We start from the raw sequence: 1,153,433 nt of genomic DNA, 5'->3' as shown, positions 1-1,153,433 counted from the left end.
AATGACTGTGCCTTTCTTCTTTCTTTCTTTCTTTTTTGAAATGGAGTCTCACTCTCTTGCTCAGGCTGGAAGTGCAGTGGCATGATCTCGGCTCACTGCAACCTCTGTGCCGCCCCCCCGGGGTTCAAGCGATTCTTTTGCCTCAGCCTCCTGAGTAGCTGGGATTACAGGCGCCTGCTGCCAGGCCAGCTAATTTTTGTAATTTTAATAGAGATGGGCTTTCACCATGTTGGCCATGCTGGTCATGAACTCCTGACCTCAGGTGATTCGCCTGCCTCGGCCTCCCAGAGTGCTGGGATTAGAGGTGTGAGCCACTGTGCCTGGCCCCTTTTTGTTTTTAAGAGACAGGGTCTTGCTCTGTTGCCCAGGCTGCTATATTGCAGTGGTGCAATCATGGCTCACTGTAGCCTAGAACTCCTGGGCTCAAGCAATCCTCCCACCTCAGCCTCCCGAGTAGCTGGGAGTACTACAGGTATGTTCTACCACACCTGGCTGATTTTTTTTATAGTAGACATGAGGTCTTGCTATGTTGCTGAGGCTGGTCTTGAACTCCTGGCCTCAAACCATCCTTACACCTCAGCATCCCAAAGTGTTGGGATTATAGGCATGAGCCGTGGTGCCTGGCCACTGGGTCTTAAGTTTACGTGGTATCTTGAACTGTAGTAAATACTGCCGAGTTCTCTATGTGGTGTAGCACTTTACGCTCTCACCAGTGATATTTGAGAGTTCTCACTGCTCCAGATATTCATCAAATTGGTTTTACTCAACATCCATTATTATTATTAATATTATTATTATTATTATTATTATTATTATTATTATTTAGAAACAGGGTCTCACTCTGTCACCCAGGCTGGAGTGCCGTGGCACAATCATAGCTAACTGCAGCCTTAAACTCCTGAGTTCAAGTGATCCTCCTGTCTTAGCCTCCTGAGTAGCCAGGTGCATACCACCACACCTGACTAATTAAAAAAATTTTTTGTAGAGATGGGAGTCTTGCTATGTTGCCCAGGCTGGTCTTGAACTCTTGGCTTCAAGCAATCCTTCTGCCTTGGACCCTCAAAGTGCTGGAATTTAAGACGTGAGCCACCATGCCTGGCCTGTTCTCAATTTTTTTTTTCTTTTGTCACCCAGGCTGGAATGCAGTGGTGTGATCTTGGCTCACTGCAACCTCTGCCTCCTGGGTTCAAGCGATTCTCCTGCCCCAGCCTCCCAAATAGCTGGGAGTACAGGAGCATGCCACTATGCCCAGCTAATTTTTGTATTTTTAGTAGAGACGGGGTTTCACTATGTTGGTCAGGCTGGTCTCGAATTCTTGACCTCGTGATCTGCCTGCCTCAGCCTCCCAAAGTGCTGGGATTACAGGCGTGAGCCACCGCACCCAGCCCGTTCTCGATTTTTAAAAACTTCTATTATGGAGTCTTCCTTACCATGATAAAATGTATTTAGCTCAACCATAAAGCTCATACTCAATGGGTAAATAGTAAAGGAGTCCTATTAAAACCAGGAATAAAACAATGCTATCCACTATCATCACTTTTATTGAATATTGTTCTAGAAAAGCTACTAACTAATGGAGTTAGACATAGAAAAAAAAAAAAAACCCAGAGGAATAAACTTTGAAAAAGAGGAATTAAATTATTAGTAGCAAATATTAAGATTTTGTACCTAGAAAATGCAAGAAATCAACTAAGAACTATTACAAACAATAAGAAGTTCCAGTAAAGTCTTCTGGGTACCAATTTTGAACTCAGTTTACTGGAATGTCTTATTGTTTGTAAGAAATTTGAAGAAGATTTCTATGTACCAATTGGTACCATAGCTTCAAATCTTCAGGCTGGGCACAGTGACTCATGCCTGTAATCCCAGCACTTTGGGAGGCCTAGGCTGGTGGATCACTTGAGGTCAGGAGTTCAAGACCATGAAACCCTGTCTCTACTAAAAATAAAAAACAGCCAGGTGTGGTGGTGTGTGCCTGTAATCCCAGCTACTCAGAGGCTGAGGCAGGAGAATCACTTGAACCTAGGAGGTGGAGGTGGCAGTGAGCAGAGATCGTGCCACTACACTCCAGCCTGGGTGACAGAGTGACTCTGTCTCAAAAAAAAAAAAAAGAAAGAAAAAGAAATCAAGTCTTTAATGACACAAACAACACTTAAGCAGTGTGATGGTATAAAAAAAAATCCCATCTTCAATACAAATTAAAAGCAAACTACGCAGGAGATGATTTAGCAAATTATATATAAGATGTTTTAACAAGTTATATACGAGACATAAGACAAACAATGAGGAAAGGCAAACTGTGTTCTTAGATGAGAAAATGCCAATGCTTCCTAATCTGTGAATTTAAAATAATTCAATAAAAACATTAGAGTATGACTAAAGAACAGCATAAACAAAGTATAAAACACAAATTATACATGGGAGAAATATTTGCAATGCATACAACAGAGAAAAGGCTAATGTCCCTGATACATAAAGAGTGTCTACAAATCAGTAAGAAAAAACAACTCAATAGAAAATTGACACAAGATATGAACAAACAGTTCTCAAAAGCAGAAATATAAGCTGAGCATGATGGCACACACCTATGTTCCCAGTTTCTCCAGAGGTTGAGACAGGAGAATTACTTGTGCCCAGGAGTTCGAGACCAGTCTGGGCAACACAGCAAGACTTCCTCTCTATGAAGTATAAAAAATTTTGTCTGGGCACGGTGGTTCATGTCTGTAATCCCAGCACTTTGCGGGGCTGAGATGGGCAGATCACCTGAGGTTAGGAGTTCGAGACCAGCCTGGCCAACATGGTGAAACCCCATTTCTACTAAAAATACAAAAATTAGCCAGGCGCGGTGGTGGGTGCCTGTAATCCCAGCTACTTGGGAGGCTAAGACAGCAGAATCTCTTGAACCCCAGAGGAGGAGAATCTCTTAAACCCAGGAGGTGGAGGTTGCAGTGAGCTGAGATCCTGCCACTGTACTTCAGCCTAGGCAACACAGTGAGACTCTATCTCAAAATAACAACAACAACAACAACAACAATAATAATAATAATAATTCAGCTGGGTGTGGTGGTGCACATCTGTGGTTCCAGTTACTCAGGAGACTGAGGCGGGAGGATCCCTTGAGCCCAGAAGGTTGAGGCTGCAGTGAGCTGAGATGGCACCACTGCACTCCAGGCTGGACAACAAAGTGAGACTCTGTCTCAAAAAATAAATAAATAAAGATAAAATAGAAATGTGCAGATGAGGAACAAAAAGAGACTGACATTCTTCCATATTCCCTTTCCTATCTTTTGAAAGTTGTGCTGTTTGTATTAATTACAAACAAAAACAAAACAATTCAGTTTCAACACCAGGGGACAAAAAAGAAAAAGGAAACAAAAAAAAAAAAAAAAAAAGAGAAAAAGGAAAAAAAGAAACAATGCTAACACACAATTTAAAAAATTTAAACATTTAAAAAATTAAGAGAGACTCCTACTATTTACTGAGCACCTAGTGTGTACCAGGAGGCTGTGCTAGGCACTCTGTAGACATCTCGATTAACACAAACACTGCAAGAAAAATACATTACTCCCATTTTATAGGTGGAAACGTATTGAAGAATGTGGAAAACCTGCCAGTGGCTGGGTGTGGCAGCTCACACTTGTAATCCTAGCACTTTGGGAAGCCAAGGCAGGAGAATGGCTTGAGGCCAAGAGTTCAAGACCAACCTGGCCAACATAGCGAGACCCCCGTCTCAGAAAAAAAATTTAAAAATATGGCCAGGCGCGGTGGCTCATGCTTGCAATCCCAGAACTTTGGGAGGCCGAGGGGGGCAGATCACTTGAGGCCAGGAGTTTGGGACCAGACTGGCCAACACGGTGAAACCCCAGTCTCTACTAAAAATACAAAAAAATTAGTCAGGCATGGTGGCAGGCGCCTGTAATCCCAGCTACTCAGGAGGCTGAGGCAGGAGAATCGCTTGAACCCAGGTGGCGGAGGTTGCAGTGAGCCAGGATCACACCATTGCACTCCAGCCTGGGCAACAAGAGTGAAACTCCCTCTCAAAAAAAAAAAATAAATAAAAAAGAATAATTTAAAAAATTAATTTGAAAAAGTAAAAGAAAACCTGCCAGAGGCCACACAGCTAGTAAATATGAGTGACATAGCAAGGTTTGAACTCGCTCTTGCCAAGAAGGGTGTCATGCTGGACCCCCAAGCAGGCAAGCTGGGAGGGTACCACCTTGGAGAGACCAAAGAAAAGACCCAGAGACAGCAGGCAAGACACGAGCTTTATTCAAGGGACTTACGCACAGGGGGAAGTCCAGGAGAGGCAGTTGGACAGGAGCAACCGCTGCTATTTGTGAAAAGCATGCAAGTTATGTAGAAATCTTTACATTGCAACTTTTGTTTGTTTGGTTGGTTGGGTTTTTTTGAGACAGAGTCTCACTCTGTTACCCAGGCTGGAGTGCAGTGGTGCAATCTCAGCTCACTGCAACTTCTGCCTCCCAGGTTCAAGCACATCTCCTGTCTCAGCCTCCCGAGTAGCTGGGACTACAGGTGTCCTCCAGCAAGCCCAGGTAATTTTTGTACTTTTAGTAGAGTCAAGGTTTTGCTATGTTGGCCAGGCTGGGCTCGAATTCTTGACCTCAAGTAATCTGCCCACCTTGGCCTCCCAAAGTGCTGGGATTATAGGCGTGAGCCACCACGCCCAGCCCAAAACCTTCACATTGCAACTTCCATCTAGCAACCTCTACTTAGCAGCCTCCACCTACCTCAAAACAATGGACCTGTGTTCCTTGTACAGACTGTGTTCCAAGTAACGGGCCAGGGGCCTGATGTTCTTCATAGTTAAACGGAATTAAACATCCAGGTTGGCCGTTCCCAGGGTCCATAGCTTGGAACACTGAACAAACATCACCAAGAGACAGAAGGTCCTTGCCAGGCCATGCTTGAGTTGTTGGTGTCTGGCAAGATGTGCCCACCATACAAAGGCACTGGATGAACTAAAACGGGTCCCTATTCCTGGTTGGTTTCCCACCCTCCTCAGCCCAGACGGAGCCCCAGGGAAGGCCCCCCCATGAGGCCAGAGTCTGAGCTACTCTGGGAGAACAGGAAGGCCCACACAGGGGGTGCCTGGAACCACCAAGGAGCCACATGGGCCCTCAGGCCTGGGGTCAGGGAGGTTGATGGTGTGGGTTGGGGCAGCCCAGGACACCTGGACTGGCCTTGGGGCATTTCCTGAGCACTCTCAGAAGTATCTGCCCCTTCCCAGGAAGGGGGCAAAAGCCACCCTGGAGACCCCAGATGCTGGGCTCTGACTTAGAAGCCACTCCACTCCTGGACTGTTAGCTTTGCTGACCTCAGAGCCCAGGCCTGAGTCCAGCTCGTCCCCATCCATGGAGGCCCCAGGATGACCTCTGACCCCTACGTTTTCCCACGGCCCTTACTTGGCAACCTGGCCTCTGGTTGGGGTCACATCCTGGACCACCAGGGGCAGGAGCGTGGTCAAGGGCACAGGGCCCCACTCCTCATCTACCTTCCTACCTGGGCCCCCTCCCCCTCTCCCCAGCATGGCCAGCCCACTGCCCTCCAGTGCCCTTAGTTCTGGGCCCAGGGCCAGGTCCAAATGTGCTCTGAGTCAGGGTAGGGATCACTCATTCCCTTGCCCCGCTCTCCTCCCATAGAAGATCTGGTTCTGGGGCCAGTTTACCATCTCGAGCCCAATCTGGGCAGACCCAGGTGGGGATGGTTGGGGAAGCCAGGCTCCTTCTTCTGCATGACAAAGGGTGGGGCTGCCCTCCCTCCTGGCAACACTTCAGCCCATTGTAAACAGTCTCCCAATCCACATTCGCTTTCTTTTTCTGACCTCTGGCTAGCGTTGCCAGATGTGACAAAGAAGGGTGAGGTGGCTCAAGCCTATAATCCGAGCACTTTGGGAGGCCGAGACGGGCGGATCACGAGGTCATCAGATTGAGACCATCCTGGCTAACATGGTGAAATCCCGGCTCTACTTAAAAAAAAAAAAAACTAGCCGGGCGAGGTGGCGGGCGCCTGTAGTCCCAGCTACTTGGGAGGCTGAGGCAGGAGAATGGCGTAAATCCGGGAGGCGGAGCTTGCAGTGAGCGGAGATCCGGCCACTGCACTCCAGCCTGGGCGACAGAGCGAGACTGTGTCTCAAAAAAAAAAAAAAAAAAAAAAAAGAAAAAAGAAAAAATAAATTAAAATATAGGACTCTGGTGAAATTTGAATGTCAGGTAGACAATGAATAATTTTTTAGTATAATTATGTCCCAAATAGTGTCTTGTATTTTATCTGGTAGCCCTACCCCTGGCTGATCACCCAATTGTTTTATTTCCCCAGCAAAACTCTTTAACCAGATCACAAATCCACATTCAGGATAGAGGTCCTCTGTCTTGGGGGATTGTCCCCCTGCCCCAGCCTAGACCTGATCACCTGGATTGAGACCACCTGACTCCCTTTAGGGCATAGGTCAAAACTAGGCTGTAAATAATTTGAGTGTGCCAAGAACTTTGTGAATTGCAAGACCTGACTTTAGATGGACATTGATCATTAACTTTGTGAGCTTCAGGAAGTTGACACATCTCTGAGCCTCAGTTTTTTTTCAGCTCAAAAATTGGGAGAGGTTGCCATGAGCTGAGACTCGGCCATTGCACTCCAGCCTGGGCAACAAGAATGAAACTCTGCCTCAAAAGGAAAAAAAAACTGGGGGAGAAGGTAGCCTGGATATTCCTTTCAACTCTAAACTTTAATTCTGTGAACAGCAGGGATGAGGGAGAGGATGAGCTCCTTCCTTATTGGACAAAACCCCATTGGTACTAAATGCTCCCAGGCTCCCTTGCCTAGGAAGGTCTCCCCAGAACAGTGGGAAGTCTGGTTTCACAACTGGGGACCACCAGCTCAGGATCTCATGAGGCCCCAGGACCCTCTGAGCAGGGGCCCAGATGCTCATCCCTGCAGGCCGGATTGGCCCTTACATTGCCCAAGTCATTCTCGTTCCTGTTGATTGGTTGGTTGCAGCAAGGAACAAGCCTCTAGGTCCACTTACCAGCAACTGGGGGAACTGAGCCTCTTGCAGAGAATGAGAGCCCCATGTCTACTCTAGGAAATGAGCTTTTTAATTTAACTGGTCAGGCCTCAACCCACATTAGGGGTTCACGACCATTGTACAGACAGCCGTAGCCAGCTGTTCACAGCCCAGACAGACTTGTCCTATCTAGACAGCCCCTCCTCCCAGCTCTGGGACCTGTCTGGCTGTGAGCTCCCAGGAGGTCCCAGGGGTGTGACCTCCCTCCCTCCTTCCCTCTCCACTCCTTACCTCCTCCCTCCACCCCAGGCTATAAAGCTGCCCAGGCTTGGCTCTCAGCACATCCAGCTGCCTAAGACCCTCCTTCAGCCATCTCGTGGGACATTCCCATTCTGCCCACCGCTCCTTCCAGGCAGTGCCATGCGACCCTTGTGGCTCTGCTGGGCACTCTGGGTGCTGCCCCTGGCCGGCCCCGGGTCGGCCCTGACTGGGGAGCAGCTCCTGAGCAGCCTGCTGCAGCAGCTGCAGCTCAGCGAGGCACCGGTACTGGACAGGGCCGACATGGAGGAGCTGGTCATCCCCGCCCACGTGAGGGCCCAATACGTGACCCTGCTGCAGCGCAGCCACGGGGACCGCTCCCGCGGCAAGAGGTTCAGCCAGAGCTTCCAAGGTGAGGCCCTCCCTCCCTGCTGCCCCTGGTCCCATGGGGCAGGTCAGATGTGTCCACTCCGGTGGCGTCAAAGGCTCCTGGCCTTGCAGAGGTCTGTGGGAGGCTGGGTGAGGGCCACAGTCTAAAGGGCAGTGAGGTGGGGCCGGGCCTGTGAGGATGGCGGGGCCTCAGCATGCAGTGGTGGAGGCAGTCAGGACTCCCGGGGTCTGTTTTCATACTGCCACTCTGGTCTGAGCTCTACTTGGAGCATATTGCTTTAAAATCATCTCACAACCATTCGCTTATGTGGAACTGGGGTATAACTATGTCTTGCCGGTCTTCCAGCATTGTGAACATCAAAATGAGTCATTGTAAATAGAAGCGCGTTTGGGTAACTGGAAAATACTGCACTTAAGTAGACTACCTGGGTTATACCTGGCTGTCAGGGGTGCAGCCTCTCACCTCCCTAACTCCTCAGTGCGCAGAGCTAGACCCAAGGCCAGGCACCTGGGTGAGGATTCTGCTCCCAGCATCTCAGTTGAGGCAAACTTGCTAGCTCAGGGTCCCACAGGCGCCCCTGCAAGCTGGATTGAGATGATTACTAAACAAGGCCCAAATCCAAGGGATATTTTTAAACTGGGTTTGCCCCAGAGATAGAACAGGGGCCGGTGTCTCCTTGGCCTGGCTGCCAGCTCAGTGGCCCTGCCATCCTCAGAGTTTCCCCGGAGTCCAGGGAGGCCCTGCTGACCCTGCTCTTGTCCCCAGAGGTGGCCGGCAGGTTCCTGGCGTCGGAGGCCAGCACCCACCTGCTGGTGTTCGGCATGGAGCAGCGGCTGCCGCCCAACAGCGAGCTGGTGCAGGCCATACTGCGGCTCTTCCAGGAGCCGGTCCCCAAGGCCACGCTGCACAGGCACGGGCGGCTGTCCCCGCGCAGCGCCCGGGCCCGGGTGACCGTCGAGTGGCTTCGCGTCCGCGACGACGGCTCCAACCGCACTTCTCTCATCGACTCCAGGTGGGGGTCGCTTGCGGGCGCGCAGGGCAGGGGGAGGGGGCTGCTCGGCCTGGTTTGGGGGCGGGGACGCGGGGGGCGGAGCGGGGTCCTCCGGGCCAGTCCCAGTCCCCGCCCTCACGCGGCGCTGGGTCTCCGTGTCGTGTCTCAGGCTGGTGTCCGTCCACGAGAGCGGCTGGAAGGTCTTCGACGTGACCGAGGCCGTGAACTTCTGGCAGCAGCTGAGCCGGCCCCGGCAGCCGCTGCTGCTACAGGTGTCGGTGCAGAGGGAGCATCCGGGCCCACTGGCGTCCGGCGCCCACGAGCTGGTCCGCTTTGCCTCGCAGGGGGCGCCGGCCGGGCTTGGGGAGCCCCAGCTGGAGCTGCACACCCTGGACCTCGGAGACTACGGGTAGGTGCTGAGGGTTAAACTGGTGAGCCGAATAAAGAGACAGAGAGGCAATTAAATTTGTTTTGAAATGGACAACTTTTCAGAGTGCTCTGGGAATGAATGAGACAACGTATACAATTCTTCCTCTGACTCTCAGGAGGTCCTCAGTAAATATCAGTTATTAATTTTCAAGTTATTTGTAGCTGTCTATCCTATATCACAAAAATCCAGCTTTTTGAAGTTGAGAGATGGATCATAAATCTCCATCCCAGATGCCCTCTGACCTCAGCCTTCCCAACTGACTGCTGACCCTGCTCTCTTTGCCCACACAGAGCTCAGGGCGACTGTGACCCTGAAGCACCAGTGACCGAGGGCACCCGTTGCTGCCGCCAGGAGATGTACATTGACCTGCAGGGGATGAAGTGGGCCGATAACTGGGTGCTGGAGCCCCCGGGCTTCCTGGCTTATGAGTGTGTGGGCACCTGCCAGCAGCCCCCGGAGGCCCTGGCCTTCAAGTGGCCGTTTCTGGGGCCACGACAGTGCATCGCCTCGGAGACTGCCTCGCTGCCCATGATCGTCAGCATCAAGGAGGGAGGCAGGACCAGGCCCCAGGTGGTCAGCCTGCCCAACATGAGGGTGCAGAAGTGCAGCTGTGCCTCAGATGGGGCACTCGTGCCAAGGGGACTCCAGCCGTAGGCGCCTGGTGTAGCCACCAAGGGACTTGACTTGTGTGTGTTTCTGAAGTGTTCTAGGGTACCAGGAGAGCTGGTGATGACTGAATTGCTGATGGACAAATGCTCTGTGCTCTCTAGTGAGCCCTGAATTTGCTTCCCTTGACAAGTTACCTCACCTAGTTTGTGCTTCTCAGGAATGAGAGTCCTTGGCCACTGGGGAGCCCTTGCTCAGTTTTCTCTATTCTTATTATTCGCTGCACTATATTCTAAGCACTTACATGTGGAGATACTGTAACCTGAGGGCAGAAACCCCAATGTGTCATTGTTTACTTGTCCTGTCACTGGATCTGGGCTAAACTCCTCCACCACTATGGACCTAAGACCTGGGGTTAAGTGTGGGTTGTGCAACCCCAACTCAGATAATAAAGACTTTGTAAAACATGAATAAAACACATTTTATTCTGTATTTTTGTAATTTTCTATTTTATTTTAATTAATTATTTTTGAGACGGAGTCTTGCTCTGTCACCCAGGCTGGAGTGCAGTGGCCGAATCTCAACTCACTGCAGCCTCCGCCTTCCAGGTTCAAGCGATTCTCATTCCTCAGCATCTTGAATAACTGGGATTACAGGCATGTGCCAAGGCTAATTTTTTGTATTTTTAGTAGAGATGGGGTTTTGCCATGTTGCCCACACTTGTCTGGAACTCCTGACCTCAAGTCATTTGGTAGCCTCAGCCTCCCAAAGTGCTGGGATTACAGGCATGAGCTACTGCGCCCGGCTGTAATTTTCCATTTTAATCAAAGCTCTGGAAATTGAGGAAGGAGCAGAAAGTTCTACAGAGATTAGGTCAACCTAATTGTAAACTAAGGAAAGAGCTTGAGTTGGCCAAGACTTGGTAAAGATCTTGGTTAAGTAATACAGGAAACTAGGATTAAAATGCTTTCAGGGGCCGGGCGCGGTGGCTCAAGCCTGAAATCCCAGCACTTTGGGAGGCCGAGATGGGCGGATCACGAGGTCAGGAGATCGAGACCATCCTGGCTAACACGGTGAAACCCCGTCTCTACTAAGAAATACAAAAAATAGCCAGACGAGGTGGCAGCGCCTGTAGTCCCAGCTACTCGGGAGGCTGAGGCCGGAGAATGGCGTGAACCCGGGAGGCGGAGCTTGCAGTGAGCTGAGATCCGGCCACTGCACTCCAGCCTGGGCTACAGAGCGAGACTCCGTCTCAAAAAAAAAAAAAAAAAAAAAAAAAAATGCTTTCAGGGCCAGCACCATGGCTCACTCCTGTAATCGAAGCACTTTGGGAGGCCGAGGTGGGCGGATCACTTGAGGCCAGGAGTTCAAGACCAGCCTGGCCAACATGGCGAGACTGCGTTTCTATTAAAAATACAAAAATTAGCTGGGCATGGTGGTGTGCGCTTGTAATTCCAGCTGCTCGGGAAGTTGAGGCATGAGAATCACTTAAACCCAGGAGGCGGAAGTTGCAGTGAGCTGAGATCACACCACTGTACTCCAGCCTGGGCAACAGAGCAAGATTCTGTCTCAAAAATAAAATAAAATAAAATAAAAGTAAAATGCATTCTGATTCTAGTATCTGTGGTGCCTGTCCTCTCAGAATTGATACAGAAATCTTTCTGTTCTTGACACTTTGACTTTCCTGGGCATAGTGATTGGGCTTTATTTCAATCCTACTTGCATCATAATAAAACCTGTGATCAAAATAATCATCTATATTTAGAGAAGAAAATAAAGCTCCAGAGGATCTGGAATTTATAGCTATAAGAGCTGTGCAACTGGGCGTGGTGGCTCACGTTTGTAATCCTGAGGATCACCTGAGGTTGAGAGTTTGAGACCAGCCTGACCAACATGGAGAAACCCTGTCTCTACTAAAAGTACAAAATTAGCCGGGTGTGGTGGCACATGCCTGTAATCCCAGCTACTCAGGAGGCTGAGGCAGGAGAATCACTTGAAGCCAGGAAGTAGAGGTTGCAGTGAGCCGAGATCACACCACTGCACTACAGCCTGAGCGACAGAGCGAGACTCTGTCTCAATAAGTAAATTAATTAATTAATTAAAAATTAAAAAATAAAACAGAGATTTTACAAACACTTCACACAACTGACATAACAAAGGTTGTGGCTATCTCAACTCACATTCCGATCCATCAAGGCCTTCTCTTGATTTTGAAATAACCTTAACCTACTCAAGAACAAATTTAGAAATCCTTTCTTTCTCTGAAATCTTTTGTCAGTGGCTCCAGCATTCTAATTACCAAGACCGGAACCTTGCACTTGCCTGGACCCTGCTCCAATGAATGGTGCCCCCACAGACCAGACATGTGGGGGCACCATTCATTGAGGCAGGGAAGGGAGGAGGACAGGCAGGTGCGGGAGTGGGGAGTGGAAAGAAGATTGGACAGGGACAGTCTCAGGAGCCAACGAGGAGTCCAGGGGCCACACCCAGGACTCTGCAGATGGTCAGATGTGGAGGTAAGAGAGCGGGGAGGGGGGATGGCCAGGCCCAGCTTTGGAGGGACAAGGGCAGAGATGATACTGGGTGGGGGTGGGCACAGAGGAAAAACCCTGGGAAATAACTAGTGGATAGAGGTTTGGGGAGAGAAGGGGAAGCCAGATGGGACAGAAAAGAACTGAGAGAGGCAAGAAGAGACCCTCCCCACCCGACCCCTGGACAGCCACAGACTGGGAGGTAAAGAGGGATTTTTTTTTTGGAGACGGAGTTTCACTCTTGTTGCCCAGGCTGGAGTTCAACGGCGCGATCTCGGGTCACTGTACCTCCGCCTCCCAGGTTCAAGCGATTCTCCTGCCTCAGCCTCCCTAGTAGCTGGGATTACAGGCATGTGCCACCACGCCTGGCTAATTTTGTATTTTTAGTAGAGACGGGGTTTCTCCACGCTGGTCAGGCTGGTCTCAAACTCCCGACCTCAGGTGATCCGCCCGCCTCGGCCTCCCAAAGTGCTGGTATTACAGTCATGAGCCACGGCGCCCGGCCATAAGAAGGATATTTTTATACCGTTACAGAAAAAGATGAAAGCTCAGAAATGGAAGAGGTCGGAGAACCCGCAAAGCCGTGCATGTGGGGTGAGGACTGCTCAGAACTCAGAGACGTTTGGTGCTAGAAAGGACCTGAGAGGAAGCTTTGGTCCAACCACTCGTTTCACAGATAGGGAAACAGGGGCCTGCGGATGGGGTGGTTTGCTCCTTGATTCCCAGGGCGTGCGGTCCTCCCCGAACCCAGCCTCGCTTCCTGCGCAGCGCCCAGCAGTCCCAGGCGCGGCGGGCCGGCCCTGCTCTTGCGAGCTTGCGGTCCAGTTGTAGAGGCCACCGGCTTCCTGGAAACATCTGGCTCCGGACCGGGAGGCATGCCGCGCTCTCGGAGCTGGGCTGGAGTAGGTGCCCTTGGCGGCCCTGGCTCTGGCAGTAATGGACTTGGCCCTAGGGAGCGTTGGAAATGCTGCGACCCGCCCCCACATTTTTGCCCGAACGAAGACCCTCCGGGCTTTCACGGTCCGGCCTTCTACAGCGGCGGGGGAGCCGCGGCCTCTCGCAGGGCGCTCCGCGCGGTCCCCGACTGCCCGGAGCCGAGGTGCAGGCTGAATCCTGTTGAGTTCCCCATGCTACCACCCCGCCACCTCCACCCTCCCGGGGCGGGTCTAAGAGCTCTTCGGGGAAATTCAAAGCACCACAGGGACCAACGTTTGCAGATGCTCTCCCTGCGCTGCGACCACCCTGTGCTTGGCCCAGGTCTCCCGGAGGCGTCCAGGCGTGCAGAGGGACGGAAGAGGGTGCGCCCCAACGGATCCCTTCTCGGCCTCTGGACTTGAGATGGCCGGTCCGGGGCTTGCAGATCTCCGGGAGGACCTGCGGGGCTAAGCGACGATCAGGAGGCCAGGCCAGGGCAGAGGACCGCCGAGGGCCACCGCGGAAGGCGCAGTCGGCTGCGTCCAGGCTGGCGCCGGCGCGGGCGAAGGCTCCAAATTGGGCAAGCTGTGGACGCAGCTCTGCGCATGTGCAGGAGGCGCCGGAGTTTCACTTTGTAACTTTTAAGTGGTCGGAACACGCCCCGCCTGGCTAGGTCCCGCCAGACACGCCGCCGCCGCAGGTACAGGGGACAGGGGACGTGAAGGGGGGGAATGCACCCTCCGTCTTTCTCAGGACGTGCGGGGCCGGGTCCACGTCGGGGTGCTCCCCAAGTGTCCGGTTCCGGAACGGCTCCCAGCCTCCGCAGACACCAAAGCCCCCGACCCCAAGCAGGGGTTGACGACGCCGGATTGGGTGGGAGGAGAGGGTCAGGGCAGGGGTCGCCGCGCCCCCATTCCAGCCCTGCGTTCCTCGGGACTTCCTGGCGGCTTTTCAGGACTTCCCTCTCCGACGCTCCGGCTTTTCGCTTTCAGGGTTGGTACCTCCTTCCCCATCCCTCTCTTTGGGATTTGTCGGCGGAATCCGACCTCTCACCTAACTAGGAGCGCAGCTCTGGGCTCCTCCGACCCTAGACGAGGCCGGGCTGGGAAAGGGCCAGGCGTCCGAGTCTCCTGACGCCAGGAAGGCAGAGGCCACCCTCGGGCTGTCCCTGGGTGACCACTTCCTGCAGCCTTGGCGGAGTCCTGAGGACGGAGGCTGGGGACTCGGGAACTTGGGGAGAAGGGCGGGGGCAGGACAGGTGAGGCGAGCTCTGCTAAGAAACCAAATCCGCAAAGGTTCCAGCACCTGATAAGAATAGCTGCCTGAGGCCCTGGAGGGGCCTTGGTCATTCAGCCCCAGGCAGGTGGTGTCCTCTTCAAGGGCAGGGGTGGACAGCGTGGTGGACCCCCTGACCCCTCCCCGCCCCCCCCCACACCTGTCAGGTCATCCTCATGTCTGCTGTGCCTTCAGGGGGATATGAACGGAAGCCGAGGCTCCTTTTCCCTTCACACACCCCCTTCCTTTGTTTAGTATGGGGGCAAAGGTCTCTCCTAGCTGTTCATTGGGCTCTAACAGAGAAGACATCAGGTGGGGTCCTGCCCTTGTGTTTCCCATTAGCTGGAGGGGTGACTTAAAATAAAGGCAAACAGCTTCTAATTGCTTACTAGGGCCGGTCCTGGGCTAAGTGCTTTACAGGTGTTGTTTGGGGTCTGTGCCTCCCAACAGCCCCGTGAGAGAAAGTGATCACTCGCATTTCCGGGCCATGGAAGCCAAGGCACGGAGTGGTTAGGCTGCTTGTCTGAACTGCGTGGTGCTGAGACCCTAACTCCAGAGTCTGCTCACATAATCCCTGAGCCACACTGCCTCTCGTTTCAGCCAGGGGCTGTGTCATTTCGTTTGTGCTCCAGGGTAGAGGTAAACAGTTGTCCGGGTTACTGGGTCCTGTTTGGTGTTGCCATAAGGAGACGTTTGTACTTTACTCTGCAACCTTATTCTGCATCTGAAAGACCAGAGTTAGCTCCTGAGGCAGAAGGCTGGAGCAGCTTGTAGTTTTGCTATGGTCATCACAGGATTGAAAGATTTGGTGATGATAAAATTATCCTGAATTTGTACGGGCCTTCTTGCAAGAACCAACAATATCCATATACTTCCTGCAACATTGTGCTGGCATTTCTAGAGCTTGTCAAGTTGGTCACCAGGCCAGTCTTTGCTGCCAATGGAGACTGGGCAGTGGGTTAGCATAGGTGGTTTACTTTGGCAAGTTCAGACAGCTGTTGGATTTAGCCATCTCCCACTGGCCACAATCAGATGCTTGCATGCACATGGGTTGGACTTTGGGTTGGGAGCGTGAAGTCACCTGCTGCCCACTCTGGCTCTTGGGCCTCAGCAGTAATTCTTGGCTTTCCTACCCTCAGCATATTGAGTGGGAATAAGGGGATGAATGGAGAATTTCTGGAAGGCACAGATAAGTGCTAGGCATTCACATACATCTAGGATGACTGAATATTGCCTGGGGTTCTCAGCCAGGCGGTGCCACTGCAACCACAGTGCCTAGCTGCTGGTTTGGCCTCCTCCATATAGCTGCCAGCTGGGTGCTCCCCTCCCCCTGCCTTCTCCTCAGTCTGGCAGCGCTGCTTCATGGTGTCTGTGTTCTCAGCTGCCCGTGCACAACGTGCCTGTTTGTGAAGATGCAGAGGAGCTGTCCTGTTGAGAGCCAGAGGGATGGAGCTGTTTCAATGGGATCTGGACTTTACCTGTCTAATGGGCAGGCACAGGCTGGGACTGAGCTGAAGGGTCTGAGAGAGACTGTGGATCCCCAGAGCTGTGCCCTAACCTGGGTGCTCATCGGAGAGGGCAGACATGACTGGCCACCTGAACTTACCTCCATCTCAGGCTCATAGTATTTGCTAGCCACCTCCCTGAGTTCTTATCAGACTTTGTCAAACCACCCTGGGAAGCCTATTTGGCAAGAGACAAGTGACTCAGAGGCATAACTGGGGCTGGAGGGGGAAGAGAAGCCACAGGTATTTCCCTTCGTGGAGGCCTCTCTCCTTCTCTGCAGTCCTGGCGAGGGTTTGCCACTCCCAGCACCACCACAGCACCCTCCCCTTTCCAGGGACAATGCTCCCTCTGTGAGCATTTTATGGGATGTTTTTTCTTTCCACTTCACTTCTCAAGCCTTCCTTGTTCATGCTGCTGTGTTCCTTTTTCCTAATTCTAGCTCTTGGGGAACCTTGGGGAGCTTCCCCAGTAGCACTAGCCCTTGGGGCCCAGGTGAAGTCCTTTGCTTGGGGTCCTACCATGAGCCCACAGCTTCCAGGGCTTCTGTGGGAGAGGGCTGCTCCCCTAGCCCCAGCAGGTCCTTGAGTTATTGGTGAAGAGGAGAGAGGCTGGGTCCGCAGGTGGTGCTGGCTGAGGAAGGAGGAGTAGAGTCGCACAGAGGAGCACTGGCGGATGGAGAACCAGTTCTGGGAGTTTGGGGAGAGATCCAGGCAGGAGGGAGCCCGCTGGGCAGAACGTAAAGCTCCGTATGGGCAGCATGCATACACGGGTGTGTGCTGGAGGGTTTCCATCCAGACCCCTATGCTGGAAAAGGGTGGCTCCCATGTGATGCTGGGTGTCTGTGATCCTTCAGGAAAGTCTACAGGCTGGTACCCCAGGACTTGCTGGTCAGGAAAGCCCTGCAGGAAATGAGTGTTAGTTCTGAGGCCTGGCCCTTCGCAGCTTGGGAGGTACCGGGGCTGCTTTTGCCTTTGCCAGAGACAGCTCCAACTGAGGACCTCCCCAACGGGTCCATCTACAGTCCTTCCTTCCCCTAGCGTCTGGTAAGTGTGGGGACAGGAAGAAGGAGGGGTAGGTGGTGGCCTCAAAGTGTTGGGCTGGGGTGTTCCATTGGGTGGTACCACTGGGTGGGGTTTAAAGGGAAGCCAAGAACATCTGTGTTCCAGAGGTCACTCTTGTGACTGTGTTCAGAGCCAGCAGCCCCATGACTCTGGCATCACAACCCCCACTACCTCCAGCCATTGCCAAGTCTCTTAGAAGGTTGAGAAAGTGACTTGGCTCTCTGGGGGATGCTCCTATGCTCTTGGACTTTCCACTTATTCACCCTTCCTGTACTTCCTGTCATGTGTGTGTGTGTGTGTGTGTGTGTGTGTGTGTGTGTAGGTGTCCATGTGTGATTGTCCCCAGCACTGCAGGCCTAGGGGTTACCCAACATACCCCACCAGCACTACTGGTATCCAAACATCTGTTTGGATTCTCTATATCTTTTCTTTTTGTTCTCAAGATCTTTGTCCCTATAACAGCTAGAAGCACCAGACTTAGCAGAAATCCCCTGGGAATTCTAGATTTACCAGATTTGGGCAGATGGGATCTTAAGCAAGTCCAGGTTGAACATGTGTTCTGGCCCTTCAGCCACAGTGTGAGAACTTGGACACTAACTCCCGGGCCTCAGGTGTCAGGGGACAGACACTGGAGATTTCTATTAGCTTCACCAGGGGCACCAGGAGCCTCAGGAAGGAAAGGTCAACAACCCAGCCTGGAGCAGTGTTTGCTTTGGAAATGCTGGGCCTTGCAGTTAGACTGATGGTACCCAGGAGGGGTATGTATGTGTGAAAGGGCGGAGCTGGAGGACCCAGAGGTACCTGAGAAGGCCTTGGAACTCCTGACTCCCTCCCCCTCCCTACCCTAGACCACCCCCTTTGCTTTCTCCTCTGTGGCAAAGTAAAAAGAGAACTGGCATCTGAGAGTCAAGACACTGGGTTTGGGATTCAATTCTGCCCTGACCAGCTCCTTAACCTTAACCTTGGGGCAAGTTATTAAACCTCTGAGGCTTGGTTTCCAAGTATAACAGATGGACCCATCTCTGAGGTCCCAGCTCTGACATTCTGTGCGCAGTGGGAGTGAGGTGTTGTCTGTGGTTCATGGATGGACCATCATGAATACTTGGATGTTCCCTTCTTCCCTGTTTATCTCTGTGTTTTCCTCTTCTTGCCTTTGTGTGCCTTTCTCCCTCTCCCCTGCCTGTACTGCAGATCTTCCAGTGGCTTCTGCAGGAGTGACTTTCCCAGCATGAGTCCTGGAGGCTAGAGGAGCTTTAGGACTTCTTAAGCCAGCAGCTGCACCAACTCTGTCCCTCCCTTACTCCATGTCACCCCCTCTGGGGATCTGTCCACTGTGTCCTGGATGAGCCATCCACTCTGACCATCTGATCCCCCGAGATTGTCCCATAATGGAGCCATTCTCTGTGGACACCGCCAGGCACTCAGAGGTCCAATGTCTGGCTCTCCTGGACTCCTTGCTGCTGGCTCCCTGTGCCCGACCAGTCCCTGGGGAAATGCCCACCTTTGGTTCTGCCAGCACTGGTGGGAACCTGCAAGAAATTTGAGCACTGAACATCTGTCTGCCTCGTTCTGTTGTCCTGTGCTCCAGGGAAGACAGGCATGATGGCGGACTCCCCATTCCTGGAGCTGTGGCAGTCCAAGGCCGTGTCCATCAGGGAGCAGCTGGGCCTCGGAGACCAGCCCAATGACTCCTATTGCTACAACTCGGCCAAAAACAGCACCGTGCTCCAGGGAGTCACCTTTGGTGGCATCCCCACTGTCCTGCTCATAGACGTCAGCTGCTTCCTGGTGAGAGCCCTCACGAGTTGTGTCCTACTGCCTCAGTTATTTGTTTAAATCCCCCGCCCAGGGCCTTCTGGGAAACTTAGATGAGAAGTCAGATGTAGCTGGGTTTAAATCCCTACTCTGCTGCTTACAAGCTCTGTGACTTGGGCATGTTACATAGCTTCTGTGCACCTCCCCTTTCTGCTCCGGAAATGGAGATCATAATTCCTGCCTCAGAGGATTTTGGAGATTGGATAAGGCCAAAATACTCACATAGCTACACCTGTGATTATTACCATGATTGCAGAGCTCTCTGCCTGTCATGTCTTTAAGGCCCTTGGGAAGGGTCATCTCAAGGGGTTGAGAAATGTGAATGGAGAGTACGGACTAGAATAGAGCAGCTGCAATTCCCAAGTGTCACCTCCTGTTCCCCTCTGGCATCCCTGGGGTTTTTAAAGAATCAGAAGCTGGGCTGGGTATGGTGGCTAATGCCTGTAATCCCAGCACTTTGGGAGGCTAAGGCGAGTAGGTCGCCTGAGGTCAGGAGTTCGAGACCAACCTGGCTAACATGGTGAAACCCTGTCTCTACTAAAAATACAAAAAATTACCTGAGTGTGGTGGCGCATGCCTGTAATCCCAGCTACTCTGGACGCTGAGGCAGGAGAATTTCTTGAACCTGGGAGGCGGAGTTGCAATGAGCCAAGATCGTGCCACTGCACTCCAGCCTGGGCAACAACAGCGAGACACTGTCTCAAAAAAAAAAAAAAAAAAAAAAAAAAAAAAAATCAAAAGCTGATTCTCAGAGCGTGCCTTCAGCAGGTGGCCTTTCTTTAACGTAGATCTCCTTGTTTACAAGGATGCCTCCAATTTGAAACATGTCATTGTTCTTCCTTATGCAGACTCAACATTAGCTGGCTGAGATTTATTGGGGTTAAAGTGCCTCTTCTTTTCACAAATGCCATGGGCTGGCCAGTGCCTCTTGATGTTGTCTCCTAACATGTAGCAGAGACCATCTGAATGAAGGGGGCAGATGGCTCTGATGGAGTAAACACCCTTGGACTGCTTGGAGCTGGAGACTAGGCTTGGGTGGGGAATGTGGGGAGGGTGGCTTAGGGTAGCAGGAAGGAGTGGACAGTGGTGTTGGGGTGGATTTCAGAGTTGGTGGGATTAGAGGAGGGTGGCCCTGGGTCTTCAGGGTGGGGAGAGTTTGGCCAAGGTGAGGAGTAAAGAGAGGGGGGTCTGGGCAGGGACCCTAGGTGGGCTGGGTGGGTATTGTTACAACAGTGTTGGTTGAGAAGAGAGTCACCCTCTACTGGAGTGTGCTGCTGAAGGTGAATTTTTTTTTTTTTTTTTTGAGACAAAGTCTCACTCTGTCACCCAGGCTGAAGTACAGTGGCATAATCACAGTTCACTGCGACTTCCTCCTCCTGGGCTCAAGCAATCCTCCCACCTCAGCCTCCTGCATAGCTCGGACTACAAGCACATGCCACCACGTCTGGCTAATTTTTGCATTTTTGGTAGAGATGGGGTTTCACACCATGTTGCCTAGGCTGGTCTCAAACTCCTGAGCTCAAGTGATTCACCAGCCCTGGCCTCCCAAAGTGCTGGGATTACAGGAGTGAGCCACAGTGCCTGGCCAGGGGTGGGTTTTTATTGCAGTAAGTTTTGGGGGTGGGGGAGCAGGGACACATAAGAGCCAGAGGGCCCTGGAGAGCATGGGTTTGTGGGAAACATCTGCACTGCACAGGCCAGGGTGGCAGCTGCTGTGGACAGGGAGGGCAGGCACCTGCTGAGCAGGTTACGTGGTTTTCCTACAACACGACTCACCTGCCTTTGAAAATATGTCACCAACTTCCTGATTCACCTGAAGAAAATTCCACGAGAACTCAGTGCCTCTGGGGTTCAGGTCTTCTGGATTTCCTTTAGGAAAACAAAGCCCCCCTTCAAAACCCCTGTTTCTGATCAGAGCAGGCAGGGATGTGCTTGCTAAGATTTATTTCTCTACCTCCCTGAACCTCAAAGAGAGAGACCCTGTCTAGGGAGGGAAGAGAGGCAGGAACATGGCAGGGAGCCTGCCAAGGTGGACTGTGGGGAGGGAGTCTAGAGTGTACAGATGTCTAGAGCTAACTGGCTTAGTCCAGCCCTGAGGTTGCCGTTGGACACAAGCTTGCTGAGGTGTCCCAGCTTACGGAGGCCGAGCCAGCCCGAGCACAGGTTCTCGTGGGGCCTTGCTGCCTGCATGCATGCTCTGTGCCTGCGGGGCCTGCCTTCAGGGGAACCAAACTCAGAGGAAAAATCTGACCATTTCTGGCTCAGCCTGAGGAGGCTGTGCTACCTTGGTTCTGTAATTTAAAATGAAATTTCTGGCCAGCGTGGTGGCTCACGCCTGTAATCCCAGCCCTTTGGGAGGCTGAGCCAGGTGGATCACCTGAGGTCAGGAGTTCGAGACCAGCCTGACCAATATGGTGAAACCCTGTCTCTACTAAAATACAAAAATTAGCCGGGCATGGTGGCAGGCATCTGTAGTCCCAGCTACTCTGGAGGCTAAGGCATGAGAATTGCTTGAACCAGGGAGGCGGAGGTTGCAGTGAGCCGAGATCATGCCATTGCACTCTAGCCTGGGTGACAGAGCGAGACTCCATCTCAAAAAAAAAAGAAAAAAGAAATTTTCTGTAAAGTGAAGAAGGACACTGGTTCCTGGGACTGCTGTGAGGCCAGACCTTACCCTTCTGCTTAGGGGCCACTGAAGGCAGATCAGGGCCTGAGACTGGGTCCTTGTGGTGTCACTGCTGCCTTGAGAGCAAGAGACAGGGCTGACGTGCATAACTAGGCAGGCTCCAGGCAAGCTTGGCATCAGCGCTGGCAGCCTTGGTGGCATGGGCACAGGTGACAGGAGCTGGTGAAAGGGGTGAGCAAAGCATCCAGGCTACTGAGCTGTGTGGCCTTGGGCAGCTCAGTGCCCTCTCTGGGCCTGTGTGTTTTCCTTCTAGCCCTGCTGAGTGCAGGCAGGTGGGTTTTACCCCTGAGACCGCTGTGTCTTCTAATGAGAAGCCATCCAATATGCTTTTACTTGGTTTATTTTCTATTTTTAGTTCTTAATCTTGGTGTTTTCCATTATAAGAAGAAGATTCTGGGACTATGGCCGCATTGCTCTGGTGTCAGAAGCAGACAGGTAAAGACATATCACCTAGGCCATGAGCATGCATGTGTGTACGTGTATATGAGTGTGTGTGTACATATATGTGTGTATAGTGTGAGTGTGTCCCTGGAATGGGCTGGGGGCTTATGAAGCCCTCCGTGTGGGTAGGACCCACACGTGACACTGCTATTAGATTGTGTTCACTGAGTGTATCTACTTGGCCTGTACCAATAGCTATTCTCTTTGCTCTTCACCACAGACCCATGAGATCAGCCTCACTACCCTCATTGTGCTCACAAAACCAAAACCAAAACAAAAACCAAAACCCAGGCTTAGATGCTCAGCTCCCTCAGGGCTTCTGTTGGGCCAAGGCTGTGAACCTTGTTGGCCTCGAACAGATTGCTTTAGATACTGAGGGCTTTCATCATCCTCTGAAGAGGATGCCCATTTTCTTTCTCCCCTTGAGTGTTTTAAGTGATTATCTTTGAAATTAATTAGCTTGGGGCCAGGGTTGGGTGAGGATCAAGAAGGGCAGCAGAGCCGTCAGGGAACTGTCCCACCCTCCTGCCAGGTCAGTGCCGGCTTTGGATAAGTCTGTTACAAAGCACAGGCTCCCTCGGCTGGGCCTCAGGTCCTTCTAGTTCTGCGTGAGGCTCTAGGATTCTCTGTTCATGTCGCCTAAAGGATGACAGTGAATTCTGGATCTGCACAACCTGACGTTCCAGCTCCAGCTGGCTGTTTGCACCCAGGATCTTATGTCAGATGTGGCAATAGGAAGTGAGTGATGAAAACTCAGGCACTGGCCCCAGCTGCCACCCAGAGCCTCCCCTGGGGCTCTTCAGGCAGACCCTCCACTCTCGGGCCCCTCCTGACATGTGGCCTGAGTGACAGGGTCCTTTGAACTGGGAAAAGGAGAGGTGTACCTGAAAATGCACCATCCTTTCCCATGATCTCTGCTCTGGGATTTGCTAAAGCCTGAGGTGATGACCTTGGGCTGTTGGGGAGAAACTTTTGGGACATCTGATGCCTTTACAGCACATTCAGCTAGAAGTGGGGGCTGTGCACTCTGGTTGAAAAGACCACTGGGGATCAGAGGGCCCTGCTGCATCCCTGGCTGTGCAACCTCGGTCAAGGCCCCAAACTTATTAGGGTCGGTCTCCTTCTGTCGTCTCTTCTCCATGAGGTCACCGTGAAGGTCAAAAGGGAAGGTCTCTGCAAAGGCTTTTAAAGTTAAGTTTCATCATGTGTTTTGTCTTTAGCAGGGGGACAGTAGAACCAGGAATAGGAGACTAGAGAAAAGGAGTCACGGCCAGGCATGTTGGCTCACAGCTATAATCCTAGCACTTTGGGAGGCTGAAGCGGGTGGATCATGAGGTCAGGAGTTCAAGACCGGCCTGGCCAAGATGATGAAACCCTGTCTCTATTAAAAATACAAAAATTAGCTGGGCATGGTGGTGGGTGCCTGTAAGCCCAATCACTCAGGAGGCTGAGGCAGAGAATTGCTTGAACCCGGGAGGCAGAGGTTGCAATGAGCCAAGATTGTACCACTGCACTTCCAGCCTGGGTGACAGAGCCAGACTCCATCTCAAAAAAAAAAAAAAGAAAAGCAGTCACATATTGCAAACACCTCAGATTTATAGCACATGGGGTATTTTTATGGGAGTACTTGCAAGAAAGGATTTGATTACAATGCCACAATATAAAGTGCCATCATTTGTCCACTCTAAAAGATATGTTTTGACATTTCTCATCTCCGAAATTGGGAGGCATCTTGTGATTGGTGGGTGGTCATAGGTTATTTGGCAGCATTTTTTCTTTAACAGTTCATAAAATAATTATGCAAATTACAACCAGTGGTATCTTAGATTTGATAAAATGTAGTATTTATTCCAAATTTTATTTGATAATATTGGGAAATATGCTATAAATTGGCAACCCTTTGAAGTCACTTTAGCTAGACCAGTCACAATGATATGGTTTCTGGGTGTTGACTCCTTGCTGTTCATCCTGTATAACGTAGTTTTATACCATGCCTGGGAATGGTCATTGTCCTTGTCTCTGTCTTTCACAGAGTGAGTTATATTTTGTCTCAGCCATTGAGGGCTGGTAGCTTTGGTTCTGAGCTCCAAGAGGCAGCAAAATACTGGACATGATCTTTTTGACTCTTTGATTTCTTTTTTTTTAAGGAATTATCTGTCATTGTTTTTCTTTTTTGTGTCTCTAGCGAGTCCAGATTTCAGAGATTGTCATCGACTTCCTCCTCAGGGCAACAAGACTTTGAAAATGAGCTGGTTGGTATCTAAGGAACAGTTGTGGTCATGGCCAGGCGTTGGGGACTGGCAGTCATGGTTTTGGGGAGGGAGCAGGGTGGATCTTGAGTGCCAAGTGCTGGAGAAAGTGCTTTTCTGCATTGACGAAGGCACCTGAACTTGGGAAGTACCACAGGAGAGATGGCAGCTGGATGACCGGGGATCTTGAGACTGGATGAACTTGCAGGCGGAAAGGGCTACGGAATCCCTTGGGCTTCCCCAGCACTTCTCTCTCTTACATGTATGGCTTTGTGTGACAGTTAATTATGGACTTGCCAGCTGGATTATGAGCCAGATGTGGGCAAGAGCCCTGCCTTCTCCAGCTCTGTTCCCCAGCGCCTGATGCCTAGTAGGTGCTTAGTCATTGTTGAATGAATTATTGAACAAATATTTGTCTTTCCTAGCTGGATAACAGCCCAGCTTTAGGGGTATTAAGTTTAAGAGATGTGGAGGACAATAAAACCTACAGACACCCTTTCCCCTTAACACCCATTCCAGCAGACCATCCAATCCATTAGGCTTGTTTCCTCTCTTTTGCCTCACCTCTTGGTCAGTGATTGTAAACAATCAAACAGCAGCCCACATCACTTTCCCCAGAGCTGCCCTGAGCTTTCATCAGATTTGATCTAAGTTTTGTGATTTGACCACGAGGTTGTCAAGAGATTTTAGCAGGAATTCCAGGCATGTGGTGTATATTGTGAAGTACTGGGCGCATGCTTGCTGAATATGGGATAAAAGCACTGTTTTTTGTACAACAGGAGGTTAAATGGTTATTTAATGTCAAAGACAATAGTTACATCTGCCTCCCAAAGACACAGATGTTGGAAGCTAATCCCTGTTCTCTCCATTTCCAGGGATGCTGTCCCTGGCTGACTGCCATCTTTCGTCTGCAGTAAGTACACTATGGGACAGCTGCTGGGGGGCCTTTGGGCTGGTTTTTTTGGGTATTTGGCCAATCAAGAGGCAAGAGCCAAGATGCTTGATCTTAAGATGGGGTCTCTTAGATACTTTTCAGTTAATGTCCAAAGCAGTATGTGAGGGCTGAGAATCAAGGTGGCCAGGCAGCCCCTGGGGTCAGGGGCAGAGGAAGGAGGCCTGTAGGATTGGAGCCTCCATGCTGGAGGGCAGACAGTCCCTGCTGGAGCCTGGAGCTTCCCAAATTGAGGTGGATCCGAAGAGTTCTTGAAGGTAGAGATGAACTTTTTTTTTTTTTTTTTTTTGAGACGGAGTCTCACGCTGTTGCCCAGGCTGGAGTGCAGTGGCGCGATCTCGGCTCACTGCAAGCTCCGCCTCCCGGGTTCCCGCCATTCTCCTGCCTCAGCCTCCTGAGTAGCTGGGACTACAGGCGCCTGCCACCGCGCCCGGCTAATTTTTTTGTATTTTTAGTAGAGACGGGGTTTCACTGTGGTCTCGATCTCCTGACCTTTGTGATCCACCCGCCTCGGCCTCCCAAAGTGCTGGGATTACAGGCTTGAGCCACCGCGCCCGGCCGAGATGAACTTTATTTATTTCAACATATTCAGTGGAAATCATATGTTCATCTCTCATAATACTGCACAAACTAAAGCTATTTTTTTGCTTTAATTATTCAACTTAATATTTAACACCAATTAGATGTCAATGGAAGCTCTCCTAGGCAGGTTTGCATGTCTTTGAATTAGTGAAAAGTGAAGAAATATAATACATTCAATTCATTTGGTTACAAGTTTTCTTTTTTCAAATGGGGCCCATGGAGAGAAATCTAAAAGATTATTAAAGGTGATTAAGAGCCAGTTAGTTACCTCTCATGTGGTGGAGGGAGCCAGGAGGCGGGGACTGATGTGAGGCTTGGTTCTCACCTGCTGCCATATTCCATAGAATCTAAGAAGTCATTGTTGTAAGATGCGTGTTATTTTATATAGCACTAAGAACAAGAAAACGTTGCCAGCTAAGCTACCATCAACTATCACGATAGGATACACCTCATTTCAGAGGAGTTGAAATATGCCCGGCTGCGGTGGCTCACGCCTGTAATCCCAGCCCTTTGGGAGGCTGAGGCAGGCAGATCACGAGGTCAGGAGTTTGAGACTAGCCTGGCCAACATGGTGAAACCCCATCTCTACTAAAAATACAAAAATTAGCCGGGCTTGGTGATGGGTGCCTGTAATCCCAACTACTCGGGAGGCTGAGGCAGGAGAATCACTTGAAACCAGAAGGCAGAGGTTGCAGTGAGCCAAGATCACCCCCACTGCACTCCAGCCTGCACGAAAGAGCAAAACTCCGTCTCAAAAAAAAAAAAAGAAAAAAAAAGAAATATGAAAATGACATCTTAGAATTGATGAAATGTGGTGGTTATAGGATGTTGAGTAAGTCCCTCTTTCTGGACCTCAGTTTCCCCAACTGTAGAAGGAGGCTGAGGATAACATGTGCTCAGGCTAATTCAAAGGAATGAATACATGCGAGAGCATGTTGTAAATAGTCGGTTTGGTAGGAGTTGTTCCCAGGGGAACTGGTAGGAGACAGAGCCCTGTGGCAGACAGTCAGCTCTGGTCTGGAACAGGAGGAAGCAGGAGGTGAGTTAATTTATTTAGAAATGAGAACAATGTAGTTAATTGCAAAGCTTTGTCCTCTAGATAAATAGTAATCATGACTCATATGAACAGGCATATTTCTCAGCATCTGCTGATACCACGTACAGCACTAGGTGTTTGATGCTTATTATCTCTTATGAGCCCCTGTTAAGCCAATGAGGTAGGCAGTGGGCAGTTTCCTTGCTTGAGGTCAGAGGCAGGTAAGCTGCGTGACCTGCTTACCTCTCAGGTGGAGGCTGGATTGCATTGTGGTCTGACTGTAAAGCCCACGCTGACATCTTTCAGATCTGCCTTTCTACGATGCAGCCCTTGCCTCCCTGAGCTCTTCCCAAAGCACTGCTTTCCCAGCCTAGAAGCAGTGCCTTCAGGGAGTGGGAAAGAGCAGAGTGCCCTGCCCCTTCTCCCTCTGTAGCACAGAAGTCTAGCTTGTGTGAACCTGGAATTTTCTGAGTCCCCAGTGGACCCAGAGCCTCCAAGTGTAGCACTCCAGGGGTGGGAAAGGATGGAGCAAGTCACCTCCCCATCTCTGGGGACACAGGGAGGAGGCCAGGGTGGTAGGATAGACTGGGACTCTTGGCTCTACCTCAGGTCTCCACTTGAGGGGGAGACAGGAAACAGGTGGGGGCCTGGGCATATTCCCAACTTTATTCTTTTTTTTTTTTTTTTTCTTTTTTGAGATGGAATCTCACTCTGTCACCCAGGCTGGAGTGCAGTAGCGGGATCTCAGCTCACTGCAACCTCCACCTCCCAGGTTCAAGCAATTCTCCTGCCTCAGCCTCCTGAGTTGCTGGGATTATAGGTGTGTACCACCACACTTGGCTAATTATTATTATTATTATTATTTTGTATTTTTAGTAGAGACAGAGTTTCACCATGTTGGCCAGGCTGGTCTTGAACTCCTAACCTCAGGTGATCCACCTGCCTCAGCAAAGTGCTGGGATTACAGGCGTGAGCCACTGCACCCAGCCCTAACTTTATTCTGAATGTGATTCCTTAGAAGCAGGACAGGGCTGAGAGATGACTGTATTTATGTACCTTTCCCACACACGTAACTTGGGCACAAATGTTTCTAGCAACATCAGATGGAGTGCTGGTGTTCCTTTACCTCAAGTATGGTACAGGGGCTAAGATGGTGGGCTCTGGAATTTATATCATGTGAGATCCTGAAAGTTATGCAAATTTCCTGTGCCTTTATTTCCTTATATGTGAACAAAAATGTGGGGATAACAATCAAACCATCTCATAAGATTGTGGTGAGGATGATATGAGACGCTTCATGCAGAGCCGTGAGGCCTGTTCCCGCTGCTCATTAAGATTCCACATGTGTCTTGGCCAGTGATGACCAGATCCTGGAATGGTGTGGGGAGGACGCCATCCACTACCTGTCCTTCCAGAGACACATCATCTTCCTGCTGGTGGTGGTCAGCTTTTTGTCCCTATGTGTCATCCTGCCCGTCAACCTCTCAGGCGACTTGCTGGGTAATGACCGTCCTCACCCTTGTCTATGTTGTAATGGGGCAGAGTGGCAGTCCTAGGGAAAGGGCTCACTGTGGTAGACCAGAACCCCAGGAATCCTGCTCCAGTTCAGATGTAAGGTGGTCTCCGGGTGACTCTCTGAACATTTCCCTCTGATTAAAGATCTGGAGAATAATCTACCACAAACCTAGGCTAAAACTGGGGCCCCAATATCAATGTCTGGTTCTATTTAAATAGGGGAAAAAGCCTCCCAAGATTTACAGAATCAGGGGCTGTTAGAGAGTCTTTTATACTTTCCTGCCCTCACCCAAATTAGGAGGTCACAATTAATGGACCCAGAAGATATCCATGATACTTAATTAAACTCAGGGTGTGGCATTATATCTAAGGGCAACTGCAAGAATCTACCTTACAAAATGCTACCATGAATCCACTTAGGATACCCAGTGGTTCCCAAGGTTGGTTTTGTAACAACGTAGGATGTTTGTAGTTTTCTCAAAACAAAATGAATTCACATTTTGCCTTTACCTGCAATGGAAGGTTGAGAAGTTATCAGGGAACATGTTGGTGTCAAGCAGAGGCCTTGATGGTGTAGCTCTGGAAAGACCAGTCAGGCGTTCTCTGCCTGCTGGTCCAGACATGCTCCTCCTCCCCAGAGCTCCACAAACCCAGGCTGATTGGTTACACCCCCTTCTGCTTCCCCACATGACTCTGGAACTAAGTATCTGTGCTTCTCTGCAGACAAAGACCCGTACAGTTTTGGGAGGACGACAATAGCAAACCTGCAGACTGAGTGAGTATGGAGCCTGTGGGGATAGGTGTCGATGGGTGAGACCAAGGAGAAGGCAGGTCAGGAGCCCGGGGCAGGCCAAAGGTACTCCAAAGGGAGCCGGCTTGTTCTGAAGGCCCCTTGCAGCTAGTGTGTTGTTGAGCTGTGGGCATGAACACGCTACAGGCAGGCACTGTTTTGCCAGGGTTTTAAGAAACATGGAGGGTCCTGTGGATCTGGAGTTCATTTGTCAGAACAGGAACAGGGACCCCTCTGAAGTGTTCACTGTGGGCTGAGGGGCATTGGCCACACAGCCTCTGTGGGAGGCATCTCTTGCAATGAAGCTGTTGGTCCTCAGTTCAGTGCCCACTGAGGGTAACCAGGCCCCAGCTCTGCATCCCCAGCTCCCTGCCTGGGATCCCAGCTCTGATGGCAGGCGGTTTCCCCCTCAGCAATGACCTCATTTGGCTGCATACCATCTTTGCCGTCATTTACCTCTTCCTCACCGTGGGCTTCATGCGGCACCACACTCAGTCCATTAAGTACAAAGAGGAGAACCTGGTGAGTGAGATGGGGCCTGGGGACATGTGCTGGGAGGAACTCAGGTGGGAGCTGGAGTGGAGGGGCCTCCTAGGCTCTGCTGCAGGCCCTGACCACAATGAGCTCTGGGAAGGCCTCAGGAGCCCGGCTTGCTTATTCTTGCTCACACTTGGCATCATCTTTAAAAAAACAATTTCCTGGTGGATTGTTTCAAGATTTGGACAGTTACTGGTGCTAAGTAAAGAAGTTTGGGTTGAGAGCAGCCCTTTCTCTTTACCACCCACAGCTTCACAGGGGAGGGGCGCTTCTGTGGCTTGGTTCCAGGCCTGGGTCCTCCTCTGATCTGCTGTGTGACCGCATGTGAGTCACTTCGCCTCTTTCTCAGTCTCCTGCTATGTAAAGAAGGCTCATAGAGTTGCTTTGGAAGTGGATTCTTTGTAGAGCCTGGAAGAAGATGATGTGTAATGACATGCTTTGGGGCTCCCCTGGCCACAGAAGGAGAAAACTGGAGCCTTCTAATTTCCTGTTGTTTACTTTCCAGAGGCTGGAGTGGGGTAGGAAACCTGAGCATACCTGCACACTGGCTTGTGAGTGACTTCTATCCCTACTGTGTTTCCTGGACAGGTGAGGCGGACCCTGTTCATCACAGGACTCCCCAGAGATGCCAGGAAGGAGACTGTGGAGAGCCACTTCCGGTAAGCAGGCAGGGTAGGAGGAGAGCTGAGCCCCCTCCACGTAGGACCAGCACAGCCCCACCCACAGGGCAAGCGCCTTAGGTGAGCGCCTGCTGTCTCTCGCTTGGGTATCCAGATGAGATCTGAGAAGGACCTGGCCCTGCTACAGTGTATGGAGTGGCTCCAGTGTGCCAGCCCTGCTGGTGCTGTGCAATGAATGGCGCCGTGGTGGCCTATCCTCTTCAAGCAGCCTGTGCACAGTGTCCAGAGCACAGACCAGGATGTAGGTGCAAATAAACGTCTTGAGAGCATACGGGGGAACAAAAAGTATTCACCCTGGGGTTCTTAGCATCACTTTTGCAGAATAAGAGATGTGAGTTGAGCATTTGTACAGACCCCCAGGGCTAGGGTCTCACAGGTGGAAGGACCTCAGGGCCATCTCTGCGTTTGCTGGTTTGTCCACCCACGCAGTGGGTGTCTGTTGAGTGAGCACTGTGTCTGAGTCCAGGCTCTCCCTGGTAGAACCACCTTTCCAGCGGCTCCCTTTGAGGATCTGCAGCACCAATTCCTGCAGATGGAGGCTGGAGGAAAGGCTTTCCTGTGAGGAGATTACGTGTGCAGCCAGGGATGCGGGGGAAGGCCCAGAGCATCAGGAAAGGTGGAGGTGGGGTGCGGGGGCAGGGTAAGCAGGCCGGGAAGGCTCCTAGGACCCCATGCTGGAGGACCTGAAGGCTGGGCTTAGGAGCTGACATTTTATTCTTTCTTCATTCCTTTTTTTATTATCTTATTTTTTTAGAGACAGGGTTGTGCTCTGTTGCCCAGGCTAGAGTGCAGAAGTGCAGTCATAGCTCATTGCAGCCTCAAATCCTGGACTCAAGGGATCTTCCTGCCTCAGCCTCCCAAGTAGCTGGGACTGCAGACACATGCCACCACACGCAGCTAAGTTTTAAATTTTTAGTGGAGATAGAGTCTTGCTATGTTGCCCAGGCTGGTGTCGAATTGCAGGGCTCAAGTGATCCTCCTGCCTTGCCCTCCCAAAGTGCTGGGATTACAGGCGTGAGCCACCATGTCCGGCCTCTCTTCATTCCTTATCAATTCAGCAGCCACTAATTTGTTGCATGGACTAGGAGCTGGCTACACTTTAACTTTGCGCTATTTATGAAGAAAGCACTTGCTAAGGAAATTACTAGACAGAATTGTAAATTGAATGTGTAAAATTAGAACAACTTCTTTAGAAACTAAGTATTTTAGAAATATTTACTAATATGTAAATACTCCATACCAGAATCATTTTTCTCCATTTCTTTGAAGCAACTCCTCAAAGTTGCCTGCTAGGCAACACCTGGAAACAGTAATTCCACTTAATGTATAACTTTGGAGAGAAAAAAAAAAGTCTCCTCATTCTCATACAAACATTGCATGACTCATGCTTTCCTCTATTTTAGGAGGCCTTTTTAGTGAATGCTGTTGCAATCCGTGGGGATTGATGTGTGAATTTGCCTTTCAAGCAGGGATGCTTAAATTGCAGTTTTCTTCCTCACAGCTGTTATTGAGACCAGAAATTGTCCTACTATTTAATTTCATGATTGACATACCTATGGGCGCTCTCTGTCACTAAAATGTAAGCACATCCAGGCCCTGTTACCAGCACCTAGAACAGTGCCTGGCAGGTGGTAGGTGCGGATTTACATGGTTCTGGAATCCCCTGGAATTGTATGTATAATTTTGCGTGTACGGTGAGGGGGTATTGCATGGTGGCCACGAGCATTGATCTTGGAGCCAGGTTGCCTATATTCACCTCCTGGCTCAGACACTTACTAGCTGTGTGATCTTGGGTGCAAGCCACTTACCTCTGTGGGCCTCAGTTTACTCATCTGTAAAATGGGGACAAAACCTCACAGGTTATAATGAGGATTATATAAATCAATATATGTAACAATACGTGGTCAATAGTGAGTATGTATTTTGCTGGTTCTTTTTTTTTTGAGACAGAGTCTCACTCTGTTGCCCAGGCTGGAGTGGGGCAGTCTTGCTCACTGCAACCTCCGCCTCCCAGGTTCAAGCAATTCTCGTGCCCCAGCCTCCCGAGTAGCTGGATTACAGGTGTGCACCACCACACCTGGCTAATTTTTGTATTTTTAGTAGAGGTGGGGTTTCACCACATTGGCCAGACTGGTCTCAAACTCCTGACCTCAAGTGATCCACCCGTCTCAGCCTCCCAAAGTGCTGGGATTACAGGCATTAGCCACCGCACCCGGCCTTGCTGGTTGTTAATATGTGTGTAGACATTTTACTGAAGGTCCTTTGCTTTCATTAGACTTTCTGAAAGGTCTGTGACCTTAAAAAAGCCTACCTGAATAGGATTTCAGTGAGGGCTCAAGGTAGATACTGACCTAGCACAAACAATAAATCTATTCCTTTGGGTCTTCAGAGGGGATAGTGATATGTTCATTTTTCCCTGGGAGAAGTGCCAGCTGATTGCAAGCCAAGTGGGTATAAACTTGTCAGTTCCAGGCAGTTAGCTTAAACTACTAAAAAAGGCTAGTGGGGTGCGGTGACTCATGCTTATAATCCCAGCACTTTGGGAGGGTGAGACAGGAGGAGTGCTTGAGGCCAGGAGTTCAAAATCAGCCTGGGCAACACAGCGAGACCCCATCTCTACAAAAAAAAAAAAAAAAAAAAATCAGCCTGGTGGCATGTGCCTGTAGTCCCAGCTACTCGGGAGGCTGAGGTGGGGCGACTGATTGAGCCCAGAAGGTTGAGGCTTCAGTGAGCCTTGATTGTGCCACTGTACTGCAGCCTGGGTGACAGAGTGAGACCCTGTCTCTAAACAAAACAAAACAAAAGCCCTCTTTGTATTAAATTTCAAAATTTCCCCCTTTTGGAGGATAAAAGACAGAAGAGAGGTCTCTGCTGGCACAGAAACCAGCAGCGAGATCACTCTGCCTTCCTTTCCCTTGGATTCGTGGGCATGTCTCCTGCTTAGGGTGTTTTCTTATCCAATGGCATCTTTTGCCTCCTTCTCTCCCTGGCCACAGGGATGCGTACCCCACGTGTGAGGTGGTTGATGTCCAGCTGTGCTACAACGTGGCCAAACTGATCTACCTGTGCAAGGAGAGGTGAGTGGCGGGCGGGCTTTGCGAGATGCCCACTCCCTCCTTGCTGGCCTTGCATCCCCCAGCTAAGAGGGGAGGAGGGAAGCCCTGGACTCCTCCTTCTCCCCTAGCAACCGATGGTTGAACTGTGGGTGTGGGGGTCTCTGCCACAGGATTCTGAATCTAAAGTTTGTGCCCCTGCTCCCACCCCTACAGAAAGAAGACTGAGAAGAGCCTGACCTATTACACGAACCTGCAGGTGAAGACAGGCCAGCGGACCCTCATCAACCCCAAGCCCTGTGGCCAGTTTTGCTGCTGCGAAGTGCTGGGCTGTGAGTGGGTAAGGGCCCCACTCCCCGGCTGGAAGCGCAGGCATTGGCTTGGGGGGGCCGCAGACAGCTGCTTGGGGCCACATCCTCCCAATGGGATGTGTCTTCTGGCAGGAAGACGCCATCTCTTACTATACGCGGATGAAGGACAGGCTGCTGGAGAGGATCACCGAGGAAGAATGCCACGTCCAGGACCAGCCCCTGGGAATGGCCTTTGTCACCTTCCAGGAGAAGTCCATGGCCACCTAGTGAGTGTGGGCACATCCCAGACCCCTTCTTGGATGACTCCCTGTTCCCCTCCAGATAACTGACTGTCCCTCTTGGGCAGAGATGGTACTGCTGACCCACCATCCCTGGGATTTATCTGTGGTGTTTCCTTCTCCTCCCTCAGCCACCCACACTCACTTTCGGCCAGCCCAGCCCATGTTTGTGTGACAGGTGGTGGGGGTGTGGGCAGCAGCCATGGAGTGGGTGATTCTGGCCAACCCCCTCAAGCTGATGTGGCTTGGCCCCACTGCCAGGCTCTTCCCTGCTGCCCTGGACCCATCCTGTTGGCTTCATGTGCCAGCCTTCCCCGACGGGAGATGGAGGCACCCTCCTTTCAGACATCTGCTCTGGACCACAGATCCTTCTGTCTGTGGCTCCCCACCTTCCCACAAACGCAAAGCTGTGGGAAAGACCCCTGAGGCACACTGGGGCGCTCACTGCTGTCAGAAGCTCGACCCTGGGGAGTGGCTTTTCACAGTGGCCCTTTGCATGGGACTCTAGGCTCTCATGCCTGTGGTCTCAGTGTCATCTCGCCTTAGGAGCAGCAGGGGGTGGGTTGGAAGAGGGGTGCCGAAAGGAGGTGTCCAGCCACTGCCCCTCCCCCTGCCTTCTCTGCCCCGGGCATTGTGACACTGGGAATGGACTCACACAGGACTTCCTGCCTCCCTGCAGACACTGGGGCAGGAGGAAAGGGGAAGGCATCTGAGGCAGGAGTAGAGGGGCTGCTGGGCTCCTTATGGGAAGTTAAAGGAGGAAAAGCTGTGACCTGTTGAGATGGTGAGGGTTGAGGTGGGAGCCTTGAGGAGGGAAGCTTGGGAATAGGCAGTGTATAACGTGGTCTATTGCTACCCTTGGGCCTGGGGAAAAAGTGACAGAATGAAAAGGTGAGCCACTGGCTTGGCAGTAGCATTGATCAGAGCTCCAGCTTAACAGGCAGGGTGGAGGGGGATGGCCCTATGGAAGAGCAATGTGTTGGGATGTGTTGCCCTCAGTTTCCTTATCTGTAAAATGGGAATAGTACTCCCTTTCTTGCTGGTGGTTGCGAGGATTAAACAAAATTCTCCATACAGTGTGCTAGCATGGCGCCTCTTACATAGCATTACTCATAATACACTAATCACAACAAAGCAAAGGTCCTGTGTCACTGCTTGCCACTCCTACTCAGTCCTCACTTGCCGCGGTAACCTGAGTAGCCTGGGCCTGGCTGTTTCTACATTTCCTTGCAGCATCCTGAAAGATTTCAATGCCTGCAAGTGTCAGAGCCTTCAGTGCAAAGGTGAGCCCCAGCCGTCCTCCCATAGCAGAGAGCTCTGTACCTCCAAGTGGACAGTCACCTTTGCCGCTGACCCTGAGGACATCTGCTGGTGAGCTCCTAGACCAGGGAGAGGTGGGAAAGAGGCCTGGGTTCCTGGTGGGAGCTGCCCATCACCTGGAGCACAGGTGTGACCTGGCAGTCAATGGAGATCTCCACACATCTGCAACTCTCTGGGCCATGATGCTGTGATGTGCTCAGTGTGACCCAACTGGGGTATCTGCCCAGCCCTTCCCTCCAGTGTTCCTCCCTAGCATTCAAGTGCTACCCAGCAGAAATATAATGCCAACTCTGAATGTAATTTTAAATTTCCTAATAGCCATGCTAAAAAGGTAAAAAGAAACAGTGGAAATTAATTTTAATAATTTATCTCACCCAATATATTCAAACTGTTATTTCAACATGCAATCAATTTTTGAAAAATGTGAGATGTTTTACATTCTCTTTTTCACACTTAGTCTTCAAAATCTGGTGTGTATTTTACACTTCTAGCACCTCTCAATTCATACCAGCCACATTTCAAATGCTCAGTAGCCACATGCAGCTTGTGCAGTCTTACTTAGGTCCAGTGTCAGCCTGGAGCTGTGCTGGTGAGCTGAGCTGTGTCCATGGGGGCCATGGTGAGCCTCCAGTGCTGTGCTGAGGGTAAGGGAACCCAGTGCAAGACCCAGCGCAGCTGCCTGTCCAGCTCTGCCTCAGCTCCTTGCACAGAATGAGCTTGAGTTGCTCCTCTCTGCTCGGTTCTAGTTCTGCCTTCAACAGTTTTGCTCTTTGGTTCACAGGGCTTCCTAAACTCAGGATTGCTTTGTGGGTCTGTTCTTTGGGATGAGAGGCCAGGGCAGGTGCAAGCTATGCCTTTGCTCCTTTGTCCCTGCCTCCCTCATCCCTGCACCCCAGCCATAGCCCCCTTGGGAAGAATGTGTCATTAGTCACAAAGCATTGCAGATGTGTCTAAGAAATGCTATGCTGGGGCTGGGCATGGTGGCTCACACCTGTAATCCTAGCACTTTGAGAGGCTGAGGTGGGCGGACTGCCTGAACTCAGGAGTTCAAGACCACTCTGGGTCACATGGTGAAACCCTGTCTTTACTAAAAATACAAAAAAATTAGCTGGGTGTGGTGGTACATGCCTGTAGTCCCAGCTACATGGGAGACTGAGCAGGAGAATTGCTTGAACCTGGGAGGCAGAGGTTGCAGTGAGCCGAGATCACACCACTGCACTCTAGCCTGGATGACTGAGCGAGACTCTGTCTCCAGAAAAAAAAAAAAAAAAAAGAAGGCCTTGTTTGGCCTGCTTGGGTGCTCATGCCATCTCTTTGGGTAGGTTCTGGCCCCCACACTCTAGCTGGGGAGCCACATCTGAGAGAATAACCTTTGTTCCCTCTGAGCTCTCGGGGACCTAAGACTTGGCCTTTCTGTAGTTCAAGGTCAGTGTGGAGAACTTGCCCCCAGGCTAGTCTCTTGGTCTGCTTAAATCTGACCTTCTGACCCACCTAAGCCACGAGCACTGGGAGACAAGCCTGGAGACCTGTGTCCCCTCTCCCCCCTGCAGGAAGAACCTCTCTATCCAGGGCCTCCGCTGGTGGCTACAGTGGCTGGGCATCAACTTCACCCTCTTCCTGGGGCTGTTTTTCCTGACCACACCCTCCATCATCCTGTCCACCATGGACAAGTTTAATGTCACCAAACCCATCCATGCGCTGAATGTGAGTAACTGTTCTGCAAGGCCCCTCCCAGGAGAGCTGGTGAGAAGAGGGCTTAGTGGGTGGGGAAGGAATGGGGACAAGAGTGGGGTGTATGCGGGAAACTAAACCAGGGGGTCATGTCGCTCAGCTCACATCCTTGCTTTTAAGCCCTGAGCAGGCATGGCCACGTTTATTTCAATGTCTTTATAGTAATGCCATACACACACACACACACACACACACATTATATGTATATATATACACACACACGCATACATATATATTTTAATAGACTGTATCTAAATACTCAATGGTGGGGACCATTTGAGTTGAATGAGGTCTATTCAGTTTGGTAGAAATTAAGCATCCATTAAAAATTGCGTAGATTTTGTGGCACCCATGCAGGGCTCCTGACAGAAGCAGGGATGTACCAGTGAGGCATGTCTATCATGGACACTACGGGGAGTGGCCAGGAAGGAAGGAAAAGAGCTTCGTTGATTGGAGGTGGCAGGATCACAAATTATTTCTTTTACATTTTAGTTGCTAATGACCTTGTTATAAAACTATTCTGGGGCCAGGCACGGTAGCTCACGCCTGTAATCCCAGCACTTTGGGAAGCCAAGGCAGGTGGATCACCTGAGGTCAGGAGTTCAAGACTAGCCTGGCCAACATGGCAAAACCCCGTCTCTACTAAAAAATACAAAAATTAGCCAGGTGTGTTGGTGGGCGCCTGTAATCCCAGATACTCAGGAGGCTGAGTATCTCCCAGATACTCAGGAGAATTGCTTGAACCGGGAGGTGGAGGTTGCAGTGAGCCGAGATTACACCACTGCACCCCAGCCTGGGCAACAAGAGCGAAATGCCATCTAAAGAAAACAACAACAACAACAACAACAACAACAAACAACAAAAACTATTTATTCTGTATAGGTAATGAATGATTTTCAAAAATCTTACATGAGTCAATGAGATAACAGCCAAACACTCAACTGGCATTTACTCAAAAAGCTATTGGTTTCTCATGATTAACTTTGCCAAGCCATCTCCCTAAATTGTTTTTCTTTTTAAATTTCACTTTGCATTTGGTTACTTATTCTCTGGGAAAGCATACTGGGCAGGAGGGCCTCCTTGTCCTCACTTTGCCATTCTCCCCATCTGATGAATTCTGAACCTCAGTTTTTCATCCAAGGACTGGAGTTAAAACACCTGCCCTATTATACAGGACGCGAGGCTGTTGTCATGATAATCAATGAGCTGATGTGTGGTTGAAGCTCTTATCTGACTCCATAAATAGTTTAAAACTACCTAAGTATAAATTCAGCAGTTTTGTTTAAGATTTGAAGCAGGTATTATAAACATGCATTCCTTTGCCAATCTTTTAATAGAGGGACAGGCCTATTCTTTTGAGGATGGATCTGCTGTTAAGAGCTCCCCTTTGTCTATTTTACATCAACCACTCCTTATTTCATTGTTTTGTGATTCCAGTGTTGCCTTCTTTAAAGTAAATGAAGAATTTAGATATTTGCAGAGCCATTCTGAATATAGAAACTTCCTAGATCGCATATCCCTTGATCTTTTATCGTTAATTTACTCTCATCTAATTAACAGCATTTTTTTTTTTTTTTTAGAAATTGACTTTTATCAAGTCTTTCCAAAGTATCCAACTTAGTTTTCAAAGAAAATTTCTCTCTATTTTTATGTTCATCTAATAAGTGACAGTAATAAGTCAATCAGCTCATGTAATCACAGTAACAAACAGCAGGATTGTAGACACACACAGTAGAGTCCTGATATGCTGCAGCTGGACCAGTGGGAGCTGAGCAGGCAGGGCATCCCCTGCCCGCCCCACGCCCCCAGCCAGGACTCCAGGCCTTCAGTGTTCAGTCTTCCCATGGCATCAGTCATTTGTTTTGTATAGGGAGCAGAGAAGGTTATTTAATCTGTTTAGTCAGGTAAGTGGCGTTTACTTGTATGTGAAATTGCTTTCTTTGCTGTGCTGTGAGGAGGTATACAAATATAAGGTGCTGTTACTGATTATTCAGCCAACATTTATGGACTACCAGCTCTGTACCTGGCACAGTGTTGGTTCTGGGGGTCAGAGATGACAAACTCCTACCCCAGGAGTCCACTGAGCGACCGTGCCAATAGGTCATGGCCTCAGAGCCGTGTGGCCCACGGCCCCCGTGACTCTCTCTCTGCTGTGGACCTTTCTCCTAGAACCCGATCATCAGCCAGTTCTTCCCCACCCTCCTGCTCTGGTCCTTCTCGGCTCTGCTCCCCTCCATCGTCTACTACTCTACACTGCTGGAGTCTCACTGGACCAAGTGAGTACCCGGGAGTCCTGAGGCCCTGCCCCTAAGACGTATTTGTCTGACCGCTCCCTTGTCCACACCCTGTCCCCCAACTGCTCAGCCAATGGGCACATGGCAGGGGCCTCACTGGGGGCACCTGGAGCATCTGGGGGACTGTGAGTACTCACCTTTGACTTCCTGCAGGTCAGGGGAAAACCAGATCGTGATGACCAAAGTCTACATATTCTTGATCTTCATGGTGCTGATCCTGCCCTCCCTGGGTCTCACCAGGTATATGCCACCACCTCCTGCTGTAAATTCAGAATAAGAGTCACATCAGGAGAGCACTGTCCCCAGGAGAATGCAAATGGTTTGGTAGCAGAAGCAAACCTCTAACAATATCTAAGTGTGTCGCAACCTCTTGGCCTGCAGTAGGGCTGGGTCATTGATTCTTCTGGCAATATGATTGTTCTTCTTTAAAAAAGAAAATAACACCATATTGGTCAGGCTGGTCTCGAGCTCCTGACTCAGGTGATCCACCCGCGTTGGCCTCCCAAAGTGCTGGGCTTACAGGCGTGAGACTGTGTCTAAAAAAAACCAAAAAACAAAAAAGAAAGAAAAGAAAAGAAAAAACAGCTTGAAAATTTTGTGGCCAGGCACGGTGGCTTATGCCTGTAATCCTAGCATTTTAGGAGGCCGAGGTGGGCAGATCGCTTGAGTCCAGGAGTTCCAGCCTGGGCAATATGGCGAAACCCCGTCTCTACAAAAGAAAAAAGAAAATGAAACTTACCAAGGACCTTCCACTTAGGGAGGGCCTCATTATGGCTTTGTTTATCTCAAGGAAGGAAGTTTCTGTTAAAGCAGACTGTGACAGGTCATGCTGCAGTAATGCATCGTTGAGAACAAAAGTCGATCTCGAGCTTTGGCCTGTTTTTAGAGCAAAAGAAAATGAAAGCATATGTAGTGACAATATGGAATGCTGGAAATAAACTCTTAGGGGGTTCCTTTGTTTTTCAGTCTAGACTTTTTCTTCCGGTGGCTCTTTGACAAAACTTCCTCGAAGGCTTCCATCAGGTTGGAGTGAGTATTGCCAAGTTGAGTTTTGGAGCCATGGCTCTGGGTGAGAGTCCCACAGGGGCTAGGGCTGCAGTGGGGTGCGTAGGGGTGCTCGTAGCCTATGCTTCCGAACAGGCATCTTTCTCCCCAGACAGCAGGGCTTGGGGCCTCACCTCCACCCTGCCAGGTTCCTGGTAGACACCGTGGGAGCTGACCCACTTTGTGCTATGCTTGCAGAAATGTGGTTAATTTTTTAGGCCAGAACTCAATTAGCAGCTGTCTCATTCATTCTTTGAAACTTACTGAGCACAGAGCCACATGGGGAGAAGGAATTGCTGGGTCTCAGTGGTGCCAGGGAGTGGGGAAAGGAGAATAATAATTAAACATGGCAACCGGGATGCCTCTGGGCTCTGGGGATTATTTTTGCCAGAATAGAATTAAACTTACTGCCGATGTATCCTTGTTAGTATTTTAAACTTACACCATGCCACTTAACAGTAATAGCTATTGTTTAAGAAGGCACTACGCTAAATGCTTTATGCATCTTTTTCTCACTGAATCTTTACAATGAACTATGAGGAAGATACTATTATTCTCTCCATTTTACAGATGAGGAGACTGAGGTTTCGGGGATGTTGAATAACTTGCCCAAGTCTACCCAGCCAGTTAAGGAACAGAGCTGGGATTCAACCCCAGCCCCTACAGACTATACGTTAGGTCTTAATATAGGCCCAGAGGCTTGGCATTGACTTTCCTAAAAGAATTTGCTTACCTGTAAGGATGGGGTGAGTTATTTTAAATGAGTTCTTGCTGAGTAAGCTGATGAGTTGGGAGCTGGCAGCTATGACAGACACACATACATACAACCAGCAATAGTCTAAGTTGACAGTGACTTTCAGATTGACAAATCCAGTGACCAACTCAATTCTCATCTTATGATCTATCAGCGACATCTGACACATTTATCCAAGCCTTCCTTCTCGAAGCTCTGCCTTGGCTGTCTCATCCGGCGGCATCCTCTTGTCACCCTCCTTGGTGGGTTCTTTCCCATCTCCCCAACTCTAGATTTTGGCTGCCTGAAGGCTCAGCCCCCAGTTCTGGGTCCACACTGCCTCTCTAGGTGACTTCAGCTGAACCCATGGCTTCCATGCCATGAGACTGCTCCTGAATTAACTTATGCGGACAACATCCACATTTATGCCTCTAGCCTGCACCTCCAGGCTGATAACCCAACTGCCCACCTCAAATTCCAGCTGGAGTTTTACTGGGTACCACGGATGTTACCTGCCCAAAACCAGACTCCTGACTTTTACCCTCAAATCTGCTACTCTATAACTTTCCCCATTCCATATTGTTTTTCTAACTGTTTTGGCAAAAAACCTCAAAGTTCACCTTGTTTCCTTTCTATCCCTCCCATGCCATACCCAGCCTATCAGCAAATCCTGACAGCTCTCTCTCTAGAGTAGATCCAGAATCCCTCCATATCTCACCACCTCCATCACAACTGCCCTCGCCCCACATGGGGATCACACAGCGGCCATCTGCGTAGTCTTCCTGACCCCATCGGAACAGATCCCTTGCCCTGGGTCTGCCCCCAGCCCCTTTCAGCCTTGTCTTCTGCCTTCCCCCAGCCCACTGCTGTCCAGCCCCACCTGTCCTTTTGTTCTTCCTGGATGTGCAGCAGACGTCTTATATGTTGTTCTCTTTCCCTGGAATCCTGTCTTCCCAGGTTTTGGGATGACTTGCTCCTTCACTTCTTCACATCTCTGCACGAGTATCACCTTGTTAGAAAGGCTCCTCTAACCCTTGTATAACATAGGAACCCTCCCTGCTTTATTTTCCTCTAGGACTCACCACCCCCGGCATATGGAATATTTGTTTGTTTGCTTCTTTGTGCCCCCAGCTAGAATGTGAATTTCAAGAGAGTGGGGGCAGGGGCTTTGTTCTGTTCTCAATGTCTGGAAAGGTACTTGGCACACAGATGTGTTCTCCAAATATGTGCTGAATGAACGGAAGACTATACAGCCCTCCCAGGGGCTTTCTGCTCCTGCCCAGCCTAGGAGCCCCTCCTCTCCCTCCAAGAGTGGCTCTCAGCTCACAGACCTGGGCCCCGGTTTCCCCAGGTGTGTCTTCCTGCCTGACCAGGGCGCCTTCTTTGTGAACTACGTCATCGCCTCGGCCTTCATCGGCAATGGCATGGAGCTGCTGCGGCTGCCAGGCCTCATCCTCTACACCTTCCGCATGATCATGGCCAAGACGGCTGCCGACCGCAGGAATGTCAAGCAGGTGCCATCCCCTGGGCCCAGGGCTGTGCCTCCGACTCCCTCCCATGTCCCCCCTTCACTGACCCGAGGGCCTCTCACCCCCACTACCCCCGCTAATGGGTAGCATTTACCCGACTACCCACTAATGCAGGCACTGGGCTAAGTGCTTCTCAAACCCGGGCCCAGGCAGGCGTGGTCTCCTCCAGCCTCCTCTCTAGCTCACAGGCTGGAGGAGAGAGTTTGGGACTCTGGCATTTGAAACAGTTTGATCACACACATACATACATACAACTCAAACCAACAGACTCTTTTTCCATGGGTGCCCATTTGCATAAATTCTTAGCCAAACCCCATATGTCAAAGGCATTTTTGGCTTATGGCATTTATTCCAGGATTCCCTGAACCGGAGGGTGTGGGATTCTCTTTTCTTCTCCTCTGCCATGGTGGACACTGCGCGAGGAAAGTGGGAGAAGTGCTGCATTCCTTCATTTCATTCTCAGCCCCTTATGAGCCGGGCACTGCTAGTATCCCGATTTCACAAAGGCACGAACTAAGCTGGCCCAGGATCCCCTGCTAGAAGGGCTGGAGTCACGAGGAGTCACTCTACACCTCTTCCCCGACCACCTCTTCTCTCCAGGGGCTCACACGCCTGTTGGGTGGACAGGATTGGAACGAAGGGAGCACTAGCAAACACGCATCACCGTGCCTCAGGAGGGCTGGGTGCGCTCAGTGAAGCAGGGCAGGCTGGGAGGGATGGGAAGGACCTTGGGAGGCGGGGAGCCACGCATCTCCTATTTCCAAAGTCCTCTACCCCGCTCTCCCCTCACCACTTGGAGAGCACAAAAGGGTGTTTGAGGTGGAACAAGTCCATGAGCTCCTCACCACCTCCTTCTCCCAGAACCAGGCCTTCCAGTACGAGTTTGGAGCCATGTATGCATGGATGCTGTGTGTCTTCACTGTCATCATGGCCTACAGCATCACCTGTCCCATCGTTGCGCCATTTGGTGAGTGGCCCTGGAGCCTCTCCCAGGGTACGTGGACGGCTGATTGCACCAAGCCTCTCGGGGACAGCTAACAATTGTGCCCAGGTTGGAGTTCCCAAAACCACAGCCACAAGAGCCACAAGCTGTCAAAGACCCACGTGACACCAAATTTCACTCATTTCTTTCTTTTTTTGTTTTGAGACAGGGTCTCATGCTGATGCCCAGGCTGGAGTGGCATGATCTTGGCTCACTGCAACCCCCACCTCCTGGGCTCAAGCCATCCTCCCACCTCAGCCTCCTGAGTAGCTGGGATTACAGGTGCCCACCACCATGCCTGCCTAATTTTTTGTATTTTTAGCAGACACGGGGTTTCACCATGTTGGCCAGGCTGATCTTGAACTCCTGACCTCAGGTGATCCACCCACCTCAGCCTCCCAAAGTGCCGGGATTACAGATATGAGCCACTGTGCCTGGCCTCATTCATTTTTAAATGAATTCCTCCCACTGGCCCTCAGCTAGGACCTCTCTCAGTACTTCTGGTCTGAGGTTCTCTGCCCAGTGACCACGTCGTTCATGGTTGATTTCTTTAGCAGCAAGTAAAACAGTCACAATCAAAGCTCTTGTGCTGCTTTCACTCCGGCAGATGCCTGCCTCCAGAATCGTCTTGGAAAGAGGCTGTTTCACACTTGGATGTCTGGCCTCAATTCCTCCCCAGCCCTTCCCATGCAGAGCCCCGTATGGCATGCTCCCACACCCTATCCTACAAGGCAGGTCTTGTTTCTATTCCCCCTTCACAGATACAGAACTTCATATGTTGTTAGTAAGCAGGAGAACCAGGATTTGAACTCAGGACTGTTTAAAGACCAAGGTCCTGGCCACTGAAATTTAAAAAAAAAAATCCTCTTGAGCTGGCAGATGAATGAAAGGCTCTAGAAGGAAACAGAAGACCCAAGAGACTGATGGCAGCGATAGCTGAGGTTTAGGGGGAGAAGTTGTTTAGTTTTCACTGTATACTCTCTTGTGTAGTTTTAAAAATTTACAGTATTTACACTTTCAAAACAAAATTTATTTTTTAAAAAAGAACCTGGGACCAGGCACGATGGCTCACTCCTGTAATCCCGGCACTTTGGGAGGCCTAAGCAGTGGATCATCTGAGGTCAAGAGTTCGAGAACAACCTGGCCAACATGGTGAAACCCTGTCTCTACTAAAAATACAAAAATTAACTGGGCATGGTGGCAGGCGCCTATAATCCCAGCTACTCGGGAGGCTGAGGCAGGAGAATCACTTGAACCTAGGAGGCAGAGGTTGCAGTGAGCCAAGATTGCACCACTGCACTCCAGCCTGAGCAACAAGAGCGAGACTCCGTCTCAAAAAGAACCTGGCATAATAGAAAAGGCAGCACCCACTTTCTGTTGGTCCCCCATGTGCGATCCTGTGCCAACCCTGGGGTAAGATCCTTGGGCCTCATTCTCTGTTGACTGATGAGGGCGGGGATCAGCTGGGTGGGAGAAGGCCAGGGGTGTGGGAGCACTGACATACGGGGGCTCAGCATGGGAAGGGCTGGGGAGGAATTGAGGCCAGACATCCAAGTGTGAAACAGCCTCTTTCCAAGATGATTCTGGAATGTTAGTGTTCTCTGGGGACAGGATCACAGACACTGTGACTCCCTTGGTGTGGGGTCCGTCCCACAGACCCTGATCCAGCGACAAATGAAAGACATACACTGACAGATATTTTGCCTGTCAGTGCGGCTAAGGGGCTCTGCTGCCTGAGTCTGCACCTGTGGATGATCAAAGGTTGGTCTCAGGACCACATGAGTAAACAAGCTATTTGGGTAAACTCCCCCACATTCCTATGTATCCACGCCCTAAGCTTTTGAGAGAATTCAGCTGCCTTCAGCCAAACCCTTTACTGAAGTTATGCAAACCTCTCAGCCTTCCAAGGTTTGTGTCTATTTTCTATAACTTTATCTTAAATTTTCTCCCACCACCCTGACCGATCCCCTACACCTTGGGGTCACAGAGAAGTGAGGAAGCGGGTAGGAGAGAGAAAGAGAAACAAAACTAGCAGCCAGAGGTGCAGGATGCCTCATATTGTGTTCAAGCAGTAGAGCAGCAGCCCCAGTCCTGGCTCCTTGCCAAAACAGCCGCCCCTGAGAGGAAGAGGGCAGAGGTGTCTGTGTGGCCCTGCAAGGTCTCCAGCTCACAGCCCCATCCCCTGCAGGCCTCATCTACATCCTGCTCAAGCACATGGTGGACCGGCACAACCTCTACTTCGTCTACCTCCCAGCCAAGCTGGAGAAGGGGATACACTTTGCTGCTGTGAACCAGGCCTTGGCAGCCCCCATCCTATGCCTCTTCTGGCTCTACTTCTTTTCCTTCCTGCGCCTGGGTGAGTGGCCCTTCCAACCTGGGGCCAGCCCTTGGCCTCCCATCCCTGCATCCCCGCCAGCCAGTCAGATCCCCCATTGCTTTCACAGCATCAGCTTGGCATCCAGTCAGAATGTGGTGCCCAGAGTGAGGGCTGGTTAGGTGTCCAATCAGAATGTGATACCCAGAATGAGAGTTGGTTACATGTCCAATCAGAATGTGTGCCCGGAGTGAGGACTGGTTAGGTGTCCAATCAAAACAGGATACCCAGAGTGAGGGCTGGTTGGGTGTGGTGGTGACAGCTGAGCTCCTAAGCTAGCCCGAGTGCAGGTGTAACCCTTGTGAAGGCCTGGTCAATTGTCCCATATGTCCCTGGAGAGAAGACAGTGCCATTATCAGCTGTGCAGGGACTGAACCAGAGGAAATGGGGAAGCTGATCCAGATTGCCCTTTGAGGGTGGTGGTTGGACCCGGCTCCTTGTATCTCCTGGCATGGAAGAGGTGGGGACATGGAGGAGAGAAAACTGACACTCCTGGGGGAAAGTTATGTCTGCCCTGGTCAGACTGGGGGTGTGGGACAGTCCATCCTACCTAGCCCAGGGCACTGGAGACTGGAGGGAACGGACCCAGCAAGGAGGCTGGTGAATTGCCATTGACTTGGCATCCCAGTGCCTGAAATGCAACCAGGGATGATGCCAGCCATTCAGTGGGTCCCTCTGTGTGCTCCTGGCTGTGAAGACACCATCCTTGCTGCTGGAGTTGAGGGCTAGGGGTGGGGGTTAGGCCTTACCTTTGTTTTCTGCCTGAGGGATAAGTCACGGGCAGTTTCCACACCAGGTGTGGCCCCTTCCTCAGCAGGGTGAGGGTAGGTGGTGGCCCCTCCCTGCCCACCCCAAGGCTAGCCACCCTCTGTCCCCAGGTATGAAGGCCCCTGCCACTCTGTTCACCTTCCTGGTGCTGCTGCTCACCATCCTGGTCTGCCTGGCTCACACCTGCTTTGGATGCTTCAAGCACCTCAGCCCTCTGAACTACAAAGTAAAGGTCCCCGACCCCACTGCCCCGTCAAGCCCTGGGAGGAACAGATGGTGGGACGGGCTCGCTCTCAACGCCTCCCACCCTTGTCCGTATCAACATAGCAGCAGCCTTCTCCAGACTCTGCTTCTCCATGGGAAAGGCGTGGGTGGTTGGGTGCCACGTGTAGCTTCCCTTGCTCCCCTCATCACTGCACTCCCCCACCCCATCCTCTCTCAGGCTGCCAGGGAGCTTGGTGCCAGCTGGTACTATTATTCCGGGTGTTAATAGTCTCTGTGTTTGGAGGGTGTTCGTTCACAGAGATCAGTTTTGTTTATCATTGCAAGTTTTTGCTGTTATCTGCAGACAGAAGAGCCTGCAAGTGACAAAGGAAGTGAGGCAGAGGCCCACATGCCTCCACCGTTCACAGTAAGCTGTCTGTGCCCCTCAGCCTCCGAGCTTGTCGCCCTTTTTTGCTTTGGTTGTAACAGTCCCAACCAGATGGGCCCCAGCAAATGTGCTTTGATGATCTCTTGCTAAGATCACATGGCAGTCAGGTTTGGGAATTAATGGCAGAGAAGGAATCCCGGTCCCCCTGGGTGTTTTAACCTGCATATTTGAAACTGTTGAGGAGATAATGAATCTTGTCTCGGTTCATGGCCATCCCCCTTGGTTTCAGTTCCCTGCTCTGACACCTGGGAGGTGTCCTTCTCTGCATATTTAATAGCTGGTGAGTTTGGGGCTTTAGTGAAGGCACATGGTAAGGTGCTACGGTTTGACAAAGTTTGTCATCAGCAGTGCACCTGCCTCTGCGAGGTCCTCCACTAGGTTCCAAGAGGGTGTCAGACAGACTTCCCTTTGAATTCAAGAAATGAACATTGCACCTGCTTCAGAGGAAGACGCCACGGTCTTCCTCTGAAGGCTCCTTGTCTTCCTGGTTCTCCCTGCCTCCAGGGTCCTGCTCCTAGGGTGGGGCTGGTAAGGGAAAACAGAGCCCCAGGGTTCCAGAGCTGTGGCCACTGGCCTTCCTGACAGCCAGGCCAGGACAGAGCCGACCTCATCTGCAGGGTTCTTTCTGGTGACTGCCTCCCAGGTGTCAGGCTCTCTTATCGGTGTCTGTCCTTGGACAAGTTCCAAAAGAGGGAGGGCCTCAGAAGGACTCATTACCCAGAGACACACCTGTGGCTTTGCTGGCCAGGCAGGGAACACGCAGGACAGGTGGATGATGTCAAGCCCTCACTCACAGTCAGGGTCTCCGGAGGAGTGGGGCAGGGCTCTGCGCCCGGGGTCAGTGGCTGGAGCCTGGGATTGGGAGGAAATGAGACTCACACAGATATGTTGAGCATCCCAGGGGTCCCAGGGCAGCATTCTAAGCCCCCCTACATAGGTAGACTTGTTTCTTCTACAAAGTGAGAAATCCTCCTAGGATCCAGGGCTAGGAAGTTTAGTTTCCTCGGAGAAACTGCTCTCCTGTACTTCCTTCTGTCATCATGAGAACTGTATAACTGGGCTTTCTCTTTTGCCCTGGCTGCTACGAAGTTCCACAGGTGGCATATTTTAGGTCCTAATATCCTAAATTGATGTTGCTATTTCTTCATATGTCCTTTATGGCCACTGTCTGTGTCCTTCTGTTGGGAGGAGAAGGGCAGGAGGGTAGGGATGCAGTGTGGAATCTCATGCCTGCCCCAAGCCAAGCACGAATCCATTTGCTGACAGCCCTATGTGCCTCGGATTCTGAACGGCTTGGCCTCGGAGAGGACAGCACTGTCTCCGCAGCAGCAGCAGACCTATGGTGCCATCCACAACATCAGCGGGACTATCCCTGGACAGTGCTTGGCACAGAGCTCCATGGGCAGTGTGGCTGCTGCCCCACAGGAGGCCTGAGGCCGGGTGAGCTACTGGCTGGGTCAGGCTCAGGGGAGCCTGTGGGGTGAGAAAGGTGAAGCAGGGTGAGAAGACAGGCGAAGCAGCCTGACTCCCAAGTTCATGACTTCTTCCCATCTGTTTTAGGTCTCACTGCTCTGAAAAGACACAACCAGAATGGCCTGGGGCTCAGGCCCTTGGCTGAGCGGGAATGTGTTGGGACTGCCCAGCTGAGCCATCAGGTGCCCATCTTTTCTGGTCCCAGCAGTGGTGAGGGGAGCATATGCAGGCCTCGCCCCTACCTTGCTCACCCAGTTCCCCCTCTGGCACAAGCTTGCGGCTCTGCAGCTGGGGTGACATGCCTAGTGGTTTGTCGCCAAGACCATGTGGTGGACTTTTCGCCCCCCAAACTGATGAGTCTGGGAGAATATATGGAGAGAGAGATGTAACAAGGGGAAGGCCTCCTCCCTTCTGATCACACACACAACCGATAACCAAAGAGATGCTGCAGTCCAGGTCTGAGATGGGCTGGCGTCCAGCTCCCTGCTCCATGGTCAGTCCCTCCCCAACCCGGCAGCCCCTCCAGGCTACACCCAGGAGTGAGCTATGGGGAGCAGGCTGGGAGGCGGCCAGTGCTCCAGCCAGCTGTGCACACACCTCTGTATCCCACTACAGTTCTGTGTTTTTGTATCATGTTGTCAGGGACACCCCATAACAGGCAGGGACAAGGACCACTCATAATGTGCCCACTGGACCACAGTTAAGATCCAGCCTCTCCCACCTCTTCAGGGCTGAGTGCATGAGTCTGCACCTCCAGGCAGGCTCTGTGCAGTACTCACCCTCTGTCTGCTCCCTCCAAGGTGTGGGGGTGGGCAGTGCTCAGGGCCTCCTCGGAACCAAAGGACAGCGTGGTTGGCACAGAGGGGGTGCCTGGGCTGGGTGCAGGGCCATCCCATTGCCCTAGAGCTGTGGCTCTGGCAGGAAGGAGGGGCTGTCCCTCTTCTCCCTCCTGGAGATTCCAGGGGATGGGATGCAACTTAAGACTTCTGCCTGAGAAGCCTCCTCCCTGCTACCTCCAGGGGGCACCAAGGCACAAGCCTGTGCCGTGGGGGTGGGAGGGGGTGCGGAAGAGCAGGTCCAGGCTCCTTCCAGCCCAATTGGGCCAGGGCCTTGGCACATCTGCAGGCCCTGCCTGTGCCTGTCTGCTGACCTGGTGGGCCTGGGCTTTCTGACTCAGGGACCCTGTTGACGCTGACTTGCGCCTGCAGTGGCGGCCAATGCCGCCTCTCCTCCAAGCTGCCCCTGTGCTGGGAGGGGTGGGGGCGGTGCCATTGGTCTGGTGCAGCACAGCCCTGGCCAGTGGCCTCATCCCTAATGGGCCTCCTGTGCCTCTGCCAGCAAGGAGGGGCCTGCCAGCTCTGCTTGGACAGGGGGCCCCATGTGGGGTCAGGGCATGCTTATGTCACTGGGTTCCAGCCGCTGTTAGAAGTAAAGTCATTTATCATCAAGGCCATATTGCTTATCGCACAGAGTTGGGGATTGGGGAGTGAGCTTGGAGGGGTGAGGGGGTAAGTGTGGGCTCCCAGCATGGGCAGGGGATGGAGGCAAACTCATTCCTCAGAAAAGGGGTATCTTCCCAAAGAAAAGCCTGGAGGGCACTTGTGGAGGGAGGCAGGGGGCGGTGTGGGGTGGTCACTGCTGCTCCAGCACTGACAGGAACTTGCGGATGTCCTGGGCGAGCAGCTCTGGTTCCTCAAAGGCTGCAAAGTGGCCCCCACGAGCCATGTAGGAATAGGAGATGAGCTTCGGGTACTTGAACCTCACCCACTTTTCAGGCGTGTGCATTAGCTCAGAAGGGAAGGCAGAGAAGCCAGTGGGCACGTAGACCTTCATCCTGAAAGCGAAAGAGCCGATGGGGTGCGGGAGGCTGTGGCCCTGCGCCTCTCCGTCCTGCACAGCAGGGGGTTCAAGAGCCTGGGGGATGAGATCAGCTGGCCCCCCCACAAGGAGCCATAAAGAAAAGGACAAATCCAGGTCTCAACTGCTCCCCTCACTATCCTCTTTTTGTGGGAGGGCCACCCAGGCAGAGGCATGGGACAGCCTCTAAATCCCCACCTTTGAGGGTCTCCATGTGAGACTTGGAAATCCCAGAACCATCAGTGCCACTCAGACCAGCATCCTGGACTCGGGAGCAGTACTGAGGGCTGCCCGGGAGCCAGGCACGTGGTCCCTCCATGAGGGCTTTCTCCAAACCCCTTGACCTTTAGTGTTCCCATCCAAGGGCCCTGGGGCACCCCTGCAGGCAAGGCTATACTTATCCCACCACCGAGGGCCCTTACTGGAGCTCCAGACTGGCCATCCCCCTGCCTCCAGCCTCAGAGGCCCCTGTTCTCAGTCAGCCAGGCTCACCGCTCATGCTTCTGGGTCATCCAGCCCTGTCCCAGGTTCTCCTTGTAGAAGCGCTGGGAGGAGACGATGGTTGCTGTTGTCCAGTAGAGCATGACGTTGGTCAGCAGGTCATCCAGGGAGAACTTCCTGGGAACACAGAACACAAAGCCCCACTCTTAGTGCCAGATGCAGTTGTGTGACAAAGGGCAGCTGGAAAGTCCTACAAATGCCAGGCCCTGACCATGCGGCTTCCCTCCTCAGACCTCATGCAAGGTGTGTGGTATCCTCATGTCACAGGCAGGCTTTGCCCAGGGCACCAGACTGGAGTGCATGGATTTAATCAAAGTGTCTCTTATCACCCCAAGGTCCTCCTGACTCTACACATCCATCCCCTCTCTCCTGCCACTGACATCTCCTCCCTCCCCTCCACCCCTGCACCATGAAACTGCTCAGGACATCAGCTACTATGGTGACCACGTACCAGGCAGCATGTTCTAAGCTCCTTACCTTCATTTAATTCATGTTTTCCTCTCAATAGCCTACGGGACATAGGTACTATTATCTCCATTTTACTTATTAAGTGGAGAATTCAAACCTGGGCAACTTGGGTCTAGGATGCACACTCCACAGCCCCCACCCCACCTTCCACTGTCCCCAGAGCAGGCGGTCCCAACCCCACCTTCCTGTCTCAAACCCTGGATCTCTAGCAACAGCAGCACGGAGCAGGGGCAGAGATAAAGGGAACAGCCTTTTCCATGTGATTTTAGTGGCAAAATGAAAACATCAATGAAAACTAGTTCCAGTACACACGCCAACTGTGAGCTGGATTTCTGCAAGTCGGCCAAGTGCTTCCATCTCCCTTTCGGCTCTGCCTGCAGCTTGAAAACTACCACCACCACCATTTCCACTCTTGTGTGTTCCGGTTCTTTCTGGAACACAAATCTGATCCTGTCTGCCTCCTGCTCAGGGCTTTGGTGCTCCCTGTAACCTGGGGCCAGAGCTGCAGGAGTGGCCTAGTGGGACAGTCTGGTGGGGCCTCGCGTCTGGTTCCAGGTATCCGTGTACAAGGAACAGGCCAGACCCCTTGCCAATGTGGTCCTGCAGGAGCTCCATCGACCCCTGGGTCCTGCTGAATGTAGGGCAGGGGAAGCAGATCCCAGAGGAAGGCCCTGCTGAGGCTCTTGGAGGAGGCGAGGACCTGCCTGCAAGAATGAGTTTGCTTGCAATCTGGCCCCAGTGTACCTGCTTCAGCCTCTGGACAAGCCACCCTTTCCAAGCACCCTTTCCTTGCATTTTTTATGGCTTTTCTCTTTGCCTAAATTTCTCTCCTCCATCCAGCAAACTCCTACTCATCCTCCAAGGCCCAAATCAGATACATTCTCCTGGTCATTTCCCCTCTCTGCTGCTTAGACAAAGAGAATCCTCCTTACACTGAACTCTCACAGTCCTTTGTGCATTCATTCAACATCTAGGTACTGGGCTCCCACTGTTCACCCGGCACTGTTCTAGGTGATGGGGCTAGAGCATGGCCAAGACAGAGTCCCTACCCCTAAGGCGGGATTCAGTCTCATTTTACTCTCTTTCTCATCCCCAGCACTATCTGGTCCTCTGTGTGTCACTGAAGGAATAAAGGGATGGGCCCTGGAAAGGGTGGGTCAGAGCTGACCTTGGTGAAGCCTGAGTCAGGCCACAGAGCTGGGAGTCAGGCATGTAGAGGATACAGCCTTGAAGGCTCTGAGAGATGTAACAGCCTCCTGTCTTTCTGCGACCACCCTCCTGGAACACGCAGTCATGTGACCCTGATGCCAGGTTCTCCAGGGAAGCAGGAGGAAGAGCCCAGATGCTCTCGGCAATAACGTGGTGCCTGCTGCCCTCTGGGCTCCCTAATCCCAGAGGGGCCTGTTCAGCAAAAGGAGCACAAGCAGGTGAGCCTGCATCCTAGTCCTGACCATGCACTGTGAGGCTGGGAGCAACTCACCAGGCCGCCTCACCCGAAAAATGCAGCTATGTTGGTCATGGGGTGAGGATTTGTAAGAAAGTCAACAATAGAATTTGGTGAGCGCCCCATGCAGAGCAACCAGACAAGGGGATGAAGAGGGTGAGGAGGTTGGCTGCTGGGACCAGGGTCACAACTGCCGGGGCAAACCAGGGTCTCACCTTTCCAGGCCTCCATCCTCCAGGTATCGGAATTCCGTATTGGTCCAGGTGGAAAACTTCTCTAGAATATAGGCAGCCAGACCCACAGGAGAGTCATTCAGAGCAGAGCCTGGCGTGGAGGGGAGCAAGGGAGAGACTCAGGCCTGGGGACCAGGGACCTGGAGCTTCATGTGTGACATGTGGCACTGGCCACAGAGGGCAGGGCTGTGGGCAGGAAGCCACGTTCGAGCACAGGTCTGCCCTAACTCCTGGGTGCTCACACGCTTCGCTTCCTTAACTCTCTGCCTCGGCATCCTCATCTGATAAACAGTGACGATACCTTCCCACTGTCTCCTGGGGCCTCGCACACTGCCTGCTTAGCTTCCTTCAAATGGAAGGGCCCATGCCTCTGCATTTGGTGGGGTCCCAGTGAGAAGTGCTGTTTTTAAAAAGGTGGGGTTTTTTAGTCTATGTGTTGTGATTCATGAAAAATGAGAAGCCACCTAAAAAAGTCTAAAATAAGGGATCAGTTACAAATAAATATTGATATACTCATAAGCCAAAATACTGTACAGTCATCAAAAATGGCTGGGACAGGCTGGGGGGCGTTGGCTCATGCCTGTAATCCCAGCACTTTGGGAGGCCAAGGAGGGTGGATCACTTGAGGTAAGGAGTTCAAGACTATCCTGGCTAACATGGTGAAATTCCGTCTCTACTAAAAATACAAAAACATTAGCCAGGCATGGTGGCGATGCCTGTGATCCCAGTTACTTGGGAGGCTGAGGCAGGAGAATTGCTTGAACCCAGGAGGCGGAGGTTGCAGTGAGCTGAGATCATGCCACTGCACTCCAGTCTGGGCGACAGAGCGAGACTCCATCTCAAAAAAAAAGAAAAAAAAAGTAGGCTGGGACAAGCTGGGTGTGGTGGCTCACACCTGTAATCCCAGCACTTAGGGAGGCCAAGGTGGGTGGATCACCTGAGGTCAGGAGTTCGAGACCAGCCTGGCCAAAGTGGTAAAACCCCATCTCTACTAAAAATACAAAAAATTAGCCAGGCATGATGGTGGGTGCCTGTAATCCCAGCTACTTGGGAGGCTGAGGCAGGAGAATTGCTTGAACCTGGGAGGCGGAGGTTGCAGTGAGCCGAGATTGTGCCATTGCACTCTAGCCTGGGCAACAGAGCAAGACTTGGTCTTAAAAAAAAAAAAAAAAAAAAAAAAAAAGGCTGTGACAACAGCATAGATGAATCTCACAAACATAATATTGAGCAAAAGAAGCCAGACTCAAGGGTACATACTCTGTGATTCTATTCACAGAAGGAGTTAAACAGGCACAACCAAAACCATCTCAGTCAGAAGTCAGAGCATGGTGCCTGGGAGAGAACCCTGAGGGGCATCTGGAGTGTTGGGGCCGTGTTGGTGATATGGATATACTTGACTTGTAAAAATTAATCACCAAAATGTTCACAAGTTCTTTTGAAGGAGAGGGGATGTGGGGAGGGAGGAGAGGTTATACGAGATTGCCTTTAATGTTTTGTACTTTTTGCATTTTTAATCTTTTTGACAATGAACATGTATTTTATAATCAGAGAAAAATACTGATTTTATAAAGTGCCATTATGATTATGAGCTGCCTCATGTGTGTGGGCATGGGACTGCCACGAAAACTATAAAGAACCTAAAAATGGGCAAGATAATTCCTGGGTGTCTTCTGAACAAGATCTAGGGAGTTACCTAGCAGACCTTCCGGACTTACGTGATTCTATAGAATTCCCATCTTTCCTTGTCATTGAGCTATTTTACAGTTCTGTGAATTGTAGAGAACTGAGGGTAATGCGAATGACTCGTTCATAGAGGCAAATGAATTTTGTCCCATGGCGATTTAATTGATATTACTCTGTGGATGTTGACAAGTTTTGTGTCTGTCAGCAAATTAATTTCAGTGTTATTTGTCTTTGAATTGTTTCTTTTTAAAATTTTACTGGTTCCTTTATAAATATATCTTTTTGAAAAAGTTTTGTCCTTTAACAGGACCCTGGTGGCAGATGTGGTTGCTGGGCCCTCCCTCACTGCCTGGGAACCTCTTCCCCAAGGCCCCAGGGCACCCTCTCCCCTCTCCCCTGCAGCCCAGAGCTGCCCACCCCCAGGATTCCTCCTACCCCAACCCCTCCATCCCTCTGCTTCTCAGTGTAGGATATAGACTCAGGGGTGGGAGATCAGGGGTGAAAGCCACTATGAATGCTGAGTCGGCTAAACAGAGTTGCTAAATTGGCCTGGGAATCTGCTGAGAGTCCATCCTCTTGATTTTATGGGAAAATGCAGTTTAAAGACCTAAAGGGCTGGGAGGTCCTTATAAGAGGCTTTCTCCTGTGGGCAGCATTGGGGTGGGGTGGTGAGGTTCCCCCGCGGGGTCTCGCCACCCCAGTGGAGCCAGCAGTGGGCGAGGCCCCCTGAGCATGCTCACCCACGGTGTCGGGCTTGGTGCACTGGATGTGCATGTAGCCGCTCTCCCTCATCAGGCTGTAGAAGACCTTCTCCTTGACAGGGTACAGCAGCTCCACATCTCTCTCAGTGTAGCCAAGAAACCTCCCGAAACGCCGTCCCAGGAGAAGGGTCAGGGTAGAGAAGTTGCTTAAAACCAAAGCCATGTTCAAGTGCAGGCCTTTCACGTGGCTGAGGGCAGAGAGAGGGGCCCAGGTGAGGCTGGGGTGGTGTCAAGGAGAGCGGGAGAGGAGAGATGGCGGAGGAGGAACAGGCCTCAGGGTTGAGGAGTGAGCACAGGGCCAGCCTCTTTCAGCACCAGCCCCACTGGGGAGGCCATGGGAGTTGGAGGAGGGAGGTTGGGGGAAAAATAGTTTCTGGGGAGTTCTGCTCAGGGCTGTCCCAGAGCTTGGTCCAGCAGAGTTAGTCTAAAGCCTGACATTCCCCTCGTATCACAGGCCTTCTCTGCCTGGGAACCTGGCCCAGAGCCGCAACCCTGGGTTACAGACAGGAAAATCCAAGTCAACATGCCTCAGGCACTGCTGAGTGACAGTCACACTCCCTCCTCTCCCCTGGGGGGACCTTGGCCCCCCCTGCACAGAGGTCCATCTCTTAAGAGGACACACACACACAAACACACACACACCACCCCGACAGTGACCTCACCTGGGCACCAGCTGGGCCATATTGGTGCAGATCAGGGCCCCCCAGTCCCCTCCTTGAATGTAGAATTCCTGGAAGCCCAGCCGCAGCATCAGCTTGTAGAAGATCCTGGCGGTGGCCACCGAGTTGAACCCTGGCGGTGATGGGGAAAGGCATGGAGTCACAGGCAGATTGCTCCATGGGCCCTCTGGGGGTTCTGTGAAATTTCTCAGGCCCGCCTCCTCCCAGGTGGAGGTGAGAAAAGCTCACAGAGGCAAGAAGGAATCCTGGAGCCCAAACGTAGGGGTGGCATCTCCAGCCCTGGAGGGTAGTGTGTCTGGGGCCAGCCTCTCTGGTCCCTCTTTTCCCAGCTTCCTAGGGCCAACTCCCTGCTCACCCTCCCGGAAGGAGAGCCTGGTGGGAACATCTGGCCCACCCTTGGCAAGGACGGGGCAGTTATGGAGGCTCTAGCAGCCCCATACCCTTCTTGGAGGATGCCTCTGAAAAGCCATAGCCAGGGATGGAAGGGCAGATGACTTCAAAAACGTGCTCATCGCTCAGGCCATGGTTCTTGGGGTCAGTCAGGAGTGGGATGATCTTATAAAACTCGTAGAAAGAGCCAGGCCAGCCATGCACCATCAGCAAGGGCTTCGGGGTACGGCCTGCGGGCAGCTGGGGGGGCTTCACATGGATGAAGTGGATGTCCAGCCCTGGGGGAGAGAGCACAGTCAGGGTGGAGGGAGAGAAGGCCCTGTGTGGTCAGGCTCTGGCACCCCCCAGAACCTGGATATTGAGTACTGCCAGCCTTAGTGCCCCCGCCCCCGCCACCCCTCATGGTATTGATGACAGTAATGGCTGACACTGGTTTCATATTCACACTGTGCTCCAGGTGCACAGACGTCCTCACTCAGCCTTTACAACCTCCCTGCAAGGGAGCTACGATTATTGCCTCCCGGTTTCCTTAGAGGTGCCCCCTGATGGCAGGGCCAGGTCTGTACAGGCACTGCTGGGTTTCCAGGGCTCAGGACAGCTCCTGGCTCACAGCAGGCCTCCATAAATACTTGGTCTATAATTTAAAATCTGGAGGGTAGGGAGAAAGTCCCACATATCCAGCAATACAGGATTAATCAAGTATAGTTTGACAGTATACTGGAGTCCAATTCAGTCATCTAAATGGACAGGGTAGATGTATATTTATTTAACATAGAAAACAGATCAGTAGATATTACTGGGAGGTAAAAGCAAATGATCAAGTCATATCCATTGTGTGACCCAGTTTTTGTAAAGTCATCTATGCGTATACTGTGGTTATACCATATATTGGTGAGTTTTTAAAATTTGGGAATGTAAAAAGCAGTTCTCTCCGAGCAGTAGATTCCAGTGCTTTTAATTTCTCTTTGAGTTTTATGTACTTTCCATTTTTTCTACAATGAACAGGTATTAAATGAATAACTTTTTTCATACACGGTGACAAAATGTTACCTTTTTCTAATTACCAAATGATATTTTCTTTAAAGTGGAAGATTTTTGGGCCTGGTGTGATGGCTCACGCCTGTAATCCCAGCACTTTGGGAGGCTAAGATGGGCAGATCACCTAAGGTCAGGAGTTCGACACCAGCCTGGCCAACATGGTGAAACCCTGTCTCTACTAAAAATACAAAAAAATTACCCGAGCGTGGTGGCAGGCGCCTGCAATTCCAGCTACTCGGGAGGCTGAGGCAAGAGAATCACTTGAACCTGGGAAGCAGAGGTTGCACTGAGCCAAGATCACACCACGACACTCTAGCCTGGGCAACAGAGCAAGACTCCATCTCAAACAATTAAAATAAAGTGGAAGTTTTTTTTTTTTTTTTAAGTTCAATGCTGGAAACATCATCATAGCCAAGGGCAGGTGAATGGATTCCGGTCTCCTCTGGACTGACTTGGGGCCTCTGTATATCAAAAGAAGGCAGCCCCTTCCCAGGCCAGTGCCCTGGACAGCAACTGGGCCCTTAAGGCACTCACAGTGAGGGTGGCTGCCATGCCTGGAACCCTCTGCCACCAGGGCTGGTGCAGTCAGCGTGGTGTAGCTAATGTTCTGTTCTGTCGTTAATATATAAATAATACATGTTTACTGTAGAAAACTCAGAAGACAAGCCAAAGGGGGAAGACTCACATGTAATCCCACTCTCAAGAGACAACATGGTGTTGTCTGTCTAAACTTTATTTTGGAACAGTTTTAGATTGCTGAAAAACTGCCAAGAGTCCAGAAAACTCCCATATACCTCAAACCCACCAGGTTTCCCCCATTATTAATATTTTATGTTAGCATGGAACATTTATTACAATTGACAAACCAGACTGAGATATTATTAACTATAAAGTCTATAGTCTGATTTCCTTAGTGTTTACAATTATATGGCGAGAACACTTAATATGGGTCCTACCCTTTGAACAGATTTGTAAATGGCCAACACTGACGGCGCTCTGCTGTACAGCACATCTCTAGGATGTCTTCGGCTGGCAGGACTCAAACTTTACACAGCGACTATCAGCAACACCGTTTCCCCTATTCCCCAACCCCTGACAACCACCCTTCTACTCTCTGCTTCTGTTGAGTTTGACTATTTCAGATTCCTCCTATAGGTGGAATCATGCGGTACTTGTCCTTCTATCCCTGGTTTATTTCACTTAGCATTATTTCCTCCGAGTTTATTCATGTTGTCACACATTGCAGGATTTCCTTTTTTTCTTCTTCTTCTTCTTTTAGAGATGAGGTCTCACTGTGTTGCCCAGGCTGAAGTGCAGTGGCACCATCATGGCTCACTGCAGCCTCAACCTCCCGGGCTCAAGCAATCCTCCCACCTCAGCCTCCCAAATAGCTGGGACTACAGGTAGGCAACACCATGTCTAGCTCCTTTTTGTTATTTTATTTTATTTTTTTGTAGAGATGGGGTCTCTCTATATTGCCCAGGCTGGTCTCAAACTCCTGGGCTCAAGCCATCCTCCCACCTTGGCCTCTCAAAGTGTTGGGATTACTGGTGTGAACCACCACACCCGGCCAGGATTTTCTCCTTTTTAAAACCTGGATAATACTGGTAGCTACACACAACAAAATTTTAGCCAGATTTCCTTAGTTTTTCCCCTAATGTCCATTTTCTGTTCCAGGATCCCAACCAGGACCTACACTCCACTGAGCTGTCATGTCTCTTTAGACCCTTCTTGGCTGTGACAGTTCAAACTTTTTAAAAAGACTTACAGAACATAACTTTTAACAAAAATAGAACCATACATACACTCTATTTTAGAACCTCTTTTTTCTTTTTTTTTTTAACTTAACAATGTATCCTGGGTGTCCTTCTATGTTGCTAAATTTACTCCTATTCTAAAGTTTATTTTAGTAGGTGATCTTATCTCCTTTGGAACACACTGCATGATGTGAGATTCTTTTTAATTCAAATTCTACCACATTGTCATTTGAGTTTTAAATTAGAGAAAAAATACACATCCACTCTTGTGGACGCGCAGGCTCTCCCAGGACGCACGAGTAAAACATAGCTGCCTCTGGCCGGCACAGGGGCAAGAGGGAGCTGCTTCTCACTATATTTCCTTCTGTGCTTTTCCATTTTAAATTTTTTTTTTTTTTTTTTTTTTGAGGCAGAGTCTCACTCTGTCACCCAGGCTGGAGTGCAGTGGTATGATCTTGGCTCACTGCAACCTCTGCCTCCCAGGTTCACGCCATTCTCCTGCCTCAGCCTCTGGAGTAGCTGGGACTACAGGCACCCACCACCATGCCCAGCTAATTTTTTGTATTTTTAGTAGAAACGGGGTTTCACCATGTTAGCCAGGATGGTCTTGATCTCCTGACCTTGTGATCTGCTCGCCTCTGCCTCCCAAAGTGCTGGGATTACAGGCGTGAGCCACAGCGCCTGGCCTTTTTTTTGTATTTTTTAGTAGAGACAGGGTTTCACCATGTTAACCAGGATCGTCTGGATCTCCTGACCTCGTGATCCGCCTGTCCCTTGGCCTCCCAAAGTTCTGGGATGACAGGTGTGAGCCACCATGCCTGACCTAAATACTTGAATTTTAAAAATTAAGACTTTTTAAAAATAGAGACAGAGTCTCGCTAAGTTGCCCAGGCTGGCCTCAAATTCCTGGCTTCCTCCCGCCTCAGCCTCCCAAAGTGTTGGGATTACAGGCATGAGCCACCAAGCCTTGTCAAGACTTTTTTTTTTTTTGAGATGGAGTTTCGCTCTTCTTGCCCAGGCTGGGATGTGATGGCACGATCTCAGCTCAGTGCAACCTCTGTCTCCCTGGTTCAAGTGATTTTCCTGCCTCAGCATCCCGAGTAGCTGGGACTACAGACATGTGCCACCACGCCTGGCTAATTTTCATATTTTTAGTAGAGACAGGGTTTCACCATGTTGGCCAGGTTGGTCTTGAACTCCAGCCATCACATGATCTGCCCGTCTTGGCCTCCCAAAGTGCTGAGATTACAGGCGTGAGCCACCACACCCGGCAAGACATTTTTTAAAAGCCCATAGCTCATAGTTTGCCTCATGGGTCCGTTTCCCTTTGTGGGAGGAAATACTCTTTCTGACTTTCCCTATAGGTCTGTAGCACCCATAGGATGCTCCATGACAGGGCTGCTGGGCTAGCATCCTGGAGCTGAGGAGGGCTCAGGATGGCAGTGCTGGGCTTGGAGGGGAAGAGGCAAGGGGGTGGGGTATTGGGTGTCAGGGCCAAGGGTAAAGGAAAAAGGGGCAGGCAGGGAGTCTGGAGACCTGGTGCCTCAGGCAGTTCCCTTCTTCCTGGACGTGATGGGGTTGGGCTTATCCAGAGGTCTCTGACACCTTTGTCAGCTCTCAGACTCTGAGGACAGCATCTGGTCTCCTGCAGTGGGAGGCCCGGGATGTGGGACAGATCTGGAAGCTCAGCATAGAATGAGCAGGGAAGTGGTAGGGGCAGGGAGGCTGAACAGTGAGGCCAGTGTGGATGAGGACAGAACACTGGGGTGGGGGTTGGAGGCTGGGCTATGAGCATCCAGGAGTGCAGGGGTAGTGCAGTGACAGAGAGGACCCTGAAGAAGTCCGCTGTGAGAGAGAAGAGGGAGGAGGACTTGGACCAACCCCAGCCTGGGGGCCCAGGACAAGATTCAGGGAGATATTGAAGGTTTGCTGGGCCCACAGACCAGAGGCGGCCCACTCAGCACTGTGGGGGGATGGGCAGAGAACGCAGGAATCCAGGCCCAGAGGAGGGACTCCAAACCACAAGGACCAAGGCCAAGAACAGGCCTCCAGCCCTGGGCAGGGTGCCAGAACCATACATGGGTAAGTCCACGATGAATTCAATGCTAGAAACTGGCTCTTTTGGAGCAGTTGTACCTGAGGGAGGTTTTGCACTGTAAACACTCAATGTCAGCTGGGTGTGGTGGCTCATGCCTGTAATCCCAATACTTTGGGAGGGCAAGGTGGGAGAACTGCTTGAGCCCAGGAGTTTGCGATCAGCCTGGACGACATGGTGAGACCTCGTCTCTATTAACAATGCAAATAATAATAATAATAATAATAAAATAAAATAAATAGCCTAGCTGGGACACTTGGGAAGCTGAGGTGGGAGGATCATTTGAACTCAGGAGGTTGAGGCTGCAGTGAACTGTGATCACACCACTGCACTCCAGCCTGGGTGACAGAGTGAGACCCTGTCTCTAAAAAAACCCCAGTGTCATGAGGAACTCTGAAAGGGTCCAATGGGGTAAGGCTGGCAGCCGCCAGGAGGGAAAGGGCCCTTTAATGCCTCCTGCCTCTGGGCCTTTGAACATGCTGTTCCCCTTTCTTGGACCACCTTCCCCACACACCTGGCAAAGTCCCACTCATTTCAGCTTAGATGCCATCTCCTCCAGGAAGCCTTCCCTCACATTCAAAGGAAGATTGTGGGGCTCATGAAACTCCCAGAACCTCCTCCCTCATAATGCTGCCACCATATGCTATAATTGCCCCGGAAGAACCTATGAGCTGTGAAGGAGGGACCCTCTCCTCCCTATGTGTCCCCAGCCCCAGCAGAATGCCTGGGTACAGCAGGCGCCCTGTTAATTTCTGCTGGATGGACATTGAAGAGCTGGGAAGGCCGGGCGCGGTGGCTCAAGCCTGTAATCCCAGCACTTTGGGAGGCCGAGACGGGCGGATCACGAGGTCAGGAGATCGAGACCATCCTGGTTAACACGGTGAAACCCCGTCTCTACTAAAAAATACAAAAAATTAGCCGGGCGCGGTGGTGGGCGCCTGTAGTCCCAGCTACTCGGGAGGCTGAGGCAGGAGAATGGCGTGAACCCGGGAGGCGGAGCTTGCAGTGAGCTGAGATCCGGCCACTGCACTCCAGCCCGGGCGACAGAGCGAGACTCTGTCTCAAAAAAAAAAAAACAAAAAAAAAAAAAAAGAAGAGCTGGGAAAACACAGGGATCCAAGTCAAACTCAAGGAAGCCAGGCAATTTTGTGCCAGGGATCCAAACAGGAACCTCTGGTAATTGCATACAGCAGTTTGGCTGGGATGAAGTGGCTTGAACCCTCTTGTTAGGCTAATAACAGAAGATATCAAAATCCTGTAAAGAATACAGCAACACTCAAGAGGAGTCCAAATTTGATCCAAAAAATCATTCCAGATTTTTTTTTTTTTTTTTTTTTTTTTTTTTTTTAGTGTTCTTGGCTGAGCTCCAGGAAGGGCTCTAGTTCCAGGACACACATCACTGGGACTTAGCTTTTCTCTGACTCCGTCTCCCTCAGGCCTGGCCCGCTTGCATCAGGAGAACAAGGATGTTTGCTGCCAAGTCAAGGTTTCCATCCATCCTTCCTTTCTCCCTTTCTTTCTGAGATAGGGTCTTGCTCTGTCACCAGGCTGGAGTGCAGTGGCGCGATCTCAGCTCACTGCAACCTCCGCCTCCCTGGTTCAAGCAATTCTCTTGCCTCAGCCTCCCGAGTAGCTGGGACTACAGGCACATGCCACCACACCCAGCTAACTTTTGTATTTTTAGTAGAGACGGGGTTTCACCATGTTGGCCAGGATGGTCTCCATCTCTTGACCTTGTGATCCACCCGCCTCGGCCTCCCAAAGTGCTGGGATTACAGGCGTGAGCCGCCGCGCCTGGCTCTCTCTCTCTCTTTTTTTTTTAGATGGAGTCTCGATCTGTCACCCAGGCTGGAGTACAGTGGCGTGATCTTGGCTCACTGCAACCTTCGCCTCCTGGGTTCACGCCATTCTCCTGCCTCAGCCTCACGAGTAGCTGGGACTACAGGCGCCCACCACCATGCCTGGCTAATTTGTTTTTATTTTTAGTAGAGACGGGGTTTCACCATGTGAGTCAGGATGGTCTTGATCTCCTGACCTCGTGATCTGCCTGCCTTGGCCTCCCAAAGTGCTGGGATTACAGGCGTGCACCACCACGCCTGGCTGCTCTCTCTTTTTTTAAGAGATGGGGTCTTGATCTGTCACCTAGTGCAGTGATGTCCTCATAGCTCACTGCAGCCTTGAATTCCTGGGCTCAAGCGATCCTCCTGCCTCAGCCTCCTGAGTAGCTGGGACTACAGGTGCATGCCACCACACCCAGTTAACACTGTATAATTTCAATTTCCTTTTTTTAGGAACTTTAGTTTATCTGACTGACCAACATGTCTTTCATATATTTTAAGTAATTCCCAGAATTTTAACAAATTAAAATTTTAGCCATTCCTTGAAAAGGCCAAATCATCTTAAACATTAAAAATAAGATTCCTAACATGTACAATTTCCTCAATATAAAAAATTAACAAGCTGGGCATAGTGGTGCTCGCCTATAGTACCAGCTTTCAGGAGGCCTGAGGCAAAAGGACTGCTTGAGCCCTGGAGTTTGAGGCTGTGGTGAGCCATGATCACACCTGTGAATAGCCACTGTACTCCAGCCTGAGCAACACAGCAAGACCTTGTCTCTTAAAAAGATTAATTGTGGCCAGGAGTGGTGGCTCACGCCTGTATTCCCAGCACTTTGGGAGGCCAAGGTGGGGAGATCACGAGGTCAGGAGATTGAGACCATCCTGGCTAACACGGCAAAACTCCATCTCTACTAAAAAAAAAAAAAATACAAAAAATTAGCCAGGCGTGGTAGTGGGCGCCTGTAGTCCCAGCTACTTGGGAGGCTGAGGCAGGAGAATGGCGTGAACCCAGGAGGTGGAGCTTGCAGTGAGCTGAGATCACGCCACTGCACTCTAGCCTGGGCAACAGAGTGAGACTCTGTCTCAAAAAAAAAAAAAAAAAAAAAAAGATTCATTGTATGGCAACCCACAGAGTGGGAGAAAACATTTGCAAATATCATATAAGATATTTTATTCAGAATATATAGAGAACTCCTAAACCCTAACAAAAAGCCCAAAAATGGACAGAAGACATGTACAGACATTTCTTCAGAGAAATTACAAAGAATTCAATAAGTACCGCATAAAAAAATGCTCAACATCGGTAATCATTAGGAGAATGCAACTCAAAACCACAATGTGATACCATTTCATACCCATTAGGATGACCATTACCGAAAAAAAGAAAGGAAAAAAAACATATTGGCAAGGATTTGGAGAAATCGGGATTCTGAGGCATTGTTGGGCGGGAAAGTAAAATGGTGCAGCTGCTGCAGAACACAGTATGGCGGTTCCTCAGAATATTAAACACAGAATTACCTGATCCAGCAAGTCCACTTCTGGGTATAGATACAAAAGACCTGAGAGCAGAGTCTTTTTTTTTTTGAGATGGAGCCCAGGCTGGAGTGCAGTGGTGCCATCTGAGCTCACTGCAACCTCTCCTCCCAGGTTCAAGATTCTCGTGCCTCAGCCTCCCGAGTAGCTGGGATTACAGGCGTGAGCCATCACGCCCAGCTGATTTTTGTATTTTTAGTAGAGACAGGGTTTTACCATGTTGGCCAGGCTGGCCTTGAGCTCCTGACCTCAGGTGATCCACCTGCCTTGGCCTCCCAAAGTGTTAGGATTATAGGCATGAGCCACCGCACCCAGCCCGTATTTAATTCTAAATCTTTTTGGGGTTAAAAAAATGCTTTTTCACTAAGGAAACTGTTACTTCATCCCAATGATCCTGGGGTTACCTTCCCAAGAAAATTCTGAAAGATACCTTCCCTTCCTGGTGACATTGTGTGACAACCTGTGATACAGTTGGGACATGAGGCCTAGAGATGCAGACAGATAGGATAGTGTTTCATAGGATCTTGACTGACAGGCTGAGCATCTTTGAACAGTCATGGTATCATGGACTCCAAAACTTCAAGAATGGGTTGAGCTGACCAAGGCCCTGCCCAGGTCTAAATTTTTTTTTTTTTTGAGACAGAGTCTTTCTCTGTTGCCCAGGCTGGGGTGCAGTGGCACAATCTCGGCTCACTGCAACCTCCGCCTCCTGGCTTCAAGCAATTCTCCTTCAGCCTCCAGAGTAGCTGGGATTACAGGTGCCTGCCACCACACCTGGCTAATTTTTGTATTTCTAGTAGAGACGGGGTTTCACCATCTTGGCCAGGCTGGTCTTGAACTCTTGACCTCGAGATACACCTGCCTTGTCCTCCCAAAGTGCTGGGATTACAGGTGTGAGCCACCCCACCTGGCCTGGGTCTAAATCTCATCTCCATCCTTCCTCTCAAAGACTGCCACATCATTGGACTGGATGGTGCATTTCTTTGGTTTTTAAATTGCATGTATGTGTTCCTGCCTAGCTCTAAAGATGGACAGATTTGCTGTGACTGCAATATTTTTGCATTTAGTAAGGTTACAACTCATAAGTACATCTCAGTGACCTAAAATTGGGTTCTGAATCTCTCCAACTTTATCTGACTCTAAGTTACATTGTGCAAGAAGGCGTTCTTATGACACACATCCCTCTCTGGCTGGCGTTTTGCAAACATACCTTCAATCTTAGTCTTGAAGTGAGGGTATCTATTGAGAATCTCCACCTGCTTCTTCCAGTTGAATTCATTCCGCCAGTAGGAGATGACTTTCTTCAGGTAGTTGGAGTTGAAGCCATAGTGGAAGCAGCTGTCCTCCAAAGGTGGGGTGAAACGGAACTTATCGATCCTCTGGTGTAAGTCCTGGAGCAAAATGCAGGACCCCAAGTTGAGAGGGATGGGTAGGGCAGGGCACAAGAGCAAAGTTTGTTTCCAGAAAACACAGCAAACCCTGCAGCCACAAGACACTGCACTCTGGTAGTGGCAAAGCAGTTTCCCACCTCACTGTCTGCTCCCAAAGTGGATGTGTTCTTCCCTTCTTCCTTCTTCACTGTAGACTTCGCATTTCTTTTTCTTTTTTTTTTGACAGGGTCTCACTCTGTTGCCCAGGCTGGATCAGTGGCGTGATCTCGGCCCACTGCAACCCCCACCTCCCAGGTTCAAGTGAGTCGTGCCTCAGCTCCCAGAGTAGCTGGGATTACAGGTGTGAGCCACCATGTCCAGCTAATTTTTGCATTTTTAGTAGAGATGGGGTTTTGCCATGTTGGCCAGGCTGGTCTTGAACTCCTGGCTTCAAGTGATCTGTCTGCCTTGGCCTCCAAAAACAGTGGGATTACAGGTGTAAGCCACTGCGCCCAGCCCATCTTTTACTCTTTAAGTGTATAAACAACACACATCTTTAATTTTAATTTACCCAGGTTTCCCTATAGCGGGAGTCGGCAAACTTTTTCTGTAGAGGGCCAGATAGTAATATTCTAGGCTTTGCAGGCTGCAGTGACTCCACTCTGTCTTCCTAGTGTGAAGGCAGCCACAGCCAATGCACAGATGAATGGGGGTGGCTGTGTTCCAATAAAACTTTATTTATGGACAGCCATAGCCAATGCACAGATGAATGGGGGTGGCTGTGTTCCAATAAAACTTTATTTATGGACACTGAAATCTGACTGCTATATAATTTTCACATGTCACAAACTATTATTCTCTTTTGATTTTTTTCCCCCTAACTATTTAAAGAGGTAAACACTATTCTTGGCATAGGGGTCATGCTAAAACAGGTAGCAGGCTACATTTGGTCTATGGGCCATGGTTTCCTGACCCCTGATATACAACACTGAATGATACATTATAACTCAGTTGGGATAAAAATTACAGGCCAGGCCCAGCACAGTGGTTCACGCCTGTAATCTCAGTGCTTTGGGAGGCTGAGGTGGGTGGATCACCTGAGGTCAGGAGTTCAAGACCAGCCTGGCCAACATGGCGAAACCCCATCTCTACTAAAAATACAAAAATTAGCTGGGCATGGTGGAAGGCGCCTGTAACCCCAGCTACTCGGGAGGCTGAGGCAGGAGAATCGCTTGAACCCGGGAGGTAGAGGTTGCAGTGAGCCAAGATCACACCACTGCACTCCAGCCTGGTGACAGAGCCAGACCCTGTCTCCAAAAAATAAAAAATTTACAGACCAGGAGAGAGGGTGCAAGCCTCATGGGCATGTATTAGGCTAAAAGGCCAGCCCCAGTGGGAGGAAGTTCATGTCAGCTTAGGGAGCCTCTCAAGTGTCACTATTCTCAGGCTTCTTCTCAAGTGTTTCAGTCACCCCCGAACAGATTTTGGAAATCTCAGACTCCCTTAGGAGTCTAATTCCGTAAAGGAGTTTTCCTCAGGACTCAGCTTTGGCCCTAAATAGCAAGGCTGCAGCCAGCAAGTCCTATCCAGGGAGCCTCAGCCTGATTGTTCTTGGGTTTAGCCCAGCTTCTGCTTTTAAATCCCTTCTTCCTTGGAACTCTCATGACTTTTTATCCATGCTTTTTGTGACATTTATCCTTATCCATCTTTTCTTTTTTGAGACGGCGTTTCACTCTTGTTGCCCAGGCTGAAGTGCAGTGGTGCGATCTTGGCTCACTGCAGCCTCTGCCTTCTGGGTTCAAGGGATTCTCCTGCCTCAGCTTCCCGAGTAGCTGGGATTCTTATAGGTGCCCGCCACCATGCCCGGCTAATTTTTTGTATTTTTAGTAGAGACGGAGTTTCACCATGTTGGCCAGGCTGGTCTTGAACTCCTGACCTCAGGTGATCCACCCACCTCGGCCTTCTAAAGTGTTGGGATTACGGGTGTGAGCCACCGCACCCAGCTGATCCTTATTTATCTTTTAGTCTATTTTTCTTTGTGCACATTCCTTTTCTCATTCACTGGACTGTATGCTGTTGGACGGAAGGGGCTCTCTCTTCTCCCAGGCACTCACTGGGCCTGCACACAGTAGGTGCTCAAAACCCACAGAATGAAAGAAAGGATAGGCAGGGCCATGCCAGGCCTCCCTACCATCCTGTCCCCAACTTGAGCTTTGCTCCTCCCTGAGGTTGCATTCTCAGGTCACCCCACTTGCCCAGTAACCTCCTTCCTGACTCTATCCCTGTGCAGAGGAGGGGCAGCGGCTTCAGGGTTAGACCTGACTTCAAATCTTTCTGCTTGTTAGCTAGGCCGCCTTGAACAAGTTGCTTTATGACCCTGAGCTTCAGCTTCTGCATCTGCAGGATGGGAACAACAGTCCTCACCCTGCGGGATCACCACAGGGATTGAATGTGACCAGGAATGGCTGATACACAGCGGTTGCCTAAGCAGCAGCATTCCTGCCTTCTCAGTGCTTCCTGGGTCTCTGATGGTGGAAACCTGCTCACTTTCTCCCACAACCTCACTCCCAAGGCTTCAGGCAGGGCATAGAGGAGGTGATGACAGCTGCTTTCTGTGACCTTTGATGCAGGTAACTGAGTCTGCTGGCACCCCATCTCCTGCCTGAGCACTGCTGGGCCTCGGATAGGGAAAGGAGAAGAGACAAAGTGGGAGGGCTTGGTATCCCTCTCCAAAGCAACCTGCACCTGCCCAGCAGGGGAAAAGCAGACTGAAACACACTCCCAAGTAGGACGGACCATTCCCAAGCCCCCATCCCCTCCCGCATCTGGCCTAAGACCCAACCCGTCTCCGAGACACCACCCTCTCCACTGCCCAGTCCGGCCTGGCCCAAGGTGCCTTACGTGGATCTCCTCATCTGACGTTTCCACCTTGAAAGGGTGGATGCTCTCGTCTTCCCTGCCTGTGGGCCTCGTGCCTGGGCCCCACCACCCATCTTCAAGTGGCAAAGTTTCCTCTTTGTCCCGGGAGATGAACCAGTAGATGGCAAAGCCCAGCACTGAAGTCAGGAGGATTTCTAGCCACATGGCTCCTGCAAAATGGGGGGATGTCATCAGTAACGGAGCCCGCCCAGCCCAGCCCTGACAGCTCAGAGACTCTGATTCGCAGCAGGCTCTTTCCTGCTGCACTCCAACCCCGTCCCTGATTTTATTTACATTTGACCGTATATATATTATGTGTATAATAATATATTATATATTATATGTATAACATATAATACATATATTATAATATATATGATATATAATATATATGTGATATAACATATACATGTTTTATTATATATTATATGTTACATTATTATATGTTATATTATAATATATATGTTATATTATATATTATAAATTGTTATATATAATATATATTATATATTATAATATATACACACTATATACCTACTATATATAGTATATGTAACATATATATGAGATATAGAAAAATGGAAAACAACAGACAATGAGACAAAATCACCCACAATCCTACTAAGCTTTGAAAATTGTTCATCATCCTGGGAAAAGAGTAACCTAGATTGGCTTCTGCACAGTCCTGGGTAGGGGGTTTTGGGAGCTGCATTTCTGAGGCCTCATTTTTTTTTTTTTTTTTTTTTTTGAGATAGAGTCTCGCTCTGTTGCCCAGGATGGAGTGCAGTTGCACAATCTCGGCTCACTGCAACCTCTGCGTCCCGGGTTCAAGCAATTCTCCTGCCTCAGCCTCCCGAGTAGCTGGGACTAGAGGCACGTGCCACCATGCCCAGCTAATTTTTGTATTTTTAGTAGAGATGGGGTTTCACTGGCCAGGATGGTCTCGATCTCTTGACCTTGTAATTCGCCCGCCTTGGCCTGCCAAAGTGCTGGGATTACAGGCATGAGCCACTGTGCCTGGCGGCCTCATGTCTGAGAAGGCTTCTGTCCACGCCCTCTGGGCTCCCTCCCCCAGGGGAGAGGAGCACCTTTCCTGAGTGGTGGCCCACAGCCCCTGCTCTGTCCCTCTTGTAGAGGGGCTCATCCTCAGGGCAGACGGGGGTAATGGGGAGGCCCAAGTGCTGGGAGAGTAAGTTCAATTTAGGGTTGGGGGACACTGCTAGGAAGCCCAGCCATGGCCACACATCTTAGCTGTGTGTGTAAGAGCTTTACTGAAACATAATTCATATACCATACAATTTGCCCATTTAAAGTGAACACTCCAATGGTTTTGAGGATATTCAGGCATGTGCAACCATACCCACAGTCAACTGTAGAACATTTTCATCAGCACAGAGAAATTCCATACCCTTCAGCTGTCGCTCCTCTACTGCCCCCCCACATTAGGTCCTAAGCAGACTCTAATCTACTTTCTGTGTCCATAGAGTTGCCTATTACATTTCACATCAACTCAGTTGTGTTTTAATCCCCATTTGTCTGACTCCTGTGTCTTTTTTGCTCAGAAAGGGAAGAAACCTTAGTCTCAGCAAAGCACGATCAGGCAGATACCAGCCCAGCATTGTTATCTAGCTCCTCATCTTCCTCATTCCTAGGCAAGTAACCTACAGACTGTTCTTGTTCAGAGTAACCTGCATGAATATGCAGGCCGTCCTTATGCCTGAGTCAGAGGAGGTTGTCTGGACGCAGTGCAGTTAGGACCCAGGCGGAGGAGAAAGCATTGAGTTTTGACAAGGTCCCTGCAGACCACCCCCCGGCAGCGCCCCTGACTCTGTCTTGGAAACCCAAGGCAGGAGGTGGTCCCTGCTGGGAACCCCACCACTTGTATGCTCCATTGGCTGCTACATGTCAGATGTCTGGGACTCTGCTGGGGGGTTGCAGAGGCCCTGGAGTTTGCTCCAGTCAAGAGCTGCCCCATTAAACCTAGAATTGGGCCACTGGGGGTCGTTCTAAGAAATACTTGTCCACAGTGGTCCAGAGACAGAGCTCCAAACAAATCCACCCAGGGCGATGGCTCTCATCTTATTCCTGCAGTTCTGTAGGAAATCTAATCAGGAAAATCAGCTTGGCACCCCCCACCTCCCTATTTCTACTAGTGATCCCAGTGAACTCCCAGCTTCCCTCCCTCAGGCCCTAGAGTCATCCGATTCTTCCCCCACAGCCCATCACCAAGTCCTGATGCCATCAGATTCAGCCCCCTGCGTGCCTTGCCCCATCCCCTGGACCAGAGCCCTTATCACCCCACATGTGATTATCGAGACACCTTTCAAGAGAGGAAACCCACAACCCCATCTCTCATAGTCACCAGCACACTTCTTAGAACCCACTGCAGCCTTCTTCCTGGGAACCATGCCCAGGTGTCCACCCTTGAACTTTCAATACATCTCCCTCTCCGGATTGTGAAACTCTGAAGTGCCTCAAGGCCTCACTGATCAATGTTTACTCAGTCTACCATGTGCCAGGGTGCAGGCCTTCACTATCCCTGCCAGAGACATGTGGGACACTTTGATGCATGTTCCATCTCCAGCCACGCCAGGCCATTGCTTTTTTTAAATTATTATTTTATTTTTATTTTTATTTTATTTTATTTTTGAGACAGAGTCTCAAAGAGTGCAGTGATGCAATCTCGGCTCACTGCAACTTCTGCCCCTGGGTTCAAGAGATTCTCGTGCTTCAGACTCCTGAGTAGCTGTGATTACAGGTGCATACACCACCTCCTGCTAATTTTTGTATTTTTAGTAGAGACAGAGTTTCACCATGTTGGCCAGGTTGGTCTCAAACTCCTGACCTCAAGTGATCTGCCCACCTCGGCTTCCCAAAGTGTTGGGATTACAGGCACGAGCTGCCATGCCTGGTCCTATGGCTTTCATCTTTCAATTCCAAGCAGCAGTAGTGCCTGGGCCCCAAAGACCCTATGTCAGCTGATCAGATGGGCAGCTGGGAGCACACTTCCACAATAAAAACGAGGAAGGGAACAGCTGGAAATGAGTTCCTCTTATTTTAAGGAATTCAGAAAAGAAAAGACATGCAGAAAGACGTTATGCCTTTACTTCCAGAAAGACGTTATGTCTCTGCCAGGAAATCCTGCCCTTTAAGAAGATGGAGAGGCCGGGCGCGGTGGCTCACGCCTGTAATCCCAGCACTTTGGGAGGCCGAGGCGGGCGGATCACAAGGTCAGGAGATCGAGACCACGGTGAAACCCCGTTTCTACTAAAAATACAAAAAATTAGCCGGGCGCGGTGGCGGGCGCCTGTAGTCCCAGCTACTCAGGAGGCTGAGGCAGGAGAATGGCGTGAACCCGGGAGGCGGAGCTTGCAGTGAGCCGAGATTGCGCCACTGCACTCCAGCCTGGGCGACAGAGCGAGACTCCGTCTCAACAAAAAAAAAAAAAAAAAAAAAAAAAAAAAAGAAGATGGAGAGGCCGGGCGCGGTGGCTCAAGCCTGTAATCCCAGCACTTTGGGAGGCCGAGACAGGCGGATCACGAGGTCAGGAGATCGAGACCATCCTGGCTAACACGGTGAAACCCTGTCTCTACTAAAAAAATACAAAAAAAAACTAGCCGGGCGAGGTGGCAGGCGCCTGTAGTCCCAGCTACTCGGGAGGCTGAGGCAGGAGAATGGCGTAAACCCGGGAGGCGGAGCTTGCAGTGAGCTGAGATCCGGCCACTGCACTCCAGCCTGGGCGACAGAGCGAGACTCCGTCTCAAAAAAAAAAAAAAAAAAGAAGATGGAGAAATGTCAGCTACAAGCTCCTGTGGTATTGAAAGCAGGACTAGGTGTTAGGGACTGGGAGACACATGGGAGCGTGTGGGAGGCAGCCAAAGGCAGAGAGCAGAGCTTCCCCCAGCAACAGGAGCAGCTGAAGACACTTCACCGGGCAGGCAGATCCCACCACAATAAACCATAGCTTGGGAAGGCAGAGTTGTGCCCGTCCTGGGTATTGCCTTGACCCCCAGTGTCCAGCACTGGTCATTGGCCCAGCACAGCAAGGCGCTCCACTAATATTTGTGCCAACTTCATATGCACTAGAAGCCAGTAAGACACATTTTGCATGATGTTGTCAAGGAGGCTGTGAGCAGAATGAACAGTAAAGAGGGATCACCCTCCCCAGTGAACCCTCCTTACCTGTACTTCAGCACAGGGAGGAGCACCGCTGTCGCTTCCCTCTAGGATATAAATGTGCAACTTTCCCCTTTCTGGGCAGAAAGATCCCAGTGCCTTCACCTGTCCACCAGGCTCCACGTTCTCACCCTCGATCACTCCTTGGGAAAGAGAGCTGTGGAGCTCTGCACCTGGCGCTGCTCTAGGCGCCTGTGAGAGAGGCAGGGCAGGCTGCAGGCACTGGCCCCCACTCCCCACGGCCTTTTGACAACTGCACAGTCCTGCCAACTCAGCCAGTCTCATGTGTGCATGGCGTGGTTATCTCCCCTGGACTTTGCACAGCAAACTGAACCACGTTGACCTGAGAGATACAGTGCTGAAATGATAAATGCTCGAGTCCCATCTAAAAGAAGGGAATCTGGGACAAAGGGGCATTATGATGGCCCCCACCAGCACTACCAGGGGTATCACCCAGGAAAAGGAGAGCAAAGTGACAGATTCAAAGATAAATTTAAAAACACACTCTCTTGCATTCTAATTAAGATAACAAGAATATAAGTACTTGGCTCAAGGATGGTGCCTTACAGCCACTGATCTCAGATTACAAATAGGCTCTACTGCAGTGTGTTACTTTGCCACCTAGTAACAGCCCTTTATTTAATAGCAGGTATTTAATGAACGAAAGAAAGGTGTTCTTGATTAGCCTGGTGTGACAGCAGGTGTTGACTGTGTGCAGATGGGTCTTCAACCCCACTGCCGCCTTGCGTTCCCCCATGAACTGTCCTTCTCCTTGTTGCAGGCAGTGTTCACTTTCACCAGCCCAACCCCAAGAAGCCCACCCTGGGAAGGACGAAGGGGGTCACCATGACTCCACACCCCCCATCTGCTTTGTCGGAGAGCTAGCCAGGCCGAGTGGCGCCCTCTTGACTGAGCCTCAAACCTTTGCTTTCCTCTTCAAATAAAGCCGCAGCCCTGGCGAAGGAGCTCGGAGGCCTGATGGCAGCCTGCTGGGCGCTTGGCACTTCCTAGACCCTGGTACATGTAATCCATGGTACATGCAAATCCACCCACTAAAGAGCCACAATTCATCAAACTTGACTTTCCTTTTCACTTATTTAAGGCAAGAATCAGAGTAGGCAAGGGCCTTACCGTAAATCACACTGCAGTTGTGAGGATTAGAATCTGTGACCACAGAACTCACTCCCGGTCTGTTACTGGGCGTGTTGCACCCCACCTCCCCTTCTTGTTCCCTCTCAGCACCTGTTTGCAGCCTCGAGTCTTCAGGCCAGAAGGGACTCCTAGAGCACAGACCAGCCACTACTGCCCGGGAGCCACGGACGTCTCCCAGGCCTCATAGCTTTTCTCAAAAAAATGTAATAATAAGAAACAACACTCTCCCTGTACTGGTGGGTCAGCCAGTCCTGGGAAGAGCTGCAGGGGCTCTTAGAGTCTGACCAATCAGAGTCCAGGCACCCACTCTCTATCTGCCTGACCCTGCCCACACACTCTGCAGCTCGAGGCAGGGAGAAGGGCAGATGCACACCGCCCAGGCAGGGAGGGTCTAGGGAGTGCCAGGCACCCAGCAGGCTGCCCTCAGGCCTCTGGGCTCCCTCGCCAGGACTTCGGCTTTATTTGGAGTAAGGGGAAAGCAAAGGTTTGAGGCTCAGTCAAGAGGGCACCACTCGGCTTGGCCAGATCTCAGACAAAGCAGACAGGGCTGTGGAGCCGTGGAGACTCCCTCCGTCCTCCGCAGGGTGGGCTTCCTGGGGTTGGGCTGGTGAAAGCGAACATCCCCCACAGTGAGAAGGACTGTTCACGTGGGAACCCGAGGTGGCAGAGGACCTGGGGTGGGCTGGGGAGGGGGTGGCACTAGGTAGATGACAGAGCCCTCCCCTCCCTCTCATGGCCTCCCTCTCTCACTCAGCAGACGAGCACTCAGAGGATGAGCAGGGCTGCATCACCCCTACATCCACCAGGTGGGCCAGTTGGTAAGTCACTGCCACTGGGCATGGAAGCTGGAGAGGAACTCAGCAGCCTCCAGTCCAAACCCCTGCTCCACAGCCAGGGAAAGAGGGGGCCGAGGAGTGACTGAGTCTGGGGAGGCTTGGTGGCCAACTTGGGCGATGCCATTTAAGGAGCCAGCCTGCGTTTCCTGGAGACTCCCCATCCCATGGCTCCCCCCAACACAGCAACTCTGACGACCTTTGACTTTAGAAATGAAAATATCTTGGAGGTTACAATGAGAGGGCTTTGGCCCAGTGTGGTAGCTCATGACTGTAATCCCAGCACTTTGCAGAGCCAAGGTGGTGAATCACATGTGGTCAGGAATTCAATATCAGCCTGGGCAACATAACAAGACCCTCATCTTAAAAAAAAAAAAAAAAAAAAGTAATAAAGGGGTTTCTCGCTTGCTTTCCTCTTTGGGTAGTTCAAATCTCGGCTCCACTATTTATTAGTACTAGTTGAGGGGCTCTGGGCAAGTTATGAAACCTCTCTGAGCTCAGTAGCTGCATCATAAAATGGGGATAATAATGTTGAACTACTTATTATCAACGTGTGTGTTCCTTCCTCTTCCCCTAAATCCCTAATTACTGTGGAGAATCTCTGCCTTAAAACAGATCCCAGAGGAGCCCCTGTTCCTGTTATTTAGCCCACACCCCAAGGTCCCGCTGCAGCTGTGTGCACATAAACAGGCTGAATGTGAGGGAGTGCATGGCGACAGGCACTGTGGTCTGGGAGCATCTGCTCTCCTCTCTGTGTGCCTTGGACGTGATTTGGGAGGATGACCAAAAGCACAAGGCTATGTACATCTTCGGGTATCAGCGTTTTGCAAGATACATTCCTGGGGTAATCTCCACCCCTCTTTTCCATCTGTTCGGAGAAGGTGCATTCTCAGCATCAAGGGGCAGAATTCTGGTGGCTAAGCCTTCACCTTTCCAAGGAGAGCTATATTTATCTCTTCCCTGTGGTCAGCTCCTGCTGATGTAGCAAACATTAGAACTTCTTCAAAACATCAAAGTTGGCCGGGCGCGGTGGCTCAAGCCTGTAATCCCAGCACTTTGGGAGGCCGAGACGGGCGGATCACGAGGTCAGGAGATCGAGACCATCCTGGCTAACATGGTGAAACACCGTCTCTACTAAAGAATACAAAAAACTAGCCGGGCGAGGTGGCGGCGCCTGTAGTCCCAGCTACTCGGGAGGCTGAGGCAGGAGAATGGCGTAAACCCAGGAGGCGGAGCTTGCAGTGAGCTGAGATCCGGCCACTGCACTCCAGCCTGGGTGACAGAGCGAGACTCCGTCTCAAAAAAAAAAAACATCAAAGTTTAGGAGACGCCATGAAACACTGAGAAGTAAAACAATACAAAATGAGAGTGCCTGCTTTATTTTGCTAGCACCGGAAATCAAAGCTTCATTGATCGGTCTCAAAAGTTCCAGAGATATATTTTATCTGATTAGAGTTTTTGTTTTGTAATGCATTTTTCCAGAATACTGACAAGTTACTGGGCTGAGAGAGTTTGCACGGCAGAGGGTTGGAGGGGAAGCCTTTCAGAATGAAATCATTTTCTTTCTCGAAGCCAAGGTACTCTTCCCAACAAAATGGTTCGCTTGCCTAGTAAAGAAAATACAATTTTTGTTGCAAACCAGCCTGATTTTTTTTTTTTAAAAAAAGGAAGACTGGAAGATAGAGGTCATTTAGCTACAAGATACTGAGCTCAGAGGGGAACGTGATGAACAACTGGCTCCTACTGTAAGAAATGGGATTGCATATATTTTAATTCCAATTCTACACTGAAGTCAAATGTTGGGCACGCATTTGTGAAACTTGGAAGAAAATCCCAATAAGTTCAAGGTGAAGAAGTTAGATGAGCAATCAGTGGTCTTTACCCTTCAAAGATGGACTAAATGAAACTGTTAGAAAGCAACAAATGATACAAGTAGAGTAACTTGTTAGTTTACTTGTGTTTATCTTTCTGGGTCTGACGCATAAAGGACAATTTTAAATACAGGAGAGCAAATAAAGTAGGTGCTTTGTTTTGCGGCAGAGTTAAAATGTAAATCACCTGTAATCCCAGCACTTTGGGAGGCCAACACAGGCAGATCACTTGAGCCCAGGAGTTTGAGAACAGCCTGGGCAACATGGCAAAACCCTGTCTCTACAAATAATAAAAAAAAATTAGCCGGGCATGGTGGTGCATGCCTGTGGTACCAGCTACTTGGGAGGCTGAAGTGGGAGGATTGCTTGAGCCCAGGTGGTTGAGGTGCAGTGAGCTATGATCACTGCACTCCAGCCTGGGAGACAGAGCAAGAACCTGTCTCAAAAAAAAAAAAAAAAAAAAAAGAAAGAACCAAAAAACGAAAAACAGGCTGGGGGTGGTGGCTCACGCCTGTAATCCCAGCATTTTGGAAGGCCAAGGCGGGTGGATCCCTTGAGGTCTGGAGTTCGTGACCAGCCTGGCCAACATGGTGAAACCCCATCTCTAACAAAAACACACACATTAGCTGGGTGTGGTGGTGTGCGCCTGTAGTCCCAGCTAGCCGGGAGGCTGAGGCAGGAGAATTGCTTGAACCTGGGTAGCGGAGGTTGCAGTGAGCCGAGATTGCACCACTGCACTCCAGCCTAGGCAACAGAGCAAGACTCTGTCTCCAAAAAAAAAAAAAAAAAAAAAAAGGTAGATCAGTTTAATAATTTAATGGAACTTAATATTTCTGTTACACTGGGGTAAAAATAAAAGTTTGCTTTTTAAAAATTCTCTTAAGTGATGTCACTAAGTCAAGTTTTAAAACATACAATTCATTTTAAGATTGATACTTAAAGTTCAAATGAACTTTTTCTGTTATTTGAATGTGGTTTTTAAAGTGCCAAGAAGTTATTTGTTTTTTAAAGTAAATAAGAGATTTGGATTGGTGCCTTGGAAAAGCAAGTAGAAACATGCTTTTGGACCAGAGGTTGGTTCAGCAACACTGAGTAGAACTACGGGCTGGGTACTGTGTAGGCACCGGGACTAACACACAACCCTGTAACTGTAGGAGCTCACACTTTAGCAGGGCAGACAAACGGATAACAGATAAACACCCTTCCAGTTATAGACACATCCTATATGCACACAGATGGAAGAGAAGTGTGCACAAGCAGAAGTGGTTAAGTTTTGCCACAAAGGTTTCACAGAGAAGGGGTCATTGAGCAGAGTTTTTAAGTATGAATAGGAGTTTACCAGGTGAAAAATAATTGTGGAATGGGGATAATCCAGGCAGAAAGAAGAGCATGTGGGATGGAATGGGATGGAAGTGAGGAAGCACATGGCGTGAATGAAATAACACGAGTCTCGTGGCCGGGCGCGGTGGCTCAAGCCTGTAATCCCAGCACTTTGGGAGGCCAAGACGGGCGGATCACGAGGTCAGGAGATCGAGACCATCCTGGCTAACACGGTGAAATCCCGTCTCTACTAAAAAATACAAAAAACTAGCCGAGCGAGGTGGCGGGCGCCTGTAATCCCAGCTGCTCGGGAGGCTGATACAGGAGAATGGCGTAAACCCGGGAGGCGGAGCTTGCAGTGAGCTGAGATCCGGCCACTGCACTCCAGCCTGGGCGACAGAGCGAGACTCCGTCTCAAAAAAAATAAAATAAAATAACACGAGTCTCATAGGGTGTTTTCTGGTAAGAGTTGATGATTCTATACTTCAGAGTGTAGTTGTCTCATTTATTACTATACTATCTCTTTTATAAATTGCTACTTCATCATGAGCTGACCAGGAGTTTTAACTTAGAAATTGTGTTTACAATTCAGATTACCCTTCTGTAAATTACATGCTGAAAAGAGTGAGCTAAGAAAACATACTTGGGGATGGGCACGGGGGCTCACGCCTATAATTCCAGCACTCTGGAGGCCAAGGTGGGCAAATCACCTGATATCAGGAGTTCAAGACCAGCCTGGCCAACATGGTGAAACTCCGTCTCTACTGAATATACAAAAATTAGCCGGGCGTGGTGGTACATACCTGTAATCCCAGCTACTCAGGAGGCCGAGGCAGGGAGAATTGCTTGAACCCAGGAGGCGGAGGTTGCGGTGATCCAAGACCATGCCACTGCACTCCAGCCTGAGGAACAGAGCAAGACTCCATCTCGAAAAAAGAAATAATATACTTGGGAATGTGAGGATTATGTGGTTGAGTGAAGAAAGGTGGCCCGGACAGGAGATTACTCAGAACTCAACGGTTCACCGCAGCTGTCCTTGATGAGCTGGTGGCTATGGCAAACATGCCATCAGATTGGGATGTTGTGGCAGACTGCCAGCAATGTTCTCTTCTTCTTCCTTAGCAAAGGAATTTTAATTTTAGTTGGAGAGACCAGCCAAACACTTTACATTTCTTGGCCCCCTTGCAGCTAAGTATGACAGAGTGATTAAGTACAGACAAAGAGCTATCAATGTATTTGAGCAGAACCACCTGTGGCCCAGATAGTACCTTGTGTCAAAATTTTCTCCAGTGCATCTGAAATTGCACTGTGATCCTATTCCCCTAAACTTTGTCTTCTCTTGGTGTTCCCTCCTGCAGTAACTGACACTACCCTCCTTGCTACTGCCAAGCCAAAACCCTAGGCGATGTCCTTGAAACCCCTCTCCTTCACTCCGCCACAGATATCAGCAAGTTTTGGCAGCTGAACTTCCAAAGTACATCTCAAATCCATCTCTAACCCAGCCCAGGTTCCTGTGGCTTTCCCCTGGACTGCTGCCCCTGCCCAGTCCACTCACATCTGCTCTACCCCTTCCAACACAATGGCCACTCTGCAGCCACAGCAATCTTTTTAAAACATTTTTTTTTTTTTTTTTGAGACGGAGTCTCTCCCCGTGGCCAGGCTAGAGTGCAGTGGCGCGATCTCGGCTCACTGCAATCTCCGCCCTGGTTCAAGCGATTCTCCTGCCTCAGCCTCCTGAGTAGCTGGGACTACAGGCGTGTGCCACCATGCCCAGATAATTTTTGTATTTTTAGTAGAGATGGGGTTTCACCATGTTGGCCAGGATGGTCTCAATCTCCTGACCTTGTGATCCACCTGCCTCAGCCTCCCAAAGTGCTGGGATTATAGGCATAAGCCACCGCACAAACCCTGTTTTTTTTTTTTAAACGAAGACAGGTTCTTACTATATTGCCCGGGTTGGTCTCGAACTTCTCCTGCTTTAGCCTCCCAAATAGCTGGATTACAGGCATGAGCCAGGTCAGAGTGATCTTTTGGAAATGCAAATCTGATCATGTATATCCCATCCCCTGCCAAGACCCTAAAGAGCTTCCCCTTGTCCCTGGGTTATTGTGGCCTTCAAGGCCTGGGTGATCTGACCACTGACCTCTCCCCTAGCCCCTCAGAGTACTACTGGTATCAATAGTATGGAGAAATAGTTTACTTGAAAGCTAAGTGAGAGTTTTAGGGCTGGGCTCTCACACTGCCCCCCTGATCTTTCAGTTTTATGCTCACCATGCTCTGTCCTACTGTGGGGCTTTATGAAGGCAAATCCCTCTGTCTAAAAGTTATTCCCTCCCTTTCCCACCTCCCTAACTTCTACCCACCTTTCAGATTTCAGACTGACTGTCCCTCTTCTGGGTAGCTTCTCCTGACCTATCCCAGCAAGGCACATCTCTCAGTCCTAGCCTTCGTCATGCTCACATTTGTCAGGGTGATTATGTGACTGACAGCTGGACAGAAGCTCCTGTAGGCCACGGACCATGTCTACTTTGGCTCCCATCTGGACTCCCAGTGACTGGCATTCTAGTAGATGCTTAATTATTTGTTGAATGAATGAATGAACTTAAAAATTCTTTGAATGAGAACACAGAAAATTAATCAGAACTTCTGAACAAGAAGAGCTGGATTCACCTTGAGGAATAATAAATATAACCTGCTTAGCCTAGTTGGTAGAGACAGACCATAAAATGCAGGAAGAGGGCTGAATAGGTGGCATGAGGCACTATGGAGAAAGCCCCCTGACCCCAAAGAAGACTGGAGAACCAGTATCCTAGGCGCACTACAAATATCAGGGTTTTGGGTCTAAAAAGATGGGTTCAGACTCAGATCCGGCCGCACAAAGTAAAGGGGCAGGTCTACTGCCTGTCCAAAGGCTCCCCTCCCCCAACCCAGGCAAGCAGTCATAACCTCACTGTCAGAAAGTGCTCCTAGAATCACAGTAAAGTGCTAACTGGCCATGACTCAGCACTCACCATGTTCCCAGCCTTGGCTAAGTGCACTGCAGGTCAGAATGCCCAAGTGTTTTTCCAGAACAAAGGCCATGAGGTGGACCCAGGCCTGCGACAGTTGGGCAAGCCTGGCTCTGACTGCGCGTTTCCTTAATAGCGACTGAGACTCGCAGCAGCGTGAAAACCCGGTGCTTCTCCTGGGGGAAGTCTGCCACTTTGGGGAGGAAAGTGTGGGGGCAGAGAGGATAAAGGAAAAACTATGGAATGACCTGCCCCTCAGATACCAGGCCAGAGAGGTAGGTGGGCTTGGAGGGTCTGATGCTTCTGCAGGCCTGGTCCCAAACCAGCCCCCATCCTGCCCTCCCCAGCACCCCAGCCTCACCATTCCTCCCTGGGGCAAGACGAAGGGAACATCCAGTGGACAGGGAAAAACAGATGGCTTCCCTCCCATTTCTGGCCTGCCTGCCAAGCGAACACAGGATGGGAGCCTGGGAGCGTTCCTGCTGTGAACTCCCTGTCAGCAGCTGCCCAAGCCTCAGGGCTCCCAGGGGCTTCCCAAAAGTCATCCTGAAGCTCCCAACCTCACTCCCTTGGCTGGCCCAAGAGTGATGGAGGCAAACACTGGGGGCAACTCCCAGCTTCTCCACCCTCAGCCATTGTCCCTGAACCCCAGGGACCCCCAGAGACTCAGGATGGAAGAGGCCAGATTCAGGCGAGTTGGGCTTGTGCACCAGGCCAATGGCCGCGTTTATCTCTGTGCAAGAGCTGGAGCCAAGCCCTGGGAAAACAGCTTAGAGCCAGAAACCAAGGGAAAGGAAAAATGTAGTTTACAGGCAGGGGGGAAAAAAAGTGGGGGGAGAGTAAAAGAGCAGTAAAAAGTGTCGGGAGACAGCCTTCTTGGGGTCAGGAGTGCCGTTTTGGGGCCTGAGGGACGGGCACATCACCCTCTGTGTGGAAGGGAATTCCCTCCACCTCCATGCTATCTACACATCTGAAGAGATAGAAAGAAAACAATTTGGGATTGGCACTGGGATGCCACTGTGATTGAGGGAGCCCCAAGCCAGCCCGGGCAGTTAGGCCCTCAGGGCCTGCTTTGCTGCCTGGCCCTGCTGCCTGCCAGCCATGTAGCCTCAGGTCAGTGACTCCACTTCTCCAGGCCTCCGTGGCCCCATCTGACGTGGAGGGTCTGGAGAGGGGAAGGGGAAGGCCACGCAGGTGGGCTGGCCAGATCCTGTGCACCTTCAGAGAGGGGACGGCTACTTCCACACTCTTTAAAGGCCACACAAACTTTAAGTTACAGAACTCAAGAAGACCGAGAGACACCGCACATGCTGCAGGGCTTGTGAGCTCTTGGCCTAGAGCTTCATTTGAGGTCCCATTCCATCTCACATTCTGCCAATTAAAATTAGAGCTGTTGAGTTTTTCCACTGGTTCTAAATTAGCAGAGAAAAAGTCCAAGCAGAATCCAGTTCACCACCTAAAAGGAAAAAGCATTGCCCTCCATGGAATTTCAGTCCTTGACATTCTTTTTTTATCTTTTAAAATTAAAAAAAAAAAAAAAAAAAAATTGGAATAACTTTTTTTTTTTTTTTAATTTTAAAGACAGAGCCTTGCTTTATTGCCCAGGCTGGAGTACAATGGCTCAATCTCAGCTCACTGCAGCCTCCACCTCCCAGGTTCAAGTAATTCTCATGCCTCAGCCTCCTGAGTAGCTGGGATTACAGGCACCTGCCACCACCATGCCTGGCTGATTTTTGTATTTTTAGTAGAGAAGGGGTTTCACCATGTTGGCCAGGCTGGTCTTGAACTCCTGTTCTCAAGCGATCCGCCTGCCTTGGCCTCCCAAGGTGCCCGATTACAGGCGTGAGCCACCATGCCAGGCCAGTCCTTGGCATTCTCTATTTGAGTGGAGAGAGGCTCCTATTCCAGGGGATAATAGGAGTAGATCATATAACACACTTACCGGATTTCTCTCCCACCATTAACCACACTCTGCACCTCCCCCTTCTCCCCAGCGTGGCTTTTCCTCAACAATGTGCTCCACGATCTGGAAGCTTCCTCGCAGTGTGTAACAGGAGAGCACTGAAAGCCGGGCCTCATGGAGGAACCTGAGCCTGCCGTCTCATCTAGCAGAGCAGCAAGAGAACTAGGGGTGCTTCCTGTAGGGCAGCCCAAGGACCAGGGTCCGAGTTCTGGGTTGTTTGGTCATGGTGGGGGTTAGTTCGCTTGTGGCAATGCTTAGGTTGCAAAAAGGAGTTTGAAAGTCCCAAAAGGCTAAAAATATTTATGGTGTTCAATCATAAGTGCTGAAGGCAACTCTGAAATTAAGATGTTCCATCTTAACCGGGTGCCGTGGCTCACGCCTGTAATCCCAATACTTTTGGGAGGCTGAGGCAGGTGGATCGCTTGAGTCCAGGAGTTCAAGACCAGCCTGGGCAACATAGTGAAACCTTGTCTCTACAAAAAAAAAAAAAATATGAAAATTAGCCGGGCATGATGGTTGCACGCCTGTAATCCCAGCTACTTGGGAGGCTGATGGCGGCTTGAGTCTGGTGGGACAGAGTTTGCAGACAGCTGAGATGGCGCCACTGCACTCCAGCCTGGATGACAGAGCCAGACACTGTCTCAAAAAAAAAAAAAAAAAAAAAGGACGTCCTGACAGGGTATCACTGTGACCCTGATAGCAGCCTTCCTGGTAGGGTCTAGAAGTCCTGCCTCAGTGAGGCACACATGGAACCGGAAGAGGGCAGGGCTGCTTTCTTCCACCTGTTGGCTGTGCCCTGACCTGGTGGCTATGTTTTTGTTTTTGTTGAGACGGAGTCTCGCTCTGTCGCCCAGGCTGGAGTGCAGTGCCACGATCTCAGCTCACCGCAAGCTCCGCCTCCCAGGGTCACACCATTCTCCTGCCTTAGCCTCCTGAGTAGCTGGGACTACAGGCGCCTGCCACCACGCTCGGCTAATTTTTTTTGTATTTTAGTAGAGACGGGGTTTCACCGTTAGCCAGGATGGTCTCGATCTCCTGACCTCGTGATCCGCCCGTCTCGGCCTCCCAAAGTGCTGGGATTACAGCCGTGAGCCACCACGTCCGGCCGACCTGGTGGCTATGTTTGCTGGGCCCACTGCTATTTCCCCACAGGGACAACTTAGCAGCAAGGAGGTCTTGCCACAGCCAGAAAAACTGGAACGTGAGACAGTATATTCATTTGCCTCAAAGAGCTGGTAAGAGAGGCTCCTCATATCTTATCACTGCAGGATATACTCATACCTGGAAAGATGGCCTCGGGGCTTGGCACTGGGACCAACGTATTTCTCTTACTTTCCCAAAGTCTCTCCAAAATTAGCCAAGTCTCTCCAGTTCTAGCAGAAAGAGGGATACAAATTTGTAGGACCGGAAAGTCACCCCTCAATGCAGCCAGTGTCTCTCATTCCACGGGGAAAGCAAATTCCCAGGCTGAGTTGCCAGAGGACAAGCTGAGGTGGTGGCCTTTGGTGAGGGCTGGAGGGTCAATGGCTGCCTGCTCCTGGCCTCTCACAGCACGGCTCTCTGACCCTTCATGGAGGCACTGGGACCTCTTGCTTGCGGTCACCAGCCTCCCACAGCCTTCAAGAGTCACAGTCCAGGCTGCTCTTGGACTAAAGCCAGCCAGGCAGGCCCATGACAGAGAAGCTCAGAAGCTCAGAACATGACCTAGACTTCAGGATGTGTCTGGGCACCCACAGCCGCTCTGAGGAAGGCTAGAGAAGCCCTGAGCTGTGACACTGGGGTGGAAAGACTCTTTAAACAGACCATCTCCCATACTACAACCATCCTAAGAAGAGGTAGTTTTTCTTTTTAAAAATTGAGACAGGGTCTCACTATGTTGCCCAGGGTGGTCTTGAACTCCTAGGCTCAAGAGATCCTCCTGCCTCAGCTTCCCAAAGTGCTGGGATTACAGGTGTGCTCCACCACTCCCAGCTAATTTATTCTTTATAGAGACGAGGTCTCACTTTGTTGCCCAGGCTGGTCTCAAAACTCCTGGGCTCAATTGACCCACCCCCTCAGCTTCCCAAAATGCTGGGATTATAGCTGTGTGCCATCTTGCCCAGCCAGTTTTTCTATTTTAAAGATAATTAAAAATGAAGCTCAGATATGTGTAGTTAATCCAGCTCTGAAGTACCAACAAGACATTCAAATTCAGTCAGTCTATTCATCAAACTTCCCAAATGCTAAAGGAAGCAAAAACTCCTGCTTCTGACCTAGGAACGAGACCTGTGATCCTAGTTTGTGGAGTAGCTGGAGAATTTTCCAGAAGTCTCTTTAACTTGTCAGAGAAAAGAACACTTTCCCCTCTTACGCAAGCTTGCTCAGTTAGGCCTTGGAGAGCCTAATGGGTGTGGCTGTGCGGGGGCTGGACCATGCACTAAACCACACCCACCCACCAGGCAACAGACAGAGACACAGCAGGGCCAGCGGGCATGAGGACTCCACACCAGGTCTCTGAACCCATCTCCTGGAATGCCGTAGGTCAGGCTGTGACAGTCAAATGGCTGCTTTCTGCTGAGAAAGGATGAACTATGACTTCCCCTGGGAAAGTAAATAAACCTTGACAGTAGGGGAGGCTGCTCAGTGCGAGCTTGGTTTGCACAATCCCAGTTATATAATAGAGGATTGGATTGCGCAGTTTTTTCCTTGGAAAGGAGAGGAAGCTCTTCCTGGAGTGCCCACCAGCTCCTCCCTCCTCAGGAAAGGGGTGTGGCTGGATCCTTGGCAACACTTTGGTCCCCTAACGGAGGAACTGCTGAGGTGCCTTCTCCCTCCTGCAACCCCCATCTTATCCCACAGCCCCTTGGAGACTCTGCTCTTAAGCCACTAGGTCTGGGTCAAGAACCAGTCACAGGCAGCTCAGGGGGCCAGGTGGGCTGGGCAGTGACCCTCCTGCCTTGACTCAGGGCCCTTGAACTCTTAAGATTTTGCCTCCCCTACCCTGTGGCCTTCACTCTACTTGAAGTGTCTTCACTGGACCCAGCAGAGGCTACAGGGCCCACTGAGTCCCATCAAAACTTACTGTTTCCCTCCTACACATTCCTTTCCTGAAATCCCTTTGGACTTAGCCACAGAATCATCACATAGCAGAGCTGCAAGAAGCCTTGCAGATCGCTGAGCCTAACCTCATTTTACAGATGAGGTCCAGAGAGGGGACACATTAATGGCAGAGCTGGGACATGAGAAAAGTCTCTTTTCCAGCCCAATCCTTTTCCCACATCACTGTATTGCCTCTCAAACGAATGAATTGCTATTGATGGGATTTATGGCCCTAGCAGAGGTGTGTTTTGAGTATGAGATCCTAGAGGCCCCTCAAATCACTATCTGTCTACTCCATCTGTGCCTACTCTGGCCCTGAGTGGGTGGGCTTCAAGCTACTTCTTCAGCAAGGGTGACCAGCTCATGCTTGGCCCTCCCTTATTTGGTATACCCAGCTGTGATCCATGTGGTTGAATCTCTTGGCCTAAGAACTGAGAAATGAATCTCAGTAGCCCCTGCCTTAACATGTCTGGGCCTGGTCCAAGATACCAGAAGGGGAATCAAGGTGCCAGGTGAGCAATCACCAAGCCTGGGTATGCTGGCTCTCAGGTCGACAGGAGGGGCACTGTGCATTGGTGACCCTGGGCTCCCTGAAAATGCCAGTTATGTTTAAGACATCAGGCAGGAACCAGGGCACCCCAGGAGGAGCCTGAACAGAGTCACTCCACCTCCTGCAGTGGTCAAGATGCCCTTTCTGCAAAGGTCCCTCTGCCCACAGAGCCCTCATTCAGGGCTTCCTGAAGATGTTTCCAGCTGCGTAAGTCCGTGCCAGCTAGTGTGCTTCAGGCACAGCTGAGAGGCAGGAGGCATCACGCAGAGAGCGTGTGGCTTGTCACAGATGGTGCTGAGGTTCACCCTGGCTGCCTTGCTAAGCAGTTGTTTTCTGTGGAAGGTTCTTCCTTTCCTGGAATTGGGAAGAAGGCCACATAAAGCTCAGGAGTCCCCTTGCCTACAGACTGAGCTAGTTCAGTTCATCCAGTAGGTCACTCACCAGCTTGACCCACACTCTGCAAACACAAACATAAGGCCATCCAAGCTGGCCACACTCCTGCCCCCAGCCTTTGTACCCGCACCCCAGGAAGCAGCCTGGCTGCTCCCTAACTCTTCAGGTCTATGCCAATGCCACCCTTCAGTGAGGCCTTTCCTTTCCACCTGGCACTCCTCTCCCCTCTTTAAGGTTTTATTTCTCTCCATAGCACACTTCATCTTCTAACATACTTGTTAGTTTACAAATGTATTTTATTATCCCTCTGCCCCTAGAACTGCAAATCCCAAGAGGGCATGCTCTCCGCTGTGCCCCAGTTCCACAGTGAGCAGTTCCTAAGTACAGCCCACGCTTCCTCAGGGAATACACGGGCCTCCTAGGTGTGGAAATTTGGGAAAGAAAAACTGCTTGCAGAACACTCCCAGAGTTTTTGCTGCTAAGTCAGACCAAGTGGGGCCAGTGAAAGGCCCCCTAATATCCCCCAAACCCAGCTCCCTGAAGGAGGCAACCATTACACCACAAAACAATGTTACTTTCTGGAGAATTGTGGCTTCCTGAAAATGTTTATTTTAAATTATGCTGGATGCAGAGGAGGCTGCACAACGGTACTTAAACAGGCACCAACCCCAAGGTCCTCAACAATTTTCCACCAACAGCTCATCAATCCCAGCAAAGGGCTGTCCTGGAAGCTGGCCTGCCAAGTGTATGGGTCCCCCTCACCTCCCACCTCCAGCCACAAGCTGAGCCCTTACGGAGCTTCCAGGACAGCGAGTGTTGCCTGTGGGGGCGGATCCAGGCTTTGTGGAACTTGAAGTTTAAACAATAGGAGGTGGGGAATGGAGGGGGCATTCAATTTTAGGAGAGAAAGGTCGAAATTAGGATTACAACATTGCTAGGCACCCCTCCTCCAAGGTCTCGGGAACCGCCAGGGCAAGGAAGGAGCCAGACGCTCAGAGAAAAACGACACCTGCCAGGGAGGGAGGCAGGCGGCGACTCGGTCTCCGCGGCGCTTTTGCTCAGGTTGACCACATTCCCTGGCTTCGACTACAGGGTGAACTCCAGGGCAAGTTTCCTGTTCTGCAAGCGGAGAGGGCTGGCCTTCAATCCCGAGACCAGAGCGAGGGGGTGCGGGGCGGCGGCTGCAGGGGCAGACGGAGATGAAAGCGCGTTTCAACTAAAAGGTGTAATCAGTGTTTGGACTTGGGTGACAAATAAGTGCATTTCACCGCGGAGCGAGCCACGACCTTGGAAGCAGAGCTCGCCCAGGCCAGGGGACGCGGTGCGCTCCCGGAGTCGCGAGCCTCCAGCCCTGCGGCGTCTGCCCGCCATCTGGGACGTGGAATTCCCTGCGAGAGGTCCGCGGTCGCCTGCAGGCTCCTTCCCCCGGGAGGCGGCACGCGCGGTCTCTTGGCCGGGGCAGGAGCTGGGGGCGGACCGCCTACAAGTCCCTCTGCACCCCTGCGGACCGACCGCAGCCCCGACCCCTCGGCGCCCCGGCCCGCAGCCCACCCCGGCAGCCCAGCCCGCGCGGAGCCCGAACCGCATTTGCGTTCGGGAAGTGCGGGCCCGGCCGGCCCCTGGCGCTTACGGTCTCGGCTCGCAGGCTCCCGCGGCTGCAGGCGCGCGGTCTCTCCGACTCCGCGGCTCCCCTCGGCTAGTCTCCAGCCGCCCCGGCGCAGTCTCCGCCCAAGCCCGGCCTCCGAGCGGGGCGTTCCCCGGCCCGGAGGACCTGGGTTCCGCACTTCCCCGCCCGTTACCTGAGCGATCCGGGAAAGTCTCTACACCTCCTCAGGGTTCCACCTCCGCAGGGGATAAAACGGGCTACTCAAAGGGCGGTCCGCGGCCGGGCGCGGTGGCTCACGCCTGTAATCCCAGCACTTTGGGAGGCCGAGGCGGGCGGATCACAAGGTCAGGAGATCGAGACCACGGTGAAACCCCGTCTCTACTAAAAATACAAAAAATTAGCCGGGCGCGGTTGTGGGCGCCTGTAGTCCCAGCTACTCGGGAGGCTGAGGCAGGAGAATGGCGTGAACCCGGGAGGCGGAGCTTGCAGTGAGCCGAGATCGCGCCACTGCACTCCAGCCTGGGCGACAGAGCGAGACTCCGTCTCAAAAAAAAAAAAAAAGGGCGGTCCGCGGCCCCGATGACAGAAATGGAGACAAGCGTTTAGCAGCTTGTACAGCAGTTTGATCCCGTAACTTTGTCAGTGAATCTAAAAACAAAAATCCAAACTTGCATGATGTACGTCTTTTTATTTTTTTTATTTTTTTATTTAAAAAATTTTTTTGGAGACAGCGTCTCACTCTATCACTCAGGCTGGAGTGCAGTGGTGCGATCTCCGCTCACTGCAGCCTCAAGCGATCCTCCCACTTCAGCCTCCAGAATACTGGGACTACAGGCTGCACCACCACACCTGGCTAATTTTTTAATTTTTGTAGATACAGATGTCTCACTTTGTTGCCCAGGCTGATCTTGAACTTCTGGGCTCAAGCCATGCACCTGCCTCCGCCTCCCAAAGTGTTGAGATTATTATGGGCGTGAGCCACTGCACCTGTCTGTGTATGTCTTTTTAATTTCATCTAGCAGTTCATTTTTAGTATATTTAACAAACATATTGGTCCGTGACATACTGGGAAATTTAAAAACAAATTAATGTCTTTGAACAGAGAATGTGAGAAGCAATGGTCTGAAGCACTCTTGGGGGTCTTCATGGTGAGGACCAGTATACGACGCTGAGTTCAATGCCAGGGGAGCAACCTCTTAGTGAATCCCCTCCTCCTTTGGAGGAAGCTCAGGGCCCAGGCAGGTGGTTGCTGGGGCTCTTTTGACTTCTGTGAGAGCCTTGATCTCCAGTCCCTCATCGTTAGAAAGCCTGCCCCATAGCCTCTGCCATCACCCCTCCTTAGCTCCTCCCTTCACCTGCTCAGAGGTGCAGTTCTTTCAACCACCAGCATCCTCAGGATCTGGGCTGACAGACTACAGCTAGGAGGCCACGTGCAGGGCCTGTGGCTGGAGTTTTAAGCTTCTGACTGTCACCCTGCACACTTCAGGATAAGGTTCACCAGCAGCCACCTTCTTTTGTTCTCCAACCTTTCTGCTCATCCTGGCCCAAGAATTCTCTATTTTAATTAAGACTGGCTGTTTCTGGCCAGCAGACACACTCACCTCATGGGCAGCAAGGCAGTCTCCCAGGCGATGCACTGTCCAGGCCCCAGAAACGGCCACTTGAAGGCCAGGGCCTCCGGGGGCTGCTGGCAGGTGCCCACACACTCATAAGCCAGGAACCCCGGGGGCTCCAGTACCCAGTTTTCAGCCCACTTTATCCCCTGCAGGTCAATGTACATCTCCTGGCGGCAGCAGCAGGTGCCCTCGGTCACTGGTGCTTCAGGGTCACAGTCGCCCTGAACTCTGTGTGGGCAAGGAGAGCAGGGTCAGAGGTCAGCTGGGAAGGCTGAGGTCAGAAGGCCTGGGGCACAGCTTAGTGGACACCTGGGAGGGAGATTTATGATCCAGCTCTCACTGTTTTAAAAGCTGGACATTTGTGAGAAGATGAATGAATAAACATATCTGAAACATAAAGGATTAAATCAGCTACTATTAATTAAAGGTCTCCTAGCAGGCCGGACACTGAACTAGGTACTTCACATGTATTATCTCAGGTGATGTCTGCATTTCATCCTCAGGTAGGTTCCAACATTATCCCCATTCCACCTGAGGCCACTGACACTCAGAGGTGTTCGGTGACGTGCCAGAGGACGTGCAGCCAGTGGAAGGCAGAGCTAGATGGAGGCCAGGCCGACTGGTTCCAAGGCCTCTTCTTAACCACTGTGCTATGCAGCCCCCATCTGCTCCAGAGAGCTAACTTGTCCATAAGGAAAGAATTCACCAAAGCAGGAGGGAAGCTCATCTCCCCTAGTAACCGCTAAAGCTAGGATTTTTCAAAAATTTAATCACGAAGAAGGATAAAGTAGAAGTAGATGATTACAATCAAGTGTATATGAGTCAATGGCAACATAAAAATCCATTGAAAATTATCAAAGATATTTTTAAATAAAATGAATAATACGATTTCTTCCTTTTTTTTTTTTTTTTGAGATTAGGTTTCGCTCTTCTTGGCCAGGCGAGAATGCAATGTCTCGATCTTGGCTCACTGCAACCTCCATCTCCCATGTTCAAGTGATTCTCCTGCGTGAGCCTCCCTAGTAGCTGGGATTACAGGCATGCACCACCATGCCCAGCTAACTTTTGTATTTTTAGTAGAGACTGGGTCTCACCATGTACGCCAGGGTGGTCTCAAACTCCTGACCTCAAGTGATCCACCTGCCTCGGCCTCCCAAAGCGCTGGGATTACAGCTGTGAGCCACCACGCTGGGTCTCTTTTTTTTTTTTAGAGACAAGGCCTGGCTATATTGACTAAACTGGCCTCCAACCTCAGCCTGCCAAGGAGCTGGGACTACAGGTGTGTGTCACTGTGCCCAGCTGCAAATAATTTTTTTCTAACATGTGTCTTGTCTTTTCATTCTCTTAATAGTGTCTTTAGAATAGCAGAATATTTTAATTTTAAAGAAGTCCAGTTTATCATTTTTTTCTTTTACAGATTTTTTTGGTATTGTTTCTAAATCTTTGCTTAACCAAGGTCACAAAGGTCTCTTCCTATGTTTTCTTCTTATAAGTTTTATGGTTTTACATTTAGAACTATGATCTATCTTTTTAATTTTTGTATATAGTACAAGGTAGAGCTCAAAGTTCACTTTTTAAAAACATCTGGATATCTAGTTGTTCCAGCACTATTTGTTGAATGGACTGTCTTATTTCCATTAACCTGCCTTCACACTTTTTTTTGAGACAGATTTCCCTCTTTCACCCAGGCTGATTTCAGCTCACTGCAACCTCCGCCTCCCAGGTTCAAACGATTCTCCTGCCTCAGCCTCCCGAGTAGCTGGGATTACAGGCGCGTGCCACCACAACTGGCTAATTTTTTTGTATTTTTCGTAGAGACGGGGTTTCACCATGTTGGCCAGATTGGTCCCAAACTCTTGACCTCAGGTGATCCACCTGCCTCTGCCTCCCAAAGTGCTAGGATTATAAACGTGAGCCACCATGCCCGGCCACCTTTGATATATTTATTTATTTTTAATTTATTTTTTATTTTTATTTTTTGAGATGGAGTCTTGCTTTGTCACCCAGGTTGGAGTGCAGTGGCATGATCTTGGCTCACTGCAACCTCCATCTCCTGGGTTCATGCAATTCTCCTGCCTCAGCCTCTTGAGTAGCTGGGATTATAGGCGTGTGCCACCACGCCTGGCTAATTTTTGTATTTTTAGTAGAGACAGTGTTTCACCATATTGGTCAGGCTGGTCTTGAACTCCTGACCTCAAGTGAGCCACCCACCTCAGCCTCCCAAAGTGCTGGGATTACAGGTGTGAGCCCCCATGCCTGGCCCTTTTGATATATTTAATAAATCAGTTATCCATATATATGTGGGTCTGTTTTTGGGTTCTGTTCTTTTCCATTGATCTACTTTATTTCCTTGATGCTATCTTGAATAACCGTAGCTATGTAATAAGACCTGAAGGAAGGTAGTGTTAGTCCTTCAACTTTTTGCAAAAGTGTTCCTTTGCAAAGTTGTTTTAGCTATTCGTGGTCCTTTACTTTCCCATATGAATTTAGAATTGGCATGTCAATTTCTACAAAAAATAAATAAATAAATAAAAGCCTGCTAGGCCGGGCACGGTGGCTTATGCCTGTAATCCCAGCACTTTGGGAGGCCAAGGCAGGTGTATCACTTGAGGCCAGGAGTTCGAGACCAGCCTGGTCAACATGGCAAAATCCTGTCTCTACTAAAATACAAAGATTAGCTGGGTGTGGTAGCGTGCCTGTAGTCCCAGCTATTTGGGAGGCTGAGGTACGAGAATTCCTTGAACCCAGGAGGTAGAGGTTGCAGTGAGCCAAGATCACACGAGTGCACTGCAGCCTGAGTGACAGAGTGAGACTCCATCTCAAAAAAAAAAAAAAAGTATAATTTATTGATCTTTACTATATTCTAGGCACTGTGCTAAAAGCTTAAAATGGATAATGATTTTTTTTTTTTTTTAAGACAGTGTCTCGCTCTGTCACCTAGGCTGGAGTGCAGTGGCGTGATCTTGGCTCATTACGATCTCTGCCTCCCTGGTTCAAACGATTCTCGTGCCTCAGCCTCCCAAGTAGTTGGGATCGACAGGCGTGCGCTGTTGGTAGAAGAGCTGAGGCGGGACTGGCTTATCTGTCATAATGTAAAAGAGTCTAGGAAGATGTCTGGGGTCCAGGGTCTAAAACCCCTCGTGGCCTTTGGAACACCAAGCTCTGTGCCAAAGGGTGGAAGGCTGCCCTGCCACACCACAATCTCAGCTCAGGGAATAAAACCCCTTGTGGCTTGGACGGAACCCCGGGCTCGGGGCATAAAACCCCTCGTAGCCTCTGGAATGTGCACAGACTTGTTGGTTCCTTGCGTCTTACTTGTAAACATGTCCTCCGTTATCTCAAGCAGCAGAGCATATTCTATATGCGTCAAAGGAAATGCTAAACCATCACTGCTATGCTTAATGCACCACTACCTTTCTACCCCCACATCCTCACGCCCTCACCTGTTTACCCTCATGTCCTTACCACCTGCTTCTTTGTTTGATCACCAATAAATAGCGTGGGCTCAGGGCCTTCCGCAGCCTCCAATCTAGCGCTGGCCCCCACACCCGCTTTGTGCACTCTTAACTTGTCTTTTCTCATTCCTTTGACCCTGACGGACTTTGTAGCCCCCACGGCCTGGTGTTGGGCCTGATAACCCCAACATTTCTGGTGCCCAGCATGGGGCTATGAAGACCCCAGTGAAGGAACGCTAGAGCATGTGGAAGTGGAGGACGCATCATCAAAGGAAACCTAAGGACGACTGAAAGGAGCTCGGTGGTTAAGCTAGGGCTCGGAAGAACCAGGGTAACAATGGGACAAAATGAAAGTAAACATTCTGCTTATCTGAACTTTCTAAGGCATTTATTACGGAGAGGGGGAGTGAATGTTAGTACTCAACATTTATTAATACTCTTTAGTACAGTAGATCAGTTTTGCCCACGGTTCCCAGAACAAGGGACAATGGAGTTGGATGAATGGGAAAGAATTGGCAGAGATTTAAAAAAGGCACATAAAGGAGCCAAAATTCCGTTTCTGTTTGGTCAGTGTGGGCGTTGATAAACGCAGCTCTTGAGCCATTTCACACAGATGGTGAGGCAGATTCAGATGAGGAACAGGCAGATGAGTGTAAAAAATTAACTTCAGATTCTGAATGTGAGGAACAGGAACCAGAGGAAATTAAAGAAAGGGAAGCTGAAAAAGTATATTTTACTAGCCCGTCGGTTCCACCTGCTGAATTAAGTGAATGGCCACCTCCTCCCTCTCCCCATAATGGGTGAGATGAATTAGTTGTAAAACTTACCACTCTGGTAGTTACAACATTAAAACCTGCCGCAATTGGTGGTGCCATACAAAATTTTATTCAGAAGGCTAGAGCTGAAGGAGACCTAGAAGCATGACAATTTCCCATTACTATAACCCAACAAGGAGGACAACATATAGCTAATTGGGCCACTTTTAAGTCATTAAAGGAATTTAAACAAGCCATTAGTCAATATGGGCCAATTTCTCCTTTTGTATAAACTTTACTAAAAAATGTGGCTCCTGATAATAGATTAATACCATATGACTGGGATACTTTAATAAAATCTGTTCTCACTCCGTCCTAGTACTTACAGTTTAAAACTTGGTGGGCTGATGAAGCTCAAACTCAGGCAAGAGAAAACACAAACACAGCCGCCTGTACCTGTTTCCTTTGAACAGTTAATGGGTTTGGGCCCTAATTGAGGCCAATTAGATAATCAAGCAGTAATGAAAAATGTTGCCATTGTTCAGTTACGCACTGTGTGCTTAAGGGCATGGAAAAAAATAAATGTTACAGGGAAAAAATATCCTTCTTTCATTAGACCTATGAGAGGGAAGGCTCATTTGGCTGAATATATTAAGGCTTGTGATGGCATTGGGGGTAATTTACATAAGGCTACCCTTTTAGCTCAAGCTATGGCTGAATTAAAGGTGGGAAAAAATATGCCCCGTTTCTCAGGATCTTGTTTTAATTGTAGGCAATTTGGACACACAAAAAAGGAATGTAGAAATGGAAATCAAAAGGCAAAAACTATTACCATCAATGAACAGAAAAGTCCCAGTGTATGCCCCCAGTGTAAGAAAGGCAATCACTGGGCAAATCAGTATCATTCTAAATTTAGCAAAGATGGGCAACCTCTTTGGGGAAACGGAAAGAGGGGCCTGCCTCGGGCCCCTCAACAAACCGAGGCATATCTGGCACAGTCAGCACCCTTACAAACGTACAATTGTCCCCCGCCACAGCAGGCAGTGCTGCAGTAGATCTTTGCAGCACAGTTCCTGTTTCCTTCCCTCCTGGGGAGCCACCAAAGAAGATCCCCACAGGAGTTAGGGGCCCTTTAACCTCAGGAAGAGTTGGTCTATTGCTTGGAAGGTCTAGCTTAAATTTAAGAGGTGTCACTGTATATACAGGAATAATTGATGCTGATTATACCGGAGAGATTAAATAAGTTATTAGTTCCTCAATTCCATGGTCTGCTTCCCCAGGAGAAAGAATTGCTCAGTTGTTACTGTTACCTTATGCAAACCTGGGAAGCAGTATAGTAAAAAGAATAAGAGGCTTTGGTAGTATGAATCCAGCAGGAAAAGCTGTATATTGGGTTAATGTCTGACAAAAGACCTATTTGTACAGTAAGTATTCAAGAAAAGGACTTTGAAGGGTTAGTAGATACTGGAGCTGATGTTTCTATTATTGGTTTAAATCAATAGCCCCAGCATTGGTCAAAACAAAAGGCATCCATTGGTATTATTGGAGTAGGAGCTGCCTCAGAAGCTTTTCAAGTTCCTTAATTTTGCCAGGCCAAGGGCCGGATGGCCAAGAAGGGACAACTCAACCTATTATTATACCTATTCCTGTCAATCTATGGGGTAGAGACTTATTACAACAATGGGGTGCTGAAATATCTATTCCTATGGGTCAGTATAGTGATAACAGTAAACAAATGATGAGAAAAATGGGATATCTCTTGGGGAAGGGACTGGGAAAAAATGAAAATGGCCAACCAGAACCTTTAGAACTAAAAGGACAAACAGATCGAACTGGATTAGGATATCATTTTTAGGAGCAGCCATTGCTGAGCCTGTGGCTCCCATTCCTCTTGTTTGGTTAACTGCCAAATTGGTTTGGGTGGAGCAATGGCCACTGAAAAAGGAAAACTGGAGGCTTTAAAAGAATTGGTACAGAAAGAATTGCAAAAGGGACACATAGAGCCTACTTTCTCTCCTTGGAATTCTCCTGTGTTTGTTATTAAGAAAAAATCAAGGAAATGGAGAATATTAACAGATTTGAGGGCTGTTAATGCTGTAATTTAACCCATTGGTGCACTGTAACTAGGGCTGCCTTCTCCAACAATGATCTCAAAGTACTGGCCTCTCATAGTGATAGATTTAAAAGATTGCTTCTTTACTATTCCTTTATCTACCCAAGATTATGAAAAATTTCCTTTTGCTGTTCCTGCTATAAATAACAAAGAACCAGCAGACAGATACCATTGGAAAGTACTGCCACAAGGCATGTTAAATAGCCGACTATTTGTTAAACTTATGTCAGAAAAGTTAAGCCAGTTAAAGAACAATTTAAAAAATATTATCCATTATATGGATAATATTTTATGTGCAGCTGAAACTAGAGAGGAATTAATGCTATGCTACAAACAAATGGAAAAGGCTGTGACTGCAGCAGGATTAATCATAGCCCCTGACAAAATCCAAACTTCTACTCCCTTTCAGTATTTAGGAATGAACTTTCAGTAGTTAGGAATGAACTTTCAGTATTTAGGAATGAAAGTAGAATGAAGTACTATTAAGTCTCAAAAGGTTCAAATTAGAAGAGATGATTTAAAAACTCTAAATGATTTTCGAAAATTGTTAGGAGACATTAATTGGATTCATCCCACTTTAGGCGTTCCTACTTATGCTATGTCTCACCTCTTTTCTACCTTACGAGGTAATTCTAACTTAAATAGTAAATGTTTCCCCTCCTAAGAGGCATTAGAGGAACTTCAATTAATTGGAGAAAAAATTCAACAGCCACAAGTGACTTGAATTGACCCTATGCAGCCATTACAGTTTTTTGTTTTTCCTACTAAACATTCACCTACAGGAGTTATTGTTCAACAGAATTATCTGGTTGCGTGGCTTTTTCTACCTCACAATACAACTAAACGCTCACTCTATACTTAGATCAAATTGCTATACTAGTAGGACAAGCAAGGCTGTGCACAATGGCACAATGAAGTTAATGGGATATGATCCAAATTAAATTATAGTTCCATTAAACAAACACCACATTCAACAAGCTTATATTAATTCCCAGGAATGGCAAGTTAATTTGGCAGGTTTTATTGGCATTCTTGATTATCATTATCCTAAATCCAAAATATTCCAACTTCTTAAATTAACATCAAGGATATTGCCTTCCAATACTCAAAAAGCTCCTATTGAAGGGGCCATCACTGTTTTCACTGATGGATCTAATAATGGAAAAATCTCATTTGCAGGACCTCAACAGCAAGTTTTTCAAACTGACTTTGCTTCTGCTCAAAGGGCTGAACTTATGGCTGTAATTATAGTACTAAAAACTTTTAAACAGCCAGCAAATATTGTTTCTGATTCAGCCTATGTAGTGCAAGCCACATAAAATATTGAATGTGCCTTAATTCAAAATGTGACTAATGACCAACTTAATCTTTATTTCATTCTTTACAGCAAGTAGTACAACGAAGGCATTCCCCTTTTTATATTACTCATGTAAAAGCACATACTAACCTCCCTGGCCCTTTAACTAAACTTAATCAAAAGGCGGATAATTATATGGGGAAGAGGATTTGCTGTGTCTCTCCAGGTGACAATCGGGTGCCTGTATGGGTGCCCACCAAACATCTGAAGATCTATCATGAGCTACAGCAGGAAGACAGGGCTCTGGGGAGAGCCAAAACTCCTGATACGAGTGATGGCACAAATAAATATCTCAGAGATGAAGGAGAAAACTGAGAATAGTCATCAGGCAAATTCTTCAACATAGGGACAAACCAAGAAGTTGGCACAGATGGCAAAGGACAACTTGAAAACACAGAACAAACTAAAAACAACTAGTAACCTGATGGTGGCCATGCTGGTGGTACTCACCATAGCGGTAAGCCTCCCTACTACAGGAGCAACTCAGAATTTCACTTATTGGGCATATGTCCCATTTCCTCCTTTAATTAGGTCTGTGAGTTGGACGGACCCTGTTATTGAGGTGTGCACCAATGACAGTACCTGGATGCTTGAGCCCATAGATAACTGAGGGCCAATGCATCCTAATAAGGAAGGGGTAAAAATAAATATATCCATAGAATATAAATAGCCCCCAATATGCCTGGGACCTGCTGTTGGAGGTTTACAGATTGACACACAGGCCTGGTTGGCAGTATTCCCCGAAAAAATAAATCATGGGCTGCTTTGCATATGATTTTGGGGCATGGTTTAAAATATAATCATTCCCATCCTAAAACCCTGCAGTTCCATCTGAATAAGTTCAAATATAAACAAAATAGAGTTTTGTTTAAAGGTGTGGATGCTTGAACTTGGGAAAATTGTATAGCAAGTAAGGCTGAGGTGCTAAAAAATAATTCCTGCGGAATTGTCATTAATTAGTCCCCTAAGGGGATCTTTAAAGAAAATTGCACCAGGCCTTCTTGTAAAACAAATGTAATAAACCAATGGAACCACTGGCAATTAAATCATACACAATATATTCAGACAAAAGCTGAGGTCCCAATCATACGGAGTCCTACTGGCATTGTCTCCCCTAATCCAAAAATGGTTATCTCCTGCCATAGGACAGGAACATTCTGAATTATGGAAATTAGCTATGGCTCAATGTCCAATCAAAATTTGGGAGGGTAAATATAACAAGTATAAAGGGGAGGGAGGTAAAACTAAATATGCTTTCTTTTCCTTCCAACAGGACTTTTTGGATTCAAAGTTGTGTCCGGCCACCTTTTGTGCTAGCAATAGGAAATGTTACTCTTAATTACACACTTTATTTCATGCCCCAAATGTCATTTGTCTACCTGTATTAGTTCAACTTTTAATAAAAATCAGACTATCCTAATAATTAAAGCCAGGGAAGGAGTCTGGATGCCTATGTCTTTAAATAGACTGTGGGAGGCATCTCCATCCATTCATATAGTAACTGAAATCCTTAAAAAACTTTTATCCCATTCAAAAAGATTTACAGTTACTCTCATAGTTGCTATAATTTGCCTCATCACTATTACTACTACTACTGCAATAGCTGGTGTGGCTCTACATTCATCTGTACAAACTGTTAAATTTGTCAATAAGTGGCAAAATAATTCCACAAAATTATGGAACTCTCAAACTCAAATAAATAAATAGTTAACCAAATTAATGATCTCCTTCAGACAGTGATTTGAATGGGAGATCGTATTGTAAATTTAAAAAGTAAAATTCAGCCGGGTGTGGTGGCTCAAGCCTGTAATCCCAGCACTTTGGGAGGCCGAGACAGGCGGATCACGAGGTCAGGAGATCGAGACCATCCTGGCTAACAAGGTGAAACCCCCGTCTCTACTAAAAAATACAAAAAAAAAACAACAACAACAACAACTAGCCAGGCGAGGTGGTAGGCGCCTGTAGTCCCAGCTACTCGGGAGGCTGAGGCAGGAGAATGGCGTAAACCCGGGAGGAGGAGCTTGCAGTGAGCTGAGATCCAGCCACTGCACTCCAGCCTGGGTGACAGAGCGAGACTCTATCTCAAAAAAAAAAAAAAAAAAAAAAGTAAAATTCAAATGCAATGTGATTGAAATACCTCTGATTTTTACATTACTCCTCATCTGTATAATGAAACAGAGCATGAGTGGGAAATAAAGAGACATTTAAAAGGTCATACTGGAAATTTATCTTTGGATATTGCAAAACTGAAGGAACAAGTACTTCAAGCCTCTCAGGCACATCTGACACTAATGCTAGGAACTGAAGTGCTTGAAGGAGCTGCAGATGGATTAGCAGCTATTAACCTGCTAAAATGGATCAAGACACTTGGAGGCTCTGTGATTTCAATAATGATTGTGCTTTTAATCTGTGTTGTCTGCAGACGTGGAAGCCACATCTGGAGAGAAAGCCCCCACTGAGAACAAGCAATGACAGCTGTGGTGGTTTTGCAAAAAAGGGAAACATGTTGGTAGAAGAGCTGAGGCAGGACTGGCTTGTCTGTCATGATGTAAGAGTCTTGAAAGATGTCCAGGGTCTAAAACCCCTCGTGGCCTTTAACACCAAGCTCTGTGCCAAAGGGTGGAAGGCTGCCCTGCCACACCACAATCTCAGCCCAGGGAATAAAACCCCTTGTGGCTTGGACGGAACCCAGGGCACAGGGCATAAAACCCCTCGTAGCCTCTGGAATGTGCACAGACTTGTTGGTTCCTTGCTCTTCCTTGTAAACATGTCCTCCGTTATCTCAAGCAGCAGAGCATATTCTGTATGCATCAAAGGAAATGCTAAACAGTCACAGCTATGCTTAATGCACCACTACCTTTCTACCCCCACATCCTCACGCCCTCACCTGTTTACCCTTACGTCCCCACCACCTGCTTCTTTGTTTGATCACCAATAAATAGTGTGGGCTCCCAGAGCTTGGGGTCTTCACAGCCTCCAATCTAGCACTGGATCCCTCGATCCACTTTATGCACTTTTTTTGTTTTTGAGACCAAGTCTCAGTCTGTCACCCAGGCTAGAGTGCAGTGGTGCGATCTCCGCTCACTGTAAGCTCTACCTCCCAGGTTCACGCCATTTTCCTGCCTCAGCCTCCCGAGTAGCTGGGGCTACAGGTGCCTGCCACCACGCCTGGCTAATTTTTTTTGTATTTTTAGTAGAGATGGGGTTTCACCATCTTAGCCAGGATGGTCTCGATCTCCTGACCTCATTATCTGCCTGCCTTGGCCTCCCAAAGTGCTGGAATTACAGGAGTGAGCCACCATGCCCTGGCTCACTTTATGTACTCTTGTCTTTTCTTGTTTCTTTGACCCTACTGGACTTTGTGGCGCCCATGGCCTGGTGTCGGGCCTGATCACCCCAACAGTGCGCCACTGTGTCCAGCTCATTTTTGTATTTGTAGTAGAGATGGGGTTTCACCTTGTTGGCCAGGCTGGTTTCAAACTCCTGGCCTCAAATGATCCGCCCACCTCAGCCTTCCAAAGTGCTGGGATTACAGGCGTGAGCCACTGTGCCCAGCCTCGGATCATGATGTTTAATCTTAACAGTCTTACAAGGGAAGTACTATCGTTGGCCCCATTTCCAGAGATGAAAATGAAGGCTTAGAAAAGTATCTAGTCTAAGACCACAGAGTTAGGAAATAGTGGAACCAGGATTGAAAGCCAGGCAGTCTTGACTTGGAATGTCTGTTCTTAACCATTCTGTTACAAGCTACCAGGACTCAAATAACCCAAATGCCGGTCTCTCCTTTTCAGGTCATCTCTGTAGGGAAAAAGGTCAAACCTCTCCCCTTCTCTGACGGTGATCCTATTAATTCTGGGGGAAAAAAACAACAAGCCAAAATAATCCTATACTATTTGATGTTACTTTTCTAATTCAAGAAAACAAACTTGCCATTAACATATAGTGCAGAGAAAGTCATGTAATATAAAGTACTGAGAAACAAAAAATTTGCTTTCAGCATTACTAGGCTCATTTTGGACTAAATGAATATAGTATATCCCAGCTCAGAAATCAACAATTTCTGAAAAGTTAAAAACTTCAACACAAACAATGTATTTTATGTAATATTTTATTTACTGATCTCTCTGAAACATGCCAAAATTCATATAGCTAAGGGAACTTACCATGCTAAAATGTTGTTCAACATGACAAATTTATACAAAACATATTTCAATGTAGTGCCTTCATTTCATTCTTGGGAATCAACATTACATTTAGGTGGTGAAAATTAGGGTACAAATATAATTACCAAATAATATTATACTTCTAGTTTACCGGAAAACATTAACAGTTGTGACAGTCACACCTAACACCTTGGTTAGAGAAAACGGGCAAGGGTGTCACAGAAGTATGCAAGATTTGACAGTTCAACTAATCCATAGCCTTTCTGAAAAACTACAGATGGAAAATATGTAGTAAATATTTCTGTAATATGGTGGTTTCACTACATTATAGTTATCATTCCATTCATGCACTCAAGTAACTGCTGCTTCTGATCACTGAAAACTCGATTCAAAGTCATTGCTCAGCAAGCTGATACTACAAATCCCTTACGTTAAAAGGTAGTTTAAATGTGGAAATAAGGCAAAGCATATTTGTTAGTCACAACTACTTTTAGATATAATTGAGACTACACTGGTATACATAATTAGGTGCACCGTATGCATAACAATGCATACTATAGTGTGGAGTTAATTCCAATTTCCATATTTTATATTTATTGGTCACAACAGCATACATTTTATGCTCCAAAAGAAACACATCGATCCAACAAAATGGTTATATTTAATGTTCTTTTAAAGATGAACTAAATTTAAGAATTGGTTTTTTCTAATATCTCTTTTCAAATTACTGATATAAATTTGCCAGAGAAACAATTACATGTTTTATCTAACATCAAATAATCTGCAGTTTCCAAGACAGATGCATTTCTTGTTCAATTTCCAAAAGTAAATAAAGGCTTTCTAACTGAAAACATTTGCATCCCTAGCTCTCTAATGTAAACATTAAAAAGAAAATTACAAAAAATGACCTCTAAGCTTCTGAATAGTCCACTTAGTTACATAAAGTACTTTCTGTCCCAACACTTTCTCTATTTCAAGATATTTACTTCCTAAGTACATGACAAAGTCTTCATTTCAAACCAGTCACTCAGTTTCCATGGTAACATTGCGGGATTCCTTGGCTACCATAAGTCGCATTAGTTGACTGTGGAATTTCTCAATCTTCTTCACATCTTGAGCTTGCTCTGTTTTATACACCAAACACTGTCAGAAATTTTAGAAGTACACATTAACTATATAAAACTAGATATTGACAATGTAGAAAACATACAATTGGATAAAATTTTGAGTCTTTCCTACCACTGTTTTGCTCTATTCTCCTTGGAGGGTCGTACTAGGAAAATTGCACTCAGGTTTCCAAGCCTCCAGCAATTCCATGTCTTAAAGTATAGTAATTTAAATGCCACTGCTGTGGACAAAAAACTAAATGAAGTCTATTAGAAGCTTCTGAAAAATGTTAAATGTTAAATCCTACTATAGTCTGATGAGAAGAACTCAAGGCTTAGAATTAGGTATTAGATTATCTCCCTAGGTATTTTCTCCCAGCCATAAGTAACTGAGTTATGCTGGAAAAAAACCCAGAAATCTTAAGATACCTTTTTCTACTGGTGAAATTGGGGGTTTGATAATTTTTAGAAAAAAATCTAGAATTCTCTGTATAGCTGGTCAACACATAAACCAGATAAATCTTGATTTTCTTGGCCAGGAGTGGTAGCTTACACCTGTAATCCCAGCACTTTGGGAGGCCGAGGCGGGCTGATCACCAGGTCAGGACTTCAAGACCAGCCTGGCCAATATGGTGAAACCTCGTCTCTACTAAAAATACAAAAATTAGCTGGGCGTGGTGGCGTACACTTGTACTCCCAGCTACTGGGGAGGCTGAGGCAGAAGAATTGCTTGAACCCAGGAGTCGGGGCTGCAGTGAGCTGAGATCATGCCACTGCACTCCGGCCTGGGCGACCGGGTGAGACTCTGTCTCAAAAAAAAAAAAAAAAAATCTTGATTTTCTGAAGATATGTATTTTTGAGACAGTGTCTCACTCCGTGACCCAGGCTGAGGGTATAGTGGCACAATCTCAGCTCACTGCAACCTGTGTCCTGGGCTCAAGTGATCCTCAGCTTCCTGAGTAGCTGGGACTACAGGCACACACAACCATACCCAGCTAATTTTTCTATTTTAGTAGAGATGGGGTTTCTCCATGTTGCCCAGGCTTGAAGATACTACTTTTAAAGCAAAACAAATTCTTCCTTGTTAGCGTTAAATTCTTCACTAGATACTTAAGATCTGCTTATGGTTGGTCATAAAGCCATCTGTTGTAGAATCTTCAGAAATAGCAATTTTAAGCTGGTAGCCCTTCCCTCATTTTGTAATATAGGTCCACTTTTCTTCAGCCCATCTTAAAGGTTCACATGAGTTTTAAACAACAGGAACTAATGATCCTGTAATAAAAGTCAATCATTAACTTGAAGTTCAACCTCATCATGCCCAACTGATCTGAATTCATCCAGCCTTTTAAACAACTCACTTAAAAAAAAATTTTATCCATGCATTGTACAAATTTGTGCAGCAGTCTTGTGAAAAGGCCGTATTAATCTTCATCATTAAATTTTCAGTATATGTGCTACAAGAGAATATACATACCTTCTCACTGAAGTTTCTGACAGAAAAAGATTTTAGGTCCGTAGAAGACAGTATTATAAATCAATTATGGGATTAGAAAAATTATGCATACATGGGATTATAAAAAAGTCAAAGTTAACATGGATCCTTAATTATATTTAATTATTAACAAGGCAAAAAGAGCCATCAATTGAAGATAAGGCCTTTTGTATTAAAATTTGTTTTGCAGTTATTCCCCTATTTTTTTTTTTTTTTGAGATGGAATCTAGCTCTGTTGCCCAGGCTGGAGTGCAGTGGCACAACTTTGGCTCACTGCAACCTCTGCTGCCCAGGTTCAAGCGATTCTCCTGCCTCAGCCTCCCGAGTAGCTGAGATTACAGGCGCCCACCACCACGCCCAGCTAATTTTTGTATTTTCAGTAGAGACGGGGTTTCACTATCTTGGCCAGGCTTGATCTTGAACACCTGACCTCATGATCCACCCACCTCCCAAAGTGCTGGGATTACAAGCGTGAGCCACTGCTCCCGGCCTATTCCCCTATTTTTAAGACAGGACATAGGGGTTTTTCTTCAGCAGGTATACCTAACCACTCTGTGACAATCACAATTAAAATTTTTCTCAGTGTGGAATGTCAAGATTTAAGAAGTACTTAGTGGTTCACGCCCATAATCCCAGTGGTTTGGGAGGCTAAGGCAGGAAGATGGCTTGAGTCCAGGAGTTCCAGATCAGCCTGGGCAAAATATAATGAGACCCTGTCTAGACAAAAAAATTTAAAAATTAGCTGAGTGTGGTGGTGCACACCTGTAGTCCCTGCTATTCAGGAGGCTGAAGCGAGAGGACCGCTTGAGCCCAGGAGGTTGAGGATGCAGTGAGCCACTGCACTCCAGCCTGAGCAACAGAGCAAGACACTGTCTCTAAAAAAAAAAAAAAAAAAAAAAAAAAAAAGCAATCAACAAAACAACCAACAAACAAAAGAAAACATTTACTCAGTCTACCAAGGGTAACCACTAATGTTAGATACTTTCATATATTTTTTTACTATCACTATGATACTTTACAGATGAGGAAATTGAGACCAGAAGGCTAAACTTTTGGCTTAAACTTTTCCATGGCCAAAATGCTAGTAAATGACTAAGCTAGGATTCACATCTCTTAAATCTATGTCTAGCATATTACATCTCAATTCACTCTTCCTTTTTCACATGTTCAGCTACTCACTAAATTCAACTGGCTCTTAGAAGACACGGTAATCACTAAAAGGTCTAACTTCATGCAATTTCATAATGGAACCCTGAACACAAATACAATATATGACCAAAGACAAAAGTGATTTTAAAAATCACTCTATACAATTTTTAAAAGAACTAATGTATTTTAAAAATGTTTACTGAGTGCTCTCTGGGTCAAGATATTGTAGTAGGCAATGGAAATAAAACACGTAAGAATATTACTAATCTATCTCTATTGTCTTGAAGCACAGTCTATTAAAAAGACAAATGTGATAAAAGAATCGTGATACAGCACAAAAAGCCAAAATGAAAAGCAAGAGATGAAGCAATCCTCGAGTTGGGTTTTGAAAGATAAGCAGCAGTCTGGCCACATTAGGGGCAGAGGTGGGATTCAATATTGCAAAGGAGGAAACAGAATGTTCAAAAGCACTGAGGCCTAACACATCACAGCACATTAAAGGAGTTCTTATGTAATACAGAAATTACAGAGATTAGAGGGGATGCAAGGGTGGAGTTTAAAGGCTTCTAAGCAAGGGAGAACAATCAAATTTGCCTTTTAGAAATCACTTTGGGGCTGGGCATGGTGGACCACATCTGTAATCCCAGCACTTTGGGAGGCCGAGGTAGGTGGATTGCTTGAGGTCAGGAGTTCAACATCAGCCTGGGCAACATGGTGAAATCTCATCTCTACTAAAAATACAAAAATTAGCCGGGTGTGGTGGTGCCCACCTGTAATCCTACCTACTTGGGAGGCTGAGGTAGGAGAATCGCTTGAACCCGGAAGGCAGAGGTTGCAGTGAGCCAAGAATGAACCATTGCACTCCAGCCTGGGTAATAGAGCCAGACTCCCTCTTTATTAAAAAAAAAAAAAAAAAAAAGGCTGGGCGCAGTGGCTCACGCCTGTAATCCCAACACTTTGGGAGGCTGAGGTGGGTGGATCATGAGGTCAGGAGACCAAGACCATCCTGGCTAACACAGTGAAACCTCGTCTCTACTAAAAATACAAAAAAATTAGCCGGGCATGGTGGTGGGCACCTGTAGTCCCAGCTACTCAGGAGGCTGAGGCAGGAGAATGGCGTGAACCCAGGAGGCAGAGCTTGCAGTGAGCTAAGACTATGCCACTGCACTCCAGCCTGGGCAACAGAGTGAGACTCCGTCAAACAAACAAACAAATTAAAAGAAAAGGCCAGGTGCGGTGGCTCACGCCTGTAATCCCAGCACTTTGGGAGGCCAAGATGGGTGGATCACGAGGTCAAGAGATGGAGACCATCCTGGTCAACATGGTGAAACCCTGTCTCTACTAAAAATAAAAAATAAAAAAAAATTAGTTGGGCGTGGTGGTGCACAGCTGTAGTTTCAGCTACTTGGGAGGCTGAGGCAGGAGAATCACTCGAACCTGGGAGGCGGCGGCTGCAGTGAGCAGAGATCGAGCCACCGCACTCCAGCCTGGCAACAGAGCGAGACTCCATCTCAAAAAAAAAGAAAAATAGAAATCACTCTGGGCTGGGCACTGTGGCCCATGTGTGTAATCCCAGCAACTTGGGAGGCTGAGGGGGAGGACTGCTTGAAGCCACAAGTTCAAGACCAGCCTGGGCAACATAGTGATATCCTGTCTCTAAAAACTTTTTAAATTAAAAAAATCCCCAGATTTCTGACCAGGTGGAAAATAATGCAACTAAAAGTAGGAAGGTAGGAACAGAAGAAGGAGGTAGTTTTTTTTGTTTGTTTGCTTTTTTGAGACAGAGTCTCACTTTGTCACCCAGGCTGGAGTGCAATGGCACCACTTCTACTCACTGCAAGCTCCGCCTCCCAGGTTCACGCCATTCTCCTGCCTCAGCCTCCCGAGTAGCTGGGACTACAGGCACCTGCTACCACGCCCGGCTAATTTTTTTGTATTTTTAGTAGAGATGGGGTTTCACCGTGTTAGCCAGGATGGTCTTGATCTCCTGACTTTGTGATCCACCCGCCTTGGCCTTCCAAAGTGCTGGGATTACAGGCATGAGGAGCTAGTTTAAGAACAGATGATAAACTCCAGTGTAGACAAATGAATTTTGAGGGTATGTGAGGTACAGATGCTAGTCAGAAGAATATGAGCTAAACACACATTTGCAAGTAGACATAGATAGGTGCAGTATTAGACTTAACTAAATGAACTGCTCCAGAAGCTGTGTGAAAAGACAATCAAGGACAGAATCCTAGAGAAGCACATATATATATGATGCACATTTAAAAAAAAAAAAAAGCAAAGAAGAAACAATAGAAACACAGAATAAATAGTAAGACCAAGATAAAACAGAGCCACAAGTGCCAAAATAATTATTTCTATGAAAGAGTGGGGTTCTCTATCAAAAGCAGCAAGGAGGCCAAGTAAGATATGAATAATAAGACCACTGGCTTTGAAAATAAAGGAGCTGCTGATGTGCTCTCATAAAGAGCAGTTTCAGTGGAATACCATATGCAGAAAACGGATGGCAGAGGGTTAAGGAATGAATGGGATATGAGGAAGTAACAAGAGTGAGCATATCAAGGGCAGGAAATACAAGAATAAAGCCTGTAACTTGTGTTCAAACACTGTCATTTAAAGGAAACTTTTACTCCCTTACATCCAGTTTGGTCTCTACATTCCTGTTGCTTAAGGTCTGAAGACAGCACTTAGTAAATGACACTTGACATAATGCACTAAGAAAGCAAGTTAAATTATTTCCTGAGGGTCTATAAAAGTAGCTGCTAGAATGAGGTTCTTCATTTTTGAATGAAATGCAAAATAAGCATCCTAATGGGTAATCTCCATAAACTCCAAGTAAATAATTTCAAACAAATGACAAACAAATCTTAAAGTATGTAACAAATAAACATGTATACTTACAACTAAATCATCTGTTACTTTAACACACAAGTTCCCATCAGAATGCCTATATTTGAGAACCACACGTGCCTGAAACAAAAATACATATTTAGAAACAGTGAAGACAGATGACATTTCTCATAAATAATTTAGTCTTCAGGTAGGCTGAAAAGGATCCTTTTAGAATAAATACCCCCAAACATCTAAAGGCATTTTTACTATAAACTGAAATGAGGTTAAAAGAAAAAATCAGCTATTTTAGTTCATTCCTTTGCTACAATTTATTTATTTAAGACTTTAAAAAGGTTGGATATTTTATTTGCAGACAGTTTGAAAAGAGATGTACTGAACATTCTCAAAACACATCCACATTCAGGGAATGTCTGTGAGACTTACAAGGTGGCATTTCTTGCCAATAAGAATATACACCAACACACCTAGCCACAGAGGAATGACAGGAAAAGGAGGAAAAACATTTAGCAGAAATGGCTGGTTAAAAAGACCAAATCCATTCCTTAGCAAACAGTGCTGCAGGTCAGTGCAATTCACACTTTCCATTATTCCATGGATCTTAGCAAGTGGATTCAGACTAAAATATTCAGCAAAATCAGGTCTTTATCATGAAGGCAGAACATAATGCATTATTACATAAAAGCAGAATTCTGCCTTGAAAAGAAGTCTCCACCAACAACTTTTCCAAAAACCAGAATAACTCCTATACTGAAGTGCCATGTTACACAATACTTTATGTTCAATATTCTACAGATTGCCAAGGCATTTAGTTATTAGCATATTCCTATAAGACATCTCTCAAGAACACTTCCACGAACATTTTTTTTCTTTCAGTGATGGATTCAAGCACAGGTATCGCAGTTTTTCCCTAACCAGTTATCAGTAACTCTTGTTTAGCTAGCTGTTTTAAAAACTGCCAAGTATCGGCCAGGCGCGGTGGCTCACGCTGTAATCTCAGCACTTTGAGAGGCCGAGGCGGGTGGATCATGAAGTCAGGAGTCGAGACCATCCTGGCTAACACGGTGAAACCCCGTCTCTACTAAAAAATACAAAAAATTAGCTGGGCGTGGTGGCGAGCGCCTGCAGTCCCAACTAATCGGGAGGCTGAGGCAGGAGAATGGCATGAACCCGGGAGGCGGAACTTGCAGTGAGCCAAGATCGTGCCACTGGACTCCATTCCAGCCTGGGGACAGAGCGAGACTCCGTCTCAAAATAAACAAAACAAAATAAAAACTGCTAAGTATCTACAAGCCAAAACAAAAACGTAATTTTTTTTTTTTTTTTGAGACGGAGTCTTTGCTCTGTCACCCAGGCTGGAGTGCAGTGGCACCATCTCGGCCTACTGCAAGCTCCGCCTCCTGGGCTCACGCCATTCTCCTGCCTCAGCCTCCCGAGTAGCTGGGATTACAGGCGCCCGCTACCACACCTGGCTGATTTTTTGTATTTTTAGTAGAGATGGGGTTTCACCGTGTTAGCCAGGATGGTCTCGATCTCCTGACCTCGTGATCCGCCCGCCTCAGCCTCCCAAAGTGCTGGGATTACAGGCTTGAGCCACCGCGCCCGGCCAATTTTTTTTTTTTTTTAAGACGAGTCTCGCTCACCACACCTGGCTGATTTTTTGCATTTTTAGTAGAGAAGGGGTTTCACCGTGTTAGCCAGGATGGTCTCGATCTCCTGACCTCGTGATCCGCCCGCCTCAGCCTCCCAAAGTGCTGGGATTACAGGCATAAGCCACCACGCCCAGCCTCAGAAACATAATTTTAAAATGGTTACGATCTAGCACCAGAGGCCTCAAGACAATTATGGAAACTAAATAAAAAGGGCTAATGGAACTGCAACCTACAGCTTTCCCCATTATGGTCTTTGCATTCCTGAGATTGAAAAAAAAAAGTTATATCACTATATGTGATTTGTCTGAGTGAAGGAGGAAAGGGAACTCATCAAGCATTTAAGCAGATATAAATAGTAGTAACAGCCGGGCGCAGTGGCTCAGGCCTGTAATCCCAGCACTTTGGGAGGTCGAGACGCGCAGATCACAAGGTCAGGAGATCGAGACCATCCTGGCTAACATGGTGAAACCCCGTCTCTACTAAAAATACAAAAAATCAGCCAGGTGTGGTAGCGGGCGCCTGTAGTCCCAGCTACTCGGGAGGCTGAGGCAGGAGAATGGCGTGAGCCCAGGAGGCGGAGCTTGCAGTAGGCCGAGATGGTGCCACTGCACTCCAGCCTGGGTGACAGAGAAAAGACTCCGTCTCAAAGAAAAAAAAAAAAAGTAGTAACTAGGTTAATTATCTTTAGAATACCTGATTCTATTTATTGATCTAGTAAGTTCAGTTTTACATATTTTAAAAATTCAGTTCTCTAGAAACAAAACACTTAAAAATATACTAAGCCTGACAACTATGTGAAGTTTTAACTCTCAGTTAAAGGAACTCACTGGTTTCATTTAGGAGAAATGAGTTAAAAGGCCACTGGGCGCAGTGGCTCACGCCTGTAATCCCAGCACTTTGAGAGGGCAAGAGTTCACTCATGAGGTCAGGAGTTTGAGACCAGTCTGGCCAACATGGTAAAACCCCTTCTCTACTAAAAATACAAAAATTAGCTGAGCATGGTGGCAGGTGCCTGTAATCCTAGCCACTCGGGAGGCTGAGGCAGGAGAGTCACTTGAACCTGGGAGGTGGAGGTTGCAGTCAGCTAAGATCACACCACTGCACTCCAGCTTGGACAACAAAAGCAAAACTCTGTCTCAAAAAAAAAAAAAAAAAAAAGAGAAAAAAAGAAAAGAAAAAAAGGCCAAACTTACTTATAAAGGGGTCCATTTGGTAATTTAGAGGGTGCTGAGTCACCACGTCAGATGCCATAAAGAAAGAAAAAGAAATCAAGGTTCTTTACCAAAAATAACCAAAACACAAGGACAAATGAATTAAGCCCTATAAAAGGATATACATATAAAATGCTAAAGAGAAAAAACAAGTAATTTAGACTGGGAAAAAGGAAGGTCTAAAAAATAAGGTAGCTTTGAAAATGCTTTTTTTTTTTTTTTAAACCTTATAGAAGAAGGCAGAAGGCTGAAAAACCATTCTGAACAAGGATACAATGAATTCTGTAGCTTCATGAGACTACAGCTGAAGATCATGAAAATGGTGAGACAAAGCCAGAAAGACTGGAGATGGGTCAGACTAAGAGTTGGGACTATATCCAGTTATCAAAGAATAACCAGTTTTTAAGCAGGAGATGAAGAATTCAACTTTTGTTTTTTAGACAATTGTGGCAGAAGTGTTAAGGAACTAAAAAGGCTGACAGACCAACAGAGAGGTTATTACATAATCCAGTGGTAATGCCATCTTCAATTATAGCAATGCAAGAAAGAGTGGTAAAAAGATACTCGGTATAATCAACAGGTTAAATGTGTTGGGGAGAGAAGACAGAGAATTTTGGAAAACAGATTCCAGAGACCTGACAAAATTTGTTCTTTAGCCCTAGCAGAAACAGAATGGACTTGGGGTTCAAAGATCTGGGTCCAAATTTCATCTTAATCTCTTAAGAAACTAGGCAAATCATTTAACATATCTAAAATCATTCATTTATGTACTTTGATGCGTTGCTGTAATTGTTCATGTATTATGTATAAATATATGTAAATACACATAAATATATATGAAATGCCTGTAACATATAAACATGTAAAATGTCTGTCACCTATAAGGCACTCAAAAAAAAAACCTGTTAAGTCGGCTGGGCGCGGTGGCTTACTCCTGTAATCCCAGCACTTTGGGAGGTCGAGGTGGGTGGATCACCTGAGGTGGTAAGGAGTTTGAGACCAGCCTGGCCAACATGATGAAACTCCGTCTCTACTAAAAATACAAAAAATTAGCTGGGCATGGTGCCAGGAGCCTGTAATCCCATATACTTGGGAGGCTGAGGCAGGAGAATCGATTGAACCCAGGAGGTGGAGGTTGCAGTGAGCCAAGATTGTGCCACTGCACTCCAGCCTGGGCAACAAGAACAAAACTCCATCTCGGAAAACAAACAAATAAAAAAACTGTTAAGCTCTTCATCTACATTCATCCTCTCCCCTCTCAACATATCAGTCAAGCTAGGCGCCATGGCTTGCGTCTGTAATCCCAGGTACTTGGGAAGCTGAGGCAGGAGAATCATCTGAGGCAAGGATTTAAGACCAACCTGGGCAACAAAGCAAGACCCCCGTCTTCAAAAAAAAAAAAAAAAATTAGGCAGGCATGGTGGCATGTCTGTAGTCTCAGCTACTCAGGAGGCTGAGGTGGGAGGATCACTCAAGCCCAGTTCAATGCTGGAGTGAACTGTGATTTGTGCCACTGCACTCCAGCCTGTGCCAACTGCAATTTTCTGACTGGGTAAGAGATGAAATATTCTCTCTCTTGTCTATTCTAGACATGCTTTGCTCACAGTGATGCTCTAAGTATTTTCATTTTCTCTACCACTGCCATCACATTATTACAGTACAGTCACTCTTGATGTGAATTTACATATTCTTTACTGTTTCTCAAGTATTTTTAGTTTATACTGTGGGTACTTCTGGATAAAAGTCCTGTATGGTCTCAGAGTACCATTGTCTGAATGAAGAAACAAATGATCCTGCAAACAAGGGAAGCCAACCAAATGAAGCAACCAGAAGTCATCAGTGTTATAAACAAATTACTCAATTTAAAAAATACAGTATTTCCATTATTTATTATTGTATCATTTTATTGTAAAAAAATAGAACTAAGAATGTTTTACAGCTTGTTACTTACCTAGGCCTTTCTGTGGGTCTAATACTATTTTTAATCATAATTATCAACATTTCTTGATGCACACTTTAAACTTATATGCACTATAAACAACATGTGGCATTGGAGTTACAGGTCACCAGCTCACTGCATAAACTTAAAACATAATTCATATTACTTAATGATCATCAATAGTTTCACACAGTAAATCCTGAGCCCCGGGCTGGGCACAGTGGCTCACACCTGTAATTCCAACACTTTGGGAGGCCAAGGCGGGCGGATCACAGGTCAGGAGTTCCAGACCAGCCTGGCCAACATGGTGAAACCCTGCCTCTATTAAAAATACAAAAAATTAGCCAGGTGTGTGGCGGGCGCCTGTAAACCCAGCTACTCGGGAAGCTGAGGCAGGAGAATTGTTTGAACTCAGGAAGCCGAGGTTGCAGTGAGCTGAGATTGAGCCATTACACTCCAGCCCGGGCGACAGTGCGAGATGCCGTCTCAAAAGAAAAAAAAAAAAAAAAAAAAATTCCTGAGCCCCAGTTTTCTGAGATTATCCATCCCCTTTTCATTTTCTTTCTTCTCTGAGGGATATAGTCACAATACACTGTATCTTTAATACCCTCCAATAACACCAGCTCCTTAAGGGTTCAACGGCATCTCATTCACCTTTGTGTCTCCCACAGAACCTAATTTAACTTGGGGTTCAGTAACACGAGAGTGGGGAATGAAGCACAAAAGAGATGATTGAGTTACAACAGACAGAAAACAAAAGCAGCATCATACATAACCAGGTCTGAGATTTCCAGTATAAAATCCCTTCAATATGCTGAGTTCTAAAAAGGAGAACTTTTAATTAACACGAATATACTTCATATAATTCTTCAGACATGACAATAAAATAAGCAAAACTTCAAGAGACGAAAGGAAAGATGCGAATGCTAAACTCCCATCACTTGGACTCCTTTGCTTTTTAATAACGAGCTAACTTCCGACATCCACCTCCATTATAATTTTTGCAGGGGCTAAGAATGTATTTCAGAGGTCCATGAATCCCCTAAAATTGTTTGCAAACATTTACGTATACGTACATTTTTCTGAGGAAAGGTGCTATTATTATTCTTATGTTCTCAAAGCCTGTGACTCCCAAAATACTAAGAACCAATATTCTGAAGGGGTACAGATGCTTTCAAATTGGAATCAAGAATGATGCTTTCAAGACTGTCTGAGCGGCAGTAGAAAAACATCATCAGTTTCATATACATAAGGTACCCTTACCGCCTAGGCGGTACAGGAAAAGTGAACCAAGACAAAGGACAGGAAACTGCAGGGGGAGGAGCCCTGGCTTCAGGGACTCATAAAACAATCGAAGCCTTAAGGGAAGTTGAGGGACTGGGGCGGGGGAAGATCGACTGTAGAGATGTTTAGGGCTGAGATGAACCTGGCTGTTGCCCGTTTCAGGGCCTCACTGGGCCGCTTTGATCAGGGACGAAGGGGACGAGACAGCGGAACATTAACTTGGCAGAGTCCATTTGTGTTCATTCCCAGCACCTCCTGGGAGCGCTGGGGAAGCTCCAGCGGCCGAGTGGATGGCGGGAAGATATCCTGGGCTGGGGCCCAAAGCAGCGGCCCCGCCAGCGATTTACCTTCATAGGATCAGCGAGGTAAAGTTTTTCGGCAGCGCGGCTGAACTCCTCCCAGGTCTGGTACTGCGGCATCGTGGCCTGAAGTGGAAAAGTAAGAGAACCAACGCCTCAGAACCCGGCCCAACAAACTGCCTACGTCCGGGAGTCGCCAACCGACGCGAGTCCCAGCAGCCCCAAGATGGCGGCGGCTCCTCGCACCAACGCCTCGCTCCATTGGACAACCCCGTCCACGCTCGCCCAATGGGCAGGAGGGATGTTGTCAGGGAGTGGGCGGAGCCCAAGGCGTGTGGCTCGGGAGCTGAGCGAGAGAAGTGGAGGGCAGGGCAACCAATGCCGGCTGCCACAGCACCCCCTGTAGGGCCGAATGAGCGGCGTCCGTCCCGCGGCACTCGGGTGAACCGCAGCTTCCTTCAACAAAGATTAAGCGACTCTGCGATAGGCGCTGCAGATACGAGGAAGGAGGCGACAGGGCCTAGCTGTCACACAGCTTGGTGAAGAAGCCAGGAGACATAAACACAAAAGTGCAACGGAAAACTTTATATGATAAACATTTATGTCGGGTTAGTGAAGCGCAAAGGAAGAACGATCACTTGTGGGTGGGCGGAGGCTCACAGAAGCGGCGCAAGCTCAACAGGTGGGCGAGGAAGAGCAGAACGCGTAGACCCATTTTAGATCTGCAGTGTATGTCAGATGACTGGTGTTTAGGAGATGAGGAAGAAGCCATATAATCACTTATGCAAGGATAAGAAATCTGATCCTCCAAGCAGGAGGATCGCTTGAGCCCAGGAGTTCGAGGCTGCAGTGAGCCATGATCGCGCTACGCACCCAGCTTGGGCATCAGAGCAAGACACTGTCGCAAAAGTGAAAAAAAAATAAAGAAGATGGCCTGAAGGGGACACCAGGTAAAGAGTATTATATTTTGAGATGGAAAGATTTTGTGCATGTTTATAACTTTCAGAGAAGGACACAGATAGAAAAATCAGGCTGGGCGCGGTTGCTCACGCCTGTAATCCCAGCACTTTGGGAGACCGAGGCGGGTGGATCACAAAGTCAGGATATCGAGACCATCCTGGCTAACACGGTGAAACCCCGTCTCTACTAAAAATGCAAAAAATTAGCCGGGCGTGGTGGCGGGCGCCTGTGGTCCCAGCTACTCAGGAGGCTGAGGAAGGAGAATGGGGTGAACCCGGGAGGCGGAGCTTACAGTGAGCCGAGATTGGGCCACTGCACTCCAGCCTGGGCAACAGAGCGAGACTCCATCTAAAAAAAAAAGAAAGAAAGAAACTCAAAAGCAGTATGTGAAGTAGAGTAGAAAGCTGAAACTGGAGATCATATCTGGGAATAGCCCCAACTGGGGTCTGTCTCCAGCAACACCCAGAAGCTTGGGTTTTGGACTGGAAAAGACGGATATTAGGGATTTATAGGGTACATGAGGAAGAAGAACAAAGGACTAAGAATGTTAAAGGTATTGGTAAGAGAGTGACTGAACTGATAAATTATGGGATCCATGCTAGATAGATGGTAATTAATTGGGTCAAAAGAGAGAAACTAAGAAACCAGAATTAAAGGAAATCTGAATTCAATATAACAGGAAATAAGAAATTTTAGTCAGATTGGATATTGGGGTTTAACATTTTACAGTAGCAATAGTCACTGGTGAGGCTGGGTTGTCCACACAAAATTAAAGTCTTGTATGAGTAAGAAAGGGAATAAGATGAAGGAGAAGGCTATGAGCCAGGGACCCAAATCCTCAGTTAATGAGAAGTGTGTGTGCGTGTGTGTGTGTGTGTGTGTGTGTTTTGAGGGAAGCTATAAAGAGCAATGAGCAGAGGCAGAGAGAGCAGAGTTGGGCAGAATGACCCCAGGTGTAGGGGTTTTTCCCTAAAGATGAAAACAATGGAAGTTAAGACAATGCCAACTTTGCCTTCTGTCACAAGGAACATAAGAGATCAGTTTCAATTCAATTGTCACAAGGAACATAAGAGATCAGTTTCAATTCAATTCAGCAAAAAATAAAACAAATGTCCACCCTGGACAAACACCAGGAGCTGGGCTAGGCATTAGAGACCCAGCAGTGAACAAGACAGGCCCAGTCCCTGCCTCATAGTATGGAGAGAATGACAGTAAAGAACAGATTTCCATTGTGAGGGTCCCCATCACTGTGAGTTCCAGCATCTCCAAGCGTAGCCCAGCCTTAGCCCCTACAGAGGCAGAGAAATCAAGATGAGGAAGAAGTTATGGGAATTGCCCTTGATTATGTGAATGTCCCCAGTCACACTACAATGCATTCTTTTTTGAAAAATTTAATTTTAGGTTCAGGGGGTACATGTACATGTTTGTTACATGGGTATATTGCATACTGGTGGGGATTAGGCTTCTAGTGTACCCATCACCCAAATAGTAAACATTGTACCCAATCAGTACTTTTTTAACCCTTTCCATCTTCCCACCCTCCCCTTTTGGAGTCCCCAGTGTCCATTATTTCTCTCTTTATGTTGATGTGTATCCGTATTCATCCATTCTCATACTGTTATAAAGAACTACCTGAGACTGGGTAATTTATGAAGAAAAGAGGTTTAACTGAACTCACAGTTCTGCAGGCTGTACAGAAGGCATGACTGCAGAGGCCTCAGGAAACTTAACAATCATGGCAGAAGGGCCAAATCAAGGGCTTAGAAGCAAGCACTTCTTCACATGGCAGCAGGAGAGAGAGAGAGAGAGAAGGGGGAAGTGCTACACAATTTTAAACAACTAGATCTTGTGAGAACTCACTATCACAAGAACAGCAAGGGGGAAATCCACCCCTATGATCCAATCACCTCCCACCAGGTCCCTCCCCCAACACTGGGAATTAGAGTTCAACATGAGATTTGGGTGAGGACACAGAGCCAAACCATATGAGTGCCCATTGTTTAGCTCCCACTTATCAGTGAGAACATGCTGTATCTGGTTTTCTGTTTCTACAGTAGTTCACTTAGGATAATGGCCTCCAGCTCTATCTGTGTTGCTACAAAGGACATGATTTCATTCTTTTTTTTTTTTTAATGGCTGCCGGATGCATCCTTTAAACTAGGTTATTCCTTTCCTGCTGTGGCTTCTGAAAGGCTATCAGAGAGTGTCCTTTATAAATTGCTCACACATGCACAATGTCAGAAAAGAAAAAATTTCTTTCATTCCCAGTCAAGGAGATCAGGGCCTCTGTACCCTTTGTGGTTATTCTTTCTGCTTCATTTTCACACACATATCTTCTTTGAGCTTTCAAACAACTCTGCCAGGGTGGTCCGTGAGCCTCATTACAATTGCAAAAATCTGAAAAGCTCTGGAAAACAAAAGTATCATGGTAACTCCATTAGTAGAAAACGACCTGACCTCAAGTAAGGTTGCTTAGTCTTTATTTGTTTCACTTGGTGTGTTTGGTTCCAGGGTGGGGCCCAGACTCTGCTGGTGGTATTATGTAATATACCTTATGTGCACTGTTTCACCTTTCTAGAACCCAAAAGGCTGCGAATTCTGAAATACGGGTGGCCTCAAGGATTTCGGACAAGGGATTATAGTCCTGTACCACTCTCCTTTACAGGTGATGAAGAAACCAAACCTGAAAAATAAGTGACACTAAACAAATTGGCCCCAGACTTTGCTCCGGATTGTCCAGCAAATGGCAGAAGCCAGTGGATGTTAATCATAACTGGAAGTGACAGGATTAATTTTGATTTTTAGAAAATGTAACTAGTAGGCCGGGCGCAGTGGCTCACGCCTGTAATCCCAGCACTTTGGGAGGCCGAGGTGGGCGGATCATGAGGTCAGGAGATCGAGACCATCCTGGCTAACATGGTGAAACCCCATCTCTACTAAAAATACAAAAAAAATTAGCCGGGCGTGTTGGCAGGCGCCTATAGTCCCAGCTACTCAGGAGGCTGAGGCAGGAGAATGGCGTGAACCCGGGAGGCAGAGCTTGCAGTGAGCCGAGATCGTGCCACTGCACTCCAGCCTGGGTGACAAAGCGAGACTCCGTCTCAAACAAAAAAAAAAAAAAAAAAAAAGAAAATAAAAAGAAAATGTAACTAGTAGCAATGCAGAAGCTAGATGGGTAGAGCAGAGCCTGGGTTCAGGGTCAAAACCAAAACCCTTGCACTTTTCCTTATGTTCACTGCCTCCCACGATTGTGTTCATGTCTTTGCCTCCCATTCCTGATCCCATTTCCACTGTATCTACCCTTTCACCCCAAAGTTGCTTTCATGAGTTCACCAACTGACTATTATATTACCCACTCCAGCAGACATCTCTCAATCCTTTGTGACTAGATTATTCAGCTGTATTTGAGGCCGCTGGCCACACTCTAATCCCAAAAACTTCCCAGACCCGTGACTTTTTGGGCCCCATTCTTTCTTGCTCCTCTCTGACTTCTGCTTTGGCTCTGTCCTGGCCTCCTCTGCCGCCTCAGCCCAATCCCTGGTTCTTCAGGATTGGGATCCCAAGACACCAGCCTCTGGTTTTCACCCTCTCTAGTTCTTCCTGGACAATAAATACCCTTTGAGTTTTAACCCCAACCTGCATGCTGTGAGGCTCCTGGATTCCTCTTCGTCCAGGCTTCCTCCCTGAGCTTCAGATTCATATATCCCACTGCCTGCCTGGTCCAGAGCTAACCCCAGAGTTGAATTGTGGAAGGTGAAAACAATTTCTCACCAAATCAAAATTTCTAAGCTGTAAGTGCGATGTCTCTTAAAAAAACAAAACAAAAACAAACAAAAAACTTGTTTTATTATTACCGTTGGCAAATTATTAGTAACTCATGCATATTTGACTACCAGAATTCAGTTAACTGTGTATGGCAGACGTTTTTTTTTGTTTGTTTGTTTGTTTTTTTTTTTTTTTTGAGACGGAGTCTGGCTCTGTCACCCAGGCTGGAGTGCAGTGGCGCGATCTCGGCTCACTGCAAGCTCCGCCTCCTGGGTTCACGCCATTCTCCTGCCTCAGCCTCCCGAGTAGCTGGGACTACAGGCGCCCGCCACCTCGCCTGGCTAGTTTTTTGTATTTTTTAGTAGAGACGGGGTTTCACCGTGTTAGCCAGGATGGTCTCGATCTCCTGACCTCGTGATCCGCCCGTCTCAGCCTCCCAAAGTGCTGGGATTACAGGCTTGAGCCACCGCGCCCGGCCTGGCAGACGTTTTATAGGCCAGTCATTGTGCTAGGCAACGCAATTTACAAGCTAGTGAGGTCGGGGCAGAGATAATAAGGCAAGTTCACAAATACCAATAGCTGAAGCTGGAGAGCGTGTCACAGCCAGGGAGGGAGCAGTCTAATCCCTGTGTTCACTTCCCCTCCCTTTACATCCTGTTCTGTATCTTCCCAAAGGTCTACGGAGGCATGCAAGAGGAGGAAGGTTTGGTGGTTGTTAAAGAGGAATGACTGTTTTTGAACTCTTTTGCTTAAGTTTTGGTGCCTCTTTGTTTTCCTCAGTTGTCTTCTAAAAACAATTAACACTGTAGCTGCTTTAGACTAAGAACAAATATAGGTTCTTAAATGGATTCTTATATTAATAATCATAATACTAGTCCAAAGTGCTGCTGGCTTGCCAGGAAAGTGTGTCATGTTTATTTTCACTTATTAAATATGTATTGACCCCACTATATGCCAAGAGTAAAAGAAGACATTGTTCCTCTTGTACTTCCCAGGTTTCATGGATTCAATGCAAGGCAGTCAGGGTAAAACGAACCTGGTAAGAGAAGCCAACCAAGAAACCGGTTTGCCCAGGAGGTTGTGTCCCAGATAGGGAGAGAAGAAAACCTGAGGGAGTCCTGACACCAACGTGGGTCTGGGGCAGCTTTGACTCAGTGTCCAGTGGAGGGCAGTGGTGTGCAGACAGTCACACAGAGACAGCCAACCTGGAGGGCCGACTCCAGCCTTTCGGAAGGAAATGGTCCCCCATTCAGTACATCAGTACATACACCCAGCTTAGCTGAAAACATGTTGGTGGATTTGTTTACTTTTTGCTAAATCTCAACACTTCCTTTCACAAGGGCTCTCATTTGATTGCCAGGAATCTCCAATCCAGTTTAATTTATTAATTCCTTATTGAGCACCTAATCCGGGCCTGTCACCCTACCAGGGTTGCTACAGTGACTACAAAGATGTACACAAGAAGCTTACAAGTAAGCAGAGGAGGGTGCAGGGATTAGGCAAGTTTACAAATAATCAAAACTGAAGGCAGAAATAAGCACAGATGAAGCACGTACCATAACAGGGCACAGTACACTTGGGTTTCAGAGAGGCCTAACCATTTCCTACCCTCATAGCTGTTTGGGGAAATCAGGAAGTAAACCAATTACAAGATAGAACAATATAAAATGTCACTGTATGAAATGCTGAAAAATGTTCTTCCTTGTGTATCTGTGGGAGCAGCCCGGAGCTGACCCCTAGGGATCCACATTCAGCACTCCCTAGGGGATTCTGATCAGAAGCCCTGGAGCAAGGATTGCAGCTGGGGTGGTGGCTGGGGCTGAGAAAGGTGGGGAGGGAAGGGCAAAGAGGGCAGAGATAGAAGTCTACCTAAGAAGGTTGGGCATTGTGGCTTACGCCTATAATCCCAGCACTTTGGGAGGCCTAGGTGGGTGGATTACTTGAGGCCAGGAGTTCAAGACCAGCCTGACAAACATGGTGAAACCCTGTCTCTACCAAAAATACAAAACTTAGCCAGGTGTTGTGGCGTGCACCTGTAATCCCAGCTACTCTTGGGAGGCTCAGGCATGACAATCGCTTGAACCTGGGGGGCAGAGGTTGCAGTGAGCTGAGATCATACCACTGTATTCCAGCCTGGGTGATACAGCAAGACTCCATCTCAAAAAAAAAAAAAAAAAAAAAAAAAAGTCAACCTAAGAAATATAGTCCCTGTATTTCTACTAGAGGCTCAAGAGACCTCTAGACCAAAGACTGTACTAGCACCCTCATGCCACCCCTACCTACTAAGGCATCCCCCAGGGACATCTCAGAGTTCCTGGAGGCTTCTGTCACTGCCCCGGTTGCAACCCACTCCAAGAATGCGAACATTTCTATACTTTGGGTAGGTAATGATCCCTTTTAGGTGAAACAGATTTCAAGCAGAAAAAACACTTCAAAAAAACAACAGAGGGAAAAAATCTTGTTTTTTTTCCCAAGGATGTTGAGAGAGAACAGGCCCAGATTGAACCTTGGGTATCGCAAAGGCCACCCTCAATGCTGCCTGGGGGAAGCTGGGTCAGGCCAGGTCACACACTGTCCAACCTCAGCGGCTGGCTGTTCTAGAGACCAGAGGCCAAAGGTGGGGGCACTGAGATTCCTGAGGTTCCTGGCTTGTCAGTTTCATCTGAAACTGATTAAAACGAAATGCAAACCCATATGGCTGGGAAGAAAAGGTCAAGATTTTGCTCCCACCCCCCACCTCCTTCTTTGCCCTCCCCCTCCTCCCCTCCCTCCCTAGTCCTCAGCATGCAGCTCTCTGGCTTAATCCCATCACAGCTCCGATTTCCCCTTCACCCGGGCAGCCCTGCACTGAACAGAAACTCCGCAGAATGGCCCCATTGTAGACCAGACAAGCCAAAATAGCAGCATCTTCTGTTCTCCGCCTTAGGGAGATTCACTTAAAATCCCAAAGTCCCAGATGTGGATGACAATGGAAGCTGTTGTTGCAAATTAGTGATCCTGGAACAGCTGAGAGGCAGGTAGTCAGAAAGCAGCCAGTATGGGGAGTTGGGCTGTGAAGAGAGAGAGAACAATTATGCAGTCACTCCATTAACCCAATTAGCAAATACTGGCAGGAATTCTGTTAATCGACAAAGAAGCACGGTAGGGAAGGTGAGAAAGGGGGACAGCGACCTGGGTGGGGGTGCTGCAGGGGGAAGAGGGGTGCAGTGGGGCTGGGGAGGAAGAATTGCTGCTAGGATGAAAGGGCCAGGAATAAAACTTCAGCTAGGCTGGCGTGGTGGCTCATGCCTGTAATCCCAGCACTTTGGGAGGCCGAAGCAGGTGGATCCCCTGAGGTCAGGGGTTTGAGACCGGCCTGACCAACATGAAGCAACCCCATCTCTACTAAAAATACAAAAAATTAGCCGGGCGTGGTGGCACATGCCTGTAATCCCAGCTACTCGAGAGGCTGAGGCAGGAGAATTGCTTGAACCTGGGAGGCGGAGGTTGCAGTGAGCCGAGATTGTGCCATTGCACTCCAACCTGGGCAACAAGAGCAAAACTCTGTCTCAAAACAAAAAAACACAAAAACAAAAAGCTTCAGCTATTTCTATGCTGGCAAAGGTTATTTTTATCATTTTTTAAATGTTCTGTTTTTTTTTTTTTTAAACCATGCCCTGGAGCATTTGGATGAACAGTGTTTGCATTAATTAATAAATCAGATGACATCTCCACTCAGCAGAGGGCTTTGGTGTAGAAAAGCTCCTGGTGGCCTGCAGAATGGTGATTGTGGAATCTTGATTGATCACAGCTGTCACGTCATCAGTCTTGCAGTCCAGCATGGCGCAAGGACTAACTTAGGTTTTGTAGAGGTTGTGGGGAGGACACAGCATGAATAAGGTAATGTCTGCATATACCACTCACTATAATAAGTGGTGTTTATGATCAAGTCCCAAAATTCTGCTGAGCCTCTGCTCAGATTCATTGGGACTGGTTAATTGGGGGGTGGCAATTAGGGAAAGCTGCAGAGAGGAGCTGGATTTGGGAAACAAAGGTCAGATGATGACTAATGGAATGGTCAGGCTTTCAGATACAATGTGGGCATGAGAAAAGGCCAAGAAGACAAGCTTTTAGGAAGCAGATGCAGCCCTTCTCCAGGGGGAAGTTGGGGGTGGGATTATGGCAGAGATGTCTAAGATGACTGTTTGAGAAAGAAGGCACTGGAGTCGGCAGTGAGGACTGGAACATGGTGTGGAAGATCCTCCCACCTCCCTGTCTCGACTTAATTTTTTTGTTTAGAGGCCACAGGGTTAGGGACTGGTCTGGGAGCTTAGTGTGGCACCTGGGGCTGCAAGAGCCAGCATGCTGATAACTACAGCTTTCTTGCAGTAAGTAAAGGGAGAAAGGGTTTGAGACCTACCAGATCTCAGCGCCCTCAGCTGGAAACTGTGGGAGGACAGATGGAGAATATAAGCCCAGAGAGGAGAGTGAAACCATAACCAATTAGGTGCCTGTCCTGGATCCTTCCCGACTCAGACCTGAGAGCCATTGTTCCCAGCTCCCCTGGCTTATCACTCCATTATCACTTTCTCTACCCAATTTCTCTGCTTTGCTCTTATTCTCTTCTCACCTTATCCAGCTTTCCAGTCACTGTGAGAGAGAAAAATTGTAAAACTTGTAAAGGTTTTGTTTTTAGTGCACAGATGAGGTGCACTGCGTTTCTTGTTTGACCAGTTGCAAGCCTGGTGTGTCTGCTTGCTCAATCTCCAGCTATTTTGCTGCCCCTTATGGTTGGTGCCTGTCATCAGGGTGCAGGGCCGGGGAGGGCAGGCACTGGCCTTTGTGACCTAATACCTCTGACAGGACCATGCAGATGGTCCTGCTCAGTGGATATTTGCTGATGACCAAGATGACAACAGATGGAGAATATGCCCTCCAAAGATTTAAGAAAATATTCTTTAATTGCTGACGGATAGAATTTCTGTATCCCCAGAGATGTTGTCTCAGGGCATATGTGTTGAGATCTGTGGAACTGTCTGTGCGTAGGGGTGAGGGCTGGCTTGGCTTCTGCGCCTTCTTCTGGGTATGGGTCAACAACAGCCTCATAGGCACTACCTTTCTCCTCACATTCCAGTTTGAAACCACTCAGGCCCCTGGAAGCCCCTTTCTCCGCACAAGGCTGGGATCATGTTTGTGCATGAACTGTTGGGTATTCTATACCCCCTCTGCGCCTCATCACACAATACCTCCCTGTTCTCAAAGCACCAGCCCAAAGTCACTCCAGCTTCTCAAGTTTCATAACTGCCCAGCAAACTGCACCTGGTCCTTCTTCCCCTGGGGCTGCAAGGTTGGAGGCCGAGTGGATGGCCACCTGGTTTTCCCCACTTCTGCTCACAAAAGTCCAGGCCCCCTAGGTGACTGGGGTTTTGAAGACTCATTCTTGTGCAAGTCAGAGAGAGCCTCTGTGGCTCAGGACATCTTTCAGGAGGAAGCTACCTCTTGCTCCATGCAGGAAGAGGTGAATCAGGTCTCAGGCTCACCTGTGGGCAGAAGTAGGAAAGCTACTTTGGAGTGCAAGGAAGTAGGGATCAGCAGCAGCGTGGTGCCCTGAGAGCCCCCAGCCCCGACCTAGAGTATCCCTGACCTACCTCCCAGCTACACTCAGCTGTGAAGCACACGCTGAGCTGTAGGCCAGCCCTGACCTTGGAGCTTCCACCACAAGCACAAACAGGCCTTTAAAAAGCTTCCTAACTTCCTGGGGTGGGGGTGGTTGGGGCCAGTGTGTTGATTGCCGTTGTGTCATTTTCTGGTGTGGTTCCAGGTGGCTGGCGCCACCACTTCTCCTCCATCCAGATGCTGAGGCCAAGGGGGCGAGTTGCTTTGAAGCTCCCGGCGCTGACCTCTTGTGCCCCGTCTTGGTGTTGGGAAGCCTCACAGCTGTTCTGGGCCCACAGAGCCTTCTCCTCGTTGACTTGGGGCTTTTTGGATCAGGGTGTTGGTGAAGCAGAGTTTTGGCAAGAGCCTTGGCAGCTGCTGCCAGAAAAGAGGCTGAGGGAAGATAATTAGACCTGGTAATTGGTTGCTTTTTAGCGACTGTGGCTGGGAGAAGACACTGGAAAGCTGTCCTCCAGGACCAAGGCTAAACTGTCCCCATGCTAGGGGGAAATGCTGGACCCCAGCTAGTCCTGCATGTCCCATCACATCTTACCTGACACATCTATCTGGCTGTGAAATGATTCTTGAATCCCATCCCACCCGCACAAAGCAATGCAGGTTTACCTCGCCTGTGTTCATGCTCTGTTATACCCAAGCCTGGGACCAGGCATCTAAAAACTTTGAATCCAGAGGTAACCTTTAGATGGAGTTACTCAACTCTGGCTGCTCCAGAAAGATACTATGGGGCTTACTGCGAAGGACTTCATTAAAGGCTTTTTGTTTTTGGACAGAGCTGACTCATCATTTCCCCAAGATAAGTTTGCTTCTGGGCAGTTTCCAGGCTCCCATCCCTCCAGTTGGCCATTTTGCCAGACCAGATGGCTCATATTAGATCTCAATTTACAACTTGCCACCCCTTGTGGGTATGTGTTCTGGATTTGTCCCAGCCTGAGCAGCTGATTCACTCGGACGTTCTGGGAAGCCCTTACTGTTTGATTCCACCTCACCATAGATGCTGTCCGTGGGTCTGATTTCCAGTTTCTGTGGGAATCCTGTTGACCTAAACCCCGACATGAAAGTGTAGCCCTGGAAGCCTAAAGATGGACCTCAGGCGGGGTCCCCAGCAGCTCTGCATTGGGTACTTGAGAGCTGGCACTGCCTTTGGGAGAGCTGATCACTCAAAGTCTATCAAAGGATGGACTAGATTGGAATCAAGAATCTGCTTTTGTGGCTATGTAATATCTTGGAGAAAAGCAGAAGAAAGAATGGAGGAACAGTTTGAGTTCTGCGATTTTAGGTTTAAACAGGGTGGCCTTTCTGCTGGCGTCCCTCCTGACCAGTTATTCATGCATTTGTTCAGATGCATGAATAGATGGTTATTGAGCATATACTCTGTGCCAAATGTAATGCCTACGGCTCAGGAATAAGGATCAAAGAACAGTTTTTGTCTTCAAAGGACTTACTGACTGATCTCTGAGATAGGCAGGTGCTCACAACAAAGTGAAAGTCAGTATAGTACAGCGATCAAGAATCCAGACCCGGAACCAGACTGGCTGGATTCGTATTCCTGCTCTGCCACTTATGAGTGGTGTACCTTTGGGCATATTTGCTAACCACTACATGCATCAGTTTCCTCGTCTATAGAATGGGAATAATATTGATACCTACCTCAGTGTTTTATGAGGATTAAACTAGTTCATAGACTTCAATTACTTAGAACTGTTCCTGGGAATAGTGAGGATGGTATACGTTAGGGAAATTTTTAAAGCTATAGGCCAGGCACAGTGGCTCGTGTCTGTAATCCCAGCACTTTAGGAGGCTGAAGCAGGAGGATTGCTTGAGCCCAGGAGTTTGAGACCAGCCTGGGCAACATAGCAAGACCTCATCTTTACAAAAAATAAAAATTAACTAGACATGGTGGCATTTGCCTGTAGTCCTACCTATTTGGGAGGTCGAGGTGGGAGGATCATTTGAGCCCAGGAGATAGAGGCTGCAATGACTTGTGATTGTGCCACTGGACTCCAGCATGGTCAATAGCGAGAACTGTCTCAATAAAGTAAAATTGCCCTGGCGTGGTGGATCACACCTGTAATCTTAACACTTTGAGAGGCTAATGGGGGAGGATTGCTTGAGCCCAGGAGTTCGAGACCAGCCTGGGTAACATAATGAGACCCTGTCTCTACAAAAAATAAAATAATAGGCCAGGCACGGTGGCTCACGCCTGTAATCCCAGCATTTAGGGAGGCCGAGGTGGGCGGATCACGAGGTCAGGAAATCAAGACCATCCTGGCTAACATGGTGAAACCCCATCTCTACTAAAAATACAAAAAATTAGCTGGGCGTGGTGGCGGGCATCTGTAGTCCCAGCTACTAGGGAAGCTGAGACGGGAGAATGGCGTGAACCCGGGAGGTGGAGCTTGCAGTGAGCCGAGATCATGCCACTGCACTCCAGCCTGGGCAACAGAGCGAGACTTCATCTCAAAAATAAAAATAAAAATAAAATAAAATAAAACAATTAGCCAGACATGGTGGCACACACCTGTAGTCTCAGCTGTTCAGGAGGCTGAGGTGGGAGAATTACTTGAGCCTGGCAGGTAGAGGCTGCAGTGAGCCAGGATCGTGCTGTGCACTGGTCTCACAGAGTGAGACTCTGTCTCTAAAATAAAATAAAATAAAATAAAACAAAACAAAGCTACAGCTCCACAGGGAGCAAAGGACTTAAGAGGAAGGGGTCATATAGAAAACCCAGGAATCTGGGATTCTGGCATTTATTGCCAGGAAAGCTGAATTTGAGTTTAGAGTCCACTACAATATATTTATTTGATTTTGAATAATTACAACCTTGATTTGCTTCTTAGTAAGGTAGAAAGAGTAGTATCTTCCTTTCCAACCTCATTGGGAAAAAAGAAGAGAAACCAAAATTTGTATCTATTATGTACTATATGGCTTCATTCTGAGAATTGAGAGAAATAACATATTTTAAGTGTATGTAATTTTTTTTTTTTTTGAGATGGAGTCTCGTTCTGTTGCCCAGGCTGGAGTGCAGTGGCGTGATCTTGGCTCACTGCGAGCTCTACCTCCTGGGTTCATGCCATTCTCCTGCTTCAGCCTTCTGAGTAGCTGGGACTACAGGTACCCACCACCACGCCCAGCTAATTTCTTTGTATTTTTAGTAGAGATGGGGTTTCACCATGTTAGCCAGGATGGTCTCTATCTCCTGACCTAGTGATCCGCCCGCCTCCCAAAATGTTGGGATTACAGGCGTGAGCCACTGTGCCTGGCCAAGTGTATGTAAATTTTCAAAATGCATTGTAAACTGTAAGGTGAACCACAAGATAATCATGATTTTCTCCCTGCTCTCTCCTGTCCCCCAGGTCGAGCATGTGGATAACTGAGAGATGATGAAAAAGGCAGGCACTCTGGGCTGACTTTCATTATAAATAGTAGGTACAGCTGTGGTACTGTTTTGCCTCCATGCAATTCTCCATGTTTTCCATGTTATTTAGTTCCTGATTACTAAAGCTTTGAGGCCCCAGAGGAGGCTGGTGATTTCCTTTAGAAAGAGGAACTGGGAGCAGCAAGAATTACAGTGAGATGTGCTAAGCTTTTCAGAGGAAAAGTTCATGGATGATGCATTCGACATGATGAGCACAAACATTTCCCAGCGCAGACTCAGGTCCTTCCAGGTCTGAAGGAGCTGAGTTCCCAGCTCCTGTGAGCCTGACTGTGTGTCAGGGCTTCTGTAAGGCAGGTCCTGCATATAGTGTAAGCTTATAAATGGAAGTGAGTGAGGGGATGGCAGGTGCGATGGGGAATGCCAGCCTTGCTGTTTGCTCACAATCACAAGGAGTTTACACTTGTTTGGGAGACTTCTTGGCAAGGTTGCAGAGCTCACCACTAAGATTAAGGGCCGGCTGGCCAGGCAACAGTAGAGGGGAGGAGGAAGTTTGCAACAGGGCGAGCAGGCAGCATTTGGGCCTGTTTGGGAGACTGGCCAACACTAACGGGATTACCATCCGCTGCCCTGATATCTGCCAGGAAATTGTGAAATGAAATTTCAAGGACCCTACCACAGAGTCAGAGAGTGTGTGGGATGACTTGACTGAAAGCAAGAATCCTTGGGGAAAAAGGTCCAGTTTCCTGGTGTTCCATTTGCCTCTTTGCAGGACAGAAGCTCTGCCAATTCCCTGGCTCTCTTCTCAGCCTCTCCCAGGCCTCTCACAACCCTAGACTCTAAGGTCGAGAAGGGAACTACCTCGGAGACTTTTATCCAACTCTCTCAATAAATGGAGGAAAATAGCTATGACTCTGCCTGATGACTTAACCAATCTTAGCCTCAATATTCTCAGCTCATCTTACAAGGCTCTTATGAGGAGCAGTTGAAACAATGCATGTGGAAATTCTTTGTAAACTGTAAAGTGATTTAAATGGGGCCGGGGGTGGTGGTTCACGCCTGTAATTCCAGCACTTTGGGAGGCCAAGGCAGGCAGATCACCTGAGGTCAGCAGTTTGAAACCAGCCTGGCCAACATGGTGAAACCCCATCTCTACTAAAATTACAAAAATTAGCTGGCCCGTGGTGGCACATGCCTGTAATCCCAGCTACTCAGGGGGCTGAGGCGGGAGAATCGCTTGAACCTGGGAGGTGGAGATTGCAGTGAGCCAAGATTGTGCCACCGCACTCCAGCCTGGGCCACAGAGGGAGACCATGTCTAAAAAAATATTAAAAAAAAAAAAAAAAAAAAAAAAAAAAGCCAGGCATGGTGGCCTCATGCCTGTAATCCCAGCATTTTGGGAGGCCAAGGTGGGCGGATCACCTGAGGTCAGGAGTTCGAGACCAGCCTGGGCAACATGGTGAAACCCCATCTCTACTAAAAATATAAAAATTAGCGGGGCGTAGTGGGGCAGGCCTGTAATCCCAGCTACTCAGGAGGCTGAGGCAGGGGAATCACTTGAACTTGGTAGTCGAAGATTGCAGTGAGCTGAGATTACGCCAGTGCACTCCAGCCTGGGCTTTGTGAGACTTTGTCTCTAAAAAAAAAGAAAAAAAAAAGTGCTTTAAATGGAAGGAATTGCTCCAGGTATAGAATCAAAAGCCCCGAGGGTAAGAGGAGCCAGTGGAGCCTTCGGGCCTGGCTATCCAGTTCTGCCAAGCTAGCTCTTCTACTGAAGACAGAGAGAAGGGATCTTTCCCACAGACCTTCTTTCTGGCTCTGTCTAATACGAGCCTCCCAGGGTCTCATTGGTGTTCTGGGTTCCTTAACAAAAAGGAGTCTGCAAAGATCACAGAGCTGACTGGTTTTCTTCTCTGGACAGTGTCTACCGTGACTGCCCCCCTCTCCTGCCCCCACCACTGGTCTTCTGAACAGCATGGCAGCTCCCCAGTCCGGGGACCCATGGGGGCCCTGTTTGCAGCAGGATTTGTGTTAATAGCACCACAGTGTCTTTACCTTTTATCTAGCAAGAGTGAGTAATCTATTTGGGATATTTAACAAAAACCAGACATTACCTCACTGGTGTCTTATCCAGAGCTGCTCTAGTCTTCCCATTAATTCCAGCAATTCGGGGTCTTTTGCCACGTTAAGCAGTATAGGGAGAAATCCATGGACTCTTTTTCTCTGGATAAAGGAAGCCACAGAAGGCACACATTTGAAAAGCCCTATTCTAGTATTTGTATTCAGAGCTGTTCTTTTTCCCAGTAAATGTCTGTTTTCTTCATTCTGAGAACACGGTAGAGGGATTAACCTTAGCCCATCCCCCAAACCATCCTGAATGGAATCGAGTTTCTCTGGCTGCCTCTTCCCTAAAGGTTATGAAGACTTTTATGTGTGAATTTCCAGACCTCAGAGGGAAGCATCGGTGTGGTTGCTGGGATCTGTCGGCAGCAGACAGACCACCTCCTCTGAGGTAGATGGCTATTTTCCAACAGAGGTGTCAGAGATAATGACTTAAGTGGTCATATGCTTTGTAAGCAGCTGCCACGGGTACAGACTGAAGCAGTCGTCACCTGTCTCTCCCAGGTGCGGAAAAGCCTTCCTGCTTCCTGAAGAAGGACCTGCTGATCAGTCAGTAGTGGAATCACGCGTGGGTCATCATCACATAGGAAGGACAGCAATTGTAATCCCAGGCCAGGCAATGCGATATCTGTGTTTTGCAGCAGAAAAATTGCAGCCTCATTAAAAACTTCCAAGTATCCCAAATCACCATCTATTAAGTGATATGAAAGAATAGTTGTTAATTTTGATAGAAATCATCATGATTGGCACATGGTGACTACATAAGAAAATGTCCTTAGTTGTATAGATGCTTAATGAAGTATGTAGGAGTGAAATGACATGCAATCTGGGATTACTTTAAAATATGTTGGCAGAAATGTAAGAAAAAAAAAGATAAGGCAAATATAGCAAAATCTTGTTACTTGTTGGGTCTGGGTAACAGACAATGTAGTTTCAATATATTGTTTTCTCAACTTTTGTGAGCAATTGAACATTTTCATAATTAAAAAAACTTGGCCCGGCATGGTGGCTCACGCCTGTAATCCTAGCACTTTGGGAGGCTAAGACGGGCAGATCACAAGGTCAGGAGTTCGAGACCAGCCTGGCCAACAGGGTGAAACACCGTCTCTAATAAAAATACAAAAATTAGCTGGGCATGGTGACGGGTGCCTGTAGTCCCAGCTACTCAGGAGGCTGAGGCAGGAGAATCGCTTGAACCCATGAGGCACTGCAGTGAGCTGAGATCGTGCCACTGCACTCCAGCCTGGGCAACAGAGCGAGACTGTATCAAAAAAGCAAAAACAAACAAAAAAACCTTAAAGGCACAGTAAATAGTGTTAGAAGACAAAGCATAGACTGGGAAAAGACGTTTAGAATACATGCAACTGACAAAGAATTCCTATCCAAAATACATAAAGAACCCCCGTAACTCAGTAAAAGAAAAAAAAAGAAAGAAAACAAAAAAGACCCTCAACCTCATAGAAACTAAGGACAAAGATTACAGTAAGCAATTTCATTCCCAGAAGGAGGGACCTGAATAAAAATGTCCAAACTCAGTGGTGATCAGATAAATGCAAATTAGAGGACAAGACAATAATTTATGCCTGTTGGATAAGGAAAAATTAGAAATCTGGCAAGATAAGTATTCGTGGAGATGTAGGGTAGAATTCATGCACTTAGAAAGCAATTTGGTATTATCTGTTAGAAATGTATATATCCAGGCCAGGTGGGATAGCTCACACCTGTAATCCTAGCACTTTGGGAGGCCAAGGCAGGCAGATCACTTGAGCTCAGGAGTTCGAGACCAGCCTGGGCAACAAGGCGAAATGCGGTGGCACATGCCTGTAGTCCCAGTTGCTAGGGAGTCTGAGGCTTGAGCTTGAGCTGGGGGCGCTGAGGCTGTAGTGAGCCATGATGGCACCACTGCACTCCAGCCTGGGTGACAGGGTGAGACCCCAGCTCAAAAAAAAGAGAAGAAATGTGGACTCTATACCCCTCAGAAACTCTTGGGCAAGTGTGCACATATGCTTGGAATATACACTTGGCTATCCATTACAACATTGTTTATAAAAGCTAAAAGTAGAAAAAAATGGAGAAATATTTCATGACATATTCATGTAGTGGCATACGATATAGAAGTTAAAATGAATGTACTTCACATATTCCTGTATATATACACATATATAATTGTGGATTTCTAAAATATATGAATATTGAATAAAAGAAAAGCAAATTTTAAAAGAATATGTACGTATATCATGTACATACTTTTTTTTTTTTTTTGAGACAGTGTCTCACTCTGTTGCCCAGGCTGGAGTGTAGTGGTGTGAACACAGCTCACTGCAGCCTTGACCTCCTGGGCTCAAGCCATCCTCCCACCGCAGGCTCCAGAGTAGTTGGGACCACAGGTGGATACCACCACATCCGGCTAATTTTTAAATTTTTAATAGAGACAGGGTCTCGCCATGTTGCCCAGTCTTGTCTCGAACTCCTGGGCTCAAACAGTCTTCCTGCCTTGGTCTCCCAAAGTGCTAAGTGTGAGCCACTGCACCAAGCCCATACCTAATTTACACCTAGCATAATATTTTTGGCTCTGTCTATGTCATAAGAGTACAAAACTAATTAGAAGGGTCACAGAACAATAGGAGGATAGTACATATCTGTAGTGAAGGAGAGAAGGGAATGGAGATAGCCTCAATTGTATCTGTAATGTTTGTTATTCCTTTAGGAAAAAAAAATGTAAAAAAGAATCAGAAGCAAATATATCAAACGAATGACATTTGAATATCTGGATGGTAGGTATGGAGTGTTACATATTATTGTTCTCTGTATATTCTGCGTATGTGAAATATTTTGTACTTAAAAATTGTGAGGTCCTAAAGTTTCTTCTTGCTAAATCTCATCTTTTTTTTTTTTCTTTTTGCAACAAGAGTCTTGCTCTGTGGCCCAGGCTGGAGAAATCTCGGCTCACTGCAACCTCTGCCTTCTAGGTTCAAGTAATTCTTCTGCCTCAGCCTCCTGAGTAGCTGGGATTATAGGCTTATGCCACCACACAAGGCTAATTTTTGAATTTTTAGTAGACACGGGGTTTCACCACGTTAGTCAGGCTGGTTCTGAACTCCTGACCTCAGGTATCTGCCTGCCTCAGCCTCCCAAAGTGCAAGGATTACAGGCATGAGCCACTGCACCTGGCTTGTTCTTTTTTTGTTTTAGAGGTGGGGTTTTGCTATGTCGCTGGGACTGGAGTGCAGTGACTATTCATGAGCATGATCATTATGCAGTACAACCTCAAACTTCTGGGCTCACATGATCTTCTCACTTCAGCCACCCCAGTAGCTGGGAACAGCAGGTGTGCACCACCATGCCAGGCTAAATCTCATCCTTTTTCATGACTTTAGAACCCCTCGACTCAAGTTCACCTCTATGAAAATGATTCCTAAATCTGATTTTCTATCCTTTTTTTTCCCAGCATCATTTCTGTATCTCTACCCACTTAATGGCTATTTCTTCTATTTTGTCAAATTTATCATCTAAGTTGATTATCTCTAGCACTGTTATCTCAAAACAGCTCTTTCTTTTAATTTTCTGTTTCTTGGCCAGGACCCATGGCAACATGTCTGTATTCCCAGCACTTTGGGAGGCCAAGGAGGGCAGGCAACTTGAGGCCAGGAGTTTGAGACCAGCCTGGCCAACATGATGAAACCCCATATCTACTAAAAATACATAAATTAGCCAGGTGTGGTGGCACATGCCTGTACCCCCAGCTACTTGGGAGGCTGAGACTGGAGAAGCTGAGGCTCACTTGAGCCCAGGAGGTGGAGGCTGCAGTGAGCTGAGATCACGCCACTGCACTCCAGCCTGGGTGGTGGACCCAGACTCTGTCTCAAGAAAAAAAAAAATTATATTTCTGTCAATAGCACACCCAATAAATGGTGATTTTTATTTTTATTAGTCCTTTCAACTTTTACCTCTTCTCACTGAGTTCACTATATACAGAACTGCCAATTTATCTTCTGGAAATTATGGTTTTCATTTTTTTTTCTGAAATGCTGTTGTGTTTTTTTTCCCCTGAAATACTGTTTTGCATCAATTATTCCCACACTTGAAAAACTTATGGTGGCCCACTGCCAGTATAAGATGGTCCAAAATCCTTAACCATTTATGTACAACCTCAAAGTCTGGCCCAGCTTTGTTGCCCACTGCCCGCTGTCTGTCACTAAAGAGGCAGTCACCACCGCCCCCTCAGGCTGCTTGTTTTCCTGTCTTCCTTCATTTGTTCCATCCCGAGATGCTTTTGCCTTCTCACCCTTCACACTCAGGTCAAATCTCTTCTGCGTGAAACCTTTGCCCAGACCACTGCTGGAACCATTTCCATGGCACCGTCCATGTGCTGCTGCAGGTGTGGACTACAGCACCTCTCCCTGTAACCCCTCCCTAATTCCTCTCCATTAATAATGAGCTGAATGATTCAGCAGATCCAGGAAGCAGAGGTGGGATGAATAGACACGGTTATCCATAAAGTATCTCATACATCTACAGACTAAACCCATCTCACCCCCTTGCTTTGCTTTTCTCTTTTCTTTTCTTTTTCCTCATCTCCTCTCCAGTGCCCTCCCCTCCCCTCCGCTCTCCTCCTCTCTCTTCTCCTCTCCTATCTCCTTTCCTTTTTTTTGAGACAGTCTTGCTTTGTCACCCAGGCTGGAGTGCAGTGGCACAAACATGGCTCACTACAGCCTTAACTTCCTGGGCTCAAGTGATCCTCCTGCCTCAGCCTCCTGTGTAGCTGGGACTACAGGCACATGCCACCACACCTGGCTAATTTTTTTATTTTTTGTAGAGACTGGGTCTCCCTTTGTTGCCCAGGCTGGTTTCAAACTCCTGGGCTCAATGATCCTCCTGCCTTGGCCTCCCAAAGTGCTGGGAGTACAGGCATGAGCCACCGCATCTGGCCCCTTGCTTTTCTTTCTCCTAATTTTTCTTCTGTGATATCAACTATAAAGGAGGCTGCCTTACATCCGACTTGGAGAGACACAGGGTGTTATTCTCTGATTTATGGCAAGAACTTGAGGAAAATGAGATTCCTTTCAGCATAATTTTGATAAATTCTAGGTGTGCATTTTTCCCACTTTTAATATCTCTGAAATCGGGGTGTATCTTACAACCAATGGAAGTTTGTTTTTCTTGATGCAATACAAAAGTAAAAAGCACCACTTATATTGGCGCTATCTTAAATTTGATAAAATAAGGTATATAGGAAGGTATTTAAAATGTATATAAATGCAAATAAACAGCTTTTATTATTTGATGTGAATATTAAATATCAGTGTTGAACATTAGATTTTGAAACATTGTTCTAGGGTGGCATAAGAACATAGTTCCAGGACAATATTCTAGCACATTCCCTTAGAAAATCAGCACTGTGTATATCTCGTCTGTATTCTGCCGTGTTTTGTAAGACGTTAGAAGGCAGAGACCCAGGGAAAGATACCTCTTGATATTCTCTACAAAAAGAGCAATGAAGAGCAGTCGGAAAGCCCTGCAAGTGAAACACTGAGCAAAAAGTTTGTATGAAAAAAGGAACTGGGCCAGGTGCAGTGGCTCACGCCTGTAATTCCAGCACTTTGGGAGGCCAAGTTGGGCGGATCACCTGAGGTCAGGAATTAAAGACCAGTCTGACCAACATGGCAAAACCCCGTCTCTAGTAAAAATACAAAAATTCGCCAGGCATAATGGCGGGTGCCTGTAATCCTAGCTAGTTGGGAGGCTGAGGTGGGAGAATCTCTTGAACCCAGAAGGCAGAGGTTGCAGTGAGCCGAAATTGCCACACTGCACTCCAGCCTGGGTGACAGAGCAAGACTCCATGTCAAAAAAAAAAAAGGAAGAAGAAGAAGGAAGTGGCCAGTGATGCTGGAGGTAATAAGTGAGTAATGAAGGATAGAACCCCTGTGCTTGGGGTCTCAGCCTTGGATAGACTGCTAGCCTTGACCTACCTATGCGTGCTTCTCACCATGAGCAGAGATCTGAACGTTTTGGTTCCCCAGTAGTCAGTCCAGGCCTGTGTTTTGACAGCAGAGGTTATCTGACAGCTTGGTCAGGAATTCATTGTTTCTTTTATATTTTCCTTATATTCTTCCCACCTGCTTCCATATCGCTACCACCAGGGATTTAGGAAGACCAGACTCTCCCATTGTCGTCTGTCACCTCCTCATACCACTTCTCCCAACCAGTCGCAGAGCCAGGGAACCCCAGTTTCTGTCACTGTCCCTTACTTGTCACCTTATGCCTCATTTGCCCATTCTCTCCGAATGACTTAGGCAGTAAATTCCCCAGGGCGGTCACAATCTGCATGATCATGGGAGACCCTGAGTGCAGTATGTTACTCCATAAATAATTCACTGTTCTCATGATGAAAGCAAGGAGATCCGAGTAACTGGAGAGGGAAGGCAGAGGGGTGATTGAAAACACACATGTGTGCACACACCAGGATGGGTCTTCTCAGTGGCTTTGTTACATGGTTTTCTATACTTGACTGCTCTGGAAGCTGTAAATAGGACTGTGACCAACATGGTCCCTGGATGTTGGGGCAGGGGCCCGGCTGCAGAGAACTTGTTCCTTCAAGGGAACTGTGGGTTCTGTCCAAGGCAGAGCCTAGGAGCTGCTATGACTGCAGCAGTAGGAACGTAAGGATGAGAAGGATGTGAGGATGCAAACACGTCCAAGGGCAAGGAGTCACTTGGTGTGTGAGAACCTTTCTTTGGCATCTCAGATGCATCTGCTTTCCCCTCCTTGGCATCTCCTGGATGAAGGGAGGTCAAGGAATACTATTTTGAGGTACTTAGAGAGGGACAGGAGGCTGCTGGATATACAAGCCTGCTTGTGGGAAGATGAAAGGAAAAAAGGCCTCATCAAGGCTGTGCTAAACCCAGATGCTGTTCTTTGACCTTCACTCCAGTTGCTGCATCACTCTCGGGTGTTTTGTCTTTGCCAAAACCACATAGGGAGGAAGTTATTAAGACAAAGGGGGTGACTGCAGAGTCAATTTCTATTCCTAGCCAGTGGTTGACCCTGGCAAGTAACCTTGAGTAGGTCATTAACCCCTCCCTAGGGTGATTATAATGGATTCCAACCTATGTCAGGAAAGTCCTGTGAAAATTGATAAGTTGAGACTTTTAAGTGCCTTGAGATCTTAGAAGAGATAAACAAACAATATCCCTGTGTTTTGTGAGCGTGTTATGGGCTGCCCTTGAAATCTGATTCTCCATACACTGGCCATGCTCTGTTCTTTGCTTGGTGACCAGTTGTAGCAAAAAAAAATTTATTGGTAGGAGTAGCAATAAAAACAGCTAACATCTATTAAACTGTTACTGTGTGCTGGGCACTGTAGTTTAGTGCTCACAGCAACATTCTAAGGTACAAATGATGAAACAGAGAGGTTAAGTAACTTCCCAAAGTTGCAGTTAATAAGCCAGAGCCAGTATCTGCACTCTGGCCTCCAGAGTGCAGGCTCTGCTCTTACCCATGATAAGAAGCAGATAAGAACCACATTTAGGCCCCATGTGGTGGCTCATGCCTGTAATCCCAGCACTTTGGGAGACTGAGGAGGGCAGATCACCTGAGGTCAGGAGTTCAAGACCAGCCTGACCAACATGGTGAAACCTTGTCTCTACTAAAAATACAAAATTAGCTGAGCGTGGTGGTGCATGCCTGTAATCTCAGCTAACTCGAGAGGCTGAGGCAGGAGAATCACTTGAACCTGGGAGGTGGAGGTTGCAGTGAGCCAAAATTGTGCCACTGCACTCCAGCCTGGGTGACAGAGCTCGACTCTGTCTCAAAATAAATAAATAAACAAATATTTTAAAAAGCATATTTAATAATCATGTAATTTGTCATTAGTGAGCACTTGTTGTATGATCTGCCTCAAGTTGGCGTAGTATGAGTGACATGGAACTATATAAACTAACAGAAGACAGACGGGAGTTGAGTGCTAAATTGGTGATACCAAAGTTCTTTTGAAAACCTAAGAAAAAGAGATCCACTATGGGCTGGACTTTTGGGGAAAATGTTGGAGAAAGTGAGGTGTGAGCACCCTTGTTTTTTTGCCTTCTAAGCAGAATATTTAGACTCTCTGGGACTACAATTGTAGAAAGATGCTAATTTGTATTGCTTATGAGAAAAAGGGCATGGAGGAGGGGCTATTTCATTGTTAATCTGGAATCTGCTGCATACATTCATAGTCCTGTGCAGATTCACAATGCACTTTGGCTCTTGGAGGCTCAGTAACATTGTGTGATAAAGAAATCTGCTTTTTTTTGGCTGGGTGTGGTGGCTCACGCCTGTAATCCCAGCACTTCGGGAGGCCAAGGCAGGTGCATCACGAGGTCAGGAGATCGAAACCATCCTGGTTAAAGTGGTGAAACACTGTCTCTACTAAAAATACAAAAAATTAGCCAGGCATGGTGGCGGGTGCCTGTACTCCCAGCTACTTGGGAGGCTGAGGCAGGAGAATGGCGTGAACCAGAATGCGGAGCTTGCAGTGAGCCGAGATCGCACCACTGCAATCCAGCCTGGGCGACAGAGAGAGACTCTGTCTCAAAAAACAAAAAGAAATCTGCTTTTTTTTTTCACTCTGACTGGAGTATAGTGGAGTGCAGTGGCACAAACATGGCTCACTGCAAACCTCGAATTCCTGGGCTCAAGTGATCATCTCATCTCAGTCTCCCAAGTAGCTGGGACCACATGTGTGCACCACCATACCTGGCTAGTTTTTTACATTTTTGTAGAGGGAGTCTTACTGTGTTGCCTAGGCTAATCTCCTGGATTCAACTCCTGTGCTCCAGCCACTCTCCTGCTTTGGCCTCCCAAAGTGCTGGAAATACACATATGAGCCATCTCACCTGGCCAGAACATTTTTTTCATAGAACTCGTATCAACATTTTATAGATGAGTGCAGTGTCTCATGTCTGTAATCCCAGCACTTTGAAAGGCTGAGGCAGGAGGATCACTTGAACCCAGGAGGTCAAGGCCAGCCTGGGCAACATGGTGAAACCCTGTCTCTACAAAAAATACAAAAATCAGTTGGGCGTGGTGGCTTGCGCCTATATTGCCAGCTACTCAAGAGGCTGTGGTTGGAGGATCACTTGAACCCAGGAAGTGGAAGTTGCAGTGAGCCAAGATCATGCCACTGCATTTCAACCTGAGCAACAGAGCAAGACCCTGTCTCCAAAAATAAAAAAAATTAAAAAAAATAAAAGCCAGGTGCAGTGGCTCACGCCTGTAATCCCAGCACTTTGGGAGGCCGAGGCAGGCAGATCACAAGGTCAGGAGTTCAAGACCAGCCTGGCCAATATGGTGAAACCCCCGTCTCCACTAAAAATACAAAAAAATTAGCTGGGTATGGTGGCAGGCGCCTGTAATCCCAGCTACTTCGGGAGGCTGAGGCAGGAGAATCACTTGAATCTAGGAGGCAGAGGTTGCAGTGAGCTGAGATCGTGCCATTGCACTCCAGCCTGGGCTACAAGAGTGAAACTCTGTCTCAAAAAAAAAAAAAAAAAAAATCATTTTATAGACTTTTTTGTTTGGGAAGCACTGGTAGAGGAAAACACCTTACTGGAAATTGAAGTAGTTTACAACCCACAGACAACTTAAAATCAAGCTCCCTGAACATTCTATGTAACTTTCACTTTTACAGAGTCGACATTCATCACCTATCAGTCTTTTGACGTTTGGTTATTTTCCCCATGTGTACCATGTTACTACCCTAGCCAGACTATGAATACATCACATGCAAATACTTGGCAGGTGCATCTTTTTATCTCTCATGGTTCCTAGCTCACACCTTGTCTAAAAGAAGGTCAATAAATATTTGTTGGTTTAAAAACAGAGACAGGGCTGGGTGCAGTGGCTCATGCCTATAATCCCAGCACTTTGGGAGGCCGAGGCGGGTGGATCACGAGGTCAGGAGGTCAAGACCACGGTGAAACCCGATCTCTACTAAAAATATAAAAAATTAGCCGGGCGTGGTGGTGGGCGCCTGTAGTCCCAGCTATTCAGGAGGCCGAGGCAGGAGAATGACATGAACCTGGGAGGTGGAGCTTGCAGTGAGTCTAGATCGTGCCACTGCACTCCAGCCTGGGTGACAAAGCGAGACTCTGTCTCAAAAAAACAAAAAACAAAACAACAACAACAAAATAACAGAGACAGAACAAGGGGAAGAAAATGAGGAGGGAAAAAACCCACACTTGAAGTGATAGCAATTATTGGTAGCTTGCAACTGATTACTTCATTGTAAATTGCTATTCACCAATCGGTACCCTTTGAAAGACTACTAAGTTGTTTAAAATGCAAAAATAATGTTAATTTTCAGCTTCGCTTTAGTTGGAGCTGGATCTGCAGTCAGAAATAGCTGGCTTTGGGGCATGACCTCTAAATTATATCTTCCTTTATTAGCTCAGGGTGCTTTCTGCTGAGCTGGAAGTGCCTGGGGTAGGTCCTTCTGTCAGCGGATTGATGCTTAGACTGAGAATCTGATGAAGACCAAGTGCCCCTGGGTCAGCATGACTGCAAAGGCCAACTGAATGGCACCACTGCTTGGGGAACAACTCACTCAGGGTGGTGGGAGCTTGCAGTTAAAAATACAAGGGACACATTTGGTTTGGTATCAGGGGCTGGTCTCAGATGCAAGCCCCTGTCCAAACATGCCTCCATCCCCTGCTCATCGGACCCAGTGCCCAGGGTTGGAGAGGGCACCATTTGAGAGATTTGTGGCTGTGAGGCTCTAAAAGCCTGACATTCTTAAAGGTTCTTCCTGTGCTGATGCCCTAACCCATTCCCAGTTTTGAAGCTAACCCAGCCTGGGAGAAGTAATTCATAAAGAATTTGAAGCTGACACTTCAGAGGTTTTGATGGGAGTGGGACTTCATCTCTTTTTTCAGGAGGAGTTGAGACAGGAGGGGAGGTAGAGTCCCTGCAAGAGATAAAGATGTCTCTGAACATTCGTAGCTTTGGCTTAGGAAAATTCTGGCTCCTGTGGGGAAGAAATTGATCTTGTTTGTTCTTTTCTTTCTTCTTGGTTGAGTTCCCAGTGTGGATCTTGCAGGCGTTTTGTTCTTGGTGTCAGAACCACCCAGGCTTGGTCGTCGCTGGGTCTGGAACCTCCTACAGATTCCACTGCCTCCCTGCCACAGAGGAAAGTCATGATTGCCCCTTGCACAGACAGCAGGAGCTGGGTGTGGGGCTCAGGGAGATTCCTGCAGAGCCCTGCTGGGTGTCTGCTTCCCACCTCCCTTCTTAGGGGTCCCAGTTAATGCCGCTATTGAGAAAAGACTGGAAGGAGGGGTTGGTGAGACTCAAAGCCTTGAAATCGGATCTGTGGTTGTTTTTCTCTAAAACCAAATGTATACCCACCCACTACCCAGCCAGCTGGTGCCCTTTCAGTCAGGGCCTAGTGACCCTGTAAGGAGTTGCTGCCAGTGGTGGAGCTGACTGAGGACATTCAGGCTCCATCCTGTTCACCTGGCAAGTGTTCAGGAACCAGTCTCATGTTTAGACTCCACACGAGCCCTCCATGGGCATGTGGAGCCTGGTCCTCAATTTCCCATTTAACTCCCTCCTGATTGTACAGGCTTTGCACACAGTGGGCCTTCTGCATCCAGTCCAGCTTTTTTTGGTTTTTGTTTTTTTTAGAATCAGGGTCTCACTTTGTTGACCAGGCTAGAGTACAGTGGTGTGATCACTGCTCACTGCAGCCTAAAATTCCTGTGCTCAAACAACCCTCCCATCTTAGCCTCCCAAGTAGATGGGACTACAGGCACGAGCCACCATGCCCAGCTATACCATAGTTAAAAAACAAACAAACAAAAAATGCGGGGTGCGGTGGCTCACGCCTGTAATCCCAGCACTTTGGGAGGCTGAGGCGGGTGGATCGCAAGGTCAGGAGATTGAGACCATCCTGGCTAACAAAGTGAAACACCATCTCTACTAAAAATACAAAAAATTAGCTGCGCATGGTGGCGCATGCCTATAGTCCCAGCTATTAGGGAGGCTGAGGCAGGACAATGGCGTGAACATGGGAGGTGGAGGTTGCAGTGAGCTGAGATTGCGCCACTGCACTCCAGCTTGGGCGACAGAGTGAGACTCTATCTCAAAAACAGACAAATAAACAAACAAAACAAAAAACAAAGAAGAAAATGTGACAGAGACAGTATTTGGCCCATAAAGCCTAAAATACTGACTATTTACTATCTGGGCCCTTACAGAAAGAGTTTGCTGACCGCTGAGTTAGCATGCCACAGTATCCTGTCCCACCAATACCATCCAGAGTAAGCCCCAGCACTGTATCTGCCAGCCTCCAATTCTCTTTGGACTTGGCTGCTTCCAAGAGTGCTCTGAACCATTAAAAACTCAGTGAATACGTTCAGTGCATAAAGACGGATGTGCCGGGGAGGATTTTCAAATCTTCAGTTGCACCTTTGAGTGTGTGTAAACCTCAGGCCAGTTGCCTGGCAGGCCAGCCTGTGGCATGGGTCTTGACTTTCCCGATTGTGAAATAAGGATGAGAAATCTTGGCCTTGGAATGGAGGGAAATGAAAGAGGGGCATTTGACAGACTCTCAGAAAGGCACAGGCAGGGAGCTCTGGAGGCTTCTTAGAAGGAAGAACCAGCTGGGCGCGGTGGCTAATGCCTGTAATCCCAGCACTATGGGAGGCTGAGGCAGGCTGATCACCTGAGGTCAGGAGTTCGAGACCAGCCTGACCAACATGGAGAAACCCCGTCTCTACTAAAAATATAAAATTAGCTGGGGTGGTGGCAGGTGCCTTTAATCCCAGCTATTCAGGAGTCTGAGACAGGAGAATCGCTTGAACTGGGGAGGCAGAGGTTGCAGTGAGCCGAGATCGCACCATTGCACTCCAGCCTGGGCAACAAGAGCGAAACTCCATCTCAAAAAAAAAGAAAGAAGAACCAATATGAATCACAAGCAACATTATTACCTTAGCAAGTCTCTGAGCCCCCAGTTTAAATGTGTAAAGTAATCTGCTTAGGCTCAAGAAAATCTCTTTTCTCCTTTCACACTGGATGTATGAACACATGACCAGCAGAGGCTATGTAACTGAATGGGTTTCCATGTCTCCCCTCTCTGCTCCGGTGGTGAGTTCCCTGAGGCCTGGTCTGGATCTTATGTTTTACTTGTGTCTTCTCTGAGCTCTTGGTACCACACTGAGCACCACACAGTGAGCAACTCCGCATAGTGATCTGCCTGAGTTACATGTTACAGAAAGGTCCTGACTGGAAACAGGCCTCCAGGAAGAGGGTCTAGAAAAGTAAGGGTCAGGCAGGGTGCGGTGGCTCATGCCTGTAATCCCAGCACTTTGGGACGCTGAGGTGAATGGATCACTTGAACCCAGGAGTGCAGACCAGTCTGGGCAACATAGCAAGAACTTGTCTCTACAGAAAAAAGAAAAAAAAAACTAGCTGGGTGTGGCAGCTCATGACTGTAATCACAGCACTTTGGGAGGCTGAGGCAAGAGGATAGCTTGAGCCTGGGAGATGAGGCTGTTGGTGAGCTGTGTTCATGCTACTGCACTCCAGTCTGGGCAACATAAGAGACACTGTCTTAAAAAAATAAATAAAAAATAAAAGGCTAGGCATGGTGGCTCACACCTATAATCCCAGCACTTTTGGAGGCTGAGGCAGGCAGATCACTTGCGACCAAGAGTTCGAGACCAGCCTGGGCAATATGGCGAGACCCTGTCTCTACAAAAAGTACAAAAATTAGCTGGACGTGGTATGTGTGTCTGTAGTCCCAGCTACTTGGGAAGCTGAGATGGGAAGATCACTTGAGCCCAGGAGGCCAAGGCTGCAGCGAGCCGTGATTGCACCACTACGCTCTAGCTTGGGTGACGGCAAGACCCTGTCTCAAAAAAAAAAAAAGAGAAAAGAAAAGTAAGAGTCTTTTCTCTGCCCTCCCCCAGAACAATGTTGAGGCCCAGAGAGCAGGTGAGAGCTAGCTGAGGGGTCCTGGCACTCAGGTGAGGGTGCTGGAGGCCCAGGCCCGACGGCCCAGGCACTCCCTCCCCCTCAGAGGCCCAGCTCTTCAGGCCCTGCCAGTATCCTCCACACCCAACCCTCTTCAGTCCTCCAGGAAACATCATGAGGGTTAATTATTTCTCAGAGCTGACTCAGACAGCGGTTTTCTGCCAAAACATTCTGTCAGCCAAGCACAGTCCTGCTGTTACTCCCGTGAGGGAGCCTTTGTAAGCTGTGTCAGGGGGAAACTCCACAGCAGGGAAGCCCAAAGCCCCATAGCCTGGGGTGGGGTCCTGCCTGATCCCCTCGGGTGGGGCTGGTTGCTGGGAGGGCGCCCTCCCCAGTGTGAGAAGCTGGCTCCAGAAAGCTCTCACCGGCAGGCTGCCTTTCCGCCAGTCCCTGTGGGGCAATGCTCGCCTTTCGTTTTGTTGATTGGAGATTGTGTCTCTGAATGGAGCTTAATGTCCTTTTGAAATTATCTGTTCTTTTTTTTTCTTTTCTTTCCTTTTTTTTTTTTTTTTTGAGATGGAGTCTTGCTCTGTCGCCCAGGCTGGAGTGCAGTGGCTCTATCCCAGGGCTCACTGCAACCTCCGCCTCCTGGGTTCAAGCGATTCTCCTGCCTCAGCCTCTGCAGTAGCTGGGATTACAGGTGCCTGCCACCATGCCTGGCTAATTTTTGTATTTTAGTAGAGATGGGTTTCGCCATATTGGCCAGGCTGGTCTCAAATGCCTGACCTCAAGCGATCCACCCGCTTCGGCATCCCAAAGTGCCGAGATTACAGGTGTGAGCCACTGCACCTCCCCTTTTTTTTTCTTTCTTTTAAAAATTTCTCCTGCTTTCTCCATTTGGTTTAGATTGCTGCTGTGTTCCTAAATGCTGAAGGTGAATGACGAGGCATCTGGAGGAGAGGGATGACCCTCAAACACAAACCGTCTGCCTAGGAGGTCAAACTGGGGGAGAGTGGGGGGGACATAGGGGGTCTCTTGGAGGAAGGAGGCCTAGGAGACCTTCTCTCTCATATCAGAGTGTAGGATGGGAGGGGTAAGCTCCAGGGACAGTGGGGAGCAGGGAAAGGACACCCACAATGAACCTGAGGGACTGGGATGGCCCTGAGTGGAGATTCAAAGAGGCTGAACTGTGCTTGAGACACCTGGGACCAGAAGCCAGGAGGGAGGAGGTGGAGAGAAGTAGAACAGGGTAGCCCTGTGAATTCACTGCATGGCCGCTATTAGCTTCACTTGCCCTCTGACCAGGCCGACACCAGCACCCCAGGCACCCCATGTGGGTAGGAAGGTGTGTGTGGTGCTGTGCAAACCCGATTATCCCCCGAGTAACCCATGCCGCATCTATAGCTTCCTGCTGCTGCGCCAGAAGCTGTGTCCTCTTATGGAAAGAAGAGCACTTCTTCATATATAAGCAGCCAGGTGAAGGCAGGGCTATTCTTGCGTGAGAAATGATGATTATACAGATCAATTCCATCTCCTGGAGGAACCCCAGACAGTGGTAAATTACACAGTTACAATTTTACCCTAAGCCCCATCTCCCCACCCCCCACAAAACAACAGACCCAACAACCATGTTTTGCAGCAAAAATATTTACAGGACAGTTACTATGTACAAGGAAGTATTTTATATATTATGTCATTTAACAGACTCTGTGATCTACCAATGAATGAACAGAGAGACAGAGAGGCTAAAAGCTAGCCAGAAATCACAAGGCCAGAAGGGTATGAAAGCTAGGCCTTACGAGGCTGAGAATCCAGCAGGACTTGGCATCTGTTAAGTGTTCCATAAATCCTTGTTGAAGGAATAAATGGGTCTGCCAAGCTCCATGATCAGGGCTTGCCTACTGCTCCCTAAGCCATAATTCCTGTCCCTAGGATCTGGGTAAGTCAGGGCCTACAAATATGCCCCAGGGATGTTTTCTAAGATCCTGTTCTCATCTTTCTTCTGCGCTCTCCTCTCCCCAGCTGCCATCCTGTATCCCTTCCAAGAAGACATAGAATGGAGGAGTTAATTTGTTATTTGATGTACCAAGTATAGTATTTGAGTGCCTACCAATGGTGCCAAGCATTTTTCTAGATGCTGGGGTCATAGGAGTGAACAAAGCAGGATCACATTCTGAAGATCACATTCTAGCCAGGGTACAGACTTGGCTGAGAGATCAGTTCTGGCTGAACTGATGAGGGAGGATTGAGGTAAGAGCTCTGTGACTCCTCAGCTATGGGCTGCTGTGTGCACATGGGGGCAGGCACCAGCCCTCCCTCACCAATGATGTGCACTCTCGTCCTTGTGGTTGCAGAAGTGGTCTCAGCAGCTCTGCCCCTCTGCTGTGGCCCCTTCCCTGGCCATGGTTTTCATCCCAGGATGGGCTCCTCAAAGTGTCTTTGCCACAGGACCTAGAATTGAGACTAAGAGAATCAGTCTGAGCTGAGCTCATGTTAAAAACTAGGAGGCCGGGTGCGGTGGCTCATGCCTATAAATAATCCCAGCACTTTAGAGGCTGAGGCAGGCAGATCACGAGGTCAAGATGTTGAGACCATCCTGGCCAATGTGGTGAAACCCCGTCTCTACCAAAAATACAAAAATTAGCTGGGCGTGGTGGCAGGCACCTGTAGTCCCAGCTACTCGGGAGGCTGAGGCAGGAGAATCGCTTGAACCCAGGAGGCGGAGGTTGAAGTGAGCCAAGATTGCGCCAGCTGCACTCCAGCCTGGTGACAGAGTGAGACTCCGTCTCAAAAAACAAACAAACAAACAAAACCAGGAGCTAAGGCATGGCCCTTATGTTTTACTTTTATTTATTTAAGTTCCTGAGTACATGTACAGGATGTGCGGGTTTGTTACACAGGTATATGTGTGCCATGGTGGTTTGCTGCACCTATCCACCCATCACCCAGGTGTTAAGCGCAGCATGCATTAGCTCTTCTCCCTAATGCTCTCTGTTCCCCTGCCTGCCCCCAACAGGCCCCTGTGAGTGTTGTTCCCCTCCGTGTGTCCATGTGTTCTCACTGTTCAGCTCCCACTTACTAGTGAGAACATACAGTGTTTGGTTTTCTGTTCCTGCATTAGTTTGCTGAGGATAATGGCTTCCAGCTTCATCCATGTCCCTGCAAAGGACATGATCTTGTTCTTTTTTATGGCTGCATAGTATTCCATGGTATATATGTGCCACATTTTCTTTCTTTCATTTTTCTTTTTTTTTTTTTTTGAGATGGAGTCTTGCTCTGTCGCCCAGGCTGGAATGAATGCAGTGGTGCGATCTCAGCTCACTGCAACCTCCACCTCCCAGGTTTAAGCAATTCCTCTGCCTGTCAGCCTCCGGAGTAGCTGGGATTACAGGCACACACCACCACACTCCGCTAATTTTTGTATTTTTAGTAGAGATGGGTTTCACCATGTTGGCCAGGCTGGTCTCGAACTCCTGACCTCAGGTGATCTGCCTGTCTCAGCCTCCCAAAGTGCTGGGATTAAAGGCATGAGCCACCATGCCCAGCTGCCACATTTTCTTTATCCAGTCTATCATTGATGGGCATTTGGGTTGATTCCATGTCTTTGCTATTGTGAATAGTGCTGCAATGGACATACATGTGTTTGTATCTTTATAATAGAATGATTTATATTCCTTTGGGTGTATACCCAGTAATGGGATTGCTGGGTCAAATGGTATTTCTGGTTCTAAATCTTTGAGGAATTGCCACACTGTCTTCTACAATGGTTGAACTAATTTACATTCCCACCAACAGTGTAATAGCTTTCTTATTTCTTCACAACCTCGCCAGCAGCTGTTGTTTCTTTTTTTAAATTTCATTTTATTGAAACAGAGTCTCACTCTGTCACCTAGGCTGGAGTGCAGTGGCGTGATCTTGGTTCACTGCAAACTCTGCCTCCCAGGTTTAAGCAATTTACCTGCCCCAGCCTCCTGAGTAGCTGGGGTTACAGGTGTGCGCCATGATTCCCAGCTAATTTTTGTATTTTTAGTGGAGACAGGGTTTCACCATGTTGGCCAGGCTGGCCTCGAACTCCTGACCTCAAGTGATCTGCCCACCTTGGCCTCCCAAAGTGCTGGGATTACAGGTGTGAGCCACCATGCCCGGCCTATCTGTTATCTCTTGACTTTTTAATAATCGGCATTCTGACTGATGTGAGATGGTATCTCATTGTGGTTTTCATTTGCATTTCTCTTTTTTTTTTTTTTTTGAGATGGAGTTTCGCTTTTGTTGCCCAGGCTGGAGTGCAATGGCATGATCTCGGCTCACCACAACCTCTGCCTCCCAGGTTCTAGCGATTCTCCTGTCTTAGCCTCCCAAACAGCTGGGATTACAGGCGCCTGGCACCATGCCCAGCTAATTTTGTATTTTTAGTAGAGACAGGGTTTCTCCATGTTGGTCAGGCTGGTCTCGAACTCCTGACCTCAGATGATCCGCCCGCCTCAGCCTCACAAAGTGCTAGGGTTACAAGCGTGAGCCACCGCACCCGGCCTTTCATTTGCATTCTCTAATGATCAGCGATGTTGAGCTTTTTTTCCCACGTTTGTTGGTCACATGTATATCTTTTTTTGAGAAGTTATTTTTATTTATTTTTTAGGGACACGGTCTCCCTCTGTTTCCCAGGCTGGAGTGCAGTGGCACCATCATGGCTTGCTACAGCCTCAAGCTTCAGGACTCAAGCGATTCTCCCATCTTTGTCTCGTGAGTAGCTAGGACTATAGGCACGTGGCACCACGAGCGGGTAACTTTTCTATTTTTGGTAGAGATAGGATCTTATGTTACCCAGGCTGGCCTCAAGTGATCCTCCTACCTCAGTCTCTGAAAGTGCTGGGATAACAGATGAGCCACTGTGCCTGGCCTTTTACATATTATTTATTTATCTTTTTTTAATTAAAAAATTTTTTATTGGTCAGGCATGGTGGCTGACACCTGTAATCCTAGCACTCTGGGAGGCCGAGGTGGGTAGATCATGAGGTCGAGAGATCAAGACCATCCTGGCCAACATGATGAAACCCATCTCTATTAAAAATACAAAAATTAGCTGGGCTTGGTGGCAGGTGCCTGTAGTCCCAGCTACTTGGGAGGCTGAGGCAGGAGAATCGCTTGAACCCAGGAGGCGGAGGTTCCAGTGAGCTGAGATCGCACCACTACACTCCAGCCTGGCAACAAAGCAAGACTCTGTTTCAAACAAAACAAAACAAAAAACACAAAAAAACCTTTTTTATGCAGGGGCCATGCTAATCTTCTCTGTATTGTTCCAATTTTAGTATATATGCTGCCAAAGCAAGCACTATTTATTTATTGATGTATTTATTTATGGAGCTAGAGTCTCATTCTGTTGCCCAGGCTGGAGTGCAATGGCATAATCTCAGCTCACTGCAACCTCCACCTCCCAGGTTCAAGCAATTCTCCTGCCTCAGCCTCCCGAGTAGCTGGGATTACAGGCACCCGCCACCACGCCTAGCTAATTTTGTATTTTTAGTAGAGAAAGAGTTTCACAATGTTGACCAGGCTAGTCTCGAACTCCCGACCTCAGGTGATCCACCTGCCTCAGCCTCCCATAGTGCTGAGATTACAGGTGTGAGCCACTGCACCTGGCCGCGAGCACTATTTATTCATTATCATGTGGACTGGGGACTCCTGATACCTTCTAGTTTATGACTTTGATATCTTCCTTCGACATTGCTGCTTTCCTGCCACTGGATGCAAAAAGAAAATCCTTACCTGTCCTCTGACTTTTCCTTTTTTGCTTGAGCTGGCTTTAGTTGGTTTCTGTTACTTATAATCAAATACAGTCTCATCTTGTTTTTTTTTTTTGGCGGGGGGACGGAGTCTCATTCTGTTGCCCAGGCTGGAGTGCAGTGGCGTGATCTCGGCTCACTGCAACTTCCACCTCCCAAGTTCAAGCGATTCTCCTGCCTCAGCCTCCCGAGTAGCATGTGCCACCACGCCCTGCTAATTTTTAGTAATTTTAGTAGATACAGGGTGTCACTGTGTTAACCAGGCTGGTCTTGATCTCCTGACCTTGTGATCCACCCATCTCAGCCTCCCAAAGTGTTGGGATTACAGGCGTGAGCCACCACACCTGTCCAGTCTTATCTTGAATGTAAACAAAAACTTAGAACTTGGGTTGGGGCAGAAGCAGCAGACCTAGAGCTGCCTGGATCTGATAAGGTCCTTGAGTGACAAAGTCAAACAGGTTCCCTAGAGACCACTGATCACTGGGGAAATTCCCTTGCCCTGCACCGCCTCTCTGCCAAGACCAAGGCCTAGGACCACATACTGACTGTGCAAACCCATCTGGATACAACCAGTCTGAATTTTCCCCAAATCTCTCTTGGTACATAATCAGACTTCCTGATCTACACGCATTTTTTTTTCCTTATTCCAGACCCTAGGAGGGAGTAAAGTTTGTGGTAAAAGAAAAGAAGGAAAAATACAAACTACCTTCTAAACCGTGGGTACGGTAATGGAGTGGCTACCAGTATTGATCATGGCAAGATCATTGCAAGTTTAGCAAGAATCAGCTGCTGGGTCATAGCCTGTTTGGAAAGACAACTGTAGTCCATTAAAAAAGATTGTATATCATCCACAGAAAGCTCTTCATTTGGCTACTTTACGTCTGACTGGCTCCTACTTGCCCTACAGGCCCCAGTTTTTTCTTGCAAGCCTTCTACAAGACTAGGTTAGGGAACTCCTCTGTTAGAGCACTTCCTCACAGTGCACAGCTCACTGTGTTTATTTGTTTTAGAGATGGGGGTCTCACTCCGTTGCCCAAGCTGGAGTACAGTGATGTGATCATACTTCACTGCAGCGCTGAACTTCTGGGCTCCAGTAATCCTCTTGCCTCAGCCTCCCAAGTGGCTGGGACCCCAGGCACATGCCACTGCACTTGGCTAACTTTTTTTTTAAAAAAAAAATTCTTGGGGCCAGGCGTGGTGGCTCAAGCCTGTAATCCCAGCACTTTGGGAGGCCGAGGCGGGTGGATCACGAGGTCAGGAGATCGAGACCATCCTGGCTAACACGGTGAAACCCCATCCCTACTAAAAATACAAAAAATCTAGCCAGGCGATGTAGCGGGCGTCTGTAGTCCCAGCTACTCGGGAGGCTGAGGCAGGAGAATGACGTAAACCCAGGAGGCAGAGCTTGCAGTGAGCTGAGATCCGGCCACTGCACTCCAGCCTGGGCAACAGAGTGAGACTCCGTCTCAAAAAAAAAAAAAAAAATTCTTGGAGAGACAGGATCTCACTGTGTTGCCCAGGATGGTCTCAAACTCCTGGCCTCAAGCAATCTGCCTGCCTTGGCCTTCCAAAGTGTTGGGATTACAGGTGTGAGCCACTGCACCTAGCCATCTCACTCAATTTAAATTGCCATCTCACTCTATTCAAATACTCTATTTAAGTGTCCTGAGCGTAGACCCGAGTGTGTATAGCATGGTACCTGGTGTGTGGTAGGTGTTCAATATACACACGTTCCACAAAAAATAGAATTCAGGAATTAATTTAGTATTACCTAAAAAGTCTCCACACCTACCCTTCTACAGGTGATCATGTAACTTGTGCACAGACTATCCGGAAGACTTAGGTATGTGCCTTTAGGAGGTAGATAGAGCAGACAGGGCTCAGGTGACCTTGACTAGCTAGAAATTCCAGCTGCCTCTATCAAACAGAATCTGTCACTTAGGATTAAGTTAGATTTTATACAACAGAAAGCAGGGTTTATCCTCTTATGTAAAAGAATTCCAGGGGACTTCAGTCCTGGGCAGGAATGGTGGCTCCATGAAGTTAGCAGGAACCCAAGCTGCTTCTAGCTTTCTGCAGCACCATCCTTAGTGCTGACTTCCATCCCCAAGGCTACCTCATGGTTTAAAAGGGCAGTGGCATGCCAGCCATCACATCTGCATTCCGGGCAGCAGAACAAAGGGAGAGGGACAAGCGAAGCAACAAAAGGTTGGCCCTCTGAGTCAGCTTGCTCTCAGTAGACTTCTTGAAATTTTTACATATAATATTCCCTTATATCTCAGTGGCCAGGAACGCTTGGAAATGTAGATGTTAGCTGGACACTTTGCTCCATATAAACTTGGAGTTTTATAATTAAGAGGGAAACAGATATTATGCAACAAGCTGCAGTCTCTCCCCCAATCCCCAAGCAAAACTGTCAGGAAGGACCCTCCCTTATTTTGGTAAAAAATCAGTCAATCTATAAGCAGCTCCGCTTTGCTCTACATCTCAGTTCTCATTGATACAAGCTAGTCATCAGTACTTTTTTCTCTATATAAAGAACTACAATGGCTGGGCGCAGTGGCTCACGCCTGTAATCCTGGCACTTTGGGAGGTCAAGGCGGATGGATCACTTGAGGTCAGCAGTTTGAGACCAGCTTGGCCAACATGGTGAAACCCCGTCTCTACTAAACATACAAAAATTAGCCAGGCGTGGTGGCGCATGCCTGTAGTCACAGCTACTCGAGAGGCTGAATCCCTTGAATTCAGGAGGCAGAGGTTGCAGTGAGACGAGATTGCACCACTGCACTGCACTCCAACCTGGGTGACACAGCAAGATGCCATCTCAAAAAAAAAAAAAAAAAACTACACGAGAAGGGTCCTCTCCCTTGCTCTGTTTCTTGAACTTACCACTCGCACTCATTACTAGATGAGACCACATGAAGAGTTCAACGCAGAACTGCAGAAAGGCTCTTCAGCATGTGGGCATCTCTCACAGGGCCGGATGATTGAGCTGAAATGAGCTGACAGTCATGTTGACTATAAGGCAGTGCATTAGGGGCCCTGCTGTAGCAGTGATAGCCTGGATGCCCTGCATCCAGGGCAGGAAATGCTCTGAGAACACATAGGCCTGGGCACTGGTCTTCAGGACCATGTGAAAGAGGAAGGACCCCATTCCCTTCACCCTCATCCTCCAAGGCAGGTAGTACCCAATAGCTATGCCTACAGCATCTTCCCCACAGGTGTGGGCAGAAGACCCCACTCCCTTGAACTCTCTAGTTAGTGCTTTTTCAAACTGCAGCTTGATTTTCTCTTAAATGGGAAGTGTCTGAATGTAGGACAACTGTGGGAAAGGAAGCATGGGAGAGTAATGATGAGCTTGGGTTGCAATCCTGGCCTTGCCCATTGTCTTCTGTGTTACGTTGCTAACTTGTTTCACTCCCCCCAAGTGTCTATTTCGTGAGGTAAAATAGGAATGGTAATGACACCCCCCTTGCCGAGCCGCTCAGAGGATTAAACAAGATAATGTAGGTGAATGCAGTTAGCATAGTGCCTGGGGTACAATAGGTACTCGATAAAAGAGAAAATAAAATGGAGATAGATGGCAAAAGCCATTGTGAAGACTCAACCCCTAAACAAAGCTTCCTCTGAAATTAGAGAAATTTGCAACCCTGGCATCTTGGCTGGAATCCCAGGATAAGATGGGCATTTACAGCCGTAAAGCCAGCCACAGCCCAGGACGCCAAGCCCCAGAGGCCAGGGGCTCCTCCCCATCCGAGGGCTGCCGAGCTCAGGAAACTGGTTCACATTTTGTCCTGGGGACACTGCACTTGGAAAAACATTATTGATTCCATGGTTCAGGTTGCAAAGGGAGGAAGAAAGATTGAATTTCATCACATAAAGCACTTATGCCTACTGTACTTTCTCTTTAGAGAGGCACTTGGCAATCATTTTCATTAGTGTCTCTTCTTAAAACAATCTCAAAGATAACTTATCCCCATTTTATAAAGGCAGAACATAGGAGAAATAACTGGCTGAAGAGCATGTAGCAGGGTGGCAAAAGTCAGAGTTTATGATCTCCAAATTTCTGGCATATTGCTTAACTAACTAAGCTTCAGCAATCCACTCCACAAATGCCTGGCGGGGGCCTCTCAGTCATATACTTATTGCTCAAATCAGTCACTCATGATCACCAGAAAAATGCAGACATGTAAATCTAGGCTACCTGATTCATTTTTCTTAGCAGCTTAGGACAGGAGGTGAAAAGTGACTTTTCCAACCATATCACAAGTGGGTCTGCATCTAGCAAGTCCTGGAACAGGGATGTTGGAACTATTCCAGGATATATGTCACACCATAGAGCTCTGGATGCCTACAAGCAATGAAGATGGGGTGGGGGCAGTGAAATAGCCAGCTCCTACGCTAAGTGCAGCCCTCCCCACCAGGACTGTAGACGGGCTGCCCCCTCACCTGAGGAACTCATGTCTTTGATCACAGCAGCATCACAACCTGTCCCTGATACCAAAAGGAGAAACACTCTTGGCCTGTGCCCTCTTGGATGGATCGTTTTTCAGAGAACAGGACGTTTAGTGAGTTTGTCTCAAACTGCACAGAGAACATGGTGAACCTACTAGGGCTGATTGCTGTGGGAAATTAAGAAGACAGGGATAATGGCTTTTCCTCAGTTGCTAAAGCCAGCACGTACCTGAAATGAGCCCCAAAGCTCAGGTCTGACTTAATGCCTTTCTTGTCTTGGGAAGAGGGTTTATCAGATTCCAAAGAATGCATTTCAGTTATCTTTGTTTCCAATACTGAAGCAGCTCCCTCTGCTCACCGAGGCAGAGCCCTTTCTATCTCTTTTTCAGAAAAATCCCAAGGAACAATTGTTTTGGATTACTTAGTGGACTCAGCGTGGAAACTGCTTGTGTGGCCCAGCTAGGTAGGGGCGTTCAGACAAGGAGACCTGACCTGGAGCTTCTGGGATGATTCCAAGGTATTGCATGAATGCGTCTGCTGTGTGTTCGTTAACTGCTGGGGAGAAAACTCTGGGTAGTCACGGCCATCTACTCTCAGTTTTCAAGACAGGCTTCAGCAGGCAAGCAGCTTGTTGGGAGGCGTCCTTAGTCAGCTGGGAAAGTAAGGCTGACGCGCTGTTCGACCTCAGCGAGGCATGTGTCACACTCTTGCCGTTCTCTGGCACTCTCTGGCTCTTCCTAAGGCCTTTTCTCAACCAGGCACATTATGTGATGTAGACAGCAAGCAGGATGGGAGGCTGGCAGTCCCCACAGCGGAGCTGGCAGTGGCCACTTAGACTCCCTCATATCACACCGTTGGCTTCCAAGCCCAGATGTAGGTGCTTGTCCCTCCCGTTGGGATCTTGCCAAATCTTTTGTAACATTTTTAAACAGCCATTGAAGTGCCAGATGACAAAATTTCCCTTGGAGATTGAGAAATTCTGATTGGGATGATGGCAGCATTCTGGAATTTATGTCAGATTTGCTTCCCAGGGGCGGGAAGCAAGGAGGTCAAGACTCCAGGTCCCCATCCCAGTTTAACCAAAGAACCACTACTTTTTTTCTTTTCTTTTTTTTTTTTTCTCAGAGTCTTGCTCTGTCACCCATCCTGAAGTGCAGTGGTGCGATCTTGGCTCCTGCAACCTCCACCTCCCAGGTTCAAGCGATTCTTTTGCCTCAGCCTCCGGAGTGGCTGGGATTACAGGTGTGTGCCACAATGCCTGGCTAATTTTTGTAATTTTAGTAGAGATGGGGTTTTACCATGTGGCGAGGCTGGTCTTGAACTCCTGGCCTCAAGTGAACTGCCCAGTTTGGCCTCCTAAAGTGCTGGAACTACAGGCGTGAGCCACTGCACGCAGGCCCCTACTTTTTTTTTTTTTTTTTTTTTTTGAGATGAGGTCTTGCTCTGTTGCTCAGGCTGGAGTGCAGTGGCATGATCATAGCTCACTGCAGCCTCAAACTCCTGGGCTTAAGAGATCCTCCAGGGCCGGGCGCGGTGGCTCATGCCTGTAATCCCAGCACTTTGGGAGGCCGAGGTGGGCGGATCACGAGGTCAGGAGATCGAGACAATCCTGGCTAACATGGTAAAACCCTGTCTCTACTAAAATACAAAAAAATTAGCTGGGCGTGGTGGTGGGTGCCCGTAGTCCTGGGTGCTCTGGAGGCTGAGCAGGAGAATGGCGTGAACCTGGGAGGTGGAGCTTGCAGTGAGCCGAGATTGCGCCACTGCACTCCAGCCTGGGCGACAGAGCAAGACTCCGTCTCAGAAAAAAAAAAAAAAAAAAGAGATCCTCTGTAATCCCAGCACTTTGGGAGGCCAAGGTGGGCAGATCATTTGAAGTCAGGAGTTCGAGACCAGCCTGGCAACATGGTGAAACCCCATCTCTACTAAAAATAGAAAAATTGGCTGAGCATGGTAGCGCATGTCTGTAATCCCAGCTACTTGAGAGGCTGAGGCAGGAGAATTGCTTGAACCTGGGAGGCGGAGGTTACAGTGAGCCGAGATCGCGTCTCTGCACTCCAGCCTGGGCAAAAGAGTGAGATTCCATCTCAAAAAAACAAGAGATCCTCCTGGCTCAGCTTCCTGAGTAGCTGGGACTACGGGTGTGTGCACCACGACACCCAGCTAATTTTTGTATTTTTTGTAGAGACAGAGTCTTGCTATATTGTCCAGGTTGGTCTTGAACTCCTAGCCTTAAGAAATCATCCCACCTCCACGTCCCAAAGTGCTAGGATTACAGGCATGAGCTACTACACCTGGCCTTTCTTTTTGGTTTTACATACTGGAGTTAGGCACAGATTTCAATTGAAAGAGGGTTTCATTGCTTTAAAAGTGTTTTAAAAGCCCTGCCTTGCATTATCCTTATCCCCTCCATTAGTAGCTATACAGAATTTTAAAAGAGGAAAAATCAGAGAGGGAAAGGTAAGTTTTTCCTTGGGTATGCAGAAAAGCCACAGCTGTCGTTTGGGCCTCAACAGGGCATCTGTGCAGGTGTCTGCATATTAGCAGCACCATCTGCTTGGTTGTCTCTCAAAGGAAGAAGAATCCTGGCCTGATGAACTCCTCAAGCTCTCTTCTTTGGGAAATAGGAAGATCACAATTTGAAATCTTAATCCAAGGTAATAATTGAATATATAAGCACCCTACATAATCCAGAGCTTAAAAATGTGAAATTAAGTCATGAATTGCTTTCAAATATAGCAGGAATCTTCTAGGCTCTTCCAGTCCTGAAAGGCGCCACCAAATGCGGCCTCAGAGTCAAGCCCCCAAATAAATACATGCTAATAAGGCTGATTTTCCCTTTTCACTCTTCTCCTGGGCAGTATGAACCTTTGACTAGAGAGAGCCAGAAAGGAGCATCTCAACCCACTTAGGTAGTGGCCTCTTTTAAAGTGAAACGTGAAGCCAGGGCTCCAAACCGTCATTGTCCTGAGAGTTCCCAGGAAGGCTTTTGTGTGGTAACCTGGATGCCCGTCCAAATGGCCTTGGCTGGTGCCATCCCTCACTCTAGCTCCCCAAGGGTCCTGCTGCTATCAATTGACTGAACATTTCCTTTCACTGCCTTTTGCAGTGCTGGGTGAGTGCCAAGTAGTAGCTTTGCAGGGTTCATTCACCCCAGGGCTGGGAGCTTTTCAGCAGTGTAGGCAGGTTATGTGTTTCAAATCAGCATAGTAGGGCAGAGTGATTTGGAAGCCATTTCATTTTTCAGTTCATCAAACTCCTACTCACTGGGAATCTCTAAACCAGCGATACGAAACCTTTCTGGAGTTGTGACACCCTGTTGTCACTCATTTTATTTCATCAAACACCCACCCCTCTTAAAAATACCATGAGGCATGTATTTATTTTTAAGATGAAAATGAATTAAAATTGGAAAATTACCTAAGAATTTTCTGGCACTCTAGCAAAAAAGGAGATCTACCAGAGGTGTTTGGAAGTCAGGATCTTCACTAAGAATCATCACTCTACACAGGGAAGACATTTGACCGAATTGGGAAGTAGGAAGAATTTGTCCTTGCTCCTCCCCTCTCCCACGATGTAATTCCCTCCCTGCCCGCACATCCCCTCGCCAGGCATCCAGGCACTCACACTACCCCATATCTCCCTCCATGGTACCTCACGCAGAACTGGCCCTTACCACCCACATCCCCCAGCCCTGCTCTGCAACTGTTTCCTCTCAGTGCTCCTGTTAACATACCTGATGCCCACTCCTTCTGCAGGTAGCCCCTGTAGGTTAGTTGTTTCTTTAGAAACAACTATTTTCTTTTTTTTGAGATGGAGTCTCTCTCTGTTGCCCAGGCTGGAGTGCAATGGCACGATCTTGGCTCACTGCAACCTCTGCCTCCTGGGTTTAAGTGATTCTCCTGCCCCAGCCTCCCGAGTAGCTGGGATTATGGGCGTGGGCCACCATGCTTAGCAATTTTTTTTGTATTTTTAGTAGAGACGGGGTTTCACCATGCTGGCCAGGCTGGTCTCGAACTCCTGACCTCAAGTGATCCGCCCGCCTCAGCCTCCCAAAGTGCTGGGATTACAGGTGTGAGCCACCCCGCCCAGCCTAGGAGTAACAACTTCTAAGTTCATTTTCAGCACAAAAATTTTAGTAGCGTTAACCTTGATAATAATGCCTTAAAGTCTTAATCCCTCCAAGGGATATTTGTATTTTTTTAAATCCCTAGAATGCTCAGCAGAAGGGATATTTGTAATGTAACTAGAGACAATATCATACACAAAAGAATTAATTTCCATGGGTAACAGAAAGGAAGTGTGGGAGGTTGGTCCATTCTGCCTTCTGGTAATGGCCCCCTCGCTGTGCAAGTATTCACTTTGGGATAATATAAAAGACACTGGGACTGGGCGTAGTGGCTCACGCCTGTAATCCCAGCATTTTGGGAGGTTGAAGCGGGCAGATCACCCGAAGTCAGGAGTTCAAGACCAGCCTGGCCAACGTGGTGAAACCATGTCTCTACTAAAAATACAAAAATTAGCCAGGTGTGGTGGTGTGCACCTGTAATCCCAGTGACCCAGGAGACTGAGGCATGAGAATAGCTTGAACCTGGGAGGCAGGGGCTACAGTGAGCTGAGAATGCGCCACTGCTCTCCAGCCTAGGCAACAAAGCAAAGCTCTGTCAAAAAAAAAAAAAAAAAAAAAAAAAAAAAGACATTGCATAAGAGTCAGTGACCTGGATCTATTTCTGACTTAATCCAATTCAACCAATATTTACTAAGCCCCTCCTATATGCCTGGAATTCGGCTACGCCCTCGGTATCCAAGATGAATAAGACACATTCCATGTCCTCAGTGAAATCCCAGTCTATCAGGAGGCATCTGATACCTACTGAATGCTTCTCTAGCAGTTAGGCAAAATGCTATGGGAACACAGTAGAGAGGATGATTGATTCTGTCTGGAGAAAGCTGCAGAGAATTAAATATTTGCACTGGCCTTTGAGGATGAGAAAGAGTTCAGCAGGCTGGGAAAGAGAGGAGAAAGAGAGGTCAGTGGGGAAAAAAACCACCAGAACAAAAGCACAGGGAGGCGACCGCTGGGGAAGTCCAAGTATCTGGAGGACAAGAAGGGAAGTAGCGGGGATGAAGCTGAAAAGCAAGGCTAGGGTCAGATTTTGGAAAAGCTTTCACTGCCTTACTAAGGAATGGAAGCATCAGCTGCAGACGATGGAGCCATCAGAAGGTTTTGAAACCTCCATAGACATTCTGGAGATCGCCACCTTCTCTCAGGCAAAAGACAATGGAGGCTCCATCCAGGGTTATAAGGAGAATGGAAAGGAAAGACATTGAGGATAGGATACACGCAAATAATTGGCTCCTTCGATGTTGGAGTTAAAGGAGAAGGAGAAGTCATAGGTTTCTTGCTTAGGCTTGCTAAGTAACGGCGATGCCACTAATTGAAGATAGGGATGATAGGAACAAGGGTCCATGGGAAAGAACAGTGAGCTCGATTTTAGGCCTGTTGGCTTAAGAGACCAAGGGCTAGTGTGAAGATGGTTGTTGATGTTGCTACAGAGGATTCTTCTCTTGTTTATGTTTTCGGTCTTCTTAACAAGACACTAAGTGCTTGTCTGAGCCGGGCACACATCCATCTCTACGATGTCTCTTCTTCCAGTTCTGTCATTTCTTCCATCAGACAGGATGGTGAGAGTGTAGACAGAGTTTAAACAAGAGTCCTAGGATTGCTGCTGCTATTAAGCAGAGGCCAAGTCACATGGAAGCTTCTGGAAGCTCAGGTTCTCACTTGCATACAGATCTGCTTCTTTGCGTTCTAGATTGCGTTCTAGGTTAAACTCCTCACCTTCCATTCATCTTTTGTTTTCAATTTATCTTTCTCAAATAATATCCTTGCTTGCAGAACTAATCATTTTCCCAAAGAGAATCTGTGACTTCTTCCTTGCTCATTTTAGCAAGAACATCGTTGAGTGAAAACCTATAACTAGAACTCTGTTGTGGAGATAAAGTAGTTCAGGAAATGTTTGGATCATTAGGAGTTCATCTCAGAAACTCTAAAAATGTGCACGCTCTTTGAGCTAGTAACCCTACTTTTTAGGATTTATCCTAGAGGAATACTGGACAAGTGGACAAATATGTATGTACAATATTGGCACTCTTTTTTTTTTTGAGGCAGGGTCTTACTGTGTCATCAGGGTGGAATCCAATGGCATGATCATGGCTCACTGCAGACTTGACCTCCTGGGCTCAAGCGATCCTCCCACCTCAGCCTCCTGAGTAGCTGAGACTACAGGTGTACACCACCACACAAGGCTAATTTTAAAAATTTTTGTAAATACGGGGTCTCAGTACTTTGCCCAGGCTGGGCTCAAACTCCTGAGCTCAAGCAATCCTCCTGCCTTGGCCTCCCAAAGTGTTGGGATTATAAGCATGAACTACTGAACCTAGCCTCAATGTTATCACTCTTGCTTATTGTAGTAAAAAACTAAGAAATAAAAGTCCACAAATTAGAGATTCACTAAATTACTTAAAATGATCCATATAATGAAATTCAATAAAATTTAACTCATTAAAAATGACAGTGTAAGCTGGGCAGAGTGGCTCATGCCTGTAATCCCAGCACTTTGGGAGGCCAAGGAGGGAGGATCACCTGAGGCTGGAGTTCAAGACCAGCCTGGGCAGCATAGCAAGACCCTGTCTCTACAAAAGTTGTTTTTAAAAAAATGACAATGTAGATTAACATTTATTGACAACTGGAAAGTTAGAAAGACATTCAAGATTTATTACTGGAAAAGAATAGATTATGTAAATTTATTATACAAAACATTTAATGAAAAGATCTGAAAACCAAAATTGGCAAAATGTAAGTAACAATTATCTGAGAGGGCAGTGGAAGGAATTTCTGTTGGTTTAATTATTGTTCTTTCTGCTGTCATTACCTCCTAATTTTTTTTTTCTTTTTTTTGAGATGGAGGTTCACTCTTGTTGCCTAGGCTAGAGTGCAATGGTGTGATCTCAGCTCACTGCAAACTCTGCCTCCCAGGATCAAGTGATTCTTCTGCCTCAGCCTCCCGAGTAGCTGGGATTACAGACATGTGCCACCATGCCTGGCTAATTTTCTATTTTTAGTAGAGACGGGGTTTCTCCATGTTGGTCAGGCTGGTCTCAAACTCCCGACCTCAGGTGATCCGCCTGCCTCAGTCTCCCAAAGTGCTGGGATTACAGGTGTGAGCCACCGCACCCAGCCTCCTAATCTTTTTTTTTTGTTTTTTCGCAATGGAGATGGGGGAGTGGAGAGGGGTTATCTCTATGTTGCCCATGCTGGCCTTGAACTCCTGGGCTCAAGCAATCCTCCTGCATAACTGGGACTACAGACATGCCCCACTGTACTGGCCTATTTCCTAATCTTTTTACAACAACTACGTATTACTGGTATAAAGAAATATCTGACTAGGCGCAGTGGCTCACGCCTGTAATCACAACACTTCGGGAGGCCGAGGCAGGCAGATTACCTGAGGTTGGGAGTTCAAGACCAGCCTGACCAACATGGAGAAACCCCGTCTCTACTAAAAATACAAAAATTAGTCAGATGTGGTAGTGGGTGCCCATAATCCCAGCTACTTGGAAGGCTGAGGCAGGAGAATCGCTTGAACCTGCGAGGCGGAGACTGCGGTGAGCTGAGATCACACCATTGCACTCCAGCCTGGGCAATAGGAGTGAAACTCCATCTCAAACAAAAAAAAAAAAGAAAGAAAAGAAAAGAAATATCTGGCTGGGCGCAGTGGTTCATGCCTATAATGCCAGCACTTTAGGAGGCCAAGGCGGGTGGATTGCTTGAGGTCAGGAGTTCGAGACCAGCCTGGCTAACATGGTGAAACCCCATCTCTACTAAAAATACAAAAAGTAGCCAGTGTGGTGGCACATGCCTGTAGTCCCAGCTACAGGGATGAGTCCCAGCCTCAGTCCCAGGCTGAGGCACGAGAATCACTTGAACCCAGGAGGCAGAGGTTGCAGTGAGCCGGGATCGCACTACTGCACTCCAGCCTGGGCAACAGAGTGAGGCTCCATCTCAAAAAAAAAAAAAAAAAAAGAAAAGAAAAATATCTATGCTTCTTTTAGATGTACTGGGGTCAGTTTATCAGCTGTGCTGCCAGACAGGGCTAGGTTGAGGAGCAAAGGAAGAACAGGAAAGCCCTCCAACAGTCGCTAAATTGAAAATTATGGCCCTGGAAGTATATTTTATGAAGGGACCTCCCTCCCCTTTCAATGCACACTCTGAGGGATTCTTCGGAACAAGACACTCTTAGGTCATAGCTACATGGAGAGTCACACAGAAGGTCTAATGATCACACCTTCCTATATTGCCCCTAGCTTTTCTAAAATCTTAGCTCTTCCACAGTCTCTCAGATAGAAAAATCACCCAAGATCTAATTTCTTACCCGAAAATTACTGTTATTTTAAAATTCAACCTAGCTCTGTGCAGTTTACCTTCTAAACTGGGTCTATTGCAGCAAGAGATGAATATTCCTGATGAGAGGGGTCAGGTGAAGGCGATCAAGTCTGAGAGTGATAAACACCAGCAGAAGCCAAAGGGGTGGCTGGGAGATAGACCTGTACAACATGGTCAAATCTAACTGGTAATCATACATATGGAAAATAAAATGGTATCATTCTCACTATGCAGCGGGAGGCAGTTGGGAGAGAAAGATAAGACCCAGTGTTGGTAATGATGCAGGAAATGGACCTTCTCCTGTGTTGCTGACAAAAGTGGGAACGACTACAACCTTTCCGTAGAGCGTTGGCAAGAGGCATCCAAAGCTGTACACATGTGCATACCGTTTGACCCAGGTTGTCTACGCCCAGAAATTCATCTTAAGGAAATAATCAGAAATGTGATTATAGGCTTACCTGTAAGAATATTCATCTGGGCCAAGAGAAGTGGCTCAAACACTTTGTGAGACCGAGGTGGGCAGATTACCTGAGGTCAGGAGTTTGAGACTAGCCTAGCCAACATAAAAAAAAAAAAAAAAAAAAAGAATATTCATCTACTTTATAACTGACATTTTAAACAATAGAAGTAAAATCAATATAATATAAAAATTTGAGAAAAACTTAGTTCCATCAATAGGGAATTGGTTAAAAAAAAAAAAAGTAAGAGCTCAGGTTCTAGATTCTGAGCTCAAATCACAACTTGCTATCTGAATGAACCTAAGCAAATTCCCTGACTTTTTTTTTTCAAGACAAGGTCTTGTTCTGTCACCCAGGCTGGAGTGCAGCGGTGCGATCACAGCTCACTGCAGCCTTGACCTCCCGAGTCAAGCAATCCTCCCACCTCAGTTTCCCTAGTAGCTAGGACTACAGGCATGCACCACCATGCCTGGATATTTTTTGTAGAGACAGGGTTTCGCCATGTTTCTCGGGCTGGTCTGGAATTCCTGGGCTCAAGCAATTCTGCCTTGCCCTCCCAAAGTGCTGCAGAAAATTAGGCTTTTTTTAAGCCTAATTTTCCTCATCTGTAAAATGGATCACAATAATAATACCTTCTCCTAACCACTTCCTCTGCCACTACCTACCATTTCTCTGCTTTTCTTTGCAATAAAACTTCTCAGAATAGGTGATATGCACTCTCTTTGAAAGCCACTCCAGCCAGGCTCTTGTCCTTGCTACTCTAGTAAAACTGATGTTGTCAAGGTTGCCAGCATTGACTAAGTTCAAGGAACAGTCCTTAGCTGTCATCATACTTGGTCTTTGGGCATAATTCGAGCCAGTTGGGCCCCCTTTCTTCTCTGACACAATTGGTTCTCTTGGCTTCTAGGACCCTATTTTCTCTTAATTTCCCTCCTACCCCACACTGGTCACTTCTCTATCTCCCTTGCTGGCTCTTCCCTCCTCCCTGCCTTCTTAAGGATACAGCACCTGGGACTTGGTTCTTGGTTTTCTCTTCTTCATCTATACCCCTTACCTTGGTGGTCTCATCCAGTCTCAAGACTTTCAACCATGTCCGTGTGCAGATGATTCCAATTTATATCTCCAGTCCAGACCTCTCCCCTGAAATCCAGACTGGTACATCCCACTGACTACTTGACATCTTTATTTGGATGTCTAATAGGCATCTTAAAATTCACATCCAAAATGAAATTAAGCTCCTTATCTTCTATTCCCCCATTCGCTCCATCCATAGCATTCCCCATCTCAATTCCATTCTTCAGGTGCTTCAGAACAAAAAACCCTGGAGTCATCCTCGACTTCTTTCTTTCTGTCAGACTATACCCAATTGCTCAGGAAATCTGTTGGCTCTACCTTCGGCCTATATCCAGAATCAGATCAGTTTTTGCCGTCTTCTCCACTGCCACCATGGTCTGGGCCACTGTCCCATCTCAATGGATGACTGAAATAGAGTCCCTGCTAGTCTCCCTGTGACCATCCTTCCCCTTCATACTCTTTTCTCAAGACAGCAGTCAGAATGATTCTTTCCATTTCAAGTTAGAGTGTGTCAATTTTCTTTCTTTTTTTTTTTTTTTCAGATGGAGTCTCCCTCTGTCACCCAGGCTGGAGCACAGTGGTGCAATCTCAGCTCACTGCAACCTCCACCTCCTTGGTTCAAGCAATTCTCCTGCCTCAGCCTCACTGAGTAGCTGGGACTACAGGTGCGCGCCACCACGCCCAGCTAATTTTTTTTTTTTTTTTTTTTTGTATTTTTAGTAGAGACGAGGTTTCACCATGTTGGCCAGGCTGGTCTCGGACTCTCGACCTCAGGTGATCTGCCTGCCTTGGCTACCCAGAGTGGTGGGATTACAGGCGTGAGTCACTGCGCCTGGCCGTGTCACTTGTCTTATCAAAACCCTGCAATGGGACCCACTAATAGTAAAAAGCCAAATCTAACAACAGTCTTTGGGGCACTCCATGATCTGGCTTCCTACTGTTGCTCTGATCTCATCTTCCTCCATGGTCTCCATTCCCTCCTTCCACTACGGCCACTCTGGCTTCTTGCGCTCTTTCTTGACCACACAGACATTGCTGCCTTAGAGATTTTGGACTAGCTGCCCTTTTACCTGGAATAATCTTCCTTCTTCCTTCAAGTCTTTGCTCAAATATTAACGTCACAGTTTGAGTTCTCCGGAGGCAGTCTCTGAGAGGGAGACCGAGTGGGAAGTTTATTGGGGAGTGCTCTTGGGGTCAACTCCTGTGGACGGGAAGAGGAGGAAGCAGGACTGGACTGTGCAGTAGTCTCAACAAAGTCATCAGCCAACCCCAAGAGGAGCTCCGAGGCTGGCAGGCCCTTCAGAGATGTCCTGAGTTAGGGTGAGGGGGCCAGGTCACTGGATGAAGGCAGCTCTAGGAAAGCGAGTAGGCTGCTCTCTGCAACAGAGGCGATTCCTAAGGAGTGCTCACAGCTGAGAGCTGTCTGCCTGCAGCACTCCCAAGCAGTTGCGGGGATAAGTAATCAGTCCTAATGGGGGTTATGGACTGCGCATCTCAGTGTCCATTATAATTCACCCCTTGTGCTGTTCAGATCTACTTCAAATAAGTTCAAGGAGCAGTTCCTCTGGAATTCCAGTGGGCTTCTTTCCTGGGAGAAACTTATAACAGGAAGGTTAAGGAGATGAACAACAGCCCCTGACATTGCAGCTTGTCTTGAGCCTACGATTAATACCCATTTTTCACTTCCACTACTATCAATTCTAGATTTCCCCTCACCCACAAATAGACTCTGCTGGTCTAGGTGGCCTACCTGGTCCGGGGACCTAGATCCTCATCCCTGAGGGATCTATCTGCTCCCTGGTCACCAGGCCCTTCTCAGGCCACAGCTGCTGTAGTTGTCCATTAGCTGTCTAAATTGGGTGAGTACCACAAAGTGGATCACCTGGGTTCCAAACATGTTCTTCCTTGCCCCCAGTGTGTAACAGTAGAGCTCCCTTCCCTTGCTGATCACAGTCAATTGCCTCTGCCAAAGTGGTGACTCTTCTTCTTGTCTGCTGGTCCTGCTTGGCACAAATAGCCTGAAGTCCCATCTCAGCCTCTCAAGTAGCTGGGACTACAGGCATGTGCCACCATGTCCAGTTAACTTTTAATTTTTTGTAGAGATGGGAATCTCAATATGTTGCCCAGACTGGTCTCAAACTCCTGAGCTCAAGCAATCCTCCTGCCTTGGCCTCCTGAAGTACTGGGATTACAGGCATAAACTACCACACCTGGTCAGCATTTCTCCATTTTAATGCCATGACCTCTAACCCTGCAGAGCACATAGTTGCAGAGACAGGAAGCACAAATTCTCCAAGTGGGTGATTGAGTATGATGATAAATGGAGTCATTCTTGCTTCTGCCTCTTGGTTTCCAGATTGAAAGTTGGTTGCCATCTTTGCAATGCCTCCCAGCTCTGATGCTTCAACAGGCTACTCCACCATTCTCTCAGACTGGGTAGTATGATATTGTTACTGAAACACCAGAGGTTTGGTCTACGTCCTGCTGCTCGCTGCACAGAAAGCCAATGACGGAGACAACGAGGATTACCAAGGAATAAGCAAAAAAGAAGAAGGAAGAAGAAGGAGTCATGCTATAGCCTTCTGTAGCTACAGATCGGGTGCTACAGCCGAGGAGATGGGAGCTTAGTCTCAAATCCATCTCCCTGCTGTACTAAAACTAGAGGTTTATATAGCAGGGAAGAAGTGTAACAATGTATAACAAAATAGGAACTAGGGAGGGGCAAGGAAGCAATCATGATGAATGAGGGGTCCAGCATCTCATTGTCCATTGTCTGGATGTGGTGATTTTTTTTTTTTTTTTTTTTGAGACAGAGTCTTGCTCTGTCACCCAGGCTGGAGTGCAGTGGTGCCATCTCAGTTCACAGTTCACTGTAACCGCTGCCTCCTGGGTTCAAGCGGTTCTCCTGCCTCAGCCTCCGGAGTAGCAGGGATTACAGGCACAAACCACCATGCCTGTTTTTTTTGTATTTTTATTTATTTTATTTTATTTTTTTGAGACAGAGTCTTGCTTTGTCGCCCAGGCTGGAGTGCAGTGGCGCCATCTTGGCTCTCTGCAACTTTTGCCTCCTGGGTTCAAGCAATTCTCCTTCTCAGCCTCCTGGGTAGCTGGGATTACAGGCGCCCACCACCACGCCCAGCTAATTTTTTGGTATTTTTAGTAGAGACGGGGTTTCACCATCTTGGCCAGGCTGGTCTTGAACTCTTGACCTTGTGATCTGCCCGCCTTGGCCTCCCAAAGTGCTGGTGAAAGGTGAAGCCGCCTGGGCTTCTGGGTCATTTGGGGACTTGGAGAATTTTCTGTCTAGCTAAAGGATTGTAAATGCGCCAATCAGCGCTCTGTGTCTAGCTAAAGGTTTGTAAATGCACCAATCAGTGCTCTGTGTCTGGCTAATGGGGTAGGGGACTTGGAGAACTTTTCTGTCCAGCTGAAGGATTGTAAATGCACCAATCAGCACTCTGTGTCTAGGTTTGTAAAGGCTGCACCAGTCAGTGCTCTGTGTCTAGCTAATCAGGTGGGGACTTGGAGAACTCTTGTGTCTAACTAAAGGATTGTAAATGCACCAATCAGCACTCTGTGTCTAACTAAAGGATTTTAAACGCACTCTATAAAATGGACCAATCAGCAGGATGTGGGTGGGGCCAAAAAGGGAATAAAAGCAGGCCACCGAGGGAGCAGCGGAAACCCGCCAGGGTCCCCTTCTCTATTGTGGGAGCTTTGTTCTTTTGCTGTTTGCAATAAATCTTGCTGCTGCTCACTCTTAGGGTCCATACTACCTTTATGAGCTGTAACAGTCGCCGGGAAGGTCTGCAGCTTCACCTCTGAAGCCAGCGAGACCACGAACCCGCTGGGAGGAATGAACAACTCTGGACGTGCACCACGTTTGAGAGCTGTAACACTCACCTTTGAGAGCTGTAACACTCCCTGCGAAGGTTGGCAGCTTCACTCCTGAAGTCAGGGAGACAAACCATAAACCCACTGGGAGGAAGAAACTCTGGACAAGTCTGAACATCTGAAGGAACAAACTCCGGACACACCATCTTTAAGAACTGTAACACTCACCGCGAGGGTCCGAGGCTTCATTCTTGAAGTCAGCAAGACCAAGAACCCACTGGAAGGAACAGTTCCGGACATACTGGGATTACAGGCGTGAGCCGCTGCGCCTGGCCATTTTTTTGTATTTTTAGTAGAGACAGGGTTTCACAGTGTAGGCCAGGCTGGTTTCAAATTCCTGACCTCAAGTGATCCTCCTGCCTCAGCCTCCCAAAGTGCTAGGATTATAGATATGAGCTACTGCGCCTGGCTGAATTTCAGTTCTTTGATAGCTTTTTTGTTTTTTGTTTTTTGAGATGGAGTCTTGCTCTATTGCTCAGGCTGGAGTGCAGTGGCGTGATCTTGGCTCACTGCAACCTCCACCTCCTGGGTTCAAGCAATTCTCCTGCCTCAACCTCCTGAGTAGCTGGGATTACAGGCGCACACCACCACGCCCAGTTAATTTTTGTATTTTTAGTAGAGATGGGGTTTCACCACGTTGGTCAGGCTGGTCTCGAATTCCTGACCTCGTGATCCGCCCACCTCGGCCTCCCAAAGTGCTGGGATTACAGGCATTAGCCACCGTCCCTGGCCTGATAGTTTTTTGAGAGGCCTGATGATTGCTTCCTGAAGAAGGAATGCAGATAAAACAAATAAAAGGTTCAAGTTTTAAGACCAGAAGCATCAATTCCTATGGTTTATCAAAAAACTATGGGACTATTGGGTTGGTTTCAATATGTGATGTGATGGGCATGGACCTACTCTTGCACCTCCTTTGTTGTAAAGTGGGTCTGTTGGTCTAATGCAATGCTATGTGGGATCCCGTGCTGGTGGTTTCAACACTCTGTAAGCCTTGGGATAGTGGTGCTGGTTGAGACAGTGGATGGAGGAAAGCCAAAACCATCCCCAGAATGTCTATTTCTGTCTAAATTAATTGCTACTCCTTGCAAGGTGGCTGGTCAGTCCCCTCAAGGGATGATACCAAAGAAAGGACTCAGTGCTAGTAACTGTTGCTGGCAGATTGGACATGTAGCAGCAGGAGCTAGTGCAGCCTTGGTGAGCCTCTACTATTGGCCCATGCCTAGCCTCCATCCCTCCCACCATGGCTGCTCCACGCATGTGTTGGGAGTGCTGTCACATAGGCACTAACATGCTAATCAATGATCTTCACACTGCGCGTCAGCTCCTACATGTCATCCAAGTGCCTCTACCACATACTTCTTTGTCCCGATCTTCATATCTTTCTCTTTCAATGCCATTGACCATTATGAGTCCTAGTTTGTTCTAAACCCAAGCCATTTGTTCTTGCGTATAAACTGGATGACAGAGTCACTGCCCATTGAGAAGATTTCTGCTCACCGTTGTCTTTCAAGGTCATCTCTGAATGGCACTGTAGTGCAGCCATCACCCATTTTCAGTTTGTACCCATGTATCGAAGCAACTCATCCATGAACCACACCCAGGTTTTTTCTTCCTCTGTTAAGTAATCACAATCAGGGATCTACATGGAGCCAGAGGTGTGAGCTGAGAGAGATGCTGGTATAACGGTGATGAGTGGCTTATGTGTCTGGGCTACTAGCTCATGCAGATCACATGTGCTGTTCAGCCTGCATCTGGTTGATCCTGGATGTACCATTTCCACCTTATGATGGACTTCTGCTGGGATTGGGCCTGCCTCACCTTATGACTCCATGGCTCTGATAGAACCCAGCTCATGTTGAGCACTTATGACTGCCTGGTTACTTGGTGTCCGATGGTCAGGTGCTCTGTCTCTAACAGGGCCTAATAACATTCCAGGAGCTTTCTAGAAAGGCATTTAATTCTTTGTTACAGATGGCATAGCCTTGTTCCAGAACTTTGCAAATCTGCACTGTGATTCTCCCTTTGGGACTTGTCATAAATTTCCAACACTGATACCTCTAGTAACATAGAGTCTGCTGGATCATCTGGCCCAAGCAGCAGGACTGCTTGCATTGTAGCCTGGACATGCTACAGGGCCCTTTTCTGCTCTTGGCCCCACTTAAAACTGATGGGCTTTCATGTAATCTGGAGTAGGAGTTAAAACGATAGTCTCACTTTTAGAATATATTGCTCCTGGAACTCAAAGAGGCCTACCAGATATTAGGCTTCCTTCTTTGTGATGGGAAGTACAAGATCCAATAATGTATTCTTTCCTTTGAGGAGTAGTCTCAGCATGTCCCAGGTCCCTGGACCCCTAAAAATGTCACTGATATGTTAGACCTCTGATGTCTAACATAGAGTTTTTCTCCTGTGCTCTGGAATGCATGTTACAGAGGTCTCTGATGCACTAGTCAATTCTCTCTCAGCTGGTTCAATTAGCATGATGTCATCAGTATGCAGCCAGCCCATGCCTCTCAGGACTATATTATGTCAAGAGCAGGAGCATTAACACAGACCTGAGGCAAGACTGTAAATGTACATGTTGTTTTGTTTTGTTTTTGAGAAGGAGTCTTGCTGTGTCGCCCAGCCTGGAGTGCAGTGGCGCCATCTCGGTTCACTGCAACCTCCGCCTCCCGGGTTCATGCCATTCTCCTTCCTCAGCCTCCTGAGTAGCTGGGACCACAGGCGCCCGCCACCACGCCCGGCTAATTTTTTGTATTTTCGGTAGAGACGGGGTTTCACTGTGTTAGCCAGGATGGTCTCGATCTCCTGACCTCGTGATCCACCTGCCTCGGCCGCCCAAAGTGCTGGGATTACAGGCGTGAGCCACTGCGCCCAGCGAGCAGAACACTTTTGCCCAATTAGTTTAGCTATGTTCTAGTAACTATCGCCACAACTCTCTGAGGGTCAGGGTCCCCAGCTGCCACTCCAAACTTGCTGCTCATTATGAGAATTGCATCCACTTAGCTTCTGAGGGTTAACAGACACATCTAGCTTCTATTGTTTCGGGATCCGTTCATCCCCACTGTCATGCATGAGCCTAGTTCTGTCTGATCATTAGCCCTGATCATTAGCCCTGGCCTAGAGACTCTTGGTGATACTAGTGCCCTCTTACGTCTCTCCCAGCAGTGCATTTCTTGTTGCTTTGGCATATCTTCCGGGTCTCCTGTGGGATATAGTCACCTTGCAGGCTTTCCTGCTGCATGCAGTATAGCAGTTCTAGCACGGCCATTTTTCTGAGCCTTTTCCCCTCTTCCATCTTCTGCTATGGCAATTCTGGCATTCCTACCTTAGTTGGTGTGGGCCATAATTTTATTCAGTCTTCTAAGAGCCATTCTAGCAGTATGTTCCCACTGTCATCCCGTGATCATGCCGGGGTATTTCCAAATTGATCATCTTTCCTTTTTTGAAATGTTTTGCCCCTGTTGATCCCATGCCGTCTGAACATAGTCTCCGGCATACTCTTCCAGTCTCAGGGCCTCCCCCTGGGACCCATGCCCAGCAGTCTGTCAACAGCTCCCGGTACATGTTGGTAGGTTCTGCAGCTCCTTCGCAGTAGAAGCCCTTCCTTCTCTTATGAGACCCAGCTTGTCTCTGGCCAAGTCATGCTGTGACTTTACCCTAGTTACTGGGTTAGTGGTCAGGAGGGCAGACGGTGGCAGATTCTACACGAGGTGCATGTTGTCCTGCAGAGGAGAGTCCTCTGCATCATCTTTTAGCAAAGTCGGAGTGCCAGCCCTTAGAGAAAGGTGGGCCACTTCTGCAGGCTCAGAGCAATCTGGGAATTCAAGATCTTTAGGTACATCCACTCAGATATTCACATCTCATGTATCAGAGTCCCATTCTTTCCCAACCAGGAACCTGTCCTTGAACCTTCTTTGGCACTGTGCTACTCTTTTTTTTTTGTTTTTGTTTTGAGATGGAGTCTCACTCTATCGCCCAGGCTGGAGTGCAATGGCGCAATCTCAGCTCACTGTAACCTCTGCTGCCTGGGTTCACATGATTCTCCTGCCTTAGCCTCCTGAGTAGCTGGGATTACAGGCACCTGCCCCTGCGCCTGGCTAATTTCTGTTTGTTTGTTTGTTTGTATTTTTGTATTTTTTATTTTATTTTTATTTTTTATTTTTATTTTTTGAGCTGAAGTCTCACTCGGTCACCCAGGCTGGAGTGCAGTGGCACAATCTTGGCTTACTGCAACCTCCGCCTCCTGGATTCAAGTAATTCTCCTGTCTCAGCCTCCCGAGTAGTTGGGACTACAGGCCTGTGCCATGACGCCCGGCTAAGTTTTTTGTATTTTTAGTAGAGACAGGGTTTCACCATATTGGTCAGGCTGGTCTCAAACTCCTGACCTCAAGTGATCTGCCTGCCTCAGCCTCCCAGAGTGCTGGGATTATAGGCATGAGCCACCATACCCGGCCATTTGTATTTTTAGTAGAGACGGTGTTTCATCGTCTTGGCCAGGCTGGTCTTGAACTCATGACCTCGTGATCTACCTGCCTCGGCCTCCCAGAGTGCTGGGATTATAGGCGTGACCCACCATGCCCAGCCTGCACTCTGCTACTCTTAGGATTAAACCACGTACCTGGTCCTCAGCTTTCCCTTTCCTCCAGGTGCAGGGGATGAGAGTATCCCCATGAGCTCCCAAGGAGGTCTTCTGGCTTTCACACTCAGTTTTCAATTGCTGATGAATCCTTTTCAACATTTCATTATTTTTTTCAAAATAATGTTAATAATAATGTTAATTATCCTTAGCGAAAGCCACCTAACTGCATTGTCCTTGTGGTGACTCCCCCCATATTTCTCAACCACCTGATAGGTCACACCCTCTGGTGCATTTCCTTCCTTGGGAATACCATTCTAGTTCACTGTTGGCAAAAGTTTTAACAATTTCACTGCTACCTTGTGCTAGGGACTACATGTACTTCATCTACTGCCACTGATGGGGTCTGCACTGCCAGCTGGATGGTAGGTGATCCAATTCCAAAATCTCATGTTGGCATCGCTTTCTTGGATCACTGCTGGTATCAGCAATCTTGGGTTGAGTTCCTAGGGAAGTTTGTTAGGAAGTGCCAGGAGGGAAGTGAAGGAGTGAGGACTGTGTATAGGAAGAGTTTGGTTGGACCACAACAAAGGCTAAAAGTCTCAGTCATGGGAAGCTCTGAAGCTGGGTGATCCTTCAGAGTAGTCTCAAGTTGGGGAAGGGGGACCAAGCCTTTGAGTCCCCATATTGGCCAGTCATTGGATGTGGGTCCCAGGAGTTGGAGTGATCTTGGGTGAGGTGACTTTCTTCATCCAAGGCAATTCCCAAAGAGGACTGACAATTGAGGGCTGACCACACTGTCAGCAACTGTGGGAATAGTCTCCAATCCTGAAAGGGCACCTAGACAGAACCAGAGCATCCACTACAATCATGGTAAACAGATAAACAGACCTGACTATCCTATTTACTACTCAATGAGGCAACCCATACCACCTCCTCTCCACTCCCATCCCTATCTATGTCACTTAACATCTTCTAATGTAGTATATAATTAACCTATTTATCATATTGTTTAGTAGCAATTTCCCCTGCTAGAATGTGAAATCAAAGAGGACAGATATTTTTATTCGTTTGATTTACTAATGCATACTAAGCACCTAGCTAAGGACCCAACACATAATGGGGGCTGAAAAACATGTCTTGAATAAGTAAACAAATAAATAAATAAATACCTAACTCGGGTTATTATGAGGATTAAACTGAATTGATGAATGTAAAGTATTTTTTTTTTTTTTGAGACGGAGTCTCACTCTGTCGCCCAGGCTGGAGTGCAGTGGTGCCATCTCAGCTCACTGCAAGCTCTGCCTCCCAGGTTCATGTCATTCTCCTGCCTCAGCCTCCCAAGTAGCTGGGACTACAGGTGCTCACCGCCACGCCCGGCTAATTTTTTGCATTTTTAGTAGAGATGGGGTTTCACCGTGTTAGCCAGGATGGTCTCGATCTCCTGACCTCGTGATCCACCTGCCTTGGCCTCCCAAAGTGCTGGGATTACAGGCGTGAGCCACCACACCCGGCTGAATGTAAAGTATTTAAACAGGCCAGAGACACAGTCACCACCATGTTATCTATTATTATTAAAGAGTTTAGAGTCTTAGAGCAGTATGTTAATAACGACTGTCTCTGATTTATGGGATTATAGGTAATTTTCATTTTGTTCTTTGGAATTTTTGTATCTTTTAAATTTTCTGTGATAATCAGGAAAAGAAAAATAGTAAATTATTAAGTTAAAAGAAAATTTGGTTGGTACACACTGTATAGTAGGGAGAATGAAAATTCCTGATGGACATCACCTCTCTTGGAAAGAGCAATTGATTTGACAGCAAGTTTTTTTGTTTTTTGTTTTTTTTGAGACAGTCTCACTTTGTCGTCCAAGCTGGAGTGCAGTGGCATGATCCCAGCTCACTGCACCCTCTGCCTCCCAGATTCAAATGATTCTCCTGCCTCAGCCTCCCGAGTAGCTGAGATTACAGGCATCTGCCATCAAGCCTAGCTAATTGTTGTATTTTTAGTAGAGACAGGGTTTCACTATGTTGGCCAGGCTGGTCTCGAACTCCTGACCTCAAGTGATCCACCCACCTCAGCCTCCCAAAGTGCTGGGATTACAGGCGTGGACCACCACACTCGGCCTGACGGCAAGTTTTATATGGTTCTTTCTCAGGCTTGACCTCTACATTGTTGAGGACCTGGAACTGTGCCTGGCACAGAGCAAACACTCTGGAAATATTTGCTTGTAATAAGGACAGAGAAGGAAATTGGCATCATGGGATTTGGGAGATATCTGTTCTACTGTTGAAAGCAGCACCGTCAGGCTGAGGAAGTTTTAAACTTCACTGTTTGTGTCTCAGTTTTCCTGTCAAATAGATAATAAATAGTTGTTTCCCACTGTGACCTGTTAGTGGCCTCATGGAACTACTTCAATAATAAATAATTTCAACAATATCCCTGTCAAAATTTTAGCTGCCCTTTTTTTATTTTTTTGCAGAAATTGACAAACTGATCCTAAAATTTATATGAATATACAAGGGACTCAGAATAGCCAAAACAATCTTGGAAAAGAAGAACAAAGTTGGAGGACTCACACCTCCCAATTTCAAAACTTACTACAAAGCTACAATAGTCAAGACAGCAGGGTCCTATAATAAGGATAGAGAGTAATGGCACATAATTGAGAGTCCAGAAATACACTGTCAAATATGGTTAGTTGATTTTCAACAAGAGTGGCAAGACAATTCAATGAAGAAAAATAATCGTTTCAACAAATGGCGTGGGGGTAACTGGATTTCCTCATGCAAAACAATGAAATTGAACCCCCTAATATCATATCATATCATATCAAAATTAATTTAAGGCTGAGTGTAGTGACTTACACCTGTAATCCCAGCACTTTGGGAGGCCGAGGCAGAAAGAGACTAGGAGTTCGAGACCAGCCTCAGCAACACAGCAAAACCCTATGTCTACAAGAAAAAAAATTTTTTAATTAGCCTGGCATGGTGGTACAATCTGTGGGCCCTGCTACTGGGGAGGCTGGGGCAGTAGGATCACTTGAGCCCAGGAGGCTGAGATTGCAGTGACCCATGTTCATGCCACCTCATTCCAGCTGGGGTGCCAGAGAGAGACCTTCTCTATCTCTCAAAAAAAAAATTTTTTTTTTAATTCAAAATGGATTGTAGGCCGGTGCAGTGGTTCACACCTGTAATCCCAGAAGTTTGGGAGGCTGAGGTGGGCAGATCACCTGAGGTCAGGAGCTTGAAACCAGCCTGGCCAACATGGCAAAACCTCGTCTCTACTAAAAATACAAAAATTAGCTGGGCATGGTGGTGCACACCTGTAATCCCAGCTACTCAGGAGGCTGAGACAGGAAAATCGCTTGAACCTGGGAGGCAGAGGTTGCAGTGAGCCGAGATTGTGCTACAGCACTCCAGCCTGGGCAACAGAGCAAAACTCCGTCTTAAAAAAAAAAAAAAAAAAAAAAAAGTCCGGGTGTAATGGCTCACGCCTATAACCCCAGCACCTTGGGAGGTTGAGGAGGGCAGATCACGAGGTCAGGAGATCAAGACCATCCTGGCCAACATGGTGAAACCCCGTCTCTACTAAAATAAAAAAGAAAAAAGAATTAGCCAGGTGTGGTGGTGCATGCCTGTAGTCCCAGCTACTTGGGAGGCTGAGGCAGGGGAATTGCTTGAACCCAGGAGGCGGAAATTGTAGTGAGCTGAGATTGTACCACCACTGCACTCCAGCCTGGGCGACAGAGCGAGACTCCATCTCAAGAAAAAAAAAAAAAAAAAAGGATTGTAGACCTAAATGTAAGAGTGAAATGACAAAACTCCTAGGAAAAAACATAGGAATAAATCTTCATTTGGATCATACAATAGTTTTCGGAATATGACACCATAAGCACAAGTAACTAAGGAAAAAAATGATAAATTGAATTTCCATCAAAATTTAAAACTTTTATGCTTCAAAGGACATCATAAAGAAAGTGAAAAGACAACCTACAAACTGGGAGAAAATATTTGCACATCATATATCTAATAAAGGACTTATATCTAGAATATAGATATAGCTCTTGTAAGAACTCTTACAATACTATAAGTATTGGGACCGGGCGCAGTGGCTCACACCTATAATCCCAGTACTTTGGGAGGATGAGGTGAACCAGTCTTCTGAGGTCATGAGTTCAAGATCAGCCTGGCCAACATGGTGAAACCCTGTATCTACTAAAAATACAAAAATTAGCCTGGTGTGGTAGTGCACGCCTATTCTCCCAGTTACTCGGAAGGCTGAGCCAGGAGAATGGCTTGAACCAGGAACGCGGAGGTTGCAGTGAGCCGAGATTGCACCACTGCATTCCAGCCTGGGGGATAGATCAGGTCTCCATCTCAAAAGAAAAAAAAAAAAGTGTTGGGGAGGATATAGAGAAATCAGAAACCTCATACATTGCTGGTGGGAACGTAAAACAGGGCAACTGCTTTGGAACACAATTTGGTAGTTCCTCAAAAAATTAAATAAAATTACCATATGACCCAGAAATTTCACTCCTATATATATCCAAGGGAATTAAAAACCTATGTTGATGCAGAACCTTGTACACAAATGTTCATAGCAGTGTTATCCCTAACAGCCAAAAGGAAGAAACAACCAAAATATCTATCAACTGATGGGTGAATAAACCAAATCCATACAATGGAGGATTATTGAGCCACCAAAAGGAATGAAGTACTGATGCATACAACATGGTTGAACTTCGAAAATATGCTAATAAGTAAAAGAAGCCAGATGGCTGGGCACGGTGGCTCACTCCTGTAATCCCAGCACTTTGGGAGGCTGAGGCGGGTGGATCACGAGGTCGGGAGATCAAGACCATCCTGGCTAACATGGTGAAACTCCGTCTCACTAAAAATACAAAAAATTAGACAGGCATGGTGGCGGGTGCCTGTAGTCGCAGCTACTCGGGAGGGTGAGGCAGGAGAATGGCTTGAACCCAGGAGGCAGAGGTTGCAGTGAGTCAAGATCGCTCCACTGCACTCCAACCTGGGCTACAGAGCGAGACCCTGTCTCAAAAAAAAAAAAAAAAAAAAAAAAAGAAGTGGCTATATATTGTATCATTCTATTTACATGAAATATCCAGAATAGTCAAATTTATAGAGATAGAAAGTAGATTGGTGGTTGCTAGGGGATGGGGATGGGGTGGGGAAATGAAAAGTGGCTTGATAGGTGCTGGTTTCTTTTTGCAGTGATGAAATGTTCTAAAATTAAATAGTAGTTATGGTTGCACAATTCTGTGAATATACTAAAAATCACTTAATTGTATGCTTTAAAAGGGTGAATTTTATGGCATGTAAAGTACATCTAAGTAAAGCTGTTATTAGAAAAAGAAAAGGGGCCGGATGTGTTGGTCTGTGCCTGCAATCCCAGCTACTTGGGAAGCTGAGGCAGGAGGATTGCTTGAGCCCAGAAGTTGGGAGACTAGCCTGGGCAACATAATGAGACACCATCTCTAAAAAATAAAAAAAGGAAAGGAAAAGAAAATAAAAGGATAGGGGGCAAGGGGACGGACAGCATCTGAACAAATACCTAATGCATGCGGGGCTTAAAACCTAGATGACGGTTTGATAGTGCAGCAAACCACCATGGCACATGTATAACTATGTAACAAACCTGCAGGTTCTGCACCTGTATCCCAGAACTTAAAGTATTAGAAAAGAAAAAAGAAAAAAAGGCTGGGTGTGGCGGCTCATGCCTATAATCCCAGCACTTTGGGAGGCCAAGACAGGAAGATTGCTTGAGCTCAGGAATTTGAGACCAGCCTGGGCAACATGGTAAAAACCCGTTATCTACAAAAAAATGCAAAAATGTGTGGTGGTGCATGCCTGTGGTCCCGGCTACTCGGGAGGTTGAGGTGGGAGGATAGCTTGAGCCTGGGAGGTCAAGGCTGCAGTGAACTGTGATCACACCCTGCTCTACAGCCTGGGCAACAGTGCAAGACCATCTCAAAAAAAAAAAAAAAGAAAAGAAAGAAAAGGCAAATGACACAAGGAGGTCTCTTAAATCAGAGCATTGGAAGTTGGACTAGTGCAAAGCTTTCAGGGGACCAAAGTCCCTGCAAGGTCACAGGGGCAGCCTGAACCTTTTCCTTCCTGCCCTACAGTGCAGGCATTCCTGCCCCTTTCCCCGATGTGAAACACAGCCAGCTCTGTGGTCTCTATGAGGTTGCTAAATGATTTTTAGAACCCGAGTTAGCCAGTGGCCCTGTGAGCTGCCAGTCATGCTGAGTGACTGTTCTAAAAAGGCCTGACCTCCTTCAAACAGCCCATCTAGAAGGTTCTTGCTCTCCTTGCCTGGAAGGTCTCCTCTGCCCACCTGTGCCTTAGCCCCTCCTTACTCTGCCTCTTCCATAGGGCATTCTGCAGCCCCCTGTGGGCTTTTTCAATCTACCCCTTCCTGCCTTGGGCCCTCTCCCCAAAATCACAAGTCATTCACTTCACCAAATTTGGTGGATCAAAAACCCACCAGGCATGCTTTTATTTTTTTAGATACAGATTCCTGAAATTCACCCCAGTGAAATTCTGAGTCAGTAGGTTGGGGACAGGCCTGGGACTCTCAAAGCTCCCCCAGGTGATTCTGATGCTCAGCCAGGTTTGGGAACTTTTGATCCAGTTCACCCTCCCACCCAGTGCTCCAGCATCCCTGCCAAGAGGTTGACTCAGCTTTTCCAAGAAGCATTCCCTGACTTGCCTTGCCGAGGTGGGAGCTCCACCCAAGTGCTTCGAAAATGCTGTGCTCATCATCACCCCCAATCTTAATGTGAATCATGGATTGTCATCGCCTGTTTAAATGTCTCACTCCCCCACTAGACTCTTTGAAGAAGGGGACTGTGTCTTAGTTAATGTATTACCCCCAATACCTGACTTGTAGTAAGGACTTCGTGTATTCATCAAATGAGTGAATGAATGAATGAACACCACTAGAAATCTACTAATATAATACAGTCATTAGCTAAGGTATAATGATTTTGCTTGTACAGCATTTGGTGTGAATAATTTGCCAGTGAAAATATTTATTTAGTTATTCTGTAAAAGGAATTAGATTTTGATAGATCAGCTCTGAAAATCTGGCTGGAAGCTAGCTGTCCTTTAGACAGGTAGGTCCAGCTGTTCTCACAAGTGTGTCATTTAGGAAGCCATACCATTCACTGGAAGGATTTGACACATTATTAGGCTCTGTAGTGTGTAAATGTGAGAGAAAGTATGAGCTGATTTAGATTTATCCGTATCTAGTCAAGGGCAGATTCACATTTTGAGGGGCTTGAAGCTTGGACAATTTTGGAGGCCTTCTTTTTAAAAAGCTCTTGTTTCTCTACCACCCCCAAACTTCTAGTGCCAGGAGCCCAGGACAGGCTCATTTTGTGACATCACATCTGACCCTGTACCTTTATGATATGCCACGTGGGTCTTTACAGTGAGTAAAAGAGTATTCCTGGATGTCATCCCTGTACTGATATAGCTAGCAATAACTTCATATCTACTTAAGTGACAGCATACCATATATGTCTCCCACATCCCATAAATATGTCTCCAACATCCCATACTAAATGTAGTCCCAATGCAACTTCCTCTTAGCTGGATCTCCAGGATGCCCATGGCCTCTCCAATGTCATTAACATCAGCAGAAAGTGGTGGAGGGGAAGTTAGGGTAGAGACAGAGAACTAGTTAACTTATCTTAACTTTGAAATTTTTATAAAAACAGATTACCATGAGAGCACACAGTAGTCCCCTCCCAGAGCCATGAAAGAGGACAGTGCAGTTGAGGGGCCATGAAGCTTAAACTCTGTTTAGTTTCATGATAAATGCACCTTTGCAAACGAACATTTATTGAGCATCCCTTACATGCCAAGCACTGTTTCAGGCACTCAGAATGAAGCGGTGAATAAAATAATCAAAGCCCATGACCTCATGGGTCGCACATCTAGACTAGTTAAAATAGGTGTGTTTTCTTCGTTTGTGAGGACAGGAACATTGGATGTATTGGCCACTACTGCCTGACTCTCAATAAATATTTGTGCAATGAATAAATGAAAGATGGAATGAATGAAACATTTCAGAGCTAAAAAGTATTGTGCTGTTGAGATTTGGTATGTCAATGAAATTCTGCACAAATTACAAAGTTGCTACAAAGCCTGTGAAAAATTATAAGGACGATAATGACATGGGTGTTGTACCACAGTTTTCCAGGACCCAAGCAGGACTATTGTTCTGACATGTATTAACATTGGCAGGTAACCAGAGATTCCTCTTCCTTTCTGGAACTAAATTGGCACTCCAGTTAGTACACCTCCAAGGCAGGCCCTCCCTCAGGTTTGGAAGGTTAAAAACAGGGAGAGACAAGTGAGAACCAGTCCCAGTCCTGTGTCACCGACTCCTCCTGCTTCTGCCCGCTGGCTGCAGGAGCTACTGGAGATATGGCCCTCACAGCTGCTCATCTGTCACAGCATTCACTACAGGTGATTGGGTAACCTCTCCCTCCCACTGGCCCCTCCCACCACCACTACCACCACCTTCTACTTCAAAGGAGATAGAGGTAATCAGAGGACAATGCCCACAGTCACCAAACCTGCAAAGTTACTGCACCTGAGTCCATCTTCCCTTTTATTCCTCTGTTAACGATGGAACGAGCCCCAGCTGCATCATTTATTAGCTCTGTGACATGGAGCAATTGTGAGGGCTTCAGTTAAAGATTGCCCCCACTTTTTTTTTTTTTTTTTTTTTTTTGAGATGGAGTCTCGCTCTGTCTCCAGGATGGAGTGCAGTGGCACAATCTCGGCTCACTGCAACCTCTGCCTCCCAGGTTCAAGCAATTCTCCTGCCTCAGCCTCCCAAGTAGCTGGGACTACAGGCATGTACCACCATGCCCAGCTAATTTTTTATATTTTAGTGGAGACGGGGTTTCACCATGTGGGTCAGGATGGTCTCGATCTCCTGACCTCGTAATCTGCCCGCCTCGGCCTCCCAAAGTGCTGGCATGGTCCCCACTTTTTTTATTTTTTATTTTTTATTTTTTTGAGATGGAGTCTCGCTCTGTCTCCCAGGATGGAGTGCAGTGGCGCGATCTCGGCTCACTGCAAGCTCTGCCTCCTGGGTTCATGCCATTCTCCTGCCTCAGCTTCCCAACTAGCTGGGACTACAGGCGCCCGCTACCACGCCTGGCTAATTTTTTTGTGTTTTTAGTAGAGACAGGTTTCACCATGTTAGTCAGGATGGTCTCGATCTCCTGACCTTGTGATCTGCCCGCCTCGGCCTCCCAAAGTGCTGGGATTACAGACGGGAGTCACTGCGCCTGGCCAAGGATGGTCCCCACTTTTAAATGAGAAGAATAGTACCTACTCTCTAGGGTGGTCGTGGTCATTAAATGAGATGATAGAGCCAAATGCAGTGGCTCATGCATGTAATCCCAGCACTTTGGGAAGTTGAGGCGGAAGGATTGCTTGAACCCAGGAGTCTGAGACCATCCTGGGTAACATGGTGAGACTTCATCTCTAAAAGAAATTTTAAAAATTAGCTGGGCATGGTGGCACACATCTGTAGTCTCCGCTACTTGGGAGACTAAGGTGGGAGGACGTCCGCTTGAGCCCAGGAGGTCGAGGCTGCAGTGAGCCGTGATTGTACCACTGCACTCCAACCTGGACAACTGAGCAAGACCTTGTCTCAAACAAACAAACAAACAAACAAACAAAAAGACATAATGGAAAAGGCACATGGTGCCTGGCACGAGAAACTTTCTTTAATTATTAATATTGCTGTTACTATTCTTATCATTTCTGTCCAAGGCCAATGCCTTCCATGGTGTCTTGCCTTTTCAGAAACTCCGCTTCTATCAGTTATTCACTCCCTGTTCCTTCAGCCTTTCTTCTACAGCCTCCTACCCATCCCCATATAAACAAATACAATTTACTTCAATTTTTTAAAATGACAATGTAATTAAGAACTTTCCTTGACCTCACCTGCCCCTCCATCTGTCATTCTTTCTCAACTGCAATCTTTGAAGAGTAGCTCGCATTCATGGTCTCTGTGACGCTGTTTTCCTCCGTTCCTTTCTGCATCCACCCAGCACTTGTTGGAGTCAGACTTAGCAAGGTCACTAAAACCTTCCTGTGGCTTGATCCAGTGACTGCCTTGAGTCTTTTCTTCCTTGACCTCTCAGTAGCTTCCCAAGTTGCTTATTGTTCCTCCTTTGATGTGCTTTTCATCCCTTGACTTCAGGACATCCTGCTCTTTAACTCCTTTCACGCCTACTTTCCCAGTCCCTCCTCCCAGTGTCCTGTGTGGGCTCCTCTCCCTTTGTGAGTTCTTCAGCTTCTGCTCATCCCTAAGTGGCTGTATTTTCTCCTGGTCTAGCCCTCATTTTGTTCTCTTCTTACTCTTCCCTCTCCTCTGGTTCATCCCAATGATTCTGAGGCTTCCATTATCATCTAAAGCTGGAAATCAATCATCCAGTGCCGCCAGTCCAGACCTCTCTCCCAGGCTCCAGACACATAAATCCAGCTGTCTGCTGCCATTCCCCATTTACATTCCCCACAGGCCCCTCAACATCCACATGCTCAAAATAAGCTCTTCATCTTCCCCCATAAACTAGTCCTTCCTCCTGTTTCCTATTTCAGTGAACGGCATCTCCCTTGACCCAGTTGCCCACGCTAGAAACTTGAGAGTCTCCCTTTACTTCTTCTTTATCCAATCAATTAACAAGGCCTGTCCATTATCCCGCCTATAAATCTCTCAACTCCATTTGTTTCTTTTCACTTACACAGTCACTACTCTCTTGTAACTGGCCTTCTTGTTTCCAACTCCCTCCCTTCTCCAGGATAAAACACAGAATCTAGGCAGGTTGGGTGAGACTGGAGGGGCAGGCTCTGCTCCCTGTGATCGGCCCTTGCTTACATCTCCAACCTCAGGTCTTTTCTCTTCTTCGCCACCTCCCTTCGCTCCAGCCACACAGCTCCACTTTTACTTTCCAAAAAGCCAGGCTCCTTGTTGTCTTTGGGCCTTTGATTCTGCCACTCACTCTAAAGAGATTAATCTTTGCAGCCTTAAGTTTTTGTTACCACTGGGGCCATCCCCCCGACAGCTCCCCTTATTTACCCTACTGTAACATTCCCCACACTGTGCTCCAACTGCCTGTTTGCCTGTCTTCTCATCTAGTCTACAAACTCCTTGATGAAGGGACTCAGCCTCTTTTGTTCACTGCTGAACAAGGCTCTAAGTAGCACCTGGCTGGAGGTAGGTGCTGGACATGTGACTGCTGGGTGAATGAATGGAGGACATGTGATTGCTGGGTAAATGAATGGAGGACATGTGATTGCTGGGTGAATAAACGGAGGACATGTGATTGTTGGGTGAATAAATGGAGGACATGTGATTGCTGGGTGAATGAACGGAGGACACGTGATTGTTGGGTGAATGAACGGAGGACACATGATTGTTGGGTGAATGAACGGAGGACACGTGATTGTTGGTGAATGAACGGAGGACACGTGATTGCTGGGTGAATGAACGGAGGACACGCGATTGTTGGTGAATGAACGGAGGACACGTGATTGCTGGGTGAATGAACGGAGGACACGTGATTGTTGGTGAATGAACGGAGGACACATGATTGTTGAGTGAATGAATGGGCCACTGGTTCTTCTACATATCCATGCAGCCAGTAGAAACCTGGTCCTCAGAGGTTACCGCGTAAGCTTTTTAAGCACCTCTTTTCTGACAGCTCAACACTGACCCACACATTCTTTCCACTGCCAAGCCTCAAACTCTGAGCCAGGGGGTGGAGGAGAAAAGAGGTGGGGTGACCTTCCTTTGGAACAGAACGTGGATTCTGTATTTTCTGAGGTCAAGTCTACCAGCTCCCTCCCTCATTCATTTCTTCTCCACCCCTTAGCATCAATGTATCATCACTTACCCACCTTGCCTTCCTTTCTGTGTCAGAAGAGGAGGGGTCCCTCCTTCCAGCCAAGGTTAGCCCTTCTATGAGAGCCCTTGGTTCTATGCCTCTTAGGAATCATCATGAACCCATTGTCCCCTTGTCTTCCCGTTTAACAGCATCCTCTCTGTGGTCTCCTTCCTTTCTACAGATACACAAACTGAATGAAGTTTCTTGTCTTGAAAACATCGTGACTTTTTCTTTTCTTTTTCTTTTGATACAGGGTCTCACTCCTGTCACCCAGGCTGGAGTGCAGCAGTGCGATCAAAGCTCACTGCAATCCCTACCTCCTGGGCCCAAGTGATCCTCCTGCTTCAGCCTCCCAAGTAGCTGGGACCACAGGCATGTGCCACCATGCCTGGATAATTTTTGTATTTTTTGTAGAGACAGGGTTTCACTATGTTGCCCAGTCTGGTCTTGAACTCCTGGGTTTGAGCGATCCGCCCACCCTCGCCTCCCCAAGTGCTGGGATTACAAGTGTGAGCCACTGCGCCTGGCCAACAAATTATTTTAAAAAGGATTTTCCACTATACTTTCTGCCTCCATTGTTTTCACCCTCTCGCTCTTTCCTCCCGGCTCCCTCTCCTTCCCATCTATATTGAACACGCTTTCTTTAAGGTCACAAATGACTTAGTCCAGCTCATGTTCGAGGCTTGCCCCTACTCTCTACTGACACATATGCCCCAGGTTTCTGCCTCACCTTCCCCATCGTCCAACAACGGTTTATTGAGTACCTGTTCTGTGTGCAGCCCGGTGGTGGGGAAGGAAGCGTTATCAAAAAGTGGCCTCTGAACTCAGAGGTGTGACTAAGACACACACACGGAACTCTACTGAACAGTGGATGGCAGTATATTAGGCCAAGTTATATGGCACAGACTGTGCTTCCCATCAGGGAAGAGAGAGAACAGCCAGGCTGGAACATGCAAAGAAATCTTGAAGCTTAAGGTACAAGCTAAGATAAACTCTATGATGGGTGGGATTTTAAGGAGTGGGAGTGGAGTTGAGAAGCAAGTGCCAGGTTACAGTAAGACAGGGGCAAGGCCTCTACCATCTAAGATTCCTTCAGAGATTTTCTTCACATTAAAATGTAAATGACTGAGAAGGACTAAAAATGTAACCTATTTACGTTGTACTTGCATTTTACATTAAAGACTTCAACTAAGAAGATGCAGTGTTTTTTTTGTTTTGTTTTTTTTTTTTTTTGAGATGGAGTTTCGCTCTTGTTGCCCAGGCTGGAGTGTAGTGGAGTAATCCTGGCTCACTGCAACCTCCGCCTCCCGGGTTCAAGCGATTCTCCTGCCTCAGCCTCCCAAGTAGCTGGGATTACAGGCATGCGCCACCATGCCCAGCTAATTTTGTATTTTCAGTAGAGACCACCATGTTGGCCTGGCTGGTTTCCAACTCCTGACCTCAGGTGATCCGCCTGCCTCGGCCTCCCAAAAGTGCTGAGATGGTGTGAGCCACTGCACAGGGCCTGCAGTCTTAATGATAGAATTTCAGCCATTTCCTGAGTTAGAAAAGAATATAATAGTAACGAAAAACCAAAAGAAGAGTCATCCCTCTCTCTGTTCAGTTTGCAAGTTTTCCCCTATAAGAATCATGCATGAGGCTGGGCTCGGTGGCTTATGCCTGTAATCCCAGCACTTTGGGAGGCCAAGGAGGGTGGATCACCGGAGGTCAGGAGTTCGAAATCAGTCTGGCCAACAAGATGAAACCCCGTCTCTACTGAAAATACAAAAAATTAGCCGGGCATGGTGGTGCGTGCCTGTAATCCCAGCTACTCCAGAGGCTAAGACAGGAGACTCACTTGAATCTGGGAGGTGGAGGTTGCAGTCAGCCAAGGTCGTGCCATTGCACTCCAGCCTGGGCAACAAAAGCGAAATTCCACCTCAAAAAAAAAAAAAAAAAAAGAAAGAAAAGAAAAGGAAAAAAGAATCATGCATGAATATAACAGCTCTGCCATGCAAATATTTTCCTTGATATGAGGTCAGAGCCAGGCCTCGGGCACACACAACCGCATATCCTCCCAGTAGAGGCACTTTGCTCTCAGTGTAGGCTTGATACCATCTCTGTTCAGTGTGCTGTTATATTTGAGGTGTTATTTTAATCAAAACTATGTTTTTTTTTTAAAAAAAGATCCTCTTTTATTTTTTGCAAAATGATTTGCAAGTAATAATAATAGCAGACGCTTAGCTAGTCTATACTGGAGACAGATTCTGCACTAAATGCTTTGCATATAGTTGCCCCCACGTAATCTTTCAAAATAACACTGTGAAGAAGGTTCTTTTATAATCCCCATTTACACATGAGGAAACTGAGGCAGCTGGGTTAAATAACTTGCTGGGAAGTTAGGGAGTTAGGATTCCACTCAGGAAGTGGGGGCAGGGTGGGGGCAGTTATATGGCTTCCCTCTTGCAGGAAGTTCTCATTGACCTGCCAGCTTCCCATGCTACTGACAGTGGCTTCTGCGCTCCTGAAGCTTCAGAAATGTTTACATTCTATTAGTGTAATGATAGTTTGTGGTATCTAACCCATAGCAGTGTTTCTCAAACTGTGCAAAGGACTGATTTGATTTTTTTTTTTTTTTTTTTTTTTGAGACAGAGTCTCGCTCTACCGCCCAGGCTGGAGTGCAGTGGCCAGATCTCAGCTCACTGCAAGCTCCGCCTCCCGGGTTCACGCCATTCTCCTGCCTCAGCCTCCCGAGTAGTTGGGACTACAGGCGCCTGCCACCGCGCCCGGCTAGTTTTTTGTATTTTTTAGTAGAGACGGGGTTTCACCGTGTTAGCCAGGATGGTCTCGATCTCCTGACCTCGTGATCCACCCGTCTCGGCCTCCCAAAGTGCTGGGATTACAGGCTTGAGCCACCGCGCCCAGCCTTTTTTTTTTTTTTTTGAGACAGAATCTCACTCTGTGGCCCAGGCTGGAGTGCAGTGGCCTGATCTCGGCTCACTGCAGGCTCCACCTCCCGGGTTCACACCATTCTCCTGCCTCAGCCTCCTGAGTAACTGGGACCACAGGTGCCCGCCACCATGCCCTGCTAATTTTTTTGTGTTTTTAGTAGAGATGGGGTTTCACCATGTTAGTCAGGATGGTCTCAATCTCCTGACCTTGTGATCCGCCCACCTTGGCCTCCCAAAGTGCTGGGATTACAGGTATGAGCCACCGCGCCCAGCCAATTTGATTTTATTTTTAAAAATTTCTGGGGGCCGGGCACGGTGGTTCATGCCTGTAATCCCAGCACTTTGAGAGGCCTAAGTGGGTAAATCACCTGAGGTCAGGAGTCCAAGACCAGCCTGGCCAACATGGTGAAACTCCATCTCTACTAAAATACAAAAATTATCTGGGTGCGGTGGCAGGCGTCTGTAATCCCAGCTACTCAGGAGGCTGAGGCAGGAGAATTGCTTGAACCCGGGAGGTGGAGGTTGCAGTGAGCTCAGATCGTGCTATTGCACTCCAGCCTGGGCAACAAGGGCAAAACTCCATCTTAAAAAAAAAAAAAATTTTTGGCTAGGCACAAAGGCTTACCCTTGTAAATCCAGCATTTTGGGAGGCTGAGATGGGAGGATCCCTTTAGCCTAGGAGTTCAAGACTAGCCTGGGAAACATGAGACCCCCATCTCTTAAAAAAAAGAAAAAAGAATTAGCTGGGTGTGGTGGCTCACACCTATAGTCCCAGCTGCTATTCAGAAGGCTGAGGCAAGAGGATCACTTGAGCCCAGGAATTCAAGGTTGCAGTGAGCTTTGATCGTGCCACTGCACCCCAGCCTGGGTGACAGAGCAGGACCCTGTCTCAAAAAAGAAAAAAAATGTCCTAATCAGTGCATACAAACAATTTGATAATTGTTATGAGTTTCTAAATCCTTTCAATTTCTGTACTTATCTTGTTCCACATGAATAGTGAACAGTTTGCAGGCCAACACCAGTTCAAGGATAGTATTTTGATGGGCACCAATATGTGGTATCAACAAAGCAGCTTCATACTTTTAAATTTTCATTTCATTCATTCAATATACATTTTTTAAGTGCTTACTACATAGCAGGCACCCAACTAGGTGCTACAAATCAAGTAGGAAAAAAGAACAAGGGGGCCTTCATGAAGTTAACATTCTAGCAGGAAAAGCAGAGTTGAAACAATTAACTGAAAATTAATTAATTTTTATAATTAATTATAAAAATAAATACCACTGGGAGTGGTGGCTCACCCCTGTAATCCCAGCACTTTGGGAGGCCAAGGGAGGTGGATCACCTGACGTCAGGAGTTCAAGACCAGCCTGGCCAACATGGTGAAACCCCATCTCTACTAAAAATACAAAAAAATTAGCTGGGCGTGGTGGTGGGCGCCTGTAATCCCAGCTACTGGGGAGGCTGAGGTAGAGAATTGCTTGAACCCAGGAGGCAGAGGTTGCAGTGAGCCGAGATCGTGCCACTGCACTCCAGCCTGGGCAACAAAAGCGAAACTCCATCTCAAAAATAAAATCAAATAAATAAAAAGTAAAAATTAATGCTAAGGAGAAGATCAGAATACTCAGCGCTCCTATTGGGGTCCCCAAAGCTAGGCTGATGGGTAAGGGAATGCTTCTCTAAGGAATCCTTCATCTTAGAGCTGAAGATTGAGCAGGGGCTGCAAGGCCCCAAATGGGGAAAGAGGGTTCTAGGGAGAAGGAGGGACAGAGAGAGAGCCCTGGAGCAGAGAGACACACAGGAAGCTGCTGAAATAGTGTCCTGCAGGTCTCTAGAGCCCATGCCAAGGACGGTGCATTTTATGTCAAGAGCCATGGAAATCTCCTGAAGGGTTTTAAGCTGGGGCTGGGCAAAATGGTCAGATTTGCCTTTTAAAAGTCACACTTACACTTTCCCAATAATTTAAACACAACCAATTTTCATAATAATTGTAACAGGGAACTAACAATTCATTACAGAGATTTTCACATATGAACAAAAAGTTTGGGACTGCTATCCTATCGAAAGAGTTATTTGTGATTCCCATGGCTCTACAAACACATGATGTAGACAGTCACTTACGTCTCCAAAGAGGTCGCTATGCTTCTTCTGCCTCCTCCTCTCAGTCGCTACCATCCTCTAAGTAACATCTTAAGAAGAGTGGCTGTGTGAGGTATGTGACCAAACTCCACCCACTCCTCTTCTTTTGCACTAACAGAACCACAATTTAGTTCAAGCAGCAATATTCCCAGGAAAAACTCATTTTTAGCCCTATTAAAAATGACCATGTGACACAGTTCTGGCCAATGGGAAGACAGCAGAAATCTGCTGAGGATTCAGGGAAACCTTTTGCTTTCCAGATGAAAGGAGGCCGTCTGACTAATACAGTTCTGTCCCCTTCTTCCTACCTTAAAAATCAATCGTGAGTCCCAGAGGTGCTGCAGCCATCTTACCACCATAAGGCAACAAGCACAAAGATGAAAATCCAACAAGGTAAGGTTGATGGGACAGAAAGAAACTGAGTCCTTGAGGATTAGGCCTGGACTGTCCACTTCTGTTCTTCTTGTTACATGAGAAAAATAAACCCCTATAGGCTGAAGCTGCTGTAAGTCTGGTTTTCTGATGCTTCAAGTTGAAAGTAAGTGAGCTTCCCAATTGGAAATGGATGGTCCACAAAATCAGATCAACTTGCATAGCACAGTCTTCTCCCTGCTGTGGCCATTCCCATCTTTGAACATCTAGATATTTCAAAGAAAAAGACTTTTCTATTATTTCTGACATCGCTTCGCCCTTCTCACCAGGAGCTGTAATGGGATAAGCAGGCTCTGTCATGGGTCCTTTGTTTCCTAAAAGGGGAAGGCCGGCGACGAGCCTTCGTGGAAAATGCTGATATACTACACCACATCAGAATGTGCTGTTCTCATTTATTTTTTAATACAAACCCGTCTTTGCATGTGGGCACTGGCAAAGAGTTGATGGTTACGAAATGTTGGGCGACAGTGGTAATATGGGAGGTGACACACAGGAAAGGAATCTCATCTTCAAATTACACAGAACACAAAACCATTGTGGTTCATGACATATCTCCCACATTCTTTCCATATTTATCCAGCAGAGCTCCAGTGAATTGGATGGTGCCTTCTGTTTGTTTAGTGAGTGTGTAAAACTCCTGGACAGGGTTGTGTGAAGCAATGTGTAAAAGCCATGGTCGCCAGCCTGCTACCGCTACCTGATGTCCATTTTCCTCTGTGCCAGGAGCTCTGTGGAGAACCAATCCGCAGCTCTGTCACCCAGGCTGGAGTGCAGTGGTGCGATCTCAGCTCACTGCAGGCTCCACTTCCCGGGTTCACGCCATTCTCCTGCCTTAGCCTCCCGAGTAAGTGGGACTACAGGCGTTCACCACCATGCCTGGCTAATTTTTTGTACTTTTTAGTAGAGATGGGGTTTCACAGTTCGTACAACATTCAGGAAAGAAGTTCAGGAAGTAGTTGTCAGAAATGATGCACGCTACAGTTACTATATTCAGTGCCAAAGCAATTCATTTATGTTTACAGACACATACAAGCAGAAAGGGTGAATTCAAAGGTAGTCCTCCGGGCAGAGAAAACACTGCAATTCTAGACACACACTGTCAAGAAGCCCATATGTCTGTAATGTAAAGGGCTTTTTTAAGATTATAAGCTGTCTTTCAGACACAGCAGCTTCTTCTAAAAATAATTCCATTTGATCAGACAAAGTGGGAAGAATGCTACTGGTTGGTATCTCAGGGGCAAAGATAGAATCCAAACAGAGTATAATCTCTCATGCCTACAAAAGGGCCCTAGGAAGGACTATTCATCAAATAGGAGATGTTTTAAAGGAACACATACGCTATGAGAGTGGCCAAAGGAAAATAGAAAATACTGAAATATATGCAAAATGAAGCCTCTGTGGTGTATAATGGGGCTGAAATCTCACTGATGGGGTTTGGCTTAACTCTGAATTAAGAGGATGAAGCTGAAATTCCCCTGACCTTGAGGCAGCAGCTGAAGACTTTAATGTATGTACATTTTCAGTCACTCAACTTTTGTAACATCTGGAGCATGATTAATGCTGTAAGGGGTTTAAGAACTTTTATTGGCACTAATAGTCATTGGTTGCCACTAAAAAGTGGTCCTGCTGCCAGCAAAACAAATGGTCAGGCATTTAACGCCCTTATCAGGGTGGTAAAGGGCATTTTGCCAATTTTAATTTCCTCTTGGAAACCGTGTGGTTAATTTTCCAAACTATGTTTGAACTTCAAAAGTCCATACTTGCTTCACTGGGTTAGATGGGCTTTCTGGTATTTCAAAGAAGTTTAAAAAATCTTTGGAAAGTCTAAAAGTTTTAAGATAACAATTTGGAGAAAAAAGAAATATTATCAATATATATGCAGAAAAATACCTTAGGAAAATTTAAAATACTAACAGCAGTTATGTGTGGAGTAGTAGAATTACTACTTATTTACACATTTTGCATTTTCCAAAATTTCTGTTATAAGCATACATTCTTTTTATAATCAAAAGACTTTATAAAATACTTTTAAGAGAAAAAAAATATTTCAAGACTTCCTTCAAAAACCAGGCAGCTTTCTATAAAGAAAAAGGTGAGTTAGGCCAGGCACGGTGGCTCATACCTGTAATCCCAGAATTTTGAGAGGCTGAGGCAGGAGGATCCCTTGAGGTTAGTAGTTCAAGACCAGCCTGGCCAACGTGGTGAAACCTCATCTCTACTAAAAATATAAAAATTAGCTGGGCCTGGTGGCACACACCTGTAATCCCAGCTACTTGGGAGGCTGAGGCAAGAGAGTCGCTTGAACCCAGGAGGCGAATGTTGCAGCGACCCAAACTCGTATCACTGCACTCCAGCCTGGGTGGCAGAGTGAGACCATCGCAAAAAAAAAAAAAAAGAAAGAAAGAAAAGAAAAAGGTGAATTGGATTCTACCTTTGGCACTCACTAGTATGTAACCTTGGTATTAGAGATAAGCTTTATAAGATTAAATTAAATAGATATAAAGTGCCTGCAGGAGTGCAAGATATATTGTAAATGCTTAATAAATGTGAGTTAGCATCATTATTTCACCTCAAATGATGTTCAACATTCAAAGCAGTATTCAGAGGGCCCCAGGTATAGAATGCAATTCTGATGAGAAATTTATATGATTTTTTTTTTTTTTTTTAGATGGAGTCTCGCTTTTTCACCCAGACTGGAGTGCAGTGGCGTGATCTCAGCTCACTGCAAGCTCTGCTTCCTGGGTTCAAACAATTCTCTGCCTCAGCTGGGATTACAGGCGCCCACCACCATGCCCAGCTAATTTTTTTGTATTTTTAGTAGAGACAGGGTTTCTCCATCTTGGCCAGGTTGGCCTTGAACTCCTGACCTCATGATCCACCCGCCTCAGCCTCCCAGAGTGATGGGATTACAGGAGGAATTTTTTTTTTTTTTTTTGAGACGGAGTCTCACTCTGTCACCCAGGCAGTGGTACGATCTCAGCTCACAACAGGCTCTGCTTCCCGGGTTCACACCATTCTTCTGCCTCAGCCTCCCGAGTAGCTGGGACTACAGGTGTTCACCACCATGCCCAGCTAATTTTTTTTATTTTTTAGTACAGACGGGGTTTCACAGTGTTAGCCAGTATGGTTTTGATCTCCTGACCTCGTGATCTGCCCACCTCGGCCTCCCAAAGTGCTGGGATTACAGGCGTGAGTTACCAACCTGAATTTTTAAAAGGAAGGAAAACTGTCCTGAAAATAGGATTACAGAATAGTCCTTTCATATTGCCAAAGTGTGGGAATTCTCCCTTTCTCTCCACTCCATGGTAAGGAGGAAGGGATCACGATGAGAAATTTACGCACATTGATTGGATGCCACTGTTTGGGATCAGAATCTGGCTTCCTTACACTTCTCATTGGCTTCCAGACAGATTAAAAATGTGAGACTCTCATGACCACTTGTCAGGGATCCCCATGCCTGGGTCAGGTGCAGTGACGTGGGTCACAGCAGCTGCCATTCCCACAGCTGTTGGCTGTCGGTCCTGGCAGGGACTATTTCAGGTTTTACTGAGTATTTCTTGCCCCACTAGCAAAGCTTTGAGAAATGCTTTGAACCATCCGAAGACCAAAAGGCCCTCCCAGCCTCCATTCTTAAGAGACCAGCATTCTGCTAAGTTAGCCTCAGTGAGGGTAGGGTTTCTCTCCTGCTGGGCAGAGACTGTCCCCTGCTAGGCCTATAGCTTTCAGGAAACAGAACCATAAACCTCCTTTCTCCAAGTCAAAACTTTTTTGAAAGATTTTCTGCTCAATTTTTCTAGTCGTTCCAGCTAAATATGGCTAAAATTAACTCTTTCCCTGCAGTGAGAGTCTGAAGAGTTGAGGAAGAATAATACTAGCTAGCATTGATTACCACTTACTCTGTGCCTGACATTGTGCTAAGCAACTTCTGTATTGCTGTAGATATGTCTCACAACAACCTTATGAGGTAGCACAGTTATTATTACTATTTTATAGAGTACTGGCCCCAAATTACTGTGACTCCACAGCCAACTTGTTGTATGTACAGGCCTAGGAGCGTCCTCTGCTTTCTCTCTCTCTCTCTCATAAAATTTCTCAAATGATTACCAGTTAAAAATGAGCAAGTTTGAGCCAGATAGGTGCAGTGGTTCAGGGTTATAATCCCAGTGCTTTGGGAGGCCAAGATGGGGGGATCACTTGAGCTCAGGAGTTCAAGAGCAGCCCAAGCACCTATTGGGACCCTGCCTCTAAAAAAAAAATTTTTTTTAATTAGCTAGGCCTGGTGGCACGCACTTGTAGTTCCAGCTATTTTAGAAGCTGAGGCAGGAAGATCTCTTGAGCCCAGGAATTTGAGGCTATCATTATCGTGCCACTGCACTCCAACCTGGGTAACAGTGAGACTCTTGTCTCAAAAAATAAATAAAACAAAAAAGTAAGTTTGGGTCTTTACGTATTCAAGGGAGCAATCTTTGTTAAATTATTTTCCTTTATTTCCACTCTCCCAACCCATTGATCCTGGGTACTTTTCTAGATGATCTTGCATCTAGGTTTCACATATGATTTCTTTATGTCATGTCCCTAAAGACTGATGCTCTGAATTGTTGGCCTCAATTCTCTCTTAAAAGCTATAATATTCTTTTTTATGGCCCAGGGAACAAATGTACTTCCAGACTGACCAAAAGATAGGATGGATAGAAAACTGGCCAGAACCACATGTGCTGAATTTTTTAGTGTAAGGAGAGCCCTGTGGAGCCCATTATTCATTTATCACACAGGCATCCCTGGGCAACAGCTGACAAGTGCAAAACAATGTGCTGCACATTACCAGACTGTCAGGACACTTGATGCGGGCCAGCCATGGCAGCCCCTTCCTCCTTTCTCCCTTCCACCCCCATCCTTCGAAGCCTACTCGTGGCAAACATATGGGAGCCATTCAGGCTTACTCCCTCCTTTCCAGTGTCCGAGTTATGTTGACAACAGGGGATTTACAACTGCCCAAAATGGAGCGTTGTGTTTCTTTTGGATTATTCCAAGTTTGGGGCCCATTAAAAGTTTTGTAACTACATAAATATTTATCCAGAGTTTTTGGTTACTATATAAACATAACAAACATGACATTGGACCTAAATGCTGTAAGTCACTTAAAAATCTTCCAGTTAAGAAAGGGGGCAAACTAATAAAGGGCTAATAAAAGAAATGATTATTTTTATTGTGAAATATTTGTACTGCTATTTTTATGCTGGGTTTTAAAAAAAACAAAATATGTTTATCCTTGACTCTATGTAACTCTTCAGACCATCAGCCAACTTGCTGAAGCATGCTCCTGCCCTGCAGAGACATGGGAGAGAATGTGGATGGTGTAGTACGAGGCTTCACCTTTGTGAATATGCTCAGGCCAACAGCTGGAAGCTTAGGATGAGAAATGCTACTCTGAGTTTTGTCACCTTTGAAGGCCAGAGATATTACTTTATGTTCAAATGTTGTATGTTCACATTTGTTAGTAGGTTCTGGTTGACACTTAACAGATGCTAGGTAGGAAGAGCTGAAACTTTTAATGCCCAGATATTAATTATTAAGGATAGACACTAAAGTACTCAGACCTAGGAAGGCTCATGTTGTTAATAAAAAACTTGGGGGGAAATATTTTGGTGTGTTGTTTTTGTAACCCCTATGTTTGCCATGAAGTTAACCCTCCAGATCTAAGGGGTGAAATTCATGAAGAGTGTGTGTGTGTGTATGTGTGTGTGTGTTTGAAGTTTGTGTCCTTCAGAGTTATTGGGGTAGTCATTTTTTTTTCTTTCTTTTTTAAGACGGGATCTCGCTCTGTTACCCAGGCTGGAGTGCAGTGACACGATCATGGCTCCCCACAGCGTCAAACTCCTGGGCTCAAGCAATCCTCCAACCTTAGCCTCCTGAGTAGCTGGGACTACAGGCACATGCCACCACACCTGGTGATATGGTTCGGCTGTGTCCCCACCCAAATCTCATCTTGAATTCCCACGTGTTGTGGGAGGGACCCGTTGGGAGGTAATTGAATCATGGGGGCAGGTCTTTCCCATGCTGTTCTCATGATACTGAGTCAGTCTCACGAGATCTGATGGTTATTATAAGGGGGAGTTTTCCTTCGCAAGTTCTTTCTTTGCCTGCTGCCATCCATGTAAGATGTGACTTGCTTCTCCTTGCCTTCTGCCATGATTGTTAGGCTTCCCTAGCCACATGGAACTGTAAGTCCAATTAAACGTCTTTCTTTTTTAAATTGCCCAGTCTCAGGTATGTCTTTTATCAGCAGCGTGAAAATGAACTAATATACTGGCTTTTTTTTTTTTTTTGTAGTTATAAGGTTTCACTATGTCACCCAAGCAGGTCTTGAATTTCTGGCCTCAAGTGATCCTCATACTTTGGCCTTCCAAAGTACTGGACTTGTAGGTGTGAGCTGCTGTGTCTGGCCTGTTTTTCTAATTAAGGAGGCACACACATAACCTTGGTCTTGGAGGAGGTTTCTGGCCGAACTCTCTGACCTTCTGTAGAAAGCAGTAGGTCCAGGGAGAAAGCAAATTCCTGGGTTCTGTCCTGTTTCCTCAACCCTGGCCTGGCATCATCTCCTACATCATTTTTTGGCTCCCTGTTCCCTTTATCCAGTAGATAAAGTAAGGCGGGCCCTTCTTTGTTCTTTGCAGCAGATCAGACTGGAACCAGGAAACTGATTGTTTTTCTATGTATGCTGGTACTTGGTAAAAGGAAGCAAACCCTATAGTGTTGACTTAAGGTTAAATGGGGCGAGTGCTGACTTCATGTGCTCTGGCATGATCTTATCTGTTGGAGATAACAGAGGCAAGCCCTGGAGTCTAGTAGAACTCAGCGGCGGCTGAAGCTCATACAGCTCTGCAGGGCCTTGACGCAACAAATGTTGGAGACTTCATTTCTTTAAAGGACTTACCTAATGGTCAATTACTATTGCTAGAATATTATTAATCCCATTCTGTATATAAGTAAATGTTGACAAAAAATGGTTTAATGACTTGTTCCAAATTTCATAGCACACCGAGATTATAGTTACAGGAAAAAATAACTAGAATTTCTCATTTTCTTTTCTTTTCTTTTTTTTTTTTTTTTTTTTGAGATGGAATGTCACTCTTGTTGACTAGCTGGAATGCAGTGATGTAATCTCGGCTCACTGCAACCTCCGCCTCCTGGGTTCAAGCGATTCTCCTGCCTCAGTCTCCTGAGTAGCTGGGATTACAGGTGCCCACCACCACACCCGGCTAATTTTGTATTTTTTTAGTAGAGACGGGGTTTCACCATGTTGGCCAGGCTGGTCTCAAATTCCTGACCTCAGATGATCCACCCACCTCAGCCTCCCAAAGTGCCGGGATTATAGGTGTAAGCCACCACACCCAGCCTAGAATTTCTCATTTTCAAACCCATGCTTTAGCAGGGAGACTCAGCTGTAAATAAACATGCTTTACACACACAGTAGGAAAATCAGAGAAAATAACATTACAGAATCTAGCATCTTTTAGAACCTCTGGATGGAAGTTTCTTTTTTTCTCCCCACTCGTACTGTTTAACAGTTTCGTTGCTAACATTTTAACTCCTCCACTTCTGTATGCACCCTCTAAGAGTTGATGAGTCATCGTTTTCTTTCCCTAAGGACCTGAGGGGCAGAGAGGTTAACATTTTAGCCCAAGACACATTTTTAGAGGTAAAACTATGACCAGAAGTCCTAGATATCCTGACTTTAGATCAGGACTTTTCTCAGAATGCTGGAAACTGAATGAGCTCTGAGCAACTAGTACATACCTGCACGGATTTTGGACTGTGCTGGGTTGACTTGCTTTAACTGGAGTGGTTTTCTCAAGTTCCTTTCTTTGTATGCCTCTGGGTGAGAGTTGGTCAAAAGAGAAATTTGTGCAAGATTAGGAAGGTGGAAGTAAAGCAACAGCCACTACTCTCTGAAGGTCATTGTGGTTTGATGCTACGGCTGGTAGGTGCAGGGGTGCTGGTGGGTTCCAGCTTGTTCAGTTTCCCATTCCACATCCAGCAACTCTTCCTAAGACCATTAGTGGGGCCAGGCTCACCATCAGAAACATAGACTTTTCTACCAGCCCTACTTTCACTGTCCCACTTCAGCAACTGGATGTGCCTAGCTACCTATATTCCTTGGCAAACTTTGTTCCATCCACACCAGTGCTTCAGGAAGGCTGGCTTGTGACTGATCCTTTAACTCTTTGTCATGCACCCTTCCTCAGCTTCTCCCACCATCGCCTAATATATCCTTCAAAACTTACACATGGTTCTGCTTCCCTGGTTGGGTCCTGACAGAGAGAACAACCACATGGGCTGGGCATGGTGTCGCACGCCTGTACAACACTTTGGGAAGCCAAGGTGGGTGTCTTGAGGCCAGGAGTTCGAGACCAGCCTGGGCAATATAGCAGGACCCCATCTCTAAAAATAAATAAATTTAAAAAGAATTTTAAAAAAATAAAATAAAAAAAAGAATAAGCAACATGGTGCACCATGAGAGCTGCAGAAGAAGTGTAAAAGAGTTCCTGCCTTCAAGGGACACATGGCTGTTGGGAAGATGGAGCATTTTAACACAGCCAGCTGGGGACTCATGCAGCTTATGGTAAAGTGACAAATGCACAATGCAGTCATTGCAGCCCAAGGTGTCCAGTGTCTCTTAGTGCCAAGCATGAGAAGCTGATTGGGAATAGTCATAGTCAGCATTTTCCATGACTGATGATCACATTTAGACCAAAGTGGAGACCAACTTTTCCTTTCTCTGTTCCAGGCGTTTAGGCTCCTTATCAACACAAGAATGGAAAGCAAGTTACTTACATATTGGGCCAAAATATTGAGTGCAGATGAAAATAAATGCTGACTTTGAAGATTTCCCATCCAGCCAGTAGAAATTCCCCTGGCCTGCCACGCTTGGGTAACTTGAGTTCTGGAATTCCAGACTTGGTTAACCCTAATCCACAAATTTGCTGGAGTTATGAAGCTGAGTGAGAGTACGGTTTTTCTATTATGCATTCCCAATATGTTCTGTTCTGAGTTGATACCACAGAATTTATTTCCCCTACAAGTTTAACCCACTGCATAGAGTAATCATGGCAGTGATCATGGCAATACTGTTTTTTGATAGTATTTACCAAAAAACAGATAAAAGTTTTTCACAGTACAAATTTTATATCTGACTTGGCTGGAAACTTCCCCAGTCACTCAGCCTAGTCACCTCATTTTGTTGGGCCTCAGTTTCCTTCAGTTTCCTACTAAAATTTACCTCTTTGGGGAGGTGTGAGTATCAATGCTTGGCTACCAATCCAGGTAAGACCTCTGAATGAAAGGTGATCTGGAAGGGCACAAACTATATGGATACCTATCCCCTGGGAAAGTCAAGGCCTCAGGCCACAGCAATGCAACAGCTTCTGGAAGTTGCCTGGGAACTGAGGTTTTATTCTCCTGTGTGTTTCTACATGCCTGGAGTGTTGACTCTGGAGACCTAAGAATACAGTAAATGACATCACAAGTAGCTCAGTACAATGAAGATTTATTTTTAGCTATGACCCTTGTCTGTTAAATGATCTGAATTTAAAAAGAAAGAGGACAGGGAAGAAGGAAAAGAAATGTAGAAGGCAACGAAAGAATATAAGATTCCTGCTTGATCTTAAAAAGCACTAGAGCGAAAGTCAAGCACAGCTTTCTTTTTTCTTTTCAATCAGAAAGGTGTTACAGGAGAAATGTATGAAGAGCGGAGGTTATGCCCTCTTGTGAGAATTCTGTCTTTTCCCTGTAGTTACTCATTTTGAGAATGTGGCTCCCAGTGTCTACAGTGGAGGTGGGTTCATTTGTCCCTGGGCTTCTATTTTATTTTGTTTTATTTTTTGAGATAGAGTCTCGCTCTGTCGCCCAGGCTAGAGTGCAGTGGCGCAATCTCGGCTCACTGAAACCTCCACTTCCCAGGTTCAAGTAATTTTCCTGCCTCAGCCTCCTGAGTAGCTGGGATTACAGACATCTGCCACCGCACCCAGATAATTTTTGTATTTTAGTAGAGATGGGGTTTCACCATGTTGGCCAGGCTGGTCTCGAACTCCCGACCTCAAGTGATCCACCTGGGATTACAGGTATGAGCCATCGCGATCCCAGTGATCCTGCTGGTATTACAGGCATGAGCCATCATGCCCGGCCTGGACTTCTTTAGATTGTACTTTTCAGTAATCTGTCCCTATTTGTCTTGGTGTCTTACGGGCTGACGTCTGAGGGATCCCTGGTCACTCCCCATTTTTATGCTGTACTGAGATAGGAGAAAGAGAGAAAAGAAGCGTGGAACTTTGGGAGGCCAATGCAGGAGGATTGCTTGAGCACAGGAGTGCAAGGCCAGCCTGGGCAACATAGTGAGACCCTGTCTCTACAAAAAAATTTTAAGCATTAGCCAGGCATGGTGGTGTGTACCTGTAGTCCCAGCTACTCAGGGAACTAAGTGGGGAGGATTGCTTGAGCCTGGCAGATTGAGGCTGCAGTGAGCTGTGATCGCTCCACTACACCCTGGCCTGAATGACAGAGTGAGACCCTGTCTCAAAAGAAAAAAATATATATATAAAAAGCAAGAGGCCAGGGAGTAGGATCAATCAGAAAGCTGGGTCTGCTAAGTCAAGGGAGGGAATGCAGAGAGTGCCAAAAGATGGAGAAGGGGGCCACCCAGCTAAGGGCAGGGCTCTAGGGAAGAAACTCCAGAAGGATTACAAAATGTGATCAAACATTTTGTCATGGCTTGTTGATATAGCTTATACTTCAGGGCTGGGGCCCAGAAGCATCAGCCTAGCTGTCTTGAAAGCAATGGGGAACATCTGGGGCCAGTCAGGACAACTGCAAAAGTAGCATGCTATCATAGCTTCAGATAGTCAGGATACCTGGGTTCTAGTCCCAATTTTGCCATTAAATCACCACGTGACCTTTGACAAGAAACTTGGGCTCAATTTCTTTCTCTATAAACAGAGAAGGTTGGACCAGGATAGGAATCTCCAAAGGTCCCAAATGCTTGCCAGAGGACCAAAGCTAGTGGTGTTGCTGCAAGCCAAGCCTGGCCTGGGTCCCTCCTGCTCCCCTTCCTATACCCCGTGCAGTCAGCTACACATCCAGGCAGGGAGGGAGGTACTCTTAGCAGCCCTCTGCCTTCCCAGGCTGTGGGTAAAACATGTTTCTACTTCAAACCCAAAATCTCAATGATCTCAAGACCTCAGAAATCCAAAAGTAGCTTATCAACCCAAAAAGGATGCAAATTCTAGAACTCATTTCAATGACCCTGAGATTTCTCTCAGTTCTAAAGTTCTTGGACTTGCTAATTCCATTAGAAACTAGGGTTGCAGACCACTTATGTGGCAAATGACTACAGAACCTTATTACAATCTGGAGGCGAGCTGTTCCAGCTGCGTGGGGCACCTGAGCTTCGCACAGCCTTCAGGACTCAGCCTTTTCTGTCTTGTTTCCCCACCATCCTCCAGGGTTGTCCTTGTCTGCACGGCAGCGGGGTAAAGGTGTGTGTGTGCAGCATAAGCACCATGTCAATGCTCAACTTGTGGGAAGATGGAAAAGTGAAAGAAGAGTCCTAAATAAGCAGTTTTCTTTTTTTCTTTTTCTTCTCTTTTTTTTTTTTTTTTTTTGGAGATGGAGTCCTACTCTGTTGCCCAGGCTAGAGTGCGGTGGCACGATCTTGTCTCACTGCAACCTCAACCTCCCAGGTTCAAGCGATTCTCATGCCTTGGCCTCCCAAGTAGCTGGGATTACAGGCTGCCTATCATGCCTGACTAATTTTCATATTTTTAGTAGAGACAGGGTTTCGCCATGTTGGTCAGGCTGGTCTTGAACTCCTGACCTCAGGTGATCTGCCTGCCTCGGCCTTCCAAAGTGCTGGGATTATAGGCATGAGCCACAGCTCCTGGGCTCCTAGGTAAGCAATTTTCTTTTAAGCAAATGATGTGGGAATTATGCACATCCCTTGTGCTGGCCATTGGTGAGAACATAGTCACCTTGAACCATAAGGGAGGCTGGAAAATGAAGCTTCTGGCTGGGCAGTGATGTGTGGGCTGAAACTCTATTATTATGGAAGAAGGGAACATAGATTTTGGGAGATAGCCCAAAGTCAGCCACAGTAAGGAACCAGAAGACTCTACCAACTGGGACAGGGGGAAGCATGTATGGACCCTTGACCAGGCATCAAAAATGTCGTGGGAGCAGGAAAGAAAAAACGGTCTAATTTTCAGAAACTGTATGTCTATTTGAAGGAAGACAAACCATCAGCAAACATCAGCTGCTTTTCATCTTCAGCTACAGCCCCAGCTATTTTAAAGACCTTGGCCTCAAGATGAGCTGCTCCAGGGATGTTCACACTTTCTAAACTGAAGGTGCATTTATAAAAATGAACTATTACATGGGATTCTCTGTGTTTGTGTGTGTGTTTGTGTGTGCGCGCACGTGTGTGTATATTTTTAAAGACTGCTCTGGTTGAAACAGAGTGGGCCCAAGGCTCTGGCCACCCATGTATCCTCCTTGCTTTCATTGTCTTGGTGTCTTACGGAATGACACTGAGGGACTGGGTGTCAACTCAAAAGTTTTCCTCCAGAAGAGTTGGGTTCCAATGAACCCAATTTGAGATATGGGAAGTAGGGCCCAATGCTAACACCAAGGATGATGTCATCAAAGCAAAACTAGGGCCACTATGAACACTACAATGATGAAATAATGCTCCAGATCATACCAGTGTCAGATATGAACTGTACTCCTAATGTGGGTCATAATTATTACAGAGGTTTGTGTGTCACTTGCTTTTTATTTTTATGATATTGGATTGGCTTTATATTATGATTGGTTTAGTTAATAACACAAACCCTAATTATAACACGGCTACCCTGGAAAAATATCATCTGCTTTATGAAGCAGTTGCATGGAATGCGTTGCTACCAAAAGCACTGGTGGGAAAAGGCCCACCCTGGCCCAGAGACAACTACAGAACAGAACTGCAGGGACCTGGACAAAAGGCATGAACAGGGACTCCCTGGTCAGAGCATGGCTACCACCAGCACCCAGTGACCAGCATTTTTCTCTCTACTTATAGTGAAATATGCAGGAAGAATGAAGTGTGTGAACCAAAAGACCAAGAACTGTAGCTCAAGATTTAATTATGAATGACATTAAAAGGAGCTCTGGAGCATTCAGGAGCCCATAATCCCAGTGCTAGACGGGCAAAGGAGTAAGATACTCAGTTGAGGTCAAAGAGAGACGAGGCAGGAAATAGGGAGCGGGGCTGCTGTCCATATTGAAGCAGCAACAGTGAAGAATGGTTGACACCCTCCTTGCTACTGTCTTCAGCAGCTATTATACCCTCAAAAAAGAGAAAAAAAGAGGTGCCAGGCCTAGCTAAGAGAGGGGAGTATTCCTGACACAGCTTGATTCCTGGCAAGAGGAAATACAAGGCTAAAACAAAAAACGCAGCCATAGTTTTCCTCCTACACCCTGTCAGACCAAATCAAGTTTCTTGACTCCTAATCCTTCCCCAAAGGAATAATCTTCCAATTTAAGCCTGGATTAAATACACAAAATGCCACAGAATGTAATGCAAATTCTCCAACAGGTGCCTTGTAAAAATTCCAACAAAGCCAGGCACGGTGGCTCATGCCTATAATCCCAGCACTTTGAAAGGCAGAGGATAACTTGAGGTCAGGAGATTGAGACCAGCCTGGCCAACGTGGTGAAACCCGGTCTCTACTAAAAATACAAAAATTAGTCAGTTGTGGTGGTGGGTGTCTGTAATCGTCTGTAATCCCAGCTACTCAGGAGGCTGAGGCAGGAGAATCGCTTGAACCTGGGAGGCATAGGTTGCAGTAAGCCAAGATCGCACCACTGCACTCCAGCCTGGGCAACAGAATGAGACTCCATCTAAAAAAAAAAAAAAAAAAAATTCAAACAGAAAAAGTGAGCAAAAAACATGAATAGGCATTTCACAAAGGGGGTGAGTAGATCCAAAAGATATTCAAGCTGGCTGGGCATAGTGGCTCACACCTATAATCCCAGCGCTTTGAGAGGTCAAGACCAGAGGATTGCTTGAGGCCAGGAGTTTGACTCCAGCCGAAAAACACAGCAAGACCCTGTCTCTATAAAGAATTTTTTAAAATAGCCAGGTGCAGTGGCATGCACCTGTAGTCCCAGCTACTGGGGAAGCTGAAGTAGGAGGATCTCTTGGGCTCAGGAAGTCAAGGTTGCAGTGAGCTGAGAAGGAAGTCAAGGCTGAGTGAGCCACTGCACTCCAGCTGGGTGACAGAGTGAGACCTGTTTCAAACAGGGAAAAAAAAAAAATCTCCCAGCTAATTATTCCTCAGGTAATTGCAAATGCAGATGCAGTGAGATACTCTTTTACATCTACCAGATTAGCAAAAATTAAGAACACTGATGATACCAAGTGTGGGAGAGGGTGTGAAACTACAGGAATTATTTCACATTCCTAATGGGCTTGTAAATTGTTATAAACAGTTTGGTATAAACGATGTGTCATTTTGTTGTAAAGGCAAACATGCATGTAACCAGGAGCTAGCAGTTTCACTGTTGGGTATAGTATTCCAGATCTGGATTTTTTCAAACATCTACAATTGGGTGGTCCAAACAACCTTTTTTTTTTTTTTCTTTCTCTTCAGAGACCGGGTCTTGCTCTATCACCCGGACTGGAGTACAGTGGTGCAATCATAGCTCACTGCAGCTTCCAACTCCTGGGCTCAAGCAATCCTCATACCTCAGCCTCCTGAGTAGCTGGAACTACAGGCACACACCATTAAGCTGAGCCTAGCTAACTTTTTTTATTTTTGTGGAGATGGGGTCTCACTATGTTACCCAGGCTGGTCTTGAACATCTGGACTCAAGTGATCCTCCTGCCTCAGCCTGCCAAAGCACTAGGATTATAGATGTGAACTACTGCTTCTGGCCTCAACCAACTTAATTTTTTTAAACAAACAAAATAAAATTCAATAGAGTGGAAAAACTTAGTATAGTAAGAGTAAATTTTATTAGCCTGGGCAATGTGGTGAAACCTTGTCCCTACAAAAAATACAAAAATTAGCTGGGCATGGTGGTCCATGCCTGTAGTTCCAGCTGCTTGGGAAGCTGAGATGGGAGGATCACTTAAGTCTGGGAGGTGGAGGCTGCTGTGAGCCTTGTGATTGCACCACTGCGCTCCAACCTGAGTGCTAGAGTGAAAAAAAAAAAAAGAGTAAGTTTTGTTTCATAAATTGTTGGTTTCACATATATGTGCACCAGGTGTGTACAACTTGTGATGTAAAGTATTTATGGTACTTGTAAAATATATGTGTATAAAACACATTACAATTTTTTAAAGTCTGGAAACCAATGCCCTGTAATGTAACTCTTTGACACATGTACCTGGAGAAATGTAGAATGTTCATTATTCACAAGACCAGAAAACTGCAGACAACTCAAATGTCCATTGCCAGGAATATGGATAAATAAATTGTGGAACATTGACACAATTGTCTATTACACAACAATGAAAAGGAATGAACTATTGCTACATGCAACAATGTGAGTGAATCCCAGAAACACAATGTTGAGAGAAAAGAGCTGGTCACAGAAGACTAAAATAGTATGTTATTTTTATAAAACCCCCAATCAGCAAAACAAAACAAAACAACATAAATCCATATGTGGCAAAACTTTTTTTTTTTTTTTTTTTTTTTTTTTTTTTTGTGAGACAGAGTTTTGCTCTTGTTGCTCAGGCTGGAGTACAATGGTGCGGTCTCAGCTCACTGCAACCTCCGCCTCCCAGGTACAAGCGATTCTCCTGCCTCAGCCTCCTGAGTAGCTGGAATTACAGGCACCTGCCACCACACCCAGCTAATTTTTTTTGTATTTTTAATAGAGATGGGGTTTCACCATGTTGGCCAGGCTGGCTTCGAACTCTTGACCTCAGGTGATCCGCCTGCCTCAGCCTCCCAAAGTGCTGGTATTACAGGCATTAGTCCCTGTGCCCGGCCAACTTTTTTATACCACATTTACTCCAAAAATATGTACAACTATGATATGTCGATTAAAAAAGATAAAGAAAACTTTTTAAAGGCAAAGAAGTCACAAATTTAGGAGAGTGATTACCCCTGGAGGAAAGAAGAAAGTTACTGGTTCTGTTTGAACATAGAATATAGAACATAGCTATGAGAGTTATATTCTGATTCTTAAGTTGTCGAAAGTGGTTTTCCCATATGTTTATTCTATTATTAGTTTATAATTTACAGATAGATTTCGTGTGTATATATACATTTATGTAATACTTAAATATATTCAATATTATATAAAACTAAAATTGATATAACCATAAAAACATCTAATGCACTGGCTCAAAAAACATCTGAGTACGGTAAGCAAATATATTTCCTTCCCTCAAAATAGAGATTTCCATCAAAATCAACAAAAAAGGACTAAAAAGGAGAGGAAGAAAAAGAACAGCCCGTCTAGGCTGTCGTCACTGGTTTTTTTAAAGCGTTGACTAAATGGATCAGTACTTACTGTTATAGTTGGTAAATGAATCAGGCAAGACCCATGTCGAGGAGTAGAATGTTTTCTCCTGGGATCAACCTTTGAATGTTAAAGCAGAAAAGGTTTCAGAATAAATTCACCCAAGTTAGTAACAGACCATGTTCCCCATCTACTTTTGTAGACTAAAACAGATCATTTTCTTCAAGCTATATTTTTACACAAACCCATCTTTACCAGTAGGAGTGTAGCATGTAGCATGCACCAGACTGGACCAAGTTATTTTGTGGACACAATTTTTTTTTTGAGACAGGGTCTTGTTCTGTTACCCAGGCTGGAGTGCAATGGTGCGATCTCAGCTCATTGCAGCCTTGATCTCTTGAGCTCAAGTGATCCTCCCACTTTGGCTTCCTGAATAGCTGGGACTACAGGTGTGTGCTGCCATACCCAGCTAATTTTTATATTTTTTGTAGAGATGGGATCTTGCTATATTACCCAGGCTGGTATAGAACTCCTGACCTCAAGTGATCCTCCTGCCTCAGCCTCCCAAAGTGCTGGGATTATAGGTATGAGCCACCAGTGGACACAATTTATTTACTGCTATCACTCAAAATTCAGTTCAAATGGACCTATTCTTTAAACTGAATACAAACAGTGGCTTTCAGACATGCATTTCGCTCAATAATTCATGAAGTATTCATGATTACTTATTAGTGAGAATAAAATAAAATTAGCCACATAGCAGCCCAGGAAATCTATCTGCCTAAGGTAATAAGCATTACTGCACTAAAGCAAATTTCCCTGTCTTAAAAGTCATCCCTAGTCCCAAGGATTTACTGGAATACAAGGATCAATTATGAACTGCTGGGCTTGCAGAGGTGGACCAAACTTTCATTATCTTTGTGCTGTGGGTTGAATTGCGTGTTCCCCCCCTACTCCAGCTCACATGTTGAAGTCCTAAGCCCAGTACCTTAGATTTCCTTATTTGAAAATAGGGTCATTGTGTAATGCTTAGCATCTGGGCTCTGAAAATAGGGTCATTGCAGATGTAATTAGTTAAAGTATGATGAGGTCATACTAGTGTAGGCTGGGCCCTGAATCCAATATAACTGGTGTCTTTACATAAAGGGGAAATGTGGCTGAGTGCAGTGGCTCATGTGTATCATCCCAGCACTTTGAAAGGTGGAGGCAGGAGCATCGCTTGAGCCTAAGAGTTTGAGACCACCCTGGGCAACAAAATGAGACCCTGCTTATAAAAAAAAAATAAGAAATTAGCCATGTATAGTGATGCATGCCTGTAGTCCCGGCTATTCAAGAGGCTGATGCAGGAGGATCACTTGAGTCTGGGAGGTCAAGGCTCCAGAGAGCTATCGTTGTGCCACTGCACTCCAACCTGGGTGACAGAGGGAGACGTAGTCTCAAAAAAAATATATTGGGGGAACACAGACACACGCACAAGCAGAATACCATGTGACAATGGAGGCAGAGACCGGGTGATGCAACAGAAGCCAAAGAGCACCAAAGATGGCCAGCAAACCAGCAAACCACCAGAAGTGAGAAGAGAGACCTGGAACAGATTCTCCTTCTCAGCCCTCAGAAAGACCCAACCCTGCCAACACCCTCATCTTGGACTTCTTGTCTCCAGAACTGTGAGACAACAAATTTTGGTTCTTCTAATGTCACCAGTCAGGTCCAGGTCCATTCTGCCTGTGCACAGTAAATCAATCACTGTGACACGGGTTTTGCAAAAGAGAAAAGATTTGTGAGGCTGCCAAGCAAGGAGGTGGGAGAACAGTTCTCAGATCTGCCTCCCCGAAGATAAAGCTTAGGGATATTGATGGGTTAGGGGAGTGGGGTGGTCTAAGGTGCAGGGGGAGGTGATTGGCAGTGGAGAAAAATGAAGATATGGGTTCATGCTGTGCAAGCATAGTTGGGGTTTGTGGCATTTTATAGGACGTATGCACAGAAAATGGTGCTGTTAGCATGATCAGGAGGGTGGAGTTTTGGGCCCTCCAATATCAAAAGGCCACTTCTCGGGCACTTGTGCAGGCCCAGTGCCTGCATCCTTCAATCTGAATTGAAGACTCCTCAAAATAAAACAGCTCTATTTGGAGGCATGAGGAATCTGTGATGAGGAGGAAAAATGAGGTTTTAGATGAGGACAAGAGACAGTTTTGGCACAGAGAGCAAGTTAGAATGAGGAGAGGACTGGCCGGGTGTGGTGGCTCACGCCTGCAATCCCAGCACTTTGGGAGGCTGAGGTGGGTGGAAGGGTCAGTTGGTGGTCTCAACTAGTTTGAACTGAATAGGAGCTGGCCCAAGTTCCTGAAAAACAACCGAAGCAGCCATTACCATAGTAATGTATGAATGTTATATATAAAGTGGCCAGTGAAGGTTAAGTTTCAGAGTTCAGTGGCAAGACCTTCAACTACCACGGCCTTCTACTTCATGGAAAAAGGAAAAAAGAAAAAACTAGTGAGCAAAAGCAAGCAGGGCAGGCAGACCAGATCAAATTAACCCCTTGGTGCCACAAAGTCACTCTGTTTGTGGAACTTTGTTCAGAAGCCCTAGCAAATGAATACACTTTGGCTCTTTAAGATTTAAGAAAATGCTTAATCTCTTAATGTAAATACTAAATATTGTCATTAGGACTTCTGAAGGTTAATAGTCAATATTTAAAATCGGGAGACCTAGAATAAAGATTCTACCCTGCCTTTTAATTGATCCATTCAGTCACAGATAAATCACGTCCCGTCTTTGGGCTGTGTTCTCATGTGTGACTTGGTCATGATACTAATATTTACCCCACTCACCTCTCACAGTGCACTGTAAATGAGCCCAGTGAAATCACCCATGGGAAAGCCTTCTGTAAATTGTAAAGCCCTATAATACTATGTTAAATATTCTATTTTTCATCTATTGAAGTGCCGGCAATGATTATCAATTAACCTTCTAATGTACTGTGCATATTAGGATGTCGAATGCTGGATCTGCAAATATCACCAGCACAGCCTGTTGATAAGACATAGCTGAGTTCATTGCTTACTGTGGTTAGGGAGAACACCTTGTCCATAGAGCTTTGATAGGGTCTTGGAGGGGAAAAGATAAGGTTGGAATTTGTCGAGAATTTGAAATTTGGTTTAGAGCAGGTCTTTCGATGTGGCTTTGGTAGGATTGGGTAAGAATTACCCAATTCTTAATTTTTTGAAAGGATGGTTTAGTGTTGGTGGCAATAGTTGGCTGAGGATTTTGAGACAAGGTTTCAAAGAATCTTAGGACATAAACTGTTGATGCTTTCTATGAAAACAGTTGGAAGTTTCTGTAATGAACAATAAAGTTATTTGCCCGGGAAATCTCCTAAAATAGAAAAGCAATTCTGATAAACACAATTTAATCATAAAGTTGGGCCGGGCACAGTGGCTCACGCCTGTAATCCCAGCACTTTGGGAGTTCGAGGCGGGTGGATCACCTGAGGTCGGGAGTTCAAGACCAGCCTAACCAACATGGAGAAACCCCTTGTCTACTAAAAATACAAAATTAGCTGGGCGTGGTGGTGGGCGCCTATAATCCCAGCTACTAGGGAGGCTGAGGCAGGAGAATTGCTTGAACCTGGGAGGCGGAAGTTGCAGTGAGCCGAGATCGTGCCACTGCACTCCAGCCTGGGCAACAAGAGTGAAACTCCGTCTCAAAAAAAAAAAAAAAAAAAAAAAAATTGGGTTAATGTAGACAGCATGAGGTTTCGGTCCTCATGTCCAAACTGTATGGGTGGGAATGGAGGGAGATGGTTTCTGTTCTCATGTATAAAATGTGGGTACAGTGCTTGAGTTATTGGCTGGTGCCTGCCCATTCCTTCTCTTGTGAGCAGGCTCAGCTTGAGATGGAGTCTCACTCTGTTACCCAGGCTTGAGTGCAGTGTCACAATCTTGGCTCACTGCAACCTCTGCCTCTTGGGCTCAACCGATTCTCCTGTTTCAGCTTCTCGAGTAGCTGGGATTACAGGTGCGGGCCACCATACCAAGCTAATTTTTGTATTTTTAGTAGAGATGGGGTTTCACCATGTTGGCCAAGCTGGTCTCGAACTCCTGACCTCAAATGATGCGCCTGCCTCGGCCCCCCAAAGTGCTGGGATTACAGGTGTGAGCCATCACACCCAGCCAGTCCTCTCCTCATTCTAACTGGCTCTCTGTGCCAGAACTGTCTCTTGTCCTCATCCAAAACCTCATTTTTCCTCATCAGTACAAATTCCTCATGCCCCTAAATACAGACGTTTTACTTTGAGGAGTCTTCAGTTCAGATGAAGGATGCTATGTAGACAATTCTGGAGGAACAACGGTCCTCTGAAGAGGATGAGAAAGTGTTCTCCTTCTTTCATCACCTCCACGCCTGTCCCCACCATGGCTTCGAGATAGAGGGGCAGAAGGTCACTTGGCCCCCTTAGCTTTTGCTTCTTCTGCTGGGGAGAACAGCTAAAGTGTTCAGGAGTGTCAGTTGTGTTCAGTGTGATAGAGGTTTATTTACATTAAAAACAGGAATAGGGCTGGGTGCAATTGTATACGCCTGTAATCCTAGTGCTTTTGGAGGCTGAGGTGGGAGGATTGCTAGAACCCAGGAGGTCAAGGCTGCAATGAGTCATGAGCATGCCTGTCTGGGTGACAGAGTGAGAAAACAACAACAACAGTGAAACACAGGAATAGGGTCCCTAGTTTAGAATTCAGATAATTTGAGTTTGGGAACTGGCTTCCAAGTCCCAGGTGGCCTAGATCCGATTTCCTAACCCTTACCTGTTTCTAGCCCTCCTCACTCCAAAAGGTTAATTTCTTGCTTTAAAAAGAGATTTTAAAGAACCAATAATTCTCTCCTTCTGGTGCTATCACAAGAGAATGAATGGCTCATTGTTAAAGAAGTCATTCCACTGAAAAAGGCAATCTCTCCTTTAAACCAGGCTAGGAGTATTGGACCAAACATTATAATTAAATCAAGTATTCGTCTGCATTCCTTGTTATACAGCCCAGTGTATTCAGGCCTTTAAAGTACTGAATTTTGGGGGTTCCATCAACATTATTTGCCTTTAATACAAATGAATTTATAAATGAGCAGGTAGTAAAGTACCACAATACTATCTTAATTTTTTGAAAGGGTACAAAGACACCTGAGATTTTTGAAAACATTTTACAGGGAAAAGTAGCTAGCGGTTTCCTGTATTGCTAAGAGTATTTGCTAGAGTTTAGGTTACCAGCGCAATTATACTTTCAGTATATGCCTAAATCCTACTTATCCACTTATAATTCCTGCTGATTGGTGAATGAGAAATAAAGATATAATTTACTGGCTAAGCCAGTCCTATAATAAGTGGAACAAAGCAAGATATTCTAGAGAAGTAATAGGCACTTAACTTTGATTTCTAACACTTTGATCAGGGAACTTGAACTGGTCCTGAGTTTGATCTTTTGGTGGGAGAAAAAAGGCACATCACTAGGTGTCCTTAAATTTTCTGTTAGGAGATGTTACGTTAAAAAAAACTATGGTAAAATATACCTAACATAAAATTTACCATATTAACCATTTTTAAGTGTACAATTCAGTGGCATTAAGTTTATTCATATTGTCATGCAACCATCACTACCATTCATCTTGCGAAAACTGCAACTGTACTCCTTAGACAGTAACTTCCCATCCCCCTCTCCCCCAGCTTCTAGCAAAAATCACTCTACTTTCTGTCTCTATGAATTTGACTATTCTACGTACCTCATATAAGTGGAAAGTGGAATCATGCAATATTGTTCTTTTGTATCTGGCTGATTTCACTTAGCATAGTGTCTTCACAGTTCATCTGTGTTGTAACGTGTGTCAGAATTTAATTCCTTTATAAGACTGAAGAATATTCCATTGCATGTGTAGATTGTGTTTATCTGTTAATCCATTAATAGACACAGGTTGTTTCCACCTAAGATGTTACTTTCTATACCTTTTCATTTTCTGACGTCTCCCATCTCCAGATCACTAGACAGAGCTGGACACAACTCGGGAGTCGGAGTAGGGGGCGGGTTGGAGGTGAGGCGGGTGAGGAGAGAAAGAGGAGGCAGTATGCGCAACCACATGTCTCTGCTATGCAGAGTGAGGCAGAGAGGACCATGCTCGATTCAGGCTCCGCTCCCCTGAGAAGCCAGGTAGGCAGCAGCAAGATCTGCCAGAAAAGTTCTACCAGCAGCAGTTTATCATAGGTATCCTTTACCCCCATGTTTAGAACCCATGGTTTAAAGAGATTCAGGGCCAGACACGGTGGCTTACGTCTGTATTCCCAGCACTTTGGGAGACTGAGGCTAGAGGTTGCTTGAGCCCAGGAGTTCAAGATTAGCCTGGGCAACATAGTGAGACCCCGTATCTTAAAAAAAAAAAAAAAAATAGCTGAGCATGAGTACTTGTAGTCCTAGCTACTCGAAAGGCTGAAGTGGGAGGATTGCTTGAGGCTGCAATGGGTGGCGATTGCATCACCACACTCCAGCCTCAGCAACAGAGTGATACACTGTCAAAATAAATAAACAAATAAATAAATAAATAAAGAGAGAGATTTAGGTGTCTTTAGAATTACATTAATATTTCTGGCTGGACACAGTGGCTCACACCTGTAATCTTAGCACTTTGGGAGGCTGAGGCGGGCAGATCACCTGTGGTAGGAGTTCGAGACCAGCCTGACCAACATGGAGAAACCTCGTCTCTACTAAAAATACAAAATTAGCCAGGCATGGTGGCGTATGCCTGTAATCCCAGCTACTCGGGAGGCTGAGGCAGGAGAATCACTTGAAACCGGGAGGCACAGGTTGCAGTGAGCTGAGATCCGGCCACTGCACTCCAGCCTGGGCAACAGAGCGAGACTCCATCTCAAAAAAAAAAAAAAAAAAGAATTACGTTAATATTTCTAACTAATAAAATTCCACTGAAGCCTACCAGAAAAACCTTTAACAGAAATAATAAAGCCAGTGTGACCATTTTAAAGTGAAAGATTTATATGATTTGAAGAGAAACCAGAGTATAGTGTGACCATTTTAATCCTGTCCAGATGAGCAATTAGGGAATGCAAGTTCCAATCCCCCATTACCTCTGAACAGCAATGTTTTAAACCTGAGTTTTCAATTTGACTGAAATGGGATTATGTTACAAGTTCTTCATGAATTAAAAAGAAAAAAAGAGGCAGTTCATAACATCAGGCCTTGGGCAAATTACGCTGTAAGACATTTTGTAAGTAAAAATATTGACAATTTCAATACATTAACACATTCAACATAAATATTTTTACATCAATTGAAACACGAAAGCTTAAGTGTTGCTTCATTTGGTTTTCACAATAAACCTATGGGGAGGATAAGGCAGGTATTAACAAACATTTTACAAGTGAGGAAACTACATTTAAGAAGAGCTAGATGACAAGTCTAAGATTATGGCAGCATTGGGGCTGGGTGCGGTGGCTCTTGCCTGTAATGCCAGCACTTTGGGACGCTGAGGCAGGCGGATCACTTGAGGTCAGGAGTTGGAGACCAGCAAGGCTGGTTGTTTTTAATCCTGGAAGAAGTGACAGAGGTAGGCTGAATAGCGCTATGGACTGGGTGAAGTATTACTAACTTGCAAGCTGTTTTCATGTTACCTCATGTGAGACAAATAGCATGATTTCCACCTCTCATCCTTGGAAACTAGGGCTCAAGCAGTTGACTTGCCTGGGAACTAGTGAGCATAGGATGTAACCCAAACTTCCAACTGAAGTGTCCTCAACCTTTACCTGCATTCTAGAAGCAGAAACTTTTTTTTTTAAGTTTTGTTTATGGTTTTTCTTTTCTTCTTTTTTTGTTTTTTGAGATGGAGTCTCGCTCTGTAGCCCAGAATGGAGTGCAGTGGCCCGATCTCGGCTCACTGCAAGCTCCGCCTCCCGGGTTCACACGATTCTCCTGCCTCCGTCTCCCGAGTAGCTGGGACTACAGGCACCCGCCCCCACCACGCCCTGCTAATTTGTTGTATTTTTAGTATAGACGGGGTTTCACCGTGTTAGCCAGAATGTTCTCAATTTCCTGACCTCGTGATCCGCCCGCATCGGCCTCCCAAAGTGCTGGGATTACAGGCGTGAGCCACTGCGCGCGGCCTGTTTATGGTTTTTCGAAGGCAAGTGTATTCAGAATTTAAAACTAACAAAGGCAAAACTGCTCTGATCCAAGGGGCTAACGACTCCTGAAACTTCCCCTAGTGGGGTGCTTTCCACAGCTTGACCTAAGGGATCCTAGGTGGAATCAACTGCTTGTTAGTTTGACTGGAACTTCCCCAAGCCTTTATGAGCCTTATGGAAGCTCACTTTGGCGCCCTCTCTCCCCTCAAGCCATCAGGGTGGTATTTACCTGTTGGGCGGCAAAGCTGGTTATTTCCCACCTCCCCGCTCCACGAACCCCCGCAAATCCTTCAAAACTGCTTTCTCTAAGAAAGTCACCCAACTCCAAATGGGGTTGTATCTCTCTGTTTCTGGTGATTGCCCTGGGACCAGCCTTAAGTGGTCGTCGAGCAATTAAAATGCTACTCGCTACACATATTAAACGGTCTGTGACCCAGAGGGAAAGAAAGGAGAAACAGGGGATTCCCTTTCGATGAGCGGATGGAGTGGCAAGTAACGTGTGCAACATGTGATTTCAACGTGTCCATCAATTCTCTCCCTAAGCCAGGGCCGGCGGCGGCTCCCGGGAAGGCCGCAGAGTCCGAGGAACCAACCCTTGGAGCGCGGCTGTGGCTGCGCCTGCCCCCTTCAGCCTTCCGGAGAGGCTGGGCTGCTGCGGGGATCAGTCCTGGGCGGAGTCTGGAGGGCCGAAGCACCCGCTCGGGAGAAGGCAGCGCCCCCGGACCCGGCGCCACTGAATGAAGCCTTGCGGGAAGGGCTGTAACCGAGGCGCTTGCGAGGCTAGCCTACGTGTGGGGTGGCTCAAACGGCTGCGAGCGAAGGACAAATCACACCTCCTTTGTCTAGCACTGGGGGAGGAGAAAAACTCCTCGGTATTGATGAATTTTGGTGAATCTTCCGGGTACAGCAACTTCTTTCTTTAAGAACCCAAGCTGCAAATTTTAAAAACATTTTTGTTTTTGAAACATGTATTCGTTTCATTGACCCTGATGTGGCAGGCTCTTGGTCCTCGTTGCTGAGGCTCTTTCGCTGTTTCAGCTCAGGACCTCTAAGGTGTGCGGGACTCCTCGGCTACCCTCATCTGCCCGCCTCTCCGCCCCACCCCACCACCTGTTTGTCAGCTCAGGCTCGCTCTGCTATCGCACCCATCGCTATCTCTTGAGGCCTTTTTCTCTATTTTACTGTCTTTAATTGTATAGGGCCAGGGAGCCAGTGTCAAACTTCTCAGAATTGATTAGAAATAACACTAATAAATAGCCCAAGAAGGCCGGGAACGGTGGCTCACACCTGTAATCCCAGCTCTTTGGGAGGCTAAGGCGAGTGGATCACCTGAGGTCAGGAGTTCAAGACCAGCCTGGCCAACATGGTGAAACCCCGTCTCTACTAAAAATACAAAAATTAGCCGGGCATGGTGGCAGGTGCCTGTAATCCCAGCTACTCGGGAGGCTGAGGCAGGAGAATCGCTTGAACCTGGGAGGCGGAGGTAGCAGTGAGTGGAGATCGTGCCACTGCCCTCCAGCCTGCGTGACAAAGTGTGACTCTATCTCAAATAAATAAATAGCCCAAGAAATCCTCATATGAATATGTCAAGGCTGAGCTCTTGTACATTGATTTTTAAAACCATTCAAATACCTTTTTAAAATTATCATTCTTTAAATTGTGGCAAAATACACATAACATAAAATTTACCACCTTTTTTTTTTTTTTTTTTTTTTTGAGACAGAGTACCTCCTGGGCTGGAGTACAGTGGCATGATCTCTGCAATCTTGGTTCACTGCAACCTCCACCTCCCAGGTTCAAGTGATTCTCCTGCCTCAGCCTCCCAAGTAGCTGGGACTACAGGTGCACGCTACCACAGCCAGCTAATTTTTGTATTTTTTTAGTAGAGACATGGTTTCACCATGTTGACCAGGCTGGTCTTGAACTCCTGACCTCAAGTGGTCCACCCGCCTCGGCCTCCCAAAGTGCTGGGATTACAGTCATGAGCCACCACACCTGGACAATCTTGACCATTTTTAACTATACAGTTCAGAGGCATTAAGACAGTTCACATTGTTGTGCAATCATCACCACCATCCATCTCTGGAATTTTCATCTTGCAAAACTGAAACCCCATGCCCATTAAACACTTTTCTGTTCTCTTCTCCCCACAGTCCCTGCCAACCACCATTCTGCTTTATGTCTCTATGAATATGACAACTGTATGTACCTCATGCAGGTAGAATCACACAGTTTTTGACTTTTCATGACTGGCTTATTTCATTTAACATACTGTTCTAATATGCTACATGCATATTGTAGCACATGTCAGAATTTCCTTCTAAGACTGAAGAATATTCCATTGTATTCTGTATTCTGTATTAAGACTGAAGAATATTCCATTGTATTAATAGACCACATTTACTTTGTCCATTCATCCATCAACGGACACTTGGGTTTTAGCTTTTGTGAATAATGCTGCTATGAAAATGAGTGTGCAGATATCTCTTTAAGACCCTGCTTTCATTCCTTTTGGGTATACACTCAGAAGTGGAATTGCAGAATCACATGGTAATTCTATTTATACTTTTTTTTTTTGGAGCGGCCATACTGTTTTCTGTAGTGGCTGCGCTGTTTTATACTCCCACCAACAGTGCACAAAGTCTCCAATTTCTCCAAATCCTCACCCACACTTGTTATTTTTCTGACAGATGCCTTTTTTGCTAATTTATTGGTTCTCAGTTGTCTTTTAGAGAGTGAAAATTACTGGCTTTCAGATCTCTAGATTGGTGGGGGTGTTTCCAACATGAATCAATAACTTATGTAGACATGTCTAGCTTTGCATATTAGTTGTAATAATAAAAATCATATATATGATATATATGAGAGACAGATATATATATATAGAGAGAGAGAGACTTGCTCTGTCGCCCAGGCTGGAGTGCAGTGGTGCCATCTTGGCTCACTGCAACCCCCGCCTCCCGAGTAGCTGGGATTATAGCCACCCATCATCATGCCCAGCTAATTTTTGTATTTTTTGTAGAGACAGGGTTTCACCATGTTGGCCAGGCTTGTCTTGAAGTCCTGACCTCAGATGATCCACCTGCCTCGGCCTCCCAAAGAGCTGGGATTACAGGTGTGAGCCACCACGCCTGGCGAAAAATCATATTTTATTTTATTTTATTTTATTTTATTTTATTTTTTTGAGACGGAGTCTCGCTCTGCCGCCCAGGCTGGAGTGCAGTGGCCGGATCTCAGCTCGCTGCAAGCTCCGCCTCCCGGGTTCACGCAGTTCTCCTGCCTCAGCCTCCCGAGTAGTTGGGACTACAGGCGCCCGCCACCTTGCCCGGCTAGTTTTTTGTATTTTTTAGTAGAGACGGGGTTTCACCGTGTTAGCCAGGAAGGTCTCGATCTCCTGACCTCGTGATCCGCCCGTCTCGGCCTCCCAAAGTGCTGGGATTACAGGCTTGAGCCACCGCGCCCGGCCCAAAAATCATATTTTAAATGTACAGAGTAGCTATTTAAAAGAAGCCTATAATGGACTCTTTAAAAATATATTTTGAAAATTAACTTATTACAAACAATAGGTGTTCATTGTAGAAAATTTGGGAATTATAGAAAAGTAAATAAAAGAAGAGTCACCAATAATCCCACTGTTCAGAGATCATTTTAATGAACATGTTGGTGCATCCCCTCCGTTCTATATATGTATATATACACACATACATTCACACACACATCCATCTACGTGTGCACACACCGTGGTTTCTAAAAATTGTCATCATTCCATTCTTACAGTTTGGTAGTCTGGTTTTCTCATTTCATAATATGTTAAGAGCATTTCCCATGTCATCATATCTTCACATAATCTTTAGATACATACCATTTAATAGCTGTCTAGTAAGAATCCTTAAAAATATAATCACTCATCATCTGTTTGGGAGGTTTTCACGTACTTGACTTTCTTGGGGATACTACAGGGTTAAAAAAAATTAAGACAGGTGCTGTGGCTCCTGCCTATAATCCAGGTAGGAGGCTGAGATGGGAGGATCGCTTGAGGCCAAGAGTTTGCGACCAGCTTAGACAACATAATAAGACCACCTGGCTCAAAAAAAAAAAAAAAAAAAAGTAAATTAATAAACCTGTTTTTAGTTTTTACAGGAGTGTGGCCAGGTAGACTCTTTTTCAAGAGTGTTACCCCCATTTCACAGATGTGAAAGACACCTACAGAGGATCTCTAGATCCTGGATTGTAAATGGCAGGACTATTGGGCAACAATATTCATATGGGAAAGAGACATGCAGAATAGGTTAATTCAATGCAGTATTCAAACTGTCAGAGGAGGAAGAAAATCCATAATTTGGACAAAAACTCTTTAAATATATGAAGGAGACCTGGAGGTTTATTAATTGTTCTATAATTCCATGAACAGCTTTTGCTTCAGAATTAAATGACAGTTAACAGTAATCCCAGTGACGTTTTGACATTGTCAGACCTTTTGGGGCTCATGCCTTCATGTGTGTCTTTTTATAGAGCAATTAATAAATACTGGCAGTGTGCTTGTGATCCTTCTGAAATGCTTGGGGAGGATATTGTCACTGCTGCAGCTTTGTGTGTCTTGGGTCTTACAAATGATTTACCACTTACTGAATCTGAAATCCAAATTGTGGATTTGGCTCTGGTTGTTGCCAGCTAATGAAAGCTGTAATACTGGAAAGAAGTTAAGACGCTATCATAGACTGCCTCAATGTCTACAGGATAATCATGTAGAAAAGAAACTCCTGGGTTTATAGGACAAAAAAATATGATAGAATGTTTGCATTATTTAAAAATAAAATGCAATATTTGTTATATTCTATATGAAAACAAATCTTCATCATATATTTTATTTTTTATTTTTTTTGAGATGGAGTCTCGCTCTGTCACCTAGGCTGGAGTGCAGTGGTGAGATTTCAGCCCACTACAACCTCCGCTTCCTGGGTTCAAGTGATTCTCCTGCCTCATCCTCCCAAGTAGTTGGGACTACAGGTGCCCACCACCACACCTGGCTAATCTTTGCATTTTTAATAGAGACGGGGTTTCACCATGTTGGCCAGGCTGGTCTTGAACTTCTGACCTTATGTGATCCATCTGCCTTAGCCTCCCAAAATGCTGGGGTTACAGGCGTGAGCCACCGTGCCCAGCCTTCATTATATATTTTAAACTTGATATACTTGTGTAAACAACTTTTTTCCATTATAAATACTATAAATTACAATTTAAGTAATAATTCCTAATAAAACTAAATGGTAGATTACAGCTTCCTAAGTATTATCATTCTTCTTCCTTTTGTCTTTCCCCAGACCATAAAAGAAGAAAAAACCCACAATATGTAGACATATATAAAGGCATAAATTTATAGGAATGTGCAAGAATGTACTGTTGCTGCTGCATTGTAGATTCAGACTAAATATAGTGACAAATCATAATTCTTCATGATCACATCTGCCAGCAAAGTTAACCGAGGAAGGTCCCACTATTTTCATCTTATAATTCACAGGGAATAGGATGTGGCCCCTCGAAGTGTCACTGATAATCCAGCATTATCTAATTAGCACATCTGATCCATCATCCAGTTGTGGGATACATTCAAATATACTATTTTACTGGATTTGAAAATATTAACATAGAATTTAAAATACATTAGAAACAAAATAAAATAAATCAAATATATTAGAAGTGGAAAGAGGCTGGGTATGGTGGCTCACACCCATAATCCCAGCACTTTGAGTGGCTGAGGCAGGAGAATCACTTGAGGCTAAGAGTTCAAGTCCAGGGTGGTCAACAAAGCAGAGACCCTGTCTCTACCAAAAAAAAAAAAAAAAAAAAAAAAAATTAAAAATTAGCTGGATGTGGTGGTGCACACTTGTAGTCCCAGCTACTTGGAGGCTGAGGTGGGAAGATTGCTTGAGCCAGGCTGAGCTGGAGTCTGCAGAGCTATGATCACAGCCTGGGTGACAGAGCAAGATCCTGTCTCAAAAAAAGAAAAGAACTGGAAAGGTATTATAAATCAATGATTTTAGCTCTCTCAATTTACAGATAAGGGAATGGAGGTCTAGAGAGGGTAAACAACTTGCTTAAAGGCAGAGTCCGTTCGTTCTTTCTTTCTTTTTTTTTTTTTTTTTTTTTTGAGACGGAGTCTCGCTCTGTCACCCAGGCTGGAGTGCAGTGGCCGGATCTCAGCTCACTGCAAGCTCCGCCTCCCGGGTTTACGCCATTCTCCGGCCTCAGCCTCCCGAGTAGCTGGGACTACAGGCGCCCGCCACCTCGCCCGGCTAGTTTTTTGTATTTCTTAATAGAGACGGAGTTTCACCGTGTTAGCCAGGATGGTCTCAATCTCCTGACCTCGTGATCCGCCCGTCTCGGCCTCCCAAAGTGCTGGGATTACAGGCTTGAGCCACCGCGCCCGGCCCCTCGTTCTTTCTTTCTTTCTTTTTTTTTTTTTTTGAGATGGAGTCTTGCTCTGTCACCCAAGCTGGAGTGCAGTGGGGAAATCTCGGCTCACTGCAACCTCTGCCTCCCAGGTTCCAGCAATTCTCCTGCCTCAACCTCCCAAGTAGCTAGGATCACAAGCATATGCCACCGCACCCAGCTAATTTTGCATTTTTAGTAGAGATGGGGTTTTACCATGTTGGCCAGGCTGGTCTCGAACTACTGACCTCAGGTGACCCACCTGCCATGGCCTCCCAAAGTGCTGTGATTATAGGCATGAGCCACCATGCCCAGCCAAGGCAGATTTCTTTTCATTTATTCCCTCAGTTATTCATCCGCACATTCAGTCAACCATGTTACCAAGCAGGAGTTAATATGAGGCCCTCAGGATGTAAAAAGAGTAAGATACCACTGCTGTTCTTAAGGAGTTAAGCTCCAGCAAAGAGAGACAGGAGTCCCTCAACCGACTAATACAGTAAGTAGTCTGTGGTGAGGAGCTTGTGAGAATTATGGACTAAGAGCTACCAAAGAGCACAAATAGCTGTCGATTCTACTTCATGAGGCTGAGACGGCTTCACAGAAGAGCAGACTTTTGAGCTGGGCCTTAAAGTATCAACATGCCGTCATGTAGAAAGGAGCAAGCCGGGCGCGGTGGCTCACGCCTGTAATCCCAGCACTTTGGGAGGCCGAGGCAGGCAAATCACGAGGTCAGGAGATCGAGACCATCCTGGCCAACATAGTGAAACCCTGTCTCTACTAAAAATACAAAAAATTAGCCGGGCGTGGTGGTGGGCGCCTGTAGTCCCAGCTACTTGGGAGGGTGAGGCAGGAGAATGGCGTGAACCCAGGAGGCAGAGCTTGCAGTGAGCCGAGATCGGGCCACTGCACTCCAGCCTGGGCAACAGAGCCAGACTCCATCTCAAAAAAAAAAAAAAAAAGAAAAGAGCAAAGGGCAACCAGGTAGGATAAACAGCATGAGCAAAGCCACAACCCCATGATCATGTGTGAGAAAATTAGGGAATAGTCAACAGTCCAATGTGCAAGTGTGGAGGGTGTGGGGTCAAGCAGAAAAGGTGGGGAAGAAAAATTACCCTACCCAAATTACCCCAGTTAAAGGAAATTGGTCTTTTAGTCTTTTGTGGCTAATTTGGTAAAAGCCTTAAATGTCATTCTAAGAAGTGTGGACTTTATTCTGAGAAAATAGGGCTCCAGGGAAGGCTTATAAATAGGGTTAGGACACAATCAAACCTTGGTTTATGCTGGAGATGAATTAGAATTTTATATTTTAGAAAGGAGATGATGAGAGCCTTGTATTAGTCAGGGTTCTCTAAAGGGACAGAACTAATAGGATAGATGAATGTATGAATGGGGAGTTTATTAGGAGAATTGACTCGCAGGATCACAAGGTGAAGTCCCACAATAGGCTGTCTGCAAGCTAAAGAGCCAGGAAGCCAGTCCAAGTCCCAAAACCTCAAAAGTAGGGAAGCTGATAGCGCAGCTTTCAGTCTTTGGCGGAAGGCCCAATAGCCCCTGGCAAATCACTGGTGTAAGTCCAAGAGTCTAAAAGCTGGAGAACTTGGAGTCTGATGTTAGAGGGCAGGAAGCATCCAGCACAGGAGAAAGATGGAGTCCAGAAGACTCAGGAAATCTGCTCTTTCCATGCCTGCTTTTATGCTGGCAGCTGATCAGATGGTGCCCACTCAGACTGAGGGTGGGTCTGCCTCTCCCAGTCCACTGACTCAAATGTTTATCTCCTTTGGCAACATCCTCACAGACACACCCAGGAACAATACTTTACATCCTTCAATCCAATCAAGTTGACACCCGATATTAACCATCACAAGCCTAAATGTGGAAGAGTGGCAATAATGAGGAACAGAAAAGGTATATGGATGGCCAGTAAGCACATCAAAAGATGTTCAACACAATACCATTAGTCATCAGAAAAATGCAAATTAAAACCACAATAAGGGCTGGCGTGGTGGCTCACGCCTGTAATCCCAGCACTTTGGGAGGCCGAGACGGGTGGATCACATGAAGTTAGGAGTTTGAAACCAGCCTGACCAACATGGTAAAACCCCATCTCGACTAAAAATAGAAAAATTAGCCAGCCATGATGGCGTGCACCTGTTATTCCAGCTACTTGGTTGGCTGAGACATGAGAATTGCTTGAGCCTGGGAGTTGGAGGTTGTAGTGAGCTGAGACAGCACCACTGAACTCCAGCCTGGGTGATAAAAGGAGACTCTGTTTCCAAAAAAACAAACAAACAAAAAAAAAAACACAAATAAACGAACAAAAAACCAAATAAATACAAATAAATAAACAGGCCAGGCACCGTGGCTCACGCCTGTGATCCCAGCACTTTGGGAGGCTGAGGCAGGTGGATTAGGAGATCAAGAGATGGAGATCATCTTGGCCAACATGGTGAAACCTCATCTTTACTAAAAATACAAAAATCAGCTGGGCATGGTGGCATGCACCTGTAGTCCCAGCTACTTGGGAGGCTGAGGCAGGAGAATCACTTGAACCCAGGAGGTGGAGGTTGCAGTGAGCCGAGATCGCGCCACTCCACTCCAGCCTGGTGACAGAGTGAGATTCTATCTCAAAACAATAAATAAATAAATAAATAAATAAATAAATAAATATAAACCACAATGAGATACCACTACATATCCACTAGAATGGTCAAAATTTTAAAAACTGATCATACCAAGTGTTGGCCAGGATGTGATGCAAATAAAACTCATATATTGCTGGTGGGAATGTAAAATGACACAACATTTTTGGAAAACAACTTGGCAGTTTTCTTTAAATATACACTTACCACGTGATCTGGCCATTCCAATCCTAATTATTTACCCAAGATAAATGAAAATATATGCCCAAAGACTTGTATATGTATGTACATGCCAACTGTATGCATAATAGTCCCCAAACTGGAAACAAGCCAAATGTCCAATAATACATAAATGTATCAACAAATTTAAACAAATTGTGGTATATCCATACAATGGAATATTACTTAGCAGTAAAGAGGAATGATCTGCTGATACCATAAATCCATTATGCTGTGTGAAAGAAACTGACACAAGAGTACATACTACATGATTACATTTGTATGGAACTCTAGAAAAGACAAATCTAATCTATAGTAACAGAGAGCAGACCAGGCTGAGGTTGAGAGCAAGATTAACTAGGAAGGATTACAGGAAATTTTGGGGGGTAACGGGGTTGTTCTCTACCTTGATTGTGATGGTGGTCACATGATCATATACATTTGTCAAAACTGATAATATAGATTTAACAGGAGCCTTTTATTATATATAAGTTATATGACAATATATTTCATTAAAAATAATTGAATTTAGATGGTTAATGGAATAAACTAACAACACGGTAGTTGATCTGATTTTACAGGCTTTTCCCTTGGTTCTATGTAATCATGAATTGATGTCTTAATGCAGTCCAAACAGAGGGAAACAAACTTAGAAAGGATTCTCACTCCCTTCAGCTAATCGAGGGGAGGGATTTATGCAGTAAAACTCAGTAGCCAATACAATACAGAGCTCCAGTTCCAATGTTAGCAAAAAACAACTCAACTAAATGTTAATGTGATATTAATAAACTCCCCTGAAACTGGAAAGAATTTATTTTAAGGGCTTCTTGTAACCCCTTCCATTCCTTAGAAGAGTTTTTTAAAAATATTTTTCTACATTTATTTATTTTTTCCCTCAATGTTGATGATGTCATTTTTTCTACATTCAAGTGCATCTCTGCTGCTTTATTTATGTATTTAGGCCTAATACAATGACTGGGTTATCTTTAATACTGCTGGTTTCAAAAAATTATTTATTCCTTTTTATTTTCGTTCTTCTTTTCACAATTTTTATTACACATCTAGGGAAAAAGTAAAATACAGAGGGTGATAAAGTGAAAAAAAAGAGAAAGACATTGCTCAGAGCTTGTTATTATACCATTATTTTAGGTTTTTCTCTATTATTTTCCATCTTACTCCTTAAATGTGTGATCCATCGGGAAGCAGCAGAACTTGGTAAGAAAATCAGAACTTAGCATTGTTTCATGTCTGTCTTTAGGGAGTAATCCCTCCCTTCTTTGAAGGACAGTCTCTCTTCCCTGCCTCCAAGGATTTTAGGAGGGCTCTGAAGCTGGGCATGTGACCTGAGAAGAATCAATGAAAGTACTTTACCTCCTGACCAGTGTTTGCGTGGGATATGGGCACATGACCCAAGTAAGTCAATCAGAGCCTTTCCCCAGTTTCCCCCCACCTATAGTTTATTGGGGGAAGAGTCCGTCCTTCTCTGGTGGCCAAGGAAGAGGCGAGCCAGGAGCTGCTGGCTGTTGTGGTTACAGCTTTGCGAAGAAGCCAACCTGAAAGAAAGAAGCTAATACTCACAGAGAAGTAAAAAATGGAAGACAGAAAGAGTTCTGACCTGTTTGAGATGCTGTTCATCCCTGCCTTTCCTGAGATTTCATTACATGAGAAAGAATTCTCTTAGTTCAAACTGGCTGTCATTGAAATCTTTTTTAAAAGGAGTAATTAATATAGGTTTCTTGGGCTGGGTACAGTTGCTCATGCCTGTAATCCCAGCACTTTGGGAAGCTGAGGTGGACAAGATATATATATACGTCCTCTGGCATCGATCATAATATAGTTAATCTTTCCAAAGCAGCAGAGAGTGGCTTGGGTCCCCAGTGAAAAAAACTGAGGGTTCCTCCTGTGAGGTCGGCTTTATATTGATATGCAATATAGTTGGTTCCCAGGACCCCTTCCAGACGGCTACATTGCAGGTATTTGTAAAGAATTTCCCTCCCCCTCCTATTAGCCTTGATTCTTTCCTCTTCCTGACCCAGATGTCAGCTTCTATTGAGATCTAAGTGTCTTGAGCTCTCCGTTCCCTTATTACAGCCTTCTTGGACCTCATATAATCTAACTTCACTGCAGTTACTCCACTGGACTGCTGCCTAGTAAGTCTGGAGGCCACGATCTAAAATACTGTTCTGAGACCTCCAGGAATATCAGCTTCCTTCCTTCTTCCCCCGTTCGAGAGAAATGGCCTCACTGAACTCTTCTGAGGGATGACCTCAGTGTCTTTTTCAAATTGGAAAGAAACATGAGTTTTATCTCAACTCATGCCCACCTCCTTAGCCATGACATATGGACAATGGCCTCTCACTGAGAACTCTGCCAAGCGTATCTGAGTAGAAGCTGATTCCTAAGTGTTTATTCCTAAGGAATTTATTAGGTGGACTAAAGAGAGTATCTTCCTCTGCCATCAACCTGATAGCATGAGAGGGGTGCTGTTCTCCTTAGAAACTTGAACTTCAGCATGGACAAAGACTCTTCCTTTACTAACTTGTGGATCAGCTGAGAGCAATTTGGAACATTCCAACAAAACTTTACCAAAGATTTCTGGAAAACAAAAGGAAAATAAGCAGGGGGAAATAAGAATCTAGATCATCTGACATCAAGTTACAGCTCTTGTCATGGCCTCAAGAACGCCTACCTTCAACCTGGGCAACAGAGTGAGACCCTGTCTCAAAAATAAATAAATAGGGCCAGGCGTGGTGGCTCAGTCCTGTAATCCCAGCATTTTGGGAGGCTGAGGCGGGCGGATCACGAGGTCAGGAATTCAAGACCAGCCTGGCCAATGTGGTGAAACCCTGTCTCTACTGAAAATGCAAAAATTAGCTGGGCATGGTAGAGCACCTGTAATTTCAGCTACTTGGGAGGCTAAGGCATGAGAATCTCTTGAACCAGGGAGATGGAGGTTGTGTTGAGCTGAGATCGCACCACTGCACTCCAGCCTGGGTGACTGAGTGGGACTCTGTCTCGACAAAAATAAAATAATAAATAAATAAATAAATAAATAGGGCCAGGCACAGTGGCTCCCGCCTGTAATCCCAGCAATTTGGGAGGCGGAGAGGGTGGATCACCTGAGGTCAGGCGTTTGAGACCATTCTGGCCAACGTGGTGAAACCCTGTCTCTACTGAAAATACAAAAATTAGCTGGGCGTGGTGGCGCATGCCTGTAGTCCCAGCAACTCAGGAGGCTGAAGCAGGAGAATCACTTGAACCCAGGAGGCAGAGGTTGCAGTGGCCTGAGATCGCACCACTGAATGATGCCCAGGTGACAGAGCGAGATTCTGTCTCAAAATAAATAAAATTTCGGGCATGGTGACTCATGCCTGTAATCCCAGCACTTTGGGAGGCCGAGGTGGGCGGATCACGAGGTCAGGAGATGGAGACCATCCTGACTAACACAGTGAAACCCCGTCTCTACTAAAAATACAAAAAATTAGCCGGGTGTGGTGGCGGGCGCCTATAGTCCCAGCTACTGGGGAGGCTGAGGCAGGAGAATGGTGTGAACCCGGGAGGCGGAGCTTGCAGTGAGCCGAGATCGCACCACTGCACTCCAGCCTGGGCAACAGAGCAAGACTCTGTGTCAAAAAAAGTTAAATAAATAAATAAATAAATACGTAAATACATAAAATAAATAAATAATAACTCCTGCCTTAACTGTATGTAATCTGGTGCCCTCAGAGTTTCCACCTTTTTATTATTCTCATCCTTCCCATCTTGGATTTTCTGCTCCCTTCTGGAGGAAGAACTCCAAAGAATATCAGTCAACGAACCAGTGGTGAGTAGTTGTGGTACATCAAGGCTCATGGTCTCTGCAAAGTCTTAAGAATATGCCTAGATATGAGATCTTGGGCAAAAGTGAACATCTTTCTTTTTTTCTTTTCTTTTTGAGACAGAGTTTCGTTCCTGTTGCCCAGGCTGGAGTGCAATGGAGTGATCTTGGCTCACTGCAACCTCCACCTCCCAGGTTCAAACGATTCTCCTGCCTCAGCCTCCCAAGTAGCTGGGATTACAGGCATGCGCCACCACACCCAGCTAATTTTGTATTTTTGTAGAGACGGTGTTTCTTCATGTTGGTCAGGCTAGTCTCGAACTCCTGACCTCAGGTGATCTGCCTGCCTTAGCCTCCCAAAGTGCTGGGATTACAGGTGTGAGCCACTGTGCCCGGCTGAAAGTGAACATCTTTCAGCTGGAGCAAGAGCTTCAACCACAAATACTCCTCTCGGTGCAGGAGTCATTATTCTATTCAAGGACTTATGGGAAGTTGTTGAAGAAAAGAATGGATCTATCAGTTAGCTTTTATTTTATTTTATTTTATTTTTTTGAGACGGAGTCTCGCTCTGTTGCCCAGGCTGGAGTGCAGTGTCACGATCTCGGCTCACTGCAAGCTCTGCCTCCCGGGCCCACACCATTCTCCTGCCTCAGCCTCCCGAGTAGGTGGGACTATAGGCATGTGCCACTACACCCAGCTAATCTTAGTATTTTTAGTAGAGATGGGGTTTCACCATGTTGGCTACGCTGGTCTCGCACTCCTGACCTCAGGAGATCTGCCCGCCTTGGCCTCCCAAAAAGTTGGGATTACACAGGCGTGAGCCACCTCGTCTGTTCTTTGTAAATTGACTCCCACCACCAAAGAAAAATTATTCCCTTACCCATTCCTCCTACCTCATTCAAGAATGTTGTTCTTGTTTAGTTAAACCCACGCTCCCTAGCTGGAGGCCCTTTGAGTAGTTTTGGATTTGGTTGCCCAGTATATTATTTTATGATCCATCCCTTCCGGTAAGAGAGCTGTCTTTCTGACCAAGGGTGGGCCCATGATTTGGTTCTGGCCAATAAGAGAACCTCTTCACCCTGGTTGCAGCCAGTGGTTCAGGATGACCATGTGACTCCTGCTGGTCCAATCAGAGAGACCTTGTTACTTGGACAGATTATCTAGCTTTGGGATCACAGAACTGGTAGAAAGTGCGGTTGGGACTATATATAGGAGGAGAAAATAGGTCAAAACACAAAGAAAGGCAAAGATAGGCAGAACTAAAAGATGGAGAGGATGCCATTGTTTGAGCCCCTGATCTAGCTAGCCGGAAGAGCATACTGAAAATATGCAGTAACATTAAGCTACTTTGAATTGGATTTCTATCACCGGCAACCAGAATCCTAACAAAAAGACCAGATAGAAGGTAAAAGCAGAAAAGCTCCTTTTCTTTAATGGGGGTGATGGTAATGGTGGGAGTAGTTAAGGGCATCAGGACCCCTCGTTATTATACTCCATTGACTGTTCTCTCTTGGAGCCCCATCATTGAGAGCCAGTTAAGGGCCTTATATTCTTTTTTTTTTTTTTTTTTTTTGAGACAGAGTCTAGCTCTGTCACCCAGGCTGGAGTGTAGCGGCTGATCTTGGCTCACTGCAACCTCTGCCTCCCGGGTTCAAGCAATTCTCCTGCCTCAGCTTCCTGGGTAGCTGGGATTACAGGTACCTGCTACCACGAAGGGCCTTATATTCTATTGGTTGATGCCAAGTGAGTAGGACTTAACCAAGAGAGCAAACTGCCTCACTAACTTTATTTATTTATTTATTGAGACAGGATCTGGCTCTGTGGCTCAGGTTGGAGTACAGTGGCATGATATCAGCTCACTGAAACCTCTGCCTCCTGGGCTCAAGCCATCCTCCCACCTCAGCCTCCTAAGTAGCTGGATCTACAAGGCATGCACCAAGCCCGGCTAATTTTTGTATTTTTGGTAGAGGCAAAGTTTTTCCATGTTGCCCAGGCTGGTCTTGAACTCTTGGACTCAAGCAATTGCCCGCCTTGGCCTCCCAAAGTGCTGGGATTACAGGTGTGAGCCACCTCTACCTAGACTGCTTTAATTCTTTCTTCCCTACTCTATCTCCTCATCTAGTTTTGGAACAGAGTTACTCTGGAAAGCAACTTTTGAATCAAACCTGACATAAACTATTAACTTAGCTAGTTACATCAACTTTCAAAATTAAACAGACTGTCCAGTGCTTGGGATACCAGAAGACCATGAAGAATCACAGGCCAGCTTTCTTAGGAATTGGTTCTTAACTTAATTTGGGCATCATTCAGTAGGAAAAGAATGCCAAGCCAGACTTGATATTAAACAGAGGCCGGAAGATATAAATAACTCAAATAAAGCAAATCAAGAATCACCATCTCACTAGTAGGAGGAGAGAAAATAAAATGAAAAATTAGAAGGAAAAGACCAGACTGTGAACTTTTGAAGGGAAATATTATTTGCAAGTGAGACACACTGAAAAAAATCAAGTACAATGAGATGCTCAGTGAACATTACAAAAAACCGCACAAAACAGGAGCTATTCAAAGACTAATTGTGAGATGTTGACAGATATAAAATGCCACCTGAGTTAGACAAGAAAACCTCAATGGGAAGCTAGGATAGCAGTTTTCTATTCAGGACCTTTCCCTGAAATATAAGCACCCTCACTGGTGATAAATTTTAAATGAGCAAGTCCTAAAAAAAAGTTTTTCACAAGAATATAAATGAAGAAATAGATGAGTTATTGTGAAAGATTTTGGTACATCTCATCCTAGAGTAAGACTTTTATGCCAAATTGCTTTGCAGACAACCAAAGCTAAATATAGCGTGAGGTTACTTTTGGGGTTCAGTATCCCTTAGTTACTCTCTGATTCTAATTAGAACGTTAATAAAGAGAATGTTAGACATTCTCAGAACACCTTTAAAAACACACTGGCTTACAGGTATATGCATATATCCAAACTCAGCAAATTCTATACATTAAATATAGGCAGTCATTTTTTTTTTTTTTTTTTTTTTTTTTTTGAGACGGAGTCTCACGCTGTTGCCCAGGCTGGAGTGCAGTGGCGCGATCTCGGCTCACTGCAAGCTCCGCCTCCCGGGTTCCCGCCATTCTCCTGCCTCAGCCTCCTGAGTAGCTGGGACTACAGGCGCCCGCCACCGCGCCCGGCTAATTTTTTGTATTTTTAGTAGAGACGGGGTTTCACTGTGGTCTCGATCTCCTGACCTTGTGATCCGCCCGCCTCGGCCTCCCAAAGTGCTGGGATTACAGGCTTGAGCCACCGCGCCCGGCCAGGCAGTCATTTTTTTTAAAAAACTACAAAAACACAAGAGACAACACACACGCATTCACTGGCTTGGCTTTGTTTATCACTCTGTGTTCAACAAAAAATGTTAGCATTTCTATGAGTTTTTTGTATACTGAGTTGGTTTAAGTAACTCTACCCCTATAAGCTTTATAAAACCTCCACTAGTTGTATGCCTGAAGTATCCAAGTTGAAGGAGTGCTGAATGAATGAATGGCTATGGGCTACTTCTCAGTAGCATTACTGTTTTGGAAATGAAGTCCTAACGTTAATTTGGAGGCTCATTTAACTCATTTATTGAGCCCCTAAAGTGCACAAAGCCACAAGCCTAGGCACTGGGAATCAAATCTGTGTTTAAGGGAAGACCTTATTTATTGCTTGGGAGATAGAAGTGTCATGATTTGCCAGATGGGATATCTCTGTAGTTTCTAGCAGCAGAATGAGGAAGTTAAGGAATTGAGAGAATTTTGTTTGTTTTATTTTTACCTTCCATTTCCTAAGTGGGACTTGAGGCTTTTTTTTTTTTTCTTTTTTTTTTCTCTCTTTTTTTAATCAGAGGAAGTAAAGTGAAATAGAAGAGATCCTGTGGTGCAGAGGTTAGGAGTGTGGGCTATGAAACTGGCCTTTCTTTCTCACTTACTAGCTGTGTGACTTTGGGCGAATCTCTTAACCTTTCTGTGCCTCACTTTCATGAGTTGTATAGCAGGCATGACTATAATGATATCCACTTCACAGGAATATTGTGATGATTAATGGAGTTAACATAAGTAAGTGCCTAGCAGGTGAGTAAATATCACTATTGGTCAACCAATCACTTAGCTACATTCATCTCTTACATTCCTGCCACTCAAATAACATTATTTTTCTCAAATAGAAAGCTTGTTCGTGTCAGATTCCATCTAAGGTAGGTATTCCCACAGAGAGGTACAGAGGGCCCTGAAATAAGAGGTTAAATTTAAATTCTTCCCTCAATGGCTTTAATTTTTGATTTGCAGTTCAATTCATTTACTACCAAATAGAGTATTCAATCACTGCCTACTTTGATCAAAGAACCCAACAGCTTCATATACAAAATGAGTACAATATCAACATTTTACTTCATTAAAAGTTGGTACTCATGATAAATGAGTTAAGGGTATTAGAATGTTTGGAGGCCAAATGAAAGTATTATAACTAATGACACATAATGACATTATTTTTTTGAATATTTCCTTCCTTTCAATTTTAGAAAGACTTGACTAGAGGTTGAATTTGGACATTAAACCCAAGAAAATGAACATTTGAAGATAATTTCTCAAAGTAGAATTTGGCTAGGTCACCATGCTTAGCAATAGTTTCAAAGAGAAAGAGAATTGAGATTTTTAATAAGCTTTGAAACTTACCTGAAAGGTGGGATAAAAGTGTGGTGTTAAGCAGTGTGAATTAATTTTTTTTTTTTTTTTTGAGGCGGAGTCTCACTCTGTTGCCCAGGCTGGAGTGCAATGGCACAATCTCGGCTCACTGCAACTTCTGCCACCCACATTTAAGTGATTCTCCTGCCTCAGCCTCCCGAGTAGCTGGGACTACAGGCGCACACCACTATGCTCAGCTAATTTTTGTATTTTTAGTAGAGACGGGGTTTCACCACGTTGGCCAGGATGGTCTCGATCTCCTGACCTCGTGATCTGCCCACCTCAGCCTCCCAAAGGGGATTACAGGTGTGAGCCACAGCGCCCAGCCTGTGAATTAATTTTAGACAGCTTGCTTAGGACACATCCTAGTGGTAATATCTTTCTTCTGTACTGTGATTAGTCAGAAAATAATCTTTAATAACTTTTTTTCTGATCTCCTTTGAGGAAATACTCTAAGGTCAGTTGTCACCTGATCGTATTGTCTGTGAAAATTAAGTGGTATTCTCTAGTTTTGTTACAATAAATCACTTCAATGCAAGAAAGAGGGTACTAATCTTTTTTTTTTTTCCTAGCTACCAGCTAGATTTTATAACATAGGAGCTAAGAGTTCAGAATTATATTATGATGATAGTTCATTTCTCCCTCTCTTTCTTTCTTTCTTGATGGACTTTTGCTCTTGTTGCCCAGGCTGGATTGCAATGGCGCGATCTTGGCTCACCGCAACCTCCACCTCCTGGGTTAAAGAGATTCTCCTGCCTCAGCCTCCTGAGTAGCTGGGATTACAGGCATGCGCCACCACTCCCAGCTAATATTTTTGTATTTTTAGTAGATATGGGGTTTCTCCATGTTGGTCAGGCTGGTCTCGAACTCCTGACGTCAGGTGGTCCGACTGCCTCGGCCTCCTAAAGTGCTGGGATTATAGGTGTGAGCTACCACGTCTGGCTGATGATAGTTCTTTTCTATTTTCTTTTTATTTTTTAGGACAGGGTCTTGCTCTGTCACCCAGGCTGGAGTGCAGTGGTGTGATTATGGCTCACTGCAGCCTTAACCTCCTGGCTTGAGCCATCCTCTACCCTCAGCCTCCTACGTAGTTGGGTCTACAGGTGCATGTCACCATGCCTAGCTAGAATTTTATTTTTTATAGAGATGGAGTCTCACTATATTACCCAGCCTGGTCTCGAACTTCTGGGCTCAAGTGATTCTCCTGCCTCACCCTTCCAAAGGGTCAAGATTACAAGCATGAGGCACTGCACCAGGCTCAATACTTATTTTCAATCCAATTTCTTTCTTTTTTTTTTTTTTTTTGATACAGAGTCTTGCTCTGTCGCCCGGGCTGGAGTGCAGTGGCTGGATCTCAGCTCACTGCAAGCTCCGCCTCCTGGGTTTACGCCATTCTCCTGCCTCAGCCTCCCTAGTAGCTGGGACTACAGGCGGCTGCCACCTCACCTGGCTAGTTTTTTGTATTTTTTAGTAGAGACAGGGTTTCACCGTGTTAGCCAGGATGGTCTCGATCTCCTGACCTTGTGATCCGCCCATCTTGGCCTCCCAAAGTGCTGGGATTACAGGCTTGAGCCACCACGCCGGGCCATCAATCCAATTTCTAACGCACTATGATTTGACTGTTATCTAGATATGGGGCCCACTTGCCATATTCTTTAAATCGCAGCCATAGCTGAATTTTGTGGGGAAAAAAACGCATTGCATTTTATAGAATATGGCCTCTATAGACTAATGTTACTCCAAAACCATTCAGACTATGGGAATCTTCTGCCAAATCTAAACACTGTAGAGCTAAGAAAAGAAAGAGACTCTGGGGAAGATGAAATGAAAGTAACTGAATAAATCCTAATTTGGAAGGGAGAAAAATGACAAATGGAAGAAAAATGCAAAAGGCAGAGAGGCAAATAGTTTCCTCTAATGTCTGTGTCTCCTGATAATATTTTAGAGCCAAGATTATATATGGGCAGCTAAAGCTGAAAGATGAGAAATAAAAATATCTTGAATCCTACCAGAATATCATGTTCTATCTTATTTTTTTTTCCATTCTTGGGGACACAAACAAAAATTACACTGTGAACTAACTGCCACAAAAGAAAACACAATACTGTTAGGTGTAAGCAGAAAGTGTACAATCAAATTCACTCCAAACTACCTTCTCTTCCTCACCCATCCGTAAAGTAACTCTTAATTTTTCGAGGGAGAGCCTTTTTTTTTTGGATGATGGGGGAGACTGTGCCTACAATCCTTAGCATTGATTTCCTGACTGCTGAGTAGCATTAGTCATGCATCCTCCTCATGCCCATACATGGAGGACAAGCCTACACTGATGCTATCAGATGAATTTAAACAAGGCATGTTCCAAGTGAACCCTCAGAGCCAGACTGACAACACTCCTGCAGCAAACTCATCTTCAACAGAAGCAAGTTTTATTTCCTTTTCTGAGTACACACTGCTAACAAATATATAGGCCAATGTGATGGCTCTGTACTGTACACCTAGGGCTTGGAGGAGGCCTCCTACTGTGACATTAGGCAGGGGTGGCTGGGCGCGGTGGCCCATGCCTGTAATTCCAGCACTTTAGGAGTCCTGGAATTCTCCCAATTCCAGCACTTTGGGGAGGCTGTAGTGGGTAGATCACCTGAGGTAAGGAGTTAGAGACCTGCCTGGCCAACATGGTAAAACCTGTCTCTACTAAAAATATGAAAATTAGCTGGGTGTGGTGGCAGGCGCCTGTAATCCCAGCTACTGGGGAGGCTGAGGCAGGAGAATCGCTCGAACCTGGGAGGCAGAGGCTACAGTGAGCAGAGCTCTCACTACTGCCCTCCAGCCTGGGCAACAGAGCAAAAGTCCGTCTAAAAAAAAAAAAAAAAAAAGCATGGGTGAAAGTTTATCTGAGGGAAAGTTGAGGTCTATATACTTGATGTTAAGAACAGAGTATATTTCTTTTGATGAATAGTTTTCTCTTTAATTAGAGAAGTCATTCACTCATTTATTCATTCACTTTTTAAATACCTAGGTGCCTACATGATGGGCCAGCCACTGGGCCTTGGGCTGGCAACCCTTATGAGAGAAGAGTTCAAATGATTTCCACAATTCAGCCAAGCCAACACAACCTCAGCTAATTTTTGGTTTTTGATTTTAATTGTTTAGAGACAGAGTCTGTCTCTCAGGCTGGAGTGCAGTGGCCAGATCATAGCTCACTGCAGCCTCGAAGCCTCAAATCCCTGGCTCAAACAATCTTCTTGCCTCAGCCTCCTGAGTAGCTGGGACCATAGGAGTGTGCTATGATACCTGGCTCTCTGGCTCTTTTTTTTTTCTGAGATGGAGTCTTGCTCTGTCGCCCAGGCTGGAGTACAGTGGCACAATCTTGGCTCACTGCCACCTCTGCCTCCCGGGTTCAAGTGATTCTCCTGCCTCAGCCTCCCCAGTAGCTGGGATTACAGGCTCCCACCACCATACTTGGCTAATTTTTTGTATTTTTAATAGAGACTGGGTTTCACCATGTTGGCTAGGCTGGTCTCCAACTCCTGACCTAGTGATCCACCCGCCTCGGCCTCCCAAAGTGCTGGGATTACAGGTATGAGCCACCGTGCCCAGCTACCTGGCTTATCTGTAAAAAATTTTGTAGAAACGGTGTCTTGCCATGTTGACCAGGCTGGTGTCGAACTCCTGTGATGTGCCTGCCTCAGCCTCCCAAAGTTCTGGGTTTACCAGCATGAGCCATCATGCCAGGCCCAGACCTAATTTTTAACCAGAGTTTATGAGAAGAGAATTAGCTTTAATTTTTATTGCCTTAATGCACTCTCATCCCATAGGAAGGTAGTTCGATACAGTAGAAGGAACAATGGACCAAGAATTGGAAATTCTGAATTTAAGTTGTGGGCAAGTTACTTAACCTCTCTGGGTCTCACATTTCTTTTCTGAAAAATGAGTGGGCTGGACTGAAGATTCCTTCCATCTCTAAAATTCTTTTATTCTATATGGTAACACATTCCACAGCATTTCCTTTGTGACCAGAATTAGTCTGTGACTTCCTACCTCAAGTATCCCTTTTGCCCTCTTTGAATGTTAAACCAAATATGAACAAGAAGCAATAACATTTTGTCACAGCCAACAAATTGCCCTTCCACAGAATGACCTTTGGAGGTCAGGCCACCCATTGCAATATCTAAATCCAAAAGGCAATGCTATGACCAATTTGTGAACTGGCAGGCTGCCATCCAAAAGGATGGAAATGGTTGTAGGCAGCCAAAATTCTTGGCTGGTACATTTTTAATAAACATAGAAAATAAGAACAGCATTTTCCACTTGGATTGCTTAATTTGGTGCCCATACCATTGGAACATTTGCTGTTAGAATAAAGATGATGTGATATATCACTTATTTAGCGCAGGATGGATTAACTTTCACAAATGAGAAGTAGGTTATGGAGTCATCTGTAAGGAATTTTTATCCTTGTTTCTTGTGTCTGGCAGGAGATAGCTTGAGTCATTACAGCACTCTCTCCACCCCTTTTGGCCCTTTGTAAGTTTTCCCTGAAACATAAGCTCTGTCGGATTTACTGTATTGCTATGAATGGACTAAGGCAAATTGGTGTGACTTCTTTTTGGTCAATTATGTTTTATTAATACTTTTCCAAGATGGTTCAATATATCTTAATTTTTCCAAGAAAAAAGTCTCTACAGCACATGTTCAAATACTTGAGGTATGTGTTTCAAACTACAGGGAGAAACTTTTGTAAGACAATGACCCTCATAGTTGGTAGCTATGATTTTTAATCATGCCTGTTGCACTGATTGATTCAGTTACTTGAGCTCTGTTTCCCTGTCTCTACTTGCAATATGGCAACTAGGACATTTGACTGGCAAGTTTGTTTTCTCTCCAGTGCTTGGAGATCCTTGAATAAAATGTCCTCTGTAATGGTAAGCTGTAATTAGATACGTGGGTGGAAATTAGCGTTCTTCAAGTACACCATGTTTAAGGCAGAGGCATCATGCTTTCTGCTACCTGAGGCCACCTTGATCCTGTGCCATAGCTCTAGGTCACTGCTTCTATAGGGCTGTTGGTCTAAGGCTGCCAGTTAAAAAAAGAAAATAACTCGGTATTTAGCTCTGAAACCAGGAAGCTTTTTTTATTTTTTATTTTTGAGATGGAGTCTTGCTCTGTCACCTAGGCTGCAGTGCAGTGTTATGATCTGAGCTCACTACAATCTCCTTTTCCCGGGTTCAAGTGATTCTCTTGACTCAGCCTCCCCAGTAGCTGGGATTACAGGCGTGCACCACCACACTCGGCTATTTCTTTTTTTTTTGTATTTTTAGTAGAGACAGGGTTTTGCCATGTTGGCCAGGGTGGTCTGGAACTCCTGACCTCAGATGATTCCCCCGCCTCAGCCTCCCAAAGTGCTGGGATTACAGGTGTGAGCCACCGCACCCGACTGAAACCAGGAAGCTTTTTTTTTTGAGACGGAGTCTCACGCTGTTGCCCAGGCTGGAGTGCAGTGGCGCGATCTCGGCTCACTGCAAGCTCCGCCTCCTGGGTTCACGCCATTCTCCTGCCTCAGCCTCCTGAGTAGCTAGGACTACAGGCGCCCGCCACCGCGCCCAGCTAATTTTTTGTATTTTTAGTAGAGACGGGGTTTCACTGTGGTCTCGATCTCCTGACCTTGTGATCCGCCCGCCTCGGCCTCCCAAAGTGCTGGGATTACAGGCTTGAGCCACCGAGCCCGGCCCAGGAAGCTTTTTTATGGTTAAAAATGGGCTACACAGTTCTATTACAGGCAAGTCAGGCATTGACCGTGGATCACTATAACTTGTCTTTTCATTTGGAAGTGTACATTATCCCAACCTTTATAACTATCTTTTGAATGGTACCTGCATCTTAAAACAAAACACCAAAACTTTTGAACGGATTCCTGGAGTCATGGCAGGTCCTCCATTTTGGATGAGATCCTTCAGCAACAGGATCCCTGTAGCAACAATCCTTTCTCATCCTCATCTTTTATACAGAAAGTACATCCCTGTCTTCGGGACTAAAAGGGGGCTGTAATTCGTACAGTTAAAATTTTTATTATTGGATTTGTTTTTAGATTAAAAAAAAAAACCAAAAACAAAACCTCAACAACAACTATCAATTCTGGCTTCCTGGATGCCCTCCTCCCCGACTTGACTTGAAATTGCCTTGCCAGTATTTTATATCTACTTTTTAAGGGAGGTGACTTCAAGACCATTGGGAATGACGGAAGATTTAAAATTATCATTAGTTCCTCTTTCTCCCCGCCCCTGCCCGGGATTCCCTCTGCTAATGACGCTGGAAAGCGGTTCCACTGGCTGCGTTTCTCTTCTTCCACTCTTACGGCAACACACGGTTCCGCGCGCGTCTCCGGCGACTGCGTTTCCCCCAGAGTCGGCTGCGTTCGTTTGGGGATGAAGTCATCCCTATACCTAGTGTGCACATCAGCTTGTTCCATCGGCGCAGCACGCTGGGATTCCTCAGGAAGGAGCGAAGGGAACAATGATGACCATATTTTCCATTTATATGCCCCTCCTCAACTCCGCAGGAATCGCTGGGCGCAGCCGCGGCGGGGTCGGGCGGTTGGGCTGACCGGGATGCCCCCCGATTCCCTCGTCCCAGTCCTGAGACCGCAACAGGGCGGGCTGAGCACTCGCCCCGCGCGAGGCACTCGGCCGCGAGCCGACCCGGAGTATCCTGGCCCGGCCCTGTACCCAGTCAGTCACGCGTCCCAGCTCCCCACGCCGGTGCCTGCGGGTCCGGCGCCCAGGAGGTCTCGGCGCCTAGGTCTCCGCACCGCGGCCGTGGGGGAGGCCCCGGAGTTCCCCAAGCCTCTGGGGAGCGGGAGGCGACCGACAGTCAAGGACAACCCCCGGCAAGGAACCCCCCGGCGAGGAACCCCGGCCGACAGCGGACGGGACGTTTTGGGTGGGGGGGGGGGGGCCGGCCCGAATCCCAGGGGGTTGCAGGGGGCGGGGTAGGGAGGCAACAAAGAGCCTCTCTTCGTCGTCGCCGCCGCCGCCGCGCTCGCTCCCGCCCAGTCAGCTCTCCGCAGTCCGGCGGGGGCCCGGCCGCCGGCGCGGGGGAGCGCGCCCGGCCCCCCGCCTCCCCTTTCCTCCCCTCCCCTCCCCCCGCACCGCCCCCTCGCCCCCGGGGGAAGGAGGCGAGGAGGGCGGCGCCTGCGTGTTCCTCCGCCGCGCGCCCCGCCTCCTCCCGGGCTCCTCGCGGCGATCCCGACTCTCCTCCCGCGGCTGCAGCAGCTGCCGGTTGCACACGGCCTCGGCGGCGGCGCGGCGCGGCGGGCGCGGGCCTGTGGAGCGGCGGCCGGGCGCGCGGCCCCGGCGGGCACCCCTCCGAGGGCGGCCGAGGAAGCTCCGGGAGGAGGAGCAGGACCACGAGGAGGTGGGAGGCGGCGGCCGCCTGGGGACCCGCTCCGCGCCTCGTCCTCTCCGCCCCCTCCCCAGCCTTTCTCTCACCCTCTTCTCCCACACTCTGGGCCGGCGCCTCGGCTTTGTGCGAGGAGATGGTGTAGCCCCCTGGCCGCCGAAGGAGGAGCCGAACACTTGTCTCCAGTCTCCGAGCTGCTCCCCACCCCTGGAGGAGAGACCCCCTCGGCTCGGCGCCTTCAGCGTCTCCCAGCTGGTGGGGAAGCCTCTACGCCGCCGGCACCATGAGGTGAGGGGCGCGCGGGGCGGGGGCCGGGCGGGCCATTGTGCCGCGGGAGCCGCGACCCTCGTTCTCCTTGGACCCCGCCTTCCCTCTCCCGGCCCGGCGCGTCTCCCAGGTCTCCGGTCTGTTTCTCCCCCCTCCCCCTTTTGTCCCTTCCAATTTCTCTTTCTTTCTTGGAAACCTCCCCAACCCCTGTGGTTTGGGGGTCTCCCTTCATCGTTCTCTCATTTTTCCTCAAATGCTCTTCTTTCACCCAGGATTTCCCTTCCTAAATTTAATTTGCGCCTGGCTCCCTCCCCCCAGCCTTTGCAAGCGAAACCCGGGAGATGGGGAGGGGTTCGAGAATCGAAGCGTGCATGTTGCTGGGAAACAGGTATTTTTTCGTATATATGTAAAAATTTCATGCACTTTTGCCTCCGAACTCTCGTGTTTAATTAAAAAAGGAGGAAAAGTTTGAAAGGTCTGAAATCTCTGCGGGTAATAAAGTGCCTCTGGTAGGGGTAGGTAAAGGAGCTGTAAAAGGTGAAATTTCACGATGGTGGGGGAAGGGAAAGAATTGATTAGGTTCACGTGGTGGGGGCAGTAAAAGACTGGGATAAGTTGGTAGGGGTGTGTAAGCGGGGGCGGGGAACGGATTTGTTTGGAAAAGCCTTTTCTCCCCTTCCTCTGTAGCAGCCTGTGTTGCATTGCAGCAGCTGCTTTTGCCCTTTGCTCTGTAATCAGTAAAACAGGAGCTAAATTATTTTTGCGGCCCCGAAGAAGAGAATTGAATGTACTGTCGTAAAATATTTTTTTAATTGATACGTTGAAACATATGGTGTGATATTTTTCTTTATTGTTTCTCAAATTGTGTAGGAGAATAAACCATGATGTGGTGTGTCATTCATTGGAGATTTTTTTCTTCCAGCCTTTCCTAAGCCTGTTTTGTGTCCATAACCTTCTCTTTTCGGATTGGTGCAAGACTTCGTGAGAAATGGGACTTGGTAGACTGAAGGCTGATCCATTCTGCGTTATCATCCTTAAAGGCCTTCCTTTTGGGTTAAACAATTGTGGATAAAGTAAATTACTCCATTTCTCTCTCCTGGAAGAGATAGTCTTACAGTTCATTTGGATTTGAATCTCCTTTGTGTTAAAGATTAATGGTCAACCGTTGCCAAGACCTTTATAATGTAATACAATGAGATTTGAATGATATAATCTACAAATTCCTTCGCTTTGGCAAGAAAATGTCATGTCATTGGAATTCTTTCTCAATTTCGGTGGTTTCCATTTTAAACTTTGCTTTTCATTTTTTTTCTATCAAGGTTGAGCGTGTTTCCATTTGGCTTTTGTATGTATATATTTTGTGATATATCTGTGTTGAATTTTCACTTTCGCTTACTGTGAATTTGAATTTTTTTCTCTGATTCCAAGTTACCTGTATTTATGATGGCCTTAAAGAGTGAGTTTAATGTTGTGTCTCTAGGTGACTGACCCCTTTTCCCTTGATGATTTCGCACAAGTTATTTTCAAATATAAGCGATCAGTTTAAATAATAGTTATAGCATACAAACCAAAAAACAGTCTTTGTAAAATATGGCTTGAAAACTTTCAGTCATATGTTTGAGCATGACTTTTTTTACTGATGTCCTTGAAAACTCAGGAACTATAATATACATATTGTTGTATCTTGTAATATTATATGTTGTTGGTTTCTGTTTTAGAGATCTAATGCCGTAGGGATCTTACAGACCAGAAGTTATCAGTTGTTTCAAACTTTGGGTAAACTTAGCTTAACATTGAGAAATATAAAACAGTGAAAGTTTTTTTTTTTTTTTTTTTTTAAAGATATAGTCTTGCTTTGTCGCCCATGGAGTGCAGTGGTGCGATCTTGGCTCACTGCAACTTCCGCCTCCGGGTTCAAGCAATTCTCCTGCCTCAGCCTCCCAAGTAGCTGGGATTACAGGCGCGTGTCACCATGCCCGGCTGATTTTTTGTATTTTTAGTAGAGACAGGGTTTCACCTTGTTAGCCAGGATGGTCTCCATCTCTGGACCTTGTGATCCACCCGCTTCGGCCTCCCAAAGTGCTGGGATTACAGGCGTGAGCCACCGTGCCTGGCCAAAAGTGGGTTATTTTTAAATAAAAACAGGTATAGTTGTGTAATTCAAAGATTGTGAACTAAAAAAAGTTGCCGTTTTGGGTATTCAGTAAAGTTTAATCACTGTCATGTATAGATGTCAGTCTGTCACAGGTAAATTATGTCTTCACTTGAAAATTCCTTTTCTAATAAAAAGTAACTTCTGTTTTTTAAGCTCTTTTCTTGCTCTGTTCCTTGTGAAGTGTAGAGAGAGAGGAACCACACTGATGTTTTCCAGTAACGTAAATATAGAACTTGGTACACAGGTCTGAAAAGTTTAAGCAGTCTACCGTAATTCTTTATACACTAATTTTGAATAAGAGCAGGAAAGAGGGTCAGCTTTTCACTTTGGAAGGAACTGGATTATTTGGTAGGTGGTTAGGTAGTGCTTAGAATGCTTAGATACCTGTAAAAGTGAGACTGGTATGAGATAGAACGTTCTTGTGCTGCTTGCAAAAAAGTCTTTGAAATATTCTTTGGAATATTTTGGTGCTTAAGAAAGTGCTTTTCAGGTTGTATTAATATATGCTTAGTCTTCATGTTTTCAAGGCCTGTGGGACATAAATGTTAGTCTTTTAAGTTGAGTCCTTTTTGGTTATATTAAGTATTTCTGATGTTTCAAAGGCCACCTAGAAATAGGAATGCGTGAACAGGAATTTCCAATTAAGTCGGTCAGAATCTTGAACAGAGGATATGATAAATACATTATGGTATAAATATTAGTGATATCTCTCAGATGACTTTAATTTTAGGAATAGCATGCTCACTGTGTATAATGTAATCTTACACAGAAGAGAACTGAATAATAGTTTATGTTCCTGAAACAGTCATAGGCATTTTACATTAGTAAAATGCAGTATGTAGATTTACTTGTTAATAATTTGTTTAAAGATGAATATTTAAAAAATGAAAAAGCATATTACTTGTACAGGACAGTGCATAGGTTGAGACCAAAAAGCTGGTACTTTTAGTGTCCTATCTGACTGTTTAGTTCTATTCTTATTTTTCATTTATGCAATGTTTTAAAAGTGTAAGATGCTTTGTGATTGAAGTGTGTGTATGTATGTGAATGCGTGTGTATGCATGTACATTGTGTGCCTTTTAAGTGCATTTTTAAAATTAGTTGGTTCGTTACTTAAGATATATATATATTTTTTTTACTGAAAGAGGAGCTTGTCTCATCTAAAATAGTTGCATGTAGCCTAGTGGCTAAGGAGAGCTCAGAAGATTTTGTATTTACATTCTTGGATCCGTATTAAATAGTCCAGGCTTCCACTAGCTACTCTGACTTTCTCATATAAAAAGGTGTAATAGGGTTATGAGGATTTGTCCAAGCCATTTACTAACTGGGTGACCTTGAACTAATTACATTATTCCACTGATGCATTTTTAAAAAATATGTAAAAATAGAGATAATTCTTAACTGAGTAGTGAGGATCAAATGATAATAGAAGATGCTTTATATACTGGTAAACCTTAAATTTATGTTACTCCTCCAGTTTCCAGGCCTATTTCTATGTTAGACTAGTTGGGTAAAACTTCTGGGCAGTGGGCTCCACCTTGCGACCTTATTTAGCTCAAAGATGTCAAAAAGGCCACATTTTGCTTAATTATAGGTGAGGAAGCTGTTTCCTTCTTGTGTGTTTCCTTCCTTAGGGTTTTTGAAGTATCTTCATTTGTGGTAACGATAAATTTTATATACATTTTAGAGTGTGGTACAATCAAGGGTCAGAAGATCCAGGTTTTATATGCTGACCTGTTAATTGAGCAAACTGGTTTAAAAAAAAAAAAAAAGAAGATAATCTTATATTTCACAGGATTGTTTTGTGAAGTGTCAAGTGAGATATCCATGAAAGGATACAAATAGTAGTCTCTTTGTTCCCATGGGTCTTCATTTATACTCGTAGCTGTTGGATGTGTGACTTTCCCACAGAGGTTTATTTTAGGAGCAAGAGCCAAATCTTCATTTTTTGAATGTCAGTATTGTATTGTAGGAATTTACTAATTGAATAAATCTTGAATAAGGGTGTGGATTAATGGAGAAAATTCACTGAAGTTTATTCAGTATTCAAGGTGTTGGATACCTTGTTGGCCCAGTTGAATTAAGCAAAATAACTATGGAGGCACCATTTGGCTTGTATAGAAGAAATTACATACTGAATAGGTTTTGGTGAGTTATCTTACAGAAGGCTTAAAACGGGTGATTGTATAACTTGTAAAACATCTAGTCTTTATCATGAGTGTAAGAAAGATTTGAAAAAATGTGATTTCAATTTTTACCTGGTTGTCAGGGAGTAAAAGGATACTTAAACCCTACTTGTGCCAACTTAAAGTTGTCTTTTCCTCTCTTTTCTCACCCTTGTTTGAAATTGATGAATGGAATTGAATGGAAGTAAAAGTTAGAGAATATGAGCTGAGGCTGTACTTCAGTGGATACTTCTTCAGATGAGGGTTTATGAAATTATCCCGACTAGAAACAAGAAGGGGATTCCTTGTCAGACTTGGAGTATAGTCCTTGACTTGCTCCTAACATGCTCTCCCAACCCCCTTGTCCCCCACTATTCCTGTGTGTTCCAGTGCACTTTCCATGTTTTTTCCTATTGCATTTATTCTGTTGTTTTATAATTATGTGGTTTGTTTTGTCCCTCTTCCTTTTAAGTTCCTTGAAGACAGGGACTGCATTTTTATATTTATGGTACTAGCAAAATACTTGGCAAATAGTGGGTGGCCTGTGTAAGTGTTTGACTTTGACTTCGTTGTCCTTGTATAGAATCTATTCACTAACAATCCCGTTTTTGGAATACCTGTAGTGTTCTAGAAGCTATACTGGATATTGTAGGGTGTAGTGTAGTATTTGGTGGATACTAAATGTTAATAATATTTAATTAAGCAAGCAAAAACTCGCATCCTGACTGCAGGAATAGGTGTAGAATTTGGTTTTCTTTCTTTTTTAAATTTTAATTTAATTTTTATTTTGTAGAGACGAGGTCTTGCCGTGTTGACCAGGCAGGTTTTGAATTCACCTGGCCAGAATTTATTTCTTACTCTTAACATAGAGCTCAGAAGTGGCTACAAGTGTCAGGATTGTCTAAATCCTAAGCCCTTTGGAGGATACCATATTTCCTTGACTTCATGATTAAATTCTCAATTACTAAAAGGGCCATCAAATCTGTTTTTAAGTCTCATTGACCAAAGAACTTGTATTTTCGAGTTACAAGCATATGCATCTCTTATTTTTACCCCATTTAGTGCTTGCTTTGTTTTGATTCTTACCAGTGCTTCAAATACTAATCATTGGGTAGTGCATGATACTCTTGAAGTATTAGTGTGGGCTGCCATAACAAAATACCATAGGCCAGGTGGCTTAAACAACAGAAATTTATTTTTTATTTTTATTTTTATATATTTTTTGAGACAGTCTTTCTCTCTGTCGCCTGGGTGATCTCGGCTCATTGTAAGCTCTGCCTCCCGGGTTCACGCCATTCTCCTGCCTCAGCCTTCTGAGCAGCTGAGACCACAGGCATCTGCCGGCATGCCCGGCTAATTTTTTTTTTTTTTTTTGAGATGAGTCTCTCTCTGTCTCCCAGGCTGAAGTGCAATGGCGCGATCTCGGCTCACTGCAAGCTCCACCTCCTGGGTTCACGCCATTCTCCTGCCTCAGCCTCCCTAGTAGCTGGTACTACAGGCGCCCGCTGCCACGTCCGGTTAATTTTTTGTATTTTTTTAGTAGAGACGGGGTTTCACAGTGTTAGCCAGGACGGTCTCGATCTCCTGACCTTGTGATCTGCTCGCCTTGACCTCCCAAAGTGCTGGGATTACAGGCGTGAGCCACCACGCCCGGCCATTTTTTTGTACTTTTTAGTAGAGACGGGGTTTCGCTGTGTTAGCCAGGATGGTCTTGATTTCCTGACCTCGTGGGATTAGAGGCGGGAGCCACGGCGCCCGGCCTAGAAATTTATTTTATGGTTCTGGAGGCTGGAGGTCAGAGAACAGATTGCCAGTGTGGATGGGTTTTGGTGAGGGTTCTCTTCCTGGCTTGCAGAGGATATCCTCCTCTCTGTGTCCTCGCTTGGTAGGGCGGGTATGGGAATCCTGGGGTCGGGGAGATGGGGGGGAATTTCTCTTCTCCTCATTTCATAAGGCCACTAATCCTATTGAATTAGGGCCCTACCCTTATAACTTAATTTAACATTAGTTACCTCCTAAAAGCCCTTTTTCCAAATATTGAGGGTTAGGGTATTAACATATAAATTTTAGGGGAACACAGTTCATTCTATAGCAGAAGATAACTACTTTTTTTTTTTTTTTTGTCAGCGCATACAACTTTGGAAGAAAATAATTTGTTTAATGTTTAGATGAATTTTAGATAAGTTTTGTTTTAAGTAACCAGAAATTGTTTGCTAAAGAAGATAAATTGGGGGGGGGTTAATTGATTTATATAAAGTTATCTGTTAAATTTTCTAGAAATATCTTTACATTGGGAACCTTCTATTTTACAATTATTTAAGTAAGTTTTATTAACAGGCAACTTTTCCAAAGACTACTTTGGGTATGAGGCACTGTACATATATCTCAGTGTAGAGATTGAATGGTGTAGGATAAAGCGGACAGGCTTTGAAGTCAACTCTGGGTTTGACTGTAGTTTGACATTTACTAAATAATTTATTTTTGAGTGGGTTATAAACATTTTTTGGGATTGAATTTCTTATGTAAAATAGAGATACTTTGTGAATTATAGAGTTGTTGGGAAAATTAAATAAAATTCTGGCATAACACTTGGCACACAAAATGAGCTTGATAAGAGTAAATCCCCTATTTCTATGAAAGTCTGACATCTCTTAAGTTTATGTTAAGAATGTGAAAAACCATGTAAAATGGTGCAGCTGCTTTAGAAAACAGTTTGGCAGTTCCTCAAAAAGTTAAACATAGAGTTGTCATATGACCCAGCAATTCCATTCCTAGAAATGAAAACATTTGTCCACAGGAGAACCTGTACACAAATGTTTATAGTATCATTATTTGTAATAGCCAAAAAGCAGAAATAATCCAGATGTGTCTTAGTTCATGAATAGATCATCAAAATGTGGTATGTCCATACAACAGAATAATATTTGGCCATCAAAAGGAATGGAGTTCTGATACATGCCACAGCATAGATGGAAGCATTATGCTAAGTGAAAGAAGCCAGACACAAAAGGCGATATATGCCGTGATTCCATTTATATGAAATGTCCAGAATAGGCAGATCTATATAATAACACGAGAAGAATATCTCATTAAGTTGTTTCTGACATATTTATTACTTTGGATTAATATTTTAAATTGTCATCTTCATCCTTTTTAAAGAAGAGAGATTGAAGATAGAACCACTGGACATTTCTCTGTAGGGAAACAAGCAGGTGGGAGTGCTGAGGTGGAAACCTTGATAGTGGCGCCATTGAAAGGCCTGAACAAATTTTGGAGCTGTATATTCGTGCTGAGGAGACAGCCATCTCTTTGGTAGGCCTGTTGTAAGTAAGGATGACTAAGGTCACCAGTAAAATGTGATGAAGCAAATCCATCAGAATCTTCAGCAAACTTAAATCTGGGTGGTGATTTTCTGGGGTTTGTTTACAGTAGTCTCAAATACCAAAAGTTTTGTCTTTGGGGAATGAGGTAATCATGATATTTTTAAATAAACTGAGCCCTTTTCCAGTGGTAAAGGCCTTAAGGAACATCTGGTCTTGGTAAGAATACATCTGATGATATGAAATCAAATGACTACCTTTGTGCTTTAGAGGTCCCCAGTCTTCTGTCCTTTTTGGTATCTGTTATATTTGCAATTTGGCAGGAGGGGAACTTTATAAAGAACCAAGAACATAAGTAAAATAAAATGAGTGGCTCTTTAGGTCAGATCTCAAGGGAGTCCAAATTGTTCCTTTACAGTTCAGTGAAGGGATCTTTCTATGCAGGTTTAATAATTATTAAATACTGGTTATTTGAATATCTGCTTTGTTCTGCAGTCTTTCTTCTCCTCCCCCGAATTCTCATGTTAGACTGATATTGCAAGCAAAATTGTGACTGTTCAGTTTTTAACAATTTAAGAGTTATGTGTCTTGAGTTTTCATTTAAAACTTTTACTTACAGTCTACTTAATTGTGGTCTTTGCAGTATTTTTAGAAAAATAAATCAATGACTATTGTCCATATGTCTGGTATTTTTTTAAATTACGTTTTCCCTTCTATTATAAAGTAGTACAGATTTTAGAAGGCATGGGAAGTATAAAACATTTATGAAATGTTAAATCCAAGCCATCTAGAATTTTAATATTTTAATGTGTAGATTTCTAAACTTTTTGTAGTGCATTTGCAGCCATCATTGTGCGTGTGCATATGATTATATATAAAAGTAAGATACTATTTGAAAATGGACTTATACTATATTTGTATTTTGTATTCTGTAGCTGGTCCCTTTCCATATATATAATGTCTATATTTCTTTACATTTTATTATTTTTATTTTTTAAATAGGGTCTTGAACCATCACCCAGGCTGGAGTGCAGTGGTGCAATCATAGCTTACTGCAGCCTTGAACTCCTGGGCTCAAGCCATCCTCCCATCTTAGCCTCCTGAGTAGCTGAGACTACAGATGTGTGCCACCACGCACTCTAATTTTTAGTTTTTTTTTTGTAGAGACAAGGTCTTGCTATGTTGCCCAGGCTGGTCTTGAACTCCTGGCCTCAAGTCATCCTCCCATTTCAGCCTCCCAAAGCACTAGGATTACAGGCATGAGCTGCTGTGCCCAGCTAGTAATTCTTGTTCCTAACTATATAGCTACATAACTTTAAGTGACCGCATAATATTCCATTGCTTTGGATGGATGACTTTGTCTACTTAAATCTTAAAGATGGACTTTTAGATTTGTTCCATTGTTTTTATTATTATAAAAAAACACTGCTATGAACATCTTTGGTTATATGTCTTTGGGTACATATCTGATTTGGTTTTAGGATACATTCCTAGAATTAAAATCAAGAAGTAGTGCTTTTTTTTTTAAATTTTTTATTGCTCTACTTTTCTGTATCCAGTCTATCATTGTCCTACCAGGTTACCTTCACTTGCTTCTGTCCCTCTCACTGCCTCAAGTTCAGGCCACTGTTGTCTCTTACCTAAACTATTAGTGTTTCCTCATTTCCATTCATGTCCCCTATTCTCCATGCATCACTCAGAATACTCTTAAAGTGGAAATCAGATGTTGTTATTTCCCACCTAAAGCCTTCAGTGGCATCTTAGACTAAAACCCAAATTAGTCATAAAACCAAAATTATTAAGGTCTTGCATGACCTGGCTCTGCATTCCAAGTTCCCCACACAGGCCTGTGTGAGTATGCAGTAAGTATTTGAGTGAATAATAAAATGACTGAAAGGAGTTGTATCAGTTTTTGATACACAATACCAAATATGCAAGAGTAGATGAGAGTTCTGGTTATCCCACATTCTGGCCAGCTCAGGCCATTATCAGTCTTTTAATCTTTGCCAATGTGATAAGCAAAAGGTGTTATCGTTTTAATTTGTATTTCTTTGATTACTTGTAGGGTCTCTTTGTTTATTGGACATCTTTATTTTTGTGTGGATGTCTGTTCATGTGCTTTTTCTATTTTCCCAATGAGATGTTTAGTTTTTCTTCTAATGATTTATAATAATGAGGATATTAACTCTTCATAGTGCATATACATATATCGTATCTGATATCTACTGCTGTTTAACAAAGCATCTCAAATCCTAGTAAAACTATCATCCAGGCTGGATGGCAGTGGTTCAGTCATAGCTTACTGCAGCCTTGAACTCCTGGGCGCAAGTGATCCTCCCACCTCAACCTCGTGAGTAGCTGAGACTACAGATGTGCTATATGGGTTGGCTGGGCAGCTCTTCTTACCTGCACTCATTCGTGTGTTTTCATTCACTTAGGTTCATCTGGTGTGTGTGTCCCATCGCTCTGCCTCATCGCTCACTTAACAGTAGCAGCCTCTTCATGACAGCATGCCCTAGTATGAAAGCTCTTATCAAACTTCAGCTTGCATCCTGTTTGCTTATGTTTCTTTGGCCAAAACAAGTCATATGGTCAAGCCCAAAGTCAGTGGGGGAGGCGATTACACAAGGGGACAGATCAAGAGGTGTGATTCGTTGGTGGTCATAATGTAAAATTTACTATATGTATCTTCTTTTTTTTTTTTTTTTTTTTTTTGAGATGAAGTCTCGCTGTCTGTCACCCAGGCTGGAGTGTGTGCAGTCGTGCAATCACAGCTCACTGCAACCTCTGCCTCCTGGGTTCAAACAGTCCTACTACCTCAGTCTCCTGAGTAGGATTACAGGCGTGCATCACCATGCCTGGCTAATTTTTTTTGTATTTATTTTTATTTTTGAGATGGAGTCTCGCTGTGTCGCCCAGGCCGGAGTGCAGTGCTGCAGTCTTAGCTTACTGCAACCTCTGCTTCCCAGGTTCAAGTGATTCTCCTGCCTCAGCCTCCGAGTAGATGTACGAGATCACGCCCAGGTGATTTTTGTATTTTTAGTAGAGACAGGGTTTCACCATGTTGGCCAGGCTGGTCTTGAACTCCTGACCTTAAGTGATCTGCCTGCCTCGGCCTCCCAAAGTGCTGGGATTACAGGTGTGAGCCATGCCGCCCAGCTTTTTTTGTGTTTTTAGTACAGACTGGGTTTCACGTTGGCCAGGTTGGTTTCAAACTCCTGACCTCACGTGATCTGCCTGCCTCGGCCTCCCGAAGTGCTGGGATTACAAATGTGAGCCACTGCACTCAGCCTTGTATCTTCTGTAATCCCAAGTTTTCCATTCTTTTTTTCCTCCATATATTAAGATTTAAAATTTTGTCTTAAGTGTACAGCAACTCATTTGTTTCTTTTTTTTAATTAAAGATGGGGTCTTGCTGTGTTGCTCAAGTTAGTCTTCAACTCTTGGCCTAGAGTGATCTGCTTGCCTTCACCTCTGAAAGTGCTGGAATTACTGAACCACAGTGCTTGGCTTAGTTTCTAGTTTAATAGGTTTAACATGGTACCTTTAAAAACAATTCTTACATGTTTAGTAGTAAAATGCATAATTTTTTACTATATAGACATAAAAGCATATATGATATACTTTTAGCTATTTTTTTTTTTAGAAGTACATTTGTTCTCATTTTTCTTTGTCTTAATTTTATCTAAAATGTATGTACTTGTATTTGGCCGGGCGCGGTGGCTCATGCCTGTAATCCCAGCACTTTGGGAGGCTGAGGCAGGCGGATCACGAGGTCAGGAGATCAAGACCATCCTGGCCAACATGGTGAAACTCTGTCTCTACTAAAAATACAAAAAAATTAGTCAGGCGTGGTGGCCGGTGCCTATAGTCCCAGCTACTCGGGAGGCTGAGGCAGGAGAATGGTGTGAACCCGGGAGGCGGAGCTTGCAGTGAGCCCAGATGGTGCCATTGCACTCCAGCCTGGGCGACAGAGCGAGAGACTGTCTCAAAAAAAAAAAAAAAAGTATGTACTTGTATTTAAACCGTAAAGCTTATGTTTTTAAAAAATGTTTTTCCTTTGCTAATTAACTTAATTTCATTGTTGGCATTTATATTCTTCAGTTTTCTTAGAGTTTAAAAAAATGTAATAGCTAACTGTTATTGAGTGCTTACTGTTTGAAACCTTTATGTATTAACTCATTTAACACTGATGGAACTGTTGTCTCCATTTTATAGATGAGGAAATCGAGCCACAGAGAGTTAAGTGACTTGCCCAGGGTCACCCAGTTAGTAGACAGTGGAACTGGGATTCCATCTCAGGCAGTCTGGTTCCAGAGCCCATGGTTTTTAACCAGTAAGCTCTTTTTAACCACATAACTCTTTGTAATGGTTAACTTTTGAACTGAAGCATATATTTGAATTTTCCAAATGTTAATGTGTGAGTAATTTATTTCTCCTTGTGATTTCATTGTTTAGGGGGTCTTTATTCTCTGAAAATAATTGGCATAAGAACAAGATCTTGTAGGATGAATTGACCTAGAACATTTCAGAGATAATAGTACATAGTTGGGGTGGGGAGAAAAGCCTTTATTTGGGTTTAATCTTGAAAAATGAAACAAAATTATGAAAACATTCATGTTACGGTTGCAATTATGTGTTAAATTCTTAAAATGAAAGAAGAATGGATCAAGTGTTGGTTGCTTAAAAAGTTTTACATAATTTTTCTGAGAAAATTGCAAGATCACGTGAAACCATCCATGTTATGATGGACTTTTGCAGTATGATCATAAAGACAGTCCTTTTTGCCAAAATATTCAAGGGCTTCATTAGTTTTCCTGACTTTACTTTGATTTTCAGATTTTCTTTTGACCTCTTGGTAATCTCATCTTTGTTAGTTCTCCAGTTATTAACTACAATCTGTTAAAATGCTTTCAGCTGCAAGTAACTGTTTATGACTTAAAGTGCTTAAATATTGAGAAAATTTATCTCATATAATTGAGGTCCAGAGGCAGGGTAGGCTCCACACATACTACAGTCAGTGGGTCACTGATGTCTTTGAGGACACAGGTACATTTTGCCATCTTTGGTATTCACTCATCTTTATATTGGTAACAAGTAGACCATAGGGCTTCCAGGATTCAAATTCAGACCCAGTAATTCTTGGAGGAAGTAGGACCATCCTTCTTGTGTGTCTTTTAGTCCTGCCATAGTCCATTTTATGCTGCTATAACAGATAATCACAGACTGGGTAATTTATGAAGGAAAGAGATTTATGTGGTTCACAGTTCTGGAGGCTGAGAAGTCCAAGATCAAGGGGCTGCATCTGGTGAGGGCCTTCTTGCTGTCTCATAACATGGTGGAAGGCGTCACACAGTGAGATGGTATATGCTCAAAACAGAAGAAAAGGGTTGAATTCCTGTGGTAACTAACCCACTCCCATCATAATGGTATTAATCGATTGATGGGTGTGGATGCCCATGGCTGAATCATTTCTTAGTACTGTTACAGTTAAATTTCAACATGAGTTTCAAGATTCAAACCATAGCAACTCTAAGGTATCATTTATATACAGCTAAATGCATAAATCATGTATACATATAGCTTGGTACATTCTTACTATGTATACATACCTGTGTAGCCACCAACCAGGTCTGGATACAGAAGACACTTAGGCCATTAAGTTCCCTAATGCCCCTTCCCAGTCAGTATCTTTCCAAATACTCATTTTTTTCAGTTGCTTTGTAAAGAGTTTTCATCATTTTCAGTGACTTCATAAAGGCCTACATATTTTGGAATGTTTGCAGTTTCACTTTGTAGATGATATGCATTGTGTTGCTTTGTAATTGAAATAACCTGTCAGTCATTGAGAGCCTGACAGGGCAAAGGTGAAATGGCCTGACATAGAGGCTAATGCTGCTTTGGGAGGGATGTTTAATGGGGACTGATATTATAAATGTTTAGTTCATTAGTGGATATTTTTGTGTTAAGACTGCTTTTGCTTCCCTGGCAACTTCTGTGAATCTGATAATGAACTTTCATTGTAAGACCCTTGTACCTATTTTGTTCTGTATTACATTTTTACATATATGTTGTTCTAGATTCTCTAATTTATTGCATTGGTCTATTACTCCCATGCAGTCTGTTAGCTGTGAGCTGTTAGATCTTTATGAAATTTAGATTTGATCAGCTCAACCTTGAGTCTGAACTACTTCAGTGCCTTCCCATTGCTCTTGGAATTAAGACCAAGCTCCACCAGGCTCCTCCTCATTGTGGCTTAAGTCCTGCATGATTTTCCTTTCTCAGTGATTCCGAAGTAAGTAAAATGACTCAATAAGAAAAATCCTCAACAATAACTTACAAAAAAGTAAAAGTGTGCATAGGTATGACCCATTGCCTTAGGCTTACAGTTTAGTGGGGGAGGAGGCATTAATTTTCAAGAGCTGGCAGAGCACAGTGTCTAATGCCCATAATCCCAGCAGTCTGGGAGGCCGAGGTGGGTGGATCAGTTGAGCCCAAGAGTTCAAGACCAGCTTAGGCAACATGGCAAAACCCTATCTCTACGAAAAATAGTATTAGCTGGGTGTGGTGGCACACACCTGTAGTCCCAGCTACGCAGGAGGTTGAGGTAGGAGAATCACTTGAGCCCGGAAGGTTGAGGCAGTTTTTTTTCCAAGGTTTTTGCATTTTGGGGTTAGTCAAGTTGAATAGAATCAGCATTGACTTCAAAGCCATTCTGCTATTTACTGGCTGTGAGACCTTGACTTTCCCAAACCTTAATTTCTTTTTCTGTAAAATGGAATTAATAATTCATTGCCTTGTTTTAAGATTTGCCATAATGTAGTTAGAGGTTTTATGGATTGGGCATATTCTATTTATTGTTTTCTTTGTGTTGTACCATGAGATTAAAACAAAAAATAAAGTTCAAGCTTCTGAATGTTGTTTTGCCTTTTTTCTTTCTTGCTTGCTTGCTTTTTCTTGTTTTGAGACAGGGCCTCACTTTGTTACACAGGCTGGAATGCAGTGGCGCGATCATAGCTCACTGCAACCTGTAACTCCTGGGCTCAAGCCATCCTTGCATCTCGGCTTCCTGAGGAGCTGGGACTATAGGCACCTGCTACCACACCCAGTGTGCCTTTTTTAACTTTTAATATGAAAGTTTCTGTTTTTTAGGCACTCTGAAAGCAAATGGCCAGTTAAATTCTTAGAGTTCCTGTATTTTAAAATGATGTTTATAATTTAAGATGAGTATTTAAATTAAAAACCAGCACCCAGACATGGAATGGTTATTTGCATTACTTAGAACAAGTTCTTCCCCTAGATCTGTCACCCTCCCTTCCCTTCATAATGTGTGGTTCCCGTGTGGTCAGCCATCCTATTTAAACTTTCCTCTGAAAAAAAGGCCATGCACGGTGACTCATGTCTGTAATCCCAGCACTTTGGGAGGCTGAGGTGGGTGGATCATTTGAGGCCAGGAGTTCTAGACCAGCCTGGCTAACTGGTGAAACCCCGTCTCTACTAAAAATACAAAAATTAGCTGGGCGTGATGGCGCATGTCTATAATCCCAGCTACTCGGGAGGCTGAGGCATGAGAATAGTTAGAACCCGGGAGACAGAGGTTGCAGAGACCGCACCACTTCACTCCGGCCTGGGTGACAGAATGAGATCTTGTTTCACAACAAAACTACAACAACAACAGAAAACAAAAAACAACAATTTACTGAAAAAACCTTCCCCTGCACCCTGGGGCACATGGAAGAGATGTCTTAACCTGGCCTTCAGGGCCCTCGAAAAACAGTTCAGTGGTGCCTTTCAGAACTCCCTATGTGAATTCACTTCCTAACGGTCGTTTATTGTTTTCCAAAGGTACCAGTGAAGTCTTGGTTTCATTACTTTTATTCTCTCTGTCTTCTGGAAAGCTGCCTTCTCTGTGCTCACCTCAATCTCATTCTTGCTTTAGTTTCCTCTTCTGGTTTGTCTTTAGTGATTGTTACAGGCTGAGTCTCTCTCTTTTCATAGTTTCTGTTGACTAGCTCTTTTCATATGTCATACATACATTTTTCCCTTAAAAAAATGGAGCAAGAGCTCATGACACATTTCTCTGAACACTTTATATCATGCTGGGTTCATTGAGATACTTTTAATAACCTTTTTGAACAAATTAAAAAACTAAACTCATGACTATTGATTGTTTTAGGCCTTCTCATTTTGTTCTTTTTTTTTTTTTTGAGATGGAGTCTCGCTCTGTCGCCCAGGCTGGAGTGCAGTGGCACAATCTCGGCTAACTGCAAGCTCCGCCTCCCAGGTTCATGCCATTCTTCTGCCTCAGCCTCCTGAGTAGCTGGGACTACAGGCGCCCGCCACCATGCCTGGCTAATTTTTTTTGTATTTTTAGTAGAGACAGGGTTTCACCGTGTTAGCCAGGATGATCTCCATCTCCTGACTTCGTGATCCACCCGTCTCGGCCTCCCAAAGTGCTGCGATTACAGGCGTGAGCCACTGCGCCCGGCCTGTTCTTTATTTCTTGTAGAGATGAGAGTCTTGCTTTGTTGCCCAGGTTGGTCTCAAATTCCTGACTTCTAGTGATCCTCCCACCTCAGTCTTCCAAAGTGCTGGAATTATGGCTGTGAGCCACTGAACCCTCATTTTATTCTTTAGCTAAATCATCTGATTTTTAATAAAGGTATTGGGACAGTCCTTTAAACAATTTTATATTGTACATAGTATGTTTTGGTAAGTGACAAAGTGAAGATGTCATGGTATAACATTTTAACAAAAATTTTTAATATGCACTTGAAAATGTAAAGACAAGACATCAAATATATTTGGTTTTATTTTTCCTGCCTGGAAATGTTATACAAAATAAGAATCTTGTCACCCAATCAGCAATTGTTTCCCTTTAGCATATTGACTGTTAGTTTTTTCTGAGTCTGTAAAAAGTTACTAAAATTAAAAACTAATATAGTAAGGGCTTTATAAAAACTTTATAAGTACATAAATTTATGCAGATCTTGGGTACACTTCCGAGGTAGCAGTTTATTTTTGTGACCTCCACATCTACTCTTCCCCTGTTTCCATAAATGCTCCCATCATTATCAGCCAGGGTTCTCCAGAGAAACAGAACCAGTATTTGTTTATTTAAAGGAATTGGCTTACATGATTATGGGAGCCTGAAATTTGTAAGGCCAACAGGTAGGCTGGAAACTCAGGCAAGATAAATGACGTTGCATCTTGAGTCTGAAATTTGCAGAGCAGGTCAGTAACTGGAAACTGAAACAGGAGAATTTCTGTGTTTTGAGGCAGAATTGCTTTCTCTGGCTTGAGTTTGCTGGCAGTCTTTGGCATTCCTGGGCTTGTAGGTCCATCACTTCAGTCTCATGCTTCTACAGTCACATGGCTGTCTTTTCCGTGTCTGTCTTCAGTTGATGTTTTCCTCCTCTTATAAAGGCACCAGCCATATTGGATTAAGAGGTCCACTCTACTCTGGTATGACCTCATCTTAACTAATTACACAAAGACCCTGCTTGTAAATGAGGTCACATTGTGATGTACTGAGGTTTAGGACTTCAACATCAACCTCTTGTCTGAGTTTCCTCTTTGGGTATGGACCACAATGATCTCATTCATCTCTCTCATTAGTCAGATGAACTAATTGTCTCAGATGACAGATACAGAGGGAGACATGCATGCACACATTAAAAATCTATGCAAAGATTCCACAGTAAAGCAGCTAGAGCTAATGAACAAATTCAGCAAAGTGGAAGGGTACAAAATTGTTACACAAAAATCAGTTATTTCTATACACCTGCAATGAACAATTGAAAAAAAACAATTTCAGGCTTGTGTCTGTAATTCCCAGCACTTTGGGAGGCTATGATGGGAGGATCACTTGAGGCCAGGAATTTGAGACCAGCCTGGGCAACATAGACTGTCTCTTTAAAAATAAGTTTTATATAAAAACAATTTCATTTACAGTAGCATCTAAAGAAATAAACACCTAGGAATAAATTTAACCAAGAAAGTAAAAGACTTGTGCACCGAAACTATAAAATATTACTGAAAGAAATACGTCAATAAATGAAAAGACTTTGTCTTCATGAATTTAAAGACTTGATATTGTTAAGGTGACAGTACTACCCAAATTGATATGCAGACACAATGTAATCCCTATCAAAATCCCAATGGCGTTTTTTTGCAAAAATAATTCATACAGAATTTCAAGGGACCCCGAATAGCCAAAATAATTTTGAGAAAGAACAAAGTTGGAGGAGACACTTCCCGATTTCAAAACTTAACTTTGTAGTTAACAGTAATCAAAACAGGTAAAGGTATAGTAAGGACAGATCTATAGACCAGTGAATAGAATAACCCAATAAACCCTCACATTCGATAGATTTTTGATGACTGTGACAAGAACTTTCTCCGGGGAGAAAGGATAATCTTTTCAAATGATGCTAGGGAAATTATATTCCCAGGTCTTTTCAAAGAGAGTTTGGTGTTTTTCCTAAAACATCAGTGCCTACTTTCACAGTTTCTCAACCTCAACACTATTGATGTTTGGGGCCAGATAATTCCCTGTTACAGGGTTGTACTGTGAATTGTGGGATGTTTAGCAGTATCCCTAGTTTGTACCCACCATATACCAGTAGCACACACCCCTTAACCTTTCTCCCCCGAGAAGAGACAACCAGAATGTCTCTACACACTGCCAAATGTTTATGAGGGCTAAAATCACTCTTGGAGAACCTCTTTAAATTCTGTAAAATGTCAGCAACTACTATATGTTACACATTTAAAAAATATGTTCAACATATTTTAAACTCTTAAATGCTTTATGTTTAAGTGAAATGAGGGGACATTCATGCCGTTTCTTACTTTCATTACAAAATGGACATACCTGTTTGGTTGCCTCAACTTTAATAGGCTGTCTTAGTACCCCAGCCACAATTATAAGCAGTTTCAAGTTTGTATCCTAAAAATCAGTTTGTATCCTAAAAATCATAAGCTCATTTATAAATTGGAACTGCCTGAAGAAAAAAAATCAGCTTTTGAATTTTAACGTAAGTGAAATGGAAAAAATAAAACACTTTCAAAGAAGTTTAGGTACTTCATTGTTAATTTATTGCAAATACTTAAACTTATTTTTAAAGATTAGCTTTTGAGTTCCAAAGACCTGATATTAAATGTCCTTACTGATCCAGAGGCCTGATAGCTGAATATCCAAAACATGCCTGCCACAGGGTATAAGTCCTTCGCCACAGGCCAGAGCATCTCTGAGGCTAACCTTTGGATAATGTTTGTTCACCTCTGGTGCAAATTAAGTGGTCTAACCAATTACATATGATAACTTTGATAAGTAATATTAATAGGTATTATTTGTTGAATATTTAAAGATAGGCCAGGCAACTTCACATAGATAATTTCATTCAATGGATTCAAATAAGCCACGAGATTCATGTCTTCATTGCTGTTTTACAGTGTAGGAAACCAAGGCTTAGTGTACTTAACTGACTTGGCTGAAGTCATACAGTAGATAAATGACAGCTGAAATTCAGATCTAAGTCCTGCATAACTCCAAAGCCCTTGCTCTTAATACTTTCTATAGCCTATTATTTTACCTTTCAATGCTGTTTCTCAGATTTCATTTTTCATCTTTAAGATTACATCCAATGCTGTCTCAAGTCTCATGTTGGAGTTTGTGTTGGAAGCAGTAGAAAATATGGCAGTTGGGCTGGGTTGTTTAAGACTTTTGAGTGATAGTTGGCCGGGTGCGGTGGCTCGCGCCTGTAATCCCAGCACTTTGGGAGGCCGAGGCGGGCGGATCACGAGGTCAGGAGATCAAGACCATCCTGGCTAACACGGTGAAACCCCGTCTCTACTAAAAATACATGAAAAAAAAAAATTAGCTCAGCATGGTGGCGGGTACCTGTAGTCCCAGCTACTCGGGAGACTGAGGCAGGAGAATGGCGTGAACCCGAGAGGCGGAGCTTGCAGTGAGCCGAGATTGCGCCACAGCACTCCAGCCTGGGCGCTGGGTGACAGAGAGAGACTCTGTCTAAAAAAAGACTTTGAATGACAGTTTAAGGAACAAAACTAACATGCCACGTACTTCCTGTTCATTATGTCTTCCAGTCCGTAAGCCACCATGCAGGGAACATTTCATTAATGCCAAACCTGCATGGGTAGTAAGTAGTGGCACCGAGACCTGAACCCACCTTTGTCTCATTTCCAAGCTTATATGCTTCTTACCCTAAGTGTTTTATTCAAAATAATTTGAACTTTTCCAGTGGATTAATGACTTCCAGTTTGTGAGCGCTGGGGGCATCTGCGCCATTCCTTTAAAGAATAGTTGAACCCCTAGGTATAGCAAGATTTGTCTGTAATCCAAAGATGCCAGCCATTGTATTTCAAGTATATGTGCTTTTCTGATAATGTTCTGATTCATTTAAAATCTTGCAAATTTAATGTGCTTTTAAAACATTTTTTCAGTCAACATACGCAGTATTAAAAGTAGAACAATTATTCATGAAGTTAAAGGGTCTTTTCATCTTTGGAAATGTTGAGAACTACTTTTTTTTTTTTGAAACGGAGTCTTGCTCTGTCACCCAGGTTGGAGTGCAGTGGCGCAATCTCGGCCCTCTGCTGCCTCTGCCTCTTGGGTTCAAGCGATTCTCCTGCCTCAATCTCCCGAGTAGCTGGGATTATAGATGCCCGCCACCACGCCCAACTAATTTTTGTATTTTCAGTAGAGATGGGGTTTCTCCACTTGGCCAGGCTGGTCTTGAATTCCTGACCTCAGGTGATCTGTCCACTTCGGCCTCCCAAAGTGCTGGGATTACAGGTGTGAGCCACTCACTGCACCCAGCTGAGAACCACTGTTTTACATAGATTTTTTCTATATTTAATCTGTCTCTTGATTGGCAGCCATTTAACATTCTCAAAATAGAGGAGGAAACTCTAAACAATGAAAGTATTTAAAGCTACGGCAAGAATAAATGCAATCTTGTTTTTTGTTGTCTAGGTGAAGTAGAATTTTGGGGAAAAAACACAACTTTTTGTCGATTGTTACTGGTTACGTACAAAGGCAATCCATAAAAATAGTACAAACAAATTATGAGTAGGAGAAGAACTTAAACTGTTAGGATATTATAGTCCTTTTTTATAAATTATAATTTTTAGAAAATAAACTGAAAAGGTCAAATGATGTCTTTAAAATTATGAAACTAAATCTGTGGGTATGGTGTTACCTAGGATTAAAAAAACAAAACTGCTAACTCTTGCAGATGATGCTTTCAAAAGAAATGTAGTCCAAAAATGAGCATTGGCACTTTTTGCTGGTACATGGAGAAACTTTCAGAGTGAAGGCATATTAGTACTTTCAAGTTGTAAATAGGCTGGAATTTGGGCTTGTAATTTTATAGTTTTAGAATTTATATCATTAGACTTTTAATATTGGTAGTAGTTTATGCAAATTTTTTTTTTTTTTTTTTTTTTTGAGAGACGGCGTCTTGCTCTGTCACCCAGATTGGAGTGTAGTGGTACAATCTCGACTCACTGCAACCTCCGTCTCCCGAGTTCAAGTGATTCTCCTGCCTCAGCTTCCCAAGTAGCTGGGACTACAGGCGTGTGCCACTACGCCCAGCTACTTTTTTTTTTTTTTTTTTTTTAGTAGAGACAGAGTTTCACTATGTGTTGTTGGTCAGGCTGGTCTCAAACTCCTGACCTCAGGTGATCCACAAGCCTCCCAAAGTGCTGGGATTACAGGCATGAGCCACAGTGCCTGGCCCTTATACAAATTTGTTTTGAATACTTCTCAGCCTTGATGGGGTTAATTGTGGCTTGGCAAATCAAGAAAAGGAGTTCTGTGCTGTTTTCAGACTGCAGAATCTTGTTGCTATGCAACAAAAATTGTCAGTCAGTATAGGGTATAGTAAATTGGTATTCTCTGTCCCTTTTCACCACATGCTCATTTTGTAATCTGAGAGAAGTGGTTTGGGGCTAGTTTGCAAGGTTTTATTTTAAAACAAGCACTTAAAAATTTTTGTTGCTATTTGTAATTGGTTATATTTAAGGTCTGTGAAGCCTCTCTGTACTTATTAGAAGATACAATAAAATGCTAGTGTTCAAAGGGTTTGTAGATCTGTTTCCAAGTTGTTTCAGGTTAGAGCAATGTATTTTTGTTTTGTTACTGTAACAGGGGTAATATTGCCAACTTCCAAAGAGTAAATTTTAGCTTCAGAATTCAAGTTGTGTAATTTGAACATCAGAAGTTTGTTGTAAGCACATCATATTCTTTTTAAATTTAGTTTTGAAAAACAACCCAAAAAAACCCTTTTATTGATAAAATTTTTTAAATACGAGCCCTAAACTTGTATGGAGTCTCATGTATGATAATTTATTTTCTGCCAGGAGAAATTAAAATGCCTTTATAGCAAATGGGTGATGGCTAATAGCCTTTTAAAAATTGCGATAAAATATATATAACACAAAATTTACCGTTTTAACCATTTCGAGTGTTTCACATAGTTGTGCAAACATCACCTCTTCATCTCCTGGAACAACCTTTTGCATCCCATTTAGTAACTTAGTCCAGGCTGTCTTCTAAATCCTTTAATTCATTTAATCTTCATAAGAGCCCTGTATGATAAGTACTTTTGTTCCAAATGAGAAAAGTGAGGCCCAAAAAGGAACACAAAAGTAGTAATTAGTGGAGCCGGAATTCAGTCACCAACAGTCCAACTCTTCTGTGCTCTCAACTATTATGCTATGTTACCCTCTTTTGGAATTACTTTCTTTTTTGTTTAGTGGTAAGATCTTTGATTTAAAAAAAAAATACTTTCTGTAGCTTTTCCAAGTAAAGTTAATGCAGTTTAACAGCATTTTGGACTGTTAATGAATTTAGTTTGGCTATAAATCCCTGCAATCTTCTAGACTTTTTTTCTAAATACTTCAAAAGGATGCAGTTTATGTTATTATATATTATGTTATTTGTATATGAAATTATACATATGGTTAATTATATAGAAAGGATATACTTTCCTTTTTCACTTTGTTTCTGGACTATTTTTCTATGCCATTCCTTCCAATATAGAATGCAAATTATTTTCTGGTCATTTAATATAAATAGGAAGGTATACTGTTGTTAGAGAATTTTAATATGATGCCATCCAAAGACTAAAGCCAGTTGGCATTGGATCATCCACTTAGTATTCTCTAAATTTATGATCTTTTTTTTTCATGAATAATCTGGAGTTAATTGTAGTATTGGCAGTTTAGAATAAAGAGCAATAGGGAGGAGTAAAAAGGGAGAAAAGCATTGCAAGGAGTCATTTAACTTCCAGCTGATGAATAGGGATGAGTTTTTGCAGACTGCTTTTTTTTCTGCCATGTAATATCTCTACTACCATTCTTTAAGGAGCTTACCTTTCCTTCTTTGATTTTTTTTCCCCACCTTCTACTTTTTTTTTGGAACAGGGTCTCACTCTGTTGCCCACACTGGAGTGCAGTGGCGTGATCTCGGCTCACCGCAACCTCCGCTTTCCGGATTCAAGTGATTCTCCTGGCTCAGCCTCCCGAGTAGCTGAGATTACAGGCACACTCCACTACCACCTGGCTAATTTTTGCTTTTTTAGTAGAGACGGGGTTTCACCATGTTGGCCAGGCTGGTCACGAATTCCCAACCTCAAATGATTCACCTGCCTCGGCCTCCCAAAGTACTGGGATTACAGGCGTGAGCCACAGTGCCCGGCCTTTCCCTGCCTTCTTTTTTTTTCTTCCGAGACGGAGTCTCACTCTGTCACCCAGGCTGAAGTGCAGTGGCGTGGTCTCGGCTCACTGCAACCTCTGCCTCCTGGATTCAAGTGATTCTCCTGCCTCAGCCTCCTGAGTAGGTGGTATTACAGGCACGGTCCACCATGCCTGTCTAATTTTTGTATTCTTAGTAGAGATGGGGTTTCACCATGTTGACCAGGCTGGTCTCGAACTCTTGACCTCGTTATCTGCCCATCTTGGCTTCCCAAAGTCTTGGGATTACAGTGGTGAGCCACTGCGCCTGGCCCATATTTCTGTCTTGCTCAACCAGACTTACTCTATAGTCAGTTTGCTTTTCATATCTGTTCACAGTTGCACCATCTTTTAAAAAATTTTTCTTCTTTTATTTTTGTGCATTTATACATGTGTGATTATACTTGATACATTTTTTTGCCTTGTTCATTTGATATGTTTTGCATTTTCTATGTTTTTTAAAAACTTAGGATTCTATTAGTTACATATTTCACTGTAATTTACCTATTTCCTTTAAAACGGCTATTTATGTGGTTTACAGTGATTTTGTATAATGAATAATGCTTTCATAAACCCAAAGGTTTTTTTTTCCCCTCCTAATTGCAGACTAATTTCTTAAGATGGATTTCCAGAAATAGTATTAGATCCCTGAAGGAATAGAAACAGTTTTAAAAGCTCTTGAATCCTGTTGCCAAAATGCTTTCCAAAAGTGTTGTACCAGTTTTCATGCCAGCCAGCAAATATATGGAGTGTCCATTTCACCTCAGCCAGCAATAGGAGGGAATGTTTTGATGCTGACCTTTAAATCTAAGAAGAATTGATTTACAGCTCTGCTAGGCTTCTATCCTGAATTACACCCAGAATTATAATCGTGGTTGAGATTGGATTAGAAAGAAGGAAAGCCAGGTTTACCAGTTTCTCCTCCTTCAGCTGCTTATATTCTGTTTTGCCCAGTTAAGGTGCATCCTTTTGGAAACATGAAGTAACTGCCTTTTTCTGCTTTTCAGCCCCGTTAATTATTTTGAAAAGTTGGTAGGGGACAAAACAGTGTATGTTTATAAGTTGATAGGGGACAAAACAGTTTATGTTTCACATGACATTTCCCTTGAGAGCTGGGATAGGTTTGGCTCTCTTCTCCACTCCACCACTGGACTTGGTGTGTATGGAGGCATCTAAAATTCACATTCGGTAGCCACCTTGTCCAGGAGTGCTACTTAGATGTAGCCTGAGTCACTGCTACTTCTTTAGCTAGAAAATCATTAACAACTCTGGAGGTAAAGTAGCTTTTCCCTAAGAACTTGTTAGATAATTTAGTGTTAAGTATAGATGGAAATTTTTCTCCCTGAATAGAAGGAGGATCAGGGGACACCATTCCTACTGAAAGTTGATAACAGGGAGGTCTTATCTGGTCTCCTCTGGCCTCATAACAACATTCAGCACAGTTGACCATTCTGGCCTCGAGCCACTTTGCAGTGATTTTAAGCTCCCTTGGTTCTCTCCTTATCTCATTGGCTGTATCTCTTGTTCCTTTCCTCCTTTTTCATTTTCTTCTCATCAGACTTCCCCTCCTCCACAATGTTACTCACTCCCTGGGCTTTTACAACCCTGTGTGCTGCTGATTCCCAGATTTATTTTTTACCTAGCTCTTGCTCCTGAGCCCTGCTGGCACCTTAATTCTCTTTGTGTAACTAATAGGCACCTTAAATACCATGTGTCCAAATCAGAGTGTTGTGATATTTTCATACAAGTTTATACTTAGGTGTTTCGGTAACGTTTTTCCCAAAGTTTCAACCGTAAAAGTAACGTAGGGGGCTACATTATAAATAATATCAATTTAAGACATATTGTATTAAAACCGTCTTTCTCATTTTATAAACTGTAGAGCCCATAATTTTCCTTCTGATAGGCCAGAAGAAAGTTTACCTATTTCCTTCCCAATGACTAAGAACAAAAATTCTCACTAGAGGATTTTATTTTTGTGGTTTTTCATATGATATGTACTTGTGTTATGAAAAACCATTCCTCTTTCTCAGTTTAGCATTTCATATGTCAGCTGACAATGATTTGAACTGTATTGCGTGGTGATGGTGATACAACTTGCCCACTCAGCTCATTTTCACTAGTATCAATGCCTTTGTAGTGTATTTATTTGAACGTTATTGTGGTTTTGCCTTTATAAAAATGAGTAGAGAATAGAAGAAAGGAAATGTTAATGCTAACACAGTTGAGATAAAGATGGAAGTCACTTGGTTTTCCAAAAGTGGTAATTCTTTGGTGGTTTAGTCTGTTCTTGCTGCTGTAACAAAACATCTTAGACTGGGTAATTTATAAACACAAATTTATTTCTCACAGTTTTGGAGCCTGGGAAGCCCAATATTAAGGTGCCAGGAGATTCGGTGTTTGGTTGAATGCTGCTCTCTGCTTCATAGATGGCACCTTGTTGCTGCATTCTCACATGGTAGAAGGCGCTTAGGCAGGAGGGCCTAGCTCTTTTTTAAGGGCATAAATGCCATTCACGAGATTGGAGGCCTTGTGACCTATTCACCTCCCAAAGGCCCCACCTTGTAATGTCATCACCTTGGTGATTAGTTTCAATGTAGGGATTTTGGAGAGACACATACATTCAAACCATAGCATTTAACCTCAGTAGAACGATAACCCAGTTTGTGCTTAAGCTGACTGTTTATCAGACAAGATTTTTTTGTTGGCACTGATAGAAACTCAAGTTAGCTCTCCTGGTAGAGTCAAAGTGAGAGTTGCTGGAGCTGGGGGCAGCTTGAGGACCTCAAGGATGAGAACAGAGCTGACCATTTTGGTTAAATGGGAGTTACTCTCTTATATTTGCTTAGCTTTGTTTTTTTTCCCTGAAGTCTTTCTTCATGGTTTTTCTAGATTCCCATTCTTCCAGCTTTCATAAATGGAGAGTCAAAGGATGTTTCCTGTAATCTTCAGGGAGGAAAATCCTGAAAAAGACTGGTAAAGTCCGACTTGGATCTTTGTCCCTTTTTTATTGGGGGATGAGGTACTGTGGTGGGCACTAGTAGGTAGAAGGAACAGAGTTCTAAAATGGAAGAAGGAATGCTGGCAATGGATATCTACTATGATATTCAACTAAAGAGGACAATAGCAAAATTAAGTTATATTTAAAAAATACAGGAGGCTAGGTGTGGTGGCTCATGCCCGTAATCCCAGCACTTTGGGAGGCTGAGGTGGGTGGATCACCTGGGGTCAGGAGTTTGAGACTAGCCTGACCAACATGGTGAAACCCTGTCTCTACTAAAAATACAAACAATTAGCCGGGCATGTTGGCACATGCCTATAATCCTAGCTAATTGGGAGGCTGAGAATTGCTTGAACCCAGGAGGTGGAGGTTGGGGTGAGCTAAGATCATGCCATTATACTGCAGCCTGGGCAACAATAGCGAAATTCCGTCTCAAAAAATAAACAAAAATACAGGAAACGTGTTGATTGTTTTAGTAATCTGTTATATTGACAGGACCATAGAATTTGTGGAGGAATGTAACTTGCAAGACTTCTTTTTTAAAAAAAGAAGAAAAGGCAGGAGTTCAACTGTGTCTTAAGATATTTTTTAAAGAAAATTGGTAAGACATCTCATTTCTTGCAAAGTCTCTGAGCAGTTTTTTTTAAAATTACTTTTGTCTACTAAATATTGCTTTAGGTGTGCCAAGAAGACTAGAATTTGAGCTAAGAATTTAAGAAAATTAATTTTATCTGCATTTCATATTTACTTTATCTTGTTTTAAGTGATTGCTTATACCCTTTTAAAACTAAACATTCATAGCCTAACTAAGGATTTTTCGTATCTTTTGACTCCTGGAATGAAAACCCATTTTGAAATTTAGCCTATCGCTCAGCTCTTCTGCTTTCACACGCTTTTCAGGAACGGGTTATGTGTGAGAATAGGGACACTGGAATTCCGAACATCCAACATCCCCATTGTTGACCACAGTTCTCCACCATCAGCTATGAGTCACATCGAGGGGTGAGTCATTTCACATCCCACCAGGTTAGATGAGCACTTAGTTCCTTAGCTTTCCCACTTATTTGGTGATGCAGTGATGTAGAAACCATGTTAGATTGTGACCTGGGAAGAATCAACCCTGTGACAAATAACACAAGCCAAATCCTGGGGTATTTTCCTTTTAGAGGACCTTAATCTCGGCTTCTTCATCCATGGTAGATAGAGTCCAGTGTTGAGATCAGAGCATCTTTTCATTGTCTAGGACAGGTTGTAGCTAAGATTACAGACCTGCGCCACCACACTCGGGGAATTTTTATTTATTTTTAAAATATTGATTTATTTATTTGTTAATTGATTTAGTGGCAGGGTCTTACTCTGTCGCCCAGGCTGGAGTGCAGTGGTGCGATCTCGGCTCACTGCAACTTCTACCTCCCAGGTTCAAGCGATTCTCCTTCCTCAGCCTCCCAAGTAGCTGGTATTACAGGCGCCCACCACCTGCCCAGCTAATTTTTGTATTTTTATTAGAGACGGGGTTTCACCATGTTGGCCAGGCTGGTCTCAAACTTCTGACCTCAAGTGATCTGCCTGCCTCAGCCTCCCAAAATGCTGGGATTACAGGTGTGAGGCACCACGCCTGGCCATATTTATTTTTTAAATATTTCTTTGTCCTTTTCTTCCTCTACCAGCTAATCTTAATTTTTTTTTTCTAAAGACAGGGTCTTGCTGTGTTGCCCAGGCTGGTCTCGAACTCCTGGACTTAAGCAATCCTCCTCTCTTGGCCTCCCAAAGTGGTGGAATTATAGGTATGAGCCACAGTGCTCAGCCTATGAAGCTTTTAGTATTTAAAGTTTTTATGTTTTTCAAGAGATTTGTTGCAGCCATAAAAAAGAACAAAATCATGTTCTTTGCAGCTGGAGGCCATTAGCCTAAGCAAATTAATATAGAAACAAAAAACCAAATACCGCATGTTCTCACTTATAAGTAGGAGCTAAACACTGGGTACACACAGACACAAAGATGGGAACAATAAACACTGGGGATTCCAAAAGCAGGGGAGGAAGTCAAGAGTGAAAAACTACTTATCGGGTACTATGTTCACAACTTGGGGGGCAGGAAACCCAAACCTCAGCATCATGCAGTGTACCTGTGTAACAAACCTGCATACCCCTGAATCTAAAAAAAAAAGAAATATTTGTTAATGGAAGTTATTATCGTATTTTTGAATATTCAGATGAAATTATGAGTCTTTGCTGATAAAGACTTAATTTCCTTTTTTCTTTTCTCAGTCACCAGGTTAATACTGGTGAGCTCAACAACATAAATGAGGTAACCTGTAATCTAACAGCCTTAGGGGAAGCATTTTTACCAATATTAAGCCAAACAGAAAAATTGGGAAATGTAATTTAGAAAAACAAAGAAATGAATTTACTTTGCTAATTATAGACAAAATTAAAACCACCTTTGTTTTATTTTTCTCAAGCTTATTTTTTCAGAGATCTCTTAAATCCATGGTAAGAACTCTAGTGTCTTGAAAAATTCTAGCTGCCTTTCTTTTGCATTTTAGCATAATCCAGAACCTTTTCTGTAATAAAAATGTTCCCCTACTTTTAAAATCTTAACTTGCAAGTTTTTGTGCTTCAAGTTGAGAAGGTTCTGTAAACTGGGCCACGGTGGGGGTGGTGGGGTGGAGGATTTCTCTTTATGTCTTACCCTGTGCCCCTCACTGTTGCTAGTTTTTTCCTTTTGAAATCCATCCTTTGAGTTACTTTCTGGAGCAAATTACTCTCTGTGATCCTCTATCCCCCAGCTCTTATAAGCTGCCCTTACATGCTTAAGGCTTGTGGTTATGTCATTCTGCCATAGTGCTATGGTCTGAATATGTGTATCCTCCCAAGATTCTTAGGTTGAAACCTAAACCCCAAGGTGATGGTATTAAGAGGGTGGGGACTTTGGGAGGCGATTAGGTCGGGGGAGCTGGCCCCTTTTGTCCTTCTGCCATGTGAGGACAAATAGAAGGTGCCATCCCTGAACAGCGTGCCCTCACCAAACACCATATCTGTTGGCAATTTGATCTTGGACTTCCCCAGCCTCCAGAGCTGTGAGCAATACATTGATATTGTTTATAAATTACTCAGTCTAAGGTATTTTGTTGTAGCAGCAGGAACAACTAAGACACATGGCTTATCAAATATTTAATACAATTTATAACATTTAACAGCTTTAATAAAATAGAGATGGGGTCTTGTCATGTTGCCCAGACTGGTCTCGAACTCCTGCACTCAAGGGATCCTCCTGCCTCAGCCTCCCAAAGTGCTGGATTATAGACTTGAGTCACAGTACCTGGCCAACAGCTTTATTGAGGTATAATTGACATACAATAAATGTCACATATTTAAGGTGTACAATCAAGATAGCAAACATATCCACTCCTAATATGTAACCATATGAACACAAATTTGAAGGGACATCACCCCATAAGCTCTAACACTCAATATGTATAATAACCTTTGGTGTCCTTTTTCAGTGAACATGACCATGAACACTTTTCCATGTCGTTACATGATCTTAATAGTATGACTTTTTAAAGAGTTGAGCAGTGGCATGTTAAAAACACGTTCTTTACACATCTAAGATGATAGTACATAGATTGCTTCATTTTATAAGTAGAAACATTTTTAGCTTCTTTTAAAGTGAGAGATACGAAGAGGGAGGCTATGAGAGAATCAAAGAGAGCACAGGTAGTTCTGAATGGTCTCCCCTCTTCCAAGGCAAATACTCCTGTCTCCAAGGACTGAGTAGAGCTTTGAGAAGGAGGATAGGTATGTCACAGAGAGCAGCTAATTTCTGATTAGGTGAAACTGAAGCTGCGTGCTAAGGTAAATGGTAAATTTAAGAGTGACTGCTTGGGATTTATTCAGTTAGAGGTCCATGTAGCATGTGGGAAATGTTTATATTTGATGATGTATGCAGTTAAAGAAAAGCCAGTTAAGGATTTGGAAGATTGAGTGACTGGGCCCTTATGGTGTATGTGTAAAATAATCTTTGTGGTTGATTAACAGATAGGTTTAAGGAAGTAATTCCCATGGCCATACTGAGTCAAAAGGGTGATAAGTATAATGAGAATGGTTGGTGTGAAAGGTCACACCAGGGTTCTGGAATTTGGTAATAGGATGATAGCATTGTGACTCCTAAAAAGATGATTTTAGGCAAGTGGACATGGGCAAGGATTTTCCCCAGATTTATTTTAATTCAGGACACATTTTATCAAACGATAATATATCACTATGGAAGGAGGCTTTCAAAGAGTACAAAGGACTATCTCCACAATTTTTTTTTTTTTTTTTTTTTTTTGAGATGGAGTCTTGCTGTGTCACCCAGGCTGGAGTGCAGTGACGAGATGACAGCTCACTGCAATCTCTGCCTCCCAGGTTCGAGCAATTCTCCTGCCTCAGCCTCCTGAGTAGCTAGGACTACAGGTACCCGCCACCACGCCCGGCTAATTTTTGTGTTTTTAGTAGAGACGGGGTTTCACCATGTTGGCCAGGCTGGTCTTGAACTCTTGACCTCAGGTGATCCGCCCACCTTGGCATCCCAAAGTGCTGGGATTACAAGTGTGAGCTACTGCGCCTGGCCCTATCTCCACATTAAGGAGCTTATGATCTGATTGAAGTGAACATACTTTCAGAAAATAAGATAGATCTGATAGAAAGTAGCAGGCTGAGATTGAGGCTCCAGATTTGGTAATTGTGTGAAAACAAGAATGATCAAGTATCCCAAGTTTCATGGAAAAGTAGTGGGTTTATATTAGAGGCCTGGGACTTTTTTTTTCTTTTTTTTTCTTTTTGAGACAGAGTTTCACTCTTGTCACCCACCTAGGCTGGAGTGCGGTGACTGATCTTGGCTCACTGCAACTTCTGGCCCCCGGTACAAGCGATTCTCCTGCCTCAGCTTCCTAAGTAGCTGGGACTGCAGGCACGTGGCACCATGCCCAGCTAATTTTTGTATTTTTGGTAGAGACGGGGTTTCACCATGTTGTCCAGGCTGGTCTTGATCTCCTGACCTCGTGATCTACCTGCCTCAGCCTCCGACAGTGCTGGGATTACAGGTGTGAACCACTGTGCAAGGCCTGGGACTCTTCTGGTGATCAAGTGTTGAAACCAGTAGTGGTCACACTGAAAAGCATTCAGAGATACTAGATCATATTACGTCTTAATTGCAGATAGTTCCAGCTTTCAAATCAGATTTTTGGTAGGAGCTTAGCACGTATCTTTCTGTGGGAACTATGTTATAATGAGGGCTAGTAGGTTCTCAGGTGGTACACACAAGACCATTTAATGCATTGTATCTTTGAAGTATGTGTTACACTATTAGGCTAAACTATAAGAAATTACTGTTTTTGGAAGTCAGAAATCACCAGACGTTGGCAATTTCATATGGTTCAATCCAGTACATTTAATTATCACCAGACATTTTTTTAGCTTAGTGAATTTTTTAAATTTATTATCATTTATGTACTTTTTATTTCAGTACTTTTAGGGTACAAATAGTTTTTGGTATCACCAGACATTTGATGTCTATAATTCGTTTATTTGACAAAACACTGAGACTGCAGAATTGACCTGATAGCTGTGTTTTAAAAGCATTTCTCTGAGACCATTCAGGGTTTTACATTGGGATGTCTGAGATTGAAGGCCCTTCTGCCCCAGGGATTCTCCTTAATCCCAAGGTTCTGATGGGTTTTTCTCTACAGTCATCCTCCTTTCCCCCATTCCCAAAATAAGACTAGGGAGGTGGGAGTATTTTAGGGTGGTGTTTTTCTTTTTCTCTTTTTTTGAGATGGGGTCTCACTCTGTTGCCCAGGCAGGAGTGCAGTGGCAGGATCTCGGCTCACTGCAACCTCTGCCTCACGGGTTCAAGTGATTCTCCTGCCTCAGCCTCCTGAGTAGCTGGGACTACAGGCGCTTGCCACCATGCCCAGCTAATTTTAGTATTTTTTAGTAGAGACAGGGTTTTACCATGTTGGCCAGGCTGGTCTCGAACTCCTGATCTCAAGTGATCTGCACACCTTGGCCTCTCAAAGTGCTGGGATTACAGGCGTCAGCCACTGCGCCTGGCAAGGATGGTGTTTTTCTAACTGTAGGTTATTAGCAGGAGTTATCACAAATGAGAATAGAAAATATTCAAGAAACATTGCACATGGTAATGGCAAGTGTTGTTTTATGAAACATTTAGTCTCTGTGCATTTGTGTGTGTGTGTGTTTGTACTGGGTTGTATATGCAGTGTGTTTATCACAGGCCTTAAAAATTTGAGTAATACTGATTTGGGAGATGAATTGATGTAGGTTGGGCATCTTGGGGATTGAAGGTAAGCCATTGTAGGGGTCCTGGGACCTTCCTATCGTGGGCCAGAAAGTAGACCTTCTCTCTGTCCACTGGTGCCATCAAACTCCTCTGAACTCTGCCTCATGTCTTTCCTTTACTACCTGCATGTAATGTAATGTAGTTTAGTATAGAGTAGAATCCTTTGGAATTTTTTTAAAGGTGATTCCTGGTAGTTGCTGGTATAGGTGGTTAAAAACAGAAAACCTAAAGCACAGAGATAGTGTTCTCATTTCACTTTGTAAGTAGAACGTGAAACTTTATAAGTTTTTGTAGAGTGATCACTGAGAATTCATCTGTATTTCAGGGGAAAACAAGAAAGACTAATTCCTGGTAGGTAGGCACTTGATAGATTTGTGGAGTGGGTGGAGACAGTCCTGAGCACCTGTCTAGGGTCAGTGAACTACTTATTAGTGAATGATGAAGCAGAAGTGATAGTAGGAACAGAGAGGTGATTATCTTCCCCCCCTTTTTTTTTTCTGTGCTGTGCTGTCTTGGAGAGGTGAGGAGAAAAAGGTTCCAAATTGGCCGCTGGATGATTGAAAGAAGTCCCTGTGGCCAATTTTGTATCTGGATGACCATTCTTTTTTAAGAGACATGGATAAGCCTTTCATATAAAGAGCTGCTGGCAGGATATTGTTTTATTAGGTTTTAGGGATATTGGCCCATGGTTCACTTTTTCTTTCTCCCCAGTTATTGGAAAAGTTGATTGCTAGTAAGGCTGATTGCTTTCAGGGAATTGTCATTTTCCTCCAGGGAGATGTTTGGATGAGAATGGAGACCACTTTGGCAAGAGCAACAGCTGCTGAACAATCTGTTTGGGATTAGGTGCAAGTTGGTATGTAGTGGAAATCTGCCTCCTGGTTCCTGAAATTATGTTCCTTTGCCTCAAGGATAAATGTTTTTCTGCTCATTCCAGTTACATTCACTTAGCTTTGGCTGGTAATGCTTCTAACTGATAAAACCTTTCTCTTTTAAGAGAGCTTCCTTGAAAGAATAATTGATAGCTACGATGAGCAATTAAAAATGTTATGCCTTCCCTTAAGATTTTGCTCAGGATTTAATCATAGGTTGGTGGTAACAGAACGTTTCAGTTCAAAATTAACTGTATATTATCTAACCATTTTGGTAATGGGAGAGACTTAAGATGCTTTCTGATCATTTAGATGGCAGTATCACACGAGATTTATTCATATTGTGTGTTGGAATGTAAATTCTAATAACCTTTGGAAGCATTAGTAGTAAAATTTACTTAGCTGGCTGTTCGTAAGCTTACTAGTGGGTTGGAGTTGCATGTGTGAATCATACCTCTGACCTACTGTGATGATACAAATTAAGTCGAGTTTAAGGAAGCGACTAAATTAATTGCCATCCTGTGACCACACTGTCCACTTAGCACTGTACAGCTAAGATCCTTTCATTTTTTAAGTTTTAAGTTTTTTAAAAAATACTTTTTTAATACCACAGATATAAGAACTTTCAATGGGTGCTTTTAATTTGGGTCTATGCTGACCTTTATATATCGGATAATGTATCTAAAATCCTGAGCCAGGATCCTAATAACCCCAATCTCTATCTAAGCATAACCTTTTAAAAGCTGTCATTCAGTACTAGAACATCTTTTGTGGTATGGAAGGATAACGTACAGGGCCTGGAAGTACATTTACATATTTGCTTGTTTGGTTGTTACTTTGTGAGTAGAATTTAAATTCACTTTTAGAAATGATGTCATAGTTGTCAGTGGACATGTGTATTTCAACTAACTACAAGAATGACAGATGGAAATGTTCCTTTCTTTTTCATGTCTGATAATGCATTTGCATTTGTTGGTCTGAGGTCAGCACTTAAGTTGGACATCTTCAAATTTATTTTTATTTTTATTTTTATTTTTATTATTGAGATGGAGCCCTGCTCTGTTGCCCAGGCTGGAGTGCAGTGACACGATCTCGGCTCACTGCAACCTCTGCCTCCCGGGTTCAAGCAATTCTCCTGCCTCAGCCTCCCAAGTAGCTGGAATTATAGGTGCCTGCCACCATGTCTGGCTAATTTTTGTATTTTTAGTAGAGATGGGATTTCTCCACTTGGCTAGGCTGGTCTTGAACTCCTGACTCCAGGTGATCTGCCTGCCTCGGCCTCCTGAAGTGTTGGGATTACAGGCCTGAGCCACCATGCCTGGCTTCAAATCTTAATTTGATGGATGGAGTCAGTTTTCCAATCACTAGTAGAAACTCAGTAACCATAAATTTTGAATGCTTGTATTTTATTGGAGTCTGGAATTACCACCTCCAGAGATACTTAGATTGACTTTGGAGTTCTGATTGGTGGTATCACTTTTGATTTTTGAGCATCTCAATTAGCTTATCTTTTCATAGAAGGATATTTTCTCTTCAATTTTTATATATAGATGCAATATATAATTATAAATACTATATATAGCATGTACTTGTGAATCCGCATTTCAACCATATATCAACATAGAAGATTAGTTGTAGTTAGGCTCTTTTTAAAATGTATTTTAATTTGAAATTTACTTGTATGAATAAACTCAAATTCATTAAAATTTTTTTCTCGACATTATTTAATATTGGCATATTGTCACCAATGAGTCTGAAATAATTCTCATGCCTTAAGTGTGACTATTTTAAAGTATTACTCTTAAGGATTTATTTGTGTAGGGGGAAGGGTATTGGGGTTGTGGAATAGAAATAGGATTGGTGTTGGAAGAAGGGTTACTAAGTACCTTATGGAATAGGAAATTTGAGACAGGTTTCTGAGTGCTGAAAATAGGTAAATGTGGAATTGTAATATAATAAGAAATATATATTTGGTTTCTGTTCCTGGTTCCTGGCACACAGCTCTTAAAACCCTCGGACTGACCAAAGTACTGTAATAAATGGCTTTTTGTATGCTAATGAGATGACTGGTGGCTGTGGCTCCTGAATAGCTTCAGGGTAGGGGAGCTGGTTGCTAGGGAAACCAACCAACCAATCTCATGGGAGGGGAAAGAGGAGGAGCCTGAAGGATGAGTTGATAACCAGTGGCAAGTGATGTCTACCTAATGAAGCCTCTATACAAACCCAAAGGATAGAGTCTGGAGAGCTTCCAGATGGATGAGCAAGAACACATCCAAGTGCAGGGATTGGGGGTACATCCCAGCTACAGGAGGTCAGAAGTTCTTGCTCTTAGGACCCTTCCAGACCTTACCCCATGTATCTCTTCGTCTGGCTATTCATTTGTATCCTTTAAAATAATTAGTATTGGCTGGGCACAGTGGCTCACACCTGTAATCCCAGCACTTTGGGAGGCCGAGGTGGGTGGATCACCTGAAGTTAGGAGTTCGAGATCATCCTCCCCAACATGGTGAAACCCCATCTCTACTAAAAATACAAAAATTAGCCATGCATGGTGGTGGGCGCCTGTAATCCCAGCTACTTAGGAGGCTGAGGCAGGAGAATTGCTTGAACCCAGGAGGTGGAGGTTCCAGTGAGCAGAGATCGCGCCATTGCACTCCATCCTGGGCGACAGAATGAGACTCCGTCTCAAAAAAAAAAAAAAAATCTTTGTAATAAATGCATAAACATAAGTAAAGTGTTTTCCTGAGTTCTGTGAGCTGCGCTAGCAAATTAAACTCTGGGGAGAACTTATGGGAACCCTGATTTACAGCTATTGGGCCAGAAGCACAGGACACAACCCGGGGCATGAGATTGGCATTAGAAGTTGGCGTGGTCTTCTGGAACTGATCCCTTAACCTATGGGATGTGATGCTATTTCCACATAGTGTCAGAATTGAATTAAATCATAAGTCACTTGGTGTCTGCCAGATAATCTGGTGTCAGAAGTATGTTGTGTGAGGGTAGAAAAAACAGTTTTTTTTCACCTATCTTTGTAATAAAATACGCTATAAGGTGTAGTAGAGCATTATCCCTTATTAGGAAGGGTTTATAATTAGTTATTTTTGTTGTTATGACTGAACCAGACCTTTGCTTTGTTCTTAGAAAATATCTAGCAAAGTTACACATTTTCTTTGGTTCAGTAAGTGTTGTTTGTTGACCTAGTTGTATATTTAAAAAATAGTATTAAAAAAGAAAACGTGTTTATTACACACAAAATTGACAGACTGAAAAAGTAGAAGGAACAAGTTAATCAACAAATATTTATTATCTTGACAGATATCTATTATTACCGCCAGGCACTGTTCTCTGCCCTGGGGAAATGGAGTTAAGTCATGTACCCAGGGGGCTTACATTCTGGTAGCTGAATGGAGAAGGATGTACCAATAAGTCAGTTATTCTCAATAAGTGTGAAGAAGATAAAATGTGTAGTGAGAAAAGATGGGTGGTGAAGGCAAGGCCTAACTTGGTTGGGATGGTCATGGAAGGCTTCTTAGGGAGGGACATTTGAGTTGATCTGAAAGATGAGGAGGCAGTCATTGGAGAGCAGGAGGACAGTACTCTAAAGCAGAAGAGGTCCAAAGGCCTTGCATTGAAAATGAGCTTGCTTTGTTCAAGGGACAGAAAGTAGGAAGAAAATAGTGTCCATAGGGAACATACTTTTTGAGTCTTTGTAGATGCATACTTTGGCTTGTATTTATAGAATTTGTATTCTGTTTTAATATTTGCTTCATAATATGAATATTCTTCATTTCATACCTTAGTAAACATCTTTAGTGTCAACACAATTAATTTTGTAAATGTATCGTGGTTGACTTATCCTTTCCCCAATAGTTTGGCATTTAGATCCCTCCCCCTTTTGTGTATTATTATAAGTGTTACAGTGAGCACTTTGGATATAAAACTTTTTTGCTTCTTATGGTTGGTCCTCAGAAGGCAAAATATAAACTGGGGCAAAGATATGAATTATTTAGTATTTATTACCAGAATATTTGGCAAAAGCTTTAGTTTATGTTCCAATTACCAAAGTGTAGAGAGTGTTTACTGTATCCTGGCCAGCATTAAGTATTATTTTTGTTTTGAATTTTTTTTTTTTTTTGCTGTGGAAAAATACAGATAACATAACATTTACCATGGTAACCATTTAAAGTGTACAATTCTGTGGCATTAAATAAATCCACAGTGTTGTGCAACCATTGCCACTGTCTACTTCCAGAACTTTTTCATCACCCTAAGTGGAAAATCCTGTACCCATTAAGCAGTCATTTCCCAATCCCTGTTCCCCACCAACCCCTGGCAGCCATGAATCTGCTTTCTGTCTCCTTTGCCTATTCTGGACATTCCATGTAAATGGAATTATATAGTACATGGCCTTTTGTGTCTGCTGCCTTCTGTGACTAAGCATAAAGTTTTCAGGGTTCATCCATGTCATAGCAGTGTCAGTACATCTTCCCTTTTTATGACTAATATTCCATTGTTTGGATATACCACATTTTGATCATTCATCTCTTGATGGACATTGGGCCATTTCCACCATTTGGCTATTGTGAATAGAGCTGCTATGAAGATTTATGTACAGGTATTTGAATACCTGTTTTCAGTTTTTTTGGACATATATCTAGGAATGGAATTGGCCGGGTCACATGACAGGTAATTTTCCATTTAGCTTATTGAGGACTGGCCAAACTGGTTTCCCCCTTGGCTGCCTGATTTTACATTCTCACCAGCAGTGTGTGAGGGTTCTCATTTCTCCATATCCTCATGATAACGTTATTTTTAATTTTTTGTGTGTTTTGTTTTTTATCATGGCCATCCTAGTGACTGTGAAGTAGTACCTCATTGTGGTTTTTGATTTTCATTTCCCTAATGACTAAAAATATTCAGCATCTCTTCATGTGCTTGTTGGCCATTGAGTACTATCTTTTTGTCACTCTGTCACCTGTGCTGGAGTACAGTGGTGTGAACATAGCTCACTGCAGCCTTGACCACCTGAGCTCAACTGATCCTCCTACCTCAGCCTCCTGAGTAGCTAGGACCAAAGGTATGTGCCACCACACCTGGCTAATTAAAACATTTTTTTTTTGTCTGGGCATGGTAGCTCACGCCTATAATCCCAGCACTTTGGGAGGCTCGAGGCAGGTGGATCACCCAAGGTCAGGAGTTCAAGACCAGCCTGGCCAACATAGTGAAACCCCATCTCTACAAAATATATAAAAATGACACGTGCTTGTAGTCCCAGCTACTCGGGAGGCTGAGGGAGGAGACACTTGAATCTGGGAGGCAGAGGTTGCAGTGACCCGAGATTACGCCACTGCACCCCAGCCTGGGCAACAGAGCAAGACTCTGTCTCAATAAATAAATAAATAAATATGTAAATAAATAAATAAATACAATTTTTTTTTTTTTTAATAGAGACAAGGTTGCTTAGGCTGGTCTAGAACTCCTAGGCTCATGCAGTCCTTCCACCTTTGGCTCCCAAAGTGCTGGGATTACAGGGACTATTATCTTTTTTCAACTTGAAATTTTTATTGAAGTATAAGATGTACAAAAAAGGGCACATAGCACCAATTCAATACACCCGTGTAACTATCACTTTATGCCCTCTTCCAGTTACAGTTACTCTTTCACCAAAGAGTAACCCCATCTGACCCAGAACAGCGTAGATTAGTTTTGCCTGCTTTTGTACTCATGTGAATAGAATCACATGGTACATACTCTGTATCTGGCCTTTTACATTTTATTGCATTGTGTGAAATACTAGTTTATTCATTCTAAGGCTGATGGACATTTGGATTGGTTGCAGTTTTTGGATCTTATAATGTCTAAATTATAAGACATTATAATTTATTGTTATATTCTGCATTTGTTTTTTCTTGAGCGTGTGTGTGGGCCAAATACAGCTTTTGGAGTGGTGGTACTAGCGTTAAAATGTCGCCATTAGTATAAATAATTCCTCTACTTTGTTGGCTGTTTCTTTTTTTTTTTTCTTTTAATTTTAGTTCTGTTTAGGCATGGAGAAGTTGTAAGTGGTTTTCTTTTGTTCATTTATTTGGTTAGTTTTAAGTTTGGATTGTAACCTCTTCATCCAGAGTTTTAAAATTGGAAGTCAGCTCTCTGAGTCACATAATCTTGGTATGAAGTTTAAGATGAATGAAATGCAAGCATACTTGAAAAAAAGAGAGTATTTTCTTACTGGGGACCTATTATTATTTTCTTTTTTTACCAAATGTTGAGTATCCCCCAATATTTTTATAGTAATTATAAAATCACAAATTTATTATAACCCCACAGTAGGTCCTGGAGACTAATTGGAACAGAAAGCAATATTGTTTTAATTGTTTGGTTTTTGAGCTCTAGTAACCTTCTATATCTTTTCTTACTTTCTTTTAAAATTACAAAATAATGCATATACATTATAAAAAATTTGAAAATTACATAAGAAAATCAAAAAAATGCCACTACTTAAGAGAAAACCACTTTAGTATGTACACTTCCTGTTTGTTTTTAGGCAATACTAGTTTTTTTTAATTGAACATAATGTTCTTTAATGTGATTTCCCCTAAATATACTGTGAATACTTTCCTCTGTAATTAAATATTATTCTAAAGCATGGTTTTAAAAAATTTGAGCATGATTTAAAAATTTAATTTTTATCAAAATGGTGTACATGTACATATTAATAATTTATAAAGTCATGTAGTTTTATAAGGCTAATAATAATAAAAGTAGGCTGGGTGAGGTGGCTCATGCCTGTAATCCCAGCACTTTGGGAGGCCGAGGCAGGCAGATCACTTGAGGCCGGGAGTTCAAGACCAGCCTGGCCAACACAGCAGAACCTTGTCTCTACTAAAAATATAAAACAATTAGCTGGGCCTGGTGGCGCATGTCTATACTCCCAGATACTCGGGAGGCTGAGGCAGGAGGATCGCTTGAACCTGGGAGGTAGAGGTTGCAGTGAGCCGAGATTGCGCCACTGCACTCCAGCCTCGGCGACAGAGAGACTCCATCTCAAAAGAAAAAAAAAAAAAGTCCATTCCCTTTCCTGCTAGAATCCAGCTCTCAAGAGGAAACACTATCAACATTGACTTGTTTCTTTGGTAGTTTTTTATTTCCAGATAACATGTTTAACCTTTTTTGACTCTTTCAATTTTAGGTTTATCTTTTGACTTGCCATGATGGAAGATAGTGGTTTAGCTGTTTTACATTTTCTTCTCCCCACGATGCGTACTTTCCGTCTTCTATATATGGTTGTATAACCAATTTTGGTTAATAAAAGTTTATATAACTATTCACATTGGAGCCATGCTGTGTACTATTTTAATATGGTTACTTTTTTTTTTTTTGAAACAGCTTTTTGTTTTAGCTGGATTTAATGAATCTTTGTGTTTATTTGTTTTCCGTGCGTTCATCACTTACTCAGCTCAGACTGTCCTACTAAAGTTTAACTCTCCTTTTAGTACAATAAACACATCAGGTAATCTTTCAGTTTCTTTTTATTTTTTACTTTGGATACTTCTAACTTTCTGTTCCAGTTGAACTGATTGCCTTCTTGGCTTGCTTCCTGTAGTGAGATTTTTACCATCTTCATGGGAATTCTTCCAGCCTTATTCTGTTGCTTTTCGTTGTAGCTCCCTTAGAAATGAAGCATGGGAAGCAAATTCTTTGAGACCTAGAATATTTGAGAATATCTATTAGAGCCTACTCTTGATAGATAACTTGGCTATATTTACAAGTCAAGGTTGGAAATTATTTTTATTCAAAATTTTGAAGGCATAACTCAAGTGACTTGTTTCTAGAGTTGCTCTGAAAAGTCTGAAAAGTCTGATGTCATTTTGATTCCAAGACTCGCCGCGCCTGACTTTTTTTTTTTTTTTTTTTTTGAGACTGAGTCTCACTCTGACATCCAGGCTGGAGTGCAATGGCATGATCTCAGTTCACTGCAACCTCCACCTCCCGGGTTCAAGCAATTTTCCTGCCTCAGCCTCCGGAGTAGTTGGGATTACAGGCGCCTGCCACCACACCCGGCTAATTTTTGTATTTTTAGTAGAGACAGAGTTTCGCCATGTTGGTCAGTCTGTTCTCGAGCTCCTGACCTCAGGTAATCCATCCGCCTCTGCCTCCCAAAGTGCTGGGATTACAGGCGTGAGCCAGGGCGCCCGGCCTGCAAGACCTTTATAAGAAACCTGTTTTTTTCTTTCTGGAAACCTTTAGGATCTTCTCTTATTCCTGGTGTTCTGAAATTTTACAGTGATATTTCTTAATGTGAGTCTTTGTTTAAAAAAAAAAAAAGTGCATTGTGCTGTGCCCTTGATGGATCTTTTTATATGCCCTTCAATGCTTAGAAAGTTGTTTCTTTGGTAATGGACTCTGAAAAGGGAGAACTCCTTATTAGGGGGTTTTTGGGTCTTCTGAATTCTTTTATCTTCTCTTTGCTGTCTGATTTTGTCTCTTTTTTTTTTGCTGTTCTTTATATTCCAACTCCTTTATTGGATTTAAAGTTTCTACTGTCTTTAATTTCAAAAGCTTTTCTTTCATGAATGTTTCTTTTAATCATTCTTATTTCACGGATACGTGTCTTTTTTTTTGACCCTTTGAGGATATTATGATTCTGTTCTTTGCGTTTTTTTTTTTTTTTCTTGCTCTGTTTTGATTCCTACCTTTCAAATTAAAGGTTTTCTTAAATGGTCGATGTTCCTTGCCTATCTGTTCAGACTTAAGCATGAGGCTTTGAAAAATTTTTTTTATTTTTAAAGCAAATTGGGAAGTCTTTCCATGGCATGGGCCTGTGACATGATCTTCCTCTCTGAGGGATGAACTGGTGAGTCTGGCTTTCCGTGGGACCCTCAGCTGTCAGTGTCTCCAGGCCTCTGTTTTTTAGGCTGTTTTGTTTTCCTGTCTAAGCTTGACTGCCAGAATTCTGTGGTGAATTGGGGAAAAGGAGGGTGGTGGGTGGGTGGTTAGTTATCATTCAGTATTTAGACGTGCATTTAATTCCCGTCATACCTCCCTCAGAATGCCTTTGTTTAGAGTCTCTCCTGTGTAAACTTCCCAGAGTAATGGGCTGAGTGTCTGATGGCATTGTTTGGGTTGTGGTATCTGGGATTTTGATGAATGGCTCCTTATCTAGAGTTTCAACCAGTTCCCCTCAACCCCGCCACGGCCCCACCCAGCCCTGCTCTGGATTCCTGAACTTTTCTAGGCTTTATTCTTGGTGCATTCCCTCAGTAATTCTGCTAGACAGTTTCTGTTTTCTTCAGTCTAAGTCATTTACCTCTAATCTAACTGCTTTCCGGCTTTCAAAATTATGCTTATATCTAGAGCAAGCTTGTCCAACCCACGGCCTCTGGGCCACATGTGACCCAGGATGGCTTTGAATGTGGCCCAGCACAAATTCATAAACTTTCTTAAAACATGAGATTTTTGTTGAACGATTTTTTTTTTTTTTTTAAGCTCATCAGCTGTCGTTGGTGTTAGTGTATTTTATGTGTGGCCCAAGACACTTCTTCCAGTGTGGTCTAGGGAAGGCAAAAGATGGCACACTCCTGATCTAGAGTCTGCTGTAGTGTCCTCTTTTTTTTTTGTTTGTGGTCTCTGCATTTATAAATTATTTATTATTTAGTGTTGGACTTGTAAGAAACACTCTACTCCACTCTGCTGAGGAAAGGGTGAGCTGTTATGGTGAGGCCTTCCCAGGTCTGTGTGCCTGGCACTCTCAGCTACATTATTTAGGACCTTGGGGTGTGGGTAGTTATTTTATTGGATTTATGTGAGAAGGGCTAGTTTTGTGATTGGTTAAGTTTATTGAAAATTGGCCTTGTTTTTTTTTTGAGACAGAGTCTTGTTCTGTCGCCCAGGATGGAGTGCAGTGGTGCTATGGTGGCTCACTGCAATCCCTGCCTCCTGGGTTGAAGGGATTCTGCTGCTTCAGCCTCCCTAGTAGCTGGGACTACAGGTGCGCACCACCACGTCCATCTAGTTTTTGTATTTTTAGTAGAGACGAGGTTTTGCCATGTTGGCTAGGCTGGTCTCCTGGCCTCAACTAATTCGCCTGCCTTGGCCTCCCAAAGTGTTAGAATTACAGGCGTGAACCACTGCATCTGGCCAAAAGTTGACTGACTTTGAATAGGCTACATTATAGCTTACTACGAGTGCTTATCAACTAATACATTAAAATATGGTAATTCTTTTTTTTTTTTTTTGAGATGGAGTCTTGCTCTGGGTTGCCCAGGCTGGAGTACAGTGGTGCGTTCTCAGCTCGCTGCAACCTCTGCCTCCTGGGTTCAAGCAGTTCTCCTGCCTCAGCGTCCCGAGTACCTGGGTTTACAGGTGCCTGCCACCACTCATAGCTAATTTTTGTATTTTTAGTATAGATGGGGTTTTGTTGTGTTCGCCATACTGGTCTCGAACTCCTGAACCCAGATAATCCACCTGCCTTGGCCTTCCAAAGTGCTGGGATTACAAGCATGAGCCACTGCATCTGGCCAAAATATGATAATTCTAATAGGTCACATTCAGGTATATTTTTTAAATGGTCTAATATAACATTAAAAGTATTTGTGAAAAATTCCATTTTGGTATTTTAAGCATAATCTATCCAAAAGGAACATTAAAAAATAATAATAAAAGGGGAATGTGAGGTTTAGGTTTTTAAGATGTTCAGTATTTTTAGGTAAGAGTGTTGTAGTAGTTTGTTAGGGCTACCATAACAAAATACCACAGACCAGGTGGCTTAAACAATACTTTCCTCACAATTCTGGAGGCTAGAACGTCAAGGTGTTGGCAGGGTTGGTTCCTTCTGAGGCCTCTTTCTTGGCTTGCAGATGGCTTTCCTCTCTGTGTCCAGTGATCTGTCCTAATCTTGTCTTCTTATAAGGGTACCATTCGTATTGGATTAGGGCCCACCTGTTATACTCAGTTTGCCTCAGTTATCTCTTTAAGGCCCTGTCTTCAAATACAGTCACATTCTGAGGTAATGGGGGTTAGGATTTTAACATGTGAATTTGGTGGATGTTGGAGGGGCACAGTTCAGCACATAACAAATATTTTTATTATCTCATGCATTTAAAGGAGTATCATTTCCGATACACTTCAGAAAGGAATGTATTAGTGTGATGAAGTGGAAATAGCTCGGACATTGTAGTCAGATAGGTAGGCCTGGTTTGAACTCCAGCCTTGCCTCTTAATAGTTCCCTAAATTTTTGTAACTTCTCTGAGACTTGCTTCCGAATCTATGAACTGGGAGTAACTGTACATCACAGAGTGATGGTAAGAAATCTAAGGACAATGTATGTTAAAAGTGCCTGACATCGAGTTGACTTCTAAATATTACGTTCTTACTTGTCTTTTCTCTCCTCCACTCCCCAAAGTAGTGTTTTGTGTCTTTCACCCTTATTTAATATCAGAAGGTGTCAATTTCAAATGTACATATGTATCATTTTAAAATTGCTTAGTCTTTCTATTCACAAGTGGTTGAGTATCAGCAGTTTCTTAAGATTCAATCTACAAATGTATTTACCCAGTGGCTTGTCAGAATTTCCAACCATCATATAGTTCAGTTTAACATTTTACATACTTTAAGTGAAACCTACAGAAGTGTAATCTGCTGAGTCAGTGGATATTTACATTTCAAAGGCTCTTGATGCATAAGGACAACAGCCTTTGCTTTTTTATCAGCAATATATGAGGATGCCTTTTTCCCACTCTACTGTTTTCTCCTAATTATCAAAGTCTAAAAGGATATCTTGTTTTATTTAACTTGCATTTCTTTACTAGCCAACATTAATGTTTTTCATCTTTATCAGCCCTCTCTAAATCTTTTATCAATTGTCCTTTTTTTGTTTGTTTGTTTTTGTTTTTGTTGAGCAAGACCCAACACAGGGTCTTGCTGTGTTGCCCAGGCTGGAGTGCAGTGGTGCAATCTCGGCTTACTGCTTAAGCGATTCTCCGCCTCAGCCTCTCAAGTAGATGGGACTACAGGTGCCCAACACCATGCCTGGCTAATTTTTTTTTTTTTTTGTATTTTTAGTAGAGACGGGGTTTTACCATGTTGGCCAGGCTGGTCTCGAACTCCTGACCTCAAGTGATCTGCCTGCCTCGGCCTCCCAAAGTGCTGGGATTATAGGTGTGAGCCACTGTGCCTGGCCACCCTTGTACAATTTTAAAATATTGTTTTTGTAGTGGATAAGGCACACAATATGTAGTCTCCCTTTTTATAATAGCTGTCTGGGGCATATTTTCCCACCTATTTACCCCCCCCCCCATTTATATTAAACCCTTATTTTCCTCCTTTAGCTCTGCCTGCCTGTTCTCCCTCAGCAAGTCTTTGACATTTTCCAAAGTTAAGAGAACAGTAATAACTTCACTGAATAAAAATGGTGAGAGAGCCTGGACTTTAATTATGCCCAGAATACCTCCTAAGAGTGTTATTTTCAAAATCAATGTGGAATTTTGGTTTTTATGTCTGCCACTGAAAGTAGCTTGTTTAAATTTGAGTTTAATTAGTAGAATGACAGGGTTATTACTCATAGTGTGTACTGTTATTAAAGATTCTTTGGCATACATGCAAGTTTTTGCTTTTAGAAGTTTCTAGTCGAAATTATAGCACTCACAAAAAGTTTTGAATAAGTAAGATTTAGAATGAGTGACCCCCTGAAAACCCGGTATGCAAAAGGCTACTGGGTAATAATTTCATTAATTTTATATAACACACGTGTGATTTCACCATACTCTTTTTGTTCCTTATGGTTGATTCTAAGTGATCAGCAGTTTTTATTTTGACCATTTAAACCCATAGCTATTAGCTACTTAAATTTGTGAAATTCTGTGTAGTGATTTCAGTTTTACAAGTTTGTATCTTGGCTGATGTTGTAATTTTGAAAACTTTACATTTGGTAAATACCAATGTTTTTCTTAATGTACTTTTTCACAGTCCTTCTGATTGATTTCAAAGTGTTGTCTTTGAAAATAAACATGACTCATAGCACTTGGGTAGCCAGAGCATGCCTGTAATAAATGCCTTTTGTACATTTTGAGGCTGTGGTAGAATAAACATAGCAGTTCCTTTCCTTTTGAAATGGAAGTTTGATACTAGTGCTGAATTTAAAGATGAACAGAGCTGTAGGTTTGGAGAAAGGGAAAAGCACGGTTATATTTGCAGGTACATTTTTTTCTAACTTTCATTGACTATTTTTGAGTGTTAATGTGTAATTATTAATAAAAGTAATTTTATAGAAGCTGCAAATTACCATATTTCAATGTATTTCGGGGTTATTCCTTTAATAATTTAGGAGCTTTAAAATATGTATCTCAGATTCTATATAATAAAGAACCATCTGTGTAGTTAAACTTTTGAGCTTTTAAGAAGTTATAATTCTAAATATTTGCTTAATTATTTATTTTTACTTAGGGAGAATGACTGTTTAAAGGTTGAGTCTTCACTTTTTGGATAGCCAAGAACCATTAACTAATTTCTGTTGTTTTTGCCATTGATTTGTGGGTACCTTTTAATCTTTTATTATCATTTAGTTCTTTGTGTCCCAGAGTTAGTTTTTATTTGGTTCTATTTGGGCATTTGTTTTTGTGCTCGTATCTCTCATTGTTGGCTATACTTCATAGTATGTTTTAATATCTGGTCAAGCAAGTTTATTATTATTATTATTTTTTGAGGTTGATTTAGCTGTTGGTTAACCTTTATTTTAGCATGAACATTTTAGGCTGCTTATTGAATTCCTTAAAGAATCAAACTGGCAATTTGAGATTCCATTACATTTATAGATTGATTTTGGTGGAGAAATGTTATTCTATTTGTGGATTGTTTTGGTACTTCTAGATAGATGATGATGTCATTGGCAGCAGTGACAGTTTTCTCTCTTTCTTTTCAAATGTTACACTCTTTATTTTTTACAGCGTTGGCCAGTCTGGCACTGTGCTAGACAGCATGGTCATATTTGTCGACTTAGGGAAAGGCTTCTGAAGTTTCTGTGTTATTTTATATTTGTTACAGGTTTTTATATATGTGTGTGTGTGTGTATGTGTGTGTGTGTGTGTGTGTGTATGTATATATATATCCTTTGCTAAATTAAGGAAACTCCTTTCTATTCCAGGTTTGCATAGATTAAAAAACTTATTAATTAGGTGCTTATTTTGTCCAGTTATTTTCCTGCTTCTATCAAGATAACCACGTGAGTTTTTTCTTTGAGCCTTTAATAATTAACAACAAAAAAACACTGTTGGATTTGATTAGTCAGTATTTTATTTAGGCTCTAACTTTATAGTGTTGTTATTTGATTTTAGATTCCATTTACTAGCCTGATAAAAACGACCTAGGTAGTTTTTGTTCTTTTTAACTTTCTGAAAAAACTTGTATAAGATAAGAATAGAATGTTTCTTAAAAGCTTAGTAGAATCCACCTATTAAAAAAAGTCTCATCGCAGAGTTGGTTTTGTTTTACTTTGTTTGGAGAGGTGCATTGCCATTTCAGTTCCTTTAATCTTTTGATCTATTTTTAACCTATTTTCTTTCAATCCATTCAAATCCTCTTCATTTCTTGTGATAATTTTGTTATTCCTCTTCTTTTGGATCTTCTTTGTCTTTTTCTTGATGAATCTTACTAGAATTTTATCTAGGCTATTAATATTTACCAAGATACAGCTTTTGGTTTTGTTATCTTCTTAATTGTTCATTTGGACTAGATTTTCATTGATTTCTGTCCTTTATTATTTCTTTCCTTTTTATTTCTTTGGCTTTTCTCTGTTAGGTTTTTCTTTTCTTTTTTTTTTCATCTTTTTATTTCTGGTAAATGTTTAAAGCTATATGTTTTCCTCTTAAGTTCTTCGTTGGCTCTAACATATATTTTCTAAATGTTTCCTGATTTTTATTGATTTCCTTTTTAACATAAAGGTTAAGTTATATTTTTTTAGTTTCCAAATTTGAAGATTTTAAAAAATTACTGATTCCTGAGTTCATTGTATTATATTAGAACATAATCTGTATGCCCTTATGCCTTCTACATGGTTTAGTAATATAAATGTTTAGGGTATGTGAGAAAAAGAATGTATCCCCTGCCCATTGGAATGTAATATTTCTTTGACCTAAGGAAGCGTAGGTAATTGCTAGTAGGCCTTCCTTTTTTAGTATAAGTATTTTGTAATTGGAACTTTTTTTTTTTTTTTTTTTTTTAAAGGAGACGGAGTCTCGCTCTGTCGCCCTGGCTGGAGTGCAGTGGCAGGATCTTGGCTCACAGCAAGCTCTGCCTCCCAGGTTCACGCCGTTCTCCTGCCTCAGCCTCCCAAGTAGCTGGGACTACAGGCGTCCGCCACCACGCCCGGCTAATTTTTTGTAATTTCAGTAGAGACGGGGTTTCACTGTGTTAGCCAGGATGGTCTTGATCATGTTAGCCAGGATGGTCCCAATCTCCTGACCTCCATGATCTGCCCACTTCGGCCTCCCAAAGTGCTGGGATTGCAGTAATGAGCCACCGCGCCTGGCCGTAATTGGAACCTTCTGTTAGTACTGTTGAGGACTTGAATTTTTTTGCTTATATTTTGTCTGCTTAATCTGTCAGTAGTTCTGAACAGAGTTGATTAAGAGTAATTGTTGATTTTTCTCTGACAGTTCTGTTAATTGTTGAATATATTTTAAGGCCTGTTGTTTGAAATGAGTTTGTTTATGGTGGGTAGATATATTCTCTTGTCATTTTCACCAGTATATAGCCTCTTCTTTATGTATTTTTAAATCCCTTTTAATTTGCTGTTTTTGGGGTGAAATTTCAGACTTTTAAAAAGAATGTTGTAAGAATGTTACAAAGAAAATTATTTTGCTCATCATAGAGATTTACCAATTAATATTCTTTCTTTTTCTTTTTTTTTTGTTTTTTAGCCTTTTTTATTTCCTGGTAAATGTTTAAAGCTATTTATTTTCCTCTTAAGTCTCCCAGGTTGCAGTGCAGTGTTGTGATCATAGCTTACTGCAGTCTTGAGCCCAAATGATCCTCCCACCTCATTCCCCCCAGTAGCTGGGACTACAGGCACACACCACATGCCTGGCTAATTTTTAAATTTTTTTGTAGAAAGAGAGTCTTACCTTGTTGCCCAGGCTGGTCTTGAACCCTTGGGCTCAAGCAGCCCTCCCACGTCAGCTTCTCAAAGCGCTCAGATCACAGGCATGAGCTACTATGCTCAGCCTTTTCTAACTTAAGAAGGACGCTTACTTAGGTCGTTGCTTTTAGGCCTGTTAGGTTGGTGCAAAAGTAATTGCGGTTTTGCCACTTTTAATGGCAAAACGCACAATTACTTTTGCACCAACCTAACATAAGGATTTAAAACTATAAATTTCCCATTAAACACTACTGTACTTGCATCTAATTTTTTTTTCTTATTTATTATTTTTTAGACAGGGTCTGTCACCCAGGCTAGAGTGCAGTGGCACCAACATGGCTCACTGCAGCCTTGACCTCCTGGGCTGAAGTGATCCTCCCGCCTCAGTCTCCTGAATAGCGGTCTTACTCATTTTCTACGTGTGTGTTGACTGCACCATTTGAGAGTTAGTCACCGTGTTAGTCCATTTTGTGTTGCTCTAAAGAAATAGCTGAGACTGGGTAATTTATAAAGAGAAGAGGTTTAATTGGCTCATGGTTCTGCAGGCTTTACAGGAAATGTGGTGCCTGTATCTGGTTGGTTTCTTGTGAGGCCTCAGGGAGCTTTTACTCAGGGCAGAAAGTGAAGTGGGAGTAGGCATGTCACATGGGGAGAGAGAAGAGGAGAACCCAGACTCTGTTAAATAACTAGCATTCCCGCTGGGCGCGGTGGCTCACACCTGTAATCCCAGCACTCTGGGAGGCCGAGGTGGCCGGATCACGAGGTCAGGAGATTGAGATCATCCTGGGCTAATACAGTGAAACCCCGTCTCTACCAAAAACTACAAAAAATAAGCCGGGCGTAGTGGCGGGCGCCTGTAGTCCCAGCTACTCAGGAGGCTGAGGCAGGAGAATGGCATGAGCCTGGGAGGCAGAGCTTGCAGTGAGCCGATATCGCGCCACTGCACTCCAGCCTGCCTGGGGGGCAAAGCAAGACTCTGTCTCAACAAAAAACAAAAACAAAAAACAGCATTCCCAGCTCTCAAGTGAGCTGACAGAACAAGAACTTACTTTATTACTACAAGGAGGGCACCAAGCCATTCCTAGGGATCCTCCCCCATGATCCAGACAGCTTCCTCCACGCCCCACCTCCAATAACGGGTGTCACTGTTTTTTTTGTTTTTTGTTTTTGAGACGGAGTCTCGGCCCTGGCGCCCAGATTAGAGTGTAGTGGTGCAATCTGGGCTCACCGCAACCTCTGCCTCCGGGGTTCAAACGATTCTCTTGCCTCAGCCTTCTGAGTAGCTGGGATTACAGGTGCGTGGCTAATTTTTTTGTGTTTTTAGTAGAGGCGGGGTTTCACCATGTTGGTCAGGCTGGTCTCAAACTCCCGACCTCAGGTGATCTCACTGCCGCGGCCTCCCAAAGTGCAAGGATTCCGGGCGTGAGCCACCGAGCCCAGCCGGGAATCACATTTTAACTTGAAAGTTGGAGGGTACAAACATCCAAACCATTTAAGTCACTTACAGCACTTTACTCCGCAGTGTAAATAACACAGGCATTCTCCTACATAATCACAATACAGTTATCATACTCTGGAAATTTAATATCATCTAATATACCTTCCATACCCAGATTTTCTTGGATTTCCCAATGATATTTCTTACTGCCCTTCTCCCTTTAGCCTTCTTCCTTCTCCATTCAGGATTCTACTATGACATTTCATTTTCATGTCTCTTCAGTCTCTCTTTAGCTTTGTTTTTCTTTCTTGATGTTGCCACTTTTAGGAGGCCAGGCCAGTTGTTTTGTAAAGATCTATTCTCTTTGATATGTTTCATTTTGGATTTGTTTCATTGTTTTTTTCATGAATGGATTCAGGCTAAACATTTTTGGGCAGGACTATTTATTGTATTACCTAGTGATGTGTTCTTTTCAGTCCATCATCTGGAGGCCCCTGATGGCAGTTTTCCCATTATTGGGAAATCAAGTTTTGCCCTTAAAACATAGACATGTTTATTCCTGTTGATTTAAAAAATTTAATAATGTTACTATCTTTTCTTTAATAAGATAGGTACTTTATTTCATTCTGTGTTCTTGGGCAAGGTCTCTCCTCACCCAGCCAAGTTGATGTTAATCTAGAATTTTTAGTTTTTTAAATTATGGATATACTTTTTGTCTTTTCCCTTTTCTTTCACTCTCTCTGTATTTGTGCCTCCCCCCTTTACTCTCTTTCCCTTCTTTCTCACTGTCCTGTTCTATTTTTCACTCTTGTGTAGATTCTCTTTTAGAAAACAGCAGGATATTATATAATTTACTTTATATTCTCTTTCCAAATGAGAATAATTAAAAATTTTTGATATGTATGTATGCAAGGATAGGAATCCTCTTGTAAGTAGAAGAACTCTACCACATGCATGAGTCATTAGTGTGTTAAACACTGGGAAGTGGCTTTAGGTCCAGCCGGGTGCTCTGAAGAAGGTAGGTTTCTTCAGTTCTTTACATTAACTGTCTCCTTATCTTAAGAAAGGAGTGAAGAATACTGACCTTGCAGAGGTTTTGTGAGGATTCAGGTAGCATAGAAGCATGGAACTAGAAAAGAATATTAATATTTGCAAAAAAAGTTAAGCAGAGAGAAACTCTTAAAATGTCATTGATTAGAAAGTAAGGATTTAAATAAAAAGTTAAACAGGTTGATTTCAGATCTAGCTCTCAGTAGAATATGATCTTAAAATGGACCTTCGATAGGCCTTATGCATCATCTGTTAATATTTTGTTCAGTTTCAGTGTAGCAAAAGAAGAAAAATACTCTTTTTTGTTTTTCTGGCCCAGGATTCAATTCACATGGCACATTGGGTTTCACCGTCACATCTCTTTAGTGCCTTTTTTTTTTTTTTTTTTGAGATGCTCTCGCACTATCGCCCAGGCTGGAGGGCAGTGGCGCAGTCATGGCTCACTGCAGCCTGTACCTCCCAGGGGTCAAGTGATCCTCCTGTCTCGGGCTCCTGAGTAGCTGGGACTACAGGTGTGCACCATCATGCCCAGCTAACTTTTAAATTTGTAGAAACAGGGTCTTTCTGTATTACCCAAGCTGGTCTTGAACTCCTGGGCTCAAGAGATCCTCTTGCCTCGGCCTTTCAAGGTGTTGAGATTATAGGTGTGAGCCACCGTGCCTGGCCTTCTTTAGTGTCTTTTGATATAGAACAGTTCCTCAGTCTTTCTTAACATAGATATTTTTGATGAATAACAACTATTTATTTTGTCTAACATCTCCCACTTTGGGTTATATTTTATTTCAGTATTGACCTTGTTCCAAGGCACTACTATTATGAAACATGGAGACTCATGATTTAATATGGTGTTAATGTTTAAATTCTTGTATTTTACCATGGGTAGAATACTTGGTTTATGGCGGAATGGAAACATAAATAATCGGCTATTTTGGGTATACATCCTACATGTAGGATTGATGTTCAGTATTTGAATTGAAGGCTTTTATTAAGAAGGGGAGAGGTGGGAAGGGGATTTAGAAGTCTTCTAGATCTCATCAGAATGACAGAAACAGTACACCTCACAGCTGTGGCCACATGTTCAATTTATTTGCCATTTTTATCCCACCGGTCAGATGTTTTAATTTTCATTTGAATATTTAAAGAAAGGTTGAAGTCTTAAGATGTCAGTTGTGTGTAAGGAGTAGACTGTCCAACTGCAGATAAACAGTAATTTTTAACCCTTCACTGCCCAAGTTGTACCTGTATCACCTGATTATGATGTTTTTATTTTGTGACTATCTGTAAAATCAAGTTTTCAAAGTGTATTTCTAGAATAAATGAAACTTCATAGAAACATTACAACGGATTTAGAGCAATGTATATAAATCTGAACTTGAGCATTTTTTCTTATTATTATTTCCCTACTATTAAAGAGGATACCCTTTTGGTTAAAAATTGAGAAACTATAGTTTTCTCAGCATTTTCTAGTCTTTTATTGTTGTTGCATAATTTGAGGAGTATAGTTAAACTTGTTGAACAAGAGTACTTTGGAAGCCAGTTTTTTTCGCTTCCTTCTCCTTAATCTGAAGCTGTTTAGTTTTACTATGGCTATATATGGTCCTCCTGGTTTTGTAATAAGGCCGGTGTGATTTCAGGAACCTTTTGTTTTAGAGATCAGGATATTAAAAACCAGAGAGGGCTAAACTCAACTTGAGTCCTGACTCTTTGCTGATTAAGTGTTAGTTCTGACTTGTAGAAGGATCAGTCAGGTGGGTTTGCCTGGCAGGCGTACCCTAAGTAAAATATAAGTTCCTGGTTATCACTAAGGGGGGAAAATATCTGAAAATTGGGTTTTTCAATGAAGAGTACTTTCTGTTAGACATAGCTGTCTGTCTTACTAGCAATGGGATTTCCAGGGTAGAGTATTAAAAGATATCATGAGTCTTTTGCAGCTAAGCGGCTTATGAGGTCAGTCAAGGAACAAAAAAGTAAGCTAGCTTCAGAAGAGTCTTTCTTATAAGAAAAATTGTGGGAGGGCGTAGAATTATGTCAAGATGTTGAGAAAACTATAGTTTCTAAATTTTTAACCAAAAGGGTATCCTCTTTAGTAGTAGGGAAATAATAATGAGAAAAAATGCTTAAGTTCAGTTGCAGACATTGCGTATCTTGAGGAAAAAAGAGGACACTTCTAAAATTAAAATATAGCCCATAACATTTTTATTTTTTATGAATTGGATTACTCATCATTTTGAATGTTGCCTTCTGCTAAATTACTCCTTTAGCATGAATTAACTGTATTCTTTTTCAGTCATATTCCTAAATGTTAGATGAAATTCATTTAATGTTTTGAACTTTGTATTTTTAGCTGTACTATAAAGATTACACAGCTGTTGCTTGGAGATGTATGTGAATTACTTGGAGCAGTAGGATCATGATTTGGGTCCTATGCCAGCTGATACAAATGAAGAGATCCTAACACATGGGAATAAAAATTCTTAAAGGGTATGAATATCATATTTTAAAATGTTCTGGGTAGTGCCTGCCCTTGTTTTAGGCACCTATTTGTCATGACATACCACATTTCATGATTAGGAGACTGACTTTAGGTTTTCTGTTGGAGAGCTGAGAGTATTCTCCCCTCATTTTGATAGCAATTAGAGTAACTGTGACCAGCTACTCCTGTCAAGATAAATTGCATTACCAACTTCAGCTTTTGTATTTCATTTGATAATTTTTTTTTTTTTTTTTTTGAGACGGAGTCTTGCTCTGTTGCCCAGGCTAGAGTGCAATGGCATGATCTTAGCTCACTGCAACCTCCGCCTCCCGGGTTCTCTGGCCTCAGCCTCCTGAGTAGCTGGGATTACAGGTGTGTGCCACCACGCCTGGCTAATTTTTGTATTTTTAGTAGAGACAAAGTTTCACCATGTTGGTCAGGCTGGTCTCGAACTCCTAACCTCGTGATCCACCTGCCTTGGCCTCCCAAAGTGCTGGGATTACAGACTTGAGCCACCGTGCCTGGCCTGATTAAAATTTACCTAAATACTTAGTTTGATTCTTTGTGCTATGGTTGATTTAGTAGTTTTAAGATTGAGTTGCTCCCAAGCTACAATTAAATAGCTCTGATACTGTATGTGTTTTCTGTATACCTATTTTTTCTTGACTATATTAATTCTCTGTTTATTGAGAGCATATGTAGTTTCTTTTTTTTTTTTTTTTTTTTTGAGACAGAGTCTTGCTTAGTCGCCCAGGCTGGAGTGCAGTGGCGCGATCTCGGCTCACTGCAAGCTCCGCCTCCCGGGTTCACGCCATTCTCCTGCCTCAGCCTCCCGAGTAGCTGGGACTACAGGCGCCCGCCGCCTCGCCCGGCTAATTTTTTGTATTTTTAGTAGAGACGGGGTTTCACAGTGTTAGCCAGGATGGTCTCGATCTCCTGACCTTGTGATCCGCCCGCCTCGGCCTCCCAAAGTGCTGGGATTACAGGCGTGAGCCACCGCGCCCGGCTGAGAGCATATGTAGTTTCTAACCTTCATTGATTGTGCTCTTAGCAAAGCTGTCTATGAAATAATTTTGTGCTTATAGCAAAGATGTCTATAAAGAGAAACTTCAAATACAGAATTGCGTATTATTTTCATTGAAAGTGATCTCTAATAAAGCTTAAAAAGATTAAAATAGTGGTTATCCATGGTTCCTGCTGGGCATTGTGTTCCATTTATTAATTTGACATTCAGCAAATGCTTGAATATGCTTCAGATATTAATATTGTAGATAGAGGTGATGCAGTTCTCTCCACTGGGAAGTGTATAATCAACAAATCATCATAATAGAGTGAGGATCATGCTGTGATAGGAGTATCCCTGCAGTTCTGTGGTGCTTGGAGACCTGCCTCCCAGAGGGATGTTTTTGGAAGAGGGCAGTCTGAGTAGACTACTTGGATGTGAACTGGGAGATACAATTGAGTAGTAACAATTAAGAAGGTGGTGGAGGAAAGGAAGGATTTTCTTATTTGACAATCAGGAATAGCATGATTGAACGAGTGGAGATAAGTGAGACTGTTGTCCCAGTGGGAATGATAGGATTTAATAGATTGTTGTAATGATGTAATTTCATTGAAATTTCCCCTAAACGGAGACTTTGAGCAGTGTTTGAAGATGTCCTCACTCCAGTTAGAAGTAAAATATATTGCATGTGCCTGTCACTTTCACATCCATTTAAGAACAGTTTGTCCTTAAACTTTGAATCTAGCAGTATGCCAGAGAAGCAATGTGATTGGTTCTCAAGATAACAAGATCATCTCTGAATTTCTAGCTTCACGCCAATATTTATGGCAGGCTCACTCATTTTACCTTCTGCCTAAGGAGATTGAAAAGGGAATTTTTATAACTGAAAACCATGCAAGAATACTAAGTGTAATCTCAAGGCACATCGATTTGGTGACTTCTTCAGTAGGTTCCAGTAGTCTTTGCAAGCAACTGTTGATTGTTAATAACTACACCTTATTGATATTATCAGAAAAGCACAACATTAAGGCCTTCTTCTAGTCAAGCAGCTTAAAAAAATTGTAATAATTACTATTCTACCTTGTTTTAACCTTTTGTGGAAGCACAGAACAAGAAATTCCAGAATCTTTTGAATGTCATGCAGTTCGTAATGAGCTGAAGACGAATGATAAAAGTGGGCTGCTGTTTTTCAGATTATGGCCAGTAATTCTCTTTGATTATGCCTGTGCTAAAATTACTTTCTGAACACACTGCCAAAGTGTGTGAACAAAACATCATACGCTAGTGATTCCCAAATCACTCTTAGCTTTCATATTTGTTCTGTTGGTAGTGTCAACCGCGTGACACTGCATTCTATACTTACTCTTCCACCTCTCAAAGCATGCATAAAGTTTTGGTATTTGCCTTAACATTCAGTCTTCCTCTTGTCACAAACATTCTTTGGTACTTCTGGGTTCTCATACTAGGGCACTTGCACCTGCCCCACAGGGGCATGCTGCGGTGTGCAAGCATATGGAGCACACTGTAGATGACAAAAGTGACATATCTACCTGGAAGATCAATTCTACTGAAAGATTTATGGAGAGAACATTATATTGAAATAGGCAGTGTAATGGGGTGAATTATAAAACACTCATTCAATTTTAATATGAACTACGAAACTCCTGAGAAATCTGTTTGCTCTTCAGGCTGGCTAGACATCTTTAGTCTGTGTGTGTGTGGAAGTTCTACTATGTGCCATCTCTTATCAAATAATCTTTTCTGGCATTTTTGTTATATGGTAGTTACAGCTAGTCTAGTCCTTGGAACTAAAGTATTTTGAACTTCGTTTGATATAGCAAATTTGTGCTGGGGTGATCTGGCATGTCATGTTTAGGGGCTGTATTCCTTGTCTATGTGGAAGAACTAGATGTGGAGAGAGCAAGAGATACCCTTCCCCAGCTGTAGTGGACAGGCTGTTTTTCAGGACGGAATTTTACAACTTTTATAAAGTAGTTGTGAGCAGGAGTTGGCAGCTGGCAAATGTTGTATGTATTTGCCAAACTATAAATATCTAGTCTGCGGCCACAAATGTCCAAGAAAGGCTCTTGGAAAATTAAGGGTTTCCTTAGGATAATAGTAAAACCAGGCTTTCCTCAAGTGATTATATTTAAGCATAAGAAGCAGCAGTTCATAATTGATTTAGTTGTATTCATTTATGTTTTATTTCAAGTTGACTTTTAATCCAAATACTAAAACACAAAAAAAGACAATTTCTTAGGACTTGAAAAGTACATAAACCTTAAGTCACATGCAGTAGCAGTTAACTTAAACTGAAACAAGAAGTTAGAATTGTATTTCAGTCCATAGAGATGTGCTAAACATCGTAAATTCCCATATTGACAGATAACCACTGTAGCTTAGAATACCCACCACATAAAATGAGCGTCCAGGGAAGAGTGAAAATGAAGAGAGCCTCATTGGGATGCACTTCATAGGAAGTTCACCAAGCTCACTTGCTGCATAGGGAATTGGTCATGTTCACTCCCCACATATCAGACTGGCAGAATGGGAAGTTTAGATTCCCTTCCCCTTCCCCTCCCCTTCCCCTTCCCCTTCCCCTTCCCTTTTCAGGCTACAGTACAGTGGTGAGATCTCAGCTCACTGGAACTCCACCTCCCAGGCTCAAGTGATTCTTGAGCCTCAGCCTCCCGAGTAGGTGTGCGCCACCATACCCGGGTAATTTTTGTATTTTTTAGTTGAGACAGTGTCTCACCATGTTGGCGAAGGAGGTCTCGAACTCCTGGCCTCAAGTGATTCGGCATTCTAAAGTGCTGGGATTACAGGTGTGAGCCACCACGCCTGGCCCCTGTTTGGCACTTTTTAACAGGTATTAGTTGAAATGGTGAATATGGACTCTGTTTAAACCTTGGCACTGTGTGTGTGTGTTTGTGTGTGTGTGTGTGTGTGTGTGTGTGTGTGTGTGTTGAGTGATGAGGGGAGGAGATTAGTCACCACAGCATCTACCAAATTTTATTTTCATTTATATGTTGTTTCTCAACCCATTTGATATAAAATTCTTAGAGTACTTAGTTGAATGAATATGGAGAAATAAAACATGCCACTCTTTTCCCCTCTAATGAAGTCTCTGCATAATGAGTTCTTTCATTAGAAAAAGCTGCACGGGGAGCGCACACATGGTTAATTTTCCCCTCAACATTTTATTATGAAAAATTTCAAGAATACAGAATGGTTGAATTTTTCTGTTAACATATGTATACCCACAATCTACAGCCTACTGTTAATATTAACATTTTACTATATGTGCTTTATCACACATGTGTCTCTCCATCCTTTTCCCTATACAGTTGGCCCTCTATGGGTTTCATATCCACGGATCAAAAATATTAAAAAACAATGCAACAGTATTACACATAAAAATACAATGCAGTATAACAACTATTTACAGTGTATTAAGTATTATAAGTAATCCAGAGATTTAAAGTATACCAGAGGATGTGTATAGGTTTTATGTAAATACTATACCATTTTATATAAGGGACTTGAGTATTTGCAGATTTTAGTATCTGTGGGAGTCCTGCAGCCAATTCCTCCGAGGATACTGAGGGCTGACTGTAATTTATTTATTTATTTAGATGCATTTCTAAATAAAAAGTAAGTTGTAGTCATCAGCACACTATTGTCTAAGTATGTCAGTATTTATATCATTACCTAGGGTTCAATAATGCTTATTTTTTTTTCTTTTGTAATAAATATATATATATAGCGGAATGCAAGATTATTGAGCAAGTTTTGACAGATGCAAACATGTGTAACTCAAACTCCTTTCAAGATTACAGAATGTTCTGGGGGTGATGCCAAAATTCACTGAAGCCCCTTCCCGTGTCACCCCTCGCTTTGCCTCCCCTGCTGCCCGTAGAGTTTTAGTCTACTATAGATTAGCTTTTTTATCCTGTTCCAGAATTTCATCTAGGAACCGTAAAATATATACTCTTGTGTAAGGCTTTCTTTACAGTGTGATGTTTTTGCAGTTTATCATGTCATATATCAGTTGTTTGTTTTTCTTGTTTTCTGATGAATCTTTGTGTGAATACACCACAATTTATCCATCAGGATCTTGTTGATGGATACCTGGGCTGTTTCCAGTTTTGGGCAATACTTAACATTGAAATTGACTTGTCAGAGGGTAGGTGTTTGTTTAATTCTGTAAGAAACTGCCAACTTTTTTTTTTTTTTCATATGGACTCTTGCTCTGTCGCCAGGCTGGAGTGCAGTGTCGCCATCTCGGCTCACTGCAATCTCTGCCTCCCATGTTCAGGCGATTCTGCCTCAGCCTCCTGAGTAGCTGGGACTACAGGCATGCACTGCCAAGCCCGGCTAATTTTTCTATTTCTAGTAGAGACAGGGTTTCAGCATGTTGGTCAGGATGGTCTCAGTCTCCTGACTTCATGATTTGCCCACCTTGGCCTCCCAAAGTGTTGGGATTATAGGCGTGAGCCACTATGTCTGGCCCCAACTTTTCTTTCAAAGTTTGTTGAACCATTTTATACTCTCACCATTGCTGTGTGGGAGTTAAGGTTAAACCATGTTTTAGCCATCCTGCTGGTTATGTAGTGGCATCTTATTATGACTTTAACTGGCGTGTCTCTGATGATTAATGATTTAACACAAATTTACTGAGCATTTATATATCATGTTTTGTGATATCTGTTCGACTTATTTGCCTAATGTTTTATTGGTTGTTGGCGTTTCAGAAATGTTGGATTCATATCAGATTTATGTTTTTTAGATTTTTTCCTCATCTGTGCCTTGCCTAGGTATGCATTCTCTCCCTTTTTCCCTCTTCCCTCTCTTTCTTCCTGTAACAACTTTATTGAGAGAAAATTTTTATACTCTATGCATTTTCTTAAAGGTGTCTTTTTATGGGAGAAAATTTTAATTTGCCTTTTTTTCCTATGATGATTGAGAAGAACTTTTGCCTACGCACGATGATTTTTCTCCTAGGTTTCCTTCTCCAAGTTTATTGGTCTAGCTTTTAGGTTTAAATCGATATATCTTGAATAATTTTTTTTGTATGGTGTGATGTATGCATTGAGTTTTTTTTCTGCATATATATCCACTTGTTCCAGCATCACTTACTGAAAAGACTATCTTTTCTCCACTGATGTCTTTTTAAAAAATTAGTTGTCTCTATATGTGTTGATTTCTGGACTCTGTCCTGCTTCATTGATATATTTGTCTATTTTTGAGGCCACTACCATACCCTCTTAATTGCTGTAGCTTTGTAATCTTGACTTCTATCATTATTAGATAGACTTCTATAATTATTCTTTTTTTTAAAGTTGTTTTAGATATTCATTTCCATATGAATTTTATAATTAGTTTCTACAAAAATGTCTTGATGGGATTTTTCATTGTGATTGCATTCAACCTATAGATTAATTTAGGAGAGACTTGACATCTTAACAACATTGAGCCTTCCAATCCATGAACATTGTGTTATGTTTATATTTAAGTTTTTAAAAATTTCTCTTACCAGTGTGTTTTAGTTTTTAGCATAGAGATTTTACACATGATATTATTAAGATTTTCTTTTTTGGGTGCTATTGCAAATGTAGTTTTTAAAACTTTATTTTTCTAGTTTGTTGTTGCTACTATATAAAAAATGCAACTGATTTTTTAAATTAAACTTGAATCTTGTGACCTTGCTAAATTCACTTACTAATTTGCTGCTTTGTAGATTCCTTAGGATTTTCTATAACCAACAATTCGTCATCTGCAAGTGGAGGCTATTTTCCCTTTCTGTCTTTCTGTCCTTTCTTTTTTTTTTTTTCTTTGCTTTAGTGCAAAGGCTAGGACCACCAATACAATGTTGAACAGAAGTGGTTAGAAAGAACATCCTTGCCTTCTACCTGACCTTAGGGGGAAAGGAGTTCAGTATTTCAAAATTAAGTATGATGTTCTAGATATTTTTGCATATGATCTTTATCACATTAGGGAAAATCACTTCTCTTCCTACTTTTCTGAGAGTTTTTGTCAAGACAGACGTTGCATTTTATCCTGCTTTTTCTGCACCCCCCCCCTTTTTTTTTTTTTTTTTTTTTTTTGAGATTTTCAGCCTCCTGAGTAGCTGGGTCTACAGGCATGTGCCACCACGCCCGGCTAATTTTTGTATTTTTAGTAGAGACAGGGTTTCACCATGTTGGCCAGGCTGGTCTTGAACTCCTGACCTCAAGCGGTCTGCCTGCCTCGACTTCCCAAAGTGCTGGGATAACGGGTGAGCCACCGGGCCTGGCCTTTTTCTGCCTCTTTTGCATTACATTGTTTTTCTCCTTTATTCTGTTATGGTGAATTACCTTGATTTTCAGATGTTAAACCAATCTTGCCTTCCTGGAATAAACCCTACATTGTCATGATGTGTTAGTATTTTAATATTGCCAACTTTGATACTATTTTGTTAAGAAATTTCATATATTATTGAAGGATAATATAATTTTCTTTATTTGTAATATCTGTGTGGCTTTGATGTTGGGATCACACTGGTCTCATAAATCAAGCTGGAAATATTTTCTTTATTTTTTTGAGAGTTTATGTAATATCAGGGCTGTTTTTTCCTGAGCTATTTCACACAATTCAGTAGTGAAACCATGTGCCTGGAGTTTTGTTTGTGAGGAGCTCAATATATCAATTTATTTCTTCCTTTTCCCTCTACTTTTCCCTTTTCCTTCCCCCCCACTTCCTTCTTTTCTTCTCCCTCCCTCCATCCCTCCTTCCTTCCTTCCTTCCTTCCGTCCTTCCTTCTTTTCTGTCTTTCTGTCTTTGTCTTTCTTCTTTCTTTCTTTCTCTCTCTCTTTTTCTGTCTTTCTTTCTTTCTGTCTTTCTTTCTGTCTTTTTCTTTCTTTCTGTCTTTCTTTCTGTCTTTCTTTTTCTTTCTTTCTTTCTGTCTGTCTTTCTGTCTTCCTTCCTTCCTTCCTTCCTTCCTTCCTTCCTTCCTTCCTTCCTTCCTGTCTTTCTTTCTGTCTTTCTTTCTTTCTGTCTTTCTTTCTGTTTTTCTGTCTTTCTTTCTTTCTTTCCTTCCTTTCTCTTTCTTTCTTTCTTTCTTTCTTTCTTTCTTTCTTTCTTTCTTTCTTTCTTTCTTTCTTTCTTTCTTTCTTTCCTTCCTTCCTTCCTTCCTTCCTTCCTTCCTTCCTTCCTTCCTTCCTTCCTTCCTTCCTTCCTTCCTTCCTTCCTTCCTTCCTTCCTTCCTTCCTTCCTTCCTTCCTTCCTTCCTTCCTGTCTGTCTTTCTGTCTGTCTTTCTGTCTTTCTTTCCTTCTTTCCTTCTTTCCTTCTTTCCTTCTTTCCTTCCTTCCTTCCTTCCTTCCTTCCTTCCTTCCTTCCTTCCTTCCTTCCTTCCTTCCTTCCTCCCTTCCTCCCTTCCTTCCTTCCTTCCTTCCTTCCTCTTCTTTCCTTCTTCCTTTCTTTCATCTGTCTTTCTTTCTGTCTTTCTTTCGTCTGTCTGTCTTTTGAGATGGTCTCACTCTGTCTCCCAGGCTGGAGTGCAGTGGTGCGACCTCGGCTCACTGCAGCCTCTGCCTTCCGGGTTCAAGCAATTCTTATGCCTCAGCCTTGAGTTCCTTGGCTCAGGTGATCCTCCCGCCTCATCCTCCCAAGTAGCTGGGACTGCAGGTGCACACAACCATGCCTGGACAATTTTTAATTTTTTTAATAGAGATAGAGTCTGACCTTGTTGCCCGGGCTGGTCTCAAGCTCCTGGGCTCAGTTCTTCCACCTTGACCTCCCTTGACCTCCCAAGGTGCTGAGATTTACAGGCATGAGCCACCATGCCCATTCTTTTCTAACTTAAGAACGAAGCTTAAATCTTTGCCTTTAGGCCTTTCTTTTCTCATATATGCATTTACAACTGTAAATTTCCCATTCGTCACTGCTTTAGCTGCATCTCATGATTTTTTTTCTTATTTATTTATTATTATTTCTTACACAGGGTCTCACTCTGTCTCCCAGGCTGGAGTGCAGTGGTACAGACATGCCTCACTACAGCCTCAGCCTCCTGGGCTCAAGCAATTCTCCCACCTCAGCTTTCTGGGTAGCAGGGACTACAGGTGCACGCCACCATACCCAGCTAGTTTTAAAATTTTTTTGTAGAGACGGCATCTCACTGTGTTGCCCAGGCTGGTCTTGAACTCTTGGCCTCAAGTGATGCTCACACCTTGTCCTCCCAAAGTATTGGGATTACAGGCATGAGCCACTGCACCTGGATGTAGCTCATGATTTTTATTTGCCAAATTTTCATAATGATTTAGTTAGAAATATTTCCTAATTTCCCAATTTATGTATGTATAAGTGAATGAATGAATGACAGGGTCTCACTCTGTCACCCAGGCTGAAGTGCTCATAGCTCACTGCAGCCTCCATCTCCTGGGTTCAAATGATTCCCCCACCTCAGCCTCCTAAGTTGTTGGGACTGCAGGCATGCATCACCATGCCTGGCTAATTTTTACTTTTTTTTTGGTGCTGATAGGCTCTCATATGATACTCAGGCTGGTCTTGAACTCCCCAGCTCAAGTGATCCACCTTGGCCTCTCAAAGTGCTGAGACTACAGGCATGAACCACTATGCTTGGTCCTAATTTTCTTTGTTTTCTTCTTTCACCCATGGATTTCTTATGCATGCACTTAAAATTTTCCAAATGTCATACATGTATTCTGAGGTATCTTATGGTTAATTTTGATTTTGAATTTAATTCCTATTTGGTCAGAGAGCATACTCTCTATGCTTGCAGTTATTTAAAATTTGTTGATTTTTTTTTTTTTTTTTTAGACAGAGTTTCACTCTTGTTGCCCAGGCTGGAGTGCAGTGGCGTGATCCTGGCTCACTGCAACCTCTGCCTCCCAGGTTCAAGCAATTCTCCTGCCTCGGCCTCCCGAGTAGCTGGGATTACAGGCACCTGCCACCACACCCGACTAATTTTGTATTTTTTTAGTAGAGATGGGATTTCTCCATGTTGGTCAGGTTGGTCTCGAACTCCCGACCTCAGGTGATTCACCGCCTCGGCCTCCCAAAGTGCTGGGATTATAGGCATGAGCCCCTGCACCTGGCCAATTTATTGAATATTTTTTTATGGCCCAGCATATCATCTATCTTGGTGATTATAGGTGTACTTGAAATGATTGTGTGTTCTGTAGTTGTTATGTATAGTGTATTTAAAATATCAAATGAGTCAAAGTGATTAATAACCTTCATTTATGTGCTTGCAAATTTTTTTGTGTACTTCTGTTGTCTAGTTCATCAGTTTAAGGGGGTGTTAAAATTTGCAACTAATACTGTGAAAATGTCTTTTTCTCTTTCTCTCCCTTTTTTTTTTTTTTTTTTTTTGGTGACAGGGTATCACTCTGTCGCCCAGACTGGAGTGCAGTGGCGTGGTCTCAGCTCACTGCAACCTCTGCCTCTCAGGCTCAAGTGATTCTACTGCCTCAGCCTCCCAAGTAGCTGGGATTATAGGCGCATGCCACTACTGCCTGGATAATTTTTGTATTTTTAGTAGCGGTATGGTTTCACCATGTTGGCCGGGATGGTCTTGAACTCCTGACCTCAGATGTCAGGAACTCCGCCTCAGCCTCTCAAAGTACTGAGATTTTTCCCTTTAATGCTGTCAATTTTTGCTTTATGTATTTAGAGTCGGTGATTAGGTGGCTGCACATTCAGGATTGTTACTTATTTCTGATGAATTGACTGTTTTATAATTTTGAAAAGTTCCTCTGCTTAAAAGTCTACTTTATCTGATACTCATGTATCAATTCTGATATTACTATATGCATACTGTTTTCATGGCATATAATGTTTTATTTACTTTTTTCCTTTTTTTAATGTTACTTTGAAGATTCTGTTGCTTACCAGTGTTTATTTACTTTGAACCTACCTGCTTTCTGTATATTTAAAGTACATCTCTGTGGGCAGCATGTAATTGATTCTTTATTATCTAATGTCTGCCTTTTAATGAGAGTGTTTAGTCATTAATATTTAATGTAATTATGAAGAGGTTGGACTTCGGTCTACCATTTTAATATTTGTATTCTGTTTGTCCCTTCTGTTTTCACTCCTTTGTTACTCCTTTTCTGCCTTTTTGGGGGATAAATTGAAAACCTTTAGAATTCTATTTTAATTTTTCTACTGACTTTTTTGCTATACCACTTTGCATTTTCTTTCCCCTATTAGCTATTGCTTTCGCTTTTACCATTTACTTAGAGTTAATGTTGTAGCACTTCACATAAAACGTAGAAACCTTGCAACTCTCTAGGTTTGTTCCCCCCCGTTTATTTTGCTGTATTTGTCTGATACATCCCGTCTGCATAATTTGAAACTTCTTAAGATAACGTTACAAGTTTTGCCTTAAAAGAACACAATCTAATTTATATTTACCCTGTATTTACATTTTTTGTTTTTGAAACACGGTCTTGCCCTGTCGCCCAGGCTTGTGTGCAGTGGCACAATCTTGGCTCACTGCAACCCCCACCTCCCGGGTTCAAGCGATGCTTGTGTCTCAGCCTCCCAGATAGCTGGGATTATAGGTGTGCACCACCATGCCTCACTAATTTTTGTATTTTTAGTAGAGATGGGGTTTTGCCTTGTTTGCCAGGCTGGTCTTGAACCCCTGGCCTAAAGTGATCTCTGCCTGCCTCAGCCTCCCAAAGTGCTGGGATTACAGGTGTGAGCCACTGTGCCCGGCCTATATTTACCATTTTTGATGCTCTTCATTTCTTGTCTTTTTTTTTTTTTTTTTGAGATGGAGTTTCACTCTTGTTGCCCAGGCTGGAGTGCAATGGCGCAATCTCAGCTCACTGCAGCCTCCACCTCCCAGGTACAAGTGTTTCTCCTGTCTCAGCCTCCCAGGTAGCTCAGATTACAGGCATGCGCCACCATGCCTGGCTAATTTTTTTGTATTTAGTAGAGACAGGGTTTCACCATGTAAAGCTGGTCATGAACTCCTGACCTCAGGTAATCCGCCTGCCTCTGCCTCCCAAAGTGCTGGGATTACAGGTATGTGCCACCGCACCCAGACTAATGCTCTTCATTTCTTACAGATTATTCGAGTGTCTGTCTAATACCATTTTCTTTCAACTTGAATAATTCTCTTTTCTTTTTTCTCTTTTATTTTTCTTTTCTTTTCTTTTTTTTTTTTTTTTGAGACAGGGTCTTGCTCTGTTGCCCAGGCTGGAGTACAATGGCACGATCTTGGCTCACTGCAACTCCACCTCCTGGGTTCAAGCGATATACCCACCTCAGCCTCCCGAGTAGCTGGGATTACAGGCACCCACCATCATGCCAGGCTAATTTTTGTATTTTTGTAGAGACGAGGTTTCACCATGTTGGCCAGGCTAGTCTTGAATTCCTGACCTCAGGTGATCTGCCCGCTGTGGCCTCCCAGAGTGCTGAGATTACAGGTGTGAGCCACCTCGCCTGGCCTCTTTTTTTCTTAATATATCTTTATTTGCCTTCATTTTTAAAGAATATTTTCTCTGGATGTGGAATTCTGGATTGGCAGCTTTGTATTTGAGCTCTTTATTTTTATTTATTTATTTTTTTGAGACGGAGTCTCGCTCTGTCGCCCAGGCTGGGGTGCTGTGGCCGGATCTCAGCTCACTGCAAGCTCCGCCTCCCGGGTTTACGCCATCCTCCTGCCTCAGCCTCCCGAGTAGCTGGGACTACAGGCGCCCGCCACCTCGCCCGGCTAGTTTTTTGTATTTTTTAGTAGAGACGGGGTTTCACCGTGTTAAGCAGGATGGTCTCGATCTTCTGACCTCATGATCCGCCCGTCTCGGCCTCCCAAAGTGCTGGGATTACAGGCTTGAGCCACCGCGCCCGGCCGTATTTGAGCTCTTTAAAGACGTCGTTTTACTGTGTCCACTCTCTTTTGTTTCTGCAGTACAATATGAAGATGTCTGTGGTCATCCAATTTATTGTTCTTTTGTATGTGAAGTTTCATTTTTCTCTAGCCATTTTAAGTATCTTCGTCTTCAACTGTGATACACCTACTTGTGGTTGTTTTTAGATGCTTTTTAGATGTTTTAGATGGTTTGCTCTTTTTTGCGGAGAGTGGGGAGTTGTCCCAGATTCTTGCACATATTAATATGTTAGCCCCGATGATACTGTCCCACAGATCTGTATAACTTGGTTGGACTCAAACAGCAAATTCTGTCTTTTAGGCAGTGGGTCATATTTTGGTTCAGCTCTTTGAGTTACTTGGAAACGGCCCACACATGAGTAGATCAGGGATCGTCCAGAAATTTAGGCAGAGTTTATATACAGAATTTGGGGTTCCTTCCTGCCCACTAGGTCATTTTCCACCCAGGAATATCCTCTCATTTTGCAGCAGCTATAGATTGCCCTGAACTCTATCCTTTTATCTTTAAGCTAGAAAGTCTGTGGGGGTTTCTGTTGGAGTTTTAGCTCTCCCATGTAGCACAGACCAGGACCAGTTGTCAGGCTAAAAGCTGTAAACATCAGAGAACTCTCCCCATATTATTCCTTTCTGAAAAGAGTTGACTCCCTTCTTCTCATTCTCCAGTGCTTTCCTGCATTAGTGTATTCTTTCACTGCTATAAATAAATACCTGAGCCTGGGTAATTTATAAAGAACAGATGTTTAATTGGCTTACGGTTTTACAGGAATCATGATGCTTTACAGGAATCATGATGCTGGCTTCTGAGGAGGCCTCAGGAAACTTACAATCATGGCGGAAGGCAAAGGGGGAGCTGGCACATCCCGTGGCTGGAACAGGAGCAAGAGAGAGAGGAGGAAGACAACCAGATCTCATGAGAACTTACTATCAGAGGAATAGCACCAAGGGGATGTTGCTAAACCATTCATGAAAGGACCACCCTCATTATCCTGTCACCTCACACCAGGCCCCATCTCTAACATTGGGGATTACAATGACATGACATTTGGGCAGGGACACAGATCCAAATCATATCATTTCATATAGTTGTTCTATAAATTTTATGCAGAGGTGAGGATTGCTTGAGCTCAGGAGTTTGAGACCAGCCTGGGCAAGATAGGGAGATCCCATCTCTACTAAAAATTAAAAAAAAAGAAAAATAACTGGGTGTGGTGGTGCGTGCCTGTGGTCCCAGCTGCTTGGGAGGCTGAGGTGGGAGGATTGCTTGGGCCTGGGAGGTAGAGGCTGCAGTGAGCGCCACTGCACTCTAGCCTGGGTGACAGAGTGAAACCGTGTCTCAAAAAAAAATTGTTATTAAATTTTAATCCAGAGTTTATAGTTTTATCTATGGGAGGGTCATTTGGAAAGGTGGCCATTACTTGGCCAGAAGCAGAACCCTCCCTGCTTACACTCTGAGAAAAACAGATTGAGATTTTATAGTATTCTGCTTCAGGTTTTCTTTCTTGGTCTCATATGGTACTTGTTTTTTGCTGACACCATTCATTGAAAGTAATAACTTTGCAAAGTGAAAATATAAAAACAGTGTGGCTCACCCTCCACCCTCCACCCCCACCCCATCTTTCATCCCCCATTTTTATTTCCACATCTGTCCTAAGTTGGCTCTGTCTGGTGCCTTTATTATAGCTAAAATTAGCCACACTTAGTATTTTTAACTCTATGGTGCTTGGAAAGTATTTTGAGAGGCTTTGCCATATAACTTCATGAAAATAATGTGAGGAAAAGAAGAACTACAGGAAACAGGTGAAATAATCTATTCAGTTACTGAGAAAAGTTTCTTGTTAATGGGAGAATTTACTAAGATAGGGAAGTATTTGTTGCCAAGTGAAGTCTTTTCCCACTTTTTTTTTTTTTTTCTGTGACCATTTCTAGGTGTCTATACTTTTTGTGAACTCTAATGCTGTGAATGATGGTTTAGGTTTGCTGATGCACTGGGAATTGATCTTTGAAAATTACAAGTCCAATTAAAAAAAGATGGGTGGCCAGACAAAGAATCTGAGCCCTGTGTGCCTATATGTGTGCTAAAAGTCATGGAGCTTATGAAATCTCAGGTAGTCTTGGCTTTTTTTTTTTTTTTTTTTTTTGAGAAGGAGTCTCTCTCTGTTGCCTAGGCTGGAGTACAGTGATGCCATCTTGGCTCACTGCAACTTCCACCTCCCAGGCTTAAGCAGTTCTCCTGCTTCAGCCTCCCAAGTAGCTGGGATTACAGGCACAAGACACCATGCCTGGCTAATTTTTGTATTTTTAGTAGAGACAGGGTTTCACCATGTTGACCAGGCTGGTCTCGAAGTCCTGACCTCAAATGATCCGCCCACCTTGGCCTCCCAAAGTGCTGGGATTACAGGAGTGAACCGCACCCGGCCCAACCTTGGCTTTTAAGTAGTTTAAGGTCTTGGGGTCAGGCAAGAGGGAGTGAAGGGGTGGTGTATTATTTATAGCTACACAATAAATTACACCAAAAGTTTTAGTGGCTGAAAACATCACATATGTATTACACGGTTTCTGAGGGTCAGGATTCTGGGTTTGGCTTAGGTAGATCCTCTAACTCAGGGTCTTTCACAAATGCAGTCAAGATGTTGGCGAGGGTTGCAGTCTCAACTGAAGTCATCACGGGGGGAGGAGGATCTGCTTCTAAGCTCATTCACATTAATGGGTTGGATTTAGTTGCATGCCAGCTGTTAGACTGAGGGCTTCATTTTATTCCTGATAATTCCTTCATTATTCCATATATGTATGTGTATGTATTATTATTATTATTATTTATTATTATTTTTGCCATACTCTGTTCAGTAGGGGCAAGTCTCTGGGCATGAATACCAGGAGGTGTGCAGATCATTAATAGCTGTTTTTTTTGTTGGTGAGTTGAGGGTGTGTGGAAGAAGAAGCAGGTATAAATTTTTATTTCTTACAGTGTATACTTAGAGTAGGAGCCAGAATCACACAGCAGGGTGAGAAATTTTAAAAGCAAAGTTTATCATTAGGAAGCTCTGTGATGTCTTACATAAGAACAGCAAAGCATCTCAAAGGAACATAACAAAACTTTAAACATTGAAAGGGTCTTTTTCTGTAGTTTTAGGTTGAAGTTTTATCTTAATTTTCTAGTCAATATTTTTCTACACTGACTTGGATGAAAATATTTATAACTGAAAGTATATTATTTCTTTTTACCTGTTCTTTTTGAAAGATGGAAAGAAATATTCTTCTAATTGTCTAATAGATTTCAAAGTTCATGTGCTTCCTGTAATGTGCTAAACTGATACATTGTGTAGTAACAAAATTGGAGTAGTTTAAAATCATGGAACAGTAGCTGCTATTTTATTCTTCATGTTTCTGTGTGCATGCCTGTGTGAATCTCTGTATCTATAGTTTGATGTCTAAAATGTTTCCCACAGATTTTGTCTTTCATGTAATTCTTTGAAGAAAGTTGAGATTCTATTTGAAGGAAACTTTCCCTGGAGTATTAATTTTATAAATAAGTTTCTTCTTTCTACCTTAAAAAAATCTGATATTCTAGACATGTTTTTGTTATAGGTTAATATTATATCTTCAGTAATGAAATCTTTTAAAATAAACCTGGGTTATTTCTGAAAAGAACATAAATTTCAGCAAATAAATTCTTTCCTCTTAGCTTCAAATTTAATATAACGTGAAGTACAATGTGGAAATAATAGAAAATATACGAAGAAGTAATTTTGTGGAACTAATATAGTTGATAGAATCTTTCTTTCTTTTTTTTTTTTTTTGGGACGGAGTCTCGCTCTGTCGCCCAGGCTGGAGTGCAGTGGTGCAATCTCAGCTCACTGCAAGCTCCGCTGCCTCCCGGATTCACGCCATTCTCCTGCCTCAGCCTCCCTGGAAGCTGGGACTACAGGCGCCTGCCACCACGCCCGGCTAATTTTTTGTATTTTCAGTAGAGACGGGGTTTCACTGTGTTCACCAGAATGGTCTCGATCTCCTGACCTCATGATCTGCCCGCCTCAGCCTCCCAAAGTGCTGGGGTTACAGGCCTGAGCCACTGCACCCGGCCAGAATCTTTCTTTTTTTAGTAGAGTGGTTGCAAGTCCAGTCCTGGAAGCAGACTGGCTGCTTTGAGTCCCATTTCTGCCTCTCCCTACAGTATGTCTTTAGTCAAGTTAATTCACTTCTTGGGTCTCAATTTCCTATCTGTAAAATGGGGATATTAACGGTACCTACCAAATAAGATTGTTGAAAAGATAAGTGAATTAATAAAGGCAAAGCACATAGAACCATATATGGCACTTAGTAAGTACTATATACATATCCTTTTTTTTTTTTACTATTATTAGTAGTAGTATTAGTATCAACACTGGCTCAGTAATTATTTATGTCACTTAATTGTCTCTGGGGTTTAGGTCTTTCATAATGTAAACCAAGAGATTTAGATTCTTTATGACTGACTAACTGGGGAGCAGTTAGTCTCTATTAGACAGTAATTAACTGATACATTTTTCTTAATTGATAGGATTTTTTGTGCCTACAGTTAGTACTCTGAAATATAGCCTCTGAAATATTTATAGACAGTTGTAGAATGCATTCTTCTGAAACAGTTGGTTTTATTTTATTTTGTTTTGTTTTGAGACGGTGTCTCGCTCTGTCGCCCAGGCTGGAGTGCAGTGGCCGGATCTCAGCTTACTGCAAGCTCTGCCTCCCAGGTTCACGCCATTCTCCTGCCTCAGCCTCCTGAGTAGCTGGGACTACAGGCGCCTGCCACCACACCCGGCTAATTTTTTGTATTTTTTAGTAGAGACGGGGTTTCACCGTGTTAGCCAGGATGGTCTTGATCTCCTGACCTCGTGATCCGTCCGCCTCGGCCTCCCAAAGTGCTAGGATTACAGACATGAGCCACCGCGCCCAGCTGGTTTTAATTTTTACATTTGCTTTATCATTGTTAATTAGTCTTTCATATTACAAGAAAGAGAGGATTGTTTGAATTTTTTCTGTGCTGCTTAGCAGCAGGCCAAGTCTTCATCATTATGTAGATGTGCAGCTAGAGTTGCACACACAAAGCAGGTTCCCATCCTAGATACTTAATCTTACTAGTTTGTTAATATTTCTTTCTTTTCTTCTTTTTTTAGGAGATAGTGTCTCACTCGGTTGTCCAGGCTAAAATTCAGTGGCTCAATAATAGCTCACTGTAACCTTGAACTCCTGGGCTGAAGTGATCCTTCTACCTCAGCCTCCCAAGTAGCTGGGACTACAGGTGCACACCATTGTGCCTGGCTAATTTATTTTATTTTTTATTTCTTGTGGAGACAGAGTCTCACTTTATTTTGTCCAGGCTGTTCGCTAACTCCTGGGCTGAAGTGATCTTCCTGCCTTGGCTTCTCAGAGTGCTGGGATTATAGGCCTGAGCCACTGTACCCAGCCTGTTAATGTTTCTTTTTATTTTTTTCTGTCTCCAGAGCTTTTATAAGTTTTACAAGTTTCTCTGTCTCTCTTGTGGTTCTAAGAATATGGAAATTGTGCATTCTCACTGTCTTTATTATTCTCTGTCTCCAGGTATGTTGCAGATAGGGACAGGTTCTTTTTATTGCCCGAGTCACTTAAGTAAGAGGAACTCATGATTGAAGTCAAATAGTACCATAAGAATTATTGAGAAAAGATTACTCCCTGAAAGATTACTCCCTATTGAAAAAAGATTACTCCTAAGCACACATGACTACATGTGGTAGGTACATTCTCTAAAGTACTTTTTCTACATATTATTGTATTTAACCTTAACATTTTCCCCAACTTTAAGAGATTTTTTTCATCCTGCAGAATGATCCAATAGATTTGCTGAAATGTTTTCTTTTAAATCACGCCATCTTGCTTTCGATGATCATTTAGACTGATCATTTTCTTTGGTGAATCTGGATCCATCATACTAGACTGCATTTGTACTTTGCACATGTTGTAGGACAAAGAGTTTAATAGTGCCATATTGATATTTTTACCTTTTATTTATTATTCTGTTTCTCAGAAAGATGAGTGAAATATTAATGTGGTCTTTAAGGAAGTTTTGCCTTTCTGCATATTTGGTACTGCTGCATTCCAGATGGTTTTCTTGCCTTGCAGAAAATAACTTTGTATGCTGCTGTTATTTGCATCTGCTGATTGTCAGTGGCATTCACAGTGTTTTTGTTGTATTCCTCAATCTCTCAGCCATTGTGGCAGAACCTAATTGTAACTAGCAAGCAGATTTTTTCCCCTGATTCTTAGCAAGATTTTTTTTCTTTCTTTTTTTAATGGAATGGCAAAGGAGATAAGTCTCTAATTTGGTCTAATAGTGATAGTGGTTGGTTAATTGAAATAAAGTTTGGTATCCTTAAAAATGACATATAACTTTAAATATTTATTTTTCATTTATTTTTGGAAGCTTAAGCAGATTTTTAAATTTTTAAAAACATTTTTTGAGATAGTGTCTTAATGCTGTCATCCACGTTGGAGTGCAGTGGCACAATCTTGGCTCAAGGCTTCAGTGATCCTCCCACCTCAGCCTCCATAGCTGGGACCACAGGTGCCTGCCACCCTGCTCGGCTAAGTTTTGTATTTTTTGTAGAGAATGGGGTTTTGCTATGTTGCCCAGCCTGGTCTTGAACTCCTGGGCTTAAGCAGTCCACCTGCCTCAGCCTCCCAAAGTGCTGGGATTACAGGCGTGAGGCACTGCGCCTGGCCCAGCAATTTATTTTCTCACAACTCTGAAGGCTGGAAGTCTGAGATTGATGTGCTGGTATGGCTGGTTTCCTCTGAGGCCTCTCTCTTGGCTTGCAGATGGCCGCCTTCTTGCTGCCTCTTCATATGGCTGTCCCTCTGTGTGCTTGCTCCTGTTGTGTCTCTCATTTTTTAAATACTCTAGTCTCTGTTATATCGTATGCATTAATTAATTCTTTAGTCTTTTGCTGTAAAGCTTTTTCTTTAGTGTTAGTCTGGTGATGAGAACTCTATATTGTTTTTCTTCCTAAAACATGTCCCAGCAGATAATGATGTTTCAGCTTTGGTTTATTTGAAGTGGAGAGAGAACTTAGACATATGCAAAGCATTCTGAATACAGAATTCTGCTAGACTTGTATGATCCTTTTAGTGACCTACCTTGATAAAGACTTTTCAAAACATTTAACTTAATTTTTATAGTATTTCTGTATACTCACATCATATCAATTTATATAATATTTAGATTGCAGACTTACAAGTACAATTACAATGAATACATTTGGTCACAAACACAGCTGATTCTTTTTGTTTGTTTTTTTGGGTTTTTTTGTTTTGTTTTTTTTTTTTGAGACAGTCTCGCTCTGTCACCCAGGCTAGAGTGCAGTGACATGATCATGACTCACTGTGGTCTTGAACTCCTGGCTCAAGTGATCTTCCCACCTCAACCTCCCAAGTAGCTAAGACTACAGGCATGTGCCCCTGTGCCCAGCTGATGTTTTAAATTTTTCATTTCTGTAGAGGTGGGAGTCTTGCTATGTTGCCCAGGCTGCACAGCTGATTCTCAAGTACAGTCTAACCTCTGGGAGCAGAACAGTGCAGAGTGATGAGTTGAGCTCTGAGCATTTAGAGTGCTAGTGGTATGGTTTGTGGATGGGAAGGGGAGGAGTGGAGAGATTGTCCATTTGGGCATTGGAGGTCAGAAAAGGAAGCTTTCACTGTCGTATTTCAGGGCTCTTACTCCAAGTTTACAGATTTTTGCTTTTTATACTTAGTATCTCTCACCACTTTTCAGGCCACTTCTCTCACAAATCTTTAATTAGGAGAAATACAGTGCTAGTCCTTCATGGGTTTAACATCTGATACTGGTAGAGATGATGTGCACAATATATTGTGAGAGCACAGGAAATAAGTTCTTGTTTTGGGGGAGTGTAAAAGCTTTCAAGAAGAGGTGATTTTCTGAATTCTCAAGGACAGGTCAGAATTAGAAGGTATCTGGGAAGATGAAAATGGGGCAGATAGGTCAGGAAGAGGGGAAGGCGTGTTATTGCTGTAGTGTTGAACTATTTTGAACACCAATGTGCTCCCAGCACTAGGATGGTAGAATAGTGTCTGGCACACATTACATGCTTAATAAGTATTTTAAAGAAAGAATAAATGTTGAGGAAGACAGAGGCCCAATTATAGTGGACCCTGTATGTGATGCTGTGAAGCCAGAGTTTATCCTGAAATGAATCTTTGAGGTATCTTAACCAGAAGAGTGGCATGATCAGATTTTATTTGTAAAAGTTTCCCTCTAGAAGCATTGGGAGGGGAGAATAAGATTGCAGTGAGAGATACAGGTAAGGAGATTACTGAAATAATCCAGTTGAGGAACTAGGGAGGGCCCAAATTAAAGCTTTTGAGCATTGTGAACAAAGGATACTGATGCATCGTAGGAGTCTTTTGGAAATATAATTGACAGGCCTTGGTGACTGTGTGTGTGGAGCAGTGAGGGTCATGGAGGATTCTGGAGTGATCCCTCCATTTATTTGTAGGATGGTGATTTCAGAGTGGTGGTGTTGGTGCTATGGACTAGGAAAAGGCTAATCTAGTGCTTAACACAATATATAGCACATGCTATTTATTGTTCACTTTCCTATTTGGGGAAACTTTTTTATTCCTATCTGAATGCACAATCTTTATTTTTTTATTTTTTATTTTTTTTGGAGACAGAGTCTCACTCTGTCACCCAGGCTGGAGTGCAGTGGCGCACTGTCGGCTCACTGCAGCCTCTGCCTCCCGGGTTCAAGCAAATCTCATGTCTCAGCCTCCCAAGTAGCTGGGACTGCAGGCACAAGGCACCACGCCTGGCTAATTTTTTATGTTTTTAGTAGAGACGGGGTTTTGCCATGTTGGCCAGGCTGGTCTCGAAATCCTGACCTCAGGTGATCCACCCGCCTCAGCGTCCCAATGTGCTGGGATTACAGGTGTGAGCCACCGCACCCGGCCCACAATCTTTTCTAACTGAGATGGTCTTACTCACTTTTCCTATATGCCAGGACCTGTGTTAAAAATGTGAACAATATTTGTGGAATTGAGTTGAAACCTAACACAGTTGTGTTTACTCTGAGCCTCTTTAATGTTTGAAATATCCTAATATTGTAGACTTAACCCAATAAATTGACATCAGATAATAAGATGGAAATCCTGTCTTTAAAATTCCAAAGTTTTTAGTGTCATTTCTTAGTATTTTATCTTCTGAATAAATGACATCTTAGTTCATAGAATGACTCAGTATCATAACAGACGTGATGCTAATTCTCTTTCTTTAGGATACATTCTTTTAAGAGGCTGATAGTATAGTAGCTTATTGTGCACATGTTGATAACTCACTACAGACTAGACTCTGTGCTGCACATAGGGGATTCAAGAAGGAATGACATATTTTCCATTTTCAAAGGTGATGAAGACATGTTTCTAAATAAATGAGTTGGGTCATGACTTTCAGTGGTGGTACATTTTAATACTTTACAGCTTATCACATACTAACTGGGAGTATCATTCAAATACTAGGTGCATCCATAATTTTTTTCCTCCTTTTGATTGCCTCCTCCTTTGCATCCTATCTATCTACAGATCCTTTCTGTTGTACTTACAACATACATCCCCGGTGCTTTCCTGTTCCTCCTTTTTTTCTAGTCTGGTATTTGTGCTTCTGTTTTGATTTTGCTGCCACTTTCTTGAATTCTTTCTCTATGTAGTAGGTACAGTTATCTTTAAAATGTAGGTCATGTTCTGCTTAAAGCCCTTCAGTGGCTTCCCAGTGTACACTTGGAGTAAAACTCAAGTCCTTTCCATGGCTTAAATATTGCCTCCTCAGAGAGTTCTTGGTTGTTGAGAGATTAATGAATATTCTGATAACTCAGAGGAAGGAACAATTAGTTCTGGCTTTGGGAACCCCAGAAAGAATTAATAAGAGGAATAGTATTTGATCCAGGTCTTGATGAGTCGGATTTTGTTAGATTACAGTATGTGCTGAAAAAGCATTTGAAGAGTGCCTACTATGTGCTACGTATTGTCATATTCATGCTTTCTTTGACAAGTAATGATTAATAAGTGATATCTTTGAAAATTGATATTTGTTAACAACTTGGTTTTACTGTGATCTCAGTAAATAGTATATACAAGACTAGCCTAGCAATCCTTAGTCTGCTTAAGTACCAGGAACTGCTTCATTCACTGGTACCTATGAGAATAGAACTTGGCAAGCGTTCTCATCACATATACCTGCTCAGTCAACTTAACTATATTCAGAAATGAACCAGCTGACAAAATCACAAAATTGTAATTTGGTGTCTTGGTTTTTAGACCTTTTTTTCCCCTCTGTTAAACGAGCTGTTTCTAGCCTTTTAATGCCATATTTTATTTTAAAATACCAAAATTAACATCAGAAGATGAAGTATAATTAACTATATATACCAATTGCATTGGGTCACAAAAGTGAAGTTTTTGTTTATAACCAAGTACTGCTTGGTAATTTACTAATTTAATCTTTTGCGTAGTTGCTTCACTGACTCAGAATCTTGAAGACTTTGACCGGGTATTCATTTTGAGGCTTGTCATGATGCAGATAGGATGGTAGTAAAATGATGCATTGCTCTATTATTTGTTCACCAGTGTCCATGCAGCAATACTGTCCCTTGTGGCTAAGGCCAGCCATATTTTAAAGCAGGCCCTTGGCTAAGCATTTCACTGGTCCAGGGAGAGATGGGGGGAAAAAATCTACAGATAATAGAGGGAATTGTCTAGAAAGCTCATGTTATTGCATTTAATGATTTGTCTTTGTTTTGAAATATTCCTATTTTTAGATTCCAAAAATATCATTTTAAATAAGTTATGTTGGTCCCCACCACTGCCCCATCACATACCTGGCAAGTAGGGCAAAATATTGGCAGCCAGTTCTATATTGATTTATCTACTCTGCTTTTGATGTTCATGGCTCCATGAAGTCTAAAACTGCTTACCGCTAATTTATTTTGTGCATCACACCTATAATCGGAGTTAGTATGTGAGTGGCTTTTTTCCTTACTTCAGCAGTCTCTTCTCCTTCACCAGCTGGGTGTCCCAACAATTCAGTTCACTCTGACACTATGCAGAGTTAACATAGACCCCACAGGTTAAGGGCTTAGTTCCATAAGGCTGCTCCTGCTTCAGATACCAGCTGCAAATGGAGTGCCCAGGCTACCCACATCTGCTTAGCCAACTGCAAATACTGAGGTTCCTGAAACCACCCAACCCACATTTGGTAATTTGCTAGAATGATTCCCAGAACTCAGGAAAGCACTTCACTATTACCATTTATTATAAAGGATATAATTTAGGAATAACCAAATGGAAGAGAGGCATAGGGCAAGGTGTGAGGGTGTGGGGGTTGAGTCTTTTCCTACCCTTTCCAAGTGTGACTCTCACAGCACCTTCATATGTTGATCAACCCGGAAGCCCTCTGACCCTGTCATTCAGGGTTTTTATGGAAGTTTCATTACATAGACATGATCGATGAAATCATTGTCCATTGTGATTGAACTCCATCTCTAGTCCATCTCCCTTCCCCAGTTGTTGGCAGGGGGAGGTAATGGGGTGGGAAGTGTGGGCCTGAGTTCCAGCTTTCCAATCATGCCATGATATTTCTGGCTACTTGGCCCCATCTGAGGCCACCTAGAAGCCCCTCAGCCAAGAATCATCTCATTAGTATACCAAAGACACTTTAAGGAGCCCTGTACTAGGAACTGAGGACCCCAGACCAAATACAGTTGACCCTTGAACTGTAAAAGTTAAAAAAGGCGAGTAGAGGGGTGGAGGAGGTTAGGGACTCTGGCACCCAAGTGCAACTTTTTTTTTTTTTTTTTTTTTTTTTGAGACAGAGTCTCACTCTGTCACCCAGGCTGGAGTTTAGCAGCGCTATCTTGGCTCATTGCAACCTCCTCCTCCCAGGTTCAAGCGATTCTTATGCTTCAGCCACCCGAGTAGCTGGGACCACAGGTGCATGCCACCATGCCAGGCTAATTTTTGTATTTTTAGTAGAGATGCAGTTTCACCATGTTGGCCAGACTGGTCTCCTGACTTCAAATGATCTGCCCGCCTTGGCCTCCCAAAGTGCTGGGATTACAGGCATGAGCCACTGTGCCCGGCCCAAGTGCAACTTTTGAATCCTCAAAAACTTAACTACCAATAGCTTACTGTTGAGTAGAAGCTTTATAGATATCCATAAACAGTTGATCAACACATATTTTGTTATGTTATATGTGTTTTATACCATATTCTTTTTGAGACAGAGTTTCACTCTTGTTGCCTAGGCTGGAGTGCAATGGCGCGATCTTAGCTCACCGTAACCTCTGCCTCCCAGGTTCAAGCGATTCTCCTGCCTCAGCCTCCCGAGTAGCTGGGGTTACAGGCTCCTGCCACCACACCTGACTAATTTTTTTTTTGCATTTTTAGTAGAGACGGGGTTTCTCCATGTTGGTCAGGCTGGTCTCCAACTCCTCACTTCAGGTGATCTGCCCGCCTCGGCCTCCCAAAGTGATAGGATTACAGGCGTGAGCCTGTAAAGTAATCTCTAGATTACTTTTCTCTAGTAATCTAGAGAAAAGAACATGTTATTTAAAAAAAGATTAAAAAATCACAAGAAGGAGAAAATATATTTACTTTTCATGAGGTGGACATGAATCATTATAGAGATCTTCATCCTTGTCTTCATGTTGAGCAGGCTGAGGAGGGGCAGGAAGAGGAGGGCTTGGCCTTGCTGTCTTGGGAAGGGTAAGTGGGAGAGGTGAAGGAGGTGGAAGGGAAGGCAGGAACAGTTTTTCCAGTGTAACACTGGAAAAAATACTGAAAAACACACTGGAAAAAAAAGTCTGTGTATAAGTGGACCTGTGCAGTTCCCATGTTGTTCAATGGTCAGCTGTATTTTTATTACACGACAGGATGTCTCTAGTGAGAAGAGGTCCTCAGATGTTGTGGAAAGGAATAAGAGGATTGAGTTGCATTTGTCACTAAACCCCAGCAGGCAGTGCCATCTCTTCCTGGCTGGGCCTTGATGTGGCTTCTCTGAGTGCCTAATGTCTTTTTTTTTGAAATGGAGGCTTGCTCTGTTGCCCAGGCTAGAGTGCAGTGGTGTGATCATGATTCTCCTGCTTCAGCCTCCCAAGTAACTGGGATTACAGGTGCCTGCCACCACACCCAGCTAATTTTTGTATTTTTAGTAGAGACGGGGTTTCCCCATCTTGGCCAGGCTGGTCTCAAATTCCTGAACTCAGATGATCCACCTGCCTTGGCCTCCCAGAGTGCTGGGATTACAGGTGTGAGCCACTGTGCCCCGCCAGTGCCTGATATCTTCTAGGACTACACAGTTATTTGGGTTTAGCCAATCCCTTCACAGTGTGCCACATACCCACATGGCTATTACTACCTCTCCAGTAACACCTCGGCTCTTACCCATAGCTTATTTTTTCTTCTCTTATTCTCAGCTTTGTTCAGAATTGGAAATGTTTAACATTTCATTTTGAAGACTTCTTTTCATCTTCATCAGAAAACCAATTACTTTTTTGCAGTTTTGACTTTTCTTTGCTACTTGGATAGGTTCATTTGGAGAAAAAAAGTAGAGGAAAACTTTGGGCCATTAAAGCTAACTTTTCTTGTTTTAGATTTCTTATACTTAAAAATGTTTTTTGAAGCATGAAGTGACCTATTTACAAAACGAGGTATTCCTTTAGCTTATGTGATCTTAATGACACTTCTTAAAGAGACGTTATTTTATTTTACTTTTTTTTATTATTAAACTTTAAGTTCTAGGGTACATGTGCACAGCGTGCAGGTTTGTTACATAAGTATACATGTGCCATGTTGGTTTGCTGCACCCATCAGCTCGTCATTTACATTAGGTATTTCTCCTAATGCTGTCCCTCCCCAGCCCCCACACCCCAAGACATTATTTCTTGGGAATCTTGGGAATCTTGGAAACAATGTAACTGCAAAAATATTATTTGAAAACTGGAAAATACTATCCTGTATTATTCTAGATTTGTTTATTGAATTGTTATTTACATTTAGCAGTAAATTTGTTGCTTGAGTTGTAAGGTATAAGAGGCACTTTGCCTTAGCTTGTTTCATGTAATCTTTCCATAGGATTATGTAAATGTCATCACATAAAAAATATTTCTGTTGTGAATGATGGGAGAGATTTTTCAACTGCTACTGACAAATGCCCTTTAATCCATCTTTTAAAAATAATTCAAGTTTTAGTCATTGGCTTGTTTTTATTCCCATAAGTATTTTACCAAAAATGTCAGTGCAGCATAAAAATTTAGACATTACCGTGGGTTTGCTGCACAAATACTGTTACAAGTTAGTTTTTGTAAACATTTTTCTAATGGAAAATTACAAATAATTATAACCCTGTTGTTCTGAAGCAATTTTATTACTCGGTGCTGTGACCTCTTTAGGCCTTCAGTGATCTTCTGTCACCAAGGACAAGAATAAAATGCTATCTCCTGCAAAGTTGCATTTCATTATCTCTCTTGGATGGGTTAAGAGGTGGGGCAGATGCACGAGTAAGAGGGGAGAGTGTGAGGAAGACTTTCTGTTTCTGAGAATTTTTAGGAAAGAACCCACATGATTTATTGTTTAAAATTTTTGAGATAAAATTGGTAGAATAAGCAGTGCTTTTGTGAAGGATATGGTTACATGAGCTGCTTCAGAGGATTTCCATTAACGACTGTTAAGTCATCAGGAGTTATCAGAAGGTTTGTCTGTATTGAGGTTGAGTTATTTTAATTGGGTTAATAGCATAGAGTTGATGTACCTATTCTAATACCCTAGAATATTTGAAAGATGAACCCATTGCTTAAGATCAAATTGAGATTATCTTTATATTTTATTTTAAATATAGATATGGGGTCTTGATATATTGCCCAGGCTGGTTTTGAACTCCTGGCCTCAGGTTATTCTCCCACCTTGACTTCCCAAAGTGCTGGGATTACAGGCATTGAGCCACTGTGCCCGGCGTCTCTGTTTTATTTATTTGTGTATCTCAGTCTCACTTGGCAACAAATAATTGAGATAGATGAAGCTAATGTTTAAGAATTGGCCTTTTCCCCTTTAATATTTATCCGTGGAGGCTAGAATTTAAAATATAGTGGGGTCTTTAGAAATTATCTCATTTTACATTTTCATTTTTAAATGAAGAAATTGGAAGCATAGGATGTTATCTTGCCCAAGGGGAATGAGGAATTTAGTTACACTGCCATCCATTGGTTGTTAACGGCCACTCTATGTCTCAAGGGGCAGATGGTTGATTATCAGACTTTTTGTTACAGACTTTAAAGCAAGCCCGGAATAAAAATAATTTTCTTAGTAAAGAAAGTGTTATCACAGACAGGTCATCAATATACTAAACATGTATGCAATTAAGCAGATGATTAATTTACACTTGTATTAGGTTGGTGCAAAAGTAATTGCAGTTTTTGCCATTAAAATAGCAAAAAGTGCAATTATTTTTGAACCAACATAATAGTTGTATTCAGTTTAGTGAATGAATTAGATACTCAAATTTAGAAGAAACCATTTGTTGTGTTGCTTATCTAAGTGTTCTTCATGGATCCTGCTCTCCTTTTGGTCTTTTAATCATACTTTATTTTTTTTTGGTTTGTCTTCACCATTAGACTCTACGCATAAAGGTAGGAAGCCTCTGTCTTGTCCATTGTTGTTTCCAGCACCCAGTAACAGCACGGATTGTTGACTGACTTCTAGGTTTATGTGGCTATGTGGAACGCTTAGCATATTTAATATTGTAAGTTTGAATATTTTATTTTATTTTTACAGTGAACAGAGTATCTGTCAGGCAAGAGCTGCTGTGATGGTTTATGATGATGCCAATAAGAAGTGGGTGCCAGCTGGTGGCTCAACTGGGTTCAGCAGAGTTCATATCTATCACCATACAGGCAACAACACATTCAGAGTGGTGGGCAGGAAGATTCAGGACCATCAGGTAAGGCTTTACTACAGTTCTTGTTAAAAATGATTTAGTATTACAAAAAGACTTGGTATATTCCGTAAAATAAAGTAGTTTTAAAACTCTAAGCAAAATAGTCTCTCTGGGAAAAACTGAATATAAAATTGTCTCTCCACCCTTTCTACCTTTTATGAAGCCTGAACTTAAACAACGATTTAGAAAAAATTGTACAAAAGTAGAAGTATAAGTTCTTTTATGATGAATTTTCATTAGATTTTCTGGCCTTCAATTAGTTAGTTTTTGAAATCTAAAGCAAAATAAGGACAAACAGAAACAAAACCCTACTTAAGTGGCAGATTGTATGTTTATGGAATTCGTTTCCTGCAAAGTTTGGGGTATGGGGTTAGAGGAGGGAGTTGAAAGTATAAATAGTTTCAGAAAATACTGTTAAATTCACATATGATAGAAAAATAGTAGGTATTGAGGTTGCTGGAATAGTTCGACTTTTGCAGTTCATGTCTGGGGCGACAGCTAAGCTTTTACTAATTCCTTGCTTCGGATTTCCTAGAAAGTAGCTGGATTATCTGATTACTTGATTTCTTGGGCCTTAACAGATCAAGAGCAGTAGATAGAGGAAAAGGCAGATAAGGTCTTACTAGCATTAACTATATACTAATAGTAAGAACTTTTGTAAAGAGTAGATTTACAAAATACTTTGGGAAAAAATATTTACCAAAGAAGTTGGAATCAACTGACTTTAAAAATCATCCTGCTACACATGCAGAAAGAATGTAACAAATTTTCTTCTTCATTGCCCAGCTGAGCTCTTATAAAGAAAGGTAGGTTCCTAGGTTTCCCCTACATTGCGTGGTAGCATGGTGTAAACAGATGCTGCATTAGCCTTGGGTTTTAGGATGGTGATTATGGATTGGTAAGATTTGTCATGTATGCATATAGGGACTGTGGGCCTATAAGAGTTTGGGCTGTGAAACTGGTATTTTGGCAAAAACAAACATATAAACAAACAAAAAACTGGCAGTCTTAGAGGGACTACACCCCATAGAAAGAGGGCTAAGAGAAATCCTCCTATCAGCACAGGGAAGCAAAGGAGTTTGTTGCTTTCTTAGCTGACTTAGAAGCTCCCCCGAGAAATGAGAAACTCCTTCACTTAAGCAACTTCAGCCAAGAAATTAGGAAAACACTGGTTGTAGAGCACTGAAACTGTTGGGGCATGTGGTAAAAACAAATGCAGTGCCGGCGTGGAGATGAACTTTCACAGTTCTGAGTCAGTCTGTAGAAAGAGCAATTCACTGAATTTACCACATTTATCCATTTATACAAACGGTTTCGGCCTGCCCCTGTTTCTGCCCTCTCTGGCTGCCTTCTCCCTATCTCTCCCCTGTGCCCCGCCCTCTTACTCTCTTCTTTCCCCTCCTTAGTCTTCCTGCCTTTTCCTCTGGGCTCCAGTTTCCTTGTTGTGTTGCACAGCCTTTTTCTGGTCTCTCAGGCTTTTTACCAAGAGCCCCCTCTGTCCCATTTGTAGTCCAGGTTCTGCTGAGCACTCTCTCATCTTTGTCTTTGTTCCAGCAGCGACTTAGGCCAGAGATAAATCAAATATGCCCCAAGATATTAATTATGGGGGGAAAAAAAGAAAACTGGACAATTAAGATTTTGTAGAAATTGTTGAACCTTCTTAATACAACATTGCAAACTAAAAGCTGTAAAGTAACTACATTTTTGGTAAATTTAGTGAATTGGTTATTTGAAAAGTACTGATGAATAATCCTATATTTACAAAAACGAAAAAGAATATTTGAAGATAATCAGAAAGAAATTTTTTTTTTTTTTTTCTGAGACGGAGTTTTGCTGTTGTTGCCCAGGCTGGCGTACAACGGCGTGATCTTGGCTCACTGCAACCTCCATCTCCCGGGTTCAAGTGAGTCTCCTGCCTCAGCCTCCTGAATAGCTGGGATTACAGGCATGTACCACCACGCCTGGCTAATTTTGTATTTTTAGTAGAGATGGGATTTCTCCATGTTGGTCAGGCTCGTCTCGAACTCCCAGCCTCAGGTGATCCGCCTGCCTCAGCCTCCCAAAGTGCTGGAATTACAGGCGTGAGCCACTGCGCCCGGCCTGGAAAGAAGATTAAGCTAGGAAATTTGCATATGAAATACTAAAATTTTTATTTCTAGGAGAAGTAAACTATCTTATGACTCTTAGATACTGGCAAGTAGAATGTTTCTTAAAACATTACAAAATTAAAACTGTGCTAAATTGTGACATTAAGAGGAAATTATTATGAATATTAGAAAATAAGAAAACACTGAGGCCTGAGTGATATTACATATAGAAACCTGTAGGACATCTAATTGTGTCCTTAGATGCGCAAGTCTTAATTGTACGTAGTAGGAAAAAAAGGGAAACTAAAAAACGATGAGCTTAACCCAAAGAAAGCAGAAGAAAATATTAGAAAGATATTAATTAAATAGAAATAAATAGTATTTGTTAATACAAAAGCTGCTTCATTGAAAAGACAAACTAGCTGGCATGGTGGCTCACACCTATAATCCCAGCTGTTTGAGAGGCCAAGGCAGGAAGATTGCCTGCCCAAGAGTTCAGGACCAGCCTGGTCAACATAATGAGACTCTGTCTCTACAAAACTATTTTTTAAAACCTAAACAGGCCAGGCGCGGTGGCGCATGTCTGTAATCCCAGCACTTCAGGAGACCAAGGCGGGTGGATCACCTGAGGTCAGGAGTTTGCAACCAGCCTGACTAACATGGTGAAACCCTGTCTCTACTAGAAAAAAAAAAATTAGCTGGGTGTGGTGGCGCATGCCTGTAATTTGAGCTACTTGGGAGGCTGAGATAGGAGAATCACGTGTACCTGGGAGGCAGAGGTTGCAATGAGCTGAGATTGTGCCATTGCACTCCAGCCTGGGCAAAAAGAGTGAAACTCCATCTCAAAGAAAAAACAAAATCAAAAAACAAACAAACAAAAAACCCAAACAACTAGCCAGGTGCAATGTGTGTGCCTGTAGTCCCAGCTACTTGAGAGGCTGACGTGGAAGAATCACTTAAGCCTGGAAGGTGGAGACTGTAGTGAGTGTGATTGTGCTACTGCACTCCAACCTGGGAAACAGAACAAGACCATGTCAAAAAAAAAAAAAAAAAAAAAAAAAAAAAAAACTTGCAGAATCAAACGAAAAAAAGGAACAGTACAAATAACCAATTTTAGGAATGAAATAAAGAATACCACTATAGTTACCTAAGGAAATAAAATATTATGAAAAACTTTATGCCAATAAATGGGCCATTTTGTAGAAAAACGTAACTTTCTAAAACTGAAGAGTAGGAAAACATGATAGACCTACAATCATGAAATAAATCAATAGTAAATAATCTGCCCCCCAAATTTTAAAAAGCTGCAGGAGAGTACAGAGCATTTACAAATGAGATCTAAAATGTCACTGTGTTTTCTGTTTTATGTAACCATTGTAGAGAATGATATTTTATAAGGCTTGGATAATTTTGATATCCAAAACATAGAACAAGTTTGGGAGAGGAGCCAGTCTTCAGTTGTGAATGTATACCTAGATATAATAGTCCTCAATAAGATATTAGCAGACCAAATGTAGTAATGAGTAAAAAACAAAACAAAACCACGTCTTGATCAAATAGGGCTTATCGCTGTTTGCCTCAGTAATATAAGGATGGTTAACATTAGATAACTTACTAATATTATTTCCCAGGAGAAAACCTACAAAAGCAAGAGGTTCTGGAAAAAGCATTTGATAAAATTTGAATCAATACATAACAGTTCTCATCACATTAGGCATAAAATTAATGTTCTTAAGCTGATATGGGTGGACAATAGAAGCATACATCAGGTATCTTACAGGATCGTACAGTGTTGAGAGCCTTTCCATTAAACTTGTGAATAAATTGAGCATTTCCGCTCTAACCGTTTTCATTTAGTGTTAAAGATGAGGTACTAGATAACCTAGCCATACAAAGTTTAAGAAATAGAAGCTGTAAGAATTGATAAGAAAGAAGCAGCTGGTTACTCACCAATGATGTAATTGTCTGCATAAAAATCTCCCAGGAGTATCTGCAGATAAACTATTAGAACCAACAAGATTGTTCAGTGAGGTTGCTGGTTACATGATCAGTATATAAAAAACACTCGCATTTTTGTATAAGTAGTAAATAATTAGAAAATATAATTTTATTAATATAATGATAATTAAAAAAACACCATCCCTAAGAATAAATCTGATAGATAATTGGTTTTCTTTCTTCCATTCTTGCATTTCTTTTTTTTTTTTTTTTTTTTTGAGACGGAGTCTTGCCCAGTCACCCAGACGGAGTGCAGTGGCGCAATCTTGGCTCACTGCAAGTTCCACCTCCCGGGTTCACACCATTGTCCTGCCTCAGCCTCCTGAGTAGCTGGGACTACAGGTGCCCACCACCACACCCAGCTAATTTTGTGTGTATTTTTAGTAGAGATGGGGTTTCACCGTGTTAGCCAGGATGGTCTTGATCTCCTGACCTTGTGATTCACTCGCCTTGGGCTCCCAAAGTGCTGGAATTACAGGCGTGAGCCACCGCGCCCGGCCTCTTTTGAGACAGAGTCTTGCTCTGTTGCCAAGGCTGGAGTGCAGTGGTTTGACCATAGCTCACTGCAGCCTTGACCTCCTGGGATCAAGTGATCCTTCTGCCTCAGTCTCCTGAGTAGCTGGGATTATAGGCATAAGCCACTGTGGCTGGCCATCATTCTTACATATCTTAATGGTTATCAGTCTGTTGTAAGTGGGCACATGTTGTTATAATTTACTAAACATCTAAACTTTCTATAGTAAGAGCTGTTAAAACCACCCACCATTTACTTGTAAAATTGAATATGTACAATTATATAAATATATTATATAAGCATATTAAAATACTTCATTTTCCAACCTAACATTTATTAAGTGCTTATGGGTACTATGCTTGGGTTTTATATTAGAATATCGTTCCTGACCTTGAATGAAAGATGCAGTAAAGAATGGGGATGTTGTCTGGGTGCAGTGGCTTATGCCTATAATCCCAGCACTTTGGGAGGCCAAGGCGAGCGGATCACGAGGTCAGTAGTTTGAGAAGAGCCTGACCAACATGGTGAAACCCTGTCTCTACTAAAAATACAAAAATTAGCCAGGCGTGGTGGCGTGCGCCTGTAATCCCAGCTACTCAGGAGGCTGAGGCAGGATGGGGATGTTAAGCACATAAGCAAAGAACCCCAGTTAAATGTTTCAGTTGTGATAAGTATAGAATAGAGCACAGTGAGGGCATAAAAGCATCATCAGTTTGTTGAGAAGATAGGAGAAAGGGTCATGGATGACCTCATAGACAGGATAAGATGTTGAGCCAGGTCACAAGGAAGTGTGGGTGTTTACTGCAGTGTTTACTCTGTTATGGTCAGGCTAAAAATGGATAGGCATGTGTAAGATGGAATATCACCTCCAGGCTAGACTCAAGCTCACTGGATCTGAAGCACAGAATTTAGGATTATGATGTAGTCCAAACCTGACAGTATGCTCAGTGGACAGCCAATAAGTAGTTATTAAGTGAAAATACTTACTTATTTAATTTTTTTTTTTGAGACGGAATCTCACTCTGTCACCAGGCTGGAGTGCAGTGGCGCCATCTCAGCTCACTGCAACCTCCACCTTCCTGGTTCAAGCGATTCTCCTGCCTCAGCCTCCTGAGCAGCTGGGATTACAGGAATGTGCCACCACGCCTGGCTAATTTTTTTATTTTTGGTAGAGACAGGGTTTCACCATGTTGGCCGGGTTGGTTTTGATCTTCTGACCTCACGATCCACTCGCCTCCGCCTCCCAGAGTGCTGGGGTTACAGGTGTAAGCCCTTGCGCCCAGCCTGAAAATATTTAATTTTAATACTTTTAAAGATTATTTGTAGTACTGTCTATCCTCAATGGTTAGATGAGTGAAAGAATTAATTCAGATTAAAAAAATTTTTTTTTGTTTCTGTTTTTGAGACAGAGTCTTGCTCTGTCGCCAGGCTGGAGTGTGATCTGTGCTCACTGCAACCTCCTCAAGCTATTCTTCTGCCTCAGCCTCCCGAGTAGCAGGGATTACAGGCACGTGCCACCAAGCCCAGCTAATTTTTGTATATTTAGTAGAGACAGGGTTTCACTATATTGGCCAGGATGGTCTCAATCTCTTGACATCATGATCTGCCCACCTTGGCCTCCCAAAGTGCTGGGATTACAGGCGTAAGCCACCACGCCTGGCCCCAGATTTAAAATTTTTATATTGGGAAAATGAAACAGTAGTTTATATAATTTTGATCCTAGTAATATTTTCCACAACTTTTTCTAACATTCTGTTGTGAACAATTGAAAAAGTAGATGTAACATATCTTTTCTCTTGTCTGCCATTTTAAGCTATTTGCCAAGCAGGGATATTGATTTGCCTTAAAAGGGTCTTCCAATTTTCTGATAATGTTAAATTTTAGTAGCTTTGGGTTTCTAGTATCTCCTAAAGAATCGTGACACCCTTACCCCAATATTTATAAAAACCACATCAGGAGGGTGGGCACAGTGGCTTGTGCCTATAGTCCCAGCTATTCGGGAGGCTGAGGCAGGAGAACTGCCTAGGACCAGGAGTTCAAGACTGTCATGTCCTATGATTGTGCCTGTGAATAGCCACTTCACTCCAGCCTTACGTTATAGTAAAATGTGCATAACATTTTAATCTTTTTTTTTTTAGTCAGAGTCTCACTCTGTCACCCAGGCTGCAGTGCAATGGCTTGATCTCAGCTCACTGCAACCTTTGCCTCCCCGTTTCAAGTGATTCTCCTGCCTCAATCTCCCAAGTAGCTGGATTACAGGCGTGTGCCACCACGCCTGGCTAATTTTTATATTTTTAGTAGAGACAGGGTTTTGCCATGTTGGCTAAGCTGGTCTTGAACTCCTGACCTCAAGTGATCCACCTGCCTTGGCCTCCCAAAGTGCTGGAATTACAGGCATGAGCTACCTCCAGCCTTGGGGTAGCTCCTATCTCAAAAAAAAAAAAAAAAAAAAAAAAAAAAAAAAAGTTCAGATTTGCCTAGGTTCTAGTAAACAATCAGAGTGCTACCCATCCCAAACTGAGGAGGTCCCAATGGGGATGTCCTGGTAGTGTGGGAAGGCTGGCTAGGGGTTCATGCCCAGGAGACCTGTGGAACAAACCTCCAACAGCATGGTGCTGCTGAACAGCCACTTGGACTCAGTGTCTCTTTTGGCCAAGTTACAGAGCAGACTTTTGGGCTAGTCCTGCTTCCCCACTTTGTCTCTGGCTGTTCTTAGGGATATTTCTCCCTTCTGGAACTCCCAGTGCTTCCCATGGTTTGAGATGACAGATGGGTCTTTTGCCATGAACCCAAGATGGTGGAAAAGTTTGTTGTTTATCTTGATCTCACTTTTTCCAGTGTAGAAGGCGTGAGTTGGGGGAAGATTTCTGCATGCTTGGTGCCAGCAGGCTGTGTGGAGGGCCATTGTGGATATGGAGGTCTGATTATCTTACTGTCTGCTGAGAGCTTTTTTATTTCTTTGTGTCTCCAGGAACTGTGTCCTACTCCTATTTAAGTTGTGGGATATTGCTGGTAATAATTTTGGTGCTGTGTACTTGATTTTGTTTTGTTGGGGGGCACGGGGAGAGTAGAGAACTGTTAGGTTGATGCAAAAGTAATTGCGATTTTTGCCATAGCTTGCTTCTGCGCTGCCATTTTGGAACCAGAGGTGTCAAAGTTTCTCTTGTTCTGGTTACAAATGTACGAATCACAGCAGGAGACTTTAACTTACCTCTGTTAGTAACTGATGGAACAGGCAGTCAGAAAAAAAGGCCTGTAAGAATATATAGAAGGTTTGAACAATACAATTACTTCCCTACCCTAATTGGCATATATACCACATACCTTTCAAATGTACATGTCACAATTTCAAAATTGTATGTATGCTTGGCCCTAAAGAAAGTGTCAACAAATTTCAAAGGATTAAAATCATACAAAGTGTGTGGTCACGGCAGAATTAATCTGGAAGTAAGATAATAGAGAATCCCATAGGTGTAGGTGTTAAGAAATACCTTTCTGAATAGTCCATGAGTCAGAGAAGAAATCACAACGAAATAAGAAAAATTAGTTGAGCTAAATAATGATGAACATGCCACATATTAACACCAGTAGAATGCTACTAAACTTCTGATTAAAGTGAAATTTAGAGGCTGAAATGTTATCTTGGAAAATAAGTATTGTTGACTTTTCAGCCAGACTCAGGATGCATCTCAAGAAATTAAAGAATAGACCATTAAAGCCATATAAAATATTAATAGAAAGAGCGTAACAATAAAGATAAGAGCCAAAATTAATGCAGTAGAAAGGAAACACACTAAGGAGAGGTTTGTCTCTAAAGTCCTTGTGAGGGACAGCTCTTGGAAAAAAAAAAAGGGAATGGTTTAAATAGCCATTATGAAGAAAGAAGCGACATCACTATGAATCTTAGAGACATTTAAGTGATTAAGGGGGGTATTTTGAGCAACTTTATTTTAGTAATTTTGAAAATGTAGATGTAGAAGTTCTTAGGAAAACACTTTAAAGAAATTAAGACTATGATGAAAAGAAGTAAAAGGAAGAAAAACTTCGTTTAGCTGGCTCTACTGGTGGTGTCCTTTTCAACCAAACCTTTAACAACTAAAGAACACCAATATTACATACTTTTTTCCAGAGAATACACAAAGAGGATGCCTATCTTTTTGCCAAGTCTACAGTGCCAGTTCATTTTAAGTCCAGCATTACTTTGCTGTCAAAACCTGGCATTAATACAATGAATACATGAATACAATAGTGAGGTTAATCTCATTCATAAAAGTAGATATAAAAATTTCAAACAGAGGACTATCAAACAAATCTAGAGATTTATAAAAATTGATATGTGGGGACCAATGTTGTTTATCCTAGGAATGTAAGGTTGGTTGGTTGAATACTAGAAAATAATCAGTGTAATTAACTGCATAAAAAAACAGAAGAGCCAGTCACCTCAAGTTATGTTGGGGAGCACTCGATAAAATGCAGTATTCAATCATGATGGAAACCCTTAGCTGTCAAGTAATAGGAGGGTTTCTCCCCAGATAAAAGGTATCAATAAGATTATTACATGAAAGGTCATTTATTTATGTATTTATTTATTTTTTGAGACAGAGTGTCACTCTGTTGCCCAGATTGGAGTGCAGTGGCAGACTCTCAGCTCACTGCAACCTCTTCTTCCCAGGTTCAAGTGATTCTTCTGCCTCAGCCTCCCAAGTAGCTGGGATTACAGGCACATGCCACCACACCTGGCTAATTTTTGTATTTTTAGTAGAGACTGGAGTTTCACCATGTTGGCCAGGCCGGTCTTGAATTCTTGACGTCAAGTGATCCACCTGCCTCGGCCTCCCAAAATGCTGGAATTACAGGCGTGATTCACCTCGCCTGGTGTGAAAGATCATACTTTTAACGGTTTAATTGAGAAAGCTTTCTTTCTAAAATCAGGAAAAAAAAGATACTTGTTATGAACACTTTTTTTCAGCATTGTAGTGTGATTTCTAGTAGGTGTATGAAGTTAAATACATCATGCATGGATTGGAAAGGAAGAAATAAAGCTGTCAGTTGCAGATTACATGGTTGTGTATTTAGAGGAAAAAACCTTAATGTAAATTATTAGGAATAATAGAAGATTCTAATACTTAGAACTCAATTAATAATAGAAAATAATAAATCTAATGAAGGATACTCAAGACCCCCATAAAGATACTTAAGAACCTCCTCAGATTGATATGTTAGCTTTCATGCAACCTCAACGTCCCCAAAATTTCTTTGATAGAAACTGATAATCAGAATGTAAAACTAGCTACACACAAAGGACTAAGAAGAGTCAAAGCAATTTTGAAGAATGAAACAGGAAGACACACTCTAATGGTCATCTAGATTTCGTATAAAGCTACAACAATTAAGACATTGTAGAGTTGGCAAAAAGGCATATTGATCTGTAGGAGAAAATAGAGCCACGTAGACACTTAATTTATGTGCTGCAGGCAAACTTGTAGCACATTGATAGTGCTGGATCATTTTTACAGCCATATTGAAACAAATAGCAAACTTGATCCCTACCTCACACCATAGGCACAGACCAATTCCAGCTGGATTGGGGATAGAAATGTGAAAAGTAAAATAATAAAGCTTTTGCAAGATAATATAGGACAATATTTTCATGACCTTGTGATTGAGAAACATTTCTTAAACAGCACTAAAGCAGTAACTATAAAGAAAAAGATTGCTAATTTGAACAGAATCAAAGTGAAGAACTTAAATCCATCAAGAAACCGTTAAGAGTGAAAAGGTGATTCATAGAATAGCATAAGATATATGCAACATAGATAACCAACAATGATATCATATCTAGAATATATAAAGGGCTTAGAAATCAAAGAAGAAAAAAATTGACAACTCGGGAGAAAAATGGGCAAGAGACTTAATTCAAGCAGATATTCACAAAAAGAGACATCTAGATAGCTAATAAAAATCAGGGAAATGCAAACTAAAACTGCAGTGATAAAGCATTCATACCCACCAGAATTGCTAAAATAAAGACGGATAGTACCAGTTGTAATGTTGCATAGTTATGTGGAAGTAGCACAAGCTCTTGTATACTCTTGTGGAAGTGTAAATTACTAGAACCAATTTGGAAAGCTACTTGGAATTTTCTACTAAAGCTGAACATACACATGTCCTGTGATATTTCCACTCCTGGGTATATGCCCAACAAAAATGAATGCTTGTTTGTACCAAAAGACATGCAGTAGAAAGTTCATAACATCACAATTTTTAATAACCTAAACTGCAAATAATCTAAATGTTCATTAATGGGAGAATGCTTAAATAAGCATGATTTATACAAAGGACTACCATACAGCAATGAAAATGAACAAACCACAGCTGCATGCAACAAGTGGATGGCTCTTACAAACAATTTTGAGGATAAGAGAGCAGATACGTTATAATACATGTTGTATAACTCCACTTTTATAAAATCTAAAAACCTACAAAACTTGATTAATAATAGAAAATAAATCTAATGAAAGATACTTAAGACCCCTATAGATACTCAAGACCCTCCTCAGATTGATACGTTGGTTTTGGATTTCATATAAATGTAGTAATTTATGATGTTAGAAGTGTGGCTAGTACCTTTTGGGAGGTGGGAGGAATTAAGAAGATGGGCTTCTGGTGTTGCTGTTTGATTTCTTAATTAGGGTACTGACTTCATGTGAACATTCACAGATACACTTTTATGTTGTGTATACTTTTTTGTATTTGTAAAACTTCAGCAAACAAGTTAAAATATATTTAATGAGGAAAATAGATTTTGTTTTGTTTTGTTTTGCTGATTTACTGTTTTATGGCAGACCTTTGTAATCAGCAAAAAGCTTAACTTCTATCAGACTGATATTTCTGTAGATTTTACCCTAGATAATTGTTTAAACCATTTTTGTCAAGGTCTATTAGGAACACATTTGAATGAATATATAGTCAGCATTTGTTGACATCCTTGACTTTGCCAATTATTGGTTTGACTTTATAAAGACTTACTATTTTTTAGGTCGTGATAAATTGTGCCATTCCTAAAGGATTGAAGTACAATCAAGCTACACAGACCTTCCACCAGTGGCGAGATGCTAGACAGGTGTATGGTCTCAACTTTGGCAGCAAAGAGGATGCCAATGTCTTCGCAAGTGCCATGATGCATGCCTTAGAAGTGTTAAATTCACAGGAAACAGGTAAGGTGCCCATGGTTTACTTGTATTTTCTTTCTTTTTCCAGAGACAAAGCAAAACTGAAGGTTTACTTGTATTCTTGATCTGAAGTGCCGTGTATATGTTAAAGAGCAAATCTTTTTGTTAACTTTTAGATCTTGTATATATTTGAAGTAGTTCTTGAATTTTTATTTTCTATAGAAATATCAACTTTTTACTGATGATAAATGTATAATCTAGAAAGACAGTCCTGTGAGTTTAGTTCTCTTTAATTTGTAACCCTTTTATTTGAAGTATTTAGATGTGTTTCATCCTGCTTTAGAAACACTTTTGTTGAGAGTACATGAAGCCCAGAGACTATGCAGTGGATAGGAATTATGCTTATTTATCATCTTTGTGTAAAGAAACACATGTTTTCTGAAAGTTGTTTTTCAAACCATGAACTTGAAGTAGGACTAGGTCTTTTTCCTAGTAGGTAAAAATGTGATTCTTGGTTTTTTAAAGATTTTAGGAGTGCCCTCAGGTGGTACAAGTCATGAATTGCATCTCCTCTGATAATGCATATTGGTTAGAAAGATATGTAGAAATCACTTTTTTAAAAAATCCCAGTTTTTAAAAACTATATATATGTCAAGGATAAGCTTAGTTTTGTCTTGGTTTAAAAAAATAGAAAAATGTACCAGTGTGTGGTTATTTCTTTGAAGAGATAGATTTTATAATCAGAAAATAATTGTTACGTATAAAAACAAATATGATTACTCTTGCCTATATTGTATATTTAGTAATGATTTTAATGATATAAATGTACTGTAATCAATATATATTTTAAGAGGAAGGAGTTGCAGTCAGATGAAAATTTGATACTTTGTTGAAAGTATAGAATATCAAAATCTGTTATAAATACATTAAAAATTTATATGTTGCCTTATACTAAAAAGGATTCAAGCATCTAGCTCATGTGTTAGTCTGTCAAATACTAGTTTCAGAGCAAGAAGACATTTTGGGATCTTGCAAAAACTTAAAGTTGTTATGGCTTTAGATGTTTTGTATCAGATCTTTTGAGGAAATTAATATCAATACATAACTTATACATAGTTTGCATATTGTGTCTAGTTTGAGAAAATAAACCACTAGAACTTGGCCTGGTTTGTCTCTAAGTCCAGAAAATAGCATAGGAAAGTCTGTACGGTCTTGTATGTAGGTCATTTCTCTGAGTCTCTGTACTTCTCTTGCAGGTGTCAGTATTTTATTGGCATACTATCATAGGTATAGAATTGCTTTTCATTTACCATAGAGAAGAAACTAGAATTGTGATTCTTAATATCTTGTTGGATGGGTCAGTTACATGATAAATAATTAAGGTACCAAAGTTTGGAGAGTAGATGTATGACATTTGAATTTCCCATGTTTTAGAACAAACTAGCATTGTTTTTATTTCTGAACTTTCAAAAGAGTATCCATTGATATTAGGAACTAAATGTTACTGATATTAGGAACTTATGTTAAGAACTAAATGTTCCTTTTTTAAAAGTAGTTAACATTATTATTATTGTCATTGACTTTTGATTTTTAGTTTTTAGCCAAATGGAAAGGATTGTTTCTATCAGTGAGTAGTCATATGGTTTGATTTCAAAATGCAAATGCCAGTTAACGTAGTTTTTTTTTTTTTTTTTTTTCTGATTTTTTTTTTTTTTTTTTTTTTTTTTTTTTTTTTGGGACAAGAGCCTAGCTCTGTTGCCTAGGCTGGAGTGCAGTGGTGTGATCTTGGCTCACTGCAACCTCTGCCTCCCGGGTTCAAGTGATTCTCCCTCCTTAACCTCCTAAGTAGCTGGGATTGCAGGCACTCACCACCATGCCCAGCTAATTTTTGTATTTTTAATAGAGATGGCGTTTCACCATATTGGCCAGGCTGGTTTCAAACTTATGACCTCAAGTGATCTGCCCACCTTGGCCTCCCCAAGTGCTGGGATTACAGGCGTGAGCCACCGTGCACAGCCTTTTTTTTTTTTTTTATCTTGATCTTTTCAAATTAATGAATCAATGTGGAGAGACGCAATTACATTCTCTATTGTAAAGTAATAAGCTTTAAGAAACAATGTTCCACATTATAGAAAGTTTGGCAAATAGGAAAATCGACCATCATTTCATAAGCTACACAAGCATTTTAGTGTGGGAAAAAAATAGGATTCTTGTTAGATGATTTTGGTACTTTATTCTTTTCTCAGTCACAATCTCAACCACTCATACTAGGGGCTGAGGAAAGAGAGATAATGGAAGAAATGAGTCCGTCACAGCTTCCTCCTGGTATTGTGGATCAGGTCACTGGCAAGGAAGCTTTTAGTTCTGTAGTTTTTTCATCATGGAAAACAAAGCATATAGAATGGCTGAGTTCTAAATAGTCTGATTTACTTAGAAAATGACTTTTCATAAATTACTGTAGTTAAGTACTATTTCTTATTTTTGATGGCCTTAATTAGTGTGGAAGTAGAAGCATAGGAGAGAGTAAGATGTTAAGAATCAGGAGTGTTCTTGGGAATAGATATCATTTCTTACGCAGATTCTCCAATGTAGAAAAGCTGTGTACCCTACCCCAACATTATATGGGCCACCTCCCCTTTATCTAAACAAACATACCCACTAATGTCGCCTCTCAGCTTGGTTATACCCTGCCAAAAATCTTTGCTTTGGGTTCACAGCCAGTTCGCTGCTGAAATCATCTACTGTCTTTCTTCCAAAAGCAAGTTGAAAAAGCTTAACTTACATGTCCCTTCCCTTTACAAACTGTAGCCTGATAAAACTGATGAGAAGCAGAATAAACTTATTGATAAAGTAACTACAAATACTAGTCTTGCCTGTTTCTTAATGTTTTTAGCACTTTGTAAAACATTTTTCCATATAAAACATTTCTGTTTGTATTTTTATTTATTAGGTGCTAATATCAATATTATCCACGGTTGTCATCGGCTAATCCTTCTCAGTGATTTTTCAGACTTTTAAAAGTTATGGAGATTTTTGTGCAAATGAGATATTTGGTAGTTCAGTCTATAAATGGACAAAAAATATGGAGCTTCTCTAATTGATGTGGGGTTCAGGATCTGCAACCTCTGAGACACCTCCATGGTTCTCTAGAACTGAATTTGAAAATTACTAGCTCACGTTTTGTGTTAAAACCAATAATCACATAATTCTCATTTCCTCTTCTCCCATGTCCCCTAAATCCTCAAATTTTTAAAATTTATAAAAAACAGTTTTCTGGGGGGCTAGTCATACCAACCTTTACGAGGTGCTCTGTGTGTTTATGTAATACTTCCATTTTTTTAATGAAAATGGTGGGTGGCAGAAATGTTTTCCTTTATTTTGTTTTTAACTTGGTATGCAATTATCTAATATACTGGAAAGTACAGAAGGTGCTAAATACAGTGAGTTATATTTGGAAGTTAAAAAAACACAAATCACATGTTCTAACATTTTTGAAAAAGAGCTGAATTAGTGCTCTTCCTTTTATACCAAATGCTACTGTGTATTTTTTCCTTTCTCCATGGAAATGGATTCAATTTTAAATGGGTGTATTACCTAAAGTGATATTTTTGATTTCTCTATTATTCAGTATTTATAGATTTTTGTAGGTAATAGTTATGGATTATATAAACTACAAAGTTAATTTTTGTGATAGTTGGTGGAGGCAAATTTGCCCAACTGTTATATTTTTGTAAAAGGTTTAAATCATTTGAAAATAGGAAATAATTTTTTAAATCCAAAAAAAAAAAGAAAATTATATGCATAACCCGTAAGATAATCCCACTGCTTTTGTTCTCAGCCAAGATGAAACATGCCTTTTCAAAAAGAACACCCCAAAATAAGTATTTTACCATTATCTAAAAGACTACTTTTGCTGGGTTTTATTTTTTAATCTATTGAACGTGAGAACATAGTCAAAAGTCATACCTTCCTTATGGTTGAAATTTTCTTCAGGTTTTATAATACTGAGATTTCATTTTTTAATGATAATTTGGCCTGACGTACCTTCCAATATGTGCATTTGTATGAGTTTTATCACAGCATTTAAAAATCTCTTTATATTTGGAATTAATAGGATTAAAAAAAATCTCAATAGTTTCTAGAAATACTTTATAGTGACAGTTTTGTTTTTTAGTCTTTCAGATTGTTGATATTAATGCAAACAGTATTAAACTTATCACAAAAATATTTTCAATAAAATGTATTTTTTACAAACTGTGTTAGGCACTGGGAATAATACGAAAATGATAGATAAATCCTGTCCCTTGCCTGATGTCACAGTTGGGCTACAGCTGCCAGAAACAAGGCCAGCAAAATTAGGATACGGCTTGCAAATGTAGTATGAAGAAAGGCCTTCGGAATACCAAAGAAAATTCTAGGGTCAGGGAAAGCTTTGAAGAGAAGGTGATGTTTCAGCTATGTTTTTAAGAATGGAGAGGGCTCATCAGTGATAGAACATTCTAGATAGGTTTGGAAGCATGAGAGCATGGAGCAATCGGGAAATAACAAATACACTATGATGTGGCTTGGACATGAGAATTTATGTGGTGGGGGTCAGGAGTAGGGCATCCCAAGAGATAAGGTTGGGAAGGGCCTGGTGCTGATGAGTATGCATTTTATCATGGAGGTGGTGAAGAGTCATCGAAGGATGCTAAATAAAGGATTGATATGATCAAGTTTGTGCTTTAGGACAAGTGTGGTGAGCATGCAAGTTACATGCATGAAGATCAATTCAGGACACTGTTGTGATAATACCGGTGAGAAAGATGAGGCCTGAACTGACAAAGTAGAGGAGAGGAGCAGAATGAAGAGGAGGTGACCAGCTTTCATTTAGTGCTGGCTGTACCTGCCATGGCAGTGTTCTAGCTTTCTACCTTTGTCCTCACATAGAAATTAAAGCCATTCTGAGGCAGGAATAGTGATCTATTTATTGGTCACCTTCTATGTGCCTGGTCTTAATCTGGCATATACATAACCAATCATCTTTATAACAACCCTACAAGGTTGGTGGTATTATCCTTGTTTTAGAAATGAGATTGGCACTTACAGAAGGTCACTGTAGTGGTGCAAGGACCCACAGCTAGATAGTGGCATTAGTGGCTTTTGTACCGAGATTTTAGAACTCAACCTCTTTTCTCTTTGTCAGTAAGATGTAATGGGCAGGCCAGGAAGGAGAGAACAGTGTTTTAAAATGATGACCAGGTGTGTCAGTTTGGGACCCGGATAAAGATGGTACTGTTAACCAGAGACAGAGTGGAAGAGGGTAGAAGAGGAAATACTGTGCTGTAGATAACACATTTGGTTCTGGATATACTGCATTTGGGGTTCTTTATTAATGCTTTCATGAAACCTTAAAAATTTGGACCTGAAAAGAATCCCAAAGATAATCTTGGACAAAGTTTTTTAGTTTAGCTTTGCGAAACAACTAATCTTATTGGAGGATTAACATTTTGAACCCTATAAAACCTATCTGTATGACCGGGTATAACATTTTGAACCCTATAAAATCTATCTGTTTGGCTGGGTTCGGCAGGCTCACGCCTGTAATCCCAGCACTATCGGAGGCCAAGGCAGGCGGATCACCTGAGACCAGGAGTTCGAGACCAGCCTGGCCAATATGGTGAAACCCCATCTCTACTAAAAATACAAAAATTAGCTGGGCGTGGTGGCGGGCGCCTGTAGTCCCAGTTACTCGGGAGGCTGAGGCAGGAGAATTGCTTGAACCCGGGAGGTGGAGGTTGCAGTGAGCTGAGATGGCACCACTGCACTCCAGCCTGGGTGACAAGAGCAAAAACTCTGTCTCCAAAAAAAAAAAAAAAAATCTGTTCATTAAGTATTAAATGACTAACAGGTTTGGGGATTGGGTAGATGGAGACAGTCTTTTTGTATGTCTGCCTGCTCTCCTTTATTCTCATACTTACCTCTCACAGTTGTCCCCTTTTGTGAATCACAGTAATGTGAGGTTAATATGTCTGTTGTTACTCCCAATTTCCAATTAGGAGGATTGACCTGGAGAGATGGGATTTCCCCAGGTTGTCCATACCTAGAAAGGGAGGCACAAAGAGGATTGGGTTTTCGAGCCTTTAGGCCATTTCTTTTTATTGAGTTTGGCCTTCAATTCAAGATCTTTGAAGCACTTTTAAAAATGCCTTTGAGGGAAGTTAGTTAGAATGAGAAATTAGGAAAGAGAAAACTTGAGTTTACTTTTAGTTTTGTGTTTTTAAGTAAAATGTTACTTTATTGTGATTTAGTAGAAAGAACTTGAGTTTAGAGTCAAAAGACTCTAGTTCTGTCTCTTCCTCCGGTGGCAGGTTGCCTTCTCTAAAGCTATTTCCTAATTTATAAAATGTGAATCATGAGAATATTTATGTCAGGGTGTCATGGGAATTAAACAAGGCAATGGCATAGTATTAAACTATAAAATGTTATTTTGAATGCTAATGTCCAAAAAAAAAATGAAAATTCTATGTGGATTAACTTAGAGGGGGAAAAAAAGGTAGACTTACAAATTTTCTCCAACATCTGCTTTGTCTTAACTGTCCAGTAAAGACATATCTTTTGGGTGTTTTTTTATTTTTCCTATAGAAAAATTAATTCATCCATCATTTGAGTGCATCTGTATACCAGGGCAAACTAGACACAAGTCTTGTCCTCATGGATCTTCTTTCTCCTCTCACAGGGGAGATAAGACACAACCGTAACATACAAGAGAAACCCAGTCTGAGGACAGATAACATACTGTATTGGGTGTGTGAAGGGGATGAGCCTTCTTTTCACTGGAGCAGCTGGGAACATGTTAGTGACGAGCTGACTTTCAGGTTTGGATTTTGAAAGTTGGGCATACTGTAGGCATGGGAAGACAAAGGGGAAAGCCATATCAGGCCTGAGGAATAGCATACATGTACAAAGAGTGGGAAGAATAAGCTGTGTTTGTAGAACAGGGAATTATTTGGTCTGGTGGGAATAAATTCAGAAAGGTAGGTGATCAAGGAGGGCCTTTGGGTGATAGAGATTCCATGTAAGTTGTCAAGCAAGAGTGATAATGTGAGCAAAGCTGTACTCCAGAAAGCTAGCTGTGGTTTGAAAAGGGAGCTGCTGAAGGCTGTAAGTTAAGCATTCAGTTCCTGAGTAGAGGCAGAAATAGAGAAGAAAATTCAAACAATGGTAGAATGAGGTGAATTTAAACAGAAAACCAATGTGGTTCTGATTGTACTTCGTAACTTTTTCATTAAGAAAGAATTCTGGCCACCCATTCTCACATGTTAATAATAGAGGTCTCGGCCAGGTGCAATGGCTCACGTCTGTAATCCCAGCATTTTGGGAGACTGAGGCGGTTGGATCATGAGGTCAGGAGTTCGAGACCAGCCTGACCAACATGGTGAAACCCTGTCTCTACTAAAAATAAGAAAATTAGCTGGGCATGGTGGTGAATGCCTGTAATCCCAGCTACTCAGGAGGCTGAGGCAGGAGAATCACTTGAACCCAGGAGGTGGAGGTTACAGTGAGCCGAGATCGTGCCACTGCACTCTAGCCTGGGCGGCAGAGCAAGAGTCCATCTTAAAAAAAAAAAAGAGGCTTCCAGGAGAGTATCATGTATGTTTGAATGTAATGTGTGTGACACCTAAAATTATTTCTACTATATGAAGAAAATCAGTACTTTGGGAGAAACAGGTAAAAATGAAAATGTAATTCAGCTTGAGTTTTTCTGTGAGCCTTAGTCCGGGTTTTAGAAAGAAAGGTACATAGACACAATTCTGGCTTTAAATAGTTCACAATGTGACAAAAGAAACTTCATTAATTTCTTAAGATTAATGGTAAATATACTTTATTTGGACAGATTCACTCTAAATATTGAGTTCAAGGGGGTTAATTACAGTATAAAAGAGTTTCTAGCTGTTGAAAAGGTTGGGAGCTACTGAATTAGGCCTCCAGATCCTGTAGCCTACCTGTTACACCTCAAAGCCTCAATTTTCAGCCCTTTCCTTAGCCTTTCTCAACCAGGGTTGTGAAACAGTTAAACTCTAAGGAAAATTGTTTAAGTAACTAATATCAGTTCTCCCAAGGACTGTATTTAGGTATTCTTTACCTACCGTGGATGTGTTAGGGCCAGACTCTCTTGGAAGGATGTTTCTCTTCTGTTCTCTTTCGTTGCCCTCCCCTTATGCTTCTGTTTTCTGATCCTGCATTTACATACAAGAACAACCTTGAAGTTCTGGGTTGGAATTGGGACCAGAAAATGACTATAGCTTTATCTTCTAATATTTGTGTTGATTAATGCTTGAAATTATATCTAATAATTCATAGTCACTAAAAGGAAAGTTTGAGTGAATATTTGATAGTAGCTTATCCTCTTAAAGTTTACAGACCTCAGGCCAGGCTGATTCTCTTCTCACTAGGGTCAGGCATGGTGGCTCAGGCCTGTAACCTCAGTGTTTTTGGAAAGATCTCTTGAGGCCAGGAGTTTCAGACCAACCTGGGCAACACAGTGAGATCCTGTCTTTAAATATATATATATATTAAAAATTATGGCTGGGTGCAGTGTCTCACTCCTGTAATCCCAGCACTTTGGGAAGCCGAGGCGGGTGGATCATGAGGTCAGAAGATGGAGACCATCCTGGCTAACATGGTGAAACTCCGTCTCTACTAAAAAATAAAAAAATAAAAAAATAAAAAAAATTAGCCGGGCGTGGTGGCCGGGCGTGGTGGTCCCAGCTACTTGGGAGGCTGAGGTAGGAGAATGGGTGAACCCAGGAGGCAGAGCTTGCAGTGAGCCAAGATTGCGCCACTGCACTCCAGCCTGGGTGACAGAGCGAGACTCCATCAAATAAATAAATAAATAAATAAAAATAGGTGGGCATGATGGCGTACACTTATAGCCCTAGCTTCTTGGGAGGCTGAGGCAGGAGGATCACTTGAGCCTGGGAGTTTGAGGTTACAGCGAGCTATGATTGTGCCACTGCACTCCAGCCTGGGCTACAGTGAGGCCCTGTGTCTTTAAAAAAAAAAAAAAAAAAAGAAAGTTTACAGATGTCCTAATCATTAGAACTAATAAGGCCTAGATTATTTTGTTCTTGGTGGTTCTCCATGTTTTAAATTCCTTTGGGTTAAATCAGGTGTAAAATTGGGAATCTTGAATTTAAACCTCTAACTCAGGGATTCAAAAAGTGTGGTCCATGGCAACTCTTGAGGGTCCCCCTCTGGACCCTTTCAAGAGATCTTCTTCATTGTACTTCAGCCAGAACAGCATGCCACAGCATACTGAAAACAAAAGCAAATGAAAAAATCTAGCTGTCTGGATTATTATTTAATATTTAGTATTAAATGCTAAAGAGATTTGTAAAACCATGGCATTCTAATCACTTAATATTTTTTGTTCTGGGAAATAGTTATTTTTCATTAAAATGTTATTTTTTTATGTAACTGCTTTTTAGTTATTTTAAAACTGAATTCCTAAAAGTTGAAACATGTAATTTAGTTATTTAATATAGTAAATAATGACAGATACAACCCACATAAGCAAAAGCTCTTTAGTGTCTTTAATAATTGTTAGGAGTATAAGTGGATCCTAGGAATAAGACCTTTGAAAACTACTGTCACAACTTAGCAGGGACAGCTATTGACTAAGAATGGAATTTTTATAGTCTTTTTATCTTTTCCAAACAGCCTAGCAAAGCAAAGAAATCTTAGAGGTTGTCTGTCAGATGGGCTTGACTATTCCATATTTTTTGTCCCTTCAGTGTCGGTGGACATGCCTAGCTTTGACTGTAACAGAGAAGTCTTTCTTCCTGTCTTTTTCCTTTCTGTATTTCATCTTCTCTCCTCCCCCACGAAGACATCATGGAGGGCTGGCCAGAAGTGGGACTTTACAAGTCACAGAAGTGGCAAAAATTATTCCTAATTGCTCTCATCATCTGTCAACGAAAGGGAAAATGTAGGTCTGATGGCCTTTTTGATGCTTAATATGTAAAAATTGCCCAGCAATTAGCTTTGTAACCACCATCTATTTAATAGCACTAACTGTTGTTACTAGCTGTTTCTAGCTCTTAGTACATTTGTGATTTTTATTTTTGTGATTTTTTGGTGATTTTTCATAATTATATATGAATTACATATTCATATATGTGGATTTGTAAATTGTTTATACTAAATTATAATAAATACATTTTAATATATTAACTTCTGTGACCTTTAAGTTCTTGTTCACTAACTGTCTGGGAAAGCTGCTTTAGCGTAATCATACCTGAAGCCTCATTTTTCATGAGCACAGCATTTAGTCTTACGCTGTGGAACTTAAGATATCGTGTCCTGCTTCAAGGTGGGAATGATTAAATGGCTAAAAAGAGGCAGATACTATTTCTGTGATAAATATGGGTTTCATGTCTTATAGAAAGTTATTTTAGCCTGGAGTTTGTTGTCATACAGACACTATATTCTGTCTGCCTTTCATTCCCTTTTCTTTGCATCCTTGTGTCTCTGGCAATTAGGCACCTTATAATCTATTGTCTGATGCATGTCCAGCTAGTGACTTCAGTTCTTCCAGGCTTATTTTACAATAGGCTTGATCTTTATTCAGTGGTGCTACAATGACCTGAGGATGTCATCTCTGGTTATTTGCATGCTTTCCTACATGAGGATAGTAATTTGCATGTAATTACTTTATCTTTATTCATGAATTTTTATCCTTTATTGCTCATAAATTGAAGAAGCATTTGCTGGATGTTAAATAGTCAAAAATTTTGATACCTCTGTGTGGAACATTTTCCTCCTAAAACAAAAATAAAGAGAGGCTTTAATAGTCTGTCTTGTTTTCCATTGATGATAAGAGATGAATTGCAGGAACCACTTCCAGTCTGATGAGACCATTCACAACACACAGCAGCAGCCAAACCTGTTCCACGATTTTTACAGCTTAATCTTGGCTGTGCTTTTCTGCATTTGGAAGCGTGATAGTGCCCTGTCAGGCTGCCCATGTACATATTTTGGGGCATTGCCTCTCAGTTAACATTGGGCATTCCTGCTTTCATAATCTAGGCAAGGTAGAAAAATTCTAAGGAGTCTTTTGAAGATGGTGTTAAATAGCAGTATCTTTGAAGTCAGTTGGTATTTCATATATGAAAAATATTGTGGCATTATTTCATTAATACATGAATTTCTAAGAAGTAGATGCTGTTCTAATCTAAGAGAAGAAATGCTATAGTTAACTGGAATTATTTGTACTCCTGTTAAGGTACTATGTTACGTGATATGAGAGAAACAAATAATTGAAAATTTTTGGTCTTAATGGGGCTGTTAATTGTGTAGAGAGGATAAGTCATGGTCAAAAATATCCACAAGGCAGTGTAAGTACTATGAATGGTGCAGAATGGTAGTTAGGAAACAAATATAGAATGCTATTCATGTAAAGGTACCAAAAATAATTCTTACAAGGTAGACCTGATATTTCTGTGAGCTTTTGTAATTTCTGAAATGATTCACATGAGAAACAAATGACTTCTGTTTTCTGGAAAATTTCAAGAGTATTTGGTTATGACATTGTCATTCATGTAGGAAGAAATACATTTTTTATGAAGGAGTTTATTTTGCAAACACTATCCTGCTCTTTGCTGTGGTAATATTGTAACAGAGAATTACTTTTTCTTATTCAGAAATAGTCTCTGGTTTCCTATTGATTTAAAGTTTTCCTCAAGCCTTTCCAGTCTCTTTTGCAGGTAACTAATTTAATTGGCCTTATATTGCTAGGAAGATGGTAGAGTGAGTTTTTGCATAACTATTGTAGTATGCTCTGATAACCCTGCCATGGCTTCCTGTCAATCTTGAATAAAGTACAGAATATTTTTTTTTTAAGAGAGAGTCTTGCTTTGTTGCCCAATCTGGAGTGCAGTGGTGCGATCATAACTCACTGTAACCTCGAATTCCTGGGCTTAAAGGATCCTTCTGCCTCAACCTCCTAAGTAGCTGGGACTACAGGTGCATGCCACTGCACCCAGCTAATTTTTAATTTTTTTGTAGAGATGAGGCCTCGCTACGTTGCTCAGGCTGCGCTTGAACTCCTGGCCTCAATGTCCTGCCTCAGTCTCCCAAAGTGTTAGGATTACAGACATGAGCCACTGCTCCTGGCCATCTTTAATTCTATTTAGTAAATCCCATGTGAGACAAACCCAGTTTATTTGATTTTTATGTATTCAACCAAACTATTTTAATAGAATTTTACATATTTTTGAATTTCAAAAAGTAAATGTGGACAATTTTGTCATTTAAATATTAGCTGTCCTGTGTTGTTTTAGATAGAGATTGCTTCTTGGTAAGCAGCTTGTTGAAATACCAGAAATTATTGTGCAGAGAGATAGAGAAGGGCAAGGGCAATATGATTCCATGGAAAAGGAGACAGCTGTCTTTGTTTAACTAGGACAGTCCTGGTTTTTGATGAACCATCGTGAATGGATATGTACTGAGAGAGTCATGACCTAAAAAATGCCTTTGGGTTTAATTCCTCCTGGAAAGTAGTGTTGTGGCAGAACAGCCACTGTATGCCTTCTCTCAACCAGCTCTGGTGTTTGGAAAGGGTATTCAGGTCCTGGCTTTGCAGTCTTTCTAAACATTTGGGGTCATGTTGGCGTTATTCATAGAGTCACTTCATTCTTTATGTCCAGTTCTCTTGTTAGAAACTAGAGCTAGGCCAGGCGCGGTGACTCATGCCTGTAATCCCAGCAGTTTGGGAGGCCAAGGTGAAAGGATCACTTGAGGCCAAGATTTTAAGACCAGCTTGGGCAACATAGTGAGGCCTTATCTCTTCAAAAAAATTAAAAAATTAGCTGGTTGTGGTGGCATGCACCTATAGTCCCAACTACTCAAGAGATTGAGGTGGGAGGGTCATTTAAGCCTGGGAGTTTGAGGTTCCACTGCACTGGAACTCACCACTTCACTTCAGTCTGGGCAATTGAAGTAAGACCCTGCCTCAAAACAAAACAAAAAACAAAGTAGAGCCAGTTAGAGCTCCGTCCATCTAGAACCACTCTTGTTAACAGAACTGTAATTTCCATAGCATTTTGTTTTTCAAATGAGAATAAGTTCTTTTTTTCTGATGATAAAGTCATGTGCTATTTATAAAAATTTAAGCAGTATAGAAAAGCATGAAGAAGAAAATAAAAATACCGAAAATTCCACCAATCACCTCTTAATATTTTTCAAAATGGAAAAAGCAGTAGGCATTGGGATATTTTTAAACTTTGTGTTATAAACAATTGTGAGATGAAGAACAGATGCACAGCATGGCACTTGTTATTTTCCGTAACAGCTTTATTGAGCTTTACTTCACATACCATACGGTTTACCCATTTAAAGGGTACCATTCAGTGGTTTTAGTATATTCACAGGGTTGTGCAACCTTTGCCACAATTTTAGAACATTTTGTGTTTTTCTGAGACAGAGTCTCACTCTGTCGCCCAGGCTGGAGTGCAGTGGCGCTATCTTGGCTCACTGCAACCTCTGGCTCCCGGGTTCAAGCAATTCTCCTGCCTCAGCCTCCAGTAGCTGGGACTACAGGTGCCCGCCACCACACCTGGCTACTTTTTGTATTTTTAGTAGAGATGGGGTATGTTAGCCAGGATGCTCTCGATCTCCTGACCTCGTGATCTGCACACGTTGGCCTCCCAAAGTACTGGGATTATAGGCCTGAGCCACCGTGCCTGGCCAATTTTAGAACGTTTTTAATCACAGCAGAAAGAAACCCTCTACCCTTAAGTCATTGTCCCTTTACCCCCAATTCCTCCATACCTCCCAGCATCTGGCAACTACTAATATAATTTCTGTCACTGAAGATTCGCCAGCTCTGGATGTTTGATATAAATGGAATCATAAAATATGTGAGTTTTTTTGTGACTGGCTTTCAATTAGTGTACTGTTTTCAGGGCTCATACATCTTGTAGCATTTATCATGCATGGCATTTTGAAAAGCAAATCTTAGTTAAAAAGCATGTATTCATGTATCTAGGCATGCTTTCTTAGTTTTAGTTATTGGCTCATTTTAATTGTGTGAGTGTGGTGTATAGTGAAAAGTAACGGCTAAATCTTAAGAATTTTTAAAGTGATTAAAATCAAAGCAAGAAGCCTTCCTCAGATTCTTTAGTTGTTTTCTTTTTAATAAACATTTTAAAACTTGGTAAATTATGTAAAGGAGAATTGTGTAGCATTTTCAGTACCAGATTGAATGTAAACAGGGATGAATTCTTTACCAAATTGTGGAAATGTCTGAGGTTTATTCTCTTGGTCCAGGCTCAGTTTTCTTGCCCAAAATTGCCCTACCTCCACTGCCTTCATTTTTTCCCACCCCTAAGTATGTTAGTTTAGTTATCAGAAACCTCGTGCCTTTGTATTTCTCTTAATTCTTTTTTTCTCCTATAAAAGTGGGAGAAAACAGACATGGGTCTTTGAAAGTCTTTTAAAATACTTTTAAAGAATAAAAACCCCTATCTTGGTTAAAGGAGATTCAGTTTTTTACATGTGGATAAGAGAGTGAAATTATGTTTCCTTAAAATGATGTGAGGTATTCTCTTACCTTGAATGTCCCCACCTTTACCTATGGAATTGGGCGCCTTTATCATTTTCCCCTGAAACTTCAGCCTTTTAGGCTATTCCAGGTTTATTTTCTCTCTGTTGCCCACTCGCATCCAGAGTGAAAGAAACCAAAACAAACCCTCTTTCTTTTGTACCCAAATGTAAGTTTGAAGCTTTTTGCATAATTTTAATATCATTCTAAAATTTTTCTCCTGAGAGTCTTTAGACAGATTCCTCATATTTCTTAGGAAATTGGATATTATCTAATTTTATATTTATGCTTCTCTCCTTTCAAATCTCTTGAAGTGGCTAATCAGAAAAAAACATGTACAGTAAAACCTGAAGTAGGAAGTGAGATTCCTAGTGAAAGAAGAACTAATTATTTTAGTTTTCTGAGGGCTAATAGTAACTCTGAGTGTTGACTGCCAGAAAGTTCTAGTTGGTACAAAAAGAGGCATACCAGTTGACCAAGAAAAGAATATCAGAAGTAGAAGGCACAGCATATGTCAGAAAGGCTCTGCAGAAGAAAGGTGATACAGCATGTTTGAGAAATTGAGAGACAGTGTACCTAGAGCCTAGAGAGCAATAGAGTAGGAATTGAATGAGATATGTGGCAATCACATGGGGGACAAGCACTGGATTTTGGTATTTATCTTAAGAGCAGTGGGCAGCAGTTGAAGAGTTTTTACTAAGCGATGATTTGATCTGGTTAATTATTAAAGCATCACTGGCTGCTGTGGGGAGGGGGACAGATACCAAGATTGGAATGAGCAACTTAATTAGATGATGCTAATGTAATTGTCTAGGTCGGTGGTCTCTCAGTTTTTGAGCTTATCCCCTGGTAAATGTGTGTTTATCATTTATATGTATGTACTTTGTTGTTGACATGTTGAGTACATTATAAGACTTTCAAAAACAGTAAAATGGATGAGAAAAATTAATGAAGTGCTACTATTTTCTTCCCTGCCCCAACTGATGTATGTTAAGCTTCTGGGATACAAGTTGCCCCACCCTGAACATGACTAAGCAAGGGATCCTCAAACAAGAACAGTGGCAATGGAGATAATTTGGAGAGAGAAATTACGAGGTTGCATTAACAGGACTTGAAAATTGGTTAAATAGGAGTAAAAGAAAAGGTAGTGGATTTCTGGTTTGTGTAAGTGAATAGATAAGAGCACTGATTAAAGAGTCAACAAACACTCTGATAGAAGCTAATTGTGTTAAAGTAGCATTCTACCAGAATGTGGTGGTTTTTCTGAGCATATGCTTAATAATGCCCTTAGTAACAAATGGTAGGAGGGCATTTGATGGGCAAGTCTTGATCTGTGTTCAGGAAGAGGAAGCAGAGCAGTGAACCTGAGGACACAGGTTACTCTTGCCTTTGGAGGCATTAGGATATGACAGGATTGGTAAATGATAGGCCCCTCAACTTCTTGTTGCCTCTTCAAGTGTCTTTAGCTAGAGGCAGGGCCATTCATTTCACAACTAAAAATAAATGGCTTACGAAACATGGTGGACTGAGGAACATATTAAGGCTATTGCCAGTGCAGATGAATAATTTGTCAGCAAGTTATCAACTGTTAGCAGTCATTTTCATATTGGCTTAGAAGGGAATAAAATGCATTTGAGTCATAATTTGAGAGAGGATTACAAGAAATAAAGAATGGGAAAAAACCCAATCATATATACAGTTTTGCCTTAAGGTTGAGTTAAAAAAAAAAAAGGGGGGGGGAAGATGTTTATGATGGTACATTTTCATGTATAGCCATATATGCACTCCATTTCCTGATATATATAAAAGTTTATCAAATTTTAAAACTTGAAATAATATTTTTGAAAATGTTTCAAAATGCCACTTTAAAAATGCATTGCTTTGAATAAAATTTACTGTTGGTAATCCTTATGCCTCCTAGCACAGTGCCCTGCAATGTGGTAACTTTTTTTTTTTTAATGCAGCAACTGTACCACAGCAGTATCTGCCTCCCTTCTATTCTAGATACCTTTGAGCAAACATAAACACATTTGCTTTCACTGTCTAAAAAATGTATTGCATAGAACTTTGTAATCATGTGAGAAATACCTGGGGGCATCATTGATGGTCTGAAGTGTGAACACCACTAATTTAGATGCTGATGTTGTGCTCACTCACCCACTCAACTGACCAGCCTTCCAGAGAATGCAAGTCAGATTCAAGCCAGTCTTTAAGCAAACATTATCTCAGTTAATCGTAAGAAACAATGCTAGGATGGGTCATATCCCCATTACCAATTGCCTTGGGACTAATTGCTAATAGGAGAAACTGCTGGTTGTAAAAATCATGAATGCAGAGTTTACTATAGTAATTATATATAGTAACAAAATACAGTCATGCCAATCAAATCTAAACAGCCTGTCATTTTCCACTACTGGTACTCACCCAACCATTTCTGCATTTCCCGGCTCATACAAAACACCTAATGGTAAAGTATGTTAAAGTCAGGGGTAAGCCTGAAGGATGGCTGTTTGAAAACTGCATTAGCGATAAAGGGACAGCCATGAAAAAAAAAAAAAAAGTTAATATGGCTAACTTAAAGAGAAATATCCTTTCATAGGTAAAATATAAGGTCTATGTAACATCAGTGCTAGTGTTAAAAACTATGTTGAAAACATCGTATTACTGAATTTACTCAACCTGGACAATAAGTGTTCTTTCCCTTATTCTGCTCTGCTCCCCTGACTGAATGAAGAAAGAGTTAATGGCATCAGTATTAAGCAGGAAGTTCTGTTAGGCTTATGCATATAATGGAATGAATAATTTAGTATCTTCAGGAAATGCAAACTGCAGTAGAATTTAAGCAACCTATCAGAATTTAGATCAATATTTTACATGATAGTATGAAGTTAAAGTCTGGAAAGAAGATGCTTAAAGATAACGAAGTGCAAGAATGTTAATAGTTTAAACTGTGAGAAAGACTGGGAATTCTTGGTTGGAAATATTTTGTCTTACGCAACAATAATGATTTACCTGCATTCTGACACTTGTCAGATGACTTTTTGCCAACATGACTGGTAATGGGATGTGGCAGCTTCTTTGCTGTCAAAGAAGAGATAATTTCTCAGGTTTTTCTTGTAAGTTTTTAAAATTGTCCTTATGGGGCTTTTTTTCCTCTTTAAATATGGAATAAAGGAACTGAAGGGTAAAACCTGAAGACTAGGCATGTTTCTTTAATAAAGGTTTTATAGAAGTAGCCATTTGCAAACATTGGTAAGACAGATCTTTAAAAAACAGTTTAAACTTAAAATATAGTGATTGAAAATATTCTAAATTGTTTATCTCCTGTGGAATGATCTCATTAGCTTGGTAGACATTTTATATGTACGCCTGTGGTCTTTCTATATCTTATGTCATTACTGTAAATAAATATTGTGCATGCAACTTTAATAATAGATTGGGTGGTTGGAAGTACTTAGCAAAGGTGACATTTATCAATCTTATTTTGTGTTTGCAAAAAAAATATACAGTATATGTCATATTTTCAAAGCAAGACTTAATTGGATTATGTTAAATCTAATTTCTAAAAATGATGAAAAATTATCTTATTTAAGACATTACAATTTTTAGATGTGTGTTATTTAAATTATATTGGTTTGGTTCTGATTTTTCTAAAACTTTTAGTTAGCACGAGTTGTATGTTTTAAATAATACAGTCTTAGAGGAGATCTAAAGCACTGTCTTGTTTGCCTTTATGTGGGCTTTCTTAAGCCCCAGTGCATTTTAACCACTAATTGTTTCTTGGTGAATACCAACGGAAAAAGAAAATCTTGCTCCTGCTGAAAAGAATTTCTTTAAGATTTTACAGAAAATTATTTATGTAAAGTTTTGGATGTCACTAAAGTAATAGTTAAAAAAAAGTTTTGTTTTTCTCATCCCAATTTTGAGTGTCACTTTGATTTCAGATAAATCCTTCCCCTTTTCATAGATTATCGCCTTCTCATTGAGTTTTTTCTCCTAAAAAGAATATACTTCATTGACACTTAAGCTAAAATTTAATGTAAATAGCCTAAATAAATGGCTGTTTGATCCGGCCATACTTTTTTAATAAGACATTTTGTCAAGTATGTATATATATTGAGAAAAAAATAGTAAATTGTGGCTTGGTAAAAAATGAATAGCTGATTTTTAGCAAACCAAAGATACTCTTATTTTGTATCAATGAATATAAAACTCTTTATTGCAGTGGGCCGTTTATAATGGCTTTGGTCTTTTTCCAACTAGTAGGAATGAGTTAATCTTAAGCACTTCCAAGCCTAAATTTTTTTCGGATTCAGTTCTCCTAAATGAGAGGATAGATCTTGTGAAATTAACACTAATGGCCATAGATCTTGACTTCCTCTACCTTATCTTCATTGACTTAAAAAATATATAACCCTAAAATGCTGGTTGTGCTCTTTGACCATATAACTTAGGAAATAACTAAGTTGTACGTGCATCATTTGATCTATGGCTGCTTATAGGGTTTTTCCACAAAAAAAAGATTGCATAAATTTTTTTTAAGAGCCTATGTTAAAGAGGATGCGTTTTTATTAAATTACAGAGCTTCCAGGATGAGGATCTAGATAGGACGTATGTATAAATACATTTTGAACATTTCAAAGCACCTTTTAGTTTATGTGAAGTTCTTCAGATGGCCCCGTTGTCCTTCGAAGCTTCTAACACCAAGGTGTCTGTTGCAGCCCAGAGCAAGGTTACTGCTACCCAGGACAGCACTAATTTGCGATGTATTTTCTGTGGTAAGCAACATTATGTTTACATTACTTTTTCAAGCTGTGGTACATGCTACTTGCGCATTTCCATAACTTTTGTTTTTTTAGGCCATAGTCTGGTTTGTGACATTTGGGATATATAGCAAGCTATTGTTTTTATGTTGTGATATTTGTTGTGGTTCATGTAGGTGATTTGGTCAGCTCTGAGTTGGCTTGTTAGTGAGGATTAGAATTAGTTAGAATTAGGTTCTTAAAACTATTCTCGTCCACCTTTTCCAACACAAATGAGAGGGGTTTTTGTTTGTTTGTACATTTTTGTTTTTAGTTATTTTGTTTGGGAGCAAATTTTTGATTTAGAGTTTAAAGAAAAAATTTATGTCCATCTTAATATGTTTTGAGGAATGTAAATGTGCCTTAGCAAAGGGAACTTTTGCTTAACTTGAATTAATTTTAGATATGCATGTTGTGAGGCAGATGTAAGCTATTACTTGCTTTAATAGGTTGATTTCTGATTGACAGCCTCCTTTATTCAGTAGGTTAGAGATCTGTGACTTAAGAGTGAATTTAGGCTTATTGATTGTTTTCTTTCACTCTCACTCTCATGCACATGTGTGCACATATTTGTATTGTTTGCATGGACAAACCAGGTATGTCACTTAGCCACCCCAAATTAGAGATAATAAGATATATACCTAAGGATACATATCTATCTGTGTATACACAGATAGATACATATCCTTGTCTAAATTCTTTTTATTTCCATTTGTTTCTGAAACTTTCTGTTTTAAAAACCCAAGTTCCAAAGAGTTATCTTTAATTACTTGAGCTTTGAAAAGAAACCTCATATATACCTTTCTGACTCATGTGTACCTTGCTAGCCAGATTATTTTATGAGAGATAGTTATTAAATGATATACAGTATTGCTCCAATTTTACATAAAGTGTTCAGCTCTGTGTATGTACTTTATGTGACTCAGAATTTTTAATGTGACTCCTCAATACTAATGATACTGTTTTTTTTAACCTATGAAGAGAATTATTTTAAAATGTATGTACTTTCTGGTTTAGGCAAAGAAGTACGTGTTGCAAATTTCTTAAAAAAAAAAAAAAAAAGGAAAGAAAAGAAAAGGCTAATGTATTTGTTAGTCACTTAAAGTTATATTTTAGGATTGTTCCAGAGGTCACAGTTACAGTAGTGAACCTATTGTGTGGCTGTTCGTAAATTCCTCCTCTCTCTCTGAGATCCCACAATTAAACACTGCAGATTAAGTATGTAATCAGTAACTTTTTCTCCTCATTTTTCTGCCTCCTCCTGGGGGTTTTTCCGGGCTATCTTTTGAACTAGCCATGAGTGATTATTGATATTTGTGTTATTAGAACTCTCTTTAGCTCATTTTGAAAACCCACCCAGTGTTGTCTACCTTTCTGCTTAATATGTTGAGGTCCATATGCAGAATAATGGATACTTTACCCAATTGCAGAGAAAGTATTGATTTGACCTAAGTGAAGGTGAATCTTTAAAGTTGTAAAATAATGTGTTAAAAAGCAGATTTCCCCCCATTATTACCTTTAATTTAACTGTGTGCAAACAATATAATTACCACGTTGCTAAGTTTAAACTTGATTGTATTGTGTATATAATAACACCGATTTGTCTTTTAGTCCTGTGTTTTTAAATAGTCTGTGGCTAATTGTGAAAATTAAAATGTGACATTAAGTGAAATGTGTTTTAACCAAAACTCAATATTGAAGGCAAGACTGACATGTAGCTCCTATTACAGAGTCTCCTGATCTGATTTTCATCATTTATAGGATACTGTATCAGTGACATTGCCACATTTCTCTGTTACAAACAGTAACTCACAAACTTTGCTATATATCTTCTTCTTGTAGTCAGGACAAATTAAGATCAGCCACTATCTTTGGCTGTGAGGGAGAGAACAACTCTCAAACAGCTGCTATTCTTTATGATAACATAGAAAAGAGCAAAGCAGGTTCACTGATTTCTTAACCTTGGTTGTTCTTCCCTCTTTTTCCCCTCCCCAAAGGGCTGTTAACCACCACATGATGCTCATAAAATATTGTCATTTGCCCACTGAAATGGTTATGAAAGTACCTATTTTGCATTTTATGAGAACACAGATACTTATTTAGGAATGTGACCTGTGTAAAGTAATGTTTATATTCCTGAACATACAGCAGCAGCTGACAGACTGCCTTATCCTAGTTGCTGCTTCATGTCATGTGGGGTGCCTTTGGTATTACTTAACAATTTTATAGCCCATTAGAATGTTTGACAAGAAGGAAAAATGTAATTGTGTACCTTAAGTTTATATTTACCTGGAACTTTTAATGTTTATAGTATGTTTGTATTAATTTTTAAATGCACATAAATTTCAATGTGCTAGTTACTGCAACCTGACAATTTGAAGAAGAAACAAACAGAACAACCAGATTAAATGTACATGTGAAAAGGTGCCAAGGGGAGTGATTCTGTGCACACACACACGCACACACACACACACACCCCATTTAAAGGATATCTGGAAAGACAAAAAGCCCAAAAATCCATTATCATCACAAAGAACCATGTAGAAAAGAATTGTTAAGAGTTGTTCTAGGATCAGAATTCTCCCCACTTTAAAAGGATCTTCCTTGAAGCTTTTCATCGCAGCTGCAGTAATAAACTATAGTAAATTTTTTTTATATGATAACAGCCACAAAATACTACCCACATCTAAAATATCTCCTTTCTGAACAGATTTGCTTAGTAACCTTTTAAAAAGCTTAAAAAGAAATATTCCAAAGCAGGTTCTGTAAATTGCTAAAAGATTTTCTTTTCTCAGCTTTTGTGAGTTACATTAAACTTGTGTTAGTTTTTTAAAAACCTGTTAAATAAAATAAATAGGATTGAGTTGAAATTTTGATGTTTTTTGAATCTGTAAGTTTGAATTAAAGCTGAGATTTTAATTGGCAAATTTAATTCATTAATATTACTTTTGATATATAACACCTGTCCTAGATGTGAATCGTACAATTGCATTCTTCTTTGAGGTAGATGCTAAACAAGTCTAACCTACTCACATTCAGCTGTTTCATTATTTAAGCAGCCTGAGGCTTTCAACTTAAAGACTCAAGTAAACATTATTTTTAAAAATAGTTAAAACATAATAGTCATGTGTGTTGCCCATGCTAAATGCTCACATTTAGTACTTTGGATATATAAAGTACATTCCCCAAATAATTTCATGCTACCTCAGATTTACCCCCCACCTCCTGCACTTTGTATGTCCCCAGAAGAGAGGTCTTTTCCCTGTAAAGTATTAAACATTCGTGTATAGCCTAATGGGAGAGTCTGTTTTTACATCATTATTTTAATTTCCCAAGAAAAGAACTCTAGTCTGTTTGCTAGACAGCAATCATGTATTTTCATTTATACAAACATTTACGTGTGTATTTAATTTCAAAAGTTTTGGATTTTTTTTTTTTTTTGGTTATTGATTACATAGGATTAATTTTTTTTATATTTCCTTTATTTGGTTCTCAAAATAGCAGAGTCTTAGGAAATCTAATATATCACTGCAGTTGTCATCAGTTTGTCTTTAGAGGACAAATGAAATGATTAATCTAAAAACATTTGTAAAGAGGTGAGAAAAAAAGTTAGGTAAGTTCAGATCAAGTTAATTCTGTTTTTCCACACTTGTGATACACCAGTACTGCATTACATCCTAGTAAATCTTCCGGTTGTGAAATCTACTCCACTAGTATAAAATACTTTGCATGATTAGCCCATAGATTACAAGAATTTAGTACACAGAAGCATTTATTTCATAACTTTTAAATACCAGTTGTCTACAAATCTTTCAAAATATCTGTTAGGAGCATTTGCTGGTACACTAGAATTCACAAATACATGTAGTATGGCATTACTCATATATTCTTCTCCAAGAGTGGAAGATAACTACTGTTTCTTTACTTTCTTGTTTACTGGATTAGACTTTAAGATTGTTCTATTTTAACCCTAGGTATTATATATTAGCTCCAGTATTTATCTCATTTTGTGACAGATTTAATTTTTATATCCAATGACATTAAGATGTCCCATAATTCAGTGGCATTCTATCTAAGATGCAAAAAGCAGGTCTGCATTGTACATGGTATGTGGGAATGGATGGTCATTAGTGTCTCATGACAGAACCATGTTGTATGAATGCAAGTTTTTTTTTTTTCCTTCTTACCCTAAATGAAAACTTAAAATTACCTGTTACATTAAAAAATTCAGTTCAGTAGGTTAATTACTATATGGAAGTTTAGCAAATGTTTGTTTTCACCAGTGCTGGAAATGCTAGGCCATTAGACAAAAATGGCAGCTTAAATTGGGCAAATTTGATAAATGCTTTAGCATACTGGAGTCTAGTAATAAGGTTCTCATGCTCTCTCTCTCTCCTGTTTTTCATTTCCAGTGTTCTATTTAGGTGAGTTTTTGAATTCTGATTTTTCATTTCAGTTTTCCCTCTCCACTTCATGAATAATTACCCCAAAGAGAATGTCTCATTGTCTTAGAAAATGTCGAGCTTAGGTGCCTCTTCAGATGCTCATCGAACACTTGTTTTACTCAAGCTCTTCATATATAAATGTTTCTTTTTCCTTATTGTTGATGTTTTCCATTTGTTTCAAGTAAGCCTTCTGGAGATGATGACAGTATTATGTTGCAGTCTTTCATTTGCTCTGTGTTATGTAAAGCTTATATTTTATTTTGCTAGACAAAAAGAAGACACGTTTGTAAATATGTGATGATTTTATGTTATTCTTATGATTTTATCTCCTCTATCCAGCTAGATATGAAGATAATGTTCATCTGTAATGTTTTTTCCCTCTGTAGGGCCAACATTGCCTAGACAAAACTCACAACTACCTGCTCAAGTTCAAAATGGCCCATCCCAAGAAGAATTGGAAATTCAAAGAAGGTAAATTTGCAAGTTATTGTTTGTGCTTTTTCTTCATGCTTCAGAAGACAAAACTGAATATCCTGTGTTTAAGTCTTGTCAGCTGTTTAAGAGTCACAACTTTTATTCTTATATTAGTAAGTTTTGCAACTATCATTAATAAGTTACCAGATACTTGTTATGCTGGACATGAGATGTTATAAAATTTCATACCTGTTTTTTTTTTTTTTTTTGTAAAAATTCTACTCAAGGTACATTGAAAATATTGTAAATACACTTAACAGAATTCAAAATGTTTTATGGTTCAAGAAGTCTTACTTTTGTAATTATAAAGTGATCTGTGACTACTGTGGTTTTCATGTGACGAATTTAACTAAAAAGTTGAAAATAGTGTTGGCTGTTTCTGTAACACATTTATCTTCAGATATTACTATAGGGTTTTGTAGTAGAATACAAAATCATTCTCTGCTGGGCAGCATTCTTCCATGACTGGGAGTTCTCTGAAAGTGGGCAGAGTAAGTAGGCTGACAGGCTAACCTTTGGAGTACCAGGATAGGGAGCAGGCAGGCCTCAGAACCGCACAAATGCTGAGCTACTTAAAGCTCCACCGGAAGCCCCAATTCATCTGAGGCAGCTTCTTCAGTTTCTTTAAAGAATAGTCTTCCGTGGTAAATGCCATTCCATCCGTTGAGCTGGGGTTGGGGAGGACAGGGGAGGAGCTGGTACATACAGCTGTTCTGCGGACAGTGTAAATACTTATTAATCAGCTTGATTATTGTGGCACTGCTCATTCCCGTTCTCTCTACTTGTTAATCTCAAGTTAGATCTTCCCCAGGTTCCTCTTCCCATGTCTGCTTTGACCGTCTTCAGTATGTGTTCTGGGTTATGGATGCCTCCACTGCTCCATTTATTTATGTCACAGGCATTGTTTGTTCTAAGTGCTTAAGTTATATTGGGAAGGGGGAGGGAGTGGAGGGAACAAAAAGCCTTAAACTCATCAGACAATAAACATGACATGATATGCTAGAAGATGGTAAATGCTATGGGGAAAAATGGAACAGAGTAAAGAGGATTTTATGTTGTGGAGGGGCAGAGGGAAGTGCTGGTTGTAATTTTATTTTATTTTTCCATCCATTACTTATTAGTCTCAGTACTTGTGAGTTTAAATAGATTGGTCAGGGTAGTAGATCTCATTGAGATGAAAAGAAGGAATTAACCAAGCAGATATCTATGTAAATGCATTCTATGCAGAGGCCTTAAGGAAGGATGGTGCTTGTGTGTACAAGGGAAAACAAGGAGGCCGTGGAGGCTGGAGCAGAAGAGAGTATTAGGAGATGAGGTCAGAGGCGTAATAGAGGTCAGATCATGCAGGACCTTGCAGGCTACTGTGAAGAATTTAACCTTTACTCTGAGAGAAAGGAGAATCACCGTACAGTTTTGAACATAGGCATGATCTGACTTAAAATTTTAGCAGAATCAGTCAGGCTGCTCTGTTGAGCCTACACTATTGAGAGACGACTTGAGGCAGGTACAGGGTTGTGACAGCAGCTCAACAAGAAAGCCAGTTAAGAGACTTTTGCAGTGAACTAGGCAGGAGATAATGGTGGCTTCCACCAGGTAATAGAAGTGGGTGTTGAGAAGTCAGATCCTTATATGTCTTGGTGGATTGTATGGTGGGGTATGAGGGAAGGAGAGGGGTTGAGGTTTTTAGGCTAAGCTAGTGGGAAGGATGGAGTTGCCATTAATAGTTGAGAAAGACTGTGGAGCACGCCTTGTTGGGGGATGTCAGAGATGAATTTTGAGGATGTTAGGTTCAGGTTTTTACTGGACATCTAAGTAGAGATGTTGAATATTAATCTCTAGGAGACTAGGGAAGAATTCTAAACATATAACTCTTTCCTACCCTTTCTGTCTTCCAGAAATCTCATGATAAATTTGTCCTACTAATGACCACCACCTTCAGTTTTCTACTTGGTCATGGATTTATTTAAATGCATTTTAATGATGTTTCTGGAATTTTAGTAGAATTTTGGGGAAGATTACAGGACTGCTCAATCTACCAACCTGAATAAGAGTCCAGACACTCCTGTCTTCTCATCTCCCTGCTCAGCATTCCTTATGGCTGCCTCTCCTCACATCCAGTTTACTTCTTTGGCCTGGCATTTAGGAACTCACCCCGTGTTTGTGTTTCACCCCTCATGACTGTCTCTGTGTACACCATACTCATCTTTCCCTCTGTATTTGCGTGTGGCATTCACCTCTTCTGATACGTTCTTCTCATATCCTTTCTACATTGTCATTTTCTGTAAACTCTTTTCCAGGCACACTGATGTTCTTCTTTTCTGAATTCCTGTAACTTAATCACACAATATTTTGTATTTTCTTCCTAATTGTTTATTTTACATTTGAGTATTACCTCTGCAGTGAACATTATGGGCTAATTTGAGAGTAGAAATCTCAATAAAATTTCTAATAAAAAGTCAAGAAATTTCTGGTACTGAATTAATTCATATGCAGGTTTTGGGGTATAAGACAGAAAATATATGTTTGACCTTTAATGTAGTAATTTTCTTCACTTTTGCCTAATTTTTCCCCCACTCTAAACCATGGTTTGGAGGAGAAATTATTGACGTTTAGCTGGTAAACGGCCTTTTAGAGACTTCCCAGGTGCTAGGGAAGGCATTACCTGGGAAGGTTGTTGAGTTGATTAAGATAACATACTCTTTTCTTGCTGCCTAGGATTTTCTGTGTTTTTTGGGAGTTGGTGGGAGGTTCATGGAGGAGGTGCTCTTTGAGCTGTGCCTAAAGAGGCAATAAAGTAGGAGTTTCCAGTCATAGAAGGGAAAAGCATTCCAGGAAGAAAGAGTAGGCGTGTAAAGGCAAGGAGATGCAAACACACATGCAATGTGAGTACGCTTCCTCCTTTCCCTTCCAGGACCAATGGTATGGTTAGATGAGGTTGTGTCCACCTTGTAAGGGCCTTCTATACTGTGCTAAGAAATTGCTTTTTAAAACTCTTTTCCTGAATTTGTGATATACTAAAAAAGCATCTTGCTTTCTATCACTTTAGTAAATTTCAAATGATAAGAAAGGTATTTGTCATTTTCCTTTGACATATATCCCATACAATCTGTTTTTGCCTGTGGTTAAACTATACTTGGAAAAAGATACTACAAAACTCTAAAATATATACTAAATATTTATATAGACGCTTAGTACTGGTTTTCACTTTCTTTCAGCTGATAGTAGTGCATGACTGGATCCGGTTGTGCAGACTAGCAAATGGGAAGGATGTATAGCACAATCTAGTGTGAAGTTTGGTTCCCAGTAGAAATTATATTTCCAAAATTTATTTCATGTGGTTATTTATATAAAAATCATTTTTTAAAACTTGATTTAATCTTCAGAGGCACAATAAAATACCCTCAGGCCAACTTTATACTTCATAAACTGAGTGAAATTGTCCGTTAACTTCGGCTGTTTAACTGGCCTTTTTCTATACTATTACTGGAATGTGTAATGAGAAACATCAGTTTGCATTATAAATTCACAGCTGTGAGGTTGTGGGTGAGGTGCCAAATGAAAAGAGGAATTAGGTGAAAGTTGGCCAACTTGGTTTCTTTCCCTTGCTCAGCTCCTAGATACTGGTAGCCAGACTTGTAGAGCCCAGCAAGAAACTAAGATTCCTCTTTGGGAAAATTGCCATGGCCAAGAGAAGACAGAGATGTTGACACTCATCCTTGCCAGTGAAGCTCATTTACTTAAGGGCCTCTGATAATTTTGGTGCTACTTATAAATATGAACAGACAGCCAAGGATCATCAAACCTTTCAGGCCAACTTCTATAAAAGAAAGACCAAAACAAAGAGTTGAAATTGTATGAAATTGTATGAAACAGATGCAATGCAGGGAGCAGAAGAAAACCTAAAAATATACTGCATGCAATAGCTTCAGAGAACCAGGAGAGTATATTTCATTGATGAAATAAAAATTGATAGTTATTTTAAATGGATCACTCAGAGAACAAGAAAGTAAACTTGGAAACTTTTTAAAAAAACTACCTTACCTTTTTTTTTTTTTTGAGAAATAGAAGAGCCGGCGCACTGTGGCTCACGCCTATAATCCCAGCACTTTGGGAGGCTGAGGCGGGCAGATCATGAGGTCAGGAGTTCCAAAGACCAACCTGGCCAATATGGTCAAACCCGGTCTCTACTAAAAATGCAAAAATTAGCCAGGCCTGGTGGCACGCACCTATAGTTCCAGCCATTTGAGAGGCTGAGACAGAAGAATTGCTTGAACCTGGGAGGTGGAAGTTGCATTTAGCTGAGTTCGTGCCATTGCACCTTAGCCTGGCGACAGAGTGAAATTCCATCTCAAAGAAAGAAAGAAAGAAAGAAAGAAATGTAAGTTTTGAGAACTAAGGTTGAGGAATTTATTCTCTGAAAATAGTCCTAAAACTAAGAGGTGGCATATGAGAAAGAAAGTAAAGTAAGAAGAACAGATTAGAAGGTTCAGCATCCAAATAATAGAAGTTCTGTTATTATTTGGGGAGTGGGGAGGAGAACAAAAACATGAAGAAATTGAATTTGCAAATAAATAACAAGAAAATTTGCTGGAACTCATTGATCATCTAGATCAAAGGTCCGCAAACTTTTTCTGGGAAGGGCCAGGTAGTAAACATTTTAGGCTTTGTGGCCCATCTGTGTCATTTGCTAGACCCTTCCTTTGTAGCTCACCATAGACAACATGGAAATAAATGGGTGTAGCCAGATTTGACCCTAGGGCTGTATACAGTTTGCTAGCTTCTGATCTAAGTCAAAAAAGCCTGCCAAAAATCCAGCCCAGTAACTGGGAAAAATACAAAGACCTCCCACCAAGGCCTCTCACTGTGGAATTTTAGAATGTCCTGGAATAAGTAAGATTTCAAATGCTTGGTAAGGGGTGGTGGGAGCGACTAAGGTGTGGGGGAGCTTCAAAATCCTGAGAGAATCTCTATCCTGAGAGGAGATCTCTTCTGCACAACTTCCTAAGAAGCTATTGGAAGATGTGTTCCGTTAAGATGAAAGAGTGAAGCAAGAATGATGAACCCATGACAGCATCGAGGAGATAAGAAATCCACCTTAGGAAAGAGATGGGCAATTCCCAGCTCGACTAAGGTGAAATCAAAACCTAGGGAGCAGTTGCCAGTTGGTGCCAGGAGGGCTGAAGGCTCCGGACGGGGTGTTTCTGAGGGAAAGCAAAACAAAAGAATAGAAAAACCTGACTATGGTTCTGCTGTGTTGGACTATGTTGATTGGGATTACAGTTCTAATGGAGAGTCTGGGGTGAAGTAGGGATAGGTATATAGAAAAAGAATCAAATAAAAAAAGTACTACTTTGTAGCACTAGAGTAAGAAAGAAATTGTTCTAGAAAGTAAGTGTGATCAGCAGCGAATTATGTGATACGTGAATATTGGTGTATCCAAAGTGGTGTTATGAGTTTATTGGAAAAATGGAGAAGAAAAAGTTTTGGGGGGCTAGGGATGTAGGAATTAAATCATTTGTATAGTAGGAAGTCAGTAGATAACATCTAAATATGAAAAATCTGAAAGTAATAGTTCTAAATGAATTACTGTATTTAGAAATGAGGTAAGTACCAGAGTATTGAAAATAATTGCTTCTGGGGAGCAAAATCAGAAGTGGTGAGCGTTAGTAAGATTACTGTTTTGTTATAAGTCTTATAATTTGGCTTTATAAGTTATATATTACTACTGTTATGTTTAAGTTTTATTTTTAATAGAGTCAGTAGAGTAAATGTCTAAGTGTTAATTCTTTTTAGTCCAATACCCTTTATTATTATATCATTATTAAATAGTTTTTGGTTCCTGCTCATATAATTAATATTTGACTTGGCCATGATGAGAAAACATATTCTAAGAAACATGAGTCAGTCCTATGTTAGTCTCCACATAGAACCTTAATATAGTTAATATCTATAAATAGTTCACAAATCACCAGTACTACTTGAAAGTTATAAAAGGGGAATAATAATTGTGGCACAGAACTGAGCAGTTGGAGCAATGAGAGTGTATAGCCCTCCTGTTGGCCTTCAGAGGCAGGATGGACCGAAAGTTGACCGCCTTCTCTTGTGAGTATCAGCTCTTGCCTCAGCAGCTTTGTAATATTAAAACTTAGCTATCTGATTACATTTTATCCATTTTTTGTTTGTTTACTGATAGTGAAGTGAAATGCCCATGTTATACAATCAAACCATATCTGTGTAATTTTATTTTCTGAGAAATGTCAATAATAACAGTGTTACTAAATGTTAACAACTCAGAACATTTTTCCTAGACTGTTCCTACTTCATTTTGTTAAAATTGAAATCACTCTTATTTACCTAGTAAATACATTATTCATTACAGGTAAAGCTGGGTGAAATGTATTTTGAACTGATGTTACTTACATTTTACTTATTTCAAGAAATGTCTTTGAGTCAACATAAACGAAATAATATATATTTAAATCTCAGTGTGGGCTGGTGCTTTGTGCATCTATTTACATTTGGGGATAGCTGTTTTGGAGAGAAATAGGTATTTGGGTGGTGGGAGGAACTGTGATTTTTTTAAATGCTTAAAAATAATACTGGTCATTTGCACTATAATTGTTTCTGAATAAAATTTGTATTCTCAGAAACTTTCAAATTATTGTAGAATATACAGGCCTAGCTTAAAAGGAAAATTAAAGTAGTCTGTCAGGATTTTTCCTTGGTTCAGAATTAAGGCACTCGTTCTTTGAAAAAAGTCCTCAGACGATTCTATTAATGACTGAAGAAAACAGTTGGAGAGAGAACTCTAGGAAGAGGAGCCATGAGCATTTCCAGTGTGTGAATTGGCAGCAATAATTCTGAGGAAAAGCAAAGTTTATAAATTTGGAAACTCCTCCTAGAAAGCTACACAAATGTCTTGCGTTAGAGGTCAAAACATGAGAGTCAAATTTATAAACCATCCAATTTAGGTGGGAATTATTCATGCCACACAAGATTCGGAAGCCAGAGATACTCTGCTTGAATCACTATTTTGGGAAATCCATTTAGATGGGCATCTTTTCAGCAAGCAGGCTAAAAATTAGCTTAAAATGTTCAACACTTTCTTTTCTTACCTTCAGAACAAGAAAATAGTAAGAATCTCCTGCAGCTATATGAATTGCCTGCTTGAATCATCTGTCTGTGAACTTAGAAATATTCTCCAGCATTGTGCCCTTTTCCTGTATCAGTAGACACTCCTTATCTTTTATAGCCTGAAAACCCTGGAATATGATGACATGTGGAACAAACTTCTTAAGTCAATACACCCTAGCTGTAAACACTGTTATTCAATAATTCTTTCAGATTCATCTCACTCATGCCTGGCCTTCTGCCTGTGACTTAAGCTTACTTTTTGTATGTGTTGAAAGCATTGTGTTGCTTAATTAACTTGGTAGTTAAAACCTACAACTAAGAACTTGAATGAGAAATGAAATGTAGTCATAGACTACTGTTTGGTTCAGCTGGGAGCAGTATTTACATTATCATGTTAATAAGCCTTGAATATTGATTTTCCATACTGGGAGAAGCATGAGTGTAGTGAGGGAGTTGGAGAAGGCCTCTTCCTGTTAGAAAGTAGATAGCGAAAGCTAAAATGTAAGAAACAGCTACAAAAGTAGGAAATGGGTGGGAGGGTTGGGGCAGTGAACTACTGATTTTTGTTATAAATTTTAAAAACTATGTATTTGTGTTATTTTGATAAAATAGAAGAAGTAACAAATGTTCAAAGATCTAAATCTTAGATTTTTTCATCATAGATTTCTTGGTACAACTACTGTGCTCTTATTTTTCTTTAGCTTCTTTATTTAAATTTGTTCTAATTAGAATAATATGTGTGTATCTTTTGCCCTTTGGACCCAACAGATTGCTTAGAGCATTATATTTAAAATGGCCAATAGTTTTTGATACGTGTCAAATGTTTGAAATTTAATACAAGCTCCAGCTGAGTTTATTAGCTGCAGGTTACTGGAAAAACAACAACAACCAACCCTGACTTTTCTCTGTTTATTATTAAAAACGTTCTTTTGAATACATCTGATTTCTTCCCCTTGTCCCTGCAGGAATATTGTTATCCCTCAAAAACTTTGGCAGCTAGTGATTTATCAAATAGCATAATGAAGTCAGTACTAGATCCTGAAAATCTCATTTTATTGGTAGCCAATATCTCAAACAACTACTCATAAATAAATAACTACTCATAAACTCAGTTTCCTGTGTTTTTCTCTTGCAGTCATTGTTAAGTGTGGTGGTATGTCCAGGAGAGGCTGTGTGTTTTGTGAGAGCAGTGGGGTTGATGCATTTGTCAAATGGGCCTTTTCTTTTGTTCTGTAGCCAGCTTAGGAAACATGAAGGAGAGAGCTTTTTGGAAAGATCTTACTGGTGTGTTGGTACCTCTGGAAGGAACAAAGAATAGCATGCATGTGCTGTCATTTAGCTCTGTCTCTAACTAGAACCCACACAGTTTCTTAGCCAGTCCAGAAAGTTCCAATTCGAAATTTCCAAATAATAATTATTGTTGTAACCCACATTGAGCATTCTTATGTTCCAAGTACTTAAAGAGCTTTTTAGGTATTACTTCATTTAATCTTCCCCACAGTGCTATGAAATATATATGTGTAAGATAAAGATACCTTTTTGGGGGCGGGGGGAGACAGGGTCTTACTCTGTCACCCAGGCTGGGGTACAGGGGCACATTGTTAGCTCTTGACAATGTCACAGCCACCTCCATCCCCAGGAGGACAATGTGACAATGTCACAGCCACCTCCATCCCCAGGGTTCAAGTGATCCTCCTGCCTCAGCCTCCCAAGTAGCTGGAATTACAGGCACATACCACCAGGCCCGGCTAATTTTTGTAATTTTAGTAGAGACAGGGTTCCACCATGTTGGCCAGGCTAGTCTCGAACTCCTGACCTCAGGTGATCCACTGGCCTCGGCCTCCCAAAGTGCTGGGATTATAGGCATGAGCCACCATGCCTGGCAAAGATAACTTTTTTTTAGGGAAAGTTAATTGACACTTTTCCTAAAGACAATTTGGAACCATGTGTCAAAAATCTTAAATTCATACCTTTTCACCTAGCAAAATTTGTGTCCTTATTGATCCTATAGAAACAGAAAAAGATTCAAAGATGAAGACAAATGTTGTTGCAGTATTGCCAATAGTGTTAGGATAACTTAATATCCTACTATAGGAGATTGCTTAGACTCTGGACAGCTAAACAATAGAATATTATTATGCACTCATGGCAAATAAAGATGCTGAACTAAGTGCCTTAGGATAACACTCTCTCTCTCTCTCTCTCTCTCTCTCTCTCTCTCTCTCTCTCTCTCTCTCTGTGTGTGTGTGTGTGTGTGTGTGCGCGCGCGCGCGTGTGTGTGTGATTCCAGTCAAGAGTTGTACACACAGGCACGTCCTCATCCTAGATAGCCTCAATTTTACTAGCTTATGTCTCCTTCCTTCCTTCCCTTCTTTTTTTCCTTCTTCCCTTCCTCCTTTTCTTTCATTGTTTTTTGAGACAAGGTCTCGTTCTGTTGCCTGGGGCTGATGAGTGGTGATGCAATCTTAGCTTACTATAGCCTCAGACTCCTAGGCCCAAGCAATCCTTCTCCCTCAGCCTCCCAAGTAGCTGGGAACACAGGTGCATGCCACCATGCCTGGCTGATTTTAAATTTTTTTGTAGAGATGGGTCTTGCTTCATTGCCCAGGCCCATCTTGAACTCTTGGCCTCAAACAGTCCTCCCACCTCAGCCTCCCAAAGTGCTAGGATTACTGGCCTGAGCCACTTCACCCAGACCAACTTTCACAATATATTAAGTGAGAGAAAGGAAAGCAGATTTCACAGTAGCGGGAAATGATCCCATTTTATTACATTTTTAAAGTTTATGTGTGTATTTTTACACGAGGGAAAGTCTATCGGGGGAGGGGGGGTGTGTGTGTGTGTGTATGTATATGTGTATACGTAGACCTGTGTATCTTTATATACATATGTTGATGATAGTTGCCTCTGGATATGAGATTTTAATCATTTAAAGTTTATTTCTTCTTTCTTGACTCTTTTTCATTCAGTAAACTTTTTTTTTTTTTTGAGATGGAGTCTCACTCTGTCACCCAGGCGGGAGTGCAGTGGCACAATCTCAGCTCACTGCAGCCTCTGCCTCCTAGGTTCAAGCGATTCTTCTACCTCAGCCTCCCAAGTAGCTGGAATTATAGGCGCACGCCACCACGCCTGGCTAATTTTTTATATTTTTGGTAGAGATGGGGTTTCCCCATATTGGCCAGGACATCCTGATCTTGAACTCCTGACCTCAGGTCATCCACCCGTCTCGGCCTCCCAAAGTGCTGGGATTAGAGGTGTGAGTCACCGCACCCGACCCATTCAGTAAATATTTATTGAGCTACTGCTGTGGCCAACCATTGTATTTTCTGAAATGATAATTATTATTTGTACAGTTAAATTTGATGTTAAGAAGGATATTACAATTTTACAAAGTTTTTCATTAAATGATTAAAATAATGACTTGGTTATTAAAGTGGTATGTTATTTGGAAAATTCATTTACTTGCAACAGTACTCATGAAAAGTACAGAATAAAATGAAATGTTAGTGTAATGTGCTGAAGCATTCAGCCAGTATGATGCTAATAGGAGAAATGATTTTTATTTGTATGCAACAGTCTCTATCCAAGGTAGTCTTCATGTGGGAGGAGAGATGTTTCCATGCTCTACATTGCTTTTATTTGACTCAGAAATAAAGTTTACATAGGTGAAAAGAATCACTTTTTCATGATGAGTAGCCGTAGATGCATGTTTTTACCTTTTTTTTTTCCCCAGACAACTGCAAGAACAGCAACGGCAAAAGGAGCTGGAGCGGGAAAGGCTGGAGCGAGAAAGAATGGAAAGAGAAAGGTTGGAGAGAGAGAGGTTAGAAAGGGAAAGGCTGGAGAGGGAGCGACTGGAACAAGAACAGCTGGAGAGAGAGAGACAAGAACGGGAACGGCAGGAACGCCTGGAGCGGCAGGAACGCCTGGAGCGGCAGGAACGCCTAGATCGGGAGAGGCAAGAAAGACAAGAACGAGAGAGGCTGGAGAGACTGGAACGGGAGCGGCAAGAAAGGGAGCGACAAGAACAGTTAGAAAGGGAACAGCTGGAATGGGAGAGAGAGCGCAGAATATCAAGTGCTGGTAAGAAGTTTACAAACTCTTCTGTGTTCTTGTATCTGAGCTTGGATGATGTCTCTTGTGCAGTCATGTGTTAAAATATTTCACATTTGAGATGTTTGGGATTAAGCCATACAATTTGAAATTATGAAAAATATGTAGCAATTACTACTTTAACATTTTCTTTTTATTTCTCTCTGTATTGCTTTTATTGCTTGGAGACTTAAAGAAAGCTCTTGGAAATTTTTATTCTGCCATTCTAATTCTTCTGACTCCCTATAAATTGGCTATAAAGTGTAAGTGTGTTTTTATGGGAAATTTTTTATACTGGATGAACTTCAAATATATTTCCCTCATGAGATCACTTAAATTGTCTCAAATACTATAGTACTATAGTACCATTCAGCAAGAAATTTGCTTGATTACATTCTAAAGATTTTGGAGGAAGAATTATTTTAGAGAAATATTCTCTAAAACTGACTAGTTATTTAAATATACTTTCTAGTATTACGAAAAATTAGTGAAAATTATGAAATCTGATGGAATTTACTGAAAGACATAAGGGTTAATATATGGCTGAAAGTTTGAGATATTTTAACATTTATTAAAATTAACATTCATTATAGGATTTAAGAATACTCCTTATGGCCTATATAAAAAGTCTCAATGTGGTTTGATTAAATAGTGGTTGGTTGGTTGGTTTATTAAGTTAATTTATGTATTTTTAGCTACCTAATTATTTTCTGGAGTTATGACCAACAAAACAAAACTTTTCCACAAGTAAACATTGAGTAGGAGGTTTCTCACCCTTCATATTAAATGTTTTACCAACTTTACTAGTTTTGCTATTTGTTGTTTTTTTTAAAAACACTAAATTTATTCTTCTGTTTATGGTCCTATTGTGATTTTAATGTCCTTTTTCTTGTCTAAATAAAAATTAAGACTAATACTAGCTTTTTCTTGTAAAAGAAATTAGTCAATTAAATTTGTTAATCCACTTATTAGATAAAAAGGAAACTTATTTCATCCCCTTCTGAATCTCAAAATGTATTTACAAGTTAAAATATTCTTGGGTGAAAATAGTTATTTGCATTTGTGCCTAATTCTCTGATACTAACTGTAGTCTACATTTATACATTGTGTCTGAATGCTGGTTTTGTGGCTTCACTAGCTCCCTTTTTCTCTCTCCTTTTTTATCCTGTCTTTTGCTGCTGCTTTCCACCTTCTGTCCAGCTCCATCTTCAGACAGCTCCCTGTATAACGCTCCACTTCCTGAGTATTCCAGTTGCCAGCCTCCTTCAGCACCTCCTCCATCATACGCTAAAGTCATCTCAGCTCCAGTGTCAGATGCCACTCCTGATTATGCTGTAGTGACTGCTTTGCCACCTACTTCCACACCCCCTACACCACCACTGCGACACTCAGCGACACGTTTTGCAACATCTTTAGGTTCAGCCTTCCACCCTGTTCTTCCCCATTACGCTACAGTTCCTCGTCCTCTGAACAAAAACTCTCGACCTTCTTCTCCTGTGAACACACCCTCTTCTCAGCCTCCAGCTACGAAGCCCTGTGCCTGGTCTACTTCCAATTTTTCGCCCCTCCCTCCATCTCCTCCAATAATGATTAGCAGCCCCCCAGGCAAAGCTACTGGTCCAAGGCCTGTCCTCCCTGTTTGTGTTTCTTCTCCTGTGCCCCAAATGCCTCCATCACCGACAGCACCCAATGGGCTGGTTGACTCTGTAACATATCCAGTGTCTCCACCGCCTACCTCAGGGCCAGCAGCTCCTCCGCCGCCGCCTCCACTGCCTTCCCTCGCTTCACTCTCACACTGTGGATCTCAAGCTTCTCCTCCTCCAAGCACCCCTATTGCCTCAACTCCCTCATCCAAGCCTAGTGTTCTCCCTTCTCCCTCTGCAGCTGCCCCTGCCTCTGTTGAGACTCCTCTAAACTCTGTGCTGGGAGACTCTTCTGCTTCTGAGCCAGGCTTGCAGGCAGCCTCTCAGCCGGCCGAGACTCCAGCCCAACAGGGTAAGGCTTTCGTTATTGCTACTAACAGCTAATCACTTGAAAATATTATATAGCAGCAACTTTAATTACCTGAATGGATGGGTAGGATGGTTTTGATCCTTGAACATTTATATGCCAATGCCATGTTTTGTTTTTTTTTATTAAAAAAATTAAAGTAGAAAAATGTTTTTCCTGTTGGATTAATTGCATTTGGATGAACTTCCATATTGAATTAGGTTTTGATATCTTTTATAGTATCACAGTTAAAGATGTTTTCTAGTATTTAAGAGCCCTCATAATACATTTCTTTATTTTTTTCTTTTTCCTATTCTTTTTTTTTTTTTTTGAGACACAGTCTTGTGTTGCCCAGGCTGGAGTATAGTGGCATGATCTCAGCTCACTGCAACCTCTGCCTCCTGGGTTGCGGCAATTCTCCTGCCTCAGCCAACTGAGTAGCTGGGGTTACAGGCACATGCCACCACGCCCAGGTGATTTTTGTATTTTTAGTAGAGATGGGGTTTTGTCATGTTGGCCAGGCTGGTCTTGAACTCCTGACCTCATGTGATATGCCCCCTTTGGCCTCCCAAAGTTGCTGGCATTATGGGTGTGAGCCACCGCACCCAGACAATACATTCTTTCACTGGGAAAACTTTGCTCGACACATTGATCTACCACACAATAAATACATGATCAAAATTTTTTTCCTTTATTTTCTGGGACACTTAGAGAGATATATTTAGTGCCCAACTGTAGTCATTAGGTACATCATCCCAGAGTTTCCTTTGGAGCAATTCTGATCTTGGGCCCTGTTTCCTTCTTGCCTTTCCTATATTAGATGCTCCATGTTGGACTTTCAGGATAGGTGTCACCCTAACCCTTGCAGCATTATGACTTTGCAGGAGGAGTAGAGAGGATGGCAGGCTTGGCATATGCCCTAAAGAGTTCCAAGGTCCAAAATTACAATAAGTAGTGGCTTGAAGGGGTAATTGTTGACTTATCAAATTTGTTTACAAGGTTAGTCAGAATTCTAAGATATTCAGTTTGGTTTCACCGTGACAAAAAATGGGCACAGCCAGCCTGACAAAGTGACCTGCTGTACCCTCAGAACTCTTAACAACCCCTGCAGAAGGCACAGACTATTTCTAGATGCTTCTTTCAACAATTTATGTTTTCTGCTTGTGTAACGGCTCAAACTGAAAAAGTTAGCAATTATCACCCAGTGTGCAAAATAGCATTTTATTCATTCTGAAAACACCCCTCTTAAACCTTAACTAAAGAAGCATCTACTATTTCAGTATTCTGTTATTAAATAAATTTTTGTTCACTCCTTTTGTGATTTTATAACATTTGAATATTTCTCTTCTTGGCTCCCATTTTGTGGGATAAAACAACTCTGCTTCAAATCCTATGGTATTTATTTCTGAGCATTATTTTGAGGTTTTACTTTGTACTAGTAAATTCCTTTACTTCAGTGAATCTTAACCTTGGCTATCCATTGAATTTAAATGTTAAGTATTTTTAAAATACTGAAGCCTGGGACTTACTCCTCCTTCATGTTTTTAATCCAGCCACTTTGACTGTAAACAACTAAATATATGTGTTCACTGTTACTGAATTTACTGTCTCAACACTTAAGGTTAATGTGGATTATTTTGGGTCTGTTATTTCAAGTAGTGCTAACTGCCTTTGTATATACTAGTTTGTGTTTTCAGGGATGCTTACCTCTCTTCCAAATTTTATAAGTATTTATTTTGCTTATTTACCAAATCCCCATGAACGAAAAATCTTAATTAGATGATCTGTTGCATAGTTCTATTACTAAAGCTCTAACATAAAGTAAGTAGTTATATATACTTGGACCTTACATTTCAGTATCTTTCAAAACTGACTGGAATTTTACAAGTATGATAAATTGAACTCATTAAGTAAATACATGAGTCAGTGTAATTTAGCATGGCATTCTGCGTACCTTCCCACATAAAATAATATCACTCAGCTCTATTGTTGATGGTCTTACTTAATATTTCTCTCTCTCAGGCATTGTCTTGGGACCACTTGCACCTCCACCTCCTCCACCACTCCCACCAGGGCCTGCACAGGCTTCAGTAGCACTCCCTCCTCCCCCAGGGCCCCCTCCACCTCCTCCACTGCCATCCACTGGGCCTCCACCGCCCCCTCCTCCCCCTCCTCTCCCTAATCAAGTACCCCCTCCTCCTCCACCACCTCCTGCCCCACCCCTCCCTGCATCTGGATTCTTTTTGGCATCTGTGTCAGAAGACAATCGCCCTTTAACTGGACTTGCAGCTGCAATTGCCGGAGCAAAACTTAGGAAAGTGTCACGGGTAAGTAGCTTTCTGAAATTTTTTTTTTAATATGTCTTATTCTTCCTAAATATCTAAAATGTTGAATTTATTGTATTCTAATTTTATGAACTGTTAGGAACTTCATTTATTTAACAAATTGAAATAATTTAACTGGGCGCAATGGCTTACACCTGTATAATCCCTGCACTTTGAGAGGCTGAGGTGGGCGGATCACCTGAGGTCAGGAGTTAGAGACCAGGCTGGCCAACATGGTGAAACCCTATCTCACTAAAAATACAAAACTTAGCCAGGTGTGTGACACGTGCCTATAATCCCAGCTGTTCAGGAGGCGGAGGCAGGAGAATCACTAGAACCCGGGAGGTAGAGGTTGCAGTGAACCGAGATCGTGCCACTGCACTCCAGCCTGGGTGACAGAGTGAGACTTAGTTTCAAAACATAAAATAAATAAAAACTTAAGAATTGATATAATTAAAATTTTTATAGTAAAGTTGTAAAAATAGTATAAATAATTTCTATAAATTAATCACGTAGGTTCACCCATTAACATTTTACCAGTATTTGCTTTTTTATTCCTTCTTCGGGTATGTTTCCTTCTTTACACATGCATTTTTTTTTTTCTTTTGAGACGGAGTTTCACTCTTGTTATCCAGACTGGAGTGCAGTGGCGCGATCTCAGCTCACTGCAATCTCCATCTCCCAGGTTCAAGCGATTCTGCCTCAGCCTCCTGAGTAGCTGGGATCACAGGCGCCAACCACCATGCCCAGCTAATTTTTGTATTTTTAGTAGAGGTAGGGTTTCGTGATGTTGACCAGGCTGGTCTTGAAATCCTGACCTCAGGTGATCCACCCGCCTCAGCCTCCCAAAATGCTGGGATTACAGTTGTGAGCCATCGCACCTGGCCTACACATGCACTTTTGTTTGAATGATTTGAGAGTAACTCAGAGACACAAGCTTCTATTTTCCTAAGTACCTCAGTGTGAATTTTATAAGAACAAGGACATTTACCTGCATAACCAGTAATGTAATTATCAAAATCAGGAAAGTTAACATTGATAGAATACTGTAATCTACAAATGTATTAATATTCAAATTTCATCTATAGTCCAATGACGTCTTTAGTGACAGTTTTTTTCATAGTGCAAGATCATTATTGCATTTAGTTCTAATGTCTCTTTGATCTACTTTATGATAATTCCTCAATCTTTCACAATACTAGCATTTTTGAAGACTGTAGGCAGTTATTTTGCCTGGTATCCTTCAGTTTGGCTTATCTGATTTTTCCTCAAGATTAGATTCAAGTTATGCAGGGGTTGTTTTAGCAGGAATATTATCAAAGCAAAGTTATGCCCTTTTCAGGGCAACACAGGAAGAGACACATGATACTGTTTCATTGCATTCTTGTTGATAGTAGTTTTGATAAACTCTTGTTGGTATATAAAATCAATACTAAGAATCTATTGGTTCTTAAAGCTTACAAATAATATTTAGGTTTTTAAAAATTAATGCTGATGTTTCCTTCTGTTTTAGATGTAATATATTAATAAAAATACGGTTGTCTAACATAGTTGATTATGTCTGTGTATTCTCATTAAGATGGAGGATGCCTCTTTCCCAAGTGGAGGGAATGCTATTGGTGTGAACTCGGCCTCATCTAAAGCAGATACAGGCCGTGGAAATGGACCCCTTCCTTTAGGGGGTAGTGGTTTAATGGAAGAAATGAGTGCCCTGCTGGCCAGGAGGTAAGGAATTTCATTATAATGGACATGCCCAGAATTGAGAGGATTTTAATTTTATTCCGAATACAACTAACTAGATGCACTTCTTTCCTCATAGAGAAGTGGTTTTTATACTGAATCAGATAATATTTTTAAAAATTGGATTTGCCTTCTTTGTAGGAGAAGAATTGCTGAAAAGGGATCAACAGTAGAAACAGAACAGAAAGAGGACAAAGGTGTAAGTTAATAAAGATAGTCTATCTTAAAATATGGTATTCAAGCACAGCCCATTCAGGAAATAGTGTCAGCATTTATTTAATTTGAACTTAATTAGCTTGAACTTATATTTGCTAATTTTTAACTATTTATGCATGTGAAGTGGCTTGTTTTGACTGTTATTTATAAATTTTAAATGGCAGTCTTAGTAAAATGAGTTGAGTATTTGGAGTTGTGGGAAGAGCATTGAAGTTCAAACCTGTGGAGTTTAATTCTGTTCCTTAAATGAGTGAATGACATTTCATTTCCCTTGCATTAATTTAAAAGGAAGGAATTAGCCTAAATTCATATATTTCCCCTAGGAGATCGATGGTTATTGGCTGTGCCCCTTAAGAGTGTATCCTTCATGCCCTCCTCCCTGATTCAGCTGGGCACACTCTGCTTTTTCTGTGCTATATATTGGTGTGCAACAAATAATATGTTTCCCTTGCTCCATTTGGCTGCCTTTGATACCATTCCTCAAATCTGTCTCTTGTGTCTGGCTTTGTAGCATTGGCTAGTGAAAGTTCTCAGGGAGAACACATGAGGAAAGGAACTGTGGGGAGGGTTGAAGGGGAGGTGATTGAAAACAGGAGAAGAAAGAAGTCTAAGCTGAAATGAAAGGGAGAGAAGACCGATGAAAGAGAAAGTGGGGAGTGGCAGAAAGAATATTAGAAGTGCACGTGTAAAACACTAAATATATATAGCAGCAGGGGACTGGTAGATGTGATATTAATATGTATCTGTACATTTAGGAAGATTCAGAGCCTGTAACTTCTAAGGCCTCTTCAACAAGTACACCTGGTAAGTTCAAGATAAATATTTTAACCTTTATAAACTTTCTCTGAAAGTATTAATACTCCCCAGTTAAAAATTCCTCCTTTCCCCATGTTTGGACCAAGTGACTAGACACCAAAATGCCAGAGTTCTTTGTTCACACCTGAAAGCATTAATTAACTTTTTTCCTCCTGGAAGCTGCTGTTACTTTCTTGAGGTTACTTACTAAAACAAGGAAAATATTAATGTACTATTAGATGACGAGAAGTATTTTTCATAATTGTTTTCCTAAAGGTAAAAATAAAGTGAGCATGTTAGTTAGTACTGCAGTCTCCCTCAGAACATTCTCAAATTGAGAAGGGTATCCTAGCCATTCATTTGGGTGATATTGATAATTAAGGGAATAAAGTTTCTGATTTGTAAATTTAAAAAGTCTCCTTAAAATTTTGGGGAAGTGTTCTTGAATTCAGTGAAATTTCTGACATTGAGAATTCTTGAGCATCCAGTAAATCACCTAGATTATTAACAAAGTGTATTTCACTAGAGGTACTTGATGAGTGCTGTATCCAAGATGAGAATATGAACTCATTACATATTCACAAGTTATTTCTTCATATTTGATTAAAGACTAAGGGCTGGACTATCCAACTCCTTATCTATTCTGGAATGAAACAACATAAATAAACTTGATGAGTTAATATCTAGAGTGGTCCATAGGAAACCAGTATAGAGAAATGCTTATATTCCTACAGTTTTGATTTAAAGACAACCAACTGCATCTACAGTTACCTTTTTAATTTTCATTGTTTTATTTTTTTGAGATGGGGTCTCACTCTGTTGCCCAGGCTGGAGTGCAATGGTGCGATCTTGGCTCACTGCATCCTCTACCTCCTAGGCTCAAGTGATCCTCCCACCTTAGCCCCCCAACCCCCCAAGTAGCTGAGGCCCCAGGTGCATAGCACCACTCCTGGCTAATTGTTTGCATTTTTGGTAGAGACAGGGTTTCACCATGTTGCCCAGGCTGGTCTCAAACTCCTGAACTCAAGTGATCCAGCTGTTTCAGTCTCCCAAAGTGCTGGGATTACAGGCATGAGCCACAACGTGCCACCTAGAATTCCCTTTGTTTTTTTTTTTTAAGTACTTCTGTTTTTGTTTTTTGTGATTGTAATCCATCTTTTCACACCCCCACCCCCCATTCCTCATTCTCATTATTAAATAGTGACTCTTCAGTAGACTGATTGCTGTACCATAATTAACATCATGGCTTTGTTTTCCCTCTGAATAGGACTCAATTTATGTTACTTTAATTAAAAATTCAGTGCTTTGTGACCCACTTATTTTAGCTTTATCCTTCTTTCTGTAAGCCAAAAGTAATTATATATGCTGTCATTAGTACCGCATAGATGTTGTAAATCTGAACCATACTTCAGGGTCACAGAACCTTTAGAATATGATGAGAGCTATAGATCCTTTTTCCAGGGGGGGAAATTGTATTTTTATTCAGATTTGTTCATAATTTCAGAATGTTCATGAATTTCTTGAAGGTTATCCGTGGACTCCAAGTTAAAAATTCCTTATAATGTATAACCCCTTATATAAAATATGAAAAAATAGGCCGGGCGCGGTGGCTCAAGCCTGTAATCCCAGCACTTTGGGAGGCCGAGACGGGCGGATCACAAGGTCAGGAGATCGAGACCATCCTGGCTAACACGGTGAAACCCCGTCTCTACTAAAAAATACAAAAACCTAGCCGGGCGAGGTGGCGGGCGCCTGTAGTCCCAGCTACTCGGGAGGCTGAGGCAGGAGAATGGCGTGAACCCGGGAGGCGGAGCTTGCAGTGAGCTGAGATCCGCCACTGCACTCCAGTCTGGGCGACAAAGCGAGACTGTCTCAACAACAACAACAACAAAAATATGAAAAAATATGCAGGTTTTGTGTGTGTGTCTCATATATATATATTATATAATATATATATATATATATATATATAAAAGCAAAAAGGGCAGGGCCTCTTTTGTCACTTGTTTCATTCCGTTTTTAAATTGACATTGTGTCAGGCACCTGAAGTGAAAGGTACAGGTTCTAAGCACGAGAAAACTCTTGGTCCAGCTGGGAAGATGAGACACACAGGTGTAAAGTTAACCTTTTACAACCACATGTTGAATACTAAGTAATGTGTGTCAAAGAGGGAGGAGATGACACATACGAGTCACCTGAGTCACCTTTGTAGAGAAAAGTGATATCTTAGTATGCCTTGAAGAGTATTTAGTTTGGCTGAAAGTGAGGGAAGGTGTGATATTTCAGAATGTAAGTATAGCTTGAGCAAAGGTATGGAGTTGGAGATGAGCAAGAAGAGATTAAGAAATAGGAAATAGACTAGAACAGGGAATTCTTTTTGAGGAGTATTGTGGGGGAAAGTTTGGAAATATGAGTTAGAAACAAAAATGTTGAGAGCCTTTTATAAAATTATCAAGAGTTTAGACTTTATCCTGCAAGTACTGAGTTCAGTGGACATTTAATCCACTGAAACTGAGGCACATTAAAATGGCACTTGTGGTTTTCCCATTAAAACTAGGGAGGATTGAGATAGGCAGACCAATTAGGAAGCTCTATATGCATGCCAGTAAAGATCCTCTGAAGGGAACCCAGCCCTTGCCCCTCCTGAAACACAGCTGAGCTCCTTAGAGAGAAGAGGCCCTTGCTTCTCAGCTTCCACAGAGCCAGCTGAACAGCTCTTTCTCACAACCAGATGACCTTTAAGACTAAAAGATGGTTCTGGTTTGGCTGACTGGGAAAGGACCTCAGCCAGCTGTTAAAAGGTAGCACTTGCTACATCTTACCCACTTTGGAATTACTCCCTCATCCTTCCACCTGCCACCTCTTTAGTGACAGTGTCTGATGACCGTTCCCCTCCCTGTCCAGGTGTCCCTCAGTTTCATTCAGGACTTCCCTCTTTTCACCTGCTTGGACTGGTGTCAATTGGATATGTTTCTGATTCTGCCTGTCCCAAACCCCATCCAATTTGATCTTCCTGGTCATGTGTGGAACTTGCCACCACTGTGGCGGTCATTGAGAGACTGTGTTAGCTGTTAGAATACAAAAGAAGGAATATAAAAAAGAAGGAATTTGGTTGATGAGGAGTAAAGCAAGATCAATAATGACTTCAAGGTTTCACACCTAATGCCTGCATGCAACAGAAATCCAGAACCAAAAGCAGGGCTTCATGGAAGAGTGTGAGTTTATTTTTGCGTAAGTGCACTTTGAAGAGACCATAAGCTACCTGAGAATGTGCAGAAGCCAGTTGAGGAGCTGAATTGGAACTCAGAGCAGTTTTAGTTAAAACTACACAATGAGATCACAACTCATGAATAGACTTCATTCTCATGCGGCCCAAATTCTTTCCTCCATGACAAGATTCCACTTCTGATTTTACCCAGTCATGTAGTGAGGCCAGTGACAGCATCAGTGAGTCAGCCCAGATTAGAAAAACAATTCAAGCACAATAGACAGCCAGCTAGTGAGTCACTGACTACATAGTGTCTTTTGTAATAAGAGCTTAGAGCGAACTTGTTTATATTTAACTGGAATTATTGGCTAAGTCCCAATAATTCATTGTTTAAGAATCAAGGAAGTATAGTAGAATTTCAGGATTCTGAAATTTAATTTGAGTTGCTCCTATTTTTTTTTTCCTAAGAGGGACTATTTGGATTTAGATTAATTGTTGAAATACATGAACATATTATAAGTTATACTTATTGTTTTTATCATTGGCGCTAAAAGTAATTTAAGACAATGTCAGTAATACTACTCCATTTTAATTAATTGAACTATCCTAATTTTAAAATTATCCTACTTTATTCTTACTATCCTTTCTTTATTAGAGAAACTCCTTACCATCCAGTTTATAGAATTATAATATTTTAGACTTAACAATGTAAGTTTTTCCTTGGAAACTTCCCGTACTGGTTTATAATTTCTTCTCATTTTGAGGTCTGGCGTTGTGCAAATTAGAATCCTTACAGATTTCAACTAAAGTTTAGAATTTAAATTTTTATTTATATTACTGCTATGTAAACAGGTATAATGAGATTTAGTATTTTGTTTTTTGTTTTATAATAACTCTGGAAGCGTATATTTAATAACTTCTGTTGTTTGTTTTTAAAGAACCAACAAGAAAACCTTGGGAAAGAACAAATACAATGAATGGCAGCAAGTCACCTGTTATCTCCAGGTATCAACTTTTTTCTCTTAAGTTTTATATTTTATTTGTATAAAAAAAGAAATTAGTGCATTCTTAGTGTAGAAAAAAATTGAATGGTAAGAAATTATACAAGGAGTCCATAAAACTCTCATGATCCTCCTAGTATTGGACAACCACCAAGCCTCAAGCCTCATTATATATTACTCATCTACATTACTAGTGATTGATAAATTCTACCCTACATTTATTAACCAGATGATCTGAGATTTTAAGATAGCTTTGTCTTTCCCAATTTGTATTTTGAAAAATTCAAAACTACAGAAAAAAGGATAGTGCAGTGAATATGTGTATACCCATTTCCTAGGTTTAACAGTTGTCAACATTTTGCCCCACTTGTCTTAACTATCTACATATCTACACTTTTTTCCCCTCTGATTAGTTTGAAAGCAGTTCACAAATAAGAAGTGTTTCACCCTAAATACTTTAGTGTTTTTTGGAAGAACCAGGACATCTGCTTTGTAACCAGAACACCATTATTACTCTCAAGAAATTTAACATTGAACAATAATATTATCTAATATAGTATATAGTCACATTTCCCCATTAGTCCCAATGACATAGTGTGTGTGTGTGTGTGTGTGTGTGTGTGTGTGTGTGTGTGTGTGTGTGTATTTTGGAGCCTTTTTTAAAGCTGAAAATCAGCTGGAGAGAAAAGAGCAAAATGAAACCTACATCTTTGAATTTATAAAGTAGAAACATGTATTTCCCTATCTCATTTGAAATGTGTAAGTGTAATCAAGTTAGAAAAGATAGTATCCAGAAACAAGGCTAGCTAATACTTGTTTCTACAAGTACATGTGGGCATGTTTAGGCAAATTTGTTCTTCCTTTAGCTAGGCATACTTTATTTTCATGACTAAATTTATATCACAGCTCCTGAACACAGATGAAACCTTTTCTTGGTTTATGAGACTTGTATAAAGTTTAAAGGACTTGTATTTTTCCCAGAAAAAAAAAAAAAGTATGTATTTAGAAACTAAAAAGCATTTTGTCTTTTCTTTCTGAGCTATTTGCCTTATTTTTGTCTTGTAAAAAGCAACTTGACTCTAATTATAGAAACCTAATAAAGAGAAGTACAAGGATAGACTTGTAGACCTGTTCTGTGTTAGTCTAAGTCTGAATTTGGATTTGGCTTTCTATGTGGTGCTTTCTGCTAGTCGGAAAGAAGATTTGGTAATGACACAATTGTTTAAGCTCCACAAAGAAACTAGACCTTTTGGAATGTATAAAAGCTTTTAGTTTCTAAGTGATTGAAAGATGATCATATTTTACTTTAGAAGAAAGAGGGGAATTGCTTTTGGTGTACATGTGTTTTCAGTAGAGTAGAAAAATTGCACATTTGTGTTTCTCAGACTCCTAACTGAGATGGCCTTCTAACATATCTCTACCGGTTATGGATTTTCTTCAGTACCACATTATGAAGTGCTGATTTATCAAGCCCATAACAAGGGGCTGGCCAGGCGTGGTGGCTCATGCCTGTAATCCCAGCACTTTGGGAGGCTGAGGTGGGGGGATCACTTGAGGTCACGAATTAGAGACCAGCTTGGCTAACATGATGAAACCCCATCTCTACTAAAAATACCAAAATTAACTGGGCATGGTGGCACACGCCTGCAATCCCAGCTACTTGGGAGGCTGAGACACGAGAATCACTTGAACCTGGGAGACGGAGGTTGCAGTGAGCTGATATCGCGCTATTGCACTCCAGTCTGCAGACCTGTCACGTGTCATTTGTCCTTTCTCTTCATCCTGCTTCGTTGATCTGCATTCCATAGTGAATTAAATAAAGCTAAGCCTATGTTGATGGCAGAAGTCATGTCTTAGAATGGACATGGATGAGGTTCTCCAAATGGAATACGTTCTTTGATGTATTTGGTCCATTTAGTAAAGGAAAAGTTGTTCTTTGAAAGATTTTTTTATTTTTCCTAATTCCAGAGTAGGGAGAAAAAAGACTTTTTTTTTTTTTTTTTTTTTCCAGACTTGGAAATTTAGTAAGTGCTCTAAAGGTCACCATTTTGAAAATAATTTTATATAAATGAGTTGAATCTTGATTCTTAGTATCTAATAGTGCACCATAATCATGTTCCAATTCTGTTAGGTGGTTTTCCTCCCATTTCCCAAAATAGAAATTCTGAAACCCTGATTATTTCCTGACCACTCATATATCTTTTGATAGATTTGATCCAACTACTGGTATGTAGGTTTTAAAATTTCACAAAAGCTGTTTTAAACCATAAAGGATTTTAAAAATACGTTGAAAAGAGTAAGAACTATATTGCTTTTCTTCCTAAGTTATCTCCCCGTTCCTTCAGAAAGCAGGTATATTAGCTGCTTTAAGTATGTCTCATCCTTGCATTGTAGTGAAGGTGCCCATTTATCTTTGGAATAACTTTGTCAAAATTATGTTAGTGGTAAGATGGATTAATATCCCATAATATACATGAGATATTGCATATTGCTGTATTTGTTAAGAGTAAAAGCAAGAATGTTTGGTTAAAAATGCTTTAAACTATGACTGGATTATAACATTTGGAAGGTTGGTGGTGCATTCATCTGTGATTATTAAGACCTGACAGATCTTGTATTCAAGATGGGAAAACTAGTCCTTTACATGCCTCCTGAGAAGAGTTAATTTTTTATACGTTTATATACTTACTGTGCCTAACAACCTATAAAAAGTAGCCATTGTGTAATGATTTTTAAAATTTTCTGTAACTGGTATCTTCACATAACTAAAAGTAGTTTTAAAATATCTTTTTTATTGGGGAAAAATTGGTTATTTTAAGGTTAATAGACTCAATTATTGTTTGGTTTGCTATTAACAACCTATAAAACAGTAACATAATGAGAATTATTTTTTAAAGTTCTATTGTGTATCCCTTTCAATGGTTTTCCCCTTCATAGACGGGATTCTCCAAGGAAAAATCAGATTGTTTTTGACAACAGGTCCTATGATTCATTACACAGGTATCATCCTGCTGTGACGTTGTGATTTGAGACTTTTAAATAACATGTTCAGGATAGGGCTGAGCTTTTTCTACCTGGATTGGTAATCACCACAAGGGAGATTTTTTTTTTTCTTTATTTTGAATACCTTTTAAAAATTCTGCCATCACTTCACAGTTGGATTAGGATAAATACAAATGGTAAACATATTCGAAATACTAGACTGGGAATCTAAGGCCACATATATTATCTAGGCCATTTGTAGCTTAAGCATTTTCTTTTAAAGGCTGTTTGCCTTATGATTATAAGACAAGGTTTCAAAAAAGTAGATAGAAGATCCTTTTCCATCTGTTACTGGAACATGGGCTAATATTAAAGCCACGGTTGTGGTTTCTTTGAGGAAAATCTCTGTTTCCTAGATACTTTGTAGTAAATTATCTTGGACAATTTAACATCTAACACCCTGAGTAGATTGTTTTCTAGATGAGCCCTATTATACCATTTTTTAATTAAGAACACTTAAGATATGAACTAGTTTTTTCTTAATTAAAAAAATTGACAGCTAAAAAAAAAATCCTCAAATGCTTTTCAGTTACTTACACAATTAATGTGGCAGAATAGGGACTTAAATATAGTAGTACATTTTATAGGCAGATGTTTAAAAGGCAACACTCTCATCATAAAATAATAAAAACTGGCCCAGCACGGTGGTTCACACCTATAGTTTTGGCACCTTGGGAAGCCAAGGCTGGATGATCATTTGGGGCCAGGAGTTCAAGACCAGCCTGGGAAACTTAGCGAGACCCCATCTTTACAAAAAATGAAAAAACTAGCTGGGCCTGGTGGCTTGTGCCTGTAGTCCCAGCTACTCAGGAGGCTAAGACAGGAAGATATCTTGTGCATAGGAGTTAAGAGGCTGCAGTGAGGCATGATCACACCACTGCACCCTAGCCTGGGTGACAAAATGAGACACTCTCTTTAAAAAAAAAAAAAAAAAAGTAAAATAAAAACCTGAGAAACCCTCATTTTGTGATCAATTATGATGAAAACCCATAGGTTAGAAATAACTGAAATATATTTATGTTATTTTATACATCTTTTTTTTTTTTTTTTAATATACATCAGGTCCACTGGGAATATGAATTAAATGCTGTTCATAGTGGATGTGTATCACAGTGAGTTGGGAGTTCAGTAAGCAGACTCTGGCCAAATTCTTACTTGCTAAAATTATTTTTATGCTATTAATGATCAAACTATCTTAACAAGTTAATTTTGTCAGCCAGTTAAATCTTCACAAAATGTTTATATTCCACTAGTGAAATAGTTTTTTCTGCTTTTTTTTTTTTTTTTTTTTTTTGAGGTGGTTTGTTTTGGCCAAAAGATTTCTTTAGAAAATTTGCTAGTACATAGAAAAATAGCATTTAACAATGAAATTTTTAAGGCTGGGTACCATAGCTCATGCCTATAATCCCAGCTCTTTGGGAGGCCTAGGCAGGAGGATCACTTGAGTCCAGGAGCTTGAGACTAGCCTAGGCAACGTGGTTAAACCCTGTCTCTATAAAACATACAAAAATTAGCTGGGCATGGTTGCATGTGCCTGTGGGAGGCTGAGGTGGGAAGAAGGCTTGAGCCCAGGAGGTCAAGGCTGCAGTGAGCTGAGATCATGCCACTGCACTGCAGCCTGCGTGACAGAATGAGACCCTGTGTTCAAAAATATATATATTTTTTTAATGTAGTAAATCTGCTCAGTTATCTTGCCGCTTTCACACATAGTACCCCCTGGGATAATGTTACTGATAAACTTTTTTGGTAAAAGTTAAGAAAAAAAGTGGTGATTACATCTTTCCTTCAGTATGAAAAGTTCCCCCCTTTAGTTAATTATCATGGTGGTGGTGGTGATGGATTGCATGTTAGCATGAATTAAATTTTTAAAAATTTGCATGTCTCCACAATTGTTTTTATTACATGACAATAATATTTTACATTGCCTAGTAAATATGGATATATTCGTAACATACTTGCCCAATTAAATAGCAGACTGTAGTTGTTCATGTGAATTTCAGAGGTATTCATTGTATAACTTGAGAAAATAACTAGCTAAATGGACCACTTAAATGAGAAATGTAAAAGAAAAGCAGAGTATGAATTATAGTTTAATTCTAGAGAACAGGAATAGGTAGCATGAGTGAGTATATGAAATGATGGTGTCCTAAACTGTAAGACTATTTGCCAGACGTGGCTCTGCATAGGGCACCATGACTTGCATTTTATGGATCTCAGTAAATCTTAAGTGACCTTGGAATTTAGTAGTCTTCCCTAGCAAAGTAAGAAGGTGTAGCCTCACAAGAGGAAAGGAAATATTTCATATAAATCTTATTCCCTACAGTGCCTAGCTCAGTGCGTATTGAATGAAGTTTTCTGAAAGTTATTATTTCCCCCACTCATATAAGCAGATACCTAATAAGGTAAAATTGGACGACTTGCTTCCTAACAGTCTTTTAAGCAGTAATACATTTTGATAGTAAAGCAGATTAACAGGCCGGGCATGGTGGCTCACACCTACACCCAGCAATTTGGGAGGCTGAAGCAGACAAATTATGAAGTCAGGAGTTCGAGACCAGCCTGGCCAACATGGTGAAACCCCGTCTCTACTCAAAATACAAAAAAAAATTAGCCAGTCCTTGTGGCGCACCTGTAATCCCAGCTACTCCGGAGGCTGAGGCAGGAGAATCACTTGAACCCAGGAGGCAGAGGCTGCAGTGAGCCGAGATCACACCACTGCACTCCAGCCTGGGAGACAGAGCAAGACTGCATCTCATAAACAGCAGCAACAACAACAAAAAGATTAACTCAGTGTTTAATCTTCAGGAACCATGCCTATGGGTTTAAAGTATTTTATGTCTTGTAAGAGTTATAAAATTATAACTTGGAAAAATTTATTACGCCTTTTGGGTCTTGCTTCAGATTGCTAACGTTGGTACTCTGCAAAATTGGGAATATATGATTTGCCTGATGGTTTTAAGTTGCATTTATTCGTGGCTCGTACTAGACTAAACCAGAACCCAGAGACGTGCCCAATTAAAACTCTAGGTTTTCCGCTGAGGATTCTTTTATTGCCACAATTGGAGAGGGCACCATGACTGGTTTATTTGGTGCTGAAACTTGTTTAAAATATACCTAATCATTGACTTATTAAGAATTATAATAGAAACTAAACTTTTGAAAGTGCAATAATAATTGACAATCTGCTTCTGTTTGGCATTTCCTTTTTATTTAATAAAATAAATGTGTGGAAGTAGTTAGCCTGAAACACAGCATTCAAATGGCGTCTCCATAAAATTTTCACAAGGAAATAGTCACATAGTCTAATCTAATAAACATTTTTAAAACATTTTTTATTTTGATGCTTGAAATGGAATAATATGTATAAAGCAAATCATGCTCACTAAAAATGTTTTCTTCCTGCAATCCAAGGCATCAACTTTGTAAGCTGATTTATGTTAGTGTAAAATATTCAAGTCTTTATGTTTCTCCTTTCACTGGTTTGCCCAGGTATTTAAGTAGATAATGTAAAAGTTCAAAAGAAAGACAAAACAAGATTGTGTTATTTGAGCCTCAGATGTTCCAGCTGGCCTCTTCATCACTGTCTTGGTCAACATGCCACGTTATCTGGTTACCTCATGCCCAAAGAATACCATCGTCTACTCTTTTCTGAAGAAGTCTTACCATCTTGTCACCTTTTTCTAGTTCTTTTATAAATAAGAAATACTGAGAAAAGTGAAAAAATTTTATGTCCTAATCAGCCCTACAATTTTGATAATTTTTAACAAAATGGCTATTTTAAAGAAATGTATTTAAATCTGGTGTTGGGTTGGCAAATTTGCAATTATTTATGAACTCATTAAGTGTTAAGAATGTTGTTTACCTGTCCTGGAAATTTCATTTATGCAGACCAAAATCCACACCCTTATCACAGCCCAGTGCCAATGGAGTCCAGACGGAAGGACTTGACTATGACAGGCTGAAGCAGGTGGGCGCTCAGTGGCAGCTTTATTTGTACTTGTTTCTTTTAAAAAAATATCTTATATGCATATCTTTGACATGGATCCTGAATGTACTTAGAAAAACCATAGAGCTATTGTTATACAAATTAAACAGTGGCATTAGTAGTACTGTATTTTTTCAAATCTACACTTCAGTTCATTGAGTTTGCATGAAGTTCCAGAGGTAGTGGAGGGTGGGGCTGTGGTTCAGTGATAACAGCATAAGGTTTAAATGTAAGTGCATGGTATGCAGTTGTAAAGAAAACAATGGGGCTTTTGCTTTTCAGTTACTGTATTGGCAAAATCGAACGCAACAAATCTGATTTTGGCAAGAGTGCGAGGAAATAGGCACTCTTCTATACGTCGGCTTTCTAAAAAGCAGTTTGGAAAAACAAAATCAAAAGCCTGAAAAATAAATGTCTTACCTTGAACTCAGTGATATGAATTCCAGGAATTTATTCAAAGAAAATATTGTGGAAGTATACAAAGCTATAGTGGGTAGAGTAGAGGCTCTGTAGGCTTCAAGGGATCATAATTTAGTATGCTTAATAGTAAATTGTGAATACTTGCCTGTGTTAGGTAACAAAACAGATGTGTACAGTTATCTCAATTTTATATAAAAAAAGATACTGTCCACATTTGGGTACATATGCATTATATTTAATACCTGTGTACTCAGGAAGAAGTAGTAAGTGATAGGATTGTGATTTAAAATACCTTATTCACAGAAGAGATGAAATACATTTTTTAGATAAACTGAATTTTCATACTGCAAAGCTATTTGAAAAGTTAAATTCAGTTACATGATCTTAAAGGGGAACATGTGGTCATTGAAAATCAAGCCCTTGTTTTGCTCTGTATTGAATGTGGCTTTCTTGAAAAATATTTTAAAATAGAGCACTTCCACACACTTCAAAACATGGTCAATTCTTGGTTTCCTGAAGAATTGGAGGATAACAGAGGAATAGATTTGATTTGGGGGATGAGATGTAAAGAGTAATTTGGATCAGGATATCTGTGAGTTTATTTAATAACTTCTGTGTCTCAGTCTTTTCCATTGTTAAAATGAAGACTTTAATTGATAGTTTTATTTTAAACATGAGAAGCTTTTCAAAAGGTAAACTTTAACAGAGCAATTTAATTTTTCCTGGGGTATTCAGTGTTAAAGTCACACAATTCAAAACTAATCCTTCCAAAGGACAGCTGTTACTTTTCACACACTAAAATTGTGTCACTTTGTCATAGGACCTCCAATCTTGAATCTGCAGGGGGGTTTTTTGTTTGTTTTTTGTTTTTGAGACAGAGTCTCACTCTACCACCCAGGCTGAAGTGCAGTGGTGCGATCTTGGCTCACTGCAGCCTCTGCCTCCCAGGTTCAAGCGATTCTCCTGCCTCAGCCTCCCAAGTAGCTGGGATTACAGGTGTACACTACCACGCCCGGCTAACTTTTGTAGTTTTTGTAGAGACGGGGTTTCACCATGTTGGCCAGGCTGGTCTCAAATTTCCCAGCCTCAAGTGATCTGTCTGCCTCAGCCTCCCAAAGTGCTGGGATTACAGGCGTGAGCCACCGCACCCGGCCAAATCTGCAGTTCTTGAAGGAGGGCCCAGAGCACCACAGTTAATAGAAGTATAATGTGGGCTATGTATATATTTTAAATTTTTTCTAGTAGCCGCATTTTAAAAATACAAAACAAAAGGACAACATTAATTTAGAAACTTAATAATGTATTTAAAGTATGTTTTAATATGTAGTCAATTTTTATAAATTACTAACGAGTTATTTTACATTGTTTTCATCATATTAAATCTGAGAACTCTGGTGTGTGCTTTACACTTACAGCACATCTCATTTCAGATTAGCCTCATTTCAGCAGCTGCATATGGCTGGTGCCTGCCGTATTGGACAGCATGGGTCAACCAGGGCCTCGCCCACCTTCCTGCCTACCCATTAGGGCAATCTCTGAGGTCCCTTCAGGGAAATCCTAGACTCCTTGAAATATGGTTTGGCAGCTATGGTGATTCCTAAGAAATCTCCATACTTCAAACAAAAGAACAGATTTGCCAAGAGCCGATTGTCCAGTTTATTGTGATATCTTCATCCTCTAAACTTCCTTTGCATCACCTCTGAGATTGTTCCCAGAGGACTAGATTGAAAGCACAGCTGTTATCATTTCTAGAAACTATCTGAATCATACCTTTCACTGGATGACAGAGTAATTATCTTAATTTTAGGAAGCATTCTATTTCACATATTGCTAGGCTAGAATAAGCCAGGATTGGGAAGGGAAGAATATTAAAACAAAATTTACCAAGGCTAGTCTTCCAAGAAATAGAATTGTGGCTCTGGAAACAAAAAAAAACTACACATCATACTTCATGACATTCTTAAAATTTTATATGAGTAAGAATCTTTTTAGCAGTATTTTTTTTTCTGTATTTCTGATATTTTTCTCTAATATTTTAGGACATTTTAGATGAAATGAGAAAGGAGTTAACAAAGCTAAAAGAAGAGCTCATTGATGGTAAGTATCTGGACAAATTTACTATTCCTATTCCTATAAACAATGTTTAAGATTCACCATTTTTAAGAAAATGCAAATAAGGAAATGCCCAGTTGATTACTTGAGGGCAATGACTTCCATAGTCCTGCCCTTTTAGGATTAGGGTTTTGGGGAGGAGGTTTCTCCTTCATATAATGGAAATTATTTTTATAAATAGGGATTAAACAAAATCCCTCAATTCAGATGTTGTCTTGTCTTAGATGGAAATCCACATGAACAGATCTTTCTCTAGGTTACCCCTGCTCACCTATCCCAGTGCCCTCTTCTTTTTGAGCCCACATACTCAGTGTTTTCATTTTGTATACAAAAGGAGAAAATATATAGAAATTAGTATCATCTTTCTAGTATTAAAGATGTGTGCAATGAAAGATGCAAAGTTAATTTTTTTATTACTGTGAGTTTGAGCACAATCCTTAAAGTTTCTTAAGAATGAGCCACTCATTTATCTTACTTTACCATTATATTTATTTTCAATACTTGTTCTTTTCCATCCAGCAATCAGGCAGGAACTGAGCAAGTCAAATACTGCATAGAGGAACAGACTAAGGAGAGATAGGACTTTAATCTGAAGGAAAAAAAATCCTACAAACAACAACTGTTCACAACAGCAAATCCCTACATTTTATGAGCTGTAAGAAGAAAATGGAGACAAACAGAAGGAGGGAAAAACCAACCTACTCTGAAAGCCTTCAAACATTATGACTCTGGCGATAAGCTCTTTTCCCTCTCCGTTTGCTGCTTTTTTCTGGCCTTTACAACAGAATGGAAGAGAATCATATAAGAGTTCCTGTAACAGTTATGCAGAAAATACTAAAACCCATCAGGCAAAATCACCGTGCATTGAAATATTTTCATGTCAAGATAAAATTGCACATTTTCCACAATACATTGCTAAAATAAAGAGGAGAAAGGCTTAGGAAGTTTTTTTGCAGAGAGTGCTGGTAAAGAATTGAGCAAGTTTGCTATTGTAATGTTTCTCTCAGGTTTGTTCTTCCTATCATGTTTGATATTCCATGAATAATTGAGATCAGGCCTATGTAAGTTAAGATCATAATAAGTGGAACAAATGGAATTGTAAGTGCTTTCAAAGGGTAATATTTATAAGAAAGTGTCCGAAAAATGATATCTTCAGCTTGAGGAATTTTAGAATGATAGGAAGTCTCTCAAGTTAGCCTTCATGCAATTTTGTAGATTAAAACATAAAATTTGTCCAGAATTTAAAGATTTAGATGCCTTCCTAAATTGTTACAATGCTTTACCAAATCTATGACTTCTACATAACACAAACCAGTGGTCAAATGTAAACACTATATTGTAGATTTACTGTAGGTTTTCAACCTTTTTTAGATTTATGCATGTGGACATTTTTATAATGTAATTACAATCACCACAAAGTTAGCTTTTTTAATTGCAGACAGTAATGCATGTCACACTAATATGTAGTGGCCTTTTCAAGGCCTAGTCCCAGGGAAAACATTTTGTAGAGTATAGGGGAGTGGGAGGAAGGGGAGGAATAATTTTTTATTTGAACTTGATTTCTGCACTATCTTTTTCTCAGTTACCTGCATGAATAATAATGAGGAATATTTTGTGACTTTAATTGGTAAATATGTTACAAAACCAAGTACTTAATCTTTTACATCATGTCTTCAGCTATTTGTATTTTAACCAGTAATTTCAATGGTCTGAAACATGATTCAGAGCTTCACATAATATCTTACTGTGGAACTCAAAAGTTTGATCACTGAATTTGGCAGTTATTATTACCTAGGTCCCCTGCTGTTACACAGGTGTTTAGATACATGCTCCTGAATGAAGCTGCTTTTGAATTTTGTTATGTTGAAATGCAAGAAATAACAATGATGGCAGCAATTAAGGTCACAGAAATCATTAGGTAAAGGAAAACCAACAAGGAGTTTTGCAGTTTTCTTTTAATAAGTAAAGTGAGACTTGAGGGTGGTGGGAAGAAGGAATTAGACTCTCTGCCTGCCACCCTGTGTGTGTGTGCCCTCGCGCACATGCTGTCTATATGGAAGCCACTTTTCTTTCCTTTGAAACTGGCAAGGTTAAAATAAGGGAGAAATCCTGTATGTTGCAATGATAGCTTTTTGGAAAATTTAAGAAATCAAACTCTCCAGGCTCTCCATCTTGATTTATGCTTGAGTTGTTATGTGCCATATTTGCTTTGAACTCTGATTATCAGAAGTTTTACTAAAATTTTGAAATAATTCACTTTCATCTGCTTTCTAGATTTTGTACATCTCTGTCCATAAAGCAGAGCTTGTTGATAGTGTAGTTTTCTAAATGCTGCAAATTTGCAGCATTTACCACTACAAAGAAGTTTGGATGAGGGTTTTTTTTTTCTTTGTTAAAATAGTTCCTATTTCTGTAGAAATTTCACTTTTAGATTAAACTGTGATGGATGAGCTATCATAATTCAAGTATACATTTCTTTTTTCTATCAGATATTGTCATGCAGTAGTAGTAAAAACATCAAAGATGCAGCAAGCTTATGACGTATTTTCTAAAAGAAATAGGAGGCATTTTCATCTTTATTATTGTACTTTTGGTTATGCAAACACTTTGATAATATAATCAGTTATGTCCCCTATAAATCTGGTCAGAAACCTCTTTTGATTTTGTTGGGTAAGTTAAATAGTCTATAGTAGGTAGAGTACTGGGTACAAGTGGTCCAAACTAAGATAAGAGACTAAAATAAAATGCTAAATCTTAAAAGAAACTGGGTTTATGCACTAAACGTTTTGTGCCTTGGTCTAATATTAACATGATGTCTGTGTAAAATGACAAAAAAAAAAAAAACCAGTGTTGAATCACACTATATTTTCCATCATCCCAGATTGCTAAATGTGTTCTTTCCAAGAAGTCTGAATGAATTATTATATACATTTGCTGTCACATACATGACAGTTGTGTCATTATTAGAGATTTCAGTAATTACAGTGGGAAACAGAAGCCTAAGTTCTTTACCTTATCAAAACTATGTTCCTGGAACCACATTATGATGGTTTTTGTGCTCTTGTACATTGGATGTCTTAAGCTGAGTACAGTTTAGGGGATCCTTTCTCATGACAGGAAGGTACTGCTTTCCTCAACACTGTGATCTGACCTGTGACAAATCTGTACTATCCACTATGTAAATGGCTCACAAGTCAATTGCAAACAAACTGAATGTACAAATCTTAGTGCTGGTGCTGAAATCTCTTCGGAATAGTCATCATGATTTAAAAGTTTGTTTAAAAATTTGCAAGCATCAAGTGTCAATCAAAACTGAAGATGAAACACTAATGAATGTTGAATTCTCATGCTTTTTAGGTGTACTTCCTTCTTAGAATTTTCAGTTTTCTATTTTTACCGTAACTATTTCGTTTAAATTTGTTTCACTTCAATTTCCTACACGCTAACTTCGTTTGTGCGATTGAAATAAAATTGCAGTATATATGTGTTGCTTGTTTGTGACACTTAGATAATCTTCTGAAATAATTTGTTTTAAAGTAAGTTACATTGGATGTGAAAAACACCTTTTAAAGTCCAAGACTTTACTACTTAAAAGTTTACATGTCACGTTACTACTCTTTAAAGATTTCATAGAAGTCCTGAATACTAAGTAATGTATACAAAAGAAATACGTGATGATGTGTCTACTTTTTGTGTGAAATAACTGTTGGGTATTCCCTGTTCTTATTTTCTCTTTGCCCACCTTGACACAGTAACTTCTTCTTACAGTCAAGTTGATAGTAAGTGTTTAATTTTTATTCCATTTTGTTCTGCAACACATTCAGATACTTAAAACTCATTCATACAGTTAGAATTTTCCTTTATATAGTTTGCATGGTAAAGGACATTGTGTGGTAAAGGGCATTATCGAGTATTGAACTTTATAGCAAAATGTGTATGGTGTTTATACATGATGCTGATTTCTTAAAACCTACTTATAAGCAGTAGTACTTTTTCTCTATTATAAAGTATTAATTTTGAGTTCCATTTTATAATTCTGATGTCTTCTTTAGAAATACAGAATTACAGTCCTTGTATTATTTTCTTTGACCAGACCCAAATTTTCCCCCTTTCAACCGCCTCCATTCTCTTCTCCACTTATCATGGACCACATGTTCCCAACATTCATTAACTTTTGCAGCCATTACAGAGTTGACAGTTGTTAAATTTTCAGCTGATTTTTTTTTTCTTTTTTGCTCTATCCTGTCTCATGTTCTTGCTTCTCTTCATATGTAAGTCAGAATTTTTGTCTACAAATTAAAAGTCACTTCTCATTCAAAAATGAGTTAAGTAACATGCTAACCTTTTAAATTTGCCTAGCTACAACTTTTATGTCTCTTGTAAATTTATATGTACTTTCAGTGCCATTATGAAGAATTGGCCCTTTAATTCTAAGAAGTGTTACCCTATGAAGCACAGTGTGCAAAGGTATGCTACAGGGTCTCTTTAGTTCCTGTGTAGCCATTGTAACTTTTTAACACCATTACCCTTTAAATTCTACCGATTATAAGCAGCGTAAAAGTAACTGTGTAAAGCAAACGTCGCAAAGGAACTCTGTAGGAGCTCTTAATTCCTCTATGTAGCTGTCATAAAATTCACTTCCAAACTCCAAACATTTTTCTGGTAGCACCACTTTTGTTTTTAATAGAAAGGTGAGTTCATATCTGTACATCTCTCCAAAGCTCTAAGGAATGAGAAAAGCATCCTAGTATATTGAAATTACTGATGTTTAATACCTCTGTCTTTTCACTGAAAGCCATTTAATATTTATAAGTTAGATGCTTTTTAAAGTCAAAACTTGACATACAGGTATTTATAGGGAACCTCCACGACGCTGAAAGAATGAAATTGACGTAGATAGCTTTGGCTACGTAAAGACATGGTAGAGGACATTTACTTTTAAGAAGAGTTTTCTTCTGAGGATGTGTAGATTTAACTAAGCAGCTGAAGTCAGTAATCCCTCAAGAAAGGCCGTTTATAGGAGCCAAGAACTGCTGGAAGTCTGTGATGCAGGTTCTTCTGTTCCCAACATCAAAAGCTGTGGATTATTAGGTGTGTTCCCCTTTATGTTATGTCTAGGTAATTTTTGAGACATCAAAACTTTTTAAAATATCAATACTGGAAAGATGAAACCTTCAAATTAAAGCCTAAAAGTGATTAGAAAGTAAAATATTAATGCAGTAAATTTAGGATGGTTACAGATACTCACCATCAACATAAATGAGTTCCAGGATAAATTCTTTGTGGAATGCTAATGGTCAAGTCACATAAGAGGAAAATTAAATCTTCTGGTGAAGAGACATTTGAAAACTAAAGAATTAACTATGTAAATTTGTCTTTCTAAATAGTTTTCTTTATAAAGTAACAGAAGCATTGTAAAAGGGTAAATAAATGACCGTCATAATGACTTAGGGTGTTGTGAGAATGTCTGCCACATTTATTGGTTATTTCTGTTGAAATCTGAAGGAATCAATACATGTGAAGATTGAGAAAGGGGAAAAGGACTGTCTCCGTTACAGATATTCTGTAATGCACAGAACCTTCTAAACGGAAATGTTAGTATCATTTAAAGCACATAGTAGACCTTGAGTATTTGCTGACTAGTTTAACATACAGAAAAAATCAAGGATGAAGCACCAGTTAAGTGTTTGAACCAAAGAATCACAGTCACTGGGCTGCACCCCAGTTCCATAAAGCATGTTAAATACTCAAAAGAGCAGAGAGCAGGGCCCGTAGACGCTTCTAGTGCAGGACACAGGAATTCTAGGCAGTGGGAGAAAAGGGCCCTGATTGGTGGCTGAGAGTAAAAAGAATACACCATTTGAATAGTGCTGTTCTTTTTCCTCACTTTATTTAAAGGTATATAATTCCTAGTAGTTAGGACATCTAAATAGCTCAGTAAACTGGTCAGAGGCGGGAGGATCGCTTGAGGCCACAAGTTTTGAGATCAACCTGGGTAACGAAGACTTGTCTCTTACAAAAAAAAAAATTTAAAAATTTGGGCCAGGAGTGGTGGTGCACACCTGTAATCCCAGCTACTCAGGAGACTGAGGCAGGAGGATCACCTGAGCCCAGGGAGGACAAGGCTGCAGTGAGCTGTGATCACGCCACTGTACTCCGGTCTGGGTGACAGAGCGAGAACCTCTCAAAAAAAAAAAATTCTAAGAGAATATAGCTTTTCATTTTAATAGAAATTATTAGAAAAGCTTACATATTTCATTAGAGCCCAGTTAGACTACATTTATTCTGTAAAAGATCTATATAAAAATGACAACCTCATAGTTTATCATGTTGTAAATCTGATTTAACTGTTTCCCTTCAATTCCAATAAAGATTTCTTCAGCAGTAGATGACAATTCTGAGAGCATATTATAAAGAAATAACTAATAAAGGAGATGGATGATGTTATAGGTTGGTTGGGTTTTAGTAAATAGTTGTTCTATGAAGGCTTAGAAAATAGGGAAAATTGAATAGTTGGTACTTTGAATTCGATAGGAAAAAGCACTCAGAAGAAAAGAAAGTCTACATTCACTGGTGTTTAGATTGAGAGAGATTTAATTTTCCCATCAAGTCCAAAAGTTTCCATCCAAGTCTACAGAAACAGAAAGAAAGGGTCTTGGCTTACACTTAAAATATGCATTGTTGTAACCATACAAGCGAAATACATTATAGAAAGCTTTTAAAAATTTGGTCTTGAAGCGCCTAACATTCCATGCTTTAGTCATATCTGTGAAACCTCTTTTTTTAAGATTAAAGGCATTTTAAAAATAAATGTTTTACAGCCGGGCGTGGTGGCTCACACCTGTAATCCCAGCACTTTGGGAGGCTAAGGTGGGCAGATCACCTGAGGTCAGGAGTTCGAGACCAGCCTGGCCAACATGAAACCCCATCTCTACTAAAAATACAAAAAAAATTGGCCGGGCATAGTGGCGGGCACCTGTAATCCCAGCTATTCGGGAGACTGAGGCAGAAGAGTCACTTGAATCTGGGAGGTGGAGGTTGCAGTGAGCTGAGACCACGCCACCGTACTACAGCCAAGGTGACAGAGTGAGATTCCATCTCTAAATAAATAAATGTTTTTCAACTTGTTTTATGTGAGAAATACCAGCTTTTCATTGTTACCACCAGTTTATCTCAGGTGTCACTCAGGTGGTTCTGCTGACCGAGGCACTGGGCATTTTAAATACGGAGTTTCCCTCCACCCTTTGATCAAGTCTGAAGTTTGTCCATCCTTGGCGGTGGGCTAACTTAAGTATGGATTCACAAACTTCATTTGATGTCGTAAGTCATGAGGCCACCCCAGTGCCAGTGGTTGGGCATCACAGTGAGTCTGAGGTGATGAATTTGAGTTAGCTGTAGGCTAGTTCTGCACCTCAGCAACAGCCCATGGATGGGGTAATAGCCATTGACTTTGCCACTTAAATTTCCAGGGAGAAGAATAGCTTATAATTTATCTGAGGAAAGTAATTGGGAAGGCTTAGATACTGAGAAGAAAGCCCTGTTAAAATCTAGGTAGCATTTCCTTTTTACTTATTTATTACTAGAGGGATGGGAGGTTCAGGCCTGAGTCAGGACTTTACAATTTGGTGTCCTTCCCAGAGGTACTTTAGGCCTCATCATTTTTTCAATTACAAAAAAAATTTTTTGATGGAGTCTGGCTCTGTCACTCAGGTCGGAGTGCAGTGGTGCAATCTCGGCTCACTGCAACCTCCGCCCGTTGACTTCAAAGGGATTTTCTTGCCTCAGCCTCCCGAGTAGCTGGGACTACAGGCACGTGCTACCACGTCTGACTAGTTTTCTTATTTTTAGTAGAGACGGGATTTCACCATGTTGGCCAGGCTGTTCTTGAACTCCTGAGCTCAGGTGATCTGCCTGCCTCGGCCTCCCAAAGTGCTGGGATTACAGGCATGAGCCACAGCACCCAGCCTTCAATTGCAGAAATTTTTGAAGGGAGAATATTTGATCCTCACATAAAATGTCCTTGTTTCTGAAAGAAAACATGGTAGAAAGATTGTCATTGAGTCCATGTCTTTGCCACCTTGTTGGACTTGATTTCCCTTTCTCTGTGTTCCTCCTGCCCTCAGTCTCTCTCATTCTATCCTTTTTGCGTGTGGAGTTGTGGGCAGGTCATTGGACTGGGACTGACTTTACCAGTTTTGAGGCTGCGGGGCTAATCAGTCATTCTCTCTGAACCTTCTACCTCTAAAGTTTAGTTCTTTTTAAAAATTCTTTTTCTTTTGTTTTAATTTTTCCTCACCACTATACAAGCGAGGGTAGATAAAGCTTGGTATTATTATTATTGTTATTATTATTTTGAGACAATCTCGCTCTGTCGTCCAGGCTAGAGTGCAGTGGCACGATTTCAGCTCACTGCAACCTCTGCCTCCTGAGTTCAAGTGATTCTTCTACCTCAGCCTCCTTAGTAGCTGGGACTACAGGCATGCGCCACCACACCCGGCTAATTTTTGTATTTTTAGTAGAGACAGGTTTTCACCATGTTGGCCAGGCTGGTCTCGAACTCCTGACGTCAGGTGATCCACCCACCTTGGCCTCCCAAAGTGTTGGGATTACAGGCGTGAACCACCGTGCCCGTCCCCTATAAAGCTTAGTTCTGAATTTCCTGTTTCAGTGTATCCTCAGCAGCTACTAGTTGGTTTATTCTTTTTTAATCTTTTTTGGTTTATTCTTTTGATTTTTGAAGAGAAGGAGAAAAAAGATCTGAGTTTGGCTCTCCCATCTTAAGTGCAGCTTTTAGTTGTTTTATAGTCATAGACGCTGTTGCACTGGACAGCATGCATCCTGGATGTAAACAATGTGGAAAAATCAATGGAGTGACCATTTTGAGGTCAGTGGTGTTGCATAAAGCACCAGCGCTATGCTGTTCTGTGCCAGTTTCCTCTGCGTCACGTGCTTTCACAGTTTGAATTTCAGGCATCTGTGTGGTGGCTTCAGTGCATTCTCCACTGTGCTTCAACCTGGAAGCACATTCTGCCATTCAGAAAGACCGATTCCAATCATGTAATGGGACCACATGAGATCCATGCTCAAATTACATGAATAACAGAAAATCCATTTAACTCTTCTCATTCAAGAGCTGTTTCTAAGTAAACAGACTTTCCAGAGCTCGACGAAGTGAAGAAGCCCTTCTTTCAATTCCTGGGCAGAATTCAGTGGTTTTCATATCATCTGAACCTGCTGTGCTGCTGTTTATTCTATCACTGTCATCCTTGAAAGGAAAAAAGGAATAATCTTACCCTCCTGCCCTTCTTATTTTATATCTTCCATCTTACCCATCTATATCCATGTAGTCATTCCTTCCGAGTTCCCTGGTTTTAATCCAAAAGACTCCGTTAACAGCAATGTCTTGGCAGACCGGGTACCACTTCCGTGCCATTTGAGGGCTCTGAGTCTTTGCTTCATCTTAGGAAGATAAAGATAATTTGGCAGAAAGTCAGAGATGGAAATAGAAGGTTTGGGATGATAAAAGATGGGTCCTGTTTTGCTGACATTCTTTTACTCTGGTTCTTGGTGCGTGTCTTTTGGGATTCATTTCTTGTTAGCATGAATAGCACATGCTGTTTGTTAGGTGCTTTTCTTTTTTGGAGAACATGAAGTGTTTCTAACAAAACTGAATGAACTAGAAAGAATTCTATTTTGAGACATCTGTAGTTGATGCGAAGTATTTCTGTAATCCTCAATTACTGTACTTACATATTTGCACAGAATTTTTTTTAATTTTTGAGGAAGCCTCTCTGGAGTCTGTATTTACAGGAGCATCCTGAAAGCCCCTACTATGTAGCTGGTGGGAGAGAGAGGGACAGCCACGCCCATCCTGTGAGCAGAGCACAACTTCAGGCAGAGTGAACCCCTTCTGAGTTCTCATTGGAAGCTTTCTGTTGCTCAGCCTCTGGCAGATTTCAAAATCTTCTGCTTAAGCCAGGTGTGGGGGCGTGTGCTCCTAGACACTGACTCGCGGGGCTGAGGCAGGAGGATCACTTGAGCCCAAAGTTGGAGACCAGCCTGGGCAACATAGCTAGGCCTGTCTCCTTTAAATAAATAAATAAATAAATAAATAAATAAATAAATAAATAAATACCCTTTTCCTTGACCATTGTGCTTTCTGCTGCCGCTTTGTAGGGATGGGGTGGGGTCAGAATAAGCATGTGCACGAATGGCGGAAAGCTTTGGTGGTGTTTTTTTGTTTCTTTCTTTGTGTTTTGAGGGGTGGGGGAGTCAGCAGTGAACCTTTCTGGCTAAAGAACAACACATAATTTCTATTATGAGATTTAGAAGGTTAAATACATTTTTTTTCAGGCCTACTAAGTTGATAGACCAAAAGTATATAGTAGAACAGCACAGTAGAAAAAATTTAAAGGTGAATTTCTTATGGTCCAAAAGGATGGATAGTCACAGTCCATAACCTTTCGTAGTGTACGCTGGAATTGGAATCTCTTGCTTTGCTCTGAATTTTAGAACTAGAAGTGTGCATGTATGTCAAAAGATTATGCAGAGCTATTTTCTTTGCTAATGATGTAAACATTTGCACTCCATGAATGGGACTTTATAATCTGGAAATGAGCCTAAGGTTGCATATACTGAAATCATGTTTTAAAAGTTAAGGTTGACTTAAGCATATACAAGGCTGTATTTTAATTGTAACTAGAAATCATTTAATATGCATACAGAACCTCAAGTATCTTATCATGGAATTTGTGAATGATGGGCCTTGCTGAATTCAAGGGTAAGGGAAACTGGTAACAACTTGTTTTAAATCAACATAAGTTCCTGCTTGCTTGACTTAAGTTGTTTGAAAATCTGAATTAAACAGGATCTCACTGTCAGGAAACATCTTCTAAGCTTGACGTCTACATTTAAGAAGGGAACATGGAAGAGAGGGCGAGACATGAAACTAAAATAACTGGCAGGGTAGGATCAGACTGCACCTGATTTTTGCACCAAAGTTTCATATAGGAATAAATAAAAAGGAGGACCACTTGTGAGCCAACCTAGGAAGGACTTGCCAGAAAGTAGCAGCTCCTGCTGCAAAATACAGTGCCTTCAAAATGATTCTCTGTGTGAATTGCATGCAATTTCATGTAACCATAAAGTGTAACCTGTATGTGCATGACATGTGTCTAGAATGTGTAAAGTTAGGATTCAGCAGGAAGGGGCCTAGCCCTGTCACTGTGGTGGATCAGTGGACCTGCTGAAGTCACTGGAGTTATGTGACTTAGGTTTGCAGCATCAGACCCCTGTGTTTGCATTAAGTGGCCATATCGTTGAAATTGGATCCATCTCTCCCTCAGCTTTCTTTCCTACTTTGCAGCTTTGCTGGTTTTAACTGCATTCTTCTGCTTCTTGGTATCCTTTATTCTTTTGAAATAAAAAGATGAAATACTTAATTCAAAGAAGACTTGTATTTATTTTACCAGTTGCTCTTAATTTACTAAAGGTATACGACATGAAAAGAGTTGCATTCCGTTGCCTTGGTTGTGATTCTGACCTTAAAATATGCTCAGTTCTAAAAGCTTGAGGAGCATTCTATACTGGTCCTTCTGCATTTCAACCTGTCACCAAGGGGAGTGTTTCGCAATCCGCCATCCTTTCCCTGAATGCTGCTGCTGCTCTATGACGGAAAGCTTGGTGACCTCTTCACTGGACGCATCCAAGGCCAGTGAAAAAAACAGCCTATTGGTAAATGAACAAGCTGTATGCACATGCTATTTTCCTTCAGGACCAAATGCCCTGTGCATTTTAATATTAAGCATACTTACTGCAGGGACCAGTACTGGTACCACTGCCAAATTACACAATGATGCGAGTGCTTTGGGGTTTTGAAGAGCTGAAGGCATACATAAGATTTAGTGTTCTCAGGCCGGGCACGGTGGCTTACGTCTGTAATCCCAGCATTTTGAGAGGGGTGGTTGGATTGCTTGAGTCCAGGAGTTCAAGACCAGCCTGGGTGACATGATGAAATCCTGTCTCTACAAAACAAAACAAAAAAAAGGACTTGGTGTTCTCACTTTGTGACCATCCTGCTCCCCACTGGAGGTCCCTAGAGGCAGGTGCCTTTCAGCTAAGAACATCTGGGAGTCTGTGGTTTGTGAGGAGCTTGCTGGCACATTAATGTAAAGGGTGTGATCTTTTTAATGGCCACACTTTTCGGTATAATGTCTTTGTTTTCATTCTCTGATGTCAGGGAGGTGAAAAGAAGGCTCAGGCACTTTTATCAACTGAACCAGAGTAACTTGTCACCTCCTTTTTTGCTAGCCTCATTTCTAAATAGACTGAATGTCTGTTTCCTCTCCTTTTCAACTGAGAAGCCCTTGGCGTACAGCGGAAAGGGGCTGTGTGGGAATGCGTTTTGCCACTGCAGTCATGAGCTGACCCAGCCTTCTGTATTCTTGGATGTTTTCTTTTTTTTTTTTTTGAGACGGAGTCTCACGCTGTTGCCCAGGCTGGAGTGCAGTGGCGCGATCTCGGCTCACTGCAAGCTCCGCCTCCTGGGTTCACGCCATTCTCCTGCCTCAGCCTCCTGAGTAGCTAGGACTACAGGCGCCCGCCACCGCGCCTGGCTAATTTTTTGTATTTTTAGTAGAGACGGGGTTTCACTGTGGTCTCGATCTCCTGACCTTGTGATCCGCCCGCCTCGGCCTCCCAAAGTGCTGGGATTACAGGCTTGAGCCACCGCGCCCAGCTGGATGTTTTCATTCTAGGCTGAATCCCATTGTGTTATAGCAAACAGGCCAGACCCTAAGAGACTATGTGCTGAAAAGATTTGTGAAGCCCCTCAGTTCCCAGTGACTTTTAGAGCTTATTGTCATGAGATTCCTACCCTAGCCCTGGGCAGTGTGGGCAAGGACACCGTAGCGCCTGGGCACTGAGTCCGGGAGTTGTATTTTAGCCTTCTCTCCTCTCAGCTGTAGAGTGAGGTGTTTGGGTCTTCAAAAGTCATTTCAGCTCCAGCTTCTGTGGTTTCAATATGCTGGGGGTACCTGGCTGAGGCTCCCCACCCAGGTGGCCTGGCTGACAGTGACAGTGTCATAGAGTGCAAGATAGCCTCTGTCACCGCACTGCCAGCTGCAGACACCAGTATGGAGGGGTTATGTGGGTGAAGTTCAAGGCTTCTCTCTGTGAACAAGCTAAAAAGAACCACTCATTTGTCATTTCTCCTTGGCCACAGGCTATCATGGCAAAGGCCTCTTGCTGAGGAGTAACACAGAATTGAACCGATTTTAATATTGTAAAGCCACTCCTGTGGACAAAGGCATTGAAGGTGTATGCTTCAAAGCATTTTTAAAAGTCACCTGGGATAGGACAGTGATGTCTATCCTTCTTGGATGATTATAGCTCTAAATCATCACTCCCAACCCCCAAGACAAAAACGAGCCTGAGAAACCAGGAAGCTGGTTTGCAATGTGTTGCATTGAGTTGGGCCTTTCCTGCCGCAGTTCCTGCCGCCGGGGGAAGTGTTGGAACCCTGCATACAGGTCCTGTCGCAGCCAGCTGGGAAGCCGAGGTGAGCAGACCTCCTGGGACAGATGGAGCCCCAATGATGAGGCCACTCAGACCCACAAAAGGGCACTGTCAGGGGCCTCCACAGCTGGGATTGCCCCCCATGTTTTGGCTTTTTTTTAAAAAAAAAACCTTTTTTTAATTTTAGAGATGGAGTCTGGCCATGTTCCCCAGGCTGATCTCGAACTCTTGGGCTCAGTCCTCCCACCTCAGCCTCCCAAAATGCAGGGATTACAGGTATGAGCCACCATGCTTGGCCTTAAGAAAAAAACTTTATTAAAGTAAAACATATGGACAGAAAAGTGTATGTGTGCATACAGCTCACTGTCTTAACAAACTACACCCATTTGCACAGCACCCAAAGTGAGAAACAACATTGTCAGGACCCCAGAAGCCCCCTCGTGTTTCCTTCCAGACATTCCCTCCCAGCATCACCCCTCTCCTGACTTCTGACCCCCAAGGTTGCTGTGTCTGCGCTTGATGTAAAGGAATCCTGCTCTTTTGTGCTTGGTTCCTTTCTCCCAACATTGCATGTGAGATCATCCGTAGTGTGTATAGTGGTGGATCGTCTGTCCTCGTGATATTGTAGTTCCCAGCTTAGGGCTATTATGGGTAGTCCTGCTATGAATATTCTAGCATGTGTCTTTGGTGAACATATGGACGTGTTTCTTCTGGGTGTGTGACTAGGAATAGCGTTGGTGGGTCACAGCGTATGCCTGTGTTCAGCTTCAGTAGATCCTGACCCACTTCTAAACGTGCCTAGCAGTGCTGGAGCCATTTATGGGCATGTCAGCTGGCAGGGCTGCGAGCCTCCCTCCATCGTAGCTCGCTTCTGTGAATGGCCCCGCCGGCAGCACAGGGAACAATCCAGTGAAAGAACCGAACCTGCCTTGGACGGCTAACTAACTGTGGTCTCATTCTGTTTCCCTGAAACATGGAATTAAGTTTCTAATACAACGTTCTTTCCCTCTTAACAACAATACTATTCATGTCTACATTTATTGTAAGCATTTACTTAGAAGATAAGGCCTATTTTCCTCCAAGAAGGTGAGTTTATACTCAATGAAATTAATTTTTTTAGTTCATTTAAAAGTGCTACCTAACAAGTTGCAGATTTATGGATTTATTTCTTCCTGACCTGCAGATTATAAAATGGTCTCACTCTCAGGGCACAAGAAGCAAGAGCACGTACCCAAAGGCCAAGGAAGTGGCTGCCTTTTTTGTTTTTCCTTAAAAGATGTCCTCTAGAGAAATTCCCACAGCCCCATTATGAGATGGGAATTTGCTTGATTTAAGGAGATGATTCCACTTTCTTTCTAGTAATCTAGGGCATGAAGTGGATGGTTAGATACAAATCTCCAGTGTTAAGTGCCAATAATTTTTGGCAGTATGAAAAAGTGGCCGGGTACAGTGGCTCACACCTATAATCCCAGCACTTTGGGAGGCCGAGGTGGATGGATCACCTGAGCTCAGGAGTTTGAGACCAGCCTGGCCAACATGGTGAAACCCCGTCTCTGCTAAAAATACAAAAATTAGCAGGGCGTGGTGATGGGCACCTGTAATCCCAGCTACTCAGGAGGCTGAGGCAGGAGAATCACTTGAGCCTGGGAGGCAGAGGTTCCAATGAGCTGAGGTCACGCCACTGCACTGCAACCTGGTCAACAGAGCGAGATTCCATCTCAAAAAAAAAAAAAAAAAAGGTGCTTTTCTTTTTAAAAATGTAATTAGAGACGTAGTCTTGCTATGTTGTCCAGGCTGGTCTCAAGCAATCCTCTTGTTCTGGCTTCCCAAAGTGTTGGGATTACAGGCATGAGCCACTGCCAAAGATTTTTCATTACTATTATTACTTTACTGGGAGCTGGTCAAGTCCCAAAGCCCTCTAGCTCTCCTAAGTTTTCAAAAAAAGGGAAAAGACTTTTTCCACATAATGTCAATCCCATGTGTCAGATTCTCTTGTGAACACTGAGACGTGTTGGTCAGGAAGGGTCCAGAAGCTGTGAGTGCACAGCGGGTGGAACCGGAAGGGGAATTCGTTTTTGCCTTACGGATCTCCTGTCCTGACTCAACACTTAATGGCACAGTGTCGCGGGTGCTTTCTTGAAACCTGGTGATGTGAACAAAGAATAAAAATAGCTGCTTGAAATGCCTCCAAATGAGCAAATGCAGGCATTGTTGGAATTCCAAATTTCAGAGCTGCTTTCCGGAGTCCTCGTGGATTAACGTAGCAGGAGTGGGTACTGAACAGCAAGGATGGGGCTGGAACTGTAAATGCAAAAAGCATGGTTATAAAAGGGGCATGTCAAAGGGCCAAGGATTGGAGAACGATCAGAGTTCCTAATTTGGGGTAACCATAGAAATCGTTAGCTCCAGCCCTGCTAGACAGCGATGGCTCAAAGAGGCAGCTTGTCAGAGTTGGTGCCTCAGTCCCCCGCCAGTGCCCCCGCCCTGCCAAATCTCACTTAGAGGAAGCTCTAAGTGTGGGGAGGAGGGAGGGTAATTGGAATTCAGACAGGAGCCAGTTCCAAGTGGTATGTAAAGTATGTGAATGAGCTTGAAAAGATGATTTTATCCAAGATGGTAGCTCAGCTTAATGTTCTCTTCCCATAATAACCCCCATCACAAATACACAAGGGCCTCAACACCCAGATACGAATGGAATGATACACTTCCTTCCCTAGAATTGTAAGGCAAGGGAGAGGGAGAAGCATTTACTTGCCTCTAAAATATAGCCCTGGTCCCTAAGTCCATGTGTATTTAGGGGGAGGCAGACAAGGAGATCAGTGAACAATTTGGCTTAAATTGGTTTACAAAACAAAAATTACAATGTGAGCGTAATCAATTATACAGAATGATATAGAAACAGATGGAGAAATAATGTCAGCTGCTTGGTGGAGAAGTCAATTCATCTGGAATTAACAGATGAACTGTTAAGAATGAGCAGGTGTCCTTGGGCATCAAAGGGGCAAGGGTATTTCTGGCAGAGCAACCAGCAGTGTTTGCAGGTGTGAGAGTGCATGGGCTGGTCTGCAACAGGCCCTGTAAATGGGCGAGGTTGGAGATAAGCTGTGGGGTGGAGGCAAGGCTGGAGGTGAGCTGGAGAGGTTGGGAAAGAATTGGAAACATTTTGCTCTGTCCTCTGAAATCCCGACACATGCCACATTAGATTGCATGGTTTCTAGGGAGCTTCAGAGGTCCTAATGAGCATTTTAGTCTGATTTTAAAAAGAAAACGATTTTAAGGTTCTGTCACAGAAGATATAAAAATGTGTGACATACTCCCTGTCTGCCAGAAAGCACGTTCTTCTGCACATTTAGAATGTATGTAGAAAATATAACTCTTTAAAAACTCACAAATACAAATTGTCTTCAAGTATTCCAGAGGGAAAATAAAAATAATATATTGGCCCCTTTAGGAAACAGAACGGCCTCTCATTTCCTGGACAGTGGTTGACAGCAGCCATGCCAGTGCTACCTGGATTCATGGATGTGCCACACGGTGATCAGGTTCTGTGATCTGTCACGCTATGGGCAGAGGAAATAAACCCACTGGCTTGATGCTTTCCTGAGTCCGTGTCAAGCAAGGGCAAGTGGGAGACATTCAGAGTAGGAGTAATTGGTATTATGGGAGCATCTGGGCTTAGATGACAGGTTGCGTCCAGCTATAAATAACACCTGACTTAAAGCAGCTTATGTAAATAACAGTTTTAATTTCCTCCTTTTCACCTGTTAATGAGGGAGGGATTCCTGCCCTGGGATTGTAGCAATGGCCAAACACACAGCACCTGATACTGGACAGGTAAGCTTGACAGCAGGTTATTAGTAACCTGAACTCACAGCTCAGGGGAGGAGGACACTGCCCCACACAGGGCTCCATGGGAACTGCACTCAGGAACAGAGGGAACCAGCCGGGGCTGTGGGAGGCAGGCTTTGTGGTAGCAAGAGGGTGTGGTGACCCCTGGTTCCCACCTGAGAATATGATTGACTTGTTTAAGTAATTCCACAGGCTGGTAAGGAAGTAAAACCCACAACTCGTGGGTGAGCAGGAGCCCTGCCTGGTCTCCTGGGTAAGGAGGGATGTTTGCTGGGGGGCCTCATCTTCGAGAACAGAGTGAGGAGGGGAACTTGCAGCTCGGTCACACCGGGCCCTTCCAATTGGAGCAGAGATCAAGGCAGCACATAGTGTTGGGTTTCAATTTTAGGTCTTACCCTACAGGTTTATTAGCACACGTGACACTCAACCCTGAGGTAGGAGGGCTTAATTCCACAGCTTTGGATGCCACGGCTAGGTTCCTGCCTTTCCTCAGTGCCACTGTCGCTGCCTCAGCCCCCAGTGGGTGGTTTCCTCCTTGTGCATCCCTTCCATTTTTCTCAGGCAGGAAACTTTTCTGTGGCCCCTGTGACTTTCAGATCTCAGGCAGAGCTGGTCCCATCCCACTACTCTCCATCTGCAGAGAGGACAGATCCCCTTAATCCGTTCAGATGAATTACCATGCATCTCTCAGGACCCAACCTGCTTTCCTGAGCTCCTCGCTGCCCAGCAAGGAGCAGTGGACGTGGCCATCAGACAGGCACCCCAGGGCCTCATCTTCACCCCAAAGCAAGCCTAGGGAAAGTGGAGTTCTGGAAAGTCACACTGATGTGTGTCACACCTCTGTGCTAAAAATTGGATCCATGGTCTGGTAGGCAGTAATATATCTATTATATAGATATATTAATATAAATCTAATATATGATTTATATTTATATAATATATCTAACATATTATATGATTTATATTTATATATAATTAAATATAATATAATATATATTTATGCCCCCTCTTTTTTTTTGACGGAGGAGTTTTGCTCTTGTTGCCCAGGCTGGAGTGCAATGGAGCAATCTCAGCTCACCACAACCTCCGCCTCCTGGGTTCAAGTGATTCTCCCGCCTCAGCCTCCCGAGTACCTGGGATTACAGGCATGCGCTACCATGTCCAGCTAATTTTGTATTTTTAGTAGAGATGTGGTTTCTCCACGTTGGCCAGGCTGGTCTCGAACTCCCGACCTCAGGTGATCCGCCTGCCTCAGCCTCCCAAAGTGCTGGGATTACAGGCATGAGCCACCACACCCGGCCACCATTTTTTTTTTTTTTTTTGAGACAGAGTCTCACTCTGTCACCCAGGCTGGAGTGCAGTGGCACAATCCTGGCTCACTGCAACCCCCACCTCCCAGGTTCAAGCGATTCTCCTGCCTCACCCTCCTGAGTAGCTGGGATTATAGGCACACAACACCACACTCAGTTAATTTTTGTATGTGTAGAGACAGGGTTTCACCATGTTGGCCAGGCTGGTCTTGAACTCTTGACCTCAAGTGATCTGCCCTCCTCAGCCTCCCAAAGTGCTGGGATTATAGGCATGAACCATCACGCCCAACTATACATTTATACTTTTGAGACAGGGTCTTGCTCTGTCTCCCAGGCTGGCGTACAGTGGTGCAGTCTCAGATCACTGCAGCCTCAACCTCCCAGGCTCAAGCGATCCTCCTGCCTTAGCCTTTTGAATACCTGGGACTCCAGGTGCATGCCACCATGCCTGGCTAATTTATCTTTACTTTGTAGAAATGGGTTCTCACTCTGTTGTCCCAGCTAGTCTCAAACTCCTGGGCTCAAGTGATCCTCGTCTTAGCCTCCCAGAGTGCTGGGATTACAGGCGTGAGCCAACATGCCTGGCTGGCAGAATATATTAATATTTGCGTGTACCACAAATCAAAATGTTTTAATACAAAAACTGATTATCTGTGTCTGTTGGCTTGTGTATATAAAAGATTTGTGAAATAGTCTCAGGTGAGGAACCTAAGGAACTGAGGATGGTTCTTGCAACACTGAAAGAAGGTAGATATCGAGATTAGTTGCTTCTCTCCAAAGACAGTGACAGTTTGTTTAAAAGTTTCAAGCGTGCACCACACTGACTACTGTGGTTCAGCAGAGAAGCAGCTGAAATATATCCTTTTAGATCTAAGTTCTATCCATAGGGCTGAACTTACAGTGAAGTTCAGTAAATTTTGGATTTACTCTGGATTCTTGGAGACCAGAATTAGAGGAATGAGAACCCTATGAGTTATAAAGTCCAAGCTGTGTCGCTGTGTCAGCCTTTTTCCTGGGAGCTGTCCTGCCCTGTCCTGCCGTCTCCTCTCTTTTTTGGGGGGCCTCCTTCTCAGTCTCCTATTGGTGCCTCCCTTTTTTTTTTTTTTTTTGAGATGGAGTCTCACTCTGTCGCCCAGGCTGGAGTGCAGTGGCACGATCTCAGCTCACTGCAGCCTCCACCTCCTGGGTTCAAGTGATTCTCTTGCCTCAGCCACCCGAGTAGCTGGGATTACAGGTGCCCGCCGCCATGCCCAAATAATTTTTGTATTTTTAGTAGATACGGGGTTTCACCATGTTGGCCAGACTAGTCTCGAACTCCTGACCTCAATGATCCACCTGCCTTGGCCTCCCAAAGTGCTGGGATTACAGGCGTGAGCCACTGCGCCCAGCTGCTATTGGTGCTTTTGAAGGCTTTGTTCCTTACCCACCTCTCAGCCTCCGGAGAAGAGCCCGTTCTCTCCCGTGTCTTCTCTTGCCTTTTCTCCATCAACACACCAGTAACTCCAAGGAGTGTCTCAGCCCTGTCCTGTCTCTTGAGGACCAGAGCCACTGTCCTACCCACTGGGGACAAGACCCCAGGACAGCCCTGCAGCATCTCAAATCCAAGATGACCCAAACCAAACTCTTCACACTCCTCCTCCATTCTGATCCCCAAGCAATTTTTACTTTCTCCTGGGCTCCCCTGCCCATAAGTGAGTGGGCCCCATGGATCTGCCTCCCGCATGATCCTCCTGGAGCTCCACTTGTTTCCAGCCTTGCTGCCAAGTCCTGTCAACCTCCCTCCACCTCTCACTGGACCTCCACGGCAGTCTCCTGCTTCCTCCTCTCTCGCCCTGCACACAGCCCACTGTGGCTGGAGGGAGCCGTATGAACTGCATGTCAGAACACGCCTCTTCCTGCTCAAGGCCTTTTGAGGCTCCCTGACTGTAATCAAAATGAAGTCTGAATGTTTTAAGTGCCTTTTATGGTCAGCCCTGTGATCTACAGCGGGAGGTAGGAAAGGGACAGCTGGCAATGTGGGAGAAGCTGCCTCCTCAAAAGCCTCCCCGTCCTTTTTTCCCTGCTGCCAGAACCCCGTTTCGTGTAGGCCTCAGTGGAGCTCCCTTGATCTCAGGAATGCAGGTCCATCCTCAGTCTGTGAAGGGGGCCTTGTGGCCTAGTTCTGGACACATCTGTTGGAAGCTCCTGGGAAGGTTTTTTTTTCTCCCAGATAAAAGGAAGGCAAATGAAAAAGCTCTCCCCTGCTCTACCCCCTCACTTCTCTTCCTTGAACTTGATGGGAGTGTATGATGCTCTGGGCAACTGCAGCCATCTTGTAATCATGAGGGGAAGGTCAAGAATCTCAGAGAGCCAGACTGGGCATCTCTGACCCACCACACTCATGTCGGCAACCACCTACCCCTATACTTATTGAAGGAAAAATAAACCACTCTTTGTTTAAGTCACTGCTAGTCAGAGGATCTGTTGCTTGCAGCCGAAAGGATTCCTAATAGACACAAGCAGGGTGTGTGGGAGTGCAGAGGAAGACTTCATGCGGGAGGTGGCATCAGAGTGCAACCTTGGGGGTGAACGGTGAAGGGTGCCCCAGGCAGAGAGTGCTATAGGAGTACAGAAGTTAGGGAATGGGAATGGAAAATTCCCGTTTAGTTGGAACATAGGAGGGATAGAGAACAATACAAGACATTTTGCCATAAACACTTCGACACAGTCATTTCAACCTCAGGGATAATTTTAAGTAGCCTGCCTGCCTGCCTGCCTTCCTTCCTTTCTTCCTTCCTTCCTTCCTTCCGTCCCTCCCTCCCTCCCTCCCTCTTTCTCTTTCTTTCTTTTTCTTTTTTTCAGGGTCTCACTCTGTCACCTAGGCTGGAGTGCACTGGTGCAATCTCAGCTCACTGCAACCTCTGCCTCTCGGGTTCAAGCAATTCTTGTGCCTCAGCCTCCAGAGTAGCTGGGATTACAGGTGCATGCCACCATGCCCAGTTAATTTTTTGTATTTTGGTGGAAACAGGGTTTCATTATGTTGCCCAGGCTGGTCTTCAACTCCCAGGCTCAAGCAATCCACCTGGCTCAGCCTCCAGAGGTGCTGGGATTATAGGTGTGAGCCACCGCACCTGACCCTCGTGTTGCTCTTTTGGTTTGGATGTTTAGTCCGGGCTTTCCAGAGAAGCAGAACGAAGAGGATGTGATGTGCATATGTCTTTTGTAACAGCACTAATCCCATTCATGTGAGCTTTACCCTCACCACCTCACCTCCTAGAGGCCCCACTTCCGGATACCATCACCTTGGGAGTTAGGATTTCAACATGCGAACTTTGGGGGAAAATAAACATTCAGACATATACATACAAGTATATTCACACACACACACACTCTCTCTCTCTCTCTCTCTCTCTCTCTCTCTCTCTCTCGTGAAAAGGAATTGACTCACTTGATGATGGAGGCTGCAGTGCGAGTTGCCAAGCTGGAGACCTGGACAGCCAATGGTGTAGCTCCATTCCAAAACCGAGCAGGCTCAAGATGTAAGACGAGCTGAGGTCTCAGTGCAAGTCTGAAGGCAAGAAAAAAATGATGTCCCAGCGCAAGTAGTCAGGCAGGTAATGTCCTTTTACCTGTGGGAGCGTCAGCCTTTTTGCTCTAGCAAGCCTTCAACTGATTGGATGAGGCCCACCCACACTAGGGAGGAGGATCTGCTGTACTCCGTCTGCCCATTAAAATGCAAATTGCATCCAGAAACACCCTCACAGCCACACCAGAATCATGTCTGACCAAATGCCTGGGCATCCCATGGTCAAGTCGACACTGAAAATGAATCTTCTTGGATATGTGATGGTCTTCCCTTGGCTGACAAGGACCCAGCAGGCACTTTGGAAACAGGAGTTTCCTCGACTTTAGGCCCAATTAAAATGCTTCCTTGGCCACCAAGAGGAAGGGGAACTGTGACCATTCACTGCCATTTCCCATCTGGCCAGAAAGAGGTGTCATCTCCATTTCCTCACCAAGTGGAAGGAGAATTATTTTTGTTTTTATTTTTTGAGATGGAGTTTTGCTCTTGTCACCCAGGCTGACAATGAGTGCAATGACCCGATCTCGGTTCACTGCAACCTCTGCCTCCAGAGTTCAAGCGATTCTCCTACCTCATCTCCTGAATAGCTGGGATTACAGGTGTGCACCACCATGCCTGGCTAATTTTTGTATATTTAGTAGAGATGAGGTTTCGTCATGTTGGCCAGACTGGTCTCGAACTCCTGACCCCAAGTGATTCTCCCGCCTTGGCCTCCCCAAGTGCTGGGATTACAGGCGTGAGCCACTGTGCCCGGCCGGGAAGGAGAATTCTAACATCAGCTCTGGATCCCGTCTGTTGTTCTGCAGTACCCGCTAAAGCCAGCCTGCTTCCTTGGCCCTGGGGACCTCCACGGAGGAACAGTCCTGGGAGTTCGCAGGCTCTCAGGCGGGGCATTTAATGGAGCAGAGGGCACCCCGGGCAAGGGTGGATGGTACAGGCACCTGGCCAGGAGGAGCACATGAGGTCCTGGGCCAGGACAGGCCTCAGGAGCAGGTGACGAAAAGACACTGCTAGGGAGAGGAGCTGGCCTCGACCTCATCGAGTCCTTGGAGGTGATGGGTCTGCTGTACTCTGTGCGGTGTCATTTCCATCCTTTCCAAGGCTGGCATCACTGCCTACACCATCCCGCCAATCTCACCCAGCCTGCCCATCCGCCCTCGGCCACCGCAGCCGGGCTGGTGTGGGGATTTGCAGGGAACCACGAGGAGCCTACCAGGCGAGCGGGGAGAGTGAGGAGCAGGGAAGGGCGGCACGTACCAAGGCCCCAGGGGTGCAGGTCCGCTGGGCACGGAAGGCCAGCCAGACTCTGCCGGAGCCCGGGGCCTGGACGGCAGCGCTCGGGCGACCCCTGGCGGTCATGCTCCGCAGCGAGCCCCGTCCAACACGGGTGCGCAGCGCCCTCTGCTGGCCGATAGGCGTCGTTGCCTTTTCCCAGCCTCTCGGTTTGCGATTGGAGGGTACTGGTAGGATCCTACTTCACAGCTGAGAGACGGAGGCACAGACATGAAGTAATGCATCCGAGGCGAAGCTGACTGAGAAGATATATGAACGCAGGTATTCGGACTGAAGAGTCTGCATGAAGTCCAAGGTAACGAATATGACCTTTGGTTATGTCAACAAATGTATCCACAGAGCCTTTTTTCTCCGCTCAGCCAATCGGCTCGTTCCAGGGAGCTGTGTTGAGCCCTGGGTACCCCACTTTTGAAGTTCATCAGCAAACTACAACATGTTCAGGTTGCGTGGGCACAGTGGTGGGGGACTGGATTTGGAAATCCAGTCGTGTGAGGAATAATGGGAAGAATGGGGTGGTAGGTTTCTACAATCCAGAACATTCCACTGGCCAGGGCTGTCCTCCGGAGGAGGGAGAATCCTCATGAAGTGGACATCCCACTCACCGGGGGCCTAGAGAGTGCCGGGCTGGCCATTTGCTGACTGGTCTGGAAGAATTAGAATAAATATGGGAAGGCCCTTTAAGGTGCTCATAGCATCTTTAGGAGACACAGGTACTAATCATTAGGAACCATGCAGGAGGCATGGCCAGTGCTGTGGGGTGGGCACGAGGCTGTCTCGTCTCTTCACTGGGCAGGAGGGGAATCATGAGGTCAGAGTGCTTCGGGAAGGTGGGCACAGCACAGGGTTCTGGCTCAGTCCCGCTGCAGTGTTGGGTTAGAGGCGTGGATACCACCTGTGAGGTGGAAACGGAGGCACAGGAGTATAGAAGAGGGTGCCACAGGTGGGATTCTCCAGGAGGCCAACCCTGAGTCAGAGTTAGGGGAGCAAAAGATTTATTAGGAGCCGGGCACAGTGGCTCACACCTGTAATCCCAACACTTGGGGAGGCCAAGGTGAGTGGATTGCTTAAGACCAGGGGTTTGAGACCAGACTGGGCAATGTGGCAAGACCTTGTCTCTACAAAAAAGACAAAAGTTAGCCAGGCGTGGCGGCACATGCCCGTTGTCCCAGTTACTCAGGAGGCTGGAGTAGGAGAATCACATGAGCCCGGGAGGTGGAGGCTGCAGCGAGATGTGATTGTGCCACTGAACTCCAGCCTGGGTGACAGAGCAAGACCCAGGCTCAAAAAAAAAAAAAAAAAAACAAGAGAGAGAGAGAGAGAGATTTATGAGGGAGCAACACCCATGAAGAAAAGAGAGAGTGTGCAGGAGGGTCAGTAGGCTGCAGTGTGGATCTGTCACACTCACTTCTGGCAGCCCAGTGGGCACGCAGAGCCAGTGCTGCCCATCAGAGGAGCCCTTCAGGCACGGAATAGTCAGGCCCTTGTATCCTCACCTAGCTCAGACTCCTCGAGAGCTGAGAAGATGCCGACCCTGAGGAAGCCAACAGCTGGAGGCCAACCACCCTCCTCACAGCTGGGCAATGTGCCTTCCTTGGAAAGCCAGCGGTGGCCTGGTCTGCCTCCACCTGGAGTGGAGCCTCAGGAAGCTGGATCTCATGCTCCAAGTCCCGGGGCTGCCCTGCTAGGTCTGCCCATGCTGGGAGGGGTGGTCCCCTGCTTGACTGTCTTAGGGTGGCCCTCCCAGTGACTCCATAACAAGGGGTGGTCCCCCAACTGTCTGGGCCCCTGGACCCCTGCTGAAGACGGGATGTTTTTAGGGGAGTCCTGCCCCTCAAGGCTCAGCTCTATCAGGGATGGTTTGGAGAGGGCCTCAGGCGGTGGCAGTGCGGGGCAGGGGTTCCCCTTGCAGTTTGGTGTGATCAGCAGGCAAAGCTCAGAGTGGAAGTGGCTGGAACAAGGCCACCTGCGTCTTTCTGGGTGACAGTGTCAGACCTGAGCTTCTTGCTCACCTCCAGACCGGGTTCTTGGCCCCCACCTGGGCCCAGCGTGCTGGTCGCCTGTGGGTTGGAAGGTCCCTTCCCCTTCTGGTGGCGGTCCACACGTCTCCCTTCATACCCATGACACCCAGCAGTAGGGGCCAACTGGAGGCGCTGGCTCCCAGGCTCTGCCTCCTGTGGAGATGTTCACCCCTGCCACCTGCTCTCATTCCCATCTCCCTCAGGCCCAGGGGTCTTGCCCTGCCCAGGGAGGGGCCCGCCCACTTACTGGTGTTGACAGGAGGACTGGGTGCGGGATGACCACCTGTGCACTCTCAGTTCAGTCAGGGGTTACCCTGGAGCCCCCTTTTGCCTCCACACCTTCCTCCTACCGCTCACTACTGTGTCCTGAGGCAGGTGCAAGGCAGTCACTCAATCTATTCATCTCCCCTTAACACTAAAGACAAGCCTGGGCGGTCCACGTGTGATCTGCACCCGCAGGAACCCTGATGGGGTTGGTGCGGGCGTCATCCTTGTCACTCTTCCCTGCAGCCTCTGAGAGCTCGGACCTCCCACAGTGGGGCTCTGAGCAACGGAGATGGCTAGAAGGTCTTGGGGGAGTGCCCCGCAGTGACTGGCAGGTGGGAGCCAAGGGGCTTCCTTCTAGCTTCGCACCAAGCTCAAAACCGGGAAGGACTCTGCCCCCTTAGGGATGGAGGCTCTTGCATTTCACAGAGGACAAGAGACACAGAGTACGGGATGAGACGTCGTCCGAGGTCAGCCGGCATGGTTGTCTGCTCCAGAATCTGGGTCCCTGATGCCTGGTCTGGGTCCTGAAGACAGCGGCTCAAATTTCCCACCACCAGTGGACAGCTCACGAGTGCCCAATGATCTCCGTTCCCTGCTGCATGGGTTAGGATGTGTATGTTTGAATTTAAGAAGTCCTTAGCACTGTCTGAGCACCTACCATGTGCCAGGTGCTGGGAACATGAAAAGAAAGAAAAACACTGCCCCACTGGTTCACATGCTGCCCCACCAAGGCCTGTCCTGAGAGCACAGGCAGGCTCTGGAGAGCAGAAACTCTGTCTTCCTTACCTTGCTGGTCTGAGTTTCTTTCATTCAGCCACAAGATCTGACAATCCTATTTTTGACTTCCAGTGAGGTTTTGGCAGCCAATGGGGGCCAAATTTCCCCAGCAAGGCTGTTACGAAAGTGTGTGTGTTCTCTGCGGGGTGTTCCCCCTTCGGGAGCTAGGCTCTCAAGCTGGTTGGCACCGAGTGGCTTTCCTGAGCCAAGCCTGTTGCTTAGATGAGAGTTTATAGATCCAGGAAGCCAGGTGACCTGAGGCTTCATCCCAAACTTGTCCTTGTGGAGACCCCCACCTGGGAATGGCTGCAGGTCCCCACCCGATGGGAGGTGCCGGGAGAGAGAGGGTGGAGCCAGCCTGAGCACGGAGGCTAAGTACAGTGAATCAGATTTCTAGGGCAGCTGTCACAAAGTTCCCCAAACTGGGCAGCTTCAACAACCCCCATTTATGATCTCGAAATTCTGGACGCTGGAGTCCAAAACCAAGGCGTTGGCAGGGTGGCCTCCTTCTGAGACCCCTGTCTGGCTTGGAGATGGCCACCTTCTGCCTGTGTCTTCCCACGGTCTTCCAACAGCATGCATTTGTGTCCAAGTTTCTTTCTTTTTTCTTTTCTTTTCTTTTCTTTTCCTTTCCTTTTTTTTTTTTTTTTGAGATGGAGTCTCGCTTTGTTGCCCAGGCTAGAGTGCAGTGGCACAATCTCAGCTCACTGCAAGCTCCACCTCCTGGGTTCAAGCGATTCTCCTGCCTCAGCCTCCCGAGTAGCTGGGATTACAAGTGCACACCACCACGCCTGGTGAATTTTTTGTATTTAGTGGAGATGGGGTTTCGCCATATTGGTCAGACTGGTCTTGAACTCCTCACCTCAGGTGATCCACCCACTTGGCCTCCCAAAGTGCTGGGATTACAGGTGTGAGCCACCGTGCCTGGCCCCAGGTTTCTTTTTGTAAAAGAACACCAGTCATATTGGATTAGGGCCCACTCTAATGACCTCATGTCCTCTTGATTTACCTTTGTGAAGACCCTATCTCCCAACAGGGTTACATTGTGAGGTCCTGGGGGTTAGGACTTCAGCATATGAATTTTGGGGGAACACACCATTTAACCTATAACACACCCCAATTCCAGGTTGTCATGCTTACTGGCAGGAGCCTCACCTTCTATTTCTATGTCTGGCCCATGGTGCCTGTTGCCTATGGCAGGGGCTCTCACATGCAGCAGTTGCCTAATTGTAGTGTGTCTGTACTGATATGTACAGCTGGCTAGAGTGTGTGATCGTCTGGGGACTCAAGGCACCTTAAACATGTGGGGTAGGAGGCAGGGAGGGGAGAACGGAAGGAGAAAGCCCTTAGGTCTTGTTCTTGGCCCAGAAACTCCTGTGCACACCTCTGCAGGTACACTCCTCTGCAGGCACACTCCTCTGCAGGCACACTCCTCTGCAGGTACACACCTCTGCAGGTACACTCCTCTGCAGGTACACTCCTCTGCAGGTACACACCTCTGCAGGTACACTCCTCTGCAGGTACACTCCTCTGCAGGCACACGCCTCTGCAGGTACACTCCTCTGCAGGTACACTCCTCTGCAGGTACACGCCTCTGCAGGTACACTCCTCTGCAGGTACACTCCTCTGCAGGTACACGCCTCTGCAGGTACACACCTCTGCAGGTACACTCCTCTGCAGGCACACGCCTCTGCAGGCACACGCCTCTGCAGGTACACGCCTCTGCAGGTACACTCCTCTGCAGATACACTCCTCTGCAGGTACACACCTCTGCAGGTACACTCCTCTGCAGGTACACTCCTCTGCAGGCACACTCCTCTGCAGGCACACTCCTCTGCAGGCACACGCCTCTGCAGGTACACTCCTCTGCAGGTACACGCCTCTGCAGGTACACTCCTCTGCAGGTACACTCCTCTGCAGGTACACGCCTCTGCAGGCACACGCCTCTGCAGGTACACGCCTCTGCAGGTACACTCCTCTGCAGATACACTCCTCTGCAGGTACACGCCTCTGCAGGTACACTCCTCTGCAGGTACACGCCTCTGCAGGCACACTCCTCTGCAGGCACACGCCTCTGCAGGTACACTCCTCTGCAGGTACACTCCTCTGCAGGTACACTCCTCTGCAGGTACACTCCTCTGCAGGCACACTCCTCTGCAGGCACACGCCTCTGCAGGTACACTCCTCTGCAGGTACACTCCTCTGCAGGCACACTCCTCTGCAGGCACACTCCTCTGCAGGCACACTCCTCTGCAGGTACACGCCTCTGCAGGTACACTCCTCTGCAGGTACACGCCTCTGCAGGTACACTCCTCTGCAGGTACACTCCTCTGCAGGTACACTCCTCTGCAGGTATGCAGGACTGCCCAGAAGACAATTTGCCTTAATTGCCTAGGCCACCCTGGGCATTTATGCATCTTTCTTGGAGGGGAGCAGAGGGGAAGGGCTGGGCAGGGGGAGCAGCTGCAGCCCTGTCTGCTGCCCCTGGAGACTCAAGCTCACAAATGGCCTATAGTCTGGGGGCTGGGGTGCAGAGTCCTTTTATTTGGATGTAGGAAATAAAAATACCAGATGTCCAGTTACATTTCAATTTCAGATCAATCACAAATAATTTTTTTAGTATCGGTATTTTCCAAACATTGTGTGGGACATACCTACGTTAAACAATTACTTGTTTATCTGTTAGAGGAGGCAGTCAAGAAAGACCTCTCTGAAGAGGACAATGGGCAGTGATCTGAGTGAAATCAGGGACACAGTAGTGCAGATCTAGGGGAAATAATGGAGACAGAGAGAACAGCAGATGCAAAAACATGGCTGAGGAGCCCCACAAAGGCCAGCGTGGCATGGTCTCGCATTTTAGCGTGAGCTTGTTGAAGTGTGGATTCCGGGCCCTGCTTCTAGTGCAGTAGCTATGGGGCAGGTACGGGACCCCGTCAAGAATAGGACATTTCACATCTGTCCTATTCCCTACTCCTTCTCAAGTTTTTGCACACAGTCCAGGGGTGAAATGCACCATCATGGGCTCAGAGCTGGGGAGCCCCTCAAGGACCACCTGGTGCAAACCTCTCCAGTTACTGATGAGGAAACTGAGCTCCAGGGGGTCTTTAAGGACCTCATCCAAGGGATCTGGTCTGAGGACAGCATGGTGCTTTTGTGTACAGCCAGGTCCTGGTCTTCTGGGGCACTTCTAAAAGGAGTTTGGGGAGCAGTGTGTGGTTTTTGGGGAGCCCCACCCACTCCCTGGTGCCTGTGGCTTTGAAGTTAGGGCTTCCTGCGTGGCCCTGTCAGGCCCTGCTGATCCTAGAGGTCTCACAGCTCATGGCCCAGGGTCCCTAAGATTGTGTCCACCTTCTGGCTTTCTGGCCCCTTAACTTTTGGCAAATACCTGCAGGTCTAATTTGAGTCCCTTGCTAGAGCTTGTTTCTTTCTTTATGTTTGAAAGAACATGAAAGAGAGAGAAGGAACAGTTAGAGCTATTTATGGAGCCACAGCCCTAGAAAAGTCCTCCTCTGTTCCTTCTCCAAGCAGCAAAACTAATTGTAGGCCTCTGACCTCCTCGCTCTCCAGCTCCCAGTGGCCTCCGAGAGCCCCTTGAGCTGCGGAGAGATGCGGACTCTGCAAGTCCCTCACTGCTGGCACCTTCATCACCGAGAGTCTCCACCTGGGCCAGTGGTGGGGGTGGGGAGAATCAATCGAGGAGCAGGAAGAGAGGTGAAGGGACACTGCCGAGGAGTCCCCTGCTGTGTTCTTTGTCCTAGACCCGGGGAGCGCCGGCTTCTTCGCAGCCTTGCCTGGCGCTGCCCTGCAGCCGCCCACCCCGCTTCTGAAGGATGCACCCGGTACAGAGAGACGGAAGCGAGACAGGAAGTGACCTCAATTTCCCCGGCCACAGAAAGGGCGGCTCCCCCTGCCTCTGCAGCTGGGTGTGAGTCCCCGGAGCCGAGAGCCTTGCCCGCTGCTCCATCCTCCTCTGTTGGGGGTCTCCTCAGTGTCAGGACTTGGAGAGCCTGGGCACAGGACTTTATCAGACAGGCCTTGAGTGCAGTGGGTACTTATCTGGTGTCTGCGGCCCTGAGGTCTGGGACAGACACTGCCAGTCTTTCTGGGCCACACCCATGGGGCCTGCCAGCTCCCCCTGGGCTTGGCACAGTGGAGGGGAGCCTCTACCACAGTGGAGGAGAGACACACCCAACGCCCTGGATGTGCCCGGCTCCCTGCAGCTACGGGTGCCTCAGGCCGGCCGCTGGTGGGTCTCAGTTTCTGAGGGGGTGGCAGTCAAGTTGAAGAGAAGAAACCTACGAAGGTGCCCTGTCAACTGCCACACACCCACATGCACGTCGACAGCCCATCACCGCCTCTTGCCTGTCCTCCCTGGGGACGGGCAGATCACGGGAGGTGACTTGTCAAGGGGAGACACGTTTGGGTGACACCAAGCTGAGCTTCCTGTCTTGAGGCTCTTTCTGCTTTCTCATCTTCCTGAGAATGAGTTGCCTTTTGTGTGTGTAAGTTCAAAGGGCCTCTGTCACTGGTGTAACCACCCCATCACACTTGAACATGAAACAAACATCATTTCCCTAAATTAAATTAAATCCCAGCTGCACCTCCTGAGAGGAATCATCCACTGGGTTCCTGGCCGGGGAGGGGTCCTCACTGCATGTGTCAGAGGCGTGTGAACCAGAGCAACTCCATCTTGTGTAGAGGCCGGGGGAAATGAGGCTGAGAACTACTGGGCTGCATTCCCAGGTGGTTAAGGAAGTTACAGGATGAGATAGGAGGTCAGCACAAGATACAGGTCATAAAGACCTTGCTGATAAAACAGGTTGCAGTAAAGAAACCAGCCAAAGCCCTCCAAAACCAGGATGGCCATGAGAGTGACCTCTAGTCGTGCTTGCTGCTACACTCCCACCGGCGCCATGACTTCTGGTCATCCTCACTGCTGCACTCCCACTGCGGCTCCTCTGTTCCCTGAACAGTCTCCCTACCTCCAGGGGCTCAGAGATGTCCCCATGGGGTCCTCCCTGGGTGCCCAGGGACCCCTTCAGGGCTCTTGAGACTGGGGAGCTCTGTGGCTCTTCCAGGGCCCATGCCACAGCCCATGGACAGTCTGGCCGCCTGGGCAGGAGGCAGGCCTTTCCTACCAGAGGACCCCAAGCCCAAGGCCCCCTTCCTGCTGGGCCTCAGGCAACTCAAGTGATTCCTCTCTGGTCTGGCTATGGGAGGTGGTTCCTTCTTGCCTGGGCAGCCCCTGAAGCACAGATAATCAGCTCCCAAGCCCATCCTTCCTTCCCACTCTGGGAGCCTGGAGGAGGGGCACGAAGTCCTGTTTGTCCTTCCAGGGTGGGCGAAGGTGCATTCCTGTCACCTCGTTTCTTGTGCACATACAGCTCATTTCATAGCCATCTGGCAGGCGCTCAACCAAAGACGTCTCATGGCACTGTGGTTCAGGAAAAGATATCTGATGCTGGAGTCCTGCGTGGTTCATAGCCCCAGGCCTCAGCCCACAGCCCTGCCTGCATCTCCAGGCTCTCAATGGGACAGGAGCACATTGCTGTGCCCATTTTGCTCACCCAGAAAAAACTTTGTAAAAGGCTTTGTATTTCCTTCCCTAGCTAACTGGGCATGGTCACACTGTTTTTTCAGATCCCGCTTCCTGTCCCACCCAACCCCAAATGTCCATGGAACCAGCCCCACTAAACTGCATCCGGCTGCCTCTTCCACCTGGGCCCTGCTCTCAGATGGAAGTGTCACCAAACACCCAGATCGCCCCTGGGAGCCATGATCCTGCTTCTCTGGGTAAGCACGTCCAGAGCAGACGCAGGCACTCGCCAGGTTCCTTGGGCTTGTGCCTTCTTTCCCTGTGGCCCATGCACAGGCCTCTGGCCTGCTCTACCCAGGCGGCAGCTCTCCTGGGGTCTGGCAAGCTTCCACTGCTCCGACTCTACCAGTCAAAGCCCAGGCCTGGCTCCTGGAGTCTGCAGCAGCGCAAGTGGCCTCAAAACCCCAGCCTCCTTCTGCAGCTGAACGCTGCAGCCCTTGGGTGAGGTCAGACCCCGGCAACCCTCATTTCCTTCTTTGGAATGCAGGACTGACTTGCAGGCAGAGGCTTTGGTCTGCGTATAAGCCCAGACAAGCCTCCCAGGTTCTGCCATTAAGAGTCTCAGGGAATTCTAGAGATTTCAAACGTGAGCACATCCCAAGATGAATTTCTTTTTTTTTTTTTTTTTTTTGAGACGGAATCTCGCTCTGTCGCCCAGGCTGGAGTGCAGTGGCGCGATCTCGGCTCACTGCAAGCTCCGCCTCCCGGGTTCACGCCATTCTCCTGCCTCAGCCTCCCGAGTAGCTGGGACTACAGGCGCCCACAACCGCGCCCGGCTAATTTTTTGTATTTTTAGTAGAGACGGGGTTTCACCGTGGTCTCGATCTCCTGACCTTGTGATCCGCCCGCCTCGGCCTCCCAAAGTGCTGGGATTACAGGCGTGAGCCACCGCGCCCGGCCAGATGAATTTTTAAAGTATCTTTCAGCAGAGGAGAAATCCCAGTGGCCAAGCTTTAGTTTTCAACACAACGGAAATAGATATTTTAAACTGGGGAAAAATTATGTGGTCCTGTGCTACCCCGTCCCGGTCCCTTTTCCTGTGATGTTAACAATGCTGTGAACTCTCGCTGAGCCAACCTGCATGCTTGGGGTTTTTCTCAACCCAGCACTTCAGGTGGCCAGCGCTAACCAAAGTTTGCTTATTTATTTATTTAGTTAGTTAGTTATTGAGACAGAGTCTTGCTGTTGTCGCCTAGGCTGGAGTGTAGTGGCGTGATCTTGGCTTACTGTAACCTCTGCCTCCTGGGTTGAAGCTGTTCTCCTGCCTCAGCCTCCTGAGTCGCTGGAATTACAGGTGTCCGCCACCTCGCCTGGCTGATTTTCGTATTTTTAGTAGAGACAGGGTTTCATCATGTTGGCCAGGCTGGTCTCGAACTCCTGACCTCAGGTGATTCGCCCGCCTTGGCCTCCCAAAGTGCTGGGATTACAGGCATCAGCCTCCACACCTGGCCTAAACAAAGGATTTTATTTGCCCTCCCTGGAACGTCAAGTGCCCTCAATCCTGACTCCGTGAATTGAGATCGGCATCAGCTGTCACCAGGATGACAGCCATGCCAGGTCCCTGGCCCCCTGCCTCCAGCCTCCTGCCCTCCAGCGCTGCCTCCACTGCAGCCAGTGAGGCCTGATCCTCTTGATCATCTCTCAGAGTGGCTCAGTGGGGAAACATTGTCTACAGCAGGGGCAGGCAAACCTTCTCTTTAAAGGGCCACTTATAAATGTTTTCAGGCTGTAAGGTCTTGTGGGGTGAAAAGAGCCACAGGCAGTATGCAAATGAACAGGCAGGTCTGTGTGTGTTCCGATAAAACTTTATTCACAAAAACAGGTATCAAGCCAGATTTGGCCCCAGGGCTGCAGTTCCGTTCTACAGAATAAGGCGTGCTCGGCTTCAGCAGTGCAGTGAGCATTTTGCGTGTGGTTCTTTTCTACGTCTGTTCAGTGTCTCACCTCCCACACCCACTACCACTCCCCACTGCCACACCCTGTGTCAACTCCTTGTCCCTGGAAGTTGCCCAGAGGCATTCTACTTCCTCGGGGTCTTTCCACAGGATGTATTCTCATCCTTCAGACCTGGCTGCCTGATTCTCCACCTGAGAATCTCCCACTCGCTTCTCCAGATTCAGCCCACCCCTCTCAGGGGCCTTTCCGAGAACCGCTCCTCCAGTCTTGTCCCCTCACAGGCTTTATCCTGCCTGGCCTCTGAGCAGCACCAGGCCCTGTGCACCTCTTCCCTCCCCTCCCTCCTCTTCCCTGGGAGACTGTTTTGCCTGTTTTCCTCCCGCCTCCCTAACTGCTCCTGCTCTGCCCCCTTCCACTGTGTTCTCAGCTGCTGATGCTTCTTTCTGCCTCTTCCTCAGCCCCTTCATCTCTCTTCCTGCACCCCCATGACCTCACTCCCCACCTGGTTACTGGAGGCTCCCAGATCCATGCCTCCAAGTGGGCCTCTGCAGAGCATGATCCCACCAGACTCTCCACGCGGTAGGGGCTGTTCAGACTCACCACTTTTCTCCCCACGCCTGCGCCTCCTCCCGAAATCCCCCTCCATAAGATGGCATTGCTCTAGGACCGACAGGTTTGCATGCCCACTGTGCAGTAACAGGTCAATTACCTCGAGACAGCAGGGAAATGATAGCAGGGCACCAAGCCAGGAGACGGGAGAAAGTCCTGAAATTCATCTCCCTGAGGAGTTCTGGGCTGGGATTTTTAAGGGGATCATGGAGGGTGAGGGTTTGGGAGATTGGGGTCTTTAATTGGTTGGAGTGAGGGGAATGAAGCCACCAGGAGGTGGAAACTCCATTCTTTGTAAGTCTGTTTCCATGGGGTCCTTGAGACTAGCTGACATCAGTAGTGTCACTGATATGCAAGGACCTGAAAGAATATCTCAAATGGAAAACTTACCATTTTATAGTGTTCAAGTTGTTATCTATAGAACAGTGACGGGGAACTTTACTCTTGTCACAGGGTCTACGTGATTCTGGGGCAATAGGCAAGCACCTCTGAGAAAGCGGGTCTGGCAGTGGGCTGGCCTCGTGCTCAATGCTGGATGTGCTGCCAGCTGGGTTTATTCTCCTTTTCCCCTTCCCTACTTCCCAGGTTCATTTCATAAAGCTTATAGGGATGGTTGCAGCATCTGAGGTGAACACATTTTGAGAGCATCTTTCTAGTCCACAGCAAACCCCTTAGCCAGAGCGGTCCTCCACCCTTGCCCAACAAGACCCTCTCTCACTGGTCTCTGTCACTGCTGCAGGTTCAGTGACACCCTCCAGCCTGAGCATGAGCCCAGCCAGGGTGGGCTGTTCAGTCTCTTCCCTGGGAATCTGGAGCTGGATTGAGCTGGTCTGCAGGTAACTGGGCTTTTATTGCATCAGGGGGATATGGGAGAGGCCATTCCTACCGCCACGGGGCCTGGGGCAGCATTGGCTGTGGGTTGGAGAGAGCGGGGAAGGCGAGCTGTGCAGGCAGGGTCAGAAGAGAGGTGGCCCCTGGCTCCAGTTCCGCTGAGGCGGGCCATGGGCGGCAGGGCAGGGCAGTGCTCCTGCTGTGCGGATGCTGAAGGAGGTCCTGGGAGACGAGTGATGTGGCTCCATGGCCAGCCATCCAGGATCTCCAGCCCCAGCCACCTTGACCCTCCTTCCCTCAACACCTTCTCGTGCCCTTGAGCTGCTGCTCCCGACAAGTAGGTGGGTCCCCAAATCACCAGATATTCTGTCATGCTTTGGGTGACTGGACCCCTACATCCCAGCAGCTGTGCTCCTTGACTGCTCCTGAAGAGTTACCACCCACCTTCCTGGCCCGCACCAGTCCTGACAAAGGGGCTGAGGGGAGAGGGGCAGGGCTGGCCTGCTGGGTCCAGGGTGGCTTGGGGCCAGGCCATTCTGTATCCTGGTTTTATAAAATGAAGCTGTGTTGCTCCTTCAGGCGATGGGGTGGGGCAGAGGGGGCACAGACTCCTCCTGACATCTCTGGCTTTGGGACAAAACAATTTACTGGGTAGGTTCTTCTAGCCTGGTCTGAGAACCCAGCAGGCTCGAGACACTGCAACCTGGCCTGGCTGTGGGCAGGCAGGGAGTGGAGATTGCTGCATTTTCTGGGCAGAGGCGCTGGGGCGTTTGCCAGAAGTCTCCAACAGGCCATCTGGTCCCAGAGAGCAGAGCACACAGCCTCAAGAAATACGAGAAAGGCGGCAGGGGCAGGTGAGCTACAAAGAGGGCTCCCCTGGGCAGTTTCATTTTTAGGGGATTGTTTCATACATCTTCGAACCTTCAGGGTTTTAATGTGTTTGGAGCTGTGCAGCGAAGCCCAAGGTCCTCTATGTGACCTTGCAACCCCTTTGGGCCTTGGCCGGCTGCCGCTCTGCCCCTTGCCTGCCCTCCAGACTCCCGTAAACATCAGCAAACCTGGATGGAGAGGAACCTTTGATGATGATGAAGTGGGGAGTAGGTCCTCCAAGTCCTTCCAAAGCCACCTCATCCTTCTAGCTAGCTCCAGGCAAGAGCAGCAAGCTCCCTGTGCTGTCCCGCATCAAACAGGCAAGGATAGCTGGACGCAGAGAGAAGAGGCTGCAGGAGAAGTGAAATCACCTCCACAGCCCAGGCAAGGTAGCAGCCAGGGGTGCCTGTATGTCAGCTGTGCAGGAAAGGCAACTCCCCGCCCCGCCCCGCCCCACCCCACTGGTCAGGGAGAGCCTCGCTCGCTTTTAACTTATACTCAGTAGGTGTGATTAGCAATGCGGGTCTGGGAGGTTTTGTTTCTTGAACTAGAAACCTTGGGTGGCACCCTTGTTGGGGTAACAGTGAGAGGTGTGGGTGACAGAGGGGAGGGGCCTTGCTGCTTCCTTGCTCTTGGCAGGGGGAGCTGGCTGGTGGATGATTCATTCATTCAGCAATTGTTTATCTTGAGGAAATGGTGGCAAAGGCCCTGTGGGGTGGGCAGTGTCATATGAGGTGTCAGGAGGTGGCTGCAAAGGAGAGGAGCTTGCAGGGGTTAAGGCAGCTGAGGGACCTTAACCCCAGGTGGCACCTGGCTTAGCTCTCATAGCTGTGGTTGCTGATTTTACGGTAGATTAGATTTTCCTGAAGCATGGCAAGAAAGAATAATTGGAACAGGCTAGGTTTCTGAGCAGAATGCAACCTTTGGCAAAACTCTGTAAAATACTCTGTAGCTTAAAACATCCCCATACCTCAGCCAACTATAGTTTATGCTCCTAAACCAGTTCAACAGAAGCCGTCGACACGGCTGCTGCTCTGGGTGGCAGGTGGTGGCTGTCCGTACCCTAGGCTGCAGGGAGAATAGCCCTGGGAGCCCCCAGACCACAGACACAGACAGGCCGGGAGTGGGGGGGGCGGTACTACCAGAGGCAGCTGCAAAGGACTCTTGGAGATGCTCCCTCTGTTCCTCCTTTCACCACCAGGGGCCTGAAAAGCGATTTCCTTCCGTGGGAAAATCCAGATCGGCCTCCCTGTCGCCTCTTCTTTACCCTCATTCATTCCTCCCCCGGGATAATCTGACTGTGCCTGTTTAGCTCTGTGGCTAAACAGAGTGGTTCCTGTCAGTCTTCATCTTACGGATCGCCGAGGTCCTGCACCCTTCCCTTGGCCATGCTCAGCTCCGGGGCTCCCTCCCGCCTTGCCTTTACCCTGGGACTGCTGTCCGCCTCCACGGCTGGGTCCTCTCCTCGGCTCCCTTCTTCAGTAGCAAGAACCTTAGGTCCTCATCCTTGAGCCTCTTCTCTCCCAACCATACCCCTGTATCTGAGCTTGTCCACTCCGGAGGAGAACAGACATGTGCCCAGGCTTCGGAAATCTGTTGTTTCTAGGCTTCCTCTCTGTAAAGTTCCTGATTCAGATAACTCATTGTAGGAATTGCGACTGGACATCCAGAGGCATCTCAACTCCATTGTGTCCCAAACTGAACTGGTCCCCTTTCCCCCACATCCTTGCCCCTCCTTCAGTATCCTCTACTCGGAGAGTAATGTCACCTCCTAAATACCCAGCCCAGAAGCCCTGGGGTCAGAGGAATGCAGGCTTTGGAGTCAACCACCATACTCAAATCCTGGCTCTACCACCTCCTGTGTGATCCTACCAAGTTCCTGAGCCTTTCTGTGCCTCAGTTTCCCAGATAGCATCAGTGCTCCTCTTATAGACTTCTAGTAAGGAAACAATGAGATATTCCATTAGAAGTAGCCATACAGATAGTGCTCAGTAAAAATGAGCTATTAATCCCCTTCCCCCAACACACACACACACACACACACACACACACTCAGCCAGTGACTCAGTCCTGTGGGCTCTGCCTCATCTCCAGATCCAGGTCCCATTCACTGCCACAGTGGTGGCTCTGACATTCCCCATTCCCACCCTCAGCAGCTGTAGTTGCCTCCTTACTGCCTTACTGGTCTTTCTTCCTCCATGGTCTTCCTATTCCCATCTCGGTGAATAATTCCTTTATAACAATAACAAAAAAAGCTTTATTGAGATGTAATTCACATACCATACAAGTCACTGATTTAAAGTGTAGAATTCAATGGCTTTTAGTGCATTCATTGAGTTATGTGACCACCTCCACAACCGACTTTTTATTTATTTTTTCTTGAGACAGAGTCTCACTCTGTTCCCAGAGTGCAGTGGTGCAATCTTGGCTCACTGCAACCTCCGCCTTCTGGGTTCAAGCGATTCTCCTGCCTCAGCCTCCTGAGTAGTTGGGATGACAGGTGCGCACCACCATGCCCAGCTAATTTTTGTGTTTTTAGTAGAGATGGGGTTTCACCATGTTGGCCAGGATGGTCTCAATCTCTTGACCTCGTGATCCACCCGCTTCGACCTCCCAAAGTGCTGGGATTACAGGTGTGAGCCACCACCTTACAACCAATTTTATAGCACATTTTCATCACTCCACAAAGAAACCCTGTGCGCATTACCACTCACTCCTTATTCCTGCCTCCTGACCCCCTCCCAGCCCTAGGCAGCCACTAATCTACTGTCTGCCTCTATAGATTTGCCTATTCTGGACATTTCATACTAACGGAACCCTATTCTATGCAGTCTTTTGTGACTAGCTTCTTTCACTTAGCATGTTTCAAGGCTCATCCTTGTTGTAACAAGTAGCATTCCTTCTTATGGCCAGCTAATATTCCATTGTGTGGATATACTAGACCACATTTTGTGTATCCATTCACCAGCTGGTCAACCGAATAATACATGGGTTGTTTTCATCTCTTGACTATTACACACAGTCCATACAAAATGCTGCTATGAAATTCCTATACAGGTTTCTGTGTGGACATATGTTTTTGTTGCTGTATATACCTAGCAGTCATATTAGTCATATGGTAACTCTATGTCACTTTTGGAGGAACTGGCAAACTGTTTTACAAAGTGGCTGTGCTATTTTACAGTCTCCTCTGTAAAGTATGAGGGTTCCACTTCTCCACATCCTCACCCACACTCATTACTATCTGTCTTTTTGACTGTGGCCATCCTAATGCCTGTGAAGTGGTATCTCATGGTTTTGATTTGCATTTGCCTGATGGCTAATGGTGTTCAGCAGCTTTTCATGTACTCATTGACCATTTGTATATCTTCCTTGAGAAATGTCTATTCAGATCCTTTGCTCATTTTAAATTAGAATGTTTATCTTTTTATTATTGGTTTGTGAGAATTCTTCATATATGCTAGAGACAAGTCTCTTAGGCATATAAATTTGCAAAACTTTTCTCCATTCTGTAGGTTGTTTTTTCACTGGCTTGATAGCGTCTTTTAAAACACAAAATTTTTTAATTTGAATGAAGCCCAGTTTATCCATGTTTTTCCTTTGGTTGCTTGTATTTTTGGTGTCATATTTTAAAAACCATTGCCTACTTTGGTGTCAAAATTTATGTCTATAATGTGGAGAAAGGAGAACTCTTAGATGTTATTGGTGGGAAAATAAATTATTTTAGCCATTCCGGAAAACAGTATGGGAGTTTCTCAACAACTAAAAATAGAATTACTGTACAATCCAGCCATCTCACTAATGGGTATTTTCAAAGGAAAGGAAATCAATATATTACAGGAATACCTGCACCACCCTTGTCTACTCACAATAGCCAAGATACGGAATCAAACTAAATGTCCATCAACAGATGAATGAATTAAAAACTGTGGTAGATATACACAATGGAATACTATTTAGCCATAAAAAAGAATAAAATTCTGTTATTTGCAGCAACATAGAGGGACCAAGAGGTCATTATGTTGGTGAAATAAACCAGACACAGAACCACAAATGTCCTCTCACTCATGTGGGAGCTAAAGAAGTTGATCTCATGTCTCATGGAGGTAGAGAGTAGAATGATAGTTACCAGAGGCTGGGAAAGGGAGTGGGATGAAGAGAGGTTGAACTACTGGGTACAAACGTACAGTTAGACAGAAGGAATAAGTTCTAGTGTTCTATAGCACAGCAGGGTGACTATAGTTAATAATTTATTGTACATTTCAAAACAGACAGGGATATGTGAAAAGTTCCCAACACAAAGAATCGATGAACCTTTGAGGTGATGGATATTCCAGTTACTGTGATTTGATCATTACACATTGTAGGCATGTGTGAAAATATCACCTGTACTCCATAAATATGTACAATTATTATGTGTCAGTAAAAAATGTATGACTATATTTTCTGCAAAGAAGTTGTATTCGTCAGAGTTCTCTAGAGGGACAGAACTAACAGGATATGTGTGTGTGTGTGTGTACGTGCGTGTGTGTGTGTGTGTATATATATATATATGGGAGTTTATTAAGTATTAATTCACATGATCGCAAGCTCCCACAATAGGCCATCTGCAAGCTGAGGAGCAAGGAGAACTGGTCCATGTCCCAAAAGTGAAGAACTTGGAGTTCGATGTTCAAGGGCAGGAAGCATCCAGCATGGGAGAAAGATGTAGGCTGGGAGGCTAGGCCTGTCTAGTCTTTTCACGTTTTTCTGCCTCCTTTTTATCCTAGCCACACTGGCAGCTGACTAGATGGTGCCCACTCAGATTAAGGGTGGGTCTGCCTCTCCCAGTCCACTGACTCAAATGTTAATCTCCTTTGGCAACACCCTCACAGACACACCCAGGAGCAATACTTTGCATCCTTTAATCCAATCAAGTTGACAATCAGTATTAACCATCACAGAAGTGTATAATTTTACTTCTTATATTTAAGTCTTTGATCCATTTTAGGCTAATTTTTGTGTGTAAGGTGAGGCAGTGTTCCAACTTCATTCTTTTACATGTGGATGTCTAAGTTGTCCCAGCGCCATTTATTGAAAATTGTCTTGGCATCCTTGTCAAGAATTAATTGGCTGTAAATGTGAGAATGTGAATGTGAGAATGGAACTGAACTCTCAGTTCCATTCCATTGATCTATATCTCTATCCTAATGCTAGTATCACACAGTCTTGATTATTGTAGCTTTGTAGTAAGTTTTGAAATCAGAAAGTGTGAGTTCTCCAACTTCGTTCTTTTTCAGGATTGTTCTGGCTATCCTGCTCCCTTGAACATCTACATGAATGGGCAATTCCTTTTAAGATGCTTTATTTATTTATTTATTATTTATTTATTTATTTAAGATAGAGTCTTGCTCTGTCTCCTAGGCTGGAGTGCTGTGATGTGACCATGACTCCCTGCAGCCTCAACCTTCCAGGCTCAAGTGTTCCTCCCACCTCAGCCTCCTGAGTAGCTAGGACTCTAGATGTGCTAATTTTTATTTTTCTATTTTTTTGTACATACGAGGTCTCACTATGTTACCTAGGCTGGCCTTGAACTCCTAGGCTTAAGCCATCCTCCCGTCTTAGCCTCCCAAAGTGCTGGGATTTATGGTTTTTTTTTTTCGAGACGGAGTCTCACTCTTGTTGCCTAGGCTGGAGTGCAATGGTGCAATCTCAGCTCACCACCTCTGTCTCCTGGGTTCAAGTGATTCTCCTGCCTCAGCCTCCCAAGTAGCTGGGATTATAGGCATGCACCATGATGCCTGGCTAATTTTGTATTTTTAGTAGAGACGGGGTTTCTCCATGTTGGTCAGGCTGGTCTTGAACTCCCGACCTCAGGTGATCTGCGTGCCTCAGCCTCCCAAAATGCTTGGATTACAGGCGTGAGCCACCGTACCCAGCCTCCAAAGTGCTGGGATTACAGGTGTGAGCCACTGCTCCTGACCCTTTTAAGATACTTTAACTCCTCCTCCCTTCCCCTGTCATCAATCTATCTACAAATGGATTGATTACCTTTAATGGGAAACATACATCTTCCCTTTCTTGTGTTTTAGAACAACACTCAAAATTAACAATCATTCTGAGTCATTCTTTTGTTTAAAGAGCTATTCTGATTCCCTGTGGACTCTGGGGGCAATTGTCACCCTGGTTCTGGTTTTCTGAGACTAGACGTAAGGGGTGGGTGGCGTGGGAGAGGTGACAGGAGCAGCCAGCCTGTGTTGAACAACAGTCCTGGCATTTCTCTGACTTCTCCATCACCCTGACCGAATGGGCGGCTGAGTCACCAGTGTGTGAATCACAAGTGGAGAAATGTCAGGTAGTTGACTGGTCTTTGAAGGCAATGGAACCTGAATGCAAGCGCCTGTCTGAATCTCTGTGCACACTTATTAAATGCAGATTCCTGGAGCTCATCATTCAGGCACCTTGAGCTCCTATGAGAGGCTAAGTCCTCTCTCTGTAGAGTTTTCACTCTAGTGGGGAAAAGGCCATTAATAAACAAACAAACGTCAGATATCAATGTTAATAGCGGAAAACAACGGTAATGTCCAGAGAGTACCAGGAGGGCTACTTCAGGTCAGGTGCCAAGGGAAGACCTCTTAGGAGATAACATTTCAGCTCAGATCTGAATGACCAGAGGCAGCTTCCACTGAGAAGGCTTTTGTGGCCATGAGAGTTCCCTGCCCGGCCAACCTCGGGATGGCCTGCAGCAAAGGTATCTGTGCTAAGCTGACTTGAGCCACATTCTCTTCCAGGAATGACCATCTTTATGTTTTAGTTGTGTTCTTGTCACATTCTCTCCTGTTTGTGGATATTTTTGTGATGCAACCTTGTTTTCTTATTACTCACTAATGGAAGGGGGTGAGGAGTTGTTCACTTTTTGTTTGATCTCTGTTCTCTCCCACGAGAACACACGTTCCTGGAGGGCAGGGGTGCTCTGTCTTTTTCCATCTGTGTTCTCATACCCAGCACAGGTTCTCAGTAAATATATGTTGAATCAACTAATGGCACAGCATCAACTGCTACCAAATTTAGCTACTGACTGATTCCTGGCACCTGTTATAACAAATAAACATGACTGTGTGTGATGGAGCATTGCCAGCTTCTGATGGACGTTCTGTTTAATCCAAATGTTAGACTGTGAGGCACATTTGCAAGAGTGCAGGTTTTAGTAACTGCTTTTCCTGTAGAGTGCTGTGTTCTTTTGTGCATAATATATAATAGTTAGTTAGCATTAAAATATGCTGAGAGATTTGCTACATGTCAGAAGTCATGCCCAGTGCTTAATGCATTATTCCTATTTACCTGTAACAAGTGATATTCATGAAGGTGCTATCATTATTCTCATTTTATGGATGAGGACACTGTGGCAGCTAGAAGCACTCACTTGCCCAAAGTTGCACTGCTGCCAGATGAGAATCTGGGAGTCTCAATCCAGGAAATACGTCTCTGATATGGTTTGGCTGTGTCCCTACCCGAATCTCACCTTGAATTGTAATAATCCCCACGTGTCAAGGGCAGGGCCAGGTGGAGATAATCGAATCATAGGGGCAATTTCCCCCATGCTGTTCTCATGGTAGTGAACAAGGCTTATGACATCTGATGGTTTTATAAATGGGAATTCCCCTACACAAGCTCTCTCTTGCCTGCCACCATGTAAGACGTGACTTTGCTCCTCATTCACCTTCCACCGTGATTGTGAGGCCTCCCCTGCCATGTGGAACTGTGAGTCAATTAAACCCCCTCCTTTATAAATTATCCAGTCTCGGGTATGTCTTTATTAGCAGCATGAGAACAGATTCATACAGTCTCCAAAACTGATGCTTTTGACCATGATGCTATGCCCCTTCCTCCAAATGAATATCTAGAAGTGTCCAGCCCAAAGGATTATTCTGCAGATGAGATGCACCCAAACACATATTTTCCTAAGCACCTGAAATTAGTTTTTTTCATTTTTATTGTGGTAAACATACACAAAATTGATCATTTTAACAATTTTTAAGTGTACAGTTCAGTGGCATTAAGTACCTTCACATCGTTGTGTAACCATCACCACCATCCTTCTCCAGAACATTTTCATCTTCACAAACAGAAACTCTATATCTGTTAAATAATAATGCCCCATTCCCTTCCCCTAGGCCCTGGCAACTCCCATTTTACTTTCTGTCTTGATGATTTTGACCAGTCTAGGAACCTCGTTTAAGTGGAATTCTACAATATTTGTCTTTTGTGCCTGATTTCTTTTACTTAATTATGCTCTCGAAGTTCGTGCATGTTGTGGCAGGTGGGGGCATGGTCTTCCTTTAATGGCTGAGTGATATTACATTGCATGAAAATACAACGTTTTATTCATCCATTCATCCACTGAGGGACGCGTGGGTGGCTTCCCCCTTTTGGCTATTGCCAATAACGCTGCTATGAACATGGGTGTAAGAAGCATGTTCTATGTACTGATTAAGGAAATCAAAGCCTCACCCAGAATGTGTCCTGGGGCTCGAAGGGCAGTTGGGGTCCTGAGGGTGACGTGTCTCCCCGAGCTGGTGGGGAGAAGGTGCCATAATTTTCATGTCCTGCGCTCTCCTCACCCACCACCGCCCTTAGCCATAGTTACACCGCTGCCTTTCCCATCAGACGGTGAGGCCCCGAGGACAGACTGGGGTTTTTTTTGTTATTGCTGCTTCACTGCCCCTGCTGCTGGCCCCTGCAAGCTCCAGTTCCTGTGGTGCACGAGTTCGGCAGGAGAGGGGCCGCCGCACCACTGCCGAACGGAGCCCAGCACAGGTACATAGCGCCAAGATTTGGGGAGAGCACCCTGAAGCGGGGACCTGGAGGTGCGCGCGGGCATGGGCAGCCGGCAGACACTTGCAGCCCGCTTGGCACTGGGAAGCACCCACTCCCAGTCTGCTTTAGGGGGCGCTGCTGCTCTTGGACACCAGAATGGCTGGACTGAGCGTCCCTAACCCAGCTGGGTGCCAGTCTCAGAAGGCGCTATGGCGCAGACACGCAGGAATCCAGGTAGGCCCCCGCGCTGCCCCCGCAGCCTGACCTTGTTTCCTTTCCCAGCGTCTTTCTATGTTTTCTTCCCAAACCATCTCTGACACGTGGGGACAAAGTGAGGATCAGTCTGAAGGTTTCGGAAGGCCTGGTTCTTCGAAACCTTTTTTTTTTTAAAATTTAAATAAAGGTTCCAGGACATCCTGTTCTGTCCTAACAAAGGAGTCTCTCAAGGTGTGTCTCCAAAAGGCCACCAGGTCAATGACTCAGTCCTCCAGAGCAGGGAGCTGAACCACAGGGGCTTGCGGATGGCTATCATCGCACACAGGGGGATGCTTCTTTACCCACATTTGCTGTTCAGAGGGTATCTTACCAAACCACAACCGCCTCTGTCTGTGTGGAGGAAGGACAGCAAGCTGCCCAGGGCCACTCTGTGGCATAGCCTATGAGTCAACTCCGCTCTCGGCCAGTCCGTGAACACTTAGTGAGAACCTGCTAGGCCCCACAAGCTTTGTTCTAGGACTGGGCATGCAGTTGCGAACAAAACAGATACAAACCCCTGTCCTGCAGGAGCTGTTCTTCCAGCCCAGACTGATGGGCGTACAAGGAGTGACATATGTGTGTGGTGGAAAGTGCTCTGCGGGGAAGGAAAGGGACTGGGTCTGGTAATGGGTTGCAGTTTTCAGCAGAGTGGTCAGGAAAGGCCTCACTGAAAAGGTAAGACCTGAAGAAGAGAGGGAGAGAGCCTCAGGAGTGTTGGGGAAGTGTTCCAGTCACGAGGGCAGCATGTGCAAAGGCCCTGAGGTGGAATCCAACAGCACAGAGGCCACTGTGACTAGAGCTGAGTGAGCAGAAGGAAGAGCGTCAGAGGAGGAGGCCAGAGAAGGGAAGGAGGATTCTGAAGGGCTGTGTGCACATTGGTAAAAGATGGTGATATAGTTTGGCTGTGTCCCCACCCAAATCTCACCTTGAATTGTAATAATCCCCATGTGTCAAGAGCGGGGCCAGGTGGAGCTAATTGAATCATAGGGGCAGTTTCCCCCATACTGTTTCCTTTGTAGTGAATAAGTCTCACGAGATCTGATGGTTTTATAAATGGGAGTTCCCCTGCACAAGCTCTCTCTTGCCTGCTGCCATTTAAGATGTTACTTGCTGCTCCTTGTCTTCCGCCATGATTGTGAGGCTTCCCCAGCCATGTGGAACTGTGAGTCAATTAAAATTCTTTCCTTTACAAATTACCCAGTCTCAGGTATGTCTTTATTAGCAATGTGAGAACAGGCTAATACAGACAGGAAGCCACTGGAAGATTTTAAGTGGACAAATGTCCTGACCTTTAACAAGAGAAAGAATCTGTTAAGAAAAAGAATCCCAGGCTGGCATGGTGGCTCACACCTGTAATCCCAGGAATTTGGGAGGTGGAGGTGGGAGGATCACTTGAAACCAGGAGTTCAAGACCCCATTTGGTGGGCTTTGCCTCGCAGGGCAAGAGCAGAGCAGGGGACCAGTAGAGAGCTGTTGCAATAATTCAGACAAGGGATGGTGGCCGTGGGATTGAGAAGTGGTCACGTTCTTCATATGTAGCATTTTGGAGGTACAGCCAACACAATTTCCTGATAGTTAGATATTTCTTTTCTAACACAGAGTGTGGAAGAATAAAAACTGGACCAGGTGTCAGCAAGTCTGGCTCTGACTCTGGCTCTGCCTCCTACTAGCCCTGAGACATGAATAAGCAAATCAACCTCTCAGAGCCCGTTTTCCTTATTTGTAAAAAGGAGGTGAAAATTATCTGCCCCTTTATTCCTTAGGTAGTTTGTGAGGATCAAAGGAGAAACTGCTGGTGAATGTTCATTGAAAGCCACAGAGTACTGTGAAAACAGGGATTATCCATTCACCCACAGCTGAGCTTTCATCAAATAAAGAAACCAGATGAGGCTGGGAACGGTGGCTCATACTTGTAATCCCAGCACTTTGGGAGGCTGAGGCAGGTGGATCACTTGAGGTCAGGAGTTCAAGACCAGCCTGGCCAACATGGTGCAACCCTGTCTCCACTGAAAATACAAAAATGTGCTGGGTGTGGTAGTAGGCACCTGTAATCCCAGCTACTTGGGAGGCTGAGACAGGAGAATTGTTAGAACCCGGGAGGTGGAGGTTGCAGTGAGCCAAGACTGTGCCACTGCACGCCAGCCTGGCCAACAGAGTAAGATTCCATCTCAAAAGAAAAAAAAAAAGAAAAGAAAGAAATCAGATGATTTGGTTCAGGGACAATTGTATTTTTGCCCACCAGTGGGCGAAAACCTTGGGGAGGAGTTGCCGGGGGTATTGGCCCCTTTCTTTCTGCCTGCCCTACGGGGTGCTGGTGTGCTGGGGTGGGGACTCGCCTCTTGCTTCCCCATAGTCCTGCCAGAGGCGCCAGGAACGACTGTGCCGGTTATGCCCACGCAGGGCGCCTGGGTGAGAGGCCATGGGATGCTGAGATTCAGCCTCGTGCCCCGCTTCAGGCCATGTGCCCCGGTGTGGGCTGCTTCTGCCCCAGGAAGGGTTTGGTTTTGTTTGATTTTGTTTTTCTCCCTAATTTGCATAAGACAGAGGCTTAGGCAGCCCCAGTCGTTTGGGCAGAGAAGGAAAGATGTAGGTAGGGAATGATGTAGTGACCACATCTCTCTCCCTTGAGTGTTTGCTTTAGCCATAGTTTGACAGGGAAAAAAATTCTCAGGAGAAATCTTTTCAACCTGGATGGATGAGGGTGGGAAATGTAAAGTTGGGGCTCCAGGACCATTTGATGCTAGAGAAGGGGCAGCCATGGGCTCCTCCCCCAGCCCCTTTGGAAGCGGCAGCACTTCAGGGAGAGGCGTTTTGGGCTGAGCTGTCACCCTGGGTTCCACCCAGGAGAGGGCTGAGGACTGGCTTCCACCTTGGCCTGAACTCCTGCCTTCTTCCTCCGTTGCCCGGCTCCTTCCTGTCCCTTTGACCTTTCATCTCCTGACTCCATACATCTTGGGTGGTGCCTATGGTTTCACTTGTCCCCTGACTCTCCTTCAGTGGTGGTGTGTGGTCTGTGCCCACCCCCTGGCTTGGTCAGAGGCCGGCAGGTGGGCCTGGTAACCTGGTTCTGGCCACAGGCCACCCTCACTGGCCTCAAACTACAGTGAGGGGGCTGCACGTTTCCAAAGTCACCGTCTCTCCCCCATGTTCCTGAGCCAGGTAGCAGCCAGCTTTGGTACAGTGGGTTCAGCCCTGAGTTTGGTGTGGTACGAACCCGTTTGTTGCCCTCTCACATCTGTGAAACCCTCCACTTTACCCACCAGGGAAGCAGGGAATCACCCCTCCCTCACCCCTAGCTCCTGAACCTCTGATGGGGTCGAATCCAGCTCAGCAACAGTCTGGCGCACGAGTCACGGGCTTCTCTCTTATCCTTTGTCCCTGGCTGGGACAAGGGGCAAACGTCCTAGCCAGAGTAGCACAGTGAGATGAGACTCTGAAGGGTCTCTGAGTCTGAGGATTTCCCCGGGCCTGGCAGCAGGAAGGATGCAGGGCGTCTCAAGCTGCTGCGGCCTGACAATGAAACCAATCTTCCAGCAGAAGTAGAGGCAAGGGCTGGGAGACTCTGGCTCCAGTGATACCATATGAGTCCCTGGGTCAAGCTGAGCCGGAAGCACCAGCTCTCTCCCTAGACTTTTTGGTTACGTGCCAATAAAGCAGTTTCCTTTTTTCCTTTTTCTCTTTGCAGTTTACTGATTGTTATATACATTGCAGTTCGGAGAGTGCCCCTGCTCACAGCTGTGAGCACAGGCTTTGCACAGGCTGTCTGGAAACCGGCACAGCTACGTTCATCAGAAGAAACAGTTGCAGCCGGATGCGGTGGCTCATGCCTGTAATCCCAACCCTTTGGGAGGCTGAGGTGGGCAGATCACTTAAGGTCAGGACTTCAAGACCAGCCTGGCCAACATGGTGAGACCCCATCTTTACTAACAATACAAAAAAATTAGCTGGGTGTGGTGGTGCTCGCCTGTAGTCCCAGCTACTTGGGAGGCCAAGGCAGGAGGATTGCTTGAACCTGGGAGGCGGAGGTTGCAGTGAGCTGAGATCGCGCAATTGCACTCCAGCCTGGGCGAAAGAGTGAGACTCCGTCTCAAAAAAAAAAAAAAAAAAAAAAAAAAAGAAGAAACAGTGGCTTATGCTCGTACATATTTTATTTATCTCACAGTGTGGTACAATGTCATAGCCCTAGATAACTGGAAAAGACGCCCCCTGGAATTCTGGAGAATCATGAGAAATGTGTCAGGAGCTTGTTCTGCCTTGGAGGGGCCCTGGAGGTGTGAGGCATAGGGGCTGCCCCTGAGTAACCTGGATCATCAGCTTCTGCGGGGCATGGCCTGCACTGTCCTGCCTCCCCGACTTGGTTCTCTCTGTGCCCCCTGCCAGGTCAACCTTCTCATCTTTTCTACTATCTTCTAAAATCCTGCCCACACTCCAAGGCCCTTCTGGAATGCCACCTCCTCCTGTCACCCTTGCTTGCTAGTCCCCGACATGTGAACTCTATTGCTCCTTTGCCATAAGAGCTTGGCAGTGGTTGAGGGAGGCAGTGCTGCCCAGTGAGCAGAGCACAGTCTTCCCTTCCAGGCGACAGAGACCTAGCTCTGCCACCTTCCCACTGTGTGACTATGGGCATGTCACCTAACCTATTTGAATCTGATTGTCCTCATCTGTAAAATGGGAATAACACTCTCTACCTTGACGTTGCAGGGTTCAGAAAGAAGCAGGGGCCGGGTAGAATAGACCAAATCAACCGCTTGCAGACTCCTGTGCTGTGTCATGGAAAGTTTCTAGGGGCTCCTCCTCTGCCCCAGGTGCTCCTCAGGGGCCAGGAGGACAGGGCGGAGGCAGGTCTGGGCGAGAAGGGTGTGCCTGTGCACTGAGATATGCACCCCTATGGTTGGTGGTCGGCGCCTGCCTTTCCTTGTTCCCAACCCACTCTAGAGTTCAGGCTCCAAGAGAGCAAGGATGAGTTCTGACTCATCCTTAAGCTCAACGGGTGAATGCCCAGCCTAGGAGGTGGCATATAGGATACAGGTGGCCCTATGATTGAATTGAGGTAGTGAAGAGTGGGTTTTTTTTTTTTTTTTTTAAATAACAAATTGTGGCTGGGTGTGGTGGCTCATGCCTGTAATACCAGAACTTTGGGAGGCTGAGGTGGGCGGATCACTTGAGGTCAGGAGTTTGAGACCAGCCTGACCAACATGGCAAAACCCCATCTCTACTAAAAATACAAAAAGTAGCCAGGTGTGGTGGTGCACGTCTGTAGTCCCAGCTACTTGGGAGGCTGAGGCAGGAGAATCGCTTGAACTCCGAAGGCGGAGGTTGCAGTGAGCCGAGATGGCACCACTGCCCTTCAGCCTGGGCAGCAGAGTAAGACTCCATCTCAGAAACAAACAAACAAACAAACAAAAACTCCAAAAAGTTATGTTGAGTTAAGCTGAGATCCAAGCAAACAGAGAGGCTGAAAAGAACAAAGTTATGTGGAGTTTTCCCCAAGCACAGCTCCTCAATCTCAGCTTTCCACCCTTTGCTGGGTCCTTCCCTCATTCAGCTTTATGGGAAAGTCTTTACAGAATTCCCACTCTGAAGGTGGCACCTGGGTCACCAAGTAAGACAGAATTTGCCCTTGGGGTACAGAAAGAGTGGGCACCCAAGGCAGGATGCCCCAGGCACCATGAGGATATCCGGACAGGGGGGTCAGCAGCCTGGGACTCAATTAGAGGGAGGCGCTGGAACCAAGACGCCATCCCAGGTTCAGACCCTGAGAGGGTTAACCCTTGCCCACCCCCACCAAGCCTGACTCTTTTCTCACCAGAGTGGACACAACTTGAAAACCAACTGGACTGAGCATCCTTCTCCTAAAATCTCAGCCAGAAGCCAGGATGGAGGGTCCTGGGAAGGGAAGAGATGAGATTTCTGTGATTTTTTTTTTTTTTTTTTTTTTTTTTTTGAGACAGAGTCTCGCTCTGTCGCCCAGGCTGGAGTGCAGTGGCTGGATCTCAGCTCACTGCAAGCTCCGCCTCCCGGGTTTACGCCATTCTCCTGCCTGAGCCTCCCGAGTAGCTGGGACTACAGGCGCCCGCCACCTCGCCTGGCTAGTTTTTTTGTATTTTTTAGTAGAGACGGGGTTTCACCGTGTTAGCCAGGATGGTCTCGATCTCCTGACCTCGTGATCCTCCCGTCTCGGCCTCCCAAAGTGCTGGGATTACAGATTTCTGTGATTCTAAAACCTTGGGTCTGCCTGCAAACTTCTCTCTGACCCCGGCCGAGAGCTGTGCACATGCTAGCTAGCCCTGTCAGACAATAGCCTAGTGTTCCCGTCACAGTGCCTGGGAATGAGAGGCTTCTGAGGCCACAGAATGATGACAAGTCCCCGGGTTGAATTTACTCTGGGGGGACAAAATTCTGAGAGATTCACAGGTCCTTATCCAGGACAACCTCACAAAGAGCCCTGAAGCTTAGCTTCCTCTGCTTCGTGCGTAGTTTGAGGCATAAACTTTCCTTGTATGTCGGTCAGATGAAGCGAAGGATGAATATTATCCCAGGCTAAAGTAATGAAAAGTCCAGAAGCCAGCGATGACAGAGATGTGTGTGGAAGAAGGCTGTGAGCATTTCCATCAAACCCTGTGGATTTCCGAAGATCTTATCCCGAAGATATGTGTTTGGCCAATAAAACAGTGAGTAAAAATCCATCATATTTCCAGAGCCAAGTCGAATTCTGTGGGGCTGGGGTGAGGCAGAGGCAGAATCAGACCTTATAAAGATGTTTTGAGTAGCTGCTGTTCTGGGATCGCAGCCCGGTGACAGTGAATGCTTTCCGAGTCCTCGGATGAGAAGGAACAGAGGGACAGACTGACCATAAGTGGCCACTGTGGTGTGTGCTCAGTTCCAGACCAGCACCTAATTTGGGGAGGGAGAGGGTTCAAGGCTCCAGTGAGACAGTGAGTCCTGGGAGGGAAGGAACTCTGGCCAAGCTGAAGGCAGTGCAGTGGAGTGGGTTAGGAGGGACCCTCGGGGAGGGAAGAACAAGGAGAGAGGGAAGTGAGAGGAAAGGAGGTTTCTTCCTTGTCTAAATCCCAAGTATATATCCTTCTAAGGTCTGTTCTGGCCCTTCCCTAGGGAGTGCCTTCCCCTCTACCTGCCGGTCCCATAGAAAAGGACGTCCTCCCCTGCAGACCCTGGCCTCCATCACAGCACGCCCACTCTGTGCCCGCTGCAACCTCCTCTGACTCTCCCACTAGACCAGTGCCTGGCACACATGCTCCTGAATGCATGAACATCAGTCAGCTCTGGGTCCTCGAGATGACAAAACCCCCTGCTCCTGCGTCCTCATGGGGATCTGCACCAGCACTGGGCTGAACCTCCCCCTGCAATCCCTCAGTCACGTCTCCTGTAGCATTTTCTTTCTGGCAACAACATTTGGGGTCATTAAAAGTGTTTTTGAAACGCAACCTTTTAATTACAGGAAGAATACTGCCGCTGGGAAGGGGCCTTTCCTCAAATGCTCCAAGAATTCCTTGGCCAGATATGCTCCAGGGGGAACACAGCCCAAAACGGGCCTGTGGCTGTGATCAGACTCAAGCATCCTGTCAAAACAGGAGCCTGGGAAGGGGGAGCTCAGGGAAGGAAGGGGGGCCCCTCTTGGGAAGAGCAGGGGTGCTGGAGGAAGAAACCCGCCCAGTCCCCTTTAGGCCTAACTTAATGATAGGCTCACTGGCTCTCTAGCATGCACTTTTCCCTAGGAGGTCCCTTGGCCATGACCCAGAGTTAGGAACTAAGGGTCTGCAGACGCCTTCCTCTCCTCCCATATCAGAATATGCTCTCTACCGCAATACATGGTGGCATTGTCTTCCCGGAGCTTTAAGGGCAGCAGGGGCAGCAACTGCCTTCCCACGTGTCTCAGGCTGACTGCATACAGCTCCTCTCTTTGTTTTCAGAAGCCAAAAAGAGCCAGGCAGGCCAAAGTGGGGAAAGGGGGGTTCTAGGAAACACCTGGGGTGGCTGGGCAGAGGTGAGATGTGACCCTGGCTAGCCTAAGGGCTCCCTGTGGCCTTCAATGGTCAGCCTGTGATAAAGGCCTCAGAACTCCATCTCCTGTGATTTTCCTGGGGTACTCATTTCCCCTGCCCTGGGAGTCTAGGTGTTTATTTTTAAAATCCCAAGAATGCTAATTGAGATCAAAGTGACTCTGAAGTTCACCCTGGGGGTGCTGCAATCTGAAAAGGTGTTTTGCAAAGACAATCTTGGTTAGCCCTTCCCTGGCGCTAGGCTGCAGGAAACTTCTCACAGGGAATAACCCACATTGTAATCTACCTCGGGCAGGTGTGCTGCTGGGAAGCTCAGTTAATGATGTCTAATCTTTAAGAGCCATGAGAAACTCAGGAGGACCTAGCTGAGATACTTCTCAGACATTTTCTCAAATAAGTGTGGCAGAGCCACTCCTCATCTTGTTCTTCCCAGTCTTAGTTACCTGCTGAGCCAGCTGTGGCAGGTGGCAGGGATCTGGGAGCTCAGAGAGCTGTAGCAGGAGCTTTAGGCTTCAGTTTTTTTCTCCCACTTGATGGCCCCAGACGCCTTGAGTAAATTCTCCCTGCCTGGGGCCCCAGGACGCCTTCGATGTGACTGTCTTAAGGTTATTATTGTGTCTTCTTGTGGCTATGCCAGGATGTTCTGCTTCACCAAGCATTTCTATCCTCAACTGCCATGTCCCTACTGAAACTCTGTGTTCTCTTCTCAAGCAATTTTCTGGTAAAAACATTTTCCTGGCTAACCTGTAAGCATTGCAGAGCTCTCTACCTGCTGGAATGCCCTGAGGTCCAGAGAAAGGATGGACAGGGCATCAGTATCTCTCCCGTGTCTCTCTTGCCTTCAACCACTGACTCACCCATGTTGTTCCTCACTCAGGTTAAAACACATAGAGGGGCTGTTCTTAGAGAAAGTCTAACTCGGCTGGGCATGGTGGCTCACGCTTGTAATCCCAGCACTTTGGGAGGCCGAGGCAGGCAGGTCACCTGTGTTAGCACTGATTCAGATGGCCACTACACACTCTGTGCAGCAGACTTTGAGGTCAGGAGTTTGAGACCAGCCTGGCCAACATGGTGAAACCCGGTCCCTACTAAAAATACAAAAATTAGCCGGGCATGGTGGCGCACACCTGTAGTCCCAGCTCTTCGGGACGCTGAGGCAGAGAATCGCTTGAACCTGGCAGGCGGAGGTTGCAGTGAGCAGAGATCACCGTTGTACTCTAGCTTGGGTAACAAAATCGAAACTCCGTCTCAAAAAAAAAAAAAAAAAAAAGTCTAAGTCTACTTTTGATCAAATTGTATTCTTGCAAACAATTTTGCAAGAAATTGGCTGTCTCACTTTGATGGCATGATGACATTTTGGGAAATATTTCCAAGATGTTATAGTTTTCTAGCTGCCAGGACCTGGGTGCTTCCTGTGGCAGACAAAGGGTGACTCCCTGCCCTGGGTGCCAAGAGGGAGGGCTCCACTCTGTTCTGAACTTTTACACATCAGCCTCCTGCAAGATAAGCTTCCTGGTTTTCATATTACAACATAAACCAAACCGCAGAGGTTATGACTTTTCTGTGTTTCTTCTTTCATGAACCACCAGGCGGTGCAGCAAGCCCTGCCCACTTCCTGCTCACGTGCCTAGTCTGCAACGACCATTTACTTCAGGATATGAAGTCAACAGCAGAGCCCAAACAATAGTGAAGTGGCTCCCAGAGCCAAACTCGCCGGCCTGCTTACCCGCTCAGAATTGCCCCATCTTCAACACGAACAAGTGCTTCTGGAACAAATACCAGCCAATTGCACACAGTCCAGGGCTTTGACATGAAATATGAATCAACTCTACATTTATACACGACAGTGTCAATTTTTTATCTATTGGAGTTACTATATTCCTTTGGTGGCAGAACGGAGGTTCCCAGGGGAGCTATTAAGAAAAAGCTTTTCTGGCCCAGGTGCAGTGGCTCACGCCTGTAATCCCAGCACTTTGGGAGGCCAAGGCTGGTAGATCACCTGAGGAGTTTGAGACCAGCCTGGCCAACATGGTGAAACCCCATCTCTACTAAAAATACAAAGATTAGTCGGGCATGATGGTGCATGCCTGTAATCCCAGCTACTTGGGAGGGTAAGGCAGGAGAATTGCTTGAATCTGAGAGGCGGAGGTTACAGTGAGCCAAGATTGTGCCACTGCACTCTGGACTGGGTGACAGAGCAAGACTCTGTCTCAAAAAAAGAAAAAAAAAAAAGAAAGAAAGAAAGAAAGAAAGAAAGAAAAAGCTTTTCTGGCTGGGTATGGTGGCTTATGCCTGTAGTCTCAGCTACTTGGGAGGCTGAGGTGGAAGGATTGCTTGAGCTGTGAAGTTTGAGGCTGCGGTGAGCTGAGATCACACCATTGCACTCCAGCATGGGTGACAGAGCAAGACCCTGTAATTAGGGGGAAAAAAAAAAAGGAAAAAAAAAGCAATTGCTTTCCTGATAGAACTAAGAGAGTTTGGAACTAGGATTCTATAAAGTCAGCCCTGGAGTGGAACTTCTGTTATTACAGAGAGTACAGAAAGTGTCCTAAAAGGACAGCTGGGTGGCTGGGCATGGTGCCTCACACCTGTAATCCCAGCACTTTGGGAGGCAGAGGCGGGTGGATCACCTGAGGTCAGGAGTTCGAGACCAATCTGGCCAACATGGTGAAACCCAATCTCTACTAAAAATATAAAATTAGCCTGGCATGGTGGTGCATGCCTGTAATTCCAGCTACTTGGGAGGCTGAGGCAGGATAATCATTTGAACCCAGGAGGCGGAGGTTTCAGTGAGCTGAGATCATGCCATGGCACTCCAACCTGGTCAACAAGAGCGAAACTCTGTCTCAAACAAACAAACAAACAAAAGACAGCTGGCCAAACAGCAATATGTGTATTTAGCGCACATGGGCATAGCCCATGGCGCCAAGGTGGACATCCAGGTCACAGATGACAAGACTTGCTCTCATAGTGCTTACAGTTTATGAGCCAACAGCCATGTTAAGCAACCACCATCACTGGGTATATAATTAGGGATGGGGTAGATACTTTCCACACCAAAGACAACTCTTTGGGCTCCAGATGGGATTCCAGCTGCTCCTGGCTGGTCTCTCTTAGTCCTTCGTACATCACACACCGTGGGCTCGCAGTTACATGCCCTTTGATCTCTCTTCCCAGCTCAGCCACTCACTCCCTGTGTCAACTGGAGCAGGTCATTCAACCATTCTTTCAGTTTCTTCACCTGCAGAATGGCGATGAATGGCTCAGAGGAACGTCAGGATAAAGTGCCTCCTGATCCTGTCATGCCTGGAGTGATTCCCATACAAATCAGTATTTTTGTTGTTGCTGTTCTTTCTGTTTAGAAATTTGAAACAGAAAAAAAAAAATGGCCCAGATATTGTTTTATTCTCTCTGAACTCCTTCAGGTGCAGAACAAACGGAAAGGGTTCCAGCCCCTTTGCTTTCGGTTTTATCTGCACACAGTAATGACATTTTAGAAGGGTTCCTGAGCTGTGCACCATCTGCCCAGGCCAAGAGCAGGACACACAACCCAGATTTCTGCCTCGGAAGTGTAAATCCTGTCTGGGAGTGTCCACCAACTTCCAGCTACTTAAAAAAATCCTCCATTCTTTATGTCTTTGCCTTATCATCCCTGCTTGTGGATTATAAATCACTCTTTTCTTGAAAGAAATGTAAACAGAAATACCCCCTGCTGTAGCTGGCTGAGGCAGAGCCAGTAGAGGGAGCTCAGGGACATCATCAATTATTAATTCACGGTATTCAGAGTTTCTAACGTTTGCAAACGTTTAAAAACGACCCAGGTCTTACTAACAGGGAGCGAAATTGTCATGAAACATGCCTGAGCCAATGGCCTGACAAAGCAAGATGATTTCAACATGGGCATGGGTGGCAATGTGACCCTGAGGAGCCATAAGTCCAATTGCTGAACGTGGATGCACCCATCTCCCATTCCCTCACCATCTGAGGTGAGCACTTTCTTCCCACAGCCTCGGATCCATCCTTAGTTGTTACTGACCTGCGGGTGAGGTCTTAGAGGCCCTGGTATGAATTCGGTGAGTTCTTACTGCAAACTGTATTTAAAAGCTGGGACAGAGAGGAGGCCAGGGTGTGTTCATGGAGGGGCAAAGAGCATGTTCAAGTAGTCTAAGAGACTTCCTGCCAACTGGTCCCTTGTATTTTACAGTAACATGTGGCTCCAGCACTACAAATAGATTCAGGGAAAATGGTGGTTTTGGTTTTGAGCTATTTCCGAACTCTAGCAAAGACATTTTTCCAATTTAGGGATGTCAAAGAACTCATCTAGTTATGACTATATACTCAGTCCATTGCTCCAGGGATCCGGCATAGTGTGGTGATTTTCCAGTCAAAGTACCAATTCAGAGAACAGGGAAATGGTCTCCTGCTGTGGGAGGCCGTGTTCTGAGCAACACTCAGCTGGCTTACTGGACTGGCCTTTCCAGGCATCTAAATGTCCTACGGCCACATGAATCCTCTTGGAAAAGCCTTTTAAGTAATTCCTCAAAAGCAGTGCACTTCATTTCTTCAGTCTCCCTCATTAACCTGAATGCCATTTGATAGACATCAAAATCCCAGGCACTCCTGGAATTTGTTTTACATTTCTTCCACTGTAAGAGTTTGACACACATGTTTGCTGAATGAATGAATGGTTAAAGCAATGAATCAGAGCTATTTATTGATTGCTTATTGTTAAATTTAAGTCCCACAATAGCCCTGTGAAAGGCAGGTATTATTAGTTTTCTCACTTTACAGATAAGGAAACAGTCTGAAAATAAAATGTAAGTACCTTGCCTAAGATTTCAAGTGTAGGCGCAGAAGCCAGGATTCAAAGACAGGCGTTTCTGACTCCAAAGTCCACGTGCTTTCTGTTACTCAGTTCTGCTGGTTAGGATTCCTCCAACTCTTTCAATCATGGGCTCTCTGAATTGGAAAACAGCCATCCTCCACCTGAGTTATTTTCCTGGCAGATGTAGCATTATACTTTTAAAAATGCAGTTCCAGTTACTCTAGAGGCTGAGGCGGGACCATCCCCTGAGCCCAGGAGTTCAAGGCTGCAGTGAGCTATAACTGCCACTGCACTCCAGCCTGAGTAACAGAGCAAGACCCTTTAAAAAAAAAAAAAAGCTTATGTGTCCAAAATACTTGCCCTGAAAAGCTGTGTACAGTAAACATGGTTTGAAACTTCACTTTCCTTCTTGGAAACCCAGATCACTTAACTATAGCTTCACTGGCATTTACTAACACGTTCACCATTGGAAAAATGTTTTCTTGCTTTGCAAGGGACAATCCACGTAAGAGAAAAGATTCTGAAGTTCAATTCTCTTCCACCTTAAAATTATGCTGAGATGAAAGCAACTTGAGGGAACAGCTTGCTTCTATGTTAATTAACTCCCATTAATATTTTATGTTTAAGCCATCCTCAAGCCGTATTTTCCCTAGGAAATCGCAAGAGTTCTTCATTTGCTTGCATGTTTCTTGGCCTGAAGAAATTAACAACATTTTGAACTATATTATATATGAAGCCATTTTATGTTGTACTGAAAAAAATGCATGATGCAAATATCACTTAGACTCCTAGAGCAATAATTCTTAATCTAATGGACACATGCTAAATCAAAATTTCAGTGGGGTTCTACATGCTTTGGCTAAGCATATCTGATATAACTCAGTTGATTAAAAAATTTAGAAATCATAGTATTTATTTTAGTAAAAGAAGATTGGTAGTATCAAAGATAAACAAGGCTGGATACTCAGTAAAGTGGAAGGACAGACTTTAATCAGTAATATACTATTGCTATTGCAATAGGGAAAAAAGTCCAACTCAACTTCAATGTGTACAGAGGTGATGGCATTTTAAAGGGAGGATGGGCCAGGTGCAGTGGCTCACACCTGTAATCTCAGCACTTTGGGAGGACGAGGCAGGCAGATCATGAGGTCATGAGGTCACTATGGCCAACATAGTGAAACCCTGTCTCTACTAAAAATACAAAAATTAGCTGGGTGTGGTGGCATGCACCTGTAGTCCTAGCTACTTGGGAGGCTGAGGCAGGAGAATTGCTTGAACCCTGGAGGCAGAAGTTGCAGTGAGCTGAGATGGCGCTATTGCACCCCAGCCTGGGTGACAGAGTAAGATTCTGTCTCAGAAAAAAAAAAAAAAAAAAAGGGAGAATGAGGGAATAGGGAGTGGGTGAGCAAGGGCTCAAGAGGGTCTGTGAAAAAAATTACAAAATGCAGGAAGTGGGGGTTGGTCCATGTGCAACCCATCTGTGTTTACTTACTGGTGCTTATGGAAGTTAGGCTCCTACCCTCCCACAGAAGCAGGGAGATGGGGGCCTTGTCTTTAGGTGTTGGCTGGAACCAACAGTAAATTCCCTGGGCAGCCTCAAGTTTTCTCAAGCAGGCACTCTAAGAGGGGCTAGGGCCATCCTAAGGAAGGGTCCTTGAGCTGTTAGAAACTATGCTAACATTCAATCAAGTCCTTTTTTTGAGACAGAGTCTCACTGTGGCAGTCATCCAGGCTCGAGTGCAGTGGCATGATCTCAGCTCACTACAACCTCTGCCTCCCAGGTTCAAGCAATTCTCCTGCCTTAGCATCCAAGTAGCCGGGAATACAGGCATGCTCCACAACGCCTGGCTCATTTTTGTATTTTTAGTAGAGACGATATTTCACCATGTTGACCAGGCTGGTCTCGAACTCCTGACTTCAGGTGATCCACCTACCTCAGCCTCCCAAAGTACTGGGAATTATAGGCGTGAGCCACTGCACTCGGCCTGATCAAGTCTTTATAGACCAAGGATAACACTTAGTTGAGAAGAGGGCTGAGAGGAGGCTGGGTGGAGTTTGGTTAAGGAGAGAATTTTTGTCAGTAGTAGTTATCATTGGGTTGAGTAGATATTAATGAGCAAAGTATTTTCAAAGTAACTGACAGGAATTTATGTTGTCCTTTTGAATGTAATAAAGACGACTAATTGTTAATGGGAATCCCTAATCTGACTTTATGATTTGAAAACCTTAAGAAGGGAGCGATATCCTGTTAAATTCATGGTCAGTGCTGCAGATTTTTTTTCCAGAAGCTCATACATTATCCAGCAGGCACAAGGACAGCCGAAGTGTGTTTAAGGATATGGCACTTCTTTTTAAAAATGAACACAAATGGATCTGAGTAGCCTGCCTTGGCCAGGGAGAGGAGCCCCCTTCTGGCAGGCCTAGCAAAAGGAGATGTGGGAACTGGGCATCTTTCCTTCTGGTCAGGATGGGAGTTCCGGCCTTGACTTATGGAGCAATAGGAGTTCTCTATAGGATGAAGAAGATGAACACACAAAACATCAGAAAAAGTAAAATAGAAAAAAGTAGAACTTTTTTTTTTAAAAGGGGAGGAATTATATATTTGCAGAAATGACATTTTTGAATAACAGACTAACACAGACCAGGTAATTTATAATGAACAGCACTAAACTGGCTCACAGTTCTGGAGGCTGGGAAGTTCAATATCTAGGTGCCTGCCTCCGGTGAGGGCCTTCTTGCTGTGTCACTCCATGGCCAGAAAGTGGAAGGACCAAGAGATGAAAGGGGGCTGACCTTGTGCTTTTATAATGGCAGTAATCCCACCCACGAGGGTGCAGCCCTCGTGGCCCGATCACATCTTTAAGGTCCCACCTCTCAACACTGTTACGATGCCAACTAAATTTCAAATGAATTTTGGTGAAGACAAACATTCAAACCATAGGACTAAGTATATAAAAAACAGACCTGTAGAGTCAAATAGGATTAAAGTAGACCTAAAAATGGCATTGTGTTTGGCAATATGACTTACCCTGGAGAATGGGAACTGCCAATTCAGACTAACATGACTTGCTTTGCGATAGCAGTGAAATTTCTGGGATCCTAGCCTTTTGTATTTAAAGTAAGCAAGCAAAATATCTTCAGCAACTTAGTATGAATATATAGTTTTTTCCTGCTGAAATACTCATGCCAGTTAATACTTAGAGTTGTTGAATAACTATCAAGCCAACTCTGTACAACTTTCAAATAAATCTACATTGCAATTATATGTCATCTGTTTAAAAGGATATAATATTGATATTTTTAGTCATTTATGTAGGTGTGTGTTATGACTAAAATGATTCAATACACTACTGTGCTCCAAATAGGTTTTATGTTGTACCATCAATTAGGATCCTCTTGCTCAAGTAAAATGAAAAAAAATTAAAACAATTATGCAAATTTGGTTTTAAATATTCATCTCAAATATTTTATGTTTTATCCCCCTTAAATGTGTTTTAAACAGATTTAATTGCATTGGGTACTGTGCTAAGTGTAGCACAAGGATTACAGCGATCCTCCCTTGATATAATACCTACAAGTGAATATTCTAAGACAGTCCCTGGAAAGGAAGACACATAGACAGTCCTACAGAATCCAGAATAGGTATCAGGATTAAAATAGACCAGCCATGGAAGAAAGAATCAAAGGGTGAGAGACAATGGTAAGTTCACATGCATGGTGCTTTTAGAGAGAGCAGGGATGGGTGTTCTTTGCCCCAGAAATGTAGACAAAACTTCCACAAGCTATATTCTCATTAGCCTGGGATGTCTCCAGCTGACAGTGACAGTGGGATTACATAATATGAATTGTGTGTGGTGACCAGAAGTCAATGGCTAAGAGAACCAACAGGCTGCTTGGGGACCCTAATGGGTTTGGAGGGTGGAAAGAACATATGCTTTGGAATCCAGAGACCTGGGTTGGAATTTCTGTTCCAGCCCCTGTTTGGTGGGTGTGTCGTACTGCAAGTTTGCTGACACAAGTCTCAGTTTCCTCATCCTGAAAGAGGGGGTGATGCCTATTTTGTTGAGTTGATTTGAACCATAAATAAGGTAAGGACTGGTAAGTGACATATAACAGGGCCTCATTAGAAATGAGTCCCCTGCCCTCTCCTTCTTCTTCTCCACCTCTGTGATGCCAACTGTAGTTGCTACACACTTTTCCTAAAGGGTAGGGTGTAGTTTTGTTGATAGAGTGGGAGCAATTGCTGGACAGACATGAAGTGCTAAACATTAACACTGATGGGCTGAGCCTTGTCTTATCCAGAAGGGAAGCAACATGGTAATTACATATTACCTAGATGGTACTTTCTGTTCCACAATTGAGCCCCCTGTCTGCCTCTGAGTGTAGACTTTGGGTGGGAGGTGGGGAAGAAGGCTGCCCTCTGGGACTGGCAGTTTTAGCAACCATGCCAAAACAAGCCATGCACCTGTGTTCCCTGCAGGCTTTAAAAAGAAACATTTAGTTACATATTCTGAATTAAGAGAGATGGTGGCAACCCAGGTGGAGAGAAGGGTATTTAAGCACAGCAGAGTCCCCACCATGGGGCTGTGAGCCTGTGGCAGACAGCAAGAGAGACAGGGAAGATAGGCTTCCGCACCCCTCCAGCCAATGGGAACAGTCAGTGCCACCAGAGGCTTTATCTCATCTTGCCTCAGTCCGGCCTGTGGCAATTCAGTAACTGGAACGAGAGTTTACTACCTTCTGACCTTTAGGAGAATATATACGACACAGTTTCATGATTAACACATTCATTTACTTAATGGGGAGAGATACAAGGAGAAGTTAAATACACTTCCTGCCTTCAGGAGTGTAGATGCCCATAACATGGGAACGCAATGACAGATGTATGTGGGGACTGCCCTAGGAAGTTTTGCTGGGGATGAGCAAGAACAGGCCACTCTCAAAAGAAGGGGGAGGCATTCCAAGCAACAAGAGAGGAAAAGGCTTATCTGAGGACTCATCAGAAATTTAGTAGAACTGAGGGTGGAGGGGGTGGGAAAGAGAAGGCAGGTGTAGGAAAGAGAAAAGGGCGTTGAGCCTACCAGAAATCCCTTAGGGTGAGTTTTTGAAGGCCTTGTCTGTGACATGTTACGAAGTTTGGTTTTTTTCCTGTAGATAAATATTTCAGGACTCCCTACATATCCAAACGCATTTTAGGCTAATTTTTAAAGACAGTTATTCATTAGTAAACATTAAAATAAATGTGAATAATAATCATGTCCTGAATAGTCCAAGGACCTTTAAGTTTTAGGGTTAATCCAGCAGGTTAGATTTTTCAGTTAGAATAGCATGGATGAAAAGACGGAGATATGTCTTTTATGTTTAAATGTGCACTATAGGATGATTCAAAGGATTTAGGTGGTTAGAGAAAAAACAACAAATGCATTAAAATATTATTGACACATCTACTACTGAAAATACTCTTTCATCTATTTATAGTTGACTAAAAATGGTGACTTACTGAACTTGAAATAAAATGATTACACTAAGGGTTATGATTGCCTGATATGTTCTAACACGTATTTAATCCTCACAATTAATTAATGTACCTTGTGCGGAATGGGTACACTTTTTTTTTTTTTTTTTTTTGAGACAGAGTTTCACTCTTGTTGCCCAGGCTAGAGTGCAGTGGCAGGATCTTGGTTCACTGCAACCTCTGCTTCCAGGGTTCAAGCCATTCTTCTGCCTCAGTCTCCCGAGTAGCTGGGATTACACGCACATGCCACCATGCCTGGCTAATTTTTGTATTTTTAGTAGAGATGGGTTTCGCCATGTTAGCCAGGCTGGCCAAACTCCTGACCTCAAGTGATCTGCCTGCTTTGGCCTCCCAAAGTGCTGGGATTACAGGTGTGAGCCACCGCGCCTGGCCAGAATGGGTACTTTTTATCCCCATTTTACAGATGAGGAAATCAGGATCTAGAGAACTTGCTGGATAAGGGCTGAGTGGCAGCACTGGAGCTTCAGACACTGCATTCCTGGCCCATTGTCACTTCCGTGGTCACTTTATGCCCTTTAGTTAAAGCAGGAGGATCTTTTGATAGATCAAATGATATTAACACCATTCTGATAGTTTTTTCCTATTATGAGCTGTTACTCCACCCCAGCCAGGCTGGTCTTCTCACTAATTTCTCCTTTTACTGAGTGTTGGAACAATCTTAGAATTGTCTCCCTCCCTCTCTCCACCTAATCAATCAATCACCAAATCAATCAATTAATTCAACAAATAATCACCTGTTATGTGCCAAGAACTATCAACAAAAGCAACATAGACCTGGTTTTGCTAGAATTATAACCTAGTAAATTCTGGTACTGAATTCTGTTCCTCTTTCCGGCTGGCAATAAGTAATGTAAATCAAGGTTGCATGTGCTTATGCATCTGACCTTGCTAATGCAGGTGCCTGCTCTAGAACCTATGATGGGAACATATGCTTTGGAGTCCAGAAGAACTTGGTTTGAAGCACAGCTTGCCACACACTGTGTAACCTTTCTGATTCTCAGTGTCCTCATTCAGTTTAAATGTCCTTTACCTTTAGTTTTATTATTATGTTTTAAAAAGTAAATTTCCTTAGAAGTTTTCAGAATACATTAATTCTACAGCCAGTAAAGGAATAGTTTTCCAAAGCAAGAAAACAGTTAATCTCATGATGCTCTGGCCAGAGTGGAGGAGAGGGCTGCATGGTAGCAGCCACTCCCATGCCTGACAGCCCCCTTTCTCTACCCTCCTACCTCTTGGCAAGTATCTTCAGCCTGGCCAGCAGGTATGAACCGTTAATCTAAGGCTCAACGTATTGTCGGTCCTTTGGGAAGACACTCGGGTGCTGCACAAGCTTCAAAACAGCTTTCTAGTATTTCTCTCTATAAATCAAGTAAGTGGTTTAAAGCCTCAGATAGGAAACCGTGAAGGAAAAGAAATCATTAAGGTCACCATGACCTGTCTTTTTGCCAGAGGTTCTCCAACTGGAGCCTGCTTCTATCAGAATCCTCTGGATAGCTGGATGGCTGAGCCCACTCCAAGCTTCAAGCTTCAGGAGCGGACCTGAGAAGCTGCATTCATTTCTTTCTCTCTCTCTTTCTCTCTTTCTTTCTTTTGTTTTGGTGGAGTTTTGCTCTATCGCCCAGGCTGGAGTACAGTGGGACAATCTCAGCTCACTGCAACCTCTGCCTCCTAGGTTTAAGCGATTCTTCTGCCTCAGCCTCCTGAGTAGTTGGGATTACAGGTGTGCACTACCATGCCCGGCTAATTTTTGTATTTTTATTAGAGATAGGGTTTTGTCATGTTGGCCAGGCTGGTCTCGAACTCCTGACCTTAAGTGATCTGCCCGCCTTGGCCTCCCAAAGTACTGGGATTACAGGCGTGAGCCACTGTGCCCAGCCAGAAGCTGCATTTCTAAGAAGCTCCCAGGGGAAGCCGTGCTGCTGAGCAAGGACCATACCTTGAGAACTCCTGCACTTTGCTAATTGGTTTGGGAGGCAATGGAACCAGACTGCCTTGGGTAACTCTGGGGAAGTATTAACCTCCTCAGTTTCTTCAACTAGAAGATCACCTACCTGGGACAGTTTTTATGAGGGTAAATCAGTTAGAACACAGGGAGCACTTTGAGCAGCAACTGGGTGAGGTAAAAACTGAATAAATAAAGGTTATTTATCATTTTTATTACATCGTATCCTACTGCTGCTTTTTTCCCTCTATCGTCGTCATTAAAGCACACATATCCCACGTCTTCTAAGTTCCTCCGCTGAAGCAGTATACTTAGCTTCATCTATTCAAATAGTTTCCCCTTCTAATTTATGTATTAAATAAATAAATATTTAATATTGAAAATGTTTAACTAGGCTGGATGTGGTGGTGCATGCCTGTAATCCCAGCTACTTGCGGCTGAGGTGAGAGGATTACTTGAATCCCGGAGGTGGAGGCTGTAGTGAGCCAAGATCGTGCCATTGTGCACCAGCCTGGGTGACAGAGGGAGACACCATCTCAAGAAAAAAAAAAAAAGAAAGAAAAAGAAAATAAGAAGAGAGGATAAGTGCTGCAAATATACATACAGTATGCAGAAGTTTCAAATAATGTTAAAATCGCTATTGAGATGGACATAATTAATGCATCATGTTAATTGCGAGCTCCATTTCTGTGTGAATAGAAACCATACCAAACACCATCAATCGAAATGTGTTTTTATCAGACAACTTTTGAGGTACCTCTACCTTGTGAATAAAGGCTTTCTGCAGTTTGCAGCATACAGAAGTTTGTTCCTTATGTAACAGTACCAAAGGAATCCAGCTGGATCTCATGCCATGTGAAATTTTACCTACACCTCTTTCCTGAAAGAGATGTTTTAATCCCGGGAGCCAAGATCCTCTGGAGACCAGGGCCAAATAACTGCCACATTGGAATGCATTCCACTGGGGGTTCCTGTATTTCATATATGAAAGCTTCCTGGCCGCATGTGTGTTTTGGTTGGCTTTAGTCGCAGTCCTGAAGGGTTTTGCTTTGCTTTCGTCATGTAAATGACGAAAGGGAAAGGGACTTCGCCACTCATGGCCTCATTAACAACCATGGTGCCAAGATGTGGACCTTTAAGTGACTTTTAGTTTATAGATTCTGAAAACCCACAACTTGCTAGTTGTGAGTGACAAGCATCTTTCTGAGAACTTTCTGCGAATTCCCCACTTCCAAGTTTACACAGCCTTTTGTAGTCTTAAAAAAAGAAGAGAAAAATACCAAACAGTTCCTTTGTTGAGAAAGCAGCCTACATATAGACCTGATTTTTCATGGTATGTTTGAGTCCACGAAGTAGAAATGAACAAAAATTATTGCTTAGTTTGCCTGATGTCAAATCAGTTTTGTTTTAAAAATGTCTTTAGTAATTAGGTAAAATGTTAGCTAAGCTGACTTTAGTTAATTTACAAAGTTTTGACTTCATTTTGTTATGATGAGACTTTATAAACCTGATCTTTAAAATAAGCCTTTTACAATTTTTAAAAATTTAGTTTTTGAGACAGTTTCACTCTTCTTGCCCAGGCTGGGCGGAAGTGGCGTGATCTCAGCTCATTGCAACCTTCGCCTCCCTGGTTCAAGCAATTCTTCTGCTTCAGCCTCCCGAGTAGCTGGGACTACAGGTGCTCGCCACCATGCCCAGCTAATTTTTGTATTTTTAGTAGAGACGGGATTTCACCATGTTGGCCAAGTTGGTCTCGAACTCCTGACCTCAGGTGATCCAACCACCTCGGCCTCCCAAAGTGCTGGGACTATAGGCATGAGCCACCACGCCTGGCCAGGTGTTTTTTTTTGTTTTTTGGAAACGAATCTTCTTTTATTTCACAAGTGGAAATCTTCCAGGAAATGTCTACCTCAAGGGAAATCCAGTGACATCTTGATTCTGGGTAGAACATATGAGAAACGAATAGTGTAGCACTGCTTGGCTATTTGGGATAGGATCTGTCTTAGGTCCCCATAAGCGCTTTTATTTCTGTGTAATTTACTGCAAAACTCTATGAGGTAGGACTAATATTATCTTACGTTAAGGGTTAAGACAACTGAGACTTGAGGATTTGTCAAAAATAAAAGATTTTCTGACTTTGGAGTGCAATGTGCATTTCTGTTGCACAGATCTCCACCCAGGGCAAATTCGATGACAATGACAATTCGATGTCAGAACTTGTTCTCAGGAAAGGCTCTTATGAACTCATTCACACTGCATGTGAATGACTGAGAAAACTCGATGTATTCACTTTTTTTTTTTTTTTTTTTAATTTAAAGAAGTAAACCTGGGTGTTTTGTGGTTCTGAGTATGAGAGAACGAAAGCTGAAGCTTGGCTATAGATGAAAACTTCTATTCATTATTCCAATTTAACAGACAGTGCTTCCAAAATAGCAATTCACCTAAATATACCTAGTTAGGGTGTTAAGAAATACTTTGATTAAAACCACACTGCAAAATAGGGAACTTCAATGGACTGCTTTCAACTCTCGACCTCAGAGGAAGGAAATCAACTAACTGATAATGAAAATTAGCAGGAAAAAAAAAAAGTTTAGGATCCATAACAGATTCGGAGTCAACAATGACAGGATTCAGCATTTTGGGGTTCAATTAAAACCAGGCTTGTGGGTTGCCGGTCAAGTTGTGTTTCAGTGTGTAACGCATAAAACTTCTTGTTACACGCTCCGCGGTGTTGGGGATTTTCTACTGCATCTCGACAGCACCTCGGGTAACAACCGAGCCCCTCCTCCTCGCAGCGTGGGTCGTAGGAGTCCTCGGCCATTCTTCCTCCTCCCTCCCGCCGCCGGCCCCAGCATCCGTCCGGGTCCGCTTCTACGCAGGTTCAGCGGCCGCGGAGACAAAAGCGCCCCTGCTCGTCTTCGGTGCCGCTGCTTGGTCCAGGGGCTTCTGTGGGATTTTAAAACGCTGAGGAGGACACTCACAGTGTTTTACCGAGAAACGCTTTCGAGCTCGGATCTTTGGTGATCACTTTAAGAACGTATTAGTTTTCTTTGTAGCTTAAAAAGAAAAAATCTCGTTCGCCAAGCCACCTGGCACCCCAAACACTCTGCTGCGAGCGCCGGGAGGGAAAGGGCGGGAGCGCGCAGGCTCCGTGGGCTGCGAAGGCGCCTGGGCAGCCTAGATAAGGCAGCAGCAAACGCCAGGCTCCGTACCGCCCCACAAGGCTGAGTTTCCCGGCTTGCAGGCCTCCGCGCGGGGCGGGGCGGGGCGGACGCGCCACTGCGCGCGACCAATCGACAGCGCCGGGGATGATTCAAAAGGCCGAGGAGCCAATGGGAGCCCCGGGCGGCCTCGCCGGAGGGAAGGGAAGGCGAGGGGAGGGGAGAAGCGAGGCGAGGCGGGGCCGGTGAAGCGCGCGCCCGGCTTGCGGGACCGCCGGGCGCGAGAGCGCGGCCGGGCAGCGTCGCGCGCGCGGAACTGCCGCGGGGTTGCTGTGCGACTGTTCTCCCGGAGCCGTCCGTGTTGCCGCCGGAGCCTGGCGCAGGTGAGCGCTTCCACCCCCGTCCTGCTCCCAGCTCCCCGCGGCACGGCCTTCGAGGGGCCCCTGCGGGAGGAGGCCTGAGGTGGGCGCAGCTGCAGGGCCGGGGTCCCTGGGCGCGGGGCCTGGCGCGGCGGCCTTCCCCTCCTCTCCTCGCCTCCTCGTCTCCTCCCCTTCTCGCCCCCTCGCCTCTCCTGGCCCAGTCGGGTGGTCAGGGCGGCGGCAGGCAAGGCTGGAACTCGCCCAAGCCGGGCGCGCTGCGGAAATGCAGCTGCGGGTTTTAAACTGCGGACGTTTCCCTCCATGTTGGCGGCGCGGCGCTGCGGCGGTGGGGAGGGTTCGTGGGCGCCTTTGTCCCGCCCCGCCGCAGCCTGGTTCCCGGCCCCTCCGAGCGCCGGTCTGACAGATGAGCGGGCGGCCCCGCGGTCCTGCAGTAGCGAGGCTGACGGGGCACGGCGGCCTGGCAGGACGGGGAAGGGGCAGCGGCCGAGGTGGGCTTAGATTCGCGCTGCTTGTCACTGGCTTTGAGGGTCGTGGTCTTCGCGGTTTGGTGGTTCTCCGGGCGCACTGCAGGGCTGCTCGCTCCGATGCGTTGATTTCTTTCGCCCGGACAGTCTCAGAAAAACGGGTATTTAGGCGGGTGTGCGTGCTCCTGCTAAAGCACGGTCCTGCTTTTTCACCTTTTTGAAGGTTCAGAAAAATGTTCTCCTAATGACAGCCAGCCTCGCACTGCCAGCAGCCTCAAGGGGCACTTAGTAAGCACTTGCTTGCGGAGGGCTTTGTTGCAGGCGCTTTTCCCGAGTGATTACGGGGCCCGGTCGGGTGTTCGGACGAGGGCGCGGTAGATACCGTGGGGCGCGCGTGGACACCTGCAGCGAGAGGCGCGGCGCCTGGGCAGTGCCAGGGTGGACAGGCCCCCGGGGACCTTGCACATAAACACGTGTAGATCTGTAGTTATGCATTGTAGTAACTGCTGTGTAGGAGAAGATGGAGCTACGGAGAAGAGCAGAGGGATCCTAATTTAGACTAGGCAACAAGTCCAGTTTTAGTTTCTCAGGGCTGCCTGGGAAGAGGGAGAACAACGAGCAGGAGGGGAATGATGAGCTGCCCAAGGGTGTTTATAGGGAAGAAGGCGCTTCTGCCTTTACAGCCAGGAAGGTGGCCTTTCTATTGCTTCATGAAGCAAAGGGCGTGGAACAAGGCCCAGGGTTCCTGTTTGCCTTTTGCCTAGTAGGGCTACCGGGGCTCAGGTGTGAAAAGGAAGCTGTCAAACTTCATTCAAGCGTCTTGCTCTATGCCTCGTTTATATGAATTTGGAGAAGTGAAGGAAAGATAGCCGGAGACCCCTGTAATGCTAATGAGTAGAGAACAGCAGCAAAAAATGGTTGTGTTCATAAATAGTAACATATTGGAGCTAGAATATGTGAGGATTGCAGTGCCAGTTGACTCTGAAGTTAGCGGGCATCTGGTTTAATACAGTAAAGCCTGAGGGTCTCCGTGATTTTCCTGTTTATCGCAATGAGGACATTGTGTTCAGTGAACAAAATTTTTCTTTACAAACACACTTGTCTAAAACATCTCTTGTAAGAAAAGCCTGTGTGTATCTTGACTCCTGTAGGTGAGTGCATAGTGACATGCACAAATGTGGGACTTTTTTGTGCCATCCTGGCTATTTTACTCCTGTGGGGGAGTATATTAGGATGTGATTGCACTGTATCCTCATGTTTGACAATGGTGTGTGGATCTTGTGTAAAGTGGGGGTGCACATCATATTGCTGGCTTCATCTTTTGGAACATTTACGTTTAAGATAATGATCTTCTAAGAAGAATGCTGGTTCATTTTGTTTTTCAAGCAAATCCTAATTCTTCTTTTAAAAAATTAAGCTTTAGAGACCTAACAGGTATCCACCATATGCGTTAATTTGTTTAACCCAAAATATTTAATTGATAACAAGAATCTTTTTGGCACTGGCCTGCGTTTATATTACACAGACACTGTGTATGTGGTGTGTAAGTGCAATGGAAAGATGCCCGTAAATAAGTTTTTAAGAACACGCAAAAACTGTTCAAGGGTCTTTTAAAACCTCAAGTAGCCCCTGCGTCCTGAAGGGCTTGTATTTCAAAAGTTTATAAAGCGTTGTTTGCAACTTGAGCATCTTCCTGTAGGAAGACATAATTGCCTTCTTTTAACCCTGGCTGACCAGTGTAGGAGAGGTAGTAGTAAGAGTGGTTTGATTTTGGGGGGTCTAGGGAGGGGAAGGGGCTCAAGAGAAGAGAGAGGGAGGGTACATTTCCTTCCTCTTTCTTTGTACTTGGAGGCTCTGAGTTAAATGTTGAAATAGGCAAAGTTGGATGTTGTCACCTTCCGTTTTTGTGCCCCTCCTCATGCAGAGGTGTTCACTACCCCCCTGCTCCCTAAGTGCCCCTCAGGTGACTCAGCCAGGCCTGACTTCATCCAGAAAACTTGTGGGCTCCTCCCCACTACTCCAAGCCCAAACCCATTTATTACCCCAGTGATGCCATCTCAGGTAGGTGTAGGGAAGAAAGCTGGCTCTCTTACCTGAGGTGTTAATTGACTGACATCCTCTAATCACCAGGTAACTACTTGTGTTTTCTTTCATCTACCAACCTAGCTGCCATCTCTGTAAACTAGTAGAGCTGGTTAAGTTTTTTCTCAGACGATTAACAGTGAAAAAAGGTGATGCTTAGGAAAGGCCTTCCCCACCCTGCCTCCCCCCTGACCCTCCCACTACTCCCTTGGAGTAGGTAATTCAACTTTCTCCTTAATTCCAGAGTCTTCAAAGGTTCATAAATGTTGCTTTTATTGTATCATCAGCTCTTAACAAGAGCTAGTGAGGAATGTACGTTGATATGCTTGGACAATACATCAGGAAGTGCTTAGTTGGTGAAATGAAGGTGCTTTGGGGGAGAGCTCCTATCTGTGCTACTGGCTGCCCCTTGAACTTGGCCCCAGCTAGTTTATGCGGTACTGAGGAAGGTTGGCAGCCCTGGTTTTGTTGTGTGGAAATATGAATCCGCTGGTCAGCGGATGGAGTGGCATTACTGTCTGGCAGCTGGGAGTACCCAGCTATCAATTGATATTTCAAAAAGGGTGGCAGACAGGCCTCACGTAAGTGGCAGTTCTTGTAGATAGATTGTGGATTCTTGGAGTATTGTGGGACTTTGTGGGCCATGTTTTGAAACAGAGGAAAAGAATCTTATAATTGGGGGTCGATGTCTGCTGTAGACTTGAGAGAGGTGAGCTTGGATGAAGGCAAGGTACACCCTGACTTAGGTGGGTGGTTGGCAGAGTTACTTGGTATGCATTTGTACTTTAGCTGCAAGAGTTGAAAGCTAAATAACCCCCAAATTTATTCATTACAGACTTGGAATTATTTTTCTTACTGTTGGTGGGTTATAGTCATGTTAATTGTACATCCTTGATTTTCCCAGTCTGTTTTATAGTTTACTGTTTTTAATAAAGTCAATTTGTTAAAAATACAATTAAATGCATTTTTAAAGCCATTGTAAGTTGTGATGCAAATTTGCAAATGAGAAAATGTGTCCTTTGTGAGATTGTGCCTCATTTTTTGATTAACAAGAACTATGATCATGTAGGTGGGTAACATTTTACGTAGTGCAAACTTATGGCGCCTATATACATTGTTATAATTAATCTTTAGTGTCACTTACATAGATACCGCGGTGGCTAAATCATCTTCTAAAATGATTCCAAATGAGATTGAATGTAGCCTTTCTGGCCCTAAATCCTGACCAGTCAATTCCGGAAAGTTGCATTTTAGTGATCAGCCTGTGGAAAAAGACAAATACATAAATGTATATGTATTGACTCAAATTTTTTTTCTTTAAAACTATTCAGGCTAATTATAGAAAATGCCAAGTAGGAAATTTGCTGATGGTGAAGTGGTAAGAGGTCGATGGCCTGGGAGTTCACTTTATTATGAAGTAGAAATTCTGAGCCACGACAGCACCTCCCAGCTTTACACTGTAAAGTATAAAGATGGAACAGAGCTTGAATTGAAAGAGAATGATATTAAGGTAAGTGTTCCTTTGGCTTGTCAGAGTATGTTTACCATAAGTGGGAAATAACTCTTAAGTACAGTTTCTAAGCTTAGGATAGTCAGTTCAGCTTGGTTTGGAGGCAGAGGGTTGAGCTCTTGCTTTGGGTCACATACTGTTTTTGACTCTTGGAATGTATGAATGAGGCATAGTGCCTTGTTCTCAAGAAGCTCACACTTATTGGGAAAGACAGCCATTTGCATCTGTTGGTCCCCTGGGTTTACTGCTTTCTGTGCCTGGAGTTTGTTGTGGGTGGTGTTGAGTATATCAAGGGTTAGAGAAGATCCCTGGGCTTCAGGGGAGGCTTTCAGAGGCAGTGACACCTGAGCCAAGTGCTGAGAACAAATAGGAAAAACTCAGCTGATAATGGGGCTGCTTCTGCAGAGAGTGCAGTATGCCAAAGTTGGGGGTCTGGGGTCACGGTCAGCTAAGTGCTGGAAGGGAGTGGTAGGGGAGGGCTAAGCAGGAGCCAGGCTGGAGGGGCTTTTATATTCCATGCCCAAGGGTTTGGGCTTCATCCTGAACACCAAGGATTTAATCAGGAGAGTGACATTAATTAGATTCGAGTCTAGCCCAGGGCTTTTCAACCTGTCAGGTGAGTGTCTGGGTTTTAAGATATCTGATCCATAGTATACAAGCATTTATGTAAAATGCCATAAAAATGAATTACTAGAAAAATAAAGACATGCAAAATAAAAGCCTCACAGTTTTACTGTCAGATTCGATAGATGTGAGATTACTTTGTCAAAATGCTATAAACATTTCTATATGCCTCTTTCTTGATTTTGGTACTTGCGCAGATTAGTAACAAGCATTTCTAGGACCCATGGCCGAGGACGACACTTTGAGTGCTCTAGACCAGGAATAAAGCGACAGATAGTAAATATTTTAGGCTTTATGGGAGCAACTCCAGGCAGTATGGAAGGGAGCAGACATTGCAGTGTTCCAATACAACTATGGATACTGAAATTAGAATTTTGGATAATTTTCACGTCAGGAAATACTATTCTTTTGATTTTGTTTGTAATTATTTAAGGATGTAAAAGCCGTTCTTAGTAGGAAGGCCACACAAAAATTGGGGTGAGGGACTTGGCCTGGGGCATAATTTGTCTACATCCCTAGAAGCAACATAAGGAAATTTGGAGTAGGTGGGGACACGGTGAAACAGTTCCCAGTCATCCAAGCCCATGTTTTATTTTCAAGATCTGCTTATGTGTTTTGTTCAGAGTGAAACTGTGGTATTATTATTTTTTTGTCTGTGTGCTAATTTCTTTTGTCTTATCCTCTTAGTTTTAATCCATGTTAATTATTACCCTTCTTGCATATGGTGTTGGAAATAAGTACAGCTAATTGGTTTAGATTCATTCATTTCATGGAAATAACCTTCAAAGAACAAGAATGGAAAGGCTGCATTTGTCTCATGAAAGGTGGATCATTATGAAAGCATTTTCTTCTGGCTTCATCTGATCCATTCTTAGATCCTAAGATTTCCCATGATGATTTTAGAGTTAATGGTAGCAGTTCTTGCCTTTGTTATCCTCTTCTAGTTTGGGTCTGTCTGTATGTGTTATGATTTGTGGTAAAGCTCTTTGCCTTCTTCTCCCTTTCTAGCCTTTAACTTCCTTTAGGCAAAGGAAAGGTGGCTCAACTTCCAGTTCCCCTTCCAGACGCCGAGGGAGTCGATCAAGGTCACGCTCCAGATCCCCTGGTCGACCACCTAAAAGTGCCCGCCGATCTGCTTCTGCTTCCCACCAGGCCAACATTAAGGAAGCAAGGAGGGAAGTGGAAGTTAAATTGACTCCGCTGATTCTGGTACTTGTGTTTATCCTTATACAGCCTTTTGTCTTCCCCTTTATGTATGTATTTACTCGAATTACTTGCAGTTAATAATATTAAAATGTCAGTGAAGTATCAAATCTAAGGCGATGACTTTGGAAGATTTCATAAAAAACAAATGTTTGGAATAGAAAGTTTTAAATATCAATGGAAAAGAATGTCCTTGAGTTACCAGAAATGCTGTTTAAAATTTTAGTTTTTAAAAAAGCAGTGTTCAAATTTGAAATAGATGGAGCTTGTAGATTGAACTGAGTAAGGTTTTTACAGTGTATGAAAGTTCATATCATGTATGAAATGGTAAGACAAAACCCGTATTACAGAAACATTCTTACTCTTAGCATCATTATACTTGATCACTTTACCTAGTCAAAGATGATGATTTTAGTGGAATTACTTTTAAGGTGTAAGCTTTGAAATATCAGGGTGCATGGAGCCTGTAAATCTTGTCCAAAGAGTATTTAGATAGTAGACGAAAGAGAAAATATTTTAAGTAAAAAGAATAAAAGTAATCTTCTATTCACTTAATGTTAACCCCTTTTCTGGATAGAATGCACACAGACTTTTAATAAACTTTAAAAGCTGGATTATGTACATACTGTTCTGTAGTCAACTTTAAGAGATTTAAAAATATTGGGGATAACCTTTCAGAGCATATTTTTCTACATCATTTTTGTATTCTATAGTTATGGATATATGGTAAATTGTATAGATGTAACTTAATCGTTAAAGTCAGCTCCCTCATTGATAGACATTTAGTGTTTTTCCTTCCATATTTTCACTATTACAAACAAGTATTTTTATATAATATCTGATTATTTCCTTAGGTGCAAGTGGAACTGCTAGGTCAGCTATATGGTGCAGATCTGAGGCTTTTAATACATATTGCCAGATTGTGTCAAGAACGTTTATAGTAGTATCAGTGTATGAATGCCCAGTTTCTCATTCTGAGTATTATAATTTTTTTTTTTTTTTTGGGCGAATGTGACTGTCAGACATTTTCAACTTACTGTTCTAACTTACATTTTGAATTTGAACATTTTAACTATTAGTGGCTCTCTTTACTACCCAGGGACTCCAGGAACAGATGCTGTTAATATTTAAAATATTAAAATGACTGCTGTATTTTTATAGTGTAATCTTATGGTCCTGGTGTCACAAGAACAACAGACTGGCTTTGCTTCTTACTAATAGAGCCTTGAGCCTACTGTGTATTGCACAAGTACCCACTATTTCTTAATTTTCCATTGTTGGCTGTTTCCGAGCAGTGAATGTCTTTTTGAATGTCTTTTGTTTTTTATCCAGTTAATGAACTAATTTACCAATTTTTACTTTATCTGCCTTTCATAGCAAATACCCATATAGTCTATCAATGAAATTATAACATTCAGTCTAATTACATGAAAGATGAAAGATTTTTTTATTTTTTTGAGGCAAAGTTTCATTCTTGTTGCCCAGGCTGGAGTGCAATGGTGCAGTCTTGGCTCACTGCAACCTCTGTCTCTGGGTTCCAGAGATTTTCCTGCCTCAGCCTCCCTAGTAGCTGGAATTACAGGTGCCTGCCACCATGCATGGCTAATGTTTTTATATTTTTATTAGAGACGGTTTCACCATGTTGGCCAGGTTGGTCTTGAACTCCTGACCTCAGGTGATCTACCCGCCTGCGCCTCCCAAAGTGCTTGGGATTACAGGTGTGAGCCACTGTGCCGGCCAGATAAAATATTTTATGTAGAAATCTACATTATAAGATCCAGTATTTCAGAGACTGGGGAATTCTAGGCAGTTTTATTCCTCTTCATTTTTAACAAAATGAGTGTTAAATTCTTCAGAATTAAGGCTGTGAAAAATCGGTTTTATTGCTTGATTTCAAAATAGTAAGTTTTTACCATCATGTTTCTTTTTAATAAGTTACAGTTCTTTTGATTAAATGTTTATATTCTTCAATTTAGAAGCCATTTGGAAATAGTATCAGCAGATATAACGGGGAGCCCGAGCACACTGAAAGAAATGACGTACCTCATAAAAATACACAGGTGGGAAAGTGTTCACTTTCATCTTGGTTGATTTTTTTTTGGGTTAAAAGTGACTCTCCCTCGAGAAGCACATTGAAAATTATAATATTTTATAACTTGTCCTAAAATTCTGTCCTTAAATTAAGACTGAATGTAATTTCACAAATTTATTCTAATTAGTATACAGCTGTACTGAGATGCTGAAATAGTTAATGCAGTAGCAGTAGTGGTAATTGTTCACTACAGATATTTAATTTTTAAATTTTTCATTTAGGAAAAATTCAGTTTGTCACAAGAAAGCAGTTACATATCTACACAGTATAGCCTTCGTCCAAGAAGAGAAGAAGTCAAATTAAAAGAAATAGATTCTAAGGAAGAAAAATTCATTGCAAAAGAACTGGCAGTGAGAACTTTTGAAGTGACTCCCATCCGGGCAAAGGATTTGGAGTTTGGAGGAGTACCTGGTAGGCCTCAGAGCTGGGCCCAGAGAGGGCAGGTGGGGTGGGCTAGGGGTGGTTGCCACAAGGTGAATTGGAAAGGCCTCTCTGAAGACATCTGAGGCAGGCAAGGTGGGAATTTGTGGAAGAGTCTTCCAGAGAAGGAGCAGTGGGTGCAAAGGCCTGAGGTGGGGGTATTTTGGGGGGATTATGGAGTAGAAAGGATGCCATTGTAGCTGTGTTTAAAAGTTTTAGCAGTCTGTTCAGAGGATTTGGGCACAGAAGTACAAAGAAGTGATGAAGGTTGATCTGGGAGTTTGTATAGCATAGATGGTTACCTATCAGGGACAGAGAGCTCTGCTGATAATCAGACCTGAGGCGGCAGGGCCTAGCAGCCTGGAAGTCAGCTGCCTGCATAAAATGGGATCCCAAGGCTGCCCTACCTGCTAGGCAGGTTGATTGTAAGGGTCAAAGATCTGAAGTGTGCCGAGTTTTGGAGTTATTAAGTGGGTGGAACTGATGAAATTTTATGAGCTAGTAAAAGAAAAGACTTCTTGTCTGAATGGCTCAAAATCCTGCATGGCTTAATTGCTTTGTATTTTGTTATAACCTTTGGCTAGCTGGTCTATTACAGATACTGTCCAGCATCACTTAAAATCTGCACACATTACATGAACGTGACACTATTTTAATTGTTAGAAACTTAGGAATATAAAGCTTTTTGTTACGATTAGGCTGATAATTTTTAGATATTCTGATCTTCAGTTTGCTGGAGTTTCAACACATTTGCTCCTTAGTGGTTGGAGGTCAAATGTTTTAGAGTTTGGTTTCTGAGGTGGGTGTAGCTATTCAGTGTTGGACCCCTGTTTGTTTGTTTGTTTGTTCTTTTCTTTTTTTTTTTAAAACTACTTTGATGCCCATGGTTGCCTGGCCACCAGAACTGACAGGTAGAGATGGGAGTTTCTGATGGTACATTAGAAATTGGTTTCAGACAGCTAGCCATATATGAGTTCTGATCTTAAAAAAACTAACATGACAGCACTTTGGGAGGCCAAGATGGGCGGATCATGAGGTCAGGAGATTGAGACCATCCTGGCTAACACGGTGAAACCCTGTCTCTACTAAAAAAAAAATACAAAAAACTAGCCGAGTGAGGTGGCAGGCACCTGTAGTCCCAGCTACTCGGGAGGCTGAGGCCAGAGAATGTCGTAAACCCGGGAGGCAGAGCTTGCAGTGAGCTGAGATCCGGCCACTGCACTCCAGCCTGGGCGACAGAGCGAGACTCTGTCTCAAAAAAAAAAAAAAAAAAAAAAAAAAACCCCAAAAAACTAACATGATTCTTAAATGAATAAACCAGATTGAAATTTGAGCTTCAAATGTTCATGAATTGTTTGCAGGTGTGTTTCTCATCATGTTTGGCCTGCCTGTGTTCCTCTTCCTGTTGCTGTTGATATGTAAACAGAAAGATCCCAGTCTTCTGAATTTCCCTCCTCCTTTGCCAGCTTTGTATGAGTTATGGGAAACCAGAGTATTTGGGGTCTACCTCCTGTGGTTTTTGATTCAAGTCCTGTTCTACCTACTGCCAATTGGAAAGGTACGTTTATGGTAATTCTGTTTTGTTTTAATAGGATGAGGTCTCGCTATATTGCCCAGGTGGGTCTCCAACTTCTGGGCTCAAGTGATCCTCTTGCCACAGCCTCCTGAGTCACTGGGACCACAGGCGTGTGCCATGCTGCCCAGCCTTACAGTAGTTCAGAGGTTAGAGGCTATTGTTGGTCAAAACTCCCAAAACTTAGTTCATGAAGCCATTTCTCTTGTGCTGTCTATATAACACTTGCTTATTAAGAGGAGCTTAAAAAAATCTGAGATGTCTTGTGTAACTTTTCAAACCAAATAGAAAAGAATAGGCTGTTTTGCAAAGCAGCCTGACTCTCAGTGGAGATTGCTGTGGAAAAAAAATTCACTCTCAGTATGCGTTATTTCAGATGCAGCCTTTTAAATGATTAATTGATAGGCTGCTGGGCTCGATGGACTTTAGTCTACATCTTTTACTTTTAAAAAGTATGAAAAGTTTCTTATTTTCATCTCTTGTTGTCAAATGTTTCAAACGGTTTCAAATGTTGTCAAATGGTTTCAGATGTTCTTGTTGTCAAGAACATTTTATGTTGTTTTCAGATTCCTGCAATATCTTTAAAATTTGTCTCTCCATTGCTAAGTGTAGTTTTTTCTTCTTTCAGTAGAATCCTTTACTTGGATATATTTAAAGAAACATGAGATTACCTAAGTAATAAATCATTTATTTAAAGATCTTATTCTTAGGGCTTTGCAAGTTTGCCAGTTGTCTGTAAACCAAAGGATCACTTTTACTGGTGAATGCCAGTAATAGGAGGGTAGAGCTGCAGGCTTAATACTGTGGAGTGAGACCATAACTTTAGTGGCCCTAGCAAGGATATTTGTGATAAAGACCTTCAGTCATTTTTACGTTAAGGCTCTACAGTTAAATTCAGATTCATTCAGGGTAAGGTGATTTCAGAGTATCAAGGAAAGCAGTTTTGTGTTTAAAGTCATATATGTATATACTCATAGACTAAAGTGACTAAAAGCGTATATATTAAAATATATTAATATTATACTGTCATCCCTTGATATCTTTGGGGAGTGGTTCCAGGACCTCCTGTACATACCAAAATCTGAGGATGCTCAAGTCCCTGATAAGAAATGGTGTAGTATTTGCATATAACCTGTGTACATCCTCCTTGTATACTTTGTTACCTCTAGGTTACTTACAATACCTAATACAACGTAGGTGCCATGTAAATAGTTACTATACTGTATTAGGGAATAATGACAAGAAAAAGAAGTCTGTACATATTCAGTGCAGATGCAATTTTTTCCCAAATATTTTGGATCTGTGGTTGGTTGAATCCGTCGATGTGGATCTCACGGATACGGAGGGCTGACTGTATATTTGGATCTGTATATTCACAGATTAAAGCCCAACACAGCATTTACTAGACACCTTTAATAGATAAGGATCATCTGAAATTAGCATGTGGGATTTTACTAATCCTGCGATCTCAAACAGCTTTTACATTTCTCCTGGGAGAGGAGGAATACTGGCTAGTGAAATCTGTAGCTAATGATAGGATAAAGTAGGTTAGCCAAGAGCAAATGATACTATATTTATATTTTACAGTTTGAAATGAATTGCTACATTTCTAAATAGTTATTTTGTGGGGTAAAATGTGACTACATTGAGCAAGTGGACTTTTTACTCAGCCAGTTCAGTTGGGTACCATGCTGAATGCTGTGGGTGATGCCGAATGAAGAGAGGAGATGGTTCTGATGCATGATGCATGCTCACAGTCTCTCTCTCTCTTTTTTTTTTCTTGAGACAGTGTCTTGCTCTGTCGCCCAGGCTGGCATGCAGTGGCACAATCTGCAACCTCCTCCTCCTGGGCTGAAGTCATCTTCCCACCTCAGACTCCCGAGTAGCTGGGACCACAGGCGCATGCCACCAGGCGTGGCTAATTTTTGTATTTTGTATTTTGGTAGAGAGGGGATTTCACCATGTTGCCCAGGCTTGTCTTCAACTCCTGGACTCAAGTGATCCTCCCACCTTGACCTCTCAAAGTGCTGGGATTACAGGCACGAGTCACCACACCTGGCCTCTCACAATCTCTTATTGCAGATAAAAGAATCACATGAAATGGTTAAATAACTGGCTGGGCAATATATGTATAATATATAGCAGAGCAAGTAAGCATATGAGTACGCGCCATCAAATAGCACTTGGGTCAGAGTAGAGTGGGTCAACAGGGTAGAGCCCAGTTGAAAAGGACCCCACAAATGGAAGACAGTGGAATCTTACTGTTACTTTGTAAGTGTTGGGCAGCCATTGGTAGGTGTTTGAGCTAGGGGTCCACTAGATACAAAGGTATTTAAGCCCATTTAGTCTTGAGGTGGTACACAGGAGTGTTGCCGGGAGCGTGGCTGTTGCAGTTGCTGGGTCCTACACTAGGAAGTCATTACTGAATTTGTATTTAAGATAAATTCCTGAAGGTGGAATTGCATCATTAAAAGGCTTGCCACTAGGGTTTTTGAAATATATTACAAAATTTCCCTATTACAAGATATCTTCCTTCTTGGGCGTGTTGAAAATTAAGTGATATTAGAAGATATATATGTGTGTGTATATATATGTATATATGATGGTGATGTGCTTTGTAAATTTGTAAATTTTTTTTTCTTTTAAGGTTGTAGAAGGAACGCCTCTTATTGATGGAAGAAGACTCAAGTATAGATTAAATGGTGATTTTCTTTTTTTAAGACTCAAATTGATGATTTGATAGCTTAAACTTCTAAGTGTTAAACTGTTAAAGCTGATTAGACCAGAGTAGTAAGTGGTAAATTATCTCTTGGTAGTCAGAAGGGCAACTGTTTATACCTGTAGCCAACATGTATAAATTATGCCATGTAAAGTAACATAGCCTCTTAGTCACTCTTGTCCACTCTCCAGTTTTATTTTCTTAGTAGTGTTCATCACTGTTAGAAATCATTGCACTTGTCTAGGATTTTATCACCCTGAGGTGTTACACGGATGCGGGCATCCAGGCCACTCCTGCTGTGTGAGCTGCTCTTGCCCTTGCTCATGTCCTCTGGGCTGTCCCTTGAATATTCGTCACACACTCTTCCTGGGCCTTTGCCTGGAAAACTTACCCCCAAATGTCTGACACCTGCATCTTCACCTCCATCTCGTCTCTGCTGAGAGAAACCTTCAGGTCCTTTTCTCTCCCCGTCTCTGTTTTATTTTTCTGTCTGACATTTATGCCTCCACATATCAGTGTATTTGTCTCTTCATTAGGATCTCTCCACTAGAATGTGGCTTTATGGGCTAGGACTTGGCTGTGTTCATTGTGACGTGCTTCGTGCCAGGAAAATGGGCACGTAGTGGGTGCTCATTCATATGTGAGGGCTGGATGGATGAGTTGTGAGCTCACTGAGCAGCTCAATAAATGGGTAGACCTTGCTCCCTCTGGGTTCAGCACCTGGCACTATAAGAGCATATGCTGAGTGCATCAGTCCAGCTTTGCCGTTTGAAGACTTTGGCAAAGTACAGATCTATTTTGTAGTCATCCTTGAATGATTTTCCATTTGACGAGATGGAGTAGAGTGTTTTCCTTTTCTTGAGAATTACATTATATATTTTAATGGTTGAACTTTTTATCCTTTCAATTCTTCATTTTCTAACTTTGGATCTTTGTTTAGAGACTTACCCAGCATCTACTCTGTCTGCAGTCACTCTCCTGGGTTCTAAAAGGGAAGCCAAAGATAGTTTAGACACCTTCTGCCTTTTAGTGCCAGTCACGTGACAAGGCATCTGACCTAGCTCCAGCATCTGACCCCTGGTGGATGCTTAATACTTGTCGTTGGTATTGTTAGACTTTTTGTTGCTTTTACCAAATTCTTTGCTGATGGAGCGAGTTTTAGAACCTTTGGCACCCTCCCTCCCTCTGGTGGTTCACTTGCCACACCAGGGAAGGTGAGTCTGGGGCGAGGTGGGTTGTTGACTTTGCTGCCAGGTCCTTTGATTTCAGTGTTTTGTGTGTTTCTCTGCAGGCACCGATTCTTTTCTAAGTAGTCTTGTGTTACATTTTCACTTCCCTCTGAGGGGTGTGGTACATACAGAGACTGAGCACAGTGCTTGGACATGGAGCTCTTGTAGCCAGTGGGGGAGTGGCTGGCCAAGTTGCTTGATCCTTTTTAAAAATGTCCTCATCTAATTACTCGGGTTCAAGTATTGAGGTTTCTTTTCATGAATTTTACCATTATTAACTAAGGAGATTCCTAAGACATTTTGGATGATTATTTTTAATTCACGTGGACTAGAGAGCAAAAGACTGCTTCATCTAACCATTCTTTTTTAAAATATACATTTTATGAAAGGTAAATGAATATCTTTAAAAGTCAGAATTTAAAATTAGAAGTTATTATTTGGAGTATTTGTGGAAAATGTGGATTCAGATCAGTTGAGACAACTATTTTATTTTACAAAAGGTTTGGTTTTAGAATTCTCAAATAAATAACAGCTACTTCTTTTTTGCGTTTGACCATTTATCCTAATGTGATTTGATGACTTTTTAGGAGCACAGCTCTTTCAGGCACTCAGCTCCCTTGAAAGCAAAACTATTTCTTTCTTTTTTTTTCTTTTTTCTTTTTTTTTTTTTTGAGACAGAGTCTTGCTCTGTTGCCCAGGCTGGAGTGCAGTGGTGTGATCTTGGCTTACTGCAACCTCTTCCTCCTGGGTTCATGCCATTCTCATGCTCAGCCTCCCGAGTAGCTGGCACTACAGGCGCCTGCCACCATGCCTGGCTAATTTTTTTTGTATTTTTAGTAAAGACAGGGTTTGACCGTGTTAGCCAGGATGGTCTCGATCTCCTGACCTCGTGATCCGCCCGCCTCGGCCTCCCAAAGTGCTGGGATTACAGGCGTGAGCCACCGCGCCCAGCCACAAAACTATTTTTTTAGCCAAAAGGAAAAATTGAATCTCCCAGTGAGCCTTTCTGTGTGGCAGCAGGACTAGCCTGGAACGAGAGTTCTTTGGAACCTCACAGGGTGGGTGCTTTTTAACTTGGCATTGCCCGTGAATGTGCCCACCTGCTGTCCCTACCCCATGGGTACTCACAGTCCCCTGCCTGGCCTCCAGCATTTGTGTTGTGGCGTCTTCTCTGTGGGTGGCATCTTAAGAACTCTGTTCTGGATGATAGAGTTTAACTAGAATCTTTTGAAACCATTATTGACAAGTTGGTTAAGTATAAATATTTATAATTTTGTAACTACTAACCTAGCTCAGTGCCTGGCCCCTGGTGAGTGCATAATACCCTCCCTTTAGGTAATGGCATTAGACTTTAAAATGTGTGTTTGGCTCAGCTCTGTTAATAATTAGCCATTTGACTTTGTGCCTGAGAGTTTGGATTGTGGGAATTTTCAGGTTGCACTTCTTGTCAGTTTTCCCTTAATTAAAAGCAAATAATGACCATTTGAACTGAAGAAGAATCAATATGTTAAACTATTTGGAAAGTTCTACAAGAGATAATGGTATGTATATTGAAGATTATACCTCAGGACATTGCTTATTTGCATATTTGTGTGTATTTAGTCTGAATAATGATATTAAGACTTTAAAAATGAACATTGTATTGTTTCATAATGGCGTACGTCTCCTGTGAGCCTTGGGTTAACATAAATTTTCCCCTTCCCTTTTTTTTTTTTTTTTTTTTTAAAGGATTCTATGCTTTTATCCTGACATCTGCAGTCATCGGAGCATCTCTCTTCCAGGGCGTAGAGTTTCATTATGTGTACAGTCATTTTCTTCAGTTTGCACTTGGGGCCACTGTTTTTTGTGTGGTCTTGAGTGTGTATCTCTACATGCGCTCTTTGAAAGCACCCCGGAATGACCTGTCGCCTGCCAGCTCTGGTGAGCAGTGATGAATCGCGTGTTGGATGAATGCGTCCCAGAGCCCTCCAGCAGCCATTTCCAGATTTGAGTAGATTGCTTTTTTTCTAACTTCATTTTTTGGGAAATGAAGAGAAGAAAAAATGAAAAGATGAAGAAAAAAGTTAAAGAGATATGAATTTAAAAGAAGAAAATGTTTTTCTTTTTCCTTCATACTTTCTTATTCATTTCTTTTTTTTGCAGTTGCTTGATGACAGTAAGACGTTTAGTAAACTTACAGGCGTTTTGACTTATGACAAATATTATTTCTTTGTCCAAAATAGTAAATACTCTTTAAAAAGCAAAAACAAAACAACAGAGGTTGCTGGCTGGGCGAGGTGGCTCACACCTGTAATCCCAGCACTTTGGGAGGCCAAGGCAGGCAGATCACTTGAGATCAGGAGTTTGAGACCAGCCTGGCCAATATGGTGAAACCGCGTCTCTACTAAAAATACAAAAATCAGCTGGGCGTGGTGGCACATGCCTGTAATGCCAGCTACTCGGGAGGCTTAGGCAGGAGAATCACTTGAGCATGGGAGGCGGACGTTGCAGTGAGCTGAGACTGTGGCACTGCACTCTAGCCTGGGCCACAGAGCGAGGCTCCATCTCAAAACAAAAGACAAAAGAAACGAGAGGTTACAAATTGGTTGATGCTGAGCTAAAGTATTTAAAAAAATGTCGCCTATCTAAAAAAATTGTGAGTGTAAAGTCCTTTGGGGGGCCCCCATGATTTTGGTTGTTTTTTAAGAAACCTGGGGTATCTGGGTCCCCGGCTCCCCAAAGGCTGTAGTAACTGCCCTTTCAGTTGGGCAGGCGTCTCCCCTAGTCTGTGCCGTCCTACCTCTCATCACCAGAGCTCTGCTCAGGCACTTGCAGGCAGTTGAATTGTGAGCCTGGATAGTGGGCAGCAGTGCAGTTTTAAAGCCTCCTGACTGGGTTTGGAACACTGTTTGGGTAAACACTTTTCCCTTCTCAGGAAATGCTGTCTATGATTTCTTCATTGGCCGTGAATTAAACCCTCGAATTGGTACTTTTGATCTCAAATACTTTTGTGAATTGCGCCCCGGATTGATTGGATGGGTATGTCTTTTTTTTTTTTCTTTCTAAATTTCAATTCAATAGGTCTAATTAATTGCTAGAAAGAAATGTAGACCATTTAAAAATAAGCAGTGGGTGGTATATTTTTAGGGATAATTATGGCTTTCCATAAATCTATCAAAATATTTTCTTGTAAATATTTTCCAGAGGTTTAAGATATGACAAATTAAGTATCTTTTCTTTGCTTTATTATCAGTTTATATTTATATAGGAAAGTGATAGTGTGGATGCATTTTCCTCTTTTTTAAAACCTTATTTTTACCTAGTTTTAGGCTTGGAGTTGCAGATATATAGCAAAGAGTTCCCTTCCACCCTTCACTCTATTTCTCACAACGTTAACCTCGGAGGAAACCAGTGTGTAATGATGAAGAACTGCAGATTAACATAGCGACAGCATTAGTTACCGAGTCTGCAGGCCTCAGTCGAGTTCACCAGTCTTTCCGCTGTTGTCCTTTTTCTGTTCCAGGAACCTCGACAGGACTCTACGATGCATTTGGTTGTTATTTCTTCTGAGTCTTCTCTAGTCTAATAGTTGTTTAGGCTTTCCTTGTCTCTCATGACCTTGATACTTTTTGGAAAGTACTGGTTGGTTATTTTGTAAGAGTGTCCCTCAGTTTGGGTCATTCCAGTGTTCTCTTTGATTGGGGTGAAGTTATGCACTGTGACAGGAACACAGAAATGATAACTGTGTCCTCAGTGCATTGGGTCCAGGGGCCCATGGTGCTGAGATGTCTTATTCCCGGTGGCGGGTAGGTGTTAAGGTGGCATCTGCCAGGTGTCTCAGCTGTGAAGCTCACTCATGCCTTTGTAGTGCTAAGATCCCTGGGGAGGTGCTTTGAGGCTATATACTTTCCCCTTTTATTTCAGGTGGTTATTAACTTGGTGATGCTTTTGGCTGAAATGAAAATACAAGACCGTGCTATTCCATCCTTGGCCATGATTTTGGTTAATAGTTTCCAGCTTCTCTATGTGGTGGACGCTCTCTGGAATGAGGTAATTACTTTTAAGAGCCGAGGCCTTGGAGTCAGATGGCTTCGAGTGGGTGAGTGACCTGTCAGAGCGTCGGCTTCTTGCACACAAAGTGAGGGGAGCACGGCCTGCCTCCATGGCTGCTTGTGAGGACGATGAGGCCATCCATGCGAAGCTGAGGAGGGAGCGCTGACAGGTGGGAAGTTTCTAGGCATTTGGGAGTGCTTTGGTGTTTTTCAGCTGATCTTGTGTTTAAAAGTAATATTCTCAATATAAGATTGGTGGATCTTGGGTTTGTTTTTGTGGGCGGTGGTAATTATGGTATCACATGAAAATGGATGGATTATTACCAAATTAGTATGGTGTTTCTTGGATTGTCAAGAGTCACCTGGTTTTTAAATAATGGGGGAGGTGTTTTATTGTTAGTATTTTAAAATAGAAAGACTAGCTCTAATTAGATGAACGTAAAATCAGAAATCAAGATGCATTGAGGAAGCCAGTTGAAATAAGGCTAAGTTTTCATCTCGTGTCTTTTTTCGTACATTGATTAGTCTTTCTGCTAGTTGAAGACTGGTAAATGTTTTGTTTGTTTTCTGTATCTCAACCAGCATATTCCTTTAAAAAATTTTTTCTTCCTCAGGCTTATTTTACAAGTATTTTATCATATTTACTGTTATCTTTGTAATCATCTCCAAATTCCACATCTAGTTTTCTTTCCATATTAAAAACAAATCTGGCAGCTGTACATCATAAAGTTCCAAAACAAGTTTTAATGACAGTGTGTTGAGACAGTCTGCTGACATTTTGAGAGAAGACCTTTTCTCTTTGAGCCTGGAACATTAAAAAAAAAAAGTGTATTATTTGGCCATCATTACTATATATCTCCCCCACCCCTGCCGGCTGGTCTTTAATTGTGGCCTTCTATGCAAAATTGCAGAGAATATTGAGTCAGAACAACTTCGCAAGTTTGATATTGGTGTTTGATGATCTTCTTGTTATTTAGGAAGATTAGGGCCACTTTGAGGTAAACCTCAATTACAAGTGGTGGGATTAGTGCTATCCGCTAATTACGGGTTCCTGTTGCCCTCCTACCACTTCACAGACCCAGGCTCAGAGCCTGGGAAGCTGTGAAGGTGGTGATAGCACTTCAAATTGACTTTAAAAATTCCAAGTCGATCCAAAATTAAACATGTTTTTGAAATTAAAAAACAACTCTTTTGTAAATGCACTTACTATTACCAGTGTAGCTTTGTTTGCTGTTATAGAATGAATCGCCAAAAGAGCGTATAGGTAACAGTTTGCAAATCAAATGATATTTCACTGTTTTGCTCACCTCAGGCTTCTTTAAAACTTCCTTTCTAGTAGTTTTCCATTGATAAGTGATCATTTCGTCTGGTTTCATCTGTTAATAGCTTTCTGCCATGTTGTGGTCTTCACTTTTTAATTGGCTTAGAAGTTCATATTTTCTATAGATTTAGCCAAACACTGACCTCTGTTAAAAGAAAATTTTTTTGCATTTTAAGGCAAAATTAACATAGCCCAGGGGTAGAAAACTAGAGTTAGGAAATTGTTTTCTGTCTGTTCTCAGTATCTCAGCCAGATGATGATAATCTTCTTGAGGAAGTATTGTATTTTATGATTTCTGTAGCATTCTGGCATACCACTGGGCAATTAGCAGATGCTTAATAACTTTTTTGTTAGGTCACTTGATAGAAATTCCTCGTATTCACGAATGTGCTATACCTTAAGAAAATGGAGACTACCAGTTTAAATATGTATGACCCTTCCTCTGAGTCCAGCCTGTGAAAACCTTGGGGCTCAGGAGCTGGTGGGGCTAAGGTCCTCCCCCTGACCTGGCACTGGGTGCTTACCCTTTGCCCTCTCACTGCTACTCACCACACCTGCTTTTATCTGCTCCCTCCGTTTTGTCACCTTTATCCTCTTTTGGACCAGGAATCAGATCACAGGCCTTGAGAGAGAAGAATAAGACACTCTCGGGGACAGAAAGTTAAAACACCATGTATCCTCACTTACATGTGAGAGCTAAAAAAGTTGATGTCATAGAAGTACAAAGTAGAACAGAGGATGTGGGAAGGTGGGAAGGGTAGGGAGAAGGGAAAGATAGGGAGGGAGAGGTTTGCTAAAGGATATAAAATTACCACTTGATAAGAGGAGTAAGTTCTAAGTTCTAGTATTCTGTACTGCTGTAGGATGACTATAGTTAACAGTGATACATAGTTGCAAATAGCTAGAAGGATACTGAATATTCCTAACACAAAGAAATAGTGTGTTTGAGATGATGGATATGCTAATTATCCGGATTGGATTACTATATATTACATGTATGGCAGCATCACTGTGTACCCCATAAATATGTACAATTATTACATGTCAATTTTTTTTAAAGAGAATAAAGAACTCTGGTAACTAAAGAGTATAAGCCTAAGGAGGTAGATTTTGTGGGATTGGTTTTTCTGTTCCATATGACATCTGTTTTTCTGTTCCATGGCCTATTTGCTTTCTTTTCTGGAAAAAATCCTATTTGGAGGTACCACTCTTTTTCTTTAACCTAGAACTTTGATTCTCCAACAGAGCTTATACTGGCTAATTTTTCTTTTTCTTTTCTTTCTTTCTTTTTTTGTTTTTTTTTTGGAGACAGAGTCTTGCTCTGTCGTCCAGGCTGAAGTGCAGTGATGCAATCTCAGCTCACCACAACCTCCGCCTCCTGGGTTCAAGTGATTCTCCTGCCTCAGCCTCCTGAGTAGCTGGGACTACATGCGCCCGCCACCATGCTTGGCTAATTTTTTTTTTTTTTTTTGTATTTTTAGTAGAGACAGGGTTTCACTATGTTGGCCAGTTTGGTCTCGAACTCTTGACCTTGTGATCCACCCGCCTCAGCCTCCCAAAGTGCTGGGATTACAGGTGTGAGCCACCGCGCCCGGCCTATACTGGCTAATTTTTCAACATCAGTGGTCTGTAGTGAGGTTCCAGGTAGTTTGGAGATTCCCTCAGGCCAGACCTTCAGAGTGTTGCCTTGGCGGTATGTCTGTATTCTAGAGTCTGGCCTGCCCCTTATCCTGGTCCAGAGGCGAACTGGCTCACGCTAAGCAAATCACCAGGGAGTAATGCACTTTTATTAATTTGCATGAGAAGTGAAGCTGTCAGTTCACCATGTTGCCAGGCAGCTTAATTTCTTCTGTGGAAAATCTACATGAAAAGCCAGATTATGATCAGAAATTAGATTGGTGCATGTGGAACTGAAACAAAAAGAGTTGGTGATCATATTCCTTCAGCAAACATATTTTGAACACTTCTCTCCATGGCGGACACTGTGCTAGTTACTGGGGTCGCAAAGGTAAAAACACACAACCTCTGTCTTTTAGAGGCTTTTAGTATAGTGGAGAGTGACTAGACAAGTACAGTAACCCAATTGCTGTAGCGTACTGGTGGGTGGTGACATCTGAGAAGTGCCCAGGTCTGAGCCCTACTGGTGGGTGGTGACATCTGAGAAGTGCCCAGGTTGGAGGGAGGGGTTGCCAGCAGAGGGGAGGGCCTGGGCATGGGAAATGCTTTAGAGATCTGTTATCTCGGGAACATGAGCGAGAGGCTAGCGTGACAGGAGAATGTGATGGCAGAAAGACCTAGCAGGCCAGGGGAACCAAATCTCTCTCCCCTTTAACAAAAAAATGTTGGTTGTGGACCTGCCCATAGCACTTTATACATTTGCCTGTAAACTAGTACTTTATTTGAATACTTTAAACATAGAAGCTCTTTCTCCCTTTCCCCTGTCTGTATCCTTATAGGAAGCGTTGTTGACGACCATGGACATCATCCATGATGGATTTGGATTCATGCTGGCTTTTGGAGATTTGGTGTGGGTTCCGTTTATTTACAGCTTCCAAGCCTTTTACTTAGTCAGTCATCCAAATGAAGTGTCTTGGCCAATGGCATCTCTAATTATTGTTCTGAAACGTGAGTATTAATTTTAGTCTCAGTTTAATTTATTAAATATTATGTACTGAGGGTTTTATGCTCTGATGTCTACATATTTGAAACATGCCATTTTGAATGGTCAGCATTAGCTCAATTCGAAGCCATTTATGATGAGTAATAAAAAGTCTGCATTTTGCAAAGAGAATGGATGGTTCGTACCTGGGTTCTCAGTAGTACTTGAAACAGATTATTTTAAATGAACCACCTTGCTTTTAAATTTAATAAATTTAAGTTGGTTAAATTTGTTTTTAGTAAGCTTATGTTTTTTCTCTTGAGTGCCTGCTTTTTCTGGTAGGCATCTTATAAAGAAGATTGATTTTGCCTTCATAGAGCTCGCGTTCTAGCAGGAGAAATAAGACATGAGTGAGCACCAAGAGGGGCTTAGATGACGGGTGTTTAAGGTAGAGACTTCTCTCTGGGGAGCTTTAGTGTGAACTTATTGGAGGATATGGTGTTTGATTTGAGTTTTAGAGGGTAAAATGGGATGGAGAGATCCAAAAGTCAGGCACTGGAACAGCTCAGCAAGGGTGTATGGTGGGGAAGTGTGAGATGAGGTTGGGAAAGACGGAGAAGTCCAGTTTGGCTGCAGCTGCAGTTCACCAGGGTCAGTCATGTATTTTACTTCAGGATGAATTTTCTTTGTCCTTACCCTGTTCATTAAACCCTTAAACACTTGGACTAGAGGTTGGGCAGGGAAAATTAGCAGTGAACTTCAAATATAGATAGTTTTGCTACACTAGTTAGTATCTGTGGTAGAAGAAGAAATTCAAACCATTGGTTAAAATTAAGATTTATTTTCACCAGTGATTTGGTTGTCCATGTCCATTTTATGATTCAAGACAGTATATTTTATAGTTCAGCTAAAAATGGGGGCTGTCTTAGTCTGTTTTGTGCTGCTCAAACAGAATAGCTGAGACTGGGTAATTTGTCATGAAATTTATTTGGCTCATGGTTCTGGAGGCCAGAAGTCAGAGAGCATGGTGCTGGAATCTGGCAAGACCCCTTCTGCTGCAGCATCCCGGGGTGGAAGGTGGAAGGACAAGAGAGAGGGAGGGAGGACAAGAGAGAGGGAGGGAGGGCAGGAGAGAGTGAGGAAGAGCAAGAGAGGCTGAACATACTTTTATAACAAACCCACTCGAGATACTGAGCCCACTCCTGTGATAGCGACATTAATCTGTCCATAAGGGCAGAACCCTCATGACCTAACCATCTCTTGGAGGTGCTACTGTCAACTCTGTTGCGTTGAGGATTAAGTTTCCAACACGTGTACTTTGGAGGACACATTCAAACCAAAGCAGGAAGTGAGGTTATTCTCTTACTAGTTTATTGAGGATCGACTAGATAATAGTTAAATGTCATTGATACATTGATTTTTGACATTCTGAAATTTGGATAAAATTAGGAACTTGTAGACTTACAATGGGATTCAGCATGTATTTAAAGTTCAGGATGTTCTGGTGCTGATTCTAAGCTAGTGGTTGATTAATAAAATGTTTGTGCCATGGCCAGTAGGTATCATAACTAGCAGATGATATAGCCTGTAATTTTGATTATACCGAACTCTAGTATTGATTTTATTGTAATGTAGGCTGTCTTAGATTTTATCTCTTTCATGGATGTAACTATATTTGTTTTGACTTCAGAGTGTTCCCTAGGTGGATGATTAAAGTAGTGTGATAGATTTTGGAAGGGTTACCATCTTTTTACATAGTGAGATTTAGAGTTTTTGAGTTGTTCTTAAGAATCAGGCCAGGTGTGGTGGCTCATGCCTGTAATCCCAGCATTTTGGAAGGCTGAAGCAGGAGGATCTCTTGAGCCTAGGAGTCTGCTTTGGAAATTTCCTCAGAGCATAGAGATAATTTTTAAGAGAAATTACAGATGCTATTAAGCATTAGAGTATAACTAAGTTATTAACATAGGAAAATATTTTAAAATTGCAGTTTGTGGTTATGTAATCTTCCGTGGTGCAAATTCTCAGAAAAATGCATTCCGGAAAAATCCCAGTGATCCAAAGCTTGCACGTAAGTATTGATTTATGTTTATATTATATATATTACGTGAAGGTTTTCTTTTTGTCTCGACATCATTAAAAATGTACTTTTATTTTTATATAGATTTAAAAACCATTCATACTTCAACGGGAAAAAATCTTCTAGTTTCTGGATGGTGGGGCTTTGTTCGCCACCCCAATTACTTGGGTGATCTCATCATGGCCTTGGCGTGGTCCCTTCCATGTGGTAAGCATTTCAGAAGAGTGCTAGTTTGACCCTTTTAGCCACTGGAAAGATGTGTGTGTGTGTCCTTTGTGTGGGCCAGTGTGGCCAAGGTGGGTGTGAGTCTTTTTGTCGCCCTTTTCTACTGTGAGGTTGGCCTCTGTAGAAGCTCTTCTGGCTTCTGAGGGGAATTGGGAATTCACAGAGCCTGAAGTTTTACTTTAAGCCTAAAAGCAAAATTTTAAGTTTTCAATTGTGCCTGATAGCTTTTTTCTAAGTAGAATATATAGAAATTAATTCAGCTTCTTAGTTCATGATTCGGTGTACATAGATTGGGAAAAACTGGTTTTTAAGAAGAGAAGGAGATTCTGTTTTTCTTTTTGTGTGTCTGGCCTCATGGGGAGCTGGGGAAGCAGGGGAGCAGGGGGAGCTGTGGGAGCTGGAGGTGCTTGGGGAGCTGGGGTATCAGGGGGAGCTGGAGGTACTGGTGGAGCTGGGGATTTGGGGGAACTGAGGGAACAGGGGGATCTTGGGAAGCTGGGGGACCTCGGGGAGTTGGTGGAGCTGGGGGAGCTGGGGGAGCAGGGGATCCAGGGGAGCTGGTGGAGGTTGGGGAGCTGGCCCATGCCTGCTACCTGTTTGGTGGCCTGGCCTGTAGTGGAGGACAGCAGTTTTTCTCTTCGCTGGGGGAAGAAGGGTGAGAAATGGAGAGATTTGTATTAACTATGAGGACAGATGTTTTGATTGTGATGGATTGTTAGAATGGATTCACTAGTCTTTGAGTAGCTTCTAATTTAGATACGACCTTTTGCCATTTCCCAGTGGGATTTTACAGACTGGTTTAATTGTTCTCCTCATTATTAGAGAAAATGAAGTACCTTATGGTTCATTTTTAGAGAATTTGGGGAAAAGCAGGAAAAAATACGTTGTAGTGATAATAAAAATATCTAATACTATGTACCGTTATTATCCACAGGTTTTAACCACATTCTGCCTTATTTCTATGTGATTTATTTCACCATGTTGCTTGTCCACCGAGAAGCTCGTGACGAGTACCACTGTAAAAAGAAATATGGCGTGGCTTGGGAAAAGTACTGTCAGCGTGTGCCCTACCGTATATTTCCATACATCTACTAATGCTCTTCTGGCTTATCTACAAAATACTCCTGCAATTCCAGCTGCCATTTGCAAAAACGAGGAAAAAATCCCAAACTTTCTTTTGTTGCACTGACAGGATCTGTAAATTTTTTTTTCTTTTTGAACCAGGACTATAGAGCCAAGTAGTTGATCTTTTAATATAGCTGTGTTTACTTTTATTAAATTATAATTAACATAGGAAAAATACAAGTAAGGATGTGAGAATTTGCATTTTAATGGGAAATTTTCAACCCTTAAAAATCTGAAAACAGAAGACAGTCTTAATATAAATGTACTGTGAAGAATACTATTGATGTTTATGGTTTCTGATTACTTTTCAAATTTTGATGTTTTTTGGCCAGTTGGCTTTTCTTAAATGAAAACACTGTTCCATTTAAAGTACATTTATGTTTTATTCAGTAAGAAAATAGAATTTTCATTTGTTTTTCTTTAAATCCTTTACTAGTTATATAATTTGAAAGCAAAAAGAAGGGCCTATATTAAATGCTGAAAGTGCAGAGCGATGAGATTATTAGCAGACACTGTTTAAGGGAGACCATTTGTAGCAGTTGGCTTAACCTCAGCTTCTAAAACTACATTTGAAAATGTAAATACATAGCTTAGTTTTATGTAATATATGGTGACTTCAGATTTTTTTGTACAGTATTTTGAATGTGAGATGATTGTCAGGACTGTCTTTTTAACAAAACATTTTCAGTATTTTAAATAAAGTTTTGTAAAGTAATGTGAATTAAAAATTTTGGAACAATTAGAATTCATTCACTATTGTATAGAAGATGCTGTTAAAACATAGGAAGGGTATTTTTCTTGATCCAAAGTTTGTGAATTTGGCTTTGCTACCTCAATTGCAGGTGTTTGTTTGCCTTTATAAACTGTTGCAAATAGAAAAAAAATAGAATAAGTATATATTTTTGGAGTAACATCAATATTTAAACATTTTTACACAGATTGGTGTTTGAAAATTTGCCATGTCAGGCTAGTATTTTTATATATTTTTGACTTTTTAAAAGTTCATCAGTGTTTTTGCTACTGTTAAGCTCATGCAGTTTATACTGTATTTTTTATATATCCTTTATATTTACAAAACTTTACTCCCTGTAAAGGAGTGCTATCTTAAAAACAACTTAAGGGGTTAAAGTCATTTCTTTTAGTTTAATAGATGTGCATAAGGTAGCTTTAGCAATTAAATTCTAGTGAAGTTGATATAGTCTCATTTTTAATTGTCCTATAATGGAACAGTAGCAAATTCACTAAACTTTTGTGTTCAAAGTTAAATTGTTCTTAGTACTTTAAATGTAGGGGAATGTAATAAACATAGTGTGTATGTTTGGGTTTTAATTACACATTTTATATATGAGCCATTTAGATACGCAGTGTTAATTCTACACTGCATGAAGTGTATGTAACTTAGCTTATGTTAATGCAATCATGAAGTTGGTTTGCTCTAGCATCCTGTAGTCTTTAAACATTCTTTTAGCGAAATTGTCATTGTTTTATCAGTGCTAATGTGTGCAAGCAGTTTTTTTATTTTGCTTTTATCCTGGCATCAGAAAGTGGTGTCCCAGCGTTTTCTGTACTAGATTGCACCAAGGAAGCTTTTGGGGAGGAAGGAAGGACATTAAATTCTTTCCCTGGTAATGAAAAGAGCGCGTTATCAATACAGTGCTGCAATTTCTGGATATCAGCTACAATTTGTTTTTAATTTTGTTTTTAACATGTTTATTTGGCAAATTTTATAATGAAGTTTTAAGTTGAAAATAAAATGTAGCAACATTTTGATCACTTTGGAGCCTTTTTTTCACCCCCCCCCCCCCCTTCTTGCTTGAAACTCTGGGATTTTTGGGACCAAGATAGGAGCCCTTAGATTCCCACCCCCACCCAGCCTCCTGTTTTCCTAGGATCATCTGTTTGGGAGCCTGGCCAACTGCTGTTTATTTGAAGACTCAGAATGTTGGAACTCAAAGGGGTTAGTTGGGAGTCCTAACTCCCAGAAAATGGTCATGTATTTAGTATTTGCTGTTTGAGAAAATACAGAAATGCTAAAACTATTGTAGATTCAGTCATACTTTCGAATGCATTTGTATGAATCACAGAAGCATCTGTGCATCTGAAAGACAGTACATGTGTGAGAGACACACACATGTACTATGCCTGCTGACCATGCTTTAGTGCTTGTTTGGATTTCCAGTTGACTCTAATCCTGAATTGTGAGATGAGATCAGACAGCTTCGTGTCTCAGTTCTTCCTGCTGGGACATTACATTGCCACATTACATTGCAAAATGTAGGTATGTCAGAATATGCACCAATACCAAGCATATGATATATATTTTGGTCTTTAGTTTTGCACTGTTTGGAGCAAATGATGAAGTACAGGATATTAACAAAAGATACAAGGTGGAGTGTTTCTAGGTGCAATTTACTTAAAGGTAGATGGTACAGTTTCCTGGACACAATTAAATACATGTTTTGTTCATGGCTGTTAAAGAGTCTAGTGCTGGGGACAAGTCCCACCTTTTCTACCCCCCTTACTATGGAGAGAAGGATCTTCATTTGTGTACATGTGGGTTATGCTTTCTTCCCATGGACCATTGCCATGATAAAGTGACAGTGAGATGTGGCTTCAAATGCTAGTTCTGCTCCCTCTTAGCAATGTGTGTGTGGGCAATTAATCTCTGAGCACTGGTTTCCTCATGTATAAAATCTGGCTGATACGTCCACATAGTATAGAGGGGCCTGAGGATGGTACAGGAATTATTAGTGCTCAACATAGTGCTCAGTTATGATAGCCATTATTAGTAGAGTAACATTCTTCCTGTAGAAACATTGAACTTACCAAATTCTCAGGATTTGGCTTTTAGTAGGCAAAGAGGTCTAGTGAAGTCAGAACCATATTGCACTTTTTTTTTTTTTTTTAAAAAGAGGTGGGGTCTGGCTCTGTTTCCCAGGCTGGAGTACAGTGGCATGATCATAGCTCAATGCAGCCTCAACCTCCTGGGCTCAAGCCATCCTCCTACCTCAGACTCTTGAGTAGCTGGGACTAAAGGTGCCTCATCATGCCTGGCTAATTTTTTAAACAGTTTTTGTAAAGAGGGTCTCATTATGTTGTCAAGGCTGGTCTTGAATTCCTGGCCTTAAGTGATCATCTTGCCTTGGCCTCCCAAAGTGCTGGGATTACAGACACGAGCCACTGTACCCAGCCAGACTGCAATTTTTTTTCCTTTTTTCTTTGAAAAAGAGTCTTGCTCTGTCACCTAGGCTGGAGTGCACAGTCTCAGCTCACAGCAACCTCTGCCTCCCAGGCTCAAGTGATTCTCATGACTCAGCCTCCTGAGCTGGGATTGCAGACCTGCACCACCACGTCCGGCCAATTTGTGTATCTTTAGTAGAGATGGGTTTCGTCGTGGTGGTGTAGGCTGGTTTCGAAGTACTGACCTCAGGTGATCCACCCGCCTTGGCCTCCCAAAGTGCTGGGATTACAGGCGTGAGTCACCATGCCTGGCCCAGACTGCATTTCTTTAAAGAAGAAGGCCCTTCTCTTTAGTTTCAGAAGTCTGCAGCTAGGTCAGCAGTGGAGTATTCTGTGTTTACTTAGAGAAGCCAGGGGAAGCATTCCAAAGATCTATTCTACATGTGTGTATTTATTTTATTGTATATAATTTTATAAATCATTTTTACTAAAAAGTTCATAAAGGCATGCCCTGATATCCTGTCAGGTGCCGTGCTTTTTACTGTTAGGAGAGTCAAATTTGCTGTATTGCGGGTTGTGCTGACCTGTACTAGAGCCCAACCACAGGGACATTGCACGGTCAGGTCTTAGGTACTTAGGATAAAACGCAGCAGCAAGATTCCCCTCTGGGTTGAAGTTTTCATGTACAAATGAAATAAAGACTGCACCTGTTCAGTCTGGCTAAACACACAAATACTTTATAAAGGGTGTTGACTACACGTGGATGTCTTGAAACATGTAAGTCTGGTTAGAGTCAAAAATTAAAATGGTTTGGTATGGACATTTATTTTTCATTCTTCTCACAAAGCAATGCAACCCGCATTGTGATCCAGTGACTAGGAGGTTTCTTCGTTGATAAATACACTGATGTTAAAAAGTTTATTGGTAAACCAGTAGTTGCTAAAATTCTTGACCTCTCAGGTGTCTGGTAAACTGGGCATTCAAAAGTATAGCATTCTGAATCTGTCTGGTTGGAAGCATTTGGTGTTTCGGTAGAAATCTTAAAAAAAAAAAAAAAAAAAATCCAGTAGTCAAATTGAGTAGTTCAAGTGAATCAGTAGCTCACATTTTTGTATGCTATAGGCTTGGGGGATTTGTTATGAATTAGATACATTTAAGGTTAAATGGTTAATGTAACAGCCTGTGGAAATTATACCTGGAGAATTTAAAGAGTATTATGACTTTATAGTACATATTATTGAGAACATGGGATGTAAGTATAGCATCTACTTTAGATTTTAGTAACATTTTGGGGGATTTAAAATCTTTGTTGTCTGAGTATATTATCACATCTCCCTTGTGAAATTGTAGGGAATGGGAATAAGAGTAGTTTGTATATTACTGAAGGAATGCCCAGAGGTTTAGGATTTCAGGATAATAGCAGGGTGGTTACCTTTGTTGGCAAAAAGTGTATGTCAGGAAAATCACAGCACATCTCCAGAGGCAGCGAGTCTTCCAGTATCTTTTGTTCGCGATTCCATCTTGCCCCCTCGATGAATAAACCAAAAATGTAAACTCCAGTGGGAGAGGAATCCAAGCCCTAAGACGGAAGAGAGGTGGTGTCAGGGGTCCCCAGGAGAAGCAGCGACCAACCAGAGGCTCCGTCCGGAACTGAGCCGATGCATCCAGAGGGGCTCGTCCTGCCTAAGGCATGTTGCCCCAAGTTCTAAGGTGAATGCTTCATTTTTTTTTTTTCCTATTCTGAGTGCTTTAAAAACGTTATAGGCTTAGGTGTATCTATATAATCATCCTGAACTGAAATATATGTATTTTTTCCATGACGCTCTTCCTCAGCATGAAGACAAATACCTTCAAACACAATAAAGATGCAAATTTCTACAACTGTAATTGTGTAGCCTAGCTTTTTAGGAGAGAGCAAGAACAGTTACAAAAGGTGACAGAGTACACTGTGTTCAAACGTCACTTACCTTTACCATAGTGGCCACAACTACTGTCAAGGCTCTAGAAATGTAAAAAAGGTAGAAGAGGGTTTTTTTTTTTTGTTGTTGTTTTTTTTTTTTTTTTTTTTTGATACGGAGTCTCGCTCTGTTACCCAGGCGGGAGTGCAATGCTGCGATCTTGGCTCACTGCAACCTCCGCCTCCCTGGTTTTGGTGGTTCTCCTCAGCCTCCCGAGTAGCTGGGATTACAGGAGCACACCACCAAACCCACCTAATTTTTTGTATTTTTAGTAGAGATGGGTTTCACCATGTTGGCCAGGCTGGTCTCGAACTCCTGACCTCAAGTGATCCGTCCCCCTTGGCCTCCCAAAGTGCTGGGATTACAGGTGTGAGCCACCACGCCTGGCCAGGTTCCATATATTTTTGAATGATACAGGTTAAATAGATGATTACATTTTAATGATAAAGGGTTAAGTAAAATGAGTTTCTGATGAGGTCTGTGAAGTAGAAAATTTAGTTGCCTGCAGCTCCAATTCCAGGTGACTCCAGGTGTGCCTAAGGTGGGCCTGTGAAGCTACATGCTCTCCTACAGGTGTGCTGGAGGGATGCCCAGCCTGGAGGAGCTGGCGGCCAAGTACCTGGCCACCCTGGAGGGCTCTGCCATCTTCTCTGATGGGGCAGGTCTCTGAAGAGAAGGGGTGGGCACCGCTGTCCTGAGCTCCCCCTTGATGCAGCCTGGGCCAGCTTGTTGACACAGGGGCGGCAGTGTGGAAGAGCCTGTGCTGTGCCTGGTGACGCCTTCTGTGTTGTCCACTCTGGAATGTGACTACCTGGAGGTGCAAGCTGAACTCATATTAAGCACTTCCTATTTTGGCTTATTCTATAAAAGAATTTTGGCTGGGCGCGGTGGCTCATGCCTGTAATCCCAGCACTTTGGAAGGCTGAGGCGGGCAGATCACGAGGTCAGGAGATTGCGACCATCCTGGCTAACACGGTGAAACACCGTCTCTACTAAAAATACAAAAAATTGGCCAGGCGTGGTGGTGGGCACCTGTAGTCCCAGCTACTCGGGAGGCTGAAGCAGGAGAATGGCATGAACGCGGGAGGTGGAGGTTGCAGTGAGCTGAGATCACGCCACTGCAGTCCAGCCTGGGCGACAGAGCGAGACTCCATCTCAAAGAAAAAAAAAAAGAATTTTACTGGGAATTGCTTTGTATAATGATTTTTACTTCTCTTCCCCTTAACTTATATAAATGCAGATTTTCCTGTGCTGCATTTGTTCTAGTGTTGTCCTTTCCTAACCATCTTGGAAGAAGTTAATCTAACGCATTTGACAACGTCACTTCCATTTATACTTGGAGTAACTTGGTCATAGCTTACATGGGTTTTTCCTCTGAAAAACCTAAACTGTAGGTAATTTGTAAACAGCCCCTTTTGGAGTGATTTAACTCTTCAAAGAGCCACTCAGAATAAATGAAAGTAATCTTACTTCAACTCAGTGGAAGCTGGTTCTTTGTATAAAGCAGAGATAACTGAGAACATCTGATTAGATGGATAGAGGCAAAAAGTAAAGTTAGGCGGGCAGTCCATACTCCTGCACTCCCCCTGTGAGTCATAAGTAAAGGCCCTGGTGCACATCTGCCTCTTGTAGCCTTTTCATGTCTAATGGGTTATGTAGGAAGAGGTTAGGCTATGGGTGTAGAGTCAGCTAGACTTGGGTTCAAAGCTTACGATCTGCCTCTTGGAACCTTAGTTTCCTGACCTACAGAATGAGGATAATTTGTGAGGATTAAATAATGCAGGTAAAGAGCTTAGCACATAGTACTCAGTCATTGTGGGCTAGTAAGCATCAGTGCCATCATTATCAGGCAGATTGGGATCTTCTGGAGGGCAGGAGCTTTCTTTTGTTCATCTCAGTATTTCCAACAGTCAGAGCAGTTTTGGACCCATACTTTCAAGTGAGTGAATTAATAAACAGTTGGGTAAACCTCAAGTCGAAAACACATCTGAACCTGAGCTTTCTTCCACGTCAGTACTCTTGCCAAGCGGTCACCTGATTTCTCCTAAAGCTCCAGTGACAGGCCACTCCCTGTCTATAAAAGGACACTCCACCATCATCATCAATTTAGATCAACTGCATGTGTCTTCTCCTTGGGGCTCCCCCTGGTTGGAGTTCTAGCAGAATTAAGAGTCTAGTTCTTCATGTATCACCCTTTTCAATATTTCTTTTTCTCCTCAGTCTTTTGCCTTGTAGGACAAACTCTCCCAGTTCCATCCTTCTTCTGACATGTTTCTAACATTCACTAATTCTGGGTAGTCTCGGAATCATCTTCAGTGCAGTCTGATGAGTGCTGAGGAGAGGAAGACCAGGACTGGACCAAGAGGCCAAAGAGCATGAGTGTCCACCACCTCCTCCCACCCCAAATCCCAGAATGCATCTATAAAAGCACTGGAAAACAAGAAGTATCCCCAGTGGACCAGAAACTGTGAGATCCCTAAAGACAGAAGGCAGACAGGATTAGAATAAGGAAACCACCATTAATAATATGCACAATAAAAACTAAAAACATCACCCTCTTCAAGCCCCCCCACCCCAATCCTATAGAATAATATCACATAAAATATTGATACAAAAATCTTGAAAAAATATTACAATTAAGATGATTCAACCTTAGGATCTTTTAATAAATCATATTGATAAAAGTGATAAATTATGTGATAATCTCCATAAACCCTGAAAAGCTCTCTCATCACATTTAGCTTCCATTCTTCATTAAAAACATTCCTAATATAGGAATCATACCTTATAACAAAGTACACTCCAGATAGTTCTATGTAATCCACTATGTTAATGAGATAAAGGATAAAAATGATCTGATTATTTCAATAGAAACAGGCCCAGGCATATAGAATTATTTGATCTATGACAAAGTTGAAGTAGGGAAAGGGCCATTTCAATGAAAAATAAATGGTGCTGAGTCAGTTGGGTACCCATATGGAACCAAAAGAACTTTGATCTCACCTCACACCATACACAACTCAATTCTACTTTTTTTTTTTTGAGACAGAGTCTCACTCTGTCGCCCAGGCTGGAGTACAGTGGCACAATCTTGGCTCACTGCAACATCCGCCTCCCAAGTTCAAGTGATACTCCTGCCTCAGCCTCCCAAGTAGCTGGGATTACACGTGCACACCACCAAACCCGGCTAATGTTTTGTATTTTTAGTAGAGATGAGGTTTCGCCATGTTGGCCAGGCTGGTCTCGAACTCCTGACCTCAGGTGATCTGCCTGCCTCGACCTCCCAAAGTGCTGGGATTACAGGTGTGAGCCACCATGCCTGGCCTTCAATTATATATAGATCATAGAAAATGAGAGGTAAAGCAATATAGTTTCTAGAAGGTAACAGGAGAATATTTTCATGAACTTAGTTTAGGGTAGGCAAAGATTTCCTAAACAGAACATAAAAAAGCATTAACCCTAAATAAAAGATGGAGACACTGGACTTCGTTACAACAAAAAAGTTTTTGTTAATCAAAAGACACCATTAAGAAAGTGATTTGGACAGTGGGAGAAGATGCTTTCAACACATTCAACACATGTATCTGATAGCATATGTTCAGAATATACAAGAATTTCTATAAATCAATAAGACAAAAGCAGTTCACAGTCTTGAACAGAAACTTCACAAAAGAGGAGATCCAAATATCAATAGTCATTTTAAAAGGTGCCCAACTTCATTAATCATCAAGGAAATGCAAATTAAAATCATAAAGATACATCACTGCAGCTGGGCGCGGTCACTCACGCCTGTGATCCCAGCACTTTGGGAGGCTGAGGCGGGCGGATCATGAGGTCAGGAGATCGAGACCATCCTGGCTAACACGGTGAAACCCCGTCTCCACTAAAAATACAAAAAAATTAGCCGGGTTTGGTGGCAGGCACCTGTAGTACCAGCTACCCAGGAGGCTGAGGCAGGAGAATGGCATGAACCCAGGAGGTGGAGCTTGCCAGCCTGGGCAACAGAGCAAGACTCCATCTCAAAAAAAAAAAAGATATATCACCGCACGTCCACTAAAAATACCAAGTAAATGTTGGCAGGGCTATGGAGCAATCTTCTACATTACTGGTGGGCTTGTGGATTGGTACAACCATGTTGAAAAACCATTTGGCAGTATCTACACCAAAGCTAAACATAAATATATGGCTATGTATGACCCTCAATTTATTTAATCATGAGCTCCATAACAACATTTGTGTCAGTGACAGACCACATATACCAGGCTGGTCCTATAAGATTATGATGGAGCTGAAAAATTCCTATTGCCTAGTGATGATGTAGAGCAATGCATCTATGAATTTCCATGTGTAGAAGTGTTTGGGTACACAAATTACTTACCATTGTGTTACACTGCCTGCAGTGTTCAATACAGTAACATGCTGTACAGGTCTGTAGCCTGGCAGCAACAGGCTATCCCATCTAGCCTAGGTAAGCAGTAGGCTATGCCATGTAGGTTTGTGGAAATACATTCTTAACAATGCATTTCTCAGAACATATCCCCATTGTTAAGTGGTACATGATTGTATTTATTTATTTATTATTATTTTTTCAATTCTTTTGGTTATAGCCAACCTACTGGGTGTAAAATGGTATTTCATTATTATTTTGATTTGCATTTCTCTGACTAAAAATATTGAGCATCCTTTCACATTCTTTTTTTTTTTTAAATCTTTAAACCAACCTCTCCCAACCTTGTCCCCTCTTCCTCTCCAGCATTAGTCCTGGAGCAGAAAAATAGATTCCCAGAACAAATTGGAATTTAGAAAATGACAACCGTGGCCCTTCAAATCAGTGGGGACAGTGGCATGAGTGGCAGGGCTGGGGTGTGTGGTGCATCTGGCTCACTGGTGCTGTGTACTCTGCTCCAGCCCAAGCTGCCTCCATGGGTCCCACTTGCTGCACTGCTGAGGGCCGGGTAGGTGCAGGTTTTCACTTGGCACCTGCCTGAGCTCTGAAATAAGCCAGTTGGTGGGGGCAGGCATTTCAGCCAAGAGCAGCTAGGACAGGTTTGCCCCCTGATTTAAAATATCACCTTTTAATCCTGACCTCAGCAGCATTCTGTCTTCATTTATAATAGGGGACACTTAGAAAGTCTGTTGATTATATTAACTTAAATCTTTTATTCACGATTTATAATCTTTTTTTCCTTCCGCCTCAAGGAAGAGAGTGGGAGACATGAAGTCTGAGGGCATTTGGACTTGAAGCAGGGCTGTACCTTGTCGATCTGCCTCTCTTGTGCCTGGAACATGGTAAGTGCTGAATAAAGGTTTGTAGAGGGCATAATTGATTGAATAAATGAATGAATGAATGATTACCCTTTCTAATCTTTGAATATTCCAGTACCTTAAATGCTCTCCTGACTATATTGAGTTTCTTTGGCATAAATACGGAGAACTTCTCATCCTTGTCAGTGGTGTCGGAAATCACATGGTGGGTGAAGGTGAGGGTATCCACAGAGATTCCTCGGGACCTCCCATAGTCTTGAAGCACAGCAGCAAGAAAGGCTTTGGAGAAGAACACACACCATCAAGTTCCTTGTGAGTCTCAGGGCCTCCTGCTGGGGTTAGCAACAATGATGTCTCATGGCGAAGGAAGGGAAGAGTGGAAGAAAAAGAGACAACAAAAGAGATGGGCTGGGCGGGAGCAGAGGGCCAGTTCACCCACCCTCTTAGGCCTTGTTGACTTTGGTCTGGCCAGCTGCAGGAGCCTCCTGGTGAATGGGGGCTGTTTTTCAAGGCCAGCACCCCTCCTGTATTCATTGTGGGGATAGACAGGCTGTAAATTCTGAGACCCTCTCCATTTCTGAGCCAATCTTGGCTGATGATCATACCTCATCCTCTCAGCAACAAAGATGGGACCCGGGGCAACTACAAGACCAAGTGTGTCAGAGTCTTCCTCAAGAAATGACATACGAACACTGGGAAAAGGGAGGTTCTATTGCCTCTAGGGTTGCTGAGGTGCTTGTGGCCATGATTCCCCCTGGGTGCATGGAGAAAGGCTACCTGCAGTAGGAAAAAAATGAGAACATCTCGAACTCACCATGCCTGTCACTACAATCCCCATCAGCCTGCTCCTCTCCCTGTGCTCTGTATTTCAGTGAATGATGCCAGCAGCCACCCAGCTTTCCAAGCCAGAGACTTACGAGTCATGCTTAATCTCCTTCTCCCCTCTACCCCTGTCCTTCCAAACACAGAGTCCAGTTGGTTCTGCTTCCTAAATGCCCCCTACTCCCCGCTTCTGCTCACTACCACTACCCTACTCTGATCACCACCAGCTCTTGCCTGGAGAATAAAGCAGACTCCTTATTTTATTTATTTTTTGATGAGACAGGGTCTTGCACTGTTGCCCAGTCTGGAGTACAGTGGCGCGATCATGGCTCACTGCAGCCTCGACCTCCTGGGCTCAAGCAATCCTCCTGTCTCAGCCTCCTGAGTAGCCGAGATTACAGGTGTGCACCACCACACCTGGCTAATTTGCAGACTCCTTAAATGACCAGGACCCAGTCTTGTTCTTCTCCAATGTACCCCTGCCCTTCTTCCTTCCTGTAGCTGCTGGATCATAACCTCTCCGGCCTGAAACACTTCAGGCCATCCTGTGGATGGAGTCAACTCTCTCAGTGTGTCTTACACAGCCCTGGGGACCAACCGTGCCCAACTCTGCAGCTGCACCATTCTCCCTTTTGTGGTCTTTTGTTTTGGCCATAATGAACATTTGGTTTCTCCTAGTGCAAATGGTGTTTTCTCTAGTAAGAATGCTGTCCCTGCTTAGTCCAGTCATTGAAACACTCAACTTTTTAAGTCAGGCTGAGTTCAAATCTTGACTCAGTCACCTGTTAGTTTCCCCCACTCCCCTCCAGAATCATTTCACTCAGTAGTGGAGTGACCTTGGATGAGACTCTCAACTTTTTGCTAGTGATATGACTTGGGGCAAATTTCTTAACTTCTCTGTGCTAAGGTTTTCTCTCTGAAAACAGGGATAGTTACAGTAACAACCTCATAAGATTGCCATGAGAATTAAATGTCTTATCCCTTTTATACAAAATCCTCAGAACAGTGCATGGCACCCAGTAAATACCAAGTAAGCTCCACGAATTATTCTCTTCTTCCTCTGTTCGCACCTGGATAATACTTAATTGGTAGCAAGATTCAAGACTCATCCTAGACGTTATTTCCTTAGTGGGCTTCCCTGGTTCTTAGTGAAGGTTCCTCTGTTTTATGCTCCACAAGTACTGATCCATTCATATATTCTATTCAGAATGCCATTCATTCATTCTTCAAATATTTATTGAGAGCTTTGTGCGTGTGTGTGTGCGCTGGGGACTGTATCAGGTGCTAGGGACACCACAGAACTGAAAACAGACCTGGTTCTTGCCTTCGTGGAGCTCACAGCCCAGTGTCACCCCTTTACAACTCTCTTTCCATCCCCCAACCACACATCGTTGGAATGCACTCCGGTTCATGTCTGCCTTCCCTGCTGGACATTTGTGCTGAGCAGGTCGGGCCTAGGTCCCAGCAAACATTCAGTCATCAAATCTTGTTACAGAAATAAATGAATGAATGGCTGAAGCTCAGAGTCAATCTTGTGAAGCTGCCCATCTCCGCCCCTTTGTCATGGCCTTTGGAGGGGCTGGGTGCTAGTGTTGACTTTTGACATCACAGGAGCAGTGGCCAAGAGACGAGACAGTGACCTGTCAAGGCGCAGGTGAAATCTGATAGGGGTGGGTGGATTTGGCATGTGAGGAGGTTGGGGTGAGGGAAGGAAGTGGGTGGGGAGGGAGAAGAGACTGCTCTAATCCACACTAGAGACCCAGACACCTGTGGAGGCGCAGGTGTTGTCATCCTAAAGGGGAGGGTGAAAGGGTGAGTGACAGACGGGCTGAGTGCAGACGTGTCTGGGCCAGGTGTGGAGCTGACCTTGGTTCTAATGCTCACCTTGTGGAAAGAAGAAAGCTGGGAGCCAGTATCTTGAAGGAAATCCCTCAAGGAAATTGTTCTCTGACTCCTCAGGGTGTTTGCGTTTTTGGCTAGATGATGGAATAGACTGCTTCCAAATTGTGACAAATCTCATATACCTAGTGGAAGGCAGACCACAGGTTGAGGGGTTAAGGTCATAATAATTGCACAGCTTTGGGTGATGTGGGCCATTTCCTCCAGTCCCTCCCCTCCCAGGGCACTTCTTTTACTTTTCATTTCAACTCCCCCAATGCAGGACTTTTATCAGGTCCTTGAATGGAAGCCAGCTATGATTTTAAGCTCATGAGGGAAAAGGGGGACCACAAAGGCTGCAAGGCCACAGATTTGGGTAACAAGAGATGTCATTATTATAGTGAGAATCCTGCCTGCGCCTTGTGGAATCTCATTTGTTGTTTTTGAGGCACAGACTTCTCCCAAAGGATATAAAGAAATGTGGGTCAGATGTCTGCAGTGCTGCTGCTACACTTATAGTTAAACGGTGTAGGAGGCAGCCTGGCACAGACTTTGGAACCAGTTCTGGGTTTGAATCTCAATACTTTCATGTTCTAGTTGTGAAGCCTTGGGCATTTCATGTCCTTGGACTCAGTTTCCTCATCTCTAAAATGGGGATGATGATAATGATAGCACCTACTTCACATCACAGGGCTGCTGTGAGAACTGAGTGGACTGCTGTGAGTAAAGCTCCTAGAGAAATGCACCATATCCTGTGAGGCACTTGCTAGATGTCGCTACTCTAATGCTTCTCCAGCTATTTTTATTGTAACTACAAACACATTTAAAAATTACATGTGGCTAGGCGCGGTGGCTCATGCCCGTAATCCCTGCACTTTGGGAGGCCAAGGCAGATGGATCACTTGAGGTCAGGAGTTCAAAACCAGCCTGGCCAACATGGTGAAACCCCGTCACTACTAAAAATACAAAAAATGAGCTGGGCATGGCGGCAGGTGCCTGTAATCCCAGCTACTAGGGAGGCTGAGGTAGGAGAATCGTTTGAACCCAGGAGGCGGAGGTTGCAGTGAGCCGAGATTGTGCCACTGCATTCCAGCCTGGGTGATAGAGCGAGACTCTTGTCTCAAAAAAAAAAAAAAAAAAAAAAAAAAAAAATTACATGTAACTAATTATTTCCTTTCACATTTCACCCTGTGCATTTCTTAGGAAAGAGAAATGTACTATGTTGTAGTCATAACTCTGTCTCTTGGAGTGGAGGGAGTTTACTCAAGACTCAACATTATTAGGTCCCCACTTTCTCAGCTCAAACAGAAGACAAGAATCCTGCCCTTGCTTAATTCACATGTAACTGTGACAACCCAAGGAGACCAGGCATGGGAAATGATGTCATAAACCTTTGGGCTTTAAGCAAAAATGAGGAAGAAATGTAAAGCAGCTTTCATCCATACCGACGCTGTATTGCAGTATAAGCCACTTTGGCCCAAGTATTGAAGAAATTCAGTCGCTGGATGAGATCATCAATCCAGGAACTCAGTGGCTTACATGATCTGTAGGCGTGTTTCTGTTGGGATGTAAAGACAGTCACATCATTTTTTTTCCTTGTCTTTGGGGTCATTAGGAACATTTCTGCAAACCTTGGTAATAGACTCAAGTGCCAGGCAGAAATAACTTCGCAGGAGAATGTCATTTTCCAACTGAAAGCACATAATGAAAAGTCTAAACCTTATTACCAGGGCAAAACAACATTATCTTAACAGTGTTTTGGATAAAACGCTTGGAAGCTTCCATCCTGGCTGAAGGCTTTTATCACTCTTCTCAAATCTTTTCATTTTCTCACCTTCTTTCCTCCTCTCTGGGGAGATTACCTTCACATGCTATTAGGTATGAGCAATTTCAGCTTCCTGGCCTTCCCCTATACAAAGTTCTATAAATCCCACCCACTGTCTACTCCCTTACCTACCTTTGCCTTCCAGTTCTGAGCCTAGCTGCCCCTGCCCTTGCCCCTGTGGATTCAGCTTTCCATTCTCTAGCCCTGTTTATTAACGCTCCCTTCCATCTTAACTACACAAACCACCCAACACGCAATCCTACCTGTTTGTTGCAAGTGGGGAGGAGGAGACCCTTGCAGCCCTCTAGCCTATTTCTCCTTTTGTTTACTGTCCCCTCTTCTGGAGTCTTCATTAGAAATCACAAGCGACCTTCATTTTCCATCTTCAAGCCTCACTCCCCGCACTATATCCTCTGCAGCTTTTGACGGACCTCATTGCTTCCTCCTGCTCTCTCCCCTAGGCTTCTGTGACTAGACTCCATCCTGGCTTTCTCTTGAATTCTCCAACTACTTCTTTTTAGGTCCCATTCATTGGCACCTCTTCTTCCCTCCCTCGAGGCTGGTGTTGCCTGGAATCCTTTCAGCCCTCTTCTCTTGCTACTTTATATTCCCTCTCCCAGATTGAATCCATGGCTCTGTCTAGGTTGGCGACACCAAGCACTCGCTTTGCAGCCCGTGCTCTTGTCCCATTGCTTTTCTTATTTATTTATTTATTATTATACTTTAAGTTCTAGGGTACATGTGCACAACGTGCAGGTTTGTTACATATGTATACATGTGCCATATTGGTGTGCTGCACCCATTAACTCGTCATTTACATTAGGTATGTTTTCTAATGCTATCCCTCCCTGCTCCGGTCTCCCCACAATAGGCCCCGGTGTGTGAGGTTCCCCTTCCTGTGTCCAAGTGTTCTCATTGCTCAATTCCTGCCTATGAGTGAGAACATGCGGTGTTTGGTTTTCTGTCCTTGTGATAGTTTGCTCAGAATGATGGTTTCCAGCTTCATCCATGTCCCTACAAAGGACATGAACTCATCCTTTTTTTATGGCTGCATAGTATTCCATGGTGAATATGTGCCACATTTTTAAATCCAGTCTATCACTGATGGACATTTGGGTTGGTTCTAAGACTTTGCTATTGTGAATAGTGCCACAATAAACATATGTGTGCATGTGTCTTTGTATTACAGCAGCATGCTTTATAATCCTTTGGGTATATGCCCAGTAATGGTATGGCTGGGTCAAATGGTATTTCTAGTTCTAGATCCTTGAGGAATCGCCACACTATCTTCCACAATGGTTGAACTAGTTTACAGTCCCACCAACAGTGTAAAAGCATTCCTGTTTCTCCACATCCTCTCCAGCACCTGCTGTTTCCTGACTTTTTAATGATTGCCATTCTAACTGGTGTGAGATGGTATCTCATTGTGGTTTTGATTTGCATTTCTCTGATGGCCAGTGATGATGAGCATTTTTTCATGTGTCTGTTGGCTGCATAAATGTCTTCTTTTGAGAAGCATCTGTTCATATCCTTTGCCCACTGTTTGATGGGGTTTTTGATTTTTTCTTGTAAATTTGTTTAAGTTCTTTGTAGATTCTGGATATTAGCCCTTTGTCAGATGGGTAGATTGTAAAAATTTTCTCCCACTCTGTAGGTTGCCTGTTCACTCTGATGGTAGTTTCTTTTGCTGTGCAGAAGCTCTTTAGTTTAATTAGATCCCATTCGTCAATTTTGGCTTCTGTTGCCATTGCGTTTGGTGTTTTAGTCATGAAGTCCTTGCCCATGCCTATGTCCTGAATGGTATTGCCTAGGTTTTCTTCTAGGGTTTTTATGGTTTTAGGTCTAACATTTAAGTCTTTAATCGATCTTGAATTAATTTTTATATAAGGAGTAAGGAAGGGATCCAGTTTCAGCTTTCTACATATGGCTAGCCAGTTTTCCCAGCACCATTTATTAAATAGGGAATCCTTTCCCCATTTCTTGTTTTTGTCAGGTTTGTCAAAGATAAGATGGTTGTGGATGTGTGTTATTACTTCTGGGGGCTCTGTTCTGTTCCATTGGTCTATATCTCTGTTTTGGTTCCCGTACCATGCTGTTTTGGTTACTGTAGCCTTGTAGTATACTTTGAAGTTAGGTAGCATAATGCTTCCAGCTTTGTTGTTTTGGCTATGATTGTCTTGGCAATGTGTGTTCTTTTTTGGTTCCATATGAACTTTAAAGTAGTTTTTTCCAGTTCTGTGAAGAAAGTCATTGGTAGCTTGATGGGGATGGCATTGAATCTATAAATTACCTTGGGCAGTATGGCCATTTTCACAATATTGTTTCTTTCTATCCATGAGCATGGAATGTTCTTCCATTTGTGTCCTCTTTTATTTCATTGAGCAGTGGTTTGTAGTTCTCCTTGAAGAGGTCCTTCGCATTCCTTGTAAGTTGGATTCCTAGGTATTTTATTCTCTTTGAAGCAATTGTGAATGGGAGTTCACTCATGATTTGGCTCTCTGTTTGTCTGTTATTGGTGTATAAGAATGCTTGTGATTTTTGCACATTGATTTTGTATCCTGAGATTTTGCTGAATTTGCTTACGAGCTTAAGAAAATTTTGGGCTGAGATGATGGGGTTTTCTAAATATACAATTGTGTCATCTGCAAACAGGGACAGTTTGACTTGCTCTTTTCCTAACTGAATACCCTTTATTTCTTTCTCTTGCTTGATTGCCCTGGCCAGAACTTCCAAGACTATGTTGGATAGTGGTGGTGAGAGAGGGCATCCCTGTATTGTGCCAGTTTTCAAAGGGAATGCTTCCAGTTTTTGCCCATTCAGTGGGTTTGTCATAAATAACTCTTATTATTTTGAGAGACGTCCCATCAATACCAAGTTTATTGAGTGTTTTTAGCATGAAGGCTGTTGAATTTTTTTGAAGGACTTTTCTGCATATATTGAAATAATCATGTGGTTTTTGTCTTTGGTTCTGTTTACATGATGGATTACATTTATTGATTTGTGTATGTTGAACCAGTCTTGCATTCCAGGGATGAAGCCAACTTGATCATGGTAGGTAAGCTTTTTGATGTGGATTCGGTTTGCCAGTATTTTACTGAGGATTTTTGCATCAATGTTCATCGGGGATATTGGTCTAAAATTCTCTTTTTTCGTTGTGTCTCTGCCAGGCTTCAGTATTAGGATGATGTTGGCCTCATAAAATGAATTAGGGAGCATTTCCTCTTTTTCTATTGATTGGAATAGTTTCAGAAGGAATGGTACCAGCTCCTCCTTGTACCTCTGGTAGGATTTGGCTGTGAATCTGTCTGGTCCTGGACTTTTTTTGGTTGGAAGGCTATTAATTATTGACTCAATTTCAGAACCAGTTATTGGTCTATTCAGGGATTCAACTTCTTCTTGGTTTAGTCTTGGGAGGGTATATGTGTCCAGGAATTTATCCATTTCTTCTAGATTTTCTAGTTTATTTGCATAGAGGTGTTTATAGTATTCTCTGATGGTAGTTTGTATTTCTGTGGGATCAGTGGTGATGTCCCCTTTATTATTTTTTATTGTGTGTATTTGATTCTTCTCTCTTTTCTTCTTTATTAGTCTTGCTAGTAGTCTATCGATTTTGTTGATCTTTTCAAAAAACCAGCTCCTGGATTCATTGATTTTTTGAAGGGTTTTTTGTGTCTCTATCTCCTTCAGTTCTGCTCTGATCTTAGTTCCCACACAATAGTAATGGGAGACTTTAACACCCCACTGTCAACATTAGACAGATCAATGAGATAGAAAGTTAACAAGGACACCCAGGAGTTGACCTCAGCGCTGCACCAAGCAGACCTAATAGACATCTACAGAACTCTCCACCCCAAATCAACAGAATATACATTCTTCTCGGCACCACATCGCACTTATTCCAAAATTGGCCACATAGTTGGAAGTAAAGCACTCCTCAGCAAATGTAAAAGAACAGAAATTATAACAAACTGTCTCTCAGACCACAGTGCAATCAAACTAGAACTCAGGATTAAGAAACTCACTCAAAACAGCTCAACTATATGGAAACTGAACAACCTGCTCCTGAATGACTATTGGGTACATAACGAAATGAAGGCAGAAATAAAGATGTTCTTCGAAACCAATGAGAACAAAGACACAACATACCAGAATCTCTGGGACACATTTAAAGCAGTGTGTAGAGGCAAATTTATAGCACCAAATGTCCACAAGAGAAAGCAGGAAAGATCTAAAATTGGCACCCTAACATCACAATTAAAAGAACTAGAGAAGCAAGAGCAAACACATTTAAAAGCTAGCAGAAGGCAAGAAATAACTAAGATCAGTCCCGTTGCTTTTCAATAGCTCCACTTGAGAGCCCCTCTAGCTCCTCACACTTTCCATGTCCAAAATAGGATTTCTTCATCTGTTCCTTACACAGCACGTCTTTCTGCTCACCCTGTCTCTGAATGCACTAGTTCCTACCCATTTGTCCAAGCCGGACATTTCTACCTGACTCATCTTACCTCTTGTCACTCTGTCAAGTGAGCAATGGTCTCAGCCACATGTGACTGTACTTAGAGTGTACGAACTCAGCCGTGTTCTTTCAGCCTTACTTTGCACTTGTAGAGTCCTAGCTGTTTCACCACGGGGCTTGCTAAGAATGTAATAAGGCCTCTCTGCTTTTTAGTTTCCATATCTGTAAAATAGGGTCATTGGAGCGGGCGTTCCCTAAGAGCCTTTCAAGCTCTGAAGTCCTATGATTCTGGATGTGTTTCTACATCTCAATTTTTCATCACAGCTTATATTCAGTTTTAAGGAGTTATAATTGTTATTATTTACTCTTGTCTGTCTTCATGTTTTCTCATAGGTTTTAAAATAACTTCATTGAGACGTAACTCATATGCCATACAACTTACTTATTTAAAGGGTACAACAGTGTACAAGTTAATGGTTTTTCGTATAGTCACTGAGTTGTGCAACTACCACTGTAGTCAATTGTAGAACGTTTTCATGACTCCAAAAGAAAACCCTCTCAGCATCCATTCTCCAATTCTCTGTCACCCGCAAACCGAGGCAACCAATAATCTACTTTCTGTCACTATGGATTTGTCTATTCTGGACATTTCCTGTAAATGAAATGATATAATATATGGTCTTTTGTGATGGTCTTCTTACACTTAGCACAGAAGAACTACTGTTTTCAAGGTTTATCCATATGGTAGCCTGTGTCAGTACTTCATTCGTTTTGCTGGCTGAATAATATTTCATTATAGGGACATATCATATTTTATCCATTCATCAGACAATGGACATTTGAATTGTCTTCACCTTTTGGGTATTATAAATAATGCTGCCATGAACATTCATGTGCAAGCTTTTGTGTGGACATTATTTATTTATTTATTTATTTATTTTTTGAGACGGAGTCTCCCTCTGTTGCCCAGGCTGGAGTGCAACCTGGAGAGGTTGGTTCACTCCAACCTCTGCCTTCTGGGTTCAAGCAATTCTCCTCCCTTAGCCTCAGAAGTAGCTGAGATTACAGGCACCCACCACCATGCCTGGCCATTTATTATTATTATTATTATTATTATTTTTAGTAGAGATGGGTTTCACCATGTTGGCCAGGCTGGTCTTGAACTCTTGACCTCAGGTGATCCACTGCCTTGGCCTTCCAGAGTGCTGGGATTACAAGCATGAGGCCCCATGCCCGACCTGGATTTATATTTTAATTTCTCTTGAGTATATTCCTAGGAGTGAAATTGCTGGGCTAAATGGTAAATCTGTTTAACTTTTTGAGGAACTACTGGACTATTTCCAAAGTAGCTGCACCATTTTTCATTCCCATGAGTGATGCATGAGGGTTCCAATTTCTCTCAATGCTTGTTTTTGTGTATTTTTAATTATCTCCATCTTAGTAGGTGTGAACTCGTATCTCATTGCGGCTTTGACTTGCATTTCCCCAAAAGCAAATGATGTTGAACATCTTTTCACATGTCTCCACAGGTTTTTAATCAGGTTTTTAATCTGGTATGGGATTCAGGGTTCTGGAAAAGGCCAGTGCTAATCCTAAGGGGAGAAGTTCATTTCTGGAGAAATAGTGTTTGTGTCCAACATCAAGCTTGTTAATTTCCTACTCTGTGCTGCCAGATCTTCTATGGCTTATCATTCCTGGTCTAATAAATTTTGTGTTTTTACAATCTGGTCTTCTGTTTAAGACCACAACCCAGCAATTTCTTCATCATTTTGTTTAGCTTTGTTTCTATTTTAAAAGCAATGAAACCTAACACTTAAAGTAACACCAAGAGTGCACCTACTTCGACATGAACTGCCATGATACATAGTTCACACACACAGAGAGTGAGAACTACATGACGGTGCCGCCTGTGGCTAATGGTGACTGTTAAGAGGCACTCCAACTTCAGAGATGTGAAAATATGAAAAAGTATGTCAGCATCTTTTAAGAGTTACATATTTCATCACATAGATGCACCATTTACCTTCACCATTCCCTTGAGCTTGGACATTTATTTCAAGCAAGCAAGAAAATAGGAAATAATAATAATTGCTTACCTGCCACAATGTAGGCACTCTCATATTAAGAAAAGAATTAAGTATTTCCTCCAATTCTTGGGTGAGGATGATCTCTCCTTTTATAGCAAGTTGAAGATCTTTTAAGGATTTATGTATGACAAATAATAACTTATCAAATCGTTTAATTTCTTGCTTCAAAAAGGTTAGCAAGACACAATGGATAAGGGGGTCATGATCTGGATTTTAAAAAGAGATAAAATTTTGATATTTTATAGATTAAAAAGAGGCTTTACATGGAGAGACTTAGGCTTTGAAAGTTAAGGGAATTTCATGTATCTTGACCAGGGGTTGATAAACGTTTTCTGTAGAAGGTCAGATAGCAAACATTTTAGGGTATGGGGACCATACCACCTCTGAAAGCTACTCGACTCTCCCCTTGCGGTGTGGGTGCAGCCACACTATATACTGGTATAACCACACTATCTACTATGTGTGGATGCATAGACAATATGTCATGAGTAAGTGTGGCTGAGTTCCAGTAAGTTTTATTTATGGGCACTCAAATTTGAATTTCACATAACATTTATGTGTCACAAACTATATTTCTTCTTTTGATTTTTTTCAACCATTAAAAAAATGCAAAAGCCATTTTAGTTCACAGGCTGTACAAAAACAAATGCTGGGCTGGACTTGGCCTGTGAGTCCTAATTTGCCGACCTTTGATTGAGACTCAACAATAATACTGTTTTGATAGACTATTGCTCAATATTTGGTTCCCAAATAAACTTCTGCAAAGGGATAAAATATGGGTATTAAAATTTAACTGGGAAAATTATCATAGTCCAGCAATTTAGCCCCTTAGAGCTGGGTTTGGAGCCATCTCTGAGCAACCAGGCTTCCTCTGTCTTCCTGGGCCTGCCCTGATTCCCCTTAGCTTCTGAGTCAAGTGGTCTTTCAGCAGAAGGTCCATCTAAACCTCTGCTGTTCCAGAAGGCAGACAGGCAGAGAGACCAGGCACCTAAGAGCTCTTGAGAATCTCCCAAGCAGAGTTGCTGCTTTCTGGTTTGCTACACTTATTATTTCTTCACTTTTGATTTCAGTGCCACACGCTACCCACCCCCAAATAAAGCATGATTTTCTTCTGTGCTCTCTGTTTTTCAACTTGGAGAGAGGAGGCAGAGACTGAATTTTCCATCTTATCTCAGTCTTTTCATTTCTATGGAATTTTTGTCCTATCTTTACCTTACTCCTGATGCCAGAGTAAGTTTACCTTACTCCTGATGCCTTACTCCTGTCCCATGCTCACCTTCGAGATTTTTAGAAAGAGACTCCCAAATGGAGCTTGACATCATGCTCTTCAATGTGCTTGGAGTTCCAACAGCACTTTCTTCTTTCTCCACTGTCAGTGGCAGCCGCTTTAGCAAGTCGGATAGAATTTCCATCACCAGTTCATCCTTACTCTGCTCAGGTCTGCAAAAGAAACCAAGAAAAGAATGAGACACAGAACAGGAAGGGGGAGATGGGGAGAGATTTGTTAAAGGATTCAAGATTACTGGTAGACAGGAGGGATAAGTTTAGTGTTCTATACCACTGTAGGATGACTATAGTTAACAAAAATAGATTATACATCTTCAACTAGCTAGAAGAGAGGATACTGAAAGTTCCCAACACAAAGGATAAATGTTTGAGATGATGGACATGTGAATTGCCCTGATCTGATCACTATACATTGTATGTATTGAAACATCACTATGTACCCCAGAAATATGTACAATTATTATGTCAATTAAAAAAATAAAAATTGGCCGGGCGCAGTGGCTCATGCCTGTAATACCTGCATTTTGGGAGGCCGAGGTAGGCAGATCACTTGAGGTCAGGAGTTTGAGACCAGCCTGGCCAACGTGGTAAAACCCTGTCTGTACTAAAAATACAAAAATTAGCCAGGCATGGTGGGCACCTGTAGTCCGAGCTACTCAGGATGCTGAGGCGTAAGAATCACTTGAACTCGGGAGGTGGAGGTTGCAATGAGCCAAGGTCGTGCCACTGCACTCCAGCCTGCGTGACAGAGCAAGACTCTATCTCAGAAAAAAAAAAAAAAAAAAAAAGAAAAGGAAAGGAAAATAAAAGAAATCAAGAGAATGACAAGCTACAGATCTATCTAATGTTAGAGGGCCCTCTGCTTAAATTCCATCTGAAGATAAACGTATCTTCACAGAACCGCAAAACTATACTATGGTATAGTTACAGAGACCATGGAATTCATTTTACAGATGAGAAACTGTCCAATGTATTTTAGACATTTGCAAGGAAATATGTATTATAAAAGCTTTGTTAGGATTTCTTTGTAAAATAATCATCTGAATGCATCTGCAAGACAATGAAAAAGAGGAGGCAACTAAACAGAGCATGCTGAAGCAGCTGCATGGAGGATCCCACTGCTTGACCCATTCCTGTGTTGACATGAAGGGCTTCTTAATCACACAGTCCGTGGGTGGTGACAGGGGGAGTGTGTGTCCAGGCCTAGGTGAGGCTGCAATACTACACAAAACCACTAAACACTACAGCTGGAAGAGCTCTTTGGAATCCTTTTAAAGATGATGAAACCAGGGCCCAGGAAAGAGGGAAGACCTCCTTAGTTAGTGGATGAGTAGGAAATGGGGCACATCTCTTTTGAGTTCCCTCTCTCTGTTGTTCTGTTTACTAGTAGGGACTGATTTTTCTTTTTCTTTTCTTTTTTTTTGAGACGGAGTTTTGCTCTATCGCCCCGGCTGGAGTGCAGTGGTTCAATCTCGGCTCACAGCAACCTCTGCCTCCTGGGTTCAAGCAATTCTCTGCCTCAGCCCCCGAGTAGCTGGGATTATAGGTGCCCACCACCATGCCGGCTAATTTTTTTGTATTTTTAGTAGAGACGGGGTTTTACCATCTTGGCCAGGCTTATCTTGAACTCCTAACCTCATGATCCACCTGTCTCGGCCTCGCAAAGTGCTGGGATTACAGGTGTGAGCTACCGTGCCCGGCCAGGACTAATTTTTTAACAAACACTCCAGGTTTCACAGTCAAATGAATGTCATCCTTCAAGATAAGCAATAACCTTAAAGCTGCCATGAAGTATTTAGTCTAACAGTGCTGCTTTGGTACCAGTTTACAGAACACCTGAGGTCACATGGCTCCTTACTTTGTCATCATACTGTTTTGACTTTAAAGTTGATTTTCTCCATAGAATTCAATCCAGGTGGCTTCAAATAATTCAAAAGGTCAAAAGGTGTCAAAAATCAAACTTACCTTCAGAAGGCAAAGATTTGCTACCACTAAGGAAATGACATTGAATATGATAGATTTTTGAATTAAGTCCCACAGACAAGTCTCTAATAAGCAAAGGCAGCAAGATTGGGATAATTATAGCCTCTCAAAGTGACCAAAGGGACATTAATAAACATATCTAGTATGTTTATTAAAAGCATTTCCTTATAATATGTTGATATCTTAAATATTTGTAATGTTTAAGAGAATTGGGCCTCGTAATACCTTGTGTTAGATTGGGGTCAGTCTTGTGACCCCGATTAAAAGAGATAATTGAGAAACTGATTTATGATTTTAGGTTGAAATCTCATTAGATTGATATATAATATTAGGGAATAAGAGAATTTAAGATTCACCACATTTATTTGATTATTAGATTTATAAAAGTTACTCAAAGATTTGAGAAGGTCTGGCAGACAAATTGAAGTACATTAACTTTATAATGAATATTAATATATTTGAAAATGTTTGATTAAGTTTATAAATGGGAGCAAACATTCAAATATCTTTTAAAAGTGTTAAAATTTGTTAGACGTACAAATTGAAAAATTAGAACTTAAATACATAAGGAACTAATTGAAGTAGAATTTAGTTTCTTTACCATGTAGACTATACTTTTCTACATATCTCTTCAAATGAATTTTTTTTTTTTGAGACAGGGTCTCAGCCTCCCAAGTTCTGGGACTACAGGTGCTCACCACTACACTCGGCTAATTTTTGTATTATTTGTAGAGACGGAGTTTCACCATGTTGCTCAGGCTGGTCTGGAACTCCTGAGCTCAAGCAATCTTTCCCCCTCAGCCTCCCAAGGTGCTGGGATATAGGCGTGAACTGCCAGACTCAGCCTGATAATTTTTGACCAACAGTTTTTCTTAGCGAGTTCTTACCTGATCCTGAGGTTGGCAGTGGTAGTTTTTGGTTGCATGGCAATCAGATTTTCAATAAACTCTTCGCCTTGGGTCTCCCAGCAGCTCCTGATGGCCTCTGGGTGTATTCCTAAGACCTCGGGAGGGTCGTCATCAGGTAAGGACTGGATAATGTGTATGTAGTCCTTTATGCTTGCAGATCCTGGAACTGGCTGACATATCTGAAAATTTAACCATTTTGTTAGCTTTTTTCTTCAATCCTGCTACTTCTGAACACTTTGTTAGTTTTTGCCAGAATAAGATATCTACTTTCAGTAATGCTTGAAGACAATATTTTCCCATGAAATTTTATACTGAAGGCTTTTTTATTGCATGTTGTATATTCTAGACACTGTAGAAAGCAACATCTGGGACTACTGTATTGTAATGTGCATATGATATGCATGTATAACTTTCTTGTTGGGAAAAGAGAGAAAGAAAAAAAAAACACTTTAAAGGTGAGGGTGATTCTGACCACCCATAGATAATGAATGCAATTAAGGCTTGAACAAATCACTTTACTTTAGTAAAACCTATAGAAGGAATGTGAGAATGATCTTAAGAATAACTGATCACTGACCAAGAAGAGAAATGCATTGTTCATATAGTCAGGAAAGTGGGTAATGGTGGCTTTCTTGATATCATTAAGTAAAATGTTGAAGAATTAATAAAGGTCAGAGGGAAAAATCAAATAACAGTCACTGATAAAAAAAATTACCTGCAGAAGAAGCAAGATTATGGCAAAAAACAGGAAGAGTTGGCAAGCTGAAACTGTCATAAAATTCCCAGTGTTTTAAAGCAACTGAACAGTTGAAATATAAATTTCAGAATACATTTCTGTCATGTGATATAATTCTGCCAATGCAATTGTATACCGTATGTTACAGTATACCTTATTCTCTTAGTGCATACTTAATGTAATAGTGTGTACGAAACCATGCACATTGTATGCTTTGGGCAATTTAAAGAACCCTAAACTTTTTTTTTTTTTTTTTGAGATGGAGTCTTACTCTATCACCCAGGCTGGAGTGCAGTGGCATGATCTCGGTTCACTTCAACCTCTGCTTCACAAATTCAAGTGATTCTCATGCCTCAGCCTCCCAAGTAGCTGGGATTACAGGCATGAGTCACCATGCCTGGCTAATTTTTGTATTTTTAGTATAGATGGGGTCTCACCATGTTGGCCAGGCTGGTCTCGAACTCCTGACTTCAAGTGATCTACTCTCCTCGGCCTCCCAAAGTGCTAGGATTATAGGTATGAGCCACCACACTTGGCCAAAGAACCCTAAATTTAACTAAAATGTTATTTGAAACAGTTTTTTTTTTTCTTTTTTTTCAGACAGGATCTTGCTCTGTTGCCCAGGATGGAATGCAGTGGTGTGATCATGGCTCACTGCAATCTCCACCTCCCGGGTTCAGATGATTCTCAGGCCTCAGTCTCTTAAGTAGCTGGGACTACAGGTGCGCACCATCACACCTGGCTAATTTTTGTATTTTTAGTAGAGATGAGGGTTTCACCATGCTGTCCAGGCTGCTCTCGAACTCTTGGCTTCAAGTGGTCCACCTGCCTCAGCTTCCCAAAGTGCTGGGATTACAGGCATGAGCCACTGCACCCGGCCTTAAGACGTTTGTTTGTTTGTTTGTTTAGATGGAAATCTTAAAAAAAAAAAAAGCTCTCATAGATTTTTCTTCCTTAGCAAATAGTGCATAAACGACGTAATTTAATGCCTTCTTGTTGACTCAGGGTCATCAACATAGACCATTGCTATCCATTCTATAGATGCCTTACGAATGAATCTCCCTAAAATATTTTTACTATTTTCTTTATCTATCCATATCCTCAAGACCCCAGACAGACAACCTGGATATGACCTCCCTTTCTCTTGATTATACCAGCTCACAATGATCACCCACAGCTGTCGTCTTCCTTTTCATCTTCCATTCACCTCTCTTATCCAAATTCCCACCCATCAAAGTTTACGTCAAGTCCAACCCTCCACAGTCTAAAGTCAGAGGTCTGTAGGATTCTTTCCTCTGCTAGCAGCCACTCAACAGGCACACACAGTTGCTGGTGTCTAATACGGAGTTTTCTGCTCCACAAATGTGAAGGTTTGAATAGAGGATAAAAACTGAGGGGGAGAAGAGGGGATAAAGAACAAGAGATGTGGGATTTCTGTAAACTGACAACAGCATCTCTTCCCTATGGTTATTTTGAGCATTAAATGAGAAACATATAGCAAGTGACTGGCATGGAATCGTTGATTTATAAATGTTAGCTCTCTTGTGCTTTGTATCTTACACTTTGGGTTCTCAGAGGACATGAACTATTTTTAAATCATTCTTTTTGTTTACTGCCCTGCACAATGTTATATTTAATACAGTCATGGGTAAATTACTTTTATAATACTGAAAGCTAATAAAAACCTTTAAAAATGAACATCAAAATTCATTTAAATATGTATTTTAAATAATGCAACAATGTTTACTTTAAAATTATTGAGAAATGCAAGAAGATTAATTCTTTTCCTACCCCATCACTGGAGAAACTGAAGTCATCTTTCAGCACTTCAGGATTACAAAATTTGTAGAGCAGGGTCTTCAAGCATCGCTTGTCCCAGTTATCAATTACCCGGCCACCGTAAATCACTTCTCCAATCAGGTAGCGCAGTGCTTGCCATGAAATACTGGGCTGTCCTCTCAGGGAATTTTCCAACACCTTAATGGCAACCTTTAGAAAACCCATGAGTCTTTATTATTTCGATATGTGTTTCCAGCTTACTCACTCTGACTTTTTAACATAAAATCAACTCTCAAACAGCTACATATATTTTCTTTTTAAAAAATTTATAGAAATAGGCTAGGCACAGTGGCTCACGCCTGTAATCCCAGCACTTTGGGAGGCCAAGGCAGGCGCATCATTTGAGGTCAGGAGTTTGAGACCAGCCTGACCAACATGGTGAAACCCCATCTCTACTAAAAATACAAAAATTAGCTGGGCGTGGTGGCGGGTGCCTGTAATCCTAGCTACTTGGGAGGCTGAGGCAGGAGAATAACTTGAACCCAGGACATAGGGGGTCACAGTCAGCTGAGATCACGCTACTGCACTCCAGCCTGGGTGACAGAGCGAGACTCCGTCTCAAAAGAAGAAGAAGAAGAAGAAGAAGAAGAAAAAAAAAATATATATATATATATAGACAAATATATTTTATTATATATATTTCATTTGTCTTACTAGAATAGTTTATATTTACTAGAATTGTGTGTGTGTGTGTGTATATATATATATATATAGTAAGACACAAATATTGAGACACACACCTTTTTTTTGAGACAGGGTCTCACTTTGTTGCCTAGGCTGGAGTGCAGTGGCCTGATCTTGGCTCACTGCATCCTTGACCTCTCCAGCTAAAGCGAACCTCCCACCTCAGCTTTTTTCCTCAGCCTCCCTGCCTGGCTAATTTTTGTATTTTTTTGTAGAGATGGGCTTTCGCCATGTTGCCCAGGCTGGTCTTGAACTCCTGGGCTCAAGCGATCCGTCTGCCTTGGCCTCCCAAAGTGCTGAGATTACAGGCGTGAGGCACGTGCCTGCGCTGGTACATTCACATTTATCCACTAGTTCTTTTTGGTTATTGTTGAATAGGCATTGAGCTATTTAATTGCTGTTACTTGTTTGAATAGGCAAAGCAGGCACGTGGTACTGAATTCAAAAAGCGCAAAAAGGTAAACAAGATAAAGTAAGATTTCTTCCACTCCCGACTTTAGCCGTCAGATCCTCTCCCTTGAGGGCACCATTGACAGAATTCTTGTGTATTCTTACAGAGACGTTCTAGTTGCACATAGGTTGACTTCTTCTCTTCTCTCTCCGTCCTTCGCTTCCCCTCTCCCTTCTTTCTATCCTCCTTGTGCTCTTCAACTATTTCTCATCTCCGCCTCCCTTTCCTCTCCCCTTTCCTTCCTTCCCTCCGTTCCTCCATCCCTTCCTCCCTTCCTTCCTCCCTTCCTTTTTCCCTTCCTCCCTCCCTTCCTCCCTTCTTTCTTTTCTTTCTTGAGGGAGTCTCGCTCTGTGCCCAGGCTGGAGTACAGTGGCGCGATCTCAGTTCACTGCAACCTCCACCTCCCGGGTTCAAGCGGTTCTCCTGCCTCAGCCTCCCGAGTAGCTGGGACTACAGGCGCCCGCCACCTCGCCCGGACGGGGTTTCGCCGTGTTAGCCAGGATGGTCTCGATCTCCTGAACTTGTGATCCGGCGGCCTTGGCCTCCCAAAGTGCTGGGATTACAGGCGTGAGCCACTGCGCCCGGCCCTCCTCTTCCCCTTCCTTTCTGTTTTCCTGTCTTTTCCCCGCCACAAATACTAGTTTAGCATACACACTGTGCCGCAATTGGACAATATATTTCGGTTATCAATGTTCAGTGGCTGTAACAATTCATATTTACACTAACAGTGTGTGAAGGAATTTCTTTGTCACTGTTCTCTCATCCCTGCCACTAACAGGAAATGTTGGTTTATTTAATTTTTGCCAGTCTCATGGGCGGTACATTTGCTGTTAGTTTAATTTGTATTTCACCTAGTACTGGTTATTTTGAGCATCTTTTCTTATGTCCGTTGGTCATTTAAATACAATTCTCTGTACACCGCCTATTTTTCCTTTGGCTTGTTTGTCTTTTTCTTGTTAATAGATAAGAGCTCTTTGTATATCACAGATATTAACTCTCTGTCAGTCATTTTCGTTATCCTAAATCTGGCGTTTGTCCATTGACTTTATTTTGCCACCATTTGCCATATAAAAGTTTTTTGTAATTAAATATGCCTATCTCTTCTTTTATGGTTCTGGGTTTTCAATTAGGGTTACTTGTTCCCAACTCCAAGATTGTATATGTAATCTCCTAGATTTATTTTGGTTATTTATATTGTTATACATTTAAATTTTATTCCATTCTGGAATTTATTTTTATATAGGATGTAAGATAAAGGAACCAGTAATTTTCTTCCAACTAGATGGCCAGTCATGCCAGTATCATTTACTTTTTGAAAATTCCTTTTTTCTGAGTTGAAATATTACCTGTGTCAAATGTTAAAATCTCATAAAAACTTAGATTTCTGCACTCTCAACTATATCTCATCCATTTATTGTCTACTTCTCTGCCAAACAATCTTGATTTTAGTATAGTGGATTTTTACCATGTTTTCATATCTGGTGAAGGAAAACCCCTTCAGGATTTTTCTTTTTTGTACGTTTCTAGCTTATTCTTCAGCATCTGTTCTTCCATATGAATTTTATTAATTCCAAAACTTCTCTAATAGGATTTTAATTGGAACTGCAGTATATTCGATTATTAATTTTGGAAGAATTGATAGTTAGGATATGGGAAGTCTTCCCATAAAGAACATTGATGCATTTATTTAGGGGAGGCAGGATTAAAAAATGAACTGTGGAATCAGACTTCCAGTTATTACCTATGTAACTTGGGCAGGTTTCTTAGGTGGCCTGTGCCTCTATATCCCTATCTGTAAAATGAGGATAATTAGTGTTCTTACCTCATAATGTTGTTGTGGGAATTAAATAATTCGGATAAAGCAATCCAAATATTTTAAGCTCTCAACAAATGTTATGCCTCTCTTTTCTCTTTAATTTATGCTATTCCTTATTTAGGACCCATAAGTTTCATGTTAAATTTATTCCTCAGTATTTAAATATTTTCATCACTGCTGTGAAAGTAACGTTTTGCCTACTTCCATTCCTGGGTGTTTATTACCAGGGAGGCTTTATTGATCTTTACATCTTTACATTTTTATCCAGTTACTTTACAAAATTCTCTGATTACTAGATTTTGTTTTACTAGTATCTTAGGTTTTCTAGATGTACAATTATATAATCAATAAAAAGATAGTTTTTTTCTCTTTTTACAATGTTAATATGAATTATTATAATTTTCTTATCTCATTGCATTTACTAGAAATTCTAAGACACTGTTGAATTACAGTGGTAATAATGGGCATCCTTATCTAATTCTTGATTTTATTTGAAACAATTTCAGTGTTTGACTCTGTGGAACATGTGGACATTGTTGTTTTTAGGTAGTCTTTTTCATATTTAAGTGGTTTCTTTTAATCCTATTACTTTAGGTTTTTACTAGAAATGGCTCCAAAATTCATAACAAATGCCTCTTCTACATCTATTGAGATGATCATATAAATTAGGATTATAAATTTCCAGTTACTGGGTCATTCTTGCATTAGTGGAATAAAACCAACTTGGTTACAGTGTATTACTCTTTTGTTTCATTGCTGAAATCAACTTATGTTTTATGTAGAATCTTTACATCTCAAGTCCTGAGTGAAATTAATCTACAGTTCTTATGTATATTATTAATATCTTTATCAGGTATTCATATTAACATTATGTTGCTTCATAAAATAAACTGGGGAGATTGTGATCTTTTACTAAGGTCTAGAATATATAATATTAATACTATCTATTTCTTAACGTTCAGAGTGAATTAAGCTGTAAAACCATCTCATTCTGGTGTCATTTGCAATGTCTTTTGTGGCAACTGGCCTAACCAAAATTTCAGTTTCTCTTTGAGTCAATTTTGATAATTCGTATTTTCTAGGAAATCATTGGCTTCATCTAGATTTTCAAATTTTATGTCTTATCAAAATCCATTTTTTTATAGCTGTAAGCTTTAAAAAATATATGAAAAGAATTTTAAAAATCCAATTTCAAAATTTATAAAGAATTTCTTTATTAGCTTTTATTTTCTTTTGTTTTCTAATTTCTTAAGATGGATATTTATTTCCCGTATGTTTTCTTTAATAGTGGAGACATTTAAGGTCAAACATTTTTTTTTCCTAACTACAGCTTTTGTTCTGTCATGTAATTTTTGGTCTGAAGTAGTCTCATTTCCATTGTGTTTGAGATATTTGTGATTTTATTTATTTTTATTTTTTGAGACAGGGTGTCGCTCTGTCACCCAGGCTGGAGTGCAGTGGCCCAAACATGGCTTACTGCAGCCTCAACCTCCTGGGCTCAAGTGGTCCTCCTGCCTCAGCCTCCCAAGTGCCTGTGAGTACAGGCGTGCCACCTGGCTTTTTTTTTTTTTTTTTTTTTTTTTTTCCAGACGGGGCTTTCTATGTTGCACAGCCTGTGATTTCCCCTGTTTTTGTTTGTTTGTTTGTTTGTTTTTTGTTTTTGAGACAGAGTTTCATTCTGTCGCCCAGGCTGGAGTGCAGTGCTGCGATCTCAGCTCACCGCAACCTCCACCTCCTGGGTTCAAGCAATTCTCCTGCCTCCTGAGTAGCTGGGATTACAGGCATGTGCCACCATGCCCGGCTAATTTTTATTTTTAGTAGAGATGGGGTTACTCTATGTTGGTCAGGCTGGTTTCGAACTCCCGACCTTAGGTGATCCAACCGCCTTGGCCTCCCAAAGCTCTCGGATTACAGGCATGAGCCACCGCGCGGGTTTCATCATGTTGACCAGGCTGGTCTTGAACTCCTGACCTCAGGTGATCCACCCACCTTACCCTCCCAAAGTGCTGAGATTACAGCTGTGAGCCACCGAGCCTGGCTGATTTCTCTTTTAATATCCTATTTGATAAAAGGTTATCTGGAGTTATGTTTCTTAATATCTAAGTTGTTAAGATTTTTAGGGGTCAAATTTTTATTATATTAAATTGTGTTCAGATAATGTGGCCCATAAAATCATTAAAGGTTTTTCTTCGTGGCCATGCTCATGATTGAGTTGTGTAACAGTTCCTTGGATACCTGAAAAAATATGTACTCTTTATTAGAGGGATGGTAGTCTCTTGATCCATCTGTTAATCAAATTTATTGACTACATTATTCTATTCTTTGTCTTATTTTTGTTTATTAGAGCTGTACAATCCTGATGGTGGTTTTTTGAAATTTCCCACAATAATTGCATATACATATATACATATATATGTACATGTATACCTGTGTATATATATGTATGTGTATATATATATGCTACAATATGCTGTTGTCTGAAGAATATAGCACTCTCAGTCATTACATTCTGACTGATATTAATATTGCCATTTCTGCTTTCTTCTGTTATTTTCTTGATAGTTTCAAAATTTCTTCATTAATTTCACTTTTTCTTATAAATTGCATATTCCTGGGTTTTGTTTTGTAACCCGATTTAATAGTCTTGCCTTTTATTGAGAGAATGCAGTCCATTTACACTCAGTATAATGACTGATAACATTCCTTCCATATTGCTTTATGTTATTATTTTGCTTTGTTTTTTCTCTCCCTTTTATTTTGATATCTTGATCAAATTGTTATTTATTTTCCTTTTTTCTTTGTTAATTTAGACATTATACTGTTTCTATTAAAGGTGACTTTTCTTTTCTTTGAATTCATTTTCTTATTTAAATAAAAATATCAATTATTTACAGTAGACACCAACATGTCTAATATATGGTTCAAATATTTCCCCCTAATATATTATTTGCCTTTTGATTGAGCTTTGAATAAGGCCTTGACAGAAGGGTGCTTGAGCTTATACTTTTAAATCAATATCCCAAATGCAGTGTTTTATGTTGTATTCCTGGTTAGGTACAGAAGTATTATGTCTGACAGGCAGTTGAACTTGCAGTAAATATGAAAGCCTCTTTTCAAAACTGAAAAAAGCCTAATAGAAACATATAGAAGACAAAGAAGGCTACCCATCTAGAGTGGGTTTAGGTTATAAATATCCAGAGGCAGAATCAAGATTTTCCTCAGAAAGTTTTTTTTTTTTTTTAAATTGCTGTCATATATATAAATGAATAGGTAATCAAGGGTGTAATGTTGTACACTGGAAGCACAATTGCAAGAAAGTTAACCTGGGAAAAATTTAAGCAGATGCTACCACGTGTTTATTTTAGCAATAAAGAAAACACCCTGCAATAAACAACAAACAGAAGGTTCTATATAGAGAATAGTAAAGAAAGACGATTGAGCTAAATTTTTCCCCAAACAATGGGTCAATGGAATGTCTCTTGCTTTAAATGAGTAAGTCATACTAACAAACAAACATTTTTATAGTAAATTATGTCTGTCAGGCACTCTTCTATGTGCCTGACATGTCTAATATATGGTTCAAATGTTTCCCCCTAATATATTATTTGCCTTTTGATTGAGCTTTGTACTTACATTAACAAGTTTGCCTATAATTATATAATGATCCTCTGGAGTCAGTACTGACATTTGGTGTCCCCCAGTTTGCTTTCTTTGGCCAAGGAAACTAAGACTCTGAGAGGTTAGTTTGCCCAATAGATTACATACTTGTACAGCTGTAAGTTGTGGAGCTGCAATTTAATTCAGAAAAACTGGCATCAAAGACCGTGTTTCTTTTTTTTTTTTTTTTTTGAGGTGGAGTCTCGCTCTGTCGCCCAGGCTGGAGTGCAGTGGCGCAATCTCGGCTCACTGCAAGCTCCGCCTCCCAGGTTCAGGCCATTCTCCTGCCTCAGCCTCCCGAGTAGCTGGGACTACAGGTGCCCGCCACCACATCTGGCTAATTTTTTGTATTTTTAGTAGAAACGGGGTTTCACCATGTTAGCCAGGATGGTCTCGATCTCCTGACCTCGTGATCCGCCCGCCTCGGCCTCCCAAAGTGCTGGGATTACAGGCGTGAGTCACCGCGCCCAGCCCACAGACCATGTTTCTAAACGTTAGCCCTTATTGCCTAGTTATAGAGTTCATTTTCTTACCACCATGTAAAACACTTAGTATTTGTGTAGGCACGTAGTAGGCTCTAAATTTGTATCTTATTGTTATTTATTTGTTGTTTGTTTTGAAGAGACTACACTTACCCCCAAGTCTGAAGAATTAAATTTATAAGCAATATTCCAGCCCAATATTCCATAACTTTTTCTTTCATTGATCACAGCATTGAAAAAACATAGGCTAAATAAAAGTTTTTTCCACCATTGTCCACAGTCAGGATTTTCAAATATCTCTTCTGTTACCTCTCCACTCCCAGTACATCCAAATGTCTGAAGTAAATTACTTTTCAATCCCTGGGGAGATTCCATGGCAATCTTGAAAACAGATGTGAGTAAAATGGCATGTGAGGACAGATGCAGGCACTGGTCTATAGGGCACTTGTCTTTCTACAACACTGGTAAAAGAACTAGGCAAGAATGTAACTATTTTCAAGACTCACTGGCAAATTCAAAATCTTGTGTTATTCTTTTGCCATGTAAAAATGTCTCTAAAAGGATTGTCCCAGATTTTCTATTGCTCCAATTCGTATTTTGAAATGGGAAGTATAATGTTGTGATTAAAAGCACTCTTATTTGCTCAGAGTATAGGGCTTGGGATTTTAGGAACTTTGAAAATGAAGAGTTATGGGAGCCTAAACTTATGTGCCAATGGCAGTTATGAGGCTGTTAACAGTACGCAGGCTGCATGGCCTATGCAAGGCAGCAGATACAGGGGGTCCCAAATCATGGGAAACAACACGAACTGAATCAACAGCAGCATCAGCACTAACTGAACCATCAGGAGAACAATTAACTGGGTATGTTACTAATTTCTTTGGTTGCATTGAAAGTCCATTTGGTTGACTTCTTAACTAGAATAATGGAAATGATGCGAGACTGAGGGTGAGGTGGGGAGGGAATCAATTGGAGGGCTTTTTTGAGAGTGTGGCTGTTAAGTCTGAAATTGTGAAGGGTCTGAAATGTTACCCTCCTTGCACAGTTTATATATAAACACACACATACACACATAAGTTGTATGGATATCTATATATGATATATAAATGTATGTATATATGGCATAGAGCTGTGTGTGTGTGTGTGTGTGTGTGTGTGTGTGAACATGAGATTTCTGGATCAGGGATCAGATTCCCCCTGTGTGTGCATAGTGGGATTTGTACCATAAGAGGGGGACTCAAATTATGAAACTTGGAGCTTACAGAATGGCTGGCAAAGCAGCCTTTCCTCTTCTCAGAGATAGAGAAAGAGAGACAGACTTTTGCTTTGGAATGTAAACAAATCTTCTCTGGGAAAGAGGAGGTCTCTAGGTTTTTATACCCCCTGGAGTGTAAGCAAATGGCTCTGTTTTATCACCCTGAGAAGGTAAGTGGCTCCAGGAGGCAGAAGACAAGCTTCTCTGACTCTGTCACCCTTAGAATGAGAGCAAATGGCTCTGTGCACAGTAGAGGAGATATTCTCTATTTTCCAAGGCATGTCTGTCTTTCAAACATCCTTTAATTCAGGTTGCCAGCAATTGTTGCTTAGAAAGCCCTAATTGTGCAGAAATGAGAAAATATTTATAGAGCACTGTTTCCCGATTGCTATGATTGATTCTTTAAAGAACTCATTCTCATATATCTAAAAGTAGGTGTCTGTCCACTCCCTTAAGGAACTATATCTGAAGGGGAAAGTGAGTGGAAGGAGGGCAGAGAGAGAGAGCAGAGAGAGAGAGAGAGAGAGAGAGAGAGAGAGAGAGAACGAGAGTTAGTTTTGATTTTTAGTGACAGCATACTATTTTATCACACAAATGCATCATAATTTATTTGGCCTTTTCCTAGAAGTGGGCTATGATTAAATTGTATGAAATTTATAAACACTATTTATATACTGTGAAATTACCTTCCTTTCTGGATTAATATCTCCCAGATATTACCTTGTCAGCATTATGTGAGAGTAGTTATTTCATCATATCCTTAATAACACTAACTATATCATAGTTATAATCTTAGCCAATTTAATGCAATTTTCGATTTGTATTTTTCTGATACCTAGGGGCTGAACTTTTATTTTTAAAATATGTTTATTGACCTTTTGTGTCCTTTGCCCATTTTGTATGGAATGTTAATGTTTTTCTGACTTATTTGTAGGTGCTCTTTTAATATATCAAGAAAATTATCATCTCGTATAAATAATGGCATATGAAAAACTCCCATAAAGTTTTATGTATGCACTAATTATAGCAACATTTGAAATGCTGATGGAGACTTAAAGTGGAAGTGGAGCGATGGACTACTTGGGATGAAATATTCCCTGAAGCGCTATCTCTGTTCCTCTCTGACACCCTTCATTCCCCTACCTCCACCCCCCAATCCCCGTCTCCTGACCAAAGATACAAGGCTGTCTGAGAGCTTGGTCTGCTGGTCTCTGGGAGATAAGTGGAATCTTTCGAGTCTCAGACTAAGAGCTGTGGGTTTCTCCAGTCCCTGTTCTGTCTGCCCCAGGAGCTGGGTTGTTGGGAAGTGGTTCAGTACTGTCAGTTTGGGTAGGTACATACAGGAGATGGGCAGAGCTGGGAAGCAATGTGGCAGGAAGTTTCTTAGGCTGGATTGGGGCTCTATCTGGAAAGTGCCTCATCCACCGGACTTTCTCCATGCCTACCCACTTCTGTGAAAGCTGGTAGTGTGCACGTGCCCGGGAGTCTGGGTATCCCCTTCTGCCTATGCCATCAGTCAGTTTTCTCTGCTATTAGGACTCCGCCTGTTGGTCAACTGGACCCTGGTCTAACAGAAATGACTTTCTTACTATTTATTCAACCTCAATAGTGGATGTGAGAAGTCCCAGATAATCTTTAATAAGGACTTTTTAGTAAACAGTTTTAGCCTGCTTTCTGTCAGACCCTTTCTAGAGAATTAATGATAATATGGTTAAGGAGGGCAGAAACAAGAAATGCTAGAGAAGTGAAGGGCAGGAAGGCAACACAAATTGTAAATTTCGCTTTATAGTAATTGGAGGTCTAACATCCTTGTTTGAGAAAATAACATACAAATTGTGAATTCCTTGCAAGTAGGAATCTACTTTAGTGTTCTTCCTGATCCCCAGTATGGGGCTGAGCACAAAGCAGAAATTTAGCATTTCAGAATTTATCATAATTAGCTCTCTCTTTTAAACTCAGAGTTCTGAATGTAAGATAACTTACATTCAAACAGGGCTCCTCAGTCAATATTAAATCTGTTATACTTTGTTCTTACCTTTAAACCCTTTTTAAGAATAGGAATTGGAAAAGAACTGTATGATTTTGAGCTTAACCATAGCCGAAACTCAGGGTCTATTGTCATGTCTGGACTATTAAAGCTGCAAAATAAAAAATTATAAATATTTAATGTGAAAAATGTAAACCAACATGTTTTTAGAATCATAGCATTTCATTGTTTGAAGTGGCCTTATGAATCATTTTAATACCGAAGATCTTACTATATTACCCAAAGAGCTTCCATGTTGTGCAAGAATTTGCACACGACTCATCAGTTAACATTTTAAAAGAGTAGCTTTCTTTCTCCTAAGTACAAAAAGTGATCATATACTCATTGCCAAAAATCTGGAAACAATTACAAATTAAGAACACAATGAAGAGTTCCACTGATCTAATTTGGGACAACTGAATGTCAAAATAAATGATGATGGTAACCAATTATAATCCTTGAATAAAATAGAAATCCATGAGGCCATACTGATATAAATAAACAAAGGGAAGAGAAAGAAAAGCTCTTCCTGTATAGGATAACATCATTAAATAAATTTAGAAGAAGTTGTGGAGTTAGTAAGCTACCTTTTGGTAAACAATATCGTAGTAATTCAGTCAAAAATTATCAATGAACTTTAGAAACCAGTAGGTGAAAGTTTAATGTATGTATATGGTCTGAAAGTTCCCACAAGTGGCAGAAACCACTTTAACCAAGTGACCAAAGTTAATATCACCACGAATGAGACAGATTGATACCACAGGCCTCTTGATATGATGTACCAAGAATGATGTAACATTACTTCTGTGATACTACTACAATACTGCATGGCCTTAATCTAACCATAAGAAAATATCAGCTAAATCCCAACTGAGGGACACTTTACAAAATACAGTCAGCTCTCTATATCCATGGGTTCCACATCCATGGATTCAACCAGACTCACATTGAAAATATTCAGGAAAAAAAATTTCAGAAAATGTTAAGGTATTGCTGACCTGTACCATGTAGTTAGGCCTACAATGTCTGCATCTGTACTGAAACTATACAGACTTTTTTTCCTTGTCATTATTTCCTAAACAATACAGATTAATAACTATTTATACAGCATTTACTGTGTATTAGGTACTATAAGTAATCTAGACATGATTTAAATTATACAGCAGGATGTGTGTAGATTATAGGCAAATACTACATCATTTGATATAAGGGACTTGAATATCCAAGAATCCCAGTATCCACAGGGGGTCCTGAAACCAATTCCCTGTGGATAGTCAGTGACCACTGTAACTAGCTTGTACTTGTACTTTTCAAAAACATCAAAGTTATGAAAGACAAAGGCAGACTGAGGAACTATTATAGATTAAAGGACATTTAGGGTATGGTGGCACGCACCCATAGTTCCAGCTACCTGGGTGGTTAGGGCAAGGGGATCACTTGAGCCCAGGAATTCAAGTTCAGCTGGGGCAACATAGCGAGACCTCACCTCTAAATAAACAGACAAACAAACAAATAAAATACTTATTAGGAGACTTAAGAGACATGAAAACTTAATACAATGAGAAATCATGAATTGAAATTTTGACCAAAACTTATATTCTATTTTGCAATAAAAGATATTATTGGGACAATAAACTAAACATGAGTAAATAATGAACAATGCACACTGAACTATTTAGAGGTCAAGTGGCAACATGTCTGCAATTTACTTCCAAATGATTCAGAAAAACATTACATATATATATGAGAGAAATGATAGGGTAAATTTTAAGAATTTAGAAATAGAGATGAAGGGTATAAGGGAGTTTTTGTATTATTCTTGCCACTTCCCTGCAAGTGTGAAATTATTTTTAAAAAATTTGCAAAGCAAACCAAATCATTACAAGGAAAAAAAAAACACACAACACAAAATGAAACAGCAAACAAATATGGCCTGTAATCCCACTAAATGAGTTTAGGTACACTTTTCTCTTTCTTTTTCCTCCTTTTGCCTCTCTCTGTCTCTCATTTTAAAAATAATAATAGTGCATATTTTGTTTGTAGCTTTTTATTTTTTCTCCTAGCAATATGTTGTCAACATATTTCTCTAACTCTGAAATTTAAGAAATATTTTTTTCTTCACATTTTTCCTCTCCTACTGTGGGCTGGTAGAGTGATCATCTTAAATATCTAAAGGCTTGATTTAATAAAGAAGTATGAATTTCTTTTTCTTTCTTTTTTTTTTTTTTGAGATGGAGTCTCACTCTGTCGCCCAGGCTGGAGTGCAGTGGCGTGATCTCAGCTCACTGCAACCTCTGCCCCCTGGGCTCAAGTGATTCTCCTGCCTCAGCCTCCCGAGTAGCTGGGACTACAGGCTTGTGCCACCACAGCCGGCTAATTTTTGTATTTTTAGTAGAGATGGGGTTTCACCATGTTGGCTAGGCTGGTTTCAGACTCTTGACTTCAGGTGATCTGCCTACCTCGGCCTCCCAAAGTACTGGGATTACAGGCATGAGCCATCATGCCTGGCCCGGAAGTATGAATTTCTTTTAATAATACTCTGATTATGTTGAATATGTTTAATGTATCATTAATTACTCTTATTAAGATGGAAATTCTGTTCTGAGGAATGTTTCTCTAAGTTCTTTTTTTTTTTTTTATTAGCACAGTGCTACCTGCCATACTATTGTACTATTGTCTCTTTGCACCTTAGTATCCTCTGGAAAGCTGCTACGGTGTTTGCCTGGTCCATGCTGTGTCCTTGTGCCTAGCACAATACTTGACAAATAGCAGATGCCCTATAAATCATTTTTGGATGAATAATGAATGAAAGACATTGTAGAAAGTAATTTCAAAGTTTATATCTATTAAAGTCATGTAACTAAGCAATCTTTGCCTTCTGATTCTCTTAAGTCATGAAATAAATGTGAAAAAGAGAAATTATTTAGTAGTATTTATTTATTTATTTATTTATCTATTTATTGTTGTACAGGTGGGGTTCGCTATGTTGCCCAGGCTGGTCTTGAACTCCTGGCCCCAAACAATGATCTTGCCTCGGCTTCCCAAAGCATTGGAACTATAGGCGTGAGCCACCGTGCCCCACTGATACAGTTTTGAAACTGCTAAAAGAATTAACAATCTGGTAACTCATGAATGATATTAGGAAAGTTTTTAGAAATTTAAGTCATGCAGTTGCATTTTGGTTTTATAGTTTCCTCGTGCATGCTCAAAGCATAAAAATAAAAATAACAATAGGATATTTGCCATGCAAAAAAAGGGGAAAGAAAACCAAGGCTGGATGAAAACTATAGAATGTAATTAGTTGAAATATTATTGATTCAAAACATTGCTAATTCTTCACTCAAAGTTATAGCAATAAACTTTCAAATACTTCCACTGCAAACAAGAAGGCTGAACGTATAAAAATTTCTGTATGAGTGACTAAGTGCTTTGGGAGGTACAGCCTAGAAAAGTATTTTGAGCTAGAGAAAGTCAGAATAGATACTAAGTAAAGGCCATAAAAATGAATCATCACCGAAAGGATAGATACGAGGTATTATGCGGTCTGCTATTTGGAACATCACATAGAATATTAAAAACTATGTATCCATCAGTACATATAATGTGTGTGTAGGCTTGTGTATCTATTGAGAGTAAGAATTTGAGGAAAGAAACTGATATACAAGACAGAGAACAAAAACTAAAGAGGCCTTAAAAAAATATAAAAACTGATGTATTCTTAGTGTAGTTTTCAAGTTCCTGGAGAAAAGAAAACCAATAGCTTAAGTTTCATCTGAGTGGCTCAACACATTTTGTTATTGTTTACACACAGTATACATTGCCATTTCCAGTTTTACTTTATAGTTTTGGTAACCAATCTGATCCCTTACAAATAAATGTAAAATTCTTACGATTCTACAATTGTGCAAAGCCTTGGCATAAATGAGGCTGCAAGATGGCAGTTCTGGAGGAAGACCCATTGTTGTGTTTTCGTTAGTGCCTTTAAAATGAGGTCCTCAGCTTTCGCTGCCTGGTCACGGCCCAGAGAAATTATGGTCACATGATGTGTTGTTCCTTTTAACTCTTGTGCAAATCTCAGGAGGATATTGGTAAGGTCGATCCCTGTATAACGAACTGGAGAGGTATATACAACTGTAAGCTCATTTAATTCCCTCTTAAAAATCACAATCCAGCATTTATTGAGTAGTGGTGGGAAAAGGTATAGCCATAGCGGAAAGACTACAGGTTTTGAAATTAGAGCCCGGAGTTTAAATTTTGGCCCTGCCACTTACTAGCCTAACACACGAGGATGATGATAATATCTAACGACAGCAGCACCTGCTGGTTGTCTTCTCCAGCATTTACCTGTCCTTTCCTCCTCGGTAGCTGTACCCCAGTGTTGTTCGAGATGGCCGTGTGCCCAGCTAAAATACTACATTTTTAACTTCTGTGGGCATCTAGGTTTTGTGATATATTTTGGCAGGAAATTTTGTTAGCAAAAGTGTCGTGTAATACTCAATAGCAAAGACATGGAATCAACCCAAATGCCCGTCAATGATAGACTGGATAAAGAAAATATGGTGCATATATACCATTGAACACTATGCAGTCATAGAAAGGAACAAGATAATTTCCTTTGCAGAGACATGGATGGAGATGGAAGCCATTATCTCAGCAAACTAACAAACACAGGAACAGAAAACCAAACACTACGTGTTCTCACCCATAAGTGGGAACTGAGCAATGAGAACACATGGACAAATGTGGGGGGAACAACACATACTACGACCTGTTGGAGGTTGTAGGGAGGGAGAACATCAGGATAAATGCTAAGGTATGGGGGGCTTAATACCTAGGTGATGGGTGGATAGGTGCAGCGAATCACCATGACACACGTTTACCTATGTAACAAACCTGCATGTCCTGCACATGTATCCCGGAACTTAAAATGAAACAAAATTAAATTAAAATAAAAGTGTTGTGTAATACTTTGGGTATCTCCTTAAAGGGAGGATGTGTGCCTTTCTTCCTTGCTTCCATTCTGTTGTTTGGAACATGAATATCAGGTGTCTAGAGCCCTAGCCACCATCATGGGCTAAGTCTTTAAGAAACGGATAGTACCTACTATGAGTGTGTCAAGCATCTAGCCAAGTGCTTTACATGGAAACGTTCCAGGTGAGAACCTGGAATGGTGGAGGCACTCCAGACAAGGTTTTATGTAATAAAATCAAAGTTTGAAATGATGAATTCTAAAGACACATTTAATTTTTGGAACAGAAGATAAATGAAGAAAATATTTTGCTAGTTTATTTCTCATAGTTTATTTTGTAACATATATTTTTGCACATGTCAATATTTATTAAACACATGCATAGACATAAGGGCAATTCCAACCTCCAGAGCAACAGTATGTGTTTGCAAGGTATTTTCTTTTTCTTTTTTGCAATATATCATTTAAATGTTTTATTACATTTATATAAAAGGAGGCAATTAAATGATTAAATGTAATATTTGAGATGCTGATCAATAGTTGCTTCTTTTTTCAATTTGTAATGCTTTATTTCATTCTTTTCTTTTTTTTTTAATTATACTTTATGTTCTAGGGTACATGTGAACAACATGCAGGTTTGTTACATATGTATACATGTGCCATGTTGGTGTGCTGTACCCATCAACTCATCATTTACATTAGGTATATCTCCTAATGCTATCCCTCCCCCCGGCCCCCCCCCCCGGTGTGTGATGTTCCCCTTCCCATGTCCAAGTGATCTCAATGTTCAATTCCCACCTATGAGTGAGAACATGCGGTGTTTGGTTTTCTGTTCTTGTGATAGTTTGCTGAGAATGATGGTTTCCAGCTGCATCCATGTCCCTACAAAGGACACGAACTTGTCCTTTTTTTTTTTTTTTTTTTGAGACGGAGTCTCGCTCTGTCACCCAGGCTGGAGTGCAGTGGCCAGATCTCAGCTCACTGCAACCTCCGCCTCCCGGGTTCACGCCATTCTCCTGCCTCAGCCTCCCGAGTAGCTGGGACCACAGGCGCCGCCACCTCGCCTGGCTAATTTTTTGTGTTTTTAGTAGAGACGGGGTTTCGCCGTGTTAGCCAGGATGGTCTCGATCTCCTGACCTTGTGATCCGCCCGTCTCGGCCTCCCAAAGTGCTGGGATTACAGGCTTGAGCCACCGCGCCCGGCCAGAACTTGTCCTTTTTTATGGCTGCATAGTATTCCATGGTGTATATGTGCCACATTTTCTTAATCCAGTCTGTCACTGATGGACATTTGGGTTGGTTCCAAGTCTTTGCTATTGTGAATAGTGCTGCAATAAACATACGTGTGCATGAGTCTTTATAGCAGCATGATTTATAATCCTTGGGGTATATACCCAGTAATGGGATGGCTGGGTCATATGGTACTTCTAGTTGTAGATCCTTGAGGAATCACCATACTGTCTTCCACAATGGTTGAACTAGTATACAGTCCCACCAACAGTGTAGAAGTGTTCCTACTTCTCCACATCCTCTCCAGCACCTGTTGTTTCCTGACTTTTTAATGATTGCCATTCTAACTGGTGTGAGATGGTATCTCATTGTGGTTTTGATTTGCATTTCTCTGATGGCTAGTGATGATGAGCATTTTTTCATGTGTCTATTGGCTGCATAAATGTCTTCTTTTGAGAAGTGTCTGTTCATATCCTTTTCCCACTTTTTGATGGGGTTGTTTTTTTTCTTGTAAATTTGTTTGAGTTCTTTGTAGATTCTGGATATTAGCCCTTTGTCAGATAAGTAGATTGCAAAAATTTTCTCCCGTTCTGTAGGTTGCCTGTTCACTCTGATGATAGCTTCTTTTGCTGTGCAGAAGCTCTTTAGTTTAATTAGATCCCATTTGTCAATTTTAGCTTTTGTTGCCATTGTTTTTGGTGTTTTAGACATGAAGTCCTTGCCCATGCCTATGTCCGGAATGGTATTGCCTAGGTTTTCTTCTAGGGTTTTTATGGTTTTTAGATGTAATGTTTAAGTCTCTAATCCATCTTGAATTAATTTTTGTCTAAGGAGTAAGGAAGGGATCCAGTTTCAGCTTTCTACTTATGGCTAGCCAATTTTCCCAGCACCATTTATTAAATAGGGAATCCTTTCCCCATTTCTTGTTTTTGTCAGGTTTGTCAAAGATCAGATGGTTGTAGATGTGTGGTACTATTTCTGAGGGCTCTGTTCTGTTCCATTGGTCTAGATCTCTGTTTTGGTACCAGTACCATGCTGTTTTGGTTACTGTAGCCTTGTAGTATAGTTTGAAGTCAGGTAGCGTGATGCCTCCAGCTTTGTTCTTTTGACATGGGATTGTCTTGGCAATGAGGGCTCTTTTTTGGTTCCATATGAACTTTAAAGCAGTTTTTTCCAATCCTGTGAAGAAAGTCATTGGTAGCTTAATGAGGATGGCATTGAATCTATAAATTACCTTGGGCAGTATGGCCATTTTCATGATATTGATTCTTCCTATCCATGAGCATGGAATGTTCTTCCATTTGTTTGTGTCCTCTTTTATTCCATTGAGCAGTGGTTTGTAGTTCTCCTTGAAGAGGTCCTCCACATCCCTTGTAAGTTGGATTCCTAGGTATTTTATTCTCTTTGAAGCAATTGTGAATGGGAGTTCATTCATGATTTGGCTCTCTGTTTGTCTGTTATTGCTATGTATAAGAATGCTTGTGATTTTTGCACATTGATTTTTTATCCTGAGACTTTGCCGAGGTTGCTTATCAGCTTAAGGAGATTTTGAGCTGAGACGATGGGGTTTTCTAAATATACAATCATGTCATCTACAAACAGGGACAATTTGACTTGCTCTTTTCCTAATTGAATACCCTTTATTTCTTTATCTTGCCTGATCGCCCTGGCCAGAACTTCCAACACTGTGTTAAATAGGAGTGGTGAGAGGGCATCCCTATCTTGTGCCAGTTTTTAAGGGGAATGCTTCCAGTTTTTGCCCATTCAGTATGATACTGGCTGTGGGTTTGTCATAAATAGCTTTTTTATTTTGAGATACGTTCCCTCAATACCGACTTTATTGAGAGTTTTTAGCATGAAGGGCTGTTGAATTTTGTTGAAGGCCTTTTCTGCATCGATTGAGATAATCATGTGGTTTTTGTCTTTGATTCTGTTTATATGCTGGATTACATTTATTGATTTGCATATGTTGAACCAGTCTTGCATCCCAGGGGTGAAGTCCACTTGATCATGGTGGATAAGCTTTTTGATGTGCTGCTGGATTCGGTTTGCCAGTATTTTATTGAGGATTTTTGCATCGATGTTCATCAGGGATATTGGTCTAAAATTATTTTTTTTTTTTGTTGTGTCTCTGCCAGGCTTTAGTATCAGGATGATGTTGGCCTCATAAAATGAGTTAGGGAGGATTCCCTCTTTTTCTATTGATTGAAATAGTTTCAGAAGGAATGGTACCAGCTCCTCCTTGTACCTCCGGTAGAATTCGGCTGTGAATCCGTCTGGTCGTGGACTTGTTTTGGTTGGTAGGCTATTAATTATTGCCTCAATTTCAGAGCCTGCTATTGGTCTATTCAGGGATTCAACTTCTTCCTGGTTTAGTTTTGGGAGAGTGTATGTGTCCAGGAATTTGTCCATTTCATCTAGGTTTTCTAGTTTATTTGTGTAGTGGAGTTTGTAGTATTCTCTGATGGTAGTTTGTATTTCTGTGGGGTTGGTGGTGATATCCCCTTTATCATTTTTTATTGCATCTATTTGATTCTTCTCTCTTTTCTTCTTTATTAGTCTTGCTAGCAGTCTATTAATTTTGTTGATCTTTTCAAAAAACCAGCTCCTGGAATCATTGATTTTTTGAAGGGTTTTTGTGTCTCTATCTCCTTCAGTTCTGCCCTGATCTTAGTTATTTCTTGCCTTCTGCTAGCTTTTGAATGTGTTTGCTCTTGCTTCTCTAGTTCTTTTAATTGTTATGTAAGGGTGTCAATTTTAGATCTTTCCTGTTTTCTCTTGGGGGCATTTAGTGCTATAAATTTTCCTCTACACACTGCTTTAAATGTGTCCCAGAGATTCTGGTATGTTGTATCTTTGTTCTCATTGGTTTCAAAGAACATCTTTATTTCTGCCTTCATTTCGTTATGTTCCCAGTAGTCATTCAGGAGCAGGTTGTTCAGTTTCCATGTAGTTGAGCAGTTTTGATTGAGTGTCTTAGTCCTGAGTTCTAGTTTGATTGCACTGTGGTCTGAGAGACAGTTTGTTATAATTTCTGTTCTTTTACATTTGTTGAGGAGTGCTTTACTTCCAAGTATGTGGTCAATTTTGGAATAAGTGCGATGTGGTGCTGAGAAGAATGTATATTCTGTTGATTTGGGGTGGAGAGTTCTGTAGATGTCTATTAGGTTCGCTTGGTGCAGAGTTGAGTTCAATTCCTGGATATCCTTGTTAAAGTTCATTATTATTGTGTGGGAGTCTAAGTCTCTTTGTAAGTCTCTAAGGACATGCTTTAGGAATCTGGGTGCTCCTGTATTGGGTGCATATAGATTTAAGATAGTTAGCTCTTCTTGTTGAATTGATCCCTTTAACATTATGTAATGGCCTTGTCTCTTTTGATCTTTGTTGGTTTAAAGTCTGTTTTATCAGAGACTGGGATTGCAACCCCTGCCTTTTTTTTGTTTTCCATTTGCTTGGTAGATCTTCCTCCATCCCTTTATTTTGAGCCTATGTGTGTCTCTACACGTGAGATGGGTCTCCTGAATACAGCAAACTGATAGGTCTTGACTCTTTATCCAATTTGCCAGTCTATGTCTTTTAATTGGACCATTTGTCAATTTACATTTAAGATTAATATTGTTATGTGTGTGCTTGATCCTGTCATTATGATGTTAGCTGGTTATTTTGCTCGTTAGTTGATGCAGTTTCTTCCTAGCATCGATGGTCTTTATATTTTGGCATGTTTTTGCAATGGCTGGTACCAGTTGTTCCTTTCCATGTTTAGTGCTTCCTTCAGGAGCTCTTGTAGGGCAGGCCTGATGGTGACAAAATCTCTCAGCATTTGCTTGTCTGTAAAGGATTTTATTTCTCCTTCACTTATGAAACTTAGTTTGGCTGGATATGAAATTCTGGGTTGAAAATTCTTTTCTTAAAGAATGTTGAATATTGGGTCCCACTCTCTTCTTGCTTGTAGAGTTTCTGCCGAGAGATCTGCTGTTAGTCTGATGGGCTTCCCTTTGTGGGTAACCCGACCTTTCTCTCTGGCTGCGCTTAACATTTTTTCCTTCATTTCAACTTTGGTGAATCTGACAATTATGTGTCTTGGAGTTGCTCTTCTCGAGGAGTATCTTTGTGGTGTTCTCTGTATTTCCTGAATTTGAATGTTGGCCTACCTTGCTAGGTTGGGGAAGTTCTCCTGGATAATATCCTGCAGAGTGTTTTCCAACTTGGTTCCATTTTCCCTGTCACTTTCAGGTACACCAATCAGATGTAGATTTGGTTTTTTCACATAATCCCATATTTCTTGGAGGCTTTGTTCATTTTTTTTACTCTTTTTTCTCTAAACTTCTCTTCTCACTTCATTTCATTCATTTGATCTTCAGTCACTGATACTCTTTCTTCCAGTTGATTGAGTTTGTTACTGAAACTTGTGCATTTGTCACATAGTTCTCGTGTCATGGTTTTCACCTCTATCAGGTCATTTATGGACTTCTCTGCACTGGTTATTCTAGTTATCCATTTGTCAAATCTTTTTTCAAGGTTTTTAGTTTCTTTGCACTGGGTTCGTAGTTCCCCCTTTAGTTCTAAGAAGTTTGATCAACTGAAGCCTTCTTCTCTCAACTTGTCAAAGTCATTCTCCATCCAGCTTTGTTCTCTTGCTGGCGAGGAGCTGTGTTCCTTTGGAAGGGGAGATGCACTCTGATTTTTGAATTTTCAGCTTTTCTGCGCTGCTTTTCCCCATCTTTGTGGTTTTATCTACCTTTGGTCTTTGATGATGGTGACGTACAGATGGAGTTTTGGTGTGGACGTCCTTTCTCTTTGTTAGTTTTCCTTCTAACAGTCAGGACCCTCAGCTGCAAGTCTGTTGGAGTTTGCTTGAGGTCCACTCCAGACCCTGTTTGCCTGGGTTTCAGCAGCGGAGGCTCAGTTGGAAATGCAGAAATCACCTGTCTTCTGTGTCGCTCACGCTGGGAGCTGGAGGCTGGAGCTGTTCCTATTTGGCCATCTTGGTGACCAGTAAGGTATTTTCTGTGCAGAAAATCACCATTGATAAATTTTTCCATATTTGTGAATCTGAGAGGTTTTATTCCTCTGTTATATTTTTAGAGAGATTTATTCTTAGTAAAAACTTGTAATTAACTCCTTTCCCAAAAAATTTAAATAGGGCTAGGAAAATATTGTAAACACAGAATAATCTGACACAGAACCTACTTCTCCATATCTCTTGGGTGATATTGTATCATCATTGTATTAGTCTGTTCTGACACTGCTATGAAGAAATACCTGAGACTGAGTAATTTATAAAGTAAGTAGGTTTAATTCACTCACAGTTCTGCATGGCTGGGGAGGCCTCAGGAAACTTACAATCATGGCAGAAGGCAAAGCAGAAGCAGGCACCTTCTTCACAGGGTGGCCAGACGGAATGAGTGCCAGGAGGGGAAATACCAGGTTCTTATAAAACCATCGGATCTCAAGAGACTCACTCACTATCACGAGAACAGCATGGGGGGAACCACCCCCATGATCCAATTACCTCCACCTGCTCTTGCCCTTGACACATGAGGATTATGGGGATTACAATTAAAGGTGAGATTTGGGTGAGGACACACAGCCAAACCATATCGATCATCTTAACTATTCACAAATAGCTTACCATGAGACTGAATAAGTATCAGCGGAGTTCTGGCATTGGATTCTTTATATGCATCTTTCAAATTAACTCCAGTTCTTTGAAGATATTCATTTCCCATTTTTTCAGTTATAAACTTTCTCACTGAATTATTTAAACTTTCTGGTCTAAGAATTTTTATCTAAAAGAGAAAATATGGAAGATAAGGTAAAATTAAAAACCGCCCAGGGAGATATTCCCTATGGTAAAATGAAATAAAAATAAGAAGTATTCATTTTTTAGCTTTACAGCTAGAGTTTTTATGTTGGGGAAGCTTAATGGGAGAGTCTATGCATGGAGGGGAAGCTGACACCATGTTCCTGTGGCCATAATGCGGCCCTTCTTAGATACCATGGCTACCTTGTGTCGTTGTGTCTCTATCTCTTTCACACTCTGAGTGAGCTCTTGCTTTGTTTGTAAAGATCCAAGTTATACTCCCTAATTCTGCAAAAAGAAATTTTTTTCCCCTCGGTTTTCTTCCTGCTCTGCTATACATGTCTAGAGCAAGAAAACCCCATGGTGTTGGAGGGAAGAAAATCCAGGATAACACAACTGGAAGAGTATTAATTCTTCCATTAATAAAATGAAAACAAATAGCACAATCTTTATATGTTTAAGCAATTAGAATACAAATCTGAAAAGAATGCTAGATGGACTAAAAGATTTTGGAAACAGTGCAAATGTGTAGTAAACAGAGGTTCAGGGTATACTGGAAATCATTGCAAACTTCAGAGGAAAGACCTTTCTCATAAAAACTGTTTTACACAAATCACTTACATGATATTTCTCTACCTAATGACCATAAAATATGTCCTGAACATGTTCAACATCTGGGACTCCATCATTTAAAGCAAAACTGAAGCTACACATGTCTGTGTGTCTGTGTGATGTACCAGGTTGGACCATGGGAAGTTGCCATTTTTACCTTTCAATAACTGTCAAATATTGGCAATTTTATAATTTAACACAGCACATTTAATCATTATGCTGAATTCTGCTCTTTTCTGTTATGTTTTGGAAAAATTATTCTTAAAATTTTCTTTTAATTATATGTATCATATTTTTTAAAAATGAAAATAGGCAGCACGCAAAGACTCTAGGTCTAATAGCAGAGTTCACTCAGAATATCCAGTTAGTGAGACCGTGTTAGAATCGTTGAGTGAAACAAATGATTAGGTGTTTCCCCGATACCATCACTGTCGAGAATCTATGCTCCCAAATGGTCATCATAATTTTTTGTCACCAACGTGCCACTAGCTCCTCTTTTTATTCAATTGATTAATCAAGATTTTGTTACATTTCTCCACTGTTGTAAATTTAAACCTTGAGGCTTTTTTCTTTTTTTTTTTTTTTAGAGGTAGGTGAGAAACGGAAGGTAGAATAAACAGAGTTCTGTTGAATTCAATTTCACTAGCTCCTAAGCAACCACAAATCATTCTGAAAATTTTCTGCATGTCTATATCCCCTCATTGTCCTCTTTCACACCCTCTTTTCAGTCCAATAGGCTATAGCAGTGGCGAGGGGTGAAAAGCTAGGCAAAGTCCTTGTCTTCATGGAACTCTGAGAAATTCTCCTTCTCCAGGGCAAGCTTCTTTCTAATATATTTTAACTTAATCTTTTATGTGACAATCTCAATTTCTAACTCTTACAGGTCAGGCTCAGTTTTAAATATCTAACTTAGTTTTCCTATGCATACACTCAACACTTGATCAGACCATGACTTCTAACTTCTGGTTTGGAAGATAGGATCACTATACTCATAAAATTTCTAGTTTATAAACTAAAATCACTGGGAACTTACTGGGAGAAGATAATGTGGCACAGGTTTAAAATCTAGTTATTTTTGTTGTTCAGGTAATTCATCCTTCCTACATAAAATTCAAGCAATGCAAAAAGGTAAAAATGAAAAAGTGAAGGTCTTACTCCCCAGATACATTGTTTCTTGTATTGTTACTCCCCAGATATATCCCCGGATATGTTGTTTCTTATGGCTCCTCCTAGATATTTTCAACACATATACAGGCATCTCTCCCCCTCCCTCCCTTTCTCCACAAATGAAGTTATTCTGTACAGATTGTTCAATATTTTGTATTTGTCAATTAATATAGCTTAAATATATTTTCATGTCACGACTATGTCAATAATCCACATGTAGAGTAGAGGTATCAATCTGTCTAAAGTAGTCAGGTAGATAACAAAAATTAGAGAAGTGGGTTGGATAGAAGAAGAAAATCCTCTTCTAAAAGAAAAATAAAGATGCAAATATCATCATATTTGCAAATGGCAACTAACATTCAACTGCAGTGTCAGGAAGTAGCAGGGAGCAGTGAAGACTGTAGTGCACTGGGCCAAAGGGACAGACACTACTCAGCTCTAGCTATTGCTGCCATTGAGGGATGTGGGCTCAGTGTTGCCTAAGGCCAGAAATCTGGATTTTTATTTGAAATCTCTCAATTTTCAAATTTTGGCTCAAAAATAAAAAAAATCCAAACTCAAACCAAAACAAAAAACAAATGTGTGTATCAATGCTCCTAGCAGCATTGTTCACAATAGCCAAAAGGCAGAAACAAACCTTTGTTGTCTATCAATGGATTAATGGCTAAATGAAACATGATATGTACACACAATGGGGTATTACTCAGCCTTAAAATGGGAGGAAATTCTGACACATGGTACAACATGGATGAACTCTGAAAACATCATGCTATGTGAAATAAGCCAGACATAAGCATGATGGGAGGCAGAAGGCAGAATGGTGGTTGCCAGCAACTGTCAGAAGGAGAGACTGGGGAGTTATTATTTAACAGGTACAGAATTTCTATTTAAGACAATGACAAAGTTTTGGAAAGGTATGAGGATGATAGTTATGCAACATTGTAGATATACTAAATGTCACCGAATTGCATGCTTAAAGGGTTAAAACGGATTATTATGAAGATTAAATGAAATAATGTATCTATATTTTATCACAATAAACCCAGAAAACAACTCACTTCAAGATATGTATACATATAATTTTAAAAAAATATATGATATTTATTTTAGTTATTTTTGCTTAAAAACTTAGAAGTTGCTATGGTCTGAATGCTGGTGTCTCCTCCAAATTTGTATGGTGAAACCTAATCTCCAATGTGTCAGTATTAAGAGGTGGAAACTTAGGAGAGGATTAGGTCATGAGGGTGAGATTAGTTCCCTTATAAAGATAGCTCCCTTATAAATAAGTCTTGAGGAACCTGGGCAACATAGTGAGATCTCATCTCTTAAAAAATTAGCCTGTCATGGTGATGCACACCTGTAGTCTCAGCTACTCAGGTGGCTGAGGCAGGAGTTTCAGGCTGCAGTGAGCTATGATCACACCACTGCACTACAGCCCTACAGCCTGGATGACAGAGTGAGACCTAATTTAAAAAAAGAAAAGAAAAGAAAAAGACTTTCTTGTTGTGAGGACACAGCAAGATGATGCCACCCATGAAGCAAGCCCTCACCAGACACTGAATCTGCTGGGTCCTTGATGTTGGACTCCCAGCCTCCAGCGTGGTGAGCAGTACATTTCCGTTGTTTATAAATTACCCAATCTATTGGGTTTTAGCAATCTATTTTGTTACAGCAACCCAAATGAATTAAGACAGAAATCTTCTAAGCAAGATCACAGGTTCAAATCCATTTGATTAGTAATAAATTGCACCTGAAAAGTTGCAAAAAATCAAACAAAACTTCAGGCCAAATAAAACACGTTTATAAGCCAGATGCAGTCATATTTTACAATCTTTACATAGAGCAAATTTTTAAAGTGTTGCAAAAATAAAGTTTAAGGCAGAAATCAAAAGGATTACTGGTTGTCCAGGTTAGCATTTTCAAGAATTTCAGGAAATTAAGGATTTAAGGAATTTAAATGAGGTGAGAGATTTTCCCTTCACTAAATTAGGGAATAAATGTCAAAATAAAGATTTTTTTAAGGCAATAAGGATGAATTTAGGATAATCTACCCTGGAAAGTATAATATAGTATGACTGCCAAGAACACAGATATGAGAGCCAAGCTGTCTGAGATTCAACCTGGCTCTATTAGGCAATTTATAAACCTTGGTTTCCTAATCTGTAAAATGAGGGAAATAATTGTGCCTACCTTCCAAGACTATTATAAGTATTAACTGGAATAATATATGTAAAGTGCTTAACACATACTAAATTCTTCATGTGTTAGGGGTGCTAATAAATGACACCCATGCATACCCATAATCCACCCACCTCTACCCTCAGCCAGGTTCCAAAACAATTGAGAAATAGAGGTGTTGGGCAAAAATATCATTTTATTAATAATAAAGGTCATGCTGGTGGATGTGGCTTAGGTATGAGGCAACAATGTGCTTCCTGATACAGAATCTAGAATTAGACAGACTTACCTGTCACAAGTAGTGCTGGTCAGCCACTGGCCTCTCCCTACAGGACCAAGGTCTGTTCCTGTATGGTTTATGGCATGGAGAAGCAGCCAGAAAGTATGCTCGTTATAGGCAGACAAATCCCAAAAGGGACAGGGCTATGAGTCCTCCTCTCTAGGGAAGAACAAATGAGGGGACAGAGGGACTCCAGGAATGTTCCTCACATTGGACTCTCCATATGAAAGAAGCATTAAGGGGAGGTGTGTTTCCCTCTCACATTAACGTTCACAAAAGGTACTTTAAAAATACATTTGACTTGTAAAATTTTAATTTTGAAGGGCTTAAGTTACTAATAAAGCACTCAAAATATTTAGAATATTAATATTTCCTCATAAGATATCTTACCAAAATAAGTCTTTGAAATGAAGTGAGTTTCTCCCAGGGAAAATTTATAGGATTACATGTTTCTTTATTTTCATTCAAAAGTTCAGCTAGATATAATTTAGAGAAAGAAACTGGGATTAACAGTCAAATACTTTTTATCATTAAAAGATTATCACAATGAACATTTCTGTCATAAAATTATGAAGTTTTTTTTTTTCTCAACATGGCTGACTTTTAAAGTGAGCTTTATTTCCGTAAGCTTTACGGCATCACTAGCTGCGCTTCACACCTCAAAAGACGGAGACATTAAGACAGATTTAAGTTTCAACTTGGACCAACTGAAGTGGTGAATGAATAGTAATATAAGAAGATGATGGACAGATGAAGAAATAAAATGAGAAGCCAAAGGCACAGCCAGTCAACACATTATAACCTGTTCCTGTATATGTGGTGTCTTTCTGATGAATATAAACTAATAAGAGTAGAGGTTGGAGATTTCTATTCATCCAGCTATAACAGATATGGGAAATGAGAACCAAATGGAAATGCAACCAGATTATCAAATTTTTGAAAAATTAAATATCATATCTATCTACATATATTTAATACTGACCCCTCTTACCACCACAATAGAGTCCTACTGGATTACAATTTTTTGCAAGGTGGGAAGTCTTCTAGTCTTCATTTCCAGCTGTCCTGGATACGGTTATCATTTCTACTTACCTCTTATTTCTGTGGTATTTTCCCAATGTCTAACTTTAAATACAAATTAGGTTATAGAAATGGCTTTTTTGAATGCAGATAATATTGATGTGTTGATCTTAAGAAAAGTTCATGATACATGAAGGTATAGTTATAAATGGATAATTTGGGGTTATTTGCAAAATAAAAAGATCTTCACTTTACAAAAAGGGTCAATAAAGAATTCTTTTAAATAAAAGTTGCTGACTCTTACAGTATAATAAATTATGGGTCCCACATATATTAGAGATAAATGCAACAAAATAAAATGATAACAACTTAAAGAGAAAACTCTACAGGAGGAGGAGACCTTAATAAGAACCTGAAATCAAGAATGTATAAAAGAAAAAAATAGACATAAATGACTATACAAACATTTAAACACATATAGCATAGGTACTATAAAAACAAATTCAATAGACAATAAAAAATTCAGAAAAATATTTGAATATAGATGTTAATACATATAATAAGACAAAAGCGAATTATCTATAACACTAATGGGAGTTTAAGCTTTTCAGATGGGCAAAATTAAAAAAAAATCAATACTCCTATGGAAAATGGGCATTCATATTGCTGGTGGAAATATAAATTATCATAGACTTTTAAAGAAAGCAACTTGGCAGCAACTGTTAACATAAAAATAATTTCCTTTTGTTCCAGCAATTCCACTTCTGATTATTTATCTTATAGAAATAAAAGCAAAGGAAAAATGTATAAGGATGTTTATGTTATTGCATAATATAATTGTTTATTTTGGCAAAAATCAGGAAGTGAAGTAGAGAAAAATGTGGAAGGAAACAAATTAGGTTGTAATCTGAGTGGGGGTGTTATGAGTGAAGGTAGTAGGGAAAAACGGAGAGTTCAAAGTGGAAAAAGAAAAAGAAAAAGATGTGCTAAAAATAGTAAGACATTTGAATTTAAGGTAAGATCCTTTCCCATGTAATTTTAAAAATACACATTTGTTAAAATGAAAAATATATGTAGGTTTCTTCAGATCCAAGATTCCAAACTAGCATGGTGTAATGAAACTAGTGTGGTATATTTAATCTCTCTGAAATTCTGATTTCTAATCAGATTTTCTCATGAAGTTTTTTATAATCCTTTCATGGATTGTTATGAGGATTATATTGAATGACATGTGCATGCTTAAAATGTAGTTATATTCCTCCCTTCAATTTTTTCATAATGTAAGATATTGTACGACATTTACAAATTGAAAATCCATACACATACACACGTACTTAAGTTAGGTTAAAACATTGAATGCTTTCTTACTCTCCTCTGGTGGTTTTGTATTTTCCTCCAATGAAGCATTTTCTGAAGAGAAAGGTGTGCTGATCAGAGAATAAACTGCTTTACTGTTCTTAAAAGTATCCCATTGTGATACATTTGATAAAAGGGATTTGCACAGAAGTGAAAATGGTTCCAGGTGAGCGCTGACATATTGGCACTGCCTCCACCTAGAATCTGACAGCCACTGAAGATGCTGACTTTCATCTATTTCAAATGTGCCTAATAAAAAAAGAAAAATGATCACATTAGAAGAGATAAGCCCTTTACCTTTTAGTTATTTATTACAAAGTAGATACTTGACAAAGATGTGCTGCTAGGCTATTTCATATAAAAACTATTTTATAGAAATAAAAATATATTTTACATAAATAAAACAGAAAGCTACTTTATATAAAAATTACATAAGAGGTAATTGTTTTTATTGTGGTAAAAATATAACTAAATTTATCATTCTAAACCTTTTTTTGTTTTTGTTTTTTGAGACAGAGTCTCATTCTCACCCAGGCTGGAGTGCAGTGGTGTGATCTCTGCTCACTGCAACCTTTGCTTCCTGGTTTCAAGCGATTATTGTGCCTCAGCCTCACAAGTAGCTGGGATTACAGGTGTGTGCCACAATGCCCGGCTAATTTTTGTATTTTTTGCCATGTTGGCCAGGCTGATCTCAAACTCCTGGCCTAAAGTGATCTGCCTCCCACCTTGACCTCCCAAAGTGTTGGGACTACAGGCATGAGCCACTACACCCATTCCATCTTAACCATTCTTAAGTGTACACTTTGGTAGTGTTAAAGATATTAATACTGTTGTGGAACTGAGAATAAATCCCAGTTGGTTATGGTGTACAATCTTCTTAATGTGCTGTTGAATTTGGTTTGTTAGTATTTTGCTGAGGATTTTTGCATCAATGTTATTCAGAAATATTGGTCTGTAGTTTACTTGTAGTATGTTTGTCTGGCTTTGGTATCAGAATAATACTGGCCTCACAGAATGAGTTAGAAAGTGTTTCTGTCTCTTCAATTTTTGAAAGAGCTTCAGGAAAATTTATGTTAATTTTTAAATGTTTGGTAGAACTCAATGAAGCCAACTGGTCCTAAAATTTGCTTTTTTTTTTTGGCGGTTTTTGATTACCTGTTCAATCTCCTTGTTATTGGTGTGTTCAGATTTTCTATTTCTTCATGATTCAGTCTCAGTAGACTACAAGGAATTTATCCATTACTTCTAGGTTATCCAATTCATTGGCATACAATTGTTCACGGTAGTCTCTTAGAAATCTTTTTATTTCTCTGAATCTACTTTAATGTTGTCCCTTTCTTTCCTGATTTTTATTATTTGCATCTTCTCTCTTTTTTTCTTAGTTAACTGAGCTCAAGGTTTGCAAATTTTGTTGATCTTTTCAAAACACCAACCGTTAGTTTTGTTTATTCTTTTTCTATTCTCTATTTTGTTTATCACTGCTTTAGTCTTTATTATTTCATTCCTTTTGCTAGCTTTGGGTTTAATATGTTGTTTTTCTAGTTTCTTGAGGTAAAAGTTATGTACACTTTCTTCTTTTTTAATGTAGGTATTTACAGTTATAAACTTTCATCTTAGCACTGCTTTCAATGTATCCCCTAAGTTTTAATAGGTTGCATTTTCATTTGTCCCTAAGTATTTTCTAATTTCCCTTGTGATTTAGTCTTTGACCTACTGGGTGTTTAAGAGTGTGTTAATTTCTACATCTTTGTGGATTTTTCAGTTTTCATTCTGTTGATTTCTAGTATCATTTCATTGTGTTTGACAAATACACTTGGTATGACTTCTTGAATTTGTTAAGATTTGTTTTATGGTCTAACATGTGGTCTATCCTGGGGAATGTGTATGTGCACTTAATAAGAATGTACATCCTGCTGTTATTGGGAAGACAGCTCTGTGTGTGTCTGTTTGATCCAGTTGATCTACTATGTTGTTCAATTTTCTTACGGCTTCTGTTTCATTGTTTTATTCAGTACTGAAAATGGAGTACTGAAGTCTCCTACTATTATTGGGTCGCTGTCTTATTTCTCCCTTTAATTTGTCAAAGTTTGCTTCATGTATTTGGGAGCTCTGAGGTTTAGTGCATAAGCATTTATTACTACATATCTTCTTGGTGAATTGACCCTTTTATCATTATCTCACATCTGTCTTTGTCTTTTGTAACAGTTTTGATTTCAAGTCTACTTCATCTGATATTAGTATAACCACTCCTACTCTCTTTGGTTACCATTTGCATGGAATATTTTTCTCCATTCTTTCATTTTCAGCCTATGTGTTCCTTTAGATATGAGTCTCCTGTAGACAGCATATAGTTAGATACTGTTTTTTAAATTAATTCGGCCAATCTGTGCCTTTTTATTGAAGAGTTTAATCCATTTAAATTTAAAGTAATTACTCATAGGGAAGGAATTACTATTGCCATTTGTTGTTTTCTGTATGTCTTGTAACTTTCTTCCTTCCTGTCCTCTTTTATTGCCTTTTTCGGTATTTTGTTGATTTTCATAGTGATATACTTTGATTCCCTTCTCATTTTGTTTTGTGCATATTCTATAGATATTTTCTTTGTGGTTACTATTGCAATTACATAGTTTAATCTTAATTTTATAGCATTCTATTTTAAACTGACAACAACTTAACTTCAGTCTCATACAAAAATTCTACTCCCATCCTGGCAACATAATGAGATCTCATCTCTACAAAAAATTTTTAAAAATTAGCTGGGTATGGTGGCATGTGCCTGCAGTCCCAGCTACTTGGGAGGTGAGGCGAGAGGATCACTTGAGCCCAGAAGTTGGAGGCTACAGTGAGCTATGATCCCATCACTGTATTCTAGCCTGGGTGATAGTGAAACTATGCCTTCAAAAAAACCAAAATCTACTAATTTAGGGCTTTAGCACCCCCCCTTATGTTATTGATATCACAAGTTACATTTTTATATATTGCATACCCATTAACATAATTATAGAGTAAAAAATGTTTTTGTAACTTAAGTTACATTTACCAAAATTACAATAGTACAGGTTACTATCTTTCTCCACATATTTACCTTTACTGAAGAACCTTATATTTTTCATATAGTTTCATGTTGCTGTGTATTATCCTTTTGCTTCAACTTAAAGGAGTTTCTGTAGCATTTCTTGGAGAGCATTTCTAGTGGTAATAAACTCCCTCAATGTTTGTTTATCTGAGAAATCTTAATTTTTCTTTCATTTTTGAAGGGCAGTTTTGACACATATAGTATTATTGGTTGAGAGTTTTTTTCTTTTAGCACTTTGAATATATATCTCACTCCCTCTAGTTTGCAAAGGTTTTCCTGAGAAATCACTGGTAATCATATAGAAGCTCCCTTGTATGTACAAATAACTTTTTCTCTTGCTGCTTTCAAGATTCTGTCATTGTCTTTGACTTTAGACAGTTTGATAATAATGTGTCTGCTGTGTTTCTTTTTGGATTCATCCTAGTGGAGTTCTTTGAATTTTTTGAACCTGTATGTTTTTTTCTTTCCTTAGATTTGGGAAGTTTTTAGCGACTGTTTCTTCAGAGAATTTCTCTACCCCTTTCTCTCTTTTTTTCTTCTTCTGGGAGTGCCATAATGCATATATTGGTCAACTTAATAGCATCCTATAGGTCCCTTAGGTTCTTTTTGCTTTTTAAATTTTTAGCTTTTTTTTTTTTGCTTTTCTGACTTGATAATTTCAAATGATCTGTCTTCAAGTTTGTTGATTCTTTGTTCTGTCTGATTAAGTCTGCTGTTGAACCCCTGTAATAATTTTTCAGTTCAGTTTTTGCATTTTTCACCTTCAGAATTTGTTTCCTTCTTTTTTATAGTTTTTATGTCTTTGCTGATATTCTCATTTTGTTCATGCATCATTTAACTGACTTTATTTAGTTCTCTGTTATTTATTTATTTATTTTAGCTCACTGAGCAACTTTATGACAGTTATTTTAAATTCCTTGTCAGGCAGCTCATAGATCTGCATTTCTGTGGGACTGGTTTCTGGAGCTTCATTTTGTTCCTTTGATTGGACCATTTCCCCTTGTTTCTTTGTTTGCCTTAATATCTTTTTTTCCGGGGTTGGCATCTGAAAAAACAACCACCTTTCCCAGTCTTTGGTACTGGCTTTGTGCAGGGGAAAACCCTCACCAACCAGCCTAGTTGGAGGTTCTAAGACCTTTTTAACCTTTTCTAATCCCTTGCTCCCCCTAATTTCTCCCTGTGAAACTGTAGGTCTAATGTGCTGCTTGCATCTGGATTTTAGTGGCTTCCAAGCTCCAGTGCCAGTCTTGCCAATATTCTGAGTCAGGCAAGACAAAAACCAGACCCTTGGGAGGCCCCTAGACAAGCCAGAACACTGGATGCACTGTCTACTCTTTTGTTTCTATCTGAGGGAAGAGCTCTGATATGGGGTATTTCCTGTCAGTTGTTCCACATTATACCACAAAGAGGGAGGGGCATGAATAGGCATGTGTCAAATGATGCAAAATTTCCTACCCCCTTCACTGGAGTCTCTTCTTGGTTTTACAATAGCCTGGATGCTGTAGCTTCTCAACTGATCTCTAGAGTTCTCGCAGAGGTATTCTGATCTGTATATTGTTGTTACCTTGGTATCTCTGTGAAGGAAGGGAGCCTATAGCATCCTACTCTGCCATTTTGCAGACTTAAAATTTACAAATTACAGCATAACAACGTGAATGTATTTAATATCACTTAAAAATTGAGATGATAAATTCTATGTTATATGTATTTGACCACAGCTTAGATAATAAACATAATAAAAATACAACATAGAAACATTTAAAAGATTCAATAATTAAATAATTGTGTCTAACCTTTTTGGATAAACATGACTTTTGCGTTTCAAATTTTCAACCAAGTTTTCATAAGAAAATGAGGGCAACTGTAATTAGGGGTGGGGGAAGTTTTAACTCCTGAAGGTATCCAATCAGTGTTTATGTTTGGGTGTGCTCCTGTTGACTACCATTAGATATTCTGCTTTGTAGATTAGGATTATAATAATCATAGCAATTATCATTTATGTATTCATTCATTCATTAAAAAATTATTGAGTAACAGTGGAGGTGCTTGACCTCAAGCTACTTTTACTTTAATCAATTATAGAGGCATTGACTTGGAGCACCTTAGTGGAAGGAAACACACTTTTAATGGACTTTTACGGAATCCAGAATAATAACTTTTACTTACTAGTAAGTCTAGACTGGGATAATGCACTTTTAATATTTATCAATATGCCAGAATATAAAAAGATGTTCCATTCTTCTTCTGGTAGGAATCCAATGTCATCCTGTATTAGATTTCCATTAGCATTATTTTGCATGATTGCAGTACAAAGCCGAAAAGAGAAGCAAAGTTTATCTTCATTAAATAGAGCTGAAGAAACCACCTATAGGGAAAATATAACATATTAATCCAGTGAGATTAAATAAACAAGTAAAATCCACACTAAAGAATGTCTCACCTTAAAAATACTTTTTGTCAACACATCTATAGCACTTTTAATATGCTTATCTAAGAGATTTTTCTCATTTTCCAAGTTGGGTTCTTTTGAAATATTTATAATCTCATGAACTTCTTTTGGAGACACTTTCTCCCTTTTAAAACTATGTTCTTGTTCTTTGCTTTTGGAAACTACTGACAAAACAAAAACCTGATGAAACCAGTCTAGGGAGAACTGGTACATGTAGTTGATTTGCGTGAGACCAGCTACTAGAAAGTAGAGCAGGGCACCTCGGGTTGCAATGGGGAGATAGTTTTTACGTATTGCTTGGATTTCACTTTCAGCTTTTTTTGTTGCTTCAATGCGCTTTGAAATTTCATTTGATGTCATTTTGGATTTTCTTAAGGTATCTATAATTTCTTCATCATCTAACGCGTATCCTAAAGATAAACAAAAAGTGAAGTTAAATAAAGACTACTGTAACAGTAAATGGCTATTTCCTCACTCTGCACTCTTTGTGTAAGGGTTTTTACTGTTGGCTTCTTATTGGCTTTATGTCCGACATGGGCTCTTAAATGAAGTTAGGTAATATTTCTAATAAGAATTTGAGGCGGGGCGCGGTGGCTCAAGCCTGTAATCCCAGCACTTTGGGAGGCCGAGACAGGCGGATCACGAGGTCAGGAGATCGAGACCATCCTGGCTAACACGGTGAAACCCCGTTTCTACTAAAAAAATACAAAAAACTAGCCGGGCGTGGTGGCGGGCGCCTGTAGTCCCAGCTACTCGGGAGGCTGAGGCTGGAGAATGGCGTGAACCCGGGAAGCGGAGCTTGCAGTAGTGAGCTGAGATCCGGCCACTGCACTCCAGCCTGGGCGACAGTGTGAGACTCCGTCTCAAAAAAAAAAAAAAAAAAAAAAAAAGATTTTGATTAATAGTATGTACACCTCACTTCCCACTCCCTCATCTCTTCTTTATATTACTTTAGTATTGGTGGATCCTATTTTTATTACAGGCATATAATAAGTAACCATTCCATGATAAGGAATACATTTACAGTATGACCCACTATACACACAGAATATTAAAATCAATTTTCAAAAAATAACAAGTATGCCATTATTTCACGTGATGTGTTCTGATATTTTGTATTCTATTTTATTAAACATATGAAACTGATCATGGCCAATGACATTTATTTCTCAACCCACTAACAGATTGCAACTCACCTTTTGAAAAAGCACTTCTCTAGAAAGTACAAATAATAAATCTATTCCCTTCACATATTTAAGGGAGCTCTCAGGTTTCCATTATAAACTCTTCTGTTTTATGGGCTAAACATCCACATTTTCCTCAACTGCTTTTTTCTTATGATATGATTTTTAGAGCCCTCTTTGATTCTTGCCCTTGGACACATTTTAGTTTGAAACGAGCCTTTTAAAAATGTGGCATCCAGAACTAAACACAGTATTTCAGCTTGATATGACTATTGCTGGGAATAATGAAATTAGTATATTCCACAATCTGTGTACCATATTCTTATTGATGCAGGTGAAGCTTTTACAGGAATGTCTGGACCTAAGTCATGGACCACCTCTCACAGTACTCACCCTATCACACCATTTCCCACAGAGGTTGGGCAGTCACACCAAAGAGAAAATAAGAGGCAATAAGAATGGCTAGTTTTCGGCCAGGCACAGTGGGTAGCTTACAACTGTAATCTCAGCACTTTGGGAAGCCGAGAAGGGCGGATCACGAGGTGAAGAGATCGAGACCATCCTGGCCAACATGGTGAAACTGCTTCTCTACTAAAAATACAAAAATTAGCTGGGTGTGGTGGTGCGTGCCTGTAGTCCCAGCTACTTGGGAGGCTGAGGCAGGAGAATCGCTGGAACCTGGGAGGTGGAGGTTGCAGTGAGCCGAGATTGTGCCACTGTACTCCAGCCTGGCAATGTAGCGAAACAGTGTCTCAATAAATAAATAAATAAACATAAGAATGGCTAGTTTTCACTATTCACAATAGCAAAGGCATGTAATCAACCTAAATGCCCATCAGTGATAGACTGGATGAAGAAAATGTGGTACATACGATGCAGCCATAAAAAAGAACAAGATCATGTCCTTGGCAGGGACATGGATGGAACTGGAGGCCATTACCCTCAGCAAACTAACACAGAAACAGAAAACTAAACACTCCATGTTTTCACTTGTAAGTGGGAGCTAAATGATGAGAACACATGGACACATACAGGGGAACAACATATACAGGAACCTATTAGATGGTGATGAGTAGTAGGAGGGAGAGAATCAGGAAAAATAACTAATGGGTCCTAGGCTTAATACCTGAGTGATGAAATAATCTGTACAACAAACCCCCATGACACAAGTTTACCTATGTAACAAACCTGCACTTGTAGCCCTGAACTTAAAAGTTAAAAAACAAACAAACAAAAAGCCTAGTTTTACTAAATCCTAGAAAGGAGGAGGAAAAATTATGCATATAATCAAGGTGTCTCTTAATTTAGTTTTTTCCAGAACAATTTTTACTGAAACCACTATTACTCAAAGATCACAGTCTTTAAAAAATACCCAGACTCTACCACAAGGAACAAATGGTAGAGAATAAACAGCAAAGGCACAATAAAAGCATATAGTGCCCTAATGAGTGTTATCTTAAACACCTTTTCACTTAGCTCATGAAATCCATCTTTTGTTCAATTCAGGTGAAGTTTATAGCAAAATATGACTTGTTATATGAGTGGTTCATAAGATGGGAGTGGCTGTGCTTCTGAATCTTGATGGTCACCTTCTATGTATATTATATAATACTTAGATGTTTTGCTCCCTAAGGAGTTACCAGCCAATGGCTCCAGTCTTACAAGAAAACCAAAAACCAAAAAACAAAAAACAAAACAAACAAAAAAAACAGATACAGAAGCCTTGTCTATGTAGTTAGCCTTATTACTAGAAGCACAATTTATTCATGTGTTATAAAGAAACATCTTATTAGGTATAATTAACATTGGAAAGGAATAAAGTCAGGTCCTCCAGGCATAAATGTGTATTTAACATTTCATAATAAAAATATGCTTCTAAATGAGGATTTGCCTGTATTTCTAATATAAGATATAATTAAATTTGAACTCTTTTTTTTGTAAACATGGTTGTAAAAATTGAGTTATAGACTTTATTTGTCTTAAAAATTCTCTGTTTAACACATATCTCTTTTTGGAATTGGGTTAAGACAATGGCACGCTAAGGCAGCAACACTCAGGAGGATCCTAGGAGGAAAGGCATGCCCTCCCCACTACTCTCCCTACTGAAGCTTTTGTTTGTTTGAGGTTTTAAACAAAATGTAAAGTCTCCTAAGGTCTTAATCATTCCCCCAAACTAAGGCAGTTGTATGCCATAAAAATGTAAGTTCTTTGTTAAAGGTTAAGAACATGCTGAACAAGTCAGTGTTTTCTGCACATCTTAGCAGACCTTACAGAGGCAACACTGGAACTCCTCATCAAAGTTATTCTTGTTTCGGCCACATGTCGCAGCAAGGTGCTGTTACTTGCAGCAATTTGTTAGGGAAGAAATGTCAATATTAAGGTAAATGTCTAATAGCGGGGAGCCATATCCTTTCGGTGGAGAAAGGTTTGTAACCACAATGTGGGAACGGCTCAAATTCATCACTGCACTGATACAAGGCATTGCACTGATACAAGACAGACAGATCTGTCTTGCTTCCGGGAAGTCCAAGGCAGCACGGTGAATGTGGTTCCAGCTCTGGATGATAAAGAACGGGCTACCACGTAGTAGCACCTGTGAGCGCTGGCTGAGAGGAGGGGCAAGCGGGCAAATGTGGACCCAGGCTGTGAGGGGTGGGGGTGGGACCCATGGCATCACTGCCCCAAAAGTTCCAGTGTTAACACATAGGTAACATCATCCAAAGTATCTCTCTCTATACATATGTGCAGATAGAAGGGTAAGTAAATGGATTGATAAACAGACAGAATATGTGTGTGTGTGTGTGTTTATGAGAAATGGATCCTACTATAAATACTGTGTTTTAAGTAACTAGTAAATTTACCTTTACTGGAATTAAGAAAAAGAATAAACAGAATTGCTGAATCTCAGGTAAACATTTCTTGAATATAATATATATTAGTTTCTAAAACATTATTCTAAGATTATAAGAAAAGATGATGAAAGCAATGAAAGAATTCAATCTCTATTTAAAAAAATAAAAATACATTTTGAATTTCAAACAGGATGGATTGGCTTCTCTGCAGGAACTGTGAGGTTACTGCACTCAGGTTTCCTTCCACTTTCTGATTCTGATTGCTCAGTCGGTGAGACTTCATCATCAAGTAGTTTTTGTTTGTTTTTTTTTTTAATTCCCTGGGTTCTTTTATGTTTGAAATAGTCAATATTGCTCCCAAGGTATGGGTGCTTCATGCCCTATCAAACTTGGTTTCCTCATCTTTCAAAAATTACATTCTTAATTATTACTATTGGTAAAATTTTGCCTTTAAAAAAAAACTAGCTTTTAATTTGTTTTAGCACAGTATCTGGTAACAATGGACTTGCATTTCAGACCATGGGCTTTAGATTAGACAAATAATATGTAATCAGAAGAGGACATAATAATTGTGTAGAGAGCTTCAAAAATAAACATAAGCCAGGGACCAATGTGTGGAAGTTCAGATTCAGTAAGTCTGTGGCGGTAGCCACTGGGCATTTGTATTTTTCAAAAAGAAAGAAAAGTAATAAATTCTACAGATGATTTCTATACATACTCTTGAGGACTAAAGTGTTTGAGAAACCTTCAGGTTCCAATGAGTCACAAGTTAAAACAGAAAGGCAGTCCATTGTTAGATAAACTGTATTTTATCACAGTTGAGTTAGGGGCCTACATCAGTGTGACTCAGGAATTTATGTTTCTTGAAGTTTAGATGCAGTAAAGATTTTTTTGTGCTGGAGAGGAAAATAATTTCTACTGCTACTTTAATTAACAGTCTTTTTTTTTTTCTTTTTCTTTTTTTCTTTTTTTTTTTTTTTAGACGGAGTTTCGTTCTTCTTAACTCAGGCTGGAATGCATTGGCGCCATCTTGACTCACCACAGCCTCCACCTCCTGGGTTCAAGCGATTCTCCTGTCTCAGCCTCCTGAGTAGCTGGGATTACAGGCATGCACCACCAAGCCCGGCTAATTTTGTATTTTTAGTAGAGACGGGGTTTCTCCATGTTGGTCAGGCTGGTCTCCAACTCCTGACCTCAGGTGATCCGCCTGCTTCAGCCTCCCAAAGTGTTGGGATTACAGGCGTGAGCCACCGTGCCCGGCCAACAGCATGTTTTAATGGGATATATAAAAGTCACTGGATTATTTGCTTTTAAAATATCTTTTAGTTATTAAGTCGGGTGTGGTGGCATGCGCTGGTAATCCCAGGTACTCAGGAAGTTGAGGCAGGAGAATCACTGGAACCCAGGAGGCGGAGGTTGCAGTGAACCAAGATTGCGCCACTGCACTCCAGCCTGGGTGATGGAGTGAGACTGTCTAAAAAAAAAATGAAAAAAAAAATAAAAAATAAAATATCTTTTCATTATTAATACTTGGGGAAAGCCCAATCATTCAGTCTCTGTAATCTAACTTGAGACCTATAACAGATGTCTGCACCTGAAGTACAGACATGGGGGGAACTAACTAGACTGTAAAATTTGTCTTACAACTTATACCAGTTACAGGGTGGCAAATGTTCTACAACACAATGAGCTAAAGCAAAAGTGGAACTGAGGGACACCAAAATTCACAATGTTTAAGTTTAGAAATGGGGTGATTCACCTACCTTTATCAGTTATCTGGTGGAATGGAGATTTGCTATTTTTGGCTCAAATTCAAAATTTGGTTCTCATAACTTTTTATTCTATCCGTTGCAAAGATCTCTTACTATCACTAAATATCTTGACTTACCTTGTGCTTTCTGCAGTAAATTTAATGTTTTTTCCTCTAGTTCTTCAAGAGTTACGGCATCAAGGGAAATACTCTCCAGTAACTTGGAACGTTGATCTTCTAAATGAGGAACTTCATGAGTTACCACAGTAGACAAGAGTTGATCTTGCAAACCTTGGAATGTTACAGTGAAGTTGATCATAGTAACAAAGTTATAAACTGATGGAAGAAAATGGGGGTTGTCTATTTCTGTAGATAAGTATAACCTAAACATGAGAAAGGCACCAGTTATTCAAAGAACATATAGAAGAAAAAAATGAACAATTTATTTAAAAATACATAAAGCATTTTTCCTGGAAGTACACAAGATTTTTAGTGTTTTTCAGTTTTGTATACAAAGTACACTTTCAATGTATACTATGTGAATACATTTGCATTGAAGTCTTAAAAAAATACAACCACAGACTGTGTACATGCTATGTTTAGTTTACACATAAGGACAGAGTATAGAAAATGTTAAACAGTAGAAGTTTTGACTTGCCACTAGATCATTGTGAAAACCATGGTTTTTACCCTTAGTGAGTTGAGAAGCCAATGGAGGGATTGGAGGAGTGACAAGGTCTTTTTAAATCAGACTTCTCTAGCAGCTATCTTTTTTTAAAAAAAAATTTCAATAGCTTTAGGGGTAAAGCTACATGGATGAATTGTATGGTGGTGAAGTCTAAAATTTTGGTGCATCCATCACCTGAGCAGTGTACCTTGTACCCAAGATGTAGCAGCCATCTTGAGAATAGCCTGGGAGGAGAGGCAGAGGAGCAAGAGGGAAGCTGGGAGACTGGGTAACATGTGAGAAATGATGGTGGCGTGGAGCAGGGTGGTGTCAGTGGCAGTCATACTGAAGAGTGGGCAGATTAATAAAGCAGAGACAATTCTTCATTCCACTTTATGAAGAGTGAAATTGAAGCTTAATGATATTAAATAAATTGCCCATATCACATGGCCAGAAAGTGACAGAGTGAGGTCCATCACTGAAGCCTGCCCTCTACAACAGTGCCCTCCAGCACCTTCTCAACACACATTCCTAACATGGGGACCGGGTTATCTACTCAGGAAAATTAGCATTTTTAGCACTGTTACTTCATTAGCATTTTTAGCGCTGTTACTTAATCAAACAAATTATATCCAGTAAGAAAAAAGAATGGGTTAATGCAGTGTTTTCCAAAGTGTAGTCTATACAACACTATTTTCTGGAGAGGGTTTGGTGAATAAAGGGGTTTTAAGTCCTGTAGGACTGTTACCTTTAGCCCACTTTAAGAAGCCTTGGGATCTCTTTTTTGAGTGACACCTATTACAGCATGGAAATGTTTTGACGAACGTACTTTGGAAACTGTTTTATTAACAGAAGAGAGAATTATTATTATCATTATTATTATTTCAGACAGAGTTTTGCTCTTGTTGCCCAGGCTGGAGTGCAATGGTGCGATCTTGGCTCCCAGGTGCAACCTTCGCCTCCCAGGTTCAAGCGATTCTCCTGCCTCAGCCTCCCAAGTAGCTGGGATTACAGGCATGCGCCACCACACCTGAGTAATTTTTTTTTTTTTTTTTTGTATTTAGTAGAGACAGGGGTTTCACCATGTTGGTCAGGCTGGTCTTGAACTCCTGACCTCAGGTGATCCACCTGCCTCAGCTTCCCAAAGTGCTGGGATTACAGGCGTGCACCACCACGCCTGGCCACAGAAGAGAGAATTCTAAGGAGTAATAATTTCATGAGAGATTGCAGCCCTGCACAAGGGAGAGGACACACTGACCAACAGGTTTGAGTCAGCACCGCTTGGTAAGGAGTCAGTACGTCAGAATTCCTGGGAATAAGTTAAAAGCACCAGGCTGATGATGGCTAAAGTCTTCTAGTTTTCTTTGCCAATTACTTGCTTACCCAGCAAGGCTCTTATTATAAATGGCCTTTCCTGTGGCTTTGCCTACAAGGAGAGAATGCCCATGAACAATTCAAACATCTTACTTCTTGGGAGTCACATTTTTATGGTAATCAAATCTATGTAACAGTGCTGTGTGAAATTGGCTAGTGCGAGTCCATTTCCTGGAGTCCCTTTACTGCTGGGAACATGGATATAATGCTTTTTATCTTCCTAGGCAAAAATCTCTTTTTGCTCTAGATATTAAATATAGATTTTGTGTGTGTGTGTGTGTGTGTGTGTTTTAAAAAGGCAGAAACTTTTGTCGCCCAAATAAAATGTTAGGCAAACAGAACAAACAGAGCTTCTCCAGATGAAGCAGAGCCAGGCTTCTCGCTTGCTCCTCTCTGCATAGCTTCTGAAGACTCCTCATAAAACCCACAGGTTTCATCATGCACAGTTTGAAAAGTGTTGGTTTGGAGTGACTTGATACAATTCGGTTATCTTTTCTGTATACTGATGAATACTTCTGCCAACACAAAAACAAAAAGAATATTCCAAAGACAATCTTACTTTTTCCTCCATGTAGAAGCTTAACAGGACTGAATACAAGGCATTCAATATTATTTATCTTAAAAAGCATACACATTTGACTCAATTTAGCTGTGGCACATTACCTAAAATTTGAATTGTATTCGATCTCAGCGTCACCAACCCTTATGAAATAGTGTCCTTTTTTCTGATAGATATCCTTTTTCAGAATTGCCTTTAAGCCTGGAGCTATTGTCTCAAGGATATTCTGAAAAACCCAATAGACAAAAATAAGAAAAATCATCTTAAAACAAATTGGTTGGAAAAAAAAAAAGCAGCATTAAAACATTTAAATGTTGAGTTAGAAAGAATGAATAAGACCTAGTATTTCATAGCACAACAGGGTGACTATAGTCAATAATAATTTAGTTGTACATTTAAAAATAACTAAGAGTATAATTGGATTGTTTGTAACAAAAGATAATGCTCAAGGGAATGGATACTCCATTCTGCATGATGTGATTACACATTCTATGCCTGTTTCAAAAACATCTCATATACCCCATAACTATATACACCTACTATGTACCCACAAAAATTAAAATTAAAAAATTTAAGTTTTATTAAATATCTGGACTCCAGTGAAAGACAGCTGTAAGAGAACTGAGCATCGAAAACTCACTCTCTGTCTCTAAGTATATATGTGTGTATGTCTGTTATTATTTTTTCCCTGACAGTTATGTGTCACTGAAAACTTTTAACCTTTATGCTCAGTGCATACAACATATGTATCAGCTGCAAGGGAAATTAGGCCATACTGCCCACTTACCTGCAGGAGGACACTCCCTCCTGTCTTCATAGCATTTTCAATTTTTTTGGTGTAATTGCTGTCTTCAATGGAGAGCTTCTGCAGCCTGGATCCTTCCATCTGACGGATCCAGTTGTGAGCTTGCCTATGTGGGTCAATCAGCAGTGGCCACTGCTGGCCATTCTTGATCAAGATGGCATTCTCTACTGAATACTGACCATGAGGTAGTCCCTGATTATGCCATCGGCTGATCTGCAACGAAATCATTAGTACTTTCACTATTTTGTAAATGTCTTCACATCTTTAGTATCCTACAGGGTACTAAAAGATCCTACAGAATCACTGCCTTTAGAAAAAGAAATACTGTTTAAAAATGCTATGGAAATGAACAGTTTAAAGAAACAGATATGAAATTTTTGGGAAGCTGAGTAATTATGCACTAAATTACATTTTTGTGTTCAACAATAAGGACATTATAATGCCCATCACAACAAAGATGCCATGGGGGACACAAAGGAAATAAGATACAGCACCTGCTTCTAAGGCTCTTAGACTCTAATGCATATATGAAATATGCAATAATACAGAAGTATACAAATATAATAACAGCTACTTTATTTTGCTCCTACCAACTGCCAACCACACATACATATATACTAGGTAGTGAAATTACTATAATAACCCTTATTTCTAAGATGGAGGAACTGAGGCTAAAAGACGTTAGATACTTGTCTAAGGTTATACTGTCAGAATAAGAAGCAGAGCTACCATTTGACTCAGAAGCTGACTTCAAGCCTGGTAAGCTTTGACTCTTTACATGGCCTCTCTTTTTCTGCCACTCCAATTTCATGGCAGTATCAGCAGGTTGGGAGAAAAAGGCCAAGAAGCCTATGGAGGTAAGAGTAGAAACAGGACACCAAGGAAACCCTCCAGCAAAAGGTAGCAGGGGTCTCCCCAGGAGGAGCCAAACATACTTTTTAGTTTGAGAACAGAGGAAAGTTTTTTCATTTATGCCTGTGAAGAACTGCATGCTCTCAAATTCTATGTAAAAGGAAATAGGACAGATGATGAAGAATCCTGAAAAATACAAGTATTGCTATTGATTGGAGTGTAGCTTGCATCTGAATACAGGCAAAGAAGACAGGAGTAAACATGATTGTGGTGAGAGAAACATGCCCTGAGCCCAATAGCAAAGAAGAGTTTCTATTTTCAAAAATGAATCATTCTCCAGACTTTTATGCTTTTCTTTATTAAACACGATAGTTTAGTTTTGCTTATTTTTGAACTGTAGATAAGTGAAATCTTCCATCTTTTTCTGTGTCTGGCTTTAATTCATGTTGTTGTGTTGCTTGAGGTCTCTCTACATATATACATATATATGTGTAGTCTTATACATATATGTATATGTGTGTATATATATGTATATATGTGTGTATATATATGGGATTACACTGAATCTATAGGTCAGTCTAGTAACTTTAGAATATTGAGTTTTCCAATTCATGAACTTGGTATAACTCTTCATTTATTTAAGTTTCTTAAAATGCATCTTAGTATTTTATAGTTTTCTTTCTATAAATTTTTCACATTTTTGAGATTCATTCTGATGTGCAAAAGATGTGTTTTAGATACCATTTTAGGTCATTGGTATCTAAAAACATTGTACACTACTGCTGCTGAAGAGAAACGCAATTTGACTTTGTTAATTTCAGAAAGTTTGCTAAATGTTTATTAATTCTCATGATATATCTATAGGTTCTCTTGGATTTTATAAATACATAATATATCACCTCCAAAAATTTATGTTTTTATTCAATGCTAATATCTTTTTTCCCCTTGCCTTACTTCACTGCCCAGACTCTCCAGTAAACACAAGTGGAGATAGTGAACATCCCTTTGTCATCTTCCCAATCTCAAAAGAAAATCTTTCACCAGTGTATCATTTTAAAGTTTCTGACTTCAATCTTGTTCTGCGGTTATCTTAGGAGTATATTTCCTAATTTCAAAAATATGGGGATTTTCAAAGTATCTTTTAATTATTGACTTTTAGCTTAACTGCACTTTGACCAGATGCCATATTCTGTAGGAGTTCAGTCCTCTGACATTTGGTCAAACTTGATTTGTGGCCTGTTATATGGTCAATTTGGCAGTTCTATATGTGTTTGCATATAATGTGTCAGCTGCAGGTATAGGCTACGGTGCTCTATTCCCATTCAGTCCATTTGCTGATCATGTTGTTCAAAGCTTCTCTATTCTTACCGATTTTGTGTGCTTGTTCTGAGTTACAGAAAGAAGGGTATTAAAATCCTTCACTATGGTTGTAGATTTGTCTATTTTTTTCCTATAGTTCTTTTAATATTTGCTTTATATTATTTGAGATCATGCTATTAGGTTAACAATTTAGAATTGTTCACATTTGCTTGGAGAATTAAACCAATTCCTATTGTAAAGTGAGCTTAAGTCTAGTAATCCTTTTATGCCTTAACATCTATTTTGTCCTTTTGTTTTTGTGATCTATGGTAAACACTCTCCCATTTCTGACTCTCAACTTTTCTTTATGTTTTAGATGTGTCTTTTATAAATAATGTAGGTTTTATTTTATAAATAATGTATGTTTTCTATTTTGTGCTTTGGTTTATACTGTTATATAGTCTTATAACTTTATATATGAGGATTGCTTGAGGTCTCTCTACATATATACATATATAGTCATATACATGTATGTATAAGTATGAATATATGTATGTATATATGTATGTATACATATAGGTATACGTATATATGTATGTACACACATAACATACATGCATGTACATATGTATATATGTGTATATATGTATATACATTATGTATGTACATATGTATATATGTGTATATACATATAAGTGTATATATACATGCAAGTATATGTGTGTATATATATAAGTATATATGTGTATATATAGTATATATGTATAGTCATAACTTTATGAGGATTTCTTGAGGTCTCTCTACATATGTAGTATACACATATGCTATATGTATACATATATATAAAATATATATACACACACACACATATATATGTAGAGAGAGAGAGACAGAGACTTGGCCTGTCTCCCATGCTGGAGTGCAATGGCATGATCATGCCTCACTGCAGCCTTGACCTCCTGGACTCAAGTGATCCTTCCACCTCAGCCTCCTAAGTAGTTAGGACTATAGGCATGTGCCACCATTGTGCACGTGCAATCATTGCAATGATTGTGATCTATCATTATAATTACTACTGCTATTCTCAAGCTGTGATTGTACAAAAGTTAATAATGGATAATATTGAAAAATAAACTGTTTCCTGAGAGGAAAATTAATCTTATTCTTGGGTTTGCTAATAGTGTCATATTTGCTAAGATAGATAAAATCCTTTGTGTAACAAAGCAAGACAATTGTTTTTTCTTTTAGAGACAGGGTCTTCTCTCAGTAGCCTAGGCTGGAATGCAAGGGCACCATCATAGCTCACTGCGGCCTTGATCTCTTGGGCTCATGTGATCCTCCCACCTCAGCCTTCCAAGTGGCTTAGGCTTAGGATGACAGGCATGTGGCACCATGCTCTGTAATTTTTTTTTTTTTAGACAGGGTCTTGCTACATTGCCCAGGTTGGCTATTTTTTTATTTTTTTGTAGAGACAGGCTGGTCTTGAATTCCTACACTCAAGAGTTCCTCCTATCTGGGCGTCCCAAAGTTCTGGCATAACAGGCATGAGCCACCGCACCTGGCCACAATCTTAGACTTGTTACTGGAACATTTAGTCCATTTACACCTAATGTAATAACTGTTATATTTGAGTTTAAATTGGTTATTAGCATTATGAAAATGTGAAGACAGAATTTGTTTCTAAGATTTTGTAGGTTGCATGGTCAATTTAAGGGAAATTATCAGTGGGGATCCAATCTAAAATTACTCTTGGAGGATTAACAAAAGCTAGGTGCATTTCTCTTTTATCCTTTAAACATCCGCATAGGATTTACATAAACAGACAATAAGTATCTAAGCTAATAAATGTAGTTCTACATTTTTGGCTGTGTCTAAGAACACTCCCTGTGGTTCAATAAGTTCAATTGTATTAAATGAAAGAGGTTTCAGAGAGAGAAATTGCCTATATTCACTGAGACAGGGTAATAGGATTACGGTGGGAAAAGAGATATTTTGTGACTTTTGCTCAGTATGAGAAACAGGAGAGATACAACTTATTGAGGCACTAGGGCTATAAATAAAAAAAAATTAAGACCTGAAACAAACTATTAACAAAATATTTTCATTTATCAAAATAATTCTGGGACAACATCCAAGCCCAAAACTACACATACAGCTAAAACCCAAATCAACAATAATAGCCACTTAACTGGATAATAGAAATATGTTATTACCTCATATTTTTGTGCCATAACTTTAATTAAAGAGAAGTTGGAAGACAAAGAAATGCCATTTTCAGTGCAGAAAGTCTCCCATTTATTCACAATCAACTGGCGAAATTCTGGTGTTAAAATTCCACTGTATACAATGCATGCTGCTGAAAGAAGTATGTCACCCAAAATTCCTTCTAATTTGTTATCTATTTGATTGATTGTTTCTTGCCATCGAGTCTAAATGTTAAAATAGAAATGAGTTATTCTATATAAAATATATTATCATAAGGTATTTTAAAATTAATCTCCAAGTTGGATCTATCATTGCAATTACTACTGCTGTTCTCAAGCTGTGGCTGTATCAAAGTTAACAATGGATAATATTGAAAAATAAACTGTTTCCTGAGGGAAAAATTAGTCTTATTCTTGAGTTTGCTAATAGTGTCATATTTGCTAAGATAGAAACACAGCCATTTAAAATCCTTTGTGTAATAAAACAGGACAATTTTTTTTTTCTTTTAGAGACAAGGTCTTCTCTTAGTAGCCTAGGCTGGACAGCCTTGATCTCTTGGGCTCATGTGATCCTCCTCCCACCTCAGCCTTCCAAGTGGCTTAGGATGACAGGCATGTGCCACCAGGCTCAGTTATTTATTTATTTATTTTTAGAGACAGGGTCTTGCTACATTGCCCAGGTTGGTCTTAAACTCTTGATCTCAAGCAATCCTCCAGCCTTGGCCTCCCAAAGAGCTGGGATTACAGACATGAGCCACCATGCCCAGCCAAAGCAGGACAGTTTATAAAGTATCAATTTATTATAATATACTATTAATAGTATTCAACAACAACAATAATAACAACAACAACCCATATTTACTGAATCTTTACTTATCTACCAGGCATTTTACTTTGAAAACTTCATTTGATACCACATTTGAAGTTGAGTTTAGAGAAGTTAAACTACTTGGTCAAGATCACTAAGCTTCTAAGGGGTGCAGCTGGGCTCTGAACCCATATTGTCTGGCTGTATATGGCTTCTTTGATCATGCATGTGCTTGACTGGTCGATAAATAAAGCATGTTAAGCAAGAGCCCTCTTTTCTGGTGCTCACCATCTGGGACATGCTGATGTTCCACTGCCTCTCAATCTATTCACTTGACTCTCAGGGACATCCAACTGCTTCTGAGAGCTATCACCTCCCTTTGATTGGTCTGTTTTCATAAAATCCTTCCTCTTGACCTTCTATGATATGTATTTATTTAAGAAATTAAACTAAATTAAAATTATCTTGAGAATTTTATAGCATCCATCCCTTAAGATAGCTGAGGTGTAACTAAACTGAGATTCTAGTTGGCTTACTAGAGATTCAACCATAGAGAAGCCAGATGAGCCAGAGGAGAAGTAAAAAGATGAGCTAAAAGGGTTCAGAAGGCTGACAGAACAAAAGAAAATTTTCTTTTTTGGCTGCTCTGCCGATGGAGTAACCATTCTTTGTTCCTTTACTTTCTTAATAAACCTACTTTCACTTAAAAAAAAAAAGAGAGAATTTTCTTTTTCTTTCCTAATGACATCTTCTCCTTTGTGGTTCCACCATGTTTTATATGTTCAGCTTGGGTTGTCCCAGTGCTAGAAAAGGAAAACTAATGACATTTTCATTGAAAGGTTTACTTTGGGCCTCATCAGACAAAAGTGTGCTGATGTCTTCAGATCAGGAAATAATGTCAGATACTTGTAGTCTGTTACTTCTGTTTTGAGACGACTCAAACAGGATTTCTTTATGTGAATAGGATGTCTACTGATCCCAATGAGAAACTGGATAGTAAGATAGCTTTAGAAGGTATATGATACAGCCTGCAGTGAAAATAACATCTTGGGGGTTGTTGGGCCCAATAGAAATTATGGAGGAGATATAAGACCAAAGAAAGTCCTGCCTTCTCATCTTCCAGGACAGTTAGTAAGACTGACGCGCACTGAAAGCGCCTGCTGGCCATTTTTTTCCGATTTGCTAATAGTTGTTTTTCAGCAACGGTATCTTTGTAAGCTGCCTGTAAAAACAGCAAATGTTCTTCAACCTGAAAGATAATTAATTCATTATTGAGAAAAATATCTTACTCTCATTTTGCTTCAAGACTTTATCTGTCATTTATATAAATATAGTGTTACCATTTCATTTTCACATCGTGGAAAATCTTTCTGGAGGGATTATATTACCAATGAAAATGGACATTGTAGAAATGAAATGATTCATTGATATTGAAATTTGTATATTTTTAAATGCCATCTTGCTTCTTTAATAGGCTTTTTTTTTTTAAACAATCCTAGCATTTGTAGATTCATCAATCTCTGATTTATTTTTCGCGAATAAAATTTTATATCTTATTTAGATTCTTTTTCTAAGAAAATGGTTGAACTTTTTTTCACCTCAGATGTACTGAACAGACCAGGGGACCGAATGAATTTTTTAATTTAAGCTATATGATGAATCAACTGTTAAACCATCCTTACAGTGTTAGTGGAAAACATATTTTCATGAATAGCTGACAAAATAATTTTTTATTTTTATTTGTGGGTACATAGTATGTATATATATATTTAGGGGGTACATGAGATGTTTTGATACAGGCATGCAATGTGTAATCATCACATCATGGAAAAGGGGGTACCTATCCCCTTGAGCATTTATCCTTTGTGTTACAAACAATCCAATTATACTCTTTAAGTTATTTTAAGTGTACAATTAAATTATTATTGACTACAACCACCCTGTTGCTCTATCACATACTAGGTCTTATTCATTCTTTCTATTTTTCGTATCCATTAACCATCCTTACCTCCCTCATACCTTCCCAGCCTCTGGTAATCATCTTTCTGCCCTCTATCTCCATGAGTTCAATTGTTTTGATTTTTAGATCTCACAAGTAAGTGAGAACATGCCATGTTTGTCTTTCTGCGCCTGGCTTATTTCACTTGCATAATGACCTCCAGTTCCACCAATGTTGTTGCAAATGACAGGATCTCATTCTTTTTAATGGTTGAATAATACTCCATTGTGTATAAGCACAATATTTTCATTATCCATTCATCTGTTGATGGACACTTGGGTTACTTCCAAATTTTTACTACTGTGAACAGTGCTGCAACAAACATGGAAGTGGAAGTGCAGTTATCTCTTCAATATACTGAGTTCCTTTCTTTTGGGTATATACCTAGCAGCGGAATTGCTGGATCATATGGTAGCTCTATTTTTAGTTTTTTGAGGAACCTCCAAACTTCTCCATAGTGGTTGTCCTAATTTACGTTCCCACCAGCAGTGTATAAGGGTTCCCTTTTCTCCACATCCTTATCAGCATTTGGTTATTGCCTGTCTTTTGGATAAAAGCCATTTTAATTAGGGTGAGATGATATCTCATTGTAGTTTTTATTTGCATTTCTCTGATGATCAGTGATATGAGCACCTTTTTATATGCCTGTTTGCCATTGGTATGTCTTGAATCAACCCAAATGTCCATCAGTGACAGACTGGATTAAGAAAATGTGGCACATATACACCATGGAATACTATGCAGCCATAAAAAAGGATGAGTTTGTGTCCTTTGTAGGGACATGGATGCAGCTGGAAACCATCATTCTCAGCAAACTATCACAAGAACAGAAAACCAAACACCGCATGTTCTCACTCATAGGTGGGAACTGAACAATGAGATCACTTGGACTCGGGAAGGGGAACATCACACACCGGGGCCTATCACGGGGAGGGGGGAGGGGGGAGGGATTGCATTGGGAGTTATACCTGATGTAAATGATGAGTTGATGGGTGCTGATGAGTTGATGGGTGCAGCACACCAACATGGCACAAGTATACATATGTAACAAACCTGCACGTTATGCACATGTACCCTAGAACTTAAAGTATAATGGAAAAAAAAAAAAAAAAAGAGAAGTATCCATTCAAGCCTTTTACTCATTTTCAAATTGGATTATTTGATTTTTTTCTATAGAGATGTTTGAGCTCCTTATATATTCTGTTTTTTTATCCCTTGTCAGATGGGTAGTTTGCAAATAATTTCTCCTATTCTGTGGGCTGTCTCTTCACTTTGTTGAGTGTTTCCTTTACTGTGTAAAAGCTTTTTAACTCAATGTGATCCCATTAGCCCATGTTTGCTTTGGTTACCTGTGCTTGTGGGGTGTTACTCAAGAAATTTTTGCCCAGACCAATGTCCTGGAGATTTTCCCCGACGTTTTATCATAGAAGTTTCATAGTTTGAAGTATTAGAGTTAAATCTGTAATTCATTTTGATATAATTTTTGTGTATGGTGAGAGATAGGGGTCTAGTTTCATTCTTCTGGATATAGATATCCAGCACCATTTAGTGAAGAGATGGTCTTTTCCCCAAAATAATTTTAAATTATCACTTACCTTGATTACACCACTGCTCAAAAGCATCTGGTGAATTCTTATGGAAATAATGGATTAAGGATATAGTCCAGAGTTTTGGCTGTCAACCAATGCCTCCACAACCTGACCCCAACCTTCCTTCCCGATTTCATTTCCTTTATTACTCCTTTCCAATTATATTACTCTTTATCCAAATTGGTTTATTCCTTATCTCCCCAACATTCCTTAAGCTTCTTGTCTCTGGGATTTGGCTCACATCCTTTATACCTTGGCCCTTCCCTTAAAGGGGTATAAATCCTAGGCAAATATTCTGTAATATCCTGATCAGCTTCCAGCTGTCATGAAGTCTCAACCTTGTCAAATCTACACTGATGTTTGTTTATAACAGTTGTTTGAGAAGTAATTTTAAGTTTCCTGATACCATCTCTTGGATTGTGGTCTTACAGTCTTACCTTTATGTTGAGGGTTTAGCATGGAGACTTGAACATGGTATGTACAACACAATTATAAAGACAAAATTGTGCTTATTATGATTTGTAATTTCTCTTTAAGATGCTATCCTGGTGAAAATATATACCTAATTTATGTGTGTGTGTGTGTATTTTTATATATATATATATATACACACACACACACACACATATATATATATATGCTACTTTTGGCATGTTTAATGATTTAGAATTTATTTCTGGCTCACCCATAACAATTATGGGTTGTTTGCACTTTCATATGTTATGTTGTTTTTGTCTGCTTGCTCAATCACCCATTTCGATTCCTTTGAGAAAACTCCTCTCATGTTACTTACAACCCAATGAGTTATTTAAATATTAACGTATGGGGCCTATTGATTAACTTAAACATATGAAATGTTCTATTATATGATGAGCATTGCAGTCCCCAAAGGTAATGTTTTTGATGAATGCTCATGTGATTTAATAAGTTCTGGCATTGTTTTTTTCCCCAAAGTTCCTTAGATTTTCCCGAAATATTTTTTTAATATTAGGATCCAGGCAAACAAAAGACCTATTTTTAAGTGGAAGGAAGTATGTACCTGAGTGAGGAGAAAACTTCCATGAAGGGCTTAAAACTGATGGAGGTAACTACTAAGCTAAATTTAAAAATATTAAGTGTAAAAAATATACATTTTAAGTATATTGATTGGATTTTAATGAGTTCAAATACTAGAAACTTCTCATGAAGGCTGTGGTTGAGAGACGGAAAGTAATGTGGCTCTGGCTGGAATGTACAGTTTGTCTTTTTCTCCCTACCATTTAAAAATATTGTAATTAAAAACAAATGACAGTGTTATAAATACACATTCTCCACTGGCCTTTTGTTTCTGCTAAGAAATCTGCTCTTGTTCTCATGGAGGTTCCCTTACGTGTAACATGATGCTTTTGCTGTTTTCGGAATTTTCTCTTTGCCTTTGACTTTTGACAGTTTGACTATAATGTATCTCAGAGAGAAACTGTTTGGGCTAAATCTCTTTGGGGATTCACGAGCTTCCTGATCTGAATGTCTATATCTCTCTGAAGACTTGGGAAGTTTTCAGAAATTATTTTATTAAATAGGTTTCGATGCCGTTTCTCATCTCTTCTCTTGGAACTCCCAAAATCTGAATATTTTTTCCACTTGATAGTGCCCCATATGTGAGGAAGGCTTTTTTCGTTCTTTTAAATTATTTCTTCTTTCTCTTTTTTATCTGACTGGGTCATTTAAAAAGACCTGTCTTGAAGTCTAGAAATTCTTTCTTCTTTCTTTCTCTCTCTTTTTGTTTCCCCTAGAGATTTGTTCACTTGATGATCTTTTCAAAGAACCAACTTTTGGTTTCATTGATTTTTGCTATTTTTTTTTTCTATTCTCTATTTTGTTTATCTCTACTCTAATCTTTATTATTTCTTTTCTTCTGCTAGCTTTGGGTTTGGTTCGTTCTTCTTTGTTTAGTTCCTTCCGGTGTGAAGTTAGGTTACTGATTTTATATTTTTCTTTTTAAATGCAGGCATTTACAACTATAAATTTCTCTCTGAGCATTTCTTTTGCTGTATCCCATTTGTTTTGGTTGTTGCATTTGATTTGTCTCCAAGTATTTTCTAATTTCCCTTGTGATTTCTTCTGTGAGTCACTGGTTGTTTAAAAATGAGTTAGTCAACTACTTGTAAATTTTCCATTTTTCCTCTGTTACTAATTTCAACCTTCATGTTATGATTGCCAGACAAGGTGCTTTTGTGGCATATGTCTTTTAAAATCTATTGAGACTTATTTTGTGGCCTAACATATGGTCTACCCTGGAGAATATCTCAGGTGCAATCGAGAAGAATGTGTATTCTGTTGTTGTTGGGTGGAGTATTCTGAAAATGTCTGTTAGGTCTAGTTGGTTTACTGAGTTGTTCAGGTTCTTTGTTTCCTTGTCTTCATTCTGGTTGTTCTATCTATGATTTCTTTTATAATCCATGCTTTTTGGATTGTTTAAGCTTTCAAGTTTTTTTTTTTTTTTTTTAATGGACTCTCAGTGACTAAAAATGTCCCAGAAAACAGGGCAGATCATTCAGGTTTTTAAATCTATTTACATAGAGTTTCTAGTAATTGTTGCAAAAAAGGAACAAATACTTTCATTAAACTAAAAATTATTTCTTCTTGAATGCTCTTTTTTCCAAATTGTATAATGTTTAAATATATTATTCTTAAAGTTTTGAAGAAAAATTTTTTTCCTTTCTTGGGTTTCTTCCATTCTGAGACAGAAATAGGGCTGATATTCAGTGGTATAAACTACACAGGCACCAACAACTGCGAAAATGTTGACATATTTCTGTAGTGATTGCTAACGGGTCCTGCTCCATATCCCAGGGAGCACCTCTATGGCCACACATTGCCTATCCTGGCCCCATACCTTCTCTTCAAACTCAGCTGTAGGCTCCAAGACTCTGCTTCTACCTGCACGACAAATGTCAATTCTGATCAGTTGGTGCCTATGCCACACTGGTTGCTAAATATTTTGGATATCACTTCTGGATATAAATATTTTAAAATGTAGCCGTTTAAAAGGCCAATAAGTGCATGGGCTTTAGAGTTAGAGAGACCTAGGTTAGAACATGGGCACCATCACTTATTAGCTTAAGATCTTGAACAAATTTACTAAATCTTTAAAATTTAGTTTTATCATTTATAAACATCTACTTTGAAATGTTGTGGTGGGGATTAAATGAGGATTAAATGAGCACAGTGCTTGGAACACAGTAAGTGCTAAATAAACATTAACTATTATTAGCACCCATCAAAACAAAACTCTATAGACTATAAGCTACAACAAAATATTAGCAAGAAATGATATATCTATATAAAGTAAATTCAGTTCAAATTTGTTTATTTCCTTCAAAAATATCCAATCCTTTTTTTTTGTAAATATTTAATTAATTAATTAATTTAATTTTTTATTATTATACTTTAAGTTCTAGGGTACATGTGCATAACGTGCAGGTTTGTTACATATATATACTTGTGCCATGTTGGTGTGCTGCACCCATCAACTCGTCAGCACCCATCAACTCATCATTTACATCAGGTATAACTCCCAATGCAATCCCTCCCCCCTCCCCCCTCCCCGTGATAGGCCCTGGTGTGTGATGTTCCCCTTCCCGAGTCCAAGTGACCTCTTTAAGGAGAACTACAAACCACTGCTCAGTGAAATAAAAGAGGACGCAAACAAATGGAAGAACATACCATGCTCATGGATAGGAAGAATCAATATCGTGAAAACGGCCATACTGCCCAAGGTAATTTATAGATTCAATGCCATCCCCATCAAGCTACCAATGAGTTTCTTCACAGAATTGGAAAAAACTGCTTTAAAGTTCATATGGAACCAAAAAGGAGCCCGCATTTCCAAGACAATCCTAAGCCAATCCTTTTTAATATATCTCAGTTTGCCCGCAATGCCTATGGGGCCAAGCAGGTAGCAGAAATGCTTGAAGTGAGTGGGGGCTGCCTACAGCCAAGTGGGAATGCTAGCCCAGAGTCGCCAGCTATCTGAGTTTTCAGGAAAAGACAGAAAATCAGATATTAATTAAAATTCCCAGATTTCAAAATGTGGATTATATCAAAATGAGGTGAGGGGTGGGAAGACTGTAATAGGTCAAAAGATGTCAATGGACTGAATTTGCCTGTTTGCCATCTCTGAAATGTATTACTTTGCCTACTCTCAAAATGTATGTGAGCTAAATAGGTAACAGGGATAGCAATTCTAGTTCCAGTTCTCATAATGATAATGATACTGTATTTTAATTTAAAATCAAGACATTTAAGGAATAATCATGCCTTTACAAAGCAACAGGGTAATGATATAAACAGGTTGAGCACAGCTGGATTTTTTTTTTTTTTTGAGACAGAATTTTGCTCTTGTTGCCTAAGCTGGAGTGTAATGGTGCAGTCTTGGCTCACTGCAACCTCCTTCTCCCGGGTTCAAGAGATTCTCCTGCCTCGGCCTCTGAAGTAGCTGGGATTTCAGGCGCCTGCCACCACGCCTGGCTAATTTTTGTATTTTTAGTAGAGATGGGGTTTCACCATATTGGCCAGGCTGGTCTTGAACTCCTGACCTCAGGTGATCCACCTGCCTCAGCCTCCCAAAGTGCTGGGATTACAGGCATGAGCCCCAGCGCCCCACAAAGTACAGTTTTTTAAAGAACACATGATTGTCTCAATAGATGCAGAAAAGGCTTTTGACAAAATTCAACAGCCCTTCACGCTAAAAACGCTCAATAAATTCGGTATTGATGGAACGTACCTCAAAATAATAAGAGCTATTTATGACAAACCCACAGCCAATATCATACTGAATGGGCAAAAACTGGAAACATTCCCTTTGAAAACTGGCACAAGACAGGGATGCCCTCTCTCACCACTCCTCTTCAACATAGTGTTGGAAGTTATGGCTAGGGCAATCAGGCAAGAGAAAGAAATCAAGGGTATTCAGTTAGGAAAAGAAGAAGTCAAATTGTCCCTCTTTGCAGATGACATGATTGTATATTTAGAAAACCCCATTGTCTCAGCCCAAAATCTCCTTAAGCTGATAAGCAACTTCAGCAAAGTCTCAGGATACAAAATTAATGTGCAAAAATCACAAGCATTCTTATACACCAGTAACAGACAAACAGAGAGCCAAATCATGAATGAACTTCCATTCACAATTGCTTCAAAGAGAATAAAATACCTAGGAATCCAACTTACAAGGGATGTAAAGGACCTCTTCAAGGAGAACTACAAACCACTGCTCAGTGAAATAAAAGAGGACACAAACAAATGGAAGAACATACCATGCTCATGGATAGGAAGAATCAATATCGTGAAAATGACCATACTGCCCAAGGTAATTTATAGATTCAATGCCATCCCCATCAAGCTACCAATGAGTTTCTTCACAGAATTGGAAAAAACTGCTTTAAAGTTCATATGGAACCAAAAAAGAGCCCGCATCTCCAAGACAATCCTAAGTCAAAAGAACAAAGCTGGAGGCATCACGCTACCTGACTTCAAACTATACTACCAGGCTACAGTAACCAAAACAGCATGGTACTGGTACCAAAACAGAGATATAGACCAATGGAACAGAACAGAGTCCTCAGAAATAATACCACACATCTACAGCCATCTGATCTTTGACAAACCTGAGAGAAACAAGAAATGGGGAAAAGATTCCCTATTTAATAAATGGTGTTGGGAAAATTGGCTAGCCATAAGTAGAAAGCTGAAACTGGATCCTTTCCTTACTCCTTATACGAAAATTAATTCAAGATGGATTAGAGACTTAAATGTTAGACCTAATACCATAAAAATCCTAGAGGAAAACCTAGGTAGTACCATTCAGGACATAGGCATGGGCAAAGACTTCATGTCTAAAACACCAAAAGCAACGGCAGCAAAAGCCAAAATTGACAAATGGGATCTCATTAAACTAAAGAGCTTCTGCACAGCAAAAGAAACTACCATCAGAGTGAACAGGCAACCTACAGAATGGGAGAAAATTTTTGCAATCTACTCATCTGACAAAGGGCTAATATCCAGAATCTACAAAGAACTCAAACAAATTTACAAGAAAAAAACAAACAACCGCATCAAAAAGTGGGCAAAGGATATGAACAGACATTTCTCAAAAGAAGACATTCATACAGCCAACAGGCACATGAAAAAATGCTCATCATCACTGGCCATCAGAGAAATGCAAATCAAAACCACAATGAGATACCACCTCACACCAGTTAGAATGGCGATCATTAAAAAGTCAGGAAACAACAGGTGCTGGAGAGGATGTGGAGAAATAGGAACACTTTTACACTGTTGGTGGGATTGTAAACTAGTTCAACCATTATGGAAAACAGTATGGCGATTCCTCAAGGATCTAGAACTAGATGTACCATATGACCCAGCCATCCCATTACTGGGTATATACCCAAAGGATTATAAATCATGCTGCTATAAAGACGCATGCACACGTATGTTTTTTGCGGCACTATTCACAATAGCAAAGACTTGGAATCAACCCAAATGTCCATCAGTGACAGATTGGATTAAGAAAATGTGGCACATATACACCATGGAATACTATGCAGCCATAAAAAAGGATGAGTTTGTGTCCTTTGTAGGGACATGGATGCAGCTGGAAACCATCATTCTTAGCAAACTATCACAAGAACAGAAAACCAAACACCGCATGTTCTCACTCATAGGTGGGAACTGAACAATGAGATCACTTGGACTCGGGAAGGGGAACATCACACACCGGGGCCTATCATGGGGAGGGGGGAGGGGGGAGGGATTGCATTGGGAATTATACCTGATGTAAATGACGAGTTGATGGGTGCTGACGAGTTGAGGGTTGCAGCACACCAACATGGCACAAGTATACATATGTAACAAACCTGCATGTTATGCACATGTACCCTAGAACTCAAAGTATAATAATAAAAAAATAAATAAATAAATAAAACATTAAAAAAAAAAAAAAAGAACACAGATTGAAAAGAAAAAACCCCCACAGATTGATACTCTTTAAGGCTTTGGTAAACTGAAGTTGTAGAGATCTCCTGAGAGAAATTTGGTGAAATAGTAAATTAAAATATTATAAAGACAATAATAATGAACTCTATAGAGTGTTTTATTATGTGGTAGGCACTAAAAGTTTTATATATATTATTAATATTATTACCAATAATATTATTTACTTAATCCTCACAATTAATCTTTTCACTACCTATATTATTATTTCCATTTTATCTGAAACTGATAAGCTCTCCTGAGATAATTACATTGTCCTGGTGTTTTGTCTTATTGTGAGAACTAGAACTGAACAAGTAAAAGTATTTCTTACCAGCTGTAAACCTCTTTGTTTCTCAGCCAGTCTTTGTCGCGCAATTTTAAGGACGTTTTGAGCTTCAGCTACTTGGATTTGTTTAGGGCCCACAACCTTAAAGAGAATGTCAGAACATTTAAGTGTCAAAAAAAAGTCAGCTGTACTGTTAAAAATGTCATTTATATTTGAAAGACATTTACAGATGTCCATTGTTACAATTAAACTTTCCTAGAACTATGTACAAAGTAGCCTATTATGGTGAAACAATAAAATGAAATAAACAAATACTAGCATAGTTGTCAATAAATAACAAATTTAATGGGAGCACTTGACATCTGTGTGAGTTAGAATAATATATTTGATTAAAGTGTTTCTCCTTAGGTATCCTTTCCACTCAAGTTCACTTGAGTATTGTTAAATAAAAATTATTTCTGGGACATTGACATGCCACTTTCAAATCATGACAGATGTTTAGGAGGAAAAGCATACCTTCTGTACTTCATGGTAGTTATTCAAAGCTATAACCCACTGGCACAGGGAGCAACAAGCAACAGAAACCAGCGCAATCTTGTTTGGGTTGAAATCAGGTAAGGTTAAAATTTTTTTTAGCTTCATGAAAACCTAGAGAGTACACAGTTAATGTATTACATTAGAAAGAAATATTATTCACCTGAAGTTTTCCCCAGTCTACACTAGATTGAAATTTTATTTCATATTAAAATATTCAGGTGGGGCATGGTGGCTCATGCCTGTAAACCGAGCCCTTTGGGAGGCCAAGGTGGGTGGGTCACCAGAGGTCAGGAGTTTGAGACCAGTCTGGCCAACATGGTGAAATCCTGTCTCTACTAAAAATACAAAAATTAGCTGGGCATGATGGCACACGCCTGTAATCCTAGCTACTGGGGAACCTGAGGCACGAGAATCACTTGAACCCGGGAGGCAGAGGTTGCAGTGAGCCGAGATCACACCACTGTACTCCAGCAAGTGCATAGAGTGAGACTCTGTCTAAAAAAAAAAATAAATAAATAACTTATCTTTAATAGTAGAATCAAAGACACATGCCTGGCTACAAAAATGACCCTAGTGGTTGGGCAAGGTGGTTCCCGCCTGTAATCCCAGCACTTTGGGAGGCCAAGGGGAGCAGATCACAAGCTCAGGAGTTCAAGACCAGCCTGCCCAACGTGGTGAAACCCTGTCTCCACCAAAAATACAAAATTAGCTGGGCATAGTGGCGGGCACCTGTAGTCTCAGCTACTCAGGAGGCTAAGGCAGGAGAATCGCTTGAACCCCGGCGGGTGGAGGTTGCAGTGAGCTGAGATCTCCAGCCTGGGCAACATAGCGAGACTCCGTCTCAAAACAAAAAACAAACAAAAAACAAAACAAAATGACAACAGCAAAACCTAGTACCAGGAGAGAAAAAGTCTTTGTTATAAACATCCTGCTATTGCTACTGTTGTTGCAGTAGCTTTGCTATACTTTTTAAAAAGAAACTTTTAAAACAAAAACAATACAGATTAACTTTCTCCAGCTTTAGAAATTTGATGACTAAAAATTCTGAAGTCTCCTTGTGCACTTCAGGTGTGAGGTGACTAGGAATACCATCCTCTTCCTTCTGTCCCCTAGGCGGCATATTGGCAAGGCACAGTCCCTATTCAAAGGTCTGTCTGGTCAGTAATGGTGATGTGACCTGGGGAACACTGGGGCTCTCTGAGGATGTTCTCTACCTTAGCTGTGTCACATACCCACAGGTCCACCTCTATTTCTAAATGGTATCACACACAGTTTGGAGTTAGATATACCGTATTTCTCATCTACTTTTGGGAGCCATAATCAGAATGAAATTTTTCTCAGACTGGGATTTCTTTTCCCTATCCAACTAGGCATCTCCTCTCTTGCCTGGAAGAATAGAGCTATTTTCCTAGAGAATAGTTTCCCCATCTAAGAATAGAACAATTTAGATGGCAGGTGGTCTGTTTGATCCTACAGAGTGTAAATATGAGATGCATCAATTACAGATCAACTTTTTACCTTATCAGGTATGCTGTCCTTGTCAAGGTTAATCAATTTTTTCAGGAAACCAGTTTCTGAAAGAAGTAACTTTGCCGTTGCCCAGTTAGGTTTCTTTTGCAGAAGTATACACACTGCATTCATGACAGTCAGTACGAGGAAGGGAGGCCGTGTGTATACTCTGTAATAGATGATGAAAATCTCATCAACTTCACAATCAAAAATGAAATGCACCCTGTAAATATCTCAGAAGACAATATACACAGATTTTTTAACACACATTTGGACAAGGAAAACTATTTGTCAACATATAGCTATTTAATTATTTAGGTATTTTTTAAAGATTGGGTGTCTTAAATATAAGGATATCATCGTTTTAGGAAGATGAAATGCATAAAACTTAAATAAGTACTACATCTGAGTTAGAGGCTAATTTTATTATAAAAAGTCTTGGGCTGGGCATGGTGGCTCATGCCTGTAATCCCTGCACTTTGGGAGGCTGAGGTGGGCAGATCACTTGAGGTCAGGAGTTTGAGACCAGCCTGGCCAACTTTGCGAAACCCTGTCTCTACAAAAATAAAAAAATTAGCTGGGTATGGTGGCGGGTGCCTATAGTCCCAGCTACTTGGTGATTGAAGCAGGAGAATCGCTGGAACCCAGGAAGCGGAGGCTGGAGTGAGCCAAGATCACGCCACTGTTCTCCAGCCTGGGCGACAAAGCTAGACACACTGTCTCAAAAAAAAAAAGAAAAAAAAAAAGAAAAAAAAAAAGAAAAGTCTTCAATGCAGAGTTATTTAAAAATAGAAACCCCTCTCTTATTTCAGCCCAGGGTTGATTTACTGATGACTGCTTCCCAGAGACACTGTACACGTGTATGCGCTCCGAGTCAGCCCTGTTCTCGTGACTTAAGAAGTAACGTAACAGCCAACTCCCCTTAAACACATGCTGCCATTTCTTCTTCCTGATCTAAAATTCCCACCGCAAAAATCCCAGATAAAACAGTCAGGGGAGGAAGGGTGGATGCGAATTTGTCCTTTAAGTCATTAATAATGTATTTATTATTGGAACATTGGAAGCTGCCTCTTCACTATGTCTTAATCAGTTGACAGGCCACTGGACTGTTAGGTAAGAAGTTGATGCTTTGGAAAGTCAGGGTCAGAATAACATTTATAAGAAGCAAGTTTCAAAGAGAAATCACAAGGGGGTGATGGTTGCTGTGCACCAGCATTTGGAACTTGGAACGAGGCAGGGTAGGTCCACACAGGGTAATGAGCCTCCCCAAGTGAAAATCACACAGACTTCCCAAAGAAGGAAGGAAACCAAGCCAACTTTACATGCATGACATTATCCAAAGGGCTTACCAAGAAGGTCCCCTGCCTTGAATTTCACAACTAGAATTTTTTTTCAACTTTTATTTTAGTTTCAGGAGTACATGTGCAGGTTTGTTATACAGGTAAACTTGTGTCATGGGAGTTTGTTGTACAGGTTATTTCATCACCCTGGTACTAAGCCCAGTACGTAACAGTTACATTTTCTGACTGTCTCCCTCCTTCCATCCTTCAGCCTTAGGTAGGTCCCAGTGTCTGTACAACTAGAAATTCTAACCTATGTGTTCATTTGATTTAATGTTTAGTCTCTTTAACAGTCTAATTTTAAAATGAAGATCATTTTCAAATGGATTGAATAACTCAGTCATTAGCACCTTATTCTGAAATAATTTTTCAGGTTGCTTTTCTGAGATTATCAGCTTGGCCTTTTTGAAATAATGAGAAAGATAACCAAGGAACTAGGAAAAGAGAAAAGGTCCACAAAGGAGAAGTGAGCGCTCCAATAAGGAACCTTTCCTCAATTTTACCCAGGTTTGACGCTATTTAAAACAAATACGATGTGAATATAATACTAGGATAAAATGTATTACCTAGGAAATTTAATTTAAATTAAAGGGGAAACAGGCTTAAATTGACTGTAGTTCAATCTTTGTGCCACTTTCCAGGAATAAATATTTGATTCAAAGTGAGACTTGTCTACTGGAAATTTGCTTTGAAATTCTTTATTACTTCACAGAAGTAGTCTGTCTTGGATCTTTCTTGATTTTCTCCAATCTGCATTTTCTACTGTCTACTTCCTGCTTCTAGTGGTTCATGTTGCAAAGTGGCAAAGGATGAAACTATCATGGGGCAATCATTGGCATTTTGATGATAGAAATAGCAGCTTGGAAAGAAAATGGACTAAGCTGTGCATCTGCTAGATGCCTCTGCTGCATGTCCAAGAATAGCAATGGAGATCAGGTTATAAGGCATCCTCATTCGTGTGGCATTTTGGAGTGAGCAAAGTAAAATACACATTAGCAATATAACAAAGGAGGTTCTTTAAAAACAAACAACAAACAAACAAGACATACTCAAGGAGTTCAAAGACAAGGCTGGTTTTCTTAGCTTTTGTAGTACTACTAGGGCAGGGAAAAGGGCCTACTTGATCAGAGGAAACCTCTGATCATGAAAGTAACCTTTATTGAGCAGTTGTCTTATTCCAGCCTCTGTTACAAGTACTTTACCTGTATTAACTCATTCAGTCCTTTCAACATCTGCAATCACTCTTGCACAAAAGGAAAGCTCAGGCACAGAGAGCTTATATAGCTAGAAAGTGGCAGTGCCAGGATTCCAAGCCAGGAAGCTTGGTATCAGAGCCCATGTGCTTAACCACTATGACACACTGGCCCTCAGAAATTAGGCTAAAGGGAATTTGAACTGATCACTCTCTATGGAATATCTGCTAGAAAAAAAAGCTAAAAGAATAGAACTTTCTGGAACAAAGTCATGAGGTACACGAGGGGCTGTGCTGGGGAAGAACTGGCCCCTGTTACTTCTCTGATGTCATCTCCTGATACTCCCTCTTGCTCACTGTATATTGTATTTTGTCAATTTTAAGATGCACATTTTTACATCAAAGAGATTGAGATTCAGTTTATAACAAACAGCACGTCATAGTTTAACTGGCAGCATTTTTTCTTAAGGATACAGAAAATACTGATAAACCTTACAATTGAAGGCATCATAAAATTGACAAGATACAGTATATACCATACAGAATGAACACTTAACCAAGATGCGTAAAAAATCTTAAACCAAGGTTAAAAAATGGAATATAGGCTTAGCATAGAAGCTAAAAATGGAATATAGGCTTAGTAAACATGAATTTTTTTTTTTTTTTTTTTTTCTGAGCTTTTCCAATTCAAAAGAAACTTAGGAGAGTTACCTTAATTCAGCGACATCAGCTTTATCCAGGGCATTCAGAGCCACAATTGCCTTGTCTAAGGCTGGCAGCACACTTTTTAGTTCATTGGCAGTTTTCTGCAATAAAAATATAGGTCCCCAAATATATATGAATCAATATAGTTGCATATTTAAAATTTTTATATGCTGAACTTGGAAAATATAATTTGAAATTTTTACAATGCCCATAAGTTATGCATCTTGTATGACTTAGATATACACACACATGCTTGTACTGTTGGAAAGGTGTATCATTGTCCTAAAATGTATATGATTCAGTCCTTGATGAGAAGGTATACATGGTAAGCAAAAATACAGTGATTTCTGCCTTACCTCTTAGACTCAGTGTAGAATTAACAATGCCCTTTTGAGGAATGGTCCGGTTAAGAGTAGAATTAGTGTGAAGCTACGAAGCTTAAACTTCAGCCTCTCACTTGCACACATTCCTTCCAAGGTTGTGCAAGCTGCCCTGCTATTATATTTGCAGGGTCATATGTTTTCATTTTGCAAAGGTAAGACATTTGAACTGCAATCAATTAGGAACAATTTCTCTTTGCATTTTGTCTCACTCTTAGTTAGGTTTCCTGTCACATCAGGTGCTGGAGTGGCTGTGGACATTTTGGGATCTGGCTAAAAAGTTGAGTTGGGAATTATATTTATATTGCGCACAGTTACTTCCCCCTATATAATAAAGCTATGTAAGCCGTCTGAAATAGAAATGACTTCCAGAAATACTTCTGTTTTCTGCTGGTCTAACTTTCCCAGTGGGGTGACATTAAGTCCAGAGGTCATATTGTAATAGAAACTTGTCCTATAGGGTCTGGCACCAGAAGTAACCCACAGGTTAGTATAGGAGAGATGAGATTTACAATGTATGGGTCTAGAAGCTACTCTGTGGAAATATTTCCACTTATTAGATGTATAAAATTGTAAGTGGAGGGTTAGATTTTCATTGACACCTTTGCAAAATGAAGCTTCATTTTGAGTGTACTTGATAAGCAGTATATACTATTCTAAATCTGCTGTACTATTTTTTCCCTTTTTTAGTGGGAATTGTATAATATCAAATTCATCAGAATTCCTGGGTTTTGAAGAAATACTGCATTTGGCAAGATGTTTTGGAGTGTTTCAATGAAGTAAGTGAGAAATTACAGATTTCTTATATAGATATGTGAGAGGTGCCTTATTTTAAAATTAAAAAATTTTATTTACATGTATATAATTAAGATAAAAACGTGTGAAATATGAAATAAAGGTGAGTGGTAAAATCAGTAGAGGTTATTCTGATATTGAGGAGCAAATCATAATGAAAAATTTCAGGTCATACCAAAAGCAAAAATTTATTAAAATGAAAAAATAAATTTAGAACGTAAGTAATGAAGTGGCTCTTGTTTTGTCTAATTATCCAAGTAATGAAGAAGAATGAATCATATGATCACATTGGAAGAATTTAAAGTTCTTGCTGCGTTTTCAAGAAATATTGACATTAATGATATTTATTGACATAAATATCAGAAAACACTGCTATAATGGGAGCATTGATGGAAAACTGGTTAATGAATGTCATTGATTCAAACAGTATTTGAAATTAATCACTGCACAAGAACTCTTGAAAAGCCATTGCTGCTTATACCAAATGCAATAGCAGTCCTATAAATATTCATGGCATCGTCAATAATAACTTATAAAGTTGGAAGAAACTTCTAAACTCTCAAAAATGAAAAATACATTTGATCAATTATGCTAAAGATTTTTTAGGAAATGATATTACAAAATCACTATAATATGAAGAAATGATCACAGAGTATGTGGTGAGAAAATGTACAAAAAAGTATTATAGGAGTATGGCATGATTAGGCCAAGATGGCCAAATAGGAACAGCTCCGGTCTGCAGCTCCAGTGAGACCAACGCAGAAGGTGGGTGATTTCTGCACTTCCAGCGGAGGTACCCAGTTCATCTCACTGGGACTGGTTAGACAGTGGGTGCAGCCCACGGAGGGAGAACTGAAGCAGGGTGGGGCATCACCTCACCCGGGAAGCACAAGGGGTCAGGGAACTCCCTCCCATAGCCAAGGGAAGCCATGAGGGACTGTGCCATGAAGGACAGTGCATTCTGGCCCAGATACTATACTTTTCCCAGTCTTCACAACCCACAGACCAGGAGATTCCTTTGGGTGCCTACACCACAAGGGCCCCAGTTTCAAGCACAAAACTGGGCAGCTGTTTGGGCAGACACCAAGCTAGCTGAGGAGTTTTTTTTCATACCCTAGTGGTGCCTGGAATGCCAGCAAGACAGAACCATTCAATCCCCTGGAAATGGAACTGAAGCCAGAAATCCAAGTGGTCTTGCTCAGTGGATCCCACCCCAATGGAGCCCAGCAAGCTAAGATCCACTGGCTTGAAATTCTCGCTGCCAGCACAGCAGTCTGAAGATGACCTGGGACTCAAGCTTGGTGGGGGGAGGGGCATCCACCATTACTGAGGCTTGAGTAGGCAGTTTTCCCCTCACAGTGTAAACAAAGCTGCCCTGAATTTTGGATTGGGCAGAGCCAACCTCAGTGCTGCAAAGCCGCTGTGGCCAGACTCTCTCTCCAGATACCTCCTGTCTGAGCAGGACGTCTCTGAAAGAAAGGCAGCAGCCCCATCAGGGGCTTGTAGATAAAACTCCCATCTCCCTGGGACAGAGCACTTGAAGGAAGGGGTGGCTGTGGCCATAGCTTCAGCAGACTTGAATGTTCCTGCCTACCAGCTCTGAAGAGAGCAGTGGATCTCCCAGCACAGCATTCGAGCTCTGCTAAGAGACAGGCTGCCTCAAGTGGGTCCCTGAGCTGCATGCCTCCTGATGGAGAGACACTTCCCAGCAGGGGTCGACAGACAGGAGAGCTCCAGCTGTCATCTGGTGGGTGCCCCTCTGGGATGAAGCTTCCAGAGGAAGGAGCATGCAGCAATCTTTGCTGTTCTGCAGCCTCCATTGGTGATACCCAGGCAAACAGGGTCTGGAGTGGACCCCCAGCAAATTCCAGCAGACCTGCAGAAGCGGGGCCTGACTGTTAAAAGAAAAACCAACAAACAGAAAGCAATAGCATCAACATCAACAAAAAGGACAACCACACAAAAACTCCATCTGAAGGTCATCAAGAACAAAGACCATAGGTAGATAAATCCATAAAGATGAGGAAAAATGCGGGGGTGGAGCAAGATGGCCGAATAGAAACAGCTCCAGTCTCCAGCTCCCAGTGCCAGCGACACAGAAGACTGGTGATTTCTGCATTTTCAACTGAGGTACTGGGTTCATCTCACTAGGGAGTGCCGGACAATCGGTGCTGGTCAGCTGCTGCAGCCCGACCAGCAAGAGCTGAAGCAGGGCGAGGCATCGCCTCACCTGGGAAGCTCAAGGGGGAAGGGAATCCCTTTTCTTAGCCAGGGGAACTGAGACACACAACACCTGGAAAATCAGGTAACTCCCACCCCAATACTGCGCTTTAAGCAAACAGGCACACCAGGAGATTATATCCCACACCTGGCCGGGAGGGTCCCATGCCTACGGAGCCTCCCTCATTGCTAGCACAGCAGTCTGTGATCTAACCGCAGGCAGCAGCGAGGCTGGGGGAGGGGCGCCCGCCATTGCAGAGGCTTAAGTAGGTAAACAAAGCCACTGGGAAGCTTGAACTGGGTGGAGCTCACAGCAGCTCAAGGAAACCTGCCTATCTCTGTAGACCCCACCTCTGGGGACAGGGCACACCTAAACAACAACAAAAGCAGTAGAAACCTCTGCAGATGCAAACGACTCCGTCTGACAGCTTTGAAGAGAGCAGTGGATCTCCGAACACAGAGGTTGAGATCTGAGAAGGGACAGACTGCCTGCTCAAGTGGGTCCCTGACCCCTGAGTAGCCTAACTGGGAGACATCCCCCACTAGGGGCAGACCGACACCCCACACCTCACACGGTGGAGTACACCCCTGAGAGGAAGCTTCCAAAGCAAGAATCAGACAGGTACACTTGCTGCTCAGCAATATTCTATCTTCTGCAGCCTCTGCTGCTGATACCCAGGCAAACAGGGTCTGGAGTGGACCTCAAGCAATCTCCAGCAGACCTACAGCTGAGGGTCCTGACTGTTAGAAGGAAAACTACCAAACAGGAAGGACACCTACACCAAAACCCCATCAGTACATCACCATCATCAAAGACCAGAGGCAGATAAAATCACAAAGATGGGGAAAAATCAGGGCAGAAAAGCTGGAAATTCAAAAAATAAGAGCTCATCTCCCCTGGCAAAGGAGCGCAACTCATCGCCAGCAACAGATCAAAGCTGGACGGAGAATGACTTTGACGAGATGAGAGAAGAAGGCTTCAGTCCATCAAACTTCTCAGAGCTAAAGGAGGAATTATGTACCCAGTGCAAAGAAACTAAAAATCTTGAAAAAAAACTGGAAGAATTGATGGCTAGAGTAATTAATGCAGAGAAGGTCATAAACGAACTGACAGAGATGAAAACCATGACACGAGAAATACATGACAAATGCACAAGCTTCAGTAACCGACTCGATCAACTGGAAGAAAGAGTATCAGCGATTGAGGATCAAATGAATGAAATGAAGCGAGAAGAGAAACCAAAAGAAAAAAGAAGAAAAAGAAATGAACAAAGCCTGCAAGAAGTATGGGATTATGTAAAAAGACCAAATCTACGTCTGATTGGGGTGGCTGAAAGTGAGGGGGAAAATGGAACCAAGTTGGAAAACACTCTTCAGGATATCATCCAGGAGAACTTCCCCAACCTAGTAGGGCAGGCCAACATTCAAATCCAGGAAATACAGAGAACGCCACAAAGATACTCCTCGAGAAGAGCAACTCCAAGACACATAATTGCCAGATTCACCAAAGTTGAAATGAAGGAAAAAATCTTAAGGGCAGGCAGAGAGAAAGGTCGAGTTACCCACAAAGGGAAGCCCATCAGACTAACAGCAGATCTCTCGGCAGAAAGTCTACAAGCCAGAAGAGAGTGGGGGCCAATATTCAACATTCTTTAAGAAAAGAATTTTCAACGCAGAATTTCATATCCAGCCAAACTAAGTTTGATCAGTGAAGGAGAAATAAAATCCTTTACAGATAAGCAAATGCTTAGAGATTTTGTCACCACTAGGCCTGCCTTACAAGAGACCCTGAAGGAAGCACTCAACATGGAAAGGAACAACCGGTACCAGCCATTGCAAAAACATGCCAAAATGTAAAGACCATTTAGGGTAGGAAGAAACTGCATCAACTAACGAGCAAAATAACCAGTTAATATCATAATGGCAGGATCAAGTTCACACATAACAATATTAACCTTAAATGTAAATGGACTAAATGCTCCAAGTAAAAGACACAGACTGGCAAAATGGATAACAAGTCAAGACCCATCAGTCTGCTGTATTCAGGAGACCCATCTCACATGCAGAGACACACACAGGCTCAAAATAAAGGGATGGAGGAAGATTTACCAAGCAAATGGAGAACAAAAAAAAGCAGGGGTTGCAATACTAGTCTCTGATAAAACAGACTTTAAACCATCAAAGATCAACAGAGACAAAGAAGGCCATTACATACTGGTAAAGGGATCAATTCAACAGGAAGAGCTAACTATCCTAAATATATATGCACCCAATACAGGAGCACCCAGGTTCATAAAGCAAGTCCTTAGAGACTTACAAAGAGACTTAGACTCCCATACAATAATAATGGGAGACTTGAACACTCCACTGTCAACATTAGACAGATCAACGAGACAGAAAGTTAACAAGGATAACCAGGAATTGAACTCATCTCTGCAGCAAGCAGACCTAATAGACATCTATAGAACTCTCCACCCCAAATCAACAGAATATACATTCTTCTCAGCACCACATCGCACTTATTCCAAAATTGACCACATACTTGGAAGTAAAGCACTCCTCAGCAAATGGACAAGAACAGAAATTATAACAAACTGTCTCTCAGACCACAGTGCAATCAAACTAGAACTCAGGACTAAGAAACTCAATCAAAACTGCTCAACTACATGGAAACTGAACAACCTGCTCCTGAATGACTACTGGGTACATAACGAAATGAAGGCAGAAATAAAGATGTTCTTTGAAACCAATGAGAACAAAGATACAACATACCAGAATCTCTGGGACACATTTAAAGCAGTGTGTAGAGGGAAATTTATAGCACTAAATGCTCACAAGAGAAAGCAGGAAAGATCTAAAATTGACACTCTAACATCACAATTAAAAGAACTAGAGAAGCAAGAGCAAATACATTCGAAAGCTAGCAGAAGGCAAGAAATAACTAAGATCAGAGCAGAACTGAAGGAGATAGAGACACAAAAAAATCCTCCAAAAAATCAATGAATCCAGGAGTTGGTTTTTTGAAAAGATCAACAAAATTGACAGACTGCTAGCAAGACTAATAAAGAAGAAAAGAGAGAAGAATCAAATAGACGCAATAAAAATGATACAGGGGATATCACCACTGACCCCACAGAAATACAAACTACTATCAGAGAATACTATAAACACGTCTCAGCAAATAAACTAGAAAATCTAGAAGAAATGGATAATTTCCTGGACACTTACACTCTTCCAAGACTAAACCAGGAAGAAGTTGAATCCCTGAATAGACCAATAGCAGGCTCTGAAATTGAGGCAATAATTAATAGCCTACCAACCAAAAAAAGTCCAGTACCAGATGGATTCACAGCTGGATTCTACCAGAGGTACACGGAGGAGCTGATAACATTCCTTCTGAAACTATTCCGATCAATAGAAAAAGAGGGAATCCTCCCTAACTCATTTTATGAGGCCAACATCATCCTGATACCAAAGCCTGGCAGAGACACAACAAAAAAAGAGAATTTTAGAACAATATCCCTGATGAACATCGATGCAAAAATCCTCAATAAAATACTGGCAAACCGGATTCAGCAGCACATCAAAAAGCTTATCCACCATGATGAAGTGGGCTTCATCCCTGTGATGCAAGGCTGGTTCAACATTCGCAAATCAATAAACATAATCCAGCATATAAACAGAACGAAAGACAAGAACCACATGATTATCTCAACAGATGCAGAAAAGGCTTTTGACAAAATTCAACAGCCCTTCATGCTAAAAATGCTCAATAAATTCGGTATTGATGGAATGTACCTCAAAATAATAAGAGCTATTTTGACAAACCCACAGCCAATATCATACTGAATGAGCAAAAACTGGAAACATTCCCTTTGAAACCTGGCACAAGACAGGGATGCCCTCTCTCACCACTCCTATTCAACATAGTGTTGGAAGTTCTGGCTAGGGCAATCAGGCAAGAGAAAGAAATAAAGGGTATTCAATTAGGAAAAGAAGAAGTCAAATTGTCCCTCTTTGCAGATGACATGATTGTATATTTAGAAAACCCCATGTCTCAGTCCAAAATCTCCTTAAGCTGATAAGCAACTTCAGCAAGTTTCAGGATACAAAATTAATGTGCAAAAATCACAAGCATTCTTATACACCAGTAACAGACAAACAGAGAGCCAAATAATGAATGAACTTCCATTCATAATTGCTTCAAAGAGAATAAAATACCTAGGAATCCAACTTACAAGGGATGTAAAGGACCTCTTCAAGGAGAACTACCAACCACTGCTCAGTGAAATAAAAGAGGACACAAACAAATGGAAGAACATACCATGCTCATGGATAGGAAGAATCAATATCGTGAAAATCATACTGCCCGAGGTTATTTATAGATTCAATGCCATCCCCATCAAGCTACCAATGAGTTTCTTCACAGAATTGGAAAAAACTGCTTTAAAGTTCATATGGAACCAAAAAAGAGCCCGCATCTCCAAGACAATCCTAAGTCAAAAGAACAAAGCTGGAGGCATCACGCTACCTGACTTCAAACTATACTACCAGGCTACAGTAACCAAAACAGCATGGTACTGGTACCAAAACAGAGATATAGACCAATGGAACAGAACAGAGTCCTCAGAAATAATACCACACATCTACAGCCATCTGATCTTTGACAAACCTGAGAGAAACAAGAAATGGGGAAAGGATTCCCTATTTAATAAATGGTGCTGGGAAAATTGGCTAGCCATAAGTAGAAAGCTGAAACTGGATCCTTTCCTTACTCCTTATATGAAAATTAATTCAAGGTGGATTAGAGACTTAAATGTTAGACCTAATACCATAAAAACCCGAGAGGAAAACCTAGGTAGTACCATTCAGGACATAGGCATGGGCAAAGACTTCATGTCTAAAACACCAAAAGCAACGGCAGCAAAAGCCAAAATTGACAAATGGGATCTCATTAAACTAAAGAGCTTCTGCACAGCAAAAGAAACTACCATCAGAGTGAACAGGCAACCTACAGAATGGGAGAAAATTTTTGCAATCTACTCATCTGACAAAGAGCTAATATCCAGAACCTACAAAGAACTCAAACAAATTTACAAGAAAAAAACAAACAACCCCATCAAAAAGTGGGCAAAGGATATGAACAGACATTTCTCAAAAGAAGACATTCACACAGCCAACAGACACATGAAAAATGCTCATCATCACTGGCCATCAGAGAAATGCAAATCAAAACCACAATGAGATACCATCTCACACCAATTAGAATGGAGATCATTAAAAAGTCAGGAAACAACAGGTGCTGGAGAGGATGTGGAGAAATAGGAACACTTTTACACTGTTGGTGGGATTGTAAACTAGTTCAACCATTATGGAAAACAGTATGGCGATTCCTCAAGGATCTAGAACTAGATGTACCATATGACCCAGCCATCCCATTACTGGGTATATACCCAAAGGATTATAAATCATGCTGCTATAAAGACGCATGCACACGTATGTTTTTTGCGGCACTATTCACAATAGCAAAGACTTGGAATCAATCCAAATGTCCATCAGTGACAGACTGGATTAAGAAAATGTGGCACATATACACCATGGAATACTATGCAGCCATAAAAAAGGATGAGTTTGTGTCCTTTGTAGGGACATGGATGCAGCTGGAAACCATCATTCTTAGCAAACTATCACAAGAACAGAAAACCAAACACCGCATGTTCTCACTCATAGGTGGGAACTGAACAATGAGATCACTTGGACTCGGGAAGGGGAACATCACACACCAGGGCCTATCACGGGGAGGGGGGAAGGGGAGGGATTGCATTGGGAGTTATACCTGATGTAAATGACGAGTTGATGGGTGCTGACGAGTTGATGGGTGCAGCACACCAACATTGCACAAGTATACATATGTAACAAACCTGCACGTTATGCACATGTACCCTAGAACTTAAAGTATAATAAAAAAAAGAAAAAAAAAAGATGAGGAAAAACCAGCACAAAAATGCTGAAAATTCCAAAACCCAGAATGCCTCTTCTCCTCTGACGGATCACAACTCCTTGCCAGCAAGGGAACAAAACTGGATGGAGAATGAGTTTGACAAATTGACAAAAATAGGCTTCTGAAGGTGGGCAATAACAAACTCCTCTGAGCTAAAGGAGCACGTTCTAACCCAATGCAAGGAAGCTAAGAACCTTGATAAAAGATTAAGAGTAATTGCTAACTAAAATAACTAGTTTAGAGAAGAACATAAATGACCTGATGGAGCTGAAAAACACAGCATGAGAACTTCGTGAAGCATACCCAAGTATCAATAGCTGCATCAATAAGCGGAAGAAAGGCTATTAGATATTGAAAATCAGCTTAATGAAATAAAGCATGAAGGCAATTTAAGAGAAAAAAGAATGAAAAAGAATGAACAAAGCCTCCAAGAATTATGGCACTATGTGAAAAGACTAAACCAACATTTGATTGGCGTAGTTGAAAATGATGGAGAGAATGGAACCAGCTGGAAAACGCACTTCAGGATATCATCCAGGAGAACTCACCCAACCTAGCAAGACAGGCCAACATTCAAATTCAGGAAATACAGAGCAAACCATAAAGATACTCCTCAAGAAGAGCAACCCCAAGACACTTAATCCTCAGATTCACCAAGGTTGAAATGAAGGAAAAAATGTTAAAGGCAGCCAGAGAGAAAGGTCGGGTTACCCACAAAGGGAAGCCCATCAGACTAACAGTGGATCTCTCTGCAGAAACCCTACAAACTAGAAGAGAGTAGGGGCCAATATTCAACCTTCTTAAAGAAAAGAATTTTCAACCAAGAATTTCATATCCAGCCTAACTAATCTTCATAACTTAAAGAGAAATAAAATCCTTGACAGACAAGCAAATGCTGAAGGATTCTGTCACCATCAGGCCTACCTTATAAGAGCTCCTGAAGGAAGCACTAAATATGGAAAGGAAAAACTGGTGCCAGCCACTGCAAAAACATACCAAAATGTAAAGATCATCAACACTATGAAAAAACTGCATCAACTAATGGGCAAAATAACCAGCTAGCATTGTAATGACAGGATCAAATTCACACATAACTATATTAACCTTAAATGTAAATGGGCTAAATGCCCCAATTAAAAGACACAGACTGGCAAATTGGATAAAGAGTCAAGATCCATCAGTGTGCTGTATTCAAGAGACCCATCTCATGTGCAAAGACACACACAGGGTCAAGATAAAGGGCTGGAGGAAGATTTACCAAGCAAATGGAAAGCAAAAAAGCAAGGATTGCAATCCTAGTCTCTGATAAAACAGACTTTAAACCAACAAAGATCAAAAGAGATAAAGAAGGGCATTACATAATGGCAAAGGAATCAATGCAACAAGAAGAGTTAACTATCCTAAATACATATGCACCCAATACGGGAGCACCCAGATTCATAAAGCAAGTTCTTAGAGATCTACAAAGAGACTTAGACTCCCACACAATAATAGTGGAAGATTTTAACATCCCACTGTCAATATTAGACAGATCAATGGGACAGAAAATTAACAAGAATATTCAGGACATGACCTCAGCTCAGGACCTGAACTCAGCTCAGGACCAAGCAGACCTAATAGACATCTACAGAACTCTCCACCTCAAATCAACAGAAAATACATTCTTCTCAGCAACACATAGCACTTATTCTAAAATTGATCACATAATTGGAAGTAAAACACTTGTCACCAAATGCAAAAGAATGGAAATCATAACAAACAGTCTCTCAGGCCACAGTGCCATCAAATTAGAACTCAAGATTAAGAAACTCACTCAAAACCACACAACTACATGGAAACTGAACAACCTGCTCCTGAATGACTACTGGGTAAATAATGAAATTAAGGCAGAAATAAATAAGTTATTTGAAACCAATGAGAACAAAGACACAACGTACCAGAATCTCTGGGACACAGCTATAGCAGTGTTTAGAGGGAAATTTATGGCACTGAATGCCCACAGGAGAAAGCAAGAAAGATCTAAAATTGACACCTTGACATCACAATTAAAAGAACTAGAGAAGCAAGAGCAAACACATTCAAAAGCTAGCAGAAGGCAAGAAATAACAAGGATCAGAGCAGAACTGAAGGATACAGAGACAGGAAAAACCCTTCAAAACATCTATGAATCCATGAGCTGGGTTATTGAAAAGATTAACAAAATAGACCACTAGCCAGACTAATAAAGAAGAAAAGACAGAAGAATCAAAGAGACACAATAAAAAATGATAAAGGGGAGACCACCATTCATCCCACAGAAATACAAACTACCATCAGAGAATACTATAAACACCTCTATGCAAATAAACTAGAAAATCTAGAAGAAATGGATAAATTCCTGGACACGTACATCTTTCCAAGACTAAACCAGGAAGAAGTTGAATCCCTGAATAGACCAATAGCAAGTTCTGAAATTGAGGGAGTAATTAATAGCTTACCAACCAAAAAAAATAGCCCAGGACCAGACAGATTAACAGCCAAATTCTACAGAGGTACAAAGAGGAGCTGGTACCATTCCTTCTGAAACTACTTCAAACAATAGAAAAAGAGGGATTCCTCCCTAACTCATTTTATGAGGCCAGCATCATCCTGATACCAAAACCTGGCAAAGACACCACAAAAAAAGAAAATCTCAGGCCAATATCCCTGATGAACATTGATGTGAAAATCCTCAAAAAAATACTGGCAAACCAAATCCAGCAGCACATTAAAAAGCTTATCCACCATGATGAAGTCGGCTTCATCCCTGGATGCAAGGTTGGTTGAACACATGCAAATCAATAAATGTAATCCATCACATTAACAGAACCAATAACAAAAACCATATGATTATCTCATTATACGCAGAAAAGGCCTTTGATAAAATTCAACACCCATTCATGTTAAAAACACTGAATAAACTAGGTATTGATGGAACATACCTCAAAATAATAAGAGATATTTATGACAAATCTACAGCCAATATCATACTGAATGGGCAAAAGCTGGAAGCATTCCCTTTGAAAACCAGCACAAGACAAGGATGCCCTTGCTCACCACTCCTATTCGATATAATATTGGAAGTTCTGCCCAGCGTAATCAGGCGAGAGAAATAAATAAAAAGTATTCAAATAGGAAGAGAGGAAGTCAAATTGTATCTGTTTGCAGATGACATTTAGAATACCCCATCGTCTCAGCCCCAAAACTCCTTAAGCTGATAAGCAATTTCAGCAAAGTCTCAGGATACAAAATTGATGTGTAAAAATCACAAGCATTCGTATATACCAATAATAGACAAACAGAGAGCCAAATCATGAGCAAATTCCCATTCACAATTGCTACAAAGAGAATAAAATACCTAGGAATACAACTTACAAGGGATGTGAAGGACCTCTTCAAGGAGAACTACTAACCACAGCTCAAGGAAATAAGAGAGGACACAAACAAATGGAAAAACATTCCATGCTCATGGATAGGAAGAATCACTGTCATGAAAATGGCCATACTGCTCAAAGTAATTTATAGATTAAATGCTATTCCCATTAAGTTACCATTGACTTTTTTTTCACAGAATTAGAAAAAACTACTTTAAATTTCATATGGAACCAAAAAGAGCCTGTATATACAAGACAATCCTAAGCAAAAAGAACAAAGCTAGAGGCATCATGCTACCTGACTTCAAAGTATACTACAAGGCTACAGTAACCAAAACAGCATGATACTGGTACAAAAACAGATATACAGACCAATGGAACAGAACAGAGGTCTCAGAAATAACCCTACACGTCTACAACTATCTGATCTTTGACAAACTGGACAAAACCAGCAATGGGGAAAGGTTTCCTTATTTAATAATGTTGGGAAAATTGGCTAGCTATATGCAGAAAACTGAAACTGGATCCCTTCCTTACACTTTATACAAAAATTAACTCAAGATGGATTAAAGATTTAAATATAAGACCCAAAACCATAAAAACCCTAGAAGAAAACCTAGGCAATACCATTCAGGACATAGGTATGGGCAAAGACTTCATGACTAAAACACCAAAAGCGATTGTAACAAAAGCCAAAATTGACAAATGGGATCTAATTAAAGAGCTTCTGCACAGCAAAAGAAACAATCATCAGAGTGAACAGGCAACCTACAGAATGGGGAAAATTTTTGCAGTCTATCCATTTGACAAAGAGCTAATATCCAGAATCTGGAAGGAACTTAAAGAAATGTACAAGAAAAAAACAAACGACCTCATCAAAAAGTGGGCAAAGGATATGAACAGACACTTTTCAAAAGAAGACATTTATGTGGTCAACAAACATATGAAAAAAAAGCTCATCATCACTGGTCATTAGAGAAATGCAAATCAAAACCACAATGAGATACCATCTCACACCAGTTAGAATGGTGATCATTAATAAGTCAGGAAATAATAGATGCTGGAGAGGATGTGGAGAAATAGGAACACTTTTACACTGTTGGTGGGAATGTAAATTAGTTCAACCACTGTGGAAGACAGTGTGGCGATTTCTCAAAGATCTAGAACCAGAAATACCATTTGACTCAGCAATCCCATTACTGGGTATATATGGAAAGGATTATAAACCATTCTACTATAAAGACACATGCACACGTATATTTATTGCAGGAGTATTCACAATAGCAAAGACTTGGAACCAACCCAAATGCCCATCAGTGATAGACTGGATAAAGAAAATGTGGCACATGTACACCATGGAATACCATGCAGCCATAAAAAGGATGAGTTCATGTCCTTTGCAGGGACATGGATAAAGCTGGAAACCATCACTCTCTGCAAACTAACACAAGAACAGAAAACCAAACACCACATATTCTTACTCATAAGTGGGAGCTGAACAATGAGAACATATGGGCACAGGGAGGAGACATCACACACTGGGGCCTGTTGCGGGGTGAGGGGCGAGGGGAGGGATAGCATTAGGAGAAATGCCTAATATGGATGACATGTTAATGGGTGCAGCAAACCATGGCACATATATACCTAGGTAACAAACTTGCACATTCTGCACATGTATCCCAGAACTTAAAAGTATAATAAAAAATTTAAACAAAGTATTATAGGAGTGTGTGAGGTAATTTTCTAGATTTTGTGATGTTTGTGATAATTGTCAGCTTTAAAAATTTTATATCTTCTTGTAATTTCTTTACTTATTCTAAGTACATATTTACTTTCATACCTAATTGTGTACTAGTAATTTTGTATTCTTTTTAAAAATATGGCCCCAGGCCCTAATGTATCTGGCTTTGTGCCGAAGCCAGGGAGAAAAAAAGATTACCCTTTGTGGTATGGAAAAAAACAAAACAAAACAAAGCAAAACAAAAACCAACAACGAACCCCATGAATTTCTCTATACTAATTTTTATTTGGCATAAAATATTAAATATGAAATTAAGCCATACTCTTGTTTATTTATTTATTTATTTATTTAGACAGAGTCTTGCTCTCACCAGGCTGGAGTGCAGTGGTGTGATCTTGGCTTACTGCAATCTCTGCTTCCTAGGTTCAAGCGACTCTCCTGCCTCAGCCTTCCGAGTAGCTGGGATTACAGGCGTGCACCACCACACTCAGCTAATTTTTGTATTTTTAGTAGAGACAGGGTTTCACCATGTTGGCCAGGATGGTCTTGATCTCCTGACCTCGTGATCTGCCTGCCTCGGCCTCCCAAAGTGCTGAGATTACAGGCATGAGCCACCCCGCTTGGCCCCGTACTCATATTTAATATATGGATCAACAGTGGCACCTTCAGGTGGTTGGCATCACAGAAGTTCTGGATCACTCAGTGAGACAGGTGGCATCTTAATGGAAGAGGGGAAGCTCCCCATCTGAGAAGGCTCAGGAGTGGGGCCTCCCCTATTTGCTTAATACTCAGGATGCTAGGAAGCCTTGCAGCTTACTTGTGTCCAAGTGAGGGATTTGTCTATTCTGTAATCTAGTTTGCCTATTCTGTAACCTAGCTCCTAAAACATGGGCAGGTAGCTTAAAAAGATGTCTGAAAGAAACACTGGATTGAAGGCAATGCTAACAGTGGAAGCACAAGTGAACAACAAGCAAAAGGCAGGCTGACACTTCTTTTATTCTTGATATAAATTTTTCTTCAACCATGTTACAAGGTAAAAAGCAATGATGAGCTAATCAGGTATGACAAGAGACCGACAAGAAAATTTTGAAATGACCGAAAGGACTATTTGCAATCTGTATGTATATTCACTGTTATTCATAATAAACCTTGCCCTAGATATTTGTTGAGCTTTGGGCTATTAGCTAATGGTGGTAGCCCATGGATATAATTTATCTATAAATAATTCACACACATACTAGAGTATAGGCTCACATATGTATTTTAATTGATGGAATTGCTTGATTAAAAACCTTTGTACACGGAAGACAAGCTCTACTCTCGACTTGCTCTGAGCAGGAACAGCTACTGATCAGACCAGAGTTGAGCATTCAGTGATTTGCTAAACCACACTGGCTCCTGCTGAGATCCCGACTGGAGTGTATGGAGGAGAATGATCAATTTAAAAAGAGAGAATTATTCAGTCAGCAACAGAAGTGACACACACCAAATACCCAGTCTCTTGAGCTGCCTTGTTTCTTGCAGATGTTACACTTGAAGGCCAAATGTACTTTTGGTATGGCCTGCATGAGTTTCTGTTCATTGTAATCAGAAAAGCGTCCTGAGATTGTGGGTTCCTCAAGGACAGGGAACACGCATGTTTGGACTTCATATTTTCATTTAATGTTATCCTGTGTGTAGTAGGGACTCAGTAAATAGTTGTTGGAATTACAGTGAAAAGTAACCACAGTTGAGGCACTATATATTTAAGACCAGTCAGTCTGACTTTTAAACTTGAAGGTTAGGGAATACTTTTTCAAATCTCCAAATTATTTGTATTGACTATATTTTAATTTTACCTGAGCATAATCTTCCACAATTCTTACTTCTTCTGCCACAATTTCTTCATCCTGTTTAACAAGCATCTGAACTTTCTCAACTACTTGTGAATCTTTCCGTAGTTTTTCCATTAGAGTTTCTGTTTCCTAATGAAGCACATAATTGTTCTTAGAATGAATTTTAAGAGACGTGATCTCTTTTCTAAAAGAGTAATTCAAATATCTCATTTCACTATGGTTAAGTTTATTAAAATCAGCCTGAAATATATTTAATAGATGCATAAAATGAGAGAGAGAGCAAGAGACAAATAAAATGGAGAGAGCAAGAGCTCTCACCATTTGGCCAGCTCTCAGTTGCACCCCCGTTTAGAAGCTCTGTCATCCACCATGCTTGATGGTAGCTCTCTGCCATTGGTGCTCTCTTCCATTGGTCTGCCATTGGGATAATGCCTAGGATGACTACAGTAAATATTTCATGCATTACACACAAAGAGTGATGATGAATGATGGTTTTTAGAATAGTTGATAGACTGCAAGTTATCACAGCATATTTCAGATGGATTTAACTAACTGACTAGGGAATCTTTCTACATAAGCTTCTACAGTTAGCTATATACCTATTACCCTTAATTATCAAAATGTAATAATGTTACTATTTTGCTGTTATTGCTTTTTTGTTCTCATTTTACAGATAAACTGAGACAAAAAAACAAGTTATTTCTTTCATATGTCTACAACTATAGGGTAACAAAGCTGGAGTTCTAGCCTATCTTTGTCAGGTATCGGAGCCTTTGCTTTCAAACACTGTTCTATATTAGACTATAAAATCTTTAAAAGAGATTTCAAAGCAAACATACCTTTGTTTTTTGTTCTACTTGAGGGCCAAGAATCAAGAGCTCTTCTTGCATTTCTGTAACTAGTGTGGTTGTTTCCAGGATTGTGGATAGACCCATATGGAAGCGATCCCTGAAGAAGAAAAAGTATTAAGAAGGTGTAAGATATAACACAATTTGGCAAATACAATTTGATAATATATAAAAAGAATTACTCAAATTATGGCCAAATGGAGTTTATTCTAGAGATGCAAGACTGGCTCACTATTTGAAAGTCAATCAATATAATCCACTATAGTAACAAGCTATAAAGAAGAAAATTCACTGCTGCATCAGCATCCATTGATGCAGAAAAAAAATTTGATAAAATTAATGATGACTAGGAAGAGGGGGAAATTTCTCAACTTGGTGAAGAACAGATGCAGTTAAAAATAAAATGGACTCAAAGGAAAAACTAATAATGAGAAATGGGCATCTGAGGCTCAGCTCCCACTGGAGCACACTTAAGACAGGCAAATTGGGCTTTAAATGTACTAATTCTCCATAAGGGTACCTTTCATTTAAACAGAATATTTAATTGTAAGTTTTGGGGTGGGAAAGAGGACCAGATAGGCTGTAAGAGACCCAAACCATATAATTAACTCTTCTCGCTTTTTCTCCCCCAACATCTACCCCTGGGAAACTGGACTACTGAAATTTCCAAGTAGCAAAGAAGAGTTGAGCAGTGGGAGACTATAACCTGTCTTTTGCCACTGAGATATGCTTGCTGGATATAACCAGTTATGGATGTTGATAATAATGATTATGCATATAAGGTGATATAGCTCTTAAGACTGTCCTTGCATGGCCCACGCATTGGGGGTGGAAGATGTCCTACGATAGTACAAGGTACGTACGGAAGAAACTGCTGAGTGATCTAGAGTTGTGTTGTGGGTAAGACATGAGGAGGACTGGAAAAGGGGTGAATGACTGTGATAGGGACTGGTCATACTGATTACACAGCTGTGAATGGAGAGCTACAACCCTGGGTGATGGGGAGGGGACACCTTAGATCCCAGGAGGTTAGGAGTGAGAGGAAGGTTCATTAAACTCTCTTGACTCTCGCCTGTAAGGCATCTGGCCAATTTTCTCAGACCGTTGACATTATCCTTAATTTAACGGCTGACCAACAAAAATCTTAATCTAAGGACTCTCAGAAACCTCTTAGGATCTGCTGATCCCAGGAGTGAACAATTTTTCCTTGAAACGGAACAAGATTAGCTTTCTGAGCACTGATGTGATTATCTTTAGCCTCATTATTATATTCAGACTACTTCAACTGCTCTAAAATGAACTGTTATTGGATCTATCATGCCCTACCTGACCTTGTTAACAAAAACTTAATAAAATTAGACCCCGACCCCACATTAGCAAAAAGCTGCTATTGAGGTTGCTACTTCTTATGTAAATGTCAGGCCTATACTTACCTGCGGCACACAAATTAGTTCACACTCTCCAGCACGAGCGCTGATGAAAAATCACATTGCACTGGACTTCCTGCTGGCTAGTTGAGACAGAGAATGTGCAATGGCCAATACCTCTTGATGCACTTGGATTAATAACATTTTTAACTGGCTTAGCTCCAGACAGGGAGCTTGGCTGTGGTCTATCCTCCAAGTGGGAGTCACAGTCATGATCACTCTCATACAGTGTTCCCTATGGCAAATGGAATGAATCTGGCCCAGGCCCCAATCAGAGTAATTAGTTAGGGTATCTGACGGAGTGGGCTATTTTAAAAAAAGAATTATTAGCTAGATACATGAAAGGTTTAGGAGATGGACTTGGAGGGGAATAGTTCCACCATGGTGCCTCCGCAGCCTTTCATGTCTCCATATAGGTTATATAGACAAGGCTTGGCTGCAGTTGATCTAAGTGTTGGCAGGACACCCCTGATCTTTCTGGAACACAAAAATGTGGGGCGCTTGTGAGTAGATGCTACAAGGCCATTTCCTACTAATTTCCCCATCTTCCTGGAAGATTGTCATAAGACAGTTTTCCAATGTCTCCTGTATTCTGATTAGCAGTGAGGTCTGCTGCTTCATGTTTCTTCCCATGCCTCCTCAGGTACCAATGCTGGCTATAAAACTGCTTAGCAGGTGTTCCACTATCGGTGTTGTAGTCATCTGAAGCCTTTTATTTTGCTGTCATCCCATGAGACAAAGGACATGGGGACTGGTACTGTTAGTTACTCTTGCTTTCATTGCCCATGTAAGAAATAAACTGTCAGAATGCAACAGGGACTAATTGTTTATTTACTGGCCAAGTCTGTCAGCCTTGCCTTGACAGGGGCAGCCTTTGAAGGCACACAGGGCACACAGGGGGGATATCAACCTTATCTCCTTTAAGATCTTCTGCAGCTTCTGGCTTTTTGTCCCACCAAAAAGGCAGATTTGGCTCACCATTTTGCATTTGTGTCTCTTTTCGCAAACAAAAACACCAATATAAAATATATTTCTGATTTGTTCTCAAAGTCTTACCTCTTTGTTTGCATCTCTTCCTCTCGTGCCCTCAAAATGTGTGCAAATGTTTCCATAAATTGCAAGTAGCTACTGGGAGTGGTATAATAAAATCTTCCAGTTTCTTCAAAGTATTTTCTGTTCAAGTCTTTCATGCTTTTGTGGATTTGGACACAGGTTGGGGCAAGTTTTTCTTTCAAGTTCTGAAGAATAATAATTTTTAAGAATTAAGAGAAAGCAATCCAAATATACATAAAAAGAGAAAGTTGAACACTTGGAATTAATTAAAATAGCTTATTATTTCTGAGATCTGGAGATGTAGAGAGAGCTCCTGGATGAGCAGGACAAAGAAAATATGAGTTTTTTTTGTTGTTGTTGAGACAGAGTCTCGCTTTGTCACCCAGGCTGGAGTGCAGTGGCCGGATCTCAGCTCACTGCAAGCTCCGCCTCCCGGGTTTACGCCATTCTCCTGCCTCAGCCTCCCGAGTAGCTGGGACTACAGGCGCCCGCCAGCTCCCCCGGCTAGGTTTTTGTATTTTTTTTTTAGTAGAGACAGGGTTTCACCGTGTTAGCCAGGATGGTCTCGATCTCTGACCTCATGATCCTCCCATCTTGGCCTCCCAAAGTGCTGGGATTACAGGCTTGAGCCACCGTGCCCGGCCGAAAATATGAGTTTTAATTGTTGGGATGGTGGTGGGGCAACAGTAGAGCTAACTATGAATGGCATGCCACACTCATCCTTCTAGGCTTTACCCCTATGTTACTCTCACTTTTACTATAGTCATCCAAAGATTTAGGGCATTGGTATCAATGGCCAAGGGTTATAATGTTTTCTTTGTCTTAACATTTTTTATTTATTTTTTATTTTGAGACTAGGTCTTGCTTTTTTGCCCAGGCCAAAGTACAGTGTTGTAATAATAGTTCACTATAGCCTCAAACTCTTGGGCTCAAGAGATCCTCCTGCCTCATCCTCCCATGTAACTGGGACTACAGATGTGTGCCACCACAACTGGCTAATTTTCTAAATTTTTTGTAGAAACAGAGTTTCACCATGTTGCCCAGGCTGGTCTTGAACTCCTGACCTCAACCAATCCTCCTGCCTTGCCTCCCAAAATGCTGGGATTATAGGTGTGAGTCACCATGCCCAGCCTTCTTTATCTTTTATATTTCTTTCTTAAAGTGGTTATGAATAGCAGGATACTTAAGGAAATTTCCTTAAAATAAAGCTACAAAAATGCAAGGACCCAAAGGATGTGCAGATGAGCAAAACCAGACTGCGAAGAATATTCTCTTTGCCTGGATTGGGAGATAATTCTGATTTAGACATAAGCTAGTCCTGATGACTCATCTCCAGTCCAAGTCTAAGCAGTCACTGGTCACTTTTAACTCAGCTGCATTTTTTTTTCTTCTGGTTCTACCCCGTCTCTGTCCTCCTTGGCCTTTGCTTTCCTTGATCACTTAGACAAGTAAGGATGCAATCCCATTGGTCCCATAGGACCTAGAAATGTCCTACATTGAATTTCAGTTCTCTATGCATTTACAGCTCCTTTGGTCAACACTTCTTACCCCCTTTGCTGTCAGCTAGGTCTTATGGGATCTTCAGTTTAGTCACTCCAGAATAGGTTCTTTCTTACTGTTGGCTCATAAATTCTGAGTTAATTTTGTGTTGTGGCTTGTGCTGTCACTGCTTTGCTGACTTGCTGTTGTAGCCAAGCCAGAACAATTTACAAGGAATACACAGAAGGTTGCAGCATCCTTACCATAGAATCTGGTATGCAGAATGGAGACTGTTTTCCTTCATAGAAATCTGCTGTTCCACCATGTGGACAGCATAGTGAAGAGACCCAGGCATTGCAGAATCTGAATCTGGGCATCTTTGAAATAGGGTGAATTCAGGGGTACAAGAGATGGGGAATTAATAGGGAATCAATATAAACACTTGATCCATTTTATTATAAACTGGCTTAGAAATGCCTGTTTTTGTCCATCTAGAGTTCCTTGCTCTTCAGAGGCATAATACCATCAGATGCTGTCAATAAACTGAAACCTTCACTTGTATTAAATATTTACCTCTCTGTTCTCAAAATTGACTTTTTCTTTTAAGAATGAGTTAGCTACAATAAGGAGAGCTTCTTCTGGCCACCTCTCGTACCAATCGATCGTGCAGGAGCTAATCATAGAAGGATATACTCTACAATTTTGGCGGAAGCTAGGTCCTTCAGGACTCATGATCACAAAAATATGAAGATTTTTATATATTCTCTGAAAATTAATGAAAATATAAATTGTTAAAATGTAATACACTGTTTTGAAAAAATATTACATTAAAAATTTCATGGAAAACATATTTCAGATCTTTCCTTCGTGGGTAGACCAGAGATTGATCATTTGTGCATGGACTGCCTGCCATAAACAGAGCCCTTCCCAGGGAAACTAACAGTAGGGGAGGCACTGGACCCAGAACACCCCTTGCATAAACCAACTCTTATGACGGGGGCTGGTGCTAGAGTTCTGTTCAGTAGGGGACTTTATATCAGATGATGCTGGGTCTGACTATTTAACTCTTTGCTCTGGGATGGTGTGCATTTAAGACCCACAGAAACTCAAAGTGAGAAAATGGTCAGATGAATTAGAGCTGAAAGAAACAACCTGACAATAAGAGTAGAGCACCAGAGGTAGTAATAAAACTCCTATAGCTAAAGGATTACAGCTAAGCAATATGAGACCTACACAGTTTTACAGGCCCTAGGCTAAGTGCTAGTTTCTTTGCAATTTGCCTTCAGCCCTTTTCCTTATAAGACCTGGCTGTGCTGCTGCTGTTGCTGGATTCTTGGCAAGACTGGCAACAGGGCACAGATTCCTTCTTCCTTATTTCCAGATATCACTTTGCAATAAGTCCGCATTACTGAAAACAGCCTCAGTGAGTTAGTGTTCCTTTTAACTCAGAGTCGAACTGTACAAAATATTAAGTATCAAGCAACTTATTTTGTCAAATAAATATGGTAAAGCTGAAAGAAGACTAAAAGGTAAGTGTTTTTCCTCTTTTTTGTCTTTAACAAATTTATAAAGGCAAATAAAACTTCTCAGTGCAAAATTCATGCAATGTGGAAATGTTTAAAGTAAAAATGAAAATACCTCTCTTACACATTCCCAAAACTTCTACCTAGAGATATCAAATATTAGCAGTTTAAAGTGTGCCTTTATTATTTGTTATTATTGTAGGACATGTCAAATTAGTTTTGGAAGCACAGTATTATATATATTATACATATATCATGTATATAATTAAAATTGATTTCTAACTGAGATTCTTGGTTTATTTATTCATTTTCTGGAGTACTTCTCTGCACTCCAAACTGAAATTTCTTTTTTCTTCCTTATTATTTAAATCTAATGAATAAACCAAATATAGTAACAAGGCACAAGAGTGCCACAATTGTCAGGATAAATGCTATCCTTCTTTCTACGATGTTATTAAAAAATCTAACTAAATCTAAGGATATCCACTCATATTACCTTGTTCTCTATCAACTGTGGAGTCATTTTTGGAATTTTTAAAACATCTTCTTGTGACAGGTTACTAAGTATCTGTTTGATACTTAGCAATGTTGTTACTAAGGTGAGAAATGGTGGATGGCCAGATTCAATTTTTAAATTGCCCTATGATAGACAAAAACTAGCACCAGAAATAAATCCACCTGTGGTCCTTCCCCAGTGAGTATTCTAGTTTGAGTAATCATGTCCATATATTCGCTAAGCCACTGGTCAGTCATCATGTCTCAAAGACACAGAAAGTTGAGTTCATTTTGACTAATCTATATCTCTCGTCAAACCAGTTTGTTCACAGCTCCTCTGCTGCTGAGTTCATTCTGAATAGCACCTGCTGTATCCAGTCAATTTCTTTTTGTATCCATCACCTCCTGGTCAATTCCAGGACTATTCTAAAGGATGAAATGTTTCTTGTTTCTTGCCTTTCCAGACTTGTTACCAAAAAGATGAAATAAGAACATCATTATCTGAGAAAGAATCTTTGTGTAAGAAATACTCTTGGGATTTTATTTTTCATTTTATTGCCTCCTGCTGGTATTATTTTTTAAAATCGTTGATAGCCAGACAGGCTCAGATTCATGTAAGTTTTTGACCTACCTAAGGATATGGTTTGTCTGTGGGTAGGGTACTCATTATTTTACCTTAAAAACTCATATAAAGATCTAAAGAAATTATATCCAACTTAAAAATCATGTACAGAATTATAAACATGGTCTACTTTTAACATGACAATTTGATAAAGCCAAGTCACAAAAAAGTACCTTTTGAAAGAGTGAAAGTAAAGATTGCCTATTATCCATATGACCAGACTGTTCAGTAAGAGATCTGATTTTCATTGCAATAGAATCCAGCTCAACATTTTCAAACAGGTCAGGTATTCTTCCTGAATTGATGATGTAGTTCAAATCTTCTAAAAATAAATCCTTAGGCAAAACACATATTTAATCAGGAATGAGTAAATTATTCATATATTCTACCCTAACCACATCAATTTGAGAAAGCAAGAAAGCAATAGCGATTAAGGAGAACTGAGGCTAAGTGTTTTTTTTTTTTAAAAGCTAATATCCCCCACCTGCCACCTTTTTTTTTTTTTTTTTTTTTTTTTTTTTTTTTTTTTTTTGAGACAAAAGTCTTACCCTGTTGCTCAGTCTGGAGTACAGTGGCATAGTCATGGCTCACTGCAGCCTTGAACTACTGGGCTTAAGCCATCCTCCCACCTCAGCCTCCCAAATAGGTAGAATGAAAGGTGCATGCCACCATGCTTGGCTAATTTTTAAAATATTCTTGTAGTGACTCGGTCTCTCTATGATGTCCAGGCTGGTCCATCTTCCCACCTTGGCCTCCCAAAGTGCTGGGATTATAGGCATCAGCCACTGTGCCTGTCCTAAGACTAACGTTTTCATTCAAACCCATCAGAATATTTTTTTCTGAGTCAAAATAAGCTTCATTCATCCATTCATTCATTCAAACATTAGAGAAACATATACTTGGTATGGAGAGTATGCCAAATAGCTGCGACAGGCACTGAGAAAAGAGGTATGGAGGAGTGGGTACAATAATGAATTAGGCAGGAACCCGGTTCAGGCAGTTCACAGAAGCCCTCAATACATCTACATTTGCGATTGAATAGTAGTAGACAAACTAGAAATAACATTGCTGAAGGATTATTTTAATTTAACTGAATTCATATCTTTATAGGACCTCAAATTCAATGGAAAAGGTAACAGATGAGAAAAAGTAGGAAAACAAACTCTGCCAGAAGAGTTATTATAAACATAAGGACATTTTGCTTTTGAGAATAAATCCAAGATTTCTTTAAAAAAAAAAGCATTTAAAAAAGTAGGTAGCATTAGTGACTCTCTTCAGGAGACTGAGACACTCATAGGTTCATGGTATTTCAGTTCAGGTGGGGAAGGGCAGAGAGCTTGTGGGGAGCTCTCCAGTAGAGGCCAACAGAGGTAACACAGGGCTAACTTATTTCCTGTCTCACCTCATATGTGATGGAGAACTGCCAAAGCTTGTTACACACTGATAGTTACGCACTCTTTTTGGGTCACATGAAAAGCAATGATATGGCCAGAAGAAGCCTAGAAAGTGTGGGAAACAGATCCAATGATCTCGAAGTCCTGAGTAACATGAGAGTAGAGGAGCCATGTTCATTTCAGCTTTAGCCTGAAATGATTTTCTGAAACTGATTTATTAAATTAGAACAATGGGCTCCTGGCATGGGAGAAACTACATCTAAAATCCAGAAAGAAATTTTGTGGCAGAAACCTCAACTGGATCAACAGAGCTGGATATTTAAGTTTGGTGAAGGGAGACTATATAGATATAGCAGAAATCCTGGAGGAGTATAGTAGATATGATATGGCATTTGGATTTGCTCTCAAAAATATGACATGAAAAAAATAACTCAATGGAGAAAGGCCCAGCACTAAGAGAAAAAACAGGATGAGGGTTGAAACAATACTCAATAACTACATATGTCTGGATCAAAAACAATAAACAATGTTCCCTTGAAATTTTGTCACAAGAGTAAATACAATCTGAGGTGGCATTCCTAATTTTGTCTTGGACATGGAAGAGTATAGTTTGTGAAAAATAACAGAACTGAAAAAAAGTGAGTGATTAGCAATTTTTGCTTGTACATAAATATAGTATATTCTGGGCCTGGCGACTGGCCAGATGGCTGGCTAGAAGTACTTGGAAGTAGTCTTCCCCATAAGAAAGGACCAGTGTAACAAATAAACAGTTAAGATTTGACTAGAATGTCAATGGGAGAGTGCATGAGTACAGTGAGAGGATGGAGAGGTACCTGTGGTGACTGGAAGCCCAGGAGGACAATGTGGAGGCATCCTGCCTCTGCAGCCCTGTCTCCCCTGTCCAGATCAGCTGGGAGTCAAGAGGGACTTCTCCTGGTGAAGACAAGGTAAGCAGAAGAACCCCACCAGCCCCATTGCCATTGAAACACCTACAGTCATTATACAGGACAATCTCAGAGTACTTTCTAGTCCTGGGCCCATTTTAGGGAGCTGCTGGAAATTCTTGCAGCTGCATTGCTCTGGATCGGGAGCACAAGGTGTGTACTTCCCACCCACCCTCACTCCCCCTGTGAGCCAAGCTACAGCAGCATCGCACCATCTTGAGACCAGAGCTACCTCTGGAGTGGGCCCTGCTCTAGGGGCCAGTAGCCATGCAACTCTCCAGCACTGGGACTTCATCTTCATTCTTCCACCAAGTCCCCATGGGTGGCTCTATGCCACAACCCGAGCTGTGCAGAGCCTGGGCCCAGGATTGGCTTTGATTGTGGTCCTGCCAGCAGAGAAACCAATCCCCAATGCCTGCACTTTTACCCAGAGGAACAATCTGGCAGTCCCATTTAGGGTGACCCTACCCTTGAGCTGGCCAAACTGCTGTGTACTCTTCTTGAAGTAGGAGGGGTCCCAGAGCCACTGAACAGCTGACACATTCTTGGGCTGGCAGAGTGCTACATGCCCATGCCCAGGACCTGAGAAATAGCCCCACAAGTGCCTCCACTAAGGACATGCCCCTGGCCTGCCCAACAGCTCTGTGCCCACAATCAGGTCCTGAGAAACAGCCTTACAGGTTACCCCTGAAACACATACCCCCAGGCTAGCCAAGCAAACCTTTGCCTGCATCCTAAGCCTGAAAAATAGCTCCGTGGGTTGCCCCTGGCAGACACAACCCCTTCAGGCCAGCTGAACAGCCATGCACCCATATCTCAGGCTTGAGAAACAGCCTTATGGGTCACCGCTGGTGGGCACACTCCCAGGCTGGCCAAGAAGCATTGTGCTTACCTCATGGACCTAAGAAACCGCCCTGTGGTGCATCCCCCATGCTGCAGACATGCCCCAGGCCTGCCTAATGACTCTGTGCCTGTGCTAAGGGCCTAAGAAACAATCCCATGGGCAACCCTGGCAGACACACAACCAGGCCAGCCAAGTAACTGTATGCCTATGCCCCCAGCTAGAGTAGTAGTCCTATGGCTCCAAATCAAGTGAGCCAGATCCCGAGTTGGCTGATTCACTGCATGCATGCACATGCCCCTGACATGAGAAACAGCCTGGTGAGCCCACCTTCAGCAAAGTTGCCCCATTGCCTTCACAAACTCTCACAGCCTAGGCTGCTGAGACATTTGCAAATGTCACCAGCACGGATTACAACTGAAGAAACTACATGGAGACTACACTACTGTATCCATCTAGAATCAAGTCCATGCACCCAATGACTGACACTGTAAAACCCATACCTATGAATAAGTCTTTCCTTATGAAAGCTACTCCATAAAGTTGGAAAGGTGATTGTTTTTCGAGATGCATAGAAATCAATGAAGGGACACATCAAACATGAAAAAGCAAGCAAACATGAAACCTCCAAAGGAACACAGTAACTCACCAGTAACAGGTCGCAATCATAAGAAAATATACAAAATGCCAGAAAAAGAATGTAAAATAATAATCTTAAAGAAATGCAATAAGATACAAGATAAAGATTGACAATTCAACAAAATCAGGAAGACAGTTCATGGTTTGAATGAGAAATTCAATAGGGAGATATATATCATAAAAAAGGATCAAAAACACATCCCAGAGCTACAGATTTCAATGAAAAATATTATAATTGAGAGCTTCTATGACAGATAAGACCAAGCAGAAGAAAGAATTTCTGAACTTAAGGGCATTCCAGAAGAAGAGAAGGGGAAAGGTGTAGAAAGCATTTAATTAAATAATAACTGAAGACAATCCCAAGTCTTCAGAGAGAGTTAGTCATACAGATCCAGAAAGCTCCAATATCCCCAAATAGATTCAACCCCAAAAAAGTCTATCTGAGGAACATTACAGTCAAACTGTCAAAATTCAAAGACTAAGAGAAATTTCCAAAAATGGCAAGAGAAAAATGTCATCATATAAATGGGAAACCCCAGCAGAAGAACAGCAGAATTCTCAGCAGAAACCTTATAGGACAGGAGAGAACAGGATGAGATATTCAAAGAACTGAAGGAAAGAAACTGCCAGCCAAGAAAATTATATCCAAATGCTATCCTTCAGAAATGAATGAGAAATAAAATCTTCCCAAGACAAGCAAAAACCTGAGGGAATTCATCATGCCTAGCATAGCCTTACAAGAAATGCTCAAGGGAGTCTTACAAGTGGAAGTGAAAAGATGATAACCACCATTATGAAAACATGCAAAACTATAACACTCACTGGTAGAGCCAATACACAAAGGGGAAAAAAGAAAGGAATCGAACTCTATCACTCCAAAAAAAAAAACAAACAAACAAAAAACAAAAAACGAACAACAACAACAACAACAAAAAACCACCCACCACAAAAATCAATGATAAGAAAGGAAGGATATACAAAACAACCAGAAAACAATCAACAAAATGAGATAAATAGGTCCTCATCAATCTATTATAACCTTGAATTTAAATGGATTAAATTCCCCATACTATTAGAACCTCCATACTATTTGCCATAATGGCTGTACTAGATTACATTCCCATGTACTAGATATACATGTAGCCAACAATTATATTTTAAAATGCTCAACATCACTGATAGTTAGAGAAATGCAAATCAAAACCACAATGAGATACCATCTAACACCAGTCAGAATGGCTACTATTAAAAAGTCAAAAAATAGCAAATGCTGATGAGGTTGTGGAGAAAAAGGAATGCTTATACACGGTTGGTGGGTGTGTAAATTGGTTCAGCCATTGTGGAAGACAGTGTGTCAGTTCCTGAAAGACCTAAAGACAGAAATACCATTCAACCCAGCAATCCCATTAGTGGGTATATACCAAGAGGAATATAAATCATTCTATTATAAAGACACATGCATGTGTATGTCATTGCAGCACTATTCACAATAGCAAATACATGAAATCAACCTAAATGTTCATCAGTGATAGGCTGGATAAAGAATACGTGGACATATACACCATAGAATACTATGCAGCTATAAAAAAAAAAAAAGAAAGAAAACAAGACCATATCTTTTGCTGGGACATGGATGGAGCCGAAGTCATTATCCTTAGCAAACTAGCACAGGAACAGAAAACCACATACTGCATGTCTTCACTTATAAGTGGGAGTTAAATGATGAGAACATATGGACACAGAGGAGAACTATACACACTGGGGCCTTTCAGAGTGTGAAGGGTGGGAGGAGGGAGAGAATCAGGAAAAAAACTAATGAGTACTAGGCTTTATACCTGGCTGATGAAGTAATCTGTACAACAAACCCCCATGACACGTTTACCTATGTAAAAAATTTGCACTTGTACTTCTGAACTTAAAATAAAAGTTTTTTTTTAAAAAGAGGTTTTGGTAGAATCTTTACATATTTATAAGACCATGTCATCTGGAAATGGGCAATTTTACTTCCTCCTTTTTAACTTGGATGCCCTTAATTTCTTTCCTTTATCTAATTGCTCTGGCTAGAATTTCCAGTGCTATGTTGAATAAGAGTGGTGAGAATGGGCACTCTTTTCTTGTTTTAGCTCACAGAGGAAAAGCTTTGAGCTTTTCCCTATTCACTATGATGTTAGCTGTGGGTTTGTCACATATGGCCTTTATTGTGTTGAGGTACTTTCCTTCTATAGCTAAGTTATTGAGAGTTTTTTTTTTTATTTTTTTTTTATCATGAAGGGATGTTGGATTTTATTTAATGCCTTTTCAGCATCTATTGAGGTGATCGTAGTTTTTTCTCTATATTCTGTTTATGCAGTGTATCATGTTTATTGAGTTGCATATGTTGAACCATCCTTGCATTCCTGACATAAATCCCAGTTGATAATGGTGTATTATCTTTTTGATGTGTTGTTTGATTCAGTTTGCTAGTATTTTGTTGAGGATTTTTGTATCTAGATTCATCAGGAATATTGGCCGGTAGTTTTCCTTTTTCATCATGTCCTTGTCTGGTTTTGGTAACAGTGTTAAGCTGACCTCATAGAAAGAGTAAGGAATAATTTCCTCCTTAATATTCTGGAATAGCTTGAGAATAATTAATATTAATTTGTCTTTAATAGTTTGGTAGAGACTGGGAGCAGTGGCTCATGCCTGTAATCCCAGCACTTTGGGAGGCCAAGGCAGGCAGATTACCTGAGGTCAAAAGTTCAAGACCAGCCTGGCCAACATAGTGAAACCCAATCTCTACTAAAAGTACAAAAAAAATTAGCCAGGTGTGGTAGCAGGTGCCTGTAATCCCAGCTACTTAGGATACTGAGGCAGGAGAATTGCTTGAACTCAGGAGTCAGAGGTTGCCATGAGCTGAGATGGCACCACTGCACTCCAGCCTGACTCCATCTTAAAAAAAAATAGTTGGTAGAATTTAGCAGTGAGGCCATCCAGTAGTGGAATTTTTGTTGTTGTTTGTTTGTTTGTTTTTGGGAGAGCTTTTATTACTGATCAATCTTGTTACTTATTATAAGTCTGCTCAGGTTTTCTATTTCTTCTTGGCTCAATCTTGATAGATTACATATGAATTTATTCATTACCTCTAGGTTTTTTAATTTATTGATGTGTAGCTATTCATAATAGTCTCTAATAATCCTGTGTATTTCTATGGTATCCATTGTAATGTATTCTTTCTCACTTCTGTTTTTATTTATTTGGATCTTTTCTGTTGTTAGTTTGTCTAACTAATAGTTGTTTGGTTTTGTTTTTCTTTACAAAAAAAACTTTTGGTTGTGTTGATCTTTGGTATTGTTTTTTATTATCAATTTCATTTATTTTTGCTGTGATTTTTATTATTTATTTCCCTCTACTAATTTTGGGTTCATTTGTTCTTGCTTTTTCTAGTTCCCTGAGATGCATTGTTGGGTTATTTATTTGAAATATTTCTTTTTTTATGTAGGCATTTATTATTATAAACTTGCCTCTTAATACTGCTTTTCCTGGACCCCTAGGTTTTGTTATGTTGTGTTTCCATTATCATTTGTTTTGAGGAATTCTTAAATTTCATTCTTAATTTCTTCCTTCATCCATTTGTTATTCAGGAGCATACTGTCTAATGTCCATGAATGTTACAGTTTTGAATGTTGCTCTTGTTATTGATTTCTAGTCATATTCTATTGTATTCAGATAAGATACTTGATATGATTTTGATTTTTAAAAATTTGTTGAGACTTGTTTGTGTTCTAACATATAATCAGTCATGCAGAATGTTCCATGTGCTAATGAAAAGAATGTGTATTCTGTGGCTGTTGAGTGAAATGTTCGTTAAGTGTCTGTTAGGTCCACTTGGTCTATGGTGCAGTTTAAATCTGATGCTTGCTGATTTTCTGTCTAGATGAACTATTTAATGCTGAGAGTGGGGTGTTGAAATCCCCAACTATTATTGTATTGGGGTCCATCTCTTCCTTTAGATATAATATTTGATTTATATATCTGGGTGCTCCAGTGTTGGGTACATATATATTTACAATAGTTATATTCTCTTGCTGAATTGATTACTTTATTATTATATAACGTCCTTTGTCTCTTTTTACAGTTTGACTAGAAATCTGTTTTATCTGATAGAAATATAGCTACTCCTGCTTGTGTTTGGTTTCTGTTTGCATGGAATATCTTTTTCTATCCCTTCCCTGTCACTCTATGTCTGTCTTTACAAGTGTGTTGAATTTCTTGTAGGCAGCATATAGTTGGGTCTTGTTTTTCATCCATTCAGCCAGTCTATATCTTTTCTTAAAAATAGAGACAAGGTCTCACTATGTTGCCCAGGCTGGTCTGGAACTCCCGGGCTCAAGAGATCCTCCTGCCTTGGCTTCCCAAAGTGCTGGGATTATAGGGGTTAAACACTGCACCTGGCCAAATGTCTTCTTTTGAAAAGTGTCTGTTCATGTCCTTTGCCCACTTTTTTATGGGGTTGACAAAAATCTCTTAGAACTGATAAATGAATTCAGCAAAGCTGCAGGATACAAAAATCAGTAATGTTTCTATATACAAACAGCAAACTAGGTGAAAAAGAAATTAAAAAGGCAATCCCATTTAGAATAGTTACAATAAATAAAATCAAATACCTGGAAATAAATTTGAACCAAGGAGATGAAAGAACTCTACAAGGAAAGCTGCAAAACACTGATAGAAGAAACTGAAAAGAGTACAAACAAATGGAAAGACACCCCATGTTCATGAATCAAAAAAACTAATATTGTTAAGATGACCATACTACCCAAAGCAATCTACAGATTTGTTGCAATCTCTGAAAAAATGCCAATGATATTCTTCACAGAAATAGGAAAAATTCCTAAAATTCAAATGGAACCACAAAATATCTCAGAAATCCAAAGCTATTCTTTCTGAGCAAAAAGAACCAAAGGATCCAAAGGTCTTTCTGAGCAAAAAGAACAAAGTTGGAGGCATCACACTACCAGACTTCAAAACACATTATAAAGCTATAGTAACCAAAACAGCATGGTATGGGAACAAAAACAGACACATAGACCAATGGAATAGAATAGAGAACCCAGAAATTAATTCATGTATCAATGGCCAACTCATTTTTGACAAATGCACTGAGAACATACAATGGAAAAAAGTCAGTCTTCAATAAATGGTGCTGGGAAAGTTGAATATCCATATACAGAAGAATGAAAGTAGACCCCCACCTCTCACCCTATACAAGAATCAACTCAAAATTAATTAAACAGCTAAATGTAAGACCTGAAACTAAAACTACTGGAAGAAAACAAGGGAAATGCTTCAGGACATTGGTCTTGGAAAAGAATTTATAAATAAGACCTCAAAAGCGCAGGCAACAAAAGCAAAAATAAACAAATGGAATTATATCATACTCAAAAGGATGGTAAATTTCCTTCTGTATAGCAAAGGAAACAATAGAATGAAAAGACAAACTACAGAATAGGAGAAAATATTTGCAAATGATTCATCCAATAGAGGATTCATATCCAGAACTCAAACTTAACAGCAAAAACAAAAAATAAAGAACAAAAAACAAACAAAACATGATTAAAAAATGGGCAAATGATATGAACAGATATTTCTCAAAAGAAGACATACAAATGGCCAAAAAAATGAATAAATGCTCAATATCACTAATTGTTAGGGAAATGCAAATCAGAACCACAATGAGTTATCATCTCTCCCCAGTCAGGATGGCTATCATCAAATAGACAAAAAATAGCAAATGATGGTAAAGATGTGGAGAAAGGGAACTCTTATACACTGTTGGTGGGAATGTAATCTAGTACAGCCATTATCGCAAATAGTATGGAGGGTCCTCAAAAAACTACACATGAGTCTGGGCAACACAGTGAGACCCCACCTCAATAAAAAAAATTAGCTGGGTGTGGTGGTGCAGTCTTGTAGTCTCAGCTACTTGGGAGGCTAAGGTGGGAGGATCACTTGAGCCTTGGAGGTTGGGGCTTCAGTGAACCATGATCGCACCACTGCACTCCAGCCTGGGTGACAGAGGAAGACCCTGTCTCAAAACCAAAACAAAACAAAACAAAAATGATGATGATGATGATGATGATGATGATACAAATAAAATGATCATAAGATCCAGCAATCCCACTTCTGGGCATTTATCCAAAGAAAAGGAAATCAGTGTATCGAGGAAACATCTGTACCTTCATGTTTATAACAGCTCTTTTCACAATAGCCAAGATACAGAATCTACCTAAGTGTCCACCAATTAATGAATGACTAAAGAAAAGATGGTACATAAAATTCATAGAATATGATTCAGCCATAAAAGAGAATGAAATCCTGTCACTTTGGCAACATGATTATGTTAAGTGTAGTAAGCCAGGAACAGAAAGTTAAACACCACATCCTCTCACTCATATATAAAAGTTAAAAACAAGTGGATCTCACGGGAGTGAAAAGTGGAACAGAAGATACTAGAGGCTGAGAAAGGCATGGGAAAGGGAGAGAAGGATAGTGAGGGATTTTTTTTAAGGGATACAAAATTACAGCTAGAGAGGAGGAATAAGTTCTACTATCCTACAGCATTGTAGGATGACTATACATAACGATAATATATTATATAGTGTCAAAGGGCTAGAAGGAGGATATTGAATGCTCCTAACACAAAAATGATAAACGTTTGAGATGAATATGCTAATTATGGTAATCTGCTCTTACATGTATTGAAACATCACTATACCCCATAAACACATGTACAATTATCATGCCAATTTAAAACATTTAATTGAATTTAATTTGAAAAGAAAATAAACAGACGAGCCACAGACTTGGAGGAAATATATATATACATGCCAAAAATAACATATTCTGTAAGGAAAGTCCTATATCTGACAGTGAAATTAGAGCAGAAAAAGAGTAATGGAGAGAAACAGAAGCTTGGATGCTGTAAGAGCAGATTGTAGATTACATACCTAACTGTAGATTACAGATACTGGATATAGATGAAAGGGTTTTTAAAATACAGATCATAAAGCTAGTTCTGATATAAGACAGATGACTTCAGCTACATAGATAAATTACTTCCAATCTGTCAATTAAAATGAACAAGATAATGACATAGAAAATACCTTTATTGAAATGTTAATTCATAACTACCTGTGGCATCATTACAAATATATAAACTCTGTGGGTTAATTCATAACTACCTGTGGCATCATTACAAATAAATAATAACTGGATAAGAACAGAGAATACTGCAAGCAAACTGATATTGTAGGCTAATAGAACCATTGATAAATATTTTCTTGTTTTCTTTTCAAATATTAAATTTCTGGGGAGGGGGTAGCCACGAAGATATCAAACTTCAGCAAATAACAAAGACAAAAAGTACTTACCTGCTCTATGTTTAAATTGGGAACCATCAGAACAGTGGGTTTCCCTTTTAATCCTGCGTGAATAAACACCTTTTTAAAAACTTCTTTGAATTCGATGTAGGCACATTTGTGAGATATAGGCACTCGGTATAGTTTGTTATCTGTCAGATAACAGGCCAAGGTTGCACATGTTTTTTTCCCACATCCATCTATTCCAATCTTTGGGAGAAAAGAAATCCAACATATGACATATATTTTCTGGGAACCTTTCAATGTATAGTTTTCTGTTTATTATTTGTGCTAGAAATTTTGACCGTAAAAATACCCCAGAATATTTTTATTTATAACCTTTTGGAAGGCATATTAAATGTAATTTAAATATTTTATCAAAATTTTTATAATGCACTCATCCACATTCAATATTTTCATCTTTTCATAGCCTCTTGAATACACGAGAAAATTTCACTGGAAAGAGAATATGATCTTGAAAAATAGCACAGACAGGCTTATAAACCATCTTTATATCACTGTCAATATTTGATTCTTCATTTATAAGTAACTAGATAGATCTTTTCCTTTTTATTTTGAGCAATAGGTACTTAATAAATGCTTTTGGGGAATAATGGCAAAGTATTGTTTTCAAAACAGCTTTATTTAGGTGTAATTTACAGATTATACCAGTTTTAAGTGTATAATTCAATGTTTTGTAGTACATTTACAGACTTATGCAACCCTTGTCACAATTCAGTTTTGGAACAATTTCCTTCAACCCAAAAAGATCTTTCAAGCCCACTGGCAGTCAATCCCCATCCAACTCTCAGGCCCAATCACTAATATGTTTTCATCTCTATTGATTTGCCTATTTTTGGCATTTCATATAAGTGAAATTATATACCATGAAGTTTAATGTATTCGATTTATTTTACTTAGCAGAATAAGTTCCTTCGTGTTGTATGTGTATCAGTAGTTTGTTCCTTTTTATTGCTGAATGGTATTCTATTGTATGGACATATCACATTTTATTTATCCATTGATGAACATTTGGATTGTTTCTGCTTCTTGATTATGAATAATGCTGCTATGAACATTTCCATACAAGTCTTTGAGTGGACACTGGTTTTATTTTCCCTTGTGTAGAGATAGAGAAATGGAATTGCTCAACTATATGGTAAATCTATGTTAAACTTTATAAGAAATAGCCAAACCATTTTCCAAAGTAGTTGTACTATTTTACATTCCCACAAGCCGTGTATGAAAGTTCAGTTTATACACAGTCTTGTCAATGCTTGTTATTAGCTATCTTTTTGATTATAGACAGTCAAGTGGGTGTTTAGTGTTATTGTGGTTTTAATTTGTATTTCCCTAATGACTAATGAAGCTGAACATCTTTTTATGGGCTGATTAACCATTCATGTGTCATCTTTGGTGAAACACCTATTCAAATCTTGTGTCTATTTTAAAAAATAAACTTATTTTAGAAGAGTTTTAGACTTACAGAAAAATTGCCAAGATAGTATGGGGAACTGTCATATATCCCACATCCAATTTCCCCTATTAGCATCTAACATTAGTATATTACATTTGCTACCATTAATGAACCAATATTGATATGTTATTATTAACTGAAGTCCATATTTTTTCAGATCTCCTTAGTTTTTAACCTAATGTTTTTTTTTTTCCTCCTTCGGAATTTCCTCCAGGATACTATATTGCATTTAGTAGCCAAATCTCCTTAAGCTACTCTTGGCTGTGACAGTTTTTCACACTTTCCTTATTTTTGATGGCCATAAAGAGTTTCAAGGAGTTCTGATCAGGTATTTTATGGAATGTCACTCAACTGGGATTTTCCTGCGTTTTTCTCATGATTATACTCACCGTGATTTATCTTGATGGTGAACTTGATCACCTAATTAAGACGGTGTTTGTCAGGTTTCTCCACTGTGAAGTTACTCTTTTCTCCCCCTTTCCGTACTGTACTCTTTGGGAGAAAGTCAATATATGCAGTCCTTAGTGAATGAGTGAGGAGTTATGCTCCAGTTTCTTGAGGGTAGACTACCTACGTACATTACGTGGATTTCTTCTGAATGGCAGATTTGTCTATGCTCCCTTATTTACTTATTTATTTAGTCATTTATTTATATAAGTATGGGCCCATGGATATTTATTATACAATTTGGATTTTAATTTAATACCACTTTATTTCTTTGTTTTCTTGCTCCAGCTTTGGGTACTGTGAACTCTTTTAGTCGGCTCTCGTGTCCCTCTGACATAACCCCATGATTATTGTAGCACTTCACTTGTAGCACTGCAGGAGTCTCCAGGCTCATATTGTTTATTTCCTGTCCCAGTCCTATAATCAACAATTTTCCCAAGGAGTCCTGGTTCCCTTTATTGGAGAATGGTATTAGAAACCAAGATCTGGGAGCTAGGTGTACTCATTGCTACTGGAGATCACTGCCCGTAAGCCCTCCCAGCTGACACAGCAAATAAACAAATATTTGTATATTAATCCTTATAGACACACATTCCTATAAAATTTCTATATCCAATCACCTATATTAAGCTAAACATAAGTTCAACTTATGTCTCCAACTCTGTTACTACATGTTCATTCTAGCCTCTTTCCCTTGTTTAGCTCTGCCCTCCAATAGTGAGAAAACTGGTTTCCAACATCTGCCATCCATTTACTTCATTATTCAATTCCAGTATATGTATATTGTGGTATTAGAATGGTTAACTTTACCCCCAAACCACTTTTTATATTGGCTCCTTTTCCCCTAATTCTCTTCGGTGAGTTTGTGTCACACACTTGCAACAGGGTTTGATTGTTCTTTCACATTCTGAATGCCATCCTGGGATTACCAGAATTCCAAAGTGATTTTTTTCTAAATTTGTATATAAGGCTCATTCTTTGTGTTGTCAAGTTCTATGGGCTTTGACAAATATATAGTGTCATGTGTTCACCATTATAGTATATATAACTTTTACCATCCTAAAAAATCTTGTGTTTCACTTTCCTTTCTTTCCACTAAACCCTTAGGCAACAAATATTTTTACCATTTCCATAGTTTCGCCTTTTCCAGAATGTCATATAATTGGAATCTATAATATGTTGCCTTTCCAGACTGACTTCTTTCACTTAGCAATATACCTTTGAAATTCACTCATGTCTTTTTGTGGCTTGAGAGCTCATTTCTTTTTATCTCTGAATAGTATTCCATTGTATCAATGTACTACTACAGTGTGTTTATTCATTTGCTTTATTGAAGGAATCTTGGTTGCTTCCAGTTTTTGGTGATTATGAATAAAGTTGCTATAATCATTCCTGTGCAGGTTTTTATGTGGGCGTAAGTTTTCAAATCAGTTAGGTAGGAGCATGGTTACTGGCTCAAATGGGAAGACTATGTTTAGCTTTGTAGGAAACTGCTAAACTGTCTTCCAAAGTAGCTGTGCTATTTTCATTTCCCATCAGCAATGAATGAGAGTTCCTATTGCTCTGTATTCTTGTCAGTAATCGCTATTATCAGTTCTTTGGATTTTGGTCATTTTAATAGGGATGTTGTGGTATCTCATTATTGTTTCCCCTAATGACAATTGATATTGAGCACCTTTTCATATGCTTTTGTAAGGTATTTATTTTTTCCTTTTATTTTTTAGTTGACATGTGATAATTGTACATATTTATGGGATACAGAGTGATAGTTCCGTATGAACATATAATGTATAATGATCAAATTGGAGAAAATACATTCATCACCTCAAACATTGTCCTTTGTGTTGTGAATATTCAAAATCCTCTCCTCTAGCATTTTGAAAACATTCAATAAATTATAGTAAACCATATTCAGCCTACACTGCTGCAAAACACCGGAACTCATTCCTCCTATGTAGTAATAATTTTGTATTAATTAACTAAACTCTCCCATTCTCCCCTCTTGTCCCCTTCCTGGCCTCTAATACCCATAATTCTACTCTCTACTTCTACGAGTTTGAAATTTTTTTTCTCAGTTTTCACACGAGTGAGAACATGCAGTAGTTCTCTTTCTTTGCCTAACTTATTTTGCTTAACATGAGGCCTTCCAGGCTCTCCCATGTTGCCACTTTTTGCAGCACTATTCACAAGAGCTAATAAGCCAAATGTCCATCAACAGAAGAATGGATAGACAAAATGTGGTATACATGTACAATAAAATGCCATTCAGCCATAACAAGGTATCTGTTTCTTCATTTATTTACTTAATTTATTTTTTAGAGATAGGGTCTCACTTTGTCACCCAGGCTAGAGTGCAGTGGTGCGATCACAGCTTACAGAAGCCTTGAACTCCTGGGCTTAAGTATCCCCCTGCCCCAGCCTCCTGAGTAGCTGGGACTACAGGTACATGCCACCATATCTGGCTAACTTTTTATTTTTATTTATTTATTTTTGTAAGAAGGGGTCTCATTATTTGGCCCAGGTTGGTCTTGAACTCCTAACCTCAAGCAATACTCCCGTGTTGCCCTTCCAAAGTGCTGGGATTATAAGCATGAGCCACAACATTGGGCCAGCATCTGTTTATTTTTATTTTTATTTTTTGAGACAGAGTCTCGCTCTATCACCCAGGCTGGAGTGCAGTGGCACGATCTTGGCTCACTGTAACCTCTGCCTCCTGGGTTCAAGCGATTCTCCTTTGTCACCCTCCTGAGTAGCTGAGATAACAGGTGCACCACCATGCCCAGCTAATTTTTGTATTTTTGTAGAGATGGAGTCTTACCCTGTTGGCCAGGCTGGTCTCAAACTCCTGGCCTCAAGTGATCCACCCACCTAGGGCTCCAAAACTTCTGGGATTACAGGTGTGAGCCAAGGCACCTGGCCTGTTTATTTTTAATTGGGTTGTATGTCCTTAGGATTTTCCACAAACAGGATCATGTGGAATGTGAATAAGGATGGGTTTGCTCCCTTTGTTTTTTCCAATCTGGATGCCCCTTCCCCACTTTTTCTTATTTAATTGCACTAGCTAGACCTATAGTATAGTGTTGAATAGAAGTTGTAAGGCAAAACATTTTTTTTTCTTTTTTTAACAGTGAGGTTTTTTTTTGTTTTTTCTTTTTTTATACTTTAAGTTCTAGGGTACATGTGCACAATGTGCAGGTTTGTTACATATGTATACATGTGCTGTGTTGGTGTGCTGCACCCATTAACTCGTCATTTACATTAGGTATATCTCCTAATGCTATCTCTCCCCCCGCCCCCCTCCTCACAATAGGACCCGGTGTGTGATGTTCCCCTTCCTGTGTCCAAGTGATCTCATTGTTCAGTTCCCACCTATGAGTGAGAATATGCGGTGTTTGGTTTTCTGTTCTTGCGACAGTTTGCTGAGAATGATGGTTTCCAGCTGCATCCATGTCCCTACAAAGGACACGAACTCATCCTTTTTTATGGCTGCATAGTATTCCATGGTGTGTATGTGCCACATTTTCTTAATCCAGTCTATCACTGATGGTCATTTGGGTTGATTCCAAGTCTTTGCTATTGTGAATAGTGCTGCAATAAACATATGTGCACATGTGTCTTCATAGCAGCATGATTTATAATCCTTTGGGTATATCCCCAGTAATGGGATGGCTGGGTCAAATGGTATTTCTAGTTCTAGATCCTTGAGGAATCACCACACTGTTTTCCACAATGGTTGAACTAGTTTACAGTCCCACCAACAGTGTAAAAGTGTTCCTATTTCTCCACATCCTCTCCAGCACCTGTTGTTTCCTGACTTTTTAATGATTGCCATTCTAAGTGGTGTGAGATGGTATCTCATTGGGGTTTTGATTTGCATTTCTCTGATGGTGAGTGATGATGAGCATTTTTTTCATGTGCCTGTTGGCTGCATAAATGTCTTCTTTTGAGAAATGACTGTTCATACTCTTTGCCCACTTTTTGATGGGGTTGTTTGTTTTTTTCTTGTAAATTCGTTTGAGTTCTTTGTAGGTTCTGGATATTAGCTCTTTGTCAGATGAGTAGATTGCAAAAATTTTCTCCCATTCTGTAGGTTGCCTGCTCACTCTGATGGTAGTTTCATTTCTGTGCAGAAGCTCGTTAGTTTAATTAGATTCCATTTGTCAATTTTGGCTTTTGTGGCCATTGCTTTTGGTGTTTTAGACATGAAGTCCTTGCCCATGCCTACGTCCTGAATGGTATTACCTAGGTTTTCTTCTAGGATTTTTATGGTTTTAGGTCTAACATTTAAGTCTCTAATCCATCTTGAATTAATTTTCATATAAAGAGTAAGGAAAGGATCTAGTTTCAGCTTTCTACTTATGGCTAGTCAATTTTCCCAGCACCATTTATTAAATAGGGAATCCTTTCCCCATTTCTTGTTTTTGTCAGGTTTGTCAAAGATCAGATGGCTGTAGATGTGTGGTATTATTTCTGAGGGCTCTATTCTGTTCCATTGGTCTATATCTCTGTTTTGGTACCAGTATCATGCTGTTTTGGTTACTATAGGCTTGTAGTATAGTTTGAAGTCAGGTAGCATGATGCCTCCAGCTTTGTTCTTTTGGCTTAGGATTGCCTTGGCAATGCGGGCTCTTTTTTGGTTCCATATGAACTTTAAAGCAGTTTTTTCCAATTCTGTGAAGAAAGTCATTAGTAGCTTAATGGAGATGGCATTGAATCTATAAATTACTTTGGGTAGTATGGCCATTTTCACAATATTGATTCTTCCTATCCACGAGCATGGAATGTTCTTCCATTTGTTTGTGTCCTCTTTTATTTCACTGCGCAGTGGTTTGTAGTTCTCCTTGAAGACGTCCTTCACATCCCTTGTAAGTTGGATTCCTAGGTATTTTATTCTCTTTGAAGCAATTGTGAATGGGAGTTCAGTCATGACTTGGCTCTCTGTTTGTCTGTTATTGGTGTATAGAAATGCTTGTGATTTTTGCACATTGATTTTGTATCCTGAGACTTTGTTGAAGTTGCTTATCAGCTTAAGGAGATTTTGGGCTGAGACGATGGGGTTTTCTAAGTATACAATCATGTCATCTGCAAACAGGGACAAATTGACTTCTTCTTTTCCTAACTGAATACCCTTTATTTCTTTCTCTTGCCTGATTGCCCTAGCCGGAACTTCCAACACTATGTTGAATATGAGTGGTGAGAGAGGGCATCACCGTCTTGTGTCAGTTTTCAAAGGGAATGCTTCCAGTTTTTAAGGCAAAACATTCTTTCTTTGCTCTCGATCTTAGGGGAAAAGCATTTCGTCTTTCACTGTTAAGCATAAGGCTAGCTGTAAGTTTTTCATAGAAGCTCTTTATTGGGTTGATGAAGCGTCCTTCTTTTCCTTTTGGCTGAGAGTAAAAAAATGGTGTTGGATTTTGTTGTGCTTTTCTGCATCTCCTGAGATTATTGTGTGGTTTTTACTTTTAATTCCATTAATAGGTATATTGCATTAATGATTTTTAGAAAATATGAAACCAAATATGCATTCCTGCAATAAATCTCACTTGCTTATGGTGCATACTACTTGTTATATGTTGCTGGTTTTTGTTTGTTAAGATTTTGTTCAGATTTTTTTCCACTATATTCATAGGGGATATTAGTCTGTACTTTTCTCATGATGACTTTGTCTAGTTTTTGTATTAGGATGTTACTGACCTTATAGATGAATTGGGAAATATTCCCTCTTCTATTTTCTGGAAGAGTTTGGGAAGGAATGGTGTTAATTCTTCCTCAGATGTTTGGTAGAAATCTCTGGTGAATCCATTTGGCTCTGGGCTTTTCTGGTGGGAAGTTTTAAAATTCCTAATTAAATCTCCTTATTTGCTATTGGTCCATTAGATTTTCTAATTCTTCAGTTTCAGTAATTTATGTATTTCTAGGAAAGATATTTTATCCAAGTGATCTAATATATTGGCATACAATTGTTCATAGTATTCTCTGATAATCTTTTCTTATTTCTGTAATACTGATATTCCCTCTTTAATTCCTGATTTTAATATATTTAATATTCCCTCTTTAATTCCTGATTTTAATAATTTGAGTTTTTTCTTCCTTTTTTCTTGGTCAGTCTAGCAAAAAACTTGTCAATTTTGTTGATCTTTTCAAAGAACCAACTTTTGGTTTTATTGATATTTCCTACTGGTTTTATATTCTCTACTTTCTTCTCTAATCTTTATTATTTTCTTCCATCTGCTTGCTTTGGGTTTGGTTTTCTTTCCTTTTGGTATTTTCCTAAGGTGGAAGGTTAGGCTATTGATTTGAGGTTGTTCTTTCTAAATATATGTATTTATAGCTATAGATTTCTCTTAAAGAACAGCTTTATATTATGTTTTTGTTTGTTTTCATGTATCTCAAAGTATTTTCTAATTTCTCTGCAATTTCTTCTTTCACCCATTTAGGAGTATGTTGTAAAAGTTCCACATAGTTGTTAATATCCCAACTTTCCTTTTGTTGGAAACTTTCTAATTTAGCTCTACTGTGGTCAAAGAACATACTTCGTATGATTTCAATCCTCTGAAATTTACTGAGGCTTGTTTTATGGCTTGGCATTTGGTCTCTCCTCAAGAATGTTATATGTTTGCTTCAAAAGAATATGTATTTTGCTGTTGTTGGATGAAGTCTTCTATCATGTCGATTAGTTCAAGTTGTTTTACAATACTGTTGAAGTCTTTGTATCCTTGCTGATTTTATGCCTAGTTTCTCTATCAATTATTAAGAGTGAAGGTATTGAAGTATCCAACTATTATTGTTAAATCGATTATTTCTCCCCTAAATTCTGTCAGGTTTGGTTCCAGGTATTTGGCACTAAGTTTTTAGGTGTGTATATGTTTACAACTCTTATGATCCTTTCATCATTATAGCATGTCTTTTTTTTTTTTTTTGGTCTCAGAACACTTAATTTTTTCCTGAAAGTCTACTTTGTCAGATATTAGTATACCCACTCCAACTTTCTTGTGGTAATTGTTTGCATGGATTATTTTTCTCCATCCTTTCATTTTCAGCCATTTTGGATCTTTGAATCTAAAGTGTGACTTTTGTTGATAGCATATAGTTGGATTTTGTTCTTTAAAAAAATCTAGTTTTATAATCTCTGTATTTTTATTGGAGTTTTTAATGCATTTATATTTATGTTATGATCAGTGTGGGGCTTGTCTGCCACACTGTTATTTTCCATATGTCTCATGTACTTTTTCCCGTTGTTTCTCCATTCTTTTGTGTTAAATATTTTCCAGAGCTCTATCATCGTTTTCTTGGCTTTTTTATTATATATATTTTTAGTTCTCTTCTTTTTTTACATTAAAATAACTATTTATTGAATGATACCATAAGGTAAAAAGATGAACCATAATCTGGAAAATTATATTTGCCACACATATAATGAAGAAAATATTAGTATCTGAATATATTACTCCTACAAATCAATAAGAAAAAGATAACCTAATAGAAAAATGGGCAAAGCACATGAATGGACGATTCACTGAAGACCCGAATGACCAATAAACAAATGAAAAGTTGATCAACCAGTATCTGCATCTCTATGTTTGCCCCTGCAGTAACTATCACTGTCCCTTAGCAACCCTCAATAATGACTGACTGAAATTGCTGCATAGATATGCCAAATACTTCAGCCCTCTCACCTTTCTGAGGCACATTTCCTACAGCATTTCCTAGAGATTCCCTTATGTAATTAACTTCCAGTTGCTAACAATAACTGGCCGATAATGTATACTGTATTGATTACCGTCTCTTTTGTGTCTCACTTTCTCACTCCTCTACCTGATTTCTGGGACCATGTCTCAAGTTAACATTGAATACTTGCCTCAGGGTTTTCTTCTGGGGGAACTTAAACTAAGATAAAATTTTCAAGCTTCCTTGCCAGCACTGGACAGGTTCTAAGCTCTGACAACTCTATGGGAACTTTACACAGAAAAGAAGCTAAAGATTCCCTTAAAATGCATATAGGAGAAGGGGTCCGATGGCTTTGAATCAGGCCTGATGGCTGGGGGCCTGGCACAAAACTTCATAGCTGTCCCAAGCCTGGAACTCTGGCTCATGGACCTCCTGCAGGTCTGCTTTCCTTCTGTTCTTTTTGAAACTTGTCTGCCATCGGTGTGTTTGGCCCTGACTTGCTTGGGTTCACAGTTAAACTATCCCTTTTCCTTGAGCATTTTTAGCAATTTTATTGAGATGATAGTGACATAAAAACTATACATATATTTAGGGTGTACAACTTGATGTTTTGATATATGTGTACATTGTTAAATGATCATCACAATCACACTATTTAAAATATCCACTACCTCTACATAGTTACCATTGTGTGTGTGTATGAATATTAAGACCTACCCTCTTAACAAATTTCAAGTATATAATACAGTGTTGTTAACTATCATTACCATACTGTACATTAGTTCTCCAGAACTTGTTCATCTTGCATAACTGAATTACATTATGTATCTTATCACAATCTATTTTATTTTTATTTTTAATCATAATCTATTTTAGATTAATACTAATAATTCCAGTAAAATATAGACAGTTTTCTTCAACATAACCCCATTTCCCCCTCCTCTTCTGTGCTATTCATTGTTACATATATTACATCTTTATATATTATAAACCTGACAATAGTTTTAGAATTATCATTCCATCTGATTATCTTTTAAAGTAGTTAAGAGTAAAGAAGAAAAATATATTTACATAGTCTGTGGTAGGCAGAAAAATGCATTTGCCACCCCTATTTTCCACAAATATGTCCCCATCATGATCTCTGGAACCTATGAATATGTTATATTACATGGCAAGAGACTTTGCAGACATGATTAAGATTAAAGACCTTAAAATGGTGAGATCATCCTAGATTATCTGGCTGGGCCCAGTCTAAATCACATGAGTCCTTGAAAGCAGAGAACCCTTCCTGGCTTTGATCAGAGAGAGAGAGAGATGTTATGACTGATGAAGGGTCAAAGAGATGTAATGTTGCTGGTTTTACAGATGGATAAAGGCAGTTATGAGCCAAGGGATCCAGAAAGCCTCTGGAAGCTAGTAAAAGAAAAGGAACAGATTCTCCCTTAGAGCTTCTGGAAAGTAATGCAGTCATACCTATACCTTAATTTTGGCCCAGTGGGTTCCATGTCATACTTCTGACCTGCAAAACTGTAAGATAATAAATTTGTTTAAGCTGCCAAATTTGCTGTAATGTGTTTCATAGTCAGTAAAAAACTAACACACGGCCCTATATTTACCTATGTAATTGCTCTTACTGGTGCTCATTATTCTTCACATGGATTTAAGTTACCATTTGGTGTCTTTCACCATCACCCTAAAAATTTACTTTAGTATTTTCTGTAACAAATTATCAGAGCTGTTTATCTGGAAATGTCTTTATTTCATTTTTAAAATAGTTTTATTAACATAAAATTTTTGAGGTTTTTCCTCCTTTTATCTTTGAATATGCTGCTCCAATGCCTTCTGGTCTCCATTGTGTCTGATAAGAAGTCAGCTGTAAATCTTATTGAGAATTCCTAGTACACAAGAAGTTGTTTTTCTCTTGCTGCCTTCATGATTTTCTCTTTGTCTTTGAATGGTAGACTATGATGTGTCTAGGTGTTAATCTATTTTAATCTACTTGTGCTTACTCTTCTTAGACTTTCCTGAGCTGTGATTGAACTTTTTTTTTTTTTTTTTGAGATGGAGTCTCAATCTGTCACCCAGGCTGGAGTGCTGTGGTGCGATCTTGGTTCACTGCAAGCTCCGCCTCCCAGGTTCACGCCATTCTCCTGACTCAGCCTCCCGAGTAACTGGGACTACAGGCACCCGCCACCACGCCTGGCTAATTTTTTATATTTTTAGTAGAGATGGGGTTTCACCATGTTAGCCAGGATGGTCTTGATTTCCTGACCTCATGATCCACCTGCCTCAGCCTCCCAAAGTGCTGAGATTACAGGGGTAAGCCACCACGCCTGGCCGTGATTGAACTTAGATGTGAAGATTAATGTATTGGGGCATTATTTCTATGAAATCTTTTCTGCCCCTTCTATTTCTTCTCTTTCTGGGAGTCCCGTTAAGCATATTTTGATACACTTGATAGTGTCTCTTAGGTCTTTGATGTTCTGTTTTTTTCTTCATTTTTTTTCTTTCTCTTCTTCAGTGTAGATACATTTTATAGATCTATTTTTAAGTTTATAGATTCTCTTTTCTGTCATGTTAAATCTGCTGTTGTCTCTCTAGTGCAGTTTTCATGTCACTTATTTTAATTTTCAACCCCAGACATGACATTCCAATTTGTAAAATAATTTATATCCTTTTATCGGTATTCTCTATTTGAAGAGTCATTTTTGTATGCTTTCCTTTAATTTAAAAAAATATATATTTTCCTTTAGGCTTTTTGAGTATATTTACAAGAGCTGTATTTCAGATATCTGTCAAGTCCAACATCTAGATCCTCTTCAAGACAGTTCCTATTACCTATTTTTTCTCTCCATGCATAGCTCACACTTTCCTATCTGTTTCATGTCTTTTAATTTTTGTTGAAAACTGAACATTTATGTGATAGATTGTATGCAATAACCTTTTAAACCAATGCCTTAAATTGAAATACTAATTAATATTAGTTTTCTTGTTTTCCTTTGGTAGTTCTGGTAGTTCAACAATGTAATCCAGTTGAACTATGTAATATTTACTTTTAAAATTCATGTATGATTTCTTCTTTTACTTGTTTACCAAATTAAACTGATCTCATTTGAACTGTCCAATCTAGGTAACCATTATTTTATTATTTATTCTCTGTCTTAAATATTCTTAACTAAGTCATTACACTCCCTCCAGTTGCTTCTCCCTGCAGAAGCTCCACATGCTAGACTAGCATTCAGTTAAATTACTGTTTTGCAAAATTGAACCCTAGTGTCAGCTTGACCCATGAAGAAGATCTATTTATAATGTTTAATTGGGCAAACATAGTAATAGGGGGCCGGGTGTGGTGGCTCATGCCTGTAATTCCAGCACTTTGGGAGGCCAACATGGGAGGATCACCTGAGGTCAGGAATTCAAGACCAGCTTGCCCAACATGGTGAAACCCCGTCTCTACTAAAAATACAAATTATTAGTTGTGCGTGGTGGCAGGCACCTGTAATCCTTACTCAGGAGGCTACTCAGGAGGCTGAGGTAGGAGAATTGCTTGAACCCGGGAGGTGGAGGTTGCAGTGAGCTGAGGTTGTGCCATTGTACTCTAGCCTGAGTAACAAGAGTGAAACTTCATCTCAAAAAACAAACAAACAAACAACAACAACAAACACCAAAAAACCAACAGTAATAGGACCAGAGGAATCAGGAATTTGCCATGTTTTACCTTGTATTTTTAATAGGGGCTCTGAAAGGGAAGATAGGTTCATGAGAACACATCTATAGAGAAACTATTAAGGCCAGGTTCCAATTGAGTGTGGGCTTTTGAAAACTGCTCTGAATACATTCTCAGGCATTTTAGAATTGAGAACTTGTAAATGTACCTATTGCAAGAAAAAACATGCTAAAGAGTCACTTTGTGATAAAATAATTAAACTGAGAGCATATACACTTTAGGAATATAAAAATAATCTGTTAATAATTGAAATAAGACAAAAATTATAGCCCTTGTACAGCTTATGTTCTAAATGTGGAGACAGATGATTATAAATGAAAAATTAATGTGTAATATGATATAAGATAATGCTAAGGACCAGGAAGAAAAGTAAAGCAGAATAAGGAGACAGAGTAATAAGGACTGAGGGGAAGAAAAGAGGTGCATTAGGGAACACAGAAAACCACAGTGGTCCAGGTGAAGATAACAGTGGCTTAAATAGGGTGGTGGCTGTGTAGATGCAGAGAAGTATGCAGGTTTGAAATACATTTTGCAAGTTGTATCACTGGGACTTCTTGATGAATTGAATGTGACAAGTGATGAAAAAGTGACAAAACTGAGTGACTCGGAGGTTCTGGCTAGACCAGTGGATATATGGTGATACCGTTTATGAGTTAGACAGGTTAGTAAAAGAATAGTTTTGGTGGTAGAAAGATTTGCTTCATAATTTTTTCTTAATTCTATTTTCCAATTTTTAATTCCTTTTAATTAATCTTGTTGCAGATGTCTGTTTAAATAAAAGAGTGTTTAAATAAAGCTCTAGCTGTTCTGGATATAAAAAAGTTATTTTTGAGAAAAGGGCACAAATTAAATAACCAAACAGTTATAAAGTATAAAATAAACAACTAGTCATAAATAATAAATTAAATAAAAGTAATTAATATGCTTTATGTAATTGGCTAAGTATGTTAAATTTTAGTTAGTTTTCCAAAAGATTTTCTCTATTCAAAGGATATTTGGGAATTTTTCAAGATTTTAACTCCCACTTGTTCTCATGAGAAGCAAAACATTGTGCAAAAACTCACATTTCTAAATCAACAATCAAGTAAGTGCACTATTTTTGAAGTTAGGATCCACCTGCACAGCTACTGTATTAATGCTGCAAACACTAGTAATGGTGCAGTTTTATTCACATCAAATGCCTTCCAAAAACAAATACCATTTTTATTTGCTGACAAATTTCATATACAAACGGTAGAGAGGACAAGAGTCCTGTCCCATGACTCAGTTATTGTGATTTTTCACAAAGTGTGACTAAATAAAACTTCTGTAAGTAGAGTAGATTTTATTGGGATTTATTTTATTTTGCAAACTTAAAACCACTTGAAAACTTTAAATTCCTACCAGTAACATGTGGCTCCCTGGTTGTCGAAGAACCCTTGTTGCTCTTGTGATGTGTTCTATGGCTTCCCTGAAGAACACCATGGAATGAGAAAGCTAGCAGAGGAAATGTGACAAATAAACAGATTATAGGTACAGAAAAATCAAATGTGCACTGTGGTTTTACATACAATTTATTTACAGAAAGAAGAATAACTAGTAATCCAGAGATCTAGATCAGTAAGCTGGTTTTCATTAACATTTAGGGAAGGTAAATTTGTGCAATAAGGATTGTCCCTATGTGAATATTCTTGTGAGTGGATTAGAAGGGTGGTGGTAGAATTGAGAGAAGATAATGAAGAGGTGAACAATAGTACTTAGACTTCCTACCCCCATTCCCTACCCCTTCCCATTCCCCTGCCCCCTTCTCCCTTCCCCCTACTTCCTTTCCCTTCCCCCTTCGCTTCCTTCTTTCCTTCCTCTCCTTCCTCCGTACCCTTCCCTTCCCTTTCCTTCCCTTCCCCTTCCTTCCTTCCTTCCTTCCTTCCTTCCTTCCTTCCTTCCTTCCTTCCTTCCTTCCTTCCTCCCTCCCTCCCTCCCTCCCTCCCTCACTCCCTCCCTCCCTCCCTTCCTTCCTTCCTTCCTTCCTTCCTTCCTTCCTTCCTTCCTTCCTTCCTTCCTTCCTTCCTTCCTTCCTCCTCTCCTTTCCTCTCCTCTCCTCTCCTCTCCTTTCCCTTCCTTTTTCTTTTCTTTCTTTCTTTTTTTTTTTTTCAGATAGGGTCTTGCTCTGTCATCCAGGTGCAGTGCAGTGGCACAATCATGGCTTACTGCAGCCTCGACCTCCTGGGCTCAAGTGATCCTCTTGCATCAGCCCTGTGTAGCTGGGACTTACAAGCAGGCACTGGCACCACAATGCCAGATTAATTAAATTTGTGTGTGTGTGTGTGTGTGTGTGTGTGTGTGTGTGTGTGGAGACAGGGTTTCATTATGTTGACCAGGCTGGTCTCAAACTCCGGGGTTCAATTGATCCTCCTGCCTCAGCCTCCCAAAGTGCTAGGATTACAGGCACAAGCCACCACACCTGGCCTAGGCTGCTTTTCTATTGTTCTGTCTTGGCAAGTAGGATAAGTGGTAGGAGGAGGAGATGCAGAAAGTTGGTTTACAGTGTGTGTGATTTTGTTGGTATCTCTGTTCCAACACATCATTGCCTACAACAATGGGAAAGATGTAAAGAGCCACAACCACTTTGCTGTCCTTTGTTGCTACTTTGGACCCTGTTGCCACACTCTGGTTCGCATTTATCTTCATGAACTCTATTCATTCAGCATCCTATAGCCTCAGTTGTGTACCTTGTCTTTAAAATTATACCCTATCAAATGAGACAAAATAAGATGAAATAACATAAAACTGTACTTCTAATGGTCTGCTTTAAAATACAAAGGTAAACGTTTTTCTCTGATCTCTTCCCCTCTCTCTTTTTCTCTCTCGCTCTCTCTCTCACACATACACCCCTCTTAAAAATACTGATTTGATATATGTATCTGTTTGTATATAAAAATAAATAAATATATACATATATAGTACTCCTCAGATTTTTATATAGTATATGGGTTTACCTCCAAAGAAATTGAACCCAACTTCATTTGGAATTCATTAAGTACACTGGCAAGTTTATTATAGTCATTGGTATTCTGATAGCTCTTTCTTCTATGAGTCTTGTTTATATCCAAGAAGTCCAAAAATACAGTTGAGTGATTCATCAGGTTTTCTTGGGTCCACTGAATCTATTGCAAGATAAGAATTTAACACTATCATCAACAGCACAATTCTATTTGTTATCAACACTAATAGTATATATCTGTGTTGGAGAAGCTCCTGGCACAGTGGATCTAGGACTAACCTGTTCTTAACTTTTTTGTGTGCTATAAACTCCTTTTGACAGTGAAGCCTGCGGATCCTTTCTCAGAATAATATTTTAAAATGTATATAGCAAAATATAAGGGTTATAAAAATCCCCAAATATATTAGAATATAGTTTTATTTAAGAACCCTTTGAGGGTCTGTGGATCCCAGGTTAAGAACTCCTGTTGCTAGAAATATCTTGTAGTTCCAGCAACAATCTGAGTAAAAGAATCTTCCCTTAGTTTACCACTACCGTTCTGCAAGTTTCTACATGTGCTTTCCTTGTTTACTTGGCAAATTCTTGCTTATCTTTCACACCAAGGTCATGGGTTACTTCTTATTTGAAGTCTGACCATCTCCCTCTCTCCTAAAATCAGGTGGAATAAATTACTGTTTCCTCCTTTGTTCCACCACTATATTGTGTGCATAGGTCTGTCATAGCACTTACAGAAATGTATTGCACTTTTTAGGTTGTAATGTGCGTGGAGGCAGGGTCCGTGCTAGTCCTAGGTAGTCCTCAGCACTTATCCCACTTGCTATCTGGCACTGAGAATTCTTGATAGGCATTCAGAAGATGTTTGTTTGGCAAACGGCTAACTGAAGATTGAGGGGTGGTATGGTATGATAATTTGAAAATATATGTCATTAGATATCCTAGGTTTGAATAATGACTCCGCCACTTAACTAGCAGGGTAACCTTAGGTGAGATCTTAATCTTACTCTGCTCAGTTTCTTGATCTGTAAAATGAGGATAATAACAGGACCTATATCATAGGGTGTTATGAATTAAGATTAAAGTGAGTAATGATATGTAAAGCTCTTAACACTGTGCTTGGCACATTGTATTAATTATTAGAGTTTTATTTTTTTTTTAAGTCAACTAACTGACCAATTAAGTGATACTGTATAAACTGAAATTCTCACAGGAATAATTTACATCCTTAAGAAAGATTTGGTCAATATAGTCTTGAATTTGGGGTACTGTAGTCGCTTTTGCTGTCCACAGGACTGACCCCTGCTAGGGCAGGATCCAATTCCCTAACTATTTGCTTGCTCATTTTCTACTGCCTCTGTATCTATTCCTTAGTCTGGTAAAGTCTCAAAACCGAATTATGGTTGGCATTTATAGGGAGTTTAGGAACTTCTCCCAAGATAGTAATAAGCTGTCTTTAAGAAATGCAAATCAAAACTACAATTAGATACCATTGAACACCAGTCAGAATGGCTAATACTAAACAGTCAAAAAATAACAGATGCTGGTGAGGATGCAGAGAAAAAGGAACACTTATACACTGTTGGTGGGAACTGAAATTAGTTTAACCGTTGTGGAAGACAGTGTGGTGATTCCTAAAAGTTCTAGAAACAGAACTACCATCTGACCCAGCAATCCCATTAGTGGGCATATCTCCAAAGGAATATAAATCGTTTTATCATAAAGACACACTCACACATATGTTCATATTTCCTGGGCTTTGTTAATGAGAAGAATGAAGCTGGCACCACCAGAGAAGACAGAAAAAGAAAAGAGTCCACCTTTGGGAAGGAAATGTTCTCCTTAATTCTCTTGAAAGGAGATGGCAAAAAATTCTAGTAATGGAGCCTAGATCACTGATCCATTTAGTCACATTCTTTTAGTGTGATCAGTTTATTGAAACACATTCCTTTGTGACCTAGATTAAAAGACAGGCAGTAAGAAAACTAAAGTTCAAAGGGATGGAGGAGGATGAGGAATCTTGCTGAAGTATCAAGAGAGTGGAGAGTTCTGCGAGTCCTGGAGAAAAATGAACAGTTTTGAGGTTGCTAAGGGGCCAAAAGCATGCGCAAAGGCATCAATGATTTTATCCTCTCCAGCATATCTATAGTTTTAGACATTTTCAAGTGGAAATGGAATTGTTAATACAATTACATTTCTTTCAGTATTATATAAATTTTTGAGGACTTTCATGAAGCAACATATTTTGCCCAATAATCCACTTAAAACAATTTCTGTCGTTGTTGTTGTTGTTTTGAGACGGAGTCTCGCTCTGTTGCCCAGGATGGAGTGCAGTGCCCCATGTTGGCTCACTGCAAGCTCCTCCTCCTGGATTCACGCCATTCTGCCTCAGCCTCCCGAGTAGCTGGGACTACAGATGCCCACCACCATGCCCGGCTGATTTTTTGTGTTTTTAGTAGAGACGGGGTTTCACGTGTTAGCCAGGATGGTCTCGATCTCCTGCCTTCATGATCTGCCCGCCTCGGCCTCCCAAAGTGCTGGGATTACAGGCATGAGCCATTTCGCCCGGCCAATAATTTTTAAAATGTAAATTTACCTGAAAATAGTTCTCAAGTTCCTTTGAAAGCAACCGATAGAAAAGGCTTTTATCAGTGAAATCAATTAAGCGATCATGAAATACTCGGGTGACTTCATGAACAAAGAGCAGAGCAGCCATCTCTTTGGAGTTAATAACAGTCCTGTCAGCTTGCAGCAATCCCAGGAGAAGCTGTTAGGGATTTAAAAATAACATTAAAAAAAAATTAGCAGGGTAGTATGTGAAGCGAAGGCTCAATTTTTGCAGGTTTATGATCCATAAAAATAGAAGCAATTATCCAAGGTAAGAATTGTGAATTTCTACAAGTGATAATCTGAAGTTTTGATGAGATGGGAAAGTGATAAGATAGGGAAAATTGGTTTGGAATCACTCTTAGAGGGAGGGGGACTTGGGGACTCCTCAGCCACATCTAATGGGGGCCTTGCTAGGATGGGAGTCTCGACTACAGTGCTGACATGGAGGCAGGGTGTTGCAGGTGATATCGAGGTACTTCCTGATGTTAATATGTTTTAGCATTCTAAATGTGGATTAAAAATGTTACAGCCCATTTGACAGATTACATGTGCTATTTAGGGCTAAAGTCCCACAGTCAGGGGAGAAAGATATCAAATTCAAGAATTGATTTTCTTAACATTTCAATTTTGAAAATTCTTTGGCCATGGCTGATAACTAAGTCAGCACTGTTGGCAAAATCTGTGAAAATTCAAGCATGTTTATGAAATGCATACATGCTTTCATTTTCTGACAGCCACAAAAAAATCTCAGAAATAAAGCAAACCCCAAATCTGTGTTATAACCTTGTCACTTCTTTCTCTGCTGAGGATCTTAGCCAATATTCTAACACTCTTAGGGATTTCATCATTGAATTATTTGCTCGGAATTGTTTTAACAATTTTCTTCAACAAACTCATGGGATAAGCTGCTAATAAATAGCAAAACTAACCAACATTCATTTCCCCTTTTTCCCCTTCTAACAATCTAATGTTGACAGTATGAGAGAGAGCAACTTATTTTAAAAAATAAACTAGAGAATGAACATTAAAACAAACCTTAAACATATCTCGAAGATTAAACATGTAGTGACATTTTGTTGGAGTTGGTAACATATTCTGACGTACTTGATGGTATATAGCTAGGGAACAAGATATTATCTGATCCTTACTTTTCTGAACTTCAGGTATGAAGTTATTGATGGAGAAATAAATTCCCAAATGAGCCTTTAAAAAGAAATGTTATAATTTAGTTTGCCAAAAATTTTAGGTATTGACTACTTCCACTAAAAAGCAGACTTGTGTACTATAATGGAGGATTAATTTCATTAAATGTTAAAATTAAAATCCATTTAACATAGGATAGTAGATTAGTGAAAACAAAACAAAACACTCTAGGGGTTGCCAACTGGAGAAAATTCCAATTGGTTCTAGTATGTTGAATGCTCTGAAGGGATGTGATACGTTTTCTCTGGGGACAATTTATGCTTCCCCTCCATATACACCAGGTGTGCTGGGAATTCTTCCATCTCCTTGCTCTCCATGAGATGTTACGGGAAGTGTAAACTGACAAAACTATTACCTCAGTCTGGATTGATTATACAGGTATATATTCTTTGAAAAATTCTGAAATATCTTACTGGAAAGATGACTCAACTTGAAATCTAGTGTAACTAGAAAAAAAATTTTAAGCAAGATTATGAAACTCTTCAACACGAATCTTTCTTCTTTAATATAAAATTTAAAGATTCATTTTTAAATTCAAGTTTTCAAAAAGCACTTGGTAATTCTGATACAGTTGGTAAATAGTTCACACCTGAAAAACATCCTGTTTTAGAAGAAAGTCTACCTGTATGCCAATTCAGACCGAGGTAATAGTTTGTGTAGCATTTTTTTAATTCCATAAGAAAATGAAAAGAGCAAATCAATTCTGGCAAAAACCAGGGTATGTGTGTTAAAAATGCAGATTTCTGCATGCCATGCCAGATATACTGGATCAGAATCTCTGAGGATAAAGTACTAAAATCTACATTTTAACGTGCATTGCACATACACAAGTGTTTATTTTACACATAATAATTTATGCTTTTGATATGTAGAACCAAATTATAATAGTCCAGAAAACATAGGGGGAAATAAAATCTATCCCCTTAAAGTAATTTTCTTTCAATATTAGTGGATTTAAGTTCTCGTATTTTTCCTTATTCTGGGAAATTAATTTTTTTCAGTAGAAGATGAACTAGATGTGTTACCTGGAAAATAGTACATAAGATGTCTTGTGAAGGATGAGGTAATACCAGCATGGAAAAGTGTTTGAGGAGACGTGGGCTGATATCATTCACAACTGGAACACAAGCTGCAACTATAGACAGATCTTGAATATTCTGTGATAAGGATAACAAGGAAGAGTAACTGAATGCATCTGTAGGAAGTGAAGTATGTACCTACGTCACTGTTCCAAATTAAACAAAACATTTAAAAACATTTAGACAAAAATATTTAATTACTATTTATTTGCAAAAACAAAGATTACAGTGGTAATAGAAATCTATCTTAGAAATAACACAACCTAAAATATAATCTCAAGATATGTTATTTCTTGAAGGCTTTCTAAATGTCACCAGGAAATTGTCCTTTCTAAAAAAATTATTATACTTTAAGTTCTAGGGTACATGTGCACAAGGTGCAGGTTTGTTACCTATGTATACATGTGCCATGTTGGTGTGCTGCACCCACGGTTACTGTAGCTTTGTAGTATACTTTGAAGTCAGGTAGCGTGATGCCTCCAGCTTTGTTCTTTTGGCTTAGGATTCTCTTGGCAATGCGGGCTCTTTTTTGGCTCCATATAAACTTTAAAGTAGTTTTTTCCAATTCTGTGAAGAAAGTCATTGGTAGCTTGATGGGGATGGCATTGAATCTATAAATCACCTTGGGCAGTATGGCGATTTTCATGACGTTGATTCTTTCTAACCATGAGCATGGGATGTCCTTCCATTTGTTTATGTCCTCTTTTATTTTACAGAGCAGTGGTTTGTAATTCTCCTTGAAGAGGTCCTTCACATCCCTTGTAAGCTGGATTTCTAGGTATTTTATTCTCTTTGAAGCAATTGTGAATGGGATTTCACTCATGATTTGGCTCTCTGTTTGTTATTGGTGTATAGGAATGCTTGTGATTTTTGCACATTGATTTTGTGTCCTGAGACTTTGCTGAAGTTACTTATCAGTTTAAGGAGATTTTGGCCTGAGACAATGGGGTTTTCTTTTTTTTTTTTCCTCTTGTAAATTATACTTTTTCTTATTGTTTAAAATTATACTTTATGTTCTAGGGTACATGTGCACAACGTGCAGGTTTGGTACATATGTATACATGTGCCGTGTTGGTGTGCTGCACCCATTAACTCGTGATTTGCATTAGGTATATCTCCTAATGCTATCCCTCTCCCCTACGCCTACTCAACAACAGGCCCCAGTGTGTGATGATCCCCTTCCTGTGTCCAAGTGATCTCATTGTTCAATTCCCACCTATGAGTGAGAACATGCAGTGTTTGGTTTTCTGATCTTGCGATAAGTTTGCTCAGAATGATGGTTTCCAGCTGCATCCATGTCCCTACAAAGGACATGAACTCATCCTTCTTTATGGCTGCATAGTATTCCATGGTGTATATGTGCCACATTTTCTTAATCCAGTCTTTGATGGACATTTGGGTTGGTTCCAAGTCTTTACTATTGTGAATAGTGCCACAATAAACATACATGTGCCTGTGTCTTTATAGCAGCATGATTTATAATCCTTTGGGTATATCCCCAGTAATGGGATGACTGGGTCAAATGGTATTTCTAGTTCTAGATCCTTGAAGAATTGCCACACTGTCTTCCACAATGGTTGAACAAGTTTACAATCCCACCAACAGTGTAAAAGTGTTCCTATTTCTCCACATTAAATGATCGCCATTATAACTGGTGTGAGATGGTATCTCATTGTGGTTTTGATTTGCATTTCTCTGATGGCTAGTGATGATGAGCATTTCTTCATGTGTCTATTGGCTGCATAAATGTCTTCTTTTGAGAAGCGTCTGTTCATATCCTTTGCCCGCTTTTTGATGGGGTTGTTTTTTTTCTCATAAATTTGTTTAAGTTATTTGTAGGTTCTGGATATTAGCCCTTTGTCAGATGAGTAGATTGCAAAAATTTTCTCCCATTCTGTAGGTTGCCTGTTCACTCTGATGGTAGTTTCTTTTGCTGTGTAGAAGCTCTTTAGTTTAATTAGATCCTATTTGTCAATTTTGGCTTTTGTTGCCATGGCTTTTGGTGTTTTAGACATGAAGTCCCTGTCCATGCCTATGTCCTGAATGGTACTACCTAGGTTTTCTTCTGGGTTTTTATGGCTTTAGGTCTAACATTTAAGTCTCTAATCCATCTTGAATTAATTTTTGTATAAGGAGTAAGGAAGGGATCCAGTTTCAACTTTCTACTTATGGCTACCCAGTTTTCCCAGCACCATTTATTATATAGGAACTCCTTTCCCCATTTCTTGTTTTTGTCAGGTTTGTCAAAGATCAGATGGCTGTAGATGTGTGGTATTATTTCTGAGGGCTCTGTTCTGTTCCATTGGTCTATATCTCTGTTTTGGTACCAGTGCCATGCTGTTTTGGTTACTGTAGCCTTGTAGTATAGTTTGAAGTCAGGTAGCATGATGCCTCCAGCTTTGTTCTTTTGGCTTAGGATTGTCTTGACAATGTGGGTCCTTTTTTGGTTCCATATGAACTTTAAAGTAGTTTTTTCCAATTCTGTGAAGAAAGTAATTAGTAGCTTAATGGGGATGGCATTGAATCTATAAATTACCTTGGGCAGTGTGGCCATTTTCACAATATTGATTCTTCCTATCCATGAGCATGGAATGTTCTTCCATTTGTTTGTGTCCTCTTTTATTTCATTGAGCAGTGGTTTGTAGTTCTCCTTGAAGAGGTCCTTCACATCCCTTGTAAGTTGGATTCCTAGGTATTTTATTCTCTTTGAAGCAATTGTGAATGGGAGTTCAGTCATGACTTGGCTCTCTGTTTGTCTGTTATTGGTGTATAGGAATGCTTGTGATTTTTGCACATTGATTTTGTATCCTGAGACTTTGTTGAAGTTGCTTATCAGCTTAAGGAGATTTTGGGCTGAGACGATGGGGTTTTCTAAGTATACAATCATGTCATCTGCAAACAGGGACAAATTGACTTCTTCTTTTCCTAACTGAATACCCTTTATTTCTTTCTCTTGCCTGATTGCCCTAGCCGGAACTTCCAACACTATGTTGAATACGAGTGGTGAGAGAGGGCATCCCTGTCTTGTGCCAGGTTTCAAGGGGAATGCTTCCAGTTTATGCCCATTTAGTATGATATTGGTTGTGGGTCTGTCATAAATAACTCTTATTATTTTGAGATATGTCCCATCAATACCTAATTTATTGAGAGTTTTTAGCATGAAGGGCTGTTGAATTTTGTCAAAGGCCTTTTCTGCATATATTGAGATAATCATGTGGTTTTTGTCTTTGGTTTTGTTTATATCATGGATTTCGTTTATTGATTTAAAACAAAACAAAACACAAAAATAGCAATATGTTATTGAGGTTAGCAAAGAGGCTTCTGGTGATAAGTGAGAAATCAGAAGAGCCAATTGAGTGTGCCTCTAGAATGGCCAGGCTTTTTCCTGCTTATATCCAGGCTCAAGGCCACAGCAATCCCATAAAAGGCCTGCTGTGACTATTTTCTGGTCAGTTCAGGGAACTTGTTCTGGCTGGGCATTCCAGACCCTATTTCTTGCCTTCTCTTTTTTCTAGTCTCCTGGATTCTCCCTGGTGGGCTGCACCTGGATTCTTCCCCTCTGCCTTGGCTTGTGGGTTGTTTCAGTCTGACTGACATCTGACCTGATAGCCCTCACATGCCAGTTTGCCTTATTCAGGATCCTGGGCCCAAGTTTGTCTGAGACATGAAACCATTTGTAATGCAACCGCTGTATTTTATAGATGAGGAATCTGAGGCCTAGAAAGTTTAAGTAAAGTTAAAGAGGTCTGAAATATAGGGCTTATGATTTCCAGATAAAGACCCAAACAGAGAGAAAAGTGCATTTGAATTTCTATATTTTTAAATTTTTTTATTTTATTTTTTTTTCTATTTATTTATTTATTTATTTATTTATTATTATTATTATACTTTAAGTTCTAGGGTACATGTGCATAATGTGCAGGTTTGTTACATATGTATACTTGTGCCATGTTGCTGTGCTGCACCCATCAACTCGTCAGCACCCATCAACTCGTCATTTACATCAGGTATAACTCCCAGTGCAATCCCTCCCCCCTCCCCCCTCCCCATGATAGGCCCTGGTGTGTGATGTTCCCCTTCCCGAGTCCAAGTGATCTCATTAAAAAGTAAGCCGCTCTGGCCAGGCACAGTGGCTCACGCCTATAATCCCAGCATTTTGGGAGGCCAAGGCAGGTAGATCACTAGGTCAGGAGATCGAGACCATGCTGGCTAACACGGTGAAACCCCCTCTCCACTAAAAATACAAAAAATTAGCTGGGCGTGGTGGTGGGCGCCTGTAGTCCCAGCTACTTGGGAGGCTGAGGCAGGAGAATGGCATGAACCTGGGAGATGGAGTTTGCAGTGAGCGGAGATAGCGCCACTGCACTCCAACCTGGTGACAGAGCAAGACATCATCTCGGGGGGAAAAAAAAAAAAAGAGCCATTCTGATTTAGGTTGAATGTAACAAAAACAATTGCAAAGAAATATCTCGTTGGGAATTTTTTTTTGACTGTGATATTTCTGAAAATGCTGTATCTGTGGTCTTAAGATAAAGATATAGACTAGTCTTATACAGACATTACGGATGTATATGGTGGGCCACATTTTTACTGGCTTTTCTCACAACTAACTAAAATTTGATGCCTTGAAAAATTTGATTAACTACTGATACAGTTAACAATAATGAGCATTATTTGACTCAGAAACCAAATCTCGAGGACATACATGCAATTTTTACTAAGATTTAAACCTATTAAAATTAAGATTTCTATAAACCCATGGACCTAATTGCAAATATATGATTAATATAGTTAATTTAGGGTCTCAACTTTGCTTAACATGTCTATATGGCCAGAATTTCTAACTTTCTCAAGTAATTCACTCAACATTGTTATAAACATTTAATTTAGTGTAAGAAACAATATTTAATGTGAACAAAATCTTAGTATATACTATACCTTCCATGTATTTTTTGCAGTATCATAAACCCCTCCCAAATCTAACAATTGTCTTATCAATTCCAGGGGTGGTTGTGCTCCATACGTATCCGATACTGGCATATTCATATCATCAATAAATACTATAATCTTAAGAAAGACAAAAAGTTTTAAAATATACATTAGTATACCTTTCTTTAAATTATGAATTTGGAATATTATGGTTGGGGTAAGCACAAATTAGGAATATTATGCTATAGAGTAAGCACAAAATCAGGTGTAATAACATGTCTAATTTTCTATTTAGAAACAGCAGACTGAATTCTATTTGGAAGTTACGATTTTTAAAAACAATAAGTTTTCAAAATAGCAAACATTTTATTCACCTTCTATAGATCTATAAAAATTATATCTGACAATAGTTATAAATATATTTGATGCTGGATAAAGCAATATAATTATGGCTATTACACAGGAACATGACTATTATTCATTCAAGATTTACTTACTGAATGCCTACTATTGGCCAGGCACTATTGTAGTATTTAGCTATTTATTCCATATGCACCCTGGTTTAGGAGGAATAAGGCTATCATCTGGAACCAGACTTAAAAAATTCCGCTGTAAGTGCTGTTGTCATGAACAATAAGCAGAAAATTCAGATACATTTCCAAATTTTAAACCTGTGTTAATGTCCACCTTTGAAAATATTGTGCACTGAGGTGTACTGATTGTAATCTCTGTGTGCACTAATTCCTTTAGACTGTATTTATTTTTGCAAAACAAGCAAGGTAAAAAACCCACAAATAGACATATGATTGGAATTATCTAATTACCTAATTTGTAACTGTAAAATATAAGATTGGAATTACCTAATTACCTAATTTGTAACTGTAAAATATAATTTTATATATAAAAAATATATTTTTTAGTAAGACACTCAGTTTTTCCCCTTTTGTATCACAAACTGACTGAAATTTCTCTTGCTTGCATTTTCTATTGGTGAGATTAGGTTGCTCAGTTATTCACCTTTTCAAAATCCCTAAAGTTTACCCATGTAGGCAAATACCAAGTTTATCTGTATCTTCATTTAAAATCAAGGAAATCTGAAGCAAATCCTTAAGCTCCTGAAATTGAATTGAAACTCTTAGAGTCCCAACCCATGGTCACAGGAAGAAAGTGTGGTAGAATATATAGTAACAAAGCAGTTGGCAACTAACACATTTTCCAGTCTACTTATCTTTAGCAAGATTTCAGTAGCTTCTTTTGGCCTTAATAATTCTAAATCAGTGTAATTCAACATACTGGAAATCAAATAATATTGATTTGAAAATCAAAGTTTCTGTTATACATTGCATCTTCTAGGATGTTCAAAAGTGTGTGTTATACAAATATTTTCCTTCTGATTAGTATTAATTAAAATAAACTATCACTTGAATAGCCTAAGCAGATTATTGAACAGGTATGAGACATATTTTACCCTGTTGTTTTTTGGTGCTCCAAGAGTATTTTTAGTTCTTCTTATTAACTTCTTAAGAATCATCTCTTTGGTTTTGGCAGCTGTCATATTGGTGCTAAAATTTATTGTAGAGACTACAACTCCTTTATGACCATGATTTTTAAGTAACTTTTTATCAGTTCTAACTTCTGGCTTTTTAGTGGGGTTATCTGTGATGCCAACTATGGAAAGAAAACAAATTCAGGACACTTTAAGAATATTTTTGCTTTATTTTAATGTGTCATGAAATTTGAAAATTACATAATTTTACTATTTTGTTGTCATTTTCAAGAAATTACTCCAATAGAACTTTGGAATATTTCTTTGCTGTTTTGTGGTAAATAGTGTCTCTTTGCAACCAAATGCAACAGTACAAAAGCTCAAAGAGTCCTCCATACTTTTATGCATGATAGACACATATAACTTTTTAAGATCTAAAAGCAGCATGCAGTTGTCTGCACCAATGGCATTAAAATTAGGGTATATTCCCTGAGTGAGGATCATCCAGAGGGTAGGCTATAGCTATAGCAACTTAAAAGTGAAAACAAAACCAAAACCTCTTCTGGCAAGATTTGGTGGTCTGGTATCCTTCCCCTTTCTACAGTTATCTCTAGGCCATCCCATCTTTTCCACTTGAGAAGTGGAGTTGCTGTTCCCAAAACTACTGAGTCAGAATTTTCAAGGATGAGGCTCCTGAAACTCCACATGCATTTATTGCATGGCCTGACTTGAGAAGTCCTACAGAATCATACCTTTTCTATTGCAGTGTATGTAAAAGCATCAAAGAGTAGAATAGACAGATATTGCCTTTAGTTACTTCTAGACTTAGTCTACTGTTCCACTGATATATCCACCAGGTATCAGGTAATATATCTATTATATCAGCAGATGTAATACTCCTCTACCAGAACCATTCTAACTTTTGAGTAGGACAGAACAGTTTGAGAGGGTGTGGGATATTTTTTGAGACTTTTTATTTTAAATTACCAATTGAAACTATTATTCCAAGATTCATGAATGTAAGAAATAATATACACATGGTTGTGAAGTTTTGAAACATAGAATAGCTTTGAAACTGTACTACAATACATACTTGAACTTCCAGTTGCTGTCTTATGAGCTTCAGGAATCAAGATGCTGATATTCCGTTTCAGGCTACTGGAATGAAATATTTTAAGGATTCAAAATTAGTTTGTTTACCATAATAGGTGTATTAAACAACAACAAAAAAGTAACAGCATATTGTGAATTTTACTTCTCTCACAAGAAATTTCTGTTTCCACTTTTACAGATGAAATTAGTGTCACCATTAGAACTTATACCAAACTGAACAAAAAATAAGCTAACTTTATAAAACAAACTGGGCAAATTCCTAGGATGCCAGATGGTTGGATATGTTCTCTGAATAGTAAGCCATTACCTCTTGTGTCCCTTTATAAATGTGTTTTGACTTATGGATCACTCAGCAAAGACCCATTCATCTTATTCTGGTCTTGTTTCTATGTGTTTGTTTTTCTTATGTTTGATAGAAAATAGTTGTCTTTCTTTATTGTTAAAACTCACTTCAGCTTAAATATTGAGTATACAGTAAAACTTACTTTTTTCCAGTCTCCATTATTTATGATACTTAAAGAATGATTGTTATAGTATTAAATATTTCAAAATTATTTCTCAGATGTTTAAGGCCTTATTTAAGTGTAGTAGGATTCTATTCCAAAATCATTAGTGTAAGACATAGATGATGGTGGCTTGGACTAAAAGAGGCATTGGAAAAAAAATAGAGGAAATCAAGATATATGTGAAGATAGAACAGACATTACTAGTAGAATATTAGATGTAGTGCAGGGCAAAAATGGGGACCTAGGGATAATCAGATGGGCTATAAGAGATAGGTTGGTGAGAGGAAAGGGGGAAATTAAAAGATGATTCCCAGGTCTCAGGGTTGAATAACTGGGTCCCATTTATTGAGATAAGAAGTACTAGAGGAAGGATAGGTTTGGAAGAGAAATCAATAGTTATGTTTTGGTTATGTTAACGGTGACATGTTTATATATACATATATCTTGCATAGTAGGATATATGCATCTAATGATTAGAGGAAAAGTCTGATATGTGTATCTCCACAATTCCATCTTCTTATGTAATTCAAACAATACTAGGCTTCTCTAATATTTTAACAGACTTAGGAACTCAAAAATTTTTTCGTTTGATTTGCATAAGGTAGATTTATTTTTTGTTCTTTTTTTTCTTCAGGAAGAAACAAATAGAATGACAGAGACAAAGTTATTTGTCAAGAGCATTTTAACATTTGATGACCATACTGCCCAAAGCAATCTACAGATTTAATGCAATTCTTACAAAAAGATCAATGTCATTTTTCACAGGATTAAAAAAATACTAAAATTTATATGGAATCAAAGACACACTGAATAGCAAAAGCAATCCTAAGCAAAAAGAACAAACTTAGAGGCATCACATTACCCAACTTCAGATTATACTACAAGGCTATAGTAATCAAAACAGGATGTACTGGTATAAAAGTAGACACATAGATTGATGGAACAAAACAGAGAACCCAGAAATAAAGCCAAATACTTACAACCAACTGATCTTTGACAAACCAGACAAAAACATACACTGTGGAAATACATTCTATTCAAAAATGGTGCTGGGAAAATTGGATAGCCACATATAGAAGAATGAAACTGGATTCCTGTCTCTTACTGTGTGCAAAAATTATCTCAAGATGGATTAAAGACTTGAATGTAAGACCTGAAACCATAGAATTCTAGAAAAAAACCTAGCAAAAACTCTTCTGGACATTGGTCTACACAAAGAATTTATGACTAAGACACTAAAGGCAAATGCAACAAAAACTAAAATAAATAAATGAAACCTAATTAAACTAAGAAGCTTCTGCACCACCAAAGAAATAATAAACAGAGTACACAGACAACCTGTGAAAACAGAACAGGAGAAAACATTTGCAAACTATGCATCTGACAAAGGACTAATATCCATAATCTACAAGGAACTCAAATAAATTAGCAAGAAAAAACCAAAACCAAAACATTAAAAGGTGGGCAAATGACATCAACAGCCACTTCACAAAAGAAGAATAGAGTATTTTTACATTTGATAAGGACATATATTTCTAAGGCAACAAAAACCAATATTATGCAAAGCTTTATTTGTATGTTTTAGGTGCATTTTTCAATAAGGAAAATAGTTTGTAGCTGCCCTTTATATCAAGAAAAGACTTAAAATTTGGTTATTTTAAAAATAAATATAATAATTTCTCATTTAGACAAGATTGGGCACTTTCAGGGTGGTATGGCCGTGGGCAGAATTTCTCATTTAAAAAAATGAATCTAGTTGTCAATACTTTTGAAAAGTAAATATTTTCTTCTAAATAGAAAATAGGAATGGCCGATCAGAGTAAAGAGATTGAATCAGTAATAAAGTGTCCCATTAAAGAAAAGCCCAAAATTGGAAGGTTTATGCTGAATTCTACCAATCATTTAGAAGAGAACTAACACCACTCCTTCTCAAACTCTTCCAAAACATTGAAATGGAGGGAATACTGCCAAACTCATTTCACAAGGCCAGCATTATCCTAATACCAAAGCCAGAAAAGAACATTACAAGAACAGACAATTACAGACCAATATCCATGATGAACATAGATGCAAAAATCCTCAAAAGACTAATAAAACCAAATTCAGTAGTACATTAAAAGGATTATCCATGTCGGGAGCAAGATGGCCGAATAGGAACAGCTCCAGCCTCCAGCTCCCAGAGCAAGCGACACAGAAGACGGGTGATTTCTGCATTTTCAACTGAGGTACCGGGTTCATCTCACTGGGGAGTGCCAGACAATCGGTGCTGGTCAGCTGGTGCAGCCCGACCAGCGAGAGCTGAAGCAGGGTGAGGCACTGCTTCACCTGGGAAGTGTAAGGGGGAAGGGAATCCCTTTTCCTAGGCAGGGGAACTGAGACACACAACACCTGGAAAATCGGGGAACTCCCACCCTACTACTGTGCTTTACCAAGGGTCTTAGCAAACGACACACCAGGAGATTACATCCCACACCTGGCCCGGAGGGTCCCATACCCACGGAGCCTACCTCATTGCTAGCACAGCAGTCTGAGATCTAACTGCAAGGTGGCAGTGAGGCTGGGGGAGGGCACCCGCCATTGCTGAGGCTTAAATAGGTAAACAAAACCTCATGGAAGCTCGAACTTGGTGGAGACCACCACAGCTCAAGGAGGCCTGCCTGACTCTGTAGACTCCACCTCCGGGTGGAGTCTGACAGCTGTCTGACAGCTTTGAAGAGAGCAGTGGATCTCCCAGCACTGAGGTTGAGATCTGAGAACGGACAGACTGCCTGCTCAAGTGAGTCCCTGACCCCTGAGTAGCCTAACTGGGAGACATCCCCCACTAGGTGCAGATGGACACCACACACCTCACATGGCAGGGTACACCCCTGAGAGGAAGCTTCCGGAGCAAGTATCAGACAGCAGCACTTGCTGTTCAGCAATATTTATCTTCTGCAGCCTCTGCTGCTGATACCCAGGCAAACAGGGTCTGGAGTGGACCTCAAGCAATCTCCAACAGACCTACAGCTGAGGGTCCTGACTGTTAGAAGGAAAACTAACAGAAAGGACACCCACACCAAAACTCCATCAGCACATCACCAGCATCAAAGACTAAAGGCAGATAAAACCACAAAGATGGGGAAAAAGCAGTGTAGAAAAGCGGGAAATTCAAAAAATCAGAGTGCATCTCCCCCTCCAAAGGAACGCAGCTCATCGCCAGCAACGGATCAAAGCTGGACAGAGAATGACTTTGACAAGTTGAGAGGAGAAGGCTTCAGTTGATCAAACTTCTCAGAGCTAAAGAAGGAACTACGTAACCAGCGCAAAGAAACTAAAAATCTTGAAAAAAGAATGGAAGAATGGATAACTAGAATAATCAATGCAGAGAAGGCCATAAACGACCTGACAGAGATAAAAATCATGACACGAGAAATACATGACAAATGCACAAGCTTCAGTAACCGACTCAATCAGCTGGAAGAGTATCAATGATTGAAGATCAAATGAATGAAATGAAGTGAGAAGAGAAGTCTAGAGAAAAAAAAGGAAAAAGAAATGAACAAAGCCTCTAAGAAATATGTGATTATGTGAAAAGACCAAATCTAAGTCTGATTGGTGTGCCTGAAAGTGAGGGGGAAAATGGAACCAAGTTGGAAAACACTCTGCAGGATATCATCCAGGAGAACTTCCCCAACCTAGTAAGGCAGGCCAACATTCAAATTCAGGAAATACATACACCACAAAGATACTACTCGGGAAGAGCAACTCCAAGAGACATAATTGCCAGATTCACCAAAGTTGAAATGAAGGAAAAAATCTTAAGGGCAGCCAGAGAGAAAGGTCAGGTTACCCACAAAGGGAAGCCCATCAGACTAACAGCAGATCTCTCGGCAGAAACTCTACAAGCCAGAAGACAGTGGGGGCCAATATTCAACATTCTTAAAGAAAAGAATTTTCAACCCAGAATTTCATATCCAGCCAAACTAAGTTTCATCAGTGAAGGAGAAATAAAACCCTTTACAGACAAGCATATGCTTAGAGATTTTGTCACCACCAGGCCTGCCCTACAAGAGATCCTGAAGGAAGCACTCAACATGGAAAGGAACAATCGGTACCAGCCATTGCAAAAACATGCCAAAATGTAAAGACCATTGATGCTAGGAAGAAACTGCATCAACTAATGAGCAAAATAACCAGCTAATATCACAATGACAGGATCAAGTTCACACATAACAATATTAACCTTAAATGTAAATGGACTAAATGGTCCAATTAAAAGACACAGACTGGCAAATTGGATAAAGAGTCAAGACCCATCAGTTTGCTGTATTCAGAAGGCCCATCTCACATGCAGAGACACACATAGGCTCAAAATAAAGGGATGGAGGAAGATCTACCAAGCAAACGGAAAACAAAACAAAACAAAAAAGCAGGGGTTGCAATCCTAGTATCTGAAAAAACAGACTTTAAACCATCAAAGATCAAAAGAGACAAGGCCATTACATAATGATAAAGGGATCAATTCAACAGGAAGAGCTAACTATCCTAAATATTTATGCACCCAATACAGGAGCACCCAGATTCATAAAGCATGTCCTTAGAGACTTACAAAGAGACTTAGACTCCCACACAATAATAATGGGAGACTTTAACACCCCACTGTCAACATTAGACAGATCAACGAGACACAAAGTTAACAATGATATCCAGGAATTGAACTCAACTCTGTACCAAGCGAACCTAATAGACATCTACAGAACTCTCCACCCCAAATCAACAGAATATACATTCTTCTCAGCACCACATCACACTTATTCCAAAATTGACCACATAGTTGGAAGTAAAGCACTCCTCAGCAAATGTAAAAGAACAGAAATTATAACAAACTCTCTCTCAGACCACAGTGCAATCAAACCATAACTCAGGACTAAGAAAATCAATCAAAACCGCTCAACTACATGGAAACTGAACAACGTGCTCCTTAATGACTACTGGGTACATAACAAAATGAAGACAGAAATAAAGATGTTCTTTGAAACCAATGAGAACAAAGACACAACATACCAGAATCTCTGGGACACATTTAAAGCAGTGTGTAGAGGGAAATTTATAGCACTAAATGCCCACAAGAGAAAGCTGGAAAGATCTAAAATTGACACCCTAACATCACAATTAAAAGAACTAGAGAAGCAAGAGCAAACATGTTCAAAAGCTAGGAGAAGGCAAGAAATAACTAAGATCAGAGCAGACCTGAAGGAGTTAAGAGACACAAAAAACCCTCCAAAAAAATCAATGAATCCAGGAGCTGTTTTTTTGAAAAGATCAACAAAATTGATAGACCGCTAGCAAGACTAATAAAGAAGAAAAGAGAGAAGAATCAAATAGACATAATAAACAATGATAAAGGGGATATCACCACTGACCCCACAGAAATACAAACTACCATCAGAGAATACTATAAACGGCTCTACGCAAATAAACTAGAAAACTTAGAAGAAATGGATAATTTCCTGGACACATACACCCTCCAAGACTAAACCAGGAAGAAATTGAATCCCTGAATAGACCAATAGCAGGCTTTGAAATTGAGGCAATAATTAATAGCCTACCAACCAAAAAAAGTCCAGGACCAGATGGACAAACAGCCGAATTCTACCGGAGGTACAAGGAGGAGCTGGTACCATTCCTTCTGAAACTATTCCAATCAATGGAAAAAGAGGGAATCCTCCTTAACTCATTTTATGAGGCCAACATCATACTGATACGAAAGCCTGGCAGAGACACAACAAAAAAAGAGAATTTTAGACCAATATCCCTGATGGACATCGATGCAAAAATCCTCAATAAAATACAGGCAAACCGAATCCAGCAACACATCAAAAAGCTTATCCACCATGATCAAGTGGGCTTCATCCCTGGGATGCAAGGCTGGTTCAACATATGCAAATCAATAAACATAATCCAGCATATAAACAGAACCAAAGACAAAAACCACATGATTATCTCAATAGATGCAGAAAAGGCCTTTGACAAAATTCAACAGCCCTTCATGCTAAAAACTCTCAATAAATTTGGTATTGATGGAACATATCTCAAAATAATAAGAGCTATTTATGACAAACCCACAGCCAATATCATACTGAATGGGCAAAAACTGGAAGCATTCCCTTTGAAAACTGGCACAGGACACGGATGCCCTCTCTCACCACTCCTATTCAACATAGTGTTGGAAGTTCTGGCTAGGGCAATCAGGCAAGAGAAAGAAATCAAGGGTATTCAGTTAGGAAAAGAAGAAGTCAAATTGTCCGTTTGCAGATGACATGATTGTATATTTAGAAAACCCCATCATCTCAGCCCCAAATCTCCTTAAGCTGATAAGCAACTTCAGCAAAGTCTCAGGATACAAAATTAATGTGCAAAAATCACAAGCATTCTTATACACCAGTAACAGACAAACAGAGAGCCAAATCATGAATGAACTTCCATTCATAATTGCTTCAAAGAGAATAAAATACCTAGGAATCCAACTTACAAGGGATGTAAAGGACCTCTTCAAGGAGAACTACAAACCGCTGCACAGTGAAATAAAAGAGGACACAATCAAATGCAAGAACATAACATGCTCATGGATAGGAAGAATCAATATCGTGAAAATGGTCATACTGCCCAAGGTAATTTATAGATTCAATGCCATCCCCATTAAGTTACCAATGACTTTCTTCACAGAATTGGAAAAAACTGCTTTAAAGTTCATATGGAACCGAAAAAGAGCCCGCATCTCCAAGACAATCCTAAGCCAAAAGAACAAAGCTGGTGGCATCATGCTACCTGACTTCAAACTATACTACAAGGCTACAGTAACCAAAACAGCATGGTATTGTTACCAAAACAGAGATAGGTCAATGGAACAGAACAGAGCCCTCAGAAATAATACCACACATCTACAGCCATCTGATCTTTGACAAACTGACAAAAACAAGAAATGGGGAAAGGATTCCCTATTTAATAAATGGTGCTGGGAAAATTGGCTAGCCATAAGTAGAAAGCTGAAACCGGATGCTTTCCTTACTCCTTATATGAAAATTAATTCAAGATTGATTAGAGACTTAAATGTTAGACCTAATACCATAAAAACCCTAGAAAAAACCTAGGTAATACCATGCAGGACATAGGCATGGGCAAGGACTTCATGACTAAAACACCAAAAGCAACGGCAACAAAAGCCAAAATTGACAAATGGGATCTAATTAAACTAACGAGCTTCTGCACAGCAAAACAAACTACCATCAGAGTGAACAGGCAACCTACAGAATGGGAGAAAATTTTTGCAATCTACTCATCTGACAAAGGGCTAATATCCAGAACCTACAAAGTACTCAAACAAATTTATGAGAGAAATACAAACTACCCCATCAAAAAGTGGGCAAAGAATATGAACAGACATTTCTCAAAAGAAGACATGCATACAGCCAACAGATACATGAAAAAATGCTCGTCATCACTGGCCATCAGAGAAATGCAAATCAAAACCACAATGAGATACTATCTCACACCAGTTAGAATGGCAATCATTAAAAAGTCAGGAAACAACAGGTGCTGGAGAGGATGTGGAGAAATAGGAACACTTTTACACTGTTGGTGGGATGGTAAACTGGTTCAACCATTGTGGAAAACAGTGTGGCGATTCCTCAAGGATCTAGAACTAGAAATACCATTTGACTCAGCCATCCCATTACTTTACTGGGAATATACCCAAAGGATTATAAATCATGCTGCTATAAAGACACATGCACACGTATGTTTGTTGCGGCACTACTCACAATAGCAAAGACTTGGAATCAACCCAAATGTACATCAGTGACAGACTGGATTAAGAAAATGTGGCACATATACACCATGGAATACTATGCAGCCATAAAAAAGGATGAGTTCGTGTCCTTTGTAGGGACATGGTTGCAGCTGGAAACCATCATTCTCAGGAAACTATTGCAAGAACAGAAAACCAAATACCACACGTTCTCACTCATAGGTGGGAATTGAACAATGAGATTAGTTGGACTCTGGAAGGGTAACATCACAGACTATTATGGGGAGGGGGTAGGGGGTAGGGATGGCATTGGGAGTTATACCTGATGTAAATGACGAGTTGATGGGTGCTGATGAGTTGATGGGTGCAGCACACCAACATGACACAAGTATACATATGTAACAAACCTGCACATTGTGCACATGTACCCTAGAACTTAAAGTATAATTTAAAAAAAAAAGGGATTATTCATCATGATCAAGGGGGGATTTATCCCTAAGATAATTTCATGTATGATTCAACATGCACAAATCAATAAATGTGATATTCCATATTAACAGAATGAAAGACAAAAACTATAAGGTGATCTTAATAAATACAGATGAAGCATTTGACAAAATTGAATACCTTTTCATAAAAAATTCTCAACAGCTTAGGTACGTATAGAAGGAATGTACTTCAACACAATAAATAAAGGGCCAAGTATGATACATCACAGCTAACATCATACTCAGTGGTCCAAAGCTGAAAGCTATTCCTCTATGATCAGGAACCAGACAAGGATACCCACTCTCACTACTTCTTTTCAACATAGAACTGGAAGTCCTAGCCAAAGCAATTAGGCAAGGAAAGAAATAAAAGGCATCAGAATAGGAAAAGAAGAAGTGAAATTGTCTATTTGCTGATGACATGATCTTATTAATAGAGACCCTAAAGATGCCACCAAAAGACTGTTAGAACTGATCAATGAATGCAATAAAGTTGTAAGATACAAACTCAATATACAAAAATTAGTCACATTTCTATAAGCCAACAATGAACTACCTGAAAAAGAAAGAAAGAAAACAATTCCATTTACAATACTGCTAAAAAAGACCATTAAAAGAGTACTTAAGAGTAAATATAACCAAAAGGTGAAAATTCTGTATATTGAAAACTATAAAACATTGAGGAGGGGGAGGAGCAAGATGGCTGAATAGGAACGGCTCCAGTCTCCAACTCCCAGCGTGAGCGACAGAGAAGACTGGTGAGTTCTGCATTTTCAACTGAGGTACTGGGTTCATCTCACTAGGGAGTGCTGGACAATTGGTGCTGGTCAGCTGCTGCAGCCCGACCAGCGAGAGCTGAAGCAGGGCGAGGCATCGCCTCACCTGGGAAGCGCAAGGGGAAAGGGAATCCCTTTTCCTAGGCAGGGGAACTGAGACACACAACACCTGGAAAATCGGGTAACTCCCACCCCAATACTGCGCTTTAAGCAAACAGGCACACCAGGAGATCATATCCCACACCTGGCCGAGAGGGTCCCACGCCCACGGAGCCTCCCTCATTGCTAGCACAGCAGTCTGCGATCTCGCGGCAAGGCAGCAGCGAGGCTGGGGGAGGGGCGCCCGCCATTGCTGAGGCTTAAGTAGGTAAACAAAGCCACTGGGAAGCTTGAACTGGGTGGAGCTCACAGCAGCTCAAGAAAACCTGCCTGTCTCTGTAGACTCCACCTCTGGGGACAGGGCAAAGTAAACAACAACAAAAGCAGCGAAACCTCTGCAGATGCAAACGACTCTGTCTGACAGCTTTGAAGAGAGCAGTGGATCTCCCAACACGGAGGCTGAGATCTGAGAACGGACAGACTGCCTGCTCAAGTGGGTCCCTGACCCCTGAGTAGCCTAACTGGGAGACATCCCCCACTAGGGGCAGTCTGACACCCCACACCTCACAGGGTGGAGTACACCCCTGAGAGGAAGCCTCCAAAGCAAGAATCAGACAGGTACACTCGCTGTTCAGCAATATTTATCTTCTGCAGCCTCTGCTGCTGATACCCAGGCAAACAGGGTCTGGAGTGGACCTCAAGCAATCTCCAACAGACCTACAGCTGAGGGTCCTGACTGTTAGAAGGAAAACTATCAAACAGGAAGGACACCTACACCAAAACCTCATCAGTACATCACCATCATCATCAAAGACCAGAGACAGATAAAACCACAAAGATGGGGAAAAAGCAGCGCAGAAAAGCTGGAAATTCAAAAAATAAGAGCACATCTCCCCCAGCAAAAGAGCGCAGCTCATCGCCAGCAACGGATCAAAGCTTGACGGAGAATGAGTTTGACGAGATGAGAGAAGAAGGCTTCAGTCCATCAAACTTCTCAGAGCTAAAGGAGGAATTATGTACCCAGCGCAAAGAAACTAAAAATCTTGAAAAAAAAACTGGAAGAATTGATGGCTAGAGTAATTAATGCAGAGAAGGTCATAAATGAAATGAAAGAGATGAAAACCATGACACGAGAAATACACGACAAATGCACAGGCTTCAGTAACTGACTCGATCAACTGGAAGAAAGAGTATCAGCGATTGAGGATCAAATGAACGAAATGAAGTGAGAAGAGAAACCAAAAGAAAAAAGAAGAAAAAGAAATGAACAAAGCCTACAAGAAGTATGGGATTATGTAAAAAGACCAAATCTACGTCTGATTGGGGTGCCTGAAAGTGAGGGGGAAAATGGAACCAAGTTGGAAAACACTCTGCAGGATATCATCCAGGAGAACTTCCCCAACCTAGTAGGGCAGGCCAACATTCAAATCCAGGAAATACAGAGAACGCCACAAAGATACTCCTCGAGAAGAGCAACTCCAAGAGACATAATTGCCAGATTCACCAAAGTTGAAATGAAGGAAAAAATCTTAAGGGCAGCCAGAGAGAAAGGTCAGGTTACCCACAAAGGAAAGCCCATCAGACTAACAGCAGATCTCTCGGCAGAAAGTCTACAAGCCAGAAGAGAGTGGGGGCCAATATTCAACATTCTTAAAGAAAAGAATTTTCAACCCAGAATTTCATATCCAGCCAAAGTAAGTTTCATAAGTGAAGGAGAAATAAAATCCTTTACAGATAAGCAAATGCTTAGAGATTTTGTCACCACCAGGCCTGCCTTACAAGAGACCCTGAAGGAAGCACTCAACATGGAAAGGAACAACCGGTACCAGCCATTGCAAAAACATGTCAAAATGTAAAGACCATTTAGGCTAGGAAGAAACTGCATCAACTAACGAGCAAAATAACCAGTTAATATCATAATGGCAGGATCAAGTTCACACATAACAATACTAACCTTAAATGTAAATGGACTAAATGCTCCAATTAAAAGACACAGACTGGTAAACTGGATAAAGAGTCAAGACCCATCAGTCTGCTGTATTCAGGAGACCCATCTCACACGCAGAGACATACATAGGCTCAAAATAAAGGGATGGAGGAAGATTTACCAAGCAAATGGAGAACAAAAAAAAGCAGGGGTTGCAATACTAGTCTCTGATAAATCACACTTTAAACCATCAAAGATCAAAAGAGACAAAGAAGGCCATTACATAATGGTAAAAGGATCAATTCAACAGGAAGAGCTAACTATCCTAAATATATATGCACCCAATACAGGAGCACCCAGATTCATAAAGCATGTCCTTAGAGACTTACAAAGAAACTTAGACTCCCATACAATAATAATGGGAGACTTGAACACCCCACTGTCAACATTAGACAGATCAATGAGACAGAAAGTTAACAAGGATATCCAGGAATTGAACTCATCTCTGCAGCAAGCAGACCTAATAGACATCTATAGACTCTCCACCCCAAATCAACAGAATATACATTCTTCTCAGCACCACATCACACTTATTCCAAAATTGACCACATAATTGGAAGTAAAGCACTCCTCAGCAAATGTACAAGAACAGAAATTATCACAAACTGTCTCTCAGACCACAGTGCAATCAAACTAGAACTCAGGACTAAGAAACGCAATCAAAACCGCTCAACTACATGGAAACTGAACAACCTGCTCCTGAATGACTACTGGGTACATAACGAAATGAAGGCAGAAATAAAGACGTTCTTTGAAACCAATGAGAACAAAGATACAACATACCAGAATCTCTGGGACACATTTAAAGCAGTGTGTAGAGGGAAATTTATAGCACTAAATGCCCACAAGAGAAAGCTGGAAAGATCTAAAATTGACACCCTAACATCACAATTAAAAGAACTAGAGAAGCAAGAGCAAACACATTCAAAAGCTAGCAGAAGGCAAGAAGTAACTAAGATCAGGGCAGAACTGAAGGAGATAGAGACACAAAAAACTCTCCAAAAAATCAATGAATCCAGGAGTTGGTTTTTTGAAAAGATCAACAAAATTGACAGACCGCTAGCAAGACTAATAAAGAAGAAAAGAGAGAAGAATCAAATAGACGCAATAAAAAATGATAAAGGGGATATCACCACAGACCCCACAGAAATACAAACTACCATCAGAGAATACTATAAACACCTCGGAATCCAACTTACAAGGTATGTAAAGGACCTCTTCAAGGAGACTACAAACCACTGCTCAGTGAAATAAAAGAGGACACGATCAAATGGAAGAACATACCATGCTCATGGATAGGAAGAATCAATATCGTGAAAATGGTCATACTGCCCAAGGTTATTTATAGATTCAATGCCATCCCCATCAAGCTACCAATGAGTTTCTTCACAGAATTGGAAAAAACTGCTTTAAAGTTCATATGGAACCAAAAAAGAGCCTGCATCTCCAAGACAATCCTAAGTCAAAAGAACAAAGCTGGAGGCATCATGCTACCTGACTTCAAACTATACTACAAGGCTACAGTAACCAAAACAGCACGGTACTGGTACCAAAACAGAGATGTAGACCAATGGAACAGAACAGAGTCCTCAGAAATAATACCACACATCTATAGCCATCTGGTCTTTGACCAACCTGACAAAAACAAGAAATGGGGAAAGGATTCCCTATTTAATAAATGGTGCTGGGAAAATTGGCTAGCCATAAGTAGAAAGCTGAAACTGGATCCTTTCCCTACTCCTAATACGAAAATTAATTCAAGATGGATTAGAGACTTAAATGTTAGACCTAATACCATAAAAACCCGAGAGGAAAACCTAGGTAGTACCATTCAGGACATAGGCATGGGCAAAGACTTCATGTCTAAAACACCAAAAGCAACGGCAGCAAAAGCCAAAATTGACAAATGGGATCTAATTAAACTAACGAGCTTCTGCACAGCAAAACAAACTACCATCAGAGTGAACAGGTAACCTAGAGAATGGGAGAAAATTTTTGCAATCTACTCATCTGACAAAGGGCTAATATCCAGAACCTACAAAGAACTCAAACAAATTTACAAGAAAAAAACAAACAACCCCATCAAAAAGTGGGCAAAGGATATGAACAGACATTTCTCAAAAGAAGACATGCATACAGCCAACAGACACATGAAAAAATGCTCATCATCACTAGCCATCAGAGAAATGCAAATCAAAACCACAATGAGATACCATCTCACACCAGTTAGAATGGCAATCATTAAAAAGTCAGGAAACAACAGGTGCTGGAGAGGATGTGGAGAAATAGGAACACTTTTACGCTGTTGGTGGGATTGTAAACTAGTTCATCCATTATGGCAAACAGTATGGCGATTCCTCAAGGATCTAGAACTAGATGTACCATATGACCCAGCCATCCCATTACTGGGAATATACCCAAAGGATTATAAATCATGCTGCTATAAAGACACATGCACACGTATGTTTATTGCGGCACTAGTCACAATAGCAAAGACTTGGAATCAACCCAAATGTCCATCAGTGACAGACTGGATTAAGAAAATGTGGCACATATACACCATGGAATACTATGCAGCCATAAAAAAGGATGAGTTTGTGTCCTTTGTAGGGACATGGATGCAGCTGGAAACCATCATTCTTAGTAAACTATCACAAGAACAGAAAACCAAACACCCCATGTTCTCACTCATAGGTGGGAGCTGAACAATGAGATCACTTGGACTCGGGAAGGGGAACATCACACACCGGGGCCTATCATGGGGAGGGGGGAGGTGCGAGGGATTGCATTGGGAGTTATACCTGATGTAAATGACGAGTTGATGGGTGCTGACGAGTTGATGTGTGCAGCACAGCAACATGGCACAAGTATACATATGTAACAAACCTGCACGTTATGCACTTGTACCCTAGAACTTAAAGTATAGTAAAAAAAAAAATTGAGGAAATAAATTTAACAAAACACAAATAAGTGGAAAGATATCCTGTGTTCATGGATTGAAAGAATTAGTATTGTTAAAATGTCCATACTTCCCAAAGTGAGCTACAGTTTCAATGCAATCTCTACCAAAATTCCAACATATTTTTCATTTTGCCAGTGGAACCACAAAAGATCCTGAATAGCTAAAGCAATCTTGAGGGGAAAAAATAAAAAATAAAAGAAGCTTTTGGCATCACACTACCTGATTTCAAAATATACTACAAAGCTATAGTAATCAAAACAACATGGCATTGGCATAATAACCAACACACTGACCAATGAAACTGGATAGAGGTCCCAGAAATAAACCCATACACTTACAATCAATTGCTTTGGCTATTCTGCAGTCCTGTGTTCATTGCAGGGTTATTCCCAACAGACAAGATATGGGCTCACCCTGTGTTCAGTGACTGAATGGATTTTTTTTTTTTGAGATGGAGTCTTGCTTTGTTGCCCAGGCTGGAGTGCAATGGTGCAATCTTGGCTCACTGCAACCTCCACCTCCTGGGTTCAAGTGATTCTCCTGCCTCAGCCTCCCTAGTAGCTGGGATTACAGGTGCCCGCCACCACGCCCAGTTAATCTTTTGTATTTTTAGTGGAGATGGGGTTTAGCCATGTTGGCCAGGCTGGTCTCAAACTCCTGACCTCAGGTGATCCACCTGCCTCTGCCTCCTAAAGTGCTGGGATTACAGGCGTGAAACACTGTGCCCAGCCTGAATGGATTTTTAAAATGTGGTGTGTATGTGTGTGTGTGTATATATATATATATATAGAATGGAATACTATTCAGTCTTTTCAAAGAAGGAAATCCTGTCATTTAAGTGGATTTTAAAAAATGTGGTGCATATATATACATATTCCATTATATATACAATGAAATACTATTCAGTGTCTAAAAAGAAGGAAATTCTGTCATTTGTAACAACATGGATGAACCTGAAGGACATTAGGCTAGTGAAATAAGCCAGGCACAGAAAGACAAATACTACCTTATGTGTGGATTCTAAACAAGTCTAACTCATAAAAGCAGAGAGTAGACTAGTGGTTGCCAGGGGCTACAGGTGAGGTGGGAAGGAATGGGGAGATGTTGGTCAAAGGGTACAAAATTTCAGTTAGACAGGCGGAATAAGAATTTGACATTTATTGCACAGCATGGTGACCATAGTTAATAATGTGTTGGATATTTCAAAATTCCTAAAAAAATAGATTTTAATTGTTCTCACTAAAAAACCTTAAGTATGTGAGGTAATGGTATGCTAATTACATGATATAATCATTCCTCAATATGTATACACATCAAAACATCACATTGTACTCCATAAATACATACAATTATCATTTGTCAATTAAAAATAAAAGTTTAAACCAAAAAAATAAAAGATAACTCAGGAAAAAAAGGATTGTCTTCTTATCTCCTCTTTTGAATTATTCCACATTGTTACATAACAGATTTGCTTTTTTTTTGTAAAAATAGGCACATTTATATATTAAAGCACACTTTTAAAAATCAGACAGATCAAATTTAGAAGTTAATATATACAACCTTGATTTTTTAGTTTCACTATACAATAGGGTATCTCCTAAAATTGAACCATGTTTTATGTCAAATGCTCCTGGACCCTCTAACTTTTCAAGCATTTGATTAATGGCAGCAGTTTTCCCAACACCAGATTCTCCTAAGGGAAAAAATACATAAGGTTAGATATATATGCAAGAAAATGATACATGTTAACACATTAAAATGAACCAATAACATTCTCCCTCAATTGAAAATTACATAAAAAGTGTGTTTTTGTTCTTGCTTTTTTAAAAAATGTGGTTGAGTGGTTAAATGAGGAAGCTAATATAAAACCTTCTCAAATTGTTTGAATTATTTACATTTCTTGCAAAAGAATAGACTGAGTTAATTATTATTTTTATCTAATGTTCACATTAATCCTTTTGTACAGAACTACAACATGAAACATAATTCATTAAAAATTTCTGCCAACACAATTTGAGGAAGAAATTTGATGATAAACTTTTTGTTGAATCAGAGTAGGGACTGTAATGATTTTACAATTCATTAAGTATTAAAGTAAAGATAAGTATTTTCTTAGACAAAATTAGAGGCAAGGTATGTGTTATCTGAGAGTTACATTGCCTGAATTCTTTGAATACGGAACTGGGAAAATGATACTATTGCCTCTGGTGCTATGCAACACAAGTTAGAGAATTAGAGAATTGGAAAAGGTAATTGATGGGTTGGCATATGCATTAAAAGAGAGTAGGAGCTGTATTGAATTACTCTTTTGATAATGGTAAAAGATAGAAAAATCTTCATATTGGATTGGGGAATCCCATTGAGTGTGTACATGTAAGTATACCAATCAATGTTACCAATAAGAACCTCAGCCCACAGGCTACAGAGGCCAAACATATATTATTAATACAATAGCTCTACTTCTGGCATTTCTCCTGCAGGTAATGAAAAGATGAAAAAGATTTATAATGTCCTATTTTGGAAAATATGTGGAAAAATGGGTGCTCATACTCTGCTGGTAAGAATATAAATTAATATAGTAACCAGAACTTTTCAGGGTATATATTTTTCCCACTTACAAAATAAGATAGTTAGACCAAATATCTGTAAACCTTTTTCTAACTCTGAAATTCTCCTTCTATTAAATATTTGTAATACCTGTGAGAAGTACAGGGCAGGAATTCTTTAAAAGAAGGCTCATGAGAAAAGAAAGGCATGTTGTGTCTCTGGTAGCAGTATAATTAATGCATTCTCCACATTCTGTTATCTTCAAGAAGTTTTCGCCAGATCTTTGAAGATTAGTTAGTAATGAAGTTCCTAAGTTAAAATTTTAAAAAAAGTTTCAAATGACCTAGAAAGCACTATTCACCTAATCTTTTTTTAAAAAAATCGTTAGAATTATTTTTATTTTCATTAATTGTACATATGAAAAGTACATGGCTGGCTGGATGCGGTGGCTCACGCCTGTAATCCCAACACTTTGGGAGGCCAAGGCGGGCAGATCACGAGGTCAGGAGAAACCCCGGGGGTCAGGTGAAACCCCGTCTCTACTAAAAATACAAAAAATTAGACGGGCGAGGTGGCGGGTGCCTGTAGTCCCAGCTACTCGGAAGGCTGAGGCAGGTGAATGGCCTGAGCCCAGGAGGCGGAGCTTGCAGTGAGCCGAGATTGTGCCACTGCACTCCAGCCTGGGCGACAGAGTGAGACTCTGTCTCAAAAAAAAAAAAAAAAAAAAAAAAGAGAAAGAAAGAAAGTAAGAAAGAAAGAAAGTAAGAAAGAAAAGTACATGGCTATGCAGAAATAAAATATGTTAAGATTTGTTTCAGGAAAATGTAATCATGTCACAATATAGTCAATCATAAAAATTCATTAGTTCATTACTCTTAAAAGTCTTCTTATTCTGAGAAAACTCCATTGATTATGTCCAGGAGTTCCAAAACATCATATGTATTGAAGAAACAGTCATTTCCACTAAGTTAAAGTCATTCTGCAAGTCACTTTCATCACCACTTTCATCACCACAGAGGACACTAGAGGCAATTTTAGCTGCTCGACAGAAATTCATGGATTTCTACATTATGGCAGTTTTCCAGTGGTGGATGCCCTAACCCTGGAGGTCAAAGCAGTGACACAGTCTATGGTGGACTGGATATATTCACCTAATCTTTCAGGTCCTCAAAACATAATAATTTCTGGAAAAGTCTGCACATTACAAAACAATTTAAACATACACAAATAAGCCATAATTTTACAAGTGCCTGGGGATCTCTGCTGATCTCATAAATTATCCCTCACTCATACTCTTTCTGACTTTTTGATGTGGACAGTTATTGCTATCAACTTTCCTCTGAAAATGCGTTAGTTGTGTCCCAGAGATTCTGTCTCTACCTATTTTTTTTTTTTTTTAATAGCAAATGGGCTCCTTTACTTTGATTTGTAAAGGCCCTTTATATATTAAGGAAATTAGCTCTTGTACTTTGCTTGGTGTTTTATGTAAGTACTCTATTATATTTGACTGAGCTATTCTGTCCTCATTATTTCCTGGCTACTGTTACTCTGTTACTTAACATTTCTGTATGGAATTTGGAATCAGCTTCTTTAGTCCTCACCACACCTATAGTGTGGTATGTTTATTGGAATTATCTTTACTTCATGGATTAATTTAGGAAGAATTAACCCGTTTAGGATGATAACTTTTGTCCAAGAACATGGCATGCTTTTTTATTTCTATGTCTCAGGAATGTTTCCAAGTTTACTTCATATCGATTTTGCATTTTTCTCATTAAACTTAGTTTTCTGTATTTCATCTTCTAAAAAATTTTGCTTTTGCCATTTTATTTTTTTTTATGCTTTTAAAATTTTCTTATTTTATTTATTTATTTTCTTACCCAATCTTGCTGCAGTTGAGCCCAAATCCATCCCACAGAAGCAATGCCAATCTTGTAATGTTCACTTCAGGCTGTCTACCTTACTCCAGCAGCCACTGCGGTAACTTCTGGATGACCAACACATGCGCACTAATTCCCTCTGTTTTTGACACTTTAAATAAGATCTTTTCTTTAATTGTTTACCTTGTAACTGGTTGTTGTTTGTATATATGTGGAATCATTATTTTTATATATTGTTTTGTAATTAGACTAAAACTAAATTCTCTTATTGCTTATAGTAGTTTTAAGTTGATCCTTTGGTTTTCCAGATATTTTATTATAACTTCTGCAAATAATTAAAATTTAACCACTTATTTTCCAAATTTCTATCTCTAATTCCTCTTTTTAATTGCATTGGCTCGTATATACAAAACAACATTGAGTTAAAAATTGGATTTTAATGGTAATGCTTCAAGTATTTCCCCTTAAGTAGACTCTGCTGTTGTTATCAAACTTTTAACTTCTGTTGTATTTTTCATTTCTAGAAGGTCTCCTTGGTTCTTTTTCAAATTGTGTCAGTTTTTAATAGTTTCTCATGCATTTCTGGTATTTTCTTTCTTTTTAATTCTTTAAAAATGGCAAGCGTGGCTGCCTGAGAATATATACCTTTATTCTAGTCATCCAAGTCTCATTAATTTGTGGCTGCAATCTTGTTTCTGCTAATTATCCTTAAAGGGGCATTACATTTGAAAATATTATTTGTAGGAATAATATAAATTGTAGTATAATAGTTCCACTCTATAGAAAGTATGTTCATTGGCTTCTAACTGGATGCTGGGAGACTACTCAGGGATTCCCTTAATCCCAATTCAAGACTGGAGGTTCCTTAGATGTAGGATAACATATCTGGCCTCCGATTATGGGTACCTGGATATGTAAGGGCTGGTTTAATCCAGTTCACCTTCACATAGAGAGTCTAGCTCTTCATTAACCCAGATTAAATTATATGTGTATGTGTATGTGAGAAAGAGTGGAAGGAAGGAAGCTTTGATTTCTGTCATCCTTAATCCTTGAATAGCAAACCTAATGGCACAATGACTTGATTGATTCAATCAAAATCTCATGTAATTCTTTAAATGGATATTGTAGCCTCAATAATTTCTATAAAGGACAATTTTCAGCACTCCTAGTTGTGGATTGAACATTACTACAAAATTCACATTTAAACTCCTCAAACATTAGTAGAAATCAAAATAAAACACACAAATCTTAATCTGCAAGCAAATGTTTCCTTCCAATAACTACCACCCCATGATAGCAAGAAAGAGAATTCTGTGTCATGGTCTGTCACGTCAGTACTCAATACTGGTATTTATATATCAACATCTTATAAACCCTTAGAGTACAGATTCCAGAAGAGAGAGTCTGAATTTTTTCCCCTTTCAGTTAGTTCCCAGTGCAAACAACTACACCAAAAGATCTTGTCTAAACATAGTTCTGACCACTTTATTCTTTGTTTTCTATACTCAGTAGTCGTTACCACGAGGCCATTTGAAATGATAGGTTTGGGTGGGTAGGCAATACCTCAATTTGCCCTTTGTTGTTAAGTTGGCTACCTAGTAGACAGCATCCAATGTGAGGCTCTGGAGAAAAACAGGTCCACAGTCTTCCTTTTGATGTTTGGGGGATAGAAACAGTTAACATTTTTGAAACTATGAGAGCCCAGTATGCCGGACTCTCAGTTTTAGATTGTAGGCTTCAGGTAGAGAGAGTCTCCCTTGCCGGAGCTCTATTATCTTTCATTTTTGCTTAAAAACGAGTTAGCTTTTATCTAAATTCATCCCTCTCTTATTGAAATTCAGTAAAAGTGACAAAAAGTAGCCAATTCACACCAACGTTTTGATCTTCCAGCCATTTTCCCTAGAGTTACAGCACAAGGTCTGTCTCCCAGATATCACAGCTAACAATGTTGCCAATTTTTTGGCCATGGCAGATAAAGGATTACCTGTATTCATCTGCAACACTGTGTCTTCATTGCCCAGCATCTGACTTTTAAGTCAATGTCAGGTATTTCAGGATTTTTTATGTGATTGTGTCATTTATAGCTACTGAAATGTATATATATATATATATATATATATATATTTTATTATACTTTAAGTTCTAGGGTACATGTGCACAACATGCAGGTTTGTTACATATGTATACATGTGCCATGTTGGTGTGCTGCACCCATTAACTCATCATTTGCATTAGGTATATCTCCTAATGCTATCCTTCCCCCCTACCCCCTCCCCACAATAGGACCCAGTGTGTGATGCTCCCCTTCCTGTATCCAAGTGATCTCATTGTTCAATTCGCACCTATGAGTGAGAACATGCAGTATTCGGTTTTCTGTTCTTGCGATAGTTTCCTGAGAAGGATAGTTTCCAGCTGCATCTATGTCCCTACAAAGAACATGAACTCATCCTTTTTTACGGCTGCATAGTATTCCATGGTGTATATGTGCCACATTTTCTTAATCCAGTCTGTTACTGATGGACATTTGGGTTGATTCCAAGTCTTTGCTATTGTGACTAGTGCCGCAATAAACATATGTGTGCATGTGTCTTTATAGCAGCATGACTTATAATCCTTTGGGTATATACCCAGTAATGGGATGGCTGAGTCAAATGGTATTTCTAGTTCTAGATCCTTGAGGAATCGCCACACTGTTTTCCACAATGGTTGACCTAGTTTACAGTTCCACCAACAGTGTAAAACTGTTCCTATTTCTCCACATCCTCTCCAGCACCTGTTGTTTCCTGATTTTTTAATGATTGCCATTCTTACTGGTGTGAGATGGTATCTCATTGTGGTTTTGATTTGCATTTCTCTGATGGCTAGTGATGATGAGCATTTTTTCATGTATCTGTTGGCTGTATGAATGTCTTCTTTTGAGAAATGTCTGTTCATATCCTTTGCCCACTGTTCGATGGGGTTTTTGATTTTTTCTTGTAAATTTGTTTGAGTACTTTGTAGGTTCTGGATATTAGCCCTTTGTCAGATGAGTAGATTGCAAAAATTTTCTCCCATTCCGTAGGTTGCCTGTTCACTCTGATGGTAGTTTCTTTTGCTGTGCAGAAGCTCGTTAGTTTAATTAGATCCCGTTTATCAATTTTGGCTTTTGTTGCCGTTGCTTTTGGTGTTTTAGACATGAAGTCCTTGCCCATGCCTATGTCCTGCATGGTATTACCTAGGTTTTCTTCTAGGGTTTTTGTGGTTTTAGGTCTAACATTTAAGTCTCTAATCCATCTTGAACTAATTTTCATATAAGGAGTAAGGAAAGGATCCAGTTTCAGCTTTCTACTTATGGCTAGCCATTTTCCCAGCACCATTTATTAAATAGGGAATCCTTTCCCCATTTCTTGTTTTTGTCAGGTTTGTCAAAGATCAGATGGCTGTAGATGTGTGGTATTATTTCTGAGGGCTCTGTTCTGTTCCATTGGTCTGTATCTCAGTTTTGGTACCAGTACCATGCTGTTTTGGTTACTGTAGCCTTGTAGTGTAGTTTGAAGTCAGGTAGCGTGATGCCTCCAGCTTTGTTCTTTTGGCTTAGGATTGTCTTGGCAATGTGGGGTTTTTTTGGTTCCATATGAACTTTAAAGCAGTTTTTTCCAATTCTGTGAAGATAGTCATTGGTAGCTTAATGGGGATGGCATTGAATTTATAAATTACCTTGGGCAGTATGACCATTTTCACAATATTGATTCTTCCTATCCATGAGCATGGAATGTTCTTCCATTTGATCGTGTCCTCTTTTATTTCACTGAGCAGTGGTTTGTAGTTCCCCTTGAAGAGGTCCTTTACATCCCTTGTAAGTTGGATTCCTAGGTATTTTATTCTCTTTGGAGCTATTGTGAATGGCAGTTGATTCATGATTGGCTCTCTGTTTGTCTGTTACTGGTCTATAAGAATGCTTGTGATATTCGCACATTGATTTTTGTATCCTGAGACTTTGCTGAAGTTGCTTATCAGCTTAAGGAGATTCGGGGCTGAGACAATGGGGTTTTCTAAACATACAATCATGTAATCTGTAAACAGGGACAATTTGACTTCTTCTTTTGCTAACTGAATACCCTTTATTTCTTTCTCTTGCCTGATTGCCCTACCCAGAACTTCCAACACTATATTGAACAGGAGTGGTGAGAGAGGGCACCCCGGCTTGTGCCAGTTTTCAAAGGGAATGCTTCCAGTTTTTGCCCATTCAGTATGATATTGGCTGTGGGTTTGTCATAAATAGCCCTTATTATTTTGAGATATGTTCCATCAATACCGAATTTATTGAGCGTTTTTAGCATGAAGGGCTGTTGAATTTTGTCAAAGGCCTTTTCTGCATCTATTGAGATAATCATGTGGTTTTTGTCTTTGGTTCTGTTTATATGCTGGGTTATGTTTATTGATTTGCGTATGTTGAAGCAGCCTTGCATCCCAGGGATGAAGCCCACTTGATCATGGTGGATAAGCTTTTTGATGTGCTGCTGGAATCAGTTTGCCAGTATTTTATTGAGGATTTTTGCATTGATGTTCATCAGGGATATTGGTCTAAAATTCTCTTTTATGGTTGTATCCTTGTCAGGCTTTGGTATCAGGATGATGTTGGCCTCGTAAAATGAGTTAGGGAGGATTCCCTCTTTTTCTATTGATTGGAATAGTTTCAGAAGGAATAGTACCAACTCCTCCTTGTACCTCCGGTAGAGTTTGGCTGTGAATCCGTCTGGTCCTGGACTTTTTTTGGTTGGTAGGCTATTAATTATTGCCTCAATTTCAGAGCCTGCTATTGGTCTATTCAGGGATTCAGCTTCTTCCTGGTTTAGTCTTGAGAGAGTGTAAGTGTCCAGGAAATTATCCATTTCTTCTAGGTTTTCTAGTTTATTTGGGTAGAGGTGTTTATAGTATTCTCTGATGGTAGTTTGTATTTCTGTGGGGTTGGTGATGATATCCCCTTTATCATTTTTTATTGCATCTATTTGATTCTTCTCTCTTTTCTTCTTTATTAGTCTTGCTAGCAGTCTATCAATTTTGTTGATCTTTTAAAAAAAACCCGCTCCTGGATTCATTGATTTTTTGGAGGGTTTTTTTGTGTCTCTATCTCCTTCAGTTTTGCTCTGATCTTAGTTATTTCTTGCCTTCTGCTAGCTTTTGAATGTGTTTGCTCTTGCTTCTCTAGTTCTTTTAATTGTGATGTTAGGGTGTCAATTTTAGATCTTTCCAATGTGGGCATTTAGTGCTATAAATTTCCCTCTACACACTGCTTTAAATGTGTCCCAGAGATTCTGGTATGTTGTGTCTTTGTTCTCATTGGTTTCAAAGAACATCTTTATTTCTGCCTTCATTTCATTATGTACCCAGTACTCATTAAGGAGCAGGTTGTTCAGTTTCCATGTAGTTGAGCGGTTTTGATGGAGTTTCTTAGTCCTGAGTTGTAGTTTAATTGCACTGTGGTCTGAGAGACAGTTTGTTATAATTTCTGTTCTTTTACATTTGCTGAGGAGTGCTTTACTTCCAACTATGTGGTCAATTTTGGAATACGTGTGATGTGGTGCTGAGAAGAATGTATATTCTGTTGATTTGGGGTGGAGAGTTCTAATAGTTCTCTATTAGAACCTAATAGAGATGTCTATTAGGTTCACTTGGGGCAGAGTTGAGTTCAATTCCTGGATATCTTTGCCAACTCTCTGTCTCACTGATCTGTCTAATGTTGACAGTGGGGTGTTAAAGTCTCCCATTATTATTGTATGGGAGTCTAAGTCTCTTTGTAAGCCTCTAAGGAGTTGCTTTGTGAATCTGGGTGCTCCTGTATTGGGTGCATATATATTTAGGATAGTTAACTCTTGCTGTTGAATTGATCCCTTTACCATTGTGTAATGGTCTTCTTTGTCTCTTTTGATCTTTGATGGTTTAAAGTCTGTTTTATCAGATACTAGGATTGCAACCCCTGCTTTTTTTTGTTTTCCATTTGCTTGGTAGATCTTCCTCCATCCCTTTATTTTGAGCCTATGTGTGTCTCTGCATGTGAGATGAGTCTCCTGAATACAGCAAACTGATGGGTCTTAACTCTTTATCCAATTTGCCAGTCTGTGTCTTTTAATTGGACCATTTAGTCCATTTACATTTAAGGTTAATATTGTTATGTGTGAACTTGATCCTGTCATTGTGATATTAGCTGGTTATTTTGCTCACTAGTTGATGCAGTTTCTTTCTAGCAACAGTAGACTTTACATTTGACATGTTTTTGCAATGGCTGGTACCGATTGTTCCTTTCCATGTTTAGTGCTTCCTTCAGGATCTCTTGTAGGGCAGGCCTGGTGGTGACAAAATCTCTAAGCATATGCTTGTCTGTAAAGGATTTTATTTCTCCTTCACTGATGAAACTTAGTTTGGCTGGATATGAAATTCTGGGTTGAAAATTCTTTTCTTAAAGAATGTTGAATATTGGGCTCCACTCTCTTCTTGCTTGTAGAGTTTCTGCCAAGAGATCTGCTGTTAGTCTGATGGGCTTCCCTTTGTGGGTAACCTGACCTTTCTCTCTGGCTGCCCTTAACATTTTTTCCTTCATTTCAACTTTGGTGAATCTGGCAATTATGTGTCTTGGAGTTGCTCTTCTCGAGGAGTATCTTTGTGGTGTTCTCTGTATTTCCTGAATTTGAATGTTGGCCTGCCTTATTAGGTTGGAGAAGTTCTCCTGGATGATATCCTGCAGAGTGTTTTCCAACTTGGTTCCATTTTCCCCATCACTTTCAGGCACACCAATCAGACCTAGATTTGGATTTTTTCACATAATCCCATACTTCTTGGAGGCTTTGTTCATTTCTTTTTACTCTCTTTTCTCTACACTTCTCTTCTTGCTTCATTTCATTCATTTGATCTTCAATCATTGACACTCTTTCTTCCAGTTGATTGAGTTGGTTACTGAAGCTTGTGCATTTGTCACATATTTCTCGTGTTATGGTTTTTATCTCTATCAGTTCTTTTGAGGTCTTCTCTGCATTGATTATTCTAGTTATCCATCCATCCATTCTTTTTTCAAGGTTTTTAGTTTCTTTGTGCTGGTTACATAGTTCCTCTTTAGGAGGAGAAGTTTGATCGATTGAAGCCTTCTCCTCTCAACTCGTCAAAGTCATTCTCTGTCCAGCTTTGATCCATTGCTGGTGATGAGCTGCGTTCCTTTGGAGGGGGAGATGTACTCTGATTTTTTGTATTTCCAGCTTTTCTGCACTGCTTTTTCCCCATCTTTTTAGTTTTATCTGCCTTTGGTTTTTGATGATGGTGATGTACTGATGGGGTTTTGGTGTGGGTGTCCTTTCTATTTGTTAGTTTTCCTTCTAACAGTCAGAACCCTCAGCTGTAGGTCTGTTGGAGTTTGCTAGAGGTCCACTCCAGACCCTGTTTGCCTGGGTATCAGCAGTGGAGGCTGCAGAATATAGAATATTGCTGCACGGCGAGTGTTGCTGTCTGATTCTTGCTCTGGAAGCTTCCTCTCAGGGGTGTACCCCACTGTGTGAGGTGTGAGGTGTCGGTCTGCACCTAGTGGGGGATGTCTCCCAGTTAGGCTACTCAGGGGTCAAGGACTCACTTGAGCAGGCAGTCTGTCCGTTCTCAGATCTCAACCTCGGTGCTGGGGGATCCACTGCTCTCTTCAAAGCTGTCAGACAGGAGCATTTATCTCTACCGAGGTTTCTGCTGCTTTTTGTTTAGGTATGCCCTGTCCCCAGAGCTGAAATGTATATTAATTATGATACAAGTTCTGTCTGCTTTAACAAATATCCAAATATAACCTTAGCTTTTAAAGGTGGAATTTGATTCCTCTCTTACGTAACAGCCCATGGTCTATATGTCAGCTTCACAGTGTTAGGAATCCAGGATTCTTTTATCTTTTTTTCCTGCCATCCTTAGCCTGCACTTTCCATATCTAGGTTCTTGGTGGTTGCTTTAGGTCTCACCACCACATCTCAGGAGCAAGAAGGGGGAGAAAAAATTGGATAATATGTGTACATTCCTTTCTTTTGATTGTACAATCTGGAATTTGCATGATTTACCTCTAGTCACATCCTGCTGTCTACAACCTGGTCACATAACCACACCTCTCTACAAGGGAGGTTTAGCCAAATGATGAAGTGGCTAGATGAATCTTCCAATGATAGAGAAACAGGAAAGAATAGAGATGGGAGTGACAAGCAGCAGTGAATGCCACACAGGGTATTGATGCAAGAGGTAACATTAATATTTAACTTGTTCATCATTTTCCTTTATATTTTCCTACCTTGCTATTAAAGAAAGAACCACTTACATGTTTCTCTATAATCCCACACAACAAACAGTTAGGTAAGCACATTAGAAAACAGGTTGATTAATATGTCTGGAATGAATAAAGAAATTAATGAATGTTGGGTGACCTTCAAAACACATCTTCTGATAATAATACATTAGGATTACTCTTTATAAGTAAAGAAGTATAAGAAAAAAAATCCTACTCAACCAGAAAAGGAGACTTTTGAAGCACATCAAGGATGTGCAAACAATTTATCATATTGCGGTTTACCATTAAAAAAATTACATGGTGACATTTAAATTCTTGTTACACGTTTGGGTTTGAAAGCCAGGGAATGTTTTGGCTACTTTTAAGCTCTTTGCCTGCAATTAAAGTAAGTGGCAACCAGAGGAAGTAATGTTTTAGATTTGGAGAAAACAGCTCTGGTTTCCCATGTGAGTGGTATACAAAGATGTGGAGTCACATGCTAATGATATTCAGTTATACTTTTCTATATAGTGGTAAAAAGCTAAGGCTCTGAGTCAGTATCAGCACTAACATATGAAATACAATTCACAGCTTGTAAACAAATATGATTGCCCATGAATATTTATTGTAACAAAATATTGAATAAAATAGTCTTGGCATTTCCAACGAAAATAAATGTAGAGTTAAAACTCTCTGGATGCTTTAGCATTCTGATAGCTCTGGTTGTTTGCTGTCAAAAGTTCTTATAACCAACTCTGAAATTCTTTTATGAGAGAAATCTGACTTCAAAGAAATTCTATTTGTATTTATTAAATTTCTAATATTTGCAAGAACTCTAAAGAGGCTTGATTATTAGATTCCTGCCTCTGCTTCAAATGTCTACCAAGCTGTAAAAGTGCAACAAGTTTCTTTTTTCTGACATCTGTAGATGCAGAAGATTGGGAATAAAAACAATTTAGCATATATGGATATTTGTGAAACTATGACTATTCTTTTCTAATTAGCATTTTCATTTATAATGAAGTGTAAGTTTTCACATAAATGTTTTTCACATTTTACAAGTAGTCCTTTCCATTTTCTTGTCTCAATAATTACAGCTAATTGAAATAGATAGTGCTCCTAGGAAGACTTTCAGTGTGCTACAGTTTTGCAATGTGCATTTGATTCAATAAAATATATTCTAAATTTCTCAGAAAGTAATATTCAAAGGTTATGTTTCTAAAGATGTATTTTATAAACATAGATCTAAACTAGTCTCTACACAAACTTATATTAATCCTCAAGGTTGCTGGTATAATTACTTTTATAAATAGAGTATACCCAATTTTCTAAAGTTACAAGTATGATTCTTATAATTATTCTTACCTCTTTGAATTAGTGTCTGATCATTAGGAACTAACTCTGACCAAGGTATGAATTCACATTGCTCTATATCCACAAAATATCCAAAGATAGAACATTCACCAGTTGGTAGGTTGATGCCTACAACCGAAAATGATAAATTCAACTAAGAAAGGGGTTCAGTTATGGAATGTTTCACTAACCATGAAAACTCTCTCTGAAAGATTTGATTATTGAACCAGAAATAATAATCATTCACAAAGGTTATATCCAACTATGTAAAATAGGCCTGTTTTCCCCCAATCTTCAATGTATAAAAGTGAAGTTTTATTAACTTCTTGTCCTCTTTATACCCAGAAAGCAAGGTGAAATGTGATCTGACATTCCTTGAAATCTTACCCCAAAGTTTTGATTATTATCATGTGTTTGGATGCAGTTAAATGCCAGTAACATACTGATTGTGGTCAAACCAATATATCAGAGAACTTTGTTATTTGTAAATCACACTTATCTTTCTATTATAAAAGTAATACATTTTCTTAGAAAATTCTTAAAATATAGAATAATAAAAGTAAACTAATTTAGCCATGGATTCACCATAAGGTAATAACAATATTAATATTTCACATATTCTTACTTACCACTTGAATGGTAAATAAATCTTTGAAAAAGTGTGTCTGTAAATTTTTTTACCATTCTAAAAATAAATTGTGTTTTCTTATTATTGTGCTTTAAGAGTTCTTTATCTATTCTGGATATATCTTTGTTTGATATGTAATTTATATATGTTCTGTGAATCTGTGGCTTATCTTTCTATTACTTATTGTTATTCTCTTAATGGTATGTTCTTCAGAGCAAACGTTTTAATTAAATTTTTTTCTCTTATGGATTATGCTTTCAGTGTTGTGCATAAGAACTCCTTGTCTACCTGAAGGACACAAAGGATTTTTTCTTGTCCTTCTTAAGAATTTTATAATTTAGACCAGGCATGGTGGCTTATGCCTGTAATCCCTGCCCTTTGGTAGGCCAAGGTGGGCAGATCACTTGAGGTCAGGAGTTTGAGACCAGCCTGGCCAACATAGTGGAACCCTGTCTCTACTGAAAATACAAAACTTAGCCGGGTGTGGTAACAGCTGCCTGTAATCCCAGCTACTTGGGAAGCTGAGGCAGGAAAATCACTTGAACCTGGGAGATGGAAGTTGCAGTGAGCTGAGATCACTATAGCCTACGCGACAAGAGCAAGACTCCACTTCAAAAAAAAAGTTTATATTTTTACAATTTATATTTAGGCCTATCATCCATTTTAGTGTATAATATTAGTCTGTCAAATTCCTTTTTTTAAACATATAAATGTTCGGTTGGTCCAGTACTATTTTCTGAAAAGACTATTCTATTAGTTAGCCTGGCCTGCCATAACAAAATACCATAGACTGGGTGGCTTGAACAACAGAAATATATCACCCCAAGGCAAGGTATCAGATAGCCAGGGATGGCCCTGTTCCCCAGAACTTGCTGAAATTATTCAAACTAGCCAATCCCAAGCCCATTTACACTGCCTCATTGCTTCCTGCAGAAATCACAATAAAGGTACTTCCCCACAGTTCCTCTTTCTCCCTCTGCCTTGGGACTGACCCCAGTGCTTCCCTCCTGAGTTGCCCAATGTGTCATGTTCTTTCTCTTCAGGAACCTGTGAGTATAACAAAACTGTAAAACCCTTTCCAGTTCCCTTTTCTTGAACTGAGTCTGGCCTCACCATACCTCACCCAAAGGAATATGGTAAAAACAGCATGCCACATACAATCTCTGTTGTACATTCTCCTTTATTTTCCTTTACAAATCCCTTAAAAATATAAAAATCATTCTTAGCTTACAGGCTGTACAGAAGTAGGCTACAAGCTGGAATTGCCTTACAGGCTGTAGTATGCTAATCCCTGGTTTAACTAAGTGTCCATGCCTTTATTATATATCATTAGTCATTAGAGAAATGCAGATTAAAAACACAGTGAGATACACTTCATACCCACTGGAACGGCTATACTAAATGAGAAAGACAATGACAAATTGCCTCCAAATGTTGGGGAGGATTTGGAGAACAGGAACCCTAACATATTGTTGGTGGGAATGTAGACTAGTGCTGTCATTTTGGAAAAAAGTTTGTTTAAAAAATTAAACCTAAAACTACCACAATATGACCCAGAAATTCTTGTCTTAGGCATCTATCCAAGAGAAATGAAAACATATGTCCATAGAAAGACTTGCATATGATGCATAAAAGCATTATCCATAATAGCTCAAAACTTTAAACAATCTAAATGTCCATCAACTCGTAAATGGATAGACAAGATGTGATATATTCACAGAATGGAATACTATTCAGCAAATTAACTACTGATAGATGATACATCATGGATGAGCCTCAAAAACATTAGGATATATGAAATAAACCAGACCCAAGAGACCATATATTGTAGGAGTTGATTTCTTAAAATGCTTATTAAGGCTTAATTTACTAAGACAGCAAATTCATTGCCTACAGTTGGGGATGGGAATAAGGATTAACTGTAAATGGGCATGGAGATCATAATGGAAAGATAAAAATATTCTAAAACTGATGTATGGTGGTGGGTGCATTATTCAGTAAACTTACTAAAAAATCACTGATATATATACTTGAAGTGGGTGAATTTGATGGTATGTAAAATATACCTCAATCAAGCTCTGTCTTCTCAGTTCAGTAAGGCCATTATGCTCTGCTTAGGTTCCCTTCCCTGGGCCATCATCTGGAATGCTCCTCCAGGTAGACAGCTGGGGCAATCATAGGGCTCATTTCATTTACTACCTGGGGCAAGGCCATGATTTATTACTGTCCACCCCAAATAAATGAGGATACTTCTTGTTTTCCTTCTTGATAGGGACTGAAAACATATTCACCAGGTCAAGAACACATACCAAATGCCAGAGATTGAGATGACCTACTCTGGTAAAAATAGTTGCCAACGTGACTGGGATTACTATTTGTTTAAGATTATTATAGTCCACCATCACCCACCTTGATCCATCTTTTTTTATTTCAAAAGATCAGGTTAGTGAATTAAGTAGGAATATAATGGATAACTCACACCTGCATCTTTGAAGACCTGAGGATGTCATTGATATCTGCCATTTCTTCCAGGATGAAGTATTGGTTTGAGGTCTGTGGACTGAGAATTGACTGTGGGAAGGGCTTTCATTTGGCTTCTCATGTCATTATAAATCTTATTCCACAGGTCATGAAATTAAGGTGAAGCTGTTTGCCAGTGCTAAGTATATCTATTCTGATTACACTACCAGGTGCGTAATTACAGACCACAGTGCCATCAAATTAGAACTCAAGATTAAGAAACTCACTCAAAACCACACAACTACATGGAAACTGAACAACCTGCTCTGGAATGACTACTGGGCAAATAATAAAATTAAGGCAGAAATAAACACATTTTTTGAAACCAATGAGAACAAAGGCACATGTACCAGAATCTCTGGGTCAGAGCTAAAGCAGTGTTAAGAGGGAAATTTATAGCACTAAATGCCCACATCAGAAAGCGGGAAATATCTAAAATCGACACCCTAACATCACAATTAAAAGAACTAGAGAAGCAAGAGCAAACGAATTCAAAAGCTAGCAGAAGACAAGAAATAACTAAGATCAGAGGAGAACTGAAGGAGATAGAGACACGAAAAACCCTTCATAAGATCAACCATCCAGGAGCTGGTTTTTGGAAAAGATTAACAAAATAGATAGACCACTAGCCAGACTAATAAAGAAGAAAATAAATGAATCAAATAGATACAATAAAAAATGATAAAGGGGATATCATCACTGGTCCCACAGAAATACAAACTACCATCAGAGATTACTATAAAAACCTCTATGCAAATAAACTAGAAAACCTATAGGAAATGGATAAATTCCTAGACACATACACTCTCCCAAGACTAAACCAGGAAGAAGATGAATCCCTGAATAGACCAGTAACAAGTTCTGAAATGGATGCAGTAATTAATAACCTACCAACCAAAAAAAGCCTAGGACTAGACAGATTCACATCTGAATTCTACCAGAGGTACAAAGAGGAGATGGTACTATTCCTTCTGAAACTATTCCAAACACTAGAAAAAGAGGGACTCCTCCCTAGCTCATTTTATGAAGTCAGCATCATCCTAATGCCAAAACCTGGCAGAGACACAACAAAAAAAGAAAATTTCAGGCCAGTATCTCTGATGAACATCGATGAAAAATCCTCAATAAAATACTGGCAAAATGAATCCAGCAGCACATTAAAAAGCTTATCCACGACAATCAAGTTGGCTTCATCCCTGGGATGCAAGGCTGGTTCAACATACGCAAATCAATAAACGTGATCCATCACATAAACAGAACCAGTAACAAAAACCATATGATTATCTCAATAGATGCAGAAAAGGCCTTTGATGAATTCAACACTCCTTCATGCTAAAAAACACTCAATAAACTAGGTATTGATTGAACACATCTCGAAATAGTAAGAGCTATTTATGACAAACCCATAGCCAATATCATACTGAATGGGCAAAAGCTGGAAACATTCCCTTTGAAAACCAGCACAAGGCAAGAATACCCTCTTCACCACTCCTATTTAACATAGTATTGGAAGTTCTGGCCAGGGCAATCAGGCAAGAGAAAGAAATAAAGGGTATGCAGATAGGAAGAGAGGATGTCAAATTGTCTCTGTTTGCAGATGACATGATTGTATATTTAGAAAACCCCATTGTCTCAGCCCCAAAACTCCTTAAGCTGATAAGACTTTCTCTTTGTAAATAACTAAATTTTTCATTTCCAGATGTCTATTTCATTCTTTTTCATAGCTATATGTTCTTTTAAAATTTCTACTTGTTGTTCCATAATTCCTCATTTATTAAAAATGGATGCCATTCATTTATCTTTTTAGAACCCTAAACACTTACATTAAAATCTGTGTTAGGTCATAATAATTTTCCCCGAGATGAATTAATATGAGGGACCATTTTGGTGGTATACTTCCTTAATAGATTAGGTTTTCTTTATGTGTTTTACAATTTTTTCTTGCAATGTAATTATAATTTTTTTTTGCTCTCCCTCCTTTTTTTCTTTTTCCTTATTTCTACTTTGGTGGTTTTATAGTTCTATAATTGCTTCTACTTGTCTTTCCTTCCCTTTTTACCCTCCTATTCTAACCCAGTTTTATACTGATGTTTCAGATGATAAAACAAAATTTCATATTCATTGTTTTAAGATAAGCATTCAAATATAATGAATAATTTATTAAGTTGCCTTTTAGTTTACAGGGAAAGCAAACAGAGTTTTAGGTCTTTCTGCCTAACAAATAAATTAAGGCAATTTATTTATCTATAGGAGTTAGAGGCATGAAGTTGAATCATTCATTTCAACAAGTTAACACGCAATGCTTTTGGATTAAAGGTTAATTTCCACAGGAAATAACATAGAATCTTTGCCTTCCAGATGTCTTAAATAGAACTTTTAGCAAATACAGTAATGTGTCACATGTTTTAGTCAATCGTGGACTGGATATATAATGATGTTACCACAAGATTACAATGGAGCTGAAAAATTCCTATCACCTAGTGACAGCATAGTCATCATAACATTATAGCTGTCATAACGTCATAGCACAATGCACTAATTATGTTTGTGGTGATTCTGGTGCCAGTTGCATATACAATTATCTACAGTACATAACATGTGATAATGATTATAAATGACTATGTTACTGGTTTATGTATTTATAATACACTTTTTATCATTATTTTAGAGTGCACTCCTTTTATTTATATATAAAGTTAACTGTAAAACAGCTTCAGGCAGGTCCTTCATGCAGTATTCCAGAAGAAGGCATTGTTATCGTAGGAGATGACAGCTCTGTGTGTATTATTGCCCTGAAGACCTTCCAGTGGGACAATATATGGAGGTGGAAGACAGCGATATTGATGAACTTGACCCCACGTAGGACTAGGCTAATGTGTATGTTTGTGTCTTAGCTTTTAACAAAAAAGTTCAAAAAGTAAAGAAATAAAATGAAACATAAAAACAGAATAAAGATATCAAGAAAATATTTTTACACAATGTGTTTTTGCTTTAAGCTAAGTGTTGTTTCAAAGGAGTCAAAAGTGAAAAAAAGTTAAAATCTTATGGAGTGAAAAAAATTATAGTAAGCTAAGGTTATTATTGAAGCAAGTTCTTTTTTGTGTTTGTTTTTGTTTTTTTTTTTGAGGCTGTCTTAATCTGTTGCCCAGGCTGGAGTACAGGAGCATGATCATGGCTCACTGCAGCCTCCAACTCTTGGGCTCAAGCGATCCTCTCACCTCAGCCTTCCAAGTAGCTGAAACTATGGGAGAATACCACTATGTCTGGCTTTTTATTTATTCACTTATTTGCTTTTAGAGATGGGTGGGTCTTACTATGTTGCCCAAGCTAGTCTTGAACTCCTGGCTCAAGCAATCCTCCTGCCTTGGCCTCCCAAAATGCTGGGATTACAGGCATGGGCTACTGCACCCAGCCTGAAGAAAGAAAAAATTTACAAATAAATTTAGTGTAGCCTAAGTGTACAGAGTTTATAACGTCTATAGTAGTGTACAGTAATGTCTGAGGCCTTGACAGTCACTCACCAGTCACTCACTAACTCAGAACAACTTCCAGTCCCACAAGTTCCATTCATGGTAAGTGAATGGTGTACCATATTTTAAATTTTTTATACTAAATATTTACTGTACCTTTTCTACGGTTAGATATGTTTAGATGCACAAATACTAGGTTGTTACAATTGCCTACAGTATTCAAATATGTACAGTAATATGCTGTACATATTTGTAGCCTTAGAGCAATAGGTTATGCCATATAGCCTAGGTGTGTAGTAGGCTACACTATCTAGGTTTGTGTAAGTTCACTCTTTGACATTCACACAATGAAAAAAGTCCCCCAACAGCACATTTCTCAGAACATATCACAGTTGTTCAGCAATGTATGACTGTAACCTCAAACAGATACATCAGACAAATCAGTAGGATTTGTATTTTTGGTATAATGTTGTTAGCATTCATCTTTAACAAAGTTCTTCTAAATATATTTATGCTTAACATTTTGTCTCCTTTTGGTACCTGCATCAACAATCACTTTATCTACTCAAAGTTCCTTTAGTCAACAACAGCTAATTGCAAAGGTTTACTGTTTCAAAGTAATAGGATAGATTCCATTTGTTAGAACTGATTCAAAAACACAAGTACTAAAGAAATCTAAGGCTTTATAAAATAACTTGCTTTTTTTTTTAAAAAAGAAATATAAGACTATAATATTATGATCCTACAGAATTTCTTGCTACATGGTGGTATGGATAATACAGATCCAGATACACAGCAGATGAGCTCAGAGTAACTGAGTTCATAGTTTTACAGCTTTATCTTCTGCCTTACTAGCATTATAGGTTTTTGTAGCACCTAAAATCAAACAGGAATGTAATTTTCTTCAGCTTATTTCACTACAAGGAGGGTATTGGGTGTATTATAAACCTTCTTTTTCCTTTAATCTTAACATTTTAAAAGATGAACCTAATCATTATAAACCGAGCATTGCTTTAAATTAATATTTTAAAATAAGTATAGTTATGATTATCCCCCCAGAACTTACCTACTTGTGAATTGCTTCCAAATAATTCATGAATAAGTTTGTCAAAATCGTATGTTACTTTTGCAAGAGAATCAGGTTCAAAACTGGGACAAAATGGCATATTTTCTCTGTGTTCATCTTCACGGTTTAAAGCTCCTCCAAATGCCCAAGTAAAGGCAAACACAAAAAGCTTTTGAATAATTTTTGTTAATTTATCAGGATATTTCTCTGGATACCATGTATTTTCATCCCTGGGGTAGACAGGTATGGAAGGATGAAGGTTAACATTTTTAGAAAGCAGTTTAGGAATAGAAATTTATTTTAATATAATGTTAAAGTTTCATTATTAAAAATTGTAATGCAGTTAGGTGTTAATATAAAAGTTTCAGTTTCCTTTGATAACTGTCATGTAAATTATACAATTACTATTTTTATTTTTAAAGTACCATATGTATAAAACTTGTATAGTCAAACTTTATTTCAAATATACATTTAATATGTTTTTATTTAACATATGTATATATACTTTTATTTATAATATACTTTATTTAATATACCTTTAGTATGTTATTTAATATACATATGTTTAATATATGTATATATTTTAATTTATGTAAAAATGTTTCATTTTTATTTTAGGTCAGTTTATTACTGACAGTTTATCTGTATTTTGGAAGAGGAAATTATAATTCTTAATTTTATGTGGAAAGACATAAGTGAATAGTCATTCACCCTATATTCCTCTCAGCCAAGTCCTAGAGGCTGATTTAGTTCAACCTGGCTAAAGCCAGGCAGTCTGAATCTGGAGAGAATCTTCTCCACTCTGGATTAACCCAGATCATCCATGGTTGGTGGGATCATGAAATTCTATGGTGATGGTGATGGGGCTGAACATGACATTTGAGCCTGATTTAAAGACATTTCATATAGTTCAGAATTTAGCACTATCATAAAACTATTTATAAATTGTGAAAAACCTAAAATATGTCACTAAACTGGAATTTATTAGCAATCATTAATGTACAGGTCATTTGTACAATTCCATCTGAAATTTCTAGCCATATGTAATAGTTCACTTAGCAAATATTTGAGTAGTTATTATGTGTTGGTTTTTCTGAACAAAACAGATACAATCCCTTTTTTACAGAACAGGAGAATTAATGCTAAACCATGATAAGTGTAAAGAAAAAAGTTGGTCAAGGAGCCAAGATGGCCGATTAGAAGCAGCGGCTGCCCTTGGCACTCATGAGGAGGAATGAAAGTAGCGAGAGAATTCAGCACCTTCAACTGAAATACCCAGGTTCTCTCACTGGGATTGACTAGGCAAACAACTCAACCCATGGAGAATGAAGAAAAGCAGAGTGGGGTAATGGTCCACCTGTGAGCGTCACATAGCCAAAGGAATCCCCTTCTACCCCCAGCCAAGGGAAGCAGTGAGGGAGTGTGCAACACCACCAAGGAAACCATGCTTCTCCCATGGATCTTCGCAACCCACAGATCAGGAGATCCCCTGTGAGCCAATGCCACCAGGGGCTTGGGTCCCATACACAGAGCTGTGGGGAATCTTGGCAGAGCAGCCACTCAGGTACACACAGAGACCTAAGAGTTTTATGTACTCTGGCCCCAGGAATCCCAGAAAGGCAGGAAATCTATCCATAATTCCTGATAGGAAAAGGGCTGGATCCAGGGAGTCAACCAGCATCATTCTCTGGGCCCCACTTCCAAGGCACCTCATGAGTTAAGACCCACTGACTTGGAATTCCAGCCACCCAATGGCAATAGGCTGGAGGCTGAGTGAGATGGGACCAAATTCCCAGTGGGGCAGGGAAGCTGCCATCTCTTGGTTGACTCAGCTGTTCCAGCCTGATGGCTCTGGAGAGTCCAGGTGGTCAGGAGAAGAAGGGGCTCCCCACAACACAGTACAGCTACTTTGCCAAATTGTGGCCAGACTGCTTCTTTAGGAGGGACCCCAGTCTATTCCTCCTCACTGGGTGGGGCCTCCCTGCAGAGGTTTCAGCCACTCCACCCAGGGTTATATGGACAGAACTCTGATCTTTCCCTGGGATGGAGCTCCTGGAGGTAGGGTTGGCTGCTGTCTCGGTGGTTTGGTTGACTCAGCTGTTTCAGCCTTCCAGCTATGGAGAGTCTGGGTGGTCTGGGCAAGGAGGGGCCACCCCCCACACAGCACACCTGCTCTACCAAGAAGCAGCCAGACTGCTTCTTTAAGGGAGTTCCTGATCCTGTTCCTCTTGACTGGGTGAGACCTCCCAACAGGGGTCTCCAGATACTTCCTATAGGAGCGTTCAGGCCAGAAACAGGTCAGCACCCCTTGGGACACAGTTTCCAGAGGAAGGAATAGGCTACCATCTTTGCTGTTTCAAAGCCTTCACTGGTAATACCTCCAGGTAAGGAAAAACCTGAGGCAAGTAGGGGCTGAAGTGGACCTCCAATAAGCTGTAGCTGCCCTATGGAAAAGTGATCTGACTCCAAGAAAAACAGACAAAAAATGACAATAACAACATCAACAAAAATACCTCACAAAAACCCCACTCGAAGGTCAGCAAGATCAAGGATTTAAGGTAGATAAGCCCACAAAGATGAGAAAGAATCAATGCAAAAATGCTGAAAACTCAAAAAGCCAGAGTGCCTATTCTCCAAATGACTGAAACATCTCTCCAGCAAAGGCGCAAAACTAGGCTGAGGATGAGATGGCTGAATTAACAGAAGTAAGCTTCAGAATGTGGGTAATAATGACTTAAAGAAGCATGTTGTAACCCAATGCAAAGAAGCTAAGAATCGTGATAAAACAATACAGGAGCTGATAACCAGAATAGCCAGTTTAGAGAGGAACATAACTGACCTGATAAAGCCAGAAAACACAATACTAGAATTTCACAATAAAATTACAAGTATCAATAGCAGAATAGACCAAGTGGAGGAGAGAATCTCAGAGCTTGAAGACTATCTTTCTGAAATAAGACAGGCAGACAAGAATAGAGAAAAAACAATAAAAAGAAATGAAATGAAATGAACAAAAACCACTGAGATTTATGGGATTATGTAAAGATACCAAAGCTATGACTGATTGGGGTTCTTGAAAGAGATGGGGAGAACGGAACCAAATTGGAAAATATACTTCAGGATATCATCCAGGAGAAGTTCCCCAACCTAGCAAGACAGGCCAACCTTCAAATTCAAGAAATTCAGAGAAACCCAGTAAGGTGCTCCATGAAAAAAAATCAACCCCAAGACATATAAACATCAGATTCTCCAAGGTTGAAATGAAAGAAAAAATGTTAAGGGCAGCCAGAAAGAAAGGCCAGGTCACCTACAAAGTGAAGCACATCAGACTAACAGTGGACTTCTCAGAGAAAGCCCTATAAGCCAGAAGACATTGGGTGGCCAATATCCAACATTCCTAGACTTTACAACCTAGACTTTCATATCCAGTCAAACTAAGCTTCATAGGCAAAGGAGAAATAATATCCTTTTCAGATACACAAATGCTGAGGGTATTCATCACCACCAGGCCTGCCTTGCAAGAACTCCTGAAGGAAGCACTAAATATGGGAAAAAAAATCCGTTATGAGCCACCATAAAAATGCACTGAAGTACACAGACCAGTGACACTATGAAGCAACCACATAAAGAAGTCTGCAAAATAACCAGATAGCATCATGATGACAGGATTAATTTCACACAAGACCCATTGGTATGCTGTCTTCAAGAAACTCATCTCATGTGCAAAGACATACATGGGCAGAAAATAAAGGGATGGGGGAAAATTTACCAACCAAATGGAAAGCAAACAAACACAAAAAGCAGGGTAGCAATCCTAGTTTCTGACAAAACAGATTTTAAACCAACAAAGATAAAGAAAGACAAGGGCAGTACATATGATTATGTATATGATTACATATGAGTATGAAATCACAAAAGGGAAGTGAAGGACCTCTTCAACAGGAACTACAAAACCTTGCTCAAGGAAATCAGAGAGGACACAAACAAATGAAAAAACATTCTATGCTCATGGATAAGAAGAATCAATATCGTGAAAATGACCATGCTGCCCAAAGCAATTTATAGATTCAATGCTATTCCTATTAAACTACCATTGACATTCTTCACAGGTATAGGGTTCAATTTGACAAGAAGAACTAACTATCCTAAATATATGTGCACCCAATACAGGAGCACCCAGATAACACCCCCACTGACAATATTAGACAGATCATTGAGACAGAAAATTAACGCAGATATTCAGGACCTGAACTCAGCTCTGGATTAAGTCTACCTGGTAGATATCTACAGAACTCTTCACCCAAAAACAACACAATATACATTCTTCTCATTGCCACATGGTGCTTACTCTAAAATTGATCACATAATCAGAAGTAAAACACTCCTCAGCAAATGTGAGAGAACTGAAATCATAACATCTCTCAGACGACAGCACAATCAAATTAGAGCTCAAGATTAAGAAATTCATTCAAAACCACACAACTACCTGTAAATTGAACAACCTGCTCCTGAATGACTCTTGGGTAAATAACGAAATTAAGGTAGAAATCAAGAAGGTATTTGAAACTAATGCGAACAAACAGATAATGTACAGAATCTCTGGGATGCAGCTAAAGTGGTGTTAAGAGGGATGTTTATAGCACTAAATGCCCACATCAAAAAGCTAGAAAGATCTCAACACGCTACCATCACTACTAAAAGAACTGGAGAATCAAGAGCAAACAAACTCCAAAGCTAGAAGAAAAGAAATAACCAAGATCAGACCTGAACTGAAGGAGATAGAGACATGAAAAATCCTTCAAAAATCAAAGAATGCAGTAACTGATTTTTTGAAAAAATTAATAAAATAGACTGCTTAGACTAATAAAGAAGAAAAGATAAGAATCAAATAACCACAATCAGAAATGATAAGGGGAGTATCACCAATGACTCCATAGAAATACAACCAACCATTGGAGAATACTATAAACACCTCTATGAATATAAACTAGAAAATCTAAAAGAAATGGAGAGATTCCTGGACACATACAGCCTCCCAAGACTGAACCAGGAAGAAATCAAATCCTTGAATAGGCCAATGATGAGTTCTGAAATTGAGGCATTAATAAATAACCTACCAACCAAAAAAAGCCCAGGATCAGGTGGATTCACAGCTGAATTCTACTAGAGGTACAAAGAAGATCATGTCTAATGAAACTATTACAAACAATTGAAAACGAGGGATTCCTCCCTAACTCCTTTCCCGAGGCCATCATTATCCTGATACCAAAACTTGGCAAAGATACAACAAAAAAGAAAACTTCAGGCCATTCCTAATGAACATCAGTGCAAAAATCCTAAAAAAAAAAAAAAAAGTACTGGCAAACGAAATCCAGCAGTACTTCGAAAAGCTTATCCACCACAATCAAGTTGGCTACATCCCCGGGATGTAAGGTTGGTTCAAAATATGCAAATCAATAAATGTAATTCATCACATAAACAGAACTAAAGACAAAAACCACATGATTATCTCAATAGATGCAGAAAAGGCTTTTGATATAATTCAACACCCTTTCATGTTTAAAACTCTCAATAAATTAGGTATTGAAGGAGCATACCTCAAAAATAATAAGAGCCATATATAACATAGCCACAGCCGATATCATACTGAATGGTCAAAAGCTGGAGGGATTCTTCTTGAAAACTGGCACAAGACAAGGATGCCCTCTTTCACCACTCCTATTCAACATAGTATTGGAAATTCAGGCCAGGGCAATTAGGCAAGAGAAAGAAATAAAGTGTATTAATATAGGAAGAGAAGAAGCCAAATTATCTTTTTTGTAGATGACATGATCCTGTATCTAGAAAACCCCATCATCTCAGCCCCAAAGCTTCTTAAGCTGATAAGTAACTTCAGCAAAGTCTGAGAATACAAAATCAATGTGCAAAAGTCACTAGCATTCTTGTACACCAACAACAGGCAAGCAGAGAGCCAAATCATGAATAAACTCCCATTCACAATAGCTACAAAAAGAACAAAATACCTAGGAATACAGCTAACAAGGGAAGCGAAGGACCTCTTCAAAGGGAACTACAAACCTCTGCTCAAGGAAATCAGAGAGGATACAAACAAATGGAAAAGCATTCTACGCTCATGGATAAGAAGAATCAATATCATGAAAATGACCATATTGCCCAAAGCAATTTATAGATTCAATACTATTCCTATTAAACTACCATTGACATTCTTCACAGAACTAGAAAAAAATTACTTTAAAATTCATATGGAACCAAAAAAGAGCCTGAATAGCCAAACCAATCCTATGCAAAAAGAACAAAGCTGGAGGCATCACACTACCCAACTTCAAACTATACTACAAGGCTACAGTAACCAAAACAACACGGTACTGGTACAAAAACAGACACAGAGAACAATGGAATAGAATAGAGAACTCAGAAACAGGACTGTACATCTACAACCATCTGATCTTTGATAAATGTGACAAAAACAAGCAATGGGGAAATGATTCCCTATTTAATAAATGGTGCTGGGAGAATTGGCTAGCCATATACAGAAAACCGAAACTGGACCCCTTCCTTAAACCTTATACAAAACTTAACACAAGATAGATTAAAGACTTAAATGTAAAACCCAAAACTCCAAAAACCCTAGAAGAAAATCTAGGCAAATATCATTTAGAATATAGGCACTGGCAAAAATTTTATGACAAAACTTTGAAAAGCAATTGCAACAAAAGCAAAAATTGACAAATGGGATCTAATCAAACTAAAGAGCATCTGCACAGCAAAAGAAACTATCATCAGAGTGAACAGACAACTTACAGAATGGGAGAAAATTTCTGCAGTCTATCCATCCAGAGGTCTAATATCCAGAAAAAGGTCTAATATCCAGAATCTATAAGGAAGTTAGGCTGATTTATGAGAAAAATAGACCATTAAAAAAGGGGCGAAAGACATGGACAGATACTTCTTTTATTTATTTATTTATTTATTTATTTATTATTATTATACCTTAAGTTCTAGGAAAGAGACATACATGTGGCCAACAAACATGAAAGCTCAACATCACTGATCATTAGGGAAATACAAATCAAAACCACAATGAGATACCATCTCATGCCAGTCAGAATGGTGATAATTAAAAAGTCAAAAACAACAGATGCTGGCAAGGTTGCAAAGAAAAAGGAATGCTTTTACACTTGTTGGTGGGAGTGTAAATGAGTTCAACCATTGTGGAAGACAGTATAGTGATTCCTCAAAGACCTAGAGGCAGAAATACCATTTGACCCAGCAATCCCATTACTGGGTATATACCCAAAGGAATATAAATCATTCTATTATAAAGATACATGCACACATATGTTCATTGCAGCATAATTCACAGTAGCAAAGATATGGAATCAAACTAAATGCCCATCAATGATAGACTGGATAGAGAAAATGTGGTACATATACACCATGGAAGACTATGCAGCCATAAAAAGGAATGAGATCATGTCCTTTGCAGGGACATGGTTGGAGCTGGATGCCATTATCCTCAGCAAACTAATGCAGGAACAGAAAACCAAACACTATATGCTCTCATGTATAAGTTGGAGCTGAAGGATGAGAACACATGGACACATAGGCAGGGGAACAACACACACTGGGGCCTATTGGGATGGTGGTCAGGGGAGGAAGGGCATCAGGAAAAATAGCTAATGAATGCTGGGCTTAATACCTAGGTGATGGTATGATTTGTGCAGCAAACCACCATGGCACACATTTACCTATGTAACAAACCTGCATGTCCTGGACATGTACCCCTGAACTTAAAATAAGAGTCAAGCACTGCATGAATAATAATAGTAGGGATAACTAGTTTAGATGTGGGAGTCAGGGAAGGTCTCTTTGAAGAAGTAACTATTCAATTGAGACCAAAGAATGGGTGATATTTGGCAAAATAGAGGAGGAAGAACATCTTGGACAGAAGGAATACATGTGCCAAGACCGTAAGGTCAAAGGATCATGGCTTGACAAACTGAAGAAAAAGCAAGTGTCACTGAAGCACAATCAGAGCAAGAGATTAGGAGATGAATCTGGAAAGGTAGGCAGAACCTTTTTAGGCTGTGCCAAGATTTTTTTTCTTCCACTTTGAAAGTAATGGGAAATCTTAAATCCCTACAAAAGAGAAAAGAAATATTTTAAATTATGTTTTAAAAAGATCGACTCTTCCATATAAGAGACATGTACTCTTATATGAGGCATAAGACTCTTCTTCTATAACAGACATGTACAAACGTATTAATCATAATACTATTGTTAATAACAAAAATTGAAAATCTAAATGCTTACCAATGGATAAATAACCTGTGATACATATGTGTGTGTGTGTATACATATATGTATATCATAGTTTATATATATAATGACAATGGACTAGTTGGTAGCAGTGAAAAGAAATAAGAATAGCTATATGCACAATGGACTAAACAGATGTAATGTTGAACAAAAGATGCAAGTGACAGAAGATCATACAGGATGATTTCATCTATTTAAAGTTAAAAACACACAAAGCTAAAATATACTATTTTGAAATATATTAATAAGTACAAAATCCAGAATAGTAGTTATCTCAGATGATGGGATACCCTGAGATCTAGGAGAGAATACAGAGGACTTCAAAAATAAAATAATATGCTTTTTCTATGGCCGAGTGGTATATATATGGGTGATTATGGTATTGTTATTTATATCTTATATATGTTTTATAAATGCCCTTTTTGGCTACTCACTATTTAATAAAAATTTAATTCCTTGTTGTTACACTGAGAATGAGCAGGAAAAATTGGGGAAACCAATTAGGAAGCTATTGCAAACAGTATAGGCAAGAAATGATGGAGGTTTGGGTTAGAATGCCATAATCAAGATGTAGATAAGTGAGTGGATTTTAAGGCAGAACTGACAGGCAGAGTAGAAATCACAAGTGAATGTTTTATCATTCAAAAGCAAATGTGACATGAATGTCTTAAGGACTCATAATAAGATGCCCAACAGTGACTCTTCTATCCTACAAAATGGCTGAAGAAATGTAGAACTAATAATTTACATTGCTATAATTTATTGAGCTCTTACTATGTACTAGGTTCTATTCTGGATACATAACATATCACATTATTATTCCAGTTTAATAAATGAAAAAAAATTAAAGCTTAAAAACATTTAGCAACTAATTCAACATTTCACAGCTCATAAATGGCAGATTCATGAAATAAATTCATGTCAATTTTATTCCTTTCTCAAATATGTATAGAGGCTGGACAAATGCATTCCTATAAGGCATATTACTTCAAAATGTAGCATAAAATCTGGTATATTATATTAGCTATACAAAGAACTTTAAGTTGGAATAAAATGAATTTAAGTGGATTCTGATACTATGAAAACACAGAAGTATTGGTTTATCAAGAAGTAATCCTGTGCATATTTGAGGGTTTGGCACCTAATAGTTATTAAAACATGTTTTCTGAAGGAATGTAACTGACCTCTTTTCTATATCCTTGAATGTGACAGAATCTCCTCGAGAATTTGCCTCCTTAGATGACATGTCACTCAAATCATTACCTTAAAAAGAAAAGAGTATTTTTCCATAATTAACAACTGATGTAAAATTTATCTGGTAAACTAATGAGGTTTAACTTTTAACATTGTTTAATTCGTGAATTATCATAGAAGAACATCTTTATTTCACATACGGTATCTGAGAATTAACTTATCAGAACAAAGTGGGAATTACAAGAGCAGAGAATGTTCTTTCATTGTCAGAACTGATTTTTATTTATTTGAAGCATAAAGCTGCATACATTTGTTCTTTATTCTATTCTATCCTTTTTTTATAAGATTGATTGTTGCAAAATGTAAACTTTGAAACAATGAAGTGACTATGACCAAATATGGTACACAATACAAGCTAAACAATAAATGGGCCCTCATAAAGTAGGGCAATAAAAAAAGAAGCTGCATATTTTCAAGTAACAAATTTATTAAAACAAACATTCAACTGGGGCATGTTAGGCAGATTGTAGTCATCCCCCTCTCATTCCCATTACCCACCTTTTTTGTCCAACTAATCCATTCCACAGAGAAACACAAAGAGCAATTATTCATTCTTCCTTGTAACTTATTTTTATTTTATAATATTTGTTTTCTTAATATTAAAAAATGCTTCTTTTAGGACATTTACAAAATACACAAAAGTGTACAGAAGGAAACAATCACCCATAATTCCACCACCTAAAGATAACAACTAGTAATATATTGATGTATTTCTTTATGGGCTTTTATATAAAGACATAAATTATATAAAAACATAACATTTTAAAATGTAAACCTAAATAGAAAACTAAAAACAGAGTTGGGTGCTTATCCTGCTTTTTAGACCTGTCTTGATTTTGTTGCATCATAATTTATTAAGTCATTCATCCATTGTTGGAATTCAAATAATTGTTTTATGATTATAAATAATTCTGCTATGAATAAACCTCCTTGTGCATAAATCTTTCTATGCTTCTCTGATTATTTATTTATAATAATTTCCTAGAATAAAAGATAGTAGAGCAGAGTATATGGATATTTTTAGCATATAGTGTCAAATAGTTCACCAAGAAAAGTTCAATCAATTTTTTATCACCCACTTCAGCATCCCTTATTCCACAGATCCTTTAAGTGTTCTTCCCCTTCTGCTACTACCAAAGATGAAAAAATATATATATTTATTATACTTTAAGTTCTGGGATACATGTGCAGAACGTGCAGGTTTGTTACACAGGCATACATGTGCCATGGTGGTTTGCTGCATTAATCAACCCATCATTGACAGGTATTCCTCCTAATGCTATCTCTCCCCTTGTCCCCCACCCCCGACAGGCCCCAGTGTATGACGTTCCCTGCTTGTGCCTATATGTTCTCATTGTTCAACTCCAACTTATGAGTGAGAATATGTGGTATTTGGTTTTCTGTTCTTGTGTTAGTTTGCTGAGAATGGTTTCCAGCTTCATCCATGTCACTGCAAAGGACATGAACTCATTCTTTTTTATGGCCGCATAGTATTCCATGGTGTATATGTGCCACATTTTCCTTATCCAGTCTATCATTGATGGGCATGTGGGTTGGTTACAAGTCTTTGCTATTGTGATTAGTGCTACAATAAACATACATGTGCATGTTTATTTATAGTACAATGGTTTATAATCCTTCGGGTATATACCCAGTAATGGGATTGCTGAGTTAAATGGTATTTCTGGTTTCAGATCCTTGAGGAATCACCACACTGTCTTCCACAATGGTTGAACTGATTTACACTCCCACCAACAGTGTAAAAGCATTCCTATTTCTCCACATCCTCTCCACATCCTCTCCAGCATTGCTGAGTCTGTCCCACAGACTCTGACTGAGCAACGGATGAAAGAAGTATGTGGGCACAGGTATTCTGCCTGACTGCACAGCTAGGGAACCACATGGCTCAGCACTGCTGACCAGAGTCCAGCAGCCAAGAGAGTGCAGCCCCAATAAGCTAGCAATGCTCACATTTATTTAGTACAGATTCAATGACAAAGGCTTGCAGCAAACATGGTTTGTGGTAATAAACTTTGTCAACCCCCTGAGTAGACAGAAGTCCCTGCATGCAAATGATTAAAGGCTGGTTTTAGGACAACGTGAATAAAATGCTATTTAGATAAACTCCTCTACATTCCTTTGTACCTACGCCCTCTGCCCCTGGGTAAGAACAGCTGCCTTCGGCTCATTCTTCCCTGAAGCTTTGCAAACCCCCCCGACCTTCCAAGAAGGTTTGAATCTTTCCCTATAATTTCTCCCATCACCATGACCAATCTCCCACATCTCCCCCTTTTCTGTTTTTTGCATCAGGTTTTGTGCAGAAACAGGTTTGTCAGGCACAGCAGTTATAATTTGCATTCTGGCTTTGCATCCTAGAATTAGTAAATAACATAAGACAAAAATGAATATAATCAGTATCATTCTTTTCCAATCAAGGAGTGACCCCTAGGAGTGGGGGTCTATCCAGAAGAGATGTCCTTGCACATCCTTCCATATGGCTGTTTGTTGGGCATGTAGATCTATGGCGTTTAGGGATTCTAGAATTTTAAATTGCCTTATGTCTGCTATTAAATTATCATGTAAGTTTCCCCAGAGGTGTTGTTTCACCTCATCCCAACTATTTATTGATTGATTCCAAGATAGAGAGGTGACACAGATATGCTAATGCTCCCAGTCACAGTTTAATTGCTGTCAGAATGCCAGTGCATCTTGTCGCTCCTCTACATATTCCAAGGCAGCCTCAAGGCTTGCAGGCATGCAAGAATCTTTTGATCTATACCCTGCTGTAAGAGAAGTTCATTAGACACATTTTTTGCCAAGTTGTCTACAGAGGTAGCTGTTTGTACTGATTCAGTAATAGAGGCCACAACAACAATAGCAGTTGCCAAGATGACTATAGCTGAGATTTTAAAGGCTATAAGTGTGCCTATGAGTCTTTTGGGTCTGACCTGGGACAGGGCATGTTCTAAGGTGGCAAGGGCAGAGGAACCTTGTCCATCACGTGTCAAATTGACTGGTAGGAATGCCTCAGATTTTCTCCTTAATACCATGACACTAGTAATATTTTAGTTAGATATATTGTAATTAGTGATACATGAGGTGAACCAAGCCTGTCCCTGCACTCAGGTCACAAACTTGGAGTTTTGGGGTGTAATGGAAATATTAGTTCCCATAAGGAAAACATATGGATGGGTAGTGCAAATCAGGCACTGATCTGTGTGATTATGAATAACAGTCATAGTATAATTGTTACTGGAATTATGATATGTCCCATGCCAGATATTAAGGGAGGTGCTAAGATGTCCCAAGTGCCATAAAGTGTCTTGGGGTGGCATCTACTTTACTTGGGGTCTGGGATATCTCATCTCCTCATTGGCCCAAATCATAGGGGAACGGGATGTGACTACAAAACTGTGATTGATGCCACAATGGATGTGGACATCAGTATGGTCACCCTGCAAATATGTGGGGGAAAGAGAGATCAGACTGTTACTGTGTCTATATAGAAAAAGGAAGACATAAGAAACTCCATTTTGACCTGTACTAAGAAAAATTCTGCCTTGGGATGCTGTTAATCTGTAACCCTAGCCCCAACCCTGTGCTTGCAGAAACATGTGCTGTATTGACTCAAGGTTTAATGGATTTACGGCTGTGCAGGATATGCTTTGTCAAAATCATGTTTGCAGGCAGTATGCTTGGAAAAAGTCATCGCCATTCTCCATTCTCGAGTACCCAGGGACACAATGCACTGTGGAAGGCCGCAGGGACCTTTGCTCAAGAAAGCCTGGGTATTGTCCAAGGCTTCCCCCTACTGAGACAGCCTGATATATGGCCTTGTGAGAAGGGAAAGACCTGACCATACCCCAGCCCAACACCCATAAAGGGTCGGTGCTGAGGAGGATTAGTGAAAGTGGAAGGCCGCTTTACAGTTGAGATAAGAGGAAGGCATCTGTCTCCTGCTCGTCCCTGGGAATGGAATGTCTCAGTGTAAAACCTGATCATACATTCTGTTTACTGAGATAGGACAAAACTGCCTTATGGCTGGAGGTGAGACATGCTGGGAGCAATACTGCTCTTTACTGCATTGAGATGTTTGTGTAAAGTCAAACATAAATCTGGCCTACATGCACAAGGGACAGCACATTTCCTTAAACTTATTTATGACACAGGGTCCTTTGTTCATATGTTTTCCTGCTGACCCTCTCCCCACCAATACCCTATAGTTCTGCCACATCCCCCTTGCCAGAATAGTAGAGATAGTGATCAATAAATACTGAGGGAACTCAGAGACCAGTGCCGGTGCAGGTCCTCACTTTCTGAGCGCCAGTCCCCTGGGCCCACTTTTCTTCCTCTATACTTTGTCTCTCTGTCTTATTTCTTTTCTCAGTCTCTCGTCTCCACCTTGTGAGAAATACCCACAGGTGTGGAGGGGCAGGCCCCCTTCAAAATGGCCATGGGAGCTCCAGTCTAAGATGTTATAATTGCCTAACTGGAAGCTACGGGCTTGACCCCTGTGACAGACCTCCCAGCTAAAGTGGAATCCATTACTTTTCCGGCTTTGTTCTTCAGCACAGGGAGGAATGTTTGGGAAGGTGGCATTGGTTGTGTTGCATGGTTTGAGATTACCTGCAACCAACAATGTTAAGGCATTTCCTTTGCCATGATGTAGTCATAATTGTGTTTGGGCAGGTACACAGTAAGGGTTAGAACTTTTATAACTTACACACAGTGGAAGGATAGTGGAGTGATATATAGTGTTAACTGGCACCTTAGTCCAATGTGTGCCATTAATAAGAGATCCCACTGGAGGTAAGTCAATCCCTCCTAGCCAAGCAGGTATGTTATTAGAGACTGGGAAGGAGGTGTCTGCCCAAGTAACAGAGCAAAAGAAAGGTGGATCTAAGAGATGAGCCCAATAGAGAGTAGCAGGTGCGGATTGCAGGCAGAGTGAGAGAACAAGAAAGGTTAATACCCTATGAGAGTTGCAAGGTACAATAGAAAGCATATCAAGGAATAAATTATCTGGAGTGAATTGTGTCTGTGTCTAGAGCAGGATTCACTCAGCCTCCTGAGTTGTCTTCTTCAGCATCCACCAGGTAATGTCTGGGGCTTGTGTTGTCCGAGGAAGCCACATCGTCTGGGATTGCGGGTCCTGCAGGGACATTTCCTCCATTTCTGGTACGGGGTTGGGTCCTAGCACGCCATGGTATGGTTTGATGCATTGTGCTGGAATCCAAAGAGGACCTGAGGGGGTGTGAACACAAGCATAACCTCTTCCCCATGTTAGCAATTCACTTGGACCACACCATACATTGATATTTACATCTTTCCACAAAACCACAAGTTTTAATGTTTTGAGGGGCTTTAGTAAAGTGCTTTTTTATGGCTGATCGAAATTTATCATCTAAATTTTAAAAATTAAGGATAAATAAGGTTTGTGCTAGCAGTGTTGAAGGGTTTTTACTCATACCCCCCCCCCCCTTTTTTTTCTGAGCATATTTTTAGGAGTGGAATGGACATGTTCTACTATGGCCTGTCCTTGGGGATTATATGGGATGCATGTGGAACGTTGGATGTTCTACGTGGGACAGAATTGTTGAAATTGTGAGCTGGCATAAGCTGGACCATTATCAGTTTTAATTTTTGTGGGACACCCCATAAACACAAAAGTTAAAAGAAGATGTTTAATAACATTGGGTGGACTCTCCAGGAAGAGCATGAGCACTCATTGAGAATTGGTATGAACAGATACATGTACATATCTTAGTTTTCCAAATTCAGGGATGTGTTTAACATCTGTTTGCCATAACTGATTAGGTTGTATTCCTCTAGGGTTAACACCTGTTGAAGGAGAGGACATGTCTGTGAGCTGGCAAACTGGGAATTGCAGGATAATTTGGTTAGTGAGTCTCTGGGTAAGTTGAAATTTAGATAAGTTTCTCCAATTTTGGTGGAAAAATAGATGCAATTGGGTGGTTTGGTCAAGCAGTGACATCATAACTTGCAGGTCTCCTTGATCATTGCCATAAGCCAATGGGGCAAGCAGTGAGCTGTGGGGTCGAATATGTGTGATAAAAATAGGATGTGTACGTTGATCCAGCAATTGCTGAAGTCGAAGAAAAAGTGCATACAGGGTGGGCTTGAGTGTGGACTTAATGAGGGCTGTTTCAAGGTTCTGCAATAAATAGAGTAAGCAGAGTCACTAACAACACTGATGGGCTAAGCAGACTAGGTCTCCAGGGACGATATTAAGGCTCCAACCTCGGCTTTCTGAGTGCCAGTAAATCCAGGATGAATGAGGAAATCATGCAATCTCCACCAAATAGCTCCTTTTCTATTTTTACCAGAGCCATAAGTAAAAAGCCTTAAAGCATTAGGTATGGGGGAGTGAACTACTTTTGTAGGCACAACTAAAGGAGTATGAGATAAGAACTGAATTAGTTTCTCAGCAGGAAAGGCATGTCCTATATGGCCTACATAATCAGAGAGTGCTATCTAAAGATCTAGAGACAGAGGAAATAAGCTTTGAATTGCCTTTTACTCAAAGGAATTCTGATGACATCAGGGTTATAACCTAGCAACTGATTGCATCATCTGTGGCCTGTATAGATGACTTTACTAACTAGCTGGATATAGGGGGATAATGTTTTAGTCATGGTATGTGAGTTAAAAAATCCATTCTAGAAAGTGCAGCCCTGGGGCTATCTGTCCTACTAATCCTGTTGGGGAATGCTTAGTAGGGAAAACAAGCAATTGAATTGAATATTGTGGGTCTATGCAATCTAGTTGCCTCTGAGAAATAGCTTGCTCTATTTCCTCAATTTCTCTTTTTGCTGCAGGAGTTAAATACGTGGGAGAGTCTAGGGCTGTATTGCCCTTTAGGATAGGAAATAGGATTTGTAACTTATCAGTAGTTATGCCCAAGGTGGGGTAAAGCCAATTAATATCACTCAGTAATTTTTTATAATCATTTAACATGTGTAAATTGCTAGTATTTAATTTAACCTTTTGAGGTCTCACTGACCAGGAAGTTAGTATGTATCCAAGATATTTCCAAGGAGAGGAAAATTGTACTTTTTCAGGTGCTATGATTAAACCTCTTAACTGTGTATTCTTTATGATGGAGGCATATAAACTTAAAACTATTGGCTCTGTTGGGGCTGCTAGTAAAATATCATCCATAAAATGAATAATCTTGCAATTAGGAAATTCTTTTCTACTGGGGAGCAAAGCCTGATTTACATGATACTGACACATAGTAGGACTGTTCAATATCCCTTGAGGAGCACTTTCCAATGAAGTTGGTGAGCTGGTCTTTCATTATTGATAGCTGGTATGGTAAAGGCAAATTTTTCTCTGTCCTGTTCTGCAAGGGGGATAGTATAGAAGTCGTCCTTTAAGTCAGTAACAACTAGAGGCCAATCTTCAGGAATTGCCACGGGGGAAGGGAGGCCCTGTTGAAGAGGACCCATAGGTTGCAAATTAGCATTGATATCCTGTAAATCATGCAAAAGTCTCCATTTGCCAGATCTTTTGGGAATGATGAAAATGGGTGAATTCCAAGGGGTGTTTGATGGTTCTATATGGCCAACTTTTAATTGCTCCTCAACTAATCCATGGGCTCTTTGTAACTTCTCTTCCTTTAAAGGTCACTGTTCTACCCAAATAGGATTTTGAGAGAGCTACATCAGGGGTAGAGGAGGAATAACAATGGCCATTACTAGAAAGAGGTCTGCTTAAGTGATCTCAATTAACCCTTTTGTAAATGGACTAGTGGTTCCATTTTCTTAAATGCTTTTTCTTATCTCTTTATAAGTGTCAAAAGAAATGGGTTCATATACCTGATTGTCTTGTCGATCTTGCATTACCAGGCAGGCTAAGAGCTCCCCTTCTAATGCTGCTTGCCTAAGACAGGGTACCAAAGCTGTAGTGTATCCCTTGTCTTTTTTTCCAATTTACAGGAGGGGGCTCAGGCAAAACCTCTGCTTTCTCTTTGTTATTTTTGCCTGGTAATGGCTGGGCTGAACGAGAAGGAGGAGGTGGTAAGGTAGGTGATGGTTCCTTCCCCGTTCCCTTTTTAGGCTCTTCTGTGTAGAGTGGACCAAAGCAGCCCTAACTAAAGCCCGTAATATTAGAGACGTTACTGGGATCCACTGCCCTTGTGCATGATGTTGTTTAAAATTTCTCCCCACTTGTTCCCAGAGCTCTATGTCTAGCTTACCCTCTTCCAGGAACCATGGGTTATGGGACACAACAGTTTGCATTAGGTTCCTAAATTGAGCCTGTGAAACCGAGGCTCTGCCAGCTTTAAGCAGCTGTGAGAGGCAAAGCCAGCTGGACTTCTGGGTCAGGTGGGGACTTGAAGAACTTTTCTGTGGCTAGCTAGAGGTTTGTAAAATGCACCAGTGTTCTGTAAAAATACACCCATCAGTGCTCTGTGGTCAGCTACAGGTATGTAAAATGGACCAACCAGCACTCTGTAAAAATGCACCAATCAGTGCTCTGTGGCTAGCTAGAGGTTTGTAAAATGGACCAATCAGCATACTGTAAAATGGACCAATCAGTGCTCTGTAAAATGGACCAATCAGCACTCTGTAAAATGGATCAATCCGCAGGACATGGGCAGGGACAAATAAGGGAACAAAAGCTGGCCACCCCAGCCAGCAGCGGCAACCCGCTTGGGTCCCCTTCCATGTTGTGGAAGCTTTGTTCTTTCACTCTTCACAATAAATCTTGGTGCTGTTCACTCTTTGGGTCCGTGCCACCTTTAAGGGCTGTAACACTCACTGCGAAGGACCGTGGCTTCATTCTTGAAGTCAGCGAGACCACGAACCCACCAGAAGGAACCAACTCCAGGCACAGCTGTTTCAATACTTTTATATACTTTTGCTGTTGAGCTGGTAACTGTTGCCCCATGATGAAACCCTAGCCTGAACAATTCCCTCAAACTTGGAAATCCCGAGCAGGCAGCAATGACTCACTGACTTACTGACAGCACAGTCTCTTTACGTTCATTTTTGAGGGTTCCAACGTGATCCATTGCAGCACTCCTCGCACAAGGCACCACCCACTGAGTCTGTCCTGCAGACTCTGGCTGACTGACAGATGAAAGAAGTATGCTGACACAGGTTGCCTGACAGCGTGGCTAGGGGACCACACAGCTCAGCACCACCAACAGGAGTCCAGTAGCTGAGAGAGTGCAGCCCTGATAAGCTGGCAATAATCGCATTTATTTAGTACAGATTTAATGACAAAGGCTTGGAACAAACACAATTTGTGGGTAATGAACGTTGTTGACCCCCTGAATCGAGAGCAGTCCTGTGTGTGAATGATCAAAGGTCTGTTTTAGGACAACATGAGTAAACAAGATATTTAGATAAACCCCTCTACGTTCCTTTGTACCTATGCCCTTTGACCCTGGGTAAGAAAAGCTGCCTTCAGTTCATTCTTCCCCGAAGCTTTGCAAAACCTCCTGGCCTTCCAAGAAGGTTAGAAACACAGTACCTGTTGTTTCCTGACTTTTTAATGGTAACCATTCTAACTGGCATGAGATGGTAGGTATCTCTTTGTGGCTTTGATTTGCATTTCTCTGATGACCAGTGATGATGAGCTTTTTTTCATGTTTGATGGCTGCATAAATGTCTTCTTTTAAGAAGTGTCTGTTCATATCTTTTACCCACTTTTTGATGGGGTTTTTTGTTCTTGTAAATTTAAGTTCCTTGTGGATTCTGGATATTAGCCCTTTGTCAGAGGCACAGATTGCAAATTTTTTCTCCCAATCTGTAGGTTGTCTGTTCACTCTGATGATAGCTTCTTTTGCTGTGCAGAAACTCTTTGGTTTAATTAGATACTACTTGTCAATTTTGACTTTTGTTGCCACTGCTTTTGGTGTCTTAGTTGTGAAGTCTTTGCCCATGCCTGTGTCCTGAACGGTATTGTCTAGGTTTTCTTCTAGGGTTTTTATGGTTTTTAGGTCTGACATTTAAGTTTTTAATCCACCTTGAGTTAATTTTTGTATACAGTGTAAGGAAGGAGTCCAGTTTCTGTTTTCTGCATATGGGTAGCCAGTTTTTGTGACATCATTTATTAAATAGAGAATCCTTTCCCAATTGCTTGTTTTTGTCAGGTTTGCCAAAGATCTGTTGGTTGTAGATGTATGGTGTTATTTCTGAGGCTTCTGTTCTGTTCCACTGGTCTATATATCTGTTTCGGTACCAGTACCATGCTGTTTTGGTTACTGTAAGCCTTGTAGTACAGTTTGAAGTCAGGTAGTGTGATGCCTCCAGCTTTTTCTTTTTGCTTAGGACTGTCTTAGCTATAAAGGTTTTTTTTTGGTTTCATATGAAATTTAAGAAGTAGTTTTTTTCTAATTCTGTGAAGAAAGTCAATGGTAGCTTGATAGGAATAGCATTGAATCTATAAATTACTTTGGGCAGTATGGTCACTTTCAAGATATTGATTCTTCCTATCCACGAGCAGGGAATATTTTTCCATTTGTTTATGTCCTCTCTTATTTCCTTGAACAGTGGTTTGTAGTTTTCCTTGAAGAGGTCCGTCACATCCCATGTAAGTTGTATTCCTAGGTATTTTATTTTCTTTGTAGCAGTTGTCAATGAGAGTTCACTCATGATTTGGCTGTTTGTCTATTATTGGTGTATAAGAATGTTTGTGATTTTTGCACATTGATTTTGTATCCTGAGACTTTGCTGAAGTTCCTTATCAGCTTAAGGAGTTTTAGAGCTGAGACAATGGGTTTTCTAAGTGTACAATCCTGTCATTTGCAAACAGAGGCAATTCGACATCCTCTCTTCCTATTTGAATAGAGTTTATTTCTTTCTCTTGACTGCCCTGGCCAGAACTTCCAATACTATGTTGAATAGGAGTGGTGAGAGAGGGCATTCTTGTCTTGTGCCAGTTTTCAAGGGGAATACTTCCAGCTTTTGCTCATTCAGTATGACATTGGTTGTGGGTTTGTCATAAATAGCTCTTATTATTTTGAGATATGTCCCATCAATACCTCGTTTATTGAGTGTTTTTAGCATGAAGATGTGTTGAATTATACTGAAGGCCTTTTCTGCATCTATTGAGATAATCACATGATTTTTGACATTGATTCTGTTTATGTGATGGATTATGTTTATTCATTTGCATATGTTGGACCAGCCTTGCATTGTAGGGATGAAGCTGACTTAATCATTGTGGATAAGCTTTCTGGTGTGCTGCTGGATTCAGTTTGCCAGTATTTTATTGAGGATTTTTGCATTGATGTTCATCAGGGATATTGGCCTGAAACTTTCTTTTTTGTTGCATCTCTGCCAGATTTTGGTATCAGGATGATGCTGGCTTGATAAAATGAGTTAAAGAAGAGTGCCTATTTTCTATTGTTTGGAATAATTTCAGAAAAAGTGGTACCAGCTCCTCTTTGTACCTCTGGTAGAATTCAGATGTCAATCTGTCTGGTCCTGGGCTTTTTTTGGTTAATAGGTTATTGATTACTGTCTCAATTTCAGAACATTTATTGGTCTATTCAGGGATTCAACTTCTTCCTGGTTTAGTCTTGGGAGAGTGTATGTCTCCAGGAATGTATTCATTTCTTTTAGATTTTCTAGTTTATTTTCATAGAGGTGTTTATGGTGTTCTCTGATGGTAGTTTGTATTCCTGTGGGATCAGTGATGATATCCCCTTTATTATTTTTTTGTTGCACCTATTTGATTCTTCTCTCTTTTCTTCTATCAGAATATAGCTGTCTATCTATTTTGCTTTCTTTTTTTTTTTTTTGAAAGACCAGCTCCTGGATTCACTGATTTTTTGAAGGGTTTTCATGTCTCTATTTCCTTCAGTTCGGCTCTGATTTTAGTTATTTCTTGCTTTCTGCTAGCTTTTGAATGTGTTTGTTTGCTCTTGCTTCTCTAGTTCTTTTAATTGTGATGTTAGGGTGTTGATTTTAGATCTTTCCTGCTTTCTGTCTTGGGCATTTAGTGCTACCCAGTTCCCTCTAAACACTGCTTTAGCTGTGTCCCAGTGATTCTGGAAGGTTGTGTCTTTGTTCTCATTCATTTTAAAAAACTTAGTCATTTCTGTATTTACCCAGCTAACAATTTCATTATTTACCCAGTAGTCATTCAGAGGCAGGTTGGTCAGTTTCCATGTAGTTGTGTGGATTTGAGTCAGTTTGTTAATCCTGAGTTCTACTTTGATTGCACTGTGGTCTGAGAGACTGTTACAATTTCCATTATTTTGCATTTGCTGAGGAGTGTTTTACTTCCAATTATGTGGTCAATTTTAGAATAAGTGTGATGTGGTGCTGAGAAGAATGCATAGTTTGTTGATTTGGGATGGAGAGTTCTGCAGATGTGTACTAGGCCCACTTGGTCCAGAGCTGAGTTCAAGTCCTGAATATCCTTGTGAATTTTCTGTCTTGTTGATCTAATATGGACTGTGGGGTGTTAAAGTCACCCACTATTATTGTGTGGGAGTCTAAGTCTCTTTGTAGGTCTCTAAGAACTTGCTTTATGAATCTGCATGCTCCTGTATTGGATGCATATATATTTAGGATAGTTAGCTCTTCTTGTTGCACTGATCCCTTTACCATGATGTAATGCCCTTTTTTGTCTCTTTTGATCTTTGTTGGTTTAAAGTCTGTTTTATCAGAGATGAGGGTTAAAACCACTGCTTTTCTTTCTTTTTTTTTTTTTCCATTTGCTTTGTAGATCTCCCTCCATTCCTTTATTTTGAGCCTATGTGTGTCTTTGCACATGAGATGGGTCTCCTGAATACAGCACACCAATGGGTCTTGACTCTTTATCCAATGTTCCAGTCTGTGTCTTTTAATTGGGGCATTTAGCCCATTTACATTTAAGATTAATATTGTTATGTGTGATAATGCTAGCTGGTTATTTTGCCCACTAGTTGGTGTAGTTTCTTCATAGTGTTGACGGTCTTTACAATTTGGTATGTTTTCAGAGCGGCTGGTACTAGTTTTCCCTTTCCACATTTAGCGCTTCCTTCAGGAGCTCTTATAAGGCAGGCCTGGTGGTGACCAAATCTCTCAGTATATGCTTATCTGTAAAGGATTTTATTTCTCCTTCGCTTATGAAGCTTAGTTTGGCTGGATATTAAATTCTGGGTTGGGACTAGGAGGTTCCAAGATGGCCGAATAGGAACAGCTCCAGTCTGCAGCTCCCAGCATAAGCAATGCAGAAGACGGGTGATTTCTGCATATCCAACTGAGGTACTGGGTTCATCTCACTGGGGCTTGTCAGACAGTGGGTGCAGCCCAAGGAGCAGGATGGGGCATTGCCTCACCCACGAAGCACAAGGGGTCAGGGAATTCCCTTTCCTAGCAAAGGGAGGCCGTGAGAGATGGTAGCTGGAAAATTGGGACACTCCCACCCTAATACTGCACTTTTCCAATGGCCTTAGCAAACGGCACACCAGGAGATTATATCCTGTGCCTGGCTCGGAGGGTCCCACACCCATGGGACTCACTCACTGCTAGCACAGCAGTCTGAGATTGAACTGCAAGGTAACAGCAAGGCTGGGAGAGGGGTGTCCACCATTGCTGAGGCTTGAGTAGGTAAATAAAACAGCCAGGAAGCTCGAATTGGGTGGAGCCCAACGCAGTTCAAGGAGGCCTGCCTGCCTCTGTAGACTCCACCTCTGTCAGCAGGGCATAGCTGAAAAAAAGGCAGCAGAAACTTCTGCAGACTTAAACGTCCCTGTCTGACAGCTTTGAAGAGACTAGTGTTTATCCCAGCATGGAGTTTGAGATCTGAGAATGGACAGACTGCCTCCTCAACTGAGTCCCTGACCCCTGAGAAGCCTAACTGGGAGACACTTCCCAGTAGGGGCCGACTGACACTTCATAGGGCCAGGAGCCCCTCTGAGACAAAGCTTCCAGAAGAAGGATCAGACAGCAACATTTTCTGTTGTGCATTATTTGCTGTTCTGCAGCCTCCACTGGTTATATCCAAGCAAACAGGGTCTGCAGTGGACCTCTAGCAAATTTCAACAGACCTGCAGCTGAGAGTCTTGACTGTTCAAAGGAAAACTAACAAACAGAAAGGACATCCACACCAAAATCCCATCTGTAAGTCACCATCATCAAAGACCAAAGGTAGATAAAACCACAAAGATGGGGAGAAACCAGAGCAGAAAAGCTGAAAATTCTAAAAATGAGAGTGTCTCTTCTCCTTCAAAGGAAAGCAGCTCCTCGCCAACAATGGAACAAAGCTGGACAGAGAATGACTTTGATGAGTTGATAGAAGAAGGCTTCAGAAGATTGGTCATAACAAACTTCTCTGAGCTAAAGGAGGATGTTTGAACCCATTACAAAGAAGCTAAAAACCTTGAAAAAAGATTAGACAAATGGCTAACTAGAATAAATAGTGTAGAGAAGTCCTTAAATGACCTGAAGGAACTGAAAACAATGGCACAATAACTATGTGATGCATGCACAAGCTTCAGTAGCCAATTTGATCAAGTGGAAGAAAGGGTATCAGTGACTGAAGATCAAATGAATGAAATGAAGCGAGAAGTTTAGAGAAAAGAGTAAAAAGAAATGAATAAAGCCTCCAAGAAATATGGGACTATGTGAAAAGACCAAATCTACATCTGATTGGTGCACCTGAAAGTGACAGGGAGAATGGAACCAAGTCGGAAAACACTCTTTGGGATATTATCCAGGAGAACTTCCCCAACCTAGTGAAGCAGGCCAACATTCAAATTAAGAAAATACAGAGAACATCACAAAGATACTCCTCGAGAAGAGCAACTCCAAGACACATAATTGTCAGATTCGCCAAAGTTGAAATGAAGGAAAAATTGTAAAGGGCAGCCAGAGAGAAAGGTCAGGTTACACACAAAGGGAAGCCCATCAGACTAACAGTGGACCTCTTGGCAGAAACTCTACAAGCAAGAAGAGAGTGGGGGCCAATATTCAACATTCTTAAAGAATTTTCAACCCAGAATTTCATATCCAGCCAAACTAAGCTTCCAAAGTTAAGGAGAAAAAAAATCCTTTACAGACAAGCATATGCTGAGAGATTTGGTCACCATCAGGCCTGCCTTACAAGAGCTGCTGAAAGAAGCATTAAACATGGAAAGGAACAACTGGTACCAGCCACTGCAAAAACATGCCAAATTGTAAAGACCGTCAATGCTAGGAAGAAACTACATCAACTAAGTAGCAAAATAACCAGCTAAATTCATAATGACATGATCAAATTCACACATAACAATACTAACCTTAAATGTAAATGGGCTAAATGCTCCAATTAAAAGACACAACTGGCAAATTGGATAAAGAGTCAAGACCCATCAGTCTGCTGTATTCAGGAGACCCATCTCACATGCAGAGACACACAGAGGCTCAAAATAGAGGGATGGAGGAAGATCTACCAAGCAAATGGAAAACAAAAAAAGGCAGGGGTTGCAATCCTAGTCTCTGATAAAACAGACTTTAAACAAACAAAGATCAAAAGAGACAAGGACATTATATAATGATGAAGGGATCAATTCAACCAGAAGAGCTAACTATCCTAAATATATATGCACCCATTACAGCAGAGCCCAGATTCATCAAGCAAGTCCTTAGAGACCTACAAAGAGACTTAGACTCCCACACAATAATAATGGGAGACTTTAACACCCCACTGTCAACATTAGACAGATCACTGAGACAGAAAGTGAACAACGATATTCAGGAATTGAACTCAGCTCCGCACCAAGCAGACCTGACAGACATCTACAGAACTCTCCACCCCAAATCAACAGAATATACATTCTTCTCAACACCACATTGCACTCATTCCAAAATTGACCACATAGTTGGAAGTAAAGCACTCCTCAGCAAATATAAAAGAACAAAAATTATAACAGACTGTCTCTCAGACCACAGTGCAATCAAACTAGAACTCAGGATTAAGAAACTCACTCAAAACCGCTCAACTACATGGAAACTGAACAATCTGCTCCTGAATGACTACTTGGTACATAACGAAATGAAGGCAGAAATGAAGACATTGTTTGAAACCAGAAAGATACAACACACCAGAATCTCTGGGACACATTTAAAGCAGTGTGTAGAGGGAAATTTATAGCACTAAATGCCCACAAGAGAAAGCTGGAAAGATCTAAAATTGACACCCTAACATCACAATTAAAAGAACTAGAGAAGCAAGAGCAAACACATTCGAAAGCTAGCAGAAGGCAAGAAATAACTAAGATCAGAGCAGAACTGAAGGAGATAAAGACACAAAGAACTCTTCAAAAAATGAATCCAGGAGCTGGTTTATTGAAAACGTCAACAAAATTGATAGACTGCTAGCAATACTTATAAAGAAGAAGAGAGAAGACAATCAAGTAGATGCAATAAAAAATGATAAAGGGGATATCACCACCAATCCTGTAGAAATAAAACTTCCATCAGAGAATACTATAAACACCCCTATGCAAATGAACTAGAAAATCTAGAAGAAATGGATAAATTCCTGGACACATACACCCTCCCATGACTAAACCAGGAAGAAGTTGAATCCCTGAATAGACCAATAACAGGTTCTGAAATTGAGGCAATAATTAATAGTCTACCAACCAAAAAAAGTCCAGGACCAGATGGATAAACAGCCGAATTCTACCAGAGATATACAGAGGATCTGGTACCGTTCCTTCTGAAACTATTCCAATCAATAGAAAAAGAGGGAGTTCTCCCCAATTCATTTTATGAGACCAACATCATCCTGATACCAAAGCCTGGCAGAGACACAACAAAAAAAGAGAATTTTAGACCAATATCCCTGATGAACATCGATGCAAAAATCCTCAATAAAATACTGGCAAACCGAATCCAGCAGCACATCAAAAAACTTATTCACTATGATCAGGTTGGTTTCATCCCTGGGATGCAAGGTTAGTTCAACATATGCAAATCAATGAATATAATCCATCATATAAACAGAACCAAAGACAAAAGCAACATGATTATCTCAATAGATGCGGAAAAGGCCTTTGACAAAATTCAGCAGTACTTCATGCTAAAAACTCTCAATAAACTAGGTATTGATGGGACACAACTCAAAATAGTAAGAGCAATTTATGACAAACTCAGTCAATATCATACTGAATGGGCAAAAACTGGAAGCATTCCCTTTGAAAACTGGCACAAGACAGGAATGCCCTCTCTCACCACTCCTATTCAACATAGTGTTGGAAGTTCTGGCCAGGGCAATCAGGCAAGAGAAAGAAATAAAGGGTACTCAATTAGGAAAAGAGGAAGTCAAATTGTTCTTGTCTGCAGATGACATGACTGTATGTTTAGAAAACCCCATCATCTCAGTCCAAAATCTCCTTAAGCTGATAAGCAACTTCAGCAATGTCTCAGGAAACAAAATCAGTGTGCAAAAATCACAAGCATTCTTATACACCGATAACAGACAAACAGAGAGCCAAGTCATGAATGAACTCCCATTCACAATTTCTTCAAAGAGAATAAAATACCTAGGAATCCAACCTACAAGGGATGTGAAGGACCTCTTCAAGGAGAACTACAAACCACTGCTCAATGAAATAAAAGAGGACATAAACAAATGGAAGAACATTTCATGGTCATGGATAGGAAGAATCAATATTGTGAAAATGGCCATACTACTCAAGGTAATTTACAGATTCAATGCCATCTCATCAAGCTACCAGTGACTTTCTTCACAGAATTGGAAAAAACTACTTTAAGGTTCATATGAAACCAAAAAAGGGCCCGTATTGTGAAGACAATCCTAAGCCAAAAGAACAAAGCTGGAGGCATCAGGCAATCTGACTTCAAACTACACTACAAGGCTACAGTAACCCAAACAGCATGGTACTGGTACCGAAACAGAGATATGGGCAAATGGAACAGAATAGAGCCTGGAAATAATACCACACATCTACAACCATCTGATCTTTGAGAAACCTGACAAAAATAAGATATGGGGAAAGGATTCCCTATTTAATAAATGGTGCTGGGAAAACTGGCTAGCCATATGTAGGAAGCTGAAACTGGATCCCTTCCTTACATCTTATACAAAAACTAATTCAAGATGCATTAAATACTTAAATGTTAGACCTAAAACCATAAAAACCCTAGAAGAAAACCTAGGTAATACCATTCAGGACATAGGCATGGGCAAGGACTTCATGACTAAAACACCTAAAGCAATGGCAACAGAAGCCAAAATTGACAAATGGGATCTAATTAAAGTAAAGAGCTTCTGCACAGCAAAAGAAACTACCATCAGAGTGAACAGGCAACCTACAGAATGGGAGAAAATTTTTGCAATCTACCCATCTGACAAAGGTGTAATATCCAGAATCTACAAATAACTTAAACAAATTTACAAGAAAAAAAGCAAACAACCCCGTCAAAAAGTGGGCGAAGGATATGAAGAAACACTTCTCAAAAGAAGACATTTATGCAGCCAACAGACACATGAAAAAATGCTCATCATCACTGGCCATCAGAGAAATGCAAATCAAACCCACAATGAGATACTATCTCACACCAGTTAGAAGGATATTCATTAAAAAGTCAGGAAACCACAGTTGCTGCAGAGGATGTGGAGAAATAGGAACACTTTTACACTGTTGGTGGGACTTTAAACTAGTTCAACCATTGTCGAAGACAGTATGGTGATTCCTCAAGGATCTATAGCTAGAAATATCATTTGACCCAGCCATCCCATTACTGGGCATATACCCAAAGGATTATAAATCATGTTGCTATAAAGACACATCCACACGTATGTTTATTGGGGCAGTATTCACAATAGCAAAGATTTGGAACCAACCCAAATGTCCATCAATGACAGACTTGATTAAGAAAATGTGGCACATATACACCGTGGAATACTATGCAGCCATAAAAAAGGATGAGTTCATTCTTTGTAGGGACATGGATGAAGTTGGAAACCATCATTCTGAGCAAACTATTGCAAGGACAGTAAACTAAACACTACACGTTCTCACTTATAGGTGGGAATTGAACAATGAGAACACTTGGACACAGGAAGGGGAACATCACACACTGGGGCCTGTCATGGGGTTGGGGGGAGGGAGGAGGGATAGCATTAGGAGATATACCTAATGTAAATGATGAGTTAATGGGTGCAGCACACCAACACGGCACAGGTATACATATGTAACAAACCTGCACGTTGTGCACATGTATCCTGGAACTTAAAGTATAATAAAAATAAATAAATAAATAAATAAATTCTGGGTTGAAAATTCTTTTCTTTAAGAAGGTTGAATATTGGCCCCCACTCTCTTCTGGCTTGTAGGGTTTCTGCAGAGAGATCCACTGTTAGTCTGATGGACTTCCCTTTGTGGATAACCCAACCTTTCTCTCTGGTTGCCCGTAACATTTTTTTCTTCATTTCAACCTTGGTGAATCTGACAATTATGTGTCTTGGGGTTTCTCTTCTCGAGGAGTATCTTTTTATTGTTCTCTGCATTTCCTGAATTTGAATTTTGGCCTGTGTTGCTAGGTTGGGGAAGTTCTTCTGGATAATATCTTGAAGACTGTTTTCCAACTTGGTTCCATTCTCCCCCCCACTTTCAGGTACACCAATCAAACCTAGGTTTGGTCTTTTCACATAGTTCCATATTTCTTGGAGGCTTTGTTTGTTCCTTTTCATTCTTTTTTCTCTAATCTTAATGCATTATTTCATCAAATTGTTCTTTAATCTCTGATATCCTTTCTTCCGCTTGATCTATTCAGTTATTGAAACTTGTGTATGCTTCATGAAGTTCTCGTGCTGTGTTTTTTAGCCCATGAGGTCATTTATGTCCTTCTCTAAACTGGTTAGTCTACTTATCAATTCCTCTAACCATTTTTCAAGGTTCTTAGCTTACTTTCATTGGGTTGGAACATGCTCCTTTAGCTCAGAGGAGTTTGTTATTACCCACCTTCTGAAGCCTACTTCTGTCAGTTCATCAAACTCATTCTCCTTCCAGTTTTGTTGCCTTCCTGGCAAGGAATTGTAATCCTTTGGAGGAGAAGAGGTATTCTGGTTTTTGGAATTTTCAGCCTTGGTGTGCTGGTTTTTCCTCATCTTCATGGACTTATCTACCTTTGGTCTTTGATGCTGGTGACCTTCAGACGAGGTTTCTGTGTGGACTTCCTTTTTGTTGATGTTGAGGCTCTTCCTTTCTGTTTGTTAGTTTTCCATCTAACAGTCAGGACTCTTGGCTGCAGGTCTGTTAGAGTTTGCTGGAGGTCCACTCCAGACCCTGTTTGCCAGGGTATCAGCAGCGGAGGTTGCAAACAGCAAAGATTGCTGCCTGCTGCTTCCTCTGTAAGCTTCATCCCAGAGGGGCACCCACCAGATGCCAGCCGGGGCTCTCCTCTATAAGGTGTTTGTTGGCCCCTGCAGGGAAGTTTATCCCAGTCAGGAGGCTTGGGGGTCAGGCACCCACTTGAGGAGGCAGTCTGTCCTTTAGTAGAGCTCGAGCATTGTGCTGGGAGATCTACTGCTCTCTTCTGAGCCAGGAGGAAGGAATGTTTAAGTCTGCTGAAGCAGCAGCCACCCCTTGCCCCAGCTGCTCTGTCCCAGGCAGATGGGAGTTTTATCTATAAGCCCCTCACTTGGGGTGCTGTCTTTCTTTCAGAAATGCACTGCCCAGAGAGGAGGAATCTTGAGAGGCAGTCTGGCTACAGCGGCTTTGCGGTGCTGTGGTGGGCTCCGCCTAGTTTGAACTTCCCAGTTCCTTTGTTTACACAGCAAGGGGAAAACCACCTATTCAAGCCTCTGTAATGGTGGATGCCCCTTCCCATACCAAGCTCGAGAGTCCCAGGTCAACTTCAGACTGATGTGCTGGCAGCGAGAATTTCAAGTCAGTGAATCTTAGTTTGCTGGGCTCCTTGGGGGTGGGATCTGCTGAACTAGATCACGTGGCTTTCTGGTTTCAGCCTCCTTTCCAGGGGAGTGAATGATTCTGTCTTACTGGCGTTCCAGGCTAGTAAGTACCCTACTGGGGTATGAAGAAAAACTGCAGCTAGCTCAGTGTCTCCTGTAACAGCCACCCAGTTTCGTGCTTGAAACCCAAGGCCCTTGTGGTGTAGGCACCCAAGGGAATCTCCTGGTCTGCAGGTTGCAAAGACCATGGGAAAAGTGCATCTGGGCCAGAATGGCACTGTCCCTCACAACTTTCCTTGGCTAGGGGAGGGAGTTCCCTGACCCCTTGTACTTCCCTTGTGAGGTGATGCCCCACCCTGCTTCTGCTCACCCTTTGTGGGCTGTACTCACTGTCTAACCAGTCCCAATGAGATGAGCTGGGTACCTCAGTTGGAAATGCAGAAATCACCCACCTTCTGTGTTGATCTCACTGGGACCTGCAGACTGGCACTTTTCATTCTTAAATCATATGTTAGCTAAACATAAAACACTTTAAAAACACTACTTCATTTCTTCTTGAACCATATTGATATTAACAAATCTTGTGCTCATCTCCTCTTGTTATTGTCTTTCTTACTCTGAAATTTCTGAGAATTTTTCTTTAATCTTAGGTATTATTCATAAATTGATATTGAACTTAGATATTCACAATAAATTGTTTCTTTGCTGAGAAATGCCACGCCTGAGGCTCAGGTGCACAGACCCTGCCTTAAAATGAGGCTATAACATGAGAATCTGTAAATCTCCCCTGTTCCCACCATGAGCCTTGAACAAAGTAACAAACAGCAATCTATTGCCAGGAAAGGTACAGGAGCATGGAAAATTTAAAGTCTGTGTTGCACTGAAGGTAACTATAGTAACACTAAAAGCCAAAGCTAGGTCAGTATTGACTCAACCCACCATGCCACTACCTGAACAATGTGGCAGAAGAAAACGTATGTCCATTTCCAGGTATAACTACTGTATACCTCAGTCTCTAATTTCTTTTATACACAATATCTGGTATTCAATTAAAAATTATGAGACATAAAAATAAGCAAGATTAAGAAAAGTCATGTTGCCAAGAGAAAAAGCAGTCAAGGGAACAGACCCAGAGATGGCCCAGATGTTGAAATTATCAGGCAGGAATTATTTTTAAAAAACTATGCTTAAAATGTAAAAGATCTAATGTTGATGGAAGAAATCATTCATGAATAGAGAGGGAATTCCAGCAGAGAGATGAAAACTATAGAAAAGGTCAAGGGAAATGCTGGAAATAAAATCCACAATATCAAATATGAGAATTGTTTCAACGGGCTTATAGCAGACTCCATGCAGCAGAGCAAGGAATCAGTAAACTGGAAGACAAGTCAATAGAAATCAACCAAACACAAACACAAAGAGAAAAAAGAAAACAAACAAAAAAGAACAGAACATCCAAGAGGTGTAGGAAAATATATCTATATAACATTTCTAGGTGTGGCATTTTATATTTTGTCATGTTTAATGCTCCAGGATCCTATTCAATCTTAGGTCTCACATTTTCTCTAATTCTCTGAACTCCTAGGCAATTATTCCCTGAAACATTTCTTCCCCTCTATTTATTTTACTATATCTTTCTGGAGGTTCTGTTATATGAATAATATAATAGAATAACCTTTCAATTTTTATTAATCTTTCAACTATATACACCTTATTTCTGTATTATAGAAACATATTTGTTGTATATTTAAAATACATAATATTTAACCTCTTTAGCTCTTCCTGATGCATTCTGAGAGTTCCTTGGCTGTTGTTATAGCCCTCACTAATCTGCTATACAGCTAACCAATCCAGCATTCAACCCATTTATTATGTTATTTTAACTAATACACATCCTCCAGTTGCTGTTTTTTTTAACTGATTCTTTTTGCTTTGTTTCCAGTACTGTAACTTTCCTGGGTTGTACTTCTGATGAATTTAGAAGTGTGAATCTAGGGAGGGAGTGGTCACTCTTCAAAGCAGGTCACTTTTGTGTTAACAATCTGTATCTACTCTGGCACTGTTCTTTTTCTAAGTGTGGTCTCTCTTTTTTAATCATCTTGGCTTTAAGATTTGAAGAGGGGTGGCAGTAGGAGAAAATATGTTTTTACCTACTCCCTAAACCTAGATAGGCTTCCCTGCCAATGGGATATTTTGTTGCTGCCCCTGGCTGTGCTGTGGTATGCTAACTGGCAAACAATGGACAATAGCCCATTCAGAGTTGAGTTGATGGGGAAAGTACACACCTAAATATTTTCTTCCACTTTATCTCCTATTCATGGCATCCATGGTTGTTCAGGGTTGCCGCTTCCTCTTGTTGGGATCTAACCATATTACATCACCTCAGGGATTTATAACGAATTCTATATTGGTTTGATGAATCCAAAATTGGTTTGAGAGAAAGAATTGGGAGCCTGTGCTAATCTGCCATCTTACCAAAAACTGCATAAAACCAGCATTTAGATTTAGGGATTCTGACTTCAAAGACAATACCAATACCTTATCTATAATACTATATGATTTTCTGAATCTGTTTATCCTTCCTTACATATGTTTTACTACTTTTCATGATTATGCCTTTGTGTGATTACAACTTACATCTGGAATTCTGAACAGGTTTTTTTTCACTATTTCTAACTCTAAAAATCTTTAAAATCCAGTGAAAACATTCTCCTTTAATAGAGACCCTCTAGTGGTTCTTTACAATCATTTTTCCTGTGATCCTTCAACACTTGTATGATACTAATTTACTTTTGATATGTTCCTCCATAAATGGTTTTTAGTTTGTTCCATGTGCATATCTGCTGTTGGTCCAAATAGACTAAAAATGCTTGCTCTTTGAGAAATTTTCTAAAATCTAATATAAGGTGATAAATTGGCATTGACTAGTTAAGATGTATCATTGACATGACTTAGAGAGAAAAACTCACTTTGTTCAAATCCTCCATTTTTACCCATGAAGTCAAAGAAAGCATCAAGAATTCTGCAGAGGGTTATGATGATTGTTATGTCCTCCATAGGATATGGCTGAAATTTCTGACGATTCTTTATAAATTGTAGTCCGTCTGTGACACTATTTTTAATCATGAATTCAAGACAATCCACTCCTGATTGACTTATAATTTTAGAAGTTTTCAGAAGCCATGACTTAACATAAGGCTCCCATCCCAGATCAACAGGATCCTAATAATAAAAAGTAAAATATAATCTTATGTAAATAAATAAAAATATGGTACATCCTCTGGAATGATTTGTGATTTCTAACTATGGTCTTACAAGAAAACAAGCAATTGGGGGATTATGTATAGGAAGGTGTATTGAGGCTCTGTGTATGTGGTGAGGGGAACTGCTTACCCAGAAGTCAGCCCTATATTTAGATTTATTTATAACATTCAGTTAAGTAGATTAGAGCATAGGGCTAATTATAGCTAATAACTTCATGTATAGAGAATAGAGAATATAGCTAATAACTTCATGTTATATTTTGTACTTCCTTCCCACTGTCTTCATAATGTGTTTTCCAAGTTCTTAGAGTCAGAGTGGGTATGAAAAGGTCCCAGGAACATCTTCCTCTATTGAAAAAATAATTCATATCAGCAGCCTAATTTGTCTATTTGTTTACTCCAGTTGTGGAAAATACTGACACTCCAATTACTAAGAGTAGTATTAGAACAGTAATAATTAAATTCACATTCAATTCTGGATTATGAGGCTTTGGGAGACACAAAGATTTGGAACTATTGGGTTCATGCTGCTGGATACAAAGGCAAAAATAAAATAAACATAAAATGCTGTAAATAATAAATAGTTACTATCATAAACAACATTTTTGCTTTGTTAAAACATTTGTTTTTGAAAGCTTACCATATAGACCATGGCACATCGGCTGACAGTAGCAGGACTGGCCTGAGAGAGACTGTCCACTTCAAAAATCACTCTTATTTTATTAGTTAAAGCGATTCTCTCACTGTTTGCTAGGCATAATGTTCTAGTATCATCTAGCACAGAGTTCAGATTTTCTACCCAAAAGGTGTCCACTGGGCCATCTAAGATAATCCACTGCCAATCAAAATCTGGAGAGAAAAATATTTTTAATGTAACTGAGAATAATGTCAGTCTTCTTTCATTACAATCTTGCAAATTTTCTATTTTACTTAGAAAATATTAGATAATTAACCCTTACAATTTGCTTAGGAGAAACAGCTATAATTTTACCTTCTGCATAACAATATGATTTGTAAGTTTGCCCTCCTACCCCAGAATATTTTTTAGATATGTTGCGCCTGGGGAATAGCAAAGGGAACTAGATGTTCTTTGAAGAAAGAATCAAACAGAGTTTAAAGTATACCACACTTGGAACCCATTTACTCCTCTTTCCACAGGGTGTTAGTCCATTTGGGCTGCTGTAACAAAAAGCCTTAGACTGGATAGCTTATAAACTATAGACATTTATTTCTCACAGTTCTGGAGATTTGGAAGTCCAAGATCACGACACTAGCAGATTCCTTATCTGGGGGGGCTATCTTAATGGTTTACAGAAGGGCACATTCTTTGTCCTCAGATGGTGGAAGGGGTGAGGAATTTCTCTTGAGCTCCTTTTTCAGGGCACTAATGCCTTAATGAGGGCTCTACTCTCATGATCTAATCAACTGCCCACAGCCCCCTGCCTTCTAATACCATCACCTTGGGAGTTAGAATTTCAACACATGGATTTTGGAGGGACACAAACCTTTAGACCATAGCACACATGCTATACCCACCACTGTCCTCCACAGTTTTAGAAAATCCATTGGTCAGGATAGGGGAGGTATGAATAGGTCGCTATGCAGACAGAAAACAGATAACCACCAAAAAGATATTAAAATATCCCAGAAGAATCCAAGAGCAGAGCTAGGATCCATATAGCCACTACTGCTAAGAGGGGCTCTAATACCTGCCCTAGGAACTGCCTTAAAGTCCCATGAAGGAAACTAATGGTGCCTAATCACTGTACTCTCCCAAAAATAACACACAAAAATTCAGTAAAATAGAAGCAGAAGCAGAAATCTCTTTTAAAGTCCGGATTATATATGTACTAATGGTGGATGTGTTGATAAGAAGTTCAACCTGGGTGGGGAAAGCAATGGTCAGTGCTCCTCCAGTAGACTGACAAGGTCATATACATATTTTGTCCCACTGGCACATAGTAAAGTGTCTGGCATATTACAGGTGTGTAGTTCATTTTAGATAAATCTACTTGGGTTGTATGCTTTGGCCTGGAAATGTACAAATTATTTGGAGTCCCATTTCAGAGGCAATACCAGTGGCAAATTGTAGATTGCCGCTGCTGCTTTTCACATCATAATTTATTTCTACCTTTAATATCTACTTGGTTCTTTTGTAAACTGAAGGACTATTGAAGCCATAGTGCTTATATAATGTAATTACACACACACACAGACACACAGAGTAATAAAATATGTGGTAATACTACACAAATTTTAAATAAACATATGAACAAATAAATGGTACAGGAACAAAATATTACCAGTCAAAAACATGTTTAAACATATAAATATAGCTCATATTGGTTCAGAGTTTGTCTTCTATATCAGTTAACCATCTTTCTTGAATTTAGTAACACTTACTGTGATTTTCTGGAATTTTAACAACTTTCTCTATCTCCTCAAAAATATTATCATCAGTATCTGTCATATCAGAGGCATCAAGTTTGAAAACCTAAAATGTGTAATCAATAATGTTTAAATTTTTATTTAATAACACTTTTCAAGCACAATGGATTTATATGTCAATATGCTTTCTTGAGTGATAAAAATATAAAAGGCAGAGAGTTCTGTAACTGTAAAGACCAACATATAACCAGCATAGCCTAATGTAACTGACTTGTGACTATAGCTTATTTATCTTGGAAAACTATTTTACTTTGGTTTCTTTTTTCCCCCTGCAAAGACAGTACATGCTTATTGTAGGATGTCAAATAAAACAGAAAAACACAAAGAAGAAAGCAAAAGTTCTTTGAATTTCCATTACCCACAGACAATCACCATATATATTTTGGTGTATTTTTTTTCTAGACTTTCCGTCATATCAGTTCTCAAGTTTTAGAATACGTAGAATTACCTGCAGTTTGTTAAATTACAGATTGTAACACCTCATCCTTGGAGATTCTAATTGAATAGGTTTGGGATGAAGCCCAGAATTTTTCACTTTTAATGAACATTAAATGATCTCGAGTTATTCTAATACACGTTATTTTTACACCAACCTTTGATACATTCTGATGTATGTATACTAACATATTAACTCCTTTTTATGTTGAGATGGGGAGGTTTAATTATTCATCTCTCTAAAAGAGCTGAGTAATATATCATCAGCTTATTGGCACTGGTTTCCTTAACCATCAACAGTAGTCGGAGAGAAAACCAAACAATAGAGCTATGCTGGGGGCACAGTGTAGGTTCTAATGAGAGACAAAGGTGCTCGTGTTTCAACCCGGTCCTAGGAATACAGCAAATAGTAATCAGTTCCTACTAATTTCCAGCCTCATCACAAAGTAAGCAAGTCCTAGGCTATTTCCAATTATTATTCCTATTTCAAAAGTAATTATTATGCTTGGATATACATCATTATGCTCTAGTACATTTCTTTCTCTAAATAGATTGTTTTGACTTGCAGAGATCATGGCAGATGGAGGCAGGACTAGATTGCAGCTCCTGCTTGGATGGACAAAGAAGTATGTGGAGGCTCACATTATGAACTTTTGCTCCAGAATGACTGCAAGAATAAATCAGGAAAGCCGAGAGAACCCACAGACCTTCAAAAGAAAGTGGATTGCTCCTGCAGGACTGGGGAGACAGCCGAAATACTGAGAGTGCCCAAACTGTGGAGGTGTTGCAAAGGGGGATCGTCCGCCCCCAAACACACACCCTCACTAGGGAACCTGAAGGTCTAGATAATGAAAAAAGATCTGCATGAGTTGTGTGAACCTTACCTGGAACTTAGTCAACTTAGAGAGCTGAGCGAAATACAGGGGTAGAGGAAGCAGCAGGAAAAGCCCTGTGGGCTCACTGGGTTCCCTAGCAAGCAATTTCTGCCTTGCCTCACAGGGGTCCTTGTGGGGGGGCTGACAGAGGCATTGGGAAAAGGCCACAGGGAGAAGAACACCTCTAGCTGAACTCTGTAACAATTTGAACTGATCGAGAAGTCTCTGGGTCAGAACTCAGGGAAAGGCGTGAATCCAGTGTGCAGACTCCATAGGCGGAGGAAGCGTGAAAACCCTACTTGCCTTTGCAGCTGGGAGATGGGCAGCCAGGACAAGTTCTCAGTCCTGCTCACCCACTGCCTGGAAACAGACCCGGTGCTACTGGGGGGACACAGTGGGAGTGAGACTAGCCTTTTGGGTTGTGTGGGAGCTGGGTGAGGCCTGTGACTGCTGGCTTTCCCCTACTTCCCTGACAACCTGCATGACACAGTAGAGGCAGCCACAATCCTCCTAGGAACATAACTCCATTGACCTGGGAACCATACCCCTATCCCCCACAGAAGCCACAGCAAGACCTGCCCAAGGAGAGTCTGAGCTCAGACATGCCTAGCCTTGTCCCCACCTAATGGTCCTTCCCTACCCACCCTGGTAGCTGAAGATGAAGGGCATATACTCTTGGGAGTTCTAGGGCCTGCCCACTGCCTGTTCCTCCCCATACTACCACAATTGATGCTTTCTTGAAAGTGCCACCCCCTAGGCCAGGCACAGTGGCTCACACCTATAATCCCAGCACTTTGGGAGGCTGAGGCAGGTGGATCACCTGAGGCCAGGAGTTTGAGACCAGCCTGGCCAACATGGTGAAACCCCATCTCTACTAAAAATACAAAAATTAGCCAAGCGTTGTGGCAGGCACCTGTAATCCCAGCTACTCGGGAGGCCGAGGCAGGAGAATCGCTTGAACCTGGGAGGCGGAGGTTGCAGTGAGCCAAGATTGCACCATTGCGCTCCAGCCTGGGGGACGAGAGCAAGACTTAGTCTGAAAAACAAGAAAGAAAAGAAAAGAAAAGGAAAGAAGGAAGGAAGGAAGGAAGGAAGGAAGGAAGGAAGGAAGGAAGGAAGGAAGGGAGAAAGAGAAAGAAAGAAAGAAAGAAAGAAAGATAGAGAAAGAAAGAAAAGAAAAGAAAGAAAGAAAGAGAGAGAAAGGAAGGAAGGAAGGAAGGGCGGGCCACCTCCTGGCAGGAGGCCAACAAGCACAAAAATAATGCATTAAATAGAGTCCATTTTATCCCCCTGCCACTTCCACTGAAGCAGGTGCTGGTATCCATGGCTGAGAGACCCATAGATGGTTCACATCACAGGACTCTATGCAGACAACCCCCAGTACCAGCCTGGAGCCTGGTAGACTTTCTGGGTGTCTAGACTCAGAAAAGAGATAACAATCTCTACAGCTCGGCTCTCAGCAAGCCACATCCCTAGGAAAAGGGGGAGAGTCCTACATCAAGGGAACACCCTGTGGAACAAAAGAATATGAATAACAGCCTTGAGTCCTAGACCTTCCCTCTGACAGAGGCTACCCAAATGAGAAGGAACCACAAAACCAACTCTGTTAGTATGAGAAAACAAGGTTCTTTAGCAGCCCCCAAAAACCACACTAGCTCACCAGCAATGAATCTAAACCAAGAAGAAACCCCTGATTTACCTGAAAAAGAATTCAGCAGGTTAGTTGTTAAGCTAATCAGGGAGGCATCAGAGAAAGGTGAAGCCCAATTTAAGGAAGTCAAATAATAATATAAGAAATGAGGGGATACATTTTTAATGAAATAGATAGCATAAATAAAAAACAATCAAAACTTCAGGAAACAGTGGATGCCCTTATAGAAATGCAAAATTCTCTGAAAAGTCTCAGCAACAGAATTGAACAAGCAGAAGGGAGAACTTCAGACTTTGAAGACAAGGTTTTCAAATTAACCCAATCCAACAAAGACAAAATTATAATAATAATAAGAAAATATAAACAAAGCCTGCAAGAAGTCTGGGATTATGTTAAATGACCAAACCTAAGAATAATTGGCATTCTTGAGGAAGAAGAGAAATCTAAAAGTTTGGATATTTGGGGGAATAACTGAGGAAAACTTCACCAGCGTTGCTAGAGACCTAGACATCTAAATACAAGAAGCTCAATGAACACCTGGGAAATTCATTGCAAAAAGATCATCGCCTAGGCACACTGTCATCAGGATATCTAAAGTTAAGACAAAGGAAAGGATCTTAAGAACTGTGAGGCAAAAGAATCAGGTAACCTATAAAGGAAAACCTATCAGATTAACAGCAGATTTCTCAGCAGAAACCCTGCAAGCTAGAAGGAATTGGGGCCCTATTTTCAGCCTCCTTAAACAAAACAATTATCAGCCAAGAATTTTGTATCCAGTGAAACTAAGCTTCATAAATGAAGGAAAGATACAGTCTTTTTCAGACAAACAAATGCTGAGAGAATTCACCACTACCAAGCCAGCACTACAAGAACTGCTAAAAGGAGCTCTAAATCTTGAAACAAATCCTGGAAACACATCAAAACAGAACCTCTTTAAAGCATAAATCTCACAGAACCTATAAAAAAATACAATTGAAAAAACCAAAAAAATGAAAAACCCAGTATACAGGCAACAAATAGCATGATGACTGGAATGGTACCTCATAACTCAATACTAACATTGAATGTAAATGGCCTAAATGCTCCACTTAAAAGATACAGAATTGCAGAATGGGTAAGAATTCACCAACAATCTGCTGCCTTCCAGAGACTCACCTAACATACAATGACTCACATAAACTTAAGGTAAAGAGGTGGAAAAAGACATTCCATGCAAATGGACACACAAAATGAGCAGGAGTAGCTATTCTTATATCAGACAAAACAAACTTTAAAGCAACAGCAGTTAAAAAAGACAGAGAGACATTATATAATGATAAAAGGCCTTGTCCAACAGGAAAATATCACAATCCTAAGTATATATGTGCCTAAAAATGGAGCTCCCAAATTTATAAAATAATTAATAATAGACCTAAGAAATCAGATAGACAACAACACAATGATAGTGGGGGGACTTCAATACTCCACTGACAGCACTAGAGAGGTCATCAGACAGAAAGTCAACAAAGAAACAATGAACTTAAACTATACCCTGTAATAAATGGACTTAACAGATATTTACAGCACATTCTACTCAACAACCACAGAATATACATTCTATTCATCAGTGCATGGAAATTTCTGCAAGATAGGCAATATGATAGGCCACAACAAGTCTCAACAAATTTAAGAAAATGAAATTATATCAAGCACTCTCTCAGACCACAGTGGAATAAAACTGGAAATCAACTCCAAAAGGAACCTCTAAAACTATGCAAATATATGGAAACTAACCTGTTCCTGAATGATAACTGGGTCAAAATGAAATCAAGATGGAAATTTAAAAATTCTTTGAACTGAACGACAATAGTGACACAACCTATCAGAACCTCTGGGATACAGCAAAGGCAGTGCTAAGAGGAAAGTTCATGCCCTAAACACTTACATCATAAAGACTGAAAGAGCACAAACTGACATTCTAAGGTCACACTTCAAAAACTAGAGAAACAAGAACAAACCAAACCCAAACCTAGCAGAAGAAAGAAAATAACCAAGATCAGAGCAGAACTAAATGAAATTGAAACAAAAAAATATACAAAAGATAAGTAAAACAAAAAGCTGGCTCTCTGAAAAAATAAAATTGATAGACCATTAGAAAGATTAACCAAGAAAAGAAGACAGAAAATCCAAATCCAAATAAGCTCAATTGGAAATGAAACAGTAGATATTAAAACTGACACCACAGAAACACAAAAGATCACTATGAACACTTTTATGTGCATAAACTAGAAAACCTAGAGGAGATGGATAAATTCCTGGAAAGATACAACCCTCTTAGCCTAAATAAGGAAGAATTAGATACCCTGTACAGACCAATAACAAACAGTGAGAATAAAATGGTAATAGAAAAAATAACCAACAAAAAAAGTCCAGGACCAGACAGATTCACGGCAGAATTCTACCAGACGTTCAAAGAAGAGTTGGTACCAATCTTATTGACACTATTCCACAAGATAGAGAAAGAGGGAATCCTCCCTAAATCATTCTATGAAGCCAGTATCATCCTAATACCAAAACCAGGAAAGGACATAACCAAAAAAGAAAACTACAGACCAATATCCCTGATGAACATAGATGCAAAAATCCTTAACAAAATACTAGCTAACTGAATCCAAACATATCCAAAAGGTAATCTACCACGATCAGTGGGTTTCAGGGATGCAGGGATGATTTAACATATGCAAGTCAATAAATGTGATACACCACATAAACAGAATTTAAAAAAAATCACACGATCATCTCAATAGATGAAGAAAAAGCATTAAACAAAATCCAGCATTGCTTTATGATTAAAACTCTCAGCAAAATTGGCATACAAAGGGCCGGCCACAGTGGCTCATGTCTGTAATCCCAGCACTTTGGGAGGCTGAGGCAGGCGGATCATGAGGTCAGGAGATTGAGACCATCCTGGCTAACATGGTGAAAACTTGTCACTATTAAAAAATACAAAAAATTAGCCAGGCATGGTGGTGGGTGCCTGTAGTCCTAGCTACTCAGGAGGCTGAGGCAGGAGAATGGTGTGAACCTGGGAGGTGGAGCTTGCAGTGAGCCAAGATCGCACCACTGCACTCCAGCCTGGGCAACAGAGTGAGACTCCATCTCAAAAAAAAAAAAAAAAAAAAAAAAAAAGGCACACAAGGGACATATCTCAATGTAATAAAAGCCATCTAAGAAAAACCCACAGCCAATATAATACTGAACGGGAAAAAGTTGAAAGCATTCCTTCTGAGAACTGGAACTAGACAAGGATGCCCACTGTCACCACTTCTCTTCAATATAGTACTGAAAATCCTAGCCAGAGCAATCAGACAAGACAAAGAAATAGAAGGCATCCAAATCAGTAAAGAGTAAGTCAAACTGTCACTGTTTGCTGATGACAGGATTGTTTACCTAGAAAACCCTAAAGACTCCTCCAGAATGCTCCTAGAAATGATAAAAGTATTCAGCAAAGTTTCTAAATACAGAATTAATGCACACAAATCAGTAGATCTTCTATACACCAACAGTGACCAAGCTGAGACTCAAATCAAGAACTCAACACCTTTTACAATAGCTGCAAAAAAAATAAAATACTTAGGAATATACCTAACCAAGGAGGTGAAAGACAAGAAAAACTACAAAACACTGCAGAAAGAAATCACAGACAACACAAACAAATGGAAACACATTCCATGCTCATGGATGGGAAGAATCAATATTGTAAAAATGACCATACTGCCAAAAAAAGCATTCTACAAATTCAACACCATTTCCATCAAAATACCACCATCATTCTTCACAGAACTAGAAAGAACAATCCTCAAATTCATAAGGAACCAAAAAAGAGCCTGCATAGCCAAAGCAAGACTAAGCAAAAAGAACAAATCTGGCGGCATCATATTACTTGATTTCAGACTATACTATAAGGCCATAGTCACCAAAACAGCATGGTACTGGTATAAAAATACGCACATAGACCAATAGAAAAGAATAGAGAACCCAGAAATAAAGCCAAATACTTAGAGTCAACTGATATTTGACAAAACAAATAGAAACATAAAGTGGGAAACCTTACTCAACAAATGGTGCTGGGATAATTGGCAAGCCACATGTAGGAGAATGAAACTGGATTCTCATCTCTCACCCTATATAAAAATCAACTCAAGATGAATCAAGGACTTAAATCTAAGACCTGAAACTATAAAAATTCTAGAAAATATCATTGGAAAAACCCTTCTAGACATTGGCTTAGGCAAGGATTTCATGACCAAGAACCCCAAAACAAATGCAACAAAAACAAAGATAAATAGCTGGGATTTAATTAAACTAAAGAACTTTGCACAGCAAAAGAACAGTCAGCAGATTAAACAGACAACACACAGAGTGGGAGAAAATCTTCATGCTCTATACATTTGATGAAGGACTAATATCCAGAATCTACAACAAATTCAAGTGAATTAGCAAGAAAAAACAAACAAACAATACTATTAAATTAGCAAGAAGAAAACAAACAATCCCATCAAAAAGTGGGCTAAAGACATGAATAGACAATTCTCAAAAGAAGATATACAAACAGCCAACAAACATGAAAAAATGCTGAACATCACTAATTGTCAGGGAAATGCAAATAAAAATCACAATACAATATCACTGTACTCCTGCAAGAATGGCCATAATCAAAAAATCAAAAAATCAAAAAATAGACGTTGGTGTGGATGTGGTGAACAGGGAACATTTCTACACCGCTGGTGGGAATGTAAACTAGTACAACCACTATGGAAAGCACTGTGGAGATTTCTTAGAGAACTAAAAGTAGAACTACCATTTGATCCAGCAATCCCACTACTGGGTATTTACCCAGAGGAAAAGAAGTCATTACATGAAAAAGGTACTTGCACACATATATTCATGGCAGCCCAATTCACAATTGCAAAAACATGAAACCAACCCAAATACCCATCAATCAACGAGTGGATAACTAAACTGTTGTATATACATGTATACTATGGAATACTACAGCCATAAAAATGAATTAATGGTGTTTGCAGAGGTCTGCATGAGATTGGAGACTATTATTCTAAGTGAAGTAACTCAGTAATGGAAAACCAAACATCATATGCTCTCACTTATAAGGGGGAGCTAAGCTATGAGGATGCAAAGGTATAAGAGTGACACAATGGACTTTGGGGACCCGGGGGAAAGGGTAGGAAGGGGATGAGGGGCAAAAGACTACAAATTGTGTGCAGTGTATACTGCTCAGGTGATGGGTTCAGCAAAATCTCACAAATCACCACTAAGGAACTTACTCATGTAACCAAACACCACCTGTTCCCCAATAACCTATGGAAATAAAAATAAATAAATAAATAAATAAATAAGTTTTTAAAAAATGTTAGACTGTGGGTCCAAAGTTATACATATTTTATTTTTTAATAAATTCCATTAGATTACTTTACAAAAGTGTGTGGCAATAACACTCCCACCAACAAGGTGTAAGAATGCATCATTCTCCATATCCTTGCTAACACTGAAAGTATTCATTATTAATATTATTAAGGCTTGAAAACCTGATGAGAAGAAAAAGTGCCTATCATTGTTGTAACTTTTTTTTGAATAATAGCTGGATTGAGCATCTTTTCACATATTCACATATTTAATGACAACTGTAATTTTTCTATCAATTTTCTATTTATAGCTTTTCTTTATTTACTTAGTTGATAGCTCCTTATTGATTTTTCCTAACTTTTATTTTAGATTCAGGGGTACATGTGCAGGTTCGTTATATAGATAAATTGTGTGCCTCGGGGGTTTGGTATACAGATTTTTACCCAGGTAATAAGCATAGTATCCAATAGGTAGTTTTTTGATCCTCTCCATCCTGCCATCCTCCACCCTCAAGTAAGCCCCAGTGTCTATTGTTCCCATCTTTGTGTCCATGTGTAGTCAATGTTTAACTTTCACTTATTAGCAATAACATGTAGTATTTGATTTTCTGTTCCTCAGTTAGTTCGCTTAGGATAATGGCCTCCAGCTCCATCCATATAGCTGCAAAGATCATGATCTCATTCTTACAACTTTATAGTATTCTATGCTGTATATGTACCACATTTTCTTTATCCAGTCTACCATTGATGGGCATCTAGGTTAATTCCATGTCTTTGCTATTCTGTATAGTGCTGTAATGAACATATGTATGCACGTGTCTTTATGGTAGAATAATTTATGTTAATTTGGGTATATATGCCCAAAAATGGGATTGCTGGGTTGAATGGTAGTTCTAAGTTCTTTGAGAAATCACCAAATCACTGTGCTTTCCACAGTGGCTGAACTAATTTACATTCCCACCAGCAGTGTATAAATGTTCCCTTTTCTCCATGACCTCGCTAGCATCTGTTATTTTTTAACTTCTTGTAATAGCCATTCTGACTGGTGTGAGATGGTATCTCATTGTGATTTTCATTTGCATTTTTCTAATCCTTAGTGATGATGAGCATTTTTTCATATGCTTATTGGCTCAATGTATATCTTCTTTGGAGAAGTGTCTGTTCATATCCTTTGCCCACTTATTAGTGGGGATGTTTTTTTCTTGCCAATTTGTTTAAGTTTCTTATGGATTCCAGATATTAGACCTTTATCAGATACACAGTTTGCAAATATTTTCTCCCATTCTATAGGTTATCTGTTTATTCTATTGATAGCCCTTTTCTTTCTGTGCAGAAGCTCTTTAATTAGGTTGCATTTGTCAATTTTTGTTTCACTGCAATTGCTTTTGGTGTCTTCATCATGAAATCTTTGCCCAGGCACATGCACAGAATGGTTTTCCTAGGTTTCTTCTATAGTTTCAGGTTTTACATGTAAATCATTAATCTATCTTGAGTTGATTTTTGTATATCGTGAAAGGAAGGGGTCCAGTTTCAATCTTCTGCAAATGTCTAGCCATGTATTCCAACATCATGTATTGAACAGGAAGTCCTTACCCCACTACTTATTTTTTCAAACATTGGCAACTTTTTGTCAACTTGTCAAAGATCAGAGATTGTAGGTGTGCAGCATTATTTCTGGGCTATTCTGCTCTATTTGTCTATGTGTCTGCATTTGTATAAGTATCATGTTGTTTTAGTTACTGTAGCCTTGTAGTATAGTTTGAAATTGGGTACCATGATGCCTTCAGCTTCATTCTTTTTGCTTAGGATTGCTATGGCTATTCAGCTCTTTTTTGTTTCCTAAGAGTTTTATAATAAGTTTTTCTAATTCTGTGGAAAATGTCACTGGTAACTGATAGGAATAGCATTAAGTCTGTAATTGCTTTGGGCAGTATGGCCATTTTAACAATATCGAATCTTCCAATCCATGACCATGGAATGTTTTTCCATTTGTTTGTGTCATCTCTGATATCTTTCAGTACTGTTTTGTTATTCTCATTATAGACATCTTTAACCTCCTTGGTTAGATGTATTCCTGGGTATTTTACTTTTTTGTGGCTATAGTGAATGAGATTGTGTTCTTGATTTGGCTCTCAGCTTGGACATTATTGGTGTATACAAATGCTACTAATATTTGTACCTTGATTTTATACCCTGAAACTTTGCTGAAGTTGTTTATGAGATTTAGGAGATTTGGGCAGAGACTATGGGGTTTTCTAGGTATAGAATCATACTATCTGCAAATAGAGATAGTTTAACTTCCTCTCTTCTTATCTGGATGTCATTTATTTCCTTCTATTGCCTGATTGCTCTGGATAGGAATTGCAATACTATGCTGAATAGGCATGGTGATAGTGGGCATCCTTGTGTTGTTCTGGTTCCGAAGTGGAATGCTTCCAGCTTTTCCCCATTCAGTATGATGTTGGCTGTGGGTATGTCATAGATGGCTCTTATTATTTTAAGGTATGTTCCTTCAGTGCCTAGCTTGTTAAAGGTGTTTAGCATGAAGGGATGTTGAATTTTCTCAAAAGCCTTTTCTGCATTTATTGAAATAATCATGTGGTGTTTGTTTTAAATTTGGTTTATGCGATAAATCACATTTATTAATTTGTGTATTTTGAACAAGCCTTGCATGCCAGGGATAAACCCTACTTGATCAAGGTGGATTAGCTTTTTGATGTGCTGCTGAATTTAATTTGCTATTATTTTATTGATAATTTCTGCATCTATGGTCATCAAGAATATTGGCCTTAAGTTTTCCATCTTCTGTGCTTCTGCCAGATTTTGATATCGGAATGATGCTGGCCTCACGGAATGAGTTAGGAAGGAGTCTCTCTTTCTCAAATTTCTGAAATAGTTTCAGTAGTATTGGTACCAGCTCATCTTCATACAGCTGATAGAATTCAACTGTGAATCCATCTGGTCCACAGCCTTTTCTGGTTGGTAGGCTTTTTATTACTGATTCAATTTTGGAACTCATTATTGGTCTCTTGAGGGATTCAGTTTCTTCCTGGGTCAATCTTGGGAGGTTGTATGTTTCCAGGATGTATTCATTTCTTCTAGGTTTTCTAGTTTGTGTGCATAGAAGTGTTCATAATAGTCTCTGATGGTTTTTTGTATTTCTGAGCGGTGAGGTATAATGTCTCTGTTGTCATTTCTGATTGTGTTTACTTGGATCTTCTCTCTTTCTTCTTTATTAGTCTAGCTAGTGGTCTATCAATCTTATTTATTGTTTCAAAGAATCAGCTCCTGGTTTTATTGCTTTTTTTTTTTTTCCCCTCATCTCTATTTCCTTCAGCTCAGCTCTGATGTTGGTTATCTCTTTTCTTCTGCTGGCCTTGGGGTTGGTTTGCTCTTGTGTTTCTAGTTCCTCTAGGAATGATGTTAGTTTGTTAATTTGAGAGCTTTCTGACTTTTTAATGTTGGTGTTCAGTGCTATAAACTTTCCTCTTAACACGCTTTATCTGTGTTTCAGAGATTTTGGTATGTCTTATCTTTGTTCTCATTAGTTTAAAAAATGTATTGATTTCTGCCTTAGTTTAATTGTCATTCTGGAGCAGGTTGTTTAATTTCCATGTAATTGTATAGTTTGGAGGAATCTTCTTAGTATTGGTTTCTGTTTTTATTGTGCTGTGGTCCAAGAGGGTGGTTATTATTTCAGTTTTGTTGAATTTGCAGAGAATAATTTTATGGTTGATTTTGTGGTTGATTTTAGCTTTTTGTGGCACAAGCATATGAGAATAATGTACACTCTGTTCTGAGTGGAGAGTTCTGCAGATATCCATTAGATGTATTTGGTCAAGTGTCAAGTTCCAGCTCCAAATATCTTTGTTAGTTTTCTGCATGAATAATCTAATACTGTCAGTGCGTTGTTGAAGTCTCCCACTATTATTGTGTGGTTATCTAACTCTCCTCATAGGTCTCTAAGAACTTGTTTTAGAAATCTGTGTGCTCCTGTGTTAGGGGCATATATATTTAGGATACTTAAGTCTTCTTGTTGAATTGAACCCTTTACTATTATGTAATATTTTTCTTTCTTTTTTTGATCATTGTTGTTTTAAAGTTGGTTTTGTCTGAAATTAGAATAGCAATCCCTGGTTTTTCTTGTTTTCCATTTCTTGGTAGACTTCTCTCTACCTCTTTACTTTTGGCATATGCGTGTCATTGCTTGTGAGATGGGTCTCTTGAAGACGGCCTGTTCAACTCACCCCTTACACAGTGGACACTAAGGCCAGTCTCAGTGCTCAGCTGCCCCATGCAGGGTTTCCAGCTTCCTCTCACTTCAGCCCAGAGTCTGTGCCCTTCCCCTGTCCACCCTCAATGTCTTCTCTCTGAAGAGCTGCTCAGAGTGTACTCTATGTTCTCTTCTCTCAGTGGGAGACGTTCTTCCTTGCTGCATCTAGTCATCCATCTTGGCTCTCTCCCCCTTATTCATTTTTGAAGTTCTTTTTTCATGTTAGGGACATTAACTCATGGTCTGCCAGTTTTGTAAATATTTTATTCTTGATTGTGGTTTGCTTTAACTTTGTTTGTTGTAACTATTGCAAAAAATTTCATATATATTTATAGTCAAATACTTTTATTTTTTATTTATGATTTCTGGGTGTCCAGTCTTAGATAAGGACTTCCTGAGAACATGCCCTTAAATATTATGGTATGTCTATAATTTTATTTGTACATTTAGATTGTTCACTAATCTGGAATTTTATTTCTGCCTAAGGAAGAGATAGGAGTCTGTTTTCACATAGGAAAATAGCAAACTTTAGAGAGGATTAAATATGCAAAGCTTTCCTTACTGATTAGAAATATTACTTTAGGTGTATTATCAAATTTCTTTTTATATTTGCATATGTTTCTGGACTCTATTCTGTGTCAGTGCTTGTTGTGATTACAATTTAGATTTGTTCTAAAGTTTACTTACAATATTTTAGAACTCTAAAGCACTATGATTTTCTGCCCAGATTCTCTCAAACCCTTGGACACTTACACTTACAAATAAATCTTAAAATAAAATCACCCAATTAAAAAGAAAAAAGACCCCACATATTAATAGTCAATTGGTCTTCAACAAAGGTGCCAAGAATACTCAATGGGGAAAGGATAGCATCTTCAATAAATGACATGGGAAAACTGTATACATGCAGAATAATGAAATTGAATTCAATTTGCATCTACACAAAAACCATCTGAAAAGAGATTAAAGACTTAAATGTAATTCCTGACTCTATAAAACTGCCAGAAGAAAACATACAGGAAAAGCTCCATGACATTCGTCTGGGCAATTTTTTGGATGTGACCTCAAAAGCATAGGCAACAAAAGCAAAAATAGACAAATGGGATACATAATTAAAAAGCTTCTGCATAGCAAACATCAGAGTGAAGAGGCAACCCATGAAATGGGAAAAAGTATTTCAAACCATATGTCTAATAAGGAGTTAGTATTCAAAATCTATAAGGAACTCAAACAACTTGACAGCAAGAAAACAAATAACCCAATTAAAAATTGGACAAAGGGGCCGGGTGCAGTGGCTCATGCCTGTAATCCCAGCACTTTGGGAGGCTGAGGCGGGTGGATCCGAGGTCAGGAAATCGAGACCATCCTGGCTAACACAGTGAATCCCCATCTCTACTAAAAAGACAAAAAATTAGCCAGGCGTGGTGGCGGGCGTCTGTGGTCCCAGCTACTTGGGAGGCTGAGGCAGGAGAATGGCATGAACCCGGGAGGTGGAGCTTGCAGTGAGCTGAGATCGTGCCACTGCACACCAGCCTGGGTGACAGAGCCAGACTCCGTCTCGAAAAAAAAAAAAATTTTGGACAAAAGATCTGAATAAATATTTCTCATAGAAGACATATAGATAGCCAACAGGTATATGATAAAATGCTCATTAAGGAAACTAAATTAAAACTACAATGAGCTACCATCTCACAGCTTTCAGAATGGCTATTATCAAAAAGACAAAAGATAACAAATGTTGGTGAGAATGTGGCGACAGGGAACGTTTGTTATGATGTTGGTGGGAATGTAAATTAGATGTTATAAAAAACAATTTGGAGGTTCCATGAGAAATTAAAAATAGAAATGCCAAATTACCTGGTAATCCATTTACTGGCTATATACCCAAAGGAATAAAAATAGTACGTCAAAGAAAACTCTATACTCCCATGTTCATTGAAGCACTTTTCACAATAGCCAAGATGTGGAATCAACCTACATGTCCATCAGTGGATGAATGGATAGGAAATGTGGCATATATATATGAAAATCCTGTGAATTGTGACAGCATGGATGAACCTGGAGGTCATTACGTTAAGTGAAATAAGCCAAGAACAGAAAGACAAACAGTGCATAATTTTGCTTATATGTGGAATCTAAGAAAATTGAATTAATTGAAGCAGACAGTAGAATGGTGGTTGCCAGGAGCTGGGGGTGAGGTGAGAGGAAATGGGGGATGTTGGTCAAAGAATATAAATTTTCATTTAGACAGCTTAAATAAGTTCTGGAAATCTAGAGCATAGTGACTACAGTTAACAATAAAGTATTACATACTTGAAAATTGCTAAGAGTAGACCTTTTTTTTTAAATTTTTTTATTATTATACTTTAAGTTCTAGGGTACATGTGCATAATATTCTCACTAAAAAAGGTAACTATGTAAGGGGATGGATATGTTAATTTTGCAAATGTGGTAATCACAATGTAAACATCTATCAAAACATCATGTTGTATACTGTAAATATATACTTTTTTATTATACTTTATGTTCTAGGGTACATGTGCACAACATACAGGTTTGTTACATATGTATATATGTGCCATATTGGTATGCTGCACCCATTAACTCGTCATTTACATTAGGTATATCTTCTAATGCTATCCCTCCCACTACCCCCACCCCACAACAGGCCGCAGTGTGTGATGTTCCCCTTCCTGTGTCCAAGTGTTCTCACTGTTCAATTCCCACCTATGAGTGAGAACATGCAGTGTTTGGTTTTCTGTTCTTGGGATAGTTTGCTCAGAATGATGGTTTCCAGCTGCATCCACGTCCCTACAAAGGACATGAACTCATCCTTCTTTATGGCTGCATAGTATTCCATGGTGTATACGTGCCACACTTTCTTAATCCAGTCTGTCATTGACTGACATTTGGGTTGGTTCCAAGTCTTTGCTATTGTGAATAGTGCTGCAATAAACATACGTGTGCATGTGTCTTTACAGCAGCATGATTTATAATCCTTGGGGTATATACCCAGTAATGGGATGGATGGGTCAAATGGTATTTCTAGTTCTAGATCCTTGAGGAATCGTCACACTGTCTTCCACAATGGTTGAACGAGTTTAAAGTCCCACAAACAGTGTAGAAGTGTTCCTGCTTCTCCACATCCTCTCCAGCACCTGTTGTTTCCTGACTTTTTAATGATTGCCATTCTAACTGGTGTGAGATGGTATCTCATTGTGGTTTTGATTTGCATTTCTCTGATGGCTAGTGATGATGAGCATTTTTTCATGTGCCTGTTGGCTGCATAAATGTCTTCTTTTGAGAAGCGTCTGTTCATATCCTTTGCCCACTTTTTGATGTTTTTTTTTTTTTTCTTGTAAATTTGTTTGAGTTCTTTGTAGGTTCTGGATATTAGCTCTTTGTCAGATGAGTAGATTGCAAAAATTTTCTCCCATTCTATAGGTTGCCTGTTCACTCTGATGGTAGTTTCTTTTGCTGTGCAGAAGCTCTTTAGTTTAATTAGATCCCATTCATCAATTTTGGCTTTTGTTGCCATTGCTTTTGGTGTTTTAGACATGAAGTCTTTGCCCATGCCTATGTCCTGAATGGTATTTGCCTAGGTTTTCTTCTAGGGTTATTATGGTTTTAGGTCTAACATTCAAGTCTCTAATCCATCTTGAATTAATTTTTGTATAAGGTGTAAGGAAGGGATCCAGTTTCAGCTTTCTACTTATGGCTAGCCAATTTTCCCAGCACCATTTATTAAATAGGGACTCCTTTCTCCATTTCTTGTTTTTGTCAGGTTTGTCAAAGATCAGATGGTTGTAGATGTGTGGTATTATTTCTGAGGGCTCTGTTCTGTTCCATTGGTCTAGATCACTGTTTTGGTACCAGTACCATGCTGTTTTGGTTACTGTAGCCTTGTAGTATAGTTTGAAGTCAGGTAGCGTGATGCCTCCAGTTTTGTTCTTTTGGCTTAGGATTGTCTTCACAATGTGGGGTCTTTTTTGTTCCATATGAACTTTAAAGCAGTTTTTTCCAATTCTGTGAAGAAACTCATTGGTAGCTTAATGGGGATGGCACTGAATCTATAAATTACCTTGGGCAGTATGGCCATTGTCATGATATTGATTCTTCCTATCCATGAGCATGGAATGTTCTTCCATTTGTTTGTGTCCTCTTTTATTTCATTGAGCAGTGGTTTGTAGTTCCCCTTGAAGAGGTCCTTTACATCCCTTGTAAGTTGGATTCCTAGGTATTTTATTCTCTTTGAAGCAATTGTGAATGGGAGTTCATTCATGATTTGGCTCTCTGTCTGTTATTGGTGTATAAGAATGCTTGTGATTTTTGCACACTGATTTTGTATCCTGAGACTTTGCTGAAGTTGCTTATCAGCTTAAGGAGATTTTGGGCTGAGATGATAGGGTTTTCTAAATATACAATCATGTCATTTGCAAACAGGAACAATTTGACTTTCTCTTTTCCTAATCGAATATCCTTTATTTCTTTCTCTTGCCTGATTGCCCTGGCCAGAACTTCCAATACTATGTTGAATAGGAGTGGTGAGAGAGGGCATCCCTCTCTTGTGCCAGTTTTCAAGGGGGAACACTTCCAGTTTTTGCCCATTCAGTATGATATTGGCTGTGGGTTTGTCATAAATAGCTCTTATTATTTTGAGATACATTCCATCAATACCGAATTTATTGAGAGTTTTTAGCATGAAGGGCTGTTGAATTTTGTGAAAGGCCTTTTCTGCATCTAGTGAGATAATCGTGTGGTTTTTGTCTTTGGTTCTGTTTATATGCTGGATTATGTTTATTGATTTGTATACGTTGAACCAGCCTTGCATCCCAGGGATGATCATGGTGGATAAGGTTTTTGATGTGCTGCTGGATTTGGTTTCCCAGTATTTTATTGAGGATTTTTGCATCGATGTTCATCAGGGATATTGGTCTAAAAATCTCTTTTTTTGTTGTGTCTCTGTCAGGCTTTGGTATCAGGATGATGTTGGCCTCATAAAATGAGTTAGGGAGGATTCCCTCTTTTTCTATTGATTGGAAAAGTTTCAGAAGGAATGGTACCAGCTCCTCCTTGTACCTCTGGTAGAATTCAGCTGTGAAACAGTCTGGTCCTGGACTTTTTTTTGGTTGGAAGGCTATTAATTATTGCCTCAATTTCAGAGCCTGCTATTGGTCTATTCAGGGATTCAACTTCTTCCTGGTTTAGTCTTGGGAGAGTGTATGTGTCCAGGAAATCATCCATTTTTTCTAGGTTTTCTAGTTTATTTGCACAGAGGTGTTTATAGTATTCTCTGATGGTAGTTTGTATTTTTGTGAGGTCGGTGGTGATATCCCCTTTATCATTTTTTATTGCATCTATTTGATCCTTCTCTCTTTTCTTCTTTATTAGTCTTGCTAGCGGTCTATCAATTTTGTTGATCTTTTAAAAAAAAACCAGCTCCTGGATTCATTGATTTTTTGAAGGGTTTTTTGTGTCTCTATTTCCTTCAGTTCTGCTCTGATCTTAGTTATTTCTTGCCTTCTGCTAGCTTTTGAATGTGTTTGCTCTTGCTTCTCTAGTTCTTTTAATTGTGATGTTAAGGTGTCAGTTTTAGATCTTTCCTGCTTTCTCTTGTGGGCATTTAGTGCTATAAATTTCCCTCTACACACTGCTTTAAATGTGTCCCAGAGATTCTGGTGTGTTGTGTCTTTCTGGTTTCAAACAATGTCTTCATTTCTGCCTTCATTTCGTTATGTACCCAGTAGTCATTCAGGAGCAGGTTGTTCAGTTTCCATGTAGTTGAGCGGTTTTGAGTGAGTTTCTTAATCCTGAGTTCTAGTTTGATTGCACTGTGGTCTGAGAGACAGTTTGTTATCATTTCTATTCTTTTATATTTGCTGAGGAGTGCTTTACTTCCAACTATGTGGTCAATTTTGGAATGAGTGCAATGTGGTGTTGAGAAGAATGTATATTCTGTTGATTTGGGGTGGAGAGTTCTGTAGATGTCTGTCAGGTCTGCTTGGTGCAGAGCTGAGTTCAATTCCTGGATATCGTTGTTCACTTTCTGTCTCAGTGATCTGTCTAATGTTGACAGTGGGGTGTTAAAGTCTCCCATTATTATTGTGTGGGAGTCTAAGTCTCTTTGTAGGTCTCTAAGGACTTGCTTGATGAATCTGGGCTCTGCTGTAATGGGTGCATATATATTTAGGATAGTTAGCTCTTCTGGTTGAATTGATCCCTTCATCATTATGTAATGTCCTTGTCTCTTTTGATCTTTGTTTGTTTAAAGTCTGTTTTATCAGAGACTAGGATTGCAACCCCTGCCTTTTTTTGTTTTCCATTTGCTTGGTAGATCTTCCTCCATCCCTCTATTTTGAGCCTTTGTATGTCTCTGCATGTGAGATGGGTCTCCTGAATACAGCAATCTGATGGGTCTTGACTCTTTATCCAATTTGCCAGTTGTGTCTTTTAATTGGAGCATTTAGCCCATTTACATTTAAGGTTAGTATTGTTATATGTGAATTTGATCATGTCATTATGAATTTAGCTGGTTATTTTGCTACTTAGTTGATGTAGTTTCTTCCTAGCATTGACGGTCTTTACAATTTGGCATGTTTCTGCAGCGGCTGGTACCAGTTGTTCCTTTCCATGTTTAATGCTTCTTTCAGCAGCTCTTGTAAGGCAGGCCTGATGGTGACCAAATCTCTCAGCATATGCTTGTCTGTAAAGGATTTTATTTCTCCTTCACTTATGAAACTTAGTTTGGCTGGATATGAAATTCTGGGTTGAAAATTCTTTAAGAATGTTGAATATTGGCCCCCACTCTCTTTTGACTTGTAGAGTTTCTGCCAAGAGATCTGGTGTTAGTCTGATAGTAGTAGGTGTATATATTTATCAGATGCATGAGATATTTGGATACAGGTATACAATGTGTAATAATCACATCAAGGTAAATGGGACTTCCATCACCTCATGGATTCATCCCTTGTGTTACAAACAATGCAATTATACTCTTAGTTACTAAAAATGTACAATTAATTATTATCAACTATAGTAACCCTATCATGCTAGTAAATAGTGGGTCTTATTCATTGTATCCCACTATATTTTTGTATGCACTAGCCAATTCCCCAGCCCACCACACTACCCTTCCCAGCCTGAGGTAACCCTCATTCTACTCCCTATCTCCATGAATTCAATTTCTTGATTTTTAGTTCCTACAAATAATTGAGAACATATAAAGTTTGTCTTTCTGTGCCTGGCTTATTTCACCTAACGTAATGACCTCCAGTTCCATCCATGTCGTTGGAAAGGACAGGATCTCATTTCTATTTTGGCTGGTTGGTATGCCCTGGCGTATGAGTACCATATTGTCTTTATCCATTCATCTGTTGATGGATACTTAGGTTGTTTCAATTCATGGCTATTGTGAATAGTGCTGCAATAAATATAAAAGTTCAGATATCTCTTGATTATACTGATTTCCTTTCTTTTGTGTATATACCCAGCAGTGGGATTGCTGGGTCATATTGTAGCTCTATTTGTAGTTTTTTAGGGAACCTCCACAATGTTTTCCATAGTGGTTGTACTAATTTACATTCCCAGCACCAATATACAAGCATTCCTTTTTCTCCACATCCTCACCAGCATTTGTTATTGCCTCTCTTTAGATAAACACCATTTTAACTGCGGTGAGATCATCTCTCATTGTAGTTTTGATTTGTATTTCTCTGATGATCAACGATGTTGAGCACCTTTTAAAATACCTGTTTGCCGTTTGTATGTCTTCTTTTGAGAAATGTCTATTCAGATCGTTTGCCCATTTTAAAATTAGATAATTAGATTTTTTTTCCTACAGAGTTGAGCTCCTTATATATCTTGGTTACTAATTCCATGTCAGATGGATAGTTTGCAAATATTTTCTCCCATTCAGTGGGTTGTTTCTTTACTTTGTTAATTGTTCCCTTTGCTGTGCAAAAGCTTTTTAACTTGATGTGATCTAATTTTTTTCTTTGGTTTTCTGTGCTTGTGGAATATTCAAGAATTCTTTGCCAGTCCAATGTTCTGGAGAGTTTCCCAATGTTTTCTTTTACTAGTTTCATAGGTTGAGAGCTTAGATTTAAGTCTTTAATCCCTTTTTATTTGATTTTTGTGTAGGGCAAGTATACAAATGTATAGTTTCATTTTTCTGCATATAGATATCTAGTTTTCTCAGCAAAATTTATGGAAGTGAATGTCTTTTCCCAAGTATGCTGTTGGTGCCTTTATCAAAATGAGTTCACTATAGTTCTATATGAATTTGTTTTTAGGTTTTCTATTCTATTGCACTAGTCAATGTCTGTTTCTATGCCAGTACCATGCTGTTTCGGCTACTATAGCTCTGTGGTATAATTTAAGTCAGGTAATGTGATTCTTCCAGTTTTGTTCTTTTTGCTCAGGATAGCTTTGGCTATTCTGGGTCTTTTGTAGCTCCATATAAATTTTAGAATTATTTTTTCTATTTCTGTATATAATGTCATTGCTATTTTAATAGAGACTGTAATGAATGTGTAGATTGCTTTGGGTAGTACTGACATTGTAACAATATTGGTTCCTGCAATCCATAAACATGGAATATCTTTCCATTTTTGTGTCCTATTTGATTCTTTCATCAATGTTTCATAGGCTTCATTGTAAAAATCTTTCACTCCTTTGGTTAAATTAATTCCTCGGTATTTAATTTCATGTGTGGCTATTACAAATGATATTAACTTTTGAATTTTTTTTCAGATTATTCACTGTTGGCATGTAGAGATGCTACTGATTTTAGTGTACTGATCTTATCCCACAACTTTAGTGATATTGTTTATCAGTTTTCATAGTTTTTGATGGAGTCTTTAAGTTTTTCCAAGCATAAGATAATATCATCTACAAACAAAAATAACTTAACTTCTTTCTTTCCAAGTTGGAGGGGCTTTATTTCCTTCACTTGTCTGATTGCTCTAGATAGGAGCTGAATAACAGTGAATAACAGTGGTTGAATAACAGTGGTAGAAAAGGGCATCTTTTTCTTATTCCAGATCTTAGGGAAAAAGCTTTCAGTTTTTCCCCATTCAGTGTGATACTAGCTGTGGGTCTGTCATATGTGGCTTTTATTGTGTTGGAGTATGTTCCAGTATTTAGACAGTTTTTATGATAAAGTGATATTGAATGGTATCAAATCCTTTTTCAGCATCAATTGAAATGATCATATGTTTTTTGTCTTTCATTCTGTTGATGTGATGTATCAGAATCAATCAGTATCACACTGATTGATTTGCATATGTAGAACCATTCTTGCATCCCTGGGATAAATTCCACTTGGTCGTGATGAGTGATCTTCTTTATGTGTTGTTGAGTTAGTTTTGCAAATATTTTATTGAGGGTTTTTGCATCAATTTTCACCAGGGATATGGGCCTGTACTCTTCTTTTTTGATGTGTCTTTGTCTGCTTTTAGTATTAGGGTGATACTGGCCTTAGAGTTTGGAAGCATTCCTTCTTCCTATATTTTTTGGAATAGTTTGAGTAGGACTGGTATTAGTTCTTTAAATGTTTGATAAAACTCAGCAGTGAAGTAATCAGTTCTTGGGGTTCTCTTTGCTAGGAGACTTTATATTATGGCGTTGATAATTTTACTTGTTTTTGGTCTGTTCAGGTTTTGTCATGATCCAGTTTTGGTAGATTGTCTGTGTATAGGAATTTATCCATTTCTTCTAGGGTTTCCAACTGACTGGCATATAGTTGCACATGGTAGCCTCTAATGATCCTTTGAATTTCTGCAGTATTGATTGTTGTGTCTTCTTTTTCATCTCTGATTTTAAATATTTGGGTCCTCTTTTTTTCTTAGAGTAAATGTCCATTCTCTTTTCAAAAAATCAACTTTTCATTTTGTTGATCTTTTTTTATAGCTTCCTTCAGTCCAATTTTATTTATTTCTGCTCTGATCTTTATTACTTCTATCAATTTTGGGTTTGGTTCACTCTTGCCTTTCTAGTTCTTTAAGATGTATCACTAGGTTATTTATTTGGTATTTTTATATATTTTAAAAATTTTTTAGCTTCTTTTTTCTACTGCTGTTCTTTATTTAGGGTCCAAGGGATCTTTAGTCAGTAAGTAATGAATCCTGCCAGGACTGGGTCTTGCCTTCAAGGCAGTGGGTTCTCTTCTGTCCCAGGGTGTGCCTACATATGTCATCCAGGAGTTAGGGCCTCACAACTCTGCCTGGTGCCTTATCCTACTGTGACTGAGCTGGTATTCAAGTTGCAAGACCAAGTTCTCCTTACTCTTCCCACTCTTCTCAAGTGTGATGAAGGAATCACATTTGGAGCTGTGAGCTGCACAGCCTGGGGTTGGGGAAGGTGTGGTGCAGGCACTCCCTTTGCCACCCCAGTTGGTGTCTCACTAGGTTTCGTGCCCCCCAAGTCCACTGGCTCTAAGCCCATCATAGCACTAGGTCTTGCCTAGGAGTTGCAGTCCTTTATGGCCTACACTGCCTGTCGAGTTAATTTAGGACATCAGAGTCCTTTAGCCTACAGTGACAAGGCTTGCTGAAATTCAAGTCCTGACCTATTCCCTTCTGGCTAGGGCAAGTCTCAGTACTCCTTTCATGGGCATTGGCTGAATTCTGTCAGGTGCTGGCAGCACTGAGTTCCAATGCAAAATCCCATAGTCACTATGCTCTCCCTCTCCCAAGTGCACAGATTTTTTTCTCCATACCACACGGCTGCTGCCAGGGAATGGCAGACCAATGACACTGGCAATTCAAGACTGTCTCTCTTACCCTCTTCAGTGCCTTTTTCAGTGATACGAAATTAAAGCCAGGTACTACAATCACATACCTCATTTTTGGTTCTTATGAAGGTGAATTTTTGTGTAGATATTTCTTAAATTTTGTGTTCCTGTGGGCAAGTGGGGATGATCTATGGAGGCTTCTATTTGGCCATGTTGCTCTGCCTCCCTTATTTGTCAGTTTTTTTTTAAAAAAACACTGGGATTTTGGTTAGAAAGATATTATTGTATACATTAATTTGGTAGGGATTGGTATTTTTATGATGGAAGTCTTCCATATGGGAATGTGGTGCATCTTTCATTTATTCAAGTTTTCTCAATTATATAGGTTTCCCTGCCCCACGCTCCATAGGACAAGCTCCTTTCTTCTACATTTATCGAACTGTATTTTATAGATTTGTACCACTTCTAGTATAATTTTTTCTACTTCAATTTCTAACTCAAAATTATTAGTACGAAGAATTTTATCACAGCCACTGTGCCATATTGCTTCTCAGTTGCTGAGAAAGATGTAATAAAATCTATGATTGCACAGCTGTCAATTTCTCCATTAAATTCTGTCAACTTTTTCTCTGCATATTTTCACATTATGTCATAGGCACATATTATTTTATAATTGCCATCTTTTTCTGCAACAATATCACATTGCTTTATTCTAATTTTATAATACTTTTTGATATGTGGTATGTCTTAGCACCCTAATCCTTTCTCTTATTCAGGAGTGTCATGGACCATGTATGTTCCACATAAATTTTGGAAACAGTTTGTCAAGGTCTTAAAAAAAATCACCTCACTTCCCTATTTCAAAACTTACCACAAAGCTATAGCAATCAAGCGTAGTATTTACAGAAACACAGACATAGATCAATGGTACAGAACAGAAAATCCAGAAATAAATCCTTACATTTATGATCAACTGATTTTTTTTACAAGGGTGTCAAGATAATTTGATGGAGGGAAAGAACAGTCTTTTCAACAAATATTGCTGGAACACCTGGATATCCACATACAAAAGAATGAGGGGGTCCCTGATTTACACCCCACAGAAAAATTGACTCAAAATGGACCAAAGACCTACATATTAGTTGAAACAATAAAACTCCTAAAATAAAACATAGAAATAATTTTTTGTGACTGTCAGTTATGCAAGCTTTTAAATATGATATTAAGACAAATGATAAAAAAAGAAAAAAGTTAAAGACTTTTGTCCTGTAAAAAATTCCATCAAAGAAAGTAATGATGACCTACAGAATGAGAGAAAATATTTGCAAATCATATATCTGAATAGGGATGTGTATTGAAAAATAACTCTTAAAACTCAATAATTAAAGGGTAAGTAAGCAATTGAAAATAGGCAAGGCTCTGAACAGACATTCTCCAAAGGAAATATACAAATGGCCAACAGCAACATAAAAATACACTCAACATCATTAGCCATCAGGAAAATGCAAATCAAACACACACTAAAGGATATGACTTACCACTGCACAACCACTAACTGGTATAATTAAAAAATAGACAGTCACAATTGTTTTGAGGCTGTAGAGAAATGGGAGAAGGCAGCCTCTATAAAAAATAGTTTGGCAATTCCTCAAAATGTTAAGCATAAAGTGACCATGTGACCCAGTAATTCTACTCTAATCTGTATATATATAAGAAATGAAAGCCTACATTCATACAAGAACTGGTATGCAAATGATCATAACAACACTATTTATAATGGCAAAAAATAGAAACCACCCATGTGTCCATCAACTGAAGGATAAACAAAATGTTAGTTTTATCAGCACAATGGAATATTATTCAGCAATAAAAAGGAATGAAGCACTGTTATATGATGTACCATAGGCCCACCCTGAAAACACTATGCTATGTCAAAGAAGCTAATCGCAAAGACTACATATTATATAACTTAATTTATATGAAATGTCCAGAATAAAAAATCTATACAGATAGAAAGTAGATTAATGGTTTCCTAAGGCTGGTGTTGGGGAGGCGGGAGAAGATGGTGATTTGGGAATGGGCAGTGAATGTCAGTGATTAGAATGTTTACTTTTGAGTTAATGAGAATGTTCTAAAATTAGGTCATGGTGATGGTTGTTCAGCCCTGGGAATATACTAAAAATCTGTTGAACTGTATATTTTGAATGTGTGAATTTTGTAACATGTGAATTGTATCTTAACAAGGCTGTTTTGACAAAATCTGAAAATTTTGATTAAAACTGCATTGCATTTATAGCTCAATACATGAAGAATTATCATTTCTATATTAATGAGTCTTTATTTCCAAAAACATGGCTATTGTGAAGAATGCAGATATAATCTGTCACAATGATACAACGGTGTAACTAGTAAAAGTCAGATGTGAAAAAAAGGTGAGAAGTCATTTGCTTATGTCAATATTTTCATCTAAAAGCAGGGTGCTGGTGATTCCAAGTAATTATTTAAAACTGAAAAGTGAAATAATATAATCATAAGCCATTTATAGTTAAAACAATGAGCAAAAGTAAGAATAAAGTAATAACAATATAATTTGCCCAAATCAGGTGGTAGAAAAATCAAAAAGGAAGTGGGAACAAGGAAAAGTATACTAATTTCATGATTACAGACATGATAAAAGTGTCACAGATACCATCTAAATGGAAAATTAATGGTATTATATAAAACCATAGCTATAAAAGTAACACCAAGGAGAATAAAATAGACTATGGATCTTCCAAATTATCAGAGGGAATAAAGAAATCAAAGCAAAGAAAATACACACTGGATAATTAAAAAGAATCATAATATAAAACAAATGACAACAATAAGCCCAAACATATGTTACAACCAATAATGTAAATGGAATAAACCTGCCTATAAAAATGCAAATATTATTTCATATTATTAAGCAAATGCTAAACTATCCTAAAAATAAGACAAACATCAGAGACAATATTCTCTAATTACAATGCAATAAAAGACAATAAAATAATAAAATCAGCAACAACATAAAGATTCCACTACCTGAGAACTTAAAAAAAACTCAAGCATTTCTTGCAAAGGGGAAACAAACATAAGTTGCAGAACAACTATGAAATAAATCTTGAAAAAGAAGACTGATCAAGACAGACTATTATTCTAGATAGTAAAACCTATAATAAAGTCAGTATAATTAAAATTGTTTTTTTTTGCTGGCCACAGGCAGGTAGAGTAAAGAATGCAGAAACAGACCCAAATATAAGTATCTAGTATCATTTTATGTTAGTGGGAAAAAGATCAGTTACTCAATTGTGTCAGAAAAATTTTCCATTTGGGAAAAAATCACTTACACTAAAATAAATTACACACAGATCAAAGGTTTAAATAGGTTTACTATATGTTTGTTATTATGCAACTATCAATTTACCATAATAATCTTAGACTAAGAATAACCTTTTCAGGGTGTGATTGAAAAGTTATAATCTATCAAAGAATATACTGATAAACATTTTCATAGATTGGAGAAAATATGTGTAGCACATATGACAGATAAATGATTACTTTTTAATGTAGAAAGGATTCTCATACCAATATAAAAATAGCAACAACCCAATACAATTTTATTTCCTTCATATTAAGGAATGTCTGTTTTTAAATCTCAATACATATTCCCAATATTATCTCCAGACACATATGAATTTCTACTTCACAATCTAGTAAATGTGAAATATTGTTTTCCCATTTTAAAAATCTTTATTAATCTATTTAGTTTTAATATTTATTCTTATTCTTTGAGATGGAGTCTTGTGATATCGACCAGGCTGGTCTTGAACTGCCAGGCTTAAGTGACCCTACTGCCTCAGCCTCCAGAGGAACTGGGATTACAGGTTTATGCCACCACACCTGGCTTCTCTGTTTGGTTTTAAACATCATCTCTTTGTTAATGTGTTTTATCTAATGAAATTGACCAGTAATCTCCAGTTAATGCTAATGAGAATAAAAATTTTCCTTTTTGCCATTTGTATTTATTCTGTGATGAATTTTCTATCAAATACTTCATTCGCTTTTCTAACAAAGGGTTTTTTAGTCTCGTTAGTTTGTAAGGTATTTTGGAGGTGCTGGAATCACTAGATCATTTTCCATTCAAACTTAATTCACTTTGTGCTCCTTTAAAAGCAAATTTCTTTAACTTCATTCTTTCATTTACTGACCATTTTAAAATTCAATGGGAGATTTTCCATTTTTTAATAACGTACAATTTTTCTCTTTATAAAAACTATTCATAACATTTTAAAATTTACTTTTACACTACTAGATATCTAACGTTTTAACATCAGTCTTTGGATAAGCAATTAAATAATCCACATTAGTTAAATAAAAATATTAATTCAACACTAAACTTACATTGGATAAATCTGAGATTCTTGACTTTAGTCTGAGATCAATGTCTTTCTTTGAGTTCTTTGGTGTGTTAAAATATACATAACTTCGAATTGTTGCTGATAATAATCCATCAGTCCATTCCATAGTATTAGGATCCAGTTGTCCATATAGTTCACTGAGAGTGATACACTTTGGATTTAAAACACAAATGTCTACTTTTCCTTTTCTTCCTGAAATCTGAGAAAAATCCAGTGTAGTTTTTAAAGACACTAACTATAGAACAATTATTTAGTTTATTTGCATTCTAATAAGAATTAAAAGGTTACAGGAGAAATCCTTCACACCAAAAAAAAAAAAAAAAAAAAAAAAAAAAAGACTTTATATAAAGGTAGCAATTTGCAAGGAACAGTAAATATTGACTTGTTAAAATTAGCCATAATATACAAATCATTCTTTAAAAAAAACTGTAATACTACAAACAGTACCCCCAGAAAAAATGGGAAAAAATCTGTGTCTAATCCAGGAACACAGTATATAAACTGGCATGTAACATGTCTGGGGACTGGGTTGAGTATAGAAGTGAAAGACAGTAGAAAACACTTTTAAGCTTAAGGTCAGAATTGGCCCTGAAATAAACCTTATTTGCAATATTTTAACCTGTCTTGCCAGAATATCTGGTCTCGTTTTATGTATCTCAGATGTCAGGCAGAAAAATTGGCAGGCACTTCTTCAGAGAGATTACACACCTGTGGAAGCCTAGGGCAAGAGATGACAGCTAGAAACATATGACAGACCATATAAGGCCTCAGGGAGAAGCCTGGGTAAAATCTTTGGGAAATTTAGATATTCATATAGGGGAATTCTGAAAGCCATATGCATCAAGATGTATGCAGAAAGACCTGAGATGAATTGAAATTTTCATCTTAGCTTGATCACTAGGCTCAGAGCAGGCACAGCTAATCAGTCAAAAACTACCCCAGCACAGAGCAAGTGTGAGGAAACTGGAAAGCAGTGTAAGAACAAGTAGTAACTACCATTAAGGAGATAGAAATAATAAAAGGGAACCAAATAGAGTTTATAGAGCTGAAAAATAAAATAGTTGAAATAAAAAATCAACAGTGGCATTCAATAGCAGATTTGAGCAGATAGAAAAAAGAATGAGCAAACCTGAAGATAAGGAAGCTGAAATTACCCATTTCAAGAGAAGAACAATAAATAAAATAGAGTCCAAGAGACCTATGGAAAACCATAAAACATATCAATCTATACATTATGGGAATTCCAGAAGAAGAAAAGAGAGAAAAAGTAGAAAAAATGTTGGTAGAAATACTGGCCCAAAATTTTTCAATTAATGAAAGATATAAAATACAAATCCAAGAACTCATGAAACACCAAAAAAAATAAACACAAAGATATCCACACATTATAATCAAACTATTAATGTCCAAAGGCAAAATCTTTAAAGTAGCAGGAGAGAGGCAATACAAGGGATCCTCAGCAAAATTAAAAGTCAATTCTCATCAGAAAGTACAAAGGCCAGAAGGCATGGGATGATACAAAGTGCTAAAACAAACAAACCAAAACCCAAAACTGTCAACCAAGAATTCTGTATGCAGCTAAACCATCCTATGAAAGTGAGGGACAAACTAAGGCATTCTCAGATAAACAGAAGCTAAATAAATCATCCCTGGGAAACCTGCCCTACTGAAAATGCTGAAGGAATGGATAAAGGGATAAATGCTTCAGGCTCAAATGAAAAAAACAATAAACAAAAACTCAGACTCACAGGAAGAAATAAAGATCTACAGTTAAGGTAAATATAAAAGCCACTATTATTTAATTTTTAATTTGTAACTCCTCTTTTTTCCTATATAATTAAAAAATGCATAAACAATAATGATGAATCTATATTAATGGGTACACAATATATAAAGATACAGTTTGTAACAACATAAAGCAGGGAACAGAGCTGGGAAGGAGCAGAATTAATGTCTGCTATTGAAGTTAAGTTGGTATCAGTTCTACCAGATTGGTAGTTAAGTGTTTGCTAGGGCTGCCACAACAAAATACCACAGCCTGGGTAACTTAAACAACAAATTTATTTTCTCACAATTCTGAAGAGTAAAAGTCTCAGATCAAGTTGATAGCAGGTTTGATTTCTTCAAAGGCCTCACTCCTTGACTTGCCGATAACTGCCTTCTCACTGTGTCTTCATGTGGTCTTTTCTCTGTGCATACACACACCTCTGATGTCTCTTTGTGTTTGTAAATTTCCTTTTCTTATAAGTACACAAGTCAAATTGGATTAGGGCCTGCTGTAATAGCCTCATTTTAACTTAATCACCTCTTTAAAGATTGTATCTCCAAATATACTGTAATCCTCCCTTTTCTATAGTTTCACATTCTGCAGTTGCATTTACCTGTGGTTAACTGCAGTCCAAAAATATTAAATGCAAAATTCTAGAAATAAACAATTTGTAAGTTTTAAATTTCATGCTATTTTGAGTAGTTTCATGAAATCTTGCATCATCTTGCTCTGTCCCACCTGGGACTTAAATCTACCTGCTAATTAGTCACTCAGTAACAACTCAGTTATCAGATTGACAGAACACAAGAAGGGTGAGTACAGTACAACAAGATATTTTGAGAGATAGAGACCACATTCACATAATTTTTATTACATCATATTTTAAAAAATTCTTCTATTATTAGTATTCATTGTTCATCTTTTACTGTGTCAAATTTATAAATTAAACTTCATCATAGATATTTATGGGAAAAAACAAAGTATATATAGGGTTCAGTACTATCTGTGGTCCCAGGCATCCACTGGGGGTCATGAAATGTATTCCCCATGAATAAGGGAGACACAAACTGAGGTGCTGTGGGTTGGAGATTTAACACATGAATTTTGGGTAGGGGGACACAATTCAGACCCTAACAGATGTTAACTACAATCTCCCAGGTAACTATTTAAAAATGAGTAAAAAATGAAAAGGAAATTAAGAAGGAATCCAAATGTTACATTAGAAAAAAATCAAACACAAAAGGCAATTTTGGAGGAATTGAGAAACAAAAAAGATACAAGACATAGAACAAAATCACAAAAAGGCAAAAGTCCATCATCAATAATCAAAATAAAATAGATTAAGTTTGCCAATTAAAAGAAGAAATTGGCATAATGATAGATTAAGTTTGCCAATTAAAAGAAGAAATTGGCATAATGAAGAAACAAAAACATGATCCAAATGTATGTTGCATACAAGAGACTGACTTTAGACCCAAAGACAATAGTTCAAATACACAGTTCGAAAGTAAAACAAAGTTTTTTCAAGCAAGATGAAATGGACAAATTCCTAAAAACACACAAATTACCAAAACTGACTGAAGAAATAGAAAATCTCAAAAGATCCATAACAAATAGTTTGATTCAATAATCGAAAGCTTCCAACAAAGAACAGTCCAACTACAAATGGTAGGTAAATTCCACCAAACACTTAAAGAAGAATTAACACCAATCCTACTCAAACTCTTGCAAAAAGAAAAGAAAACTAGGAAACACTAATACATTCTATGAGGTCAGCATTACTATGATACCATATCCAAAGACGGCACAAGAAAAGGAAACTACAGACCAATAGCCCTTAAGAATATATATGCAAAAATCCTCAAAAAGATGCTAGCAAACTGAATCCAACAGCACATTTAAAGGATTATGCACCTTGACCAAGTGGGATTCATCCCAGGAATGCAAGGGTAGTTCAACATAAGAAAATCAATCAATGTAACCCACTATCATAGTAAAACGAAGGAAAGAAACCACACGATCATATCAAAAGGCAAAGAAAATGTATTTGACAAAATTTCACACCTTTTCATGGTAAAAAAACACTCAGAAAACTGGGAAGAGAAGTAAACTTCCTTAACATGATAAGGGGTATTTATGAAACTCAACAGTTAGCACTGTACTCAATTGGTGAAAGACTGAAATCAGGAATAAGACAAGGATTCCAAAGAATAAAATGCCTAGGAATAAACTTAATGATAGGAGAAAGATTCGTATACTGAAAACTAGAAAACTTTGCAGAAGAAATCAAAGATACAAAAATGGAAAGACATCTGTGTTCATCAATTGGAAAACTTTATTGTTAAGATGGTAGTGTTCACCAAAATGATCTGCAGGATCAACGCAATTCGTATCAAAATTCCAACGGCCTTTTCTGCAGAAATGGAAAAGCCAATCCTTAAATTCATATGGAATTGCACAGAGCCCCAAATAACCAAATAGCCAAAAAACAAAAAACAAAGTTGGAGAACTTGCACTTCTCAGTTTCAAAACTTACTACAGTAATCCCTCTTTATCCACAGGGGATACATTCCAAGGCACCTAGTGGATGCCTGAAACCACAGATATTACAGAACCATTTATATATTATGTTTTTCCCTATAGATACATACTTGTGATAAAGTTTTATAAATTAGGCACAGTAAGATGTTAACAATAATTAATAGAACAATTAAAACAATATGTAATAACTTAAAACTGATATGAATGTCATCTTTGTTTCCCTCAAAATGTCTTATTGTACTGTACTCACTCTTCCTGTGATAATGATATGATAAAATGCCAATATAAAGAGATGAACTAAGGTGAATGATGTGGGCATTGTAATGTAGTGTTTAAAGCTTATTAATTGTTTATTTCTGAAATTTTCCATTTAATGCTTTTGGACCACAGTTGACCATGAGTAACTGAAACTGTGCAAAGTAAAACCATGGATACAGGGAGACTACTATATAAAACCATATAGCAATCACAACATATATATTCAGGTATAAGGAAAGACATACAGAAAAATGTAATAGAACTGTGAGACCAGAAACAAACCCAAACATCTGTGGCCAACTGATTTTCAAAAAAAAAAAATGCCAAGACCATTTAGTGGGGGAAAATAATAGACTTTAACAAATGGTACAGGAAGAGCTGGATATCCCTACGTAAAAGAATGAAGTTGGACCCCCTACACTTCACATCAAGAAAGGGAAAAGACATCTCACAAAACAGGAAAAAAATATTTGCAGATCACAATCTGATAAGAGTTTTGTGTCCAGAACATATAAAGAACTCTCACAACTGAACAACAAAAAGACAACAATATAATCTAAAAATGGACAAAGACATGAACAGACATGTCTCCAGAGAAGATATACAAATGGCCAATAAGCATATGAAAAGGTATTCAACACCAAAACTACAATGAGATAGTGCTTCACATCCACTAGAATGGAAAATAACATGGGAAATAATAAATGTTGGTGAGGATATGGAGAAATAAAAAGCCTCACACATTGCTAATGGCAATTTAAAATGATGTAGTTACCGTGGAAAACACTTTGGTGGTTCCTCAAAAAGCTAAACACAGAATTACCATATGACCCAACAATTCTACTCCAAGGTATACATCCAAAGGAAATGAAAGCATACGTCTACTCAACTTGTACACAAATGTTTACAACAGTAATATTCATTACAACCAAAAGGCAGAAACAACCTAGATATATATATCTATACATACATCTCTGCCAAAATAGGCAAACCTATAGAAACAGAAAACCAATTAGTGGCTTCCAGGGAATGGGAAGATAGGAGAATAGGGGGTGATTTCTTAATGAGAAAGGGGTGTTTTCCTGGGGTGATAAAAATATTTGGAAATTAGAGAGAGGTAGTAATTGCATAACACTGTGAATGCATTAAATGTCACCAAAATGTACACTTTAAAATGGTTTATCTAATGTGTGTGAATTTTACCTGGCAGTACATGGTGAAGTTATACCCTGCCAACCAGCAATTACATTACTGGGTATCATATTTTTAAGTACACACACATATCTAAAGGCATATAGCGAGGAGGGTTCCTATGATAAGGAGGAAAAAGAAAGATAAGGAAATAAGGTAAATAAATTAAACAAAACTACACTAAAATAAAGAGAAGGTCTTGAACAGACCAATAAGAAGAAAGTCATAAACTAAGGATGACCAAAATAATTCCATTACCTCAGGTCCTACCACCATTCTTAAGTATGTTTATTACAATTATATCTTTAAAAAACAAAAATTTAAAACTATTAAACATGTGAGAATCATTAAATAAATTATAGTATAGTCATATATACAGAATACAGTAATTGGGATACTTGTCAGAAATGTTTAATGTCATGAGGTTAATTCTCAGCATATAACATTAGGTGAAAATTCCAAGGTTGGAAAAACTAAGATTTATTATACATGGTACTATCTCAGTTATTTCAAAATACATTTAGTGTAGAATAAATAATCAAAGCTAATACAGTAATATGTTTTCACATGTTATCGTTTTCACATTTTACTGTATTATTATTCTAGGTGATTATTCCTTCACATTTTATATTCCAAATTTCTCACAATAATACATACTATTTTTGGAATTAAAAAACCGTTTTAAATAAAGCAAATTACTGTCTTCACTGTTGTTGTGAGAATTAAAGATAATTCAAGCAAAAGTGTTTTAGCACTCTGCTTGGACCTTTTTAGGTAGTCCATACGTATTAGTTATTATTATTATTGCTGTGATAATTCGCCTCTTATTAGTTATAACTGTGTAAGAACTAATTGAGATCTTTCAGGAAGGAAAATTTGCATGAAGGGAAAAGAGTATGAACTACTACGTGTATCATCTTGAAGCAGGGTATTTCCCACTAACTGAAAAAAAATCCACATAACCAATAATCTGAATTTCTAAATTTTTGGAATATGTTACCAACAATAAATCACTAACTAAGTAATTGAAGTACATACTATTTAGTGGAGTCTGACTTTATATTGAATAAAAATATATCATGACTAAGTAGGCACTATGCAAGGAATTCAAAGACAAGTTAACATTAATAAATCAACATAGTTTATTACATTAATCAGTTAAAAGATTTAAGAAATAGATGCTGAAAATAATTTAATAAATTGTAACAGCCAAATAAACCAAAGTGTAATGGGAAAAGAAAGTTCCCAAGTGTGAAAAGGAATATTTATCAGCGACCAAGGTCAAATATCATATTAAATGCATAAATATTAAATACATTCCAGATAAAGTAAGGAACAAATATTATAGTTAACATTGTCTTGGAAAGTTAATTCATTAAGATGAGAATAGAAGTTATATAAATATTCAAGAAGAGACAAAATTATTTTCATTTGGAGATAATTCAATTGATACCTAAACACAATAAGAAATTAAAACTTCATTTATTAAGGTGCCTAGATACAAAATAAATATACAACAGTTTCTTTAAACTAGTAATGATCAGTTTGAGATTTAAGTTAAAACCCCACTCACTATGATTCTTAACTACAAAATTCCTAGCAATAAGTTTAATAAGTAATGAAAATACCAATATAAAGAGAACATAAAATATTAATTAAAGGTAAAATAAGATATGAACAAATACAGAAACATTTTATTTAACAGAACATTTACCTTTGAAGCAGATTTTCTTTCTGCAACTGATAAGAAGTCTGCAATTGGTAATAGTGTTAATGCTTTTTCCAAAATTTTTCTGACTGTTGTCTTTCCTCCACCTGTTGGGCCCACTAACATCACACCAACACAAACCTAAAACAAAATTTACAGATTTATTCATTCATTAATGATTTTAAGTTTATTTACAAATATATCTCTACATCCAATAACTATTTTATTTTTTTGTGGCTATAATAAATGAATCTGTATTCTTTATTTGGCTCTCAACATGAATGTTATTTGTGTATAGAAATGCTACTTTTACATTGATTTTGTGTCCTGAAACTTTGCTGAAGTTGTTCACCAGATTTAGGAGTCTCTTGGCTATGTTTATTTTTATTTTTATTTTATTTTAATAATAGGTACAGAGTCATACCATCAGCGAAGAGGCATAATTTAACTTCCTCTTTTCCTATTTGGGTGTTTTTTCTTTCTTTCTTTTACCTGGTTGTTCCGCCTAGGACTTCCTGTACTGTGTTGCCTAAGAGTGGTGTGAGTGGGCATTCTTGTCGTATTCTAATTCTTAAGGGGAATGCTTTTAGTTTCCACCTATTCAATATGGCTCTTTTTTTATTTTTTTAAGGTATGTTCCTTTGATGCCTAGTTTGTCGAGAGTTTTTATCAAAAAAGGGATGTTGGATTTTATCAAATGCTTTTTCTGCATCTACTGAGACAATCATATGTTTTGCTTTTTTTTTTTTTTTCTTTGAGACAGAGTCTTGCTCTGCTGCCCAGGATGGTGTGCAGTGGTACAATCTGGGTTCCCTGCAACCTCTGCTTTCCAGGTTCAAGCGATTCTCATGCCTCAGCCTCCTGAGTATGTGGAACTACAGGTGCATGCCACCACAGCTGGCTAATTATTGTATTTTTAGTAGAGATGGGGTTTCCCACGTTGGCCAGGTTAGTCTTGAACTCCTAGGCTCCAGTGATCCACTCAACTCTGCCTCCCAAAGTCTTGGAATTGCAGGTGTGAGCCCCTGTGCCCAGCCAATCATATGGTTTTTAATTCTGTTTATGTGGTGAATCACATTCATTGATTTGCATATGTTGAACCAACTTTGCATCCCAGGAATCAAGGCTTCTTGATCATGGTGAATTCATGTTTTTTGATGTCCTGCTGGATTTAGTTTGCTAGTATTTTGTTGAGGATTTTTGCATCTATGTTCATCAAAGATATTGGTCTGTAGTTTTCTTTTGTCATTGTCATATTATACTGATTTTATATAATGACTTTGGGAGTAATCCCTACTTGATTTTTTATTTGAATAATTTCATTAAGATTGGTATTAGCTCTTCTTTGTACATCTGGTAGAATTTGACTGTGAATCTTTCTGGTCCAGGGCTTTTTTTGGTTAGTAGGTTATTTGTTACAGACTCAATTTTGGAACGTGTTGTTGACCTTTTCAGGTTTCAGTTTCTTCCTGATTGAATCTTGGGAGGTTGTTTGTTTCTAGAAATTCAACCATTTCCTCTAGATTTTCTATTTTGTGTAAATAGAAGTGTTCATAATAGTCTTTGAGGATCTTTTGTATTTCTGTAGGGTAGCTTATAACATCACTTTTGTTATTTCTGATTGTACTTACTTGGATCTTCCTATTTTTTTTTGTTAATCTAGCTAGTGGTCTATTGATCTTGTTTGTCCTTTCAAAAAACCAACTTTTGGTTTCATTGATCCTTTGTGTAGATGTTTGGGTCTCAATCTCTCAATTTTCTTCAGTTCTGCTCTGATTTTAGTTATTTCTTTTCTTCTACTAGCTTTGGGATTAGTTTGTTCTTGTTTTTATAGTTCAATTGGATGCAATGCTAGATTGCTAATTTGAGATCTTTCTAACTTCTTAATGTAGGCATTCAGCGCTGTAAACTTTCCTCTTAATACCTTTATTGTCACATCCTAGAGCTGGTACCACACTACCCGTGGCTTCTAGACCTTTGCAGCACTGGGGCTTGCCCAAGGCCTGCAGCCACCACTGCCTACCTGCCATTGATATTTATTCATTGCCTGAGGCCACTTTAGTTAGCCAGTAATGATGCTGGCCAGGACTCTGATCCATCCTACCAAGGCAGGTGATTCCCTTCTGGCCTAGATTGGGTCTAGAAATACTGTTCAGGAGTATCTGCCTGGAATCAGGGTCCACAAGGCTCTTCTGGTACTCTAGTTTACAGTGGCAGAGCTAGTACTAGGTTCCAAGGCAAAGTCCCCTGCATCCTTTCCTCTCCTTCTAAGTGGAAGGAGTCTCCCTTCACACTGCACTGCCTGGAGCTGGAAAAAGAGAGACATGGGCTCTGCATAGCTGCTGCAGTTGATATCATGCAGGGCCACACCCAAAGCCCCCAGCCTCACAGATCAGCACAGCATTGACATCACCCAAGGACTGTTGTACTATGGCCTGCCTACGACAGAATTTTATTCGGGACCTGAGCCCACTTCAGTCAGCCAAGGGTGAATTGGGTCAGGACTTGAGTTTCTCCCACTGGGATGACAGATTCCTTTCTGGTCCACAGTGAGTCTAAATACTCTCTTCGTGGTCACCAGCCTGGAATCAGGGGCCATGGTGTTATGCCTAGTGTTGTCTTTTATTGTGGCAGGGCCAGTACTAAATGCAAAGTCTCACACACTTTCCTCTCTCTCTCTCTCAAGTGGACAGAATCTTTCCCTGGGCTCTGTGCTGCCTGGGGTTGGGGTAGGGCTAGTGTAGGCAGTGTGAGACTGTTCTTTCTACTTTTTTCAATGTGTCTTTTCTGTTTTTATGGTAAAATTAGGTACTCTGATCTCTTACCTAATTACTTAGCTCTTGTGAAGGCATTTTCTTGTGTGGATAGTTGTTCAATTTGATGTTATTTCAAGGGTATGAGTCCTTGAAGGTTCTATTCCACCATCTGGCTCTATCTTATCCTCCCTAAAAGTTTTAGATATTCACATTTCCCATTTTTAAATTGTCTGGATTTTTTTTAAGATGCCAGTTGATGATCTATTTTTCCCCATGTGAATAACCATTTTTCCAAGACTCTTCCTTACTGGTTTGCTACTTCTATCATGTATGAAGTGTCCACATTTAATAAGGTTAATTTCTTAATTAATTTCTTTTTATTTTATTTTATGAGATGAAATCTCACCCTGTTGCCCAGGCTAGAGTGCAATGGTGCGATCTTGGTTCACTGCAACCTCTGCCTCCAGGGTTCAAGCGATTCTCCTACCTCAGCTCTCAGATAGCTGGGATTACAGGCATATGCTGTCATTCCTAGCTAATTCTTTTTGTATTTTTATTTTTTTAGTAGAGACAGGGTTTCACCATGTTGGCCAGGGTGGTCTCAAACCACTGACCTCAAGTGATCCACCTGCCTCGGCCTCCCAAAGTGCTGGAGTTTCAGGCATGCGCCACCACACCCAGCGATTTCTTCTATATTTTGTTCTTTTGGTTTATTTATCTGAATGACAGGACAGAATAGAAAATTGAGAAATAAAGCCACGTATCTACAACCATCTGATCTTCAACAAAACTGACAAAAATAAGCAGTGGGAGGAGATAACTGTAAACTATGCATCTGACAAAGGTCCAGTATCCAAAATCTATAAGCAACTTAAAGAATTCAGCAAGCAAACAAACAAATAAATAAATAAATAAATAACTCCTTTAAAAAGTGGGCAAAGGAGATGAACAGACACTTCTCAAAAGAAGACATATAAGAGGCCAATAAACATATGAAAAAATGCTCATATCACTAATTATCAGAGAAAGGAAATCAAAACCACAATGAATTGGTTTCACATTAATTAGAATGGCTGCTACTGCTACTAAAAAGCAAAATAAAAACATACGCTGGTGATGCTGTAGAGAAAAGGGCATACTTATACACTGTTGGTGAGAATGTAAATTAGTTCAGTCACTGTAGAAAGCAGTTTGGAGATGTCTCAAAGAACTAAAAATAGAACTACCATTTGCCCCAGCAATCTTATTACAGGGTATGTACCCAAAGAAAAATTAATCATTATTCCAAAAAGGTATCTACATTCATATGTTCACTGCAGCACTATTCATAGTAGCAAAGACACGAAATCAACCTAGGTGCCCATTAACAGTGGATTGGATCAAGAAAATGTCACAAATATACACCATAAAATACTATGCATCCATAAAAAAGAATGAAATCAAGTCCTTTGTAGCAACATGGATGCAGTTGGAGGCTATTATCTTATACAAATTAGCACTGAAACGGAAAACCAAATATCACAAGTTCTCACTTATAAGTAACAGGTAAATCTTAAGTACACATGGGCAGAAAGTTGGTAACAACAGACATTAGGGACTCCAGAAGGAGGGAGGAAGGGAAGGGAGCAAGGGTTGAAAAAATTCCTATTGTGTGCTATGTTCACTATCTGGATAATGGAATAAATAGAAGCCCAAACCTCAGCATCACACAATATAACCATGTAACAAACCTGTATATGTACCCTGTAGGTCTAGAATAAAAACTTACTTTAAAATAATGCATTAGAGGGTCTTAACAGTAGAGCAGATCCATCAGAACAAAAGTGAGCTCAAAGACAGGCTATTTGAAAGTATTCAGTGGTACAGTTTGAATATTTGTCACCTTCATAACTCATGTTGAAATTTGATGTCTGATGGAGATGGGGCCTAATAAGAAGTATTTATATCTTGTAGAGGATCCTTTATGAATAGATTAATGCCTTCCCTATTACAGTTCCTTCAAGAGTTGGTTATTAAAAAAAGCCTGGCATCTTGCCCATCTCTCTCTTGTTTCCTGTCTTGCCATGTTATATCTACACACGGCAGCTCCCTTTCACTTTCTGTCATGCGTGGAAGCAGCCAGAGGCCCTCACCAGGTGCCAAATCTTGAACTTTTCAGTCATCAGAATTATGAACCAAATAAACCTCTTTTCTTTATAATTTACTCAGCCTCAGATATTTCTTTACAGCAACACAAAACAGACTAAGACACACAGTGAGAGTAGAGTAACAGACAAGAATGAAATTGAAGGATGCTCATGACATCTGTGGAATAGCATCAAAAGAGCATATATAAAAGTCACTAGCCTTCAAGAGAGAGAGTGAGAAAGAAAAATGGGTAGAATGCTTATATCAAGAAATAATAACAGAAAACTTTACAAATGTAGAGAATGATATAAATATCCAGATACAGAAAGATCAAAGATCACCAAGCAGATTTAACTCAAATAAGACTACTCCAAGGCATATAATAAACTCTGAAAGATCAAGGACAGAAGAGGATCCCAAAAGCAGAAAGAGAAAGAAGCAAGTAACACTTAAAGGGGTCCTGATACATCTGGCAGCAGACTTTTCATTGGAAACCTTAGAGGCCAGAGACAGTGGGATCATATATTTGAAGTCCTGACAGAAAAAAACTGCCAACTGAGAATACTTTAGCCAGAAAACCCATTCTTCTAACATGAAGGAGAGTTAGAAAACTTACTCAGACATGCAACAGCTGAGGGGATTCATCACCATAAGACCTGTCTTACAAGAAATGCTAAAAGGAGCTCTTCAATCTGAAGGAAAATTACGATAACATGTAACAAGAGAAATTTGAAGGTGTAAAGCTCACTGATAAAAGCAGGTATACCAAAATTCACATTACCTAATACTGTAATTGTGGTGTATAAAATATTCATGTCTTTAATATGAAGACTAAAAGAGAAAAATGTCAAAAACAATAACTAAAACAATTTATTGTGAGATAGACAGTATAAAAAGATGTAAATGGAGATATCCACAAGTTGAAAGGTGGGGAAGATGGAATTATAATATGGAGATTTATAGTTTAGTTTGTTTCTTTTCATTGTAACAAAAGAAGAAAGGAAAAGAGGAGTTACAAAAACAACCAGAAAATAAGTAACAAAATGGCAGTAGCAAGTTCTTACACATCAATAATAACCCTGAATGTAAATGAACTAAATTCTCCAATTAAAAGACAGAGGGGCTAAATAGATTAAATAAAACAAGACTCAACTATAAGCTGCCTGCAGGAAACTCATGTCCCCTATAAAGACACATATAGACTGAAAGTCAATGCATAGAAAAAGATATTCCATGCAAATGGAAACCAAAGACAGCAGGAATAGCAATACTTATACAGATAAAATAGATTTTAAGTCAAAAACTGTAAAAAGAGAAAAAGGACATTATATAATAATAAAAGTGTCAACACAAGATAATATAATAATTGTAAATATCTATGCACTCAACACTGGATCATCTAATTATATAAAGCAAATATTAACAGATCTAAAGGGAGAGATTGACTGCAATATGATGTATTAGTCTGTTATCACACTGTTAATTAGGACATATCCAAGACTGGATAATTTACAAAAGGAAGAGGTTCAATTGGACTTTACAGTTCCATGTGGCTGGGGAAGCCTCACAATCATGGCAGAAGGCAAGGAGAAGCAAGTCACACCTTATATGGATGGCAGCAGGCAAAAAGAGCTTGAGCAGGAAAACTTCCCCTTGTAATAACCATCAGATCTCACGAGACTTACTATCATAAGAACAGCATGGGAAAGACTTGATCCATAATTCAATTACCTCCTACTGGGTCCCTCCCACAACACATGGGAATTCAAGATGAGATATGGGTGGGGACACAGCCAAACCACATCATTCCACCCCTGGTCCCTCCCAAATCTCATGTCCTCAAATTTCAAAACCAGTCATGCCTTCCCAAAGGTCCCCCAAAGTCTTAACTCATTTCAGCATTAACTCAAAAGTTCACAGTCCAAAGTCTCATCTGAGACAAGGCAAGTCTCTTCTTCCTATGGGCTTGTAAAATCAAAAGCAAGTTAGTTACTCCCTAGATACAAACGGGGGTACAGGCATTGGATAAACATAGCCTGATATAATTTGGCTGTGTCCCACCCAAATCTCAACTTGAATTATATCTCCCAGAAATCCCATGTGTTGTGGGAGGGACCCAGAGGAGGCAATTGAATCATGGGGGCTGGTCTTTCCCCTGCTATTCCTGTGATAGTGAATTAAGTCTCATGAGATCTGATGGGTTTATCAGGTGTTTCCACTTTTTCTTCCTCATTTTGCTCTTGCCACCACCATATAAGAAGTGCCTTTTGCCTCCCTCCATGGTTCTGAGGCCACCCCAGCCATGTGGAACTGTAAATCCAATGAAACCTCTTTTTCTTCCCAGTCTTGGGTCTGTCTTTATCAGCAGCATGAAAACAGACTAATACACAGCCATTCCAAATGGGAGACATTGGCCAAAACAAAGGAGCTACAGGCCTCATGTAAGTACAAAATGCAGCAGGGCAGTCAAATCTTAAAGCTTCAAAATGATCTCCTTTGACTTCACATCTCACGTCCAGATCATGTTGATGCAAGAGGTGGGTTCTGCTCGTCTTAGACAGCTCTGCCCCTGTGGCTTTGCAGGGTACAGCCCCTTTCCTGGCTGTTTTCATTGGCTAACATTGAGCGTCTATGGCTTTTCCAGGTGCACAGTGCAAGCTGTCAGTGGATCTATCATTCTGGGTTCTGGAAGATGGTGGCCCTTTTCTAACAGCTCCACTAGATGGTGCCCCAGAAGACTCTGTGTGGGGGCTTTGACCCCACATTTCCCTTCTGTACCACCCTAGCAGAGGTTCTCCATGAGAGCCCCACCACTGCAGAAAACTTCTGCCTGGACATCCAGGCATTTCCATACATCCTCTGAAATCTAAGCAGAGGTTCCCAAACCCCAGTTCCGGACTTCTGTGCACTTGTAGGTACAACACCACATGGAAGCTGCTAAGTCTTGAGGCTTGCACCCTCTGAAGCCATGGCTGGAGCTCTATGTTGTCCTCTTTCAGGCTGCACACAGCACAGGGACCCTGGGTCTGGCCCATGAAACCATTTCTTCTTCCTAGGCCTCCAAGCCTGTGATGGGAATTGCTGCCGTGAAGACCTCTGACATGCCCTGGAGACATTTTCCCCAGTGTCTTGGGGATTAACATGTGGATCCCCATACTTACGCAAATTTCTGCAGCTGGCTTGGATTTCTCCTCAGAAAATGAGATTTTCTTTTCTATTGTATTGTCAGGCTGCAAATTTTCCAAACTTTTATGCTCTGCTTCCCTTATGAAATGGAATGCCTTTAAACAGCACCCAAATCAGCTCTTGAATGCTTTGCTGCTTAGAAATTTCTTCCGCCAGATACCCTAAATCATTTTTCTCAAGTTCAAAGTTCCACAAATCTCAAGGGCAGGGGCAAAATGCTGCCAGACTCTTTGTTAAAACATAACAAGAGTCATCTTTACTCCAGTTCCCAACAAGTTCCTCATCTCTATTTGAAACCACCTCAGTTTGGACCTTATTTTTCATATTGCTATCAGGCTTTTGGTCAAAGCCATTCAACAAGTCTCTAGGAAGTTCCAAACTTTCCCACATTTTCCTGTCTTCTTCTGAGCCCTCCAAACTGTTCCAATCTCTGCCTGTTACCCAGTTCCAAAGTCGCTTCCGCATTTTCAGGTATCTTTTCAACAACACCCCACTCTACTGGTACCAACTTACTGCATTAGCTGTTTTCATGCTGCTGATAAAGACACACCCAAGACTGGGCAATTTATAAAAGAAAGAGGTTTAATTGAACTTACAGTTCCACATGGCTGGGGAAGCCTCACAACAATGGCAGATGGCAAGGAAGAGCAAGTTACCTCTTACATGGGATGGCAGTAAGCAAAAAGAGCTTGTGCAAGAAAACTCCCCATTATAATAACCATCAGATCCCATGAGACTTACTAACTATCATGAGAACAGCACAGGAAAGACCTGCCCCCATAATTCATTTACCTCCCACAACACGTGGGAATTCAAGATGAGATTTGGGTTGGGACACAGCCAAACCATATTATACAATAATAGTAGGAGATTTCAACACGCAACTGTCATCAATGGATAATTCATATAGACAGAAAATAAATAAACATAGGAGTTAAACTGCACTCTAGATCAAATGAACCTAACAGAATATTTCACCCAACAGATATAACATAGACATTATTTTTAACAGCACATGGAACATTTTCAAAGACAAACCATATATTAAGCCACAAAACAAGTCTTCACAATTTTTAAAAAATGGAGATCCTATCAAATATCTTTTCTGAGAACAATGAATTAAAACTAACAATCAGTAACAGGACGAACTTTGGAAACTACAAATATGTGGAAATTAACGTGCTCATGTACGACCAATGGGTCAATGAAAAAAATTAAAAAATAATTTTAAAAATTCCTTGAGACAAATGAAAATGGAAACACCACATACCCAAACCAAGAGGATATAGCAAAAGCAGGGAAGGAAGGAAGTTGGATAAACATAGTGCATCCCTTCCTTTAAGAAGGAAGTTTGGCTGGGTGTGGTGGCTCACGCCTGTAATCCCAGCACTTCAGGAGTCTGAGGTGGGTGGATCACGAGGTCAGGAGTTCAAGACCAGTCTAGGCAACATAGTAAAGCCCTGTCTGTACTAAAAATACAAAAATTAGCTGGGCACAGTGGGTGCCTGTAGTTCCAGCTACTCAGGAGTCTGAGGCAGGAGAATCGCTTGAACCCTGGAGGTACACAGCTTGTGCAGGAAAATAATAACCATCAGATCCTGTGAGTCTTACTAACTAAGTCTCAGAAGTGAGCTGAGATTGCACCACTGCACTCTAGCTTGGGGGACAGAGCAAGACTTCATCTCAAAAAAAAAAAAAAAAAAAGAAGGAAGTTTATAGCAATAAACATCTACATCAAAAAAGTAAAAAGATCCAAAATCAACACTTACACCTCAAGAAACTAGAAAAATAAGAACAATCAAAACCCAAATGAGAAGGAAAAAAAATAAAGATGAGAGAATAGGGAGGAAAAAATACAAAAGATCAATAAAACAAACACCTTCTTTACTGAAAAGATTTTTAAAAATCAACAAATCTTTCACTAGACTAACAATAAAAGACTCAAATAAATAAAATCAGAGAAGAAAAAGGAGACATTATAGCTGATAACACAGAAATACAAAGGATCATAAAAGACTACTATGAACAACTACATCCCAACAAATTAGAAAACCTAGAAGAAATGGATATATTCCTGGACACATATAACTTATCAAGATTGAATTATGAAGAAAAGAAAACCTACGCAGGTCAATAATGAGTAATAAAGAGTTTTCCATCAAAGAAAAGCCCAGGATGTGATGGCTTCACTGCTGAATTCTACCAATCATTTAAAGAAGAACTAATACCAATTCTACTCAGACTCTTCAAGAAAATGATTCCCAATGTGTTCTATGAAGCTGGCATTACTCTGATATCAACACCAGACAAGAACACAACAAAAAAGGAAACCACTGACTAATATCCTCGATGAACATAGCTGCAAAAATTCTGAATGTAATACTAGCAAACTGAATTTAACAAGACATTAAAAAGATCATTCACCATGATCAAGTGGGATTCATCCCAGCAATGCAAGGATTGTTCAACAAATGCAAAACAGTAAACATGATATATCTCATTAACAAAATCAGGGACAAATACCACATTATCATTACTACAGATGCTTAAAAAGCATTTGTAAAAATCAGCATACCTTTATAATAAAAAAAAAAAACCTTAAACAAACTGGGCATAGAAGGGACATACATCAACACAATAAAGCCAATATATGACAAACCCACAGCTAACATCATACTGAACAGGGAAACGTTGAAAGCCTTTCTTCTAAGATCTGGGACAAGATGAGGATGCTCACTTTCACCGCTTTTCCTCAAAATATTACCTGAAGTTCTAGCCAGAGCAATTAGGCATGAGAAAGGATAAAAAGGATCCAAATTAGAAAGGAGGAATTTAAGCTGTCCTATTTACAGATGACATGATCATCTATACAGAAAGTACTAAAGACTCCACCAAAAAGCGTTTAAAACTAATAAATGAATTTAATAAGGTTGCAGAATACAAAATCAACATACAAAAATCAGTAGCATTTCTATATGCCAGTAGCAACACTGACTGAGAAAGAAACCAAGAGAGCATACTATTTATAATAGCTACAAAAATATGCAATACCTACAACATGAAAGATCTCTACAAAACATCTATCATCATCTATAAAACACTTATTAAAGAAAGTAAAGACGACACAAATAAATGGAAAGGTATCCTGTGTTCATGGATTGGAAGAATTAATATTGTTAAAGTGTCCACATCCACATTGCCCAAAGTGATCTTTAGGTTCAGTGCAATCAATCCCTGTCAAAATAACAATAACTGTATTCACAGAAATAGAAAAAAATCTTAAAATTCATCTGTAAGTGCAAAATACCCCAAACTCATGCAATCTTGAACAAAAAGAACATGGCTGAAAGCATCACATCACCTGACTTCAAAATATAATACTAAGCTATAATAACACAAATGGCAAGGTATGGGCAGAAAAACAGACATCTGCATCTATAAGTGCATTGAATAAGCAATTCTGGGAAAATTGGATAGCCACAAAGAAAAGAAAAAAACTAGACCCCTATCTCTCACCATATTAAACAAAAATCAACTCTAAACAGATTGAAGACTTACAACTCTAAACAGACTGAAGACTTCCAGTAGTGCAACTACTAGATGAAAACATAGGAGAAATGCTTCCTGAAATTGGAGTGGGCAAGAATTTTAAAAATAAGGCCTCAGAAGCACATGCAACAAAAGCGAAAATAGACAAATGGGATTACATGAAACCAAAAAGCTTATGCACAGCTAAGAAAACAATGAATTGAAGAGACAAGTTACTGAATGGAAAAAAGTATTTGCAAACTATGTATCTTATAAAGGGTTAATATCCATAATGTATAAGGAACTCAACTCAGTAGCAAAAAAACTAATCTGATTTTAAAATGGGCAAAAAACCTGAATAGACATTTCTCAAAGGAAGCCACACAAATGATCAACAGATATATGAAAAAATATTCACAACACTAATCATCAGGGAAATGCAAATCAAAACCACAATGAGATATCACCTCACTCTAGTAGAATGACTACTATCAGAAAAACAAAAAATAACACGTTGGTGAAGATGTGGAGAAAAGGGAACTCTTATACAATGTTGGTGAAAATGTAAATTAGTACAATCATTATGAAAAACAGTATGAAGGTTCCTCACAAAAGCAAAAATAGAACTACCATATGATCCAGCAGTCCTATTACTGGGTATATATCCAAAAGAAATGGGATCAGTATGTTGAAGAGACATCTGCATTCCCATGTTTACTGCAACACTATTTATAATAGACAAGATATGGAATCAGCCTAAATGTTCTTCTACAGATGAATAAAGAAAATATATATATACACACAAACATACACACATATATATGTGTACATATATGTAACATATACATACATAAATACACACACAGGAATATTATTTAGCCATAAAAATGAAATCCTGACATCTGCAGCAACATGGATGATTATGTTAAGTGAAATCAGCCAGGCACAGAAAAACAAACACTGCATGATCTCATCGTATGTAGAATCTTATAAAGTTCATTTCATAGAAGAAGAAAGAATAGTGGTTATTAGAGGCTGAGGAGGGTTGGGGTTGGGTACCAGGAGACATTTGTCAATATGCACATATTTGGGAAGAATATGTTCTGGTGTTTTATCACACAGTAAGATGACTACAGAAAACAACAAAGTAGTGTATATTTCACAATAGCTAGAAGATAAGATTTTGGATGTTGTCACCACAAATAGATAATAAGCACTTAAAGCAATCGATATGGGTAATTACCCTGATTTAACCATTATACAAAGAATGCATGCATTGAGACATTACACTGTACCCCGTAAATATGTAAAATTATTATATATCAATTATAAATGAAAAACTAAAAAAAACTTTTAGAAAAAATATATGGGAAATATCTTTTCAAAGATAGAGTTAAAATATTTCTAAAAATAGGACTAAAAATACAAATCATAAAGTAAAAAACTGATAGTTCTTACTGCATTAAAAATGTCTTCTGCATTAAAACTGTCTTCTTAAAGTCCATTGATGCTAGGAAGAAACTGTATCAACTAGCGAGCAAAACAACCAGCTAATATCATAATGACAGGATCAAGTTCACACATAACAATATTAACCTTAAATGTAAATGGACAAAATGATCCAATTAAAAGACAGACTGGCAAACTGGATAAAGAGTCAAGACCTATCAGTTTGCTGTATTCACAAGACCCATCTCACATGCAGAGACACACACAGGGTCAAAATAAAGGGATGGAGGAAGATCTACCAAGCAAATGGAAAACAAAAACAAAAGCAGGGTTGCAATCCTAGTCTCTGATAAAACAGACTTTAAACTATCAAAGATCAAAAGAGACAAAGAAGGCCATAATGGTAAAGGGATCAATTCATCAGGAAGAGCTAACTATCCTAAATATATATGCACCCAATACAGGAGCACCCAGATTCATAAAGCAAGTCCTTAGAGACTTACAAAGAGACTTAGACTCCCATACAATAATAATGGGAGACTTTAACACCCCACTGTCAACATTAGACAGATCAACGAGACAGAAAGTTAACAATGATATCCAGGAGTTGAACTCAACTCTGCACCAAGTGGACCTAATAGACATCTACAGAACTCTCCACCCCAAATCAACAGAATATACATTCTTCTCAGGACCACATCACACTTATTCCAAAATTGACCACATAGTTGGAAGTAAAGCACTCCTCAGCAAATGTAAAAGAACAGAAAAGAAAACAAACTGTCTCTCAGACCACAGTGCAATCAAACTAGAACTCAGGACTAAGAAACTCAATCAAAACTGCTCAACTACATGGAAACTGAACAACCTGCTCCTGAATGACTATTGGGTACATAACGAAATGAAGGCAGAAATAAAGATGTTCGTCAAAACCAATGAGAACAAAGATACAATATACCAGAATCTCTGGGACACATTTAAAGCAGTGTGTAGAGGGAAATTTATAGCACTAAATGCCCACAAGAGAAAGCTGGAAAGATCTAAAACTGACACTCTAACATCACAATTAAAAGAACTAGAGAAGCAAGAGCAAACACATTCGAAAGCTAGCAGAAGGCAAGAAATAACTAAGATCAGAGCAGAACTGAAGGAGATAGAGATACAAAAAACCCTCCAAAAAATCAATGAATCCAGGAGTTGGTTTTTTGAAAAGATCAACAAAATTGATAGACTGCTAGCAAGACTAATAAAGAAGAAAAGAGAGAAGAATCAAATAGACGCAATAAAAAATGATGAAGGGGATATCACCACCGACCCCACAGAAATGCAATCTACCATCAGAGAATACTATAAACACGTCTATGCAAATAAACTAGAAAATCTAGAAGAAATGGATAATTTCCTGGACACTTACACTCTTCCAAGACTAAACCAGGAAGAAGTTGAATCCCTGAATAGACCAATAGCAGGCTCTGAAATTGAGGCAATAATTAATAGCCTACCGACCAAAACAAGTCCAGGACCAGATTGATTCACAGCCGAATTCTACCAGAGGTACAAGGAGGAGTTGGTACCATTCCTTCTGAAACTATTCCCATCAATAGAAAAAGAGGGAATCCTCCCTAACTCATTTTATGAGGCCAACATCATCCTGATACCAAAGCCTGACAGAGATACAACAAAAAAAGAGAATTTTAGATCAATATCCCTGATGAACATTGATGTAAAAATCCTCAATAAAATACTGGGAAACCAAATCCAGCAGCACATCAAAAAGCTTATCCACCATGATCAAGTGGGCTTCATCCCTGGGATGCAAGGCTCGTTCAACATATGCAAATCAATAAACGTAATCCAGCATATAAACAGAATCAAAGACAAAAACCACACGATTATCTCAATAGATGCAGAAAAGGCCTTTCACAAAATTCAACAGCCCTTCATGCTAAAAACTCTCAATAAATTCGGTATTGATGGAACATATCTCAAAATAACAAGAGCTATTTATGACAAACGCACAGCCAATATCATACTGAATGGGCAAAAACTGGAAGCATTCTCTTTGAAAACTGGCACAAGACAGGGATGCCCATTCTCACTACTCCTATTCAACACAGTGTTGGAAGTTCTGGCTAGGGCAATCAGGCAAGAGAAAGAAATCAAGGGTATTCAGTTGGGAAAAGAAGAAGTCAAATTGTCCCTCTTTGCAGATGACATGATTATATATTTAGAAAACCCCATTGTCTCAGCCCAAAATCTACTTAAGCTGATACGCAACTTCAGCAAAGTCTCAGGATACAAAATCAATGTGCAAAAATCACAAGCATTCTTATACACCAGTAACAGACAGACAGACAGTCAAATCATGAATGAACTTCCATTCACAATAGCTTCAAAGAGAATAAAATACCTAGGAATCCAACTTACAAGGGATGTAAAGGACTTCTTCAAGGAGAACTACAAACTACTGCTCAGTGAAATAAAAGACGACACAAACAAATGAAAGAACATTCCATGTTCATGGATAGGATGAATCAATATTGTGAAAATGGCCACACTGCCCAAGGTAATTTATAGATTCAATGCCATCCCCATTAAGCTACCAATGACTTTCTTCACAGAATTGGAAAAAACTGCTTTAAAGTTCATACAGAACCAAAAAAGACCCCGCATTGTCAAGACAATCCTAAGTCAAAAGAACAAAGCTGGTGGCATCATCCTATCTGACTTCAAACTATACTACAAGGCTACAGTAACCAAAACAGCATGGTACTGGTACCAAAACAGAGATATAGACCAATGGAACAGAACAGAGTCCTCAGAAATAATACCACACATCTACAGCCATGTGACCTTTGACAAACCTGACAAAAACAAGAAATGGGGAAAGGATTCCCTATTTAATAAATGGTGCTGGGAAAATTGGCTAGCCATAAGTAGAAAGCTGAAACTGGATCCTTTCCATATTCCTTATACGAAAATTAATTCAAGATGGATTAGAGACTTAAGTGTTAGACCTAAAACCATAAAATCCCTACAAGAAAACCTAGGTAATATCATTCAGGACATAGGCATGGGCAAGGACTTCACGTCTAAAACACCAAAAGCAACGGCAACAGAAGCCAAAATTGACAAATGGGATCTAATTAAACTAACGGGCTTCTGCACAGCAAAAGAAACTACCATCAGAGTGAACAGGCAACCTACAGAATGGGAGAAAATTTTTGCAATCTACTCATCTGACAAAGGGCTAATATCCATGACCTATAAAAGACTCAATCAAATTTACAAGAAAAAAACAAACAAAGTGGGCAAAGGATATGAACAGACACTTCTCAAAAGAAGACATGCATACAGCCAACAGACACATGAAAAAACGCTCATCATCACTCGCCATCAGAGAAATGCTAATCAAAACCACAATGAGATACCATCTCACACCAGTTAGAATGGCAATCATTAAAAAATCAGGAAACAACAGGTGCAGGAGAGGATGTGGAGAAATAGGAACACTTTTACACTGTTGCTTGGACTGTAAACTAGTTCAACCATTGTGGAAAACAGTGTGGCGATTCCTCAAGGCTCTACAACTAGAAGTACCATTTGAGCCAGGCATCCCATTACTGGGTATACACCCAAAGGATTATAAGTCATGTGGCTATAAAGACACATGCACATGTATGTTTATTGCGGCACTATTCACAATAGCAAAGTCTTGGAATCAACCCAAATGTCCATCAGTGACAGACTGGATTAAGAAAATGTGGCACATATACACTGGAATGGAATACTATGCAGCCTTAACAAAGGATGAGTTCGTGTCCTTTGTAGGGACGTGGATGCAGCTGGAAACCATCATTCTCAGCAAACTATTGCAAGAACAGAAAACCAAATACATGTGGTATAATACTCATAGGTGGGAATTGAACAACGAGATCACTTGGACACAGGAAGGGGAACATCACACACTGGATCCTACTGTGGGGAGCGGGGCAGGGAGGGATAGCATTAGGAAATATGCCTAATGTAAATGACGAGTTAATGGGTGCAGCAAACCAACATGGCACATGTATACATATGTAACAAACCTGCACGTTGTGCACATGTACCCTAGAACTTAAAGTATAATAAAAAAAAAGTCTTCTGTAAAACTGAGCACCATAGACATTTCTAAAAAGCAAAGACACAGAGAATTTACTTGCAATGCACGTAACCAATAAATAATTATGATATAGGCTGGACATGGTGGTTCATGCCTGTGATCCCAGTACTTTGAGAAGTCGAGGCAGGAAGGTTGCTTAAGGCCAGGAATTTGAGACCAGCCTGGGCAACACAGCAAGACCCTGCCTCTACAAAAACTAAAGGAATTAGTCGTGCATAGTGTCATGTGCCTGCATCCGTATATATTCAGATCAATTGAGCCCAGGAGTTGGAGGCTGCAGTGAGCTATGATTGTATCACTCCACTCCAGACTGGGTGACAGAGTGAGACGCTATTGAAGGAGAAGAAAGAAGAAAGAAGAAAAAAGAAAGAAGAAAGAAGAAGAAGAAAAAGAAGAAGAAGAACAAGAGGAGGAGGAGGAGGGAGAAAGAGAAGAAGAAGAAAGGAGAAAGGAGGAGGAGGAGAAGAAAAAAAAGAAAAATTATGATATATAAATGCACAATGAAAAATCTATACGTTTGCTAAGAAAAAGACAAACAATCCAATTAAAAAATGAGTACATAACATAATCTGGCAATTCACAGAAAACTCAAATGGCTAATAAGTATAAAAAAGGATATACAATCTTACTAGCAATCAGGGAAATGCATATTCTGATGTTTATCCAAATGGTTCATTCATGGAAAATAGGAAATTCAAAGAAGGTATAGCAATGGAATGCAGGATATTTTACATTACATTTGCAGAGTTTTTATGTATATGTATTAAGGAGATGAAGGTGAAAAGATCCATTTGTTGAGTTATGTGAAAGTCAAATAATAAAGTCTTGACTAACAATTAATAAATCACTGAATTCAAAAAATATTATACCTGTAACATCTCTCTTTTATTATTATTATTTTTCCCTTTATTTTGTTAATTCCTATTGAAACACAGGCAAAAGATTGCTAACATGTCATTTTATACTTACCCGAAGTTGATTATAAAACTGTATAATCTTCTCTTTCTGAGATGACCAGTTTTGTAAACCCAATTGCTGAGTTGCAATACATATTACTTTCTAAAAGGAAATAAATACATAAATTTAAAATGCATTGCAAATTGAACCCTTAAATTTTTGTCTTCCAAAATCTCTCTTAACTAGGTACCAATTACTGCTCTTTAAGATAGTAGTTCTTGATTTTTTAGTTCACCAACCTCTGTCTCTGAGAATAATGAAAACTATTACTACTGTCTCCAGAAAAATACAGGGAACACAAAATTTTATGTTCACAGACACCTGATAGCAAATTCATAGATCCTCTCCCAGATTAAGAATCCATTGTTTAACATTGAAAAACCAGAGGTTACCAGTGTATAACCAACTAATTATCCTACACTAAAAGAAAACATAAAAGGTTCTAGACCTTTTTGTAATTCTAATCACTATTAAGAGAGGTTTTCAATTTTGTAATGACTATTTTAGTGTTTCAATGTTAAGAATATTTTAAGACAGTAAATAAAATTTACAAGATTAAAGACATGATGTTATAAATTAAAATATTCCAAAGAGCAGCTGCAGCTTGGAAAGATACTTAATATTTTAACTAAGGTATTATAAGGGAAACCCTTCTAAAGGAGGGTTTATTTCACTGTAGATAGAATGGTAACTATGTCTACAGAAAAAAGTGGGATTTATCTTTTCTTTTGCACCGATCTCTTCCATTCCAGTTTTCATTCCTTGCATCCCTACAATGAGACAAAGCAGGTGAAGGAAATACCCAGTAGGACTGTACAATGGAGAAAAAGGCAGCTTCTATGGCAAGAACTGCAGGTAGGCAATCAGCTGGCAGAATTTTTTAAAAGATTAAATGGAATTGATCTCTTAAGTGGAATTTATGAGACTGCCCACTTCAGGCCGGAACTTATGAATCCTCTGCAGTTAATAACATAAGCCTAGACACCTACCTGAATATAAGCAAGAAGTCACACAGGTATAGAATAAGAATAGCATTGTATGCACAGATCATAGGGTGGGGATAATTAAAGAGATACTCAGATAGGTTATCCCACCTGGCTAATGAGTTTCACAAATTTCTTACTTTGGAATGTTTTGAAATAAAATCATAATCCTACTATAAAAGATTCATGACTATATATGATGTTCCTTAGAATCAGCTGGATGGCAAACTATATGTAGTTCTTATTCAATGATGCGGTTTCAATAATTCTCAGTGAATCTTTTAGTTACTTGGAGATAATGACTCACTTTGGATATGTAAGAGACAGATATGTAAATAAGTCAGACAGATCACAATTACCTATTAAATGTGATTCAGATTCTTGTACCTCAGTGAGCAAATAGTATAAAGAGCACAACTACAGAATATTTTTAAATAAGATATATTACTATGTGGGTGTGTTACACATAGCTGGTCACTGTGTAAGCCATCAAAAATACAACATTAAATAAAAAACTGAATTACTCCAAATTTAATATTAAAATCATTATAATTTTAAATTTTGATCTTTGTGACATTTCTATATTTCTATGAATCACATAATTTGGTGAGTAACAATTTATTAAACAGTTGACAGCTTGCATAGTTATTAATGTAAAAATTATACAAATGTGGGTATAATACAAATGGGGTAGCTGAATAAACTGGTGTGTTTATATAGAAAACTTTTCCATAAGCTCAGACTGCCACATATACTGACCTGTAAAGCTGATGAAAAGATGAATATGTAATAAGGCTCAAAAGTAAAACCATTGATGTGCATGTGGAAATTCTTTTTTTTTTTTTTTTTTTTTTTTGAGACGGAGTCTTGCTCTGTCGCCCAGGCTGGAGTGCAGTGGCCGGATCTCGGCTCACTGCAAGCTCCGCCTCCCGGGTTCACGCCAATCTCCTGCCTCAGCCTCCCGAGTAGCTGGGACTACAGGCGCCCGCCACCTCGCCCGGCTAGTTTTTTGTATTTTTTAGTAGAGACGGGGTTTCACCGTGTTAGCCAGGATGGTCTTGATCTCCTGACCTCGTGATCCGCCCATCTCGGCCTCCCAAAGTGCTGGGATTACAGGCTTGAGCCACCGCGCCCGGCCCGCATGTGGAAATTCTTGAAAAATGTTAAAACTAACACAAGAGGCACCCAAAACTTGTAACTGGAGAAGAGTGGAAAGTTTGTAGGCCCTGCTAGAGAGAGATGAAAGAATGCTTATAAAAGGGAGAGAGAGCAAAACCTGCCAACTGATATTTTTATTTTCTTAAAAAAAAAACAAATGAAAATTCTCAAAATATAAATATAAATCAAAATCTTCAAAATCTTGGCACCAGTTTAAAGACAGGTATCTATTGTACTTCTGAAAATCTCACAGAGCAACAAGGAAAAAAATATCAAATTGCATTTTCATTAAAATAAAAAAAACCGAGGCCATGCGTAGTGTCTCACTACCGTAACCCCAGCACTTTGGGAGGCTGAGGCAAATGGACGGCTTGAGCCCAGGAGTTCAAGACCAGCCTGAGCAACATGGCAAAACCGTGTCTCTACAAAAAATATAAAAAATTAGCTGGCATGGTGGTGGGTGCCTGTAGTCCTAGCTACTTGGGGGGCTGAGGCAGGAGGATTGCTTTAGCCTAAGAGGTCGAGGCTGCAGTGAGCTGAGATCAGGACACTGCACTCAAGTCTAGGTGACAGACTGAAACCCTGTCTCAAAAACCAACCAAACAAACAAATAAACATTAAAAAAATCAAAGGAAATCTATAAAATCCAGAACACATGTAAGTACTAAGAAAATAGCTCAGTTTTATTAGAGCTTGGATGCTGCAAACTCTTGAACCAGAAAAGTCCAACTCATTCAATCATGTGAAACAAAGAATCTCACAGTTTAAGACTCCTGTTAATTTAGAGAACTAAAAATAAAAGAGTATATATTAAAAGGGCTAATAAGAGTACCAAAACTCACAACTAGAGAATTTATAGTGATATTATGAACATAAAGGTAAAGCGAAAATTTTAAGAGCATACGAAGAGAAAAAGTAGATACACTATAAAAGAATAAATATTGAAGTGACATTGACCTTCTTCAGAGTGACCCTGGAGCAACAGGAAAATGGAATAATATTTTTAAGGAATTAGAGATTTTAATATATTAAAGGAAAATAACTTTGAAGTTAGACTTTTATAATGAATTTGCCATTCAGATATGAGGGCATATCGAAAACAGTCTTGAATATTAAAGTTCTCAGAAGGTTTGCTACACAAAAACCTACTCTGAAAACTCTCTTGGAAGAAGTACTCGAAAAGAGGAATAAATTGAACATAAGCCTATAATAGATATAAAAAGTAAGTTTGAAACAATTTCTTATTAGTTTGTTATTTTCTAAAAGAGAGAGAGCACAAGCATGAGTATGCAGAAGAGAAAATATTTCTATAACAACCAGAAATTATAATTCTACATAGCATTAACATAACGAGAGTGGAAGTGTGGGGAAGACCAAAGAGTGTACTAAAGTACTTATCTTGAAAGGGACAAATATAGATATGAAAACATTTTGATCATAGGGGAAAATAATGACGAATGTCAGTCTTTAGCTAAAAGAGGCATCAGCTAAAAGAGGCATGAATGTCAGTCTTCAGCTAAAAGAGAATAAACATAACAAACAAAGAAGAAAACTCGATCTACCCCATAGTGAGCAGGAAAAGAGAGAAAATACTGAAGCAAAAATAAATTCAATAATAACAGTAATGTATCTTAAGACAACAGGATATATTGTACAGAAAAAGTTAAAAATCAGTAAATACAGGACAGATAATCACAGATTTGATTATAAGAAAACAAAGGCCACCAATATATGTCCTATAAGACAGACAGTTCAAACAAAGATATAGAAAGTTTGAAAAACAAAAGGATGGAAAAAGAACTTCTAAAGATAAACCTTGCATCAAAAAGTTGGATAAAATTTTAATATCTGACTGAATATATATTAAAGCAAGAAATCACCAGTGGGCCAAAGAGGGATATAGGATGCTGGTAAAAGAGAATATAGGAATACATATACAACTTACAACTTTAAAGTATATACAACAACAATTGACAGATGTGCAAAAGAAATAGCTATCTCAGTGATTTAAAATCTTAATATACCTCCTGCAGAAACAGATGGATAAATAAAGAATTAGAGACATCAAAACTCTGAAAAATACAATTAATAGGCTATATATACTTGTTTATAACTTTATAGCCCATAGGCACAGAACATATTATTTTCTAGCATAAGCACTAAAAAAAGATCATTTATTAGATAATGTAGGAAACCCTGATACATGCAAAAGGCTAAATATATAAACTGCAGGATATAGAGGAGGAGGTAATACTTCCAAACTAATTCCACAAGGCCAGTGTTACCCTGATACCTAAACCAGACAAAGACACATCAAAAAAAGAAGACTATAGGCCAATATCCCAGATGGGCATTGACATGAAAATTCTCAATGAAATACTAGCAAACCAAATTCAACAACACATTTAAAAATCATTCATTACGACCAAGTCAGATTTATCCCAGGGATACAAAAATGGTTCAACACATTACAAATCAATCAATGGGATACATCATGTCAAAAGAATGAAGGACAAAAACCATGTAATGATTTCAATCGATGCTGAAAATGCACTTGATAAAATCCAACATCCTTCTGGATAAAAACTCTCAAATAACTGTGTATAGAAGGAACATACCTCAAAACAATAAAACCACACATGACAGACCCACAGCTAGTATCACACTAAATTGGGAAAAACAGAAAGCCTTTTCTCTGAGATCTGGCACACAACAAGTGTGCCCATTTTCAGCACTGTTATTCAACATAGCATTGGAAGTCCTAGCTGGAGCAAAGCAGACAAGAGAAAGAAATAAACAGCATCCAAACTGGAAAGGAAGAAATCAAATTATCATTGTTTGCAGATGATATGACCTTATATTTGGAAAAACCTAAAGATTCTACCAAAAAACAATTGGAACTGATAAAGTCAGTAAAGTTGCAGGATACAAAAGCTACACAAATAAATAAAAAATCAGTAGCATTTCTTTTCCTTTTTCTTTTTTTTTTTTTTTTTTTTTTTGAGATAGGGTCTCATTCTGTCTCCCAGGCTGGAGTGCAGTGGCGCAATCTCATCTCACTGCAACCTCTGACCCCGGGTTCAAGTGATTCTCCTGCCTCATCCTCCCCAGTAGCTGGGATTACAGGCATGTGCCACCATGCCCCACTAATTTTTTGTATTTTTAGTATAGATAAGGTTTCACCATGTTGACCAGGCTTGTCTCAAACTCCTGACCTCAAGTGATCCATTAGGCTCGGCCTCCCAAAGTGCTGGGATTACAGGCATGAGCCACTGCACCTGGCCAATCAGTAGCATTTTATATGCAAACAGAGAATAACCTGAAAAAGAAATAAAAGTAATCCCATTTATAGTAGCTACACATAAAATTAAATACCTAGGAATTAACTCAAGAAGTGAAACATCTCTATAACGAAAACTATAAAACAGTGAAATTGAAGAAGACAACAAAAAATGGAAAGATATTCCATGTTCATGGATTGCAAGAATCAATATTGTTAAAATGTTCATACTACCCAAAACAATCTACAGATTCAATGCAGTCCTATCAAAATACCAATGACATTCTTCACAGAAATAGAAAAAACAATTCTAAAATTTACATGGAATCACAAACAACCCAGAATAGCCAAAGCTATCCTGAACAAAAAGAACAAACTGGAGGAATCACATTACCTGACTTCAAATTATACCTCAGAGCTATAGCAGCCCAAATAGCATGGTCTTGGCAGAGAAAGAGACACACAGACCAATGGAAAAGACCAGAAAATAGACACAAAGACCAATATCCACATAGACCAATGGAACAAAACAGAAAAACCAGGAACAAATACACACACCTGTGGTGAACTCATTTTCAACAAAGGTGTCAGGAACGTACTTCAATAAATGGTGCTGGGAAAACTGGATATCCATATGCAGAAGAATGAAACTGGATCCCTAACCCTTGTCATATATAAAAATCAAATAAAAATGGATTAAAGTCTTAAATCTAAGACCTCAAATTATGAAACTATTAACAAGAAAACATTGGGGAAAATGTCTAGGACATTGGTCTGGGCAAAAATTTATTGAGTAATACCCCACAAGCACAGGCAACCAAAGCAAAAATGGGTAAATGGAAACACATCAAGTTAAAAAGCTTCTGCACAGCAAAGGATGCAATCAACAAAGTGAAGAGACAACCCACAGAATGGGAGAAAATATTTACAAACTACCGATCTGACATGGAATTGGTAACCAGAATATATAAGGAGCTCAAACAACTCTATAGGAGCAAATCTAATAATCCAATAAAAAGTGGATAAAAGATTTGAATAGACATTCCTCAAAAGAAGACAGAAGACTTAGAAATAGCAAATGGGTAATGAAAAGATGCTCAAAATTATTGATCATCAGAGAAATACAAATCAAACTACAATGAGATATCCTCTCACCCCAGTTAAGACGGCTTATATCCAAAAGAGAGGCAATAACAAATGCTGGTGAGGACGTGGAGAAAAGGGAACCCTCATACATTGTGGTTGGAAATGTAAATTAATACAACCACTACGGAGAACAGTTTGGAGGTTGGTCAAAAAAACTAAAAATAAGGCTACCATATTATCCAGCAATCCCACTGCTGGCTATATACCCCAAAGAAAGAAAATCAGATATCGAAGACATATCTGCATTCCATGTTTCTTGCAGTACTGTTCACAATAGCCAAGATTTGGGGGCAACCTAAGTGTTCATCAACAAATGACTGGATAAAGAAAATGTGGTACTTACACACAAAAACACTATTCACCCACACAAAACAATGAGATCCTGTCATTTGCAACAACATGGATGGAATTGGTCATTATGTTAAGTGAAATAAGCCAGGCACAGAAAGACAAACATTGCATGTTCTCACTTACCTGTGCAACTTAAAAATAAAAACAATTAAACTTATGGAGATACAGAGTAGAAGGATGGTTACCAGAGGCTGGGCAGGGTAGTGGGGAAGTGGGAGGAAAGTGGGGATGGTTAATGTGCACAAAAAAAAAAAAAATAGAATGAATAAGACCTAGTATTTGATATCACAACAGGATGAATATGAATATGAAAAATGACTATGAAATTCCTACATATCTGAACTTATGGTATATATAACTAAAGCAGCACTTAGAGGGAATTTGAAAATCTTACAAGCTTATATTAGTAAAAAGAAGAAGAAAACAAATGAATTAGACTTCTTACTAAAAAAGCTGGAAACAGAATAAAAACACAAAACCCAGAAGAATAAGGATATTTTAAAAGTTTAACACAGATACCAAAGAATTTGGAAACAGAAAAAAGATATATTAAATGAATAGAAAGAAGGCTAGTTTTTTGAGAAAAAATAATATATCAGATAAACTGTTAGATGATGTAATCAAGGAAGGAAACACAAATTAGGAAAATAAGAAATGATTGAGCAAATAATCTCAGAAACATGAAACTGAAAGAATCTTAAGATAGTGGTTTGTTCAACTCTATATTCATATTTTAAAACTTGAATGAAACGGGAGTATCTGTCTTATTTAACAAAATTGATACTAGAAGAGACATAAATTTTGAATTCATAAATTTTAGATTTAATTTTACAGATTAGAACCATGAAAGAGCTTTCCTCTCATAACTCCTGGTCCAGATGGTTTTCAAGGGAGTCTTTCAAACTTTCCTACATCACCTAATGAATGGTCTTTCTGTGTGTGTAAGTTTCTCATGTGTGCTCAGAAATAATATGAATTCTGTGCTTGTTGTGTATAAAGTTACGTACATGCCCTATTAGTTATATTTAAAGAACAAATAATTATGAAGTGGTTTGTTTTCTAAATAAATTTTAAAAATATTTTTTTGAAGACAGGTTGGGTTTCAGGGAAAGGAATCAACATGTTTAATGGCCTGAGACCTGATAAAATCCTGGAAAAGTTAGAGAACAGAAGCTCAAGGTAGAAAGAACAGGGAAGAAAGGAAGAGATGGAGGAAGGAAGAACAGGATATACTGAAAAGACAACCTGGTCCAGCAGATTGTGAAGGGCATTATATGCCAAAATACTTAATTTCAATTTTGTACTGCAGGCAACATTAATCCAACAGTTGCTTTGCTAACGTGATCAAATGTATATTTTAGGAAAACAACTCTGGTGGCCATATGGGAAAATATTGGAATGCAGGGTGTGGCAGGAAGCTATGTAAAAATATTAACAAGAGACATTGAGTTCTTACCTAAACTAAGGCAATGACTGTGAGGCTATAGACATAAAAGAAACAACAAAGGTCTTTATCATTATAATATGTAATTTTAATAATTACAAAATATTTACAATTTAAGTTTTTTCATAACGCTGATCTAATTTGATTCTCTAGGCACCCTTTCAAAGTGGGAAGAACAGAAACTATTATCCTTATTTCAAAAGATGAAAAAATTGAGAAACAAAATATATAATGATCATCCTTGCCTAAAGGTACACAGTTCATTCTTATTTCCATTAGGACATAATATACTGAAAGCTCTTTTTTTCCCCAAGGGGCACTATATATCTCCAAGTGTTTTTATCCCCTCAATTACCACATGAATACGTAATTTAGGAAGAACTGTAATATTTTTAATCCACATCTAGTTTCGTAATTGATATTCCACATCCAAATAAGCGGTGATGATTTTCAAAGGTCTTTTTACCTCCAAGGCAAGTTGATTTACTTTTAAAACTGTCACTTCTGGAAAAATATCTCCTATAATATTTTCAAAAAGTGGGACATCTTCAGGAGGACATTTTGGCAAACTAGCTTCTCTTATAGCCTCGATAACAATCAAGGTTTCATCTGCTTCAGAAAGATTGTCACTGGTATCACTTTAATGGCAGAAGAAAACAAACAGAGAGAACAAATTAGCGAGTCTGCTTTGCAGACATTAAAGACCACTAACATTCTTTTTTAGGGGTGGCTATTCCAACGTCCTTCCCTCCTCTCTCTCACTGGATAGCAGCCATATGGTTTGGGTGGAATTAATAAGATCCCCAGCTCCAGAAATAGGCTCTGACTGGTCTAGAACAATAAGAGCAACACCAATCCCCAGACACCGAATCAGGGAAAGTTACTGTATCAGTAAGGGTTTTTAGTTGCAAATAACAGAAATGAATTTAGGCTAATGTAAAATAAAAAAATAATACACTGATTTATTTAAAAATCTCTAGGAGGGCCAGAACTAGGCTTGCAAGCTATCCAGCTGAGAACAATGGCCAAAATCATCTACGGAACTGGTCTTATGAAAACATGTCTGTCATCATCAATGGATCCCGATAGCAGTGACTGTCATACCAATACATGACTGACGCTGGCACTAGAACTGTTCACTGCCTCTGCTATTTCTGGTAAATGGCTATAGCTACTGCCACTGCTGTCACCCTCAGCAGAATGGTCTCTGTGTGTATCCATTTCTTTTTTCACTAGCTTCAGGTTCAGATTCTAATGCAGCTGTGTCTGACTTGCCAAGGTTGTATGTCAAAGCCACAGTTACAAGAGAGTTTGGAAAATCAAGTATATGGCATAACAAACATTCACTAAAGTAACATAACCTCAGCTCTAGTCAATCAGTCTATCGCAGTCACTTGGACACAGTGACTCAAGGGTAGACAAGTGACGAGTCCACTCAGAGTAAAATTCAGGCCTTTAGTTCAGTAATATGGACAGCCCCAGTTATTATTAGAAGGTATCATGCCACCAAAAACGAAGCCAGCCTGAAAGCAAGCCAGTGTATGGAGGACTGCAGTATACTGAGAATATCTCAGACAAATTAAACTGAAACCTTAGTCAAAGTGATCATACCCTGCTCCATCTCTGGATTTTCTGATTGGATAAAAACAACAGTTCCCTCTACTATTTAAGCCAAATTGAGTTTTCTGTTAATCATAACAAAAGCTTACTAAGTTATACTACATATGTTACTCTATAATAACAATATTTCACATACTAAACACTTCAGCATATATTGTATAAACATGTAATCAGAAGAAAAATAACTATACATGCTATGATACCATATTAGAGATAGAAAGGAAGAGATAGAAACCGTTCCCTGCAAAGGTGTCCAAACGTTTATCATTTCTTTGTGAGAACATTCAAAATCTTCTTTTCAGGTTATTTTGAAATATATAATACTGTTAACTACATATAGTCACCTTACACTGCAATAGAACTGAAAACATTCCTCCTATCTGTAATTTTGTACTCATTGTATTCCTATAACCACTCCATTATTACAATGGGAGAGTTATACTGGGTTGGAATTGACTTTAGTCATTTACATTTCCCTGAGAATACCTCGTTGAGTCTTCTGAATGTATTTTGGCAAAGAGAGGGCAAGAGTACACTTGAAGTCAAAGGGAGGGGGCCACATCAGAATGGAAAAGGGTTCCAGACTTTATTGCTGGGGTCCTAGGGAATGACAATGGCCTTTTAATATTTGTTTTCAAGACAGATCTTGCTTTATCTTAAAGGAAAATGAAAAAAATCAGGGAAGACCAATATGTCTGGTAGTAGGGCAAGTGTTAAATATACATATGGAGAGAAAATAGCTTAAATAAAATATTATAATATTGTTACAATATGCTGTTACTGGACAAAGGTAGCACCTCATTAAAATATTACAAAAAAGAGTAATTTTGGAAATGGCATGTGAAATTACCAATGGGTCTATCTGTCATAGCTTAAGAATAAATAATGAAAGCTTTAGATTAATGTCAACATCTAACTAAAATTTAAGAATAAGATACCTAATGTAACTTTGTTGCACCCATTATGATTGTCTTCATGATACCACTTTTTTGGAATTAGTTGAGACCCACTTTGTGGCCCAACATTGTGGTAAGGACCATAAATCTTTTAAGTGGATACTTGAAGAGATGTTAATTCTCTAGATGTTGCCAAGAAAATCTTTCCTACCACAAGGGTCTTGGACTTAAGCTGTTGTATAATTAGTTTGTTTTCTAAACAAAAAGATTTGGAAAATTATTTTAAAGGAAAGAGGGAGAAAACTGCTTCTTTCCCTTAAAAGAAAAAAAATGCCCCCTACAAAGGCACATTCACTTTTTAATCCCCAGAATCTGAATATTATTTAATATGGCAAAAGAGGTGATAGAGAATTTTAAGAGGAGCTTATCCTAGAGTATCCAGATGTAAATAAAATCACACGTATCCTAACAAGAGACAAAGAGATGCAGGGACACACAGAGGAGTGGGTGATGTGACGATGTGTTTACCTTTGAGTCACTGTGTCCAAGTAACTGCCATACACTGATTGACTAGAGCTAAGGTTATGTAACTTTAGTGACTATTTAAAACGTTAGGTTTCCTGTAATTTGAAGGAACAATAACAGATTAGAGTGCTGTGGTCATAAGCCGGGAAATGCAGGCAACCACCAGAAGCTGGAAGAGGCAAGAAATGGAATCTGCCCAAGAGTCTCTGGAGAGAAAGCAGCCCTACCCACAACCTGGATGTCAGACTTCTGGCCGCAGGTCTTGTGAGGAAATACTTTTCTGTTATTTTAAGACACAACTTTGTCATAATTTTATAAGGCAGCCCAAGGATATTAATACACTGCTTTCTGTTTTAATTTAAATACCCTGAAAGTATATTTGAGAATTAACATTAAGTTCTTCCAACATGATCTAGAAAGAAAAAGTAGAAATAAAAGGGAGGGATGAATTACTATGCTAGGGAAATGAGACAAATTTGTAGTATTCTTGGGTGGCTAAGAAATATGGTCAGAGGCCTTAGGAAGAATAGGGTGGGACAGAAGGAAAGGAAGGGACAGGGAAGGGAAGAGGAAACAGGTAAGAACAATACTTATTATTTTGGTGTCAAGAAGGGTGAAGAAACTTTCAAAAAGTAAAATTGTCTAATATTATTTTTTTGGTTGTTCACTGTGCTTTACTCTGATAACAAAAAATTCATCAACCCTCTTAAAATATAGTCATCTTCATACAATCACATGGCTTCTGTGGTGCTTTAAAGGAATCAAAGAAATGGAGCTGTCACATTTAGGGCAGCACAGACTAGAGAGAAGGGAGCTGCTTTCAGTGGCAGGAGACAGTTTCCTGTATACTGGAAATGGAAACTCTAATTGAAGGGTGCCCATGAGAACTTTAGATTTCCTGTCATTTGAAGACAATCAAGTGCTTTGAATGGAGAGCAGTACTACTTTCACTGGAATACTTATGTAAAGAACTAGGTGACTATAGGACTATAAAATCCAGAGGACTTGAGGACATCAGGGAGCTATACTTGAGTTTCATATATGAGTGCTATTTATCTTTATTAAAAAATCATAAAACATTTAACAACAGACACCTATTTACATGCCATCAATATTATACAGGCCATTTTGCAGTATATGCCTCAGTTCTTTTATTTTTAAGAAATAAATTATTACAGCTTTATCCCCTATCCTTTGCTCTCTTTTTTTTATTGTATGTGTATGTATCTGTAAGCAATCCATATTATTATGTTTTAAAAGGGAAATAGTTAACATGTTGATATATCCTTTTGCAACATATTTATCTTTTTATTTCATTTTAAATAGGCAGTACAAGAATATAGCCCCAATCATACCAATATGAAAAGGTATATCTTGTCCCTTTCTACCCAGAAAGGAAAAAGCATGTCCGCTTCCCTATAGTTTCACCAAGGTTTTGCCCAACTTTGTATTTTTGCCCATCTGTTAAGGGAAAAACAGAATTTCAGTGTCATTTTAATTTGCATTCTTTCATTATGAGTGGGGTTGAGTGTACTTTCATATACTTAAGGCACTTTTATATTTCTTTTTCCAAGAACTATCTGTTGATGTCCTTTGCCCATTTTCCTATTGATTTTTTCCCCAAATGTTTAGAAAATCTTCATATATTAAGAGGATAAGCTATGTGTAATATGAGTTACAATTTTTTCACTAGTTTATCAATTGTCTTTTGACTTCAAAAAACGTACTTTTGACCATTTATAAATCTTTTCTGTTGTGGATTCTAGATTTAGAGTCTTAGTTTTAAAGATCTTCCATACTCCAAGAACAAAGGACATTTGTTTCTTCAAATACATTTAAATTTTTTACATTTAAATTATTTTATCCTTTTAGAGTTTATCCTAGTAAATGATGTGGACAATGGTTCCAACTTGATCTTTATCCTGATGGCTGTTTAGTTTTCCCAAAAGCATTCATTAAAAAGTCTATTCTTCCCCATGGATTTATGATATAATAAATGCCCAAAGCATAATAGTTCTATTTTTGGACCTTCTATACTGTTCCAATGGTTTGCTTTTCTACTCATGAGCCAGTACCACAGTGTTTTAATTATTGAAGCTTTGTTATATGTCTTAATACATAAAGGGATATCTCCCCTTCATTGCTCTTGCTTTTTAATATTTTTCTAGCTAGTCTCATTTTTCCATGTGAACTTTAGGACCAGCTTGCCTAAAAACAAGCAAATTAACAAACTAAATATCCTTTTAATATTTTACTGAGATTGCATTTCCATTTGTAAATTAATGTTTAGAGTATTTAAATCATTATGATGTTAAGTCCTTTAAGATGTTATGATTTTATTAATGTGGTATATTATTTCATTTAAATACATTTTCATTTTTTTCAATCCTGTTTTAAAGTTTTCCTCATTTGGGTTTTACACATTTGTCACATAGGTATATTCATATAGGCTTTACATTTCTCATTGAGTTATTGTTCTTCTAAATGAGGTCTTTTGTTCTAGTGTATCTTTTATTATGTAAAACACTTTTTTTTTTTTTTTTAAAGAATAGGCTCTCTATTGGGAAAAAGTACTCTGATTTTGTGCATTTTTTCTTACTCTTCCTTCATATTCTTAAATAATCTCTGCCTTACTTTACTATGACAGTCTAGGGGGCTCCTTGTTTTAACTTGGCATCATCACCTGTAATTCTACAAATTATTTTCCCAGCCATATATAACTGCCCTTTGACCTAACAATTCAAAATTCAACTGACCATTTAAACTCCCGTTTCTTCGTTCCAGCCATTATTAAAACTATCTTCAGAGATCTCAAGCCAAAATTATAATGATCCTATCAAACATTAAAATATTTGAATTATTAAAGTTTCTAAAGAAAAAATGTGAAAACAAATGCATACAGTATATAGGTAAATTACAGGTAATCTATGCTATGCAGGGAAACAGTGATATGAATCCAAAAAACCCTTGGTTATACTGCTAATGCTCTCATTTATCTCCCAGAGTGATGCTCCTAAAGTCTCACTCTTAAAGACTAACAAATATTAAAGGTGTTAAGAAATATCAGTATCTGAATTAAGTTTTCTTTGAACTAGAATGAGATAAATTGAAAGAAAATTAAAAGAGGAGGACTTTTGGAGAAAATGTGGTTAGCTGTCCAAACCATTTTGCATTAGCAACAAATACTCTGGCATATGCTAGAACAATAATTGTCAAAGTGTAGAACCTAGATCAGCAGCATCAGGAACAGTTTAGAACTTGTCTGAAATACAAATTCTTGAACCCCACACCAGATGTACAGAATTAGAAACTCAGGAGTAAGGCCCAGCATTTTGTGTTTTAACAAATCCTCCAAATGATTCTGGTATAGAATAAAGTTTGAGAATAATTGCTCTAGATATTAACTTCCTTGTATGGAAAAAAATAGTCCGTAATTTAAAAATAACAAATGCTCAATTACTCTTTCCGGATCTTGGAGGAAAGACTTAGAATCTTGAATGATTTTACAGTTTGCCTTATATGAAGCTCATACATGGACTTTACATGTTGATGGAAATTCTAGTTCCATTATTTTGATGTGTTGATAGGAATTCTAGCTCCCTTCTTTGGTATAGTCCCAGGTCATCCCTGGACCAATACCAGAAAAGTATTACTTAAAGTTATTTTTATATAATCACCTTTAAATATTTTGAGAAAAGTAGCTATTTACCTGTTGTGAGAGCTGTTTGCATGCTAATTCATAAAGTTTAGTTAACTTTTCAGAGAGTGACTTTGCAGATTTGAAACCAAATGAAAACAATATTATTTCAGCAATCATTTGATAATGGGGCACCATCATTGCCACTGGGCGAAACAGAGATTTTAAGTTATCTGGGAGCTCTACTCCACCTTTGTATCTGAAGAGGAAAAGAAAAACAAACAATAAAAACACCACTTTTCAATTTTTCAAGTAAGGAATCACATACTTTTCCCCAAAATAATCATATTGGTGTTCTATGTGACCTTTATCTGAAAATTAGTTTATAAGATAGTTTTTATTGTAACCTTTCATCTTACAGAGCTTCTTGGTTTATCATATTTTCTTCCTGTTCCTCCGCCCACAATTTACCTCATATTAGTTCCCTCTGATTCTCTGGACTATTACAGCATTCAATCAGATATTTACTGAATCTGCCCAACCTCCACTCCCTGCAACCACTATTGTCTTATTCCTCCTGCCACTCTCATCAGTTTTTCTGCCTGTGTCTTTGTGAAAAACTGCTGACCCTTTTTCCTTTCTCTCTGGGTATTCATGAAGTAAAAATATGTCTTCATCAGTAGCTTAATGAATGTGAGATTATCCTTATCCATATGAACAGGTGCAGAGTACAGCTGTTCATAAATGGTGTGGGGAATGGAAGTGTTCAGAGGATGATGGAGGCAGATGCATGGACAGATGCAAATGTCAAGCAACTCCATCTGTAGATAAGATTTAAGAAAATGATTTTTGTCTGTGTCTGTTCCCACTATATTCAATGATACTCACCTGGGATTCATGGTGATAAATACTGCACAAGACATATTGATACGAATTTCTTTTCCTTCCAGTACAAATCTAAAAGACATTATAGTATTCATCACTAGCACTGTTTTCTCTAGTCCAAAGTATGTTTTTTTTAATTAATTTATTATTATTATTCTACTTTAAGTTCTAGGGTACATGTGCATAACGTGCAGGTTTGTTACATATGTATACTTGTGCCATGTTGCTGTGCTGCACCCATCAACTCGTCAGCACCCATCAACTCGTCATTTTCATCAGGTATAACTCCCAATGCAATCCCTCCCGCCTTCCCCCTCCCCATGATAGGCCCCGGTGTGTGATGTTCCCCTTCCTGAGTCCAAGTGATCTGGTTGTTCAGTTCCCACCTATGAGTGAGAACATGCGGTGTTTGGTTTTCTGTTCTTGCGATAGTTTGCTGAGAATGATGGTTTCCAGCTGCATCCATGTCCCTACAAAGGACACAAACTCATCCTTTTTTATGGCTGCATAGTATTCCATGGTGTATATGTGCCACATTTTCTTAATCCAGTCTGTCACTGATGGACATTTGGGTTGATTCCAAGTCTTTGCTATTGTGAATAGTGCCGCAATAAACATACGTGTGCATGTGTCTTTATAGCAGCATGATTTATAATCCTTTGGGTATATCCCCAGTAATGGGATGGCTGGGTCATATGGTACATCTAGTTCTAGATCCTTGAGGAATCGCCATACTGTTTTCCATAATGGTTGAACTAGTTTACAATCCCACCAACAGTGTAAAAGTGTTCCTATTCCTCCACATCCTCTCCAGCACCTGTTGTTTCCTGACTTTTTAATGATCGCCATTCTAACTGGTGTGAGATGGTATCTCATTGTGGTTTTGATTTGCATTTCCCTGATGGCCAGTGATGATGAGCATTTTTTTATGTCTGTTGGCTGTATTAATGTCTTCTTTTGAGAAATGTCTGTTCATATCCTTTGCCCACTTTTTGATGGGATTGTTTGTTTTTTTCTTGTAAATTTGTTTGAGTTCTTTGTAGGTTCTGGATATTAGCCCTTTGTCAGGTGAGTAGATTGCAAAAATTTTCTCCCATTCTGTAGGTTGCATGTTCACTCTGATGGTAGTTTCTTTTGCTGTGCAGAGGCTCTTTAGTTTAATGAGATCCCATTTGTCAATTTTGACTTTTGCTGCCGTTGCTTTTGGTGTTTTAGACATGAAGTCTTTGCCCATGCCTATGTCCTGAATGCTACTACCTAGGTTTTCTTCTAGGATTTTTATGGTATTAGGTCTAACATTTAAGTCTCTAATCCATCTTGAATTAATTTTCGTGTAAGGAGTAAGGAAAGGATCCAGTTTCAGCTTTCTACTTATGGCTAGCCATTTTCCCAGCACCATTTATTAAATAGGGAATCCTTTCCCCATTTCTTGTTTTTGTCAGGTTTGTCAAAGATCAGATGGCTGTAGATGTGTGGTATTATTTCTGAGGACTCTGTTCTGTTCCATTGGTCTATATCTCTGTTTTGGTACCAGTACCATGCTGTTTTGGTTACTGTAGCTTTGTAGTATAGTTTGAAGTCAGGTAGCGTGATGCCTCCAGCTTTGTTCTTTTGACTTAGGATTGATTGTCTTGGAGATGCGGGCTCTTTTTTGGTTCCATATGAACTTTAAAGCAGTTTTTTCCAATTCTGTGAAGAAACTCGTTGGTAGCTTGATGGGGATGGCATTGAATCTATAAATTACCTTGGGCAGTATGGCCATTTTCACGATATTGATTCTTCCTATCCATGAGCATGGTATGTTCTTCCATTTGTTTGTGTCCTCTTTTATTTCACTGAGCAGTGGCTTATAGTTCTCCTTGAAGAGGTCCTTTACATCCCTTGTAAGTTGGATTCCTAGGTATTTTATTCTCTTTGAAGCAATTGTGAATGGAAGTTCATTTATGATTTGGCTCTCTGTTTGTCTGTTATTGGTGTAGACAAATGCTTGTGATTTTTGCACATTAATTTTGTATCCTGAGACTTTGCTGAAGTTGCTTATCAGCTTAAGGAGATTTTGGGCTGAGACGATGGGGTTTTCTAAATATACAATCATGTCATCTGCAAACAGGGACAATTTGACTTCTTCTTTTCCTAACTGAATACTCTTGATTTCTTTCTCTTGCCTGATTGCCCTAGCCAGAACTTCCAACACTATGTTGAATAGGAGTGGTGAGAGAGGGCATCCCTGTCTTGTGCCAGTTTTCAAAGGGAATTTTTCCAGTTTTTGCCCATTCAGTATGATATTGGCTGTGGGTTTGTCATAAATAGCTCTTACGATTTTGAGGTACATTCCAACAATACCGAATTTATTGAGAGTTTTTAGCATGAAGGGCTGTTGAATTTTGTCAAAAGCCTTTTCTGCATCTATTGAGATAACCATGTGGTTCTTGTCTTTGGTTCTGTTTATATGCTGGATTATGTTTATTGATTTGCATATGTTGAAGCAGCCTTGCATCCCAGGGATGAAGCCCACTTGATCATGGTGGATAAGCTTTTTCATGTGCTGCTGAATCCGGTTTGCCAGTATTTTATTGAGGATTTTTGCATCGATGTTCATCAGGGATATTGGTCTAAAATTCTCTTTTTTTGTTGTGTCTCTTCCAGGCTTTGGTATCAGGATGATGTTGGCCTCATAAAATGAGTTAGGGAGGATTCCCTCTTTTTCTATTGATTGGAATAGTTTCAGAAGGAATGGTACCAACTCCTCCTTGTACCTCTGGTAGAATTCGGCTGTGAATCAATCTGGTCCTGGACTTTTTTTGGTTGGTAGGCTATTAATTATTGCCTCAATTTCAGAGCCTGCTATTGGTTTATTCAGGGATTCAACTTCTTCCTGGTTTAGTCTTGGAAGAGTGTAAGTGTCCAGGAAATTATCCATTTCTTCTAGATTTTCTAGTTTATTTGCGTAGAGGTGTTTATAGTATTCTCTGATGGTAGTTTGTATTTCTGTGGGGTCGGTGGTGATATCCCCTTCATCATTTTTTATTGCGTCTATTTGATTCTTCTCTCTTTTCTTCTTTATTGGTCTTGCTAGCGGTCTGTCAATTTTGTTGATATTTTCAAAAAACCAACTCCTGGATTCATTGATTTTTTGGAGGGTTTTTTGTGTCTCTATCTCCTTCAGTTCTGCTCTGATCTTAGTTATTTCTTGCCTTCTGCTAGCTTTTGAATGTGTTTGCTCTTGCTTCTCTAGTTCTTTTAATTGTGATGTTAGAGTGTCAGTTTTAGATCTTTCCTGCTTTCTCTTGTGGGCATTTAGTGCTATAAATTTCCCTCTGCACACTGCTTTAAATGTGTCCCAGAGATTCTGGTATGTTGTACCTTTGTTCTCATTGGTTTCAAAGAACATCTTTATTTCTGCCTTCATTTCGTTATGTACCAAGTAGTCATTCAGGAGCAGGTTGTTCAGTTTCCATGTAGTTGAGCGGTTTTGATTGAGTTTCTTAGTCCTGAGTTCTAGTTTGATTGCACTGTGGTCTGAGAGACAGTTTGTTACCATTTCTGTTCTTGTATATTTGCTGAGGAGTGCTTTACTTCCAATTATGTGGTCAATTTTGGAATAAGTACGATGTGGTGCTGAGAAGAATGTATATTCTGTTGATTTGGGGTGGAGAGTTCTATAGATGTCTATTAGGTCTGCTTGCTGCAGAGATGAGTTCAATTCCTGGATATCCTTGTTAACTTTCTGTCTCGTTGATCTGTCTAATGTTGACAGTGGAGTGTTGAAGTCTCCCATTATTATTGTATGGGAGTCTAAGTCTCTTTGTAAGTCTCTAAGGACTTGCTTTATGAATCTGGGTGCTCCTGTATTGGGGGCATATATATTTAGGATAGTTAGCTCTTCCTGTTGAATTGATCCCTTTACCATTATGTAATGGCCTTCTTTGTCTCTTTTGATCTTTGATGGTTTAAAGTCTATTTTATCAGAGACTAGTATTGCAACCCCTGCTTTTTTTTGTTCTCCATTTGCTTGGTAAATCTTCCTCCATCCCTTTATTTTGAGCCTATGTATGTCTCTGCGTGTGAGATGGGTCTCCTGAATACAGCTGACTGATGGGTCTTGACTCTTTATCCAGTTTGCCAGTCTGTGTCTTTTAATTGGAGCATTTAGTCCATTTACATTTAAGGTTAATATTGTTATGTGTGAACTTGATCCTGCCATTATGATATTAACTGGTTATTTTGCTCGTTAGTTGATGCAGTTTCTTCCTAGCCTCGATGGTCTTTACATTTTGGCATGTTTTTGCAATGGCTGGTACCAGTTGTTCCTTTCCATGCTGAGTGCTTCCTTCAGGGTCTCTTGTAAGGCAGGCCTAGTGGTGACAAAATCTCTAAGCATTTGCTTATCTGTAAAGGATTTTATTTCTCCTTCACTTATGAAACTTACTTTGGCTGGATATGAAATTCTGGGTTTAAAATTCTTTTCTTTAAGAATGTTGAATATTGGCCTCCACTCTCTTCTGGCTTGTAGACTTTCTGCCAAGAGATCTGCTGTTAGTCTGATGGGCTTCCCTTTGTGGGTAACCCTACCTTTCTCTCTGGCTGCCCTTAACATTTTTTCCTTCATTTCAACTTTGGTGAATCTGGCAATTATGTGTCTTGGAGTTGCTCTTCTCGAGGAGTATCTTTGTGGCGTTCTCTGTATTTCCTGGATTTGAATGTTGGCCTGCCCTACTAGGTTGGGGAAGTTCTCCTGGATGATATCCTGAAGAGTGTTTTCCAACTTGGTTCCATTTTCCCCCTCACTTTCAGCCACCCCAATCAGACATAGATTTGGTCTTTTTACATAATCCCATACTTCTTGCAGGCTTTGTTCATTTCTTTTTCTTCTTTTTTCTTTTGGTTTCTCTTCTTGCTTCATTTCGTTCATTTGATCCTCAATCGCTGATACTCTTTCTTCCAGTTGATCGAGTCGGTTACTGAAGCTTGTGCATTTGTCACGTATTTCTCGTGTCATGGTTTTCATGTCTTTCATTTCGTTTATGACCTTCTCTGCATTAATTACTCTAGCCATCAATTCTTCCACTTTTTTTTCAAGATTTTTAGTTTCTTTGTGCTGGGTACGTAATTCCTCCTTTAGCTCTGAGAAGTTTGATGGACTGAGGCCTTCTTCTCTCATCTCGTCAAAGTCATTCTCCGTCCAGCTTTGATCTGTTACTGGCGATGAGCTGCGCCCCTTTGCCGGGGGAGATGTGCTCTTATTTTTTGAATTTCCAGCTTTTCTGCTCTGCTTTTTTCCCATCCCTGTGGTTTTATCTGCCTCTGGTCTTTGATGATGGTGACGTACTGATGGGGTTTTGGTGTAGGTGTCCTTCCTGTTTGATAGTTTTCCTTCTAACAGTCAGGACCCTCAGCTGTAGGTCTGTTGGAGATTGCTTGAGGTCCACTCCAGACCCTGTTTGCCTGGGTATCAGCAGCAGGGGCTGCAGAAGATAGAATATTGCTGAGCAGCGAGTGTACCTGTCTGATTCTTGCTTTGGAAGCTTCCTCTCAGGGGTGTACTCCACCCTGTGAGGTGTGGGGTGTCGGTCTGCCCCTAGTGGGGGATGTCTCCCAGTTAGGCTACTCAGGGGTCAGGGACCCACTTGAGCAGGCAGTCTGTCCCTTCTCAGATCTCAACCTCTGTGTTGGGAGATTCTTCAAAGCTGTCAGAGTCGTTTGTGTCTGCAGAGGTTTCTGCTGCTTTTGTTGTTGTTTAGTTGTGCCCTGTCCCCAGAGGTGGAGTCTACAGAGACAGGCAGGTTTCCTTGAGCTGCTGTGAGCTCCACCCAGTTTGAGCTTCCCAGGGGCTTTGTTTACCTACTTAAGCCTCAGCAATAGCAGGCGCCCCTCCCCCAGCCTCACTGCTGCCTTGCGGTTAGATCTCAGACTGCTGTGCTAGCAATGAGGGAGGCTCCGTGGGCATGGGACCCTCCCGGCCAGGTGTGGGATACAATCTCCTGGTGTGCCCGTTTGCTTAAAGCGCAGTATTGGGGTGGGAGTTACCCGATTTTCCAGGTGTTGTGTGTCTCAGTTCCCCTGGCTAGGAAAAGGGATTCCCTTCCCCCTTGCGCTTCCCAGGTGAGGCGATGCCTCGTCCTGCTTCAGCTCTCGCTGGTCGGGCTGCAGCAGCTGACCAGCACCGATTGTCCGGCACTCCCTAGTGAGATGAACCCAGTACCTCAGTTGAAAATGCAGAAATCACCGGTCTTCTGTGTCGCTCGCGCTGGGAGTTGGAGACTGGAGCTGTTCCTATTCGGCCATCTTGCTCCGTCCCCCCAAAGTATGTTAAAACTATAAGTGAGTTTGGAAACTTTATTAAGGCTGTGTTACATTTAAATGCAAACAGAGCACACTGGAAAAAACAATGGTGAGAGAAAAAAGAAGAAATAGGAGGCTCATGCTGAGCCAAAATTGTCACCCCTGCTGGGATTCAGATGTATTTGATCATGTCCAAAGATGTTTCTGGGACCTGAGGCTGGAAAATACCTAGCTGAATGAGTTGACTTACATAGTAAAAGGAACCTGGGGAGACTCTTGGGGAAGAAAAGAGCTCTGCCTGGAAGATATAGTAGAACACAGAATGGGGCACAGCACAGACATCCTGCTTCAGCATGGAACACAGCCTGTCTCCCAAGTGTCCCTAGCCTGTTTAAAAACTCTGGGACCACTATGAGATAGAATGCTTGGCATGAACATCAGTGTCCTACAATCAGCACCAGTGGTAGAGACAATAGGAGAAATCCTATAGTGATTTCTTGGACAGCTGATACCAAAGAGGGTGGTCAAAACAGGAAAAAAATTGGGACAAAACATAGGGGAACTCACTGGACATAAATGGGGAAAACTTTGCAGAGGCTGAGGTGTAGCAAAGAGTCTGTGAAATGTTACTGTGACTGCCCCCCCGCAACTGTATCCACAGGTTTATGAGTCCTGTAATACTAGCTTTAACAGTTTGAACAAAATCCATGAGAGAAAAGCCACAAGTTAGTATCCATTAGCTTGTATTAGAAATATTAGATTATAATACAATTTTATATGTTCATAAATCATATGAGTACTAAAATTACCTAAAGAGAAAAATTTTTTGCTTTTATTACTGAACATTAGCATTACTAACAAATACTGTTATTACAGAGCTTTTCAATAAAAGCACATTAATTCAGAGTAATAAGACAAGAGGGCTCTTCAGGTGTGTGGCCAGTATACCCACTTTGCTTTTTATCTCGCTGGGCATGGTGGCTCATGCCTGTAATTCCAGCACTTCGGGAGGCCGAAGTGGGTAGATCACACTGAGGTCAAGAGTTCGAGACCAGCCTGGCCAACATGGTAAAACCCCACCTCTACTAAAAATACAAAAATTAGCCAGGCATGGTGGTGCCACCTGTAATACCAGCATAAGAATTGTTTGAACCTGGGAGGCAGAGGTTGCAGTAAGCCGAGATCATGCCACTGGACTCCAGCTTGGGCAACAGAGTGAGACGTCTGCCTTAAAAAAAAAAAATGTATGTGGAAACAAATACAAATAACCATCAGCTAATATTAGGAATACCTCTAGGCACACAAACTAGAAAATCTGGAAGAAATGGATATGTTCCTAAACATACATACTCTCCCAAGGCTGAACCAGAAAGAAGTTGAAGCCCTGAACAGACCAATAATGAACTCCAAAATGTAATCAGTAATAAATAGCCTACCAACCAAAAAAAGCCTAGGACCGAACACATTCACAGCCAAATTCTATCAGATATACAAAGAAGAGCTGACTGGTACCATTCCTACTGAAAATATTCTAAAAAATCGAGGAGGAGGGACTCCTCTGTAACTCATTCTATGGGAACAGCATCACCCTAACACTAAAACCTGGCAAAGACACAACAACAACAAAAAACTTCAGGCCAATATCCTTCATGAACACCAATGAAAGAATCTTCAACAAAATACTGGCAAATCGAATCCAGCAGCATATCAAAAAGCTTATCCACCACTATTAACTAGGCTTTATGCCTGGGGTGCAAGGTTGGTTCAATATATGCAAATCAATAAATATATTCATTACATAAACAAAACTAAAGACAAAAAAACCACATGATAATCTCAATAGATGCAGAAAAGGCTTTTGATATAATCCAACATGCTTCATGTTAAAAACTCTCAATAAACTAGGTATTGAAGGAACATACCTCAAAATAATGAGTCATTTATGACAAACTCATAGCCAACATCAATAATGAGTCATTTATGACAAACTCACAGCCAACACCATACTGAATGGGCAAAAACTGGAAGCATTTCCCTTGAAAACTGACACAAGACAAGTATGCCCTCTCTCACCACTCCTATTCAACATAGTCTTGGAAGTCCTGGCCACAGCAATTGAGCAAGAGAAAGAAAGGGCATCCAAATAGGAAGACAGGAAGTCAAGCTATCCCTGTTTGCAGATGCCATGATCCTATATCTAGAAAAACCCATCATCATGGCCCAAAAGCTTCTTTCAGTGAAGTCTCAGGATACAAAATCAATGCACAAAAATCACTAGCATTCCTACACACCAACAACAGCCATGCCAAGAACCAAATCAGGAACACAATCCCATTCACTGTTGCCACAAAAACAATAAAATACGTAGGAATACAGCTAACCAGGGAGGTGAAATATCTCTTCCAAGGAAAACTACAAAACACTGATCAAATGGAAAATGGAAAAACATTCCATTCTTATGGACAAGAAGAATCAATATTGCTAAAATGACCATACTGTCCGGTGTAATTTATAGATTCAATGCTATTCCAATCAAACTACCAATGACATTTTAATTCATAGAATTAGAAAAAACTATTTTACAATTCATATGAAACCAAAATGAGTCTGAAAAGCCAAGGCAATCCTAACCAAAAAGAATAAGGCTGGAAGCATCACATTACCCAACTTCAAACTATATTACAAGGCTACAGTTACCAAAACAGCATGGTACTGGTACAAAAAACAGGCACATAGACCAATGGAACAGAGTTGAGAGCCCCAAAATAAGGCTGCACACATACAACCATCTGATCTTTGACAAACATGACAAAAGCAATGGAGAAAAGACTCCCTATTCAACAAATGATGCAGAAGATTGAAACTGGGCCCCTTCCTTTCACCATATACAAAAATCAACTCAAGATGGATTAAAGACTTAAATGTAAAACCCAAAACTATAAAAACCCTGGAAGACAACCTAGGCAGTACCATTTTGGACATAGGAACAGGCAAAGATTTCATGATGAACTCTTTCAATTGACAAAAGCAATTGCAACAAAAGCAAAGATTGACAAATGGGATCCAGTTAAACTAAGGAGCTTCTGCAAAGCAAAAGAAACTATCAACAGAGTAAACAGACAACCCATAGAATGGAAGAAAATTTTTGCAAACTATGCATCTGACAAAGGCCTAATATCTAGAATCTATAAGCAACTTTAACTAATTTACAAGCAAAAAACAAACAACTCTATTAAAAAGTGGGCAAAGGACATGAAGGGAGACTTTTCAAAAGAAGACATATATGCAGGCAACAAACATACGAAAAGAAAGCTCAGGCTGGGTGCAGTGGCTCACACCTGTAATCCCAGCACTTTGGGAGGCCAAGGAGGGTGGATCACAAGGTCAGGAGTTTGAGACCAGCCTGACCAACGTGGTGAAACCCCATCTCTACTAAAAATACAAAAATTAGCCAGGCATGGTGGCGCATGCCTATAATCCCAGCTACTCAGGAGGCTGAGGCAGGAGAATTGCTTGAACCCGGGAGGCAGATGCTGCAGTGAGTTGAGATTGTGCCATTGCACTCCAGCCTGGGCAACAGAGTGAGACTCCGTCAAAAAAAAAAAAAAAAAAAAAAAAAGCTCAATGTCACTGATCATTAGAGAAAAGCAAACCAAAACCAAAATGAGACAACATCTCACACGAGTCAGAATGGCTATCACTAAAATGTCAAAAAATAACAGGTGCTCGCAAGGTTGTGGAGAAAAAGGAACACTTATACACTGTTGGTGAGAGTATAAATTAGTTCAATTATTGTGAGAGACAGTGGCGCGATTCCTCAAAGACCTAAAAACAGAACTACCATTTGACCCAGCAATCCCATTACTGGCTATATACCCAAAGGAATACAAATTGTTCCATCATAATGACACATGCCCGAGTATGTTCATTGCAGCATTATTCACAATAGCAAAGACATGGATTCAACACAAATGCCCATCCATGGTAGACTGGATAAAGAAAATGTGGTATATATATACCATGGAATACTATGCAGCCATAAAAAAGAATGAGATCATGTCCTTTGCAGGAACATGGATGGAACTGGAGGCCATTATCAAAAGCAAATTAATGCAGGAGGAGAAAACCAAATACCTCATGTTCTCACTTGTATGTGGGAGCTAAGTGATGAGAACACATGGACTTACAGTGAGCAACAACTGATACTGGGGCCACTGGAGGGTGGAAGGTAGGAGGAGGGAGACAATCAGAAAACTTTACTAGTGGGTACTAGTTCATACCTGGGTGATGAAATAATCTGTATAACAAATCCCCATGATACCAGTTTACCTATATAACAAATCTGCACATGTGGCCCTGAACTTAAAATAAAGGTTTAAAAAATGTGGAAATTAAAAAAAGCAGCATTTGTTTGGGTTCTTCAAATGCAATATTCTAAGATAAAAAGATAATATGAGAATTTAAGCTGAAAAAATAATTAAAATATAGTTGCATCAGTGTCCTGGTAGCTCAGTAGACTGTTCCAAAGCTTGGGCAAGAATTTGGATACCTCTACGTTGGCCTGAAAATTAGAGTTATAAATATATTCACATTATTTGCCAAGTAATGGAAACATTCAAGATAACTGCCATTCCCTTTGATGTGTGCTTTAAAACACACACACACACACACACACCCCTGAAAGACCTAAACACTTATTGGGGAAAAATATTTAACAATAATTAACTAAACAGTAAGTGTGCATCAGATTTCAATTCAAAAGGCATAAACACATTCAACAAGTACCTGGCAGAATAGTTGTCTTTTGCAGCCTTAATTGTTAGGATCTGTGAAGCAATGACAGAGAGAACTTCCAAATCAATTAGATTGAATTCATCGAAACAACTCCAAGCTCCTGACTGAACTAGTCCAAAGAAGAATTTTCTCACTATCTTTAAAAAAAAAAAAAAAGATTGATTAGTAAAATTATTATAATGGTGAGAAAATTTACTGAGATGTTAATTTGTACATGTTCTCCCCATGCTATCCAAACCAAGTAAAGGCCTTTTGCGTTTGCCCCTTCTAGGCATTTTTATAGGGTTGAAAGCAGCAGCTGCTTAGATGCTAGACAAGTCAACTACTCTGCTTTTCCCTTCTAAAAGCCCAAACACTCAGCAGAGCAAACTCTGATGCTCACAGGGACCGTGAAGACAGGGCCACAGCTTCTTACGGATTGTACAGAGATGCACCAGACCCCTCCCCTGGACAGCCATTTCCCTCACAGAGCTGCACCCTGGGGCAGAGTCTTCAGAACAACTTTCTGGCAGATGGGTGTAAAGTGTGTGAATCTGGGGCTGCCTTTTCTGGATCAGGCAAAGATGCTTTATGGCTTAGTGGCAGGCAGCTGGTGGGCAATGCAAAACACTGAACCACAGGCCCAGATAAGGCAAGACTGCAGGGGGCCCAGCTAAAGCACGCAGCTGCTGCTGGGCTTCTGCCACTTGCCAGAGTGCAGGCCCAGGCTGACCAGGTGCACCCAGTGCTCTGTGAGAGGCTGAAAGTCTGGGATTGAAATCTACTGGTTTGTAAATGTTAGCAACTAAAACAAAGCAACAAAACACACAAAAATATTGACAGGTCTAACTTCTGTGGGCTGAATGCAAGTTGAGGGATGCCTGAACTCTAATGCTAGGTATGGCAAAGAGGAAAGGAAGTGGGAATGGGAACGAGTAAGAGAGAGCCTCATACCGAGAAGGATATAGAAGATGGTTCCTTCCACTGAGCAGCAGGAATCAGATCTTGTCTTAATTTAAAATTTTGGTATTTTGTTCATGGGACGTTTGGGGGCATTAATTCTGACTTTTAAAATATTGCATTAAATATTATTTATCTTAATTAGCAGGCTTTTTGGCCTCACTCATGTGGAGCCCTCATAGGCCCCACTGCTAGTTTCCAGGAAGGAGGCAAGAGTCTATTTGGTAAGTATCTTAAAAATAATAATTGATCAGCTTATTTATGTTGATATTTTTCATGTACTAAATGAGCACAAATTGGAAATGCAGGATCTCAGAGGTAACGTGCTTCGAACACAAATAAAATGACAGCAAAAAAATGTATAATGTTTGAACTTAACATGCAAAACAAATTGCAGTATTTTGAAACTTTGAGTAGATTTGTAAGAGACATATTTCAGAATGTTATGAGATATGTCAGATAATGTGCAAACAAAACAAGACTGACAGGAACTTGTAATCATCATCTATATAAACTCTCAAATATTTGTGTTAATCATAATCTTGTCTTAATTACCTTTTCAGTAAATAAATGTATGGGGTTAGGACTTAAAATAAATGTATGTTAATAAAGCAGTACTCTTAGTTGTTTTATATATTCATGTTCCATGTAAGATTTTTTTATTGAAAAGAATCCAACTGTTGAAAAGTTTGAAAAGCACTGTCTTAAGGAGTAGTTCACCTGAATAAAAGCAACGTATATAATGTTTTAAATTTCTATTATATTCTAGGTTTCTAGTCCATTAGTTTAAAGGAAATAATAGCATTTAAAGTTCTGTTAATACTTGATGTTTGTCTCAGATAAATATTTTTTCTTGTTCTTTTATTCTTCAATGAATTGTTTTACGTTTTATGTGTACAATATTTCTTCCTGACACATGTTTAAGCTTTACCTTATAATCCAGATCCTCAAAACAGTTGAAGACCACACAATGTTTGCCTAAGGACTGGGAAACAAAAATATTTTAATATCTTTCTTGAATTATGACACAAAATACTAATGTTAAAACTGCGAGAGTAATAAAATGTCTATGTTTTTGAGAAAACTTTTGCAAGATGGAGATGAATTAAAAATCAAATTTAGAGATTCACGAAACTCAATATAGTAGTATAAATGTACATATACTGTTACAGTTCAGTTGATTAGTTTATAGAGCATTAAGGTCACGTTTTTACATAAATCTATGAATAAAAAACTATGAAAAAATTCTAGGTTACAAACTATATCCTTTGCTTTCATCAGTAACTACTACTGCTTTTATCTCTCTGTCTGTCTGTCTCTCTCTCTCTCTCTCTTTCTGTCTCTGTCCCTCTCAGTCTCACTTTCTGTCTCTCTCTCTCTCTCTCTCTCTCACACACACACACACACACAACAATATTAATCATTCACAAGTAGTTTTCCAGCTAAATAAAAAGCATATGTTGGCTTATTGAGATTCTAAGCTGCAGCACACAACAGGCATTCAAAACGTCATTGATGAATTAATTATATGTGAATTAATGAATGTGCTTGTTAATGCAATGAACATCTTAATAGCAGGAATGGTGTAAATTTAAGATACCATCAAAATTTGTGTGACAGAAAAAGAAAAAAAGAAGTTTTTATTCTGGATAGAGAAACCACTTACTTTTGCCAGATCTTTGACAGTCTCAGTTTTTCCTGTACCAGCTGGACCAGCAGGACAGCCTCCTAGATTCAAGTGTAGTGCTTCCATGAGAGTTAGCCAGCATCGGTCTGTGAGAGGTGTAATAACCAATCTTGAGGTACAGCCCAAGTACTCATAGCCATAAGTAAAGCTGGCATTTCCTTGAGATACATAGCACAATTTTTGTTTTTCATTCCATTTATATTGCAAATGTCTGAAAACAAAATTTTAAATGTTCATATTATTTGGTTAAATTATTTTTATTTTTTTCACATGCAGAAACAGAATCAGGATTTAAAATGGAGCATTGATTAAAAAAACAAATAGAAGTAAAAAAATTAAAATCAAATGAGAAGTGTGATATAAAACTCATCAATGACTGATCATATTAGGTATGAAATAGAACTGAAGAATACAAACATGTGAACACACTTCCCTCTGAGGCTAATGGCCTTGCTGATTATGCTGCTTTGGTGTGATGTCAACCCAAATGGGGGATTTATATAAGAATCATCCCTCTGAAGTTTATGGTTTTCAATAAGACTGTGATTGAAGATGATGTTTATCATAATCTGGATCCTTATTATGAGGGTACTTAAGAGAAATGCTATTTGTTCTACATATCAAAACAAATTGAACTTTGTAGAAAATGATTTGCATTTATATCATGAGCACTGTGAATTGTGAATTGTGTAGCTAACCATAAATGTTCACCTCTAGAAGGTTTTGAGTTACAAAACCTTTGTGATAGTGAAAAAATTTTCACTATCAATGAAAAACTATCAAACAATATTTTGTAAATAATTTTACTTTTTTAAATATTAAAACATTGTCAGCGAAAACTCATTCCTACACATTTTTAATTGTTTAGTGCTGTTTTGATTTTGAATTACAAGTGGAGGCAGGTACAATATCTTCACAGAATTTATTCATTAAAGCTCTTACACAGGCACTAGTTTTTGCCTTTGTTTGCCTTTCTTCACTCATTCCACTCACTCTCAACGTATGCTATCACGTAGTAGTGTGCATATCCTTGTAAGCCCTTTTAAATCTTTTCTGGAACAACAGGGAATATTATAAAGAAATCTGGAAAAGTGAGTAAATTTTAAAAATAAATTTAAATTAAAAAGAAAAGAAAAATTTAAAATTATAAGCAACTACCTTGCAAAGTCTCAGATGGGAGAGCATATATCCATAAGAAAGAGAAAAGTATAATACTTGTGGAAGAAAATGTTTTTTAAAGAAGAAATTCTGTTATCCTAAGGACGAGTATTTGTTTTATGATTCAACTAAAGTGCTAAATCATTATTTTGATAGCCAATCAATTTCCAGAGCCTTTGCCTTTCTATTAGTATTCCCTTAGAACAGAGCTTCTCAAACTTTCTCAGTTCACTGCACTCTTAGTAACCCAGTAATATTTTCATGATGACCCTAGACCAAAAGGAATATCTAACAGTTTCTTTTCTTAATTTTAGGTCCAAAACAGTTTAATAAGTATTTTTGTCTTAATGATTTAGTAGGTTGCTTGAAACAAGGTACACAAATGAATTGACAAAAAAAATTATTTCATTAAATGTTTTAAAAATTAAATTAATTTATTTATTTGAGATGGAGTCTCGCTCTGTCACCCAGGTTGGAGTGCAGTGGCACGATCTCAGCTCACTGGAATCTCCACCTCCTGGGTTCAAGTGATTCTCCTGCCTTAGCCTTTGAGTAGCTGGGATTACAGGTGTGCACCATTACGCTCAGCTAATTTTTATTTTTAGTAGAGACAGGGTTTCACCATGTTGGCCAGACTGGTCTCCAACTCTGGACTTCAAGTGATCCACTGGCCTCAGCCTCCCAAAGTGCTGGGATTACAGGTGTGAGCCACCATGCCTGGCCTTATTTCATTTTTAAATAACCAGTTACTTAGATATGCCTATTGTGTACTGCACCACTTATCAAACCTTGGGATCAGACTGGATACTGCCAATCTCGTTTGCTACACTGATTTTCATGGGATACTTGCTTTTTTATGAGAGCAACTGCCAAAACCTAGCTTTGCAGGGATAAGAAGTCACTGAAAGGTATGTAGCATGATCTGATGTTAAAACAGAACTATTTTGAGCTGCTAGCATGTTTGGTGTCTGATAGATGTTGTACATTGCTGTGATTCCCTCAAAAGGTTAAAATATCTTGCAGTGCCCTTGTGAATTGTCTATGGTGGCTTGGGATACCTTGACACACAGTTTGGGAACTGTAGCCCTAAACTCAGACACTTACAAAGTCTTATCAGGATCTTCTCTTTTCCAGTTTACCTTTCTATATATGCTCTTCCTCTTTTTCATTTCCATTTTTAAAAAGAGTTAATAAAAAGTAATAATGACACACTAGACTTTTTTCCAGAGTAATGGTTCATTAACACAGTATATCCTCTTTGGCAATTAAGAAAGTATACATTTATGCTTTAATGAACATGTAAATATATATCAGATATAAAGTATTCAGATAAAATATAGTCAACAGTGGCCTCAGTTATATACTTAAGCCTCTGTCTACTTCTTTTTCTAGAGTTTAAACGAAACTGTCATACCTAAAATCAGGACTTTTATGCTAACTGCAGAATTTATGCTAACCGTACATTTATTATCGGAGCTTGATGCTCAATCTCTTCCCACCAAAGGTGAGAATGGCTCTACTTTTCTATACTTTCATATTTTACTAATTGACTCCAGGTAGGAAGAAGGCAGTTTTGAGTTAGGGAGCTGGCTGGAAATGTTCTTCAGTTTGTTTCCCCTCAGTCTGTTCCAGAATTAACAGCACAGTGGAAAGAAGAGGCTTGAGGTAGAGCTCTGACTGCCCATGGAAAGATACTGCCCTCTGTCTAGATGGAAATGGGAGAATGTAACTATCAAAAGGGCCTAATCAGGTCGGGAAGACAAAGAAGAAAGTAGTAAAAATTAGGTGGAGGGACAGTAGAAAAGAGAAAGAAGGAAAAGCAGTAGTAGGGTATAGTAATCTCCCCTTATCTGCATGGGATACATTTCAGGACCCCCCTCCTGCTGCTGCCCAAACAGAGGATACCTATAGTTCAAACCACATATAGTTCCAGACCCTCTATATACCATACTATGACTTTTCCTATACATAAATAACTACAATAAAGCTTAATTTATAAATGAGGCACAGTAAGAGATGAACAACGATGACATAATAAAATAGAACAGTAGAAAAATATACTCACATTCACATGTCATGTGAATGTGATCTGCCTCTCTAAATATCTTATTGTAAAATACTCACTTATTTTTGGGCCACAATTGACCACAGTAACTGAAACTGGAAAGTGAAACTGCAGATAAAGGGGGACTAATGTACTCAGATTGGTTTGCTTAGAATTTTGGTAAAGCCCCCAAAATTAAAACTCGAGTTTGACAAAGTGTGAGGTAGAGAATCAATTTACCTAAAGATATATTTGTGAGAAGTTATTGTATATAGTTATAATTTAGATCCACCTACCTTGTCCACTCAAAATCCTCTGCATTGAAGATATTTTTAAGTAGTAAATTTATCACTATATCTCTGCAGTGAACATAAAGGGTAAGCAGTGCCCCTAGTACAGCTTTTGTTCGAGAGTTACTAGTATCCAGCACTACCAGCTCTGCAACCTCTTCTAGATGACATATCAGACCAGCGTGGATTTTTTCCAATTTTTCTCTTGAATAAGAACTCACAAAACTTTTAATACAATCATTATAAAACATGATCTGGCTCTGAAAAAGCAAGATAATGTTATTATATGTGTATATATAATTGAAGCATACATTTTATTTGAAATTAAAATGGACGTTTTCATAAAGTCATGTGGTGTGTATGTGAGTGTTTGTGTAAGAGACCTTACACATTTGTATGTATTTGAGGGCTAAAGATTGAATTCTGATTGATGCTTATGGGGGCCTTATCAATTTGTACTTCCTAAATCTTATATTCTGAAATCTTCCTAAATCTTATACCAGCAACCTTAAGTAATAATGTGGGGACAGTAAAAATGGTAGAAAACTCCGAGATGAAATTAGTGCTGCTTTTCTCTGTTGAACTCAGAAGTAATATACCTAGAACACAGTAAGCTTGTAGTCATAGTTTTCAGAAAGTTTATAGACCTCTCTTATTCAGCCCATATTTTGACACTCACTCTTGTCATACATAATGGAGCTGTTTTAAGAAGTCTACTGGATTAAGGTCAGATTGACTCTGGAAGTTAAAAGAGGGGGATACATCAGGACAGCTTATAGGTTTCTGGGCTTTACATTGGGTAAATTGTGATTCCAGTAACTCACTACAACAGTACCTATTGCAGGAAAAGTATGCTGCGGGCAAGTGGCACAGTGAATTCATTCATGGATATATTAAATTTGAAGTGTTCAAGAAACATAAGAAGAGCTATCAAGATATGAGTATGGGAATAATTAGCATAAAGTTAATAGAGTGAGATTTTTCCAGATTGAGATAGCAGCATTCAGGATGAGAAACTTGTTATATCAACAGCATTATTGGTTACATGCAACAGAAATGAACTGGCTTTCTTAAAGGATGTTGCAAGCTCATAATGAGCAGATCAAAAGGAGGCTAGAGACTGAGGGTTAGAAAGTGGGCAGGACCAAGAGTCTGGGAAGACAAGAGGAATCACAGTCAAGGCCATGTCATGGCAGAGTCTGGTCAGATGCCAGTACTGCTGTCCTTGAGACATTTATTCAAGATTTGTAGCCTCAGGAGAGAACATCCAACACGTGGAGACCCTTCCCTAGGCTGTATCAGTGTAGGGTAAAGGAGGACTTGGTTCCGGTGAGGGAGATTGTGAACCAGTTTTTAATTCTTGTTTGTTATTTATTTATAAAGGAATTTTAATTACTATATCTTGTTTGTTATTTATTCATAAAGGAATTTTAACTACTATATCTTCAAATTCTCTCAGTGGCCAGTGCATGCAGACATCTAATTATTCCCATTCCCCCATAGGTGTCTTTTTACATCCATTCAGAGGCAACTCCTAGTCATGTGACATATGTAGAAGTGCAAGAGAAAGGGGAGTTGTAAATTGCATCCTGGAATGGAAAAGGAGCAGTAGGTAAGGCAGACATGGAAAAAAATTTGGCAAAAGAACATTCAATGATTGAAGTTGAAGTCTATCATAAAGTATTTCTAGAAATAGGATACAGGCTGCTTATCAATGTTAAGCATGTTTGGAAGATGAGGGATCCAAGAAACATCTTTTCTTAGGAGAGCAGATTTGATTATTTGAATTTCTGTTAAACTACAGAAGTGTGCAGATTGATTCATTATAATTTTGTCACCTTTGTAAAGAACAGTTTAGGTAAGTTCCTCAGCTTAAGATCTGTGAATATTTTCAATATTCAGTCAAGTGGAGAACAAAAGGGACAAAGAAGATTTGATAATAATAACTTGCGTACACAATCCAAAGTTATTTTAACAAAGACTTGAAAATTGTGAGTCAAGGCAAAGTAAAAGGATATGATGTTAATTTTAAATTGAACAGAGAACTACAAGTCAAGTACGCTTTAAAAATACTTGATTATGGAGGGCTAAGATGATCGATTAGAAGTAGCTGCAGTCCACAACACTCCTGGAGAAGAATGAAAAGGGGTGAGTGAATTCAACACCTTTAACTGAAATATCCGGGTTCTCGCATTGGGAATGAATAGGCAAGCAGCTCGGATTCAAGGAGAGTGAGGAGAAACAGTGGGGTTGGGGAGGGGGGGACAACAGCCCAACAGTAAACAGCATGGAGCCAAAGGAATCCCCCAGCCCCAGCCAGGGAAGGCAGTGAATGATTGTGAAACCCCACCTGGGAAACCATGCTTCTCCCACGAATCTTTGCAACCTGTGGAGCAGGAGATCCCCTCCTAAGCCCACGCCACCAGGGCTGTGGGTCCAGTACACAGAGCTGTGTGGAGTCTGCAAAACAGCCACTCAGGTGCACACAGAGACCCAGGAGTTTTGCATGCTCCAGCCCCAGGATCCCCACCAAGGTGGAAAATCTGCCCATACACATCCATAGGAAGTGGGCTGAATATAGGGCACCAAGCAGCGTCCTTCTGTAAGCCTCACTTCCACAGCATCTCACAGCTTAAGACCCACTGGCTTGGAATCCCAGTCAGCCAATGGCAGAGGGCTGAAGTCCACCAGGGACAGGACAGAGATCCGTTGGGGAGAGCGGCTGCCATCTCTGCGGTTTGGGGGAAACAGCTGTTTCAGTTTGCAGGCTGTGAAGAGTGCAGATGGTCCAGACAAGGAGGGGCCCCCCACAGTGCAATGCTGTGGCCTTGCCAGATTGGGGCCAGACTGCTTCTTTAACCAGGGCCCTGACATACTACTCCTCAATGGGCAGGTCCTTGGGTCCACGGACAGAGCTCTGATCTCTCCCTAGTAGAGAACTCCCAGGGGAGGGGCGGCTGCCGTATCCGCAGTTCGCTAGTCTCAGCTGTGGAGATGAAGAGGGGCCCTCCCACAGTGCAGTGCAGCTGCCTTGCCAGATTATGGCCAGACTGCATCTTTAACTGGGGCCGGACTCACTCCTCCTCACTAGGGGGGGTCTTCAGTTCTGTGGACAGAGATCTCTTCCTGGGAGGGAAATCCCTGGGTGAGGGGCAGCGCTATCTCTGAGGTTCCCTAAACTCAGCCATTCTACCCGGCTGGCTGCGGAAAATACAGACGGTCTACAAAGAAGGGTCACCTCCCAGTGAAACATGCCTGCTCTACCAAGAAGCAACCAGACTGCTTCACTGGATGGGTTCCTGATCCTCTTTCTCCTGACTGGGTGACATCTTCCACTGGGGGGCCCTAGCCTCCACAGCAGCCCTATGGTAGAATGGCCTGTTAAAAGAAAGACAAACAGAGGCTAGGCAGTGGCTCATGCCTGTAATCCCAGCACTCTGGGAGGCTGAGGTGGGTGGATCGCCTGAGGTCAGGAGTTCAAGACCAGCCTGGCCAACATGGTGAAATGCTGTCTCTACTAAAAATGTAAAAATTAGCTGGGTGTAGTGGTGCATGCCTGTAACCTCAGCTACTCAGGAGGCTGAGGCAGGAGAATGACTTCCACCTGAGAGATGAAGGTTGCAGTGAGCTGAGATTGTGCCACTGCACTCCAGCCTGGGTGTCAGAGGAAGACTCTGTCTTAAAACAAAACAAAACAAACAAAAAACAAACAGACAACAACAACATCAACAAAAAAAGACCCCACAAAAACCCCACTCAAAGGTCAGCAACCTCAAAGATCAAAGGTAGATAAACCCACAAAGATGAGAAGGAATAAATGCAAAAACACTGAAAACTCAAAAACCCAGCATGCCTCTCCTTCAAACGATTTCAACAGAACTAGGCTGAGGCTGAGATGGATGAATTGGCAGAAATAAGGCTTCAGAAGGTGGGTAATAACTAACTTTGCTGAGTTAAAGGAGTATGTGCTAACCCAATATAAAGAAGCTAAAATAATAATAACACAATGCAGGAGCTGATAGCCAGAATAACCAATTTAGAGAGGAACATAACTGACCTAATGGAGCTGAAAAATACAACAAGAGAAATTCACAATGCAATCACAAGTATCAAGAGCAGAATAGACCAAGGCGAGGAAAGAATCTCAGAGCCTGAAGACTATCTTTCTGAAATAAGAGAGGTAGAAAATAATAATGAAAAAAGAATAAGGAATGAACAAAACCTCTGAGAATTATGGGATTATGGAAAGAGAACAAACCTACGACTGAATGCGGTACCTGAAACAGATGGGAAGAATGGAACCAAGTTGGAAAACGTACTTCAGTATATCATCCAGGAGAACTTCCCCAACCTAGCAAGACAGGCTAACATTCAAATTCAGAAAACGCAGAGAACCCCAGTAAGATATTCCATGAGAAGATCAACTCTGAGATACATAATCATGAGATTCTCCATGGTCAAAATGAAAGAAAAAATGTTAAAGGCAACCAGAGAGAAAAGCTAGGTCACCTACAAGGTAAAACCCATCAGACTAATAGTGAACCTCTCATTGGAAACCCTGTAAGCCAGAAGAGATTGGGGGCCAATATTCAACTTCTTAAAGAAAAGAATTTCCAGTCCAGAATTTCATATCTGGCCAAACTAAGCTTATCATAAGCAAAGGAGAAAGAAGATCCTTTTCAGAAAAGCAAATGCTCAGGGAATTCATCCTCACCAGATCTGCCTTGCAAGAGCTCCTGAAGGAAGCATTAAATATTAAAAGAAGAAACCATCATCAGCCACTACAAAACACACTGATGTACACAGACTAGTGACACTATGAAGCAACCACAAAAACAAGTCTGCAAAATAACTAGCTAGCATCATGATGTCAGGATACAATTTACACATAACAATACTAACCTTAAATATAAACGGGCTAAATGCCCGAATTAAAAGACACAGAATGACAAGCTGGATAAAGAGTCAAGCCTCATCAGTATACTGTCTTCAAGAGCCCCATCTCACGTGCAAAGACACACATAGGCTCAAAATAAAGGGATAAGGGAAAATTTACCAAGGAAATGGAAAACAGTAAAAAGCAGGAGTAGCAACCCTAGTTTCTAAAAAGCAGACTTTAAACCAACAAAGATAAAAAAAAGACAAAGAAGAGCATTACATAATGGTGAAGGGCTCAATTCAACAAGTGATAACTACCCTAAATATATATGCACCCAATACAGGAACACCCAGCTTCAGAAAGCAAGTTCTTACAGACCTACAAAGAGATTTAGTCACCCGCACAATAATAGTGGGAGACTTTAACACCCCTCTGACAATATTAGACAGATCATTGAGACAGAAAATAAACAAAGATGTTTAGAACCTGAACTTGACCAAATGGACCTAATAGACATATACAGAACTCTTTACCCCAAAACAACAGAATATAGACTCTTCTCACAGCCACACAACACTTACTTTAAAATTGGTCACATCATAGGATCACATAGTAGAAAGTGATCACACTCCTCTGCAAATGCAGAAGACCTGAAATCATAATGGTCTCTCAGACCACAGTACAATCAAATTAGAACTCAAGATTAAGAAATCCACTCAAAACCATACAACTACATAGAAATTGAACAACCTGCTCCTGAATGACTCTTGGGTAAATAAAATAAAGGCAAACATTAAGAAGTTCTTTGAAACTAATGAGAACGAAGAGACAACATACCAGAATCTCTGGGACACAGCTAAAGCAGTGTTAAGAGGGAAATTTATAGCACTAAATGCCCACATCAAAAAGCTAGAAAGACCTCAAGTTAACAGCCTAACATCTCAACTAAAAGGACTAGAGAACCAAGAGCAAACAAACCCCAAACCTAGCAGAAGACAAGAAATAACCAAGATCAGAGTTGAGTTGAAGGAGATAGAGACACGGGAAACCTTTTAAAAAATTAACAAATCCAGGAGCTTTTAAAAAAGAAATAGATACACCGTTCACTAGGCTAATAAAGATGAAAAAAGAGAAGAATCAAATAAACACAATAAGAAATGATTAGGGGGATATCGTCACTGATCCGACAGAAATAAAACAGGAAATAGACAATTTCCTGGACAAATACACCCTCCCAAGACTGAACCAGGAAAAAATCAAGTCCCTGAATAGACCAATAATGAGTTGTGAAATTGAAGCAGTAATAAATAGGCTGCCAACCAAAAAAATCCCAAGACCAGATGGATTCACATCTGAATACTATCAGAGGTATGAAGAGAAGCTGGTACTATTTCTACTGAAACTATTCCAAAAAATTGAAGAGGAAGGACTCTTTCCTAACTCATTCTATGATACTAGCATCACCCTGATACCAAAATCTGGCAGAGATACAACAAAAAAAGAAAACTTCAGGTCAAAATCCCTGATGAACATTGATGCAAAAATCCTCAATAAAATATTGGCAAATCCAAATCCAGCAGCACATCAAAAAGCTTATTCACCAAGAACAAGTTGGCTTTATACCCAGAATGCAAGGTTGGTTCAACATATGCAAATCAATAAATGTCATTCATTACATAAGGAGAACTAAAGACAAAAACCACATGATTATCTCAATAGATACAGAAAAGGCCTTTGAAAAAATTCAACATCTCTTCATGTTAAAAACTCTCAATAAACTAGGTATTGGAGGAACATTCCTCAAAATAATAAGAGCTATATATGACAAACCCACAGCCAATATCATACTAAATGGGCAAAAGCTGGAAGCATTCTCTTTGAAAACTGGCACAAAACAAGGATGCCCTCTCTCACCATTCCTATTCAACATTGTATTGGAAGTTCCAGCCAGGGCAATCAGGCAAGAGGAAGAAATAAAGGGTATTCAAATAGGAAGAGAGGAGGTTAAATTATCTTTGTTTGCAGATAACATGATCCTGTATCTAGAAAACCCCATCATCTCAGCCCAAAAGCTTCTTAAGCTGATAAGCAACTTCAGCAAAGTCTCAGGACATAAAATCAATGTGCCAAAATTGCTAGCATTCCTATATATACCACCAAGCAAGCAGAGAGCCAAATCATGAATAAACTCCCATTCACAATTGCTACAAAAAGAATAAAATGCCTAGGAATTACAACTAACAAGGGAAATGAAGTACCTCTTCAAGAAGAACTACAAACCACTGCTCAGGGAAATCAGAGAGGATACAAACAAATGGAGAACCATTCCATGCTCATGGATAGGAAGAATCAGTATCATAAAAATAGCCATACTACCCAAAGTAATTTATAGATTCAATGCTATTCCCATTAAACTACCACTGACATTCTTCATAGAATTAGAAAAACTATTTTAAAATTCATATGGAACCAAAAAAGAGCCCAAATAGCCAAGTCAATACTAAGCAAAAAGAACACATCTGGAGGCATTACACTACCTGACTTCAAACTGTACTACAAGGTGACAGTGACCAAAACAGCATGATACTGGTACAAAAACAGACACATAGACCAATGTAACAGAATAGAGAATCCAGAAATAGAACCTCACACCTACAGCCATTTGATCTTCCACAAACATGATCAAAACAAGCAATGAGGAAAGGATTTCCTATTTAATAAATGGTGCTGGGAGAATGGCTAGCCATATGTAGAAAACTGAAAGTGGAACCCTTCCTTACACCATATACAAAAATTAACTCAAGGTGGAATAAAGGCTTAAATCTAAAAACCAAAACTATCAAAATCCTAGAAAAAAATCTAGGCAATGCCAGTCAGGATATAGGCATAGGCAAAGACTTCATGACAAAAATTCCAAAAGCAATTGCAACAAAAGCGAAAACTGACAAATGAGATTGAACTCACCTAAAGAGCTTCTGCACAGGACAGCAAAAGAAACTATCATCAGAGTGAACAGACAACCTACAGAATGGGAGAAAATTTTTGCAATCTCTCCATCTGACAAAGGGCTAATCTCCAGAATTCACAAGGAACTTAAACACATTTACCAGAGAAAGAAAACTCCATTAAAAAGTGGGCAAAGGACATGAACAGATACTTCTAAAAAAAAAGACATACGTGTGCCCAACAAACATTTGAAAAAAACCTCAACATTACTAATCATTAGAGAAACGCAAATCAAAACTACAATGAGATACCATCTCACACTAATCAGAATGGCTATTGTTAAAAAGTAAAAAAATAGATGCTGGTGAGGTTGTGGAGAAAAGGGAACATTTATGTACTGCTACACTGCTGGTGGGAGTGTAAATCAGTTTAACATTGTGGAAGATAGTGTGGTGATTCCTCAAAGACCTAGAGGCAGAAATACCATTTGATCCAGCAATCCCATTGCTGGGTACATACTCAAAAAATATAAATCATTCTATTATAAAGATACATGCACACATGTATATTCATTGCAGTACTATTCACAATAGCAAAGACATGAAATCAACACAAATGCCCATCAATAATAGAGTGGATAAAGAAAATGTGGTATGCATACATCATGGAATACTATGAAGCCATAAAAAGAATGAGATCATGTCCTTTGCAGGGACACAGATGGATCTGGAAGCCGTTACCCTCGGCAAACTAATGCAGGAACAAAAAAACAAACACCATATGTTCTCACTTATAAATGGGAGCTGAATGATGAGAACACACAGACACATGGGATGGAAGGGTGGCAGGAACAACACACACTGGGGCCTGTTGCATGGGTGGAGGCAGGGAGAGCATCAGGAAGAATAGCTAATGGGTGCTGGGCTTAATACCTAGGTGATGGGATGATCTGTGCAGCAAAGCAGCATGGCACACCTTTACCTATGTAACAAACCTGCACATCTTTCACATGTACCCTTGAACTTAAAATAAAAGCTGATGAAAAAAAAAAACTTGATAATGGTACCTCCTGGCAATATGACTTCTATCTTCATCACTCCAGAAAATGACTGTTGACAGATATAATATAGTTTACAGATCTTTTAAAATGATGGCCACTCACTTTTAAAAATGATTACTCAGTTTTTCTAGAGAAAAATCAAAGAAACAAAAACACACCTTTCTTCCTCTTTAGCTTCCATGACAACTCTAATTTTTTTTTCTTTTTTGGCCACTCTTTTTCAGTCCCTTTCTTTTGCCTATTCCTTAGCTGTTCATGTTGCTTGAGGTCTTTCCTTGTCCCTCTTCTCTTATTCTACACATGCTGATAGGGGAAATTTTATCACTCCCCTGGCTCCAACCACACTTCTCAAAATAACTGCCAATTTTTGTTTTATTGACATCACAACTTCCTAGTTTTCCCTCTCTCTTATGAGACCCAGAAAAACAATAATTAGCTCTAGCAAATATACATGTAGTAGGCAGAATAATGGTTCTCTACAAAGTCATTTCCTAATTCCCAGAACCTGTGAATATGTCACCTTAAATGGCAAAAGGGACTTTTCAGATAGAATTGAATTAAGAAAATTGAGCTAGAGAGATTATCCTGGATTATCTGGGTGGGTCAAATGTGTATCCATAAAACACATGTAATCATAAAACTGGGTAACTTTTTCTACCTGTGAACAGAGGGAGCGAGGACTACTGAAGAAAAGTCAGAGAGATGCACATTGCTGACTTTGAAAATGGAGGAATGGGCTGTGAGCCAAGGAATGCCAAATGGCCTCTGGAAGCTGAAAAGGCAAAGAAACAGATTTTCCCCAAGAGCCTCTAGAAAGGAACACAGCTTTGCTGACACCTTGATCTTAGCCCACGGAGACCTATCAGTTGGCCTTCTAACCTACTGAACTATAAGATAATAAAGCTGTGTTGTTTTAAGCCACCAAGTTTTTTGTAACTTTTTAATAACAACAGTAGAAAACTAATGCAATACAATATAGTGACATGCTTAAGAAAACAGTTCTACTTTCATTTAAAATTATAAAGATTTTCAAAACTATAGTGAAGTTGAAGGAATTATACAATGAATACTTATATATTCACCACCTACATTCTACAATTAACTTTTTGCTATATTTGTCATGAATCTACTCATCTTATGCATTTCAAAGTAAGCTACAGATACCAGTACGCTTCATAATGATTTATTTTCCAAATCGTTGCTTTCTTGGCAATGTAGCCACAAACTAAATACTTATACAGGCATACCTTTTTGTATTGTGCTTCATTTTATTGCACTTTACACATACTGCATTTTTTTTTTCAAATTGAAGATTTCTGGCAACCCTGCATTGAGCAAGTCTATCAGTGTCATTTTTCCAATAGTATGTGTTCACTTCATGTCTCTGCATCACATTTTGGTAATTCTCAGAATATTTCCAACCTTTTCATTATTATATCTGTTATGGTGATCTGTGATTAATGATCTTGGATGTTACTATTGTAATTGTTTGGAAGGACCACAGATGATGCCCATATAAGACAGCAAACTTAATCGATAAATGCTCTTTGTGTCTTATCTTCTTCACCAAATAGCCATTCCCCCATCTCTCTCCTTCTTCTTGGGTTTCCCTAATCCCTGAGACACAATAATATTGAATTTAGGCCAACTAATAACCTTACAACGGCCTCTAAGTGTTCAAGTAAAAAGAAGTGTCGCACATCCTTCTCTTCTCTTAAAATTAAAAGTTAGAGATGATTAAGCTTAATGAGGAAGGCATGCCAAAAGCCAAAACAGGCTGAAAGCTAGACCTCTTCTGTCAAACAGTCAAGTTGTGGATGCAAAGGAAAAAAATTCTTGAAGAAAATTAAAAGTGCTACTCCTGTGAACACACTAATGGTAAGAAAGCAAAACAGCCTTATTGCTGATATGGAGAAAATTTTAGTGGTCTGAATAGAAGATCAAACCAGCCATAATATCCTTAAGACAAAGCCTAATCCAGAGCAAGGCTCTAACTCTTTTGAATTCTGTGAAGACTGAGAGACATAAGCAACACTGCAGAAGAAAAGTTTGAAGCTAGCAGAAGTTGGCTCATGAGGTTTACAGAAAGAAGCTGTCTCAGTAACATAAAAGTGCAAAGGTAAGTAGCAAGTGCTGATGTGGAAGCTGCAGTAAGTTATCCAGAAGACCTAGGTTAACATAACTGATGAAAGTGGATACACTGAACAACAGATTTTCAAGGTAGATGAGATACCCTTCTGTTGGAAGAAGAGGCCATCCAAGACTTTTGTAGTTGGAGAGCAGTCTATACCTGGCTTCAAAGCTTCAAATGACAGGCTGATTCTCTTGTTAGAGGCTAATGCAGCCTGTGACTCTAAATTGAAGCCAATGCTCACTTACTGTTTTGAAAATCCTAGGACCCTTAAGAATTATGCTTAATCTACTCTGCCCGTGCTCTATAAATGGAACAGCAAGGCCTGTATGACGGCATATCTGTTTTCAGCATGGTTTACTGAATATTTTAAGCCCACTGTTGGGACCTACTTTTCAGAAAAAAAGATTTCTTTCAAAATATTACTGCTCACTAACAACACATCCAGTCGCCCAAGAGTTCTGATGGAGATGTACAAGGAGATTAATGTTGTTTTCATGCCTGATAACAAAATATCCATTCTGTAGCCCATGGGTCAAGTAGTACTTTTGACTTCCAAGTCATTATTTAAGAAATACATTTCATAAGGCTATAGCTTCCATAGATAGTGATTCCTCTGATGGGTCTAGGCAAAGTAAATAGAAAACCTTCTGGAAAGCATTCACCATCCTAGATGCCATTAAGAACATTCATGATTCATAGAAGAAGGTCAAAATAGCCACATTAGTGGGACTTTGAAAGAAGTTGATTCCAACTCTCATGGATGACTTTAAGGGGTTCAACACTTCACTGGAAGTAACTGTAGATGTGGTGGAAATAGCAAGAGAACTAGAATTAAAAGTGGAGCCTGAAGATAATGACGGAATTGCTGCAATCTCATGACAAAACTTGAATGGAAGACAAGTTGCCTCTTATGGATAAGCAAAGAAAGTTGTTTCTTGAGACAGAATCTACTCCTAATGAAGTTGCTGTGAACATTATTGAAATGACAAAACAGGATTTAGTATAGTATGTAAACTTAGTTGATAAAGCAGTGGCAGAGTCTGAGAGAACTGACTCCAATTTTGAAAGAATTTCCATTGTGGGTAAAGTGCTAGCAGAAAATATCACACGCTACAAAGAAATCTTTTGGGAAAGGAAGAGTCAAGCCATGTGGCAAACTTCATTATTATCTAATTTTAAGAAATTGCCACAGTCATCCTAACCTTTAGCAACCACCACCCTGATCAGTCAGCAACCATCAAAATCTAGGTAATACCCTCCAACAGCAAAAAAATTATGACTTGTTGAAGGCTCAGATGATTGTTAGCATTTTTTAGTAACAAAGCATTTTTAATTAAGGCATGCACATTTTTTAGACATAACGTTATTGTACAGTTAACAGACTACAGGAGGCCAGGCATGGTGGCTCACTCCTGTAATCCTAGCACTTTGGGAGGCTGAGGTGGGCAAGTCATCCGAGGTCAGGAGTTCAAGACCAGCCTGGCCACCATTGTAAAACCCCATCTCTACTAAAAATACAAAAATTAGCCAGGCATGGCGGTGCACACCTGTAGTCCCAGCTAATCAGGAGGCTGAGGCAGCAGAATCACTTGAACCTGGGAGGCGGAGGTTGCAGTGAGCTGAGATTGTACCACTGCATTCCAGCCTGGGTGACAGGAAAAACAAAAAAACAAAAAAACACAGACTACAGGATAGTGTAAACATAACTTTTATATGCCCTAGGGAAAAAAATTCATGTGACTCACTTTATTGGAATAGCCTCTTTATTACAATGGTCTGAAATTGAACCTGCAATATCTCCAAGGTGTCCCTGTATACATACATCAAGGCAGCATTAACTTACCACAGTAAGTACCACTTGTCCTGGATGAGATAACACCCATTGGGAAAACGTCTGGCAGTTCCAGTCTTCAATCCCTTGACTTAAAAATCTATAAATTAAACAATTTATTTATGTTATTTATACCTAATCATTGATCGTGGCCATTTAATGACCAAGCATAACAAGGTCACAGGGGAGTTTTCCTTTAAGATCTTTGATTTCTTTGTTCTAATGTAGAAATCAGACCAAATAAAGGTAACAGAGCCTTAATTCAAGCATAATCCATATTCCTTAAATTCCTTTTTGAGTTTATCTGCACTTTTCTAATAAGGCCACTGAGTTTCTGAGATGGTAAAAATGTACACAAAGAGATGACACATATTAGCTCTGAATTGCTAGTAGTATTTATGACAAAATCTATATTTGAAATAATTTCTACAAAATGGAATACTTGGCTGAAACTACCAGATGAGTTTTAACAGTAAAGCCCTGTATTTAGTTTTTAAAATTAATTATAATGGACAGAATAGGATTCATGAAAAATATCCAGACAATTTTATTTAAGACAACAGTATATGCACCAACAGTATATAGGTTTCAATGTTGTCATTTTTTTCCATGAGGAGTTTTAAGTTTCCTTATAGTCAAATCGGTCAATGATATATATATTTTTAAATCATTGACACTATATCTCTTAGAAATTCTCAACACTAAATTTCATTTTATTTTCTTCTAATTTGGCTTTCTTTTTTATGTATCACTCTAAAATTCATTTAGAATATATATGAATATTTGAAATGAGGTACTGAACCTTTTAATTTTTGTTATGCTTGCAAATGCTATTTTTGTTTTCTTATTTATCATTACTGATGAGGAGAAATATGTCTATAACTTTTTATACATTTCAAAGCAGTGTCAGTGGGAAATGTCTCTTCCATCAATTACAAATGATTTTTTATTTTATTTAATACCTTTGACACTTAATTTTATTTTTAAACACTTTTTTTTGGCAGTTCCATGAAAAATCCTTATGACTTTTATTCATAACTTTTTTTGTCACATTGTTATACATATCTCAAACAACATATAGTTACATTTCTCTTTTGACAAAATATTTTAATGAAGATCTTACTGCACACTTGCACTGATATAAGTATATGGAATATTTAAAACGTGCTGACCTAGAGGCACAGTACAGTGTCACAAGTAGTTTGTGACCTCGAGGAGAAATGGGAAGGAACTTCATGCACTGAAAGGCAAGTTACTCACAGACTAGGTCCTTCCACATGCCCTGCTTGTCATCTGCAACCACAGCATATAGGTTGTTGTAGTCAGAAACTAGTATTTGCTTTTAGAAGAGGGACACACCAGTACAAATATGAAAAGATAACTAAGAATGACCAGATATTTTAGAAAAACTAGTACCATCAAAAAGAACACAAGTCCCTAGCCCCAAACTAAAGGAAAGCAGTACTAACTTTAAAATTAAAGGAGAGGGAAGAAAACTTTAAAATAATTACTTCATCAATTCTAAGACAGAAATTTTTTTCTACATTTTAATCTTTATGAAATCAGAAAACATCTTACAGTTAATGTCTGACAATCACTCAGCCAGGTGAGAACTATGACTTAGGAGTATAAAAATCTTCTATTGATGTTTTCTGGTAAGATAAAGTACTGCCAGTGATCTGTTACATTTGATGAATGTACCTGTACATTCTCTTTAGAAAAAAAATATTTATTAATTATTTATTTATTTATTTGAGATGGAGTCTTGCTCTGTCACCCAGGCTGGAGTGCAGTGGCACAATCTCAGCTCACTGCAACCTCCGCCTCCTGGGTTTTAGGGATTCTCCTGCCTCAGCCTCCTAAGTAGCTGGGACTACAGGTGTCCATCACCGTGCCAGGCTAAATTTTGTATTTTTAGTAGAGACAGGGTTTCACCATGTTGGCCAGACTCATCTCAAACTCCTGACCTCAGGGGATCCACCCACCTCGGCCTCCCAAAGAAAGAGGTAAATTCTATCACTTGTGACAACATAGATAACCCTGGAGGACATTATGCATGCTAAGTGAAATAAGCCAGGCCAAGAAAGATGAATATTGTATGATCTCATTTACATGTAGAATCTAAAAAACATTCTCTATTCACAGAAGTAGAGAGTAGAATGGTGTTAATCAGAGGGTTAAAGTGGGGAGGGGTGAAGAAAGGGGAGAAGTTAGTCTAAGGATACAAAGTTTCAGTTAGACTAGGAATAAATTTTAGTGATCTACTGCACAGCAGGTCACTATAGTTAATAATAATGTACTGTATGTTTTGCAATAGCTAAAAGTAAACTTGAAATGTTTTCATCACAAAAAATAAGGATGTGAGGTGATGAGTATATTAATTAGCTTGAATCAATCATTTTACATTGTATATATGTATCAAAACAACATGTATCAAAACAGCACAATGTATGCCATAATAGATACAATTGTTATTTCTCAATTACAAATTAAAAGTACATTAAATCTCTTTAAAACTCCGCAAACTACGAATAGAATGAAATATCTTTAGTTTGATGAGGTGTATATTCCAGAAACCTATGCATTATGGTCAAACACTAGAAGCTTTTCCAATAAATTAAGAAAAAAAAAGGAATATGTCAGTTGTACTTTTCAATGTTAAATAAAATTTGCATCTAAAACAACATGAAAAATGGCATTTTAAAAAGAATTGCAAAGGAAGAGATAGGACTATCATTATCAGGAAATGATGTAATTGCCTAACCAGAAAAATCCCAGGACAATTGAAAAACTGCTTGTCTTTTTTACTTAAATGCCTAGATTCATTTTTTCAGGGTTTCTTGCCTACAGAAGTCTCTCTTTACATACAAGATAACTCTGGTTGTTATCACATCACCCCAGGGATAAGTTTGAAACTGCATTTACAAAAATTGTAACTTAGGAAATTATGACAGTGAAAGAGATCAGACGCAACTAACTTCATCTTGCTTCTAACTCTTAAACTGTCCTTGTTCATTCCTGGGTGTAGGCCGAACCAATCTTGGGAAGGAATTTAGTTGACAATTTGACTCAAACAAAACCGGCAATAGCCCTTTCCTGAAGACTCCTGTCTTGCCTAGGGACCAGTCTGCCTTCGTAGGACTAACAAATTATCTACAAGATTAGAAATTATGGTTTAGGGGTCATGCAGCCTCGTGCTGCAAGAGTCTGAACCTCCCAAAATTGTTCCCGAGAATAATATCACTATTGTAAAACCTAAGATCAGTGCTTGAGATATTTTGCAGACCTTGCACTTGATGGATCAGCTGATACTACCCAGTCCAGTAATCTGGCTCAACCAGTTCTGGGCTCCCATCCAGGAACAGAAGACAGCAAGAAAAGCTCACTTGGACCCCCCTAGGACTCCATCTTCAACCTGACCAATCAGCACTCCCCACTTCCGGAGCCCCTACCTGCCAAATTATCCTTAAAAACTCTGATCCCTGAATTCTCTGGAAGACTGATTTGATTAATAATAAGACTCCGGTCTCCTACACAGCTGGCTCTGTGTGAATTACTCTTTCTCCATTGCAATTCCCCTGTCTTGATAAATTGGCTCCGTCCAGGCAGCAAGCAAGGTGAACCCACTGGGTGGTTACAAGAGTTGAGGAAAAAGAGAGCCAGAATGGTTATTTATGTAAGTAAATAATAATCTTCTCTGCTCTAGAAACCTTGTATTGGCCTTCAGAATAATATTAACAACTATAGATATGAAAACCTAAAAGTCAATAGCCTTTCTACAACCAACAATGAATAATTAGAAATACAATGTAACAGTTCTAGTCAAGTTAGTTTTAAAAGTTCACACTCTGAGGTTTTTTCCTTCATTCTAAACAGATGCAATGATATACTTAAATATGAAAAGGAGAATGTTAGAAAGACTAAACCAAGTAAACAATCCTAGGAAGTAAAAGTAGAACCAAAATGCAAAGTGGAGAGGTGTGCTGAAATGGGAGCCCTACTGAGCAGAGTTCAGATCCTGAACAGTTTCCTGATACAGCTGAATCACAATGTACACAACAGCCATCTGAAGGATGTCCATGTAAACACTCTCAAACTGACAGTTACACTGTAAAAGCGATTATTTTCCATTTAGTCATCATGTGCCATCATCATTATATAGATATATATAATATATAATTTTAGGATTTGAAAATTGTACTTACTTTTTTAGCACATCGAACATGCTTTTTTCTACATTTACCAGCCACTGTTCTACAGCGCTTCTTACACGAATTTTCCTAAAATTAGTTTCAAAAGTAATATCATGAAGAATTATTTTTTAATTCATGTTTCAGTCCTTTGACAAGCCTGTAGACTAAATTTTCTATATACTTTAATAATATTCATGGGCCAAAGGACTACTACTGCCTTTTGGTTTTTCTAGATCTTAATTTAGAAAACTATGCAGAAAACATATGAACATGCTTTAGGAAATTCTGATATCAAAATCATGAATTTACACAATAAATAAGTTTCATGTAAAATGGTATTTACAAGATAAACAAATTGTGTTATAAAACAGTTTTGGATTCCTCACTGGAATTTTTTTTTTTTTTTTTTTTTTTTTGAGAGAGAGAGTCTTGTTCTGTCGCCCAGGCTGGAGTGCAATGGTGCCATCTTGGGTCACTGTAACCTCCACCTCCTGGGTTCAAATGATTCTCCTGCCTCAGCCCCCCAAGTAGCTGGGATTACAGGCTCCTGCCACCATGCTCAGCTAATTTTTGTATTTTTAGTAGAGATGGGGTTTCACCATGTTAGTCAGGCTGGTCTCAAATTCCTGACCTCAGGTAATTCACCTGCCTCAGCCTCCCAAAGTGTTGGGATTACAGGAGTGAGCCACTGCACCCAGCCTTCCTCACTGGATCTTTTAAACAGCAGGGTTGGAATAGGGATTTTGGTAGATAAGAAGGGTTGGGCACAGCATTTTTTTAAAAAATCAACTTACATCAGGACCACTTGCCAAAGGTTAGAGAGCCCTTGCTGGGGCTGGCAAATTGAATTAGTGTAATGGAAGGACCTAGTTTGTCTTTATTGCCTGGGAGCAGACCATAATGAAACCAGAGATCAGCAGAAGCAGTAGTGGGAGTTGCATCAACAACTCCAAATAGCAAATTTTCTTCTTATCTATATTCATATAATAAAACCAAAAAGGGGGAAAGCACTAAAAAGAGAGTAGGAAACTTAAGGCAGAATTTAATGACAGAATCAAATGTAAGCACAAATTAGAATGCACCTGGGAGTTTGAAGACTACTTTCTCAACCTTTAATTAGAGCAAAGGTGAGATTATGTATTGTAGGGAATATGGAAAGGCAAAAGTATATTTACATAAGGATATAATCTTTGAAGAAATAGTTTGCTTAGCGCACTTTTATAATATATCAAAAATTTCAAAGCAGAGATTTTAAATAATGAGGTTGTATAGGATCTAAACAGTTTGTAACATTTATCATACTTTGGCAGCACGAGACCTTCCCCTTCAGCAGATATTAGCATTTTTACAGCAGGAGGGCCAATGTCTTGTTTCCATATCAATAATTGTTTTACATTTCCAAAACATTTCACAAGATGAGGCTGTGAACCAGAAACAAATGTCAGTAATATTATTGAATTGTGATCTGACTATTGCTAATATAATATTGCTGAGCAGAGAAATATGTTATTACCTGTACAGACTCAGGATTTCTGCTATCAGCTAGAATATCAAGAAGTTCAGCATTGCTAAGAAAGTAAAATCTTGGGAAAATTAATCTTTTAACTTCAAGGTAATCCTGTCCAGAATCAAAAGAAATGCAATTCAGAATATATATTTAATCATGATATGAATTACATCCTCATTTTGACCTATACTTATAAACAAAAGTCACAATATTAGTTATAGTATATATGGTAGTATCAGTCAAAATAACATTCCATGCTTAACGAAAGTGATACTTAAATTGCTAAAAAAAAAAGTTTAATAAAGCTAAACTAAAACAAATGAAGCTACAACCCAAATAAACAAGAAAATCTCACCCTTAGACACACATATACCATTTTATTCTTGATCAATAATAAAGTATTGTATTTTGGTTTTATCAACATTGCTTTCCCATACTTCTTTCTGCTCTTATTTCCCTATAGGTGGAGTTATCACTTTATAGACTAAGTTACCATATCACAGATTACATTCACTGTACAGAGAATTTCTACATTTCTCACTCCTTTCTACAACTCAGAGGCATTAACACCAGTCTCAATCCTTCCCTTCTTTTCAGAGGAAGAGATACCCATTAACTTATGCCAGACTAAGATACTCTTGATTTATTTATTACTCTCTTGTAACTTCAATCTCTCCCTTGCAATAGGCCTCCCCCTAAATTTCTCTCATTATAACAATATAAGAAACCCTCCATCTCCTTTTGTTCTCCTATAGCTACTGTCTACTTGCTTGTCTTCTCTCCACGAAGTTCTTGAAAAGAACTTGTGAAGTCAGATTGTTTGTATCTCTCAGTCGCCTTGTGTTCTGCCACCTGGCTCTGACTATTACCAAATTTACTGGGAGCTTTTCAGTCCTTGTGTTACGTGGTATTTCCATAGCATTTGATTCTGTTGACTCTGTCCTTCATTTTGACTTCTGAAATTTCACTCTCTTTCACCCCTCAGCTACATCTTATTATTTTCCATCAAAAGTCCCTCTTTGACCCATACATCTTAATGCTGACATCTGTTGAGTTCCAACCCCATCACTTTTCCTACTCATTATGCTCTTCTTGAGCTATTTGATACAGACATACTTGCTCTTCAGCTCAGATTACTTCTCTCTGCCCTGGATCTACATACCCAATTGCTAATTGAAGATGTTCACTTGAATGTCCCATAAGTATTAGATTTTCAACATGAACCAAACATATCTAGGCATAACCCGGGACCTCTTTCTTTTATTCTCTACTTCCTATCTGATGCTCCAAGCTCTACCTTCTTTCATCTTCCTCATGGCCTTACTTTAGCCTCCAGTATTTCTAGTCTTTTAACTGATTTTTAAACATCTATTCTCATTGTCCCCAATCCCCTCTATGCTTCTTTCCAGAGATATATTTCTGATTTAATTATTTCACTCTCTTATTTAAAATTCTTCAGTGGCTATCATAAAAGTAAAAACTCATTGTGATATTCAAGGCCCTTCACCCTCTGTCCTCTGCTTGACTGGAGAATCTCATCTTTCACCACTTTCCCATTTGCAACCTGTTTTATCTGTACCATTCTGCTTACAAATCCAGAATGTGCCATACCCGCTCATGGCTCCATGTCTTTGTACTTTTTACCTTTGCCTAAAATACTCTTCCCAGCTACCCATCCTCCTCTAATCTAACTCTTTTACCTATCTAACACCTATATTTCTTTCAAGACCAAGGCCAGTTATCATTGCTCCCAGGCTGGGTTAATTTGTACTCTTTGATATGGCCATACTATCCAACCCATCATAGCATACATCACATTGTAATATCTCCTTACTTTTTTTGTCTCCTAAAATAGATTTTGAGTTCTGTAATAGTAGGGAATACTTCTTTCATCTTTGTAGTACCAGCACATAGCAGCAGTGCCTGATACAAAATGGTGCTCAATACATGAATAAATGGAAAGCTATTGGTTTGTAATGATCCTCAGTAATAGTCTAAAGATGTGCTAGAAATATCTGGAAGGCTTATCTCAATGATGATTTGGTAAACCGGCTTTTATTAACCAGAATCAATCTGGCTGCAGCCCCTTATGCTTGTTCCAGAGTGCAGATTTCAATAAAAGAGGGCCTATATGGGCAGAAAATTTTGTATAGGCTGTGATTGCCTATAGTTGTTTAAGAGGGCTCATCACAACCACTGTTACTTGTGTTCAGTAAGCAAAACCAATTAATGCCTGAATAAAAATCTTGGCTCATGAAGTAAAGTGAATATGCACACCACAAATCTCAAAAATTAAAATCTAGTATTTTAGGATACATGTCTAGCTTATACTTTAATGTTCTGACAATGTATAAATATATGGAATCAGTAATTTAATTTATAGACTCATAAAAACATTCTGTTTCAACTTTTGCAGAATTTATCAACTTAATAGTGCTAATAAAAATAGTTAACCTACACAAGACTCAGTGCTGTGCTGGCTTCAGGTCTGACCCACCACAGTTCCAGCGATGGTGGCCACAGTGGGCTTGTGTCACCCCTCCGCCAGCGCTAGGCAGCTTAGCACACAGAGAGAGACTCCGTTGTTAGGGAAAAAGCAATTATTTTTGCCAGCACTTATGCTTTAAATGCATCATCTCAGTGAGCACAAAACCCTTCAAGGTAGCACTATCATTATTCCCAACTTAAAGATAAGGAAGGCAAGACGGCAGAATAGACTCCTCCACTGATTGTGCTCCCCACAGATACACCACATTTAACAACTATCTCTATGAAAAAAGCATCTTCATAAAAAGGTGAGCATTCATAGTTCCTGGTTTTAACTTTATATTGCTGAAAGAGACACTTAAGAGAGTAGGAAAAACAGTCTTGAATTGCCGAAGCCACCCTTCCCCCACTCCCTGTGGTGGACATGTAGCAGAGAGAGAGAGAATGTGTGTGCTTGGGGGAGAGAGAGCACAGTGACTGTTGAATTTTGCATTGAAACTCAGTGCTGCCAACACTGCACATAACTCAGCTGAAGCCCACAGAGGGAACATTCAGACCAGCCCTAGCCAGAGGGTAATCACCCATTCTAGCAGTCAGCACTTGAGTTTTGGTAAGCCTTGCTTCTGTGGGCTAAAGTGCTCTGGGGTTCTAAACAAACTTGAAAGGCAGCAGAGGCCATAAAGACTGCAAGTCCTAGGCAAGTCCTAGTGCCATGTTGGGCTCAGAGCCAGTGGACTAGGGGGACACATGACCTATTGAGACTCCAGCTGAAGCAGCTAAAGGAGAGCTTGCATCACCTCTCCTCCAACCCCAGGCAGCACAGCTCCCAGCTCCAAAAGAGACTCCTTACCTCCACTTTAGGACAGGAGAGGGAAGACTAAAGAGGACTTTTCTTACAACTTGGATACTGGCTCAGCCATAGTAGGATAGGGCACCTGGCAGAGTCATGAGTCCCCCATTCTAGGCCCTAGATCCTGGATGACATTTCTAGACACACTCTGGGTCAGAAGGGAACCTGCTGCCTTGAACAGAAGGATCCAGTCCTAGCAGGATTCATCACCTGCTAACTAAACAGCTCTTGGGCTCTGAATAATCAGCAACAGTAGCCAGGTGGTACATGCCATGGGCCTTGGGTGAGACTCTGAGAGTCTTGGCTTCACATGTGACCCAACATGTTCCCAGCTGTTTTGGCTAGGAGGGAAGACCTCTGCTTGAGAAAAGCACAGGAAAGAGTAAAGTGGACTTTGCCTTACAGCTTGTACCAGCTCGGCTACAAGCAGGCGCTTGGGGTCTCTGATTTTAGGCCTTGCCTCTTGGATGGCATTTCTGGACCTGCCCTGGGCTAGAATGGAGTCCACTACCCTGAAGGGTGAGTCTAAAGCCTGGCAGCATTTACTATAAGTTACCTAAAGAGTCTTTGGGCTTAACTGAACATCAGCTGTACCTTGCAGTACTCCCTATGGACCTGTGGTGGTGACAGCCATGGAGAAAGACTCCTCTGCCTGTGGAAAGGGAAAGGAACAGTGGAAAGGACTGTGTCTTGTGGTTTGAGTGCCAGCTCAGGTGTAGTAGAATAGAGAAGTATATTTCTAAGGTTTCTGACTATAGGTACTGGTTCCCAGATGGCATCTCTGGACCGCCCAGGGCCCAGGGGGAACTCATTACTCTTAAGGGAACAACACAAGCTTGGCTGGCTTCACTACCTGCTGATTATAGAGCTCTAGGGCCTTGAGCAAACATAGGCAGTAGCCAAGCAGTGATTACAGTGGGCCTTGCATAAGACTAAGTGCAGTGCTGGCTTCAGGTCTGACCCACCACAGCTCCAGTGATGGTGGCCACGTGCATGCCTGTGTCACCCCTCCACCAGTTCTAGGCAGCTCAGCACACAGAGAGTGACTCCATTGTTTGGGAAAAAGTAAGGGAAGAGAATAAGAATCTCTGCTTGGTAATCCGGAGAATTCTTCTGAATCTTATCCAAGACCACCAAGATGGCGCCTCTATATGTCTGCAAGAATCACAGCATTACTGAGCTTTGGGTACCCCCTAATGAAAATACAGCTGCAGTGAGCAATAACATAGAAAGTAACAACCAAGTTTCTTAAAATACCTGGAAGGCCTGCCCAAGAATGGTAAGTTCAAACAAGCCCAGACTGTAAAACTACAATAAATACATAACTCTTCAATGCCAACACCGACAAAGCCACAAGACCACCCAGGAAAACAAAATCTTACCAAATAAACTAAATAAGGCTCCAGGGACCAACCCCAAAGTGACAGAGATATGTGACTTTTCAGGTAGAGAATTCAAAATACCTATGTTAAGGAAACTCAAAGAAATTAAAGATAACAAAGAAAAGGAATTCAGAATCCTTCCAGATAAATTTAACAAAGAAGTTGATATAACTGAAAAGAATAAAGCAGAAATTCTGGATTTGAAAAATGCAACTGACATACTGAAGACTGCATGAGTCTCTTAGCAGCAGAATTGATCAAGCAGAAGAGAATTAATGAGCTTGAAGACAGGCTATTTGAAAAATACAGATGAGGCATCAGAAAAAAAGAATAAAAAAGAATAAAGCATGCCTACAAGATCTAGAAAATAGCAGCTAGAAAAATAAAACATAGCCTAAAAATAGGAAAGCTAACAGTTACTGGCCTTAAAGAGAAGGTAGAGATGAAGATAGGGGTTGAAATGGATAATAACAGAAAACTTCTCAAACCTAGAGAAAGATATCAGTATTGAAGTACAAGAAGGTTATAGAATACCAAACAGATGTAACCCAGAGAAGAGGGGTTCTTCTCAAGGCATTTGATATTCAAACTTTCAAAATTCAAGGATAAAGAAAGGACCCTAAAAGCAGCAAGAGGAAAGAAACAAATAAAACATAATGGAACTCCAATATATCCTGCAGTAGACTTTTCAGTGGAAACCTTACAGGCCAAGAGAGAGTGGCATGAATTATTTGAACTGCAGAAGGAAAAAAGCTTTTACCCTAGTATAGTATATCTGTCCAAAATATCCTTCAAACAGGAAGGGGACATTTTCAAAACAAACAAAAGCTGAGGGATTTCAACAAGATGACACCTGTTATACAAGAAATGTTGAAGAGAGTCCATCAATCAGAAAAACATAAAATATTGTAATGCTGTAATTGTGGTGTGTAAACTACTATATCTTAAGTAGAAAGGCTAAAAGACAAAGTAATAAAAAATAACTAGAACAACCTTTCAAGACATAGATCATACAATATGGTATAAATGGAAAGAAACAAAAAGTTAAAAAGGGGGACAAAGTTAAAGTGTAGAGTTTTTATTAGCTTTGTTTTTGCTCATTTGTTTGTTTATGCAATCAGTGTTATGTTGTCACCAATTTAAAATAACAGTTAAATGATATTATTTGCAATCCTCGTGGTAACCTCAAATCCAAAAAGATAAAATGGATTCATAAAAAAGAAAAAGCAATAAATTACAAAACGTCACCAAAGAAAATCACCTTCACTAAAAAGAAGAGAAGAGGGAAGGAAAGAAAGAAGAGAAGACCACAAAACAACCAGAAAACAAATTTTAAAAATGACAAGCCTAAGTTCTTACTTATCAATGATAACATTGAATGTAAGTGGACCAAACTCTCCAATAGGACATAGAGTGGCGGAATAGATTTTAAAAAAGACTCAATAATCTCCTTCCTATAAGAAACACACTTCACCTATAAAGGCACACATAGACTGAAAAGGGTGGAAAAAGATAGTCCATGCAAATGGAAACCAAAAAAGAGCAATAATAGCTTTATTTATATCACACGAATTAGATTTCATGACAAAACCATAAAAAGACAAAGAAAGTCATTATATAGGGATAAAAGGGTCAATTCAGCAAGAGGATATAACAATTATAAATATAAATGCACCCAACCCTGAAGGGTCCAGATATATAAAGCAAATATTATTCAAGCTAAAGAGAGAGATACACCACATTCCATTAGCTGGAGACTTCAGTACTCTACTTTCAGCATTGGACAGATCATCCAGACAGAAAATCAACAAAGAAACATTGGAATTAATCTGCACAAGAGACCAAATGGACCTAATAGATATTTACAGAACATTTCATCCAATGGTTGCAGGAGGCACATTCTACTCAGTCCATGGATCATTTTCAAGGAATGGTATGTTAAGCCATAAAATAAGTCTTAAAACATTCAAAAACATTGAAATAATACCAAGTATCTTTTCTGACCACAATGGAATAAAACTAGAATTCAATTACAAGAAGAATTACGGAAATTTTACAAACACATGGAATTTAAACCATATGCTCCTGAATGACTATGTCAGTGTCAATGAAGACATTAAGTAGAAAATTGGAAAATTTATTGAAACAAATAATAACAGATACACAACATACCAAAACCTATGGGATATACCAAAAGGGGAGTTTATAGATGTGTTTATGTCAAAAAAGTAGAAAAACTTCAAATAACCTGACAACGCATCTTAAAGAATTAGAAAAGAGTAAACTAAACTCAAAATTAGTAGAAGAAAATAAATATCAGAACTGAAATAAATGAAATTAAACTATAGAAAAGATGAATAAAATGAAAAGTTGTTTTTTTTAAAAAAAAATAAAGAAAACTGACAAACCTTTAGCCAGGCTAAGAAAAAAAAAAGAAAGAAGACCCAAATAAATACAACCAGAGATAAAAAAAAAAAAGGAGACATGACAACCACTACCACAGAAATTCAAAGGACCACTAGAGACTACTATGAGCAACTATATGCCAACAAATTGGAAGATCTAGGAGGAATGGATAAATTCCTAAACACATACGACCTACCAAGATTGAATCATGAAGAAATATAAAACCTGAACAGACTAATAACAAGTAATGAAATTAAAGCTGTAATAAAAAGTCTCCCAGCAAAGAAAAGCCCAGGACCTGGGGCGGAGCAAGATGGCCGAATAGGAACAGCTCCAGTCTCCAACTCCCAGCGCGAGCGACACAGAAGACCGGTGATTTCTGCATTTTCAACTGAGGTACTGGGTTCATCTCACTGGGGAGTGCTGGACGATCGGTGCTGGTCAGCTGCTGCAGCCCGACCAGCGAGAGCTGAAGCAGGGCGAGGCATCGCCTCACCTGGGAAGCGCAAGGGGGAAGGGAATCCCTTTTCCTAGCCAGGGGAACTGAGACACACAACACCTGGAAAATCGGGAAACTCCCACCCCAATACTGCGCTTTAAGCAAACAGGCACACCAGGAGATCATATCCCACACCTGGCCGGGAGGGTCCCACACCCACGGAGCCTCCCTCATTGCTAGCACAGCAGTCTGTGATCTACCGGCAAGGCAGCAGCGAGGCTGGGGGAGGGGCGCCCACCATTGCTGAGACTTAAGTAGGTAAACAAAGCCACTGGGAAGCTCGAACTGGGTGGAGCTCACAGCAGCTCAAGGAAACCTGCCTGTCTCTGTAGACTCCACCTCTGGGGACAGGGCAATAACAAACACAGCCGAAACCTCTGCAGACGCAAACGACTCTGTCTGACAGCTTTGAAGAGAGCAGTGGATCTCCCAATACGGAGGTTGAGATCTGAGAAGGGACAGACTCCCTGCTCAAGTGGGTCCCTGACCCCTGAGTAGCCTAACTGGGAGACATCCCCCACTAGGGGCAGTCTGACACCCCACACCTCACAGGGTGGAGTACACCCCTGAGAGGAAGCTTCTAAAGCAAGAATCAGACAGGTACACTCGCTGTTCAGAAATATTCTATCTTCTGCAACCTCTGCTGCGGGATACCCAGGCAAACAGGGTCTGGAGTGGACCTCAAGCAATCTCCAACAGACCTACAGCTGAGGGTCCTGACTGTTAGAAGGAAAACTATCAAACAGGAAGGACACCTACACCAAAACCCCATCAGTACATCACCATCATCAAAGACCAGAGGCAGATAAAACCACAAAGATGGGGAAAAAGCAGGGCAGAAAAGCTGGAAATTCCAAAAATAAGAGCGCATCTCCCCCGGCAAAGGAGCGCAGCTCATCGCCAGCAACGGATCAAAGCTGGACGGAGAATGTCTTTGACGAGATGAGAGAAGAAGGCTTCAGTCCATCAAATTTCTCAGAGCTAAAGGAGGAATTACGTACCCAGCGCAAAGAAACTAAAAATCTTGAAACAAAAGTGGAAGAATTGATGGCTAGAGTAATTAATGCAGAGAAGGTCCTAAACGAAATGAAAGAGATGAAAACCATGACACGAGAAATACGTGACAAATGCACAAGCTTCAGTAACCGACTCGATCAACTGGAAGAAAGAGTATCTGCGATTGAGGATCAAATGAATGAAATGAAGCGAGAAGAGAAACCAAAAGAAAAAAGAAGAAAAAGAAATGAACAAAGCCTGCAAGAAGTATGGGATTATGTAAAAAGACCAAATCTACGTCTGATTGGGGTGCCTGAAAGTGAGCGGGAAAATGGAACCAAGTTGGAAAACACTCTTCAGGATATCATCCAGGAGAACTTCCCCAACCTAGTAGGGCAGGCCAACATTCAAATCCAGGAAATACAGAGAACGCCACAAAGATACTCCTCGAGAAGAGCAACTCCAAGACACATAATTGCCAGATTCACCAAAGTTGAAATGAAGGAAAAAATCTTAAGGGCAGCCAGAGAGAAAGGTCGGGTTACCCACAAAGGGAAGCCCATCAGACTAACAGCAGATCTCTCGGCAGAAACTCTACAAGCCAGAGGAGAGTGGGGGCCAATATTCAACATTCTTAAAGAAAAGAATTTTAAACCCAGAATTTCATATCCAGCCAAAGTAAGTTTCATAAGTGAAGGAGAAATAAAATCCTTTACAGATAAGCCAATGCTTAGAGATTTTGTCACCACTAGGCCTGCCTTACAAGAGACCCTGAAGGAAGCACTCAACATGGAAAGGAACAACCGGTACCAGCCATTGCAAAAACATGCCAAAATGTAAAGACCATCGAGGCTAGGAAGAAACTGCATCAACTAACGAGCAAAATAACCAGTTAATATCATAATGGCAGGATCAAGTTCACACATAAAAATCTTAACCTTAAATGTAAATGGACTAAATGCTCCAATTAAAAGACACAGACTGGCAAATTGGATCAAGAGTCAAGACCCATCAGTCTGCTGTATTCAGGAGACCCATCTCACACGCAGAGACATACATAGGCTCAAAATAAAGGGATGGAGGAAGATTTACCAAGCAAATGGAGAACAAAAAAAAGCGGGGGTTGCAATACTAGTCTCTGATAAAACAGACTTTAAACCATCAAAGATCAAAAGAGACAAAGAAGGCCATTACATAATGGTAAAGGGATCAATTCAACAGGAAGAGCTAACTATCCTAAATATATATGCACCCAATACAGGAGCACCCAGATTCATCAAGCAAGTCCTTAGAGACTTACAAAGAGATTTAGACTCCCATACAATAATAATGGGAGACTTCAACACTCCACTGTCAACATTAGACAGATCAACGAGACAGAAAGTTAACAAGGATATCCAGGAATTGAACTCATCTCTGCAGCAAGCAGACCTAATAGACATCTATAGAACTCTCCACCCCAAATCAACAGAATATACATTCTTCTCAGCACCACATCGTACTTACTCCAAAATCAACCATGTAATTGGAAGTAAAGCACTCCTCAGCAAATGTACAAGAACAGAAATTATAACAAACTGTCTCTCAGACCACAGTGCAATCAAACTAAAACTCAGGACTAAGAAACTCAATCAAAACCACTCAACTACATGGAAACTGAACAACCTGCTCCTGAATGACTACTGGGTACATAACGAAATGAAGGCAGAAATAAAGATGTTCTTTGAAACCAATGAGAACAAAGATACAACATACCAGAATCTCTGGGACACATTTAAAGCAGTGTGTAGAGGGAAATTTATAGCACTAAATGCCCACAAGAGAAAGCAGGAAAGATCTAAAATTGACACTCTAACATCACAATTAAAAGAACTAGAGAAGCAAGAGCAAACACATTCGAAAGCTAGCAGAAGGCAAGAAATAACTAAGATCAGAGCAGAACTGAAGGAGATAGAGACACAAAAAACTCTCCAAAAAATCAATGAATCGAGGAGTTGGTTTTTTGAAAAGATCAACAAAATTGACAGACCGCTAGCAAGACTAATAAAGAAGAAAAGAGAGAAGAATCAAATCAACGCAATTAAAAATGATAAAGGGGATATCACCACCGACCCCACAGAAATACAAACTACCATCAGAGAATACTATAAACACCTCTACGCAAATAAACTGGAAAATCTAGAAGAAATGGATAATTTCCTGGACGCTTACTCTCTTCCAAGACTAAACCAGGAAGAAGTTGAATCCCTGAATAGACCAATAGCAGGCTCTGAAATTGAGGCAATAATTAATAGCCTACCAACCAAAAAAAGTCCAGGACCAGATGGATTCACAGCTGAATTCTACCAGAGGTACAAGGAGGAGTTGGTACCATTCCTTCTGAAACTATTCCAATCAATAGAAAAAGAGGGAATCCTCCCTAACTCATTTTATGAGGCCAACATCATCCTGATACCAAAGCCTGGCAGAGACACAACAAAAAAAGAGAATTTTAGACCAATATCCCAGATGAACATCGATGCAAAAATCCTCAATAAAATACTGGCAAACCGGATTCAGCAACACATCAAAAAGCTTATCCACCATGATCAAGTGGGCTTCATCCCTGGGATGCAAGGCTGCTTCAACATATGCAAATCAATAAACATAATCCAGCATATAAACAGAACCAAAGACAAGAACCACATGATTATCTCAATAGATGCAGAAAAGGCTTTTGACAAAATTCAACAGCCCTTCATGCTAAAAACGCTCAATAAATTCGGTATTGATGGAACGTACCTCAAAATAATAAGAGCTATTTATGACAAACCCACAGCCAATATCATACTGAATGGGCAAAAACTGGAAAAATTCCCTTTGAAAACTGGCACAAGACAGGGATGCCCTCTCTCACCACTCCTATTCAACATAGTGTTGGAAGTTCTGGCTAGGGCAATTAGGCAAGAGAAAGAAATCAAGGGTATTCAGTTAGGAAAAGAAGAAGTCAAATTGTCCCTGTTTGCAGATGACATGATTGTATATTTAGAAAACCCCATTGTCTCAGCCCAAAATCTCCTTAAGCTGATAAGCAACTTCAGCAAAGTCTCAGGATACAAAATTAATGTGCAAAAATCACAAGCATTCTTATACACCAGTAACAGACAAACAGAGAGCCAAATCAGGAATGAACTTCCATTCACAATTGCTTCAAAGAGAATAAAATACCTAGGAATCCAACTTACAAGGGATGTAAAGGACCTCTTCAAGGAGAACTGCAAACCACTGCTCAGTGAAATCAAAGAGGACACAAACAAATGGAAGAACATACCATGCTCATGGATAGGAAGAATCAATATCGTGAAAATGGCCATACTGCCCAAGGTAATTTATAGATTCAATGCCATCCCCATCAAGCTACCAATGAGTTTCTTCACAGAATTGGAAAAAACTGCTTTAAAGTTCATATGGAACCAAAAAAGAGCCCGCATCTCCAAGACAATCCTAAGTCAAAAGAACAAAGCTGGAGGCATCACGCTACCTGACTTCAAACTATACTACAAGGCTACAGTAACCAAAACAGCATGGTACTGGTACCAAAACAGAGATATAGACCAATGGAACAGAACAGAGTCCTCAGAAATAATACCACACATCTACAGCCATCTGATCTTTGACAAACCTGACAAAAACAAGAAATGGGGAAAGGATTCCCTATTTAATAAATGGTGCTGGGAAAATTGGCTAGCCATAAGTAGAAAGCTGAAACTGGATCCTTTCCTTACTCCTTATACGAAAATTAATTCAAGATGGATTAGAGACTTAAATGTTAGACCTAATACCATAAAAATCCTAGAGGAAAACCTAGGTAGTACCATTCAGGACATAGGCATGGGCAAAGACTTCATGTCTAAAACACCAAAAGCAACGGCAGCAAAAGCCAAAATTGACAAATGGGATCTCATTAAATTAAAGAGCTTCTGTACAGCAAAAGAAACTACCATCAGAGTGAACAGGCAACCTACAGAATGGGAGAAAATTTTTGCAATCTACTCATCTGACAAAGGGCTAATATCCAGAACCTACAAAGAACTCAAACAAATTTACAAGAAAAAAACAAACCACCCCATCAAAAAGTGGGCAAAGGATATGAACAGACATTTCTCAAAAGAAGACATTCATACAGCCAACAGACACATGAAAAAATGCTCATCATCACTGGCCATCAGAGAAATGCAAATCAAAACCACAATGAGATACCATCTCACACCAGTTAGAATGGCGATCATTAAAAAGTCAGGAAACAACAGGTGCTGGAGAGGATGTGGAGAAATAGGAACACTTTTACACTGTTGGTGGGATTGTAAACTAGTTCAACCATTATGGAAAACAGTATGGCGATTCCTCAAGGATCTAGAACTAGATGTACCATATGACCCAGCCATCCCATTACTGGGTATATACCCAAAGGATTATAAATTATGCTGCTATAAAGACACATGCACACGTATGTTTATTGCAGCACTATTCACAATAGCAAAGACTTGGAATCATCCCAAATGTCCATCAGTGACAGATTGGATTAAGAAAATGTGGCACATATACACCATGGAATACTATGCAGCCATAAAAAAGGATGAGTTTGTGTCCTTTGTAGAGACATGGATGCAGCTGGAAACCATCATTCTTAGCAAACTATCACAAGAACAGAAAACCAAACACCGCATGTTCTCACTCATAGGTGGGAACTGAACAATGAGATCACTTGGACTCAGAAAGGGGAACATCACACACCGGGGCCTATCATGGGGAGGGGGGCGGGGGGAGGGATTGCACTGGGAGTTATACCTGATGTAAATGACGAGTTGATGGGTGCAGCACAGCAACATGGCACAAGTATACATATGTAACAAACCTGCACGTTATGCACATGTACCCTACAACTTAAAGTATAATAATAATAAATAAATTAAAAACAAAAAAAAAAAAAAAAAAAGAAAAGCCCAGGACCTGATGCTTCACTGCTGAATTTTGCCAAATATTTAGAGAAGAACTAATACCAATCCTCAAAATGTCTTCCAAAAATAGAGAAGGGAATACTTCCAAACTCATTCTGTGATGTCAGTATTACCCTGATACTAAAAGCAGACAAAGACACATTAAAAAAGAAAACTACAGGCCCACATCCCTGGTGGAAATTGATGCAAAAATCCTCAACAAAATGCATGCAAACCAAAGTCAACAACACATTTAAAAGGTCATTTATCATGACCAAGTGGGATTCATCCCAGTTATGCAATGATGGTTCAAAATATGCAAATAAATCAGTGTGAAACATCATATCAACAGAATAAAGAACAAAAACCATATGATCATTTCAATTGATGCTGAAAAAGCATTTGATTAAATTCAACATTGAATATAGAAGAAACATATCCAACATAATAAAAGCCACATATGACAGACTCACAGCTAGTATCACACTAAATGGGGAGAAAATGAAAGCCTTTTCTCTAAATCTGGAAGGTCATAGAGGGTGCCCAGTTTCCCCACTGTTATTCAACGTAATACTGGAAGTCCTAGCTAGAGCAATCAGAAAAAAGAAAAACAAAGGGCATCCAAGTTGGAAAAGAAGTCAAACTCTCCTTGTTTGCAGATGATATGATCTTATATTAGGAAAAACCTAAAGACTCCACCAAAAAACTATTAGAACTGATAAACAAGTAAAGTTACAGGATACAAAAATCAACATACAAAAATCAGTACCTTTTCTATATGCCAAGAGTGAATAATTTGAAAAAAAAATCAAGAAGGTAATCTCATTTACAATAGCTACACATAAAATTAAGTACCTAGGAATCAACCTAAGAAGTGAAAGATCTCTATAGTAAAAAATATAAAACATTGATGCAAGAAATTGATGAGGACACCAAAAAATGGAAAGATATTCTATATTCATGAATTGCAAGAACCAATATTGTTAAAATGTCCCCACTACTCAAAGCAATGTACAGATTCAATGCACTCCCTATCAGAGTACCAATTACATTCTTCACAGAAATAGAAAAACTATCGTAAAATTTATATTGAGCCACAAAAGACCCAGAATATCCAAAGCTATCCTGGGCAAAAAGAACAAAGCTGGAAGAATCACATTACCTGACTTTAAACTGTATCACAGAACTACAGTAACCAAAATAGCACAGTAGTCACATAAAAAAAGACACACAGACCAGTGGAACAGAATGAGAAATCCAGAAACAAATCCATACGTCTACAGTGAACTCATTTTTGACCAAGGTGCCAAGAACATACATTGGAAAAAGGGCAGTTTCCTCAACAAAAGGTGCAGGAAAAATTGGATATCCATATGCAGAAGAATAAAACTAGACTCCTGTCTTTTGTCATATACAAAAATCAAATTAAAATGGATTTACCACTGAGACCTCAAATTATTAAACTACTAAAAGAAAATGCTGTGGAAATTCTGCAGGATATTAGACTGGGCAAAGATTTCTTGAGTAGTACCTCATGAGCACAGACAACCACAGGAAAAATGGACAAATGGGATCATATCAAGTTAAAAAGCTTTTGCACAACAAAGGAAACAATCAACAAAATAATGAAGAGGCAATCCACAGAATGGGAGAAAATACTTTTAAACTATCCATCTGACAAGAGATTAATAACTATTAATAGAATATACATGGAGTTCAAACAGCTCTATAGGAAAAAAAGTAATAGTAATTTAATAATCTGATTTTAAAATGGGCAAAATATCTGAACAGACATTTCTCAAAAGAAGACATACAAATAAATGCCTACCAGGTTGTATTAGGGTTCTCTAGAGGGAAGGGACTAATTGGATAGAAGTATATATGAAAGGGAGTTTATTAAGGAGTATTGACTAACACAAATCACAAGGTGAAGTCCCACAATAGGTCGTCTGCAAGCTGAGAAACAAGAAAGTCAGTTAGAGTCCCAAAACCTCAAAGGTAGGGAAGCCAACAGTGTAGCCTTCAGTCTGTGGCTGAAGGCCTGAGAGCCCCTGGCAAACCACTGGTGTAAGTCCAATAGTCCAAAAGCTGAAGAACTTGGAGTCTGATGTTCAAGGGCAGGAAGCATCCAGCAAGGGAAAAAGAGAAAGGCCAGAAGACTCAGCCAGTCTAGTCCTTCCACATTCCTCTCCCTGTTTTTATCCTAGCTGCACTGGCAGCTGATTAGATGGTGTCCACCCAGACTGAGGGTGGGTCTGGCTCTCCCAGTCCACTGACTCAAATGTTAATCTCCTTTGACAACACCCTCACAGACACACCCAGGAACAATACTTTGCATCCTTTAATACAGTAAAGTTGACACAAAACTAACCATCACACAGGTATACGAAAAAGTGTTTATTATCACTTATCATCAGGGAAATGCAAATCAAAGTGACAATGAGATATTATCTCACTTCAGTTAAAATGGCTTTTATCTAAAAGACAGGCAATAACAAATGTTGGCAAGGATACGGAGAAAAGGGAACCCTTGTAATACTGTGGGAATGTAAATTAGTACAACCACTATGGAGAACAGTTTGGAGGTTCCTCAAAAAACCAAAAATAGAGCTACCATAAGATTCAGCAACTCCACTGTTAGGTATATACCCAAAAGGAAGGAAATCAGTATATTGAAGATGTATCTGCACTCTGTGTTTATTGCAGCACTATTCACAATAACCAAAATTTGGAAGCAACCCAAGTGTCTGTCGACAGATGAATGGATAAAGAAAATGTGGTATATATACAAAATGGAGTATTATTCGGCCATAAAAAAGAATGAGATCTTGTCATCTGCAACAACATGGATGGAACTGGAGGTCATTATGTTAAGCAAAAAAAAGCCAGGCACAAAAACACAAACTTCATATGTTCTCATTTATTTGTGGGAACTGAAATTCCCACAAATAAATTTCAAACTGAAATTTGAAGCAACTGAAATCATGGAGACAGACAGTAGAAGGATAATTACCAGAGGATAGGAGGAGTAGTGGAGAGAATGGGAGAGAGAGAAGAAGAAATAGTTAATGGGTACAAAAAACAGAATGAATAAGGTCTAGTATTTGATAGTTGAATGGGGTGACCATACTCACCAATAATTTAATTTTACATTTAAAAATAACTAAAAGATTATCATTGGATTATTTTTAACACAAAGGGTAAGTGCTTGAGGCTATGGATACCCCTTTTACCTTGATGTGATTATTTTATATTGTATGCCTGCATTAAAATATCTCATGTACCCCATAAATATATACACCTACTATGTATCTACAAAAATTAAAAACTAACAATATTTTTAAAAAGTATTAACCTTCTGAAGGAAGTCATGTCTTATATTAAAAAAAAAGATAGGATATCTCTCTTGAAAAATAAAACGTAAGGCCGGGCGCGGTGGCTCACGCCTGTAATCCCAACACTTTGGGAGGCCGAGACAGGCGGATCATGAGGTCAGGAGATCGAGACCATCCGGGCCAACACGGTGAAACCCTGTCTCTACTAAAAATACAAAAAATTAGCCGGGTGTGGTGGCGGGTGCCTGTAGTTCCAGCTGCTCAGGAGGCTGAGGCAGGAGAATGGTGTGAACCTGGCAGGCGAAGCTTGCAGTGAGCCAAGATCGCGCCACTGTACTCCAGCCTGGGCGACAGAGCAAGACTCCGTGTCAAAAATAAATAAATAAATAAATAAATAAAATAAAAATAAAAGGTAAGGGAACCTGGGCATTCAAAAGTTTGATAATTTGCCAATGGTCATTTAGATTAGTCCATACACTTTTCCTTTTGATAATATTTTTATTAACTCTATAGGTACTAAGAGTTTAAAAAATTGTTGGCAGCTAAAATAAAGAAAATCTGCACTGGAATTAGCTTCTGCAGTAGATTACATTATATAACTTTTACTTTACTTTTGTTAAATGATTCACTGCTTTAGAATTGCTATAGTTTTACCTCAAGGCTTTTCTTTATATGTTCAAGATGTATATTACAATTTTGCAGAATTTCAAGGACTCCTGCAGAAGTGGTTATTTGCAAAGCATTCTGTTTGTTTTGTATTTTTGACATTATTTTTTTCCACATGGAAATCACTTGAGAGAAAAGTTCTGTTTCTGCTGGGAGTTGCCTTTAGAAACAAAATTAGATGTCATTTTATTTTTTTGAAGGCACTATAATTAAAATCTATAATGTAATGCATTGCCATGGAATACTGTTTGAGTTACAAAACATTTGATGTTAAATTTTATTGATAAATCATCAAAGATAGGTTTTAAGTGCCTATTATGTACAAGTGATGTACATAGTAAGAAATGGATAAATTAGACACAACAACCATCATTTAACAAGATTATACTTAGTATACAGTGGAAGACAGATATATAGAAATTCTACGTAAGGTAAGTAGAAATAATTTGTGTCCTAAGAAATGTAATAAAACAAAGGGTTACTGACATTCTGGAGCAGAAATGGTATCTGCCAAGAGCTTCTTGGAGAAGACACTATTTAATCCGTGTTTTAAAGGAATAGAGCTTTGATGTGAATAGAAGACACAGACGGCATTCAGCTTAGAAGCAAGAGGATAGAGGTATGTATAAAAACACTAAAGTTCTATTAATGGTTATCTCATCTTAGAGGATAAGAAAATGTAAGGGCCATGTCAGCCTTGGTATATAAATTTTCCTTTACAGAATATTATCATTATTTTCTCCCTTTGGAAAAGGGAAGCAAAACCCACATGTGAGGTGATAAACCATTAATATATTTAGTTTTGTTTCTGCTGTTATTGGAATTGAATGAGGGAGATATTTTCTACAATAATATAGTTGCATTCTTTCACTTTTTTTCTCTTCACCTATATTTCCTACCCCTCTCCCACCCTAGCCTCAACCTGATTCAAACTCCTCTTGGCTCTGAAGTTGAAGAGGGGAGGAATTTAGAGGGACTTTTTTTTCTTAACTCAGCTAGTGTTACTTTGAATCCTCTTTTGCCTCTTGCATGCCCTCTGTCATGGCAGATATCCATAAGCTACATTGCTGGAGATTTCAGAGCACCCCAACAGGAACCTCTATATCGCAACCTCTTGGCGCTTGCCAGCTGACCTCTTACAACCATTCCTCAAGCTCCTGCTCTAAGTAATACACTTCTGGGACTCCCTTGTTCTGCCATTTTGGGGTGGAGATCTTCCAAGATGGCTCTAGCTTGGAAACTCCTACTATGTCTGTCAGGATTTCTCAGTTTCTGCACTGTTGACATTTTGGACTACATAATTCTTTGTTTGGTGTGGGGGGTTGGGGGTAGGGAGAGGTTCTGGTGCATTGTAGAATGTTCAACAATATCCTGACCTATACCCATGAGATGCCAGTAGTATCCCCTCACTTGTGACAAGTAAAAATGTTTCCAGACTGTGAAATGTCCCCCAGAGGTCAAAAAATCACCTCTGGTTGAAGACCACTGGTCTAAGATAACCATGTATTCTTGTACTTCTTCCTTGCCCTGTTATTAAAGGCTGCTTTAAAATTCTCCAGAGAAGAGGCAAGCGCTGGTTTCTAATGTCCCTACACTCTAGGGAAATACATGTCAAAATCTCCCAAGAACCCTTCCACTATTATCCCATTCCCTATCTTGCATGATGGACCTAGAAGTTTTCTGTAGCTCAGCAAAAATCCTATCAAGGAGGAGACTTCAGTCTCACCTTCTCTTAAGTATCCTTCCAATGTCTCTGGGATGTCCTAGCACAGCCCTCATAGTTAGTTTGGAGCTCTGGTAAACAGCACTGCATTCTATACTCTCATATATTCCCTTTAGATAGTCTGCCCCTGTAATGCATCTCTTGTCCCATTCTTCTTCTTCATGCTTTTTCCCTGGTATCAGGGCTCATCATCCTGCTCCATTACTCAAAGGCAGATCCATTATAGACCCACTTTTTCTTTTCTTTAGATCTATTATATAGATGCCTTAAGAATCCTATAGTTGAAAACATCTTTTTCAACTTCAGAAAATCCTATAAAGGAACCATTTAGTGACACTTTGAACGCTCTTGCCAAGGATTCTGATCTTTAGTAAAAGGTAGTATTAAAGTTTAAACTTAAGGCTCAACGTTGTTGCATCCATAAGGACATACACCTTAGATATGTGGTTTCACCTTTGAGAACTTTCAGAACAACTACAGATCAATCAAATAAAAGAATCCCAAGCATTCATGTAAGAAATATACATGTGTAACACATATAAGAAATATACATGTGTAATACAAATGGATATTGTTCCCCACAAAGCAATACTTATATTTAAACTGTTCCCTTTTGTAATCTAATGGCTTCCCTTTGCCTCCAAAATAAAATACAAAATACTTGACATAATATTTTGCATTTATGTAAGCCTTATTACTTGACTTATTTTCTAAGCCTTATTACTTGACTATTGGTATAAAAATATAAAGAGCTAAGAAAGAATTGCTAATACATCATTATTGGCTGGGCACATTCACTCACGCCTGTAATCCCAGCACTTTGGGAGGCCGAGGCAGGTGGATCACTTGAGGTCAGGAGTTCAAGACCAGCCTGGCCAACATTTTGAAACCCTGTCTCTACTAAACATACAAAAATTAGGTGGTCATGGTGGTGGGCACCTGCAATCCCAGCTAAAATGATATAATATTTTACACTTGTGTATTTATGTAGCAACCCTGGCTGTATTTTTTTTTAAGATATGGGGTTTCCCTACGTTGCCCAGGATGGCCTCAATATTATGACATAAGATTTTCCAGATTTTCCATTGCTATAATAGGCCTTTCAAATACACACCCGATGTTTTCCTACCTTATTTCAGAATGGCTGCTAAACTAGCTTGTATGATTTGCTATCAATAGTTTAAATTCTGCCTAATTTATTTGTCTCAACTTGAGCACCCTTAAGACCAATCACTTTAAAAAGTCAGAGGTCAATTAATTGGAATGGTATGGTGTTTTTTAAAGGTGGAATTTTTAACAATTGCCCAGGCCCTCTATTCTTCCATCTGGCGCAAAGTAATAGTAATAAATTTATTTATTTATTTATTTATTTATTTTCTTGAAACAGTGTCTCTCTGTGGTATGGATCAGGCTGGGGTGCCATCGTGCAGTCACAGCTCATTGCAGCCATGGCCTTCTGGGTCCAAGCCATCCTCTCACCTCAACCTCCCAAGTTGCTGGGTGGGACCACAGGCATGTGATACCAACCCTGCTGGGTTTTTTTGTTTTTTTTTTTTAGACATGTGGTTTCCCTATGTTGCCCAGGATGGTCTCAAACTCCTGTGCTCAGGTGATCTTGGCCTCTCAAAGTGTTGGGATTACAGGCATGAGCCATCACACTCAGCCTAAGAAATTCTTACTAATGTATGAATGCTACTAAAAACATGTTTATGATTCACATCAAAACCACACTAGTATTCCAGAACGAAAGAGACACATAATATTGTAGTTTTGGGATTATAATGATGTATCTGATACTTTTTAAAAAATACAGAGCAATGCTCTGTCGCCCAGGCTGGAGCAGTGGCACAATCTTGGCTCACTGCAACCTCCACTTCCCAGATTCAAGTGATTCTCCTGCCTCAGCCCCCCGAGTAGCTGGGATTGCAGGTGCCCACCACCATGCCCACCTAATTTTTGTATGTTTAATAGAGACAGGGTTTCACCATGTTGGCCAGGCTGGTCTTGAACTCCTGACCTCAAGTGATCCACCTGCCTCGGCCTCCCAAAGTGCTGAGATTACAGGTGTTAGTGAATGTGCCCAGCCAATAATGATGTATTAACCCTTCTTTCTTAGCTCTTTATATTTTTATACCAATAGTCAAGTAATAAGGTTTACAAAAATGTGCTTATAATCTTTTATGAAAGAAAAATAATAATGATTCAGCAAATTATACTCCTGTGTCTATAAGTAGGATAGGATAGCTTGACTGTTCATTGAAGAAATGATTTCTCAAGAATTAAAGAAAATAAATTACTCACAATGCATTTTTAACCCGTATATGGTATTTTACCTTCTTATTTCTGAAGAATGAAAGATTGGTTCAAGATAAAGCCAATTTCTTTGACAATTCATCCATTCCTCAAGGGTGTAAGAGAAGAGAGTCAAGTTTTGATCCCATTCATTCACAAGATCCTACAATGATAGAAACAGATATACAAACAAATCTAAATATATAAAATTCTTCTTTAAGAGTTACATAACAGAAACAGATCAAAGGTGATTATCAGTCATTGACATACAGAAATAATTAATAGAAGGTCACATAAATGAATACAGATCTAATTATATTTAGTTGTAGGAGAGGTTTAAGATGTCCTGTTCATCCATTTGCTGTCATATTTATTATACAACAAGCAAATATTTTTGTAAAAGATTTGAGTAACACACATATACATGTAGAAATTAACATGTATGTCTAGCATTCAACACTTATTTCCTACTTCTTATCACAGAGGAAACAACCAGAAATGTGATATGCATATTATTTCAGTCCTTTCTTTAAGCATAATTTCACATATAGATACACATACAATATCCCTAATGTATTATATAAATATAAATACAACCATATGATATACGTTGTTTTATAACTTGCATTTCATAACAAATAATGTCTTCTAGAGAGGTTTTATGTCAGTACTTACACGTTTTCTTCACTATTTTAATGATTTCAGAAAATTCCATTGTATGGCTATAGTGTCTTTTTCCAACTGCTATGTTTATTAAAATAATAGGAAAATGGTTAAAAATAAATTAATACTAAAAGGCTTATTTGGAAACCAGTGGACTTGCCCATCGCCTAACTCTCTGGCTCCTCATGGGGAACCATTTATAACTCATTTATATTTGACTTCTGGTACTTACCTCCATATTTCTTACTTTTTAACTTTATTTTATATTTCAATAGCTTTATTAAGGTATCACTGATACACAAGAAACTGCACATACTTAAAGTATACAATTTTGTCCGTGCACGGTGGCTCACACCTGTAATCCCAGCACTTTGGGAAGATGAGGCACGCAGATCACTTGAGGTCAGGAGTTTCAGACCAGCCTGGCCAACATGGTGAAACCCCATCTCCACTAAAAATACAACAACAACAACAACAACAAATTAGCCAGGCATGGTGGCAGATGCCGGTAATCCCAGATACTCAGTGGGCAGAGACTGTGCCACTGCACTCCAGCCTGGGTGACAAAGCAAGACTCCATATCAAAAATAAATACATTAATTAAAGTATACAATTCTATGAATTTTAACATGTTCTTCTACCTGTCAAATGACCACTACAATCAAGATAACAAACATATCCATTACCCTGAAAGCGTTCTTTGTGTCCTGTTGGAATTCCTTCCTCCTATCCCTTCCTACCCCTACCACTAGGCAACCACTGATCTACTTTCTGAAACTATAGTTTGTATTTTCCAGAATTTTATATAAACAGAATCATACAACATGTATTCCCTTTGCTCTGACTTCTTTCACTTAGCATAATTATTTTGAGACTGATCCATATTGTTACTTATATCAATAGTTCATTCCCTTTTTCTGTATAACTTTTAGGTTCACAAGTACATGTGCAGATTATACAAGTAAATTGCATGTCACAGGGATTTGGTATACAGGTTATTTTGTTACCCAGGTAATAACATAGCACACAATAGGCAGCTTTTTTATCCTCACCCTTCTCCAACCCTCCACCCTCAAGTAGGCCCCAATCTCTGTTGTTCCATTCTTTGTGTCCATGTGTACTCAATGTTTAGCTCCCATTTATGAGTGAGAACATGCAGTATTTGGTTTACTGTTCCTGTCTTAGTTTGCTTAGGAAAATGACCTCCATCTCCATCCAAGATGCTACAAAGAACATGATCTCATTCTTCTGGCTGTATAGTATCCCTTGGGGTATATGTACCACATTTTCTTTATCCAGTCTACTGTTGATGGGCATTTAGGTTGATTCCACATCTTTGCTATTGTGAATAGTACTGTGATGAACATAAGCATGCATGTGTCTTTATGATAGAACAATTTTATATTCCTTTGGGTATATAGCCAATAATGGGATTGCTAGGTTGAATGGTAGTTCTGTTTTAGGTACTTTGAGAAATCACCACACTAATTTACATTCCCACCAGCAATGTATAAGCATTCCCTTTTCTCTGCAACCTCACCAGCATCTGTTATTTTTTGACCTTTTAATAATAGCCATTCTGACTGGTGTGAGATGGTATCTTACTGTGGTTTTGATTGGTATTTCTCTCATGATTAGTGATGAGAAATGTTTCATATGCTTGTTGGCCATGTGTATGTCTTCTTTTGAAAAGTGTCTGTTCATGTCCTTTACTCACTTTTTAATGGAGTTGTTTGTTTTTTACCTGTAAATGTGTTTAAGTTCCTTATAGATTCCGGATATTATACCTTCATCAGATGCATAGTTTGCAAAAATTTTTTCCCATGCTATAGGTTGTCTGTTTACTCTGTTGATAGGTTTTTTTTGTTTGTTTTTTGTTTTTTGTTTTTCCCTGTGCAGAAGTTCTCTAGTTTAATTAGGTCCCATTTGTCAATTTTTGTTTGTATTGCAATGGCTTTTGGTGACTTTGTTATGAAACCTTTGCCTTGGCTCCTAGAATGGTATTTCCTAGGTTATTTTCCAGGGCTTTTACAGAAATAGGTTTTACAGTTAAGTATTTAATCCATGTTTAATTGATTTTTGTATATGTTGAAAGGAAGGGTTCCAGTTTCAATCTTCTGCATATGGCCAGCCAGTTATTCCATAGAATATAAAATTCTTTCCCTGTGTCTTGTTTTCATCAACTCTGTCAAAGATCAGATGGTCATAGGTGTGTGGCTTTATTTCTGGGTTCTCTATTCTGTTTCACTGTTCCATGTGTCTGTTTTTGTACCAGTACCATGCTGTTTTGGTTACTGTAGCCTTGAAGTATAGTTTGAAGTTAGGTGATGTAATGCCTCCAGCTTTGTTCTTTTGCTTAGTATTGACTTGGCTATTTGGGCTCTTTTTGGTTTCATATGAATTTTAAAACATTTTTCTAATTCTGTGAAGAATGTCATTGGTAGCATGATAGGAACAGCACTGAATCTGTAAAATGCTTTGGGCAGTATGGCCATTTTAGTAATATTGATTCTTCCTATCCATGAGCGTGGGATGGTTTTCTCTTTTGTTTGTGTCATCTCTGATTTCTTTGAGCAAGCTTTGTAATTCTTGTAAAGATGTTTCACTTTCCTGGTTTGCTGTATTCCTAGTATCATATTCTTTTTGTGCCTATTGTGAATGGGACTGATTCTTGATTTGGCTCTCAGGCTGGATGTTGTTGGTGTACAGAAATGCTACTGATTTTTGTACATTAACTTTGTATCCTGAAACTTTGCTGAAGTTGTTTATCAGATCTAGGAGCTTTTGTGCAGAAATACGTGGCATTTTCTAGGTAGAGAATCATATGGTCTACAAACTGAGACAGTTTGACTTCCTTTCTTCCTATTTGGATGCCTTTCATTTCTTTCTCTTCCCTAATTGCTCTGGCTAGAACTTCTAGCACTATGGTGAATAGGAGTGATGAGAGATAGCATCCTTGTCTTCTTCTGATCTTCAAGGGGAATGCTTCCAGCTTTTGTTTATACAGTATGATGTTGGCTGTGGGTTTGTCATATATGGCTTTTATTATTTGGAAGTATGTTCCTTGAAAGCCTAGTTTGTTGAGGGTTTTTAACATAAAGGAATGTTGAATTTTATCAAAAGCTTTTTCTGCATCTATTGAAATAATCATGTGATTTTTGTTTTTAGTTCTGTCTATGTGATAAATCACATTTATTCATTTGTGTATGTTGAGCCAGCTTTGCATCCTAGGATAAAGTCTGCTTCATCAGAGTGGCTTAGATTTTTTGATGTGCTGCTGGATTCAGTTTGCTAGTATTTGTATGTCCATGTTCGTCAAGGATATTGGCCTGAAGTTTTTTTTCATTGTGTTCTGCCAGGTTTTGGTATCAGGATGATTCTGGCATCACAGAATGAGTCACGGAGGAGTCCCTCCTCCTGAACTTTTTGGAATCATTTCAGTAGGAATGGTACCAGCTCCTTTATACATCTGGTGGAATTTGGCTGTGATCTATTCTTGAGCTTTTTATTACATATTCAATTTTTGAACTCATTACTGGTCTGTTCAATGATTCAATTTCTTCCTGGTTCAGTCTTTGGAGGTTGTATGCGCCCAGAAATTCATCTCTTTCTTCTAGTGTTTCTAGTTTGTGTGCATAGTGGTGTTCATAGTAGTCACTGAAGGTTTCTTGTATTTCTGTCAGATCAGTGGTAATGTCCCCTTTGTCATTTATAATTGCGTTTATTTGGATCTTCTCTATTTTTTTCTTATGACTGTAGCTAGAAGTCTGTGTATCTTAATTTTTCCAAATTACCAACTCCTCAACTCAGTCTTTTGGATGGCTTTCCACATCTCAGTTTCCTTCAGTTCAGCTCTGATTTGGGTTATTTATTATCTTCTCCTAGCTTTGGGGTTGGTTTGCTCTTGTTTCTCTAATTCCTCTGGTTGTATTGTTAGGTTGTTAATTTGAGCTCTTTCTTTTTCATGTGGGAGTTTTAGATTGTTAATTTGAGCTCTTTCTTTTTCATGTGGGAGTTTAGTGCTATAAATTTCCCTGTTAACATTGCATTAGCTGTATCCCAGATATCTGGTATGTTGTATATTTGTTCTCATTAGTTTCAAAGAATTTCTTAATTTCTCTCTGAATTTCATTATTTACCCAATAGTCATTCAGGATCAGGTTATTCAATTTCCATGTAATTGTATGGTTTTGAGAAATTTTCTTAGTATTGATTTCTATTTTTATTGCACTGTGGACTGAGAGTGTGGTTGGTATGATTTAACTATTTTAAGTTTGCTGAGAATTGTTTTCTGTGCCATGTACATAGGAGAAGAATGTACATTCTGTTGTTTTGGGGTGAAGAGTTCTGTAGATTTCTATTAGGTCCATTTGATCAAGTGCAAAGTTCAGGTCCTAAATATCTTTGTTAATTTTCTGCCTCAATAATCTGTCTAATACTGTTAGCAGGGCATTGAATTCTCTCACTATTATTGTGTCATTATCTAAGTTTCTTCCTAGGTCTTTAAGAACTTGCTTTATATATCTCTATATATCTTGCTTTATATATCTCTATATATCTTGCTTTATATATGCTCCTGTGTTGGGTGCATATATATTTAGAAGAGTTAGGTCTTCTTGTTGAATTGAACCCTTTACCATTATGTAAAGCCCTTCTTTGTCTTTTTTGATCTTTGTTGGTTTCTAAAGTCGCTTTTGTCTGAAATTAGAATAGCAACTCCTGCTTTTTTCTGTTTACTGTTTTCTTGGTAGATTTTTCTCCATGCTTTTCTTTGACCCTATGATGTCATTGCAGTTAAGATGGGTCTCTTGAAGACAGTACGTTATTGGGTCTTATTTATCCAACTTGCCACTCTTTGCCTTTTAATAGGGGTACACTGTTTACATTCAAGGTTAGTAGTGATATGTGTATATTTTATTGTCACTGTGTTGTTCGCTGGGTATTATTCAGACTTGATTGTGTAGTTGCTTTATAGTGTCAATGGTCTATGTATTTAAGTGTGTATTTTAATGACCAGTAGTAGTCTTTCCTTTTCTTATTTAGTGCTCCCTTCAGGACCTCTTTTAAGGCAGGTTTGGTGGTAACAAATTCCCTCAGCATTTGCTTGTCCGAAAAGGATCTTATTTCTCCTTTGCTTATGAAATCTAATTTGGCTGGATATGAAAATCTTGGTCGGAATTTCTATTTTGTAAGAATTCTGAATGTAGGCCCCAATCTCTTTTGGTTTGTAGGGTTTCTACGGAGACGTCTGCTCTTAACCTGATAGGGTTTTCTTTGTAGAGCTGCCCCTTCTCTCTAGCTGACTTTAACATTTTTTCTCTTATTTCCAACTTGGAGAATCTGACGACTACGTGTCTTGGGGATGGTCATCTTGTACTGTATCTCACAGGGGTTCTCTGTGTTTCCTGAATTTGAGTGTTGGCCTCTAGTAAAGCTGAAGAAATTTTCATAAACAATATCCTGAAATATGTTTTCTAAGTTGTTTTCTTTCTCTGCCTCTCTTTCAGGAACACCAATGAGTCATAGATTTGATCTCTTTACATAATCCTATATTTCTTGAAGGTTTTGTTCACTCTTAATCTTTTTCCTTTATTTTTAATTTCCTTTTTAATGCCAAGTAGTATTCCAAAGTATATGTATACATGTATGATAATGCTTATCACTTACCTGTTGTACACTTGGGCTGTTTCCAGTTTTTACTGTTACAAATAAAACTGCTATGAACATTGCATTTACAAGTCTTTATATAAACCTAGCTTTCCTTTCTCTTGGGTAAATACCTAGGAGTGAAATAGCTGGATCATATGATAGATGTATTTTTAACTTTTTAAGTGCTTGTAACATTTTACATTCTGCACAGCAGTGTGTGAGAGTTCTAATTCCTGAATATCCACACCAACACTTGGGATGATCTTTTATTAGTCATTTCTTAAGGTGTGTAGTGGTATCTCATGATAGTACCATCTCCCTAATGTAGTTAAACATCTTTTAATGTGTTCTTTTCCAGTCATATATCCACTTTGGTAAAGTCTCTATTTTAATATTTTGCCCATTTCTTTACAGGATTATTTTGTTTTCTTATCATTGAATTTTGATAGTTCTTTATATATTCTGGATACAAGTCCTTTATCAGATGTATGCTTTACAAATATTTTCTCCCAGTCTCTGGTTTGTATTTTTGTTCACTTAAAAGTGTCTTTCTAGGGGCACACATTTTTAATTTTGATGAAATCTAATACATAAATTTTCCTTCTATGGATAGTGCTTTTGGTGCCATATTGAAGAAATCTGCATAAAGCAAGGTCACAAAAATATCTCTTATGTTTTTTTCTCATAGTTTTATAGTTTTAGGTTTTGCATTTAAGTCCATAATCCTTTTTTTGTGTTAAATGTTGTGTATGTTGTAAGATGTGGCTTAAGGGTTTTTTGTTTGTTTTGCATATGATTGTTCAATTATGTTAGCCCCATTTCTTTAAAAATTGGCTGGTTTTTCTCTGAATTATCTTTGCATATTTGTTGAAAATCAGTTGTCCATATGTGGGTCTATTTCTGTACTCTGTCTTTCTTGTCTTTTTTTAAACCAAAAAAAAAACCTGTTTGGATAATGCTGGCCTTATAATGAGCCTCTGAATAAGTAGTTTTAATACTCCAACTTTGTTCTTCTTTTGTAAAATTGTTTACACTATTTTAGGACCTTTACATTTCCATAAGAATTGTATAATCAGCTTGTCAATTTCTACAAGTAGTCTACTAGGATTCTGATTAGGATTGTATTGAATCTAGAGATCCATTTGGTGATATTTGACATGTTTATTAGGTCTTTCAATGGATGAACACAATGTATCTTCCATTTTTTTAAGCCTTCTTTAATTTCTCTCTGCAGGGTTTTGAAGTTTTTTGTGTACAGATCTTATATATTTTTCTCGGGTTTATATATCTTATTTTTATGCTATTTCTCAATGTCAGTATATATAATGAAGTTGACTTTGTATAATAATCATGTATCCTGCAAACTTGCTAAAATAAGTTTAGTTTGTTTGTAAATTTTGTTTCATTTTGTTACATAGGTAATCATGGCATCTGAATATAAATAATATTTTACTTCTTCTTTTTCAATCCGGACATCTTTTATTTCTCTTTCTTACTTCAGTATACTGGCTGGAAACTCCAGTAAAACACTGAATAGAATTGGTAAGGGAGAACATCCTTATTCTTGATCTTAGGGGAAAAGTGTTCAGTCTTTCACCATTAAGGACAATATGTTTTTCATAGATGTTCTTTATTCAGAATGTTATCTTCTATTCTTAATTTGTTGAGAGATATTTTAATCAGGAATGAATGTTGAAATTCTGTAAAATTTTTTTAACATGTACTGAGAATATCATCTGGTTTTTCTTTTTATGTTTAATATGGCAAATTATAGATTGATTTTTGAATGTTAAACCAACCTTGCATTTCTCAAGTTAATCTCTCTTGGTAATAATACAACATTCTCTATATATTGATGGACTTGATTTGGACATTTTTCTTTACAATGTTTGCATCTATATTTAAGAGGGCTATTGATTTCTAGGTTTTTTTTATTTTATTAATATCTCCTTTCTAAATCTGCTGTTTTCTTTCTTTTTTCTTCTTTTCTTTTTTTTTTTGATTCGCTCTTGTTGCCCAGGCTGGAGTGCAAATACACGATCTTAGCTCACTGCAACCTCTGCCTTCCAGGTTCAAGCGATTCTCCTGCCTCAGCCTCCCTAGCAGCTGGGATTACAGGCACCCCCCACCACACCCAGCTAATTTTTGTATTTTTAGTAGAGACGAGGTTTCACCATGTTGGCCAGGTTGGTCTCAAACTCCTGACCTCAGGTGATCCGCCTGCCTCGGCCTCCCAAAGTGCTGGGATTATAGGCGTGAGTCACCGCACCCAGCCTGTTTTCTTATAATATCTTGGTCTTGCTTTGGTGTCAGGGTAATACTGGCCTCACAGAATGTGTTACGGAGGATTCCTTTCTCCACACTTTTCTGAAAAAGTTGGTGCATAACTGATATTATTTTTTTCATAAAAGTTTTGCACAAGCCATCTGGGTCAAGACTATTCCTTGTAGGAAAGTTTTAAACCGTTTTTAACTATCAATTCTATATCTTTAGTACATATTATAGTTATTCCAGTTATCCATTTCTTCTTGAACAAGCTTTATTAATTTGCATATTTTAAGGAATTTGCCCATTTAAGTACTTAAATTTATTAACTTAAAGTTGTTTTTAATATTTCAGTTTATCTTTTAATATCTACAGAATCTGTAGTAATATCACCTCTTCTATTCCTAGTATTGGTCATTTGTCTATTTTCCCCACTGGTTTTGAGAAATTATGATGTTTCTTGTGCTTAAGAATGTAATGAGTGTAAATCTATGGCTTTATGGTTTTCAATACACTTGGAAAATTTCTGGTCATTATTTTCTCAGTAATTTTTTCTGTTTCTCCGTCTCACTCCTCCTCTTGCGGAACGCCAACTATTTATCTAGTAGGTTGCCTGAAGCTTTCCCACAGCTCACTGATGCTCTTTTCATTTTTAACATTTCTCTTTCTCCCTATGTTTCATGTGGAATCATTTCCAATGTTATATTTTTAAATTCACCAATCTTTTCTTCTGCACTGTTTAATCTGTGTTAATTTCCTCCAATGTATTTTTCACTTCAGACATTGTAAATGTTTTCATCTCTAGAGGTTTAATTTTGGTATTTTTTATATTTGTACCTCTCTCTAAACTTTTTTAATATATGGAATAAATACATAATCATTTTAATGTCCTTTTCTCTAATTTTAATAACTGTGTCAGTTCAGATTCAATTTACATTGGTTAAATTTTCATCATGAGTTCTATTTTTGGTTCTTTTTTGCATGTCTACTAATCTTTGATGGCATTCTAGAAATTGTACATTTTATCTTATTGGGTACTGGGTATTATTATATTTCTATAGTCTTGAGCTTTGATCTGGGTGCAGTTAAATTACTTACAGTTTCATCATTTTAGGTCTTGCTTTTAAGATCTATTAGGGAGGACAAGAGCAACATTTAATTCAGGACTAGTTATTCCATATTACTGTGGCAAGACTCTTTGAGTGCTTATGAATTATGAGGTTTTCTCTTCCGACTGTGCATGCAGGCACTATTCCCAGCCCCATGTGAGCACCAGGCATTGTTCCCTCTAATTTTCTCAAGTAGTTGCTTCCCTGACCTCTGGCAGTTTCACGTGTCATTGATTGGGTCTACTGAATGCTTGTGTAGGGACCCGCCACAAATCTATGAAGATCTCTGTCTCTGCAGCTTTATCTTCCCTGGTAGTTTATCCTAAATACTGTAGCCTACATTGGTTCTCCAGACCTTCAACAGCATCTCCTCATATCAGAAGTCTGCCAGGCTCTGCCTGTATTCCTCCCTATCTCCCCTCTCCAAGGTCTGGAAACTCAAGAAGATAAGTTGGTAGAATCGTAGGGCTTACCTTGTGTGTTTCTCATCTCTCAGGGATCCTTGTCCTTCATTGCCTGATGTCCAGTGTCCCAAAAACCATTGTTCCATATATTTTGTCTAGTCTGATTCGGCTATTTCAGGCAAGCTGGTGCTATGGTTTGAATGTCCCCTCCAAAACCCATATTGAAATTCAATTGCCATTGTAACAGTGGTGACATCTGGGGTCTTTAAGAGGTTATTAGATAATGAGGGCTCTGCCCTAATGAATAGATTACTGCCATTATCACAGGGATGGATTAGTTATTGTGGGAATTCAGCCCCCTTTCTCTCTCCATCTTGTGCTTTCACTTGCTCTTCTGCCTCCACCATAAGATAATAATGCAGCACAAAGGCCCTGGCAAGATGCCAGCCCCATGATCTTGGACTTCCCAGCCTCCAGAACCGTAAGCCAAATAAATTTCTTTTTGTTATAAATCATCTAGTGTGTGGTATTGTTAAGGCAACACTAAGTAGACTAAGACAGATGGTAAATCTGGTCCCTATACTCCATCTTGCTTAGAAGTAGAAGGCTGTGTGTGTGTGTGTGTGTGTGTGTGTGTGTGTGTTGTTGTCGTTGTTCTTTTCAGTTTCTTGAATGTGCTTATTTATCATTTATTAAATTCACTTTTCATTTTTAATGGAGGCATTTAATGCTTAAACATTCATTTTCGTAGGGCTCTAGCCAATTGTGACAGGTTTGAAACGTGATTTTCTCCTGTTCCTTACTTTTAAATTTAAAAAAATTAGATTACATTTTCTGTATATTCTGATGGTTGCTTTTAAATTTCTATTGTTTTGGGTGTTTTGTTTTGTCTGCCGTTTTTGCTGTTTTTCTGCTGTTCATTTCTTTTGTACTGCATGTGATTAAAGAATAAAGTGTATTGGGTTTACTTTATTCTGTAATTTATTGAGTTTTTTCCCTCAAAGTTTCAGTTAACTGACATTTTCCCTAAATCCTACAAATAATGTGAGTTCCCTTTGTTGTGTATATACTTTCTCTCTCTCCCCATCTATTTATATAGATGCACGTACATATATGTGTGTATATGATTATGTTAATTTTGCTACTTACTATCTCTATTTTATTACATGTCATGTTGAGTTTCTTTACATCTGAAAATAATTATTAGGTATATTACCAGATGTGGGGTTGCACAGTGAGGGACTATCAGGGAACACTGTACACTGGTGATAAAAGTCACGGTAATAAGGTCGTATTTTTCTATGATCTAAATTTATATTTTCTGCCAAAATTAAACTTTGACATTTCCTCATGAACAATTAAGGCTTCCACGAAAAGTTATTTTTGGTATTCAAACTAGTAAATATTCAATGTAATTTTTATATAAGTACATGAATGATTTATACAATTCAAAGGCAAACTGTAGACTGCAAAAGATTAAAATAATAAAACTATGGAAAAAGAAAACATTTTTCCTTTGCCATAATACTTACCTTAATGGGCCCAATGTGGGGAGATCCTTTAATTGTTGCAAGTATGACTTGAGACTCTTCTAACTGAGCTGATATGTCATCTATAGATGGTATTATGAAGATAGAGTAAATCTCTGTGTGGTGAAGAACTAAATGCAAAGGAGTAATGTTCCAAAAATCAATAATCTTAAATAGCATTTTTTCAAGAGCAGCTTCATTAGTTGCTGAAGTTGACATATCATTTATTTCATTTTCATACTGAAACATCTAAAATGAACAAATTATTCTTTAGTATCCAGTATAGCAAATAATTCCTGATATGTCTAAAATGGAAATTTTAAATGCATGTTTTGAAAGGCACATCAAAAATATTGAAGATCTAATTCCAGTTAGGTTTACATCCTTACCAGCAACTTTATGGTCTAACCTTCATGACATATCCCTTTGCACTTTAAAATCATCCTATTTCACGTTTTTCATAATCAGTGAAAATTTCCAACTTTCCTCTGATTCTAGCCAGTTATAAAGAGTATATACCTTCTGTATACGTGTAGGTGGTATTATTTCCTTCAGCATTCTTTCCTCTGCCCTAATGCCAACTGCTGAATTACTTTGTGACATGCTTTTACTCTCTACAATATTCTTGGGATATATTCATGTAAGAGAATGCAATTCTGATGGATCCCAATTTCCATGGCTTCCATTTCTTTGCCTCATTTCTTTCAGGATACATGTTTCTTAAAATACATTAGTGGAGCATATACAGACCTTCTTACCATGTGCACTACCCTGCAATTCCTATAGGACAAGATCCTGATATAAGATCTCCAGAGTCACTCACTATAATAGAGATACTCAGAGACCTTCTCATCTACACATCTTAGAATTAACTAGTTGGGCTTATTGTTTTATAGCTGGTAGGTAAGACTCTGCCACCATTCCTGTATGTCATCTCTATGGTGTTAAAGAATAATGCCCAATCCCTATGTTTTAGTAACGCAACTCAGTGGGGATTATGAATAGATATGACTAGTTTTCATCATTTCTCTTATATGCTTGCCAAAGATGAATTATAAGGATGGTGGGATCAGTTACTTCTTATGGCCTTAAGTAACAGTTTTGGAAAAGAAGCCTACCTTTTGACATAGATTATTCAGTCAAAGGCAGATAAAGAACTATAGAACCATCAAAGTTCGTGCCTAATGCTAACATTCTGAGATTGCTAAAAACTAAATCCAGACACTGATAATGTGTAAAGCAAAATTTCAGTGAAGTGAATCTAGCCTTGTCAAGTCTTTATGGTCAAAGTATGGGACCTGACTGACAAATAGTCAGATCTTCCAACTGACTTGATAATAGCTGGGTGGTTTCAGCTGAATCTTGATGGTTGTAATTAATTATCTAACTTCATTATAAAGCATATGGCTTTCCAAAGTGAAAATTATCAACCATAAAATGATTGATAAGTGTTCATCACATGCATACCATTGAGCTCTTGCTCTTAATTTACTTCATGAAATGCTTTTCATGTGGTAGGTTTTTCAGAGCCTGCACAACATCTTGGACAAAATGGTTGTCATATAACTGCAAGCCATCATACTTTATTCATTTAATAAAACTTCTAATATGACCTATCTTGGAAAGTCTTGCAGCATGACCACCACCTCTGGATCAATCCTCCAAAATGCAAGTTTTAATAAATGAAGACTGAGTTTCTGGGCCAAATCCTGTCCATTTTGGCATCTACATTATACTGGATACATTGTCAAATTTCTACAGGATGACCAAAATCATCCAGGAACTCTTAGAGTTCACTTGAAATTACCAGCTGATTGCCTTCTTATCCCTTCTATTATTACAATTATCTTCAAGAAGAAGAAGGAGTTCCTCTAACTCCTCACTGCAGTATTTCAAAGGCTGAAGACCTTGCTCACTTTTGTTCACATGTCAAACTGTCCTAATTGGGGCCCTCTAAAAAATGCATAGGACTTCCTTTGTAAACTATCTATTAATGTTAGACATGTAATAGCTGATTGGAACCCTTTGAGTTATTACAGGCCACCATCCCCATGTAGGCCACCAGCTGCTATCATATGTACCTATCTACCCTAACTTTTATAGCTTGCTGCTACATTTAGTCTGAAAAATTCTCACCCTTTATCTAACTTTACCCAAGAATAGTTCCAATAACCCAAGACTGGAAATAAAAATACAACTAAAATTGTGCTAGATTTTATGCATGCTGATTTGAAATAAATTCATCTGTTAGTATTTGCTCTTATGCTCTGATATCATCTAGCTACCTTGCTGAATTCCCCTTGGCATGTATATCAGTTAGGAGGCTCTAAAATGAGATATTTAGATACGATGAATATTATGAAGAAGATTCAGAATTATTTCATGATTTTTAGTGTAAACAATTGGAAGAATGGAGCTACCATCAACTGAGATAAGAAACACAGAGGAAGAGTAGAATTTGGAGATGGAGAATGAAAGGTGAATGTTTTTGACATGTTTTGATACGTTTTTGACATAGGAAATTGCATATGTGAATTTGGAGTTCAGGAGAAAGTCGAGATTAGGGCTGGTGATAAAAAATAACCTAATTTTTAAAAATGAAAGTTGTTTTTTAAAAAAATCTTCTTTTGAAATTCTTAAAAAAAAAGTGCCCATGTTCCTCATTACAACAGACTATTTAGTAGAGAATTACAGGAATAAAATACGTGTTTTGATTACATTATATGTTGTCAGCCATGAAACATTAAACATAAATGAAGCTTATTGCAAGTTAGGCATGAAAATAGAAAATTTTTAATCATGGAAAAATTGAAAAAAGTATTTTTTATTATAAAACTTACATGGAAAGTCAAATAGTTGTTTATTATGCATTTTAAATATAATGTCAAGTTACATATATGTTAAGGTAGGGCAATTCTTACATGTCTTAACATATTTTCATTTTACATATAAAAGTATTTTTTATTATAAAACTTACATGGAAAGTCAAATAGTTGTTTATTATGCATTTTAAATATAATGTCAAGTTATATATATGTTAAGGTAGGGCAATTCTTACATGTCTTAACATATTTTCATTTTACATATAATGAATACAGTGGTTTTGATATTTCCATTCCTATAAAATGTGTTCTGTATTAGTAGTACTGTTAAATAATGAAGCACTAATTTCATTTGTCATACATGAAAACCAGTATTACTGTTTTTTAATCACCTAAATAATAATGGAATAATTAATAGCTTACCCAATATCTCCAATTAAATAATTTCCTATCACCTATTATTCTACAAACGTACTATTATTTTCCCAGGCACTCATAAACTTCCTTTCCTAATTCCTATTCATTGTATATTTACTTGCCTATTTAAAATTGGCCCATCTGGTATTTCAACCTATTTTTTTAAAAAACCATTTTTATTTACCTTGAGAGCTAGAAGTATCTCTACTTTACAGTTTTTATCAAGGGTAACTGACTTCCCAATAGTCTCCTGGAGAGCCTCCCAATGCCTTGGCTTGAGACAGGGATTTCCCAGAGCTATAATGATAGGCAGCTCTTGTTTAAACTCTGTTACCACTTGCTTAAGATGTGTCAGCATATCGCTTTTAGGTAAACCTATAAATGACAATGGGTCAGTAGGCTTACAATATGTTCATTATATTTTTTAAACAAAAAAATTGAGAAAAGATTTTTTTCTTTCAAATTTGTTAAACACTACTTTATCAATTATTAAACTACATTAAAATAACATGAAGCAGTGAGCTTTATCAACATCACCCTTCCATGAGAATCAACTATGCATTAAAATAAAGAGAAATAGTTATAAGGACTGGTGACTAAAGCCCAACTATCACAACCAAATTATCTTAGAAAATTTGATACCAGGAGTGGCCAGCTACCACAGGTTTCCCAGATTTTCCCTGACATGATAAATATACAGACAAATGGGTACACATGCACATGCACACACACGTGAGCACACACACACAAACACACGCACACAGCACAAACATTCAGAAGACTGTCATAGATTCTGGGTATTTATTTATTTAAATAACATCTTAACATAGCAAGATGAGGTCTTGCTGTGTTGCCCAGACTGGTCTCAAACTACTGGCCTTGAATGATCCGCCCACCTCAGCCTCCCCAAGTGCTGTGATTACAGGCATGGGCCACTGTACTCAGCTGGTTTGGGTTTTTTAAAGTTTTGGTAAGTAGGGAAGAACATCAAGGGAAAAAATATACCATCACTACGATTTCATTAAAAAATACTTTAACACCAAAATGTAGGAAATGTAGGTGACAGCTTTGCCACAGACCAGCACTAGTCTGTCCTCTGCCACTGACAAACCACTGAAGTACAGGATTCAAAACCTATGGAGTGGAAGATTCAACTCTTACAACCTTTTTACTCAACTTGTAAAAGAAAGAGGAGGGGGCCAAAGTTAGAGACTCAGGAGAACTGAAAACTTCACCCATACACTCAAAAAACCAATTTGTATACATGGGGCTTCTTTTATAAAGCCATATTAAATAGTAATATGTTTTTAAGACCTGATTAAATAGAAGATCAAGAGTGTAACTTTAGTTTTGCCAGTCTAGACTTTGGCAAACAGCAAGATTTTATCTGGGGAACCATGGGTAAAAGAAGGTATCATCTAGTTGTTACTTTACTGTTCTCCGAAGCATGTATATAACAAAATATTAAGAGGGGATGCACACAATGAGTGTTATGTTAAAGAGACTGCAATTTGCCCCCAATTATTCTCTTTTCTAAACTTCTGTGCTATTGTTATATTTCTTACATAATTTTAAAACAACTGAAATAAAGTGTTTTTCTGGATTTTCTGGAGAAGAAATTTTAGTTTAAGGTATAGCTGAGTGATAGGGGAGAAGTCTTTAAAAAAAATACAAAGATATTCTCTTGGCCAGGTGAAACAACATCTCCCTTTTGGAAAGGGATATGATCTTACAGAAATGCTCTCACAAAAAGCAGTATCTTTGCATTGGCAAGATTTCAAATTTGATAATTAAAATAAAATAAACCTCTAAAAATTACACTGTTTACCCACTGCCCTAAAGATAATGATTATGCAGATGGTCCTTTATCATCAAAACATCTCCGACTAGTGCCCTAAGAAGGGCCATACTCAGGGTGAGGTAGCTGGGGTTCTATGCAGGGAACCAACTTTTAAAGGACATAAAAATTGTTAATTACTTAATAAAACTTTTTTGACAAGGACTTAATCTCTTTTTTGCTTCAATAAAATTCCTACCTATACTCCTGTACTGTAGCTCTAGCCATAATGGTCAACCTCCTGAGAACAGGTAAAGAAACAAGCCAAGGACAATGCTCTTGATGTCCAAAGGCCATTTGGTACATAGATCTAGGTGGGAAAAGTTGAGAAACACATTTTTACCTTTTTCTAATACCGAGATTATGTGCATCAGTTTTGAAACATTTTTTTGTACTGATTCAACATCAATACTTTGAAGAGAACAATTCCTCCATTCCGAAGAGGCTTGCCTCCACTCCTCTTGTGCTTCCCATAATTTTTTCCTCAAAGTCAAGTCACATTCAATGTCAGAGATCTCTGAAAGCACAATCTGTGTAATTTCTTCCACATTAATAGACTGCATATGAGATTGAGAATCACTGAAACAATCCTGATAGCTTGAATATGCTTTAGCTTTGTTAGTTAAACTTGCAGCTTCCCCTGAGAGAGTCTGGATCATTTCCATTGCCGTTGACACTTGAGTACCAGCACATAACAAAAGAGGAGCTCTTATCTAAAAAATAAGAGTAGGACTTTCTAAGAGAAATCAGCATGTCTAGAACATACCTGTTTTACTGGCAGTGAAAGCATTTTTGTACATAATCTAGGCTTTTACCTGATAAGTGAGTGAAATTGGAACTATCATTACCATTTTGCCCAGACAAAGATAAAGACTGGCCCAGAAAGATTTCAGGGGGTTTTAGTCCTTTTTATGCCATGAGCCCATTTGGCAGTCTCTTGAAGCCTATGGTAAAAGTCACCAGCCATGCTGCTGTTTGTTCCCTACATTCACTCATAGTTGAGAAAATGCTAAGTTCCAGTTAGAAATTAGTGAAAATGGAGATGTAATTTTACTTCCCATTCAAATTCACAAATCACCAAAATTCTGTCTGTGAATCCCAGTTTAAGAATACTTGTATTAAATTGTTTAGCCAAAATTCCACTGAAAGCAAATACCCAAATGCCTGGACTTATGAGACTAAGGTCAAGTTTTTAATTTTAAAAATCCGAAAAAACCTAAAAACTTACCTTGGCTTTTAAATTGCTAACATCAACACGTAGACCACTGATACATGCTTCCAAGTTATCTCTGAATTTAGTTAAAGCAGTGTCTTTATTTACTATACTTAACTTCATAGATGATTTTAGTTGACTAAACTTAATATGAAGAACTTGGAATATTGCAATTTGCTCTTCTGAAATATGGATCTGGTGATGGGTTACAACAGAATATAGCTGAGAAATTGTTAAGTACTCTTTTTCTAATTTAGATATTTTTGAGGAAATTGTATTCAAAAAAATAAAATGCTCCACGAATTCTTCTATTTCAGTGGGATCACATTCCAGCTGCTGCAATGATGATTCCACAACCTGAAATCAACATGTCAATTATAATTGTGTAATGACTTTTCACCATTTTGGAAGACTAATTATTCTTTTTAATTTCTCTTACTTATATAAGTCTAATTTCAAACAATAATAAAAACATCATATATTAGTCTGTTCTCACACGGCTATAAAGAACTGCTTGAGACTGGGTAATTTGTGAAGAAAAGAGGTTTAATTGACTCACAGTTCCATAGGCTGTACAAGAAGCATGGCTGGGAGGCCTCAGGAAATCTACAATCATGGCAGAAGGTGAAGGGGAAGCAAGCACATCTTACCAAGGAAGAAAAGAGGAGAGAAAGAGAGAGACAGAGAGAGAGAGAGAGAGAGAGAGAGAGAGAGAGAGAATGAATGTGGGAGTGCTACACACTCTCAAACAACCAGACCTCCTGAGAGGTCCATTGCAAGAACAGCAAACAACCAGACCTCCTGAGAACTCCATTGCGAAAACAGCAAGGGGGAAGTCCACCCCTATGATTCAACCACCTCTCACCAGTGCCCCCATTTCAACATGTGGGGATTACAATTTGACATGAGATTTGGCTGGGGACACAGAGCCAAACCATATCACATAATCTAGACATAATTCTAAGTATTATTTAAGTACTGGGGCATTAACATGACCAAATCCTTCTACTGTTAACAAAAGGCACTTGAATGTATCCCACATATAAAATAAATGCTATTAAGACATAAAATAAGTAAATTGTGAATAACAATTTTTAAGAAATGTAATATAAATGGCAAATTATGACTGAAATGTGAACGGTGCATAATAATTGCTACAACTTTTTGAGCATGTATGTGATAGGTTCTTTAGGTACATGATCATACTTTATTCAGATAGCATATTTCCTAATTAAGTATTTTTTTCTAATTTGCACAGGAGGAAACTCAGTCTTAGAGGGATTTATTGTACCAAGATCAGAAATGTAGTAAGTTACAGAACTGTGATTCAAACCCAAATTGATTCCAGATCTCATTATTTTCCACCATACTTATATCTATTATATTTATAACCTCCATACTTTTCAAAGGTGTATATAAATTACTCCATAAAATGCTTGAAGTAATTGCATTTCTGTGCTGGAATTACAATTTTGTCATATTTTTTCATGTTTCAAGAGCTCTTAAGGAGTATGCCTACATAATTTTATGTAATTTTGGTATGAAAGTCAGTTCAATTTTTAATCTTCACAGCCTTGAATTAATTTCATATATGTGTGTGTCTAATGTGATATTAAAGTAAATGTTCATGCAAAAATCACAATACACAAAAGTTTATAAGATGGAAAAGTTTATCAGATGGTCAACTATTATTCCATTACCGAGAGATTACCATTGTTAATCCATCAGAAATTTTATTATGGGGTATGTGTGTGTCTCTTTGCCACAGAGTTTATATTGGAGGCCTTAAAATCAGAGAAATTTATTTTTGATCCCAGCCTCAGTATTTACTAACTGCATGAACCTCAGCAAATAGCTTTATTCTAATAAACTTATTGTCCTCATCTGTACTTTGGAGATCAAATAAAATAATTTAGTAATGGACTTATAATGTACCTGGCACATGGAAGGTGCACCAAGAATGATCATGTCAGTAGACTGAGTAAACATAACTATTTAGACTGCAATACAGATACTAATCAAATGCCCCCCAAATTTTAAAATACATATTTATATCACAAACAACGAAATAATTCCAATCTCATATAAACCAAGAGAATATAAAAAGGTAAAATATACCCAAACTTCATTTATGACACTAGCAACATATTGATACCAAAACCAGATAAGGATGGTAAAAGAAAATTATAGATAACTTTCACTTATGAACATAAATACAAAAACCTTAAAAATAATATGTATGCATGTGTATGCACATGCTGGTAAGGTAAATGTATCAATTTGGATGTGAGATTACCCTTAGAAAGTCAATTAATATAACTCCCCACAGAAAAAGGTTAAAGGAAAACTGCAAGATTATCTCAATAGATGTAATGAATAAGCATTTGATAAAATTCATTTACAATAAAAAACTCTTACAAGCTAAAAATAGAAAGTACTTTCTTATTGTTCAATTCCCACCTATGAGTGAGAACATGTGGTGTTTGGTTTTCGGTCCTTGTGACAGTTTGCTGAGAATGATGATTTCCAACTTGGACACAGGGCAGGGAACATCACACACTGGGGCCTTTGTGGGGGTGAGGGGCTGGGGGAGGGATAGCATTAGGAAAAATACTCAATGTAAGTGATGAGTTGATGGGTACAGCAAACCAACATGACACATGTATACCTATGTATCAAACCTGCACGTTGTGCACACGTACCCTAGAACTTAAAGCATAATAATAATAAAAAAAGTATTTTATTTAACCACATAAAGGGAAGCTACCAAAACCCTCAGGAAATATAAATACACCCAGGATAAGCAGCAGCCAGAAAGAGGATGAATAAACAGAACTTTCAGAACAGATTCTTTGAAAAATAGCTCAGAAACAACCTTCTGGTACTGGTACAAGAACAGGCACGTAGACCAAGGGAACAGAATGGAAAACCAGGAAATAGGACCACACACCTACAACTATCTGATCTTCGACAAACCTGACAAAGAGAAGCAATGGGGAAAGGATTCCCTCTTCAATAAATGGTGCTGGGATAACTGGTTAGCCACATGCTGAAGATTGAAATTGAACCCCTTCCTTATGCCATATACAAAATTTAACTCAAGATGAATTAAAGACTTAAATGTAAAACCCCAAACTATAAAAACCCTGGAAGATGACCTAGGCAATACCATTCACGACATAGGCACGGGCAAAGATTTCAAAGATGAGCTACCATCTAATACCAGTCAGGATGGCGATTACTAAAAAGTCAAAAAATAACCGATGCCTGTGAGGTTGTGGAGAAAAAGGAATACTTATACACTGTTGATGAGAGTGTAAATTAGTTCAGCCATTGTGGAAGACAGTGTGGCGATTCTTCAAAGACCTAAAGATGGAACTACCATTTGACCCAGCAATGCCATTACTGGGTATATATGCAAAGGAATATAAATCATTCTATTATAAAGACACATGCATGCATATATCCATTGCAGCACTGTTCACGATAGTAAAGACATGGAATCAACCTAAATGCCCATCAGTGATAGACTAGCTGAAGAAAACATGGTATGTATATACTATGGAATATTATGCAGCCATAAAAAGAATGAGATCATATTCTGTGCAGGGACATGGATGAAACTGGAGGCCATTATCCTTAGCAAACTAATGCAGGAATAGAAAACCAAATACCACATGTTCTCACTTGTAAGTAGGAGCTAAATGATGACAGCACATGGACACATAGAGGGGAACAACACACACTGGGGCCTATTGGAGGGTGGAAAGTGGGAGGAGGGAGAGAGTAAGGAAAAATAAGTAATGGATTAATACAAGGCTGATTAAATAATCTGTATAACAAACTCCTTTGACACGTTTACCTATGTAACAAATCTGCACGTTCTGCACGTTCCCCTGAACTTAAAAGTTAAAAAAAGACACATGTACACACGTTTATAGCACCACATTTTACAATTGCAGAAATATGGAAACAATCTAAGTGCCCATCAACCAATAAGTGGGTAAATTAAATGCAGTATATACACATCATGGAATACCACTCAACTATAAAAAAGGAACAAAACAATGTCTTTTGCAGAAACTTGGATGGAGCTGGAGTACATTATTCTAAGTGAAGTAACCCAGGAATGGAAAACCAAGTATCATATGTTCTCACTTATACGTGGGAGCTAAGCTATAAGGATGCAAAGGCATAAGAACAATATAATAAACTTTGGGGACTCAGGTGGGAAGGGTAGGAGGGCGGTGTGAGATAAAAGACTACATATTGGGTACAGTGTATATTGCTCAGTTGATAGGTGCACCAAAATTTCAGAAATCACCACTAAAGAACTTATCCATGTAACCAATAATCACTTGTACCCCAAAACTATTGAAATAAAAATATATAATAAAATTAAATTAAAAATTAAAAAATGAAGACTGAAAACTGTAAAACTTCTAGAAGAAGACAGGGGCAAAGCTCCATGATGTTGGTCTAAGCAATGATTTCTTGGATATGACCCTGAAAGCACAAGCAACAAAAGCAAAATGAGATGAATAGGATTACATCAAACTAAAAATCTTCTGCAAACCAAAGGAAACAATTCATAGACTGAAGGGACAGCCTATGAATTTGGAGAAAATATTTTGCAAGCTATACATCTGATAAGGGGATAATTTATAAGCAACTCAAATACCTTTACAGAAAGAAAATAAACAATCCAATAAAAAGTAGATATGTCTCAAGAGAAGACATACAAATGGCCAATAGATATATGAAAAAAAAAATGCTCAATACCACTAATCACTAGAGAAATTCAAGTTAAAATCACAATGAGTCATCACCTTACACCTATCAGAATAGCTATTATCAAAATGATGAAAGTACATGTGGCAAGGATTTGGAGAAAAGAGGACAGTTGAACACTGTTGTTTGGAATATAATTTCATACTGCCCTTTTGGAAAACTGTATGGAGGTTCCTCAAAAAACTAAAAATAGAATTACCACATGATCCAACAATCTCACTTCTGGGTATTTACCCAAAAGATCTGAAACAAGTACTTCAGAGATGTCTGCACTTGCATGTTCCTTTCAGCACTATTCACTTATGGACACTTATGGACACTACCTGTCTATCAAGAGATGAATGGACAAACAAAAGGTATTATATGTACACAATAAAATACTATTCAGCTTTAAAGAAGAAATTCAATCTGTCATTTGTGTCAATATGGATGGAACTGGAAGACACACTAAATAAAATAAGCTAGGCACAGCAAGGCACTGAAAGACAAATATCACATGTTCTCAATTATATGTGGAATCTCAAACAGTGGAACTCATAAAAGAGAGGAGAATGATGTTTACTAAAGGCTATGAGTGGGGGAAATGGAATGATGGTCAAAGGGTACAAAGCCTCAGATGGAAGGAGTAAGATTTGTGTGTGTGTGTGTTTTTTTTTTTTTTTTGAGATGCATTGCACAGCATGGTGAATATATTTAATAATAGTGTATTGCACATTTCAAAATCACCAAGAGAATAAATTTCAAATGTCTTTATCATAAAAATGATAAGTATTTGAGATGATGGTTATGTTAATTAGCTTAATTATTCCTTATGTTCATAAATCATTATATCACTTTGTACCCTATAAATATATACAACAATATAAATATACACAACAATGTAAAACCCTAAACTGTAAAAACTCTGGAAGATAACCTAGGCAATACCATTCAGGACATAGGCATGGGCAAAGATTTCATGATGCATTTGTTCATTTGCAATAAAACTTTTCAAAAAGACAAAAAATAAAATTAAGAAACAGCTTTGCAATGATTAACTTAATTCCACAACCATTCTAGGTAGGGTAATAATATTATCCCTAACTTACCTTTGAGGAAACTATGGTACAGACAGGATATCTCTATTAATACCTTCCTTCAAATAGTAAACAGAACAGCTAGTTTTTTAAAAAAATCATTTGCATTGAAACATAATTTTTATATAGAAAAATGCTAATTGTTCATTTTGATGAGTTTTAAACACTCATATATATTTGTAACTACCTCCATAAACAAAATATAGAAAACTTCACCGTCCTAGAAAGATGCCTTGTGACCCATCCCAATCTCCTCCCATCCCTGGCTTCAGAAAACAATCTGTCTAGTTATTGTTGCTATAGATCAAATTTGTCTTGTCAAGTTTCATATGAGTACATGGAATCACATAGTAGGTACTCCTTTGTGTCTGGCTTCTTTTGTTCAACATGTTTTTGATATTTATCCCAATTGTTGCATGTAGTAGTGGTTTTTTTTGGTTTTGTTTGTTTGTTTGTTTTTTACTGCTGCATGCTATTCTAATACATGAATATATCAAATATATATCAAATTTTTCTTATCTGTTCACCTATTTATATACACTTGGATTGTTTTCAGGTTTTGGCAATTGCAAATAAAGCTTCTCTGACCACTTGGGTGCAAGTCTTTGTGTGGACTTGTTTTCATTTTTCATGGGTGAATAATGTGGAATGGAACTGATGGATTAAATGGTGAGTATTTAACTTTTTTTTTTTTTTTTTTTTTGAGACAGAGTCTTGCTCTGTCGCCCAGGCTGGAGTGCAGTTGTGCAATCTCGGCTCACTGCAAGCTCCGCCTCCCGGGTTCACGCCATTCTCCTGCCTCAGCCTCCCGAGTAGCTGGGACTACAGGCACCCGCCACTGCGCCCCGCTAATTTTTTGTATTTTTAGTAGAGATGGGTTTTCACCGTGGTCTTGATCTCGTGACCTTGTGATCTGCCCGCCTCGGCCTCCCAAAGTGCTGGGATTACAGGCGTGAGCCACTGCGCCCGGCCCGGTGAGTATTTAACTTTAAAAGTAGTTGCCAGTTTTCCAAAGTGACTGTACCATTTTGCATTATCACCTGCAATGTATGAAACTTCTAGTTTCTCCATACCTTTTTTAACATCTGATATTGTCAGTATTTTAATTTTAGCCATTCCAATGGCTATACAGTGAATTGTCATTGGAGTTTTAATGTACATTTCCCTGACGATGTTTAGCACAGATTGTATCTATTTGTCATCTTCTTTCATTAAATGTCTGATCAAATACTTTGCACACTTTTTATTGGGTTGTCTTGTATTTTTATTGGTACTTTGTCTTGTAAGAGGTCTTCCTTATGTATGATGGATACAAGTCCTTTGTTAGATACACAAAATCCAAAGAGATTTTTCTCTCTTTAAAAATGTTACTCCATTGCCTTATTTCTTACATAATTTCTCACCAGAAGTCTGTGAAATTTCTTTTCTTTTTTTTTTTTTAATTTATTTATTATTATTATACCTTTAAGTTGTAGGGTACATGTGCATAACGTGCAGGTTTGTTACATATGTATACTTGTGCCATGTTGCTGTGCTGCACGCATCAACTCGTCATTTACATCAGGTATAACTCCCAATGCAATCCCTCCCCCCTCCCCCCTCCCCCCTCCCCATGATAGGCCCCGGTGTGTGATGTTCCCCTTCCTGAGTCCGAGTGATCTCATTGTTCAGTTCCCACCTATGAGTGAGAACATGCGGTGTTTGGTTTTCTGTTCTTGTGATAGTTTGCTAAGAATGATGGATTCCAGCTGCATCCAAGTCCCTACAAAGGACTCAAACTCATCCTTTTTTATGGCTGCATAGTATTCCATGGTGTATATGTGCCACATTTTCTTAATCCAATCTGTCACTGATGGACATTTGGGATGATTCCAAGTCTTTGCTATTGTGAATAGTGCTGCAATAAACATACGTGTGCATGTGTCTTTATAGCAGCATAATTTATAATCCTTTGGGTATATACCCAGTAATGGGATGGCTGGGTCATATGGTACATCTAGTTCTAGATCCTTGAGGAATCGCCATACTGTTTTCCATAATGGTTGAACTAGTTTACAATCCCACCAACAGTGTAAAAGTGTTCCTATTTCTCCACATCCTCTCCAGCACCTGTTGTTTCCTGACTTTTTAATGATTGCCATTCTAACTGGTGTGAGATGGTATCTCATTGTGGTTTTGATTTGCATTTATCTGATGGCCAGTGACAATGAGCAGTTTTTCATGTGTCTGTTGGCTGTATGAATGTCTTCTTTTGAGAAATGTCTGTTCATATCCTTTGCCCACTTTTTGATGGGGTTGTTTGTTTTTTTCTTGTAAATTTGTTTGAGTTCTTTGTAGGTTCTGGATATTAGCCCTTTGTCAGATGAGTAGATTGCAAAAATTTTCTCCCATTCTGTAGGTTGCCTGTTCACTCTGATGGTAGTTTCTTTTGCTGTGCAGAAGCTCTTTAGTTTAATGAGATCCCATTTGTCAATTTTGGCTTTTGCTGCCGTTGCTTTTGGTGTTTTAGACATGAAGTCTTTGCCCATGCCTATGTCCTGAATGGTACTACCGAGGTTTTCCTCTAGGATTTTTATGGTATTAGGTCTAACATTTAAGTCTCTAATCCATCTTGAATTAATTTTCGTATAAGGAGTAAGGAAAGGATCCAGTTTCAGCTTTCTACTTATGGCTACCAATTTTCCCAACACCATTTATTAAATAGGGAATCCTTTCTCCATTTCTTGTTTCTCTCAGGTTTGTCAAAGATCAAATGGCTGTAGATGTGTGGTATTATTTCTGAGGACTCTGTTCTGTTCCATTGGTCTATATCTCTGTTTTGGTACCAGTACCATGCTGTTTTGGTTACTGTAGCCTTGTAGTATAGTTTGAAGTCAGGTAGCTTGATGCCTCCAGCTTTGTTCTTTTGACTTAGGATTGTCTTGGAGATGCGGGCTCTTTTTTGGTTCCATATGAACTTTAAAGCAGTTTTTTCCAATTCTGTGAAGAAACTCATTGGTAGCTTGATGGGGATGGCATTGAATCTATAAATTACCTTGGGCAGTATGGCCATTTTCACGATATTGATTCTTCCTATCCATGAGCATGGTATGTTCTTCCATTTGTTTGTGTCCTCTTTTATTTCACTGAGCAGTGGTTTGTAGTTCTCCTTGAAGAGGTCCTTTACATCCCTTGTCAGTTGGATTCCTAGGTATTTTATTCTCTTTGAAGCAATTGTGAATGGAAGTTCATTCCTGATTTGGCTCTCTGTTTGTCTGTTACTGGTGTATAAGAATGCTTGTGATTTTTGCACATTAATTTTGTATCCTGAGACATTGCTGAAGTTGCTTATCAGCTTAAGGAGATTTTGGGCTGAGACAATGGGGTTTTCTAAATATACAATCATGTCATCTGCAAACAGGGACAATTTGACTTCTTCTTTTCCTAACTGAATACCCTTGATTTCTTTCTCTTGCCTGATTGCCCTAGCCAGAACTTCCAACACTATGTTGAATAGGAGTGGTGAGAGAGGGCATCCCTGTCTTGTGCCAGTTTTCAAAGGGAATTTTTCCAGTTTTTGCCCATTCAGTATGATATTGGCTGTGGGTTTGTCATAAATAGCTCTTATTATTATTTTGAGGTACGTTCCATCAATACCGAATGTATGGAGCATTTTTAGCATGAAGGGCTGTTGAATTTTGTCAAAAGCCTTTTCTGCATCTATTGAGATAATCGTGTGGTTCTTATCTTTGGTTCTGTTTATATGCTGGATTACGTTTATTGATTTGCGTATGTTGAACCAGCCTTGCATCCCAGGGATGAAGCCCACTTGATCATGGTGGATAAGCTTTTTGATGTGCTGCTGAATCCGGTTTGCCAGTATTTTATTGAGGATTTTTGCATCAATGTTCATCAGGGATATTGGTCTAAAATTCTCTTTTTTTGTTGTGTCTCTGCCAGGCTTTGGTATCAGGATGATGTTGGCCTCATAAAATGAGTTAGGGAGGATTCCCTCTTTTTCTATTGATTGGAATAGTTTCAGAAGGAATGGTACCAACTCCTCCTTGTACCTCTGGTAGAATTCAGCTGTGAATCCATCTGGTCCTGGACTTGTTTTGGTTGGTAGGCTATTAATTATTGCCTCAATTTCAGAGCCTGCTATTGGTCTATTCAGGGATTCAACTTCTTCCTGGTTTAGTCTTGGAAGAGTGTAAGTGTCCAGGAAATTATCCATTTCTTCTAGATTTTCCAGTTTATTTGCGTAGAGGTGTTTATAGTATTCTCTGATGGTAGTTTGTATTTCTGTGGGGTCGGTGGTGATATCCCCTTTATCATTTTTAATTGCGTCGATTTGATTCTTCTCTCTTTTCTTCTTTATTAGTCTGGCTAGTGGTCTGTCAATTTTATTGATCTTTTCAAAAAACCAACTCCTGGATTCATTGATTTTTTGGGAGTTTTTTGTGTCTCTATCTCCTTCAGTTCTGCTCTGATCTTAGTTATTTCTTGCCTTCTGCTAGCTTTCGAATGTGTTTGCTCTTGCTTCTCTAGTTCTTTTAATTGCGATGTTAGAGTGTCAATTTTAGATCTTTCCTGCTTTCTCTTGTGGGCATTTAGTGCTATAAATTTCCCTCTACACACTGCTTTAAATGTGTCCCAGAGATTCTGGTATGTTGAATCTTTGTTCTCATTGGTTTCAAAGAACATCTTTATTTCTGCCTTCATTTCGTTATGTACCCAGTAGTCATTCAGGAGCAGGTTGTTCAGTTTCCATGTAGTTGAGCGGTTTTGATTGAGTTTCTTAGTCCTGAGTTCTAGTTTGATTGCACTGTGGTCTGAGAGACAGTTTGTTATAATTTCTGTTCTTGTACATTTGCTGAGGAGTGCTTTACTTCCAATTACGTGGTCAATTTTGGAGTAAGTACGATGTGGTGCTTAGAAGAATGTATATTCTGTTGATTTGGGGTGGAGAGTTCTACAGATGTCTATTAGGTCTGCTTGCTGCAGAGATGAGTTCAATTCCTGGATATCCTTGTTAACTTTCTGTCTCGTTGATCTGTCTAATGTTGACAGTGGAGTGTTGAAGTCTCCCATTATTATTGTATGGGAGTCTAAGTCTCTTTGTAAGTCTCTAAGGACTTGCTTGATGAATCTGGGTGCTCCTGTATTGGGTGCATATATATTTAGGATAGTTAGCTCTTCCTGTTGAATTGATCCCTTTACCATTATGTAATGGCCTTCTTTGTCTCTTTTGATCTTTGATGGTTTAAAGTCTGTTTTATCAGAGACTAGTATTGCAACCCCTGCTTTTTTTTGTTCTCCATTTGCTTGGTAAATCTTCCTCCATCCCTTTATTTTGAGCCTATGTATGTCTCTGCGTGTGAGATGGGTCTCCTGAATACAGCAGACTGATGGGTCTTGACTCTTTATCCAGTTTGCCAGTCTGTGTCTTTTAATTGGAGCATTTAGTCCATTTACATTTAAGGTTAATATTGTTATGTGTGAACTTGATCCTGCCATTATGACATTAACTGGTTATTTTGCTCGTTAGTTGATGCAGTTTCTTCCTAGCCTCAATGGTCTTTACATTTTGGCATGTTTTTGCAATGGCTGGTACTGGTTGTTCCTTTCCATGTTGAGTGCTTCCTTCAGGGTCTCTTGTAAGGCAGGCCTAGTGGTGACAAAATCTCTAAGCATTGGCTTATCTGTAAAGGATTTTATTTCTCCTTCACTTATGAAACTTACTTTGGCTGGATATGAAATTCTGGGTTTAAAATTCTTTTCTTTAAGAATGTTGAATATTGGCCCCCACTCTCTTCTGGCTTGTAGAGCTTCTGCTGAGAGATCTGCTGTTAGTCTGATGGGCTTCCCTTTGTGGGTAACCCGACCTTTCTCTCTGCCTGCCCTTAAGACTTTTTCCTTCATTTCAACTTTGGTGAATCTGGCAATTATGTGTCTTGGAGTTGCTCTTCTCGAGGAGTATCTTTGTGGTGTTCTCTGTATTTCCTGAATTTGAATGTTGGCCTGCCCTACTAGGTTGGGGAAGTTCTCCTGGATGATATCCTGAAGAGTGTTTTCCAACTTGGTTCCATTTTCCTCCTCACTTTCAGGCACCCCAATCAGACGTAGGTTTGGTCTTTTTACATAATCCCATACTTCTTGCAGGCTTTGTTCATTTCTTTTTCTTCTTTTTTCTTTTGGTTTCTCTTCTCGCTTCATTTCCTTCCTTTGATCCTCAATCGCAGATACTCTTTCCTCCAGTTGATCGAGTCGGTTACTGAAGCTTGTGCATTTGTCACGTATTTCTCGTGTCATGGTTTTCATGTCTTTCATTTCGTTTAGGACCTTCTCTGCATTAATTACTCTAGCCATCAATTCTTCCACTTTTTTTTCAAGATTTTTAGTTTCTTTGCGCTGGGTACGTAATTCCTCCTTTAGCTCTGAGAAATTTGATGGACTGAAGCCTTCTTCTCTCATCTCGTCAAAGTCATTCTCCGTCCAGCTTTGATCCGTTGCTGGCGATGAGCTGCGCTCCTTTGCCGGGGGAGATGTGCTCTTATTTTTGGAATTTCCAGCTTTTCTGCCCTGCTTTTTCCCCATCTTTATGGTTTTATCAGCCTCTGGTCTTTGATGATGGTGACGTACTGATGGGGTTTCGGTGTAGGTGTCCTTCCTGTTTGATAGTTTTCCTTCTAAGTGTCAGGACCCTCAGCTGTAGGTCTGTTGGAGATTGCCTGAGGTCCACTCCAGACCCTGTTTGCCTGGGTATCAGCAGCAGAGGCTGCAGAAGATAGAATATTTCTGAACAGCGAGTGTACCTGTCTGATTCTTGCTTTGGAAGCTTCCTCTCAGGGGTGTACTCCTCCCTGTGAGGTGTGGGGTGTCAGACTGCCCCTAGTGGGGGATGTCTCCCAGTTAGGCTACTCAGGGGTCAGGGACCCACTTGAGCAGGGAGTCTGTCCCTTCTCAGATCTCAACCTCCGTGTTGGGAGATCCACTGCTCTCTTCAAAGCTGTCAGACAGAGTCGTTTGCGTCTGCAGAGGTGTCTGCTGCGTTTGTTTAGTTTACTGTGCCCTGTCCCCAGAGGTGGAGTCTACAGAGACAGGCAGGTTTCCTTGAGCTGCTGTGAGCTCCACCCAGTTCGAGCTTCCCAGCAGCTTTGTTTACCTACTTAAGCCTCAGCAATGGCGGGCGCCCCTCCCCCCGCCTCACTGCTGCCTTGCCGCGAGATCACAGACTGCTGTGCTAGCAATGAGGGAGGCTCCGTGGGTGTGGGACCCTCCTGGCCAGGTGTGGGATATGATCTCCTGGTGTGCCTGTTTGCTTAAAGCGCAGTATTGGGGTGGGAGTTACCCGATTTTCCAGGTGTTGTGTGTCTCAGTTCCCCTGGCTAGGAAAAGGGACTCCCTTCCCCCTTGCGCTTCCCAGGTGAGGCGATGCCTCGCCCTGCTTCAGCTCTCGCTGGTCAGGCTGCAGCAGCTGACCAGCACCGATCGTCCGGCACTCCCTAGTGAGATGAACCCAGTACCTCAGTTGAAAATGCAGAAATCACCGGTCTTCTGTGTCGCTCGCGCTGGGAGTTGGAGACTGGAGCTGCTCCTATTCGGCCATCTTGCTCCGCCCCCCTTCGTCTGTGAAATTTCTTATTTTTCTGTTTCTCATTCTTTATCTTTTTTGGGGGAGGAGGTCTTGCTGCATTTACAATTTTCTCCTTTTCACTGGTTTTCAGTAATTTTATTATGTTTTGGGCATTGTTTTCTTTTTTGTTTTCATTGAATTTCATTGAGCTCCTCAAATCTATTGGTTTATACTTTTCATCAAATTTGGAAACTATTTCATCATTTTTCAGATATCTTTTGTCCGTCCACCTTCTCTTTTCCCATGGAACTATAATTACACATATGATAGATCACTTGGTATTATCCCACAGGCAACTGAGGCTCTGCTTTTGTTTGATTTCTTAGTCTTCTTTCCTCTCTGTGCTTCCTTTGTAATTGATTCTATTTCTATTTTTTCAAGTTCAGATTTTTTTCTGCAGTGTCTAATCTCCTATTAATCTCATCAAGTTAAATTTTCATTTAGGATACACTCAGCCATCCATGTCTGTGGGTTTCGCACCCATGGATTCAACCAACCACAAATGGAAAGTGTTTTTAAAAAACAATTAAAAAATTAAAACAATAAAAAATATACAATACCATATAAAAATTACATAGCATTTACATTGTATTTGGCATTAAAAGTAATCTAGAGGTGATTTAAAGTATACAGGAGGATGTGGGTAGGTTATATGTAAATACATGATTTACATAAGGGACTTGAGTATCTGTGGGTTTTGGTATCCTTGGAGCCCTGAAACCAATCCTCCACAAATACAAAGGGCTGACTGTATTGTTTTTTTCATCTCTTTAAGTTTTGCTATTTTGCTCTTTTTAAATATCTTTCATTTGTCTATTTGTTATGTTCATGTTTTCATTTAAATACTTGTACATAAATATATAATCTGTTTTAGTGTCCTTTTCTGATAGCCCCATTTTGCCATTTCTGTTTCCATTGATTTTTTTTCTCTTAGTTGTAGGTCACATTTTACTGTTTCTGGGCATGTTTAATAATTTCTGGTTGAAAATCAGGCATTGTCAATGTTGCATGTTATATATCTGATTTTTGCTGTTTTCATTTAAAGAGTGTTGTCTTTCATTTCTTCAGGTAATTAAATGCAGATCAGTTTGATCTCTTTGAGGTCTATCTTTAATCTTTGGAAGGGTAGGTATAAAACAGACTTTCCTTTAGGGATAGTTGGCTCTATTGCTAAGGTTTACCCATTCGGGGTCCACACTGAATGCCTTGTACAATCACTGAGATCCTCCACTCTGGGCAGTCAGAACTTGGTGATTTCTAAAGATTGTTCTGCTTACAATACTGGTTCCAATTCATCTTTGTGAACTTTCACCCTACGAACATTCTGCCTACTAAGCAGAGTCACAGGACCCCAGGGCAGATTTCTGGGGCATTTTATTTTCTTCATAGCTTCCTTCTTTATAGGACTCTGCCCTAAAAATTTCAGCCATTTCCTCAACTTATTGAGGCCAGTTCCCCCTCCCTGTACATATTTGTAGTCCAAAAACTATCCCCAGGCAGAAATCCTCTCTCTCACTTGTTTCCCTTATTTCCAGAATCATAATCCTGTACTACCTGTTAATCAGTACCTGAAGGTATTTATTTATTTCTCTTTCTCTCTCTCTCTCTCTCTCTCTCTCTCTTTTTGAGAAATAGTCTTACTCTGTTGACCATGCTAGAGTGCAGTGGCATGATCAACTCACTGCAGCCTCAACTTCCTGGGATCAAGCCATCCTCCCACCTCAGCCTCCTGAGTAGCTGGGACCACAGGTGTGCACCACCATGCCTGACTAGTTTTCTTGCACTTTTTAGAGATAGGTTTTCACTACATTGTCCAGGCTAGTCTTGAACTCTTCAGCTCAAGCACTCCACCCGCCTTGGCCTCCCAAATTGCTGGCATTACAGAGGCATGAACCAATGTACCCCACCAGTATTTCTTTCCTTTATTTTATTTAGTTCTTTATGGAAGGAGGTTAAGTTCAGTCTTTGTTTCTCCAGCATGGCTAGATCACAGATTTTGAACTTAGGCAGTCTCACATCATAATCAATGTTGTAAACATTATATTCTCATTCCTGTCTACATAGTTAAATGGATGAAGATGAACTTTCTGGGAGTATGTAATTTATGTGCTATATAAGGACTTTTAAAACAGAAAATACAACCAGGTGTGGTGGCTTATGCCTATAATCCCACCTATTCAGGAGGCTGAAAGGATCACTTGAGGCCAGGAGTTAGAGATCAGCCTGGGCAACGTAACAAGATCCCATCTTAAAAAAAAAAAAATCTAGCTATAGTGGCACATGCCCATAGTCCCAGCTACTCTGGAGGCCCAGGTGGGAGGATCACTTGAGTTTGAGGTTGCAGTAAGCTATGATCACCATTGCACTATAGCCCCCAACACTGAAAATAAAGAAAAGACATACTTCTATTTCAGTAATAGTCTAGAACTGAAAGTACTAAGCCATCTCAGTGAAGACTAACTGTTGAGTAGGGAGTGGGAGTTCGGTTTGTTCCAACATCTCATTTCTGGAGAAGGGGAGAATTAGAAAGCAACACCATTCTTGAGATCTCATTTTATTGGCCTGAGGAAATGCTATGGAGGAATATGGCATCTTAGAGGATAAACATTTTGTTTTCTCTTAATAGCAGATAAATACATTTTATTGTGAGAATCAGGAGAGGGAAGATTATCATTAAAGAAATTTAAGAGTAGAATAAAACTCCCAAAATCAACATAGTGAAAAAAAAAAAGAGGGAGGTCACTGAAGATCAGCCAATCAATAGAGCAAAAATAAGGACAAAAACTTTAAGGAAAAAGTAAAATATAAGGTGAAATGGAAAAAAAGTGCATTAATTGTTATAAGTTAACAAACATTTTTCTTTTTAAAAGATAATTATTAACTGAGTTATAAAACAAAATTCAGAATTACGCTATTTATAAGAAGCACACTTGAAGAGAATATAAAAAATAAAGCAATGGGCAAAAGTTAACTTGGCAAATATACATACACAAAAGAAACAGAAGTAGTTTTTATCAGGCAAGTTAAAAGTACTTTAAAGATTTTTATAACGTTTTGATAAACGACATGCTTTGTGAAGACGATTTAACAGTCATAAACTGGTTGGGCATGGGGACTCACGCCTGTAATCTCAGCACTTTGGGAGGCAGAGGTGGGTGGATCACGAGGTCAGGAGTTCAAGACCAGCCTGGCCAAGATGGTAAAACCCCGTCTCTACTAAAAATACAAAAAAATTAGCCAGGCTGGTGGCACGCGCCTGTAATCCCAGCTACTCTGGAGGCTGAGGTAGAGAATTGCTTAAACCTGGAGGGGCGTAGGTTGCAGTGAGCCGAGATCGCGCCACTGCACTCCAGCCTAGGTGACAGAGTGAGACTCTGTCTCAAAAATAAATAAATAAATAAACAAACAAACAAATAAACAGTCATAAACCATACAGTATAGAAGCTACTATATATAGGAAAAATCACCAGAAATGCAAGAAGAAATTTATTTAAAGCATAATTATAATGAAAAGTTTTAAACAGATTTTCAGGATTTGTATATGTCTGATACACAAAAAATAAATAAGGATATAGAAGAAATATGTAATATCCTAAAACTATTAATTTGTAAGAGTAGACAGTATTATAATGACATAACTTAATTTTTCCTCCCACCTTTTGGGGTTTAAATGAAGAAAAGACCTTTGGATAAAATATACATCAATACCCAAGACTTTTCTGGTCACAAAGAGATAATAAAGTCCTCTGGTCACTTTTAATTTTAAAAATTCATAAATTAAAAATCAAGTCCCTATGTATTAATAATAGTCAAGGCTCCAAAATTTATTTAAAATTAATGTCTGCAGTAGAGAAGGTGGGTGTGTAATTAGCTGCTTTTGTATTTCTATGCCTTTTATTTATTCAATTACTTCCAGTTCCTAGCCACATCTTCTGACCCCTCCAGGGGTATAGTAGGAGACAGGAGGAGAGAGAAGAGGCAGAAAATGTCTTTGCTGCCTGCCACTGTCTGACCTGGCATTCACGTCTCTGAGCTGGGCAGATGTTTAGAGCTGACTCTGTCTCATGGGGAGCACTCACAGATTCCTCAGTGATTCTCCACTGGGAACCCCACAACTGTAATTTCCTGGTTCTTTAGGTTTCTGTTGTAGGTTCTCTTCTAGTCTCCCTATACACATAAACAAGGGCATTGTCATTCACTCTGTTGATTTCAACAACCACTTGTTTCTGATCATTTAAATATATATATTTCCAGTGTAGATACTTTCTTGATACCCAGATATGTATATCTGGTTATCCCTACTTGAATATTATTATGCAATTTAACAAGTACTATGTTCCTCCTCCCAATAATTTGCATCACTGCCCACCCTGTTGCCCAACCCAAAACCTGAAAACATAATTAACTTTATCTTATTCCTTATATTCAGTCAATACCATATCCTCTTGATTCATCTCCTAGATGTATCTCATATCTATATATTGCTCAGAGTTCTCATTGTTACTACACTGAATCAGGCTATCGTCACCTCTCCCCTAGATTATGGAAACAGCTTTCCTCCTGTTTTGCCCAACTTCAATCTATTCTTCACACTGCAGCCAGAGGGTCCACACAAAAATGCAAATTACATCATGTCACTTCTCGGCTTAAAACCTCTCAGTAATTCCCATAGTCTTAAGAATAATGTTCCAAGTGCCTGACATGGCTTACAAGGTCCTCTTCTCCATTTCTTAGCTGCACCTCTTGCCAGTCCCTTTTCACAGAATATATTCCCACCTAACTGGCTTCATTCAGGTCTTCTTTAGGTATGCCTTGTTCTCTTTTGACATTTCACTTGCTGTCCCCATTTTCTGATGTCAGTTTCTGCTTGACGCCTACCCCAAACTTCATTTTCCTTCACCACTTTAGTAACAAATCCTGAGTTTGTTTGGGGTACCATGCTCCCAGTTAAAAGACTACCATTCTCAGTCAGTCCTGCAGCTAGGCGAGGGCACATAACTAAGTTCTAGTAAATAAAATAAAAGTAAAAGTGTGGGGGAACCTCTGGGAAATATCAAGTGGAATTGAGAGATTTTCTTTGCTGCCTTTTTCCATCCTGCTGCCTGGAATGAGGATATGACAACCAGTGCATGAATATCATGCTCTAGGGAAGGCAGACTGGTAAGCTAGAAGCATCCTATGTCCCTGATGGCTTCGTGAAGCCAGCCATACTAGCCCTATGTGGTCTGTTTCTCCACTAATTTTACCTGAGAGATAAATTAGTTTCATACTTGTGTAACCCACTGTTATCTTTTGTTTTCTGTCATATGCAACTGAATCTAAATTAAATCAACCTACTCCTGCAATATTCTGACCTTTCTTTCCAGTGTTTCCACACCATCTCCCATTGACTAGGCAACTCCCACTCCTCCTTTAGATGGTAAGACTTTTTCTAGCAAATTGTCTGTGATTGTTCATCTGGGTTATGTTAGGTATTTCAGCTAGCATATTCTTCTAGATTAGACTCTATTGAATCTATCCCTCTCACCATTATATTTCAGGGGCTTAGCACAATGCCTGGCACACGATCAATGCTCAACAAATATTTGTGGTCTGACTTAACAAATGAACAAATAGTAGGTATTATTAAAAATTCATATCCTTAAACAGGTCTGAGGTACAGCTGTGGTGGCTCATATGGACAATGGCCGGTCTATTAGGATCTAAGCTGTCCTACAAACTTATACGGATGATAGGTAGGAATAATTAATGAAGGGGCAGGTTATTTTGCTCCCAGATCTTCATACTTTCTCAGCTTGGGAGTCTCCATAGAGTCTCCAAACCACTGTGGTCCCACAGGAGATCTGCCCACCCAGAATACTTCCTTAAAGAGGTCAGCCCTAATATACAGTGAAACTCCAATATTCATCTGTATTCAAAGATTTATCTTAGATACTCCATAGTATGATGAAGCTTATATTCTAATGGAATAGACAACCAACAAACAAACAAATACATAACATAATCAGGTAGTAATGTATGTCATAAAGATAAAACAGGGAAAGAAGCAGGAAAGTGATATGGAATGCAATAGAAGTCGTGATCAGAGGTTTTTTGAGGAAGTGATATTTTATCAAAGACACAAACAAATGTAATACACATTAAAATTTTCTGAGGATAATATTTATCATGCATATCTTCATTTTTTCAATTTTATCATACTCTGCATGTCATATATTCTCTAAGTATATCTGATATCATATATTCTCTAAGTATATATTTTAAATTTAAAATTTACTAATCTGAAACATTATTACACAATAAGAATTTTCAAAATACTTACTTCCAATAAATTTTTGTTCTTTTTTTCAATTACAGATCGCATGAGGGTGTGACTCATATGTACGACGTTGTCAATATACGGTAAGCATTCTGATTGATAATCAAGACTTACAACCTTGAAAATACCAATACGCTTCTCAATGGCCATATTCACAATATGTCTAAAATAATTTCTGAATCTATTTAGAATAGCTTCAAATTCTTTTGAAGTTAATTCTCCCATAGATGATATTTTCATACTCATGATTTTGGCCTTTTCTACCATGGTACAATACTTTATAAACTTGCAGCTGTAAGCATTAACTAGGCCCATTGAATTACCAACAATAGTCAGGAGATTCACAATCTGTAAATAAGAATGTTAAGATGTTAGAATTTTTATTTTTAGAGTGAAAAATGGTTTGACATGCTAATAGTTTCTGAGAAAATAAAATAATAGTGCCATGTGGAGTTTAAGAACTGCTATTAAAAATCTAAATATATTGGAAACATAAGACTTTAAGAAATTTAGATGGCTTTCTAATATATGGCTTTTACCTAAAGGCTTATTAGGCTATTTAACTTTATAATTAACATGTTATTTTGAGCCATGTACTGGAGACACCAATCATATATCCCCTTGCTTGTTACCCCGTTTTAGAGTACACTATGCTTAGCCCGAGAAAAGGCCAGGCCCCAACCCCCAGGCCGGAGAGCAGTGCCAGTCCATGATCTGTTAGGAACTATGCCACACAGCAGGAGGTGAGCAGTGGGTGAGCGAGCACTACTGCCTCAGGCCCACCTCCTGCCAGATCAGCCGTGGCATTAGATTCTCATAGGAGCTCGAACCCTATTGTGAACTGCACATGTGAGGGATCTAGGTTGTGTGTCCTTTATGACAATCTAACTAATGCCTGATGATCTGAGGTGGAACAGTTTCATCCTGAAACCACCCCTCAGCTGCTGTCCATGGACAAACTGTATTCCACAAAACCAGCCCCTGGTGCCAAAAAGGTTAAGGGCAGCTGGTATATAGTATGTGACCTCACCCAATTCACCAAAGACATAACTATTTAGATAGGGTAGAATCCTAAATCAAGCTAAGCCAATTAGATTCTCTTGTAAATTTGGACAAAAATACCCAGTTGATGCTAATGGAAAGAGTTAAGGCATGGCAAGTCAACAACTGATGAGTCTACATTATGAGGGAGCCATAAAAGAGAAAGCTTATTTTCACAGAAGTTGGAAAAATCACACAGAGGTGAGCAGTGATGACAGATCATGGGGAAAACAAATGGGAAGATAAGCTGGGAATGATTTTCCAATTGCTATGAATAGGATACCCTAATTTTTCAATAAATTCATTTCATGTAAGAATTCAGTGGGTCTCTGCTCCTTAAAGTAAATATTCCCTAAAATGAACTGTTTTAAAACTTACTATATTTTGGTAGGCAGGATCCATTTCAAAAAGGATGTGACAATCTGGCCATCTGGTCTGCTCTGTATAATGTATTATGCTTCCTATCTTATTAGGTAAATCCATTGTTGAAACCAAATCAATGAAGATAGACAGGTGAGGATCTTGGCAAAGAGGAGTAATTGTGGCTAAAATACATAATTTAAACGTCAGTACTTCAGATATGCCATTGAAAGCAATACTTCAAAATTATCCACGACATCTAGAACTATTGAAATTGGGGGCTGATTTATTATGAGGGCTAGACAACATTCTATACTTATAACTGGAATTTAAAAACAGGTGTAAAGATTTAGATTTAATATTATAGAAACAAAAGAGCCACTCACACATAACTGAGTTGAGGTGATGGGGGGCATGATTGAAACATAAACTGAAAATAAGTCATTCAGTTTACAAATATTTGACATGTATCTATTATGTGGAGAGTATTATACCATTACAAGGATACAAAAATCAGGAGACACGGCCTCAAGAGTTCACAGTCTAGATGAACAACGGGATGTCCACAGGCCTAGATAGACAGACAGACAGACAGATAGATAGATAAACAAACCTCAACCTATACCTCACGCTTTATAAACAATTTCAACTCAAGATGAGTCATATACCTAAATATAAAACACAAATCCATAAATCATCAAGGAGAAAATATAGGAAAGAAAATCTGTGTGATTTGAGTAAGGCAAAAAGTTTTTAGAAACAAAACCAAAAGTATAACCCATAAAAGAAAAAAACCGGTGAGCTGTACTTTATCAAAAGTAAGTGGTTAAGCTCTGTGAAAGATAATGAAATAATAAGACACAGATTGGGAGAAAATCTCACACAGATTGTTTGCAAGTCATATATATGATAAAAGAATTATATTCAGAGTATGTATAAAGACCTCTCACAAACCAACAATAAGAAAACAAAAATCTCAATTTAAAAAAAATAGGTGCTGAGTGTGGTGGCTCATGTCTGTAATCCCAGCACTTTGGGAGGCTGAGGCGGGTAGATCACAAGGTCAGGAGTTTAAGACCAGCCTGGCCAAGATGGTGAAATCCTGTCTCTACTAAAAATACAAATATAAATTAGCTGGGCATGATGGTAGGCACCTGTAATCTCAGCTGCTCAAGAGGTTGAGGCAGAGAATTGTTTGAACCTGGGAGGCGGAGGTTGCAGTGAGCTGAGATTGTGCCACTGCACTCCAGCCTGGGTGACAGAGCAAGACTCCATCTCAAAAGGGAAAAAAAAAAAAGCAGGGGAGGTTCCAAGATGGCCAAATAGGAACAGCTCCAGTTTACAGTTCCCAGCGTGAGTGATGCAGAAGATGGGTGATTTCTGCATTTCCAACTGAGGTACTGGGTTCATCTCACTGGGGCTTGTTGGACACTGGGTGCAGCCCATGGAGCATGAGCTGAAGCAGGGTGGGGCATTGTCTCACCTGGGAAGCGCAAGGGGTAAGGGAATTCCTTTTCCTAGCCAAGGGAAGCTGTAACAGATGGTACCCGGAAAATCAGGACACTCCTACCCTAATACTGCGCTTTTTCAATGGTCTTAGCAAATGGAACACCAGAAGACTATATCCCGCTCCTGGCTCAGAGGGTCCCATGCCCACAAAGCCTTGCTCACTGCTAGCACAGCAGTCTGAAATCGAACTGCAAGGTGGCAGCGAGGCTGGGGGAGGGCTGTCCGCCCTTGCTGAGGTTTGAGTAGGTAAACAAAGCAGTCGGGAGACTCAAACTGGGTAGAGCCCACGACAGCTCAAGGAGGCCTGACTGTCTCTGTAGACTTCACCTCTGGGGGCAGGGCATAGCTGAACAAAAGGCAGTAGAAACTTCTGCAGACTTAAACGTCCCTGTCTGACAACTTTGAAGACAGTAGTGGTTCTCCCAAGGAGTCTGAGATCTGAAAACGGACAGACTGCCTCCTCAAGTGGGTCCCTGACCCCCAAGTAGCCTAACTGGGAGGCATCTCCCAGTAGTGGCTGACTGGCACCTCATACGGCCAGGTGACTCTCTGAGATGAAGCTTCCAGAGGAAGGATCAGGTAGCAACATTTGCCATTCTGCCTTATTTGCTGTTCTGCAGCTTTTGCTGGTGATACCCAGGCAAACAGGGTCTAAAGTGGACCTCCAACAAACTCCAACAGACCTGCAGCTGAGCGTCCTGACTGTTAGAAGGAAAACTAACAAAGAGAAAGGACATCCACACCAAAATCCCATCTGTATGTCACCATCATCAAAGACCAAAGGTAGATAAAACCACAAAGATGGGGAGAAACCAGAGCAGAAAAGCTGAAAATTCTAAAAGTCACAGCGCCTCTTCTCCTCCAAAGGAACACAGCTCGCCAGCAGTGGAACAAACCTGGACAGAGAATGACTTTGACGAGTTGATAGAAGAAGGCTTCAGACAATTGGTAATAACAAACTTCTCCGAACAAAGGGAAGATGTTCGAACCCATCACAAAGAAGCTAAAAACCTTGACAAAAGATTAGACGAACGGCTAACTGGAATAAACAGCATAGAGAAGACCTTAAATGACCTAATGGAGCTGAAAACCATGGCATGAGAACCACGTGACACACGAACAAACTTCAGAAGCCCATTCAATCAAGTGGAAGAAAGGATATCAGTGATTGCAGATCAAATGAATGAAATGAAATGAGAAGAGAAGTTTAGAGAAAAAACAACAAAAGAAAGACCAAATCTACATCTGACTGGTGTACCTGAAAGTGACGGGGAGAATGGAACCAAGTTGGAAAACACTCTTCAGGATATTATCCAGCAGAACTTCCCCAACCTAGCAAGGCAGGCCAACATTCAAATTCAGGAAATACGGAGAATGCCACAAAGATACTCCTCGAGAAGAGCAACTCCAAGACACATAATTGTCAGATTCACCAAAGTTGAAACGAAGGAAAAATTGTTAAGGGCAGCCAGAGAGAAAGGTCGGGTTACCCACAAAGGGAAGCCCATCAGACTAACAGCGGATCTCTTGGTGGAAACTCTATAAGCCAAAAGAGAGTGGGGACCAATATTCAACATTCTTAAAGAAAAGAATTTTAAACCCAGAATTTCATATTCAGCCAAACTAAGCTTCCTAAGTGAAGGAGAAATAAAAGCTACAAACAAGTAAATGCTGAGACATTTTGTCACCACCAGGCCTGCCTTACGAGAGCTGCTGAAGGAAGCACTAAACATGGAAAGGAACAACCAGTACCAGCCATTGCAAAAGCATGCCAAATTGTAAAGACCATTGATGCTAGGAAGAAACTGCATCAACTAACAAGCAAAATAACCAGCTAACATCATAATGACAGGATCAAATTCATACATACCAATATTAACCTTAAACGTAAATGGGCTAAATGCTCCAATTAAAAGACACAGACTGGCAAATTGGATAAAAAGTCAAGACCCATCAGTGTGCTGTATTCAGGAGACCCATCTCACATGCAGAGACACACATAGGCTCAAAATAAAGGGATGGAGGAAGATCTACCAAACAAATGGAAAACAAAAAATGCAGGGGTTGCACTCCTAGTCCCTGATAAAACAGACTTTAAACCATCAAAGATCAAAAGAGACAAAGAAGGCCATTACATAATGATAAAGGGATCAATTCAACAAGGAGAGCTAACTATCTTAAATATATATGAACCCAACACAGGAGCACGCAGATTCATAAAGCATGTCCTGAGAGACCTACAAAGAGACTTAAGACTTCCACACAATAATAATGGGAGACTTCAACACCCCACTGTCAATATTAGACAGATCAACGAGATAGAAAGTTAACAACGATATCCAGGAATTGAACTCAACTCTGCACCAAGCAGACCTAATAGACATCTACAGAACTCTGCACCCCAAATCAACAGAATATATATTCTTCTCAGCAGCACATCACACTTTTTCCAAAATTGACCACATAGTTGGAAGTAAAGCACTCTTCAGCAAATGTAAAAGAATAGAAATTATAACAAACTGTCTCTCAGACCACAGTGCAATCAAACTAGAACTCAGGATTAAGAAACTCACTCAAAACCGCTCAACTACATGGAAATTGAACAACCTGCTCCTAAAAGACTATGGGGTACATAAGAAAAAGAAGGCAGAAATAAATATGTCCTTGGAAACCAGTGAGAACAAAGACACAACATACCAGAATCTCTGGGACACATTTAAAGCAGTATGTAGGGGAAATTTATAGCACTTAATGTCCACAAGAGAAAGCTGGAAAGATCTAAAATTGACACCCTAACATCACAATTAAAGAACTAGAGAATCAAGAGCAAACACATTCAAAACCTAGCAGAAAGCAAGAAGTAACTAAGATCAGAGCAGAACTGAAGGAGATAGAGACACAAAAAACCCGTCAAAAAATCAATGAATCCAGGAGCTGGTTTTTTGAAAAGATCAACAAAATTGATAGACTGCTAGCAAGACTAATAAAGAAGAAAAGAGAGAAGAATCAAATAGATGCAATAAAAATTGGTAAAGGGGATATCACCACCAATACCACAGAAATACAAACTACCATCAGAGAAAACTATAAACACCTCTACGCAAATAAACTAGAAAATCTAGAAGAAATTGATAAATTCCTGGACACATACACCCTCCCAAGACTAAACCAGGAAGAAGTTGAATCCCTGAATAGACCAATAACAGTTTCTGAAATTGAGGCAATAATTAATAGCCTACCAACCAAAACAAGTTCAGGACCAGACAGATTCACAGCCGAATTCTACCAGAGGTACAAAGAGGAGCTGGTACCATTCCTTCTGAAATTTTCCAATCAATAGAAAAAGAGGGAATCTTCCCTAACTCATTTTATGAGGCCAACATCATCCTGATACCAAAGCCTGGCAGAGATACAACAAAAAAAGAGAATTTTAGACCAATATCCCTGATGAACATCGATGCAAAAATTCTCAATAAAATACTGGCAAACCGAATCCAACAGCACATCAAAAAGCTTATCCACCATGATCAAGTGGGCTTCATCCCTGGGATGCAAGGCTGGTTCAACATATGCAAATCAATAAATGTAATCCAGCATATAAACAGAACCAAAGACAAAAACCACATGATTATCTCAATATATGCGGAAAAGTCCTTCAAAAAAATTCAACAGCCCTTCATGCTAAAAACACTCAATAAACTCGGTATTGATGGAACGTATCTCAAAATAATAAGAGCTATTTATGACAAACCCACAGTCAGCATCATACTGAATGGGCAAAAACTGGAAGCATTCCCTTTGAAAACTGGCACAAGACAGGGATGCCCTCTCTCACCACTCCTATTCAACATAGTGTTGGAAGTTCTGGCTAGGGCAATCAGGCAAGAGAAAGAAATCAAGGGTATTCAGTTAGGAAAAGAAGAAGTCAAATTGTCCCTCTTTGCAGATGACATGATTGTATATTTAGAAAATCCCATCGTCTCAGCCCAAAATCTCCTTAAGCTGATAAGAAACTTCAGTAAAGTCTCAGGATACAATATCAAAGTGCAAAAATCACAAGCATTCGTCTACACCAATAACAGACAAAGAGAGAGCCAAATCATGAGTGAACTCCCATTCACAATTGCTTCAAACAGAATAAAATACCTAGGAATCAAACTTACAAGGGATGTGAGGAAACTCTTCAAGAAGAACTACAAACCACTGCTCAGCGAAATAAAAGAGGATGCAAACAAATGGAAGAACATTTCATGCTTATGGATAGTAAGAATCAATATTGTGAAAATGGCCATACTGCCCAAGGTAATTTACAGATTCAAGGCCATCCCCATTAAGCTACCAATGACATTCTTCACAGAATTGGAAAAAACTACTTTAAAGTTCATATGGAACCAAAAAAGAGCCTGCATTGCCAAGACAATCGTAAGCCAAAAAAACAAAGCTGGAGGCATCATGCTACCTGACTTCAAACTATACTACCAGGCTACTGTAACCAAAATAGCACGGTACTGGTACCAAAACAGAGATCTAGACCAATGGAACAGAACAGAGTCCTCAGAAATAATACCACACATCTACAGCCATCTGATCTTTGACAAACCTGACAAAAACAAGAAATGGGGCAAGCATTCCCTATTTAATAAATGGTGCTGGGAAAACTGGCTAGCCATATGTAGAAAGCCGAAGCTGGATCCTTTCCTTACTCCTTATACAAAAATTAATTCAAGATGGATTAAAGACTTAAATGTTAGACCTACAACCATAAAAACCCTAGAAGAAAACCTAAGCAATACCATTCAGGATATAGGCATGGTCAAGGACTTCATGACTAAAACACCAAAAGCAATGGCAACAAAAGCCAAAATTGACAAAGGGGATTTAATTAAACTAAACAGCTTCTGCACAGCAAAAGAAACTACCATCAGAATGAATAGCCAACCTACAGAATGGGAGAAAATTTTTACAATCTACCCATCTGACAAAGGGCTAATATCCAGAATCTATAAAGAACTTAAACAAATTTAGAAGAAAAAATCAAACCACCCCATCAAAAAGTGGGCAAAGGATATGAACAGACACTTCTCAAAAGAAGACATTTATGAGCCAACAGACACATGAAAAACTGCTCATTGTCACTGGCCATCAGAGAAAAGCAAATCAAAACCACAATGAGATACCATCTCATGCCAGTTAGAATGGTGATCATTAAAAAGTCAGGAAACAGCAGGTGCTGCAGAGGATGTGGAGAAATAGCAACACTTTTACACTGTTGGTGTGACTGTAAACTAGTTCAACCATTGTGGAACACAGTGTGGCGATTCCTCAAGGATCTAGAACTGGAAATACCATATGACCCAGCCATCCCATTACTGGGTATATACCCAAAGGATTATAAATCATGCTGCTATAAAGACACGTGCACACGTAAGTTTATTGCGGCACTATTCACAATAGCAAAGACTTGGAACCAACCCAAATGTCCATCAATGACAGACTGGATTAAGAAAATGTGGCACATATACACCATGGAATACTATGCAGCCATAAAAAAGGATGAGTTTGTGTCCTTTGTAGGGACACGGATGCAGCTGGAAACCATCATTCTGAGCAAACTATCAGAAGGACAGAAAACCAAACGCCACATGTTCTCACTCATAGGTGGGAATTGAACAATGAGAACACTTGGACACAGGGTGGGGAACATCACACACTGGGGCCTGTCATGGGGTGGGGGGAGAGGGGAGGGACAGCATTAGGAGATGTACCTAATGTAAATGCGGAGTTAATGGGTGCAGCACCCAACATGGCACATGTATATGTATGTAACAAACCTGCGCGTTGTGCACATGTACCCTAGAACTTAAAGTATAATAAAAAAAATAAGCAAAAGATCTAAAAAGACATATGGCAAAACAAGATATGCAGATGGAAAACTAGCATAATAAAAGATGAACAGTATCATTTGTTACTAGTGATGAAAATTAGCACAAAGAGATATCACTACACAGGTATTAGAAGGCTAAAAGTTTTTTGTTTTTGTTTTTACTCTGGCAATACCAAGTGCTGGCAAAGATATGGAGCAACTGTAACTCATACAACCACTTTGCAAAACAGTTTGGCCATTCTCATAAAGTTAAATATATAACTACCATATGACCCAGCAATCCTACCCCTAGATATTTGTCCAAGAAAAAGGAAAGCTTGTATTAATCCAAAAGCCTATATGTGAATGTGTATAGCAATTTTGCTTATAATTTCCCCAAACTGGAGACAACCCAGATGTGAATGGATAAGCAATCTGTGATACATCCAGACAATTGAATACAGCACAGCAATTTAAAAAAAGACTATTGAATCATGTAACAACATGGATACTTTTTTTATTTTTTATTTTTTGAGATAGGGTCTTGCACTGTCACTCAGGCTGGAGTACAGTGGTACAATTTTGGCTCACTGCACCTTGACCTCCTGGGCTCAGGCCATCCTCCTGCCTCAGCCTCCCAAGTAGCTGGGATTACAGGTGCGTGTCACAATGCCTGGCTAATTTTTTGTATATTTTGTAGAGACAGGGTTTCACCATCTTGCCTAGGCTGGTCTTGAACTCCTAGGCTCAAGTGATCCACCCACCTGGGCCTCCCAAAGTGCTGGGTTTACAGGTGTGAACCACTGTACACGGCCAACAAAGCTGAATTTTAAATGTCTTTTTCTATGTGAAAGAAGCCAGATCCAAAAAGCTACATATGCATTTATATGACGTTCTGGAAATGACATAACAATAGGGACAGAAAACAGATAAGTGGTTGCCACAGATAAGGGAATGGGGAGAGTGTGACTACAAAACGGCTGCACAAGGGAACTGGGGGATGATGAAACTGTTTTATATGGATCTGTGATGGTGGACATGTACCTGTGCACTTGTCAAAACCCTTACCACCACCCACGAAGAGAAAACTGTACTTTATATAAGTTATAAAAAGTTAACCAGGTTACTGAGAGAATCCAAGTTGGAATGCAGCCTGTAACAAATTAATCTAACTGTATTACAAACAAACTACATAACCTCACTGAAAAGGGTGGGAAAGAAAGGAGTTAACATGAGCAACTTCAGAAAACAAGTTTGGACTGGAAACTCTAAGGTTATATTTTTTTAAAACTGTACATAAACACACTGTATTTTAGTTGATACATTTGTTTTTCACAGAAGTATGGAGTAGCAATTCTGAAATTACATGTACAGCCATGCAATTAATGACAGGGATACATTCTGAGAAGTGTGTCCTTAGGCAATTTCATCATTGTGTGACTATCACAGAGTACTTACACAAACCTACTGCACACCTAGGCTATATGGCATACCCTGTTGCCCTAGCTACAAACTTGTATCGCATATTACTATACAGAATATTGTAGGCAATTGTAAAAGAGTAGTAAGGATTAAATATTGAAACATAGAAAAGACACAGCAAAAGCATGTTATTATAATCTTATGGGACTACCATGTGGTCTGTCATTGATTGAACCATCTTTATGCAGTGCATGACTGCATAACAAACAAGTTATTAGTTGATTAGTTGATTATGTCACCCGGATTTCTCATAGCCAGAGAAAAAAGTTACATATAAGGAAAAGGCTAGAATGAATCCTGAGGAGTTGGATTGGGGTCTGAGGTATCAGTATGAATATAGTTTAAAATGGACAAACAAAAAGATCTAGGAATAAGCATAGTTGTGTGTGTATGCATGAGCTAGTATACACACATATATTTTCTAGGTATTTTCTCTGATAGGCTAGGAAGTAGTGACACTCCTGTAGCAATGAGCACATCTAGTGTGTAGTTCTTAATTCCTAAATTTCCTTCTTTAATCCAGGGTTCCTGGGAGAAACAGTTGATTCCAGGGCTGGGCAGAGAAAACACAAGATGAGCCTGAAGCATCTTGGTGACAGAAGCTAAGGAAGTAGTCACAAGAAAAGGATGGAGGTACACTGAAGGGCACAGGAGCCAACTGGGGAGAATCACTCTTTCAAAACTAAGCCAGAACAACTTGAGCAAGAAAATAGATAACAGTAATACTGTATTATAGTCTAAAGACTAAAATAAATATCAATGAACCCAGGAAATTTCCAGGGGAAAAAAAGTGAAAAAGGAGACGGCTAATAGATGCTAGAAATAGTACAACGCTACATAATAACTAAAACAGTATAATACTGGTACATAAGTTACAGACATGTCATCTGCATAGCCCAGAAATAAAATGGAAAACATTCTGGAATATAAAAAATTATAAATGTGGCATTTCAAATCAGTGGGGATAAGGAATGGATTAGTCAATACACGATGTTGGGACAGGCAGATTAGTCATCCGAGAAAAAATTAAAAGTAAAGTCCTACTTCACAACATATGCCAAATAAATCTCAGAGTGAACAAATATTTAAATATAAAAATGAAATCATAATAGAATTAGAAAATAAGTGAGAGAATGATTTTATAATATGATCATTTTGAAGGCCTCTCTAACTATGATACCATACACTGAAGCCTTCTAGAAGAGGTTCTAAATGCCTTTGTAATATCTGTGATATAACACTAAGTGATCATATAACATTTAAAATATACATTTGACTAATGTATGAATATAAATGTAAATTGCAAAAAGAAATAGTTGTCATATTATCACATATTATCATATGTATATATGTATGTATATGCAATTATCATATATGTATGTATATATGCAAATATTAGTGAGTCCATATTCATATAAATAAATGACTGAAAAATTAAATAAATGGAAAAGGAACAGCTACTCCTTACAGAAGAATTCTAATTTATGAATGTATATGGGATAAAATCAACAGAAAATCACCATTAAGAACACCACAGTAATAACTGTCACAGGCAAGGCAAGGTCCACTGATAAATGTTAGAATTAGTAGGTAAAATTTTCAGGAGAAATAAGATATGCGTATAATCTCAAAACTTTTCCTCCCATCCCAAGTTTACTAATTACAGGAGGAAATGTGGTAACTTCATCATGGAGAAACCTGGCAGACGTGACTTTAACCAAGTCGTCAGGGTGAGCATCACCAGTGAAAAGGTTCATCAATGTCATGTACTACCAGGTTGATATATACTTAAAAGGGCACACACTCAGTATGGTATTGTCCCCCAAGATGTGTATCTCAAACTCATCATGAGACAACATCACACAATCCAAAATTGATGGACAATCTGTAGAGTAAGTTACCAGTACTCTTCAAAGATCTCAAAGTCATAAAAGACAAGGAAAGACTGAGCAACTGGTACAGATTGGAAAGATTTAACAGACATAACAACTATTAATATATGCAACATGTGATCTGGGATTAGATCCTGGCACAGAAAATGAACATTAAGGAAACAACTGGGAAAATCCAAATAAAATCTATCATTTCATTAATACTATTATACTAATAGTAATTTCTTCATTTTCATAACTATACTGTGGTTAGATTAAAACATATAAAGAGTATACAGAAGCTCTGTAGTATGTTTGCAACTTACAGAAGTCTCAAATTATCTCATAATAGAAACTTAAATAAAATAGTAGAAATATTTCATAACAAAGAAAAAAGAAATAGAAATAATCGGATGTTTAGACCCAGGAAATCTAAAGATGAAAAACAAAAAATCCAAACGGAAAAAAGGAACATATGGGAAGACCGATAAAAACTTAGTTCTTCAGACTGAAGAGCCTCACTGAATTTTAAGAAAGCTTAACATAGAATTATATATATGACTTTATTATAGAAAAGTTCCTACTTCAAATGATAAATTACTAGACAGAAATCACAAGTATACAAAGGAAGGAAAATCACAGTAGCATCAGACTTCTTATTTACATTATTAAAAGCTAGAAGGCAGTAAAACAAATTTTGGGCTACTGAAGAAAATGAGTACGGGAGGGGTCATCCTATCAAGACAGCACAGTTGTTTATAATGTCCATAAGTGTATAATGTTGCAAAATACTAATATCTCTGGATTTTACTCAGCAAGAAATCCTTACCAAGCTGATTCAAAATGGACTGGGTAAAAAATTATAACTTTGTGATAATTCTTGATTTTAAAACAAGCCCATGTTCTTATGCACATTTCATCTTCATAATACAATGCAAACTTTAAAATAAATATGAGATGTCAAGGGACATACTGACTACATTTTGGCCAGTTTGGGGAAATGGAGTAACTGAATATGTGGTGGTAGTTACAAAGCATAGTGAAAAAGACTGAATTATTGGGACTTGCAGAAACAAAATCAAACAATGCATGAGATACCAGCTTAGCTTGGAAATAGGAGCCCTCTGAACTCAGCAAACTATGGTGACATGACTGGAGAATGATGCAACATTTAAGAAGTTGCCAAAAGTCCTGCTGTTTTAAGATCTTTGTAAAACTTACTGTGAGAAAAGAATAAATTCTTTGGTCAGGCTAGTAATTGCCTGCAATTTCAGATTGTGTACACACAGCTGCAAAATAATTAAAATCTCTTTAAGGTAGAAACAGTATCTTTGTTACACTATGACATAAAAGATCTTGCTCATTTGTATTAAGTGTCATAACATTCTATAGAATATAACTGAAAAAATCCAAACCTTGAATATTTTCCTAATTCCCATCTTTTATGCTCTCTAAGGCTATGGGTAAAATTCACACATCATCAAATAATTCCAAATTCACAGTGCCTGATCCCAAGGACTGTGAATTTATGATAGACTAACATTCTGTAACATCTGTCACATCCCTGGGTAAAAGCATCAGATGCCTAAATTCAAGAAAATATTGACAAAGAAGACAATGCACTTCACTAAGCTTTAAAAACACTTACTTATACATTTTTCCATATTAGTCAACATATTTTGAATTTTTACTGAAAACTCCAATCTGTTGGGATCTATAAAGAGATTTGTAGGAAATTCTGGAAATCTAACAGAGAAAACAATAAAAGCATGTTTCAGAGAAATATAGTAACTACTATATAAAATATAATGACTTGTAATTTTTAAAATGTCTAATACTTACTCATAATACATGTATTTATTCTCAAACTCAGTCTCACTTTCTGTGTCTATTAGAATCCATTGAAAGAAAGAGAGAATACAAAATTGATTGATATTTATGTCAGGTAAATGACAAATTAATATATGCCAGTGCTTTACACATATCCTAAGAATAAACTCAAGAGGTCATTTGAAAGGCAATACTGAAGCAATACACCCCATCCCAAGGCTCTGATTAAAGAGATCTGAGAACAAACATCCTAGATGTTGTTCCTCTTGATGAACGGGGCCCTCAGCTCTGCTTCAGTGAGAAACTGTTTGGGTTTTGAGATGAAAATGAATAATGGTGTCATTACTTACATGCACAATAATGATCTGTAAGTTTATCCTTACTTTTAGCAGTATTTACCTTAAGATTTATAAAATCATAATCTACAAATTATAATACACAGACTAGTAAAATGATCTCTCATTTGTTTTTTTCCAGTTGTTAAGATATTTCCCTTCATTCCTTTTTTTTTTTCCTCCAAGACACAAGGACTCACTGTGTTGCCCAGGCTGGTCTCAAACTTCTGGCCTCAAGTGATCCTCCCACCTTAGCCTCCCAGAGTGCCAGGATTGCAGGCATGAGCCACCACACCTGGCAACCCTTCATTCTTTATAGTCTCAATTGTCTTACCTGAAAGAATATCTTCAAGATTGTAACTAATTTCTTTTGGTTTCTTGGCTTTTGGGAGCAATTCTTCACTTGAGTGTTTTTTGACACATTTGTCTTTATTTTCTGACATTTCATCTTCAAACATTACACACTCTTCAGGGCACAGGTCAGATTCATGAAAGTTCTCTTTAGGATTTTCTGAAGAATCACTCTCAGCAGGAATTCTCAAGCATAGATTTACTTCAAATATTGGTGCATATGTTTTTCTCAAATCCTTCCCCACTTCAACACTATTCAAAATCTAATTTAACAGATAATGTGAGGGTGCCAGTGACAACATATAAATTACAGAACATTTAATTTAGACTAATACAGACCAAAATTTTAAATGAGAAATCATAACTCCAGTATAACCGAGTAACACTGTATTATCAAATACCTGAAACTTGCATGTTAGAATAAGTCAATTACATGTGAAACAAATGACATTGTAATGAAGGAGTTCCCCCCAAAATACTGTAAATTGATGACAGAGTTAGTATATCATAGTCCTAGTCACTGAGCGCTTATTTAAAATACAAATTCTTAGGTCCTATCCCCAGAGATTTTGAGTTAAAAAGTCAGAGGCAGGGCCCAGGACTCTTAATCATCTACAAGCTGAACAGGTGACTCTATTGTGCACCTGGGTTTAAGAACTACAAATCAAGAAAACACACTTTAAACTCACTACAGTAAGTCCTAGCTCTTCACTTTAATATACATATACTAATATGGACATCTCCAGTGAAAAACACTAGGGGATAAATATCTCATTTATGTAACATAATTGTTCTTAGGCTCTGTCTAGGCTTGGGTTCTCAATCTACTGCTCCTTCCTACCTTATAAATAATCAGTTATGCTTAAGTTACCTACTGCATATGACTCCTCTGTGTTTCTCAGGGTGATCACTTGAATAATCTGCTGAAACCTTAACCTCTGATTCCAGTCATTAACAAATTAAGGCAGTTAACATTATAAACAAACCTCATAGCACCTTGCTAAGCTGCCAGGGAAAGAGCATGAGTAGATATTGAAGGTGACTTGTAAATCTTAAATGTTCACACAAATGGGTATAGTGTTTGTTCAGGATGATGAAAAAGCTGTAGAAATGGAAAGTGGTGATGGTTGACTAACACTGAATGTACCTAATACCACCAAACTGTACACCTAAAAATGGTTAAATGGAAAATTTTATGTTATGTATGTTTTATCGCAATAAAAAAAGTCTACCCAGACAATTCTTAATAAATATATAATGTGCTGCTTAGCTTATTCTGGAAAATAACCTCTAATTAACTCTGGGAATACTGGACCTTAAGCTATATACACCTTCTAATACTACTGCATATAAATATTGTGCATTAAATCATTCTTTAAGTGTAATTATGGTTACAGTGAATCACTATAGTAAACAAGTTACTACCTTCACCTAATCCTCATAAAAACCCCGAGAGACAGAAATTATTAATTTCATTGCACATACCAAAAATTCTGGAAGCTTAATTTGTCAAAGGCTATATTGCTAGCATGTGGTAAGGCTGAAGTTCACTCATGGGTCTGTGCGATCATTATAATATGAACTACCTGGGGCCTGAAAATATTTTTGTAGTGAAGAAATCTCTTAGCTGTTACACTTTTCGCGCCAAGAAGAATCAACCAATAAATAGTTTTATTCCTCTAGATTGTAAACTACAAGAGAGGAGTAGCCACAGCTAAATCAAACTACAAATTTTACAGATTACAATGGGGATTAGGAAAGGAAGGAGGAGACAGCACCAATGATTATCAGATCCACAACTTTAGCTCTTATCTCTCGCTTGAGATTCACACCTATGTTTTCAACATTTTGAGCTCTGTACAGAAAAAAAGAGGAGCAAACCAAGGTCAGATACTAGAGGGCAAAGTAGGTGCAAGATGCCCAAACTTGGGCTATGGGACAAAAGTGGACATAAATTTAGGCCACCTTAGTGGCAGTCTGCTCGTTCATGCAGCCTGTGTCCAAATCTCCACTCTGTCAGCCTGCATTGAACACATACGTGTGTGTATATATATATATAAAATAGATGTGTGAATCTTATTGGTTCTGTCCCTCAGGAGAACCCTGACTAATACAAGTTACATGAAAAAATGCTCAACCAAACCAGTAATAAGGGAAATTCAAATTAAAACTTTGGCAAAATGCCATTTCACACCTATCTGATTGACATTAAATATTGATGAGGATTAGTAAGCTTATGGAGCAATAAAAATTTATGAATTGCTAAAGGTCACTGAAACTGGTATAAGCATTTTAGAAAAACAATTTTATGTCACTCAACACAGTTGAAAATAACATGTTTTTACCCAGAAATTTCACACCTTAGCAATAAAGAAAGAAATAGTAACTCTTGTTCATGTATACCAAAGGAGAAATATACAAGAATGTGCAAGGTAGAATTATATGTAATAGCAAAAACAAAAACTGAATATAACCCAGATGCCTATCAACAGTAGAATGGTAAGTGAACTGTTTCATCAGTAAAGGATGAATAGGAGACACTAAATACTTTTAAGTTGGGTGAAGCCTACATGAGTGTTTGCTTGTATTTGCAGGTATCGTACACTTAATACAAAACATTATAAACATAATACATATGCATTGTACAAAATTTAGACTACCTAGAAATATATATATATATGTAAAATTATTCAAGGTTCCTACCACCCACAGATAACTATTGTTAATATTTCGATGCAAATATTTTCAGACTTCAAACTACATAGTGTGTATGTGTGTATGTTTGTTTTACTAATACATGTGAATATTTTCCCTTGTCATCAAATCTACCTAAATAGTTTAAAAAGAAAATATATATATAAAGGCCATATTATACAAGGCTACTTTTACCAAATAGGATAAGCACGTAACATATAAAATTTAAATCTCAACAAAGTAATAACAATGGAGAGAAAAACAATTCTGGCAAGAAAAGATTTCTTAATGAAAGTTTATCTAGGATTCTTTCAAGGTTTGCTATTTTGCTTCTCCCATTTTTAAGATAAGAACACAACAAAAATCCATTGAACAAAAGCAAAGACAGAGTAGTGTAGCAGTGGGAGGAGGGGGTAGATGCTACTTTAGATAGGGTGGCCTTCCCTTATCATTCCTATGTAAAATAGCATACAACATCACTCCTGCATTCCCTTCTTTTCCATCGTTTTTCTTCACAGTACTCATCACTTCGTTTATCTGTCTCCTCTGGTAAAATATAAGCTCCAAGAGGTCAGAGAATTTGTTATGCCCACTGCTGTTATTTCAGTGCCTACCTAGTTCAGTGCCTGGAACTTAGTAAGTACTCAATAAACCACATGGTGAATGAATGAACGAATGAACTAAATGAGATAAGTGCCATTATGGCTTTTTACAGTGGGAACAGGTAAGAGCGTGTATGTGTGTTGGGGAGGGTATGTTGGGCAAGGGGTTCTGGGTATTAACCATAAATCACATTTTAAATTTCAAAATGTATTCATTTTATAGCAAAAAATCTATGTTTATATTTTTCAAAGATCATTTTACCTCACTAATATCAGAGTCTGTTTTAACTTCTGACTTTTGAACAGAAATAGCATGTGTCTTTGAATTATCAACAAGTTCTTCACCATCATTTGTTGTCTTTCCAGTAGGAAAAGAGTTGTCCTTGAATGTTCTGGATTAAGAAATGGGAAGAAAAAAATCATTTAAAAATCATTTATATCTACATATATAAAGAACACGTACAACTCAACAACAAAAAGCAACCCAATTAAAAAACAGGCAAAGGACCTGACTAGACCTTTCTCCAAAGAAGATACCCAAATGGACAATAAGCACAAGAAAAGATGCTTAATATTACTAATCATTAGGGAAATGCAATCCATAACACACTGAGATATTATATCACCTCATACCCATTAGGATGGCTATTTAAAAAAAAAAAAAACAGAAAATAATAAATATTGGCTAGGCTTGGAAGTACAAGGAGAGTATAGACCACCAAGAAGATTTAACCTAAAGAAGACTACCCCAAAGCATTTAATAATCAAACTCCCAAATATCAAGACAGAGTGATACCCTGTCTCAAATACATAAATAAATAAAGTACAGAGGAAAAAACAAAAACAAAAACAAAAACAAAAAAACATTCAACCCTAGAATGGTACACCTGGCAAAAATATCTTTCAAACACAAAGGAAAAATAAAAATCTTCCCAAACAAAACCTAAGGGTTTTGCCAGACACTTATAATCAATACCAGATCTATCCTATAAGAAATGCTAAAGGAAGTGCTTCAATCTGAAAGAAAAGGACACTAATGAGCAATAAGAAATCATCTGAAGGCACAAAACTCACTGGTAACAGTAAGTACACATAAAAACACAGAATATTGGCCTGGCACGGTGGCTCATGCCTGTAATCCCAGCACTTTGGGAGGCTGAGGTTGGGAGTTCATGACCAGCCTGACCAACATAGAGAAACCCTGTCTCTACTAAAAATACAAAATCAGCCAGGCATGGTGACACATGCCTGTAATCTCAGCTACTCGGGAGGCTGAGGCAGGAGAATTGCCTGAACCCAGGAGGCGGAGGTTGTGGTGAGCCAAGATTATGTCATTGCACTCCAGCCTGGGCAATAAGAGCGAAACTCTGTCTCAAAAAACAAACAAACAAACACAGAATATTATAACACTGTAACTGTGATGTGTAAACTACTCATATTTTAAGTACAAAGATAAAGAACTGATCAAAATAAGTTTTCAAGACACAGATTATACAATAAGATATAAAAAGAAACAATAAAAGTTAAGAAGCAAGGAGATTACATATAGAGATTTTATAACTCTCCTTATCTTGTTTGTATGTTCATTTATACAATCAACATTAAGTTGTCATGAGGTTAAAATAATGGGTTATATTAATTGCAAGATTCATGGTAACCTAAAATCTATAAACATACAACAGATACACAAAAAAGAAGCAAGAAATTAAAACATATCACCAGGGAAAATCACCTTCACTAAAAGGAAGGCAGGAAGGAAGAAAAGAAGGAAGGGGACACCACAAAAGAACCAAAAAAAAAAAATAACAAACTGGCAGGAGTCGGCCGGGCGCGGTGGCTCAAGCCTGTAATCCCAGCACTTTGGGAGGCCGAGACGGGTGGATCACGAGGTCAGGAGATCGAGACCATCCTGGCTGACACCGTGAAACCCCATTTCTACTTTAAAAATACAAAAAACTAGCCAGGCGAGGTGGCGGGCGCCTGTAGTCCCAGCTACTCGGGAGGCTGAGGCAGGAGAATGGCGTGAACCCGGGAGGCGGAGCTTGCAGTGAGCTGAGATCCGGCCACTGCACTCCAGCCTGGGCGGCAGAGCGAGACTCCGTCTCAAAAAAAATAAAAATAAAAATAAAAAAAAACTGGCAGGAGTAAGTCCTTACTTAATAATAAGAATGGATGTAAATGGACTCAATTCTCTAATCAAAAGATATAGAGTGGCAGAATGAATGAAAAACCAAGAATCAACCTTCTGCTGCCTACAAGAAACACTCTTCACCTTGACAAACAGACTGAAAATAAAGCTATGAAAAAAGATATTCCACACAAATGGAAACCATAAAAGAGGAGTAGTTATACTTTCATCAGACAACATAGATTATACAACAAAAAGTGTAAAAAGACTTTACAAAGAGGGTCATTATATAATGATAAAGTGGTCAATTCAGCAAGAAGATAGAACACTTGTAAATATACATGTACCCAACACTGGAGCACACAGATACAAAAAGCAAGTATTATTGACAGAGCAGGAGCACTGTCATCTTCGACAAACACTGCCACTTTAAGTTCCAGCTCCCTTTCTAGCCTTACGCATTTCAAGGAAATCACTTCTCTTCTAATTACATGCAGCCAGAAAGAGCAGATAGTAAAACACAGATAAGACAGCTCAGGCACAGAGGGAGGTGAGGGGAAGGCCTCTTGGGTAACTGCCAAACTTCACCCTCATACACTGGACCCCAGTAAAACAGTAGGCCTTAAAAAGCATATTCCTTTCCCTTCATGCGCACTAAGATAGGGAAGATAAAAGCAGACTCAGGGGGTATGCTTGCAGCTTCTGAAAGATGTATGGGAACAGACAAATGACTCTCTCTCCCAGATAAGCACAACAAAGAGACACAGAAGCAGTCCAAGCCTCTGATAAACTCTCCCACCCTGAATCCTTAAAAACTCTTAGTCTGGGCGGGGCACGGTGGCTCAGGCCTATAATCCCAGCACTTTGGGAGGCTGAGGTGGGTGGGTCATAAGGTCCGGAGTTTGAGACCAGTCTGGCCAACAAAGTGAAACCCTGTGCCTACTAAAAATACAAAAAATTAGCTGGGTGTGGTGGTGTGCACCTGTAATCCCAGCTATTTGGGAGACTGAGGCAGGAGAATCGCATGAACCTGGGAGGCAGAGGTTGCAGTAAGCCAAGATCTCGACATTGCACTCCAGCCCAGGTGGCAGTGTAGGACTCTGTCTCAAAAAAACAAAAAAACCTCTTAGTCTGTAAGAGAGTGGGTCTCTGACCTAACTCAGCCAGAAGGCTCCTCTCAGGTTCGTTTTCCTTAAAATAAATCTGTCTTGACTGGCAAGCCACCTTTCATGTTTCTTTCCTCTTTCTTTAATTCTTACAATTATTAGATCTAAAGGGAAAGATAAACCCAATACAATAATAGCTAGAGACTTCAACACCACACTTTCAGCCTTGGACAGATCATCCAGACAGAAAATCAACAAAGAAACATCAGACTTAAAATGCAGGAAAAACCAAATGGACCTAATAGATATTTACAGAACATTTCATCCAATGACTACAGAATACACATTCTTCTCAGCACACAGATAATTCTCAAGGATAGACCATATGTCAGGTCAAAACACAAGTCTTAAAACATTCAATAACATCAAAATAATATCAAGCATCTTCTCTGACCACAAACAAAACAAAACAAAACAAAAACCCTACAAATCAATCAGAGGAGGAATTCTGGGAACCACACAAACACATGGAATTTAACCAACATAACATACCCAAACCTATGGGATACTGCAAAAGCAGTACTAAGAGGGAAGTATATAGGCATAAGTTTCTACCTCAAAAAAACAAAACAAAAAAACTTTCAAATAAACAACCTAATGATACATTTTAAAGAATGAGAAAAGCAAGAGGAAACCAAATCCAAAGTTAGTAGAAGAAAAGAAACAATAAAGATCAAAGCAAGAAAACTACAGAAAAGATCAATGAAACAAAAAGCTGGTTTTTGAAAGATAAAGGAAACTGACAAACCTTTAGTCACACTAACTAAAAAAACAAAGAGAACAAAGACCCAAATAAATAAAATCAGAGATTAAAAAGGAGACATTACAACTGATACTGCAGAAATTCAAAGGATCACTAGAGGCTACTATGAGCAACTACATGCCACAAATTGGAAACCCTAGAAAAAAGGGATCAATTGTTAGACACATACAACCTACCTGCCACTAAGCTAGCAGAAGACAAGAAATAACCAAAATCAGAGCCAAACAGAAGGAAATTGAGACACACACACAAAAAAAACATTTAAAAGATCAAAGAATCCAGGAGCTGTTTTTGAAAAAATTAATAAAAGAGAGGCCACTAGCTACACTAATTAAGAAGAAAAGAGAGAAGATGCAAATAAACACAATTAGAAACAATGAAGGGAATGTTACTACTGACCCCACAGAAATTAAAAAAAAAAAAAAAATCACAAACTACTAGAAACACCTCTGTACGCAAACTAGAAAATCTAGAAGAGATGGATAAATTCTTGGACACATACACCCTCACAAGACTGAGCTGGGAAGAAACTGATTCCCTGAACAGACCATTAATGAGCTCTAAAATTGAATCAGTAATAACAGCCTACCAAGCAAAAAAGCCCAGGACCTGATGCCCTCTCTCACCACTCCTATTCAACATAGTGCTGGAAGTCCTGGCCAGAGCAATCAGGCAAGAGAAAGAAATAAAGTGCATCAAAATAGGAAAACAGAAGTCAAACTATCTGTTTGCATACAACTTGATTCTTTATAGTTTCAGCCCCAAAGCTGCTCCTTCAGCTGATAAACAGCTTCAGCAAAGGATACAAAATCAGCATACAAAAATCGCTAGCATTCCTATATACTAACAACAATCAAGCCAAGAGCCAAATTGTGAATGAATTCACATTCACAATTGCCACAAAAAGAATAAAATACTTGGAAATACAGCTAACCAGGGAGGTGAAAGATCTCTACAATGAGAATTACAAAACACTGCTCAAAAAATCAGAGAAGACACAGAAATAGAAAAACATCCCATGTTCATAGGTAGAATCAATATGATTAAAATGGCTATACTGACCAAAGCAATTCACAGATTCAATGCTATTCCTATCAAACTATCAATGACATTCTTCACAGAATTAGAAAAAAATTATTTTAAAATTTATGTGGATCCAAAAAAGAGCCCAAATAGCCAATGCAATCCTAAGCAAAAAGAACAAAGCTGGAAGAATCACATTACCCAACTTCAAACTACACTACAAGGCTACAGTGACCAAAAGAGAATGGTACTGCTGCAAAAACAGGCACATAGACCGATGCAACAGAATAGATAGCCCAGAAATAAGGCCCCATATCTATGACCATCTGATCTTTGACAAAGCTGACAAAAACAAGCAATGAAGGAAACACTCCCTATTCAATAAACGGTGCTGAGATAACTGGCTAGCCATATGCAGAAGATTGAAGCTGGACTCCTTTACACCATATGTAAACATCAATTCAAGATGGATTAAAGACTTAAATGTAAAACCCAAAACTATAAAAACCCTGGAAGAAAACCTAAGCAGTACCATTTTGGACATAGGAATGGACAAAGATTTAATGATGAAGACACAAAAATCCATTGCAACAAAAGCAAAAATTGACAAACAGGATCTAATTAAACTTAAGAGCATCTGCACAGGAAAAGAAACTATCAACAGAGTAAACAGACAACCTACATAATAGGGGAAAATATTTGCAAACTTTGTATGTGACAAAGGTCTAATATCCAGCATCTATAAGGAACTTAAATTTATAAGAAAAACACAACCCTACTAAAAAGTGGGCAAAGGACATGAACAAACACTTCTCAAAAGAATACGTACAGCAGCCAATAAGCATATGAAAAAGAGCACAATATCACTTATCATTAGAAAAATGCAAATCAAAACCACAATAAGATACCATCTCACACCAGTCAGAATGGTTATTATTAAAAAGTAAAAAAATAACGGATACTGGTGAGGTTGCGGAGAAAAGGAACCCTTATATGCTGCTGGTGGGAGTGTAAATTAGTTCAACCATTGTGGAAAACAGTATGGCGATTACTCAAAGAGCTAAAAGGAAAATTACCGTTCGACCCAGCAGTCCCATTAGTGGGTACATACCCAAAGGTATACAAAGCATTCTACCATAAAGACACATGAACACCAATGTTCACTGCAGCACTGTTCACAATAGCAAAGAAATGGAATCAACCTATATGCCTATCAATGACACACTGGATAAAGAAAATGTGGTATATATACACCACGGAATATGATGCAGCCATATAAAAGAACGAGATCATGTGTTTTACAGGAACATGGATGGAGCTAGAGGTGATCATCCTTAGCAAACTAACGCAAGAATACAACCAAATACTGTATGTTCTCACTTATAAGGGGGAGCTAAATGATAAGAACTTATGAACACAAAGAAGGAAACACAGCAGACACTAGGGTCTACTTGAGCCAGGAAGGTGGAAGGAGGGAGAGGGGCAGAAAAGATCATTATTGGGTATTGAGCTTAATATCTGAGTAATGTAATAATATGTACAACAAACCCCCATGACACATGTTTATTTATGTAAAAACCTTCACATGTACCCCCAAACCTAAAATAAAAATTAAAAAAAAATTAAACTGAGAAGTCTTTCAAAAGAGTCTCACATTACCTAGAACTCTACACCCAGTGAAAATATCCTTTATAAATGATGGTGACATAAAGTTCTTTTTCAACAATTAAAAACCAAGGGAACTCTTTCCCAGCATTACCGCACTGGAAGAAATACTAAATTGTTTTTCAGGAAGAAGGAAAATGACCCCACACAAACAGAAACAAGCAAAAGGAAAAAACACAAGAAATAGTAATTACATAGATAAACATAAATGGATATTGACCATTCAAAACAATACTTTTAATGTCTTCTGGAGTTAAAATATATGAACAACTAAAAATGTATTTATAATATAGTAAAAGAATGCTGTAAAAGGCAAGAGAAAAATAAATGGAGTTGAAGAGTTCTAAAGTTTTAGCAGTATCATGGAAGTGATAAAAGTAACAAAAATAATTTGTATTAGCCTGTAAGAAGAGCTGCTTTTAATCAGTTTTTTTATTCTTTTAATATTTTTCCTTCTCTTAGTTTTTTAGACATCCTATCACTATCTTTTAGCGGTTACTCGAGAGCATGGGTCAGCAAAGCTTTTCTGTAAGGGACAAGATAGAAAATATTTTACGTTTTGTGGACCATATGTGGTGGTCTGTCACAACAACTGAATTTTGCCTTTGTAGTGCAAAAGTAGCTGCAGACAATGGGTAAACAAACGGGCGTGGCTATAGTCCAACAAAACTAATTTATAAAAACTGACTGCCACAGGATTTGGCCTATGGGCTATATTTTGTTGACACTTGGTCTAAGTAGAAATTCTTAAATTGTCTACCAAAGAAAAGTTATTACAACCGATAAGTGAGTTTAGTAAGGTTACAGATATAAGGTCAATATGCAAAATCAATTGTATTTTTTTATACTAGCAATGAATAATTAGAAACCGTATTTAAAATAGAGTACCATTTTTAATACTATCAAAATATGAAATAGGTAGTTTAAAACAAAAATGTGCAATATTTGCACACTGAGTTCTATAGAACACTGATGAGATTAATCAAAGAATATCTAAATAAAGGAAAAAGTATACCATATTCAGGGCTTAAAAGACTGAATATTGTCGATTCTCCCCAAATTGATCTATATATTCAATGCAATCTCAATCAAAATCTCAGTAGGCCTTTTGAATAAATCTGCTAGTTAATTATAAGACACATGAAAAAGTCAATGAATTAAATAGTTAAAACAATTTTGAAAAAGAAGAACAAAGCTGAAGAATACATACTACCTGATTTCAAGACTTAATATAAAATTATAGTTATGAAGACTATGAGATATTGGTGAAAGGACAGATTCACAGATCACTGGACTAGAAAAAAGCATTCAGAAATAGACTCACGAATATATTTAATTAATCAATTTTCTACAGTATGTTAAGGTAATTGTCTGGAGGAAGTTTGTCTTTTCAACAAACTACTGGAGGGATTAAATACCTACATATAACAATATATACCTCAAACCACACCTGACACTATTTGCAAAAATTAACCAAAAAAGGATCACAGATACAATATAATATTCAGAAGTATAAAATTTCTAAAAGAAAATATTGGAAAAATTCATCCTGCTGTTGCATTAGGAAACAATGCTTTAGATCAGAAATCAAAAGGCCAAACCTTTGAAAGAAAAAATAGTTAAACTGGACTTCATAAAAATTAAAAACTCTTGTTTATCAAAAGACACAAGAAAATTAAGACAATTTATGAACTGGGATAAAACATTTGTAGAACACAGATATCATGTAGTTTTTACATGTATAAATTCCCTCTAAGCACTGCCTTTGCTGCCTATAGTAAGGTTTGGTATGTTGTGCTTTCATTTTCATTCATTTATAAAACCGGATTTTATTCTAATTTCCCTTGTGATTTCTGCTTTGACTCACTGGTTATTTAGGAGTATGTTATTTAATTTCCATGTATTTGTGACCTTTCTCAAACTTTCTTCTGTTATTGATTTCTAATTCTAATTTATGTTCTAATTTATGTTGGTCAGAGAACATACTTTGTATGATTTTAATCATTTTAAGTTTATTTTGTTTTATCACCTAACATATGAAGACTTTTACTTTTTGAAACACTCTCCACTTGGTATCCACGGGTTGCAATGATGATTTAGGATTAGTTGATTTTATAACAAATTCTTCAGAAACTTTTAGGATGGTAGAAAAGACATTTATTATTTATAGGTTTGATCAGTCACATTATGTCTTATGCTATTTTCTTATCATTTTACTGTTGTCATACTCTCTTCTTCTCACTTTTTCAAATATGTTTCTTGTTCGTAGGGTATATGATATACTTTTTAGGGATCACTTGACCACCCTTTCTTCTTGATTTCCTCATTAACTCCTATCAATGAATCTTCTCCCAGACCAGATTCAGTCTCACAATACTCCAAACATCTTCTTTGTGGCATTTATTGTAATGTTAAATATATTTGTGTTGTCAGTAGATTAATCTCTCTCCCTTCCTCTAGACTGTAAACTACATTAGAGCAAAAACTGTCTATTTCGCTCAGCATTGTATGTCCAGGATCTAACAAAGTATCTGACAAGTGATATGTGCTAAATAAATAATACTTTATTTTTAATGTCAGGTTTATTGAGGTATAATTTATATCCAGTAAAATTCATGCTTCTCAGATATGCAGTTCTAATGAATTTTGTCAGTCACACACAGTTAACCACTATAAGCACAATGACTAAATGTAGTACATTTCTGTCATCTAAAAAGTTGTATCAGGCACCCTTATAGAAGGTACCTCTCACCCCCACCTAGCCCATGGCAATCACTGATTTGATTTCTGCCCTTCCAGTTTTGGTTTGTCGAAATTTTATATAAATGGAATCATCTAATATATAGTGTTTTGAGTCTGGCTTCCTTCACTTAATATTAGAGATTCATTCGTGTTGCATAAGTATAATATTTCACTCATGTTTATTGCTGAGAAGTACTCCACTTCATGGCTATCCACTTACAGATATTTAGATTATTTCCAGATTTGAACAATTATGAATAAAGCCATTATAAATATTTACATATGTTTTTTTTTTCCCATAGAAAAGTGTTTTCTGTTTTTTAGGGTAAATGGCTAGGAGGAGGTTTGCTAGATTATAGGGTAAGTTTATGTTTATAAGAAATTGCCCAACTGTTTTCCAGAGCATCTGTATCCTTTTGCATTCCCAGCAGCCATGTATTAGAGTTCCAGTTGCTCCTCATCCTCATGAGCACTTTGTATTGTTGGTATTGTTTTAGCCATTCTAGCAGGTATGTAAAAGTGTCTCATTGTGATTTTAATTTGCATTTCTCTAATGTCTAATGATTTACGGCATCTTTAAAACACAAAAAATTTGCAATCTGTTTCTTCTTAGATGAAATGTCTGCTTACATCTTTCACCCATTTTAAAATTAACTTGTTTGAGATTTTTTTTTAATTGACAAGAAAATCAATAAAACCAAAAGTTGGTTTTTAAAAAGATCAACAAAATAAACAAACGTTTAACTAGACTGATTAAGAAAATAAGAGAAAAGCCTCAAATTACTAAAATCTGTAATGAAAGAGAAGATATCACTATTGACCTTACAGAAATCAAAACAATTATAAGTGAATACTATAAACAACTGTATACCAACAGTTTAAATAAGTTAGATAAAATGGACAAAATCCTAGAAAGACATAAATTACCAAAATTTTATCAAGAATAAATAGAAAATCTAAACAAATCTATAACAAGTAAAGAGATTTAATTAGTAATTTTAATACATCCCACACACACAAAAGCTGAGGCCCAGACTTCACAGATGAATCTTTTAAATATTTCAGGAAGAATTAACACCAATCCTTCATAAATTTTCAGAAGACAGGTGGTAATAACGCTACCCAATTCACTCTATGAGGTGAGTCTTATCCTGAATCCAAAACCAGACAAACACATCACAAGAAAATTACCGACCAATGTCCTTTACGAATATAGATGTGAACATTTTCAACAAAATAATACGAAACTGAATCCAGCAGCATATACGAAGGATAATAAACTAAAATTAAGTGGGATTTATCCCAAGAATGCAAGATTGGTTCCATTTATGAAAATGTATGTATGTAATATAATATGCTATATTAATAGAATAAAGTAAAAGACACATGGTCATCTCAACAGACACAGAAAACAAAAAGCATTTGACAAAATCCAACACTATTTCATGACAAAAACATTCAAGTAAGACAGGTGGTGATATGGTTTGGATTGTGTTCTCAACCAAATCTCATGCCAAATTGTAATCCCCAGTGTTGAAGGAAGGGTCTGGTGGAAGGTGACTGGATTAAGGGGAAAGATTTCCTCTGTGTTGTTTTCATGATAATAAGTTCTCATGAGACCTGGTTGTTTTAAGGAGTGTGTAGCACTTCCCCCTACATCTCTTCCTCCTGATCCAGCCATGTAAAACATGCCTGCTTCCCCCTTCACCTTCTGCCATGATTATAAGTTTCCTGAGGCCTCCCAGACATGTTTCCTGTACAGACTGTGGAACCATGAGCCAATTAGACTTCTTGTAATTATAAATTACCTAGTCTCAGGTAGTTTTTTATAACAATGTGACAACAAACTAATACAGATGAGAAATTCCTCAACCTGATAGGAAGCATCTGTGAAAAACCCCCAGGCACATCATATTTAATGATGAAAGACTGTATGTTTTCCTCCTGAGCTCTGGAACAAGATAGGGATGTTCGCTTTCACCATTTCTATTCAACACTCTAAAGTACTTACTAGACAGGGGAATTAGGCAATAAAAAGAAATAAAAGGTATCAGATCGGTAAAGAAGTAAAATTATCTCTATTTGCAGATGACATGATTTTGCATATAGAAAACCCTAAACAATTAATTTTAAAAACCTGTCAGGGATAATAAAAAAAGTTCAACAAAGTAGCAGGATATGAGATCGATATACAAAAATCATTTGTATTTCAATATGCTGGCAATGAACAACCAAAAAATAAAATTTAAAAATAACTCTATTTACAACAGCATACAAAATGATAAAATATTTACAAATAATTTTAACAAAAAAATGCATGACTTATACACTGAAAACCACAAAATATTGAAAGAAATTAAAGAATGCCTACATAAATGGAAAGACAGCCCATGTTCATGGATTAGAAGACTATACTATTAGAATGAAAATACTCCCCATATTTATCTCCAGTTTTGATGCTGTCTCTATCAAAATTCTAGCTGAATATTTGCAGAAATTGTCAAAGTGATTCTAAAATTCATATGAAAATGCAAGAGACCCAGAACAGCCAAAACAATGTTGAAAAAGAAGAGCAATGTTAGAAAATTCCCAATTCCCAATTTCAAAACTTACTACAAAGCTATAGTAATCAAGACAGTATGGTACTGGCATAAGGACAGACATGGAGCAATGAAATGAAATAGAGTGTCTGAAAATAAACCCATACATTTTAGTCAGCTGATTGTCAACTAGGGTGCCAAGACAATTCAATAGAGAAAGAAATAGTGTTATTCTTTTCAACAAATAGTACTGGGACAACTGGATATTCATATACAAAAGAATAAATTTGGACCTCATCTCAAACCATATACAAAAATTAACTCAAAATGCATCAAAGCCTAAATGCAAGAGCTAAAGTTATAAGATCTTAGATAAAAACAAGAGTAAATCTTCAAGACTTTGGATTACACAATGATTTCTTAGATACACTTAAAGCACAATCAATCAAATAAAAGTTAAATTAAATAAAAATAAAATTAAAAATTAAATAAAAATTAAAAATTAAAAACTTTTTTACTCCAAAGGATACTATTAAGAAAAGAAAAGATGACCCACAGAATCTAATAAAGAAAGAACTCTTAGAACTCAGCAATCAAAAGACAAATAACTTAGCTGGGCATGATGGCATGAACCTGTAGTCCCGGCTATGAGGGAGGCTGAGGTGAGAGTATCACTTGAGCCCAGGAGTTCAAGACAAGTCTGAGAAACACAAGACCCCCATCTAAATAAATTAATTAATTAACTAACACAATTTTAAAATGAACAAAGATTTTGAACAGATATTTCCTCAAAGAATGTATATAAATGGCCAAAAAGCACATGCAAAGATGTTCAACATCATTAGTCATTATGGAACTACTATACCAACCAATATTGTGAAGAGGTCAATGGAAACAGATTCAACAATGATTGATGCTTTTTATCAGACATTTACTGTGTTTATTCTCAAACAACATATGGCATAGGTATTACTGTTACCTTCATTTTATAGATTAGAAAATTGAAGTCTAAATTATTTATTTATTTATTTAGTGATCATGGCTCACTGCAGTCTCAACCTCCTGGGCTCAAGCGATCCTCCCACCTCAGTCTCCCGAGTAGCTGGGACTACAGGCATGCAGTATCACGCCTGGCTAATTTTCTTAGTTTTTTGTTGTTGTTGTTGTTTTTGTTTTTTTGTAGAGACAGGGTTTCACTTTGTTGCCCAGACTGGTCTTGAACTCCTGGACTCAAGTGATCCTCTCACCTCAGCCTCCCAAAGTGTTGGGATTACAGGTGTGAACCACCATGCCCAGCCAAATTTATTCAACCTCTGTTGGGTTAATAGCTCAACTAGGTAAAACTAGCAAGAGTCAAATCAGAGATTAAAACCGAGGTGGTCTGACTCCACAAAAAGATGTGCTTAAACCTATATTTATGTATATATATATATATATATATATATATATATTTTTTTTTTTTTTTTTTTTTTGAGATAAGATCTCACTCTGTTGCCCAGGCTGGAGTGGAGTGGCATGATTACAGCTCACTGAAGTCTCAACCTCCCAGGCTGAAGTGATCCTCCCACAACAGCCTCCCAAGTAGCTGGGACCACAGGTGTGTGCCAGTGCCACTGTGCACAGCTAATTTTTGTATTTTTTGTGGAGACAGGGTCTCGCCATGTTGCCTAGGCTGATCTTGAACTCCTGAACTCAAGTAATTCATCCTCATTGGTCTCCCAAAGTGTTGTGATTACAGGCATGAGCCACTGGGCCTGATCTATATATATTCTTCCTGTAACATAAAAAATGCATACAGGAGACACTGTTTGAAAAACGAGCTATAAAGCAGTACACTAGGATTACAACAATGGAAAACCATATAGGAAAAGACTATAAAAATAATATAAAATGATAAGATGTTGTAATTAAGTGATAGAATGAAGGGTGATACTTGTTTTCTAAATTTGCTATAATATGATTAATTATAATAATATCTTTCAAAAACTATGTTAAGAATATAAAGACCTCTCCTAAACACACACACACATTGTTTTAAAGGAAATAAAATTATAATGCACTAAATAGTTGTGTTCTTACATAAGTTAAAATCCTGGCACTGACTCAAACCAGTTAGAAGTCCTTAGATAAGTGATGTTAGCTCTGTAGATTCAGTAATAATTAGAAAAACAAAATATTATCTTGAATAATCTTTAAAATTTTTTGAATTGATATATTTTCAGCTATCTAGTTATAAAACTGTAATTAGCCTAAAATGACATTATTAAATTTTGATAAATAAAAATTAAAGCATGCCATCATTTCAATTCATAGTCCTGTTTCACCAGCTACAAAGTATGCCATCATTTCAATTAATATTCCTGTTTCACTAGTTATGGTAGATATATCTAGTTGTTGAAAATAAGAAAAATGCTTTGTTTTTAACAGTAGTGTTTAGAAGGTAAAAATGTTTTTCAGATAGTTTTCTCATTGGGAAAATATTCAACAGATATTTCTTGGAATTGACTCAAATTCCAATTGGACTTTGTAGCTCCTTCCAGAATTCTCACATTATCTTTAAAAACTAACTCTGACCTTGGAAGACAGAGTATACCTAGGCGCAGAATTGCCAGATATAACAAATAAAATATATATTTGCTAAATTATCAGAGAAATCTGAATTTCAGATAAACAATAATTTTTAACATAGGTAATACTTAAAGTATACTAAAAATTATGTATCGTTTATGTGAAATTAAAATTCTACTGGGCATCCTATAGCACCAATATTAAGTAAGGTATTACTAAATAATAATTTCTGTTAATAGCAAAAATGAGTACATGTACTCTGCCACCAGGAGAATTTTCAAACTCTAGCTTAAATTATTGAATATTTCCTCCATATGTGGCAATATGTTAAAATATTATAATTGTAAGTTACTTTTTGAGTTTAAAAAAATAATTTACCTGATGAGATTTTCATTCTTTTTTTCCACTGAAAATGGCATTCCAGCAGAACCATTAAATAATTCCAAAAGTAGTGTGACTGCAGTGTTCATAAGTTGACGAATGAGTTCCTGAAATATGTAGTCAATCAGCATTACAAACTTGAAAAATGTTTCTAATAAACGTCTATATTTAGGCAGCTTGAAATGTGTTGTGTCATCTTCAGAGAGTTTTGACTCAAAATACCTTTTGATTTCATTCTTTTCTGCAACCTACAATTAAAAAAACAATTGAGAAACAAGTATTGATTTTCTTTGTTTATATGATTTCTAGTTTACAACAATTTTTACCAATATTAACTTTAATTAGATGTAAATGTTAAGAATTGATAGTTTAATACCTCAAGCAAAAAATGATTTAACGGGTAGGCCCAAAAAGCAACATATGAATTAAAATAGAATTCTAAAAGTTCTTTAAATAATACTAAAGAAGCCAAAAGAGGAAGGACAGCGGAAAAAAAAAAAAAGACAGAGGAGACTAACCAAAAATAAATAATAAAATAGCAAAACTAAATTTAACAACATGAAAATCACATCGTGTTTTTACTTGTTTGTTTTGTTTTTATTTGTTTCTTTGTTTTTTCTTCTACTTTTATTTTAGGTTCTGAGGGTACATATGTATGTTTGTTACATGGTTAAATTGTGTATCGCTGAGGCTTGGGGTATGAATTATCCCATCACATGGGTAGTGAGCATAATCAACAATAGTTTGCCTTCTAACCCATACCTTCCCCTCACCCTCCTCCCTCAAGCAGTCACCAGTGTCTATTGTTCCCATCTTCCTGCCCATGTGTAACAAAGTGTATCTCCCACTAATACGTGAAGATATATGGTATTTGGTTTCTGTTCCTGTGTCAGTTTGCTTAAAATAATATCCTCCAGCTGTACCATGCTGCTGCAAAGGACATGATATCATTCTTTTCACGGCTGGGTGGTATTCCATAGTGTATATGTACCACATTTTCTTTATCCAGTCCACCAATGACGGGCGTCTAGGTTGATTCCATGTCTTTGCTATTGTGAATAGTGCTGCAACAAACATAAGCATGCATATGTCTTATTGGTAGAACGATTTATTTTCCATTGGGTATACACCCAGTAGAGGGATTGCTGGGTTGAATGGTAGTTCTCTCTTAAGTTCTTTAAGAAATCTCCACACTGCTTTCCACAGGGGCTGAACTAATTAACACTGCTACCAGCAGGGTGTTTCCTTTTTGCCACATTCTCACCAGCAGCTATTGTTTTTTGACTTTTTAATAATAGCCATTCTGATTGGTGTAAGATGTTATCTCATTGTGGTTTTAATTTGGATTTCTCTAGTGATCGGCGATCATGAGTATATTTTTAATATATTTGTTGGTTACATGTATGTCTTCTTTTGAGAAGTATCTGTTCATATCCTTTGCCCACGTTTTAGTGGAGTTACTTGGTTTTTTGTTTGTTGGGGTGTTTAAGATCCTTATAGACTCTGGAAGTTAGAACTTTGTCAGATGCACAGATTGTGAATATTTTCTCTCATTCTGTAAGTTGTCTGTTTACTCTGTTGATAATTTCGCTTGCTATGCAGAAGCTCTTTAGTTTCATTAGGTCCCACTTGTCACTTTCGTTTTTGTTGCAATTGCATTTAGGGACTAGGTCATAAATTCTTTGTCAAGGCTGATGTCCAGAATGGTATTTCCTAGGTTTTCTTCTAGGGTTTCTACTATTTTAGGTCTTACATTTAAGTCTTTAATCCATCTGGTGTTAATTTTTGTATATAGTGACAGAAGGGGGTCCAGTTTCAATCTTCTGAATATGGATAGCCAGTTATCCCAGAACCATTTACTGAAAAGGGAGTTCTTTCCCCATTGTTGTCACTGTAGACAGTGTGGCTTTATTTCTGGGTTCTCTACTTTGTTCCATTGGTCTACCTGTCTGTTTTTGTACCCTTACCATGCTGTTTGGTTACCGTAGCCTTGTATAGTTTGAAGTTGGGTAGCGTGATGCCTCCAGCTTTGCTCTTTTTGCTTTGGATTGCTTTAGCAATTCAGGTTCTTCGGTTCGACATGAATTTTAGAATAGTTTTTTTTTTGAATTGTGAAAAATGATGTTGGTAATTTGATAGGAATAGGATTAAATCTGTAAATTGTTTTGGGCAGTATGGCCATTCTAACAATATTGATTCTTCCTATTCACGAGCATGGAATGTTTTTCCATTTGTTTGTGTCATCTCTAATTTCTATCAACAGTGCTTTGTAATTCTCATTGTAGATATCTATCATCACCTTGGTTAAATGTTAGATATTTTATTCTTATTGTGGCTATTGTGAATGGCATTGATTTGGCTCTCAGTTTGGATGTTTTTGGTGTATAGAAATGCTACTGATTTTTGTACATTGATTTTATATCCTGAAACTTTCCTAAAGTTGTTTTATCAGATGTAGGAGCTCTTGGACAGAAACTAAGGTTTCCTAGATAATCATACAGTCTACAAACAGATAGTTTGACCTCTTCCTATCTGAATGTGTTATGTTTCTTTCTCTTGCATAATTGCTCTGGCTAGAATTTCCAATACTGTGTTTAACAGGAGTGGTAAGAATTGGCATCCTTCTCTTGTTCCAGTTATCAGTGGGAATGGTTCCAGTTTTTGCCTGTTCACTATGATGTTCACTGTGTGCTTGCCATATATGGTTCTGATTATTCTGAGGTTTGTGGCTTCAATGCCTAGCTTGTTGAGAGTTTTTAACATGCAGGGATGTTGAATTTTATCAAAAGTATTTCCTGCATCTGTTGAGATGATCATGTGCATTTGTTTTTAATTGTGATTACATAATAAATCACACTTATTGATTTGCATATGTTAAACCAACCTTGCATTCCAGGAATAAAGCCTACTTCTCCATGGTGAATTAACTTTTTGAGGTGCTGCTCGCTCAATTCAGTTTGCTGTACTAAGTTGATAATTTGTGCATCTATGTTCATTAGGGATATTGGCCTGAATTTTTCTTTTCTTGTTGTGTCTCTGCCAGGTTTTGGTATCAGAATGATGCCGGCCTTATAAAATAAGTTACAGAGGAGTCCTTCCTCCTTGATTTTTGGAAATAATTTCAGTAGGATTGGTACTAGCTCTTATTTGCACCTTTGGTAGAATCAAATCCATCTGGTCCAGGGCTGTTATGGTTTTTAGGTGTTTTATTACTGATTCAATTGGTCTGTTATTACTCTTTATTGGTCTGTTCAGGATTTCAATTTCTTCCTGGTTTAACCTCAGGAGACTATGTGTTTCCAGGAATTTACTCATTTCTTCTAGGTTTTCTAGTTTGTATATAGAGAGGTGTTCATAGCAGTCTTTGAGAATTTTTTTTTTTTTTTTGAGACAGAGCCTTGCTCACCCAGGCTGGATTCCAGTGGTGCAATCTTGGCTCACGGCAATCTCCACCTCCTGGTTTCAAGCGATTCTCCTGCCTCAGCCTCCTAAGTAGCTGAAACTACAGACACGTGCCACCACACCTGGCTAATTTTTGTATTTTTACTAGAGATGAGGTTTCACCATGTTGGCCAGTCTGGTCTCACCTGACCTCAGGTGATCTGCCTGCCTCGCCCTCCCAAAGTGTTGGGATTACAGGCATGAGCCAACTTGCCCAGCTGAAATTTTTTTTGTATTTCTCTGGGGTCAGTTATGATGCCACCTTTGTCATTTCTGATTGGGTGTATTTGGGTCTTCTCTATTTTTTTCTTTATAAATCTAGCCACCAGGCTATCAAACTTGTTTAATCTTCTGAAGAACCAACTTTCGGTTTTGTTGATCTTTTGTATGGATTTTCATGCCTCAATTTTGTTCAGTTCTGCTCTGATTTTTGTAATTTATTTTCTTCTGCTAGCTTTGGGGTTGGTTTTCTCTTGTTTTTCTGGTTCCTTGAAGTGCAATCATTAGAGTCTTAATTTGAGATCTTTCTAACTTCTTGATGTAGGTGTACAGCACTATACAGTTTCCTCTTAATCCTTCTTTAGTTGTTTCCTGAGTATTCTGGTATGTTGTGTCTGTTTTTAGTTTCAAAGAATTTTTTTAAATTTCTTCCTTAATTTCATTCTTTAACCAAAAGTCACACAGAAGCTTGTGCTTGAGCTGTGGTCCAACAGTGTGGTTGTTATGGTTTTGATTTTTGTGATTTTGTTGTGACTTGCTTTATGGACAAATATGTGGTCAGTCTTAGAGTATGTGCCATGTGCTGATGAGAAGAATGTATATTCTGTTGTTAGGCGTAGTGTTCTGTAGGTGCCTGTTAGATCCAATTGGTCAAGTACCAAGATTAAGTCCTGAATAGTTTTGTAGTTTGCTGCCTCAACAATCTGTCTAATGCTGTCATTGGGGTGTCGAAGTCCTCCACTATTATTATGTGGTTGTCTAAAACTCTTCATCAGACTCTCAGTACTTGTTTAATGAATCTAGGTGCTCCAATATTGGGTGTGCATATATTTAGAATAGTTAGGTCTTTTAGTACTGAACTTTTTATTGTTATGTAATGGCCTTCTTTGTCCTTCTTGATCATTGTTTGTTTAAAGTCTGTTTTAGCTGATATAACAATAGCAACCTCTGCTCTTTTTTTGTTTTCCATTTCCCTGATAGGTCTTTCTCTAACCCTCTACTTTGAGTCTATGGGTGTCGTTACTTGTGAGATGGGTCTTTTGAAGACAGCAGACAGTTGGGTCTTGCTTCTTCATCCAATTTGCCACAGTTGGCCTTTAAAGTGGGGCATTTAGCCCATTTACATTCAAGGTCAATATTAACATGTGAGGATTTGATCTTGTTACTGTATTATTAGCTGGTTGTTATGCAGACCTAATTATACAGTTGTGTTATAATGTCAATGGCCTATGTACTTAAGTGTGTTTTTGTGGTCGCAGGGAAAGTTCTTTCATTTCCATGTTTAGCACTCCCTTTAGGACCTCTTGTAAGGTAGGTCTAGTGGCAACAAATTTCCTTACCATTTGCTTCTCTGACAAGGATTTCACTTCTCCTTTGCTTATGAAGCTTAGTTTCGTGGGATATGACATTTTTGGTTGGAATTTCTTTTCTTTAAGGATGTTGAAAATAGGCCTCCAATCTCTGTAGACTTGTAAGGTTTCTGCTAAAAGGACTGCTGTTCGCCTGAAGGGGTTCACTTTGCAAGTCATCTGCCCCTTCTCTCTAACTGCCTTTAAGATTTTTTCTTTCATGCTGACTTTGGGGAATCTGATGATTATGTGTCTTGGGGATGATGAACTTGGGGATGATCAACTCCTTCATACAGTAGTTCTCTGAATTTCTTGAATTTGCATCTTGACCTCTCTAGCAAGATTTCCAAATTGTCATGGACTATATCCTCAAATATGTTTTCCAAGTGGCTTGCTCTCCTCTTTCAGGAAAGTCAATCTGGTTAAGAACCTTTGCTGTTTGAGATCTTTACAGAATCCCATATTTCTCAAATGTTTTGTTCATTTTTAAACTTCTTTTTTCTTTATTTTTCATTGCTTCAAGTGAGCAATCTTCCAGTTCTGAGATTCTTTCCTCAGCTTGGTCTAATGCCTCCAATTATATTTTGAAATTCTTGTAATGAATTTTTCATATCCCTAAGTTCAGTTTGGTTCTTTCTTAAAATGGTTAGGTTGTCCTTCAACTCTTGGATTGTTTTACTGTTTTCCTTGGATGTGGTTTTGACCTTCTCTTGTACCTCGATGAGCTTCCTTGCCATCCAGATTCTGAATTAAACACGTGACATTTCAGCAATTTCAGCGTGTTTAAGAACCTTTCCTGGAGAGCCAGTGTGATTGTTTGGAGGTAAGAAGACACTCTGGCTTTTAGAGTTGCAGAGTCTTTACACTGTCTGTTTCTGATCTGTGAAGGCTGATATTCCTTTTTCCTTTGAAGTTGTTCTTTGGACTGGGCTTTGTTTTTGTGTTCTTTATTGCTCTCAAGGATTTGGCTGTGGTGCAAGTTGGTTAAACTTGAAAGGCTTTGTTTCTGAATGTGTTCAGCAGGCCAACTCTCATTTCAACACTCCTGGGCAGCACACTTTAACCCTGGGTGGCTGGGACTGGGCCCATGGCTTTGTGCTCTGATCACTCAAGGGCAAGCCCCAGCTGGGCTGGAGAGGCCAAGGTGCTCCCAGACTGCAGGCAATAGCACTACACTAGAGGTTGCAGGGTAGCCATGGGTGGGAAACACTCCAATGTGGCAGTGGTGGAGTCATTAGTAACCATGCTCTGGTGGGAGGCAGTCAGCAAAAGTGTTCCAGTGGGGGAAGGATGGGCAACCCAGGTGGGAAGTCTCTGGTAGGGGCACCAGGGGTGCCATGAGTGAACACATTCTGGCAGGAGGCTGCCAGCAAAAGTGCTCCAGTGGGGTAGCAGGGACCTCATGAGAGAGCACAATGGCAGTGGCTGCTGGCAACAGCAGCCCAGCAAAGTCTACAGTATTTTTATTAGCCTGATTAACATATATTGGAATTTAACTTTATCAACAACTTTCATTACAACTTTTACTACATGCTCACACTGTATTTAAACATTAGACAAAAATAAGACTATTTACATGTGCTGAAGCCTGTAAAGTTTGGTGTCTCACTTATAAGCACATGACTTAAGTTTTGGAAATCAAACAAGGAAGTATATACTAATAAATATCTGTGTGTTCCTCCATAAAAGGATCATCCTCTAACATAGTGAATGTCATCTTGAAAAACAAGAAACTATGTCACTTCAAAATGAAAACAATAATACTCTAGTGAGAACGCTATTGGGGGACGGAGCAAGATGGCCGAATAGGAACAGCTCCAGTCTCCAACTCCCAGCGCGAGCGACACAGAAGACCAGTGATTTCTGCATTTTCAACTGAGGTACTGGGTTCATCTCACTAGGGAGTGCCGGACAATCGGTGCTGGTCAGCTGCTGCAGCCCGACCAGCGAGAGCTGAAGCAGGGCGAGACATCGCCTCACCTGGGAAGCGCAAGGGGAAAGGGAATCCCTTTTCCTAGCCAGGGGAACTGAGACACACAACACCTGGAAAATTGGGTAACTCCCACCCCAATACTGCGCTTTAAGCAAACAGGCACACCAGGAGATTATATCCCACACCTGTCCGGGAGGGTCCCACACCCACGGAGCCTCCCTCATTGCTAGCACAGCAGTCTGTGATCTCGCTGCAAGACAGCAGCGAGGCTGAGGGAGGGGCGCCCGCCATTGCTGAGGCTTAAGTAGGTAAACAAGGCCTCTGAGAAGCTCGAACTGGGTGGAGCTCACAGCAGCTCAAGGAAACCTGCCTGTCTCTGTAGACTCCACCTCTGGGGACAGGGCATAGTAAACAACCACAAAAGCAGCAGAAACCTCTGCAGACGCAAACGACTCTGTCTGACAGCTTTGAAGAGAGCAGTGGATCTCCCAACATGGAGGTTGAGATCTGAGAAGGGACAGACTGCCTGCTCAAGTGGGTCCCTGACCCCTGAGTAGCCTCACTGGGAGACATCTCCCACTAGGGGCAGTCTGACACCCCACACCTCACAGGGTGGAGTACACCCCTGAGAGGAAGCCTCCAAAGCAAGAATCAGACAGAGACACTCGCTGTTCAGCAATATTCTATCTTCTGCAGCCTCTGCTGCTGACACCCAGGCAAACAGGGTCTGGAGTGGACCTCAAGCAATCTCCAGCAGACCTACAGCTGAGGGTCCTGACTGTTAGAAGGAAAACTATCAAACAGGAAGGACACCTACACCAAAACCCCATCAGTACGTCACCATCATCATCAAAGACCGGAGGCAGATAAAACCACAAAGATGGGGAAAAAGCAGGGCAGAAAAGCTGGAAATTCAAAAAACAAGAGCACATCTCCCCCGGCAAAGGAGCGCAGCTCATCGCGAGCAACGGATCAAAGCTTGACGGAGAATGAGTTTGACCAGATGAGAGAAGAAGGCTTCAGTCCATCAAACTTCTCAGACCTAAAAGAGGAATTATGTACCCAGCGCAAAGAAACTAAAAATCTTGAAAAAAAAGTGGAAGAATTGGTGGCTAGAGTAATTAATGCAGAGAAGATCATAAACGAAATGAAAGAGAGGAAAACCATGACATGAAAAATACATGACAAATGCACAAGCTTCAGTAACCGACTCGATCAACTGGAAGAAACAGTATCAGCGATTGAGGATCAAATGAATGAAATGAAGCGAGAAGAGAAACCAAAAGAAAAAAGAAGAAAGAGAAATGAACAAAGCCTGCAAGAAGTATGGGATTATGTAAAAAGACCAAATCTACGTCTGATTGGGGTGCCTGAAAGTGAGGGGGAAAATGGAACCAAGTTGGAAAACACTCTTCAGGATATCATCCAGGAGAACTTCCCAAACCTAGTAGGGCAGGCCAACATTCAAATCCAGGAAATACAGAGAACGCCACAAAGATACTCCTCGAGAACAGCAACTCCAAGACACATAATGCCAGATTCACCAAAGTTGAAATGAAGGAAAAAATCTTAAGGGCAGGCAGAGAGAAAGGTCGGGTTACCCACAAAGGGAAGTCCATCAGACTAACAGCAGATCTCTCGGCAGAAACTCTACAAGCCAGAAGAGAGTGGGGGCCAATATTCAACATTCTTAAAGAAAAGAATTTTCAACCCAGAATTTCATATCCAGCCAAACTAAGTTTCATAAGTGAAGGAGAAATAAGATACTTTACAGATAAGCAAATGCTGAGAGATTTTTGTCACCACCAGGCCTGCCTTACAAGAGACCCTGAAGGAAGCACTAAACATGGAAAGGAACAACCGGTACCAGCCATTGCAAAAACACGCCAAAATGTAAAGACCATTTAGGTTAGGAAGAAACTGCATCAACTAACGAGCAAAATAACCAGTTAATATCATAATGACAGGATCAAGTTCATACATAACAATATTAACCTTAAATGTAAATGGACTAAATGCTCCAATTAAAAGACACAGACTGGCAAACTGGATAAAGAGTCAAGACCCATCAGTCAGCTGTAATCAGGAGACCCATCTCACACGCAGAGACATACATAGGCTCAAAATAAAGGGATGGAGGAAGATTTACCAAGCAAATGGAGAACAAAAAAAAGCAGGGGTTGCAATACTAGTCTCTGATAAAACAGACTTTAAACCATCAAAGATCAAAAAAGACAAAGAAGGCCATTACATAACGCTAAAAGGATCAACTCAACAGGAAGAGCTAACTATCTTAATATATATGCACCCAATACAGGAGCACCCAGATCCATAAAGCAAGTCCTTAGAGACTTACAAAGAGACTTAGACTCCCATACAATAATAATGGGAGACTTCAACACTCCACTGTCAACATTAGACAGATCAACGAGACAGAAAGTTAACAAGGATATCCAGGAATTGAACTCATCTCTGTAGCAAGCAGACCTAATAGACATCTATAGAACTCTCCACCCCAAATCAACAGAATATACATTCTTCTCAGAACCACATTGCACTTATTCCAAAATTGACCACATAATTGGAAGTAAAGCACTCCTCAGCAAATGTACAAGAACAGAAATGGTAACAAACTGTCTCTCAGACCACAGTGAAATCAAACTAGAACTCAGGACTAAGAAACTCAATCAAAACCACTCAACTACATGGAAACTGAACAACCTGCTCCTGAATGACTACTGGGTACATAATGAAATGAAAGCAGAAATAAAGATGTTCTTTGAAACCAATGAGAACAAAGATACAACATACCAGAATCTCTGGGACACATTTAAAGCAGTGTGTAGAGGGAAATTTATAGCACTAAATGCCCACAAGAGAAAGCTGGAAAGATCTAAAATTGACACTCTAACATCACAATTAAAAGAACTAGAGAAGCAAGAGCAAACACATTCAAAAGCTAGCAGAAGGCAAGAAATAACTAAGATCAGAGCAGAACTGAAGGAGATAGAGATACAAAAAACCGTCCAAAAAATCAATGAATCCAGGAGTTGGTTTTTTGAAAAGATCAACAAAATTGACAGACCGCTAGCAAGACTAATAAAGAAGAAAAGAGAGAAGAATCAAATAGACGCAATAAAAAATGATAAAGGGGATATCACCATCGACCCCACAGAAATACAAACTACCATCAGAGAATACTATAAACACCTCTACGCAAATAAACTAGAAAATCTAGAAGAAATGGATAATTTCCTGGACACTTACACTCTTCCAAGACTAAACCAGGAAGAAGTTGAATCCCTGAATGGACCAATAGCAGGCTCTGAAATTGAGGCAATAATTAATAGCCTACCAACGAAAAAAAGTCCAGGACCAGATGGATTCACAGCTGAATTCTACCAGAGGTACAAGGAGGAGCTGGTACCATTCCTTCTGAAACTATTCCAATCAATAGAAAAAGAGGGAATCTTCCCTAACTCATTTTATGAGGCCAACATCATCCTGATACCAAAGCCTGGCAGAGATACAACAAAAAAAGAGAATTTTAGACCAATATCCCTGATGAACATTGATGCAAAAATCCTCAATAAAATACCGGCAACTGGATTCAGCAGCACATCAAAAAGCTTATCCACCATGATCAAGTGGGCTTCATCCCTGGGATGCAAGGCTGGTTCGACATACGCAAATCAATAAACATAATCCAGCATATAAACAGCACCAAAGACAAGAAACACATGATTATCTCAACAGATGCAGAAAAGGCTTTTGACAAAATTCAACAGCCCTTCATGCTAAAAAAGCTCAATAAATTCGGTATTGATGGAATGTACCTCAAAATCATAAGAGCTATTTATGACAAACCCACAGCCAATATCATACTGAATGGGCAAAAACTGGAAAAATTCCCTTTGAAAACTGGCACAAGACAGGGATGCCCTCTCTCACCACTCCTATTCAACATCGTGTTGGAAGTTCGAAAAGAAGAAATCAAATTGTCCCTGTTTGCAGATGACATGATTGTATATTTAGAAAACCCCATTGTCTCAGCCCAAAATCTCCTTAAGCTGATAAGCAACTTCAACAAAGTCTCAGGATACAAAATTAATGTACAAAAATCACAAGCATTCTTATACACCAGTAACAGACAAACAGAGAGCCAAATCATGAATGAACTTCCATTTACAATTGCTTCAAAGAGAATAAAATACCTAGGAATCCAACTGACAAGGGATGTAAAGGACCTCTTCAAGGAGAACTACAAACCACTGCTCAGTGAAATAAAAGAGGACACAAACAAATGGAAGAACATACCATGCTCATGGATAGGAAGAATCAATATCGTGAAAATGGCCATACTGCCCAAGGTAATTTATAGATTCAATGCCATCCCCATCAAGCTATCAACGAGTTTCTTCACAGAATTGGAAAAAACTGCCCTAAAGTTCATATGGAACCAAAAAAGAGCCCGCATCTCCAAGACAATCCTAAGTCAAAAGAACAAAGCTGGAGGCATCACGCTACCTGACTTCAAACTATACTACAAGGCTACAGTAACCAAAACAGCATGGTACTGGTACCAAAACAGAGATATAGACCAATGGAACAGAACAGAGTCCTCAGAAATAATACCACACATCTACAGCCATCTGATCTTTGACAAACCTGACAAAAACAAGAAATGGGGAAAGGATTCCCTATTTAATAAATGGTGCTGGGAAAATTGGCTAGCCATAAGTAGAAAGCTGAAACTGGATCCTTTCCTTACTCCTTATACGAAAATTAATTCAAGATGGATTAGAGACTTAAATGTTAGACCTCATACCATAAAAACCCTAGAGGAAAACCTAGGTAGTACCATTCAGGACATAGGCATGGGCAAAGACTTCATTTCTAAAACACCAAAAGCAAAGGCAACAAAAGCCAAAATTGACAAATGGGATCTCATTAAACTAAAGAGCTTCTGCACAGCAAAAGAAACTACCATCAGAGTGAACAGGCAACCTACAGAATGGGAGAAAATTTTTGCAATCTACTCATCTGACAAAGGGCTAATATCCAGAACCTACAAAGAACTCAAACAAATTTACAAGAAAAAAACAAACAACCCCATCAAAAAGTGGGCAAAGGATATGAACAGACATTTCTCAAAAGAAGACATTCATACAACCAACAGACACATGAAAAAATGCTCATCATCACTGGCCATCAGAGAAATGCAAATCAAAACCACAATGAGATACCATCTCACACCAGTTAGAATGGCAATCATTAAAAAGTCAGGAAACAACAGGTGCTGGAGAGGATGTGGAGAAATAGGAACACTTTTACACTATTGGTGGGATTGTAAACTAGTTCAACCATTATGGAAAACAGTATGGCGATTCCTCAAGGATCTAGAACTAGATGTACCATATGACCCAGCCATCCCATTACTGGGTATATACCCAAAGGGTTATAAATCATGCTGCTATAAAGACACATGCACACATATGTTTATTGCGGCACTATTCACAATAAAAAAGACTTGGAATCAACCCAAATGTCCATCAGTGACAGACTGGATTAAGAAAATGTGGCACATATACACCATGGAATACTATGCAGCCATAAAAAAGAATGAGTTTGTGTCCTTTGTAGGGACATGGATGCAGCTGGAAACCATCATTCTTAGCAAACTATCACAAGAACAGAAAACCAAACACCGCATGTTCTCACTCATAGGTGGGAACTGAACAATGAGATCACTTGGACTCGAGAAGGGGAACATCACACACCGGGGCCTATCATGGGGAGGTGGGAGGGAGGAGGGATTGCATTGGGAGTTATACCTGATGTAAATGACGAGTTGATGGGTGCTGACGAGTTGATGGGTGCAGCATAGCAACATGGCACAAGTATACATATGTAACAAACCTGCACGTTATGCACATGTACCCTAGAACTTAAAGTATAATAATAATAAAAAATAAATTAAAAAAAATAATAATACTCTAGTAACAGGCCCCAGTCATAAGGAAATGTATAAGATGCCAGAAAAATAATTCAAAATAATAATCTTAGGAAAATTCAGTGAAATATATAAGAATATAGATAGACAATTCAATGAGAACAGGAAAACAATTCATAAATTGAATGAAAAATTGAATAAAGACATTATAGAGAAGAACCAAACAGAAATCCTAGAGCTGAAGAATTTAATGAAGGAAATTTAAAAATGCAACTGAAACCTTCAGCAACAAACTAGACCAAGCAGAAGAAAATTTCTGAACCTGAAGACCAGGTGTTTGAAATAACACAGGCAGACAAAAAAGAAAAGAAAAAGAAAAAAGAATGAAGAAAACTCACAGGATTTAGGGAACACCATTAAGTGACAAATATTCAGATTATTGTTGTTGCAGAAAGAGAAGAGAGGAGAAAAGCAAGGAAAATAAGTTTAATGAAATAATAGCTGAACATTTCCCATGTCTTGGAAGACAAATGAACATACAGGTCTAAAAAGCTAAACAAACCCAAAGAGATTAAACTTAAACATGTCCTCTCTGGGGCACATTATAGTCAAATTGACAAAGTCAAAGAGAAAGAAAGAATTTTAAAAGCATCAAGAATGTCAAGTCACATATAAGGGAATTTCCATTAGATAAGCAGATTTCTCAGCAGAAAGTTTATAGGCCAGGAGATATTGGAATGATATATACAAAATATTGAAAGAAATAAACTATCAGCCAAGAATATTACTCCCAGTAGAGAAATTCTTCTGAAATGAAGAATAAATAGAATCTTTTACAGACAAGCAAAAAGTGAGGGAATTCTGCGGAGGAAAAGTTAAATATTAAATTTGAACTCAATTGAACATGGACACCAAGGGACAATGGTCACCAAGTCCCAGAAGAGGTTGTGTGAGTTGCTTGAGGCATTCATCCAGTATTGTTTCAGAGCCTACAAATTAGTTATTGAAAAACAATAGACAATCACAAAAAAAAGTGGACCTTTTTGTGTTCCTTGAGCCCAGTCATGAAAAGCTCTCCTGACTGGACCTCATGCCAAAAAACTTGTTACAATAAGAGCTACAGTCCCAGACTGCACCAAAGCTACATGAGACCTCTCCTTGTCTGTGCACAGATGAGTGGCCAACTCTAGAGCCCAGGCTGTTGCTTCCCACTCTGGTGGTAAATCCTCCATTGTATGGTGAGTACGGTATCCAACTCTGGAGCCCAGGTTGTTGCTTCCCAGTCTGGTGGTAAATCCTCCATAGTCTGGTGAGTGTAAATATCTTTTCCTTCTCCTTTTCCCATTGCAATTTGCTTATTATATCAATCTGCTTATTATATCATTTGCTTATTATATCATTTGCAAATTATTATATAATTTGTTTATTACATCTACATTGCCATTTACATGGGGTAAAGGTTGTTTACCCTTAAAGGTATTGTGTGTGTGTCTTTTGTTCTCCCCTCACACATTTCCCAAACAGAATAAATTCTTCGTCTCTAAAATGGACTTACAAGAAATGCTCAGGAGAGTCTTAAAAGTAGAAGTGAAAAGATTATAACCACCATTGTGCAGACATGCGAAACTATAAAACTCACTAGTAGAGCTGATACACAAAGGAGAGAGGCAAATGAATCAAACCTTATCACTACAGAAAACCACCTAACTGCAAAAATAGCAGTAAGAGGGGAAGAAACAAAGGATATTAAAAAACAACCAGAAAACAATCTAAAATTACAGGAGTAAGTCCTCATCTATCAAGAATAACCTTGCAAGTAAATGGATTACATTTCTCATTTAAAAGATATGGACTGGTTGAGTGATTAAAAAACCAGACTCAACTATACGCTGCCTACAGGAAACCTACCACACCTGTAAAGATATGCATAGACTGAAAGTGAAGGGATAAAAAAGATATTCCATGCAAACGAAAACCAAAATCAAGCAGAAGTCTCTATGGTTATATCAACAAAACAGATTTAAAGTGAAAACCTATAATAATAGACAATGGAGGACATTATATAATAATAAAGGAATCAGCTCAGCAAGAGAATATTACAATTGTAAATATATATACACCCAGCACTGGACTATCCAGATATTAAATCTTTTAATATCCAGATATTAAAAAGCAAATATTGTCAGATCTAAAGTAAGAGATAGACCCTAATATAATAATACTTTGGGACTTCAACATTCCACTCTCAGCATCAAATAGATAATCTAGATAGAAAACCAACAAAGAAACATCAGATTTGAACTGAACAATAGGCTAAATGGACCTCAAAAACATTTACAAAACATTTTGCCCAACAGCTGCAGAACACACATTGTTTTCACCAGCACATGGAACATTCTCCATGATTGATCATATTTTAGAACACAAATCTCAACACATTTCAGAAATTAAAATCATATCAAGTGTCTTATCTGAGCACAAGGGAATGGAGCTAGACATCAATAACAAGAGAAACAGTTAAAGCTATGCAAATACATGAAAATTAAACAGTTCCTGAACAACAAATGGGTGAAGAAACTAAGAATGAAATTTTAAAATTCTTTCACCAAATGAAAATTGAAACATAATATATCAAAACCTATAAGACACAGCAAAAGCAATACTAACAGGCAAATTTATAGCAATAAGTGCCTACTTAAAAACAAACAACAAAAAACTAGGGAGACAAGATGGCCAAATAGAAACAGCTCCAGTCTGCAGCTCCCAGTGAGACCAATGCAGGAAGTGAGTGATTTCTGCCCTTCCAACTGAGGTACCTGGTTCATCTCACTGGGACTGGTTAGACAGTGGATGCAGCCCACAGAGGGCAAGCCAAAGCAGGGTGAGGCGTTGTCTCACCCAGGAAGTGCAAGGGGTCAAAGAACCCACTCCCCTAGCCAAGGGAAGCCATGAGAGACTGTGCCATGAAGGACAAGGCTATCCAGCCCAGATACTACATTTTTCCCACGGTCTTGGCAACGCACAGACCAGGAAATTCTCTCAGATGCCTACACCACAAGGGCTGTGGGTTTCAAACACAAAACCGGATGGCTGGTACAGCAAACACCAAGGTAGCTGCAGGAGTTTTTTTCATACTTCAGTGGCACCTGGAACACCAGCGAGACAGAACCATTCACTCCCCTAGAAAGGTGGATGAAGCCAAGGAGCCAAGTGGTCTTGCTCAACAGATCCTACCCCCAAGGAGCCCAGCAAGCTAAGATCCACCGGCTTGAAATTCTCACTACCAGCACGACAGTCTGAAGTCGATCTGGGATGCTCAAGCTTGGTGGGGGAAGGGGTATCTGCCATTACTGAGGCTTGAGTAGGCAATTTTCCCCTCACAGTGTAAACAAAGCCCCTGGGAAGTTTGGACTGGGCAGAGCCCACCACAGCACCTGAAAGCCACTGTAGCTAGACTGCCTCTCTAGATTCCTCCTCTCTGGGTATGGCATCTCTGAAAGAAAGGCAGCAACCCCACTCAGGGGCTTATAGATAAAACTCCCATCTCCCTGGCACAGAGCATCTGGGGGACGGGGTGGCTGTGGGCAAGCTTCAGCAGACTTAAATGTTCCTGCCCGCCAGGTTTGAAGAGAGCAATGGCTATTCCAGCATAGTGCTCAAGCTCTGCTAAGGGACAGACTGCCTCCTCAAGTGGGTCCCTGATGCCCGTGCCTCCTGACTGGGATACATTTCCCAGCAGGGGTTGAAAGACACCTCATACAGGAGAGCTCCAGCTGGTATCTGGTGGGTGCCCCCTGAGACAAAGCTTCCAGAGGAAGAAGGAGGAAGCAATCTTTGCTGTTCTGCAGCCTCCATTGGTGACACCCAGGCAAACAGGGTCTGGAGTGGACCCCCAGCAAACTCCAGCAGACCTACAGATGAGGGGCCTGACTGGTAGAAGAAAAACTAACAAACAGAAAGCAATAGCATCAACATCAACAACAAAAAAAATGATTATGCAGAAACTCCATCTGAAGGTCACCAACAGCAAAGACCAAAGGTAGATAAATCCACGAAGATGAGGAAAAGCCAGTGCACCAAAGCTGAAAACTCCAAAAACCAGAATGCCTCTCCTCCAAAGGATCACAACTCCACACCAGCAATGGAACAAAACTGGATGAAGAATGAGTTTGACGAACTGACAGAAGTAGGCTTCAGAAAGTGGGTAATAACAAACTCCTCCAAGCTAAAGGAGCATGTTCTAACCCAATGCAAGGAAGGTCAGAACCTTGATAAAAGGTCAGAAGAACTGCTAACGAGAATAACCAGTTTACAGAAGAACATAAATGACCTGATGGAGCTGAAAAACTCAGCACAACAACTTTGTGAAGCATACACAAGCATCAATAGCCAAAGCAATCAAATGGAAAAAGGATATCAGAGATTGAAGATCAACTTAATGAAATAAAGCATGAAGACAAGCCTAGAGAAAAAACAATGAAAAGGAATGAACAAAGCCTCAAAGAAATATGAGACTATGTGAAAAGACCAAAGCTATGTTTGACTGGTGTACCTGAAAGTGATGGGGAGAATGGAACCCAGTGGGAAAACACTCTTCAGGATATTATCTAGGAGAACTTCCCCAACCTAGCAAGACAGGCCAATATTCAAATTCAGGAAATACAGAGAATACCACAAAGATACCAACTGCAAGACATATAATCATCAGATTCACTAAGGCTGAAATGAAAGAAAAAATGTAAAGGTCAGGCAGAGAGAAAGGTCAAGTTACCTACAAAGGGGAGTCCATCAGACTAACAGCAGATCTCACTGCAGAAACTCTACATGACAGAATAGACTGGGGGCCAATATTCAACATTCTTAAAGAAAAGAATTTTCAACCAAGAATTTCATATCCAGCCAAATTAAGCTTCACAAGTGAAGGAGAAATAATATCCTTTAAAGACAAGCAAATGCTGAGGGATTTTGTCACCACCAGGCCAGCCTTACAAGAGCTCCTGAAAGAACCACTAAATACAGAAAGGAAAAACTGGTACCAGCCACCGCAAAAACATGCCAAATTGTAAAGACCATCGATACTATGAAGAAACTGCATCAACTAATGGGCAAAATAACCAGCTAGCATCATAATGACAGGATCAAATTCACATGTAACAATGTTAACCTTAAATGTACACAGGCTAAATGCCCCAATTAAAAGACACAGACTGGCAAATTGGATAAAGAGTCAAGATCCATTAAGTGCTGTATTCAGGAGACACATCTCATGTGGAAAGACACACATAGGCTCAAAATAAAGAGATGCAGGAAGATTTACCAAGCAAATGGAAAGCCAAAAAAAAAAAAAAAAGAAAGCAGAGGTTGCATTCCTAGCATCTGATAAAACAGATCTTAAACCAACAAAGATTAAAAAAAAGACAAAGAAGGGTATTACATAATGGTAAAGGGATCAATGCAACAAGAAGGGCTAACTATCCTAAATATACATGCACCTAATACAGGAGCACCCAGATTCATAAAGCAAGTTCTTAGAGACCTACAAAGAGGCTTAGACTCACACACAATAATAGTGGGAGACTTTAACATCCCACTGTCAATATTAGATAGATCAATGAGACAGAAAATTAACAAGGATATTAAGGACTTGAACTCAGCTCTGGACCAAGCAAACCTAATAGACATCTACACAACACTCCACCCCAAATCAACAAAATACACATTCTTCTCACCACCATATAGTACTTGCTTCTGAATGACTACTGGGTAAATGACAAAGTTAAGGCAGAAATGATTAAGTTCTTTGAAACCAATAAGAACAAAGACAGAGAACAAACACATAACATACCAGAATCACTGAGACACAGCTAAAGCAGTGTTTAGAGGGAAACTTATAGCAATCAATGCCCACAGGAGAAAGCAGGAAATATCTAAAATCGACACCCTAACATCAAAATTAAAAGAACTAGAGAAGCAAGAGCAAATAAATTCAAAAGTTAGCAGAAGACAAGAAATAACTAAGATCAGAGCAAAACTGAAGGAGATAGAGACAAAAAAATCTTGAAAAAATCAATGAATTCAGGAGTTGGTTTTTTCTCAAAAGATTAACAAAATGGATAGACCACTAGCCAGACTAATAAAGAAGAAAAGAGAGAAGAATTTAGTAGACACAATAAAAAATGATAAAGGGGAGACAACTACTGATCCCACAGAAATACAAACTACCATCAGAGAATACTGTAAATACCTCTATAAAAATAAAATAGAAAATCTAGAGGAAATGGGCAAATTCCTGGACACATACAACCTCCCAAGACTAAACCAGGAGGAAGATGAATCCCTGAATAGACCAATAACAAGTTCTGAAATGGAGGCAGTAATTAATAGCCTACCAACCAAAAAAAGTCCAGGACCAGATGGATTCACAGCTGAATTCTACCAGAGGTACAAAGAGGAGCTGGTACCATTCCATCTGAAACTATTCCAAACAACAGAAAAGGAGGGACTCCTCCCTAACGCATTTTCTGAGGCCAGTATCATCCTAATACCAAAGCCTGGCAGAGAAACCGCAAAAAAAGAAAATTTCAGGCCAACATCCCTGATCAACATGGATGCAAAAATCCTCAACAAAATATTGGCAAACCAAATCCAGCAGCACATCAAAAAGCTTATCCACCATGATTAAGTTAGGTTCATCCCTAGGATGCAAGGCTGGTTCAACATACACAAATCAATACACATAGTCCATCACGTAAATAGAACCAATGACAAAATCCACGTGATTATCTCAATAGATGCAGAAAAGGCCTTTGATAAAATTCAACACCCTTCAAGCTAAAAAGTCTCAATAAACTAGGTATTGATGGAACATACCCACAGCCAATATTATACGAACAGGCAAAAGCTGGAAGCATTTCCTTTGAAAACTGGCACAAGACAAGGTTGCCTTCTCTCACCACTCCTATTCAACATAATATTGGAAGTTCTGGCCAGGGCAATCAGGCAAGAGAAAGAAAGAAAGGGTATTCAAACAGGAAGAGAGGAAGTCAAAGTATCTCTCTTTGCAGATGATATGATCGTATATTAAGAAAACCCCATCGTCTCAGCCCAAAAACTCCTTACGCTGATAAGAAACTTCAGCAAAGCCTCAGGATACAAAATCAATGTGCAAAAATCACAAGCATTCCTATACACCAATAATAGACAAACAGAGAGCCTAATCATGAGCAAACTCCCATTCACAATTGCTTCAAAGAAAATAAAATACAACTTACAAGAGATGTGAAGGACCTCTTCAAGGAGAACTACAAACAACTGTTCAAGGAAATAAGAGAGGACACGAACAAATGGAAAAACATTCCATGCTCATGGATGGGAAGAATCAATATTGTGAAAATGGTCATATTTCTCAAAGTAATGTACAGATTCAATGCTATTCCCATCAAGCTACCATTGACTTTCTTCACATAATTAGAAAAAACTACTTTAAATTTAATATGGAACCAAACAAGAGCCTTTATAGCCAAAACAATCCTAAGCAAAAAGAACAAAGCTGGAGGCATCATGCTACCTGACTTCAATATATTACAAGGCTACAGTAACCAAAACAGCATGGTACTGGTACCAAAACAGAGATATAGACCAATGGAACAGAACAGAGGCCTCAGAAATAACACCACACATCTACAACCATCTGATCTTTGAAAAACCTGACAAAACAAGCAATGGGCAAAGGATTCCCTATTTAATTAAAAGTGTTGGGAAAACTGGCTAGCCATATGCAGAAAACTGAAACTGGACCCCTTCTTTATACCTTATACAAAAATTAACTCAAGACAGATTAAAGACTTAAATGTAAGACCTAAAACCATAAAAACCCTAGAAGAAAACCTAGGCAATACCATTCAGAATAGAGGCATGGGCAAAGACTTCATGACTAAAACACCAAAAGCAATTGCAACAAAAGCCAAAATTGACAAATGGGATCTAATTAAACTAAAGAGCTTCTGTAGAGCAAAAGAAACTATCATCAGAGTGAACAGACAACCTACAGAATGGGAGAAAACTTTTGCAATCTATCCATCTGACAAAGGGCTAATATCCAGAATCTACGAAGAACTTAAACAAATATACAAGAAAAAAATAACCCCATTAAAAGGTGGGCAAAGGATATGAACAGACACTTTTCAAAAGAAGACATTCATGCAGCAAACAAACATATGAAAAAAAAAGCTCATCATCACTGGTCATTAAAGAAATGCAAATAAAAACAACAAGATACCATCTCATGCCAGTTAGAATGGCAATCATTAAAAAGTCAGGAAACAACAGATGCTGTGGAGAAATAGGAATGCTTCTACACTGTTGGTGGGGGTGTAAGTTAGTTTGACCATTGTGGAAGACAGTGATTCCTCAAGGATCTAGAACTAGAAATACCATTTGACCCAACAATCTCATTACTATGTATATACCCAAAGGATTATAAATCATTCTATTCTAGACACATGCACACGTATGTTTACTGCAGCACTACTCACAATAGCAAAGACTTGGAAGCAATCCAAATGCCCATCAATGTTAGCCTGGATAAAGGAAAATATGGCACATATACACCATGGAAAACTACACAACCATAAAAAAGAATGAGTTCACGTCCTTTGCAGGGATGCCGATAAAGCTGGAAACCATCATTCTCAGTAAACTAACACAGGAACAGAAAAACAAACACTGCATGTTCTCACCATAAGTTGGAGTTGAACAATGAGAACATATAGGCACAGGGAGGGGAACATCATACACTGGGGCTGTCGGGGAGTAGGGGGTAAGGGGAGGGATAGCTTTAGGAGAAATAACTAATGTAGATGATAGGTTGATGGGTGCAGCAAACCACCATGGCACACGTATACCTATGTAACAAATCTGCACATTCTGCACATGTATCCCAGAACTTAAAGTATCAAAATAAAAAAAAAAGAAAGAAAGAAAGAAAAGAAATGTATATCCTCAGACTGTGCCTACCGAAACAGAAATTTCTTGTTTTATGAAGCCTTCGAGGTGATTCTCTTGGCCACTCTAAGTTTGAGAATCATCATCCTTTTCATTTAAATATATTAAATTTCATAAGTTGTATATAGATATACACATATATGCATTCATATATATAAAAATATGTATTTCTTTGCATTTTACATCATACCTGGAAAAATTATGGTATATAGTAAATACACAGTACCAGTTAGTTGTTAATTAACCACCTTTGTTCCTTACCTTCCCATTTCAGATACTTTTTCCAGGGATGCAATTTGGATCAATTGCTATAGCCAGTAAATTGCAACTTTGATAAATATGATATAATTAAGGAATTACCTTTAGAAAAGTACTTTTCATCTCTGAAATTGCCTTATCCCTGATGTCCTCAAGTTGTTTCAATGCCTGGGTAGCTTGCTGTAACTGCTCTTCACAAAATTCATCTAGAGAATATGTTCGAGAACTATCCAGCTAATTAGATGATAGTATATGTTCAGTGTTAGAAAGTCAAAATTCATATTTAAAAAAGATAAAACATTTGGTCTTTTCATGTCATAAGGAAGACCCCATATTTTACATTTTGTTCTGTATATCCCATATGATTTACACATTTCTCAAATTTAAACACTTGTTAAATCTAACTAAATCTTGATTAAAATACAGAAAAATATATTATTGTTTTAAATAATAACTAAGATTAAACCGAAGCAGAAAATTCAAGAGTTGATGTGTTTTTGAAACATTTATGCATGCAGAAAATCCACCAATCCCAGAAACTACTTTTCCTTTTGAAGCCACAATTATCTGTAACAATTTAAAACACAAAGATAAAATACAGCATTATCAGGGGAACCAGTCCCCAATATTTCAACGTAGGTTCTTTTCTATTTTCCCTAAGTGTTGGTCAGTCTGAGAAATAAAGAGAAAGAGTACAAATAGAGAAATTTTACAGCTGGGCCTCTGTGGGTGACATCACATATTGGCAGGTTCCATGATGCCCCCTGAGCTGCAAAACCAGCAAGTTTTTATTAGGGATTTCAAAAGGGGAAGGAGTGTATGAATAGGAAGTTGGTCACAGACATCACATGCTTCAAAAGGCAATAAAATATCACAAGACAAATGGCAGAGCAAGATCACAAGGCCAGGGCGAAATTAGAATTACTGATGAGGTTCCATGTCCCGCTGGACATGCATTCTCATTGATAAACATCTTAACAGGAAACAGGGTTTGAAAGCAGACAACCGGTCTGACTAGAATTCGCCAGGCTGGAATTTCCTAATCCTAGCAAGCCTGAGGGCGCTGCAGGAGACCAGGGCATATTTCATCCCTTATCTTCAACTGCATAAGACAGACACTCCCAGAGCGGCCATTTTAGAGACCTCCCCCTGGAAATGCATTCCCTTCCCAGGATTATTCCTTGCTGGGAAAAGAATTCAGTAATATTTCTCCTATTCGCTTTCTGCAAGAAGAGAAATATGACCCTATTCTGCCAGGCCCCACAGGCAGTCGGACCTTATGGTTATCTCCCTTGTTCCCTGAAAACTGCTGTTATCTTGTGCTTTTTCAAGGTGACCAGATTTCATATTGTTCAAACACACATGTTTTACAAACAATTTGTGCAGATAATGGAATCACCACAGGGTCCTGAGGCGACATACATCCTCAGCTTACGCAGATGATAGGATTAAGAGATTAAAGTAAAGACAGGCATAGGATAAGAGTATTGATTGGGGAAGTGATAAATGCCCATGAAAGCTTCACAATTTATGTTCAGAGACTGCAGTAAAGACAGGCATAAGAAATTATAAAAGTATTAATTTGGGGAACTAATAAATGTCCATGAAATCTTCACAATTCATGTTTTTCTGCCGTGGCTTCAACCGGTCCCTTCATTCGGGGTCCCTGACTTCCCACAACACAGCAAAAAGAGGGTAAAATTACATGATTCAAACAAAGTTAATTTTATTCACAATTCAGTCAGACTCTATATGGAGGAAATCTCCATCAACTATGCTATGAATTAATCTCTGGTAATACAAAAACATAATGTTCCATCCATGCATGTATATTCCATCATTCTTCCTTCTTTCAGTATTATTTTTCCACTACTGTGTTAATTCTCTGAACAAAATATATTTTCATTAGTAAATATGCAGATATCTTTATTTTTTATCATATAGTTATACTATAAAAATTAATAAATGTATCTTCCCACAACAAAAAAGATTGAAAAGTACTGCTCTTGCTTAAAATTTTGGATTTCCTCTTTAAGTTTCCATTCTCCTGGTTCCATATCTGACTACCAGGTCTGAATTTGTCAAAACCTCCCTGCCATTCTGGTCTTACTGACAACATCCTAATTAAAGTCTTTATTGCTTATACCTGCATTTATCCAGTACCATAATAACTGATCTCTACACCCAAGTATCTCTCTACTTCCAATTTTTCCCAAAGACCAGTATTACAATAATTTCCTAAAATACTATGTTCAAAAACTTTGAATAGTTGTTCTTTAAGAGTAGTTCTCAAAATTTATCCTGCATAAGAGTTAACTGAGGAACCTATTTAAAATGTAGATTACCAGTACCACTCACTGCCCTCTCTTGCAAAAGGAATGGGACACAAATATTTACATTTTTATTAAGCACCCAAATACAGCACAATAAAACAAATTTCACTCGAATGTGAAACATAATCCAAAGTCTCAACTCTACACGATTCTGTCAACTTGGATAAGTGACAATCTCTCTAGAACTAAGTTTTGTTCAAATAGGTGAATTTTATTCAAAATTCATTCAGAATCTAGCCAGGAGAAATCTCCATCAACTAAGCTAAGAATTCATCTCTGGTAATACAAAAACATAATGTTCCATCCATTTGAAAGTAAAGATTTGAACAAACAACATATGTTCTTTACCTTCCAGTTCAAGAAATTCTGCCCTCTTTAAAGGTATGCTTTCATCCCAGCAGAGTACACATATGACCACCATTAATGGCATTAACTTCTGAACAATCCCATTCCTCACGTTCATAACCTTGCTTCATACTCCTTACATCCTCATTGTCAGTCTTCATTGGTGTCTGCATCCCTGGGCTATGCATAGCCTTCCGATTCTAATGCACAACTGGCCACCTTTGACTCCTGACCCCAGTTGGTTCTCCAGGATATGAATCTCTGCTCTTCCTCCATCGAAACCTGGCTTTTCCACATACAGTATCGGAAATTCCCATTCTTGTAAATTGCCCTCATAACAATCACCACTAGGAGTTCCCCTGCCCTATGGGCAGGTTGAAATCCTACTTTTCCCTTACTGTGTTATTCTTGGCCTGACATTCATGAGCCAATCTAATTTTCAAATCAAATATATACTGAATGCCTTACTCACATTAATATTCTTTATTTAAAAGCCTCATCTCCTCCCCTATGGCTATTCAAATCCAGTACAGCCTAGCTCAAAATATGAGGCATGACCTAACTTTAATTCCAAATAAGGCTAATCTCTGCCTTCTCTGGATTTCTGTAACATGACTGTTTTACAAGTATTGTTTGCACGTAAACATTTCTTACCTTATACTTTGCTAATGATTAGGTAGAATGATTAGCACAACAAAGAAACTCTCTCTCAAATTAGTTTTCATTTTTATATGTAAAGAATTATTTCTTCCCATGAACTGTAAGCAGATTGAAAACAGCAAAGCTTTGCTTTTCACTTTGTATTCATCTCCTTTGCACAGCACTTTGCATATAATAGATAATAAATACTTACCTATTGTCTGGAAAAGTTTGTTCTCTTCCTCCTGATGTTCCATATTAAAGCTGACATGGCCTAAGGTCTCTAGGAAAGAGTCCTAACATTTCTTCTCTATCACTGGTCATGTTCTCTATCATTTGTTAGCATTTAAGGTGCAGACTTCAAAGGTATTTTAAAGTGTTTTATGCCTTCCCACCCATCATTAAAAATTAATAAATTTTGTCACTCAGCCATTTACAAAACAATCTAATATCACAGAGTATTTTATTTCCTTCTACATGAAAACCATATCCTATTTCCTTCTACATAAAAACCAAATCAAAAAGATTCCTCTGTGAAACGTCTCCCACTTAAGGTGAATTTAATCCTTTTGAAACATAAACATTCTCAATATAGGTATAAAAAATAAAACAATACAGGTATAAAAAATACATCTATGTAATAATCCTCTTCCTTCATTAATTTATTCTTTTATTCAAAGACTAGTGTTGAGCACCTACTATGTATCAATCACTACACATAATCAATTCTAAACATCAGATGTTGATTTACAAGTATTAATCTTGTTACATGTAGTCAACACAACTGATTTTCGAGCTAATTATCAAATATTTAACTTGTCCAAGCCCCTTAAGAATTCCTCTTTCTCAGTCTAGATAACTCTACCAATTTTGCTTTTCTCCCTCATACATTGAGTGAGTGAAGTAAAAACTGCTAGAATCTTGTTCAATTGTAGACTTGTTGTAGGTACTTAACCACTCAAAAGAGCTATCTTATAGAAATTAAATTATTCCATTAAGAGGCTCACTTTTTCTAGAATCTTGAAATAGGAGAATTCATAAATTTAACCAAAACTTCTGAGTTGAAGCTTATGATAATATCTTGACAGCTATACAGGAGGAAGAATAGTTGATAACTATCAATTATGTATAAGAAGTAACTGATTATTTTAAATAATATTACACATTTGGAAATACATTTGAAAATAAAGGGTCTTATGGACTTAGGTTACTCATAAGGAAGAAACTACAAGAAATGTCAACTATTAAAATGTATTGCAAGGAACTCATGTTCTTTGCAGATATTTTAGAACAGTAGTAATCGAAAGAGATGGTTTATTTATGAATTTAGAAATCTGTATATTTTTTAATTCAAATGCTATATGTTCTTCCTAGTTTCTATATGCCAATATTAGCTTATAGTAGTATACTTCTACTCACCTTTACAAGGCATATGGCAGATAGATTATTTTCATGGTCATTATCATTTTTGAGATTAATTGCATCTTCACAAAGTCCTCTTATATAAAGCAAACAGGCTTGAAATAAGTCATCAGCCAAAAAAAGATGGTGGTACAAAAATGATCTGAAAGTTAAAAAATTTCTACAAATTTATCTCTCATTCAAAATGAATAAAATTAATTTAGAGGTAAGTAGTATGGTTTAGGTAATATCCTTATAGTCAAAATGTTTTACATCTACCCCATTTTAAATGATAATGATTAGTAAGCATTAGGGGTTGTGTTTGGATGATAATGTTGTAGGCAAGGCTTTGGGGACTAGATGTGTTGAATAAGAACAAAAGAGGAGGGGGAACAAGTAATGACATTCTATTATGCCACTGAGTTCTAATTTTGAAATATGAGGAAGTATTATCTAAAATGAATTATATGTCCTCAATGTATTAAATTCACTAAATCAAAATAAATTCCTTCAATGTACTTTTTTCCCAATTATAGGAAAAAATACTAACTGGATTACAGACCATTGGGAGAATGTTTCTTAAAATTTCCAACTACTTATATCCTAAAATAAAGAAGATGGGCCCTTTTCTTTTCTGTCTTTTTCTACTAGTCTAAATAATGATCACAAAGGTGAGACAAATCACTACTAACTACACTGGAAATAACAGAAAGACAGAACTTGGGGAGAAAAGGGCAGAGCAGAAGAGATGAGGTTCCTTAAAAATTGGATCAAGTAAAGCAAACTTCCCTGTGCACCAGTGTGTAGAGAAGAGAGGGCCTTCTGCCCTGAATCATCCCTTTGGAGTGGCTGATTTTTAAGGGTTATCAAGCTCATAAATATACAGAAAATATAATAATCAGAAATTATCTCTTCCCTCTTTCTATTTTATAGTTGAGGGCTTTATATATTATAAAGCTAGTGAATTTTAAGCTTCATGGGTTCATCATTTTCACTGCCTATTCTAAAGTCCTGTACTATTTATCTTAAAGAACCCTCCCAATTATATAAGCCTCACATAACATAAAACTACTCCTAGACACAGAAGAATTTGATGACATCCCTTTAAGTATCTGATACAGAAAAGGAGATTATGCTAAAGACATGTGGCACATCACGGAAAGTAAAATATCACAAAAAGCAAATACGATCTCAGTATTTATTAACAAGAGGTTGACTATCAAAATTTAGGTAATAATAGACTCACATTATTCAGTGTTTGTTTAAAGTTTTCTTTTTTTCCTTTAAAAATGTACTAAATTTTGGTTTGCATATTTCGACATAGATATGAAAGTGGGGAAGGTGCACATAAAAGTAATTATAAGAATGGAAAACATGAAAAAATTTATAGCTGTAATGCATTATCTGACAGGAGAAAAATAGCACATCGACTAATGACTGTCTTCAAGCATAAGTATTATAAGGAACTCACCACAAATTTCTATTTTATTACCAAAGAAAACAAAATACATTCTACACAACATAACTCACACACACACTAGAACTGCGTGGTATTAGGGAACATACCACAAAAGACTATTACTACTCAGGTACTGGACTCCAGGAAAAATGAAATAGACATACTTTTCACTGTTCTTCCTGCTCAGCACAACTAAAAACTCTGCATATTACATTAAAGCCGACATAACAAAACATTGAAGGGTGGGGAAGAAAAGGCAAAGGTGTCTAGAAATGACATGGTGGTAAGTTCCCTGTGTTTTCTTTTTGCCCAATATATCCCAGACTTGAAGCTGAAGAAACCAGTAACCTAGAAATGCCAATGGGTGCAGATTAAGAAAAAAAAAGTCCATTGTCTAGGTAAAGGACCAGGACAGGGGCAGCCTACCATGACAGAAACTTTTATTCAGTAACTATTCTATTCCAGCCAAATACCATAGGGAAAAAAGGGTGAGTGGGAAGCCTAGAGTTCCACTCTTGGAGAATTGTTATAAAGCACCCTTAATGCCTCCACGGAGAGTTTTCAGGGAAAGCGAAGTAGGGAGCTTGGACACTTGTCCCCAGTGGGTGGTAATATGTAAAGAAATAGAAGACATAAAGAAGAACCAAATGGAAATTTTAGAATTAAAAAATACAATGACAGAAATACAAAAAACTCAATGGATTAACTCAATGATAGAACGAAGTAGACAGAGAAACAAATCAGTGAACTGACAGAAAAACAGAAATTATCCAATTCAAACAACAGCAAAAAAAAAAAAAAAAAAATGAGGGAAGTGAATCGCTTGAACCCAGGAGGTCGAGGTTGTAGTGAGCTGAGATCATGCCACTGCACTCCATCCAGCCTGGGCAACAGAGTGACCATCTCAGAAAAAAGAAAAAAAAAAAAGAACAAATCTACATTCACCTGTGGAATTACAAAACTGATCTAGCATTTGTGTCTGAAGTCCCAGAAGGAGAGGTTAAAGAAGACAGGGCTTAAAAAAAATAAAAAATACTTGAAGAAATAATGGCTGAAACATTCTAAATTTGTCAAAAGAAACACAAACCTAGAGATTCAAGAAGCTAAGGGAACTCAAAACAGGATAAAGACAAAGAAATCCACAACCAAGACACATCAAAGTCAAACTTCTGAAAACTAAACACAAAGAAAAAAAACCTTGAAATCAGCAAGAGGAAAAACACTTTATCTATAGGAGAAAAACAATTCAAATGACCATGGAGGTTAGAAGTGACACAATGTTTTTCAAGTGCTGAAAGAAAGGAACTGTCAACCCAGAATCCTATATCTAGCAAAAATGTTCATGAATTAAGAGGAAATTAAGACATTCTAAGACAGAGGAAAAGTAAAAGAACTTGTGTACTAACAGACCTACACAAAAAATATGTCTAGAGAAAGTTCTTTAAACAGAAATCAAACAACCAAACAATAAAAGAAGGAACACTACATTAAAAAGGAAGAAAAAACATGATAAACAAAAATATAAGCAAACAGAATATTCCTCTCATGAGTTCTCTAAATTCTATTTGATGATAGAAACAAAAATAATAACATTGATAAAGTTTCAAATGTATGCATAAAAGCTAAGACAATATATTACAAACAGGAAGGTAAAGAAACATGAAGGTTGCTACATGTTCAAACTGATAAAATTATAACACCAGTAGACTGTAATGTATATATAATCTTATACTACAGCAGCCATTAAAAAAGCTACACAAAGAGATACATTGAAAAATACTATAGATAAATTGAAATAGAATTCTTAAAAATGTTCAAGGCAGGAAACATAAAACATAGAAACAAACAGCAGAGAGAACTAACAGAATAAAAAAAAAATGGCTTATAACTTAAAGCCCATATAAATAATCAGATTAAATTTAAATAGTCTAAATATGGCAATTAAAAGACAGAGATTGGTAGAATGGGTTTTAAAATATGGCATAGGTTAGGCACAGTGGCTCACACCTGTAATCTCAGCATTCTGGGAGGTCGAGGCGGGCAGATCACCTGAGGTTGGGAGTTCGAGACCAGCCTGACCAACATGGAGAAACCCTGTCTCTACTACAAATACAAAATTAGCTGGGCGTGATGGTGGGCGCCTGTGATGCCAGCTACTTGGGAAGCTGAGGCAGGAGAATGGCTTGAACCTGGGAGACCAAAGTTGTGGTGAGTTGAGATCTTGCCATTGCACTCTAGCCTGGGCAACAAGAGTGAAACTCCATCTCGAAAAAAAAAAAAAAATGTATGGCACAACTGTATGCTGTCTATAAGAAACTCACTTCAAATATAGGCATATCAAAAGTAAAAGGATGGAAAAGATATATTGTGTAAACACTAATCAAAAGAAAACATAGTGGCTATATTAAAACCAAATAAAGAAAACTACCAGTACAAAGAACAAATAAAACTACCAGAAATACTGAGGGACACTATACAATGTTAAAAGCATCAATCCACCAAGAAGATAGAGTAATTCTAAGCGTGTATGCATCAAACAATAGGGTTGCAAAATGTCCAACAAAAACTGAACTGAAAGGAAAAGGAGACAAATCCACAATTATAGCTGGAGACCAGCACTCTCTCAACAACTGACAGAACAACTAGGCAGAAGATCAGCAAAGATCTAGAAAGCTAAACAACTTTATCAACCAAGTGGGTCTAAGCAGTGTTCTACAGAATACTCCACCCAACAACAGAAGAATACACAATCTTTTCAAGTTCCCATGGAACATATATCATATAAAGACCATATCCTGGAAACAACAACAACAACTCAACAAATTTTTAAAAAATCATACAGACTGATTTCTCACCACAATGAAATCAAACTAGAAATTAGTAACAGGAAAAAAACAAAATCTCTAAACACTGGAAATTGAACAAAACACTGCTAAATGGGTCAAAGAGAAAGACTCAAGGAAAATTAAAAATTCAGTGAACTGAATGAAAATACAACATATCAAAATACGTGGTATACAGCTAAACCAGTGCTGACAGAAATTTATAGCACTGAATGCTTACATTAAAGAGGTATTACAAAATCAATAATCTAGGCTTTCACTTTAAGAACTTAGAAAACAAAGAACAAATGAAACCCAAAGCAAACAGAGGAAAGAAATTATTTCATTGATAGGAGCAGAAATCAATGAAATGGAGAAAAGAAAAACAATCGAGAAAAATTAATGAAACAAAGAGCTGATTCTTTGAAAACATCAATAAAGCAAACTTCAAATAAAATTGAAAAAAAGTGAAAAGACACAAAGTATCAGGAACAGGAATGAAACAGGATATCAAGATTGATTCTGTAGACATCAAAGGTATCATAAGGGAATATTATGAATAATTCTATACATAAAACTGACAACTTAGATGAAATGTACCAATTCCTCAAAAAACACAAACTACAACAACTCACCCAATATGAAACAGATAATCTCAGTAGCCCTATACCTACCAAGAAAACTGAATTCATAATTTATTTATTTATTTTATTTTTTTTTTTTAATTTTTTTTTTTTTTTTTTTTTGAGACGGAGTCTCGCTCTGTCGCCCAGGCTGGAGTGCAGTGGCGCGATCTCGGCTCACTGCAAGCTCCGCCTCCCGGGTTCACGCCATTCTCCTGCCTCAGCCTCCTGAGTAGCTGGGACTACAGGCGCCCACAACCGCGCCCGGCTAATTTTTTGTATTTTTAGTAGAGACGGGGTTTCACCGTGGTCTCGATCTCCTGACCTTGTGATCCGCCCGCCTCGGCCTCCCAAAGTGCTGGGATTACAGGCGTGAGCCACCGCGCCCGGCCTGAATTCATAATTTAAAAACTTCCAAAGAAGCAATCTCCAGGCCCAGATTACTTCACTGGACATTTCTACCAAATGCTTAAAGAAGAATTAACACAGATATCAGTAAAGGGTCAAAATACAGGGTCTCAGGACTTTATTACCTCCCACAGAAAGTTAAACTAGCAACTATTCACAAACAAGAACACCTTTGTGTTCCCAAAACTTGGGAAGGCCTGAGAAAGCTGCATGGACCACAGAACACAGAACCAAAAAAAAAAAAAAAAAAGAAAAAGAACTGCCTTTGAAGGATAAGAGAACTTATCTCACTTTGATCCCACTGCCCTTCCTTTCCCCAAGATGGCTCACTGCAATAAAGAAAAAATTTCCCAGGGCCCACAGTTTCTACAGCAGGAAAATAGAATAGAAAGCAGACATCCCATTTCCCTGGCATTCTGATATGCTTCCCAAGAAGTCTACTTCAGTCTCACTTCTTAAGGAACACAGAGGGTAACAGCATGGCTAGACCACCTGGGGTCAGGTAGAGATAAAGCAAGGAGACAGAGCCCATGGCAATTAGCCTGCAGATCTTGATGGCAGCTCTGTGTACCTGCCAGAGGTAGCACGCAATCTGAGGTACCAGCTAACAGCATAGCTCCCTCACAAATCCTAGCTAGTCACTCTCAGAAGTGTTGGAAAATTCTACCTGGCTTATATCCCTAGATGGCTCAGCCTCCAGTCCAGCCTCAGACCCTGCCCCAACGCCCCATACAGGGAGAGAAATACCCACCACACTGCAATGTAACAAAGCACAGAAGCTAGTTCTTCCACACCCAGAAGGTTAAATAACACTCAGTTCAGGCTCAAAGCCCACCCCAAGGCCCTGCATAAGCAGGAAGGCAAACCTTGTCTGTGTATTATGTACTAGGCATAGCAGCTGGTCCCCTCCATCCTAAGCAGTGACTCCACCTAACCTTGCAGCTCCTCTCACAACCCCACCCAACTGCAGTGGTGGTACCATTAGGCCAGGGAATATATGTTGTGGCTCAGCCAGATAAAAGACAATTGCAGTGTCCAGCCAGCAGTTCTGCTTGATTGCAGAGCTCAGTCGGGGTCTCACCAGAGAGTAGAGTCCAGCCAGCTTCCCTACCCTAATCAAAGACAGCAGCTCAGCCGGGTGTGGTGGCACATGCCTGTAGTCCCTGCTACTCGGGAGGCTGAGGCAGGAGAACTGCTTGAACCCGAGAGGCAGAGGTCGCAGGGAGCTGAAATCGCGCCAGTGCACTCCAGCCTGGGCAACAGAGGAAGACTCCGTCTCAAAAAACAAAACAAAACAAAATGCTCAACATCACCAATCATTAGGGAAATGCAAATTAAAACCATAATGATCTAGCCAAAGTCCAGCCTATTAAAAAACACAATGAAATATCACCTCCGAAAGGCTACTATCAAAAAAATGAGACATAAACGAGTGTTGGCAAGGATTTGGAGAAAAGGGAAGGTTAATACAATGTTGTGACAATATAAATTAGTACAGCCATATGGAAAACTGTATGGAGGTTCCTCAAAAAACTAAAAATAAAGTCACCATACTATTCAACAATCCTACTTCTAAATATTTACCCAAAAGATTTGAAATAAGTATGTCAAAGAGATATCTGCACTTCCACATTCACTGCAGCACTATTCACAGCAGCCAGGTTATGGAATCAACCCAAGTGCCCATTAACAGATGGACAGATAAAGAAAATGTGGTATCTATATGCAACGGAATACTATTCAGAAAGAAATTCTGTCATATGACACAACATGGATAGAATCGAAGAACATTATGTTAAGTTAAATAAGCCAGGCACAAAAAAACAAATGACACATGTTCTCATGAGCAGAATCTCAGGCAATCAAACTGAAAAAAGCAGGGAGTAGGATGGTGTTTACCACAGGCTGAGGGTAGGGGAAATGGGGGAGATTATGGTCAAAAGATACAAAGCCTCAGATGGGAAGAATAAGTTGTTTTGAGATCTATAGCACGGTGTGGTGAATATAGTTAATAATGGTGTGTACTGTATATTTTGAAAGTGCTAAGAGTAAATTTCAAATGTTTTCACCACAAAAATATAAGTGTTTGAGGTGATAAATATGTTAACTAGCTTGATTTAATTATTCCACATTGTATTCATAAACTTTAACATCATTTTGTACCCTAAATATATATAACTATAATCTGTCAATGTAAAATAAAAGTAAATAAATATATAATATCTTTTAAGACAGAAAAAAAGAAAAATTAATACCAATTCTGCACAATCTCTCCTGGAAAACAGGAGGAAGAAGAAACACTTCCTAGTTCATTTTATGAAGCTAGTAAAATCCTGATATCAAAACCAGGCAAAGTTAAAAACAAAAAAAAAACACTACAGACCATCATTCCTCATGCAAAGATCCGTAGCAAAATATTATCCAAGAAAATTCTCTAAAATATGTAAAAAGAATTATGCATCATGACCAATAGGGATTTATTCCAGGGATGCAAAGTTGGTTTTGTATCCAAAAATCTATCAATGTACTTTACCATATTAATAGACAAAAGAAGAAAAAAATCACATGATCAAATAAATTTATACAGAAAAAAGCATGTGACAAAATTTAGCACACTTTTAGGATAAAAACTCTCAGAAAAATAGGAATAGAGAGAAACTGCCTCAACTTGACAAAGAGCATTTATTAAAAATCTATAGCTAACATTTTAATAGTGAAAGGCTCAATCCTTTCCTTTAAGATAGGGAAAAAGTCAACAATGTCTATTCTTCACCACTCTTATTCGACATAATGCTGGAAGTTCCATCCATTATATAAGGCAAGAAGAGAAAATAAAGCCGTATAGATCAGAAATGAAGAAATAAATTGTCCCTATTTACAGATAACCAATATTCTATATAGAATATCCCAAAAAATATACAAAAAACTCCTAGAACTATTAAGTGACTTCAACAAGGTTATAGCGTATAAGATCAATATATGAAAATCAATTTGTTTCTATATACTAGCAATGAATGCATGAACATGTAAATTAAATACTCAATCTCATTTATAATTACTTGACATAAAATGAAATAGTTACAAATCTAACAAAACATTTCTGGTGATTAAATTTATGTGTGAACTTGAGTGAGCCAGCAGTTGCCCAGATTTTTATTTAAACATTATTTTGGGTCTTTCTCTGAGGTATTTCTGGATGAGATTAGTATCTGAGTAGGTAAACTGAGTAAAACAGATTGCCCTCTCCAGAGGGGTTGGGTCTTGCTATGGTTTGAATGTTCCCTCTAAAATTCATGTTGTAATTTAATTACCACTGTGATGATATTAAAAGGTAGGACTATTAAGAGTGTTAAGGTCATTAGGGCTCTGCACTCATGAATGGATTAATGCCATTATTGAGGGAATGCATTATTACTGCTGGAGTAGGCTCCTGATAAAAAAGAAGAGTTCAGGCTGGGCACAGTGGATCACACCTCTAATCCCAGTAATGGAAGACTGAGGCAGAAGAATAAGGAATTTCAGACCAGCCTGTGAAACACAGTGAGACTGTATCTCTAAAAATGTTTTTAAAAATCAGCCAGGTATGGTGGTACATGCCTGTAGTCCCAGCTACTTGGGAAGCTGAGGTGGGAGGAGGGCTTGTGTACAGGAGCTTGAGGCTACAGTGAGCTATGATCACAACACTGCACTCCAGCCTGGCTGACAGAGATCCTCCTAAAAATATATATTTGTAATAGAATAATTTATATTCCTTTGGGTATATACCCAATAATGGAATTGCTGGGTCAAATGGTATTTCTGGTTCTAGAGCTTTGAGGACTCACCACACCATCTCCCACAATGGTTGAACTAATTCACATTCCCACCAACAGTACAAAAGTGTTCTTATTTCCCCACAGCCTTTCCAGCATCCATCGTTTCTTGACTTTTTAATAATCGCCATTCTAACTGGCATGAGATGTGGTTTTGATTTGCATTTCTCTAATGTTCAGTGATGTTGAGCTTTTTTGTGTATGTTCACTGCAGCACTATTCACAATAGCAAAGACATGGAATCAACCCAAATATCCCTTAATGATAGACTGGATAAAGGAAATGTGGTACATATATACCATGGAATACTTTGCAGCCATTAAAAGGAACAAGATCATATCTTTTGCAGGGATATAGATGGAGCTGGAAACCATTATCCTGCAAACCAACGCAGGAAAAACAACCAAACACCGCATGTCCTCACTTATAAGTGGGAGTTGAACAATGAGAACACATGGACACAGAGAGGGAAACAACACACACTGGGGCCTGCTTAGAGGTGGAGTTGGGGGAGGGAGAGCATTAGGAGAAATAGCTAATGCATGCTGGGCTTAATACCTAGGTGGTGGGTTCATAGGTGCAGCAAACCACCATGGCACACATTTACCTATGTAACAAACCTGCACATCCTGCACATGTACCCCAGAACTTAGCTCACACCTGTAATCCTACCACTTTGGGAAGCTGAGGGAGGTGGATCACAAGGTCGGGAGTTCAAGACGAGCCTGGCCAACATAGTGAAACCCCATCTCTACTAAAAATACAAAAAATTAGCTGGTTGTGGTGGTAGACGCCTGTAATCCTAGCTATTCAGGAAGCTGAGGCAGAAGAATCGCTTAATCCCAGGAGGCGGGGGTTGCAGCGAGCCAAGATTGCACCACTACATACCAGCCTGGGTGACAGCGCAAGACTCCATCTAAAAAAAAAAAAAATTTAAATAACTAAACTAAAATAAAATAATTCAACATGATTTCCTCTGTCTCACAAGCTTGCTTGCTTGCCCTTCTGCCTTCCACCTTCTTCCATGGAACGACCCAGTACAAAGGCCCTAACCAGATGCCAGTTGTCAAGTTCTTGAACTTCCCAGCCCTCCAGACCCATAAGACAAATACGCTTCCTTTTCTCCACAAATGATCCAGTCTGTAGTATTTGCTATAGCAATACAAAATGAACTGAGACAGGCCTCATCCAATTCATTGAGGCCTGAATAAAACAAAAATACTGAGTAAGAGACAATTCTGTTTCTCTCTTCCTGTCCTCAAAGCTGACACAATGGCTTTCTCCTGTTGTTGGATTTGAACCTGGACTGGAACTTAAATCACTGTCTCTGTTGGTTTTTAGGCCTTTGGAGTCAGACTAGAAGGGGAATTATACTATACCATCAGATCTCCTGGGACTCTAGTTTACCAACTACAGGTCTCAGGTCTCTCTCTCTCTCTCTCTGTCTCTCTCTCTCTGTCTCTCTCTCTCTCTCTCACTCTCTCCCCACCCCCCACCCCGCCTTTTCTCTCTCTCTCTCTCCTCATATATTTGTAGCTATTGTAAATGGGACTACTTTCTTGATTTCTTTTTCAGATTATTCGCCGTTGGCATATAGAAATACTACTGATTTTTGTATGTTCATTTTGTATCCCGTAATATTACTGAATTTGTTTATCAATTCAAATAGATTTTTAGTGGAGTCCTTAGGTTTTTCCAAATACAAGATCCTATCATCTGCAAACAAGGATCATTTGATTTTTTACTTTCCAATTTGGATGGCCTTTATTTCTTTCTCTTGTCTGAGTACTCCAGCTAGGACTTCCAGTACTAGTTTGATGGGCATCTTTGTTGTACTCCATATCTTAGAGGAAAGAATTCCAATTTTTCCACATTCAGTACAACAATGCTAGCTGTGAATCTGTCATATATGGCTTTTATTATGTTGAGGTACGTTCCCTTTTATAGCCAGTTTTTAGGAATTTTTGTCATGAAAGGATGTTGGATTTTATCAAATGCTTTTTCAGCATCAATTGAAATGATCATATGGTTTTTGTCCTTCATTCTGCTGATATAATGTTTCACATTGATTGCATATCAATCAATATGCAAATGTTGCAAATGCAAATGTTGATATGTTCAACTATCCTTGCATCCCTGGGATAAATTCCATTTGGTCATGATGAACAAAGTTTTTAACATGCTGTTGAATTTAGTTTGCTAGTACTTTGTTGAGGATTTTTGCATCTTTTTTCTAGGGATATTGGCCTGTAGTTTTCTCTCTTTTTTTTTTTTAATAAGTCTTTGTCTGGTTTTGGTGTTAGGGTAATACTGTCCTCATACAATGAGTCTGGAAATATTCCCAACTACTCTATTTTTCAGAACAGTTTGAGTAGGATTGCTATAGTTTTCTTTAAATGTTTGCAAAATTCAGAAGAAGCCACCAGGTCCTAAGGTTTTCTTTGCCGGAAGACTTTTTTTGTTACAGCTTTGATCTTGTTACTTGTTACTGGTATTTTCAGGTGTGCTTTGGGTTATATCTCCTTGGTGTTCTATAACCTTCTTGTACTTGAATATTAATATCCTTCCCTAGGTTTGGGAAGTTCTCTGTTATTATTCCTTTGAATAAACTTTCTACCCCTAACTCTTTTTTAACCTCTTTTTTAAGGTCAATAACTCTCAGATTCACCCTTTTGAGGCTATTTTCTAGATTTTGTAGGCAAGCTTCATTCTTTTTTATCTTCTCTGTATATTTTCAATTGTCTTCAAGCTCACCAATTCTTTCTTCTGCCTGATTAATTCTGCTATTAAGAGACTCATGCATTCTTCAGTAGATCAACTGCATTTTTCATCTCCAGAATTTCTGCTTCTTTTTGATTATTTCAATTTGTTGTTAAGTTTATCTGATTGCTTAATTCCTTCTCTGTGTTATCTTGAATTTCTTTGAGCTTACTCAATACAGCTATTTTTTTTAATTCTATTTTTTGATGTTATTGGGGTACAGGTGGTATCTAGTTCCACAAGTAAATTATTTAGTGGAGATCTGTGAGAACCTGGTGCACCCATTGCCTGAGCAGTATACACTGCACCATATTTGTTGTCTTTTACCCCTCGCCCCCACCCAGCTGTTCCCCCCAAGTCCCCAAAGTCCACTGTATCATTCTTATGCTTTTGCGTCCTCATAGCTTAGCTTCCACATATCAGTGAGAACATACCATGTTTAGTTTTCCATTCCTGAGTTACTTCACTTAGAATAATAGTCTCTAATCTCATCCAGGTCATTGCAAATGCTGTTAATTCATTCCTTTTTATGGCTGAGTAGTATTCCATCATATATATACCAGAGTTTCTTTATATACTTACTGTTTGATGGGCATTTGGGTTGGTTCCACGATTTTGCTATTGTGAATTGTGCTGCTATAAATGTGCATGTGCAAGTATCTTTTTTGAACAATAACTTCTTCTCCTCTGGGTAGATACCCAATAGTGGGATTGCTGGATCAAATTGATAGTTCTACTTTTAGTTCTTTAAGGAATCTCCACACTGCTTTCTATAGCAGCCGTACTAGTTTACATTCCCACCAGCAGTGTAGAAGTGTTCCCTGATTGGTGCATCCATGCCAACATCTATTATTTTTTGAATTTTTGATTGTGGCCATTCTTACAGGAGTAAGGTGGTATTGCATTGTGGTTTTGATTTGCATTTCCCTGATCATTAGTGATATTGAGCATTTTTTCATATATTTGTTAGCCATTTGTATATCTTATTTTGAGAATTTCCTATGTATGTCCTTAGCCCACTTTTTGATGGGATTATTTTTTCTCTTACTGATTTGTTGGAATTCATTGTAGATTCTGGACATTAGTCCTTTGTCAGCCCACTTTTTGATGGGACTGTTTTTTTCTTACTGATTAGTTTAAGTTCATTGTAGATTCTGGATATTAGTTCTTTGTCAGATGTATATATTGTAAAGATTTTCTCCCACTCTGTGGATTGTCTGTTTGCTGACTATTCCTTTTGCTGTGCAAAAGCTCTTTAGTTTAATTAAGTCCCACCTATTTATCTTTGTTTTTATTGCAGTTGCTTTTGTGTTTTTGGTCATGAAATCCTTGCCTAAGCCAGTAGCTAGAAAGGTTTTTCCAATGTTATCTTCTAGAATTTTTATAGTTTCAGGTATTAGGTTTAAGTCCTTAATCCATCTTGAGCCAATTTTTGTATAAGGTAAGAGATGAGGAACCAGTTTCATTCTCCTACATGTGGCTAGCCAATTATCCCAGCACCATTTGTTGAAAAGGGAGTCCTTTCCCCACTTTATGTTTTTGTTTGCTTTGTCAAAGATCAGTTGGTGTAAGTATTTGGGTTTATTTCTAGGTTCTCTTTTCTGTTTCATTGGTCTATGTGCCTATTTTTTTTTTTTTTTACCAGTACCATGCTGTTTTGGCCTTATGGTATAGTTTGAAATCAGGTAGTGTGATGCCTCCAGATCTGTTCTTTTTGCTTAGTCTTGCTTTGGCTATGCAGGCTCTTTTTTGGTTCCATATGAATTTTAGAATTGTTTTTCCTAACTCTGTGAAGAATGATGGTGGTGATATTTTGATGGGTATTGTGTTGAATTTGTAGATTGCTTTTGGCAGTATGGTCATTTTCACAATATTGATTCTACCCATCCATAAGCAAGGGATGTGTTTCCAATTGTTTGTGTCATCTGTGACTTCTTTTAGCAGTGTTTTGTAGTTTTCCTTGTAGGGGTCTTTCTACTCCTTTGTTAGGTATATTCATACTTTTTTTTTTTTAGCTATTGTAAAAGGGGTTGAGATCTCGATTTGATTCTTTGCTTGGTCACTGCTAGTGTACAGAAGAGCTACTGATTTGTGTATATTAATATTGTATCTGGAAACTTTGCGGAATACTTTTATCAGTTCTAGGAGCTTTCTGGAGGAGTACTCAGGGTTTTCAAGGTAAACAGTCATACTGTCAGCAAATAGGGACAGTTTGACTTCCTCTTTACCAATTTGGATGCGCTTTATCTCTTTCTCTTGTTGGACTGCTCTGGCTAAGACCTCCAGTACTAAGTTGGAGAGGAGTGATGAGAGTGGGCATCCTTGTCTTGTTCTCGTTCTCAGGGGGAATGCTTTCAACTTTTCCCCATTCAGTATTATGTTGGCTGCAAGTTTGTCATAGATGGCTTTTATTACACTAAGGTATATCCCTGTATGCCAATTTTGCTGACGGTTTTGATCATAACCTCACCTAACACATAAGGAATCACATAAACTTAAAGGGGTGGAAAAAGGCATTTCATGCAAATTGTCACCAAAAGTGAGCAGGGGTAGTTATTCTTATACCAGACAAAACAAACTTGAAAGCAACAGCAGTTAAAAGAGACAAAGAGGGACATTATATAATGGTAAAAGGCCTCATCTAACAGGAAAACATCACAATCCTAAACATACATGTGCCTAACACTAGAGCTTGCAAGTTTATAAAACAATTACTAATAGACCTAAGAAATGAGATAGACAGCAACACAATAATAGTGGAGGACTTCAATATCCCACTCACAGCACTAGACAGGTAATCAAAACAGAAAGTCAACAAAGAAATAATGGATTTAAACTATACCTTGGAACAAACAGACTTAACAGATATATACAGAATATTTCATTCAACAACCACAGAAAACACATTCTATTCAACAGCCCATGGAACTTTCTCCAAGATAGACCACATGATAGGCCATAAAACAAGCCTCAATACATTTAGGAAAACTGAAATTCTATCAACCACTTTCTCAGACCACGGTGGAATAAAACTGGAAGTCAACTCCAAAAGGAACCCTCAAAATCATGCAAATACATGGAAATTAAATAACCTGGTCTTGAATGAGCATTGGGTCAAAAATGAAATCAAAATGGAAATTTAAAAATTCTTCAAACTGAATGACAATAATAACACAACCTATCAAAACTCTGGGATATAGCTAAGGTGGTGCTAAGAGGAACATTTGTAGCTCTAAACGACTACATGAAAAAGTCTGAAAGAGCACAAATAGACCATCTAAGGTCACGCCACAAAGAACTAGAGAAACAAGAACAAACCAAACCCAAACCCCGCATGTTGTATTTTTCCTTACACAGGGCACCAGTTGGGTATTGTTCCTCACAAGAGTGCATTAGCAGACCCTGACCCAAATGCCAGATGGATAAAACGTACACTGACACACAGATATTCTGCTTTGCCAGTCCAGTTGAGTGTCCGACCACCTGCACACCAAGAGAGGTTTATCACTAAGCAGCTTGCACTCCAGGCATTTATTTAGTATACAATTAACAATAGAAGCGCTGAGTCAACACACTTGTGAATAATTAACATGATTAAGAGAGTAGTTCTACAAATGATTAAAGCTCAGGTACTGGCGGTCTAAAGTAAATACCATTAGGGGGCAATACCCCTAGTTGACCTCCCTCCTGAGAGGGCCATTTTGCTCAAAGGTTAGTTAATGGAGGTAGGGTAAACAGACTTAACTGGGGAGGCCTCTATTGTCCCTAGTATTTACCCTATGACCTAATGCTCTAAGGTAAAAACTGGCTGCCTTCAGCCTGTTCAATAATTACAAGCTATGTAAGCTTTCAGCCTTCCAAAAGGTTTGTGACTATTTCCTATAACTTTCCCTAATATTTCCCTTTAATATTTCTGCCACAATCCTGCGTGAATCCCAACACCAGCAGAAGAAAGGAAAAACCAAGATCAGAGCAGAACTAAATGACACTGAAACAAACAAACCAAAAATACAAAAGATAAATGAAACAAAAAGCTGGTTCTTCGAAAAGATAAATAAGATTGATAGACCATTAGCAAGTTTAACCAAGAAAAGAAGAGAGAAAATCCTTTATCCATATAATCTAGAAAACCTAGAAGAGATGGGTAAATTCCTGGGAAAATACAACCCTCCTAGCTTAAATCAGGAAGAATTAGATACCCTAAACAGACCAATAACAAGCAGCGAGACTGAAACGGTAATTTAAAAATTACCAACAAAAAAAAGTCCAGGACCAGAGAGATTCACAGCAGAATGCTACCAGACATTCAAAGAAGAATTGATACCCATCCTTTTGACACTATTCCACAAGATAGGGAAAGAAGGAACCCTCCCTAATTCATGCTATGAAGCCAGCATCACCCTAATTCCAAAACCAAGAAAAGACACAACCAAAAGAGAAAACTACAGACAGATATCCTTGATGAACATAGATGCTAACATCCTTAACAATATACTAGCTAACTGAATCCAACAACATATCAAACAGATGATCCACCATGATCAAGTGGGTTTCATACTAGGGATGCAAGGAAAGTTTAACATACACAAGTCAATAAATGCGATTCACCACATAAACGGAATTAAAAACAAAAATCACATGATCATCTCAATAGATGCAGAAAAAGCATTCAACAATATCCAATACAGCTATTTTATTTTTTAATTTATACTTTTAAGTTCTGGGATACATGTGCAGAACATGTAGGTTTGTTACATAGGTATACACGTGCCATGGTGGTTTGCTGCACCCATTAACCTGTCATCTACATGAGGCATTTCTCCTAATGCTATCCCTCCCCTAGCCCTCCACATGGAGCTGGGGGTGGGGTGACACAAGCCCCACTGTGGCCACCACCACTGGGATTGCACTGGGTCAGATGTATGTTCACTCAAGGACCTAAGACTCTTCAATCAGTAGCTGGCAAATCCAGCCAGGCTTGTGTCCTTCTGGTTAAACCTGAAGCCAACAGTCCTGGGTCTCACCAAAGCCTTGTAACCACTACCTGGCTACTGCCTATGTTTACACAAGAACCTAGGGCTCTACAATCAGCAGGTGGCAAAGACCACCAGGCTGGCGTCCTTCCCTTAATGGCAGTGAGTTCCCCCAAGCCCTGGATAGGTCCAGAGATGCTGTCTGGGAGCCAAGGACTGGAGTCCAAACCCTTAGAAATTGACGTGATGCTCTATACTACCGCAACTGAGCTGGCTCTCAAACCACAAGACAAAGTCCTTCCTATTCTTCCCTCCTCTTTCCACAAGCAGAGGAAATCCCCGTGGCCACCACCACCATAGGCCCATAGGGAGTACTTCCAGGCTACCACTCATGTTTCTCAAGGGCTTCTCAGTCAGCTTGTGGTGAATGTGCCAGGCTTGGGACTCACCCTTCAGGGCAGTGTGCTCTCCTCTGCCCCACTGCAGGTCCAGAAATGTCATCCAAGAATCAAGGCCTGGAATCGGGGACACCAAGAGTCCACTTGGTATTCCATCCCACTGTGGCCAAGATAGTACTTAAGGTACAAGACAAAATCCCCTTTACTTTTCCCTCCGCTTTTCTTAAGAAAGAGTCTCACTATAGCCACCACAGCTGTGAATGTGCTAGGTCTCACCTGAAGCCAGCATGCCACAGAGTCTCTCCCAAGGCCACTGTGTACTACCTGGTTAACACTGCTGGTCATTCAGGGCCCAAGGGCTCTTTAGTCAGCAGATTATGAATCTTGCCAGAACTGGGTTCTTCCCTTCACAGCAGTGGGTTCACTTCTAGCCCAGGGTATGTCTATAAATGTGTGGGATCTAGGACCTGGAATGGGGACCTGATGACTGCCTGGTACCCTCTCCTACTGTGGCTGAGCTGGTCTCCAAGATGCAAGAAAAATCAAAGTCCTCTTTAGTCTTACCTCTCCTCTCCTCAACAAAAGAAAGGAGTGACTTTCTTTGCTGTGAGGTGTGCTGCCTGGGGTTAGGGGAGGTAGGTGCAAGCACTCCTTAGCCTTTCCAGCTGATGTCTCACTAGGTTGGGACCCCCCACATCCATTGGCTCAAAGTCCAAAACAGCAGTAGGACTTGTTCAAGAATTGTGGTCCTTGTGGCCTACACTGCCTTTCAAGTTTATTGAGGACCACATAGCACTTTAGTCTGCAATGGCGAGGCTTGGTGGAACTCAAGTTCCAACCACTGGGATGGGCAATTCCAATCTGGCTAGAACTGGTCTAAATTCTCCCTCTGTGGGTGGCTGCCAGTTGAGTTCAGCTAGGTTTTGATTTCTGCTGTGACAGGGCAGCAATGAGTTCAATTAACAGTCCCACAAGCATTGCACTCTCCTTCCTCTAAGTGCTCAGATTATCTCTCCCCACCACACAGCCACTGCTATGGGTTGGGGGAAGGATGCGATCAGTGATTCAAGACTGTTCCCTTCCCTCTTCAGTGCCTCTTTCAGCAATATGAAGTTAAAACCAGGTATTGTGGTTGCTCACCTGAGTTTTGGTTATGAAGATGGTTTTTTTGTGTAGATAGCCGTCACATTTGGTGTTCCTGCATGAGATATAATCAGTGGAGGATTCTATTCTGCCATCTTGCCCCACCCTTAATCCAAATAATTGTGATATTTTAATAAATATACACAATGTGTTAGTAAATCAGGATAATTAGCATATTCATCACCTCAAACCTTTATCATTTCTTTGACTTGATAACATTCAATATCCTCTTTTTTAAGGGCCAGCCACAGTGACTAATGCCTGTAATCCCAGTACTTCGGGAGGTCAAAGTGGGAGGACTACTTGAAGCCAGGAGTTGGTGACCAGCCTGGGCAACATAGTGAGTCCCCATCTCTACAAAATAAAAATAAAAAATAGCTGGGCATGGTGGTGCATGCCTGTAGCCCCAGGTATTCGGGAGGCTGAGGTGAGAGGACTGCTTGAGCCCAGGAGTTTGAGGCTGTAGTGAGCTATGATCACATGACTGTACTGCAGCCTGGGCAAGAGTTGAGACTCTGTCTCTAAAAAAAGGAAATAACAATAAAATGCAAAATCTTCTAACTATTTGAAAAAATTTAATGAATTATTGTTTACCACAGTTACCCTACAAAGCTATAGAACACTAGAACTTATTCTTCCCATCTAGCTGTTAACCAACCTCTCTCTATCCTCCCCTTCACAACACCCTTCTCATCATCTAATAACCACAATTCTACTCTCTACTTCTATGAGCTCAAATATTTTAGCTCCCACATGTGAGTGAGAACAAGAGATATTTATCCTTCCATGCCTGACTTATTTAACTTAACATAATGTCCTCCAAGCTCATCCATGTTGCCATAAATGACATAAACGACAGAATTTTATTCTTTTTTTTCTGGCTGGTTTTCTATTTTGTGTATATATACATTGTCTTCATTCATCTGTTGATGGACTTTTAGATTGATTCCTATCTTGGCTGTTGTGAACAGTGCTGCAGTAAACATGGGGATGCAGGTGTCTCTTCAGTATACGTACGGATTTCCCTCCTTCACGTAAATACCCAGTAGTGGGATTGTTGGCTTGTATGGTAGTTCTATTTTCAGTTTTCTGAGAAACCTCCATACTGTTTTTTCATTTAGTTGGGCTAATTTACATTCCCACCAATAGTGTATAAGAGCTAACTTTTCTCCATATCCTCATCAGCATTTATTTTTTGTCTTTTTGATGACAGTCATTCTATCTGGGGTGAGGTGATATCTCATTGTGGTTTTGATTTGCATTGCCCTGATGATTGGGGATGTTGAGCATCTTTTCATATACCTATTGGCCATTTGTATTCCTTCTTTTGAGAAATGTCTATTCTGATCCTTTGCCCATTTTTAAATCAGATTATTTATTTTTTACTGTTGAGTTCCCTGTATATTCTGCATATTAATCCCTTAGAGAATGAACAGTTGCCAAATATGTTCGCCCATTCTGCAGGCTGTCTCTTCACCCTGTGGATTATTTCCTTTGCTATAAAGATACAGCATTCTTTTCTTGAAAACCATTTAATTGAGGTATGATTGACATGCAAAAAGCTGTACCTATTTAATGTATACAATTGGTGCATGTGGAGATAAGTATACATCTGTGAACAATCTATGCCATAAACTGTCACCTCCAAAAGTTTCCTTCCCTCCTCTTGATTTATTGTTATTTATCATAAGAACATTCTTGAAAAGATAAAATTACAGAAATAGCTAACAGATTAGTGGTTGCCACAGGTCAAGGAGGGAGCAGGAATAGGAGGGAGGGGGGTATAGCTATAAAAGGCCAACACAGGGGATCCTGTGGTGATAGAAGTGTTCTATATATTGATTATATATCATTGTCAATGCCCTGGCTGTCAAAATAGACTGTAGTTTTGCAACATTTGGGAGGGAAACTGGGTAAAAGGTACATGGGATATCTCTATTATTTCTTATAACTGCATCTCAATCCACAACTATCTCAAAATAAAAAGTTTAATAAAAACAATTTTAAAAAACATTTGGCTGTTGGAGATCTCACAAAATAAGATTACTGTTGTCTACTTTAAATGACTTAATTATTCTTCTTCCTGGAAGCAAGAAGTTAGATAAAGTGACCAAGGGAACTCATCAAGGTTTTCCATAGCTCTATGACCATAGAATGGTATACTGCAAAATACAGTGTTTAATAGTCTTTAAAAAATAAAAATGGGTTAAGTTTCATCATAAAGCAATGGAATGTGACTTTCTAATCACTGAATGAAAATGAAATTATATCTGCTTCCACACTACATGTAAAACATATAGCTTCCTTTTGAAATTTTTATAAATATATTGCATATCAAAACTTACCTGCTCTTCTCTGTCTTAATTCTTTTAACATTCAATTTCCAGGTGACAAATGCTTTATTCATTCTGAAAGGAAAAATGCTTCTTATATTCCATATCCACAAACCATTTATATGGAATAAATTTAGTAAAAGCTTAGTAATATCAGAATATTCTCTAGAACATGTTTCATTCATCCTGAGTTACCTAAAATAAATGCTAAACCATATAAATTTTCTCCCAAACTATCAGCAAAATATAGAGCAAAAGGTAAAGGTAAATGAAAGTCCTTATAATTCTCACAGATGCAGGATTCACTTAGCTGCAGCATTCCAATAAATATTAAAAATGATTTTTAAAATATTGTTTTCCTTTATATGTTTATTGGCTTACTTTGAAAAGAGACTTCATACTTCAAGAAAAGTCAAGATTCAATTTTCAGTAATAATGAAAAGGTATGAAAGGAGCTGGGCACATTCCTCAGCCCCGGGCTCAAAACTCCCTGAGCCTAGCACAAACACAACCCATCCTCCCATCCCACCACCATATATCTCTCAAACTCCCTGAGCCCAGTATAAACACCACCTGGAAAGTCTCCGATAAGGGGACAGCCGTTCAAGGTTACTGAAAGCGCAGGAGCCAAAAGAATTTCTTTGTTCCCCTACAATTTTCGGGCTATAAAAAGCAAACGCTCGCATTGTTCAGGGCCCTCTTGTATACTGTGTAAAGGAGGGACCAAGTTCGAACTTGTAGTAAAGATCCTTGCCGCTTGGCTTTGACTCTGGACTCTGGTGGTCTTCTTTGGGGAACAAACAGTCTGGGCATAACATCTGGGGGCTTGTCCGGGATTCCCCAAGCCCACCAGACCCCTGGTCAACGGATCTGCTAAGATCGATCTACTGATAGGTGAGCTGGCTCGTCTCCGTTTGTCTGTCTGTGTCTGAGTGTCTGTTCTGAATCTGAATCTGTGACTCGCGAGGTCTGAAACTGAAGCTGGCACAGTCCTGGCGGACGCGCTATAGGACAGCCAGTGGAGACGGGTGGGAGACGTCCCCTGGCTCTCTTCTGATTTAAATTGCGATCTGAGTTGCCGGAGCGCGTTCGCGATCCGGGCAACAGCTGAATCTGACCCTGGTCCCCGGGTGCGCGCTCGCGGTCTGAATTGCCCCGGTCCCCGGGTGCGCGCTCGCGGTCTGAATTGCCCCGGTCCCCGGGTGCGCGCTCGCTGTCTGAATTGCCCCGGTCCCCGGGTGCGCGCTCGCTGTCTGAATTGCCCCGGTCCCCGGGTGCACGCTCGCTGTCTGAATTGCCCCGGTCCCCGGGTGCGTGCTCGCTGTCTGAATTGCCCCGGTCCCCGGGTGCGCGCTCGCTGTCTGAATTGCCCCGGTCCCCGGGTGCGCGCTCGCGGTCTGAATTGCCCCGGTCCCCGGGCTCCCGGCTTCCGGCGCCGCGCTCCCGGCCCGGTCCCCGGGCTCCCGGCTTCCGGCGCGCGCTTCTGGCGCCACGCTCGCGGCCCCGGTCCCCAGGCTCCCGGCTTCCGGCGCCACGCTCCCGGCCCCGGTCCCCGGGCTCCCGGCTTCCGGCGCCATGCTCCTGGCCCCGGTCCCCGGGCTCCCGGCTTCCGGCGCCACGCCTGCGGCCCCGGTCCCCGGGCTCCTGGCTTCCGGCGCAGATTTCCTTTACAGGGATTCTAACCCACATTCCTTTACAAAAAGAGACACAGAAAGTGAGACTGGGGAGAGGGAGAGAATGAGTGAGAGAAAGACCATAGGAGACGGGAGAGGGAGAAAGTGAGAAGGGAAATCGGAAAGAGAAAGGGGAGGAAACGGCAGACGTGGAGAGTCAGAGAGAGAGACAGAAAGAAAAAAAGACTGAGTGTGAAAGAGAAAGGACACGGGATGACAGAGAGAAAGAGAGCGCGCGCGAATAAAAGAGCAGGAGAGAGCAGGCAGAGGGGAGGCAGCCGGCACTCACGGGCCTGCTGAAAGGGAAAGTAACTTTAAGGGGCCGGCGGGGCGGACGCAAAGGCGTACTTCGCGGACTAGCCCCCCCCCAGCTGCCTGACTCCACGGTGGCTTTACCCCTCCGGGAAATAGGACCCCCAGATGACACAGGAATCCCCAGGCTCCAGTACTGGCCATTCTCCACCAGTAATCTGTATAACTGGAAAACTCAGAGTGCTCGGTTTTCAGACAACCCCAAAGATCTACTGGCTTTACTGGATAGTGTCATGTTCACCCACCAGCCCACTTGAGACGATTGTCAGCAGCTCCTCCGAATCTTGTTTACCACGGAGGAGCGAGAGAGAATACAGGTAGAAGCTAGAAAGCTGGTCCCGGGGGACGACGGTCAACCGACTGCCAACCCCGACCTCATAAACGCGACCTTTCCTCTGACCAGGCCGGCATGGGACTACAACACGGCAGAAGGTAGGGGACGGCTACGCCTTTATCGCCAGACTCTAATGGCAGGTCTCCGGGCAGCTGCTCGCAAGCCCACTAATTTGGCTAAAGTATATTCTATTCTGCAAGAAAAGACAGAGAGCCCAGCCACCTACTTAGAAAGATTAATGGAAGCTTTTAGACAGTACACCCCCATAGATCCAGAGGCTCCAGGAAGTCAGGCAGCTGTTGTAATGTCATTCGTAAATCAGGCAGCCCCAGATATTAAAAGAAAACTCCAGAAATTAGAAGACTTGGAAGGAAAGCGGATTCAGGACCTCCTTCAGATAGCCCAGCAGGTTTACAATAACAGAGATACTCCAGAAGAAAGGCAATTTAAGGCCACTGAAAAAATGACCAAGGTCCTGGCAGCAGTAGTACAGAAAGAGCATCTACAGCCAGAGTACACCCAACCCAGGCGGCCCCCCAAGGCATGATAATCTGAAAAAAAGACCAATGTGCCTACTGCAAGGAGGCTGGCCACTGGGTAAGAGACTGCCCCAAAAAGAAACAACGAGAACAGGGACCCCCTAGGTCTACACCCGTACTAGTCACTCAAGATGAAGACTAGGAAAGACGGGGTTCGGATCCCCTCCCCGAACCTAGGGTAACTTTGCAAGTGGAGGGGTCCCCGGTCCAGTTCTTGGTCGATACGGGAGCACAGCACTCAGTCTTAGTTAAAACTAATGGAAAATTATCCTCCAAGTCCTCATGGGTACAAGGGGCCACAGGAGTTAAGAAATACCCATGGACAACACAAAGAACAGTAAACCTCGGAGCCAAGAATGTAACCCATTCTTTCCTGGTTATCCCTGAGAGCCCCTGTCCCCTATTAGGGAGAGACCTGCTAACTAAAATGGGAGCACAGATCCATTTCCTCCCTGAGGGGCCCATCGTGACCAACTCCCACAATCAACCCATGTCCGTCCTAACTATAACCCTAGAAGATGAGTACCGGCTCCACCAGGAGCAAACGGCCCCTGAACAGGACATAGCAACCTGGCTCCAGCAATATCCAGAAGCTTGGGCGGAAACGGGGGGCTTAGGACTAGCAAAACACCGTCCTGCTTTATTTGTTAAACTTAAACCTGGGGCAGACCCCGTGCGGGTATGCCAATACCTGATGCCCCTAGAGGCCAAGAAAGGAATTGCCCCGCATATCCGCCGGCTCCTTGACCAAGGGGTCCTCCGCTCATGTCACTCACCCTGGAATACTCCATTGTTGCCAGTACGAAAACCTAATAGTGAAGAATACAGACCTGTACAAGACTTAAGAAAAATCAATAAGAAGGTTGTGGACATACATCCAACTGTGCCTAACCCATATACCCTCCTGAGTACCCTAAACCCTAAACATCAATGGTACTCTGTTTTAGATTTAAAAGATGCTTTCTTCAGTTTGCCTTTAGCCCCTCAGAGCCAAAAGCTCTTCGCCTTCGAGTAGAATAACCCTGATAAGGGCATAAGTGGCCAACTGACATAGACCAGACTGCCGCAAGGATTCAAAAACTCTCCTACCCTGTTCGATGAGGCCCTCCATGAAGACCTGGGATAACTTTCCTGCCCCCAACGACCTTAAACCCTGCCTCGCTGCTGCCCAACCCGGACCTGGACGCCCCACTCCACGACTGCACCGAGATACTAGCTCAGGTGCACGGAGTTCGAGAAGACCTGCAGGATCGCCCACTTCCTGACGCCGACCTCGTCTGGTTCACTGATAGGAGCAGCTTCATGCATCAGGGCCAGAGGTACGCTGGAGCGGCAGTGACTTCAGAGACTGAGGTAATCTGGGCGGAACCCCTGCCCCCAAGGACATCGGCCCAGAAGGCCGAATTGATAGCGCTCACCCAAGCTCTTACCTTAGGGGCGGGGAAAAAGCTGACGGTATATACAGACAGCCGATATGCTTTTGCAACAGCGCATATACATGGGGCCATTTACAGGGAGCGGGGGTTACTGACGGCTAAAAAAAAAAAGAGATAAAAAACAAGCAAGAAATCCTAGCCCTGCTAACAGCCCTATGGAGGCCAGAAAAGTTAGCCATTGTGCATTGCCCAGGGCATCAAAAACTAACTACTCCAACTGCCCAAGGCAACTTTCTGGCGGACCAAACTGCAAGAAAGATAGCGAAGGCTGCCAGCCAACTCCTTGCACTCCAGCTCCCAGACCCGGGCCCCCGGGACTTGCCATATTTCCCTGATTATTCAGAACAAGATCTCCAGTGGATTGACATGCTTCCCCTGAAACAGATCCAGAATGGGTGGTGGACTGATACTAATGACCAAACCATCCTACCAGAAAAATTAGGACAACAAGTGTTAGAACACATCCACCGAACCACCCACCTGGGTGCTCGGAGGATGATAGACCTGATCAGACGCTCTAAGCTCAAATTCAGACATACAGCCGAGATGGCCAGCAACATCGTGACAAGTTGCGAAGTCTGCCAGCTTAACAACGCCTACCCCCAATCCCAGGCTGCAACGGGAACAAGGCTCAGGGGAACCAGGCCCGATATCTACTGGGAAGTAGATTTTACTGAGATAAAGCCAGGAAAATACGGGTATCGGTACTTACTTGTCTTTGTAGATACTTTTTCAGGGTGGACTGAAGCATTCCCCACCAAGAAAGAAACTGCTCAGGTTGTAGCAAAGAAAATGCTGGAAGATATCCTCCCCAGGTATGGCTTCCCCGTCCAGATAGGGTCAGATAATGGGCCGGCCTTCATCGCTAAGGTAAGTCAGGATTTGGCTTCCATCCTTGGGGCAAATTGGAAACTACATTGCGCTTACAGGCCCCAGAGTTCAGGACAGGTAGAGAGAATGAATCGGACCTTAAAAGAGACCTTAACTAAATTGACTATGGAGACTGGCGCTAATTGGGTGGTCCTTCTCCCCTACGCTCTGTTCCGGGCCCGTAATACCCCTTACAGACTAGGCCTTACTCCTTATGAAATTATGTATGGCAGACCCCCACCCTTAGTTCCCGGCCTAAAAGATGATCTGCTCAAGTCCGAAACAGAAAATGTCTCTGAACTCTTGTTTTCCCTACAAGCCTTGCAGAAAATTCATCAAGAAATCTGGCCCAAGCTGAAGGAACTATATGAGACCGGCCCCCCGCCGACACCCCATCCGTACCAGCCGGGAGACTGGGTCCTGGTCAAGCGACACCGACAAGAGACCCTAGAACCCAAGTGAAAAGGACCACTCCAGGTACTCCTAACCACACCCACCGCCCTGAAGGTAGAAGGCATCGCATTGTGGATCCACTACACCCACGTCAAGCCAGTGGACCCAACCTCCGATCTTCTGGGACCAATCACGGCGGCGGCTGAAGCACCGGACACGTGGACTGTGGACAGAGCTAGGAACAACCCCTTAAAACTCACCCTGCGCCGGCAGCATAGCTCACTGCAAACATGCAGTTAGGTAGTCTAACCCTAACGTTAGTCGCCCTAGTGGCCGCTGGAGAAATCACAAAACCAGCTCATAATCCCTTTGTCTAGAGATTCTGGCTTTATGAAAACCGAATCCACCCTGGGCAACCTCATAAGCCCGGAAAATTATTGGCCAGTGCTGATTGCCCTTCCTCAGGGTGCAACAGCCCAATTCTACTAAATTTTACTGGTTTTCAAATAGCCTGTCTGGCTGCTTTCTGTGTGCCACTCTAGGGCGTCCACCGCTAACCGCTGTCCCTCCGCCATGGGGATCCTCTACCTTTGCCCAAGCTAACAACCTCCGAAACCTCTCGTATGCTCCTATCCTGAACGTGCCCCTATACCTAAACCCCAGTCAGGAAAAATTTCCCTACTGTTTCTCAGGAACCAATTCCAGCCTCTGCAGCATCACTGCAACGCCCCCTAATATCACCTTAAGGGCTCCATCAGGCATATTCTTCTGGTGTAATGGAACCTTATCTAAGAACCTACCTAGTCCCTCTGTTAATAACCTACTGTGTCTCCCTGTCACATTAGTTCTCCGGTTGACTCTACTAACTGCTGGCGAGTTCCTAAGGTATACCGGTAACTGGACTAGTGCTGTTATTCACCCAGACCCTAGACCAAGACCTGCACGAGCCATATTTCTCCCCCTCATTGCAGGAATCTCCCTCACCGCATCCTTCATTGCAGCTGGACTGGCGGGGGGAGCCCTAGGTCACACCCTCATAGAAAGCAACAGGTTGTACCAACAATTTGCCGTTGCTATGGAGGAGTCGGCTGAGTCCCTTGCCTCCCTTCAGCGGCAGCTCACGTCCCTAGCTCAGGTAACCTTGCAGAACCGGAGAGCCCTAGACCTACTCACTGCAGAAAAAGGTGGTACATGCATATTTCTAAAAAAAGACTGTTGTTTCTACATAAATGAATTAGGACTTGTAGAGGACCGGGTCCAACAGTTACGCAAGTTAAGCACTGAAGTAAAAACACGGCAGTTTGCTTCAGCTGCAGACCAATGGTGAAATTCCTCTATGTTTTCTCTGTTAGCCCCCTCCTTGGACCCCTGCTAAGTCTACTATTTCTGCTTACCGTAGGACCTTGTGTTGTTAACAGAATTTTACAATTTGTTAAGGAAAGATTTAACACTGTACAACTCATGGTCCTCAGAGCCCAATACCAACCTATAAACGCTGAAACAGAATCAGACTTATAAGACCCAAGATTGGCTCTAAAGATACCTGAAGAGAAGGGGGGAATGAAAGGAGCTGGGCACATTCCTCAGCCCCGGGCTCAAAACTCCCTGAGCCTAGCACAAACACATCCCATCCTCCCATCCCACCACCATATATCTCTCAAACTCCCTGAGCCCAGTATAAACACCACCTGGAAAGTCTCCGATAAGGGGACAGCCGTTCAAGGTTACTGAAAGCGCAGGAGCCAAAAGAATTTCTTTGTTCCCCTACAACTTTCGGGCTATAAAAAGCAAACGCTCGCATTGTTCAGGGCCCTCTTGTATACTGTGTAAAGGAGGGACCAAGTTCGAACTTGTAGTAAAGATCCTTGCCGCTTGGCTTTGACTCTGGACTCTGGTGGTCTTCTTTGGGGAACAAACAGTCTGGGCATAACAGGTACATTGATAAAAAGTCTCTATAGTGGTAAGTAGAAAATTAAGGTAATGTATGTCATTTTGATATTATTTAATACTTATGTAAAAAATGCACTTGTAATTTTTAAAACTCAAAGAACCTACATGAGAAGGAATTGGAAAGTTTCCCTGGTTATGATTCATCAGCAATAATTGTCATGCATTCTGAAAAAGACATGCCAACTGTTTCTGCAAATCTCTCTCAACTGTAAATGAATATTGCCACCTACATTATGCACGTGTGGGACTAGTCTAATGCAGTATCACAATTGCTTCCTTGGTAGCCTTTGCATCTAGAGGAAAACAACCACCTTTAAATAAACACTGAGATGTGATACTTGTTTGCCAACCTGAGATTACTTATGTAGCTGGTGAGAGCTAGTGGGTAGCAGAAAATCGTGGGGATAGGGGTGTGTCTGAGAAGCCAAACAGCCAATCTTAGTGATGACGTTGGCTAATTTTGAATCAAAGAAGGCTGAAAGGGGCCTGGAGCCATCCAAGCAGTTCAAAGAGAATCCCATGATATCCTTCAAACAGGCTCACCCGAGGCCTTGAAAATCAGGACTGCCTCAATCAAAATCTAGTACCTTGACCTTAAATCCAGTTCCAAAGAAGCACTCCACATAAGTTACTATTTCACTTTAATCCAAATCCATAGAGTCATGGTATCTCAGAACCCTAGAAGATCCCTGAAAATCCTTAAGAATCAGAGGGGAACCCAACGGTGTAAGGCGTATCTGCACCAGGTCACAAAAACTAATATACCAGAAAAGTTTCATGAGGTAAAACAATGATGCTGATGGTCTAATCACCCCTGTACTGGCATCACCAGCTTAAGTTGTTAACACTTCATCTTTATCTCATTTTTCTATTTGAAATATTACCTTTTACAATATCGTGATCTAAGAAAAACTATGAAAATATTAAAAATAAAATTTAAAATTAAGTAAGTATATTAAGTATATATAAAATTAAGTACAAATTAAGTAAATATAAAATTTAATTTATTTTTTTCTTAACATGAATAAAGAAAGTGAATCATTTTGACTCTAGACTTTGATACCAAATGTCATGTAAAAAGATGATTCTTGTCCCAGTTGCAGCTGAATTTTAAAAGTTTAATAAATGATAACTATTTAGAGCACAGCAGACCCTGAGGATGTATCAAAAGGCAAGCATAATAGTGGAAAGTCTGACACTGACAGAGTCTCAAATAAAAAGATACAGAAAATATTACTTTGGATACTATCTTAAATTGATAACCCAGAATCAAAAACCTATCTAGCCCCAATTCCAGCTCCTAAATTACAGGGATGCAACTATCACCTCTCTTTGACGAGAAACTTAGAACTGTTACTCAGTCACCTACGCTACATGTGACAGGTCCCAGAAAATAACAGAACCAGCTTCATTTCCTACCAACTTCATTCCAGGAACACCACTTCTACTGTCAAATCCATACTAAACTAGTTCCTGCTTCACAACTTTGAAACTTGCATCTTCTGGAGCTCCCACAGGGCTGCCTAGTTTTCATCATTTAGGTCTCTGCTTCAATGCCACATCTCTGACCATCCTATCTAAAGAACCAATGCACACACACATCTCTAATTCTCTGTTTTATTATATTTCTAGGCCTCATCACGATCTGAAATTATTTATTTACCTATTATTATCTATCTCCTTCCATTAGAATATAAGTTCTATATGAACAGAAACCTTGTATATTTTTTCGTGTTCTGTCTCCAGTTCTTAACACAGGTGAAACAAAACAGGTACACAATAACATTTATTCAATAATTAATTTCTCTGTCACAAAATCCTTCTTCTCTTAACAAAAAAAAAAAAAAAATTCTCAGGTCCTTAGTTATTCAAGCTATTTACATATTAAATAAACAATTTAAAATATTATTTATCTGTTTTCCTAGTCCCCAGCAGACAAGAACATATCACAAGAAAAAGCAGACATTAGAGAAGAAACAAGAAAATTATAGAACTAGATACAAACACTAAAAGAACAATAACCTGGAACTACTCTGTGAAGAATCAGTCTTGGGAATCCTAATGTGATGTGATATAACATAATGTAACATAATGTACCTTAAAACTAGATAAATTTTTAATCATGAACTTGAATCAACAAGCTGCCTCCAGCTCCCTTACTCTGTTTTATTTTCCTTCAACCACATTTAGTCTCCACTCAATATTTCACATATTTGCATGTTTTTCATTATCTCTCACCCACTATGATATACATATTTGAGTGCAGGACAATTGCTTGGTTTGTTCAATACAATATCCCTGGCATCTAGAATATGCCTGGTTCTTAACAGACTCTCAATAAATATTCATATAAATAAATAAATAAATATATGCAAATATAAATAATATATATGCAAAAGGCAATATATGCAAAAGGAAAAAAAGGCAAACCCAAGCCAACATAGCTGACTCTTGAACAACATGGGTTTGAATGGCACAAGTCCATTTACATGTACATTTTCTTCCACATCTGCCACCCCTGAGACAGCAGAACCAATCTCTACTTTTCCTCCTCCTCCTCAGCCTACTCAATGTGACAATGACAAGGATGAAGAACTTTATTATGATTTACTTCCATTTAATGAGTAGTAAATTTATTTTCTCTCCCTTATGATTTTCCTTTTTCTTTCTTCTAACTTACTTTATTGTAAGAATACAGTATACATGTACCAGACAAAATATGTTAATGATTGTTTATGTTACTGATAAAGCTTCTTGTCAACAGTAGACTATTAGTATTAATAGCAAAGTTTGGGTAGAGTCAAAAGTTATACTCAAATTTTGAACTGTGTAGGGGGTCAGGGCCGCTAACCCTTGCATTGTGGCAGAGTCAACTGTAGGGTGTATTTAAGTTTGCTTGACTCTAAAATATTTTTACAATATTTATCCAAAAAGACTAAAATTAAGAGTTGTAATACTGAAAAGGGCAAACTTCCTTCACCTAAAAAATTTTTATGGAATATCCCATTCCTCTATAACTTATGGCATTTCCTCATAAGTTACCGGTAACAAATGCTTTATTAATTCTGAAAGGAAAAATGCTTCTTAAATGCCAAAATTATTGGCATTTCTTCAGAAGTTACAGAGGAAATGGGGTGTTCCATAAAAATTTTTTAGATAAAGGAATTAGTACTATTTTCTACTGGTATTACTGTAGTAGAACCCAGATGTCAATCGGGCAACTGCTCCTTCAACAGGATCAAACTACAAAGAACTGGTTTCATTATTTTTCACCTCACCGGAAATCAGAAAATATCTTGAATTGACGTAATAAATAGTAATGTCTTCTTTCTGATAGCCATTCCAAAGTAGGTATGAGTTCTACTTCCTCTATACTATCAACGATATTAGTGACCTACAAAATAAGGCACAAAAGCATTATTTTATTTATTTTAAAAATATGTATCATTTTCAAGAAATTAAGAAAGCCTGTATTTGGCTGATAACTTCTTGACTTTATAACTAAGTTTTTTCCATGTATGAATCCTCAGCTATTTTATCTATACCCAAATTTGATTTCCCTCAACACACTGCTTCTACACTTGCTATTTTCTTTTTTTTTTTTTGTATTCTTTTTTTTATTTTTTTATTTTTATTTATTTATTTATTTATTTATTATTATACTTTAAGTTCTAGGGTACATGTGCATAACGTGCAGGTTTGTTACATATGTATACTTGTGCCACTTGCTATTTTCTAACGCTATTTCTTGTGCTCTGACAGAAACTTCCTCCTCACCCTGAGATACTTTTCACAAATAGCTGTTCAAATTTGAGTCTCACAATTTTTACATTTTCTATAAAAGTAGTATTTATGAACTTAATTTTAGCTACAGAGATGCGGTAGTCCAAAGTGGTTTATAATCTCACTACCCACATATCCTATATTGACATTCAAAAACTACATGCCCTTCATCAAGGAGTTCTCTCTCTTCCCATGAGTGGCCCTCCCCTATCTGAATGTCACCATTTTAAAAAAAATTTTATTCCAGAGATAAAAGTAAGCATATTTTTATCAGCACATATGTATCTATGTGTATATTCATATATATATAGAAGTTTTTCCTCCATTCTCACTTGATACTCTTAGAGGTATTTCTGTATCTGCACATACAGATCTACCTCATACAAAGATGCGGTCTTGCCCATGCATAAAGTTCATTTTAGTTGGGAGGCTGGGAGGGCAGAAAAAGGCAGACAGACATTAAACAAATCATTAAAACAAGTAATTGTATATTTTCAACTTGTGATAAATATCAAAATGCTATATAAGACTGTAAAAGGGGGATTTCTACATCTGGCAATAAAGTTTCTGACAAATGTGCCAATAAAGAATATTCTTTTCTTTATTATTATAGTTCCCATTATGTTAGCAAATACTTGTTTTGTAGTTCTTCCTTTAAAAATTTACTCCAAGTATTAACAAAGTATTTGATAGATGAAAAAATTTATTAAAGTTGAATCTCCAAACCTAAATCTCTACACAAAAGGAAAAACTTCACTATTAAATAACATTCTCCCAAGCAGATTCTTATATACAAACTGCTCCACAAATGACCAAGTATCTCTGAAACAGAAAGATAAATGTACGCAATTAAATTCTACATTGGATAATATTTTTGTATTGTAATTCCAAAAGCTTAAAACATCCATTAAACATTACCTTTGAGATAAATGAAGCAGTAATAACCCAAAATTCTTTGCAATGTTTAGCGGTATGAGCTGATACTACCTGAAGATCATACGGATTGTAAAGGGCTTTAGGACTTTTCCGAGGAAGGCAATATACAAATTCTCCATCATCTTCCAAAGGTTTCTGAGATTTAAAAAAATAAAAATAAAGAAATTTAATTAATTTGACTAAATTAACAAAATTAATACAATGGCTGAACCGATTATCCACTAAATTGAAACAATTTAAACACAGATTAAAAATAAGAATACTATATTTGGAGAAAGCTAACATCAAATTGTGCCTAAACAATGTTCAACAAAGACCAATCTTATGAAAGATTTAACATATTTAATTTTCATCCTTAAAAAAGGATCCTTAATTCAGAAAAAAATATCTATACGCTTAATAATACATGCTTACTAATCCAAAGAACTCGACGACATACCTTTTACATAATATGCCATCTTCCAGTATTTGTCTGCCAACACCAGAAATCTTTGGGCACATTAAATTTGTCATTTATTTTGATAATGATGGCGGTTTAGTATAAGATAAAAATAGCTATTATTTGTTAAGTAATAAATAATGAGTAATAACTCTTTCATATACATTATCTTTACAACCATAAGAGTTTAATCTATTAACATTCACCTCTCAAATTTAAAGAAACTAAGGCTTGATATTTTTAATCTCACTAAACAATTGCAGAAATTAATACTTTGAGGGAACTGAGTGAGGTGGCTCACGTCTGTAATCCCAGCTACTCAGGAGGCTGAGGTGAGATCACTTGAGCCCAAGAGTTTGAAGCTGCAGGGAGCTTTACTCACACCATTGTGGCTTCAGCCTAGGTGACAGAGAAAGACCCTGTTTTTCAAATTTAAAAAAATGAATATTTTGATAAGTTAGATAATTTGAGAAAAGTCACAAATTCAGGAAATGGTGAACTAGGGATGTGAATCCAAGTCTGACTCTAAACCCATATTCTAAGCTATTGCAATAAATTATAATGCCTCTCCCATACTTGGCATTGAAAAATCAGCCATTACACATTAAGGAAAATTTTAAGTAAAATGTATTTATTTTAGCTTTAAAATAAAAGTTTCCTGAAACTTTTAACTTTTATGGATAAAAAATTCTAAAATCATAAGAAAACTTTAGTCTTTTCTGGATAAATTTTACCATAAAAAAGCATTTAGTATTTAGTGATGTCCTCAGAAGCTATTTACTTGTGTAACTAAACGGTTTCCAATCATTGTAGTTTTAAATTTTGGATCCAGTTTTACACTTTTTAAAATTCTGTCTTCCTTGAAGATTACTTGTTTCTTCTCAATTATTTTAGCTGTTTCACTTTCTTACTTCAGCTTCTAATATAATCAATATTAAACCCTCAAAAACAAGTTTAAAAACTGCAAATAACAGGAAATAAATGAGCTCTAAATGATGACTTGTATAATGTATGACCTTTTTAATTGTTATTTGGTTTTTTGAGTCATTTATGTTCTAAATTAGGTTTCAAAACATTACTAAGAAACAAGATAGATACAAATCTTCCAAATGGATCATATATATAATTAAAAAATCAAATCATAAAAGCATAAAAATATGTTCCAATTAAATTATTTTTTCATTTAAAAACAAGTGTTTAATCATATTCTCAATCCTTTCTTCACACACAAATGAAATTCACTTTGAGAGTCCAAGGAACCCATGTACAGCTATGGTTTTGTTTTGTTTTTAAACTACTGTGCCCACCACCTGCCAGGCACCATGGCATATATTTAATTTTCACAGTCCTCCATGGTAACTATTATTATCTCCATTTCAAGGTCAAAAAACTAAAGCTCAAGAGGTTAGGAACTTGATAACATGGTGAGTGTACAGGTTCAAAACTAGGTAAATCTGATTCAATTATACATGTACTTTCCTTCACATTGTGGCCTCTGAAAAATGATCAAAAGATGATTTATCTTCATGGTAACAGTGTAGAGCAGGGCAAGGTGCCTGTTTTTGTAAATAAAGTTTTATTGGAACACAGTCACATCCATTTATGTATGTATTATCTATCAATGCTTTGGTACTACAGTGACAGAGTTGAGTAGTTGCAAAATCTAAAGTATTTACTACCTGGTCCTCTTCAGAAAAAAAATCTGCTGATCCTTGGTTGGGAGCATTGGTTCTTAATTGTGTATTAGAATCGTGGAGAACTGAATAAAATACAGATTGCAAGGCTCTGCCTCCAAAGGTTTCTGATTCAGTGGGTCTAGGGTGCAGATAAGAATATGTATGTCTAGTAAGTTCTAAGGTGATTCCAGTGTTGCTTGTCTGGGGACCACATTTTGAGAGTCCCCTTTCTAACAGTAGGGAGAGATGATCCTGTTCAATCTTAGAGCACCTGTAATAAATGAGGTCTCAGGACACAAACCTTAGTTCTTACCACAGCTTCTACCCTCTGGTCATGTGACCTTGGACAAGCTAAAATTTCTCTGAAGACAGAGGCTAATGGGTAAGAAAAAAATGAATAGCATAAGGAAACACAGACCAGATGAGACAGAAAATCAAGTACCAGGGAGTTAGAGTGTGAGAAGAATAGAATGTTACATTACCTAACAATTTCTTCTTAAATCACAGAAAAAGTGATATCCAGAAACCAAACAGTAGATTCAAGTTTCAGGCAGATGATACACCTTTCCTGGGGACTCACTCAAAGAAAGTGATAAGAGGGGACAAACACATACATTTTGATGTGTCATAGACTTAAAGTTTATATGCTTGATCTATTCTCCATTTCTTTTTTTTTTTTTTTTTTTTTTTTTTTTTTTGAGACGGAGTCTCGCTCTGCCGCCCAGCCCAGGCTGGAGTGCAGTGGCGCGATCTCGGCTCACTGCAAGCTCCGCCTCCCGGGTTCACGCCATTCTCCTGCCTCAGCCTCCCGAGTAGCTGGGACTACAGGCGCCCACAACCGCGCCCGGCTAATTTTTTGTATTTTTAGTAGAGACGGGGTTTCACCGTGGTCTCGATCTCCTGACCTTGTGATCCGCCCGCCTCGGCCTCCCAAAGTGCTGGGATTACAGGCGTGAGCCACCGCGCCCGGCCTATTCTCCATTTCTTAAATAAGTAAAATGAAATGATGTCAAATACTTTTGCATTTACCATGAAATAATTGTAACTTGATATTAATGTAATGTTTGACTTTGACATAATATCTGAAATGAAATAAAAATAAAAATATAATTTCAACATTGATTTTTAAAGATCAAAATTAAATAAAATAGAACAATACCTTTAAAGTAATCTTCTGAACTGCAATTTTGGAACTTCCATATTTCAAACTGTGCTGCGGTAACACAGTTTGCCAACCAAGCTTTTCTCGTAGCCTAATAATATTTCTTATCACATCATCATCTTTTGGTTCTGGTATAGAACAATTTAAAAATCCAATATAAGTGCAAATGTGGGCATCACTTAAGGATAATGCAAAATATTCCAAATATTTCTATATAGAGAAAAAAATCTAAATGGTAACTTAAACGATTATATTATTAGAGGAGAAAATATAGCTTAAAATTCAGTTTTAACAGAAGTTGGAAAGAGGGAATAATATTTATCAATTTAAGAAAGACGTCACGAAAGACCTAATTCATAATTACACAGGTAGTAATAAGAGAAGAGACTAGGAACAGGAACTGGTTATAAGGCTTTTCTTAATAAATGCCTAAGCTGGGGGAGGGGCAGTTGGATCAGAAAAGCAGGGATGACAGGGTGGGATGGAAATATTTTTCCTAAGGATACTCATCCCACAGACACCTTTCAGATCATCTCTCAATCTCTTAGCCAACAGTTGACAATCCTCTCGTTCTTGAAAGAGTCTCTTTTCTTGGCTTTTATTCACTATGCTATACAGGTTGTCCTGTTGGCCCTTAAACTTATTTTCTTGATAGAACAAATCTTGGAAAGAGAAGCATACAGAAAGCCATGCTAAGAAGTTATATTTCTGGCCCTCTAGAAATTACAAACAACATTGGACTAAAACAACTTCTTTTCTAAGGATTAAATGAGACTTGAGCTCTTGTATAAGACAGTATGATAACTAGGATGAGGCACTTGCATGACTCTAAGAGTGAGTCCCTCTTTACATTTTGTGCCCTAGGTGAGGTATTGAAAATTAGTATTAAGGATATGGTACAACTGTGTATGTCTGACAAGAGGATAAGTAACATTATAGACCCAGATATAAAAATATATACCTTCTAGAAATCAAAATAGTGTGATATTGACATAGAAAAGCAAAGAAGTAGAAAAAATTAGAGTTTCGAAATATAACTACGTATACAAGCCAATCTAATAAGTGAAAAAGATAATTCAAATCAACAGAAGAACGATTAACTATTCAATAAATCATAATGCAAAAGTGGTTAGCCATTTGAAATAAATATGCAGTTATATGCAAGCATAAATTATAGATGGATTAGAGCTGTAAATGTGGAAAAACAAATTATAGAAATACTAGAAGAAAATATGGCAGAATATGTTTATAAAACTGGGGTAGTGAAGGCTTCTTGAAAAAGAATCAAAGCATGTTAAAAGGAAAACAATGATACATTTGACTTGCTCAAACTTAGCAACTTATATACAAGAAAAACCACCATACACAAAGTTAAAATGTAATTAACACATTTTAAAAAGATGTTTATAACCTATATAACAGGCTAGAGATTACTATACCAAATATCTCAAGAATTCTTAACGATTAAAAAATAAACATTTTGATAAAAAGATGAACAAAAAATTTACAGGAAAAGATAAACGGCCCATAAACATATGGAAAAGTATTCAACCTCATTAGTAATCAGGGAATTGCAAATAAAATAAAAATTAAAACACATATCTCACTCAGACTGGCAAAAAATTTAAAATTGGAAAATATCAGCTATTGGCAAGGGTATTCCCCTTGTGTAATATCATGAAAGTATCATAAATTAGCACTTTCATTTTTGAGTGTGATTTGGCAGATTCAACAGATCTGACAAAGACTGTTCAAAAATGGAGGCAATTTCAGCAAATAAAGAACCCTTTTTTAGAATAAATAGTAAAATATAAGGAAGGCATAACTTTCAAAAAGCTGGAAAGAAAACATCTTTCTAAAAAAGAGTTAGGTTAGTTCATGACAGAATCAAGAATGCTTACTAAAAAGAAACAAGGTCAGGAGTCTGGCAAATTTTGGCTGGGTCCTCTGCTCAGGGTCTTACAGGACTGAAACCAAAGTGTCAGCTGACCATGCCCTTATCTGGAGGCTGGGCTAGCGAAAGACTTGCCTCTAAGCTCCTCAGGTTTGAGGTGGAATTTGTTTCCTTATGGCTGTATTACTGAGGTCCCCATTTTCTTGGTAGTTGGCTGGGTACAGTTCTCAGCGAACTTTCGGGTTCTTGCCATGTGGCCCTCTCTACAACACGGCAGTTTGCTCCTTCAAAGGCAGTGGCAGGGCCTCTGCTACTACTTGCGGTCTCTTAAGGGTTTATCTGATTAGGTCAGGCTTGCCTCTAATAGTCTCCTTTGATAAATTTAAAGTCAACTGATTAAGGGTCTTAAATACATCTGAAAATCCCTTTGCCATATAAATAATATAAAAGCATGGGAGTGACAGTCTATCTTATTCACAGGTTCTGTTTCCACTTAGGAGTAGGCAATTACACAAAGCATGTACACCAGAGGGTAGGAATACTGGAGGGCATATTAGAATTCTGTCTACAACTTCCTTTTTTAAAAAAATGACTAAATGTTGTTAAACCCTGGTAATGAGTACATGAATACTAAATTATTTTCTCTATATTGTATATTTGAAATATTTAATAATTGTTTTAAAATCTAAACAAAATGCTACTTAGGTCTTTACCAGTTTACGTATTCATGAATTTATAGAAGCTAAATGAGGGAAGCAAATTAAAGAAATGTAATCAGTAAAGAATTAGAATTTTATTTATCTGGCAACCATTAAACCTAAATTACTGGCCTTTCTTACACTAGATACCAGTTTCAAAACACTAAAGGACAATGCAACTAAATACTAAGAATTCTTAATGTACAGCAACATTTGTTGCAATAAAGCCACTGTATCAGTTTCCTGGATGCATGATATGGTGTGGCTCTGTGTCCTCACCCAAATCTCTCACCTTGAATTGTAATCCCCATAATCCCCATGTGTCAAGCGTGGGACCAGGTGGAGTAAGTGGATCATGGGGGTGGTTTCCCCCATGTTGTTCTCATGATAATGAGTGAGTTTCACGAGATCTGATTGTTTTATAAGCATGTGGCATTTCCCCTGTTTGCACTCACTCCATCCTGCCACACTGTGAAAAAGGTGCCTGCTTCTCCTTTACCTTCCACTATGATTGTAAGTTTTCTGAGGCCTCCCCAGGAATGCAGAACTGTGAGTGAATTAAACCCCTTCCCTTTATAAAATACCCTGTCTCAGGTATTTCTGCATAGCAGTGTGAGAATGGACTAAAACAATGCATAACAAATTACTGCAAATTTAGTGGCTTCAAACAACATATATTTACTATCTCACAGTTTCTGTGGGTCAGGAGTCTAGATACAGCTTAACTGCATCCTCTGCTTAAAGTCTCAAAGGCTGTAATCATGGTGTTGGTTGGTAATGGATTCTCATTTGGAGGCTCTATTGGGAAAAGATCTGCTTCCAAGCTCCCTGAGGTTGTAAGAACTCGTTTCCTTGTGATTTGAGTCATAGTAGCTTGCTTCTTCAAAGCCAGCAAAGGGGAGAGACTCTAGAACAAGTCCACCAGCAAGGTGGAGTCTTGGATAATGTAATATAATCACAGCATTGACAGCCCATCACCTATTAGTTAGAAGCATTCACAGGTCCTTTCCACATTTAAGGGGAGAGAATTATACGAGGGCATGAACAACACCACGTCTGTGCAAGTTTTGTGCTGTATGAGGTACTTATAATTTTGAGGATATTTATTTAAAGAAAGGGCGAAGCCTGTGTGAGTCAGGGGCCCTGAAGCTTAGGCTTCAATAGCTTTATGATAAATCCACCTCTGTATCATGGTGTTTCAATGAAAATAGAAAAGTTTTCTTTCTCTTATAAAATTTAAAATATTAATACTAAGAAGAATTTCAGGCATAGAGAAAACACAAACTAGAAGATGTTAGTGGAAGAAAATCTATTTAAATAAACTATTTGGAGATTTAAACTATCAGACAAAGGTATAAAATTGTTAAATAAAATGAAATCATCAAGTTTTACTACAGTTATATGTAAAACACTATACAGTTTATATTATAGTTCTAAAATCATAGCCTTCAGAGATTGTTCTTAATTAAGAACAGTGATTAAACAATCTCTGTCAATTATTCAATGTAATATTTTAGATTTTCAAAAAGAACTTAAAAAGCATTTTAATAATCCTTTAAGCAACCAAACACATAAAATTCGGTAATACTGTTTTTTCTAAAGTCAGTGTCCAATATAAGCAAACAAACCACAGAATAATTTGAAAAAGTATAGTGATTTCTAAGCAATCTGGTTCAATGATACCACATACCTGTTCTATCATATGACACAGGCCTGGCTTTCCTAACTTTTGGACAAGCATGAGTTTGATCCTTTTTTCTCCATGACTTCCCTTTCTCCCTAAGCGAAGCTGGTTCTGGAGAAACCATATGTTGTTGAGTTATATTTTCTTTAAGGTAATATGAAAATAAAACCATTATTAACTGAATAACTAGTGTGAGATATAAATAATACCATAGTAATTCCACATACCCAGCAATACAGTTAATGATTATATAAGACAGTATAGCATAGTAGTTAAGAGCACAGGATGCCTGGGTTCCAAGCTCATATACAAGCTTTAACACTCATAGTCATGTGATTTACTTTGTAAGTTACCTATCTGCCTTGCTTTCCTCACCTTTGAAATGAGAATTGTCATAGTAAGAACCTCATAGGTTGTTACAAGAATTAAATTAGTTAATACATTTAAAGCACACAGTAAGTGCTTACTAAGGTAAATGTTAGTTAACTTTATTATTAGGTTGATACAAAAGTAATTGTGATTTTTGAATATTATACTAAATCTTTAAAGTGTGAATCCTCACATGAAATAAATACAGAAATGACCCTTTTTATTAACTGTAATTTGATAACTGAGCAGAGAAAATATTTAGATATAAATATAGAAAAGTAACAAAAGGTCTATTTCTTATTTTGTCTATGGCTTGCCTAATTGGTAGACTTAACACATAGAAGAATGGGGAAAATAGTAAAAACAGAGCTTTGACGAAAGAAATACATTGTCTTGTTCTCATTCATTTAACAAATACTTCTGTAGTGCAAGGCACTGTGCTACAATTTAGGAAGGCAAAAGACAGGATAATTACAAACAAAACAAAGGGGTACAAATGAAATAAATAATAAGTTTTATTTCAACCAATAGTCCTAATTCAGAAGAGAGAGAGACAATTTCCCACTTGTATAATCAGAGGAAACCACAGACCTCTCCTGTTCCAAAGACCAAATGTTGAATGGTGGTAAGGCTTTCAATTGTGGGGTAGTGAGGAGAAGGGTAGCTGGGGATGAGAGAAAGATAAGAAAACAAGAGAATTGTTCAGGAGATCACAATGAAAAAATAATGTGGCATTAGTGGAAAGATTCGTGAGGTAGTTGTGAAAACTTTCTTCTATCTTTAAACTCTATTCCTCTCTAACTTAGTTGAAATCTAGTTATTCCCTATGGCACTACTGACATGCAACCCTCTGGTTAGTGGCTGTATATTCCCACACTCCATTTACCTCAAGATTGGAAAGTGAGCTTGTTTTAACACTCCTCACTCTCCATTCACCACTTCCAAATCATTACAACTTGCCCTCTTTCTTTAATAAATAACATAAAAATCTATTCCTTTGAAGCTCATGCTTTTTGAGTACACTATATTCTTCCACTCTTTATTGATAAGTACGAATTGCCTGGTCACTCAATCTGGAACTCTGGCTAAAGGGAGAGCCAACTTTCACCATACTAAATCTGCTATCACGTGGATGACTTCAGTGTTCATGAATTAAGACCTGTCTAAAGCTGTGCTCTCCTCCCCTCTTTTCTGGATGTCCTCCCATCACTAACTCTACATCAACCAACCATATTCCCAATTACATAATAGTGCTTGTCATCACTTGCCCTCCATCCTCTCAGCTTGTTTAATTCTCCCAACATGACCATTCTTTAAGCTCATCAGGAACTCCAGTCCATTGCTCTATTGCTTTCTTACAATCCATCATCCCTCTATTTTATTTCATCTTTCACTTTATCCAGCTTAGATTACGTCTTTTCGCAGCACTCTTGCCAATATCCCAAAACTCCCTCTATCTGTTGGCCTCACCTGTATGGCAAAACACTGACCCTGGATAAAACCAACTCTAGGGGGCGGAGCAAGATGGCCGAATAGGAACAGCTCCAGTCTCCAGCTCCCAGCACGAGCAACACAGAAGACAGGTGATTTCTGCATTTTCAACTGAGGTACTGGGTTCATCTCACTAGGGATTGCCGGACAATCGGTGCTGGTCAGCTGCTACAGCCCGACCAGCGAGAGCTGAAGCAGGGCGAGGCATCGCCTCACCTGGGAAGCACAAGGGGGAAGGGAATCCCTCTTCCTAGCCAGGGGAACTGAGACACACAACACCTGGAAAATCGGGTAACTCCCACCCCAATACTGCGCTTTACCAAGGGTCTTAGCAAACGGGCACATCAGGAGATTGTATCCCACACCTGGCCGAGAGGGTCCCAGGCCCAGGGAGCCTCCCTCATTGCCAGTACAGCAGTCTGCCATCTAACTGCAAGGCAGCAGCGAGACTGGGGGAGGGGTGCCCGCCATTGCTGAGGCTTAAGTAGGTAAACAAAGCCGCTGGGAAGCTCGAACTGGGTGGAGCTCACAGCAGCTCAAGGAGGCCTGCCTGTCTCTGTAGACTACACCTCTGGGGACAGGGCACAGCTAAACAACAACAACAACAACAAAACCAGCAGAAACCTCTGCAGATGCAAACGACTCTGTCTGACAGCTTTGAAGAGAGCAGTGGATCTCCCAACACAGAGGCTGAGATCTGAGAATGGACAGACTGCCTGCTCAAGTGGGTCCCTGACCCCTGAGTAGCCTAACTGGGAGACATCCCCCACTAGGGGCAGACCGACACCCCACACCTCACACGGTGGAGTACACCCCTGAGAGGAAGCTTCCAAAGCAAGAATCAGACAGGTACACTCGCTGTTCAGCAATATTCTATCTTCTGCAGCCTCTGCTGCTGATACCCAGGCAAACAGCGTCTGGAGTGGACCTCAAGCAATCTCCAATAGACCTAGAGCTGAGGGTCCTGACAGTTAGAAGGAAAACTAACAAAACAGGAAGGATACCCACACCAAAACCCCATCAGTATGTCACCATCATCAAAGACCAGAGGCAGATAAAACCACAAAGATGGGGAAAAAGCAGAGCAGAAAAGCTGGAAATTCAAAAAATAAGAGCGCATCTCCCCCTGCAAAGGAACGCAGCTCATCGCCAGCAACGGATCAAAGCTGGACGGAGAATTACTTTGACGAGATGAGAGAAGAAGGCTTCAGACCATCAAACTTCTCAGAGCTAAAGGAGGAATTACGTATCCAGCACAAAGAAACTAAAAATCTTGAAAAAAGAGTGGAAGAATTGATAACTAGAATAATTAATGCAGAGAAGGCCATAAACAAACTGACAGAGATGAAACCATGACACGAGAAATAAGTGACAAATGCACAAGCTTCAGTAACCAACTTGATCAACTGGAAGAAAGAGTATCAGCAATTGAGGATCAAACGAATGAAATGAAGCGAGAAGAGAAATCTAAAGAAAAAAGAAGAAAAAGAAATGAACAAAGCCTTCAAGAAGTATGGGATTATGTAAAAAGATAAAATCTATGTCTGATTGGGGTGGCTGAAAGTGAGGGGGAAAATGGAACCAAGTTGGAAAACACTCTGCAGGATATCATCCAGGAGAACTTCTCCAACCTAGTAGGGCAGGCCAACATTCAAATTCAGGAAATACAGAGAATGCCACAAAGATACTCCTCGAGAAGAGCAACTCCAAGACACATAATTGCCAGATTCACCAAAGTTGAAATGAAGGAAAAAATGTTAAGGGCAGCCAGAGAGAAAGGTCGGGTTACCCACAAAGGGAAGCCCACGAGACTAACAGCAGATCTCTCGGCAGAAACTCTCCCAGCCAGAAGACAGTGGGGGCCAATATTCAACATTCTTAAAGAAAAGAATTTTCAACCCAGAATTTCATATCCAGCCAAACTAAGTTTCATAAGTGAAGGAGAAATAAGATACTTTACAGATAAGCAAATGCTGAGAGATTTTGTTACCACCAGGCCTGCCTTACAAGAGACCCTGAAGGAAGCACTAAACATGGAAAGGAACAACCGGTACCAGCCATTGCAAAAACATGCCAAAATGTAAAGACCATCGATGCTAGGAAGAAACTGCATCAACTAACGAGCAAAATAACCAGTTAATATCATAATGGCAGGATCAAGTTCACACATAACAATATTAACCCTAAGTGTAAATGGACTAAATGCTCCGATTAAAAGACACAGACTGGCAAACTGGTAAAGAGTCAAGACCCATCAGTCTGCTGTATTCAGGAGACCCATCTCACATGCAGAGACACACATAGGCTCAAAATAAAGGGATGGAGGAAGATCTACCAAGCAAATGGAGAACCTAATAGACATCTATAAAACTCTCCACCCCAAATCAACAGAATATACATTCTTCTCAGCACCACATCACACTTATTCCAAAATAGACCACATAATTGGAAGTAAAGCACTCCTCAGCAAATGGACAAGAACAGAAATTATAACAAACTGTCTTTCAGACCACAGTGCAATCAAACTAGAACTCAGGACTAAGAAACTCAATCAAAACTGCTCAACTACATGGAAACTGAATAACCTGCTCCTGAATGACTACTGGGTACATAACGAAATGAAGGCAGAAATAAAGATGTTCTTTGAAACCAATGAGAACAAAGATACAACATACCAGAATCTCTGGGACACATTTAAAGCAGTGTGTAGAGGGAAATTTATAGCACTAAATGCTCACAAGAGAAAGCAGGAAAGATCTAAAATTGACACCCTAACATCACAATTAAAAGAACTAGAGAAGCAAGAGCAAACACATTCAAAAGCTAGCAGAAGGCAAGAAATAACTAAGATCAGAGTAGAACTGAAGGAGATAGAGACACAAAAAACCCTCCAAAAAATCAATGAATCCAGGAGTTGGTTTTTTGAAAAGATCAACAAAATTGATAGACCACTAGCAAGACTAATAAAGAAGAAAAGAGAGAAGAATCAAATAGACGCAATAAAAAATGATAAAGGGGATATTACCACCGACCCCACAGAAATACAAACTACCATCAGAGAATACTATAAACACCTCTACACAAATAAACTAGAAAATCTAGAAGAAATCGATAATTTCATGGACACTTACACTCTCCCAAGATTAAACCAGGAATAAGCTGAATCCCTGAATAGACCAATAGCAGGCTCTGAAATTGAGGCAATAATTACAAGCCTACCAACCAAAAAGTCCAGGACTAGATGGATTCACAGCTGAATTCTACCGGAGGTACAAGGAGGAGCTGGGACCATTCCTTCTGAAACTATTCCAATCAATAGAAAAAGAGGGAATCCTCCCTAACTCATTTGATGAGGCCAACATCATTCTGATACCAAAGCCTGGCAGAGACACAATAAAAAAAGAGAATTTTAGACCAATATCCCTGATGAACATCGACGCAAAAATCCTCAATAAAATACTGGCAAACCGGATCCAGCAGCACATCAAAAAGCTTATCCACCATGATCAAGTGGGCTTCATCCCTGGGATGCAAAGCTGGTTCAACATACACAAATCAATAAACGTACTCCAGCATATAAACAGAACCAAAGACAAAAATCACATGATTATTTCAATAGATGCAGAAACAGCCTTTGACAAAATTCAACAGCCCTTCATGCTAAAAACTCTCAATAAATTTGGTATTGATGGAATGTATCTCAAAATCATAAGACCTATTTATGACAAACTGACAAACCCACAGCCAATATCATACTGAATGGGCAAAAACTGGAAAAATTCCCTTTGAAAACTGGCACAAGACAGGGATGCCCTCTCTCACCACTCCTATTCAACATAGTGTTGGAAGTTCTGGCTAGGGCAATCAGGCAAGAGAAAGAGATAAAGCGTATTCAGTTAGGAAAAGAAGAAGTCAAATTGTCCCTGTTTGCAGATGACATGATTGTATATTTAGAAAACCCCATTGTCTCAGCCCAAAATCTCCTTAAGCTGATAAGAAACTTCAGCAAAGTCTCAGGATACAAAATGCAAAAATCACAAGCATTCTTATACACCAGTAACAGACAAACAGAGAGCCAAATCATGAATGAACTTCCATTCACAATTGCTTCAAAGAGAATAAAATACCTAGGAATCCAACTTACAAGGGATGTAAAGGACCTCTTCAAGGAGAACTACAAACCACTGCTCAGTGAAATAAAAGAGGACATAAACTAATGGAAGAACATACCATGCTCATGGATAGGAAGAATCAATATCGTGAAAATGGCCATACTGCCCAAGGTAATTTATAGATTCAATGCCATCCCCATCAAGCTACCAATGAATTTCTTCACAGAATTGGAAAAAACTACTTTAAAGTTCATATGCAACCAAAAAAGAGCCCACATTGCCAAGACAATCCTAAGTCAAAAGAACAAAGCTGGAGGCATCACGCTACCTGACTTCAAACTATACTACAAGGCTACAGTAACCAAAACAGCATGGTACTGGTACCAAAACAGATATAGACCAATGGAACAGAACACAGTCCTCAGAAATAATACCACACATCTACAGCCATCTGATCTTTGACAAACCTGACAAAAACAAGAAATGGGGAAAGGATTCCCTATTTAATAAATGGTGCTGGGAAAATTGGCTAGCCATAAGTAGAAAGCTGAAACTGGATCCTTTCCTTACTCCTTACACGAAAATTAATTCAAGATGGATTACAGACTTAAATGTTAGACCTAATACCACAAAAACCCTAGAAGAAAACTTAGGTAATACCATTCAGGACATAGGCATAGGCAAGGACTTCACGTCTAAAACACCAAAAGCAAAGGCAACAAAAGCCAAAATTGACAAATGGGATCTCATTAAACTAAAGAGCTTCTGCACAGCAAAAGAAACTACCATCAGAGTGAACAGGCAACCTATAGAATGGGAGAAAATTTTGCAATCTACTCATCTGACAAAGGGCTAATATCCAGAACCTACAAAGAACTCAAACAAATTTACAAGAAAAAAACAAACAACCCCATCAAAAAGTGGGCAAAGGATATGAACAGACATTTCTCAAAAGAAGACATTCATACAGCCAACAGACACATGAAAAAATGCTCATCATCACTGGCCGTCAGAGAAATGCAAATCAAAACCACAATGAGATACCATCTCACACCAGTTAGAATGGCAATCATTAAAAAGTCAGGAAACAACAGGTGCTGGAGAGGATGTGGAGAAATAGGAACACTTTTACACTGTTGGTGGGATTGTAAACTAGTTCAATCATTATGGAAAACAGTATGGCGATTCCTCAAGGATCTAGAACTAGAAGTACCATATGACCCAGCCATCCCATTACTGGGGATATACCCAAAGGATTATAAATCATGCTGCTATAAAGACACATGCACACGTATGTTTATTGCAGCACTATTCACAATAGCAAAGACTTGGAATCAACCCAAATGTCCATCAGTGACAGACTGGATTAAGAAAATGTGGCACAGATACACTATGGAATACTATGCAGCCATAAAAAAGGATGAGTTTGTGTCCTTTGTAGGGACATGGATGCAGCTGGAAACCATCATTCTCAGCAAACCATCGGAAGAACAGAAAACCAAACACCACATGTTCTCACTCATAGGTGGGAACTGAACAATGAGATCACTTGGACTCGGGAAGGGGAACATCATACATCCGGGCCTATCATGGCGGGGGGGGAGGGATTGCATTGGGAGTTATACCTGATGTAAATGACGAGTTGATGGGTGCTGACGAGTTGATGGGTGCAGCACACCAACATGGCACAAGTATATATATGTAACAAACCTGCAGGTTATGCACATATACCCTAGAACTTAAAGTATAATAATAGTAAAGAAAAAAAAACAACTCTATGTGTTCTTTGCATACATTTGCACATTCCAGTGCTATTAGAAAGAGGTCCTATGTGGATTGGTAACCCCCAAAATTCATTTTAATTAATCACAAATGGACCCTGAATGCAAACCAAAAATCCTATTGCCTAATTTGCTCTTCTTCCTTTTCAATGACTATTTCAGATTTTCTCCATGCTCCTCAAATCTCTAAACCTTTACCTTTCAGTCTTTCTCCTCCAAATGATCTCAATGCCTACTTCCCAGGGAACAAAAAAGCATCAGTGGGAATTCCTTCAACTTGCCATTTTCAAGCAAATGAAGCAACCCACTTGTGCACCCATCTTTCCTTCCTGTCCTCCTGACTTAGTAAAAAGGTATCTGGTTTTCCTCTCATCCAAGACCAATCCTTTCCACATTTTGTTTAGATCCTGTCTCTTCATGCCTACACTATTAACTACTCCTTTTTTCTTTTGCATATCCAAGCAGCTCCTATCTCAAATAAAATCACAGCTCCCTCTGGTTATCAGTCTATATTCTGCCTTTCTTCACAGCTAAACTTCTCTGAAGAGTTGCATATAGTCACTAACTCTATTTTCTCATTTACTATCCATTTCTTAATCCAATCTGGTCTGGCTTTGGAACGTCACAAAAACAGCACTCGAGTCCCATATTCTCGAGGTCAGTAAATTCAATGGACATTTTCTAGTCCTCATTTTACTTACCAGTGTTATTTGATACTTTAGACCACTTCTCCTTTTGGATACAATTGTTTCCTTTGAGTGCTGTGACACTTCCCACTCTCTCTTTCTTGTCATCCTACTAACTCTGACCAATCCCATGTTCTTTGCCACTGTCCTTTACCTGGCTCATAACTGCTACATTTCCTTGGTCCTGTTTTAGTCTCACTTTATACATTGTCCCTGGTCAATCTCATCAATGGCTATGGCTTAAACATCCACACACATGATTACTCCCAAATACATCACCTCACCCCTAACTTCTCTGAGCTCCTGACACATATATTCAACTGCCTCCTAGACATCACTGGCATGTGTCAAAGGTACTCCAAATTCAACATGTCCAAAATTGAACTCATGATCCTTCCTCTAAACTCCTGACCTTTTTTTAAGGACTTCCAGTCTTAGTGAATGGGACCACTATTGGTTATTTTAAGCAAGCCCAAGGTGTAGGTATCATCTTTGACACCTCCTTCTCTCTCACCAACCCATCACCATAACTGATAACTGTACCTTCAGAATATCTACAGCCTCCTAAATGGTCCCCCTGTATTGATTCTTGTTCTCTGTCAATCTGTTCTTCAATATACAGCCAGAGTGATCTTTGCAAAACAGAAATCCTCATATTAACTCCTTGCTTAAAACCTTTCCATGGCTCTTATCTTCAAAGCATAATGACAAAATTCCTTAACGTGGGCAAATCCTTGCTTTACCCAACATTTGTATCCCTATCTAGCCTTATATTTCTTTCCTCTTTCCTAAGAAAACGAGCAAAAGTCTCAGAGTACTCCTTCTACTTTTCACTCTGTTGAAGGGAAAGCTTTGATAAGCCTGCAAACACAGCTATCTGTAAGGTCTAGGCACTCCACAGATTAAAACATTCTGGCCCAATGAAGGCCAGAATTCTGGAAGCTCAGGCCCCTTCCAGAAATCAAATACACCCATCTTCAGGCAGAGGATGAAGAAAACTAAAGGTATACCTAAATATTGTTTGCAGTATGCATTTATTAGGTAAAATAGGAAGAAATACAGTCATGTATTGCTTAATGACAGGGATACATTCTGAAAAATGCATCATTCGGCAATTTTGTCACACAAACATCAAAGGGTGCACTTACGCAAACCTAGGTGGTACAGCCTAGTACACACCAAGGCTATATGGAATAAACTATTACTCCTAGGCTACAAATCTGTACAGCACATTTCTGTACTGAATACTGTTGGCAACTGTAACACTATACTATGTATTTGTGTATCTAAACACATCTCAATGTTGAAAAGGTACAGTGAAAATACAGTATTATTATCTTATGGGACCATCATCATATATTCAGTCCATCATTGACCAAAATGCCATATGCAGAACATGACTATATATTATTACTAAAAACAAAGTATGGTCTAGTCCATAGAGAAGAGGAAACACTAATTTTGGCAGACCCTAAAACACCTGAGAAACAATAACATTTAAAGGCAACACAGAGAAGTAAAAAACCCATAAAAGAGACTGAAAATGAGCAGATAGACAAGTATAAAGAAAGCCAGGTGAGTATTTCCTTAAAAGTCAAGGGGGAAAAAATGGAAATAAGTGGTCAAATAATAAAATATTGCAGAATGATGCAGTGAAATGCAAATTATTTTATTTACAAATTAATTATTTTATAAAGATTAGCGACGAGGAGGTATCTGGTGACCTTGAAAGAGTCTTACCAATAGAAGGAAAGAGGTAGAATCCAGGTTGAGGAATGAATTAGAGGTAAGGAAGTCTAGGCTACTCTTTCAAGAATCCTGATAACTGTGAGAAGGCAATACAGAACCAAAGATGTTTCTGGGTTGTTTTGTTTAAGGTGTTTAAGCATGTAGCTTGTTTATGTGCTGACAGAAAAAGAGCCAGGAGAAAAAAAGACATCAGAGAACATATCTGATGGACCCCAATTTCCTGAGGAAATGGCAGAAGCAGAGCTCCAAAATGAGCTGGTAGGATTTACTTCAAAGGAGAGGAGGTACAGTTTTCCCCACACAAGCACCATAAATGGGGCTGAAAGCTTATAAAAGTGAGGACATAAAAGTGTTGGATGAGAAAGGAAGTTGTGGTAAAAAATAAAATCAAGGCCGGGCGCGGTGGCTCAAGCCTGTAATCCCAGCACTTTGGGAGGCCGAGACGGGCGGATCACAAGGTCAGGAGATCGAGACCATCCTGGCTAACACGGTGAAACCCCGTCTCTACTAAAAAAATACAAAAAACTAGCCGGGCGAGGCGGCGGGCGCCTGTAGTCCCAGCTACTTGGGAGGCTGAGGCAGGAGAATGGCGTGAACCCGGGAGGCGGAGCTTGCAGTGAGCTGAGATCCGGCCACTGCACTCCAGCCTGGGCGACAGAGCGAGACTCCGTCTCAAAAAATAAATAAATAAATAAATAAAATAAAATAAAATAAAATCCTGGAAATGGTAGAATTTGAGTGAGGAAGGAAAGAAGACTTAAAAAATGGAAATATGTGAGGGAGTAATTAGATACTAGTAGGTAAGAGCAATAAAGGAGGTCACAACACAGTCAGAGGCACTGGGGACTTAGGAGAACCGTGACCCTCCTGTAAGGTCTGTACCTCAAAAAAATGACATGATATGCATGAAAAAGTGATGGAAACTGTAAAGTGCTATAGACATATCAGATATTCTGACATTTCACTGGTATTAGTAATATTCCTGTTACTTTTATTATTATTATGAATAGTTAGATTATGTTCCCGTTGAAGAGCAAGCTTTGTATTTGAAGACACTGCTAACTGCTATGACTAATGAAGTGAGTAAAATACCCAACTTTATATTTTGAAAGTAGACACTAATATTTCAATATGTTTCACTTGTTTCCTTAATTTAATGCTATGAAAAATTTATTTCAATTTCCATAAACTAAAATATAAACCAACATGCCTAAATAGTAATCTTGATAAATACCTTCTGTTTTCTCTGACTTCAAAGATTCAGTGAACGCTTTAACTGTTTTATATTCCAATTCCTTTTCTGCTATTTCAGTTGGTTGAGTCTCTAATGGTTTTATATCTTCATGTTTTTTCTCTTCATATTTTAAAAGTCTAAATGACAAAGAAAACAATTCTAAGAAAATAAATGGAAAAATCACACCAACAAAATACTGAGCTATTAGCATATTACCTACAATTTCACATTTATAATTAAAACAGCTTCTTAGGTTTAATAAATACTATGATTAACATTCTCCATAACTGAAAGATTAAATATTTATTCTGACTTTACAATACAATATAATATCTATTCACTCAAATATTTTTGATAGGCACTTTGAAAAAGATCTGCAACATTTACATGGAGAGTCTAGTTAGATTTTAAATAGGTCTAACTGGTGTTAGGGCCTTGTGAATCTTGATCTCATTTTAGAAGATAAGAACTGTTACCCAATTAAACAGAGTGAAGTTAGAACACAATTTTCTGAAATTTCATACCCATATATTGCCTTCCTTTTTTTTCACAGGACATTGGCCAACTCTCTACTGTTGGAAAAACTTTTTCATAAGAACAGAATCCAAAATTACTGCCTACAATCGACTTATATTATAGATCACAATTTTATAAAGCAGAGAAAATTCTAGGTTCTGTAAAGTCTTATATGTACTGTTAAGGGAAAAAAAGTACTTTATCTATTGGTATATTAAAGAAAAATACTTAATCAAATCATTAAGAAGGTAATATTTCTTTTCTATGACAAAGAAAGCACAATGTCTTTGAACTTATTTATAGATCGCTTATTAGGTATTATTCTTAAATCCTTTTCCTTTGAGCGTTTTGAGTTCCCACTTTGTTTATAAACATCTTGAAAATTTTCCTCTTCATTAAAATGTCTATCTATATCTGTTGTCCTCCCCACCTTTTTTTTTTTTTTTTTTTGGTACTGAATTTTTTGCCATTTTGTAAACAATGTGTAGTAGTTATTTACACATTTTGAGCAGCAATCTTTTGTCACTTTATATCTCTCATTTGGAATTATCTTTTCACTTTCTTGATGTCTTTATAAACAGAAGTTACTAATTTTAATATAATTTATATGCATTTTCCTTTATGGTTTGTATTGTTTATGACTTCTTAAGAAATCTTTCCTCAGTCCAAGGTAATGACAAAATGAGCTTATATGTTTTCCTAACATAAAGTTCTACCTTTTACAAGTCTTTTAATTAATACATTAAGTCCTTAAATCCTTGACTTTTGGGTATATTATAAGAGACAGGCTCCATTTCTTCCCCTGCCCCCAGCCAATAAGGATATACAATTGTCACAGCACCATTATTGAACATGCCCACTTAATCTTCACTAACCTATAACGCCAAGTCTATGTTCACTTAAAATGAATACAATGGTCTGTTCTTGGGTTCTTTATTCTTTATTTGTGTATCCTTGTTTCTACAGCACACTCCTTAATTATGATAGCTTTATAATAAGTTTTAAGAGTTGTAGGTCAAGATTATCAGATTTTCTTTTTAAGGAGTGTTTTACATATTCTTGACCCTTTGCTTTTCTATATAAATTTTGTTGAATTCTGAATTAAACTGTATAATTTTTTCATAAAGGGCATAATTACATCATTTAAAAAAATAGTATTTATTTGGGAGGCCGAGGTGGGTGGATCATGAGGTCAGGAGTTCAAGACCAGCCTGGCCAAAAGAGTGAAACCCCTTCTCTACTAAAACTACAAAAAAAATTAGCCAGGTGTGGTGGTGGGTGCCTGTAATCCTAGCTACTAGGGAGGCTGAGGTTGGAGAATCACTTGAACCTGGGAGGCAGAGGTTACTGTGAGCCAAGATCATGCCACTGTATTCCAGTCTAGGTGACAGAGCGAGACTCTGTCTCAAAAAATAGAAAAGTATTTATGTATCTAATGTACCTATTTTTCAATACTATTACAAATGATGCCTTTTGCTTTCCTAGGATTTCTCAGTTGTTGGTTAATTTCTCATATCCAACAACCTCCTTCTCACTGTTTTGGCATATCCAAGGTTGGTCTGGGAGAAGGAGCCAACAACCAGTGTTAACTTGCCTATCTTGTTAGAAAATACTCCCTGAGAAACTAAGGTTTTTCTAAACTCTAGAATCATCAGTAAATTCTGATATATTTTAAGTCTTTCACTGTCAGAATGGCTTACCACCAGCCATACACTGCTGAAATCTTACTTTAGAAAAAACTCTCATTATATTTTATCTTATTTTTACCTTGGTTTTGTGTTGGTTTCCTCCTTGTCCATCTCTTGATTTTCAGTTGTCAAATCAATGGGTATAAATGTCTCCATATGTTTTTCTGAGTGAAACTACAAAGTAGCTGGCTGTAAAAAAAATTCACATTATTATCTTTAATATACAATACAATCTGACAACTACGACTATTGGTATTCAAAATGGCATATATAGTTCCCAGCTTCTCAATAGGCTTAATATAATATCCTGACTGCCTTTGTTTCTTATATACAGTATAATTTCCAAACCCTTCACAAAGCTAGTTAGCTTTCTCAGGGCAATCTCTATATTGTCTAACTTCCTTTCTATGGCAATTTTTTTTCCATCTTACATGCATTGGTTTATGTACATACAATTTTAGTTTACATTAAATAGCATGCTAAAGATAATGGTAAGTTTTAAGATTTTTTTTTAGGGGAAATTATCAAAAAGAACTTACGAAAGTCATCAGAAGTGGTAGCTGAAGTTGATGAACTAATTTCACCATTCACTAAGCACTAAAAGGCCACATCCATATATTACCAGCATTCTTCAGATAGAATAGAACAAAAGGGAGTCGGTAATGAAATATAAAAAGGTGAGTTTCTTTCTGATTACTGAGGGAAATCTAACAAGATACAGAAAGTCTTTAAATAAAGTTGATGTGCTACATGGCCATGCGCCATAACTGAAGAATTAAAGGTAAAAATTTAAGACTGGAAAAAAATTCAACAGCCCTTCATGCTAAAAACTCTCAATAAATTTGGTATTGATGGAATGTATCTCAAAATCATAAGAGCTATTTATGACAAACCCACAGCCAATATCATACTGAACGGGCAAAAACTGGAAAAATTCCCTTTGAAAACTGGCACAAGACAGGGATGCCCTCTCTCATCACTCCTATTCAACATAGTGTTGGAAGTTCTGGCTAGGGCAATCAGGCAAGAGAAAGAGATAAAGCGTATTCACTTAGGAAAAGAAGAAGTCAAATTGTCCCTGTTTGCAGATGACATGATTGTATATTTAGAAAACCCCATTGTCTCAGCCCAAAATCTCCTTAAGCTGACAAGAAACTTCAGCAAAGTCTCAGGATACAAAATTAATGTGCAAAAATCACAAGCATTCTTATACACCAGTAACAGACAAACAGAGAGCCAAATCAGGAATGAACTTCCATTCACAATTGCTTCAAAGAGAATAAAATACCTAGGAATCCAACTTACAAGGGATGTAAAGGACCTCTTCAAGGAGAACTACAAACCACTGCTCAGTGAAATAAAAGAGGACACAAACAAATGGAAGAACATACCATGCTCATGGATAGGAAGAATCAATATCGCGAAAAATGGTCATACTGCCCAAGGTAATTTATAGATTCAATGCCATCCCCATCAAGCTACCAACGACTTTCTTCACAGAATTGGAAAAAACTGCTTTAAAGTTCATATGGAACCAAAAAAGAGCCCGCATCTCCAAGACAATCCTAAGTCAAAAGAACAAAGCTGGAGGCATCACGCTACCTGACTTCAAACTATACTACAAGGCTACAGTAACCAAAACAGCATGGTACTGGTACCAAAACAGAGATATAGACCAATGGAACAGAACACAGTCCTCAGAAATAATACCACACATCTACAGCCATCTGATCTTTGACAAACCTGAGAAAAACAAAAAATGGGGAAAGGATTCCCTATTTAATAAATGGTGCTGGGAAAATTGGCTAGCCATAAGTAGAAAGCTGAAACTGGATCCTTTCCTTACTCCTTATACGAAAATTAATTCAAGATGGATTAGAGACTTAAATGTTAGACCTAATACCATAAAAACCCTAGAAGAAAACCTAGGTAATACCATTCAGGGCATAGGCAAGGGCAAGGACTTCATGTCTAAAACACCAAAAGCAATGGCAACAAAAGCCAAAATTGACAAATGGGATCTCATTAAACTAAAGAGCTTCTGCACAGCAAAACAAACTACCATCAGAGTGAACAGGCAACCTATAGAATGGGAGAAAATTTTGCAATCTACTCATCTGACAAAGGGCTAATATCCAGAACCTACAAAGAACTCAAACAAATTTACAAGAAAAAAACAAACAACCCCATCAAAAAGTGGGCAAAGGATATGAACAGACATTTCTCAAAAGAGGACATTCATACAGCCAACAACACATGAAAAAATGCTCATCATCACTAGCCCTCAGAGAAATGTAAATCAAAACCACAATGAGATACCATCTCACACCAGTTAGAATGGCAATCATTAAAAAGTCAGGAAACAACAGGTGCTGGAGAGGATGTGGAGAAATAGGAACACTTTTACACTGTTGGTGGGATTGTAAACTAGTTCAACCATTATGGAAAACAGTATGGCGATTCCTCAAGGATCCAGAACTAGAAGTACCATATGACCCAGCCATCCCATTACTGGGTATATACCCAAAGGATTATAAATCATGCTGCTATAAAGACACATGCACATGTATGTTTATTGCGGCACTATTCACAATAACAAAGACTTGGAATCAACTCAAATGTCCATCAGTGACAGACTGGATTAAGAAAATGTGGCACATATACACCATGGAATACTATGCAGCCATAAAAAAGGATGAGTTTGTGTCCTTTGTAGGGACATGGATGCAGCTGGAAACCATCATTCTCAGCAAACTATCGCAAGAACAGAAAACCAAACACCGCATGTTCTCACTCATAGGTGGGAACTGAACAACCAGATCACTTGGACTCAGGAAGGGGAACATCACACATCCGGGCCTATTACGGGGAGGGGGGCGGCGGGAGGGATTGCATTGGGAGTTATACCTGATGTAAATGACGAGTTGATGGGTGCAGCCCACCAACATGGCACAAGTATACATATGTAACAAACCTGCACGTTATGCACATGTACCCTAGATCTTAAAGTATAATTAAAAAAAAAAATGTATAGTAAAGTAATAATAAAGAACTGACATAAAAAAAAAAAGACTGTAATCAATGGAGAATAGAAAAAGTTTTAGCTGGCAAATGAATATGCTTCAGATAAATCAACTAAGACTGAAATAAGCCAGGGGTAAGAGTAGTTCTTACTAGCCAGGCGCGGTGGCTCAAGCCTGTAATCACAGCACTTTGGGAGGCCGAGACGGGCGGATCACGAGGTCAGGAAATCGAGACCATCCTGGCTAACACGGTGAAACCCCTTCTCTACTAAAAATACAGAAAACTAGCGGGGCGAGGTGGCGGGCGCCTGTAGTCCCAGCTACTCGGGAGGCTGAGGCAGGAGAATGGCGTGAACCTGGGAGGCGGAGCTTGCAGTGAGCTGAGATCTGGCCACTGTACTCCATCCTGGGCGGCAGAGCGAGACTCCGTCGTAAAAAAAAAAAAAAAAAAAAAAAAAAAAAAAAAGAGTAGTTCTTACTAGAATAGAAATGCCGGCGGGGTGCAGTGGCTCACGCCTGTAATCCCAGCAGTTTGGGAGGCCGAGGCAGGTGGATCACGAGTCAGGAGATTGAGCCCACGGTGAAACCCCGTCTCTACTAAAAATACAAAAAATTAGCCGGGCGTGGTGGCAGGCACCCGTAGTCCCAGCTACTCGGGAGGCTGAGGCAGGAGAATGGCGTGAACATGGGAGGCGGAGCTTGCAGTGAGCCAAGATTGCGCCACTGCACTCCAGCCTGGGTGACAGAGGGAGACTCTGTCTCATAAAAAAAAAAAAATCTACACAGTAGGTATGAAGCTGACAACTATAACATCAGTGTAGGACAGTCTACCTATTGACAAGACTCAAGGTGCACAAAGAGTCCTACTCATGACCCAAAGAATACCAAGAAAGGCCACAGAAGGATCATTCACTGCAGCCAACAACTGAAGGATACAACTGTGACCATAACTGGAGATAAGACGAAGAAACAGATCCTAAGGGAAGTAGATTGCACTGGATTTAAAAAAAAAAAAAAAATCCCTAAATCAAATCCATTCTGAACTTGCAATAAAGCAAGAGTCAGTAAACTTTTTTTGAAAAAGAACCAAAGTGGCCAGGTGCAATGGCTAAGGTCTGTAATCCCAGCACTTTGGGAGGCCAAGGTGGGCGGATCATATGATGCCAGGAGTTCGAGACCAGCTTGGGCAACATGGCAAAACCCCGCCTCTAGTAAAAATACAAAAATTAGCCAGGAGTGGTGGTGCATGCCTGTAATCCCAAATACTTGAGAGGCTGAGGCAGGCAAATCGCTGGAACCTGGGAGGCAGAGGTTGCCATGAGCTGAGATCACACCATTGCATTCCAGCCTGGGCAACTGAGTGAGACTGTTTTAAAAAAATAAAATAAAATAAAAAGAGCCAAAGAATAAATATTTTAGACTTTGTGAGTGAAAAGGCAAAATTGAGGCTATTACATAGGTACCATATAACAAAAGAGAAAACAAATTGCCACAAATGTTTTATTGATGAAATTCAATAAGTGATAACAATAATTATGTATTTTTTTTGTAATACAGGCCTGTAAGAAAAATAGTGTTCTTTGGGGGAAGATAACATCTCACTTAACTAGGATTCGAAGTTAGTGTTACCTATCACTAAAGTGGTTGTGAATTTTCATGTGTAAAAACCATTCTTAGCTTGTAAACATACAAAAACAGGTGGCAGGCCAGATGTGGCTGACAGGCCATCATTTGCCAACTCCTTTAAGAGAGTATATGCTAACCCCAACCTCAGCATTGACTTTGGAGTGACTTACATATTCATGCTCTCATCATTACCAACAAATATCCAACAAACAAGAAAGGTTGCTCAAACTCATTACTAACCAAACTGTAAAAAAAATTAAATGAGCTACTTTTTTCATATCAGACAAGTAAAAAACATCAAGTTAACCTCACACTTCTCCACAGCAACATTCAAATGCCAGAATATTTCCTAAGGGAAATAAAAAGAATAGCTTAAGAATTTTATACAGAGCCAAGTTTTCATTTAAGCATGAAGATAACAACCATTTCAAAACATGAAAAATTCAATAAAAATATCACTCATAATACTTTCTTGTAAAAGGCACATGACACTAGATCCCACCAACACAGACATTAAAAAAGGACAACTTGTAAATAAAGAAAATAATAATAACAGCATTAAACTCATTTAAATACAGAACTAAGTCAAAACAATGAAGGGACTTATGAACACAGAACAAAATTTTATTTCTATACTTATATTTAGATAGTAAATAAAATCTAAATATGAGTATTGAAGTAATAGTACAAGTAAAACAAAATCAAGATGGGAGGAAAGGGAGGTAGATGGAATGTAGGTAGCATAAGTGATTTGTTTTCCTCATCTTTCAGATACAGAGGTCAACAGACACTGACTGGTTAAGGCTGATAAATAAAATAACGGAAGTTTAAATATGTTATTAAAAAGTGTAAAATTATCCATAAGAAGAACAAAAATTATAACATAAACAATGGAAATGTGGGAGTAGGAGACATTGGATAAAAGGTAAATTCATGAATTACATTCTAATATCTTCATTTTGCAGTGGGCAGTCAATAGATGCTATCTAAAATACATAGCTCACAAAATACAGGTTGAAATATAATGTATTATATTACAAGTCTTGAAGAAAAATAATACTGCATGAACCTTCCAAAGTATCAGAGGCAAAACAAACTATGTGTTTGTATAAGAGAGGGATTAAAAACATGAGAAAAAGTTTAAAATAAAGGATAGTTGTGGTTGACTTTAATAGGTTGCCCATACAATATTCATTTCCTCCTTCACTTTCCCAAACAGTAATCTTATTTTTGTTCAGGTAGATCTAAAAAAATAAAAGACAGGTTAACTATTACAGAGAATAAAGTAATAAATCAGACAAAACGAATCAAAAGTCTGGAAGGAGAGAGAAATGGGGACCATAATGACTGAGAATAATCTTCCAGACATAAATCTTCAGTTTCACAAAGTCCAACAAATTCTAAGCAGAATGAACATATGTTCATACATATATACACATGAGCACCCACATGTGGATACATACACACACACACACACACATACACACACACACTCCCCCAACATAGTGAAACTGCAGAATGCCAAAGACAAGGAGGAGATCCTAGAGATAGATTACTTAAGCTGGAAAATCACTGGACTAAGAATGGGCTTCTTGACGGTAAAATCTAAACCAAGAAAATGATACAATATTTTCAATGTCCTAAGGAAAAATAACCATCAACTTGGAATTCTATAACTGGTAAAAATATGTTTCAAGAATAAAGGCAAGATAAAGACATTTCTAGGCAAATAAAATAAACATACATAAAAATTATCCTAAAGGACTTCAAAAAAGAAGTACTATGATCCCAAGTGGAAGGACTCAGATGAAAGAAAAAATTATGAGCAAAAAAAGTAATACATGAGTAAAGCTAAACAAATACTGCATAAAACAATAATTATTATGGGATTAAAAGTGAGATAGAACTAAATTATCCAACAATAACAGTGCAGAGGTCAGGAGGGGGAATGATCAGAACTAAAATGTTTTCAGATACTTGCATTTTCTGGGGGAAGAAAAACAGATGGATTAAACTTATGCTTTGATAAGTATGCATCTTAAAATTTTTATGGTAATGACTAAAGGATATATAGAATGCATAAATTTCAAGCTAACAGTTGGGGGTGGGAGGTGAAATAAAAATAAATATATAAGCAACCAGTCTAAGAGGAGACAGAAAGATAAACAGAAAAGTCAGAACAAAAGAGAAACTACAAAATAAAGTGGCAGAAATAAATAGAAACATATTACTAATTATAATCAATATAAATGAACTAAATTATCTAAAAGGACAATATCAAAATTGAGAAGAAAGTTCAGTTATACCCTATTCAAAAGACAAATTTCTGAAACATAAGGATACAACAAGGATGCAAGTACAGGAAAGAGATATACCAGGCAACTATTAAAGAAAATAAAAATATTATAGCTATATTTATATCAGAAAAAAAGATATTCAAGCAGAAAGAGTCACTAGATAGAAAGAGGATCACTACATAGTGACTAAATTTTCATTTCGCCCGGAAAATAAAACAGAAGAGTTTGGAACTTGGACTTAACAACATGGCTTCTAAATATGAAATGCAAATGTGTAAACATATAATACATATTGCAAAAACTGAAAGAACCATAGGGAGAAAAAATAAATCTAGTATGATAATGAGACATTTTAACAAACTTATTTCAGTTAATCAGGCCAACCTTTTCCTGCCAAAACTAACAAACAAACAAAAACATTAAGGATACAGATTTTAACAACCCAATTTAAAAGTTTGATTTAACATATATATTATATAAAACTCAAGAAGTGGAGAATACATATAATTTTCAGCACATATGGCATAGTTTGAAAATCAACCACCTACTGGATCATAATGTAAGTCAACACATTTGAAATGATTTATCATCATATAGCCCAAATTCTATGACCACGATACAATTAGAGTAGAAATAGATGAATCATGAAACCCCATAAATGTGGAAATTAAGAAACACATGTCTAAATAACTCACATTTCAAAAAAAGAAATGATAGAAAATTTAAAATATTAAGAAACAAATGCTACAATATTAAAATTAAAACTTGTAAGATGCAGCTAAAGAGGTACTCATAGGTAAATATACAGCCATAAAATGCTTACACTAGAAAACAAGAAATACTATCTAAATTAAGTATCCAAATTAAGAAGTTAGAAAAAGTAAAACTTTATAAATCCAAAGTAGAATAATACTAAAGATTAGAGCAGAAATGTTTAAAAATAGAAAATAAACCTACAATCGAGAGGATCAAAAGAGCAAATTACTGAGTAGAAAAACTTACAAAGACATCAATTCTTTACAGTCAATATAACTCCAATCAGAATCTCAACAGTTTTTTTGTTTGTTTGTTTGATAGACCTTGTCAAGATGATTAAATGTATATAGAAGAATAAAAGCTCAGGAATAGCCAAGACATTTCTGGGAAAAAAATAACATGAAGGAGAGTCTAATAGTAGAATAATAATAAAGCTTTAGTAACTGAGGCAGCATAGTACTGGAACACAGAAATTTACAGATAACATTATGGAAATCACAGAAACAGTACCAAATGTAGATGAGGCTGGGAGCAGTGGCTCACGCCTGTAATCCCAGCACTTTGGGAAGCCAAAGAGAACAGATCACCTGAGGTCGGGAGTTCAAGACCAGCCTGACTAACATGGTAAAATCCCATCTCTACTCAAAATACAAAAATTAGTCAGGTGTGGCGGTGCATGCCTGTAATCCCAGTCACTCAGGAGGCTGAGGCAAGACAATCACTTGTACCCGGGAGGCGGAGGGTTCAGTGAGTCGAGATCGTGCCACTACACTCCAGCCTGGGCAACAGAGCAAGACTCTGTCTCAAAAAAAAAAAAAGTAGATGAAACATTGATATATAACAAGTGACATATCAAATAAGGTGGAAAAATAATCCAGCTAGGAAAAAAAAAGCCATAAGGGGAAAAAAATGAAATTAGATTCGTTTCCTGACTCACACCAAATATACAAACAAAACAAGGACAAAAAAGGTTTTTCAGAGTGACTGAAATGTGAGAAGTAAAACTTGAAAACTGAACAATTTTCTGATCTAGGGATAGTGAATAACTTACAAACAAGAATATAATATAAAATTCCAAAAACTAAATTGTATTAAAATTAGGAATTTATTTATTAAACCTCACTCTAAAGAAAATAAAAAGACAAGCTGCACACTGTGGGATATTTACAAAAGATATGTAACACACAGTCTCCAAAGATAACCACCATTAATTGATTGATATACATGGATGCTACTCCACTAATCAAAAAGTGGGGTCTATTTCTCCTCTTTTTGAATCTGGGCTCGTCTTAGTGAATTCCTTTGACCAACAGAATACTGTGAAAATAATATTAGCCAGTTCTAGGCCCAGCCCTTAAGAAACCTGCCAGCTTTCACTTTCCCTTTTAAAGCTATCCACTATGTGGGAAGTCTGACTACCCTGAGATGACCATGACCACCCAAGTCAGCCACATGGAATAGTATGTGAGAAAGCACTAAAGCACCATATAAGTGAAGCTTTCTTCACTTCAGCCCAGATCAGCCATCAAATGAATGCAGCCAGCTGAATGAGTGCAATGCCATATGGAGCAGCAAAACTACTCAGCTCAGTCTAGAATCAAGAGAAACTGTTGTTAATTGAAGCTACAAGAGTTTAAGATGGTTTGTCACACAGTAATAGACAACTGAAATAACATTTAACATTTATTTGACAAAGGATTCATCTGCCTCCATGATTTAGTCACCTCCCACCAGGCCCCTCCTCCAACACAAAGAAATACAACACAACAAGAGATGTGGGTGTGGACACTGAGCCAAACCATATAAAAGAAGTTCATAGATAAAAAATATTGTTCAATATTCTGTCTTGTGTTATACAGTGGGTTTGCAGATGTTTATTACTTCAACATGTTTTCTGATTAGTTCTGTTTTTTTTTTTTTTTTGAGACGGAGTCTTGCTCTGTCACCCAGGCTGGAGTGCAGTGGCGCGATCTCAGCTCACTGCAAGCTCCACCTCCCAGGTTCACGCCATTGTCCTGCCTCAGCCTCCCGAGCAGCTGGGACAACAGGCGCCCGCCACCAAACCCAGCTAATTTTTTTTGTGTGTGTATTTATAGTAGAGACGGGGTTTCACCATGTTAGCCAGGATGGTCTCAATCTCCTGACCTTGTGATCCACCCGCCTGGGCCTCCCAAAGTGCTGGAATTACAGGCATGAACCACCACGCTTGGCTGTTTTTTGATTAGTTTAAAAGGGCCATGCCAAGATTAATGATGACAAGGTATAGGGGAAAAGGATTAGAGTATAATCCAGTGAATCTGAGGGTTCTACTTACTCTGTCAAAATAAAAAGACTAAAAGTGTATTGTTTAACTGGCTTGTGAGACAACAGATGCCAGAAGACAATAAATTAATATCTTCAAAATGCTGAGAAGAAAATAACTGTCAGTCAAGTATTTTATTTTTAAAATTGTTATTTCTTTTTTAACGAGGTAAAATATACATATATAATTTACCATCTTTAGCATTTTTACATGTATAGTTCAGTAGTAATAAATATATTTATTCCTCTTTTTCAATTCATCCCCCTCCCCTTCCTGGCCTCTGGTAACTACCATTCTACTCTATTTGCATGAGAGTCATTTTTTTTGCTCCCACATATGAGTGAGAACATGTGATATCCGTCTTTCTGTGCTTGGCTTATTTCTCTTAGCATAATAGCCACTAGTTCCATTCACGTTGCTGTAAACAACAGGGTTCTTTTTTATGGCTGAATAGTATTCCATTTTGTATACATACCACATTTTCCTTTTTTTTTTTTTTAATTATACTTTAAGTTCTAGGGTACATGTGCACAACATGTAGGTTTGTTACATATGTATACATGTGCCATGTTGGTGTGTTGCACCCATTAACTTGTCATTTACATTAGGTATATCTCCTAATGCTATCCCTTCCCACCCCCCCACAATAGGACCTGGTGTGTGATGATCCCCTTCCTGTGTCCAAGTGATCTCATTGTTCATTTCCCACCTATGAGTGAGAACATGTGGTGTTTGGTTTTCTATTCTTGCGAGCATTTGCTGAGAATGATGGTTTCCAGCTGCATCCATGTCCCTACAAAGGACATGAATTCATCCTTTCTTATGGCTGCATAGTATTCCATGGAGTATACGTGCCACATTTTCTTAATCCAGTCTGTCACTGATGGATATTTCGGTTGATTCCAAGTCTTTGCTATTGTGAATAGTGCCGCAATAAACATATATGTGCATGTGTCTTTATAACAGCATGATTTATAATCCTTTGGGTATATACCCAGTAATGGGATGGCTGGGTCAAATGGTATTTCTAGTTCTAGATCCTTGAGGAATCGCCACACTGTTTTCCACAATGGTTGAATTAGTTTACAGTCCCACCAACAGTGTAAAAGTGTTCCTATTTCTCCACATCCTCTCCAGCACCTGTTGTTTCCTGACTTTTTAATGATTGCCATTCTAACTGGTATGAGATGGTATCTCATTGTGGTTTTGATTTACATTTCTCTGATGGCCAGTGATGATGAGCATTTTTTCATGTGTCTGTTGGCTGTATGAATGTCTTCTTTTGAGAAGTGTCTGTTCACATCCTTTGCCCACTTTTTGATGGGGTTGTTTGTTTTCTTCTTGTAAATTTGATTGAGTTCTTTATAGGTTCTGGATATCAGCCCTTTGTCAGATGAGTAGATTGCAAAAATTTTCTCCCATTCTATAGGTTGCCTGTTCACTGTGATGGTAGTTTCTTTTGCTGTGCAGAAGCTCTTTAGTTTAATTAGATCCCATTTGTCAATTTTGGCTTTTGTTGTCATTGCTTTTGGTGTTTTAGACATGAAGCCCTTGCCCATGCCTATGTCCTGAATGGTATTACCTAGGGTTTCTTCTAGGGTTTTTATGGTTTTAGGTCTAACATTTAAGTCTCTAATCCATCTTGAATTAATTTTCGTATAAGGAGTAAGGAAAGGATCCAGTTTCAGCTTTCTACTTATGGCTAGCCAATTTTCCCAGCACCATTTATTAAATAGGGAATCCTTTCCCCATTTTTTGTTTTTCTCAGGTTTGTCAAAGATCAGATGGCTGTAGATGCGTGGTATTATTTCTGAGGGCTCTGTTCTGTTCCATTGGTCTATATCTCTGTTTTGGTACCAGTACCATGCTGTTTTGGTTACTGTAGCCTTGTAGTATAGTTTGAAGTCAGGTAGCGTGATGCCTCCAGCTTTGTTCTTTTGACTTTAGGATTGTCTTGGCAATGCAGGCTCTTTTGTGATTCCATATGAACTTTAAAGCAGTTTTTTCCAATTCTGTGATGAAAGTCGTTGGTAGCTTAATGGGGATGGCATTGAATCTATAAATTACCTTGGGCAGTATGGCCATTTTCACAATATTGATTCTTCCTATCCATGAGCATGGTATGTTCTTCCATTTGTTTGTGTCCTCTTTTATTTCACTGAGCAGTGGTTTGTAGTTCTCCTTGAAGAGGTCCTTTACATCCCTTGTAAGTTGGATTCCTAGGTATTTTATTCTCTTTGAAGCTATTGTGAATGGGAATTCATTCATGATTTGGTTGTTTGTCTGTTACTGGTGTATAAGAATACTTATGATTTTTGCACATTGATTTTGTATCCTGAGACTATGCTGAAGTTGCTTAGCTTAAGGAGATATTGGGCTAAGACAATGGGGTTTTCTAAATATATAATCATGTTATTTGCAAACACGGACAATTTGACTTCTCCTTTTCCTAACTGAATACCCTTTATTTCTTTCTCTTGCCTGATTGCCCTAGCCAGAACTTCCAACACTATGTTGAATAGGAGTAGTGAGAGAGGGCATCCCCGTCTTGTGCCAGTTTTCAAAGGGAATTTTTCCAGTTTTTGCCCATTCAGTATGATATTGGCTGTGGGTTTGTCATAAATAGCTCTTATTATTTTGAGGTACGTTCCATCAATACCGAATGTATTGAGCATTTTTAGCATGAAGGGCTGTTGAATTTTGTCAAAAGCCTTTTCTGCATCTATTGAGATAATCGTGTGGTTCTTGTCTTTGGTTCTGTTTATATGCTGGATTACGTTTATTGATTTGCGAATGTTGAACCAGCCTTGCATCCCAGGGATGAAGCCCACTTGATCATGGTGGATAAGCTTTTTGATGTGCTGCTGAATCCGGTTTGCCAGTATTTTATTGAGGATTTTTGCGTCAATGTTCATCAGGGATATTGGTCTAAAATTATCTTTTTTTGTTGTGTCTCTGCAAGGCTTTGGTATCAGGATGATGTTGGCCTCATCACATGAGTTAGGGAGGATTCCCTCTTTTTCTATTGATTGGAATAGTTTCAGAAGGAATGGTACCAATTCCTCCTTGTATCTCTGGTAGAATTCGGCTGCGAATCTGTCTGGTCCTGGACTTTTTTGGTTGGTAGGCTATTAATTATTGCCTCAATTTCAGGGCCTGCTATTGGTCTATTCAGGGATTCAACTTCTTCCTGGTTTAGTCTTGGGAGAGTGTAAGTGTGGTATGTTCCTTCTATACCCGTTTTGATGAGGATGTTTATCATAAAAGGATGTTTAATTTTATAAAATGCTTTTTGACAACTAATCAAATAATCATGTGATTTTTGTTCCTGGTTCTGTTAATGTGATGTATCACATTTACTGATTTGTGTATGTTGAACCGTCTTTACATCCCTGGCAAGAATCTCAGTTGAACATGGTGAATAATTTTTTTTATGTGTTGTTGAATTCGTTTTGCTAGAATTTTGTTGAGAATTTCTGCATTTATCTTCATCAGTGATACTTGCGTACAGTTTTCCTTTTTTGTGTGTCCTTCTCTGGTTTGGGCTTCAGGGTAATGCCAGCCTTGTAGAATGAGGTTGGAAGTATTCCCTCCTCTTCACTTTTCTTGAAGGATTGGAGTAGGATTAGTATTAGTTATTCTTTAAATGTTTGGTAGAATTCAGCAGTGAAGGCATCAGGTCCCAGGCTTTTCTTTGATGGGGGACTTTTTATTACAGCTTTGAACTTGTTACTATTAGTTCATTGATGTTCTCTCTTTCTTCATGGTTCAATCTTAATAGGTTGTATATGTCCAGGGATTTATCCGTTTCTTCTAGGTTTTCCTTTTTTTTTTTTTTTTTGGCATGCAGTTGTTCATAATAATCTCTAATGATTCTTTGTTTCTTTGGTATCAGTTGTAGTGTCTCCTTTTCATTTCTGATTTTGTTTATTTAGGTCTTTTCTCTCTCCTTTTCTGGTTTGTCTTGCTGGTGGTTGTGGTTTATCAATTATCAATTTTATTTCTTTTCAAATGATCAACTTTTCATTTCATTGATCCTCTTTATGTTTTTTAGTGACTATTTCATTTAGATCTGATCTTCATTATTTCTTTTCTTCTACTAATTTAGGGTTTGATTTGTCTTTGCTTTTCTAATTCCTTGAGGTACATCGGTAGATGGTTAATTAGTAATCTTTCTACTTTTTTTCATGTAGGTATTCATTGCTATAAAATTCCCCATTAGCACTTATTTTGATATATTCCACAGGTTTTGGCATATTATGTTTCCATTTTCATTTGTTTCAAAAATTTTTTTTGTTTCTGTCTTAATTTCTTCATTGACTCACTGGTCATTCAGGAGCAAGTTGTTAAATTTCCATGTATTTTTATAGTTTCCATAGTTGTTCTTATTACTTTCTAGTTTTATTCCAATGTGGTCAAAAAAAGATACTTGATTTTTATTTTTAAAAATGTGTTGAGACTTGTTTTGTGGCCTAATAATCTAGTCTGTCCTAGAGAATATTCCATGTGCTAATGAGAATATATATTCTGCAGTTGTTGGACAGAATGTTCTGTAAATGTTTGTTAAGTTCATTTGGTCTCAAGTCCAGTTCAAATCTAATGTTTCTTTTTTGATTTTCTGTCTAGATAATCTGTCTAATACTGAGAGTGGGGTATTGAAGTCCCCTACTATTATTATATGGCAGTCTTTATAGCTAGTAATATTTGCTTTATTAATATGGGTGCTCCAGTGTTGGTTGCATATATTTAGAACTGTTGTATCTTCCTGCTGGATTAATTCCTTTATCATTATATAATGACCTTGTCTTTTCTACTATTCTTGACTTAAAGTCTGTTTTATCTAAGTATGGCTACTCCTACTCCCTTTTGGTTTCCATTTGCATGGAATATCCTTTTCTATCCCTTTACTTTCAATCTATATGTGTCGTTACTGATAAGGTGAGTTTCTTGTAAGCAGCATATACCTGAATCTTTTTAAAAATCCATTCAGCTATTCTGTATCTTTTAAGTGAATAATTTAATCCACTTATGTTGAAGGTTATTATTGACATGTGAGGCTTTGTTCCTGTCATATTGTGAACTGTTTTTTGGTTGTTTTATATATTCTTTGTTCCTTTATTTTTCTCTTTTTGTTGTTGTGGTTTGGCGGATTTCTGCCGTGGTATCATTTGAGTCCTTTCCCTTCCTCCTTTGTGTGATTGCTTTACCACTGAGTTTTATACTTTCAAGTGTGTTCATGATGATAAATGTCATCCTTTTACTTTCAGGTTTAAGACTCCCTTGAGCACTTCTTAGGGGACCAATTTTGTGATCCTGAATTCCTTCAGCATTTATCTAGGAATGACTCCCATTTCTCCTTCACTTCACTTTAGCTGATATAATATTCTCAGTTGGCATTATTTTTTCTTTTAGCACTTTGAATATATCATTCATTCTTTTCTAGCCTGTAAGGTTTCTGCAGAGAAATCTATAGTAATCTAATGGGGTTTCCTTTATAGGTGACAAGGCTCTTTTCTCCTGGTGTTTTTAAGATTCTTTCTTTATCTTTGACTTTAGACGGTCTGATCATAATGTGCCGTAGGGATCTTTCCACATTGTTTCTGCCTGAGGATCACAGAGCCTCTAGTGTCTGAATGTCTAAATCTCTTGCTAGACTTGGGAAATTTTTATCTAGTATTTTGCAAAACAGGTTTTCTAATCCTTTCTCTCTTTGCCCTTGGGGATATCAATAATTCATAACTTTTGTCACTTTATGTTGTCCCAAACGTTATGAAGGCTTTGCTTATTCTTTTTTATACTTCTTTATTTTTTCTGACTGAATTATTTCAAAACACTTATCTTTAAGTTCTGAGATTCTTTTTTCTACCTGATTTAATCAATTGTTGAAGCTTTCAAATGTATTTTGTATTTCCTTCAGTAAATTCTTCAGTTCCAGAATTTTTATTTCTTTTCAAAAGAATCTTATCTCTTTAAGAAATTTCTCATTCATGCCCTAAATTATTCTTCTGATTTATTTGTATTTTTTTAACAATCCTCTTGTATGTCACTGAGATTCTTTAAAATCAATATTGAGTTCCATGTCTGAGATTTTGACAATTTTTTTATTAAGATCTACTGATGGAGGATTACTGTGTTCCTTCAGAGGTGTCATATGTCCTTGTTTTTGCATGTTTTTTATGTTTTTATGCTAATATCTGTGCATCTGGTATAACAGTCACTTCTTCCTATTTTTGAATTTACTTTCATAGGGAAGGACTTTTTCTTGAAGATGTATCTATGGTACTGGCTGGTACGGTACTTTGGCTTTGAGTCTGCGTGTGGGTATTAGTGTAGTCTCTGCATGATTTCTTTGGCTGTAAACAATGTTAGTGGTATCTGTAATACACAAGAACACAACAACAACAAAAAAGAAAACAAGAGGTCAATATCCCTGATGAACACAGATGCAAAACTCCTCAGCAAAATACTAGGAAACCAAATCCAACAGCACATCCAAAAAAAAAAAAAAAAAAAAAACACCATGATCAAGTGGGATTTATGTCAGGAGAGCAAGGATGGTTTAATATACGCAAATCAATAAACATGATACATCACATCAACAGAATGAAGGACAAAAGTCATTTGATAATCTCAATAAATGCAGAACAAGCATTTGACAAAATTCATCGTTTCATGATAAAAACTCTCAACAAACCAGGCATAAAAGGAACATACCTCAAAAAAACAAAGGCCACATAGGATAGACCCATAGCTAACATCATACTGAATGGATTAAAGTTGAAAACCTTTCCTATAACAACTGAAACAAGATAAGGATGTCCCCTTTCACCACTGTCATTCAACCTCATACTGGAAGTCCTAGCTAGAACATTCAGGCCAGAGCAAGATATAAAAGGCATCCAAATTGGTAAAAAAGAAAATCAAATGGTTCCTCTCTGTTGATCATATGATTTTATATCTAGAAATACCTAAAAACTCCACCAAACAATGCTTAGATTTTAGAGATGAATTCAGTAAAGTTGCAGGATACAAAATCAATGTACAAAAATCAGTAGCATTTCTATACACTAATAATGACCTAGCCAAGAAATAAATCAAGACGGCAATCTAATTTTCAATAGCCACAAAAGAAAAATACCTAAAAATAAATTTAACCAAAGAGGTAAAAGATCTCTACATAAAAAACTATAAAACACTAACGAAAGAAATTGAATATGACACAAACTAATGAAAAAGCATCCCATGCTGATGGATAGGAAGAATTAATATCATTTAAATGACCATATTGCCAAAAGCAATTTACAGATTCAATGCAATTCCCATCAAAATACCAATATCATTCTTAACAGAATTAGAAAAAAAAAATCCCCCAAATTCATATGGAATCAAAAAAGAGCCTGAACAGTCAAAGAAATCCTGAGTAAAAAGAACAAAGCTGGAGGCATCACATTACCTGACTCCAAAATATACTGCAAAGCTATAATAACCCAAACTGTATGGCATTGGTATAAAAAGAGACACACAGACCAATTGTACCAAATAAAGAACCAAGAATTAAAGCCACATATTTATAGCCAACTGACTTGCAACAAAACTGACAAGAACCTACATTGGAAAAAGCATACCCTTTTCAATAAATGATGCCTGGAAAACTGGACAGCCACATGCAGAAGAATTAAAGTGGACCACTATCTCTTATTACATACAAATATCATCTCAAAATGGATTAAGGACTTAAATGTAAGATCCAAAACTAGGGAAAACTCTCCTGGGCATTGGTCTAGGCAAATAATTTGTGACTAAGATCTCAAAAGCACAGGCAATAAAAATAAAAATAGATAAATGGGACTTAAACTAGAAAGTTTCTACACAGCAAAACAAATAATCAACAGACTGAAAAAACAGCCTGTTGAATGGGAGAAAAAAATTGCAAACTATTCATTTGACAGGGAACTAAGATCCATAATATACAAGGAACTGAAACAATTCAACAGGAAAAGCACAAACAATCCCATTAAAAAGTATGCAAAGGACATGCATAGACATTTCTCAAAATAAGACATGTAACCAGCCAATAGGTATATGAAAAAAATGCTCAACACCACTAATCAGAGAAATGCAAATCAAAAACCAGAATGAGATACCATCCTATCCCAGTCAGAATGGCTATTAATAAAAAGTCAAAGTCAAAAAATAACAGATGTTGGTAAGGATGTGGAGAAAAGGGAACTCTTATACACTGTTACTGGGTATGTAAACTAGTACAGCCACTATGGAAAGCAGTAGGGAGAGTTCTCAAAAAACTAAAAATACAATTACCATTCAATTCAGCAATTCACTACTGAGTATCTACCCAAAGTAAAAGAAATTAATATATAAAAGGAATACCTGCATTCACACATTTATTGCAGCAGTATTCACAAAAGCAAAGATACAGAATTAACCTAAGTGTCCATTGATGGATGAATGGATAAAAAATGTGGTACATATATACAAAATGAAATACTATTCAGCCATAAAAAAGAATGAAATCATATCATTTGCAGTAACATAGATGGAACTGGAAGCTATTAAGTGAATTAAGTCAGACACAAAAAGACAAATGCCATGTTCTCATTTATATGTGGGAGCTACAAAATTTGAATAAAATTTAAGTTTAAAATTTGAATAATATATGAAGGTAGAGAGTGGAAAAATAGATAACGGAGACTAAGAAGAGTGAATGGCAAGAAGGGGGAGGATGAACGGAAGTGGGCTTAAGGATACAAAGACTCAGTAAGATATAAGGAATAAATTCAGTGTTTGATAGTGGAGTAAAATGACTATACTTAATACAAATATATTGTACTCAGGTCATGGACAACCTAAGTACAGTAATTTGGTCACTACACATTAGATACATGTACCAACATTTCTCATGTACCTCATAATTTGGTACAAATAAAAACATTTAAATGCAAAAATATTTTTTAATAATAAATCATAACTTCTTGTAACATTTTTACTTTATAAACTTTATTTCTTACTCTTTTGTAATAATACTTAGCTGTACAATAAGCTGTACAGAAATATTTCTTTTCTTTATATCCTTATTCTACTAGTATAGGCATTGTTCTATTTTAAAATTTTATTTTACTTTTTAAACTTTTTAATTATAAACTAAGATACAAACACACACATTAGCCTAGGCCTAGACAGGATCGGTATCACCAATATCACTGTCTTTCAACTCCGCATCTTGTCCCACTAGGTCTCTGGGGTAATAACACCTGGAACTGTCATCTCCTATGATAACAATGCCTTCTTCTGGAATATGCAATCCAGCACTTTGGGAGGCCAAGGCAGGCAGGTCACGAGGTCAGGAGACCGAGATCATCCCGGCTAATACGGTGAAACCCCGTCTCTACTAAAACTACAAAAAATTAACCGGGCGTCGTGGCGGACGCCTGTAGTCCCAGCCACTCTGGAGGCTGAGGCAGGAGAATGGCGTGAAACCGAGAGGCAGAGCTTGCAGTGAGCCCAGATCCTGCCACACTGCACTCCAGCCTGGGTGACAGAGCGAGACTCCATCTCAAAAAAAAAAAAAAAAAAAAAAAAGTATGGTATAGTAAATACATAAGCAAGTAACATACTCATCTATTATTATCAAGTACTATATACTGTACGTAATTGTATGTGCTAACTTTTATGACTGGCAGCACAGTTTACAACAGCATCACCACAAACACATAATGCCTTGACTATGACATCACTAGGCAACAGGAATTTTTCAACTCCATTATAATCTTACAGGACTACCGCTGTTATGAGGCACATGACTGTATATGTACACATATTTCCTAGCCTAGTCTATCCCACAAATGCAAGTAAAATATCCATTAGTGTCCTTAATGTAATTCATCAACTTCTTAGAAAAGTTATATCTCTACATAAAAAATCACTTATAATCATCCGTATATATTTGTGTTGAGTGTGTATATATACACATTATACAGTAAGTGATGGCAAGGTTTTTCAACGAGCTCATTATTCGTTTATAAATGGAAAAGAAAAAAAAAACCTCAGAAATACAGGAATAGAAGAGAATGCGGCCCGCCTGAGGGAGAGCAACTAAGGAGACCCTCGCGTTAAGAGCAATTCAGAAGATCCTCGCGTTGAGAGCTCCTGCGGTCGGGACCCCCTGCGTGGCCGGCGCCAGGCGCTGGGTGGATGGGCCAGCATCTGCCTGGTGAGGGTTCCGCGCGGGGACTCGGAGGCGCTCCCACAGCAGCTGGGGAGCGCCCAGGCCCTCCGCGCCCACGCAGCCCTCGCAGTACGACACCGGCGGCCCCACGCGCCGTCCGCCCGCCGAGCCTCCGCCGACCGCCGGCAGGAAGACGCGGACGACCTTACCCGCCTCGCTGGGGTCCCACGGCCGTTGTGGCCCTTCCTGGAAGCGGCGGAGGTCCGGCCCGCCCACGCCGGAGAGCGCCAGGCGAGGGTGAATGGGACTGACCGCGCAGCACAGCCCTACCACGCCAGGTTCCGACGCCTCCTGGTCGTAACCGCCTGACCGAGCGCCCCGCCTGAGCCCCGGCGAAGAGGCCAGAATGGGGGTGGGGTCCCGAACGCGGCGCAACGGATCCTGGGTGCGGGCAGGTGAGGGGGCGCCCCGGCTCTTGCGAGATTCCACCGCGGTTACGCGGCGGCTCCCGACGTGAAACCGACGGTGCTGGGGGCAAGGGGGTTGTTGAGAGTGCAGAGAGTGGCCCAGAAGTGTGCGCTGAAGGCAGATCAGATATGGTGCCCAAGTTAAAGACTCTAGTCTGACCTGCATACCTACCTGAGTATGGCCTAAAGGCGGGAGAAACGTGTGCCTTTACAGAACAGGTGGCTCTGAGACCTCTGAAAGAGGTGACTCACACTTAAGATTTTCACAACTCGTGGGCGTGAACTTTCATTAAAAAGCCTCACTTACTAGTGAAGAATCATATATATGCAATAAAACAGGTCTAAGAGGTATTCTAAGATAAAAATAATTACATATAAAAATACCCCATTTCTTTTTAAACGTCTTATAAAAATTTAATAAGTTAATGTTCTATATTTCACTCACTCAACAGCTACAATATTTATTGAGCGCTTACTATGTGTCAGGCACTGAGCTAGGCACAAAAAACACCTGGGCGACTTCATATTTCTTGGTGGGATCCACAGGAAAAAAAAAACAGTGTAGAGATTTGTTGGGGCCTATTATATCTAACGCTGTGATTAATATTTTAAAAATCAGCTTCCCATTTTTATTATAATATTTAATAAGTTTGAAAGTGTAACCATTCCTCATATTACAATAAAATCTATGTATGAATTTGAATCTTTGAGAAGCTGTTTGGTAAGAGGGTTTAGGTGTTGGGGTGGGTAAGGAAATATGTCACTTTTAAAAGGAAAATCCTTTTGGAAATAATGTTTTTTATGCCAATAATCATTTGCATTTGAATAAAATTGGCCAAAAAGTTGAGAGTCGTAACTTAATAAAATATCAGTCAATAGACTGTCTAAAACAAAATAAGATCAACAAAAAAGACAGACTATGAAGGGCCGCCGAAGCCACCTTCATATCCAGTGTTCTTCATCTCAGCAAATAGCAGTTCTACTTGCTTAAACCAAAAATCGCTGGCATCATCCTTGACATTTCCCGCTGTCTTACCTACCCCAATTCAATCTGTTGCCAGGTCCTGTGGATTCCATCCACAAACTATATGTTTAGTCTGCCACTTTGTTCCATTTCTACTGTTTCCACTGTAGGCAAAGCAGTGGTCTTCCAACCAGGGTGCAGTACTCAGTACCTCTGGAGAGAGCCCAGACTTTCATGGATTTGAGGGTACTGATGGTTTTAAAGGAATCAGAATCCAATTACAGATCCAGGTCTTCATATATATTCTTTCCTAACATCATGAAGATTTGCCTTTCCTCACCCCCATTTCAAAATCTTCCTTCACTCACTTTACAAGAGAAAGACAAGCTCTCACCCCTCTGGAATCCTACCACTGTGCTTTGCCCGGGTATAAAAACCTGCAAGAATGCCAAAGAGCCAATGCAAAAATAATTATAACCAGGATATAAGGCACCTCTTATAATAATTAATTAAAGCATCTATAGCACATTGTAGGGCTCCATCTTTGTCTTTATTTCTGTGAAGAGTGAAGAGTGGTGCTAGAAAAAGCAGCTATTGAAATGTCATGGAATCAGATATATTGTACAGTGTGGGCAGTGGAGTTAATGAGGACTTTCTTTTAATGGGCTTGTCTCTTCTGTACCCTGACTAGTGTCAAAAAATTATTTGCTCTTAATGGAGTGTTTAATGAATGCAAAACAGAGAAGATCAGTAAGAAATATTAATCACTAAATAAAGCTTCTTTCATGCCTTAAAATGCAAGCGATGTTTTTCAGCTGTTCATAATACTCATTTCTACCAGATTTCATTAGCTAGAAATCAAAGCACCTTCAAACAGTAGAGCAGTACTGGTTAGTGACATTAAGTATTTTAAATGTAACCAAACCACCAGGTTCTTGAAAACACACTGGATAAGACCTGAAGGGCTAAAATGTTATGTGATTTCTTTAAAATTCATGTGTTACATAAATATGAAGTTAGTTAAAATATATTTATCTAATTATATTATCAACTATATATCCCCCTTACATTCAACGTTCATCTTATTTCATTTCATACATTGTGTTATATTTTCCATCTACTGTTAACAAAATTTATTTCCTGTGCTGTATCAAATGGGGGTTTTTTGCCTTCATATACTTTTCTTTTTCAGTAAGTGCATATGCATATTTTCATCATGATGCATATGACATTCATGGAGTGTTTCTGAGGTGGTCACTATGATTCTCACTTTATAACAAGGGCCAATGATCACCTGACACCCATATTTACCAAAGAAATACCATATTTTTAATCACACCCCTGCCTTTATAATTTATATTTTATATTGCATTGCATTATTATAATTTAAGTAATGAGAAATGTTATATAAGCTTATTCTTTTTTTTATAACTTACTATAAAAGTGAATAAAGTATATATATAGTATTTAATCTTAACTTGATTGGTTTTAGTAATCTATTTTTTAAATGCATTTATAAATTCTTTCCCAGTGCTTTCTGTAATCATTTTTGAAATGTTTGTTAATGAAATTATTTCAATGGAAAAATGAAGTCAGATTTTATGATAAAAAGCCAGCCTGATTTGGCTAATTGATTTGACAATGCTAATTATACAGCAGACATTTTCCATAAATTAAATGAGCTAAATCCACAGATTCACAGTTTTGACAAAAAAAAAAAAAAAATGAAAATATTGTCTTTAAAATTGTATTGGCAAAAGTGTACTAAACTGTTTTCTAAAATTTTACTTTAAGTTCTGGGATACAAGTGCAGAACGTGTAGGTTTGTTTCATAGGCATACATGTGCCGTGGTGGTTTGCTGCACCCATCAACCCATCATCTGGGTTTTAAGTCTCACATGCATTAGCTATTTGTCTTAATGTTCTCCCTCTCCTTACTCCCCAATCCTTGACTGGCCCTGGTGTGTGTTGTTCCCATTCCCATGTCCATGTGTTCTCATTGTTCAACTCCCACTTATGAGTGAGAACATAAAATGTTTGGCTTTCTGTTCCTGTGTTAGTTTGCTGATGATGATGTCTTCCAGCTTCATCCATGTCCCTGCAAAGGACATGATCTTGTTCCTTTTTATGGCTGCATAGTATTCCATGGTGTATACATACTACATTATCTTTATCCAGTCTATCATTGATGGGCATTTGGGTTGGTTCCATGTCTTCGCTATTGTAAATAGTGCTGCAGTAAACATATGTGTGCATGCGTCTTTATAGTAGAATGATTTATATTCCTTTGGGTATATAATTACCCAGTAATGTCATTGCTGGGTCAAATGGTATTTCTGGCTCTAGATCCTTGAGGAATCACCACACTGTCTTCCACAATGGTTGAACTAATTCACATTCTTACCCATAGTGTTAACGTGTTCCTATTTCTCCACAGCCTCACCAGCATCTGTTGTTTCTTGACTTTTTAATAATCACCATTCTGACTGGCATGAGGTGGTATCTCATTGTGGTTTGGCTGACTGGGGACAGTGTTGCAGCGAAGACTGGAATTGTTGAACCTCTCAAACACTCACCTTCATTATACTCAGGATATTAGCTTATTTTCTACCTAATGCTTCAGTGTTAATGGGGCTTTTTTCTATGAGCCTTGTGTAGCCCTTTTACAGTCATAAATATCACTGAAAAATATTACCCTTTTTTCTACTTCAAGAAAACTAACAGATATTTTAATTCTATAATAAAAAGTGAACTTCTGAGAATTTATTCACTCATTTTCTTTTTCTGACAAGCTCATTAGGCCACTGGATTCCTTGAATAAGTATGAAGGGACTTAAATTTTATAAAACAACTTTATATATGAGCAAATTCAAATAGCACTTTCAAGTATGAACTGCATAAATGGATAAAGAGTATGACATTGATATGGTATTATTTGGATTTTTAGCAAGACATTTGGTAAAGATTCTCATGATATCCTTATGGATACAAAAGTGATATTGTGCTTAGGAATTTTGTAATTCATGGGAAAAGGTTTCTAATGCTATATTGCTAGGCTCTCCTTGGCCTAATTCCATTCAAAGTTTTTATTAAAGAGTTTGATATTGACATCATGGCATGCTGGTTTAGGTGCACACATGAAACTAGGATGGGTACATAAATGACTGAGCCAGGATCAAAGAGAATCTTTACAAACTGGAACAATGTACCAAGTCTAACATGGTCTAGTTTCATAGGGGTAGAATATAGTTGGGTCCAAAAAGCTAATTTTGCCAAAACGTATGGGGGTAGATGTGGTTTAACAATAGTAATCATGAACAAAATCTTAACGGTTTTAGTTGATTGTGAATTTCTTGAGTTCACATTATGATTTGGGTGAAGGTAAAGTTCATTAACTATCCTGAGGAAGTGGGAATAGACATATTCTTTGATGCTCCAGGGTATATAACCAGAGCCCATGCATGAAAACTATAAGAGGGCAGATTGACGTTAAATATCAGGGGAAAAATGTCTGATTAGTCAAGCTCTCTAAGTATAGATCCCACACCTTGAAAAGTAGCGAAATCTCTGCCAGTGGGAGGACTTGTTTGAAGCAGAGTGGGGGGACTTGTCTAAGTTGTTTAAGCAGAGACCTGACAATCATGTGAATATAATGTTGAAGGGGAAGTTGATATATTGGATGAGATACAGTCAATGAGTTATAATATCCCTTCTAACTGACAAGTATTAATGGATGGAATACTGTGGAGCTAATGAACCATGCCCACAGCAGATACTCCACCACCTCCTCTACCACTGAGCTAGTGTGTATACTGTGGAAATCACCAACAGTTTGGAGTTGACACTCTAGAAACCAGCTAGCATTCTCTGTGGCTGTTGTAATAAATGTGTTCTTTTGTTTTGTTTTGTTTTGTTTTGTTTTGAGATGGAGTTTCACTCTTCTTGCCTGGGCTGGAATGCAATGGTGTGATCTTGGCTTACTGCAACCTCCGCCTCCCAGGTTCAAGCGATTCTCCTGCCTCACCCTCTCGAGTAACTGGGATTGCAGGTGGCCACCACCACACCCAGCTAATTTTTGCATTTTTAGTAGAGACAGGGTTTCACCCTGTTGGCCAGACTGGTTTCGAATTCCTGACTTCTGGTGATCCGCCTGCCTCAGCCTCCCAAAGTGCTGGGATTACAGGTGTGAGCCATGGCACCTGGCCACAGATTTGTTCTTAAAACAAGAAAATGTTATGCTTGCAGTTCTGTAAACCAGAAGTCTAAAACTAATTCCACTAAGCTGAAATCAGGCACCTGCAGGACTGTGCTGTCTGCAGAGGCTCCACGCTTGCCTCTTCCAGCTTTTGGTGGCTGCTGGCATTCTTTGGCTTGTGGCTGTTTCACTCCAGAGTGGCTGTTTCACTCTAGTCCCTACGTCTGTAGTCACGTTACCTTATCCTCCCCTATATGCCAGGTCTCTTCCAGCCTCCCTCTTATAAGGAAGTGTGATTACAATGTCATCCAGACAATCTAGGATAATCCCCTAATTCAAGAACCTTAACTCAATCACACCTACAAAGCTGCCACCCCCCAGTTTTTTGTTGGGTTTTTTTTTTTTTTTTTTTTTTTGGTCATGTAAAGTAACAGTCACAGGTTTCAGGGATTATGTTTATCTTTTGCGGTGGTGATTATTCTGCCTATCACAAAGCCTATACACTTTTCCTAAGAAAAAATAAAGTAAAAATGTATGGAATGAAAATGTAAAATAGAGGTTGGGCCTATAATAGATTATAGGTGATGGCTCACACCTATGTAATCCCAGCACTTTGGGAGGCTGAGGTGGGTGGATCGCTTGGGGCCAGGAGTTTGAGACCAGCTTGGCCAACATGGTGAAACCCCATCTCTACTAAAAATACGAAAATTATCTGGGCGCGGTGGTGTGCACCTGTAATCCCAGCTGTGCAGGAGGCTGAGGCAGGAGAATCCCTTGCACCCGGGGGCAGAGGTTGCAGTAAGCCAGGATGGAGTGGCTGCACTCCAGCCTGGGCGACTGAGCAAGACTCTGTCTCCAAAAAAAAAAAGAAAAGAAAATGTAAAATAGTATAGCTGTACAGCCTAACATAGATCATGGACTTTGTAGTTACAGTAACCTGAATTTGAGTTCCAGCATGGTATCACGTTAAAGGTAAATGAGAAAAGGTGGCAGCTGCTACATGGCAAGCACTTAATAAATGGTAGCTATTATTACTATTTATACTTTGAAAAATTCATGATTTAACAGAAGATGTTATTGGAAATGGGTCCCGATCCAGACTCCAAGAGAGGGGTCTTGGGTTTCGTGCAAGAAAGAATTCAGGGCAAGTTCACAGTGCAAAGCAAAAGCAAGTTTGTTAAGAAAATAGGGGAATTAAAGAATGGCTACTCCATAGACAGAGCAGCCCCAAAGACTGCTGGTTGCCCATTTTTGTGGTTGTTTATTGATTATATGCTAAACAAAGGATGGATTATTCAAACCTCCCCTTTTTTAGACCATATAGAGTAACTTCCTGACATTTCCATGACATTTGTAAACAGTCATGGAGCTGGTGGGAGTGTAGCAGGGAGGATGACCAGAGGTCACTCTTGCCACCATCTTGTTTTTGGTGGGTTTTGGCCAGCTTCTTTACTGCAACTGTTTTATCAGCAAGGTCTTTATGACCTGTATCTTGTGCTGACCTCCTGTCTCATTCTGTGACCTAGAATGCCTAACCGTCTGGGAATGCAGCCCAGTAAGTCTTAGCCTTATTTTACTCAACCCCTATTTAAGTTGGAGTTGCTCTGGTTCAAACTCCTCTGACAAAATGGCATGGGAGGCTGCAGCAGGACAATCACTTGAGCCCAGGAGTTCAAGGCCAGCCTGAGCAATGTAGTGAGTGAGACCTCATCTCTAAAAGAAAAGAAAAAAAGGCATGCTAATGTTCCCTAATATCCTTTTTCTCACCTTCTCAAAAAAATATTTGAAATGATACATAAAATGGCAAACAGTGGCTGCAACTCTGGAAACCAGAGTCCATTGGGATGGTCTACCAATAGTGGAATGTATGGCAGTTGGCTGAGATATATGTTCCTGAACTCTGCTACCCACCTTCTAAAACAGAAGAGCAAATATAATGCCACAAAGAAGGTAGGTAAAGGTTTGGTCTTTAGAATGGCCTAACTAGAAAATCGTAGGGTTTTGTCTTTACTGCACCAGAATAATTTAATACTTCAGGCAGACTGATGACCTCCTTCCCTGTTCCCACATACCCAGTCAGAGACTGCAACTCCTGTGATGCCACAGAACCAACAGCATCCAGCAGAGGAAAGGGTGCATTACATGTTATGAGGCATTCTATCTTGGAAGCACTGTGGGCAGGGCCAAAAAACAGGCCCTGGGAGCGGGGCATGTGAAGGAGTTGTATCTTTGACTTATATTTGTACAAAGAAAAATTACAAACTACATTAGCCTCTGATAATCAGGAAAATCAGCTAGAAGGGCAAGGGACAGCTCATCAAATCAATGCCTATAAGAGTGACTAAGGGTTGTTTACATCAACCTTGAGGCTCATTCTAGATATGAGAGAGAGAAGCTACTAGCTCTCAAATTAGTACCGAGAAGAACTAAAGGCACTCAGTATACCTGGCCTCTTGGCCCACACCAAGCTGGATAGATGTCTCTTTGTTCAAAGATTATTAAACAAAGAAAAGAATGCAATAATAATAGCAAAATGTTATCTCTAGCAATGTGATATTTACCATGTGCCAGGCATGATTTTAAGTTCTGTGTCAGTTATCGATATAGGATTGTTCAGCTCTGAATACACATTTCAGTTTATAGCTCTGTGATAATGAAACTCCCAAGCGCTTTAAGGTGAATGCAATGTTATGTTTTTTCCAGTAGATGGTAGTAGAGGAACATTGTTAAAGGAAGAGACTCTCCTGCCCTTTCCAGCATGACCTGGAGTTAGCAGTATAGGAGTGAGGCCATTTTGGCAGAGCCTGCCCCGGGTACACACCTCAAACTGGTCTCTCTGTGACCCTGAAGACTTGGCCTGACAATAGCCTTTCTGCAGCCCTCAGGACACAGACCCACACAGCCCATGTACTCTGAAGGGCTCCTATCCCTGAAGATGACCCGGCTCTCACTGCAGGACCACACCCCTGGCTGCTGGTTGCAAGCCTGCCATCCAGAGGGTGGCCTATTGTTTGCCCAGCAGCCCCAGGTCAGCTCCAGCCTGGCCAAACCAACAAAATTCACTGTTATCCAATGGGCCGAATCACATCTTCTCCAACAAGGTCTGAGCCCCTTCCAAGTTTTTTTTCCCTGCCTCCCTCAACCATAGGGTACCATGTAGAGTTTCCTTATATTCTATATTACCCTTTTGTTGATACATTTATACATCAACCGTTCCCAGTTTAGCCTACTCTCTGGTTTCTGTATCCTTACTGGACCCAGACTACTGCAAGTACTTTACATGTATTAATTCATTTACTTCCCATGCTAATTGTATGAGGTGAGTACCATTACTGACATCATTTTTCTAGTGAAGAAGTTGTGTGAGGCTAGGTAACTCACAGCACCTTGTCTTTATTTGGAAAATTTTTTCATCTAAAGACTCAGTAGAAAAACATCCTCTAAACAAATTTTTTTTGTAAGATGTAGAAGAAAATTTTAGAAAACATCTGCTTGGTTTTCCCAAGGAACCGAGAAAATACAGCCTTCCTGTAGGAACAGAGACATAAGAAGAGAATAGACTTGGATGCAGGCAGAATTTTAAAAAGAAGCTAGCAAAATAAAATTTAAGAGAAACCAAAAATGTTGTGGAAGAATTTGAATCTGTACTAGAGGCAGTACAGAGGAAAACTATTACTGCAGAAAAGCGAGTAAGTGATGTGGCAGTTTAACCACAACAGCTCTCCCAGAATACGAAGGAAAAAGAGGCAAAAAGAATGAGAGACCATAAGAGAGAAGCAGGTCAAAGAAGTGAAGGCATACCTACCAAAGTTATCTCTTCTAAGAGAAATAACTAGAATAATGGGGTCAGAAGTCCTCAGCCGAGAGGCTATTAAGAGGAAAGTAAAGCCCACATGGGGAAATTATTATCCCTTATGGGGAAATTTTTAGAAGTTTCTGTGTGACCTCCCCCAAACTCCCATAGCATTTTCTTTGCACTGTGTCACTCACCCTGTTCTGCCTTGAATTTTGCTGAAAGTGTAAGACTAGCACTGAAAAGAACATATTTCAGATCCGGGTCTTTTCATGTACTATGTGACATTAACAAGTCAACTCTTAGGCCTTAGTTTTCTATCTACCTTATAATGTATATCTACCTAAAGTAGTTTATCTACCTTGAGAGGTTGTCTGGTGACACAAATGAAGATATATGGAAATCCCTAGATAATAGTTTCTGAACCTGAATCTTTATGTCTATGTGAGTCTCAATATTTAAGGACAAAAAAGCAGGTCTATTTCCTTTATGTCCCCTGCAGTACCTAGCAACTGTAGGCACTGTATAAATATTTATCAAGCGTGTTTAATTTAAGATAAAAATGAGCATAATAGTCTAAACCTATCCCACTATCACAAAAGGAACAATGGGTTTCATAAAGACCAGAAAAGTATAGATCAATAGAATTAATTGTGTTTATAAACAAATATAAATTCATAAATATTGCTATTTGTTTTGGGGTGGTTTTGTTTCTATTTTTGTTTTTTTTGAGATGGAGTCTCACTCTGTTGCCCAGGCTGGAGTGTAGTGGCACGATCTCAGCCCACTGCAACCTCTGCCTCCTGGGTTCAAGCAATTCTCCTACCTCAGCCTCCCAGGGAGCTGGGATTACAGGCATGCACCAACACACCTGGTTAATTTTGTATTTTTAGTAGAGGCGGGGTTTCTCCATGCTGGTCGGGCTGGTCTTGAACTCCCGACCTCAAGTGGTCCGCCCACCTCGGCCTTCCAAAGTGCGGGGATTACAGGTGTGAGCCACCACGCCCAGCTATTTGTTTTAATTTCAGTGTTTACAAAAGACAATGAGCATTGAGCTATTTTAGTATAGACGTAAATTTTGATAATTTTCTCCATTCTTTGTTACAACTGAAACATTTTAGTTCAATACACTGTAATTTACAACTTAATAGTACAAAATGGTGATTTGTAACATTTTGTTTTCACAAAGAAGAAATTGATTTAAAATGACAGAAGAAAATTATAGCAATTAACATAGCTATCCAAAGGAATATTTTCTAAGCATATAAGATGACTACTATCATCAGTAGAACTATGCAATAATTTGGATTCACAAATGTGTCAACCTTCATTAAGAACCTTAAATTCCTAAATGTAAATCAAGTTACAAAAATCATTATCCATCTGGAGAGAAACCTAATGATTTCCCTATGCCAGCTATGGAAATAATAGGTTTGAGCCATGTTAAAAATCAGTGTTATCCAAATAAAGAGTTTTCGCAGATTCCTCTGTGGTAACATGTTGTTGATGTTGGTAACAGAGGCCACAGTAAGAGCATTTGCCCAAGTCCAGAATACTTCCCAAGGATAGTAGGATAGAGGATATCTCTACACAAGTAGGGGCTAATTCAAGCCACTGTGTGGAGATATCCTCTATCCTACTGTCTTTGAGAATTGAGAGAGAGAATACCTGTATAGAGATATCCTATTATCTAGTGAATTTGAGGCAGAAGAATAGGGTGTGGAGGCAAGGAACCTAAGGCCAGTTCACACTGACTTCCTAGAACTAAATCAAAAGGCAAACCCTAGCTTTCCATACCTAAGTAACAAAAGGACCAAAGGCTACTCCCTTTGCAACACCCCCGCTCCCCACACTTTCTACATGGCAGATGGAAAATTGAAAGTACCTCTGATTGGTTGCAGAAAGCAACCAAGCAGACATTTGTATAGGAGTATAACTTTGTAACTTCACTTTGGCCTCTGATTGTGGGCCACTGCTTCATTTGCATGGGGTGTACATCAAGTGACCAATAGGAAACCTCTAGAGGGGGTATTTGGACCCCGGAAGATTGTGTAACCAGGGCCCTTGAGCCACTGCTCTGGTCACTCCCACCCTGTGAAGTGTACTTTCTTTTTCAATAAATCTCTGCTTTCGTTGCTTCATTCTTTCCTTTATTGCACGTTTTGTCCAATTCTTTGTTCAAAACACCAAGAACCTGGACAACTTGCAGTCAAGACCCTTTACCGGTAACATATATGGAGAGAGGGTATCTCTCTCAATTCACTAGATAGAGTCTACTATGCTATTTAATATTAGTGTCTTAGATATGGCAGTCTTTTGGAAACTATTGGATTTCCTATTGAATTGATGGACAGTTCCCAGATTAACCTACTCAAACATGAATCCTACAGACTTGCAGATTATGTCAGGAAAAGCCTTTTGGCAAACCACACCCTGAGATCCCTCCTGGGGTTTGCATCTCATAGTGCAGGAGAAAGCTGATCTCTATCCAGTTTTGCAACTTCTGTATTGTTTTTACACAGGATTAAATGTTAAAACTCTTGCAGTGCTCAAATCCATCTAGATTAGTTCTTTCTCTACTTCCATACAATTCACTTACACAGTTTAGTTTCATTGGGAACTAAACTCTTGACAGTACACAAGTAGGAAGTATACTCGAAAATCAGAAGAAGCCAGGAAAAGCCATAGAGTTTGAACAAGTCCCTTCTCAGAGACTCATTACACCAAACTTACCTTACAGAATCATTGATTTGAATGGTTTCTCTCTCTCTCATCTATTCTTTATGTTTCAGCTGAAATAATCAGTTTACCATCCCACTAGAAAAAGGTAGGCAGGAATCTATATGACTTGAGTTTGTGAAAAACCCTACAGCAATCTATTTCCAATTAGAGAGAATTTCCTCTCCATCTGATTCATTTATGCTGCTTAATTTTCTGTTCTTTAAACCCAGCATTGTTCATTTGCATCAAATGTTTAAAACAACAGATTAATCTTCTTGCTTTCTATAACTTTCACAGCTTGGTCCCTGACTGTAATTTTAAATTCTTACTTTGACTCTCTTTTCCTATGGATAGAACAGAAGTGGATTTCAAAGAACATATACAATTTAACTTGAATTATGCGTTAGTTTATCTGATTACAATTCTCCCTGGAAACTAAGTGATTTTGATTATGGGTTTGGGTTCATGTGAATGGAGCAGGTTGTAGAAAATGAAGGGCAATCTTCCTGGGGTTTGGGCTACTGCCTTGGGAAGGTAGCTGTGAGGTCCTAAGATAATATGTGAATAAAGAAAATAATATAGAAAAGGAATGTGGGAGAATCTAGAAGGTTAAATTCACTTACTCCAAAGGATTTGGAACCTGTCCCAGTCAACAGAACCATCTATTGCCCTTTATACCTTTCAGAACCATCTATTGTCCTGTATACCTTTAGCGTGCCAAGTACTACCCCCCTGTTCAGCCATCATGGACTGCTGACTACCATAAATCCGTCTGCGAGCTGCTGCTAGAATCTCTCTCCTATGTCAGTTAAAGATGGTGTCCACCACCAAGCCTCTGACTCTATTCTTAATGATCATCACAGAGCAGAAAACATGTAGCTTTACATTAAGATTAGAGCCAACCTTACCATGCTTTTCTTGTTAAGATCATGAAAACAGAATAGTGGCTGTATTTGCTGCTGTGTAGTAAGAAATTTGGCCACGTACAGAGAGATCTGGCCTTTGTCTTCAGCTCCTTAGAGGAAATCTCTAAATACTTGGAATTTCCTCATAAGAGTGTCTTTTTTTATTGATGGTGGGTCCCTCTGCCTACAGCGAATAGTTTATGCTAGCAAGATGACTGAGGGTAGGGTGGGTCACACCCAATAGTTTTAGGGTGCCATGCCAGAAAAACCAACTGTTTGTGCTTAGAAGGTTGGGGTTTGGGGCCACTGATACTAGTCTGGCCTTGGGGGAAGGGAGCTGGAGATTGAGTTCAAACATGTGAGCAATCAATTAGACATACCTAGATAATGAAACTTCAGTGAAATCTGTGGACACGGAAACTGGAGTGAGCTTCTCAGCTTGGCAATATTCTATGTGTATTGACACTCACTCATGTCAAGAAGGTAACCTGTAAGGATGATGAAAGTTTTCCATTTGGAACCTTCCCTAGATTCTGCCCTATGTCATCCTTTGGCTAATTCTAAGTCATGCCCTTTCCCTGTAATAAATGTGACTATGAGTATAGTATCTTTCAGTGAGTTCTGTGAGTCTTTCTAGTGAATTATCAAACCTGAGGGTACTCTGGGGAAACCTGTGAACTTGAAGTTTGTGTCAGAAGTTTTGGATAGACTTGGCAGCCTGGAGGACTCTGCCTTCAAACTCAAATTTGGCTAACTTCAGTTAGCTGCCTTTTCTGGACTTGAACTTGAACATGCCCAGATTTAGTGTTGTTGCCCTTTTAAATCTCTCAGGGATTATTCTTTCTTTAGGAATGGCTGACTCACATGTCATGCTCTTGCATTCCTAACCATAGTTGGCTGGATGCTTGACCCAAACTGGCCATTCAGATTCTCCCCCACCTCCTGCAGAATTTGGAATTGGGATTGAGAGACCGCCAATCTCTGTGTGGGGCCATATGCTACAATGGAGACTGAATTGACAAGAAAGCCAGTCTGCAGATAAAGAAGAATAAAACAGACACACAGAAGCAGATGTCTTTCCAGTTCTTATTTTCCAGTTCCTTTATGAATTCCAGATGCTACTTGATAGCTTGAATTGCTTTTTTTACTTATACACAAATGTCCTATCTGACACCTGATAGTTCCCCTTCATTCTAGTCTAATTCTTGGAACTAGCTCCCCCTCTCCTATTCTGTCTATGGTCATCTCAGTCTGGCCATGACATACACTATGAAAAGGACTTTTGGAGCAGTAATATTTTTGATGTAGATCAATTTTTAGTATATAAAATAATTACTCTAGAAAGGCAAGAGTTTCTAAGGATAAGATGACTTTAAAGTGTTGACCAAAAGAAAAAAAAAACTGAGGCAATGTTGATATGGAGAGTTTATTTGGGTCAAGGTTGAGGATAGCTCATAAGTTGGTTGAATTCCTATCTTCCAAAGGTCCCAAAATATCCTATCTTCCAATGGTCCCCCAATATCTTGAGGTTTCTGTGCCTATCAGAAAGTGACATTACTTACCCCAAGGTCAGGATCCTGCAAAGGAACCATATAGACAAGGTACCAAGTTATTTTTTCCAAGTCTTGGTTTTATAAAGTCAATATTAATCCCTCAAAGCAGTCTGCTAAAACTTGAAAATATGACATTCCAGTCAAAGCCTTTGTAAAATAACAAGTGTTTCCACTGTGTCCTGTTGCAAAAGGAAAAGAGATTCTTATTGAACTTACACAAATAGCTACATTGCAATAAAATGAGAATACAGTTTTCAAATTCTAGAGAAATCAGGTAGAGAGAAAGGTAAATGTTTCAATTTTTCTCACAAAAGTATGCTTTACTCAATTGCTGTAAACTATAAATAGCTTAAAAGAAAAAAATATATTAATTCTAGAAAGCAAAATATAAAGGCAATCAGCAATATTTCAAACAAAATGAAGTCATAACAAATTATTTCAGTCCTCTATCAGTTCAGTCCTATATAATTAACTTTTGCTCTGTTTGAAGTTGGGTTAGCAATTTTTATAAACCCATCAGTTTTTTATTAGAGTTCTGAATGTTTTTACCTAGTCCAATGGTATAATCTCCAAAGTTATCAGAAACCTGTATTCAAGAGTACTTGTCATAGTCCTTTCCATTTATTTCCTTGAAGACACAATGCTTTAGAATTTGCAAAAAAGGTTTTAGGATAAAAAGTGATTTACTGCATATATCAAGAGATATCAGATTTTTTAAAAACCTCATACAATTTTGGAGCGTACATTAATAACATCCACACAAAGATAATTCAAAGAAAGTCAAACACCATTTCTTATTTGATAATACTTCCCATATGATTTTAACATCCCTTTAACATCCCAATAAGCCTAATATGTCCTTCTTGGATTTTCAAGAGCCCTCCATGTTTTTGAATGTCCAAGAGTTAGTTTGAGGGCAAAAAGACTGAATTTTAGAATTTGAAATTTGTTTTTGGGAGGTATGTCAAATACCAAAGGTTTAAGACACTTGATACTAAAATAAATCACAGGTCACTCTAAAATAATAGTCATCTATTTAGCTAAAGTGACAATTCAAAGATTTCAGAAAGCAAAAACTTTTACTCAATAGAGCAGCAACTCAGTTTCCAATCAAAAGACCTAATAAAGGCAGCATCAGATTATCTCTCCCACTCTCCTCTTCTTCTAAAAATTTTGCAATTTACTGAAAAGGTGAACAAAAATATTTTACTGTATCTTATTAATACTATATGAAAATATTGTTCAGAAGAAAAAAACAAATGTAACCCTTGTATCAATGTATTCTTATTAAATCTAATTTTAATAAAACCTTATATACAGATACATCCAATCTTGATCAGCTTTGATCACACAGCATAAGATTTTCATAAGCCTTTTATACCTATTACAATTTTTCCCATTTTCTTTTTCCCCAATTTTTTATATCTACTTAGTTTATCTTTTTTAATTTAAATAACCTTTAAATCACCTTTAAGCCAGGCAAACTTACTTATCTATTAAACATTTTAATACCTTTTTAAAAAACTTTCTTTACCAAAACACATCCTATTTTTCTTTTACACTTTATATACAGAATTGTTTCTCTTACAGTAGTTTTAATCACAAATATTAATTACAATGTTAACTCTTAGTAACCCTAATTCTTAGTGAAAAACCTAGGAAGTAAGCAATTTTAATTGTTATGTACCAGGTGTAGAACCCAGGACAGAGAAGGCCATGAAGACAAGTCCTGGAGGATCTGATTCCTCCCATCTTGGCTAGGAGACACAACTGAGTCAGGGAGGATATCCTGGGTTTGGCTCAGCACCAAAGCTGGGGTGGCCTAAGTCACCAGACCTCATTATGGGCACTTGTCTAGACCTTACAATCTGAAGGCTCAAAACCAAACACATAAGATCATAGATAAACCAAACAACTATCAAAAATATCACAGAAAACAAGAGTTTTATGACCTGAAAACTTCTATTAGTGACAGTCTAAACCTTTCTGACCAGTAGTCCCAGGCAAAATGTCTGAATTGTATTTAATACTGACTGTTCTGAAGACATTCAAGTTTTATTTTATCAGCAATTTTAAAACTAGCTTTATTTATCAAAGATTACTAAAGTCATGTGAACTTGAAAAGCTTTTGCACTTATTCTTTATGAGTACTCATTTATTTACAAGTCAATTTGGTACCAGGTAGGCAATATAGAAACACAGACGTGCATATATGTATAGTAAAAATACAAATATAAATATTTTGTGGTATACATTTTATAATTTCTGCCATAAGACAAGTAAAACTCACTAATTTAAAAGAACACTTGGATTAAATTGTACCTCTGTAAGTGGAACAAGTTATGTCCAAAGCTCTTACTGAAATTGAGAGAAAACAGTATAGAAAATTTACATTTCAAAGTAGAGGGAGAATTTAAGCTTTCCAAAAGGTCAAGGAAGTTTTACATTATCTTTGGCAAAAATTATGTCATCAAAAGAGAAGCAGAACAAAGGAGTGCCTATAATTAAAGGTTAAAGAAGAAATGAATTCAGTTGACTGATGAGCTTCTATAGAGACAACAGAAGTCTACATACACACACACACACAAACACATATATCTACTAAATGCCAGCTTTTATCAACTTTTTTTTTGAGTCAGGGTCTTACTCTATCACCCAGGCTGGAGTGCAGTGGTGTGATCATGGATCAGCCCCAACTTCCCAGGCTCAAGCAATCCTCTTACCTCAGCCTCCCAAGCAGCTGGGACTACAGGCATGTACCACCACAACCACCTAATTAAAAAAAAATTTTTTTTGTAGAGACGGGGTCTCACTATGTTGCCCAGGCTGGTCTCAAACTCCTGGCCTGAAGTGATCCTCCAGCCTCAGCTTCCCAAAGTGCTGGGATTATAGGCATGAGCCACTGCACCTAGCCTAAATCATCTTTTGACTATAGAGCTCTTTAAAAAAAATTTCAAAACTCTTATCAGATTTCAGCCAGAACAAACAGCCTTATTCCTGCTTCTTTTTTTCTCCTTTTTAAACCAAAGATATCTTTTCAAGTGAGTCATCCAAACCAATACGCCTTAACTGAGGTTATGACTTAATTAAGGACTCACCAGGCATCTCCAAAGATGTGCAACACAATCCTCAAAATATCCAGAACCACCCCAAACACAGCTCAAAGAAAAGAAAGTTTCCCTAGCTGCAAGTGAGGTACAACCCACAGCTGTCTGACTATACTCTCTGGGGTCTCAGCTTCTCAGGTAACCGTCTACACACAAAGTCCAGTTGGAATATTTAGAGAGAGTTGGTAAACTAGGGGGAAAATGGTGCCTGTGGGGTAGTGCCAAAAGGCAGGAAAATATAGGATGGTACATTTGTGGGAAGAGTTAAGTCTGCTCCTAGATTCCCTGGTATTGCTGTCTCCTAGCTGATGAGCAAGCATTGTAAAGGGACCCATCTTTATGCGGGAATAAGCAGGCAGGAAACCCTTTCTCTTTGTAAATTGCTGTCCTGCCATCAGACAAGCAGAGTAAGAAATAGCGTGTCTCCCAGCATTTTAACTTTTCGCAGCCCAACAATCCTCAGTACTTTAGAAAGAAATATTCTAGTTTCCTTCAGTAGAAAGGATTACAAACACGTATCTTAGAAGGTCAAGATTCATACAAGCAAATTAAAACAAACTAATTTTTATACACGTTTCTCTCCTGAACTAAAGATATCCTTTAGGAAAAGGAATTTCATGATGGGTTTTAAGAACTTTAACTTTGTTTCAAATCTGATCTCAGCTGGAACACTGCTTAGCTTATTCTCTGGATGTTAATACTTCAATGACGTGGCGAGATTTACGTCTCCAACGGACTGAGAAAAGCCTGCAGGCAGTTTGGGAATTTAAAGGGTTTTTCTGGGGAGTTAAAGGAGAGCTCTCTAAAAAAGTATTTTTCAGGTGACTTCTTTGGCCCCCCACATTCGTGGACCGGAGAACATCACCCGAGAGCGCCGGCACGACTTCCCTGGCCCCCCCCCACACCTGAGGACCAGAGAACCTCGTCCGAGAGTGTATGCATATTTGCAATAAAAGACTGCCACTTTCTTATGTACTTTGGCCTCATGTTTAATTACTTAGCTCTCCTAAATTAAGTTACATTAAATTAAATCAAAACAGTTGGTGCTGAATTAAATCAAAACAGTTGGTGCAGAAACCCGACCCAGGAGGAGACCCTTCCTCAACATCCCCTAAGGGTCTAACGAACCTCCTCCACAGCGAACCGGCTCCCAACCCAACCAGCCACGAACACCAAACAAGTGTTCCAGCCTCCCACTGGTGCCGCTCTGAGAATTTCTTCTTCGGTGAGTACTCCCCTTTGTTAACCATCTCCGTCCGTTTCCGTGTCCTTGGCCTAGAGTCGTGCGTACGCCCAAGGACTAGCCACCCTGTGGCGCAGTGAGGCCTTCAACCCGGAGACGACCGTCTTGAAGTTCCTCAATTCTCCGTTAGTGGCTCCAGGAGCCCCCGGTCCCCAGCAGCAGCAAAGGACGCTTTGCCACTGCATGAGGTCGGTTTCCATTTCTGGTGGTTAAACAATGGAAACCTCACAATTGAAAATCCCTACGAACACCCCTTTAGGGTGTCTCCTCCAAAACTTGGAAGCCTTACATCTAGCTCAAGATTTAAAACGAAAGCGGCTAATTTTCCTCTCCACTGTGGCATGCTAAAAACCCGGGAGGAGACCCCTCCTCAGGGCCCCCTAAGGTCCGAGGAGCCTCCTCCTTCACGCCGCGGACGGACCAGGACCTAGACATCGCTTTCCACACCTCCAAGTCTCCTAGGGGTGAGTATCTCTTGCCTCCCTCTCATACTCCTTGGCCAGAAGTCCTGCACAGGCCCAAGGTTTTTTGGTCACCAGGTGACCCACAGGAGAGTTCCCAAAGGTAGAGACGTCTGCCCAAAGGAACTCCATTCCAGTCCGTGTGAGACCCGTCCAGGACGGAGACGTCCGCCTGGAGGTAATCTCCATTCCGGTTCCAGGAGCCTCCCGGTCTCTAGTGGCTCCAAAGGACGCTTTGTAGCCAGGTAGAGTTCGGTTTCCGCCTATAGGCGAGAGAAAGGCAATAGGAAATCCCCAATCCAAAATACCTAGAGAACACCCCTTTAGGGTGTCTTCTAACTAATCTCAAAACTTTACAATTACAGCAAGATCTTAAATGAAAGCGACTGATTTTACTCTCCACTGTGGCGTGGCCAGTCTCAACGGCCGCCTGAAGGCACTTTAGACCGTAACATTTTAATTAGATCTCTCTAATTTCTGCCAGAGGCTCGGAAAGTGGTCAGAAATTATCTATGTCCAAGGCTTTTAGGACTTGCGCTCTCGCCCAGACCTGTGCGCCCGGTGTTAAATGGCCCAGGTCTTGTTAGCCTAAACCCCTAAACCCGGCCCTTGGCCCCCACCTCAGCAACTGAGGAGGACTCCACCTCCATTTCAGATGGGGCCGACGGCAGGCGACCTCCCTCCCAACTTTCCAACCCCCCTCCCTATGGACTTCCTACCGCCCCTCCCAACACTCCTCCCTCAGCCACTCCTCTTACCTCTCCCATTTCCGCCCACACTCGCTCCAAGACCGCGGTAGCGGCCCCCATTAGTCAGCCCTCTACCAGTCAGCCTGCCCCAACCCCCTCTACCAGTCAGCCTGTCTTAACCTACCCTACTGGTCAGTCTGTTCCAACCTCCCCTACTAGTTTGTTGCCCCCTCCCCCACCCCGAGAAGTTGCTGGAGCCAAAGGCGTGGTTAGAGTCCACGTCCCCTTTTCCTTGGCTGACCTTTTCAAAATTGAAGAACGACTTGGCGACTTCTCAGCCAACCCCACCTAATATTCCAAAGAGTTTCGATACCTAGGCCAGAGCATATAACCTTACCTGGCATGACTTACATGTCATTCTTACTTCCACTCTTAACCCAGAGGAAAGAGAGTGCATTCTCCCAGCCGCCAGGCAACATGCAGATCAATGGCATTTAACCGACGCCACCGTCCTGTTAGGAAAGATGGCTGTCCTGTCCATAGAACCAGATTGGGATTACCAACCGCAGCAGCCCGGCCACCATAGGAGAGACATTATGGTTCAATGTCTCTTGGCCGGTATGCAGGCAGCCTCTAACAAAGTGGTCAATTTTGATAAACTAAAGGAAATCATCCAGCACCCAGATGAGAACCCGGCTTCCTTCCTAAATCGCCTTATAGAGGCACTAGCCCAATTTACTCGGCTAGACCCCACCTCCCCAGCCGGAGTAGCTGTCCTAGCCTCCTATTTTATTTCCCAGTCAGCCTCAGATATTCGAAAAAAGCAAAAAAAGGTTGAAGATGGGCCTCAGACTCCCATACAGGAAAATTGGCCTTTAAAGTTTTTAACTCCAGAGAAGCAGCAGCTGAGGCCGCAGAGCTAGACAAGGAGAAAAGAAGGGCTGTGCTTCAGGCGCAAGCTCTAGTGGCTGCCCTCCAACCAGCGTTGCCCACTCTGCCGGCAGGGAAGACACAGGGCAAGTCTCCCAGGGGCTCCTGCTATAAATGCGGAGACTCAGGACACTGGGCAAACCAGTGTCTCCAGGCCAAGCCGGCCACTCCGTCTCGTCCATGCCTTAAGTGTGGCACAACTAGGCATTAGGCAAAACAGTGTCCAAATCCTCGCCTGCCTACCACGCCATGCCCAACCTGCCAACAGGAAGGACACTGGAAGTCTGATTGCCCCGCCAGCAGGGCAGGCATTGCGCCTCAACGTGGTGCCTCTCCTCAAGGGTCGGAAGGCTCCTTCCAGCTCCTACACCTGGACGACGACTGACGGTGCCCACATTCGGAGACCCCTGTCACCCTTGCTGAGCCTAGGGTAACTCTACAGGTAGCGGGTAAGCCAATTTCTTTTCTCATCAATGCGGAGGCTACCTATTCTGTTTTGTCAACCTATGGAGGTCCTAGCCAGCCATCCACTATCTCAGTAGTGAGGGTAGACGGTAAACCATCTAACCCTCGCCAGACCCCAATGTTAAATTACTGCCTGGACTATGCATGCTTTGCCCACTCTTTCCTCATCATGCCCTCTTGTCCCACCCCCTCTTGGGACGAAACATCTTAACCTAACTCAAAACATCTATTCCCCTTCCCTTTCTCCAGGTGGCCAGGTTCTACTCAAGGATCAACACCCTCCTCAAATTTTCCCGCTTCCTCACCATTCTTCATCTTAACTTAACTGACTTTTCCCTCATAAACCCCATAGACACCCTCCTTCCCGACCCATCCCCCAACCAGTAGGTTTCCCAACTTTTTACTCTCATAGAAGACCTAGCTTGGCAGGGTGCCCTTTGTGATTTCGGCAATGTTGAACTTACCCTCTACACCTTTGTCATCATTATTATGGTTCACTCTAATTCCCCTAGTTACTCCTACTAATCCTAACTTTGTATGGAGATTCTAAACCTGGTCTACAGACAACCAGACACACTCAGTCATGCAGGGCCCTGCAGATTGCCCCCCCCCCCCACCCAGGGTTGTCACTCTGCCCTCTCCCTAAATAAAATGTGGACTCATTAGGCCAGGATGAAGGACAGATACAGGGAAGGAGAGGCTGTAACCAGAAGGCAGTAGAAAGCCCAGACCTCCCCAAGGGCCTCTGCTGCACTCAGTCCCTGTTGAGTCAGAGATAGGGAGAAGCCAGGAGGTAGGGGAGTTGGTGAGGGGAGCAGCCTTGGTGAGCGGGAGGTGGAGAGACGGAGACGGAGACGGAGATGGAGACGGAGATGGAGATGGAGACAAAGAGATACAGACAGAGATAGAGAGAGACAGAGGTGGAGAGAGACAAAGACAGAGATGGGGAGAGACAGAGATGGAGAGAGACAGAGAGAGAGAGAGAGACAGAGGTGGAGAGAGACAAAGACAGAGATGGGGAGAGACAGAGATGACAGAGATGGAGAGAGACAGAGAGAGAGAGATATGAAGAGAGACAGTGAGACAGAGATTCCTTTTTGCTACTCTACACCAAACTCTTCATGGTGTAATTGCACATAAGCTCCCAGCAGGACCCAGACGGCCCCTGTTGGAGGCTACTTTTGGTGTAACCAAACTCTATCTAAAACTCTTAACCATACCTCCATCACCCAGTCCCTTTGCATTCCGGTATCTTTAGTGCCTAGCTTAACCCTATATAGCGAAGGAGAATTGTCTGAACTAGCTTCCCAGCTCAGCTCCAGCAATAACATCCAAAAGCGGGCTGTTTTTCTTCCCTTAATTATCGGGGTTTCCCTAGCTTCAACAATTTAACACCCCCTTAACCCCCGGACCACTGGTATGGCTACCGCCTGTAGTACAGCAGATGCTTCCATTCCTAATTCCCATACTAATCCTCTGCCTTATGTTATGTCTTACTCCCATTCTAATAAAATTTTTTCCGAGCCAAGGTCCAAGAGATCACCCGAGTCACCTTCAACCAAATGCTCCTGCATCCCTACACCCGACTGCCAACCTCAGACCCTAACTACGCCCCTTAACAGCAGGAAGCAGCCAGACAGACCATGGCGCCCTAAATTCTTATAATCAATAAGAGGTTGGACTGTTTGGGTGAAGGAAAAGGGACAAGATGGAGGAAGATGAACAAGATGGAGCAGTCCCTGTTGTTTCCGGGTTCTTCACAGATTTTCCCGCGCCCGGGAAAAGAACCAAATCAACTGAGCATGCGCAGAATGACGTCAAGCCGAGGACACCGAAATTCAAGAAGCCACTCCTACACACACACCCCGAACTCCTCCCCTTCCAGCTCCCAGGCATAAAAGTCCGCCGCCGGCCAGAGCCGGTGTGACTTCTTCGGTCCCCCACATTCGTGGACCAGAGAACATCACCCGAGAGCGCCGGCGTGACTTCCCTGGCCCCCCACACCTGAGGACCAGAGAACCTCATCTAAGAGTGTATGCATATTTGCAATAAAAGACTGCCACTTTCTTAAAAAAAAAAAAAAAAAAAAAGTATTTTTCAAATTCCTTAACGTCAGTGCAAAAGAACTCATCTTTATTCACCTTTCAGTTTAGAACTAAGGGATTGGTCATAAATGAATATCCAAGTCTATATTTTAAATAACAGGAAACAGCTTCAATTTTAAAAGTGTGCCATGCAAAGGAAAAAAAATCTATGCTAAACTTCCAGTACCTTTTCATCCAGACCTTCGGGCACTAAGGCAGAAGTGGAAAAGGCAATTTTCCTTTTTGTTTTCCCTGAAATCCTAATCTTTTGTCCACAAGACAAAGATGGAACCTTCATTCTAGAAAGGGAGGATTAGAAAGGACAGCCCAAATAAAGTCTAGACTTCACCTGAAAAGAAAGGGAGGTTCCAGAATCAGGAGGTCTCACCCTTTTCACCCAATAATCCTCTGGAATTAGAGGAACACAATGGGTTCATGCTGGTGCCAAGCTCCCAAGTCCAACAGGAAATGCTGAGTGGTCATGAGCGGAAGGATCACTGAATCCTGCTGACTTACAACAGATGTGTCAACCTAAAGAAAGAAACTGAGGCAAAATTAATATGGAAAATTTATGTGAGCCAAGGTTGAGGACTGGGATACACTTCCAAATTGCTGTAGGGAGTGAGTTCTCCCTTTGGCCTTTGATACAACAAATAGGATTTTAAAGGCAAAGAGGACAAAGAATGGGCTTGTACAACATTGTTTCACAGAAATCCTCACTGATTTATAGAAATAACATTGGTTAGTGATATGATTTGTTTCTGTGTCCCCACTCAAATCTCATCTCAAATTGTAATCCCCACATGCGAAGGAAGAGACCTGGTAGGAAGTGATTGGATCATGAGGGTGGTTTCCCCATGCTGTTCTCATGATAATGAGTGAGTTCTCATGAGATCTGATGGTTTTAAAAGTGTTTGGTAGTGTCCCCCGTGTCCTCCTGCTGCCATGTAAGACATGCCTGACTTCCCCTTCACCTTCTGCCATGATTGTAAGTTTCCTAAGACCTCCCCAGTCACACAGAACTGTGAGTCAATTAAACCCCCTTTCTTTATAAATTACCCAGTCTCAGGTTGTATCTTTATAGCAGTGTGGGAATGGACTAATACAAAAAATTGGTACCAGGAGTGGGGTATTGCTATAAAGGTAACCTGAAAATGTGGAAATAACTTTAGAACTGAATAACAGGCAGAAGTTGAAACCGTTTGGAAGGCTCTGAAGACAGGAAGCTATTGGAAAGTTTGAAACTTCCTAGAGACTTGTTGAATAGTTTTGAACAAAATGCTGATAGTGATATGGACCATGAAGTCCAGGCTGAGGTGGTCTCAGATGGAGATTAGGAACTTATTGGGAACTGGAGCAAAGGTCACTCTTGCTATGCTTTAGCGAAGAGACTGGTGGCATTTTACCCCTGCCCTAAAGATTTGTGGAACTTTGAACTTGAGAGAGATGATTTGAAATTAGAACTTATGATTACAATGGTAGCAGAGCATAAAGGTTTGGAAAATTTGCAGCCTGACCATGTGGTAGAAAAGAAAAACTCATTTTCTGAGGAGGAATTAAAGCTGGCTGCAGAAATTTGCATAAGTAACAAGGAGCCGACTGTTAATCACCAGGACAAAGGGGAAAATAACTCCAGGGCATGTCAGAGATCTTGGCAACAGCCCCTTCCATCACAGTCTGGAGGGCTAGGAGGGAAAAATTATTTCATGGGCTGGGCCAGAGGCCCCACTGCTCCTTGCATCCTTGAGACATGGTGCCCTGCGTCCTGGCTGCTCAGCTCTAGCTGTGGCTAAAAGTGGCCAATGTATAGCTCAGGCCATTGCTTCAGAGGATGCAAGCCCATACTTTGGTGGCCTCCACATGGTGTTGGGTTTGCAAATGAGCAAAAGACAATAGTTGAGTTTGGGAACCTCTGCCAGAATTTCAGAGGATGTAAGAAAATGCCAGGATGCCCAGGCAAAAGTCTGCTACAGGGGTGAGCCCTCATAGAGAACCTCTGCTAGGGCAGTGGAGAAGGGAAATGTGGGATTGCAGCCCCCACACAGAGTCCCCACTGGGGCACTGCCTAGTGGAGCTGTGAGAAGAGGGCCACCATCCTCCAAATCCCTGAATGGTAGATCCAAAACCAGCTTGCACCATGAGCCTAGAAAAGCCACAGGCACTCAACACCAGCCTATGAAACCAGCCAAAGGGGCTATGCCCTGCATCACTGCAAGGGCAGAGCTTCCCAAGGGCTTGGGAGCCCACCTCTTGCATCACCGTGCCCTGGATGTGAGAGATGGAGTCAAAGGAAATCATTTTGAAGCTTTTAAGATTTAATGACTGCCCTTTTGGATTTCAGACTTGCATGGGGTCGGTGGTCCCTTTGTTTTAGACGCTGTCTCCCATTTGGAATGGAATCATTTACCCAATGCCTGTAACCCCATTGTATCTTGGAAGTAGCTAACTTGCTTTTGATTTTACAGGCTATAGGCAGAAGGGACTTGCCTTGTCTCAGAAAAAACTTTGGACTTGGACTTTTTAGTTAATGTTAGAATGAGTTAAGACTTTGGGAGACTGTTGAGAAGGCATGGTTGGTTCTGAAATGTGGAAAGGGCATGAGATTTGGGAGGGGTCAGGGGCAGAATGATGTGGTTTGGCTCTATATCCCCATTCAAATCTCATCTCAAATTTTAATTCCCATGTGTGCAGGGAGGGAGCCAGTAGAAAGTGATCAGATCATGGGGGTGGTTTCCCCCATGCTGTTCTCATGACAGGGAGTGAGTTCTCATGAAATCCGATGGTTTAAAAGTGTTTGGCAGCCAGGGACAGTGGCTGACAACTGTAATCTCAGTACTTTGGGAGGCTGAGGCAGGTGGATCACTTGAGGTCAGGAGTTCCAGACCAGCCCGGCCAACATGGTGAAACTGCATCTCTACTAAAAATACAAAAAAATAGCTGGGCATGGTGACACCTGTAATCCCAGTTACTTGGGAGGCTGGGGCAGAAGAATCGCTTGAATCCAGGAGGTGGTGGAAGTTGCAGTGAGCCAAGATTGTGTCACTGCACTCCAGCCTGGGTGACAGAGTGAGACTCCATCTCCAAAAAACAAAAGTGTTTGGCAGTGTCCTCCCCGCCCCCCACCCCCGCCACCATGTAAGACGTACCTGAGTTTCCCTTCACCTTCTGCTGTGATTGTGAGTTTCCTGAGGCCTCCCCAGCCATGCAGAACTGTGAGTCAATTAAAACTCCTTTCTTTCTGAATTACCCAATCTCAGGTAGTATTTTTATAGCAGTACGAGAATGGACCAATACAGTTAGTGACTAGTTATGCATTGCTGAACTATAAGGTATGAGTTATGGTGTCCAGCATATGGCATTCTATGACTACTTGGTGTCAGTTAACCTAGAGCACACTCAAGGGGAGAAGTGAGATGCCAATGCCTCTTTGGGCCTAATCATTAAAGGCGGCTTTCATTCTTCAGATAGCAAGTTTCTTTTCTTTCTCAAAAGTAGAATACTTTATTCAGAAATGAAGGACAGATAGCTATCAAAAAGGGGAAAAGGAGAGGTATCTAATAGGATTTAAAACAGGGAATAGAAAAAGGCAAGTTACTGAGAAGCAGGAGACTGACCTGAAAGAGTAGGAAAAAACAATACAGAGAAATCCATATGGCTGTCACATGATAACTATTTGTTAGACGAATTCATAAGGAGTAAAAAAAGATAGGAAAAGGGAGCATCCTATTTACTCCAAATGATTAGAAAATAAAACCCACATTTAATTTGAAATTCAGATAGCGTAATATATTTCACCTCCTGTGACCAAATCTCCCAGGAGCTTTTGTTTCCCTTACCCACTTCCCAAGACGATATTTAAAAGACATTTCTAAGGTTATCGACGCATCACCAGGGTCTGAATTTAGAAGTTTGAAACTGATTTAGCAATTCTGTGATAACACACAGAATTTCACTCACCTCTTCTCATTCCCTCCATTCAGTTTTCTATATTGTGTACATGTTTAAGTCTGTGGTAGATTTAAAGTTTTCTTGAATGTAAAAGCATTTCAGATCCAACTTCATATACTCCATGTTACACTGGAAGGATGTTTTATACATAACATCATGTTCATGTGAACTAAATATATGACAAACATATAATGAGAACTCATCTTCCTTTTAAGCTAAAAGAAAATACATGAATCACTAGTTGTGTTAGTGCATTTGTGCTGCTACAAACAAAATGCCTGAGACTGGTAATCTATAAATAACAGAAATTTATTTCTCACAGTTCTGGAAGCTGGAAAGTCGAAGATCAAGCCACCAGCAAATGTAGTGTCTGACAAGGGTTTTCTGCTTCAAAGACAGTGCCTTCTTGCTGTGTCCTTAATGGTGGAAGGGGTGAATAATCTCCCTTAGGCCCTATTATGAGAACACTAATCCTATTCATAAGGGTTATACCCTGATAACCTAATCACCCCCTAAACGCCCCACTTCTTAATACTATTGCATTGTGCTCATCATAGCTGCCTCTTCTTTTTCCTTGGATATAACTATGCACACTTCCAGGACATGAAGGCATTGTTTTTTTAGAAGAAACAGAGATGCTGATATATGAGAAATGTGGTATGGCAGGCCAAATAATGGCTTCCCAAAGATGTTCGTGTCTAAATTCCTAGAAACTATGACTGTGTGTTACATTATATGGCAAAGGGGAATTAAGGTAGTAAATGGAATTAAGTTTGCTAATCAGCTGACCTTAAAATATGGAGATAATTCTGGACTATCTTGGTGGGACTAAAGAAATCAAAGGGTCTTTAAATGTGGAAGAGGGAAGCAGAAAAATAGATCAGAAAGGTGTCATGTAATGAAGACTCAACCAGCCATTGCTGGCTTTGAAAATGTAAGGAGCAATGAGGACAGCCTTTAGAAGCTAGAAAAGGCAAGAAAACACATTCTCTCCTAGAGCTTCTAGAAAGAAATGTAGCCCTACCAACCTCTCAATTTCAGCCCAGTGAGAGTCACTTTGGCATTCTGAGCTCCAGAACTATAAAGTAAGGTAGAGAATGGGGTTCCAGAGTGTGGGGCTTTCCAGCAGGAGCTAGATTTCTGGCCAGGGCTGCCTGGTGGGAGCTAAGACCAGGAGAATGAGGCTGTCCTGTGGGAACAGGAGAATAGCAGAGAAAATAGAGGAACTGCTGGAGACAGCCCTCAAAGAAGGGAAAAATGGGAAAAAATGCTCTGACATTCCCTTCCTCCTGCCCTTCAATCTTTGGCAACACGAAACCTATCTAGAAAGCCAGAAAGCAAATGTGCCTGGAAAATGTATTCCTTGACATACAGTACATAGGAAAGACAGGATCTGAGAGCAGACAGTCCAATAATAGAACACCATCCATTATCTCCTACCTAGGACTAAGTGACACTTTCTATGGCTGTAGTGAAGGGAACTGTCTCTGTCTTGGTTCTCCCCTGTCTTCTCTTTCCTCCTGACCATGTTCCAAATCAGTCTGTACTGGCAGAATCACTTCTCTACACATGGGCCTTTGAGATTAAACACCATACACCATATCCAGTTGGAAATGTCTCAAAATGAAGGCTTTAGATGTTGTCACAGATGTTAGACACCCTGCCCCATATTCCCCCAGCCCACTCTGAAGTCACCTGCAGCAGTGGAGGACAGTTTATGTACATGGACAATTTCCACACTCAAGGACCCTCACCTCTGCTTCTCTGCTCAAGGCTTCTTTGGGCACTGTAGATACATGCCTAGTTCATGACAGGGCATCCCCCAAGAATAGGGGACTGGGATTTAATGCCACCAGGGGCCATCATCAATCAGCCTGAGACTGCTGCTGTTGGATAAATATTCTAGCTTTTTCAGTTTCTGATGAGGAACTCATGGGGTGTGGCAAGAGTGTTCCCTGGAGATCCCCCAGCCAGGGTGACTGAGCCCCTGTTACCTACAGAGGCAGCCTGCTCAATGATGCACCTTTTATTGGCTTTTCTCCCTTCCCTGTCTCACTTTCCCTACTCTCTCGCTTGCATCTAAGTCCTTGTCTTGGGGTCTGAGGGAACCTGAGCTAAGAAAAATGTAAAATCAAACACAAAATCTTTCTGAAATGGAGGTTGCCTCTTTTACTAAGGAAATGATGTCTTTTACATTGTGTACAGCTGCCTCTATTATCCTCTGGTGCTATAGTCAGTGGTAGTTAGGGGCAGGGAAGATGTAGAGAGATACTTATACCCCAAAATGACTTAGAGAGAAATCATTTGCTTGTAGCATGAGCCCAACTGAAAAAAAAAATGGCTACCTTATTTTTTTTAGAAGTCCTTAGATGCTGGAACACTATTTGTGTATCACTATTAAACCCCTGCTTTGGTGCAACGTTTACATAATTTGCTTCACTGTTAACTAAGCCATTATTTTACACTCCTGGCTTGCCTCAAAAGCACCTGAGAAGCTTTCTAAAATACAATTCCTGGGCCACAACTTAGATTTACAGAATTATTCTGTCTCTCTGTCTGTCTGTCTGTTTGTCTCTCTTTCTCTCTCTCTGTGTGTGTGTGTGTGTTTGTGTGTGTGTGTGTGTGTGTGTAAACCCCTCAGGTGATTCTGATGCACAGCTCACTTTGGGAACTGCACAAAAGTTTGTTGTAATTCCTCCACTTTTGTGCTCTTAATTGAGTGGAGGATTACAAAAGACAGAGTACAAAGAAAGTGTGGGAAGGGAGGCTTGTAATTGAGACATTAGGATTTTATAGCTATTCAATGAAGATAATTTCATGACAGTGTCAAAAAGCCTGTATCCAGGGTGACTGAGATGTCTGTCAGATTAGTCCTTCTCATTACACTTGGTAATTTAAATGTTAAGGGCAGAAACCACTTTGATGATAAAGTGTTATCCTTGAATATCCTTTATGTAAATGTAACCTTTAGGTAAGGAAAGAGGGGAGACAATACAATTAGTGAATCGCATGCAGATAATCAGCAGCTCATGTAGTATTGGTATATAATTACAAGGCTGAGATTCCCAACTTGATATTTGGGCAAGGAAATAAGGAAAAACACCTGCAACTCATTCTGCAAGGTTAAAATGGGGTTCTTTTAAGTGTATTTTCAACACAGCATTGAAGAGCAGATATAAACCAACCAAAAAATCTTGTGAAACTGTGTATCTAGAAAGTAGGTGCAAAAAAATTCTTCTTACATGGTATCTGTTTCATGAAATCGTTAGAGATGAGATTTTACAACCCTTCATCACACTGTGAAGAATATATTAAACTTTCTAATGCCATAAGACACTTGCAATTAAATCTGTGAGCCTACTCAGTTTCCATCAGTCCTTCCACACTCAGCAATGTCTGGACAAAGTGCTGTGGTGGGAACAGTTTGTTTCTAAGAGTTCTCCATCTTCCCATTTGTGGAACTTCTGTAAATCATGAAACTCCGTAAAAGCCATCACACACTGCAGCACCTGGGGCATGATTATTAAATGAATAAATGAATGAGTGAATGAATGCATGCATGCTGCACAGAACCCCCCTCCCTGATATTCCCAAATTGGTCCTGCCCTCACATTCAACAGTATAGGTGTCAAATATTTATTGAACACTGCCTATGCTAGGGACTGTGAAACAATGAGGAGTGAGACCAATTACATTTCTTCAAAGTCTTTACCATTGAGAATAGATAGGTAGACCAAAAAGTTAACATAGAACAAAATATGATACATGTAGGAGAAAGTTAAAAAATGCAATGGAGAAAGCCGGGCACAGTTGCTCACACCTGAAATCCCAGCACTTTGGGAGGCCAAGGCAGGTGGATCACCTGAGGTCAGGAGTTCAACACCAGCCTGGCCAACATGGAGAAACCTTGTCTCTAATAAAAATACAAAATTAGCCAGGCGTGGTGGCGCATGCCTGTAATCCCAGCTACTCAGGAGGCTGAGGCAAGAAAATCTCTTGAACCCGAGAGGCAGAGGTTGCAGTGAGCCGAGATCGCGCCATTACACTCCAGCCTGGGCAACAAGAGTGAAACTCTGTCTCAAAAAAAAAAAAAAGGCAATGGAGAGGAATCATGGATGTTTTGATGGAAAATAAATAAAAGAAAAAGGGAAATGCTATAAAATAAACCAGAAACCAATGAGAGAATTTCCAAGCAGAGGCTTGGGTGCATTGGCAGTTAGTTGATTTTTTTTTTTTTTCTGAGCTATTCTGCTACCCAGAATGAGAAAGAAAAAGTAGACAAGATTGAAGATTCTTAGCTGAGACCATGCTCAGCAGAAAGGGAAACTTGGGAGAGGCTCTAGGGCAGTAAGGGCAATCAGTGCTAAGTTTCATTTTAACACCGACAGATTGGTCATGGTGACCCAGAGCACACTTGGAGAATTCTTAGGCTAAGTCTGCAGGGTTGCCAGGGGCTGAGAAAAGGGAAAGGTGACCACATAGGAGCCACAGGTGTACTATCTGTGAACCCCAAAGGCTACTGTCTGAGTCTAAGCTCTGCAAGGAGTAAAGCAAATGCAATGAGTAAACTGAGTGATGGAAAAGAGGTTGAAAATCAAGTGTTTGATAATACAAGATGATATCAGCCTCATCACAGGGGGGCCAACCAGCATGTAAAGATATTTCACTGTCAACAATGTCTCACATTAAGCTTTCAGGTTCCATGAAAAAATTAATATGCTACATTCTATTTGATCAATCCATTAAGATTGAATTAAATAAAGTAAGTGTGGCCAGGTGCGGTGGCTTTTAGTGGCTCTCACCTGTAATCCTGGCTATTCGGGAGACTGAAGCAGGAAAATCACTTGAGGCCAGGACCACCCTAGGCTGAACTCTAAAAATAAATAAATAAAACAAAACAATGTACTTAGGAAAGGAACCCTGTTTTTATAGTCATAAGCTAATTTTAATATGTGGTTTTTCAGTTTATCTCTTAGATTATGAGCACTTGCCCACACCTGACCTTTCCTTATATTGTATCACATTTCCACAGTTTCTGCAAAAGAAAGTTCCAGTGAGTGCTTAATGAACCAGATAATGATAGGGAAAGATAAAACCAGGAGTCTTTGGCAAGTTGAATGAACCTCTGAGTGATTAGAAACTATTTGGTTAGTTTTTACCTTGCTAAATTAATTGATGCTAGAGATGCTCTAAAGGCAAAAAAAAAAAAAAAAAAAAAAAAAACTGTACTCAAATAAAAATTTAGTCATTATAATTTAAATGAGATAATTTACATGTGCAATTCTACCAAATATTCTTTATTAGGTAGACCATTACTTAATAAATAACTCAGGTACAAAACATACCACATTTTTCCTTCTTTTTCTTCTTTTTTCTTTTAATTTGAGGTCAATAAAATTTTCTCCTCACTAGTTCTATGAATAATTGATTAGCCAATACCTTAACAATTTCCTATATGTGAACCAATAGATCCTCTAGTATTTTTTAAAACTCATACATTTTATAACTCAAATTATATTTGCCCATTTGAATTCACCACAGAGACAAGGGATGTGATTAACAGAATAAAATTTCTAACTAAGATCCAAGAATTATATATTATTACTTTAGATAACTCTAAGTACTATAAGCAAAAAAAAAAAAAAAAAAAAAAAAAACTAATTAGTTTATTGAGTCAAGATAGCAAGGGTTTTCATTCTTATTGAAAAACAACAAGGTTATTAATTTTTTTCTTACAAAAACAACCTAAGAATAATGAAATTATAGTTATCATATAGAGTACACATTAAATTAGCTTCAGATTTTATTAAATCACATCCAAATGTAGCTACTAAAAACCAGCAGCCAAGAGAGAGAAAAACTGGGGATACTAACCCTTGGCTGTTTTAGCTGTAATACATTTTCCCCCACGTTATTATCCTGTAATTGGGATATACAAATGTAGGTTTTTAGAGGCTATCAAGTGTTCAAAATGGTAGGTAGCATTATTAGATAACAAGCACATTTCTTTCCCTTGAGTTGATTCAATAAAGTATAACATCACTAGATAGGCAGATGAAGTAAAACAAAATCGGCAGCAAGCTCCTTTAAGCTTATAACTTTGCAATGAATTTTTGTGTGGTTTAATATTTGCTTAAGAGAAAGACGTCTTCCTTGGCTGTTAATCCCAGATTCTTATAATGGTACCTGAGATCTTTTTAGCCAGTGATTTTTCCAGTTTCAGAAGGAGATGTGCATAAAAACCACTGAATGCTCATTTGCTGCAAAGACTGTGAGCACAAGCCCTGGCGTTAGACCTTCTGGGTTTAAATCCAGACTATCATCTCTAAGAAACAATCCAGGAAGCCAAACAATAACTCCTGCAACCCCTGCAAAATAACCAGTACTTAATAGCTGACAGCTTCCCTAATTAGGACCAGCCAGAGAAATCCAAATACACACCCCCAAGCAATGACATAGGATGCCCCACTTCCAGTTAGCCTGCCTATAGCTTCTCATTTTTCCAATATCCTGCCTCTGTGTCTTACACAGTATGTAACTGGGCAAGCTATTTTTTTCTCCACCTCAGCATTTCCTCTATAAATTGGAGATAATAATAGTATATACTTTATAGGGTTGTTAGGAGGATTAAATTACCTAATTTATGTATAGTGTTTAGAATACTGCCAAGTGCCTAATGAATGTTAAATAAATTTTAATTTCCATTATGTTATATATCAATCCAATGTTCAGCTTATTAAGATGTTATGGAGAAACTAAAACATTCCACCTCCCATTGTGAGAACTTACATGTCAGAAAATATCCATGTCAGTTTCACTCATTCCTCTCCCAGCTCTTCAAAATATAGTTGCAATGAGCTTTCAATCTGGTTGTCTTTGAAGAAATTGCTTTCAAGTTGGGAAGCAAAGGCTGCCGGGCAAGTATATGAACATAGGGATTGCTGAGGAATTTGTGTGAAATGATCAAAGAACCCTTCTGTGCGGTCCCCATTTGTTACAGCAACTCTTCTACTACTAATGCTTCACACGTAGGCGCTTTCTGCTTCATACCTCCTACGCTATGCTTCACACATAGGTGCTTATTGCTGGAGTGGTGTGGCAGACACTGTTGAGTGCCTACCCAACTCCCATTCTCCCCTCATTCCTTGCTCATAGAGCCCAGTTCTGTTAAGAGAATAGGAGGCCAGGTGCTTCTAGGGAAGTTAAGCCCCTCCCCAGATCCAGGGGGTGAATCTTGATCAGTCTGTCAATCACGAGAATTCAATTCCTTTACTAGTGGCTACATTAGGAACAGGTGTGTAACACAATATGGTCCGTGATATGTGATGGGAAATCTGCTGAGGGGACACTGGGAAGATTCTTCTCCCACTTAAAAAGGTATCCAAAGAATAAATACCTTTTCCTCCAGCTATAGGACGTTGTTATGCATGGATGGGAAGCTTGGAAAGGCTGCAAACTTCTTAAGAACTGAGAGGAAAACAACAGAGTAGAAGGATGCTGTTGGTCGTCACTGGTCCTGATGACACAGTTGAGCCTCTGAGTCAACCAGCCTGGAACCACCATTCTTGGGCCTTCCCGTTAAATGAGATAATAAATCTTTTAACTTGATTAACCCAGCTTTTAAACTTTAATGTTCATTCAAATCCCTTGGAGGTCCTGTGAAAGCAGAGAGCCTGATTTCATAGGTCTGGAGTAGTACCTCAGATTCTGCTTTTCTTGCAAGCCCATTGATGATGCTGATGATGCTGGTCCACAGACTTGGAGTAGCAAAGACTAAAGTCACTCTTTCCTGGGTTTTCTGTTAGTTACAGTGGAAAGAATGTCACTTAATTTGATTTCGGTTATAGAAGGAATTTAAAATTGAAGATGCTGAGAGAGAGGAAAAAGAGAAAATAGATTGTCTCTGTGGCTGGACATATAAACTGAGAGACCATACTCTTTCTTGTGGATAAATTAGCAGAAGCCTGTAGAGAAAGAGCAGCAGCAGGAAGAGAGATACCGAACCACGAGCAGGAAGAAAACACTATGGGCAGTGGCAGGGGTGGTGATGAAGGTTTTCTGGTTTCCAGTTCCATTCCTTCCTGAGACCCAGCTGCATTCCTGCCCTTAGAAAAACCCTTTGGCTTACAATTGCTCAGATCAATTTATGCAACCTGCTACTAAATAATCCTAATTAGTACAGGTGCTCAACCAGTAGGGTCATGCGACTGTGTTTTTTTCTCAAATGGGAAACTCTCTTTGAGAGCAAGTAGCTTTTACTTTCACATGTCCTATAGCATTGACTCACTTTATTTATTTATTTATTTATTTAATTTATTTATAAGACAAGGTATCTGTGTCACCCAGAATGGAGTGCAATATTGCAATCATAGCTCACTGCAGCCTCCAACTGCTGGGCTCAAGCTATCCTCCCACCTCAGCCTCCCAAGTACCTGGGACCACAGGTGCATGCCACCACACCCAGCTAAGTTTTTTTTTTTTTTTTTTTTTTTACTTTTTCTAGAGACAGGGTCTCACTTTGCTGCCCAGGCTGTTCTCGAATTCCTGGCTTCAAGCAATCCTCCCACCTAGGCCTTCCAAAGTGCATATTTTTAAACTTATAATTTTTTCCATTTGCTTACTTATTCCCCAGCACCAAACATAGTATCTGATAGATAACTGATGATCTGAACATTCTGACTCCGTTAATAAAATGATGGACACACACAAGAACTTTACAGGAAATATGTATGTAGTTCAATCAACTCTTATTCCATGTAAATCTCCCTCATATACTTTGTTTTCACCAAATCTGTTAGTACTGTGCTCCTTTGTGCATATGACTATGATAATGGTGAAGTAAGACGCATGTTCTTCTTAAAGCTCTAAAGTTTTGTGTAATGTTCCTTAACAGAAGTGTTGTTCACTACTTATGTTCACTACATAAGATAGTGCTACAATATGTTGTCTTTTTAAAAATAAGTTTTATTGAGATATAATTCACATACCATATAATATATTCATTTAAAATGTGCTAGTCAGTTGTTTTTAGTACTCATATAGGCACCAAATTGTACAACCATCACCATAATCAATATTAAAATACTTTTATCATACATAAAAGAAATCCCATACTATTTAGCAGTCATTCTCAATTTCTTCCCAGCCCACAGTCATGAAGCAACTACTAATGTACTTTCTATTTCTGTAGATCTACCCATTCTGGACATTTCATATCAATGGAATCATAAAATATGTGGTCTTTTATGACTGACTTATTTACTTAGCCTGATATATTCAAGATTTATCCATGTTGTAGTGTGTATTAGTACTTCATTTCTTTTCATGTGTGAATTACATAACATTGTATGGATACACCATTCTGTTTATCTATTCATCTGTTGATAGATGTTTGGGTGATTTCTACTTTGGGGCTATTACAAATAATGCTGTTATGAACATTCATGTACAAGTTATGGTATGGATGTATGTTTTTATTTCTCTTGGGTAGATACCTAGGAGTGGAATTGCTGGGTTTTATGGTAACTGACTCTATGCTTCATCTTTTGAGTTGCCAAACTCTTTTTCCAAAGTAGCTGCACCATTGTACTTTCCCACCAGGAGTATATGAAGGTTCTGATTTCTTCAGCACTTGTTACTATCTCTCTTTTTATTACAGCCATCCTAGTGGGTGTAAAGTGGTATGCCATTGTGATTTTGATTTGCATTTCCCTGATGGCTAAGGAATGCATAATCTTTTGTCTGATAAAATTGAGAGGAAATGAATTTTTCTGGATAATCAACCATCTCTTATTTGTTTAGGATGTTTCTTCCAATAAGCTTTTTTTCCCAATAAAACAGTTTTCGTGCTTTCCAATTTACTTAAAAATCAGAACAATCCACTATCATTATTTTTATCCAGGTGTTTCACATATGTATGCCCTGTGAAGGGCACACATGTTTATAACCCTATAGTCCCTGTTGCAATAGTTCTTGTGTGATGTAGGTATTTTACAAAGACATAATGAATAAAGTAATAATAGTCCAAAGAAAAGCTGTATTTTATCTTAGCAACTGTTCTCATGAGAACAGCAAGCAGCAGTTCTCAGACAGTGAAGCTTTTCAGAGCTGGAAATTTCTGTGATTCAATCTTTGCTTGCCCATTAAAACATTCATTGCATTGTGAATAAGAAAATCCAAACAATCTCCCACCCACTGCAACTTTGCAAACCACAAGTACATAAATCAGAAAATGTAGTGCATGACAAAAATTCTGGATTATGAGAGAATGGGAATGGTAAATGAATTGAGACAAGTGAGACACTGAATAGACAAATGGACAATGGCCAGAACTTATATAAAAATAGAACTCTGATCTGCAACCTGCAGCAATCAGGCCAAGAAACAACCCTATTATCTACAACAACCAGCCCAGGAAGCCAGTCTATGATCCACAAGTCAGACTTGCAGGAGATTTGACTACTATCTCTAAGAAACAGTCCAGGAACCCAAACGATAACTCCTGTAACAATTGGCCTCAAATGGCCAGCACTTGCTTCAATAATTGACAGCTTCTTTAAATTTCCTACTTCCAATCTAGGAACTACCAGAAAAAGTCAAATATGCACCCCTAAACATTACATAGGATGCCTCATTTATAGTTAGTCTGTCTGCAACTTCCCCATGCCAACAGCTTCCAATCAGAGTACACATGAATTCTCTTTTTTCCTAATATAAAGCTTTCCCACTCCTCTGCCTGCCTTTGAATCTCTGCCAAAATGCAAGGGATGACTCCCTCACTATAGTAATCTCTGAATGCATATCTACTCCCTGTTCTCACGTAGTTGGTCTTTATTTCTACACAGGCTGTTTGGATTTAATATTGTAGCCTGATTTAGAATCTGCTTAACTATTTGCTGAATCCAATTGAAAGAAGTAGGATTCCTATGACAGTCAGGTTACTATGAGTCAGTCCTGTGGCATGAAAAGTGCATGAGGCTTGGAGCTAAGAGATGATTATTGTGGTCCCAGCACACTGCTAATCACTTTGTGACTCTGGACATGTGACTTCTGGAGACCTAGGTTTCTCTAGTTATAAAGTGGGAATAGTGGAGGCATAAACTATATCTCTAAAATAGCTTCTGTTTCTTAATCACAGAATACTAGAAATGGTTTCAAATAATTTGCGATCAACTGCCTCCTCTAACCTTCTAACCTCATTCTCATCTGTTATGGACTGAATGTTTGTGTCCCCTCCAAATTCATATGTTTAAATCCTACCGCGCAATATGATGATATTAGGAAGTGGAGCCTTTGGGAAGTAATTTGGTCATGAGGGTTGTCTTAGTCTGCTCAGGTTGCTATAACAGAAGACCATAAAATGGGTAGCATATAAACAGGAGAAATTTATTTCTCACAGTCCTAGAGCTGGGAAGTGCAACATCAAGCCACCACAGATTGGATGTCTGGTGAGGGCCTGTTTCCTGGTTCATAGAAACTGCATCTTCTTGCTGTATCTTCACATTGTGGAAAGGGCAAGGCAGCTCTCTGGGGCCTCTTTTGTAACACTTCTGCTGAAACTTTGAGAAAACAGAAAAAAGTCTTAATATTGTGGAATAGTAAAGATTGAAAACAATTGTTCTATTCCATTTGGATACAACAAATATGCTCCACTGGTCTGCAGTGTGTAAATACTTGATCTTTCTCATCAACCATAGTAAGAAGGGAAATCTAAAAATCCAGGCTACCCTAACAAGACTCTCACACCTCTCTCCCTGATGTGCCTGGGATGCCTAGTCCATTTAAGTCATTAGTGGAACCTGTATGGTGTGGCCCCATCTGGATTTATGTCTACTGAAGAGGTGTACTGCTTCTATTAAAAAGCTGCCTTGCATGCCATGTGGCTATGTGTCCTTGCTCCTAAGTAGACAAATGCAAACCTTCAGCTGTAAGCTGCCTGTTTGGTTCCTTCCCTGAACATGGTCACAGAAGCTGAGGACATCTGGCTGCAGAGGCTGGCTGGGGCTGCTCACAAGTGCTGGGTATGTGGATGGTAGTACCCAAGGCCAACTTGGAAGTCAGGTCTCTCCAACCTGACATGTGGGTTATAGAGATGCAAGGTAGTGCTCACTCTTATAAAGCAGTAACCTGCAGCTCTGCCAGCTACTACAGAAGCAGTTATTCCAAAGAAGGCAAATCCCCACTAGTCCTTAGGTCCTGCAGGCTTGGATCCAGTGTCTGTCAAGAACTGTAGTGGTCAGTTTGTCCAATGTACACATGCAGTCACATCCCAGAGCATGAGCCAGCCCTATGTGCAGACTTAAGACTGGTACAAGCATCTGACACCTCATAGCCCAGATCCACTATGATTGCCTCCCCGTTACCCACCTCTGTCCAGGATATCATCTGGAGCTACCGTCAGAGAGTTTCTGAAACCCACCTGCAATGTGCTATCATTCACTGGTTCTTCAACTTGACTGCAAGTTGGAATCATCTAGGAACTGACAAAGATTCTTTGCCTGATCAAACTGTAGTCAGACTCCTGAACCTCTTCCTAAGCCTATCTGTGCACTTTCTTATACAATTCAGCTTTAGCAAAGATCCCTGCTAGGTCATCCCTTCACCCTTGATGTCTGATCAAACCTCAATATTGGATTGGGTTCCTCATCCTCCACCATCCCACTGGTTGAAGACATCCAGGCCTGTCTTCAGCAAGAATCCTGTTAGGCTGGTTTAGCTAGAATCTCCTTTATTCCTGATATTTCCTCTTAGTAACTTTGTATCCATGAGCCCCACCCTGCTCCTTGGCTTTAAATTTCCACTTGTCCATGCTGTATTCAAAGTTGAGCCCAATCTCTCTTCCATACTGCAAAATTCAATTGCACTGGTCCTTACACCTGTCATGATGGTCCTGAATGAGGTCTTCTTTAGAATACTTAAACAAATATCATTGAATAACATTTTCTTTAACAGGAGCTTTAGAAGCTACTAATGCCTGCCCCACCCACAGAGCTTCTTTTTTTTTTTTTTTAAGATGGAATTTCACTCTTGTTGCCCAGGCTGGAGTGCAGTGGCGCACGATCTCGGCTCACTGCAACCTCTGCCTCCTGGGTTCAAGCAATTCTCCTGCCTCAGCCTCCCAAGTAGCAGGGATTACAGGCATGTACCACCACACCTGGCTAATTTTGTATTTTTAGTAGAGACAGGGTTTCTCCATGTTGGTCAGGCTGGTCTCGAATTCCTGACCTCAGGTGATCGGTCCACCTTGGCCTCCCAAAGTGCTGGGATTACAGGCGTGAGCCAGCGCACCCGGCCCCCACCCACAGAGCTTCTGATTTAATTGGTCTGGAGTACAGCCTGGGAATCAGAAATTTTCAAATCTCCGTAGGTGATCCCAATGTACGGCCAGGTTTGGGTGCAACTGAGAAAGTTGATAACCTCTCAGTGAAGACGAAAAGAAAATTACAAGTGTGGTCTCTAGGGGGACTCCCTCTAACTTCCTCAAATGTGATATTCTTCCTGAGGTTTTTCCTACCCAACGTTTCAGAGTTTAGCTCAGCTGAAGGCAACATGGAGTCCACTCTGGCAGCCTAACATGGCTGCATTCCCAGCATTTCATGTTGATGAACTGAAGACTGGATCATTGCATTCTCCTGCCACGGCTGAGAAAGTAATAACAATACTAATTATAATTGTAATTGTTTTTAAAAGATAAAATGATGTTCTGTGGAGAGTATACCAGCTAAGTAAAATTGCCAGCAGCATAGACTACAAACTGTGAAGACTGTAAATCTAGGCACAGCCTGAAGTTTTATTTCCATAGTTCTTAAAAACTGCATAGTACTTGCAAAATCTGAAATGATTCCCAAGAATTACATACTTTTAATTATTTGAAGTTAAATCTAGCTACTTTTACCAATTGCTCTTAATTAAATAAAAGATAGAAAGCATGTATTAAGAAGATATATGTTACAGTTCAGTAGCTAAAAGGGCCTTCTATTACAACAGAGAATATTTGTAATGAAGGGCTAATACAAGTTTAAATATTGAGCTCACTCCCAAAAAAACTCAGAAAAAAAATCCCTAAATTCAGAAAGTATTTATTTTGTGGCACACCAAGGTCCATCTCACTATTTTTCTTTCCCCAAAAAACATACATATTAATATACACATTCACACACATGCACAGCAATGAAAAGGTGATTTGGGTAATATTTAAATTTATGTATGGTAGCATGATGGTATTCTGCAAAGAGCATGGGGCTTTGGAGTCCTGCAGAATTGGGCTTGAATTCTGACTTTACTACAATTCAAGTGTGACGTTGGACAACTTATTTAAGCTCTGACTCTTCATTTACGTAAAACATAGGAATATTCCCACCTTTCTTACAGCATCATGCACAGCTGAGTGGAAGCAAAGAGGAAGTAACATTGAGGAATATCTGCTAAACTAGACAGATGCTTGTTCCCATGCTTTTAATTCACTCAACTGAAAACCAAACTGCCTACCTTTCTGCCTCTGTCCCCTACCATACTATCTACATTAACATAACTTTACTATTTTATTATCCTTACTAGTACAACTTTACCATTTCAGGATAGTCTCACTCAAGCTCATTCTAGGAACTTTGCAAAGGATTCATCAATTCTTCAATAGTGAACAGCAGCAGACAGCTTATGTCCTAAAACTTCCTTGCTTTAAAATCTTTGCCTTGTTATTTCCCCAACTCTAAACTGTGAGAGACTGAATAGGAAAATAGACAATGGCCAGATTATACACAAAAATAGAACTCTGATCTACAATCTGTAGCAGCCAGCTGAGGAAACCAACTTATTAATGACATTAAGCAGTCTAGAAATCCAACCTGCCATCTACAAGTTAGATGTTGACATGGTTTGGCTGTGTCCAATGAGCTATAATTCATATCTCATTTTGAATTATAGTTCCCATAATCTCCACATGTCATGGGAAGGACCCGGTGGGAGGTAATTGAATCATGGAGGTGGGTTTTCCCATGCTGTTCTCATGCTGGTGAATAATTCTCACCAGATCTGATGGTTTTAAAAGGGTAGTTCCCCTGTGTTACGTGCATCCGTACAAGAGACCACCTGAGCAGGCTTAGTATAACCAACGTGGCTGTTTATTCACTTGGGTGCAAGTGGGGTGAGTCTGAGAAAGGAGTCAGGAGAGGGTGGTGGGATTATCATTCGTTCTTATAGGTTGGGGGTAGGTGATGGAGCTAGGAGCAATTTTTTGTGGGCAAGGGATGGATGTTACAAAGTACATTCTCAAGGGTGGGGAGTATCACAAAGTACATTATCACAAGGGTAGGGGAATGTCACGATGGCTTGACCATGGTATGGCCAGCTCAGAGAACTTTACATTCTTGTCTTTTTATATGAATAATGAAGAAATAAAATGAGAAAGAGTAGTGAAAACTCGGCGTGAAAATTTTGGGGGTGGCATGAAGGGGTGAGGGTGATGTTTCTCATAGCGGTTTCAAGCAGGATGGGGGCAGTGGTGTGGGAACCTAAAGTGGGACAGATGAGACTGAAGTAAGATTTTGGGGTAAGGGGTGATATTGTAGGGTTGTTAAAAGCAGTATTTGTCATATAGAGTGATTAGTGATAGTCTGGATGCGATTTCGTAGGAATTGAGAGATTAATCAGAAGACACAAGGCCCGAATAAGAGAAGGAAGAAGATAGGTATTAGAGGACTAACGATTGAAAGTAGCCAGGATACCAAGTTAGAGAGTGGCCAGGTGGGTCCAGTATAATTAGTTGCCTGATTAGCGAGTTTTTGAGCTCTGTCTTTGAGTTTTTTGATGTTATCATATACCAGGCCAGATTGATTTAAGTAAAAACAACAGTCTTCATTAAGAAGTATACAGAGTCATCCTTTTTCACCAGTGAGTAAATCGAGGCCTTGGCAGTTCTGGAGGACAACTGCAGCTAAAGCGTCAATCTGGGCTTGGAGGACAGATAAAGTTTGTGATATATCTGTAATGCTAGCAGAGAAGTCATTAGAGAGGCTGCGGAATGTTGTGACAGAGGTTGAGACACCTGCTATTCCAGTTCCAAGTGCAATCGTGGAGGCAGAAAGTCCGAGACCCACAAGTAAAGGGATTAGTGGGATGACTCTTTTTTGTCATGTTGGTGTCATGAGGGGGACAGGCAGTTGTTCATTCCCATCTGCAAACTGGATTTTGGGGGTAAGGAAGACTAGACTACATGTGCCCATCCAGTTGGCAGGTAGGCACATGTAGGTGGAAGAGCTACATAAAAAGAAGAGACCTTGTGTCAGGCAGAACTGGAAATGTAAAGTGAAAAGGTGAGAGGGTGTACTGAAAGAGGAGTCCTGCACTCAAAATCCTAGAGCTCCAGCAAGGGCAGCAGCCGTTGGAGGTTGTAATGGGGATGGATGGTGCAACTGCGCAGAGGGAGAGGTTCGGTTCTCATGGTGTATGAGAAAGTGCATAGTGTCTACAGGTAACCTTTCACTGCCATTCATGGGGCTGGGGATAAGCAAGCAAGAGGAGGGGCCAGGAGGAGAGTCAGACGAGCAGGCGGAGGGTAGCCAAGGATGGAGTGAGATGCAGGGTAGGTGTCTTCCTAAACAATAGTGACTGCCCATGTTTTTTAGTTTGTCAGTAATGTGAGGTTGGAATGCTCCCATCTGTTTGGTAATGTGTGTGGCTGGTTTCTGGAGATAAAGAGTAAAGGAAGGTTTGGATGGTGGAAGGTTGCCTAAAGTGATTCCAGTAGGCTGTTGTTGGGAGATACATAAAGGAGTGGCAACAGGGATAGTTGTTTTTATGGTGAGGGGTCCAAATATGGTGGGGGGGGGTGTGGAATTGACTTAAGGAGAAGGGTGCTGTAAGTAGATACGGAGAAGTGTGGCAGCTTGTTGGTGTGAAATGTCTGGGGAGTTCTCACCAAATCTGTCTAGAAAGTAAAGAAGTTCCTCAGGCAGGTAAAGATGAGGGCTATTAAAGGAGGTTTGGAGGTGCAGGGAGAAAGGAAAGGTAGCCCAGTCAGCCTGTACAGCAGGGACGGCTGTGTAAGAGCAGGAAGAAAGGGAAATGCATAGCCAACAATTCTTTGCTAGAGAAGGATTGGAGGCAGTGAGGAGAGAGTGGGTGAGACTGACAGTATGCTGGAGGTAACTAGGGAGAGGTAGAGAGTGACTGGAGAATGGGGGCAAAGGATAAGAGTGAGTAGAAAAGTAAAAAAAAGAAAAAAAGTACTTCATCAGGTTAGAAGAATTGGAGTGTACTTTGCCCCCTTGCCCCTGAAGATCTTCTATCCACTCCAAGAGAGAGTTAAGGGTGGGGGTTTGAGGTAAAACCAGGAGATATCAATTATGATGGTCTGGAGGAAAAGTGTAAACCAGCAGTGTAAACAAGGGAAAGGCATTTACAAGTGGTTGAGAATGGTGAATAGGAGTATGACTAGACAGAAGATAGTAGGGGGCACAGTCCAAGTAGTGGAGGTGACTACATAAAGCCCTGTTGCAAAAAGTAAGAGTAAGGACGAATAGACCTAATAGAACGAAGGGATGTATTAGGCTCATAAGGGTTATTACTGTTATTCAGAAATGCAAGTGAGTTTAAGGGAAGTAGGGGTGAGTACCTGCGACTTCCAGGAGGAAGAGGAGAGATCAGGCTGGCTGTCCAACGGACACAACTTTATTCTGGAACAGTGAGCCCAATGGGGAGGGTCCTGCAGGCAGACGGCAGTTGGGGTACTATAGTTGACTAAGTACGGTCTGGTCCATCAAGGTTGTAGAGTTTAAGGGGTCAGATTCTTAACAAGAACTGATTGTCCAGCTGGAGTGTCTTCATATGGAGTAGGCAAGAGAAGATTAGCAGCCTGGCAAATTTCCTGTCTAGCCTGCTGGAGGACTGGCAGATAGTCACCTAGAGGGCTAGTGTCTGGCACAAGGTTGGGGCCCAACAAGAAGGTATGTCCATACAAAAGTTCAAATGGACTATACCTTGTAGCTTCTCAAGGACAGGCTTTAATTCTAAGGAGGTCAAATGGTAAAAGTACTATCCAGTCTTTTTTAAGGCTGAGCTTGGTGAGGTGTGTTTTTTAAAAGACCATTAGTTCTTTCTACCTTTCCTGAAGATCGAGGACTGTAAGGGGCATGAGGGTTCCACTGGATGCCAAGGGCCTGAGAGACTGCTTGAGTGACCTGACTAATGAAGGCCGGTCTGTTATTGCACTGTATATAGGTGGGAAGGCCAAACCGAGGAATTATGTCTGACAGAAGGGAAGAAATGACTGCAGTGGCCTTCTCAGACCCTGTGGGAAAGGCCTCTACCCATCCAGTGAATGTATCTACCCAGACCAAAATGTATCTTAGTTTTTTGACTCGGCGCATATGGGCAAAGTCAACCTGCCAGTCTTGGGTGGGGGCAAATCCTTGAGCTTGATGTATAGGAAAGGGAGGGGGCCTGAGATATCCCTGAGGGGTGGTAGAGTAGCAGATGGAACACTGAGAAGTAATTTCCTTGAGGATGGATTTCCATGATGGAACAGAAATGAAAGGTTCTAAGAGATGGGCCATTGGCTTATAACCCACATGAAAGAGGTTATGGAAGGACGATAAGATAGAATGAGCCTGTGAGGCAGGAAGGAGGAATTTTCCTGGATCCAAGAACCATTTGCCTTGAGTAGGAAAGGACTGATAGATAATAGTTTCAGTGGGAGAACAGGTGGGAGTGATAGACGAGAAGGAAAAAAACTGGCTGTGAGGGACAGATGTGGGAATACTAGCTGCTGCTTTTGCTGTATTATCAGCATAAGCATTGCCTCGAGCGGTGGGATTTGGTGACCTCTGATGCCCCTTGCAGTGAATGACTCCTGCTTCCTTCGGCAGTAGAGCAGCCTTAAGGAGGATTTTTATTAAGGAAGCATTGAGGATGGAGGAGCCTTGCGTAGTGACAAGGCTCTTTCTGCCCATATAACAGCATGGTGATGTAGGGAGTTTCAATGAATAGTGAGTAAAGTTGGAGGAGTCAGGGGGGCAGAAAGTATATGCGCCAAGTGTGAGAAGGAAAATAGATTTTGAAAGTTATGAGAGATATAGAGAGTAAGTGGGGCATGGTTGGTGATCTTGAGGGCCTCTAGAAGTATTGAAGCGGTGGCTGTCACCTCACGTAGACATAAGGGCCAGCCTAGAACTGTGAAGTTAAGTTGTTTGGATAGGAAGGCTACAGGTCGTGGGCCTGGTTCCTGTGTAAGAACTCCGACTGCACAGCCTTGTATTTCAGCCATATGTAAGAAGAAGGATTGGGACAAGTTAGGGAGTGTTAATGTGGGAGCTGTTTCTAGGGCTGTCTTTAAGGAACAAAAAGAAGAGTGGGGAAAGGACTTAGGGTATATGGGGTCAGTCAGGTTTTCCTTTGTGAGTTTATATAGTGGTTTAGTTAGGATGGCAAAACCTAGTATCCAAAGGTGAAAGTATCCAATCATGCCTAGGAAGGAAAGGAGTTGTTGCTTTGTAGAAGGGGCTAGGGTTTTGGAGATTAGCTGGACATGGTTAGCAGGGAGAGCACGTGTGTTTTGATGAAGGACTATGCCAAGATAGGTAATGGATGGGGAAGAAATTTGGATTTTTAGAAGGGGATACGTGATACCCCTTTGAGAATAGATGTTGAAGGAGCAGGAGAGTATCCTGTTGGGAAAATTCTTAAGAGGGGCTGCAGAGGAGAAGGTCGTCCGTATACTGAATAAGGCAAGAAACAGATGGAAAGAAAGTAGATAATGAGAAAGAGCTTGACTAAAGTAATGGGGGCTGTCTCTGAAGCCTTGCGGCAGTACAGTCCAGGTGAGTTGCTGAGATTGGTGAGCGTCAGGGTCAGTCCATGTGAAAGCAAAAAGAGGTTGGGATGAGGGATGCAAAGGAATAGTGAAGAAAGCATCTTTGAGATCGAGGATGGAATAATGGGTTGTGGAGGGAGGTATTGAGGATAGGAGAGCATATGGGTTTGGCACCACAGGATGGATAGGTAGGACAATTTTGTTAATAAAGTAAAGATCCTGAACCAACCTGTAAGATTTGTCCAGTTTCTGGACAGGTAGGATAGGGGAGTTGTAAGGAGAATTTGTAGGCTTTAAAAGGCCATGCTGTAACAGGCGAGTGATAACAGGCTTTAGTCCTCTTAAAGCCTGTTGTGGGATGGGGTACTGGCGTTGAGCAAGGTAAGGGTGATTAGGTTTTAATGGGATGGTAAGGGGTGCCTCATCAGTCACCAAGGAGGGAGTAAAGGTGTCCTATACTTGTGGATTAAGGTAGGGAGACACAAGAGGAGGATTCAAAAGAGGCCTTGGATTGGGCAAAAAGGCAGCAATGAGGTGTGGCTATAGTCCAGGAATAGTCAGGGAGCAGATTATTTAGTTAAAATGGCTCAGCCTAATAAGGGAACTGGGCAGGTGGGAATAACTAAAAAGCAGTGCATAAAAGAACGTTGTCCAAGTTGGCACCAGAGTTGGGGAGTTTTAAGAGGTCTAGAAGCCTGGCCATCAATACCCACAGCAGTTACGGGGGCAAGGGAAACAGGCCCTTGAAAAGAAGGTAATGTGGAGTGGGTAGCCCCCATATGGATTAAACATGGGATGGACTTACCCTCCACTGTAAGAGTTACCTGAAGCTCAATATCTGTGATGATCCAGGGGGCTTCTGAAGGGATCGGGCAGTTTCAGTCTTCATCCGCTAAGCTGAGGAGATCTGGGAAGGAGTCGGCCAAGGAACATTGGATTTGAGCTCCAAGAGCTTCAGGAGTGGCAGCAATGTGAGTCAGATGTCCAACTTCCAGTGGGGACCTGCACAGACAGAGCATGGCTTAGGAGGAATCCCTGGCTGCAGGCATTCCGAGGCCCAGTGGCCAGGCTTTTGGCATTTGAAGCAAGGTCCATGAGGAGGTTTTGAAAGAGCCCCTGGGAGCTATGGCTTGGATGTTCTGAAGGTTTCGTACGCTGGAGATGTAGTTGTGGGTTGTCTTACAGCAGAGGCAAGTGGCTGTAACTCAGAGATATGTTGCCACTTGGCGGCTTCTTCTCTGTTATCGAACACTTGGAAGGCAAGTTTGATTAAATCCTGTTGTGTGGTTTAAGGGCCAGAATCTAACTTTTGGAGTTTTTTCTAATGTCAAGAGTGGATTGGGTAATAAAATGCATATTAAGAATGAGGCGGTCTTCTGGCCCCTGTGGGTCTGGGGCTGTAAAGCGTCTAAGGGTTGCTGCTAAGTGGGACATGAATTGGGCTGGGTTTTCATCTTTACCTTGGGTACTTTCCTTTAGCTTGTCATAATTAACAGCTTTGTATGCTGCCTTTTTGAGCCCCTCGACTAGGCAGGAGACCATGTAATCTTACCTAGCTGTACCTGGGGAATCCGTCTGGTAGTGTCAATAGGGATCCTCTCAGGGAACTGCCCCTGGAGTCCTCTTGGAGGCCTGGCTCATGAAGCCAGCAGGTGTCTGCGTAGGATTGGGCTAGAAAGTAAGCTCTTTCTCATTCATCTGGGGAGAGGGTAGAGGTCAGGGTAACATTCAAGTCACTCCAGGTTAAATTGTAGGACTGAGTTAGATATCGCAATTCCTGTATATATTTAGTGGGGTCTGATGAGAAAGAGCCTAAACGCTGGCTGATTTGGGAAAGGTCTGATAGAGAAAAAGGCACATGTACCCGGAGTATGCCTTCAGCTCCAGCCACCTCTCTAAAAGGAAATTGTTGGGCACATGGGGGAGAGCTAGTCACGGAACGAAACTGTAAGCCAGACCAGGTATGAAGAGGGGAGGTAATAGAAGGGTTATAAAGTGGGGGAGCAGAGGCTGTGGAAGAATTGGGGCCCAATTCAGCCTGGCGAGGAGCAGCCAGGGGAGGATGAGAGAGGTCAGAGGGGTCAGTGGAAAAGGAGGATTCAGAGGACTCTGAGCTTGAGGTAGAGACTGAAGGAGCAGACGGGAGAGAAAGAAGGAAAATCTGGGACAATTCGCATTGGGAGCAGAGACTAGGGAGGGAGTGAAGTGTAAAAAATGCCTGGACGTAAGGCACCTCAGACCATTTGCCCAATTTTCGACAAAAATTATCTAGGTCTTTAGGATAGACAAATCGAAAGTGCCATTCTCTGGCCACCTGGAACTATTGTCGAATTTGTATTGGGACCAAGCGGTATTACAGAAGAAAATAAGACATTTAGGTTTTAGGTCAGGTGTTAGTTGAAGGGGTTTTAGGTTTTTAAGAATGCAGGCTAAGGGGGAAGAGGGAGGAATGGATGGCAGAAGGTTGCCCATAGTGGAGAAGTTAAGTTTAAAGAGGAAGGCAGAGACACAGAGAAATGGAGGTGGGCAGCTACCAGGCTTCCAGTAGGGGTCCCTGACTGAGTCCTGGGCTGTAATGTGGGTGAGCAGCCAAAGCAGGTATCCCTGCAGTTGACCTGCCACTAAGGGAATATGGATGAATGATCAAGGCAGGCATCCCCACAGTGATCAGACACCAAGAGAAGACTGTCTTCCCAAGTCCGTGATTGACATCGGAGTGTTTGAATGCATAGATAAAGTGTGTCTGCTTTTTGTCTCTACCAGGAAGGGAGAGAAACTGAAATTGAAAGGAGAGAGATTGAAGGGAAGTGAGAGAGGTCAGGCAGAGAGTGAAAAAACGGCTTACCTGAGTGTGAAAAACGGCTTACCAATTTGAAATTGGTGAGATGGTCCTTGGTCTGATGACCAGAGGTTGTAGGTGGATCTCTTCATGGAGGGAGCATGAGGACAGGGGACCACTCTCCTGAAGGAGTTCCCCTGTCCCGGGTTTCAGCACCAAATGTTATGCACGTCCGTATAAGAGACCACCTAGCAGGCTTACTGTGAGCAACAAGACTGTTTATTCATTTGGGTGCAAGGGGGCTGAGTCTGAGAAAGGAGTCAGTGAAGGGTGGTGGGATTATCATTGGTTCTTATAGGTTTGGGGTAGACGGTGGAGTTAGGAGCAATTTTTTGCAGGCAGGTGATGAATGTTACAAAGTACATTCTCAAGGGTGGGGAGGATGTTACAAAGTACATTGACAAGGGCAGGGGAGGGTGTGTGTCACAAGGGTGGGGAAGATGTTAGAAAGACATTCACAAGGACTGGGAACATCACAAAGTACATTATCACAAAGGTGGGGGAATATCACGATGGCTTGACCATGGTGCAGCCAGCTCAGAGGGCCTTACACCCTGCACACGCTCTCTTGCCTGCCACCATGTAAGACATGCCTTTGCTCCTCTTTCACCTTCTGCCATGATTGTGAGTCCATTAAACCTCTTTTATAAATTACCCAGTCCCGGGTGTGTCTTTATTAGCAGTATGAGAACAGACTAATACATATGTATAAGAAATCAGACCACTATCTCTACAAACAGTCCAAGGAGCCAAAAAATAACCCTGTCACAATTGACCCCAAACAGCCAGGACTTATTAATAACTGCCAACTTACCTCATTTTTGTCCCTGCTTTCAATGTAGGACCAACTGTAGAAAGCTAAACATGCAGCCCTAACCAATCAATAGAATGCCCCAATTTTGATCAATCTGCCTTTAACCTCCCATTGCCAACAACCTCCAATCAGGGCATGCGTGAATGCCCTCTTTCCCAGTATAAAGCGTTCCCACTCCTCTGCCTTCCTTTGAGTCAATGCCAACTACGAGTGATGGTGGCTGATTTCCTTGCTATAGTAAGCTACAAATAAATAGCCTTTGCCTCTTCTCCCTGGAGTGGTCTTCATTTATTTCCATAACTGTTAGATCATGATCTTTATCCAGTCCTAATCAAGGTCATGTCAGGAAGTAAACATTTTCATGTTTCTGCATTGTTAGGGCTTCTTCCTGGGTAAATTTTACAGAATCTGGGTTAAAGGACGAATCTTGGAAGTTAAAGGGTCATTGGATCTCCAGAGAACTGAAAGATTTATCTCCCTGGAGGTACTTCCATGGAGGTATGTGTTTACATTTCAAAGGAGAGTAAGAAGCAGATTCAAAGGAGAGTAAAACCCAGACATGGAACCATTCCAAGGTTGTAAACTCTGCCAAGCTTGTCTTATCTTTCCCCAGAGACATTTATTTACATTCCAAAGGGCTCTTCCCCTTCTCTTTTCAAGGAGAGTTTCTTTATAGCAGAGATTTTTTTTCTCTCTCTCAGAAAAGCTGTTGGGCAAGCTGTCCTATGTAAACTGCCAGATGGATAATTTCAGGGCTCCTCTCTTGTAGTACAAGAAGACCCCTTTATACACAGAGCCCAGCCATCTGGCCCTCCTCACATCACCTCAGAAGAGGGAAGAACTGGGGTGTGGGGAACTGAGGCAGTTATGGCTACAATAAGTAATAATAATTTTCCTTGATCCAGTGTGGGAGACCAGAAATATGCCACAGGAAAATATGAAGGATTGTTGAGCTGAAGGCAGTTAAGAAGCAGCAGATGCAAGAAAGGTCTCTGCCCTCCCTCTATTTGCCTAAAAGCGGACATAGATTTGCAAAAACAAAAGGTATCCTGCCCCACCTTCTACTGGGAAGAACAAAAATATTTACTACCAAAGACAACTAGAGATGGTACCAGAAGAATCTACATTAACAAGCTTTACTTACTGGTCTTTATTGCCACTTATTTCCTTCCTCCAAGTTGCTGCCCTTAGAGACTCAAAGTCCTTTTCCTTTGTCTTGTCACATGCTAAAAATTTACTGTTTGAACTGGAATTCTAATTCACCTCTTTGAGAACGACTCATTCTCTGGGTGTCTCCCATGTATATATGAAATATACATGTTAATACACTTCTGTTTGTTTTCCTCTTATTTAATCTGTCTTTTGTAACAGGGGTCCATTCCAATTTAGAACCTAGGCGAGTTGTTTTTTCCCATATCAGAATCCTTATGTTTTCATGCAGGATAATAGAAACAGATAAAGATATTAAAACCTTATTGACAGCTTTCCTCCCTCCATTGAAAGACTTGCCTTAAACCAAACTTAAAGTTCTCAATACATTTGTCTTTCTTTCTCCCTTCAAGACCCTATGCAAGCTCAGTCAAGGTGCTCTCCCTCAGTGCAGTGAGCAATAAACTCAGCTTTGCCTTATTAGTAGCTAATATTGGCGATTGCTGGGGACCTGGCAGTTGATATAATTATTCAACAAATTTATGGGAGGTCACTGTTTTGTCATAGCCTCTGACATGAGGCCTCAGCAGACCAGACCAAATCAGAATGGAGTCATTTTTGCTAAGTGTCATATAATCTAACTAAACTTTGAAAGGGACCAGTTTTCCAAAAATATAGGAGATTTCAGTCAACACCAGGCAGTGTGATAAAGAAATCCCCTCTGTTTTAACCTTTTAAAGAAAGTAACTCTGAAATAACCAATCTGCTCTTTGTTCAATATTTCTGCTCTCTTCAGCCCTTTTCTGTCTATTATAAAGTCACATTCATATGCTCAGCTCCTTGAACTCACTCTATTTTCTAAAACGAGGTGTTGCCCAATTCTAGAATCACAAATAAAAGCCAGCCAGGCGCAGTGGCTCACAACTATAATCCCAGAACTTTGGGAGGCCGAGGCAGGTAAATCACTTGAGGTCAGGAGTTCAAGATCGCCCTGACCAACATGGTGAAAGCCCATCTCTACTAAAAACACAAAAGTTAGCCAGGCATGGTGGTGCATGCCTGTAGTCCCAGCTACTAGGGAGGCTAATGCAGGAGAATCACTTGAACCTGGGAGGCAGAGGTCGCAGTGAGCCGAGATTGTGCCACTGCATTTCAGCCTGGGCAACAGAGTGAGACTCCATCTCAAAAAAAACAAATTAAAAAGTAAATTATATCTTTAAATTTGTTATAATTGTCTTTTGACCGTTTTGGGCAACCACAAAAGGAGCCAAGGGAGACTGCTGCTGATTTCTGAGCCCCCTTGGGGAGTGCAGGAGAGGCACTGCTGACCCCTTTCAGGTCCTGTGCCTTCCTCACTGAGCCCCAAGGGTTGTAAATAAGTTTTTCTAGGGTTGGACTTGCTTTCTTCTTCTTTTTTTTTTTTTTGCATTGCCTCCCTCCCCACAAATTCTCCAATCTTTTTGGCTTTCAAATCCAGGGTTAGTTTGTACTGAGAGAGCACATGACATTTTGGGATTTGTGGTGACTGATGAGTCACTGGCAAGTGCTGCAGTTTTAAAGGTAACTGACAGCAGTTGCAGAAAGTATTGTTACTACAGAAGGTATGCAACTCCGGCTCTCAGAAATTATGAGCGATTTCACTTCTTTCCTCTTCATTAATTTTTTTGTTTACCCATGTAGGAAGAAATCATTGGCTATGTTGCTCAAGGGATCTCAGAGCCAAAGCCACAACTCGACTGCTGGGCAAGTGTTAGGCACCTACACACTGCTTAGAGCACTTGCCACCTAAAAATAAGTCTCCTGTGTTAGGATAAGCTGAGTCACAGCAAGGGTTAGTTCTGACACTAGGGTACATGCCAGCCTCAAGAAAATTTTTGTGTATTAAAGAAACATTGTGAAAACATTACACTACCCAACCCTGTGGCTTTTCCCTCTTAGATATTTATCTTTGCTCTGAGAAAACTCCAAGAAAGTATGTTAATGAGGACACTATAACCTACAATAATGTTTTCAGACCAGAAACCCAAAATGATGGTAACTGAGAATAGCACTAATGGTCTAGGTGAGAGTGACCAAAAAAAAGGGAATTGTTAAACAAAATTTATGGGAGGTGATATGGTTTGTGTCTGTGTCTCCACCCAAATCTCGTGTTGAATTGGAATCCCCAGTGTTGTGGCAGGGACCTGGTGGGTGGTGACTGGATCATGGGAGTGGATTTCCCCTTTGCTGTTCTTATGGTAGTGAGTGACTTCTCATGAGATCTGGTTGTTTAAACGTGTGTAGCACTGACCAGGCGCAGTGGCTCATGCTCATGATCCCAACACTTTGGGAGACCAAGGCAGGCAAATAACTTTGAGCTCAGGAATTCGAGATCAGCCTAGGCAACATGGCAAAACCTCGTCCCTACAAAAAAAATACAAAAAGTAGCTGGGTGTGGTAGCACGTACCTGTAGTCTCAGCTACTTGGGAGGGTGAGGCTGGAGAATAGCTTGAACCCAGGAAGCAGAGGTTGCAGTGAGCCAAGATCATGCCACTACACTCCAGCCTGCACAACAGAGTGAGACCCTGTCTCAAAAAAAAAAAAAGAAAAAGAAAAAAAGAGTATGTAGCACTTCCCCCTTCTCTTTCTCCAGCTCCACCACGTGAAGATTGTGCCTGCTTCCCCTTCACCTTCCACCATTATTGTAAGTTTCCCGAGGCCTCCCCAGCTATGACTACTGCACAGCCTGCAGAACTGTGAGTCAGCTAAACTTCTTTTCTCCATAAATTACCCAGTCTCAGGTATGTCTTTATAGTAGTGTGAGAACATACTAATACCGTAAGCCATTTAGATTACCTCCTGCACTAGGCACCGGCAGACCAAACCAAACCAGAATGGAGTCACTTGTGCTGTGTCATTTAATCAAACTGAACTTTGAAACATGCCAGTTTCCCAAAGAAAATCAGGAGATTCCGGTCAATATGTGTCAGTATAATAAAGTCCCCTCTGTTTTAATTCTAAATGGAAAGTAACTTTCAAATGACCAATCTGCTTTCTTCAGCCCTTCTCTATAAAGCCAACATCCTCTGCTCAGCTCATTGGAAATTCACTCTATTTTACAGAATTGTTGTAGGAAAAACTGGGTTCTTGTCACATGACCAGGAAAGGTTAGGTTCGCAGACACTTTGAAGGGTGAGAAGGGCAGGGTTTATTGGGTGAAAAGGAAAAAAAGGGAAACAAGGAATCTCAGCAATGCGAGAATCCTGCTAGCAGACTTCCTGCCTCACAGATTGAATCCTTGGTTACCACCCAGAAGCAGCAGAGGCCAGGCTCCTCACCCTGCAAACTGCACAAACTTCCCGAGGCTCCACCCCATCTTCCCAGTGTGCAAACTGGTTGGAGATTCTCCGGGGAGCCCTTTTAACCTGGCTGTCTCAGAATGAGGTGTGGCCTGATTCTGAAATTGTAAATAAAAGCCAATTTGATCTTTAAATTAAATTTGTTATAAGTTTTTCTTTTGATACAACCAATGTTTATTGGGCACCTAGTGTATACCAGAAAATGCTCTAGGCACTTGGGCTACATCCTGAAACAAAACAAAAAGTCCTAGCCCTCATGAGCTTACATTCTAGTGGGGTGAGACAGATAATAAACATAAGGAAATAAATTATATAGACTATAGAAGGTAATAAAATGGTTTGGAAAAAAGAAAAAGTAGAAAGCATAAGGGGGGTGGTCAGGAGTGCCTAAGGAGGATGAAATACTGTTAGATTTGAGCAAAGACCTATAAGGAGTGAAGGCATTAGCCAGGTGGACACCAGAGAGAGGGAACAGCTAAGGCCCTGGAGAGCTGAAATTATCCTGTGCATCAGATCTCATATTCACTAAAGTTGCAAGTGATTCCAAGCCACTTCCTCTACCTCTACCTTGAAAGCAATTGGTCTATTTCAATATCTGTATTGTATTTGCAGTCCACTCCCAATCAGAGCTGCAGAATGTGCAGTACTTTCACAATCAACATGCAAAAAACAGGAGTTAATAAATTATGCCTGACATTTCCAGATGGAAATTTCTTTATGAGGATTCAATTTCAAGGTGTTGAGGAAACTAAATATTTTATAGGATTTGCAGCAAGAAAATGCCACAAGTAAGGCCAAGGTTTTAATGGAAAAAAAATGAAGTAAAATGTCTTTGCCTTTCTAAGCCCTTTGTCAACGTATGAAAGAATCAGATCTTAGTCTTTAAAATACAATGGAAAGTTGTTGTTGATTGCTGACAATGTTACTTGACCACAAACACCCCAAGACTGTGACAGTCAATCTGGTAACTGAGACAGCTACTAAGTGATTAACGGTAGAGAGTAGAGACAGCTGGATACACTGGACAAAGGAATGATTCATGTCTCAGGCAGGACGGAGTGAGATGCCCAGGACAGAGCAGGACAGCATGAGATTTCATCATACTGCTCAGAATGATGTGCAATTTAAAATTTATGAATTGTTCATTTCTGGAATTTTCCACTTAATATTTTCAGACTGTGGTTGACTGCGGGTAACTGAAACTGCAGAAAGCAAAGCTGTGGATAGAGGAACTACTAGAGACAAATAATTTCTATACAAATGGTAAGAGATAACAGAGGGCCATTCATCCCAGGGCACTGATGAACCTCACAGAGGAAGGGGCTTCAGAGAGGGATTGGAAATGACAATAACAAACACATATTACCAGTTCTGTATTGGGCATTACCCTAAGTGCTTTATGATTAGGAGCTCAGTTTGTCTTAACCACACTGCCATGAGATAAAAATTGTTGGTTTGTTTTTTGTTTTTTGTTTTTTGAGATGGAGTCTTGCTCTGTCACCCAGGCTGGAATACAGTTTTGCGATCTCAGCTCACTGCAACCTCTGCCTCCTGGGTTCAAGAGATTTTCCTCACTCAGTCTCCTGAGTAGCTGGGACTACAGGTGCCTGCCACCACGCCTGGCTAATTTTTGTATTTTTAGTAGAGACAGCGTTTGGCCGTGTTGGCCAGGCTGGTCTCGAACTCCTGACCTCAAGTGATCTGCCCACCTTGGCCTCCCAAAGTGCTGGGATTACAGGAGTGAGCCACTGTGCCCCACCAATCGTTGGGTTTTTTAAAAATCACATTTGTAGGTGAGAAACCAGAGGCACAGAGAAGTTAAGAAACTTGCCCAAAGTTAACACAGCTAATAAGTGACCCAGCCAGAAATAGAATCCATGCAGCAGGAGCTCAAATGTGTGCCCTTAACTCCTAAGCTTCTTCTCTAATGAGTCAGTTTCTCTGCCCAGTCAGAGAAAGCAAGAAAGACATTCCAGGGAACTGGACCAGTGTTTGTATATGTGTCGAGGGTTGGGAAGGGTGTGGCCACCAGGAGGCACAGTGATGTCCATCCCCATTCTTGTGGTCCTGCTTCAACCTCAAACTGGGGAACGCTGCTGCTAGAGCATATGGGGGAACAAAACCCCTGGAGTCACAGGAGTAGTGGTTGGGTCATTCACATTCCGGTGTTGGGTGGAGCAGGTTGCTTTGGCAAAATAAAACAACGAAACAAACAATAAACTGCGATCTCACAAAGTATGAACAAAGGTACTCAAAATTTCTGCTATCAGGATCATTTCTTTGGGCCATGGCCACCTCTCCAAACCCACTGCACACAAATGGGCTCTGAAAGCAAGAGGCACAGATTATCATTTCCTTGGGAATAAGGAGGAAGAGGGACAGGTCTGGAAGAGAAACTGCATTGGGAAGAAGCCTGCCTGTGGGTCAGGGGCAGCTCCCTAGGGATGCTCCAGATTTTGAAAAGAAGAATGTGTGGAGTCCTCTCCACCCCTTGTGTCTCCCGTCAGGGAAAGAGTATGAGCACTGCTAACTGGGGATAATAATTCCTCCCGTCTGTGCACCTCTTTCCTATGCCATATCACCTGGAAGACTGTAACAGGGTGCTCTGCCTTCAGTTTGCACTCCCTTTCTAGAGTCAGAACAAGCTTCCTAGCATGTAAATATATATATATATATAATCTAAATATATATAATAGAAATATATATGTATTTAATATAAATATATATTTACTATAAATATATATTTGCTATAAATATACAATGTATATAATGTATATATAATGTAAATGCATATATAATGTAATATATACTGTATATAATGTATATATAATGTAAATGCATATATAATGTAATATATACTGTAATATAGTATATATTACATTATATAATAAATATACATATGTAAATAAATATATATATTTAATATAAACTTTTTAAAATTCTTTATTTCAGTAGTTTTGGGGGTACAAGTGGTGTTTGGTTACATGGATAAGTTCTTATACACTCAAGCAGTGTTTACTGTACCCAATATGTAGTCTTTTATCCTTCACCCTGCTTCTACCTTCCCCCAGAGTGCCCGAAGTCCATTATATCATTCTTATGCTTTTGCATCCTCATAGTTTAACTCCCACTTACAAGTGAGAACATACAATATTTGATTTTCCATTCCTGAGTTACTTCACTTAGAATAATGGCCTCTAGCTCCATCCAAGTTGCTGCAAAGGCCATTATTTCATTCCATTTCATGGCTGAGTAGTATTTCATGGTGTGTGTATATATATATATACACACACACACAGACTACATTTTCTTTATACACTGGGTTGGTTGATAGGCACTTAGGTAGGTTCCATATCTTTGCAATTGCGAATTGCGCAATAAACATGCATATGCATGTGTCTTTTTCATAAAATGAGTTCTTTTTCTTTTGGAGATACCCAGTAGTTGGATTGCTGGATCAAATGGTAGTTCTACTGTTAGTTCTTTCAGGAATCTCCGTACTTTTTTTTTCTTTTTTTGAGATGGGGTCTCGCTCTCTCGCCCAGGCTAGAGTGCAGTGGCAGAATCTTGGCTCGCTGCAACCTCTGCCTCCCAGGTTCAAGTGATTCTCCTGCCTCAGCCACCCAAGTAGCTGGGACTACAGGCACAAGCCACCATGTCTGGCTAATTTTTGTATTTTTAGCAGAGATGGGGTTTCTCCATGTTGGCCAGGCTGGTCTCAAATTCCTGACCTCAGGTGATCCACCCACCTCAGCCTCCCAAAGTGCTGGGATTACAGACATGAGCAACCGTGCCTGGCTTCCATACTGTTTTCCATAGTGGTTGTACTAGTTTATATTCACACCAGCAGTGTAGAAGTGTTCCCTTTTCACCACATCTATGCCAATATCTGTTTTTTGATTGTTTTATTATGGCCATTCTTGCAGGAGTAAGGTGGTATCTCATTGTAGTTTTAATTTGTGTTTCCCTGATTAGTAATGTTGAGCATCTTTTTCATATTTGTTGCCTGTTTGCACATCTTCTTTTGAGAATTATCTATTCTTATCCTTTGCCCAATTTTTGATGGGATTACTTGATTTGAGTTCCTTGTAGATTCTGGGTATTTGTCCTTTTCTGGATGCATAGATTGTGAAGATTTTTACCCACTCTGTGGGTTGTCTGTTTACTCTACTGATTATTTCTTTTGCTGTGCAGAAGCTTTTTAGTTTAACTGGGTCACATCTATTTATTTTTGTTTTTGTCGCATTGGCTTTTGGGGTCTTAGTCATGAATTCTTTGCCTAAGCCAATGTCTAGAAGAGTTTTTCCAATGCTTTCTTCTGAAATTTTTATGGCCTCAGGTCTTAGACTTAAGTCTTTGATCCATCTTGATTTTTTTATAAGCTGAGAGATGAGGATATAGTTTCCTTCTTCTACATGTGTCTTGCCAGTTTCCCCAGCATCATTTATTGAATAGGGCATCCTATTTCCCCACTTTCCTAGCATATCAATATTAAAACTTGCAGGGACTTCCATTGCCTTTGTGAGAGCCCAGCACTCCTTTGCTGCCCAAGCATTATGCCTTCACTGATACCTCAAACTCATCTCCCAAGTCTGAGTAAATGCATCCCAGGCTTCAGCCACTCTGAACTACCAGATCAAATGCATGCTGCCTTTGTTCACTGGGTTCCCTCTGCTGGCACACTGTCACACCTTCTTCAAGACTTAGCTCACTGAAACCTCTCTTGACTTCCATTTACTTAATGTTACCTCCATTGGGATACTTACCACTATTGCCTACACCAGTAATCTTTAGCCCTGAGCTCACCTGGGGATCTTGTAAAAAACACTAGTGCCAGCCTAAGCCATATGGTGAGAACTGTCTCTAAAAAATTTTAAAAATTAGCTGAGCATGGTGGTGCATGTCTGTGGTCCCAGCTACTTGAGAGGCTGAGACAGGAGGATTGCTTGAGTCCAGGAGGTCAAAGCTACAGTGAGCCACAAACACACCACTGAACTCCAGCCTGAGCAACAGAGCAAGACTGTCTCAAAAACAAAAACCAAAAAACCAATGCTTGGGCCCTACTCCCAAAGATTCAGACCCTGCTGGTCTAGGGTGAGCCCTGGAGGGAAGTATTTTGAATTCTGGGGCACTGGATTCATCCTCAGCACCTTCCCCAGGACGTGGAATAAAATAGGACTTCAATTACAAATCATGTATTTGTTGAGTGAATAAAACAAGCAGCTTTAAACCCCCTTGTCAGTCAGGTGCTGTTATCTCATTTGCGATTGAAGAACTGAGGCTCAAGGACATTAAGTGATTTGTCTAAGATTACAGGGAGTAACTTGAATTTAATTCCTCTGATTCCAAGTGTGGTGTTCTGCCTGTGCCTATGGAAGAAGGACTACACCCAGGAATGTGCCCACTGCAGATGGGAGCTGGAAGAAACTGCCCCATGTGGAAGTCAGTGTCTCCTTTTGGTTATTCTGATGCATGTTTGGGGAAGTACTTGTGCTGTCCCAGTGCATTGTCTTGCATTTTAAAGGTTATCCTTAAAACTCATGCTCCCTTAAAACTTTTTCCATCCTCTTGTTTTTAATGAATTATGAGCCATTACTTATTTATAACCCATCTACCGCTGTCTTTATGGGGCAGAAAATGAACTACTTTCCAAAGTAATTACTCTTTTTATAGACTTAGAACAAATGCCCATAGCCCCTTGCTGGTGTGCTAGGTTTCTACTGTCTTGTTTGACATGCCTGAGTCTCTATGCTTGTAATAGATCCATTTAGAATATTTTTCTTTTCTTTTTTTTTTTTTTTTTTTTTTTTTTTTTTGGCGGAGTCTCGCTATGTGGCCCAGGCTGGAGTGCAGTGGCCGGATCTCAGCTCACTGCAAGCTCCGCCTCCCAGGTTCACGCCATTCTCCTGCCTCAGCCTCCCGAGTAGCTGGGACTACAGGCGCCCGCTACCTCGCCCGGCTAGATTTTTGTATTTTTTAGTAGAGACGGGGTTTCACTGTGTTAGCCAGGATGGTCTTGATTTCCTGACCTCGTGATCCGCCCGTCTCGGCCTCCCAAAGTGCTGGGATTACAGGCTTGAGCCACCGCGCCCGGCTAGAATATTTTTCTAACTCACCCTAGAAGCCAGACAGACTTGTTCAGAAAGCTGGCTTGTTCCTGCAATAAATCAAGCATTTTGAGCAAAAGGCTGTTCCTCTCCCAACAGCGAACAGGTGCCTTAATACTAACACAGCCCTCTCGGGGCCTTAAGACGAATACAGCCTTGTCCAGAACAGATGCCACAAGACTAACATGGCTCATAACCTGCTTTTCACAGGTGATACCACTGAAGTATGCAGTCTGGTCACCCAGCCAGCAGCCAGAGGGGAAGCCTTGCCCTTTATTCAGCTTAGGGCAGAAACCATTCAGGCATTCATGTCAAAACAAAAGTCACTACAAAAGAAAAAGAAAAACCCTACTAGTTGTTAATTCGACTCAATATTTTATATTTAATAGTTACATTTAATATTACCATTTATAAATGCCATTTGACCACTTTTGATGGGACTTTATATATAAATGTATATACACAGAGCAACATATTCATTTAATAATCATTCATATTGTTTCTAAAATGAACTGAACACTGTGCTGTCACCAGCTATTTCATTATCACATCTCCTCCGTATTTCAATTTTTACTGAATATTATTATATTAGAAGTCTAAACTCCTCCAAGCCCCAAATGTAACTTTTAAAGGCAATATCAAATCAATATTTAAAAGAGCAAGGGTAGGAAATCCAGTAGAATTGCAAACCCATTACAGATAGATTTCAATGGTCTGGATTCGTTAAGAAAAAGGATTTTAAAATAAAAATGCATTAGGTCTACAGTCAACATGATCCTCACATTTTGCTCTCTGACCATGGCTCAGAAATTACCAGGTCTGGCCTCTCATTTCTTCTTTCCCAGGATTACAAGGAAGACTTTGAACTCAGCTCCGGAGTTCGCCTAAAGATTAACCTGTAAATTGACTGTAGCTGTTAAAAAAAAAAAAAAAAAAAAAAAAAATTGTGAGTCCATTAGGCTGAGATGACTCGTGCGCCTCAGATTCCTGCAAAAGCAAACCTAAGCTCAATATAAACAGAAAAATGAAACTTAAGCTTAACCAATCAGAAACCACCAGTTAACCTCTAACTAGGAACTTTCCACTTTAGCCAATCAAATATTTTTTTTCTCTTACTTCCACAAACACCTTATAAAATTTTCCTCTCTCTGCCTTCCAGGCGCCCATGGTGGAGTGCTGAACTGTGAGTGGTCTAGTGTTATTGATTCATGAATTCCTGTCTGCTCAAATAAACTCTTTAAAATTTTAATGTGCCTATCTTTTAAAATAGCCCATGATGTGCTGGCTTTTAAACTTTATTTGGGGATGATAATCAGAGGTGCCATAAGCAGCAGTGAGATTTTAAATGAGTCACTAAAACCCGTCTTGGCTCAGTTTTCCTCATTGTGAAATGAGGCATCTGTGGATTTATGACAAGAGATAGGAAGCATGGAGTAATCTGTAGGTGGGAAAAAGGAATTGTCGATCTGAAAGATTTAGCAGCAGACTTCTACAGTTGTCATGTAGAAAAGGTCAGATGCATGTTTCTTTATGCCCAGCCCACACCTGGGTGTCTGATCTTGCCTGCCTCCTCAGTGAAGGAGAGGAGAGAATTGGTGAGTGGAGAGGGAGAAAAATAGGAGAGGAGACAGGGAGGGAGAAGAGAAAGGAAACAGAATGAATGAATGAGTAATGAATGAGTGATGCAAGGAGGTCAATGAGTGAAGGTGATGGGTTACTCACACTCATCAAGCCTGGTGACAAGTGGACCTGGACAGAAGCCATAGCTGGATGAGTCCCTAAAGCCTCAAGCCTTTCCCTAGCCTTTCAAGGTGCTCTAACCACTTCTCTGGAGAAGGAGGTGGAACCACCCTGCCTCAGCTCTGCAGCCCCACAGCCCTTTGGAGGCTAGAGAAAATGTTCCAAACTGCAGAAGCCTGGCCAGGGTGCTCAACACTGCAAAATTTTTTACAGTTGCTGCTTTTCTCGAAGACTTTTAAATGATGGTTGTAATACTGGAAAATGAGTGTTTAAATTATGCTTTAGACAGGAGGGAACCCAAAACTTATTCAATTCCACCTTTTAACTTTATGGATAAAGAAAACAAAGACCATATTTTATTGCAGCATACTCTAATGAATAATGACACACTTTGTAGAAAACTTCCAATAAAAGATGACCTATTGATGGCAGTGCTATTTCACAGCTGCTTCTATATTGAATCTTCCCAACTGGATTGAAAATATATCAAGGACAGAGATGATGACGAGCCACTTCTTAGTTTTGCATCAAACAGAGGCCCATGAACACTGCACATGCTTATAAATATTCAACAATGCACATAAAGCACACATATGTGCACACACATACAGAATACACTCTCAGCCATCCATATAATGCACATAAAGCACACATATGTGCACACACAGAATACACTCTCAGTCATCCATATGCACACATGTATATATGCACACACATATATGCCACATGCATGTACCCTACACGTGCACATAGAAACACATTCACTCACATATCTACACCAGGACTGTAATACACATACACGTACCTGTGCATCTGCACATGCATGCACACTTATGCACATAAACAAGCATGCACAATATACATATGTACCCATCCTTTAAATTCTGCTTTCTGGACCAATCCACAAGTGCTGCTTGACTAATAAGGCCATGAGTGATTTTACTGAACACACTGATTGTTGTTTAAAATCTGTACCAATCTCTCTTTGAGAAAATAATCTAAACATATTGTTTTCAAGTTCCTCAACCAGAGTCTAAAAAATTATAATAGGCTCTGAAGAGAAGTTAGCTTTGTAAGAAAATAAGGCAGCCCCAAAATACTGCTCTGTACCATATGATAGCACCTCTGGGGGATTTATTCACATTTTTATGCCTGTTCTGAGAGAACAGCTTGGTTCTCTCAGAGAAGAAAGATACAAAAAATACTAGTAATAATAATAAAAACAACAATCAACCTGTATTCCATCCACCTGCTCTGACAAAGTAATTCTTTTTTATTTATTTATTATTTTTTTTTTTGAGACGGAGTCTCACGCTGTTGCCCAGGCTGGAGTGCAGTGGCGCAATCTCGGCTCACTGCAAGCTCCGCCTCCCGGGTTCCCGCCATTCTCCTGCCTCAGCCTCCTGAGTAGCTGGGACTACAGGCGCCCGCCACCGCGCCCGGCTAATTTTTTTTTTTGTATTTTTAGTAGAGACGGGGTTTCACTGTGGTCTCGATCTCCTGATCTTGTGATCCGCCCGCCTCGGCCTCCCAAAGTGCTGGGATTACAGGCTTGAGCCACCGCGCCCGGCCTGACAAAGTAATTCTTTTAAAACATAAGTCTGACGATATCACTGGTCTACCTTAAACCTTCCAATAGCTTCCTCTCACTCAGAGTCAAATGTGAACTCTCAACAATGGTCTTCAAGGCCCTGCAGAATCTGGCTCCCATGACTTCTCTGCCCTCATCTCTCTCTGCTCCGGCCCCAACTCCTTCCTATTCTAAACATACTAAACAAGACCCCACCCCAGGACCTTCGCAGTTGTGGTTGCCTCTGCCTAGAGCACCTTTGCCCAAAGCAGGCAGAGGTTCACTCCCTCAATTCCTTCAGTCTCCACCCAAATGTGACCATCCTCTATAAACTCACACACTCCATCCCCTTCCCCTGCTGGACTTTTTCTTCACAAACCTTATTGCTACCCGTATCATAATATCTGTTTCCCCTCGCCAGACTGAAAGCTCAATCTGAGCAAGGCCTTTTTTCACTCACTACAGGATCCCCAGAGCCTAGAATGGCATCAGGCATGTGTTATTGACTACTAAATGCCCAAGAAGTCTACATTGAATGAATAAATGAATTGCTTGAACATATATTCTATGCCGGGCACTTCCTAAGTGCTTCATATGCTTTATCTTATTTAGTACTTTATGAGGTAGGTATGGGTATTGTCCCCATTTTACAGAAAAAGAAACTGAGACTCAGAGAGTTCAAGTAGCATGCCCAGGATGATACCATGAAATAAAGATACTTACATATTTCATTCACAAATCCCTTCTCCATAATGCATAATGAATATTTTGAGGTAAAAGCAGGAGTAAGTCAAAAGTAAGGTAATTTAAAATAGATATTTTTTACCTTACCCATGCTGAGTAAAGATAGGAAAGCTATAGACTTCCTAAAGTTGACTGAATGTAACATATTCTAATGAGACTGTAAGAGTGAGTTCAGGTTGTCTGGGTTCAAGCCTGACTCTGGCACTTACCAGATGTGAAATTTTGTCTATGCTGCTTTAACCCCTCTGTGCTTCAGTTTTCTCAACTAAGAAAGGAAAATAATTATGGGATCTACCACACGTATGGATTAAATAAAATAATACATGTAAAGTACTTCAAATTCAGCAACTTAAAACAACAAACTAATATCTTATGCAGTTTCTGTGGGTCAGGATTTAGAAGCAGCTTAGCCAGGTGGCTCAGGAGTTTGTAGTCAGGCTATCAGCCGGGGCTGCAGTCATGTGAAGGCTTCAGTAGGACTGGAGGAGTCCCTTCCAGACTCCCTAGCATGGCTATTGTGGGGCCTCAGAAGATTTGCTTCTAAGGTCACTCACATGGTTGTTAACAGGCCTCTGTTCCTTGGGATGTGGGCCTCTCCCTAAGCTGCCTGAGTGTCCCCACTACATGGAAACTGCTGATGAGAGACAGAGAGAGAGAGAGAGAGAGAGAGAGCCAGAGAATGCCGAAGATGAGAACTACGATCTTTTTATAACCTAAGCTTGGTGATGACATCCAATTACTTTTGCCATGTTTTATTCGTTATAACTGAATTGGTAGGTCCAGACACACTGCAGAGAAGGGAACTGCTGACACAGTGCATGAATACCAGGAGATGAGGACCATCTTAGAGAATAAGGTCTACCACATTTCCTTCTGTCCATCAAACTAGCTCCCTGGCAAATCAGGAATAAAGTGCTCACTGTTGGGAGATGTAAAGATATATAATTCTGCCTCTGCAAGGGTGATTTTTTTATCGATACATAATTTTGTACATATTTATGGGGTACAGGTAATATTTTGTTATGTGCAAGAATGAGTAATAATCAAGTCAGGGTATTTGGGATATCCATTACCTCGAGTATTTATCATTCCTATGTGTTGGGAACATTTCAAGTGTTCTCTTTCAGTTATTTTCAAATATACAATACTTTGTTGCTAACTATAGTCACTCTTCTTTGCTATCAAACATGAGAACTTATTCCTTCTATCTCACTGTCTGTTTCTACCCATTAACCAGCTCCTCTGTATTCCCCCATCCCATCCACACATCTTTCCCAGCCTCCAGTATCTCTCATTCTACTCCCCATCTCAATGAGATCAACTTTTTGGCTCTCACATATGAGTGAGAACATGCAATATCTGTCTGTGTCTGGCTTATTTCACTTAACATAACAACCTCCAGTTCCATCCATGGTGCTGCAAATAACATGATTTTTCATTCTTTTTTTTGTGGCTGAATAGTTTACATTGTGTATATATGCCACATTTTCATTATCCGTTCATCTATCGATGAACACTTAGGTTGATTCCATATCTTCACTATTGTGAATACTGCTGCAATAAATATGGGAGTGCAGATATATCTTTGAAATGTTGATTTTTCTTCCTTTGGATAAATACCCAGTAGTGGGATTGCTAGATCGTATGGTAGTTCTATTTTTAGTTTTTGAGAAATCTCCATACTGTTTTCCATAGTGGCTGTACTAATTTACATTACAGTGTATAAGAGTTCTCTTTTCTCCACATTCTCATCAGTTTCTGTTAATTTTAATAACAGATTTTAACGGACCTTTGAAATAAGACAATAGTGATTCTTAATCTGATTTCATAATACTCATATATATGTCTTCTTAATCATCATCTAATGCAATTCTTAAAATTACAAACACAAAAACTACCTTGATTTCTTTCAATATTTTATCATGAAAAATTACAAGCAAATAACAATGTTAAAAGAACGTTACAGTAAACGTTGGTATACTCACCACTTAAATACTATTATTAATATTTACTATGCCTGCTTTATTACATGTCTGTCTAGTCATCCTTTTATTCAGGCATGAATCCATCTTGTTGCTTGATGCATTTCAAAGTAAAGTGAAGACATCAGTAGACTTCCTCTAAAATACTTCAATGTGCATATAATTAATATAGTTCATAATAAAGTTTTATTTTTTGCAGTATTTTATGTAAATTTTACAGATATTAAATGTATATACATTGAAAGAGTACATTCACTGCATTTGGAACAATGCATTAACCTTTGTACCTTTGTAACCCAAACCTCTGTTGAGATACAGAGGTTACCATAAACCCCAGAAAGTTCCCTCATGCTCCTTGCCAGTCAATCCCTGCCCCACCTCTCAGATGCAATCACCAACCTGGCATCGGAGTGGGCTTCCCTTCATTTGAACCTCATCACTTTATCACTTTATTTTTAAAGCAAATATTTCAATGTTGTTTGTTTCAGATTATAAAAGTGTTACATCCACAGTAGATTTGTTTGGACTGCTCTATAATCACAACAGGATCATATAATATGTACTGTTTTTTTAAGGCTTCTTTCACTTAGCACAATGTTTTAAAATTCATCTATGTTGTATGTATCAATAGTTCATTCCTTGTTATTGCTAAGTAGTATTCCATTATAAGATTACAGCACACTGTGTTTATTCAGTCTCCTGTTGATGGACACCTGGTCCATTTCCAATCATTATAAATAAAGAAGCTGCAGGCATTTTTGTATTAGTCTTTTTGTGAACATATTCTTTTGCTTGGATAAATATACCTCTGACTTTTAAAAAGATATGCCTTCTTGTCCTTTTATTCAGGGTAATCCAGCAAGGTAAACAAGTGAAAAGAAATAAGATTGGGGTGTTTTAGACCCTGAAGATTTGCAGGTTACTGATCTAGCATAGCAAAATCATGGACTAGAAAAATTGATTCACTAAATAGTAAAATCATTGTTTATGGCTTGGAAGAAACTTAGAAGTCAAACGGTTCAACCCCTTCATTTTTGTAGAGATCGCTGACTTGCTGAGAGACACAGCTTATCAATAGGGACCTACACCTAGGTCTTCTGACTTCCGGTCTGGTTCTCTTGACACTACCATTCATCCACAATAACCTTGTGGCATGAAAAAGTGAGAAACAAGTTTAGATGAAAACAATGTGTACCTAAGCCAGTGCATCTTTTGCATCTGAGGGGCAGGCCCAAAATCTATCACTGGCATCCCAGGGTTGAGAGTGCTGGATAAGCCACCATGCCTGTAATCCCAGCACTTTGGGAGGTCGAGATGGGTGGATCACAAGGTTAGGAGTTGGAGACCAGCCTGCCTAACAGGGTGAAACCCCGTCTCCACCAAAAAAGTACAAAAATTAGCCAGGTGTGGTGGCGGGTAGTCCCAGCTACTCGGGAGGCTGAGGCACTTCTACTAAAAAAAAGAAAAAAAATACAAAATTACCACCAATAGTTGCTCTGCTATCATGTGAGGACACAGTGTTTATTACTTCTGGAGGACACAGCAACAAGGCATCATCTTGGAAGCAGAGACTGAGTCTTGCAGCAGACACTGAACCTACTAGCAGTTTGATCTTGGACTTTCACCTCCAGAACTGTGAGAAATAAATTACTACTGTTTATAAACTGTTTATACTCAGTCTCTGGCATTTTGTTATCATAGCACAAATGAACTAAGACAATGGGCAAAGATATGAGCACACACTTCACCAAAAAGATATATGGTTGACAAATAAGCACATGGAAAGATGTTCAACATGATTTGAACATTGGTCATTAGGGAAATGCAAACTTAAATCACAATGAGATACAACTACTTAGCTACTGGAATGGCTAAAATTGAAAAGACTAATAACAACAAGTGTTGGCAAGAATGCAGAGCAACTATTGATGTTAATGTACAATGTACAACCACTTTGGAAACAGTTTGGCCATTTCTTATAAAGTTAAACATATACTTATCACATGACCCAGCAATCTCACTCTTATATATTTATAAAGGGAAATAAAAACTTAAGTTCACACACACACACACACACAAATCAGTATGAAAATATTTATGGTGGCTTAATTTTTAAAAGCCTCAAACTGGAAAGAACTCAAATGTCTTTCAACAAGTGAATAAATCAAGGTACACCTATACGATAAAATAATACTCAGAAATAAAAAGGACCAGATTCTTGATACATGCAACAACATGGATGCATTTCAAATGCATTGTGCTAAATGAAAGAGTCCAGGCTCAAAGGCTACATACTGTGTGATTCCATTTATAGGACATTCTGGAAAATTCAAAATTATAGAGAGAAAACAAATTAGTAGTTCTAGGGGCTGGGGCTGGGCCAGGGGGCTGACTCCAAAGGGAATCTGAGGATTCTTTAGTATGATAGAATGGTTCTGTATCCTGAGTTTGGTGATAGTCACATGATTGTATGCATTTGTCGAAACTCACAGACTGTACACTAAAAAGGATGGCTTTTACTGTAACAAATTCTACACCAACATGGAGAAACCCCATCTCTACTAAATATATATATATATAAAATTAGCCAGGCATAGTGGCGCATGCCTATAATCCCAGCTACTTGGGAGGCTGAGGCAGGAGAATTGCTTGAACCCAGGAGGGAGAGGTTGCGGTGAGCCAAGATCGTGCCATTGCACTCCAGCCTGGGCAACAAGAGCGAAACTCCGTCACCAAAAAGCAAACAAACAAACAAAAAAACAAGAAAACAAATAGGCTGGCAGCTGGGCATGGTGACTCATGCCTGTAATCCCAGCACTTTGGGAGGCTGAGGGAAGTGGATCACCTGAGGTCGGGAGTTTGAGACCAGCCTAGCTAACGTGGCAAAACCCCGTCTCTACTGAAAATACAAAAATTACCAGGCATGGTGGTGCGTGCCTGCAATCTCAGCTACTCGGGAGGCTGAGGCAGGAGAATCATTTGAACCCAGGAGGCGGAGATTGCAGTGAACCAAGATTGTGCCACTGCACTCCAACCTGGATGACAGAGTGAGACTCTATCTAAAAAAAAATAAAAATAAAATAAATAAAAAATTTAAAACCCAAAACAAATAGGCTGGTTATTTTATGAATATCCCTTTCTTTTAGTACCTTATCTAATATGGCTAATAACGACCAACTCATAATTCTGACCTTTCTACCTTGAAATCTCCTTTCCCAAACCCAGAAGTTCATTAGGTACATTTTTTACGGTTTTACCATATGAACTGCATAATATAGATTGTTATGCATCGTAGTGTCCTGAAGCCAAAGCCACATATTTTAGGTTTTATTATGATGTCAGCTTTCTCTTAGGGACCTATTTCTGTAGCAATCAGCTTTTGCTGCAGCAACTAACAATCCTCAAATTCCAATGGATTACAACAAACATTTCTCTCTTCCTTGTGTAGCACGAGGGCTACAGGTTGGTTGTGGTTCCCCTGGGCGTTGCTGGGCTCAGCTGGGCTTGACCAGGGTAGGCTGGGCTCATTTTGGCAACCATTTGGGATGTGGTCCATGCAAGGAAGGTCTTTGTCAGAGAAGTCCAATCTTGACCTGTGTTCTTTTTGGGTGCTCACATCACTAGTTAAGAAGAACTTATACAAATGGATGCATGTATCCTCTCATACTGCCTCTCAGGCTAAAGGCACAGCTAGTATTTGGGTTTTGATGTTCTTATAACAGAGAACAGACACTCGATGGAAGCAGAGCCAAACCACCCTAAATACATGGAAATATTTTTCTTAGACACGGCATAAGCTCCATTGGCCAAAGCAGGTCATACACCCAAGCCCAAAGTCAATGCAGAAGGGAAGGATATTCCACCCATAGAGAAGTTTAGCGAGGGTGTAACTGCAGAACCAGTTCCAACTGATTCAACTTTGTCAATAACAGAATAAGTTGTTTTTCAGTTGCAATGGACCCCTAGGCTGCAAGTCATATAACCTGAGCATGTGCACACGAACCAGGCGTGTCTGATTAGTGACCCTGGAGGTGGCTGCAACAAAAAGGTCAACCACATAGAGAACCTAAGTACCTGGACTCCAGAGCACAGACCAAATTAAGAAGCAAGGGGAGCACTGTTTTGTTGCAGTGTGAACTTAAGAGCCAAGGGCCAGGCACCACCTCTCTGCAAAACCCAAACAAATCATAATTTTCTGCATTTTCCTTTCTTCCTCATAGTTACTGCCTCCCTATAAAATCTTCCACAAGACCCCTGCTTGGGGAGACACATTTTAACATTGCCTCTTGTCTCCTTGCAATAAAGCTTTTTTTCCCCCAAGGCTGGTACCATAGTATTAGCTTCTATGTTCATTGGACAATAAACCCATTGCTCAGTGACAAGGACTGAGAAAATAAGTAATTGTGAATAAATCATACAACCATTCTCAGGAAACTGGTATGAGGATATGGACAGCTACATTGCTTGCATTAGGAAAAAAAACTAGAAACAATCTAAATGTCCATCATACAGAAATGAATAAATAAAATCTGGTAGAGTCATTCAATGATTATAGAGCAGTTAAAAGGGAACGGACTACATGTATATCTATCATTCTATGTCATGGATAGATCTCAAAAATGTAATGTTGGGTAAAGAAATTAAGTTGCTAATTTGGCTGGTTACTGCAACATTTCAGTGACCTATAAATGAATAGGGAGTGGAAAGAGAGAGGGAGAGAAAGATTAGACCAAGTTCTCAATGTATTTTTAAAAGGACATAACAATGCAGCTGATTATGCAGAGGTCCCACACAACAGAAGCAAAGGAAACCTGTCTTGATAACACTTCCTTGGGTCCCCAAAGTCCCTAACAGGTGTCTAGCTGTTTGTGCTGCATCTCACGCAAGGAAGGTCTTGCTAGGTCAGAGAAGCCTATCTCCAGCTATGTCTTTTTTTTTCTTTTTTCTTTTTTTTTTTTTTTTTTTTTGAGACAGAGCCTTGCTCTGTCGCCCAGGCTGGAGTGCAGCGGCGCCATCTCGGCTCACTGCAAGCTCCGCTTCCCGGGTTCACACCATTCTCCTGCCTCAGCCTCCCAAGTAGCTGGGACTACAGGCGCCCGCCACCACGCCTGGCTAATTTTTTGTATTTTCAGTAGAGATAGGGTTTCACCATGTTAGCCAGGATGGTCTCGATCTCCTGACCTCGTGATCCGCCCGCCTCAGCATCCAAAAGTGCTGGGATTACAGGCATGAGCCACCACATCTGGCCTTCTTTTTTTTTAACTGGGGGCTCACATCGCTGGTGAAGAGGAAGTTATACAAATGAATGCATTTCCACTGAAGGAAATGCTGAACTCCTCTGGTTCTTGAACCTAATTCAGCATCCACCAGGCCATCTCCACATGCAGGGACAAGCAGAGCCAATCAACAAGCATCCTTGAACTGCGTGTCTCTGCTTTTCTTTCCAGGGAAGCTGAAGGCCATTTTTGCAGAAAGGCTTTGATAGCTGAGGTCCCCTGCACTATATGATTATGTATTCATTGTGTGGAAAGAATAGCAAGTTCAAGGAAAATAAGATCTATAGAATGGAACTAGAAGGAGTAAGTGATTAGCTGGGTCTTAAAAGATGACTCAGGTTTTAAAAGGAAAAAAAAAAAAACTTAATTATGGAATTACAGATGAAAGGGAACTGTTTGAGACATGCCTAATGGGTCACGTAACCCTTAAGTCAAATTGCGTTAAAAGTTGTGTCCAAGTAAGGGTTAATTTGGTTAAATGGGAATGGTAGTAACTGCTCAGGCACTGTTCTGTGAGGATGATATTGTAGTTATAAATGTCACTAGGGCCCACCTAATTCACTTATCTCCTAAGAATATCTGGACATTGTTCTCAAAGGCAACAAAAGTATGAATTGTGACGACATTGTTCTCAAAGGCAACAAAAGTATGAATTGTGACGAAATCAAAATTACTCTTCGGAAATGAGCCATACGCAGTTCTAAGAGTTAGCACAATATATTTGGCAAACGAACTTATGAAGCCCTTAAAAAAGAGGCTGGAGCAGTGTTTCTGTCATCCATCTGGAGTCTCCTAGTTTGTTAACCTGCTCTCCAATCGGGGTCCTCTGTCTGGATCTCCGTTTGGCTTCCATGCTGATCCGCCATGCTAACTTGTCTGTGACTTTTCCATGTCCTCTCTTTAAACAGATATTCTACTTCAACTACTGAGCGTTCAGCAACTGCATTGCCATTGTCCTTGCTATTTTTATTTCTGCCCCAAATTGCTATTGAAAAAGTGCCATGCTGGCACTGCAGGAGTTGTGAATTAAATTCCCATAGCTTTTGAGCCACTGCAGTGATAGAAAAGGGTTTGAAGTTTTCTGCCACACAAAGTGAGATGTTGAATATATTCTGGTCTGAGTGTTACCTAGCAGACCCTCCCCATTGTTAAAACTCTTTTCTTTCATGGTGATGTTGTAGTCTAGCAGAAGAATATGTTTAAAAGCAAGGAGAACAAATACTAAATTTAAGTTCTGGCTCACGTCTATTAACAGTGTGACCACAAGAACCTTATTAACCTTTTTGATATTCCAGTTCATTAATCTAAAAATGGAGAAGATAATGTCTGCCTCAAAGGCATGAGGATTAAATGAGGTAATGCATCAAAGTATCAAGTGTCCAGCTTCAAGAAGGCAAACTTATTCCTCCCTCTTCCTCTCACTGTACCTCTCCTCACAGCAAGGGAACCATCCCCCACTCCCAGTGCAGCAGTCAGTGGGCTAACCAACAGGGACTTTACTAATTTAATTTCTCTTTGCTAGTATAAGTGTGATGGTTATCCTGAATCAGACACTCAGAATCCTGAGTGTCAACTTGATTGGATTGAAGGATGTCAAGTATTGTTCCTAGGTGAGTCTGTGAGGGTGCAGCCAAAGGAAATTAACATTTGAATCAGTGGGCTGGGAGAGGGAGACCCACCCTCAATCTGGGTGGGTACAATCTAATCAGCTGCCAGCACAGCCAGAATAAAAGTAGGCAAAAGAATGTGGAAAGACTAGATTAGTTTAGTCTTCTGGCCCATGTCTTTCTCCTGTGCTGGATGCTTCCTGCCCTCAAACATCAGACTCCAAGTTCTTCAGCTTCAGGACTTAGACTGGCTTCTTTGCTCCTCAGCTTGCAGACAGCCTATTGTGGGACCTCACCTTGTGATCATGTGAGTCAATTCTCCTTAATAAGTTCTGCTTTATATATACATCTATCCTATTAGTTCTGTCCCTCTAAAGAACCCTAATATAATAAGAGAAATTCATGTGGGATAAAATGACAAAAAATAAACAAAATTTAAAAGGAAAAAACCAACTTCATCCTAAATTCAATAGTACTTTCCACTCTGCGTTTGACTAATTTGTAACCACCCAGACCCCACCAAATCAATCACCATCATGGCAGGTGACCACAGCCTGAGCAGGAGACTGGCATGTGTCCCTTCCTCAGGATAGAGTTTATCTTACCACGCACATCCGCTACACACACCCACTGCACATTTACGTAGCCCTTTCACAAGGTCTTAGGAGGAAAGCAAGTATCTCCCTCTGCAGTTACTCATGTGCTACTGTCTGGGCACAAGGCATGTTATTAACATGCCCTACATCTTATTCATCAAACCCTGAACAAGTGTGGTTTTTGTCTTCCAAGAAATATTTTGTGGCACTAACACCTGTTATGCTAAAGAGTCTTCATTCTCAATGGTAAATATGAAAATAAACTTGCTGTTTTAATTGGTTAGGGTGGGCATGTAGAGGGGAGGAAGTCAGTGATGAGAGTGGAGGAGGTGAGATGATAGGGTGAGAAAAGAGTCATGGGTAGTTTGCAGCTTACCTTGCCTCTCCTTCCATTTCATCCTTCAGACTTAAGACATTATAGGAAATATCATTCAAAACTGGAATTCCCAGGGATGTTTACAACCTACCACAGTTCTTTGACAATTAGAAGGGCAGTTTTCTCCTGAGCGATGAAGATAAATTCAAATGAGGAAATAGTTTTAGAAACATGAACTCCACTTCCCTCCACCCCCAAGAAAATGAGCACATACTTTTCAGTAGTGATTTTGACAATGTTATTTATTACTCTACAGTTGAAGAAAATGAAGCATATGGTGTGCAAACACCTTTCAGGTCCATGGATGTGGATACAAGAAGTTTTTTGTGAAAAACGTCTCAGTTCTATACTTAAATGCCTGCAAAACAGCTGCTGCCACTGTACAATATGCAATTCTTGGTGGCATTTGGTAGCTTGAAAAAAAAATTGGTACTGGATGTACTAATGATGTCATAGGAATAATTATACTACCAAACAGTTGCTGAAATCTATTTTTAACATAAATCTCAATAATAGATAAAAATGAAAGGTTTTATAAGCCTGTTACAGAGAGAGAAAAAAAAAGCCTCAGGTTTAAAGAATTAAAGTAAGCCAGGAAGATTCTCTACTAAAATTTTCTTGAAGGTCACTAATGTCCACTCTCCAAATCCTATCACCCGTTATTGGTCCTCACTTTCCTTCTCTTCGCCTCTCTCTTTCTTGTAATTCTTCTCCTCCTTTTCTTCTAAAATGTGCACTCTCCTGGTTCTCCTTCCTATTTCTCTGAGTGTATTCCTGTCTTTCTCCCATCTCCTGCCTTTGAACAAGTTGAGAGAAGTGGTTACAAAAGTGAGGTTGGAGCCAACACACTTGGGTCTGAATCTCAGTCTGATCACTCTTTGAGTAACCTGGGGAAATAATATCTGTAAATCTCAATGTTCCTATCTATCTAATCAAGATTGTAAGTGCTCACACCTGTAATCCTAGCACTTTGGGAAGCCAAGGAGGGTGGCTCATGAGGTCAGAAGTTCAAGACTAGCCTGGCCAACATAGTGAAACCCCATCTCTACTAAAAATACAAACAATTAGCCAGGCATGGTGGCAGACATCTGTAATCCCAGCCACTCAGGAAGCCGAGGCAGGAAAATCGCTTGAACCTGGGAGGTGGAGGTTGCAGTGAGCCGATATCGTGCCATTGCACTCCAGCCTGGGCAACAGTGTGAGATTCTGTCTCAATAAACAAACAAACAAACAAACAAACAACTATGAGGAAAGCTCCCCTCAGGACCACTCTTTGCATAACTTCAGAGGCCATCATTCCATTCTAGGATAATGCTCCCTGTCTCCAGAGTTTGAATAATGCAGCAAGAGCCTTGCCTTCCTCACAAGCGTAAGGTCTGTGAAAGCAGACACTGTTTTGTTCACCAAGTGCCTAGAACACCTCTTGGAAAACAGTAAATAGCACCCAAAATATGTACAGAATGGCAGCTCTATCATCATTAGATACTCAGCTTCTTTTCATCTTTCTGTTCATGGGTAGTTTGCGGCTACCATCCTGAGCATGGTTTCTATCCTCACAGTTACATCATGGTCCAAGATGGCTGCTGGTACACCAGCCATTACATCCATACTCTAAGCATGTTATAAAAGAGGAAGGGAAAAAAAGTGTACTTCCCTGCTCATCCCTTTTTAATGAGCCTTCCCACAAAACCCTTCCATTGATAACTGTTTGTCCTGAACTTAGATATGTGGCCACACCTAGCAATAAGGCACTGGTTTTTGGCCAGGCGCATTGATGCCTACATAAAATGAGGATTCTATACTGAAGAAGGGCAGAATGTACATTGGGTTGGTGACTTACACTCTCCCTTTTGGTACAGCTCAGGGACCTCTCCAGACTCTCTCTTGTGATGGCCATCCCCCAGGCTCAGCACTAAGGAGGGCACTTCTCTGTGAATCAGCTTGTCACATTTTTGGAGCAACAAATGTCTACAAGCTTTTGTTTTGTTTTGGTTTTGGCTCTGGTGATTGTTTTCCTATGACTTTTACCAATTTGTACTTGTTCTGTTCCATGAAACCATACTGAGAAAAAATCTACATTTTTCCTTCAGTGTGACAGTGGATTTTTTATTGAGCAATTGAATAACAGCCCTTCAAATATTTTAAGAAAGCTGTTCAGTGATAGTGAAGTTTTGCCTTTTTCAAGCTAAATTTCTCCAGCTCTGTAAATCTTTCCCCATAAAACCCTACAACATTCTTCTTGCACTCCACGGAGTGTTGTTGAGGTTGTCACTGGTTCCAGATCTGACCCAGCCAGTGGAGAACTTGGGGGAACTAACTCTGTCTCTCTTCTTTCCATCACTGGAGGCTGAAATAGTTTCTTTGTCAACCACATAATATTATTGGTTCATATGGAACCTGGCTCTACTAAACTTTCAGATATTTTTCATAAGAATTGCTATTAAGTTCTTGTATTAGTCCATTTTCATGCTGCTTTGAAGATATAACTGAGACTGGGTAATTCATAAAGAAAAGAAGTGTAATTGACTCACAGTTGTGCTTGGCTAGGGAGGCCTCAGGAAACCTACAGTCATGGCGAAAGACAAAACAGGCACATCTTACGTGGTAGCGGATGAGACCTGAGAGCTAAGTGAAGGGGGAAGCCCCTTATAAAACCATCAAATCCTGTGAGAACTCACTCACTAGCATGAGAACAATATGGGGGAATTGCCCCCATGATTCAATTGTCTCCACTGGTCTCACTCTTGACACATAGGGATTATTACAATTCAAGGTGAGATTTGGGTGGGCACACAGAGCCAAATCATACCACCCATTCTGTGCTTTATAATGTTTTTAACCCAAATTAATTTACATTTGATCTTGTGGTATTTTCTCTTTAATGTATGGGCCCAGCATTTTAAAAAGATCTTATTGAAGTCTTTTAGTATCTTGACTTGGTCCTCCAGGGTTTTCTCTATTCACACTGTCCTAGCTTCATATTGCCTACAGATTTGAGCAGCTTGCCTTCCAAATCTTTATCCGAGCCGAATCACTTAGCAGAGCATTGCGATGGACAATTGTGATGGGTAGGCTGTAAGAAACTGCCTCTCCAGTTAAAACTAACACATTTTCATCAGAGGCAGATTCCTTCAGAGTCATGTACTAAGGCTTGGTTGAATTTTACAACATAACCGACTGGGGAAGAAATGGAGTTTATTAGAAAATGAAGCAAACTTACAAAATGAGAGTCAACAAGAAAAGGGAAGGTAGGGCTCCCTGTCTCTCATGGTCATCATGAGAGGTAGATGGGGCCAGGGCATTACAGCTGACCTCACCATGGAGGTTGTTCCAGGAGAGGGACCTGGCCCCCAGCTGCTTTCTATTCTTTTGGGGTAAGTCTGAGAACAAACTTATTGGGCATTGGGCAGTCTGGATTTGGGTGCCAGCTGATCTCAGGAGCTTCCTAGGGAAAGCAAACTGCCAGTGCCTGGAGACCCTAAGGCCCATGGGATGCTGCAGTCCTATCTGCTCCAGGGAGGATGCCATGGTTACACCCTACTAGAGAAACGGATGTCCCAAATCCCAGCGGCTTGTTGTTCAGACAACTTAGGGTAAGTTCCCAGGATCATTTTTGTTTAATTCTGCCTCTTGTGTCACACCCAATAATTAAAGATTATTTGGGTTTAGTCTTTTATTCAGCTACAAATTTGCCTGAGAAAATGGACACCCATTGCTAATTATCCACTTTTTTTTTTTTTTTTTTTTGAGATGGAATCTTGCTCTGTCACCCAAGCTGGAGTGCAGTGGTGCGATCTCAGCTCACTGCAACCTCCACCTCCTGGGTTCAAGTGATTCTCCTGCCTCAGCGTCCCAAGTGGCTGAGACTACAGGTGCTTGCCACCACGCCCAGCTAATTTTTTGTATTTTTAGTAGAGACAGGGTTTCCCCATGTTAGCCAGGATAGTCATCTCCTGACCTCGTGACCCACCCACCTTGACCTCTTAAAGTGCTGGGATTACAGGTGTGAGCCACCACACCCAGCCAATTATCCACTTTGTCTACAAAGAAATCAATAAAGCCTTGGTAAATAATAGCCTACATCAAAAACTGACAGCATAAGTTATACATGTACACATTTCATTTACCTTTCCCCAGAATGTAAACTCTTTGAACAGAGAGACTGTACATTATTCTGTAACCCATAGGGCTTGACCCTCTGCCCTATACAATAATAGCAGCCACATTTATTCACTGACTAGATTAGGCACTGTACTTGTTTCAGCCATCATTCTGGGTCTCTGACATGCATTATTTCATCAAATCCTTGCAAGTCTTCAAGGGTATCCCATGGGTAATACCCATTGTACAGGTGATGAAACTGAGGGCACGTAAGTACACAGATAGGAAGTAATGGGGCTGGATTTGAGCCGAGCTCTATATGGCCCAAAGCCCTTCTTCTGTTGTACTAATTGTCTGATTACAGTGCAGGTTAACAATAAATATCAATGAATAATCAAGTCTACTTCATCTTTGTGTTTCCAGGCAGGATTATGCATAATAATCCCTGAGACATGAAGATTTATGTTATGATGATACAGTCATGTCAACATAGTCCTCCCAGGATAAAAGCCAACTCCTAAACTTACAGCAAAGCTAACCATCATAGGATAAATACACCTGTTACCAGTTTATTAAATAAGTTGGACTCTGAGGCTACAATCACCCTTTAAACCCACCCCTCCTGAAGAATTCATTATCCCTACCACTCCATCCTTGGATAGAACCTTGGATTTGTATCATAGCTTTTCTAATTACTCTTTAGTAATAACAGTTCTTCTGACTATTTTCAGTTAGTAAAATGTAATCTAATAAAATTAGATTTCCGGCTATTATTATCAAAACCCTAGACTCCCATTCAATCTAAATTTTTCCCTCCTGCTCCATCATGGACCTCCCTCAGGGGTTAGACTCCTCTTTTTCTTGCTCTCTACCTCCCTGGGGGCCTTTCTAGGGTGGTTCAGGGGTTTGGAGGGGAGGCAAGGGACAGAAAAGGCCTTCTGGGTGTGGCTGAGAGCTTTGATGGGTTTTGGAGAACCCTCTTCCTGGGGACCCCCTTCCCTGGTGTAGCTGGTCCTCCAGCTGACAGTGTACAAGCTTCTCGTACCCCACCCCAACCCAGTCACTGCTTCCAACAGTGTCCCCAGCTTCTCTCTTCTGTAGGTGCCTGACCCTGGCAGAAAGGCTTTTGGGACAGAGTTGTTTTCAGGTTGATCCCTCAAATGCCAGAGAACCCATGTCAGTGTCTCTAGGTGAGTTTTCTCTTGGTGGTTTCTTTCTCTTGGGCTTACACAGAAGGAAAAGGCCCTCCTTCCTCAGCCCCTATGAGTGGGGCAGGGGGTGGTGCACTGCACACTGGCAGCTCTCTCCTGGCCTCTTGAACCCCTTGATGAAACCTTTGCCTTTTCTTACATATCTGCCAGGTGGCTGATAGGATAGGGGTCAAGGCTGGTTTCATAGTTGTTGCATTTATAGTGCAGCACCTGTTGTTCTTGGCCCCCAGTGCTTTTGCTAAAGCATTAAGAGAATAGAAAAAGTTGTGTTTAACATCCTGTTACACAAACATGACACAAAAGAGACCTTTATAAAAATTAGCAACTCAAAGGAAGGGGAAAATGAAGTGATCCATAAGAGGGAAAAAAAAGCATTAATAATGCTGTTTATTGGCCTGCTACTTTGTGCCAGGCTATATATTAGGTTCCATGCTCTAGACCACATCACTTAATCCTCACATCAACCTGTATCATCCTGCAGTTTTACAGATGAGAAAAACGAAGTTAATACTTTTCTCAAGAACACAAGGTGACTTTCTGAGTCCAAAACCCACACACTTAACAGAAGATGAGAGGGAGAGTAACAGCTCTATAAGTGCCACTAAGAAGAGAGCTGTAGACCCACAGTGAAGGGCATGGCCACACTGCTTTTGAGAGTGTGATCTGGAACCCCACTGACAGGTTGCTGATTCTGTAACAGACCAATTTGGCATCTTAGAAAACTCTCGCATCAAGTCTAAACTCTTCTGCCTGGTTACACCATTCTCGTCATTCCCAACTGACCAACATGGGCCCTCCACTGTCACCCAAATGGTTGCTTTCTTGGCTAAGAATGCCAAACTCCCCTTCTTCTCAAGGCAGAGCTTTAGTGAGTGACTTACCTCCAACCAGGAAAGTTCACAATGCTTCTTTGGCAATCTATGTTATTTTATTTCAAGACCCAACTCAGAGCTCACATCTTGAGTTGGTTTTACCTGATCTGTCCTATTCTCAGCATTCATTCATTCATTCATTCATTCATACCGTCCCACTTTTCCTAAGGACCAGGAATGCAGATAGGCAAAGGGGACTTACGGACTTGCAATTTTCTTTTACTACCACTAGATGGAGACTTTATAAGATGAAATGCTGCCTCAGTTGTCCAAGAGAAATCAGGAAACAAATCAGGCTGAAGCTTGGTTTCTAAACCAGTCAAGTAAGGCAGCAGGCAGTTTTATATATATATATATATGTGTGTGTGTGTGTGTGTGTGTGTGTGTGTGTGTGTGTGTTAAGAACTGAATAATTGAGTAGGTGAGAAGGTGAAATGCAACTTTGCAAGAAACTGGGACCGCCTAGATTAGGTTTGTATTATGCGATCTCATGTGCAGGATCCCAGCATGATTACTCTACGTAGCATATGGTTACAGAATCATATACTACATCATTTTCCTCGTGAAGAAACCAAGACCCAAAGATGTGAAGCAATTTATCAAAGGGTAAAAGCTAAAATATTAATGTCATCTTGAAATTGTTCTATTCCATTTCATGGTGTCTATGATGTATTGCAGGTAACTGTAGGCAACAGCAGGCTGGAATTTAAATTTTTGATTTGAATCTCCCACATCTCTACAACGTTCCTAGGAATAGCCGTATCACCAGCCATGGCAACCGGGTTTGAGCCCCTACTATGTGTTAAGCATCATTTTAGGTGACACATTACATAGCTAAATTCATGTAATCCTCAGAAAAGGTCTGTATTATCATCGTTTCTATTTTTAGATGAGAAAACAGAAGCTCAGAGATGTTAGCAGGCACAGAGCCGGCATATGAAAGCACAGGGATTCAAACCCAGATCCAATGGAGCCAAAGTGTGCTACTGTTCACTCGCCCCACTGTCTGTCTGTACCATGCTGGGCAACCGGGACACTGCAGAAAGCCTTCTTCATGGGCTTCTGGGCTCCCAGGGATGAGCTGGGTGTGGGTTGCCTTCTGTGCCCCTCACTGAATTGAGAGAAACCCCCTCTGCTCCTTTGCCTTCAGTGCCCTAGGCTGGACCGTTTCCTGTTTAGGCAACAGAGCAGTGGGAGTGGCCCTGCTGTGCGAGCCTCTGGAGAGCAGTCTGCATTCAGTCATTTGTCATGGAAACAGTGTGGAAACGGAACAGGTGATGAGCCCTTCCATCAAAGGTGTATTCAGTACCTACTGTGGCCTCCAGATGCAGAAAGTCAAAGTAGCGCCTGCCCTTGGATCCCCCAGCCCCGTGGAGGAAACATACAAGACCTCATGGCAGTGAGCTGAGAGGACTCAGGAGGAGGGGCTGAAAGGCCAGGGCAGAGGCGGGCTGAGCTGCTGCTCAGAGGGTGTCCCGTGCCACTACTGCCCTAGCTCTTCTCCACTCCTTTGCTTTGGTCCCCAGCTGAGGGCCAGAGTGCACTTCTATCAACTTAGAATATAACAATAATCATTAAACACCATGTGGTGGTCTGAGAAGGAGTCTCAAAAGTGTCTTGACCTGCCTTTTTTCCCCGGGCTTGCTGAATATGGATCCACATTACCAGCAGAGGGCACTATACCTGAGCTTGCTCTGTTGAGGGCATCAGCAGAAAGCACTCCAAGCTGACACCTTGTGTTTATGCCCATTATAAAACACTGGACTTTGAGGCTCTTGTCCACAGCTCACTTTGGGACATTTAAACTAATAGTGTTTTACAGAATTAGGCTGGCCTATCTTGGAAGGCGCAGCCCCCACCCCCTTGTTTATTGGCAGCTGTCACTGACTAGCATGGGTCAGTACTGAGCGCTCTGAGCAAGTTACTTTTTCTCTTGCTCTCAGCCACCCTGGAGCAGATGCTCTGACTGTGGACACCTTGGAACGACCCCCATTCCAAGCCTGCACTGGATGGGCAGTGCTTAGGGCCTCACTTCTGTAACTGCTGAAGGCTCAAAGAACATTCCTTTTGGTTACCAACTCTTGTAGTACGGTCAGGAAGAGAGATGCTGCAACCATCCCAGAGGAGCGGCCAAGGTCTGAGCTCTGAGATGCACTCCATGTCTCTACTCGGCCGTTCCTCCAACAGCCACCTCAGGAGAGCATATCTTGGCAGGACAACCACAGTGACCTCTACCCTTGGTGCTGGGACCCAAAAGCTTCCCTTGCAGGAGCTGACATTAGACAGCACAAGGATGGTGCTTTCAGTCAACTTCTCAGCACGCACTCCTCCAAACACTGGGCTGCATGCTGGGGTGCAGAGGTGAAATGGCCTGGTCCCCATTCTGCAGCTCAGTCTGAGATGGAAAAGGGTGACAACCCGATGAATTGAACATTTATTTGTGTGAATATTTGCTCACCAATCTAAAAGCCAGAAACACTATTTATTGTGCTCTGCCCCAAATTTGCTCTCAGCTTAACACGGTGTCTGCATGTAGATACCTCTCAATAAATGGTCCCTGAACAAATGAATATCAAAACAAGGCAAAAGAGTTAGCACCCTCTGCCTAGAACATATTCATACCACAGATTTATAACCAAAGAAAATGTGTTTTCTCTACCTTTAAGGCGCTCAGGGCATTTAGAAGCAGAGTGTGAGGGTGGATGTGTGTGGTCTGATGGTCCGATGATGATGAAAGCTCCTGGCTCATTTCCCTTCACACCAATGGGACGCCTGTGTTTAGGGGGGTGTCTTCCCCACTGGGAAAACCTACTACCCTCATGGCCAGATTATTGTTTCCAGTTCACCAAAGTGATCCAAATACAATATGGAAACTCCATGTGTGCGTTTGAGCTTCAGTGATACAGTAGGCAAAGATCCTCATCACCTGGGCCCCATCTCAGCCGTGTGTGTGGGTGCAATAACATGGTGACCCCTCAGTCATCAGACACAGACTTCAAAAAGGCAGCCATCAGGTAAGATCTGTAGATAAATGCTTCAGAGGAGAGCACCTTCAATCTAGCACCGGGTGATAAGTGTAAAGATGGTATGATTCATTTTGGAAAATGATGATGTCAACAAGGAATGTGCTTTTTTTTTTGAGACGGAGTCTCGCTCTGTCACCCAGGCTGGAGTGTAGTAGCCCTATCTCAGCTCACTGTAACCTCCACCTGCCAGGTTCAAGGGATTCTCCTGCCTCAGCCTCCTGAGTAGCTGGGATTACAGGTGCGCACCACCACGCACGTCTGCTAATTTTTGTATTTTTAGTAGAGACGGGGTTTCACCATGTTGGTCAGGCTGGTCTCGAACTCCTGACCTCATGATCTGCCTGCTTTTGAATTATGATCACTGACTCATTCTCTCATTCTCTTCTAAAAATGTTTTAAATTGACAAGTAAAAATTGTATGTATTTATGGTGTACAACTGTTACTGGGAAGGAGTCCTAATCCCAAGAGAGGATTCTTGGATCCTGTGAAAGAAGGAATTTGAGGTGAATCCATAGAGTAAAGTGAAAACAAGTTTATTAAAAAAGTAAAGGAATAAAGAATGGCTACTCCATAGGCAGAGCAGCCCCAAGGGCTGTTGGTTGGCCATTTTTATGGTTGTTTCTTGATTATATGCTAAACAAGAAGTGGATTATTCATAAGTTTTCCAGGAAAACAGTGGCAATTTCCAGAACTCAGGGTTCCTCCCCTTTTTAGACCATATAGGGTAACTTCCTGACATTGCCATTGCACTTGTAAACTGTCATGGTGCTAGTGGGTGTGTCTTTTTAGCATGCTAATGCATTATAATTAGTGTATCATGAGCAGTGAGGGCGACCAGAGGTCACTTTTGTCACCGTCTTGATTTTGGTGGGTTTTGGCCGATTTCTTCACCACAAACTGTTTTATCAGCAAGGTCTGTATGACCTGTATCTTGTGCTGACCTCCTATCTCATTTCATGATGTAGAATGCCTAACCACCTGTAAATGCAACCAGTAGGTCTCCGCCTTATTTTACCCAGCCCCTATTCAAGATGGAATAGCTCTGGTTCAAAGCCTCTGACACAACATGATGTTCTGATACATGTATACAATGTGGAGTGGCTAAATCAAGAATTTAACATATGTATCACCTCACATACTTATCATTTCTTGTGGTGAGAACACTTAAAATCTACTCTCTTAGCAATTTTCAATTATATATTATTATCATTGTGACAGGATCTCCCTTTGTAGCCCAGGCTGGAGTGCAGTGGCATGACCACAACTCACTGTGGCCTCAATCTCACCAAGCTCAGGTGATCCTGTTACCTCAGCCTCTTGGGTAGCTAGGTCTACAAGTGCATCCCACCATGCCGGGCTCATTTTTGTATTTTTTTGTAGAGACAGTGTTTTACCACGTTGCTCAGGCTGGTCTTGAACTCCTAGGCTCAAGTGATCCTCCTGGTTCAACTTCTCAAAATGCTGGGATTACAGGCATGAGCCACCACATCTGACCCAATATATTATTATTAACTGTGGGCACCATGATGTACGATTGATCTTTTGAACTTATTCCCCCTAACTGAAACTTTGTACCTTTTCATCCATTATCTCCCCTTTCTCTATCTCTGCCAATCCCTGCCTCATCCCCTAGTAATCAACATTGTACTCTCTGCTTCCGTGAGTTCAACTTTTTTAGGTTCCACATAAAAGTGAGATCATGTAGTATTTGTCTTTCTGTGCCTGGTTTATTTCACTTAACATGATGTCCTTCAGGTTCAGCTATGTTGTCACAAATGACAAGATTTCCTTCTATTTTAAGACTGAATTTTCTTTATCCATTCATCTGTTGATGGACACTTAGGTAGATCCCATATCTTGGCTATTGTGAATAGTGCTGCAATAAACATGACAGTGCAAATATCTCTTTGACATACTGACTTCATTTTCTTTGGATATATATATCCAGCAGTGGGATTGCTGGATCATAGGGTACTTCTATTTTTAGCTTTTGGAGGAAACTCCATACTATTTTCCATAACAGCTGTACTAATTTACACACTCTCTTTTTTTGAAACCCCATTTGCAAGACAGTTAAGCAGATTGTGACAAAAGCCTACAGGTGCAAAGGTCTCACCTAAGGTAAAAGTCTCTGATTGTGATAGTTCTCCCCTGAAACCATCTTCAGAACTAGAACCATGGCATTAAGCAACATTATCATAATGTGCCATCTGTGTGAAGGCTAAAGGAAATTCCACTCTCATGTAAAATTAATTATTCCATCTAATCAGTCATTGGGCACTGTTTAGGGGTCTTGCATAACATTTAATTCAGATATGAAGAAAGGACCAACTCATATTTTGAAAACTCCAGCCACCCTGCAGCATGAATGAGCCTGGATGAATGCTTTCTCCAGTTTCCTGGCCCCCAGACCCCCAGCTGTCCGCCCTGCACCAAGAGGAGGCCCATCAACATCATCCCAGGTGAGCACTCAAGGAGAAAACCGATTACAATGTGTGCTGAAAGACACTGAGGAATGTTATATAGAGAAAGATGCAACCACGGTCACACGATCTTTAAAAACTGGGCACCATCATGAGAACTACATAAAAAATTAAGTTTTGCGGCCCGGCACGGCGGCTCACGTCTGTAATCCCAGCACTTTGGGAGGCCGAGGTGGGCAGATTACCCAAGGTCAGAAGTTCGAGATCAGCCTGACCAACATGGAGAAACCCCGTCTCTACTAAAAATACAAAGATTAGCCAGGCATGGTGACACATGCCTGTAATCCCAGCTACTTGGGAGGCTGAGGCAGGAGAATCGCTTGAACCCAGGAGGCAGAGGTTGCAGTGAGCTGAGATTCTGCCATTGCACTCCAATCTGGGCAACAAGAGCAAAAACTCTGAATCAAAAATAATAATAATAATTTTTGTAATAACAAATTCTGTTTGTAAAATAGTTATGTATATAGTTATCCAAATACTAATTATCAATTAATGATTAATTAGCAACTGAATGCTATAGATAAAAAGTCCTTAGATGTTAGCAAACAGAGTCACTATAAATCAGACTAGCTGGCTTGGCCTCTCAGCCCTTAAGGGTGCACAGGCTTGGGAACTAAACAGCATCACATCTTTTATCCTACATATTATTAACAAAAAACTTGAACTCTGCAAAATATTTAAAGAGGCTTACTGTGAGCCAATATGAGTGACCACAGCCTGTGTTACAGTCTCAAGAGGTCCTGAGAAAATGTGCCTGAGGCAGTCAGGTTACAGTTTGGTTTTATACATTTTAGGGAGACAAAAGTTACAGGCAAAGACATAAATCAGTACATGTAAGGGATACATTGGTTTACCCGAAAGGCAGGACATCTCAAAGGTGGTGGGTAAGCAGGCATTTGGGGGAGGAAGTAGACAGGTCATTGGTGGATTCAAAGATTTTCTGATTGGTTGGCTGGGCGCGGTGGCTCACGCCTGTAATCCCAGCACTTTGGGAGATGGAGGCGGGCAGATTATCCCGGCTAACACGGTGAAACCCCGTCTCTACTAAAAATACAAAAAAATAGCCGGGCATGGTGGTGGGCGACTGTAGTCCCAGCTACTCAGGAGGCTGAGGCAGGAGAATGGCCTGAACCCAGGAGGCAGGGCTTGCAGTGGGTCGAGATCACGCCACTGCACTCCAGCCTGGGCGACAGAGTGAGACTCCGTCTCAAAAAAAAAAAAAAAGAAAAGAAGAAAAAGATTTTCTGACAGGCAATTATTTGAAATGGTTAAGCTTGTCTAAAGACTTAAGTCAATAGCAAGGAATATTTGAGCTAAGATAAGAGGGTGGTGGAAGCCAAGGCCCTTGTTATGTAGATGAAGTCTCAGCTGGCAGCCCTCAGATAGCTATACCAGAGTCAGGTTGGAATTTGGTATCTTATTGCCACAAAGAGCCTATTCTGTCAGTCTTCTGTCTCTATTTTAATGTTAATGCTGGTCATTTGTGCCTAAACTCCAAAAGGGAAAGGCATGTCCAACTTCCCTTCCATCAGTGACCTGTAATTTAGTGTTTCAGATTTCTCTGGGATCTCCTTGGCCAGGAGGGGGAGGGTCTGTTCAGGTGGTTGGGGGAGCTTAGGATTTTATTTTTGGTTTGCAATACAAAGACTGATTTTTTTGATACTTGGAGTATGACACCCTGACACATCTGGTACTGCATGCATTGTGACCATGGCCAATTTCCAAGGAGAACAGCTAAGCTCCATCTGACAATAATTTATTTCCTGGATTCATTAGTGCCCCCAGCAATTTCAGTAGGGCTGTCCTGAACTAAGCATCACACAGGGCTCTGGCTAGTTGAGACTTTACTCTGCTGGCTGTCTCCTAAGGGCTTGGCTCCTACTGCAGTGTCTCACCCAGGGATCTTCTGCCAAACAGCACCCAGAGCTACTCTCAGTCAGTCCTGGGCAGCAAGTATGTAGGCTGGCATGGGGGCTACAGAGACGACTGACATAGCCTTGGTAGCCTGGAGGGGCACATAAGTCTTTATATAAATTCAGTTCAATGTGCTGAGTACTACAATAGTGGCAAACAAAGGGAGCTAAGGGAACAGGGAGGGAGTTAGAAAAGCCTTCCCAGAAGATCTGGTAGAGGAAATACACCTTGAAAAGGTATCCAAGCCAAGGGAGAAAGCTGATGAGAAGGGCAGTAGGAGGAGAGAGAACCCGATGACCCAAGACAAGGAAGCCAGAAACCTTGGGGCCGTGCAGTGGCAGCAGCTGGTGCTGGCTCTTAGTTTTTGTTTTTCGAAGAGCTCATTTACTAGCCCACTATATGCAAGGAACCAAAGCAATTTCTTAATGTTAAAGGTAACAACACTCTTGGTTAGAAGTAACAGAAGGTTATACTCAGGATACTGGGCTTTCTTGTGAACTCCAAGGAAGCCACAGGCCTTCAGAAAGGGATGTAACCAAGAACTTGAACACTCTCAGGCCCTTTCGACCTTCAGCTTGGCTTTCTTCTGATATCTCTCTTTCTCTCTCCTTTTTCTCTCTTTCCTTTCTAACCTCTCTTTCTCCTAATGATGTCCCTGTTCCAGATGTCAGGATACATGGCTGCCAAGGTTCTTAAAATTTTAACACGATAGCTTTAACTTCTGAAAAAGACTTATTTCTCCTTCTCCATTCTAGTTCCAAAACATCCTGGAGAAGCACTGTAATTCACTTACTTCAACTAAGTTCTGACTTCTGGACCAACCAACTGTAGTAGGGGAGATGTGATGTGGAGAAGGGACTGTAATTGGTCCCTATTTGGTCAAGTGCCCATCCCAGAACCAACCAACTGTGGCCAAAGGTTACATAGACACCACAGCTTGAATGGTAACCATGTGGATGTGTGTGGGGTAGCAATTCCCAGAAGAAAGGAGGTCCTGGCAATAGGTTCCAAGATGGACGAGAGTGGCGAAAGGCAAGCCTGCAAGGTAGGGAGGCTGTGTGGCAGATTTGGGCTTTGCCCAGTGGATGACTCAACATACAAGATGGGGGCACAAGGGCACAGGAGGAGTCGGGTTGTGATCACAGATTGCCATGGTCTTGTGTGGAGGATATGTGACAGGTTAGACTTGTGGCAGGGAAAGCAATTAGAAGGCAATTGCTCTCATCCAGGCAAGAACTTTTTATTTCATCTTACCTTATGCTTATAATGTTGTATTTCCTTTTTATTTTTATTTTTATTTTTTATTTATTTATTTATTTTTTTGCTTCATCCTATTACTAGTCATCCATTTCTTCCCCTGGTTAATTTGCAAGTGCTTACTATATTAGTCAGGGTTCTCCAGAGACAGAACCAATAGCATATATAGAGAGAACATGAGTGGGGATTTATTAGGGGATTTGGCTCACATGATTATGGAAGTGGAGAAGTTCTATAACAGGCTGTCTGCAAGCTGGGGAACTTGGGATGTTGGTATCGTGGCTCAGCCTAAGTCTGAAAGCCTGAGAACTAGGGAAGCCAATGATGTAATGCTCAGTCCAAGGCCAGAGACCTGAGAACCCAATCCAGGGCACCACTGGTGTAAGTCCTAGAATCCAAAGCCCAGAGAGCCTAGAGTTCTGATGTCCAAGTTCCAGGAGAAAGAGAGTTAGGGGTGGAGACAGTTGCCTTTTCTCTGCCTTTTTTGTTCTATTGGGATGCCCAGCTGATTGGATGGTGCTTGCTCACAATGAGGGAGGACTTCCCCACTCAGTCCACTGTCTCTCACATCAGTCTCCTTTGGAAACCCTAACAGACACACCCAGAAGGAATGTTTTGTCAGTGCTCTAGGTGTTTCTTAATCGAGTCCTTGAGTTCTAAGCTAAACTTAACCATCATATTTACTATACTAGCAGTTGACTTCCTTCATCCAAAATTCATAAGCAAATTCTTCTCTATATCAAACAAGATGCAAACTATCTCTGCACAGTAAGGCCTTTTAATCCCTCATGGTTATCTCCCTGGATGAGACCTTTAAAATATCTTTCCTTGCTAACTTGTCCCTTAGACTTTCAGAATGCTCTATTCCAGAGGTTTATTGTAATGGTTTTGTGTACCTTATTTTAATAAAGAAGCAGCATAGAGAAGTGTTAAGAATATCAAATAAGAGAGAGAATGCATTGAAAGAGACAGGACTGGAAAATCAGGAGAGAGGCAGAGGAGCAGCCGTGAGGGCCACATGGCTTAGAACTCAAGGATGGGCCAGGGAGAAGAGGAGATCGGGCTTAAGTGAACAGGAGGCTCCAGAGCAGAGCAGTGAGAGAGGGAAAAGGAGAGGGCAGGAGAGGAAAGACCAGAATTGCATTTTAATTATTTTTAGTTGTTTACCTTTACGTTTGTAAAGGCACTACGTTTGTACCAAGATCGATCCATCCTGGGTCCCGGATGAACACATGTTATAATTTGCTAAATCTCTTTGTGAAAGACACCATTTAAAGTTCCACCCAGTGAAGTCTTTTGGTTTTTAATTGGAATATAGATACAGAAAAGGACACTGAAGTGAACGGTTCAATGAATTTTCACAAACTGAATACACCTGACTAACCAGCACCCAAATCCAGAAATAAAATGTTATCTGCACCTAGGAAGCCCCTGTTGTGCTCTTTTGGTCACTGCTGACCTGCAAGGATAAGTACAACCCATGCTTCTAACAGGAGAGGTTCGGTTCACCCATTTTTGTTTTCCATGTCTATCAACAGACTCCCATGGTGGATTCTCTTTGGGGCCCAGCTCCTTCAATTCAACATTGGGTATGTGACATTCATCCATATTGTAGCAAGAAGTTGTAGATCATTTGTTCTCACTGGAACATAGCATTCCATTGGATGAATACACTCGAATTTATCTATTCTTCTCTTGATGAGCATTTGGGTCATTTCCAGTTTGGAGTTACTGTGAATAGTACTGCTATGACACATCCAGTTAGCTGTTAATATGAAAACTAGTGTTCTACCATTTCTTATTTCCTAAACTAAATTTCTTTGGCATCGAGGAATAGGTCAAAGTTTGTTTTGTTTTGTTTTGTTTTGTTTGTTTGTTTTTGAGACAGAGTCTCATACTGTCACCCCGGTCTGGAGTGCAATGGCACGATCTTGGCTCACTGCAACCTCCGCCTTCCAGACTCATGCAATTCTCCTGCCTCAGTCTCCCGAGTAGCTGGGATTACAGGTGCACACCATCATACTCGGCTAATTTTTTGTACTTTTAGTAGAGACAGGGTTTCATTATGTTGGTCGGACTAGTCTCGAACTCCTGACTTTGTGATCCGCCCACCGTGGCCTCCCAAAGTGGTAGGATTACAGGTGTGAGCCCCTGCACCTGGCCTAGGTCAAAGTTTTTAAACCAGGCCTGAATTTAGCCAATCTAATCTTAAACACAGAGGGCTGGGCCAGACGCGGTGGCTCACACCTGTAATCCCAGCACTTTGGGAGGCCAAGGTGGGCAGATCACGAGGTCAAGAGATTGAGACCATCCTGGCCGGCATGGTGAAACCCATCTCTACTAGGAATACAGAAATCGGCTGGGTGTAGTGGCGTGTGCCTCTAGTCCCAGCTACTTGGAGGCTGAGGCAGGAGAATCACTTGAACCCAGGAGGGGAGATTGCAGTGAGCTGAGATCATGCCACTGCACTCCATCCTGGTTGACAGAGCTAGACTTTGTCTCAAAACACACACATACACACACACACACACACAGACACACACACACGAGAGAGAGGGCTGTGAAGGGCTATGGAAAGAGTGAGAGAGAAAGGAACAATAATAATAAAACCCGAATAAAATTTTTCCTTAGTCCAAATGGAACTCAAGGGCAAGGTAAGATCACAAACCTACAGTGCACCTTCATCTCCTGGGACACTCTGCTTCCGTAAGCTGGTCCTCTTCTCTCACACCTAGCTTCACATAGTAATAATAGAATGATATAATGTTTCATTTCATCCATCATTAACATGCCATGGCCACACTTCCCTCAATCTCTACCCATATTACCATTTTTGATAGAAGACAAATCTGAAATTTAATTATTCATTTTGCTGAGAGAGATACTGTGGGGTTTTAAATTGCTTCTCCCTCTCACCCCTTTTATTCTTTATGTCTTCATATGCATTTGCCTTTGAGATTGGAATCGAGCCTCTTCATTATGCAAGAACAAAATAAAAATGATCTCTAAATAAGGCAATGCACAGTGGGCCCTCAGAGTTTGTAGTCAGAAACACGCACACACTGAGTTTTCCACTGTAAGAATTTTCTGCCTTATTAGAGTTGACATTTAGCCTGTCATCTAAATTGTAGAAAATGACTCTTCTAAAATACACTGGCAGAGCCCTGATGACCTTGCCATCTACATGAATTATTTTAACTTTGGAGTCTAATGAAAGATGTAGTAGCAAATGTTGCATTCCCATCTCCTCCTTTACCCAATAAGAACATTTCCGGTTTCCTACATGAAACAAAAGGAAAGGAGGAGTGGGGAAACAGGGAGAGAAGAGCTGGACAGGAGTAGGCATCACATTGGTTGGTAACTGAATCATGACAGTGGTGTCTTGTAGATTTCACAGGTGCACTTAGGAAGCAGGTGGAAACATTTCTAGTTTGCAGGAAATACTGTCAGCCTGGCAACTGACTATAAATACTGTGTTTAGGATGAGAATTTGGGAGGAAAGTTCTGCCAACAAGCTTAAACAATTTTTCTACATCATTGATTGGTTCTTCCTTTGGAAAGGAAAATGTTTGATTTGAATAGTTTTGTATTTTAAAGTAGCTTTGAGCCCAGGAAAGCACACTAGATCAAGAGCCCAAAGACATGGATGCCAGTCCTATCTTTGCCATGTATGAGCTCTGTGACCCTGGGCAAGTCACAACCTCTCTGGGCATCATGTCTTCATGGATGAGTCTCAAATAAGATAATCAGTGTGAAAGTGCTCTCTGTAAATGGCAGAATGCTGCAATTATTATTGCCTGTTACATCCCTGCTCCCTGCCAATGAGATAAACTGGAGACAAGACATTTCCCTTATGAAAATGAGTCCGACAGAAATCATCGGCCAGCTAATAATAGAAATGTTTGCATTCTATCCTTCTGTTAATTTTTCTATTCTGCCTGTGGATTCGGATCCCATGTGGAAGGGATAGGTAAGCCATCTGGACACTATAAGCAGTGTTGGGTTTGTCCCCACTTTGGCCATGGTTTTCTTGCTCTATAACTAGAGTGTGTACGTGGGCGTGTTGGCCAGGGGCACATGAGGAGGAAGGTGGGAGGCCTGAGTTTCCAAATTATCAATAAACAACGTTTTTACTGTAAAGATAAATTGGAAGAGAAAGAAAAATGAAGTTAATGTCTTTTCTCATTGTAGGCTATGATCCTCTGGGGGGAAGGCCACTGCAGTAGAATTTGAAGGAAGACTCCTCACCCACTGCCACCAGCTCTAAAAGATCCTGCAGTCATTAAGTACCCAAAGTTCCAACCTCAGGCCTTTTTGATCAAATGGAACCCAATGGGATGAGGACTTGTAACATGCAGATAAGATAGGTAGGTAGGCATCAAATGATATTTCCAGCATCATAGATGGCCTTGGATAGCATAACAGGCTTGAGGATCAGGATGGGGGTGGGGCAAATGGAGAGAACAGAAAAGGTGTCACGTTTGCAGAAAGCCAGCCCAGCACACGGTTCTAGGGATAAAAGATCCAGTCTCTGTCCTCAAAGGAGTCAGTCTAGTGATGGCCCTGAAACATAAGAGATAATAATGGAAAGCTGAAAGTGGAAAGATATAGAAACTCATAAATCACAGGCTCAATATTCTTATTTCGTAGGTAAGAAAACTGAGGCTCAGAGGGAGAGTGCGTTGTCCAAGGTCCCTGGCTGGTGACATAGTCACACTGAAGATCCAGGCCTCCCACCTTAAAGACAATTCCTCCTTTCATCAACCTCCTTCCCAGCATTCCTGCTTCTCCCCTCTCCCTAGGAGGCTGAGGCTTATTTAGCATCTTGAATGTCCCAGGACTGGGCCAAGTGTCTACATAGATATTCTACTTTTAATCCTCCAAATAAATCTCATGGATAAGGCATTATTACTTAAAATTTTATAATCTCCTCACATTCAATGTGAGGAGATCACATTCAATTTATTCCCTTGTAAAATTATAATAATTTATAGGGAGATGATAATTTATAAGGAGGAGGTCAAATCTATCCTTCCCTCCTTCCATAATTATAGACCTGTGGCCAGGCATAGAAAGCTAGACTACATTTTCCAGCATCCCTTGCAGCTAGGCATATAACTAAATTTTCTCCTGCAGAATAGAGGTGATGGGTGCCACTTCCTAAGCAGAGCTTTTAAGAGAGGGTGCATCCTCAACCCTCTGTTTCTTCTTCCACTGACTAGATGCATATAATGTAAAGACCTTTAGGGGAGAGTAGAGACCCAAAAGAAAAGGAACCAGTTCCCTGAGTCACAGCATGGAGGAAAGCCTCCAGCCTAGCCAAACAGCTGCTTAGACTGTTAACTGAGCACAATGTAAGTGTCTATAGTTTTTCAGTCAGTATGTAATGGCATCAATTTGTACAGTGCTTAGTTATCCTATTATAATGAGATGTAACCTAGAATGGTTAAGTAACACAAAACCATACAGAAATGTGGTGTCCTGATCGTGATTATTACTAAGGTCTAAGTCTAAAATCTAAACTCTTAATCCATTAGTCTCCAAAGTGGGACACAAGATAACTCAATATTGAGGAAGACATTGTTAACTAAAAAATTCTATTAATATTTATATCTTTATTTTGTATACATTTTTAAATGTACATACCATATCAGTAGAGTTTACATGAATATAATTTACAAATAAAATACATATATTGATGGTATATGTTTGAAATCTTTTTACTGATGGGGTGAAGTATCTAAACTTGCCTAAGCTGTCCTGGGTGTGAAATGGAGGTGAACACGAAGTGATGGTTTTGTCCCACCATTTGTCACCTATTACATTCACATTCCACACCAGAGGGGCCTTTGTGGATGTCATGTTTTCATTGATTACTGATTAATCTTTCCCATCAAGTGTCTATCCTTTGCAATTTAGACGGAGAACAGAAAAAACTCCTTTTGCTTTTCCTACTTTGTTTATCCTCCCTGGAGCCTTTAGGTAATGTTCTTTTCAGGATCTATGACTAAGGCCTCTTGGAAAATGGATATTTGTCACCAGGTGCCTCTATCCTTTCAGGCATTTGTGACCCTTGCTGCCCTGCATTCTCTTTTGCTCATGCACATGCTTCCGTTAGGAGGTTTCACCTGAAGCCCATAAGTGTCCCTTTCTTACCAGACTATAGGTTTCTTGTGGCCTGGAATGCTACGTGTCTTCTCTGTAACTATTCTAAGTTTCTCACCTGCTGCCTGGCCTCTTTATGATCAAGAATTTCAGCCCAACACATACCACTTACTGGCACCCTTTTAGCATGCCCTTCCTCTTAGGCATTAAAGGACTTTTCCAGTTCCTATTTCTGTATAACAATTACCCCAAAACTCAGCTTCTTAAAATAGCAACATTTATTTTGCTCATGAATCTGCAATTTTGGCAGGGCTGGGTGGAGAAGGCTTGCCTCTGTTCCACTTGGCTTCAGCTGGGATGATTTGGAGCTGGGAACTGGAATCGGCTGCAGGCTAACTTACTCATGTGTCTGGTGGTTGAGGCTGGCTGTCAACTTGTCTAATGCTGTTGGCTAAAACAACTACCCGTGGCTTCCCCGTGCAGCCTGGGCTTCTTCACCACATGGTGGCTGGGTCTCAAAGGTGAGTGTCATGAGAGAGAGAGAGAGAGCCAAATGGAAGTCATATCACCTTTTATGACCTAGCTTTAGAAGTCCCAGAGTGTCACGTCCACTACATTCTACTGATTGAGGCAATTACAATATTCCCCTAGCCCTAGCTTCAAGAAGAAGAAAAATAGATTCCATCTCTTCATGGAGGAGTGGCAATTTCTGGGAGCACATGTGGAAGCAGAAATATTGCTGTTCAATTTAGGGAAAATACAGTCAGCCATAGGGATTCTTGTGATGATGTTGTATGCTCTCCTGATCAAGATATTTTATTTCTTTACATTTTAATTATCATAAGGGTATTTAGGTCAACCTCAAATTGCAAACTTCAAATGTCCTGCTCTTTGAATTACATGTTCAAAATTAAAATAAAAATTATCAATAATTTATAGGAAAACTAACACACATTTGTATGCTTTCTTAAAAAACCAGTTTGTCAGGAATAAAATAAGATTCTTATTTTTTATGCCAGCACAGAGCATGATCTTACATTGATGCTTGTTCTGACGTTGTAGGTGACATGATTTTTCAAGAGCTTTCAAAACAAGTTTTTCTCTTGCTGTCTGCACATAAATTTCCATCTGTTCACGGTTGACATGGGCAGTGCTCCAATTCTCTTCAAGGTCATTTGCAGCAAACTTTTGTTATATCACAGTCAACACTTGATAAAACTACTTGCAGAATTACCGGATGAATGCATGTCAGTGCACTTCAACCAACGGTGCTCTTGGATCTGTCTAAAGCTTCCCACTGAGAATGAGGCAGTGATTCAGCATAGTCCATGGCTATGTGTGTAAAAATAAAAACTTTGGAAAGCAAGGAAACCTAAACTAATTAACCGACAAGACATACTCAAGATTGGCCAACCCCAGTGAATTTGCCTCAAAAGTAAAGCAAGCTCTGCTCTGTGCTTCAAAGGCACACCATGAAATTGGAAGTGGGCTGTTTATCTCATGCAGATATACTCTGGCTTGCTAACTCATCTTATTGAACACACCTGCTCATTAATCTTCCTGAAATAGATCCTGTTACCAATTTCTACTGTCTCCATCCTGCTAGAGTTATCTCATTATCTCATGCCTCATGCAATCACCTGACTGGGCTTTCCGTGTCCCCTCTCCAGTCCATGCTCTGGCAGGGATGGTCCCCGGTTCAAGAGCCTTCAGTAGCTATAAATTAAAACTTGCATTCATTCATCCAGCAGTAGAGGCCCTTGACATCTGGCCCCAGACTGTGTTCCAACTTCATCTCCTGTTTTTTCTTTTCAGGCACACTCTCCTCCAAAATGAACCACTGAGATCTCCTAACAGAGCCCACTTAAAAAAAAAAAAAATCATTATACCTTGGTTCCTGATGTTCCCTCAGCCTAGAGCACTATTCTCTTGACCTGTTCATATCCTACCTATAAAATGCTTCCAGGCAGCCTTCCCAAATCCCTGCAGCTGAAAGGGATGCCTGCCTCCCTGTCTCCCTCCCTCCTGTAGACTCTTTATCATCTGTACCTCTCTAGTTACTCACAATTACCTTTTCTACCTTGTGTTATAGTAATTTAAGAACAGGTATTAATTTTCTTATTAGACTAGACATTTCTTCTGGATACAGTGTATGTCTGTGTTTCAGCTTTGAAATTACCAAAGCATCTAACAAAGCATTTGACACGAGGCTTCAATACAATGTTTATCACTCCAAACTCATCTGCTTCCCCTCCAAATCTGTCCCTTCTTATGACTTCTTTATTCTGCTAATGATGCCGTCCATTTTCCACACTGATAGTACCACTTCCTCCACAAAACCAAACCCCTTTCCTGCTGAGTTTTATTTTTCATTGCATTCTCCTCGACTGCTACTTCCATACTCTACTTTCTTATGACCTGAGCGTTTTTAATAACCTAATAAGGTGTTCTGGCCTTCATCTCTACCCTCAAGTTTATCTGATAAAAAGCTACCAGCTTAGTGTTCCAACAGTACTGTTCCAAGTGAGTACCTCTCTTTCTCAGCTTTAGGCTATTCCCGATTGCCTGCCACACAAGTCCCAATGCCTTAATCTGGCATTTGAGAGTCTTCCCTGAAGGGGTGGCCTGCCCCTTCACACCTGTGGGCGTTTCTTTTTAGGTGGAACGAGAGACTTGAGAAAAGAAATGAGACACAGAGACAAAGTATAGAGAAAGAAAAAGTGGGCCCGGGGGACCAGCTCTCAGCTTACAGAGGACCCACGCTGGCACCGGTCTCTGAGTTCCCTTAGTATTTATTGATAATTATCTTTACCATCTTAAAGATAAGGGAGTGGCAGGACAATAGGATCATTTTAGGGAGAAAATTAGCAGTAAGACATATGGATAAAGATCTATGTGACATGAGTAAGTTCAAAGGAAAATGCTGTGCCTTGATACGCATATGCAAACATCTCCATAAACCTTTTAGCAGCATTGCGCCAGCAAGTCCCACCAGCAAGTCCCACCTTATGCCGTAAGTCAGTTTTCTCCTATCTCAGTAAACAGAGCATACAATCGGGTTTTACACTGAGATGTTCCATTGCCCAGGGATGGGCAGGATTTTTAATCAGCAAGCTGCCTTCAGGCACTTGTTTAACAAAGACACATCCTGCACAGTCCAAAATCCATTAAACCTTGAGTCACCACAGCACATGTCTCTTGCAAGGACAAGGTTGGGGGTAGGGTCACAGATTAACAGCATCTCAAATACAGAACCAAATGCAGTCTCTTATGTCTACTTCTTTCTATATAGACAGACACAATAACAGGCTGATCTCTCTTTCTTTCCCCACACTTCCCTAGTCTCACCCTGACCTTTCTAGGTTTATCTCCCAGTTTTCCTACACAAGACCCTTTCCCCTAACAAACTGAAGACTCCATCCCCACTCGACCTCACTCCCATCATTTGGGCTGTTGCAGTCTGGATTCCACCCTTGCCTCTTAGAATCCTAACCGTCCTAGATCCTGGGCCAAATTCCACATCCTTCATGAGACCTTCTCAGATCCTCTCATCTAAAAGTTCTCTATGGATATACCAGACTGCCCCATTCTGGTGATTCTTACCACATTACATCTCTCAGAGCCCGTCTTCTCCTTTGTTCAGGTCTTATACAAAATAGGGATTACCCTGCAAGACAGCCCTTTACACCTTGTATTACAATCTGTGACTAACAAGTTAAACTTTTACAGGTAGAATTATTAAAATAGTTCATTTTAATATGCAATTTTGAAATATTTTAGATCCATATTCTTAAATCTTATTTCACTCAACACAGCATATTTGCTAGATTAGCCATCCTGTAGTTAGCAGATCTAGAATATTTCTTTGGGCATCTACCATTTTGGTGAACTCCTGCCAACTTCCAAGGGTGGACATGCGCATCTCTCTGCCTGAAGGCTTTCCCTGTAGCCCAAGGGACCTGGGGAAGGAGCAGTCCATTTCCCTGGAGCAGCTCTCAACCAATGACCAACAGGAGCTGGTGTATACATACCCCAAGTCCCTCATCCCTTAGGTGGGATAAATCTGAGGAATATGTTTTACATAATTATCCAATGTTCTCTTGCGATTAAGTTCCGGGCACCCACAAAGGTAGCTGGCTTGACAATGTACTATTTCTGGGCTGCCTTCTCTTCCCTGTGCCACCCACTCTTTCCTCCTGGTGTCTCCTGACCCTCTTAAATAAACCATTTGCCTTGGAGTCCTTGTCTCTGGGTCTACTTCTGAGGGAACCCAAACCAGGACACCATGTAACAGAGCTAACAGCTACCTTATGAGAAAGCTAATGCACTTCCCATCAGGTTTCTGTGAGGGCGTTATATTCAGAGTTCTGGCTTAATATGAAGTTGGTTCCTTCTCTCTCCTCCTCCTCCCTGCAGACAACTATAACAAGTGTCCATTTCAGACTGAGTGGTTTTCATTTCTGGCCTCCTCTAGTCCTATGATGTATCAGTCACTCACATTTAGGCTTGTAATCCAGGCAAATAGGATTTTTCAGGCCCACCCCTCAGATCTGTCTTCCATTCTGTGGACAGAGAGATCTTTATAAAACTCCCCTGCTTCAGATCTCTCCCCTGCAGGGTTCAGTTCAAGTTCTTCACATGGCATTCAAGGCCCTTTCGTATCTATCCAACAGTCATGCCTGCCTTTCTGGACTCATCCCCTGTTTCTTTTCCACCACCCCTGGGCCCTACTTGTGGCCAACCTTGTGGGGCACATGATTGCTTTCCCTTCCTTCTACACTTTCGTGCTGTTTTCTCCTCGTGGGAGGTCCTTCTCCCTTTGCCTTATTCTCTTATGAGGCAAACACCTCATCTGAAGATAATGAGCTCAGTTGTCTGTTCTGAGAAGCTTTTACTATAGACAGTCCTTGACTAATGATGGTTTGACTTGCCATTTTTCAGTTATATGATGGTGCAAAAGCAATACACATTTGGTAGAAACCATACTTCCAGTGCCCATATAATCATTCTGTTTTTCACTTTCAGTATAGTGTTCAATAAATTACACTAGATATTCAATGCTCTATTATAAAACAGGCTTTGTTTTAGATGATTTTGCCCATCTATATGTTAATAAAAGTGTTCTGATCACATCTAAGGTAGGCTAGGTTAAACTGTGATGTTCAGTAGGCTAGGTATACTAAATATATGTTTTACTTATAGTATTTTTCACTTATAATGGGTTTATTGGACTGTAAGTCAAGAAATGTAAGCTCCATCATAAGTCGAGGAGCATTTGTAGTTTCTCCAGGGCAGAGATATGAGCTCCTTTGTAAATATAATTCTGTCACAGCAGGGCTACAATTATTTATGGTTCATATCTTGTCTACCACACTACAGAACTTTGAAGTTTGCATTCTAGAAAAGACCACTTCCCACCAGAGGAAGCATATACTGCAGCAGTTAAGATCTTGTATGACTTCTGAGCCAGATTGGTTGTGCTCAAGTCCCAGCTCTAACACTAAGCAACTATGTAACCTGGGACAAGTTACTTAAAGTTTTCTGTTTCCTCTTCTGAAAGACTTGTATAATAGTGCCTAATTAAGGGTTGTAGTGAGATTTAAGTGGGTGGAAAATACAACACAATTAAACAGTGTCTGGCACATAAAAATCACTTAATATTAACTATTATTAGAAGTAGCAATGTTAGTAGTATTAATATTAGTATTATTTATCTTTATATGCCAGAGCAGAGATTTTCTACTGGGGAGCATGCGTTCTTGAAGCTTTTGAAAAATAGACCTTCCTAGGACTCACCACAAACCTATCAAATAAGAATGTCTTAGGACACATATATTAGTCCATTCTCAGTTGCTATGAAGAAATACCCAAGACTGGGTAATTTATAAAGAAAGGAGGTTTAATTGACTCACAGTTCTGCAGGACTACAGAGGCCTCAGGAAATTTACAATCATGGTGGAATGCACCTCTTCACAGGGCAGAAGAGAGAATGTGTGCCAAGCTAAGGGGGAAGCCCCTTATAAAATCACCAGATCTGTGAGAACTCAGTCACTCTCAAGAGAACAGTGTGGGGGAAACTGCCCCCATCATTCAGTTATCTCCACCTGGTCCCACCCTTCCTTGACACATGGGGGTTATTACAATTCAAGGTAAGATTTGAGTGGGGACACAGAGCCAAACCATATCAACACCGATTAGAGGAAACTAAGGAGACATTATAACTTAATGCATTATAAGTTCTTAGACCAAAAAAAAAAAAAAAAAGGATATTTATGGGCTAATTTGCAAAAATTTAAATTTAAATAAGTCTATATATTAATAGTATTATGTCAATGTTAATCTCCTGGTTTCAATAAATGTGCAATAAACAGAATAAACAGAATTAAAAACAAAAACCATATGATCATCTTGATAGATGCAGAAAAAGCATTTGATAAAATCCAGCAACCCTTTATGATAAAAGCCCCTAACAAAATAGGCACAGAAGGAACTTATCTCAAAGTAATAACAGCCACCTATGACAAACCCACGGCCAACAAAATACTGAATGGGGAAAAGTTAAAAGCATTCCCCCTGATAACTGGAATAAGACAAGGATGCCCACTTTCACCACTTCTATTTAACATGATACCGAAAGTCCTAGCCAGAGCAATCAGGCAAGAGAAAGAAATAAAGGGCATCCAAATTGGAAAAGAGCAAGTCAAACTTTGCTGTTTGCTGATGACATTATACACCTAGAAAACTCTAAACACTCATCCCAAAGTCTCCCAGATGTGATAAGTGAATTCAGTAAAGTCTCAGGTTACAAAATCAATGTACACAAATCAGTTGCACAGCTATACATCAACAATGACCAAGCTGAAAATCAAATCAAGAATTCCATCCCTTTTATAACAACTGCAAATAAATAAATAAATAAAATGTCTAGGAATATACTAACCAAGCAGGTGAAAGTTATCTGCAAGGAAAACTACAAACCACTGCTGAAAGAAATCATAGATGAAACAAACAAATGGAAAAACAAACATAACATGCTCATGGATAGGAAGAACAGATATTGTGAAACTGACCATACTGCCCAAAGCAATCTACAGATCTAACGCAATTCCCATAAAAATACCATCATCATTTTTCACAGTACTAGAAAAAACAATCTGAAAAGTCATATGGATCAAAAACAACCTGCAACAACAGCCAAAGCAATACTAAGCAAAAAGAACGAATCTGGAGGCATCCCATTACCTGATTTCAAACTATGCTGCAAGACTCTGGTTACCAAAACAGCATAGTACTGGTATAAAAATAGGCACTTAGACCAACAGAGCAGAATAGAGAACCCAGAAATAAAGCCAAATACTTACCAACTGATCTTCAACAAAGCATACAAAAACACAAATTGGGGAATGGACCCTCTATTCAATAAATAGTCCTGGGAAAACTGGCAAGACACATGTAGAAGAATGAAACTGAATCCCCATCTCTCGCCTTATACAAAAATCAACTCAAGATGGATCAAAGACTTAAATCTGAGACTTGTAACCATAAACATTCTAGAAGATAATGTCAGAAAAACTTCTGGACATTGGCTTAGGCAAGGAGTTCATGACTAAAACCCCAAAAGCAAATTCAACAAAAGTAAATAAATGGGACCTAATTAAACTAAAAAGCTTCTGCACAGCAAAAGAAATAATCAGCAGAGTAAACAGACAATCCAGAGATTGGGAGAAAATATTCGCAAACTTTGTATCCAACAAAGGACTAGTATCCAGAATCTATAAGGAACTAAAACAAGTTAGCAAGAAAAAACAAATAATCCCATCAAAAAGTGGGCAGAGGACATGAATAGGCATTTCTCGAAAGAAGATACACAAACAGCCAACAAACATATGAAAACATGCTCAACAACACCAATCATCAGGGAAATGCAAATTAAAACCACAGTGAAATACTAACTTACTCCTGCAAGAATGGCCATAATTAAAAAGTCAAAAAATAGATGTTGTGGATATGGTAAAAGGGGAAATATTTTTACACTGCTGCTGGGAATGTAAATTAGTACAACCAGTGTGGAAAATAGTGTGGAGATTCCTTAAAGACTAATGATCTACCATTCAATCCAGCAATCCCATTACTGGGTATCTACCCAAAGGAAAAGAGTCATTATATTAAAAAGACACATGCACGTGCATGTTTAAAGCAGCACAATTCACAATTGCAAGGATATGGAACCAATCTAAGTGCCCATTGACCCAAATGAGTGGATAAAGAAAATGTGTATATACACTATGGAATACTACTCAGCCATAAAAAGGAATGAAATGATGTCTTTTGCAGCAACTTGAATGGAACTGGAGGCCATTACTCTAAGTAATTCAGGAATGAAAAAGCCAAATACCATATGTTCTCATGTATAAGTGGGAGCTAAGCTATGAGAACGCAAAAATATACTATACAGAGTGATGTCATGGACTGTGGGGACTTGGTGGGGGGAGGTCAGGAGAGAGATGAGGGATAAAAGACAACATATTGGATCCAGTGTACACTGTTCTAGTGAAAAGTGCACCAAAATCTCAGAATTCACTACTAAAGAACTCATCCATGTAACCGAAAACCACTCATACTCCAAAAATCTATTGAAATAAAAAATATATATAAGTGTGCAATGGGAAGTTATTTGGGGAAAACTGAGTGAACAATATATAGAAACTCTATATGTTATGTTTGCAATCTTTTGTAAGTCTAAAATTCATTTAAAATAAGAAGCTTTTAAAATCTTCTAAGATGGAGCATGTGTATTATCAAAGGCTCCATTGGTGAGTGCGTCGATATGCACCCTTAACTACTGCCTAGAGCACCACTAGGCACCTGCTTCGGTCAGGTGGGTTAAATGACTCATTCAAGGTGCCTTGGGTGATCATTTAATGCTGTGTGTTCCCTTGGTGATCTCTCCAAGAAAACCATAAGCACCCAATAGACAGGGCCATTTAATTTTTTTTGTTGCCCTCACAAGACCTAGCATAATACACAATAAATTTAGACAATAGACAGCATTTGTTTAATTGAATTTAATCAGCACTTCCATGCATTCCCAAGAGAGTGTTTAGTAGATTTCTTAGGAATACTCTCCTCTATCCCAAGATATAAGTTTCTTTAAATTCATTATTGTACCTCAGAACACAGATGAATAGTTTTGAACTTATCTGTTTCCAAACTGACATGTCTTACCTGGAGAAAGTTTAGAAGAAAACAGAAAAGTAGAGTTTTCAATTTAACCATTTCTCTTAAGTCCTGAAAGTCATTGTAATCATAATTTAATAAGGAAAAGCTCTTTTAAAAAACACTACTCCTTTAATATCCTAGGAGGCAAGAAAATCCTGAAATCAACCCCACCTGTCAATCAGGGAGGCTAAGTCAAAAACCTTGGGTGAACAACATATAATAAAGGCACACAGAGAAAGCATCCCTAAGAAGTGATTTGCCGCCTAAAAGAAAGCTCTGTGGTGCTGAAGGAGAAATAACTATTTCAGCAGTGTCATATTTCAACAATGTCATTCAAAGTATGTTAGATAGGGGCCAGGCACAGTGGCTCACACCTGTAATTCCAGCACTTTGGGAGGCTGAGGCAGGCAGATCACTTGAGGCCAGGAGATCGATACCAGCCTGGCCGACATGGCAAAACCCCATCTCTACTAAAAATAGAAAAAGTAGCCAGTCATGGTGGTGCATGCCTGTAATCCCAACTACTCAGGAGGCTGAGGGATGAGAATCACTTGAACCTGGGAGGCGGAGGCTGCAGGGATGTGAAGTTGCACCAGCGCACTCCTGCCTGGGCGGCAGAGTGAGACTGTGTCTCAAAAATAAAATAAAATTTAAAAAAAAGTATGTTAGATAGGAATAAGTGATACAGGATTTTATCCTAAAAATACAATAATGGCTCAAATTATTATTTAGTTAGCAACTGTGGGTCAGGGTCAAAACTAAAGCAGCTCACTCACTGACCTTGCCACATTCAACCACACACCTGATTCATCTGTATCAGGGGAGCTCTCTGTGTTTCAAATGGGAGATCTTTCATGGGCCTTCCCTCCTGATCAAGACTTCAACCTCTTTCCAGGTTTCCATCTAATAATCTGCTCCGTGGCACGTTTAGTAAGGGAGTCAGTGTCTACTTTTGCTCATGCCTGTTCCAGGAATCCTACTCATGTGGCCAGAGACTGATGTGGGATGAACTAGGGCCTATTATTTTTGGTTTGAAGGAGTAGACTAAATAATTCCTTGCTTGGCTTTCTTTTGGAATCAAAACTGCAGAAGGAAAGTAATAAACTGCCTCCATCTGCGTAGTTTTTAACCATTACCGAGTGTCTTGTATAGAACCTCAGGCCTGGATTCTGAGAAGCCAGATGAGCAATACGACTAAAGCAGGCTGAGCCAAGTTCCTTGAGATCAGGCCACCAGGAGATAACTAGCCACAGACCACCTGCTGGTGCCTCCATCCTCAGCTCTCAGCATAACATTACAACCACGCACCTAACAGGTGTTTCCAAAGCTGTCATCAGCCCTGTGTTTACCAGCTCACTTATTTGTGCAGTAGTTTTGAATGTTTTGGGATACTTTTCATTTCAGGAAAAAAGCAACAAAACATAACTAATTTCATGTGATGGAAAATAACCCACTTCACAGACACAGCAATGTGCTAAAAGGCAAGTTGTGTTTCTCTCTTGTATCTAAGGAAATGGTTCCACTGAGGCCCAAGTCTTGACAGTGGAAGTCTTGCCAATTTAAAGTCTAATGAAGACTGTGAATTATTGACTGGTAAGATTCATTTTTATAGCTCACGTACAAGACTGTTAAAATTGTAAATTCATGTTTAGGGGTTTAATCCAGAAACATCATTGGAATGCCAAGAGCCTGTGGTTCCATTATCTGGCCATTACACACTTGCCACATCCATGGAAGTTTCAAAACGTGTCTGCAAGTTCTTTGGCCATCTTGTCATGAAGCTTTGGAGTCTATGTCCTCTTCCCTTGAGTCAGGGCAGAACCTGTGACTGCCTCGACAAATAGAAGGTAGCAGAGTGATGCTGTCACTTCCAATGCTAGCTCAGGAAAGGCCTTGCAGCTTCAGCTGATCTTCTGAGACATTTGCTCTGGGAACCTTCAGTTCAATTGGCATGTGAGAAGGTTCAACTACCCCAAAGCCACCACGTGCGGAAACCAGAGAGACAGAGATCCTGAGGAACCCCAGACACATGAATGCAGACACCACCATCTGTCTGCAAAATCTGCATAGCTGAGCCCAGTCAAACCCCAGACACATGAGCAAAAATAAATATTAATTATTTTAAATCACTGTTCTGTGGTGGTCTGTTAAGCAGATAACCAGAACACCAACTCTCTTGAAAGCTGTTTGGTTGATATAAAATATTGCAAGGGCTGTATCATAATGCTATCTCCAGAGCTACCACAGCTTCTACCCCCAAGTAAATAGAATTATATTGGCTGCCATTTGTAGCATGCTTTCTAAGGAGGCAGACCCTGGTCTGAGCACTTTCTATACATTCTTAGCCTGAATCCTCACAATGCTCCTATGTGGTAGATAATATTATCACCCCCATCTTACACGTAAGATAACATAATTGAGGTTGCAAGACATTAAATAACTTTTCCAGTGTTGTTAATCTGCAGATGCTCATGGAAGGCCTCCTTGTGCTCCACCCTGGGTTAGGAACTGAAAACAATGAGGCTAAGCAGACATGTCCTCAGTCTCATGGAACTTGCCAGCTAACCGGGCAGGCAGATATTACTGAATTTTGCATTAATTAACGCTGTGATAAGAACAAAAATGGGCACATGGTACTGCGAGGGCGTATACCAGGGAGATGGTTTGGGAATCAAGGAAAGCAGGAGAGAGTGTTGGGCTGAGGCTTGTGGGGAGAGGGCACAAGAGTGTACTCAAGGGGCTGAAGGAAAGTCTGGGGGAGGGAACACCCAGGATGACATGGCCAGGGAGAAAGAGGCAGGGGCCGGACACGTAGGGCCTGGTAGGTCACATTAAAGTTTTGAGTCTTTATCTTAAGGCCCCAGGAAGTGATTGAAGAGTGAAAGGACACAATTCGAATGGTACTTTTGAGAAGATAATTTTGGTCTTTGAGGGCAGCACATGCATTCGGGGAGAAAAATCAACTTCCTACTTCCCCTCCCATAGAACCACCTGTCTCCACCCCCTTCCACCTCCACAACTATGGTAAACTAGGCTGCTAGGAGGAAGCTCTGATTATGTGTCATTTCCTTCCTTCTGGCTGTATCCAGCCCCTTCCACAAGGTACAAAAGGCAAAAGAATACAACAAGCTGGTTAGGCATTTGGGTTTTGAAAGGTTAAGCTCCACGCATTCCGAAGTGGAGCTCATACAGAAATGCTAAGATGGTGCTGCCCTTTACTGCCTGTTTCTCATGCCAATGACTTTCTGTCTCTCTAGGCACAGGTAGAGCTTCCTGCACTCAACGATGGACAACTGAGGGTCTGTGCTAGCACTCTGTTTGGTACTTAGGAGAGGTAGGTGCCTTGCTGCACTTGTAAACTACTTAGGGAGACAACTGGGACATGTATGCAATGCCCAGCTAAATGAGGATCCTGGCGCAGTCTGCGCTGTGCCTGCACCTGGGATCCAGACCTTTCTGGGTATATCTGAGGAGTATAGAGTGGGGGAATCTGTAGGCATCTATTTGTCTGAGTGATTTAGCAAGGGAGGAAACAGCTTGCGTGGCCCGTGATTGTGGACAGGGCTTGGGGAAGAGAAAGGGATGGAAAGAAGCTGGGTCTCATGGACTCCAGTCATGGAGAGTTGCTGCATGGAGAAGCTAAGGGCGCAGTTTCAGGGGGCTTCTGCGCAATACAGGAGAACGCGCACTGACCAGAACGTGGAAAGGGCATGTCCTCTCTTCTGCTTGGGACTTGGGTAACTTCAGCCCAGGGAAGACTGCAGGGAAGCAGAGATGCTGCTCTTCATGGGCAGTGTGTCCTCCCTGTGGGTGGGTCCTTCCTGGAGTGGCAGCTGTGAGCCTCATGGGCTAACAAGGGGTACATGACATGAGTTTCAAGGGTTCTCATGAGAGAAGTCCTAGGAACCTCCAGGAATCACTGGCAAGATTTTAAATTAGACCTGAGGATCCTTCCTTGTGCTGCTTGGGACACAAATCAGGGGAATGTTATTATTCCTGTTAATTTCCTTCATGGGGCATGAGGTCTAGGGAATACTGGGCTACTTGGGGAAGAGCTGAGAGCTTAACAATGTTTTTCTGACTACATGTACAAAAGGCAGAAAACACAAGAACCCTCCCCGTTCCCCTAATGGGGGAGAAGACTACAGCAGTGGCAACACACTTGTCCTTTGTTTTAAGCAGAGTTCTCCAGAGAAACAGAACCAATAGGATGTGTGTGCATATATATAGAAAGAGAGAAAGAGACTTATTATAAAAAGTTGGCTCACACAGTTGTGGAGGTTGCAAGTCCAAAATCTGATGGAGGAGTCTGGCAGACTGGAGACTCAGGAAGGAGTTGCAGTTTGAGTCCAAAGGCAGTCTGTTATAGAACCAGGAAGAGCTAATGCCACAGATGAAACCTGAAGGCTGTCTGCTAGAGTTTCCTCTTGCTCGAGGGAGGTCAGTACTTTGTTCTATTTAAGTCTTCAACTGATTAATGAGGCCCACCCACATTAGGGAAGGCAATCCTCTTTATTCAAAGTCTGTTAATTTTAATGTTAATCTCATCCAAAAACACCCTCATGGAAACTTATGTTTGATCAAAATAATGTTTGATTTGGCCCAGCCCAATTGACACATACATTAATCATCACATCCCTGTTCTCAAGAATCCCAAGTCACCCATCACCCCAAGAGACTCAGCTGATGAAGACTTATCTATAGCACCTGCACATAGTGCCTGATGGGCAGGAGAGTGCAAGGGAAGGGAGCTGGATGGGGACCCTGGGCTAATGGAATTCAAGGACAAACTTTGCATGCAATGTAGGGATTCAATATTGGGGGAAATTTAAAGACACACTGTTAGTTCTGCATATTCATACTGTTTCAAAGCAATGCAAATCACAAGTACTGAGTGGAAGAGCATTTGGTTTCAATTTTTGAATAAATTATCATGACTCAATCCATCCTTCCAGGGAGTCATATCTAAATAAAAATCATGGATATGAAAACGAAGGCAACCATTCCTAACCTCAATTTCAAGGGTTGGAAGGAAATACATTTTGTCCTTCTTTGAGTTCAGACACTTGCCAGTTTCCAGGAACTCCAAATGGCTACTGATGTCTCTGGTAATGAGACCATTCTGTAGAAGGATCTTGGGGAAGTCCTTTTTTCTAGCAGAAAATTGAGTGTGTCACCCAAGAGAGCAGCTGAGGTTGGAATGAGAGGGAAGGGGGAATGCCACTTGTGGACAGGATACTCAGGAAGTCCGTCTTGATATCCCTTGAGTTATCAAAGACCACAGTCTCCCAGGCAGGGAGCCAGACAGTCATGGGGGAAAGACAGATCCTCAGGGAGCAGAGGGGTGGGCCTGTAGTTGGAGCCTGAGTCCTGGTCTTGGCTCTTCTATTAACTATTAATGTGACTCTGGGCAATTGCTACACGGGATTCTCTGGATCTCTGCTCCATGATTTTTTAAATGAGAGGATCACAAATTTGAGTGCAGTTATTACCATACAGAGGCAGCAAAACATGGGGAAGTGGCACTGAGCACCAGGCTGATCTGTATACCAGCCCACTGTTTTGCCTTCCACATCTTGCCTTCCCATTCATATTAACAACTTGGTAATACACATGAAACACAAAGACCTGTTCCTGCCACAGAGTAAGGAGCCCAGTAGATTTTAAGTGCATAAACATAAAACTCAAGTGGGGGAAACTTATTAAATGTGCATATTCCCAGGCTCACCTCACAGACTCCAAGCAGGCAGACCCTGGAATCTGCATTTTTAACAAGCTTTCCCTAATGCAATTTTGAATAATCCAGAGAACAGTTTGAGAAATAATGAAATAGAATCAGTGAGTTTCAAACTTTTCTCAGGATGATCTCAGTAAGAAACTGATTTTATATCATGATCCAATGATCAAATATGTAAAGATATTCACACATACAACAATCAAAACAGATATATTAAAAGCAATATATAGGGTTCATCTTGTATGAAGCATTCAATTTATTTTGTACTTTTTATTATGGTAAAAAACACATAACATTAGATGTGCCATCTTAACCATTTTAAGTGTATAGTTCAGTGGTGTTAAATACAGCCACACTGTTGTGTCACAGATCTCCAGAGCTTTTTCTTCTTGCAAAACTGAAACTCTATATCCGTTAAACACTAACTTCTCCTCCTCTCCCCACAGCCCTTGGAAACCACCTGCTCTTGTCTGGATGTGTTCCCTCCAAAATTCAGATGTTGAAACTTAATGGCCAATGTGATAGTAGTAAGAGGTGGGGCCTTTAAAGGGTGATTAGACCATAAGGGCTCCTCCCTCATGAGTGAGATTAAGGCCCCTATAAAGAAAGCTTCTTGCAGCATTCAGGCATCTTGCCCTTCTGCCTTCTACCATGTGAAGACACAGCATCCCTCCCCTCTGGAGGACACAGAGCAAGGCACCATCTTGGAAGCAGAGACCAGCCCTCACAAGACACCGAACCTGCCAGTGCCTTGATCTTAGACTTCCCAGCCTCCAGAACTGAGTAATACATTTCTGTTGTTTAAGCCACCAGTCTGTGGTATTCTGTTATAGCAGCCTGAATTGACTAAGACATCACCATTCTAGTTTCTGTTTCTGAGTTTGATGACTTCAGATAATTCATGAGTGAAATCATATAGTATTCGTCCTTAAGACTGGCTTATTTCACTTAGTGTAATATCCTCAAGATTCGTCTATATTCTAACATGTGACAGGGTTTTCTTCTTTAAGGCTGCATAATATTTCATTGCATGTATTTATGTACCACATTTTGTTTATCCGTTCATCTGTTGATGGGTATTTGGGTTGCTCTACCTGTTGGTTATTGTGAATAATGCCATGATGAACACTGCCATGCAAAAATCTCTTTGGTGTCCTCCTTTGTGTTTTTTTGAATATATGCCCAGAGGTGGAATTGCTGGATCAATTGGTAGTTCCAGTTTGTTTTCCAAAAAAAAAACCATATTGTTTTCCATAATGGCTGCACCATTTCATATTCCCAGCAGTGTACAAGGGTTCTAATTTCACGACATCCTTGTTAACAAGGATGTTCTTTTAATAGTGGCCATCCTTATGGGTAAGAAGTATCTCATTGTGGTTTTGATTTTCACTTTCCTAATAATTAGTGATACTGAGCATCTTTGCATATACTTATTGGCCATTCAGATACTTTCTTTAAAGAACTGTCTATTCAAATCCTTTGCCCATTTCTTAATCAGCTTGTTTTGTTTTTGTTGTTGAGTTGAAGTTCCCTATATAGTCTAGATATCAAGATATACGATATGCAATTATTTTCTCCCATTCCATAGGTTGCCTTGCCACTGCTGTTTCTTTTGATGTGCAGAAGTTTTCAAGCTTGATCTAGTCCTATTTGTGTAATTGTTTTGTTGTCTGTGCTTTTGGTGTCATATCCAAGAAACTGCCAAATCCAGTGCCCTGAAGATTTCCCCTATGTCTTCTCCTAGGAGTTTAATAGTTTTGGCCCTTAGATTTAGGTTTTTAATCCATTTTGAGTTAATTTGTGTATATTATATAAAGTAAGAATCCAACTTCATTCTTTTGTATGTGGATATTCAGTTTTCCCAGTACCATTTGTTGAAGAGACTGTATTTTTCCAATTGTGTAGTTTTGCTACCCTTGTCAAAAATCATTTGACGATATATGCAAAGGTTTATTTCTGGATTCTTCATTCTGTTTCATTCATCTATATCTATCTTAATACCACTACCACATCATCTTAATTATTTTTGCTTTGTAGTGTGTTTTAAAGCCAGAGAATGTGAAGCCTCAAACTTTGTTTTTCTTCAAAATTGTTTCGACTATTCAGGGTCCCTTGAGGTTCCATACAAGTTTTAGGATTTTTTTTTATTCTATAAAAAATGTCATTAGAGTGATTATTTAAAAGTCAAGAAACATCAGATGCTGGTGAGGCTGTGGAGAAACAGGAAAGCTTTTACACTGTTGGTGGGAATGTAAATTAGGTCAACCATTGTGGAACACAGTGTGGTGATTCCTCAAAGACCTAGAACCAGAAACACCATTTGACCCAGCAATCCCATTACTGGGTATATACCCAAAGCAATATAAATCATTCTATTATAAAGATACATGCACATGTATGTTCACTGCAGCACTATTCACAATAACAAAGACATAGAATCAACCCAAATGCCCATCAATGATAGACTGGATAACAAAAATATGGTACATATACACCGTGGAATACTATGCAGCCATAAAAAGGAATGAGATTACATCCTTTGCAGAGACATGGATGAAACTGGAATCCATTATTCTCAGCAAACTAACTCAGGAACAGAAAACCAAATACTGCATGTTCTCACTTATAAGTGGAAGCTGAACAATGAGAACATATGGACACAGGGAGGGGAACAACACACACTGGGGCCTGTTGGTAGGGGTGGGGGGAGGGAGAGCATCAGGATGGACAGCTAATGTATGCAGGGCTTAATACTTAGGTGCAGCAAACCACCATGGCACACGTTTACCTATGTAACAAACCTGCCCATCCTGCACATGTATCCCAGAACTTAAAACAAAAATTTTTTTAATGCCATTAGAATTTTACAGGGATTGCATTGAATCTGTAGATTGCTTTTGCATAGTATGGACATTTTAACATTATTAAGTCTTCCAATCCATTAGCACAGCATGTCTTTCCATTTAGTTGTGTCTTCTTTGATTTCTTCTAGCAATGTTTTATAGTTTTCAGTGTCTTAGTCTGTTTGAGATGCTATAACAAAACTCCATAAACTGGGTAGCTTATAAATAACAGAAATCTATTTCTCACAGTTCTGGAGTCCAGAAAGCCCAAGATCAAGGTGCTAGTAGATACGGTATCTGGGGGAGGGGCAGTTTTCTCATTTGCTGTGTCCTCACATGGTGGAGGAGAAAACAAACTCCCTCGGTCCTCTTTTACAAGGGCACGGATCCCATTTCTGAGGGCTCCACCACGATGACCTAATCACCTCCCCAAAGGCCTGACCTCCTACTATCATCACAGTGATGATTAGATTTTGACATATGAATTTGGGGGTGGGAAGAGAACAAACATTCAGAACATAGCACAGTGTTATTTTGTATTGTTTTTGTTCCATTTTACTTCACTTTTTAAAATGTTGTCCTTGACCCACTAGTTGCTTTTGCAAACCACAAACTGAAAAAAACGTAGAAACAAATGATTTCTAGTTTCTTCTCAACTCTTCGTAATAAAATCAGTAAGCCATCTTGACACAGGATTGCTACAAACCCTCTGTGTTTGAACTTGAAATGCACAGTGAATAACTCCCTCAATTAGGTTTTGTTTCTGCCGTGTGATATTTGACTTGACCTTGAGGAATAAATGGCCCCTCACATTGAACAAAACCAAACAGACAAGCTTCAATAAAGCTCAAAGTAGTTGATATCTGTAGAGAGAAACAGCTTCATGTACTTAGGAAGGAAAATCTTGACAAATAAGCTCTTAGCAGGGGCAGAGGCTCTGAACAGCATTGATAGTGGTGGTGCCCAGATGCTGAGAAGATGGGTAATCTGCCCTACAGTGTGGGGTATAGATCTTTCCTTCTCCATGGGAGGCCATGAAAGAGGGATGTGTGTGCTCTGGGGCACCTCATCCTGGGCCCTGGAATCTTCATGAAAGTAAATGCACTCACCCAGTGCTTGAGGTGAGTGGCTTTTTTTGTACCAGTAAAGGAGCTAGGTTTATATCTGTTTTGATGAAGGGCAAAGCTGGCCTGGAACAGAATGCCGGGGCAGAGTTGGGGTTGGGGGACAGGGATGCTGCAGAGACCTGTTGTTTACTTTTTTTTTTCCCCTTTTTTGGAGAGAGTCTTGCTCTGTCACCCAGGCTGCAGTGCAGTGGTGCGATCTCCACTCACTGCAACCTCCACCACCCAAGTTCAAGCGATTCTCCTGCCTCAGCCTCCTGAGTAGCTGGGATTACAGGTGTGCACCACTATGCCCAGCTAATTTTTGTATTTTTAGTAGAGACAGGATTTTACCACGTTGGCTAGGTTAGTTTCAAATGCCTGACCTCAAGTGATCCACCCGTCTCGGCCTCCCAAATTGCTGGGATTACAAGCATGAGTCACCGCACCTGGCTGGGTTATTTTCTATTTCTCAGCTAACCTGAATAAACTCCCATTTTACAGGTAGAAAGTCAGGACATCTTATAATTTAGAAGCTAAATTTGGAGAGAACAGAGACATTCAGATCTTCCTGATGTGTTCCCGGCACTTTGCTGGGACGAACAGCCCAAGGTGGAAGATGAGCCAACTACTGAGGTGCAAGGGAGCCAAGGGCCCAGCCTGGGCCTCCCCTGCCTGCTTTTTGTTCCTCTTTCATCAAGGCTGAGTTTCCCTAGGTGAGAGGAGCTCTGTGAGGCATCAGAACTGCCCCGCCTGCTTCATGCAAGGTTGGGTTTTGTAGCTCCTGACCGGTAAGACATCACACTTCTTTCAAAGAGCACGTATGACAATGCTGCTCAGTCTTGCCTCCATGTGAAGTTGTTCTCTTGCTACCACGCATCTGAGACATCACCATCCTGTCATTCAGGTTGACCCAGGAGAAACCCACAAGATGAATTGCCAGAGTCCCTGTGTATGCCGGACCAAGGCAGCTACCACATCCTCCCTAGTCAGGCATGAGGGCAAGAGGGCAAACAGATGGACCCCCTCCAGGTTTGTGTCTCATTTCAGGTTCGCTTTCTGAAATGCGAAACACATGGAAATGAAATACACTGAAATCAAAGAGGCAACAGTCAACCAAAGGACATGGAGGGCAACGGCATCAAGCCACGTGAAGTCACATTTATAATTATCTCTCCCCCTCCACCACCCAGCAGCACTGATTGAAACCTGACAAACATCTCCCGGTATCTACCTGACGTGGTTATTTTGGTTCTTTGCGGCAAATAATTACTTATTCTTCAGGTTACATTTTCTATTGTCAAGTCCTGTTGTGTTCAGGACTGCATGTTTCAGTAACAAACTGCTGGGGTAAATGCAAGTGACTTGAAAAAAATTTAAATAATTCTTCTATTTATAATCTAAAATGAATCCAGTGGAGTGTTCTCACATTCCACTTGTCACAGGTACAACAGAAGGCAATAAGAACTTCAGCACAGATAGCTTCAGGCAGCCAAAGACAGGGGATGGGGAGAGGGAAGAATGGGGAGAGCGAGGGAGAGAGACACTGACCCCCGTGCCCAGTCTGTGGCAAGCACACAGGAGGGAGGAAAAGAGCTAACTTCACCTGCTGCATAGAAGAGCACTCAGGACTTGGCCCACTTTACTCCATTTCATCTTCTGAACTATTATGTGAGGGAAATTGTATTAGTCCATTTCCACGCTGCTGATAAAGACATACCTGAGACTGGGTAGTTTATAAAGAAAAAGAGGTTTAATAAACTCATAGTTCCATGTGGCTTGGGAGGCCTCACAATCATGGTGGGAGGCAAGGAAGAACAAGTCGTGTCTTACATGGATGGCAGCAGGTAAAGAGAGAGAACTTGTGCAGGGAAACTCTTTATAAAACCATCAGATCTTGTGAGACTTAATTCACTATCATGAGAACAGCACAGGAAAGACCCACTCCCATGATTCAATTACCTCCCACTGGGTCCCTCCCACAACACTTGGGAATTATGGGAGCTACAATTCAAAATGAGACTTGGGTGAGAACACAGCCAAACCATATAATTATTATTATCTCTGTTTTACAGATTAAAAATCTTCCAAAGGCTAATAGCAAGTAAGAGTAACTGGATGTATGTACATTTCAATATATGGTCAATATATACTCAAAACACATGCTGGGGCCACATAGCCACTGGAGTAACCTGTCCTCCCCTCCCACATGCACTCCTGACTTGGGGCCTGAGGCTCCTGGCAATACCGTAGGGGATGGGAATGAAGACCTCTGCTAGGGGAGGGGAAGTTTCCTCTCCTCATCCCTGTGTGACTCTGATGGACACTGCCCTCAGATTCCTGTTTTTAAAGACCCAAGAAGTAGTGACCCTCACTGGTTAAGGCCAAAGAACACTGCATGCAGAACGGGGAACTTTCTAGTCCCCACTCTGCCACTACAGGGCCACGCTATGACTTTCAGGGACTCTAGTCACTTCTGTGCCTTTGCAATTCTCTTCCTCCATTCAAAAGTATTATTGATTGTATTTTACAACTGTGTTGGTATAGAGATGAATATAATCCAGGCTGAATTCATTATCACATATTCTTTATGATTAGAATTATATTCTTTTCTTCCTTTTGATTTAAAAAAAATGAAAATGAAAACGTTTTCGTAGACCTCTGAAAGTGTTACGGGTCTTAGTCACTGCACCTACTATACCTAATGGAGAAGTTGATTCTGTGTCACAAAGTAGCTGGGTGACCTTGAGCAAGTCAAATGACCTTTACAAGTTCCCATCTTCTTATCTGCAAAGTTGGCTTGCCTGTTCCACAGAGAGTGGTACTGATCAGGGAAGGGAACTGCACTGCTCAGAATTCCGCCAAGCAGAGCCTAGTGCTTATGGCCTCACCTGGGAAACAGCTATGGAAATAGGCCAGTTCTCTGGGGTGGGACAGAAGCCAGCAGGGCACTTCTTATTCCAGAATGGGTCCAGACTGGCCAAGCTGATGTGCACAGACACACGACACAGCAAGTCATGGTCACCAGGAGCCAGTGGACTGCAGGGTCCCTATAGTTACACCGAGCACAGCTGTGGGTATCTGGTAGAGTTCAGATGCTTCGGCCCAGAAAATCTCATAATATAGTTCTTGATCAAAACTTCAATACCCAGACTCATTTCTCCCTGACTCATTTCAACTAGTACTTGTTTCTCTGGTTTCTGATCCTTTTACCTTCCAGTTTGGCCACTCGCTTTTTCACCTCTCCCAACTCTCAACCTTCCTCCTTTAGGTCCTGTTTATGTTTTGCACTTCTCACTCTTGGCCAGGTACTTTGTCAAGCCAGTGAACCCTGCTGCTGCCAGTCCTGGACTCACTCAAAGTCAAGGGGTGCCCATAGGCAGCTCTGGTGGAGCAAGGCCTCACTCCTGGCCTCTACTGAGGCCTTGGAGGGCTGGACCAGACAGTGAGGAATCCAGGGAAGGTGACACTCAAGGGTAGACAGCAGGAAGGCCAGGAGCTCTGGCAGTGAGCAGCAGGTTCTAGGTGGCAGAGCAGCAACCATCTAAATGCCCATATGTTGGAGAATTGTTGAATGAGCAGAAGTGCAATGGAGTAGCCTGTAGCTGTACAAACTGAAGTGGAACACTTCCCAGGACACTATGCTAAGTGAGAAAAGCAAAGCACAAAAGAGTATCCATAGTATGCTGTCTTTTGTGTAAGAAAGAAGGGACTGGAAATTATACGTGTGTCTGCTAATTTGGCAAAAGAGAATCACAGGGAGGATAACCAGAAAAAAAATGAGATTGGTTAACCGCAGAAGTGGTAGGAAGAGATTGGAAAGGGTGGGAGGATGGGAATGGGGTAGAAAAGATTGGGGGGAGAGGGGTAAACACTTTTCTCAGTATTTTGTATAGTTCTGACTTTCAGTTAATTTAATTAATTTGTTTATTTATTTTGGAGACAGGGTCTCGCTCTGTTGTCCAGGCTTGAGTACAGTGGCACGATCTCAGCTCACTGCAACCTCTGCCTCCCAGGATTCAAGCAATTCTCATGCCTCAGTCTCCTGAGTAGCTGGGACGACAGGAGCATGCCACCACATCCGACTGACTTTTGTATTTTTAGTAGAGATGAGGTTTTGCCATGTTGGCCTGACTGGTCTCAAACTCCTGGCCTCAAGTGCCTGGCCACCTGCATTGGCCTCCCAAAGTGCTGGGATGATGGGGATGAGCCACACCTGGCCTAGTTCTGACTTTCATAATATTTTGCATACTCAAAAAAATAAGCAAAATCATCAAGGACTGGGGCAAGGTGAGGGAATTCAAAATGGAATACAAACAGAAACAAACAACTCCAACTACATTCCAAATGAGTAAAATAACCAAACTTAGAAAGGGGATCTGAGGGTGCAGAACAAATATAAGGAACACATTTTGAAGAACTGTAACGTACTCGAGTTAGATTTGTTTTCAGAGTGGTATACGTTACCAATTCCAAAACTCCCCTAAGTGTATTGTAAGACTGAGCAAATAATTAAATATAGTCAGGCGCGGTGGCTCAAGCCTATAATCCCAGCACTTTGAGAGGCCAAGATGGGCGGATCACGAGGTCAGGAGATCAAGACCATCCTGGCGAACACGGTGAAACCCCGTCTCTACTAAAAATACAAAAAACTAGCCGGGCAAGGTGGCGGGCACCTGTAGTCCCAGTTACTTGGGAGGCTGAGGCAGGAGAATGGCATGAACCCGGGAGGCGGAGCTTGCAGTGAGCTAAGATCCAGCCACTGTACTCCAGCCTTATATTTATATAATTAAATGTATATAATTTTATTTTATAAATTTATATAATATATATTTAATTTATATAATTAAAAATAATATATTATTTATATTATTTATTATTTAATTATTATTTAATTTATTTATTATTTAATTATTTAATTATTATTTAAATATTATAATATTATTTAATAATTATTTAATTATAAATAATAACATATTATTTATTATTATTATAAATAAAATAATAATAATAACAGCAATTAAATATAGTACAGATAATGAGAGAACCACCTTTCTCACTGTTGGCAAAGAGTTACAAATAAATGCAGTGAGGAAGCTAGAATGAACCCTATGGCTTTGGAAGGGGAATTAGGGAGATATCAGTATGACCTTAGACTCATAGTGCTCATTCTCTCTTTCTCACCCCACACACAGACACACATGCACAAATGTAGAAATGAATATGTGTGTGTACATTGATAAATACATAAGAAATATTTTTCTAGCTCTGATTGCTTAGGGGGCCTAGAAACAATGACACCAAGGAAAGGGAAAGCCAATTAGCATACTTAGTGTCTAGAACTTGATTTTTTCTTTTTCTTTTTCTTCCTTTTTTTTAAGACAGTCTTGCTCTGTTGGTGGCGTGAACTCAGCTCACTGTAACCTCCGTCTCCTGGGTTCAAGCAATTCTCATGCCTCAGCCTCCCCAGTAGCTAAGATTAAAGGTATGTGCCACAATACCCAACTAATTTTTGTATTTTTAATAGAGACAGGGTTTCACTGTGTTGGCCAGGCTGGTCTTGAACTCCTGACCTCAAGTGATCCACCTGCGTCGGCCTTCCAAAATGCTGGAATTATAGGCATAAGCCACTGCGCCCCAGCCTAGAACTTGATTTCTTAAGACCATTTTCCATTCAGAAGAACCAGGGCTTCTTTGAGAAATAGCTAATTCCAGGGGTGGGGAATTGAAAATACAAGATAAGCCTGGAACATCTTGTAATGTCAGAAGCTAAGGAAAGCTTAAAACAGGATAAGGGCTTGTCAAAACAATAGGGGAGGAGCTTAAAGGGGTTCCCACTGGCCCAATATGGAGCAATTTGAACCCCACCACCACCAACAACAATGGACTATATCCAATAAAACAAAGGAATTCATAAATCTATATTGATATAAATGTGTAAATAGATGGAAAGAAGGAACAGCTCTTCTAATACATGTAGCAGAAATAATAGAATTAGACAATCACCACTGTAAGCCACCACAGTAATAATTGCTTCAGGCTAGACTCATTCACAAATAAGTATAGTGGGAGAAAGCATGAGAAACAGGATTTTCAATAGTTTCAAAGTATTTACCCCTAAACTACTTATTAATTGGAAAGGGAAAAACATTAACTTTACAATTTAGAAATCTGGCTGACAGCACCTTAATCACATGATCAAAGTCAACATCACTGGTAATCAAAATAATTGACAGGCTATGACTCCTGACATGCACTGAGAAGAACAAAGCATCACTTCTTTGGTATTCTTGCCAAAAATGCATAACATGAATCTAAGCCTAAAGAAACATCAGACAAATCCAACTTGAGGGCTATGCTGTAGATAACTATTGGCCAGTACTGTTTCAAAGTTTCAAGGTCAGGAAGGACAAAGACAGACCAAGGAACTCTTCTGTATTAAGAAGACTAAGAAGACAAGACAAGTCAATGCAGCATGTGATCAGGGACCAAGGAAAGGATGTTAGTAGGACAATTGGCAGACCTTAAGCAAGGTCCTCCATTAGAATTGTGACAATGTTAATTCTGTGATTTTTATAATTGCACTGTGGTTCGGTGAGAGAATGTCCATGTTTTTAGGGAAGTACTGACCTCTATACACTCAAATATATAGAGGTCAATGCTTACTCTCAAACATCTTAGAAAAATAACTGTGTGTGTATGTGTGTGTGTGTGTGTTTCTGTGGACAGAGAACAAATGATCGAGCAACTGTGGTAAAATATTAATTTGGGAGAAATCTGAGTGAAGGGTATATGGGAATTCTTTGTGCTGTGTTTTTTAAGCCTGAAATTATTTCAAAATAAAGTTAAAAAATATAATACAGATGCTAGTTGCTCACATTACCAAAAATGCATCTTTTTGAGGTATTACAATTCACATTGATTAGAATGTAAGTTTTAAACTGACAACAGCACATGAAATGGTTTTAAAACTGAGGTATAATATAGTTCCTCCCCAACACTTACCATTTGATATATTAAGTTAAAAAAACCACAAAGTGTTCCTGTCAAGAAATCAAAGAAACAAACTCATTGCTGAAAGTGACACAGAAGAACAATTAGTCCAACCTCTCACTTTAACAAGGAAACAGAAGCTCAAAGAAGGAAAGTCCTTTGCCCAAGATCATAACAGAACTGAAAGATCACTGCCATCATCCTAATTTAACAGTGAAAGAAGCAGACCCATAGATGTTGACCCAAGCCCATGCAGAAGAAATGCACGCTAGAGTACAAGACTAGAACCCAACTGACAGCTGGATTCCCTAAGCGAGGATGGAGAACCAGCTCAGCTGCTGAGATCTCGGCCCTGGGGCCTGTGGCATGACCTATGCTTTACTACAGTGATGTGAAATGAGCCACTTAAGCCACTCAGTCTGGGTTCTGAGCCTGTCCTACCCCTAAATCTCTTGGACTAGCTGCCAGCTAGGCCCACACATCACATTTCTCTGTTAATTTACAGGTGTGCCCCTATCAGTTAGCTACTGCTACATAACAAACTAGCCCCAGATTTAGTGGCTTAAGTGATTTACTATTTTTCACAATTCTGTGAATTGACTGGGTGGTTCTTCTGCCAGTCTTGCCTGGACTAGCTCAGGCTACCACATAAAACCAATGGGATGGCATGGGGCTGGGCTGAATTGGGTGGCTGGACCATGTGGTCTTTAATCCCAGTCCTCTTCACAGTTTGACAATTTCAGGGTGGCAACATTACAAGTGAGTAAGAACAGAAACTGCAAAGCCTCTCGAGGCCAAGCCTTATACGTTATAGTATGCCACATCTGACACACTCTAATGGTCAAAACAAGTTACAAGGTCAAACCAGACTCAAAGGAATAGAGAAATAAGACTCCCCCTTTGGATGGGAATTGTTGCAAAGAATGTGTGGCCATATTTAATCTAATTAGCTTTGTAGGTTGTCACTAGAGGTGCTGATGAACTAGAAGTCATCCATTGGATTACCATGTCATTCAGAGAGCACCCTGTTTCCTGATGGTGGTCAACAGCTGTCTCCCCAGGGCAGGCCTCTCACTCCCCAAAACCATCTTCCTAGCAGTGAGTATCTGGATGTGAAGAACCCATGACTGCCTCCAGACCAGCATCAGTGTGGCCACCCAAGACCAAGCTCCTTAGCCCCACCTCACCTACGATGGATGGCAGCAGTTTGCTTGGGGTATGTGTGGCTCTCCTTCTGTGGGTCCCTCTTCTTTACATGTATCCTCCCACAAAACAGATTAGAGCCCCTTTGGGCCCCTCAGTAGTTCATCCCCTGGAAAAGAGCTTTAAATACGTAGCACTCATACCTGTGTAGGGCTGGGTGGGATTTAATTAAGAAAGGCAAGGATGAAGCCAGTTTTCCAGGCTCACAGGCAGGGCTGGAGAAGCACCTGAGGCAGGAAGAAGCAATTCCCAAGGGTGGGATAGGTACTGGTGTGGAGGTGGGAGTTTAGTTCATTAGGAGAGAGAGTGAGGCAAGCAGAGTAGTGCAGGGCAGGAGGATACAAGGACATTGAAAGCAGATATATCCAGGGTGGCATTACACATACAGTATTATTCTGGGAAAAAGTACAAGCTGACCATACCCACTTTGTGTCACCAAAAATAAAATTGTTCACTGTACTCTCTTTGCATCTCCCTCACTTCTGTCACCCTCCAAGAGTTCCTGGAAGGCGTTGTTATCCTCCCTTTATCGATGAGGAAATTGGACCTCAAAATTGTTTCTGTGACTTGCCAAGGATCACAGAGTTCATGAAGTGGAAAAATCAGAGCTTAAACCCATTGTTGTTTTGTTCTCTTTTCAGTGTGGCTCAATTTTTCCACTTTCTTTAAGATGTGAAACTTCAGCGCAACCTCTTTGTGCCAGATTCCCTCCATCTTGAAAACAATTTCTGCTGCCTCCTACCTTCTGTGCTACAGGATGACTAATGTCCGTGCAGGGCTGCAGGACTTTTGAGAGAACCACATGCTTTTGGGGCCAGAGGAAGCCAGCCACCTGGCTGTGTTTTCCCCTTCTTTCATCTCCTACTGCTAAGGGCCTTGGCCCTTGAAGGGCAGCAACAAGAGCACCAGTTAACTTTCTTGAAAATTCACCGTGCCGGAAGCCCTGCTGAGAGCTCTACACATCTTCGTCTATTTAATCATCTCAAAGACACTGCTGGGAGGTACAGTTACCAGCCCCATTTAGCAGGTTGGGAGACTCCGAGGTTGTCATCTGCCAAAGGCCACAGACCTAGAAAGTGTTAGAACTGGGACAAACCCACATCAGAATGATTCCAAAGCCCTTTCTCTTAGCAGTGAGACCTCGATGTCTCCCTGGCATTGTTAGGAGTCCTCAAATCCATTGTCTATGGACTAAGTATGAAATATATACACATTCTATAGAGAATAATAACATATAGATTCATCTAATCATTAATATATTCCTTAGAGCTTTCTTATTATATTCGCAGTCAATTGTGTACTAAAATTGCATCAACTCAAAAATGCTGGCATTCTCTGTCCTCCAGTCTTTATTCCTGTGTGCTCTGTGTACAGTACTGATTAGCTTGTCTGGTGCCATTACTCATCTCCTAGTGTTTTTTGTGTCACTTCTTCAACCAGGTAAAATCCTAGTAAGTGGGACTACAGAAAATAGGGTTTCTTTTGATTCCTGCCTGGTCCTGCTCCAAGGTCTTACACTTGATAGATACAGATTTAGCTAACTGGTTGATTACAACAACCTCTGTAATACTGCTCCTCATATTGGCCCACAGAATGGTAAGTCTCAAATCTCCTGCCCTGTGTCCCACTACAGATGCCCTAATGCGGTCTGCATGCTTCCAACAGCCCGGACTGTAGTGAAAATAGCTACCACATATTGAGCACGTTCTGTTCACTAGGTTCTATACTCAGTGCAGGGGATACTGTTGTGAAAAAAAGCACAGAGCTCGGCTATTGCATTAATGCAATGCAGGGTGGCATTTCATTAACATAACCACCTAGAGGAGGGCATCATCTTTTCCCTTTTACTGATGGAAAAGTTGTAGAGGAGCAGAACTTGAACTAGGGTTTATCTCAATATGTTTTGATTTGTGGGTCACTACCCATTATTGGATTAATGGGTGCTAAATGTATTTAGTGAGTCATAACTGACATTTATCTTAATGGATTGGTTTGGAATGGAATGATCAGAATACATAGCATGTAATAAAATTATTATTTGCTGAAACTTGTTTGATTTACATATACATATAGAGCGTTGCAATATATTTCTTACTGTGAGTCATGTCAGAAAACATATGAAAGCCACTGGTTTGTTCAAATCCCAATCTGTTCTTCTATTTTCTATACTGTCTCCTCAAAAAAATAAATTTCCCAAATTATTTCAAGATTCTTTGGAAACTTCCTTGAACATGTTTGGCCCTGATTCTGCTTTAGAATATGCTGCCAGGCTCAGGCAGTGTGGCTATGCCCCATGCTCCCTCCCACTGGAAAGCATCATTTAGTGGGCTTGCTGAGAGCTCTTTCTGTTGGCAATCGCAGGCAGCTCCCCCTCGCCCAACTACTGTCTCAATTGGTTTTACCAGCCTAAAGAGATACACAGTCAAACTCCATGGCAACCACAAGATAGGTTGGAGATCACTTAATTTTTGATATTGCTTAATAATAAGAGGGCAGCTAATGGCACAAGAAAAAGGACAGGTAATGTCACCTAATCTCTTGAGGGCCAAAACCACGGTGATATACTCAGTATGTTGCCCTCAAACTTTTTAGCATGGAGCCACTAAGACAGGAGACTGAAGACACAAAATGATGTCTGAAGTGTTATATTAGTCTGTTTTGTGTTCCTATAAAGGAACACTTGAGGTTGGGTAATTTATAAAGAAAAAAAGTTTATTTGGCTCATGATTCTGTAGGCTGTACAAGCATGCGCCAGCATCTGCTTCTGGTCAGGACCTTTTACTTATGGTGGAGAGTGAAGGCAGCAGGCGTGTCACATAGCAAGGGAGGGGGCAAGTAGCAGGGGAAGTCCCAGGCTCTTTTTAACAACGAGGTCTTGCATGAACATATTATCATGGGAAGGGCACCAAGGTATTCATGAGGGTCTGACCCCATGACTTAAACACCTCCCACCAGGACCTACCTCCAACACTGGGGATCACATTTCAACACGAGATTTGGAGACGATAAAAATCCAAACTATATCAAGTGTCAAAGGCTTTATGTAGCCCTTACATCTGAAACTACACTCCTCATCTTGTATTTGTGATCCACCTCTGAGGAGCACTAGGCATTCAGCAGCTCCTCCCATGGCTGTAGGAGAGGATGGGACAAAGAAGCAGTGGGTAGTTCTATGGAAACAGCATTACACTCCAAGTGAGCAGACTGGGTCTAGTCCCAGCTCTCTCTCAATACACATGGACTTGAGCAAGTCATTTGGTTTCTGTAAGCACCAGTTTCTTCTTCTCAAAATGCGAACAAAAAAGATTCACCTTATTTACGGAATGATGAAGATGAGTTAAGATCATATAAGAAAGCTTTTTATAAATATAAGGCACATTTCCATACATTTATATAAGGAAATAAAGAATACATAAAATAAGTAAAAAATAAGAATAAATAAAACATAAATAAATAAATGTGCCTTATAAATATAAGGTACCTTACCAAATTGAGACAGTAGTAGTAGTAGTAAGAATACCAGTAGCAATAGCAGTAGAAAAAATAGTAGCAACAGTAATAGCCAATGCTTCCTACAATCTCAAAGTTCTATTGCACTCAGGAACTTGGTAAAGTACAATTATAATTACAGGATGGTCCCGATGACAAGAGATAAAATGAAATACAAAATGTCCTAAACTATGCACAGTAAAATCTGTTAAGAAGGAAATATATCTAAATGTTAGTAGTGATTGATTTGGGATAATGGGATGGTGGCTTTTCTTCCTATTTTCCCATTTTTCAAATTTTGTATGATGAACATATAAATATATTTTTATACAAAATAAGTAGTTATTAAAGTTAGTAGAGATAAAAGGCAACATTAATTTTAAAATAAGGAAAGAAGATAAGTGATTTTTGACAGAAAAGAGTTGAAAAGTTCTTGGGATGAGCCAGAGATTCCAGGAGTGTCGATTTGCACTCACATTGCCCAAAAGGAGGCAATATGAATACCTGAGCCACTACAAAGTTATTGTTATAATAAAAATAGTATTCATCAAAGTTTATCAGAACATCACTATAATGTTCTCCTTCTTAGCTATGTAGCTTGAGAAGGTTTTTAGCCATTCTGAGACTCCATTTCCTCAGTTGTAAAATGGCAGGAATTTGGTGAAGATTAAATGAGAAAGGGTGCAGGAAAGCCCCCACTTGCTCTCCTTTCTCTTCCAGCAAGGATCTTGTCATGTCTTTTTATTGTAACTCATTTTATTGGGGACTCTTTTACTTGCAAACGGCATAACCAAATCCACCCCCAACCTCTCAAAAAAAGAATCAAATGGTACTGGAAAGACACAGGGGCGACACACAGATGGCAAGACAGGGGCAGAGTCAGACTTCAGGGCATCGCGTGGCACCTGAACCAAGAGCTGGCAAGCTGTCTCAACTCAGAGAGCAGTTCTCACCATCTGTCTCTGGGGCCACATGTCCTTATGTCTTCACTCTGTGACATCCGTTCTGCCTTTCTCCCCCGCAGATGGGCAGTGTCGTGTCTGCTTTCCCCCATCACAACAGCTCACACCCCGTGTCTACTCTCCTCAGTTCCAGCCTCTCAGAAACTGACAGGAAGTTGCTCACTCTCAAGTCTTAATGCACAAGAAGAGGCGGCTAATTGGCCAACGTGGTCAGGTGTTCATCCCAGGTCCAAGCAACTGTCTTTTTTTCTACCTTTTGGAGAATTGGGCCCTCTCAGAAAAATGCACATATGTGCAATTTTCACACCTACTTTTAAGGGGTTCATAGATCCTCTAAAGCATAAACATAAAGCCATGAACCCCAGATGAAGAATCCCCGGTCAAGAGAGTTTTATTGTTATAATGCACCTCCTCTACCTCTCGCATATGTGACAGATGCAGGAAAGTGAGTCATGAAAATAATTTGCACAAAGCAAACATTCAAATTGCAGAGGCACTTCTTACAACCCGATCATAAAAGAAGGCTCCTTGGATACAGACACAGCAACAGCAATTCTATATTGCCTCTAATTTCTAATTGACAATGCCAAACACTTGTCTTTACAAACCATTACCATACACCCCTTTAGCATTGTGCCCATCTGCAGCACCAGCCAATAACGTTGCCATGTGATTGTTTAGCGGTATCACTCGCTTCTGCCTCTGCATTTATACACACCCACACTATCCTCTTAAGATGCATAAGAATTCTAATCCCCCTTCCTTTCCTGTTTTCTACCTAGATGCTGTGAGATAGGAAATCCAGGATGAACAACTTCCTGTTTCATGTGACCCTCTCACTACACCACTGCAAGATGCATGCTCTGGTCAGGATTCTGAATAGCAAAAGTACACAAACAAAAGAGAAATATAAAAATCAGTTATAAAGTATTAGCGTATGTAACTGAAAAGTCCAAAGTTAGGTATAACTGCATTCAGGGGCTCAAAAAAGTCATTGAGACCATGCCCATCTGTCTCTTCTCAGCTCTCAGTTGTCTTCGTCTTAGTCAGGACCTATCCAGAGTGACCCCCGGCCAGCTCTGGGTTTACAGTCTCCTTTTAATTAGCATCTTCAGGAAGAGAGCCTCTCTGGTCTAATAGTTCCAACAAAGCCTCAGAACTGAATCTCAGTAGAGAAACTTGAACCATGTGCACAACCCTGAGCCAATCAATGTGGCTAGGGAGGTGGAAGACGCTCATTGGCTAGGGAGGTGGAAGACGCTCATGGGCCAGGTTGAAGTCACATGGTTGCTCCTGGAGCTAGTCCACCCCAACTACCCACTTACCAGGGAATCTGCCCCACCAAAACTGTACAAGGCGAACAGTGTTTCTTCAAAGAAAATTAGTTAGTGTCAGAAGAAGGAATGAAAAATGGGCACAAAAAAGCACGAAAGTCCATTACCTTAGTTAATTGCCGTTTTCTTTTTTCTCAATGCTCTCTTTGGAATCTTGATTTTATAGCATATTCTCACAACTCAGAGCAAAGACAGCTATATTAAAGTTCACCACTGGGCCAGGTCATGGCTCACACCTCTAATCCCAGCACTTTGGGAGGCCAAGGTGGGCAGATCATTTGAGGTCAGGAGTTCAAGACCAGCCTGGCCAACATGGTGAAACCCTGTCTCTACTAAAAATACAAAAATTAGCCGGGCATGGTAGAATGCGCCTGTAATTCTAGCTACTCAGGAGGTTGAGGCAGGAGAATCACTTGAACCCAGGAGGCAGAGGTTGCAGTGAGCCGAGATTCTGTCATTGCACTCTACCCTGCCTGGGCGACACAGTAAGACTCCGTCTCAAAAAATAAGTAAATAAAAATAAAGTTCAGCATCGATCCCAAGGATCCCTCCACTGTAATAGTAGCTTTCTTTGGAGTCAAGTAGGACATAACGTGTGGTCCACAAACTCTTGTGTGCCCAGAGGGATGAATGAAGAAATGGGAGTATAACCTAGTGCTCTCCATAGCTCCCACCCCAGATAAGAACACAGATTTTTTTTTTTTTAAGTCTTGAACCATTACTACTGGTTTTATAATCTCTATATGTGTGTGCCTAGGCTTCACAGATCGTGACTCAGGAAGCAGGGCCATATGCTCATAATTAAAGATAGAAGGAATATAGACGTGACCTAGACTTTTTTCCAAGAATCCCACAAAAGGGAATCTGATCAAGCATATAGTGTTTCCAGTTTTTTCTCATTGTACAATAACCAATATAAGTTGGGCTATATCACATTTCTTCTCTAAAAGCTTAAGAGGGAGTGATTGAATTTGTTTTCTCTCCTATTTAATACTAACACTTGCCTTGCCTACTTCACAGTAGGCTCGAAAAAGCAAATGAGATAGTGTGTGTGAATGTACTTTGAAAATTATAAAGTGCAATTAGAAAGCAAGTTATTATTATTAAATAACAAGTCATTTATTAAATCATTCAATAATTATTTACTAAGTAGGTACTGTTTTTCAAGTATGATAGCATTTGCTAGGGCCATAAAAATGAATAAGATGATCTCACAGGTAGCACACTGCTAGCAGAAAGCAGACACATGAACAGTGACAGCATAGTGAGATCAGAGATAGGTACAGACATGGCAGCAGCTCCCAAGTCACCTTATGAGCATTCTCCAGGACAGAGGCCATTTGAGAGGAGGTGGGGCAGGAGGTCCAAATAGAACCCGCCATCAATTGTCCTGTCCACAGGAACACCAAATTTGATGTCTACACAGAAAAAGTACCTTCATAAGACCCCCAAAATCAGGTGAGTGACCACAGTACGTGGTTTTAACTTCATATCACTGAAAGATGCACTGAAGAGGGTAGGAAAGACAGTCTTGAATTGCCAACACCACCCCTCCTCTACCCTCCCAGGCAGTGGCAATGTGACATGGAGAGAGAATTTGTGCAGTTGGTGAAGGGAGAGCATGGCAATTGTGGGACTTTGCACTGGAACTCAGTGCTGCCGACACTGGACAGAACTCAGCTGAGGCCAATGGAGGGAGCATTTAGATTCTGCCCTAGCCAGAGGGGAATCAACCATCCCAGCAGTCAGAATTTGAGTTTTGGCAAGCCTCACTCCCACGGGCTAAAGTGCTCTGAGGCTCTAAACAAACTTGAAAGGCAGTCTAGGTGGCAAGGACTGCAACTCTTAGGCAAATCCTAGTACTGTACTGGGCTTGAAGACAATAGACGTTGGGGGCATAAAACCTAGTGAGACACCAGCTGGAGTGGCTAAGGGAGTGCTGGTACCAACTTCCCCTAACCCCAGGCAGTGCAGCTTGCAGCTCTGAAAAAGACTCCTCCTTCCACTTGAGAGGAGAGGGAAGAGTAAAGAGGACTTTGTCTTGCAATTGAATATCAGCTCAGCCACAGTAGGATAGGGCACCAAGCAGAGTCATGAGGCCCCCATTCCAGGCCCTAGCTCCCAGACATTTCTTGACACAACCTTGGCCAGAAGGGAATCTACTGCCTTGAAAGGAAGGACCCATTTCTGATAGGATTTATCGCCTCCTGATTAAACAGCACTTGGGCCCTGAATAATCAGCAGTGGTACCCAGGTAGTGCATGCCATGGGCCTTGGGTGAGACTGAGACATGCTGGCTTCAGGTGTGACCCAGCATATTCACAGCTGTGGCGGCTGAGAGGAGAAACTCCTTCTGCTTAAGAAAAGCAGAGGGAACAGTAAAGGGGACTTTGTCTTGCAGCTTAGGTACCAACTTGGCCACAATGGGGAAGAGCACCAAGCATGCTCTTGGGGTCCTTGATTTCAGACGTTGGCCGATGGCATCTCTGGACCTAACATGGGCCAGAGAGGAGTCCACTGCCCTGAAGGGTGAGTCCCAGGCGTAGCAGCACTTGCCACAAGCTGACAAAGAGCCCTTGGGACTTAAGTGAACATTGATGGTACCCTTGCAGTATTCCCCATGGGCCCGTGGTGGTGGTGGACATGGAGAGAGACTCCTCTGCCTAAGGAAAGGGCAGGAAAGAGTGGGAAGAAGTTTTTCTGGTGGTTTTGGTGCCTGCTCAGCTACAGTGGAATACAGTACCAGGTCGATTCCTAAGTTTTCTAATGCCAGGCCCTGGCTCCAGGGCAGCATCTCCAGACCTGTCCAGGGCCTGGAGGAACTTGTAGTTCTTAAGGGGAGGACACAACTTGGCTGGCTTCACCACCTGCTGCTTAAGGAGCCCTAGGGCCTTGAGCAGACATAGATAGTAGCTAGACAGTCGTTACAGCAGGCCTTGGGCAAGACCCAGCGCTTTGCTGGCATTAAGTCATCCAGTGCAGTCCCAGTGATGGTGGCCACAGGGGTGCTTGTGTCACCCTTCTTTCCGAACTCCAGGCAGCTCAACATAGAAAGAGAGAGAGATCTATTTGTTTGGGAAAATATAAGGGAAGAAAATAATTCTCTGCCTGGTAATCCAGATAAATCTTTTTTTTTTTTTTTTTTTTTTTTTTGTGAGATGAAAACTCACTCTGTAGGCCAGGCTGGAGTACAGTGGCATGATCTCGGCTCACCGCAACCTCCACCTCCTAGGTTCAAGCAATTCTCTTGCCTCAGCTTCCCAAGTACCTGGGATTACAGGCACGCGCCACTGCACCCAGTTAATTTTTTGTATTTTTAGTAGATACGGGGTTTCACCATGTTGGCCAGGCTAGTCTTGAACTCCCAACCTCAGGTGATCCTCCCGCCTAGGCCTCCCAAAGTGCTGGGATTACATGTGTGAGCCACTGTGCCCGGACTTCTTTCTGATCTTATCCAAGACCACCAAGGCAGTGCCTCTGCAAGAACCACAGTTACACTGGGCTTGGAGTTCCCCTTAATGCAGACATGGCTGCAGTAACCAAAAACTTAGATCACAACACCCAAATCCCTTTGAATACTTGGAAAGCCTTCCCAAGAAGAAGAGGAACAAACAAGTCCTATTTATTATAGTCTGCAAAGTGCATAATAAATGCACTGATACTTATTATAGTCTGCAAAGACTATAATAAGTACCTAACTCTTTAATGCCCAGACACCAACAAACATCCACAAGCATCAAGACCATCCAGAAAAAGAAGACGTCACCAAACAAACTAAATAAGGTAGCAGGGACCCATCCCAGAGAGGCAGAGATATGTGACCTTTCAGACAGAAAATTCAAAATCATTGTTCTGAGGAAACTCAAAGAAAATTAAGATAACATAGAAAGGGAATTCAGAATCCTATCAGATAAATTTAACAAAGAAATTGATGTACAAAGAGTCAAGCAGAAATTCTGGAGTTGAGAGAATATTTGAAATAGGCCTCTAAGAATGAGTGTCATCCTGCCAGCTGGAGCAAGGCAAGAAAGGTGCACCAGACCAAAGACACAGTGGGAGCAAAGACAGAGAGTGGAAAAGCCCATCTAGACAGATTAGTCCCAGATTTGCTGGTGGTTTGATGGCTTATCTATCTCTACTTACATCCATGAGTCTCAATTTCCTGGTCTTTATTGGATTTGTTGTCATTTTAAATAATACTGTGGCTAAATATTCTGTCATTCAACATTTGCTGTCATCTATGTTTCATTCTTTATCTTTTTCCTTCTTTTGCTTTTAAAAACTTGCCTTCCTCTTTCCTCAGATAGTATCTGTGCCATTTTGTCTAGTTGGCCTTAGGGAAAGACTCAGCATTTCTAACTGGCTACAGAACTAAAAAGTACTTTTTCTAAAAACTATTTATGTCTTTATGTTTGGGACTTTATTATTAACAACCGAAGGCAACTAGAACTTTCCTGACTGCTTTTTTAATAAAAGTAATTTCATGCAGACACTTTCCTCCAAGAACAATATTCCACACAAGCAGGTGTATTAGCTATTTTCCCCTAAATAGATGGAAATTCACAATGTTCATCATTGAACATGGTTTCTAAGTTGCACAATCTCAGCCATCAGCAGGGCTCCATGTTTCATTCTAACTATGTTGTTCTAGAGGAAATTTTCTGTGCTTCTTCTCAATGCAGATGTGAATTCTCTGCCTCTGTCTCTTCAATCCACAAAACTGGCTTCTGTTCAATCCACAAAACTGGCTGGCCTAGCCCTTGCTCGACTGTGGGAGTCCAGAATAAAAATTTGTTTGGATTCCTATTGTCTTTTATGACAAATGTGTCAATTCCAGGTAAGAAAGTCCCTTCCACTCTTTAAAAAAAAAAATGAACAAGATCAAATTTTGATCTATGTGGATAGCATGGACCATAAAACATCTTCACTGCAGTCATGGAGCCAAGCCATATTATTTTTATTAGCTAGACAAATGTAGCCGACAGTGCTGGTCAGACCAGGTGATGTTGGGGTCACAACTCTGGCATATTGAAGGAGGGAAGTATTCAGATTCTCATTCTGCATGATGTTTATTCTATTGGGGGACGAAAGGTGAATGAATGAAAATCGAGAGTTTCAATCAGAAAAGAAAAACATTGTCAAGCTACGATTTGGAGATAAACTAATCTATCCCCTTTACAACAATCCACACTCAATTAGAAGAGAGGCAAACCATTAAGAGAGGCCATTAAATTGCTAGGCCTTTAATCAATTACTAGTGAATTACTAGTGAAGAAGGAAAAAAAAACATAGAAAGTGTCCTTCTACCTCCATTATTCATCACTCTTAGTGTAATTTCATCATCTAGTGCCCACTGCTTCTAATGACATTTTAATGACTCTTTGTTCAGACTGTTTTGTTTGAAATAGTGGGAGTCAATCAAGATTTGGGCAGTGAAGGGGTGAGATTCTACTCAGGCTCAGGAAGAATTGAGAATCTGGACATCCCTCAGCAGTGCCCAACTCAGCAAAGCATTCAGGCATCCTGCCTGCAACTTGGGGTCCTCTTATCAATTAACTCATTAGTACTGTTTGCCCTGATGTTTCATATGGAAAATGAAGACATCCTAACTTGATACTTCCTGCTGGGGAAGAATGAGGGTGATGGTGATGAGAGCAGAAAGGTAGGATCTAGAGCATGTCTTAGATACTACAACGTGTTCAAAGCAAGATGAAGGGCTCTATAGCAACCTTTAAGGGACTGCAGTCCTCATCACACATTGATGGTTTTCGTTAACTCATGCACTCTTTCTTCAAGTAGTTATTGAGGACTTATTAGAAGATGTTCTATGTCAAGATACGGGAATGATTCAAGAAATAGGAGACACTGATTGCCTCCAGGGCATAGGTGATCCAGTACAAGAAGCAAAGGGAATATCCCCATTGGTAATGAATAATTCTAGGATGAGGCTATGCAGCTGAACAAGAAAGCAACCAATTCAAATTGGAGGAGGTAAGCAGGGGGTGGGACTTCTTCAAGAAGATAAAATTGATAGGATACCTAATGTGCTTTGAATATATTAGGAGATTTATACAACTAGGAGAGGGTTTGGGGCCAAGCTAGTGATCAGTACCTTTAAAACTCAGCAAAGCAAGGTAATTATTGACTCTAAAAAAAAAAGATAAAGAAAAGAAAAAGTTACGCCACAAAGGAAATGTAAATGGCTCAGCTATGAATAGGACATATGTGGTCATAATAATGTAAACCCTGCATATTGAACAGATTAAAATTACCATCCAACTATATCGGGAAGTTGTGGAGAAGGGAAGTAAGCTTGAGGAGGGGGTGGCACGAGTTTAAATTCTCATTTCTCATAGAAGGAAGTCAAGATGTCGCAATACAAGCATGGCATTTAGAGAAATGGAGCTGAAACTCCATTGCCAGAAAAAAAAAAATCAGTTAAGGGAGCTGAAAAGGTTGTTTTGGACTGTGGGGAATGAAGGAAGGGAATAATGGAGGAAGTGGGGTTTTACAGCAAGCCATATGGAACTATATGACTTCCTGAACTTTGCATATACATAGCATGGATAATAAAATGTTAAACAAAATAAAAGCAGCCTCATGAGCCTCAGTGTTTTTCTATCATGAGTTGCTAGACAAAATACAGAAACCCCAGTTAAATTTGAATTTCAGATAAACATCAAATAATTTTTGGTATCAATTTTGTCCTAAGTATTCCATGGGATATACTTATAAAAAAATGTCATTTATTGCCTATCTGAAATTCAAATTTAACTGCTGTCTTGTATCTTTATTTGCTAAATCTGGCAAACCTAATCATGAGAATACTGTATCACTAGATATCTTGTTCACTGTTCTGTTCTACAGAGGCTACTTTGTAAAGAGCCGTAGAATAAATTCCTTTAAAGTCTCAGATCCAGAAAGAGTAATGTTAACTCCTGAGCAGCTAATACACCTTTTCTTTCTTTCTTTCTTTCTTTTTATCTTGAGACGGAGTCTCGCTCTGTCACCCAGGCTGGAGAGTGGCGCGATCTCTGCTCACTGCAACCTCCACCTCCCGGGTTCAAGCCATTCTCCTGCTTCAGCCTTCTGAGTAGCTGGGATTACAGGTGTATGCCACCATGCCCAGCTAATTTTTGTATTTTTAGTAGAGGTAGGGCTTCACTGTGTTGGCCAGGCTGGTCTCAAACTCCTGACCTCAAGTGATCCACCTGCCTCAGCCTCCCAAAGTACTGGGATTACAGGTGTGAGCCACCGCGCCCGGCCAACTAATGCACTTTTTTTTTTCCTTGTGAACACTAGGAGCCATGTAGAGGAATCAACCTGGACAAGATAATTTTTAACAAAAAGTTGTTACTCTGATGAAGTCTACCCATTGGTTTGAATCTGATAGAGTCACCACAAATTTGGTTGTACTGACTGGCTATAGACAATGAGGAAAATGGCTACCTAAACCGAACAGACAAATTCTGTTATCAAACTTAAAAAAAAAAGCAAGCAAACAAACAAACAAAAATTCTCTTGTTTTCCAAGCCAATGCTTTTTCAATGGTTTCAGAGAAGAATTCAGTGCTGGCTGGGCTAGAGACCTCTTCAGCTATCTGACTGGACAGTTGGGTCTGTGCTCCTGGTGGTCCCAGGAGCCAGCCCTTAGGCCTCAGAAGCCAACATCTTTCAGACAGCATGGAAACGTATCTTGGAATAAAACCTTCCCTTCCCTTTTCGACACAATGAATATTAGTCAGGAAACCCTGGCTGACCACTCATTAGAATGCCAGATTTTGCTCTTTCTCCCTGTAGAAAGAGAGTGTCT

At 40.8% G+C, this 1,153,433-nt stretch overlaps 8 protein-coding genes, 5 long non-coding RNA genes and 1 other non-coding gene across 64 annotated transcripts; 8 read left to right on the top strand and 6 right to left on the bottom strand.

The window, feature by feature from the left end:
• The first annotated feature begins 7,361 nt into the window (after positions 1 to 7,361).
• LOC105478527 (left-right determination factor 1) lies at positions 7,362 to 10,186 on the top strand. Of its 2 annotated transcripts, XM_071081428.1 has the most exons (5): positions 7,362 to 7,691; positions 8,436 to 8,464; positions 8,567 to 8,682; positions 8,831 to 9,070; positions 9,382 to 10,161. In XM_071081428.1, the coding sequence occupies exons 1-5, from the start codon at positions 7,442 to 7,444 to the stop codon at positions 9,743 to 9,745; spliced, it is 999 nt and encodes a 332-aa protein (XP_070937529.1). In that variant the 5' UTR covers positions 7,362 to 7,441; the 3' UTR covers positions 9,746 to 10,161. The 2 variants fall into 2 exon arrangements, with proteins under 2 accessions (XP_070937529.1, XP_024647709.2); XM_024791941.2 differs by having other exon boundaries at positions 8,436 to 8,682; positions 9,382 to 10,186.
• A 2,638-nt stretch (positions 10,187 to 12,824) lies between these two features.
• On the top strand, positions 12,825 to 50,083 carry LOC105478479 (transmembrane protein 63A). 10 transcript variants are annotated; one of them, XM_011735867.3, is made up of 25 exons: positions 13,059 to 13,843; positions 16,778 to 16,967; positions 18,574 to 18,773; positions 21,842 to 21,921; positions 24,113 to 24,179; positions 25,052 to 25,089; positions 28,104 to 28,246; positions 28,985 to 29,036; positions 29,465 to 29,573; positions 30,177 to 30,247; positions 33,265 to 33,345; positions 33,538 to 33,661; positions 33,765 to 33,898; positions 35,144 to 35,281; positions 36,781 to 36,934; positions 39,131 to 39,237; positions 39,409 to 39,495; positions 40,222 to 40,284; positions 42,384 to 42,546; positions 43,423 to 43,528; positions 45,732 to 45,899; positions 46,796 to 46,911; positions 47,254 to 47,316; positions 48,604 to 48,777; positions 48,898 to 50,083. In XM_011735867.3, exons 3-24 carry the CDS (start codon positions 18,585 to 18,587, stop codon positions 48,769 to 48,771), a joined length of 2,421 nt encoding a protein of 806 aa, XP_011734169.2. In that variant the 5' UTR covers positions 13,059 to 13,843; positions 16,778 to 16,967; positions 18,574 to 18,584; the 3' UTR covers positions 48,772 to 48,777; positions 48,898 to 50,083. The 10 variants fall into 10 exon arrangements, 9 of the variants coding, with proteins under 9 accessions (XP_011734149.2, XP_011734160.2, XP_011734169.2 ...); XM_071081374.1 differs by lacking the exon at positions 13,059 to 13,843 and having other exon boundaries at positions 13,866 to 16,967; XM_071081364.1 differs by lacking the exon at positions 13,059 to 13,843 and having other exon boundaries at positions 13,866 to 16,967; positions 46,796 to 46,917.
• Positions 37,812 to 42,384, bottom strand: LOC105478476 (uncharacterized). 3 transcript variants are annotated; one of them, XR_985335.2, is made up of 3 exons: positions 39,623 to 42,384; positions 39,393 to 39,515; positions 37,812 to 38,909 (listed from the first exon to the last, which is right to left on the bottom strand). It is a non-coding gene; the product is annotated as an uncharacterized lncRNA (long non-coding RNA). The 3 variants fall into 3 exon arrangements; XR_011614879.1 differs by having other exon boundaries at positions 39,393 to 39,791; positions 39,995 to 42,384; XR_985334.2 differs by having other exon boundaries at positions 39,995 to 42,384.
• A 149-nt stretch (positions 50,084 to 50,232) lies between the features above and the next one.
• Positions 50,233 to 89,496, bottom strand: LOC105478502 (epoxide hydrolase 1). Of its 2 annotated transcripts, none has more exons than XM_011735884.3 (9): positions 89,352 to 89,496; positions 69,360 to 69,547; positions 66,299 to 66,479; positions 56,878 to 57,105; positions 56,420 to 56,549; positions 55,737 to 55,945; positions 53,296 to 53,404; positions 51,160 to 51,285; positions 50,233 to 50,644 (listed from the first exon to the last, which is right to left on the bottom strand). In XM_011735884.3, exons 2-9 carry the CDS (start codon positions 69,540 to 69,542, stop codon positions 50,443 to 50,445), a joined length of 1,368 nt encoding a protein of 455 aa, XP_011734186.1. In that variant the 5' UTR covers positions 69,543 to 69,547; positions 89,352 to 89,496; the 3' UTR covers positions 50,233 to 50,442. The 2 variants fall into 2 exon arrangements, with proteins under 2 accessions (XP_011734186.1, XP_011734195.1); XM_011735893.3 differs by lacking the exon at positions 89,352 to 89,496 and adding an exon at positions 73,560 to 73,784.
• Positions 89,497 to 102,713: 13,217 nt separating this feature from the next.
• Positions 102,714 to 116,014, bottom strand: LOC105478461 (signal recognition particle 9). Its single transcript, XM_011735802.2, has 3 exons — positions 115,823 to 116,014; positions 109,441 to 109,509; positions 102,714 to 103,929 (listed from the first exon to the last, which is right to left on the bottom strand). Exons 1-3 carry the CDS (start codon positions 115,892 to 115,894, stop codon positions 103,810 to 103,812), a joined length of 261 nt encoding a protein of 86 aa, XP_011734104.1. The 5' UTR covers positions 115,895 to 116,014; the 3' UTR covers positions 102,714 to 103,809.
• A 27-nt stretch (positions 116,015 to 116,041) lies between these two features.
• Positions 116,042 to 169,568, top strand: LOC105478469 (uncharacterized). 7 transcript variants are annotated; one of them, XR_011614818.1, is made up of 6 exons: positions 116,042 to 116,724; positions 129,508 to 129,576; positions 150,235 to 156,350; positions 158,350 to 158,490; positions 166,354 to 166,476; positions 168,168 to 169,568. It is a non-coding gene; the product is annotated as an uncharacterized lncRNA (long non-coding RNA). The 7 variants fall into 7 exon arrangements; XR_011614813.1 differs by lacking the exon at positions 166,354 to 166,476 and adding an exon at positions 119,313 to 119,399; XR_011614821.1 differs by lacking the exon at positions 166,354 to 166,476 and having other exon boundaries at positions 156,196 to 156,350.
• On the bottom strand, positions 150,826 to 150,928 carry LOC112426175 (U6 spliceosomal RNA). Its single transcript, XR_003017463.1, has one exon. It is a non-coding gene; the product is annotated as a U6 spliceosomal RNA (small nuclear RNA).
• A 72,203-nt stretch (positions 169,569 to 241,771) lies between the features above and the next one.
• LOC105478386 (ENAH actin regulator) lies at positions 241,772 to 397,147 on the top strand. 18 transcript variants are annotated; one of them, XM_071081282.1, is made up of 17 exons: positions 241,780 to 241,905; positions 269,188 to 269,289; positions 325,339 to 325,504; positions 337,140 to 337,317; positions 356,578 to 356,634; positions 361,490 to 361,574; positions 372,445 to 372,794; positions 374,004 to 374,798; positions 376,815 to 377,119; positions 378,696 to 378,841; positions 378,998 to 379,055; positions 379,828 to 379,876; positions 384,014 to 384,080; positions 387,014 to 387,076; positions 391,007 to 391,085; positions 393,563 to 393,620; positions 394,155 to 397,147. In XM_071081282.1, the coding sequence occupies exons 1-17, from the start codon at positions 241,901 to 241,903 to the stop codon at positions 394,190 to 394,192; spliced, it is 2,601 nt and encodes an 866-aa protein (XP_070937383.1). In that variant the 5' UTR covers positions 241,780 to 241,900; the 3' UTR covers positions 394,193 to 397,147. The 18 variants fall into 18 exon arrangements, with proteins under 18 accessions (XP_070937414.1, XP_070937383.1, XP_070937378.1 ...); XM_071081277.1 differs by lacking the exon at positions 241,780 to 241,905 and adding an exon at positions 241,993 to 242,272; XM_011735643.2 differs by lacking the exon at positions 241,780 to 241,905 and adding an exon at positions 268,189 to 268,262 and having other exon boundaries at positions 374,688 to 374,798.
• Positions 397,148 to 406,669: 9,522 nt separating this feature from the next.
• On the top strand, positions 406,670 to 410,745 carry LOC139359112 (uncharacterized). The gene is made up of 2 exons (XR_011614807.1): positions 406,670 to 407,193; positions 410,602 to 410,745. It is a non-coding gene; the product is annotated as an uncharacterized lncRNA (long non-coding RNA).
• Positions 410,746 to 416,293: 5,548 nt separating this feature from the next.
• LOC105478372 (uncharacterized) lies at positions 416,294 to 446,526 on the top strand. The gene is made up of 4 exons (XR_985269.2): positions 416,294 to 417,459; positions 442,765 to 442,935; positions 445,591 to 445,750; positions 446,193 to 446,526. It is a non-coding gene; the product is annotated as an uncharacterized lncRNA (long non-coding RNA).
• Positions 446,527 to 462,801: 16,275 nt separating this feature from the next.
• LOC105478369 (lamin B receptor) lies at positions 462,802 to 490,008 on the top strand. Its single transcript, XM_011735581.2, has 14 exons — positions 462,802 to 462,947; positions 466,822 to 467,000; positions 468,633 to 468,833; positions 470,804 to 470,887; positions 471,141 to 471,330; positions 472,701 to 472,897; positions 475,560 to 475,614; positions 478,589 to 478,780; positions 479,775 to 479,878; positions 480,764 to 480,889; positions 484,669 to 484,837; positions 486,799 to 486,879; positions 486,973 to 487,095; positions 488,048 to 490,008. Exons 2-14 carry the CDS (start codon positions 466,836 to 466,838, stop codon positions 488,206 to 488,208), a joined length of 1,848 nt encoding a protein of 615 aa, XP_011733883.2. The 5' UTR covers positions 462,802 to 462,947; positions 466,822 to 466,835; the 3' UTR covers positions 488,209 to 490,008.
• Positions 490,009 to 492,241: 2,233 nt separating this feature from the next.
• LOC105478882 (dynein axonemal heavy chain 14) lies at positions 492,242 to 1,016,643 on the bottom strand. Of its 15 annotated transcripts, none has more exons than XM_071081203.1 (86): positions 1,016,507 to 1,016,643; positions 996,190 to 996,299; positions 993,907 to 994,043; positions 982,491 to 982,628; positions 978,206 to 978,336; positions 974,914 to 975,066; positions 973,491 to 973,606; positions 962,718 to 962,780; positions 941,993 to 942,137; positions 937,359 to 937,490; positions 915,098 to 915,348; positions 900,387 to 900,516; positions 896,812 to 897,091; positions 896,155 to 896,200; positions 895,961 to 896,058; positions 883,606 to 883,772; positions 882,190 to 882,534; positions 862,401 to 862,742; positions 861,516 to 861,885; positions 859,520 to 859,710; positions 856,100 to 856,345; positions 844,519 to 844,640; positions 840,451 to 840,622; positions 822,872 to 822,976; positions 822,661 to 822,779; positions 821,371 to 821,445; positions 817,178 to 817,265; positions 804,322 to 804,575; positions 800,803 to 801,034; positions 800,068 to 800,121; positions 798,189 to 798,334; positions 787,125 to 787,193; positions 786,309 to 786,495; positions 785,356 to 785,432; positions 780,025 to 780,196; positions 771,209 to 771,298; positions 753,038 to 753,172; positions 745,549 to 745,764; positions 717,714 to 717,804; positions 715,951 to 716,159; positions 715,017 to 715,269; positions 691,086 to 691,164; positions 681,562 to 681,791; positions 673,890 to 674,006; positions 662,538 to 662,696; positions 661,401 to 661,533; positions 645,217 to 645,281; positions 644,106 to 644,305; positions 642,647 to 642,775; positions 637,655 to 637,786; positions 636,462 to 636,629; positions 635,413 to 635,583; positions 632,818 to 632,985; positions 631,226 to 631,318; positions 616,536 to 616,733; positions 605,482 to 605,643; positions 603,242 to 603,433; positions 601,193 to 601,374; positions 598,701 to 598,809; positions 597,865 to 597,990; positions 581,504 to 581,598; positions 578,270 to 578,429; positions 576,731 to 576,862; positions 576,260 to 576,355; positions 566,435 to 566,575; positions 564,528 to 564,743; positions 560,146 to 560,376; positions 559,463 to 559,584; positions 556,897 to 557,141; positions 550,964 to 551,382; positions 550,690 to 550,888; positions 545,460 to 545,696; positions 543,462 to 543,547; positions 538,664 to 538,820; positions 530,724 to 530,946; positions 526,843 to 526,945; positions 523,706 to 523,933; positions 516,415 to 516,612; positions 513,867 to 514,066; positions 510,986 to 511,149; positions 509,719 to 509,915; positions 502,787 to 502,899; positions 501,348 to 501,487; positions 498,760 to 498,920; positions 492,851 to 492,997; positions 492,242 to 492,457 (listed from the first exon to the last, which is right to left on the bottom strand). In XM_071081203.1, exons 2-86 carry the CDS (start codon positions 996,264 to 996,266, stop codon positions 492,242 to 492,244), a joined length of 13,863 nt encoding a protein of 4,620 aa, XP_070937304.1. In that variant the 5' UTR covers positions 996,267 to 996,299; positions 1,016,507 to 1,016,643. The 15 variants fall into 15 exon arrangements, 11 of the variants coding, with proteins under 11 accessions (XP_070937304.1, XP_070937306.1, XP_070937312.1 ...); XM_071081205.1 differs by having other exon boundaries at positions 645,217 to 645,278; XM_071081211.1 differs by having other exon boundaries at positions 982,491 to 982,595.
• Positions 1,016,253 to 1,016,930, bottom strand: LOC139355929 (uncharacterized). The gene has a single exon (XM_071068639.1). The coding sequence runs from the start codon at positions 1,016,928 to 1,016,930 to the stop codon at positions 1,016,253 to 1,016,255; it is 678 nt and encodes a 225-aa protein (XP_070924740.1).
• An 18,005-nt stretch (positions 1,016,931 to 1,034,935) lies between these two features.
• LOC139359099 (uncharacterized) lies at positions 1,034,936 to 1,039,838 on the top strand. Its single transcript, XR_011614758.1, has 3 exons — positions 1,034,936 to 1,035,227; positions 1,037,667 to 1,037,774; positions 1,038,040 to 1,039,838. It is a non-coding gene; the product is annotated as an uncharacterized lncRNA (long non-coding RNA).
• Positions 1,039,839 to 1,153,433: the final 113,595 nt, after the last annotated feature.

The sequence above is a fragment of the Macaca nemestrina genome, chromosome 1 (genome assembly GCF_043159975.1).
Source record: "Macaca nemestrina isolate mMacNem1 chromosome 1, mMacNem.hap1, whole genome shotgun sequence".
In the NCBI taxonomy this organism is placed as follows: domain Eukaryota; kingdom Metazoa; phylum Chordata; class Mammalia; order Primates; family Cercopithecidae; genus Macaca; species Macaca nemestrina.
This window is presented reverse-complemented; position numbering and strand designations above follow the sequence as displayed.

Excerpts from the sequence above, each read along its gene's own strand:
- LOC105478882 (XM_071081203.1), bottom strand. The coding sequence starts at position 996,266 with ATGGAGACATTTATACCCATTGATTTGACAACTGAAAATCAAGAGATG. Across the intron at positions 691,165-715,016 it reads AAATGGAGGATTTGAACAAA|GTAATGATTTGAGTGACATG; the intron begins GTGAGTTTTTCT and ends TTTCTTTTTAAG. Across the intron at positions 543,548-545,459 it reads TACAAAACCACCAGAGGAGA|CTGAACTTTTGAATGAAAAT; the intron begins GTAAGAAAGCAT and ends AATTATATCTAG.
- LOC105478461 (XM_011735802.2), bottom strand. The coding sequence starts at position 115,894 with ATGCCGCAGTACCAGACCTGGGAGGAGTTCAGCCGCGCTGCCGAAAAA. Across the intron at positions 109,510-115,822 it reads ACCTCGCTGATCCTATGAAG|GCACGTGTGGTTCTCAAATA; the intron begins GTAAATCGCTGG and ends TTTTTGTTTCAG. Across the intron at positions 103,930-109,440 it reads AAGTAACAGATGATTTAGTT|TGTTTGGTGTATAAAACAGA; the intron begins GTAAGTATACAT and ends AATTTCTGACAG.
- LOC105478479 (XM_011735858.3), top strand. The coding sequence starts at position 18,585 with ATGATGGCGGACTCCCCATTCCTGGAGCTGTGGCAGTCCAAGGCCGTG. Across the intron at positions 25,090-28,103 it reads ACTGCCATCTTTCGTCTGCA|TGATGACCAGATCCTGGAAT; the intron begins GTAAGTACACTA and ends TGTCTTGGCCAG. Across the intron at positions 33,662-33,764 it reads AAGTGCTGGGCTGTGAGTGG|GAAGACGCCATCTCTTACTA; the intron begins GTAAGGGCCCCA and ends GTCTTCTGGCAG.
- LOC105478386 (XM_071081273.1), top strand. The coding sequence starts at position 268,204 with ATGGAGAGTCAAAGGATGTTTCCTGTAATCTTCAGGGAGGAAAATCCT. Across the intron at positions 337,318-356,577 it reads GTTAAATTCACAGGAAACAG|CCCAGAGCAAGGTTACTGCT; the intron begins GTAAGGTGCCCA and ends TGTCTGTTGCAG. Across the intron at positions 391,086-393,562 it reads ACTATGACAGGCTGAAGCAG|GACATTTTAGATGAAATGAG; the intron begins GTGGGCGCTCAG and ends CTAATATTTTAG.
- LOC105478527 (XM_024791941.2), top strand. The coding sequence starts at position 7,442 with ATGCGACCCTTGTGGCTCTGCTGGGCACTCTGGGTGCTGCCCCTGGCC. Across the intron at positions 7,692-8,435 it reads GTTCAGCCAGAGCTTCCAAG|AGGTGGCCGGCAGGTTCCTG; the intron begins GTGAGGCCCTCC and ends TCTTGTCCCCAG. Across the intron at positions 9,071-9,381 it reads CTGGACCTCGGAGACTACGG|AGCTCAGGGCGACTGTGACC; the intron begins GTAGGTGCTGAG and ends TTGCCCACACAG.
- LOC105478369 (XM_011735581.2), top strand. The coding sequence starts at position 466,836 with ATGCCAAGTAGGAAATTTGCTGATGGTGAAGTGGTAAGAGGTCGATGG. Across the intron at positions 478,781-479,774 it reads CCTGTCGCCTGCCAGCTCTG|GAAATGCTGTCTATGATTTC; the intron begins GTGAGCAGTGAT and ends TTCCCTTCTCAG. Across the intron at positions 479,879-480,763 it reads GCCCCGGATTGATTGGATGG|GTGGTTATTAACTTGGTGAT; the intron begins GTATGTCTTTTT and ends CTTTTATTTCAG.
- LOC105478502 (XM_011735884.3), bottom strand. The coding sequence starts at position 69,542 with ATGTGGCTAGAAATCCTCCTGACTTCAGTGCTGGGCTTTGCCATCTAC. Across the intron at positions 66,480-69,359 it reads CGTCAGATGAGGAGATCCAC|GACTTACACCAGAGGATCGA; the intron begins GTAAGGCACCTT and ends ATTTTGCTCCAG. Across the intron at positions 50,645-51,159 it reads ATGACCCAGAAGCATGAGCG|GATGAAGGTCTACGTGCCCA; the intron begins GTGAGCCTGGCT and ends TTTCGCTTTCAG.
- LOC139355929 (XM_071068639.1), bottom strand. The coding sequence starts at position 1,016,930 with ATGCAGGTCAGACTAGAGTCTTTAACTTGGGCACCATATCTGATCTGC.